The 1,059,322-nt window shown below is 44.5% G+C and overlaps 4 protein-coding genes and 2 long non-coding RNA genes across 20 annotated transcripts; 3 read left to right on the top strand and 3 right to left on the bottom strand.

Annotated features, from left to right (window-relative positions):
* Positions 1–85,400: 85,400 nt before the first annotated feature.
* On the bottom strand, positions 85,401–572,670 carry DCLK1 (doublecortin like kinase 1). Of its 8 annotated transcripts, none has more exons than XM_077298215.1 (18): positions 572,299–572,670; positions 512,466–512,852; positions 503,459–503,805; positions 389,312–389,411; positions 355,684–355,800; positions 305,295–305,389; positions 250,109–250,193; positions 247,840–247,948; positions 235,269–235,326; positions 230,610–230,729; positions 225,420–225,566; positions 180,704–180,837; positions 178,672–178,749; positions 168,551–168,647; positions 166,173–166,253; positions 164,458–164,571; positions 109,664–109,737; positions 85,401–98,594 (listed from the first exon to the last, which is right to left on the bottom strand). In XM_077298215.1, the coding sequence occupies exons 2-18, from the start codon at positions 512,839–512,841 to the stop codon at positions 98,537–98,539; spliced, it is 2,190 nt and encodes a 729-aa protein (XP_077154330.1). In that variant the 5' UTR covers positions 512,842–512,852; positions 572,299–572,670; the 3' UTR covers positions 85,401–98,536. The 8 variants fall into 8 exon arrangements, 7 of the variants coding, with proteins under 7 accessions (XP_077154330.1, XP_077154331.1, XP_077154328.1 ...); XM_077298216.1 differs by having other exon boundaries at positions 168,551–168,644; positions 572,299–572,549; XM_077298213.1 differs by lacking the exon at positions 109,664–109,737 and having other exon boundaries at positions 572,299–572,549.
* On the top strand, positions 229,406–253,085 carry LOC143817099 (uncharacterized). The gene is made up of 3 exons (XR_013224067.1): positions 229,406–229,455; positions 250,358–250,457; positions 252,921–253,085. It is a non-coding gene; the product is annotated as an uncharacterized LOC143817099 (long non-coding RNA).
* A 58,217-nt stretch (positions 572,671–630,887) lies between the features above and the next one.
* CCDC169 (coiled-coil domain containing 169) lies at positions 630,888–745,813 on the bottom strand. Of its 5 annotated transcripts, XR_013224064.1 has the most exons (10): positions 745,609–745,813; positions 723,001–723,083; positions 719,323–719,433; positions 716,990–717,030; positions 701,679–701,777; positions 696,369–696,422; positions 665,231–665,307; positions 655,377–655,430; positions 638,972–639,311; positions 630,888–631,561 (listed from the first exon to the last, which is right to left on the bottom strand). XR_013224064.1 is itself a non-coding variant. In XM_077298209.1 (9 exons), the coding sequence occupies exons 1-9, from the start codon at positions 745,689–745,691 to the stop codon at positions 639,209–639,211; spliced, it is 705 nt and encodes a 234-aa protein (XP_077154324.1). In that variant the 5' UTR covers positions 745,692–745,813; the 3' UTR covers positions 638,830–639,208. The 5 variants fall into 5 exon arrangements, 4 of the variants coding, with proteins under 4 accessions (XP_077154324.1, XP_077154327.1, XP_077154326.1 ...); XM_077298209.1 differs by lacking the exon at positions 630,888–631,561 and having other exon boundaries at positions 638,830–639,311; XM_077298212.1 differs by lacking the exon at positions 630,888–631,561 and having other exon boundaries at positions 638,830–639,311; positions 745,426–745,733.
* Positions 745,811–750,955, top strand: LOC143817096 (uncharacterized). The gene is made up of 3 exons (XR_013224065.1): positions 745,811–745,954; positions 749,686–749,783; positions 750,827–750,955. It is a non-coding gene; the product is annotated as an uncharacterized LOC143817096 (long non-coding RNA).
* Positions 750,956–757,496: 6,541 nt separating this feature from the next.
* SPART (spartin) lies at positions 757,497–813,357 on the bottom strand. 3 transcript variants are annotated; one of them, XM_077298208.1, is made up of 9 exons: positions 812,605–812,704; positions 768,233–769,047; positions 766,106–766,303; positions 764,092–764,230; positions 762,475–762,669; positions 761,369–761,527; positions 761,197–761,287; positions 760,858–760,903; positions 758,941–759,079 (listed from the first exon to the last, which is right to left on the bottom strand). In XM_077298208.1, the coding sequence occupies exons 2-8, from the start codon at positions 769,043–769,045 to the stop codon at positions 760,858–760,860; spliced, it is 1,641 nt and encodes a 546-aa protein (XP_077154323.1). In that variant the 5' UTR covers positions 769,046–769,047; positions 812,605–812,704; the 3' UTR covers positions 758,941–759,079. The 3 variants fall into 3 exon arrangements, with proteins under 3 accessions (XP_077154322.1, XP_077154321.1, XP_077154323.1); XM_077298207.1 differs by lacking the exon at positions 760,858–760,903 and having other exon boundaries at positions 757,497–759,079; positions 812,605–812,714; XM_077298206.1 differs by lacking the exons at positions 760,858–760,903; positions 812,605–812,704 and adding an exon at positions 813,003–813,357 and having other exon boundaries at positions 757,498–759,079.
* An 81,409-nt stretch (positions 813,358–894,766) lies between these two features.
* On the top strand, positions 894,767–919,850 carry LOC143817093 (spartin-like). Of its 2 annotated transcripts, XM_077298203.1 has the most exons (8): positions 894,767–894,871; positions 908,147–908,961; positions 909,937–910,134; positions 911,262–911,400; positions 914,539–914,733; positions 917,043–917,201; positions 917,286–917,376; positions 919,550–919,850. In XM_077298203.1, exons 2-8 carry the CDS (start codon positions 908,149–908,151, stop codon positions 919,707–919,709), a joined length of 1,755 nt encoding a protein of 584 aa, XP_077154318.1. In that variant the 5' UTR covers positions 894,767–894,871; positions 908,147–908,148; the 3' UTR covers positions 919,710–919,850. The 2 variants fall into 2 exon arrangements, with proteins under 2 accessions (XP_077154318.1, XP_077154319.1); XM_077298204.1 differs by lacking the exon at positions 917,286–917,376 and having other exon boundaries at positions 919,550–919,724.
* The last annotated feature ends 139,472 nt before the right edge of the window (positions 919,851–1,059,322 follow it).

Raw genomic sequence — 1,059,322 nt, 5'->3', positions numbered from 1 at the left:
ATCTGAACCCGTTCCTCCGGCTTCACTTGATGAAGGGCACACTGCCGCTCAAAGTCCTGCAGAAAGCCATCAATGTCTTCCTCTGCCTCCCACAACTGTCGGAAGGCATTATACTGGATCTTTTTGTGGCTTACTGTTGAAGGTACCTGGTCGGATGCCAGAGCTCCCCCTGCTCGATGACTCTCCTCTCTCCTCTCTGCAATCTCCATCTTGGCCAGCTCCACTTTGGTCTGCTCTGCAATCTCCATCTTGGCTAGCTCTATCCTGGTCCGCTCGGCCATCTTTTCCTTCAGATCAGTACACACATCAGCCATCACCTCTCGTATGATCTCTACTGCAGGGTTTGGGCCATAGAACGCCAGTCTGTTCTTTACCTCCCTCTGGAATTCAGTCTCCTCCATGTTCACATTGGGGGGCGCTGCACTGTCGTGTTCCATGATGGCTGCTATCAAATCTGCTTTTGTTTTGTTGCTGGCTATTAACCCTCGGGCTTCCACCAGATCTTTTAATGTAGTCCTCTTTAACTTCTGGTAGTTGTTTTCCATTCATTCCTTTCCTCCTGTAGAAGGGGTCTCCCATCCCGCTGTCTGCCACCAGTGTAACCGGGTCTACTGTGCTGTAGTACCTCTTTCAGTACCACCCCGTGTTTCAGGAGGACCACTCTGCTTTGGCTGGATTCTGAATGAAGGATGCTGGCTGGAATTCCTTGGTTACATGGGTGCATATAAAATCTCACTGCTTCTCCACTTATTTCCAGTCTAACAACACTTTATTCACAGGACACAGAATATATAACACAGATACAGAGGGCAGGCCAATAGAAAAACAGCAGGCCAGACATACATTACAATAGCCGCAGGGGGCCGGAGCCTGCCAATATTTACTGTGGGAATTACAAAGGTGGGGGGAGGACAGAAGGGGGATATCTTGTCCCATCTGCCCAGGAGCGCAGCCTGTGGGCTGATGCATCTCACATGGAACCTATTATACATACATATAACGGCCCAACATATTCTGGGTGCTGGGGGGTTCTGTAACAGATGCGAAACCTGGCCAATAAACAAACAAAAAAGAATAATTGACGCCTTCGAAATGTGGTGCTGGAGAGGGATGTTCTCAATACCATGGATGGAAAGAACCAACAAATACATTTTGGAACAAATCAAGCCAGACATGGCATTTAAAGCAAGGATCACCAAGCTATGACTTGCCTATTGTGGACTCATCATATGAAGAAAGCAATCACTGGAGAAGGGCATCATGGTTGAAGAATAGAAGGAACAAGGCAGAGAGATAGAACAGCAACTTGATGACTTGATACAATTAAGATAATGGCAGGGAAAACCTATTGGACCGATCTAGGATTGCACAAGTTCGATTTTCCTACAGATTGTTCATCCATTAAATCACCATGGCTCGGGGGCGTGTTCTGGGCAGCCATGTGAGCGGACGCTGAGGAAAGAGCTTCGACGACCACAAGCATAATTATCCTGAACAGCCATCGCTGGCTGCCATAAATCTAGCCGTACCTGGAAGCTGAGTCACCCGAGCATGAAGGAGAGCTGTGGGGACACCCGGAGAGGCTCGCAATGACGTTGGGGAGGCAGAGAGATGTGGGTGCAGGAGAGGCTGGAGGGACCCAAGATGGTGCTGAGGCCAGAGCAGATGCTGAGAAGGAGAACGCTGCCTGTCAGAAGCGCATGGAAGCTGCAGCAAAACTTCAAAGGTTTGCCCAGGTGGTCGGTGGGAAAGAGGCACAAGAGACTATGGAGGGGAGAGCTGAAGGAGAGGAAGAGGAGGAGGAGAAAGCTGATGAAGGAGCGGGGCACAGAAGGGAGAGGAAGAAAGCATGGCTGCAGCAGGAGAGGCTGAGAAGGAAGTGGAATTGAGAGGGGAGCCAACCCTAAAGGGCATCTTTATCCTCTTGTAACCAGTCCCTGAATGATTTAACCCTTCAGATGAAGGAGGTGAAAGGGGAGATTATACAAATAAAGGCTGCCATACAGAAAATGGATAAACGCATGGGGGAGGTGGAGGAGAGGATGAGTACTGCAGAGGATCATGTGGTTCAACTACAAAAGGCAGAGAGAAAGTTTGCCCAACAGATATCGGAATTGGCGGCAAAAAATGAGGACCTAGAAAACAGATCCAGAAGAAATAACATCAGCATAGTGGGTCTGCCGGAAAAAAAACGGGAGAAATCCTACTGAGTTTATTGAAAACTGGTTGAAGGAGAAGGTTGGAGCCGAGGTTCTGACAAGGGTCTTTGCTGTGGAAAGGGCGCCCAGAGTTCCGCCGCAGCCCCCTCCTCCTGGAGCCAATCCTCGTACCATGCTGGCTAAGATATTAAACTACAGAGACAGAGATATTGTTTTTAGGAAGGCCAGAGAAATGGAGGATCTCACTGTTGATGGACAGAGGATTGCCATCTACCTGGATTACTCTGCAGCAGTCCAGAAACAGAGAATGCAATTTACTGGCGTCAAGAGGCGACTGAGAGAACTGGGGGTGCAATACTCCATGTTTTATCCTGCGAGGTTGAGAGTGGTTGCCTTTAATAAAGCTAATTTCTTCACGACAACAGAGGAAGCTACCCAATGGATCGACATCAATGCCAAGAAGCTACGAGCGGCGGGAGACTGACTTTCAGCGGAGGCGTGAACTGTTGTTGTTGCCAAGATGTTTGGGATAAGAGAACTGGGTTGCTACTTGTACCCATTCAATACTTGTGTCTCTTTCAGTTTTGGCAGAGTGTAATATGGCTGGGTTTAACTATTACGCCAGAGTTGTGCTGGAAAATGAGGGGTGGGGTGGGGATTGTTAATACGGTGCACTGCAAACGTGTTTTTTTTGTTTTGTTTTGTTTTTACTCTCTCTTTACTTCACAGTTTTTTTCTGTACTGTTAATAATTTATGGAAAGAGATGTGGCTCTGAGGATCGCGGGAGCCAGTTAGAGGAGGTTACCGAGATGAGAGTGCTTCAAATGGGCCAAGGAGCCCCACTCTCGATGAGAGGAAAATGCTTTATCTTGGGGGGAGGTTGGGGGGGTAGGAGTTTAAAGGGTGGGAGAGAGGGGTTAGACAGCTCAGGTTAAGGAGTAGGATTCTCTTGATGAATGTTCTGCATCATGATGGGGGACTGTATTAAAATACTGAGATGGAACATTAGAGGCCTGGCGGACAAAACTAGACGAGCAGCGGTGCTACAATACGCACGAAACCAGAGGGCCTCACTGATATGTCTGCTGGAGACACACTTGGTTCGTGAGAGGGTGGATGTTTTACGTAGGCAGTGGCTGCAAAAAGCTTATCATTCCACCTTCTCTACATACTCGAGGGGGTGTCGGTATTGGTCCCAGCAGGGGTGCGCTATGAAGAGCTGAAGGTGCATGCTGATGTGGATGGACAGTATGTGGTAGTGAAATGCAGAATGCTTGGCATTTTGATGTGTGTGGTGGCTATGTACATTCCTCCCCCTTATTCAAGTAAAAAACTTAGAGAAGTGTTGGAATTGATTGGATGGGGAGATCCGATGGCGCTTTTAATTATTGGACACCTCAACAATATATGCGATGATTTCTGGGATAAAAACAAAAATACACAAAACAGGTCGGAAAGCCATATTACGCTGTTCCCGAATAGATATTCGAGAGATCGGTATGATACTTGCCAGGGGCGATCTCCGCTCATAATCCAATAGAGGCGGAGTTATGGCCAATGGGAACACAAGCACGGCATAGGGGAGAGTGGAAATTTCACCATAACTGGCTGAATAGTGTGAGTTTGGAGGGAATACAGCGGGAGGTGGAGAAGTATTTTGAGATTAACGAGGGCAGCTTGGACATACCCACTATATGGGAGACGATGAAGGCATATTTGAGAGGTTTGCTGTTCAGGAACATCAGTAGATGTAAACGGCGATCAAAACAGGCGGAAAATGCCGCAAGGGAAAGGCTGAGAATTGCTGAAGATGAGATGGCCACACTGGGTACCCCTGCGGCTGGGAAACAGTTAAGAGAAGCCCAGAATAATATGGATAACATTCTTTTGGAAAGGGCAGGGAGGAAGATAGAGTTCCAACGACTAGCCTTTTACCAGGAGGGGGAGGTGGTGGGGCATATGCTCTCGCTGGTGGCGTCAGCCCAGAGGGGTACACCATTCGTACATTCACTAGAGCCTGTTAACGGTATAAAAGTGTCGGAAACCTCTGAGATCTTAAGGGTCTTTACGGACTTCTACGCGGATCTGTACTCCTCTGGTGTGGACCCATCGGGGACTGACAACACGTCATTTCTAGAAGGTATTGTCTTACCTAGACTGAGTGAGGAGGATAGGGAAAGTTTGGAGGGACCTATCACGGACGAAGAACTAAGTCGTGCTTTAAGGGCCATGGCAAGAGGTAAGTCCCCAGGAGCAGATGGATTGCCAGCTGAAATTTATAAGGAGATGGAGGAGGTGTTGCTACCCAGATTATGAGTAACTTTGGAGGAGCCTAGGAATGGGGGGATTCTTCCAGCCTCCATGAGGGAGGCCATAATAGTTGTAATCCCGAAGGAAGATAAAGATGTACGACTACCTGAATCATATCGCCCGATTTCTTTGCTCAGAACGGATGTTAGACTTCTGGCTGGGGTGTTGGCAGCCCGATTGTCGGGTGTTATTTCTTAGTTGATTCATCCAGATCAGTCTGACTTTATGCCCGACAGGTCCACGGCAGTCAATCTTAGAAGGCTTTTTTTGTATTTACATTTGGGGGCTGATAACGGTGGGCATAGCGTTATTGCTTCTTTAGATGCCCAAAAGGCATTCGACAGTGTGGAATGGGGATACTTGTGGCAGGTATTGCAATGCTTTGGCTTCGGCCCACAATTTGTGTCCTGGGTTTCAGCTATTGTACGCGCAACCATCAGCTAGGGTGAGAGTGAATGGGGAGCTTTCTCATACGATAAAGCTACATAGAGGGACGAGACAGGGGTGTCTGCTCTCCCCTCTTTTGTTTGCTTTAGCCGTGGAGCCGCTGACCGCCAGGATCCGACAGTCCGCTGAGGTCTCTGGGTTTAAATATGGATCGATAGAGGAAAAGATAGTGCTTTATGCGGATGATATACTGCTGTTCTTGAGTGATCCACATGATTCATTGAGTAATGCAATTCGGCTCATCGAGGGATTTGGTGCTTTTTTGGGGCTTAAAATAAATTGGAATAAGTCAACTCTGTTTATGGTGGATGATGCAGGGGGTGTATTGGGAGATTCTATGGAAGCGGGTAGACTTAAAGTAGCAGATCAATTCAAATATTTGGGGATACTAATCTCTTTGCCGATCACGAATCACTTGCATACGAATCTTACACCGGTGCTGGGAACTCTTAAGGCAAAGGTAGGGGCTTGGCCTAAGTTGCATTTATCTGTTGTAGGCCGAATTAATCTCATTAAGATGATTCGGATGCCTAAAGGTACCGTCACATTTAGCGACGCTGCAGCGATCTAGACAACGATGCCGATCGCTGCAGCGTCGCTGTTTCGTCGTTGTGTGGTCGCTGGAGAGCTGTCACACAGACAGCTCTCCAGTGACCAATGATGCCGGTCCCCGGGTAACCAGGGTAAACATCAGGTTACTAAGCGCAGGGCCATTCTTAGTAACCCGATGTTTACCCTGGTTACCAGTGTAAATGTAAAAAAAAAAAAACACTACATACTTACATTCCGGTGTCTGTCCCCCGGCGCTGTGCTTTCCTGCACTGACTGTGAGCGCCGGCCGGAAAGCAGAGCGGTGACGTCACCGCTGTAATCTGCTTTACGGCCGGCCGGCGCTGACAGTGCAGGAAAGCACAGCGCCGGGGGACAGACACCGGAATGTAAGTATGTAGTGTTTTTTTTTTTTTACATTTACACTGGTAACCAGGGTAAACATCGGGTTACTAAGCGCGGCCCTGCGCTTAGTAACCCGATGTTTACCCTGGTTACCAGTGAAGACATCGCTGAATCAGCGTCACACACACCGATTCAGCGATGTCTGCGGGAGTCCAGCGACGAAATAAAGTTCTGGACTTTCTGCTCCGACCAACGATGGCACAGCAGGATCCTGATCGCGTGTCAAACTCAACGATATCGCTAGCCAAGACGCTGCAACATCACAGATCGCTAGCGATATCGTTCAGTGTGAAGGTACCTTAAGATACTGTATGTTCTCCATAACTCACCTATCTGGATACCACGTGTAAAATTCAAACTGATTAACTCTTTATTTAACCCCTTCACCCCCGGAGCTTTTTCCGTTTTTCCGTTTTCGTTTTTCGCTCCCCTCCTTCCCAGAGCCATAACTTTTTTATTTTTCTGTCAATTTGGCCATGTGAGGGCTTATTTTTTGCGGGACGAGTTGTACTTTTGAACGACATCATTGGTTTTACCATGTCGTGTACTAGAAAACGGGAAAAAAATTCCAAGTGCAGTGAAATTGCAAAAAAAGTGCAATCCCACACTTGTTTTTTGCTTGCCTATTTTGCTAGGTTCACTAAATGCTAAAACTGACCTGCCATTATGATTCTCCAGGTCAGTACGAGTTCATAGACACCTAACATGACTAGGTTCTTTTTTACCTAAGTGGTGAAAAAAAATTCCAAACTTTGCAAAAAAATAAATAAATAAAATTGCGCCATTTTCCGATACCCGTAGCGTCTCCATTTTTCGTGATCTGGGGTCAGGTGAGGGCTTATTTTTTGCGTGCCGAGCTGGCATTTTTAATGATAGCATTTTGGTGCAGATACGTTCTTTTGATCGCCCGTTATTGCATTTTAATGCAATGTCGTGGCGACAAAAAAAACGTAAATCTGGCGTTTCGATTTTTTTTTTCATTACGCCGTTTAGCGATCAGGTTAATGCTTTTTTTTTATTGATAGATCGGGCGATTCTGAACGCGGCGATACCAAATATGTGTAGGTTGTTTTTTTTTTTTATTGATTTATTTTGATTGGGGCGAAAGGGGGGTGATTTAAACTTTTATATTTTTTTTATTTTTTTCACATTTTTTTTTACTTTTTTTTTTAACTTTTACCATGCTTCTATAGCCTCCATGGGAGGCTAGAAGCAGGCACAGCCCGATCGGCTCTGCTACATAACAGCGATCATCAGATCGCTGTTATGTAGCTAAAATGCAGGTGTGCTGTGAGCGCCGACCACAGGGGGGCGCTCACAGCCACCGGCGATCAGTAACCATAGAGGTCTCCAGGACCTCTATGGTTACCTTCCTGACACATCGCCGACCCCCGATCATGTGACGGGGGTCGGCGATGCGCTCATATCCGGCCGCACGGCCGGATGCGGTAGTTAAATGCCGCTGTCTGAGTTTGACAGCGGCATTTAACTAGTTAATAGCGGCGGGTGATCGCGATTTCACCCGCCGCTATTGCGCGCACATGTCAGCTGTAAAAAACAGCTGACATGTCGCGACTTTGATGTGCGCTCACCGCCGGAGCGCACATCAAAGCGGGGGTCCCGACATGTGACGTACTATCCCGTCACATGTCGGGAAGGGGTTAAAGGCCTGGTGTGGGGAGGCAACACCCGCGAATTAGATTGGAGACTCTTCAACACCCTAAGGACGCGGGAGGCTTGGCTTTACCTAACCCTAAAATATATTTCTTGGCGGCCCAATGTCAGCATTTAAAGGGCTGGGAACATGAGTCGTCTTCCAATGTAGCACAACTTTTGATACAAAAGGGTGGTGAAGAGAAGTCTGGCGGTACAGTGTGTGGAAGATGGATCCCTAGGGATACTGGGGAAGAAATACCCAACATTATTTCTGATATATAAAGTATGGGGGAGAGTTAAACAAATTCGCGGGGTTACTTGTCTGACCAGGTTTTCTCCGCTGTGGTTTAATAATAATCTACCGGAGTTTTTGGTAATGAGACATATACCAGAATGGCAAGCCAGGGGGATCCAATATGCCTGTCAGATTTTAGAGCGATGGGAGTTGAAATCCTTTTCCCAGCTACAGTCGGAATATGGTCTTAGGACAACTGGGGGGTTCCAATATGCACAAGTACGGCATGCATTTGTGGCCCAGAATGAGGGGGATTGTTTCCAAATTCAAAACGACTTACCGTATATAGTCGAGTATAAGCCGAGATTTGCAGCCCAAATTTTTGGGCTGAAATTGCCCCTCTCGGCTTATACTCGAGTCATTATTGGCGGTGGGGTCGGCGGGTGAGGGGGAGAGAGGACTGTCGCATACTCACCTAGTCCCGGCGCTCCTGGCGCTCCCCCTGCCCGTCCCACGGTCTTTGGTGTCGCAGCTCTTCCCCTGTTCAGCGGTCACGTGGGACCGCTCATTAAAGTTATGAATATGGACTCCACTCCCATAGGGGTGGAGCCGCATATTCATTTCTCAAATGAGCGGTTACGGTGACCGCTGACAGAGGAAGAGGCTGCGGCACCCGGAGACCAGCTGTCCGGGATAAGGAGCCAGGGACGCCGGGAGCAGGTATGTATGTCATAATTACCTGTCCGTGTTCCACACGCCGGGCGCCGCTCCGTCTTCCCGTCCTCTTGCTCTGACTGTTCAGGTCAGAGGGCGCGATGACGTACTAGTGTGCGCGCCGCCCTCTGCCTGAACAGTCAGTGCGGAGAGACGCCGAGACGGGACGCTGAGGAGCTGCAAGCAAGAGAGGTGAGTATGTCATTTTTTTTTTTATTGCAGGAGCAGCAGCAGCATTATATATTGCACAGCTTTCTATGGAGCATCTATGGGGCCATAATGAACGGTGCAGAGCATTATATATGGCACAGCTTTATGTGGAGCATCTATGGGGCCATAATGAATGGTGCAGAGCATTATATATTGCACAGATTTATATGGAGCATCTATGGGGCAATAATGAGCGGTGCAGAGCTTTCTATATGGCACAGCTTTATGTGGAGCATCTATGGGGCCATAATGAACGGTGCAGAGCATTCTATATGGCACAGTTTTCTATGGAGCATCTATGGGGCCATACTGAACGGTGCAGAGCATTCTATATGGCACAGCTTTCTATGGAGCATCTATGGGGCCATACTGAACGGTGCAGAGCATTATATATGACACAGATTTCTATGGAGCATCTATGGGGCCATACTGAATGGTGCAGAGCATTATATATGGCACAGCTTTCTGTGGAGCATCTATCGGGCCATACTGAACGGTGCAGAACATTATATATTGCACAGCTTTATGTGGAGCATCTATGGGACCATAATGAATGGTGCAGAGCATTATATATGGCACAGCTTTATGTGGAGCATCTATGGGACCATAATGAACGGTGCAGAGCATTATATATGGCACAGCTTTATGTGGAGCATCTATGGGACCATAATGAATGGTGCAGAGCATTATATATGGCACAGCTTTATGTGGAGCATCTATGGGACCATACTGAACGGTGCAGAGCATTCTATATGGCACAGCTTTCTATGGAGCATCTATGGGGCCATACTGAACGGTGCAGAGCATTATATATGGCACAGCTTTCTATGGAGCATCTATGGGGCCATACTGAACGGTGCAGAGTATTATATATGGCACAGCTTTCTATGGAGCATCTATGGGGCCATACTGAACGGTGCAGAGCATTATATATGGCACAGATTTCTGTGGAGCATCTATCGGGCCATACTGAACGGTGCAGAACATTATATATTGCACAGCTTTATGTGGAGCATCTATGGGACCATAATGAACGGTGCAGAGCATTATATATGGCACAGCTTTCTATGGAGCATCTATGGGGCCATACTGAACGGTGCAGAGCATTATATATGGCACAGCTTTCTGTGGAGCATCTATCGGGCCATACTGAACGGTGCAGAACATTATATATGGCACAGCTTTATGTGGAGCATCTATGGGACCATAATGAATGGTGCAGAGCATTATATATGGCACAGCTTTATGTGGAGCATCTATGAGACCATAATGAACGGTGCAGAGCATTATATATGGCACAGCTTTATGTGGAGCATCTATGGGACCATAATGAACGGTGCAGAGCATTATATATGGCACAGCTTTATGTGGAGCATCTATGGGACCATAATGAACGGTATGGAGCTTTATATATGGCACAGCTTTATGTGGAGCATCTATGGGGCCATAATGAACGGTGAAGAGCATTATATGTGGCACAGCTTTATATGGAGCATCTTATGGGGCAATAATGAACGGTATGGAGCATCTATTTTTATTTTTGAAATTCACCGGTAGCTGCTGCATTTTCCACCCTAGGCTTATACTCGAGTCAATAAGTTTTTTTTGTGGCAAAATTAGGGGGGTCGGCTTATACTCGGGTCGGCTTATACTCGAGTATATACGGTAGTATTAGACTACATCTGTGGAGTGAGGGCAACGAGGGGTGCTATTTCATCTTTATATAAGGATCTACTTCACACTCACCTATTAGGAAATCTGATTGGCGCGAGGGCTAAATGGGAAAGAGAGCTGGGTCGTTTAGAGGATGAAACGTGGGAATCTGTATTAGAATGGATACCGAAACTATCACTGAATGAGCCATATAGACTTTCCCAGCTTTGTATTGTACACAGTGTATAGATCCCCGGATGTCCTGTATAGAGCTGAGCTGAGATCTGACTCGGAATGCCCTAGATGTAGGAATGATAATGCGGGAATGTTTCATATGTTATGGTCGTGTCCGAGATTGACTGCTTTTTGGTTGGTGGTTGTAAGCCGGATAGAAGGGGCATACAGATGTGTAATTACAAGAGAACCTTTGGTGTGCGTGCTGGGGTACGTGGAAGAGATAGCAGTGGATAACAAGCTGAAAATAGCAATCGCCAGACTACTATACATGGCTCGGAAGGTCATAGCCAGAAATTGGATCAAGGAGGAACCTCCCTCGAGGGGCGAATATCTTAAATATATGAAGCAGGTCATTACCCTGGAAAAGGGTGTATGTCAGAAAAGAGGGAAGATGGGCCTGTTCGAAAAATTGTGGACGCCTTGGTTGGAACTAGGCTAGGGGAGGCTAAGAGAAGTTAGGCCTGAGGAGGGTTCGCCTATATATTTACGGTGTATTCGTTTACAAATAAAAGTTACTGTATATATGGTTAACGTATATAAGACTACAGGATATGTTAAGAGGAAAGTTTGAGCTGTCTAAAAGGGAAGGAGGGGTTAAGAGTGGGGAAAATGGAAATTTATGTCTTAATGTGAAATGTTTTATTGGACTCTTATATTTAATAAAAAAAATCATCATGGCTCGAGATGGAGCCGAAGGGCATTAAATAATAATAATCCACCAAATGCCTGCATTAGACTGATTGGGATAAGAGAGCTGGGCTTTCAGTTCATTTAGCACTAGGAACGCAATGTGATTAAATAATTGTGATGAAACAGCGCTGAGATGACCATGGCGTCTGAAATAAATAATGTGTTGGTGACTGTGTTCTTACAACAGTACATAGTAGGCTGTCAGTGTGATAGTGTTAACAAATGCCAAATAACACTACCACTCAGCCTGCTATCAGGTAACAGAGTTTAGGTACTGCGGTGTAAGAGCTGAAGCCGGACTGGCAATCTGGCAAGTCTGACAAATGCCAGATGGGCTGATGCCAGCTGTGGGCCATTCCTTCACTCCAGGGACGCCCATACAAACCTTCCCTCTGGCACCCTATTTGTTCTATGTAGATTCTTGTGCTGTGCAGGGATTGACTCCAGTGGTGACCTGACCTCCGCTTCTTCCTATCCGCATTGAGTACATGAAGGAGGAAGGAGGGGATGACGCTGATGCTTAGTGACTTAGGGTACCGTCTCACTATACGATTTACCAACGATCACGACCTGCGATACGACCTGGCCGTGATCGTTGGTAAGTCGTTGTGTGGTCGCTGGGGAGCTGTCACACAGACCGCTCTCCAGCGACCAACGATGCCGAGGTTCGCTGGTAACCAGGGTAAACATCGGGTTACTAAGCGCAGGGCCGCGCTTAGTAACCCGATGTTTACCGTGGTTACCAGGGTAAAAGTAAAAAAAAACAAACAGTACATACTGACCATCTGATGTCCGTCAGGTCCCTTGCCGTCTGCTTCCTGCTCTGACTGAGTGCAGCCGTACAGTGAGAGCAGAGCGCAGCAGTGACGTCACCGCTGTGATCTGCTCTCACTTTCCGGCAGACAGACAGAGCAGGAAGCAGACGGCAAGGGACCTGACGGACATCAGATGGTGAGTATGTACGGTTTTTTTTTTTTTACTTTTACGCTGGTAACCAGGGTAAACATCGGGTTACTAAGCGCGGCCCTGCGCTTAGTAACCCGATGTTTACCCTGGTTACCAGCGAACGCATCGCTGGATCGCTGTCACACACAACGATCCAGCGATGACAGCGGGAGATCCAGCGACGAAAGAAAGTTTCAAACGATCTGCTACGACGTACGATTCTCAGCAGGGTGTCTGATCGCAGTAGCGTGTCAGACACTGCGAGATCGTAACGATATCGCTAGAACGTCACGAATCGTGCCGTCGTAGCGATAAAAATGCCACTGTGTGACGGTACCCTTAGCCAAGAGCAGCCGAGACATAGACAGAAGAGCAGCATGGTGACAGTGGTGCTGGAATGAGTTCTGCAGACTCTATGTCCTCCCACATTTAGGCCTGTGATTAGAGCTTCTGAGTGTGAAACACTTGTCCTCTGGCAGCTCCTGTCTCTTTGATCTTCTGCTCCCCTCTTACTACTCTTATCACTGCCCTGTGTTTATAGAAGGTATCTGCAAGACAGGGGATTTAAAGCTTTTGTTGACTCCCTGCAGCTTTTTAAATAAATGTGGTTTTAGCTAGGTAGTGAAATGGTTAAATCTTGTGTCTTGTGTAAATGTTTTTTACAAACTGAAGATAGTGATAAGATGTAAATAGGTCATTGCTGTTCCTTCTGACAGTTTCTGAAGCTGTGCCAGAGAATCCTGCTCACAAAAAAAAAACACATTAAAGGGAACCTGACTGCTTCCCTAGCCTCCTAAACCAACGTCACCTCTGACAAATTTTGCACATGCGGACATTTTTCTACTTCCCTGGGAACATGCAATGAAGTTGAGTGTACGTACTGCCAGGGAGGCAGCAGTGACGCCGGACTCGGCCACCAGCACAATTTGCAAAGAGCTGGAGGTAAAGTTGATTTCAAAATTATGTCACCCACGCCCAAAGGATTGTGCTTACACAATGAGAGGGAGGATAAGTACAGGGAAATCAAACCTCTCACTGAATTAATAGCTTTTCTAAACTGCTTTAATTAAAAAGTCCTTATCATTCCGTCTGTAATCTAACTGCTTTAGATTTTTTTTTACATACGATATTTCCTTTTTGATGAAGTTCTGTTTGAGAATCCCCAGTGCATGCTGGAATACTCAAACGAGTCGTCATCAAGAGGCAAAGGCTGCAGTCACTGCCACATCATCTGTCCCCTCCCTGAAACTGTCATCATCATAAATGATGTCCATTTCAGGGGCTGAACTAGTCCCTGCTCTGAGCATGTGGAACGCCCGCCAGGGCCGTGGGGTACTTAAAGGGATGTGTCACGGTGGCGGCGACCCGGTCAGTGGTCTTTAAAGGGGTTTTTGAAATAAAGAAAGTTTGTGACGCCACCTGTAGTATTCTGTCAGTAGGGACCGACGCTGCTTAAAGGGGTCCTCTGGAGTGATGTTACGGCAGCTAGATAGTATAACTTCCCACAGGTGAAGTAGGTCCCCAGGGCTCCCGGTGAATAGATGGAAGATGGTGAGTGGTGCAGTAAAGAACGAAGGACGCAGTTGTGCAGTCTTTTTACCTGGTTTACTGATGGTAGCAGGCAGCCACAGTCCAGGGCATCAGATAACAGGTACAGGCAGGGTCCGGCCGGCTTGGAAGCGAATCCAGAGTCCCCTTTACCAGGGGGAGATGAAAGCCTTCCTCAAAGTGCGGTGGTGTTGTAGTCCCTTACTGCCTGTGGCTTCTGATAAGGTCCTCACAGTTCCTCTCTGTCCCCCATATAGGTTAGGACACAAACCCGTATGACAGGTGACTCGAGCCTTTTTATAGGGTCTCTATCATGACCCGGTGTAACAGGCCAGATTAATCCCCCCGCCCAGAATATACCCGGGGTTAAAGTGGCCTAGGCCAGATTATACCCCGGGTATATTCTGGCCTAGCCCAAACTATACCCCGGGGTATAAAATTGGACTAGTCCAGTTTATACCCCTCTGGGCCAGATTATACCCCGGGTATATTCTGGCCTAGCCCAAACTATACCCTGGGGTACAAATTGGACTAGTCCAGATTATACCCCTCCAGGTCAGTATATACCCCAGCTGCTGTAGATCAGATTTTTCAGCCTTTTGAGAACCATTGAGTGATTTAATCAATAACGGAGCCCCAGGCAGCAAACGGGGCCCCAGGCAGCACACAGGACCCAAGGCAGCGCACAAGGCCCCAGGCAGCGCACAGGGCCCCAGGCAGCCCACAGGGGCCCCAGGCAGCCCACAGGGCTCCAGGCAGCACACAGGGGCCTCAGGCAGCCCCTACAGAGGGGCCCCAGGCGGCGCACAGGGGGCAGAGACAGCGCACAGGGGCCCTGCGCGCTGTCTCTTCCCCCTTGCACACTGTCACTTCCCCCACCCTTGTGCACTGTCTCTGCCCCCCTGTGCGCTGCCTGGGACCCTGTGTGCTGCCTGGGTCCCCGTTCACTGTCTCTTCCCCCCTTGCACGCTGTCTCTTCCCCCTCCCTTGTGCACTGTCTCTGCCACTCTGTGTGCTGCCTGGGGCCTCGTGTGCTGCCTGGGACCCTGTGTGCTGCCTGGGTCCCCGTTCACTGTCTCTTCCCCCCTTGCACGCTGTCTCTTCCCCCTCCCTTGTGCACTGTCTCTGCCACTCTGTGTGCTGCCTGGGGCCTCGTGTGCTGCCAGGGACCCCTGTGTGCTGCCTGGTGCCCTGTGTGCTGCTTAGGGCCCCATTCGCTGTCTCAGCCCTGTGTGCTGCCTGGGGCCCCTGTGAGCTCCCTGGAGCCCATGTGCTGCCTGGGGCCCTGTGCTCTGCCTGGGGCCCCATGTGCTGCCTGGGGCCCTGTGCGCTGCCTGGGGCGCCTGTGTGCTGCTTGGGGCCCCGTGTGCTGCCTGTGGCCCCTGTGCTCTGCCTGGGGCCCCATGCGCTGCCTGTGGCCCCTGTGCACTGCCTGGGGCCCAGTGCACTTCCTGGGGCCCCTGTGTGCTGTCTGGGGCCCCTGTGTGCTGCCTGGGGCCCTGTGCGCTGCCTGGGGCCCCTGTGTGCTGCCTGGGACCTCGTGTGCTACATGGGTCCCTGTGCGCTGCCTGGGGCTCCTGTGTGCTGCCTGGGGCCCTGTGTGCTGCATGGAGCCCTGTGTTCTTTCTGGGGCCCTGTGCACTGCCTGGGGCCCTTGTGCGCTGCCTTGGGCCCCTTTGCACTGCCTGGAGCCCTGTGCGCTGCCTGGGGCACCTGTTTGCTGCCTGGGGCCCCGTGCGCTGCCTGGAGCCCTGTGGGCTGCATGGGGCCCTGTGGGCTGCCTGAGGCCCCTGTGGGTTGCCTGGGGTCCTGTGCACTGCCTGGGGCCCCTGTGCTCTGCCTAGGGCCCTATGCACTGCCTGTGGCCCCTGTGTGCTGCCTGGGGCCCCATGCGCTTCTTGGGGCCCCTATGTGCTGCCTGGGGCCCTGGGTGCTGCCTGGAGCCCCGTTATTAAGAATGTCACTCAATGGTTCTCAAAAGGCTGAAAAATCTGATCTACAGTAGCTGGGGTATATTCTGACCTGGAGGGGTATAAACTGAACTAGTCCAATTTGTACCCCTGGGTATAGTTTGGGCTAGGCCAGAATATACCCGGGGTATAATCTGGCCTAGGCCACTTTAACCCCGGGTATATTCTGGGCGGGGGGTTAATCTGGCCTGTTACACCGGGCTCTATGTGTCACTGCCTCCTGGGTGTAAAGGCGGACAGGTGATTTATAATCCAGCTGTCATGACGGTTTCAGCTATGCCTCTTAGAGTCCGACACGACCTCGGTCTTCCACCTACCGGAATCTGCGCTAGCCAGGGTGGTAGCCAAATCACTGCTCTGCTCCCCTGGTGTCACTCTCCTGCGCCTTCTCTCTCCTGATCCTGAACACTTTCCACAACCTGTCCTTTCGTTCTTAATTCTCTTTCTCCAGGAGCTGTAACAACTCTGGCTACACAGCCCCTTCAGACCTCCTGACACTCTATGTCCATCTGCCTTCGTCTCTGTCCTCTGACAGAATGCTCAAAAACTCCCTTTCCTTCCTGACCAGAATCTATTTATAGGGGAGTTCACCCTAAACCAGGTTTAGAGGTCCCCCTTCTGACCTGGAGTGTGAATGTGTTGTGTGTATGTCATTACCTGGTGAAAGGTATCCTTCATCACTTCCAAGTGTGACATCACCCTCCCCGTGATGAGAACAATGCCACTGTGACGACCAGGACCCTGGGGCGTCACACATGCGTTGGTTCTCAAGTCTGACGTATGCTCAGTAGGATCTTGTCACTGTGCAATATTCTTCTCAGTGCACAATGACAGTGCACTACCTCACTGACTCTAATGAGAAATGATGAGCTGGAAAGTGAGTGCACTGTTAGTGCGCATTGTAAGGAGAGAACAGGGAGAGATCATCCCTGCCCTAGATAGTGAAGTCACTTTTGTGGGTGGCCTGGTCCCTGCTCCCTGCGTTCCTTTCCTGACTTACAGCCAGCTATGCATCAGTGCATAACCAGCTGTTAGTCAAAAGTGCCAGGGTGCGCTTATAGCTGCTGCTCTCACTGGGGTTTGCCACTGTTTGGTGGCACTATGTAGTCATGGTGTAGCGGTATTATTTAATCTATAATCTATATCTTGATTTACTCCAGGCAGAGTAATATTTCTAATAGCGACCCCCAACTGGAGAATGAAGGGGGAAGCAGCATAGGCCTGTCTGCTTTCAAATTCCTGGGTTGAATTTCAGTGCCAGTCCTAATCCGGCCCTGGGTGCAGTCCGTAAACATAAGTGGTTCTATTTCTGCAAGAATCAGGTATGCTTTAACTGTGCACAACCCTTTTCGGTTCACTGCCTCCCTGCTTACAGTTAATACTTTGCCACACTGTCACAATGGAGAAGGTTGCGCAGAACCGTACAGCTCCAGAGCCCATTCCGAATGCTCTGAATGTCCTTGTTACAGCCCACCGTCTCATGTTAGCTCAAGGTTATGAGCACAGATGACAGGATTATTCCCTCCAGTTTTGTGTGAAGTATTTTGTAAGAGATTTGAGATCAACAACGTCAAACTCATTTTTTTTACGCATTCATAATACAATCTCAGGAGTGCGGCTGTCTGACCCTCGCCAAAAGGACTTGAATATTTTTAGATATGCCACGAATGGCTGTGAACATTCAGCAGCTCTTTATAGCAAGAAGTATAAAGTATTTCTGCTTTTCTCAGTGGCACGCTGCTCTTACAGCCAATGAATATTATTGGCAAAAGTATTAGTAGATATTATATTTTTGGAGGTAAAATGAAAAATGTATCAAATTATGGGGTAGTCGCTAACAGGGTTTAAGGACTTTTCTCAAGTGGGGATCCACTTGTGTGCTTATGGATATGCATGCACCTACATGGGTTTCTTTTCCAGGACTTTTCATATTGATGACCTACCCTAATAATAGGCCATCAGTATCAATCGGTGGGGGTCTGAGGCTCGGCACCCCCACTGATGAGCTCCTCTGGATGTACACAGTGTACAGAAGTAGAACAGCAAAGCTCCATACACAGTGTAGTGGTCATTCTCGGGTACTGCACTTAGGCTCCTATTGAAGTGAATGGGTGCTAAGCTGCAGTACATAAGGATATACACTACGCAGTATATGGAGCTATGCTGTTCACTATATATAAATAATTGCACCATACAGTGCACAAAAAATAAAAGCAACACTACACGAATCCTATCTATACTAACATTGTGAGAAAAAATGACATTGAATTATAAATAGTGCATTATTTAATTATCTCTTGATTAAAAGAACATTTAGCTCCTTCCTCCAGAGACTAATTGTATGGGATGATTTTATTTTTTTTTTTAACAAAAGGAATTTGATTCATAGCAAAGGCCATTCACAAACGCGTTTCAATCCAATGAGATTTTTAGACGTCCCTTGAGCCTGCATGAAAAAAGTGTCATTTAATTTCACACTCAAGTAATCCTTTAACAGTTTTCTTTCAAACAGAATATAAAAGGCAAACATTATTAATTTCCTAATTAAATAAAATAAGTCATAAAAGATACGTCTGTAACCCCTGACAGATAGTGATATGAATTTTCTGAGCAGACAAAGACCATTGCTAGCGGAGAATGATAAATTACTCTTTCAGATTTTTTTTTAATTCATCAGACGGCACCGACTGATTCATTTGGACTTCAAATAAGTTTTGAAAATTATTTGCATTTTTTAAAGATTCCTCTTAAAACATATCCGCGTATCTGACAGTACAAAAGATGGTGCAGCTGTCACAGAATATTTCTATTATACATGATCCCCATAGATCTGTTCATCCCATCAGAATTCAAAAAAGTATATTTGTGCACAGGGGTGTAAATACTATATGTAGGGGTGCATTTTACCAATCCATACAGTGTCTAAAAATTTCTCCATGGAAGTTGATAAGTTACATATTTCTGAGGCTCCACCGAATAAATAACACTTTTTTCTCAAGTTGGAAGATTGCTCTCACCTCGTCTTTTTCTTCTGGTACCCTAGGATTTGAGATGGTCCTGCTGGGGCTTGCACCCTACCGTGGAGAATTTCTTACAGTGCAGCACGTCCTCTTCTCTTTTTTAATAATTCATCTAGTGGTATTTCTATATTTTTTTATCCCAAAAGGACACACACATCTGGTGGGATTTATTAAGACTCGGAAACTTCTGTTTGGTAATATGATTACTATTTCCCTCTACACCAGGGGTGGGCAATTAATTTTCCCAAGGGGCCACATGAGAGATCATGACTGTTGTGGAGGGCCGAACCAATAGTCCGAAATTAATTCTGCTCAATATTAATATCGATATATTATAATTATTATATTATTGATAATTCTATTAATATTAATTGTATCACTTAATATTGAGCAGAATTAAATATGCTGACATCCTCCTATATATCGTTTGAACCCGAGTACAGCCTTCTGTATATCATATGAGCCCCCCCAACAGCCCCTTATATGCGGCATGAGCCCCACACAGCCTCCCCATATGCGTCATGAGCCCCACACAGCCTTTCCCATATGCGTCATGAGCCCCACACATCCTCCCAATATACGTCATGAGCCCCACACAGCCTTCCCATATACGTCATGAGCCCCACATAGCCTCCCTACATACACTGCATGAGCCCTGTACAGCCTGCCCCATGTGCAGTAAGTTGCCCCCATAGCATCCCTATGTGCAGGACTATGTCACCTCCCATGTGCAGCACTATGTCACCCCCCATGTGCAGCACTATGTCACCCCCCATGTGCAGCACCATGTCACCCCCTTAGCCTCCCCATGCCCACCCAAATAGCCCATACACATGAGGAAAAAAGAAGCCACCACATACTCACCTCGGTTCCGTTCCCTGGCGCTCTGCTTCTCTCCCCGCCTCCGGTGCGCGGACTCTCCGCAGTACACAGCTGATGCGATGAAATTATGTAATCGCGTCAGCTCTTTCACGTGCTGATTGGTGGAGGAAGTGGCTGGAGGCCCCTGCTCCACCAAAGGCAGAGGTGTATCTAAGTTTTCTTGTACCTGGTGAAAGAATTCAGTTTGGCGCCCCCCCTTTCCCAAGTACATTTGCGATTTGCAGACTTAGAGCTGCTCTCTCTAATAATAATAATTTTTATTTATATGGCGCCAACATATTCTGCAGCACTTTACATTATAGATGCTCTCAATGTACAGTGAAAAACTGAAGCAGGAAGAGAAGCTCGTTGTCACAGGACCATAAGTATGAAATTCGCATGAATGAAGTGTCCATGGGATGACTGCTGGAACCTTGCGAGCTGAATCCTGACATCGCAGCTTCTGAATTCTCACATTGAATGCACTGCACACTTTTAGGATTCTCCCTTGCTGGTGGCAAGAGTGGACGGTCATGCCAGCACAAGCATGCAAATTGTATACTTCTGGCCATACTCCGATTAGACGTGTCTGACCTCGCTCAGTTCATTTTCATTGAGTGAGGCCATGCATGTCTAGTCAGCGCGTGACTGTGTAAGGAGGTGGTGGTGACCCTCACTTGCCTTCTCTCTCCTATACACCGAGCACTTGTGTCACATGTGGCACCCTGATGGTTCACTAATGTTGTATTTGGTTATGTCATATAGTAATGTCATTGTCATATCTTCTATCTAGTGATGAGCGAGTGTACTCGTTGCTGGGGTTTTCCCGAGCACGCTCGGGTGGTCTCCAAGTATTTATGACGGCTCGTAGATTTAGTTTTTATCTCTGCAGCTGAATAATTTACAGCTACTTGCCTGCTTAAGTACATGTGGGGGTTGCCTGGTTGCTAGGGAATCCCCACATGTAATCAAGCTGGCTAGTAACTATAAATCATTCAGCTGTCGCGATGAAAACTAAATCTCCGAACACTAACAAATACTCGGAGACCACCCAAGCGTGCTCGGGAAAACCCCAGCAACGAGTACACTTGCTCATACTCGGAGGTCACCCGAGCAACGAGTATACTCGCTCATCACTAGTTGTATCCTACATGAGCATGTACTTGTATATATTTAGTTTACAAAATGAGTTAAACTGTTGAAAGGAGTTAAAAGAGGGATGATGCAAAGCCTCAGAACTTAGGGAAGGCACCTACTGCTCTTAGAGCAGAGCCTGGGGCAGGCTTGCCCAGGGCAGGACATGCACCATAGCAAGGATAGAGGATCCCCCGGTCGGGGGGATAGAAGCTGTCCTGGCTTGACGAGCAGCAAGGATAGACACTGGCTCAGTGGGATCGACCCCAGGAGAAGTATGGGGTTCGGGACCAGGATTGGAGCTGGTGTGGTGCAGCTTACTGAAGTCACAGGGACAGAGCAGGAAATAATGTCTTGTTTGCACTGTGTTCAGTAAAGTTTTGCCGTTGGAATAGAACGTTGGCTTGTGATGTGTTCTGAGACCTCGTCCCCTACAAGAGAAGTGAACGTGTGCTGAAGGTAACTGACTGTACAGCAGAACTGGGACATCACCTGCCTTTTCATGTGCAAGGTGCCTGGTAGTTCACTGACTGTGACTTAGTAAACTTGCCCATGACTACCACCCTGTGCCACCTTGTTACAACTGCATGTAAGTAAATCGCCGCCACGAGAGAATCCTAACAGCGTGCAGTGAGCACTGTGAGAATTCAGAAGTCTTGCAGTCACGTAGAATGACTGCAGACTCATCACAAACCTAGACAACCCCTTTAATGCTCCTAACATAAATAAAAATATGAGAATTAGTCAGTATCACAAATAATATTTACATCCAGGTACCTTACAGATGATGTCATCTCTGGAGTCTTTCTCCTTGTTTTCATCTTGTCCTGACCCCATGATGAGTTTTCTCATCCACAGCCATCTCTGCAGACTTCCATCTTCTCCGGCAAAGCTCCACATGATTCCTTTAAAGATACCAGTGTCATTATAATGCTCCTGAATAAAAATATCTGCCCTATGCTGAGCCCATGAATAAATAATTGCTCCTCACTATATTGTCTGCACAAAATATGACCCCACACTGTCCCTCTTATGGTACATGCTCTTCACACTGACCTCTCCTTTCCATACTGGCCCCCTCTTCACACTGTCCTCTCACACTGTGTCCTCTCTATAGGGCCCAGTCGCTATACTGTACCCTCTCATCACACTCCCCCTCCTTGGTATAATGTCTCTCCTGGCTGTACACTTACACTGTCTCGCCATGATACACCCCCCACACTACTCAGTCTCTATTCTGTGCTCACCCACTTTTCTTCCCCCATACTGTCTCCTCACACTATTACCCTCCCTCCTCATATTGTCTCCTCTCATATCCCCCCTGTTCACCATACTGTCTCCTCATATAGTTACCCCCTCACTCTATACTGCCTACTCACATATTCCACTTACTCCCCATACTGTGTCTGCACACATCCCATCACCCTGACTCCCCACACTGTGTCCACATACATTTTCCCATCGCTACTCATACTGTGTCCACATACATTCCCCAGTTCGCTCCTCATACTGTCGGCACCCATCTCCCCATACTGTTTTCTCATCCATGCCCCCATTCACCGTACCGTTTCCTCATACCTGCCCCCCATACTGTTTCCTCATACATGCTCTGCATCTCCCCCTTTGCTCCTCATTTTGTGTCCTCAAATCCCACACACACATTGAACTCCCCCATCCCCACTCCAAATCTCCCCCCACACATTAAATCCCCTCATCCCCACTCCAAATCTCCCCCACACACAATAAATCCCATCTCCACTCCAAATCTCCTCATACACATTAAATCTCCTCACCCCCACTCCAAATCTCCCAACACACATTAAATCCCCATCCCCACTTCAAATTTCCCCCCACACACACATTAAATCCTCCCATCCCCACTCAAAATCTCCCCACACACATTAAATCCCCCATCTCCACTCAAAATCTCCCCACATACATTCTCCCCATCCCCACTCCAAATCTCCCCACACACATTAAATCCCCCCATCCCCAAGCTAAATCATCCCCCATGCACTTAATCTTCGGTGTCTTCAGCTCCACTGGAGTACTTACCACCAATGTGCTCCTCTGCAGGGCGGCGAGGGACGTCAGCAGCATAATCTCATGATCTGATCACGCTGCTCGTGTCGCTCTCACCCTGTGGTCAAAGCTTCAATTGTACTCGCATCTGCGAGTACAATTGATCCCTGGGATCTGGCGTGCTGCAGCTTCTCTGTGCCGGCTGTCAGCTTGACAGCCGGTACAGAGAACAGCCGACTCCCAGTCCAGGGGGCGGCAGAATGCAGCCATTGGGGGAGACACTGCGGACCGCTGCATTAGGCTGCCCGACTGCACCCCTCTGCCAGCTGTGCCCAGGGCACATGCCCCGGCTACTCCCCCAGATACATCTCTGACCAAAGTCAGCGGCACAGAGCCGCAGGTGGAAACAGTGAGCGGGCAGGCACCGTGTGGCCCGTGGACCTCTAATTTCCAGCCCCACGTCTGTTTCAATCAGCGGGCCGGACTGAGACAGCCAGAGGGCCGGATGTGGCACCCAGGCTGCATTTTGCCCAAGTTTGCTCTACACAGATGTTGGGGTAAAGGCTTGACTCTGACGGCACTCTGAAGTTGCTTTATTTTTTAAAAGGTATTATCTCTCAATAAACATTTATCACTAATCCAGTGAATAGATAAAAGTGCAATTACGAGGGGCCACGTCAATAATATTACAGGGGCACTAGCCCCCATTCCATTGATGTTTGGATGGAACATTGGTCACATGCGAGTAATAACTCTCTATAGGGCTGCCAGAGGTACCTGAGCACTGTTTTCAACTACCAGCATTCCATAAAAGGGAATTTCTCAGTAGGATCAACCCTGCTAAGCCATCTATATGTCATGTAGGTCATAGGAAGCTGAATATAATTATACCTTGAGATCTATGATCTGATTTATTCCAGAGAAATCCCCTTTTTCATATATAAATGAGATATTCAAGGCTATGGGCAGGACATAGATCTGCATGAGAATCTGCCTCCAGAGATTATTATAATTAAACAGGGCAGTTATCAGTGTGAGACATGTAATTAACAGCAGAAGAACAGAATTTTATCTCCTAACAAACACATTTGCTGCAGCTCACAGCTCTACTGTATTACAGTAATATTGCCACACTGTCATCCTCTGAGATTGAAACTAAAGCTGAGAGGAACCTGTAGATGTGTCAATAATAATCTCACACAGCTCTGCAGTGAGATCAGGAGAGCAGAGAGCAGCCATTACAGATCACACAGGTAACTTCCACACTGGTAAATAATCTCTGGAGGCAGATTCTCAAGAAGATCTATGCCCATATAGATGGCTTAGGAGGATTGATCCAACTGACAGATTTCCTTTAAACTCCTCCAAAATGGGACTCCTACTGTTCTAGTAATCAATGGGGATCCCTAACCATCAAACACTCCTAACATTGAAATTGCAATACCTAGAAAAAAAAGGTCATGAAATTATGTTGTGGTATGGTCATTTCTCCAAAGTGTCCCGGAAGCTGTTTTTCAACACAAAATTCCAGGTCGCATGTTTCTTGTGCTACTGTGAGCAGATTGCGTGGCCTAAAATTGCTATCATGGCATGCATCGTCTTACGGATTTGTAGTATTCTTGGACAGGGGCAGCAAGGGGAAGACATTGCAAAGTTTGTGTCCTACTTGTTGAGTGTCATGATTGAGGTCAACAAGATTATTTGCCTTTTTTTCCATAGTAAACCTAATTATTTCCCTGGGTAAAGCAAAACTTAATTATTGAACTGATACGTATTTTATGTGTAAAATAATTGGCATTTCATTGAGGTTTCGTTACAAAATGTTCCTCCACGAATAGCAAGAAGCAAACTGGAGAGTTAACAACCTAAAGGAATTTTTCAGAAAAAAATGTAAGAATATTCCTGTAAAACTGGAACACATGTAGGCATTCATAGAAGATATGCAAGAACATAACATCCATTGCCAGAGATCTGCTTTGATTGGATGCATACATTAAATAATGATAATATTAGTTTATTAGTTGCTCACATTGTGTTAGTCTTGTAGCAGTTTATTATAAAGCTGTTTTGTTACTTTACAGCTGAAGTGCTTTCTGTCTCAGAACAACATTATCCAGCTTTTTTTTATTACCAAGTAATAAGCTCCTTAATTTTTATGCCTTGAAATGCGTCGGGCAGTTAAGTAGACAGCTGTAAAAACAGAGAACAGCACTAATGCACCATTTGCACATAAAGCCATCAATTCCAGCCTGTTAACGGAGATCACAAATTCCCATAGAAGTGGCGCACTGAGAAATAGCACTTGAACGTACTAATGAGAATGGTGGAGTTTGCAGCTTCTGAAGCAGCAGCACATCCATTAATGTATTATTTATGAAACTGTAAACTGCAAAATAAGTGTCAGGCTGTAAATTATGTTTCTTTACAGTTCTCTACCATTCGCAGCCATTTCCCAGCATTCTCCTAACACAAGGAACCACAGCAGATGTAACACAGCCGACTATTACATATGGAGCTGCTGTCATGTGGATGGGTGCAAAGTGGTAGCAATTTCTCCATCAGTGATCCGCTACAGTAGTGTGATCTTGTGTTCTGCACAGATACAGTCTGTTAAAAAGGGATCAATCAGCCACAAATTTTGCATCATAGTATGAAATACTAGAATTTTGGGATAATAAAAGGATTGGCAGAGTTTTACCAATATTTGTCAATGTTTACCACTATCACAATTGTGTACCTATGGAATATTATATTTAAAGGGAGTCCATCACCACCAAAATGCATTTTAATTGGGATAAAGAGTATTGTAGGAGACTTAGCCCCTATAGCAGCTATACTAGCACTACCTGGTACTATACCTGAACTTGTCTGATTGACAGTACTCACTTCCCAGACTGAATGCTGCTGTCGTGTGTGTGGTCGCGTGCACAATGGCTGGGTGCGTTCTCCTACTTGTCTCCTTTCCTCAATGCCGATCGCAGCACCTCCGGGTGTTTTAGTGTAGCAAGCAGCGTGGGAATGATGGAGACAAGGAGCAGAACGCTGCACAAATGCAAGCAGCAACGCTCTGGGAAGTGATTACTGTCAATCAGAAGCAAAGGAAGGGTCCCAATATGCAAATGGAACACTCCCTTTGCTTCTGATTGACAGTGCTTGCTTCCGATTGACAGTGCTAGCTTCTGATTGACAGTGCTTGCTTCTGATTGACAGTGCTAGCTTCTGATTGACAGTGCTAGCTTCTGATTGACAGTGCTTGCTTCTGATTGACAGTGCTTGCTTCTCTAAAGTTATTTTCTCAGGCATGGTACCAGTAATAGGTACAGTTCTAGTATGGTTCTTATAGGCTAAGTCCCCTACAACAATGTGTAGATAATTTAAAATGCTTTAGGGTTGACGGACTCCCTTTAAGTCTAGAGTCTCATAACAAAAGCAGACTTGGTATAAGCTCAGATGTGTTGGATATACATCATATATGAAATCTTGGTGGCCAAATCTTACGCTATATCAATTTACATATTTACATAATTCTGTGTTTTTCCTCAAATACCAATGGTCCCTACAGTTTGAAAACATTAGCATTCACTAGATAATAACATATAGTACAGATGGACAAGTGGCTGCTGATGGCGGCTTTGAAACTGTAAATGGATGTGGCAGGATCCTTGGTTTTCCAAAAGCAGGACCTGTACCTCATCGGGCATTTATAGCAGTTACTTTGGATATGCAAGTGGTATTCCCTACAAGGCAACAAACCTTTTAACCACCTGCTCTGTGACCTGGTATTATTCTTCTCTATTCTATTTGTTATGTAAAGATGTCCAGTCCAAAAAATATATACTCCACTTTGAAGACCGACTCAACCATTTCTGGAATTATGTAATTTATTATTCCAGGTTCACTAAGTCTTAATTAGAGCATCAGCACTTTCTCTGAAATCCATTATACACTCACCGGCCACTTTATTAGGTACACCTGTCCAACTTCTTGTTAACACTTAATTTCTAATCAGCCAATCACATGGCGGCAACTCAGTGCATTTAGGCATGTAGACATGGTCAAGACAATCTCCTGCAGTTCAAACCGAGCATCAGTATGGGGAAGAAAGGTGATTTGAGTGCCTTTGAACGTGGCATGGTTGTTGGTGCCAGAAGGGCTGGTCTGAGTATTTCAGAAACTGCTGATCTACTGGGATTTTCACGCACAACCATCTCTAGGGTTTACAGAGAATGGTCCGAAAAAGAAAAAAAATCCAGTGAGCGGCAGTTCTGTGGGCGGAAATGCCTTGTTGATGCCAGAGGTCAGAGGAGAATGGGCAGACTGGTTCGAGCTGATAGAAAGGCAACAGTGACTCAAATCGCCACCCGTTACAACCAAGGTAGGCCTAAGAGCATCTCTGAACGCACAGTGCGTCGAACTTTGAGGCAGATGGGCTACAGCAGCAGAAGACCACACCGGGTACCACTCCTTTCAGCTAAGAACAGGAAACTGAGGCTACAATTTGTACAAGCTCATCGAAATTGGACAGTAGAAGATTGGAAAAACGTTGCTTGGTCTGATGAGTCTCGATTTCTGCTGCGACATTCGGATGGTAGGGTCAGAATTTGGCGTAAACAACATGAAAGCATGGATCCATCCTGCCTTGTATGGAGCATCTTTGGGATGTGCAGCCGACAAATCTGCGGCAACTGTGTGATGCCATCATGTCAATATGGACCAAAATCTCTGAGGAATGCTTCCAGCACCTTGTTGAATCTATGCCACGAAGAATTGAGGCAGTTCTGAAGGCAAAAGGTGGGCCAACCCGTTACTAGCATGGTGTACCTAATAAAGTGGCCGGTGAGTGTATGTGCTAGATGCAGAAAGTATACACATGCACAATGCAGAGGATGCCTTCATGGAAAAATAACAACATCCAAAGGTCGGGGAAGTAGTTACTTCAACTATGAGTGTAAACTAGTAGAGCAAAGAAAGCAAAGCTGAGAAATCATATGGATAGCCCAATGTGGAGCAGAGACACTGGACATATACAGTCATGGCTGAAAGTGTTGGCATCCTTTAAATTGTTCCAGAAAATGACGTTTTTCTCCCAGAAAATTACTGCAATTACCCATGTTTTATTATACACATGTTTATTTTCTTTGTGTGTACTAGAGCAACACAAAAAAAAACAAATAAATAAAGGCAAATTGGGCAAAATTTCACAAAAAACCCCAAAATGAGCCAGACAAAATTGTTGGCACCCTCAACTTAATATTTAGTTTCACACCTTTTGGAATAAACTGCAATCATTCGCTTCCTTTAACCATCTACAAGCTTCTTACACCTCTCAACTGGAATTTTGGACCGCTCTTCTTTTGTAAACTGCTCCATATCTCTCATATTTGAAGGGTGCCTTCTCCGAACAGCAATTTTAACCCCTTCATGACCCAGCCTATTTTGACCTTAATGACCTGGCCGTTTTTTGCAATTCTGACCAGTGTCCCTTTATAAGGTAATAACTCAGGAACGCTTCAATGGATCCTAGCGGTTCTGAGAATTTTTTTTGTGACATATTGGGCTTCATGTTAGTGGTAAATTTAGGTCGATAATTTCTGAGTTTATTTGTGAAAAAAATGGAAATTTGGCGAAAATTTTGAAAATTTTGCAATTTTCACATTTTTAATTTTTATTCTGTTAAACCAGAGAGTTATGTGACACAAAATTGTTAATAAATAACATTTCCCACATGTCTACTTTACATCAGCACAATTTTGGAAACAACAATTTTTTTTGCTAGGATGTTATAAGGGTTAAAATTTGACCAGTGATTTCTCATTTTTACAACAAAATTTACAAAACCATTTTTTTTAGGGACCACCTCACATTTGAAGTCAGTTTGAGGGTTCTATATGGCTGAAAATACCCAAAAGTGACACCATTCTAAAAACTGCACCCCTCAAGGTGCTCAAAACAACATTCAAGAAGTTTATTAACCCTTCAGGTGTTTCACAGCAGCAGAAGCAACAGGGAAGGAAAAAATGAACATTTAACTTTTTAGTCACAAAAATGATATTTTAGCAAAATTTTTTTTATTTTCCCAAGGGTAAAAGGAGAAACTGGACGAACGTTGTTGTCCAATTTGTCCTGAGTACGCTGATACCTCACATGTGGGGGTAAACCACTGTTTGGGCGCACGGCAGGGCTCGGAAGGGAAGGAGCGCCATTTGACTTTTTGAATGAAAAATTGGCTCCAATCTTTAGCGGACACCATGTCGCGTTTGGAGAGCCCCCGTGTGCCTAAACATTGGAGCTCCCCCACAAGTGACCCCATTTTGGAAACTAGACCCCCCAAGGAACTTATCTAGAAGCATAGTGAGCACTTTAAACCCCCAGGTGCTTCACAAATTGATCCGTAAAAATGAAAAAGTACTTTTTTTCACAAAAAAATTATTTTAGCCTCAATTTTTTCATTTTCACATGGGCAACAGGATAAAATGGATCCTAAAATTTGTTGGGCAATTTCTCCTGAGTACACCGATATCTCACATGTGGGGGTAAACCACTGTTTGGGCACATGGTAAGGCTCGGAAGGGAAGGAGCGCCATTTGACTTTTTGAATAAAAAATTATCTCTATTGTTAGCGGATACCATGTCGCGTTTGGAAAGTTCCTGTGTGTCTAAACATTGGAGCTCCCCCACAAGTGACCCCATTTTGGAAACTAGACCCCCCAAGGAACTTATCTAGAAGCATAGTGAGCACTTTATTCCCTCAGGTGCTTCACAAATTGATCCGTAAAAATGAAAAAGTACTTTTTTTTCACACAATATTTCTTTTAGCCTCAATTTGTTCATTTCCACATCGGCAACAGGATAAAATGGATCCTAAAATTTATTGGGCAATTTCTCTTGAGTACGCTGATACCTCATATGTGGGGGTAAACCACTGTTTGGGTGCACGGCAAGGCTCGGAAGGGAAGGCGCGCCTTTTGACTTTTTGAATTGAAAATTAGCTCCAATCGTTAGCGGACACCATGTCTTGTTTGGAGAGCCCCTGTGTGCCTAAACATTGGAGCTCCCCCACAAGTGACCCCATTTTGGAAACTAGACCCCCCAAGGAACTTATCTAGATGCATAGTGAGCACTTTAATCCCCCAGGTGCTTCACAGAAGTTTATAACGCAGAGCCGTGAAAATAAAAAATATTTTTTCTTTCCTCAAAAATGATTTTTAGCCCAGAATATTTTAATTTGCCAAGGGTAACAGGAGAAATTGGACCCCAAATGTTGTTGTCCAGTTTGTCCTGAGTATGGTGATACCCCATATGTGGGGGTAAACCACTGTTTGGGTGCACGGCAGGGCTCGGAAGGGAAGGCACGCCATTTGGCTTTTTGAATGGAAAATTAGCTCCAATCATTAGCGGACACCATGTCGCGTTTGGAGAGCCCCTGTTTGCCTAAACATTGGAGCTCACCCACAAGTGACCCCATTTTGGAAACTAGACCTCCCAAGGAACTAATCTAGATGTGTGGTGAGCACTTTGAACCCCCAAGTGCTTCACAGAAGTTTATAACGCAGAGCCATGAAAATAAAAAATAATTTTTCTTTTCTCAAAAATGATTTTTTAGCCCACAATTATTTATTTTCTCAAGGGTAACAGGAGAAATTGGACCCCAAAAGTTGTTGTCCAGTTTCTCCTGAGTACGCTGATACCTCATTTGTGGGGGTAAACCACTGTTTGGGCACACGTCGGGGTTCGGAAGCGAAGTAGTGACGTTTTGAAATGCAGACTTTGATGGAATGCTCTGCGGGCATCACGTTGCGTTTGCAGAGCCCCTGATGTGCCTAAACAGTAGAAACTCCCCACAAGTGACCCCATTTTGGAAACTAGACCCCCAAAGGAACTTATCTAGATGTGTGGTGAGCACTTTGAACCCCCAAGTGCTTCACAGAAGTTTACAACGCAGAGCCGTGAAAATAAAAAATCATTTTTCTTTCCTCAAAAATGATGCTTTAGCAAGCAATTTTTTATTTTCACAAGGGTAACAGGAGAAATTGGACCCCAATAATTGTTGCCCAGTTTGTCCTGAGTATGCTGGTACCCCACATGTGGGGGTAAACCACTGGGTTCGGCGCACGGCGGGACTCGGAAGGAAGGGAGCACCATCTGACTTTTTGAATGCAAGATTGGCTGGAATCAATGGTGGCACCATGTTGTGTTTGGAGACCCCTGATGTGCCTAAACAGTGGAAACCCCTCAATTCTAACTCCAACACTAACCCCAACACACCCCAAACCCTAATCCCAACTCTAGATGTAACCCTAACCCCAACACACCCCTAACCACAACCCTAACCCAACACACCCCTAATCCCAACCCTAATCCCAACCCTAACCCCAACACACCACTAACCCTAACCACAAGCCTAATCTTAACCCTATTTCCAACCCTAGCCCTAATTCCAACCCTAACCCTAAGGCTATGTGCCCACATTGCGGATTCGTGTGAGATTTTTCCGCACCATTTTTGAAAACTGCGTTTTACCTGCGCATTTACCCCGGATTTCCAGTGTTTTTTGTGCGGATTTCACCTGCGGATTCCTATTGAGGAGCAGGTGTAAAACGGAATCCGCACAAAGAATTGACATGCTGTGGAAAATACAACACAGCGTTTCCGCGTGGTATTTTCCGCACCATGGGCACAGCGGATTTGGTTTTCAGTAGGTTTACATGGTACTGTAAACCTGATGGAAAACTGCTACGAATCCGCAGCGGCCAACCCGCTGCGGATCCACAGCCAAATCCGCACCATGTGTGCACATAGTCTAATCTAACCCTAACTCTAGTTCTAACCCTAATTCTAACCCTAACCCTAGCCCTAACCCTAACCCTAGTGGGGGAAGAAAAACAAATATATATTTTCTTTATTTTTATTATTGTCCCTACCTATGGGGGTGATAAAGGGGGGGTCTTTTACTATATTTTTTATTTTGATCACTGTGATAGGTTTTATCACAGTGATCAAAATGTACCTGGAACGAATCTGCCAGCCGGCAGATTCGGCGGGCGCACTGCGCATGCGCCCACCATTTTGGAAGATGGCGGCGCCCATGAAGAAGACGGACGGATACCGCGAGGCTCGGTAAGTATGAGGGGGGGAGATCGGAGCACAGGGGGCATTGGAGCACGGGGGGTGGATCGAAGCACGGGAGGAGGGGACAGGAGGACGGAGGGGAGCGGACCACAGTACGGGGCAGAAAGGAGGACTGGGGAGGCGATCGGTGGCGGTGGGGGCAGATTAGGTTTTCCAGCCATGGCCGATGATATTGCAGCATCGGCCATGGCTGTATTGTAATATTTCACCATTTTCATAGGCTGTTTCACTTTCAACAGCCAATCACAGCGATCGTAGCCACGGGGGGGGTGAAGCCACCCCCCCCTGGGCTGAAGTACCACTCCCCCTGTCCCTGCAGATCGGTTGAAATTGGAGTTAACCCTTTCACCCGATCTGCAGGGACGCGATCATTCCATGACGCCACATAGGCGTCACAGGTCGGATTGGCACCGACTTTCATGACGCCTACGTGGCGTCAAAGGTCGGGAAGGGGTTAAGATTTCTCCACAGGTGTTCAATGAGATTTAGATCCGGACTCATTGCTGGCCACGTCAGTACTCTCCAGCTCTTTGCTTCCATCCATTTCAGGGTGCTTCTTGAAATATGTTTAGGGTAATTGTTCCCAAACATAAGTTTGTTGTTTTTTGGTGTCAAGAAAAATGTGCTCAGAAACCTGACGCAAGGGATTGTTGTGAGGGGGGGCATAACCCTAGGGAATTGCCATAACATGTGAATAATCTTGCTGGGCGAGAACACACATCTATAAAAGGAGTGGGAGGCCGAGGAGAAAAACCTTCCTAATTTAACATGGGTTCAATAACATTGGGATATAAGCAGGGTGGATTGATTTAAATCACGCCGATTTAAATCATGATTTAAATCACGATTTAAATCAAAAGATTTTTTTCTATTTAAATCGGATCGATTTAAATCATGATTTTAATCATGATTTAAATCACTGATTTAAATCAAAAGGTTTTTTTTAATATAAATCACGATTAAAATGAGAAGTGAGAGCAGTGCGCATGTGCGCCCATAGTTACACGGACGAAACTAGGGGCAACGATCTAACGCCAGGGTGAGGGGGGGACCCCAAAGTAAGTAAAAATCTTTTTTGTTTTACTATATGGCAATAGGTAGGTGTTTAAAAGCAGCATGTCTTAATTGTATGAACTATTAATAGCCTCCACATTTTGTTCATACTGCCCCTTTAATTCCACACTTCTAGCTTGGTTTCACTTTTGGTTTAGTTTCTTTTTCCATTCAGTTGACATGCCCAAACTTGTTGGATAGTCAGCAGTACTTGGCTGTAGTAACAATCAAACTTCATAAGTGATCTGTGTGAGCCATGGCAGGTCGTAAGAGAGACCCTATTTGGGTTCATTTTGTTGAGATGCCAGCAGCAGATCTTGGAAAGAAAGGTGCAAGAGCAAAGTGCAAATACTGTCAAAAGGATATCCAAGGACTTGTTTGCCGTTTGAAATCACATTATGAAAACTGCAACCAGAAGGGAAATGAAGATGTTGATAGTGAAGTGTTTCTTTGGTCATCTTCATCACCGCACTTCTCATGATGTTGCCTCATTCACGCCACCAGGCCTTGCATCTCTTTGTTGCATCGTTTGCATTTTGCACGCATGCCTGCCTTACCGATAGGCGAAGGAGCTTCATTAAAATATTCCCAAACTGGGTCTCTTTTACGGCCTGCTGCCATTATAAGGAAAGAATGTAATAAACCTCAGATCGTACACACAAACAGATCCAGACTTGTCTGTCTGTGGCTATGCTGCAGTATTGTGCTCAAAGTTTCACTTTCATTTTTTTGTCTGCTTGCCCTTCCTCCTCAAAACACTTAGATTCACATTCTTCTTGTGTTGTGCAGATCTATTCCACTCCAAACAATCAGAAACATATTGTCTAACTTCTTGGACTTGGCACTGAAGGGGTTGATTCTGTATTCATAGGTTTGTAGAACAATAGGATTAAGGTCTTTTTCTCAACTCTGTTCATGTTGTAACATTTTTGCCATGAAGAAGAGGCTGGGACCTCTGCGGAGACCAATTCAGTTTTGAGAACTGCGTAAGTAAAGCGAGCGTCTGTGATAATATAGGAGAGAAACTGCCCACTAATCCTACAGAAACCTCTGGAAGAGCATGGCATTGTGAATGTTACACATATACAGCCTTTATTCTACTGAGTTAAACAACTCAGCTTTATCTCATGATGGAAGAACCTTTGGATGGTAAAATATTTCCTCAAAAAGCAGTTTATTGAAAAAAATCCGATTTAAATCAAAAAAATCCGATTTAAATAAAAAAAATCCGATTTTTTTGATTTTTTTTAAAAAACATTGATTTTTATCCACCCTGGATATAAGTATATACAGTAGTTGCATACCCAAAGCTTACCTGACATTAAAAGCTAAGGTGAAAAAGCAAAAACATTTATTCCATAACTCCTTCAAAAATATTCGTCCATTTCCCTTAACAAGAAAATATAAGTGATGGAAAGGCCACCTGTAAGTCCAGTCAGTATATTGTAGATATCCACTTAGTAATCCATGGAGGAACTATTAGCCGAAGACTAGCTCAACGGTAGGCCAAATAGTTGTGAACTCTTAAGAGTGATCACCCCTTGGGTCTCAGTGAGACTCTTACTTTTACCTCTTTTCCCTCCATTTTGGTTCTTATTAATTGATTTTGCTATTTATATGTGTGGTTTTCCTTTTTGGCTTCAGCATGTGATATAAGAGGTGGGTACCATGGATGTTTGATGATTGATATTGTGAGCCGGGAGGCATTCTCTTGACAAATCTTGTTTCCAGCGGTTATCTCCAATCAATATTGGTTTTACATATGGACACTGATATATATATATATATATATATATATATATATATATATATATATATATATATATATATATATATATAATACGTACAGTGGGTATGGAAAGTATTCAGACTACTTTAAATTTTTCATTCTTTGTTTCATTGCAGCCATTTGGTAAATTAAAAAGGTTCATTTTTTTATCATTAATGTACACTCTGCACCAAATCTTGACTGAAAAAAAACCCAGAAATGTAGACATTTTTGCATATTTAATAAAAAAGAAACACTGAAATATCACAAGGTCAGTGAGAAGTATTCAGACCCATTGCTCAGACACTCATATTTAAGTCACATGCTGTCCATTTTCCTGTGATCCTCCTTGAGATGGTTCTACTCCTTCATTGGAGTACAGCTGTGTTTAATTAAACTGATAGGACTTGATTTGGAAAGTCACACACCTGTCTATATAAGACCTCACAGCTCACAGTGCATGTCAGACCAAATGAGAATCATGAGGTGAAAGAACTGGCCATGGAGATCAGAGACGGAATTGTGGCAAGGCACAGATCTGGCCAAGGTTACAACAGAATTTCTGTAGTACTCAAGGTTCCTAAGAGCAGTGTGGCCTCCATAATCCTTAAATGAAAGAAGTTTGGGAGCACCAGAGGTCTTCCTAGACCTGGCCATCCACCTAAACTGATGACAATCATGGGAGAAGAGCGCTAGTGAGAGAGGTAAAGAAGAACCCCAAGATCACTTTGGCTGGGCTCCAGTGATGCAGTAGGGAGATGAGAGAAAGTTTCACAAAGTCAACTATCACTGCAGCCCTCCACCAGTGGGGCCCTTATGGCAGAGTGGCCCAACGGAAACCTCTCCTCAGTGCAAGACATATGAAAGCCCGCATAGAGTTTGCTAAAAAACACATGAAGGACTCCCAGACTATGACAAATAAGATTATCTGGTTTGATGAGACAAAGATGGATTTTTTGGTGATAATTCTAAGTGGTATGTGTGGAGAAAACCAGGCACTGCTCATCACCTGCCCAATACAATCCCAACAGTGAAACATGGTGGTGGCAGCATCATGCTATGGGGGTGTTTTTCAGCTGCAGGGAGAGGGCGACTGGTTGTCATTCAAAGAAACATGAATGCGGCCAAGTACAAATATATCCTGGATGAAAACCTCTTCCAGAGTGCTGTGGACCTCAGACTTGGCCGAAGGTTCACCTTCCAACAAGACAATGACCCTAAGCACACAGCTAAAATAACAAAGGAGTGGCTTCAGAACAACTCTGAGACCATTCTTGACTGGCCCAGCCAGAGACCTGACCTAAACCCAATTGAGCATCTCTGGAGAGAACTGAAAATGGCTGTCCACCAACGTTCACCATCCAACCTGATGGAACTGGAGAGGATCTGCAAGGAAGAATGGCAGAGGATCCCCAAATCCAGGTGTGAAAAACTTGTTGAATCACGTGTTGCATCATTCCCAAGAAGACTCATGGCTGTACTAACTCAAAAGGATGCTTCAACTCAATACTGAGCAAAGGGTCTGAATACTTATGACCATGGGATATTTCAGTTTTTCTTTTTTAACCCCTTCCCGACCTTTGACGCATACGCTGCGTCATGAAAGTCGGTGCCAATCCGACCTGTGACGCAGCGTATGCGTCATGGAATGATCGAATCCCTGCAGATCGGGTGAAAGGGTTAACTCCAATTTCACCCGATCCGCAGGGACAGGGGGAGTGGTGCTTCAGCCCAGGGGGGGTGGCTTCACCCCCTCGTGGCTACGATCGCTCTGATTGGCTGTTGAAAGTGAAACTGCCAATCAGAGCGATTTGTAATATTTCACCCCAAAAAACGGTGAAATATTACAATCCAGCCATGGCCGATGCTGCAATATCATCGGCCATGGCTGGAAAACCTGATCTGCCCCCCGCCACCGATCGCCCCCCCAGTCCTCCGTTATGTGGTCCGGTCCCCTCCGTCCGCCTGCCCGCTCCCCCGTCATCCTGTCCGTTCCCTCCTTGCTCGGATCCACCCCCCCTGTGCTCCGATCACCCCCCCCCTGTGCTCCGATCCACCCCCCCACCACCCCTTCATACTTACCGATCCTCCCGGTGTCCGTACGTCTCCTCGCTGGGCGCCGCCATCTTCCAAGATGGCGGGCGCATGCGCAGTGCGCCCGCCGAATCTGCCAGCCGGCAGATTCTTTCCATGTACATTTTGATCACTGTTATAAAACCTCACAGTGATCAAAATAAAAAAAATAGTAAATGACCCCCCCCCCTTTATCACCCCCATAGGTAGGGACAATAATAAAAAAAAAGAAAATATTTTTTTTTTCTTTTACCACTAGGACTAGGGTTAGAACTAGGGTTAGGGGTAGGGTTAGGGGTAGGGTTAGGGGTAGGGTTAGGGCATGTGCACACAGTGCGGATTTGGCTGCGGATCCGCAGCGGATTGGCCGCGGATCCGCAGCAGATTGGCCGCGGATCCGCAGCGGATTGGCTGCTGCGATTTCGTATCAGTTTTCCATCAGGTTTACAGTACCATGTACACCTATGGAAAACCAAATCCGCTGTGCCCATGGTGTGAAAAATTCCATGCGGAAACGCTGCATTGTATTTTCCGCAGCATGTCAATTCTTTGTGCGGTTTCCGCAGCGTTTTACACTGGTTCCTCAATAGGAATCCGCAGGTGAAATTCGCACAAAAAACACTGGAAATCCGCTGTAAATCTGCAGGTAAAACGCAGTGCCTTTTACCTGCAGATTTTTCAAAAATCGTGCGGAAAAATCTCACACGAATCCGCAACGTGGGCACATAGCCTTAGGGTTAGGGTTGGAATTAGAGTTAGGGTTGGAAATAGGGTTAAGATTAGGCTTGTGGTTAGGGTTACGGATAGGGTTAGGAGTGTGTTGGGGTTACAGTTGTGGTTAGGGTTGGGATTAGGGTTAGGGTTGGGATTAGGGTTACGGGTGTGTTGGGGTTAGGGTTGTGATTAGGGTTAGGGCTACAGTTGGGATTAGGGTTAGGGGTGTGTTGGGGTTAGTGTTGAAGTTAGAATTGAGGGGTTTCCACTGTTTGGGCACATCAGGGGTCTCCAAACGCAACATGGCACCACCATTGATTCCAGCCAATCTTGCTTTCAAAAAGTCAAATGGTGCTCCCTCCCTTCCAAGCCCCGATGTGCGCCCAAACAGTGGTTTACCCCCACATATGGGGTACCAGCGTACTCAGGACAAACTGGGCAACAACTGTTGGGGTCCAATTTCTCCTATTACCCTTGCAAAAATAAAAAATTACTTGCTAAAACATAATTTTTGAGGAAAGAACAATTATTTTTTATTTTCACGGCTCTGCGTTATAAACTTCTGAGAAGCACTTGGGGGTTCAAAGTGCTCACCACACATCTAGATAAGTTCCTTCGGGGGTATAGTTTCCAAAATGGGGTCACTTGTGGGGTGTTTCTACTGTTTAGGCACATCAGGGGCTCTGCAAATGCAACGTGACACCCGCAGACCATTCCATCAAAGTCTGCATTTCAAATGTCACTACTTCCCTTCCAAGCCCTGACGTGCGCCCAAAAAGTGGTTTACCCCCACATATGGGGTACCAGCGTACTCACAACAAACTGGGCAACAAATATTGGGGTCCAATTTCTCCTGCTACCCTTGTGAAAATAAAAAATTGCTTGCTAAAACATCTCACCACACATCTAGATAAGTTCCTTGGTGGGTCTAGTTTCCAAAATGGGGTCACTTGTGGGGGGTTTCTACTGTTTAGGCACATCAGGGGCTCTGCAAACGTAACATGATGCCCGCAGACCATTCCATCAAAGTCTGCATTCCAAATCATCACTACTTCCCTTCCGAGCCCCGGCATGTGCCCAAACAGTGGTTTACCCCCACATATGGGGTATCAGCGTACTCAGGAGAAACTGGACAACAACTTTTGTGGTCAAATTTCTCCTGTTACCCTTGGGAAAATTAAAAAATTCTGGGCTAAAAAAATATTTTTGAGGAAAGAAAACACATTTATTTTTTTCACGGCTCTGCGTTATAAACTTCTGTGAAGCACTTGGGGGTTCAAAGTGCTCACCACACATCTAGATAAGTTCCCTTGGGAGGTCTAGTTTCCAAAATGGGGTCACTTGTGCGGGAGCTCCAATGTTTAGGCACACAGGGGCTCTCCAAACACGACATGGTGTCTGCTAATGATTGAAGCTAATTTTCCATTCAAAAAGCCAAATGGCGTGCCTTCCCTTCCGAGCCCTGCCGTGCGCCCAAACAGTGGTTTACCCCCACATATGGGGTATCATCGTACTCAGGACAAATTGGACAACAACATTTGGGGTCCAATTTCTCCTATTACCCTTGGGAAAATAAAAAAATTGTTGCGAAAAGATCATTTTTGAGGAAAGAAAAATAATTTTTTATTTTCATGGCTCTGCATTATAAACTTCTGTGAAGCACCTGGGGGTTCTAAGTGCTCACTATGCATCTAGATAAGTTCCTTGGGGGGTCTAGTTTCCAAAATGGGGTCACTTGTAGGGGAGCTCCAATGTTTAGGCACACAGGGGCTCTCCGAACGCGACATGGTGTCCGCTAACGATTGGAGCTAATTTTCCATTCAAAAAGTCAAATGGCACGCCTTCCCTTCCGAGCCTTGCCGTGCACCCAAACAGTGGTTTACCCCCACATATGAGGTATCGGCGTACTCAGGAGAAATTGCCCAACACATTTTAGGATCCATTTTATCCTGTTGCCCATGTGAAAATGAAAAAATTGAGGCTAAAATAAATTTTGTGTGAATAAAAAGTACTTTTTCATTTTTACGGATCAATTCGTGAAGCACCTGAGGGTTTAAAGTGCTCACTATGCTTCTAGATAAGTTCCTTGGGGGGTCTAGTTTCCAAAATGGGGTCACTTGTGGGGGTGCTCCAATGTTTAGGCACACGGGGGCTCTCCAAACGCGACATGGTGTCCGCTAAAGATTGGAGCCAATTTTTCATTCAAAAAGTCAAATGGCGCTCCTTCCCTTCCGAGCCCTGCCGTGCGCCCAAACAGTGGTTTACCCCCACATATGAGGTATCAGCGTACTCAGGACAAATTGGACAACAACGTTCGTGGTCCAGTTTCTCCTTTTACCCTTGGGAAAATAAAAAAATTGGTGCGAAAAGATCATTTTTGTGACTGAAAAGTTAAATGTTAATTTATTCCTTCCATGTTGCTTCTGCTGCTGTGAAACACCTGAAGGGTTAATAAACTTCTTGAATGTGGTTTTGAGCACCTTGAGGGGGTGCAGTTTTTAGAACGGTGTCACTTTTGGGTATTTTCAGCCATATAGAACCCTCAAACTGACTTCAAATGTGAGGTGGTCCCTAAAAAAAATGGTTTTGTAAATTTTGTTGTAAAAATGAAAAATCACTGGTCAAATTTTAACCCTTATAACTTCGTAGCAAAAAAAAATTTGTTTCCATAATTATGGTGATGTAAAGTAGACATGTGGGAAATGTTATTTATTAACTATTTTGTGTCACATAACTCTCTGGTTTAACAGAATAAAAATTCAAAATGTAAAAATTGCAAAATTTTCAAAATTTTCGCTAAATTTCCATTTTTTTCACAAATAAACTCAGAAATTATCGACCTAAATTTACCACTAACATGAAGCCCAATATGTCACGAAAAAAGAATCGCTAGGATCCGTTGAAGTGTTCCTGAGTTATTACCTCATAAAGGGACACTGGTCAGAATTGCAAAAAACGGCCAAGTCATTAAGGCCAAAATAGGCTGGGTCATGAAGGGGTTAATAAATTTGCAAAAATTACTACATTTCTGTTTTTTTTTTCAGTCAAATTCAAACTTTTTTGAATTTACCAAATGGCTGCAATGAAAACAGAGTGAAAAATTCAAAGGGGTATGAATACTTTCCGTACCCACTGTATATGATACACATTTCAGTCTTCCCTTCACAATAATAATAAACACTGTGTGCAGAATTACATGATGAGATGAGTGACTCTTGACTGACCATATGGATGGTCTGTGGTTGAATCTGTAACGTGTACAGACCTCAACTTGGACGATCGAATTGACTGTGCATTTGACACTTTGAGTACAGTCCTACTCTTTTTATGTATTTATTTTACCCATTTACCATTTTTAGCACTTTTAATTCTACATCGCTTTACAGACATTATCATCACTGTCCCCATTAAGGCTCACAATCTAAATTCCCTATTGGTATTAGTAGGAGGAAACCGGAGAACCCGGAGGAAAACTACACAAACAGAAGGAGAACATACAAATTCCTTGCAGATGTTGTCCTTGTTGGGATTTGAACTGAGGACGCCAGCACTGCAAAGCAACAGTGCTAACCACTGAGCCACCCTGCTGCCCATTTATTTTATCTAATTGTATTAGGAGTATAAAAACCTACAGCTGAGATAGCATCAACACCATAAGAAAGCTGGTGTGGGAACACGTGTCGTGGCTGATGAAATCCCAGTAGAAGAGGATGACTGGTACACATGCATTATCTCTAAACACCTGTGTTATAAGCCTGAGCCACAATATATACATGCATAATTGACTTACCATCATAACACTATGATGCACATAGTCTATAACCCTTGGATTTAATTTTGTAGGTTGCTCTGTACAGTATCTTTACCACTACTTAATTATGTTGTTCATTGTATGTGAGTCGCTTACTGTTTCATCTATGAGATATATTAAATTGCTGTGGTTATACATAGTCTCGATTTAACTTTTAACTTTGTCCTCTCCTGCTGCATTGGATGATGCCTATAATCAGTGAGATCCACTTTGTAATCATGTAATCATGATATTTAATAAAGTATCTACTTTACAATATGGTTTATTGACAATGGTGTTTGGCATTTATATATATATAGTGGCATGGCCACCATTACCTTAGCACATGTTTGTGCTTTCACACCAGTCTCCCTGGACAGCATCTTTTAAGCTCTCCCATTGGGAAACACCCCCATTGCATTAAATCCACCAGGCAGCCGCCCAAGCATATCTATACCACTGGTTATAGCGATGTTTGAAAAAGACCCAGTCGGGGTCAAAGCGTAATTTGCTATAGTTTTGCCTATTATGCACTGTTTTGAATTTTGTGGTGTACAACTATATACTGAACTAATATAATTAAAAATGTCCTGCTAAGAATCTATGTGAGTGCGGCTGATTCACCTCAACTCGTCTATTTTTGAATTCTTCCAGTTCAGCCACCACCCCTTCCACTGCTATGTGTGCATCCTTCCCATTCTCTGAATAATGAGAAAAAAAGCATCACTACAAATATGCACACCACATACACAAAAATAAGAGACATGATAATAAGTCATATATGAAAAAACAAGATTTTTATTGACACACAACACACAATATAAAACATAATTAAAAACCGCAAAGAGCCTTGTCCATACACAATCATATAAATCTGAGTATAAGAGTGAATACCCAACAAAATAGTGTGATAAGGGCTACCTGAATGCAGGCCTGTGCAGCTATAGACAAAAGGGGTTAATAGAAGCAAGCCAGAAAACAGTCCTTCAGGCTAGCAATATAAAGCCCCCTAGCAACCATGATAGTAACACACTGAGCAATATAACGAGCCAATACCTAGATATCAAAAAACTGCACCTACGTGGCTCATGGGATAAAAATACACCAAACTATCTAGCAAATAACAGTGGCCAAATGGACTCCAACATAAGTCACCATGAATATGGTGAGGAGATGCAGCAATACATAATGAAAGACCCCAGAAAATGCTGAGGCCAAGTTACCCAGTGCGAGGTAGCAACCCAAAAGCAGATCCACAGGAAAGCAGGCGGAGAGGACAATGCCCAGTGCAGCCCCACGAATATTGCCCTCACTGATAGGGCTTTAACTACCCGGATATTAACTGGGAAACAGAAACCTGTGAAACCCATAAAGGCAACAGGTTTCTGCTAATAACCAAGAAAAATTATCTTTCACAATTGGTGCAGAATCCAACCAGAGGAGCAGCACTTTTAGACCTAATACTATCTAATAGACCTGACAGAATAACAAATCTGCAGGTGGTCGGGCATCTAGGAAATAGCGACCACAATATTGTACAGTTTCACCTGTCTTTCACTATTGGGACTTGTCAGGGAGTCACAAAAACACTGAACTTTAGGAAGGCAAAGTTTGACCAGCTTAGAGATGCCCTTAATCTGGTAGACTGGGACAATATCCTCAGAAATAAGAATACAGATAAGAAATGGGAAATGTTTAAGAACATCCTAAATAGGCACTGTAAGCGGTTTATACCTTGTGGGAATAAAAGGACTAGAAATAGGAAAAACCCAATGTGGCTAAACAAAGAAGTAAGACAGGCAATTAACAGTAAAAAGAAACTATAGGGAGAAAAATACTTTATCTAAAAAACTAATTAAAGCTGCCAAAAAGGAAACAGAGAAGCATATTGCTAAGGAGAGCAAAACTAATCCCAAACTGTTCTTCAACTATATCAATAGTAAAAGAATAAAAACTGAAAATGTAGGCCCCTTAAAAAATAGTGAGGAAAGAATGGTTGTAGATGACGAGGAAAAGGCTAACATATTAAACACCTTCTTCTCCACGGTATTCACGGTGGAAAATGAAATGCTAGTGGAGCGCCCCCACACCGCCGCTGGGCCGAGGGGCACCCGGTACCGGGCCACAGAGTCTCTGTTCTGGGGGGTTGTCACGGTGATTAGACCCGGTCCGTGGCCCTGCCGGTCAGTGGGGAACGTCCGGTGCAATGAGTGATGATAATGGTGCAGTTGTGGGGTGCAGGCCGCGGTAAATAACGAGGACACCAGGTTGCAGTCTCTTTACCTCTTTACTGAAGGTTTTAAAGTCCTCAGTCCAGAGCGCTGTTACCAGGGCTGTCAGAGACCGGCCGGTCCAAAGACACATCAGGAGTTCTCTTTACAGGTGGGAATCAGTGTCTACCTTCTAGCGCTGGGTGTTGTAGTTCTTCCCTGCTGAGCTCCCGGGATAGTCCTCACAACTGGTTCTGTCTGTCTCTGATGTTTGTTCTCTCCGTCCTCCAGATGATATGGCAGGACGCACCCGTATGACGGGGTAGGCCTGGAGTTCTTCCGGGACCCTAGAGTCGCCCCTCTCCCACAGCTGCCTCCGTTGTCTGCTTAGGTGATTTGTGTGAGACAGCCAACCTATAATTGGCTGTCCTGCCGTGGTTTGCAGTAGTACTTAAAGTCTCTTACTTGCTCGGCGTTCCGGCCACCGACTGTTTGCGCCTCAGAAGGATGTTGCCTCGGTCTAACAGCACGACTCCTTCTGGTCCCAATTCCTCTTTACTGTATTCCCGTTGTGCACTGGTTAGTTCTGCTCCGAGGAGTCTGCCAGGATCCCATCCCTGACAGATCCTCTCACTAGCTCTTCCCAGCTACTTCTCCCTGTCTTCCTGTCCAACCCCCAGTTTTACCAGAGTGTGAGGAGTGGCCTACTAGATAGGACCACCCCCCCTGGTGGCCGGAGTGTGAAGTGTAGTGAGGTGTTACCTGATCAGAGAAACTCCTTTAGTGCAATCAGACGTACCATAGCTCCCCATAGTGGCGGAGCCACAGTACTGCAACGACCAGGACTCTGGGGCGCTGCACTCCCCCCCGGTTAAATCCAGTACTCCGGGACTGGGAAAACAAGAACAACAATACATGTTAGCAGGGAACACACAAAATTTTGAAATAGCATAAACAGTTAAACATAACAGCGCTTCCCTTTATGGGAGGTGAGAACTCTTGAACGTTGCGAAAATTAGGTCATGCACAGTTTATGACTCTCAGTTCAGTGGTTGAAACAGCGGGGACCCCGGGTAAACAAAGGGGTCCCCCTTTTTGAAAGTTTTTGAGCAATTCACCGTCCATTACTCTATTGTCCATTTTAAAACCTGTAACAAAAGATATGCACACAAACAATTTCAACTGAATAGCAGCCCTTATTAATACCTCCAAGTTTTGTAGCGGAGGGGAGTTTGATTTTGAGTGCTGCGTGTGGACCTTCGCAGCGCAGGGGTTGCTATTGGCCTAACAGGGCCCGCTATGCTTGCTACCGCTGGTGTAGTGCACTGTCTTCTAGCTACACTTCTAGTGAGTCTGGGTAGCACTGGCAGGTTGGGGCTCTCAGAGCTGCTGCTATCAACAGTGGGTACAGCAGGTTCACCGATAGCAGAGGGAGGATTTGCCGGTTCAACGGTCGGCATAGCATCTTCAGGTAAGGCTTGTTGAGGTTGTGGGACCGGATGATCTGGTACCACCATTGTTTCTGGTGGGTCCGGCTGTTGAAACATTAGAACAGGTACTACGATGGCTTGATTTATCTGAGTCCAGGACTGGGGAAAGTCACCAAGGACGGTATGGATCATCTTCTCCTTTTCCACCGGCGGGGAGATTTCTGGGGCCATGTCCCTCTCTCTCAACTTATCGGGGCAGACCTTAAGGTGATCCCTGGATACCGCTGTCGAAGTCTCCCCTCTGTCCTTGCTGATGAGACAGATCTTCGTGTTATCGAAGTCGGATGGCAGGATGGTATACGGTTCCGCTTCCCATTGGTCATCGAGCTTGTGTAATCTCCTCTTTCGTTTAAGTACTTGTTCACCAGGGGACAGGGGAATCGCAGGAGCGTGTTGGTTGTAGTCCCTTTCTTGTTTCTGCCTAGCCTGGGCGAGACTTCTTTCTACACACTCCTGTACCTCGCGGTACCTTCGCTGCCTTTCTGCATCCCAATCGGCATCCGGCGAGGTATCTTCGGGTACTAGGACCCCCATGTCCAGATCAACGGGTAACCGACTAGATCTTCCTCGCATCAGGTACGCTGGAGTACAGTTGGTGGAACTTACTGGGATGTGATTGTACATATCCACCAAGTCAGGCAACTTTATCGGCCACAGGTTCCGTTCCTCCACAGGCAAGGTCTTCAATAAATCGATTACCACTTGGTTCATCTTCTCACACATCCCGTTGGTTTGAGGATGGTACGGTGTGGTTCTGATCTTCTTACACCCGTACAGTTGACAGAATTCTTGGAACACTTCCGCTTCGAATGCAGGTCCCTGATCAGTCAGTACCTTCTCTGGGTAGCCATGGGGCCTACAAAAGTGCTGCTGGAAGGCCCTGGCGGCAGTCCTGGCCGTTAGATCCTTGACAGGTACAACCACCAAAAACCTGGAGTAGTGGTCCACGATGGTAAGGGCGTAGATATAGCCCGACCGGCTAGGTGTCAGCTTCACATGATCCAGCGCGACCAGTTCGAGCGGCCGTTTGGTGATGATAGGCCGCAGGGGAGCCCGTTGACTGTCACGGTCCTTCCTGCGCAGACTACATGGACCACACTCCCGACACCACTTCTCAATGGTTCTCTTCATGCCAATCCAATAGAACCTCCCTCGGAGTAGCCTTTCTAGCTTCCTCCATCCGAAGTGTCCGGCTCCATCATGGTAGACTCCCAGAACCATGGGCGCATCTCGCCTGGGCACCACTATCTGCCACACCAATTCATGAGTACGTGGGTCGATGCTCCTCCTGCACAACTTGCCATCATGGATAAACAGTTTGCTTCTCCCCTTCCACAGCTGTTGGGTTTCTTGTGGGTCATCTGGGCCAGGGTGCAACCCTGCCTGCGTCAAGAGCTCTTTCACCCGACGGACCGCGGGGTCACCATCCTGGGTTTCCGCCCACCCATGATGGGGCAGGGGATTCAGCGTGGCATCCGGTTGGTTCTTGTGCCTGTTCTTCACATGATGAGAGTTCTGAGTGGCTTTGGGGTGATGGAATGCAGGCAGCTCCACCTCTTCAAGTGCCTCCGGGTCTTCTCCCGCTTCTGGCAAATTGGGCATTCGGGACAAGGCATCAGCATTGGCATTCTCGTGCCCTGCCCGGTACTTGATGGTGAAATCGTAGTTGGACAGCCGGGCCATCCATCGCTGTTCCAAGGCCCCGAGTTTGGCAGTATCCAGATGCGTTAGCGGATTGTTGTCCGTGAAGATGGTGAATTTCGCGGAGGCCAGGTAGTGTTTGAACCTCTCTGTCACTGCCCAGACAATGGCAAGGAATTCCAGCTTAAAGGAACTGTAGTTGTCAGGGTTCCTTTCCGTGGGACGGAGTTTCCTGCTGGCGTAAGCGATCACCCTTTCTTTGCCTTTCTGGACCTGAGACAGCACGGCTCCTAATCCCACATTGCTGGCATCTGTGTACAGCACAAACGGTTGGTCGTATTCGGGGTAAGCCTGTACCTCATCTCCCGTCAGTGCCGACTTCAAACAGGTGAAGGATTCCTCCAGCTCCTCGTTCCAATCAAAGGGGGTGTTCCTCCCCTTGGTCTTCTTTGGTTGGCCCACCAACAGGTTTTGCAAGGGTGCGGCCTTTTGGTGAAGTCCAAAATGAACCTCCGGTAATAGCCTACCAGCCCGAGGAACTGCCGGACTTCGTGGAGGTCACTGGGCTTTGGCCAGTCCTTGATCACTGTGACCTTGTCGGGGTCTGGGGCCACTCCTTCAGCGCTCACCACATGGCCCAGGTACTGCACTTTAGGTTTCAGCAGATGACACTTGGACGGTTTCACCTTTAAGCCGAAGTTGGACAGGGCTTCAAACACCTCGGCCAGGTGCTTCAGATGGTCTTCGTAGGTCTTAGAGAAGACAATGACATCATCCAAATAAAGCAGCACAGTTTCAAAGTTCATGTGTCCTAGGCAGCACTCCATCATCCTCTGGAATGTCCCGGGAGCATTGCACAATCCGAAGGGCATGTAGTTGAACTCGCAGAGACCCATTGGTGTCGTGAAGGCCGTCTTCTCTTTGTCCGCCTCCGCCACAGGAACCTGCCAGTACCCACTGGTGAGATCTAAGGTAGAGAAGTAGTTAGCAGATTTTAAGGCAGCCAGAGACTCCTCTATCCTGGGCAGTGGGTATGCGTCCTTATGTGTAATGTGATTCAACTGCCTGTAATCAACACACATCCTCATTGTACCATCTTTCTTTTTAACAAGGACTAACGGAGCTGCCCAGGGGCTACAGCTGTCTCTCACCACCCCAGCCTCCTTCATTTCCCGCAACATGTCCTTGGCACACTGGTAATGAGCTGGGGGTACAGGGCGATATCTCTCTTTTATGGGTCGGTGATCTCCCGTGGGGATGTGATGTTGGATCCCTTTCACCTGCCCAAAATCTAAGGGGTGTTTGCTGAATACCTGCTCGTACTCGTGTACCACCCTGTAGGCCCCCTGTTTTTGATGGGATGGGGTAGAGTCAGTTCCCACATGCAATTCCCGACACCAGTCTTTCGAGTGCTCTGCAGAACCTTTGTTCTCCGCCACGTTTGACGGGACCAAGGGTTCAGGTGTCTGTATCACACTATTATTGACAGTGAACAGTTTGGCGAGCGTGGTATACTTGGTGAGGTGAACCTCTTCCTCCCCACAATTGAGGACACGTACGGGCACTCTCCCCTGGCGGACATCGACCACCCCCCGGGCTGTCAGAACAGTAGGCCTATTGTCTGAATCTACGGGTTCTACCAAGGCCTGGTAGTCCTTACCCCTGAGGCCTATGGCTGCCCGACACCATATTAACATCTCACTCCTGGGGGGTATCGCGATGGGGTTTGAATCACTCACAGTGACACGACCAATCTCACCACCAGTCAGCTCTACCTGCTGTCTCTGCATCAGAGCTCTGATTTCCTTCAGCAGGGCACGTTGCTCACTGTGGCCAGCGGTTTCTGCCACCTGTTGCAACAAAACAATAACTTCTGCAAGACAATTTTCTATAACATTAGTACCAAGAGTCATCATGGGATTACATTCTCGACGATCAATATCAACAATCACAATCCCTTGGGCTTTCAATTCCACCCGCCCCACCTTGATGGTGACCTCCTTATACCCCACTTGTGGCAACGGCTGACCATTACTGGCTATTATGGTGAAATCATCGTCAGGGCCACGAGTAATATCAGCGTCCTCCCAATACCGTTTATAAAGCACGTAAGGTATAGTCGTCACCTGAGAACCGGTGTCCAGCAAAGCGTTCAAGGGGATTCCATCAACCACTACAGGGAGAACTGGTCGTCCTCCAATATACTTGGTTCTCCAATGCTGCGGGCCTGATTGTCCTACTCCTGGGGGTTGGCCCTTTGCCCCAGGGGTTGCTCGTTTAAAGGACAGTACCTTGCAAGGTGGCCCACCTGGTGACATCGGCGGCAGATGGGTCATCCGTCCTGATGGAAGCGATCGCTGTCCCGGCCTCTGGTCGGTGGGGTCCTCTTCTGTCGCGTCCAGGGGACATCTTCTGGTCCGGAGGCTAGCTGGATCTTTTATTTGGGGGCCTCCTGTAGGGACTGCACCGTCCGGGCTAGGGCAGCGACGCTCTTGGTTAGCTCTTGCATCTGGAGGCGAAGTCCTGCAGGGGAGTCGTCATGGAAGCTCTGGGCGTCGGCCTCCGCGGCAACTGGGGTATCCGATGCCACCTCCTGGTGGTATGTGAGAGCGGGGCGCCTGGGTGGTATTGCGCGGCTGGGCTGTCGCTCCTGCAATGCCTGGATAGCCTTATCTTTGAATTGCGCAAAAGTTAAGTCTGGATTTTGCATGGCCAGGAAGTGCAATTGGCCCGCTGGTGACTGCACAGGAGCCCCTCAATGAACCGCTCCTTCAGAAGTTTATCCTCATCTTGCATGCTGCCGGGGTCACTCTGCTTAATGGCCCGCATCGCCTCTTGGAGATTAAGGGCATAGTCCCGTAAGCTATCCTGCGGCCTTTGTTTGCATCCATAGAAAGTCAGTTTAATTTCTGTAGCAGTGCGAGTATCGAAGGTGGCTTTAAGCTTTGCAAAAATCTGTTGTGTTCCCTTATTCTCGGCGGGCCAGGACTTCAATTCTCTCAGAGCCGCCCCAAAGAGTTGGCCGGTTATCATATGAACCTTCTGAGGCTCTGTCAGGGGATAGAACTCGAGCAGGCTGCAGAGCCCTTCTTTAAAGTCAGTGAATGTATGCGACTCCCCAGAGTATCGTGGGAGCCAGGCCGCTCCGGGCAGGTACGGCATGGAGAAGGGCATTATTGCTTTTGTGTTAGCGGCAGTGTCCGACTGGCTGAGGGGAACAGCGGGTTCTGCGGCAACCGGTGGTGGTATTAGGGCCGCGGCTTCACTCGCTGCGGGGACCGGAGCTGCCCCTGCGTCCGCGGCTGCGGCCGCCACCTCCTCTCCTCCCGACTCGGACATGGCTGTCCCTTCCTCCCACTAACCTGCTGGAGGTCGGAGTTCCTCTTCCGGGATTGGCGCCTTACTGCGCTTTCCGTTCTGCGCTTCTTTTGGCTGGTTCCGCCCATGAAGCTAAGGCTCCTCCCTCCGTGCGCGGCAATGGCGAATTTTGGCGGTAAATGGCAATACACAGTCCAAGCACAATAAATCACAGTTCCAAGGCACACATGACCTGATTCTTCAAGCTTAAGTAGATCCTGTTCGTGACGCCAAAATGGAGCGCCCCCACACCGCCGCTGGGCCGAGGGGCACCCGGTACCGGGCCGCAGAGTCTCTGTTCTGGGGGGTTGTCACGGTGATTAGACCCGGTCCGTGGCCCTGCCGGTCAGTGGGGAACGTCCGGTGCAATGAGTGATGATAATGGTGCAGTTGTGGGGTGCAGGCCGCGGTAAATAACGAGGACACCAGGTTGCAGTCTCTTTACCTCTTTACTGAAGGTTTTAAAGTCCTCAGTCCAGAGCGCTGTTACCAGGGCTGTCAGAGACCGGCCGGTCCAAAGACACATCAGGAGTTCTCTTTACAGGTGGGAATCAGTGTCTACCTTCTAGCGCTGGGTGTTGTAGTTCTTCCCTGCTGAGCTCCCGGGATAGTCCTCACAACTGGTTCTGTCTGTCTCTGATGTTTGTTCTCTCCGTCCTCCAGATGATATGGCAGGACGCACCCGTATGACGGGGTAGGCCTGGAGTTCTTCCGGGACCCTAGAGTCGCCCCTCTCCCACAGCTGCCTCCGTTGTCTGCTTAGGTGATTTGTGTGAGACAGCCAACCTATAATTGGCTGTCCTGCCGTGGTTTGCAGTAGTACTTAAAGTCTCTTACTTGCTCGGCGTTCCGGCCACCGACTGTTTGCGCCTCAGAAGGATGTTGCCTCGGTCTAACAGCACGACTCCTTCTGGTCCCAATTCCTCTTTACTGTATTCCCGTTGTGCACTGGTCAGATCTGCTCCGAGGAGTCTGCCAGGATCCCATCCCTGACAGATCCTCTCACTAGCTCTTCCCAGCTACTTCTCCCTGTCTTCCTGTCCAACCCCCAGTTTTACCAGAGTGTGAGGAGTGGCCTACTAGATAGGACCACCCCCCCTGGTGGCCGGAGTGTGAAGTGTAGTGAGGTGTTACCTGATCAGAGAAACTCCTTTAGTGCAATCAGACGTACCATAGCTCCCCATAGTGGCGGAGCCACAGTACTGCAACGACCAGGACTCTGGGGCGCTGCACTAGGTGAAATCCCACGAAACAATGAAAACCCTATATTAAGGGTCACCAATCTAACCCAAGAAGAGGTGCGAAACCGGCTAAATAAGATTAAAATAGATAAATCTCCGGGTCCGGATGGCATACACCCACGAGTACTAAGAGAACTAAGTAATGTAATAGATAAACCATTATTTCTTATTTTTAGGGACTCTATAGCGACGGGGTCTGTTCTGCAGGACTGGCGCATAGCAAATGTGGTGCCAATATTCAAAAAGGGCTCAAAAAGTGAACCTGGAAATTATAGGCCAGTAAGTCTAACCTCTACTGTTGGTAAAATATTTGAAGGGTTTCTGAAGGATGTTATTCTGGATTATCTCAATGAGAATAACTGTTTAACTCCATATCAGCATGGGTTTATGAGAAATCGCTCCTGTCAAACCAATCTAATCAGTTTTTATGAAGAGGTAAGCTATAGGCTGGACCACGGTGAGTCATTGGACGTGGTATATCTCGATTTTTCCAAAGCGTTTGATACCGTACCCCACAAGAGGTTGGTACACAAAATGAGAATGCTTGGTCTGGGGGAAAATGTGTGTAAATGGGTTAGTAACTGGCTTAGTGATAGAAAGCAGAGGGTGGTTATAAATGGTATAGTCTCTAACTGGGTCGCTGTGACCAGTGGGGTACCGCAGGGGTCGGTATTGGGACCTGTTCTCTTCAACATATTCATTAATGATCTGGTAGAAGGTTTACACAGTAAAATATTGATATTTGCAGATGATACAAAACTATGTAAAGCAGTTAATACAAGAGAAGATAGTATTCTGCTACAGATGGATCTGGATAAGTTGGAAACTTGGGCTGAAAGGTGGCAGATGAGGTTTAACAATGATAAATGTAAGGTTATACACATGGGAAGAAGGAATCAATATCACCATTACACACTGAACGGGAAACCACTGGGTAAATCTCACATGGAGAAGGACTTGGGGATCCTAGTTAATGATAAACTTACCTGGAGCAGCCAGTGCCAGGCAGCAGCTGCCAAGGCAAACAGGATCATGGGGTGCATTAAAAGAGGTCTGGATACACATGATGAGAGCATTATACTGCCTCTGTACAAATCCCTAGTTAGACCGCACATGGAGTACTGTGTCCAGTTTTGGGCACCGGTGCTCAGGAAGGATATAATGGAACTAGAGAGAGTACAAAGGAGGGCAACAAAATTAATAAAGGGGATGGGAGAACTACAATACCCAGATAGATTAGCGAAATTAGGATTATTTAGTCTAGAAAAAAGACGACTGAGGGGCGATCTAATAACCATGTATAAGTATATAAGGGGACAATACAAATATCTCGCTGAGGATCTGTTTATACCAAGGAAGGTGACGGGCACAAGGGGGCATTCTTTGCGTCTGGAGGAGAGAAGGTTTTTCCACAAACATAGAAGAGGATTCTTTACTGTTAGGGCAGTGAGAATCTGGAATTGCTTGCCTGAGGAGGTGGTGATGGCGAACTCAGTCGAGGGGTTCAAGAGAGGCCTGGATGTCTTCCTGGAGCAGAACAATATTGTATCATACAATTATTAGGTTCTGTAGAAGGACGTAGATCTGGGGATTTATTATGATGGAATATAGGCTGAACTGGATGGACAAATGTCTTTTTTCGGCCTTACTAACTATGTTACTATGTTACTATGTTACTATGTTCATCAGGGGAGATTCTCTATGACATGAGACATGAAAAAAGCCAGACTGCAATTTCCCAAATGTACGTGAGGAAGCAAAAATCTTTCTGGAAAAGCATGTTGTGGACAGATGAGACCAAGATAGAGCTTTTTGGGAAACACAGAATGTAGTTTACAAAGAAAAGAACACAGCACCTACAGTCAAATATGGTGGAGGTTCAAAGATATTTTGAGGTTGTTTTTCTATCTCTGGTACTGGGTGCTTTGACTGTGTGCAAGTCATCATGAAATCTGAAGATAAACAATAGATTTAGAAGCACAATGTAGCACCCAGTATCATAATGCTGGGTTTGCATTCTAGGTCATGGTTCTTCCAGCAGTAAAATGACCCCAAACATACTTCAAGAAGCACCTAGAAATAGAAATGGATGAAAACAAAGTGCTGCAGAGTTCTGAAGTGGCCAGCAATGAGTCAATCTAAATCCCATTGAACACCTGTGGAGAGATCTTAACATTGCTGTTGGGAGAAAGCACCCTTCAAATATGAGAGACCTGGAGCAGTTTGCAAAAGAAAAATGGTCCAAAATTCCAGTTGAGAGGTGTAAGAAACTTGTTGATGCTTATGGGAAGCGATTGTTTGCAGTTATTTATTCCAAAGGGTGTGCAACCAAATATTAAGTTGAGGGTGGCAACAATTTTGTATGGCCCATTCTTGTTGTCTTATGTGAAATTGTTTTCAATTTGCCTTTTTCTTCTCTTTTTATTGCTGCTCAAATACACACAAAGGAAATACACATGAGTATAACAAAACAAGTGTAATTGCAATAATATTTATGGGAGAAATAATTAATGTTCTGAAACAATTTTAAGGGTGCCAATACTTTGGTCATGACTGTGTATATATGTATGTATGTGTATGTGCATATATATATATATATATATATATATATATATATATATATATATATATATATATATATATATATATATATATTATTGTGAGGCAGTGACCCCTGTTACAGCTAGGGGGCGCTGTATGTGCTCTCCAGTATGTGCATGGAAGCGTAGTGAGGCCATGAGGGCGTACTACAGACACAGGTGTGGCTGTAATTAGAATAGTGAAGCAGTGACTGACTAAAAAGCCCTATAGTAGTGGGGGAGGTGTGTCAGTGTGTTCTTGGAAGCAGACAAGGCAGTTGTCTGCAGAGCTCTCTATAGGAACCAGACAGACTGACACCCTACGTCTTGGGCTGTCTTATGTGTACCCGGCTGCACTCCAGAGGATAAAGAGTGCATGCGCTGAGTGAGTACAGAGACTTGTTACCGGCGTGTGGTCACCCAGGGAAACTGGACAGAGAGAAGTTCGGCCTGTGTATTGACTGCATCATATAGCCATGCATTATTAATGGACTGTATGAAGAAGCTGTATACTATATTGACTGTGTGAAGTAACACAATAAAAGAACGTTTTGTTTTAACTTGCTTGGATCACTGCCGTTTCACTATGTATGGTCCTACCGCTGCATCACATATGGTGGAGAATGCGGGCAATGTGAACTGAGGCATACCCAAAGCGTGCTGCATGTCAGTGATTAAGCCTGCAAAGCTACAGTTTAAGCCAGCTGATAAAATGGAGGAGCTTTTGAAGCAGTTTGCCCACTCACAGCAGAAGCAAGAGGCGCTGCAGTTGCAGCGGCAACAGTTGGAGCTACAAAAGCTGCAACAGCAGCAGACTACTGAATTGTTGATGCAGCAGATCATGGCTATGCGAGAGGCAGGTCCACCAGGGACAGCATTCCGGTCTGAGGCTCGGTACAAGGTCCGGTCAGCGCTGAGGAAGATGGAGCCTGAGGACGACATGGAGGCTTTTCTCACCATCTTTGAAAGCACTGCGGAGCGGGAGAGCTTGCCGGTGACTCAGTGGGCTGAGGTGGTGTCCAATTTCCTGACAGGAGATGCTCAGAAAGCCTTCATAGACCTCAGTCGGGACAATGCCATGAACTATGGGAAGCTGAAAGGAGAGATCCTTGCTAGACTGGGGGTTTATACATATGTGCGGGCCCAACTGGTGTTCCAGTGGTCCTTTTCCGAGACTTGCCCTGCCCAATCTCAGGCACATGACTTGCTGCAACTGGTTAAAAAATGGCTTTAGCCTGAGACATTAACTCCGTTCCAGATGGTAGAGAGGGTGGTGGTTGACCGCCTGGTGAGGGCTATGCCAGCAGCCATACAGCATTGGGTGGGACAAGGGGACCCAGGCACTCTGGATGAAGTGGTGGGACTGGTAGAATGATATACAGCCACTCAGGACTTTATACGGGACACTGCTCCATTTCGGCTGCACGTAAGGTTTCCCCAGCCCAGGAGCCGGAGAAAACTAAAACGGCTCCTGCGCACAGTCATGCCGCAGCAATCAGGTGTTGGTGCTGCCAAGGGCCCGGCCATGTGGCTGCTAACTGCCCGTTGGTGTCTGAACCCATGGACTGCAGGTATGGTCGCCATATTTCTATGTATGCTCAGCCAGTCGGTACCACCACTACAGGCACCACCGACAGCGAACCCCAGCTGTGCCAGGTACTTGTGAACGGCTATCAAACAGAGGTTCTCCTGGACCCAGGGAGCATAGTGACCTTGGTTCATGGGTCCCTTGTTGCCGGTGACAACCCCAAAGGACCGAAAGTGGAGGTGATGGGTATCCACGGGGAAATCCGGGAGTACCCGACCTTGGAGGTTAATTTTTCCACACCATGTGGGGACATTAAACATGTGGTGGGAGTGGTGAAGACGCTTCCATATGGGGCTGTGTTGGGGAGAGATTTGCCCCTGTTTTGGTCCCTGTGGGAGACCAGGGTCAACTCTCTCAAGGAAAGTGTTGTACCAGGTGCAGAACCCAAAGTTATTAAGATACCTGCTATAGGGGTTGCCAACCTAGGGAAAGAGTGTAATCCCGATAGGCTCCCCCTAGAGGTAGTGGCAGGAGAAACTAAAGATGTTGTTTCGGGCGTAGAACCCCAAGATCCTAAGATGTATGCCACAGGGGTCGCCAATTTAGGATTAGAGTGTAATCCCGATAGGCTCCCTCTAGAGGTTGTGGCAGTAGAGGTTGTGGGGACCCCATTGAACCCTGAGCTGGAGGTGTTCCCTGGTAAGGTTGGGGCAGCTCAGATCCAGGGTCCGTTTCGGAGACGCAGGTATGAGAAGAGCCGAGAGTGTATGGTCGCAGAGGCGACTGGGGATGTGCGCACGAGGAACCCTCTGGCACCGGTCAAGGATGGGGTCGGGGGTCAGGGTAAATTAGATAGAGCGCTCGCTAGACAGCAGTGTCGGGAGGCTCAGGTTCAGGTGCAGATATATGCTCAGAGTTGCCAGCGCGGTCCGTGGCGTTTCAGCGTGATATAGTCACAGAGGCACGGGTAAGGGTACAGAGAAAATGGTACCAGGGGCCCAAAAGCAGGTTCTTAGGTGACAGGATGACCCGTGGAGTTAGTGAACCTGAAGTAAACAAAGTAAAGACCACCCAAAACTGGCCCAAATCTGCGGTTAATCAGAAAAGAGGGTTTGGCTTCTGCAATGGAGATTGGAGTGGGTGGTCCCGTAATGAAATATGGAGGAGAAACGCAAAGGGGAGGGATGCGTGCGCTGATCGATAGTTCCAGTCCCTACTTTGGTTTCTTAATGTAGTGTTGAGCGGGGATGTCAGGTCGTCATACCGATGCCCTGTCTTTCGCCCTTAAGGGGTAATAAATGTTCAATCCCACAGGTATGGATAGGGGGGAGGATATGTGAGGCAGTGACCCCTATTACAGCTAGGGGCACTGTATGTGCTCTCCAGAATGTGCATGGAAGCGTAGTGAGGTCATGAGGGCATAATACAGACACAGGTTTGGCTGTAATTAGAATAGTGAAGCAGTGACTTACTAAAAAGCCCTGTAGTAGTGGGGGAGGTGTGTCAGTGTGTTTTTGGAAGCAGACAAGGCAGTTGTCTGGAGAGCTCTCTCTGTGTGGAGCAACACAGGCTAAAAAAAACAGAGAGACTGACACCCTGCGTCTTGGGCTGTCTTATGTGTACCTGGCTACACTCCAGAGGATAAAGAGTGCAGTGCGCTGAGTGAGTGCAGAGACTTGTTACCGGCGTGCGGTAACCCAGGGAAACTGGACAGAGGGAAGTTCGGCCTGTGTATTGACTGCATCACATAGCCATGCATTATTAATGGACTGTATGAAGAAGCTGTATACTATATTGACTGTGTGAAGTAACACAATAAAAGAACGTTTTGTTTGAACTTGCTTGGGTCACTGCTGTTTCACCGTGCATGGTCCTACCGCTGCATCACAATATATATATATATATATATATATCACACGTGTCCCCCAGGATGTGCATAGAAGCATACTGGATACACTGGAGAGCACTGTAATTACGGTCACAGCTGTGGTTACAAAAGCAAAATAAAAGAGAGTGTTGACTTGGTCAAACTATTTGACCAGGTCAGATTTAGAAAAACCTGGGCTTTTATTTTTGGAGAGATCTGTAGGAAGGTAGTAGGATGAATTTCTTCTTCCACTACGTTTAAACTTTCAGTTAGAGGCTGGGGTGTCAGTATTAGAATGTGCAAACATCAGAGCAGGAGCTCTGTGTATCTCAGGTCTTTGTGAGAATAAACACAAACCAGAGCCAGAGAGAGCAAAGCCATTGCCACATCCACAAGTTACATGGTGGTGCAGTCACCCATATCAATGGATTGATAAGGACTATTACGGACGAACCGGCTGCGAACTGGAGGATAATGTTTGAGTTTATTTCCGTAAGTTGCCAAAATAAAGGCATTTGAGCTGAACTATCTTAGGTCACTGCCTCATTACCGCATTACCGGGATAAAGCATCCGCCTTAACATTTTTAGACTCTGGGTGAAAAGTAATGGAAAATTGAAACCTGGAAAAAAATAGCGACCACCGAGCCTGCCGGGGAGTCAACCTTTTGGCAGACTCGATGTAGGTTAAATTTTTATGATCTGTGACCACAGTAATAGGATGAGCCGCCCCCTCCAAAATATGTCTCCACTCCTCAAAAGCCAACTTGACCGCAAGTAGTTCTCTACTACCCACATCATAATTTCTCTCTGCTGAAGTGAACTTCTTGGAAAAGAAAGCACATGGTTTGAGATTGGTCAAAGTGGCAGGTCCCTGGGACAAAACCGCCCCACCCCCACCTCAGAAGCGTCAACCTCCACAATAAAAGGTTCAGATGGATTCGGCTGAACCAACACCGGTGCTGTCATAAAACACTCTTTCAACTTTAAAAAAGATTCTACAGCGGACGTTAACCAATTTTTTTACATCTGCCCCCTTAACCGTGAGATCAGTAAGCGGCTTAACCACTTGAGAATAACCCCTGATGAACTTCCGGTAGTAGTTTGCGAACCCCAAGAAGCATTGCAAACCCTTCAAATCTCGGGGCTGAACCCAATACCTAATAGCCTGCACCTTCTTGGGATGCATGCGAAACCCCTAATTAGAAACAAACCCCAAAATGACAGTTCTTGTACAAAAAATGAACATTTTTCCAATTTTGCAAAGAGTCAGTTCTCAATGACTCTCTGAAGAACAGTACGTAAATGTTGCCAATGGGTCTGACTATCAGAGGAGTAAACTAAGATGCTGTCAAGGTAAATAACCACAAAGTGACCGATAAGGCCCGCAAACACCACATTAATTAAATTTTGGAAAATGGCCGGGGGATTTGTCAGGCCGAACGGCATAACCAGATTCTCAAAAAGACCTTCTGATGTGAGAAACGCCGTCGTCCACTCATCCCCCTCTCGAACCCTTATCAAGTTATTGGCTCCCCATAAATCCAATTTAGAAAACCACTTCGCCCCAGATAATTGGTTACACAGATCAGGGATGAGAGGGAGTGGCTATGTGTTTCTCACAGTGATTTTGTTAAGTTCCCGAAAGTCGAGGCAAGGACGCAAACCACCATCTTTTTTTTCACAAAGAAAAAGCCAGCCGCCACAGGAGAAACAGAAGGACGGATATGCCCCTTACGGAGACTCTCAGCAATATACTCCTTCATTGCCAGCCGCTCTGGACCAGACAGATTAAACAATCGGGCCTTGGGCAACTTAGCCTCAGGGATGCATCGATGTGGTGGTAGAACCTCAGCCTCATTTTCGGAGAACACATCTTCAAAGTCTTTCAGGTACTCTGGAATACCTTCGAGATCAACAGACGACACAGATACAGATCTCAAGAGTTTAGCTAAGGACACAGATTTACAACATTGGTTGGTACAGTTTGACCCCCATTGAACAATTTCCCTGGTCTCCCAATTAATAACACGGTTATGACGTAACCAAGGCATTCCCAAAACCAACCCCGCAGGCAAATTGTCCAACACAAAGCAACTTATATTTTCGACATGGACTGTGCCTACCTTGAGTGAGAAGACCTCTGAGACAAAAAAGGATCCCCTTCTTGGTGAGAGGAGAGGAGTCAATGGCCACAATTTTGACCGGAGTCTCAAGCCTAACTGTCCCTATCTTAAATTGAGTCACCAAGCGAGAGTCAATCATGTTGATGGTAGAGCCACAATCAACAAAGGCCGTGAAGAGGGACAGATCACCATCTACCCCCGGCTCCTCCTGGAGTAGAATCTTAGAAATTGAGAAAAATTGTACCTGAGGGTCTGGATAACTTCCTTGACCATTTCCCAGACCTAGACGTTTCCCGACGGCTTGACAGATGAAGGGCAAGAGGGACAGTCCTTTTTCCAGTGACCTGGGGCTCCACAGTAGAAACATAGCTGTTTTTCCCTGTGGCGCCTCCTCTCCTTCTCCTTGAATGAAACGGCTCCCACCTCCATGGGTTCAGCAGTCTAAGACGTATCATCTTTGCTGGAATATATAGGGGTTTCCAGCTGCATCATCCCCCTGGCATGAAGCCTACGGTCCTTGTGGACAGCCTGTGTCATGACATCCTCGAGGGAGTCAGGAGGAGGATGTAACACCAATGCGTCCTTCAGGCATTCAGATAGGCCCCGGCGGAACAAACCCCTGAGGGTTGCATTGTCCCATGATACTTCTGCAGCCCAAAGCCTCTCTGAACAGAACCATTCGGCTGAGTGATTTCCCTGCGCCACACTCATAACCACGTCCTCAGCCAAACGCACACTATCAGGTTCATCATAAATGTGCTTGAGGGCCTCAAAAAATCGATCTACAGACACTCTTTCAGGGGCCGCGGGAGGGAGAGAGAGAGCCCAAGCCTGCAGAGCCTCCCTTAATAACGAAATAATGACTCCCACCCTCTGACTCTCATCCCCCGAAGAACGGGGTCACAGAGAAAAAACAACTTACATCCTTCCCTGAAAGCCCGAAATATTTTTTGTCCCCAGAGAAGGTGTCAGGTAATTTAACCCGAGCCCCAGTGGAGAAAGCACCCTGCATAAGCAGCAGCAACCTCCCTCTGAACTTGCTACTGAGACTGAGCCAGGGTTTTCTGCTCAACAGACAGCTTTTGCATCATCTGAGTGAGATTGCTAACCTGTCCAGATAGTGCACATAGAGGATCCATAACACACACACTAATGTCCCAGAAAGCCCCACATATAAAGAGGGAAAAACTTTGAGGTCAGTGATAATGTGACTGACACTGTATCAGACTCATCACCAGAGACTGTACGCGTGTCCACAGACGTGCTGAGGAACCCGAGGAGTTTCTGCAGTGGAATGTGAACATGGCTGAAAATGTGCTGCAGGAGGAACAGGACCTGCAACACGTGACCACTGGGGGAGTGACTGGGGCAGAGCTAGGTCCCGGACTCCTAGCAGGGATAGTGGGACCCAGCAGAGCCAGGAGAATAGTCAGTAAAGCCGAGGTCAGACCAGAGGGCAGCGCAGTAACAAGCGGGTAACACAAATAGAGTGGTAAAAAGCAAGCCGAGAGTCAGAAGCCAGAGAAAGCAACGCAGTACCAGGGGAACAGGCAGGCGGGAAGTCAGGGATGTAGCCAGGATACAACCAAGGGTAACACAGAAAGTACAGAATCAGCAGACGAATATAAAACGGTAGTCAGACCGGGTCATACACAGAGCAATCGTACAGAAGCAGGCAATATACACAGGTAAAGGGTCAGCTACTCAGCCAGGAACGGGCATATCACAGACCACGAGCATAGCACTATTGTAGTTCCTTATAGGCCTCCCCAAATCAAAGAGACGCCACATAGGATTAACCCTAGAAGGACCGTAACAGAAACTCCAGGCAGATCATGACAGGTGGTCTCTTAATTTTTGCCAGAGCTGTAGAAGCAGAGTGAATGGCTCTTATAGTAAAAGGTACTGAGTGCAAAGAGGGCAAACTAAAGTGACAGTGCAATCAAAACACGCATCCTGAAGAAGTCCAAACAAAACGTGCATTTGTGCGGCGTAGACACTTCTCTTATCTTCATTTACCTCAGTATTTTCCTTCATCTGACACGTGCGTACAAGGCGGTTAGGTTGCTTTCCATCCACCACCTGTTGTTTTGATTGCACTATACTGATGGGTTGACAAAATCCATGACAAAGAAGTGGTACAGCTAGTAACACCCCAGTTGTACCACCGAGCAGTGCTCACGATGGTCCTCAAACACATGACGGATGGTCACCTAGGCTTTAAAAATATGAAAGAGCGTATTCTTCAACAGTTCTTTTGGCCCGGGATTCCTGACGAGATTCAGAGGTTTTGTGTGTTTTGCCCAGTGTGTGAGCTAACCACACCCACCGCAAGCTTCCATAGTCCATTTGTTCCTCTGCCTATTTCAGAGGTAATAATTAAGTGGATTGCTATTGATCTGGTAGGGCCCATACACTGGAATTATTAAGCAAGTTGTATTTTAGAGTATTATTTTTATTATTGATCAACAACTATGTTCTCAATTAAGCCAAAAGACTCATAAATATCAAAGCTTAATATTTTTGGAAGTTGGAGTGTTTTTTTTTTTTTTAGATTTGGCTATCTTAGGAGGATATCTGTTTGTGCAGGTAACTATTACTGTGCAGAATTATTAGGCAACTTAATAAAAAACAAATATATTCCCTTCTCTCTTGTTTATTTTCACCAGGTAAACCAATATAACTGCACAAAATTTAGAAATAAACATTGCTGACATGCAAAAACAAAACCCCCCAAAATTAGTGACCAATATAGCCACCTTTCTTTATGATGACACTCAACAGCCTTCCTTCCAAAGATTCTATCAGTTGCTTGATCTGTTTACGATCAACATTGCGTGCAGCAGCCACCACAGCCTCCCAGACACTGTTCCGAGAGGTGTACTGTTTTCCCTCCCTGTAGATCTCACATTTTATGAGGGACCACAGGTTCTCTATGGGGTTCAGATCAGCTGAACAAGGGGGCCATGTCATTATTTTTTCTTCTTTGAGAACTTTACTGGCCAGCCACGCTGTGGAGTAGTTGGAGGCATGTGATGGAGCATTGTCCTGCATGAAAATCATGTTTTTCCATGTTTTTTTTTTAACAATACCGACTTCTTCCTGTACCACTGCTTGAAGAAGTTGTCTTCCAGAACCTGGCAGTAGGTCTGGGAGTTGAGCTTCACTCCATCCTCAACCCAAAAAGGTCCCACAAGTTCATCTTTGATGATACCAGCCCATACCAGTACCCCACCTCTACCTTGTTGGCGTCTGAGTCGGATTGGAGCTCTCTGTCCTTTACTGATCCAGCCTCTGGCCCATCCATCTGGCCCATCAAGAGTCACTCTCATTTCATCAGTTCATAAAACCTTTGAAAAGTCAGTCTTAAGATATTTCTTGGCCCAGTCTTGACGTTTTATCTTATGTTTCTTGTTCAAAGGTGGTCGTTTTTCAGCCTTCCTTACCTTGGCCATGTCCCTGAGTATCGCACACCTTGTGTTTTTTGTTACTCCAGTAACGTTGGAGCTCTGAAATATGGCAAAACTGGTGGAAAATTGCATCTTGGCAGCTTCACGCTTGATTTTCCTCAATTCATGGGCAGTTGTTTTGCACCTTTTTTGCCCAACAGGCTTCTAGTGACCCTGTTAGCTATTTACCATGAAACACTTGATGGTTCGGTGATCACGCTTCAAACGTTTGGCAATTTCAAGACTGCTGCATCCCTCTGCAAGACATCTCACAATTTTGGACTTTTCAGAGCCCGTCAAATCTCTCTTCTGACCCATTTTGCCAAAGGAAAGGAAGTTGCATAATAATTAAGCACACCTTATATAGGGTTTTGAAGTTATTAGACAACAACCCTCCTCATTACAGAGATGCACATCACCTGATTTACTTAATTGGTAGTTGGCTCTCAAGCCTGAACAGCTTGGAGTAGGACAACATGTATAAAAAGTATCATGTGATCAAAATACAACTTGCCTAATAATTCTGCACACAGTGGAGTAAAGTCAGACCATGTCCACCAACTCATATTAGAGGCAGTAGACTATGCTATTCGTTACCCAGAGGCAATTCCGCTTTGTCACACTTTGGCTAAACTTATTGCCCGGGAGCTGTTTTCCATGTTCTGTCACCTTGGGCTACCTAAGGAGATCCGTACTGATCAGGGGATTCCTCTTATGTTCAAGGTTACAAAGGAATAGTGTAAACCACCAGATAATTGTGCTTGTCGGTCTACAACAGATAGATGGTCTAGTGGAAAGATTTTACAAAACCCTTAAATCTATGCTAAAAAGTGGTCTCCATAGATGGGAAGGATTAGGATATGTTACTGCCCTATATAATGTTTGCCATCCTGGAGGTACTGCAGTCCGTCTGACCGTCACATCCAAACATAGGCTAAGTGTGAACAGGTGCTGAACCTATAGTCACCAACTCGTATACAGTCAAATCACAGTAGGTCCACTACCCCTACACAGAGAGAGACATTTTTAGTCAAAGACAGGACTCCCTTTTAGGTTCCCATTCAGATGAAGACTTTATTCTTAGAGAGGAAAGGCATTGCTAGGACCTTGTATATGAGAAATGCCTTAACGTGGCTACAAGGTACACATAAATTGGCCAATTTATGCACTAAACTTTCTAAATTTTTCATATTTCTAGTGCAGTAATGCAATTCAATTTTCATGTTTCATGTCTGCAGGTTTTGGCGCCACAGTGTGCTGCCTTATTTATTTGACTGTATACAAGTTGGTGACTCTAGGTTCAGCACCTGTTCACACTTAGTCTATGTTTGGATGTGACGGTCAGTTTTTTGAAGTTTGTATTCATTAGCCTTCTAACTGAGCACTCCTCCTTTTGGCCACAGGTGTTTTTAATCACAGTAGGTCCACTACCCCTCCAGAGAGAGAGAGATTTTTAGTCAAAGAGAGGACTCCCTTTTAGGTTCCCATTCAGATGAAGACTTTATTCTCAGAGAGGAAAGGCATTGCTAGGATCTTGTATACGAGAAATTCCTTAACGTGGCTACAAGGTACACATAAATTGGCCAATTTATGCGTTAAACTTTCTCAATTTTTCATATTTCTAGTGCAGTAATGCAATTCAATTTTCATGTTTCATGTTTGCAGGTTTTAGCGCAGCAGTGTGCTGCCTTATTTATTTGACTGTATACGAGTTGGTGACTCTAGGTTCAGCACCTGCTCACACTTAGGGTACCGTCACACATTGAAATTTCCATCGCTACGACGTTACGATTCGTGACGTTCTAGCGATATCGTTACGATATCGCTGTGTCTGACACGCTACTGCGATCAGACACCCTGCTGAGAATCGTACGTCGTAGCAGATCGTTTGGAACTTTCTTTCGTCGCTTGATCACCCGCTGACATCGCTGGATCGTTGTGTGTGACAGCGATCCAGCGATGTCTTCGCTTGTAACCAGGGTAAACATCGGGTAACTAAGCGCAGGGCCGCGCTTAGTAACCCGATGTTTACCCTGGTTACAAGCGTAAATGTAAAAAAACAAACCGTACATACTCACCCGTCGGTGTCCTTCAGGTCCCTTGCAGTCTGCTTCCTGCTCTGAGTGCCGGCCGGAAAGTGAGAGCAGATCACAGCGGTGCTGCGCTCTGCTCTCACTGTACGGCTGCACTCAGAGCAGGAAGCAGACGGCAAGGGACCTGAAGGACACCGACGGGTGAGTATGTACTGTTTGTTTTTTTACGTTTACGCTGGTAACCAGGGTAAACATCGGGTTACTAAGAGCGGCCCTGCGCTTAGATACCCGATGTTTATCCTGGTTACCCGGGGACTTCGGCATCGCTCCAGCGCCGTGATTGCAACGTGTAACCGCAGTCTACGACGCTGGAGCAATGATTATACGACGCTGCGACGTCACGAATCGTGCCGTCGCAGCGATGAAAATTTCAATGTGTGACGGTACCCTAAGTCTATGTTTGGATGTGACGGTCAGTTTTTTGAAGTTTGTATACTTTCAATTAAGGGCTGGGTGAGTCAGTATTGGGTGTTGCAAGTATCACAGAGCAGAAGCTCTGTGTATGTCAGGTCTGTGCAAGACTGAATACAGACCAGAGGCAGAGAGAGCAAAGTCATTGCCGTACCGACGAGTTACACGGTAATGTATTGATATGGACTGTTACGGACTATGCAGTTGCAAACCGGAAGATAACATTTGAGTTTATTTTCGTAAGTTGCCAAAATAAAGACATTTGAGTTGAACTATCTTGTGTCACTGCCTCAAGGATGAGCCAGGCTTGTGCAAGTTAACAATTCCCTTCCTGATATCTTGGCTGATTTCTCGAGACTTTCCCATGATGCTACACAAAGAAGTGGTGTGTTTCAGGTGTGTATTGAAATACATCCACAGGTGTGTCTCTAAATAACTCAGATGCTGCCAAAAAACCAGAAGCTTCCAAACACATGACATCATCATATGGGCAGTCCAGAATTATTTAAAGGCATAGTAATCTTAGTGCAGGTAAACCTTGACTTTGCAATAAGTTATAAAAATGCCTTAAAACATTCTTTCTCTGACATCTGATGTCATGTCAGATATTGAGAGAAACATGCATGTGTGTTTTTTTTAATAAGTGTGTGTAAACTTCTGGTTTCAACTGTATATACTGCTGCTTCTCACAAAATTAGAATGTCATCAAAAAGTTTATTTATTTCAGTTCTTCAATACAAAAAATGAAGCTCACATATTATATAGCGTCATTACAAACAGAGTGATCTATTTCAAGTGTTTCTGTTAATATTGATGATTATGGCTTACAGCCAATGAAAACCCAAAAGTCATTATCTCAGTAAATTAGAATACTTTAGAACACCGGCTTGAAAAATTTTCTTAAAATCCAAAATGTTGGCCTACTGAAATGTATGTTAATGCACTTAGTCTTGGTCGGGGCTCCTTTTGCCTCAATTACTGCACCAATACGGTGTGGCATGGAGGCGATCAGCCTGTGGTACTGCTGAGGTGTTATAGAAGCCCAGGTTGCTTTGATAGCAGCCTTCAGCTCATCTGCATTGTTGGGTCTGGTGTTGTGAATTCCGTCTGGGCTCCCTCTGGTGGCCTTTAGCGATACTGCGGGTCTGGAGCTGGGCTCAGCTGCCTCATTTCCTGCTATGCTGGTTCCTATTTAACTCCACCTGGACCTTTATTTGTTGCCTGCTGTCGTTGTATTCAGTACTGGTTCTGACCTCTCCTGGATCTCCCTGGTGACCTGTCTCTTTCTGAGAAGCTAAGTCTTGCTAGTTCTTTTTGCTCATTGTTTCCTGGAATATGTTTCTCAGTATATGATGTGTTCAGTCCAGCTTGCTTATATGTGATTTTTCGCTTGCTGGTAGCTCTGGGGTGCAGAGTGCGCCCCTCACATCGTGAGTCGGTGTGGGGGTTCTTGTACTTTCTGCGTGGATAGTTTTTGATAGTTTTTGTACCGACCGCACAGATCCCTTGCTTTTTTCTGACTATTTAGTGTTAGCGGGCCTCATTTGCTTAAACCTGTTTTTCATTCCTACGTTTGTATTTTCCCCTTAACTCACCGTTATTATTTGTGGGGGGCTGTCTAAAACTTTGGGGTTATTTCTCTGAGGCAAGTGAGGCTTTGCTTTCTCTCTAGGGGTAGCCAGTTTCTTAGGCTGTGAAGAGGCGTCTAGGTTTTTAGGTAACGCTCCACCGCTGCCTTTAGTGTGTGTGGATAGTATCAGGATTGCGGTCGGTATAGTTCCCACATTCCCGGAGCTTGTCCTACAATTCAGGTTTACCTATCAGGTCAGTTTTGTGATCCTACCACCGGATCATAACAGTCTGGTGTCTCTCATCTTCCTCTTGACAACACCCCATAGATCCTCTACGGGGTTAAGGTCAGGCGATTTTGCTGGCAAAGCATGCACAGTGATACTGTTGTTTTTAAACCAGGTATTGGTACTTTTGGCAGTGTGAACAGGTGCCAAGTCCTGCAGGAGAATGAAATTTCTATCTCCTAAAAGCTTGTCAGCAGAGGGAAGCATGAAGTGCTCTAAAATTTCCTGGTAGAGGGCTGCACTGACTTTGGTCTTGATAAAACACAAATGAACCTACACCAGCAGATGACATGGCTCCCCAATCCATCACTGATTGTGGATACTTCACACTAGACCTCAAACAGCTTGGATTGTGTGCCTCTCCACTCTCCCTCCAGACTCTGGGACCTTGATTTCCAAATGAAATGCAAACAGTCCATTTCTTTTTCTCCTTGGCCCAGTTAAGACGCTTCTGGCATTGTCTGTTGGCCATGAGTGGCTTGACACAAGGAATGCAACACTTGTAGCCCATGTCCTGGATACGTCTGTGTGTGGTGGCTTTTAAAGCAATGACTCCAGCAGCAGTCCACTCCTTGTGAATCTCCTCCAAATTTTTGAATGGCCTTTTCTTAATCCTTTCAAGGCTGCAGTAATCCTGGTTGCTTGTGCACCTTTTTCTACCACACTTTTTCCTTCCACTCAACTTTCCATTAATATGCTTGTCTACAGGGCTCTGTGAACAGCCAGCTTCTTTAGCAATGACCTTTTGTGGCTTACCCTCCTTGAGTGTGTCAATGACTGCCTTCTGGCCATCTGTTAAGTCAGCAATCTTCCCCATGATTGTGGAGCCTACTGAAACAGACTAACGGACCTTTTTAAACTCTTAGGAAGCCTTTGCAGGTGTTTTTTGTTAATTATTCTAATTTACTGAGACAATGACTTTTGGGTTTTCATTGGCTGTAAGCCATAACCATCAACATCAACAGAAATAAACACTTGAAATAGATCACTCTGTTTGTAATTACTCTATATGAGTTTAACTTTTTGTATTGAAGAACTAAAATAAATTAACTTTTTGAAGATATTCTAATTTTGTGAGAAGCACACACACACACACACACACACACCATAATTTTCGCTTTGTGAGACACACTTTTTCCCCAAAAATTTTTGGGAGAAAATGGGGGTGCGTCTTACAATGCGGATATACAGTACCTTATCTGTGCTGCCACTGCAGGTGTCCGGTGCTTGCCGCTGCTCTCTGTCCCTGGTGCCGCCGGGTGCTGCCGCCGTGCTCTGTCCTTTGGTGCTTGCTGCCACCGCGCTCTGTCCTGTGCTGCGTGAGGGCTCTACCATTCCATCTATGCTTTCCTGTGTGTGTGCAATGGATTCCTTCTGGGAAAATGGCCGCCGGAAGACAGCGCATGCGCAGATGGAGATCTCGGCACTGAAATCTCAGGAAATGACTCCACCGCACAGGAAATCATGGGACTGCTGGGGTTCTGGCCTTTCACAAAATGTTGGCAGAGCCCTGGCAGTACCGGAGACCGCCGCATCAGCACCGGCAGCGCCGTCTGGGCACCTGCAGCATCGGAGACACCAGCAGAGCACCGGGCAGGATCGCCAGACACCCGCAGCAGGACCGCCGTAGACACCCGGAGGGCACCGGGCAGCAGCGCCAGACACCAGCAGCACTGCCGGACACCCCTTCATCCCAGCCTGTGGCCTGCAGCATCACCCCACTCCTCCAGCAGCGACCCCGCTTCACCGCAACCACCACCCCCCGTTAGCAATAAAACGCATGGATTATAAGAAGCACCACTATTTTGTAAAAAAAAAAAATGTTTTCCTATTTTCCTCCTCAAAATTTGGAGTGCGTCCTATAAAGCAAAAAATAGAGTATATATATATACACTACCGTTCAAAAGTTTAGGGTCACCCAGACAATTTTGTGTTTTCCATGTAAACTCATACTTTTATTAATCAAATGAGTTGCCGAATGAATTGAAAATCTAGTCTAGACAGTGACAAGGTTCTAAAAAAAGGTTTTTAATTGAAATAGTAATTTTCTCCTTCAAACTTTGCTTTCGTCAAAAAATGCTCCCTTTGCAGCAATTCCAGCACTGCAAACCTTTGGCATTGTAGCAGTTAATTTGCTGAGGTAATCTGGAGAAATTTCATCCCATGCTTCCAGAAGCCCCTCCCACAAGTTGGTTTAGCTTGATGGGCACTTTTTGCCCATATGGTCAAGCTGCTCCCACAATAGCTCAATGGGGTTGAGATCTGGTGACTGCGCTGGCCACTCCATTACAGATAGAATATCAGCTGCCTGCTTCTTCTCTAAATAGTTCTTGCATAATTTGGAGGTGTGCTTTGGGTCATTGTCCTGTTGTAGGATGAAATTGGCTCCAATCAAGCGCTGTACACAGGGTGTGGCATGGCGTTGCAAAATGGAGTGATAGCATTCCAGATTCAAAATCCCTTTTACCTTGACCAAATCTCCCACTTTACCAGCACCAAAGCAACCCCAGACCATCACATTACCTCCACCATGCTTGTCAGATGGCGTCAGGCACTCTTCCAGCATCTTTTCAGTTGTTCTGCGTCTCACAAATGTTCTTGAGTGTGATCCAAACACCTCAAACTTGGATTTGTCTGTCCATAACACTTTTTTCCAATCTTCCTCTGTCCAATGTCTTTGTTCTTTTGCCCATATTAATCTTTTCCTTTTATTAGCCAGTCTCAGATATGACTTTTTCTTTGCCACTCTGCCCTGAAGGCCAGCATCCCGGAGTCGCCTCTTCACTGTAGATGTTGACACTGGCGTTTTGCATGTGCTATTTAATGAAGCTGCCAGTTGAGGACCTGTGAGGCGTTGATTTCTCAAACTTCAGACTCTAATGTACTTGTCTTGTTGCTCAGTTGTGCAGCGGGTCCTCCTACTTCTCTTTCTACTCTGGTTAGAGCCTGTTTGTGCTCTCCTCTGAAGGAAGTAGTACACACAGTTGAAGGAAATCTTCAGTTTGTTGGCAATTTCTCACATGGAATAGCCTTAATTTCTAAGAACAAGAATACACTGTCGAGTTTCACATGAAGGCCATTTTAAGAGTTTAATGGAACCAACAAATATAATGGTCCAGATTCGCAACTAGCTCAAAGGAAGGTCAGGTTTATAGGTTCTCTAATCAGCCAAACTGTTTTCAGCTGTGCTAGCATACTTGCACAAGGGTTTTCAAGGGTATTCATCCATTAGCCTTCTTACACAGTTAGCAAACACAAAGTAACATAAGAACACTGGAGTGATGGTGGTTGGAAATGGGCCTCTATACACCTATGAAGATATTGCATTACAAACCAGATGTTTGCAGCTAGAATAGTTAGTTACCACAGTAACAATGTATAGAGTGTATTTCTGAATCTAGCTTCATTGGAAAAAACTGTGCTTTTCTTTAAAAAATAAGGACATTTCTAAGTGACCCTAAACTTTTGAACAGTAGTGCATACATATATATATATATATATATATATATATATATATATATATATATATATATATATATATATATATATATACAGGTCCTTCTCAAAAAATTAGCATATAGTGTTAAATTTCATTATTTACCATAATGTAATGATTGCAATTAAACTTTCATATATTATAGATTAATTATCCACCAACTGAAATTTGTCAGGTCTTTTATTGTTTTAATACTGATGATTTTGGCCTACAACTCCTGATAACCCAAAAAACCTGTCTCAATAAATTAGCATATCAAGAAAAGGTTCTCTAAACGACCTATTACCCTAATCTTCTGAATCAACTAATTAACTCTAAACACATGCAAAAGATACCTGAAGCTTTTAAAAACTCCCTGCCTGGTTCATTACTCAAAACCCCCATCATGGGTAAGACTAGCGACCTGACAGATGTCAAGAAGGCCATCATTGACACCCTCAAGCAAGAGGGTAAGACCCAGAAAGAAATTTCTCAACAAATAGGCTGTTCCCAGAGTGCTGTATCAAGGCACCTCAATGGTAAGTCTGTTGGAAGGAAACAATGTGGCAGAAAACGCTGTACAACGAGAAGAGGTGACCGGACCCTGAGGAAGAAGTGGACTGAGTCTGGTGTGGAAACATCCAGAGCCACCGTGCACAGGCGTGTGCAGGAAATGGACTACAGGTGCCGCATTCCCCAGGTAAATCCACTTTTGAACCATAAACAGCGGCAGAAGCGCCTGACCTGGGCTACAGAGAAGCAGCACTGGACTGTTGCTAAGTGGTCCCAAGTACTTTTTTCTGATGAAAGCAAATTTTGCATGTCATTCGGAAATCAAGGTGCCGGAGTCTGGAGGAAGACTGGGGAGAAGGAAATGCCAAAATGCCTGAAGTCCAGTGTCAAGTACCCACAGTCAGTGATGGTGTGGGGTGCCATGTCAGCTGCTGGTGTTGGTCCACTGTGTTTCATCAAGGGCAGGGTCAATGCAGCTAGCTATCAGGAGATTTTGGAGCACTTCATGCTTCCATCGGCTGAAATGCTTTATGGAGATGAAGATTTCATTTTTCAGCACGACCTGGCACCTGCTCACAGTGCCAAAACCACTGGTAAATGGTTTACTGACCATGGTATTACTGTGCTCAATTGGCCTGCCAACTCTCCTGACCTGAACCCCATAGAGAATCTGTGGGATATTGTGAAGAGAAAGTTGAGAGACGCAAGACCCAACACTCTGGATGAGCTTAAGGCCGCTATTGAAGCATCCTGGGCCTCCATAACATCTCAGCAGTGTCACAGGCTGATTGCCTCCATGCCACGCCGCATTGAAGCAGTAATTTCTGCCAAAGGATTCCCGACCAAGTATTGAGTGCATAACTGAACATTATTATTTGATGTTTTTTTTTGTTTGTTATTAAAAAACACTTTTATTTGATTGGCCGGGTGAAATATGCTAATTTATTGAGACAGGTTTTTTGGGTTATCAGGAGTTGTAGGCCAAAATCATCAGTATTAAAACAATAAAAGACCTGACAAATTTCAGTTGGTGGATAATGAATCTATAATATATGAAAGTTTAATTGTAATCATTACATTATGGTAAATAATGGAAATTTAACACTATATGCTAATTTTTTGAGAAGGACCTGTATATATATACTGCTCAAAAAAATAAAGGGAACACTAAAATCCCACATCCTAGATATCACTGAATGAAATATTCCAGTTGTAAATCTTTATTCATCACATGGTGGAATGTGTTGAGAGCAATAGAACCTAAAAATGATCAACGTAAATCACAACTAATATCCCACGGAGGTCTGGAGTTGGAATGATGATCAAAATCAAAGTGGAAAATGAAGTTACAGGCTTATCCAACTTCAGTAGAAATGCCTCAAGACAAGGAAATGATGCTCAGTAGTGTGTGTGGCCTCCATGTGCCTGTATCATCTTCCTACAACGCCTGGGCATGCTCCTGATGAGGCGGTGGATGGTCTCCTGAGGGATCTCCTCTCAGACCTGGACTAAAGCATCTGCCTACTCCTGGACAGTCTGTGGTACAACGTGACATTGGTGGATGGTGCGAGACATGATGTCCCAGATGTGTTCAATCGGATTCAGGTCTGGGGAACGGACAGGCCAGTCCATAGCTTCAATGCCTTCATCTTGCAGAAACTGCTGACACAGTCCAGCCACATGAGGTCTGTCATTGTCCTGCATCAGGAGGAACCCAGGGCCAACGGCACCAGCATATGGTCTCACAAGGGGTCTGAGGATCTCATCTCGGTACCTAATGGCAGTCAGGCTACCTTTGGTGAGCACATGGAGGGCTGTGCGGCCCTCCAAAGAAATGCCACCCCACACCATTACTGACCCACTGCCAAACCGGTCATGCTGAAGGATGTTGCAGGCAGCAAATCGCTCTCTATGGTGTCTCCAGGCTCTGTCACATCTGTCAAATGTGCTCAGTGTGAACCTGCTTTCATCTGTGAAGAGCACAGGTCGCCAGTGGCGAATTTGTCAATCCTGGTGTTCTGTGGCAAATGCCAAGTGTCCTGCACAGTGTTGGGCTGTGAGTACAACCCCCATTTGTGGACGTTGGGCACTCAGACCATCCTCATGGAGTCGGTTTCTAACCATTTGTGCAGACACATGCACATTTGTAGCCTGCTGGAGGTCATTTTGCAGGCCTCTGGCAGTGCTCCTCCTGTTCCTCCTTGCACAAAGGCTGAGGTAGCGGTCCTGCTGCTGGGTTGTTGCCCTCCTACAGCCCCCTCCACGTCTCCTGGTGTACTGGCCTGTCTCCTGGTAGCACCTCCAGCCTCTGGACACTACGCTGACAGACACAGCAAACCTTCTTGCCACAGCTCGCATTGATGTGCCATCCTGGATGAGCTGCACTACCTGAGCCACTTGTGTGGGTTGTAGAGTCCGTCTCATGCTACCACATGTGTGAAAGCACAACCAACATTCAAAAGTGACCAAAACATCAGCCAGAAAGCATTCTTACTGAGATGTTGTCTGTGGTCCCCACCTGCAGAATCACTCCTTTATTGAGTGTGTCTTGATAATTGCCAATAATTTCCATCTGTTGTCTATTCCATTTGCACAACAGCATGTGAAATTGATTGTCAATCAGTGTTGCTTCCTAAGTGGACAGTTTGATTCCACTGAAGTTTGATTTACTTGGAGTTATATTCTGTTGTTTAAGTGTTCCCTTTATTTTTTCAGCAGTGTATATATATATATACAGTGCCTACAAGTAGTATTCAACCCCCTGCAGATTTAGCAGGTTTAATAAGATGCAAATAAGTTAGAGCCTTCAAACTTCAAACAAGAGCAGGATTTATTAACAGATGCATAAATCTTACAAACCAAAAAGTTTTGTTGCTCAGTTAAGTTTTTATAAATTTTAATCATAAAAGTGTGGGTCAATTATTATTCAACCCCTAGGTTTAATATTTTGTGGAATAACCTTTGTTTGCAATTACAGCTAATAATCGTCTTTTATAAGACCTGATCAGGCCGGCACAGGTCTCTGGAGTTATCTTGGCCCACTCCTCCATGCAGATCTTCTCCAAGTTATCTAGGTTCTTTGGGTGTCTCATGTGGACTTTAATCTTGAGCTCCTTCCACAAGTTTTCAATTGGGTTAAGGTCTGGAGACTGACTAGGCCACTGCAACACCTTGATTTTTTGCCTCTTGAACCAGGCCTTGGTTTTCTTGGCTGTGTGCTTTGGGTCGTTGTCTTGTTGGAAGATGAAATGACGACCCATCTTAAGATCCTTGATGGAGGAGCGGAGGTTCTTGGCCAAAATCTCCAGGTAGGCCGTGCTATCCATCTTCCCATGGATGCGGACCAGATGGCCAGGCCCCTTGGCTGAGAAACAGCCCCACAGCATGATGCTGCCACCACCATGCTTGACTGTAGGGATGGTATTCTTAGGGTCGTATGCAGTGCCATCCAGTCTCCAAACGTCACGTGTGTGGTTGGCACCAAAGATCTCGATCTTGGTCTCATCAGACCAGAGAACCTTGAACCAGTCAGTCTCAGAGTCCTCCAAGTGATCATGAGCAAACTGTAGACGAGCCTTGACATGACGCTTTGAAAGTAAAGGTACCTTACGGGCTCGTCTGGAACGGAGACCATTGCGGTGGAGTACGTTACTTATGGTATTGACTGAAACCAATGTCCCCACTGCCATGAGATCTTCCCGGAGCTCCTTCCTTGTTGTCCTTGGGTTAGCCTTGACTCTTCGGACAAGCCTGGCCTCGGCACGGGAGGAAACTTTCAAAGGCTGTCCAGGCCGTGGAAGGCTAACAGTAGTTCCATAAGCCTTCCACTTCCGGATGATGCTCCCAACAGTGGAGACAGGTAGGCCCAACTCCTTGGAAAGGGTTTTGTACCCCTTGCCAGCCTTGTGACCCTCCACGATCTTGTCTCTGATGGCCTTGGAATGCTCCTTTGTCTTTCCCATGTTGACCATGTATGAGTGCTGTTCACAAGTTTGGGGAGGGTCTTAAATAGTCAGAAAAGGCTGGAAAAAGAGATTATTAATCCAAACATGTGAAGCTCATTGTTCTTTGTGCCTGAACTACTTCTTAATACTTTAGGGGAACCAAACAGAATTCTCGTGGGTTGAGGGGTTGAATAATAAATGACCCTCTGAAAAAACTTTTCACAATTTAAAAAAAAAATAAACAAAGAAATAACATTCTTTTTTGCTGTAGGGCATTTCACACTTCCAGGCTGATCTACAGTCCAAATGTCACAATGCCAAGTTAATTCCAAATGTGTAAACCTGCTAAATCTGCAGGGGGTTGAATACTACTTGTAGGCACTGTATATATATATACACGTATACATATGTGTGTATGTATAGATATATATATACATATACTGTATATACATACAGTATATATATATATATATATATATATATATATATATATATATACTGTGTATATATATATATATTAGAGATCTTATAAGCAAGGGCCATAAAAGAGGCACAAAGGAAAGTTGAAGTTTGATAAAGGACGGCTGAAATAGTCTACACAATATGCTGTCTGCAGAGTCCTAGTACCTTCATTCAATGGTTTCATCACAGAGGTCATCATCACATCCCATAGGTAAATGCAGACAGAACATAACTCCTGTATGCACAAGAGCCTTGTCAATCACCACAGAAGTCAGATTTGGACTGCGTTTGCGTATTTATTTATATAGTGTGATAGCCCCATCTAGCGTGATAACGTCATCCTGCAGTCATGATGCCTGCACAATATTTAAATTGTATACAGGAAAGGAAAATATGGACTTTCTCTAAGCATACCTCCTAACCGTCCATTGGCACAGTCCCGAATTTGGGTTACTGTTTCTCAATCTCGGTAGGACATGGAAATGTTCAGACTTCAACTCCATCTGAGTCCTTAGAATACAGATATAGTTAAATATACAACCACAAGAACAAGGAACCAACAGATCCTTGCTTCACACTTCTATCTAGGTAGAGCCTAGAGGTCCTACAAGGCCCTTCAGGTTAAGTAATCTTAGAATATCTCATGAGCTGAGGTCTTGGCAGGTCTTCAGGTACTACTTAGACCAAGAGCAGTGACTTGTAACACAGAAGCAGTGAGCAGGCATGTGAAAGTTATGTATGATGATTGGGTAGGGTCATCATGCTTTTTGGTGTGATTGTAAAAGTCATTATGTAGTGTTGTAGAGTGTGGGGGCATCTTATTGTGTAGTGGAATTGTGGAGGGCATCATACTGTGTTTGTGGAGGAGTTTAGTCATATCATACGGGGCTGAAGACACTGGGGGAGTCATACTGTGTATCAAGAAAATATATTGTATCAGGGGAGCTCTGAACCCCCCACCCAAGACATAGTATAACTACTGTGATGGTGACATCTACTTTTAGAGCGCATTCATTAAGTACATTTATATAGTATATTAAACCTCTATAGCATCACACCATTCCATGGTTCTGCAAACTGGAAAAAAGCCATTGTACAGCTGGGAATACCCCAGTGCAGAGGAAGTAATTTTCAGCCACCTATATTCTTTGGACTGGTGGGGCTACCAGAGGTGTGAACCCAAGCGATCATTAAGAAATGACATAACGTATCAATATGCAATCACTTACTAAGATGCAAAAACTCATTAAAGGGTGCTGCAAAATATGAAAAAAGAACAGACAAAAAAAATTGGGATGTACTGAAATGTATGACAAATACAGCCATAAATAAATATGAATTCCATGAAGAAAAATAATACATCACCCTTGGTAGGCTGAAAAATGTACAGTAACTCCTGATGCCAGGGCACACATGCCATAGCTAGTGAGCTGCCATTGTATGAGTCTGATACGTTCATCACTATGACAGTGCTGCAGAAGACAAGATCATAGTCGCACTGTCCAGAACACAGCAAATGTTTACAAGTCACTAAGAGATCAAGGTCTAGAGAGCATCGAGATGAGACAGCTCCGCAAGTCCTGTCACTGCTACAACATGTTCACCTGAGGGAAACATCCGTGAACCCATTATGCTTCTGTCTGGATTTATTCTAAATATATTTGTCATCAAACTTGAAGACTTAGTATTCCCTAACCTCACAGCGGGTCAAGCAGCACCAGGCTTCTGGGACGGCAGTGGATTGTTAATTCAGAGCATAGAAAGTGTTACTGAAGAATATAAGATTGTCATATAGAAAGTCCTTCAGTATTGAAAGACATTAAACATTACCCTATACAGCACGTGTTTGGCATTAAAAATAGGATTCAAATTGTGTTTAAAAATTTCTAGCCACTTCTTGAAAGTCAAAGAAATTTAACTCTTCATAAAAACCTCTTGGTAGTAGTGTCTGCCACAAAGGGTAGAATATCTTTTTATAATGAGTTGTTCTAATGTTCCATCTTCAGGAGCACACTGCTCCTCCGCCTCCTGGCGTCTTGCATTGCTAAGTGTGGCACTCCTGAAGATTGACAGTTTGGATCAGCGCAGTGTAAAGAGGAAGACCGGGCTGCAGGTACCTGTGCTGAGCCGGGTCCGGTGTTTCCCCAGGGAAGAAATAGGGCACTGAACAAACCCCATGACCCGGGAGAGGGGGTGTGTACACAAAAAACTCAGAGCAGAAAGCGCATGAAGGGGGAGTTAGTTGCCGGCGCCAGAGAGCACAAGTGTGATCAGCGTGCTCCACACCCAGCGCAGCAGTACCAAGCCGGGCAGCGTCGAGCGGATAACCGTCAGGCGGTGTTCATACGGAGGAGTGCGTCAGCTGCAGGACTCTGGGGCACGTCTTCCCTAGCGGACCTGCGTGCATCAGCTCACGTACGCTACTGAGAATTCTGCTACTTCGTTGGCCCTCACTGATCGGGCTCATGGACTGGAGGCTCAGTGGGTAAAACCGGAGACCGCCCACTGCCGCCAGAAGACAGATCACTATTCTATGACCCCATCGGAGGACTCTACACTGGCAGTTGCCGGCACTACTACCCAATCAGACTGTGGCTTAAAGAGCATCAGCGGGAGCCACGATAAGTGTTATTTGAATATAGGACTGTTGCGTTAATTCTGCCAGTTCCTTTAACTCTGATTAATTGTTTATTAACTCCCTGTGAGGAGAGCACCCCTTAATTTGTCTGTTACATTAAATAATTTTGTTATACCGTACTGCTCAGCAATCCCTGCGTACTGCATCTCAGCACCTGCTTACAGCTGCTCCATACTATGCACTTTCCCTGGCTGCTAGCACAGGCAGTTTGGAGAAGGGCAGAGGGACTAAGGCTGGTCAGAACCACAGATTCAGAAAGCTTCAGAGACCCGCAAGCTAGCTCTGAAGCATAGAGCCTACAAGTAGCGCATGCACCTCATCTAGGTTACCAACCACTCTGAGAATGCACTAGGCAATGAGAGGTGTACTATAAATTTAACAATCACTCCGCTCTTGAAAACAAAGAGGATTTTTTTTCAATAGCAGGCAAATCGCAAACTTGCTTATTTTTGGAAGCATTTTAGCAATTTTACATAGCGTATTTAAGAACTTGGGACAACCCCTTTAAGGTTAAAGCACTTGTTTTAGCACAGGATTTAGGATGGTTTAGAAACTCTTTAAAGGATAATTTTGTTATAAATTACATTTCTAGAACACTTTTTCTTACAAGTCTGTATTGTAATGTTCCTCTATCTCCTGCAAATGGATAATTAAATTGGCAATTGGGTGTCGCCGTTCCCCTTGTCACCACTTGCTCATAGGGTGAGTTATTACTTAATATTATAGTATTATAGTATTATCATCAGTGATTGGACAATGTTGAGAATAACACACCTTTTGACAATAATAGTAATAATAATAGCTGTAGGTGTCCTTTAACCTGTTTTGGATTAAAGAGGTTGTCCACTACTTTAAAACTGATGACCTATCCCTAGGATAGGTTATCAATGTCTGATCAGTGGGGCTATCACACCCTGCAGCCCTGTCGATCAGATGTTCTTGGTGCTGTAAGCAGCGGGAACTGTTCAGTTACGGAGCTGATCCGTCTTCTGATGGTGGCCATGGCCGGGTCCTGTACTTCCGCTCCCTATTCAAATCAAGAGGTCTGATATAATTTGAGAACCTCTGGAGCACTGGGAAAGTCTTCATGATTTTATTCTCATTGCTGTTGAACTGACACAAGTTTGAATGTCCAGTAATTTTTTGTTGAGCACAATGACTTGGACAATTCCATGTGGATCTTGTTACTGTACTGTTACTACTAGTGACGGCCCTGCTCACTCGCGCTGTCCCTCTATAACTGAAGGTGTGCTCCTCTGGTTGTCATCTCCAAGCGGATCTTCGGTGCTTGACCATCGGCGAATGTCTCCTGGGCCTAGGCCGGAAAGGACTGGGTCCCGACTCTCGACAAGTGTCGTTTGGCCTCTGGGACTTTACCGGCTTAGGGCGCAGGTTCCGGTCTTGACCAGTGCAGTCTGAACTCTGGGTCTTGACTGGCGCAGTTTGTGACTCTGGGTCTTGACCGGCATAGTCGGGTCTCACATGGCGTTGTCCGGACCTTGCATGGCGTACGCTTCCTGCTGGCCTCAGTGCCATCTCAGGTCTGCTACACTCTCCTCCTTGCGGTTTGGTGCGCAAGGCTTTTATATCCAGGAACTATGTCGTGTGAGTCACCTGACCAGGTCCAGCTCAAGAACTCACTCCCCTTGCAATACTTCTGGTACCTATTGGTTCCATCTGGTTTCACCCGACCAGCAGATGGCAGTCTATCCCCATTAGCGTCACAACACGCAAGGGCTCTTCAGGGGTATCATAGCTTCTTCTTACAGACGTGCCAACCTCTCCTGCAGGACTCTTGTTTCAGAAGGCTTTGTTAGTATTCTTTTTTCTGTCTTGATTTAGAATTCTATTTTTCAGAATTATAAACAAGACAAAAAGATTATTAATATATATAGTTATGAAAAAGGGCAGTATTTTGTGTTCTTGGAGAATTCTCCAAGTTCTTGAGGCTTGTTATCCTTAAAAGGAACCATTATTGTCTGTGTCTTTATTGCTTGTGCTACTGTATGTGATTTGGTTGAGATGGCTGTGTAAGCTGATGGCTGGTTTCTTCCATACTGAACAGGTCCACATGTGATGAGTTTATGGATTGGATCCACATAACATGAAAAGTTAAATCCAGTAAACCAAAACCTGAAAATTGTATCTGACTGCAAATGGCTCCACATAATTATGGTACTCAGAGAAAACTCAACAGCAGGAGTCAATGTAAAACTTGTGTTGGAATTTTGTTGAGTTGCTCAAGTTGCAAAGCTTGGATATAATAATGCTTGGATGTAAAAGCTTAGATGTAATAATATGCACTGAGTCATGAAGTCATAAACTATAGTTCTCCTAGATTGGTTTGATATGTAAAATCGTGAAAGGAGCTGAATAAAATGTTGTAGGCTTAAGTATTCTAATACCCCTCCATGTAAAGGCTTCTCATTCACTGAAATATTAGCTGGTTAATACGTCCTCGAAATTGTGAGTTTTCCCACTGCCATACTGCAGACCTTGCTTTACCTTCACAAACTCTTTCTATTAGTGCAGTCTAGAAGGAAACCTAACTATGTGACTAAAAAAATGCTATTTGATACCATTAGGTGCTTAAGGGCTCATTTCCACATGCGAGACATACGTCCGTGTCTCGCAGGTTAAAACCCTCTTCTGGCGCCGGCACTTGGGAGCGGAGCGTGCAGCTCCATGTGTTGCTGTGCGGCCGCACGCTCCGCTCTGGAGTGCCGGCGCCAGAAGAGGGTTTTAACCTGCGAGACACGGACGTATGTCTCGCATGTGGAAATGAGCCCTTATACAGACTCTTTAGATAAAAAAATCAATTTAGCATTTGTTGATAAATAATAGAGAAGAGCATAGTACAGTATTATACACTGCAGTGTAGTTTCAATATAGTATACTATTATATAACATAGGATAGTACAGAATAGTACAGTATACCTTTATATAGTACAGTATAGTAGGGTACAGTGTATCATATGTGTTGTATGTACAGCAGTATCAGTGTCTCCTATGTGATGTATATACAGCAGTATCAGTGTCTCCTATGTGATCTGTATACAGCAGTCTCAGTGTCTCCTATGTGATGTATATACAGCAGTATCAGTGTCTCCTATGTGATCTATATACAGCAGTCTCAGTGTCTCCTATGTGATGTTATGTGAGCAGTGATAAATTTCCCTCTATGAGGAGACCTGTAGTGTAATATTCGTCTGTGTTTGGTACAACTTACTACTGCAAGTTCTTTTCAAAACTTATCATCGCCTGTGCTCCAGATGGACACAAACCTGGAAAAGGGCATAAAAATTACGGGGAGTTACATTTGACCAAATATAGCAGGTTAATTTTCAAGTTGATAATTTTGTACCGCCTGTGAATCTACTATATAATTGTCTAAGGGTCACTTCCGTCTTTCTGTCTGTCCTTGTCTGTCTGTCTGTCTTTCTTTCTGTCATGGATATTCATTGGTCGCGGCCTCTGTCTGTCATGGAACCCAAGTCGCTGATTGGTCGTGGCAAAACAGCCACGACCAATCAGCGACGGGCACAGTTGGCGGAAAAATGGCCGCTCCTTCCTCCCCGCAGTCAGTGCCCACTCCGTACTCCCCTACAGTCTGCCCTCACACAGGGTTAATGGCAGCGGTAACGGACCGCGTTATGCCACGGTGTAATGCACTCCGTTACCGCCGCTATTAACCCAGTCTGACCAACTTTTTACTATTCATGCTGCCCATGCAGCATGAATAGTAAAACGATCTAATGTTAAAAATAATTTAAAAAATAAAAAATCGTTATATACTCACCGTTCGTCGGCCCCCGATCGATAACAGGCCTTTCCCGCTCGCGACGCTCCGGTAACCGGTCCATGCTGCGATCTCGCGAGATGATGACGTAGCAGTCTCGCGAGACCGCTACGTCATCATCTCGCGAGACCGCAATGCACTCTTGAGACCGGAGCGCACGAGCAGCGTCAGGAACCACTTCGCTTGGATCCGGGGGCTCCGGAAGGTGAGTATATAACTATTTTTTATTTTATTTCTTTTTTTTAACAGGGATATGATGCCCACATTGCTATATACTACGTGGGCTGGGCAATATACTACATGGGCTGGGCAATATACCACGTGGCTGGGCAATATACTACATGGGCTGTGCTATATACTATGTGGCTGGGCAATATACTACATGGGCTGTGCTATATACTACGTGGCTGGGCAATATACTACATGGGCTGGGCAATATACTACGTGGCTGCGCAATATACTACATGGGCTGTGCTATATACTACGTGGCTAGGTGATATACTACGTGGCTGGGCAATATACAACGTGGGCTGCGCAATATACAACGTGGGCTGGGCAATATACTACGTGGCTGGGCAATATACTACATGAGCTGGGCAATATACTACATGGACTGGGCAATATACTACATGGGCTGTGCTATATACTACTTGGGCTGCGCAATATACAACGTGGGCTGCGCAATATACAATGTGGGCTGCGTAATATACGTGGGCCGCGCAATGTACTACGTGGGCTGCGCAATGTACTACGTGGGCTGCGCAATGTACTACGTGGGCTGCGCAATGTACTGTGTGGCTGTGCAATGTACTGCGTGGCTGTGCAATGTACTGCGTGGGCTGCGCAATTTACTGTGTGGGCTGCGCAATGTACTGCGTGGGCTGCGCAATGTACTGCGTGGGTTGCGCAATGTACTGTGTGGCTGTGCAATGTACTGCGTGGGCTGGGCTATACACTACGCATACATATTCTAGAATACCCGATGCGTTAGAATCGGGCCACCATCTAGTAATATTATAAATATCCAAATGGCCCTTGATAGAAAAAAGGTTTCCCAGACGGAGAGGATGCCGCCTTCACATCATTGCAGGTGTAAGTGTTCATTATGAATATCTCTGTATTGTCCTCTCATATATTTATACCTAGTAATAAGATCGCCTCTAGGCCTTTGCTTTTCCAGACTCGATAACCCCAAGTTTGGTAACCGCCATTGATATTGCTTCCATCTATTCCCTTAATAACCTTGGTCGCTCTTCTCTGCACTCTATGTCCTATGGTTTTTTTTATCCTATCAGGTCAAATCTTAATCAGAAGTAAACCCCCTCCCGGCTATTGAAACCTTTTATGATATCAGTAGTGGGAGTCATATAAAAATTACTCTTATAATGTATCATTGCGCTGATTATCCTACAATAAAAGACACTCCAGTGGTTTTGTTACCTGACTAATATAGAGGGATCTGGAGTGAAATGCCCACCTCTATTATAAGACATATGAAATAGGGGTATGATAAGTACATATGAATACAGGGCTGCTCATTTCCTGCTTATTTTTGTTTAATCAAGTGAACAGTGGCACAGCAGGTATATAAAATATTCATGTAAATTCTATATTCTGTTTTCTCATTTATTCTAGATCTGATTTATCAAAAATACCCTTTTCATTTTTTGTTTAATCAAAATGAATCCTATGCTGGAACTTGTTGCTTTATTCAAACAATCAGTACAGATTTTCCAACACCACTTTTAGCTTAAGGGTGTTTGGCGCCACCTTGTGGACAGTTTGCATTGCTATGAAGCCGCCATATTTTCTGATGAAAAATCTATGTAGCAAGACGCTCAGAGTTCAGGATAAGTTTTTACAAGGAGTTTTCTCTTGCATTGTTGTGAAATGCAAAGAGCTCATGTTAAAATGTGGAAGCAGTTTATCAATGATAGCACACTTTATGAGGAGTACCATTAAGGTAGTAAGGAAGGCATAACTAGAGAAGAGTAAGTGTTCCATAGCCCTTATCCCCGCCTCAACATCACCTTCTCTGAAAACTCTTTCTTGCAAAGCCGTGTTTAAAGGGAACCTTTCACTAGATTTATGCTGCCTGAACCATGGAATGCATGAATCAGATCCTGACTGCACCATCGTAATCAGGTATGATGAGAAAGTACAGTAAGAAAGGCCGGCATCATAGGGAGAGGCCTGGCTAATATGGTGGAGCCCCTGACTGACTTCTCTCTAACTCGCTCCGGGTGATTGATAGGTCGGAGCATCTCAGAGTAAGCCATACCTGGCTGCAATCGTGTAGCCAAGCTCTGATTCATGTGTAATGCAGGTGCATGGATTCAACGTACAGAGATCGTGAGGCAGAAACAGCCAGGAGTTGATATATTGGTATTTTTATACAGCAATAACTTCTAAACAACTTTGGTTAGTAAATATGCAGTCTAACAATATAGATTATTGTAACAAGTTATGAACAAGCTAGAAAGTCTCTCAGTACTTAACGTTAGTGGTGCGCCCAGTCCTGGGAGACACCATGTGAGTTCTCACTTGAAGCTCTGGTCTTAGCGGAGGTCACCGGTTTTTCCCCCTAGGCCGCAAGTCTCTTCCTGACGTAGTCTATTAAAGCCTGTTGAGCCTGCCACGCACCAACTGGCCCCTTCCCAACTTGTAATCCTAGTCCCAGCCGACACCGGTACAATAGGTGATAGCTGGAAGTAAGGGCCCTGCTCACTAGCACTGTTCCTGCTCTATCGCAGTCATGCCTCTCCTGTCACAGCCGCCGCACGGTTCTTCTCGGTTTGACAGTTGGCAAAAGTCTCTCAGGTTCGGGGCAGAAAGGACCAGGCCTCAACTCTTGACAGGTGTAGTCCGACCTTGGAGGCTCGACCAGCGCAAAGCGCAGATTCCGGCTCTGACCAGTGTAAGCTGTACTTGGGGATATCCGGACCTTGCCAGGTGGTGACCGACACCCAGGTAGCACAGGCTCCCTGCTGAGGCCTGTCACGTTGGTCTCAGTGGAGTCTCTGCAGCAAATCTATCCCACTCTTTTTCCTGGCGTCAAATCCCCATGTGGTTTGGCATGCTGGGCTCTTATATCAGGTAAGTTCTTACAGAGGATCTGGTCCAGCGCACAAGGTTGCTCGCTCTGCAAATCTTCCAGCGCACTTTGGTTCCGCTTGAGTTTGGCTGGCCAGCAGTTGGCAGTCTCTGGCACATCTGGCACCAATTTTCCGGAGGGCTCATGTTTTCTGGTTACACATGCTTCCCATGGTTCAGGAAGCATAAATCTAGTAACAGGTTCCCTTTAGAAACAGAAACAGAGACAGGAAGGGCATGCACCGACACACGTCACACAACCAGGTTATAATGTAGAGACAAACTCTTTAAATTTCAACTCATTTCCATCCAATTATTAACGAAGAACAAAAAGCTCGGGGTATGTTTCTCAGTAAATATTTTATTAACAGGTTTGGCTTGGCTTTATGTAGTATGCACCACATTGACATTGAGATGAGAGCTACGGTAAATATACAGCATTTCCTATCACAAAATTCTCACGCTCCCGTCTAACAGTCTGAGGCAAGAAATGTATTGGTTGATACTAACAGGTCAGAGGTCGGCTACAATGTGTTTGGTGAACAGAGTCGTGTCCTGGCTTTTTAATGGCTTATACAATAGAAATAAAGGTTTTTCCACATGTATCTCCCTGCAGAAAAGGAAAACTAATGCGTTGTGTTATAGCTGCTGTTTGGTCTGAGGGGCGGAACATGACACAAGGATTTTCTCGATGCTGCTTGTGAATTCCTCTGTTATGTGCTGCGCCCTAAGGTATAATACATATTAGTTCTCCCCGGAGTGTGCATTTATTCATGCTTTATATTGCAAATCACAGACAGTATCCGTCATCAAGGTTATTAATAGACCTTCAATGGCATTTCAATCTAAAGCAGATTTCCATTCAGTTGTGGTGGCCATCTTGTAAAGGTGACACCAAGAAGAGCAACCAGGGTATTTGCCACACTTACATAAAAAGGGTTTCTCAGGATTTCACCACCACTGCTCAATTGCCTCCAGTTGTCTGTGCAGCTCTTTGTTTATTTCCCTGAAGTGATGACATCACGTCCATCCATGTGACCACCACAGCCAATCACTTTCTTTTGTCACACTACACTGGTAGACACATCCACCGAGGTCACTGATTGGCCACCACAGTCACATGTGTGCACAGTACTTTATTTTTGCAGGGAAATAAACAAAAAATGGCAAAACCATTTCAGTATTGCCTCTAGAGTGGTGATGGGTTTAACAGGCAACTGTGTTTTTATTTTTTTTAATCCTGGAGAATTCCTTTAACTACAGAGAACTGTAAGGCTACGTTCCCATGATAAGTTTTGTATGCTGAATATTTTTGAAAAAAATGCAAGTAACTTATTTTACTTAATACGTGCAGAAATATTAAAAAAATCATCAAAAGCGCATCATGGGAACGCAGCCTAAGAAACAGAATCAGTCACAATCTGATTGCATCTTCTGTGGTCAAGTTTCCAAAATAGTTGCCACAAAAAATGATCAAAAAACATTACCGAACATTGTATCACAAGGCTCCGAATTATTGCAGTAAAGATTCCCAGACAACCCTAACCTAAAAATGAAAAAATGTGGAAACAGAAATATCTCCAAACAGTAACACTCTCATTATCCAACACAGAAAGAACATTGGCTCAAAAGCAAAGCAGAGCTGGCACACAAATGGCTCTTGGCATGCCTTCTGCTTTTTTGTTAGTCTTCTTCTGCATGATGACATTTTGAGGTTTTTCAGACCAATATTGTAATGAAATCAAATTCAAAAATTCCCAGATGAAACTCGGCAAAATATAATACTTTAATATTCCCACATTTGGATTAATTTATTAAAACTTGAAATTGAAACTTGTCTAAAGCAAATAATCGAAGTGTATACGGGGCTCAACTTTCCAAACCCCCCATCTGTTCCAGACTTCCCAAGATCGCTCCCAAAAGGGGTGGTGATTTGGAAACTCCACCCAAAAGTGTGTATATTAGGCCAGATCGGGGTCTTACCAGGAAAGTGTGGGCGTTCCGGGGAGTCACAAGTATGGGGTGGAAACCTAAATAGTAATCATCAGAACTCATGCATATGTATATTTTACGGATCTGTATTATTCACACTAGTAATCTTTGGGCCCATATTGAGTCATGAAGAAAGATAGAAGATACAAGAAATATAGATCTCCTTTTCTTAATATTCCGAACTTATGAAGATGTCTGTGAAACCTCGATCCAAGCACAGAGCACAATACACGGCACTGTCCGCTGGTCTTATATATCACTATGAGGCAGTCAAGCTTGTGTCGGGAGACCCGCGGACAGTCCACGCATTATGTCTTGTGCTCAGACCGAATTTCTGGGACGTCTGTATGAGCCCTAAGTGTTAGGCCCACTGCAGATGAGCATAAGAAAAATAATCTGATTTTAATTCAGAAAACACACGATTTTTAACAAATTGTCATCTGTGTGCCATTCTTGTATCCGTTTTTTATGTTCGTGTGTGATCCGTTTTCAAACATCTACATTTCCAAATGCGTATGATCAAATACAGTTTCCTAGGTTAATAGAAATGTATCCATAAAATTGGATGTTCTGTGTGGGATCTGATTTTTTGTTATGCACCCATAGACATGAATGGGTGAGTGATAGGAAAAATGGTGTGCACTCAGGTCTGAAGCATGAGGTGCAGGTGGAATGGACTTTAACGGTCCCAGAAATAAGAAGTATAATTCACCGCACACTCTCTTTGGTACGTTGCAAACTTGTTCATCAATATTTATTCAAAATATATGTCCATATGCCATATGCCTGGCAGTTGCACACCTAGCAAGGCGCGGGAGCGCTGCTCTATAGCCACCACTCACTGCTTTATACGGGTCCCCTATTTGGCAGACAGCCACCAGCATTAGGATCCTATTGTATGCTCTGAAGCACTGGGATACTAGACATCAGGGGTCTCTGTATAAACCCCCTCCTCTCTCTCTACCTCTCGTTACCTTACATCTGAAACCAAGCAACCCCATGAGTAAGACCCGGGAGGGCCGAAACGTTGGGTTCTAACTTCTAATCAGATTGCATTACTATGAACTATATTGCTTGTGGCTTTATGGACATATATTTTGAATACATTTTGATGAACACGTTTGCAACTTACCAAAGAGAGTGTGCGGTGAATTATACTTCTTATGAATGGGTGAGTGTCATCTGAGACTCTGAAGAGATTAGTGTATGCTCTGAGATTAGTGTATGCTGCGATTTGTTTTACTCAGACAGTTGGACCGAGACAAAAATGCTATCCAATCAAAAATCGGTCAGCTCAAGACTGATTTATGCACAAGTCTACATGGGCCTTCAAAGGAGTTTTCCGGCTTGCTTAAAGAACTCACAGCAACAATTCATGAAGATAAAAGAGGAAAAAACTATTTACTCACCCCGGAAATATGCTCCCCACTCCAGCACTGATGTCCTGAAAGTCTCTGCCAGAATGGAACTGATGACCCCTCAACTGTTCTGATCCTGCAGCTGCACTGAGCACACTGAGCTTTTATGGGGTATGGTAAACCACCACTCCACTGGATTTTTTTATTGTACCACCTGAGTTGTGCTTTAAATGAAAATCCTCTGCCCCCTGTCTCCTACACACCTGTCGTACCCTTCATTCTTTCCCAACGGCGCTCTGGTCCATCCCCAGTGAAAAGTGACCTGCCGGCAGGCTCCAGTGTCTGCTAGAGCGCGCCGGATGTCACTTTTCAATACATCTCTAGGAGAGCCTCGTTCTGGCCTCGTTTCCTCACTCATAGACTTGCAATGAGCTCTTGTGATGTAACTTCTGACTTCCGGCGGAACCGGAGGGGCATCGGTAAAAGGTGAAGCCGCCGGAAGCTGAGTATAAGATCAAAGGTTGGGAGATTACACTTAAGGCTGCTTTCACACTAGCGTCGGTACGGGGCCGTCGCGCTGCGTCGGCCCAACGTACCGACGCATACTGTGAAGAAAATGCCCGAAAGTTGGCAGCGGAAGCAGTCTTAAGACGCTTCTGCTGCTTCATTGTAAGGTACGGGGAGGAGGGGGTGGAGTTTCGGCCGCGCATGCGCGGTTTAAAATGGCGGTCCCAACGCACAAAAAAAGTTACATGTAACTTTTTTTTGTGGCGGCGGTGCACCAAAACACGACGCAACCGTCGCACGACGGTTGTGACGTGTCGCAATGCGTCAGTAATGTTAGTCTATGGGGAAAAAACGCATCCTGCAGACAACTTTGCAGGATGCGTTTTTTCTCCACAACGACGCATTGCGACGTGCAGTGCACGACGCTAGTGTGAAAGTAGCCTAAAGTGCCATTCCACCGCTGAAAAACCCTGATGGAGTGGTGCTTTAATAAAATGACACCAAAGAGGACATTGTGGTTGAAATTGGTGTTTCTTCCAGAGTCTCATACGCATGCATCATGGTATCTGTTAAAAACGAAAGCCACAATGCTGTGCCGAATATAATGACTAATAACGCAGTTGTTTTGATGCAATAATAGCACCACATGCAGTGTATTCCTCTTGTAGCAAAACTGACAGAATTTATCTTAATATGAATGGGGCCCTCCCATCTCTCCACCAAGAGATAATTTGGAGAGAAAGAAGGATTGGACATGTTGAATATTAATGCCCTGTCTTTCATTCTCAGGAAGGATACATCAGAATGGCAGAATCTTTCACCCTTGTCTCCATTGAAAATGCATGCATGCTCAACCAAACCGAGTGTGCATGTGTGCAAGGAGCTTGGGGAACAATAGCTGTTGGCCCAACGTGCCTTCAGCTTTTGAGAGCATATGGCCACCTTGGTGCACCCTCTTTGTAGATCAACATACTTGACATTTTACTGCATTTGATGATAAGGACCACAAGATAATTGGGATTTTCAAAAATAGGAGAAAACTGAGTTATCACGGTCAGCCTAAGGATAACTGAACAGTACTTCTGATCATTAATTAATCTACAATTTCAATAATATAGCAATATATTCTACTCTAAGGGTCATTGAAAAGTTATGGGCTTGGAAGGAAAAGCTTGCTTTGCCCAATTCAAGAAGGGCTCCATGCAGATCTGGTGCAGAGTCTGAAGGGACGTGACAGTATACAGGGCCATATAGCGCCCCCTCAGGTCCTGCACCAGATATTACGCAGTAGTGCCCATAGGATTCATTTACAACACTCATGTCAAATAGTGTAAAATTTCCATATAAAAGGACGTTGGCGTTTCGTCAGGGAACATGTCCAAGTTCCCAGAAATAAACTTAAGTTGACGACAATCTTATGTTTATTTTGGAAGAAATAACCTCCTTTTAGGTTATTTATTATAGTGTAATAACATTTGAGAAACAGTGTAATTAATTTAACTTAATCAGCATTTTCAATAATGTATGTATCAAAACATATCAGGTTTCCACTGATATCTCATGCAAATACATTTCTTGCTCAGACAGTAAAATATAAAAGATCAGCAGAAGGGCTAAAACATAGCTGACGGCTGTACTACAAGTTATTGCAAATGAATGATTCTACAGTTTACATACATGATAAAGATATAACATGGACACTAATCATCAGAACATGGCGTCATCTGCTTCCCTATACCGAGTAGTCAGTGTGGTGATGTCTATGTCATGCATCGCCTTATGACAAACATACAAAATGGCACAATTGTAGAAATGACTCCTCTTGGAGGAAGTCAAAGCCGAGGGTCAGTTGACCTTTCCCCATGGCTTAGTGCTACATCTAAAACAAGATGAGTGTCATCATTACCCAATTAAGGGCCGTCAGAAATATGGCACCAGACTTATTTTTGCTACTGGATAGTTATGTTCTTTTTTTTATGTTTAGAACTAAAAAGAAATATGTTTAAGAAAATAATATTCATTTTTTGAGACCCTTTAAAATCAAAGTGCTAAAAAATACTGAAACTTTGACTTATGATGTGAATATTTTCACCCTTTTTTTTAGATTTAAAGGAAAATTTGTCACATTCAAAACAGCTTGATATATAAGTTTGCAGAAAAAGATTTGGCAGAAATTGTAATTTATTTATTTAATCTCATTCTGGGCTTTTCAGTCAAGTGGGCGGTTCTTATCATTGACTGACAGATGTCAACCGGACGTGCAGTGGGCAGCATCAGAAGAAAGGAGACAGCGAGGAGAACATTCATGGCCACTGTCCGTACACTCGCCGGCAGTATTCAGACAGTATTGGCTCTGGGAAGCAAGCCCGGTAAGTCAGAAGCGGGAGACTGGCCCCAATATATCATTGAGGAGGAATAACAGGGCACCAAACTTTAGGCCTTGCCACTGAAGCCTCCTTATTTGCATATAAATTAAGCTAATTTCTCAGGCACTGTACCAATAAAAGCTTCTGTACTAGTCTGGTTGTTATAGGGGCCAAGTCTGTATAACCTATTTAAAATGAATTTTGGGGCTCATGGACTCCCTTTAACAATTGCTCAGTCCCTTCACAACTTGCATTGTCCCATGTAGAAAGACCATAAACAAATGCCAGTCTAGATAACTATTTAACTAAGAAACTTTAACAATCAACTCCATTACTGAGCTCATCAGACCGCAGGATCTAAAACCCTTATCTGTCTTCTACTGAAGTATCTTCTAAGCGGATTTCTGACCAGTTCAAAGGGGAACCTTAAAGAGAATCAATCACCAGGTTTTTGCAACCTCATCTCACCTGAGTACAGTATGATGTAGGGGCAGAGACCCTAATTTCAGCGATGTATTCCTTAATTTTGTTGGGTGCAGCAGTTGTGATGTTGTGATAAAATCAGTTTTCTAAAATTCAGATCTAGCAGAGCTCTGGTTGCTGAGCTGTGTATAACCTCGCCCACACCACTGATTGGCAGCTTTCTGAGTACACTATATATGAACAGAAAGCTGCTAATCAGTGGTGGGGGATGAGTTACACACAACGGTTGACTAAGAGGCACAAGATATCTAGTCCTGTCATGATGATCTTCTGCTGATAAAATGCTGATTTTATTGAAACAACATCACAAAGCCTAGTAAGTGACATCAATGCCCCTGCATCATTCTGCTCCCAGATTACATAGCAAAAACCCGGTGACAGATTCCCTTTCGTTATATGAGTTATATTACAATTAAACGATTGTTCTCTGTTTTTGTAGGTATCTATCAGGCTTCAAGCTCTTGAGCCCTAATGCAGAACCCATAACAGACCTCAACTTATCACTTGCCATCTATGAGACTGTGGTCAATCTCAGTGGAAGGGGATTTTTTTTTTTTTACTCAGAACTAGGTGTGATTACTGTTTTCAATTATTCACAACAGTTTCTAGTCAACTTTTAATAAGTTAAAGGGAATCTGTCATCAGGTTTTTGCTACCTTATCTGAGAGCAGCCTGATGTAGGCAAATAGAAGCTGAATCCAACGATGTGTCACTTAGATTACTGGGTGCAGCCATTCTCACACAATCAGAGCTTTTAGATTTAGCAATACAGCAGAGCTGAGGAAGCTGCCCCCGCCCACACCAGGCTCTCTGTGTACATTGTCTATAGACAGTGAGCTGCTTATCACAGGAGGGGTGTGTCGGACAAGCAGGTGCTGATCTAGTCCATCAATAAGCTACTGGTGCTAAAACAATCATTGTAAGCAAACAACAGCACGAGAGGCATTGCTAAAATCTGTGTTTTAACCCCTACAGCATTGTGTCCTCAGCTCACATAGCAGAAACCTGCTGACGGATTCCCTTTAGGCAATGGGATGGATCAGCTCTTTCCCATTTAATGAGCAGGTTTATATGGGTTCCAAGTGTTACTGATATAATATCTTTCTTCTGCACATACTTGACCAAAATTTAGAGCAGTATCCAGTTGCGAGATGTCTCTAGTGTAGATTCATCATCATCAGATCCTTTTATTCTTCACTATGCTATGATTTCATTTTGTTGAAAAAAACAACAAAACAAACTCCCTTGAAGCAATAAAATGTTATATGAGGCCACATCAACTACTTCCGCCACTAAGACTTTGCCCTAAAAGATGACTGTCACACGCGCTATGTAGACTGACTAGGATCCTATAGATTACTTTGTAAGCTGCTCATCTGTAATAGAAATTCTACTACAAATACCAACACTCCGAGGTTAACGTCGCTAATAAGAAAACTTCATACTCCCCTTTCTTAAAAAGCAGCACATTCATTTCATCGCCCATATGGCACAAAATCCAGAAAGCTGGCGTAACCCTTCAAAAACAGTTAAGCTCTATTCTAATGGACTTCATGAGTGTCTGAGATTACAGCTGATAGAAAGATATTTAAAGGGATTGCTCAGTTTTATGGAAATAGGCTGAATTATTCTATAGTGAAAACATATGTAGCCCACTTACATGCGCTGTGTTCTATATCCTCACCGACATTAAGATCTTTACGTACAGTCAGTGAAAGGAAACTTTCTTGCTTACGTGTAGGTTCCGAAGACCCATCATGACTGAGACTTTGATACAAAGTATCCGGTCCAGGGAATCATTTGTACGTAATGATAACCCTTTCCTCATTAGTAAGGTTGGTACATAACCGTTTAGTCCATGACACTCAGGACAGGAGTGAGATATAAGTTGCTGGTTAGGCTGGATAAAAATGTGAGAAAAACCTCTAATGAAGAAAAGATAAAATTCAGAAAGATGGATCCTTGAGAAACATTTATTGAATATACAAGAAGACAGAAAATATCACTGCTACAAAAAATAAATAATCAGACGTAGTCCTCGGTACTCAGTAAGGACTACGTCTAAAACACGTCTGCTTACTCATTAAGGACCATGCCTGAAAAGCATCTGATTTTTTAATGATGTTAGAGTGATTTTTTTTCTGGCTTTTTGTATATTCAATAAATGTTTTTCAAGGATCCATCTTGCTGGAATTGTATCTTCTTTCACACTTCTCACTGTTCTCCTGTTCTGATGCTGCCCATTCTCAGTCAGTCTCTACTTTCTGATGCAGCAATGATGTCTCAACACAGGAACATATGACCTGCTGAGGCCAATCAATGTCTGAGTTGGGTCATTGCTGAGGTTAGTGATGGACTAACTAAGTGGTCATTTACTGAGTGTGGAGAGAAAGCAAGAAGTAGAGACTAGTGGGGGACCCAAGCACCGTGGAAACGGGCACAGATTAATATTTAGGAAGTATGACTTATTTTTAAATTCCATTCTGGAATTTTGTTTTCCAATTCTGAAATAAAAATCACTTTTTAATTGCATGTTGAGAAATTTAGATACTAAAATATATTAGAAAGTATGACCAAAATTAGAACTGTTATACCCTGTTACAGTACAGCACAACTTGAGCAGAAGTGCATGATATTAGCAATTTTCCTTTTCTGGCTATTATATAATATTGCCAATATTAATAGAAATGTGCAAAGTATTTAATCTACCATTATGTTGCATCTTGAACTACTTCTGGCCAATTGTCTTCTTCAATATCTGCAGGTTGGATACATTATAGAGGGAGATACAGTAGGATTGGATGGGCTTTGTGGTCCACAATGCTGCCCCATCAGTAGTTGTCACTAGTGATGAGTGCATATCCCTCGAGTTTGCCTAGGGTGCTCGGGAATGCAGCTAGTATCGCGGGTGCTGGAGTGACATGTTCTGGTCCTCATGGCAGCATATTTCGCAGCTGCAAAAACTTTCCGAGATTGCCCACGTTTGTCAGGCAATGCCTGCGTTTTTTGTGGAGGTCTAACAGTTGCCTAAAATGTGTCCACAAGGACTCGAACAAGTAGGTCGAGAACCTGCAAAGCTCGGTGCATGATCGAGCACCCTAGGCAAACTCGAGGGATTAGAACTTGCGTTTACCACTAGCTGCAACCCAATGAAATGAAATGAGATGACCTCCCCTAGCAGTAATCCAGCCCCATGTGCAGAGACATCTACCATCAGCAATCTTTCTTCGCACTTTATGCCCTGATATTTCTTTAATACAGAACATAACGTTTTGTATACCCCTGTGCTTTTTACATTTTAATATATGAGAAAATCAATGCTGTTTATAGTGATCGCTTTAGGGTAGGATACAAAGCGGCCCATGTGCCCAGTAATATATATATTGCAGACTGCAAACCAGCGCTGAAGGATCATCAGGAGATCATCAAGAGATGCAGTTTACACATGATGCGGAAATACCAAAGGCCATTGATGAAAGCAGCACTGTGCATTGGGCACTGCACATATGGGCGGTCATACATGTAATATACTTTCATCAGATTCATTATTATGGATGGATCTGATGAGCTAAACTTCATTGAATATTCACTCTGATTTCATCTAATGAATCTGACTGAACCAGATTTTATAGTGTAAGATTATTGCACATTGGTGATCAGATGATCAGCAAAAAGAAAAGGTTGCAAAGTAAAACTTTATAACTACTAACGTTGCATTAAGGTGCAAAATTTCACTAAAGTGCAGCTACCAATAAGCTTTCTGCCAGCAAGTTTATGATACTGTACCGCTGCATATAGATCACCTCACATTAAAGAAATGCATTAAAAATTTTGCAGGTTTCAAGGGGTGAAATCTATAAATATTTCATGGATACTAAATATCTGCACATGATTTACACTAGGACAGCAATCTGATATAGGAAATCTAAGCTATTAAAGGGAAACTATTTACCTGCAAATATAGGGTTAATCTGGAGGTCAGTGTTTAAATCAGCTGTACCTGGCTTATTGGAGCAGCGGCTATGAGGAGAAAATGAAGTGTTATTCTACCAGCAGCTGCTCGCTTCCAGTCTTTGGAGCGTACAGGGACCGATTACAGTCATTGCTCACTACACAGAGAGCGAGTCTCTAATACTCCTTGGCACTATGATTCACGGCTGCAGAGCAGGCTGTCAATCAATGTGCTGTGGAATCGTCACAGTATTCTCACTGTGTAGTGAGCCGTAATTGTAACCTTGCATCTGTTCGAAATGCCTCACTTTCTTCATTTCTACCTTGTATCAGAATTATATTTTTAATTCTATGATGGAATAAAGTTTAAAGAAATTTTACCAGGAGCTGGAAATAACTTTTTTTCTATTTTTCTGATTGTAACCCTTCCCCTATGACTGAAAGAGAGCAGCTGCAGGGAGAATATAACAATGTCTCCCTGTAGCTGCTGCTTTAGTAAGCTGGCTACATAGGATTTAAATGGTACTTTTCCGCAAATTGACCCTATATTTGCAGGTAAATAGCATTTCTGGATGTTACAGGTCGCTTTTCAGGGGTTATCTAGGACTATATTAATTTTTCACTGTGTGCCTTAGAAATAACAGGCACGTACAGTACAGACCAAAAGTTTGGACACATGCTATTTTTTTACCTAAATGTCCCTGTTCTCAACCTGACATTGTTTTGCTTTTGTTCCTGTCTGTTACTGTGACATAGCTCCCTTTTCCCTGTATATAAGTCCCGTCTAGCCAAGTAGGCGTGATCCTCAAGGAGACGCTCACAGAGAGGAGTTGAAGACCACGCCCACTTGGGTAAAAATAATATATATATATATATATATATATATATATATATATATATATATATATATATATATACTGTAGTTGCCAACTACGTGTCTGTTGTGCCGGCACAGAGTGGTCACTTATCGCTTCTGCTGGTGATTCTGCGGATTCAGTTGACATCACGTCATCAGAGCAGCAGCTTCTCTTCTTATCTTCCGCTCTGCTGATGGGGAGTGACTTCGATGTCATGCTGATTGACAACCGGCTCCATGCTGCATAGCTGCGGAAAGCTGGCTGTCAATCGTAAAGACGTTGGCAGGTCACACCTTATCAGCAGAGCAACCCGGAAGGAGAAAAGCTCCTTTGTTGATGTGGAGCAGCTGATTGCCGACAGGAGCGGTGAGTGACTGCTCTGAACCAGTGCCGAGGTAGCGACTATCTGCCTGTTAGTTTATTGGCTCATAGTAAAAAAACAAACAATGGAGAACCCTTTTAAAGATATGTTTAACAACAAGGAGAATTTGGCAGAATTAAGATTGCTGCTCAGGACTTTATCAAAGGCTTTAACTAAGGTTTAGTGCAAAAAGCAAAGTGTGTACAGTTACCTTGCATCTTATAGATTATCATTATAAATAAAACCTGGAGAATGTGGAATAAAAATGTACTGATAACACATCCTAAAACCTGAAATATAAATAAGCTGTAGTGAAAAAAAATACAGTACTTTTAATGCTTTTACCATACCTCTCTGCTATACATCTTGCCGTTTTTTTCTTTTTTTATAGTTATAACAGTTTTCATCGCAAGTCCATAGCTACAAGTGACCCCCAAAGTATGTTACAAAATAGGGTAAATGGGGTAATTCACAGAAGTGGAGCAGTCATAAAATCGTTGTTATTTAGTTCATTCAATGTTTTAATGATAATATTACTACAACAGAGGACAATGAAAGTGAAAAAATGAGTATGGCCAAAGCAAATTAAAAAACAGTGACAGAAGATTCAGACTTTATTTTTTTTTTTTAAATGACAAAACGAGAAAAAAATATTTGGATTTATTTCTTGGTGGAGAATGACAGACGTAGAAAGACAACAGGCAAGAAAGACATACAACGCTCTCACACATTGGCATCCAAGATATCCGTTACTACTCCATAAGCTGACAAACACTAACTGGTCATTTTGGCTTTCGGTAAATGTAAATTTAATTTTTTCTGGTTTTCAACAACGTTTTATTGATACATCCACTCTCTGCGAATTTCCTGCCGGGCTTCCTGGAGAATGTATGATGGAAGTGATAGCGACATGGACTGGACTGACATTAGATTGCCCTTCAATCAGTCCATACTTGCAAAACAACTTGTAGCAATCCCTATTTTCTTTCTCATGCATCTGTGCTAACGTAGGCATACAATCATGACTTGGCCTTTTATAGGCCCTGCAAACAGATGTTCGGAAACATTAGGTTACCCACCATAATGTGGCTGTGCTTCATATTACATATAATAACTCACAATAATGATATTCTATCATTCTCCTATAGCTCAGTATATTCACTATTAATCCTGGCCTTAACATGTTATAATAATCTGCATGGTTGCTGTATGCGGTAATCAATGTAAACCGTACCCCATTTATGTCTTTCCCACATATAGCAGCCTTATATTCATTCATGTATCAGTCATTCGTAAGAACATATTACAAGCATTTACCCCCATTGGGACAAAAGACATTCTCAATCTCATATTTTCACCCCTGCTATTTGTTCTTTCAAACCTAGAATTATTGTCAAGACTGGTAATGTCCAAAACAGATTTCCAGAAGGGTTTTCTTTTTTTCTCATTCTGAAGTCTCGAAGGGTTAAGCCAAGACTTTAAAGTGTTTCCTTAAAAGGGTGAGTTAGGTGAGCGAACAGTCTCAGATGAACTTGGTGAATAGTCCTCTGACTCCGAAGTCAGTTCAGGTGCAGCTGGCTGGGCCATGAATCGTCTCCTCACATCCTGGTTGCGTCTTCGTCTGAAAACCTGCCTCTCCTTATCAAGAGCGGTGGTCTGGGGGGGAGAGCAGGAAACCATAAAGGATGTTAAATTCTGGTTCTAACAATACAACTTTAAGACATAGAAGGCACCAAGTCAAAATGTAACTTCTGGTTAGTGATGTTAACATAGAAAGCATTGAATTTAGAAGCTTTTAGGCTCCTACGATGTATGGTTATGGTAAAATCCACCCAAAAGTAGCCTACTCTCGACTTGCTTAACCTCAACAGTACTTTGTGCCGCGAAAACTCTCAACTAATGAAAGACTCAACTAAAAACAAGATGAGAAGTTCCCAGTTTTCTACCAACATTGAGACCCACAACAATAAATTGTTCTGCATTGCAAAATCTCAATGTGTTGTATGAAAACAGGTAAGGAGCAAGCCTGGAACTTGACCACTTCATTCTTCAGTGTCTTCACAACGTCTACAATTGAATACCAAGAAAAGACAGAAACTCTCCTCAACTTAGATGTCTTTCTGCATTAGCTGGTGGCACAACTTGCTAATATATTCCTTTCAGTTCTATTGGCTAATATGTAAAGTTATGCTGAGTAAGGCCTTCAAGATGATTGCACACCATAATTTATATCACCTATTTATATCACCAAGAGGGTTAAAGATGCTGTCCGCCTTTCAGGAGATTTTGTTTTTTCCTTAAATGCATGTAATTGGGGCTGAAAATCATTTTTGCAATTAAGTTCCATTAAAATATTTTCAGAATTTGCCTATGGCCTCTGTGTTGAAAAGTTTATCTTTTTCTTAAGCTCCTCTGCAACATTCTTAATAAAACCCAATTGCAAAAATTATTTTTAGCCATTTACAGGCATCTAAGTAAATAAACAAAATGTCCCCAAAGATGAACAACCCCGGGGTCAATCCTTATTTGTTAGAAGTCTCTCTTGACAATAAGCTGATCAAAATGTGTAATACAGGACAGGGTGTCCAGAACGAGAGATGCTACTTGTAAGCACTCTTCATTCCGACCATAAGAAGACAATCTTCTGTCCAGGATTATCGTCATTAAAACTAAAAAGTCTGTGCTAGGGTTTGATGATGATAAGTTTTCTAAATTGTACAGCCCCTTGAAGCCTTGTTCACGCAGTGTTTTTAATGTCTATTTTTCCTCTTACACAAAATTTGGATCCCAAAATTTGAAAAATACAAAAGGAAAGACTGATACTTCTGCTTTTTTAGGAATCCATCCTGATTTTAGCTTAAAAATGCCTTACTAAACCGTAAACTTAACTTGCAGCCATGAAAATTGTTCTACATGTTATATGTCATATTATAAATAAAGATTATTATTATTATTATATGGACATCTAGAATGGCTGGCCATTTTAGCACTTCTTTAGGCATGAGGGTAAAGATTGATTCCACCTGTACCAGGGTTGAGAGTCCACATTAAAGCCAGATAAAGAACTTATGGTCTCTGTGGCACAGGGATTGGGGATCCCATAATGTGATTCTGAATTGGTAAATAACAGTGAAGGTTTCATGGCTAATTTCCACGATTAATTGGGGTTGAACAAGTTTAAGGGAGTTATCTCTCAACAACGAGAAGACCAATCAGCTCTGAAGTTGCAGCCATTTTGACTGGCCATGCTGCTATCAGAAAGTACAAGAGGCCTTTAGATTATAACGGTTGAGGTATTAACATATACAAAAAATAATTCATAGACCAGCTTTATTACAAAAGTGAACAGTCCTCATGACACAAGCCCTTTAATTTTAAGTTAGAGGGCTTCAGTAAACCAAGCAGAGCAAAAAATAAATAAAATAATGATTATTGGCTAACAGGGACAATATTAAATATTCATCTGCTTCTATTACAAATTATATGAAAATATATTTAATCTATGAAATGTGCTTTAACACATGTATTAAACAAAATAGAATATATGAAGATGCATTTTAAAGATTTTAAAGTACTTTACATTAACGAATGTACATTTCCCTGTTATCCTTCAAAACACACTGGGATGGAAGGGCTGATTGTAAACATAATTCTTATTATGCTTTATTTATATAGCGCCAAAACATTACGTAGTGCTGTACATTACATTGTGGAGTGTCCATCTTACGTAAATAACTTGTGCCCCTAGTACTTCTGTAATATAAAAAATTGACTTCATGTCTGGGTGCAGTTTAGCATCTGCATGAAATATTCTGTCCAGGTTCTGACCACTGGAGAGGGAGGTGTGCAACTATCCAAGTGCGGCTGAGGTATGGTGTTCTCGTAAATCCCATAGAAATTAATGGGACTTCCAAGATAGCTCAGCTGCTGATTGAGTATGTCCTTTCCACCTCTGGTGGCTGGAGTCTGGAGGAGTTATTTCCCTCTAAGACATGAGAGGCTGAGGTGGCTGAGATGAGGCTAACCCTCTAGGTTGTCCAGAAATAGCTATGAAGTCTAAAATAATTAGAGTAGATATTTCTAATTTCTGCAGAAGCTTAATTTTATATTCTTTATCTTGAGATCCAATTGACATGCCTATAATCTGCAAATGAGCTGTATACTGTAGCGTTCTATAGACTTCTAAATAGATCACTGGAGACTGTCAGCCAACCTTATAATGATGGTGGAACCCGTGAAGCACGTGTCATTCCTTGGAATCCCCCATCCCCATTACAACCTCAAGTATCCTTGTTATAGGGGTCTATAATGTGGAGATCCTTAGCCATATTTCAAAGAACATCCAGGGTTTGCTATACATTTTCTTTGTGTGATCCATCACCGAGACATGGTGGATTTTTAATATTTAAATAGAATAAAATTTATATTTTTCATCTATAACTTGATTTCACTAGCTGGATATTGGATGTCTTTTCCCCCTTTCCTCTGAAGATTATCCCAGGCGTGGCTCTGGCATTTTAATGAGTGGGAAATATTTGCAATAGCGGACACTTATTGACTTTCTCTTCTTCCCGGTGTCCCTGTTTGGGAATCACTGGCATTCAATGAGTTCCCTCAGCTTAGTTATGATGGCAGCATGAGGCAAACAAAACTTTTGACTCTTATTTCAGGGCAAATTCTCTCAATTTGCCTGTCAGATTCAAATCAGACAGAATAAAATCGTTCTGAAACTGAAATGTCAAAAATTGGTCCAAAACGTCAATGACGTGCATCACCCCTACGTGACCACGTGAGACTCGGCACCGAAGAACCGGATACCCATCCTGAAGACCAGGGAGCTCCGGGAACATAAGGAGGTAGGTGAGGCCTTAGGACAGGTGAGCATAATTGTTTTTCATTTTAACCTCTGTGTCCCTCAAAATAATTTGGACAGATTTGGAGGGATTTAATTTCCAAAATCTTGGATTTGCCAAGATCAGAAGTTTTGGAGCGATTTCTAACAAATTAATTTTTTTGCTAACTTATTTACTAATCTCTCACATTAAATGGCAATTGCTATATTCTTTATGTAAAATACCTCAAGTAAATCAGAGGTATAAATGAATCCTACTGTCTATTTATCACTACAGTCCCAAGTATCTGCTTTGCTGAATATAATAATGGAAACATAACCTTCCTATTTACTTTGCTCAGGCTCTGCACGATACCCAGGAGAGTCATTCGCCTCAAGGTGAATTGTGCCTGTAATTCCGAGCGCTGAAAACTGTGTAAATAAGTAATGCCCTGCTTGTGGCGTAATGGTTGTTTCAAGACTATGTCCATTCTCTTAACGGTCAAAGCACAGCTTAGCAGTGTACATACTTTATCACAGGAAAGCCTGAGACTGAGTTTTTGAAAAGCCACCCTCGGCAGCTGGATGAAACGAATGGGGGTGTCAGCCATGTTCGGGAGGATAGACAAGGTTTACATTGGAATAATTTGTTGTAAAAGGCTTACAGTGCCTACAAGTAGTATTCAACCCCCTGCAGATTTAGCAGGTTTACACATTTGGAATTAACTTGGCATTGTGACATTTGGACTGTAGATCAGCCTGGAAGTGTGAAATGCACTGCAGCAAAAAAGGAATGTTATTTCTTTGTTTATTTTTTTTTTAAATTGTGAAAAGTTGTTTCAGAGGGTCATTTATTATTCAACCCCTCAACCCACCAGAATTCTGTTTGGTTCCCCTAAAGTATTAAGAAGTAGTTCAGGCACAAAGAACAATGAGCTTCACATGTTTGGATTATTTATCTCTTTTTCCAGCCTTTTCTGACTATTTAAGACCCTCCCCAAACTTGTGAACAGCACTCATACATGGTCAACATGGGAAAGACAAAGGAGCATTCCAAGGCCATCAGAGACAAGATCGTGGAGGGTCACAAGGCTGGCAAGGGGTACAAAACCCTTTCCAAGGAGTTGGGCCTACCTGTCTCCACTGTTGGGAGCATCATCCGGAAGTGGAAGGCTTATGGAACTACTGTTAGCCTTCCATGGCCTGGACAGCCTTTGAAAGTTTCCTCCCGTGCCGAGGCCAGGCTTGTCCGAAGAGTCAAGGCTAACCCAAGGACAACAAGGAAGGAGCTCCGGGAAGATCTCATGGCAGTGGGGACATTGGTTTCAGTCAATACCATAAGTAACGTACTCCACCGCAATGGTCTCCGTTCCAGACGAGCCCGTAAGGTACCTTTACTTTCAAAGCGTCATGTCAAGGCTCGTCTACAGTTTGCTCATGATCACTTGGAGGACTCTGAGACTGACTGGTTCAAGGTTCTCTGGTCTGATGAGACCAAGATCTAGATCTTTGGTGCCAACCACACACGTGACGTTTGGAGACTGGATGGCACTGCATACGACCCCAAGAATACCATCCCTACAGTCAAGCATGGTGGTGGCAGCATCATGCTGTAGGGCTGTTTCTCAGCCAAGGGGCCTGGCCATCTGGTCTGCATCCATGGGAAGATGGATAGCACGGCCTACCTGGAGATTTTGGCCAAGAACCTCCGCTCCTCCATCAAGGATCTTAAGATGGGTCGTCATTTCATCTTCCAACAAGACAACGACCCAAAGCACACTGCCAAGAAAACCAAGGCCTGGTTCAAGAGGCAAAAAATCAAGGTGTTGCAGTGGCCTAGTCAGTCTCCTGACCTTAACCCAATTGAAAACTTGTGGAAGGAGCTCAAGATTAAAGTCCACATGAGACACCCAAAGAACCTAGATAACTTGGAGAAGATCTGCATGGAGGAGTGGGCCAAGATAACTCCAGAGACCTGTGCCGGCCTGATCAGGTCTTATAAAAGACGATTATTAGCTGTAATTGCAAACAAAGGTTATTCCACAAAATATTAAACCTAGGGGTTGAATAATAATTGACCCACACTTTTATGTTTAAAATTTATAAAAATTTAACTGAGCAACAAAACTTTTTGGTTTGTAAGATTTATGCATCTGTTAATAAATCCTGCTCTTGTCTGAAGTTTGAAGGCTCTAACTTATTTGCATCTTATTAAACCTGCTAAATCTGCAGGGGGTTGAATACTACTTTTAGGTACTGTATGTCCGAAGCCAATAGTGATCAGTGTATGTAGATGTCTCCCAGGCTGCTGTCGGCCACATCAGTCTTCTCTTCACTGCCATTTATGCATATAAAAGGAATATCATTTCTTTGTAGAAGGGCTAAATTTGTCCTTTTACCTGTTAAAATGAACCTGTCACCTCTTTAAATGCTATTACACAGATATAGGTGTAATCTACAGATAAACATCATTTAAATCATGTCTGTAAGGGCTCACGTATTTTCAGTCCAATTGTGATTCGACCAATGTTATGATATGGGGCCACGCACAAGTTCGATTTTTTTCCTAGGACAGAAAGTGTATGAGGAAATATTCGCTGCATGCCTGACTTTGATCAAATTATCAGATCGCACTCGGCCATGCAAATCAATGAGTCCATGTCAAACATCGGATGGCACTCGGATGACATTGAGCACAGTCCGATATTCGCAGCCTCACAGAATGGAGAACATGGAGCCATTTTTTCTCCATCTTCTCTTATCGTATATGTCCACGGGCCGAATTACATCCGGATTAGCTGCGGATTGGATGCTGTGTACAACCACAGCGTTCAACCCGCAGCGTCCAGATGTTACAGCATAGTGGAGGGGATTTTATGAAATCCCGTCTCCACTATGCATGCGAACATGCATCCGCCGTTTACGGACATGCGGGGCGTCTTTTTAGAATGCAGCATGTCTGTTTACCTTGCGGCAATGCTCCATCGCCGCAAGGTAAATAACACAGTCCTATGTATGGGGTGCAGCGATTTCGGATGTGTGCAATAAACACATCTGGAATCACCGTGCGTACAGAAAGGAGCGGCACTTTGGGCGGAGCGGATTTTCCGCTCCATCCAAAGCGCCGACCGACAATCTGGACCGTGGACACGCACTCTAAATCTGAGAGAATCGGATCACACCATGCTCACACTCAGATCTAACTCTGATCAGAGTTTGATCAGTGTCATTTGTAAATTCTCAGGAATCTACAACTGTATGCAGCTGCCATTACCGACCAGAGCAGTGGCTTCAGGAAGAAAGTGAAGTTATATTCTCCCTGCAGCTGCTCGCTTCTACTGTAGTCATCGGGGTGGCAGTTTCCGTCACCACTCACTACAGAGTGAGCATGGCTGTAATCACTCCCCTACACTTTGACTGACAGCCTGCTCTGCACACATACGCTGCACACACAGGCTGCAGAGCGTTACAGCGACATTTCAGAGATCAAATAGCAGTGATCAGAGCTAGCTCCAGTCGCTTATGGTAGTGGCAGGTGCTGGCAGTATGGCACAGTTGGCAACTGTCCCGTATGGAGAGGGATCAGCTCTCAAACCTGATCCATATACCTGCACCTCACATTACATTACATGACATTAATGTACACTCTGCACCCCATCTTGACTGAAAAAAAAAACAAATGTAGTACGGTAATTTTTGCAAATTTATTAAAAAAGAAAAACTGAAATATCACATGTCGTATGTATTTAGACCCTTTGCTCAATATTGAGTAGAAGCACCTTTTGAGCGAGGACAGCCATGAGTCTTCTTGGGAATGATGCAACATGTTTTTCACACCTGGATTTCAGGATCCTCTGCCATTCTTCCTTGCAGATCCTCTACAGTTCCGTCATGTTGGATGGTGAACGTTGGTGGACAGCCATTTTTAGGTCACTCCAGAGATGCTCAATTGGGTTTAGGTTAGGGTTCAGGCTGGGCCAGTCAAGAATGGTCACAGAGTTGTTCTGAAGCCACTCCTTTGTTATTTTAGCTGTGTGCTTAGGGTCATTGTCTTGTTGGAAGGTGAACCTTCGGCCAAGTCTGAGGTCCAGAGCAGGTTTTCATCCAGGATATCTCTGTACTTGGCTGCATTCATGTTTCCTTCAATGACAACCAGTCGTCCTGTCCCTGCAGCTGAAAAACACCCTCATAGCATGATGCTGTCACCACCATGTTTCACTGTTGGGATTGTATTGGGTAGGTGATAAGCAGTGCCTGGTTTTCTCCAGATATACCGCTTACAATTATCTCCAAAAAGGTCTATCTTCATCTCATCAGACCAGAGAATCTTATTTCTCATAGTCTGAGAGTCCGTCATGTGTTTTTTTAGCAAACTCTATGCGGGCTTTCATATGTCTTGCACTGAAGAGAGGCTTCTGTTAGGCCACTCTGCCATAAAGGACCGACTGGTGGAGGGCTGCAGTGATAGTTGACTTTGTGGAACTTCCTCCCATCTTCCATCTTCCTTTCTCCCATCTCTGGAGCTCAGCCACAGTGATCTTGGAGTTCTTCTTTACCTCTCTCACCAAGGCTCTTCTCCCACGATTGCTCAGTTTGGCTGGATGGACAGGTCTAGGAAGACTTCTGGTGGTCCCAAACTTGCATTTAAGGATTATGGAGGCCACTGTGCTCGTAGGAACTTTGAGTTCTGCAAAAATTCTGTTGTAAGCTTGGCCAGATCTGTGCCTTGCAACAATTCTGTCTCTGAGCTCCTTGGCCAGTTCCTTTGACCTCATGATTCTCATTTGGTCTGACATGCACTGTGAGGTTTTATATAGACAGGTGTGTGCCTTTCCAAATCAAGTCCTATCAGTTTATTTAAATACAGCTGGCCTCCAATGAAGGAGTAAAACCACCTCAAGGTGGATCACAAGGAAATGGACAGCTTGTGACTTAAATATGAGTGTCTGAGCAATGGGTCTGAATACTTATGTTATGACCATATGATATTTCAGTTTTTCTTCTTTATTAAATTTGCAAAAAATTTTTACATTTCTGTCTTTTTTCAGTAAAGATGGGGTGCAGAGTGTACATTAATGTGAAATTTTGAATTTACCAAATGGCTGCAATGAAACAAAAGGTGACAAATTTAAAGGGGTCTGAATACTTTCCGTATCCACTGCATATGGGCAAGTTACACTAGTTCCAATTATATTAAGAAATATTACTTGGACATGCCACCTCTCACTAATAAGTGAAGATCTGACTGCTGGACTCACCAATCTTCAGAAGGAAGGTTCAACAATGCCATTGACAATGAAGTAGTGTTGTGTTGGAAGAATCTGATTGAGGCCGTTCACACATTTGACAATCACGGTCTAAGTACTGACTGTTAAGTCCATAAGGGCTGCGGTTCTCCAGAACCAAACTCAACAGCCCCATCGACATGGACAGGCTGATGAGTTCAGGTCAGGAGACCACGGCCAGACTTTCAAAAGGCATAAAGGTTGAAATCCAATAAATCTAATTTTTTCCCCCTGACATCTACTACTGGGGAAGAGAGTAGTGCCATTCACATTAGACAGAGGGCCAGTGTCACTGAAGTTGGCAGGTTTGGCTGACTTTCATCAAATTTGTAAGAGCCCCTACCTGATCAAGGGGCTGAGGACCAGCTCCAACCACGGGACCTTGGGCAACATGCCAATACCTGAATTTTCAGGGATCAATAACGTCTCAATGTGTAACACTTTCTAATGCAATTCCATCTCAGTACAAAATTACCTTTAAATGAACAGCTCCCAATTTTCACTTTTTTAGTAACAACATGACACAGATCGTTGCACATTATTGGCTTATAATTATATTGTTCTACATGTCGTTACTGAGTATTAACCTAAAAATAAAAGTCACTTTATGGACCATGTGCATTTGCTTAAAACAAAGGTTATATATAGAGACAAACAGAACGAAGAGTCAGACAATAAACTGCAGACCATGACACACGGAAGTGACTGATGCTCAATGCATTGTCTTGTTATGCATTGTTAGTCGTCAGGTTTTCGGTAAGGGTTGTGTTTTGTGTGGTTTAAAACTACAGACTATAAATATAATACATTACACTGATATTCTGAAAATGTAATATGTAGTATACAGATGTAACAGAGCTGAGTTGGCCATTTGGTGTGGCCTCTGTCCTACGTAGTACATCTTACCTGCACAAATAGAGGTAATTAGGGGTTGTCGCATGTCTTCAATCAGTAGCGCAGTGCTCCGCTGACTCCTCCTGGTTACCGGGGGGCGCTGTGCTCCTGATTGACTGACAATTCAGACCGCGCTGCTGTTCCGGACTGAGCGCTCTCCAATACTGCACACAGGCTCCACTTTGCCTCTGCAGTATCAGAGGAGCACAGAGGCACTGAAGCGGAGACAGATCCTTCAGAACAGAGCTTCAAAGCTCTAGAGGAAAGAGCATGTAAGTGCGGAACTCTTAGCCCAGGAGACCTGCAATGGTGGCCAGTAACCTAGGGAACTGATAGTAAACAAAAGAATTAAAGGGTTGTCCAGTACTAGGACAACCCCTTCTTAAACTAAATGTTTGGCCCCGATAAAATAAAGCCTATACTTCTCCCCTCCCGTGTCGGTACCGTTCCAGTGGTGTTGGGCTGTGATGTGTGGGGACACGTGATGCCCGGCGCCCAATCAGTGCTGGCGCCATTGTCTCCGCCTTTGGACAAACTGAACATGAAGAGGAAGTCCGGGATCAGCTGCAGCCCTGGCTTCCTCTTCATGTTCAGTTAGTACAAAGATGGAGACAGTGCTGATTAGGTGCCGGCATCACGTGTCACAACACCGCATCAGAGCCCCGGGGAGAACGACGTAAACTGCAAAGTTGCTTGTTTTAACAAGCATTTTGCAATGTTAACAATTTATAATACGACTAAGGGCTCGTGCACATGACCATAATATCGGTCCGATCCGGCAAAACATCAGATCGCAGACCAATGTTAGTCTATGGGGCCGTACACATGTCCGAGTTTGATCTGATATTCAGATTGGACATGCAAGTCAATGAGTCAGTGGAAAACATCAGACTGCACTTGGATGACATCTGAGTGCAGTCCAATTTCCATGGACTGACACAATGGAGTTGGAAAAACTTCTTTCTCCATCTTCTCCTCATCCAAGAGAATCAGATCATACTCTGATCAAACGCTGTTCAAACTCTGATCAGACTGTGATCACAGTGTCACTTGCACTATCAGCCGGATTTTCTCGGATGGCGTACTCTACGGTTGTCTGTCCCTGCCCTAAGTCTTTAACCCATTACTTGCCAAATTAAAATTTTTACAAGTACTGTTTTTTCAGAAAAGGGCGTCCCAATATTCAATTAAAAATGACAATGACATGATTTCCTATTTTGAAAACATTCATTTTACAAACACAACACAAAAAATTGGACCTAATTATAAAAATTATAAAATCTTAGTTGCTAGAAGCTAAATATTAGGCATCCCAAAAAAAAGTACATTGGTAGATAATGGGTTAAATAACAACTTCAGCTCTGCTACATCTGATAAAATTAAGATAGCATTTTTTTAATATTTTTGTACTTCAGGTTAATGCACCGCACTTTATTTGTATGTATACTGTCTTTTAAACCACAAGAGGTATTCAGCAAATGTGAGATGAAGAAAGCTGGCCATGTCAGCGTGAATAATGGACAAAAAAGGATGGAAAAGGCGGATGCGAAATCTCAACAGAGACTGAGATTATAACTTATAAAGCGGCATATGGACTGGGTATAAAAAACAAAAAATTAAAAAAAGCATGTTTATCCACTGAAGGAACTGGTTAATGGAGACTGCCAGCACGTCGCCATGGAAACACTGACTGTTGGCGCTGAACCATCTCATACCTTATCCAATACATTCCTGGCTGTTGGTAGTAGTCCAAAGACCCTGATCTCTTGATGGAAAAACCGTGGTCCAGCTGAGCAGAAAGAAATGGGGCAACTCAGTGGATCATCAATTTGGTAAAAAGATTCTATTTCCACATGACCCTGGTATAATATAATACATCATATTATCTATCCCCCCCGTACCCTCCATTGATCAGAGGGGTCACAACAACATCATACCCCCTACTGAACAATGGATCATTTATGGAATAATACAAGACAAAATGACCTACGGTACTTACTAAAAGTGTTACTCTTCTTCAATATTCAACGTATTGAATATTAATAAAGCAGCGCTACAGGAAAACTCATACAGTGTGTTATCCCTGATGTAATGCCTGAGGGGGCCGCTACGTGACTGCTCTATTTCATATGTTCCCCGCGCTGCCTCCCCCTTAGGCCCTGCACTAGGCATAACACCGAATATCTGTTCTCAAGTGTTCCTTCACTGCCGACATCAACATGTGCGTCTGGGAATATCTTTTTGAGTATTTATTACTGTCCTCTAGATCATTACTGTGGTTGTTCGCACAATGATGGAACATGTTAGGTCATTTTAATTACAGTTACATTATTTTCCAATATATAACTATACTACTAATATAAAAATACACAACTAATAAGATAACTACCGTACTAATATATTATGCACTATCAGAAGAACTAATGATTATAAAATAAGTACACTACTAATATAGCACCTACTATACTAACAGAAGAACTAAACTACTAATATACAGTAGTACCTAATATATTAATAAAATAACTACACTACTAATATAGTAACTAATATATTATGAAAATAACTACACTACTAATCTAGTAACTAATAAAATAACTACACTACTAATATATAGTGATGAGCGAGAATACTCGTTGCTGGGGTGGTCTCCGAGTATTTGTTAGTAGGGTTGAGTGACTTTTGCTTTTTTAGGATCGAGTCGGGTTTCGTGAAACCCGACTGTCTCGAAAGTCGGATCGTGTGAAATCAGCCGATTATTGTGAAAAGTCGGGGGGCCGACCGAAACACGAAACCCAATGCAAGTCTATGAGGATATATATATTTTTTTCTTCTCTCTCTCTCTCTCCCCTCCGTCCCTGCAAAGTGTGCATTTCACTGTGCAAATCGCTATATCCCAAACGTTAAGATGGCGGTTTTACCCCCTGTGACGCCGCACAAAGCAAGCCAGAACCTATGTCATCACGCTGCCCACACTCCTTCATTGGCTGAAAAAATGGCGGGGAAAGCGTCATATGAAACGCGACTTTGGCGCGAAGATCGCCGACCGCATGGCCGATCCCACAGTGGGATCGGGTCGGGTTTCATGAAACCCGACTTTGCTGAAAGTCGGCGACTTTTGAAAATGTCCGATCCGTTTCGCTCAACCCTATTTGTTAGTGCTCGGAGATTTAGTTTTCATCGCAGCTGAATGATTTACGGCTACTAGCCAGGCTGAGTACATGTGGGGGTTGCCTGGTTGCTAGGGAATCCCCACATGTAATCAAGCTGGCTAGTAGATGTAAATCATTCAGCTGCAGGGATGAAAACTAAATCTCCGAGCAGTCATAAATTCTCGGAGGTCACCCGAGCGTGCTTGGGAAAACCCGAGCAACGAGTATATTCGCTTATCACTACTAATATAGTAACTAATATACTAATAAAATAACTTCACTATGAATATAATAACTATTATACTAATAAAATAAGTATACTACTAATATAGTAACTACTATTAGTGATGAGCGAATATACTCGTTACTCGACATTTCCCAAGCATGCTCGGGTGACCTCCGAGTATTTTTTAGTACTCGGAGATTTAGTTTTCCTCACCGCAGCTGAATGATTTACATCTCTTAGACAGCTTGATTACATGTGGGGATTCCCTAGCAACCAGGCAACCCCCACATATACTCATGCTGGCTAACACATGTAAATCATTCAGCTGAGGTGAGGAAAACTAAATCTCCGAGCGTGCTCTGGAAATCTCGAGTAACGAGTATATTCGCTCATCACTAGCTACTATACTAATGAAAAAAAACACACTAACAGTAACTACACTACTAATATAGTAACTATTATACTAATACAATAATTACACTACAAATATAACAACTATTATACTAATAAAATACCTACACTACTAATATAGTAACTACTACACTTATAAAATAACTACACTACTAATATAACTACTACACTAATAGAACTACCCTACTAATATTAACTACTAAACTAATATAATAATTACTAAACTAATATAATAATTACTAAACTAATATAATAATTACACTTCTAATATAACTGAGAACTACACTACTATAACTGCTATACTAATAAAATAACTAAACTACCGTACTAAGATATTAAGCACTATACTAATAAAATAATTACACTACTGATATAACTAAATACCAATCAAACAACTACACTACTAATATAGTAACCAATACACTAACCAATAACTATTGTAGGAATAAAATAACTACACTAATAATATAGTACCTACTATGCCAATAAGGCCTGTTTCACATTTCCGTCTTTTTGAAGACGTTGCAATGCGTCATTCTGTGCAAAAAACGCATCCTGCAAAGTTGCCCGCAGAATGCGTTTTTTGCACATAGACTTGTATTACCGACGCATCGCGACGTATGGCCACACGTTCCATACGTTGTGCACTGGATGCGTCGGTAATTGGTGGACTGTCGTCACAAAAAAACGTTCAATGTAACGTGCGTCCATCCGCTGCCAGCGTCGTGCAGAGAATTCACAACGTCCGTCGGTATGTCAGCCCGACGCATTGCGACGGGCCCGTACCGACGGAAATGTGAAAAAGGCCTAAACTAACACCACTACTAACATAGTAACTACTATACTAAGAAAATAATTGTACTACTCATATAGTAACTATTCTACTAATCAAAGAACTACAATACTAATAAAACAACTGTTACACAAAAAGTAATATAGTAACTACTATATTGATAGAACTATGCTACTAACATTGCAATGACTCTAGTAATATAATTAGAAATAATCTAGTAATATAATTACCTTACAATCATAATAAAAACAATTCACCTATAATTACATGATGAATAAAATAAACTCTCTAAATATAAAACTTACACTACAAATATGACTACATTACTGATATAATAACAATTGATAGCATTAATTCCTCACCTTTCAAGTTAGTCCTTTAGGAAATTAACAGAATATGAACCTAATGGTCTGGACACAACAGGATGACCATGTTTTATAACTGAGCAACATTAAAGGGGTGGTCCACTTTACTTTAACAGATGTATTGGGGGCATGATTTTATGGTGCATACTAATCTATGAATATTACAGGTAGCCCTCCTGTCCTTGTTAGTACAGCCTTCCTCACAGACTGGTCAGTTCTCTTGTTTTCAATATGGCCGATAGTGGAGGATGTGACCAGTCCTGTCCATTAGCCTCCTCCAATTGAAAAACAGCTTTACCATGTGCAGTTTTTTTCTACTGGAGGAGGCTGAGGAAGGGGCAGACATATCATTAGTGCAACGTGGGCAGCAGCATATGGGCCCAAGAGGTAAGGGGCACACTTTCACCTTCAAATCAGCAAGCAGGTCCTGCCATAGACACAAAGAAAGGTCTATATGCTGTTCTTGCACAGGGGCCCTGTCCTGTCTGTGTCTACCACTGGGTTGATTAGCTATAGAAGGTGTTGGTGGAAATAACCCCATGACCCCTGACAATCAATTTGCACATGTACCGGTGAAGGGGACTTCAAATAATTTTTATCCCCTACACTACAAAGGTGCTCATGTTAAAACCTTCCAACAATTAGTACTAAAAGATTTGCGCTCGATTGAACACTGTAAAAAAGTGGATAATCTTAAAGTGGAAGAAAGGAAAGCAACAACATACCTATGGGTACCGTCTCACATAACGATTTACCAACGATCACGACCAGCGATACGACCTGGCCGTGATCGTTGGTAAGTGGTTGTGTGGTCGCTGGGGAGCTGTCACACAGACCGCTCTCCAGCGACCAACGATGCCGAAGTCCCCGGGTAACCAGGGTAAACATCGGGTTACTAAGCGCAGGGCCGCGCTTAGTAACCCGATGTTTACCGTGGTTACCAGCGTAAAAGTAAAAAAAAACAAACAGTACATACTCATGGAGCGCCCCCACACCGCCGCAGGGCCGAGGGGTACCCGGTACCGGGCCTCTGAGTCTCAGTTCAGGAGTGGTCACGGTGGCTAGACCCGGTCCGTGGCCCTGTCTGTCAGTGGGGGACGTCCGGTGCAATAAGTGGTGGTGTAGCGGTGCAGTTGTGGGGTGCAGGTCGCGGTAAATAACGAGGACACCAGGTTGCAGTCTCTTTACCTCTTTACTGAAGATCTCTGAGTCCTCAGTCCAGAATACGGCTCACCAGGCTGCGCAAGTCCGGCCGGTCCAATGGCACTTCCAGAGTTCTCTTCACAGGAGGAAATCTGTGCCTTCCCCCTAGCGCTATGTGTTGTAGTCCTTCCCTGCTGCGCTTACGGAAAGTACCCCACAACTGTTGTGTCTGTTTCTTAAGTTCCCTCACAACTCGACTAGATGATGTTCTGCTAATCCTCCGTCCCTCCCTGAGGTTCGGGTAGGAACGGCACCCGTTTGACGGGTAGGCCTGGAGTTCTTCCGGGACCCTAGAGACGCCCCTCTCCCACAATTGCCTCCCAAGACTTCATAGGTGATTTGAGTTAGACAGCCCGCCTGAGACTGACTGTCCTGCCGCTGTTTGGAGTATTGCTTGAAGCTGAATGTTATTCTACTCCCTCGGCGTTCCGGCCACCGGTAGTGCGCCTCAGTAGGATGTTGCTTCGGTCTTACAGCACGACTCCTACTGGTATTTCTCCTTTGCGTGATCCCGTTTCTCACTCAGCACAATCTATCTCTCTTCTAATCCTTTCTTGGGCACCGCCGCTACCCGGAGCAGGCACGGTCCCGTTACGTTCGTTCTCGTTGCCAAGCCTCTGTCAGGATCCCACCCCTGACAGAGACCCTACTGTATCTTCCCCTGCAACACCCTCTGCCACAAGGTGTTGCCTGGTTCCAACCCAGTCAGCTTTCTCAACTAACTTCCTGCCTGACCCCCAGTTTACCCACTATGGTGGGGAGTGGCCTAATGAATAGCACCCTTAGCTCCCCCCGGAGGCCCGGCTGTGAAATGTATTGGTGTCTGTGATACCTGATCAGATGAACTCCTTCAGTGCCATCGGACGCACCATAGCTCCCCATAGCGGCGGAGCCACAGTACTGCAACGACCAGGACTCTGGGGCGCTGCACTCACATTCCGGTGTCCGTCCCCCGGCGTTCTGCTTCTCTGCACTGTGTCTGCGCCAGCCGGAAAGCACAGCGGTGACGTCACCGCTGTGCTCGCTTTCCGGCTGGCCGGCGCTCACAGTGCAGAGAAGCAGAACGCCGGGGAACGGACACCGGAATGTCAGTATGTACTGTTTGTTTGTTTTTTACTTTTACGCTGGTAACCACGGTAAACATCGGGTTACTAAGCGCGGCCCTGCGCTTAGTAACCCGATGTTTACCCTGGTTACAAGCGAACGCATCGCTGGATCGCTGTCACACACAACGATCCAGCGATGACAGCGGGAGATCCAGCGACGAAAGAAAGTTCCAAACGATCTGCTACGACGTACGATTCTCAGCAGGGTCCCTGATCGCTGCTGCGTGTCAGACACAGCGATATGGTATGGATATCGCTGGAACGTCACGGATCGTACCGTCGTAGCGACAAAAGTCCCACTGTGAGACGGTACCCTAAGGGAGACCAAAGAGGTTATAATAAAAAGTGCAGATAAGGGGGGTGGAGTCATGATAATGGACAAAACCTGGTACTTGAATGTGGGCAAACTCTTTTTGGGTGATCAGGATTACTACCAGAAGTTAGATTCAGACCTCTCCATATCAATTTATTTGAAATATAATACTCTGGTAAAGAAAGCTTGGGAAAAAGGGATCCTGAATAAAAATGAGAATTTTTTGGGGGATATCCCCCGTTATAGTACACCCTTTTTTTATTTCCTCCCGAAATTGCACAAGAGCGCAACCAACCGCCCTATCATCTTGGGTATTAACTTGATAATTGCGGACTTATCACATTATGTTGATCTAATTCTTCAGAAGTTTGTATTGAATTTGAACTCCTATTTGAAAGATTCTTCTGAATTGATCAAATTAGTGAGACATCTACCCCCTCAGAGAAATTGTTTATTGCTAACTTTCGATGTGGCATCACTGTATAGCAATATCATCCATGAGTTGGGTATGCAAGCAGTGGATCATTTTCTAACAATGTCTTCACTTTTGATGGCACAATATACAGGCAGGTCACGGGCTGTGCGATGGGGACGAGATTCGCCCCAAGTTATGGCAACTTGTATATGGGTCTTTTTGAGTCCATTTTCATCGCGCAGCCCCCTCTGGCATTGGACCGTATTAATTTCTACCGTCGTTTCATAGACGATTTGATTTGGATTTGGAATGGACTCGAAATTACAGCCCTTGATTTCATTAATGAATTAAATAGGAATCCATGGGGCTTATCATTTACAGCGTCCATGTCCAACACATACATCCAATTTCTCAATCTCCTCAAAGTGGATGTTCTGGGGAGGTTGTCCACGTCAACACATTTCAAACCTGTTGATGTAAACAGCTATCTCAGGTTTGATAGTGGGCACCTCCCCAGATGGATTAATAATATTCCATTTGGCCAGTATTGGAGGGTTTGTAAAAATTGCACAAATGATCAAGATTTCGTGAAAGAATTGGGAATTCTTAGGCTGAGTTTCCTACAGAAAGGATATCCTAAGAAGTTATTAATAGACGCCTATAACAGAACTCAACCTCTCACACAAGACTCTTGTATTGCAGAAATCCTTTCTGATAATAAGATCAATGAAACGAAATCTAGGGAATGGAGTATGGTAACCACTTACAACCAATCTTGAGCAAGTATTCAAAGGTTATTAAGCAAGTATTGCTTCATCTTACAGGCTAACCCAATTCTTTCAAACCATTTGCCCAACAGGCCGAATTTTGTTAATAGGAGAAACTGCAATTTGCGGAGTATGGTGTCACCTAGCAACATTTTTTGGAATAAAAAAATACACAGGAGAAACCCATGAATTCTAATTTGGGTTGTTATACTTGCAACACCCCAAAATGTCTGTGCTGCAGCACAATTGTTGGTGGAGCCACCTCTTTCAGATCCCAAACCACTGGGGAGAGCTTCACCATCCATTACAGGGTGGACTGTCAGTCCACTTATGTTGTTTATCTCCTGCAGTGGACGTGCGGCCTACAATATGGGGGTCGCACTCTTCAGACAATGCATGCTAGATTAAACAAGCATCGTCACAATATATGCAATGGGTTTCAACAACATAGTGTGTCCAAACATTTTTGAACTTTCCATCAAAAAGATCCAAAATGCTTAAAACTTATAATTATAGATCAAGTATCTGTTACCGCTCTGGATCGTTATAGCAACTTGATAAAGAAAGAAAGTTTTTGGATCTTTAAATTGGGCACTTTGAGTCCTGAGGGTCTGAATTTAACCATTGAGAATGTGGCTAAGTAACAGTAGTAAGGATAAAAGAAATGCACTGTATGGTAATAATTAGAAAAGGATAGGAGGAAAGGACTGAATGTGTATGTCCTTGTCAGATCGCAGATGCTAAGCAGGTTGAGGCTGGGTCAGCATGAGCATGGAAGACTGGCTGGGAATCCCTGGTTATGACATTAATAAAGAAAGAAAAGATAAAAGGGATCAATTCACATTTCCTTTGTGTTCTTATAGTTTTTAAAAAATAATTTTATATGCTACAGTATAATCTGTTATTAGTATTTTTAGATTGTGCATAAATGTTACAGAACCCCCCAGCACCCAGAATATGTTATGCAGTTATTTGTATATATAATAGGTTCCATGTGAGATATATGTCCCTAATGCATCAGCCCACAGGCTGCGCCCCTGGGCTGAGGAGACAAGATATCCCCCTTCTGACCTCCCCCACCTTTGTAATTCCCACAGTAAATATCAGCAGGCTCCGGCCACCTGCGGCTATTGTAATGTATGTCTGGCCTGCCGCTTTTGAATGGGCCTGCCCTCTGTATCTGTTGTGATATATATTCTGTGTTCTGTGAATAAAGTGTTGTGAGACTGGAAATACGTGGAGAAGCAGTCAGCTTTTATATGCTCTCATGTAATCAAGGAATTCCAGCCAGCGTCCTTCATTCAGACTCCAGCCAAAGCAAAGTGGACCTCCTGAAACACGGGGTGGTACTGAAAGAGGTACCCCAGCTTGGTAGACCCCGTTACACTTGTGGCAGACAGCGGGATGTGATACCCCATCTACAGGAGGAAAGGAATGAATGGAAAACAACTACCAGAAGTTAAAGAGGACTACATTAAAAGATCTGGTGGAAGCCCGAGGGTTAATCGCCAGCAACAAAACAAAAGCGGATTTGATAGCAGCCATCATGGAACACGACGGTGCAGCGCCCCCCAATGTGAACGTGGAGGAGACTGAATTCCAGAGGGAGGTAAAGAACAGACTGGCGTTCTATGGCCCAAACCCTGCAGTAGAGATCATACGAGAGGTGATGGCTGATGTGCGTACTGATCTGAAGGAAAAGATGGCAGAGCAGACCAGGATAGAGCTAACCAAGATGGAGATGGCAGAGCGGACCAAAGTGGAGCTGGCCAAGATGGAGATGGCAGAGCGGAGAGAGGAGAGTCAGCGAGCAGGGGGAGCTCTGGCCTCCGACCAGGTACCTTCATCAGTAAGCCACAAAAAGATCCAGTATAATGCCTTCCGACAGTTGGGGGAGGCAGAGGAAGACATTGATGGCTTTCTGCAGGACTTTGAGCGGCAGTGTGCCCTTCATCAAGTGAAGCCGGAGGAACGGGTTCAGATTCTGGCCAGCAAGCTGACAGACCGGGCAGCGGACGCCTATCGCACGGTACCTAATGAGGACTGTATGGACTATGAGCGGATCAAAGAAGTGATCTTGGCCCGGTATGCGCTGACACCAGAGGCATACCGCCAAAAGTTTTGCGGACTTATAAAATGAGTAATCGATACCCACGCTGAATGGGCCTGTAAATTACGGCGGTCACTGCTACAGTGGGTACAAGGGAGCCAAGCAACCACTAAGGAGGACGTCCTCCAGCTCTTCTTGTTAGAACGATTCTTTAATGGACTAACCCCCGAGACACAGGAATGGCTTTGGGACAGGCGGCCAATGACTCTTGAGGAAGCCGCTCGTCTGGCCGATGAACATCATGATGCCAGGAGGCCTCAGTTGTCTGGATCAAAGATGGTCACTAAGGGTCCGCCCATGGACCTGGAGGGCCCCAAACCACCGAAGATTGTAGGGGGACCAGCTAGAAACCTGGCCTACCACAGCTCCCCTGGGGCGCGATGCCACACCTGTCATCAGCTGGGCCACCTGCAAAGACAATGTCCCAACCGGACTCAGCATACCCAGTGGCCAAAGGTGGGAACAGCTACCTTCAGCCGGGCCGCTGTACACTGCTACCAAGGCGAAGCTGACCCGGCATTGGGGGCTACAACTAACCAAGGGGTGGAAGAAATGGAGGAAGTGCTGCATGAAGTAGACCCCGTGCAGGCAGCCTGGGCAGATAATCGACAACAGCATAGACAGGTCATGTGGGTTAATGGGAAACGCATGCAGGGACTAAGAGATTCCGGAGCAACTTTGACCCTTGTGAAGCCTCATCTCGTCCGGGACCAAGAGAAGACGGACCGGATAGTGGCAGTCCGTGTAGCAGGGGGAGCCATACATCGACTGCCCACTGCCAGGATTCACCTGAACTGGGGAGTCGGGGATGGCCTTGTTGAGGTCGGCTTGATGGAGGATTTGCCTCCAGACGTCTTGCTGGGAAATGACTTGGGGCCCATGTTGTCAGCCTTCTCGGTTGCCCCTCTGGCTGAGACATATCCTGTGACCACCCGGAGACAAGCTCGAGCTGCGGAGGCGGAATCACACTCAGAGGAGGCCCAGATAAGACATCCCAGCCCTACATGTATTCCCATAGCCAGACACATTTCTTGGGCCACCCCAGATGAATTTAAGAGGGAGTTACTTGAGGATCCTTCATTGGAGGGATATTGTGGGAAGGCACAGGAGGGGAGAGGGGTACTGGAAGGGGAACAGTTTATATGGAAGCAGGGACTCCTCTACCGGATCACAGAGCAGCACCACACAGGGACGAGCCCCACTATAAAATGACAGCTGGTAGTTCCCAAGAAGTATAGGCAGGAGTTACTGCTAATCTCTCATGACATACCCTTGGCCGGGCACTTCGGCGTCAGTCGCACCAGGCATCGTCTGACACAAAACTTCTTTTGGCCGGGGGTAACCTATGATGTTCGTCAGTACTGCCAGACCTGTGACAGTTGCCAGCGCATTGGCAATAGGGGAGATCGATGCAAGGCCAAATTACGCACCCTCCCCTTTGTGGATGAACCATTTAGCCGAGTAGCGGTCAATCTGATAGGGCCCTTAGCCAAACCCAGTCCATCAGGGAAAAGGTATATATTGACAGTGGTAGATTATGCCACACGGTATCCAGAGGCGGTTGCGTTACCTAACATACTGGCAGAGACGATGGAAGCTGCCCTGCTCCAGGTTTTCTCACGGGTTGGATTTCCTCGGGAGATTATCTCGGACCAGGGTACCCAATTTACAGCAGAGGTGACCAACCAACTGTAGAAGCTGTGCGACGTACAGTCCATTAGAAGCGCCCCGTACCACCCACAAACCAATGGGTTGTGTGAACGCTTTAACGGGACGTTAAAACAACTCATTGGGACTTTTACCAGGATCTACAGGGACTGGGAGAAATTCTTGCCTCACCTCCTGTTTGCCTATCGGGAGGTGCCCCAAGAATCCACAGGGTTCTCCCCGTTCGAACTGGTATACGGGAGACGGGTAAGGGGACCCCTAGATTTAGTGCTAGAACACTGGGAAGGGGAGGGCACCATAGAAGGGGTACCTATTGCACCCTATGTGCTGGAATTCTGGGACCGCCTACAGGAGCTGACCCAGGCTGTACGTGGGAACCTGCAGGTGGCCCAACGGCGCCAGCGCGTATGGTACGATCGGAGGGCCAGAGAACGCACCTTTGAGATGGGACAGAAGGTCCTGGTGTTAGAACCCACTAGGCAGAACAAGTTCCAAGCTGCATGGCAGGGGCCCTACCAGGTAGTGGGGAAAATAGCTGACACCACCTATAATGTCGCCGATTGTGACGACCCCAGGGTTATCCGCATGTTCCACGTGAACATGCTGAAGCCCTACCGGGAGCACCCTGAAGAGGTAGTGGTGATCTGTGCACCTGAAGCAGAGGATGTAGCCGGACTCCCCTTGCCTGATGTCTTAAGGGAGAGGACTCAGTCTAAAACATGGGACCAGGTACACTGGGGTGAAGACCTAGGTCCCCGGGAGAGACAGCAGGCAGAGGCGTTGTTGAGACAGGGACAGAGGATGTTTTCAGGGAGACCGGGGTGCACCCACCAGGCACAACACAAGGTTGAGACCCAGGATCAGACCCCACTGAGACAACTGCCCTTCCGTGTCCCTGAGTCTGTACGAGAAGGGATGCGACAAGAGATACGAGAGATGTTGCGTTTAGGGGTCATTGAAGAATCAGATAGTCCCTGGGCATCCCCCGTAGTGTTAGTGCCCAAGAAGGATGGGACTACACGGTTTTATGTAGACTATCGCAAGCTCAATGAGAAAACGGTGACGGATGCATATCCCATGCCGCGCGTGGATGAGCTGTTAGACCGGCTGGCGGGGGCAAAGTATTTGACCAGCATCGATCTATGCAAAGGCTACTGGCAGATTCCCCTTAGTCCTGACGCTATTCCCAAGTCTGCATTTGTCACCCCGTTCGGCTTATTCCAGTTTTGAGTTATGCCATTCGGGATGAAGAATGCCCCTGCGACCTTCCATAGGCTGGCTGACCGGCTTCTGGATGGTCTCCAGGACTATGCGTGTGCCTACCTGGATGACATCGCCATCTACAGCGTGACATGGGAAGAGCATCTAAATCACCTAGAGACAGTATTAGACAGGATCCACAAGGCCGGAATCACCCTGAACCCAAACAAGTGTCAAGTGGGCAAAGCGGAGGTTTAGTATTTAGGACATTGGGTGGGAAGTGGGAAACAGCGACCAGAACCAGCCAAGATTTAGGCCATAGCCAAATGGCCCACCCCACGCACTAAAACCCAGGTCATGGCATTTCTAGGGACAGTGGGGTATTACAGGAAATTCGTCCCCAATTACAGCAGCGTAGCCAAGCTCCTCACTGATCTGACCCGTAAGAACCAACCCCGCCAGGTAACCTGGACCCCAGAGTGTGAGGAAGCCTTCCACCAGCTAAAGGATGCCCTCACCAATACCCCTGTATTGGCCGCACCCGATCCAACTAAACATTTCCTTGTTCACACGGACGCTTCTATGTTTGGATTGGGGGCAGTACTGAGCCAAGTCGGGCCGGACGGCCAAGAACACCCGGTAGCTTACCTGAGTCGGAAACTACTGCCCCGTGAAGTAAGCTATGCGGCCATCGAGAAGGAGTGCCTGGCAGTAGTATGGGCACTCAAAAAGTTACAACCATATTTGTATGGATGACAGTTTTCCCTCCTAACGGACCATAATCCCCTAGTCTGGCTTAATCGAGTCTCCGGAGACAATGCCAGATTACTGCGGTGGAGTTTAGCCCTACAACCTCTGGACTTCACCATCCACTACAGACCCGGCAAACAAAACGGTAACGCCGATGGACTAAGTCGACAAACGGAACTTGTACCAACCCCATAAACTTCGGTCATCCCCAAACCAATCCGTTAAGGATCAGACTGTGTATGCCGATCGCGTCGCTGAAAGGGGGAGCCGTGTTACAGAACCCCCCAGCACCCAGAATATGTTATGCAGTTATTTGTATATATAATAGGTTCCATGTGAGATATATGTCTCTAATGTATCAGCCCACAGGCTGCGCCCCTGGGCAGAGGAGACAAGATATCCCCCTTCTGACCTCCCCCACCTTTGTAATTCCCACAGTAAATATCAGCAGGCTCCGGACACCTGCGGTTATTGTAATGTATGTCTGGCCTGCCGCTTTTGAATGGGCCTGCCCTCTGTATCTGTTGTGATATATATTCTGTGTTCTGTGAATAAAGTGTTGTGAGACTGGAAATACGTGGAGAAGCAGTCAGCTTTTATATGCTCTCATGTAATCAAGGAATTTCAGCCAGCGTCCTTCATTCAGACTCCAGCCAAAGCAAAGTGGACCTCCTGAAGCACGGGGTGGTACTGAAAGAGGTAGCCCAGCTTGGTAGACCCCGTTACAATAAATATTTTGTAAAAAACGTTTTGCAGGTGATTAGGTGGTTGAATCATTTTGAAATATATTATCTTTAGGTCAAATGTTATATTTTATCATGATATTGATATATTTTACATATTTTTACATCTCTATATTGTACATTTTATATTTTATATCCATATATACATTTTTGGACTTCTGTTGTTTTGTTTTATTGCTTCATTTCTGACAGCTGACTGCTTGTTTAGAAAGAGTTAATTGACATCATTGAATGCTTCCATCCTATTGGTCACTACCCCTATTTAATGTGTCACTTCCTACACTGTCTGTAAATCCACCTGAGGAAGGTAGCAGTCCGCTGCCGAAACGCGTAGTGGTTTAATAAAAGGTTTGTTTACCACTAATCCATTGCAGTATGCTCTATAGCCATAGCGCTCCTTAAATTGACCACATATTTTTTCAAAAAAACTTTGATATTCGCCTTGAGGGATTGTGGTTGGAGAAGCTTGGGGCCATAGAGTTAATCTCCAGGCAACAGGACCTGAAGTTACGTCACATCCTGTGAAGTGGCATTACGTGACTGGATCTTGGGCCCACGTGACCAGACCAGGAAGCACAGCACAGGAGCAGCAGAGCAGGAGTGCACGGAGACGTCCACTACCGGAGTTGTGCAGGTGTGCACAACCCTTCCAGGTGAGAGGCTAATCCCCCACCTTTCATTCAAACATCCCAATTAAACCACCTGGTGTTTCTCATGCTGCGCTCTTCCATGTATATTGTCTTACTGGGTTGATGGACTGGCCTGGTCACATGTTCCTCCATCATTTTGTGGCCAGGAGGTCTGTAAAAGGCGATATTACAATTCACAGGAGAATAATCTGTAATACTTACCGAAGACAGGAAGAGAGATGCCGGCGCCTGAAATGCAGGGACTGATATGCAGTGCCAGGAGGGTGAGTAGGACTGGGGAAGGGTGAGCCATGCGATATTCACCTGTCCCCGTTCCACCGCCGTGCTGTGTCTTCCGGGTCCTCTGGCTGTGATGTTGTTATGAACTATACTTTTGGGCTCCCTCTTGTGGTCACTCGCGGTATGGTTTGTTGTGAAATTGGATTTTGGGCTCCCCCTGTGGCCACTGGTGGAATTGAACTGGTGTGCATCATCCTCTCTGTTCACCTGTTTCCATCAGGATGTGGGAGTCGCTATTTAGCCTTGCTCCTCTGTCACTTCCTTGCCGGTCAACATTGTAATCAGAAGCCTTTCTGTGCATGTTCCTGCTGCTAGACAACTCCCAGCTAAGTTGGACTTTAGTCCTTGTTTGTTTTTGCATTTTGTTCCAGTTCACAGCTGTAGTTTCGTTTCTGTGTCTGGAAAGCTCTTGTGATCTGAAATTGCCACTCTGATGTTATGAGTTAATACTAGAGTCTTAGAGTAATTTCAGGATGGGTTTTGATAGGGTTTTCAGCTGACCATGAAAGTGCCCTTTCTGTCTTCCTGCTATCTAGTAAGCGGACCTCAATTTTGCTAAACCTATTTTCATACTACGTTTGTCATTTCATCTAAAATCACCGCCAATATTTGTGGGGGCCTCTGTCTGCCTTTCGGGGAAATTTCTCTAGAGGTGAGCCAGGACTATATTTTCCTCTGCCAGGATTAGTTAGTCCTCCGGCCGGCGCTGGGCGTCTAGGGATAAAACGCAGGCTACGCTACCCGGCTACTGTTAGTTGTGCGACAGGTTTAGTTCATGGTCAGTTTAGTTTCCATCCTTCCAAGAGCTAGTTCTTATGTTTGCTGGGCTATGTTCTCTTGCCATTGAGAACCATAACAGTTTGACCGGCCCAAAAAGGGTTAAATTTATTGACAGAGAAAGGAGAGAAAAGAGAAGTCTGCTGAAGATTTTTTTTTTTTTTTTCCAGTTCTGAGTGTGCTTGTAATTGAATCTCTCGCAAGTCTGCCTATATTGCAGCCTTTCTCTCTCTCTCTCCTTCTAATCCTGGAATGGCTCTGTGTTCACCTGTTTAAAATGGATATTCAGAGTTTAGCTGCAGGTTTGAATAATCTCACCACGAAAGTTCAAAATTTACAAGATTTTGTTGTTCATGTTCCTATATCTGAACCTAGAATTCCTTTGCCTGAATTTTTTTCGGGGAATAGATCTTGCTTTCAAAATTTCAAAAATAATTGCAAGTTGTTTTTGTCCCTGAAATCTCGCTCTGCTGGAGATCCTGCTCAGCAGGTCAGGATTGTGATTTCCTTGCTCCGGGGCGACCCTCAGGATTGGGCTTTTGCATTGGCTCCAGGGGATCCTGCGTTGCTCAATGTGGATGCGTTTTTTCTGGCCTTGGGGTTGCTTTATGAGGAACCTCAGTTAGAACTTCAGGCGGAAAAGGCCTTGATGTCCCTATCTCAGGGGCAAGACGAAGCTGAAATATACTGCCAGAAATTCCGTAAATGGGCTGTGCTTACTCAGTGGAATGAGTGCGCCCTGGCGGCGAATTTCAGAGAGGGTCTCTCTGATGCCATTAAGGATGTTATGGTGGGGTTCCCTGTGCCTGCGGGTCTGAATGAGTCCATGACAATGGCTATCCAGATCGATAGGCGTCTGCGGGAGCGCAAACCTGTGCACCATTTGGCGGTGTCTACTGAGAAGACGCCAGAGAATATGCAATGTGATAGAATTCTGTCCAGAAGTGAACGGCAGAATTTTAGACGAAAAAATGGGTTGTGCTTCTATTGCGGTGATTCAACTCATGTTATATCAGCATGCTCTAAGCGTACTAAGAAGCTTGATAAGTCTGTTTCAATTGGCACTTTACAGTCTAAGTTTATTCTTTCTGTGACCCTGATTTGTTCTTTATCATCTATTACCGCGGATGCCTATGTCGACTCTGGCGCCGCTTTGAGTCTTATGGATTGGTCCTTTGCCAAACGCTGTGGGTATGATTTGGAGCCTCTTGAAACTCCTATACCCCTGAAGGGGATTGACTCCACTCCATTGGCTAGCAATAAACCACAATACTGGACACAAGTAACTATGCGGATTAATCCGGATCACCAGGAGATTATTCGCTTTCTTGTGCTGTATAACCTACATGATGTGTTGGTGCTTGGATTGCCATGGCTGCAATCTCATAACCCAGTCCTTGACTGGAAAGCTATGTCTGTTTTAAGCTGGGGATGTAAGGGGACGCATGGGGACGTACCTGTGGTTTCCATTTCATCATCTATTCCCTCTGAGATTCCTGAATTCTTGACTGAATATCGTGACGTTTTTGAAGAACCTAAGCTTGGTTCATTACCTCCGCACCGGGAGTGCGATTGTGCCATAGATTTGATTCCGGGTAGTAAATACCCTAAGGGTCGTTTATTTAATCTGTCTGTGCCTGAGCATGCTGCTATGCGAGAATATATAAAGGAGTCCTTGGAAAAGGGACATATTCGTCCTTCGTCATCTCCCTTAGGAGCCGGTTTTTTCTTTGTGGCTAAGAAAGATGGCTCTTTGAGGCCGTGCATTGATTATCGGCTTTTGAATAAAATCACGGTTAAATATCAATATCCGTTGCCACTGCTGACTGATTTGTTTGCTCGCATAAAGGGGGCCAAGTGGTTCTCTAAGATAGATCTCCGTGGGGCGTATAATTTGGTGCGAATTAAGCAGGGGGATGAGTGGAAAACCGCATTTAATACGCCCGAGGGCCACTTTGAGTATTTGGTGATGCCTTTTGGTCTTTCAAATGCCCCTTCAGTCTTTCAGTCCTTTATGCATGACATTTTCCGTGATTATTTGGATAAATTTATGATTGTGTATCTGGATGATATTTTGATTTTTTCGGATGACTGGGACTCTCATGTCCAGCAGGTCAGGAGGGTTTTTCAGGTTTTGCGGTCTAATTCCTTGTGTGTGAAGGGTTCTAAGTGCGTTTTTGGGGTTCAAAAGATTTCCTTTTTGGGATATATTTTTTCCCCCTCTTCCATCGAGATGGATCCTGTCAAGGTTCAGGCTATTTGTGATTGGACACAACCCTCTTCTCTTAAGAGTCTTTAGAAATTTTTGGGCTTTGCTAACTTTTATCGTCGATTTATTGCTGGTTTTTCTGATGTTGTTAAGCCATTGACTGATTTGACTAAGAAGGGTGCTGATGTTGCTGATTGGTCCCCTGCTGCTGTGGAGGCCTTTCGGGAGCTTAAGCGCCGCTTTTCTTCCGCCCCTGTGTTGCGTCAGCCTGATGTTGCTCTTCCTTTTCAGGTTGAGGTTGACGCTTCTGAAATCGGAGCTGGGGCGGTTTTGTCGCAGAGAAGTTCCGATTGCTCCGTGATGAGACCTTGTGCTTTTTTCTCGCGTAAATTTTCGCCCGCCGAGCGGAATTATGATATTGGGAATCGGGAGCTTTTGTGTTGTGAAATTGGATTCTGGGCTCCCCCGGTGGCCACTTGTGGAATTGTACTTGTGTGCATCATCCCCTCTGTTCACCTGCTCCTATCAGGATGTGGGAGTCGCTATATAACCTTGCTCCTCTGTCAGTTTCATGCCGGTCAACAATGTAATCAGAAGCCTTTCTGTGCATGTTCCTGCTACTAGACAACTCCCAGCTAAGTTGGACTTTTGTCCTTGTGTGTTTTTGCATTTTGTTCCTGTTCACAGCTGCTGTTTCGTTACTGTGTCTGGAAAGCTCTTGTGAGCGGAAATTGCCACTCTGGTGTTATGAGTTAATGCTAGAGTCTTAAAGTAATTTCTGGATGGTGTTTTGATAGAGTTTTCTGCTGACCATGAAAGTGCCCTTTCTGTCTTCTTTCTATCTAGTAAGCGGACCTCGATTTTTGCTAAACCTATTTTCATACTACGTTTGTCATTTCATCTAAAATCACCGCCAATATATGTGGGGGCCTCTGTCTGCCTTTTGGGAAAGTTTCTCTAGAGGTGAGCCAGGACTGTCTTTTCCTCTGCTAGGATTAGGTAGTTCTCCGGCTGGCGCTGGGCATCTAGGGATAAAAAAACGTAGGCATGCTACCCGGCCACTTCTAGTTGTGCGGCAGGTTTAGTTCATGGTCAGTATAGTTTCCATCTTCCAAGAGCTAGTTCTCATATATGCTGGGCTATGTTCTCTCGCCATTGAGAATCATGACAGTTTGACCGGCCCAAAAAAAAGGGTTAAATTACTGGCTGAGAAAGGAGAGAAAAAAGAAGTCTGCTACAATTTTTTTTTTTTTTTTTTTCCCCTCTAGTTCTGAGTGTGCTCTTAATTGAATCACTTGCTAGTCTGCCTATACTGCAGCCTTCCTCTCTTTCTCTCCTTCTTATCCTTGAATGGCTCTGTGTTCACCTGTTTCAAATGGATCTTCAGAGTGTAGCTACAGGTTTGAATAATCTCGCCACAAAGGTACAAAATTTGCAAGATTTCGTTGTTCATGCACCTATGTCTGAGCCTAGAATTCCTTTGCCTGAATTCTTCTCGGGGAATAGATCTCACTTTCAAAATTTTAAAAATAATTGCAAATTGTTTTTGTCCCTGAAGTCTCGCTCTGCCGGAGACCCTGCACAGCAGGTCAGGATTGTAATTTCCTTGCTCCGGGGCGACCCTCAAGACTGGGCTTTTGCATTGGCACCAGGGGATCCTGCGTTGCTCAATGTGGATGCGTTTTTTCTGGCCTTGGGGTTGCTTTATGAGGAACCTCATTTAGAGCTTCAGGCGGAAAAGGCCTTGATGTCCTTGTCTCAGGGGCAAGATGAAGCTGAAATATACTGCCAAAAATTCCGCAAATGGTCTGTGCTTACTCAGTGGAATGAGTGCGCCCTGGCGGCGATTTTCAGAGAAGGTCTCTCTGATGCCATTAAGGATGTTATGGTGGGGTTCCCTGTGCCTGCGAGTCTGAATGAGTCCATGACGATGGCTATTCAGATCGATAGGCGTCTGCGGGAGCGCAAACCTGTGCACCATTTGGCGGTGTCTACTGAGAAAACGCCAGAAAATATGCAATGTGATAGAATTCTGTCCAGAAGCGAGCGGCAGAATTTTAGACGAAAAAATGGGTTGTGCTTCTATTGTGGTGATTCAACTCATGTTATATCAGCATGCTTTAAGCGTACTAAGAAGCCTGACAAGTCTGTTTCAATTAGCACTTTACAGTCTAAGTTTATTCTATCTGTGACCCTGATTTGTTCTTTGTCATCTATTACCGCGGACGCCTATGTCGACTCTGGCGCTGCTTTGAGTCTTATGGATTGGTCCTTTGCCAAACGCTGTGGGTATGATTTGGAGCCATTGGAGGCTCCGATACCTCTGAAAGGGATTGACTCCACCCCATTGGCTAGTAATAAACCACAATACTGGACACAAGTGACTATGCGTGTTAATCCGGATCACCAGGAGGTTATTCGCTTTCTGGTGCTGTATAATCTACATGATGTTTTGGTGCTGGGATTGCCATGGCTGCAATCTCATAACCCAGTCCTCGACTGGAGAGCTATGTCTGTGTTAAGCTGGGGATGTAAAGGAACTCATGGGGACGTACCTTTGGTTTCCATTTCATCATCTATTCCCTCTGAGATTCCTGAATTCTTGTCTGATTTTCGTGACGTTTTTGAAGAACCCAAGGTTGGTTCACTACCTCCGCACCGGGAGTGCGATTGTGCCATAGACTTGATCCCGGGTAGTAAATACCCTAAGGGTCGTTTATTTAATCTGTCTGTGCCTGAACACGCGGCTATGCGAGAAAATATAAAGGAGTCCTTGGAAAAGGGACATATTCGTCCTTCGTCATCTCCCTTAGGAGCCGGTTTTTTCTTTGTGTCTAAGAAAGACGGCTCTTTGAGGCCGTGTATTGATTATCGACTTTTGAATAAAATCACGGTTAAATATCAATATCCGTTACCACTGCTTACTGATTTGTTTGCTCGTATAAAGGGGGCCAAGTGGTTCTCTAAGATTGATCTCCGTGGGGCGTATAATTTGGTGCGAATCAAGCAGGGGGATGAGTGGAAAACCGCATTTAATACGCCCGAGGGCCATTTTGAGTATTTGGTGATGCCTTTTGGTCTTTCAAATGCCCCTTCAGTCTTCCAGTCCTTTATGCATGACATTTTCCGCGATTATTTGGACAAATTTATGATTGTGTATCTGGATGATATTCTGATTTTTTCGGATGACTGGGACTCTCATGTCCAGCAGGTCAGGAGGGTTTTTCAGGTTTTGCGGTCTAATTCCTTGTGTGTGAAGGGTTCTAAGTGTGTTTTTGGGGTTCAAAAGATTTCCTTCTTGGGATACATTTTTTCCCCCTCTTCCATCGAGATGGATCCTGTCAAGGTTCAGGCTATTGGTGATTGGACGCAACCCTCTTCTCTTAAGAGTCTTCAGAAATTTTTGGGCTTTGCTAACTTTTATCGTCGATTTATTGCTGGTTTTTCTGATGTTGTAAAACCATTGACTGATTTGACTAAGAAGGGTGCTGATGTTGCTGATTGGTCCCCTGATGCTGTGGAGGCCTTTCGGGAGCTCAAGCGCCGCTTTTCTTCCGCCCCAGTGTTGCGTCAGCCTGATGTTGCTCTTCCTTTTCAGGTTGAGGTCGACGCTTCTGAAATCGGAGCTGGGGCGGTGTTGTCGCAGAGAAGTTCCGACTGCTCCGTGATGAGACCTTGTGCTTTTTTTTCCCGTAAATTTTCGCCCGCCGAGCGGAATTATGATATTGGGAATCGGGAGCTTTTGGCCATGAAGTGGGCTTTTGAGGAGTGGCGTCACTGGCTTGAGGGGGCCAGACATCAGGTGGTGGTATTGACTGACCACAAAAATTTAATTTACCTTGAGTCTGCCAGGCGCCTGAATCCTAGACAGGCGCGCTGGTCGTTGTTTTTCTCTCGGTTTAATTTTGTGGTGTCTTACCTACCGGGTTCTAAGAATGTTAAGGCGGATGCCCTTTCTAGGAGTTTTGAGCCTGACTCCCCTGGTAATTCTGAGCCCACAGGTATCCTTAAAGATGGAGTGATATTGTCTGCCGTTTCTCCAGACCTGCGGCGGGCCTTGCAGGAGTTTCAGGCGGATAGACCTGATCGTTGCCCACCTGGTAGACTGTTTGTTCCTGATGATTGGACCAGTAGAGTCATCTCTGAGGTTCATTCTTCTGCGTTGGCAGGTCATCCTGGAATCTTTGGTACCAGGGATTTGGTGGCAAGGTCCTTCTGGTGGCCTTCCCTGTCACGAGATGTGCGAGGCTTTGTGCAGTCTTGTGACGTTTGTGCTCGGGCCAAGCCTTGTTGTTCTCGGGCTAGTGGATTGTTGTTACCCCTGCCTATCCCGAAGAGGCCTTGGACGCACATCTCGATGGATTTTATTTCGGATCTGCCTGTTTCTCATAAGATGTCTGTCATCTGGGTGGTGTGTGACCGTTTCTCTAAGATGGTCCATCTGGTTCCCTTGCCTAAGTTGCCTTCTTCTTCCGAGTTGGTTCCTCTGTTTTTTCAAAATGTTGTTCGTTTGCATGGTATTCCGGAGAATATCGTTTCTGACAGAGGGACCCAATTCGTGTCTAGATTTTGGCGGGCATTCTGTGCTAGGATGGGCATAGATTTGTCTTTTTCGTCTGCTTTCCATCCTCAGACTAATGGCCAGACCGAGCGGACTAATCAGACCTTGGAGACATATTTGAGGTGTTTTGTGTCTGCGGATCAGGATGATTGGGTTGCTTTTTTGCCTTTGGCGGAGTTCGCCCTCAATAATCGGGCCAGCTCTGCCACCTTGGTGTCCCCGTTTTTCTGTAATTCGGGGTTTCATCCTCGATTTTCCTCCGGTCAAGTGGAATCTTCGGATTGTCCTGGAGTGGATGCTGTGGTGGAGAGGTTGCATCAGATTTGGGGGCAGGTGGTGGACAATTTGAAGTTGTCCCAGGAGAAGACTCAGCTTTTTGCCAACCGCCGTCGTCGTGTTGGTCCTCGGCTTTGTGTTGGGGACTTGGTGTGGTTGTCTTCTCGTTTTGTCCCTATGAGGGTTTCTTCCCCTAAGTTTAAGCCTCGGTTCATCGGCCCGTACAAGATATTGGAGATTCTTAACCCTGTGTCCTTCCGTTTGGACCTCCCTGCATCCTTTTCGATTCATAATGTTTTTCATCGGTCATTGTTGCGCAGGTATGAGGTACCGGCTGTGCCTTCCGTTGAGCCTCCTGCTCCGGTGTTGGTTGAGGGTGAGTTGGAGTACGTTGTGGAAAAGATCTTGGACTCTCGTGTTTCCAGACGGAAACTCCAGTATCTGGTCAAATGGAAGGGATACGGTCAGGAGGATAATTCTTGGGTCACTGCCTCTGATGTTCATGCCTCCGATCTTGTCCGTGCCTTTCATAGGGCTCATCCTGATCGCCCTGGTGGTTCTGGTGAGGGTTCGGTGCCCCCTCCTTGAGGGGGGGGTACTGTTGTGAAATTGGATTCTGGGCTCCCCCGGTGGCCACTTGTGGAATTGTACTTGTGTGCATCATCCCCTCTGTTCACCTGCTCCTATCAGGATGTGGGAGTCGCTATATAACCTTGCTCCTCTGTCAGTTTCATGCCGGTCAACAATGTAATCAGAAGCCTTTCTGTGCATGTTCCTGCTACTAGACAACTCCCAGCTAAGTTGGACTTTTGTCCTTGTGTGTTTTTGCATTTTGTTCCTGTTCACAGCTGCTGTTTCGTTACTGTGTCTGGAAAGCTCTTGTGAGCGGAAATTGCCACTCTGGTGTTATGAGTTAATGCTAGAGTCTTAAAGTAATTTCTGGATGGTGTTTTGATAGAGTTTTCTGCTGACCATGAAAGTGCCCTTTCTGTCTTCTTTCTATCTAGTAAGCGGACCTCGATTTTTGCTAAACCTATTTTCATACTACGTTTGTCATTTCATCTAAAATCACCGCCAATATATGTGGGGGCCTCTGTCTGCCTTTTGGGAAAGTTTCTCTAGAGGTGAGCCAGGACTGTCTTTTCCTCTGCTAGGATTAGGTAGTTCTCCGGCTGGCGCTGGGCATCTAGGGATAAAAAAACGTAGGCATGCTACCCGGCCACTTCTAGTTGTGCGGCAGGTTTAGTTCATGGTCAGTATAGTTTCCATCTTCCAAGAGCTAGTTCTCATATATGCTGGGCTATGTTCTCTCGCCATTGAGAATCATGACACTTTTGGCCATGAAGTGGGCTTTTGAGGAGTGGCGTCATTGGCTTGAGGGGGCTAGACATCAGGTGGTGGTATTGACTGACCACAAAAATCTAATTTATCTTGAGTCCGCCAGACGCCTGAATCCTAGACAGGCGCGCTGGTCGTTGTTTTTCTCTCGGTTTAATTTTGTGGTGTCCTACCTGCCGGGTTCTAAGAATGTTAAGGCGGATGCCCTTTCTAGGAGTTTTGAGCCTGACTCCCCTGGTAATTCTGAACCTACAGGTATCCTTAAGGATGGAGTGATATTGTCTGCCGTTTCTCCAGACCTGCGGCGGGCCTTGCAGGAGTTTCAGGCGGATAGACCTGATCGTTGCCCACCTGGTAGACTGTTTGTTCCTGATGATTGGACCAGTAAAGTCATTTCTGAGGTTCATTCTTCTGCGTTGGCAGGTCATCCTGGAATCTTTGGTACCAGGGATTTGGTGGCAAGGTCCTTCTGGTGGCCTTCCCTGTCTCGAGATGTGCGAGGCTTCGTGCAGTCTTGTGACGTTTGCGCTCGGGCCAAGCCTTGTTGTTCTCGGGCTAGTGGATTGTTGTTGCCCTTGCCTATCCCGAAGAGGCCCTGGACGCACATCTCGATGGATTTTATTTCGGATCTTCCTGTTTCTCAGAAGATGTCTGTCATCTGGGTGGTGTGTGATCGTTTCTCTAAGATGGTCCATTTGGTTCCCCTGCCTAAGTTGCCTTCTTCTTCCGAGTTGGTTCCTCTGTTTTTTCAAAATGTGGTCCGTTTGCATGGTATTCCGGAGAATATCGTTTCTGACAGAGGTACCCAATTCGTGTCTAGATTTTGGCGAGCATTCTGTGCTAGGATGGGCATAGATTTGTCTTTCTCGTCTGCTTTCCATCCTCAGACTAATGGCCAGACCGAGCGGACGAATCAGACCTTGGAGACATATTTGAGGTGTTTTGTGTCTGCAGATCAGGATGATTGGGTTGCTTTTTTGCCTTTAGCGGAGTTTGCCCTCAATAATCGGGCCAGCTCTGCCACCTTGGTGTCTCCCTTTTTCTGTAATTCGGGGTTTCATCCTCGATTTTCTTCTGGTCAGGTGGAATCTTCGGATTGTCCTGGAGTGGATGCTGTGGTGGAGAGGTTGCATCAGATTTGGGGGCAGGTGGTGGACAATTTGAAGTTGTCCCAGGAGAAGACTCAGCTTTTTGCCAACCGCCGGCGTCGGGTTGGTCCTCGGCTTTGTGTTGGGGACTTGGTGTGGTTGTCTTCTCGTTTTGTCCCTATGAGGGTTTCTTCTCCCAAGTTTAAGCCTCGGTTCATCGGCCCGTACAAGATATTGGAGATTCTTAACCCTGTGTCCTTCCGTTTGGACCTCCCTGCATCTTTTTCTATTCATAATGTTTTTCATCGGTCATTATTGCGCAGGTATGAGGTACCGGTTGTGCCTTCCGTTGAGCCTCCTGCTCCGGTGTTGGTTGAGGGCGAGTTGGAGTACGTTGTGGAAAAAATCTTGGACTCCCGTGTTTCCAGACGGAAACTCCAGTATCTGGTCAAATGGAAGGGATACGGTCAGGAGGATAATTCTTGGGTGACTGCCTCTGATGTTCATGCCTCCGATTTGGTCCGTGCCTTTCATAGGGCTCATCCTGATCGCCTTGGTGGTTCTGGTGAGGGTTCGGTGCCCCCTCCTTGAGGGGGGGGGTACTGTTGTGAAATTGGATTTTGGGCTCCCCCTGTGGCCACTGGTGGAATTGAACTGGTGTGCATCATCCTCTCTGTTCACCTGTTTCCATCAGGATGTGGGAGTCGCTATTTAGCCTTGCTCCTCTGTCACTTCCTTGCCGGTCAACATTGTAATCAGAAGCCTTTCTGTGCATGTTCCTGCTGCTAGACAACTCCCAGCTAAGTTGGACTTTAGTCCTTGTTTGTTTTTGCATTTTGTTCCAGTTCACAGCTGTAGTTTAGTTTCTGTGTCTGGAAAGCTCTTGTGATCTGAAATTGCCACTCTGATGTTATGAGTTAATACTAGAGTCTTAGAGTAATTTCAGGATGGGTTTTGATAGGGTTTTCAGCTGACCATGAAAGTGCCCTTTCTGTCTTCCTGCTATCTAGTAAGCGGACCTCAATTTTGCTAAACCTATTTTCATACTACGTTTGTCATTTCATCTAAAATCACCGCCAATATTTGTGGGGGCCTCTGTCTGCCTTTCGGGGAAATTTCTCTAGAGGTGAGCCAGGACTATATTTTCCTCTGCCAGGATTAGTTAGTCCTCCGGCCGGCGCTGGGCGTCTAGGGATAAAACGCAGGCTACGCTACCCGGCTACTGTTAGTTGTGCGACAGGTTTAGTTCATGGTCAGTTTAGTTTCCATCCTTCCAAGAGCTAGTTCTTATGTTTGCTGGGCTATGTTTTCTTGCCATTGAGAACCATAACAATGGTTCTTGGATTCTCTTTCCTCAGGTTTGTAGTCACCTGTTCGTTAAGACTCTGGGTGTTTCTATTTAAACTTCCTGGAGTCTTAGTCCATTGCCTGGCATCCATGTAATCAGTCCTTGTCTGGTTGCTCTTGTCTACTGGTCCTGATTTTTGCAACATAAGCTAAGTTCTGCTTTCTTGTTTTTTTGTTTATTTGTATTATTCTGTTTTTTGTCCAGCTTGTTCATAATGTGATTCCTGATTTTGCTGGAAGCTCTTAGGGAGCTGATATTCTCCCCCCATACCGTTAGTCGGTACGGGGGTTCTTGGATATTCAGCGTGGATATTTTAGTAGGGTTTTTCGCTGACCACATAAGTCCGCTTTCTATATTTCTGCTATTATTTAGTGGGCCTCTCTTTGCTGAATCTAGTTCATACTTACGTTTGTCCTTTCCTCTTACCTCACCGTTATTATTTGTTGGGGGCCTGTATCTACTTTGGGGTATCTTTCTCTGGAGGCAAGTGAGGTCTGTATTTTCTCTGAAAGGGTTAGTTAGATCTCCGGCTGGCGCGAGACGTCTAGAACCAACGTAGGCACGTTCCCCGGCTGCTATTATTTGTGGGCTAGGATCAGGTATGTGGTCAGCTCAGTTACCACCTCCCTAAGAGCTAGTTTTTATGTTTGCAGACTTTGCTGAAGACCCTGAGATCCTCTGCCATTAGGCTCACAACAGATGTTCAGGTCAGAGGGCACGATGGCGATGACGTGGTTAGTGCACGCCCTCTGCCTGAACAGTCACAGCAGAGAACCGGCAATGCTGAGGAGCAGCGGGCAGCAACGAGAGATGAGTATGTCATTTTTTTTTTTATCGCAGCAGCATTATATGGGGCATATTTTAATATGGAGCATCCTAAGGGGCCATCATTAACCTTTATGAAGCCTTATATGGGGCATATTTTAATATGGAGCATCTTATGGGGCCATCATTAACCTTTGTGGAGCATTATATGGGGCATATTTTAATATGGAGCATGCTATGGGGCCATCATTAACCTTTATGGAGCCTTATATGGAGCATATTTTAATATGGAGCATCTTAAGGGGCCCATCACGAACTTTATGGAGCATTGCATGGGGAGTATTTTGTATGGAGCATCTTATGAGGCTCCTGATTCAATATGGATATTCAAAAGCATTTAACCTACCGATGTCTCAATCAATTTTACTTTTATTGGTATCTATTTATTTTTGAAATTTATCAGTAGCTGCTGCATTTTTCACCCTAGGCTTATACTCGAGTCAATAAGTTTTCTCAGTTTTTTGTGGCAAAATTAGGTGCCTCAGCTTATACTCGGGTCGGCTTATACTCGAGTATGTACGGTATATATTAGCCAATGCCATAAAATCATGTACACAACGCATCTGCTGAAAAAAAGAGAAAGTGGACAACCCCTTTAAAGGATTTCATCATAGAAAAAAGCAAATTTTGTCACAATTCCTAATGCTTAGAAATGCTGATGTATTCCAGTTAATGTGCCCAAGGCTGGTATCTAGAATAGGTTGATGAATGCGTGGTCTTGTCTGGATCTATCATACACAAGCGCTAACCTTGCTCATGATGTGACAATGGTTTAATGCTGCCACCTACTGGTCTAACGTGTCATTGGTCTATTCCAATGTGAGGTTCATATACTGCAATAATTCTGCAACATTTGGAGGCGTTATTTGCTAGAATCAGATTAATTATTGGGGCCAATGTCTTTTAAATATGTCCCTATGTCTAGATCAGGGGTGGGGAACCTCAGGCCCCAGGGCCATTTACGGCCCTCGATGACCTTTTATCAGGCCCCCGAGCAGGTTCTCAGGGACCGCATTCTTGGGCAGGGAGCTGTATTTTGATAACAACAAGCTCGTTAATTTCTTCTTGCTCTATTAGCAAACACACAGTGCTCACTACTGAACACTGAAGGGCATGCAATGAAAGATTATGTCCTGACACCAGTGCCACAGTCAGGATGTACTTTGTGGGTGGAGATTGTACGGCCCCCGTAGGATGATATAAATTTCCAAATGGCCCTTGGCAGAAAAAAAGATTCCCCACCCCTGGTCTAGATCTTGATATCATGGCTCCTGCTAGTATTCTTTTGATTCCCTTCTCACCCAGTATGGAAGTCTCTTGTAGGGTCCCAATTCCCATTGACATGCTTGGTAAAAGAGGGTCCGGGCAGTGGGACTGAGTTACAGTGCTCGCATGTCCACGGTCTCTGGACACATCAGGTGGATGTTTTAGGAGAGGATAATAAGACAGGTGCTCTTTAAGGGATTTTTGTCGACATTATACATCATTAAAAGTTCAAAGTGCTTGTAAAAAAAACAACTTTGCGATTTATCTTTTATAAAAATCATCTTCGTTTTAAAGAATCAGGGGATTTTTAATTCTATAGTTTACTACTTGCAGCCTAGGTTACCGACCACTGCTGCTGTCTATCAGCGTGGGCTGGTTTCTTAGGCATCAGAGAGAACACAGTTCGGACTAGTGGAGAAAAATGGTCCGAAAAGACAAATGTCGGTAGCACGCCGCCCCCGCCACCAGGAAGCCAATTCTCAAAGGAGCGTTGGATACGTTTGTTTTTTTTAAATAAGGTTAAATTATTATTATTATTTTTTTAAAAGTGTAACTATGAGATGGCAGATATGGCACCTGCTATGGGTCCTAACCACTAAAGAGAGTGCTCCAAGGGCCCCCATTCTAAGTTTAATTTAACTATGGCACCCATGCATCACTGTGTTTATTATCCCAGTACTGTGACATCACTATGTTTATTATCCCTGTACTGTGACATCACTATGTTTATTATCCCTGTACTGTGACATCACTGTGTGTATTATCCCTGTACTGTGACATCACTGTGTGTATTATCCCTGTATTGTGACATCACTGTTTATTATCCCTGTATTGTGACATCACTGTGTGTATTATCCCTGTACTGTGACATCACTGTGTTTATTATCCCTGTACTGTGACATCACTGTGTGTATTATCCCTGTATTGTGACATCACTGTTTATTATCCCTGTATTGTGACATCACTGTGTGTATTATCCCTGTGCTTCGACATCACTGTTTATTATCCCTGTATTGTGACATCACTGTGTTTATTATTTCTGTACTGTGACATCACTGTTTATTATCTCTGTACTGTGACATCACTGTGCTTATTATCCCTGTACTGTGACATCACTATGCTTATTATCCCTGTACTGCGACATCACTGTGTTTATTATCCCTGTACTGTGACATCACTGTGTTTATTATTTCTGTACTGTGACATCACTGTGTTTATTATCCCTGTACTGTGACATCACTGTGTTTATTATCCCTGTACTGTGACATCACAGTGTTTATTATTTCTGTACTGTGACATCACTGTGTTTCTTATCTCTGTACTGTGACATCACTGTGTTTATTATCCCTGTACTGTGACATCACTGTGTTTACTATCCCTGTACTGTGACATCACTGTGTTTATTATCTCTGTACTGTGACATCATTGTGTTTATTATCCCTGTATTGTGACATCACTCTGTTTATTATCCCTGTACTGTGACATCACTCTGTTTATTATCTCTGTACTGCGACATCACTGTGTGTATTATCCCCGTACTGTGACATCGCTGTTTATTATCCCTGTACTGTGACATCACTGTGTTTATTATCCCTGTACTGTGACATCACTGTGTTTATTATCCCTGTACTGTGACATCACTGTGTTTATTATCCTTGTACTGTGACATCACTGTTTATTATCCCTGTACTGTGACATCACTGTGTTTATTATTTCTGTACTGTGACATCACTGTGTTTATTATCTCTGTACTGTGACGTCACTGTTTATTATCCCTGTACTGTGACATCACTGTGTTTATTATCCTTGTACTGTGACATCACTGTTTATTATCCCTGTACTGTGACATCACTGTGTTTATTATTTCTGTACTGTGACATCACTCTCTTTATTATCCCTGTACTGTGACATCACTGTGTTTATTATTTCTGTACTGTGACATCACTGTGTTTATTACCTCTGTACTGTGACATCACTGTGTTTATTACCTCTGTACTGTGACATCACTGTGTTTATTATCTCTGTACTGTGACATCACTGTGTTTATTATTTCTGTACTGTGACATCACTGTGTTTATTACCTCTGTACTGTGACATCACTGTGTTTATTATCTCTGTACTGTGACATCACTGTGTTTATTTTCTCTGTACTGTGACATCACTGTTTATTATCCCTGTACTGTGACATCACTGTGTTTATTATCTCTGTACTGTGACATCACTGTGTTTATTATCCCTGTACTGTGACATCACTGTGTTTATTATCCCTGTACTGTGACATCATTGTGTTTATTATCTCTGAACTGTGACATCACTGTGTTTATTATCTCTGTACTGTGACATCACTGTGGTTATTATTTATGTACTGTGACATCACTGTGTTTATTATCCCTGCACTGTGACATCACTGTGTTTATTATCTCTGTACTGTGACATCACTGTTTATTATCCATGTACTGTGACATCACTGTGTTTATTATCCTTGTACTGTGACATCACTGTGTTTATTATCTCTGCACTGTGACATCACTGTGTTTATTATCCTTGTACTGTGACATCATTGTGTTTATTATCTCTGCACTGTGACATCACTGTGTTTATTATCCTTGTACTGTGACCTCACTGTGTTTATTATTTCTGTACTGTGACATCACTGTGGTTATTATTTATGTACTGTGACATCACTGTGGTTATTATCCTTGTACTGTGACATCACTGTGTTTATTATCTCTGTACTGTGACATCACTGTGGTTATTATTTATGTACTGTGACATCACTGTGTATATTATCCCTGCACTGTGACATCACTGTTTATTATTCCTGTACTGTGACATCACTGTGTTTATTATCCTTGTACTGTGACATCACTGTGTTTATTATCTCTGCACTGTGACATCACTGTGGTTATTTATGTACTGTGACATCACTGTGTTTATTATCCCTGTACTGTGACATCACTGTGTTTATTATCTCTGTACCGTGACATCACTGTGTTTATTACCTCTGTACTGTGACATCACTGTGTTTATTATCTCTGTACCGTGACATCACTGTGTTTATTATCTCTGTACTGTGACATTACTGTTTATTATCCATGTACTGTGACATCACTGTGTTTATTATCTCTGTACTGTGACATCACTGTTTATTATCCTTGTACTGTGACATCACTGTGTTTATTATCCCTGTACTGTGACATCACTGTGGTTATTATTTATGTACTGTGACATCACTGTGTTTATTATCCCTGCACTGTGACATCACTGTTTATTATTCCTGTACTGTGACATCACTGTGTTTATTATCCTTGTACTGTGACATCACTCTGTTTATTATCTCTGCACTGTGACATCACTGTGGTTATTTATGTACTGTGACATCACTGTGTTTATTATCCCTGGACTGTGACATCACTGTTTATTATCCATGTACTGTGACCTCACTGTGTTTATTATCTCTGTACTGTGACATCACTGTGGTTATTATTTATGTACTGTGACATCACTGTGTTTATTATCCTTGTACTGTGACATCACTGTGTTTATTATCTCTGTACTGTGACATCACTGTTTATTGTCTCTGTACTGTGACATCACTGTGTTTATTATCCATGTACTGTGACATCACTGTGTTTATTATCTCTGTACTGTGACATCACTGTGGTTATTATTTACAGTATATACTGTGACATCACTGTTTATTTTTCCTGTACTGTGACATCACCGTGTTTATTATCCTTGTACTGTGACATCACTGTGGTTATTATTTATGTACTGTGACATCACTGTTTATTATCTCTGTACTGTGACATCACTGTGGTTATTATTTATGTACTGTGACATCACTGTGTTTATTATCTCTGTACTGTGACATCACTGTGGTTGTTATTTATGTACTGTGACATCACTGTGTTTATTATCTCTGTACTGTGATATCACTGTGTTTATTATCTCTGCACTGTGATATCATTGTGTTTATTATCTCTGCACTGTGATATCATTGTGTTTATTATCTCTGTACTGTGACATCACTGTGTTTATTATTCTTGTACTGTGAAATCACTGTGTTTATTATCTCTGTACTGTGACATCACTGTGTTTATTATCTATGTACTGTGACATCACTGTTTATTATCCATGTACTGTGACATCACTGTGTTTATTATCTCTGTACCGTGACATCACTGTGTTTATTATCTCTGTACTGTGACATTACTGTTTATTATCCATGTACTGTGACATCACTGTGTTTATTATCTCTGTACTGTGACATCACTGTTTATTATCCTTGTACTGTGACATTACTGTGTTTATTATCTCTGTACTGTGACATCACTGTGTTTATTATCTCTGTACTGTGACATCACTGTTTATTATCCTTGTACTGTGCCAACACTGTGTTTATTATCCCTGTACTGTGACATCACTGTGGTTATTATTTATGTACTGTGACATCACTGTGTATATTATCCCTGCACTGTGACATCACTGTTTATTATTCCTGTACTGTGACATCACTGTGTTTATTATCCTTGTACTGTGACATCACTGTGTTTATTATCTCTGCACTGTGACATCACTGTGGTTATTTATGTACTGTGACATCACTGTGTTTATTATCCCTGGACTGTGACATCACTGTTTATTATCCATGTACTGTGACCTCACTGTGTTTATTATCTCTGTACTGTGACATCACTGTGGTTATTATCTCTGTACTGTGATATCACTGTGTTTATTATCTCTGCACTGTGATATCATTGTGTTTATTATCTCTGCACTGTGATATCATTGTGTTTATTATCTCTGTACTGTGACATCACTGTGTTTATTATTCTTGTACTGTGAAATCACTGTGTTTATTATCTCTGTACTGTGACATCACTGTGTTTATTATCTATGTACTGTGACATCACTGTTTATTATCCATGTACTGTGACATCACTGTGTTTATTATCTCTGTACCGTGACATCACTGTGTTTATTATCTCTGTACTGTGACATTACTGTTTATTATCCATGTACTGTGACATCACTGTGTTTATTATCTCTGTACTGTGACGTCACTGTTTATTATCCTTGTACTGTGACATTACTGTGTTTATTATCTCTGTACTGTGACATCACTGTGTTTATTATCTCTGTACTGTGACATCACTGTTTATTATCCTTGTACTGTGCCAACACTGTGTTTATTATCCCTGTACTGTGACATCACTGTGGTTATTATTTATGTACTGTGACATCACTGTGTATATTATCCCTGCACTGTGACATCACTGTTTATTATTCCTGTACTGTGACATCACTGTGTTTATTATCCTTGTACTGTGACATCACTGTGTTTATTATCTCTGCACTGTGACATCACTGTGGTTATTTATGTACTGTGACATCACTGTGTTTATTATCCCTGGACTGTGACATCACTGTTTATTATCCATGTACTGTGACCTCACTGTGTTTATTATCTCTGTACTGTGACATCACTGTGTTTATTATCCTTGTACCGTGACATCACTGTGTTTATTATCTCTGTACTGTGACATCACTGTGTTTATTGTCTCTGTACTGTGACATCACTGTGTTTATTATCCATGTACTGTGACATCACTGTGTTTATTATCTCTGTACTGTGACATCACTGTTTATTATCCTTGTACTGTGACATCACTGTGTTTATTATCTCTGTACTGTGACATCACTGTGGTTATTATTTACAGTATGTACTCTGACATCACTGTTTATTTTTCCTGTACTGTGACATCACCGTGTTTATTATCCTTGTACTGTGACATCACTGTGGTTATTATTTATGTACTGTGACATCACTGTTTATTATCTCTGTACTGTGACATCACTGTGGTTATTATTTATGTACTGTGACATCACTGTGTTTATTATCTCTGTACTGTGACATCACTGTGGTTATTATTTATGTACTGTGACATCACTGTGTTTATTATCTCTGTACTGTGACATCACTGTGTTTATTATCTCTGTACTGTGACATCACTGTGTTTATTATCTCTGTACTGTTACATCACTGTGTTTATTATCTCTGTACTGTGACATCACTGTGTTTATTATCCCTGTACTGTGACATCACTGTGTTTATTATCCCTGTACTGTGACATCACTGTGTTTATTATCCATGTACTGTGACATCACTGTGTTTATTATCCCTGTACTGTGACATCACTGTGTTTATTATCCCTGTACTGTGACATCACCCTGTACTGTGACATCACTCTGTTTATTATCTCTGTACTGCGACATCACTGTGTGTATTATCCCAGTACTGTGACATCACTGTTTATTATCCCTGTACTGTGACATCACTGTGTTTATTATCCCTGTACTGTGACATCACTGTGTTTATTATCCCTGTACTGTGACATCACTGTGTTTATTATCCTTGTACTGTGACAACACTGTTTATTATCCCTGTACTGTGACATCACTGTGTTTATTATTTCTGTACTGTGACATCACTGTGTTTATTATCTCTGTACTGTGACATCACTGTGTTTATTATCCCTGTACTGTGACCTCACTGAGTTTATTATCCCTGTACTGTGACATCACTGTGTTTGTTATCTCTTTACTGTGACATCACTCTGTTTATTATCCCTGTACTGTGACATCACTGTGTTTATTATCTCTGTACTGTGACATCACTGTGTTTATTATCCCTGTACTGTGACATCACTGTGTTTATTATTTCTGTACTGTGACATCACTGTGTTTATTATCTCTGTACTGCGACATCACTCTGTGTATTATCCCTGTACTGTGACATCACTGTTTATTATCCCTGTACTGTGACATCACTGTGTTTATTATCCCTGTACTGTGACATCACTGTGTTTATTATCTCTGTACTGTGACATCACTGTGTTTATTACCTCTGTACTGTGACATCACTGTGTTTATTATCCCTGTACTGTGACATCACTGTGTTTATTATCCCTGTACTGTGACATCACTGTGTTTATTATCCCTGTACTGTGACATCACTGTGTTTATTATCTCTGTACTGTGACATCATTGTGTTTATTACCTCTGTACTGTGACATCACTGTGTTTATTATCTCTGTACTGTGATAACACTGTTTATTATCCATGTACTGTGACATCACTGTGTTTATTATCTCTGTACTGTGACATCACTGTTTATTATCCTTGTACTGTGACATTACAGTGTTTATTATCTCTGTACTGTGACATCACTGTGGTTATTATTTATGTACTGTGACATCACTGTGTTTATTATCCCTGCACTGTGACATCACTGTGTTTATTATCTCTGCACTGTGACATCATTGTGTTTATTATCTCTGTACTGTGACATCACTGTTTATTATCTCTGTACTGTGACATCACTGTGGTTATTATTTATGTACTGTGACATCACTGTGTTTATTATCCCTGCACTGTGACATCACTGTGTTTATTATCTCTGTACTGTGACATCACTGTTTATTATTCCTGTACTGTGCATCACTGTGTTTATTATCCTTGTACTGTGACATCACTGTGTTTATTATCTCTGTACTGTGACATCACTGTTTATTATCCATGTACTGTGACATCACTGTGTTTATTATCTCTGTACTGTGACATCACTGTTTATTATCCTTGTACTGTGACATTACAGTGTTTATTATCTCTGTACTGTGACATCACTGTGGTTATTATTTATGTACTGTGACATCACTGTGTTTATTATCCCTGCACTGTGACAGCACTGTGTTTATTATCTCTGCACTGTGACATCATTGTGTTTATTATCTCTGTACTGTGACATCACTGTTTATTATCTCTGTACTGTGACATCACTGTGGTTATTATTTATGTACTGTGACATCCCTGTGTTTATTATCCCTGCACTGTGACATCACTGTGTTTATTATCTCTGTACTGTGACATCACTGTTTATTATTCCTGTACTGTGCATCACTGTGTTTATTATCCTTGTACTGTGACATCACTGTGTTTATTATCTCTGTACTGTGACATCACTGTTTATTATCCATGTACTGTGACATCACTGTGTTTATTATCTCTGCACTGTGACATCACTGTGTTTATTATCCCTGTACTGTGACATCACTGTTTATTATCCTTGTACTGTGACATCGCTGTGTTTATTATCCCTGCACTGTGACATCACTGTGTTTATTATCTCTGTACTGTGACATCACTGTGTTTATTATCTCTGTACTGTGACATCACTGTTTATTATCCTTGTACTGTGACATTACTGTGTTTCTTATCTCTGTACTGTGACATCACTGTGTTTATTATCTCTGTACTGTGACATCACTGTTTATTATCTCTGTACTGTGACATCACTGTGTTTATTATCTCTGCACTGTGACATCACTGTGTTTATTATCTCTGTACTGTGACATCACTGTGTTTATTATCTCTGTACTGTGACATCACTGTGTTTATTATCCCTGTACTGTGACATCACTGTGTTTATTATCTCTGCACTGTGACATCTTTGTGTTTATTATCTCTGTACTGTGACATCACTGTGTTTATTATCTCTGTACTGTGACATCACTGTGTTTATTATCTCTGTACTGTGACATCACTGTGTTTATTATTCTTGTACTGTGAAATCACTGTGTTTATTATCTCTGTACTGTGACATCACTGTGTTTATTATCTCTGTACTGTGACATCACTGTGGTTATTATTTATGTACTGTGACATCACTGTGTTTATTATCTCTGTACTGTGACATCACTGTGGTTATTATTTATGTACTGTGACATCACTGTGTTTATTATCTCTGTACTGTGACATCACTGTGTTTATTATCTCTGTACTGTGACATCACTGTGTTTATTATCTCTGTACTGTTACATCACTGTGTTTATTATCTCTGTACTGTGACATCACTGTGTTTATTATCTCTGTACTGTTACATCACTGTGTTTATTATCTCTGTACTGTGACATCACTGTTTATTTTTCCTGTACTGTGACATCACCGTGTTTATTATCCTTGTACTGTGACATCACTGTGGTTATTATTTATGTACTGTGACATCACTGTTTATTATCTCTGTACTGTGACATCACTGTGGTTATTATTTATGTACTGTGACATCACTGTGTTTATTATCTCTGTACTGTGACATCACTGTGGTTATTATTTATGTACTGTGACATCACTGTGTTTATTATCTCTGTACTGTGACATCACTGTGTTTATTATCTCTGTACTGTGACATCACTGTGTTTATTATCTCTGTACTGTTACATCACTGTGTTTATTATCTCTGTACTGTGACATCACTGTGTTTATTATCCCTGTACTGTGACATCACTGTGTTTATTATCCCTGTACTGTGACATCACTGTGTTTATTATCCATGTACTGTGACATCACTGTGTTTATTATCCCTGTACTGTGACATCACTGTGTTTATTATCCCTGTACTGTGACATCACCCTGTACTGTGACATCACTCTGTTTATTATCTCTGTACTGCGACATCACTGTGTGTATTATCCCAGTACTGTGACATCACTGTTTATTATCCCTGTACTGTGACATCACTGTGTTTATTATCCCTGTACTGTGACATCACTGTGTTTATTATCCCTGTACTGTGACATCACTGTGTTTATTATCCTTGTACTGTGACAACACTGTTTATTATCCCTGTACTGTGACATCACTGTGTTTATTATTTCTGTACTGTGACATCACTGTGTTTATTATCTCTGTACTGTGACATCACTGTGTTTATTATCCCTGTACTGTGACCTCACTGAGTTTATTATCCCTGTACTGTGACATCACTGTGTTTGTTATCTCTTTACTGTGACATCACTCTGTTTATTATCCCTGTACTGTGACATCACTGTGTTTATTATCTCTGTACTGTGACATCACTGTGTTTATTATCCCTGTACTGTGACATCACTGTGTTTATTATTTCTGTACTGTGACATCACTGTGTTTATTATCTCTGTACTGCGACATCACTCTGTGTATTATCCCTGTACTGTGACATCACTGTTTATTATCCCTGTACTGTGACATCACTGTGTTTATTATCCCTGTACTGTGACATCACTGTGTTTATTATCTCTGTACTGTGACATCACTGTGTTTATTACCTCTGTACTGTGACATCACTGTGTTTATTATCCCTGTACTGTGACATCACTGTGTTTATTATCCCTGTACTGTGACATCACTGTGTTTATTATCCCTGTACTGTGACATCACTGTGTTTATTATCTCTGTACTGTGACATCATTGTGTTTATTACCTCTGTACTGTGACATCACTGTGTTTATTATCTCTGTACTGTGATAACACTGTTTATTATCCATGTACTGTGACATCACTGTGTTTATTATCTCTGTACTGTGACATCACTGTTTATTATCCTTGTACTGTGACATTACAGTGTTTATTATCTCTGTACTGTGACATCACTGTGGTTATTATTTATGTACTGTGACATCACTGTGTTTATTATCCCTGCACTGTGACATCACTGTGTTTATTATCTCTGCACTGTGACATCATTGTGTTTATTATCTCTGTACTGTGACATCACTGTTTATTATCTCTGTACTGTGACATCACTGTGGTTATTATTTATGTACTGTGACATCACTGTGTTTATTATCCCTGCACTGTGACATCACTGTGTTTATTATCTCTGTACTGTGACATCACTGTTTATTATTCCTGTACTGTGCATCACTGTGTTTATTATCCTTGTACTGTGACATCACTGTGTTTATTATCTCTGTACTGTGACATCACTGTTTATTATCCATGTACTGTGACATCACTGTGTTTATTATCTCTGTACTGTGACATCACTGTTTATTATCCTTGTACTGTGACATTACAGTGTTTATTATCTCTGTACTGTGACATCACTGTGGTTATTATTTATGTACTGTGACATCACTGTGTTTATTATCCCTGCACTGTGACAGCACTGTGTTTATTATCTCTGCACTGTGACATCATTGTGTTTATTATCTCTGTACTGTGACATCACTGTTTATTATCTCTGTACTGTGACATCACTGTGGTTATTATTTATGTACTGTGACATCCCTGTGTTTATTATCCCTGCACTGTGACATCACTGTGTTTATTATCTCTGTACTGTGACATCACTGTTTATTATTCCTGTACTGTGCATCACTGTGTTTATTATCCTTGTACTGTGACATCACTGTGTTTATTATCTCTGTACTGTGACATCACTGTTTATTATCCATGTACTGTGACATCACTGTGTTTATTATCTCTGCACTGTGACATCACTGTGTTTATTATCCCTGTACTGTGACATCACTGTTTATTATCCTTGTACTGTGACATCGCTGTGTTTATTATCCCTGCACTGTGACATCACTGTGTTTATTATCTCTGTACTGTGACATCACTGTGTTTATTATCTCTGTACTGTGACATCACTGTTTATTATCCTTGTACTGTGACATTACTGTGTTTCTTATCTCTGTACTGTGACATCACTGTGTTTATTATCTCTGTACTGTGACATCACTGTTTATTATCTCTGTACTGTGACATCACTGTGTTTATTATCTCTGCACTGTGACATCACTGTGTTTATTATCTCTGTACTGTGACATCACTGTGTTTATTATCTCTGTACTGTGACATCACTGTGTTTATTATCCCTGTACTGTGACATCACTGTGTTTATTATCTCTGCACTGTGACATCTTTGTGTTTATTATCTCTGTACTGTGACATCACTGTGTTTATTATCTCTGTACTGTGACATCACTGTGTTTATTATCTCTGTACTGTGACATCACTGTGTTTATTATTCTTGTACTGTGAAATCACTGTGTTTATTATCTCTGTACTGTGACATCACTGTGTTTATTATCTCTGTACTGTGACATCACTGTGGTTATTATTTATGTACTGTGACATCACTGTGTTTATTATCTCTGTACTGTGACATCACTGTGGTTATTATTTATGTACTGTGACATCACTGTTTTTATTATCTCTGTACTGTGACATCACTGTGTTTATTATCTCTGTACTGTGATATCACTGTGTTTATTATCTCTGTACTGTGACATCACTGTTTATTATCCTTGTACTATGACATTACTGTGCTTATTATCTCTGTACTGTGACATCACTGTGGTTATTATTTATGTACTGTGACATCACTGTGTTTATTATCCCTGCACTGTGACATCACTGTGTTTATTATCTCTGTACTGTGACATCACTGTTTATTATTCCTGTACTGTGACATCACTGTGTTTATTATCCTTGTACTGTGACATCACTGTGTTTATTATCTCTGTACTGTGGCATCACTGTGGTTATTATTTATGTACTGTGACATCACTGTGTTTATTATCCCTGGACTGTGACATCACTGTTTATTATCCATGTACTGTGACCTCACTGTGTTTATTATCTCTGTACTGTGACATCACTGTGTTTATTATCCTTGTACTGTGACATCACTGTGTTTATTATCTCTGTACTGTGACATCACTGTTTATTATCCATGTACTGTGACATCACTGTGTTTATTATCTCTGCACTGTGACATCACTGTGTTTATTATCTCTGTACTGTGACATCACTGTTTATTATCCTTGTACTGTGACATCGCTGTGTTTATTATCCCTGCACTGTGACATCACTGTGTTTATTATCTCTGTACTGTGACATCACTGTTTATTATCTCTGTACTGTGACATCACTGTGTTTATTATCTCTGCACTGTGACATCATTGTGTTTATTATCTCTGTACTGTGACATCACTGTGTTTATTATCTCTGTACTGTGACATCACTGTGGTTATTATTTATGTACTGTGACATCACTGTGTTTATTATCTCTGTACTGTGACATCACTGTGTTTATTATTCTTGTACTGTGAAATCACTGTTTATTATCTCTGTACTGTGACATCACTGTGGTTATTATTTATGTACTGTGACATCACTGTGTTTATTATCTCTGTACTGTGACATCACTGTGTTTATTATCTCTGTACTGTGACATCACTGTTTATTATCCTTGTACTGTGACATTACTGTGGTTATTATCTCTGTACTGTGACATCACTGTGGTTACTATTTATGTACTGTGACATCACTGTGTTTATTATCCCTGCTCTGTGACATCACTGTGTTTATTATCTCTGTACTGTGACATCACTATGTTTATTATCCTTGTACTGAGACATCACTGTGTTTATTATCTCTGTACTGTGACATCACTGTGGTTATTATTTATGTACTGTGACATCACTGTGTTTATTATCCCTGGACTGTGACATCACTGTTTATTATCCATGTACTGTGACCTCACTGTGTTTATTATCTCTGTACTGTGACATCACTGTTTATTATTCATGTACTGTGACATCATTGTGTTTATTATCTCTGCACTGTGAGATCACTGTGTTTATTATCCTTGTACTGTGACATCACTGTGTTTATTATCTCTGTGCTGTGACATCACTGTGGTTATTATTTATGTACTGTGACATCACTGTGTTTATTATCCTTGTACTGTGACATCACTGTGTTTATTATCTCTGTACTGTGACATCACTGTTTATTATCCCTGTACTGTGACATCACTGTTTATTATCCCTTTACTGTGACATCACTGTGTTTATTATCCCTGTACTGCGACATCACTGTGTTTATTATCCCTGTACTGTGACATCGCTCTGTTTATTATTCTTGTACTGTGACATCACTCTGTTTATTATCCCTGTACTGCGACATCACTGTTTATTATCCCTGTACTGTGACATCACTCTGTTTATTATCCCTGTACTGTGACATCACTGTGTTTATTATCCCTGTACCGTGACATCACTGTGTTTATTATCCCTGTACTGTGACATCACTGTGTTTATTATCCCTGTACTGTGACATCACTGTGTTTATTATCCCTGTACTGTGACATCACTGTGTTTATTATCCCTGTACTGTGACATCACTGTGTTTATTGTCTCTGAATCATACAGCCACCCAATTACACATGCACATAGACATACCATTTGTTATCAGTCCTCATATGGTAATACCTGTACACTCCTTTTCCCTGTGCATGTGTAATTGGGTGGCTGTATGATTCATCAGCATAGGCTTATCTAGGAGATTTAGGGACAGCCACCGAGTAGCGGGGGCTCCATTTCTCGTTTTCATTTGTTTAGGGTGCCAACCTCCGGTGATAGGTAGGCTTTTGAAGCAGAAATAATTGTGCAGGGTGAATCGAGTCAGCACGGTGGTTTGTATGGTGATGGTTTAATGTTTTGTGTCCGTTTTAATAGGTACTCATTAAAAGTTAATTTTTATCTGATATATCATTGGGATATTGAGATAAGGTTATTTTTTGTTGGTTTTCTTGATTTTTTTATCTTATTAGTTTATCTTTTGTTAATTTCTCTGAAATTCAAGATTATGAACAAAAGTAGTGTGGCGTCTTAGGGTAGGTGCACACGCTGCGGGTTTTGCTGCGGATCCGCAGCGGATTTGGCCCTGCGGATCCGCAGAAGTTTTCCATGAGTTTACAGTACCATGTAAACCTATGGAAACAAAATCCGCAGTGCATATGTTGCGGAAAAAAACGCAAGGAAACGCAGCGCTGTTTAATCCGCAGCATGTCAATTCTGCTCCTCAATAGGAATCCGCACGTGTAAAACTGCAGTTGGAATCCGCACAAAAAAACGTGGAAAAACTGCGGTAAATCCACGTTAAATCCACAGTGCGGTTTTCCTGCGGATTTACCAAAATCAGTGCAGAAAAATCCGCACACCTTTCCGCAGCGTGTGCACATACCCTTAAAGTTCCGCAGTAAAACAACCTTAAAGTGGTTGCCCCCTTTTAGATATTCAACACCGTGTCTCCGGAGCTACGCCGTCTCTGTTGTTTGGCTGCAGTGGTGACGTCATGTCATCAGCACTGTAGCTAATCACTGAGGTTATGCCATCTACATTGACAGAGCTGCTGAGCTCCATGACTGGCTGCAGCGCTATCAACGTGCTGTCATCACAGCAACCTATACACAATTAGTGGAGCAGCGTCAAAAAATCAGTGCTAGCGCCATGAAGGGTAGGTAAAGCACAGTTTGTATTTTTACAATGAACTGAGCAAGCAGGTAAATATTTTCTGTAAAGGGGCAACCCTTGTAAAATTCCAAACAGGCATATGAATGAATACCTTATTAACACGAGGAAAGGCCTATTATAGTGTACGATTATTTTTTATGTTTTAATTGTCTTGTTTCTATAACTTTTAGGTTGTGGATTGAACTCTACAGATCTCCCATCTCCATCTTCTGGTGATTTTATCTCACATTTAGGAAAATTAAGTTGACCTTGAATTACGTCTGACAATTGCCAATCCGCGCCATTCAGTAGATGATGACATTTACTATAATTTCCCTTTCTTTACTGTTTTCACTATCCTTTGCTTTTTACCAATTACTGTTCTCCTTGCTGCTCACATAATGAATCCAGATCTTTGAGGTTCCTTTCTGTGCTGACCTCGATGGTAGTAAAGGGGTTCACAACTGATTTACAACTGCAGGATGTCCTCAATGAAATGTGTCAATTTATGGCTTTCATGAGTCCAGCAGCGTCTGATAATGAATGTAGACTGTACAGTATTAAGTTACAATGTGCTTGGTAAATGGAGCATAAGCTGTAATTGTTACCAGCAGTGGCTTTAGTTACAATGATACCGACTGTGTCTGACATTGTCTGGGGCTGACAGATGCACATCTGCTACAAATAGCTTATTCCCAGAACATGAGCTGAAGGTCACCATTCACATTGCTGCACGATGAACGGCCCAACTAGTATTTATACAGACTGGGCATTTTACTCTATGCAGTCTACGCATAGAAGGGATTTTTACAAAAAATACTAATATGTAATTAAATGGTGAAAGCACACTTTAAAATAAGATCAAATGTAACTGTTTGAAGTTTCATGGGGAAAGTTTTATTTTATCTATAACCACTGACCTGAAAAAGCTTGTTAAATGTGTTAATATGGCCCTAATTGGGTTTCAAAGGGGTAATGTTTCTCCTTGTGGAGTGTTTCAAGCCAGTGTAAGGAGACTTAGAGGCTATGCAATGCTCCTCAAGGCTCATTAAATTGTCAATATTGACTTTTAGGATTGCTTCATCCATTAGGTGGCGTTAGAGATCAGTCCTCTTCCTCTCTGAAGAGGCTTATTTTCTTATGGCCCTAATTGGAAGAATTCATCTACCATACGGCTGAGTCCACACGCAGAGGCTCGGATTTAACTTCTCCTTACACATTCGCTTCATTTTTCAGAAAAACAGCTATTTCACCAGTAAAGCGGCACTACTATTAGTGCCACAACAGCCAATATGGGAATGCTGAACCGCTCGGCTATCTCTGGTGGTCCCATAAGAGTGAATGGAGTGGCAGTGTGCATGATTGACCTAAGCTCCATTCACATGATGCTCTTCAAAACCCTGGTTCTCAGGGTCAGAGGGGGTTCCAGAGGTCGGACCCCCGGAGATTGAGAAGTATACCCCATTTAGGTATCACTTTAAATCCCTGTTGTTTGTTTGGGCTTGGCATGTCTTGAAGCTCATGCTACGGTGGTACATAGACTGCAGCTTGTACATAAACTGCTGAGTAAGTTTGTGTGTAAACTGAATTCTTTATCTTAGGCCACATTCACTGTCATGATATGTACTTTTGCCCTGTCCTGTATTTGAATAATATGCCATTTGATGTATGTAACTGTTCTCTGGTTTCTATTAGATGTAATTTATGTATTTTCTTGTGCTGGGAGTCACCTGTAACAATGTCTCCTTCCCCCAATACTTGCAGCCCTAACCGTCACACAGTGCCATTTTCATCGCTACGACGGCACGATTCGTGACGTTGCAGCGTCGTATAAGCATCGCTCCAGCGTCGTATACTGCGGTCACACGTTGCAATACACGGCGCTGGAGCGATAATTTCATGACGTATTTGCGATGTAGAAGCTGTTGGTTACTGTGCGCACATCGTATACAACCTGTGTCACACAATGCAATCATGCCGCCACAGCGGGACACTAGACGACGAAAGAAAGTTTCAAACGATCTGCTACGACGTACGATTCTCAGCGGGGATCCGGATCGCAGTAGCGTGTCAGACACAGCGATATCGTAAATGCATCGCTGGAACGTCACGAATCGTGCCGTTGTAGCGATCAAAATTGCACTGTGTGACGGTACCCTAAGCTTTAATGTAATTAAGCTTTGTCAACTAGTGAAGGAGTAGCCATTCTTCCTCACAGCAGGTGGCTAGTCAAATGTACATACTACATAGACTTAAGGTACCGTCACACAGTGAAATTTCCATCGCTGCGACGGCACGATCCGTGACGTCGCAGCGATCGTATGATTATCGCTCCAGCGTCGTAGACTGCAGTCACACTTTGCAATCACGGCGCTGGAGCGATGCCGAAGTCCCCGGATAACCAGGGTAAACATCGGGTTACTAAGCGCAGGGCCGCGCTTAGTAACCCGATGTTTACCCTGGTTACAAGCGTAAACGTAAAAAAAACAAACAGTACATACTCACATTCCGGTGTCTGTCCCCGGCGTTCTGCTTCTCTCCACTGTGTAAGCGCCATAGCCGGAAAGCAGAGCGGTGACGTCACCGCGTCACCGCTGTGCTCGCTTTCCGGCCGGCAGGCGCTCACACAGTGCAGAGAAGCAGAGACGCCGGAGGACAGACACCGGAATGTAAGTATGTACTGTTTGTTTTTTTTACGTTTACGCTTGTAACCAGGGTAAACATCGTAACGATATCGCTAGAACGTCACGAATCGTACCGTCGTAGCGATGGAAATTTCACTGTGTGACGGTACCCTTAGGGTACCGTCACACAGTGGCATTTTTATCGCTACGACGGCACAATTCGTGACGTTCTAGCGATATCGTTACGATCTCGCAGTGTCTGACACGCTACTGCGATCAGACACCCTGCTGAGAATCGTACGTCGTAGCACATCGTTTGAAACTTTCTTTCGTCGCTGGATCTCCCGCTGTCATCGCTGGATCATTGTGTGTGACAGCGATCCAGCGATGCGTTCGCTGGTAACCAGGGTAAACATCGGGTTACTAAGCGCAGGGCCGCGCTTAGAAACCCGATGTTTACCCTGGTTACCAGCGTAAAAGTAAAAAAAAAACAAACCGTACATACTCACCATCTGATGTCCGTCAGGTCCCTTGCCGTCTGCTTCCCGCTCTGTCTGTCTGCCAGCCGGAAAGTGAGAGCAGATCACAGCGGTGACGTCACTGCTGCGCTCTGCTCTCACTGTACGGCTGCACTCAGTCAGAGCAGGAAGCAGACGGCAAGGGACCTGACGGACATCAGATGGTCAGTATGTACTGTTTGTTTTTTTTACTTTTACGCTGGTAACCACGGTAAACATCGGGTTACTAAGCGCGGCCCTGCGCTTAGTAACCCGATGTTTACCCTGGTTACCAGCGAACCTCGGCATCGTTGGTCGCTGGAGAGCGGTCTGTGTGACAGCTCCCCAGCGACCACACAACGACTTACCAACGATCACGGCCAGGTCGTATCGCAGGTCGTGATCGTTGGTAAATCGTATAGTGAGACGGTACCCTTAAGGCCCTGTCTCACATAGCAGGATCGCTAGCGAGATCGCTGCTGAGTCACTAGTTTTGTGACGCAACAGCGACCTCAGAAGCGATCTCGCTATGTGTGACACGTACCAGCGACCCGGCCCCTGCTGTGAGATCGCTGGTCGTGTCGGAATGGCCTGGACCGTTTTTTGGTCGTTGAGGTCCCGCTGACATCGCTGAATCGGTGTGTGTGACACCGATCCAGCGATGTCTTCACTGGTAACCAGGGTAAACATCGGGTTACTAAGCGCAGGGCCGCGCTTAGTAACCCGATGTTTACACCCTGGTTACCAGCGTAAATGTAAAAAAAAAAAAACACTACATACTCACCATCTGATGTCCGTCAGGTCCCTCGCCGTCTGCTTCCTGCTCTGAGTGCCGCCGTACAGTGAGAGCGCAGCACAGCAGTGACGTCACCGCTGCGCTCTGCTCTCACTGTACGGCGGCTCAGTCAGAGCAGGAAGCAGACGGCAAGGGACCTGACAGACATCAGATGGTGAGTATGTACTGTTTGGTTTTTTTGGTAACCAGGGTAAACATCGGGTTACTAAGCGCGGCCCTGCGCTTAGTAACCCGATGTTTACCCTGGTTACCCGGGTGCTGCAGGGGGACTTCGGCATCGTTGAAGACAGTTTCAACGATGCCGAAGTCATTCCCCTGATCGTTGGTCGCTGGAGAGAGCTGTCTGTGTGACAGCTCCCCAGCGACCACACAGCGACTTACCAACGATCACGGCCAGGTCGTATCGCTGGTCGTGATCGTTGGTAAATCGCTATGTGAGACGGGGCCTTAAGCGGAGCCGACCAGCATAGAATCTTCTGGTGGACCCAACTATTGAACAGAAGGTGTGACCCCTACCCCCTTCATGGGCGGATCCCAGGAGCTCAGACAATCCATTCTTATTTTTGAGATCAGGTGTGAGTTGATCCTAAAAGGAGAAGGAGTGGGGATTCTTAGCTGAGGCAAGACCCCATGTCCATCTGTGACTGCGGAAGCGAACGGGGCGAGACTTGAGCTGAGGACATATCTCGTCATTCGTGAGATTGTTTTGGGATCTGTTGGACTCGTGGAAGGACTATTGTTTCGTTTATCGGGTGCGGGATTACTGGAAAGCACCTCCAGATCTGTTTCTTTACTTGGACTTATTGTGGACTTCTCGTGAACTTGAAGGACATTATGGATATTTGATGTTGTATGCTCCCTGCTTTAATAAATCTCGTTGGATCGTCCCTCGGCCTGTTGTCCCTTCCTGCTCTGCCGTACACCCCGTCACATTCACATGTTCAGTATCTGGTCAGTATTTTACATCAGTACTTGTATGCCAAAATCAGGAGTGGGTGAGAAATACAAAAGTGGTGATGTGTTTCTATTATACTTTTCCTCTTATTGTTCCTCACCTGGTTTTGGCTACTGATGTAAGGCCGGTGTCACACTGGCGTTTTAAACGGCCGAGTGCAATGTGATAAAAATCGCATTGCACTCAGACCAACGTAAACATATGGGGCAGCTCCCACCAGCCGACTTTTTGTCGGCTGTTTTCCTCGGTCCGAGACAATCGCAGCATGCTGCGATTGTCTCGGACCGAGGGATACTCTGGGCTCACTCGCACCCATATAAGCCTATGGGTGCGAGTGAGACAGGGCACACCACTTGGATATCATCCGAGTGATGTGCGTTATAAGCGGACCCCAGCAATGGAGGAGATGGAGAAATTCTTTTCTCTGCCTCCTCTGCAGCTGTGCTCCGATCCTCCCTGTGCGAGAGAATCGGAGCACAGACGCATGACACTCGGCTCCTGCTCTGCTGCGAGCAGGAGCCGAGTGTCATTAGCATATCGCATCCGATGTTCTCGCATCGGATGCAATATGCCAGTGTGACGCCGGCCTAATAGTGCATGTGTGAACATGGCCTTAGGGCTCGCTAACATTGGATTAGTACTATCTGATATTTTATTGGATAGCACTGGGACCAATGTTATTCTATGAGGCAATGCTGATCAGCGTTTTTTTTCTCATGCTGATTCGGCATGAAAAAAAATCACAGCATGCTGCGAGTTCTAATACATCTAGATGGCAGGCTGCATGTTTGCATGATGCAACAATACAACCTGTCATCCAGAAGAGACACTGAGCAGCGTTTGCTACCGAGCTACATCGGTCATGGGACAAGTGGATTATCATCTTCTCTGCGGAAAGGTGAGGAATATTTTTTTGTTTTTTTAAACTTTTTTTGCAGAAGACAATGGCGTTGGTGGAAGGGGCGAGGTCGTAAGTATAGTTTAATTAAGATTTATTAAAGGAGTCTGTTTCATTATTTCAATTAAAGGACTTTTTTCTCTGTGTGTGTGTGTTTATATGATATGACTATGTCTTATTGACACCACTCCATTACCAACCTCGTGGCTTGATGTCACCTGACAATACAAAGGAAAAAAATGACATCAACCCCCTCAACTATCACTCCACTTGCCACCGCTACAGGACAAGTGGGAAGAACGAGGCTAAATGCCAGAATTGGTGCATCTTAAAGCTGTGCCTCTTCTGGGGTGGCTGAAAGCTGATATTTTTAGCCTGGAGGGGGCAGTATCCATGGCTCCTTCATAGGCTACTAATATCAGCCCACAGCTGTCTGCATAGCCTTTGCTGGTTATTAATTATAGGGGGACTCTACGTCATTTTTTTCGGGGCCCCTCATTTTAATAGCTAGTAAAGGCGAAATATACAGCTGTGAGCTGATATTAATAGCCTGGGAAACTCCATGGATATTATTCTCTTCCCAGGCTATAAACATTAGTCCCCAGCCGTTGGCTTTCCCTCTGCTGGTTAAGAAAATTATGCGGGAGCCCACACCATTTTTTTCAGAAAAACAATCTTTTTTTACTTAAACACATGTACAGTAAGCTGCACACACATTGTACTAATTGTATATGTCACTGACATCTATATATTTAGCTATTCTATGTGTATTTACTGTATGCAATCCATCTCTTCTATCCTGTCGGCTCCTACTGTGATTTTACAGTACGTGGCTGCTGAATTGCTGGTTTTTCTTCTATCTATGTAATATATATATATATATATATATATATATATATATATATATATATATATATAATGTGTGTCACTCACACCTATATATCTACCTATCCTATGAATATATGTATATGTCTATTCTAACCTGTCGCTCTGTTTTTACTGTACGTGGCCTGATTTTTTTTATACGTTTAGTGTGACTTCGGCCTTATACTGATTCTGAGTTACAGCCTCTGCTATAGTGCAGAGATTCATTGATCTATCTGTTGTGGAAAAAATTCTGATGGTGCATTGAGAGAGGCCGAATTGCTAATACGATGATTCTGTTCTCAGCCAGCATTGGCAGCACCTCTCCCGTATTCATGGGGCGATGTGCTGCTGATAATTTTTTGCTGACATGTTTATATGGGCTGATAATTAGTAATGAGTCACTTGGAGTTACAGCCGCTTGCTCCTATTCACAGTTCATTAATTTTTCCAGAAGGTGCTGGTCCATTTTGGTTTTTCTTTTTGTAAATGCACATTAAGGCCATGTACCCAAGTATGTACTGTAACTGTACCATTTTTTTTTAGACTACATTTTTTCAAGAGTAGTCAGCACCAAAATATGCAATTGCAATCTTCGATTTATTTATTTTTTATTAGTTTTTTGCTTTATTTGATAAGTTATTTGGTGCGCATTTGATGCGTTTTTAGGCTACGTTTTGACGATGAGCATTTAGTGAGGGTTTTAATTTTGTAGATTTTCACCTATTAGATAAATTACTTGCGTTTTTTATGGGCGCTTTTATTAAATTTTTGATGCTGCATTTTTGGCTCTTTTTGATTTGTGATCTTTTAAATAAAGCTGCTTTGTTTTTGATACTTCCTGGTTTTTAGACAGAACTTTACTGATACAGTCATGTGCGGATTATACCCATTTTTCGTCCGTTTACACAGCAGAAACCCACTAATGCACGTGTATTTTTTTATCTGCGGATTTTTTGCATTTAATGCAATTCTATGGGTAAAATTCACACATAAAACACACCGTAGCAGCAAGAGAAATTGACACGCTGCAGATTTGAAACCCACACCAAAGGTCAATTTACCCTGCGTAAGGAAAGCACAACGGGCAGGAGAGTTATAACTCCCATCCACTTTGCTGGGACTGTGAGACATTGCGTATTTTTGGCATAGTGAGGATACGCAGCGTCAAAACAAATAAACGCTCATCTCTGCAGTGTAATAACATCCACTTGGCTTGAATGGTTAAAGGGAATCTGTCATCAGTTTTTTGCAACCCCATCTGAGAGCAGCAAGATGGTATAATGTAGACACAGAGACCCTGAATTCGGTGATGTGTCTCTTACTGGGCTGCCTGCTGTAGTTTTGATTAAACCACTGTTTTATCTGCTGCAGACCTAGCAGTTTTCTGAATACTAAGCTCTGTGTAACTCCGCCCACATCACTGATTGGTGGCTTTCTGCCCATGTACAGTGTACTTAAAAAGCAGCCAATCAGTGGTAGGGGCGGAGTTATACATAGCTCATGAATGTGGAGGACTACATGGCAGCAGGTTTAGTAACCCTCTAGTGATAATCTCCTGCTGATAAAACAGTAATTTTATCAAAACTACAGCAAGCAGCTCAGTAAGTGACACATCGCTGGATTAGGGTCTATGGCTCTACATCATGCTGCTTTCAGATTAGGTGGCAAAATCCTGGTGATAGATTCCCTTTAAATGGCCAAAAAATAAAGCATGTACTCTACATGGGAACACGTCTTTTCCCATTGCACTATAGCTGTTGCAAGCTTGCTGACAGTTTCCAGCAGCGACCAGTGGAATTGTGAATCAAATAAAAAACAGATTATAGTCCAGGGTCGATACTAGATATATGTTGAAATGTATTTACCAGGTTAATTATCTGTTTTATAACAATATTGTAACTAGAAAGGTGCTGAATAATGCAATGTACTGTATATTAACCCATAAAATGGCCACTAGCCCCGAAATAAGCCAATAATGAAAATGTATCCATCAGCGAGGCAGTAAAATAAAATGTTTTCTCAATATTGTAAGCAGTTTAAGATAAACCCTGGTTTATAAGATCAATGCTGTGGGATGCTCGCTCCAATACCACAGCGCTGATCCGTACTACAGCACCCAACAGGCTAGCAAGAAAAGAAAAAGGAAAAACATGTAAAACTGGATTGTTAGGAAGTTAGGAAGGAATTGCCCGATCCCTTTCATGGACAAGCGTGCTGGCGGTCCTCGGATGTGCTGCAGAGTGCTGCTGCCTATGTTATCCACGTGAGCAATGACAACATAATACATATGAGCAATGAGCAGACACTATGCAATGTGCATGTGTGCAAAGAATAACTGGGAGAGAAATCGCTGAAAACGCATGCAAGTAAGAAAATGTGCATAGTGCTAAGGTAAGTAGAAAGCAACAACTCAAAAGAAAGAAAATCATGAGAACAGGTAAGTTTCATGCTTCCATAATAAAATCAAAAAAGCATTGCTAATAATAATAATAATGATGTTCTTCTATCTACATGGCAGGGTCAATACGCACAGCGCACATTCATAAGGGTAACAGCAATAGCACACCTATCATTAGCATCAGCCGCGGGGGGGACGATAAACATTTAGGGTCACCAGTCATGTTCTCATCCAAGAGTTGGATTTGCTGCTCGGAGAGTCCTAGACGCCTCTGGAGGTGATTGGCAGACATAGGATAATGCCCAAGGGTTTAGAACAACCTATTAACTTAGCTTTTGTCCTTTTCCAAAAAGGATTGATTTTATACAGTAATATGATGGCCATTCTCAGCTCTAAAACTTCAATAGCTGTTGGCCGACCGCCATTCCTCTTGACCTCCTCAACACGCGGCTCTGCCTGAAGCTTTTCTAACAAAACAAAGCATCAGGCATGCTCAAATTCAACATGCCCGATCTTTATTTTCTCCAATATCATCATTTGGAGGAGGATCAGGAGCCCCCCATATACAGATGATACTGGTGTATTTGCAGATTTGGCCAACTTTGCTACAGCTTTCGAGGGGCTTAGGTCCAACTGATGCAGGTATCTTAACTGTCCATATTATACGCCAGTGACTATTACATCCATCAAGCTTCTGCTGAACTTACCTTACAGCTCCATAAATCCCCATGGTGCTGTAACTCCAATTCAGTAGAAGTAAAGGGATGAAGAATTTGGAAGAGGGGGCTGAGTTCTTGGTGGTACATCCAAAATATGGACAGTTAGAGTTCAGGACCCTAGCCATAAATATGCTATTTTTTTACATAAATGCCCCTGTTCTCAATCGGACATTGTTTTGCTTTTGTTCCCGCGCCTGTCTGTTACTGAGATATAGCTCCCTCTTCCCTGTACATAAATCCAGTCTTCTTAGCCAAGTAGGCGTGATCCTCAAGTAGACGCTCACAGAAAGGAGTTTAGGACCACGCCCACTTGGACAAAAATTATATATATTATATTTATTATATATATAAAACACCAGAATAATTAGTCCATTGATTTCAATGGATGCTTGTGATGCTCTTGTCTATTCTCTTGTACTAGGAGGGCCGCCTAAGTTACTGACTAGTTAAGATTTCTGTAGGATACACGGATTATCTCCAGAGTCACATCTTTATGAGCGCCCCCCCCCTTCCCGAAGGTCAATAATTAGCACTGATAATAATTGTATCTCTGACGTCAATGTCTTACCTGACTCTCTAGACATAGCGACATGCAAAGTGGAATATAATTTCGATAGGATTTATTTCTCCTAAGAGAACAATGTTAATCTGTCCTTCTCCCTCTGGGGCGCAATGAATAGTGTTGTACAGAATAAATGTTATTAATGGCTGTAAATTTAGACAAGTCTTTTCTTAACTGGAAGGATGTTTTCGATGCCCACTCATTACACTTTATACGTGTGATGTCCTGAATTTGGTGGCGGTGACACATATCATTATAGCATACCGGCCATGTTTGTAGCCTGTGTAAGTATGAGAGTGTTCTTCTTATGTGAATATGGAGCTTTGCTATATGTTACTATACTCTGTGGATAGCAAAAAGTCTAACCAACCTACCCATGTTACTGTGAAGCATGGAAACAGATCACTACTTGCTGCATATAGGTTTTATTAAGATTACTGTTATGTTCTCATTTTGAATCTGCCATCTAAAAGGAACAAGATCATTTCATTATACAGATATATATCCACTGTATCTGGTATATTTTATTAGCCTAATCGCTATGTAATCGATATAATGTGAAGCTCCTAGTGTGCGTATATCCAAACTAATAGCCTAACTATCAATAGTTCCCAGTGAAAAGATTCCTTAAAGGGAATTTGTCAGCAGGTTTTTGCTATGTAATCTGAAGACAGAAGGAGATAGAGGCTGAAACACAGAATTCAGGGATGTGTCACTTGTCAGATTGAGTGCTGTTGTTTACTAACTGTGAAGGATTTATCACTAAGAAATTAACATTGCTGGGCTAGTCCGTCACGCCCCCTCCTGTGATAAGCAGCGCACTGTCTATGGACATTATACACTGAGAGCCTGGTGTGGGCAGGGGCAGCTTCCTCAGCTCTGCTTCATTCCAAATCTAAAAGCTCCATTTGTGTCAGAATGCCAGCAGCCAGTAATCTAAGTGATATATCGTTGGATCCAGCATCTCTTTACTTACATTACACTGCTCTCAGACGAGGTAGCAAAAACCTGCTGACAGATTCTGTTTAAGCTCAGGTTTACTCCTATAGTTTGCAGATGTTTAGCTACATCGTGGTATACAAAATTAGAGGCACAATCTTAAGACTAATGATGTACCGATGCACTATTACTACAGCCTTCCCTAGTAATAGTGGATCTCATTAGCCCTACATGATCACACAAACATGCAGTATAGGGCTGTACAGTGTAGGAGTAGGTAAGTGACTTACTGCAATGACAGAGACTCCAGCAGTGGTGCTGTTCGGCTTAGGACCTGTGTTGAAATGTTTCTTGATCTTTCCAGCGACCGACAATGGGTACTCATTTTCAGGCAGACCATCATCCTGGGAAGATTGGATAATGATAAATTAGTAGAACGTCATAGTCAGAAATGAGGGCAGTCCACACGAATTCTTAGTGTATTGCAATGCCTGATCATGTACATCTGAATTTCAGACATGCCCATCTATGGTATTTCTTCGTCAAAGAATGCGAGTTTGTAGAAGCCATCATGTGAGAGTAACTGCAGCACTCTGACTACAGCACACTGATTTCAATGGAAATCAACACTGTGAACTTTTCAGTCACTGAACAGACTACTAGAAACATTGATAAGGACTCCCATCTTGGACTGAACAACTTAGTTCCTTAAGGCCGGTTTCACACGTCCGTATATTTCCGGTACCGGAAAAAACAGTACCGGAGATATCTGTGTTCGTGTGTGTACTACGTGTGGCACCCGTGTGCCGCATCAGTACCACATGGACAGCCGCCGGGGAAGAAGTGCTACTGTAAGCGCTGTTCCCTGGCAGCTGGTGCTGAAGCCGACTTTCATCATTCTCCCCTGCTGTGCCAGTGAGCAGAGGAGAATGATGAGCATTATATTAAAGTCCGAACGACAGCAGGTGGTGGCTTTTGGGACTTTTTTTTTTCATTTTTTCATCATTGGTGTGCCGCTATCCTCTCAATTTTTCCAGATGGCTGTGCTCACTAGCCTTGCGAGCACCCACCTGCCTTCTGATTTGGCTCTACCCATTTGGTATTGCATGTGGATCCTGTTGAAGCTCCCAGACCTCCTTCTCCTGCCTTTTCCTATAGTGCTAATGTCATTGCCAATGGGGCGTAGCTCACATGACTTTCTGGAGGCATGTCTTAAGGCTGCTCTGCATTATTTCCCTGTGACCCAATATAATAATCAACATTAAATAAAAAAAAAACATATCTCTGGAACTGTATGACAGATATAAAAAAAATAAAACAAAATGGAATAATCAGGAAAACAGTGGGAATAAGATAAGGCCCAAAAAGGCCACTTCTGACAGGTCCTCTTTAAAGGAGTGTTCTCATCTCCAAGATCCTATCCCAATACGTAAAAGGTGTAATAATAATAGCAAATACCTCCAATTAAAGATGTAGTATAGTTTTTCTGATTTGCTATGTCTCTTTTCTCATCTGCAGGCATTGCAGGACCTTAGGTATCCATGGTTACGACCACTAGCAACTAGCTAACTAACTGCCACTATGTCAGTGGTCGTAACCATGGATACCTAAGGTCCTGCCTATGTAGGGCATTACAGTAGCTTTGGTATCCATGGTTACAACCAGTCATAAAGTGACAGGTAGGTGTTAGTAAATATACCCATGGATACCTAAGCTACTGCAATGCCCTGCACACAGTAAATCAGAAGAACTATACTACATTTCTAATTGGAGATATTTGCTAATATTATTATTACACACACCTAATACATATTGGAATAGGATTTCGGAAATGGGAATACCCCTTTCAGCCAATTCTCCCTCCACCTCGCCCCTTGTTAGCTATCAGCATGTTTTTCGGGAGGATGAGTCTTTTATAGGCTTTTACTACCTATTAGCAAAAGGGACTGGCATAGGCTGCCCGTATGGGATGTAATCCCCTTATCATCGCTGGCATTTCACTTACATTGACCCATGGATGTTCCAGAACCTGCAGAGCAGAATACCTCTGGTCTACTTCTACCTGTAGCATCATGGTGATCAGTCCCTGAAAAAAGAAACAATGGGAGACGCAATTGTATTGACTGTATGCCACCAATGTAATATTGTTGTACATTTAGGGGAATAACTAGACTATTTCAATAGAAATCCCCTATCCGTAGAAATAAAACTCTAGTTTTGTTCTTGGCATCAACAGTAAAATATTTCACTTTTCAGATTGCTCAGTCAACAAAGACTGAGATTGTAAAAGTGATAAACCTCCATATATAACATACATTGCCATAATATTTCTACCTAATCACAAGCAGCCCTTTCTCATGTCACATGCAATGCGTCTACATTAGTAATAGGAATCATTGATGTTTCTAAGGATAACATTTCATTTCCTCCGTTGCATGGTCTCTTGAGTATTTCTGTTTTTATCAGTTTTAGTGATGAGCGAACGTGGTCAGATAAGGCGTTATCTGAGCATGCCCAGGTGCTAACCGAGTGACTTCAGCGTGCTCAAAAAATATGTTCAAGTCCCTGCGGCTGCATGTCTGGTGGCTGTTCAACAGCCATAACACATTCAGTGATTGCCTAACAAACAGCCACAGGGACTCGAACACATTTTGTGAGCAGGCCCAAGATACTCGGTTAGCACCAGAGCATGCTCAGATAACGCCTTATTCCAGCACATTTGCTCATCACTATCAGTTTCTAATCATGTCTGTGCCAGAATTCACCAGAGCATTGGCTTCATATGCCAAACAATGCCATGGTCACCATTTTGAAAATGTCTGGCCACGTTAATTTGAACAAAGATGGGAACAAAGGGGGAGAACTGTCTAAAGTCACAATCCTCACTAAAAAGTATGGAGGAAGAAAAAAGTGTTATTAAACCTGTCTACATAAGTGATACATATCCGGCACAAGGACGTGCACCATTGTAGTGGAGACAAGACAGAGTAGGCTGAGGTGATTGGCTATGAATAGGCTGAGGATTATTGTTAAACATTCCCAATTGTCTCCTCACTGTTCTTATAAGCGGATGATGAAAAATAACCTAAAATAGGAAGCAAAAATAAACTTCCACAAAACTCGAAGATTCCGTTGCTGCTTTTCTTGTCCAGTAATTCAGAGGGTGACAACTGGCGACATTTTAATCCCAACAGGCCTCTTAGCCGTGCAACATTAGTGTCCTGTACAGTGGTAATGGCTCAAGCATAGAGCCACATCCAGGATCCGTGCCACATTGACACGAATTTAGCACCCATAGAATTATATGCCCTTGTATTTTTGAGTAGCTACAATTTTGAAAAACATTGTGAGGACACCATATGGCAGTGAATGCATTGCCTATGGCTGAGAATGGTGTACGTTTAGTAGCAGAACTGCACAGATCTATCTATACCCATGGGACTTACATGGGTGCAAACCATCACTGACCGCGACTTCAGAAAAATCATGTTAAAGTGGTTATTCAATAGTAAAATATTTAGCTTTAGACATGGATTAAGTAGAACTAATAAACGGAGACATACTCACCTTCCAGTGTCCCCACTGATCCAGCACAGGCCAGTTTGGAGATCTGGAAACGGTGTCTGTTCCATGTGATTGGCTGCAGCGGTCAGGTGACTAGAACAGCATGTCATTGGATGTTTCTCTAGTCACTTGACCACTGCAGCCAATTACGGGCTGCAGTGGTGATGTGACTTCCGTATACAGCAGAACTCTGGAGCAGCCTGCACTGCATTAGTGGGAGTGCTGGAAGGTAAATATGCCTTTACTTTTTATTTTTAATCAATCCATGCTTAAAAGATCATTGCAAGTTTGCAAAATTATACTCTTCTGAAACCAAATCTAGTTGTGCATTCAGCAAAAACTTCTACTATGTCCGAAGAGTATATCCAATGACATATAAGGCTAAAGCCATAGGACAACGTTGGCCGTGGCTCTGTTGTGCGGCTACATTGCATATCAAAGTGTTATCCGATTTTTGATGAGAAGATTGAAAAAAAGTCTCCATCTTCTCCATTGTGAAAATCGGTCTGCACTCAACTATCATCTGAGTGCAGTCCGCTGTTTTCCATGGACTCATTGACTTCCATGGACTCATTGACTTCCATGGCCGAGTGTGATTCCAATATCAGATCCAACTCATGCATGTTTCAATTCTTTCCTTTGACCGAAGCAGTCAGAGAAAAAAAAACGATATGTGCACCGCCCCATAGAGTAACATTGGTCCGAGTGCGCTCCGATGTTTTATTGGATTGCACTCGGACCGAAAATATGGACGTCTCCACAAGCCCTAAATAATACTCATATTATCATACGATTAGAAGAACAAGCCTCTTATATTACCTTAGCAGATTCAGAAACATTATCCCAGTAAGGTGATGGGAAATCCACTTGACCCATTAGGATTTGATCAAAAAGTACTTCTTGGTCGTCTCCACTACTTATTGAAACAGAAAAGGACAAATAAAAGAAAATTCTAAATTAATATAAATTCATGTCAGTGCATGGAAACTCATCTTCCAACACAAAAGTTAATACAGTGTTATCCCATTAATGTTTATTTTCCCTTCAACTTTATTTAAGGTGGAAGAAAATGTAAAAAATAAATGTGAATATCACTGAGACGTCCTACTTAAAGGGAACCTGTCTTCCCCCCCCCAGTTGTTTCAAACTAAAAGAGCCACCTTGTGCAGCAGTAATGCTGCATTCTGACAAGGTGGCTCTTTTAGTTCTGGGTGCTGTAACTAGAGAAATAATCCGTTTTTTAATTTGTCAGAAATACCTTGTCTTCAGTCAAGGAGGCCGGCGTTTCCCCCCTGCTTCAGACAGCACACAGCCGTCACTCACATCTTCTTGGCGGCGCCGGGCGCCGCTTCCTCCTCAGCGCTGTTTTGAAAATAGCCGGCGCCTGCGCTCTTATCCCCTGCCTGGTGCAGGCGCAGTGAGCGCTGGCCGTCTTTCCTCATATGCAGTCTCGGTGACTGCGCCTGTGCGGCCGCCCTGCTTGTGAATCCCAGCCCCGCAGTGACTTATGATTTATTCACATTGCGGGGCTGGGATTCACAGGCAGGGCGGCTGCGCAGGCGTAGTCAGCTGGGCTGCATATGAGGACAGACGGCCAGCGCTCACTGCGCCTGCACCAGGCAGGAGAAAAGAGCGCATGCGCCGGCTCATTTCAAAACAGCGGTGAGGAGGCGGCGCCCGGCGCAAGAAGATGTGAGTGACGTCTGTGTGGCGTCTGAAGCAGGGGGGAAACGCCGGCCTCCTTGACTGAAGACAAGGTATTTCTGACAAATTAAATAACGGATTATTTCTCTAGTTACAGCACCCAGAACTAAAAGAGCCACCTTGTCAGAATGCAGCATTACTGCTGCACAAGGTGGCTCGTTTAGTTTGAAACGACTGGGGGGGTGACAGGTTCCCTTGAGGCCGGTTTCACACGTCAGTGGCTCCGGTACGTGAGGTGACAGTTTCCTCACGTACCGGAGACACTGACACACGTAGACACATAAAAATCAATGCATCTGTTCAGATGTCATTGATTTTTTGCGGACCGTGTCTCCGTGTGCCAAACACGGAGACATGTCAGTGTTCGTGGGAGCGCACGTATTACACGGACCCAATAGAGTCAATGGGTCCGCGTAAAACACGGACCTCACATGGACATTCTCCGTCTGGGGTCCGTGTGCGTGCAGGAGACAGCGCTACAGTAAGCGCTGTCCCCCCCACATGGTGCTGAAGCCGGTATTCATATCTTCCCTGTAGCAGCGTTTGCTATAGAGAAAATATGAAGAATAGTGTTAAAAATAAAGATCCATGTGTCCGCCGCCCCCCCACCCCCTGTGCGCCCCCCCGCTGGTCAGAAAATACTTACCCGCTCCCTCGCTCCTTCCTGGTCTGGCCGCGCCTCCTACTGTATGCGGTCACGTGGGGCCGATCATTTACAATCATGAATAGTCGGCTCCGCCCCTATGGGAGGTGGAGCCACATATTCATGACTGTAAATGATCGGCCCCACGTGACCGCATGCAGGAGAAGCCGCGGCCAGACCAGGAAGGAGCGACAGCCGACGCGGGACCCGGGTAAGTATTTTCTGACCAGCGGGGGGGCGCACAGGGGGTGGGGGGGCGGCGGACACCTAAATCTTTATTTTTAACACTATTCTTCATATTTTCTCTGCAGCAAACGCTACTGCAGAGAGGATATGAATCGCAGCTTCAGCAGCTTCAGCACCATGCAGAGTGGGTACCACACGCTCCGTGTGGTACCCACTCGCCATACGGGCGGCACACGTGTGCCGCATGTATGGCCTCCGTGAGTTCCCAGGCACACGGACACGGATAACTCCGGTACCGATTTATTCCGGTACCGGAATTATCTGGACGTGTGGGACAGCCCTTAAGGAGATGTTCTTCCATAGTGTAAATGCAGCAGATTTTCCATTGCGAATTCATTGCTTATTGCAGAACTAGTGTTATGATTGAAACGTAACTAAATCTCATTCAAACACTCAAAAAACACTGTGGAAAATGGACGCAGATTAGAAATCTCAAAGATATCAATTAAAGCTGACGTTGTCAGTGCGTATTTCACCCTTTTCAATGCATCAGCTAAAATAGGTATAAAATCTGTACCTTCACCGATGGGAAATCCACAACAGTTTTTACACTCCAGAGATTTTAAACCGAAAAAAATGAACTGGGGTACAAGTTGGTATGCATGCAACATAGGAGCATGTTCACACTGGCCAGACAAAACCCAAGACAGAAACAAAATGAAAATATACTCTGTTGTAAGTAAATTTATATTTACATTTACTTACAGCAGGGTATATTTTTCATTTTGTTTCTGTCTTGGGTTTTGTCTACTTCACAAATTTTGCAAGGAACACACCAAGGGATAACATAACCTTAGGCTGTAGGGACACAAAGAGGCCAAAAAGCACTTCAGTGATGAGCCGCTGACGTCTTTCAACAGCTCCTTATCACTTAAGTTTTCAGAGAAATAGCTGTTTCAACTCAAACTTTCCAGACAGATGCACAGATCAGCAGACAGGAGAGCATAGCTCAACAGACAGGAGCACACTGCTCAGCAGACGGGAGAGCGCAGCTCAGCAGACGGGAGAGCGCAGCTCAGCAGACGGGAGAGCGCAGCTCAGCAGACAGGAGAGCGCAGCTCAGCAGACAGGAGCGCGCAGCTCAGCAGACAGGAGCGCGCAGCTCAGCAGACAGGAGCGCACAGCTCAGCAGACAGGAGCGCACAGCTCAGCAGACAGGAGCGCACAGCTCAGCAGACAGGAGCGCACAGCTCAGCAGACAGGAGCGCACAGCTCAGCAGACAGGAGCGCACAGCTCAGCAGACAGGAGCGCACAGCTCAGAAGACAGGAGCAAACAGCTCAGAAGACAGAAGCGAATAGCTCAGCAGACAGGAGCGCACAGCTCAGCAGACAGGAGCACACAGCTCAGCAGACAGGAGTACACTGCTCAGCAGACAGGAGTGCACTGCTCAGCAGACAGGAGCGCACAGCTCAGCAGAGAGGAGTGCGCAGCTCAGCAGACAGGAGTGCACTGCTCAGCAGAGAAAAGCAAACAGCTCAGCAGACAGGAGCGCACAGCACAGGACCAGGACCCCCACCAACCTGCTTGTAATTATAAGGTCAATAAAATATGGAAAAACATTAGAAGGGTTTCGTTACTCTTCAAGGAGCAGTTGGAAATCTCAGAAGCTCAGTGCTGCTGTGGTTTTTGGCCGCAGCATGTGAACGTGCCTCAATATTCTAATCAGCCATTATGTATGTAAAACCAATGTAAAACAGATGTCTTACATTTTTCATATTTTTTAACAGGCCCCCATAAACTTGAATGACTGAGCTTGAATTGTAAAAACTGATAAAAATAGGACATACACTGAGTTTAACAGAATGGACAGACGGATCTGTTAAAAAAAAAGATGTGCGAGTGACTCCATTAAACTCTATGGCTCTATGTGTTGTTGGTTATATTGTGACTGCACCTTAAGCTGGGTTTAGACTGGCTGTAACAGAAATTGGGCCAGTGCAATCTGCAAACTGCGGACGTGACTGACTCCATGTGCGGCTCTGCGTGCTCGTCCGCATTGCGAATGGGTTTACATTACATACATTATTGGGGTAGGTACAATGTATCACATGCTGTGATTTTTTTCATCAGCCCTCGTGGAACATCGTCCAAGTGCTCTGGCATCCTGGCTATAGTAGGTGTGTGTGCTCACCATGGGTGGTCTGCGGTGCACACGGACTGATTATATGCTTGTCTCAACAAGGCCTAAATATGGCGACAGTAAGGCCGGGGTCACACTACAGCGTAATACGGACGAGCGAGAGGCATAAAAACAACGCATTGCAGAGGGACCAATGTCCGTGTGGGGCAGCTTCCATCAGCCGTATATTTGTCGGCCGTATTTTACAGGCTGAGAAAAACACAGCATGCTGCGATTGTCAGCGTATTGCGCAAAAATCCGCCAATGAAAGTCTATGGGGACGAGAAAAATATGGATTACACACGGACCAGCAGTGTGACTTGCCAGAAATACGCAGCGGTGTTCTATAGAAAAGCCGGCAATTCAGTGCGGTGTACAGTAAAATCACACTGACAGAATAGAATGGGTAGAATAAATGTCTACACATAGTATAGGTGTATATATAAATTTGTATATATATATATGTATATATATATATATATATATATATTTGACACACACACACATATATATATATATATATATATATATTTGACACACACACACACATATATATATATATATATATATATATATATATATATCTAATATATAAAGCTGAATGTGTGTGTGTGTGTATGTATGTATGTCCGGGATTGGCATCTGAACCGTAGCAGCTACAGCCACAAAATTTTGCACAGTCACACGTCTGGACCCCGAGAGCGTCATAGGCTATGTTGTGAGGTGAAATTTTAACCCCGCGCTTTCCAATTCACCAAACAATTTTGCCCCTATCTACATAATGGGGAAAAAGTGAAAGGAAAAGTGTTGGAGGCGTCGCAGCTACAGGCACAAAATTTTGCACAGTCACACGTCTGGACCCTGAGAGCGTCAAAGCTATATTGTGAGGTGAAATTTTAACCCCGCGCTTTCCAAGTCACCAAACAATTTTGCCCCTATCTACATAATGGGGAAAAAATGAAAGGAAAAGTGTTGGAGGCAAATTAACAGCTGCCAGATGTGAACAAGGGGGACTTAAAGAATGACAGCGATGGCACCAAAGAGTATATACTGTACAGTTGCTAAGGTGGGGCCCCAACATGGGATAATCACACCACCACGGGGATATGAACACACACACAAAATGCGCCACACACTACCACGTGCTCGAACACATATACCACCCTCAGTGCACATTTCACCACACATACACCAACCTCGCCACATAAAAGTAGAAACACAAAAGTCGCCGCTCAAAACTCGCCACGCGCAAAACTCTCCACATGCAAAACTCGCCACACGTGCAAAACTCGCCACACGCAAAACTTGCACACGCAGAAAAATTGCCACACGCAGAAAAATTGCCACATGCACAAAAGTTGCAACACATGCAAAAGTTGCCTCACACAAAACTTGCACATACTCAAAAGGCACCACACATAAAACTCGCCACGCGCAAAACTCGCCATGCGCAAAACTTGCTGCACACAACTTGCTACACTAACCTGTCACATGCAACTCGACACACAAAAAGTTGCTACACGCATGTCGCCACACAAAACTCATCTCACAAAAGTCCCTACATGCATGTCGCCACACGCAACTCAACACACACAACTTGACACACGAAACTCGCCCTAAAACACACACAAGTCTGGTATCCTTCAAAAATAAAAATCTGATTAATAAGCAGACAAACTACAAGAGCAACAAATGTACCATATAGGAATCCGGCAGCTGTCAGTCACATGACCAGTCTATTATGTGTATGTGTGAGCTAATATATACTGCCAGGGGGTGGGCTTACTGTTGGCTGGGGATTTATCAGGCTGCCATTTTAGCTTACAAATACTGAGGTAAAAATACTGACCAAATAACGTGTGAACGAGGGCTAATACAGGAGGAGATGGCATACAGCTATATACTATATACAGGAGATGACACACAGGTATATACTATTTACAGGGGAGATGACACACAGGTATATACTATATACAGGAGGAGATGACACACAGATATATACTATATACAGGAGAGATGACACACAGGTATATACTATATAGAGGAGGAGATGACATACAGGTACATACTACATACAGGAGGAGATGACATACAGGTATATACTATATACAGGAGGAGATGACACACAGGTATATACTATATACAGGAGCAGATTACCTACAGGTATATAGTATATACAGGAGGAGATGACACAGGTATATGCTATGTATAGGAGGAGATGACATACAGGTATATACTATATACAGGAGATGACACACAGATATATACTATATATAGGTGAGATGACACACAGGTATATACTATATACAGGAGATTACATACAGGTATATCTAATATATAAAGCTGAATGTGTGTATGTATGTATGTGTGTATGTCCGGGATTGGCATCTGTACCGTCGCAGCTACAGCCACAAAATTTTGCACAGTCACACGTCTGGACCCCGAGAGCGTCATAGGCTATGTTGTGAGGTGAAATTTTAACCCCGCGCGTTCCAATTCACCAAACAATTTTGCTCCTATCTACATAATGGGGAAAAAGTGAAGGGAAAAGTGTTGGAGGAAAATTGACAGCTGCCAGATGTGAACAATGAGGACTTAAAGAATGAGAGCGATGGCGACAAAGAGTATATACCGTACAGTTGCTAAGGTGGGGCCCCGACATGGGATACTCACCACACACGGGGATATGAACACAAACACAAAATGCGCCACACACTACCACGTGCTTGAACACATATACCACCCTCAGCACACATTTCACCACACACACACACCAACCTCGCCACATAAAAGTCGAAACACAAAAGTCACCACTCAAAACTCGCTACATGCAAAACTCGCCATATGCAAAACTAGGCTCACGCAAAACTCGCCACACGTGCAAAACTCACCTCATGGAAAACTCACCTCATGCAAAACTTGCACACACAGAAAAATTGCCACATGTACAAAAGTTGCACCACATGCAAAAGTTGCCTCACACAAAACTTGCACATACTCAAAATGCACCACACATAAAACTCGCCACGCGCAAAACTCGCCATGCACAAATCTTGCTGCACACAACTTGCTACACTAACCTGTCACATGCAACTCAACACACAAAATGTTGCTACACGCATGTCGCCACACAAAACTCATCTCACAAAAGTCGCTACATGCATGTCGCCACACGCAACTCAACACACACAACTTGACACATAAAACTCGCCCTAAAACACACACAAGTCTGGTATTGTCCTTCAAAAATAAAAATCTGATTAATAAGCAAACTACAAGAGCAACAAATGTACCATATAGGAAATACGGCAGCTGTCAGTCACATGACCTGTCTATTATGTGTATGTGTGAGCTAATATATACTGCCAGGGGGGAGGGCTTCCTGTTGGCTGGGGATTTATCAGGCTGCCAATAGCAACCAATCACAGCTCAGCTTCTATTTTGCTACAGTTAATTAACCTGAGCTCTGATTGGTTAATATAGGCAACAAAGACATTCTCAGTATAACAAAGCTAATATATGTTGTGAAATGCTTCTATTTGCTTAGTTTTTGCCTTTTAATAATTACATTTCTATCTATTTGTTTTGTGGTTTTTGTGTGCAGAATAAATTTTTGTTAACACATTCTATTTTGCTAACAGCAGTCATTAACCCGGGCGAAGCCGGGTAGTACAGCTAGTATATATATATATGTATATATATATATATAATACAACCCCCACATGTACTTCTGCTGGCTATCAGATGTAAATCATTCAGCTGCGCTGCGGCAAGAAAAACTAAATCTCCGAGCACTAAAAAATACTTGGAGGACCCCGAAATCTCGAGTAACGAGTATATTTGCTCATCACTACTTATTACCCCATATCCCACCTCCTACAGGGGAGTGGGAAGAGAGAGGCTATGTGCCGGAATAGGCGCATCTTCCAGATGTGCCTTTTCGGGGGTGGCTGGGGGCAGATGTTTTTAGTGGGGGGGGGGCAATAACCATGGACCCTCTCTAGGCTGTTAATATCTGCCCTCAGTCACTGGCTTTCCCACTCTGGCGGAGAAAATTGCGCGGGAGCCCACACCAGTTTTTTCCGTGATTTAACCCTTTATTTTAACACCTAGAGCTACCAAATTTTGCACACACAAACTACTTACATTATTAGTAAGGAATATGTAAAAATATAACAGATATGAAATGGTTTACTGTATGTAAACCATGTCTCATATCCTGTCGGGTTTGATAAGGAGATAGCAAAAGCCGGCAATTGAATTACCGTCTTTTCAGCTATCCAGCGCTTTATTAAATATAAATATACATATATATATACGGTATATATACGGTATATAAATATATATATATGTGTGTCTCACTGACATTATACATATATATATATATATATATATATATATATATATATATATATATGTTTTCACGAATATTTGAGCCCATGGATCCATTTTATGTCCATTTTGCAAGGCTGCGAGAAAAAAAAACGCAGTATGGATTACATACAGATCACTGTTCAGGAACTTTTCTGCGTATCTCGACAGTAAAAAACGGACCGTATTTTTATACGTTATGTCTGACCCCGGCCTAACAGTTCCTTCAAAGTAAATATCTACCCTTGAAATTATTATTATTTTTTTTTTTTTTATCGAAGTGGGACCTAATTTTGTGTGCCATATTTGGCCAGATTCATGCGAACATGTCTGTTTTTTACCCAGAGAAAGGACCCTTTTCACCTGTTTTGTCATCTGAATCCATCCGTATGTCCATTGTTTATATCCCGTCAGGAATCTGTTTCTACATACCAGCAGTTAAAAAAAAATTACCCGACCAAATAGAGTTTCCATTATTATTAATTGCAATGAATCCTTAAAAAACAGATGGAACATAAATGATCCGTGAGGTATTCACATTTTTGGGGGGGACTTTTGCGCTCCCATAGATTTCAATAGATGAGTCTCATCCAAAATTGAGGAGATACTAGTGGCATGCTACCACTAGTATCATTGTCCCGTGTGCTATTCAGTGTGAACACGGACAGCACACGGACAGAAAATGACCTCATCTGGACCTGACCTTATTGTAGCTGTCATCCAGGTTTAGGGCTGTCCCACACGTCCAGATAATTCCGGTACCGGAATAAATCGGTACCGGAGTTATCCGTGTCCGTGTGCCTGGGAACTCACGTAGGCCATACGTGCGGCACACGTGTGCCGCCCGTATGGCGAGTGGGTACCACACGGAGCGTGTGGTACCCACTCTGCATCGTGCTGAAGCCGCGATTCATATGTTCCCTGCAGCAGCGTTTGCTGCAGAGAAAATATGAATAATAGTGTTTAAAATAAAGATCTATGTGTCCGCCGCCCTCCCACCCCCTGTGCGCCCCCCCGCTGGTCAGAAAATACTTACCCGGGTCCCCCGTCGGCTGTCGCTCCTTCCTGGTCTGGCCGCGGCTTCTCTACTGTATGCGGTCGATTACACTCATGAATATGTGGCTCCACCTCCAATAGGGGCGGAGCCGACTATTCATGATTGTAAATGAGCGGCCCCACGTGACCGCATACAGTAAGCCGCGGCCAGACCAGGAAGGAGCTACAGCCGACGGGGGACCCGGGTAAGTATTTTCTGACCAGCGGGGGGGCGCACAGGGGGTGGGAGGGCGGCGGACACATAGATCTTTATTTTAAACACTATTATTCATATTTTCTCTGCAGCAAACGCTGCTGCAGGGAACATATGAATCGCGGCTTCAGCACCATGTGGGGGGGACAGCGCTTACTGTAGCGCTGTCTCCTGCACGCACACGGACCCCAGACGGAGAATGTCCGTGTGAGGTCCGTGTTTTACACGGACCCATTGACTCTATTGGGTCCGTGTAATACGTGCGCTCCCACGAACACTGACATGTCTCCGTGTTTGGCACACGGAGACACGGTCCGCAAAAAATCAATGACATCTGAACAGATGCATTGATTTTTATGGGTCTACGTGTGTCAGTGTCTCCGGTACGTGAGGAAACTGTCACCTCACGTACCGGAGCCACTGATGTGTGAAACCGGCCTTATAGAGTGACACATTACATAACATATATGGCCCCCAATAATTGTCTACAATGATTTAAGCGATATACAAGGAATAAGGAGAAAAGGAAAAAAGAAATGATAAATCTATTATATAAGTCCATAAATATATTAGTTTACATAGAAATATTTGCACTAAGAAACTTACCCACGGAATGGAGGGAAGCCACAAAGCAGGATGTAAGTAATTACACCAGCGGCCCAGATATCCACCTTTAATCCATATCTGGACAAATACAAGAGCGGAATAAAATATTCAAACAATAGTAAAATAAAACAACTAATAATCATATCATGGGCCTAACCAAATACGAATATGAGAAATCCCCAATGGCTGCGACCATCAGAGACTGATGAGGTAGCAAATCTGGGTATTTTTTTTGTAGATCAGAGTTCCGGGGCTTATTCATGAAAAATAGCCTACCTGGTGAAGAAAGGGCTTCAGTGGGACTGGGTGACAGGCAGACCACCCTACTTCTGCCGATAGATCTACATGCAGGGCTAGGATGAATACCGAATATGGGCCCAGGGTAGAAAAACAACTAGAGACTCATGTATACGTTCGTTTTTTGACGTACGAGAAAAACGTACTGAGTTCTATCAAAGTTTCAACAGTTTGGTCAGAGTTTCATCAGTATTTTTCACTGATGAGAAAAAAAAACGGTTCTCCACTTTCTCCTATCAGTCAGTGAAAAGCGGATAGCATTCATATGGCATCTGAGTGCAGTGTGATTTTTAAACGGACCCTCAGTCATTGCCGGGTTTGATCAGATGTTTGACATGTCGCCGTGATTTTGCATGGACCACTCAGTTGGCAAAAAATATGGACAAGTGAACAGCCCCATAGACATAGGTACGAGTGGTATTCATGAAAAACACATAGCACTCGTACATGAAAAACTGACATGTGAATGAGCCCTAACCCTGACCCCTCAGAGCCCTAACCCTGACCCCTGACCCCTCAGAGCTCCAACCCTGACCCCTCAGAGCCTTAACCCTGACCCCTCAGAGCTCTAACCCTGACCTCTCAGAGCTCCAACCCTGACCCCTCAGAGCCCTAACCCTGACCCCTCAGAGCTCCAACCCTGACCCCTCAGAGCCCTAACCCTGACCCCTCAGAGCCCTAACCCTGACCCCTCAGAGCTCCAACCCTGACCCCTCGGAGCCCTAACCCTGACCCCTCAGAGCCCTAACCCTGTCCCCTCGGAGCCCTAACCCTGACCCCTCGGAGCTCTAACCATGACCCCTGAGAGCCCTAACCCTGACCCGTCAGAGCCCTAACCCTGTCCCCTCGGAGCCCTAACCCTGACCCCTCGGAGCTCTAACCATGACCCCTGAGAGCCCTAACCATGACCCCTCAGAGCTTTAACATTACATCAGTTGTTGGTCAGCACTTGGGACCAGAAACATTAATGAGGTATAAGGGTATACACCGTGCTTTGTCCGCATGTTTTTCTGCATGAAAAAAACCCAGATAAGTGGTGGGAAAAACACTGCGTACAATACGCATATTTTGGGTGCTTTTTTGTTGTGTTTTCACAGTGTTTTTATATGCATTTTTTCCATTCATTTGAATGGGTGAAAAACACTTAAAAAATGCATGGGAAAAATCAATCATGTACATGAGATTTTTTAAATCTTATTCACTTGGCTGGTACTGTAAAATACAGGGAAAAACAGAGCAAAAAAAAAAATGAACAAATCGCCATGTGTGAACATAGTATTATGCAAAGAAAAGTGGTTTTGTTTCAGATTGAGAAATGATGTGCTTGTGATTTACAGCGAGCTGCAGTACCAGACACAGACTGGGGACAGTAGTGGCGCTGTTTGCAAAAAAATATATATTTTTTTCTCCCAATCTCACGATGTCCTCTAAGGACGCCTAGAAGAGGACTGGAGACGGAAACTTGAGAAGACAGATATGATTAAGCATTGTATTGTTCTTACACTACACTAGAAGGGATTAGGGCATAAAACGTTAGCTGGAATGATTTCTTACAGTATTACAACACAAATTATACATGATTTTAATTCCTTAGATATATTTTCAGATTTGCTTGGCAAGTGATCTTATTAAACATATTTGTTTCGGTCTGAATTTGCTGGTAAATGAGACTTTTCAAAGTACAGAGAACATGTTATCTTTTTTTTTTTTACAATATATGAATACCAGGCCTTACCCAGTCTCTGCAATGATTTCTGGAGCTACATATGTTGGGGTTCCACACACAGTGTAAAGAGGTCCATCGACCACGGTGGCCAGTCCAAAGTCTCCAAGCTTTAGAGATTTACTTCCGTCCTGGTGCTCATACACCTGCAAAATAATGGGAAAGCACTTTTAACGCAAATCGGATATATTTATCTCTTTTGCTTCACTGGACCTTACAAACCTTATGCATTGTTAAATGGATCTCTATGACCTGACTTTACTGATGTACTTGCTTTGAAAATCCACTGTAGGGTGAATCTTGTAAAATAAAATTACTACATTTTGTAAATATGAGAACTATAAATGGTATAAATGGTTGTTCATCTGTATAGTGAGATAACATTCGTGAACAGATGGGTTTGGCTTTACCACCCAGAGATAAATGTCACCAAAAGGGCTCGTGCAAACGACCAATTAAATTAAAGCGCTATCTGTGGTTTTGACGGATGAACGCTCGTACCCATGTTATTCTGTAGGGCTGTGAACATGACCGATTGTATGTCTTGGACAGAGTGGTCCGAGGAAAAAAGCAGTGGCATGTCCGATTTTGGTCTGAATATTGTATCCAAATCGACAATGCAAATCTATGAGTCCGTGAAAAACATCAGACGACACTTGGATTTTCACAGACTGACAAAATGGAGAAGGTGGAGAAACTTGTTTTTTCTCACCACCTCCGAGAAAAACTGATCCCACTCTGATAAAATTTTGATCAAATTCTAATCAGAATCTGATTAGGGTAATAGGGAGTTTTTTCTTGGATGTAGAGAAAACGGTTGTGTGACCTTAGCCAAGGAAGAAGTGTGACCTTAGCCAAGGAAAAAGTGTGACCTTAGCCAAGGAAGAAGTACCTTAGCCAAGGAAGAAGTGTGACCTTAGCCAAGGAGGAAGTGTAACCTTAGGCAAGGAAGAAGTGTGACCTTAGCCAAGCAAGAAGTGTGACCTTAGCCAAGGAAGAAGTGTAACCTTAGGCAAGGAAGAAGTGTGACCTTAGCCAAGGAAGAAGTGTGACCTTAGCCAAGGAAGAAGTGTGACCTTAGTCAAAGAACAAGTGTGACCTTAGCCAAGGAACAAGTGTGACCTTAGCCAAGCAAGAAGTGAGACCTTAGCCAAGGAAGAAGTGTGACTTTAGCCAATGATGAAGTGCCTGGTGGCCACTTATCTACCTTTTGTTATTAAACTTTGTCAAACCCAAGTGCTCTCTATTGTTCTTTGCTTTACTTTTAACTTATAAGGCAGTTTTGTTAAAGTATCCTAACAGAGAGGGATGAAATATAAGAGGAGAAATGCTGGACAGAAGTACAGCAGGGGAAATGGCAGCTTTGCAATGAGGATCCTTTAACAGACGGAATACAACACTGTACGGTAATTAATAAAGAAGAAAAAAGTGGAAATCCTTCAGTAACGAATTTCAGAAATTAATTAGTATATTTTATAATATATGCAGAGTTTAAAATTGAAAAGTAGAATAATCACTTCATTCAATAAATGAATTGTAGAATTACAGCTGCACAATTCAGGAAATTAGCTGTGATTAAAAAGTGCTTTATACTTGTAATTGAACAGTACAGAACAAATGACAGAAAGCCTCCAACAGTGACAGTTCCGCTGCCTCGCTATATGATAAATATCTTATCTAAAAATCCCCATTTCAACATTAGAAAATTTGAAAAGACTGACCGTCACATCCATACACAGACCAAGTGTGAACAGGTGCTAAACCTAGAGTCGCCAACTCCTATACATTCAAGCAAATAAGGTAGCACACTGTAGCGCTGAAACATGCAAACATGAAAATTTAACTGCATTACTGCACTAGAAATATGAAAAATGAGAGCGTTTAGCGCATAAAAAAAGGCCAATTTTATGTGTACCTGGTAGCCACTTTACGGCATCTCTCTTATACCAGGTGTCCAGCAATCTGCCCCAGTGTCTCCAGCATTGCCCCAGTGTCTCCAGCAATCTATCCTACGATTTCCTTCCTCACTGAGAATAAACGTCTCCATCTGAATGGGTGCCTATGAAAACCTCTTGTGAGACTACCATTCTCTCTCTCTGTGGAGGGGTAATGGACCTGCTGCAATTCAAACACCTGTGACTAGGAGGCGGAGTGCTCCGTCAGAAGGCTAAATAATACATTTGAAAAGACTGACCGTCACATCCATACACAGACCAAGTTCTTCTCAGTGAGGAAGGACCTTATTTGCTCCCATTTCAACATTAGGCTCATCGGCCACCTTATCCTGAAAGAACCACTGACCACATGGCAGCAGTGAGTGCTACTAGCACTTCTGTAGCATACAGTTTCTACAAGATCATGGACTTCTAAAGTAATCACCTCTGGTGTTAGGACTTGTACTCATACAGAAACTGTCTTGAAAGTTCTATGAGAAACAGTCCTAGATTTATCAGGGATTTTGTTCAGAGTTTCACCTGAGTTTGATCTGAGTTTCATCAGTTTTTCTCAGATGAGGAAAAAAAAGTGTCTCCAGCTTCTAGTAGTAGTCTGTGAAAAATGGACAGCACATCGATGACATCCGTGTACAGTCCAATTTTTTCACAGACCCATAGTTTTATTGCTGATTTTGATCTAACACTCGGACATGTCTCAGATATTTTCCGCAGACCACTCTGACAGAAAAAATGAATATGTGAACAGCCTTATATACTATCATAGGTACTCCCTGATGAAGGACTTGATCCGAAACGCGCGTCGGGGTGCACTCCGCACTCACCATTCTGACTATCCAGGTAATCTTCCTTACATTGATACCCTTTCATCTGCCTATATAAATAATCAATGCGCTTGTGCTGTTTCTTCCAATCCAGCACTGCGGTCATTATTCCACAGTTACTTTTTCATAGGAGTCTTGCCTCTTCTATACAATTACCAGTATCACAGCCTTATGTACTGTATATACCTATACAAAGGTGCTAGGGTTTATTACCCCACTTTATCTTTCAGCTGTAGGCACTCTCATCCAGGTACTGTTTCCTTACACATACATTGTCTCCTTTGTGTGCCTACAGCTTCATTACTTAGTCCATGCTGTACCTTCGCTTCATCGGCAGGTCTAATCTCAGAAACACTTCTTCATATTATAAGCACAAATTATGAATCATTCTGCTGATGCACTATTGAACTTTCCTGATAGGTTCACATATACCATCGGAGTATTCTTTCATATATTATTAAACCTTGTATCTTATTCATCAACTACATCTGGCAGATTGCTGAGACTATACCATACACAGCCATCACCCTCTCATGGTCTCTTTTTTTGATCAATATACTTTATTTGTATTATTATTGTGTATTATCATGTTGTACACATGAGTGCGGGAACTCTTGTTTGTAGTGCCAACTTTTACCATATTTTGTCTAAATATTTTTTTTTTCTTTTCTAAGTGTTGCTTATACAGTACAGTATTTCTATTTTATTTGGACCTTATGTTCGGTAATTTCTTCCTTCTCTACATATCATGTTACATCTATGAATATGACAAATACGTGAAAAATGGACGTCTGAATGAGTCCTTAGGCTGAGTTCAGACGGGCATTTAAAAAAAAAAAATAAAATAGTACAATTTTCATCCATAAAAACATGGATGATTTTTCATCTGAAGTGTCATCAGCGCGCCATCCGTATGTCCAATATGATCCATATGGGATGCGGTTTGCTTTGCGCACCCATGAGAAGTCCTTGTGAACAAGTTGTTGTCTGAACAGCCCTAACATTGGTTACTGTGCTGTCTGTGTGAGGTGAGGTATTTCACAGCATTCGGACTGATCATACGTAATGGATTTCCAGGAACATCACAGTGAATGAGAATGTCAAAACCAGTAGAATATAGGCACTGGGTCCTCATTAAGGCACATGAAAGGCAACAATTCCACGTAGAATCTTCACTGTGAAACTTGCACAGCGGAGATACCGCAGTGATATCTGCAGTGACATTTACCGCCGAGGATATCATTATAAAGCCGGAGCAAAGGAACCGCGCACATCACACGTTGTATTACAAAGGGTAAAATTTGCATCTACATCCTCAGCCTAAATTGACATGATGTGGATCTTAATCCCGCCATCCTTGTCCATTTACAGTAGACTACTTTCCCAAGATGAGCATTTTGTGAGTTTTCGATGTTGCAGATTTTCTGTACCGATCAGGTAAATTAGATTACTTGTGTTTTATTCATCGCTTTTTTAATGCGTTTTGATCTCTCTTTTGACGCTGCGGTTTTTTTAATCTATTTTTGGTATGTCAGCTTTTAAATAAAGCTGCTTTTTGTTTGATACGTCCTGGTATTTGGCTTTGACAAAACTTTATTGATAAAGTCATTTAAGAATTACGTGTTTTTTTTACCTGCACATTTCCAGCATATAATGCAATTCTATAGGGAAAACCCACACCTACAAGCGTGCCTGCAAATGACTGCAGGTCAGTTTATGCAGAGTAAAAAAAGCACAGAAGGCAGGAGATTTCTATAAATCCCATACCCTTTGCAGGAAATGTGAAATTTGCTCAGAGAAAATATGCAGCATGAAAAACTCATCATGGGAACTTAAAGAGGTATTCCCATCTCTAAGAGCGTATCCAATATGTAGTAGATATAACAATATTAGCAAATACCCCGAATTAGAAATGTAGTATAGTTTTCTCTTTTCTCATGTACAGGAATTGCAGGACCTTAGGTATCCATGGTTACAACCACTAGCACCTAGCTAGCTAACTGTCACTATTAGGGTTGAGCGAAACGGGTCGATCATTTTCAAAAGTCGCCGACTTTTGGCTAAGTCGGCGTCTCATGAAACCCGATCCGACCCCTGTGCTTGTCGGCCATGCGGTACGCGACTTTCGCGCCAAAGTCGCGTTTCAATGACGCGAAAAGCGCCATTTCTCAGCCAATGAAGGTGAACGCAGAGTGTGGGCAGCGTGATGACATAGATCCTGGTCCCCACCATCTTAGAGAAGGGCATTGCAGTGATTGGCTTGCTGTCTGCGGCGTCACAGGGGCTATAAAGGGGCGTTCCCGCCGACCGCCATCTTACTGCTGCTGATCTGAGCTTAGGGACAGGTTGCTGCCGCTTCGTCAGAAGCAGGGAGAGCGTTAGGCAGGGTCCACTAACCACCAAACCGCTTGTGCTGCAGCGATTTCCACTGTCCAACACCACCTTCGGTGTGCAGGGACTGTGGAAGCTATTTTTTTTTTTTTTTCCCCTCAGCGCTGTAGCTCATTGGGCTGCCCTAGAAGGCTCCGTGATAGCTGTATTGCTGTGTGTACGCCACTGTGGAAACCAACTGCTTTTTTCAAAGCACATATCCTCTTGTTCCTTCCTTTCTGCACAGCTATCTTTTTTGTTTGTCCACACTTTTTATTTAATTTGTGCATCAGTCCACTCCTATTGCTGCCTGCCATACCTGGCTTAGATTACTGCAGGGAGATAGTAATTGTAGGACAGTCCCTGTTTTTTTTTTGTTTTTTTTGTGGGAGATTAAGATTGGCATTTCTGCTACAGTGCCATCCCTGTGTGTGCCATCTCTCACTGAGTGGGCCATAGAAAGCCTATTTATTTTTTCCGTGATTTGTGTTCTAAATTCTACCTCAACACAAAAACACTACATCAATCAGTGGGAGAAAAATATTGGCCTCAGTCAGGGCTTGTGTGCCACTGCTGTGTGTGCTATCTCTCATTCAGTGGGCCATAGAAAGCCTATTTATTTTTTCCGTGATTTGTGTTCTAAATTCTACCTCAACACAAAAACACTACATCAATCAGTGGGAGAAAAATATTGGCCTCAGTCAGGGCTTGTGTGTCACTGCTGTGTGTGCTATCTCTCATTCAGTGGGCTATAGCAAGCCTATTTATTTTATTTATTTTTTTTATATTATTTGGTTTCTAAAGTCTCCCTGAAAAAAAAAAAATACCTAAAAAAACAGTGGGAGAGTAATATTGCCCTTTCAGCTTGTGTGCCAGTCTTGACTCCTGGGTGTGCCACCTCTCTCTCTCATTCAGTGGGCCATAGAAAGGCTATTTTTTTTTTTTTTTTTTTTTTTTTTTAATATTATTTGGTTTCTAAAGTCTCCCTGAAAAAAAAAAAAAAAACATAAAAAAACAGTGGGAGAGTAATATTGCCCTTTCAGCTTGTGTGCCAGTCTTGACTCCTGGGTGTGCCACCTCTCTCCCTCTCATTCAGTGGGCCATAGAAAGCCTATTTATTTTTTTTTTTTAAATATTATTGGGTTTCTAAAGTCTCCCTTAAAAAACAAAAAATACATAAAAAAACAGTGGGAGAGTAATATTGCCCTTTCAGCTTGTGTGCCGGTCTTGACTCCTGGGTGTGCCACCTCTCTCCCTCTCATTCAGTGGGCCATAGAAAGCCTATTTATTTTTTTTTTTAAATATTATTGGGTTTCTAAAGTCTCCCTTAAAAAACAAAAAATACATAAAAAAACAGTGGGAGAGTAATATTGCCCTTTCAGCTTGTGTGCCAGTCTTGACTCCTGGGTGTGCCACCTCTCTCTCTCATTCAGTGGGCCATAGAAAGGCTATTTTTTTTTTTGGTTTTTTTAATATTATTTGGTTTCTAAAGTCTCCCTGAAAAAAAAAAAAAAAACATAAAAAAACAGTGGGAGAGTAATATTGCCCTTTCAGCTTGTGTGCCAGTCTTGACTCCTGGGTGTGCCACCTCTCTCCCTCTCATTCAGTGGGCCATAGAAAGCCTATTTATTTTTTTTTTTAAATATTATTGGGTTTCTAAAGTCTCCCTTAAAAAACAAAAAATACATAAAAAAACAGTGGGAGAGTAATATTGCCCTTTCAGCTTGTGTGCCAGTCTTGACTCCTGGGTGTGCCACCTCTCTCCCTCTCATTCAGTGGGCCATAGAAAGCCTATTTATTTTTTTTAAAAAATATTATTGGGTTTCTAAAGTCTCCCTTAAAAAACAAAAAATACATAAAAAAACAGTGGGAGAGTAATATTGCCCTTTCAGCTTGTGTGCCAGTCTTGACTCCTGGGTGTGCCACCTCTCTCTCTCATTCAGTGGGCCATAGAAAGGCTATTTTTTTTTTTTGTTTTTTTAATATTATTTGGTTTCTAAAGTCTCCCTGAAAAAAAAAAAAAAAACATAAAAAAACAGTGGGAGAGTAATATTGCCCTTTCAGCTTGTGTGCCAGTCTTGACTCCTGGGTGTGCCACCTCTCTCCCTCTCATTCAGTGGGCCATAGAAAGCCTATTTATTTATTTTTTTAAATATTATTGGGTTTCTAAAATCTCCCTTAAAAAACAAAAAATACATAAAAAAACAGTGGGAGAGTAATATTGCCCTTTCAGCTTGTGTGCCAGTCTTGACTCCTGGGTGTGCCACCTCTCTCCCTCTCATTCAGTGGGCCATAGAAAGCCTATTTATTTTTTTTTTAAATATTATTGGGTTTCTAAAGTCTCCCTTAAAAAACAAAAAATACATAAAAAAACAGTGGGAGAGTAATATTGCCCTTTCAGCTTGTGTGCCAGTCTTGACTCCTGGGTGTGCCACCTCTCTCTCTCATTCAGTGGGCCATAGAAAGGCTATTTTTTTTTTTTGTTTTTTTAATATTGTTTGGTTTCTAAAGTCTCCCTGAAAAAAAAAAAAAAAACATAAAAAAACAGTGGGAGAGTAATATTGCCCTTTCAGCTTGTGTGCCAGTCTTGACTCCTGGGTGTGCCACCTCTCTCCCTCTCATTCAGTGGGCCATAGAAAGCCTATTTATTTTTTTTTTTAAATATTATTGGGTTTCTAAAGTCTCCCTTAAAAAACAAAAAATACATAAAAAAACAGTGGGAGAGTAATATTGCCCTTTCAGCTTGTGTGCCAGTCTTGACTCCTGGGTGTGCCACCTCTCTCTCTCATTCACTGGGCCATAGAAAGGCTATTTTTTTTTTTTGGTTTTTTTAATATTATTTGGTTTCTAAAGTCTCCCTGAAAAAAAAAAAAAAAACATAAAAAAACAGTGGGAGAGTAATATTGCCCTTTCAGCTTGTGTGCCAGTCTTGACTCCTGGGTGTGCCACCTCTCTCCCTCTCATTCAGTGGGCCATAGAAAGCCTATTTTTTTTTTTTTTAAATATTATTGGGTTTCTAAAGTCTCCCTTAAAAAACAAAAAATACATAAAAAAACAGTGGGAGAGTAATATTGCCCTTTCAGCTTGTGTGCCAGTCTTGACTCCTGGGTGTGCCACCTCTCTCCCTCTCATTTAGTGGGCCATAGAAAGCCTATTTATTTTTTTTTAAAAATATTATTGGGTTTCTAAAGTCTCCCTTAAAAAACAAAAAATACATAAAAAAACAGTGGGAGAGTAATATTGCCCTTTCAGCTTGTGTGCCAGTCTTGACTCCTGGGTGTGCCACCTCTCTCCCTCTCATTCAGTGGGCCATAGAAAGCCTATTTATTTTTTTTTTTAAATATTATTGGGTTTCTAAAGTCTCCCTTAAAAAACAAAAAATACATAAAAAAACAGTGGGAGAGTAATATTGCCCTTTCAGCTTGTGTGCCAGTCTTGACTCCTGGGTGTGCCACCTCTCTCTCTCTAATTGTGGGCCATAGAAAGCCTTTTTTTTTTTTTTTTTTTTAATATTATTTGGTTTCTAAAGTCTCCCTGAGAAAAAAAAATAAATAAATTAGGTGGGAGATTAATATTGACATTAGTGCTTGAGTGACAGTCCTGCGTGTGTGTCATCTCTGTGATTTTGTGCCACAGAAAACAGAGTGTGTAACATTGTGCCTGATTTTCCTTGTGGTCTCACCAACCTGTTAAGGGATATTGAAATCATACTGAAGTTATAGCTCACCGTGTAAGTTGTTTGACAGCAACAAATAAAGTTACTTTGGTTAAGATTTTAAAACAATGAGGAAGTCTGGTGCAAGAGGTCGTCGTGGGCGTTCATTGTCAGCTGGTAATGATGGTAGTGGTAGTGGAGCATCAGGTGGTCGTGGGGATAAAAATATTCCACCTAAGTCTGGAGCTGTGGAGCCAGTTTCGTCGTCAGGCTACACAAGGCCTCGAACGCTCTCTTTTCTGGGAGTAGGAAAACCGCTTTTAAAGGCGGAGCAGCAACAGCAAGTTTTGGCTTACATTGCAGACTCAGCCTCTAGCTCTTTTGCCTCCTCTTCCGAAACTGGTAAATGTAAAAGCAGCGCGTCGCTTGTGGATGTTCACGGTCAGGGACAAGTCGCTTCCTTGTCCTCCTCAGCAAAAACTACAACAAGAGAGAAGGATGCAGCAGGCGACACAACGGGTCACTCCATGGAGCTCTTTACACATACCGTCCCTGGCTTAGAAAGTGAAACATTTAACAGGCCATGCCCATTACAAGTATATTCTGACATGGAGTGCACTGATGCACAGCCACAGCCAGAGTACTATGCTGCTCCTTTGACTCAGACCACCACATTGCCCTCTCAGGGTACAGATCCACAATCAGACCCTGATGAGACTATGTTGCCCCGCCACGAACGCTATACCACCGACCGACACAGTGACACAGACGAAGTTGCACACGAGCTCGAAGAGGAGGTAATAGATGACCCAGTTATTGACCCCGATTGGCAGCCATTGGGGGAACAGGGTGCAGGCGGCAGTAGTTCAGAAGCGGAGGTGGAGGAGGGGCCGCAGCAGGCATCAACATCGCAACAGGTTCCATCTGCCGGGCCCGTATCTGGCCCAAAACGCGTGTCAAAGCCAAAACCTGTTGGAGCACAGCGTTGCCATCCGGTTAAAGCTCAGTCTGCAATCCCTGAAAAGGGATCCGAGTCTAGGAAGAGTGCAGTCTGGCATTTTTTTAAACAACATCCAACAGATCAGCGCAAAGTCATTTGTCAAAAATGTTCAACTAGCTTAAGCAGAGGTCAGAATCTGAAAAGTCTAAATACTAGTTGCATGCATAGACACTTAACCACCATGCATTTTCAAGCCTGGACTAACTACCAAACGTCCCTCAAGGTTGTAGCACCCTCGGCCAATGAAGCTAGTCAGCAACGCAACATCCCTTCCGTCACTGTAAGGCCACCATTTTCTGCACCACCGGCAGTATTTGTGCAGGTTTCTTTGCCAGCCAAAAGCAGTCAGGGTCAGGGAACCACCAGTTTTGTAGGAGGAAATATTGCATCTAGGGCACCGGCGGAAACAATACCGTCTCCAACCGTCTCTCAGTCTGCCATGTACACCGGCACACCCGAAAGTTCCACGATCTCCAGCTCTCCAGTCCAGCTCACCCTACATGAGACTCTGGTTAGAAAAAGGAAGTACTTATCCTCGCATCCGCGTACACAGGGTTTTAACGCCCACATAGCTAGACTAATCTCGTTAGAGATGATGCCCTACCGGTTAGTTGAAAGCGAAGCTTTCAAAGCCCTGATGGAGTACGCTGAACCACGATACGAGCTACCCAGTCGACACTTTTTTTCCAGAAAAGCCATCCCAGCCCTGCACCAGCATGTTAAACAGCGCATCGTCCATGCACTCAGGCAATCTGTGAGTACAAAGGTGCACCTGACTACAGATGCATGGACCAGTAGGCATGGCCAGGGACGTTATGTGTCCATCACGGCACACTGGGTGAATGTGGTGGATGCAGGGTCCACAGGCGACATCAATTTAGGGACAGTTGTGCCTAGCCCACGGTCTAGGAAACAGTTGGCTGTAGGCGTTCGCACCCCCTCCTCCTCCTCCTCCTCGTCCTCCTGCAGAAGCTACAGCTCTTCCACAGAACGCAGTCTGCCAACCACTCCATCGGCAGATGACACTGTTGCACACCAGTTGTCCCATTATGGGCCAGCTACTGCCAAGCGTCAGCAGGCTGTATTGGCTATGAAGTGCTTGGGCGACAACAGACACACCGCGGAAGTTCTGTCCGAGTTCTTGCAACAAGAAACGCAGTCGTGGCTGGGCACAGTAGATCTTGAGGCAGGCAAAGTAGTGAGTGATAACGGAAGGAATTTCATGGCTGCCATCTCCCTTTCCCAACTGAAACACATTCCTTGCCTGGCTCACACCTTAAACCTGGTGGTGCAGTGCTTATTGAAAACTTATCCTGGGTTCTCCGACCTGCTCCTCAAAGTGCGTGCACTTTGCTCACATATCCGACGTTCGCCTGTACACGCCAGCCGTATGCAGACCTATCAGCGGTCTTTGAACCTTCCCCAGCATCGCCTAATCATAGACGTTGCAACAAGGTGGAACTCAACACTGCACATGCTTCAGAGACTGTGCGAACAGAGGCGTGCTGTTATTTATTTGTGGGAGGATACACGGGCAGGCAGTAGGATGGCAGACATGGAGTTGTCAGGTGTGCAGTGGTCGAAGATACAAGACATGTGTCAAGTCCTTCAGTGTTTTGAGGAATGCACACGGCTGGTTAGTGCAGACAACGCCGTAATAAGCATGAGCATCCCCCTAATGCGTCTGCTGATGCAAAGTTTGACGCACATAAAGGAGCAGGCGTCTGCACCAGAGGAAGAGGAAAGCCTTGATGACAGTCAGCCATTGTCTGGTCAGGGCAGTGTACAGGACGAGGTAGCGGGCGAAGAGGAGGTGGAGGACGAGGAGGATGATGGGGATGAGTATATTTTTAATGCCGAACCTTTCCCGGGGGCACAGGAAATTGGTTGCGTGTCACGGCCGGGTTCTGGTTTTTTGAGGGACACAAGTGACGTAGATTTGCCTGCAACTGCCCCTCAACCAATCACAACCGGAGATTTGACAACTGGAACTTTGGCCCACATGGCGGATTATGCCTTACGTATCCTAAAAAGGGACACACGCATTACGAAAATGATGAACGATGACGATTACTGGTTGGCCTGCCTCCTTGATCCACGCTATAAAGGCAAATTGCAAAATATTATGCCACATGAGAACTTGGAACTAATACTAGCAACCAAACAATCAACTCTTGTTGACCGTTTGCTTCAGGCATTCCCAGCACACAGCGCACGTGATCGTTCTCACACGAGCTCCAGGGGGCAGCAGACTAGGAGTGTTAGGGGTGCACACATCAGAAGTGGCGTTGGACAGAGGGGTTTTCTGACCAGGTTGTGGAGTGATTTTGCTATGACCGCAGACAGGACAGGTACTGCTGCATCAATTGAAAGTGACAGGAGACAACATTTGTCCAGTATGGTTACTAACTATTTTTCATCCCTTATCGATGTTCTCCCTCAACCGTCATTCCCATTTGATTACTGGGCCTCCAAATTAGACACCTGGCCAGAATTGGCAGAATATGCATTGCAGGAGCTTGCTTGCCCGGCAGCAAGTGTCCTATCAGAAAGAGTATTCAGTGCTGCAGGTTCAATATTAACCGAAAAAAGGACTCGTCTGGCTACCCAAAATGTTGACGATCTAACATTCATTAAAATGAACCACAACTGGATTTCGAAATCTTTTGCCCCACCTTGCCCGGCCGACACCTAGCTTTCCTATGAAAGGCTCTTGCCTGTGAATTACTTTTCTAATGTCTAATTTGCTGCAGCTGATTGTACAGCATACGACATGTTTACACCTCCCTAAATGGCCAAACTCCCCACACGGGGCCGTGGTATCGCGACTTGGCGCAAGCACCCGTGAGACTGCTGTTTGTCTGAAGAGGTGGGTGTGCTCGCTTTTGGTTGACGGCATTGCTACTGGGTCCCTCATAGTACAATGTAGTGTCTCTGGCGGTGGTGGTGCGCACCCAACGTCAGACACACCGTTGTAACATGAGGGGCCCTGGGGCGGTCCCGCCGGCCTCTAGAGAGTTCCCCCCTACCCCAGCTCAAAATGTGCTCTACCACATGCAAAATTATGTCGCACAGCTCCACCAATCTTTAGTCTATTCGCTGACATCATTCAATGTCTGGCACTGACAATACACATTTGTAGACATCTATGATGCAACTTAAAGTAGTCTGTGTCTGTGTCCTATATTGGCACCATTAAATAGTTACTGCCAAATTACTATGTCAGAAACTCAGCAGATGAGCCCACCCCTGTACCTAAGTATGCCACCTTTTTTTTTGTTTTGGTTGTTTTGCGAGACATTAACATCTATTTATATTTTGGGAGTACTGGGACAGACACTCCTTGCACTACTCCTCCACTCACCACCAAGCTGCCCGTGTATCCATGTAACCGCTGTAAAACTGCCATGAGCCTATTGTTTGTTATTTTAGGCCTTTGAAGCCTGTCTGCGGTCCCTCCTTCCACTAGTCCTCCACTGACCAGACCACTGCTGCCCGTGTACCCCTGGAACCAATTATAAAGTGCCTACAGCCAGCCCATTTTTTTATGTTAGGCCTTTGAAGCCTGTCTGCGGTCCCTCCTTCCACTAGTCCTCCACTGGCCAGACCACTGCTGCCCGTGTACCCCTGGAACCAATTATAAAGTGCCTACAGCCAGCCCATTTTTTTATGTTAGGCCTTTGAAGCCTGTCTGCGGTCCCTCCTTCCACTAGTCCTCCACTGGCCAGACCACTGCTGCCCGTGTACCCCTGGAACCAATTATAAAGTGCCTACAGCCAGCCCATTTTTTTATGTTAGGCCTTTGAAGCCTGTCTGCGGTCCCTCCTTCCACTAGTCCTCCACTGGCCAGACCACTGCTGCCCGTGTACCCCTGGAACCAATTATAAAGTGCCTACAGCCAGCCCATTTTTTTATGTTAGGCCTTTGAAGCCTGTCTGCGGTCCCTCCTTCCACTAGTCCTCCACTGGCCAGACCACTGCTGCCCGTGTACCCCTGGAACCAATTATAAAGTGCCTACAGCCAGCCCATTTTTTTATGTTAGGCCTTTGAAGCCTGTCTGCGGTCCCTCCTTCCACTAGTCCTCCACTGGCCAGACCACTGCTGCCCGTGTACCCCTGGAACCAATTATAAAGTGCCTACAGCCAGCCCATTTTTTTATGTTAGGCCTTTGAAGCCTGTCTGCGGTCCCTCCTTCCACTAGTCCTCCACTGACCAGACCACTGCTGCCCGTGTACCCCTGGAACCAATTATAAAGTGCCTACAGCCAGCCCATTTTTTTATGTTAGGCCTTTGAAGCCTGTCTGCGGTCCCTCCTTCCACTAGTCCTCCACTGACCAGACCACTGCTGCCCGTGTACCCCTGGAACCAATTATAAAGTGCCTACAGCCAGCCCATTTTTTTATGTTAGGCCTTTGAAGCCTGTCTGCGGTCCCTCCTTCCACTAGTCCTCCACTGGCCAGACCACTGCTGCCCGTGTACCCCTGGAACCAATTATAAAGTGCCTACAGCCAGCCCATTTTTTTATGTTAGGCCTTTGAAGCCTGTCTGCGGTCCCTCCTTCCACTAGTCCTCCACTGGCCAGACCACTGCTGCCCGTGTACCCCTGGAACCAATTATAAAGTGCCTACAGCCAGCCCATTTTTTTATGTTAGGCCTTTGAAGCCTGTCTGCGGTCCCTCCTTCCACTAGTCCTCCACTGGCCAGACCACTGCTGCCCGTGTACCCCTGGAACCAATTATAAAGTGCCTACAGCCAGCCCATTTTTTTATGTTAGGCCTTTGAAGCCTGTCTGCGGTCCCTCCTTCCACTAGTCCTCCACTGGCCAGACCACTGCTGCCCGTGTACCCCTGGAACCAATTATAAAGTGCCTACAGCCAGCCCATTTTCTTATGTTAGGCCTTTGAAGCCTGTCTGCGGTCCCTCCTTCCACTAGTCCTCCACTGGCCAGACCACTGCTGCCCGTGTACCCCTGGAACCAATTATAAAGTGCCTACAGCCAGCCCATTTTTTTATGTTAGGCCTTTGAAGCCTGTCTGCGGTCCCTCCTTCCACTAGTCCTCCACTGACCAGACCACTGCTGCCCGTGTACCCCTGGAACCAATTATAAAGTGCCTACAGCCAGCCCATTTTTTTATGTTAGGCCTTTGAAGCCTGTCTGCGGTCCCTCCTTCCACTAGTCCTCCACTGACCAGACCACTGCTGCCCGTGTACCCCTGGAACCAATTATAAAGTGCCTACAGCCAGCCCATTTTTTTATGTTAGGCCTTTGAAGCCTGTCTGCGGTCCCTCCTTCCACTAGTCCTCCACTGGCCAGACCACTGCTGCCCGTGTACCCCTGGAACCAATTATAAAGTGCCTACAGCCAGCCCATTTTTTTATGTTAGGCCTTTGAAGCCTGTCTGCGGTCCCTCCTTCCACTAGTCCTCCACTGGCCAGACCACTGCTGCCCGTGTACCCCTGGAACCAATTATAAAGTGCCTACAGCCAGCCCATTTTTTTATGTTAGGCCTTTGAAGCCTGTCTGCGGTCCCTCCTTCCACTAGTCCTCCACTGGCCAGACCACTGCTGCCCGTGTACCCCTGGAACCAATTATAAAGTGCCTACAGCCAGCCCATTTTTTTATGTTAGGCCTTTGAAGCCTGTCTGCGGTCCCTCCTTCCACTAGTCCTCCACTGGCCAGACCACTGCTGCCCGTGTACCCCTGGAACCAATTATAAAGTGCCTACAGTCATCCCATTTTTTTATGTTAGGCCTTTGAAGCCTGTCTGCGGTCCCTCCTTCCACTAGTCCTCCACTGGCCAGACCACTGCTGCCCGTGTACCCCTGGAACCAATTATAAAGTGCCTACAGCCAGCCCATTTTCTTATGTTAGGCCTTTGAAGCCTGTCTGCGGTCCCTCCTTCCACTAGTCCTCCACTGGCCAGACCACTGCTGCCCGTGTACCCCTGGAACCAATTATAAAGTGCCTACAGCCAGCCCATTTTTTTATGTTAGGCCTTTGAAGCCTGTCTGCGGTCCCTCCTTCCACTAGTCCTCCACTGACCAGACCACTGCTGCCCGTGTACCCCTGGAACCAATTATAAAGTGCCTACAGCCAGCCCATTTTTTTATGTTAGGCCTTTGAAGCCTGTCTGCGGTCCCTCCTTCCACTAGTCCTCCACTGACCAGACCACTGCTGCCCGTGTACCCCTGGAACCAATTATAAAGTGCCTACAGCCAGCCCATTTTTTTATGTTAGGCCTTTGAAGCCTGTCTGCGGTCCCTCCTTCCACTAGTCCTCCACTGGCCAGACCACTGCTGCCCGTGTACCCCTGGAACCAATTATAAAGTGCCTACAGCCAGCCCATTTTTTTATGTTAGGCCTTTGAAGCCTGTCTGCGGTCCCTCCTTCCACTAGTCCTCCACTGGCCAGACCACTGCTGCCCGTGTACCCCTGGAACCAATTATAAAGTGCCTACAGCCAGCCCATTTTTTTATGTTAGGCCTTTGAAGCCTGTCTGCGGTCCCTCCTTCCACTAGTCCTCCACTGGCCAGACCACTGCTGCCCGTGTACCCCTGGAACCAATTATAAAGTGCCTACAGCCAGCCCATTTTTTTATGTTAGGCCTTTGAAGCCTGTCTGCGGTCCCTCCTTCCACTAGTCCTCCACTGGCCAGACCACTGCTGCCCGTGTACCCCTGGAACCAATTATAAAGTGCCTACAGCCAGCCCATTTTCTTATGTTAGGCCTTTGAAGCCTGTCTGCGGTCCCTACTTTAAATACTCCTCCACTCACCACCAAGCTGCCTGCCCGTCTATCCATGTAACCGCTGTAAAACTGCAATGAGCCTATTGTTTGTTATTTTAGGCCTTTGATAGCCTGTCTGCGGCTCCTACTTGCAATACTCCTCCACTGACCACAATGCTGCCTGGAGTGCCTGCCTGTGTATCCATGTAACCGATGTAAAACTGCCATGACTGCCTACTGTTTGTTATTTTAGGCCTTTGATAGCCTGTCTGCGGCCCCTACTTGCAATACTCCTCCACTGACCACAATGCTGCCTGGATTGCCTGCCTGTGTATCCATGTAACCGATGTAAAACTGCCATGACTGCCTACTGTTTGTTATTTTAGGCCTTTGATAGCCTGTCTGCGGCCCCTACTTGCAATACTCCTCCACTGACCACAATGCTGCCTGGAGTGCCTGCCTGTGTATCCATGTAACCGATGTAAAACTGCCATGAGTGCCTACTGTTTGGTATTTTAGGCCTTTGATAGCCTGTCTGCAGCCCCTACTTGCAATACTCCTCCACTGACCACACCAATGCTGCCCGTGTACCCCTGGAACCTATTTAAAAGTTCATAGAGCCTAGTTATATATTTTATTTACTATTAATAAGGCCATGATGGACTACGCTGTACCACGCTACAAGCTAACCAGTCGACACTTCTTTTGCGAGAAAAGCCATCCCAACCCTCCACCAGCATGTAGAAGACCGCATTGTCCATGCACTCTGGCAATCTGTGAGTACAAAGGTGCACCTGACAACAGACGCATGGACCTGTAGGCATGGCCACGGAAGATTACGTGTCCATTACGGCGCAATGGGTTAATGTGTTGGATGCATGGTCCACAGGGGACAGCCTACTAAGTCTGTCTGCAGTCCCTAATTCAAATTGTCCTCCACTGTCTAAATCGGAGCTTCCACCTTCTGGCTTTCGGCCTATAGTATCAGAAATTAAACTGCATTTGGCCTTCAACTTTGGTTAGGGCCTACTAACGGCTTCTGCCCCTCCCTGGTGTTGCCCTCAACTAAATAAAGCTGAGCTTCAACCTTCTGCTCCAAATTACCATTTTAAAAAATGCAATAGGCTTTTCCGGCCTAACTAAAGGTGTCTGTCTGTGTGCCCCTGCCTGGTGTTGTCCTCAACTAAATAAAGCTGAGCTTCAACCTTCTGCTCCAAATTACCATTTTAAAAAATGCAATAGGCTTTTCCGGCCTACTAAAGGTGTCTGTCTGTGTGCCCCTGCCTGGTGTTGCCCTCAACTAAATAAAGCTGAGCTTCAACCTTCTGCTCCAAATTACCATTTTAAAAAATGCAATAGGCTTTTCCGGCCTACTAAAGGTGTCTGTCTGTGTGCCCCTGCCTGGTGTTGTCCTCAACTGAATAAAGCTGAGCTTCAACCTTCCGGCTCTCATTAAGTGGTTTTTAAAAAACAAAATGGTGGTTAGGGCCTACTAACGGCTTCTGCCCCTCCCTGGTGTTGCCCTCAACTAAATAAAGCTGAGCTTCAACCTTCTGCTCCAAATTACCATTTTAAAAAATGCAATAGGCTTTTCCGGCCTACTAAAGGTGTCTGTCTGTGTGCCCCTGCCTGGTGTTGTCCTCAACTAAATAAAGCTGAGCTTCAACCTTCTGCTCCAAATTACCATTTTAAAAAATGCAATAGGCTTTTCCGGCCTACTAAAGGTGTCTGTCTGTGTGCCCCTGCCTGGTGTTGTCCTCAACTGAATAAAGCTGAGCTTCAACCTTCCGGCTCTCATTAAGTGGTTTTTAAAAAACAAAATGGTGGTTAGGGCCTACTAACGGCTTCTGCCCCTCCCTGGTGTTGCCCTCAACTAAATAAAGCTGAGCTTCAACCTTCTGCTCCAAATTACCATTTTAAAAAATGCAATAGGCTTTTCCGGCCTACTAAAGGTGTCTGTCTGTGTGCCCCTGCCTGGTGTTGTCCTCAACTAAATAAAGCTGAGCTTCAACCTTCTGCTCCAAATTACCATTTTAAAAAATGCAATAGGCTTTTCCGGCCTACTAAAGGTGTCTGTCTGTGTGCCCCTGCCTGGTGTTGTCCTCAACTGAATAAAGCTGAGCTTCAACCTTCCGGCTCTCATTAAGTGGTTTTTAAAAAACAAAATGGTGGTTAGGGCCTACTAACGGCTTCTGCCCCTCCCTGGTGTTGCCCTCAACTAAATAAAGCTGAGCTTCAACCTTCTGCTCCAAATTACCATTTAAAAAAATGCAATAGGCTTTTCCGGCCTACTAAAGGTGTCTGTCTGTGTGCCCCTGCCTGGTGTTGTCCTCAACTAAATAAAGCTGAGCTTCAACCTTCTGCTCCAAATTACCATTTTAAAAAATGCAATAGGCTTTTCCGGCCTACTAAAGGTGTCTATCTGTGTGCCCCTGCCTGGTGTTGTCCTCAACTAAATAAAGCTGAGCTTCAACCTTCTGCTCCAAATTACCATTTTAAAAAATGCAATAGGCTTTTCTGGCCTACTAAAGGTGTCTGCCCCTCCCTGGTGTTGTCCTCAACTGATCAAAGCTGAGCTTCCACATTCTGGCTTTCGCCCTATACTATCAGATATTAAACTGCATTTGGCCTACTAGTGTGGTTAGGCCCTTGAAACAGTGTCTGCTGCTCTTGGGTTTGCTACTCCACTGAACAAAGCAATGCCGCCTGTTTAGTCCTGTTACCAATTTTGAACTGCATTTAGCCTACTTTATTCTTTGGCCCTATATCTGTTTCCTCCTCATCCTGCCCATTGCCCAGCCACTGCTAAATGAGTCTGCTGGTACATTGACCTAGACCACTACATTCCCCTTGTACTCTACACAGCCAGAATCTGACCCTGCTGAAAGTAAGGTTCCCCTTCCCGCATGTTATACCACCTTACACAGGGACAAAGAGGAAGGTGCAGATGAAAGTGCAGGTTCCTTCATCAGGTGGGGGGGCATACTCGTTGGCGACGTCACTGGCACAGGGCCCCTCAGAGTACGCAAAAGTGTCGCTGCTGGTGGGAGGCGCCCCCGCCATGCAAACACACCGCCGTACTTTGAGGGGCCCTGTGCCAGTGCCAATGCGAACGAGTGGGCCCCCCCTGCTTGCTCAGGATCACAGCACTTGCAACGTTTAAATACTTACCTTTCCCTGCAACACCGCCGTGACGTAGTCCGCATTTCCTGGGCCCACGAAAAACTTGAGCCAGCCCTACTCCCCCCACAACTTTCCCCCAATTCCCTATGCCCAACTATTATTATACAGTTAATTAAGATTGGCAAGCTTCAGAAACAAGAATGGATGTTTTTGGCATTAAAATGGGCACTGTAGGTGTTTTCCTGGCCTCCACTCACTGCCGACTATGCTTCCCCATTGACTTGCATTGGGTTTCGTGTTTCGGTCGATCCCCGACTTTTAGCGATAATCGGCCGACTGCACTCGACTCGACTCTGGACAAAATCGGGTTTCCCAAAACCCTACTCGATCTTAAAAAAATGAAAGTCGCTCAACCCTAGTCACTATGTCAGTGGTCGTAACCATGGATACCTAAGGTCCAACAATGCCTGCAGATGACAAAGGAGACATAGCGAATCAGAAAAACTATACTACATTTCTAATTGGAGGTATTTACTAATGTTATTATTATTATTACACCTACTACATATTCGGATAGGATCTTGGAGATGGGAATACCCCTCTAAGCTTACTTACTCTGTGGAAATATTTGACAGCAAGTCTATGAGGCCACGTCCACACTATCAGTATTTGGTCAGTATTTCACATCAGTATTTGTAAGCCAAAACCAGGAGTGGGTGATAAATACAGAAGTGACGTGTTTCTGTTGCACTTTTCATCTGATTGTTCCACTCCTGTGTTTGGCTTACAAATACTGAGGTAAAAAACTCTCCAAATACTCATCGTGTGCACGTGGCCGAAAACACTGTGGGTCCATTTAACTTTTCAGAAATGGAAAACTTGTAGCCCCTCATTTTTGGGAAGAGTCCACAAGGTCAGGTCCCACTTAACATACGTATAATGAATCTGAGGGTGCAGTCAGACCGCCGTATAAATCGTACTGAGATTGGAATGCAATGCTCAGCCTGGCCGGCAGGTCTCCTGACATGAGCATGACAGCTTCATATATTTCTGTGCAGCTGTCACGCTCAGATCGGGAGACCTGCTGGCCAGTCTCATCATATGTTCCGATCTCGGTACCATTTATACGGCCATTTGACCTAATAGTAAGTAAAAGATGCGCTATTTAAGTCCTTTAAGTTTAATCAATCCTAAAAGAATTTACTGGATTTTTAAAAACGGGTTAAGATTCAAAAGTGTATTGTATTAAAATAATAGAAGAAGCAATACTCAATAATAATAATAATCATCCTGTACTAGTCCAGCACTGCAGCCAAGTATGTAAAGACAGACTGGAACCTCCAGAATTGTAACGCAGCACCGGTGGGGGATCGATCAGGTTTTTGTGTTATTATTTTATGACATTTACTGCTCTTATTATAGGCTAAGTGATTATTTAGGGTAAGGTTGAGCAGACCCATATAATTAAGTATGAACTTATACACAATAAGTAACTACACAGCGATTAAATGAAAATCAATCTCAGCTTTCCCAGAAATCATTTTAAATCTACCAAAATGTATTGATAATTACTGGAGCATAAATCAAAGCATTTTTTGCTTTCGAAGCAGCAGTGGATGATAGATGTTAGAAGTCAACCAGATACAAAGCTCAGCCTTTATGTTCTCCGTTGCCAAACCAGAGAGTTCATGCTTGGTTTCCCTTCCTGCTGGACGGACCTGTAAGGAATCTTAGTAGTCATTCCCAATTAATTGAGATGCTTTTTGCATTATATCATGAGAATTTAATCAGCAGAACAATTTCACAATTCTATTCCAACTACACTGCTGCCTCATTATCCCTCCTATTCATCCCGTTTTAGCTCAAAGAAGCATATGTTAAACACATTGCAAGCTAGCGAAAAGAAAAACAACACAATTTTGCCTAGTCCTGCCAGCTACCCGACAATCAACCAACTATGAAATAATTTGCTTTGGAATAAAAGGCAGAAAATGCCATGTTAGCAATTTGGCCTATTCCTGGCGGTAAAGAGGAGACCCTGGAAACAATTAAGAAAAGAAAATCTTATGAGAGTCACAATATAATGAATGTGAATGTGAATCTTCATGGGTTATCCCAGCTTATGGTATTTATATTTCCCACATCCAAAAATTGCAGATTGCAGACACATATCTTATTAGTCCTGACCTAGTAAGTACACCAGTACCTGTTGTCACTGAACGGGGGGTTCCTTGGACCCACAAATGAAACTGATTCCTTCCACCCTTCATCTATATTTAAATAAGTCTTTAAATGTAATAGTTAACTTTACTGTTAAAATTGTACACACCAGTCATGACATCATTAAAGGGGTTTAGGGTGGACCCTAAATGCTCTAAAATAGCTAAAATTGTGTGAATTTAGGAATTATAGTATATCTCTCTATCAGGGATCCCCACCATTGGCTCGGGACCATGATATGTGGCTAACGGCTGTTGGACAGCTTGGCGCATTAACACCAGGTCTAGCAAACAGCTATGAAGAGAAGGTCTCCAGATGGTGACCATTGTGAGCAGTCCTGAAGAAAGCAGCAGATCTGAATGTACCTTTAATGGCAGCGGGTGGGGGATACCAATAGCAATTTTGAGATAGGATGATACTCACAGTTAGAGGGGTGCTTGAAGCTGGTTGAAATAGTGTGTTGAGTGTGCTTGATGCAAGAATACCCAATGGGGGTAAAGTGGAGACCTAAGGATGTAGTTTCTGCCTATAAGGGAAGTACAAGGTCTTAGTGTGCTTTCTGTGGGGAAGCTTTAGCTGTCCTTATACCAGCAATTTGGGCTCTGGGTGTCACTAAAGTGGAAAGAGGGGGCATCTCTTCGGGCTGAATGTGGCTCTCAAGATAAGTAAGGTTGGTGACCACTGCTATAAATCGATGACCCATCCGAAATAATCTAATGCATCCAACACAGATGGCTCTCAAGAAAGCTAGTGTATCCTATGTTGGGCTGAGGTTCAAACATAGTTATTATAATAACCCTAATAAAAGGAGACCCCATAGGTCAAGCAAAGAGCTTACTAAGGAATAATTAATTTGCCTCTAGGATTTATTTCTTATTGGGTAATTTGCAAAATAACCTTTTCGATCTGAAAGAAGTTTTCCACTTTCAGGAACGTGGACCCCAAACTCTCTAAAATACCTGAAATATCTTTATGTTTTCAGTGCAGTGGCGACATTAGGTCAACCACGTACATCACCGTTATACTAATGACTGAGCTCGGCAGCTCGTGCTGTCTACCTCGGCAGAGTCGAAGTGCTCAGTGACTGGCTACAGTAGTGATGTGCGCTATAAACATGATGCAGCTGCAGAAAAAACTACAAGATCTGAGCCCCAGTGAGGATTGGCACTGGAGCCGTGGAGGTAAGTACCTGTTCTGTTTGCTATTTCAATAATTTTAGAACATTTTGGGTCTATTTTCCTGAAAGCATTTTCGGTCTATTTTGCAAATTATCTGATAAGAAATAGACTCTAGAGGAAACCTATGGGGACACATCTACTAGGGGCTAATAAGTATGTTCAAGCCGCTACCCAACAGGACAAGCTGGTTTTCTTAAGGGTCAATGTTTTCTGGATGCATTAGGCTATTTAAGATGGGTCACCGATCTGGAGATTTACTCTCTTTGTTAAATTGACTCAACACTGTATGACCATAAGTTGAATCACACAATTATACAGTGGCATGTAAAAGTTTGGGCACCCCTGGTCAAAATTACTGTTATTGCAAACAGTTAAGCAAATTGAAGATGAAATGATCACTAAAGGGCCTAAAGTTAAAGATGACACATTTTCTTTGTATTTTAGGCAAAAAATATATACTGTCATCTTTCACATTTTAAAAATTACAAATAGGAAAATGCGTCAATGCAAAACTTTGGGCACTCTTGGAGATTTGTGTGCTCATATAACTTTGTACCAGGTTTCAGACCTTAATTAGCCTGTTAGGGTTATGACTTTGTCACTATCATTGTTAAGAGAGGCCAGGTGATGCAAGTTTTCCAGCTTTATAAAAACCCAGCCTCTTCTAACCTTGTGCCAAAAAAACAGCAGACATGGGTTCTTCTAAGCAGCTGCCCAGCACTCTGAAAATGAAAATGGTGGAGGCCCACAAAGCAGGAGAAGGCTATAAAAAGATAGCAATGTGTTTCCAAGTTGACCTTTCCTCAGTTTGAAATATGTAATTAGGAAAGGCATTTTACAGGAACTGTGGAGGTCAAGATAAGGTCTGGGAGACCGAGCAAAATTTCAGTGAGAACTGCTTGTAGTAATGCTAGAGAGGCAAATCAGAATCTCCGCTAAACTGCAAAAGACCTTCAGAAAGATTTAGCAAACTCTGGGAGTTGTGGTACATTGTTCTACTGTTCAGAGACACCTGCACAAATACGGCCTTCATGGAAGAGTCATCAGAAGAAAACCTCTCCTGCGTCCTCACCATAAAATTCAGCATCAAATGTATGCAAAAGAACATCTAAACAAGCCTGATGCATTTAGGAAACAAGTCCTGTGGATCGATGAGGTTAAAATAAAACTCTTTGGCCACAAAAGGTACTGTATGTGTGGTGAAAAAAAGAGCACAGAATTTCAGGAAACGAACATCTCGACAACCATTATGAATGGGGGTGGATTAATCATGCTTTAGGGCTGTGTTTCAGCCAATGGCATGGGAACATTTCATGGGTAGAAGGTTGAATATATTCAATTAAATTTCAACAAATTCTTGATGCAAACGTAACACCATCTGAAAAAAAAGCTGAAGTTGAAAAGAGAATGGCTTCTGCAAATGGATAATAATCCTAAACACGTCAAAATCCACAATAGACTACCTCTAAAGGTGCAAGCTGAAGGTTTTACAATGGCCCTCACAGTCCCCTGATCTGAACATCATTGAAAATCTGTGGCTAGACCTCAAAATAGCAGTGCATGCAAGACGACCCAGGAATCTCACAGAATGGAAAGAATGGAACAAAATCCCTCAAACAAGAATTGAAAGACTCTTGGCTGGCTATAAAAAGCATTTACAAGCTGTGATATGTCAAAAGTGGGTGCTACTAGGTACTAACCATGCAGGGCGCTGTCACATGTTTATAGCGCACATCACTACTGTAGCCAGTCACTGAGCACTTTGACTCTGCCGAGGTGTCACTGCTACATCTTAACGCATTACATGTGAATGTGGTTGCATTGTTACACCCAAGGTACTGCGACAAGCAAGTCTTAAAAAATCCAATGGGGTCGGACTTCTTACAGCTTGCTTGTAGCGGTCTTGAACCCTTGGGCTGCAATTCACTTGTATTGCACTGCAATGTAGCAGCCAAAGTTGGCGTGTACCTCAGCCCTAATCTAACCTTTTTTCTTCGAAAAGCAAATGTATGAGAATGTCTAGAAGATACATTAGACTGATGGAAAGAACCTAATCAGAACCCAATGTTTACTGGTCTCTTCTACCTTCAGATTTGCCATAGTATAAGTAGATATGACAATGCCTCTCACAAATTGGCCAAACATTGCAATAATTGAGTAACTGCATGTGTTAACTCCTAAAAGAGGAGGGCAGCATGAAATAGCAGCAACAAACCTGATTCAATCCAGCACTGTGTCATTTACTGGGCTACTTGCTATAGTTTTGATCATATGACATCATATTCATGTGCTAGTGTTCTCATTGATGAGCTCTGTCCAACCCCACTCTTGCCATTGATTGGCAGCTTTCTGACTACATTATGCATAGGCAGAAAGCTACCAATCAATGGTGGGTGGAGGAGCTAGCCAGAGCTCGTGAATGTGTTATCAAAACTAAAGCAAGAAGCCCAGTATGTGACACATTGCTGGAATCAAGGTTTCTGCCCCTACTTCATGCTGCGCTCAAATGGAGCTGCAAAATCCTGGTGACATTCCATTTAAGCTGAATGAATGTCAAGCTTTTCATTTTATTTTTATTATTATTTTTTAATAACATTTGCTTTCATCGTTTTATTGTATTGTGTTGTAATTTTGCAACATGGTGAGAAAACGTTTTGGGTTTCACAGTCAACGTGCTTCTTTATAACTCGTGCTGATGGATCCAAGAGCAAATTGGTTCCCGAGCCTCTGATGCAATGCTTGGCTCGCCAGAAATTCTTTAATGAACACATACAACTGGATCTCATCATTTTGCAGCAGCCTGACTCAAAGAAAGAGCCACGCTTGTCTGTTTCTGTGCCAGGGAAGGATGTCTGCATGGATGACAGCTCAACTATGTATTTACGATTCTTTGGAAACCACATCTAGTTAAACACATCTGTCCCCATAAAAACACGTAATATTCACCATAAAAATCCCTTTGAAAATGTATAATAAAATTATAGATATGTTAGTCAACATGGCTTCATGCTGTCACTGAAGGATGTGGATGCTGATGTAAGGAATGTTGTGCAAACCAGACACTTATTACAGAGTTCAACCAAAGGGGGATCATGTATGAGAAGAAGAGCGTTTATACTGACACCAGTGATCAGGTTTCCATTGTGATCCGTTTAGAAAATTAAAGGAGACTTCTGGCTGTTGGTGCAGGCAATGCCAACGCTGTAAGGCTATATGCACACAGAATTTTCTGCACAAAATCCGCAGCCGTGGATTTGCCATTTTTATGCGGATTTTGTGCGGTTTTTATGCGGCATTGCTGCGGATTTTGTGCGGATTTTCTGCGGTTTTTGCCACTGTGGAATTTTAACATGGAGGGGTGCAGAAACGCTGCAGATCTGCACAAAAGAAGTGACATGCACTTCTTTGAAATCCTCAGCAATTCCACACTGATTTTTCTGCACTATCTGCACAGCTTTTTATTTTTTTCCAGTTGAATAACATTATACTGTACATCACAGTGCGGATCTGCAGCGTTTCTGGCGGAAAAATCCAAGATCCGCAGCAAATCAGCATCGTGTGCACATAGCCTAATAGGTGATCTAAGACCCCTACTACGGCTTTAGAGCCCATGATTTGGGGGCCCGGTGCCAAATCGCATCTGCACACTGCTTTCAACATCCGCCCAGAGGCTCAGAGGAAGCGTGATTGTCATGCGAAACGGCTACCAGCCACAATTGTCTCCATAGACTCTGTTTGTGGAAACCACAATAAAGTGACATTTTATGCCAACTGATGAATGCCCCAATTTTTTCCATTTTGTATTTCTGTGCATATGTTTTTTTTTTGGTGTTTTATTTAGTGGTTTTTCAGGAGGCTTTCAGCTAGTATCTGCCTGAACAAAACGTACTGCACATACACAACGCCGGCTTCATACCCGGCGGGTGCTGCTTTTACACAGCAGACACCCATTAGTAGCTGATGCACTTGTGATAGAAATATATATATCATGTAGATCTCACTTGCATGTATACTCCTCTATAATCAAATATATACTTATATGCTCACAGCTAATATATATATTATAATCAATGGTTTAAAATGGCTGACACGAACTGAACTGATATAAGCCTGATATAACCCAGACAGATCATATGGGGTTTTCCACCCCTAAAAGCAGAACAGAGTCAGATGTTTGGTGACTGCTGGTAAGGTGTCTCCACTTTGTCCTAGACAGAGAACTCGAGTTTAGTTGCTTGATCAGCAGTCATATGAGCATTAATCACAATATTCCATATATGTTTAGATAACCAATGACAGAGGAGCTAGACAATATGATAATTAACTAACCACCCCTGACAACCCCTAACCACTCCTTTCTATGTGAAAATATAAAACTATGTATGTACAATAAAGTATCAGTATTGATGGAATGTTGTTCTGTCACAGTTGTGTACAGTCCATTCTTGATGAGCGCTCAAAATACTCAGTCTAATTGGGAGCGGCCACAGCACACACAGGGATATATTTATCCAACCCTAATATTTCCATAACAAATGGCGCCCAACGGCTCGGATGAAACGCACGGGATCCTTCTAACCGGAGATACGGAAGTTGTAGCGTGGCCTGGCACAGGGGCAGGAGACTGCGCAGCTCCATAAGTAAGGTAAGAAAATGTTATCATCTTACCTGAAAGTCCCCTGTGCCCAGTCCTTGTCTATGCCTCTTGCCGGTCAGATGTGGTCACAAATTCCCAGGTAGTGTAAAAAATCCGTAGCCACGAATCCACCCTGGGAGGTGTCTGCTGTGTACCGTGTATATGTATTTGTGTAAAATCCGAGAGAGGAAGGAAAAAGTGACTTTTGTTTGTGGTTGCTGAGAAACAGACCGCAGGAGGTCAAATCGCTCGATAAGTTATTGCAGGATTCCCGTGCATAGGAGGAACACGCAGAGTTCCGGGGCAGGTAGTCCCATGTTCCAGGCACGGGTAGTGATAACTTAAGAGGGCTACTGCAGATTCCCGTAGTGCCGGCGATCCAGTCAGGACGCCCGGACCGGGGTGGTAGATTTCCCGCTTGTTGTGCTTCTCAAGCACTCAGGTGGCCCGGGCGCAGGTGCGTCCAGTGCGATTGGCAGTAGTCTGTTCCCAGCGCAGCCTGCATGTGTCACAGAATTTAAAAGGGCATCTCTCGGATTGTCTATCTGTCTGTTTGTGTCATGTACTATTGCCGCTTTAAGAAGCAGAAATAGTTCTCTTGTCCGAACTTCCTCTTTCTCCGTGCTGTTTAGCAGAGAGATATGCATTGTAAATCAATTTTTTTTTTTCTCTGACTGTTTTCAGCTGCAATGCTGGGTATGTGTAGTTTTTTTGTGAAGAAGTGAAATTTAAATTGTATCTATCATTTTTTGATGTGACCTACGTGTTTTCAGAAAACGTGATTTTAGTGACATTTGATATTATTGCAATGGCATACGGAGTAAAAGAGGAAGTGTGTCTCTGACTGCATTTGAGCGCAGAGATTCTAAAGGAAAAAAAAAAAAAAAAGAGAAAAGCTGTTTTAATTTTTAATTTTTTTTACTCTCTTAAAGGGTCTTTCTTTTTGCGGCATTTTAAAGTTTTTTAATTAAGTTTTCCTCAATCTTCAATCTCTTTACCTTTTTATTTTTTATTTATTTATTTTTGAAAAAAGTTTTTTTTTTCCTCTTGTATCAAAGTTTGGAGTTTTTGGTTGTGAACTGAGTTTTTGACGGTTTTTCTTATCGTTTTGAGTTTTTCTTAGTGTTTTATATACTCATTTTTAGAAGTTTTTTATTATTTAGCACTGTTTTTTTCATTTTTATGTGTTTTTCATTTTTTTTTGCTTTTGCCATGGGGAATAGAGTGGCCGAGCAACAGGAAAGTCAGTAGAAAGTGACAGAACACGAAGGTATTAAGTATGTGTAGATTTTGGAAGGTATAAAGTACGTGAAATTCATTAGAATGGCAGACTTCAAGCTGCAGAGTGGCATGACGTAGAAAGGAAAATAAGGGAAGTTACAGTAGCTGATGTTAGATTGCTGAATACTAATACATGGTATGAAGTGGCAGCAGAGCTTACATCGTTTAGGTGGTACAGAAAGTTATGTGAGCAAACCAGGAAGTGATTTTTGTGGGTATGAGACGGGAGAATCTGCGCAGTCTGCTTTTAGCAGAATCCATGGTATAGGTAGTTATTTTTGCACAGTATGTGGTGCGCCCCGTCTCTCCCTACAGGGAGAAGGCATAATTGCTCCTCTCTATTATTCTTGTTGTTCTCATCTATCCTCTTTTTTTCTCTGTCAGTCTTTTTCTCTCCGCATTCTCTCTCCTTTCTCTCTCCTCTCTCTCCACATTCTCTCTCTCTCTTCCCCTCTCTATCTCTCTCCTCCATACCCTCCATCTTCTCCTCCCTCCTTCTCCACTCCCCCACACCTTTCTCCTTCTTTTCCTTCTCCACACCCATCTCTACTCCCTCTTCTCCTCACCCTCTTTCTCCCCTCCTTCTCTCTCCTCTCTTCTCCTCCCTCTCTCTCCACATTCTCTCTCCCCTCCTACTATTCCTTTGTCTCACTCATCACCCCCTCCTCCTTCTTCTTCCTCTTTTTTCCTCCGTGTTGCCGGCTGGGCCAACGCCCAATTCAAACAATATGGTGCTTACAGCACAAGGTGTCCCTGGCACAGTCCAGCCATTGCCAGTTGTGATATCGGGGAAAGAAGGTGAAAGCCCCCCCTACAGTGGGCAGCCCTAGACACATCAGGCAGCAGTCAGCTCAGCCCTGGGTGCAGAGGGGGGAGGAGTGATATCAGAACGAGCTCACTGACAGATCCTCCGTTACCTCATTTCACAGTCAACAATATTGTAACCCTTAAGGTTTTACATGAACTTTGATATCACCATGTATTGATAATGTACAGCTTCAGCACCGGTCAGAGCTGCCTACATCCACATTCACACCAACATGAAACTATAATCCTAATCCATCATAGCTTCAGCAAGGGGGGAGACATCCTCACATAAAAAAGCAACTTCTAAGTTCAAAATCAGTCAGTGTACGACCCCAGTACAAGCTATCACAACTATTCCTCTGATGAAGATGAAGAGGGAACATCATACATGCTGTCTAGTACTAGAAAAGAAACCCACAGGCACCAAGAATGCAGGGGCAGATAGAGGCACCACCATTACACTATGTGCACTGCACTTCAAGTCAGATGACAATCTTCCAGACCCAGGGATGCATCCCATGCCATTTTACCGAAGAATGTAGCAGAAGCAGTAAACATATGCAGCCAGCTGGAATGATCTCTGGGCCATGAATGAAAATAGAAGCAGGTGATGCACTCTGGCCAATCATGAAGGAACAATTCAAACTTCCAGCAGAATCAGACATACACGCTTGGAAGTCAGGGCCACAGCTAATTGAACAGCTCAGAGAGTGAGCCATGACATGAGCCAAGAAAAGACAGAGTCTGTAAAGAAGTTTCATTGCAGAGTAATGCAAGTATTCCAAGACTTGGGCTTCACCATTTATGACCAGATACACAGGCCTTTGGGCATGGACTGAGACAGCCAATCAGGAAACCACTGATAGTGGCTAGGCCTAGGAACAGGTCAATAGCAGTGGACTGACCCAGAAAAAATGTTTTATGTGTGCCTAGGAGACTGTCTATTGCCGATTGTCACCAAAACTGCCACCATTATAGCACCACAAAGAGCGCGAAGAAGGAAACGGGTGCCGTGCTGCTGAGAACGCTGGAAGGGGAGCCAGAGGTGAAGACGCTGCAAAGTGCCGACCAACACACCAGAAGAACCGCTGCAGACTCCAGAGAGGAGACACCGACCTCAATAAGGTTAGCAAAGGGGAGAAGCTATGTCGGAGCAGGAGGAAGAAGTGATGGCAGATGCAGCCACAGCCCCTGTAACGCCCCAAGACCTTGGGTTGGATGCAGCCGCCGGTCTCATGGCACCCCGGGCCTCGCCACGAATGCACCTGCAGGCCCCGTCTTACCACCGCAGCTTCAATCAGCAGGCCGGACCCCGCTGCCGCTACAGTACCCATCATGCCGTTGTCCACAGTAGCCAAAGGGATTGAGTCCCAACCAGGGGTGCAGAAGACAGCCCCTCTCATGGTGACCACTGACCTGAAAGCGCAACCACCCTACAAAGACAGAAAAAGTGTCAAGTGTTACATCTGTGGCAAGTTTGGCCATTTCCAGAACCAGTGCAAAGCACTCACGCCCCCGAAGAGACTGGACCCATGCAATCCAAGAGTTGGTCCAGAGAAACAGGTCAAGGAGGAAGTGCAGAAAGCAGTGAAGTACCCCGTCCATAGGACAGAGGCAAGCAAGCCAGGTCTGCAAGACACTACGCTCCTGACATGTAAAACTTCATCTGCAAGACCAGTACCTCAAATTACCCTTAAAATGGATGGCGTTGTCAGATCCAAAGTGGTGCAGCCAGAAGTGTGATGACACCTGTGGAACTCGCTGATCCCACCTGCCTATCAGAATTCTCTGTGTCTCGCATGGGCATTGATGGTCAAGTCAGACCTTCTCAGCTTACAAAGCCACTGAGCGTGTGCACTCAGCCAGGACACTCTATCCTGTCCCAGTTTGTGGTGTCAAGGAACTTCCACTCAACCTGCTGGGAGCGAACCTACTGCAGAAGCTGAAGGCAACCACAGTGTTCCACGAAGATGGGACAGTGACACTTTCTTCATCCCTGACCCAAGAAGAGTCATGCTGGCGGCCCTACAAGAACATTAACCAACCAATGAGGCCTACCCAAGGAGGTACTGGACGTAGTACCAGAAAGTCTATGGTCTAAGGGACCCCAGCACGTGAGAAAACCTCAAGTTGCCCCAGTACGGGTGTCACTCAAGCCATGTACCCCGTACCCTCGTAAGGCCCAGGCCAGGCCTAGAGTCAAGCTGCCTGTGACCAACTGAAGGTCTACCTGGAAATAGGAATCATTGTTCCTCGCACATCGCCTTGCAATACCCCGCTTTTCCCCGTCAAGAAAAAGACTGTAAAAGGAGAGCCAGCCAAGTTCAGAATGGTATATAACCTGAGAGCTGTGAATGACGCCACAGAGTTTGAAACAATTATGCCGAATCCGCACACTCTGCTCTCGAATGTGCCTGCCACAGCAAAAGTGTTCACAGTGACCGACCTGACTAAGGTTTTCTCCAGTGTTCCCCCTTCACCCGGATGACCAGTTCCTGTTTGCCTTAATGCACCAGGGGGGACACCACACATGGACAGTGATGCCACAGTGGGCCCAGAACAGCCCTTCACAGTTCACCAAAGCAATGTCCACAGTTCTCACCAACTGAGTCACAGAACAAGCAGAAGTAACCCTGCTACAATACATGGACAATCTACTCCTTTGTGCAGTTGACTTTGACACGTGTAAAGCCCATTCCTTGTATCTCCTACTCTACCTGGCGGAGCAGCACTGCAAGATCTCAAAGAACAAAGTCCAGTGGTGTCTGAAGCAAGTTACGTTCCAGAGACACTGTATTGCTCACCAGGCGAAACACCTGACAGATGACCGGAAGACCACAGTGGAGAAGATGGCCCCTCCGACAACTCCAAAGGTGCTACAGGCCTTCCTTGGTCTAGTTTCATATTGCAGAGCCTGGATCCCTGATGCTTCCGTCCTAATGCAGCCTCTGTGTGAATACGTCAGTGTGACCCCGTTCCTCCAGACAGATGTGGCCTTCAGTTCGTTCAAGAAGTTAAAAGGCTCTGTAGTCTCAGCGCCAGCACTAGGCCTATCTGACTACAAGAAGCCATTCCGTCTCTACTTGATGAGAAGAGAAGGCCTTGCTACTGGAGTCCTGACACAGCTTCAGGGGGGAAAGCAGAGACTTTCGGACTACTTTTCAGCTTGCCTGGATCCAGTTGCAAGGGAAGCCTCTTCCTCCCGCATGAGAGCAGCAGTTGCAGCACACGCCCTCCTGGACAGGACTACTGACATCAGTGGAAAAACCATTGGAAATCCTGGCTCTGCATGACATCTCAGCAATCCTCAACCAAACCCAGCTAAAACATCTCTCCACCGCCAGGCATCTTCGCCTCCAGTGCTCTCTACTCCTGCCCAACAATGTCACCATCTCCAGATGCACAGTCCTCAATCCGCCCACTCTACTCCCACTCCCAAGGGGGGATACAGATACGGATCCTCAGATAAAAAGTCTGATCAAAATCTGCATGATACCTTCTGCAGGGATCTGAATTTGCTCCGGACGGATGACCATGATTGCTTCAGCATCATGCAACAGGAAACAGCAGGACTACCCAAGGTGGCAGAAGAGCCACTGACCAACCCAGAGTTGATCCTCTATGTGGATGGCTCCAGATTTGCAGATGATGAAGGAAGATTCCACACGGGAGGTGCAGCGACCAGCAATCAAGAGATCCTGTGGTCCAGAAGTCTGCCGCCCAGTCTGTCAGCCCAGGAAGCAGAACTGATAGCGCTGATGAAGGCCTACCAGATGGCAGAAGACAAGACTGAGAAAATGTTTACCGATTCAAGGTACTTGCATGGCATAGCACACGACTTCGGACCCATCTGGGCTGCAAGGGACTTCCTCACAGCAAGCGGAACAACCGTGAAGCATCAATGGAGCCATTAAGGACCTGCTGAACACACTTCAACTTCCAAAAGTGGTGACAATGCTAAAAGTCAAAGCGCATGGAAAACTGAACACAGTAGGGGCACGAGGCAACAACATGGCGGATATGGCAGCCAAAGAAACAGTCAAGGGAAGACAATATGGACAAGTGGAAGAGGTCGTAGAGCCGGACGGCTACTACAGGACGGCTGAAGACAGGAAACCTGACAAGATGACATCCTGGGATCTGCTCAAAAAAGTTGCAAGAGCAAGCCCCAAAGGACAAGAAGGAATGCTGGGTGCAGAAGTGAGCAACACATGAAGAAGAAAGGGTATACTAAATGGACTACAAACCCTGTTTACCCCGAAGCATGTACCCTATGGTGGTCCAGTGGGCACATGGGCCCACACACAGATTAAAGACACAGATGAATGATCCGATTGGTGCTTACTGGTTCACTCCAGAAATCTCCACCCTAACAGCCAAGTTCATAAACAGCTGTCTGACCTGTGGCAAATGCAACCCTGGAAGAATGAAGAAAGTTCCCACACATCAACTTGCCAGACCACTGTACCCCCTTCCAGAGGATCCAGATAGACCACATCCAGATGCCGCCAAGTGGAGGATTCGAATATGCCCTTGTGGTCGCGGACGTGTTCTCAGGATGGCCAGAAGCTTTCCCAGTGAGGAACCAGTCAGCAAAGACTACTGCAAAGAAGCTACTCTCAGAGATGAGATATGCAGCCATGGGGTCCCAGAAGTGATAGAGAGTGACCAGGGACCTGCATTCACAGCAGACCTCACATGAGAGATCTAGTCAGCAGTAGGGTCAGACTTAGGCCTACACACTCCCAATCACACTACTCAGTGTTAGGCACACTCCCAGAGGCCCAGAAAAGCTGTCACCATATGAAATTTTGTTTGTGTCTAGTCCCAGGTTAGGGGTATCCTTTCCCTTAGCAGCTGATTATGTAATATGATACTTTGTCTGCTTTTGTAATTGAAATCACCAAGAAACTTGCTAACATCCATTCTCGAGTTTTTTTCTTCATTGCCAGATCCAGATTCAGTGTCCGGTATGCACTCCTAGAAGCCAGGAGACTGGGTGTTGGTGAAAAAGCTTGTAAGGAGAACACCACTCGATCCCAGATTTGATGATCCTGCTCAAGTGCTGCTGATGACACCAAACTCTGTGAAACTGGATGGAAGACCCACTTGGATCCACTCATCGCATGGCAAGAAAGCTCCCCTACCAGAAGATGACACCCAAGCCAGAATGATGTCGTGGATGCCCTGCCTGACCGAACAGATGACCTACCTGATAAAGACTACACATCGCTCACTACACATGCTATTGACTAAGAGACTGATTGCAACGAACCCCCGTTAGGGACAGATCTCCTGACCGCCCATTTGCGAAAAGTCTGTATGGAGTGGGGCACAGGCGTTAGGCTTGTGTCAGTTCGCCAACAGCACAAAAGAGTTGCAGCGCTTTGGGACAGGAGGCTAGGATTAGGGCAAGTGATATCTAAGGGGGGCTTGTGATAGAAATATATATATCATGTAGATCTCACTTGCATGTATACTCCTCTATAATCAAATATATACTTATATGCTCACAGCTAATATATATATTATAATCAATGGTTTAAAATGGCTGACACGAACTGAACTGATATAAGCCTGATATAACCCAGACAGATCATATGGGGTTTTCCACCCCTAAAAGCAGAACAGAGTCAGATGTTTGGTGACTGCTGGTCAGGTGTCTCCACTTTGTCCTAGACAGAGAACTCGAGTTTAGTTGCTTGATCAGCAGTCATATAAGCATTAATCACAATATTCCATATATGTTTAGATAACCAATGACAGAGGAGCTAGACAATATGATAATTAACTAACCACCCCTGACAACCCCTAACCACTCCTTTCTATGTGAAAATATAAAACTATGTATGTACAATAAAGTATCAGTATTGATGGAATGTTGTTCTGTCACAGTTGTGTACAGTCCATTCTTGATGAGCGCTCAAAATACTCAGTCTAATTGGGAGCGGCCACAGCACACACAGGGATATATTTATCCAACCCTAATATTTCCATAACACTTGCATTTTTGAAACCAGCAAAGTCCGACAGTCAATGCAACGAGAACCGTTCCCACCTGCAGTGGCGCCAATGGACACGCAATTTTATGTCCACAGGCAAACATGACCCACATGCCTCCCTTATGAAACGATGTGCGTAGGATATAGAAATGGCAGATAATTCATTGCAGTTTTAACCCCTTAATGACCATCAATACATTTTTATATATATTTTATTTATAAGAGAATAGTCTCCCCATACAGGTGACAATCCAGCAGCTGTCGGCTGTCCACTATAGCTGACAACTTGCTGCATCAGCCATGATCAGTGTCGGCATCATCCATATCTGTTTAACCCCTTCGATGCTGCTGTCAATAATGACTATATCATATAAATGGTTAACAAAGTGGAGCTTCTCTCTGTTTATCCCCATCGGTGCCCTCAGATCATGATTGCGTGGCCCAGATGTTTCCCACGGTCAAATAGCGGCCTTAAAGTCTGCCGGGCTATAGCGGCATGGTCAGATGTTAGCAACATTTAGGTGGTAAAAATCACATTTTCATTTCCTGTCATGCCACTTTGCGTTAATTCCTGAAAATCACCTGAAGGGTTAATAAACTACCTGACAGCAGTTTTCAATATGTGCACGGGTGCTGTTTTTAAAATGGTCCCACTTTTTTTTTTATCAATTAGTGTTTATTGAAGATTTCCAAAACAATACAGTGCAGTCAAACAGTAATAACAGTAAGGCTACTTTCACACTAGCGTCATGCACTGCACGTCGCTATGCGTCGTTTGGTTGAAAAAACGTATCCTGCAAAAGTGCTTGCAGGATTCGTTTTTTCCCCATAGATTTACATTGGCGACGCATTGCGACGCTTTGCCACACGTCGCAACCGTCGTGCGACGGTTGCGCAGTGTTGTGGCGGACCGTCGGCGGCAAAAAACGTTACATGTAACGTTTTTTGCTGCCGACGGACCGCCATTTCCGACCGCGCATGCGCGGACGGAACTCCACCCCCACCTCCCCGCACCTCACAATGGGGCGGCGGATGCGCTGGAAAAATGCATCCGCTGCCCCCGTTGTGCGGCACATTCACTGCTAGCTTCGGTACGTCGGCCCGATGCACTGCGACGGGCCGAGTACGACGCTAGTGTGAAAGTAGCCTAACAGAGGTCAACTAAAAATGACCAGAAATAAGTAAGGAGAAAAACAAAACCAATCAGAAAGGAAGAAGTAGGAAGTAGGGGAGAGAAACGGGGGGGATTGGAGGGGTAGGTACGGTAGGGGGAATAGGGGGGGAGGAAAGGAGTATAGGCATTCACAAGACATTATCTACCAGTTCAGTTATAGACAAGGGGACCTGGCAAACTGTGGCAGAATAAGAATATTACAAACACAAAAACAGACATGTCAATTATGCTTACTTGTTCCCACTCAAGTAAACGGTCAAACAAGGTGGTGCGGGTCAATAGAGGAATGACCACTATGTGACCAAGGGTGCCAAATATTTTGTCTTTTGGTTTTGGCAGTCATGGACTGAGCCAAGGTGAGTTCATATTGGCAGTGGACATTAAGTTTATTAATTAATTCACTAATATTGGGAGAATTAGTGTCTTTGCATCTTGAGGCGACTAATAACCTGGTAGCTATTAGAATATGTGATAGTGTACCTCGAAGTATGTGTGGAATGTCCTCCAGGCCGATGTGAAGAATGGCCTACCTAGGTGACAGAGTCAGCTGGATCCCCAAGACCTGTGCAATTAAAAGGTCCATATCTCTCTACCAGGGTTGAAGAATTGGACACGACCACCAGGTATGTTCCAGAGTTCCCCTGTGACTGCACCCCCTCCAGCATTTGTCCGACCCGGCAGGGTCATAGTGAGCCACCTGAACCGGATATTGATACCATCTAAGGTGTACTTTTTTCAATTGTTCGAGATGATTGACGCAAGCAGATACCCGTAATACTTCACCCAAGCCCTCTTCCCAATCTATCGGGTCAGATAGGAAGTCCAGATCCTGTTCCCACTTGATCATATATGGCAGTTTAACATCTTCTGCTGGGTCGTTTAAGGCTTTATATAATATTGAAATTCCCTTCAGGCCAGAGTCAGGCAACAAGAAATAACCATTAACCCTGTTATTTAAATGGGAGTTGAAGAAAGGCGAGTCTGGGGAATTATGAAGTAGATGACGTATCTGCAAATATTGATAGAAATATCTCCGGACATTCGGGAAGTTGGAGGCCAAGTGGTCAAAGGGGATAAGGCCAGTGGTACCCAATATCTGCGGTAATGTTACGATTCCAGCATCAACCCAAGGCTGGAGATTAATAAATGGGATGTGTGTCTCAAGGGCTTTTAAGGATAGGGAGTCATGAGATAATTTAATCAAGGAAGGGACCAGTGTCCTCCAATAGTGGAGCGCAATTTTCATGGTTGGTAAGGTTGGGGAATAATCAGTGATTGCAATAGATTCAGCCTCAAGAATCGTGCGGGTAGATCTAGTTTTGGCATAGTAGTTTTCTATTTGGAGCCATCTATGGTCTTTGTCCGCCTGCCACCAGTCTCTAAGTCCAGTTAGTATGGCCGCTATATGGTACAGCATGAGGTTCGGCATTCCCAGCCCTCCCCGTTTGTACGGATAGTACATCAAGGTCCTAGAGATTCTAGATTTTTTGTGTGACCAAATATAATCGTATGTCATAGTTTGTAATTTCAAAATCAAACGTTTGGGGATTTTTAATGGGATACACCTAAGGAGATACAGTATTTTAGGCAGGATCATCATTTTTGAAAACATTAATTCTGGCAATCCAGGATGTCATAACTATGTGAAAATGGTCAAGTTGTGCCCTAACCTGTGTGATCAATTTAGAGAAATTCTTCTCGACAATCTGTTCAGAGCCCGTCAATATAACTCCCAAGTACGGGATACCCTCTGTCATCCATTTAAATGGAAACTCAGCCTCCATTTTCGACTTGGCCGCGCATGGAACCGCCACCGGAAACAACAAGGACTTCGTGGGATTCAACCTGTAGTATGACACATTACTAAATTCCCCGAGTTCCAAGGTAATAGCTGTCAAGGATGTCTCCAAGTTGACACAGGATAGAATAACATCATCAGCATACAAGCCAATTCTGTGCTCCATCTGTCCAACCCTGATGCCGGTGATATTAAAAAATGGTCCCACTTTTGAAGGTTTTCCAATGTATAGAACCCCAAAAGTCACTTCAAACCTAGATAGGTCCCACAAAAAAAAAATAATTTGTAAATTTCCTTGAAAATATGAAAAATTACTGCTGCATTTTTAAAGCTCTTAAAAGGCTAACAAAATAACGTAACATTTTACAAATGGTGCTGATATAAAGCCGACATGTGGAAAATGTTATTTATTAATGTTTTTCTGTGGTATGACTATCTGGATTAAAGGGATAATCATTCAAAGTTTGAAAATTGCAAATTGTTTTACATTTTTGTCAAATTTCTGATTTTTTTTATAACTAAACACAAAACATATCAACCTAAATTTACCATTATCATAAGTTATAATGTGCCACTAAAAAACAATCTCAAAATCACTGGGATATGTTGAAGTGTTTTATTACCACATAAAGGGACACTGGTCAGATTTAAAAAATGTGGCTCCGTCACCAAGGTGTTAAAGCGCCTTTTTGTTTTGAGTAACCTAACTTTACATTAGAGATACCCAGCTATAAGCTTGTTGCAGAGGCGTAGAGAAAGCAGTGCTGTCAGCATGGCACCATATAATAGCATGCATTACTTTTGGGTTACCAATAGATAACTGTCTGATAACTTTTTCTATATTAATAATTATTAATTAATAATATATTAATTATATTAATTATAATAATTCAATTTGCATTGCACTGTGTTTTCCCAAATTTGTTGGATGTTTTGGTCTCCCCGAGGTCATTCATCTGTTCCTTCATAGCCTTTCACCAGGCACTGCTCCTAATAGCCAGTTTCCTACTCCACACTGATGAGGGGCAAAAACCCCGAAACAGCCGTTTGTGGATGGATACCATGCGTGACATAGGTGGTCTTCCTTTATTGGATATTCTCCTTTATTGGATGCTGCCCTTCCCGTGGTTGTTCCTTCCCGGAGAAAGGCCTGGCTATTCATTGCTTGCGTTGAGAAACACGTGACGGTGTCTCCACAGCTTACTTTACATACGTTTGCATATTTCCCATAAGGGATGGGGGCAGTGTTCTGGATCACTGCGTTGAGAAACACGTGATGGTGTCTCCGCAGTGTTGGATGTTTTGGTCTCCCCGAGGTCATTCATCTGTTCCTTCATAGCCTTTCCCCAGGCACTGCTCCTAATAGCCAGTTTCCTACTCCACACTGATGAGGGGCAAAAACCCCGAAACAGCTGTTTGTGGATGGATACCATGCTTGGCATAGGTGGTCTTCCTTTATTGGATATTCTCCTTTATTGGATGCTGCCCTTCCCGTGGTTGTTCCTTCCCGGAGAAAGGCCTGGCTATTCATTGCTTGCGTTGAGAAACACGTGATGGTGTCTCCGCAGCTTACTTTACATACGTTCCCAAATTTACTCACAGCTTTTGGTTCCAATGTAGCACACAGCCGAATAAAAAGAAGTAGTGATGAGCAAGTGTACTCGTTGCTGGGGTTTTCCAGAGCACGCTTGGGTGACCTCTGAGTATTTATGACTGCTCGGAGATTTAGTTTTTGTCTATGCAGCTGCATGATTTACAGCTACAAGCCAGGCTGAGTACATGTGGGGGTTGCCTGGTTGCTAGGGAATCCCCACATGTAATCAAGCTGTCCAGTAGCCGTAAATCATGCAGCTGCGGCAATGAAAACTAAATCTCCGAGGACTCACAAATACTCGAGACCACCCGAGCAACGAGTACACTCACTTATCACTAAAAAGAAGCGGAGCAATATGTTTAGTGACTATGAGAAGTGCATTTCCATTGTGCCGATGCTGTATATGGGCTCACTGCAATGTGACAAAATACAGCTTGACTCTATGGGAGGGAGGGAGAGAGAAAACCCCAGGGAAAATGCTGCCACGGGGCACGCTCAATTGAAAAAAACCGGAATCCGTTGCCGGATTCATCATTTCACGTATCCGGCGCCATAGGCTTTCATTATAACAAACTCTGGACGCCGACGGATCCGTCGCTCTGCTTTTTTTTCAACGGACAAAAAAAGTTACTATGTCCATTTTCTCCGGCCGCCGGAAAACAAATTTTCGAAAAATGGATGAAACGTGAGGCCATCCGTCACAATCTGCCGCTAAATACAAGTCTGTGAGTTAATTGGATGTCAGCACAAAAAGCGTGCAAAGCACGCAAAATTATACAAAAAACAGGTGCAAAGGTAAATGGAGTTGGGGCCGATGTGTTTATGATGAAAGTTTGGCAGGTTATATATCGCTGGTGTAGTACAGCTCAATGGCAGCCTTGCTGGCAATATGTAGGAGCGAAAATGCTTTATTAAAAGGGTTTATTAAAGATCACTTTTTATGGTCAAATGATAGAGTTTGTGATTGTTATCTGTCTTTTATAGCTCCTCTCAGCTGGTTTTTTTTACCACATAGTAAATCAAAGTGAAATAGGAAGGGTTACAAAGAGCTTGTAAAATCTATACGGATACAAAGTTTAGCCATATGGATGAGTGGCAGGGAAGGGGGTTGGAGCAGAATCTGGACCTTATTATTTAGTGCTAATGTTTATGATCTTTATAAGTGGGCATGGCTCACAGGATCCTCGGGGGCGGGCTTTTAAGGTACTCTGCATTATTTCCCTCTGAGTAATGCCCTCTTAGAAAAGACCATAAAATGAGAACTAAATAAAAAGGCCTCTGAAACCGTACAGCGGATTTTAAAAGATCTAAAAATGGATTTCTCAGTAGAGCGACGGGAATGAAATAAGAGCAAAAACTGGTCACTTGATCTGGTGAAAAGTTCTGTTTAGGGCAGGGACAGACAAGCACATTTTCTTGGCTATGCAAGTAAAGGAGTCAGTTGAAACCATCAGATGACATCTGAGTGCAGTCTGATTTCCAAGCACTGACAGAATGGAGAAGATTTAGTGATTTTTTCCTCCATCTTCTCCTCATTCGAGAGACTTAGAGAACAATAAACTGACACTCTAATCACATTCTCACAAGAGTTTGATCAGAGTGTAATTTGCACAATCGACCCGATTCTGTCAGATGAGTACACGGTCATCCACAGCTGACCCTAAGGGTGAGTCACAGCTATACCTACAGAGCAGTCTCCTCTCCACCCCTACTAGTGAATGTGCGCTGTGCTTTATGTAGCCCTCTATTATATGTATTTCCACAGGTACTGCACTGCTATCAGATACTATAGTACTATGTACTATAGCACCGTTCTCATCTGCTTCTTGTATCCTGGGCTGTGACGAGTATCTGCCCTGGTGAATGACCTGTATCACTGATGGTGAGCGCCACGCTATGTTTAGCTGCATTACTCAGCTTAGCGGGGCGCACAGCACAGAGATTAGTCAGATCCTATAGTGAAAGAGAAGGGGCATGAATGACATGTATGTGCCCCATATGTGGTCTCATTGTGTCTTTTAGGTTTAATATAGAAATATAATTTACGTTTTATGGGGACAAGTTTATCTTCCATGCCTCAACACGTCCGATTATCCACCACCCTCGGATCCTTCAGACGGAACCTGAAAACCCATCTCTTCAGGAAAGCCTACAGCCTACAATAACCGAGCCGCCGCCCCACCACCGCCAGAGCCGCAGCCGCCTCACCCCTACCTTCTGTCTCTTCCCCACTATCCCATAGAATGTAAGTCCGCAAGGACAGGGTCCTCTCCCCTCTGTACCAGTGTGTCACTGTAAACCTGTTTACTGTAAATGATATCTATAACTCTGTATGTAACCCCTTTCTCATGTACAGCACCATGGAATTAATGGTGCTATATAAATAAATAATAATAATAATAATAATAATCTTACCCTAAAAATGTGACTTTACATGTTTTGGATATCACGTGGGACAATTTCTACATTTCTAATGCCTTCTTTTTTTGTCCCAGGTGTTTCTCCCCATTAAAACATGCTGCAGGCTAAATCTGTCAAAAGTTCAGTGTGTAGAAAGATTGCCTGAGAACTAATGGATGAGCCGCCAAGACCCCGAGAGACGTCCGTTCTTATTGTGTCTCACACTATTACTGACCGCTGACACGATCGCTACAGCTCCGCCATAAAGCCTTCTATGTATAATTAAATACCGTATATATCTCGCCCAGAAGAGCGCGATAAATCTCAGTCTGTAATGAGAGAGAGCTCAATTATTACACTAAATGCTAAGCACATGAAAAGTGGCATCGAAGGAATTGACCTTGTCCAAGTGCAGCCATCTTCTACGTTTCCCTCCTCCTAAAGAGTTTTGCCTAATGCCAACTTTCAATAGTTAGGACATTTTTTAATAAATATACTGGCTTAGTCTTGTCTTGACTGACAATCTTTGCCCTAACCTGGGGGTGTTCTTCCCCCTATCCATAGCTTTAGAGGATACCACATACAGAGGAGTTCCAGGAGAAGAACATCACTTACCCAGTTCTTCCCATCTACTCTGCCCATGGCGGAGACACGAATATGAGCATCCAACCCCGACCACAGAAGGCGCTATTCTGGAAACAGCCCAGTGAGGCGGAACTCTTTTATTTCTGTATCTACCATAGCAGTGAATCGGAGTTACCGAAAATCTGTGTATAGTGTCTCCAAAACTTCCGCCTAGGGTCGGAATAACCCTTTAATAGTAAGTGTGTTCTACCACAACTTTTACTTTGTAGTCTTGACGCTAAATCTGTGCACTGGCAAAGAAGAATATTACAGGAAGGTCCAGAAAGGTCCATGAGAAGGGTCCTCCAACAGGAGTAGTAGGAAGTCTCTATTTACGCACGACAATGGAAAGAGTTTTCACAATATTAGAAAAGAGGATCCAAAATGTTTCTTGTAATGTAAAAGCGCCGGCTATTCGCCTCGGCTTTGATCTCACAGTTTTTGGCTGCAGCGGTGACATCACGTCGACAGTTCACATCAGCACTGAATCCATTCAATGAACTCAATCGATGCAGAAAGCACGAGTCTATGAGATCAGTGATTGGCTGCAGCGGTGATGAGAACTGTCATCTAAACAACGCTGACCCTGGAGCTGTGTGGGCGAGGCGGCACTGGAGTGCTGTCTGATTTTGTTACATCGCAAGAAAATGCTTGAGGTCCACTTTCCTAAAAGTGAAATCCCCCCTGAGCCTAAGAGTCCAAAATGGTCCCTTTGGTCTATATGAGAAGACCAATACTGTTAAAGTCTCGTGATAATTGGGGCTCTGTCGAAGATTTTGCATTAGGGCTCATAAGCTACAAGTTACTGCACTTGAAGAGATCCAGACGGACGCACTGTACTGTGAATGAGGCATGGGTAACAAATAATACCCTTATATCTATGGCCACTTGGCTAACAGGTTTTAAACAGTCATTCTTTATGGCACAAATACTATATACCATAAATCAAATAAGCGCTGTATAGCCTATCATTTACACCACAAACGTAGCAAAAGATGGCATGATACATACCAGGCTGGTGAGCAAGTGCTTTATCAGAAGGGTAAGAGCTAGTGATGAGCGAATATGCTGGGGTAAGGTGTTATGGTGCATGCTCGGGTGCTAACAGAGTGACTTCGGCGTGCTCGAATAATATATTTGAGTCCCCGCAGCTGCATGTCTCATTGCTGTTAGACAGCTGCAGCACATGGAGGGATTGCCTAACAAACAGGAAATCCCTGGACTTGAATATATTATTCGAGCACGCCGAAGACACTTGGTTAGCACCAGAGCATGCTCAGATAACACCTTATCCCAGCATGTTCGCTCATCACTAGTAAGAACCTATATTGGCATTTTTCCATCATGTTCTTGTGGTACTTACCAACAAATTTTCAGGTTTGATATCCCTATGAACAATGTTCAAGCTGTGCAGATACTTGATAGCGCTCATTAAGTTATAGAGCATCCCATTGGCATCTCGTTCTGTGTATTTGTTAGTAGAGGTAATGGCATCGAACAGATCCCCGCCCTGAAAAAGACAAAATAATCTCCTGAAGACATATTAAAAACACAGTAAAATAATAATCTGTTTATAGAGTAAAATAAAAGCCGAGATGTCGTCAGCCTCCTTGCAGTAAGTGCTCATTGGCTTCAGCTGACGGCTGGATCTTCATACTGTGCTGGCCACTTGTGGGTGAGATAGCGCCCCCATGTGGAGGCCAATGGTGGCGTGATCTTTAAGGCTATGTATACCTTGTCTCATGCAAAAATGCTCTTTACTGGCTGTTATAGGATTAATCTGCTGATAAACAGAGATATAATGCTGCCTGGCCGCCTTACTGAAAGTGCAGCTGCCGGGAGAAAAATGAACTTGCAGTTATGGCTGAAAGTGTTGGCACCCTTGAAATTGTTCCAGAAAATGAAGTATTTCTTCCAAAAAATTATTGACATTACACGTTTTGTTATACACATGTTTATTTCCTTGGAAAAATAAGGAACAACACAAAAAAATTGAGAAAAAAATGCAAATTGGACATAATTTCACACAAAACCCCCAAAATGGCCCGGACAAAATTGTTGGCACCCTCAGCTTAATATTTGGTTGCAAGCCCTTTGGAATAAATAACTGCAATCAATCGCTACAGTCATTGCTCACTATACGTTGTTCACTCCCAGACAAGCGTTGATTGACAGCCTGCTCTGCTGCGCCTCTGTGCAGAGGGAGCTGTCAATCACAGTTTTAGGGAGTGATTACAGTGAGTGTTATCGCTCAGCTATAATGCCCTATTACTGACAGTGAGTGGCTGCCGGGAGGATGTACGTTGATTCTCTAGCTGTAGCCGAGATTCCAGTAAGGCGGTCAGGAAACATTTTAACGCCATTTACCTGCAGATATGGGTCTAGTGTGGATATGACGGGTTTGGACATGACAGGTTTTCTGTAAGGGACTTTCTAAATAGTCTTAATTGAAAAAAAAAAAAAGTTGATAATTTTCCTGGGGTAGAGTGCCTGTAATTCCTTTATCTGCTCTCTCTGCACTCTCTTCTCTCACAGTTAGGCCGGCGTCACACTCAGCGTAAGACAATACGGTCCGTTTTTTTAAGGGGTTAACTCAATTTACAAGCAGGAGCTGCGCTAAAGCACTCGCTCGTGCCTGTAATCCCCGGGGAATGAATGAAAGCAGGATGATCTGTACTTACATTGAGTTGCGGTGAGGCGCCCTCTGGTGGATGAACTCATATGAACTCGAGCGTGGGAACTTTTCCAAGGCTCCAGTTCATGAGTTCATCCACCAGAGGGCGCCTCACCGCAACTCAATGTAAGTACAGATCACTCAGCTTTCATTCATTCCCCGGGGGTTACAGGCACGAGCGAGTGCTTTAGCGCAGCTCCTGCCTGTAAATTGAGTTAACCGCTTCAGATGGATTACCTCGTGGGACGTGACAGGTCATCAGAAGGTATGTATATTGTGGGTTTATTATTTTGCCAAGCGAGGGTGTTCAGCTGGATTGAGAGAGCAATAAAATACTAAAACAACCTGTGTGTTTATTTCATTAAAATACTTTTTAATCATGTGTGTGTGTTTTTTAACCCTTTCAGACAATTGGATTAATAATGGATAGGTGTCATCATTGATGCCTCTCCATTATTAATCTGGCTTAATGTCACCTTCCAATAGCAAGGTGGCATTAACCCTTCATTACCCCATATCCCACTGCTACACGGGAGTGGGAAGAGAGTGGCCAAGTGCCAGAATAGGCGCATCTTCCAGATGTGCCTTTTCTGGGGTGGCTGGGGGCAGATGTTTGTAGCCAGGGGGGGCCAATAACCATGGACCCTCTCTAGGCTATTAATATCTGCCCTCAGTCACTGGCTTTACCACTCTGGCGGAGAAAATTGCGCGGGAGCCCACGCCAATTTTTTCCGCAATTTAACCCTTTATTTTCGCAGCTACAGCGCCCAAATTTTGCACATACACACTACTAACATTAGTAGTGTGGAATATGCAAAAAAAATGGGGATCTGAGATGGTTTACTGTACGTAAACCATGTCTCATATCATGTCGGGTTTAGGCAGGGGAAATGAAAAGCCGGCAATTGAATTACCGGCTTTTCAATAACACCGCTGCGTATTTCTCGCAAGTCACACTGCTGGTCCGTGTGGAATCCGTATTTTTCTCGCCACCATAGACTTTCATTGGCGTATTATTTGCGCAATACGCTGACAAACGCAGCATGCTGCGATTTTCTACGGCCGTAGAAAGCCGTATAATACTGAACCGTAATATACGGCTGATAGGAGCAGCCCCATTGAGAATAATTGTGCCGTTTGTTTGGCGAGTTTTACGGACGTATTTTCTGCGCTCTTACGTCCGTAAAACTCGCTAGTGTGACGCCGGCCTTAGAGATAGCAGCAGGGAGGGAGATCCAAGGAGGAGAGAAAACATATCAGAAGAGGCATAAACAACAGGCTGCAGACAAGGAGAAAACAGGAGAAAAGGAGATTACTGTGGAGCTGTGCTGACATATATGAGATATGAGCTCTCGTACAGCCTATATTACAGGGAGGGACACTCCAACAACTTGGATCAGGCCGCACACTGCATATCAGGGGTTCTGAAATTGGATGAAGAATGTAGACTGAAACTTAGTGCAATTTTCTTACCTAAAGGGAACCACTAGAGATGGGAGCAGTGATGTGTAGGACTCCATCAGCCAGGTCAGTAATCTGTGACAGCTGGATTGGATCCCTGCAAATCTCCTTACCTTCTGGTATTCTTGGCTTGGAGTCCTGAGAACCATTTCTCCCATCTCTAGCAACTACTAACAATAACACATCTAAAATATGTTTTTTTCTATCTCAAAGGTGTCCATAGCCTTTAATAAGAATTCTTCTGTTCACCCACAGAAATACGTGGCCAATGCCCACCATTCGTGGCCACAAGTGGCAGCAGCACAGAATGGAAACCCAGCCTGCAAAGTTTTTTTTTCTCATCAGATCATAAAAATGTATTTATTATCTACAAGAACAACAGAATAAAAAGACACAATCTGCTATTCTATGGTATAACTACTTATCTGGTATTGCTTTCCTTGTTCTAATCACTAATGTAAAATATATGCTTTCCTTTATTGCAGCCGGGATGAAAGTATTAATTTAGATATTTGATCTTTTACAGATCTCTATTGGAGTAAGATCCCCAACATCACTGGTTTCAGTCAACCTGTCACATTTTCTTATTACTTGATATGACTTAGAACTGTAAATAGGTTGAAAAATTAAAAAAGATAATAAGTACTTTTTTTATACTTTGATTTGTGTAATGCAAGGCGGCCTGACCAGAAACTGTTCCCAGATGACCTAGCTGTGATCAGCACTTTGGGAGATGAGTTCTGCTGGTGTGAAAATAGTGATGCTGGCTATCACCACCAGATGGCAGCAGTGGTCACTAATCAATCCACCATAACTCTATGGACACTGGCTTCCAATATGACGATTAGTTTTGACCTACAAGTTGTTTTATATGATTACATCGAGCCATTTTATAGAAATCATTTTGTAAAAGAAGCAGGACCACTGGTAGAGAATACCCAACACAGGAACTAGAAAAATGAAACTTCCTATGTCTCTTCCATATTTAAACGGGGTTTTCCATTTTCAATGAACCATTATCTCCAGGTGCAGTTCAGAGTTAAACAAACAACCTGCGCTTTACTTACCCTACCCAGGTCCAGTGTCTCCACCACTGCAGTGCTGACTTCACATTGACAGTGCTGCAGCTCATTAACTACATCAGCAGAGCCAATAATTGTGATTGGCTGCAGCACTGTCAACATGATGTCGGCACTGCAGACAAACAACATAGACACGGGCAGCGGCGGAGACTAGGTGCTGGACCCAGTAAGGGTAACTAAAGGTGAGTTAGGCTGTGGCTACAGGGCGACTTTAGAACAAAGCGTTTTGGCCACAGATTGCTGAATGTCGCTGCTACATCACATCACAATGCAAGCGAATTGGATCGAACTGTTGCAAAAAATCCAAATGGTACTGACATTTTGTGAGTCAAGTCAGTTGCAGCACCTTATGGGTCGCGCACAGCCCTGTTAGTCTCCGTGTAGTCTCAGCCTTAGGCCTCGCTCCCATGTTCAGTATTTTACCTCAGTATTTGTAAGCCAAAACCAGGAGTGGAACAGTCAGAGGAAAAATATAATAGAAACACGTCACCACTTCTGTATTTATCACCCACTCCTGGTTTTGGCTTAGAAATCCTGAGGTAAAATACTGACCAAATACTGAACGTGTGGCCTAAGGTTTGTTCAGAGTGTCAGCATAGTGTCATCCGATTCTTTCAGATGATACAACCAGAGCACAATGAGGAGAAGATGGAGAACAACATTTCATGTAACATGTCGACCATTACATTGAAGTAAACTAGTGGAGAGAGTTGTCAGCTCCTGCTGATGTATTCAGGCTGGGTTCGGATGACCGTATGAAAAATCGTGCCTTTTTCATGCAGAAACAAATGGATGATATTGTATCTGTACGTCTGATTTTATGCATCAAAAATGTAAAAAAATATACGGGGTTTCCTATGTTAATAAATGCAATGGATCTGTTAAAAAGGAACGTCATACTGATGGTGTCCATATAACATCTGTGGGGGGTTTTAATGCAAATATTGAGTATTAGGTGTAAATCAGAGTCATGCATGCGGGGTGTATTTACACGTGGACCATGGTGGCATAGTGCCACGTGGCGTGCTTCCTACAGAGCAGATCATGCTGGCAGGTGCTTCGGCAATGGCTACCTCATTAGTAATGTAACATACTGTCCAAGATACTGACGTGCGAAGCAGCTTTCTGTATTTAAAGCAGAGTGTTTTCATTCACTACCAAAATAATGAAGAATTAAAACATAAAGGCTTCGATTTAAAGTCTTAAAGATGGGAGTAAGTTGTTACGATATTTCAAGCGGTTTTATGTTAGAACTGACTGAAGAATCAGCCCCAAAGTATGTAAGAAAGTTGAAGAACTGTTCAGTGTTTTCCATGCATTAAGCATGGCTGCTGACCTTCACTAGCTCCATCACCAGGTACAGCTCGTTGGGCATATCCATCTCCTCAATGAGCAGGACGATGTTGGGATGCTTCACTCTTCTCAGGATGGAGACCTCATTTTGGATCATATGTTCCTGATCAAGAGAAAAGAAGGACATGGATGAATATTCCGGAGTGATAAGACAGAACGCTGACCATCGTATTCACAATTCATAAACACATTCATATACAGTGAAAGTAGAATATTTTAAAGGGGGTTCTCCACTTTTATCTTTATTTTCCTTAATGTGTTCGGAACATGATTTTGTGGCACTTTCTAATACATCAAAATCAACATCGAAATTCCAGCATCAAGAAGAAAAGTTGTGTAATTTTGGAAATCAGGGAATGGATACACATGTTAATGACATGCAAATGCTGAAAAATAATATGTATTCAGTATCGAGTATGAGAGCCATGTGCAGAAAGCCACACACTTACACGACTTGGTTACTATCAATAAAATTATTAATAGTTGCCTGAGGAACGTTCTGCCACGCTGAATGCAATTGGGCACATAATCAAGATCCGCTGCTGGCAGCTCCCTTTGCAATTGCTGGCCAATGACGTCCAGCTGTGGTCAGTGGGAGATGCTTTAGGGAAGGTAATACGTTTAGGCAACACAGACTGCTCGATGTAGCACGAGCAACTTGCAACCTGGTGTTGTCATGTTGAAAAACGGCTCTTGGGACACTTTAGAGAAATGACCAAACCGATGATTCCACAAGCGTGTGATATAACGCCAAGCCATCAGTGTACCTGGAATGAAGGCTAGAGGTTCCATCTATGCCATCCCACAATATAATCATCCAGTGTGATATTCACTACTGAAGAGCTCTTCATGGCATTGCTCACATAATATACTGACCAATCTCCAGCTATCATTGTGCACAAGACAAAAGTAATTGGTTGGAAATTTAGACAAGGAGCTGCCAGCAGCGGATCTTGATGATTTCTATGCTTAATTGCATTCAGCTTGGCAGAAAATTCCTCAGACAGCCCCTTCTCATTCCCCACACTTATCCACGATAAAATAAAAAAGCCTATACTCACCTCTGGTGCCGGCGCCATTCCTGTGGAGTTGGAACTCACGTTCCCGGTGCTCCCATGCTGTTGAATAACAAGCGGTGCCGGCACCCAATCAGCGCTGTGGTCCCTGTACCCGCCTTTGGACAAATTGAGCATGAAGAGGAAGTCCGGGCCACAGTTGATCTGACTTCCTCTTCATGTTCAATTCGACAGAAGGCAGTGAGTGACGCCAGAGCTGATTGGGCGCCAGGCACGCTCATACAACCACACGAGAGTGCCGGGACCACAAGTGCCGACACCGTGGGAACGACGCTATTACGGGATGAGAGTATAGGCTTTTTTATTTGATCAGGTGAGGAATGAGAAGGGGTTGTCTTAGTAGTGAACAACCCCTTTAATAACCTTATTGATAGCATCCAAGGCTGTAAGTGCTGGGATTTCTCAAGTGCAGCGTTTTCAATTGGAAGAGGCTGATAAACAGGTCTGGAGAGAAACTTTGCAGTCTGTGAAGAAGGAGAACCTGTAAAAAAATCGGATTCCCAATACATGCTAAAAGGAAGTGGCCACCCCTTTAAGGAACAGTCTAGATTTAAAAATAATAATCCTTTATAAATTATTCCAATACGGTTAAGCTTATATAATTATTTTTGCACTGATCGAAACCCCATCATAGGTGATGGGAGCGCAGTATAACCCCAGTGGCTAATACTAAGGGAATTATTAATGAGTGGGCGATATGATTAGGACATGTAGGTCTAGTATAAAACTCCTAATTTACTCAATTCTGTAATTACATTTCCAGTCTCCTGAGTTCAGTGCTTCTCATTATAAAAGCAGATTTCTAGTTCTCGGCTCCACTGAGATAATGGTAACATCTCTTAAGATGGCACCAGCAAGGTTGGAATTATTAACACTCACTCCAGGAAAGAAAATTCACATGAGGCTAGGGTCGAGATTGGGACATCTTATTCCATATTCCATCCTATAGTGTCCGAGAGCAGCTTCCACCAGACAGAGTTCAAGTCCTCTTCCTATATGAAGAGGCAATTTGTATTGTATATTTTCAAGCATTCGGCATTTTATATTCTTATTTTTCAAATGTGAATTTTTTTTTTTTTTTTTTTATTAGTCATAGCCATCTAGGAATGAAAGCCTGCATTCACATGTTGCGGTCGAGTAGCATTCTTTTAGCTGCTAAATGTAGCGATCAAAGTGCTGGGGGCTCCCAAGAAAATGAACAATTCTCAGTGATCACCAACGTGAACAAGAAAAGGGAAAAAGGACAGGTAACACCTGAGGAAGCCTAGTCTCAGCCGAAACGCGTTGTGGTTTTAATACGTTTTTTTAATTCCTTTTTAGCTTTATTTTTCCTTTTTCTTGTTCACTTTGGTGAATACTGCGTATTGCTTATATTCTTGGGAGCGCTCAGCAGCTGCTTTTCCCACCAGGTATCACACGAGCTTATAAAGAGTCGTTCAGCGTTTCATCCAGAAAACTTTGACTATTTTTTTCTCACTTGTCATCTATATACAACCTTTTTTTTCACAGGAACATCTATTAATAATTTACAAGACCATTTACAGTTTCCTATGTTACAGCATTGGAATGAGCCCAGAAAAATTATATATTATACTGTAACTGCATAAGGCATCCACATTTTTTTTGTGTACCCATAGACTTGAATGGGCGAGTCTCATCCAATTTATGGAAGAAACTTGTGCACTCTGCAATTTATGTTACATGCACATTTCGTCAGTAAAAAAATCACTCATCTGCGCTGCTCCATTGAATAACATAGGTCTGAGTGCGGTCCGTTTTTTTCACACAGTACTCAGACTAAAAATACAGTGGCGTGAACTTGCCCTAGCAGCAAGAATAATGAGCAGTCACTGGTGTGAATGCTTTCAGAAGTTGGCGAATCCAATCTCTCTAGGAGTAGACTAAATATGGTGGCCAATGCACACATCCAAAAATGTTAAAGTATTTTATTTAAAGGCCAAAGAGTTGTAAATGCACAGTATAAGGACTAATGCACATACCGCAGCTTTAAATCTAACAGCGGAGGTCACATGGAGGCACTGTGTGGCCCCCCCAAAAAATTGGGTATTTTAGATTTACAGTATCTTAACTTTCCCAATAGAAAATGAAAATACATAATGAGGCCTCGTTCAGACCTGTGATTTTTCACAAAAAAACGACCGAGAGTGATTTTGGTCAGTGTCTCAGTGTTTACCATCAGTTTCAGGAATTTTTCATGTATGGAAAAATAAATAAATAAATAAATAAATGCCAAAGCTTCTCCTATATATTACCTTGTTAATCAAGGACAGCACACAGATTGTACACTGATGATATCTTTGTGCTTTCCGTGATTTTCATGGACTTATAGACTTGTACATGTCACTGTGATTTTTTTTGCGAGCACCTGGTCTGCAAAAATATAATAAAGATGTGTGAAAACTTCCTGTCACAATGTGACTGACCCGGTATGAAACGACCCAACTGTAGGTCGGTCACAAACAACACAACAAACAAGGGAACACCGGGGACACAATTACAACGGTGGGTCCTGTCGGTAGGGAATGGGGACTGGACACCTCCTGCACATGTGCCCTGGTCTTGCTATCGTCCCTATACGGGTTCTTTCACCCCGTTGCCGACCAGGATACCTTGCCCCTCACTTGCCCTGCTCTTATCTCTACGTAGGGAACTGGCAGGTGAGAGCACTGGTCCCACCGCTGCACTAATGCAACATGAGGTAAGGAAAGACAGACACCAAAAAGGACTGGGTAATAAGATCACCACACTTAGCTTTCTGCTGTAAAGCACCGGTGGCACAGCAAGAAAACGACACCAGGAAAACCGCACTCAGCTGTAGAACACTGCTCCCAGAAAGCTCCTTCTCCCTCCTAGGTTGCTGCAGAATCAACTAACACCAACAGTCAGCTGATGCACCAGGTGACCTCTTAAAGGATGGTGGGAGTGGTCACCACCAACATCAGCTGACCCAGCAGCAATGCAATTACACCAGCAGGCCACCGGGGGAAACTGCATTAACCCCTGATGACTTGAAAGGAAAGAGGTTTTTTTAAACTGAGGGAAACCAGATCTGCCACAAATCCAAAAATGAATCGTGACACCTCCATAGGTTATAATGGGTACACGGATAGAATTTGTGAAAGATGGACGTCTCAATGGGCCTAGCTAGCAGTCTCTAGTGTTCTGTACATTCCCTTCCCACACACTAATGATCAGGATCGTATATATTTAGGGCTCATTCACAAGTCAGTTTTTCTCCTAAGGCTGGGGTCACACTTGTGAGTTAAATGTGAGAAACTCGTGCGAGTCTCTCTCATCAGTGCCGCCGGCACTCGGGACCGGAGCATTTAGCTGCATAGAAATACATGCAGCCGCACGCTCCGGTCCTGAGTGCCTGCGGCAGTGCCGGGACTTGATGAGAGAGACTCGCACGAGTTTCTCGCATTGAACTTGCAAGTGTGACCCCGGCATAAGAGTCGTAATCACGGATAGAACGTTGATGTGAAAGACGGACGTCTGAATTGGGTCTTTCTTTTAAAGCAAAGTATTTCAGATAAACCACTCACCTTTCCTCGGCACTTGCTTTTGTTGATGATTTTTAGTGCATATTCTCTGCCAGTTGACCTAGAAACAAAAATTTTAAAATAATGATATAAATGAGCAATATTTTGTAATGTGCTTAATGACCAAACTTTTTTCTTTTCAAATTACATTTCAAGAGCCATAGCTCTTATATTCCCATCAATATAGCGGTATAAGGACTTGCTTTTTGCATGATCAGTTGCATTTGTCAGGGGCACTATTTTGGCATATGTATAATAACTCAGAAACATAGCTAGCTGGGGTGGGAGGTGGAGGGCAGTTGCCCCAGGTCCACTCAGGTCCCCTTCACATGTCTGTGTTTCCGATATGTGTGGCGTCCGTTTTCACACAAACTGGAGACACGTACACACGCACACCCATTATAATCTATGGGGCTGCACATATGTCCATGTTTTCACAAGGTCCGTGTGTGTCCCACACGTAGACATGTTTCCGTGTGGTGTGTACTGGAATAGAATGCAGAGTAGAAATTACAGATTATTATGTGTTAAAGATATGCAAAAAAAAAATAAATATATGTATATATATTTATCAGTGAGATATATAATCAGTGCATATATATATATATATATATATATATATATATATATTTTATATTTATCAGTGAGATATATAATCAGTGCTTTGAGTGTGCATTTTTGGTAACCTGAAAAGGTAAAGCAGACAGCTGAGAGCTGATATTATCAGGCTGGGTAGGTCCCTGGTTATTGGACCCTTCCTTCCCAGCTTACAAATACCAGCCCACATCCACCCCAGAAGATCACATTAGATGTGGCACTTTGCCATGGCTCTTTCCAATTGCCCTGGTGCATGGGCAATCGGGGTAATGGGGGTTAATGCCAGCTATGAATTGTCCAAAAACACAGCTGACATCAAGCCCTTGTGTTAGTAATAGAGAGGTGTCTATCAGACACCCTCATTACTAACCCATAAAAAAAAGAACACACAAAAAATTATTTTATTTAAATAAACACTCCTCAACACTTTCACTAGTTCACCACTTTATAAAAAAAAATCCCAAGCCGGTCCGACATAGTCCAGCGACTCCAACGTAGTACAGTAAATGGAAACCTATAAACAACATACACACAAAACACAGGGAAAAGAAAACAAAGACACTTTCCCTTGTTCACCACTTGAAAAAAGTTCCCATGTAGTCCACCGAATCCAGTGATTCCTCCCTTCAAAGTCTATGAAGCTGTTGGCAAAGCCCATGGAGGCTCAAGACAAGGCTCCATAGACTTTGTGAGGCAGATTTAAGGGCTTCGTTGGATTAAGGTGGACTACATCGAACCTGCGTGTGAACTTTTTTTTTATTATGTCGAAAAACAGGGGGAAAGTGTTTTGTTTTTGTTTTCTCTGTCTTTTGGGTGTATTTACATTTCAGGTCTCCATTCACTGGACTATGTTGGATTCGCTGGATTATATCAAATCTGAGTGGGATTTTTTATTTTTTTTAATTTAAATAAAGTATTGACACCTTTCCATTACTAACACCAGGGCTTGATATCAGCTGTGTTTATGAACAATTCTCAACCTTCAAAAACCATAATCTCAATTGCCAAAGCATCAGAACATTTGGGAAGAGCGAAGGCCAAGCACCAGAACTGGAACAGGCCATGCGGTGCTTCACTTCTGGGGCAACTGCGAGCTGGTATTTTTAGTCTAGGAAGGGCATTTTAACAGGGTATCTATTGTTAACCTTTTATTAATTTATCTTTTCGTATTCCAATATGCGGTGCGTGGTTCTTTTTTTTTTCTATGAAAATTGATGCAATTGAATATTAATGATTTCCAGCATGTACAGTGAATATCACAACGGTCTATTAATGTTTGTTTTTACGCTGACATTTTTACGGTCTTTCGCACAGAATTTGTGATTCCATCTGCAGCTTTATCACTTTTTCTGTATCCTTTTTACATCTATCAATAGGGTGCTGGACCCCATCTCCTCAATGTCTCAGCTCAGGGACAGGAATCCATCTCCTCAATGTCACAGCTAAGGACCAGGGTCCTGGTCTCCTCAATGTCACAGCTCATTACAGGGATAATAAGTAATTGCTGCAGCCAAAGAGTGGACAAAACATGAGTAAAGCCTCACTACAATGGTCAGTGATTGGCTGCAGCGGTCATGTTCCATCTCTGCCAGAAAATTAAGCAAAGAGACTGGGACTCTGACAATTGTATGGAGTAGCAGCAGGGGATCAGTAGGTGATTTTTTTTATTTTTTACACCAGGCCGGACTAGTTTTTATTATGAAAAACGAAGTGGGTTGCCCTTTAAGTGCTACCCAGCGACTTTGACCATTAGACAAGACCCAGTCCAAGATCTTAGCATGCTGGTAACATAATGAATGTGAATGTGGTCATGTTGAGGACTCTCTGAATCGGAGATATGCAAGTGGCCAGACATTTAACAGGTTTGGATTTCTTGAGCTTTAAGTGTCACAGCACAAGAAAGTCGGTGTATTATGATCTGGTTTCTATAATAGCAGCAAAAAAAGATTCTAAACTACAAGCATGCATAGCACCAGTGAGAAAAAGAGACTTTCACATGTATCCAGAGCTAAACAAGCTTCAGTATTGGGGGACCTGGGGATCTGTACTAATTACTATGCGAGCTAAAGTGACACAATAAAAAGAAAACTTTGATTATAATTTATTTGCAATATTTAATTATGATGATTAAAATGAATGATCAAAGGCATTGTTACATGTAATTGTTATCTTATGCCATTCATTTCTAAACCGCTATTTTTTCCAGCTGCGCCTAGAAACAATTTATATACATTTTATTGAATGCTCCAATATAATTCATCCATCCGCTGAACCGTGCAGCTGCTCCTTATTGTTGCACATTAATCATCCTACAAGCACCGCTTCATATTTTCTCTGTTACCAATATTAATACAGTTTATATTCGGGGCATTAATTAAGTTCTTGGCCTCGTTCACCATTACGTTGCAGACTGATATAGGCTGAGCGGCTATACATTGGCATTACACATCAGTAAGGTCGGACCTTTTTCCGCTATTCATCACGTCGGTTATATTTCTTGCACATAATGTAATAATTAGGCTTTTTGAGATATTCTAGACCTTTTGGGTCAAGACCAAAGATAATATTGATTAATAAGTGGGTTGTCTTCTTGTAAATCTGATCTTCTACTCCTAATCCTGTAAGACTTTATCGTTTACAAACATCTGATTTTATTTTGGAATTGGGTAAAACAAATGAGAAACCGAATAATTGTAAATTACGTAATCAGATCATGAAGGGTCAGGACATGAAGGGGACCAAGTTGGACGAGAGACTAATTGGAAAGGCCGGTCACCAGCGGCTTCTTCTCATCCGCTGCTAGTGACTGACAAATCTTTCCTTATACTCGCGCGCAGTGAGAGACGTGACGGTCTTCGGTAAGGAAGAGGGGGCCTCAAACTGTCCCTGGAACCTTAACTGGTACTGTCCCGAGGGTACACTTAAAATTAGAGATGCCCGAGTCTCCGACCTTACGCTCCTGCTAATGTCCTAAGCTGTCCCCTCCCCCAGGAGGCCTAGGACAGATATGTTAGTGTATATACACGTAAGACAAACAGGGATAACAAAAAGCAACTTACATACAAAGACACTGACCAAAGTTAAAGAGGAATTAAGGGAAGGCACAAACCAAATGGGAACAGAATAATGGAGAAAGTATACACCCCAGAACAGCAGATAATCTTCAGCAACAACTACAGACTCCAACTTCAGCACCGCAACTCCAGCAAGCCAGGAAGCAAAACTTCACAGGCAGGGATGAGAAGGTCTGGCCAGGATTTATAGAGAAAGAAAACGAGCGGATCAGGAGCAGCTGTGAGATGGAGCTGCATGTCTCTAACTAGCAAAGACTCTTGCTCTTAACCTCTTCAGCGCCAAAGGAAACAAAGTCCATTTAATATGAGGAACAAAACACACAGGCTAAACTGAAGACCTGTGATTCACAGTACGTAAAGATCGCCTAACCCCAGATCTCCCAGAAGGATATGACACACGACCGTATTTTTGGTCCGAGTGCTATCTGTGAAAAATGCGGACGGCACACGGACCAATGTAATTCAATGGTACAGTGCAGATGAGTGAATGTTTTCACTGACCGAATCATGAAAAAAGTCACAGAATGCAGTAGTTTACCACGTAAGGGTAGGTACAAAACAATCATTCAGAGCTTCAGAAAAGCAGGACGATTTTTTTCTCACTTGTCATCCGTATACAATCCGTTTTCTTACAGCAGAAGCTATTATATTTATTTACAAGACATTTACAGTTTCCTATGTTACAGAATTGCAATGTATCTGTAAAAATCGGATGCTATACTGTGACATTCGATTTTTTTTGCTCACCCATAGAATTGAGTAGGTGAGTCTCATCCGATTTGCGAAAGAAATTTGTGCATACAGTACCTCGATTTCTTTCATACGGCAATTCAGTCGGTGAAAAAAAAAACCGCTCATCTGTACTGCCCCATTGAATAAAATTGGTCAAAGTGCTGTCCGTTCAAGTCTACTGGTGTGAAAAAAAAATTGTATGTCACATCATAGCATCCGATTTTTACGGATACATTGCAATTCTGTAATATACGAAACTGTAAATGGTCTTGTAAATTATTAATAGCTGCTGCAAAAAAAGGATTGTATACGGACTGCAAACAGATGACAAGTGAGAAATAAGTCGTGCAACTTTTCTGGATGAAGCTCTGAACAATTTTTTTTAAACGGTCGTGTAAACCTACCCTAAGGAAAAGGGCAGGCAGAAGTCACCAGGGACCTGCTGTCACGAATCCTCCGCTCAGTGTGTTTTGGACGCAGTGACTGACAGCTCAATCAGCCAATCTAGTGCAGGGTATTCTGAGCTGTTGGTATTTTGACTGACAGCTCAGCCGTACAATCTGAGACTGGGAGGTGCTGAGCTTCCTTCAGGTGTTCCCTGTTCCAAGTAATTACTCAGGTATTTAGCGGAGTTGTCAGTCCCAGATCTTTGCCAGATGTAGCATTTGCTCGGTGGTTTGCCAGGTATTCCTGTGCTCTGTTGTTGATCTATTGCTGCCTGACCTTGGACCTCATTCTGACCATCTATTTGCCTAGCCCCTTTGGTCTGATCCGCTATCTTCCTGGTATTCTGACCTCAGACCGTGATATTTATTGATATTTGGTCCTGGAACATTGGACGACCCTGCCTCATGGCTTGTCCGTGAGTAGTGGCTAGGGTCACACCTGCCTTTCCCTCTAGTCTCCCATGCGACTGTCACTGACGGCTTTTAAACTATTTTAGTCTGACATGCCACAGCATTTCAGAGTCAAACATACCTGGCTGAAGCCATGCAGCCTGTTAATGGGGAAGCATGTATCTATCAGCTGTCAGGTTACCTTTAAAGTTACAATACCTTGATTAGAAAAATGCAAGACCGTAGTGAACTTCGATTACATGTTGAAAATCTCCATATTCAAGCAAATACATCATCTTCATCCATCTCTCTATCCTTCAATTGTAATTTAACACTTGAACTCGCGGGATAGTAGAAATTTATTGTACCCAGTGATAGACTCTACATATGTGTCAAGATTCCTACGATACAAACTTTGTACAATACATCAGTTATGTCCACGAGTAATGGACGCCAGGATCCCTTAGGGAGCTCTTAAAATGTCTGTGAGACAATTTGAGTTGTGATAAATTTGAAGGGCATATATTATTATAGTGGAGGATCTTCAACGTGATTCCAGTGTATCTCGGTCTGTGTTCCCAGCTGACCTGAGCAGAAAAATAATTTCAAAGATGCACCCAAATGTTATGTGGTGGGGTTTTACTCATAACACTTTTAAAGGATATTGACATTTTTTATCGTTAATGCATATAGTTAAGGCTAAAACAATTTGTGATTGGGTTTCATTAACAATTTTGAACTGTGTGTTTTTTTAGGTGGTTTCCTTTCATATTACTGACTGCTGAATGAGTCAACTGAAAATTCATAAGTGAACTCGTTCTGAAGGGGAGTAACTCTATGTGACATTTACTATGCTCCTCTCAGCTTGTTTACGACCACAGACCGCATCGAAGTTGAGCTGCTCTTTCATGTGGTCATAAATGAGCAGAGAGTGGTCTGTAATAGATAGTTAAAAACCTAACAAACTCCCTGTCAGAAGAAGCTCCCTGGTGGATCCTTGGTTTAAGGTACCGTCACATTAAGCGACGCTGCAGCGATAACGACAACGATGCCGATCGCTGCAGCGTCGCTGTTTGATCGCTGGAGAGCTGTCACACAGACCGCTCTCCAGCGATCAACGATGCCGAGGTCCCCTGGTAACCAGGGTAAACATCGGGTAACTAAGCGCAGGGCCGCGCTTAGTAACCCGATGTTTACCCTGGTTACCAGCGTAAAATGTAAAAAAAACAAACAGCACATACTTACATTCACGTCCCCCTGCGTCCACTTCCTGACTGACTGAGCGCCGTACAGTGAGAGCAGAGCGGTGACGTCACCGCTGTGCTGCTTTCACTTTCACTTTGCGGCGCTGAGTCAGAGGAGGAAGCAGACTGCAGGGGGACGCAATGTGAGTATGTGCTGTTTGTTTTTTTTACATTTTACGCTGGTAACCAGGGTAAACATCGGGTTACTAAGCGCGGCCCCGCGCTTAGTTACCCGATGTTTACCCTGGTTACCAGTGTAAAATATCGCTGGTATCGTTGCATTTGGTGTCAAACACAACGATACACAGCGATCAAACGACCAAATAAAGTTCTGGACTTTATTCAGCGACCAGCGACATCACAGCAGGATCCTGATCGCTGCTGCGTGTCAAACTAAACGATATCGCTAGCGAGGACGCTGCAACGTCACGGATCGCTAGCGATATCGTTATAAAGTCGTTTAGTGTGACGGTACCTTAACTCACTCTGCAGCCAACAATGTGGAAGGAGATAACAATCTTGTAAAAGCCAAATGGTGCAACATTTTTAGTGAAAGCCAATTACAAAAATTCTTTTTAGCCCAAAATACATATCCTTTAGTTAAAAAATTGACCTCGAAAGTGTCCATAAAGTCCATATCATTCAAAGCGGATGCATGAGAATGGATCATTGTTTGCACAATAACGTGAAGCAAAATAATATTCATCTATTTATTTTGATCTTTCCAATTTTTATAAAATATCTAGCATTCTCCTCTGTTCACTATACTAATATCTAGCGCATTAGAGAACATTAGTAGGTATTATTCACAGGAATGTTGTTCTCATCTATGTGCCGTGTGTTTTGACACCTCACAGACCTATACAAGTCAATGGGGCTATGCACACAGGTTTTTTCCCACTGACCTGTGGGCCTCATTCGAAAAAAAACTTACTGTCCTATTCTGGTCTGTGTTTTGGAATCATAATAAGCTATTCCGGTTTATAAAAGTGAGAATAAAACAGATGTCACGGCGAAGCCATCCATCTACTGACTTCATATTTCTCACTCATGTTACAAAGTTTATTTTTCCAATGTCCCTATAACTGAGTGTTACATAAGATAAAATGAAGATCTGTAGGAGGGAGATGGTGACGGGTCAGTGCTTGCTAAGCCCCCGATCACTTCTCTATGGTTGGTGCAGGATGAGTGGGCAGACAGGTGTAAATATGCCTGGTTCTTACAATATATTCTTCCACGACATACAGTGGGTACGGAAAGTATTCAGACCCCTTTACATTTTTCACTCTTTGTTATATTGCAGCCATTTGGTAAATTCAAAAAAGTTAATTTTTTTTCTCATTAATGTACACTCTGCACCCCATCTTGACTGAAAAAACAGAAATGTAGAAATTTTAGCAAATTTATTAAAAGAGAAAACCGAAATATCACATGGTCATAAGTATTCAGACCCTTTGCTCAGTCACTCATATTTAAGTCACATGCTGTCCATTTCCTTGTGATCCTCCTTGAGATGGTTCTACTCCTTCATTGGAGTCCAGCTGTGTTTAATTAAACTGATAGGACTTGATTTGGAAAGGCACACACCTGTCTATAGAAGGCCTCACAGCTCACAGTGCATGTCAGACCAAATGAGAATCATGAGGTCAAAGTAACTGGCCAAGGAGCTCAGAGACAGAATTGTGGCAAGGCACAGATCTGGCCAAGGTTACAACAGAATTTCTGCAGTACTCAAGGTTCCTAAGAGCACAGTGGCCTCCATAATCCTTAAATGGAAGAAGTTTGGGACCACCAGAAGTCTTCCTAGACCTGGCCGTCCAGCGAAACTGAGCAATCGTGGGAGAGAGAGGTAAAGAAGAACCCCAAGATCACTGTGGCTGAGCTCCAGAGATGTAGGTTCTACAAAGTCAACTATCACTGCAGCCCTCCACCAGCCGGTCCTTTATGGCAGAGTAGCCCGATGGAAGCCTCTCCTCAGTACAAGACATATGAAAGTCCGCACAGAGATTGCTAAAAAACACATGAATGACACCCAGACTATGAGAAATAAGATTCTCTGGTCTGTTGAGACAAAGATAGACCTTTTTGGTGATAATTCTAAGCGGTATGTGTGGAGAAAATCAGGCACTGCTCATCACCTGCCCAATACAATCCCAACAGTGAAACATGGTGGTGGCAGCATCATGCTCTGGGGGTGTTTTTCAGCTGCAGGGACAGGATGACTGGTCGTCATTGAAGGAAACATGAATGCGGCCAAGTACAGAAATATCCTGGATGAAAACCTCTTCCAGAGTGCTCTGGAACTCAGACTTGGCCAAAGGTTCACCTTCCTACAAGACAAAGACCATAAGCACACAGCTAAAATAACAAAGGAGTGGCTTCAGAACAACTCTGTGGCCATTCTTGACTGGCCCAGCCAGAGCCCTGACCTAAACCCAATTGAGCATCTCTGGAGAGACCTGAAAGTGGCTGTCCACCAACGTTCACCATCCAACCTGACGGAACTGGAGAGGATCTGCAAGGAAAAATGGCAGAGGATCCTGAAATCCAGGTGTGAAAAACATGTTGCATCATTCCCAAGAAGACTCATGGCTGTAGTAGCTCAAAAGGTGCTTCTACTAAATACTGAGCAAAGGGTCTGAATACTTAAGACCATGTGATATTTCAGTTTTTCTTTTTTAAATAAATTTGCAAAAATTGCTACATTTCTGTTTTTTTCAGTCAAGATGGGCTGCAGAGTGTACATTAATGAGAAGAAAATGAACATTTTTGAATTTACCAAATGGCTGCAATGAAAAAAAGAGTGAAACATTTAAAAGGGGTCTGAATACTTTCCGTACCCACTGTATCAAGGTGTCATTTTATTCCGCTTCATATGACCTACATTCCCATATAGATGGTTTAGGAGGGTTCATCCTACTGACAGATTCCCTATAAGAGTTTTTTCCATCTCATAAAGCGTTGGCATCTCACTAGGATATATCACCATTATTTGAACGGTGAGGGTGTGAGAACATGGACCACCGCTGGTCCTGAGAATAGAAAGGCCCCAGTACAGATATAGTGTTGAGGCTCAGTTACAATTTTTTCATAGTGTCTGTGCTACAATAACTTGTGCAACCAGCACAGTGAGCCTTACTGTGCAGGATAAACTTAGAAGGAAACGCAGTGTTTAACCACCACTGTGGCCCCTTCATTCTCTTTATTGGTAGGTCTCAGCAGTCAGATCTGTGACGCTAGTCACTTCTCACAGCCAAGCCGTGAGTCAGAGTGGTCAAAGAGTCCAAGGTCAGAAGCCAGGAGGGTACGTCATAAACAGAAGGAAGAGACAGAAGCGTAGTCAGGTAACATTCCGAGGTCAGAGTACTGGGAGGATAATGGATCAGAGCTTAAGGGGTTAAACAGGTGAATGGTCAGAACGAAGTCCAAGGTCAGGCAACAGATCAAGCATACAGAACAAAAGGCACAGGCAAGCACAAACCTCACAAGCTGAATGTACGTCTGGGAAACTCAGCTCAGTTAAGAAGCATGGCAATTACCTGGAATAGTGAACACCTGCCTCACAGTCACAGATTGGATAGTCGAGCTGTCAATCAACACACTGACAGTCATGCATGCCCCTGTACCAGATTGGATGGCCAAGGTGTCAATCAAAGTACTGACAGCTTAAGCACACACCTAAACCAGATTGGACGGTTGAGCTGTCAGTAACTGCATCCCAGACACCCTGAGGGGTGGAACTGAGACAAGATTCACACTGAGCTGAAAACTATGCCATTTCCTAACTACATACCATCATCTAATTGAAAAAAAACTATGTACCGTAAGTGTCTGCTACTGACAGCTGCAGGAAGCAGCATTTTTAATTGAACTCTATGACCACATGACCACATGCGCTCCATATCATCATGGACTTCTTACCTGTGGCTTGGTCTGCCCATGTGGTAAGTATGCCACAGTGAAAAAAGTAAATAAAAGTTAGATTAGATGGACATATAGGGGACTTTGCCCCATAATATCATGCCTGTTCCAGAAAATGTTCTTTACTCCATATGCAAATGTGGGCTCTTGGTGCATCCAGGAATGGCCAAAACTCTCAGTGCACCGTTCCGCCCCTCCAGCCTTGGTTGATTGACAGAGCTGTCTGAACTTAAAGAGGTTGTCCACTACTTTCATTATTATTACTTATTCTCAGGATAGGTCATCAATGTCTGATTGGTCAGGGTCCGACACCCGGCACGCCAACTGTTGTGAACTCTGTTTTCGGGCTCCCTCTTGTGGTCACAGGTGGTATTGTGTGAGTTTTGTTTTTGGGCTCCCCCTGGTGGCTTTGTTTGTTATCCTGCGGATCTGTGGCTGAATCAGCTGCCTCGTTATGCACTAGGGAGTTTCCTATTTAGCTCTTCTTCACCTCCACTTGTTGCCAGCTGTCGATGTATTCAGTGCTATTCTGATCTCCCCTGATTATCTTCGTTTTCAGTCTCTTCTGGAGAAGCTAAGTTTCTGTTTGATTATTTTTTGCTCATCAGTCTGTAATATGATTTCAGTGTATGAGGAGTTTAGTCCAGCTTGCTAATATGTGAGTTATTGCGGCTGGTAAGCTCTGGGGTACGGAGTTGCTTCCCCCGCACCGTTAGTTGGTGCGGGGGCTCGAGCAATCTCTGCGTGGATATTTTGCTTAGGGTTTTCTATTGACCGCACAGCTCCCTTCCTATTTTCTGCTATCTAGTGTTAGCGGGCCTCATTTGCTAAATCTATTACATCTCTGCGTTTGTGCTTTCCCCTTAACTCACCGTTAATATTTGTGGGGGGCTTTTCTATATCTTTGGGGTCATTTCTCTGAGGCAAGTAAGGACTTTACTTTCCCTCTAGGGATAGGTAGTTTCTCAGGCCGTGAAGCGACGTCTAGGATTTTCAGGTAACGTTCCACGGCTGCCTATAGTTGTTTGCGGATAGGATCAGGTTGCGGTCAATCCAGATACCACTTCCCCAGAGCTGGTCGTCGGTTTAGTTACTTAGCTAGTCAAACTTGCGATCCTTGCCACTAGGATCATAACAGCCAACCAATCAGCTGCTATCGGTGTCGGCCGCAGCCAGCTGGAACTGCTCAATAGCGGAGCTGCTCCACCTTCTAGTAGTGGCCATGGCAGGGTACTGCACATTCGCTCCTTATTCAAATCAACAGAAAGGGGAAGTGTAGTTCCCTGCCGCAGCCACTATCAGAGGATGGAGCAGCACCGCAAGTGAGCATTTCTAGCAGGGAACTGCTGCCGCCAATACCAAGAACAACTGATTGGCAGCTGTGCCGGGTGCCGGACCCCAACATCTCAGACCTTTATTGACCTATCCTAAGGATAGGTCATCAGTGATAAAGTAGTGGACAACTTCTTTAAAACTCACACGCTGACCTTGCAGGAGCAGAGTGCACACAGTGTCAGCGCAGGAGCAACAACAGACAGGAGATATAGATGTGTGCGCACCCGCTTGGCTCCTGCACGGATAGCGCCGTGAGCACTCCACTTCTGCAGGGTCAGTGTGTGCGCATGGCTGTGGGTAGTTCAGACAGCACTGTCAGTCAGTAAAGGGGCAGGGGTGGAACAGTGCACAGAGAGTTCTGGCCACACTAAGGGTGCACCAAGCACCCACGTATGCTTGCAGATTACAGATCATTTTCTGTATAATCAAAGCTATGAAAACTTCACATGTATGATTTTTATGAAACCTGTAAATGACCATTTGATTAGTTTAAATTGAGTTTGACAGACTTCCTTTAAAGGGGTGTTTACAACGATGTTATTAATGACCTATTTAGCAATCTAGGTAACAAATATCCGATCGGTGGGAGTCCAGTCAGCACTTCTCAGCTTTGGTGGTGACCACATGTGATCAGTTGCGGAGCTGAATGCCCTAGGTCTGTCAATAGTTTCACAAATGTAGTCGGGAACTACAGATCAGCTCCCATTCAAATGATCGGCAAGTGCCGGACTTCCTCCAAATCTGGCATTGATGACCCAGCTATTCCATATCTCATGAATATGATTGTAGTGAAATAATATTTAGTGAGTTCTCCGGAGAAAAAAATGTTACTTGCCTTTCTATACACTCTTTCACTATGGCAAAATTTCCATCTCCTATGGTTCTTCCAACTTTGTATCTCTCTGCTATAGACACCGGTACCTGGAATCCTTCATCCATGATATCTGTAACAGAAATGTGACTACTTACATACTGTATAATGCAGGCCACAAAACTAAATAATTGAAACTGTTGAACTTTTAGGCTTGAGTCACATCAGTGTATAGTCTCTCATCTGAGACAATCAGGCCGACTATTCAGAGTGTCAGCATAGTGTGATCCAATTCTCTCGGGTGAGGAGAAGATGGAAAGAAAATTCTCCATCTTTTCTATTGTGTCAGTCCGTGACAATCGTACTGCACTGAGATATCATCCAAGTGCAGTCCAATGTTTTCCACGGACTCTATGACTTGCATTGCCGTGTGTGATCTCGTAATTGGATCCAACTTGGGCATGTCACAATTTTTTCTAGGACTGGCTCGGTCCAAGGAAAAAATCAGTCATGTGCACGGCCACACAGAATAATATTGGTCCGAGTGTGATGCGAGGGTTTGTTAGATTGCACTCAGATCGAAAATACAGTCGTCTGCAGGAGCCCTTATACATATTTATCTGTCTATCCATCTATACATCTATCCATCCTAGGTAGCCTGCTTTAAAGAGTTTAATTGCACAGTGTGGCCACTAGGTGGCAACAGAGCCTCATTTTATTTTAGAGAAGCTTATAAGTAAGGGTAAACCATTGTATTCATAGCATAGCTTTCATTGGGGAGGATTGAGAGTGGACTAGGACCCTTGACAACAATGGCATCCCACCAAACACACGAGTAGGTTTTAACAACATAATTAATTGAGCATTGTTTTTTTTTTGTTTTAGACTTTTTTTTTTTGTTCTCCCACCCCCACTCTTGCGAGGAGATCACAGACATTACCTAAATGATCAGTCCACTTTATACAATATATCCTCATATTACAGTATATTAATGCATGTTAATTTAAAGGGAACCGATGAGATGATCCATGCAGGCAGTATGAAAGAGATCAGCTCTGTAATTGCATCTGTGTATGTTTCAAAGGACTTTTCACATAATTAATTCATCTTAAACTGAATACCTCCCCCAATAACTGCTGCCCCACTGATGGTGGAATATTTTATACTTTTCTTCTGTGACTCTCGGCTCCACAGTTACGTCCCCCGGAAATAAAGATGCATGTTTTCCCTACAACCTGCAGAACTTGTGGGCGTTTGTCTTTTCTCCTCTGACATTGGTCAATCAAAACATGGCCACGCCCACAGAAGGTGGAAGGCGGAAAATTTGCATCTGTGTTTCCAGGAGGAATAACTTTGGAACGGAGGGGAACAGGAGAAAAAGAAAAACTGTTTCAGTATCAGTGGAGCAGCAGCAATAGGAGGAGGGGCTGGTTTCAATAAAAAAAAAAAATACATTCAAAGATCCTCTTTAAAATGGAAGGAGGTGACTGGGATGACCAGTCACAGAGGTATGTCCTCACTGGCTTTTCCCTGCCTGACTTTGCATGATTGACAGGTCTCCTCCTATGTGTGTGTTTAGGGAAGGAATTGTCAATGTGACTGGGAAGGCCAGCAGGAGCCAGTGGGGACATACGCCTGCGGCTAGTTATTCTACTCACTTTGTCCCTGGCTGCTTTGTTAAAGAATGTTTCTCTAACAATCCGCAGCTTTTCAGACTGAAACATTCCGACTTCAATAACAGAGCTGGTCTCTGATTCTTACCGTCCACGGTTCGAGCAGCATGAATCCTCTGCCAGGTTCCCAGTAACAGTGTCTAGGAGCTATCCAAGGAAAAAGTACATCCTGCACGAGAAGTCCGATGAGAGGAGCGTGAACATCACTGTTCGTCATACTGTTGGGGTCTCCCAGATTGGGTGCAGCCCACATACAGCATGGTGGCTCACTGATTAGCGCTGTGGTCCTGAAGCACTTGGGGCTACATTTGTGCAGGTTTCCTCTGGGTACTCATGTTTCCTCCCACACTACAAAACTATACTGAAAGGTTCAGGTGTTGGGGGTGCGGTGCCCATATGGAAACCACTGAATTACTCTTCGCGCCAGATTTCAATGTTAACAATGGTTTCCAGGCTGCGCTTTGTGCCTCGAAAAGCGCATTATAAATATCTGTTGTTCTAGGGCAGCAAGCACAGATACACCTGCTTAGTGCTCCTCATCGCAGTAATATAAAATGTAAAAAAAGCAATGTATATGTAGGTGGTGTAGTCTTTCTAGGTGACACTATTTCTCATCTTACCTTCCACGGAGACGTCACCCTCGTCCATAGAGCTGCACACTTTGGTGGATGCTAATGAGGTAGAGGAGCCGCTGTGCTGAGAACCCTGAAAGAGCAAAGACGCCGGTTATTATATTACTAGTTATTTCCAAGCCAGAGGAATGTAGATAATGCATTATCCTTTTTTCTCCAGAAAAGTCATTTCTTGCATGATTCGGATTTTAGTTTCTGTAATGTTTTTTTCTAAGGATTAAAATGTTCTCTTTCCAGGAGGATTGTCCATGTGCGGATCTTCATCAATGACTATTTCTGTGACAAATCAGTGTTGATGGAGCAGAGACAAGTGTTTCTTACCCGCAGTAACCATCAGGTATCAGTGACTGTTCTTGATTGACATATACTGAGTATATATGATCGGTTGTCATGGTTACGGGACGTTACCGTGCTTTATATCATGTCATTAATGGAGATGTCTCCTGAGTGAATGGGTTCCTGCTTCGAGGGACTTCCTTGTTCAGATGCTATTGAAGAGGAACGTGCAATGAAATTACCTCACTGCACTTTGAAATGAATGGATCAGGGACCGATGGCGATCTCTGTACAGCGCTGCAGGATATGTTGGCACTATTTAAAGCTGTGTTCTCATCTCACAGATTCACCGGCTAGGTCATAGATTTGAGACCCAGAAAAAGATCCCACAATTTGTGCCACCAAGACTGGAGAGGAGCCGCATGTGCCCAGCTTTCTCGAACTGCATTTATGGCAGTTCTAAGAACAGCTCTTGGTCAACCATTTTCAGCACCTCCATAGAGAGGAATGGAGAGAGCCACACGTGTGCAGCCACTTCTCCAGTCACATTAGCCACAACACATGACTACATGATCGCCTAATGGCACCCTGCAGGTCCCACCGGGACCCACTACCACACATCTGGGCATATCCTGACAGAAAAGTCTGAGGTGAATGTATCCCAGATACATGAAGATAGGCCAAGATTGGATTCTAAAAATGTTCCGGTCACAATGAAAAATAATTGTGTTTTCAGCCCCCAAAAAATCCATACAGTGTGGTAAGTTATGCAGAGGTTTATAGAGTACAGCATATACCCGGCCAAAATCTGTATCCGATCTGAGGAGGTCATGGTGTTAGAGGAGTAAAGGCATGGACTCTCATACTATGCCTCCTATGGGCATTTCCTCAAAGAATCATCATTATTTGATCTTTTTACCTGCTGAAAATCTTAACAGTAAATACAAAGTATATATATGTATATATATATATATATATATATATATATATATATATAATACATCTAAAAGACTTCAATTATACAAATACTTGATTTTTCCTTATGAACTGGTGGTCACCATGAATAGCTGAGAAACATTTCCCTTATATCATTGAGAATACAGTTATTCTGTCCAGAAATAAACTTTTGCAGACCCTAGAGGGCTCGTCTACTTTGGAAAACTGATTTGCAGGTTGTTGGTGCCCCAGCACTAATGTTCTCCTGACATATAGGGAAAGTGCAATGTAAATGCCTGTATTCCTTGTAATGCCATTGTAGAGAGCTTGAAGAAATGTATGGCACGCTTTACAGGGCTTACTCTGTCTACTTTGCTGGCCTATCCTTAGGGAGCCACAGGGGCAGTCACCTAGGACTGTCTGATGGAGTATTACTACAATGGGGCATTTGCTTTACTGCACACTGGGGTCACGGGAGTGGAGTGAGGTCCCAGGGATCGTACTGTACATTGATGGCTCCTTTAAAACGAATGTGGTGATAATTCATTAAAATCGTTGCAAACTCAGAGGTTTGTAATGACACTTTCCTAAATCACCAAATCTGTCTTTAAAACCCATAAAAACGTTAACGAAAGTTAGACCCCCTTTAACTATATATACGGTAGAAACATATGATAAACTTACCTTGTTGTATGAGGTTGGTCGGGTAAAAATGTATGAAGACTGCATGGTACTGTTAGTATTCCTTTCTTTAAAGTCTGCGTATTAATTTATTGCATGCCCATACATCTCTGAATACCTCCCAATAACTTATTGCATGCTCATACTTTACTGTATACTTTCCAATATTTTACTATATGTTCATAAATCTCTGTATACCTCCCAATAATTTACTAACCGATCATACATTACTGTATACCTCCCAATAACTTCCTGAATGTTCATACAATTGCTTTGTGTCTCAAAAAACGTTATTGTATGTTCATACATCTCTGAATACCTCCCATAAATCAATAGTAAAAGTGCAGATATGAAACTTTGTAATATACCCAATTAGAAAAATATGCCACTTCCCCACTTATCAGTTTTTCATTCCGTGCACTGATCATTCACTCTCAAAAACTGCATAAATCTGACTACAAATCTGTCTTCAGTGAGGGAACCAACTACACCTTATGATAAAAAAAACTCTGATGAGGGGAGGTGGGAGCTGGAAGGAGACACAAGCGGAAAGACCCAAAATGACACTGTCACATCAATGTTTGAACATACTGCTGCAATCCCTGCCCTTGTCACTAGGTGGCGCCACACTAATAACGCGGTTACTGCTGGATATCGGCATGTGACAGTTTAGCTTTTTGAGACTAGTTGTTCCTTTCCTGTCCATCTGTGTTTTGCTGTAGTAAGCTGGTATGTAATTAGCTCTCTGCTGGGAGCCATGGGAAGGGCTCCTTCCTACTGTATATAAACTTCAGAAAACTATCTCCAGCTGCCAGTTATTCAGTTCAGCTAAGACTTGGTCACTCTTATCCATTGCTCCTGTGTGCCATTTTGTATATCCAGTTTTCTGATCTCTGCTTGCTTTCAGATTTTATCCCTGACGTGACTGCACGTGATGAGCCCTCCTGCCTCCACCTTGCTCCACCGGTCAGCAGCTGACTCCATGGCTCCTGCCCAGTGGCCACTGTGTAAGTCCAGATCCCTGTTCAGGGTTTAATAGGAGAAGGCCAGGACAATCCATGGGAACTGGTCAGCGGAGTAGCTTGTACTAAGCCTATCCATCCAATTAACAGCTGCCAGATGTCCACAAACAGTGCACCCATAACAGACACTAAGGGCTCATTAGTCAGACAGGTCCATACAAGTATTATAAATGTTTTGATGGATGGAACTTGTGCCTGTAGTAGTGAATGGGGCCGTTCATATGTCCATGCTTTTTCACAGACCGAGCTTTGTCCATGCAAAATCTCAAGGACAAGTCTGATATTGAACCAAGTCTCGGATGAAAACCGGCAATGCAAGTCTATGAGTAGGTGAGAAACATCAGACTGCACTTGGATGCCATTTGAGTGATTTCCTTTTTACACAAACTGCTAGATAGGAGACTGAAGAGAAACTTTCTGTTTCTCATCCTAGAAAAACTAATGAAAAAAACTGAACAAACTCTCAAGGTAAAACCTGACACTAATCAATCTCGGATGAAACTGATAAAAAATACTGATGAAACTCAGACAGATTTTCTTGAACGAGAAAGTCATTGGCGTCTATATGAGCCCTAAAGGATCGTTCAAACATCACTTTTTGTGTACGAGCGCTATGTTTTTCACAGCCAGCACTCATACTGTGTCTTTTTTGGCAGACCGAGCAGTCCACGCAAAATCACAGAGACATGTACGATATCGTTACGAGTGTCAGATCAAAACTGGCAATGCAAGTCTACGGGTCTGTGAAAAAGGCGGACTGCACTTGGATGACATTTGAGTGCAGACTGTTTTCCACGGATTGTTAGATAGGAAAAGGTGGAAAAACTTTTTCCCAAGTACAAGATAAACTGATGAAACTCTGATAAATCTCTGATGACATAATGATGAAAATCTGATGAAAATCACTGATTAAATTAGGTACAATTTTCTCATACGTCAAAAAAACTGATGTCTGAATGGGACCTAAAACTGCTAAAATTTTGGGATATTTTAACGGCCAGAAATTGTTGTTCCACATGAGCACACGGCAGCTTATTCTGAAAAGTCACCTGCAAGTTCAGCTACACTTTAAAGATCCTGACTGTCACATCTCAGGGAATATAAGTATTTTTACAGTAGATACAACTCATTTTTTTCTTCCGAAAGTTACATAATTTGTACGTCATCTTGGTCACTGAAGAAAACACATGAGAAACCTCAGCGTATCAGAATTATTTTTGCAATGATACATTACCTTTATGTAGAGGAGCTGATGGTCCATAATATACACGTGTCATCCATGTCAGGTAACGAAAGTGACTTTTTTTTTATTGATGGGTTTCAGGATTCAGTCATTTTGCTCAAAGTAGTTGTTGAAAAGCTTAAATATTAATATTTCTATATCTAACATCTCCTAATACTCCAGTATGTAAGGTGCATGATAAACGTTCAGTATTTTATAGCAGGAAATTCACAAGATGGAAGATCACATCTAAAAATGTGACTACGTAATAATAACTTATTAATGCCGGAAGTTAATAAATGTAGGAACCCGCTGCGTGACATTAAATATGACATTATACTGACAGTGCGGGGCCCCACGTTCGGAGCCTCCATTTTGAAGGCACTTTATTAGAGGTTTCTATGTAAAGAGTTGGCGATGGCACAATCAGAATGGGATTCCCTAAGTGGTACGTTCCATAACATCCCATCATGCCAGGACGGGGGCACTAACCACTTGGGGTCCCACACCCACATATCATTCAGTGCAGGGCATGGTCGTGACATGACCCTATTCTCAGTAGCGTAACATGCAGCTCGTGGGCCCCAGTAGAAATGTTTCATCAAGGTCTCCAACTATCACAGGTTTTTAAAAATATTGGTCTTCTGATCTGGGCCAAAAGAACCTTTTGGGTCCCCTAAGGGTCCAGATGCGACTGCAATCCCCTCCCCCACAATAGTAATGCCCCTGCCTATTCTCTATTTTCATAGGGCTAGTCTATACTCGTGCTTCTTCATCCATCAAAACTCCTTAGTTTGCCTACTAGCCAACAAGCTGTCACCTAAACTTGCTTCAGTAATGTCTGCGTCTGTCACTAGGTACCACCATTTTTACTCTGCTGGCGGCACTGCCAGAGATACTGGTGTAGTTGGGACCACTGGTTGGACCCGGCCTAATGGGTGTGTTTTTTTCTACTGATTCTGTACTGTGTTTCGTGCCTCCTGATATTGGCTCAGTTTTGTATGGCCATCCTTGCTGCAGGCTCGCTTCTACGGTCAGCAGGTACTTCGTGGACACAACCCAGGGGACCCCATAGTTCCATATCACTGTATTGGGGTGAAACCTGGGGTTACCCTGGGATCTGGTAGGTGGAGTGGCTTGAGCCAAGTCTGTCTGAAGTAGCCTTTTTTGGTTCTTCAGCTTCTGACAGACAAAGCACAAGGTTTCCTAGGAATAAAACGCATATTCTTAGTGTATGTAGAGCAGTGTTTCCCAAACTCCAGTCCTCACGGACCCCAAAGGTCATGTTCTCAGGATTTCCCTAGTATTGTACAGGAGGTGGAAGTTTCATCAAGCCCTCAGGAATAGTGATGAGCGAATATACTCGTTACTCGAGATTTCTCAAGCACGCTCGGGGTCCTCTGAGTATTTTTTAGTGCTCGGATATTTAGTTTTCATCGCCGCAGCTGAATGATTTACATCTGTTAGCCAGCATAAGTACATGTGGGGATTCCCTAGCAACCAGGCAACCCCCACATGTACTTATGCTGGCTAACAGATGTAAATCATTCAGCTGCGGCAAGAAAAACGAAATCTCCGACCACTTAAAAAATACTCGGAGGACCCCCGAGCGTGCTCGACAAATCTCGAGTAATGAGTATATTCGCTCATCACTACTCAGGAATTCTCTCACCTGTGCAACACTATGAAAATCCTGAAAACATGACCTGTGGGGTCCGTGAGGACTGGAGTTTGGGAAACACTGATGTAGAGTTTATCCTTACACAGGTTAGGCCGGCGTCACACTGGCGAGTTTTACGGACGTAAGAGCGCAGAAACTACGTCCGTAAAACTCGCATAACATACGGCACAATTATTCTCAATGGGGCTGCTCCTATTAGCCGTATATTACGGTTCAGTATTATACGGCTTTCTACGGCCGTACAAAATCGCAGCATGCTGCGTTTGTCAGCGTACTGCGCAAAAAAATCGCCAATGAAAGTCTATGGGGGCGTGAAAAATACGGATTCCACACTGACCAGCAGTGTGACTTGCGAGAAATACGCAGCGGTGTTAGTGAAAAGTCGGTAATTCAATTGCCGGCTTTTCATTTCTCCTGCACAAACCCGACAGGATATGAGACATGGTTTACATACAGTAAACCATCTCATATCCCCTTTTTTTTTGCATATTCCACATTACTAATGTTAGTAGTGTGTATGTGCAAAATTTCAGCGCTGTAGCTGCTGAAATAAAGGGTTAAATGGCGGAAAAAATTGGCGTGGGCTCCCGCGCAATTTTCTCCGCCAGAATGGTAAAGCCAGTGACTGAGGGCAGATATTAATAGCCAGGAGAGGGTCCATGGTTATTGGCCCCCCCGTGGCTACAAACATCTGCCCCCAGCCACCCCAGAAAAGGCACATCTGGAAGATGCGCCAATTCTGGCACTTGGCCACTCTCTTCCCACTCCCTGTAGCGGTGGGATATGGGGTAATGAAGGGTTAATGCCACCTTGCTATTGGAAGGTGACATTAAGCCAGATTAATAATGGAGAGGCGTCAATTATGACACCTATCCATTATTAATCCAATTGTAGGAAAGGGTTAAAAAACACACACACACATGATTTAAAAGTATTTTAATGAAAAAAACACAGCGGTTGTTGTAATAATTTATTGTACTCTCAGTCCATCAGGAACACCCTCGCTTGGAAAAATAATAAACGCACAAGATACATACCTTCTGCTGTCAGATCAGGTCCCACGAAGTAATCCATCTGAAGGGGTTAACTAATATTACAGGCAGAGCTGCGATAATCCACTCGCTCTGCCTGTAATCCCCGGGTGCTGAAAGGAAAGCAGTGATCTATACTTACATTCAGTTGCGGTGATGCGCCCCTGCTGGATGTTCTCATGAACTGCAGCCTGGGAACTTTTTCCCACGCTACAGGTCATATGAGGACATCCACCAGGGGGCGCATCACCGCGACTGAAGGTAACTATAGGTCATTGACCTACATTTCCTTCAGTCGCGGTGATGCGCCCCCTGGTGGATGTCCTCATATGACCTGTAGCGTGGGAAAAAGTTCCCAGGCTGCAGTTCATGAGAACATCCAGCAGGGGCGCATCACCGCAACTGAATGTAAGTATAGATCACTGCTTTCCTTTCAGCACCCGGGGATTACAGGCAGAGCGAGTGGATTATCGCAGCTCTGCCTGTAATATTAGTTAACCCCTTCAGATGGATTACTTCGTGGGACCTGATCTGACAGCAGAAGGTATGTATCTTGTGCGTTTATTATTTTTCCAAGCGAGGGTGTTCCTGATGGACTGAGAGTACAATAAATTATTACAACAACCGCTGTGTTTTTTTCATTAAAATACTTTTAAATCATGTGTGTGTGTGTTTTTTAACCCTTTCCTACAATTGGATTAATAATGGATAGGTGTCATAATTGACGCCTCTCCATTATTAATCTGGCTTAATGTCACCTTCCAATAGCAAGGTGGCATTAACCCTTCATTACCCCATATCCCACCGCTACAGGGAGTGGGAAGAGAGTGGCCAAGTGCCAGAATTGGCGCATCTTCCAGATGTGCCTTTTCTGGGGTGGCTGGGGGCAGATGTTTGTAGCCACGGGGGGGCCAATAACCATGGACCCTCTCCTGGCTATTAATATCTGCCCTCAGTCACTGGCTTTACCATTCTGGCGGAGAAAATTGCGCGGGAGCCCACGCCAATTTTTTCCGCCATTTAACCCTTTATTTCAGCAGCTACAGCGCTGAAATTTTGCACATACACACTACTAACATTAGTAATGTGGAATATGCAAAAAAAAAGGGGATATGAGATGGTTTACTGTATGTAAACCATGTCTCATATCCTGTCGGGTTTGTGCAGGAGAAATGAGAAGCCGGCAATTGAATTACCGGCTTTTAACACATATCGCGCTGAATGAAATCTAAATACAGAATATATATATATGTGTCTCAATGACATATATATATATATATACTGTATATATGTTTTCCCGAACATTTGAGCACATAAATCCATTAGATGTCGGTTTTGCAAGCCTGCGCGAAAATCTCGCAGTACGGATGCCATACGGATTACATACGGAGGATGCCATGCGCAAAATACGCTGACACACCCTGACTACGGATCACTATTTTGGGAACATTTCACCGTATTTCGGCCGTATTACGGCCGTAAAATACGGACCGTATTGTCTTACGCCGAGTGTGACGCCGGCCTTACAGTGAGGATCATGACACATTGAAGTTGCTTGTCTATAGCATTTTTCATTTTAAGGTTTCATAAAAATGAGTTGGCATCGGACTGCTCGCCATGGGCAGCTCTTGCACTTTTTCCTGTACTGGTTTTGGTAAATCTCCCTCGAAGTGATTGCGCCTGTTATCAGTAACGTGCAACAAATGAAAGTCAAGAACAATGGACTCCTGAGCTGATCACCTTCAGCAAGAGTCACACACTTGCGTGAAAGACATTAACAGCGGAAATTATTCAGGCATTTCCAAAGTCTCCAGACATTTGGTGCTCATAGGGGTTGACCTACTTTGCTGAATGAGATCAGTCCCATTATACCATATAATTTATTGCCTATTCACACAATTCAAAGGCAGAAGATCTGGCACCATTAGGCTACAAAATGCTACCTGTTATATTTAATGTGAGCAATAACCTATTGAAGTCCGTGCTACATAATTAATTTGCAGATTAATTAACGAAAGGGCATGCCTGTCCTCCGAAGGGATAAAATATTTCCTCAAGTTAATAAGGTGTGCGGACGGCACCAGGCTGTATTGTTACAACTTTTTTCGTTGCCACCGAAGTTCATTTATCACATGTGCTCAGGTGTGCAGGCATCGGCGGGGGTGCTCAACATAGGAAAAAAGCAGCAATGTCCATAGCAATAGAAAAAGAAATGTGGCACTCACCCCAAGGTACTGCAAAATTAGAAACCTTTATTCATCTTTAAACGAACGTCATGTGGAGAGGCGGCTGGGTATGGGAGAAGGTGTGCGGAGGAGAGGAAAAGGACGACGGCCGTTTCACGCCGATGCGCTTCTACGGGTCCACCCGTAGAAGCGCATCGGCGTGAAACGGCCGTCGTCCTTTTCCTCTCCTCCGCACACCTTCTCCCATACCCAGCCGCCTCTCCACATGACGTTCGTTTAAAGATGAATAAAGGTTTCTAATTTTGCAGTACCTTGGGGTGAGTGCCACATTTCTTTTTCTATTGCTATAAAATATTTCCTGCATGACAAAATTAATTAACAACAAGATGATAGGACTTTTTCACGATGAAAATGGTAACATAAAAAATACATACCAAAATGGTGAAAAAAAAGCTAATAACAATGAACACGGGCATTATATAAGCAGGGATGTCAGGAGGGACCACACCGTCCACAGCTCTTTATTCTTTCACTGTATTCCCCTGCAAAGCAATATGGTTCTGAAAATTAGAGGTTGCAGAAACAGACGAGGTGTCACGCCAGGGAGAGCGAAAAGAAATGTCAATGCCGCTTTCATGTTTTACTGTATTACTCTTGTTATTGTAACAGCACAGATGATGGAAGAGGCATTTCATCTTCCACAGATGAATGAATTGCTTTTCATTTCACATCTTTTTTCTCTGACAGACATATGTTATAGTTTCTTTATTCTCACATTCATATTCAGAATCTGCTACATGAATATAATACATTCAATTCACCTCAAAAGGGGTATACTCATCTCCAAGATCCTATCCCAATATGTAGTAAGTGTAATAATAATAATAATAATAATAATAATAGTAGCAAATACCTCCAATTAGAAATGTAGTTCAGTTCTTCTGATTAGCTATGTCGCTTATCCCATGCGCAGGACATTGCATTTACTTAGGTAGCCATGATTATGACCACTCATATAATGACAGCTATACTAAGCTACTGCAATGCCCTGTATATGGGATAAGCGACATAGCTAATCAGAAGAACTATACTACATTTCTGGTATTCTGGTATTTGCTATTATTATTACACCTACTACATATTGGGATGTGATCTTGGAGATGGGAATAACCCTTTAATGGGTATGTTTACCTTTATAACAAATTTTTTTTTGTTATTCCCACTCATCGGAAAATAAAATAGGCAACTTTAAATGTAATTAAATTACCCTTCCTTTGTTCTCATATAGTTTGGTTTCTCTATATTCTCTGGATAGTAAGAGAGGAGGTGGTTGTGAAGGGGACTGTTTTCCATTTGGTCAGATGGGCTGTAGACCCACGCCTCTCCTACCTTGTGATAGAACAATGTTATATATGCAATATATTATTATTTTATTTTTCTTGTTTTCTGTCCTAAGGGCAGCACGGTGGCTCAGTGTTTAGTCCGTTGCTTCACAGCACTGGGGTCTTGGGCTCACATCCCACCAGTAGGGGTGTACCATCCATAGCGGCAGACCACGCCCCTACCGCCCCTCTCCCCATTTGTTGTCACAATTTTTATGGTATCTGGATCCATGGGATGGAGATACCCTTGAATAGAATAGTGCAATAGGGAGCCATCAGCGCACCACTGCCAGTGCACGATGATGTCATTAGGCTGCACCTCCTGTGCGGATGGAGCCTCAGTCTTCACAGTGCACTGACCGGAGCAGACACTGCTGGAAGGTGAGTAGTTTGTATTTTTTTATTATCACTACTTGTGGGAGAATCTTATTGTGTGTGGGGAACTGTGGTGCCCCTCATACTGCCTATGGGGCACATCATATTGTGTGTTAGGGCCCTCATACTGACTGTTTGGGCTGTGGGGGACATCATATTGTGTGTTAGGGCCCTCATACTGACTGTTTGGGCTGTGGGGGACATCATATTGTGTGTGGATGCTTTCATACTGTGTTGAAGCCTTCATATTGTCTGAGTGACTGAGGGGGATAATATACTGTGCGCAGCGGCTGTGGGTTCTCACACTGCCTTTGGGGGCTGTGGGGACCATCATACTGTGTGTGGGCCATCATACTGCCTTTGGGGGCTGTGGGGACCGTCATACTGCATGTGTGGACCATCATTCTGCCTTTGGGGGCTGTGGGGACCGTCATACTGCATGTGTGGGCCATCATACTGCCTTTGGGGGCTGTGGGGACCGTCATACTGCATGTGTGGGCCATCATACTGCCTTTGGGGGCTGTGGGGACCGTCATACTGCATGTGTGGACCATCATTCTGCCTTTGAGGGCTGTGGGGACCGTCATACTGCATGTGTGGACCATCATTCTGCCTTTGGGGGCTGTGGGGACCGTCATACTGCATGTGTGGGCCATCATACTGCCTTTGGGGGCTGTGGGGACCGTCATACTGCATGTGTGGACCATCATTCTGCCTTTGGGGGCTGTGGGGACTGTCATACTGCATGTGTGGACCATCATTCTGCCTTTGGGGGCTGTGGGGACCGTCATACTGCATGTGTGGACCATCATTCTGCCTTTGGGGGCTGTGGGGACCGTCATACTGCATGTGTGGACCATCATTCTGCCTTTGGGGGCTGTGGGGACCGTCATACTGCATGTGTGGACCATCATTCTGCCTTTGGGGGCTGTGGGGACCGTCATACTGCATGTGTGGACCATCATTCTGCCTTTGGGGGCTGTGGGGACCGTCATACTGCATGTGTGGACCATCATTCTGCCTTTGGGGTCTGTGGGGACCGTCATACTGCATGTGTGGACCATCATTCTGCCTTTGGCGTCTGTGGAGACCATAATACTGCATGTGTGGTTCATCATACTGCCTGTGGGAGCTGTTGGGTCATTGTGCTGTGTATTAGGGGCTGTGGGGCAATCATGCTGTATATCGAGGGCAATGACTGTGGGGGCCATTGTACTGTGTGGGGGGCACGTTAGAGGCATCAACATGTGCATGGTATATTCATTGGGATCATTGTGGCAGCATCATAAGGGTACGGGGAGGCAATGATGTCTGTAAAGCAATGTTGAAATTAATGGCACAATACGCGAAGAAAATAAATGAATAATATTACTAATGCTACTTTTCTATAATTTAAAAAAAAAAATGTGTCTCCATGGCTACAGACTACAAAATATCACTTTGTAGTCAGTTCGTTTGCAGCCTGTCCGTATAGGTTTTTATATGAGTTGCAGGCAAAATACAGAATAATATTTTATAAATCAAGACTATTTTGCTGTTTTCAATGTTTTTTGCAGCATTTATTTTAACCATTGCTGGTGACAAATGTGTTCTTTAGCTTACAATGTAAAAGCATCCCAGGCACTAATCTCAGACTGTTTTCAGATGGCATAATACAAGTTCTATTGACGCCTATGGTGATGTCCGCTGAGTGACTCATGGGCTGTACAAGTTTGTAGCCAAGAAAATGATGTTCACACATCAAGCAACAACTTTTGGAATAAAATCTTCACTTTTTGGAAGACTCCTAATTTGAAAAAGCTCCACGAATCCCTGAGCAGAATAATATAACAATATGACAGCAAATGTCAGAGCAAAATTATGTGGAAAGTTTTGTTCCTTTGCAATTCATTAGAACCGAACAAATCTCTAACTCTGACATAACGGTTGGTTTTCTGTGATTATTCCCTAGAAACAATTCACTAAAGCTTGAAATAGCTGACACTTTGGGAAATAGGTATTTACAGGAGAAGTTATTTGGGTTCAACACATTTATGAAAATAAAAATTTAGCTTAATCTAAAAACTTTGCTGCAGGGAAAAAGTTGGAAATTGGAATTTAAAGGAGTATTCTCATATCTAAGATCCTGTCCCAATATGTAGAAGGTATAATAATAAAAATAGTAAATAACTCCAATAAGAAATGTAGCATAGTTCTTCTGATAAGCTATGTGAAGGATATTGCAGTAGCTTAGGTATCCGTGGTTATGGCCACTGAAATAATGACAGTTCTTAGTGGTTGTAACCATGGATACCTAAGCTACTGCAATGCCCTGTACACGTGGTAAGCGACATAGCTAATCAGAAGAACTATGCTACATTTCTAATTGGATGTATTTGCTACTATTATTATTATTACACTTTCTACATACTCGGATAGTATGTTGGAGATGAGACTACCCCTTTAACGCTTAAGTGATTTTACAGTCATTCAATACAAGAAAAGTATATCCAATCACTGCTGTCTTCAATTGTAAACTTTGTATGACTTTTAAAGAGCGCACAATGGAAGAGATGACAACTCAGAAAATAGTTTTGGCTCAAAGAAGTGATCTCCACACTGCCTGAGCCACAGGTCTGAATAATGCCTGAATATCTATTCCTTAATACCCTTACCACCTATAATACTGCCCCATATACACAATTCGGTCAGGACAGATAAATAAATATTTACAATTTAGATGTTGTTTCAAATATATAAATAATTTTATGTTTTAAGTGGAACCCGTAGCGTTGGCCATTCAGTCCTGTCTGCTGGAAGCAGGTTATAGGGCAGGACAAGCTGATCAGATTGATACATAGCTTTGTGTTGGGGGAATCAGTAAACTTATATTTTATTCATTTATATCCTTGTGTATGTCTGCTTAGGAGTCCAGTAGGTGGTGCTTAGCAGTAACTGACAGCTATATGTCTTACTGGACTCCAATGCAAAAAAGGAGTGATTCAAATGAAAAAAATATAAGTTACACTGGATCTTTTGCCACAAGTCTCGTATTTAATTTTCTGATCTCTTTCTGCTCAATATCATGCTGCCTGCTGATTAGACATCATAATCAACACATCAGATTCCATTTAAATCTGGTTTTTGCTATGTTATCTGGGATATAATAATAATATAGGACAAGAGACCCTGATTCCAGTGATGTGTCACTTACTGGGCTGCTTGATGTAGATTTGATAGAATCCTCGTTTTCTCTGCTGTAGATGTAGCAGTGGTCATAATGCTGCTCTGTGTGTAACCCCGCCCACACCACTGATTGGCAGCTTCCTGTGTACACTGTGCATTGTAAGTAAGCTGCCAATCAGTGGTGGGGGCGGGGTTACACAGATTAGCCTGACTGTCATGCACGTGAGACCTAGTCTCTCCTGCTGATAAAACACTGATTGTATTGAAACTACAACACACAGCCTAGTAAATGACACATCCCTGAAATCAGGCTCTCGTGCCCTATATTATGCTGCTCACAGATTACATAGCAAACACCTGCTGACAGATCCCCTTTAATGTTATTCTGCCTGCTGCTTCTGATATCACATTGAAATGTAAGCAGTTATGAACACATTAGCCCATATATCTGTCCACTGAAACTCTTTCCAGAGCTATAATTCATAAAGTCTCCATACTTTTCAATGTAACAAACTATACTGAAAAAAGTACTTTTTAGAGGAGAGTAGTGAATGTACATGCGGAGTACATTATATTTCTAGGACTCATGCACAAGGCCACAATATAAATTCATGCCGTACAGAACTGTGATACTGTTCCCATGGCCTTCTATGAGCTCATACTTTGTGCATTGGATCCCATTTGGAGGCACATGGAGGATTTTCTCATGTTTTCTATATGAGTTTGGGGCAAGCACCATGTCATTATTGTGCTGCCACAATTGTAATGTTTAACATCAGATTCTCATAGAAATCTATTGGTGATTTAGTATAAATGGGTGTCCTACTTATTACTATCAATGAAGCAAGGGGAAAATCCTCCCCTATTATACAGGAAAGAAGAAAATCAGTGGAAGTATCTGCTAATTCTTCATACAAATCCCAGAATAGAAAAGAAGGTTTACTTTATTTTTTTCTCCGGAAACAGCGCCACTCTTCTTCAGTGGCCGGAGGTGGTACTGCAGCTAAAGACCATTTCTGCTGACTGGAGCTTAGCCCATGGAGAAGAGAGATGCTGTAGAATATTGTTTAATCTCAGATAACTCTTAAAGGTATACATCAGTTGGTTATGATTGTCATACCTTTATGGAAACACAAAACCGAGTAGACGGAATGACTTAGCAACCCGTAGTGCAAGTCAGTTAGTCATATAGCCTGAAGAAATAAACAGGATACAGAGAACTGTGTAAATAAAAGTCAAGTTCAAGAGAGGAAGCAAATATGTCAAACTCCAATCCCAAGACTACATGTTATCCATGTGCAAAATAAAGATGTAAATGTGCGGTCAGGAAATCACAGAGTTTTCGGTCTGGCAGGACACATATTTATTGCAGGGACAGCAGGATACTGCAACTGCTGAGAATAAGATGAGCGCTTGTCAACCGGGACAGATTAGTTCACATATAATTGCACCGCCCGACATTATTTGTGTATAAAACACCTATCAGGATGTGAGCTTCGTCTACGCCACATTTTAGAGCTGGCAGTGGCTTTAATGACAGTAGTCATATTCACTAAGTGGAATTTACAGAAACAAAATCTAGTAATGCACCCAAAATATCCAAAAGGATAAATATTAAATGAATGGGGGATATAATATTTATGACCTATCCTATCACTGTCATTATTTCAGGAGGCTGAAAGATATAAACAATTAACCGAGCTGAACAGCTCAGCTCCATTGAATGTGTAGCGCCCGCTGCTGAGTACTGCAGATCAGCTCATATTAAATGGAAGGTGACCTGCAGTACCCGGCAGAGGCTTCTACACACTGAACAGAGCTGAAGATCATTTTACATTATGTTTTTAACTGTTTTTTCCTGAAGCCACCCACAAATAGTATTCAAAGTGAATCCTGATGGAGCCAATAAATATATTGAAGAAATTGGGAGTACAACAACTGCATCTGTGGACTTCATTTGACCGTTTCACTGGTGGCATCATGTGCACAGACTACCCTACCAATGATGTTGACTATTAGAGATGAGGGGATAAATTCAATTGAATTGAATTAAATTTTACAAAAATCTGCATTCATCATATTGAACTCTCCACTGCCACCCGCCGGCCCATCGTCGGATTGGCATCAGCGGTAGTGAAGTCATTAGGTCTGGAGTGGTTCTATGCATGTGCCCGTAAAGGTAGCGTGGGGCATGTATACACAGAACCCTCCGCAGATCACCACTGCAGGCGGTGAGGAGCGGAGGGGCCGCAGTTGTGAGCGGTAAGGTGAATATAAGGATTTTTATTATTTTATTTAGATATTACGTTTATTATTTTTTTTAGATATATTTACAATACTACTTCAGACAGTGATAATACTGGCACAATTCTCGTCGGTATTATGCCTGTAATATCTGCATTTTCCACAGTTCTATTGAAATGTGCTGATTCATTGGGAGACCTTGCAATACTTGCCAACATTTGTAGGTGAGTATCTGGTAGGTAGCGTAATCTGTGGCAACAATTTTTGGAAAGAAGCTACAACTGTTTTTGAACCGACTCCCCTTCGAGTCCACTTCCTTCCTCTCTACGCCCATTCTCCACCTCTCCACACTCTTTCTCTGCCTACCTGAATTGAAAACCCTCCCAAAGTATCTGATTTCTGGGAGGCTTCAAGCAGGTTCAGGGAGGTTCCTCCTTATTCTGGAAGCCTAAAATGAAGCTCCAGCTTTGGCCTTCAGTAAAGAATTTATAGTTTTTTTGTTTTATACACAATACTACAACTGAATGCTTTTAACCCTTTAAATGCAGAAATTACCCAGTGAAAACCCTTAATGTGATGAATTCTATTATTTACGTACAGTGTTCTGTCTACACGCCACCAACTGGAGCTGTCATGATATGGCATTACACCACTGATTAATAAACTTCTACGTACCCCATTCAAAGATATATAATAATTACATGGAACATGGCTTGGTGGAAAAAAAATTGGCTATGGCCTTTATTAAAATAATTTAATACATGGATAACCAAACTTCAACCAATCATGTAACAATCTTATTACTTAAAACCCAAACTGTGGCTTAGTCAAAGCTCAAGTCCACGTACCCTTTACAAAACCTGTTGTCCATTCAGCTTCCTGAATGACTGACCCAAGGCCGTGACTTATTCCTAATTGTAAAGCAGTATAATGGAGTAGCACTTATGATATGGCAGTGTCGAGGACTCACGTGGCGCCTCGGAGCGGCCATCTTTTATCCTATACAATCCCCACTATTTACATACACCTCGCCCTATTAGCAGACATCATGGGGAGAAACACAAGCTTCCACTGCGATGCATCGCTGACTGGCAGCCAATCCTTAACTTTCTTTCCCCCCATGTAAGAGCGGGAAGACCTAGGCAGTAACACCTTTTCCCGCCATTTAATCCTTCAGGAGAGGAATACAAATGCATGGTAATGCCACATATTCCTCTCCTGATGGTCCGCCATTCTGTGTATCCTATGTTGTGACATGGTCTTGGGCTATTATGATGACCTCTGCGACAGTCCACTAACAGAATAGGCTGATGTAAATGGTTCTGATATTCTGGGAACCAGAACTACGATAGATACTACTTGCAAAAAGAATCTCACTAAGGATATTGGACCTGATGTATCGAAACTGACAGTAAGAACTCGTTTTTCACTGTAAGGACCAATATTTTTCACGGATAGAATATGTACCCCTTATGATTTATGATGTAGCTTACAAGGCTGTGTTTTTATTTTATTTTTTTAAACATTACATGTCTGCTTTTGATCCAAGTCATGTTTCAAAATCACTTATACAAGTATTTCATCACTTAAACTGCTCTTGAAAATTAAAGCTGAGCTCTGATTTTGATGCTCATAGTAACCAGCCAGTTTTGCTGTTAGAATCTATTAGGGCTGTCCCACACGTCCAGATAATTCCGGTACCAGAAACAATCGGTACCGGAATTATCCGTGTCCGTGTGCCCCTACGTTTCTTGTGTACATCAGTGTGGCACACTTGCGGCACACGTGTGCCGCCCGTGTGCCCACTGGGTACCACACGCACCGTGCTGGGTACAACATGTACGAGCATCTGGTGCTGAATCCGCGATTCATATGTTCCCTGCAGCAGCGTTTGCTGCAGAGAAAATATGAATAATAGTGTTTAAAATAAAGATCTATGTGTCCGCCGCCCCCCACCCCCTGTGCGCCCCCCCGCTGTTCAGAAAATACTCACCCGCTCCCTCGTTGGCTGTCGGTGCTTTCTGGTCTGGCCGCGGCTTCCACTGTATGCGGTCACGTGGGGCCGCTCATTTACACTCATGAATAGGCGGCTCCACCCCTATGGGAGGTGGAGCCACATATTCATGAGTCTAATCGGCGGCCCCACGTGACCGCATACAGTAGAAGGGGCGGCCGGCACAGAACACTGCGAGGGAGGCGGGTGAGTATTTTCTGAACAGCAGGGGGGCGCACAGGGGGTGGGGGGCGGCGGATTCCCCCGGCGCTGCGCTTTCCTGCACTGACTGTGAGCGCCGGCCGGAAAGCACAGCGGTGACGTCACCGCTGTAATCTGCTTTACGGCTGGCCGGCGCTGACAGTGCAGGAAAGCACAGCGCCGGGGGACAGACACCGGAATGTAAGTATGTGGTGTTTGATTTTTTTTACATTTACACTGGTAACCAGGGTAAACATCGGGTTACTAAGCGCGGCCTTGCGCCAAGTACCTTTTTCCTCTGATACAAATCTAATAAACTTTTGGAATTATGCATTTGAAAACCATACGAGTGCAGTGATTTTTTGAATTTCATTCCTCCATGCAGATCTCCTCTAGAGCAGTGATGTTTTGGGCCTGTGCTGGGCAACACAGACTTTCAACTCCCTCCAAAGGTTTTCTATGGGGTTGAGATGTGGAGACTGGCTAGGCCACCCCAGGACCTTCATATGCTTCTTACAAAGCCACTCCTTCGTTGCCCTGGCAGTGTGCTTGGGATCATTATCATGCTGAAAGACCCATCCATGTTTCATCTTCAATGCTCTTGCTGATGGAAGGAGGTTTGCACTCAAAATCTCACGATACATTGCCCCATTCATTCTTTCATGTGCACGGATGAGTCGTCCTAGTCCCTTTGCAGAGAAACAGAATCAAAACATGATGTTGCCACCCTCATGCTTCACAGTAGGTATGGTGTTCTTTGGATGCAACTCAATATTCTGTCTCTTCCAAACACGACGAGTTTTGTTTCTACCAAACAGTTCTACTTTGGTTTCATCAGACAATATGACATTCTCCCAATACTCTTCTGGATAATCCAAATGCTCTCTAGCAAACTTCAGACAGGCCCAGACATGTACTGGCTTAAGCAGGGGGACATGTTTGGCACTGCAGGATCCGAGTCCCTGACAGCGTAGTGTGTTACTGATGGTAGCCTTTGTTACGGTGGTCCCAGCTCTATACAGGTCATTCACTAGGTCCCCCTGTGTGTTTCTGGGATTTTTGCTCACCGCTCTTGTGATCATTTTGACCCCACAGGGTGAGATCTTGCATGGAGCCCCAGATCGAGGGAGATTATCAGTGGTCTTGCATGTCTTCCATTTTCTTATTATTGCTCCCACAGTTGATTTCATCACATCAAGCTGCTTGCCTATTGCAGATTCAGTCTTCCCAGCCTGGTGCAGGGCTACAATTTTGTTTCTGGTGTCCTTAGACAGCTCTTTGGTCTTTACCATAGTGGAGTTTGGAGTGTGACTGTTTGAGGTTGTGGACAGGTGTCTTTTATGCTGATAAGTTAAAACAGGTGCCATTACTACAGGTAATGAGTGGAGGACAGAGGAGCCTCTTAAAGAAGAAGGTACAGGTCTGTGAGAGCCAGAAATCTTGATTGTTTTTAGGTGACCAAATTAATATTTTCCACCATAATTTGCAAATTAAATCTTGCCAAATCAGACAAGGTGATTTTCTGGATTTGTTTTCTCATTTTGACTCTCATAGTTGTGGTCTACCTATGATGTCAATTACAGGCCTCTCTCATCTTTTTAAGTGGGAGAACTTGCACAATTGGTGGCTGACTAAATACTTTTTTTCCCCCACGGTAGGTTCGCCATAAATATGTCATTTATTTGCAGTCATATAGCCCAATGTCAAAAATACTAATAAATAGTACAAGGTCAGTTGCCACCAGACTGTTCTTTACAGGTGTATACATCGCGGTATCATTGAGTAAGCCATTAAGAATGTATGGATATTTCATGTAAACTTATCAGGACTGTACAAGAAATGCTTAAAGTGAACTTGTCAGCAGGATCGTGCACAGTAACCTACAGACAGTGTCAAGTTGGTGCCGTTATACTGATTAAAATACCTGGATTATTATTTGGACATGACTGCTATATTGATGTAAGCTTGTAAACAAGTTATGTTGTTATAAGATTTAGTTGAATAAAAAGTTTATTGTTTAAAAAAAAAAAAAAAAAGATACCTGGATTAATTAAATCTATTTTGCGGTTGTCGTTTCATTTGTATTTGTAGTTTTCAGTTAATGAAATTCTTGTGCTCCGGGGCGGCCTGTGTGCGGGACCTGCCCCCTTTTTTACATACTGCATATAACAGTGTTAGCTTTGAAAAACATTTTTAGAACCAGCAAAATGACACCGGCGGCATTAACTTACCGATAGATGCTACTGCGCATGCGCCACCACCATCTTGCTGAAGATGTTTTTACCAACAAAATGGCACCAGCAGGGGCGCATGCGCAGTGGCATTTATTGCAAACACCACTGCTAGTGCAGTGGTGCAGGACCCGTATAAGCGCAAGGGAGTGCGAAACGGCCGTCGTCCGATTTTTTTTTTTTCTTCCCGGTCTACACCCCCCCTGCTGAAGATGTTTTAAATTGTCACAATAAAGATTGAATTTTAGAAACGGTGAGTGCCACCGTTTTTTCTCTTCAGTATATGGATTTATGCAATTGTTTACAGGTTTTGGCACCCGTGAATCCGAAAGGGCGGTGTATTTGACATGGTAATCACACACAGTGGATACTTGGGCTCAGGTGTTGCAGTGGTGCAGGATTCTTTCTTCTACAGTATTGATACCACTGCTGGTGCCATTTTGCTGCACCCAAACTTTTTTCCTCCAAAAAAATGTCACCGTGGTGGGTGTTTGCACAGTTTGAGAGCATCGCTTGCTGACAGACGCTGCTGCTGTATATTTGCCGCCATTTTGCTGGAGGGGAAAAAAAATTGGCTCCAGTAAGATGGCGGCCGCACTTGTGCAGTAGCATCTATCGATAAGGCGCCATTTTGCTGGATTTAAATTTTTTTTTTTCAAAGCCAACACTATTATATGCTGTACTTAACCCTAGAACGTATACCCATAGACATCTACACATTCACGCACCTGGGGCCTTTTAGGCCTGTTTACAATTATCATGGAATAACTCAAATAAAAATACTTTTCAAAGTTTATTGCAAAGTAAGGATGCATTCCCACTAGCGCAGGGGTCCGCCAGGACGGGACTCCGTAATGGATCTGACCTCCTGGTGACCCCAGCTAAGGCTGGCGGACACATACCTGGGGCCTCGCAGGCCTGCCAGGCTACTTGTTTTCTATTTTCTGTAAAATTACTTTAGTTAGAATTTTGAAACTCTAGGTAATCCTCAGGTATATAGTTGTTAGTAATTTCCAGTTGTTCATATATTTTTATGTTATAGGCATTTCGGTATAACAACCTTTTTTTGGGACTACCCCATATTCACGCACCTGGGGCCTTTTAGGCCTGTGTGCAAATAACACGGAATAACTCAAATAAAAATACTTTTCAAAATTTATTTTACAATTGCAAGGTAAGGATGCATTCCAACTAGCGCTGGGGTCCGCCAGGAGGGGATCCATTATGGATCCCCTTCTGGCAAACCCCAGCGCTACTGGGAACACAGCCTAAGATGTGTATATTTCAAAACATAATTATGTGCATAAAACAACAAAAAAGTAAGTAAACGGGCACGCCAAATATAGGCATTCTATACGCAATTTTTTTATGAAAACATTTTTTGGTTGTAGCAAACTTGGTGCAGGAATATTTATTTGTAACTTTACATATTCCCCCGACAATTCTCGCATATTATTTTTTCGGCTGAATGTTCCTTGCATACATTTTGTCCACAAGTAGAACAGAAACGCTCCGATTTTCTTTCCTTCTTTGCTGGACAAATATAGCAGCGCTTTCTTTTTTTTTTCTCTTTGCTCTGGATGTTCCAGAAAACGTATTCCACATCGGATCATTGCCTCCGTAATTTGCCTTGATAAGCATATCATGCTGCTTCTCTCCATCATAGTAGGCATCAAAAGTTGATAACAAAGTTCTGTCAAAATCAGACGTCTCTTGTCTTTCTTGTTGGCATGGAATTCTGGATTAGTTTGACAATAAACAATGTAGCTATTGAGGGCTGACACATCAGGGATATTGGAAAAAAGGGCAACAGGCCAACGTTTAGTCTGCCTTTTGCACAAATACTCTCCAATCATTTCGTCCATCTTGTCGACACCTCCTTTTGTCTTATTATAATGCAGTATGATTTCAGGGTTTTTTTCCCTGTCATTGGTGTCAATACTTCCATCATGATGCATTGTACTCAGTAATATAAATAAGTAATCTGACTGAACAATATATATAATAATTTATGCTAGTGCATAGCCAAAAAAGACACATACAAAATAGATTATGGCCGCACTCATCTGTGCTAAAGTAAGGAAATGTGAAATATAAGGAATATGAATAGCATAATGGCTTATGAACTTTATGAAAAAACACGAGATATTTAGCACAAGATTTGGCCAAACGTTGTGAGCCCATTCACCAAACGTCAAGGTAATCTCAGATCAAATGGGTAACTACACTGACTGCCTGGTGTGAACACTTATCTATGGTATCTGAGCTGACTGCCCAATGTGAACACTTACTTGTGGCTAATGACATGATAAAGCCTACTTATATAGGAGGCAATGGGAATGTGGAAAACCACATAAGAAACGACCAAACTGGGTATTAATGCAACAAAATCTTTATTGAAAATAACCACAAATAAGTAACACACTTAATAAGGCTCAGGACAGAAAATGGAACAAGGTGCTAAAATGGTGGCTGTGCACCTATAACATGGCCACCATGTATAGAAACCGTGCGGACCCGAGCCCAACAGCTACCTACTCCAAATAACATCCAGTCAATATCATGTAAATTGTACCCCCCTGGTCATCAAAGACCGTGCAGCTCCAACTGTCTATGCCTGGAAAACCAGGACTAATCACCGCAATAGCGGTCGGGAGTTTACCTGTAAGCAGGGGGATGTGGAGGAGGAAGCCAGGAACGGTCACCGCACGGGCACCCGACGCGCGTTTCGGAGCGGAAGCTCCTTCGTCAGGGGGCGTGTTAGCTCACTCCGGAAGCGGGGTTTAAATATGTGTGTCTCCTCGATTGCCGGGACGAAGGCCGGATGTGACGCAGGCGTCGCCATGGACACGGCGGCGCCGGGCGGCGGCGGCGTCATGTGAGAGGCCGCCATAGCCATGGCAACCATCACAACATAGAGACGCCGCAAGCCGCCCAGAGCAGCCGAAAACAGGCGCGCACGCGTACAGACCACGCCAGGGCAATCGAGGGGCACCTACATATAATATACAGTAACAATACTTAAAGGAACCTCCCTATCTTTAGATGTACGCATATGACCTCAGAAAACAAAAAGAAAAAAGGAGGGGGAGATAAATATGGGGAAAAAGAAGCTAAAAACCTAGTGGCATACACCATTAGGAATATATATACACAAAAGAAAGAAGAATATAAATGAGAAACCAAAAAAACCATCCCACAAAAATACCCATGTTAAAAGTGACTCAAAACTGATGACACATATGTTTGCTAACTCTAATTGTATAACCTTTTGCAGTTATATATTGTAAAACATTACCAAATATGTGTCAAACATAAGACGAAAGAAAAAATACAAAACAAACCCCATAACAGAGAAATGCAACATATATAAACATATACATATATATAAGAGATACTATAGCACTATTTCTTAAGGCCACTGTTTCCATCAAATGGCGGTCTTCATTCGCTTGACCCTCACATTCAACGAGGACCAAGGACGCGACGTCCCTTTGCAGCGACAACACGCATGGCCAAATGCTAACGTATCTGAATGATAAAAAGTTAAAAAGTTAAAATCAAACATAGTGGCCATAAAACGGGGGACAAAACACCCCAATTAAAGTATTGATTAAGTAAGGGATCACAGAAAAGGTGCAAAGCTAATAGTTTCATTTAACCCATGAGGGTGGATGGTGTTCAAAGTCCACATCCATCGTGTTTCGAGTTGTGCCAAACGTTGGGAGATGTTGCCCCCCCTAATGCCCGGTTCAAGCATATCTATCCCTTTCACCCGTAGGCCCTTGCTGTCACAACCGTGATGGGACCTAAAGTGCCTGGGTATTGTTTTTAATGTGCTAGGATCAAGTGCAGTGACAGCTGCTTCTATACCGAGCACATGTTATATAGGAGGCTCAGAACCAACTGTGTTGAGATGTAATTAAAATACCAGCATGGTGAAGGGCGGGACGTTCAAGTCAGAAAATAGTATATAATATAAATAAGTAAACTGACTGAACAATATATATAATAATTTATGCTAGTGCATAGCCAAAAAAGACACATACAAAATAGATTATGGCCGCACTCATCTGTGCTAAAGTAAGGAAATGTGAAATATAAGGAATATGAATAGCATAATGGCTTATGAACTTTATGAAAAAACACATGAGATATTTAGCACAAGATTTGGCCAAACGTTGTGAGCCCATGTACTTGTACTCAGTAATATCACAGATTTTTCTTTCTTGGCTTTATAAGACACCATTGTTGCTTGATTGCAGAAACCGAATACACTCTCGTAGATTGTTCGCTGTGCATTGTGCTTCATGATTGGAGGAATTTCGCAGCGGTTTGGCCTCATAGTACCAACAAGTGTAAGTTGCTTTTGAAGCAAAAAGTTGGCCATTTCAAAATTGGTAAAGTAATTATCCATTGTAATATTTTTATTCTTTTTTATTTTTCTTATTTTTATGTTGTCATGCAGAATCCACACTCTTCCCAGCAATAGCAGAGTCATAAAAGTTCTTCCCCAGCAACAATACAGACAAAAAGTCTGAGTATCACATGTAAACCTAGTACAGGCCTAAAAGGCCCCAGGTGCGTGAATATGGGTTACCCCCCCAAAAAAAGGTTGTTATACCGAAATGTCTGTAACATAAAAATATATGAATAACTGGAAATTACTAACAACTATATACCTGAGGATTACCTAGATTTTCAAAATTCTAGCTAAAGTACTTTTACAGAAAATAGAAAACAAGTAACCTGGCAGGCCTGTGAGGCCCCAGGTAAGCGTTCTAGGGTTAAAATAGGAGGCAGGTCAGTGAAGGATCAGTGACCTGTCAGATAAGCCCATAAGGATGCATATGTGAACAGAGCACTAAAAAAAGAGCCACCCACAGGCCGCACCGGAGCATGAGAATCTCATTAACTGAAAACTACAACCACAAGATGGATTTCATCAACCCAGGTATCATTTTAATCAGTGTAATGGTGCCAACCTGACAGTGTCTGTAGTTTACTTAGCAAAATCCTGATGACAGGTTTGCTTTAAGGGGTTAATCCCAACATGTGTCTTGAGCAGCACACAGATTGTTAGTCTCTTCGCTTCCTTGTTGCTGGGTGGGCAGGCAGTCCACCTTGAGTGACAATTCTGGTCAGTTTCCTTCTGCTGAGCTTATCGTGCTAATGTGACACACTCAGTGTTTGTTCTGAAGTCTACACTGATATCACAATATTTGCATATAGAGGTAACTACGTCTTTGAACAGATGCTGGGCTCAAGTGAGCAGTAATTAGGAGAACTGACCTGGCTAAACAGCCTAATTCCTGAAGGGAAGGGAACAAGGAGGAATAAGCAGAGCTTGTGATTTAGCAGGACTGTTAACATCTCTGGATCAGGAGCTGACAGGGAGGGAGATGGAGATGAGCATCTAACTGCTCTATAGAAATCAATGGGCTGAGAGATCTGACTGGGATGTTAGGAGTTAACTCCTCAGCCTGGAATGTAACTAATGCACATACTTGTCCAGTCTCTGGTTGTTAGTCTCCTGGCAACAAGCAGTACATTATGTAAGACAAAAAAAGCAAGTCAATAGCAAACTTGCTTATTTTCCCAGTCTAACTATAGCAACTTCATAACATGAGAATAGAATACCCCCATTAAACAATATTGGAAAAGAAGAGGCGACTGAAGACAAATCAATGTATTCAGCTGAATATTTTATTGTAGATAAGCATTGTGGTTTGTTGGAAAGTTTGCAATAATTAACAATGAGTTTTCATCCTGATTTTACACAATTAATATTACAATGAAAGAACCCATGCGGGTACAACCAATACAAAAGTGTAGGCGATGGTCAATGGGCCTCATGTATGAAAATGAAGAAAATAACCTCCATGGTGCTCATTGCCAACAATCACCTATTTTCTCTATATACTTTATTAGCTAAAAATTGAACCCTGACTGGAGACTATGAACAACAAGGGTATTTTTTCTCATTTTGATACATAAAGCCCAGTGTGACTAATATTTTAAAGGTATTGTTGACACATGAATATAAATTCTGTTTCAAAATGGCTGCCTTTTGTGAACGCAGGGGCCTAGTTGCTAGTACAGAGGAAGGTGCCCTAGTCACAAAGCAACCTATAATACACCATGTTTCATTTTCAAGTACAGTATAGAAAATGAAAGCTGAACTTTCATTGGTTGCTGGGGTAGCAATGATACTAAGGCTCAGTGAGGCACAGACCACTCTCACATTCATGTTGCCTATGACAACAAATTCAATTTTTTTCATATATATATATATATATATATATATATATATATATATATATATATTCCACCCTTGAATCGATCGATTCGGCCTACGCCAAAGCTTAGGCGACTTATATTTGTGGCTCACTCTTTCCCATTATTGTTTCTCAAAGCCAACGTATAATAATAATAAAAAAGACTAGGGCCCGATTCATCATACCTGGAATTCATTGATGTTTTTTGCTCCAAATTTTTCAAAATGGTGCACGTGGACCATGAATTTTGCACAAAATCAAAACAGTTTTTTTTTTATTTTTGTCTTTTTTTTTTTTGCATCTTTTTAGTGGAAAAGTCCCACGCTCCTCTAAAAAAAATTGAAGCATTTGCCCCAAAATTTCAGACATAAATAAAATAACTCCAGCATGGGGTGGGACTGGAGTATAGATGTGCAAAAAAATGGTGACTTTTAAAAAAAAATTGATGAAGCAGCTGAAAAGATCTGGAAACCCCCAATCCCAGACCACTTTGAAGACATTAGAAAAAGCTACAGACAGACACATATAGAATAGACTTCCAAAAAGGCACAACTTAAAAGAAGTGTAAGGCACAAATGAAAATCAGGTGACAAATACCAAAAATTTGACAAAAAAAAAGGCATAAATGAATCGGGCCCATAGTGTTTCATTTTACCAACCTTTTCCTGTCAGCCATTTTGGTAACAGAACCAACAGTCATGAGAATGCTCAATAAGAGGTTGCCGGGTCAAAAGTTATCGCCTATCCACAGGGTAGGTGATAACTTCCTAATTGATGAGGGCCCAACTGTTGGCAGATTGGGGTATCTTTATCGCGGACAGGGAACTTTTATCCCCTTTACAAAATAGCACAGCAGATTGTACGCCCGACCAAAGAGTCATCCATTCTCTATGGAGCCCCATAAGGAATGGATGGAGCAGCATTTAAACAGGACACCATTCTGCTGACCGGTGCCAGTCTCATCAATTGGACCTCCACTGACGGAGAACCCCTTTAACATGAATCCTACCTCACAAATATTAATCGTACTGACCATCAATATCGTACAAACATGACAAACATTGTACAACCATAGGCCTCATGTATGAAAACTATGTGATTAGACAAAAAAGTAGAGGATATAGTAAATTGTCCTTCTTGCTCATAGCAACCGGTCCATGTGGAAATTTGGTGGCTCTGGGCAATGAACCAACTCTTTCTATGACCAAGTTTTGATAGATAAGGCCTCATGAGTATATTTTATTGATAGAAATTGCCATAACGATATAATAACCAATTAACAATGCTCTCCTCACACACCCAACGCTCAGATCCTAGAAAACATGACTTAATAAGGAATTTTTAAAAAGTGCAAACAGTAAATGAAAAGATCAATAAGCGATTCAATGGGTACAATCGGAATATTAAATGGCTTTGCATTAATAAATTAGGCATTATCACGAAGCTTTGTTAAGACTCATCGATCAAGAAAAGCAGTTAAAAGTAAAGCACAAAATGATCATTAGTTGACAATATCTTGACAATTCAGAAGTGATAGAGTAGACGTTAGCAAAATACCACGAGACAAGAGCTGCACATCTGATTCATAATATGCACACTGGGGACCAAATTGTGGTGTAGAGAGACTGAATAAATCATGTATCGGGAATTAATGGTCCATCTGCTACAAGGACAAATCACCTGCCAACTGTGGTCAACCTGAAATAAAGCAGCCTGCTACAGCTCGGCTCAGGAGGGTGGTAGGAGGTGCCAATATGGGGGGGATATATTCAGACATAATAAATAAAAAAAGAGTCTGCCTTATTTTAACAGTAACAGCGCCCCCTTTGGTCTATGGGCTGTGTTTGGTATCGCATCTCGATTTGCTTGAATTAGAATGGGCTACAAAACCAGATATAGCCAAATAACCAAAATGGCACTGTATCTGGAAGAAAAATGTGCACTGGGCAACCCCTTTAATGCAATATTGTTCCTGTATTTTTATACATAATTAAGTTTTTTTTTTAATTTTAATATTCGTTGAATTTGCACAGTAACTCACTTGAAAGTATCAAGGTACAAAATCCAGAATTAGGCCTCATTCAGAGTTTTGGATCAGATTTGGGTGTTTGGTCAATTTGTCAGTTTTCACCATCAGAATTTCATCAATTTTTCTCGTATGCTAAAAAGAATAAAACTGATGGAGATTTCTCAAGCTTCTCCTATGATCAATGAACAATGGACAGCATTAGGATGCAATCCCTGAGTTATTAACTGACACATAGGGCCCAATTCATTATTGATTTTGCGGAAGTTTTTTGGCTGGTTTTTGATGTTTTTGATTGAGTCAACATTGACTTTAAAATTTGTTACAAATGTACTAGTGGTTTTATGCATTCTAGAGGATTTTTGCACCTTTTTTGCTCCATTTTAAGAAATTTGGTTTTTTTGTGCTAAAACATCACAAAAAAAAGGTTAAAGGCAAAAAAAAAGAACATCTGTTACTTGTAAAAATCATGTAAGCAACGAATATCACAAGGTAAAAAAGAAAACGACCAAGTTTGATCAGTGAATTAATAAAAAAAAAGTATCTCGGTCTGTAAACAGCACAAACATGTGAAAAGCCAATACAGACTAAGGAAAGGTGCACATGTTTAGTATTTGCAGCAGATTCTTCTGCGGCAAAAAGCAGAGTGCTGAAAGAAAAAACACTGCTTAAAATACGTGCATTTTTTGCTGCATTTTTACTTGAGTTTTCTACACTTCGAAAGTTCAAATCTACAAGGAAATAATAATCAGCATCTGCACGATATTTCACAAATCTCATTTACTTTGCAGGTACTGTAAAATACTGTCTTTTTTTCTGCAGTAAAAAATTGCGGAAAGATGCAACAAGACTTAAGATGGGTTCTATTTGTGAAAAACCAGGGTAGAACACGTATGTGAAAACTGAACATCTGAATGAGGCCTTAGTAAACAAAAAGTGTAGTTAGGATTGGAAATTTAGCAATCACAGTCCAGATCAGAGGTACCATCCAAAAATATCAGAAAGCTGAATAAAATGCAATTGTAGAATATAGTAAAACTAGTCCAGATTACAATGTCAGATTGTCACATACTCTGGATTATCAGATGGCAATAAAAACGCATATTAAAATTGCTGGCAGGATTATCAAAACCTCCACAAAAACCTAAAACCTACAAAAATAATTTTTTAATCATTTTTTTTTTATTGGCTGTCCCTAATCCTTTTATTTTTTTGTATTTTAAAGATCTATATTATTTTAAGGTTCTTACCTAGAAACACAGGATGACAGTGTTGGACTGGAGTGGCAAGGGCTCACCAGTAACACTGAATCTAGGGGCCCACTGTTCAACTATATGCAAAAACAACCTGATCCTAGTACAGATATATACTTATGTTTCTATATAATATTAAACTGGGTAGTTTATTTAATGAATGATTAAATGATGCTTTTCTCTGTGAATATAGAATCAAGCACTACTTATTAGCAATCCTACAGAGGGGCCCACCAGGGGATTTATCTGCTGTCCTGTTTGCCAGTCCTAGCCTGTTAGATGGATTACCAGAATTTCTGAATTATATTGTACGCCAGATTAAATAAATTTGACTCAAACTATTACCGACAGAATTGCTCCTCTTACCAACGGGAATAATCAAAAAAAAAAATACACAGAAGTCAAGAGGAATTTCAGGTGATTGCCCTGAGCGCTTGCCAGCCAGTTATGGCCATACGTAGTGTGCCAATTGGACAGGCTGTTGTCTGCTTACTGGCGGCAGGGAAGCCGGAGGGAATATGAAATTCTTTAGACTGCCATGTTTTATTTTCGTAATGCTCTCTCTGCATTAATGATAGCAATATCAATATTGCTGTTAATACAATAGTATAATATTTCCAGACTAGGTTGCCCTTTAATATTGTACGTGGGCAGTGTCCATTGGATAGTTGGGTTTTGCATAGATAAAATCTAAAAGTCTTGGTTTATGTGGATATCCAAGAAGAATCGTTTCTCCTTGCGGAGATTGACATGCTAAGCATGCCGAGATGAGGAGACTTAAAGACTTAAGGTACCATCACACTAAGCGACGCTGCAGCGACATCGACAACGATGCCGATCGCTGCAGCGTCGCTGTGTGGTCGCTGGAGAGCTGTCACACAGACAGCTCTCCAGCGACCAACGATGCCGAAGTCCCCGGGTAACCAGGGTAAACATCGGGTTGCTAAGCGCAGGGCCGCGCTGAGTAACCCGATGTTTACCCTGGTTACCAGTGTAAATGTAAAAAAACAAACACTACATACTCACATTCGCGTCCCCCGGCGTCCGCTTCCCTGCACTGTGTGAGCGCCGGCCCTAACAGCAGAGCGGTGACGTCACCGCTGTGCTTTGCTTTCCGGCCGGCACTGACACACTCAGTGCAGGAAGCTCTGAGCAGCAGCGCGGACGCCTGGGGTCGTGACAGACATCAGAGGGTGAGTATGTAGTATTTTTTTTTTACTTTTACAATGGTAACCAGGGTAAATATCTGGTTACTAAGCGCGGCCCTGCGCTTAGTAACCCGATATTTACCCTGGTTACCAGTGTAAAACATCGCTGGTATCGTTGCTTTTGGAGTCAAACACAACGATACACGCCGATCTGACGACCAAATAAAGTTCTGAACTTTCAGCAACGACCAGCGATATCACAGCAGGATCCAGATCGCTGCTGCGTGTCAAACACAACGATATCGCTATCCAGGACGCTGCAACGTCACGGATCGCTATCGTTATCGTTGTAAAGTCGCTTAGTGTGAAGGTACCTTTAAAACATTGGTTTATGTGGAAGGACAGATTCTGATATAATGAGATCAGCAATTATAACTTTTATGCTAAGTTTGTAACATTTGGGCTCCTTGACATGGATGGCCCCTGCTGAGTCTCATGTGGTGTAATATTTTATGACCAGAAGCCACCACTGCTGCAGACGGCTGCATATATTAAAATGACAAGCTCCTGAATCTCAGCATGCTGGAACAATGCCTAAGCATTACCTAGTGCGACTGCAGATTTGGACTTAGTCATTATGAGATCATTTTTGGAAGTCACACTCATGAGGTTGTTTTTCAGGTGCGTCTCGAAATGTGCTAAATATGCTTGAATAAAATAAATGTGACATACCTAGTGCCCCAAGAATACTTTATGAACCAGAGTCAGCCTTTGTTTCACGTCATATTACGTTAATTAGCTTAAACTATCACCGAGCCACAAACCAGAAACACTGCTCCGTTTTCTCTTTTAAACTGAGTCTCCTACTGAATCCAAATCATCCGACGACAGGTGACGATACAGGTCCTGTAAGATGAAGTGGATTATAGATTTGTTCACCTGTTATTTCTCGTAATATATTAGTCATATTCATTCTGTCACAAGCAAACGTAGCACTGACGATTCACAGAAACACATTCAAAATAGTGTAAGAACTTCATAACACCATGTGAAGAAATACAGAGCAAAAATTACACGATACGCGAGACATAGTAACGGGTCAGAAACACTGCAATAAAGTAACAGAGGAAATAAAATGGATTTTATAGCAGGAGACAATTTGATTGTTCCTTTTCCTTTCTTGACAGAACAGTTTAACGGGATAAAACAAATTGGTTGCTAACAGCGGAAATATTTTCTGAGAAAATGTCTACTGAGGTTAAAGTCAATAATCTAGAAGAAGCAACAGAAAGTGGAAAAAAAAAGAAACTGTGTATGAAAATAGGTTACAGAAAAGAGAAGCAATTATTATGCTGGCATAAAGCTCGGAGTATAGTTCTGTGATTGATTGCAGTAAGACCAAGAGTCATGTGAAAGTCGCATTTAAAGGGATCCTGTCAGTTCCCCGGACTGTTCCCAACATATACCGTACAGATGTAGCCAAGTTTAGCTTGACAGATACCTCACCATCTTGATAACTTGTCACAGAAGATTATCTCACTTAAAAGGATTAAGATTACTTTTTGGTGCCCTAATATCCATGTGTTGTGTTATTTGTGCAAACTTGCCTACATGGGGATTTCTGTAATCGGGGATTTCTTTATATGATTCCTAACGCTGCAATCTTAGAAATATAAACGTTAGTCCTGCTGCTTTGTATATTCTAATAAGCAAGGACTAGTCCAGTGAGACATCGTTGACCCCAGACTAGTCCTGCCTCATTACTTCTAATTGCCCCTTCTTGGTCCTGACTGACAGCCGTCATAACGGTATTACCATAGAGCAGAGGTCCCCAACCTTTCTGACCTTGAGAGCCATTCAGCTCTGAAAGAGGGTCCCAAGCCACATTCAGGTCTGAGCGGTCGCGAGCCACATACAGCTCCTGCCCCACTCACAGTAGTGACACTCAGAGCGCCCATTGCCGATATGACAGCCAAAGCTTTTCCACTGAAATCGCACCAAGGCAGTACAAGAAGCTCCAAGGTTTAGTATCTTACCCCCATTCAGATCTGCTCTTCTATGATGGGCTGCAAACAAAAGTCACCATCTAGAAATCTACTCTTCTGTGCAGGACCACACAAAAGTCACCATCTAGAAATCTACTCTTCTGTGCAGGACCACACAAAAGTCTCCATCCAGAAATCTACTCTTCTGTGCATGACCACACAAAAGTCACCATCTAGAAATCTACTCTTCTGTGCAGGACCACACAAAAGTCACCATCTAGAAATCTACTCTTCTGTGCAGGACCACACAAAAGTCACCATCTAGAAATCTACTCTTCTGTGCAGGACCACACAAAAGTCACCATCTAGAAATCTACTCTTCTGTGCAGGACCACACAAAAGTCACCATCTAGAAATCTACTCTTCTGTGCAGGACCACACAAAAGTCACCATCTAGAAATCTACTCTTCTGTGCAGGACCACACAAGTCTCCATCTAGAAATCTACTCTTCTGTGCAGGACCACACAAAAGTCACCATCTAGAAATCTACTCTGCTGTGCAGGACCACACAAAAGTCTTCATCTAGAGATCTGCTCTTAATAGTTGTTTGCTGCACCAAGCTTCCTGATAGCCGCAAGTCACACATCACAGGCCCAAGAGCAACATCACGGGCTCTCAAGTCACATGCGGCTCTTGAGCTACAGGTTCGGGGCCCCTGCCATAGAGTATTGTATGTAGACTGTCAAAGCTCAGCGAGGTGCAATTTCAGGATCCAAGGGAAGAATAGTCCGGGGGACAACACTCCCCTCCAGACTAGTCCTGCCTCATTAGAATAAAGGATGCGGCTGGATTAAAGTTCATTTTCCAAAGATTGCATAAACCCTATAAAACACCTTAAATCCCTATTCAGGGGATTTGCTACATTCTCTTTCAATGCAACTTTCATGAGAATGTCATACAGATAACATGTAAATCACGAAGAAACCACATTGTAAGAGAATTACTAATAAAACTGTCTCAAACAAGAAAAAAAAAATCTGCATTTAGCCTCCAACCGTAGGCCTCATTCATACTGACTGGATGGCAAATTGGGTGCACAATGCCAAACTATATTGTGGTCTTGCAGGCCGTGAGCCGCACTGTTCTCTCCGAAAGTCAATATATTTAGCAGAGAAAGTAGCAGTATATGCTATTCTTTTTCTTGTAATCCTTGTGGAAAAAAAACTGTGTGTGTGTCACATGAAAGTTCAGCAAGGTCTCATAGAATACAATGGACAGTATATTTGTATGGAACGATCAAGTGCTTAGAAAGAAACGGCAACCACCATACAATTTCTACACAACTTTTTTAACTTTTGATTTATTTCTCTCCCAATTGCTGGGATGCAGGTGCCAGATTATCATATATTCGGGATTATCATAGCCTTAGAAAGTACATAAAAGTGACTAGTAAAGGTAGTGAACCTTCAGGAAAGAAACCTAATATATAGTTTCTACAGTTCCTGTGCTGACTTATTCATCTCCATAATAACAGACTGTGGTGTGATCCCGCTGTCACACTTCCCTTCATCTATTCTCTAATGGTGCAGTGACAAGAGTAGATAATTGGTGAAATAGCATATGTAGGAATTCACGTTCCTGATTATTCACCTAAATAAACACGCCGGCAATCATTCCTCTTGAATGAGAAAAACGCCAATTCATCAGGTGTTCGGATTATCTACGGCAACAAAAAACTCACTGTTTTTAGCAGCACTTCGCACCATATAAACAGGAACATGCTGCTGACAACATGATGCTGTATGGGGACAGAACAACATATCACTCTGTCCCCAATATTTTTCATTAGCCGCTGTAAACAGGTAAAACAAATTTCACAGTGGCATTTGGGGTGATTTTAGACTCATACTTCCTGTCCTTTCAGTTAAGAGTTTTCAGCAGACTCCTTATCATCAGAGGCAGGATAACAATGATGGGTACCACATCAAAACACAACTAGGCTACGTTCACATAGCAGCATTTTGGCCAGTATTTCATATCAGTATTCGGAAGCCAAAACCAGGAGAGGAACAATCATAAAAAATTATAATAGAAATACTTGCACCACTTCGGCATTTTGGACCCACTCCTGGTTTTGCTTACACATATTGATGTGAAATACTGACCAAAATACTGGTGTGTGAATGTGGTCTAACACAAGATCCAACAATCACAATAGCTGACATCACAGCCAATACTGCTTCATCTCCCCTTATAATGACCTTTGCACAGGCTTACTAATATTTCAACTGAAAAGATAGAATCGGTGTCTGATCATTGTGGCTATGTACATGTGTTATTTCCTGAAACAAAGCCTAAATAAAGAATATTTTTTTTTGTTTCCAATGTTTTTTTTTTGTTTTTTTTTACATTTTGCAATACATACTATGATTTGTAAAAAAAAACAAAAAAAACATTGGAAACAAAAAAAAATATTCAAAATTTAAAATAAACCTGATTTAAACAATAGGTCAAGTTCTGATCATCACATCTATATGCACCATTATCCTTGCTAAGCTACATTTGGAAGGGGAGCAAGCATAGCGGTACATTTCCATGTGCCACCGAATGCTGACTGACACTATGACTGAATTTCACCAAATAACAATTTAAAAAAAAAGAGTATTTTCATGCCAACTCCAATATTTACCATGCTACGAGCGAAAAATATTTTGTACTAATTTATGTCCAGATGCCATGCGCGTTAGTTACGTAAAGGACAGCTACAGAAACAGCGCATAATCACAGAATCAATTAATTAATCTTAAAACTTTTCAAGTGTGCTTGTGTATAATTGCTGCTGTTCATTAATGAAAGTACACTTATGCTACAGGGGAAAATAAGCGATGAATATTCCCATCTGGCAAACCAGCGCCGACATACACATCTGTCATTACAACAGCCCTAACATCAAAGTCTGGCACCAGGAGTAGCTTCAAATCTGTGCTTCAACATGTCAAAACAAAAGGTCTGGCAAAGACGACCTTCCATCTAGATCAGGAAAAATAAACCTTACACTGACGAGAAAAAATCCTGAAAATTGGGGCATGCATTGCTTAATAGAAGGAACGGATTTTCTGAAACAGTACCCGTTGCTTGGCAACAGTGCAAAAGCATGAGACCAGTTACACATACTTTTCAGTACATGTATATTTAAAGAATATTCAGCTAATGATAGAAGACACGCCAGGAGATAGTCTCCATGCTAAATGAATGATTAATATGGAACCCTTTCACCCATATTACAAAATAAGCGATGTATCATATCTTCATAATGTTAATCCGGCTGTCAAGAATACATCAGATTCAGGGTGAAAATATAAATTCTACCTAGGACATCAATTATTTTGTCTGTCATTATGCATTTTATCGTATGTCATGAAATCATAATATAATTTCAAGAATAAGGTCACGATGACTGAAGGACAACAGTGACTTGATGACCTGAGCTTGAGTGAAGGACAGCAGTGACTCGATGACCTGACCTTGAGTGAAGGACAACAGTGCCTTGATAACCTGAGCTTGAGTGAAAGACAAGAGTGACTCGATGACCTGAGCTTGAGTGAAAGACAACAGTGACTCGATGACCTGAGCTTGAGTGAAGGACAACAGTGACTCAATGACCTGAACCTGAGTGAAGGATGGATGATGACCTGAGCTTGAGTGAATTACAACAGTGAATCGATAACCTGAGCTTGAGTGAAGGACAAGTGACTTGATGACCTGAGCTTGAGTGAAGGACAACAGTGACTCGATGACCTGACCTTGAGTGAAAGACAACAGTAACTCGATGACCTGACCTTGAGTGAAGGACAGCAGTGCATCAATGACCTGAGCTTGAGTGAAAGACAACAGTGACTCGATGACCTGAGCTTGAGTGAAGAACAACAGTGACTCGATGACCTGAACCTGAGTGAAGGATGGATGATGACCTGAGCTTGAGTGAAGGACAACAGGGAATCGATGACCTGAGCTTGAGTGAAGGACAAGAGTGACTTAATGACCTGAGCTTGAGTGAAGGACAACAGTGACTCGATGACCTAAGCTTGAGTGAAGAACAACAGTGACTCGATGACGTGAACTTGAGTGAAAGGCAGCAACCTGAGCTACTGTATATTTTTATATAGTTTTAGGAATCTTCATTAGTATGTGAAAGGGTTAAAAATGTATTTCTAAATATGCACTCACGGGGGCACTCATGCCATAGAACCCAAGTACCAACTCTCTTGAAACATCTGGGAGGTTTAAAAGAAAAGGTAGGCCCCCCAGAAGAGTTGAATCTCCGAGGTACCGCCCAAATCTCTCAGAAAGCAGCACTTCTGTATGTTTCCTTGTTCATGTCACCAGGACAGCATCCAAATCAACATTTGGGAATTGGGATTGGATTATGACACAAAAAGGGGGTATGCTTATAATAAAAAGGTCCAATAGCTATACTTTGTGTGTCGCACTTATTGATTCATCTGGACAGGCATCGCCCAAAGTTGGCAAGTACCATATGCCATAGTCAGTCTACGCAACTGTTATGGGACCCTCGGTCTCATCCCCTTTTCTACTGGATAGTAAGTAACTACCTGTGTTGGACTAGCCTCTCCATATGAACTCTGGAGTTTTTCCTAAAGATAATACAAAGGAAAAGGAGGTGGAACAAAGCTCTTTTTGACCAAAACTTGTCACTATAATGGTACAACATTTTGCTCTTGCTATCAGGCCTCTTCTCTTTTTTACACTCCACTTTGTTCACATATCCTAGGGAAGGGTTATGATACACGTGTCAGGGTTGAGGGACACCAGACATGACCATCAAGTGCCCAATATTATTACAATTCTAGGTAAATAAGAAACACTTTTGTCTGTTAATTTACCTTACCTTTGCTATGTGGCCACTGTATTGCCATGTTGATCAACTACTATTGTCATCAGTTATAAAAATAAATATACTTTACATATATGCAAACCACCTATATGCATATATTATCTATTATATTATTAATGTATGGCCGCTGAGCTGCTGGAAAACTGACAATGTACAATACATGTTGTTTTAACGTGCTGACACATATATATACTTACCTTAATGTTGCATATGGATTTTCTTTCTACCTGGCTATTAGATTTATTTTAGCTTGTTGTTTATTTGCAATATGAATTAATAAAATATTTTGTATTTTTATAAATATTGGAGTGTTCACTTGTTCTTACTGGAACCCTGCTTGTTGGTAATCTAGTGGCATCATTGATTTTCACTTTATGTAGTGATACTGTCACACAATACCTAGGGACTGTAGGTGCTAAACAGGTTAGAACTAGGGGCAACCCTGGTCTATCCCTGTCCCCGGATTACACCTCAAGTTGAAGATGTCAATTTCACATGCCTTACTAAGGTCCTAAATTAACCTTTATCGGTCCCCTCCCCCAGGGTGGGTAGAAGCTGAAGTGTATAGGAATGCACTTAGCAGACAAACAAGGGGAAGACAGACAAGGTTAAATGAAAATAACAATCATACAAAATACACTCCCCATACAACAGAGTGAAACAAAGGGGAGTTAAAGGAAGGAGAAACCAAATAGGAGAGGATGAGGATATGCACACAGACAAACTTCAAGCAACAGTCTCCTGAACAAACTCCAAACGCCAACTCCAACCACAGACAACACCACCAACTAAACCATGCATTAAGAACTAACACTGATAACTTCTAAGTATATATACATACAGTATATATGTTCTAAGTATACATATATAGCAGAGGGGAGTGGCCAACACTGAACAGCTGGGACAATCCAGATAGGAAAGCTCCAGGAGCTTCAACTTAACCCTTGCACTGCTAGCAAGGAAAAAACCTGCACTATTTCATAAGATGGTGAAGTAGTTCTAACCAGTGTAGGAGTTTGTGACACCAGATACCACAATCTTCTGGCCTCTCTCTGCCTTGGTATTCCCATGACAGACACCCTACATATGAGATAAGGATTATTTTATGGAACAACATTTATTGATTTCATCTCCACTTTGTTCTTGTGTAAGAATTAAACAACAAATTGCCCATCCCCTCCTAAATTGTACAAAATACTTAAAAGAACTCATTGTATATGTGAAATATTGTATATCCAATAAAAGCTTAGAGCATCACTACAGAGGTTTTTTTATTTCATCACTGGAGTTATATCACCAATCCATGTTCCCTCACCCTTGTAATATACCAGCCGCTGTCTTACGCCATTCCCTGCGCTGCTCCAGTCTCGTTTAGCCATCTTGTGACCGTAACTTCTGATTGACTAGAAGTCAGATGTAAAGGTCACAAGCTAACAGTATAAGTCTATGAGAGTCTCATTCTGGCTTCATAGCCTGACATTGAGAAGTGACTTCGGGGGCACCCAGCAAAGACTGGAGAGATCCAGCAGGTCACAACCTGAAAAGACCAACCAGTGCGATGGCGGTAAGAGAAGAAGACGGCGGCTGGTAAGAACATTACTAGGAGCAGGGAACTTACATCAGTAATCAGTGATGAAATGAAAAAAAGCTCTCCATCCAATCTCAATGAGCTGGAGCTAGTTTGCAAAGAAGAATAGGAAAAAAAAATCAGCCTCTCGATGTGCAAAACTGGTAGAGACATACCCCAAAAAACTTGCAGCAGTAACTGCAGGGAAAGGGGGTCTTACAACATATTAACTCAGTGGGACTGAATACAAATGCACATCAAAATTTTCAGATTTATATTTTTTAAATATTTAGAAAATCATTTATCATTTCATTTACTCTTCACAAATACTTATTACTTTGTGTTGTTAATTCATGTAAAATCCTACTAAAATACATTTACGTTTGTGGATGTAACGTGAAAAATGTGTAAAAGTTCACGGGGTATGAACAGTTTTACAAGGCACTGTACATAAATCTCATCCACTTTGCTGAACCCCGGGGAAGGTCCTCCGTTTATTATTTTTTATGCATAAAAGTCCATGAGGCTATGGTTTTTTAAAACCCTTTTAATATTTTGCCTAGTTATATTACCCAGAGGAGAGCATATTGGAAATGTTCAGAAACAATGTAGATGAACACATTCATATTTGGTCCCGGTGGGATGGTGCTTGGCTATCTTGTACATATAAGTGCATTATCCCCATCTGTTCTCTGCTTCTATTTTGCTCTTTATTCATACGCTCATTTCTACTATAAGATCCTGTGGGCATATAAGTGTCTATACGGGCAGGATAAGGAGCTCCATCTGATTTTATCTGGCGTTACAATAGTACAGACCTAGGTATGAAGGAATTCTTGTATTGATTGATAGTTTTCATCCAGAATACGCCTTTCTACTACGTTTGCGATGTCACTGTGCCCTTAGTGGGTCAATAATAACATCCCTGGGGGACCACTGGCCACATACTTGTCCAGGACCTTTATGTAACAGTATAATTTTATTCAAATTGTAATTTTTTACAATAGCAAAATGAATACAATTGGTTTCATCGCCATAACTGTTTTTGCCAAGTCTACACCTTTACGACAAGTATCCAGTCACAGATTATATAGTATCACAGGTTGATATACTTTCTTAATGTATTGCATCATTTCTAACATATTTTTCTCATTTATTTTAGCTTTTTTTTTTTTTTTCAAGCTGAAGGCCGCCATATACAAGCACTGGGCCATAGCTACTGATTTCAGGGTTGAACCTTTATCTTATCAGTATGGAGACATCCCAGCTCTTCCCCGACATATGAAGTTGAGGGACAGAAGCATTGGGCATTCTTATGTCTGATACTTTTGCTCTCCTTTTAAAATAATTAGGTACTATTAAAACCTCATGTAATGCACACTCCACTGAACTGAGTGTGCACATGTATGGGAGGGTCGGGAGAGATAGCCATCAGCAACACAAGCATTTGATGGAAGAGTTCTTGGAGGTGTATGTGCATGGTGACCTATTCCATAGACAGACACAATAAGATACCCAAAGAATACCAGATTTGGCCAAATGAAAGATTTAACCGCCTATGGGCAAATCACTGACCAAATGTTAGTGCTCATTATCATGCAGCCTAGGGTAGGGCCAATTACCGTAGTCAGCGAATTGGTGTGAAAACATAACATTGGTCAACCATAATAATACCCTGTGTTCCTTAACGTCCCTATGCTAAGTACTCCCTACATCAAAATATCCTCAAGGCTATATCTACACTCACCGGCCACTTTATTAGGTACACCATGCTAGTAACGGGTTGGACCCCCTTTTGCCTTCAGAACTGCCTCAATTCTTCGTGGCATAGATTCAACAAGGTGCTGGAAGCATTCCTCAGAGATTTTGGTCCATATTGACATGATGGCATCACACAGTTGCCGCAGATTTGTCGGCTGCACATCCCAAAGATGCTCCATACAAGGCAGGATGGATCCATGCTTTCATGTTGTTTACGCCAAATTCTGACCCTACCATCCGAATGTCGCAGCAGAAATCGAGACTCATCAGACCAAGCAACGTTTTTCCAATCTTCTACTGTCCAATTTCGATGAGCTTGTACAAATTGTAGCCTCAGTTTCCTGTTCTTAGCTGAAAGGAGTGGTACCCGGTGTGGTCTTCTGCTGCTGTAGCCCATCTGCCTCAAAGTTCGACGCACTGTGCGTTCAGAGATGCTCTTAGGCCTACCTTGGTTGTAACGGGTGGCGATTTGAGTCACTGTTGCCTTTCTATCAGCTCGAACCAGTCTGCCCATTCTCCTCTGACCTCTGGCATCAACAAGGCATTTCCGCCCACAGAACTGCCGCTCACTGGATTTTTTTTCTTTTTCGGACCATTCTCTGTAAACCTTAGAGATGGTTGTGCGTGAAAATCCCAGTAGATCAGCAGTTTCTGAAATACTCAGACCAGCCCTTCTGGCACCAACAACCATGCCACGTTCAAAGGCACTCAAATCACCTTTCTTCCCCATACTGATGCTCGGTTTGAACTGCAGGAGATTGTCTTGACCATGTCTACATGCCTAAATGCACTGAGTTGCCGCCATGTGATTGGCTGATTAGAAATTAAGTGTTAACAAGAAGTTGGACAGGTGTACCTAATAAAGTGGCCGGTGAGTGTATGTAATATCTATGAAACACAGCTTTAGACCAATGTGAGTACTCCCTACACATCCCACTAATTGACAACTTTGGCTTTAACATATCTCAAGATTCTAAAAGGTTCAAATCAAACCATTTAATTTGGATACTTTGGACTCTAAAGCATCAAGAAAATGAAGAAAACAGGACGAGGTCCCATGAAAACATTGCATCTCCTGGTGGGAATTTTATCTAATCGTTGAGGGTACTCTTGTAACTCATTCGAAATCCATCTTTCAATTCAGCATTTAATATCAGACAGTAGAGATGAGCGAATCCAAACTTTTTGAATGCCAAACACGGACTTCTCCCGGAAGTTTGTTTTAATGTTCGGAATTCTGGGGGAAGTCCTGGAGGAGACAGAAGAAAGAGGAGGGAGAAAGAGAGAAAGAAAGCGGGAAAGAGAGAAAGGGAAAGAGATTTCAATGGGGTTCGGGTTCAAGTTCGGCCAAAGTTCTGGTACCGGAACCGAACTTTGGACTAAAGTTTGGTAGGGTACCAGAACATGAACTTCCACAGGTCCGCTCATCGCTACCAGACAGATTAAAGTTCAAAAGGCAAGTCATGGTCACATTGTAACAGGCAGATCAGACATTGCCTTCAAGCTTTTTCATCGTCTGCATTAAATGGCTACAAAGGGGAAATCAGCAGTGATACTACAAATTGCCCATTCTGGTTTATAAAAACAATTTAAGAATCCAATGATAAAAGATAGAGCGTAAGGAGCCCATGGGGTACAATGGAGAATTTGTTAAATCTCCACGAGAACCTTTTCTGAATAATTTAATAGGTTACAATGTGACATGGAGCAACGCCAAAAATCTAAGCTTATCCTGGCTGTACTGTACCTCTAATGTGCGGCTCCCAAGAGGTCATCTGGTTTAACAAATTATTTTTCAAATATCCGATTAGCAAGTTAGGGATCTAAGGGATAACATTTTTCCTTGTGGAAAATAACATGCCAGGCATGCTAGTGTAAGGAGGCTTATTCCTGTCCTCTTCCACACTCAAGAGGCAATTTGCACATTTAATTTCCCATAGGAGCATTGCACGGCTTATAAGCCTCCTTACACTGGCATGTCAGGCATGGCACTTTCCACAATAAAAAACATTATCCCTTAGATCCTGTCAAAGGCATCTCATACAGCCAAATCAGATCTCATACTTTCCACTGATGAGGGGAAAAACGCCGAAACAGGTGTCTGCAAATTGAGATTCTGGTTTGGATTTTATCCTGGCTCGGTAAAGGGTTAATATTGACTTTTAGGAATGCTCCTTCCAAAAGATGGCAATATACTGTAGTTCAAGCCTTCTTCCTCTCTGAAGAGGCAATTTGCATATTATCAAGTTAGTAACTGATATTCTCCTCACTTGGGACCTTCATGTATTAGAGTCTAACTGAGGCCCGGAACAAGATGAATTACCGTAAGTAAAGTATCAATCAATATATTATTCTTAAATTTCCAAATGTAAAACAGTAATTGTAGAAAAGAGATTTTTTGCACGTAACCGACTAGTGCTTTGGTAATTATTGCCTGGAATTATGCTCCTATCTTCTTTATCAATGGTAATCACACTAAAATTAACTGTAGAATTTCTATAATAAGAACAATGGAACGGAATTCCTCTGCTACATTGTAATTATGTTGTTTCCACCCCATGTGACAGGGAATATGTGCATAGTAGATACTAATACCACTCACTGAATCTTACAGAAAGGGTTTATTTTTCTGAAAAAATATCCACAGCTTCTATACAGTTTATTCTGTGTGACCCTACCTTGGCTTTTTATTAAATTAATAATAAGTCAGTCTTCATTCCTATCAACTTTTTTGTTTTCTGAAAAAGATGAGAAATGTCAGAATGTCTCCAGATTTAGTGGCCTTATGTGTCATACTATAATGTCCATGTATTTGTAACTTTCTTCATACAGTTTCAGAACACGTGTAAAAGTGCACAATCCTTCCAAACGCACTAATTCACTTTCATCTAATGACGTTAGTGTCTTGGCTTAAGATTTGCAGCTCAGTGGTTAGCATTGTAGCTTTGCAGATATGGGGTCCTGGGTGCAAAGAGTTTGTATGTTCTTCCCGTGTTTGCGGGGGTTTCCCCCCACATATGAGGTTCTGGGTGCAAAGAGTTTGTATGTTCTTCCCGTGTTTGCGGGGGTTTCCTCCCACACTCCAAAATTTAAATTAGATTGTGAACCCCAAGAGGGACAGTGATGATGATTATGTCTGTAAGGCGCTGTGGAACATAATGGCGCTATAGTAACATAGTTAGCAAGGCTGAAAAAAGACATTTGTCCATCCAGTTCAGTCAGTCAGTCAGAATAAATCCCCAGATCTACATCCTTCTAAAGAACCTAATAACTGTAAGATACAATATTGTTTGCTAATGTCTCCAGGTATTGTAGTTCCCCCATCCCCTATTAATTTTGTTGCCCTCCTTTGTACTCGCTCTAGTTCCATTATATCCTTCCTGAGCACCGGTGCCCAAAACTGAACACAGTACTACATGTGCGGTCTAACCAGGGATTTGTACAGAGGCAGTATAATGTTCTCATCATGTGTATCCAGACCTCTTTTGATGCACCCCATGATCCTGTCTGCCTGGCACTGGCTGCTCCAGGTAAGTTTATCATTAACTAGGATCCCCATGTCCTTCTCCATGTCAGATTTACCCAGTGGTTTCTTATTCAGTGTGTAATAATGATGTTGATTCCTTTTTCCCATGTGTATAACCTTACATTTATCCTTGTTAAACCGCATCTGACACCCCTCGGCCCAAGTTTCCAACTTATCCAGATCCATCTGTAGCAGAGTACTATCTTCTCTTGTATTGACTGCTTTACATAGTTTTGTATCATCTGCAAATATCGATATTTTACTGTGTAAACCATCTACCAGATCGTTAATAAATATGTTAATAAATTAAGTGCTAAATACATGCAGTTGAAGGGAGTCTATGGCCTCAATTTATAAGGGAGTGTTTATCAGATGGCGTTCTGGAGTCAGACACATGCCTCTTAATGAACCAGAACCGTTGGACAAGTGGTGTGTGCCTCGGCACAAATCTTACTCCAGTCGGGGACTGGTGTAAGGCTTGTGGTGTAAGGAACACTGAAACTTGTCATGAATTTGATAAGCGGGTGTTAGTCAAGCCCTTATCTTGTCCCAGTTTTGCTCACTTTTTCGGAGCTAAGTGAAAACAGAAGGAGAACATAAGTCGCAAGATTCTAGCGCAGCCTTGCATTTAGCACTTTTTAACGCTTTTAACACCAGAATTCTGTCATAAAAGCCTTGATGAACGGAGTCCTATAATTTTTTGTCCTAAAGCCCTGATTCATCAAAGCAATTTTCCCAGAATTTTTGAGTAAATTGATTTGAATAGCTGCAAAAAATGTTTGCAAAAATTCTGTGACTTGTGGAAATTCCACGCCAGTTTCTCGCAGCTCCGCCAAGATAGGAGTAGCTGAGGTGGGATAGGGGTGCAGCAGGGGGTTTGATGCCACATCCCATCTAATTCATGATGAGCTGCGACATTCCTTACACTACAAATCTTACTCCAGTCAGAGGCTCATCGGACGCTCCTAATTCAATAAGAGAAAAAGGAAGTTTTCTCCAGTGATGAACTTTAAACTGTCGCGTTTCGACAGCTAGGTGTTAGTCATGGTCAAAACCTGTCGAAACGTGTTGGTTTTACCTCCAGGCTATCTGTGGTATGCCATGTCCTTGCTTTTATAATGTCAATACAATCAACGTGAAGTTTTATTAATAAAGTCCATGGTTGGAGAAAACGTCCTTTTTCTATTTGTGACCCACGCCCCGGACCAGGGCGGCTCCATGCGAGGATTCATTGCCAGACAAGGTGCTTGTACACATGGTGAGCTGACATCCCCTCTTTTCCCTTTCCATTACCTGCTGTAATTCAGTAAGAGGCGCCTCTTAATGAATCAGACGTGTTTAACGCCCCCTCATCAACACTGGCGTGAAATCACTGTCCTTGATGAATCAGAGCCATATTGCTTTAGTCATGAGACAGAACCACGTAGATCCGGGAAGATCACAATAAAAGTATAGAAGGATCATCCTTATTCTCATTTGCACATGGAAACACAAGAAACAATGGAATGAAACAGAAAGGGAGAAGATACAGATTAGATATTAGAGAAAACTTTTTGACAGTGGGGGTGATCAATGAGTGGAACAGGCTGCCACGAGAGGTGGTGAGTTCTCCTTCAATGGAAGTCTTCAGAGACTGGACAGACATGTGTCTGAAATGGTTTAGTAAATCCTGCATTTAGAAGGTGGTTGGACATGATGACCCAGGAGGTCCCTTCTAACATTCTATGACAAGTTAATCTAGTGGGGGCGACACGCTACTACTGTACAGCTCCCAAGGAAATGGGGCAGTAAACAATGTCTAGCATCTAACTGAAAAGAACATTTGGCAGCAGTAAAGCCTGGTACATCAGCTGTTTTCAGCCAATCAGAAATGCAGAGAACACTTATGGTGATCATAATTGCCTGGCAGCTGTTGATTGGCGAACAGCAGCTCACAAATATCATTTTCAGATGGATGCTAAGAGAATTTACAAAACATTGCATTGTTTTAGATCAGTCCTACAGAAAGATTTTGAAATTGGTGAGAGGTCTGGCCCTAAACAGTCACAGCAACTGACCAGCTGTGAAAGAGGCCTTGGAGGAACTGGGGTATGAGCAAGGGAGCAGCTGTCTGGCTGTTGAGAGAGGACAGTGAGAATGAAAGAAAGATGGGTCCTGGAAAAGAACTCATCAAATATAGGGCTTAGGAGGCTGATGAGTCTAAGAGACTATTTGCAAGGAGGCCAGTGGTTAGGTATTGTCAGGACAAACTTAAAATTAAGAGATTTAGGCATAGGAATGTGTTATGGACCTGGTGGTTAGGAGCACCCGGAATGACCTGATGAGTAAACTAGTAATCGGAACAAGCTCTGGGAAAGTGGGAACTCTGCTGACCGCAAACCCTACTCCTATCACACACACACTAGAAATAGCCGTGGAGCGTACCTAACTCTCCCTAGACGCCTCTTCACAGCCTAAGAGCTAACTACCCCTAAAGATAGAAATAGAAGCCTAACCTTGCCTCAGAGAAATTCCCCAAAGGTAAAGGCAGCCCCCCACATATATTGACTGTGAGTTAAGAGGAAAGTCACGAACACAGGAATGAAACAGGTTTTAGCAGAGGAGGCCAGACTTCACTAAATAGTCAGAGGATAGAAAAGAGAACTATGCGGTCAGCACAAAAGACTACAAAAAACCACGCAGAGTAAGCAAAAAGACTCCCCACACCGACTCACGGTGTGGAGGTGCCACTCTGCACCCCAGAGCTTCCAGCTAGCAAGGGAATATCATGATAGCAAGCTGGACTAGAAATTGGCAGTACTAAGAAATATATTCAGGAAGCAGTAACAACAAATGAACTAGCAAAGACTTAGCTTCTGCTGGAGTAGACAGGTCCTCAGAGAAGTCGAAGAGAGATCTGAACCAATACTGAAACATTGACAGCTGGCATGAAGTAATGATCTGAGTGGAGTTAAATAGGGAAGCCAACATAGCAATAAATGAGAGCAGCTGACAAAGCCAACCTCAGTGACCAGCAGTTCCGCTCAAAGCCACCAGAGGGAGTCCAAGAGCAGAACTAACCAAAGTACCATTCATGACCACAGGAGGGAGTCCGAGAACGGAATTCACAACAGGAATGATTGTCCTAGGCCTGACCAAAGGCTATTAGCGACTCAAACTTGGAAAATGCATGTGATATAAGTGGAAGAAGAAGGAATTAGGTCTACAAGTGACCACATCACGGTATCACTAATATAGAATCAGCACCAGCAGTTGTCCTCTGTAGTGTTGCTATAGTCAAGGAAGACTAAATACTAAAGAAACTGTTGAGCTAAACTGTGTCCTGTTGAAACCCGTGAAAGTGCAACTTTTAAAGAGGTGGTATCCTGGTGTATGGACCATCGTCTTAAACTGTGATAAAAGGAAAAAAGGGTATAGTGTCTGTGATATACTAGTGTGAGCGGTGCGTATAGTACAAGCATGCATCGATTTTAGAAATAGGTGTTGGCTTACTGGTTTCAAACATTCCCAGAGGCACCAACTCATTTATGCGCCGGTATATAATACAAAAATGCTGTGTTACATGAGTTTGGAGGTACAACTGTTACCTATCTTGGGGCATATCCTAATCTACTGGCCTTATATAAAGATTATAAAACAGCTGCAACTCTTCTATTGTTTACTAGAGTTGAACAAAATGGTTCTTGGGACTTTGGTTCAGCGCCATGTCGGTAGTCCGTGGCTACTGGACAAAAGCCCTGCTAATCTCCTTACACCTGCTGGCATTCCCAGTGTCTCTCATGATTGGTAGGTCCGCTGTGATGTCGTGAGTGCATCATGCCACAACAACGATGTCACACGAGACCTAGTAAACAGAATGGGCATTGGGAATCCTGGCAGAAAATGGAGGACAATGGCTGTAGCGGATACTACCGACATGACTGCTGTACCAGAGGTCTTCACCTCATTGTCTACCACTTGATGTTCAACAGATTTTGCCCACTGATTGTGAGAGTAACCAGTAATCTGTGTTCCAGACAATAACCATTATGCTTATAAAATAACAGCTGCTACTAGAATGCCTGTGGCACATTGTGAAAAAAAATTATTGTGTGAACTTTGCAGATTGTGAGCTCTCGCGGGCAGGGTCCTCTCTCCTCATGTACCAGTCATGAAATGTATTGATTAAGATTATTGTATTTGTCTTCTATTATGTACACCCCTCCTCACATGTAAAGCGCAATGGAATAAATGGTGCTATAATAATACATAATAATAATAACTATGTAGCACTCCTCTAAGGTTTAGCATTCTTCAGTGCAGTGTGCACTGTATGCTGAGTATGTGCTATTCATAATCACTGAAGCATCCTTCTCTGTGTGTAGATAAATTAATTAGAGAGAGGCTGACAGTTTCTGAAAAACCCAACTGCTTCTGTGTACTCTCTGGTTAGCAAATAGGTGCTACATCAAATGTGCAGATAATTACCCCTAAGGCGGACTGGATTTCTCCATAACAGGGACATCGCATGGCAGAAATGGAAATGTCACATTTCCCCTGTCATACCTTTAAAAATGTGATGTCCAAACAATGGATGGATATATCTGTATTCGGGAAACCTAACTGCTTCTGTGGCTGCAATCACCATGGTTTGTAGACTTTGGGAACCACAGAAATGTAATATCAACCCAAATTATGGATATATCATAGTCCTGTTTAGTGTGTCTAGGATGGTAAAAATATACTCAAAAACATGAACGTGAATTGTAGATCTGCACAAAATTCTGTGGTGACTCCTCTGCCAGAAGGTTTCAAAGATTCCATCTGGAAGACATTTCTGTATTTTATCATTTTTTTATTTTATACTTTTTTTCCTTGAGTGTATGTCTTTTTGTTATTTTATCTTTTTTGAACTTTTTTATGCACTGTAGCTTTTTTCATAATTTAAATCTAAAATTGTATGTTTCTTACTTGCTGCTCTAAATGTACCCACAACTTCAATGAGGGAAAGAATAGCCTGGTTGTACTACCCAGTGTATGCCAGAATGCAAGAAGGGTACATGACACTACATACAGAGCTCCAGTGTACAATATCACGGTGATCACTGTATTATCTATATACTGACACTATATACAGAGCTCCTGTGTATAATACAACCAGTGATCACTATATTATCTATACACTGACTGTATACACAACTCCTGTGCATAATATCATAGGTGATCACTGTATTATCTATACACTGACACTATATACAGAGCTCCTGTGTATAATATCACCAGTGATCACTATATTATCTATACACTGACACTATACACAGAACTTCTGTGTGTAATATCACCAGTGATTACTATATTATCTATACACTGACATTATACACAGAACTCCTGTGTATAATATCACTGGTGATCACTGTATTATCTGTACACTGACACTATATACAGAGCTCCTGTGTATAATATCACCAGTGATCACTATATTATCTATACACTGACACTATACACAGAACTTCTGTGTGTAATATCACCAGTGATTACTATATTATCTATACACTGACATTATACACAGAACTCCTGTGTATAATATCACTGGTGATCACTGTATTATCTGTACACTGACACTATATACATAGCTCCTGTGTATAATGTCACTGTTGATCACTGTATTACCTGTACACTACAGACTATGTACAGAGCCCCTGAATATAATTTTACTGGTGATCACTGTATCATCTGTACACTGACACTATATACATAGCTCCTCTGTATAATGTCACTGTTGATCACTGTATTACCTGTACACTATAGACTATGTACAGAGCTCCTGAGTATAATTTTACTGGTGATCACTGTATTACCTGTACACTGACACTATATACAGTACTCCTGTGTATAATGTCACTTGATCACTCTATTAGCTGTACAATGACACTATATGAAGAGCTCCTGTGTAAAATGTCACTGGTGATTACTATATTACCTGTGAACTGACATTATATACAGAGCTCCTGTGATTCCAGCATTACCTGTACACTATATACGGAGCTCCTGTGTATAATGTCACTGTTGATCCCTTAATTATCTGTACACTGACACTATATACAAAAATCCTGTGTATAATGTCACTGGTGATCCCTGTATTGCCTGTGCAATAAATACTATATACAGAGCTCCTGTGTATAATGGCACTGATAGTAATATTATGATTATTAATAATGTGTTTTTTGTTGATCAATATTAATGGTCAATATTGTAGTATTCCGTCACTATGTGGTGGTAATATGTGGTCCGGTCTGGTCATGGTGTGGTGGTATTTCTCACTTGTATGTGGTATCATTCGGTCACTATGTGGTCTGCTCATGGTGTGGTGTATTTTTTCCTTGTGGTATTATTCAGTTACTATGTAGTACTAATATGTGGTCTGGTCAGTGTGGCGGTATTTATCACTTGTATGTGGTATTGTTCGGTAACTATGTGGTGGTAATATCTGGTCTGGTCATGGTGTGGCGGTATTTTGCATATATTTGGCCTGTGGCTGCTGAGTCCTGAGATCAGGTGCCAGAGACCGTTGAGGTGACAGAAGGATGGGTACTTGTCTTTTCCAATTTGAGCAAGGTTCCTTTAGTACTAATTTTAAAAACTTGTAGCATATCCTTTAATACCATTCACCCTATTAAGGAGTGACTGACAGTGACTGGGACAACATGCATTGGACAGGAGGTAATGAGAGGGTACATGAAGGTACATGCAGGGCAAGGAGGGGTAAGGGCTTTTACTTTTAGCTCCTGTTACTTTTATTTTGTGGTTGAGGAACGTGTGTTTGTGAAAATGGATGTGGCTTTAAAATGGGCATGGCTTCTTAAAAAAACAACAAGGAACCTGTTAAAAATTCAAATACCACTACTGGGTGAGCGGACAAGTGAGTGTGAGAAGTGAGGTTCCATTCACCGTCACATTCGAGTCACGAATGTCAAGACTCAGGGAATGAGCAGTCTTTGTGACAATGTATATAACTAAGATTCAGGGCAGTCAACACCAATCTGTCAAAATACTCTTCAGAAGTCTAGGCACGGGTCTAGGCTATTTTGGCACGAGTATGAGCCACACCAGTCAGCTCCATTCTCCTTAGGCCAACCAAGAATACATCACACTTGTGAGATACTAGCTTGTTGTCGCCATTTCACATAAAAGTAATTACGGTTTAGTTAAGATCAGACTTTTACTGTTTTTGCTCAAGGCAGGAAAACATAATATTCATATCTTTGGGAAACTAGGTTACCTCCATTACATTTCTATTTAGAGTACACTAGTGATGACTTCAAACAAAACTGTGATGTCCGCCCAGTGGGTCAGTAAAAGCCAGGGGCAAAAAAATTGAAAGAGAGTCAGAAAGAGTGTTTCCTTTTATTTAGCACTAGATGTTCCCCTGTGCGTCAGACATACATACAATCACAATGGCACAATAACTGGAGATATTAACAGTACAAATAAAATATTTTATTGTTGTACCGCCCATTATTCTCATACCCAGGCTTGGACTGGACCATAGGAGAAAAGGTGAGTCCTCAGCTAGACCCCTGTGCAGGAGTGGGACCCCACTCTCCTATATGATCAGCAGTTGTGAATAAGGGTAATGTAATACTTGCATGTAGCTGAACAGTGACCCCCAGAGTCAATGTTATTAGATTGCCGTTAGCACCCCAGTCCGACACTACTCATACTACATGATGTCATCATACATGGCAACATGTGAAGTAATCGGTGGTCAGACAGACACTGAAAGTGAGGTAGGAAAACCTACGCATTTAGAACTTTACTACTTCTTACTTATGGTATACCAGGAGCAAGAACTTTCAGTGTCTGTCTGTATGCCGTTTTATCGAATGTGAAATACACGAGAACTAGTAAGACCCAATAAATTCTGAAATCTGTAGGTTTTCTTACGCCACATTATGTGTCTGTCTGTACGCTGTTTTATCAAATGTGAAATGTAGAAGATTTTTGGAAATTTTGTGTGCAGCTTTTTCACTTTATCTGTACCAACATACAACTGAGTTATATAATTTTAAATTATCTTTAGAAATGAATAACACTAATAAAATAATAATACTATCTTTAGAAACAATTATATTTCTTCTTGTAAATTCAATCCCTGGTTCACACCTATACCATTCTATATATTTTTGCAGATTCACCAATTTTGCTTCACATGTGCCATTTATATAGGGGACCATAGCGAAATTCAGAACTGTACCATAGTCAAACATCTTCTATTCTGCATAAGTCTTCTGCCCAGAATAATAGAGTAAATAAATGTTCTTTTCACTTTTGTGTGGAGAAAATAGAATTAAAACCCTTATAGAAACCCTAATAAAAAGCCGCCATAGTACTAACATATGGCCTCATCACGACAATGAGCAAAATATATAATAATGATTGGGTCACAGGCGCAGAGCTTTGTAGGGATGATACTTTACCTAAGTAATGAGAACTAAGGAGTCTACAGAGAATAGATAGATAGATGCAGAGATTAATTGTAGCATTAACAAAAAAACGTCTAGCCACTAAACAGTAGATGGAGCTGTGCTATTCCGCTACATTCACTGCTGACATCTGGCCGCGGGTGGGAGTGTTGGGTGTTGGTACCACACCGGTCATCAATATATAGTATGCCCAAAAATCCATCGGACATCCATAAACATGACCTTCTAATATGTGTCACATACTGCACATGTCAAAAGATCACATTAGTAAAGTCTGCCATTTCCAACGACTACCAATTTTTAAGAACAAAATGGCTTGAGTCTCAAGAAGCTAGAATTGCTTCTTAAAGAAATAACTGATGATTCCAGGAGCACAGACTTTACAAAATCATCACAGAAAATATAAAATATCAGAAGACTAATCTCTGTGGATTATGGATTTGCCCTTTAAGGACACCGAGTAATCCAATTTTCATTGCAAGTCACATAGCTATTCAAAACCATGAAGTTCAAAAGAACAAGACAGTAAGACCAAACCGAGTCTTGTCCCAAGACCTTAGCAAGGGCGAGAAACTGATAGGTAAACATGGAAATGTTATAAAGGGAATCCTTGATCTTTTTGGATGAGGGCTAAGGGACCTTCATAGAGAATGTGAATGATGGATTTGTATGTTTTTACTCTCTAAAAGACCATCTATAGATAGTAAGCAGTACATGTATAACCCAAGTTATTAAAGGGACTGTGTTACCAGGTTTTCCCCATATAAAGTACGGCCACCACCTTTAGGCCTCTCTTACAGCCTACCAGAATGCTGTAAAAAAGTCTCCAATCCCAAAAAAGACCTTTCATTATACCCCCATTTGGTGCAGTCCGTTCAGCTGGACGTCTCTAGTCTTGCTTCGGCGGCTTATGTAACCCTGAAATCACCATTTTCCTGCCCTGCTTCATGTGGATGGCGTGTCCTATGTCACCCACACAGTGTCCCCCAATCGCGTTCCTGCGCAAGCGCACTTCACTCTTACCTGCCGAGGGCATAGCAAAGTACTGTAGTGCGCATGCACCGGCTTTATTTCCGGGTTATCAGCCCTCTTTGGCCTTTCCCCTTGCATGTACACTACAGTACTCTGAACATCGCAGAGAGAAGTGCGCGTGCGCAGGAGCGCGATGGGGGGACACTGTGTGGGTGACATAGGACACATCATCCACACGACGAAGGGCAGGAAAATGGTGATTGCAGGGACAGAGGATGCGCCGAAGCAAGACTAGAGACACCCATAGGACCGGACCGCCCTGTCTGTGGCTATAAGAAGAGGTCTTAGTTTGGAATCTGCACAGGGGATCGGGGACTTTTTTTCACAGCATTCTACCATGATGTAAGAGAGGCCTTAATGGTGGTGGCCATACTTATTTATGGGGAAAACCTGGTTCCATTTAAGAAATGTAGTCTTGAGAGAGCATTAGCATGTCCCTAACGTATAATATATATATTATATATATCCGCACACACAATTCATTCTGGCAGAGCACATTTCGGATTGACAGGTGACATTGACAACAGGAAGCGATGTATAAGTGCATGGAATATTCTGCCAGCAATAACAAAAGATAAGAGATGAAAACTGTACCCTCTGTCTCCGCAGACTTCCTGGGCTGGTCGGTGATGGGCTTGGTGACTTCCCCGAGCGAGGAGTGGAAAGCTGGCTCCCTGGGGTACCATTGACTGGGAGAATAAAACAAGGAGAGCAAGTTAATTAAAAAATGATCTTCATCTCCACGTGACCTTGTTTGCACTGAATCAGCCTGTAATGTATCACTGTCATTTGTCTGCGCTTTCCCTATAAGAAACAGCCATTTGTGCTTCGCTTCATTCATGAGGCTCACTGCAGTCTGCACGGCAGCAGTAAAACGGCGAGAATACCAATCCACACACAGCCAGTGTGGCCCTACACCTGCAGCAGGATGATTTATGTCCTGGAGGTACCGGCTGAAGCGCAGCATAACCCGGCAGAACCGGTAACTGCATGCTACATATTATACACTAATACATGAACCTTTCTAAAAAAGAATTGTGATGAAGCAAGAGGATCACAGTCACTGTGCAAAGTATTATAGAACTAAAATATTAATAAAAGAAGCAACTTATTCCCTCTCTGTATAATCACATTAATAGTTACACTGACAGTGCATTAAAGTTTTACATTTCTTAATTAATGTGGCAGTTTTGCATTCACAATATACAAATATAATCTATAGCTAGATATATATATATATATATATATATATATATATATATATATATATATATATATATATATATATATATATACAATACTAATTTATATACAAATATATACATAATAATATACAAATATAATCTATAGCTATACACTCACCGGCCACTTTATTAGGTACACCTGTCCAACTTCTTGTTAACACTTAATTTCTAATCAGCCAATCACATGGCGGCAACTCAGTGCATTTAGGCATGTAGACATGGTCAAGACAATCTCCTGCAGTTCAAACCGAGCATCAGTATGGGGAAGAAAGGTGATTTGAGTGCCTTTGAACGTGGCATGGTTGTTGGTGCCAGAAGGGCTGGTCTGAGTATTTCAGAAACTGCTGATCTACTGGGATTTTCACGCACAACCATCTCTAGGGTTTACAGAGAATGGTCCGAAAAAGAAAAAAAATCCAGTGAGCGGCAGTTCTGTGGGCGGAAATGCCTTGTTGATGCCAGAGGTCAGAGGAGAATGGGCAGACTGGTTCGAGCTGATAGAAAGGCAACAGTGACTCAAATCGCCACCCGTTACAACCAAGGTAGGCCTAAGAGCATCTCTGAACGCACAGTGCGTCGAACTTTGAGGCAGATGGGCTACAGCAGCAGAAGACCACACCGGGTACCACTCCTTTCAGCTAAGAACAGGAAACTGAGGCTACAATTTGTACAAGCTCATCGAAATTGGACAGTAGAAGATTGGAAAAACGTTGCTTGGTCTGATGAGTCTCGATTTCTGCTGCGACATTCGGATGGTAGGGTCAGAATTTGGCGTAAACAACATGAAAGCATGGATCCATCCTGCCTTGTATGGAGCATCTTTGGGATGTGCAGCCGACAAATCTGCGGCAACTGTGTGATGCCATCATGTCAATATGGACCAAAATCTCTGAGGAATGCTTCCAGCACCTTGTTGAATCTATGCCACGAAGAATTGAGGCAGTTCTGAAGGCAAAAGGGGGTCCAACCCGTTACTAGCATGGTGTACCTAATAAAGTGGCCAGTGAGTGTATATTATATATATATAAAGATATATACATATAATACTAATTTATATACAAATATATAAATATTAATAATAATATAATAATGATAAACACATTTAATCAATAGCTATATATATATATATATATATATATATATATAAATACTCATACAATACTAATTTATATACAAATATATAATTATTAATAATAATAATATACAAATATAATCTATAGCTAGATATTTTATATATATATACAGTGGGGCAAAAAAGTATTTAGTCAGTCAGCAATAGTGCAAGTTCCACCACTTAAAAAGATGAGAGGCGTCTGTAATTTACATCATAGGTAGACCTCAACTATGGGAGACAAACTGAGAAAAAAAAATCCAGAAAATCACATTGTCTGTTTTTTTATCATTTTATTTGCATATTATGGTGGAAAATAAGTATTTGGTCAGAAACAAACAATCAAGATTTCTGGCTCTCACAGACCTGTAACTTCTTCTTTAACCCCTTCCCGACATGTGACGGTATAGTACGTCACATGTCGGGACCCCCGCTTTGATGTGCGCTCCGGCGGTGAGCGCACATCAAAGTCGCGACATGTCAGCTGTTTTTTACAGCTGACATGTGCGCGCAATAGCGGCGGGTGAAATCGCGATCACCCGCCGCTATTAACTAGTTAAATGCCGCTGTCAAACTCAGACAGCGGCATTTAACTACCGCATCCGGCCGTGCGGCCGGATATGAGCGCATCGCCGACCCCCGTCACATGATCGGGGGTCGGCGATGTGTCAGGAAGGTAACCATAGAGGTCCTTGAGACCTCTATGGTTTCTGATTGCCGGTGGCTGTGAGCGCCCCCCTGTGGTCGGCGCTCACAGCACACCTGCAAATCTGCTGTGTAGCAGCGATCTTATGATCACTGCTGCATAGCAGAGCCGATCGGGCTGTGCCTGCTTCTAGCCTCCCATGGAGGCTATAGAAGCATGGCAAAAGTAAAAAAAAAAAGTTTTTAAAAATGTGAAAAAAATAAAAAAAATATAAAAGTTTAAATCACCCCCCTTTCGCCCCAATCAAAATAAATCAATAAAAAAAAAACCCAACCTACACATATTTGGTATCGCCGCGTTCAGAATCGCCCGATCTATCAATTAAAAAAAAGCATTAACCTGATCGCTAAATGGCGTAATGAGAAAAAAATTCGAAACGCCAGATTTACGTTTTTTTGGTCGCCACGACATTGCATTAAAATGCAATAACGGGCGATCAAAAGAACGTATCTACACCAAAATGCTATCATTAAAAACGCCAGCTCGGCACGCAAAAAATAAGCCCTCACCTGACCCCAGATCACGAAAAATGGAGACGCTACGAGTATCGGAAAATGGCGCAATTTTGTTTTGTTTTGTTTTTTGCAAAGTTTGGAATTTTTTTTCACCACTTAGGTGAAAAATAACCTAGTCATGTTAGGTGTCTATAAACTCGTAGTGACCTGGAGAATCATAATGGCAGGTCAGTTTTAGCATTTAGTGAACCTAGCAAAATAGGCAAGCAAAAAACAAGTGTGGGATTGCACTTTTTTTGCAATTTCACTGCACTTGGAATTTTTTTCCCGTTTTCTAGTACACGACATGCTAAAACCAATGATGTCGTTCAAAAGTACAACTCGTCCCGCAAAAAATAAGCCCTCACATGGCCAAATTGACGGAAAAATAAAAAAGTTATGGCTCTGGGAAGGAGGGTAGCGAAAAACGAAAATGGAAAAACGGAAAAAGCTCCGGGGGTGAAGGGGTTAAGAGTCTCCTCTTTCCTCCACTCATTACCTGTAGTAATGGCACCTGTTTAAACTTGTTATCAGTATAAAAAGACACCTGTGCACACCCTCAAACAGTCTGACTCCAAACTCCACTATGGTGAAGACCAAAGAGCTGTCAAAGGACACCAGAAACAAAATTGTAGCCCTGCACCAGGCTGGGAAGACTGAATCTGCAATAGCCAACCAGCTTGGAGTGAAGAAATCAACAGTGGGAGCAATAATTAGAAAATGGAAGACATACAAGACCACTGATAATCTCCCTCGATCTGGGGCTCCACGCAAAATCCCACCCCATGGGGTCAGAATGATCACAAGAACGGTGAGCAAAAATCCCAGAACCACGCGGGGGACCTAGTGAATGAACTGCAGAGAGCTGGGACCAATGTAACAAGGCCTACCATAAGTAGCACACTACGCCACCATGGACTCAGATCCTGCAGTGCCAGACGTGTCCCACTGCTTAAGCCAGTACATGTCCGGGCCTGTCTGAAGTTTGCTAGAGAGTATTTGGATGAACCAGAGGAGTTTTGGGAGAATGTCCTATGGTCTGATGAAACCAAACTGGAACTGTTTGGTAGAAACACAACTTGTCGTGTTTGGAGGAAAAAGAATACTGAGTTGCATCCATCAAACACCATACCTACTGTAAAGCATGGTGGTGGAAACATCATGCTTTGGGGCTGTTTCTCTGCAAAGGGGCCAGGACGACTGATCCGGGTACATGAAAGAATGAATGGAGCCATGTATCGTGAGATTTTGAGTGCAAACCTCCTTCCATCAGCAAGGGCATTGAAGATGAAACGTGGCTGGGTCTTTCAACATGACAATGATCCAAAGCACACCGCCAGGGCAATGAAGGAGTGGCTTCGTAAGAAGCATTTCAAGGTCCTGGAGTGGCCTAGCCAGTCTCCAGATCTCAACCCTATAGAAAACCTTTGGAGGGAGTTGAAAGTCCGTGTTGCCAAGCGAAAAGCCAAAAACATCACTGCTCTAGAGGAGATCTGCATGGAGGAATGGGCCAACATACCAACAACAGTGTGTGGCAACCTTGTGAAGACTTACAGAAAACGTTTGACCTCTGTCATTGCCAACAAAGGATATATTACAAAGTATTGAGATGAAATTTTGTTTCTGACCAAATACTTATTTTCCACCATAATATGCAAATAAAATGATAAAAAAAACAGACAATGTGATTTTCTGGATTTTTTTTTCTCAGTTTGTCTCCCATAGTTGAGGTCTAACTATGATGTAAATTACAGACGCCTCTCATCTTTTTAAGTGGTGGAACTTGCACTATTGCTGACTGACTAAATACTTTTTTGCCCCACTGTATATGTACACATATATATATATGTATATATATATATATATATATATATACATACATACAATACTAATATATACAAATATATCAATATTATTATTAATAATAATAGTAATAATAATAATAGTAATATACAAATATATATCCTAGAAATGTTATTGCATTATTTATATAATGCTATTTATTCTCCATTATCTTCTATAACATAAAAATGTAACATAACTATGAAGCACAATCTAATGACTTCATGCAATGCTTTTATAGCTAAATGGTATCTAACAGTTCCCCTGCTATAACTATAATTACTGGCTGCTTACATTGTACATTGTAACTAAGGTGACTGCACAATATACCTTATTATACCGGGCTCGGGGCTAGAAATATTTACATTAACACATAATAATAATAATAATAATAATAATAATAATAATTATACTATTCACTATCATTACCATAACATAGCTGAAATAATAATGCAGCTGTAAAGGTTTCAAAAATTTATCTAACGTTGTGAATGTTTAGGAAATGAGCGGTGAACTTACCTTCTAGAAGCTCTAACATGAGTAAGGCTTATGTGATAAGACAGGTTGTATATAAAAAAACAAACCGAACAGGACGTGAATGAATAACTGTGAAGCCAATGCTGGTGTGTGGTTGCTGAGGCTTTGGCAGCGCGGTCGGGAGGCAGCGAGGAGCTGATGGGAGGCTGCTGTGCTGCTCATACACTGAGATGCAGGAGCAGGCGCTTTTAATGCGTAAGCCTGACGTCTTCCGAGCAGCAGAGGGAGGTGCAGGTGCAGAGTTAGGGCTACATCAAAGGTATCCGAACATTGCCGCGAAACCAGTGGAAGGACTGCCCCCCTCCCTTCCCATCACTGTCACTAGCCATCTCTTGCCATTACACCCAAAGGCTGCTAATTTAATAAGCTTTGGTGTGAATCATTAAAGCTCTTCAACAAGGGTAAAATATCAATTGACTCATCTTCAAATTGGAAAGACAATAACTTTTAATATCCAATGATGATTATTGAAACAGAAATTAAGTGGGAGAGCTGTCCTCATTACTGTAAGGTTTCTAGAAGAATGTGGCCAGCACGGTGGCTCAGTGGTTAGCACTATTGCTTTGTAGCTCTGGGGTCCTGGGTTCATATTCCTCCAAGGACAACCTCTGCAAGGAGTTTGTATGATCTCCCCGTGTTTGTGTGGGTTTCCTCATGTTTCTCCTCTTTCCTCCCACAATACAAAGACATACTGATAGGGAATCTAGATTGTGAGCCCCAATGGGTTCTGAGAATGTTTTTTCGGGACATATTATACTTCATATAATACTACTGCATTTATTTATGAAAAAAAAACGGAAATTTGGCAAAAATTTTGAAAATTTTGGAATTTTCAAACTTTTAATTTATGTGCCCTTAAATCAGAGTTATGTCACACAAAATAGTTAATAAATAACATTTCCCGCATGTATACTTTACATCATCACAATTCTGGAAATATATTTTTTGTTAGCACATTATAAGGGCTAAGAGTTGACAAGCGATTTCTCATTTTTCCAACAAAATTTACAAAACCATTTTTCTAGGGACCACCTCACATTTGAAGTGACTATGACAGAAGGTACCCAAAAGTGACACCATTAAAAAAATCTGCACCCCTCAAGGTGTACAAAACCACATTCAAGACGTTTATTAACCCTTCACTTGCTTCACAAGAACTGAAGCAATGTTGAAAGAAAAAATTAACATTCAACTTTTTTTTCACAAAAAAATTACTTTCGACCCAAACTTTTATATTTTCACAAGGGTAACAGGAGAAAATGGACCACAAAATTTGTTGTGCAATTTCATCTGAGTACACCGATACCCCATATGTGAAATGCACTGTTTGGGCGCAAAGCAGGACTTGTAAGGGAAGGAGCACCATTTGACTTTTTGACTGGAATCAACAGCGGACACAATGTCACATTTGGAGAGCCCCTAAAGTGGAAACCCCCACAAATGACACCATTTTGGAAACCACACCCCTCAACGATTTTATCCAGGGTTACAGTGAGCATTTTTAACCCACAGGTATGACCCAGAAACACAGAATTTGATAACATTAGGTTGTCATGTTGAATATGTCGTCACTAGTGCTCACTACTCCAGTTTGCATCGGGTGCTCGGGTATGCACCAAATATCGCAGGTGCTCGATAGACATGCTCGAGTTCTTGAAGATCCGTGATACTCCGCACATACTCAACCACCCGATGCAAACTCGAGTAGTGAGAACTTGCGGTAAAAACTAGCCATCACATAGCCATCTTTTTTTTTACTTTGGAAAAAAAACATTTCTAACTCCAACCCTAACACAATCCTAAACCTAACCCTAACATGACCCTAACCCCAACCCTAACACAACCCTAACCACAGCTCTAACCACAACCCTAACTGCAAAGAACAGAAAAAATTACAATTTTTTTATTTTATAATTTTTAGCTCACTAAGGGGGTGACAAAGGTGGATTTGATTGACTATTTTTATTTTCATCACTGTGATATGGTCTATTACAGTGATCAAAAGGAACCAATAGGAAAAATTCCTTATTGTTGCTGGGTACCAGCTGGCAGATCTCGGCGGGCACACTGCGCATGCGCCCACCATTCTTTTCTAGGAAGAGGACGCAGAGGGCCAGGAGACAGATCAGGAGGTTTCGGGGATGGCGGAGGTACTGAGGGTTTCGGGGGACACCATTTTTCTCTTCTCTGATATGCTAGATCATATCAAAGAAGAGTGAAATTAATTTTTAATCTGACTTTTTCTTTCAGTGAAGAACGGCGATCACGTGACTGGGGACCATAAAAACCGGCCCTGATCATGTTTTCCAGGGTCTTTGCCGAGACCCCAGAGATTTTCTGACACTGGTGGCACTATACCCTTATTTCTCAGCATCGTTAAAAAGTGGTGCTGAGGAATAAGTAACGTAACTGCAGTCGTAAAAAGGCGTGTCGGCAGTCGTTAAGGGATTAAGGTCATGGACACCTTTGATATGTGAAACCGTTTTGACATATGTTAGCAGTTACCTTTTGTTAATACAATTGCCTCTTTAGAGAGGAAGAAGAGGTGAACTCTAGAGCCACCTATTGAAAGTAGCAATCCGAAAAGTCAATATTGACCCTTTAACAAGCCTTGCCACATGACTTAGGGTACCGTCTCACATTGGCACTTTGATCGCTACGACGGTACGATCCGTGACGTTCCAGCGATATCCATACGATATCGCTGTGTCTGACACGCAGCGGCGATCAGGGACCCCGTTGAGAATCGTACGTCGTAGCAGATCGTTTGAAACTTTATTTCGTCGCTGGATCTCCCGCTGTCATCGCTGGATCGGTGTGTGTGACACCGATCCAGCGATGCGTTCGCTTGTAACCAGGGTAAACATCGGGTTACTAAGTGCAGGGCCGCGCTTAGTAACCCGATGTTTACCCTGGTTACCATCGTAAATGTAAAAAAAAAAAAACAGTACATACTTACATTCCGGTGTCCGTCAGGTCCCTGGCCGTCTGCTTCCCTGCACTGACTGTGAGCGCCGGTCGTAAAGTGAAAGCAGAGCACAGCGGTGACGTCACCGCTCTGCTTTGGCCAGCGCTTACACAGGATGCAGGAGGAGTGCAGGGAAGCGGACGCCGGGCACCGGAATGTGAGTATGTGTTTTTTTTATTTTACGTTTGCGCTTAGTAACCCGATGTTTACCCTGGTTACCCGGGGACTTCGGCATCGTTGGTCGCTGGAGAGCTGTCTGTGTGACAGCTCCCCAGTGAGCACACAATGACTTACCAACGATCACGGCCAGGTCGTATCGCTGGTCGTGATCGTTGGTAAATCGTTTTGTGTAACGGTACCCTTAGGTAAATCTGGTGTAGGGAGTCCTACAAACCAGAAAATGCTCTCTGTGAAAATAATATACTGGTATCTCTGACTTGGTGAAAATCAAAGGTTTTTCAAAGGGTTTGACATTGACTTTATTGGAACCTTTACGTGGTACTAAAGAGACAGTTTTCTTCCTTTAGGAGGAGAGATAATTTGTAAGCACTGCCCCACAATTTGTGAGCAAAAGACAGACAGCTGTTTGCATATAAGAAAAATAAAGGGTCTGTCTTATCAAGTATATTGGGGGCATATTAGTGGGACTAATACCAGTGATACTGAAAAATGTTCCACAAATAATAAAGAAGGTGGATTGCGTAAGCCCTGAGGAACTGGATGCCGGCTGGTAAAATTGGGACTATGCTTTGTTCTATACAACGTGCTTCGAAATCAATATTATTTCTTCCTCAGGTATATACACCCACCAAAACTTATACAGCCATATAAATAGCAAATGGCCATGACGCAATCATCACAAGATCTGGATCACACACATGATCAATGGCAGTGACCTACATACAAAAAAGGTGTACTCTGTGGAGCCAGGGTTGCAGCTCAGCGGATGAAGCTGCAGTCAGTCCTTCCTTGATTAATTGATCACACGCACCTTTCAAAGCTTGTGCCTGGTTCCAGCACAATTTCCCCATGTGAGCAGCGCTTCCCTCAGGCCTTCTCTGTACACCATCATGGTATCACACTATGTTGTGGCCCTTTTGTATCTTGCAGCACTAAAGCCAGCTTGTCTTCTTTCTGGTCTGCCGCTTGGCTTTCTCAGGACAGTAACTTATGTTCATAGCAGTCACACTGCCATTGTGCAAACACTGGTGTCATCCATGCAACCCGCCAGCAATGTCTATGATGAGATGTATGCCATGGTGGAATATCTGATTAATATAATCCAGTATATATAGTCATGGCGGGTCGGCAATCTCTGAATGATATTGGCGATCATTTGCAGAAATTAGCTTAGAAAAGCAAGTTATCGGATTCTCATTTATAGTGAAGAGTAAAGAATAAAAGCATGGAAATATAATTATGAAAATCAGTTATATGCTGCTGTAGGCAATATAATTACTTCTCTTTTTACTTAAAAACCATAGCATCAAGCACTGCCCTACTTTCATACAACAGATAATGCACAGTTCAATACGTACATTCAAGCTTTTAACTATTGAAACAGAACTACCAAAAACTATGATATGACAGAGCATTAATTCACAGTGAAGAGATTCCTAGGGAAAGGTTCTAAGACGCAGCTCCTCGCCTCCAAATATTGGGTCCAATGGGAACTAAATCTGTGCAGTGAGCTCCCTCTAGTGGCAGCTCCAGTCAGATAGAATTTTGTCATTAACTAGATGGCTACAGGATAGTTAACTTTATACCAAAAAAGCAGCGCCCCAACCATCACAAGACTCGAGTTAGTTCATTAAATACAATTTAATAATTATTTTTGACCCTGACCACCACCATTTATCCATTCATATATAATATTAATTTCAAATTAAAATTTTAATTATAAACCCATACCCTCCTAGACCACTGTCAGTAGTTCATAGTGTTCTACACTTAAAATTAAAGGGGGAGACCTAGAGCGTGGGCAATAGTACAAAGTAAATTGAAGGTCTTGGATATTTTTGCTAGGGTGCCACTCTGGTTTAGTTATCACCTTCCACATTTATACTCCTTGCCCGATGTGGTCCTGTGGGCGAGGTTCGGTGACAAATTTACCATTCATGTTTTCTTAGATACTTCTGAACTGCTCACTCTGGAGGATTTCCAAACTGGATATGGGGTTCATGCAGGGGAGGAGATATATTACTGTAAGGGGGCCAGGATGGGGGACATTATACCAGGATGGGGAAAATATATTACTAGAAGGGGCCCAAGATTGGGGATATTATACCAAGAAAGGAAGACATTACATCAGGAAGGGGTCCAGGATGGAAGACATTATACCCGGAAAGGGAGACATTGTTCCAGGAAGGAACTTTGTAGAGCCTCCTTATGCGGCAATTACAGCTGCAAGTAGCTTTGGATAAGTCTTCTATGAGCTTTCCACATCTTGTAACTGGGATTTTTGCATATTCCTCAAGTCAAAATTGCTCCAGCTCCTTCAAGTTACATGGTTTCCTCTGATGAACAGCAATCTTCCAAGTCTGGCCACAGATTGTCAATTGGATTAAGGTCTGGGCTTTGACTAGGTCACTCCAAAACTTTTACACGTTTCCCGCTAAAGCATTCGAGTGTTGCTTTAGCAGTATGCTTTGGGTCATTGTCTTGTTGGAAGGTGAACCTCCGTCCCAATCTCAAATCACTGACTGACAAAAACAGGTTTCGCTCAAGAATACCCCTGTATTTCATCCCATCCCTCTTCCCCCTCAACTCAGACCATTTTCCTTGTCCATGTTGCCGAAAAACATCCCCACAGCATGATGCTGCCACCACTATGTTTCACTGTGGGAATAGTGGTCTTCGGCTGACCACATAGCGGCTACTTTCATGTGCAAAAAGTTCAATTTTAGTCTGATTTGACCACAGCACCTTCCTCCATACATTTGGGGAGTCTCCCGCATGTCTTTTGGCAAACTCAATATGAGCCTTAGAATTTTTGTGTGTAAGTAAAGGCGCTTTTTTATAAAGGCCACCTCTATGAAGTGTACACCTTATTGTGGTCGTATGGACAGATACTCAAGTCTCGGCTTGTGAACTCTGCAGCTCCTTCAGGGTTACCTTTGGTCTCTGTGCTGCCTCTCTGAGTAATGCCCTCCTTGCCCGGGCTGAGAGTTTTGGTGGGCGGTCCTGTCCTGGCAGGTTTGTTGTGGTACCATATTCTTTCAATTTGATGATAATGGATTTAGTGGCGCTCCATGGAATCATGAGATTTGGATTCTTTTTATAACCCAACCCTGACTTGTACTTCTCAACCACTTTGTCCTTGACTTGTTTGCAGATCTCCTTGTTCTTTGTGGTGCCTCTTGTTTAACCTCTTCATGACCAAGCCTATTTTGACCTTAATGACCTGGCCGTTTTTTGCAATTCTGACCAGTGTCCCTTTATGAGGTAATAACTCAGGAACGCTTCAACGGATCGTAGTGGTTCTGAGTTTGTTTTTTCGTGACATATTGGGCTTCATGTTAGTGGTAAATTTAGGTCGATAATTTTTGTGTTTATTTGTGAAAAAAATGGAAATTTGGCGAAAATTTCGCAATTTTTAAATTTTTAATTTTTATTCTGTTAAACGAGAGAGTTATGTGACAAAAAATAGTTAATAAATAACATTACCCACATGTCTACTTTACATCAGCATGATTTTGGAAACAAAATTTTTTTTTGCTAGGAAGTTATAAGGGTTAAAATTTGACCAGCGATTTCTCATTTTTACAACGAAATTTACAAAACCATTGTTTTTAGGGACCACCTCACATTTGAAGTCAGTTTGAGGGGTCTATATGGCTGAAAATACCCAAAAGTGACACCATTCTAAAAACTGCACCCCTCGAGGTACTCAAAACCACATTCAAAAAGTTTATTAACCCTTCAGGTGCTCACAACAGCAGAAGCAGCATGGAAGGAAAAAATGAACATTTAACTTTTTAGTCACAAAAATGATCTTTTAGCAACAATTTAGACACCAAGAGTTATTGTACAATTTGTCCTGAGTACGCCGATACCCCATATGGGGGGGGGGGACCACTGTTTGGGTGCACGACAGGGCTCGGAAGGGAAGGAGCGCCATTTGACTTTTTCAATGAAAAATTGGCTCCAATCCTTAGCGGACACCATGTCGCGTTTGGAGAGCCCCTGTGTGCCTAAACATTGGAGCTCCCCCACAAGTGACCCCATTTTGGAAACTAGACCCCCCCAAGGAGCTTATCTAGATGCATAGTGAGCACTTTGAACCCCCAGGTGCTTCACAAATTGATCCGTAAAAATTAAAAAGTACTTTTTTTTCACAAATAAATTCTTTTAGCCTCAATTTTTTCATTTTCACATGGGCATCAGGATAAAATGGATCCTAAAATGTGTTGGGCAATTTCTCCTGAGTACACTGATACCTCATATGTGGTCACAAACCACTGTTTGTGCACACGGCAAGGCTCGGAAGGGAAGGAGCGCCATTTGACTTTTGAATGAAAAATTAGCTCCAATCGTTAGCGGACACCATGTCGGGTTTGGAGAGCCCCTGTGTACCTAAAGATTGGAGCTCCCCCACAAGTGACCCCATTTTGGAAACTAGACCCCTCAAGGAACTTATCTAGATGCATAGTGAGCACTTTGAACCCCCAGGTGCATCACAAATTGATCCGTAAAAATGAAAAAGTACTTTTTTTTCACAAAAAAATTATTTTAGCCTCAATTTGTTCATTTCCACATGGGCAACATGATAAAATGGATCCTAAAATGTATTGGGCAATTTCTTCTGAGTACACTGATACCTCACATGTGGGGGTAAACCACTGTTTGGGCACATGGCAGGGCTCGGAAGGGAAGGAGCGCCATTTGACTTTTTGAATGAAAAATTAGCTCCAATCGTTAGTGGACACCCATGTCATGTTTGGAGAGCCCCTGTGTGCCTAAACATTGGAGCTCTCCCATATGTGACCCCATTTTGGAAACTAGACCTCCCATGGAACTAATCTAGATGTGCGGAGACCACTTTGAACCCCAAAGTGCTTCACAGAAGTTTATAACGCAGAGCCGTGAAGATAAAAAATCTTTTTTCTTTCCTCAAAAATTATTTTTTAGCCCTCAATTTTTTATTTTCGCAAGAGTAACAGGAGAAATTGGACCCCAAAAGTTGTTGTCCAGTTTGCCCTGAGTACGCTGATACCCCATATGTGGGGGGAAACCACTGTTTGGGCATATGTCGGGGCTCAGAAGGGAAGTAGTGACGTTTTGGAATGCAGACTTTGATGGAATGGTCTGCGGGCATCATGTTACGTTTGCAGAGCCCCTGATGTGCCTAAACAGTAGAAACCCCCACAAGTGACCCCATTTTGGAAACTAGAGCCCCCAAGGAACTTATCTAGATGTGCGGTGAGCACTTTGAACCCTAAAGTGCTTCACAGAAGTTTATAACGCAGAGCCATGAAAATAAAAAATCATTTTTCTTTCCTCAAAAATTATGTTTTAGCAAGCAATTTTTTATTTTCACAAGGGTAACAGGAAAAATTGGACCTCAATAGTTGCTGCCCAGTTTGTCCTGAGTATGCTGGTACCCCATATGTGGGGGTAAACCACTGTTTGGGCACACGTCGGGGCTCGGAAGGAAAGTAGTGACGTTTAGAAATGCAGACTTTGATGGAATGGCCTGCGGGTGTCACGTTGCGTTTGCAGAGCCCCTGATCTGCCTAAACAGTAGAAACCCCCCACAAGTGACACCATTTTGGAAACTAGACCCCCAAGGAACTTATCCAGATGTATGGTGAGCACTTTGAACCCCCAAGTGCTTCACAGAAGTTTATAACGCAGAGCCATGAAAATAAAAAATAATTTTTCTTTCCTCAAAAATTATGTTTTAGCAAGCAATTTTTTATTTTCACAAGAGTAACAGGAGAAATAGGACCCCGATAGTTGTTGCCCAGTTTGTCCTGAGTATGCTGGTATCCCACATGTGGGGGTAAACCACTGTTTGGGTGCACGTCAGGGCTCGGAAGGGAGGGAGCACCATTTAACCTTTTGAACGCAAGATTGGCTGGAATCAATGGTGGTGCCATGTTGCGTTTGGAGAACCCTGATGTGCCTAAACAGTGGAAACCCCTCAATTCTAACTCCAACACTAACCCCAACACACCCCTAACCCTAATCCCAACTCTAGCCATAACCCTAATCACAACCCTAACCCCAACACACCCCTAACCACAACCCTAACCCCGACAAACCCCTAATCCCAACCCTAATCCCAACCCTTATCCTAATCCCAACCCTAACCACAACCCTATTCCCAACACACCCCTAACCCTAACCATAACCCTAACCACAAGCCTAATCTTAACCCTATTTCCAACCCTAGCCCTAATTCCAACCCTAACTCTAATTCCAACCCTAACCCTAAGGCTATGTGCCCACGTTGCGGATTCGTGTGAGATTTTTCCGCACCATTTTTGAAAAATCCGCAGGTAAAATGCACTGCGTTTTACCTGCGGATTTACCGCGGATTTCCAGTGTTTTTTTGTGCGGATTTCACCTGCGGATTCCTATTGAGGAACAGGAGTAAAATGCTGTGGAATCCGCACAAAGAATTGACATGCTGCGGAAAATACAATGCAGCGTTGCCGCGCTGTATTTTCCGCACCATGGGCACAGCGGATTTGGTTTTCCATAGGTTTACATGGTACTGTAAACCTGATGGAAAACTGCTACGAATCCGCAGCGGCCAATCCGCCGCGGATCCGCAGCCAAATCCGCACCGTATGCACATAGACTAATTCTAACCCTAACCCTAGTTCTAACCCTAGCCCTAACCCTAACCGTAGCTCTAACCCTAACCCTAGTTCTAACCCTAGTTCTAACCCTAACCCTAGTGGAAAAATAAAAGTAAATATATTTTCTTTATTTTTATCATTGTCCCTACCTATGGGGGTGATAAAGGGGGGGTTCATTTACTATTTTTTTATTTTGATCACTGTGATAGGTTTTATCACAGTGATCAAAATGTACCTGGAACGAATCTGCCGGCCGGCAGATTCGGCGGGCGCACTGCGCATGCGCCCACCATTTTGGAAGATGGTGGCGCCGATGAAGCAGACGGACGGACACCGGGAGGCTCGGTAAGTATGAGGGTGGCGATCGGAGCACGGGGGGGGGGGGGGATCGGAGCACGGGGGGGGGATCGGAGCATGGGGGGAGCGGACAGGAGGACGGGGGAGCCGACAGGCGGACGGAGGGGAGCGGATCACAGAACGGAGGACTGGGGAGGTGATCGGTGGCGGTGGAGCAGATCAGGGTTTCCAGCCATGGCCGATGTTATTGCAGCATCGGCCATGGCTGGATTGTAATATTTCACCATTTTCATAGGTGAAATATTACAAATAGCTCTGATTGGCTGTTTCACTTTCAACAGCCAATCAGAGCGATCATAGCCACGCGGGGGTGGCTGAAGTACCTGGGCTGAAGTACCACTCCCCCTGTCCCTGCAGATCGGGTGAAATTGGAGTTAACCCTTTCACCCGATCTGCAGGGACGCGATCCCTCCATGACGCCACATAGGCGTCACAGGTCGGATTGGCACCGACTTTCATGACGCCTACGTGGCGTCATAGGTCGGGAAGAGGTTAATAGTGCTGCAGCCCCTCTGGCCCTTCAGAAAAGGTAAAGTGTATACACTGACAGACAATGTGACACTTAGCGTGCACACAAGTTGACTTCCTTTCACTAAGCAAGTGACTTATGAAGGTAATTGCTTGCATCAGATATTTTGGGGCTTCATAGCAAAAGGGGTGAATACATATGCACATGTCAATTTTGATTTATTTTATCCCATAAACTAAATTTTTGCCTTAATTTGTCTTACCTCACTAACTTACTGTAGACTATCTGGTGCTGATGCATCACACATAAATTGGATTATGAAAATATTTAAACATAGGTTGTAATGTAAAAAAAAAATTGGTAAAATGCTTAGGGGTGAATATTTTTTCAAGCCACTGTATGTCTTCACCTGATCTGGAATGCTACAAGGACCATACATCTGACGAACATGAGGGTGGGCCCAGGTAAAATTTGGCACCAGGGCCCATCGGACTCTAGTAAAGCAACTGGGTTCCCGATAGGGTTAAATTCCTATACATACAATTCCATCATGCAGTGCATGTGCAGTTTGGAGTCGTGCCAGGGTCTCTGGGCTTTTCAAAACTGGAGGAGCTCTTGGGGACCTCTGATTCACCTAAATCCCTCACACAATTATATTCTCTTCTCCAGTCATCTGTTGGCCAGCCTTATGATGTGGCTTATGTGAAATAGGTGGCGGATATTCTGGGTTTGATGATGGAGGAATGGGGGGAGGTGGAAGATACATTGTGTTCCTCAGTGGAGAGTGCTAGGGACTGTTTGATCAAGACCAAATTTCTAAACAGAGTTTTTATACCCCAGAAAGGTTGAGTAACTTTGGGATTTGTGTTTTCATTATCCAACGGTGGTGGGCTCTTTTCTACACTCAGTTTGGTCCTGCTCAAAAATTCTTCCATTCTGGTCTGAGCTTCTATTGTGTCTTCATGAACACTATGAATTCTCTAGGTTGCTGTCCCCTACAGTGTGCCTACTGGGGAATATGGAAGAGCTTGCTGAAGGATCTCTTATTTAAATTCCTGTTTTTCTGTCCTAGGAAAGTTAATTATAATGGCATGGAAATCCACGCAAGTCCTCAGTATGCTAAACTGGCTGCAATTAGTCAATAAATATATTTCACTATGTAATGTACACTATGTGAATAGGAGATGTGGCTATAAATTTGCTAAGACCTAGGGACGATAGTTAGCAATAGGATCCCAATAGGATTATTAGCTGTGTTCTCTGCATCTTTAGTGTTATCGTATGTCTGCATAAGGTGTTGACATATCGCGGAGGTAGGTGGATGAGCGATGGGGATTGGTATGACTGAGTGTTGTGTATGAGGTTATATGTACTGAGCGTATGGGTATATATCTTTGATTCTTGATTTGTCATTAATTCTTTTCTATGCTGTTCACTATATTAATCTAGAATGTCATGCTGCCATTAATATACTGAAGTCTTCAAGTGTTTAACCCCTTAGTGACAGAGCCAATTTTTACAATTCTGACCAGTGTCACTTTAAGAGGTTATAACTCTGGAACGCTTTATCGGATCCTGCTGATTCTGAGAATGTTTTTTCGTGACATATTGTACTTCAAGTTAGTGGTAACATTTCTTCGATATTACTTGCGATTATTTATGAAAAAAACGGAAATATGGCGAAAATTTTTAAAATTTAGCAATTTTCAAACTTTGTATTTTTATACCCTTAAATCAGAGAGATATGTCACGAAAAATAGTTAATAAATAACATTTCCCACATGTCCACTTTACATCAGCACAATTTTGTAAACAATTTTTTTTTTTTGTTAGGGAGTTATAAGGGTTAAAAGTTGACCAGCAATTTCTCATTTTTACAACACCATGTTTTTTTTACGGACCACATCACCTTTGAAGTCATTTTGAGGGGTCTATATGATAGAAAATAACCAAGTGTGACACCATTCTAAAAACTGCACCCCTCAAGCTGCTCAAAACCACATTCAAGAAGTTTATTAACCCTTTACGTACTTCACAGGAACTGAAACAATGTGGAAGAAAAAAAATGAACATTTAACTTTTTTTTGCAAACATTTTACTTCAGAACCATTTTTTTCAATTTTCACAAGTGTAAAAACAGAAATGTAACCACAAATTTTGTTGTGCAATTTCTCCTGAGTACGCCGATACCCCATATGTGGAGGTAAACCACTGTTTGGGCGCACTGCAGAGCTTGGAAGTGAAGGAGCGCCGTTTGACTGTTTCAATGCAGAATTGGCTGGAATTGAGATCGGACGCCATGTCGCGTTTGGAGAGACCCTAATGTGCCTAAACAGTGGAAACCCCCCAAAAGTGAAACCATTTTGGAAACTAGACCCCTTAAGGAACTTATCTAGATGTGTGGTGAGCACTTTGAACCCCCAAGTGCTTCACAGAAGTTTATAACGTAGAGCCATGAAAATAAAAAATCGCATTTGTTTTCACAAAAATGATTTTTTTCGCCCACAAATTCTTATTTTCACAAGGGTAACAGGAGAAATTAGACCACAAAAGTTGTTGTGCAATTTCTCCTGAGTACGTCGATACCCCATATGTGGGGGTAACCCACTGTTTGGGCGCACCGCAGAGTTTGGAAGTGAAGGAGCACCGTTTGACTTTTTCAATGCAGAATTGGCTGGAATTGAGATCGGATGCCATGTCGCGTTTGGAGAGCCCCTGATGTGCCTAAACAGTGGAAACCCCCCACAAGTGATACCATTTTGGAAACTAGACCCCTTAAGGAACTTATCTAGATGTGTGGTGAGCACTTTGAACCCCCAAGTGCTTCACAGAAGTTTATAACGTAGAGCCATGAAAATAAAAAAATCGCATTTTTTCTACAAAAATGATCTTTTTGCCCCCAAATTTTTATTTTCACAAGGGTAACAGGAGAAATTAGACCACAAAAGTTGTTGTGCAATTTCTCCTGAGTACGTCGATACCCCATATGTGGGGGTAAACCACTGTTTGGGCGCACCGCAGAGCTTAGAAGAGAAGGAGTGTCGTTTTACTTTTTCAATGTAGAATTGGCTGGAATTGAGATCGGACGCCATGTCACGTTTGGAAAGCCCCTGATGTGCCTAAACAGTGGAAACCCCCCACAAGTGATACCATTTTGGAAACTAGACCCCTTAAGGAACTTATCTAGATGTGTGGTGAGCACTTTAAACCCCCAGGTGCTTCACAGAAGTTTATAACGTAGAGCCGTGAAAATAAAAAAATCGCATTTTTTCTACAAAAATGATCTTTTTGCCTCCAAATTATTATTTTACCAAGGGTATCAGGAGAAAATGGACCCCAGAAGTTGTTGTACAATTTGTCCTGAGTACGCCAACACCCCATATGTCGGGGTAAACCACTGTTTGGGCGCATGGCTGAGCTCGGAAGCAAAGGAGCGCCATTTGACTTTTCAATGCAAAATTGACTGGAATTGAGATCGGACACCATGTCGCGTTTGGAGAGCCCCTGATGTGCCTAAACAGTAGAAACCCCCCAAAAGTGACCCCATTTTGGAAACTAGACCCCCATGGAACTTATCTAGATGTGTAGTGAGAACTTTGAATGCCCAAGTGCATCACAGAAGTTTATAATGCAGAGTCATGAAAATAAAAAATATATTTTTTTTTAACAAAAAAGATTTTTTAGCCCCCAAGTTTTTATTTTTACAAGGGTAACAAGAGAAATTGGACACCAATATTTGTTCTCCAATTTGTCCTGAGTATGCTGGTACCCCATATGTGGGGGTAAACCACTGTTTGGGCACACGGCAGAGCTCGGAAGAGAAGGAGCGCCATTTTGGAATTCAGACTTTGATAGAATTGTCTGTGGGTGTTATGTTGCGTTTGCAGAGCCCCTGATGTACCTAAACAGTAGAAACCCCCCACAAGTGACCAAATTTTGGAAACTAGACCCCCTAAGGAACTTATCTAGATATGTGGTGAGAACTTTGAATGCTCAAGTGCTTCACAGAAGTTTATAATGCAGAGTAGTGAAAATAAAAAATATTTTTTTTCCCACAAAAAAGATTTTTAGCCACAAAGTTTTTATTTTCACAAGGGTAACAGGAGAAATTGGACCCCAAAAGTTGTTGTCCAATTTATCCCGAGTACGCTGATGCCCCATATGTGGGGGTAAACCACTGTTTGGGCGCACGGCAGAGCTCAGAAGGGAGGGAGCACCATTTGACTTTTTTAGCGCAAAATTGTCTGTCGTGTTTGGAGACCCCCTGATGTACCTAAACAGTGGAAACCCCCCAATTCTAACTCCAACCCTAACTCCAACACACCCCTAACCCTAATCTCAACCCGGTCCATAATCCTAATCACAACCCTAACGATAATCACAACCCTAACCCCAAAACAGCCCTAATCTCAACTCTAACCATAACCCTAATCAAAACCCTAAATCCAACACACCCCTAACCCTAATCTCAACCCTAACCTCAAACCTAACCCTAATCCCAATACACCCCTAATCCCAACCCTAACCCTAATCCCAAACGTAACCCTAATCCCAACCGTAACCCTAATACCAACCCTAATCCAAACCCTGACCCTAATCCCAACTCTATCCCTAACTTTAGCCCCAACCCTAACCCTAATTTTAGCCCCAATCCTAGCCCTAACCCTAACTTTAGCCCCAATCCTAACCCTAAATTTAACCCTAACCCTAGCCCTAACTTTAGCCCCAACCCTAACCCTAAGGCTACTTTCACACTTGCGTCGTGTGGCATCCGTCACAATCCGTCGTTTTGGACAAAAAACGGATCCTGCAAATGTGCCCACAGGATGCCTTTTTTGCCTATAGACTTGTATTACCGACGGATGGCCGCACGTCGCGTCCATTGTGCAATGGATCCGTTGTGTTTTGGCGGACCGTCGTCACAAAAAAAGTTCAATGTAACCTTTTTTTTGTACGTCGCGTCCGCCACTTCCGCGCATGCGTGGCCGTAACTCTGCCCCCTCCTCCCCAAGACATAGACTGGGCAGCGGATGCGTTGAAAAACTGCATCCACTGCCCACGTTGTGCACAATTTTCACAACGTGCGTCGGTACGTCGGGCTGACGCATTGCTACCGCCCCGTACCGATGCAAGTGTGAAAGAAGCCTAAGGCTACTTTCACACTAGCGTCGTACTCGGCCCATCGCAGTGTGTCGGGCCGACGTACCGACGCTAGCATTGTAAGCGCCGCACAACGGGTGCAGAGGATGCTGTTTTTTCAACGCATCCGCTGCCCCATTGTGAGGTGCGGGGAGGCGGGGGCGGAGTTCCGGCCGCGCATTCGCGGTCGGAAATGGCGGACACGTCGCACAAAAAAAGTTACATGTAGCGTTTTTTTGTGCCGACGGTCCGCCAAAGCACGACGTGTGGCAATCCGTCGCAATGTGTCGCTAATGCAAGTCAATGGAGAAAAAAACGCATCCTGCAAGCACTTTTGCAGGATGCGTTGTTTCTCCAACGACGCATTGCGACGGAAGCCAAAAAACGCTAGTGTGAAAGTAGCCTAACCCTAACCCTAGCCCTAACCCTAAATTTAGCCCCAACCCTAGCCCTAACCCTAACCCTAGCCCTAACCTCAGCCCTAACCCTAACCCTAATTTTAGCCCCAACTCGTCTCTCCTGCCGGCCGGCAGATGGCAGCAGATGGCGGGCGCACTGCGCATGCGCCCGCCATTTTCTTTGCAGAGGAAGAAGCCGGCCGGCAAGAGGAGACGCAGGAGGACTCAGGGACACCGGGTGAGTATGATAGGGTCCCCGAATCCCCTATTTCTCTGTCCTCTGATGTGCGATCACATCAGAGGACAGAGAATTACAGATCGCTTTTTTTTTTTTTTGCGGTCGCCGGTAAACAGTTAATTACCGGCGATCGCAAAACAGGGGTTGGTAAAAACCGACCCCGATCATGTTCTTTGGGGTCTCGGCTACCCCCGGCAGCCGAGACCCCAAAGATCTTCCGGGTGCCGGGCGGCGGGCGCACTGCGCATGCGCCCGCCATTTTTTCCTGGAAAAAAGCACCGGGGGGAGATAGGTGAGTATTGGGGGGCTATTGGGGGCCATCGGGGACACTATTTCTCTGTCCTCCGATGTGCGATCACATCGGAGGACAGAGAAATTAAATGGCAAATCGCGTTTTTTTTTTTGTTGTGACCGCCGGTAAACGGTTAATTACCGGCGATCGCAACTCGGGGGTCGGTAAAAACCCCCCGAATCATGTTCTCTGGGGTCTCGGCTACCCTCGGCAACCGAGACCCCAGAGAAAATCCAACTCTGGGGGGCGCTATTCACTTTTTCCACAGCGCCGTTAATTAACGGCGCTGTGGTTTAAGTACCCTTAGCGGCCGCCGTTAAAAGGCGTATTAGCGGTCGTTAAGGGGTTAAAAGACCTTCCATCTTCTTATTGAAGTTATTTCAATGAACATTGTCATTGATGATACTTGTCACATCAATTGCATGATTCTAATGGCTGCTATTGTTTATTATGTTGTGTTTTTGTGTTAAAATGGAACATAACGCCTTTAAAAACTAAAAATAAAAGGGTAGGTTTCACTTAGTTTATTTAGTTTGACTTTTTGTTTGTGGGTGAAAACCACATGTACATGTACAGCCATGGCCGAAAGTGTTGGCATCCTAGAAATTATTCCAGAAAATGAAGTAATTCTCCCAGAAAATTATTACAATTACACATCTTTTGTTATACACATCTTTATTTCCTTTGTGTGTGTTGGAACAATACAAATAAAAACAGAGAGAAAAAGGGCAAATTGGACATAATTTCACACAAAATCCCCAAAATGGTCTGGACAAAATTGTTGGCACCCTCAACTTAATATTTAGGTGCACACCCTTTGGAATAAATAACTGCAATCATTCGCTTCCTATAACCATCAACAAGCTTCTTACACCTCTCAACTGGATTTTTGGACCACTCTTCTTTAGCAAACTGCTTTAGGTCTCTCATATTTGAAGGCGCCTTCTCCCAACATCAATTTTAAGATTTCTCCACAGGTGTTCAATGGGATTTAGATCCGGGATCATTGCTGGCCATTTCAGAACTCTCCAGTGCTTTGTTTCCATGCATTTCTGGTGCTTCTTGAAGTAACTTTGAGGTCACTGTCCCAGCTTTCTGACACTGGGATGCAAACCCACTCTCTGACATTGTGACCTAAAATCCTTTGGTAATCTTCAGATTTCATGATGTCTTCCACACAGCCAAGGCACCCAGAGTCATACGCAGCAAAAAAAAACCATCTTTGAACCTCCACCATATTTGACTGTAGGTACTCTGTTCTTTCCTTTGTAGACCTTATTCTGTTTTTGGTAAACCGTAGAATTATGTGATTTACTAGAAAGCTCATCTGTCCACAAGATGCTTTCCCAGAAGGATTTTAGCTTACTCATGTACATTTTGCAAAATTTCAGTCTAGCTTTTTTATGTCTCTATGTCAGCAGTGGGTTCCTCCTGGGTCTCCTGCCATAGCGTTTCATTTCATTCAAATGTCACCATAGTTTGCTCTGACACTGATAATGTACAGAGCCAGGACACCACAGCTCTGCACACTGTGTAGTGGCCTTTCTCAGGTTCTACAGTTCATCTTCCATTCACTTCAATAGAAGTTTAGCTGCAGTACTTGAAATAGCTGGAGTCCTGAGCTATGATGTTGGGGCTGCTTACACTGTTTATTTCCTGCCGCTGCAGCACCTCCAAATAGCAGATTGTTGGAACTCCCAGGTGTGGGACCCTCCCCCTCCCCCTGATCTGGTATTAATGAACTAACCTAAAGATAGGCAATACATATCTTCATCCTGGACAACCCCTTTAATTCCTTTATCATCCTAACCACATTAGTCACTAAGGTTACGGCCAGATGCTGCAGCTATTCACTTTCTACAGATGTATATGATTTGTCTGAATGTGGGGAGAGTGAAGAGGCCACTGAATGGCCACAGGGATTGCATGACATAATGTCACGCGATTTCCGGGAGAACCAATACCAACACCGCTGGAATGGCGCCAGCATTGGAAGTTAGTTATTATTTTATTGGGGGAAAAAATAGGGGTTGAGAAGGGATTCTAGCAGTAGTTGACCACCGATTTAATAATTTTAAAACCATGCTGACTCTGGGTTGCTGCCTTTCTTGGCCACATCAATGTCAGCGTTTCTTTTAAGCTGAGCAATTTGGGAAAAAAAAGGAGTTAACATAATTTACCAACGAGTTAAAGGAGCCCACTAACAGCTATCTGCAAGCTTTGGTGTAATTTAACTCTATAATTTCCAAAGCTTAAAGCTTGGAGGGAGCAGTGGTTATGGCCACATTATGGCAAGTGAACACCACATGTCACTTTACCAGTAACGTTTCCAAATAGTTCTTATTGAACATAACAGGATTTGGAGGGGGGATGAAGGAAAGTTTGCAATTTCCTTCCTAAGCACTATAGCAAATAATCCCTCTTTAGAAATAGTGGCCCCCATGTCAGGCATTACATTCTTGAAACAAACCTATCTTGTAGATTATATATATATATATTTGCCATATGAAATACTAGGGGTAAGGCCGGCATCACAGTTGTGGAGTGGTTATAACGCAGTACAATCCATTTTTTGACTGCGTGATGGACATTATCATAGGGGTAGGGTCATTATCATAGGTTCTTCCACATTAATGAAATGCACCTTATTAAAGTCGGGTCGCCCAGTCACAACCACAGGATCTACAGTAAGTGTGTTACCTGCGTCATGTCTGCGTCACAACTGCGCTGTCTGACCTTACCCTTAGGGGGAAAGAGAACATCATAACAAACAATGAGTGCCACAAACATCACTATAGTGACCAATCACTTACTGGGAGTCTCATTATGGGCAAATAATGGCAGCCATTACGTATTTTGTTGCCTTGGGAAACAGACCATTACTGCTATTCCTGCCATGTAAGAAATTAGCATCATTACCAGGAAATTGCATAATTATGATAAAAGACCATCCTGCCATTGACATATTTTAGAAAGTCAAAGCTGCGACAGTTTGCAGCACATCTGGAAATCTACCTGTCTCCCACAAAGATAATTTCCTCCAGCATTAACAGGGGAACAAAGCTGGAGTAGGCTGCAGCTGAAAAGGTTATGTAAATCTCTGCTTGCTGCCAGTGAAAGGAAATGTTAGCATTACTGAAAGCCTGTCCTGATCAGGAGTGACCGGGTGCACAGCTTGTCATAAGAGAGTTTGGATACACTTAGAGAGAATCTGTCACCTATGTAATCTGAGGGCAGCATGATGTAGGGGCTGAGACCCTGATTCCAGCGATGTGTCACTTACTGGTCTGCCTGCTGTTATTTTGATACAATCACAGTTTTCGCTGGTGCAGAGCTAGCAGTGCTCAGAATGCTGAGCTCTGTATAACTCCACCCATAACACTGATTGGCAGTTTTCTGCATCCACTGTTATTTTTTTGAAACAGCAACACACAACCTAATAAGTGACACATGGCTGGAATCAAGCTCTCTTCCCATACGTCATGCTGCTCTCAAATTACATAGCAAAAATCTGCTGACAGATTCAATATAAAGAGGATCTGTCACCAGATATGGCAATATAATCTGTGTACATCATTAAATAGATCACCTGGGCCTGGTGTGGATGGTGTACTTACTTTGAAAATCCATCACAGAATGACTTTTAATCCAAATTCTGAATGTTCAGTGCTTACCACTGGGAGCCCAACCAATGATCAGCACAGGACTCCCATGTTATTGTTTTATTGGAGCACCCTAGTATGTGTGCTGCCACTTTCTTTAACCCCTTAAACTGTGACTTGTATTTTCCTCATAGGTCCCACGTGGGGTGTATGAAGTTGAGCCTACATTTAAAAAAATGTTCAGTCCAATAGGCATTGAATAAAACGGTGGTCTGAATGCCTCCAATCCTAAGAGGGTATTTCAGAGCCTTGTTCTCTGGGTTAGTGGGGGTCTCATCAGTTGGACCCTCAATGCAGGGGTGGACATAAAACAGGGGCCAATAGGGTAAGGGGTTCCCCCTCCACTCATAAAGCAATGGGCCCTTATAATGTTCTTGCACAGGGGCCCCCTTCCGTCTGTGTCCGCCCCTGCCTCAATGATCCTGGAGGGTGGTCTTAACTCGCTGCGGTGGAACGCCCATCAGTAGTATCATTACTATGATATGTCCAAGGCAGTTTTTTTTTCATACTAAGAACAGTAAGTTTATAGTTAATCACAATTAACAGCAAATTTTACTGTAAAAAGTCACTTACCCAGTCAACAAAGTTCTGGAAGGTTTTGTTTGCAGCCGTCTAACACATTGATATTGATATAGGAGAAGAATGGATTTATCATGAGGTCTCCAGCGTGACTGATGGAACGGTTAGTAATTATTTGCAGCATTTCTGCGTCTTCCTGAGTAATACTGCTGTCATAGGACGTACAACAAGCCTCCTGGTAAACGGAAAGGTCAGCCGCTTCGGTTCAGAGCACACAATCAGATCCTGACCACAACACCAAAATGTCAGGCAATATGAATTGTGAGTCAAGTGGCTAACAAAATGTCTCCAAACTCCACTGGCAGGGGCTGACAAATGTGTTTATCCTGAACATAAAATCGAATATATCGGGATAATTTTGGAAATTAATCTAGAAGCCATTTTTAATGAGTATGGTAACTCTTCAATAAAATACGTACACACTCCCTCTTATCATGCATCACCTCTGATCTAAACTGATAGACGTCTCCTATGGACCCACATTCTTTGTGCAAGATTTTCAGTTAATCTTTATTCTATTTATATGGCTTTTATTGAGAGGACCATCTCTCTAAAACACAATATTTAAGGCAATTTTGGTAAAAAACTTTATTCTATATAAAGTTCAACACACAAAACAGTGTTGTGGATTGTATTTTTCAAATAGGACCACTTCTCTTCCTCATAACATGGTGACATCAGGGTGGTCCTCCATTCTAAAATACTCTCAGCGTGACAGGGGCATTCACCATTTCATTAAACTTTCACTTAATATCATCAAAAAATGTCTAGGCTATTGGCAGAAGAGAATTGTTTCCGCAGACATGGAGCTTCTACTCACCATAGTTGTCTATAATATATCATATAGAAGCATAGTACTGCAGTGTTTAGGCCTGCTGCATGCCATTTTAAACACAGAAACAAGTTGTCTGTTGGGTATAACCAGGTCTGATGAGCAGTGCTATGAGACCTGGGGATAGGTGAGAACTTGTTTTAACTAGACAATCCCTTTAAAGAGGACCTTTCACCAGTTTGAGGATGTTGAAATGGCCACGTCATGCAATGGGCATCTCCTTTTTCCCCTGCATGAGATTGACCAATCATAAACAGACAGGAACATACTGGGGAAAAAAGAATGAGACCCCACAATAAGGTTTCTCAGTGAGACATGTAGTAATAACAGACAGTCTGCTCTACTATCTGGTCTCACTGCAGAGCTGTATGTAATTGACAAGTACAGCAGAGATTGCAAACGCCTTCATTTTTCCTTTAATGGCAGCCAGTGTGGAGGGAGGAGTTGTACACTAGATTTGACAGCACTGTGAGAGGAGAGCTGCAGCTACAGATGTGTTTATAATGAGACAAAACTCAGCTCTGCTGTACTGTTCTACCTTCCACACTGACTTCTGTGAGATAAAAGTTGAAAGGAAAATATAATCCAGCTCATCTCTGCTCTGCTCCTGACACTTTGTAATTATTCACACCACTGCATTGTGGTCAGTGAGGAGAGCAGACTCATTACACATCTCAAAATGAGAAACTTGCTGTAAGATTTTGTGGGGGCGTGTTCTTTGTTCCCCTGCATGATGCTGCCTTCTTATAATTGGTCAACATCATGCAGGAGAAGAACACGAACCCAGTAAAAAAAACTCTGGTAATGTCTAGATGAACCTTAACAGAAATTATAACCTAAACTTTATTAGCTAATATATTTGCAAGGGAGAAAAGAAATTAATAAAATAAAAAAAATATTTATTTAGCTGTGCAGCCAGTTTAACATTGTCAAACTAGTGACAGGTCCTCTTTAATGACAAGCAAATTTTATTCATTTTTTCAGCTTTTCATGAACCATAACTTTTTTTCCCACTGGCGTCGCTATATAAGGCTCTGTTTTATGCAGGACAAATTGCATCATTAACCCCTTTACCCCCAAGGCTGTTTGCACCTTCCTGACAAGGCCAAATTTTACAATTCTGACCAGTGTCACTTTATGTGGTAATAACTCTGGAACGCTTCAACAGATCCAACTAATTCTGAGAATGTTCTTTCGGAACATTTTGTACTTTCTGATAGTGGCAACATTTCTGCAATATGACTTGCGCTTATTTGTGAAAAAATGGAAATTTGGCGAAAATTTAGAAAATGTTTCAATTTTCAAACTTTTAATTTGTATGCCCTTAAATCAGAGAGCTATGTCACACAAAATAGTTAATAAAATTTCCGACGTGTATTTTACATCAGCACAATTTTTGAAACAATTTTTTTTCCTAGGAAGTTATAAGGGTTAAAACTTGACCAGCGATTTCTCATTTTTTCAACATTTACGAAACCTTTTTTAGGGATCACATTTCATTTGAACTGACTTTGAGGGGTCTATATGACAAAAAATATGCAAAAGTGACACCATTCTAAAAACTGCACCCCTCAATGTGCTTAAAACAACATTCAAGAAGTCTATTAACACTTCAGGTGCTTTACATGAATTGATGGAATAAGGAAGGAAAAAAGTAACATTTAACTTTTTTTTCACAAAAATTTTACTTTAGACCCAAGTATTTTTTTATTTTTACACGGGTAACAGGAAAAAATGAACCACAAAATTTGTTGTGCAATTTCTCCTGAGCTTATTTTAATAAGAGTAACAGGATAAATTACACAGCAAATTGTATGGTGCAATTTCTTCTAAGTATAGCCAATACATGGAGGAAAACTACTGTTTGGGCGCACAGCAGGGCTTGGAAGGGAATGCGCATCATTTGACTTTTTGAAAGCAAAATTTGCTGGAATAATTAGTGGATCTCATGTCGCTTTGGAGAGCCCTGATGTGCTTAAACAGTGAAAACCCTCATAAGTGACCCCATTTTGGAAATTATACCCATCAAGGAATGCATCTAGATGTGTGGTGAGCACCTTTAACCCCCAGATGCTTCACAGAAGTTTATGATGTAGAACCGTAAAAATAAAAAAAAAATCAAATTTTCCTTCAAAAATGTTCTTTTAGCCCTAGCTGTTTTTATTTTCACAAGGGTAACAGGAGAAAATGGAACCAAAATTTTGTAGTGCAATTTCTCCTGAGTACACTGATATATACCCATATGTGATTGAAAACTACTTTTAAGGCACAGTGCAAAGCTCAGACGGGAAGAAGCACCATATTGGAGTTCATATTTTGCTGGATTAGTTTGATGGTGCCTTGTCACTTTGGAAGAGACCTTGAGGTGAAGAACAGCAGGTCATCACATTACAGGCACCATTTTGCAAACTAAATCTCTCAAAGAATTCATTTAGGGGTGCAGTGGTCATATTGACACTATAGGTGGGTTACAGAATTTCATATCATTGGGCAGTGAAGAAAAAATAATTACATTTTTACCACCAAAATTTTGTTTTAGCCCCAGATTTTACATTTTCACAATAGGAAATGGTTAAAAATGGCAGAAAAATTTGTCCCACAATTTTTGCTGAATGTAGAAATAACCCATATGTGGCTGTACAGTACTACTTAGCCACACAGCGAGACTCGGGAGGGACGGAGCGCTATTTGCCTCCCGGAGTGCAAATTTTCCTAGAACAGTTTGAGGACTCCATATACTGACCCCCTAAGTGCCAGAAGAGCAGAATCCCCCCTCAAGTGACCTAATTTTGGAAATTATACCCCTTTGGGAATTTATCTGCAGGTGTAGTGATGATTTTAACTCCATGTGTGTTTTCCAGAAACAAGTGGACGTTGCTGAGTGAAAATTGCAAACTGCCGTTGAGGTGACCAGTACATTGTAGTGACCAGTACGTTATGCCCAGCTCATGCTTCTGGACACACGCATCCGTAAATGTACCGCTACTGAAGTGCCAAATGTCATGCTGCTGCAGTGCAGTGTAACGCAACCTCCACTAGAGGGAGCTTGAGAGGGAAGTGAGGCTGAGTACATAGAGAAGCACCACAGAGCAGCAGCACAGGCGCCACCAGGTGGCGAGAGAGTGGTCAGACCAGCCGAGTCAAAATATAATCAGAGGCAGAAGTACAAAAAGGGATAAGCAATACACATGGTCAGGAATAAGCCAGAAGGATCAGCAACTGTCAGAAGCGGATAAGACAAAGTCAGAAGGCAAAAGTGAGTCCGAATACAAGCCAAGTCAAGAACCAGAGAACCAAACAGACAAACAGGGAAACGCTGGGAAAAGGGCAGATAGAGGAAGTCAACAGACACTGGGAAAGTCTGGGATAACAGCAAGACAAATCAAGAGCTACCAGAGTCAGGTTCACACGCCGAAGACAGAACTATAGCTGACAACGCCAGTAAGATACATCGGAGCTAAATAGCAAACCTAAACCCAGAATGAGGCAGAGCAAAGTTAACCCTTGACATGATCCGCCCGGAAAAAGGGCAGACAGGATTAAACCCTGGAACAGATCATGACACCAAACATGTGGATGCTAAATGTGGTCAACTCAAGGCACACTGTGAGGCTCAGAAAGGAGGTGGCATTTGGATTTGGGAGCGCAGAACTTGCTGAATTTCATTTTGGAGGAGAGGAGCCATTTTGCTTTTCCAGAGCCTTTGTGCTACCAGTAATGTGGAAGCCCCCTGTATTTCCAATGACAGATGACAGACCTGAGATCACATTTATCCGACACTCTTCGATAAGCACTTACTTTGGGGTTTCTATCTAAATCTCTGAGTGACTTGATTCAGATGAAAGCCCCGAAGGATCCATTCAATATAATGAGGCAGCAGAGTTACCTCTGTTCAGCGATGTCCTTTATTCAGAAATGCTTAAAGCTGTGGAATACCGTGTTTTTATGTATGCCTAAAAAGAAGGCACCACTAGATCATATATGTCAGAGGAACCCGATTTCACTCTCCTCTGATGTTCGATCATATCAGAGGAGAGAGAAATTAAATGGGAAATCGGACTGTCATGATCCAGTTCAGGGTTTGTTTTCTGCTATCATCTCTCTTGACTGGTCATGCAGGGGTTAATCCCCTTGGCCTCGTTTTGGAGCTGTCTGGGCTTTTTAAGTCCTCTGCAGTCTGCTGGCCAGCGAAAGTGATAGTTCATGCTTCCAGGCTAGAGCAGCTGACCCGTATACCCTGGTGATCCTTCTGCCTCTGGCTTCCCGTATTTGTATTAGACCCGTTCCCTATTACTGATTTAGTGTTCGTCTGTTTATTTCCCTACAGCGTATGACTCGGCCTGATCTTTGAACCCCGCCTCTTGTTTTCAGTCTCTGATACCACATTCCCCGATTGGCTTTGACTCTCTGGCTTGTACCCCGACTTCGACTTACGTCTCACGTTTTGAATACTGCTCTCCCGTTTGGCTCTGACTTCTGGCTTGTCTCTGACTATGTGCATTGCTGTTACTTCTGGTACTTCTGCTCCTTACAGGTTCTGACTCATCTCGTCTGACCACTTGTCTGACCACCCAACTCGTCTTACCTGTGACACCTGTGAGGCTGCTCAGTGTTGCTGAGCTGTGACTTTGCGGTCTCTCTTCCCTCGCCATCACCCCCTGGTGGAGGTTGCGCTACACTGCACTGCAGCCGCATCACACGGACTTTTTTTTGCGGTCGCTGTTATTCCGTTAATAACGGCGATCACAACACTGGGGTCGGTTTCCGACCCGAATCATATTCTCTGGGCTATCAGCTACCCCCGATAGCCGAGTCCCCAGAGACATTCAGACTCTCGGGGGGCACTATACACTTATTTCTCAGAGCCGTTAAAAAGCGGCGCTGAGACATAAGGACCCTTAATTGCCGCCGTTAAAAGGTGTATCGGTGGTTGTTAAGGGGTTAATTTCCTGCTTCATCTTGATGTTTACATAGGTGATAATAAACATGACTGATTCCTTCCAAAGACCATAATAAGAACCAGGGAAAATATATACTGTATATACTCGAGTATAAGCCGACCCGAGTATAAGCCGAGACCGCTAATTTTGCCACAAAAACTGGGGAAACTTAATGACTCGAGTATAAGCCTAGGGTGGGAAATGCAGCAGCTACTGGTAAATTTCAAAAATAAAAATAGATACCAATAAAAGTAAAATTAATTGAGACATAAGTAGGTTAAGTGTTTTTGAATATCCATATTGAATCAGGAGCCCCATATAATGCTCCATACAAAATACAACCCATATAATGCTCCATAAAGTTTATGATGGGCCCCATAAGATGCTTCATACAAAAATATGCCCATATAATGCTGCATAAAGGTTGATTATGGCCCCATAAGATGCTTCATAGAAAATGTGCCCCATATAATGCGGCATAAAGTTTATGATGGGCTCCATAAGATGCTTCATACAAAAATATGCCCATATAATGCTGCATAAAGGTTGATTATGGCCCCATAAGATGCTTCATAGAAAATGTGCCCCATATAATGCGGCATAAAGGTTTACTATGGCCCCATAAGATGCTCCATAGAAAATGTGCCCCATATAATGCTGCATAAAGGTTTACTATGGCCCCTTAAGATGCTCCATAGAAAATGTACCCCATATAATGCTGCATAAAGGTTGATTATGGCCCCATAAGATGCTTCATAGAAAATGTGCCCCATATAATGCGGCATAAAGGTTTACTATGGCCCCATAAGATGCTCCATAGAAAATGTGCCCCATATAATGCTGCATAAAGGTTTACTATGGCCCCTTAAGATGCTCCATAGAAAATGTACCCCATATAATGCTGCATAAAGGTTGATTATGGCCCCATAAGAAGGTCCATAGAAACATTTGCCCCATGCAATCCTGCACAAAGGTTGATTATGGCCCCATAAGATGCTCCATAGAAACATTTGCCCCATATAATGCTGCATAAAGGTTGATTATGGCCCCATAAGATGGTCCACAGAAACATTTGCCCCGTACAATCCTGCATAAAGGTTGATTATGGCCCCATAAGATGCTTCATAGAAACATTTGCCCCATATAATGCTGCACAATAGTTGATTATGGCCCCATAAGATGCTCCATAGAAACATTTGCCCCATATAATGCTGCACAAAGGTTGATTATGGCCCCATAAGATGCTCCATAGAAACATTTGCCCCATACAATCCTGCATAAAGGTTGATTATGGCTCCATAAGATGCTCCATAGAAACATTTGCCCCATATAATGCTGCACAAAGGTTAATTATGGCCCCATAAGATATTATGCCCCATATGCTGCTGTTCCTGTGATTAAAAAAAAATGACATACTCACCTCTCGTCGCTCAGGCCCCCGGCACTTGTGATATTCACCTGTCCCCCGTTCCACCGCTGTGCGCCACTCTGTCTTCCGGGTCTCTGGCTCTGACTGTTCAGGCAGAGGGCGGTACACAGTAACCACGTCATCGCGCCCTCTGACCTGATCATCACAGCCAGAGGACGCGGAAGACGGAGTGGAGCGCAGCGGTGGAACGAGGACAGGTGAATATCGCATCCCGTCATACTAACCCTCCCGACGCGGTCCCTGCTTCTCCGATGCGATGGTCTCTGGAGCCGGCAGCTTGTTCCTGTGTTCAGCGGTCACATGGTACCGCTCATTAAAGTAATGAATATGCGCTCCACCACTATGGGAGTGGAGTCGCATCCATATGCGTTAATTTAATGAGCCACGTGACCGCTGAACACAGGAACGAGCTGCCAGCTCCAGAGACCATCAGAGAAGCAGGGACCGTGCCGGGTGCAGGTGAGTATGATATGACAGCCGCCGCTCCCCCTCCCCCGCCTACCCCCTGGGACAATGACTCTCGTATAAGCCGAGGGGGGCACTTTCAGCCTAAAAAAATGGGCTGAAAATCTCGACTTATACTCGAGTATATACGATATCTTTGTATTGTGTTAGCCAGTAGATAGAAAAAAATTAAAGTTTGAGAGTCCCCAATGGTTGATACCTTTTAATGGCTATCTTAAAAGATTGTAAGAAATTGCAAACTTTCGAGCATACTCTGGTCTTTTCATCAGGCATAGAATGATACAATATCTGAAGAATCACATATTTAGGCACAAGAGGACACATGAATAACGCAATAGATCCTTATCTAATAACTGTTTCAATATTTACGGACACAACTGTTTTCTCCCCGTCCCACATTGATAGTTCTGATTCATGTCACTTTTCTTATCTATTGCATTATTCCTGTTTCCTCTTGTGCATAAATATGTGTCACGAATGGGTCATGTCCTCCTGGGAGATATGAGATTAGAAAGTCACTACGTATTGTGAATCACAGATCTTCCATTTAGCCGCTGTGTTTGTGTTTCATATTAAATGGATTTAGTTTCCTTTGGTGCTGAAGAGGTTTTTGACCTTTTCTATGCTGGTTAGAAACTTGCAGCTCCATCTCACAGCTGTTCCTGACATGGTCATTTCCTCTCCCTATAAAATCTGGTCAGACCTTCTCTTCCTTGCCAGTGAAAAATTTGATTCCTAGCTCCTTGGAAACTCTGTGTTGAATTGGAGATCACTGTTGCTACTGGAGATTATTGCATGCTATCTTTGGGTGTATGCTTTCCTCACTGTCCTATTCCTATTTGGTTGGCACATTCCTATCCCTCCCTATATACCTCTCTACTTTTGTAGAGTGTTTTTGTATGTTTGCAGTTTCTGTTATCCCTGTCTGTCTTACATGTTAATACACTAGCTTTTTTTGCCCAAAGCCTCCTGAGGGCAGGAGAGGGGACAGCTTAGGAAATAACAGGAGAACAGTAAGCCTGGCGGCCCAAACCTCCTCACCTTTAGAGACACCTTTGGGAGCAGGGACAGTTAGGGCCCCATTCCTAGGTACAGTTCAGGGCCTCTTTCCCTAATCATGTACAGTCACTGCACGCCAATATGAGATTCTTCATATTTTGTGTTATTCTAGGCCTGATGAAGAGACCTGAGTAGTCTCAAAAGCTTGCAATTTGTTACCATCGTCATTAAAAGGTATCAACCACTGAGGACTCTCAAATCGTAAGGACCAGGGGCCACTCATTGCAAGGGAAGAAAGGCAAAATAGGAAAGTTTGAACTGGTTGGATTTATGTTATTTCATGACCTTACTTACTCTGCGGCCCTATATGATCGAGAGCTTACTGAGCTGTCAGGATTGCGAGTGACAGCTCAATCGCCCATTCTGAGGCAGAGGTGTGAGTATTGTGATTGCAGCTCCGCTGTCCTATCTGGCTGGGTCTGTGGCATCTCCTCCAGGTGTCATCTATTCTTGGTGATTACATGGCTACTTAGCAATCTGACAATTGTCAGACCATTGCTAATTGTAGCTTTGCTCAAGTGGTGTGTGTTTGTCCCGTGCACTGCGTTATATTCTGGTCTTGGTTGCTGACCTTGGATTTACTTTTGACCATCCGTTTGACTTACCCTTTTGTCTATTATGAGCCATAATGGTACTGACTCTGGACCTCTTGACTATCCTACCTCACGGCAAGTCTATGAGTAGTAACTAGCATCACACTGAGTAGTAACTAGCATCACACTTAGGCCTCCTTCACACATCCTGGTGATTTTGATACTGGAAAAACAGTACTGGTGAGATCCGTGGTCCATGTGAGATCCGTAGTCCGTGTGACATTCGTGTGTCCGTGTGCTGTTTGTGTCCATGCGCTGTCAGGGTGACACATATTGAATGAAATGCAGCATAGAAATTAAAGAGTGTTATGTATTAAAGATATTCAAAGATAAGGATAGTGATGAGGAACATAGATAGATAGATAGATAGATAGATAGATAGATAGATAGATAGATAGATAGATAGAAGTATGTCAGTGTGCTATATAAGCAGTGCTTTGTTTGTTTGTTTTTTTCTGTACTTGTTTTTTATTTTTAAATATATAAATGACTTAAAAAAAAAAAGGGAACGTCGGCCACTGGGGGCTGATATTAACAATCTGGGAAAGGAGCCATTCACACTAAATGTTTCCAGGCTATTAGTTACAGCTCACAGCTGTTTGCTTAGCCTTTACTGGTTAGTTTACAGGAAGACCATAGAAAAAAAAATGAAGTAGTATCCCCATATAAATTCTAATCAGCAAAGGCTAAACAGACAGCTGTGGGTTGATATTAATAGCCAGGGAAGGGACCATGGACCATGGTTATGGGCCCCCCTCCCAAACTAATAAAATCAGACCTTTGTGCTCCAGAAAAGGGTCATCAATAACGTGTCTAATCTGGCACTTAACCTCGTCCTTCTCATTTGCCCTGGTGGAGTGGCAAGTGGGGTAATAGGGTTGGAGTTGATATCGGCTGTTTTATGGCCTCTGACATCAAGCCCAGGAGATACTAATGGAAATGCATCAATAAGACACACCCCTTACTAACCCCATAGTCATATGGTTAAAAATACACAGCCAGAATAAAGTCCTTCAATTTTAAGAAAGACACAGAGTCCTTTATTTGAAATACATACTCCCCACCCTCTGTTACCTATTTATTATTGTAAAATTAAAAATTAAATTAAAAAAAACACCATAATCCACACCTATCCGACGTTAATCCATTTCTCCGATGCAGAAATCCATCTCTGCTTCGTCTGGATGCATTTTCTGAACGGTGGCATGACACAACCGATCAGCCTGACATCCAAGAGACACTAAGCTGAGAGTCAGAGCGCAGCTTCTATGACCTGCGGTGACATAATTGAGATTACTGCAGGTCACTGAAGCTGCGGTTCCCACGGGCAGCTCATTATCAGTGGTCCGATGAACTGCAGTGACCTCAATGAGATCACCACTAGCACCATGAGAAAGTTCTCACGGTGCTAGTGGTGACGCAATGAAGGTTACTGCAGTTCATCGGCCGGCTCACACTGAGCTGAGCGTGTGAACAGCTGGCAGTGACCGGCGATAACCTCTATGATGTTACCACTCGACACTGAAGCTGTGTTCCAAGCTCAGCTCAGTGTCTCCTGGATTCATGGCTGAGCGGCCGCATAATGCCACTGCTCAGCCATGTAATCCAGATGTAGCAGAGGCTGGACTTCTTAGTGGGACAAATGGATTGTCGTCAGACAGGTGAGGAATATGCTTTTATATTATTTTCAATATTACAGTAATAAATGGGAAAATCAGGATGGGGTGTGGTAATATCAATTAAATTACTTTATTTTTGCTGTTTCTTCTTTTAAATATGACTATTGGGTCAGTAATGGGGGTGTCTTATAGACGCCTCCCCATTAATAACCCCTGGACTTGATGTCAGCTGACAATACAAAGATAACATCAACCCTAACCCTATTACTCCACTTGCCACACCAGGGCAAATGGGAAGAGCAAGGCTAAGTGCCAGATTTGGCGCATCTTATGGACGTGCCATTTCTGGGGCGGCTGAGGGCTGGTATTGGTAGCCTGGGAGGGCAATATCCTTGGCCCCTTCCCAGGCTATTAATATCAACCCACAGCTGTCTATTTAGCTTTGGCTGGTTGGAATTTATAGGAGGGCCCCAAGTCATTTTTTTTCTGGGGTCTCCCGTAAACTAAACAGTAAAGGCAAACAGCTGTGAGCTGTTATTAATAGCCTGTGAACCTTTTGAGATATTGTCCCCTTTCCCATATTAATAACATCAGCCCTGCTGATCGCAGGGAGAGCAGGCAACAATGAGCAGCACACGGCACATGGGAACAGCACAAACTGTATCGCTTTTTCCCAAGTGCCGGTATGTGTCACACTGATGACACAGGGATGTGGGACGTTTTGGGCCCGTGCTTATGATAAAAAATGAACATGTCATTGAGTTTTTCACAAGGACATACAGTCCGTGTGAAAAACTGACATGTGCACACCACCATTGAATACAATACATATTTGCGGACCGCATATGAACAAGAAAAACGGACATGTAAAAGGGGGTCTTACTATGTTACAAGTGCCATTGCTCTTCAATTATTATATGTGTTAAACAGGTACACCAAGTCCAGAATTTTGGAGCTTCTTTCCACTGCATTATTTGGAAGTTTTATAGCTGGCTTGGGGCACAAGAAACCTATCAAGAGATGACGCAGGCAGATTTGTCTTCTTCGAATTTAATACTTTAAGAATAGATTTTATCTTCAGGCTTCATATAGTAATGTAGACTCTACTTTAATAAAATATGATTGACACTCGTAATCATGTTTTATATACTGAATTGACGTCTCCCAGGTCCCTACACAGATCAGGCTCCTACTGTTGTTTCACTTTTCAATAGCAAATGAAATATTTCTTTAAAACATGATATGAATACACATCCAGGTCTTAACAATTCTTCTAACTACTCACACAATGTAATCTCCTGGGTCAGCGCAGCCTTGTTTAATTCAGTTCGGTACAGTCTGTGTTTTGCTACTAAAACAAGAAAACAGGACTGGATTTGCATCTCTGTGGCCTGTTGGCACGAAATGTCTCGATCCTTAGATTCTGCCTACACCTTTAGGCCACATTCACATAGTCAGTGTTTGGTCAGTATTTACATCGGTATTTGTAGCCAAAATCAGGAGTGGAACAATCAGAGGAAAAGTATAATAGAAACACGTCACCACTTCTGTATTTGTCACCCATCCTGGTTTTGGCTTACAAATACTGATATGAAATACTGCTGCTTACGTGACGTAACACAGTCACATGATCCCCGGGAGACCCGTCGCTGACATCACTGGAATGGTGACAGTATCAGAGGTGAATTCAGGCAGAATTTTTATTCCATTGGAGGATGTGGCAATTGAGAAGTCAGAATAGTGGGCAACCTCTTTAATACCCATTTATGATAAAAGCTAATATTGCTATTATTTGAACCTGGTTGTAAAAGACCATGCTCAGTGTAAAAAAAAAAATACATATTACATCCACATACATAATTCTCCTTCACATTATTCATTATGGGAAAATCATTATTCAATTTTCCTCCTTATCCCCAGGATCTCCTCCTCATATTGAAGCTTCCTGTATCACATTTCACTTTCCACAGGTTAAAAGAGTTATTCCCGATATACTAAATTATCCCCAATCCATAGGATAGGGAATAACGTACTGATCGTTGGGTGTTTGACTCCTGGGCCCAGCCTAAAATCCTGAGGACAGGCTATGGAGTTCAGGAATCGCAGAGACCAGTCTTGAATTGAGTGGAGGAACATATGCTTGAACTCATCTCCATTAATTGTCTGTGGAACTGGTAGGGAATTTTGTCAGTCCCATAAACACTGAATAGATGAAAGGTCAAGCATGAGCACATCCGCTGCATCCAAGACAGGGCTCCGCAGAGCCTGGACCCTAGGCTCCATAGGTCTGTTCTTGGGGGCTCAAAAGGAGAACACCCAATGATCAATAGGTTACTGCTATCTGAGGGATAGGGGATAATTTACTATTTTGGGAGTAACCCTTTCAGAAGACATTCACACTCAACAATGTGTAGTAGCCAACAGAGGAGGCCAATGTGTAAGGATGCAAAAGCAAAGTGTAGCCAGTGAAGAAGACAATATCAATTGGCAGGAGATGGCACAGATCTTGATATGATCGCTGCTACATATAAAGTAGCTTCTGATTTGGGCATTGTATAGAACTGTATTCTGGACCCTAGATAATTCAGATATTAGTAGACAGTGGTATCACTTAGGCCGCATTATTATGCTATATCATGTATAGCGCAATATTTTTCTCCAGGAACCTTCACATTTCCAACCTCAGCCCTGACAGTGTTAAAATAAAAGTCATAGCAGCTACACCAATGTGAAAAAACCCTACTAAATTTGCAATGATTATTCAGCAGAAACTATGAAACGCAGATAAGATTAGTCTTAAGTATGAAGTCGGCTGAAATGATTGTTTTCATGTTTTAGAAATTATTTGTGCTCAGCTGAAATTAAATCTTTCATTTAGCACATCACTGGTGTACAGCCGAGCATATAAATCCTTTTCTCCATTTAACGCTCTTCAATTTATTCCTATTTTAATCCTTGGGGCACGAGCTGCTTCTAGAATATTCAGAAGATAAATGAGTTTTGTCAAGCTGTGGCCGGCATTATTGACAGCCAGTCTCACACAGGGTATATTTGCTTTCATGGAAAAGGCCAATATGAATGGCAAGGCAGACATGAGAAAGATGTGACGTGGTTAAAGGGAAGCGGTCACTATCTTCTCCAATATTAAATAATCTTTCGGGAGTGGAAAGAGACTAAATTAAACCCTAGACATCAACTTGTATTTTTTTTTGTTGCTTTTTGCTACATACTATACTATTTACGGTATATCCATCGGACTAGCCCACACAAAATGTTGAGCTGGCCCACCATCGCTATAATGGCAACTTAATTGTCTGTGTACTGGCTATATATACAGATGGAGCTATCCTGGACCACAATGCAGAAGGACATCCAGACATAGAAGAGTGAAACTCAACACCTAGGTACACAAATAAGGAGAATTGTTGGGTTAAGAGATAATGGGTTTATCCAGGACTATTTTTTCTATGCAAAAAAATAAAAAATAAAAAATAGGTCCGGTACACCTTTAGTATTAAATTAATGTGCGGGTCCTATATTTTCTTTTTTGGGTAGTACATATAGGTGGGGGTTAGCCACCTCCAAGGCCAAGCACCCATATCAATGCATCATTTCCAAATATTTGGGAGCTACGCCTGGTTTCCTTTTCACCCCCATTCACATGAGGCTGTTTTGGCACATAGAGAGGTAAGACATATAGTGGTGAGGGACCATGCATATTAAAAGGTACACCTTGACATGGTTGGATGACTTTTGCACTCTTTGATCAAAAAAACTCTAAGTACCTTTATGCATTTAATGTTTGGAGAAATATTGGCGTTCATGTATTCATTTGTCGCATTGTGCTTACGCATCTTGTATCTTTTTGCTTTTTTTTACTATGGGCTTAAAAACTAATAGGCAGGTAGTTGCTAACAACGTGCCTGCTCTACAAAGAGCAGCACAGAGTGGTCATTGACCTCTCCTGTCGGTGACTCAGCTGCTCTTCCTCTCTAGGCTGCTCTGTCGACAGGACATGACTGCTGATGTCATGCTGATTGAGAGCCAGCTCCCCGCAGTAAGGCAGCAGGTAGCCAGCTGTCAATCAGCATGACATCTACAGTCATGTCCCGTCAACAGAGCAGAGTGACATAAGCGGAAGCTGCTAAAATTGATGGCAGCAATGGTCTGTAACCACTCCATGCCGGAAGAGATTGACCCTGGTAGCACCTACCTGCCTGTTAGTTTTTAGGTAGGCCCATAGTACAAAAAAAAGAAAAAGCTGTTGGAGAAAGCCTTTAACTTCTTGCACCGTGAGATCTGTCTTGTGCATTAATTTAAGAAAGTCTACCTCCTATATATAGCCAAACAATAAGGCTATGTTCTAAGTTGCATTTTGGAACTCATTTATAACGGAAATCATGAAGTAGTCTTAGAGCTACGTTACATGACTTATAATGGTGTCCATCAGCTTAAGATGTCATGCCCACTGATTAGATGGGTAGACTAGAGGGGGTTCTTGAGTGCGGGTCTCTATTTGTATAACAACAGTACATATGGGCACCTATTATTTATTATGTGATAGCAGAAAAACACTGAAAGGGAACCTGATAGCACATTTTTTAGATGTGGAAATAGGGCTATGGTTGCATAGGTGTTTTATCCCCAAGTAAAAATGATACTTCTTTTGTAGAGATCTAATGTGCCAGTCAAAGAAATCTAGCATAGAAGCCCCATGCAAATCAGGATGAAAGTGCACTGGGGGTGTGTCAGTGCAATTGGACGGCTCATTCTAAGTGCATTGATACACACCCAGTGCACTTCAAGCCTATTTGCATATTGATTCTACACTAGATTTCTCATGATTGGCACATCGGAAGTCCACAAAAAAGGTATAATTGCTATTGGGGACAGGCGCCTATACAGCCACTACTTTCATATGCAAACAATTTCTGACAGGTTCCATTACTAATGTCTAAAAAAAATACAGCAGAAAAGGTAGTAAAATAAAATGATAACAAAAGAAAAAACAACAACAATTACATCTACTGAGTCCCGGCCAATCATTAATAACACAATAACAGTGCTCCTTTTCTATATTTACCAGTGACCAGCATGTAACCACTGCAGACAATCAATGGCTGTAGCAGTCATATACTATACTGGCAACATCACTCAGCACTGAGCCATGATGCCGGTAATATAGAACATGATCAATTTGGCCACCAAATGCGCCCCTGGAGCATTAAATCTACAGTAGATCACAGCTGTTTTTATATATTTTTTTCAATAATATTTTAGTGGTAAGAATACTTTAATTTTTGCACCCCAGTAAATGAAGGGGGAGGATTATGCCCAGAAGTTAAATCCTAATGTCTGAAGGTCCTAATGATATTGTCTAGCATTGTCTGTATTTCGCAAGATTCCCAAGGTTATGGCCATATATTGTGAAGCCTAATAAAAGAGAATATTGATAACATCCTAGGAAACGTACAACAGATACTACTAAATCCAAAAAAGTGTGAAAAAATAAAACTGTGCCAGGAGACTATGGCCGCTCAGTGCAATGTGTCCTATACAGGTAACAACCTAGAGATGACAACAACCATTCTACATCAACAGCTGACGGGAATAATTCTATGGATGAGAACTTCTTGTACAATACCATATAATAGCTTAGTAGGAGTATTATTACGTTCCTGAGAACATCCGGATTGTTGAAGCTGACGTCAACTGTGTAGGCAGCACAGAGCTCCATGTGAAGACATTTTGTTCGAACCGACCTTACTGTCCCCTAAGTTCAATTACCTAATTTTATTATTTCCTTTGAGATCTTCACTAAAGAGTTCTATGGCATGAAATAGTTAAATGTCCTGGCCAGGTAAAACAATGGGGCAGCACCAGACTTCATTTCTTTGCTGTACTCTTTCCTATTCAGTATTCAATTACATAAACTCCCACACATCATCCATTAATTCAACCCTGGGAGTAGCTCCGCACTGAAGAGTACATGACGTGGGTGTCTTTTACGTTAATGTGAAGGGTATTGGAGATTCTCAACATATGACTATGATGACCCAGTAACAGACAAAATGATAGAATTCAAAACAAGGTGTGATCGATACGTGGACCTTGGCTTCATAATACAAGTTGGTTCCAGATTTGTCTGGGGATAATCTGGGCATTGGGTATTTTTTCCTATATAGCTAAGAACATGGAGGCAGGTACTTGCTAACTACCTGACTGTTCTAACCGGTGACGATCTCCACCGGCTCATGGAGGTCACTGACTGCTTCTACCGGCTTTTCTCCTACTTCCATTCATGTCACATTTACTGAGCAGCTTCTTCTTTTCTGCTCTGCTATGTCGACGGGGTGTTATTGCCGATGGCATGCAGGCAGAAATCCTCGCCAGGCACTACAGGTAGGTAGTTAGCAAGTGCCTGCCTGCAGGTTCTTACATAATAGGAAAAAATAACCAAAGTCAAAGGTAACCCCACAGAATGTCTTTTGCTTATTTTCATGAACTACTGGACATTTCCTGTCCCTCTAGTTATAACAAGATCTGGAGTAGAAATGTTATTCAATAAGATAATACACTGCCTTCCTTACTCATTTATTTAGGAATAGTGATGAGCGAACGTGCTCGGTTAAGATGATATCTGAGCATGCTCGGCGTGCTCAAAAACTGTTTGAGTCCCCACGGCTGCATGTCTCGCAGCTGCTCGACAGCCGCAACACATGTAGGGATGGCCTGTATGTTAGACAATCCCTGCATGTGTTGCGGATGTTGAATATACCATTCGACATATTTTTCGAGCACGCCAAAGTCACTCGGTTAGCACACAAGCATGCTCGAATAACACATCCTCCAAACACGTTTGCTCATCACTATTTAGGAACTGATTACAATTTATCTGATATCTATATATATAATCGTCTAAGGTGCACTTCCGTCTGTTTGTCTGTCTGTCTGTTTGTCTGTCTGTCACGGAAATCCCGCGTTGCTGATTAGTCGCTCCTTCCTACTCTCCGTCAGTGCCCCCTCCCTACTCCCCTCCAGTCAGCGCTCACACAGGGTTAATGGCTGCGTTACACCGCGTTATGCCACGGTGTAACGCAGTCCATTAACGCTGCTATTAACCCTGTGTGACCAACTTTTTACTATTGATGCTGCCTATGCAGCATCAATAGTAAAAAGATCTAATGTTAAAAATAATTAAAAAAATAAAAAATCATTATATACTCACCATCCGGCGCCTTTCCCACTCCTCGCGACGCTCCAGGCCATGTATTGCGGGCTCGCGAGATGATGACATAGCGGTCTCGCGAGACCCCTACGTCATCATCTCGCAAGACCGCAATGCATTCTTGGGACTGGAGCGTCGCGAGGAGCATCGCTAAACGCCTCGCCTGGATCCGGGAGCCGCCGGAAGGTGAGTATATAACTATTATTTATTTTAATTCTTTCTTTTAACAGGGATATGGTGCCCACATTGCTATATACTACGTGGGCTGTGTTATATACTACATAGCTGTGCAATATATTACGTGGCTGGGCAATATACTACGTGGCTGTGTTATATACTGCGTGAGCTGTGCTATATACTACATGGGCTGTGTTATATACTACGTGGCTGTGTTATATACTATGTGGCTGTGCTATATGCTACGTGGCTGTGCTATATACTACGTGGGCTGTGCTATATACTACGTGGCTGTGCTATATACGTGGGCTGTGCTATATACTACGTGGCTGTGCTATATGCTATGTGGGCTGTGCTATATACTACGTGGCCTGTGCTATATACTACGTGGCCTGTGCTATATACTACGTGGCCTGTGCTATATGCTATGTGGCTTGTGCTATATGCTACGTGGGCTGTGTTATATGCTACTTAGCTGTGGTATATTTCTCTGCTGTATCTGTGCATCATGAATCGTGGTATGTGTTAAAGAGGGGGTCCCACTGAGACTCTTTCGCCCGGGGCCCTCAAAAACCTGGAGCCGGTCCTGGCTTCACTAATTGTTCGCGGCCGGCCAGGCATGACAAATCAGCCGCAGGCGCAGTCCGGCCTCGAATTGGCACGGAATTTGAACCACGCTTCGCTAATTGGTCGCACCCAGCTGGCCGAATCCTGTGTATAAATTGCATTATTCTGAAAACTTCATAAATGAACTACATACATATTCTAGAATACCCGATGCGTTAGAATCACGCCACCATCTAGTTTTATATACTGTATAAGTTGTGTATGTTTTATTTTATCGTGAAGCATGGTGGAGGTACCTTACAAGTTTTGGGCTGCAATTCAGAAAATAAATTTTGTGATTTCGGGATTTGTTCAAGATTAATGGTGTTCTCAATGATAAGAAATACAGGCAAATATTATCCATCATGCAATATCATCAGGGAGGCATCTTATTGTCTGCAAATATATTCATTCAGCAGACTCTGCAGCAGGAAAACAACCTGCACATAAATGTCAATTAGGCTAGGTTCACATTGCGTTAGTGCAGTCTGTTCAACGCATGCGTTAACGCAAGTGCCGAAAAAGATCGCGCTATGCGATCGCGCTAGCGCAGATGCTCTATCAGTGCTAGCGGTGACGGACCCGGAAACGCTGCAGCCTGCGTCCGAGGGTCCGTCACAGAATGACGGCACATTGCTAGCGCATGCCGATTATGGCATGCGTTGGCGATGCGCCCGAAAATAGGGGTTAATGGCAGCGTTAACGGACTACGCTACACCGCATTATGCTGCAGTGTAACGCAGTCCGTCTAACAGACTGCCAAAACGTACTGTGAACCTAGCCTTAGAACTATCTCCCGCATAAAGAAGTCCACGCAGTCCGTGAAGTGATGACATGGCCCCAAGAGAGCCCTGATCTTAACATCGAGTCTGTCTGGGATTACACTGAGAGACAGAAGGATTTGCACAAGAGGAAATCCACAGATGATCTGTGGTTAGTTCTCCAAGATTTTTGGAACAACCTCTCTGCCAAATTTTTTCAAAATCTGTGAGCATGTCCCTAGAAGAACTGATGCTTTAACGCCGTTTTGAAGGTAAAGGGCGGTCACACCAAATACTGATTTGATTTAAATATGTCTTTTGTTCATTCACTTTGCATTTTGTAATTGATAAAAATAAAACTATTATCACTTTTCTCCACACCTGTTTTGCACCATACTGTATAATATTAGTTACCTTAAGTTAAATAATTAGAAATAACTAATTCCTATATTTTCTTGCAGACCTCCTGAAATGTAGTTTGCAGACGTCTCCTAATTTCAGACTTTTCTCTTGTGGATACGCTCCTCTAAGTAGTAGATGCTTAGATGCTGGATGGGAGGTTTTGTATCCTAGGTGCTGGTGCCTCTTCGGCTCTCATGTACCAGCACCGCTACTTAGGGTGCTTTCACATTGCATTTAGGTACATGCTCGGTGGCCCTGTCGGGGCACACATCTGAATACCTGGGATTCAGACATATGCGCCGACGGGCCATAGACTGTAATGGTGCAAGCAGAGCAATCAAGGGTTCTGACGTGCATCATTTTCGGGAGTGTACGCCTACTGTAGGTGGGCACTCAGACATAGTAGACTGCGATGGGTGTCCGTCTCCAGGGAAGCAGTATGATACTGAGAGCAGTATGATGTAAGGGAAAAGACCCTGATTCCAGCAATATATCAATTACTTGCAGCAGCCTTGATTAAATCACTGTTTACTGGAAGATTAGCAGCTGCTGAGAATCTACCATAATGCTGAGCTCTATATAACCCTGCCCACACCACTGATTGACAGCTTTCTGTGTATGCTGTGTATAGGCAGAAATCTTCCAATCAATGGTGGGGCAGGCTTTTACAGAGCTCATGAGTATGGAAGACTAAATGGCAGCACATTTACTAGTCATCGTGTAATCTTCTGCTGATAAAAGTTATGTAATCAAAACCACAGCAAGCAGCTCATTGGAATCAGGGACTATGTCTTTATGCTGATAACATATTAAGTGGCAAAAAGTTGGTAACAGATTCTTTTTAAACAATAGCAAATAGTTGTTCAAAAAAACACATGGATGGATATAGTGGAGTAACTATGACATGAAATTTTGACACTTTAGGCGCCATCCGGGGCCCATATGGGACCCTAACCCCAGTACTCTCATTTACTCCCTTCGATGGACATACAAGTAGTCAAGTAAACACCACGGTGTGCACAGTTTTGCATTTGTAACTAATCCACACAAATGTGGTAGTTAAGTAAATGGATTTTGACATTTTTCCAGCAGTAAACTTCAAAGGGGTTATCCAGGACTTTGTTGTTTTTTTGGCTATGGGGCTAGGAACTTCTAGGCAGATAGTTGCCAACTTCCTTCCTGTTCTCCCCTGCAATTACCTGTTCCGGCTCAGGAGGCGATTATCAGGCTTCATTTGACCTCACTTCTTTCTCTTCCACTCTTTTCTGTTGAGGGGGTGTCACTGCTGATGTCATGTTGATTGACAGCTGGCTCAGCCTAACGTAAGCAAGGTGGCTGTCAATCAGCATGACATTGGCAGTGACGTCCTATTGACAAAAGCAGAAGAGGACAATCCTGATGACGTGACGTCACCAGAAGCTGGACAATCGCTGGCAGGAGCAGTTTATAACCTATCAGAGCCAGAATAGATCGTAGCACGGCAGAACATGCAGGTAGTTAGGAACTACCTACTGGTAAGTTTTTAACCCATAGCCAAAAAAACTCAAAGTCCTGGATATCCCCTTCAAGTCTATTCTGCAGCCTATATAATCCCTGCTCCGACCTGACTGCATTCCAAGCAAGCAATTGTCATGCACAACCACAACAGTCTAGTGACAAGTCCTTGTTAAATAATAGTTGTGTCCTTGTTTTCAGTTTTAAGTTGCCTTCACAGCTTCTATGATGACTAAAGAAAGTTCGGCTGAGTCACACGCATGAAGTTTATACTAACAAAAGGGCTGAATCTATCGATGAAAATGGCTGCTATTCTTGTCTAGGTCATGGCCATCACAATAGTCATCTGAGTCATTCATCTATTCACTGTGGCACTGCTGGCTAAAGCATCGTCCAACACAAAACTAGTGGTACAAAATGGAGGCGAGGGTCACACAGAGGGTAACATATAATAGACTATTTATACAATACGGAACCAAAGATGTAAGGACCAACTTGTCTCGGTAGTTATATTACTGGCACAAAAATGAGGCGGAAGTGTTTCTAAACTGTGAATTCCTACTGGTAGTATACAATATGTTGTGTTTCTGTTTCTTTGGTTAGTTTTTATGATAAGGACACAATACAAATAAAGAATGGTGATGATGAAGTTATTGGATGTAAGAAATATGGTTAGGTCAAGGTTTGTAGGACAGTAGAAATAGACAAAAAAGATAGAAAATATCCATCAGGGATCAAATATGTCTGACTGCTGAGGATTCATGTTGAAAATGTCACCATTAACTGTACCCCAAAAATTATATACAGTGCCTACAAGTAGTATTCAACCCCCTGCAGATTTAGCAGGTTTACACATTTGGAATTAACTTGGCATTGTGACATTTGGACTGTAGATCAGCCTGGAAGTGTGAAATGCACTGCAGCAAAAAAGAATGTTATTTCTTTGTTTATTTTTTTTTTAAATTGGGAAAAGTTATTTCAGAGGGTCATTTATTATTCAACCCCTCAACCCACCAGAATTCTGTTTGGTTCCCCTAAAGTATTAAGAAGTAGTTCAGGCACAAAGAACAATGAGCTTCACATGTTTGGATTAATTATCTCTTTTTCCAGCCTTTTCTGACTATTTAAGACCCTCCCCAAACTTGTGAACAGCACTCAAACATGGTCAACATGGGAAAGACAAAGGAGCATTCCAAGGCCATCAGAGACAAGATCGTGGAGGGTCACAAGGCTGGCAAGGGGTACAAAACCCTTTCCAAGGAGTTGGGCCTACCTGTCTCCACTGTTGGGAGCATCATCCGGAAGTGGAAGGCTTATGGAACTACTGTTAGCCTTCCACGGCCTGGACAGCCTTTGAAAGTTTCCTCCCGTGCCGAGGCCAGGCTTGTTCGAAGAGTCAAGGCTAACCCAAGGACAACAAGGAAGGAGCTCCGGGAAGATCTCATGGCAGTGGGGACATTGGTTTCAGTCAATACCATAAGTAACGTACTCCACCGCAATGGTCTCCGTTCCAAACGAGCCCGTAAGGTACCTTTACTTTCAAAGCGTCATGTCAAGGCTCGTCTACAGTTTGCTCATGATCACTTGGAGGACTCTGAGACTGACTGGTTCAAGGTTCTCTGGTCTGATGAGACCAAGATCGAGATATTTGGTGCCAACCACACACGTGACGTTTGGAGACTGGATGGCACTGCATACGACCCCAAGAATACCATCCCTACAGTCAAGCATGGTGGTGGCAGCATCATGCTGTGGGGCTGTTTCTCAGCCAAGGGGCCTGGCCATCTGGTCCGCATCCATGGGAAGATGGATAGCACAGCCTACCTGGAGATTTTGGCCAAGAACCTCCGCTCCTCCATCAAGGATCTTAAGATGGGTCATCATTTCATCTTCCAACAAGACAATGACCCAAAGCACACAGCCAAGAAAACCAAGGCCTGGTTCAAGAGGCAAAAAATCAAGGTGTTGCAGTGGCCTAGTCAGTCTCCTGACCTTAACCCAATTGAAAACTTGTGGAAGGAGCTCAAGATTAAAGTCCACATGAGACACCCAAAGAACCTAGATAACTTGGAGAAGATCTGCATGGAGGAGTGGGCCAAGATAACTCCAGAGACCTGTGCCGGCCTGATCAGGTCTTAAAAAAGACGATTATTAGCTGTAATTGCAAACAAAGGTTATTCCACAAAATATTAAACCTAGGGGTTGAATAATAATTGACCCACACTTTTATGTTTAAAATTTATAAAAATTTAACTGAGCAACAAACAACTTTTTGGTTTGTAAGATTTATGCATCTGTTAATAAATCCTGCTCTTGTTTGAAGTTTGAAGGCTCTAACTTATTTGCATCTTATTAAACCTGCTAAATCTGCAGGGGGTTGAATACTACTTGTAGGCACTGTAAATCATAAAACACTCTAAAAGGGAACAAAATGATACTTTCTATTCCAAAGGTAAATCACACATTTAAATGCAAAAAATATAATCATGGTAAACATATAGACAACATGTGCCAAGAATTCGTAGACATGTACCCGAACTGGTTGATGCAGGGGACTTGCTGCGTCTGGAAGGTCCTGGACTCTTGGTTGTACTCCTGCGTGGTATATTAGGAAGCTTGGTATATGATGTAGATTTCACAACCCGACACTCTGAAAGAAATAAAAGGCATCTTGAAATGCATTCTTTGTCTTTCTAAGGGGTCATTTCAGGGGTTATAAGGGGAAAGTGATGTTAAATACAAGACAAAATGTAATGCACTAGAGGAAAAACACAAAATATATTTGTACGGTTTCATAGGTTTATGGAGGAAAGACATATATATGACCATCAAGTTCGACTTATACCCTAACATGTTGATCCAGAGGAAGGCAAAAACCTAAATGAGACAAATGTTAATTGCACCATACTAGGGGAATATTCTCTCCTTACTCCACATACAACAATCAGACTATTTCCCTGGATCAACGTCCCATCACAGAGCTTAGTACCCATACCCTGTAATAATACAGGTGAACTTAGTGAATTGATGTTTACAACGTAATGTGGCAGAGAGATCTATAGAACAGAAGAGTTTCACGGAAGATGTGGTCATCAAGTAAACATGACATTCAGTATGTTCAGAGCCTACAGAATTTATTGACTGGCATTGCAACTAATGAAGAAAATCTACCATCTATTGGCCATGTACTCGAGCTGCATCAATAGCGCAGAATTTAGGGGGATGGTTAACAATTCAGTTTGTGTCTGAAGCCTAGATTCATTTATTGGTGAACACGGTGTGCTGCTACCCATCCTTACTCATGGACGATAACATTTGCCCAATAAATTAAATGCTCCATAAAAAATATCCGAAAGCATGTAGACATTATTCCATAAAATAAAATACATAGGTGAAAACTGTAATTCTAGCCATAGTTAACAATAGCGCCTCCTCCTCCTTCACCAACCTCCCAGGGTGGTCTACGCTCTTCTACAAGATGGACACCTATCACACATTAAAGGGAAACTGTCACTGGATTCCTGCCGCCCAATGACAGAACCTCGCAGCATGATTGCACCCAGCTATTGTTTTCGTTTAAATGCTGCAGATATCAGAGAAAACATAGTATGAAGATTTCGATGCAGTCCCCGGCAGTATTCTCCCCGCATGACCCCAGATGATTGACAGGTCCCTCCCTATGTTCAAACATGGGAGATAGCTGTCAGTTACCATGAGGAGAGTGGGGAGATTCTAGCCATCGGCCGATGGTCCCTGGCCGGATCTTCAAACTATGTTTTCTCTAAAACGCTGCAGAGAAAAACATACAAGCATAATCGTGCAACCAGACGTTGATTCATGCCGCCCGTGGTTTGTTCAGCATGAATAGACTGATAGGTTCCGTTTGAAAAGTAATGTATCCAACATCCAAGAGATGTGCGCTGTGTTACTCGCACCCATAGGCTTGTATGGGTGCAAGTGAGCTGAGACTCGGCCGAGTCTCGGTGCCAGTCGCAGCATGCTGCGATTATTCTCACATGCCCATTCGGCGTGAGAAAATAATCACAGATGTGAGCTGCCCCATAGATTTATACTGGTCCGAGTGCTATGCGATGTTTTCTCACATAGCACTCGTCCGTGTTATATGCTAGTGTGACCCCGGCCTAAAACAGAGAAGAGAAACATGCATAGAACCGGGATCACCAATAAAAATTAATGCTTTATTAATACACACTAATACAAAAGCACAAAACACATTAAAAACATTTAAAATATTACAACAACATTAATGCCCATATTAGGGCTATGTCCTGCATATCCTCCCCTCTCTACCACAATGAATATGATTAATACAAAAATACTAACAGTAAAGGGATGCAGGCAAAAAAAATATATATTTTTATATACAGTACAGACCAAAAGTTTGGACACACCTTCTCATTTAAAGATTTTTCTGTATTGTCATGACTATGAAAATTGTACATTCACACTGAAGGCATCAAAACTATGAATTAACATATGTGGAATTTTATACTTAACAAAAAAGTGTGAAACAACTGAAATTATGTCTTATATTCTAAGTTCTTCAAAGTAGCCACCTTTTGCTTTGATGACTGCTTTGCACACTCTTGGCATTCTCTTGATGAGCTTCAAGAGGTAGTCACCGGGAATGGTTTTCACTTCACAGGTGTGCCCTGTCAGGTTTAATAAGTGGGATTTCATGCCTTATAAATGGTGTTGGGACCATAAGTTGTGTTGAGCAGAAGTCTGGTGGATACACAGCTGATAGTCCTACTGAATAGACTGTTAGAATTTGTATTATGGCAAGAAAAAAGCAGCAAAGTAAAGAAAAACGAGTGGCCATCATTACTTTAAGAACTGAAGGTCAGTCAGTCTGAAAAATTGGGAAAACTTTGAAAGTGTCCCCAAGTGCAGTGGCGAAAACCATCAAGCGCTACAAAGAAACTGGCTCGCAAGAGGACAGCCCCAGGAAAGGAAGACCAAGAGTCACCTCTGCTTCTGAGGATAAATTTATCCGAGTCACCAGCCTCAGAAATCGCAGGTTAACAGCAGCTCAGATTAGAGACCAGGTCAATGCCACACAGAGTTCTAGCAGCAGACACATCTCTACAACAACTGTTAAGAGGAGACTTTTTGCAGCAGGCCTTCATGGTAAAATAGCTGCTAGGAAACCACTGCTAAGGACAGGCAACAAGCAGAAGAGACTTGTTTGGGCTAAAGAACACAAGGAATGGACATTAGACCAGTGGAAATCTGTGCTTTGGTATGATGAGTCCAAATTTGAGATCTTTGGTTCCAACCACCGTGTCTTTGTGTGACGCAGAAAAGGTGAACGGATGGACTCTACATGCCTGGTTCCCACCGTGAAGCATGGAGGAGGAGGTGTGATGGTGTGGGGGTGCTTTGCTGGTGACACTGTTGGGGATTTATTCAAAATTGAAGGCATACTGAACCAGCATGGCTACCACAGCATCTTGCAGCAGCATGCTATTCCATCTGGTTTGCGTTTAGTTGGACCATCATTTATTTTTCAACAGGACAATGACCCCAAACACACCTCCAGGCTGTGTAAGGGCTATTTGACCAAGAAGGAGAGTGATAGGGTGCTACGCCAGATGACCTGGCCACCACAGTCACCAGACCGGAACCCAATCGAGATGGTTTGGGGTGAGCTGGACCGAAGAGTGAAGGCAAAAGGGACAACAAGTGCTAAGCATCTCTGAGAACTCCTTCAAGATTGTTGGAAGACCATTCCCGGTGACTACCTCTTGAAGCTCATCAGGAGAATGCCAAGAGTGTGCAAAGCAGTCATCAAAGCAAAAGGTGGCCACTTTGAAGAACCTAGAATATAAGACATAATTTCAGTTGTTTCACACTTTTTTGTTAAGTATATAATTCCACATGTGTTAATTCATAGTTTTGATACATTCAGTGTGAATGTACAATTTTCATAGTCATGAAAATACAGAAAAATCTTTAAATGAGAAGGTGTGTCCAAACTTTTGGTCTGTACTGTATGACCTGCTACAGTGCACCCATGCAAGAAATGGCCGCCATATAATAATTGATAATGCCCATGGAAAATATATGTCACAGACCTCTGAATATACTGTGAGTATAACAAAGCCTGGCTGAAGAACACAGTAAGATACAAAAAATGAACATAAGTAAAATGCCCAGATGAGAGAAATAATTTCTGCCAAGATACCAATAGCTGGAGCAGTATTGTAGTGTTACTTCAATGGACAAGGCTGAATACCCGGTAGAAGGCAAGGAGAGCACAAAGATCCGGAGGCACCGGGCGGCAGAATAACATGGGAGGAGAGGGGAGGAAAAAAGGAGGGCAGGAAGGTGCACCAATAGTGCTTCAGCAGGTCATACATAATTTTTTTTTTTAATTTTTGCCTGCATCCCTTGACTTGGTGCCGTTAGTATTTTTGAATTAGTCATATTCATTGTGGTAGAGAGGGGAGGATATGCAGGACATAGCCCTAATATTGGCATTGATGTTGTGCTAATATTTTAGATGTTTTTAATGTGCTTTGAGTTTTTGTATTAGTGTGTATTAATAAAGCATTAATCTTTATTGGTGATCCCTATTCTATGCATCTTTCTCTTCTCTGTTTTACACAGTTGTTCTTTGACATGCTACAGGATTGATATCTCCCATTGGTTTGGTGCCCTCCTAATCTTTTGTGTTCATTATTAATCTTCTATCATCTGGTTCAAGAATTTAGTTTGGGATAATGAGCTCTTGCTAACCAGTCATTTCAATAAATTAATGTAATAAATAAAATAAAATAAATAATTACCGTAAAAATAATAATAATATATTAATTAACAATTAAAATAATTAATATTCTAAAATAAGTATATATTAAAATGGTATTTATTAATAGTCTAAAATAACACCTTTCAAGACATGGCCGCTCTTCTTTAGATAAAATTATAGGTCTTTTATCTGAAGAAGAGTGGACATCAAAATGAATTATTTTAGACTATTAATAAATACCTTGTGCTTCCTAAAAGCGCTAGTGACTGGCATTTTCTATTTTATTTCCTCAACTATATCCAAAGGTACAAGAAGGAAGGAAAGGTTATTTTGGCTTGGAGCCTTGCAGATACTGTGCGTTGTAAAAAAAAAATTGCAATTGTGACAATAACAGAATGTCACAAACACGAGCAGTAATTATAGTTCCTATTTTAATAAAAATACTACTAATACACATTGATCAGCTGTACATTCAGTCTACATTTTAGATTCTGTCAACTGTATAGACAGTAACCTGAAAAAGTTATTTAATAATAATAATAATAATAATAATAATATTGGCAATATAGACCTGTAAAATATAATTTGCTTTGGCACATACAAAGCACAAGGGAAATTATGAAATGAAAAGGCCTTTAAATTACAATATTATCTTGATTGCATTTTTATCTGATGATGGCTTCAAATTCTTTAGTCAATATCTATAATCAAGTAAATCATAGTCCAGACTATCTGCCCACTGCAGACTGTGATTTTACTCCCTAAAGGATGAATTAACATAAATTAATCAGAACATCTCAACTACAAAGTTATTTAATTATGAAATATTTTAATCTAAATCTGTAACCATGTGAGTAACAGCACTGTCCTAATTTCTCTGAAGAGCATGACAGGATGCGCCTTTCTAAAAACTTTGCCCAGTTGATAAAATATATTGTCAGGACTGACTTTAGGGGTGAGCGACCTACAGGTGCTTCTCACAAAATCAGAATATCATCAAAAAGTAAATTTATTTTCAGTTCAATACAAAAAGTGAAACTCATATTATATAGATTCATTACAAACAGAGCGATCTATTTCACGTCTTTATTTCTGTTAATGTTGATGATTATGGCTTACAGCCAATGAAAACTCAAAAGTCATTATCTCAGTAAATTTGAATAATTAACAAAAGACACCTGCAAAGGCTTCCTAAGCGTTAAAAAGGTCCCTTATCCTTGTCTGTTTCCGTAGGCTCCACAATCATGGGGAAGACTGCTGACTTGACAGATGTCCAGAAGGCAGTCATTGACACACTCCACAAGGAGGGTAAGCCACAAAAGATCATTACTAAAGAAGCTGGCTGTTCAGAGTGTGGTATCCAAGCATATTAATGGAAAGTTGAGTGGAAGGAAGAAGTGTGGTAGAAAAAGGTGCACAAGCAACCGGGATAACCACAGCCTTGAAAGGATTGTTAAGAAAAGGCTATTCAAAAATTTGGGGAAGATTCACAAGGAGTGGATTTCTGCTGGAGACATTGTTTCAAGAGACACCACACACAGATGTATCCAGGACATGAGCTACAAGTGTCGCATTCCTTGTGTCAAGCCACTCATGACCAATAGACAACAGAAGCGTCTTACCTGGGCCAAGGAGAAAATGATCTGGACTGTTGCTCAGTGGTCCAAGCTGTTGTTTTCAGATTAAAGTAAATTTAGCATTTCATTTGCAAATTGTCTCTTCAGAGAGGAAGAGGACTAGAACTCGAATGCCACCTATTGGAAGTAGGAATCCTAACAGTCAATGTCGACCCTTTAAAGAGCCTTGTCACATGACTTAGGATAAGAGCCAAACCAAATCTCAATTTGCAGACACTGTGTTTAGGGTTACTGCCCCTCGTCAGTGTAAAGTGGAGATCTGGTTTGGCAAGGTGAGAGGCGCCTGAACGGGATCCAAGAAGTATCGTTTCTCCTTGCGGAGAGTGACATGATAAGCATGTCGAGATGAGGAGACTTAAAGCCGCAATGCTTGGAAATCAAGGTCCCAGATTCTGGAGGAAGAGTGGAGAGGCCACAATCCAAGCTGCCTGAGGTCTAGTGTGAAGTTTCCACAATCAGTGATGGTTTGGGGGGCCGTATCACTGTTGGTGTAGGTCCACTTTGTTTTATCAAGACCAAAGTCAGAGCAGCCGTCTACCAGGAAATTTGGAGCACTTCATGCTTCCCTCTGCCGACAAGCTTTTTTAGAGATGGAAATTTAATTCATCAGCAGGACTTGGCACCTGTTCACACTGCCAAAAATACCAATACCTGGTTTAAAAACAACAGTATCACTGTGCTTGATTGGCCAGCAAACTCACCTGACCTTAACCCCATAGAGAATCTATGGGGTATTGTCAAGAGGAAGTTGAGAGACACCAGACCAACAGTGCAGATGAGCTGAAGGCTGCTATCAAAGCAGCTTGGGCTTCCATAACACAGGCTGATCGCCTCCATGCCACGCTGCATTGATGTAGTAATTGATGCAAAGGGAGCCCCAACCAAGTATTGAGTGCATTTACTGAACATACATTTCAGTAGGCCAACATTTAAGATTTCAAAATAATTTTTCAAGCTGGTGTTATAAAGTATTCTAATTTACTGAGATAATGACTTTTGGATTTTCGTTGGCTGTAAGCCATAATCATCAACATTAACAGAAATAAACATGTGAAATAGATCACTCTGTTTGTAATGACTCTGTATAATATATGAGTTTTACTTTTTGTATTGAAGAACGGAAATACATTTTCTTTTTGATGATATTCTAATTTTGTCAGAAGCACCTGTATGGCATGTAATGCTTTACTTTCCCTGCGGAGGCACTGCAGCAAAACTGAACACTTGTTGCCAGGTTCCCCAACAGGTTGCTGTTGATCACCAAAGATCCCAAAAGCGGAACATCCCAATCTCAGTTTATTTTTAGGATACAAATTTAACAAAAGAGGTTGTAGATCCATGGTAATTTAATTCAATCATTTGTCAGGTGATCTTATTCCTACCTATCTTCTACATTTCACATCTGCTATTATACAAGTAGGATAGTAAAATAAGAATAACAGTTAATAACATAAAATGGTGAAAACACAAAAGTAAAAGAGCTAAATGCTTTTGAAGTGTACAAACGTCCGTACAACTCCAGGAAATCTGAATCCACCATCCATTTCACAGAACATCTAGTAAAGATGCTTGATCTTCCGTGTCAGAGTGGATGTTACAGAATAGCTGAAGAAATGATTTATAAAATGCCGGGGATTATATGAATCACATGTTCTACTACTGAAGAACAGACGTTCGCCTTCAAGGACAGACATGGCCCCCGTAAATCATATTTATCTAATTCACTGCTGATTAGACCAACAGCATAAGGAGCGCAGCATACTTGGCTCTGGCACCAGGCTTGCTCTATGCTGCGCCAGGGGATGACTTGGTTGTACTTCTATTAGTATTTGCAATGCTAAATATATTATGAGCTAAACCAATCAATAAAATCTATAAAAAAGACCTGCTAAGTCAAGGTTGTATCAACGTCAGTTCCCCAAGGATGATTTTAGAAAAAAATTGCACATTGCGTCATTATGTTTATTGTTATTATTATTAATATTATTTTTTGATTGTTAGATTGTTGTTGATTGTTTGATTGAAAATTAGAACCGCTTCTTATTTTACATTATTACTTATTTTTTGTATTATTAATAATATACTATTGTTGTTACTATATATTATTATTCTATATTGTTTGTTAAGGGCTACAAAAGAAAATGAGAACAGCTTGATATTTTACATTACTTATTTTTTTTATTACTAATAATATTCCATTATTATTAACATATCTTACTCCATCTTGCTTGTTAGAGGCTACATAAGAAAATTAGAAAATCTTCATGTTTTACACTATTACTTATATTATTAATAATATACTCTTCTTATTATCTAATATTTATGATGCCCTGTGTTGTAGTCTTACTTACTATATGTATATCACTGGTTAAAGAGAATCTGTCAGCAGAATTTCATCCCCTAAACTATTTATATGTGCATGTAGCTCTTTCAAAGACAAGTCCAGCAACACTTTAACATGGCCAGTCCGTTCCTCCATTACTGAGAAATCAGTGTCTGAATGTATATGCAAATGAGACTGAAGAGCTATGATAGATCTGAAGCTTCTGTCACTCCAGCTCTAGTCCTCGCCCATGTGCATATCAATAATTTGGGGATGAAATGGCAGACAGGGCAGAAGCAAATGACATCATTTTGGTTTGAGGCACAAGAGTTTGCCTCTATTGCAAAATGCATTTTTTCTTCATCTGTGCCAAGTGTAAAGAATACCTGAATATGTTAGCACTGCAGACACTGAACCAGCAGGGAGGTGAGGGTTAAGATAAAAACTAGATATCGGAATGATTTCCAAGACATGGTGTAGCGTAGCCAGTCAACTTAATCCCAATTTAGATTTCCAGTAATTTCTAGTGACCTCCACAAGTGTGGCTGCTTTATGTAAAACGTACGCACCTATTTGAAATGCTAATTGATTGTGAACACTACAACGCGGCGTAATTAAAATAATCAAACATCATCAACACAAGCTTTGATTCTGCAGCTATGGGCACCCAGCCGCCGTGCCTGCGTCAGTGGTGGAAAATTGTTAATCAAGGTTGTTAGATGTAATACACAAAGGTGCCAAAAAGCCGGAAATGAATGAAGATGCGTCCAGTGCTACGAGACGTCTCCTGTGTATGGATGAAACATCCTGTGTTTTTCAGGTGTGATTGCTATTAAAATCAATTTATATATTACCGTGGAATTTAGTCTGTGTACATCTAACATAGAAGACAGAGGTCTGGGGTTTTGTAGTTTTTTTTTTCTTTTTATGCATCAGAAAGATATTTTATATTTCTGAAGCTGAAGGCATAAAAAGACCCTGTACAATTACTGCAATTAAGGGTCCAAGAATTCTATCAAGATTTTGCATTGTCTTAAATCTCACTGACAATAACATTATATCCTTAAGGGGGAACTGCGACCATCTCAAAATAGGCCATTTTTTTGCACTTATTTTATTCTGGTTGCTTCCATAAATATTTAATTTATTGTTGTCTTTAAATTTGTCATATGGTTCCAGAGATATGGGCCTTTTTCTTTGCGGATAATGTTTATGATATGTACTAAGGGGGCGTGGCTCACAGGATCATCCGGGGGCGTGTGTTCAGGCATTATTACATTATTACACTGTTAGCCACGCCCCCTTTGTAAAGACCTTAAAAAGTAGCAGTAAATAAAAAAGCCCATATGTCTTGAACTGTATGGTGGATTAAAAAAAGAAGAATAGGACTACTCAGCGGAGCATCAGGAATAAAGTAAGAGAAACAACTACCCACTTTTCACTTGCTGACAGATCCTCTTTTAAATATAAAATCACTATGTTAATCACCTTGAAATTAAGGGCATAGTCTAAGTTTAACTGACTGACTGTTAGAGGCCAGGACTTCCCTGCCGGGTTGGATGTATCGCAGGCACTGTTTGTTGCTCTGGCTGACATTTAGGTCCGGCCGCTGGGTCTGCTGCTTAGCGCAGACGTTGGTCCCAGCATCTTGCTAAGGCTCCTGTAATATGTGTGGTTACTGGTGGCTCTCTGGAGTCTAAGTTCAGAAATTACCTTACTGAGCATGTCCGTGATGTGGCGCCTTGTCATTGGTGCTCGGATGTTTTTGGCTCTGGTGATGTGCAGGTCCGGATTGGCCCATGGGCAACGCCCCGTCTGACTGGGCGTGAGTGGTTGGAGTGGAGCCAGGCGCATAAAGAGCTTTTAGCAAAGCATTCGGGCATGCTAGTGTCACTTGTGTTTGGTGTATGTGTGGGTGGATACGCTACTGCTCTGTCTGTGCCTTTGGTGTGTTTAGCACTGTATCAGCTACCAGTGGGATGTCAGTGATCTGTGTCAGCTTGTGTTCAGGGCTGGTCCTGTGCCATTAGAATTCTGGCACCTCCAGAGAGGAGATTTGCTGTGTGTTCTTGCTGACTGTGAGTTTTTGCTATCTGTTCTGTCCCGTGTGTATGCTATAGTTCCCTGTGGGGTTAACAGGGTATTGAACGACAGAGCAACTTCAACCCACGTGTTCTTTTGCAGTGGTTCTAACTGGGTATTGCACACTTCTTATTGTCACTGTACCTCTCGGTGGTTAGCTGAGCTGGTACATACCTTCCCTGTACCCTTCGGTGGTTAGCTGAGCTGGTACTTACCTTTCCTGTACCCCTTGGTGGTTAGCTGAGCTGGTACTAACCTTCCCTGTACCCCTCGGTGGTTAGCTGAGCTGGTACTAACCTTCCCTGTACCCCTCGGTGGTTAACTGAGCAGATACTAACCTTTCCTGTACCCCTCGGTGGTTAGCTGAGCTGATACTAACTTTCCCTGTACCCCTCGGTGGTTAGCTGAGCTGGGACTTACCTTCCCTGTACCTCTCGGTGGTTAGCTGAGCTGGTACTTACCTTCCCTATACCCTTCGGTGGTTAGCTGAGCTGGTACTTAGTTTTCCTGTACCTCTCGGTGGTTACCTGAGTAGGCACTCCTCTCCCTGTGCATCTCTGAGTAGTACCTGGGCGTTTGGTTTTCTGTGTTCCATTCATGGTGTGTTTAAGGAGCAACGTTCGCTAGTTTTTTTATCTGTCATTATTTACACTAGCAGCAGTTTTACATCTCTGCACGGTGGACCCCGGGTTGCGATTGCACTTTATTATTTAATTTTAATTAGTGCAATCCGCCAACCCTAACACTGACACCCCCCATTTACAGAGCATACTCATATCCTTTAAAGTGAACGCCCATTCAGATATGCCCTATATAAGCTAAGAAATGCTAAAAAGTAGCAGCCCTGGCTCTGGGGGGCACACAGTACGTATGTTCTGCATTGCATTGTCACCTATTCTCATCAGTATTTTCTATCTCTGGGATCTGTACAACTGATAGATCATTATCATGACACAGAAAGAAGAGATTGGTTTCTACATCACGCATGTCTTATGCTACAGTACGTTCAGCACTCGGACAGCTCCACACTTCTACCGCAGTCACTGGGATATGTTGGATTTGCATTTTTTTCCAATGTTCTTTGAAGATGTTTTTTACAAAACCATAAGGTCACCATGCTTTGCTGAGAGTGTGCTGTTGTAAGGGATCAGTGAAAAGCTTTCACGGGATGTGATTTATGTGATGTTTATCTCATATTAATGTGGTTTTAGAAAAGCCAATGTTAAGTAATATCGCAATGTGGTTTTGGATAGAAGCAAAAACAGAAATAATGGTCATATACTGCACCACAGAGAACATCAAAACCTGAAAAAAGTGGCCATTATATCGGCTATTGAGAGGTCACAAAAAGATCATATAGGAACGTCGATATCAAAGGGATTGGCTGACAGTCTAATGTGTATGGGGCGCCTCTCTCCCCTGACAGATGATGGACATGGGCCACTTTAATATCCCTACTGACCCCGCCAACCAGCAGCCTCCAATCTCCTGGCCCTTACCTCATCCTTTGGACTTACTCAGTGGTCCTCCCCAGCCACCCACACAGACGGACATACGCTAGACCTCATCTTCACCCGCCTCTGCTCCTTATCTAATCTCACAACCTCTCCCTTCCCCCATCTGACCGCCATCTACTCACCTTCTCTTCCTTGTCCTCCTCACCCGCCCCCCACGTCCAACCAGTGCCACATCCTCGCAGAAACCTTGTACACCTAGACATTATTATTATTTATTGTTATAGCGCCATTTATTCCATGGCGCTTTACAAGTGAGGAGGGGTATACATAATAAAAACAAGTACAATAATCTTGAACAATACAAGTCATAACTGGTACAGTAGGAGAGAGGACCCTGCCCGCGAAGGCTCACAATCTACAAGGGATGGGTGAGAATACAGTAGGTGAGGATAGAGCTGATCGTGCAGCGGTTGGTTGATCGGTGGTTACTGCAGGTTGTAGGCTTGTCGGAAGAGGTAGGTCTTCAGATTCTTTTTGAAGGTTTCGATGGTGGGCGAGAGTCTGATGTGTTGTGGTAGAGGGTTCCAGAGTAGGGGTGATACGCGAGAGAAATCTTGTATACGATTGTGGGAAGAGGAGATAAGAGGGGAGTAGAGAAGGAGATCTTGTGAGGATCGGAGGTTGCGTGTAGGAAAGTACCGGGAGACGAGGTCACAGATGTATGGAGGAGACAGGTTGTGGATGGCTTTGTACGTCATGGTTAGGGTTTTGTACTGGAGTCTCTGGGCAATGGGGAGCCAGTGAAGGGATTGACAGAGGGGAGAGGCCGGAGAATAGCGGGGGGACAGGTGGATTAGTCGGGCAGCAGAGTTTAGAATAGATTGGAGGGGTGCGAGAGTGTTTGAGGGGAGGCCACAGAGCAGGAGGTTGCAGTAGTCAAGGCGAGAGATGATGAGGGCATGGACTAGGGTTTTTGCAGATTCTTGGTTGAGGAATGAACGGATTCGTGCAATATTTTTGAGTTGAAGACATTCACAGACTCTCATACTCTCTTCTACCCCTGTCCTCCATATCTTCACTCCACGACACGGATAGCGCCACCGCTTTCTATAACTTCACCATCACATCAGCCATAGACTCAGTCGCCCCTCTCATGCATGGCAAAGTGCGACAAATCAATAGGCAACCCTGGCATAACAACCTCACCAAAAAACTCCGACAAGCATCCAGGCGGCGTTGGAAAAAAAACACGCCTGCCAGACGACTTCACCGCTTTCAAACAAGCTACACTTGCCTTCAAATTAGCCCTCACTTCTGCTAAACAGACCTATTTCACTAACCTTGTATCTTCACTATCCTACAACCCAAAACAACTGTTCAGCACATTTAACTCTCTCCTCCGCCTGCCACTGCCACCTCCAACTCACCTCATCTCTTCTGAAGACTTTGCCACCTACTTCAAAAACAAGATCGACCAAACAAGGCAAACCTTTACTGTTCCACCATCCCAACCACGCCATATAACAGACCTCTGCCCTTCCCCAATAACTTCCCTCTCCAACATCACTGAAGAACTTCTTTCCAAATCACACCTCACCACCAGTGCACTTGACCCCATCCCTTCCCATCTGCTGCCCAATCTCACTAACACGCTCATTCCAGCCCTAACCCATCTCTTCAACCTATCGCTATCTTCTGGTACTTTCCCCTCTGCCTTCAAACATGCCACCATCACACCCATCCTCAAAAAAGCTAACCTTGACCCAACTGCTATGCCCAGCTATCGCCCCATATCACTGCTCCGTTTGCTTCCACACTCCTTGAGCAGCATGTCCATGGTCAACTTTCCTCCCACCTCTCATCTAACTCTCTCCTTGACAACCTCCAATCTGGCTTCTGCCCCACCACTCCACCGAAACTGCTCTGACCAAAATTACTAATGACTTACTCACAGCCAAAGCTAACAGACAGTTCTCCATCCTCCTCCTTCTCGACCTGTCCTCTGCTTTCGACATAGTCGACCACTGCCTACTGCTACAGATTCTTTCTTCCCTCGGCATCAAAGGCCTGGCCCTGTCCTGGATTGCCTCATACCTTTTCGACCGCACATTTAACGTTTCCCACTCCCACACTACCTCCTCACCCCGCCCCCTCTCTGTGTGAGTCCCTCAAGGCTCTGTCCTAGGGCCTCTACTTTTTTCCATCTATACCCTTGGCCTAGGACAACTCATAAAGTCCCATGGCTTCCAGTACCACCTATATGCGGACGACACTCAGATATACCTCTCTGGCTCAGATGTCGCCTCTCTTCTGTCCAGAATCCCGGACTGTCTGTCAGCCATATCCTCCTTCTTCAACTCTCGCTTCCTAAAACTCAATGTAGACAAAACCGAACTCGTCATCTTTCCCCCATCTCGCGTATCCCCCCTACCTGATCTATCTATTATGGTAAACGGCATCACGCTCTCTCCCGCACTTGAAATCCGCTGCCTTGGGGTAACTCTTGATTCTGCCCTGTCCTTCAAACCGCACATCCAAACTCTTGCCACCTCCTGTCGCCCCCAACTCAAAAATATTGCCAGAATCTGTCCCTTCCTCAGTCCACAATCTATTAAAACTCTTGTGCATGCCCTCATCATCTCCCGCCTCGATTACTGCAACACCCTCCTCTGTGGCCTCCCGGCTAACTCCTTTGCACCACTCCAGTCTGTCCTCAACGCTGCTGCTCGGCTAATCCACCTCTCTCCTCACTACTCCCCTGCTTCACCCCTCTGCAAATCCCTCCACTGGCTCCCAATTCCCCAACGAATCCAGTTCAAACTACTAACACTGATCTACAAAGCCATCCACAACCTGTCCCCTCCCTATATCTCTGAACTAATCTCCCACTATCTTCCCTCACATAATCTTCGATCCTCCCAAGACCTCCTACTCTCCTTCACACTTATTCATTCCTCACATAACCGCCTTCAAGATTTCTCCCGAATATCCCCCATCCTCTGGAATTCCACGCCTCAACACATCTGATTATCCACCACCCTCGGATCCTACAGACAGAACCTGAAAACCCATCTCTTCAGGAACGCCTACAGCCTGCAATAACCATTCTGCCACCTCACCAACCACCCAAGCTGCCGCCTCACCAACCACCCGAGCCACTGCCACGTCACCAACCGCCCGAGCTGCTGCGTCACCACCACCAGAGCTGCTGCCTCACCAACCACCAGTGCTGCAGCACACCGATCTCCTGTCTCTTCCCCATTATCCCAAAGAATGTAAGTCCGCAAGGACAGGGTCCTTTCCCCTCTGTACCAGTCTGTCTGTCATAACCCTGTATGTAACCCCTTTTCACATGTACAGCACCATGGAATTAATGGTGCTATATAAATAATAATAATAATAATGGGGATTTGTCTTTAGTTTTCTTCACCATGGAGAATGTTCAGCTGGCAGTTATCTAATATCTATGGGAGCCTTAGGGTACTGTCACACAGTGGCACTTTTGTCGCTACGACGGTACGATCCGTGACATTCCAGCGATATCCATACGATATCGCTGTGTCTGACACGCAGCAGCGATCAGGGACCCTGCTGAGAATCGTACGTCGTAGCAGATCGTTTGGAACTTTCTTTCGTCGCTGGACCTCCCGCTGTCATCGTTGGATCGGTGTGTGTGACACCGATCCAACGATGCGTTCGCTTGTAACCAGGGTAAACATCGGGTTACTAAGCGCAGGGCCGCGCTTAGTAACCCGATGTTTACCCTGGTTACCATCGTAAAAGTAAAAAAAAAAAAAACGTACATACTCACATTCCGGTGTCCGTCAGGTCCCTTGCAGTCTGCTTCCCGCTCTGACTGACTGCCGGCCGGAATGTAAGAGCAGAGCACAGCGGTGACGTCACCGCTGTGATCTGCTTTCACTTTACGGCGGCACTCAGTCAGAGCGGGAAGCAGACGGCAAGGGACCTGACGGACACCGGAATGTGAGTATGTACTGTTTGGTTTTTTTTACTTTTACGATGGTAACCAGGGTAAACATCGGGTTACTAAGCGCGGCCCTGCGCTTAGTAACCCGATGTTTACCCTGGTTACCCGGGGCCCTCGGCATCGTTGGTCGCTGGAGAGCGGTCTGTGTGACAGCTCTCCAGCGACCACACAACGACTTTCCAACGATCACGGCCAGGTCGTATCGCTGGTCGTGATCGTTGGAAAGTTGCAGAGTGTGACAGTACCCTTAGATTTACTGTATCTAGATCCACCCTGGATCTTAAGAGAACTTGTCCAGGTTTAGAAAAACATGACTGTCTTCTCTCAAAAACAGGGCCCCCCTTCCCTAGTCAGAATGTGTCTGGTACTGCAGCTCAGTTATATTAAAGCAAAAGGTGCAGAGATGCAATACCACATACAGGTGGGGGGGTGCTGTTTTTGAAAGAATGCAGCCATGTGTTTCTATTCCTGGACAATCCCTTCAAGATCTGCTCTATATCATAGATTCTCTGTTCAATCCTAGTAAGCTCCTACAGGGTGGGGGCGCCACCCTTTGCTTCTTCCTACTGGTTCAAATTGATTGTCAGGTTTCTCCTTATTTGAGTATAGGGAGAGTCCTGTCAGTTAAAGGGGTTGTACACTACTTGGACAACTCTTTCTCACTACTCATGGCCCCCTTAAAATAAAAACAGTGGTGCCGGCACTCGCTCTCCCTGGGGCTCACATAAGGTTGTTATGTCACACAAGCGCGGCGTCCAATCAGCGCTGGCGTCACTGTCCCACCTTCGGACAAATCGAACATCAAGAGAAAGTCAGAGAGCAGCCACAATCTTGACCTCTTGTGGATGTTAAATATATCTAAAGGTAGGGATAGTAACACCAGCGCTCATTGGCTGCAGGGCTCGTGTGACATAACCTCACGTGAGCTCCGAGAACGCGAGTGCCCACACCGCTGGAACAGCACTGGCCCCAGGAGGTGAGTATACGCATTTTAGCTTAACGGGCCTAACATGAGGAATGAGGAGTTGTCCACAACCTTTACGACCTTGGCCATATCCATATGTCCTAGCTGGGAAGGGTTTCCTGACCTTGTTATGCAGCGTTCCAGAGTCATTACCACATAAAATGACACTGATCAGAATTGTAAAATTTGGCCTGGTCAGGAAGGTGGAAACAGGTTGGGGGATGGAAGGGTTATGTTGACTTGGCCTTTGACACCTGACGTCTGTTGCATTCATTCTTTGGGAGTGCTGAAAAAGCTGCTCTGCCACTCCATTCTAATGGGGACACAATGTCCCTGTTCTGCAGATCACTGGAATCCCCAACAGTCGGATCTCCACCGATCAATAAAATATCACCTATCCTGTAGATAAGTGATAACTTGTCTTTACCGGAGAACCGCTTTAATGTTGCCTCCTGACATGTAAGCAACTTTAATAATAATTATTAGACAGCACTTTCAGAGATTACACATCCTGGGAATGGAACATAAAATTATATTTTTACTTCATAATTCTTTAGCTGCCAACATTTAGCACTTAATCATCTTGTTTCTGTATGTCCCGTAGAGTTGTATGGAGGGGCAGCACATGTTCTTGACCAGTCCACATAACTGCTCTCTGCCGTGGACCTCCAGAAGGGGATTCTCAGAAAACTGGTGTGTCCCATACTAGATATCTGGGCAGCTCAGCAGTAAGACACCCACAACTTGACATCTATACCTACTTGGTGGATATATAATATGGTGCAATGACCCCTATAAAAAAGGAAGTGCGCACAGAGGACATGTTTTTAGTAGAACATATCTGCAGTCCTATGTGTAAGGGAATCACATGAGTCTGAGTGTACAGTAGAAGTGTATAAAATGATAACATCACTAGACGGCGACCAGATAGAGCAGAATTCTAGGGTCTGAAGAAAGTGATGATTTTATTTCCCCTTCTCAATGACTCACGCAAGGCGACTAACAACAAGCCTCCTGCACGCTGCTGATAAGAAATGTTTGTCAGCTCCGTGAAATGTGTGATTTATAATCCACATCTTATCACTAGATGTACTTTTTCAGGATATCACATGGATGGGTTATTGCTCCAAAGGTCCATTAAAAACATGCAAAGTAGTGTTCAAAATAATAGCAGTCCAATATGACTAACCAGATCAATCAGTGTTTTTGGTATAAATTATATTACCACATGTCAAACAATTTACCAGTTGGTGCAGTAGATTCTAACAAACTCAACAGACTCGTCATTCATGATCTGTAGGTTTTTGAGTCTGTATTAGAATTAATTGAAAGGGGTGAGTTCAAAATAATAGCAGTGTGGAGTTCAATTAGTGAGGTCAATCATTCTGTGAATCAGGTGGCCCTTATTTAAGGGTGAAGCCAAGGCATGTTATAAATGCATTTCTCCTTGAAAGCCTGAGAAATATGGGTCATTTGAGACATTGTTCAGGAGAACAGCGTAGTTTGATTAAAAAGTTGATTGGAGAAGGTAAAACATATAATGAAGTGCAGACAATGATCGGCTGTTCAGCTAAAATGATCTCCAATGCTTTAAAATGGAAAGCCAAACCAGAGAGACGTGGGAGAAAACGGAAGACTACCATTGGAATCGATGGACGAATAGCCAGAATGGGAAAGGCTCAGCCAATCATCAGCTCCAGGAGGATCCTTTAGCGTAGCTACCGGGGGGCAGAGGGGGCCATCGCCCCGAGCCCCGCTCTCTGAAGGGGTCCACCCGGAGCTACGCTACTGTAACTGCATCGGCGCGCGCCGATGCAGTTACATTCTGCGGTAGAGCAGGGAGAATCAATCTCCCTGCTCTGCTGCTCGGCCGCTATGGGGCCCCTGAGCAGACGGGGGGGACCGGTGCCAGCAGTGGGCCCCCCGCCCGTTATCGCATGGTGAGCTGTATTGGCATCTAGCCGATACAGCTGACCGTGGTGATGAGGGAAGGAGCGCTGCGCTCCTCCCATCATCCCCCACACCGTCCGACAGCGGGTGCGATGACTTCACCGCCCAGCACCTGCTGTCAGATGAGTGGGAGCAGGAGCAGGAAGCACCGCTGGAACAAGGAGGAAGAGAGGTGAGTATTTATTTACTGTGTTTTATATGGAGGCTGCCTGATCTGCCTATGGGGGGGGTAGTGCTGCCTTATTCTACAGGATCTGCCTATGGGGGGAGTGCTGCCTTATTCTACAGTATCTGCTTATAGGGGGGAGTGCTGCCTTATATACAGGATCTGCCTATAGGAGGGAGTGCTGCCTTATATACAGGATCTGCCTATAGGGGGGGAGTGCTGCCTTATATACAGGATCTGCCTATAGGGGGGGAGTGCTGCCTTATATACAGGATCTGCCTATAGGGGGGAGTGCTGCCTTATATACAGGATCTGCCTATGAGGGGGAGTGCTGCCTTATATACAGGATCTGCCTATGGGGGGGGGGAGTGCTGCCTTATATACAGGATCTGCCTATGGGGGGGGAGTGCTGCCTTATATACAGGATCTGCCTATAGGGGGGGAGTGCTGCCTTATATACAGGATCTGCCTATGGGGGGGGAGTGCTGCCTTATATACAGGATCTGCCTATGGGGGGGAGTGCTGCCTTATATACAGGATCTGCCCATAGGGGGGAGTGCTGCCTTATATACAGGATTTGCCTGTAGGGGGGAGTGCTGCCTTATTCTACAGGATCTGCCTATAGGGGGGGGAGTGCTGCCTTATATACAGGATCTGCCTATGGGGGGGAGTGCTACCTTATTCTACAGGATCTGCCTATGGGGGGAGTGCTGCCTTATATACAGGATCTGCCTATAGGGGGGAGTGCTGCCTTATATACAGGATCTGCCTATCGGGGGGGAGTGCTGCCTTATTCTACAGAATCTGCCTATGGGGGGAATGCTGCCTTATTCTACAGGATCTGCCTATAGGGGGGTGCTGCTTTAAACTACAGGGTCTGCCTATAGGGGTGCTGCCTTGTGCTATATTGAGGACTATCTGGCACATTATACCATATCGAGGTTATCTATAGGGCCATCATACAGTGTGGGGATTACAATGTTGGAGCCATCAAACAGTTTGAAGGCTACTAAGGGGTCAGTATACTGTGTGGGTGGTACTATACAGTTAGGGGGCATTATACTGTGTATAGGGGAGCTGTACAGGGGGGAGACTCGGGACATTATTAAATGTAAAGTGGGCACTTATTGTAATAGGGGAACTCAGGTCACTGTGACTATCAAAGGGGCACACACAGGACATTATTACTTTCTAGGGGGCAAAATGTGGGCTCTGTTTTCTAGGGCACTTGCACCCAGCATTACTATATTATAGAGGGGTGCTTTAGAATTTAGAGGGTACAGAGAACCACAGAGTAGGTGCAGTAATAGGGTCACATATGGCAGCAGCGGCGGCTCAGTATCGGGGTATCAGGAGGAGTAATAGGGACACATACGGCAGCAGCGGCTCAGTATCATTGTATCAGGTGGAGTAATAGGGACACATACGCCAGCAGCGGCTCAGTATTGGGGTATCAGGGGCAGTAATAGGGACACATATGGCAGCTGCGGCTCAGTATTGGGGTATCAGGTGCAGTAATAGGGACACATACGGCAGCAGCGGCTCAGTATCGTTGTATCAGGTGCAGTAATAGGGACACATACGCCAGCAGCGGCTCAGTATTGGGGTATCAGGTGTAGTAATAGGGACACATACGGAAGCAGGGGCTCAGTATTGGGGAATGAGGTGCAGTAATAGGGACACATACGGCAGCAGCGGCTCACTATTGGGGTATCAGCAGGATGAGGAGTTTGTGCAGGTTGGGAATAGATGGTGATGGGGATGGAATGTGAGAAGTGAAATGTGTCTTTGTTGTATTCTCTGCAGACAAGTCCTGGGTGGAAGAAGTTGTCATGTCAGTCTGGGCCAGATGGAAAAGACGTGAAAAGTGACGATTCCATCATAAAGAACGTCAGCGGTAAGTCATTATCTATAACTGTGCTGTGATCTCTTACATATTCTGTAGGGCTTCAGTAATAGCGGATTCATCTGCTGAGGTTCTCCTCCAGTATTAGGGCGAGTCATCGAGTTGTAATCAAGGTTACCTGGTTAGGGGCCCACTCAGAAGCTTCGCCCCCCTATACCAAAACCCTAGCTACACCTCTGGGAGGATCACAGACAGTCTCAAGTTACCTGTGAGTCCTGTGGTAGTTAGTAGACGCCTGTGTGAAGCTAATCTCTTACCAAAAAGTCCCCGCAAAGTCCCACTGTTAAAAAAATAGACATGTACTGAAGTGGATACAATTCGCCAAAGAACAAATCAACTGGCCTAAAGAGAAATGGGGAAACATTTTGTGGACTGATGAAAGTAAATTGTTCTTTTTGGGTCCAAGGGCCACAGACAGTTCGTCAGACGATTCAAGTCACAGAGCACTCTGCACACAGTGAAGCATGGTGGAGCAAGCATCATGATATGGGCAAGTTTCTCTTTCTGTGGTGCCGGACCTATTTACAGCATACCAGGGATCATGGACCAGTTTGCATATATTAAAATACTTGAAGAGGTCATATTGTCTTACGCTGAAGAGAATACACTCTTGAAATGGGGGTTTCAAGAAGACAACTACCCTAAACACACCAGTCCAACAAAATTGCTCTTATTTGGCTTGGAAATCACATGATCATCAGTTATATCACCAGCATATAACAGGTACCAAAAATCACTTTTTCATGTAAAATCAATAATTACCCAGCTGATTCCAATGTAGCCAGCACAACAACCCTGAGCCCAGTGACTGGCTGCGACAGTCACCTGGGCTGTAAACGTGACATCGATACTGCAAGTCTGGCAACAAAGACCAGGGGCAGCAGCGGAGAGGCAGGACAGCAAAAGATGAAAATAGTGGATTAGAATATTTTTACCTACAGCAAGCTGATAGGGTAAAAAAAACTTATTTATGGAAAATAATTTTACAAAGTTTAACATTTATATCAACATTTCTAAAAGACAAAAAATAAATCTGATTATTCCAGAACACCGCAAAAAATATCAGGTCCCTTCCATGAAATGCAAATCCAGTTCATATTCCATAACCCTAAGATAACTCAATGCAAAATTTGGCTCATGCTTTAATGTTAACATTGGCATAAAAAGAGGCAGTCAATTAACAATTTATTTTCTGAACCATCTGTACAGAAAAATAACACATAAAAATGACACGACATGACAGTTTAGCACCCAAGCTGTCTGCCGAAAACTGCATTTTGCACACGTTCTAGGTGATATTTTTGCAACATTAAAAATTTTCAGCCGATCAGTATGCACATGGAGGAATACAGAAAATCACATGCAATAAAATTATTACCCCAGAAAATTGTCTGTAATTATCTCAGCTAGAAATAGTCATATAGCAAAGCTCGGTCACCAGCCGATTCTTATTACAATTTCTTTACAAATGTTGCATGAATTAACTCGTGTCAGTTAATACAGTAAATATAGTAATAAATGAAAGATATTTCATATATTTCATTTCAGCAACTATTTGCCAAAACTATTACCTATTGAAAATAGGGATTGACAATGTTTATGGAAAAGGAATGGAGCTAGAATCTAAGACGACTGCCAGGTCTGAAGTGCAACATGTGTATGATCATGGCTATCGAAGGTGATTTACCAACTTGGGTTGGGCCCCTCCGATGGTCCTACAGCCTAGTGGGAAATTCATCAATTACAGTAGGGTCCTTTCTTCTTGGCTTGGCATATCTCAATACACTTGGCACGACACGACCAGCTATGAAAGAATCCATGACTTTCAGAGGATGTCTATGATATACTGTTTGTGTCTATCTTCTGTCCAAGGTTTCGATAATGTATGGAATTTGAATTGCAAGCTCTATCTACACTTGTTGAAAAGTAATGGGGTGAACACATCTGTATTCCTAGGGGTCTGTGGTCTCAGAAGTCCCAGGTTAGTCTTTATAATCCCTGGAAATTTGTGCCTTGTGGTGGTTTGTATTTTATGGTGGTAGTTAAGGGAAAGGTTGGATATTGTCTTGGTCCATTAGCAGACCATAGAAAGAAAAATGCACCAGAGCCAATGTTTGTCCAAAAACTTGTTTTGGCTTGTGTGGTAGGTGACATGTTTCTTTTACATAAAAAAAATTGTGGCTACCTATTGTGGGGAGCTTTTTTTTGCATATGATTAAAGCTTGGGATACCCATCAACATTAGAGATGGTGTGAATTGAATATCTGGACCCAATCCAATGGTGAGGTCAGCAATCTATAGCTGATGAAGAAGAACCCTGCAAACTGCTTCTTACCGGACAGCATCCCTGGAATGGTTCACAAATAAACGTATCCAGGTGTTAGAATGGCCAAGTCAAAGTCCAGACCTCAATCCAATCGAGAATCTGTGGAAAGAGCTGAAAACTGCTGTTCACAAACGATCTCCATCAAACCTCAAGCTGTTTGCCAAGGAAGAATGGGCAAGAATTTCAGTCTCTCGATGTACAAAACTGATAGAGACATACCCCAAGCGACTTGCAGCTGTAATCACAGCAAAAAGTGGCGCAAAAACGTATTAAGTTAAAGGTGCCGAATAATATTGCACGCCCCACTTTTCAGTTTTTGAATTTCCACAAAAATTTAAAATAACCAATAAATTTCGTTCAACTTCACAATTGTGTTCCACTTGTTGTTGTTGCTTCACCAAAAATTTACATTTGGTATCTTTATGTTTGAAGCATGATATGTGGGAAAAGGTTGAAAAGTTCCTGGGAGCTGAATACTTTTGCAAAGGCACTGTATTATAGAATGCAGGTACTTGGCGCACAAAATTGGCCAAGTGCACCAAGTACCTTCATGTCATAAGCACTGTATATGCTATATAGCATAATGAAGTGCAAATGTCATATATTCAATGTTTGCATACATCTTACTGAATGCTGCTGCATGCTTTTGGTTATACACTATGCAGTCATATCACTGTTCACCAGTTCACACTTGCTTTATTCCGTTCCGAGATGCTGACTAGTTTTTTTGTTTTTCCATTTTAACCTACCGCAAGAAGGAATCGCAAATGTTTCCAAACTTGTCTGGTTTTCTGGCAAGTCGCAAGTGACTCACTTCCCAAAATCTTGACAGCAAAATCGCAACTCATAAAAATAGTGAGCGACAGCAAGTCTCGACATGTTGTCCAGATGTTTTTGTTGCGTGACGTGTTTGGGATTTTCTGTATGTCGTTTACATAATATAATATTATTTGGATCAACCAATATTGTCTGTGTCCAAATTTACTGTCCTGAAAATTCTAGATTTTTGCGTGAAATATCATTTTCTAACATTCCAAGAAAAATAAATTAAATAAAAAAAAGCAAAGTACAGATCTGCCGTTTTGACGCCAGCTTCGGCTGACCTTATCAGACCATGTGGTTTATGTACCATGGCAACAGCATATTTCCTGAATAACTTAAACTATCCTTAGAATAGGTTATCTTTATCTCTAGGGATTTGTTTCACAGGCGCTGCAAGAACCCAGCTCCTTAGCTATGTCTCCAAGTGAAATTGAACTGCGAGCAGCTGAAGGTTCCAAGAAAACGAATGACAGGAGGTGACGAGTAAATGATGGAAACGTACATTTGTTAAGCAAAGAAAGATCTCCTCATCTCGAATACGTGGAAATATACGACTCCGCATGTCAAGGACTGCTGAGATGTGATCGTATCAGATTGGATATCAATTAACAAATTTGTTGTGGTCCCAAAGAAAAAGAATGCTTAACCAATAAGTAAATATTTAAAAGGATTCTTATTTTTTTCTGTTTTCTAGAAACAGTGGCACTGGTTCTGGGAAAGGGGGGTTCTTTTTACTTTTCCCAGACAAACTCTTTAGAAAGGGGTTGTCCGGCCTTAGGGTACAAGTCTGCAGTCACTCTATGTAACTGCAGACTTGTGAATCCCCATACCGTGCACAGTGGGTGCTGCCAGGATTCTCCCGATACTATTTGCATACAAGAAGTAATATGCCAACTAGACGTGCGCGTCCTTTCTCAATGAAAGTAAATTGACAGAGGCCGGACACGACTAGTTGGAAGGTGGCCAGTAACATGCAAATCGCCTGCTCCCGGACTCAGCACCGGTGAATCCTAAAGCATGTAGTGAGCGTAAAGTGATGGCACACTTGTACTTACAGGCCGGACAATTGTTTTAAAGAGCACCAGGTCAAAAGTGGGCTAGTTTTGCTTTTAGTTTATTCTCCCTTTTTTTTTTTTTTTTTTTTAAATTCGTCACACGGTTACAGATATATGAGATTTTTAATTTTGTGGTCTTTACCAAAGAGGTAATAATAATGCAAAGTGAGATAAACACACAACACCATACAAATCTGTCAGCCCCTTATTACCTACCATTATGCCTTCAATCCAATTGTGAAGCTGTGTAACAGGGAGTTACTTTGCGTCTCAAAAACAGGAATATGATCTCATAAAGTGATGAAGAGCTGAGCGTGATGAATCTGCGCGTATGTTTCAGTGTTATCATCAGGATTCCAGGAAAGTGTTTGTATGTTCCATGCAGTTTGGCACAAACATACAATGCTGTCACCAAGAATGATGCATCACATAAAGTAGTCACTAATCCCTCGCCACTAACCAACTCATCACGTCCATCCAAAAAAAGATGAATGCCGAGCTGGCACACAATGAAAATACAAGTGATTGTTTATTTTGGAACATTAGAACTAAAATTGGTGATAAGTGTTAAAAGATTAATAGGTTATTGTGTAACAGATTAAATATGCTAGAATGAGAAAACATACAATTTACCAGTAGTTTATCATCATCTTGTTTCATACATGCAGGGTTCCATATTCACATTTAAATGCTGAAAACCAGTGTATTTGAGGCGTAGACTCATTTCTCCTAGGAATGTCCAAAAAGGTCTCAAGAAAGCAAAAGATAAGATAAGATGCTTGTCTGTGGTGTCACCTTGAAAAAGACTAAAGACAGAACCTGTCAGCACCATTTTCCATGTTAAAGTAAAACCATGGCCTTAATGGCGCTGTTACTCTGATATACTGATTAAATAGACACCTTTAGGGCTCGATCACATGAGCGATCATTCTCTCTTCCAAGATAATGGTAATGACACTCAGCTCAAACTCTGATCAGAGTTTATCCCTAGTGTCAGCTTTCTGTGATCAGATTTTCTCGCCTGAGAGAATAATAGCATAGGTGCGGAAAAGATGGACATCTTAATTTCCCCGTCTTCTCCATTGTCGATGTCCGTGTAAATTGGACTGCACTTGGATGACATCTGAGTGGAGTCCGATATTTCACTTGCAGAGACTTGAAATGGAGAGTGTGATCAGATCTGCGAAGCCACTCGTAGCATATTGTGATTTTTTTTTTCAAGCCAAACTTGCATGAGAAGAAAATGCAGATCTGCTCAACCCCACTGTATGACATTGGGCCGAGAGCCATCCCATAAAACATTGGGTAGCACTCATTTGAGTTATACGCTTGTGTGAGCGGGCCCTTACTGAAGAAATTCGCTTTGTGGTTATTCTTTAATCAGCAGCTGAGGTTTTAGTGCAGTAAGCTTTCGGTACACAGGGACCGGACTATGGGTAGGATCTTTGGCTCCTACCAAGGCTCCTCCATCTTTGGTGTCTTGTATCTACCTCCCGTTTGAAAGTTTGCGCCGACACCATCCTTGCCATGTTTGGAGCTTGCGCAGATTGATCTCCTGCCGCTCCAGTAAAATGGCAGCGATGGCAGATACATACATGCAGATCCTGACTCATTTATATCTCCAAAGGATGTCACTGAGCTGAGATCTCAATCTGTGCATGAAAACAGAGGCAGATGGAGGGGAAGGATGCAGTAGCCGAAGACCCTACCCAATGTCCCGGCCCTGTGCACCGAAAGCCAATGACGTCAAATACTGAGTTAGGGTATCTTTCCACGTTCAGGAAACGCTGCGTTTTTGACGCTGCATTTTTCTGCAGCGTCAAAAACGCAGCGTCCAGATGTTACAGCATAGTGGATGGGATTTCATGAAATCCAGACTCCACTATGCGTTAAAAAACGCATGCGTTTTTGCTGCGAAAACGCATGCGTGGTGCGTTTTTTCGAAACGCAGCATGTTGCTACTATGAGCAAAACACGCAGGTACACCGCAGGTGACCTGCCAGTGACCTCAGGTGCAGTTTTGGTCAGGATTTTACTTGCATAAAATCCTGACCAAAGCCTGAAGCAAAACTGAACGTGGAAACATACCCTAAGGGTATGTGTCCACGTTCAGGATTGCTTCAGGATTTGGTCAGGATTTTATGCAGGTAAAATCCTGACTAAATCTGCACCTGAGGTCACTGGCAGGTCACCTGCGTTGTCCTTGAGTTTTTTCTGCAATGTAAGGACATGCTGCGTTCTTAAAAGACGCGCCACATGTGAGTTTTCTCGGGTGTGCCGCATGCGTCTTTTACTGCATAGTGGAGACAGGATTTCATGAAATCCCATCCACTATGCTGTAACATCTGGACGCTGCGTTTTTTATGCATGCTGCTCAACGCTGCGTCAAAAACTCAGCGTTTCCTGAACATGGACACATACCCTAAAGAACAACCAGAATGCAGATTTTGTATCTATTTAATCTGTAAAGTAGCGCCATTATGGCCATGCCTTTACTTTAACATGCAAAGCTGTGCTGACAGGTTCTTTTCAGGCCTCCATTTACAATGGGCTAATGTCAGCTGAACCCGCTGATATCCCGCTGATGGTCAGAGGAGATGTTGGCGTCTGATTTTGGGCTACCAGTTACTTTGTTCTCCCAGAGATAAATCCTCAGCCGACGTGCCAGTTGACGACGTTCTCATATACAACCCCTGGCAAAAATTATGGAATCACCGGCCTTGGAGGATGTTCATTCAGTTGTTTAATTTTGTAGAAAAAAAAGCAGATCACAGACATGGCACAAAACTATAGTCATTTCAAATGGCAACTTTCTGGCTTTAAGACACACAAAAAGAAATCAACAAAAAATGTGGTAGTCAGTAATGGTTATAATCAAGCATAGGGAAAACATTATGGAATCACTCAATTCTGAGGAAAAAATTATGGAATCATGAAAAACAAACACAAAAAACACTCCAACACATCACTAGTATTTTGTTGCACCACCTCTGGCTTTTATTACAGCTTGCAGTCTCTTAGGGTATGTGTCCACGTTCAGTTTTGCTTCAGGCTTTGGTCAGGATTTTATGCAGGTAAAATCCTGACCAAAACTGCACCTGAGGTCACTGGTAGGTCACCTGCGGTGTTCCTGCGTGTTTTGCTCATAGTAGCAACATGCTGCGTTTTGAAAAAACGCACCGCATGTGCGTTTTCGCGGCAAAAACGCATGCGTTTTTTAACGCATAGTGGAGTCGGGATTTCATTAAATCCCCTCCACTATGCTGTAACATCTGGACGCTGCGTTTTTGACGCTGCGGAACAACGCTGCGTCAAAAACGCAGCGTTTCCTGAACGTGGACACATACCCTTAGGCACGGACTTAATGAGTGCCAAACAGTACTCTTCATCAATCTGGCTCCAACTTTCTCTGATTGCTGTTGCCAGATCAGCTTTGCAGGTTGGAGCCCTGCCATGGACCATTTTCTTCAACTTCCACCAAAGATTTTCAGTTGGATTGAGATCCGGACTATTTGCAGGCCATGACATTGACCTTATGTGTCTTTTTTCAAGGAATGTTTGCACAGTTTCTGCTCTATGGCAGGATGCATTATCATCTTGAAAAATGATTTCATCATCCCCAAACATCTTTTCAATTGATGTGATAAGAAAAGTGTCCAAAATATCAACATAAACTTGTGCATTTATTGAAGATGTAATGACAGCCATCTCCCCAGTGCCTTTACCTGACATGCAGCCCCATATCATCAATAACTGTGGAAATTTGCATGTTCTCTTCAGGCAGTCATCTTTATAAATCTCATTGGAACGGCACCAAACAAAAGTTCCAGCATCATCACCTTGCCCAATGCAGATTCGCGATTCATCACTGAATATGACTTTTATCCAGTCATCCACAGTCCACGATTGCTTTTCCTTAGCCCATTGTAACCTTGTTTTTTTCTGTTTAGGTGTTAATGATGGCTTTCGTTTAGCTTTTCTGTATGTAAATCCCATTTCCTTTAGTTGGTTTCTTACAGTTCAGTCACAGACATTGACTCCAGTTTCCACCTATTCGTTCCTTATTTGTTTTGTTGTGCATTTCCTGTTTTGGAGACATATTGCTTTAAGTTTCCAGTCTTGACGCTTTGATGCCTTCCTTGGCCTACCAGTATGTTTGCCTTTAACAACCTTCCTATGTTGTTTGTATTTGGCCCAGATTTTAGACACAGCTGACTGTGAACAACCAACATCTTTTGCAACATTGCATGATGATTTACCCTCTTTTAAGAGTTTGATAATCCTCTCCTTTGTTTCAATTGACATCTCTCTTGTTGGAGCCATGATTCATGTCAGTCCACTTGGTGCAACAGCTCTCCAAGGTGTGATCACTCCTTTTTAGATGCATACTAATGAGCAGATTTAATTTGATGCAGGTGTTATTTTTGGGTATGAAAATTTACAGGGTGATTTCATAATTTTTTCCTCAGAATTGAGTGATTCCATATTTTTTTCCCTATGCTTGGTTAAAAAAGTAACCATTCCTGACTACAACATTTTTTGTTCTTGATTTCTTTTAGTATTTCTTAAAGCCAGAAAGTTGCCATTTGAAATGACTTTAGTTTTGTGCCATGTCTGTGATCTGCTTTTTTTCTACAAAATTAAACAACTGAATGAACATCCTCCAAGGACGGTGATTCCATAATTTTTGCCAGGGGTTGTAGAACACAGCAGCGCTTGGCCGAGTGAGCGCTCCAGCATTTGGAAGAGTTGATAGAGATAAACCATCAAAGCGTTTATTTTCAAATCTACAGCTTGTCAATTCTTTCACTGTTTTTCACTTATTAAAATGAATGGGCGAAAACGTCAAGAGACATAGCGCATGTCAAAATGCATCAAAATACACTTATTTTATGCACCTTTTCTTCTGCTAACACTCTAGTTTTTGTTGCAGAACAATCTATTACAAATACTCTGTGTGTGCACAGAGCCTTAAACATTTGCTATAGAAGTCACCGAAAGTAATATCAATACATATGCCACCAGCGTCCCCTAGTGGCTGCTCTGCTCTGCTGTAGGCACAATCTATTTCAATGGGAAAAGTGGAATACACTCCTGTTAGACAACTCTGGAAGGTAAAGATGTCTGTCACGTGCCCCAAACTCTATTCTGTACGTGACAATAAGTTTTACAGACCGTCAATGGATCACAATGGTCTCATTGTTACAAATTTTACAGTTGCATATCAAGAACTTAAACATATCATCAGAAATATTACCTATTGTTTAACCCCCTAGGGACCAAGCCAATTTTTTCAAATCTGACATATCATTTTATACTGCAACAACTCTGGAATGTTTCTACGTATCCCAGAGATTCTGAGATTATTTTAATCATGACACATTGTACTTTATGTTAGAGGTAAATTTAGGTCGATATGGTTTGTATTTATTTATAAAAATATAGGAAAATAAAAGAAAAGTTTGAGAAAATTAGCAACTTTAACCCTTTAACACTCCAAGCCTGTTTTCACCTTCTTGACCAGGTCAAATTTTACAATTCTGACCACTGTCCCTTTATGAGGTTATAACTCTGGAACGCTTTAATGTATCCCGGTGATTCTGGGAGTGTTTTCTCATGACATATTGTACTTCATGATAGTGGTAGAATTTCTTTGATATCACTTGTGTTTATTTGTGAAAATATCAGAAATTTAGCAAAGATTTGGAAAATTTAGCAATTTTCAAACTTTTAATTCTTATGCCCTTTAATCAGTGAATTATGCAACACAAAATAGTGCCACGGGTTTACCGCGACAACAAGGAGCCAGAAGACCGCAGCGTCTGATTTCTCCTACTCCTGCACTGATTAGAAGCACTTCATCTTCACATTAAATGGTCCAGGTTTCTTTTAGCAGTGCAAGGGTTAATCTGCTCAGTTGAGAGCTCCAGATGGAACGCGGTACAGACTGAGGGCGGATTCAGGAGCTAAGTAAGGCAAGGTACGTGGTCCCGGCGCCTTCACTATCAGAAGTAATTTGGGAACAGGGCGAGCTAGGGCGTCCCTAGCGTTAGAGACAGGGAAGGAACCCCTGGTCCCGGGACACCCGACAACAGAGCAGTGAGAGTTAATAATATTTCCCACATTTCTACTTTACATCTCTATAATTTTTAAGCATTTTTTGTTAGAAGGGTTAAAAGTTTATCAGTAATTTCTCATTTTTGCAACAAAATTTACAAAACCCCTTTTTTTAGGGACCACGTTACATTTGCAATGATTCGGGGGGGGAATGAAAGTAAATACCCAAAAAATGACAATTCTAAAAACTGCACCTTTCAAAGTCCTCAAAACCACATTCAAGGTGCTTCACGTTAATTAATGCAATGTGGAAGGGAAAAATTAAACATCTTACTTTTTTTCACAAGAGAAAATGGACCCCAAATTTGTTGTACAATTTCTCTTGAGTACGTCATTACCCCAAATGTGGGGGAAAACTACTGTTTGGACGCATGGCAGGCCTCAGAAGAGAAGCAGCACCGTTTGACTATTTGAACACAAAAATGTCTGGAATCGAGTGCAGATGCCATGACACGTTTGGAAAGCCCCTCATGTTCCTAAACAGTGAAAACCCTGCACAAGTCATCGGATTGTGGAAACTTGACCCATCAATGAATATATCTAGATGTGTGGTGACTGAGCACATTGAATCCCCAGGTGCTTCACAGAAGTTTATAACGTAGAGCTGTAAAAATTAAAAAAAAAAAACATTTTTCCCATAAAAATTGTATTTTATGTCGATACCCCATATATGGAGCAAAACTACTGTTTAGGTGCTCACCAGGGCTCGGAAGGGAAGAAGCGCCATTTGACTTGTGGAGTGTAAAATTGGCTGGAATCATTAGCGGACAACATGTCACGTTTGGAGAGACCCTGATGTACGTAACAGTGGAAACTCCCCACAATTGAACGCATTTTGGAAACTACATTCCTCAAGGAACTTATATCAGAATAAAAAAATCAGTTCTTTTAGTGCCAAATGTTTAATCTTCACAAGGATAGCAGGAGAAAATGGACCCAAAAAGTTGTTGCAATTTCTCCTCACTACACCGATATCCCCATATGATGTTGAAAACTACATTTGAAGCACAATGAAAAGCTCCGAAGGGAAGAAGCGCCATATTGGAGTTTTGCTGGAATGGTTTGAGGGTGCCATGTCACACTGGCAGAGCTTCTCAGGTACCAGAACAGCAAACCCCCCCATAAGTGATGTCAATTAACAATTTATACCCCTATTGAATTTATCCAGGGGTGCAGTAAGCATGCTGACACTACATCTGCCTCACAGAATTTTATACCACTGAGCCGTGAATGTAATCTAGAAATACTTTTGAGGCACAGTGCAAAGCTCAGAAGGGAAGGAACCCCATATTATAGCGCACATTTTTCTGTTATGGTTTGCGGGTGTCATGACTCACTGGGAAAGCCCCTGAAGAGCCAGAACAGCAGAATCTCAACTACGGGGAAACCCTGATTTAAAAAATTACATACGGTCCCCGTATAGATTCAAACCAGCAAAGGCTAAACAGACAGCTGTGGGTTGACATTAATAGCCTGGGAAGGGGCCAGAGATATTGCCCCCTCCCAGGCTACCAACATCAACCCTCAGCCGCCTCAGAAAATGGTGCATCCATAAGATACGCCAAATCTGGCGCTTAGCCTCGCTCTTCCCACTTGCCCTATGGTGGTGGCAAATAGGGTAATAGGGTTGGAGTTGGTGTTAGCTTTGTATTGCCAGATTGTTTATTATTTTGTAATATGAAGGTGAGTATAATTTTGTTTTTTTAATAAATGTGTATAAGAGAGTTTTGAGTTTTATTTCAAATAAAAGATTTTATTCTTATTGTTTGTTTATTTCAAAACATACTATGGGGTTAGTAATGGAGGCGTCTTAAAGGCGCCTCTCCTTTACTAACTCCCGGGCTTGATGTCATCTGACAATATAAAGGTGACATCAACCCAACAACCCGATTACCTCAGTCGCCACCGCTACAGGGCAAGTGGGAAGAGTGAGACTAAGAGAAAATGCATTAAAGAGTGATGAAAACGTCACCCTCCAAACCGTTACTGCTTGCCTCACAAAAAAATGAAGCCCTCATACAGCTCCATTGACAGGAATAAAAAAAAGCTATGGTCTAAGAAAATGGTTACACAAGTCAGTTTTTTACAAAGTTTAGATTTTTTTAAAGCAATAATTATCTATTTATCTACATATACAGTATGTTATATAAATCTGGCATACAGTAATGATACTGACCTGAAAAATCAAGTTACAGCAGAATTTAAATTTTCTGTAACTTATACAGTAAAGTAAAAGAGTTATGGTTCTTGGAAAAATGGGAGGAAAAAAAACAACAAAACCCTAAAATTGGCAGGAATACATAAATAAAAATATAATTTTCCTGGTGATGATGATGAATGTGTGTTTCCATTATTACTAGTAGTGAGACACCCCATATTGTCCAGGGTTGAGGACACAGCCTGGAGACACGTGCAGACATTGCCAATATTTAACAGTTAAACTCTTTATTCCCATCTGCTTATGATATTGACATGGAAACAATTTGTATTAGTGTGAGATTTGTTGATTTTGGATCAGATAATCTGTAAAATCTTTGGATGACACAATCTTGGACGGATTAACAAGTGCAAGGAATGTTGTGCAAGTCTCTCTTACCGCTCTCGTCCAGTAAGAAGTCATCCTGGTAACGGAACTTTTCAGGTCCACAAGCAATAAAAATGTCATCATCACCAAAGAAATCCTGAAGGCACATCACCTGAAAGAGAAGTTAGGATTTGTCACACCTGCGATTCACTTCTATATCCAAAGATATCATTTTAGCAGACGTTCTGTACATCAGACCCATACTACTTGTAATGACAAGGAAATGTGGCAGAATATGTCCGCCACTTAGAGAAACATTTCCGTGGTCCCAAACCAGGTTTATAAATTATAATGCCAAATACTTGAGCCATTTTTACAAACAAATTCTAACACTTTAAAAAGGACATGTCACTAGTGATGAGCGAACGTGCTGGGATATTCGAGCATGCTCGGGTGCTAACTGAGTGACTTCGACGTGCACGAATACTATGTTCGAGTCCCCGTGGCTGCACGTCTCGTGGCTGTTCGGCAGCCGCAACACTTGCAGGGATTGCTTAAGGGCTGTCCCACACGTCCAGATAATTCCGGTACCGGAAACAATCGGTACCGGAATTATCCGTGTCCGTGTGCCCCTGCGTTTCTGGTGAACATCAGTGTGGCACACGTGTGGCACACTTGTGCCGCCCGTGTGCCCACTGGGTACCACACGCACCGTGCTGGGTACCACACGTACCAGCATCTGGTGCTGAAGCCGCGATTCATATGTTCCCTGCAGCAGCGTTTGCTGCAGAGAAAATATGAATAATAGTGTTTAAAATAAAGATCTATGTGTCCCCCGCCCTCCCACCCCCTGTGCGCTCCCCCCGCTGTTCTGAAAATACTCACCAGCTCCCTCGTTGGCTGACGCTGCTTCCTGGTCTGGCCCCATCTTCTCCTGTATGCGGTCACGTGGGGCCGCTCATTTACAGTCATGAATAGGCGGCTCCACCTCCCATAGGGGTGGAGCCGCCTATTCATGACTGTAATCGGCGGCCCCACGTGACCGCATACAGGAGAAGATGGGGCCAGACCAGGAAGCAGCGTCAGCCAACGAGGGAGCTAGTATTTTCAGAACAGCGGGGGGGGGGGGGCGCACAAGGGGTGGGAGGGCGGGGGACAGATAGATCTTTATTTTAAACACTATTATTCATATTTACTCTGCAGCAAACGCTGCTGCAGGGAACATATGAATCGCGCATTCAGCACCAGTGGGGGGGACAGCGCTTACTGTAGCGCTGTCCCCTGCACGGCACACGGACTGCAAACGGAGACCGTCCGTGTGTGGTCCATGTTTTACACGGACCTATTGACTTTAATGAACACTGACATGTCTCCGTGTTTGGCACACGGAGACACGGTCCGCAAAAAATCAATGACATCTGCACAGATGCATTGATTTTTATGGGTCTACGTGTGTCAGTGTCTCCGGTACGTGAGGAAACTGTCACCTCACGTACTGGAGCCACTGACGTGTGAAACCGTCCTAATAGATAGGCAATCTTTGCATATGTTGCGGCTGTCAAACAGCCACGAGACATGCAGTCACGGGGACTCGAACATAGTATTCGTGCACGTCAAAGTCACTCAGTTAGCACCCGAGCATGCTCAGATAACACCTTATCCAAGCACACTCGCTTAGCACTACTTGTCATCGCACCCGACATATATATTTTAGAAAATAACTGTATTCCCCATGAAATTCTTGTACCAGGGCTCCATTCCTTGGACACTAGAAGTTGTACTGTAACTGACACCTCTTTAAAGGGGTGGTCCGAAACAAAATGGTATTTTTATCCTAAATGTTATTTAATTTCATAATCTAATTTTTATCTAACATATTTTAATTAAAAATTCCCTATCTTTCCCTAACTATACTATCTAACTGCTTTATTATTTTTTTTATAGTACCGTGTTTCTCTAAAAATAAGACAGGATCTCATATTATTTTTTAATCTGAAAGGTGCGCTAGGGGTTATCTTCAGGGAATGTCTTATATTACAATCCCCAAAAAGAAAATGTATTACAAAAAAAATAGATAAAATTTATTGAAAAATGCACATTAAAATATAAATACCGTATATCAATTAGTCAGTAGATGGCACCTAATTGAACTGTAAATAGGGCTTATTTTTGGAGTAGGGCTTATATTTTAACCCCTTAATTACCGCCAATATGTCTTTTAACTGACCTGAGATATAAGAGCATAGCCTCCCCATACAGGTGACAATCCAGCATCTGTCGGCTGTACACTATAGCTGACAACTTGCTGCATCAGCCACGATCAGTGTTGTCACCGTACATATCTGTTTAATCCCTTAGATGCTGCTGTCAATACTGACTACATCATATAAATGGTTAACAGACTGTGGGGGCTTCCTATTTATACCAATTGGTGCCCTCAGATCATGACTGTGTGGTCCTGATGTTTGCCGTGGCAAATCACATCCAAATAGCAGCCTTAGGGCTTGTTCACACTGTGCTTTTTTTGCTGCGGATTTTTCAGCTGCGGATTTGTAAAACCCGCAGAGCAAAACGGCGGTGGTTTTCCCTGCGGTTTTTTGTGCGGTTTCTACTGCGGATTCCACTGCGGGTTTCCAACTGCACTTTCCTATTGGTGCAGGTGGAAAACCGCTGCGGATTCCGCAGAAAGAATTGACATGCTACTTCTTTTTTTCCGCAGAAAATCAGCGCGGATTTTCAAGCCGAAAAACGCAAAGTGGGCACAGCGGTTTTTGTTTTCCATAGGGTAACATTGTACTGTACCCTGCATGGAAAACGGCTGCGGATCCGCAGCTGCAAATCCGCTGCAGATCCGCAGCAAAAACCGCAAAGTGTGAACATAGCCTTAGAGTCTGCCGGCTATAGTAACCTGTTCTGAAGTTAGAGAAATTTAGGTGGTAAAAATACACATTTTCATTTCTGTCATGCCACTTTGCATTAATTCCTGTAAAGCACCTGAAAGGTTAATAAACTGCCTGACAGCAGTTTTCAATATGTCAGGGGGTGCTGTTTTTAAAATGGTATCACGTTTGGGGGTTTCCCAATATATGAGACCCCTAAAGTCACTTCAAACATGGATAAGTCCCGAAAAATTTTTTTTGTAAATTTCTTTGAAAAAATGAAAAATTACTGCTACATTTTTAAACCTCCTAAAATGTTAACAAAATAAAATAACATTTTACAAATGGCGCTGAAGTAAAGCCGACATGAGGGAAATGTTATTTATTAATGGTTTGCTGTGGTATGACTATCTGGATTAAAGGGATAATCATTCAAATTTTGAAAATTGCAAATTTTTTAACATTTTTCTCAAATTTTTGATATTTTTTATAAATAAACACAAAACATATTGACCTAAATTTACCATTATCATAAAGTATTGCGGCTTTAAGTCTCCTCATCTCGGCATGCTTAGCATGTCGATCTCCGCAAGGAGAAACAATACTTCTTGCATATAGTATAATGTGTCATGAAAAAACTCAAAATCAAAATCACTGGGATTTGTTGAAGCGTTGCAGAGTTATTACCACATAAAGTGACACTGGTCAGATTTAAAAAATTTGGCTCAGTCACTAAGGGATTAAGCATACTCCAAAAGCCTGAAAAACCATACTAGGGCTTATTTTCGGGGATGGTCTTATTTTAAGGGGAAAACACGGTGCTTCCTTTCTGAGGATGCTTCGTTTGAGAATCCCAGTGCATGCTGGGATACATAAATGAGTCGTCATCAGGGTGCAGAGGCTGCAGTCACTGACGCAGCCTCGGCTTCCTCCCCGAAAGGAAGCCTCAGCAGTGACGTCCGTTTCAGGGAACGGGCTGGTCCCAGACCTAGTGAGCACGCGTCAATTGTTAATTCCGATGGATGCTCAGTAGATTCATGTCACTGTGCACTGTTCTTATCACTCGCCAGCTCTGATCAAAAGTGATGAACGGGCAAAAGAGCGCACTGTCATTACACACTGTAAGCAGACAACGATAGAGCAGAGACCAGCACCGCCCCCGCATGTGACGTTGCTGAGAGAGCGCATTGTCACTATGCACTGAGAAGAACAACGACTGTGTCACCGCGCTGTCACATCACAGGAAATGCGACGGGAGCTCTCCTGGAGCACCGCTGACATTCTCCATTGCAGTAGCGTAGCTTCAGTAACCGCCATGCCGGGAGATGTGCACCGCCGATGGTGCCGCACAAAAAAATTATAATAAGGACAATTTGGCCATGTGTCCCCGGAGCTTTGAGCCCCAGACAATACTCCAGGTCACTCAATATTATCTGCCTATAACTACACCAGTCCACACTTCATTTTTAATTGTGTTCTAGCCAGAGGACAAAAGGGCCAGGAAAAGAAAAGGTATATGCAAAAGCAAGACATGATTTTCTCATTTTTATTCTGATTCCTATTACTATCCCTGCTTAGGGGTTGATGGCACATTTGTTTAATCAGGGTTCTGTTTTCACGGCATGTCTTATTATTATATAATTATTTTATGCCGACCTATTGTGTGATCTCTTATGTCTTTATACATTGTGTTTTATAAATTCACTCTACACTATATCTGTATATTTTATTGATTATTTATTCATTTTTGTCATATATTTGTATATTATTTTTGTTCCCCTTGTTGTGATATACGTAACACTTACTTTATTCTGAATGTGGTTGACTTTGTTGCCCATTACACTGGACCTGGGTATGTATGGCAGTATACACAAGTAGATGATGTAAAGGGAATCTGTTACCAGTCTTTTGCTATGTAATCTGAGAGTAGCATGATGTAAGGGCATGATTGACACAATCACTATTTACTCTGTGACAGACCTAGCAGCGCTCAGAATGCTGAGCTGCATGTAACCCTACCCACAAAACTAATTGGCAGCTTTCTATGTACACTGTACATTGTCAGAAAGCTGTTAAAGGGAACCTGTCACCCCCAAAATGGAAGTTAAGCTAAGCCCACCGGCATCAGGGGCTTATCTATAGCATTCTGTAATGCTGTAGATAAGCCCCCGATGTATCCTGAAAGATGAGAAAAAGAGGTTAGATTATACTCACCCAGGTGCTGTCCGTTCTGATGGGCTTCGCGGACTGGTCCGGGGCCTCCCATCTTCATTCCATGACGTCCTCTTCTGGTCTTCACGCTGGGCCTCTCTGACCTTTCCCGGCGCCTGCGCACTACAGTACTTTGCTCTGCCCTCAACAGGACAAACAAAGTACGCCTGCACCGGAGCCGCAGCGTGAAGACAAGAAGAGGACGTCATCCTATGAAGATAGGAGGCCCCGGACCGGACCGAGACACCCATCAGAACGGACCGCCCCCAGGTGAGTATAATATAACCTCTTTTTCTCATCTTTCATGATACATCGGGGGCTTATGTACAGCATTGCAGAATGCTGTAGATAAGCCCCTGATGCTGTTGGGCTTAGCTCATCTTTGATTTTGGGGGTGACAGGTTCCCTTTAATCAGTGGTGGGGCGTAGTTTCACAGATGAGTTGACTACATGGCACCAAGTACTATAGTAATAATCTCTTACTGATAAATAGAGATGGGCAGACCCCTGGAGGTTCAGCCAAACAGTTCACTTGAATGGGGGCCATCCAGTGTTTGCCATGCTGTCATGTGCATGACAGAGCAGGAAACATTGCTTCTCATCAGCGGTAAAATCATTACTGCCGGTCAGAGACACGGTTCCCACGCTGTCAAATGACAGCATGAGCACTCGGCTGTGATAGTAGGTAAAAAGTTTACCTCTGGTCACTGGCGTCAGCTGATAGGACTACTACTCCAGTGAAAGCAGAAGCACCTGCTCTCTAAATAAATAACTAAAATTTAAAAAAACGGCACGGGTTCCCCTGTATTTTATAATTTTTTATAACCAGCCAGATAAAACTGACAGCTGGGGGCTGCAACCCTCAGCTGTCAGCTTTCGCAAAGCTGGTTATCAAGAATAGAGGGATCCCCACCCTGTTTTTAAATTATTTAAATAAATAATTTAAAAAGAACGGCATGAGTTCTTCCCCATTTTTGACAACCAGCATTGTAAGGCTGGTTTCACATTTGCGTCTTTTTGCACAGAGTTTGATGTGCATAGATCCGCATGAGTCATTTGTACATATATTTTACATGGTGTACGCATGGACATGCGTTTGCATGCGTTCCATGCTTTTGTGTACAAATGCGTCATTTTGCGGTGTGCGGCTGGGCCCGGTGAATGCAACATGTAGCATTTTTTGAGGCGTCAAAAATCCGTCAAATATGCGCAGGCATGTGCATGTGGATGAGTGCATTAAAAAAATGCATTACTGTCTATGGGAACACATGCGTTCTATGCGCTTGCGTACTTTGGACTGCGCATGTCCAGGAACTGTTTGAGACACGCCCTCCTGGAAATATCAAATGCATGTGCATAAACAACGCAAATGCAGGCAAAAAACGCATACAAATGCATGCACACGCAGCATTTTTTTTTCCGTCATACGTAAGCTGATGCGGATAAAAAACGCTGCGTAAACATGCATTTTGGCATGCGTTTGCATATGCAGATGATACGCTGTGCACATATACGCAAATGTGAACTTAGCCTAAAGCAAACAGTTGGAGGCTGGTATTCTCAGGCTGGTAAGGGGCCATGGATATTGGCGCTTTGCCCAACTCTTCCCACTTGACCTGTAGTGGTGGCAAGTGGAGTTGATGTCACCTTTGTATTATGTGGTGACATCAAGCTTATGAATTAGAAAGGGAGAGGCGTCTATAAGACACTTATCCACTACTAATCCTACAGTTATATGGTAAATAAACACACAGCCAGAATAAAGTCCTAAAGTTCGATACGGACACCGAACTTTATTGTTAGGGTTCGCCAATCTCTACTGATAGTCTTAGTTACTCACCGGTTAACGGTGTTTTTCGGAGTCCATGACAGCACTACGGAGAGAGGGGATCCGCCCTTCAGGAACAGGAAACCTACAGATACATAAGGGCGGCACCTCTCCCACGCATCAGTTGGTTTACAGAGCACAAGAGGACCACCAAGGTTAATAGCATACATAATAAACAATGATACAAATAACTAACTATTCACTACCCGTGAATTATATAAATAAAGGAAGAGGTGTACACCCAGAACTTAAGAAGACGGGAGGGTATGTACAGGTGCTGTCATGGACTCCGAAAAACACCGTTAACCGGTGAGTAACTAAGACTTTATCGGTCGTCCATGACAGCACTACGGAGAGAATTACAGAGAGTAACTAACTAGGGAGGGACTACAGCTTGCAGCACCCTTACACCAAACGAAAGGTCAGAAGAGGCACCCAAGTTCAATCTATAATGGTTATAGAATGTGTGTGGAGAAGACCAAGTAGCAGCCTTACAAATTTGGTCGATCGACACCTCCAATCTTTCCGCCCACGAAGCCGCCATAGCTCTAGTGGAATGCGCTTTCAGACCTTCAGGCGCCGGCTTGCCCTTTGAGATGTATGCCAGCGAGATAGCCTCCCTGATCCATCTAGCTAAAGTAGATTTTGATGCCCTGTGACCCTTCCTACTACCCTGATAGGACACGAATAGGGCGTTATCTATCTTCCAGGGATCAGTTACTGCCAGATATTCCAGGATACATCTTTTTACATCTAAAGTGTGTAGCTTCCTTTCCTTATCGTTAGTAGGATTGGGGAGGAAGGATGGAAGAACTATTTCCTGTGTTCTGTGGAACCTGGACACTACTTTAGGAAGATATGCTGGATCAGGGGATAGTATCACTCTATCATCCCTAAGCTGCATGTAAGGGGGAACCCTGGATAATGCTTGGATGTCGCCTATCCTACGCGCCGATGTTAGGGCCACCAGGAAGGCTACTTTAAGTGATACATTTTTAATAGAGGCTGATGCAATTGGCTCAAATGGGACCTCTGTCATGGCTGAGAGGACTAGGTTCAGGTCCCATGGCATGACCCTATTCTTCACCATTGGCCTGGACCGTTTTGTCGCTCTGATGAATCTGCTGACCCAGTGATTCTCAGCAATGTTGCAGCCAAAGAGGGCCCCTAAGGCTGATACCTGCACTTTAAGTGTATTTGGGGATAACCCCATATCTAACCCTTTCTGTAAGAATTCTAAAATCTGGTCTATTGGTATTGACTGACCAGCTATTACCCCCGAGTTTTGACGGAACCTCTTCCAGATCCTAACATAAATCTTTGTGGTGATTATTTTTCTGCTCTTCAGTAGAGTGTTAATGAGGCCCGGAGAGAACCCCCTATCCTTTAACAGCGCCCGCTCAAAATCCACGCCGTCAGATGAAGGCCAACCGCCCGAGGATGGTAGACTGGGCCCTGGGACAGGAGATCCGGGATGTCTGGCAAGACCCATGGGTCGGATATCGACATAGCCCTCAGGCATGGAAACCACGTCCTTCTGGGCCAGAAGGGGGCAATTATTATCACTGTGGCTTTGTCCTTCCTGATTTTCCTCACCACCAGAGGAAGTAGAGACAGGGGAGGAAAGGCATAGGCTAGCCTGAAGTTCCAGTCTATGAGGAGGGCGTCTACTGACAGAGGATTTTCTCTGGGGTTGAGAGAGCAGAATTGTGCCACTTTCCTGTTTTCTTTTGTGGCAAACAGGTCTATTTCTGGTTGACCCCATCTTTCCACGATGAGGTTGAAGATGGAGTCGTTCAGGGACCACTCCCCCTGCCTCAATGTGTTGCGGCTTAAGAAATCCGCTGTAGTGTTTTCTGCCCCTCTTATGTGAAGAGCCGTCAATGAGAGAAGATGTTGCTCTGCTAGATGGAATAGACGATCTGCTACGCACATTAGGGATTTGGAACGAGTCCCGCCTTGGTGATTTATGTATGCCACGGCGACCCGATTGTCCGAGAATACCCGCACGTGGTGGCCCTGTAGATAGACAAGGAGTGATTTAACTGCCTGTTCCACAGCCGTTAACTCCTTTAGGTTGGAAGACATTTCTATCTGATCCTGATCCCAAAGCCCCTGGATCAATGTATCCCCCATGTGAGCCCCCCATCCAGAAGGGCTAGCGTCCGAGGTGACTATACGAGTTACATTATATTCCCAGGGGACCCCTGTGGACAGGTTCTCTTGGACTAGCCACCATCCGAGGGATATAATAGCGTCTTGGGATAGGGTCATCAGGCTCTCCAGACATCCCCCCAACCTTTTTTGTTGTAACAGCACCTCGCCCTGAAGTATCCTCGTATGATACTGGGCCCATCGGACCGCTGGAATACAGGACGAGAGAGAGCCCAACAGAGACATGGCTCTTCTAAGGGACATGGTGGGGTTTTTAGAGGCATTCAGCACCTGAAGGTGCAGGCGATCAATTTTCTCTTGAGGCAAACGGCATTCCTGAACCTGGGAATCCAGGGTCAGGCCTAAAAATCGCTGCACCGTCATGGGCTGTAAGCGTGATTTTTTGACATTTAGCATCCACCCCAGACGCTCCAGAGCAGACATCACTTTATGTAACTGTTCCAGACAGTGATCCGCCGTTTTACCTACGATAAGGAGATCGTCCAGGTAGGGGATTATTAGAATGTTGGACTCATGCAAGTGAGCCATAACCTCCGCCATAACTTTGGTAAACACTCGAGGGGCGACCGATATACCAAAGGGGAGGGCCCTATACTGGAAGTGTCTGATTACCCCATCCAACCTTACCGCCACCCTCAGGTATCGTTGGTGACCTGCATAAATGGGGATATGGTAATAGGCGTCCTTCAAATCCAATACTACCATAAAGCAGTTTTTAAACAGCAGCTTTATTGCAGTGTTAATAGTTTCCATCTTAAATGATTGGACGGTCAGGAAATTATTAAGAGCCCTAAGGTTAATAATTGTTCTGAAGGAGCCATCAGGTTTACTTATTAGAAATAGAGGAGTAGAATCCTCTACCCTGTTCTCCTTCCAGAACCTCTGACAGGACATTCTTACTGAGCAGGTCGTGAACTTCTGCTTCCAGGGCCGCCTGTTCTGCTGGAGAGGACCTGAGTGGGGTAACTCTGAAGAAGTTCTGAGGGATGGAGGAGAACTCTAGCCGCAGACCCGTAGCTATTAACCCCAAAATCCAATCACTACTGGAGATTTTGGACCAGGCCGGGTAGAAGGCAGATAGTCTACCTCCCACCGGGGCGACTAGTCATTGGGGTGGTTTTTTGACCTCACGGGATGGCTCCTGACGTCCTCCACCTCCAAACATAAATCCAGTACCTTTCTTCTTTTTCTCATCCCATTTGCTCTGGTCTCTGGCTGGTCTCCTCCGAAAGAATCTTTTCCCTGTGAAGGGACGCCTGTAAGAGGTAGCTGGTAGATTGGGAAACTTTTTCTTCTCGTCTCCAGCTTTCTCCAGCAGTTCGTCTAGGACTGGACCAAACAGGTATTCCCCTTCGCATGGGATAGAGCACAGACGGGATCTGGATTGAAGGTCACCTGGCCAACATTTCAGCCATAGGGCCCTGCGTGCTGCGTTTGATAGTCCGGCCGCCCTAGCCGCCATTCTTGCCGAATCCGCAGATGCGTCCGCGAGAAAGGCAGCGGCATTCTGAATTGTTGGCAGGAATTTCAACATAGAGTCTCTGGAAACACCGCCTTCCAACTTAGACCCTAGCTGATCCAGCCAGACCATCATCGATCTGGCTGCACATGTCGCCGCTACAGCAGGTCTCAGGGCACCCACCGACATCTCCCATGTCCCTTTAAGGAATGAGTCAGCCTTCTTATCGAGAGGGTCCTTTAGGGAAGCCATGTCGTCGAAGGGGATAGATGATTTTTTAGACGCCTTAGACACCGCTGCGTCCAATTTCGGCGCCTTATCCCATGTATTCACCATGGGGTCCTCAAAGGGATATCTGCGTTTAAAGGCAGGTGGAAAAGAGCCTTTCTTCTCCGGTTTTTTCCATTCCCTTTTGATGAGGTTCTGGACCTTGTCATTGAGCGGAAAAGACCTACGTTTTTTAGGGTCTAGACCGCCAAACATTAGGTCCTGTGTAGAGAGTTCTGGCCTTTCATCAGCCACCCCCATGGTGGATCTAACTGACTTAATAAGTTTGTCCATTTGGTCCAATGGGAAACAGAACCGGTTAGACTCCTCTTCCGAAGAGGACGCTGAGGAGACAGAGGCGTCTGACTCATTCTCCCTACTAGGGCCAGCGGACAACTCCGACTCTGAGGCGCTAGGCTCCCTTCTTCTTTTTGAAGACTCCCCCCGGGACAGGGATTTCAGGGAATCTTTCACCTCCTTCCTGATAATCTCCCTAAGGCTTGATGTGAAATCAGGAGACTCTTCCGCCACCTATGGGAGCGGAGAAAAAGGCTATGTAATTTATCTGGCGCTACCGCTATCAGTGTTCCCATCAATTTATTTCCTACCGTCTGCCGTACACACGATTGACAAAGTCTCTTAGGGTAGGCGTCTGGCAAAGGGCAAGCGCATAGCGCGCACTCCTTGTTTTTTGATTTACCAGCGCTTTTTTTCCCCTACGGAAATAAACATAGGAAAAGACTGCATCAGGGTACATTCACGAAGATCTCTTACCCAGGCAGTAGCGGTAGGTACCGGATTACTGGGGGGTCGGTCCAGATCCTTCTGCTTAGATCTGCGACTGGTCTGGTTACTGCGTCCGCGGGTCTTCAGCTGGGGGTTCGCATGGGACTTCTCCGAGGATCCATCCTGCTCCTGCTCCAGCAGACCGACGGCAGCTTCCGGCTCATCCATAGCTGCAGATGGGCTCACAAGCAGTGCTGCAGCATTCTGTTTGGCTATAAATAGCCCTCCCCCGGATCCGGAATCAGTGCAGGTGTGTGGCCAAATTCACCCCCCCCGACTTGCAGGTGACTGCTCCACCCCCCCCTGCACCCAAACGCCCCCCCCCCCCCCCGCCCCCGCCGCATGCAGGACAGCGGCGTTTTTAGAAAAAAACCGGCCGGCGTTTGACTTCCGGTTTTGGCCCCGCCCCCTGCGCGTCACTTCCGGTTTCGGGCAGAACGCTCAGAAACGTGCCCGGAAGCCGGGGAACGGTGCCGCCGGACCATCCAGCCGCCCCCCCGCTACGCCACCGCCGCTTCCACGGCCGCAGCCCAGCGGTGACCGCGGCAGAGGCCGGCGTCCGACCCCCAGCTCCGGTCCCGAATCAAAAGGAGCACACAGGACGCCGCGCTGCACCGCACCGACGGGGATCAGAGTGGGGAAGACCGAGGCCCAGGGGGGAGAGCGGACCCCGGGGGGGGGACATACTCACCTGCTGACCACTGGGGATGGACCTCCTCCGGACGTCGCTCCACACTGCACCGCTCACTGTCGTGGAGCCCTACCCGGACCCACCGTGGCGCTTCCAGGGACCCGCACTGCCCGAGGTAGGAGACCCCCTCGCTACCTGGGTCGGACAGCCGGCCTGGGTATTGATAGGAGAAACGAAGTCGTATCTGCAGGGAATCCTGTCCTCCAGGAACAGGAAACCAACTGATGCGTGGGAGAGGTGCCGCCCTTATGTATCTGTAGGTTTCCTGTTCCTGAAGGGCGGATCCCCTCTCTCCGTAGTGCTGTCATGGACGACCGATAAAAAATACTCATTTTATTGCAGCAAGCAAATTAGGAAGTGATACATCGTTATAATCAGGCCCTCAGTCCCTACATCAAGCTTCTCTCAGATTACATAACAAAAACCTGCTGACAGATTCCCTTTAAAAGCTTTAATTGTTATGGCTTGCTCACACTAGCGTATAACATGGTTGAGTGCTATCCAATATTTTATTACATAGCACTCGGACCAGTGTTATACTATGGAGCAATGCAAATCTGGGATTCTCTATTTCATGCTGATTCAGCAGGAGAAAATAAATGACAGTGTGCTGCGAGAGGCTTTGGAATTTGGATCACGCACACCCATACAAGTCTATGGGTGAGTGTGAACCATTGAACTGCACTCGGATGTTATCTGAGTGCAGTCCAACATCCGCAGACTGTGGCAATGGAGAAGATTGAGAAATTACATTTTCCATCTTCTCCACACTTGCGAGGTAATCGAATCACTCTAAGATGACACTCTGCTCAAACTCTGAGGCTAGGTTCCCACGCGTTGTAAACTATGGATTCATCTTTGATCTCACTCTAAGCCTCCAGTCCTGTGACTTCACAGATAGAGACCATTTGTATGCTTGGTCACACTTGTCTGTGCACCATATAAGCACTTCCTAGGTCTCTTCTTTCCGGTCGTCTTACGAGAGCCGAGTACAAAAGGCACCTGCTATTTATCGGTGCAGACGAGAACGCTCCAGAATTCATTACTTTCCCTGAGAATCAGATCACCATGGCAACAATTACATCACAATGATGCTCTAAGCATATCAGATGTGTAGACAACTTCATAAAAAACCACCTCTGTCATACTGTGACCTCAATAAATTACATTAAAAAGCCAGACGCTGCAAGGGGGGTAAACATCCAGCTCTCGGAGCAAAAACAACGGAGCGTCTAGGTGCAGCGTCTTCTGTAGGCTTTGTAATGGCTGATTAGGGATCAGAATTCAGATCTTTGTGTGGAGTCGGGAAAACGAGATTACTCGCCTCCAAGTATTAAATTCACCAATGGGGCAAATTAATTGTAAGTCACTTCCTAACTAAAAATGAAGAACATGATGTCTGTCAGTGGAGATGATGACTATACTGATTTAATATGATTTTCAAGATGGCACCTAGGTGAGACGCAGAAGAAAGGGGCAGCTGCCATGGGCGCAACTAGGCACAAACCAACCAAGACCTCAGCATTATCACGTATCAAGAAACATTCATGAGGATCTCCACCTAAACTGATTTTTTCCTAAATCCACCTTGTTTTGAGACATGATATGAGTCCTACTAAATCTTATGGCTGTGTGCATAATAAAAACGCTATAAAACCGCAAAAAACAGCATACAATATGCATCCCATCATTTAGAATGAATTCTGCAATTTTTGTGCACATGATGCGTTTTTTTCCACGAAAAAAACGAATCGCGGTAAAAAATACAGCATGTTCATTAATTTTGCGGGTTTTTTGCGGATTTCCCACTATAAGGGTATGTGCACACGTCAGGATTTCTTGCAGAAATTTTCCTGACAAAAACCGGACATTTCTGCCAAAAATCCGCATGCGTTTTTTTCGCGTTTTTCATGCGTTTTTTCCAAATGCATAGAATAGTGTGAAAAACACAGAAAATCCGCAAAATTAATGAACATGCTGCTTTTTTTTACCGCAATGCGTTTTTTTCGTGGAAAAAAACGCACCATGTGCACAAAACATGCAGAATGCATTCTAAATTATAGGATGCATAATGTATGCGTTTTTAGGGTATGTGCACACGTTGCAGATTCTCTGCGGATCCGCAGCGTTTTTTGCAGTGCAGATACAGTACAATGTAAATCAATGATAAAAAAAAATGATGTGCACGCTTTGCGGAAAATCCGCTGCGGAAACGCTGCGGTTTAAAAAGAAGTAGCATGTCACTTCTTTTTTGTGAATCTGCAGCGTTTTTGTACCCATTCCATTATAGAAAACCGCAGGGGTAAAAAACGCAGCAAATTCGCAAGAAAACCGCAGCAAAAACGCACAAAAAAACGCTGCGGAACCGCACAAAAAACGCGACAAATCCGCAGGTGCGTTTTCTGCCAGGAGAGGCAGAATCCGCACCAGAAATTCCTAAGCCTAATCCGCAACATGTGCACATAGCCTTAATTAGTTTTTATAGCTTTTTTATCGCGAAAAAAACTTGAAAAAAACCTGAACGTGTGCACATACCCTTAAATGCATTGGGAAATGTCCGGAAAAAAACCACACCAAAAACGCGGCAAAAACGCATGCAGATTTCTTGCAGAAAATTTCAGGTTTTTCTCAGGAATGTTCTGCAAGATATCCTGAACGTGTGCACATAGCCTATGGCTTCTTCGCTGTTCTAATCTCAGTAGTGTGACATCTCTATTTTAAGAAAAACTGTAATTTCATCGAAAAACCGAGGAAAAACATTAGTCTTGCTGTCACTATTCCTCCCACAACAAGATTTAGGCTACTTTCACACTAGCGTTAACTGCAATACGTCGCAAATGCGTCGTTTTGCTGAAAATACGCATCCAGCAAAAGTTCTTGCTGGATACGTTTTTTCGTCATAGACTAACATTAGCGACGCATTTGCGACGCATTGCCAAACGTCGCGTCCGTTTTGCGACGCTTGGGCGTGTGGTAGCGGACCGTCGGGAGAAAAAAACGTTACATGTAACGTTTTTTGCTCCCGACGGTCCGCTTTTTCCGACCGCGCATGCGCGGCCGGAACTCCGCCCCCACCTCCCCGCACTTCCCCGCACCTCACAATGGGGCAGCGGATGCGTGGGAAAAATGCATCCGCTGCCCCCGTTGTGCGGCGGAGACCACGCTAGCGTCGGGAACGTCGGCCCGACGCACAGCGACGGGTTGTTCCCGACGCTAGTGTGAAAGTAGCCTAAGCTGTTCTGCTGCAACATACTGGGGGAAAATAAAACATAGGGGCAATTGTCCAGGTCACGGCCTCCATCACCTCGATCCCTCCTCTGCTGCAATAATTCCTCAGGTGTTTTCCAAACCCTGCTAGGAGCAACAATGCAAAGATCAGACATGTTAAATATCACGGGCCTAATCAGACAATAGACATTGGGTATCAGGTAGAGTTGGTGCAAACTAATTTGTAGGACCTGATCCATCAGCCGGGTCAGTAATCTGTGGCCGCTGGACAGGAGTACTGAGAAACCGTCTACCAACAGCCAGCATCTGCGGCTCTCCTTTTGATTAGCCGTCCTGGCGGGAAGTCACATGTATGTCACACCGCAACAATGACGTTACGCCAAGCTGGCTAATCAAAAGAGGAGCCGGACCTGCCGAAAGGTATGGTGGTTCTCAGGGCTCCCGTCCACTGCTCACAGATTACCCAAGTGTCCGATGGATCGATTCGAACTAACTGATGTCAGGGGATCCCGGGTTCATCAGTGGGATCTGACTTCAATTAGCCACATTACCCAAATGATGGTCCCTGCCGAGACAGAGGCAGCCACACCACATTTAACCCACTCCCTTTTATGCAGAGGCATGGGGGAATCTGTGAAAATATTTGTGCATGGTCCATCCCATATTACAGAAGTATTCTATAAAGTACATAGTGTCACACAATATGGTGACACCGAGAGGGTTTTTGGGTCCATAATATTATCCTCTAGTGACCCCTTGTTTACCGCACACATATCATAAATCTGCATCCAAATTTTGTGCCAAATTCTGCAATAGTTACCATAAATGCAATTTCTTTCAGATTTCACTGTGGATGACTTGGTAAAATCTCACCTACTTTGCTGGTAATAGTGGCGTATCTATAATGGTCACAAGGGTTGCAGTTGCACCCGGGCCATGGAGCCTAGAAGGTTTTTTTGGCTCGTGTGAGAAGACCAATACTGTTAAATGGGTTGTCCGAGACTTTGACATTAATGGCCTATGTTGAGGATAGGTCGTCAATATCTGATAGGTGGGGTTGCGACACTCGGCACCTTGGCCGACAGTGTGAACCGGAACTGCAGAACTGCGGAGCTCCATAGACAGAATAGTTGCCGCGGCCGGGTACTGCATATCCACCCCATGTTAATTTGAATAGATGGTGGATGTGCAGTACTCGGCCACTATACAGTCAACGGGCGCTGTGCAGCTCCACAACTGAGCTAGTTCTGGTCGCCGCCGACACTGAGAACAGCTGATGGGTGGGGGCTCCGAGTGTTGCCACCCCACCGATCTGGCATTGATGATCTATCCCACGGAGAGGACATAAATGTAAAAATACCGGACAACCCCTTTAATGACTCATGATAGTCGGCGGGTGCTGTACAGTTACGCCCTCGGCGAGTACTATAATACGCTGTACATTTTTGAAAAACCCAAACAGAAATTTGCAGCGTATCCCTCATGTGAACATTATTCCTGAGCACATAATACATTTTTATGCACACATAATAACACAGACCATTACAGAGTCCACAATCTGAATTAGGCTACTTTCACACTAGCGTTAACTGCATTACGTCTCAAATCGTCTTTTTTCAGAAAAAACGCATCCTGCAAATTTTTTTGCAGGATACGTTTTTTCCCTATAGACTTGTATTGGCGACGTATTGCGACGTATTGGCATACGTCGTGTCCGTCTTACGACGTATGCGTCGAAATTTGGCGACACGTCGGCGGCAAAAAACGTTGATTGTAACGTTTTTTGTCTCCGCATAAAAAACGTGTCGCGACGCATCCTGCGGCATACGTCGTTGGCTGCAATGGAAGCCTATGAGCGACGGATGCGTCGGGACACGTCGTACGACGCAATACAGCGCTGCAATATGTTTTTTTTAAACTGAGCATGCTTAGAAGCAGGATTTTGTTGCCAATTGGCCAGACACCCCCAAATCTATATAAACCTGGCCTGGGCCTTCAACCCCACATATTGCCTGCAAGACCCAGAGAGAAGACTGCCAGCCACAAGACCCCAGCCAGCCACAAGACACCAGCCAGCCACAGGACTCCAGCCATAAGACCCCAGCCACAAGACCCCAGCATGACACAGGAGCCAGCCACAGGAGCCAGCCACAGGACTCCAGCCACAAGACTCCAGCCACCATAGAGCCAGTGTGAGTATTGCAATTTTTGTGTGCATCTGTGTGCCTGTGCATTTGTGTGTGTATGAGGTACTGACTACAGCAAGAGCTTAAAACCTGAAGAGAACCAGAGGCCTGCCATCGTCCTGCACCAGCCAGTGCCATGCTAGAGTCCAGATCCACCATGATGCCAGCCACTGTGAAGACCTGCAGCTCCAGCCAAAGGATTGTCAGCCTTTTGTATGTGTGTGTAATGTGTGTGTGTGTGTGTATGCGTCTTCTGATTGGGTTCACCTTTCTGCCTTTGTTGTACATATGTGTATTTGCATAAAGCTTATGTGCTTGGGTGTGTATTTTTGTACAGCTGTGTGCTTTTGTAAGTATGTCTTCATGTGCCTGCACCTTATTATGCCTTTGCCAATCTTATGCCTGTTCATGTGGGAGGGTATGTGTCCACGTTCTGGATTGCATCAGGATTTGGTCAGGATTTTTCATCAGTATTTGTACGCCAAAACCAGGAGTGGGTGTAAAATGCCGAAGTGGTACATGTTTTTTTTTATTATACTTTTCCTAATTGTTACACTTCTGGTTTTGGATTACAAAAACTGCTGGAAAATCCGGACCAAATCCTGATGCGATCCTGAACGTTGACACATACCAAGCATGTTAGTGCGCATCTTATTGATTGCATGTGCATTTGTCCATGCCTTAATTGGTTAATTGCCTTTTCCTGATGTGTTTACTAAGTATATTGGTCTGTGCAGCATGTGGTTTAAATGTTTTTTTTGTTTTTTTTTAATCGGATGTATTTTTGCAAAGTATAGTGGTCTGCAGCTTGTGGTTTGAACGTGTGAGCGTGTTTTTTTTTGTTTTTTTTTTCTATTTCAAAGTGTTGATTTTATTATTACTGTTGAAACCATTCACAGTTGATGTACTTGTATTTAAAATAAAGAGCATTTCTGCTCCTAATTGTGATAAGAGAAAAAAAAAAGAAAATAATAAAATGTTTGTTACAAAAATGTCCGTAGTATCATTTCAGAAAGGAAAATTTAAAACTGGTGTATGTACCAATGGTTACACATGCAATACAGAGTTGGTTGAGGGCTCTTTTTTTAATGAAGGTTACACTTAAAGGTTTTTTGGGGGAGGTGATTTTTGAAAATAAAATGTGGTAAATATATGTTTACATGGTGGGTTCACATTTAAAAATATTTTTTTTGGCACATGGAAATGAATGGTATAGCGTGCACCTGTTTTTGGATTTTGGTGTTCACATTTAATGAACTTTTCTCACATCATTTTAGCAGGGTGTTTATTAAAACATTACCTAGTTTAGGGGGTGGTCTAACTATAAATCCATTATACTTATTATAGATACACCAGGGACCAGGTCCATAGCACCCGCCTGTGTTCCATACCAGGACCAGCCCACCAGGCGAGCCCACCAGGACCACAGCCACAAATCTTGAAAAGTAAGTTTTGAAGACCCCCAATCTGCTACTTCAATGTGTAGAGCAGATTGCAAGTGTCTTTTTAACTTACAGATACACCAGGACCACAGCCGCTGCCTGCCTTGCCCACCAGGACCAAGACCACAGCCGCTGCCTGCCTTGCCCACCAGGACCACAGCCGCAGCAAGACACAGGAACAATGTCCTCTTCTGACAGCCCTCCTCCTGTTGTGAACTCTGTTTTCAGGCTCCCTCTTGTGGTCACTGGTGGTATGGTGTGACTTTTGCTTTGGGCTCCCCCTGGTGGCTTTGTTTGTTATCCTGCTGGTCTCTGGCTATCAGCTGGTTCGTTATCCTCTGGGAGGTTCCTATATAGCTCTGTTTCACTTCCACTTGTTGCCGGCTGTCGATGTAATCAGTGCTACTCAGATTCCTTCTGACTACCTCGCTCCCAGTCCATCCAGGACAAGCTAAGTTTTGTTTGCTCATTTTTTTGATCAGCAGTGTTTATCATGTTTTATTGTCCAGCTTGCTAAAATGTGATTCCCTTACTTGCTGGATGCTCTAGTGGACTGAGTTTCTCCCCACACACCATTAGTTGGTGCGTGGGTTCTTGAAATCTCAGGATGGATATTTTGTAAGGGTTTTTTATTGATCGCATAGACCCCTGCTCTATTTTCTGCTTTCTAGTACTAGTGGGCCTCTTTTGCTGAATCTGATTTCATCCCTACGTATGTGCCTTCTTCTTACTCCACCGTTAATATTTGTTGGGGGCTTCTATATCTTTGGGGATTATTTCTCTGGAGGCAAGCGAGGTCTCTCTTTCTCTTTAGGGGTAGCTAGTTCCTCAGGCTGGCTCGAGACGTCTAGGAATTTTTTAGGCACGTTCACCGGCTACCTCTAGTTGTTTTGGATAGGTTCAGATTTGCGATCAGTCCAGTTACCATCTCCCTAGAGCTTGTCCTTAGTTTATTCACTTGCTGGTCTATTCGTGATCCTCAGCCACTAAGGATCATAACATCCTCCACAGCAACAGCGTGTATCAGTAACTTAACACAAAAAATGTTTTAGTTTTTGTTTTTTTAAATTTACATTTTTGTGGATCACTACATGCATAAATTATGTTTCAACAGGAAGCTGAATCAGATGACGAGCTGTCAGAAGGGGGTGAGATGGGTGGAGAGATGCAAGTGGAGGAGGAACCAAGTGTAAGTAGTGGTGAAACAGTTGTTTCACACATCACACTGCACCATACACAAAACAGATTTTCATACATAACTAAACACCGAAAACATGCCTACATTACAGAGAATTTGTTTCCTTTATTTCAGTCTCCTGCTGCTGCTGCTGACCAGTCAGCAAATCGTGAAGGTCCTCCCAGACGCTCCCAGAGTCGGCGTAATCGTCGCCGCGGTCGGCCATCAGTGAGTATTTTTTTTGGAGGGTGATTCTATTGGTACTTTAGTGTTTCAGTGTACTAATTTGTTTGTTTTTCTTTTTTTGCACAGGCTTCACAGCGTGCTCCCGCCGAAGACTTTGATGACGACATAGATATCGACTGTCTCATTGAGGAGGTTCGCGAGCGGGATCCGCTGTGGAACATGGCTGACTGCAGCCATGCCGATACCGGTGTCACCCGTCGGCTCTGGGACGAAGTGTGTCGTAACATCTTTCCAAGGTGGGAGGACCTTCATCCACAGCAGCAGAGCAAAATATGTAAGTATTCACTTTTCAGTGATGTTTTGCGCTGACTGTAATGTATTGCATTTACCAATTATTTTTTTTTCTTTTCATTCTTGTCTTCACAGGTGGAAAGGTTAGGAAGCGGTGGCGGTCACTGAGGGATCGCTTTAAGAGGGAATTCAACGCGGAGATGCAGGCCCCGAGTGGCTCAGCAGGAAGGAAGAGGAGCAAATATAAACACGGCCCTGCCCTCTCCTTCCTGAGGCGAACAATGCTGAGTAGAGTGTAAGTATTCTACAGTCCACTAATAACCATGTTAACCTGTCTAACTTAGTTTGGTTACAGTCAGGGCTTTTTCATATCAATATATTAATTTCTTTTGTTTTTTCTTTCACAGCACCTTCTCCAGCCACCGGGCGCCTGCATCTTCCTCTGCACCCTCTGGAGCGATCCCTCCTGAGTCCGCCACTGAGGGCCACGTCGGTAGACCCCACACCTCTGACCCCTCCTCTGACCCCTCTGTCCCCTCCACTTCATCCGCCCCAAGCAGTGGAGCATTATTGCAGCCTTCATTGCTCGCATCTGATGCTGAACAGATAGCGTTTCCTTTACCCCACCCCTCTGATCCTGCCACCTCGAGACCACCATTAGGTTCGTGGCGGCAGCGACAGAGGGGTCAGGAAAAGAGCTATGCTCCTGAGTTCTTACATCTGAATGCATCCTTCCAAAGCTCTTTCAAGATTTTGGGAGAGCAAGTGACTGCTGGTTTCAACATGGTGCAATCACGCATCAGTGAAAGCAGCCATGAAACCAGCAGTCGCTTGGATAGGCTGCATTCAGATGTAAGTCAGTCTCCGGCCAATCTTTTTTTTCAATCCATGCTCAGGAGCATGGAGAAGCTTTCTCTTCAGCAACAGATGCGGGTAATAAATACCTGCCATAATGCTCTAATGAAGGCCCTTAATGAACCCGAATCTACCCATACATCCACTACAATCCCACCCCAGGCCCCATTTCCACACCATGCCCCACCCCAGGCCCCATTTCCACACCATACCCCCCATTACCAAACCCAGCCCCAATACCCACACCAGCCCCATTACCAAACCCAGCCCCAATCCCCACACCAGCCACATTACCAAACCCAGCCCCAATCCCCACGCCAGCCCCATTACCAAACCCAGTCCCACTACCCAACCCAGTCACAATACCCAACCCAGTCCCAACACTCAACCCAGTCCCCATACCCATCCCGGCCCCCAAACCAAATTCCTTCCCCACTGTTTTCTTCCTTGCCCAGCTTACCTTCCCCAGTAAGTATTCCCCCTACCCCAACACCACCCCCCTCTGGTCAGCCTACTGGTTTTACCCTCCTTTCCACTGCACCCCAAACAAGTAGGGTTTCCCCACCTATCGACGTGGTCCAACCTTCCTGCCCCTCCTCCCCTCGTATCTCCACCCCACACTTTGAAGACTTGTAAAAAAAATTTTTAAATGTTTATGTAAATATTAGTTACAAAAATGTGAAAATTTTTCAAAAAAAAAATTGGAAAATAAAAAATATCTTTTTTGGCAAAAAAAAAATTTATTTTAAAAAAAAAGTTAAAATAAAATTTTCTCTGATTTAAATTCTAGTCTTTGTGTGTGTGTGGATTTATTAAGGTAATATAAATAAAAAAGGTAAAATAAAAACAAACACCAGACGTGTGAAAGGTATAACATATTGGTATTACTAGCAAGAAAACCACGCTTTTGGGCCCTTTTTTTTTTGTTTTGTTTTGGGAGAAACACATTTTTTACATAAACAAAACACATGTAAAACAGGTTACACAATCATGTCTTGCCACGGGATCCGCCCGACAGGTGACACAAAATAATCAGCAAACTGGTCCCTCATCCTTGTAACAGAACCTGTAGAGCGAACCGAGCTGCTGCGGTAGTCCCACAAGGTGGTCTCCAACTCTTCGTCATCCAAGGAAACGGGCTCCTTTGAAAGGACAAAGTTGTGGAGCACCACACAGGCTTTAACAACCTCGTCTATAGTTGTGGTTTTCAGTTTGATAGCCGTCAGCAGAACTCGCCACTTCGCCGTCAATATACCGAAAGAACACTCCACTACTCTTCGTGCCCTAGTAAGCCGGTAATTAAAGACCCGCTTGGTATGGGTTAAGTTCCGGCTACTGTACGGTTTCAGTAGGTGCGGCGACAGTTGAAAGGCTTCATCACCTACACAAACATATTCCATGGCTGGTTCACTTGTTCCTGGCAGTGGTCTGGCTGACGGGAAATCGTAGGTCTCTCCATAAAGGCAACGACCCATCGGAGAGTTTTTAAACACTTGCGAATCGTTGGACCTTCCATACGCTCCTATGTCCACGGCAATGAACCTGCAGTTGGCATCTGCAATAGCCATAAGGACGATGGAGAAATACTTCTTGTAATTATAGTACTCCGATCCTGTTCCTGCCGGTTTCGCAATCCTTATATGTTTCCCGTCAACTGCACCCACACAATTTGGGAAATTGCAAAATTGCTGAAACTGTTCGGCACGTCTCAACCAGATTTCCATGGATGGTTGGGGGATATACTCTGGCTGTAAAGTGGTCCAAATAGCCCGACATGTCTCCTTCACTATTCCTGAAATAGTGGAAATGCCCAGCCGGAATTGGTAATGGAGCGAACTCATCGATTCACCAGTAGCTAGGAAACTTTAAAAAAAAAATAAATGTTATAAAAAATTGCACAGACCAAAAAGTTTAAATAAATGGCACTGTGAAAAATTTTTTTTAGGACACAATAAAACCTGCATGGAACCAATGTAAAAAAGCAGTGGAATGGCCGCAAAGAAAACCAAAATTACATGCTGCAGAAAATAGTGCGCAGTATGTCAGCGCAGTATTGTCTGCAGCATGTAATATAACATTCAATATCAGCAATCACAGAAAAAAAAGCAGTTGCATGTCAACAAACCCCCCCCCCCAAAAAAAAAACTGCAGAAAATGCAACGCAATATTTCAGCGCAGTATTTTCTGCAGTCTGTTATAGGACATTCAATATGAGCAATGACATTAAAAAAAAGCAGTGGAATGGCCGCAAACAAAACAAAAATTACATGCTGCAGAAAATAGTGCGCAGTATGCCAGCGCAGTATTGTCTGCAGCATGTAATATAACATTCAATATTAGCAATGAAATAAAAAAAAGAGGCTTACCGTAGGGTCACCATCAGCCGCTCCGCCGGTGTGATGGCAAGCCTCATCCTTGTGTCCTGTCTTTGGATGACATCCTCCAGTTTTTGAGGCAAAAAGTCAAAATGTTCCATCCTCATCCGCACGTAATTGTAGAATTTGTGTGGATTGTGCCGCAACTCCAGGTACAGAGTGGACTGGACACCCCGGGTCATCCGTAGTTCATTAATCGGATGTATCCAGAGTCGTCTCCGTCTCCGTTGCTGCAGAAGCATCCTACGCCTTTCCGCTGCCGCCTCCTTCTCCCGCACTATGATATCCAGGCGATTCGTCTCAAAGATAACGTCGGTAACCAAACTGGCAATCCTCACAAGAACACCTTCCATCGCTGCCACAAAACTAAAACCCTCAAAGATGGGCTGTAAAAACAGTAACTATATAGTTTTCCATATTTTCCAGTAGCCAATCAAATTTGGGAGCCTCCCATTTTAAAAACGGATCCGTCGGAAAAACGGATGCAACGTATGGTAAAACGGATGCAACGTATGCAACGCATCCAGTATTTTCGACGGAAACGTTTAGCGGATTTGCGACGGATCCGTCGAAATGCTGTATGCATGGCATACGTTTGTCACCGTTTTTCACTTTTTTGACGCATCCGTTTTTTCGGCAAAAAAGACGTTTTGAGACGGTTTGCAGTTAACGCTAGTGTGAAAGTAGCCTTACCGGTAGACTCTTTTTTTGGTTATCGTGTATTTTATTATCCAACAGCAGCATCTGCTGGTAATGAGAGTCCGTTGTATACAAAATGCAAATTGTTCAATACTGCAGAAAGATTTCCAGAGTTTACTTCCACAGTCTGATGAGTATAATAATAGCATAAACCTCAGCGATATAGACAGAATCTGCAAGACTTTTTTTACACCCTGTTCATCTTCAAGTTTTACATATAGGCCTATACATAACAGGCTGCCACGAGAGGTGGTGAGTTCTCCTTCAATGGAAGTCTTCAAACAGAGGCTGGACAGACATCTGTCTGAGATGGTTTAATGAATCCTGCATTGAGCAGAGGGTTGGACACAATGACCCTGGAGGTCCCTTCCAATATGCATGTATACACATACACATCAATATTAATAAAATAAAAACAATAATCAAAAAATAGATTCTTAATGTTACATGAAGGACTCTGCAGACTTGACAGATATCATTGAGCCATTTCCATATAATGTGTTTCCTCTTGGATCAACATCCAGCATGCTGAGATATTGAGCGTTCCCACAACACAGGATTTTGTGATACCATGTCACAAGATGTTTATGTTATGTTAATATGTGTGGTATATATGAGCTTTCATGTTCTCTAAAAGGGGTTGTCCAGGCATGGGATGAAATTATACAGTCGCCTTCTGTGACTGCAGACTGCTGAATACTGAATAACACGTGTAGTGTGCACACTGTCAGGATTCTCTGCTGTTGCCGGCCAGAGCATGCGATTTACATACTTCCATTCACATTCCAACCAAACCCGCTCGTCCTCTCTCAATGCATTTCTATTGAGAGAGAATGAGAATGTCTAGTTGGCACGTGACCGCACACTCTCACAGACAATAATGGAGAATCCTAACAGCAAGCACGCCGCACGCGATCAGGATTCAAAAGTCTGAAGTCACATAAAGCGACTGCAGATTTTAATCCCAAGCCTGGACAACTCCTTTAAAGGGGACCTGTCAGCAGGTTTTCACTATTCTGATTGCAGCATGAGGTAGGGGTTAAAACACGGAGTTTAAGGATGTCTTGTCCGGCTATGTGCTGTTGTTTACTCAAGACTGAAGGTTTTATCATCTTGATATTATCATTGTCTAGACTACAGCATCGCGTGAGCCCTGGTCCGACTTCTTCCCCTCCTGTGATAATCAGCTCACTCTCTATAGACATTCTATATACAGAGCCTGGTGTGGGCGGGGCTAGCTTTCTCAGCTCTGCTTCACGCTAAATCTAAAAACTTGTGTCATAACGGCTGCACCCAGTAACATAAGTGACACATCATTGGAATCAGGGTCTCTGTCCCTACATTAGGCTACTCTCAGATCAGGTAGCAAACACCTGCTGACAGATCCCCTTTAATCATTTCAACAAATACAAAACTAAAAGCATCATATCAAAAAGGCTATTTCCATTCAATAAGGTTAGGTAAAAGGGTCCTGAAAATGGGTCCTGAAAATGAGGGGACAGATGTCCTTTTGCCAGCGCATTGGTGCACTTAGCAACCTGCTGTGAAGAGAACAACAGCATCAGTCCATTCAAGCAGGAGGTTGGAAGTGTTGCTGTGCAGCGTAAGTAACTGAAATAATAAAACCCTTAAAGAGGACCTTTCACTGGATATTTTAATTTAAATTGAGCACCTCCTCCAATTGCCTCTGGTCCTCTGATCCTGGAACCATTTGTCTTTTTCTTCTGTGCACTTGTTATGCTCCCTGAAAATTATACTAATTTACCGTGCAACTAAATGGGCGTGTACGAAGGAACTGCTCTGTGGGTGTTTGCGCTTATTCCTCTGACCAAAACATGGCCACAGCTCCCGGTGGTTCCTGTGCTATACACCCGTTCATGAATGGAAAATTTACACCATAATTACAATATTACTAGGGTGGGCGGGCATAACTTTGGCACAGAGAGGCACAAAAAATACAAAGAAAAATTATTACAGAATAAATGGAGAAGTAATTGTAAGAGGTATCGTGTTTTCCCAAAAATAAGACCTACCTGAGTGCCTGTATGTGCAGCGTGTGTGTATACACATGTGTATGTGCAATGTGTGTGTGTGTGTGTGTGTGATTTTTTTTTTATTTGTTCAAGAATATATGGAAATTGTTGTTTCTGGAAAAAGTAAGACATCCCCTGAAAATAAGTCCTGACCCATGAAAATATGAAAAAGCGTTTGCCCCCTTGCTGATTTCCTATTCTTTGCATGTCTGTCAGACTTAAATGTTTGAGATCACCCAACAAATTTAAATATTAGACAAAGATAACACAAGTAAACACAAAATGCAGTTGTTAGATGAGGGTCTTTATTATTAAGGGAGTAAGAAATCCAAACCTACAGTGCCCTGTGTGAAAAAGTGATTACCCCCACCCCCCTTAAAAAAAAAAATTAACTGTGGTTTATCACATCTTTGGTAAGCTGAGTTCAAATTGCCCTGCCTCACCCAGGCCTAATTACTGCCACACCTGTTATCAATCAAGAAATCACTTAAATAGGACCAGCCTGACAAAGTGAAGTATACCAAAAGATCCTCAAAAGCTAGACATGCCACGATGCAAAGAAATTCTGGAACAAATGAGAAACAAAGTAATTGAGAGCCAGCAGTCTGGAAAAATGTTATAAAGCCATTTCTAAAGCTTTGATACTCCAGCGAATTACAGTGATAGCCAGTATCCACAAATGGTGAAAACACTGAACAGTATTGAACATTCTAAGGAGTGAACGACCAACCAAAACTACCCCGAGAGCACAACGAGAACTCATCCAAGAGCTAAATAAAAAACACAAGAACATCCAAAGAACTGCAGGCCTCACTTGCCCCAGTTAAGGTTAGTAGTGTTCATAACTCCACCATAAGGGACTGGGCAAAAATGGCCTGTATGGTCCCAAGATGAAAACCACTGCTAAACATAAGAATATAAAGGCTCATCCCAGTTTTGCCAGAAAACGTCTTAACTATCCCCAAGACTTTTGGGATAATAGTCTGTGGACTGACAAGACAAAAGTTGAAGTTTTTGGAAGGCGTATGTCCTATTATATCTGGCATAGAAGTAACACAGCATTTCAGAAAAGGAACATCATACCAACAGTAAAATATGGTGGTGGAAGTGTGAAGGTTTGGGTTTGTTTTCCTCCTTCAGGACCTGGAAGACTTGCTGTGGTATATGGAATTCTGCAGTCTACCAAAAAATCCTGACCAAGAATGTCCGGCCATCTGTTCGGGACCTCTAGCTGAAGTGCACTTTGGCTGTGCAGCAGGACAATGACTCAAAACATACCAGCAAGTCCACCTCTGAATGGCTTAAGAAAAACAAAATTAAGACTTTGGAGTGGCCTAGTCAAAGTCCTGACCTTAATCCAAGGCGTGAACTTAAAAAGGCGGTTCATGCTCAGAAACCCTCCAATCTGGCTGAATTACAACAATTCTGCAAAGATGAGTGGGCCACAATTTCTCCAGAGCATTGTAAAAGACTCATTGCCAGTTATCTCGCAAATGCTTGATTGCAGTTGTTGCTGCTCAGGGTGGCCCAATTAGTTATTAGGTTTAGGAGGCAAACACCTTTTCACACAGGACCCTGTGGGTTTGGATTTCTTTTCCCCTTAATAATAAAGACCTTCATTTAAAAACTGCATTTTGTGGTTACTTGTGTTATCTTCATCATATATTGAAATTTGTTTGGTGATTTGAAACATTTAGGTGTGACAAACATGCAAAAAAATAGCAAATCAGGAAGGGGGCAAACACTTTTTCAAACAGTTTGAAATATATATATAATCAACCCATCAAAAAAAAGATAAATAAATGCGTAGGAGCACTGAGCTTAGGAGAAAGTAGAGCTCAGCTCCTGTATAAGAGTGTGCACAGCAGTAAGCACCTGATAACCATATACACATGTACATTCCATCACAGGCTTCCTTTGTATTTCACTCATTTTAATGTATTTAGTATCTACCTTTAACTGGAGCAAATGTTCTGGTATTACAGAAATGTGGGGGTGCAACTCATCTTACTGCCACATGGTGGTGCTATGATGCAACAAATTTTGAACATCTGCACAGAATGTGGAAATGTGTATATAATTTATTAATTGAAGAGAAAAAAAAAACCTTCACTAAACGCGAATGTATGAAATAGTTGACAAATTCAAAGTAAATATGCCTATTTTTATGATTCACATTCATAAAATATATTCTGAATCATGTAAATTACTATTCAGTGTGGTATCCATGGTTAAAGTGTATCTTATGTTTCTGGTCAATTTTTAGAAAAAGCAGCCATGTGTGTACATGAGTAGTAACTTTATTTGTGGTCATCATATGACTTGAATCCTGCATTTTACAAGTTCCCCCTCCACAGTCTTGATTTCTAATTAGTTCTCTCTGAGCTATTGAGAGGAGACTAGCTGCTGTGATGTCTTCCATATCCTGCACTCACAGACGTCAAGGACTCCTGCTCTCCTGTTTCTATGTAACACGTGTTCAGAAGCAGCACCAACATGGAGGACATTTTACTGCAGTACTGAGCAGTGTAACTGTAAATCTAGCTCTGGAAATATAAAATATAAACTTATTAGAAAGCTGGAGCACAATCTGTCTGTGTCTCCCTCTGCCCATACTTTTACTCTATCAATAAGACTTATAGCAAGCTGCAATCTGATCCGTCAGTGAGTTAGTAGTTCGACTTGTGGGTGATCTAGTCAGCTAGCCTGAGACAGCATGGACCAGAGCTCAACCCACTGAACGCCCACTCTCCTTTTTACCATGTGCATAATACTACTCAGACAACTCAGGGTGAGGGTAAAACAGTGTGGCAATATTTAATTGAATCACAAAACAGACAATAACATATAGAACAGTCACAGCAAAATACACAAGTTGGTGCAAAATTACAGAGTCTCACCCATCCTCTGACTCACTGGAATTAGAGCAACTGCAACTTTGGGGCTTCCAAGGCCGACTGTTATGAACTGGTGACCTTGGAGCCGCATGAGACTTTCTCTGGAGTAGGTGGTACCTGTACTGACCGCAAACCCTAAACTGACACCGCAACTAGAAGTAGCCATGGGGTATACCTAACACATCCTAGACACCTCGACACAGCCGGAGGACTAAATACCCCTATAGATGGAAATGGGAATTCTATCTTGCCTCAGAGCAGAACCCCAAAGGATAGGCAGCCCCCCACAAATATTGACTGTGAATATAAGAGTAAAGACACACACAGGTAGAAAACAGGATTTAGCAAAAGAGGCACCTCTAGCTAAATAGAAAAGGATAGGACAGAGTACTAAGCGGTCAGTATTAAAATCCTAAAAATATCCACAGCAGAAAATACAAAATACCACATCTAACTAAAGACAAGGCATGTATATCTGCATCTCCTGAGAATCCAACATGACTGAAAAATCCAAACACAGTCTAAGCTGGACAAATAAACACAATGAATTGCACTGAATTGTAAAGCACACAGCATGTGTGCTGCAGAGAGAAAAACAGAAACTTATCTTAGCTGAATTGGCAGCAGAGCAGGAGGAACCAGACAGAGATGAAACACCTCCAAGAACAATGGACAACTGGCAATGGCTAATGGATCCTGCACACCTAAATAGCCCAGTCAGAGCTGCAATCAACAGAAACACCTGCCCAAGATTGCAACCCAGGGGCAACTGCACTACCACCAACAACCACAGGAGGGAACCCAAGAGCAGAATTCACAACAGCCGACTACCTCACCTGTGACACCCACAGAGAGGAGGTAACGACAAGCTAAGGAAGCTGACAGTCCATTGAGGCATGTGGCCAGGTGACTGGAAGGTCACAACCTAGTTTCTCCAAACGAATCCATGAGGCTCAGGTGACCGGTTGGTCCAAATCCTGGCCTCCCCAAATATATCCATGGATTCAATGATGGTTAATGAAGCAGATATGTATTCTTTCAGCCGGGGCCATGGTACCCTAAGCTGGTATCCTGTAGAATGTAAAATCTGTGTCACACATAATGGAGCAATGATGTCCTTGCTGCTGTCCTGTAGAGTGTTCCTGTGTCATGTCGGATGCTGTTCACACTAGGGCGTCCGACAGACAGCGGTAATTCCTCATTCGTCCACTCTATGCTCAGTGGCACCGGCTAGATTGATCCAGATTGCCTGGGGTCAATCTGGCTGGTACTCGGGTTGGAGGCTTAGTCACGCCCATTGCCTTTAAATAGTTTTTCTGGGCTTTGGGTGTCGCCGATTATAGCTTGTGTCTTGTGCCTGGTGATCTCGGTCTGGAGTGGTGGTCTAGGAGAGGAAATATCGTATCTGGTGGTGTATTATCCTTCGTTATATTTCTCCTTCCTATATTTGTATTGTTTTGCCCTGTGCACATTATAGTGTTTTCCTGTGTGTCTGCGGCGTGGTGCGTTTTTTAGTTTTCCCTGTCTGTGCTTTCTGTAGGGGTTGGTGAGAGGTCTTATCACTGGGTGGCGGGTGCAGGTTTCAGCTTAGTACTGAAACAGGAGTCAGGGTCAGGCCTGGCAGCCCAGACATGCACACCTTCAGTGTAAACTCTGGGAAAGGGACAGACAGGGTTTCCCTAGTTTGAGGGATATTGCAGGGGCCCGGGTAATCAGCTGTAGTCTACCCGGTACCCCCGTGACATCCTGGATGTGGATTTGTAAAGAGTCTATGGTTCTCTTAGCAAAACGCTAGAAATCCTTTTTTATACCCACATCTGTGTTTCAGGTCATCACCCACAGGTCAGGATGAGTTTAACTCTCAATATTTGAGTATTTAATCAATTTGCATAGTTTTTCTTTCTGTTTTGCAAGTCAACAAGCCACAGAGTCCCACACAAAGGTCAATCAACATATCATCAAACATCGATTGTTCAATGACCCTGTGTCTTTGTATTGCAAAGATAGCAGATAATAAGCTGTAGGAGCCCATATAAGAGGCAAACTGCAGTAATTCAAAAATCCATAATCAACTTTTAAGACTCATATGACAACAGTCTATGGTTCTTGACCAACTGAAAATAGACGTCTGGATAATTATGATTAAATACTGTGTCCACACAGATGGATTTAAGCTGTTTTTCATACTTCTTTTTGCTTGACTGACCTTTATCTAAAGTCAATCAGCATAGAGGCTGTCAGTCAAGCAGGAGGAGGCAGCGCTGGCCCGGAAATAGAGCTGGAGTGGCAAGAGGCTTGGAAAGAGCTTCCATATGCTGAAAACACTTCAGTCTAATTTGCATATCCATTCCCTAGCTGATTTCTCAGTAATGGAGAAACAGACTGCTTAGATAAAAGTATTGCTGGACTTGTCTTTGAAAGAGCTACAAGTGCATATACATTGGGGGGTGAAACCTTGCTGCCAGATTCCCTTGAAGAGAACACCATGTTTCACCGCAATGGATGCTGTTATTTGAAGCCTGGGCAGACGTTTTTCAATAGACTCCCTCAGGGACAGACACAACATTGGTGCAACCTGTCAGCGCACAGGGCCCCAAGAGGTGAGAGGGCCACTACCACCTCCAAAGAAGGTGGAATTGTGCATTATGACGAGCTATTAAACTGCAAAGGGCCCATATATTGTTCTTTCCCTTGGGCCCTCCTCTGTCTGGGTCCGCTAGTGGACTCCCTTGAGGACATATTGTGAGCACTCCATGGCACTGTTAGGCCACCTGGAACATTAATATGATATGCCCAGCCCTGTTGTCTGTGGTTTGCCTTACAAGATATATTGTTGTAAAAGCTGTCACCTTTACATAAGATTTCAACCTCCTCAAAGATGCTTCTAGTACAAAATGTTGCACTGGGTAATAATTATAAAATGCTGAACTTTTCTTTACAACATTACTTTTTAATTGCATTAGGAAACTGACTCTTCGGAACTGTTACTACAATGTCTGCTTTTCTCCCCAAGATGTATATCAGTGCCCTGTTTCTCCCCCTTATAGTTACAGCAGGTCGCCCCTTTCCTGGCTTCCCGAGAAGTCTTCACCCCCTCCTTCCTGTAGCCATATATCAGGGCCTTAGCACAGTTATCTGCTGTTAATTCGTCGTGTGCTTTTTTTCCATAGGTTGTACATGAATGACCCATTTTTTCCCCCTTGTAGTTACAACAGATCGCCCCTTTCCTGGCAGCCATAGCAGGGCTTCTCCCCATTTTTCTATAGTCATACCATGGACTCATCACTGTGATCACACTTGTACTGCAATGTCTGCTTTTTTCCTCCATATTATACACTCACTGGCCACTTTATTAGGTACACCTGTCCAACTTCTTGTTAACACTTAATTTCTAATCAGCCAATCACATGGTGGCAACTCAGTGCATTTAGGCATGTAGACATGGTCAAGACAATCTCCTGCAGTTCAAACCGAGCATCAGTATGTGGAAGAAAGGTGATTTGAGTGCCTTTGAACGTGGCATGGTTGTTGGTGCCAGAAGGGCTGGTCTGAGTATTTCAGAAACTGCTGATCTACTGGGATTTTCACGCACAACCATCTCTAGGGTTTACAGAGAATGGTCCGAAAAAGAAAAAAAATCCAGTGAGCGGCAGTTCTGTGGGCGGAAATGCCTTGTTGATGCCAGAGGTCAGAGGAGAATGGGCAGACTGGTTCGAGCTGATAGAAAGGCAACAGTGACTCAAATCGCCACCCGTTACAACCAAGGTAGGCCTAAGAGCATCTCTGAACGCACAGTGCGTCGAACTTTGAGGCAGATGGGCTACAGCAGCAGAAGACCACACCGGGTACCACTCCTTTCAGCTAAGAACAGGAAACTGAGGCTACAATTTGTACAAGCTCATCGAAATTGGACAGTAGAAGATTGGAAAAACGTTGCTTGGTCTGATGAGTCTCGATTTCTGCTGCGACATTCGGATGGTAGGGTCAGAATTTGGCGTAAACAACATGAAAGCATGGATCCATCCTGCCTTGTATGGAGCATCTTTGGGATGTGCAGCCGACAAATCTGCGGCAACTGTGTGATGCCATCATGTCAATATGGACCAAAATCTCTGAGGAACGCTTCCAGCACCTTGTTGAATCTATGCCACGAAGAATTGAGGCAGTTCTGAAGGCAAAAGGGGGTCCAACCCGTTACTAGCATGGTGTACCTAATAAAGTGGCCGGTGAGTGTATATCAGTGCCCTATTTTCCCCCCTTTTAGTTACAACAGCAGAGCTTCCACACTTCTTTCTGTAATCGCCATAGGGCTTCATCATAGTTAATACACTGTTATGACATTATCTACTTTTTTCCTCCCCTCCCCTCAATTTTCAGTGCCCCACTTCTCCCCCCTTATAGTCACCGCAGGTCACCTCATTCCTGTCTGCCCAGCAGGGCTTCTTCCTTCATAGTCACAATTATTCCTCCTTACGTACGGCATATTCACACAATACACATTTCACAGTATAACATTTGATTATATTTTCCATTTCTACCCACAATTCACTGGTGCTGTCATTTCCGTTTTAACCACCGAGCTTCCAAACCACACCTGATCTATTATTCATGCGGAAGCACCAGAGCCAAATATCTCCAGCCTAAGACTACAAATCTAATGTGACGAGAAGAGTCTGCTTTTCGGCTGCATTCATTTCCTTTACTATGTATATTTAATGTCCACCTCTCTGTACTTCCAAGAAAAAAAAAGTCAACAGATGGCTGAAGGGGGCGAGGAATGAAGAAAACTGGCAAGGGTAACAGGGCGACTACATCACAGGAGGAAGGGACCGTTGTCTCCAGCTCCCTCCACCTACAGTCCACATGGACACTCCGATATGTCAGCGGAAGGAAACGCTAATGTAGGAACATTGTTTTCACACTGGTGCATCCAGTCCTATTACAGATTAATGCTAGAGTTTCGGGGGTCATTGAATGTTGTCAGAGGGCTACGCAGCTCCGGGGCTAAATCACTACATTATATATGGATCGCTTCATTGGTTTCTGTATTGCGTTGCTGGGGGTGTCTCATTGTGTCTTATTGGGGCACACAGAAGTCATAAAGGAAAGCCTGGCTCCTTCCTCTGAAATGCAAAAAAGAAGCTCACAGACCTGGACCATCCATGGCTGCCTTGCAATACTACATTTCAGATAGGGCTGGAATGGGCGCAACTAGAGTAGGCCCGGTTACGACAGAGGTTTGGAAGTAGGAGGCTTGGTAAGGGTTAACTGCCTGCTAGTTTTGCACGTCCACCAGGGGGGCAGTAAGATGGCGTAGCTTACAGGTTAGGTCACATGAGGTAGGATTGGGTCAAGTTTGGGTAATTTGGTTATGGAGGGTGGGGTATCTCAGCATACCTTATAAAGAAGAGGACCCGGTTAGCAATGGTCTCCATTCAAGATCCAGTACCGATGAACAATAGAAAATTACCACTGCAATGTGACAGCAGCAGCAGCCTCTTGGTCCTTTGCCTATGGGGATATTATTCATCTGTGCTATGTAAAATCAGATGAAGTCAACAGGCAGAGCCCCGAGGTGATGGCATTTCATTATTTCATAATAATATGGTAACAGTAGACATCTTGAGTCCACATTTGCATTGTCATTTACGGCTTTCTATCCATCAAAGGAGCAGGAAACATACCCCGACAGAATTTTTGCTTTCTTTTCTTTTTTTTTTCAGAGAATATGAATAATACCACCAAAACTTTTTCTCCACTTTAGTTACAGGAACTGGAGGCTTTTTGCCAAGAAGAGTGGGCAGCTTTACCATCTGAGAAAATAAAGAACCTCATTCACAGCTACCACAAAAGACTTAAGCTGTCATTGATGTTAGAGGGGGCAATACACGGTATTAGGAAATGGGGTATGTGAACTTTTGATCAGGGTCATTTGGATGTTTTGGGTTGTCATTATGATTTAAAAAGAGAAACCACAGTAGTTTGACAATAAATGGTTTCACCCAACCACTAACCAAGAGTGGAGAAAAAGTTTTAGTGTTATCATTCATATTCTCTGAAAAAAAGCCAAGAAAGCAAAAATTCTGCTGGGGAATGTAAACTTTTGAGCACAACAGTATATATATATATATATATATATATATATATATATATAACTTTTTTTTGTATTTTTCAACTATTACATTTTAAAAATTGCAAGGAAAATGATCTCATGCAAAAGTTTGGGCACCCTTGGAGATTTGTGTGCTCTGATAACTTTGACCATGGTTTCTGACCTTAATTAGACCGGCTTGTTCACTATCATCATTAGGACAGGCCAGGTGATGCAAATTTCCCAGCTTTATTAAAACCCAACCTTCTCTAACCTTGTGCCAAAAAAACAGCAGCCATGGGTTCTTCTAAGCAGCTGCCTAGCACTTTGAAAATGGTGGAGACCCACAAAGCAGGAGAAGGCTATAAGAAGATAGCAAAGCGTTTTCGAAGTTCCCTTTCCTCAGATCGAAATGTAATTAAGAAATGGCAGTTACCGTAATACCAACAGTGGAGGTCAAGATAAGGTCTGGAAGTCCAAGCAAAATAGTGAGAGCAGTCCATAGGATTGCTAGACAGGCAAATCAGAACTCCCACTTGATTGCAAAAGATATTCAGAAAGATTTAGAAAACTCTGAAGTTGTATTACATTGTTCTACTGTTCAGAGACACCTGCACAAATATGGTCTTCATGGAAGAGTCAACGGAAGAAAACCTCTCCTGTGTCCTCACCATAAAATTCAGCTTCAGAAGTATGTAGAAGAACAACTAAACAAGCCTGATGCATTTTGGAAACAAGTCCTTTGGACTGATGTGGCTAAAATAGAACTCTTTGGCTAAAATGATCAATGTGTGGAAAAAAAAGGGCACAGAATTTCAGGAAAATAACATCTCGCCAACGATTAAGCATGGGGGTGGATCAATCATGCTTTGGGGTTGTGCTGCAGCCAATGGAACATTTTACGGTTAGAGGGAAGAAGGGATTCAATGAGATTTCAACAAATTCTTGATGCAAACATAACATCATCTGTCAAAAAGCTGAAGTTGAAAAGAGGATGGTTTGTACAAATGAATAATGATCCTAAGCACACCTCAAAATCCACAACAGACTACCTCAAAAGGTACAAGCTGAAGGTTTTACAGTGGCCCTCACAGTCCCCTGATCTGAACATCATTGAAAATCTAAGGTGAGACCTCAAAATAGCCGTGCATGCAAGACGACCCAGGAACTAGAAGAATAGATGAAATTCCCTAAAACAAAAACTAGAACTAGAAAAATAGATGAAATTCCCTAAAACAAAAAGCATTTACAAGCTGTGATACTTGCAAATTGGGGTGTTACTAGGTAGGTACTAACCATGCCAAGTGCCCAAACTTTTGCAGCAACCCAAATGCCTTTTTGTAAATTTTAAAATGCAAAAGATAAAAATATATATATTTTTTTACCTAAAACACAAAGGAAATGTGTCATCTTTAACATTAGCCCTTTTAGAAATAATTTCTTATTCAACTTGCTTAACTGTTCACAATAACAATAATTTTGACCAGGGGTGCCCAAACTTTTACATGCCACTGTATTTGCTATGAAATATGCCACACTGCCCACAAATCTACTGCCTGTAACTGGATGTTAACTGATAATGTCATAGATATATATAGCAATCATGATAATTATTTATACATAAAAACATGACTTAATACTAAAAAAAAAAAAGATTAAGTGCAGAAATTCTTACAATGTTACATAACATTCCAGACATCAAAGGATGAAAAAGCAATTAATTCCTGGGTTTAATTGACCTGTTATGCATAGTGAGACTGGTAACAGTTACTGAGAATGATTGATAACACAATCATAATGAAAGCTCCACATCGGACAGCTGCTCCGCCGCCTCCTGACAAACCGCTCACTCCTACATCTCACGGCTGCTTTGCAATCATACAAGAATACAATATATTTCATAATAAACATGAGTGCACCTGGACTATCCTCTATGAAAAGCCATCAATATCTGGTTGGTGGGAGCCCAACTACCGGGATCAGCTTCAGAAAAATGAATGAGGGTGATACGGCTGAAATAAATTGTGGACTGTTACTGCTCCTCTGGAGTTCTGGATTCTCCGGTATGTGGCTGGTGCCACATGAAGTGCTATGGAAGCCTGCTGGTTGCTTGGGTAAATGTTAGAGCCAAGAAATAGATCATCTCCCCTAAAAAACATTGAGAAGAATAGGATTCTGGGAGTCAGAGAGTGGAGATCAGGTTGATTACTGTTCTTGTCTAGTATAGGAATAAAGTGTCACAACAAGTATGGAGCAGTGAAGCGGGAACTGGAGTGGTCATGCACATTAAGAATCTTGGAGCCAAGCTGTGCACAAGGAAAACTGTTATAATGTGACCACAGACTAAGGGCCGTAGTGATTATGGAGCATGTCTACGTATTACCCAGTAAACAAAGAAGTTAAAATCCGTATAAGTAAAACAATGAATATTTTATTAGAAAAAAATGTGTTTACATGTGTAGACTTAATGGCATAGTACCTGCGTAGTGCAAGGACTTGAACAGAGACTGTGTTGGTCACAAAAATACGTTCTACAATTGGATGTGTTAAAATAAAATATTCCTGTGCTGAGATAATCTTATAAATGTGCACCTGCTGCGTACTGTGTAATGGCTGTGTCTGACAGTACAGGGACATGGTCTAGACTGCAGTTTGCCAAAATGTTTGCAAGCCAAAATACTTCTCAGAAAGAGTCCTGTGGACAGATAAGACCAAGATAGAGCTTTTTGGTAAGGCACATCATTCTACTGTTAAACGAAAACAGAATGAGGCCTACAAAGAACACTGTACCTACAGTCAAATATGGTGGAAGTTTAATAATGTTTTGTAGTTGTTTTGATGCCTCTGGCACTAGATGCTTTGACTGTATGCAGCTTAAGAAAACTTGGAACTTAGAGTAGATGAGATTAAATAGATGATTTTATATGTAATCCAACAATAAAGGTTCACAAATGTTTTGGTCTACGTTAGACCTTCCTCAGTGTGCTCATTGTCCAATTGAAAAGATATCAGATTGCATTTTATCCCCTGGGTCTGCTAGGAAGTGCTGAATGTGGTGATTGAAACACTGGTTCAGAGAGTCTATTTTTATTGGGGGACATTGCTAACATTGCCATATCAATAGATCTTTTGGTAAAAATGTGCCAACAGGTTCCCTTTAAGATTCATGTACTGTATATATAGCATGCAGTAAGATCCCTGTAGTGGTTATGTTTTAAACATACGTCATTGCAGAGGATTTGGAACTTTGTTCTAAAACCACTATACAGATATATATAAAAAAATGAGCCAGCTAGAGAGAATGAGAACCAATACATCATAGAAAAAACAATCAGTGTTCTTGGGTGGACAGTTATCTCAGCGACATACCAAGACCCGTGTTTCATATTACTGGGATTCACTTTAGTGGAAAGATGACGGTACCTGGGCTGCTCTTGCATAAATGAAGAATACTTAATGGTATAAAATGTTTTTTTATTACACCAAAGCATTTTGTGCCTTTTTTAATGTAAAAAAAAAATAAATGTGATGTGTGGCATCTGCTTTTTTTTACCTAGAAAAAGGAGCCAGTCCGGCGCCGAAATGCATTGTTGTAATAAAAACCTGATCTCTCCATTAAAGTGATTTGCTGTCTGGAAGAATTTTTTCTCCAGCCACTGGGGGTTGCAGCCGTGGATTCTAAGACTCTTATAGGTGTTGTGTCCAAGGACAACCACCCCAGGTGAGCAGTACCATCACTCTCACCCTCTCTCATTTCTTTTGCAGTATCGCCCTATTGTGTGCTTCTGTCCCAACAAGACCTCAGCATATTACTGGGATATGACACTGATGACACTGATGACCCATCCCTAAATCACTATTATCTTCTGTTACACCACCTGGAAAAATCAGAATTTTACATGGAACCCAGTTGTGGATTTACACATAGAGCGGGTGAAATTAGTATTGAAAGTTATGTGTAATAATGAGAAATGACACAGGTGTGAAAAGACAAAGAAAGACATGATACCAGCTGAAATATTTCAGTAATTAGAAAGCAATCCTGGTTCAACTGATGGCTTATAAATAGGTGCCACACAAGAAGCATTTTATTATAGGAAAACCAGTGAGCTGTCTCAAGACCTTTGCAACCTTATTGCTGCAAAACATACTGATGGCACTGGTTACAGAAGAAATTCTAAACTATTGAAGATTGCACTGAGCACTGTTGGGCCATAATCTGGAAGTGTTAATATAATTTCACCAAAAAAAGCCCAGCAAGATTTCAGAGAAGTGAAAATAATTATCAGAAGAGTAGTCAAGAAGAGCCAAGGATCACCTGTGGAGAGCTCCATAGACACATGGAATCAGCAGGTACAATTGTTTCAAAGAAACCTCTGAGTAGTGCACTCAACCTCCATTAACTATATGTACGCACACCACCACGACTCCATTGCTGAACAAAAAGCTTGTTTAAAGTTTTCTCAACAACATTTTGACAAGTCTGTGAAATACTGGGAGAATATAGTCTGGTCAGATGAAACCAAAATTGAACTCTTTGGTTTCTGGACGCCAAAAAGCACTGCATATCACCCCAAGAGCACAATACCAACAGTGAAGTTTGGAACAACATGGTGTGGCATATTTGTACCAAAATCATAAATAGAATTAAGGAATCAAATCAAAAGAAGTGAACATATATTCCCTTAAAATTATTCTTTAATAATCTAATATTTAAAAAACACCTACCCAGTGAACAAAATGGTAAAATACCAATAATTTAAAGAACAAGCACAAAAAGACCTACAATGACCCTGCAATAAGCCTAAACATATCCCTCACTCCCCTATCTCACCTGTTATGGACCTGGTGGTTAGGAGCACCCGGAATGACCTGATGAGTAAACTAGTAATCGGAACAAGCTCTGGGAAGTGGGAACTCTGCTGACCGCAAACCCTACTCCTATCACACACACTAGAAATAGCCGTGGAGCGTACCTAACTCTCCCTAGACGCCTCTTCACAGCCTAAGAGCTAACTACCCCTAAAGATAGAAATAGAAGCCTAACCTTGCCTCAGAGAAATTCCCCAAAGGTAAAGGCAGCCCCCCACATATATTGACTGTGAGTTAAGAGGAAAGTCACCAACACAGGAATGAAACAGGTTTTTGCAAAGGAGGCCAGACTTCACTAAATAGTCAGAGGATAGAAAAGGAAACTATGCGGTCAGCACAAAAAACTACAAAAACCACGCAGAGTATGCAAAAAGACCCCCACACCGACTCACAGTGTGGAGGTGCAACACTGCACCCCAGAGCTTCCAGCTAGCAAGGGAATATCATGATAGCAAGCTGGACAAGAATTAAGCAGTACTAAGAAATATATTCAGGCAGCAGTAACAACAAATGAACTAGCAGGGACTTAGCTTCTGCTGGAGTAGACAGGTCCTCAGAGAAGTCCAAGAGAGATCTGAACCAATACTGATACATTGACAGCTGGCATGAAGTAACGATCTGAGTAGAGCTAAATAGGGAAGCCAGACTAACAATAAACGAGGTCAGCTGAGAAAGCAAACCTCAGAGACCAGCAGTTCCGCTCAAAGCCACCAGAGGGAGTCCAAGAGCAGAACTAACCAAAGTACCATTCATGACCACAGGAGGGAGTCCGAGAAATGGAATTCACAACACTCACCCTAAGGCCGGGATCACACATGCGCGAGATATGGCCGAGTTTCGCAGGTGAAAACCTAGCTCTGGCGCCGGCACTCCGCAGCGGAGCGTGCAGCTCCATGTATTGCTGTGCGGCTGCACGCTCCGCTCCGGAGTGCCAGCGCCAGAGCTGGGTTTTCACCTGCGAGACTCGGCCGTATCTCGCGTATGTGTGATCCCGGCCTAACAGTGAAGGTGGGAAAACAGTGTTTTTATAGGGAAGAAATGAAAAAAGAAGGAAGAATTATCCTTACAAAGAGCTTGCAGGTATATTGTAGACCATAACATATAGATGAAAACAATATTAGATTGCCATCCCATACAGTGATTAGTGCTCCAAAGATATCAACAATGGAATCTTAATGATTATTGCCTATACCATAGGCCAGATGTAGTTTGTACATTGGCAAAGCATACTATAATGCCACAATTTAGAGTTCACCTATAGTGTACAGGATGCGCCCCGACACGTTTCCCCGCTGTCACGATTCATCAGGAGGCCTTCACGATAGCGATATCAGAGATGCCGGATGACATGATGAAACAACATGGTGTGAGGCTGTTTTTCAGCATACAGCAACTTCATATAATTTCAGAAAACAACAAAAGGTAAATAGACTTCAGGGCCTCAGTCACATGAAAACCAAAAAGAATAGACCAATAAAATATAACTTTTATTCATTCGCATAAAAGTACATTTACACACAAGACAATCTTCTAATAATAGTCTAGAGGAATACTCAATGTCCACCAGGGTTGAATCCAAGGTAAAGAAAACTGTACATAAATATATTGATGGTTTTGAGGACTATTAATTCCCTAAAGAGTCCCTATCAGTCACCCTACATGACCCTACGGAGGTTGACACCCTAAATTACGCGATATGGCGCCCCAGCTCCACGTCGGTATCCCTGGAAACCCTATTATCGCCGAGACTACAAAAAAGGGCTTTCAACCTCATATAATTGAAGGAAGGATGAATGGACAAATGTATTGGGACATTATTGATAAAACATCTGTTGCGATCTACCATGAAGATGAATATGAAACAAGGGTGGACATGTCACTCGCTGTATATTACCATGAAGAACAACACAATACAAAGGTCTAAATAAAGATGCTGCAGAATTGTTATATTTTGGCGGGGCAGACACAGAAAAAAAGAGGGGACACAGAGAACAATATATGGGCCCTTTTCAGTCCAATAGTTCATCATATTGCTCCCCTTTATGTGTTTGCTCACAGCTTTGGAGGTGGATTGTGCCCCATTGACTCTTCTGGCAGGACAGCATGGGCGCCCCAGAATCATAGGGAATACGAGTATTTACTTGCTCTTATTCTTCTTAGATTATCTGGAGATGGACTACATCTTTTAGTTTGTAAACATTGAGGATATTTTATGTGAAGCAATTATAGGATGAACATTTAATTCCTGTAACGACTGTGGCTCTGTATTCAACTTAAAGGTTACGGCTGAAGATGCAGTGCCGTATAATCACTTCTTGTGTCGGACTTTGTGCCGGTTACCAGGGAGGCCTGAGGAGCTTCTGCAAAATGTGAAGTTACACAAAAGTTTGAAAAGGATAGAGCAATCTTCTGGTAGCTGGAGCTACAAGGCAGAGCCATCGTCAAAGGTCACATTGCATTGTTCTGAGGCAGAAAGACTTAATCATGGATATCTATCAGTGTCTTAGTAGATGCAAAGCATTTTCACAAGGGAATATCAACTGCATCTTTGCAGACAGGCAAAGCTGCCGATAAATAACCCTGCAAAGTTTATTTTACCAGAGTGAATTGTAAATGACATCTGAAGAAGCTGAACTTGAAGGAGAATTCAATCTTCAAGACAAGTGATCTCGATGTGTGCATCGACATTCCTGCCAAAAACGGTGACCACAAAATATAGTCTGACACTCCAAGTAAGAAACCGTTCTATCTTATTGTAAAGATGCATCAAACAGCAAAAGTGGGAACCATCTTAAAAAATATAGAAGGAAATGGAGTTCCAATCTTCTGTCCTGTAGGTGGGATCACAGCTCCTTATTACACACCCATGAGATATGCTGCCAAGCTTCTAAAAGAGACTGTTGTCAGGTCCCACGACTTGGGAATCACAGTGCTGTATTGCCATTGTATTGGTTCTATTACACTGCTATGGAATCAGTTTGCCTTTTAGAAGTTTGTACTGCCTCTCTCCCTATAGCCCAGCTGTGATGTAAGTAACCGCTCCCTTCTTCCTCAGTGTATGTCAGCCATGTTGCTAATTCAAATCTATACAGCTCTGGTTCAGAATTGTCTTTTTACCTACTGGAATTGTGCATAATTACAAGAATTCAGCTTGAAATATACCTTCTTCTGGAATCTGCATTTGTGCCTTTGCAGTCAAGTCAAGCTATCTGATGAAATGACTTCATGTGAGTACTAGTCAATACACACAGCCATAGAAACAGTGTCTTGCGAGCCCCACACGTGCTTGAACTTGCTTAAAGTTGCAGCATGATCTTCCTGGTCTCGGACTGTGCTGAGTGCTCTTAGTCCTCCTCCTCATTTTGGTCTCCTTGGAGCAGGAGAATCTTTTTTTTCTGCCAGAGGCCATTTGGATGTTTAGATCATCACTCGGGGACTGTACAAAATTATCAACTTGACATTTATCTTGCTATATTTGGTCAAACATTTAATTCACTTACCCCTAATTTGCTGACTGGAACTGATTCTCTTTGGTGCAGTTGTGATGTTAGGTGGCATTGATGATGTTGATACTCACAACTGCTTTTTCCAGATTTGCGTTGGTCTGGAGCAAAGCGAATTTTGAAAGAACTCACAGCAGGAGGCACCGGGGTACATACATCAGATAAGATGATGGGGCACATACATCACAGGAGGGGCTGGAGCATATACATCACAGGAGGGGGCTAGGGCATATACATCACAGGAGGGGCTGGGGGCCTATGTACATCACAATGGGCAGTGGTGTCCCCTGCTGTTGCCTGTGGGACTGTAGCCCGTTGACTCTGCCCACAAAGTTGATCCTAACGCTGGACACAATCCTTTATTCCACATGCAGCAGTGGTCAGTAGTGAACACTGAATGCACTTACATGCAGTGTCAGAGGCAATTAAAGGGCCAGTGACTGGCATTTTGCTGGTTCGAGCACTGCGGTCCCCAGGATTCTGCACGATGGCCCAGAGGTTCCTCACCCCTGCCATAGCAGTTATTAAACTGCATAACCTCACACTTTCCTGTGCTGGCAGTCCTTTTTGCATTAAGCACTTTTTTAAGAGTGATAAGTTTAGAAAGCAAGAAAAAGGGATGTCATAGGTTGTTTTCTACAATATTGTGAATGTGTTAGTCATGCAGTTTGCAATAGTGTAGCCTTTAGAGGTGAAGCCTGTTGATTTTCTTGCATCATATTCTAGTTGGTAAGCAGCATGCCAACTCATCTTTTGATATGTGTCAAAAGAGTTCATGCCACTATGAACCGTTTTGATATATTGGTAATCCCTACCTTCAGGAGTAGAGATGAGCGAATATCTTCGGCTTCATCCTTATTCGGCAAGCTATAGCGCTTACCGAATAAGCTGCAGCAGGAACCCGGCTTCCTGGAGCGCTCCGGCTGGTTGGCTCCACAGCTGCATGTGTCACGGCTGTGTCACTGTCACAGCACATGCATGAGAGCCTGTTTGTTGGGTTATTCTTACATGTGTTGTGACTGTCACACAGCCACGACACATGCAGCTGCAGCACCGGACACCTGATTATTGGGAGCGCTCCAGGTATCCGGGTTCCCACTGCAGCTTATTCGGTAAGCGCTATAGCTTGCTGAAACAGGAGGGAGCTGAAGATATTCGGATATCTATTCAGGAGGGGAACACACGGCATTACTTACTTGGCTATGTGTGCCTCTCCTGAAGGGTTTAAATGGCAGGAAAGTGTCATTCCCACCAATTTTGCTAGGGAACGTACACCAGAGTACCCAACATGTGGTTGCATAATATGCCTGGTCAACTGAAGGTGACAGCAGGGGAAGGTTTAGATTTCTGCCCTGCAAACACTCCTGATTGGTTGAGGGTGCTTGTAAGTAGAGAAGGAGAAAGGGATAAAAGAGGAGAGCGCTAGAATCATAGAATCTTAGAGTTGTGTCCAATCCTCTCGTGTCCAACAGATGTCTGTCCAGCCTCTGTTTGAAGACTTCCATTGAATGAGAACTCACCACCTCTTGTGGCAGCCTGTTCCACTCATTGATCACCCTCGCTGTCAAAAAGTTTTTTCTAAGCCCGGATTTGATCTCTGGTGCTTTACCTGTGGAACTGCTACTTCGCTCTCATTCCCTTAATTCTGTCCCGGCCTTAGGGTTAGTCATTCAGTTGGCGTTAACCGGCTTGAGCCTTTGGGCCAAGCTGCGGTGATTGGTGAAAGTTTTTTTAATTTATGAAGTTATTGGTTAATTTTTGGTTATCTGTTTAATAATCTAAAAAAGGCCGTGGCCACAGTTTCTATCCAGTCAATGTGTTTATTCATACGCAGTGTTGTTTTGGTTTACACTTTTATACTGGGTAAAGCCATAGCCAGTATCTACCATCCCGCTCATCACTGGCACATACACTTAGTGCCTTCCTTCGTCTGGCAGACTCATAAATATGCTCAATATTCATAAGAAATGAATAAAACCAAACCCTTCTTTTATCTTCCCGCGCATTTGATCTTACACAGCATTAACCATATCAGAGAGAAATTTCCCAGCCAAGTCCATGATGAAAGCTGAAACAAGTGCTCCAATTTCAAAGACAGATATGAAAAGATTCTGATGTACAAGATGCACCTCTCTGAGTGGATCCCTATTTTATCAGCCCCACAGTTAAAACCACATGTTCCATTATTTAAAGGGCAACTTACATGAGCCAATGGCTCTGATGGGAAAGAAAAACGACGAGGCCACTTTAATAGTAAAGTTTTACCTAAATAACTTGTTTCACGGCGACAGGGACACTTCCGTGGAATGGGTGATTTTTTTCTTTTTCTTTTTGGCACTTGGAAAATATAAAATTCAATTTCAGAGAGTTAGCCGAGCGTGGCGTCCAGCGGCTTATGAAATCCTTTTGCCATGGGATCTAATTGAAACGCTATCTACAAACAAGCAGCTTTTGATAAAAGAAATACATTCCCCACTGCTAGCATTTCACTGCAGATGTAGACTAAAGCGAAATAAACGCCAGCCGTTCTGCACGCAGAAGAGAAATGTGAAAGCAAACTGAAAAGATAAGGTTGGAACAGCAAAAAAGCCAATAATATACAAACAGTATATGATACAAATCATAGGTCACAGACACCAGCATGGCCGAACTACTCATCCCCGGGAGACCCCGACGTGGTAATTCCTAGAAGTTGAGGGCGTCCAGTCATTAAAATATTCCAATACTTGACAAACTTTTAATGCTCTCAATAACACAAAAGTTGACTAGCTTTACAAATAATTCCCTTACTGTCTTTGTACCAAATTTTACTCGCTTTGTCTTATTCTCTGGTTTGCGTACTTTTTGGAACTTAAAAGTAAAAAGAGAGAGCCACACGTATGGCCACCTCACTATTTATGGTGGAGCACAGGGGTTTTCAGGTTTTAGAAGACATCACTTTCCAAATGCTTTAAATAAGTTATAAATTTAAAAGTAAATAATTTTATTTATAAGTTTAAACAAATTATTTTAAAGAGAATCTGTCAGCAGGACTTGCTATGTAATCTGACAGCAACAAGATGTAGGGGTAGAGACCCTGATTTCTTCCAGCAATATATCACTTACTTTACTAAGTGCAGCAGTTGACAGAATCACAGTTTTCTTTGCTGCAGATCTAGCAGAGCTCTGAATGCTGTGCTCTGTATAGCCCTGCCCACATCACTGATTGGCAGCTCTCGGTCTATAGTGTACAATAACAGGAAGCTGCTAATCAGTGCTGGGATGTCCACACAAAAATACACTGTGTCCATAGCACTACTATTCCTGATTGCGGGCATGCAGCCCAATGGTGGATATCCTGGAACTCCCCTACTATGCTGTGAGTACCCTTTTAGGGTATGTGCAAACGATCCAGAAGTGGCATGTTCGCTGAGTCCAAAGCGTTGCCATCTATTGAACACAGGTGAATCCGCATGTGTTCACTGAACTGTGCGGAGTCACGGCGTGCAATACTTTTTATGGCTGAAATTTCTGTTGACATCTTCACATTTGAAATAGACATGCTGCAGTCTGGAAAGACGCGCCTTATGTCCGTCTGACATCCCATCACTATACTGTAACATAGGGGGATTTCCTAATTAGAAAGCCCCTTTAAAAAAACAAACACTGGAGTTATTAATTTGATTGTTTTTGATAATTCAGATCAGTCCAATCTCTTTGGATTCGAACATGTCACAGTTCGGAAAAAAGGTGAAGTTTACCCAAAAGTGGGTATTTCCATCAAATGTGGGGCAGATCTGGACTGCAGGATGCCTTTTTAACTCACCCAAATGTTGCTAAATATGCCCCAAATAGCTATGAACACAGAAGTAACTATAAAAATCTCATTTTCTTATACAACGTATTCCCATACCCGCTGAGGGAATATTAAATATAAAATTCAACTCGTTCTGCTATATTTTAATCCTAACACCACTGATGGGGACACATGTTATACTCATTACATGGTAATAATCCACAGTAATAATACAAACTTATACCTCTCTGCAATAAATAGGTGATTTTTCTTGAAGTTTAAATGACAAATGTTGCACACAGAGATTAATAGCTTTGTTGGTGAGGTCTATTTGAACGGGACAGTAAGATGGAGTATGACTCAACATATGCAGGGTCTTCCTTCAGAAACTTGGATTCTTCAAAGATACTTCCTTTGTATAATTTATTGGGTTGTTGCGATACCAATTAGGCTGACAGTTTACTGTATGGAGTGTACCAGATTCTTCAGGAGAAAGCATTCCCTGGAAATGTGACTATTAAAGAGCAGAGTTTTTTTTGCGTTTTTTCCAGAGCTTTCCCAATGCATAAATTCACATCTGTAGAAAGAATGTAATGTAAAAGATATTGTAAGGGCACTATTTCTGCCCATAAACTACTGGCAACTATGACTAATTTTGGCTATTTTGGTGTGGCCTGCGGACTCGGACAGCCAAAGAGCTTTATGCAGTGGCATGCCACACCACGTACCCGCCCGGTGTCTCAGTTCTACTGCTTTCTGCATCCTCGGGATACGGATACCGGAGAAATCAATGATGGCACAGATGGCAGATGGCTCCCTTTTCCACCACTGAGCCTGTGTATCTGAGAACGCAGCAGGCACGATGACTTCAGTACGTCGCGTCAGCTGTGCCTCAGTACACAGCGCAGAATGGAGCTCTGGGGGAATGGGGTTAGGCGAGTAGTTTTTTTTTTTTTTTACATCTTACTGCTCATTAGCGATGTTTGGGGACATCACTATGAATGAGATTGTGTGGGGGACATCATACTATCATACTGTGCATGGGGGCTGTGTGGGTGACATCATACAGTGCATGGGGGCTGTGTGGGGGACATCATACAGTGCATGGGGGCTGTGTGGGGGACATCATACAGTGCATGGGGGCTGTGTGGAAGACATCATACTGTGCATGGGGGCTGAGTGGGGGACATCATATAGTGCATGGGGGCTGTGTGGGGGACATCATACAGTGCATGGGGGCTGTGTGGAAGACATCATACTGTGCATGGGGGCTGAGTGGGGGACATCATATAGTGCATGGGGGCTGTGTGGGGGACATCATACAGTGCATGGGGGCTGTGTGGAAGACATCATACTGTGCATGGGGGCTGTGTGGGGGACATCACACAGTGCATGGGGGCTGTGTGGGGGACATCATACAGTGCATGGGGGCTGTGTGGAAGACATCATACTGTGCATGGGGGCTGTGTGGGGGATATCATACAGTGCATGGGGGCTGTGTGGGGGACATCATATAGTGCATGGGGGCTGTGTGGGGGACATCATACAGTGCATGGGGGCTGTGTGGAAGACATCATACTGTGCATGGGGGCTGAGTGGGGGACATCATATAGTGCATGGGGGCTGTGTGGGGGACATCATACAGTGCATGGGGGCTGTGTGGAAGACATCATACTGTGCATGGGGGCTGAGTGGGGGACATCATATAGTGCATGGGGGCTGTGTGGGGGACATCATACAGTGCATGGGGGCTGTGTGGAAGACATCATACTGTGCATGGGGGCTGTGTGGGGGACATCACACAGTGCATGGGGGCTGTGTGGGGGACATCATACAGTGCATGGGGGCTGTGTGGAAGACATCATACTGTGCATGGGGGCTGTGTGGGGGACATCATACAGTGCATGGGGGCTGTGTGGGGGACATCATATAGTGCATGGGGGCTGTGTGGGGGACATCATACAGTGCATGGGGGCTGTGTGGAAGACATCATACTGTGCATGGGGGCTGTGTGGGGGACATCATACTGTGCATGGGGGCTGTGTGGGGGACATCATACTGTGCATGGGGGCTGTGTGGGGGACATCATACAGTGCATGGGGGCTGTGTGGAAGACATCATACTGTGCATGGGGGCTGTGTGGGGGACCTCATACAGTGCATGGGGGCTGTGTGGAAGACATCATACAGTGCATGGGGCTGTGTGGGGGACATCATACAGTGCATGGGGGCTGTGTGGGGGACATCATACAGTGCATGGGGGCTGTGTGGGGGACATCATACAGTGCATGGGGGCTGTGTGGGGGACATCATACAGTGCATGGGGGCTGTGTGGAGGACATCATACTGTGCATGGGGGCTGTGTGGGGGACATCATACTGTGCATGGGGGCTGTGTGGGGGACATCATACTGTGCATGGGGGCTGTGTGGGGGACATCATGCAGTGCATGGGGGCTGTGCGGTGCACATCATACAGTGCATGGGGGCTGTGTGGGGGACATCATACAGAGCATGGGGGCTGTGTGGGGCACATCATACAGTGCATGGGGGCTGTGTGGGGCACATCATACAGTGCATGGGGGCTGTGTGGGGGACATCATACAGTGCATGGGGGCTGTGTGGGGGACATCATACAGTGCATGGGGGCTGTGTGGGAGTCTCATACAGTGCATGGGGGCTGTGTGGGAGTCTCATACAATACTGATGCAGAATAGATGAAAGATGAAGTAAAAAAGAAAGCACTAAGCCGAATGTCAGTGCAGACCGCGGTACTGTTTTTTTTATAGGTTAATCTATGTTGGCAGGAGAGATGAGCAATTCAATTTGTGCTGCCCTGGTCCGGCATCTTGTCCTGTTCTCCATCGCAGCTGGTGATGACGTGCACTGATGGGCCTAGAAGGCACTAGAGGTGTCTAGGATGCCGGATTGAGGTTGCTGGGCACAGAACTGAGGACCAGACTGGATTTCGATCAAACTGTTCATCTTTGGCTGGTAGGAATGGGACACCATTAACAAAACTGGTTCATAACGTTATAGTATTGGAAAAAGACAGGTCTTTAGCCTCCTTAGCCCTTGTATTTGTCCATTTCCCGTTGCAGTCATCATCTTCTCTTAATTTACAGGATTTTCAGAATTTACCGATAAATGTATTTTACTGCTGATTAAGTCGACAGATGGAGAAAGATTTGAATGTGAAATCCTCCGGATTTTCTGTGCTGTGGCTGTAATCATCAATAAAATTGACATATGTTTCTTATTTCTTAAAAGTTTAGTTTTTCTCTGAACTTAGGACGGAGACCTCTATAGCTCCGACCTGCCGTATATTTTTAATGCTGTGCATAACTGGTTTCAATTAGTGCAATTAAACAAGACGAGTCCACATATACTTGCCTAGGATTTTTGGGGTCTTTGCCTATTACAGCAAACATAGAAATCCTTGTACATTTTCACTGCATTTTCTGATGCTTCTTATAAACATTTATAAAAATGGATTAAAAGTTTCAGGGTTTAGGCTGAGCCATGACGGAGAGAGAAAACAGCTGTGGCCATATCTCGCAGCGGTACTTTACATTCTCAGCCATCAGTGACCCAGATCTACTTTCCAAACACTTTAACTCCAAAATACTGTAAAAATAAACGTCAGATATGAGAACGCTGGGTCTCGGAGAGGAGTTAAATTTCAAGCATCGGTCATGTGCCAGATGGACCATCACTGCATCGATTTTATTCCAGAGAGATTAAACCTTGTCTGTGATCCGGCACCGGATATTGTTTTGGAAAATGGAGTGAAACAGAATTCAGTAAGGTCAAAGGAAGTCACATGGAATTAAAGGGAAAACGTAAACTTTGGTTTTAATAAAAAAATGCAATATAGACAAATCAATAGTGAATTAGTTCCATCGCTCATACACATCATGTGCGTAGTGGGTTTAGCAAAATGCAGCATCAATTAACCTGCAATGTGCTGAGATCAGCATGTAATTTTTAATCCACTGATGTTTTCCAATTCGGTTTTGATTAGGTCAATATGTAGATCGTTCTTTTGCAGCTCTGCCTCCAAATATCAAGTATGTTATGGCATTTCACATTAGGAAATGAACTGCTGATCCGTGCTGACATAGTGAATATTATGTTAAGGAGTTATAGAAAGTAAAGGGGAAGGAAGAATAAAGACAATAAAATAAATAAACCTTGGCCCACCAAAGGAAACAATTCTAGGAGCCCAACTTCCAGATAGAGCTAGAATATTAAGGCTATATCTCATGAGACTTTTCAGCTGTGGAATTTTCACATCGAAAAACTGCGGCAAAATTTGAAACAGTAAATACAACTGTAGATTTGTTGCGGGAAAAGTGCGGATTTCAAGAAATCGTATTTACAACACTTCTATTGTAGGAGAAAAGATTTTATGTATGCATATTAAAAAATAAGAATCAACTGCGTATTCACTCTGGGAATGTACTAAAAATATATAGAAGCAATTGATCTGCTCCAGAAAGACTTGTCTACTGTTAGACAAGGTGTACACAATTACCATATCGAAACTTGGACTCGAGAAAAAGGGAGCCTCGTGTCAAAATTAAAATTGGAGCTTCTCCTGATATACATCCTCGGCCTCACCACATTCACCTCCTATATAGACACTTCTCGACCTAACCAACAAAAGTGCAGGTACAAGAGCAAACAATACTGTATAACCCAGAGTAGGAGGTGTCATGCCCGCAGATGGTGCACGTGGTTCGTGGACCCACTGTGCCACAGGGCCAGAAGGGGTGTAGCCAAGCGACTACCTGGTGTTCACAGGAGATCCTCATGGTGGGGACAGGCTGGGCTGCAGGTAGCCACCAGGTCACACCCCTAGGCTGTCCATAGTACTGCAGCTGCCGACCCCAGAGGTTTGGTTCGCTGACACGGACTTGGGCTACGTTCAGACAACACTGATTCGAAGACACAGAATACATACACAGAATATTTGGAGGCACACATTCTGGACTGGCTACACAAGGACCATGAGTTCGTGATCAGGAATGGCCACACAAAAACCAGGGGACCTAACAACTCACTACTCCGAAAGACAACACACTAAGGGCTCACATTCATCAGCGTAAATAAAATCGACCTGAAGTTGTTCTTGAAAAGTAGGACAGATAGATAGATAGATAAATAGATAGATAGATAGATAGATAGATAGATAGATGTCAGTGACAGTGAGGGTGATCAACGAGTGGTACAGGCTGCCACGAGAGGTGGTGAGTTCTCCTTCAATGGAAATCTTCAAACAGAGGCTGGACAGACATCTGTCTAAGATGGTTTAGTGAATCCTGCATTGTGCAGGGGGTTGGACACGATGACCCTGAAGGTCCCCTCCAACTCTAACTGTCTATGATTCTATGTCAGTGAGATGTACAGTACAGACCAAAAGTTTGGACACACCGTCTCATTTAAAGATTTTTCTGTGTTTTCATGACTATGAAAATTGTACATTCACACTGAAGGCATCAAAACTATGAATTAACACATGTGGAATTATATACTTAACAAAAAAGTGTGAAACAACTGAAATTATGTCTTATATTCTAGGTTCTGCAAAGTAGCCACCTTTTGCTTTGATGACTGCTTTGCACACTCTTGGCATTCTCTTGATGAGCTTCAATACGTAGTCACCGAGAATGGTCTTCCAACAATCTTGAAGGAGTTCCCAGAGATGCTTAGCACTTGTTGGCCCTTTTGCCTTCACTCTGCGGTCCAGCTCACCCCAAACCATCTCGATTGGGTTCAGGTCTGGTGACTGTGGAGGCCAGGTCATCTGGCATAGCACCCCATCACTCTCCTTCTTGGTCAAATAGCCCTTACACAGCCTGGAGGTGTGTTTGGGGTCATTGTCCTGTTGAAAAATAAATGATGGTCCAACTAAACGCAAACCGGACGGAATAGCATGCTGCTGCAATATGCTGTGGTAGCCATGCTGGTTCAGTATGCCTTCAATTTTGAATAAATCCCCAACAGTGTCACCAGCAAAGCACCCCCACACCATCACACCTCCTCCTCCATGCTTCACGGTAGGAACCAGGCATGTAAAGTCCATCCGTTCACCTTTTCTGCGTCGCACAAAGACACGGTGGATGGAACCAAAGATCTCAAATTTGGACTCATCAGACCAAAGCACAGATTTCCACTGGTCTAATGTCCATTCCTTGTGTTCTTTAGCCAAAACAAGTCTCTTCTGCTTTTTGCCTGTCCTTAGCAGTGGTTTCCTAGCTGCTATTTTACCATGAAGGCCTACTGCACAAAGTCTCCTCTTATCAGTTGTTGTAGAGATATGTCTGCTGCTAGAACTCTGTGTGGCATTGACCTGGTCTCTAATCTGAGCTGCTGTTAACCTGCGATTTCGGAGGCTGGTGACTCAGATAAACCTATCCTCAGAAGCAGAGGTGACTCTTGGTCTTCCTTTCCTAGGGCGGTCCTCATGTGAGCCAGTTACTTTGTAGCGCTTGATGGTTTTTGCCACTGCACTTGGGGACACTTTCAAAGTTTGCCCAATTTTTCGGACTGACTGACCTTCATTTCTTAAAGTAATGATGGCCACTCGTTTTTCTTTACTTAGCTTCTTTCTTGCCATAATACAAATTCTAACAGTCTATTCAGTAGGACTATCAGCTGTGTATCCACCAGACTTCTGCATAACACAACTGATGGTCCCAACACCATTTATAAGGCAAGAAATCCCACTTATTAAACCTGACAGGGCACACCTGTGAAGTGAAAACCATTTCCGGTGACTACCTCTTGAAGCTCATCAAGAGAATGCCAAGAGTGTGCAAAGCAATCATCAAAGCAAAAGGTGGCTACTTTGAAGAACCTAGAATATAAGACATAATTTCAGTTGTTTCACACTTTTTTGTTAAGTATATAATTCCACATGTGTTAATTCATAGTTTTGATGCCTTCAGTGTGAATGTACAATTTTTATAGTCATGAAAATACAGAAAAATCTTTAAATGAGAAGGTGTGTCCAAACTTTTGGTCTGTACTGTATAATTAGTGCTTTGCATGTAGCTTACTGTACATGCATTTATCTACTGTAATTACTAACAAAATTATAGAAAAAAAATGTGAGCTGTTATTAATAACCTGGGAAGATCCATGGATTGTGGCCCCTTTCCAGGATAATAACACCAGCCCCCAGCTGTCTGCTTTACCTCAGCTCCTTAAGAAAAATGAGGGGGAACCCATACCATTTTTTTCTTTTATTTATTTTTTTTTAGCTAAATACATGTGCAGTAAGCTACTCACACTGCATCTAATTATATATCTTAATTACATCTTTATATTTATTCTATCTATTCTATTCTGATGGTGCACGCTGTGAATTTACTGTACTTGGCTGAAGAAATGTCGGGTTTCCTATGAGATGGATGCAGAAAAATCAGACCGCACACACAGGTTTTCACGCACAGCCATTGATTTTCATTGGTGAGTCATGGGATGTTAGAGTTGGAAGGGACCATCAGGGTCATCGTAACCAATCCCCTGCTCAATGCAGGATTCACTAAACCATCTCAGACAGATGTCTGTCCAGCCTCTGTTTGAAGACTTCCATTGAAGGAGAACTCACCACCTCTTGTGGCAGCCTGCTCCACTCATTGATCACCCTTGCTGTCAAAGTTTTTTCTAATATCTAATTTGTATCTTCTCTCTTTCAGTTTCATTCCTATGCTTCTTGTGTTTCCATGTGCAAATGAGAATAATGATGATCTCTATACACTGACATCCCTTCAGATATTTGTAGACAGCCATTAAGTCTCCTCTTAAGACTTCTTTTTTTTTTGCAAACTAAAAACATTCCCAGATCCTTTAACTGTAGGACATAGTTTGACGTCTGCTCACCACCTCGTTCAATACACACTGCCACTCACAGCATACTGATTTTTTCTCTCATTCCGATCTGGGAAAAAAAAAATCGCAGATGAACACAATCATTCAATAACATTAGTCAGAGGGCAATCCGATTTTTTATTAAATTGCACTAGTCCGTTTTAAATGCAGGTGAGTAGGAGCCTTAATAAGTACAGGTGTTTCAGCAACTCCCTATAGGAGAGGGAGCCTTATACACAAGATGCCTCCCAGCAACTGGCTGGGTGCCATCTTGCAGGTGAACACTGACACTAAATGCCTCACAGCTATTGGCGGGGGGATTATACTATGTGTGCGCACTGCCTCTTTAAGAACAGGGGAGCGCCACCAGGTGTGGTATGCACAAGTAGGAGGCACACTAGCAGACGGTGAGATGACTGCGCGACTGTGAGTATGTCAGCGGACTTGCATGGGGGAAGGAGGAGAGCCATCTGGAGACGGCAGCATTAACATTACAGGAAGGATGTGTTATATGGCAATTGAAGGGATGGGGACCGCCGTTGATTGGATTCATCGCCTTTTGCAACTGTCTTGAGGCAAAACCAATACAAATCTTACAGTAAATTATCCACATCTGCTCTCTTGTGGCTTGGAGATTGATTGGGTTATTCGAAGATTAAGTGATGGAAAGGCACCTTGGATTATCCAGCCTCTGACTAAAAGGCTGGAGTTGTGTCTCACTGACAGGCTTTTCATATACACGTAGTAATCACTGCACTTTCGGATCTTTGAACTCTTTAGTCAATGCCATGTTAGATAGCAAACTCACAAACGGATTAAATACGGTACATAAGCTCCTATTATAAATACAAATAATCAAAATGTCAATTCTTCTAGGAGGGGGGCTGGTTATGCCAAGTTCACCCTGAATGATCCGGGGGGGGGGGGGGGTGAGAGGTTGTGCATGTGTGGTGGGTCACCATTACAGACACTTGAAATGTGCCCGGATGAGGTCTAAAAGCTCCTGGCCTGCAAAACAAGTTGGTGGGGTCTGAAGCCATGTTAGCGACCCGTCACAGTACTGAATGGCCAAGAAAGGAGACCAGGAGTGTACACGGCAGCAGCTATACTTATTCACTGTGCCGTGGGCACAACTGGACCTTGCTCCTCTATTAGTTTTTCAGCCATGGCGTGGAGTCTTTGATCCTATCGGCGGATAACAGGAGAGTGCTGTCATCCCTGGGTTCTAATGCCACCGGGAGCTCGTGCCGGTGGTCAGAGCCAGTGAATATACAGGGCTGCATCAGGAATGTCAGAAGCTCATGGGTGTCTTCTGGTCCTTGGTGGTGAGGGTCTGAGTCTCTGAGGGGCCACGACGCGCAGTAAGAATATGGGGAAGGAAGATGTTGAACAGCAGGTTAGCTCCTACGATGAGACCCACGCATCCTGTGGGAAGAGGCAGAGGAACTTTGGCAGGGCTGTAACAGACAGGCTAGAGCAGAATGGTATACAGCACATGCTACGACCTCCACGAGACCGAAACTCTGAATAAATCTACAGGGGCCTCACAGTGTGTCCACAACAGGATCCAGATACTCACTTTTAGCACAGGATGAGAAAAATTATGGATCTCCTGAAATGGCCGCTTCCACACAGGGTACCCCTTGGGATGTCAAAATCCCTTATGGGAAATAAAAATGCTTCTAGTGGCGTACCACCTGAGGAATCCCCTTCATTGATGGATGTTGTCACTGCAGTCAATAAATGTAATGCTACTCTTATTTCACTCGAAAGCAAGGTGGGCTATATCCAGGAAAGCATCTCCACATTCCGCCATGATATACAGAAAGGGGCCTAGCGTACAATCAGCGGTCGAGGGCAGAGTCAGTGAATTGGAAGATGCTCTTCCCCTTGTCCGCAGGGATATTCAGACCCATACTCAAGCTGTTTGCTAAGGCAGATGACCTAGAGAATCGCCTGAGAAATAACATTGGGCTAGTTGGGGTGCTGGAAAAGGTGGAAGGGGGGGGGACTGCGACAGTTATTTTTATAAATAAATAGGGAAATGCATTACTCAAAACTCTAGAATATTGTGGATTCTACTCTAGTACAGAAGGTACAGACCACGTAAATGTATATCAAACTCAAATGGTGGCCTGATTATTTACAGCATTTGTGCCTTCCTTTGTCTATTTTTTGTGTGTGTTTTGCCTTTTTTAATTTATAACTTGTTCTTTTATTATGCGCCTTTTTTACAGTCCATTTTATATGAGTTTCCCTTTTTTTTATGTTTGTTAATGTGGGTGGAGTTTCCAGATGTTTTTCGCCGATTCATTATTTGCGACTTTTCTAAAGGTCGCTACATTTTTTACCTATGTACTCCAGACCTCCCCTTGAGTGATTTCATGTACTTCTGTAATTTTGGTGCAAATTTTGAAACATTTAGCAGGAAAAAAACAACAACTTTTAGTTCTAAAAAGTCACAAAAAAGATTAAAGACAAAAATATAGAACTTTTTTTATTTTGTGACTTAAAAGAATAAACCTGCAGATTATAACTAAAGCCTGATGCGTTTTTAAACATTAGCAAAATATCTCTTTAGGATATGAAATAAACACAGTAATTCATCAATAAAGATATAGAAACACCACCATAGTCACAACATGAAAAGTAACCAGCTGAAGTGGACATCAAGGTTCATGAACATCTTATTGTATCATTGATTGCATGCAAACCATTACCGGATGCTACTAAGTGTTACTTTCCAGTGATATCATAGGCAGTAAATGTACAGATTGCTTCCATTTGGTGACTCACTTGAGGGAATTGTGATAGAAAGGGCCAAATTATGGATTGCAAATCATAAATGTTTATATGATCAGACTCCAAAGTAAACTGCGCTATTAAAGGGAATCTGTCTGACGGTTTGCTATGTAATCTGAGAGCAGCATAATATAAGGCAAGAAAGTCTGATTGCAAGGATGTGTCACTTACTGGGCAGCTGGGTGCAGTTTTGTTAAAATCCCTGTTTTGTCTGATGTAGATGTAGCAGCGCTGAGACTTCTGTGCTGCGTATAACCCCACTCTGGTAGCTGCCATAGCTGCCATCTCCTATCTCAGAATGGGAAAGTTTGTCTTCACTGAATACAGATTTTACCAATGAATTCAGAATTTTGAAAATTCACGAGAAAGAAGCAGATTTCTCTGATAAGGTATATTACGTTTAATATTGTTATTTCAATGTACAGAAGGTTTTTAGGCACTAATTGTGTCTACATGGGAAAAGCCCCTCTTGTAACTCCTTGAAGCGTCTTTTCAGGGTGGTGCATATGCTTAAAGTAAGTTCATGCGACAATCAGGAATAGAAAGAATAGCAGCACTCACCCGATCCATATTGATGCATGATTTTTAATCCATTCTAAACGTGACATCATTGTATGCGGAGGTGCAGGTGTCAGGAGAGTTTTTCAGATGGTGCAAAAGACCTAACAGACAATTAGGTAAACTACATATTTTATCACGTTATCAGTTCTTTTACTCTATGTGAAACTTCACCTATTCTCAAATTCTTCCCTGTAATAAGCATCTGGCAGAAAGAACAATTACTGCATGGAAAATTACTTATTGCCAGAATATTTTTAATCTATACTTTATGTTATTTTGTTTTTGCACTTGATATATTGTTGTGGTGCAACTATGTTAATATGATCTTCATTTCCCTTCTCTCTTCTTCCTCCCTAACCCCTTTCTTCTTTTCCTTTGTTTGCATTCCTTCCTTTCCCTTCATTACTTTCCTAACCCATTATCCCCTATATTGTAAAATTCCCCTAATAAAAGTAATTTTGAAAGAAAATTACCTACTGGGCTATTTTTATTTACGGTAACCAAGTTGGTTTATTTTTGTTTTCTTGAAATCTTTTGTGAACCAACACGTCATTTAGATTTCAACTACATCTATAAGCCACTAATGGTTTATTTTTTGCTGTTGTACCTAGTTCTTTATCACTTTCTATCAATTGCCAGTTTCTCTTTATTACTGATTTTATCATATTCATATTGGAACTGAATTTGAAACTAAAAATAAATCTTTTATTATCTATATGATGGTTACTTGTTTTTTTTACTAGACTTTTTCACAAATTCTATATGCGTTTTTTTCATTGCTTTATTGTGTGCTTTATTTAGTACAGCTGCAGGATAGCCCCTTTTTTAAAATTCTCAGATAATTATTTTTCTTGATCCAGAAAACCTTCTTCACTATTATTTATTTTTCTTAGCCTTAAATACTGACTATATTGCAGACTATACTTTTTCCCCTTAAAAATGTTATTTTAGCCTCAAATTTTACATTTTCACAGGGGTAACCGCAGAAAATGCACCATAAAATTTGTTGTGCAATTTCTCCTGAGTTTGCCGATGTGGTGACATACTACTGTTTTGGCGCACGGCAGGGCTCGGAATGGAAGGAGCGCCATTTGAATTTTAGAGAGCAAAATTGTCTGGAATAGAACGCGGACGCCATGTTGCGTTTGGAGAGCTGTTGATGTGCCTAAATAGTGGAAACCCCCCAACCACTGACCCCATTTTGGAAACTAGACCTCTCAAGGAATTAATGTAATTGTGTGATGAGCACCTTGGACCCACAGTTGCTTCACAAAATGTCATCCTATTTTTCCAGCAAATGTTGTTTTAGCCCCAAGTTTTGCATTTTGCACAAGGGGAACAGGAGAAAATGCACAAACAATTTGTGCTGTAATTTCTACTGAATACGCTGAACCCCATATGTGGAGGAAAACTACTGTTTGGGTGCATGGCAAGGCTTGGAAGGGAGCGCCATTTTAATTTTTGAACCCAAAATTGGCTTGTATCGTTAGCAGACTCCATGTCGCGTTTTGAGAGCCCCTGATGTGCCTAAATAATGGCAACTCCCCACAAGTGATGCTATTTTGGAAACTAAACCCCTCAAGGATTTTATCTACATGTGTGGTGACCACCTTGAACCCACATGTGCTTCACAGAATGTTATAACATTGAACTGTGAAAATGAAAAAAGAAATAGTTTCTGCAAAAATGTATGCATGTCTTTCCGCATGTGCAGGCACTGTAGGACCTTAGATATTCATAGTTATGACCACTGATATAGTGACAGTTAGCTAGTTGCTAGTGGTCGTAACCATGGATACCTAAGGTCCTGCAATGCCTGCACATGTGGAAAGACATGCATACATTTTTTGCAGAAACAATTTCTTTTTTTAATTTTCACAGTTCAATGTTATAACATTCTGTGAAGCACATGTGGGCTCAAGGTGGTCACCACACATCTAGATAAATTCCATAGTAAATCAGAAAAACTATACTACATTTCTAATTAAAGGTATTTACTAATATTAATATTATTACACCTACTACATATTGGGAGAGGATCTTGCAGATGGGAATGCCCCTTTAACATTGTAAAGTATAGGAGAAGCTTTGTCATTTATTTCTTTATCCATCCGTGAAAAACACTGATGACAATGATGATAAAAATGGACACACGGACTGTACACTGATCCAAAACACTGATGACACCGGTAACTATTTTTTATGTATGTGTGTAAAAACTAAAGAGTGAATGAGGCCTTATCCAACAACTGTATTTGGTGCAGGTACTCAGATCCATCAAGCAAGTACGTATATTGGAAAGTTTAGGCTTTTGTTTTTGAATTTCAGACACAAATCAGAAATAACAAAAAAATCTTCAACATGACTCGGGCGTCTTACATCAAGTTTAGTGATGAGTGAATATACTCGTTACTTGAGATTTCCCGAGCACGCTCGGGTGGTCTCCGAGTATTTTTAGTGTTCGGAGATTTAGTTTTCCTCATCTCAGCTGAATGATTTACAGCTATTAGACAGCTTGATTCCATGTGGGGATTCACTAGCAACCAGGCAACCCCCACATGTACTCAGCCTGGCTAATAGCTGTAAATCATTCAGCTGCAGCAATGAAAACTAAATCTCCGAACACTAACAAATAATCGGAGACCACCCGAGCGTGCTCGGGAAAACCCCAGCAAAGAGTACACTCGCTCATCACTGATCAAGTTATTAAAATATTTAGTTTTTTTCTGAGAAAGCTGAACATTAGCCAATACAGCAGTCAGTACAGCTGCCACTGGGGTTTTCTACTGTCATTTTGTTTAATTTTACTGACTGATTTATTTTTCCAATATAGAAAGGAGAGACTGTTTAAAGGGAACCTATCACCCCGTTTTTTAAAGATTAGATAAAAATAGTGTGAAATAGGGGCAGAGCTGGGCTTTACATTAGTGCCTTTTTGGTGCCTTTATTCCCCCGTTAGGCTGCCGAAATACCTTTGTGAAGTGGCCGTTTTGTCCTGTCACTCAAGTTGGTCAGGTCGGATGGGCGTGGTCACAGCGCTGTTTCTCCCCCAGAATCCAGCTCATCATTACGTTGGTGGCGTAGTGGTGTGCGCATGTCCAAAGAGAAGATCCACTGCCCAGGAGATTCAAAACAGCGCGCTCTTCGCTATTCAGGAAAATGGCCGCGGGATTCCGCGCGTGCGCAGATGGAGATCGCGGCGGCCATTTTCCTGAAGCCCCGGGCAGCAGAGCGCTCCATCTGCGCACGCGCGGCCACAGGAAAGATGGCCGCGCCCACCGGTAAACAGCAAATAGCGAAGACCGCGCTGTTTTGAATCTCCTGGGCAGTGGATCTTCTCTTTGGACATGCGCACACCACTACGCCACCAACGTAATGATGAGCTGGATTCTGAGGGAGAAACAGCGCTGTGACCACGCCCATCCGACCTGACCAACTTGAGTGACAGGACAAAACGGCCACTTCACAAAGGTATTTCGGCAGCCTAACGGGGGAATAAAGGCACCAAAAAGGCACTAATGTAAAGCCCAGCTCTGCCCCTAGTTCACACTATTTTTATCTAATCTTTAAAAAACGGGGTGATAGGTTCCCTTTAAAGAAAAAATCAAATGTAGATATCAGTCGTGCTGTGTCTGTGTATTTACAGTCCATTGTCGGACTGTGGAATACCATGTGTCATTTCACAATACAGTAATTGATTTTTTGAACACCAAGAAAATAGGGCATTGTTGTGATTCCTGGGCGCCTGCCAAGGACTTCATTATGTGAGGTGTTACAGCCGCAGCTGCTTCATGGCCCCACCAACATTCAGATTGCACTGAATGATAAAATTCCAGTATACCCGCTCCTATGGCACAGGGCCAAGGGCATTCTGATGGAATTTGTGGAGTGTTCACATATTCAGACAAATCGGTGTTCTAGGTTTAATCACAAAGAGCAAATCTCTTGTAATAAATATTCAGACTAAATTCTGCTGAAAATAAAAAATCTGTTCAGCACCTACTGCCGCGGGCATCACTTTACTACTGTATTCATATATGGCATTATGTGCTTAGCAATAAAAAAATCTGAGGCTACTTGAACATGTCACCTCGGAGGCGTCACGTTGTTGGCGCTCGTGCGCTTTTCGTTGTCGTCGGGAGTGGGGCAGTGACATGCACCGGCTACACAATGGATACATATATAATCATTAGCTTTGGTACACATAATGGAAATTTGGGCACTAATAACGTAACCCCTTGAGAAAGCACACATGCGGAACGCACTTATTTATGTATTGTGAAATCTTATCTTGTGTATCATGAGTAAGAATCACGGTAGCACATGGCTATTATTGAATATGCACTGGGACTTTGGTTTATGTATCACACTGGATCATGTAATATTTGTTCTGGGGCACTAGTCCTCTTATTTGCACTTGAGGTTGAAATGCCCCTATTTTCATCCAGAAAAAATCATACGATTTTCATCTGTATCATTGTCTTCATGCCATTCGTATGTCCATTTTTGGGGCATATGTTTTTATACATCAGCATTTTAACATTTACAAGATCAAATACAGTTACCTCTTTTAATACGGTAATTGTAATACGTCCGAAAAAATCTAATGCCTCCATATGAATCCAAATTTTTTTTTTCACATCCATAGATTAGAATAGGTGAGTCCTATCCGCCATATGGAAGATACTAGTGTGGGCTACAATTTTCTTTCACACGATCACTCGGTCCGTGTGAAAAAACTCGTCAGAAAGAGCTTATTTTTTCATTTATTAGTTTGTGTCTTCTAAAATGTGCAGTTTAATGTAGTCAAAATAGGAGTAAATTTAAAAAAAACTAGAAGAAACCTGTGTAAGCCTGCGCCACCACGTTCGCAGCTTCTTTTTCTGTTGCCTGACAATCCATTTATCGCACCCATTCTGCCTCATAAACGGCCTTGTAAAAAAACAGCTTATAATTGGCCAAGTGGTAATATAATAAGCACTGATTTGTCTCATGGGTGTCTTCAGGTCAGACTTGGCACCTGCTCTGTTCCTGCCAACGCCGTCTTTCCACCTCTGATTGACAGACAAGATGGCTCCTATATCATCTACAGAGTCAGCCAAATCTCGCACCTGAGACAGTGATCAGAAGACCAGCACTTGCATGATTCGCTGTGCCATTTAGAGCACGAGGAAGCACATATATGAGTCTTCCAAGAAACACAGCAGATTTGGCTGGTTCCGTGCATGATGTTGAAGAAGCCTATCTAAGTCAGGGGTGAGGAACCTTCTTTCTGCCAAAGGCCATTTGGATATTTATACCATTCTTTGGGGGCTGTGCAAATTGTGCACTAATTCGGCACACAAAGTAAGGGTACTGTCACACAGTGCCATTTTAATCGCTACGACGGTACGATTCGTGACGTTCTAGAGATATCGTTACGATATCGCAGTGTCTGACACGCAGCAGCGATCAGGGATCCTGCTGAGAATCGTACGTTGTAGCAGATCGTATGGAACTTTCTTTCGTCGCTTGATCACCCGCTGACATCGCTGGATCGTTGTGTGTGACAGCGATCCAGCGATGTGTTCGCTTGTAACCAGGGTAAACATCGGGTAACTAAGCGCAGGGCCGCGCTTAGTAACCCGATGTTTACCCTGGTTACCAGCGTAAACGTAAAAAAAACAAACAGTACATACTCACATTCCGGTGTCTGTCCTCCGGCGTCTCAGCTTCTCTGCACTGTGAGCGCCTGCCAGCCGGAAAGCGAGCACAGCGGTGACGAAGTGACGTCACCGCTGTGCTTTCCGGCTATGGCGCTTACAGAGTGGAGAGAAGCAGAACGCCGGGGGACAGACACCGGAATGTAAGTATGTACTGTTTGGTTTTTTTACATTTACGCTGGTAACCAGGGTAAACATCGGGTTACTAAGCGCGGCCCTGCGCTTAGTAACCCGATGTTTACCCTGGTTACCCGGGGACTTCGGCATCGCTCCAGCGCCGTGATTGCAAAGTGTGACCGCAGTCTACGACGCTGGAGCGATAATCATACGATGCTGCGACGTCACGGATCGTGCCGTCGTAGCGATCAAACTTGCACTGTGTGACAGTACCCTTAGTCTTGACGCTGACAATGGTATCAGGGCATAATCTTTCACTGCACGCGCCTCAGCGTTCACAGTGCAAGAAGAAATTAAAAGGCCGGTGGCCATCAAAACACAGTTGCCAGCCCAAGTACAGTGGTCGGAGAAAATGTCATCGCGAGCCGTAAATGGCCCTCAGTTCCACACTCCTAATCTGAGTCAAAGATGTATAGATGTATCTGCAGGGACAGAGAAGCCGCCCGGCACAGAGGATGGCCGGCACAGAGAGGCCGTCAGGCACAGAGAGGCCAGCAAGCATGATCTAAAGATTCCCATTGGACCAATGAAGTTGTCCAGCATGATATGACAGTGAGAACACAAACAGTTTTTAAGTATGCAAGGGAGTAGGCGTGCTACAGATGGGTTGCAGGGCAGTAAAAAAAGAGGTTAATAACATGGTGCGGATGGTTTACATAAGGAAAACCTGATAATAGGTTCCCTTTAAAAATCCACATCCGATATTGACTTAAAACAGCATTCTAAGGATACATTCATATATTGCAATGTAGCAAAGATAGCGCCCTTTCGTAATAGTATTATGGTGATCATGTCAAAAAATGCGATTGGAGGCAACATGTCAGTGTAACTTAAAGGATTGATTGGTTTGGAAAACCCGTTTTGAAATACGCTAATAACAACATTTACATGGGAAGAGAGTCTCTCATTTAAGAATGATAATCATTAACCGCTTGTAAAATGAAATGATGTAATACTTTATTTCCTCTGTGGTGGTGCTGCAGGTGGGAGACCTCTGCGGTGGGACAACATGTAATAAGCCAATCATTGGAGTCCATTCTAACTCACCCCAAAAGGTAAAAAAAATAGAAATACAGTAAAATATTTCTGCAATGACCTTTGAATAAGACAAACCAAAATAATTAAGGAGCCATATATAATGCTGCCTACCAGAAACTCATAGATTCAGAAGCAATTATATTATCTTCAGTAGAGAAACCTGTCATTTGGAGATAAAGTGCCTTGGACCAGAGGTGCTTACAGTCCTAACCTTAGAGATTTGTTTTTAAGACACAAGGCATATGTGTCACAATTATGAAAAATGACAATGGCAAGAAGGTCAGAAACTAAAGGTTAACTATTCAGAGGAACAGCGCAGAGACCAGTGGTGGAGAACTCTTCTGCCTCCTTGTTCACCTTACAAAACCTACTCTGGCTTAATTATTTTAGTATTTTACAGTTGAAATTTGTGATAAAATAAAAGCACCTACTAAACTAAAATAGCAATGCCATGTCATCCCCAAATAATAGTGATATACGGTACTCACATGGACCAAATTATTGGTTCCCTTCTGGTAAAGTAAGAAAAACCCATAATGGTCACTGAAAACAAGAAAATGACAAAGCCATTTTCAATTTATATTTACTTGTGCAACAAAATATTAAGTTAAAGGTACCACAATTTTTCTCCAAGCCATTTTAGTTGATTTCTTTATTTTTTTTGTATTCAAGCAAAATTCAGAAGCAATGTCTGATTCTCATTAGCTGCCATTCAGTAAATTTAAATTGAAAATTATTTTTGTTTCAGGTTTCAAGTTATTTCAGTGACTATTGTGGGCTTTTCTCAATTTTCCAGAAGAGTACTAACAATTTTGTCCACGTGTATATACTGTCAAGTGACAGCTGCAGCGAGTGCTAAAATGATGTTGCCATAAAGCAGTAATGTATATTTTAACCCCTTAACGACCGCCGATATACATTAAAACGGCAGCCGCTAAGGGGCCTTATTCCCTCATTGCTGTTTTAAAACTGAGCTCGGGAATAAGGGTATAACACTCCCAGAGTCCTAAAATCTCGGATTTTCTTTTCCCCGATCACGTGATCGCCGTTATTCAATGAATAACAGCGATCACGTAAAAAAAGTATGTCAACTATTATAATAATTTCTCTCTCCTCTGACACGATATACATTTCAAAGGAGAGAGAAATAATGTCCCCAAGTCCCCCCCTGTACCTCGGCCATCTCCCGGTCCATCCTACTCTATCCCCCCCGCTGAAATCTGCCGACTAGCACCCGGAAACAGCAGGGATTTTTCTATGGGTTGCTCTCGATCACTGTGATAGACCCTGTGTCAACCCCTAAGACAGATAAATTTGATTTTATTTTATAATTTGTATTTCATAATTTCTTAGGCTACGTTCACATTAGCGTTGTGCGACGCAGCGTCGGGCGCCGCTGCGGCGACGCATGCGTCATGCGCCCCTATATTTAACATGGGGGCGCATGGACATGCGTTGCATTTGCATTTTGTGACGCATGCGTCACTGCAGCGCACGCGTCAGGGCGCAGAGAACGCAGCAAGTTGCATTTTTTGTGCGTCCAAAATCAAGCAAAAAAAGGACGCATGCGTCATAAAACAATGCGTTTTGCATGCGTTTTGCATGCGTTGTGCGTTGCATCGCCGATGCGTCGCCGACGCAACACACAACAACGCAAATGTGAACGTAGCCTTAATGTTAGGGTTAGGACTGGGCTTAGAAGGTTAGGTTTGATTTATTGTTAGGGTTGGGCTTATTGTTAAGGTTGGGCTCATGGTTAGAGTTGGGCTTATTTTTAGGGTTGGGCTTAGTTTTATTGTTGGGCTTTGGGTTAGGCTTAGGGTTGGGGTTACGGGGGTTTATTGTTATGGTCGAGGTTGGTCTTAGGGTTGGAGTTAGAGTTAACGTTGGGGTTAGGGTTTAAAAAAAAAAAAGAAAATATGATGAGTAGTGTTGACTAGCGAACCTGAACAGTAATGTTTGGCGCTTGTACCGAACACTGAACACAGACTTCACCAGAAAGATTGTGTTACTGTTTGGGTTCGGCCCCTCGAACACTGGGTGTTTGTCCACATGACAGCGTGGCAAACACTGCTTCTGATAGACGGTAAATTCATCACCGCCAGTTACACAGCCACAGTTCCGACGCTGTTAAAAGACAGTATGAGAGCGCAGCTGTGATAGGAGGAATAAAGTAAAGCTTACCTCCGATCACTGGTGTTGGCTGATGGGACTACTGCTCCCATCGGCCAAAGCCAGCTGCCTCTAATAACAGTGAGAGCAGGCAGCTCCTGTGCTGTAAATGAATAATTTTTTTAAAAAAATGCATGGGTTCCCCTGCATTTTTGATAACCAGCCAAGCAAAACTCACAGCTAGGGGCTGCAACCCTCAGCTGTCTGGTTCAGCAAGGCTGGTTATCAACAATAGAGGGGCCCCATGCCGTATTTTTTAATTATTTAAATAAATAATTTAAAAAAACTGCATGGGGTCCCCCTCATTTTTAACAACCAGCCTTGCTGATAGCTGAGGGATGCAGCCCCCAGCCGATCAGCACATGACAGCACGACAAACACCCAGTGTTCAGGCAGCCGAACCCAATCAGTAGGTGTTCAGTCCGAACGCCGAACTTTACTGTTCGGGTTTGCCCATCTTTAGTCCTAGGAGTTCACAGCCAATTAACTCACTTCACCTAACTGACATCAGCGCAAGTGCTGTTAGTAATTTTCTCACGGCAATCGCGCTGACGTCTGTTAGGTGAAGCGAGTTAATAGGTCCTGGGAGTTTACAACCATTCTGATGGCACAACGAATGTGATAACTTTCTCACGATCGCTGTGACGTCAGACAGGTTATAGTACTTCACCGCGAGACACTAAGCAGCGATAGTAGAGGCTGCTCAGTGTGTCTTCTGGATGACAATCTATATGGTCGCATCATGCAACCATGCAGCCTAACATCTAAATGTAGCAGAACTAGACCCATCATGGGAGAAATGGATTACCATCTTCTCAGCAGATGACAGGTGAGGAATATTATTGTTTGTTATTTTATTTCTCTTGCAGGTGACAATGGCGTCACTGGAATGGGTGATGACGTAGGTATGGTTTAATTAAGATGTATTAAAGAAGTCTGTTATTCTAGCAAATTAAAGGAGTTTATTTTGTGTGTGTGTTTTTATACAATGACTATGGGGTTAGTAATGGGGGCATCTTATTGACGCCTCTCCATTACTAACCTCTGGGCTTGATGTCACCTGACATCGACCCTCTAACTATCACCCCACTTGCCACCGCATTAGAGCAAGTGGGAAGAGTGAGGCTAAGTGCCAGAATTGGCACATCTTATAGATGCGCCTTTTCTGGGGTGGCTGAGAGCTGATGTTTTTAGCTTGGGAGGGGCAAGTATCCATGGCCCCTGCCTACCCTATTAATATCAGCCCATAGCTGTCTGCCTAGCCTTTGCTGGTTATAAATTAGAGGGGGACTCTAATTCTTTTTTGGGGGGAGTCCCCCATTTTAATAGCCAGTAAAGTATAAGTATACAGCTGTGAGCTGATATTCATAGCCTGGGAAGCTCCTTGGGTATTACCCCCTTCCCAGGCTATAAACATCTGCCCAAAGCCGTCAGCTTTCCCTCTGCTGGTTAATACAAAAAGTGAATCTCATATTATATACATAACACCTCAGCAGTGCCACAGGCTGATCACCTCCATGACATGGCACATTGATGCAGTAATGGATGCAAAAGGAGCTATTGCGTGCATTGAGTATTGAGTGCATTTTGAGTGCATTTACTGAACATTCCAGTAGGCCAACATTTCGGATTGTAAAATAATTTTTCAAGCTGGTGTTATAAAGTATTCTAATTTACTGAGATAATGACTTTTGGGTTTTCATTGGCTGTAAGCCACAATCACCAACATTAACGGAAATAAACACTTGAAATAGATCACACTGTTTGTAATGACTCTACAGCTCTGACAAAAATTAAGAGACCACCACATCAAAACCCTATCATGGGCAGCCCAATCTCCAGACCTAAACCCCATTGAAAACCTCTGGAATGTAATCAAGAGGATGATTGATAGTCACAAGCCATCAAACAAAGAAGAACTGCAGTGTGAAAGATGGTGGAAAGCATGCCAAGACGCATGAAAGCTGTGATTAAAAATCATGGTTATTCCACAAAATATTGGTTTCTGAACTCTTCCAGAGTTAAATTAGTATTGTTGTTTCTAAATTATTATGAACGTGTTTTCTTTGCATTATTTGAGGTCTGAAAGCACTGGTTGTTTTTTTTTTTTTAATTTTGACCATTTCTCCTTTTCAGAAAAAAATACAAAATTTATTGCTTGGAAATTCGGAGACATGTTGTCAGAAGTTTATAGACTAAAGGAAAAATTTACATTTTACTCAAAAATATACCTATAAGGCCGGAGTCACACTAGACCATAATACGGACGAGTGGTATGCGATAAAAAATCGCATAGCACTCGGACCAATGTTAATCTATGGGGCAGCTCCTATCATCCGTTGTTTTCTCGGCCGTATTATATGTGCGAGCGAAATCGCAGCATGCTGCAATTTGCATTGTATATCGACCGAGAATCGCCAATGAAAGTCTATGGGTGGGAGAAAAACTCGCACACCACATGGACCATCAGTGTGACTTGTAAGAAATACTCATCGGTGTCCTTCAGAAAAGCCGGCAATTTGGTGAGGTGTACAGTAAAATCACACTGACAGGTTAGAATAGAATAGATAAAATAAATGTCCACACATAGTATAGGTATATATATATATATATATATATATATATATATATATATATATATATATATATGTCATTGACACACACACACACACACACATATATATACATACATCTTTATATTTCATAGAGAGATAGCAGAATAGCCAATAATTCAATTGTCGGGTTCTGTAAAATTACTGCAGAACGCGACAGGATATGAGACATGGTTTACATACAGTAAACCATTGCAGAACAGTTAGATTTTTAAATGTCCCTCACTAATAATGTTAGTAGTGTGTGTGTGTGTGTGTGTGTGTGTGTGTGTGTGTGTGTGTGTGTGTGTGTGTCTGTGTGTGTGTGTGTGTGTGTAAAATTTGGGAGCTGTAGGTGTTAAAGGATTAATTCACAGAAAAAACTGGCATGGGCTCCCGCGCACTTTTCTCCGCCAGAGAAGGAAAGCCAGTGACTGAGGGCAGATATTAATAGCCTAGAGAGGGACAATGGTTAATCCCCCCCCCCCCTGGCTCAAAACATCTGTCCCCAGACAACCCAGAAAAGGCACATCTGTAAGATGTGCCTATTCCGGCACTTAGCCTTTCTCTTCCCATTGCCCTGTAGCATTGGCATATGGGGTAATAAGGGGTTAATATCACCTTGCTATTGTAAGGTGACATTAAGCCTGGTTAATAATGGAGAGGTGTCAATAAGATACCTATCCATTATTAATCCAATAGTCTGAAAGGGTTAAAAACACACACAGACTTTAAGAATAAAGTCTGTTAATGAAATAATGAAACACACAGGTTTTAACATCTTTATTGCACTCTCAATCCAAGCGAAGCCCTCGTTCTCCTGTAAAAAATGTAAAAATAAAAAACCAACAAAATGTAAAAATAAAAAAACAACAATATCCCATACCTGTCCGGCGCACAGTCAAGTCCCACGCTGTAATCCATATCTGGGGGCATTTACATTTTACAACCGGGAGCGCTGCTAATGCGGCTGCTCCCGGCTGTAAACGACTGGGGAATGAATGAAATGCAGGAAACCGAGCTACGATGACTCGCGGTGCTGTCATCGAAGCTGCGCCCCATGGCAGCATGAACTCAAATGAACTCTTCAGCGTGGAAAAATCAGATGGCTAGAACATCCGAGTAAATAGCTACACATTATAGAAGTTTCTCAACTTTATAATTGACTCCATGGCTAAATAACTTTCTCAGAGGAACACAATTCACAACTCTAATTAAAAAAAAGTCCCAGTGTATAATTAATGATAACAAGTGTTTAATGCACAAATTACAGAGAGACTTTGAAATCCCAAATTATCGCTATGTATGAATTCCTCCTTCAGAAAACATTTCCTAAAGGAAAATCTGAGTGTTGCTGTTGACAATTGGGATCAAAAAGCATCTAAAATGTCCATTATATCTCATTACTTGAGAAGTCAGTAATAAGTTGTACCATACTGTATTTTCATGGCAGCTTAATTTCCAATTGGAATCCTTCTTAAAGGGGTTGTCTGATGTAAACAAGATATTCCATATTCATAGGAGAGGTGATAACTTACAGATTGTGGGGTTCCGACCGCTGGGTCCTGCACTGATCCGCAGAGCAGAGAATTTTTATCCCTCAGGGGGCACTTTATCCCCATTACATAAAGTAGTGGCAGGTTAGATGCATGACCACCACTCCATTCATTCTCTACAGGGCTGCAGGAAAAAGACAAGTGCAACATTCAGCATCTCTATCATGAAGAATGAGCAGGAGTACTGTCGCTCTATTCTAAGTGTGCAGATAGGCGGCCATATTTCTCGTGCGAGGATTGAATTGGAATCCTCGGACTGACCGTCGGTTCTCTGACCTGAGCATGACAGCTGCATAGAACTACATCACGCTGTTGTGCTCAGGTCAGGAGAGGTGCTGTCGCGCCAGTCCGTGCACTGCGATGTGGTCAAAAGCAAGAAAAATACGGACATCTGTCTGCACCCTAATGGTAATAAAAAATCCACCGTTCTGTCCTTGAGTGCACATACCAGTGGTCAGACCCCCACCGATCCTCCACTTATCACCTATCCTGTAGCATTATTACCTTTTGAAGCCCCTGACACTCAATTGCTGCCTCTTTATTGCTCCTTGCCGGTCTCCGTTTACCTGGCTGCAGCCAATCACTGGCCTCAGTGGTCAGAACAAGGTAGATTACATGAGCCTGCATAAGCTAATGCTTAGAATGGTATTTTAAATATGCTCGATAGAAGATGAAGAGTGACACTCCGTGGACACCGATCGGTGAAAAAACGTCTTTATTAGTTTCATAAAAAGACATGGGGAGCACGAGTGACCATGCGGACTGAGGACGTTTTGCGTACACACTACGCTTTAACGGGTCCAGGTTTGGCATTTTAAAGCTTTCTCATTTTTGACAGAGAACAGACAATACCTTTTACCTTGCGTTTAGTTGCATGTTCATGGGCCCCGTCGGGGCATATGTCCAAATCCCCCGCAAAACGGGTTTTGGACGTATGCACCGACGGGGTCTCAGAGAGAAACGGTTATCTATAGGTGAGAAATTTTTTATTTTTATTTTCTCTTAGTCCACTTGGAAATGTCCCAGACTTTAGGTGCTGTGAAGTATTACGGTATACAGATTTAAAGAAGTTATCTATTAGTTTTTATTGTTTTTTCTATTTTTTTACTTTAAAAGTGTGCCGATGATGGTCTTAAAATAAAAAATAGTTTCTTCCTGACCAGACCCCCAATTTTCCTCTGCACCGCTGCCTGTATACCCAGTCTGTCTCTTTGCATCCTTTTCAGACACACGACATCACATGACTTACTGTAACCAATCAGTGGTCACAGATTAGCCACAGTGATGCATCATCCAAGCAAGAAGGAAGAGATAAGAAAGTGCCTCCTGACTCACATGGAACATCACCACTGCAGCCAATCAGTAGCTGTTGATAAGCTGCTGTGGAACAATGAAATAACAAGAGCAGAAACAGGACAATTTTGACCTGGTATAAAGGTTTATCCGGGACTATTTTTTTTTCTATAGGCCCAAAAATTAGCAGGCAGGTACAGTAGTTGCTAACCTCCTGCATGTTCTACCCGGCTCCGGCAGAGAGCGGTCATTGACAGCTCCTGCCAGCGATTCAGCTGCTCAGTATCAACAGAGAAGCTCTTATTCTTTTGGGATGCTTTGTCAACGGGGCTTGACTGCCAACGTCATGCTGATTGACAGACGGCTCCCCGCAGTTAGGCAGCGAGAAGCCAGTTGTCAATCGGTATGATGTCAGTAGTCACACCCCATTAATAGAGCAGAGTGGAAGAGAAGCCGATGTGACATCCGCGGAAGCAGCAGCATCGTTGGCAGGAGTCGTCTGTGACCGCTCTGTGCTGGAAGAGATTGGAGCCGGGCACAACAGGCAGGTAGATAGCAACCACCTACCTGCTGGTTTTTAGGCCCGCAGTAAAAAAAAAAAAAAAGTTAAAATTGGATAAACCTTTTAATGATGTCACTGTAAACTTACAGGAGAACATCATCCTTTAGTATTCAGTGCCAGCATTTGAGTGAACATTGGCTTTACGTGTGTGAAGGATGACCCAGATACGCAGTCTGTAGGTCGTCCATACGATGGATAAAGTTACATGAACCTTTGATCATGCGGCTTAATGTCAATTGTTACAGGTCATTTCCATAAACACTTGCAATCTACATAACTTAGTCTTTTTCTTCTTCTTTTTTCCAACCATAACATACAAATGAAGAAACTGATAAAACTCAGGCAATGCAAAGCTACGGAAAAGATTAATCCACTATTAGCATCCAATTATGATTGAATACATTTCTAAATCCCACAAGGATGTAAATCTTTTATAGAAAATGCTAATGTAGCTTTCAGGGCTTCCTATACGTACCCCATGGCAGCATTTCCTAATATATGTCAGGTATCAGAAGAATGACTAGTTATGACATTAAATGCATGCAAATTAGGCTCCAAAATGTTAATTGCACTGAAAATAGAAGAAAACTTTCTGACTCAGCTGCGACGTACAAATCCCTATAGAAAACAGCTCACTAATTTGGAGAACTGTTTATGCTCAAAATGCCAAGCTGCAGTTCCCACAATGGTATTTATGTCATTTGAGGCACATTGAACATTGTATATTTATTGGCTCCGTCCATCCATATCAAGGGAGGGTTCAACCCTTTGGAAACACTGTTAAGTTGTCCAAACACAGGTAAAGAGAACCTGTCAGCAGGATTGAGCCCTATAAACTAAAGGCATGGCCATAATGTGAAGGGATCCACTCAAGGGCTGCTGAATACTCACTGTCATAGAAAATATCAAAAATCCTTGAGGTCCCTTATATCCCCCCTCCCTTTTTTCTTTCATCTACCATTTGTCCTGAGGAGTCAGGAGCTAGTACTCAAACCTGTCTTTACGTAAAATGACAGGGTACACAGATGTGAAGCACATTAATTAAAATGCAAGGATTTTCCACAGAGAGAGACAGGAAAAGTCTTATTAGGATCTGAAGTGGATCAAAGGAAGTTCTGACACCCTTTTCAAATAGCCATGGTCACTGCAGTTAAAATAAGCAGTGCAGACATTGTGTCTCTGGGAGAAAATATAGATTAAAATTTCTATCCATCTGATATTAATGATGCATACATTTTCAGCAATGGAATAACGAGACACAAATACCCATATTTTTTTAAAACTTATAACCCTCACCAAAAAGCCCCAAATCCATAGGGGCCAACATGTTAGGGACATATGTGCTGCAAAAACCGTAGAGGATGACTCTGACCTGAAAACAATTCCACGTCATTTCAAGATGGCTCACGGTTGTGATGCCAGTACGTTTCAGGTCAGAGGCATTGAAAGTATTCATCTCGGGGTACGAGGGGGCAACTATAAAAAGGTTCTTGCGCAGCGTGAAGCAGGCTGGATAGTCCGTGTGGACACCATGGTCCCAAAGGGACTTAACGAGTACCTGAGTTTCTCTCCTTTCCTCTAAAAAAGCCCTCTTGCTCTTATAGACGCGCCAGTATGGCGCTGAGGGTTTCCCCCTGTTGCGTTGTGCTCCACCTCCTATATTCAAGTGTATTGTCCCGTATATCTATATAATTATAGATTTCCTTATATTGTAGGTATTTTATGGTTCCTTATTCCCTGTTATATCCTGCCCTCCATTGTGTAACATCTCCCCCTTGAGTGGATACCCCACTTGGGGCCCTTTTGTATGTTTTTTTATGTTTCTTTTAAATTTTAAGCTTGTCTTCCTTTATATGTTTTTAGTTACATCATGACGTATGAGATGCTGATGTCCCTATTTTTGGCGCAACTTCCTCCTGCCCGAGTTGAACTTTCCACTAACAAGTTGCTATTCTTCAGCCACAGCCAGCGTTCGATGGATTAATTAACTATTTGGAAATTTTGTTGTATTACTTAGATGCACTGTTTTATATATTGTGTCTGTCTTACATATGCTGGGTGTTGCTCTTTATCTAGCGAGATATTTCATAGATGCCATGGTGGTTAAGTATCTTAACATCTCCCTATTTTACAACGGGCAGATACTCCAACAGATCAGGACTGTTGCGGTGGAGCGCGTGCGTAACACACTGTGCCCTGCCATTCATCCCAGCGGCGTCTCCCTTGCCTTGCCTGTGCGCCTGCGCACTGGCAATGCATGACGCGGCAGTGATGTCTGGTGTGGCTCGGGGTGTGCGCACGCGCCCATTCACTCCGCAACTCCGGGCCGACATTTACCTGGCCGGCGGTAGTGCGCCTGCGTCGCGCATTCTGCCCTGCCCGCCGTCCCAGCGGCGTCTGGTCACTTGGCGCGTGCGCTCTGGGCTTTTTCCCATGGGCGCCCGCTTTGTGTGACGCGGCCTGTGACGCCGGGCTCGGCTCTCTGCGCACGCGTGCGCCGCTTCCACCCGCTGATTCAGACCAGGTGCCCGGTCATGTGAGTCATTATTGGCGCTATATAGGGACATAGGATACATCTAACAGCACCTTCCCTTGATAAAGCCGTCTCTATAGGCGAAACGCGCGTCGGGGGTCGCGTTTGGTGGACCCCAACCGGTGTGCCCCACTGAGTGCCTCTCAGGGTAAGCGCTGCTCTTTCTCTGAATACAAAATTGTAACTCTTTACTACACACCACTTGGTGTGTTTGGTGCTATTTTAACTATATAGGTGCTCTGGAGCAGCTATTTTCACAATATGTAACCCTGCATGATGGTTTTCTTGTGGGTGCACACTGGGGGTTATCCACTCCTTTTAACATCCTTGTCTAAATACACTGGTCATGTACTCTTTTGTGCTTTTTTGTATGTTGCTATAAAGCTTGCTAACCGTATGTTATTTAAATAAAGCATTTTCTACTATTTAAATATCCATATACTCCTAGTTTTCTCCTTGTTTCATTCAAAGTTATTTGTTTTTACAACCTCTTTGCAATTGTAACCCTTTATAATGATAAGCACAAACCCTTTAAGGCAGGGATATCAAATTCAAATACACAGAGGGCCAAAGTTAAAAGCTTGCAGAAAGTTGCAGGCCAACCTTGATATTTGTTAAAAAAAATGTCTACAATTGAGGAAGCTTTTCCGTATCAAATAAAACGATTCACTTTCGGAGTTATAGTGGAATATTATAACATGTTAGGCCGGTTTCACACTTGCGTATGGAGCAAGCTGCGGAGGGCTGCGGACTTCCTCCGTGAAGCCCCGCCCTCCGCCGCTAGCTCCGCCTACTTCTGCATGCGGCCTGTGTACCTATATTTAACATTAGGTACGCAGGTCGTAGCATTTTTTTTTTATCTGCAGCGTCAAAACGCCGCATGCGGCACCATCCGCATACTGCGGCAAGACCTGCGTACCTAATGTTAAATATAGGTACACAGGCCGCATGCAGAAGTAGGCGGAGCTAGCGGCGGAGGTGCGGCGGGGGGCGGGGCTTCACGGAGGAAGTCCGCAGCCCGCCGCAGATCAGGTAAATGCTAGTGTGAAACTAGCCTTATGTAACAGCAGTAAAAAGCATATGTCACAATGGCCTAATTTAAATATGTAATAACAAAGAAAAAAAACCTTGAATACAACAGATAATAAAGTGTGATGCAAACAAAAGTGCTCCCAAACACAGTATGATACCCCCACAGTGAACTCTTCCACACGCACAGTATGATGACCCTACTGTACCAGCTCCCTCAGTTCCCCCAACAAAGAATGGTGACCCTATCACAGTATGATTCTCTAACTGTAATCCCCACACAGCCCTCCATACAGTATAATGGGCACATAAAGTCCTCCATACAGTACAACGGCTCCACATAGATCTCCATAAAGTATAATGGCTCCACATAGTCCTCCATACAGTGTAATGTCCCCCACATAGTCCTGCATAAAGTATAATGGGCCCCTCATAGTGCTCCATGGAGTATAATGGCCCCACAGTGCTCCATACAGTATAATGGCCCCACACACTGCTCCATACTGTATAATGGTCCCACACAGTGCTCCATACTGTATAATGGCCCCATGTGATGCTCCATATAGTATAATGGCCTCACATAAAAAAAAAATACCGTATATACTCTGCCGACTCGAGTATAAGCCAAGGCACTTCATTTTGCCACGAAAAACTGGGAAAACTTATTGACTCCAGTATAAGCCCGAGTATGCATTGTCCCCTAATCCCTATTCTGGTATGCATGGTTCCTCATGCCCATCCTTGTCTGCGTGGCTCCTTATCCCCATCCTTGTCTGCATGATTCCTCATCTCTTTCCTTGTATGCATGGCTCCTTATCCCTGTCCTTGTATGCATGGCTCATTCTGGTATGCATGGCTCCTTATCCCCATCCTCGTATGCATGGCTCCTTATCCCCATCCTCGTATGCATGGATCCTCATCCCTGTCCTGGTATGCTAGCTCCTTATTCCCATCCTTGTATGTGTGGCCCATATGAGAAAAGCATAAAAAAAATCCTACTTACCTTTCTTGCAGGCCCTCGCAGCATCTTGTTCCTGTGTCAGCAGCATTTGCATCCGAGCAATCACATATCCCCGCTCATTAAGGTAATGAATATTCACCTCTCTCCACACCTATGGGAGTGGAGAGGTAAATACTCATTACCTTCATGAGCGGGCACCCGTGATAGCCCGGCAGCTGCTGGAAGCCGGCAACAGCTGTTGACACTGTGCTCGTTATAATAGAAATGAATATTCACTGCCAGTGCAGTGAAAATTAATTTCTCTATAGCAGGAGGCACAGGCTTTAGCCTCCCCCACCGTCTTCTGGGACAATGACTCGTGTATAAGCTGAGGGGGGGTGTTTTGAGCACAAAAAATGTGCTAAAAAACTCGGCTTATACAAGAGTATACACGGTAACTACTCACTTCTGCCCGTTCCAATGCTGATCTGGTATTTTCATATATCACAATCCTACCTGTGGGCTCTAGCACCGCCACTCTACTCAGCCCGCGTGAAGACTGATGGGAGGATGTGTGACCTGATGGGACGGTGTGCGTGGCCACAGTGCTAGTGATGAGGGAGATGGCAAGGGGGCTGAGAAGAGTGGTGGCGGCACTAGTCTAGAAGAGATGGTGCACGTACCCACCGGGAGGGCTCTGTGTGCCCCCTCTGGCATACGTGCCATAGGTTCACTGCCACTGATCTAGATGGCCACTGGCGAACTTCAAACGGGCCTGGACATGTACTGGTGTAAGCAGGGGGACGCTGCGTGACCTACATGGCCACTGGCGAACTTCAAACGGGCCTGGACATGTACTGGTGTAAGCAGGGGGACGTTGCGTGACCTACAGGATTTTATTCCATGATGGCATAGTGTGTTACTAACGGTAATGTTTGAGACTGTTCCCAGCTCTCTTCAGGAGATTGACCAGGTCCTCTCGTGTAGTTCTGTGCTGATTCCTGTCCTCTCTCAGAATTATCTTTACCCCAGGAGGTGAGTTGAATGGAGCCCCAGACCGAGAAAGATTGACAGTCATCTTGTGTTTCTTCTATTCTCTAATAATTGCGCCAACAGTTGTTCCCTTCTCCCCAAGCTGCTTGCCTATTGTCCTGTAGCCCATCCAAGCCTTGTGCAGGTCTACAATTTTGTCCCTGGGGTCCTTTAACAGCTCTTTGGTATTGGCCACGGTGGAGAGGTTGGAGTGTGTGGACAGGTGTCTTTTAAACAGGTAACAAGTTCAAATAGGTGTAATTAATACAGGCAATGAGTGCAGAGTAGGGGGGCTTCTTAAAGAAAAACTAACAGGTCTGTGAGAGCCAGAATTCTTGCTGGTTGGTAGGTGATCAAATACTTATTTCATGCAATAAAATGCAATTTAATTATTTCAAAATCATACAATGTGATGTTCTAGTTATTATTTTTAGATTCTCTCATAGATGAAGTGTATCTGTGATAAAAATTACAAACCTCTCCATTCTTTGTAGGTGGGAAAACGTGCAAAATCAGTAGCGTATCAAATACTTATTTTCCCCACTGTAGATGAAGGAGGAGCTATCTGTCCTTTATGAACCTTTCTACATTCCCTTTTCCTTTGGCTCGTTATATCCTGCATGATGTCGATGCTATATGTGGCCAGCAGTGGTGGTGATCTGGACTGCAGCCTAATAAGTGGTGTGCGAGCATGATGAGATTGTTTTGAAGTTGATTTGTTTGGTGGGAAATTAGTCGTTTCTGCTAGTTTTTAGGCACCAGCTATAGTTCAGTGTCTTTACAAGCTGAGAACATTTTCAATGTCATACAAAAAATATAATCAGCTCCTCAACGATTTCAGCTGCAAAATAATCTGGGCTTTGTAACACTCTCACCCCTAAGGTGATACCAGAAGTCACAAGAGAACTCGGCCTGGATCTTATAGTGTAGCCGGAGCTCCTAGTAAATGTTATTGTATATCACAATGAAATCCCAAATATCCACCAAGCAAGAGGCTGGAAATGCAGCTTTTCCAGGATGTATTTTTAGATTCTCGCTGTTTCTAGGGGTCAGATACAGGTTAGATTTCTTGATGCTTGCAGCCAATTTTTACTATATTCTGTAGGCCGTGGTTATTCAGGTTACAGAGCAATCAGCTAATTTACTGCCAGGATCACCACTATTTTAGGACAAAGCTACAACTTCTTAAAGGGGTATTCCACCTATCTAGGGGATAAGTGAAAACTGATTGGTGTGGGTCTGATATCACCTCCATGATTCCAGTGACATGTAGCTCAGGAGAGCAGACTGTCAGTCATTACATGTCTCACACTATTAATGCTCCCTTTTATTTATAACAAGCTCTGGAGTCAGATTCTCAGAGAGATCTATGTCCACCCCATAGATCTTAACAGCTCATTTATATATTAAAAAAAAACATGGATTTCTCTGGAATAAGACATCAGATCACAGATATCAAGAAATTATTTTTTCAGTTCCTTATGACCTACATGCCCATATAGACTGCTTAGCAGGGTTGATCCTACTGACAGAGGTCCTTTGAGAGGCTGTACTGAAGTGTATCATAGGTACATCAATTCACAGTCACACTGACTCTGCAGGTCCTGCACCTCCCTATCACTTTAATCTTTGGATTATTATTCACAGACTAAGACTACCACTCCCATTTTCATTCTGTCTAAGTACTATCATAGTACACCGCAATCAGATTTAGGCCTTTTTCTGTCCCTATATGTAATAAGCTGTGCACTCGGACCTCCTATCCCTAGGCTACAAAATCCTAAAGTGGTACTTGCTTAGCTGGCCTCCATCTTCTATAGTGGCTGTGATCCCCCCCCCCTTCCCTCCAACTGGTTGCACTGGTTGCACTGGTTGCACTACATTATGTGATGTAATAGCTGAAGGCATTGTAGGGAAGCTCGCATGGCGGCACCTGAGCCCGCTTCTCTGGCTGATGTAGTCTTCATCAGTGGTGTGGAATGATGCCAGGCAATTTTCTTTATTTTTACAGTCTTCGTGAATGGAATCGCAAACTGAATTTTTCGGGACTTGCAACTTAAAGTCGCAGTGGATCGATCCGCTCATCTCTAATCTTTCCAAACTGTCGTTCATTCCACAAGTCGCATCATATATGATGATATTCTTGTCCGAATATGATATTTAAGTCCAATAATGCAAGAAATTTGGCATTTCTGCATTGATACATGTCTCATAAGTACCAAAGAGAGACAGGTTTTAAAGTATACCTGTCCTTTTAGGTGACATTTCATAAAACAATATTGTCGCTTGTGTGTATGAGGAACAACATTATTTCTGGCGATTACACAAGTATTTTGCATTATTCACCATTTTTCCCTCTAAAGACTACATCTTTAATCTTTAATTGTCTTTGAGCTGGTAGAAGGACACTATGTGCTGTGATGTGTCCGATATATAACACCCCCCTAAGACAATACTGCTCTTCTTTCTTGATAGAACACAGACAGAAGTAGCATGGAAGACATTCTACAGCATTACCGATCTGTGTGGCTGTGAATCCAGCACTGAAGTGAAATACATTGTCTGAAAATTGCAGCACAATCTGCGTGCAAGTGGTCTCCCCTGAGTGCTCCCTAATAGTGATGAGCGAGTGTACTCATTGCTCGGGTTTTCCCAAGCACACTCGGGTGGTCTCCAAGTATTTATGACTGCTCGGAGATTTAGTTTTCCTTGCGCAGCTGCATGATTTGTGGCTACTAGACAGCTTGATTACATGTGGGGATTCCCTAGCAACCAGGCAACCCCCACATGTACTCAGGCTGGCTAGCAGCTGTAAATCATGCAGCTGCGTCCACAAAAACTAAATGTCCGAGCAGTCACAAATACTCGGAGACCACCCGGGCGTGCTCGGGTAAACCGAGCAACGAGTATACTCGCTCATCACTACTCCCCAATCATCCCCACATGTAATGCAGTGGGAATATATTAATATACTCACCTACTGCTGCTCTTTCCGGGATCCAGAGAGTTTCTGCTCACTTGCTATGCGTGAGCCAGAAGTATCTTTTAGAATGTAAGTCTATGGTGCCTCGCTCTGACACTTCATAGACTTACATTGTAAAAGCCACTTCCAGGTCACGAAGAGCGCAGCGTGACCCAGACAGTCTGCAGAGTGGTGAGAAGAGGAGCAGAGCAGCGCTGCCTCCTGGAGAAGGTGGTGGTAGGTGAGTATATTAATTAACTCACACTACATTACATGCACCTATACAGTACACAGATTTAAAGGGGTTGTTCACTGCCTTAACAATGATGCCTTAGGATAGGTCATCAATGCCTGATCGATGGTGGTGAAACACCCAACATCCCTACTGAGCAGCTGTCCCTGGTGTCAGCCAGCAGTGGCTGGAATCGCTCAGTTATTGAGCTGCACAGTACAGCTCTGTGGATGGATAAATGGCCACGACGAGGTACTGCACTTCACCTCCAACTAATCTGAATAGTGAGCGGATGTGCAATACCGGCCGCGGCCACTATAGAGTTGATGGAGCTGTGATGTGCAGCTCCATAACTGGGCAGTTCTGGCTGCCGCCACTGAGACCACCTGATCACCGGGGGTGCCAGCTGTCGCACCCCCACTGATCAGATATTGATGACCCATCAATGTTCAAATAGTGAATACGGTAACTTCTTTAACCAAATTTATTTTTAGATGGGATTGTATCTTTAAAGTATTAAAAATGTGATTTCGCTGCAATCCGAGTTTGAAAAAGATCCCCGTCATAGGGTCGAAACGTTACTTTTGTGGATTGCCAAATAAATAAAAGCAATTTCTTCTGAATCGTTGAGTGCTGAGTATTTTACATTACTCGATGTACAAGCTTTCATGATTTGCCAATATGAAATTTTTATGAAGATATAAATAAAGTTACAAGAAATGTTAACCTGCAAGTGCTGGACTATTATTTGTTTTCGGACATTTACGCTGGCAAAAACAAAACACATTTACCGCTCCATACTGTGCAATTCTAGAAATCAATTATGTCACAGGATGGAAGTTTATGGCTAAGACATTAAATCATGAGTTAGGAGTGGTTATAGGAACTGGTTTGTAATGCAGGACGTCACAATCCGTAGGGAGGTCTACTCTGTAGTTTCCACTGATGGTAAAGCTGCCATGGAAGAAGGAAAGCCAGACAGCAGGGAAGGCTTCATTATTAGCATATATTAAAGGGTTGGTCCATCTGTTCCCCAGCCTCCTGGTTGGTGGGTGGATCGTGCACGCGCTCCTGCTTGAGTGACATTTCCGGCCATCAACACTGTTGTGCACCTGATGTTGCTATACAAGGCACCTTTGCATCTGCACCATTTGAAGCACATAAGGGAGATGACCCCGTAATCCAGAGATCTCGGCCAGCCTCAGTGAGGTGCTTACAAGCTCTGTAAGAAAGAGCTTGTAAGCCCTGTGCATGTTCGGTGTCCTCTCCTAGACAACAGCAGTGGTCGGTTCCCTTAGCAACGAGACGGCAAATGGGACAAATTTTAATGACATGTGATTTGCAAAGTTGCTTGTTTTTACAGACTATCTAAAGACTACCGCCTAAAAAGATGGAAATAACCTGATCAACCAGCTGAATTTCTGTCCTTTCACTCTCAATAGAATCTTATATAGTTTTTAGGGCAATGATTCACCATGACCTGTGTTTTATTCATCTAAATCTCTACTCATTCTGGGCTTTTCAGTCAAGTGAGCGCTCCTAATCAGTGACTGAGAGTCTTTCTTGTATACACAGATAGCTGTCAGTCACTGAGCAGGACCAGAGGGTATAAATCTTCTAAATTCACTGGTCTAATCCCCTGTCACCCCAGCTCTTCTTACTTCATCACTGCCAGGTCTGTATGTGATGACTTAAAAGGATTGTCCACTATTTTGACAACCCCTTCTTGATTTAAATGTTTGGCCCCGATAAAAAAAAAAAAAAAGCTATACTCACCTCCCATGCTGGCGCCCGCTGTCCCAGTGGTGTCAGCACTCATGGTACAGGGGCTTTTGTGTGGTTATTGTGACATGTGACCCTGCCCACAAAATAATATATATCTTTTCATCTTTTAAATTTTAAAAATTACAAAAAAAGGAAAATAGTCAATGCAAAAGTTTTGGCACCCTGCATGGTTAATACCTAGTAGCACCCCCTTTTTCAAGTATCACAGCTTGTAAATGCTTTTTGTAGCCAGCCAAGAGAGTCTTTCAATTCTTGTTTGAGGGATTTTCATCCATTCTTCCTTGGAAAATTCTTCCAGTTCTGTGAGATTCCTCTGTCGTCTTTCATGTACTGCTATTTTGAAGTCTAGCCACAGATTTTCAGTGATGTTCAGATCAGGGGACTATGAGGGCCATTATAAAACCTTCAGTTCTCGCCTACTGAGATTGTCTACTGTTGGTTTTTAGGAATATTATCCATTTGTAGAAGCCATCCTCTTTTCAACTTGAGCTTTTTAACAGATGGTCTTATGTTTGCATCAAGAATTTGTTGAAATGCCATTGAATCCATTCTTCCCTCTACCCGTGAAATGTTCCCCGTGCCTTTGCCTGCAACACAAACCCAAAGCATGATTGATCCACCCCAATGATTAATGGTTGGCGAGATGTTCTTTTCCAAAATTCTTTGCCCTTTTCTCCACATATACACTCACCGGCCACTTTATTAGGTACACCATGCTAGTAACGGGTTGGACCCCCTTTTGCCTTCAGAACTGCCTCAATTCTTCGTGGCATAGATTCAACAAGGTGCTGGAAGCATTCCTCAGAGATTTTGGTCCATATTGACATGATGGCATCACACAGTTGCCGCAGATTTGTCGGCTGCACATCCCAAAGATGCTCCATACAAGGCAGGATGGATCCATGCTTTCATGTTGTTTACGCCAAATTCTGACCCTACCATCCGAATGTCGCAGCAGAAATCGAGACTCATCAGACCAAGCAACGTTTTTCCAATCTTCTACTGTCCAATTTCGATGAGCTTGTACAAATTGTAGCCTCAGTTTCCTGTTCTTAGCTGAAAGGAGTGGTACCCGGTGTGGTCTTCTGCTGCTGTAGCCCATCTGCCTCAAAGTTCGACGCACTGTGCGTTCAGAGATGCTCTTAGGCCTACCTTGGTTGTAACGGGTGGCGATTTGAGTCACTGTTGCCTTTCTATCAGCTCGAACCAGTCTGCCCATTCTCCTCTGACCTCTGGCATCAACAAGGCATTTCCGCCCACAGAACTGCCGCTCACTGGATTTTTTTTCTTTTTCGGACCATTCTCTGTAAACCCTAGAGATGGTTGTGCGTGAAAATCCCAGTAGATCAGCAGTTTCTGAAATACTCAGACCAGCCCTTCTGGCACCAACAACCATGCCACGTTCAAAGGCACTCAAATCACCTTTCTTCCCCATACTGATGCTCGGTTTGAACTGCAGGAGATTGTCTTGACCATGTCTACATGCCTAAATGCACTGAGTTGCCGCCATGTGATTGGCTGATTAGAAATTAAGTGTTAACAAGAAGTTGGACAGGTGTACCTAATAAAGTGGCCGGTGAGTGTATCTTTGATCATTGTGGCCAAAGAGTTCTATTTTAACCTCATCAGTCTGCAGGACTTGTTTAGATGTTCGTTTATATACTTCTGACGCTGGCGAGGATGCAGTGGAACTTTTCTTCTGATGACTCTTCCATGAAAGCCATATTTGTGCAGGTGTCTCTGAACAGCAGAACAATGTACCACAACTCCAGAGTCTGCTAAATCTTTCTGAAGGTCTTTTGCAGTCAAGCGGGGGATTTGATTTGCCTCTCTAGCAATCCAACAAGCAGCTCTTGGTCTTCCAGATCTTATCTTGACCTCCACTGTTCCTGTTAACTGCCATTTCTTAATTACGTTTTGAACTGAGGAAAGGGCAACTTGAAAACTCTTTGCTATCTTCTTATAGCCTTCTCCTGCTTTGTGTGCCTCCACCATTTTCATTTTCAGAGTGCTAGGCAGCTGCTTAGAAAAACCCATGTCGTTTTGGCACAAGGATAGAGGAGGCTGGGTTTTTATAAAGCTGGGAAATTTGCATCACCTGACCTTTCCTAAAGATGATAGTGAGCAAGCCATAACCCTAACAGGCTAATTAAGGTCTGATTCCTTGGTCAACGTTATCTGAGCACACAAATCTCCAGTGGTGCCCAAACTTTTTGTATCAGCCCATTTTCCTTTTTAAAATGTAAGAAATTACAATATTTTTTGACTAAAATACAAAGGAAATGTGTAATCTTTAACTTTAGCCCTTTTAGAGATCATTTAAACTTCAACTTGGGATGCCCAAACTTTTACATGCCACTGTATATCAGGTCAATGGGGTCTCTAAAACAGTTTTGCACTTCAGAAAAGAGTATAAATTAGACAGGTGGCTTCCGTGTCTGTGGCTCGCTCCACTGTAGTTTATTGGAGTTGTGAAATAAGCAAAAAAAATAACCTATTACAGAGAGCCATGTGCATGCATCACCTCTTCCTCTTTAGGGTAAATTCATTTAGTTTTTTTTTACAAGGATTTAGAAACAGATTTTAATGCAAAATCCACAAAAAAAATTGCTTGAAATATTCTGAAGACGTTTACAATTGGTTTTACTGGAAAATGTTCAAAATAACGTGAAAAACAGTACTGGGTGCGCTAAAGGAACTTTTCCCACTATACTTAGTCCAAAACTTATTCAAAGAGTATTTTATGTGTTTTTTAATGTGGACTTTAGGAGCAGGATTTTTTATAAATCCTTGTAAAAAAGACTCTGAAAGTACCATGAGAATGCTGATTGGTGGAGGTAATGATCGTACAAGTAGAATTTGCATCTATCAGGTATCTATTTTATATACCCCTTTAATTTTTAGTGCGGCCCCCTATATTGGTCCAGTGTGACAATGTGGCCTTTGGACCAAAATATGTTGCGCACCTCTGCTCTATAAATTTAGTAAAAAAATATAAATGAAATTATTATTCAGTGATATTTTCTATTTCCTCACTACACCTTCAGCCTTCAGGTACGAGTAGGTTGATGGTAGAACAATTAATGAATGAACGATCATTACACTGACACAACCATACAGATTCTGGCCCATTTTGGCCATTACAGTAGTTTCACTGACCGCACAAGTTTAAAGACATAAGACAAAGAATGACCAAAGGAACAAAAATTGCAAACACAGTCAACATATTTCAGGATGGTAATGGTGTATCATTGGTTTGTTACAACTATATTAAAGTAATTATTCATAAATAATGTTCGATATGGTAAAAATTGGATATTTTCATAAACTAATGAATGTGGGCAGCCAGCAGACTTCAGCCCTAAGTAGACAACAGCCAGGAGCAAGTTGTAGTTGGATGTATGTCAGTAGCAACAGGACAACCAGCTACGTACAGGAGTCACACAGACCTGATAGCAGCAGATTGGAAGGACATTGTAACTAAAAATATACATAGAGTTGTGTAATTTTGTCTTTACATATACAGTGTATGCTATTTTGCATTGTAATTGAGGATGAACAATGTAAAAATCAAATCCCTATGCTATGACTAGTTCAGGGCCTGTGGGAGCAATAAATGATATTACTTTGGAAAGAATACAGAAAAAAAAATAGTAAAACAAAGCATGATTGATCCTGGCGCTATCCCAGTTTATAGATTATCAGATCCAAAATGGAATAATCATGGCTTGACCCATCTACTTGTGGGGTTGAAATGTTGCTGTCTTCCTAGATTTGTGATGAGGCCATACAGGAATCTTTTCATACTTTGCTGTTCCATCTCCTTTTACTTTTTGGATAACGTAGAGGACTGGGGATCGTCTCCCATGTGGCGTACCTGCATTCTTCTACACCCCATGAACTAGATATTTTGGTTGATCCTGTCCTAATCTGTTTTACTTTTTTATATATTTAAATACATACATACAAGTCAATGACATTGGATCTGTAGTCTACTCCTGAGTGTGGGAAATTTGCTTTCAAATGTGCAGACATGTTATTTATTTAGTGGTCAAATCAGCAAATGACCACAGACACAGACTGACAGCTGTCACCCTGCCAAGTGGTCTTCCAGGCATGCTTAGAAATGAGGCAGTCCCATCACGTTGTATCAATGTCAGAAACGTTGATTGCTTTAGAGGACGATATTGATGTTTCTGTTTGGCTTGTCCTTCTAAGAAGACTAGCTGGAGATCTAGAAATTATAGGGCATAACATTAACTGAATCCCCTAGAGCATAAGTCAAGAATGAACAGTCACAAATTACATAAAATCAACACCTTGAAGGATGTAAAAAATGTGACCAGGCCAAAGCATCACAGTAGACAATGGCTACTCCCACCTATTAGGGCACCACATTTTTCTTCTTAAACGTTTTACAAGTTTAATAGCATCACCCTGGTGATATCTCCTTTCATTTAAAATAGTCTCTGGAGGCAGATTCTCAGGGAGCTCTATGTCCGGCCCATAGATCTTAACAGCTCATTTACATATTAGCAAAAACATGGATTTTTCTGGAATAAAATATTGGATTACAGATATCAAGGTGTCGTTTTACTCAACTTTCTATTACCTACATGCCCATATAGATGTCTTAAAAGTATTGATCCTACTGACAATTTCCATTTAAAGAATAGCACTTTCTAACTGGCATTGATGAACCTTTACATTTGTGCCTGTAGTGTATTATATAACCACCAGTTTCACAATATAGGTTGGCCAAGAGGTTTTTTTTTTCTTTCTGAGGCCCAAATTCTGTAGGGGGGGGGGAATGTTGTTCCCCACCCACTGATGCCTGTGTGAGTACTCACCCAGGAAACCCAGATGATTAAAACAGTCGCTGCGTATGCAGAGCACAACAGCCGATGACAAATTCATCTCAACTGCTGCACTCCGCAGAAAATGAAATGAAAAAAAAGCTGCATTGCCTCTCCCCGCATTGGTAATTTTGTAAGAGGGGAGACATGCTGTGGGAGCTAATATCAAAAGACTGACCGTCACTTCCAAACAGAAAACAGGTGTGCACAGGTGCTTACTAAAATATAATACTAACGTTAAAATAAACTTTATGTTTTTATATACTTTTTGTACAACTAACTAGACTTAGGACTGAGGGTAAGGTTAGAACGAGGGTTTATGTTAAGACTGGAGGTAAGGATAGTGCTAGCATTAGGGATAGGGTTAGGTTTAATCATAGAATCATAGAATGTTAGAGTTGGAAGGGACCTCCAGGGTCATCGTGTCCAACCCCCTGCTCAATGCAGGATTCACTAAATCATCCCAGACAGATGTCTGTCCAGCCTCTGTTTGAAGACTTCCATTGAAGGAGAACTCACCACCTCTCGTGGCCGCCTGTTCCGCTCAGTGTTCACCCTCATTGTCAAAAAGTTTTTTCTAATATCTAATCTGTCTCCTCCCATTCAGTTTCATCCCATTGCTTCTAGTCTTTCCTTGTGCAAATGAGAATAAAGATGATCCTTCTACAATGTGACAGCCCTTGGGGCTAGGGTAATTAAACAGTTACATAAAAAGGTTAGGTGGGTGCAAATACTTGTCTTGCCAACCAACACTATGCCCACTGATAACACTGTATGTACACAAATATACACACACAGCACTATTGGCAGCCAGTACACCCTGAAGGCTCAATGTTACAACTGAGCATGTGCAGAGTTCAACCACAATGGCCTCTGTCTTTCTCAGAACAGAGTTAGCTATAACTCTGTTATATCTCAATAATCTCTCCACGCTAATGATGCCTACAGGAGCAGTAATATTACAAGTCCCATACGTTATTAACCATCACATACAATCATATCTTGCTGGTGACGGACCCCCTTTAATATGCGCCTTAAAGAACATAGATAATGGATCTAACTAGCAAGTAGATCTGTGTAGCCTGGAAATACAGTACATTCTGTTGAAAGCTGCAATTATCCATTAAAATATCCATTTGCCGTCAGCATATGTCTGCCAAGAATGAAATCACTCTGTACCGTTCTTGTGTTTCTTGCTCAAGGAGCTGTTTCTTGGCAACTAGCAGACAATCGGTTACCAGGGAGACGCGATAAAACTGACTGATTCAGAAAAACATGAAAAAGAGAAGCCGCCGCTTGTCCCCTGACAACCTCAGAGCAAAAAGAAAAAGAGTAAAAATCTAAGATATTCAAATATCCTATTTATGAAAAATATGTGATTTCATTTCTAGTTTATCTCTGCTGATAATTCCCATCATTCTGCCTCCATACTGTATGTGCCAGCAATAAATGCTTTTATACTATTACAGATTATGCTGTGGCTTAGATTAGAACAAATTCATATGAAAGGCAATATATTAATCAGCTGCCCCGGAGAACGTCAGTAAAGGAGAGATAGAAGATGATCCGTCAGGAATCCTGGAGCTGCGGCGAGTGTGTGAGGCACTGAGTCAGCGAAGATGGAAGTAATTGGTTTTCTGCTGGTGAGGCCGGTGGAGTCGTCTACGGACCTGATGTGATTACTAATGTTCACTGCCCACGGAATGAGCCCACTTCATAGTAGGTTTCCAAGAATAGTAAGAGGCACCCGCCGGTAAACATGCATCCTACGCCAATACTCATACCGTACATTAATGCAAAACACATTTTACATTTTTTACAGACTTGTCAATCATTTTTGCCAACCGGAATCTTTTCTTTTTGTAGGTGACAACTTGGCCACAAATCACAAGCAGCACTTTTTAAAGCGTACCTGTCACCAGGTCAAAAGTGGCCGGATTTTTGGCTCTCATTTTATTCCAGCTGCTCCTCTGAGGATTCTGTGTTTTTTTTTTTCTTTCATTAAGTGATTTTTTTTTTTTTTTTGCCCAAACAGGATATTAATACAGATACACCCCCAAAGAATCATGAGAGCCCCACCCCTCATTGTAAAGACCATCAAACTTAGCATTGAATAAAAAAGGCCCGTATCTCTGAAACCGTAAGGTTTTAAAAAAATGTCTTTAGCCCACAGATTCCACCTAAAATGCACAAGAACATAAGCAATTCTATATAAACATGACTTGCTGTGCATATGTTCAAGCTTTGAGCATCTTTTACTCGCTTCAGGTTTCTTTAGATGCCCCAAAAAATAAGCGTCCTGACCATCCAAAAAAGCCCTGCACTTTACAAGTGAATAAGGTTCAAAAGATGCTGAGAAGACGCTCTTGAGGACCTTACATGATCCCTTAGGCCAGGTTTTCAGTGCTTTTTAGATCTATATGGAAATAATGGCTGCCTACACTAGTATCATCTGTTTTCCAGAAAGGAACAGTGCATGTAACAGGCAGCTTCTGCACCCATCCAAAATGGGGATGCGCGTCAGATGCTGCACAAGGACCCAGACGACTTGCCCAAGAATTTCAATATTCACCTGAACCCATCCTAACTTGATAGGATGCCCAGTCTCCATTCTTGTGATAAGTGGACAACGCATGCAGTAACTCTCCATTAAAATGAATAGTTGGTAAGAAACCTCGACATGAAGAACATATTTCTTTAAGGATCTCTGAATATAAGTGATAAATTACATCAATTATTATAAGCTTCTCAGAAAACGCTCACACTTTACTGACATTTACTTAACTGTAAAGATGTCTTTAGAAGCACTGATGAAAATCACAGTTCTCTTGCTAATCTAGAATCCATTACCATCTGGTATACGAGGCAGGAGTGGGTGGCTGCACAAGAAGATTGTTCTACTAAGTTACATCAACTACGGTGACCTCAACGGAAGGGGGTAAAGAATGAGCCTAGCAGTTCTGTCAGGTCTCACCGGACAGCATGGAATATTCAGACACGCCAAGCTCGGGCACCTAGCTATCTACAATCTGAACTAATATTTCTATATAAAATGCTGTAGAACATCTGCCAGGACTCAGAGAAAGATTGTGAGTCCTGCTTTTCCTGCCCACTTATTGATTGACAGCTTTTACTGTATTACAGTAATTTGTATACTTGAAGAAGGTACCAATCACTTTGTATCTGGGCAGGGAAGTAGGACCTTCATGATCTCTATACTATGGGGAAAAATACTATGGCAGTGGCCCCCAACCTTTCTGACCCTGAGAGCCACATTCAGTTCCTGTGCCACTCACAGCTGTGACAACCAGATCCCCCATTACCAGAGTAATGATAACCAAAGCTTTCTCACAGAAATCACACTGAGGCAGTATTCTCATAAGCACTCCAACCACACCGTCACATCCAGCTTCAATACCTCCTCTGACAGAGATCACCATCTGGAGACCTGCTCTCCATAGACTTTGTGCTAATGCACCAAGGTAGCCAAGACAGTGGGCTCATGAAACACATGTAGCTCCTGGGCCACAGGTTGAGGACCTCTGTACTATAGAAATGTGCCATGAACAAGATCTGATTAGAAAATTGTACCCCAAATTTAATGGTTCATACAACTACGCAAAGTCCAATGGGCGGCTAACTAAGGCGACTATATAGAGCTGATAATGAACTGTATGTATGGAGGCGGTGGAGATTGCTTCTCTTAGAGCTGGTTTTGGATAGTAGCTATGATAGTACGACAAGCAGGGAAGCAGTTGACTGCTGAACACCCTCACGTCATGAGCCTCATGTCACTTGCATGCCTTGCCTTTGTTGTAGGGACACCGCTGATCATGCAAGATAAGAAGGGACTCAATGGTTAAATGAGCGCAAGAAGATTTTTGCCATATTGGAGTAACTGTAAATTCGACCAATACGGGAATATACAGAAGACTATAAGCAGAAATCATAATGGGGATCCCAAATATTGGTGTTTTCCCAGCTTGATCAGCTCAAGATCACCAAGTGCCCATGTGTCCTGGATTGCATTCTCTGTTGGAGGGGAATTTGAGGAATTGGCAAGGTGGTTTCCCCCTTTCCATGGTTAGGATCCCTGTGTAGGTTTATGTAATGTATCGGGAAGCTGAATGGGATAATTCTGAACTGGGACCGCATCTCTCATCAGCCATCTTCATGGCTCACGTAAGCTCCCTCTGTAGGTCCCTTGGATGAGACATCTAACCATGTCCGGATCCTTCTCGTAAACCATCTAAAGAGACGGATGAAACTTTAACACCACAATAAAAGATAATATTGTGCGTCTTCTAATAATATCTTTCCTCCAGAAATTTGGCAATTTACAAATGCTCAGAAATCACTGTGCTCTTATGCAAGTGTGTTGATTGTAAAGGTTACAATCATTTTCCCAGAAACAGCTGGATATAAAGTGACAGCAGCTGCAACTCTTATTGTGAAGATGCTTTACAGAGCGAGCAGAGATGTGCTTGATCTCAGAAATAGTCTGCAGGCCGGAATCACAGCAAATACGAGGGCGAGTCATAATTATTATTATATATGATAAAACAGAGCGGACAACAGAAGTATTATATATAATATAACTGGAGTGTGGAAATATTTTGATTCACCCTCATACCTTTGTCTAAAGAGGCATTTAGTATTTGCTGCTTTCATAGAACCTTATCGTCTTTATCTGGATACAAGAGTTGGGCGAAACATGAGGCTACATTAATAATGCTAGAAATAAATAATAGCAATAAATAATGTTATGCTCTAACAAGTCAAGTAATTATGGATATTTAGCCCATAATCAGCTTTTTCAGGGCAGGCTCATCAGTATTTCAGATTATCTCCTTTCTGTAAAATAAAAATAATTGCAAATGTAACCACGTAGCTCAAATTTATCTTCTGCTATTCCTGCTCCCACTGCTATCTATCACTGCTCCCACTGCTATCTATCACTGCTCCCACTGCTATCTATCACTGCTCCCACTGCTATCTATCACTACCCCCACTGCTATCTATCACTGCTCCCACTGCTATCTATCACTGCTCCCACTGCTATCTATCACTACCCCCACTGCTATCTATCACTACACCCACTGCTATCTATCACTACCCCCACTGCTATCTATCACTGCTCCCACTGCTATCTATCACTACCCCCACTGCTATCTATCACTACCCCCACTGCTATCTATCACTACCCCCACTGCTATCTATCACTGTTCTCACTGCTATCTATCACTGCTCCCACTGCTATCTATCACTACCCCCACTGCTATCTATCACTACCCCCACTGCTATCTATCACTACCCCCACTGCTATCTATCACTGCTCCTACTGCTATCTATCACTGCTCCCACTGTTATCACTGCTCCCACTGCCATCTATCACTACCCCCACTGCTATCTATCACTGCTCCCACTGCTATCTATCACTACTCCCACTGCTATCTATCACTGCTCCCACTGTTATCACTGCTCCCACTGCCATCTATCACTACCCCCACTGCTATCTATCACTGCTCCTACTGCTATCTATCACTGCTCCCACTGCTATCTATCACTACTCCCACTGCTATCTATCACTGCTCCCACTGTTATCACTGCTCCCACTGCTATCTATCACTGCTCCCACTGCTATTACTGCACCCACTGCTATCTATCACTGCTCCCACTGTTATCACTGCTCCCACTGCTATCTATCACTGCTCCCACTGTTATCACTGCTCCCTCTGCTATTACTGCTCCCACTGTTATCTATCACTGCTATCTATCACTGCTCCCATGGCTATCACTGCTCCCACTGTTAACACTGCTCCCGCTGCTACCGTGTTTCCCCGATAGTAAGACACCCCCGATAGTAAGACGTAGTGGGGGTTTTAGCGGGGTCGGCTAATGTAAGACGCACCCCGAAAGTAAGACATAGTAAACTGTGCGTTGGAAAAATATAAGCCATACCGGTAGTACCGGTACCTTTTGCTGCATTAACTGCGGGATACGGACGGATGCGGGATGCGGACGATTCAGCGATGTCTTCACTGGTAACCAGGGTAAACATCGGGTTACTAAGCGCAGGGCCGCGCTTACTAACCCGATGTTTACCCTGGTTACCAGTGTAAATGTAAAAAAAAACAAAACATACTCACATTCCGGTGCCTGTCGCGTCCCCCGGCGTCCGCTTCCCTGCACTCCTCCTGCATCCTGTGTCAGCGCCGAACATCTCCGGCATCTCCCACAGAGCACAGCGGTGACGTCACCGCTCTGCTTTATGGCCGGAGCTTACACAGGATGCAGGAGGAGTGCAGGGAAGCGGACGCCGGGGGACGCGACAGGCACCGGAATGTGAGTATGTGGGTTTTTTTTGTTTTTTTTTTTACATATTTACACTGGTAACCAGGGTAAACATCGGGTTACTAAGCGCGGCCCTGCGCTTAGTAACCCGATGTTTACCCTGGTTACCCGGGGACTTCGCATACCGTAGTTGGTCGCTGGAGAGCTGTCTGTGTGACAGCTCTCCAGCGACCACACAGCGATGCTGCAGCGATCGGCATCGTTGTCTAGATCGCTGCAGCGTCACTAAATGTGACGGTACCTTTAGAGCGGGATGCGGACGGATCTGGAGCGGAATGAGCGGAGGGATGTGGAGGCCGCGGGAGCAGCAGTAATGTTGTCCATCAGGACCATGGGCAACATACGATACAAAAACACGCAGCCTCAGTGCCCTCATGGTAAAAACAAAAAACGACATTTTTTTTCCAATGTAAGACATACCCCGAAAGTAAGACATAGTGGGACTTTTGAGTGGTAAAAGAATGTAGGACACTGTCTTACTTTCGGGGAAACACGGTATTACTGCTCCCACTGCTATCACTGCTCCCACTGCTATCTATCACTGCTCCCACTGCTATCTATCACTGTTCTCACTGCTCCCACTGCTATCTATCACTGCTCCCACTGCTATCACCCCCTAATAAATAAGCCATGTCTTTGATTTCACCAGGGTTCTAGTGGTCATGGCCTCCACCAGTCTTTGGTGTGTAGGACAAACATGTGAAGTGAGATACAGTAGGTCTGTCCGTGGATATCTCACTGTCACTCTGCAGTTAGTCTGCACATGTGCAGTTTTCGCAGTCTCACTGCACATTATGTGCGTACAGCAAATTCAGCATTTGACCACTCGGCTGATCAACAGCTACAGCCAAACAGGCACTGAAGATTACTGGAACCAGCAATGACAAAATTAAAGAGTTTGGAGAAGGAGTTACTTGGATCAATTACATCAGCTCCTTAGAACTATTTAAAGAGGTTGTTCACTACTTTTACATTGATGACCTATCTTAGAATAGGTCATCAATGTCAGATTGGACAGGGTTCGAAACCCATCACCTCCGCCGATCAGCTGTTATTGGTGACGGTAGCCACCAGCCTGAAGTGCTTACTTACCGAGCTCTGTTCCTTGTACTTGTAGTGGCCGGGGCTGGGTTCTGCACATCTGATTCTTCCTATTCAAAGCAATAGGAGTCGGATGGGTAGTACCTTTCGGCAGCCGCTATAAGTAGACAGAGCAGCTCAGCATGTAAGTACTTCAGGCCAGCGGCTAACGTCACCAATAACAGCTGATCGGTGGGGGGTGTCAAACCCCGGCCAATCTGCCATTGATGACCTATCCTAAGGATAGGTCATCAATGTAAAAGTAGTGGACAACCTCTTTTAGGCCCATTGACACACAAGTGTGTCTTGGGATTGAGTCTCTAGACCTCTGTGGTTGGTGTGCTCCACCTTTTGTGCATACTGTGCTTCAACTTGTTTCCATTCCTATTGGGTTCCACTTTATCTGTCCTGCTGTTCCTAAGTGTGCCAAGTCCTCGCTTCCCACGTGTCCATGTATGCACCACAACCTGAAGCTTAGAGGATCCACCTCACCAAGAGAGCCCAACAGTAGTTTTTCAATTTGAAAGTGAGCAAATGCTGAAGGATGCCCACTATGCTTACTCCATATTGTTAGAAGAATCAGAGGAGAAATGCATAGACGTAAATAAAAGTCGTGAGTTTATGATGGCACGATATGCTATGTTTTCTATAGCTAGCAATGCACAAGGATTTTTTTTTAAAGAAGACAGACTTTGGGATAACCCATTTAAAGCACCTGGTTTCACAATGGAAACTGCATCCACTAGTAAATAGATTTCTTAGACTTGATAAAGCTGCTGTGCTTTCTTATAAAATTCATGTCAGAATAGGTGTCCAATACTAATATTAAATGATGATTTTATGAATCCAGTTAAAATATGAAGGAGCTCATGAGTCGAAGTGACTGACAGCTGCAGCTAGTACTGAGCAGAGAGGGACTTCGGCATAGAGGAAGGACACTGAGGAGCTGCCCCTCTGGCTAGGTGTGAAGAATGAGGTTATATTATAAGAAATAATTTTATAGCCTTTCTGTCACTTGGGTCCCTACCCGGATATGTTCCAGCGACATCTGCTCCTGTAAGCCCCCCCGCTCAAACAATAAGAATATAGCGGGGGTCCCATGTCCACATAGGCCTAATACATTCATTTTAGCCATTGATTTTAGGGTCAAGTTGAGGTCAGCACATTTTACAGTTCTTGTATGTAAAAGCAGCCAGATCTGGTTCTGGCTGGCTTTTTGCCCGCCTAAACTTTGACAAGTTGATTGGTTGTCAATCAGTTGCTGGGCAGATTTTGTGATTATATATACCTGTGCACCGGCGTTGGATGCTCAGTTCGCCGGTGCTTGAAGAAAAGAAGAGCCCGCCCTCCCTCCCCTTATGTTATCATTCACCTGTCGTTTGGTTTTATTTGTGGGTAAAAATCACTCAATTTTGGGTGGATTTGGTTTATGGAAGTTTATGGACATTTTGGACTTATGAATTTATGGATATTATTTATTGGTTATTTATTAATTTAATTGGATTTTGTAACCCAAAATAAAACCTCACGGCCATTTATTCCAAACATTAAAGGTGTCTTGTGTTTTAATTTTATATTTATAGTGATAGGCCTTATGGGGACATGTTACTTGGCGTTGCCAGTGATTGTGCTTGGTTATTCGCTGTACTCTGGTGCTAGGCTTCTATTGTGCTCATCCTGTTCCTGACACAACTACTGACCTTGGCTACATTTGTTTCAGTGATTCCTCCTGATCTAAATTTTACTTGTCTGATTTTGATTTTCACTGACCCCCCGATATCCAACCCTGGATATTCCTCTGACTATGGTTTTGCCTTCTTTTCTAGTCATGGTTCTGTCCCTTCTCTTACTGACCTGGCTAGTTTGACTATCCTTACCCCAGGCTCGCTCCTCTGGTTAGCAGCTACTCTGTGGACACAACCCAGGGACCCCATTCTAAGTCCATATCTCAGCATAAGGCCAGGATCACACATGCGAGAAACACGGCACAGTCTCCCATGTTAATACCCGGCCCTGCCGCCTGCACTCCGGAGTGGAGCGTGCTGCCGCATAGCAATACATGGAGCCGCATGCTCCACTCCTGAGTGCAGGCGGCCGGGTATTAACATGGGAGACTGTGCCGTGTTTCTCGCATGTGTGATCCCGGCCTAAGAGTTATAGGGTCACACCCATTGTTCCTCTGAAGTCTGCTAGACGAAATGGATAACGCCATGTCTGTTTAATGTAGCCCTTTTGAACTGATGGTCTCACACAGACTTTACTTTGACATTATTAAAGTAAGTACACCTTTATTCTGCACACGGCATAAGACAGTGAAGTAAATTGATTTATTACATTACTAAATGTTAGCAAAAAAAATAGACAAGACTGCACTAAATGTATCTGTTATCTTGCTAGGCTAGGCATTTTTCTCTCCCTTACATCACTTCTTGGCTTACGCTACATTATTATTTTGTGACAAAATAATGGCGCACATCATTGATAATTTTGGTGCATTTAATGATTCCACTTAGCTGTGCCACCTTTTCTAGATTCTTTTGAAAACTGTCTACTGAGCCGTGAAAAAGTGTCTAAGATGCATAATATGCTTGACACATATATTCCAGTTCCTTTTTTTTCTTTTTGCACAATTTAAGCACTTCCATGTGTCAGTTTTGCACAAAGTTGTGCTTTGTAGCACATATTATGAGACCTATATTTCGGTCTATGGCAAAGCTTGGTCACTGCTTCACCTTCTAATCTTATGGGTCTGGATTAGTATTGAGCGAAAATGCTGGGACAAAGTGTTATCCACCATGCTGGTGTGCTAACCGAGTGTCTTCGGCGTGCTCGAATACCATGTTCGAGTCCCCGCGGCTGCAGGCATGTACTACGGAGGACAGAGAATGAACTTCAATCCAATATTGCAGCCAGCATGCAGCCAGCGGGTAAGGAAAGGGTGAATCAAACACCCAAAAACCCCGCCCATATGACCCAAAACTGGTCCCGCCAAATTCAGGTGACAGGTTCCCTTTAAATAAATGGGGCGAATTTCTCAAAATTGTCTATTTGTGCAAGAAAAAAATGTTGCTGTCCATTTGTGCATAAATATGTGATTCTTCAGATTTTGCATTAGTCTATGCCTGATGAAGGGACCTGAGTAGTCTCGAAAGCTTGCAATTTGTTACCATCTTTTCAGTTAGCCGTATCAACCACTGAGGACTCTCAATTCTAAACATTTTTAAAAATTGCCTAAAACAAAAACTGTGTCTGCTGTCCACGGAAACTAATCACAGCTCAGCTTTCTTTTTTTTAACCCTTTTAAGAACTATCGATTTTTTTATCATTGCTCTTTAATTTTTTTTCTTTCATCTCCTTTTTTTCTTTTGATATATGGTAGTCATATGCAAGACTAGCGGTAGGTTTGAATGACATCACTCAATTTACCAAATAATGAAAGGAGAAATGGTAAAAAAATATAATTCCAAGTGGGATAAAACGGTGAAAATTAAATGCAATTCTGCCATTATTTTAGTTTTATTTTTAAAATGACCTGGCATTATGATTCTCCATGTCAGTACGATTAAGACAATAGCAAACTTGTAAGATTTTTGGTTAATATTTTAGTGGTTAAAACAAACTCAGAACCTTGCAAAAAAAAACCTTATATATTTATGTTTATAAATATTTTTGAAAAACATTTTATGTTTTTATTTCATGGTTAGCTCTTTTAGGGGACTTGGATCTGAAATAATTTGATACTATAGTGTTTTGAAAATGTATTCATACCCTGTGAACTTTTCCACAATTTTTCACGTTATATCCTCAAACTTAGGCCGGTTTTACTTGTCCTGATATTTCCGGTACCGGAAAAACCGGTACCGGAGATATGTGTCCGTGTGTCTGTGTCCGTGTGCGTGTGCCCCCCGTGTGCCGCATCAGTACCAACATGGACGGCCGCCGGGGAAGCAGCGCTACAGTAAGCGCTGTTCCCCTGCGTGTGGTGCTGAAGCCGGCTGTCATCTCTTCTCTCCTGCTCTGCCGGCAGCAGCGAAGCAGGGGAAAATGAATGAAAGAAAAACCCGATGTGAGGTCCCCCCTATGTTTTTCAACCAACCTGGCAAAACTCACAGATGCGGGCTGCTATTCTCAGGTTGGTAAGGGGCCATATGGCCCCCCCAGCCTAAAAACAGCAGCCCACAGCTGCCCAGAAAAGGCGCATCTATTAGATGTACCAATTCTGGAGCTTTGCCTGGTTCTTCCCACTTGCCCTGTAGCGGTGACAAGTGGGGTAATGAGGGGTTAATGTAACATTCCTATTGTAAGGTGACATTAAGCCAGCTTAGTAATGGAGAGGTGTCATTAAGAATTAAAGGGTTAATAAAACACCACACAATAAGAATAAAGTATTTTAATGAAATAAAACAATAAACACAGTTTTGCGATCTTTATTAGTCTGCCAATCCAAGCGAAGCCCTCAATCTCCTGTAAAAAAAAAGTTAAAAATAAAAAACCAACAATATACCCATACCTGTCTGGTGTACAGTTAGTCCCACACCATAATCCATGTCTGGGGAATGTACAATTTAAAATAAGGAGCGGTGCTAATGCGACCGCTCCCGGCTGTAAACTACTGGGGAATGAATGAGAAGCAGCGAGCACAGACTCAGTGACAGCACCGCTAGTTACTGAGCCTGCGCCTGCAGCGTCTCATTCATTCCCCAGTAGTTTACAGCTGGGGGCGGTCGCATTAGCACTGCTCTCGGTTGTAAACTGTACATTAACCAGATATGGATTACTGCGTGGGACTGACTGTACGCCGGACAGGTATGGGTATATTGTTGGTTTATTATTTTGACTTTTTTCTTTTTTTTTTTTACAGGAGATTGAGGGCTTCGCTTGGATTGGCAGACTAATAAAGATAGGAAACTTTGTGGTGTATGATTTAATTGAAAGACTTTATTCTTACTGTGTGGTGTTTTATTAACCCTTTAACAACTATAGGATTAGTAATGGAGAGGTGTTTATTGACACGTCTCCATTACTAAACGGGTTTAATGTCACCTTACAATAGGAAGGTTACATTAACCCCTCATTACCCCGCTTGCCACCGCGACAGAGCAAGTGGGAAGAAGCGGGCAAAGATCCAGAATTGGCGCATCTAATAGGTGTGCCTTTTCTGGGCAGCTGCGGGCTGCTGTTTTTAGGCTGGGGGGACCATATCCATGGCCCCTTACCAGTCTGAGAATAGCAGCCCGCACCTGTGAGTTTTGCCGGGTTGGTTGAAAAACCATAGGGGGGACTCCACTTTGGATTTTTCCTTCATTCATTCTCCCCTGTTCACGCTGCTCGCCGGCACAGCAGGGGAGAATGGATGAAAGCCGCGTTCAGCACCACATGCAGAGGAAGAGCGCTTACTGTAGCGATGCTACCCCGGCGGCCGTCCGTGCACACAGAAGACAGTGTACACTGTTCTCCGTGTGCATGTGTGTAGCACGTTTTGCGGCCCATGTGTCCGGGTAAAAATGGACATGTTTGCGTGTACGTGAGAAAACTGTCACTACACGTACTGGAGACACTGACGTGTGAAACTGGCCTTAAATGTCTTTTATTGGGATTTTATGCGATATACCAAAAAGAAGTAGCAAGTATTTGTGAAGTGTAAAAGAAATGACACATTTTTTTAAAAAATATAAATCTGAAAAATTGTGAAGTGCATTTGTATTCAGCCCCCCTAAGTCAATATTTTGTAGGACCACCAAGTCTTTTGGGGTATATCTCTACGGCGTTTAACATATAGAGGCTGAAATTTTTAAGTGTACGCATACCCTAAGGCTCTGTTCACATGTTCGTTCTAAGAACAGAAAAATGTTAAAAGTGATCTCTTGCCCCAATTATGCAAACACAAGCAGGGGGGCCATATTGATTACAATGGGGTCCCTCTGGATTTCCATTTTTTATTTTAGACCGGAAACTGAAAAAAATTCTGCAGGAAGAAAAACGGACCCCGTAATAATCAATGAGGCCTCTCTGCTTATTCCATTTGCCTGTTTCTAAGATGGAAAAGACAACATGGACTCTCCTGTACCCGTGCAGCACCGAAACTGTACAGTGTCTCCATGATAAAATACAGAGGTGCTTTACAAATCTGATGTCTTACGGATTTTCTTCCTTTGTGACAGGCGCTGTGTTGCTGATCAGGAACATGTAATCACATTAGGAGCAGACACTGGGCTGTTTATGCTTTGATCCTCTTTATTATTCTTATTAATCGGCTAATCTCCCGCTAATAGAAAGCTGAAAAAAGCGTTCAAGTCTATGAATGAGCTACAAGCCTCCATGAAAGGAGCTCAGGGCAAGGAGTGTCCACAGGCCAGTCAGGACAGCGACTCGCTTTACATATTTTCAGAGCAAGTTCGCTCATCACTAATTTTCATGCATCATTTGGTATTATAATATGGATGTAGTTATATACGGCCTACGTACAATCAGGGTCCACGTCTGGTCAATATGTTCTGTGGCACTGTCATCTTCAGTGTGCTGACACTAAGGCCCGATTTATTGCATCCTGCACGCCGATCTTGATGAATAGTCCGCTAGAGTTCGGCCTCATTCAGATACAAGTTTTATCCCATGTATGAGAAAATCAGACCGATTATTTTGGTCAGAGTTTGATCCGAAAGTCATCCTTTTTTTCCTCATACTTAAAGAAAAAACAAAAGTTTCTTCAGCTTCTCCTATGTGACAGTCTGTGAAAATCAGTCCGCGCTTGGATGTCATCCGGGTGCAGTCTGATTTTTTTTCACAGACCCATAGACTTGCATTGCCGATTTTCATCCGAACCTCAGTTCAAAATCGGACATGTCTCTGCTCAGTCCACAATAAAAATCACGGACATGTGAACAGCCCCATGGTCTATGACAGGTGCGAGTGCTATCAGTGAAAACCATGGATAACACGCATACGAGAAAAATCGGACACCTGAATAAGCCCTAAGATGCACCATATTCATAAAGGGGCAGGCGTGCGACTCTTAATGAATTTGGCACATCTTTCAGCCTTTGTGTGCCAGCGTAAGAAATCTTCACTCAGGGATTTTTGTGGTGTGTATTATGATATATTTAGTGGTCATGCTCAGACATGCACCCACCCCACTAAGCTCTGCCTAATTAAAAAATAATAATAATTGGCACAAGATGGTTTCAAAATTTGAGTTGCTCATAAATTCTGCAACTTTTCATCACTTTTATGCCAAAATTTGCTGATTCGGGGCCTCAGTAATTATTGTATAATGAAATTCTGGTAATGGATCTGCATTACGGCAAGTGGTATTCACAGAATTCTTCCCACAAGGGGGTATGGCTCAGAAAAAAGTATGCTGAACCAAATATGAGCCCCACCAAGGCATTAGTACTACAGGAGGCAAACGAGACCCTTAAGGTACCTTCACACTGACCAACTTTCCAACGATAACGATAGCGATCCGTGACGTTGCAGCGTCCTGGATAGCGATATCGTTGTGTTTGACACGCAGCAGCGATCTGGATCCTGCTGTAATATCGCTGGTCGGAGCTAGAAGTCCAGAACTTTATTTGGTCGTCAGATCGGCGTGTATCGTCATGTTTGACAGCAAAAGCAACGATGCCAGCAATGTTTTACAATGGTAACCAGGGTAAATATCGGGTTACTAAGCGCAGGGCCGCGCTTAGTAACCCGATATTTACCCTGGTTACCAATGTAAAAGTAAAAAAAAAACAGTACATACTCACCTTCTGATGTGTGTCACGTCCCCCGGCGTCCGCGCTGCTGCTCAGAGCTTCCTGCACTGAATGTGTCAGTGCCGGCCGTAAAGCAAAGCACAGCGGTGACGTCACCGCTCTGCTTTAGGGCCGGCGCTTACACAGTGCAGGGAAGCGGACGCCTGGGGAAGCGACAGGCACCGGAATGTAAGTATGTAGTGTTTGTTTTTTTTTACATTTAAACTGGTAACCAGGGTAAACATCGGGTTACTAAGCGTGGCCCTGCGCTTAGTAACCCGATGTTTACCCTGGTTACCCGGGGACTTCGGCATCGTTGGTCGCTGGAGAGCTGTCTGTGTTACAGCTCTCCAGCGACCACACAACGATGAAACAGCGACGCTGCAGCGATCGGCATCATTGTCTATATCGCTGCAGCGTCGTTTAATGTGACGGTACCTTTACACCAATTACAGCAATGGCTGCACCCACCTATGACATTGACTACGGTAGGTGATCCAGTTAAAGGGATCCTATCACTCCCAAAATGGAAGGTGAGGTAAGCCCACCGTCATCAGGGGCTTATCTACAGCACTCTGTAATGCTGTAGATAAGTCCCCGATGTATCCTGAAAGATGACAAAAAGAGGTTATATTATACTCACCCAGGGGCGGTCCCACTGCGGTCCGGTCCGATGGGCGTCACGGTCCGGTCCGGGGCCTCCCATCTTCTTACGATGACGTCCTCACCTTGTCTTCAACTTCCATTTTGGGGGTGACAGGTTCCCTTTAAAGGGATCCTGTCACCAGGTATTCCCCATATAAAGTACGGTCAGCACCTGTAAGCCCTTGTATACAGCATTCTAGAATGTCTGTATGTCCCCCATCCGCTCTGCAAGGTACAGAATATAGCTTTTATTTTGTTGCAGACAGTGCAGTCCGGTCCCTGGGCGTCTCTGGTCTTGATCCGGTGTCTCCTCTCTTCTTACAATCGCCGTCCTCCTTCCCTGCTTCATGTGGATGACGCGTCCTACATCATCCACACAGTGTCCCCCAATCACGCTCCTGTGCAGGCGCACTTCTGTGCCCAGCCGAGAGCAGAGCAAAGTACTCTAGTGCTCATGTGGGAAATGCCAAAGAGCACCGGCACATGCGCACTACAATACTCTGCCCTCAGCATGGCAGAGAGAAGTGCGCCTGCACAAGAGCACGATGGAGGACACTGTGCGGATGACGTAGGTACTTGCAATTCCTAAACGTTTCACACGATATATTTTTTTTGTTCAATCCCTTTAAATAAATCTGAAAGTCGACACTTCATTTACATCTCAGTTGTTTCATTTTAAATAAAAAATAGTGTCCTGCAGAGCTGAAATCATAATGATTCGGTCACTATCCACATATTTCTGGACCTAAATGTATATTGTAAAAAAAAAATTATAACTTTGCAAAGGCTGAGAAATAATTAAATAAAAAAGTGCAATTATTCTGTAAGTCCCACTGGCCTTCTGCATTATGGTTGAGCCCCCACATCAAACATTTATGGTCTATCCTAAGGGAAGGCCAGGGAATCTCCAGTATACCTCTTATATAAACTGATATAAAACACGATTGTTACTGCTCCTCTGGATTTATGATGCCATCCCATCCTCCGCCAGGCCGCTTCCTTCTCTTATACGTTCTGTCTCTCGTCTGAACTGCGGCTTGTACTCACTTTTTGATATCATATAAATAAGTAATCACTGAATAATTACTCCGAACAAGGCTCATCAAATATACATGTTTTATGCTAATGCACGAGATGTGGCTGCAGCCATCCCTGAAAAGCATAAAGCCCCCGACCCCATAATAACCATCGTACAGTCAGACGTCCATTGCAGCCATTTCATATTTTGCAAGAATGTCAAAATTGTTTTTTTTTGCAACTCCATTATTTCCAATACATAAATTAAAGGATTTTTACTTTTTTTTTTTTTTTTTTTAAGTACAATCATCAAATGCCTCTTACCAGCAGGAGCGGAAGCCAAGAAACACATTATGGGTAAATAAGTGAATGAAAGTAAATTAACGCAAAGCACTTGGCACAGCAGGACGTTAGCACTTGCATTTTGTTGTGCGCCGACCTGGGTAATATAACATCCAAATTGGGTAAAAATTATCTGTATTAGTGCACAGCCAGCAGGGGGCGTAAATGCAGGGCCTTAAAGGGGTATTCCCATCTCAAAGATCCTATTCCAATAGGTAGTAGTAGTAATAATAATAAGATTAGCAAATACCTCCAATTAGAAATGTAGTATAGTTCTTCTGATTCACCATGTCACCCCATGTGCAGGACATTGTAATAGCTTAGGTATCCATGGTTACAAACATTAACAGCTAACTAACTGACACTATATGAGTGGTGGTAACCATGGATAACTAAGCTACTGCAATGCCCTGCACATGGGGTAAGCTCATCAGAAGAACTATACAACATTTTATGCTACGTTTTTGTATCCATTTACACTGTAAAAAATGAATTTAAACAGATACCATTGTATTTATATAGAATGTAATGGGAAAATGGTATCAGTATGACATACAGTGCCTTGTGAAAGTATTTGGCTCCCGGAACTTTTCAAGCTTTTCCCACATATCATGCTTCAAATATAAAGATACCAAATGTAAATTTTTGGTGAAGAATCAACAACAAGTGGAACACAATTGTGAAGTTGAACGAAATTTATTGGTTATTTAAAATTTTTGTGGAAATTGAAAAACTGAAAAGTGGAACGTGCAATATTTTTCGGCACCTTTAACTTAATACATTGTTGCGCCACTTTTTGCTGCGATTACAGCTGCAGGTCGCTTGGGGTATGTCTCTATCAGTTTTGTACATCGAGAGACTGAAATTCTTGCCCATTCTTCCTTGGCAAACAGCTCGAGCTCAGTGAGGTTTGATGGAGATCGTTTGTGAACAGCAGTTTTCAGCTCTTTCCACAGATTCTCGATTGGATTGAGGTCTGGACTTTGACTTGGCCATTCTAATACCTGGATACGTTTATTTGTGAATCATTCCATTGTAGATTTTGCTTTATGTTTGGGGTCATTGTCTTGTTGGAAGACAAATCTCTGTCCCAGTCTCAGGTCTTTTGCAGACTCCAACAGGTTTTCTTCAAGAATGGACTGTATTTGGCTCCATCCATCTTCCCATCAATTTTAACCATCTTCCCTGTCCCTGCTGAAGAAAAGCAGGCCCAAAACATGATGCTGCCACCACCATGTTTGACAGTGGGGATGGTGTGTTCAGGGTGATGAGCTGTGTTGGCTTTACGCCAAACATATCGTTTGGCATTGTTGCCAAAAAGTTTGATTTTAGTTTCATCTGACCAGAGCACCTTCTTCCACATGTTTGGTGGGTCTCCCAGGTGGCTTGTTGAAAACTTTAAATGACACTTTTTATGGATATCTTTGAGAAATTGCTTTCTTCTTGCCACTCTTCCATAAAGGCCAGATTTGTGCAGTGTACGACTGATTGTTGTCCTATGGACAGACTGTCCCACCTCAGCTGTAGATCTCTGCAGTTCATCCAGAGTGATCATGGGCCTCAAGGCTGCATCTCTGATCAGTCTTCTCCTTGTTTGAAATTAAAGTTTAGAGGGACGGCCGGGTCTTGGTAGATTGGCAGTGGTATGATACTCCTTCCATTTCAATATGATCGCTTGCACAATGCTCCTTGGGATGTTTAAAGTTTTGGAAATCATTTTGTATCCAAATTCAGCTTTAAACTTCTCCACAACAGTATCACGGACCTGCCTGTTGTGTTTCTTGGTCTTCATGATGCTCTCTGTGCTTCAAACAGAACCCTGAGACATCACAGAGCAGGTGCATTTATACGGAGACTTGATTACACACAGGTGGATTATATTTATCATCATTAGGCATTTAGGACAACATTGGATCACTCAGAGATCCACAATGAACTTCTGGAGTGAGTTAGCTTCACTGAAAGTAAAAGGGGCCGAATAATATTGCACGCCCCACTTTTCAGTTTTTGAATTTCCACAAAATATTAAAATAAACAAAAAATTTAGTTCAACTTCACAATTGTGTTCCACTTGTTGTTGATTCTTCACCAAAACTTTACATTTGGTATCTTTGTTTGAAGCATGATATGTGGGAAAAGGCTGAAAAGTTCCAGGGAGCCAAATACTTTCGCAAGGCACTGTATGTGTGTGCACATATCCATTTTAATCCATTTTGTTTTTTTACAGTCTGCTGCACTTTTTCGTCCTTTGAAAAGAATGATTAGTTTTTATAACATTGCTGTCTATGGAAGACATATGCAAATGATAAGAGAAATGGAATGGGAGAAGACACAGATTAGACATTAGAAAAAACTTTTGATGGTGAGGGTGATCAATGAGCGGAACAGGTTGTCACGAGAGGTGATGAGTTCTCCTTCAATGGAAGTCTTCAAACAGAGGCTGGACAGACATCTGTCTGAGATGGTTTAGTGAATCCTGCATTGAGCAGGGGGTTGGACACGATGACCCTGGAGGCCCCTTCCAATTCTAATTTTCTATCATTCTATGAAATGTAGTGTGAAATCTTTGCACCCGATTTTCAAATTTTGGGCGAAAAAAACGGTCACATGAACATGAGCTCCTGACACCCCTTCCAATGTCTATTAATAAAACATGTGGAGGGATTTTAACGGATGCAAAGAAATGTTAGAAAAACATATACAGCTCTAGAAAAAATTAAGAGACCACCACATGAAAAACCTGTCAAGGGCAGCCCAATCTCCAGACCTGAACCCCATTGAAAACCTCTGGAATGTAATCAAGAGGATGATGGATAGTCACAAGCCATCAAACAAAGAAGAACTGCTTACATTTTTGCACCAGGAGCAGTGTGAAAGAATGGTGGAAAGCATGCCAAGACGCATGAAAGCTGTGATTTCTGAACTCTTCCTGAGTTAAAACATTAGTATTGTTGTTTCTAAATGATTATGAACTTTTTTTTTTGTTGCATTATTTGAGGTCTGAAAGCAATGCATTTTTTTTGTTATTTTGACCATTTCTCCTTTTCAGAAAAAAAAAACAAAATTTATTGCTTGGAAATTCTGAGAGATATTGTGTGAGAAGTTTATAGAATAAATGAACAATTTACATTTTACTCAAAAATATACCTATAAAGAGAAAAATCAGACAAACTGAACATTTTTTGTTAAAAATAAGTCAATTGGCATCAATTTTGCAACAGATCAGTTTTATTTGTTTACAATATAAAAATGTGAAACTTTCAAAAGTTAGAAAACTGAGGTGTGACACAGGCCTGAAGTGGTCTGAACCTGCCGAATATCTGACGTACCGTATATGGTGGGCTCCTGAGTCTTCACCAACAGATGAGGCCAGATGAGAAAAAATTTGGGCCGTTGAAATTTCAAAGGCAGAAGCTTTTGTTTTCATGGGTGATAAGAGGAGTCTGCCAGTGTCTCACTTTTCTCTCCCCGTTGAACACATGAACTCTTACTTATGTCATATATGGCCAGGTGTGATGGCTTGTCCAGCTCCAATGTACATCATAAAATTAAAAAAACTTCCAGACAGAGGCTGATTCTCTGATCGATGCCCTGTGTCCCCCAACAATCACAGGACAACTCCTTTGACTTCTTCTTAGGGTGTCCACTACCTTTATGTTGATGACCTACCCTTAGGATAAGTCAACAATGTCTGATTGTCCAAGGTCTGGCACCTGGCACCCCCACACTTATCAGCTGTTATCAGTGTCGGCGGCCGCCATCCGGATGTACTCACTTAAAGGGCTGTTCTGTCTCCTTGTAGTGTCCGCCGTAGGGTTACTACACATCCACTATTGATTTGAATAAGAGGTGGATATGTAGTACAGTGTGGCAGCCACTACAAGTAGACAGAACAGCTCGGCAAGTGAGCACTTCCGGCCAGCACCCGCTGACACCGATAACGGCTGATTGGCGGGGGTGCCAGGTGTCAAAGCCGGCCAATCAGACATTGATGGACTATCTCATGGATAGATAATCAATGTAAGAGTAGTGGACAGCCTCTATAAAGCTCAATTATATGTTTCCATCTTCATCATCTGATAAGCTCACTAACTATCCAATATCTCATCTCCTTTGACAATAGAGATGGACTCATCTGTTGCTAGACCTCCTGTTAAACCCTGGTCAAAAAGTCTACTTATTTATTTCTACTAGATGGTAGCCCGATTCTAATGCATCGGGTATTCTAGAATATGCATGTTCACGTAGTATATTGCACAGCCCTCATAGTATATTGCCCAGCCACGTAGTATATTGCCCAGTAACGTAGTATATTGCCCAGCCACGTAGTATATTGCCCAGCCACGTAGTATATTGCCCAGCGACGTAGTATATTGCCCAGTGACGTAGTATATTGCCCATCAACGTAGTATATTGCCCAGCCATGTAGTATGTAGTATATTGCCCAGCCACGTAGTATATTGCCCAGTTACGTAGTATATTGCCCAGTTACGTAGTATATTGCCCAGCCATGTAGTATATTGCCCAGCAACGTAGTATATTGCCCAGTCACGTAGCATATTACACAGCCACGTAGTATGTAGTATATTGGTCAGCCAAGTAGTATATTGCCCAGTTACGTAGTATATTGCCCAGTTACGTAGTATATTGCCCAGCCACGTAGTATATTGCCCAGCAACGTAGTATATTGCCCAGCAACGTAGTATATTGCCCAGCCACGTAGTATATTGCACAGCCACGTAGTATGTAGTATATTGGTCAGCCACGTAGTATATTGCCCAGCTACGTAGTATATTGCCCAGCCACGTAGTATATTGCACAGCCACGTAGTATGTAGTATATTGGTCAGCCACTTAGTACATTGCCCAGTAATGTAGTATATTGGCCAGTGACATAAAATAAAAAATAAACATATACTCACCTTAGTCCTGGCTCCTGTGTACGGTGCACGCGGCAGCTTCTGGTCCCAGGGTTGGTATGACTATGAGCGCAGGACCTGTGATGACGTCACGTCGCGGTCACATGACCGTGACGCCATGGCAGGTCCTTCTCGCACAGGCGCGCAGTACCTGTGATGACGTCGCGGTCACATGACCATGACGTCATGGCAGGTCCTTCTCCCTTAGCACCGTGGACAGGACGCGACGTCGGAGGGTGAGAATAAGGTTTGGTTTTTTTTTGTTTTTTTATTATTATTATTATTATTATTATTATTTGTAACATTAGATCGTTTTACTATTGATGCAGCATACACAGCATCAATAGTAAAAACTTGGTCACACAGGGTTAATAGCTGCATAACCGGAGTGCGTTACACCGCGCTCCGGTAACGCTGGCATTAACCCTGTGTGAGGGCTGACTGGATGACTGGAGGGGAGTATGGAGCGGGCACTGACTGCGGGGAGGGAAGAGCGGCCATATTGCCGACGGACTGTGGCCGTCGCTGATTGGACGTGGCAATGGTCGTGGGCGTTTTGCCACGACCAATCAGCGACTTGGATTCCATGACAGACAGAGGCCGCGACCAATGAATATCCGAGACAGACAGACAGACAGACGGAAGTGACCCTTAGACAATTATATAGTAGGATTATTTACCTTATGCCAACATATTTTACTGCACTTTACAGACAATGTCATTATGTCTTTGTAACATGGGGGTAAACTCACATAAACATTGGGAGAACATACAATTCCCATGTAGATGTTGTCCTTGGTTGGATTTGAACCCTGAGCTGCACAGTAACAAAGTCAATCACTCAGCTACCGTGCTGCCCATTTTGGAATGAGATTTATTAAATTAATCTATCAGTAGGTTTTTGTTGCCCAAAAAAACCCCCAGCAACCTCTGGCCACATCATCTACTCAAGATTTCCCTCTGTGGCTGAGTGCTACGTCGGGCCAGTTTCTGCCCAATCACACCAATATCAGTTTTGGTTAGTCTGTGTAATTAGCCAGCTGATTAGCTGAAATCTGCCTCATTTGCTGGAGTACTGACCTGTTGTACATATCAATCAGCCTGTCGATCACTATGATTGTAGTGTGTAAAAACCATCTGAAAGAAAACTGAACTGCAAAACTATTATAGGGCAGAATACAGGTTTCAGTTTAGCAGGATCATAACAGAAATGAAAAAAGGGAATTGGTTGTAGCCTTACAAAATATCTGTGCGTAAACGGCTAACTAAGAGCAATGGCATCATCAATAAACATTGATTGGATCAGTCCAAAATCTGTGAGCAAACCATGGTTTATCAGCAAAACGGAGAGCCCCTCTCTAAAGTCAGCCATACTCTCTACATGGCTGTCGGACGAACGATGCTTTAGTCAATCATTCGGATGACAGAAATCTCAGCCAACTCTCTCATCCACAATAGCGCTCGCTCAGCCGACTGCTCCTATGTGCTCTATGAGAAAGATGCTGACTGACACTTATCTCAGGGAGAACAATGCTATCGTCACCGAGGGTCCTGGAAGGGCTGATTCTTAGGAAGGAAGGCTGTCGGAAAGAAGCAGGGCGCGTCCGAGGGTGAGTATATACCTAATAGGAATATACTCACCCTCGGCTTCTTTCCGGCAGCCTTCCTTCCTAAGAATCAGCCCTTCCAGGACCCTCGGTGACGTCACGGTGACGTCGCGCCTTGTGATTGGTCGCGCGAGCGGTCACATGGGCGGCCGCGCGACCAATCACAAGCCGCGACGTCACCGCGACGTAACCGCAAGGTCCTGGAAGGCTGATTCTAAGGAAGGAAGGTTCCCGCTTAGTACCAGGGCGCATCAGATGGTAAGTATGGCGATATTTTTTATTTTAATTCTTTATTTTACACTTAAATATGGATCCCAGGGCCTGAAGGAGAGTTTCCGCTCCTTCAGACCCTGGGAACCATTGGAAACCCAATGCACTGCATTGGGTTTCGAGTTTCGGCCGACCCCGACTTTTTTATAGGATCGGCCGATTTCACTCGACCCGACTTTTGAAAAAGTCGGGTTTCGTGAAACCCGACCCGATCCTATAAATGTAAAGGTCGCTCAACCCTAGTGACCAGTGCTGTGGAGTCAGAGTCAGGGAAATTGAGGAGTTGGAGGTTTGGCTTACTGACTCTAGTGCCTTGCACGTAATGATACATTTTTCCCACTGCACGGCACATGTCTAGCAATGGCTTCTTTGGTGATAAAAGTTTTACTTTACGGAGCTCAATATGTAAATCTAAGAACTTATTTCTACACATAGGTTGTCCTCATGGGACAACTCCTCTGATTCCAACAATGGATCAATATTTTGACCAACTTGGACTTTTATTAATTTTATACCAAACATCACCCCATCGCACCTCCAGATAAATCCCAGTTCTTCTATCAGTAGCGAGCGAGAACACTATAGCCAGACAAGCACATAAGCATACCAGACAGTGACTTGGGTAATTATCTACCAACCACCTTACCTGTTTTCCATCCAGTGTATAGAGACGCTTCACCACCCCAGAATCCAGCTTTATGGCGTCAGTAATATCAGTGAGAACTTGCTCGAATGAGTGGGCTGTTTTCTTGTTGAGGAGAATCCGGACGGCTTTGCGAGGCTTCACACCACTCCTGATGATTGTGACAAGCTTGGGTCTTATGAAATCTTTGTTCTCTCTTCCTTCCGAGGTGCTCGGCTTAGGGGTAGCCAGAGGTTGCACTGAGCGAGGGCTACCACTTGTCTTCACATTCACAGACCAGTTGGGGTTTACATTCTTTGTGTACTCCAGTTTTTTAAATGGCTCAATAGATCCACAAACATAACTTTCACCTTAAAGAAAAGTGAAAAAAAAATTGTTTTAGTGCAGTAGACCAAAACAAGAGTCTCTTCTTTCCTAGAACCAAACCTATTCTTGTCCATGGGATTTGTCTGGTTTTGCAGCGCAGCACCAGTAAGGCCAGGTTCACGTCACCTCTATGCCCCCCATTCATGACCATGTCTGGGAAAATGGAAGAGCTATTAACTTCAAACTTGGTCCAAAATAACAAACTGGTGGTGTCTGTCGTTGTAGCCAGGCACAATAGTATAGATGATTAGGGGCCACAAGTCCTAGTATGCTTGCCTTAAAGGGAATTTGTCACCAGGTTTCCCCTGTATAACCCATTTCCACCCACTCTTGGAAACGTCCCTACAACTACTTTGTATAAATCCCATGTTCTTCACAAACATCATAAAAAGCCTTATATATACTAATGGGTGGCGCTGTACACTAGTGGGTGCAGAGACCATGCTTGGCGCAACCTCTGTGCCAGCAATTGTCTCCACTTTTACTGATGTGAATGACATCTCCTCCGTCATCCATGTGGCCCATCTGACGCAGGAAGTTGCTCTGCTAGATCATAGCTGTGAAGGCAACAGTTTTGTACGAGCTGTGTACGAGGATGAAGTCGGAGATGTCATACTGATCAATCAAAGGTGGAGGAGAAGTGACTGCGGGCACAGACTGGCACCGAGCACTGTCTGGCTACACACATTGGCATACCGTGTGGCACAAATGTAAAAGATATTTTGTGAGGTATGTGGTGCAAATGGGTATATAAAAAGTGGGTTAAGAGGTGGTGGCAACGCATGATATATGGAAAACCTGGTGACAGCTTCTCTTTACATGTACTCATATCAGCTGTAAGTAGTTCTGGGATAAGGTGTTATTGTGCATGCTTGGGTGCTAACCGAGTGACTTTGCCATGCTCGAAAAATATATTTGAGTCCCCGATGCTGCATGTCTCGCGACTGTTCAACAGCCACAACACATGCAGGGACTTCCTGTTTGTTCGAACAGCCATAAGACATGCAGCTGTGAGGAATCGAATATGTTATTCGAGCTCGCCAAAGACACTCGGTTAGCACCCGAACATGCACCATAACACCTTATCCGAGCACGTTCGCTCATCACTAGTAGGCAGTAATACAATTGTTATTTTGTTCATTCCATAGTTTAGGAAAGAAAATCAAGTCGGAGTTTTCACTTGTCTTACTACTCCTTACGTTCTAGATTCTAGAACGTAGAGCCAGGATCCTTCTTTCCTCACTTGCCTGGTAATCATCTACTTTATAGGACTCTGAACAAAGCCATACTCCCATTAAAGAAAATGTATGATCAGTTGCAGACAGATTTATTACATTACAACTATGTCTGCACTAAAACAGCTGTGTCTAGTGTACCAAGCATGAAGACGGCTTTTTGTGGGAGAAGATTGGCATTAATTACTTTACAAGATTTAAATCCACCTGTTATAATGGAAACTTAGACCAATGGCGGCACATAACAAAAATAAAACTTCAAAAGATTTTGCAAGGATTTAACTATGAGATGAGTGACATCTACTGTAACATGTATCTGTAATAATGGGCTCAGCTGCTTGGCACTATGGGGTTGGAAGAGGGTCCATTTGGGATACTTGGACAGGACTCTCTTTCTGAAAAAAGCTTGCTTAAAAGAAAACTAATTTGTCTAACGTCTCTGGGAGACCAGCAATATGAAATGTGCATGTACAAACTAAAATGAAAAAAATAATCACTTTACTACTCGCATATAGGGGCAGAATGTGCTACAAAACCTGCACTAAATATACAGAATATGCCAGTGACTTGCCCACACTGACCCCCCCCCAAAAAAAAAAATAGACATGCTGGAGATCAGGTACAGGTAAGAATAAAATAAGGACATTGGCGTCATTATGCGCAGTATCACAGGAGAGGAGCTATAAGATCCTGGCAAGATGGTATAGATGCCCTTTCATGGTGCATGCAGTGTTTCCCACGACTCCCGACACCTGTTGGAGATGCTTAAAGGAAATAGGCTCTTACATGCATATTTGGTGGGACTGCCCTCCCATAAGGGATCTGTGGTTGGCTGTCTTTGAACTTCATAATAGGATGTCAATCACACAGATCCAACCCTCAGCAAGTCTAGCATTGTTGTCTTTGTGCGATTTATCGATATCTAGGTTCAAGAAGGGCATCCTGAGACACTTTCTTACCGCAGTTAGGAATCTTATTCCACGTTTCTGGAAACAAGAAAAGTTACCCTCCCGATCGGAATTTGTGGATGAACTTAACAGCATCTATAGAATGGAACAGCTGATAAGTCAGTCATCAGGCAATGTAGAAAAAACTTATAACACATGGGCCCCCTGGATTGCTTTCAGGGAAACCCCTGAGCTTGATCTTTGGATTTCCGGAACCTGATGTATCATGTAGCTCACTCTTGCGTAGTCTCGGGCCGTCCTATCGGCCTGCGCCCTGTCCGTTGGAGCGGAATGGCAGCCTAACTCCCTCCCCGCATCCCCCATACCCCCACCCATTCCTCTCTTCCTCTCCCACCCCCTTTTCTTTCCCTTTTCTTTCTCCTCCTGTTTGTCTTTCTCATGTTCAGTTTGACTGTACATTGTACTTTTCAATGATTATAAAGAATTCAATATTGGTTATTGTCTATCCCTGCTGTTAACACTTTGTAATTTTTGGGATAAGTAACAACACTGTTAACAAGAAAGTCAAACTATAAAACTAAAATGCTGTAACATTATTTCACTTGACTAACTTGTAACCTCTGCCTATTATTGCTCAGATATACTAATTTGTATTATTTATCATTATTCTTTATTACTGTGACCAATAAAATTGATTTATACAAAATAAGGACATTGGAGCATAGCCTTTAAAATGCAGCGGGTGTTGTTGTTCATATACTGCAAACGAAGCCTTGAAGGCGCCTTGTCACATGCGAGGGCGCACAGCTATACACAGGAATACGTGATCACTGACACCTGATGAGTTTGGTGTACTTATCATATCAAAATGGCATTATAATCCTCAAAATTAAAGGGAACTTGTTATGTAAAAAAAAAATTAACCTGCAGATATGGGGTTAACCTGCAGGTTAATAACGACCTGAAGCTGCCCGTCGCCAGCACTGAGAGCCCCTCTGTTGGGACGAAATTTACTTTATTCCTACCGGCAGACTCGGGCTTTCAGTCATAAAGATGCGGCTTCAGTCACCGCTCAGTGTATAGAGAGCTGCGGCTATAACCGCACCCCCGGACTGACTGACAGCTCGCTCAGCATTAGAGCCAAGAGTCGATCAGTGCTGGAGGCAGTTATAGCCATCGCTCACTCTGTACTGAGCGGTGACTGAAGCCAAGTCGGCCCACCCCTATGACTGAAAACCGGGGGCTGCAGGGAGGAATAAAGTTAATTTCCTCTCGGCAGTGGGACTCTCAGCGTGGCGATCATCTCTTTTTTTTTTTTTACATGACTGGTTCACTTTAACAAGGATTTTATGAGTCCGGCTGCAGCTGGACTCAAAAAATCCTCATTTTAAAGAAGAAATCTCATTCAAATGTTTATTTCATAACGCCTCTTAATTACCTATGCAATGATGTGTAAATTCATTAAAATATTTACCGATTGCCGTACTCTTCCTTTTCCAGAGCCGTTGTGCCATGCTGTGGGGTCAGTGCTACTTCTATCAATGTAGAGAACAAAATGAGGCTCCATAGCCTTACACTGAGAAAGCAACTTCCGATTCACACGTAAACCCCGGTGTGAGACGGTTAGTCTGTTTCTGGGGCACGTGGGGCAGAAGATGACCAGAGCTGCTCTGGGAACAGCGGAAGATGGCAATCAAAAGTATTTCAATGCACTTACACATCATTTCTAGTATACTTACGAGGGATCACAAAATAATAATTGTGATCAGACATCTTGTTTAATATTAGACAGTGAAGCTTTTTTAAAGGATTATACATTCTGACATTGACCTTCATAAGAAGCATACCAGCCTCATCAGGTCTAAGTAATCTATTTAATAATTTTTTTCAGTTTATAGTGTGAAGTCTGGTGACAGATCCTGTTAATGCATTGTATGTAATGTGTAGGGCTTAGCATTCTGCTGTGATATTTACCTACTTACTAAACAAAATCCCATTTTTACCACATGTTAGTAAGAAGGAAAAAAAGGTCTAAACCTGGCCATAAACTTTCAATAACTCTTGGTCAAATGGATGACAGCTATTCCTTCAGATACCCTTATATACAAGTACACTTGGTCCAGGCAATTGCCTCTGGGGGCGATTTATAGCTGACATTCATATTCAACATGCCCAAACCTTCTTTCCTCTAACATCTATTGTCGGGGCTAAATGGCGAAGCACATTAGATGGCTGAATAAAGAACAGTAAGTCAACATTAATTTAATGTGTCTCACCCTTCAGGTCCATGGCAGAAGGAAACAATAAAAGTGCAATGCTATTTCTGACAAGCTGTGGTCTCAGAGGTTGGAATCAGAATGATTTATTATGGTTTTATAATGTGTCCATAAAAATATTGTCTGTGATTTTTTGAAAAACTGTTCCAAAAAATAAAAAGTTGGCCACCCCATGTTGGAGCCATACCTATAAGAAGTGACCTGTGGTTTTGCCTTTCCTGTTTGACAAGCGACATCTGCTTCAGACCTTCCTATGATAAAACTCATTCATATCCTCCGCTCTACAGGCCATTATAACCCGCCCATGTTTTCATCTTCACAGCCCAGTACAGAAGCGCAGTCATTTTCCAGTTATTTAAGCACAAACTATGTCTGCAAGCTAATTTATACTGGTCTAATTTAGCAAAAGAAGGCAGATGAGATCTGGAGGATTTCTACATTACTGCACAATCTCACTTTTAGGGGGAGAAACTGGCACAATCATTAATAACAGCTCCTGATTCAGAAACGCAAGGACAAGGGAAGGAAAATGGGGCCGTGTTATTGCCTGTGCAGCCCCGAATCTGAGCTTTACTCTCCAGACTGACATGGTCTTAATTATACTAAAAATGGCACCTGGTCATTACCATATGGAAATGAGAACGGACCAGAGGAAGAAACGAAATGGCCGGGGAGCGACAACTCGGCTCCTGGTGGCACACATCTGGAGAACAAGGGTGTGAGATTCTGCATTATCGCCGCCATTCATCACTGCTGAATTTCCACTTTTCCAGAGTCATTTGCTCCTTTTTATTTGCCTTTGTATTTGCCCCGTATTCTCTATACGTTTGAGACACTTTTTATATTTTCTTTCTTATTTTAAGGGAATATGTCACCAGGATTTTACTAACCCATCTGAGAGCAGCATTATACAGGGACCCTGGTTCTAGAAATGTATAATTTACTAGGTTGATGGTTGCAGTTTTCTCCAGCAGATCTAGCAGTTCTCTGAATGCTGAGCTGTGTATAACTCCGCCCACATCACTGATTGGCAGATTTCTGCCTATACACAGAAAGCTGCCAATCAGTGGTGGGGGGCGTGTTAGGACTACATGGCAGCAGGTTTACTAGTCCTCTAATGATAATCACTTGCTGATAAAACATTGATTTTATCAAAACTATAGCAAGCAGCCTATTAAGTGACAAATTGCTGGAATCAGGGTCTCTGCCTCTACATTATGCTGCTCTCAGATTAGGTAGTAAAAACCTTGTGATGGATTCCCTTTAAGTCTTTTTCCTTGACAATTTTGCTTATCCAAATGTTTTAGACAGATTCATGAAATGCCACATTTACCAAAAGTCACATTTTTTGGCACATCTCACTCCCATCCCTGCCTGGAGGAGTTTTCAATTCGGTGCATTTTTGCGATCTTTTTAAAGGATTTGTGACTTCTGGTGCTAAAAAACTGGTTGCAAAAACTGGTTAAAGAAAAGAAAAATAATTTTGGACTTTTGCGGCAAATTCATGAACCACATGCGCCATTTTAAAGTATTTTCCACTAAAAAACATCAGTGAATACCGAAAGGCCAAAAAAAGAAAAGAAAAGTGACTTTGATTCATCATAAATCGTATTGGTTTTGCAGCATTTGTATCTGTTGTATGTGTAGTTCTTGGGATGCATATTTGTATTTTTTTTTGCTTAGCTCCTGGTCTGGTAAAGTAATTACTGAATTCTAAAGTAATGAATCCATTACTGTACCATTACTTCAGATAACTAAGTAATACCATTGAGTATGTCTAATAGATTTATTAATTAATGCACCAAATTTTGTTTAAATGGTCACTGATGTGGTTTCAGCTCGAACAATAGTATGAGTAATGCAGGCTGTAAAATGAAGAAAAAGGAAGTTCTTGAACCTATAGTGCTGGCAGAATGCTGATGAAGATGGAAAGTTACAGCGCATGAGAATTGGGACATTTTTGGACATCTTGGATTGGCATGTGCACCAACAGCATCCTTACCTTCTGGGGTATGACCCTGTTGTTACTCTGACAGGTACGCTGCTCAGTTTATTCGTTAGAACCTCGGTATCAGCAGCATTGCTGTGTATGACGTGTAGTGTGAAGGGATATTACTGTAGACAGAATGAGGACGGCGTGATACATGATCTTTAATAGGGATTAGATATAAGTTAGTTATAACAGATTATCTAGCACAAATGTTGGTTTTCCGGTATGCTCGTGAGTGATCAACCTATTAAAAAAGTGTGTGCATTCATTAATCATAACTGTCATGATGCGGTGGGAAAGTACAGGACCCAAACCTGATGAAACCTGATGAAATGCACTAGTTTAGTAAATCACATCCCACACTAATGCATGGCTGGAGAATGCTGGAGAAAGGAAGCCACCAAGGTCCTGGTGCCTGGGCGGGCCTAAGGCTAGACCGCCACATCAGTGGCACATGGTAGGTGAGGGCACTGGTTACAGGTTTTGTGTAGGTACTTTGTAAGTCACACCTCCACCATCTAATATGAAATAACTGAGGACTTAGCCTAGGCGTAAGCAATCTGACCGCTCCGCAGTCCCATAGAGAATGAACGGAACGGCGGTCGAGCGCGTGCAATGCTGCTCCATTCTAACTAAGGACCCAAGTGCCCAGGTCTGAGGACCAGTGGGGGTCTTAGAGGTCAGACCTCCACCGATCTGGAAGTTATACATGATAATCTCTTATAAGAGAGGTAAAAAACTGGAAGGAGAAAAAGCGCAATAGGGTCTTATCTGGCTATAAGATAGGAGAAAATGGCCGATCGTGCTCACTTGGTCACAACCACTGAACAGCTTAGACTGCTGCAGACCCACGGAGAAGGAAACATAGAGAGCTGCAAACAAATGGGTTAAATCTGCGCAGCGGTCAGAAAGATGATGAGGAGACGGGAATCCAGAGTATGTGGGTTATTAGACAACGCGTTCCGAAGTTTCAACCTTCATCAGGGCAGTCACTGTGGTTCGTCCCGATGAAGAAGTCTGAAACTTCGAAACGCGTTGACTAATAAACCGCATACTCTGGATTCCCGTCTCCTCATCATCTTTCTGACCGCTGCGCAGATTTAACCCATTTATCTCCAGTCCTCAACTCCTTATAAGTGGAATTTATGTTTCATGGACTGCAGTAGAACTGAACACGACCTATTGCGATATCAAAGCCTACAAAGGCCGCATTCACTTTATTCAGAGAGTTATTATCATCCTTTACCGAAGGGTTAAATAACTAATTTAGCTCTGCTGCACTGGTAATTGCCACTTCAAATGAAAATGGTTTAATGAAAGTGCAGCAATTAGACCCGTGGGTCACAGTCGTTTTAGGAACAAAAGACGCCTGTCCTCACTTCACAGACGTTATTTAGTAATCTGCACAGTCCCAGCAGGTCCAGACCGATCAGCGGTAAATGGCAGCTATGGGCCACAGCACGAGAAAAGTAGCATCGCCATGATTAGCTTTCTTCCTATAACCCCTCCACTTGTTTGTCATCAGCTTCCCAAGGCTGTTACCCTGAACGTAAGTTTTATATTTCTGCTTAATATATTTATAATCATAATATTTATTTTATTTTATTTAACTAATGTAATAATTTGTTATTAATTTAATTAATGTACGGTAATATATTTAATATTCTATATTTATATATTATATTAATATTTTGTCAGCAAGACCCCCGTCCCGTGTCTGCTGAACTGAAGTTAGATCATTAAACATCCCCTATGGCGTATCATGAAGCCAAGAGTCCTATTTGTCCAGAAGCTGCCACTGTTTTGATGCACTCTTTCTTGTCGTACACTACATTTCACTGGTTAGTTCTTCAGATTGAGCATTCTGCCAGCACTATAGGTTCTGGAGCTTCCATTTCCTAGTTTCCAATGATGCATTACACCTCCTCAGCATTGGCTAAATCCATTGCTTTTTGTTTTTGCTGTCCACACATGGCAGTGAGAAGTGTACAACGTAAGTGTCCGGCATTTGGAAGTGATGTTTAGGCTGAAAATGGAATTGGTAAATTAAGTAATGTGTAATCGTATTATTCATTATTAGATGAGTATAATATACTTGGAGTTACAGTGATCATTTAGGCCCTACCAGATCCACCCAGGAAAACCCACAGAAACTTCCAGTTGCCCATTTTGGGACTCGTGCTTATTCACACCTTTTCACAGACGGTAAAGGAAGAAACAAAATGTGATACCGACCTTCAGTGAGCTGATCCATGGAAATGATCTTCCTGATCCCGTCCACTGTGTAGATAGTTCTCACTCCCTGGGGCAGATTCACATTATCGGAAAGAGTTCTGGTCAAATCAGCCAGGAGAGCTTCAAAGGATCGGAATCGGTCAGGGGAAATGGCATAGACAATTCCTTTAAAATATCGATCACCGTTGCGATAGAATCGGACTTTCTTCGCCTTCTTCTCTGAACTCAGGGCCTGCAGGGTACGGGTTCGGTAAAAACTGCAGTGGGCACTATGGGTTGGACTTGGTAGCCCATTGGCTCGAGAACTTCTGCTGTACCTTTGCGCTTTATCGCGCTCATCAAAATGTTCAAGCTCCATGTCTCTCCCCAAGGACATCGTAGAGATACCTGCAAAGGGAAAGAAACGTTACTCACCGATGGATTAGAAACTCCTCTGGACATATTAACAGCGATGACGGTCATGTAATGGTTCAAAAACACCGTCCGTGGGCTGCGAGAAAAACGGGTCTCATTAACACGGCTACTATTCTGGTAGCACTGAGTGACTGAGCCGCCTCTTGTTACAGTCATATAGATTTGTTCGGGAACCATTAAGAGCTCAGTTTCTCATTTAGAAATAATGTAATTGAACATAAACACATATTAAAAATAGAAGAAACAATAGAAAAGCAATAACAAATCCATCAACCGTGATTGTTACATACAACGCCTGCTATCCAAACAATTACACGCAGATCTATGGGAGCAACGGGCGGCTAACAATGAATTCGGGGAATTTAATAATAGTGAAACGACTGCATGGTCTACACCGCCAAATATAGATGTGTATATATTGTATATAGCTCGGCACATTACACAAATGAATGAAAGCCAGCTTCAAAGATTCCTAAATAAGATCTTACTAAGAAAACATTTATACAGTTAGGTCCATATATATTTGGACAGAGACAACATTTTTCTAGTTTTGGTTATAGACAATACCACAATGAATTTTAAACAAAACAATTCAGATGCAGTTGAAGTTCAGACTTTCAGCTTTCATTTGAGGGTATCCACATTAAAATCGGATGAAGGGTTTAAGAGTTTCAGCTCCTTAACATGTACCATCCTGTTTTTTAAAAGGACCAAAAGTAATTGGACAGATTCAATAATTTTAAATAAAATGTTCATTTTTAGTACTTGGTTGAAAACCCTTTGTTGGCAATGACTGCCTGAAGTCTTGAACTCATGGACATCACCAGACGCTGTGTTTCCTCCTTTTTGATGCTCGGCCAGGCCTTCACTGCGGTGGTTTTCAGTTGCTGTTTGTTTGTGGGCCTTTCTGTCTGAAGTTTAGTCTTTAACAAGTGAAATGCATGCTCAATTTGGTTGAGATCAGGTGACTGACTTGGCCATTCAAGAATATTCCACTTCTTTGATTTAATTAACTCCTGGGTTGCTTTGGCTTCATGTTTTGGGTCATTGTCCATCTGTAGTATGAAACGACGACCAATCAGTTTGGCTGCATTTGGCTGGATCTGAGCACACAGTATGGCTCTGAATACCTCAGAATTCATTCGGCTGCTTCTGTCCTGTGTCACATCATCAATAAACACTAGTGACCCAGTGCCACTGGCAGCCATGCATGCCCAAGCCATCACTCTGCCTCCGCTGTGTTTTACAGATAATGTGGTATGCTTTGGATCATGAGCTGTACCACGCCTTCGCCATACTTTTCTCTTTCCATCATTCTGGTAGAGGTTGATCATGGTTTCATCTGTCCATAGAATGTTCTTCCAGAACTGTGCTGGCTTTTTTAGATGTTTTATAGCAAAGTCCAGTCTAGCCTTTTTCTTCTTGATGCTTATGAGTGGCTTGCACCGTGCAGTGAACCCTCTGTATTTACTTTCATGTAGTCTTCTCTTTATGGTAGATTTGGATATTGATGCGCCGACCTCCTGGAGAGTGTAGGTCACTTGGTTGGCTGTTGTGAAGGGGTTTCTCTTCACCATGGAGATTATTCTGCGATCATCCCCCACTGTTGTCTTCCGTGGGCGCTCAGGTCTTTTTGCATTGTTGAGTTCACCAGTGCTTTCTTTCTTTCTCAGGATGTACCAAACTGTAGATTTTGCCACTCCTAATATTGTAGCAATTTCTCGGCTTGTTTTTTTCTGTTTTCGCAGCTTAAGGATGGCTTGTTTCACTTGCATGGAGAGCTCCTTTGACCGCATGTTTACTTCACAGCAAAACCTTCCAAATGCAAGCACCACACCTCAAATCAACTCCAGGCCTTTTATCTGCTTAATTGAGAATGACATGACGAAGGGATTGCCCACACCTGTCCATGAAATAGCCTTGGAGTCAATTGTCCAATTACTTTTGGTCCCTTTAAAAACAGGGTCGCACATGTTAAGGAGCTGAAACTCCTAAACCCTTCATCCAATTTTATTGTGGATACCCTCAAATGAAAGCTGAAAGTCTGAACTTCAACTGCATCTGAATTGTTTTGTTTAAAATTCATTGTGGCAATGTTTATAACCAAAATTAGAAAAATGTTGTCTCTGTCCAAATATATATGGACCTAACTGTATATGAGGCTATAAAAGCAAATTAATCATGTGTTAAAGGGGATGACTCGTAAAGATAACCCCTTGGTAATTACAAGCCGGCCTGGTGATCAGATGGTGCCCACCTATTCAACATCTCTCATCCCTGAGGAATGCTCATGCACTAAAGAAACAGAATAGGTAATCTCAGGGGTGGACATATCACTGATCCAACCTGCGCCTCCACACGGGGGCCCACAAGGTAGGGGGGCCCATTTAAGCCTCCAAGCAGGTGCAATTTTGCATTTTTAGGAGATGTTGGGCTGCAAAGGGACCATATATTGTTCTTGCACAGGAGCCCTTTTCTGTCTGTGTTCACCAGTGGGTGGTCTAAAATAGCAAATCTCATTTAGAGTTTAAAGGGGTTGTCCAGTCTTAAACCACAAGTCTGCGGTCACTATGTGCTGTGAGAATTCTCCGGTGCCGGAGTCGACAGCTGGCGTTCATGTGACCGCCAGTATATGATTTATATATTTCTAGCCACATTCCGACTAGACTGTATCCAGCCTCACTCAATACACCTGCATTGAGCGAGGTCACACATGTCTAGTTGGCATATGACCACATGTATGGAATTTACATTCTTGCCTTCATGAACCCGCCACTACCAGCACCGGCACGAGACTCCTCACAGTGCGCAGCGATGTGAGCATTCACAAGTCTGCAGTCACATAGAGTGACTACAGACTTGTAGCTTAACACCAGACAACCCCTTTAAAGAGCGTCTGTCAGCACAAAATGACTGTACAAACCAAGCATAGGCGCTCGGTGCACCCTAGTTATGGTCAGACGGTTCAGTCCACCTTTCCACCTACTTTTTTTCCATGAATCTTTGCCCTTATTTGGCTCATGTAAAGCCAGAATTGTCGATTGAGGAAGAGGAAAGTGTTGATAGACGAAAAACAAGTAGGTGGGAAGTTGGACTGAGCTGTTTGGCCACAAAAGTGTGCACCGAGTGCTTGAGCTTGGTTTGAACGGTCCTTTTGTGCTCACAATCTTTTGAATGGATTTACTAAGAAAAGGTTTCTTCGATGATGTCAACTTACCCTAGTAGACAGGGCCGGACTGGTCATCTGGCAATTCTGGCAGATGCCAGAAGGGCCTGCCTGGTTATGGGCCGCCTTGTCTGCTATGTGGTTAACAGAATCGGTGTTCTCAAGACACCCATACTGTTAAGAGTTGTGACGGAGCACAAAGTTGCTGACTCCGTCACTTACCCCAGCAGGCCACAGTTATCATTAGAAATATTGGTCTTGTAGAAAATCTTCCTTTCCTCCATCCAGGGTAATATTAGTAATATATCCCATCTGGTTCATGTGGACGGGGACAACATGGGCCTGTGTGATTTCAAATGCCAGGGCTGAATTTAAGCCCCAGTCTGTACCTGCTAGTAGAGCATATAAACAGGACAACCACTCTTAGGCCGGGGTCACACTTGTGAGTTCAATGCAAGAAACTCGCGCGAGTCTCTCGCATCAATACCCGGTAATGCCGCCGGCACTTGGGACCAGAGCGTTCAGCTGCATAGAAATCCATGCAGCTGCACGCTCCGGGTCCCGAGTGCTGGCGGCAGTACCGGGTATTGATGCGAGAGACTCGCGTGAGTTTCTTGCATTGAACTCGCAAATGTGACCCCGGCCTTTTAGTAATGACACAACCTAAACATACAAATATTGTGCACGTTTGTAAATTTTGGTATGACATTTGCTGACTGAGCACTGCAGAGATACATTAGGACCCCTGCACCTCCCCCCCACGAGTACAATTGTATGGCTACCCGTGCGTGAGCTACAGTATACAGGACAGGTGTATATTCATTATTTATTGTAAACTGTTCTGCATATGTTGCACACACAGACAGGTATATTGCAGCCAGGTATGTTGTAGTCTGCAGTGTTTCAGAGGAAATATACTTTGAAAAGATGCTGGTGACGTCACTGCTAACGTGACAAAGTTCTCGTCACAGGCCAAATGGATTATCTTCTCGTCGGACACATGAGGAATATGGTGTTCTATTATTTTTTGTCTTTTACAGGTGACATGGGCATCGATGGATTATCTTCTCGTCGGACAGGTGAGGAATATGGTGTTTTATTATTTTTTGTCTTTTACAGGTGACATGGGCATCGATGGATTATCTTCTCGTAGGACAGGGGAGGACTATGGTGTTTTATTATTTTTTTGTCTTTTATAGGGGACATGGGCATCGATGGATTATCTCGTTGGACAGGTGAGTATAACTTTGCTTTTTTATTTTTAATTTTTAAAACAAATGGGTAAAAGAGGGGTGGAGTGTAGTGATGAGCGAGTATACTCGTTGTTCGGGTTTTCCCCGAGCACGCTTGGGTGGTCTCCGAGTATTTGTGACTGCTCGGAGATTTAGTTTTAGTCGCAGCAGCTGCATGATTTGCGACTGTTAGACAGCCTGAGTACATGTGGGGATTCCCTAGCAACCAGGCAACCCCCACATGTACTCATACTGTCTAGCAGCCGTAAATCATGCACCTGTGTCAACAAAAACTAAATCTCCGAGCACTCACAAATACTCGGAGACCACCTGAGCGTGCTCGGGAAAACCGGAGCAAAGAGTATACTCGCTCATCACTAGTGGAATGTTTATTTCAAATAAAGGACTTCATTCAGGCTGTATTTTTTTACAATTTGACTATGGGGTTAGTAATGGGGCCATCTTATAGACGCCTCTCCATTACTAACCCCTGGGCTTGATGTCAGCTGCCAATGCAAACCTATCTATTCAATTCTGACAGGTCACATAGTGATTTTACTGTACATGGCAGATGAAACGTCGGGTTTTCTAGGGGATGGATGCGTAAAAATCAGACGGCACACGCAATGATCCGTGTGCTGTGCGATTTTTTTTCTCACATCCACTGACTTGCATTGGTCAGTCTCGTCCGATATACGCGGCCAATCGCAACATGCTGAAATGTTTTTTTCTCAGTCTTATCTGACCCGAGAAGAAAATCACAGATGAGAAGGGAATCATAGAATAACATTAGTCAGAGTACAATGAGATTTTTTATCGGATTGCGCCTGTCCGTTTTTCACGCAGATGAGTATGAGCCTTTAGTGAGAAAAGCTATGGTTACTAGTCTACAGTGAACCTTATTGATGTTTTGTACTTGGGGTTCATTATTGCTTCAGAGCCTGAACCAACCAAAGAATCCTATTGTCCTGTATGCCAGATCAGCCATACACAAGCCCTTCCTTGGCTGTGTACTCTGTGCAGTGCATCACTTATGGCCAAATAATTGCTTTCAGTGCCACTTTTCCGACTAATTTATCATCACATGAGTACCGCTGACACAGGTATATCGGAGTAGTAACCAAAGTTGGTGTCGTTAGGCTAATTGTTTTTAAGGCACTGATAAAAACTGCTTGTTATGAATTAATGTCAGGATCTGTGATCAGGTGATATAGAGCCAGCCTCGGGCACTGCTGCAGGAGGAATAGGAATAATTCCCCATTTCTAACGACTAGAATATGCATGTATTTGTTACCTACATATAGGATAAGCCCAGCCAATATAGACAAATGTTATATTAAAGCTGTATGGAATTAAAGGGGTTGTCCGATCAAATGATGTTGATGATCTATCCTTAAAATAGGTATAGATATCGCAAAAGAATATTTCAAACTTAACTTTGAACAAATATCAGTCAAAAACATGCCCAAAAAGTTCCCCCCAAAAAAGTCCCTTATAACGACAGACTGTTACAATTTCTAGAATAACACACAATAGCCACCCGGATAGTGGTTAAACTCTGATCTAAACATTTACAGGTCATATAACTGGTGGATTAAAGGGCAATCAATCACCAGTCATAAACATCCAGCATAAATCTAGTGCTTAAAATAAATGGGATCAATCTCAGCAGACTTTTCCATATGGTGTCAGGTCAGCTCTTTAATACACCAGTTGTGTGACCTATAAATGTTTAGATTATCCCATAACGGAGTTTATCCACTAATCCGGGTGGCTCTTGTGAAGCCAGTTTTTCTAGAAATTGTTTTTACCTTTTAGTTTTTTTTTTTAGACTGATATTTATTAATAACTGACACAAGCTGAGGTTTTAATACTAGAGGATAGGACTGTCCCGACTGGGTACACCTTGTCGTGGCGGGATGGCTTTTATGCTTTTTTTTTTTTTAAATAAAAAACAGTGTTTAATAAAATATCCTATGGTATGTACATGTACTATTACTGTCTACTTACGTACAGCAGGGTAAATGCTAATTTTGTTTCTACTGTATGTTTTGCAGTGTGAACAAGCGCCTTTACATTGCATGTATTCCAACTTATGCTCCTGCTCATTTCTTTGTTTTTGATATTTAAAGGTTACGTTTTACATATTTTTTGACATATCTATAAGAATATTACAATAGGAGGCATAGGATTGATTTTTGCTCAGTCAATTTGTTGTATAGATCCTTAATGTAGGTCATCAATATTGGATCGGTGTGGGGGTCTCACACAGAGTGCCCCCCAATCAGCTGTTATTAGTTTAGGTCGCCACCAGATATAAACATGAAACTGAACTGCAATGCACATCACCAGTCAATGTGTAGCAGCCGCTGCCGAGTGCTGCAGAGCAGACCCTATACAAGAGAACGGCAGCCAATGTCCCAATCTCCGGCGTGGGCAAACACAAGACCCTTATGATTGGAAGAAGTAGCACTTTCAGTTGTAGTAACGCCATTCAGAACCTGTAGAATTTTCAAGATCTCTGATTGCTCTCGGTGAATAAAAATATTACTCCATATACATACAGAAACAGCTATCTGTCATGACTCAGTGTGGCAGTGATGATCTCCTGCTAATAAAACACTGATGTATTGAAACTACAACACACAGCTCAGTAAGTGACGCATCGCTGAAATGAGGATCTCTTGCGCTATATTATGCTGCTCTCAGGGTATATAGCAAAAACCTGCTGACGGATTTCCTTTAACTTGGCATCAGCGATCATATACTGTACATCCATGTGACCACTGCAGTCAATCACTGGCCTCAGCAGTTTCTTCTTGTACATAGAGGTATGACCGCGGAGGTCAGTGATTGGCTGCAGTGGTCACATGAATGAACTGTTTCAGCAAAGTAAACGGAGATTGATGGGGAGTACTGGATTGGCGGCACAGAAGCTATGAGGGATTTAACATGTCAGCATTTTTTTTTCTATTTCATACTATTTGCTGCTTTTAGAAAAACAACGAATAGGCTTTTAGTTTGTTATTTTAGTTTAATATCTAGTTATTGCATGCACTGCACATTTTATTGACGGAGAGCAGAGAGCAATTTGTCATTGAACTACTCCATAATAAAATTGTCATTGAACTCCACTCTACTGTAAAATTTGCCCTGCACCCTCTATATAACTAAATTACGCAAATCTCCATACTGCTTTGATATTCGAGTCTTTGCTTCTCACCACACTGTTATTCTGACATTTCGAATGCCTCTAAGCCTATGAGATAAGTCACATCCTTTAGACCAGCGCTCTCTTCTCTAGTGCAGTATGCAGTTTGTCTGCCAAAAAAAAAAAGACACCCTGATGACCTATAAATATCAAATATGTGACTGCGGTTATAATTGAGCGCCAAGTCCTGCTCTTGAATGGATGCAATGATAGAAAGAGATTGGTCTCGAGACCATGTGGGCAACTCCATAAAGAGCCTTCACGAGGCAATGCCACCCCGGTCCTATTCCCAGGATTATATAGTGGGGGGTGGCATAATGTAGTGTAGACGGACCCCTCTATTTTTCACACGTGATCAGCAATAGTTGCTACATTAATTTAGTCGTGGAACCAGTGGTACAGTCATTTTTCCAAAGTGTCCCAGTAAGCCGTTTGTCAACAAGACATCATCAGGCTGCATGTTGCTCGTGCTACTGTGAGCAGCCTGTATGGCCTAAACGTGAGACCATGGCCTGCAGAGTCTCCGAACTTGTCTCCCATCGAGCACATCTGAGACTAGTCAGCAATTACAAAGGAAGCGGCTGGCAGCAGATCTTGATGACTTGCCAAGTGCATTCAGAATGGCAGAATATTACTTCGACAACTATTAATACCCTCATTGATAGCAGCCAAGTAATGTAAGCATGGGGATTTCTGCATACGGTGCTCATACTTGATACTGAATAAATAAAAAAGTTATGAAAAATGTTGGTTCCAACTTTTCCCCATAAGCATATCAATAATATTAGTCAGTCCTGTGATTTCCATAATTCCACAAATTTTCCTTCTTGGTGTTGCAATTTATGTATAAATACACAAATATATTACTGAGTATATAAATCTACATACATATGGGCAAAGGACAAATAAAGAATAACATTGGTTTGAGGGCCTCACAGTGTCAGGACTCTGAACATTGTTTATTACCTTTTGTGCATTACTGCCCTTTTCCAAGATGGCGTCTTTGGTCTCATGTGCACTGTGTCTTCCTGCTATAAAACTCCACCCCAGCCTTCAGTCTGTGCTAGAGTATTCTGCCTTGCATCCAGCTCCTGACCTCTGGTGACTCCCTGGCTATATACCTGCTCCTGTGAACCTGTGTGGTGATCCTGCTACTCTGCTCTGAGTTCCTGCTGCATACACCAGTTCCAGTAATCCTCCTTCATCTGCTGCTCGTGTTTACTCCCATCTGCATTTGCTGGACATGTAAGCTGTTGCTGCTCTGCAAGAACCTGAGACTATTACCCAGGCCTCCCTGGTTGAGCTAAGATATTATTTGAACTGCCTTATAAGCATATCTATCTGTGTTTTGGACTAAGCAAGGACTTATTCATGTCAAGTATCCTCAAGAATAATTGTGCTTCATAGACTTTCTGCTTGATTGCATTTTCCTCTGAAGTTTCCTATAGACTGCTAAGCTGCGTTTATTATTTGCACCAAGTGTTGTGGACTTGAGTTTCTCTCTGCACCTGTTTGAATCACCGTGTGATAATATAAACTTTACCACTTATAAAACTGTGTCCTGTTGTCTTGTTCCACGCAAAGAGTCTCCTGAATTATACCCTATAATTATTACACACAGATGTGTATATGGAGCCAAGAAACATCTTGTCCTTTGTTCCTAGTACAATGGACATGTAAGCAGCTGATATCTGTCCATTTTGTGTAAAAGACAAAGTCAAAAGACTCAGATTTGGCCATGACAGCAAAATTTGCAGCATATGAAGCTATCTCAATGCCTTTAGCGCCAGAAGTCAGAGGCTGTCTAGTTCGGAGATACTCACACACGTCAGATTGGTCACAGAATTTTCTTCTACTATCCCAATCCTCTGTATTTGCAGATATCCATGCACAAACTGCAAATATTTCCCCATTCATATGAATAGAACTGATTTTCAAGTTAAAAAGGCAATCTGCACTAAATGTATCACAATCTGGTGCACCTACTGAATCCTAAAAACTCGTCTTTCACCTATGCCAAACTGTGATGTAGACATATGGCAATGGTCCCCAACCTCTCTTACCTTGAGAGCCATAATCAGCTGTGAGAGGTTCTCTAGCCACATCCTGAGTCCCCCAAATAGTGACATCCAGCTCCTGCCTCCTCCCAGAAGTCACACCAAGACAGTATCTTTGTATCCAGGGGATTCCATCTCACCCCCCTTGGGTATTCTTGCATCAAGCACTCCCACCACGCTATAGCACCCAGCTTCAAGCACCCCTCTATCTGGCAGTATCATCTTATGTCCAGCTTGGCTCTTATTTAATTTATCTCCCAAACCCCCAGGCCGGTATATGCGAGTCCCGACCTGCTCTTCATAGCTGTCGGCTAGGCCTGGTGCTTACACAGCAAGCTGCCATACATTATGGTCTCATGAGCCACATGTGGCTCCGGAGAAACAGGTTTGGGGACCTCTGATAGATATATGGTATGTCAATATTTGGTAACCAGAAACTGGGCTCGTCCGTAATAAATTCTGTAAGCTAACCCGCTGCAATATCTCTTTTTTCAAAATCTGTGTCAAAGGGGCGCAAGTCACACGTATTGCTCATCAAAGCCAGTTATATTTGTACCCCAATATGTGAATCTTATAACCATGGCCTTAACGCCAAACCAATATTTTTACTATCTTAAAGCAGCAGCATGTGAGTATTATTATTATTATTATTATTTATTATTATAGCGCCATTTATTCCATGGCGCTTTACATGTGAGGAGGGGTATACATAATAAAAACAAGTACAATAATCTTGACCGATACAAGTCACAGCTGGTACAGGAGGAGAGAGGACCCTGCCCGCGAGGGCTCACAATCTACAAGGGATGGGTGAGGATACAGTAGGTGAGGATAGAGCTGGTCGTGCAGCAGTTTGGTCGATTGGTGGTTACTGCAGGTTGTAGGCTTGTCGGAAGAGGTGGGTCTTCAGGTTCTTTTTGAAGGTTTCGATGGTAGGCGAGAGTCTGATATGTTGTGGTAGAGAGTTCCAGAGTAGGGGGGATGCACGAGAGAAATCTTGTATGCGATTGTGTGAAGAGGAGACAAGAGGGGAGTAGAGAAGGAGGTCTTGTGAGGATCGGAGGTTGCGTGCAGGAAAGTACCGGGAGACGAGGTCACAGATGTATGGAGGAGACAGGGTGTGGATGGCTTTGTATGTCATGGTTAGGCTTTTGTACTGGAGTCTCTGGGTAATGGGGAGCCAGTGAAGGGATTGACAGAGGGGAGAGGCCGGGGAATAGCGGGGGGACAGGTGGATTAGTCGGGCAGCAGAGTTTAGAATAGATTGGAGGGTTGCGAGAGTGTTAGAGGGGAGGCCACAGAGCAGGAGGTTACAGTAGTCGAGGCGGGAGATGATGAGGGCATGGACTAGGGTTTTTGCAGATTCTTGGTTTAGGAATGTACGGATCTGTGAAATATTTTTGAGTTGGAGGCGGCAGGAAGTGGAAAGGGTTTGGATATGTGGTTTGAAGGAGAGATCAGTGTCAAGGATTACCCCAAGACAGCGGGCTTGTGGGACTGGGGAGAGTGGGCAGCCGTTTACTGTAATGGATAGGTTCGTTGGGGAGGTCGCGTGAGATGGGGGAAAGATGATGAATTCTGTTTTGTCCATGTTAAGTTGAGTACACCTAACCCTATCAATAGTGTTCCCAAACGTTTCCAAATAGTAGTGTCCACAACACTATTGTGCATATGTGAGGTACATAATACAGATATTCTGCTCTTCAGTGGTCATACAGTAGTGGTCATACAGTAGTGGTCATACAGTAGTGGCCACAGTAAAGAGTTTATTGTTTGGTGGGTGGTCGTTGTTTTGATCTCTATAAAGACAAATTATGTATATTATCTACAATAATTTCTAAATTATCTACAATAATTTCATGCATGTGGTCAGTTTAAGAAAACCAAATCCTTACAACAAGTAAGAACAAAGCTCCACCTTGGAGCTGTTAGGCCCATTATTTTGCGCCGGTTCTACAGGTAGTGATGTCATGTCCATTGAGGCGTCATGTTAGAAGGTCTTACAAACATGTATCTTTAAATCAAAACACTTATCAGATAAAAGCTCCATCACAAGCTATAATATACATAGCCAAAGCCCCATCACACGCTGTAATATGTGTAGACAAAGCCTCATCACAAGCTGTAATATGTATAGACAAATGTTACGGATCTGCAACACAGGACTAAGGTAGGAGGAAAACTGACCCTGCATTATGACTAGGCTGAAACCCTACAATGGAGTGGGCGACCCATTCCTTGCGAATAGGCCCACCGACGATCCTAGGTTAAAGGGAACCTGTCACCCCCAAAATCGATGGTGAGGTAAGCTCACCGTCATCAGGGGCTTATCTACAGCATTCTGTAATGCTGTAGATAAGCCCCCAATGTAACCTGAAAGAGGAGAAAAAGAGGTTATATTATACTCACCCGGGACGGTCCCGCTGCGGTACGGTCCGATGGGCATCTCAGGTCCGCTCTGGTCCCCCCTATCTTCATTCCATGACGTCCTCTTCTGGCCTTCACGCTGCGGCTCCGGCACAGGCGTACTTTGTCTGCCCTGTTGAGGGCAGAGCAAAGTACTGCAGTGCGCAGGCGCCGGGCCTCTCTGACCTTTCCAGCGCGTGCGCACTGCAGTACTTTGCTCTGCCCTCAACAGGGCAGACAAAGTATGCCTGCACCGGTGCCGCGGCGTGAAGACCAGAAGAGGACGTCATGGAATGAAGATGGGAGGCGCTGTACCGGCCCTGATACGCCCATCGGAGCGGGACCCTCCCTGGGTGAGTATAATCTAACCTCTTTTTCTCCTCTTTCAGGTAACATCGGCGGCTTATCTACAGCATTACAGAATGCTGTAGATAAGCCCCTGATGACGGTGAGCTTACCTCACCATCGATTTTTGGGGTGACAGGTTCCCTTTAATCTCAAACGAAGACCTATAGATAAGGGGAAGGGGTTCCCTAAAAGAACTAAGGACTGGGTACAAAAACGGGTCACCTCCTAATAGAAAACAAAGAGAAGGCGGCAGAAACCAATAGAAAACAGAAACTAAGGCTAGCAGAACCAGAGGTACCAGCACTGCACAAATAACACACACAGAAGACAAAGCAAAGCACCAAGCTAGAGCTCAAGCAGATTAACACTGTTGTCCAGCAAGGACTGGGAGGCAGGTGCTGGGTAATAAAGGGTGAAACAAACACCTGACCCAAGACAAACCCAGCACCAGAGGAAAAAGACCAGGAGCCAGAACTCCACAAGAAAATGGCGGATAGTCACAAACTAAACAGATTCTAACAACAAAGCCCTATCACAAGCTGTAATATGCATAGACAAAGCCTCATAAAGGACCTGATAGATCCAAGGTGGAGGTTTGTTCTCTATTGTCAGAATTTGTTTTTTTTTTTTTTAATCCCCATCACAAGCTGTAATATGCATAGACAAAAACCCATCACAAGCTGTAATATGTATAGAAAAAACGCCCCATCACAAGCTGTAATATGTATAGGCAAAGCCCTATCATAAGCTGTAATATGTATAGACAAAGCTCCATCACAAGCTGTAATATGTATAGGCAAAGCCCTATCATAAGCTGTAATATGTATAGACAAAGCTCCATCACAAGCTGTAATATATATAGACAAAGCCCTATCACAAGCTGTAATATGTATAGACAAAGCCCTATCACAAGCTGTAATATATATAGACAAAGCCCTATCACAAGCTGTAATATGTATAGACAAAGCCCCATCACAAGCTGTAATATGTATAGACAAAGCCCTATCACAAGCTGTAATATGTATAGACAAAGCCTCATAAAGGACTTGATAGATCCAAGGTGGAGCTTTGTTCTTACCTGTTGTCAGAATTTGGTTTTCTTAAAAAGCCCCATCACAAGCTGTAATATGTATAGGTATACTCTATGTCACTGTTTAATCAAGAAAAGGGTAAAAATATAGAACAATGTGATTGTAGAGAAAATACTGATAGCTAAAATTATACTGCTGTTATCAGCTGCCTACCACCCTCACTTTAGCTGTACCTCTAGTTTGGGACTCAGATGTTAGGACTGGAGTTATATTGTGATACATATTTGGTAAACTGATGTTATAGGTGAAACTATGGAATAAATATTGACACATTTGTATTTATTTTTTTGTTTACATAGTGATCTGTCTTTATACATTTCAGCTTGAGATAGGTGTTTTTTGATTGCTCAAAATGTCCAGGTTTATGTATTGATGGTGCACACAGGTAAAGTAAAAGAACTGTGATTTTATCTCTTGGTGAAAATACTTACAGATATGGTAGAGTACAACAAAGTTGCTACCAAGGGACATGTAATGATTGACTGTAACAGTCATCTGATTTGACGTTTCAGTGCACATAGGGCAAGAGAAGCAATGATGGAAGTATAATGGAAAAGCAAAAAGGCTTTTCAGATATCCAGCAAGATGTTGGAAAACCCCGCTTTGTTTTGGTGAAAAGGTTCTCTCTATGAATCTTTTCAGCATTTTGACAAAGTCATATTTGGCAAGAGACAGGTCGTGTTGCCAAAGATCATGTCACGACCCAGCTGTCGGGTGACCCGGGACCAGGGGCTCCTTCCCTGTCCCTACCACTAGGGGGCGCCCTAGCTCACCCTAATCCCCGGGATACTTCTAAAGGTGAAGATGCCGGGGCCGCCACCCTTGCCTTATCTCCTGAATCAGCCCTCCGTCTGTTCTCTTCTTTCACCCAGGAAAGAGAGGCGCTACTCTGTACCGCAGTAATCCAACCAGATGTACAAGGCAACACAAACAAGGGTAAACTGAAAACACCAAGCATACAAATATTCACTCACATATAACAGAGAAATGCACTGTGGACTGGAGGATGGGGGAATAACCAAAGTAAGAGGAGGGAAGGGAATTATCACACTTACAAACCACGCAATAGTCACAGATAAATCCACCAAACTCCTTCTCATATGAACACCTCTCCTCCAAGCCATGCAGCAAATGCTAGCTCTGACATGGGTTTGAATAAGGACCCAGATTATAAAGGGGATTGTAGTGGCTAACTGAGCTCAGCTGAGATCTCAGACTCCCAGAGTTTACAACACGGCCGATTAACCCCTGTTCTGCCAAAAAATAAATAAACACCATTAAAAAGAAGGAGAAGTGCTTCTGCTCAGCGCAGGAGTAGGAGCAATCAGACGCTGCTGTCTTCTGGCTCCTCTCTGTTGCAGTAACCCCGTGACAGATCACTGTATGCCTCTGCTACATTGCAGCATAATGCAGGCGAATTGTGTCGCATTGGAAGGTAACGTAATAAGTGAGTCGCAGAAAAAGTTGGATTTTTGCAGCTTACTGGTCGTGGACTCAGTACCTTGCAGGATGCAATGTGAGCCCATAGGTTGCGATGTAGCAGCCATCTTTGACCATGCAATCTGTCATAGAGAAAGTCACCACGGAGTCCCAGTCCTAAACTATATGAAAACACAGAATCAAATCATAGAAAACTGGATTTATCCCTTAATCTCAACATCTCCCCCTCTATCCTATGCAACTCTCAGAGAGGGGAGCTTCCAATCCTCTCTAGTCACTCATCAATGAACTCCACACTACAGGCAGTCATAAAACAACCTACTGTGGTAAAGGTAGGCTGGCAAATTTTACATTTTCTGCAATTCTGATGTCTGAATATTGCAACACTTAAAAATAACCTAAAGGATAGAAATGCCAACAACACATTTACAATAAATACATTTCTGTAATTCTGTAACAGATACCCTTAGGATCCAAGCTACAGCTTACTTGTCCTAATTGTTAATGATGCATTAGAGATACCTTATTTGATTATGGTTTATCTATATTCTAGCCCAATACCTAATTGTCCTGGAAGTTCATTGTAAGAATTCTACCCTTATGTGTAATTACTATGCTTGCCATTCATTATAAAATGTGACAATGTGTCGCCTCTACACTTAAATATTGAAGATTTTCTTCAATGGTCAAGAGGCTTGTGCAGTGTATTGTGACCTTTGAGCCATCTGTTAATGAACAATGCAGTATTCCTCTCCACTGCACCATCTGAATGGACATTGTCTTTATCGGGGCAAACATCTGTCCCCGCTGCATATGTGCCATTGACTGATTTTATCGGTCTGCAGTTTATCACTCGTTTCTGGATGTCAGACATTGAGGATAGCTGATTATTTTTGCCAAGCAGCTTTGCTTGTCTGACCCTTAGTCAGGAGGTTTGGCTTATATGGTGTTATGCTTTATTTTCTGATATATACACAAGCAGTAATTACACAATGTATTAATATATGAATATTTTATGCTTTCCTTGGTACACATTAATATGTAGATTTTCATATTGATGAATAAACTAATATATATTATTAATTTGTTCTACTCCCTTATATAGCACCATTAATGCTGCAGCGATTTACAGTCATTATCAGCACTGTCCCCAGAGAGGTTCACAATATAAATCCCCCATCAGTACACTGTCTTTGGAGTGTGGGAGGAAATTGGAGAACCCGGAGGAAACCCAGGGAAACACGTGATCCAATGTATGTACAGTCCAAATTTCAGTACGGATACCGGTCTCTTTTAGAAGTTAAATCAATTTTTCGGGGTAAAGAAGCGAGTGAATCACGCTGTATATTTTGTATTGGGGCCTTGGGAAATGTCATTAGTTTGACTTTTTTTTTTTTAACCCTGCGTCAAGCACATCTTGGAGAACCAGAGTTTGGACCCAGTGTGCCTGAAAGGCATGAGTTAGAAAATCGCCCATGATATCTAGTTATCTCAATTTCAGGGCTCTATAAGTAATCAGTGACCTTCACAGGGATGTATTAAAAGAGACTATATGACAGATGCAAAAAACTAATTTTTAATAACCATAAAAGTAATAACATAAAAAGTTCCAAACTTTTGCAACCACAGCCAAATAGCCTCCTATTTTCAGGACATAACTATTACTAAACATTACAATTAGGTAAAAAACTTAATTATTAGGCACTTAGATGCTACTGGAGTCAAGTTCACTCAGATTCAGACATGAAAAGCTCAGAAGGAGAAACACATTGGCAGAGAGAAAAGCAAGGTTGGCATATCATATGGTCATATATCATCGATTATTATTACATGTAAAAGGCACAATGTGCCCGACAGGTCATTTTTAAGAAAACCCTCTTATTTCTAAGAAAACCCTCTTATTTCTAAGAAAACCCTACTTATTTTTATGAAATATCCACATATGTTGTTATTCATTTATAAGACGAGCAAAATAAACAATTTGGATGAAAAAAAACCCAGAAAGTAAGAACCTTCAAAAGTGAGAACCTTCAGGCGCAATGAGCCTGAGAGGCCACGGAAGTCATACCTGCTCTCCGCAAGGATGGCGGTAAAACTGAGTGAGGGGTTTCAAGCAGCACCAAAGATAGGATGGTACTGGGAGGGGCGACATACCCTGCCGCCTTGGAAAAGAGGGGGAAACAAAAATGTGTCAGCTGTGCCTGTCCGGGCTATTGTGCCTGACGCAGGGTTTAAAGGGGTTTTCCACTACTCGGACAACCCCTTCTGGATCAATATGACCCCAATAAAATAATAAAGCTTATACTCACCTCCTATGCATGCGTTCTTCCAGCGGTGTCAGCATTTGCGGTCCCGGGGCTCGCGTGCGGTTGTGATACATGACGCTGGCGCCCAATCAGAGCTGGCGTCACAATCCCTGCCTTCAGACAAATCGAAGATGAAGAGGAAGTCTGGGCGGTAACTGATCCCTGGCTTCTTCTCCCTGCTCAATTCGACAGGAGGCAGGGATAGTGATGCCGGCGCTGAATGGGTCAGTCTGCCCCGTGTATCACATAAGTGTATCATAGAAGCGTGATGCTCAGAATTCCAGAATGATGTATACAGATTGTACCCTGCCATCTGACATCATCGCACTCTAACCAGCATGTCCATTTATCTATTCAACCTACAGGTATGTCATCCAGCTTTTCCACACTGAACTTTCCTACCTCAGCCTGTAGCAAAACTTGGTATGCTTTTCAACTGACCCCTGAAATACCCCCAATGTTATTTATGACTTTGTTTACTCTACCTTGATCATATACTGTACATCTGGCTCACTCTTAATTATCTGACCAAGATGAGCACAGACCACTCCTCTCTGCTTCACACCTGAATGCACTTTGTTGCACATATATAGTATAGCATAAGTCTGCCAAGACGTCAGTCTGCCCCATGTATCACATAAGTGTATCATAGAAGTGTGATGCTCAGAATTCCAGAATTGAACCAGAAAGGAACTGAAGGTAACTGGACAGTCACTGTAAACAATGTTTCTGTTTGCTTTCACTCTCACCCCTATAACCCTTCACTTTCTGCTAACCCCCCTAATCCCTACACCTAGTAAGGAACTGGTCATCTCTTCTTCAATCCTCCCCATCCATCTCACCTCCTCCTCACAACTGTTCATCAACATACAATCCTCTGTCTCCAAACACAGCCCCCTCATGCCCTCTCCTGCTCCCACCTGCTAACACTATCTCTGCTCCTTCTCACTGCTGGTGATATCACTTCAAATCCTGGTCCTCCTCACCACATTCCCACAGTCATTTCTACCTCGCATTCACGCTCTATCACAACTTTCTGTAACCTCTCTAACCTTATACCCATTCGCCCATCTCCCGCTTCCCCAGTCCCACTAACAGGAGCTCTATGGAACAATCGCTCTGTCTGCAACAAACTTTCTTACATCCATGATCTTTTCATTACTCACAAACTTTCCTTCTTCGCCATCACCGAAACCTGGCTCACCCCCTCTGATACAGCCTCTCCTGCTGCACTTTCGTATGGTGGTTTCGACCTTTCTCACACCCCTGCCCCAGCAGCAAGCATGGTGGAGGAGTTGGTTTTCTCCTGTCAGATAACTGCTCCTTCACCCCAATCCCACTGCCACCCTCTGTTACCCTCCCTTCCTTTGAGGTACACTCTGTGCACATCTATTCCCCCTCCAACCTCCAACCGGCTGTCATTTACCGCCCCCCAGGGCCAGCAACTACCTTCTTTGACCACTTCAACACCTGGCTACTTCATTTCTTTCCGCGAACATCCGCACAATCATCATGGGCGACTTCAACATCCCCATTTGTTAGAATCTATTTTGCTTTTGACCATATGCCATCTTGTTGTGGTTTTCTGGCTGCTGGTCTTTTTCCCCTGGTGCTGGCTTTGCCTAGGTCAAGTTATTGCATCACCCTGTATTACCCAGCACCTGCCTCCCAGTCCTTTCTGGACAACAGTGTTAATCCGCTAGAGTTCTGGCTAGGTGCTTTGATAGCTTTCTGTGTTTGATATTGTGCAGTTCTAGGACCTCTAGTTCTGCCTTCTTTGTTTTTTGTTTTTCCTTCTGCGGCTTCCTCTATTTTCCTACTAGGAGGTTACCTGTTTTTTGTTCCCAGTCCCTAGATCGTTCAGGGATACCCTTCGCCCTACCTTTAGGTCTTCGTTTGGGTTTAGTCTAGGAAATGTCGGTGGGTCTATTCACAAAGAATAGGTCACCCGATCCATCGTAGGGTTTCAGCCTAGTCCAAGTGCAGGGTCAGCTTCTCCCCCTTCTTCCTTAGTCTGGAGTTGCAGATCCATAACACCATTGACACTTCCCTCTCAGCTGCCACTAAACTTCTATCTCTCACTTCCTCCTACGGCCTCGCTCAATGGTCTTCTGCAGCCACTCACAAAGATGGCTACACATTGAACCTCATCTTCACCCGCCTCCGCAATTTATCTAACCTCTCTAACTCACCTCTCCCTCTTTCTGACCACAACCTAGTCACATTATCTTCCCTTTCCTCTCCAGGTCCACAATCCCCACCCTACAAACTTGCACACCCACACAGCAATCTTAAACACTTCGATCTACACTCACACTCTGAATCCCTCCTCCCTCTTACAGACATAAGTTTCCTACATAATGCGGATGCCGCTGCTGCTTTATGTAACACCACAATAGCTGTAGCTCTGCAATTGGTTGCCCCTGTCACACATATCAAAGCTTGCAAAATCAACAGGCAGCCCTGGCACACCAGCCTGACAACTGAGACGGGCTACCAAGGTTGCTGAGCGGAGATGGAAAAGATCCCACTCCAACAAGCATTTAATCCCATTCAAACAGTCCCTCACTAATTTCAAGGCCACACTCCCTGCAGCAAAACAAACCTACTTTTAATTTCTCATATTCTCTCTGTCTCACAACCCTAAACAGTTATTCAACACTTTCAATTCTTCCCTCCATCACCCAGCACCCCCTCCCTCTCTACTCATCTCGGCTGAAGACTTTGCCTCATTTTTCAAGCAGAAGATTGATAACATCAGAGACAGATTTGGTCAACAACCCACAGAGCCCTTCCTCCTAACTGCTCAGCCCTCCTCCTCCAAAACCAACTTATCCACCATTACAGAAGATGTCTCTCCACTCTAATCTCAAGATCACATCTCACCACCTGTGCACTTGACCTGATCCCATCCCACTTCATCCCAAACCTCACCACAGTCATCATTCCAACCCTAACCCATCTCTTCAACCTATCACTAACAGCTGGTATTTTCCCCTCAAGCCTTAAATATGCCTCAATCACACCTATCCTCAAAAAGCCCTCTCTTGACTCATCCTCTGCATCTAGCTATCGCCCCATATCACTTCTCCCCTATGCTTCAAAACTAGTGGAACATGTCAATCTTGAACTGTCCTCCCACCTCTCTTCCTGCTCCCTCTTCAACCGCTTTCAATCTGGCTTCCAGCCGCATCACTCCACTGAAACTGCCTTAACTAAAGTAACCAATGACCTATTAACTGCCAAAGCCAAATGACACTACTCTGTCCTCCTCCTCCTAGACCCATCCTCTGTCTTTGACACAGAGGACCATTCCCTACTATTACAGACCCTCTCATCTCTTGGCATCACTGATTTTGCCCTATCTTGGATTTCGTCATACCTAACAGACCGGACATTCAGCGTCTCCCACTTGCACATTACCCCCTCACCTCGCCCCCTATCTGTCAGAGTCTCGCAAGGTTCAGTCCTAGGGCCTCTGCTCTTCTCCATCTATACCTTTGGCCTCGGACAGCTCATAGAATCCCAAGGCTTTCAGTATCATCTCTATGACAACGACACACAGATCTACATCTCTGGACAAGATATCACAACCCTACTAACCAGAATCCCACAATGTCTGTCTGCTATTAAATCCTTCTTCTCTGCTAGATTTCTAAAACTTAATGTGGACAAAACAGAATGCATCATCTTTCCCCCATCTCACTTGAATCCCCCAACAGACTTATCTGTTAAAGTAAAAGGCTGCTCACTCTCCCCAGTCCCACAAGCTCGCTGCCTCGGGGTAATCCTTGACACTGATCTCTCCTTCAAACATATCCAAGCCCTCTCCACATCCTGCCTACTTCAACTCAAAAATATTTCCTGGATCCATACATTCCTAAACCAAGAATCCGCAAAAACCCTAGTCCATGCCCTCATCATCTCCCGCCTTGACTACTGCAACCACCTGCTCTGTGGCCTCCCCTCTAACACTCTCGCATCCCTCCAATGTATTCTAAATTCTGCTGCCCGACTAATCCACCTGTCCCCTTGCTATTCCCTGCACTGGCTCCCCATTAACCAATGATTCCAGTTCAAAACCCTAACCATGACATACAAAGCCATCCACAACCTTTCTCCTCCATACATCTGTGACCTCATCTCCCGGTACTTACCTGCATGCAACCTCCGATCCACACAAGATCTCCTTCTATACTCCCCTCTTATCTCCTCTTCCCGCAATTGCATACAAGATTTCTCTCGCATATCCCCCATACTCTGAAACTCTCTACCCCAGCACATCAGACTCTCGCCTACCATTGAAACCTTCAAAAACAACCTGAAGACCCACCTCTTCCGACAAACCTACAACCTGCTGTGACCACTGATCGACCAAACTGCTGCACGAACAGCTCTACCCTCACCTACTGTATCCTCACTCATCCCTTGTAGATTGTGAGCCCTCGCGGGCAGGGTCCTCTCCTACTGTACCAGTCGTGACTTGTATTGTTTAAAATTATTGTACTTTTTTATTATGTACACCCCTCCTCACATGTAAAGCACCATGGAATAAATGGCGCTAAAATAATAAATAATAATAATGTGTCACAACAACTGCACGCGAGCCCCGGGAGACGTAGCGCCGACACCGTGGGTACGGCATCAGCACGGGAGAAGAGTATAAGCGTTATTATTTTATGAGGGGTATGAGAAGAAGTTGCTCAAGTAGTGGACAATTTCTTTAAATTATGTTTACTATCCATTTGAACAAAAAAAGGAGTAAAAATATAATGTGTCAATAAAAGTGAAAGGGCTTGTCTCAGGTTATATCCCCTTTACCATGCCACTAATTAGGGTTTATTAGAAATGTGCAGATTACTTTGAACAGCGCTGGTCCTTGGTGCAGGTTGGTGCTCTCTGGCCATTGACAGGTGCTGTGCTGATTTCCTGAGTTTCCGAGTTCCCCATGATTCGTCGGCCTAAAAATCAGATAAGTTGGAGACCACAGTAGGCACCCCTGCCTTCAGTTGTTTGAAGGAGATGCAGTGCTTGTGTTTTTAACTGCCTATACTGCTCTATATACCTGCAAACATCTAAGGCTACTTTCACACTAGCGCCGTCCGACGCACGTCGCAATGCAACGTTGCGACGTACCGACGCAAATTGTGATTAGAAAACACAACGGGGGCAGCGGATGCAGTTTTACAACGCATCCGCTGCCCCATTGTGATGTGCGGGGAGGAGGGGGTGGAGTTCCGGCCGCACATGCGCGGTCAGAAATGGCGGACACGACGCACCAAAAAAAGTTACATGTAACTTTTTTTGTGCCGACGGTCCGACGCAACACGACGCAACCATCGCACGACGGTTGCGACGTGTGGCAATCCGCCGCACTGCGTCGCTAATGCAAGTCTATGGAGAAAAAACGCATCCTGCAAGCAATTTTGCAGGATGCGTTTTTTCTACAAAACGACGCATAGCGACATGCAGTGCACGACGCTAGTGTGAAAGTAGCCTAATTAGCATTGACCCACTGAAATTTCCAACATCCAATTGACGGGGGTGACAATAGTTGAACCTCCACCAATCTGATAATGATTGAATTTCCTAAGGGCTCGTGCATTTCACCATTTTTTCAGTCCGAGTGTGATCCAACAAAACACTGGATCCCACTTGGACCAATGTTATTCTATGGTGTCATGCACGTGTCTGATTCATAGAATCATAGAATGCCCGAGTTGGATCCAATTATCGGATTGCGCCTCAGGCATGCAAGTCAATGAGTCTATTGAAAAAGTTGTGCTGCACTTGGATGACATGTGAGTGCAGCCCTATTTTCACGAACTGACAGAATAGATAAAATCATCAGATAAAATGGGATCACTCAGCTTTTGATGAGAGTGTGATTAGCATAATCGACCCAATTCTCTGATAAGCAAAAATACAATGGTATGACAATAACCTAAGGATAGTCCTTCATTATTGAATTCATGGAAAATCCTTGAAGTCCTACTCCAGTAGTACTTGAAGAGTCTGTGGAGGACGTTTTGACAAAAGTGATATTAAGGTGCTCTAATGTCTTGTCTATTAGGCCGGGATCACACATGCGAGAAACACGTCCGTGTCTCGCATGTGAAACCCAATCTCTGGCGCCGGCACTTGGGAGCGGAGCGTGCAGCTCCATGTGTTCCTATGCTGCCGCACGCTCCGCTCCACAGTGCCGGCGCCAGAGCTTGGGTTTCACATGCGAGACACGGACGTGTTTCTCGCATGTGTGATCCCGGCCTTAGGGTGTGTGCACGCGTTGAGGATTTGGCTGCGGATCTGCAGCTGTTTTCCATTCGTTTTACAGTACCATGTAAAGCTATGGAAAACCATATCCGCTGTGCACATGCTGCGGAAAATACTGCGCAGATTTGCTGCGGTTTATTTTCTGCAGCATATCAATTCTTTGTGCGGATTCCGCAGCGTTTTACACCTATTCCTTTATAAGAATCTGCAGGTGTAAAAATGCATTTGGAATCTGCACAAAAAAAAGCGGTAAATCCGCAGGTAAAACGCAGGGCGTTTTACCTGCGGATTTTTCAGATTCTGCGAGGAAAAATCCGCACACGAATCGGCAATGTGAGCACATACCCTTATGGTGGATTCACATGCTACAAATATTAGTGCAGGAATTTCTGTAATTGCCCGCTTCATCTGAACAGAACGTACAGAAACCCAAGCACATGCTGCCGTCAAATCTAATTTTTTATTTGGGTAATTTTTTTAGCAATTTTGGTTAAGTCTACGACTACTGGAAAAACCCAGGAGTAAAAGATTAAAAACCATAAAATAACCTGTGACATTAACCCCAACTGGAATTATAGGCCTCAATGCATTGAGTGTTTTTGCTAAAAGACTGATTTAAAACGCTTTTAAAAGTTGCAAAAATGTTGTGATTATTGGCATTTACACACTAGTGGAGCAGGAAGGAGCTGCGGTGGGATGAGGAGTGTCTATGCTCGTCCATCATATTTATCAAAAGGGACGCACCAGGAACTCCTGACTGGAGTAACATGACTGGAGAGGTGTAAAGAGATGTGCAGTCACCAGTGCCACCACTGATATATCGTATGACTCTTAATGAATTTGGCGTATCTTATTCCTACAAGCCCCTCATTAAGACTAGGGTACGAAACGAGATTTTAACGAATCAGGGCACTAGTTTCCTTATGTTGTACTGATGAGGGCTAACAAATCTTAACAGATGTTTGTAAGGTTTTATCTGTATTAGGCCACAATCCAATGATGAGTATTTGGTGAGTTTTTTTGATATTTCAGATTTTCTGCACCTTTTAGGTAAATTTGGTTGTGTTTTTTATTGTCTTTTTTTTTTTATTTTGTTTTTGATGCGGTGTTTTTTTTATCTCTTTTTCCACATGTCATGTTTTAAACAAAGCTTTTTTTGCAGATGTAAGTTTCTAATTGTGGATTTTCTGCATCTAATGCAAATCTATGTGGCAAATCCTCGCAGAAAACTCAGCGTACAGTACCCACCATGTTGTGGATTACAAACATGCTCCGCAGGTTAGTTTACGCTGCATAAAAAAGCATGGTGGGTATGAGATTTCTGTAAATCCCATCCACTTTGCTGGAACAGTAAGGCCATGTGCACACATTGAGTACGGTATTTGCTGATTTTTTTACCTCAGTATTTATAAGCCAAAACCGCAAGCGGATAAAAAATACAGAAGTGGTGACGCGTTGACGCGTTTCTATTATATTTTCCTCAGATTGTTCCACTAATGCTTTTGGCTTACAAATACTGAGGTAAAAAAACTGACCAAATACTCAAAATTTGGCCTAAGATGGTCCAAAAAACTCCCCAAAAACTCATTGTGGGAACTTTACCTTCCAGACTTGGCCACAGGGTCCTACAGAAACGTCTGACACATCTATTCTCACTGTCCTGGGGTCTCTCGATTTCTTGGTAGTGAAGCGTCTTCTATTTAGGACGGCTTTACAATGTTATCTCCTGATATGAATCACAAATCTGTAATTTTTTTGGTTTCCTACTTGATTAATGTAAGATGCGTTCCCATGGGGAATTTCTCACTTATGACTTCCTGTACAATCAGGGATAACAAATTATTTCGACTTGTGGTGACAAGATAATAACATCTGTTTCTCTGTAAATCAGAAGTTGCTATACATATAAATAGGAGGCACACGTAGATACATAATAATATGTGACGCACGGACGAGGCTGTCACAAAACGTTCATGGCTTCATGTAGGCAACAACCTGAATAAATAACCCAGGCAGTACACATAACTTGGGTGGTAGTGAGATGAATGCTCGGCTCGGTAATCGCTCTGACGTTACAGTACATTCATATAATGGCTGCTACATGACTGCTAATAGACTTTTTTTTTTCTAAAATCTTGTATGACGCCTGGAAATCTCTTCTGTAAGCTTCCATAATACGCTGAATACATCTGTCACAAATTTTGGGGGTTTGAGATGTTATAAGAGATATGTAAATTCAGTACTTTCCAATGCATATAGAAAGATCTACGCCAATTAATGGAGTATGCATTGATGGATGGTTGGGACTGCGGTGGATAGTTAGGACTGTGGTGGATAATTAGGACAGTGGTGGATTATTAGGACTGTGGTGGATGGTTAGGACTGTGGTGGATAGTTAGGACTGTGGTGATGGTTAGGACTGTGGTGGATAATTAGGACTGTGGTGGATAGTTAGGGCTGTGGTGGATGGTTAGGACTGTGGTGGATAAATAGGACTGTGGTGGATAAATAGGACTGTGGTGGATAGTTAGGACTGTGGAGGATGGTGAGGACTGTGGTGGATAGTTAGGACTGTGGTGGATAGCTAGGACTGTGGTGGATGGTTAGGACTGTGGTGGATGGTTAGGACTGTGGTGGATAGTTAGGACTGTGGTGATGGTTAGGACTGTGGTGGATAATTAGGACTGTGGTGGATAGTTAGGACTGTGGAGGATGGTGAGGACTGTGGTGGATAGTTAGGACTGTGGTGGATAGCTAGGACTGTGGTGGATGGTTAGGACTGTGGTGGATGGTTAGGACTGTGGTGGATAGTTAGGACTCCACAATCCACAGCGAGGAGATTGGAACAAAACAAAATCCTCTAAACTGCATGCTCGCAAATGCCAGAAGCCTGACAAACAAGATGGAAGAACTAGAAGCAGAAATATCTACAGGTAACTTTGACATAGTGGGAATAACCGAGACATGGTTAGATGAAAGCTATGACTGGGCAGTTAACTTACAGGGTTACAGTCTGTTTAGAAAGGATCGTAAAAATCGGAGAGGAGGAGGGGTTTGTCTCTATGTAAAGTCTTGTCTAAAGTCCACTTTAAGGGAGGATATTAGCGAAGGTAATGAGGATGTCGAGTCCATATGGGTCGAAATTCATGGAGGGAAAAATGGTAACAAAATTCTCATTGGGGTCTGTTACAAACCCCCAAATATAACAGAAATCATGGAAAGTCTACTTCTAAAGCAGATAGATGAAGCTGCAACCCATAATGAGGTCCTGGTTATGGGGGACTTTAACTACCCGGATATTAACTGGGAAACAGAAACCTGTGAAACCCATAAAGGCAACAGGTTTCTGCTAATAACCAAGAAAAATTATCTTTCACAATTGGTGCAGAATCCAACCAGAGGAGCAGCACTTTTAGACCTAATACTATCTAATAGACCTGACAGAATAACAAATCTGCAGGTGGTCGGGCATCTAGGAAATAGCGACCACAATATTGTACAGTTTCACCTGTCTTTCACTAGGGGGACTTGTCAGGGAGTCACAAAAACACTGAACTTTAGGAAGGCAAAGTTTGACCAGCTTAGAGATGCCCTTAATCTGGTAGACTGGGACAATATCCTCAGAAATAAGAATACAGATAATAAATGGAAAATGTTTAAGAACATCCTAAATAGGCACTGTAAGCGGTTTATACCTTGTGGGAATAAAAGGACTAGAAATAGGAAAAACCCAATGTGGCTAAACAAAGAAGTAAGACAGGCAATTAACAGTAAAAAGAAAGCATTTGCACTACTAAAGCAGGATGGCACCATTGAAGCTCTAAAAAACTATAGGGAGAAAAATACTTTATCTAAAAAACTAATTAAAGCTGCCAAAAAGGAAACAGAGAAGCACATTGCTAAGGAGAGTAAAACTAATCCCAAACTGTTCTTCAACTATATCAATAGTAAAAGAATAAAAACTGAAAATGTAGGCCCCTTAAAAAATAGTGAGGAAAGAATGGTTGTAGATGACGAGGAAAAGGCTAACATATTAAACACCTTCTTCTCCACGGTATTCACGGTGGAAAATGAAATGCTAGGTGAAATCCCAAGAAACAATGAAAACCCTATATTAAGGGTCACCAATCTAACCCAAGAAGAGGTGCGAAACCGGCTAAATAAGATTAAAATAGATAAATCTACGGGTCCGGATGGCATACACCCACGAGTACTAAGAGAACTAAGTAATGTAATAGATAAACCATTATTTCTTATTTTTAGGGACTCTATAGCGACGGGGTCTGTTCCGCAGGACTGGCGCATAGCAAATGTGGTGCCAATATTCAAAAAGGGCTCTAAAAGTGAACCTGGAAATTATAGGCCAGTAAGTCTAACCTCTACTGTTGGTAAAATATTTGAAGGGTTTCTGAAGGATGTTATTCTGGATTATCTCAATGAGAATAACTGTTTAACTCCATATCAGCATGGGTTTATGAGAAATTGCTCCTGTCAAACCAATCTAATCAGTTTTTATGAAGAGGTAAGCTATAGGCTAGACCACGGTGAGTCATTGGACGTGGTATATCTCGATTTTTCCAAAGCGTTTGATACCGTGCCGCACAAGAGGTTGGTACACAAAATGAGAATGCTTGGTCTGGGGGAAAATGTGTGTAAATGGGTTAGTAACTGGCTTAGTGATAGAAAGCAGAGGGTGGTTATAAATGGTATAGTCTCTAACTGGGTCGCTGTGACCAGTGGGGTACCGCAGGGGTCGGTATTGGGACCTGTTCTCTTCAACATATTCATTAATGATCTGGTAGAAGGTTTACACAGTAAAATATTGATATTTGCAGATGATACAAAACTATGTAAAGCAGTTAATACAAGAGAAGATAGTATTCTGCTATAGATGGATCTGGATAAGTTGGAAACTTGGGCTGAAAGGTGGCAGATGAGGTTTAACAATGATAAATGTAAGGTTATACACATGGGAAGAAGGAATCAATATCACCATTACACACTGAACGGGAAACCACTGGGTAAATCTGACAGGGAGAAGGACTTGGGGATCCTAGTTAATGATAAACTTACCTGGAGCAGCCAGTGCCAGGCAGCAGCTGCCAAGGCAAACAGGATCATGGGGTGCATTAAAAGAGGTCTGGATACACATGATGAGAGCATTATACTGCCTCTGTACAAATCCCTAGTTAGACCGCACATGGAGTACTGTGTCCAGTTTTGGGCACCGGTGCTCAGGAAGGATATAATGGAACTAGAGAGAGTACAAAGGAGGGCAACAAAGTTAATAAAGGGGATGGGAGAACTACAATACCCAGATAGATTAGCGAAATTAGGATTATTTAGTCTAGAAAAAAGACGACTGAGGGGCGATCTAATAACCATGTATAAGTATATAAGGGGACAATACAAATATCTCGCTGAGGATCTGTTTATACCAAGGAAGGTGACGGGCACAAGGGGGCATTCTTTGCGTCTGGAGGAGAGAAGGTTTTTCCACCAACATAGAAGAGGATTCTTTACTGTTAGGGCAGTGAGAATCTGGAATTGCTTGCCTGAGGAGGTGGTGATGGCGAACTCAGTCGAGGGGTTCAAGAGAGGCCTGGATGTCTTCCTGGAGCAGAACAATATTGTATCATACAATTATTAGGTTCTGTAGAAGGATGTAGATCTGGGGATTTATTATGATGGAATATAGGAATATAGGCTGAACTGGATGGACAAATGTCTTTTTTTGGCCTTACTAACTATGTTACTATGTTACTATGACTGTGGTGGATGGTTAGGACTGTGTTGGATGGTTAGGACTGTGGTGGATAATTAGAACTGTGGTGGATAGTTAGGACTGTGGTGGATGGGTAGGAATGTGGTGGATAGTTAGGACTGTGGTGGATAGTTAGGACTGTGATAGATGGTTAGGACTGTGGTGGATGGTTAGGACTGTGGTGGATAGTTAGGACTGTGGTGGATGGTTAGGACTGTGGTGGATAATTAGAACTGTGGTGGATAGTTAGGACTGTGGTGGATAGTTAGGACTGTGGTAGATGGTTAGGACTGTGGTGGATAGTTAGGACTGTGCTGGATGGTTAGGAGTGTGTTGGATGGTTAGGACTGTGGTGGATAGTTAGGACTGTGGTTGATGGTTAGGACTGTGGTGGATAGTTAGGACTGTGGTGGATGGTTAGGACTGTGGTGGATAATTAGAACTGTGGTGGATAGTTAGGACTGTGGTGGATAGTTAGGACTGTGGTAGATGGTTAGGACTGTGGTGGAAAGTTAGGACTGTGGTGGATGGTTAGGAGTGTGTTGGATGGTTAGGACTGTGGTGGATAGTTAGGACTGTGGTGGATAGTTAGGACTGTTGTGGATAATTAGGACTGTGGTGAATAATTAGGACTGTGGAGGATGGTTAGGACTGTGGTGGATAGTTAGGACTGTGGTGGATGGTTAGGACTGTGGTGGATAATTAGGACTGTGATTAATAATTACGACTGTGGTGGATAGTTAGGACTGTGGAGGATGGTTAGGACTGTGGTGGATAATTAGGACTGTGGTGGATAGTTAGGACTGTGGAGGATAGTTAGGACTGAGGTGGATGGTTAGGACTGTGGTGGATAGTTAGGACTGTGGAGGATCGTTAGGACTGTGGTGGATAATTAGGACTGTGGTGGATAATTAGGACTGTGGTGGATAGTTAGGACTGTGGAGGATGGTTAGGACTGTGGTGGATAGTTAGGACTGTGGAGGATAATTAGGACTGTGGTGGATAATTAGGACTGTGGTGGATGGTTGGGACTGTGGAGGATGGTTAGGACTGTGGTGGATAATTAGGACTGTGGTGGATAATTAGGACTGTGGTGGATGGTTGGGACTGTGGAGGATAATTAGGACTGTGGTGGACAATTAGGACTGTGGAGGACGGTTAGGACTGTGGTGGATAGTTAGGACTGTGGTGGATGGTTAGGACTGTGGTGGATGGTTACGACTGGTAGAGGAGCATATGCTTTTTTCGTTTCTTTAACATATGCTCTGGGTGTGGTATAGAGAATATAATATACATGTCACAATTCAATTGTACTGAATCTCATGAAAAGATACCTTAACACCAAGAAACATTCAGGATATATTTTAGATGGTGTTGCTAGAGAAAAAAAAATGTCCTCCGCCTGCGGAGTAGCAGCTATCGGATCACCTTTATACACCCCGATAGCTGCTATTGCGCAGGCGAATGCCATAGATTTTTTTTAATATCAGAATAACCTTAACCACATTAATTATAAACACAGTAAACATGCGATTATGCTGCAGCGCAGGTGCCACGGCCAGCACTGAAGAATATTTTTTTTTCAGTATTTATATATAATAATATGTATAATATTTATTATGTAAACTAGGGGGCAGGTCAGCGAGGGAACAGTGATCTGTCAGAAGCCATACTGATGAATACCTAATCAGAGCACCACATGAAGACTACAAATAAAGATTAAACAACAACCACAGCACGGATTTCATCACCAGGTATCATTGTAATCAGTATAACGGCACCGACCTGACACTGTCTGTAGGTTACTATGCACAATCCTGCTGACAGGTTCCCTTTAACTACAGAAATTGTATTTTAGTTCCGAGAATCTCATGAAATAGACACATGGTTGTCACTATGAATAGATCAGAAGCTGCTATGACTGTGGTGGATGTCACTTTGAATGAATGCCTAATATCATCTAAGAATATACAGTTTTACTGTAAGATATAACTTGCACCGAGACAGACATTGCCATTTAAAATGCTGTAAAAAGGTCGCAGAATACAGCAAAATAAACGTATAAAAATAATTAACAAACGCCTGATACAAAAGAATAATAAGTAATTTCATATAAAATTCACCAGCCTAACATGGAGACCAAAGAAGCAGTACATCAGTACATGTAGTACAGACACAGGGCAGTACAGTACATGTAATACAGGTAGAGAGCAGCAGAGTACATGCAATTCCATACATTCAGTACAGACAGAGAGCAATACAGTACATGTAGTGCAGGTAGGGCACAGTACAGGTAGATAGTACAATATATGTAGCACAGGTAAATAGCATTACAGTACATGTTGTACTGATAAAGTACAGTACATGTAGCACAAGTAAATATCTGTACAGTAAATGTACTATATGTAGAGAGCAGTACATGTACTATATATATGTATATGTAGTACAGGTAGAGCAGCACAGTACAGGTAATAGTAGTATAGTACATGTAATACATACAGAAAGCAGTGTAATTCATGTAATACATATAGAGAGCAGTATAGTACATGCAGTATAGGTAAGAGCAGTACAATGTATGTAGTATAGACAGAGAGCAGTATAATACATGTAGTATAGACAGAGAGCAGTATAATACATGTAGTATAGACAGAGAGCAGTATAATACATGTAGTATAGACAGAGAGCAGTATAATACATGTAGTATAGACAGAGAGCAGTATAATACATGTAGTATAGACAGAGAGCAGTATAATACATGTAGTATAGACAGAGAGCAGTATAATACATGTAGTATAGACAGAGAGCAGTATAATACATGTAGTATAGACAGAGAGCAGTATAATACATGTAGTATAGACAGAGAGCAGTATAATACATGTAGTATAGACAGAGAGCAGTATAATACATGTAGTATAGACAGAGAGCAGTATAATACATGTAGTATAGACAGAGAGCAGTATAATACATGTAGTATAGACAGAGAGCAGTATAATACATGTAGTATAGACAGAGAGCAGTATAATACATGTAGTATAGACAGAGAGCAGTATAATACATGTAGTATAGACAGAGAGCAGTATAATACATGTAGTATAGACAGAGAGCAGTATAATACATGTAGTATAGACAGAGAGCAGTATAATACATGTAGTATAGACAGAGAGCAGTATAATACATGTAGTATAGACAGAGAGCAGTATAATACATGTAGTATAGACAGAGAGCAGTATAATACATGTAGTATAGACAGAGAGCAGTATAATACATGTAGTATAGACAGAGAGCAGAATAATACATGTAGTATAGACAGAAAGCAGTATAATACATGTAGTATAGACAGAGAGCAGTATAATACATGTAGTATAGACAGAGAGCAGTATAACACATGTAGAACTGGTAGAGAGCAGTATAGTACATGTAGTACAGGTAGGTGGAGCTGGGTGAACCCCAACAGTAAAGTCCAGGGTCTGTTCTCTGAACGGACCTCCATAGACTGAATGTAGAAGACTAGGATCGTCGTGGGACTACGGTGGACTGGTGTGTATTGTATTTTTTTAAAATAAATGCGGGAAAGAGGAAAATTATTGGGGCGGTGTATTATTTTCAAATAAAGATTTTTTTCCTGTGTGTTTTCTTTTTACTTACTGGGTTAGCATTGGGGGTGTCTGATAGACTCCGCCCCATTACTAACCTCTGGGATTGATGTCAGCAGACATTACACAGCTGACATCAACCCCAAAATATTACCCCGCTTGCCAACGCACCAGGGCAAGTGCCAGAATTGGTGCATTTAATGGATGCCACATTTCTGGGGCAGCTGCGGGTTGGTCTTATTAGACTAGGAAGGAGCCAATACCCATAGCCCTTCCCAGCCTATTAAAATAAACCCTCAGCTGTCTGCTTTCACTTAGCTGGTTATCTGAATTAGGGGGGACCCCACACCGTTTTTTTCATTTACTTATTACTAATAAATAAATGAAAACTACATGGGGTCCCCTTTATTTTTAATACCCAGCTGAGGGAAAGCAGACACCTGGGGGCTGGTGTTATTTTTCTGGGAAGAGGCCAATATCCATGAAGCTTCCCAGGCTATTAATATCAGCTCATAGCTGTCTGCTTAGCCTTTACTGGTTATTAGAACACAGTAATGGTATTATGGGTGGTATAAATAATAAACATTTTTGCCGTTTCTCATCTCTGCATCCTTCCAGAACAATATTGTACATAGTGAGCAGTCACTGGATTGTCAGGGTATGTTTGCAAGTAGCATTTTTTGGAATTTTTAAAACAAAATTGTGTAAATCTGTGTGAGCATTTAAGAAAAATATTAGCCTGGCACTTTTTACAAAAATGACGAAAAAATGTTTGAAAATTTTATAGAAAACAAAAAAATCAAATGTGAATTTACCCAAAATATATTAAAGATAGCCAAAGCATCTGGCAACAAATAAAATGCCCATTACAGCTGTCACTGAGGCGGTCAGGCAGCTGGTGAGTCCTGTAAGTGGAACATGCGAAGTTATGCTGCAGCATAAGGGGATTTACCCTGCACAACGTGACAGACCTCTATGGGGTCCTTGGAGGGAGGGCGTCCAGTCCTAGATGGTCCTATTCCCTTTGTTACATATGGCGATCAGCTGCCAGGACTCCTCTCTCCAGAGGAACGGGAACTGTTAGCAAACCAAAAATGAGCCCAAGGGACTTGGAAGGGAAAGCAAGCACCAGACCTTCTTTTCTTGGTGGCCAAACCTAGCAATATAAAGTCGGCCCATTTTGATAGTTTGTTATGGATCATTTTCTTTTATCTTTGCCACTTATATGCATAAGGCCAGATTTTGGGGGTAAAAAATGGGAAATTGTCAAAGGCTCCTATTTAAAGGGGTTTGGCCACAAAAAAAAGTTAATTTTAATTAATAGATCTTGGAAAAAAAAATAAGTTCTACAATTGGATGTGTTTAAATAAAATGTCCCTGTGCTGAAGCCCTGCTATGGGTCCCAAAGGCAATCGGACAGTGGAGACTATTAAAGCAAGTAAAAAGTAAAAACATGTTTTAAAAAATATTTTTTTAAATATATAAAAGTTCAAATCACCCCACTTTTGTCTCATTCAGAATAAAACAATAAACATTTTAAAAAATACACATATTTGATATTGCCGAGTTCACAAACACCTGATCTATCAAAATATAAAAATAATTAATCCAATCCGTAAACGACGTAACAAGAAAAAAAATCAAAACGCCAGAATTACATTTTTTTGGGTCAGTACAACATTGCAAAATTTGGATTCTTTTTTCACCACTTAAATAAAAAAGAACCTAGACATGCTTGGTGTCTACGACCTCGTAATGACTTGGAGAGTTATAATTGCAGGTCAGTTTTAGCATTTACTGAACATGGTCCAAAAAAAAAATAAAAAATACACTTTTTTTGCAATTTCACTCTGAATTTTTCACCCCATTTTCCAGTAAATGATACGGTAAAACCTATGGTGTAATTCAAAAGTGTAAAAAACAAGCCCTCACATGGCCATATTGACAGAAAAATAAAAAAGTTATGGCTCTGGGAAGAAGGGGAGCAAAAAACGAAAATGCAAAAAAGGAAAACCCCGAAGTCGTGAAGACGTTAATGACCTCCAGGATAACCCCCGATAGGGGAACTTATAAACTTTTACAACCTTAAACCACCTGGTGCTTTATTACTAACCCATCCTTTGCCTTCTCTAGACCACCAGACATCTAATTCGACTCTATCATTATTCAGGCATTGTATAGAAGTATGCTTTAGACAATGAATGGAAGTTTTATTTGGTCAATGAATAAAAATGTTGTGTGGGAGATATATTTTTTCCTCTGTATGTTGTAGTTATATTTTATACTGTTTGGAAGCATTATTTGACCATTATAAGGCAGTTTTATTATGGCACTTACTGACAGTATTGTGTGGGCGATGTAAGGAAGGATTACCGTACTGAGTATTGCATGGCAGTAAATACAAATGTAAAGTATAACTTGCATTTGTCTGACAAACCAATTACACATTTACTCTGATTTTTAGCTACATTTTGTCAGAAACTTGCTTTTGGGGCAAAAAGAATTTAAAAAACTTTTAAATGGTATATTTTAGCCTTACGATATGTTCCCCGCCATCAGAAATAATGTTCTGATCACTTACATCTGAGCCAAGGCTTTAAATGCTGTTGCCTAAGGAAAGTCAGCGAGGATCAGGTTTAATTAGAAAAATACCATGCGGCAGTTATCATGTTCAGAGAGACATTTTTACTAGAAATAAATCTTAACTAGAATATTTCCAGATCTACGGGCAATAAAATAAATATATAGGCACATGTCAATACTTTTACGGATGAGCCTAAATCTTGAAATTCAACCAATTTCCATTTTTTCAGTGATTTTTTTTTTAAAGAACTTTCAAATTAGATTTTGTGCCAGATGGCAAGCGTGCCAGTGATTTTATACCGCATTAGTCTACCTAATGTTCCATTTAGCACAAGCAAAGTGTAATTAAAAGTGTTAAAAGTTTTAGGTAATGGGATCCCACCCTGGAGAGCTGCAATAAAAATTCTGTAATTGAGCACCCAAGGGTGTATACGTATGAGCTGAGTCCCTGTCGCACTCTATGACCGCAGCAACCAACACTCAATGTCCTCCATAGTATGACAGGAACCAAGTGCTAATGGCTAGCTAAGAAACCAATTCTGATCCAATGCAATCAGTCTTAATTAAAAAATGTCCTAAAAAGGGAATCTGTCAGAAGGATTTCATCCCCAAACTACTGATATGTGCATGTAGCTCCTTCAAAGACAAGTCCAGGAAAACCTTTACATGGCCAGTCTGTCCCTCCACTGCTGGGAGGTCTCGGTCCTGCTCGGCCCTTATTCACATTTACGTCATTTGACACAAGGTAAAGCTTTAAAACTAGAGGTTAGGACTGTCCCGAATAGGGTCACCTTGATGTAGTGGGATGGATTTTATGGGGTTTTTTTTAATCAAAATTATGCCAACTTAGTTCCCAATGTTATTTTCATGCACTGTTGCCATTTATTAATATATTTATTTATGGCAGGTTATTTGTTAATTTTGTTTTTATCTTAGGTTTGTCTTTACATGGACAATCGGTTTCTCCATTACTGAGAAACCGGTGCTTGAATTCAAAGGCAAATGAGGCTGAAGAGCTATTTGTAGATCTGAATCCTCTGTCACTCCAGCTCTATTCCCCTTTCAGGGCCGTCTCTACATGCTTGACTGACAGCTGCTTTACTGAGTGACATCATGCAAAGGAGCCGTCAATCAAGCAGGAACAGTAGGCTCTAAGTAAGGAATAGAGCTGGAGTGACAGAGGCTTCAGATCTACAAATAGCTCTTCAGCCACATTTCATATAATTTAAAATACTGATTTCTCAGTAATGGATGAATGAACTGGCCATGTAAAAGTATTGTTGGACTTGTCTTTGAAAGGGCTACATGTGCATATAAATAAATAGTTTGGGGTGTGAAATCCTGCTGACAGGAAAAAAAATAGAATATTCTTAATTAAAGAGGGTGTCCACTACTTTATCATTGATGACCTATCCTTAGAATAGGTCATCAATGTCTGATCGGTCTGGGTCAGACACCCGGCACCCCCGCCAATCAACTGTTCTAGGTCTTGGCATCAGCGGCCGCCAACTGGAAATGCTCAATTGTTGAGCTACTCCATCTTCTGATAGTGACCTTGTCAGAGTACTGAACATCCACCTCCTATTGATTTGATTAGGAGGCGGATGTGAAGTACCTAGTCGTGACCACTATCAGAAGACAGAGCAGCTCAGCTATTGAGAAGTTCTGGCCAGTTGCCACAGTCACCGAAAACAGCTGATCAGCGGTGGTGCCAGACCCTGTCCGAGGAGACATTGATGACCTATCCGAAGAATAGGTCATTAGTGATAAAATAGCGGACAACCCCTTTAAAACTTATTGCAATTTTGTTTCTTTTTTTCATTTTAGATGCCTTGGGATCATTAAAAGGGTTGTCCATTACTCAGACAACCCATTTCTCAATCCGCATGTTTGGCCCCAGTAAAATACCAACAATGGCTCTCCTGAGGATCACGTAAGAATCCCATAAATCCACCAGAGGAAGTGACAGCTGCTGCTTTCTCACTTCCTCGGGATGTATGTGATAGGTCCGAACGAGGGAAAAGTGAAGTGGCTGCTGACTGGCCTCAGGGATCTCGTGACCTAACAACATTACGCAATTGCCGGGAAAGCCAGTGCTGACACTGCTGGAACAGCGCCAGCACCAGAGGTGAGTGTAATTGTTATTATTTTACTGATGACTAACATACGGATTGAGAAGGGGTTGTCCGAGGAGTGGACAACCCCTTTAAAAATGCAGCTTGTGAAGATGGCATACCCTCAAAGCTGTTGTAGACAATCAACAACTGTTTTAAGCAATTGTAATTTCCTATTTTAGTTGCTATTAAAGTCCAAGTGTTAAAAAAGGAAGTTACAAGAGGAAGTAAGTACACTGATATGGCATTCACCCTCTGTGCCCATTCCTCAGAAATTCACCAGGGGATATAAATATATCTCTTTAGTTGTGGTCTCATGGATACTAGCCAATGACAGCACGTACAGAGCCCCATGGGGGTGTTACCTAAACCCCACAGATCCTGCACTGCTATCTATTGTATTACATGATTGGCTGACCACGTTTTTGCACTTTCATTTTTTCCCCCTCTTCTTATAAGAGTCATAACTTTTTTATTTTTCTGTTGACATAGCCATATGAGGGCTTGTATTTCGAGGAAAGAGTTGCAGTTTTCAAAGACACTATTCAAATTTACCATATAGTGTACTAAGAAACATTAAAAAACCTCCAAGTTAGATGAAATCTGGCAGCATGAATCAGAGTTCGGTTCTGTCCTTTCAGCCATGTATACTCTTCTCTGGAACGGCCGGGGACCATACAACTCAATGACTAGTGCAAGAGGCTGGTTTTCCGCAGCTGTTCCCCGTCCTCCAGCGTTTCAAACTAAAACATAATCTACATAACTAAAACGATGGTGTCATGCGTCCCGTGGTTTGGACAGCCAGGTCAGGTTCCCTTTAACATTTTTCTTCACCTGGCCTACCAGACACAAAATCACTATACCTAAAGCCCCCCAATACACATCAGACTAAGGTCTGACTACAACAACTGGGTCAGCTGTCAGTTTAATGGTATGGGGGTCTGGACAATTGATTGTCAGAGAACTAAAGGATCTGATTTCGGACTGCCGATCATTTTGTTCTCCCAGAGATAAGCCTCTCATATAGAACACAGGAGCATTTGGCCAAATGGTCGGCCGAACCATTGATTTGCTGACAGTCGGAGCTCTACTGGTAAAGACTACGTTAATGGGAATGTGCTATCAGAAAAGTACTTTACTTTTCTTAAATTTTTAGGTTAAATATGTTAAACATGTATAGTGCTCTTTTAATGTTTCAATTTCACAATCTATATTTTACAAAATCCTGAAATCTTGATGCTTTTACTATGTTTAAGGAGACTAATACGAGCCTTAAAACTTTCTGTTCTATAGGGAGCACTTTCCAGCTAATCCAGGTTACAACATTTACAATATCTGATATCACAGCTCACCTCCACCACGTGTATCACAGAAGTCAATGAATTTCTCTATATTATTGTTTTTTTAGGTTGATGTGGCTGCTGTAAAGCATATCTATGAGTGCCATGAGCAAACTTTAAAGCAGAAAATATCATAAAAGAATCTACAATAAAAACAGATTGGAAAAAAAATATGCATCACTACTCGGTTTTAGTTAGTAAAATTGACACAGGTGATACATTCCTTTAAGGAACATTAGAAGTGCAGTACATGTTGTAATGTTATAATAGAGTGACCTTGCTACACCTGAACGGTATTATTACAGTGCATATTACTAGTTTCTATAGATACCAGTTACCTATGAAGAGGGTGATCTTGAGCAGAGGAGGTGACAATTTCCTTCTAGATAAGGAAGCTGTGTATACAATTCAATAAGATGCATATCACAATGTTGTACACGGGGGAAACTGTAGAACAAATATGTCCAGACCTCGGATCACTGCTGCGTTTGAACAAGAAACGGTGAAGGGCGAACACATTAGAAAGAGTAAATATATATATAGAGAAAAAAGTAATGCGATAGAAGTGGCGGTGATAGCGTGTATGTATACAGTGGAGCTCCTGCCCACATTTAAAGGGCAAAAAAAGTAAAAAGTAGACGTACTGGTTTTCAAATCTTTCTCAGATGTCTGGAAACCCCAGAAATGGCTCTTCATTTCCAATACTTTGAGCCAATCTTATCCCATTTTAACATTTGATCACTTTGCAGGACCATTCAGTGGAATGGTGCAAGGGTTGTACAAAACAGACACCAGGAGTGGAGCCAAAACGACATGAGAAAGATTGATATTTCTTCCATGTTTAGGACCTACTCCTGGTTTTGGCTTTCAAATACTGAATAATCTAAAGAAATATTCTGTAACTTTCTATGATCAATGTATGGAAATATAAGATGTTAATGGGATTCATTTTATTTGCCATCAATATCAGATGTGGGTGAGTTTTAGCCTCAGCTTGGAGTACTCTGACAAACGCTACGTCTATTTCATTTTTTACGGCACCATAACTTTAAGAGAGACTCTGCCTTGTACTTGAGCTCAGTTCTATTTGCATGGGAATAAGAAGCAGAGAGCTTCAGTACAAGGCAGTCGCTGCAAAATGTACCTTGCCATGCCTGCTAAACTATCGGCTGATCGGTGGGGCCGCCAGATGATGGATGGGCCTTCAATGTCAAGGTCCAATAAAAACTCTCAAGCTTTGCTCTCTAACTGGAGACCATGATGGGAATTAAACATGTGCTGGTTTTATCTAATTGTGGATTGTATGGGTTCATGAACGTTGTAGTCCTGTATGGAAGCATATAAAGTCCTGATGGCTCATGTATGGGACCTTATTGCAATGCTTTTCAGATAGAATATCTCCACAGTAAGTCACCCACTGGAACATGGAAAGATTTGAAATCAGAGGGATAATTTAGCTCCACAGATGTCCATCCGCGAAGTATAATGGCGTCATACCGTTCAGACGTCATACAGAGCCGGCATTCAGGCCTCTGTGACGCACCACATGCTCCCTTACACACATACAATACAGTTTGCAATAGTGGTCTATGCCACATTTCTGTCTGTATGCGTTAGTGGAACATTGGAGGAAAAAAGAGGTGCAGAATAGAGCCATGAGCATGTTCATGAGGCCGAAGAGGCCAAAAAAGTATAGTCACATTACTATTATTTCCAGCAGCCCATACACAATAATGGAGCCATTGGTCCGTAACACTGAAAGCAGCGCGAGTGGCCTAAACGTGCTACCATGTACTACAGTGATTCCCGTTGAGCACATCAAGTACATCATTGTTCGGTAATTGCAAAGGCAGCTGCTGGCAGAGGATCTTGATGATTCTCAAACCCAAGTGTATTCAGTGTGGCAAAATATTTCTTAGATGTCCATTAATAACCTCACAAATGGCAGACAAGACGTGCAAGTATGAGGATTTCTGCATCTTGGAGCTCATACTCAATAATGAAAGAATCGAGAGGTTTTAAAAATTTCCATTTTTTCATCATTTGAATATCATTAACATATCTATCCACCCTATGACTTCCAAAACCCCATGACTTTTCCATTTAGGTGCTGCAGTGTCAATGTTGAGGAGTGTATATCACTTATTGTAGGTAAACTATTCCCAGTTTATACTTCGCAGTCTTGAGATGCTTTTTTTACCTATTTTCCTGAGAGGCTATTTTTTCTCTAATTTGTGTTGTTTCTAGAGTTGATTGCATTTGTTCGGATTTGGTCGCCGAATCTGAATTTGCTATATTCGGACCATATTCAAACCCTATTCATGCCGAATGTATGTTTGATGATCGGTTCCAAACATACTAGGTAATTTCTACTCCCATTGACTCTAATGACTTTCGGCTGTGTTCAACGAATATTGCAAAAACAATATTCGCTGCTGATCGTATTCGAAACCGAATCCGAACAAATTCACTCAACTCTAGTTGTTTCTACCCAAAATTGTGTGACTCATTGTGATTTGGACATGAATAAAAAGCATTACACTGTAGTAAATGGGATGAGGCTCTAGAAAAGTGAGAATAAATGTTAACTTGTGCTTGGGAATGATTGTATATGTAAAGAGTTAAGTCCATTTATTCACTGGAAAAGTAAAAAATGTATTGGAACGGTAAAACACTAAGAGGCCGGAGCATCGCTTATGGGACTTTTGTCTTGTAGAATTCCTTGACCTTTTCTTAGCCAATCTCTTCAAAATGCATCACGTGGTTTATGAAATTTCCACAAAATAAAAAAACTATATTTTTGTAATGTCTTAGAACAAAAAATCGCATATTCTGTTAAAATGTTTTAATTCATGCAAAAATATCAGATAGAGACAAAATCACTCCAAGGAAGACCTGGAGAACATTGAGCAAAATTTTTGCTACTTTTAAAGGGAACCTGTCACCCCGTTTTTTCCGTATGAGATAAAAATACTGTTAAATAGGGCCTGAGCTGTGCATTGTAATAGTGTATTTTGTGGACCCCGATTCCCCACCTATGCTGCCGAAATACATTACCAAAGTAGCCGTTTTCGCCTGTCAATCAGGCTGGTCTGGTCAAATGGGCGTGGTGTCTTCCCCCAGATCTTGCTTAGTTTTCCGTTGGTGGCGTAGTGGTTTGCGCATGCTCAAGTCCCGAATCCACTGCACAGGGGAGTGAAAAGAGCGCGATCTGCGCTATTTCCCTGGTGATCGCGCGAGTGCGCAGATGGAGCGCTCTGCTGCCCGCGGCTTCAGGAAAATGGCTGCGGGATACCGCGCATGCGCAGATGGAGATCGCAGCGGCCATTTTCCTGAAGCCGAGATGCGAACTCTGCTTCAGGAAAATGGCCGCCGCGATCTCCATCTGCGCACACGGTGCATCCCGCCGCCATTTTCCTGAAGCCCCGGGCAGCAGAGCGCTCCATCCGCGCACGCGCGGCCAAAGGAAGATGGCCGCCCCCACCGATCACCAGGGAAATAGCGCAGATCGCGCTCTTTTCACTCCCCTGTGCAGTGGATTTGGGACTTGGGCATGCGCAAACCACTACGCCACCAACGGAAAACTAAGCAAGATCTGGGGGAAGAAACAGCGATGTCACCACGCCCATCTGACCAGACCAGCCTGATTGACAGGTGAAAACGGCTACTTTGGTAACGTATTTCGGCAGCATAGGTGGGGAATCGGGGTCCACAAAATACACTATTGTAATGCACAGCTCAGGCCCTATTTATCAGTATTTTTATCTCATACGGAAAAAACGGGGTGACAGGTTCCCTTTAAAGCTGAAAAAATCTGCCAATCCCTTGCATAATGATGGAAAAAAACAAGGTGAACAAAGATAAGATAGATTTTAAAAAGGCACAAAGTAAAAGAAGAAAATGAAAAACAGGCAAAAAAAATGCCAAAAACGAGAAAATGCAATAATGAATCAGGCCTACAAATTAAATTCCTACAAGAAATCATTCAGTCTACGGAAGGACTTTTTTCCCCTCTTTCGAAGAACATTTCTGGCCTTTTCATATATGGCCAGATCCTCAGTGTGGAAAATGAGAGGAGAAGTTTCCAAATAGCTATAAATACTCTCAAGGATCTTGTCTGGACCTCGCCTCATATTAGTTTCTATAAATAATATTGTATGGCACATTAATAAATATGTCAGATCTTTTTTTTTTGCTTTGGAACTTGGATCCAAGTCTTTTCAAGAAGGAATGCAATATTTATGAAGTGCAAGCTCTAATAAAAGTAAAAACAAGCATATATATATAATAGCAAGCCAAGGAATGACAAATGGAAGGTTTACATTGGAATGGAATATAACTAAAGATATGACATCCGTATATACTATATATCAAGTTCTGCAACATACACCACGCTCTAAACTAAATGGGTTGTCCACCTTTGAGGACATTTTTTTTTACTTAAACACATGTATTTGGGGCTAAAAATATTTCTTGTAAATAGATTTCATTAAATTTTTGCACTCTGGACAAATTTGTGCACATCTAGGACTCCTGAGACATCTAGGACGCCATAAGTAACTTCTTAAATACCTGATGGATTCACAGCAGTAACACCTTCCTCCTTGATCCCTTCCACCCTGACCCTCTCCTGATGTTCTATCCCTTATCTGGTGGTATATATCCCCTTCACTCTCACCCCTTTTTTTCCTGTCACACATCTTATTGAGTTCACAACATTGGCCATTAACCCGAATTTTGCATTTGAGTTTGCAATATTGTAATTTCAATAAAAATTACAGCTGAAAAACAAAATTATTTTGCACTGTTGTTACACACCTGTCCCAGGTCAGTGCCCTGCTCCCTTCACCCCAGTCCATTAAACTATCTTGTGGCCCACGTCAGCCTTTGCAAGTAGCCTGGTGTGCTCCATTGTAATCATCTACCTAAGCCTATATAAGGCCTACCAAGACACACACTTGTTTCTTGGTATTAAAATTCTTAATTGTTTTGGCACCAAGACCTGCTCAGTACCTGTCTGTGGTCAACAGGACCTTTTCTACCTTTCTGCTGTCTTTAGGACCTCTGTACCTTTCCGCAGTGTGCAATGCCTCTGCTACGTGTCTGTAGTCTCCAAGACCTTTGCTACATGTCAGCAGTCTCCAGGACCTCTGCTATCTATCTGCGGTCTCCAGGACCTTTTCTACCTTTCTGCAGTCTTCAGGACCTCTGCTAACTGTGTATTCAGTCTCCAGGGCCTCTGCTACCTGTGGTCTCCAGGACCTTTGCTACATGTCTGCAGTCTCCAGGACCTCTGCTACCTGTCTGCGGTCTCCAGGACCTATTCTACCTTTCTGCAGGCTTTAGGGCCTCTGTTAACTGTGTGCAGTCTCCAGGACCTCTGCTACATATCTGTGGTCTTCTGGACATCTGCTACCTATTTCCTGCCTGCTTCAACTGCCTGCTGCACCAACACTCGTGGTCCAATTGGCCACCCAGACCTTGGGCTTTGAGGATCCACCTCACCTTCTATGGGTCAATACATAGAAGCAGTATACGGTCGTGCACTGCTTGTCTTTCCCTTGTCGCACACCTCCTCTAGTTACATGCACACCGCAGAAAATGTCCTCGAACATGGAATAAGCATGGATTAAAGGACTTTTATTTGAAGGATGTGGTGGGTGCTGCCTTTCATTTCTTCTGCCACTACAGAAGCCATTCAGTCTTGGCTTTGCACCACCGCAGAGATAAATAAATCCTATAGAAGTTGCTTATACCTGGAATAAAAGTCACGCATTTAAGTGTGATAAGATTGGTGCCATTTAAACTTCAAATCTTTTAATTTTTGCCTTTTAAGTATAATATATACAGTTCATGACATTACAGCCAGGCATGTCAAATTACTAGATGCCTAGTTCTGTAGCCTAGCATCTGGACATTAGTGGGGATCTTCAAATCATTATTTTGTGCGGCAATGGAGGCACATGAAAAATATATGGACCAGATACTTTGATTGGACTGGAAAGCCTTTTGCATGGACTATTTACACACTTCAAATTCAGCCTAATTTTCTGCTGTATGAAACATTGGCCCTAATTTTGCCCGATGTTTTGTTCCAGGCCGCCCTGATTGGGAATCATATGTCTGATCACAAATGGACGATTAACTTGCCAGTATGAATGTTTTAAAAAGTTATGATAGTTTTCACATAAGAGCGGGGGTGGCATTTCACTGGTAGATTAATATGATCCCATTGTCTGGCCAGAAGGGAAATCATATTCAAAGTTATACAAATGTCAGACAAGTTCCTCAACTAATCACAAGCATTATACTGTAATTCCATGAATGGTTCTTCTTATGAGGATCACAATGAGGGAAAGTTAATGAGGAGTAATGACACATAGTGTGGAGCTAACAGTGCAAAATAATTCCCTAGGTACAAGGTATTATTTTATCAAATGAAATAAACTTCATTTGTATGTAAATTCTGTGAGAAGTACATTACACAGTCATTACTGATATTACATAAAGACCCTTTGTATGTTCTCCTTGTGTTTGCTTTAGTTTACTTTAACGTGGTCTAGTTTTTTGGCTTCCAATCAGTTAAGCTGTTGTATATACTGTATGTGTCCGGGTCCTCTTTTAATTAGTAGGCCTGGCGTGATAAATGTGTGGCGTCATACCAGGCCTGCAAATTAAAAGAAGAGTCGAAGATGCCAGGAAGTAGGAGGCAATTCTCAGATCTCCTGTCCTACGACCATACAATGCTGACCTGGCCCCTAGTCCAGGTCCTGGGAATCGTTCCACACCACCGATAGTGATGATCTAGTGATCTACATCCTATGTTGTGAAATTTGGTGGTAACAGGAAACATGGCTAAGGGGACATTTATGGCACATCTACAGGATAGACCACATGTCGCTGGCTTAGCAATATTTGGAGCTCCTATAGAAATTAATGGAAAGAGCCAGTGCAGCCAGGCCAGATCTCCATTCCTTACAGCTCGTAACAGAACCCTGTTTTCATTAAAAATGCAAGTCCCAATCTTTTGTACATTTCAAGCATTTGGGGACCGAATTATTAAAGCTTTGAAGCCACAAGGGTGGCTTAAAAGCTTTGACAAGTTGCAACCTTTTTTTGCACAATGAGGAGTGGCGCAAATATTTTATGACTTTTGGTGTTTTCATGCCACTTTACATCACCTCCACTTAAATGGGTGAAGCTGTGGAGGAGCCAGGCGGGACTATTAAATTCAACAAATGTGCAAATGTTTTCTATGCCAAAAATGCTACTCCAGACCCTGACTAGAGCAGCATTTCTGGCACAGCGCCTGGAGGTGCATGCCAATTAAGAGAGGCGCCAAATTCATTAAGTGTAAGTCTTACTAAATTCGACACTGTGTACTCTATGAAGAATGGCATAGCGTGACAGTCTGGGTGAATCGGCCCCATAATGTTGCTTTAGTATAAATTTCATAGATGGGACAATCCCTTTGAATAAAAGCCAGTTCAGCAATCAAACATTGCCTTTGGCCCAGCATTTCTTATTCCAGGTGATCAGCTGTTATCAATGGTGAAGCCACATTTGGCCTTATAGTACCCCTACAGCAATACAGACCGACCAGTTAGAATAAATATTCCAACAAGTAATAGATGAACGCCCAGGTATGCCAGAGGCGAATCATACACACTCACTCTTGTTTTTGCTCATTAAAGGGGATTCTGAGTGATTTGGATAACAGCTGTCCTTGTGACACAGTTTTCCAATGTCTTCTATGGGAGTAGGCCTGAGAGTATTTTCTAAAAGAAGGTTATTAAAGGGCAACAAGGTTTTTAGGCTCTATCTCCCTGGACGTAGCATTGGTTGGTTGCTTGGATTTTCAAATTGTTTTCATGTCATTCCTCTAGGAAATCTAATCTATGAAAACTCATCAACTCATCAATAAATTGTTGGTTGATCTGGGAATTTAATCTAATTAACAGTTAGAAATTTGGATTGTAACAGAATGTAGCAACCTCACGTGGCTCTACTTTGGTTTTCCTTTGATCATTACAACTATAACTTTTGTAAGTTGAGATTGATTATCGCTTCTGCTCGGCCTACAACCTGCAACAGTGACCCCATTCCTTCACCTCTCCTGCAGTCTCTCTCACCAGTGGTCACCACTCACCTGACTAAAATATTTAACCTCTCTCTTTCTTCAGGTATCTTTCCCTCCTCACTTAAACATGCCATCATAACCCCTTTACTTAAAAAGCCATCCCTGGACCAGAACTGCACTGCTAACTACCTATCTCTAACCTTTACTTCATCTCTAAACTCCTGGAACGCTTGGTCCACTCCCGTCTAATCCGCTATCTCTCGGATAACTCTCTTCTCGACCCCTTACAATCTGGTTTCCGCCCTTTACACTCCACTGAAACTGCCCTCACTAAAGTCTCTAATGATCTAATAACAGCTTAATCCAAAGGTCATTGCTCTCTGCTGATTCTCCTAGATCTCTCTGCCGCATTTGACACTGTGGATCACCAGCTCCTTCTCACTATGCTCCGCTCCATAGGTCTCAAGGACACAGCCCTCTCCTGGTTCTCCTCCTACCTCTCTGACCGCTCCTTCACTGTTGCCGGCTCCTCTTCCTCTCCTCGTCCCCATACTATCGGGGTTCCGCAGGGCTCAGTCCTAGGCCCCCTCCTATTCTCTCTATACACGGCCCCTTTTGGACAAACAATCAGCAGATTTGGGTTCCAGTATCATCTCTATGCTGATGACACCCAATTATACACTTCTTCCCCCGACATCACCCCTACCCTAATTCAAAATTCCAAGGATTGTCTGTCTGCTGTCTCTAACACCATGTCCTCCCTCTATTTGAAACTAAATCTCTCCAAAACAGAACTTCTTGTGTTTCTCCCTTCTACTAACCTCACTCTTCCCAACATCGAAATTACTCTGGAGGGTTCAACCATAACTCCCAAGCAGCATGCCCGCTGTCTTGGGGTCATATTCGACACCGATCTTTCCTTTACTCCCTATTTCCGATCACTCACTCGCTCTTGTCACCTGCATCTTAAAAACATCTCCAGAATCCGACCTTTTCTCACCTTTGAAACTGCTAAGACTCTTACTGTCGCTCTTATTCATTCTCGTCTGGACTACTGCAACTCTCTTCTGATCTGTCTCCCTCTTACCAAACTTTCTCCTCTCCAATCCATCTTGAATGCGGCAGCCAGGGTCATATTTCTGTCTAACCGCTTCACCGATGCCTCCATCTTGTGCCAGTCATTATACTGGCTACCCATTCGCTACAGGGTCCAGTATAAACTCATCTCTCTCACCCACAAAGCCCTCCACAGTTCTGCACCGCCTTATATCTCCTCTCTCATCTTTGTCTACCGCCCTACATGTGCCCTCCGTTCTACAAATGACCTAAGGCTAACATCCCCCGTAATCCGAACCTCACACCTCCGTCTACAAGACTTCTCTCGTGCTGCGCCAGCTCTCTGGAATGCACTTCCCCAGACGATCAGACTGATACCTAGCCCCGACCTATTAAAGCGCACTCTAAAAACCTGTCTCTTCAAACAAGCCTACCACATCAACTACTCAGTAAACTAACTTTGCCCTGTTCCCTCCTTCCAAATATTACTCTGAATCTGCACCCTACTATTCATCTGTCTCCACACCCTCCATGCACACGATTAACTGCACTTGATACTTGACTATTGCACTTAAACACACGGGCTGATGACCGGATCATGCAGCTTTGTATGAAAATCCCTATTTATTATAATTGCAAGACCTGAAATAACACGCACTTTTCACCTATTGTGTCCCCCCCATTTCCTTGTAGATTGTAAGCTTGCGAGCAGGGACCTCACTCCTAATGTCACTGTTTAAATTGTCTTAACTTGTATTGAATTTGTCTGTATATGTCCCCGCTTAATTGTAAAGTGCTGCAGAATATGTTGGCGCTATATAAATAAAGATTATTATTATTATTATTATAATTGATTGTCCAGCAAAGTTTCTTTGTAACTAATCAGCCATAACATAATAAAATCCTGCTGATTATTGTGTACATTCACCTCCTGGCACCAAACAGCTCTAACTCGTCCAGTCCACTCTATAAGACCTCTAAAGAGTTCTTCAAACTGCCTTCAACTGAAAGGCATCTGCTTCTCTAGATTAGGTGGCCAGAATAAGCAACAGAAAAAGGTCGGAAGCAGTTCTCAGGGCTCCTGTATGACTACTGACCTGACCAATGAACCAGGACTTGTGTATTGATTCCCACCAACTCTAGTGTCCTGTGGTATCTGACACCAAGGTCCTCTGAGTCCTGTAAGTTGTGAGGTTCGGCCTTCGTGAATTCTTCCCGCACATCCCACACATGCTCAATTGGATTGAGTTCTGGGGAATTTAGAGGCCAAGTCAATAAATGTAACTCTTTGTCATGTCCCTCAAATCACTCTTGACCAATTTTTGATGATGTGATGCTCTGTGTGTTCTCACATATTTCTATCTTAGCATTAACCTTTTAGCAATCTGTGCTCCTCCAGCTCTTCAGTGTGAGCAGACTAGGCAATCTACGGTAACTTTCACTTCCCATGTACATCAATGAGCCTTGGGCACTCATGACACTATGAGTCCATTTGAACTAGTTTTTCTTCATATTGTGACCAGGTATTGGTAAGAATGGCTGTTTTTTTTCTGCACTGGTTTATCCTTCCTAGGAACACTTTTGGCGTGTACTGCATTAACCAACACATATTGGGAATACAGGTGCTTCTCACAAAATTAGAATATCATCACAAAGTTAATATATTTCAGTTTTTCAATACAAAAAGTGAAACTCATATATTATATACAGTCATTATAAACAGAGTGATGTATGTCAAGTGTTTATTTCTGTTAATGTTGATGATTATGATTTATAGCCAATGAAAACCCAAAATTAATTATCTCAGTTAATTAGAATACTTTATAACACCAGCTTGAAAAATGATTTTAAAATCCGAAATGTTGGCCTACTGAAATGTATGGTCAGTAAATGCACTCAATACTTGGTCGGGGCTTCCTTTGCATCAATTACTGCATCAATGCAGCGTGGCATGGAGGCGATCAGCCTGTGGCACTGCTGAGGTGTTATCGAAGCCCAGGTTACTTTGATAGCAGCCTTCAGCTCGTCTGCATTGTTGGATCTGATGTCTGTCATCTTCCTCTTGACAATACTTCATAGATTCTCTGTGGGGTTAAGGTCAGGCGAGTTTGCTGCCAATCAAGCACAGTGATACTGTTGTTTTTAAACCAGGTATTGGTACTTTTGGCAGTGTGGACAGGTGCCAAGCCCTGCTGGAGAATGTAATTTCTATCTCCAAAAAGCTTGTCAGCAGAGGGAAGCATGAAGAGTTCTAACATTTCCTAGTAGACGGCTGCGCGGACTTTGGTCTTGATAAAGCACAGTGGACCTACACTAGCAGATGACAAGGCTCCCCAAACCATCACTGATTGTGGAAACTTCACACTAGACCTCAAGCAGCTTGATTGTGGCCTCTCTGCTCCTCCTCCAGACTATAGGACCTTGACTTCTAAATGAAATGCTAAATTTACATTTATCTGATGTAAGATTGCACTTACTAAGTGTATTGGGGGACACTCACTTGGCTCGGGATTCAAGCACACTGGCACGGTTTTTCACACAAAACAGTCTATGCGGTTTATTAAAGTGTCATAAACCGGGTTATGCACAGTTCATTATGTACATTTCATAGAACACAATAGGCACCAACTGGTGATATTAACTTGCAGCTTTAGACACTTATTAGACACTTCATATACGGCTATGTCTCACAGACACTAAGCATGCTGGACCTCTCAGTTCGTCCAGTTACCATGGGTGTCCGTACGCTGAACAGTTCATCAATGTCCCTAGTCATATAGCGCACATGACATTGGGTTGCGGTCTCTAAACACGCTGAACCTCACTTCGTTCAGTTACCGTGGGCGACCACACAGTTCATAGACAATCACAAGCACCAACAGTCAATGGTACCTTATGGGAGCTCCTGCTCCACCTGCTGACTCCTCGTCAGTCCTCTCTCCTGGGGAAACTGCCTTACGGGGTTCACCAACTTGCCTGGCCGGCACACATCAGTCAGTCCAGAGCCACCGAAGGACGGTAGCTTCCCCGACACAGACCATCCAGGTCCACAGCCTCTCAGGTGCTCCAGGAAGACTCCACTCACAGGAGCTTCCAACACAGACTGTCCAGGACCATAGTCTTACTGTGCGCTATTCAGGACGTCCATCCCACATGGGAGCGTCCAACACACTGGCATGTGCTCTTCAGGATTCCTACTCCCAGGAGATCCAACACAGGTTGTGCTCTTCAGGAAGCCTACTCCCAGGACTTCCAACACAGGTTGCTCAGTGTGCTATTCAGGACGTCCATCCCACATGGGACCGTCCAACACACAGGCATGTGACCTGTCCGGGTGCTATTCAGGACATCTGTCCATCACCCCAGGCCACCAGGTCCAAAGCCCCACCATGTGCTCTTCAGGATTCCTACTCCCAGGAGATCCAACACATAAGCTCTCCAGGACCTTCCAGCATAGACCCTTCAGATCCACACTCAGTGACCATACAGGAACCACACAGGAACCATGTGACCCACACCCTGGTCACACCCTGGTCACATTATACACCCACAGGTGGGAGTGTGTGGGTGTGGCTAGTTTGATCCACCCATCTCTCATAACTAGCCTAGTAAGTCTCCCTTCATAACTATACAAAGTCTTGAGGGACTACAGGTCCCAGAACAAGAACATTGCATCAGACTTACCACGCAGACTCCCTCTGCGACACATATCGGCCACTCACAATTCTGCCAGTCACTGTTTCACCACCATTATAACAACAGATATGCCTCCATGCATATCCCGAGGAGCACACACAGCGCCCTCTAGCTGCCACAGGGGTCACTGCATCACACTGAAAACAACACCTTGGACCACTGAGCAACAGTCCAATTCTTTTTCTCCTTGGCCCAGTTGACACACTTCTGGCGTTGTCTATTGGTCATGAGTGGTTTGACACAAGGAATGCGACACTTGTAGCCCATGTCCTGGATATGTCTGTGTGTGGTGGCTCTTGATGCAATGACTCCAGCAGCAGTCCACTCTTTGTGAATCTCCCCCAATTTTTGAATGGCCTTTTCTTAACAATCAATTCAAGGCTGCGGTTATCCCGGTTTCTTGCGCGCCTTTTTCTACCACACTTTTTCCTTCTACTCACTCTGAACAGCCAGCTCCTTTAGCAATGACCTTTTGTGGCTTACCCTCCTTGTGGAGTGTGTCAATGACTGCCTTCTGGACATCTGTCAAGTCAGCAGTCATCCCCATAATTCTGGAGCCTTTTTAAATGCTTGGGAAGCCTTTGCAGATGTTTTTTTTTACAATTATTCTAATTTACTGAGATAATGACTTCTGGGTTTTCATTGGCTATAGTCATCAACATTAACAGAAATAAACAATTTAAATAAATCACTCTGTTTGTAATGATTCTATATAATATATGAGTTTCACTTTTTATATTGAAGAACTGAAATAAATTAACTTTTTGATGATATTCTAATTTAGTAAGAAGCACATGTACCTGATGAGATACGTTGTTTTGCAGATAAAGCATGTCTAAATAGTCTAACAATCCATAAACCATGTAAGGGAACCTCTGGTTGTGGCATGCCATTTATTTCAGATGGAAATGCAGAGGATTAGTCCTATTGGGTGACAATCAGGCTAATCCTCTTGTGCAGATCCACAGCAGTGCTACAACAAAAATCCAAGTACATAGCTTCCAATTTCTGACATGGAAATATACAACGGTGTTCAGTCGGCCATTTTAAAGTACCATCATAAAGACAGATCGGAAGAAAAGAGGCTATAATACACTATATGGATAAAAATATTGGATACAAATCTTAATCATTGAATTCAGATTTCTCCTTCAGTCCCAATGACCCTGGTGTATAACATCTGGCCCTGCGTCGTACCACGTCTGCCTTTACTAACATTTGTGAACGGTGCATAGCCGCTGCGGCGGTGGTCGGTGCACGGCTCTGCTCTGTTAGGGCATTAGGACCCACTACGAGGTTTGCTGTGACGTGGCAATGGGCTTCATACAGTCTGATCAGAATGTTAAACTAAGAACCTCATGTTCAGTTATATATATTTTTGCCTAGCGGCATTAGATCATTGTATGATTTTTGGAGGTGCGGTCCATTCTCTCTTTTTCTCTCTTTTTTTCAACATATCGGCTCATTATAAAGAGCTCACCGATACCACAGTGCTACTGTTATAGGACGTCACAGATCTAACAAGTCAGTACATTAAATGTCTTCCCTCCTAAATCTTTCACCATCACCTGTGAGTGGTATTATGGAGAAGTGGAAGCATTTAGCAACTCAGCCACAAAGTTGAGACCACTTGGAGCATAGTGTGATCGCCGAGTACTGAGGCGCATAGGGCATAGTCACTAATGCTGTGCTGACAAAAGCTTCATGGCATTGATTTCCATAGCCGAGCAACTGCAAGTGAGCCTTACATGACCAATCACAATACCAAGCATTGGATGAAGTGGTGTAAAGCAGCCACCACTGGAACAATGTAAACATGTTCAGTGGCGTAACAAATCACGCCTCTGTATCTGGCATCTAGTGGAAGAGTCTGTGTTTGGAGAATGGCAGAAAAACATTCCTGACTGCATTGTGGCAACTGAAAAGCTTGTTTTACAAGGGTCTGCCTAGGTCTCTTAGGTCCAGTGAAAAGAAATCTTAATTCTTCAACACAAGACAATATGGACAATTGTAGATTTCAGCTTTGTGAGAACAGTTTGGGCAAGGCCATTTTCTGCTGTCCATGACTGTGCACCAGTGCATAAAGTAAGGTCCGTAAAGACATAGTTGGGGGAGATTGGTTTGGAACATGACAGGTCCCACAGAACCCTGACCCATCCAACATCTTTGGAATTAACTAGGGGAATGATTCGGAGTCTGGCCCTCTCCACCAAAATCAGTGTTTGACCTCACAAATTCTCTTCTAGATGAATAGGCAGAAATTTCCACAGACACCTCCACAATTTTGTAGAAAACGTTCCGAAAGGATGGAAGCTGTTGTAGCTGCAAATAAAAGACTAACTCCATATTAATGCCATTGTCAATGGATTTAGGTTGGGATGACATAAAATCTTCTATAGGTGTAATATGGAGGTTTCGTGATTCTTTAGTCTGTTTAGTGTATATAAAGCAAATTGATCTGCTATTCAGTGTCAGTAAGCAGAGGGCATCTCACATGAGCGGTGTAATGTCCACCACTGTTGTGCTAACTCAGGAACAGGTGAAATCTCTGTTTTATGCCCCCCATACACACTAGATATTTGTCGGCCAAACGATGGTTCGGCTCAGGTTTGAACTGGCCAACAGAACAGGAGAATCCTCCGGTGGGCCGCTGTGTAATAGTGGGCCACCACACTCTTATATGAGTAGCACTTGGCACTATACACTTGAATCATTATGCTCAGACAAAGGCCGCATCTTATTCATTTACTAATCTACTCAGCTCATTGTTATATAAGTTTGTGATTGAGGATAATGTCACATTTGCATGAAGCTGAAACGTAGGGCCCTGGAGTCGGCTACTGGTGGGCCCTTGGCTCCCCAGTCCAAAACTGGTTCGGCTGATTATTCAGCTGGCAACTATCTTCCCGAACTCTCACATATTACACAGGAGAGCTCCTGTAATTTCTATGAGAAAGTATCTGGCAGACATCTCTGGTGGCGACTTATCTCTTAAAAAACTAAAGAATCGGCAGTCTGAAATCGGACATACCGGTTCCTCATCTCCCCTGACCTCATCTGTTGAGGGTAAAGGCCCCGTCTCACACAGCGACGCTGCAGCGATACAGACAACGATGCTGATCGCTGCAGCGTCGCTGTGTGGTCGCTGTGTGGTCGCTGGGGAGCTGTCACACAGACAGCTCTCTCCAGCGACCAACGATCAGGGGAACGACTTCGGCATCGTTGAAACTGTCTTCAACGATGCCGAAGTCCCCCTGCAGCACCCGGGTAACCAGGGTAAACATCGGGTTACTAAGCACAGGGCCGCGCTTAGTAACCCTATGTTTACCCTGGTTACCAGCGTAAATGTAAAAAAAAACAAACAGTACATACTCACCATCTGTTGCCCGTCAGGTCCCTTGCCGTCCGCTTCCCGCTCTGACTGTGTGCCGCCGTACAGTGAGAGCAGAGCGCAGCGGTGACGTCACTGCTGTGCTCTCACTTTACGGCGGCAGTCAGAGCAGGAAGCAGACGCCAAGGGACCTGACGGGCAACAGATGGTGAGTATGTACTGTTTGGTTTTTTTTACATTTACGCTGGTAACCAGGGTAAACATCGGGTTACTAAGCGCGGTCCTGCGCTTAGTAACCCGATGTTTACCCTGGTTACCAGTGAAGACATCGCTGGATCGGTGTCACACACACCGATTCAGCGATGTCAGCGGGACCTCAACGACCAAAAAAAGGTCCAGGCCATTCTGACACGACCAGCGATCTCGCAGCAGGGGCCTGATCGCTGGTACGTGTCACACATAGCGAGATCGCTACTGAGGTCGCTGTTGCGTCACAAAACTTGTGACTCAGCAGCGATCTCGCTAGCGATCTCGCTATGTGAGACGGGGCCTTTAGTTGTACAGCCCCCATAGATGTTAAGGCCCCGTCTCACTAAGCGATTTACCAACGATCACGACCAGCGATACGACCTGGCCGTGATCGTTGGTAAGTCGCTGTGTGGTCGCTGGGGAGCTGTCACACAGACCGCTCTCCCCAGCGACCAACGATCAGGGGAACGACTTCGGCATCGTTGAAACTGTCTTCAACGATGCCGAAGTCCCCCTGCAGCACCCGGGTAACCAGGGTAAACATCGGGTTAATAAGCGCAGGGCCGCGCTTAGTAACCCGCTGTTTACCCTGGTTACCAAAAAAAACAAACACTACATACTCGCCTTTCGGTGTCCAGGTCCCTTGCCGTCCGCTTCCTGCTCTGACTGAGCCGCCGTACAGCGAGAGCAGAGCGCAGCGGTGACGTCACTGCTGTGCTCTCACTTCTCACTGTACGGCCGGCAGTCAGTGAGAGCAGGAAGCAGACGGCAAGGGACCTGGACACCGAAAGGCGAGTATGTACTGTTTGTTTTTTTTGGTAACCAGGGTAAACATCGGGTTACTAAGCGCGGCCCTGCGCTTAGTAACCCGATGTTTACCCTGGTTACCAGTGAAGACATCGCTGGATCGGTGTCACACACACCGATTCAGCAATGTCAGCGGGGCCTCAACGACCAAAAAAAGGTCCAGGCCATTCCGACACGACCAGCGATCTCGCAGCAGGGGCCTGATCGCTGGTACGTGTCACACATAGCGAGATCGCTATGGAGGTCGCTGTTGCGTCACAAAACTTGTGACTCAGCAGCGATCTCGCTAGCGATCTCGCTATGTGAGACGGGGCCTTTAGACTGCTCGACTACACCTGTCCATATCAGTGGGTTTTGTCCAAATTAGTGTAATGTTTATGGGGGTCTTAACCCTCAGGCAGTGCTAACTACAAACAGGTTTCCCCTGTGTTCATAGGCCCGAGAGGATGTGTTCAGCTGCCCTTCTCATCTTCAAGGGAAGGGAGTCAATGATGTAAATATACACCAGTAGGGGGTCCCAGTTTAATAACAGTAATGGAGCCCTCTCAATCACTATGTACGGGCCTCTGAGAAAATCCTATATGTATATTTTATACATAGAACATGGCTTCTGTCCACTACAACAGATCACCATCAGCCTAAACTGTAAAACAATATCGTCAGACATGTAAGTCTAGCCATGATATTAGATATGTAATGATAAGAGGATCCATGTCACAGAGCCATACGTAGGCCTGGCAGCCATGATATTAGATATGTAATGATAAGAGAATGTCACAGAGCCATACGTAGGCCTGGCAGCCATGATATTAGATATGTAATGATAAGAGAATGTCACAGAGCCATACGTAGGCCTGACAGCCATGATATTAGATATGTAATGATAAGAGAATGTCACAGAGCCATACGTAGGCCTGGCAGCCATGATATTAGATATGTAATGATAAGAGGATCCATGTCACAGAGCCGATCCATGTCACATAGCCATACGTAGGCCTGGCAGCCATGATATTAGATATGTAATGATAAGAGAATGTCACAGAGGCATACGTAGGCCTGGCAGCCATGATATTAGATATGTAATGATAAGAGGATCCATGTCACAGAGGCATACGTAGGCCTGGCAGCCATACAATGTCTGCTCACTGGCTCCAAGGACCAGATGCCAGATCATTTTTCTAGTTCATTTAGTCTGACCAGACCATTACAATACTGTAGACACAGTCTGGATACTTAGCACTACAGACATAGAGAAAATTCCTGAAAAAATCCCTCCTTTATGAAAAAAAAAATCACATTCCACAAACTCCTCATGAACCGCGGATCTACAGGGAAAGAGGGACTGGCGGGACTTCCCATTTAGAACAATATTAGTGTCATGTATCTCACCCTACTGATTGATTTCCAATAGAGTACACACATTTATTGATAGATTCTACCTTCTAATTAACTTTCAATTTGTAGAAGAATCTAACATGTAAAACTGGAAAAGCCTATGCTAACTAGTGGGAAACCATCAGTGCTGTATACTGCCATACTACATATATATATATATATAGATATATATACACATCGTAGCCTATGGATAGCAGAGGAATCCCGCTATAATATGAGGTGCTATCATATCGCATCCACTGGGAGAAATAACTGGCAGGAGGCGACACACACGGTAAGACATGTGTCTGGTTCTGGTGTCTCCAGGGTGCAGCACCTGCCCTGCGCTCCCTCTTCTTCCGCCATACAATGTGCTGACCATGCAGTATATACAGAGGTCGCTCCGGATCCTCAGTGACTATGGTATAAATGACATTCTCTTTATTCCCACATTGCAGGGATCCTCAGACAGATGAATTACTCCCATCCAAAGTGCAGGGAAATGAATGAGACGGACAACTCCCTTTTGCCCACCTCACGCCAAGTACCATGCGTTCCTCCCGCCACTTCATCTACTGCAATCCAGGGCACGGATACCTAAGCCATGTGCCATGTAGAAGCAGTAATGTTTTATTAATCAATAAGTCTCCTGCACGGATCTCACATTTACATGTCAGGCGCAGAGGAATAAGATGGTGAGCTCACCCTCTCCAGGCTGATGATGATTGAACGCCACTTGAAGCATTTTTAGGATGCCTGGAAGAACTGTATTTCTTTGTCTAATCAGTATTCTGCAGCAAGGGAGTATAATTAACCCTTATGTTTCTCAAAGCATGATCACTTCCTCCAGGTCCCTCCTGCAATATAAGCCATTTTTCTCCAAAATGCAAATTTGGGCTCAATGCGGAGGACTATAGATGGAACCGGTACATAAGTTTTGCAGCATAATGAAGTGCACCCCCTCCCATTCCCCAGTATATGAAGATGGCAGTCTGTACAACTATTGTCTGTCCTGTCCATCCATAGACAATTACTAAGGCATCAGAGCCAATTATCTCATGGGGAGGAGGGGGGATGTATAGGATGAACCTGCATCTTGTATGCATTGTCACCGTGCTGGGGGCTACGTATGGTGCATCTGTCAGCCTCAATCACAGCACAAAATCCAGGCCACTCCGATAACACAGAAATATATATATAAATACACAGTACTATTCCATATAGGATTAACCATCGAGGCGCTGTCACTTTTTGGAAAGGTTAAAAGAGCATATGCAGAGGCCAATCCTATGTTATATACAGTATATAGAGGCCAACCCTATGCTATATACAGTATATAGAGGCCAATCCTATGCTATATACAGTATATAGAGGCCAATCCTATGCTATATACAGTATACAGAGGCAAATCATATGCTATATACAGTATATAGAGGCCAATCCTATGCTATATACAGTATACAGAGGCAAATCATATGCTATATACAGTATATAGAGGCCAATCATATGCTATATACAGTGTATAGAGGCCAATCCTATGCTATATACAGTGTATAGAGGCCAATCCTATGCTATATACAGTATATAGAGCGACATATATAATGTGCAATTCTGTATAGGAGGAACCTGCATCGTCCATGCAATTTAATTACAGGGGATATTTATACATATAATAGTAACATCGATATGTGATAGATGAGAAATAGTCTTGCTGCAATACGTTGCCAGGCTTGCAGAATTGCAGGGAAAGCTCAGTGCCTACAGATGTAATGATTTGCTCTGTGCCCATCTCCCTGTCACCAGCTTGCTGCAGGGCACAGGCGATGAGAGCATTACAGCATTACCTAATACATGGCAGCACAATGAATGGACCGGCAGGGTGATGGCAGTGCAGGCACTTACCTTGTCTGCTACTGCTGCTGGGTGAGAGGAGGGCACAGGCAGTGAGGGTGTCCTGCAGGGTATTGTGCCGGCACAGACAGGCTGGGGGTCTTTGTTATGGAGGTGCTGGCCCCTGACTGACTCTGACTGCTGATGTGCTGAGTCTGGGCTGCAGCTGCTTTCCTTCTGCTGCTATTGCAGTGATTTGCATTAGCCCGGCCCTCATTGGGATGCTGCTCTCCTCCTCACACCAGCAGCATCCAGCCATCCTGCCCACCACATATGTGCTGCTGCCCGGCCTGTGCCCGCAGGGGATTGTCAGCAGTGGTCAGGGCACAACCTGGAGGCTCAGCGCCCAGTATTGCCCTGCACATGAGACATCAGCGCCTGCACAAGGAGCCTGGGGGACAGGGCAGTACAGACAAGTCACTGGTCTCAGGAAACCCCAGTAATGGTCTCTGTAATGTACAGAGGGATAGATGATAGCTAGATAGATAGCTAGATAGATAGATAGATAGATAGATAGATAGATAGATAGATAGATGGGATAGATAGATGATAGATATATAGACAGATGATGGATAATAGATAAAGGATAGATAGATTGATTATAGAAGCAGGGGTATTGCCAGGATCTTAACCCCTTTTGCCTCCATAGCCAAGATCTGTTTTTACATTTACATTTTTATTTCCCATCTTCCAAGAGCTTTAACTTTATGTATTTTTTATGGCTTTTTATTATGAGAAACTAAAAAAATTTCAACCAGGATGAAATGGTGAAACAAAATGAAATTCTCTTTGTCTGCACAATGGAGATACGAAACGTGCAGAGATCTTTTTTTATTCATAGGGGTGGTCCATTACTTTATATTGATGGCTTATCCTTAGGGCACGTGCAGACGACCGTATTTTTGGTCTAAGTGCGACCTGACAAAACATCGGATAGCCCTCGGACCAATGTTATTCTATGGGGACGTACACGTCAGATTTTTTGCTGCCTGCTCGATTTTGATCCGATATTCAGATCGCAAGTCAATGAGTGCCTGGAAATTGTCAGGCTGCACTCAGATGACAACTGAATGCAGACCAATTTCCACGGAGTGACAGAATGGAAAACATGGAGAAATTATTTTCTCCATCTTCTCCACATCCAACAAAATCGGATTAAACTGTTATCATGCTCTGATCCCAGAGTGATTAGCATAATTGATCTGATTTTCACAGATGGCAAAACATGCTCTCGTCTGCACCTAGCCTTAAGTCATCAATATCAAATCAGTGGGGGTGCGGCACACAACATCCCCACTGATCAGCATGTCCCAGTGCCGCCCATGGCCGGATGAGCTTAGTTAGGCCGGTTTCACACGTCAGTGGCTCCGGTACGTGAGGTGACAGTTTCCTCACGTACCGGAGACACTGACACACGTAGACACATAAAAATCAATGCATCTGTTCAGATGTCATTGATTTTTTGCGGACCGTGTCTCCGTGTGCCAAACACGGAGACATGTCAGTGTTCGTGGGAGCGCACGTTTTACACGGACCCAATAGAGTCAATGGGTCCGTGTAAAACACGGACCTCACACGGACATTCTCCGTCTGGGGTCCGTGTGCGTGCAGGAGACAGCGCTACAGTAAGCGCTGTCCCCCCCACATGGTGCTGAAGCTGCGATTCATATCTTCCCTGTAGCAGCGTTTGCTGTAGAGAAAATATGAAGAATAGTGTTAAAAATAAAGATCCATGTGTCCGCCGCCCCCCCACCCCCTGTGCGCCCCCCCGCTGGTCAGAAAATACTCACCCGCTCCCTCGCTGCTTCCTGGTCTGGCCGCGCCTCCTACTGTATGCGGTCACGTGGGGCCGATCATCTACAATCATGAATAGTCGGCTCCGCCCCTATGGGAGGTGGAGCCACATATTCATGACTGTAAATGATCGGGCCCACGTGACCGCATGCAGGAGAAGCCGCGGCCAGACCAGGAAGCAGCGAGTGAGCGGGTAAGTATTTTCTGACCAGCGGGGGGGCGCACAGGGTGTGGGGGGGCGGCGGACACATGGATCTTTATTTTAAACACTATTCTTCATATTTTCTCTACAGCAAACGTTGCTGCAGGAAAGACATGAATCGCAGCTTCAGCACCATGCAGAGTGGGTACCACACGCTCCGTGTGGTACCCACTCGCCATACGGGCGGCACACGTGTGCCGCACGTATGGCCTCCGTGAGTTCCCAGGCACACGGACACAGATAACTCCGGTACCGATTTATTCCGGTACCGGAATTATCTGGACGTGTGGGACAGCCCTTAGGGAGTGAAACAGTACAGCTCTATCAGCTGAATAGTGGCCACAGCAGGGTCCTGCCCAGATACCCCTATTTATTAGAATAGAGGCAGATGTGCTGTACCTGGCAACGGCCATCATAAAGTTGACGATGCTGTGCTATTCGTAGTTCTGCGGCCGCTCACCTCCAGCTGTTGGGGCACCGATATGATATTGATGACCTGTCTAAGGATAGGCTATCAATAGAGAAGTACTGGAGTTTGTAGATAGATAGATAGATAGATAGATAGATAGATAGATAGATAGATAGATAGATAGATAGATAGATAGATATTTTAATTATTTCAGACCCCATTTTCTGAGACCTGTAATGTTTTTATTGTTATATTAAGGAATGGTGTGAAGACATTTTCTTGCCTGACATAGAGACAGTTTTATTAATACCAATTTGGGGTACGTAAAAAGTAAGCTAGCAAATCCCCTGTAGTAAGTAAAAAAAATAGTAATAGTCCAATTAAATAATATAGGATACTTAGTTATTGATGTTTTAATAAAAAAAACGTAAAAGCCATCCCACCACGTCAAGGTGTACCCCAATCGGGACAGTACCTATCTCTTGTAGTTCACCTCACTATGTGTCAGAGGACATAAAAATAGATAAGAGCAGAGTACGACCCGGATCTCGATTGTTCAGACAGCTACCCATGGAAAGCTATATAAACAAAATGAACAGCCCATAAAAGAGAGAAACCAATAGAAACAGGTAGATAGATGTGAGTGAGATAGATATTAGATAAATAGATATTAGATAGATTGTACTTCCCTGTCCCTAACACTAGGGGGCGCCCTAGCTTGCCTTGCTCCACGGGATACTTCAGATGGCGAAGATGCCTGGACCTCCGCCCTTGCCTTATCTCCTGAGTTAGCCCTCCGTCTGTTCTCTTCCCCCACCCCGGGAAGAGGGGGCGCTACTCTGCACCGCAGTACACCAACCCGACAAACGAGGCATCACGGACAAGGGTTAACAGAAAACTCCAGGCATAGAAAATATTCACTCACATATAACAGAGGAATGCACCGCTGTGTGAAGGTAGGGGAATAAACCAAAACAGAGAAGGATAGGGAATTACCACACATACAAGCCAAGCAACAGTCACTAATAACTCTTTCAACTCTCCGTCTCATATGTACTCCTACCGATAGCCATACAGCAAATGCTAGCTCTGACAAGGATTAGTAACAGAGCCCAGATTATAAAGGGGAAAGGAGTGGCTAACCGAGCTCATCTATGACCACAGGGATTTCCAACATGGCCGATTAACCCCTGTTCTGCCAGAAGGAATAAACACTTTTAAAATGAAGAAGTACTCTGGAGTAGGAGCAATCAGATGCTGCGGTCTTCTGGCTCCACATTATCGCGATAACCACGTGACATAGATGTTAAAGATAGATATGCAGACACTTGTTATGTGAGATTACTGCTAACGGTGTATTATATCGGTAGATGATGGATGATACCAATGTATTCGGAAGCTAAGGGCACTGATCTTTTTCTTGGTGAACCTATTTCAGTCGCTGTCAGTAATGAGGATTACCCAGTGAAGCTGACCAGAGGGATAATGGTTGTATCTGACAAATATACAATAATTGTTACATGTTCTGTTGCTAAAAAAAGACAAAACCTGTAATGGTATTGCTGCCGGTCGCGGCTTATACATTCCAAACACGGCTGTCTAGATGACATCTTCACAGGACACGTGACGGCTGGGTGTCCAGATGTTAATCATACTTCACACTATAAGGGGCCACTAATGGTGAATTTCCTTCCTAGACGCTATGTTGACATGTAACGTGGTGCTGAGCGGTAGCCGTGGGCGAGGCTCGTGTCTCCAGTTCCCCAACACTTCACTTGTCCTGCTGTTCTGAGTCCTTTTTCCCACTGCTGGCGACCAGGAACCCCCGTGCCCGGGACCCCTACTAGTCCAACGTGCCCAGTCTAGTTTAGGCCTGTTAGCTTCCAGAGTTATAAGCTCGGGGTCTCATGGCTAGGCAATCTCTCCTAGGACCCGTCCTAGGCCAGTCTATCTCTCTGTGACTAATTATGCTCAGGATCTCGCTATCTCTTATCTTTGGTGTCCTCTCATTCTCACTGAACCCCTTGAACTTTTTGGTCTGCTCACTAAGCACTCTCGGCCCTATCTGTTTTCCTAGCAGTGAGCAGTCACTTTCCTCTACACTAGCCCCTTGCACTGTGGGCTAGTCCCAACTATTAATTCTAACTATTCCCATACTCAACTATACATGATATTACCAACATCATTAATATATCCAACACATCACACTCTTCACACAACATCACAATATCACAGTTCAGGCAGGACACAATTCACATAACACTGCAGTAGCGCAATTGGTGTCTTCAGGGAAAGGAATGTGAAACTGCTTTGGCAGGAAAGAGTTAAAGAGGTTGATCACTATATCTTGTTAATGCAGCTGTTTTTACAAATTGACCAGCACTTCTCTCCACTTTTACTGTAAAAAAGTCAAAATTTCAGATACGTTGCACACAAGTCACCAAGTGAGTTACGTGCGACTTGCAACCAGCATCAGAAAATTAAACACTCTTGTACACATTTGCAATTTTGTGTTGCAGTCTCAGAAGGTCTCAGGTTGCAATGCGACACCACAGCAATTCATTAGTTGCAATGTAGTAATGTAACACCATGATTTCAATGTCAACACATCCCATCCAAAGAAGAAAAAAGAACTGTTCAAATCTGACATCAAACTCCTCTGTTTACCTACCTCTTCTTGCTCCCAGGTCAGTTCCAGCTCCAGAATAGAAAGAACATAAAATTGCTTGTACAAAATGTGAGAATTTAAAAACAAAACAAAAAAACGTAATACTTTAAAACACAGGTAATAGATATTTTAAAATGACACTAAAAATTCTGCATGAAGATTCATACATATGACAGTATGCTTTGTATCACAGTATATGGACGGGCCAAGGGTTGTATGCTGATGGTTTATATATACAGTTGAAACCAGGAGTTTACATGCACTATATAAAGACACATCTGCATGTTTTTCTCAATATGTGACATGAAATCAGAATAAACATTTTCCCATTTTAGGCCAATTAGGATTACCATAATTATTAATATTTGCCAAATATCAGAATAAGGAGAGAGAGAGTGCTTTAATGTATTTTTATTACTTACTGCAAAGTCAAAAGTTTACATACACTAAGATTACTATGCCTTTAAACAATTCTGGACTGCCCATATGATGATGTTATGTGTTTGGAAGCTTCTTTTTTTTCTGTAACATCTGAGTTAATTAGAGAAACATCTGTGGATGTATTTTAATGCACACCTGAAACATGCTGCTTATTCGTGTAGCATCATGGAAAAGTCTCAATAAATCAATCAAGATATCAGGAAGAGAATTGTGGACTTGCACAAGTCTGGCTCATCCTTGGGTGCAATTTCAAGATACTTGAAGGTGCCTTGTTCTTCTGTAAAAACAATTATACGCAAGTACAAACAAGATGGGAATGTCCAGCCATCATACCGCTCAGGAAGTATATGGGTTCTGTGTGACCCCAGAGATGAATGTGCTTTGGTCCGACATGTGCATATCAACCCATGGACAAAAGCAAAAGACCTTGTGAAGATGAAGGCAGAAGTTGGTAAGATTGTGTCAATATCCACAGTGAAATGAGTACTGTATCAACATGAGCTGAAAGGCCGCTCTGCCAAGAAGTAGCCATTACTCCAAAAGAAACATAAAGAAGCCAGATTAATGTTTGCAAATGCCCACAAGAACAAAGATCTTAATTTTTGGAGACATGTCCTGTGGTCTGACAAAGCTAAAATTGAAATTTTGGGGCATAATGACCATTGTTACATTTGGAGGAAAAAGGGAGAAGCTTGGAAGCCAAAGAACACCATCCCAACTGTCAAACACGGGGGTGGCAGCATCATGGTGTGGGGTTGTTTTGAGGCAGGAGGGGCTGGTAAACTTCACAAAATAGATGGCATCATCACTGAAGCAACATCTCAAGACATCAGCCAGGAAGTTAAAGCTTGGGAAGAAATGGATCTTCCAAATGGAAAATGACCCTTTGTTGGTAACAAAGTGGCTTAAGGATAACAAAGTCAATGTTTTGGAGTGGCCATCACAAAGTCCTGATCTCAATCCTATTGAAAATGTATGGGCAAAGCTGAAAAGGCTGGTGCAAGCAAGGCGACCTACAAACCTGTATCAGTTACACCAGTTTTGTCAGGAGGAATGGGCCCAAATTCCAACCAACTATTGTGAGAAGCTTGTGGAAGGATATCTGTTATGGACCTGGTGGTTAGGTGCACCTAGAATGACCTGATGGTTAAACTAGAAGACAGGACAAGCTCTGGGAAGTGGGAACTCTGCTGACCGCAAATCCTAATCCTATAACACACACATAGAAATAGCTGTGGAGCGTACCTAACTCTCCCTAGACGCCTCTTCACAGCCTAAGAGCTAACTACCCCTAAAGATAGGAAAATAAGCCTTACCTTGCCTCAGAGAAATTCCCCAAAGGTAAAGGCAGCCCCCACATATATTAACTGTGAGTTAAGAGGAAAGTCACAAACACGGATGAAACAGGTTTCAACAAAGGAGGCCAGACTTACTAGATAGACTGAGGATAGGAAAGGGATCTATGCGGTCAGCACAAAAAACTACAAAAAGCCACGCAGAGTGTGCAAAAAGACCCCCGCACCGACTCACGGTGCGGAGGTGCCACTCTGCAACCCAGAGCTTCCAGCTAGCAAGGCAATATCATATTAGCAAGCTGGACTAGAACTTAGCAAGTACTAAGAAATATATTCAGTACACAATGAACAACAAATGAACTAGCAGGGACTTAGCTTCTGCTGGAGTAGACAGGTCATCAGAAAGATCCGAGAGAGATCTGAACCAGTTCTGATACATTGACAGCTGGCATGGAGTAACGATCTGAGTGGAGTTAAATAGAGAAGCCAGCCTAGCCGCAAACGAGGGCAGCTGAGGAAGCAACCTCAGAACCAGCAGTTCCACTCACAGCCACCAGAGGGAGTCCACGGACAGAACTCGCCGAAGTATCATTCATGACCACAGGAGGGAGTTCAAGAACGGAATTCACAACAGCACCCCCCCTTGAGGAGGGGTCACCGAACCCTCACCAGAACCCCCAGGCCGATCAGGACAAGCCAAATGAAAGGCACGAACCAACTCGGCCGCATGGACATCGGAGGCAAAAACCCAGGAATTATCCTCCTGACCATAGCCCTTCCATTTGACCAGGTACTGAAGTTTCCGTCTCGAAATACGAGAATCTAAAATCTTCTCCACCACATACTCCAACTCCCCCTCGACCAACACTGGAGCAGGAGGGTCAACGGAGGGAACAACGACCTATGGAACACATTATGGATGGCAAAAAAAGCTGGAAGGGCCAAACGAAACGACACAGGATTGAGAATTTCAGAAATCTTATAAGGACCAATGAAACGAGGCTTAAACTTAGGAGAAGAAACCTTCATAGGGACATGACGAGACGACAACCAAACCAAATCCCCAACACGAAGTCGGGGACCAACACCGCGACGGCGGTTGGCGAAACGTTGAGCCTTCTCCTGGGACAATGTCAAATTGTCCACTACATGAGTCCAAGTTTGCTGCAACCTGTCCACCACAGAATCCACACCAGGACAGTCCGAAGGCTCAACCTGCCCTGAAGTAAAACGAGGATGAAAACCAGAATTACAAAAAAAAGGCGAAACTAAAGTAGCCGAACTGGCCCGATTATTAAGGGCGAACTCAGCCAATGGCAAGAAGGTCACCCAATCATCCTGATCAGCAGAAACAAAGCATCTCAGATAGGTCTCCAAAGTCTGATTGGTTCGTTCGGTTTGGCCATTTGTCTGAGGATGGAAAGCCGAAGACAAAGACAAATCAATGCCCATCTTAGCACAAAAGGACCGCCAAAACCTTGAAACAAACTGGGAACCTCTGTCCGACACGATGTTCTCTGGAATGCCATGCAAACGAACCACATGCTGGAAAAATAGTGGAACCAAATCAGAGGAGGAAGGTAATTTAGGCAAGGGTACCAAATGGACCATCTTAGAGAATCGATCACAAACCACCCAGATGACCGACATCCTTTGAGAGACAGGGAGATCTGAAATAAAATCCATGGAAACATGCGTCCAAGGCCTTTTTGGGACTGGCAAGGGCAAAAGTAACCCACTGGCACGAGAACAGCAGGGCTTGGCCCGAGCACAAGTCCCACAAGACTGCACAAAAGAACGCACATCCCGTGACAAGGAAGGCCACCAAAAGGACCTAGCCACCAAATCTCTGGTACCAAATATCCCAGGATGACCAGCCAACACCGAACAATGAACCTCAGAGATAACTCTACTAGTCCATCTATCAGGGACAAACAGTTTTTCTGCTGGACAACGGTCAGGTCTATCAGCCTGAAACTCCTGCAGCGCCCGCCGCAAATCAGGTGAGATGGCAGACAGAATTACCCCCTCTTTGAGAATACCAGCCGGCTCAGGAACTCCCGGGGAATCAGGCACAAAACTCCTTGAAAGGGCATCGGCCTTCACATTCTTAGAACCCGGAAGGTATGAAACCACAAAATTGAAACGGGAGAAAAACAGCGACCATCGAGCCTGTCTAGGATTCAACCGCTTAGCAGACACGAGATAAGTCAGATTTTTGTGATCCGTTAAGACCACTACGCGATGCTTGGCTCCCTCAAGCCAATGTCGCCACTCCTCGAACGCCCACTTCATAGCCAACAACTCCCGATTGCCAACATCATAATTACGCTCAGCAGGCGAAAACTTTCTAGAAAAGAAAGCACATGGCTTCATCACAGAGCCATCAGAAGATCTTTGAGACAAAACAGCCCCTGCTCCAATCTCAGAAGCATCAACCTCGACCTGAAAAGGGAGCGAAACATCTGGCTGACACAACACAGGGGCCGAAGAGAAACGACGTTTCAACTCCCGAAAAGCCTCAACGGCCGCAGAGGACCAATTCACCACATCAGCACCTTTCTTGGTCAAATCAGTCAACGGTTTAACAACACTAGAAAAATTAGCGATGAAGCGACGGTAAAAATTAGCAAAGCCCAAGAATTTCTGAAGGCTCTTCACAGATGTAGGCTGAGTCCAATCATAAATGGCCTGAACTTTAACAGGATCCATCTCGATAGTAGAAGGGGAAAAAATGAAACCCAAAAAGGAAACCTTCTGAACTCCGAAGAGACATTTAGACCCCTTCACAAACAAAGAATTAGCACGAAGAACCTGGAACACCATTCTGACCTGCTTCACATGAGACTCCCAATCATCCGAAAAGACCAAAATATCATCCAAATATACAATAATGAATCTATCCAAATACTTTCGGAAGATGTCATGCATAAAGGACTGAAAGACAGGTCATCAGAAAGATCCGAGAGAGATCTGAACCAGTTCTGATACATTGACAGCTGGCATGGAGTAACGATCTGAGTGGAGTTAAATAGAGAAGCCAGCCTAGCCGCAAACGAGGGCAGCTGAAGAAGCAACCTCAGAACCAGCAGTTCCACTCACAGCCACCAGAGGGAGTCCACGGACAGAACTCGCCGAAGTATCATTCATGACCACAGGAGGGAGTTCAAGAACGGAATTCACAACAGATATCCCAAACGTTTGACTCAAGTCATTCAGTTTAAGGGAAATGGATGGTACCAAATACTAAAGAAATGTATTTAAACTTTTGACTTTGTTTTAAAGCATTTTTATTACTTACTGCATACTCTCTCTCCTTATTCTGGCAGTTGGCAAATATTAATAATTATGGTAATCCTAACTGACCTAAAACAGGGAAAGGTTTATTCTGATTTCAAGTCAGATATTGAGAAAAACAAGCAGATGTGTCTTTTTATATATTGTGTGCAAACTTCTGGTTTCAACTGTAGGTGAAATGTGATTGCGCAACATTGTAGTAATCAGAGATAGGAAGTGATGGGGAGAAAAGGTGCGGGAAGGGAGCTATAACAGAATCGGCATGGGTTTGTAACAACATGCCAAACATTATGTTGGCATCTGGTATGTCACAACCAAGAAGAATGAGGGATAGTATGGAGCTGGATGTTGTCTGTGTGCTTCCATGCAGACTCTGTTGGGTACCGCATGTGCAGAAATATTTCCTTTGTACATACAAAGTCCAATAGAGCCTGAAAGATCTCAAAAGGATTCATATTGAATTTGATAAGTATTGTGCACCTATATTGGAGGTCAAACATGAATGCTTCTTTGTTTAACAAGCCCCATGGCAAATGTAAGTTCTAAAAAAATTTTCAATTCCAGAACATAAGTTGGCGTCCATAAATTTGACCTAGCATAATAGGATTGTGGATTCTGGGTGATAAATTGGGACGCATATACATTTGTCTGCAGGACAATATGCTCTAGCAAGATATCTGTCATAAACAAATTTAAAAAATTAATTGCGCAGAGAAGGGTTGGGTGGGAATGGGTGGGGTAGGGGTATTTGGGAAATTCTGGGATTTTTCAAGTGCCAATGTTAATGTTAGTTGATCTGTTAATGTTTATTGCTATAATAATATTTCAATAAAAAGATATTAAAAATAAATAATTGGTCCAAAATCTTCCACCTCCACTTTTATGCCTGGAAAGGCATTAAAATTAGGGATGATTAGAGTAGCCAAATCACAAGCCTCCCATCTGGGAAATGCTATATAAAGTGGCAAAGCTCCTTGGACATTGGTGTGCGCCAATTCACTAGTACCAGGGACTGTGCTGGGCATTGTTCCCAGGTGTGGAGACATTTCTCCAGAAGCACTATTTGCCCCTCGTGTACTGATCCTTGTCTTTGAGGATGGACCACAATCGCTGCTCATTTCTGAGCTATAACTGTCGCCGCTACTAAAGCCCTCGAAATCCACATCGCCATCTGACAGATCATTTTCTTCACTGTCAGAGCATAAAAGTGCATATGCCTCCTCTACAGTGTAAGTCTGACCGGCCATTTTGTTATTTTTTATATTTTTTTGGTCCAGAAATAATAGAAAACTCAACAGTATTTGTTATAGTTTTTATAAATTAACTTTCTGAAAAATTATGTATAATTACCTATACTATATAATTAACAAACTAACGTGACTAATTGACGTGACTATGAAATTATTGGTAAAACAATTGCAAACTAGCCTAACCCGAACTTTAAGCCTAACCCCAAACTTAAGCCTATCCCTAACCCTAAGCCTAACACTAACCCTAACTTTAGCCTAATACTTTAGCCTAATATTAACCCTAACTTGCTTTATCTGTTTGTTTTTTTTACTTTATAGCAAGATCGCTGACTGACACAGCTGTTGTCAGCAGCATTTGTCACACTGTTTCTCCTCTGATGTCTGACAGGATATATAAAACAGTGTACTTACAATTGCTCATTTTGCCTTTCTACCCAGGTAATAATTTTCTTTTCTCTACTCTATGTAGAAACAGGAAGTCTCTTGTCCCTACATTTATCATTCCCTTTTCAACTCCTCATTTTTCATTTCTGTGACTTATAACTCATACAGGGAAAAGGGACCTCCTTTCTCTACATAGAGCTTAGAAGGATTCAGCCAGTCAGTTATTAATCACATGATGTAATAGACATATTGGAAAAGAGAAGAATTATCTGGTAGAAAGGCAAAATGAGCAATTGTAAGTACACAATGCTATATAGTATGCTGATTGCAATATATTAAGAGGATACAAATATTGATGTGGGTGCTTCTTTAACCCCTTCATGACCTTGGGATTTTCCATTTTTCTGTGTTCGTTTTTCGCTCCCCTCCTTCCCAGAGCCATAACTTTTTTATTTTTCCATTAATATGGCCACTTGAGGGCTTATTTTTTGCAAAACGAGTTGTACTTTTGAACAACATCATTGGTTTTACCATGTCATGTACTAGAAAACAGGAAAAAAATTCCAAGTGCGGTGAAATTGCAAAACAAGTGCAATCCCACACTTGTTTCTTGTTGGGCTTTTTTACTAGGTTCACTAAATGCTAAAACTGACCTACCATTCTGATTCTCCAAGTCATTACAAGTTCATAGACACCAAACATGTCTAGGTTCTCTGTTATCTAAGTGGTGAAAAAAAAATTCCAAACTTTGCTAAAAAAAGAAAAAAATTGCGCCATTTTCCGATACCCGTAGCGTCTCCATTTTTCGTGATCTGGGGTTGGTTGAGGGCTTATTTTTTGCGTTCCAATCTGACGTTTTTATTGATACCACTTTTGTGCAGATACGTTCTTTTCATCGCCCGTTATTGGATTTTAATGCAATGTCACGGCGACCAAAAAAATGCAATTCTGGGGTTTCTAATTTTTTTCTTGCTACGACATTTAGTGATCAGGTTAATCCTTTTTTTTATTGATAGATCGGGCGATACTAAATATGTGTAGGTTTGATTTTTTTTATTGTTTTATTTTGAAAGGGGGGTGATTTAAACTTTTATATTTTTTTAATTTTTTTCACTTTTTTTTTTACTTTTTTTTTTTTTTTTTTTTAACTTTTGCCATGCTTCAATAGTCTCCATGGGAGGCTATAAGCTGGCACAACTCGATCGGCTCAGCTACATGGGAGCAATCATCAGATCGCTCCTATGTAGCTGAAATCCGGCATTGCTATGAGCGGCGACCACAGGGTCTCAAGGACCTCTATGGTTACTATCCTAACGCATCGCTGACCCCTGATCATGTGACAGGGGTCGGCGATGCGCTCATTTCCGGCCTGATGGCCAGAAGCGCCGGTTAAATGCCGCTGTCAGCGTTTGACAGCGGCATTTAACTTGTTAATAGTGGCGGGTGGATCGTGATTCCACCCTTCGCTATTGCGGGCACATGTCAGCTGTACAAAACAGCTGACATGTCCCAGCTTTGATGCGGGCTCACCGCCGGAGCCGGCATCAAAGCGGGGTTCTGACCTCGGACGTACGATCTCATCCGAGGTCAGAAAGGGGTTAAAGTGTCGATATTGATTTATAGGATTGCTACATGCAATACTTGGCACTAGATTTCTAGGCTATTTGCATGCACCTCTATGACTCCCCTCTTACGACTCCTTAGATACTAGAGTCCTAATACGGTGACTACCATGAGCCATATCAAAGCCAGTGTTGAACCAAGGACAAGTAATCCTTCAACATAAATTAAATTTACACAGTACTAAGTTCTGGCTCTGTGTCCTTATGTGCAATGTGTTTGCTTGTGTTATTGTGCCTTTAATTATATCTACACAGATGGCTTATTATATAAGAGCTAATTACTGGTCTCACCACGTTGGAATCGTAAACTACATAATTGCAAGATTACAAAGAATGAACATCATTGAAAGTTACTTTATATCAGGAATCAGGGGACTTCTAAATATTAATATCCTCTAATATTGATGAATAATTTAAGAAGGTTTATGTTGTGTGGGACCTCTGAAATACAGATCTATAGGTCTACATGAGTAACATTAATTTGCAATTATTGTGATTTTTTTTAATTATACATGCTGATACATTAGATGGCCAAATGTATGTGGACACTAGAGTCGATCGAATAAATTCTGCTGGAATTGAATTGTACTCACATTATACAAAAATCTGCGTTCACCAAAATGCTCATTTTTTTTATAAATTCGCTGGCAGACATTTTTTGGAACCAGATAGAGCCATAAAAAGGTACTTTCACTTCCAGGCCTCTCACACTGAGGCCTGGGACAGAACCGCGTATGCATGCTCATAGTCACAAAGACATCATGATGTTGTGACCTTTTTGGTGCTTGCACAGAACCCTCCCGGGCCTCACCAGAGCTGGGAAAGGCCGGAGGAGCAGAAGATGCGATGAGGACTGGACAAGTGGCGGTGAAGAGCTGAAAGGCCGGAGAGGTGAGCAGTAAGGTGACTTTTTTATTTTTTACATATTACATTCATTATGCTTTAGGGTCTGGAGAGACCTCAGATCATAATAAGGGAGATTACATTTTCCCAGTAAAAAGCTTGCGAACAGGCGAATTTAAATTTTGCCTGATCCACTCATCTTTAGTTGACACTCTTTTTAATTATTGAGTACATGTGTTTGACAGCCATTGGAAGAAGGTATGTAAAAGCAAGAAACTGGTGGTCCTAGTACAACGTGCCAACAACTGAGACTTCAGGCTTTGAAACCACATGCAGAGTAGATTGGTGTTGAGGAACGTATTTCATACTAACCTTATTGAAAAAATTACCAAGTATAGGATTGGCAAGGCTACGGTTAGGTGGATTCATAACTGGCTCAGAAAATCATACTCAGAGAGTGGTAATAAATGGTTGCACATCCAGTTGGAAAAGTGTTTTAAGTGGGGTACCACAAAGCTCTGTCCTCCTGGCCCCAATGTTCAACATTTTTATAAATGATCTAGAAAGGGGAACTGAAGGTAAACTAATCAACTTTGCAGATGATGCAAATATAGGAGGGATAACTAACACTAGAGAAGACAGAGAAAGGATTCAAAATGATCTAGATAAGCTTGAACAATGGGCAGCGACTAATGATGTGCTTTACCAAAAAGCTCCATCTTAGTCTCATCTGTCCACGAGAAGCTTTCTTAAAAGGCTTTTGGCCTACTTATGTACATTTTGGCAAACTGCAGTCTAACTTTTTATGTCTCTGTGTCAGCAATGGAGTCCCCCTGAGTCTCCTGCCATAGTGTTTCATTTAATTGAAGTGTCGACGGATAGTTCGCACTGACACTGATGCACCCTGAGCATACAAATAACATTTTGAATCTCTTTGGAACTTGATTGGGGCTGCTTATCCTCCATCTGGACTACGCTGCGTTGCAACCTTTCATCAATTTTTCTCCACTGCGTTCACCTCCAGGGAGATTAGCTACAGTGCCAAGGGTTGTAAACATCTTGATTATGTTGCACACCGTAGACAAAGAAACATCAAGATCTCTGGAGATGGACTTCTAACCTTAAGATTGTTGATATTTTTTAACAATTTTGGTTCTCAAGTCCATGCTTAGGGTGGCACACACAGACACACTATGCAAAGAATAAGCCAACGTCTCTCCTTTTTATCTGGTTTCAGGTGTGTTTTCATATTGCCTACACCTGTTACTTGCCACAGGTGAAATTGAAAGAACATCACATGCTTGAAACAAAATTGTTTACTCTCAATTTTGGATAGGTGCCAACAATTTTGTCAGGCCCATTTTAGGAATATTCAGTGAAATTATGTCCAATTTGCCCTTTTTTCTTAGTTTTTTTGGTGTTGTTCCAGAACACACAAAGGAAATAAAAATGTGTATAAGAAAATATGTTTAATTGCAACTATTTTGGGGGTGAAATACTTATAATTGTAGCATGCTACGTTTGGAAGGGACCTCCTGGGTCATGTTGTCCAACACCCTGCTCAATGCAGCATTCACTAAACCATCTCAGACAGATGTCTGTCCAGACTCTGTTTGAAGACTTCCATTTTATGGAACAATTTCAAGGGTGCCAACACTTTCAGCCATGACTGTATTAACTTTTTCTTGTATACCTGTATGCAGCCATACTTTGTTTTTATTTTGTACTAAGCTCTATTGGGGCACTTAGGGAGGTACACCAGACCTCTGTTTTCATAAAGGCATATTGTTTTCCTCTATCAGATTCTGTATGGATTTCATAGAAAATACTGTGGCATGTTCTATGAGGCTCCATTTGTACAGTGGTATCCTCTCCCATAAGCTTTGGTCCTAAGGGACAATATTTCCATACAAAAAATGTCTAATGGGGCAAGGAAGGGGTATGGCATCATATTAAGGAGTCACATGGCGCCCAATTACTGATCCTAAAGTCTCTCTACCTGTAGGTATAAGCTCTAAATGTAAGTAACATTTCAGATATAAGTTGCAGACAGCTACCGTAATTATCTCCCATAAGTGATCTCATTTATCATACATTTTTATATATTTGTTACATGGCTCCCAGACATTGTCCCAGAGGAAAAAATGACTCCAATTATCATGTTAAATAAATCTCAGGGGCTCAAAGGGAAACTTCATGTGAATAAATTGGGTTACATAGAATTATGTTGTGATGTGTCTTTTCTGTTTTTATTCATTTGAACTGCATCGTGTTATTTTAGCGCTGTGGGGTGTTACTAGCAGTCTATAATATTATTTGAAGACTGTATTATGATATTATTATTATTATTAATTATTATTATATTGTATGGATTTATTGTTTTTCTTTTAACCTCTTTCTGACATCGGGCGGAATAATACACCGATGTTGGACACCCTCCCTTTGATGTAGGCTCCGGCGCTGAGCCCACATATTTACCAGCACATGTCAGCTGTTTTGAATAGCTGACATATGCCGCTAACAGCCACGGGAGGAATCGCGATCCACCCACGGCTGTTAACCCATTAAATGCCGCTGTCAAACTCTGACAGTAGCATTTAACACGCGCTTCCGGCAAACGCGCCAGAAATCCTGCCCATCGGTGCCCGTGTCACATGATCGCGAGTCGCCGATGGGTTGGCATGGCAACGAGATGTCTTCAGCAGACCTCTATGGTTGTCACTGCCAGATTGCTATGAGCGCCGCCTGGCGGTCGGCACTCATAGCAAGTCAGCAATTCTGCTACATGCAGGCAATCTGATCATTGCCTGTATGTAGCAGAGGCGATCGGGTTAGGGCAGCTGCTAATCTCCCACAGAGACGAAGCATGCCAAAAGTAAAAAAAAGTTTTTAAAAATATTAAAAAATAAACAATATATAAAAGTTTAAATCACCCCCCTTTTGCCTCATTCAAATAAAAAAATAAAAATCAAATATACATATATTTTGTCTTGCCACGTTTAGAATCACCCGATCTAGCAATATAAAAAAAAGAATTAACCCAATCGCTAAACGGCGTAATGAGAAAAAGTCAAAGCGCCAGAATTACGTTTTTTTTTTCGTGGCCGCAACATCGCATTAAAATGCAATAAAGGGCGATCAAAAGATCGTATCTGCACCAAAATGGCATCTTTAAAACTGTCAGCTCGGCATGCAAAAAATAAGCCCTCACCCAACCCGAGATAAAAAAAATGGATCATGACAAATCTCCTGGTCCGGATGAATTACATCCTAGCGTACTGATAGAAATAGCAGATAGAATTGCAGAACCTCTAGCCAGAATCTTTGAAAAATCCTGAAGAACAGGAGATGTCCCAGAAGATTGGAGAAGGGCAAATGTTGTCCCTATCTTCAAAAAAGGAAAGAAGCCGGAGCCAGGAGTTTACAGGCCAGTGAGCCTTACTTCTATACCAGGAAAGATATTTGAACAAATTATTAAAACAGCATGTATGTAAGCACTTAGATAAGAATACAGTGATTAACCAGAGCCAGCATGGGATTGTAGCAAACAAGTCATGCCAGACTAATCTAATTTCCTTCTATGATGGAATCACTGACTGGGTGGATTAGGGAAATGAGGTAGATATAGTGTATCTCCACTTCAGCAAAGCATTTGATAAAGTATCTCATACTATCCTTACTGAAAAAAATGACCAAGTGTGGGACTGGCAAGGCTACTAGTTTGGTGGATTCATAACTGGCTCAGTGATCAAACTCAAAGAGTGATAATAAATAAATAATAAATTGTTGCACATCCAATTGGAAAAGTGTTTCAAGTAGGGTACCACAAGGCTCTGTCTTAGCCACAGTGTTGTTCAGCATTTTTATAAATTATCTAGATAAGGGAACTTTAGGTAATCTAATCAAATTTGCAGACGATGCAAAGCTATGAGGGATAGCTAACACTAGAGAAGACAGAGACAGGATTCAGAAGGATCTAGATACGCTTGAACAATGGGCAGCGACTAATAGAATGGTATTCAAATGCAAGATTCTATATCTGGGCAAGAAAAATGAAAATTACATCTACAGAATGGGAGGAATAGAACTAAGCAAGAGCACGTGTGAAAAAGACTTGGGTATACTAATAGATCACAGAGTGCACATCAGTCAATAGTGTGATGCAGCAGCAAAAAAGGCAAACACTGTTCTAGGATTTATTAAAAGCACAGAGTCTAGATAACGTGAAGTAATTATCCCCCTCTACTCCTGCTTGGTCAGGCCTCATCTGGAATACTGTGTTCAGTTCTGGGCACCAAATTTTTAAAAAGACATTGAAAAAACTGGAGCAAGTTCAGAGAAGATCTGCCAGGATGGTGAGCGGACTGCAAAGTATGTCCCATGAGGAACGGTTAAAGGTTCTGGGAATGTTTACATTGCAAAAAAGAAGGCTAAGTGGAGACTTAGGCTACTTTCACACTAGCGTCGGGCTCGGCCCGTCGCTGTGCGTCGGGACGACGTTCCCGACGCTAGTGTTGTCTCCGCCGCACAACGGGGGCAGCGGATGCATTTTTCCAGCGCATCCGCTGCCCCATTGTGAGGTGCGGGGAAGCGCGGGGAGGTGGGGGCGGAGTTCCGGCCGCGCATGCGCGGTCAGAAAAAGCGGACCGTTGTGAGCAAAAAACGTTACATGCAGCGTTTTTTGCTCCCGACGGTCCGCCACTGCACGACGCATCCGTCGCAGGACGGGTGCGACGTGTGTCAATCCGTCACAATGCGTCGCTTAATGTTAATCAATGGTGAAAAAACGCATCCTGCAAACACTTTTGCAGGATGCGTTTTTTCGGCAAAATGACGCATTGTGACGGAATGCAGTTAACGCTAGTGTGAAAGTAGCCTAACTGTAATAGCTGTCTACAAATATCTGAAGGGATGTCACAATGTAGAGCAATCATTATTCACACTTGCACACGGAAACACAGGAAGTGATGGAATGAAACCGAAAGGGAGCAGATACAGATTAGATATTGGAAAAAAACCTTTTTGACAGTGAGGGTGATCAATGAGTTGAACAGGCTGCCACGAGAGGTGGTGAGTTCTCCTTCAATGGAAGCCTTCAAACAGAGGCTGGACAGACATCTGTCTGAGAAGGTTTAGTGAATCCTACATAGATCAGGGTGTTAGACACAATGACCCTTGAGGTCCCTTCCAACTCTAGCATTCTATGATTCTATGATTAACGAGCTGCAGCATTTAGAGTCAGTGTAAATGTGCGTATTATTGTGATTATTTCTGTAGTTCACTTCATTTTGCCTGATTAACAGAAGTACTGCACTGTCTGCAAACCAATGTCACCCAGTTTATTGAAACACAGAATATACTAAATACAGGTATCAATTATAAAAAAGAAAAATAATAATGCTCATTAATCACTGCAATGCTAATTATAATAGTAATTGTAATAATTATTTTAATATCTATAATTTACTGCTTTATTTCAGGGCTTTTGACAGTTCTTTGTATGTTAGAATTATCATTTCATGGGTGAAGTGTAAAGATGAATATGAGGTTACATGAGTAAATGGAGAAATTGTTCAAAATGTCATAACTCTATTACTAAGAACATCTTTGAATTTGTCCTGCTCTACTCATTACAGATCTGTCTCTAATCTCTCCTTCATCTCTAAATTCAGACAACCGCTTTAATGCTGCAGACCTGTTAATCCTCGCATCGTGCCCACTGTGAGGGTCCTCCAATGCTGGTGCCGAGAGTGGTAGGTGTGTGAACACAAGTACGTGATTTGCATACATGCGGTCATATGCCAACAAGATGGGCTTGACCTCACTCAATGCAAGTGTATTGAGTGAGATCAGACAAAGTCTAGTTGGAATGTTACTAGAAGCAGTAGCATGGGCGGACATACCGCCGGTTCAGCCGGTGCGGCTGCACAGGGGCCCCGAAGGAGAGGGGGCCCAATCAGCTGTTGAAGTGTTTTGTTCCTTCATAGAGCCAGCGGCAGCATCTCCACTAAGTGGAGAGGAAGGGGGCCGGTACCGGAGTCATTTGCCGTCAGAGAGGGCCCTGCACGCTGCAGGAGACGCCATAAGGGGCCCCCTTCCTCTCCTCTTGATGCTGCTGCTGGCTCTATGAGGCAGGAGAATCACAGCATCGCTTCCCAGTTCCACATGCAGGGGCGTGGTTAGGCAGCATATACATTTTAAATAAAGTTTGTTTCGATTGCAAACTTCAGCCTCTCAGTGAGTGGCTGAGTGCACCCCCGCTGCCCTGGTCTGCACCTGACCCTGCTCCTCCTCTGGGTCCTCTGCTTGCCACAGGTCTCCTGCAGCCTCTGTGTTCCAGATCTCAGGGCCTCTTCTTCCAGAGCACAAGGTGAGGGATGGCCGGGAGTTCTCACTGCTGCTGGTTAGTATCCCCCGAGCAGCAGTGTCAGGAGGCACCATGTCCATGATGACAGCAGTGACTGACTGTGTGCTCGGTGCTTCCTGGTCGGTGCAGTGAGTGGCTGAGACACCTGATCCTGCACCGATCAGATAGCAGGGAGCTGCATCACAGGCACTAATTCACTGCTTGTAATCACTGACCCCAGACACCTCCTGCCATTACTGCAGCAATAACTCCAGGCTCAGAGTGGCTCCTGTCCCCATCCTTCCTCCGATGCAGCATTTGTATTGCTTCACATAATATATACCGTATATAGAATTCTATCTGCACATACCCTTAGCCTCCACCAACAGAAAAAAAGCTTGAGGGTATGTGCACACGCTGCGGATCCGCAGCGGATTTGACGCTGCGGATCCGCAGCAGTTTTCCCAAAGTTTACAGTACCATGTAAACCTATGGGGAAAAAAAACCGCTGTGCACATGCTGCGGAAAATTCCACGCAGAAACGCAGCGGATTATTTTCCGCAGCATGTCACTTCTTTCTGCGGATTCCGCAGCGGTTTTCAACCTGCACCAATAGGAAAGTTCAGTTGAAAACCCGCAGAGGAATCCACAGAAGAAACCGCGATAAAATCCGCAGTGAAAACCGCAGTGGTTTTGCACTGCGGATTTTCCAAATCCGCTGCGGAAAAATCTGCAGCAGAATCCGCAACGTGTGCACATACCCTTATCATGCTCCATCAGTTATCATTTCAGTGTATAACTAACAAAACAGGGCAGTATGAAATAAAGACCAGGGCACTATAAATAACAATCCTGCACATAACGAGAGGGCACTGTGTAATAAGTGACGGCGTTACACATAACAAGAGAGGGGACTGTGTAATAACGGGTGGCAATATACATAATGAGAGGAGACTATGCAATATGCCGTATTTTTCGGATTATAAGACGCACTTTTTTCCCTCAAATTTGGGGGGGGAAATGGGTGTACGTCTTATAATGTGTATATACCTTACCGGTACCTTTGCCACTGGCTGGGATGAGGGGGTGTCCAGCGGTGCTACAGGGGTGTCCGGTGCTGCGAGGATGTCTGGCGATGCTGCCCGTTGCTGCGGCGGGTGTCTCCGGTGCTGCAGGGGGCTCTGCCGACATTTTGTGAAAGGCCAGAGCCCTCCGCAGTTCCATGGTTTCCTGTGCGGTGGACTCCAGGAAAATGGCACTGGGGGCGGCACATGCACAGATGAAGATCACCCGCAGCAGCACCGCCGGACACCCCCTCAGCACCAGACACCTGCAGCATCGGAGACACCCGCAGCAGCACCACCGGACACCTGCTGTGGCGCACCCACTTCGGAACACCCCCTCATCCCAGCCTGCGGCCTGCAGCGTCACCCCACTCCTGCCTCCTCCAGCAGCGACCCCGGGACCCCGTTTCACCACAGCTACTACCCCCAGTAAGCAATAAGACGCATGGATTATAAGGGTATGTTTCCACGTTCAGGAAACGCTGCGTTTTTGCCGCAGCGTCAAAAACGCAGTGTCCAGATGTTACAGCATAGTGGAGGGGATTTAATGAAATCTCGTCTCCACTATGCAGAAAAAAACGCATGCGGCAGACTCGCGGAAACAGACATGCGGCGCGTTTTTTCAAAACGCAGCATGTCCTTAGGGTATGTGTCCACGTTCAGGATTGCATCAGGATTTGGTCAGGATTTTCCATCAGTATTTGTAAGCCAAAACCAGGAGTGGAACAATTAGAGGAAAAGTATAACAGAAACATATGCTCCACTTCTGCATTTATCACCCACTCCTGGTTTTGGCTTACAAATACTGATGGAAAATCCTGACCAAATCCTGATGCAATCCTGAACGTGGACACATACCCTTACAGTGCAGAAAGAACGCAAGGACAGCGCAGGTGACCTGCCAGTGACCTCAGGTGCAGATTTGATCAGGATTTTACTTGCAGAAAATCCTGACCAAATCCTGATACAATCCTGAATGTGGACACATACCCTAAGAAGCACCACCATTTTATTAAGAAAAATTTTTTTTTCCTGTTTTTCTCCTCAAAATTTGGGGTTTGTCTTATAATCCGGAGCGTCCTATAATCCGAAAAATATAGTATGTATATATCTGTACATTGGTAGCCATAAAAGGAGGGGGGCCCAAACACATTTCTTGCACAGGGGCCCCAAATCGTCTGTGTCCGCCCCTGAGCAGTAGTGTACATAGAAATTTTGGGTAGGGTTGTAGGTTCATGCCATACAATTGTTTATGGGGCTGACTTGATATTACAAAATTACAATTGATCGTTGTTAGTGTTGAGCATTCCGATACCGCATGTATCGGGTATCTGCCGATACTTGCGGGTATCGGAATTCCGATACCGAGATCCGATACTTTTGTGGTATCGGGAATCGGTATCGGGATTAATATCAATGTGTAAAATAAAGAATTAAAATTAAAAATAGGGATATACTCACCCTCCGACGCAGCCTGGACTTTACCGCCGTAACCGGGAGCCGTTGTACCTAAGAATGCGCGCTTGAAGGGCCTTAGATGAGGTCACTGCGCTCTGATTGGTCCGTAGCGGTCGCGTGACCGCTATGCGACCAATCACAAAGCAGTGACGTCACCTAAGGTCTTTCAAGCGCTTGAAATACCTTAGAAGACGTCACTGCTTTGTGATTGGTCGCGTAGCGGTCACGCGACCGCTACGCGACCAATCAGAAGCTGCGGACGTCTTCTAAGGTATTTCAAGCGCTTGAAAGACCTTAGGTGACGTCACTGCTTTGTGATTGGTCGCATAGCGGTCACGCGACCGCTACGGACCAATCAGAGCGCAGTGACCTCATCTAAGGCCCTTCAAGCGCGCATTCTTAGGTACAACGGCTCCCGGTTACGGCGGTAAAGTCCAGGCTGCGTCGGAGGGTGAGTATATCCCTATTTTTTATTTTAATTCTTTCTTTTACACATTGATATGGATCCCAGGGCCTGAAGGAGAGTTTCCTCTCCTTCAGACCCTGGGAACCATACAAGATACCGTCCGATACTTGGTGTCCCATTGACTTGTATTGGTATCGGGTATCGGTATTGGATTAGATCCGATACTTTGCCGGTATCGGCCGATACTTTCCGATACCGATACTTTCAAGTATCGGACGGTATCGCTCAACACTAATCGTTGTACTAAACTTCGTCCTTGTATTCATGTACTTATGGTGGTTCTGGTGACGTATTCATGTATGATGAAGGTTCTGGTGATGTATAAATTTACTGATGGTGGTTCTGGTGACATAGCCAAGTACTGTTGGTGGGTCTTTTGATGTATTCATGTACTGATGATGGATCTAGTGATGTGTTCATGAACTAATGGTGGTTCTGGTGACATATTCCTGTACTGATCATGTGTCTAGTGACATATTCATGTACTGATGGTGGTTTTGGGGACATAATTATTTACTGATGTTTCTGATGCCATATTTATATAATATTGATGCTCTGGTGCTCAAATTATGTATTGATGATGATTTTGGCTTTGGATTCATGTACTGATGATGGTTCTGGTAATAAATATATCACCAGAATCATCATCACTACATGAATATAGCACCAGACCAACCATCACCACATGAATATGTCATTAGACCCGACTAAATCATCAGAACTACCATTGGTTTTGTGCAAGCTGTATTTGTTGCATGACGGATGCAAAAACCATCAGACGTATCCCTTTATCTATGATGGAGGTCAGTTTATTTTCCATTAGGGTATCTGCCAAATGCTGGACACCTTAATTGAAACCAAACAGCCCCGATTATAGTTATGCTTTATTAGTATCCTTAGCTTTCATTGGGTTCTAAATTTAAGCTATAGGATGCCAGGGATGAGTATCACAATTTTTTCCCCTGTATTATGTAAATGGTGTGCAAAAAATGATTGATTCTGTATCTAATTTTGAAATTGCACTCCCTGTTAAGTCACATCCCTAAAGTACACCACTTTTTTCACATCCCTAAAGTACACCACTTTTTTTCTTTTACTCTTGATTACATTTTTTTGTGAAAATGATAACAATTCTAGTGGAAGTGGTCATCAGAGTTTGCTACTTAACCCAGTGGAGGAGAAGGGGGACATGCATTATTGAGTTGTGTTACCTTAGTCTCTGAGCCATTCCTTTGCTTTGGGGTGGGGGTTACCATTGGCTTTATCTGCGTAGGGCACCAAAGATAATACATTTTCTTTGTACTTTAGGCAAAAAAAAATCTTTAACATTTTAAACATTAGAAAATGGAAAATGGGCCAATACAAAAGTTTGGACACCTTTGGAGATTTGTGTGCTCAGATAACTTTGTCCAAGGGTTCAGACCTTAATTAGCCTTTTAGGCCCCTTTTACACATCAGTGTTTTGCTATCAGTCGCAATCCGTCGAATTTTGAAAAAATTGAATCCGGAGACTGATGGCGCCGGATCCTTTTTTTCTCATAGACTTGTATTAGCGACGGATGGCCTCACGTTTCATCATTCATCGTTCGCCAGATCTGTCGAAAATTGTTTGTCCGGCGGCCGGAGACAATGAACAAAGTAACTTTATCGCGTATGTCGAAAAATCAGACAGCAACAGATCTGTCGTCATCCGTCGCTTGCTCGATTGGAAGCCTATGGGCGCTGAATGACGGAATTCAGCGACTGATTCAGGTTTTTTTTAATTGCGCATGCTCCGATTTATTTAGGATCCACTTAGCCAGATTCGCTAGTTGGATCCGTCGAAAAAACTAATCCGTCACATCAGTTTTTCACAATTTGCGATGGATCCGTCGAGCCAACGGATTGAGGCTGACGGCAAAAAACTGATGTGTGAAAGGGGCCTTACTTTAGCCCGTTTAGAAACCATTTTATCTTCACCTTAACTGTTCACAATAACAGCAGTTTTGACCAGGGGTGCCCAAACTTTTGCATGTCACTGTATATATTTCTTGTCTATTTTTCATGTATATGTTCTGCCCGTGATTTTTACGGACAAAGCAAGCAAACATTATAATCTTTGGGTATGCTGACATGTCAGGTTTTGGTGGACTGTGTGTCTGCAAAAAAGACCCCATAAACTTGTGTGTTTTTTTATCAGCGTCACGGATGAAAAGCACCCATTAAAGTCACGGACAGCACACGGATGGCATCAGCCAGTGTACAGTCCATGATTAACCTTGTAACGAGTAGGAGAATCTTTGCAAGTTATTTATTTATCCATACGTAAATATCACTGATAAAATACTGAAGTTAAAAACTGACACACAGACCAATCGTTGATGACCCTTGGACCATTTTATTGCGCACGTGAAAATAACTGACGTCTGAACGAGGCCTGATGTTGAGTACTTATTACACAATATAACATGCTGTAGATTGAGAAGTTTTGTTTTTGCATTAATGTGGCTTTAGCAATCTCTGCTAGGATAGTCAAAGTAAAAACTAGGGTAATAAGGATTTAGCTGCTGTCTGATTATGTCCAGCCTGCAAACACAGGACGTGATCAACTGGTATAGTATGCTGATGTTTTACAATACAAAGAACACCGTAAGGGTAATTTATTACCAGTCCATGAAGACACAGATCCATAAGGCTTCTTGACACTGTGCTCTAGTCAACCTAATCATTCAATTACATTGTACTTTATGTACATCATTAAGATATTTTTATTCAATGATATGACATTTGACTAGTTTGCTATCACAATTAGATTTGAACTTTATATATGAATTAATAAGTGCATATAAAACACAATTGGATGATTAGATTGTCTGGAGCATACAGTATCAAGAAGCCTTATGGTTCTGTGCTTTTCATATTGTGAGGCAGTCAGGGGACTCATATACGAGGGCCGTTATTTGGCCCCCAGGATGCGCATAGAGGCATACTGAACCCAATGGAGAATTTTGTAATTACAGACATGCCTGTGGTTACAATGCAAAATAGAAGACAGTGTGAATTTGGTCAAACTATATGACCAAGTCAGATTTAAGAAAACCTGACATGGGCTTTTATTTTTGGAGAAATCTGTATGTTTGGTAGTGGGACAGATCTCTCCCTCTACTTCGGATATTGGGAGTGGACCATGTCCATGAAACACATGTAAACTTTCAGTTGAGGTTTGGGTGTGTCCCTGTTTTGTTTGTCAGCAGCAGAGCAGGAGGCTCAGCACAGGGCAGGTCTGTGTGAGTCTGAACTCAGGCCAGAGAAGTCAAAACTACTGACGAACCCACAAGTGATACAGTGGTGCAGTCGCCATGGCAACGGACTGATTCGGACACTGACTGCGAACCATGTGATAAAAGTTCTGAATTTATTTTGTGAGTTTGAAAATAAAGATGTTTCAGTTCAACTTTCTTGGGTCACTGACTCATTGCTGCACGGACACGAAAGCCACTGCCTTACAACATATTTATATATTGTAGTGCAGCAGTGTTTATACAGTGCGAAAGAGAGGCAGGGACCACAGAAAGTTCAACATAAAAAGGTCTTTATTTCCAGACTCGCATTAACAGACGCAATATCCTCCGGTTCGTAGCCAGGTTCCCACAAACAGTCCGTGTTCCAACCCGTTGCCGTGGACAATAGCACCACTGTAACTCCTGGGTGTGTCAGCTGCTTTGGAGTCCCTGACTCTGTGTTAGGTTCACACAGTCCTGGTTGTACAGAGCCTCCTGCTCTGCAGATTACAAGACTCAAAAGGGACACACCCAAGACCAAACTGAAGGATTAAATGGAATCGTGGCCATAGAGCCACTGCCAAAACCTGGAGTGGAGAGAGCGATTCACCCCACTACCAAACCTGCAAATCCCTCTTAAAATGAAAGCCATGTCGGGTTTTCCTAAAATCTGACTGGGTCACCTACTTGGACTCAATCCACACTTCCTTTTATTTTGCCTTGTGATTCACAGGCGTTTTGCTGTAAACACAAGGTGCTCCAGCAGGTTTAATATGACTCCGTCTGCATCCTGGGGGACACATACCGGCCCTCGCATATTATCCCCCTCACTACCTCACAATATATATGGTATATGTTTAATATTGCAATGTACTGTACACTGTGTGCAGAATTATTAGGCAAGTTGTATTTTGATCACATGATACTTTTTATACATGGTGTCCTACTCCAAGCTGTTCAGGCTTGAGAGCCAACTACCAAGAAAGTAAACCAGGTGATGTGCATCTCTGTAATAAGGAGGGGTGTTGTCTAATGACATCAAAACCCTATACAAGGTGTGCTTAATTATTAGGCAACTTCCTTTCCTTTTGGCAAAATGGGTCAGAAGAGAGATTTGACGGGCTCTGAAAAGTCCAAAATTATGAGATGTCTTGCAGAGGGATGCAGCAGTGTTGAAATTGCCAAACTTTTGAAGCGTGATCACCAAACAATCAAGCATTTAATGGCAAATAACCAACAAGGTCGCAAGAAGCGTGTTGGGCAAAAAAGGCTTAAATAACTGCCCATGAATTGAGGAAAATCAAGCGTGAAGCTGCCAAGATGCCATTTGCCACCAGTTTTGCCATATTTTAGAGCTGCAACATTACTGGAGTAACAAAAAGCACAAGGTGTGCGATACTCAGGGACATGGCCAAGGTAAGGAAGGCTGAAAAACGACCACCTTTGAACAAGAAACATAAGATAAAACGTCAAGACTGGGCCAAGAAATATCTTAAGTGACTTCTCAAAGGTTTTATGGACTGATGAAATGAGAGTGACTTTTGATGGGCCAAAGTCTGGATCAGTAAAGGGCAGAGAGCTCCACTCCAACTCAGACGCCAGCAAGGTGGAGGTGGGGTACTGGTATGGGCTGGTATCATCAAAGATGAACTTGTGGGACCTTTTCAGGTTGAGGATGGAGTGAAGCTCAACTCCCAGACCTACTGCCAGTTTATGGAAGACAACTTCTTCAAGCAGTGGTACAGGAATTAGTCGGTATCGTTCAAGAAAAACATGATTTTCATGCAGGACAATGCTCCATCACATGCCTCCAACTACTCCACAGCGTGGCTGGCCAGTAAAGGTCTCAAAGAAGAAATAATAATGACATGGCCCCCTTGTTCACCTGATCTGAACCCCATAGAGAACCTGTGGTCCCTCATAAAATGTGAGATCTACAGGGAGGGAAAACAGTCCACCTCTTGGAACAGTGTCTGGGGGCTGTGGTGGCTGCTGCTCGCAATGTTGATCGTAAACAGATCAAGCAACTGACAGAATCTATGGATGGAAGGCTGCTGAGTGTCATCATAAAGAAAGGTGGCTATATCGGTCACTAATTTTTTGGGGTTTTGTTTTTACATTTCAGAAATGTTTATTTCTAAATTTTTTGCAGTTATATTGGTTTACCTGGTGAAAATAAACAAGTGAGATGGGAATATATTTGGTTTTTATTAAGTTGCCTAATAATTCTGCACAGTAACAGTAATAGTTACCTGCACAAACCAAACAGATATCCTCCTAAGATAGCCAAATCTAAAAAAAACCACTCCAACTTCCAAAAATATTAAGCTTTGATATTTATGAGTCTTTTGGGTTGATTGAGAACATAGTTGTTGATCAATAATAAAAATAATTCTCTAAAATACAACTTGCCTAATAATTCTGCACACAGTGTAGTTTCAGGTAAAATTAGAAACTTCTGTAACTACAAAATGTGACTCAAATGAAAATCTTAATTATTCCTCCTTTTTAAATGAAAGATAGATCCTTCCCTGTGGACTTTCCTTTCATTCGTTCATTGTTTGCGTCAGTGAACTGCTTTCCATGTATCCAAATAAAAGGTGATCACATCGATCCTGAAGATTTGCATATTTCAAAGGCTATGTTTTATATGTACGAATTATATTTGAATTGTGATAATGTGTATTACTGGTAAACCAAAGTATATGCAAAATATCTATATTTTTGAGAATTGTAATAGTTAATGGTCTGTCCTCAGGGCAGGTCGTTAATATTTGGTTGATGAGTAGCGTTTCCAACTATAAACTGAATGAAGGCTACATACAGGGAAAGCAGTCTCTTTTTTGCGTTCCGAGGCTAGTACCGCAGCTTAGTCTCATTAAAGGGGTATTCTTAAGTTTGAACGTTATCCCCATTAAGAGCTCCATTCAGACTGAGTTTTTGAGAGCACCAGTTCTCATGATTGCTGGAGTCCCCAGTGTTTGGACCCTCAACGATCAGAAAGCTTTTAAGCTTGAGAATACTGTATTTAGGAGAGCTGTGGGGCCATCATATTGATAATTGGGAACACTGAGGCCATCGTATAGTATATAAGGAGCTGTGGTGGCCACATACTGTATAAGGGTCTGTGAAGGTCACATGCTGTGTTTAGGGCAAAACAGGTAACAACGTTCTTCGGCATCCTTGGGTATTACTATCATAATGTATATTTGGAGCTTTGGAGCCATCATATTATACATTATATATTGAACAGTGGAGGACAACAGAGTGTATGTAGGGAGCTGTGGAGCCACCACACTGTATATATGGAGCTTTGGGCATCCTACTGTTTATAGGGCGCCTTGGGGCCATCATACAGTATAAAGAAAGCTGTGGGGCCATCATACTTTATATAGGTGCTTTATGTGGCTATTCTACTGTGTATAGAAAGCTGTGGGGGGACATCAAACTATACATAGTGGAATTGTGGGGCCATTATACTGTCTAAAGAGAGCTAAGGGGCCATCATAGCATATATAGGGATGGGCACCATCATATTGTATATCGGGAGCTTTCATACTGTGTATGGAAAGGCTATGAGAGGCATTATACTGAGAATAGGGACCTATTATACTGTGTATAAGGGGGGGGGGGCAAAACTTGCATAAAAACAATAACATTTCAGCTGATCCGAAGTAGTGTGTAAAAAAAAGCAGGCATTTCCCACGGGCAGTGCAAGGATTAAGGCTGTGCGTTGGCATAAAAATATATATGGAAAAGTCCATATATGTAAAGTATCCAGCAACACATTCAAAAAAGTAAAAAAAATAAATAAAATCAACAGTTTATTATTGGGTAATTTTTAAAACATGATATCGAAAAAGATTTCCCTGGAACTAGACTACTTGATGCAAACAAAATGTTCTTAGTTATAGAATGTGTATAAGGGGGACTATCGGCCAACTCACTATCTATGGGGGCTATGTAGGCATCATACTGTGAATTTGGGGCCATAAGGCGTTATAATATATAGGGAGCTGTGTGGGCCATCATAATGTACATACAGTGCTGTGGGGATCAATATACTGTATATAGAGAGCTATAGGGCATTGTACTGTGTATAGGGGCTATGAGCCATCATACTGTGTATTTGGGGGCTATAGAGCGTCATACTGTGTAGACTAGAGGGTGCATTATACTGTGCATAAAGGAGCATATAGGGCATTACATTGGGTATAAGTGGGGTTGTGAGAAATCATACCATGTATAGGGGCAATGGGGCATAAGGGCAGATGGAGTTGATGTTATGGTTCAAAAGAGGGGATGGTATGATAGTTATAGATCATAAGGACGGACGGTTTGGAGGTTTTACTGATGGTGGTTCTGGTAAAGTATTCCTGTACTGATGATGGTATTGAAGATGTATTTTTGTTCTGATGGTTGTCTTGGTGCTGTTTTCATGTAATGATGATAGTCCTATTGCATTTAATCATGAACTGATGGTGGTTTTGGCGATGTATTCATGTGCTGGTTGTGCTTCTGGGGCTGTATTACTTCATAGGAGACAGTAATTTCTTCTATATACAGCAATAAATACTATAGTATTCCAGAATACAATATAAGTGATCAGACAATCTCAGATTAATGTTTCCTAATGGGACTAAATAATAGTTAATAAATATTGTAAAAGCAAAACCCCCCAAATAATGATGGAATAGTGCAGCTGAGGTGCAGGTGATAGTGCATGCATAGCAGAGATGGAATTTCTTGAAATCCCATCCACTATACTGTAACATCTGGCCGCTGGTGGTTGGACGCTGTACAAGTACACAGCAGCCGACCCGCAGCGTTTACTGATTGTGGGCACACACCCTTAGAGCTTTTGCTGTTTGTTTTTTTACAGTATGCATTTTGTCTACAGTACATGTTTAATAAAGTTAGTGTTATTCACAAAAAACGCAGCGAAAAACAACGTTGCAACATTTGCAGTATTTTTTAATCTTTTTCATTGCTTTCTACGGGTGAAAAAAATTGCTGAAAGAAGTGACACGCTGCAGATTTAAAAAAGGCTGCAGTTGAGAAATTCAGTCAGGGGAAAATAAAAGGGTGCGCAGGAGATTTCTGAAAATCTCAGTTTTTGCTTGTGCTGTAAAATGCTGTAAACTTCTTATTTGCAGAAGAAAAAGCTGCAAAAATTCTGCATTTGAACATGGCGAAAAGCTGCTTTATAAAGTGCCAGCAAAACCTAGGAGATTTCCGAAATCTCCTGACTGGATTTCAGAGCTGTAGCACTTTTTAAATCCCCTCAGTTTTACCTGCAGATTTACCGCGGATTTATCGTGGAATTACCGCAGTTTTTTGTGTGGTTTTCGACAGCGTTTTTACACCTGCGGATTCCTATTATGGAGCAGTTGTAAAATGCTGCGGAATCCGCACAAAGAATTGACATGCTGCGGAAAATACAACGCAGCGTTTCCACACGGTATTTTCCGCAGCCTGTGTACTGCAGATTTTGTTTTCCATACGTTTACATAGTACTGTACAACGCATGGAAAACTGCTGCAGATCCACAGCAAAATCCACAGCGTGTGCACATACCCTGAGAAACCCGTCACCACTTCTGTATTTATCACCGTCCTGGTTTTGGCTTACATATGCTGATTTGAAATACTGACCAAACACTCAACGTATGAATGTGGTCTTAAACATACTGTAGACAAAACAAACATCCTCACTCCAAAAAAAAGCTGAAAAAAGTGTGAAGAACACCACAAAACAAGCTGAAAAACAGGTGTTTTGAACGCAACATTTTTACTGCTAATAGAAAAGGTTTTGGCTACTGAAAAAAAATGCTGCATGTGAACATAGTCTGAAACGCTATGTCTATCTGTGGTGTTACATAGGACTGCAGGTGACATCTATACATTATCTGTTCTCAGAGAGTTATCACTGTTTTATCTGAAGAGTTAAAAAAAAATTAAGAGGGGGTTGGGGGCAACTCTTTGTCTTGGGACCCCGATCTTTTCTGACCCTAGCAACGCCCCTGCGTACAGCTAATAGTGGCAGACCTGTTGGACGATATAAGGCCCCTAAATATGGGGGCCACAGTGCAATGTTATCATTTGGGGCCCCCACTTTAAATTTTTGCCTAGGGCCCCACTTTGTCTAAAACCGGCTCTGCCTACATCATGCTACTATCAGATGGTAGCAAAAATCTGATGACAGATTCCCTTTATAAGACTTCTCTCAAATGTCACGATTCAAAAAAACTGTTATAAAAGACTTTTCATAGCATCATGCCAGAATACAGTAATTTCTGAAAGTGTTGGCACCCTTGAAATTGTTCCAGAAAATGAAGCATTTTTTCCAAGAAATTATTGCAATTTCACATATTTTGTTACACACATATTTATTTCATTTGTGTGTATTGGAACAACACAAAAAAAGAGAGAAAAAAGCAAATTGGACATAATTTCAAACAAAACTCCCAAAATGGGCAGGACAAAATTGTTGGCACCTTTACAAAATTGTGGGTAAACAACTTTGTTTCATGCATGTGATGCTCATTCAAACTCACCTGTAGCAAGTAACAGGAGTGAGCAGTATGGAAATCACACCGAAAACTAGATAAAGAGGGGAGAAGTTGACTCAATCTTTGCATTGTATGTCTGTGTCTGTCACATTAAGCATGGAGAACAGAAAGAGGAGAAGAAAATTGTCTGAGGACCAAAATGATTGAAAAATATCAACAATCTCAAGGTTACAATACCATTCCCAGAGATCTTGATGTTCCTTTGTACACGGTGCACAACATAATCAAGAAGCTTACAACCCATGGCACTGTAGCTAATCTCTCTAGACGTGGACAGCAGAGAAAAATTTATGAAAGGTTGCAAAGCAGAATAGTCTGGTTGGTGGATAAGCAGCCCTAATTAAGAAATTCAAGCTGCCCTGCAGACTCAGATTGCGCCGACGCTGATACTCCCTATCTGTTGACATTTGAATGAAATGAAACGCTATGGCATATTCTGAAGAGGGTCGGCAATAAGATCTTAAAAATGCTGTTGGGAGAAGGCGCGTTGCAAATATGTCAGACCTGGAGCAGTTGGCAAAAGAAGAGTGGTCAAAAATTCCAGTCGAGAGGTGTAAGAAGCTTGTTGATGGTTATAAGAAGCGATTTGATTGCAATTATGCATTCCAAAGAGTGTGCACCCAAATATTAAGGTGAAGGTGCCAACAATTTTGACTGGACCATTTTTTGAGTCTTGTGTGAAATCCAATTTGCCATTTTTTCCTGTTTCTTTTTTTTTGTGTTCCAACACACACTGAGGAAATAAACATGTGTATATCAAAACATGTGTACAGTAATTGCAATAATTTTTGGGAAAAATACTTAATTATCTAGAACAATTTCACGGGTACCAATGCCAACACTTTTGGACATGACTGTATATGGTCACATCTTGACTTCAGCCCTTTAAGCCATTGTATCTAAGCTTGTCTATTAGTGTATCTGACTTTGGCTTTTTGAACAACTGCCTGTGATCTTGTGTTACGCACATGTCCCGGATCTGCACTCTACTTCCCTCAGGCCGGTCCACTAGACTCTGTTGTGCTCCACATCAGTCTTTGCAGATGGCTGCACCTGATGCTATGTAAGCATGTGCCTGGGCCTATATGGGGCTCACCAAAACACATACCTGTGTTTTGGTATTAAGACTTCAGTGCTTCAAAGACTCTTAATTTCTCTACGCTTCTTGACCTGACCTGCTCTGTTACCTGTCTGTGGTCCCAGGACGTCTCCCGCATGCCTGCGGTTTCCAGCATATCAGCGGTTTCCAGTCTATTCACTGTTCTTCTCCAGCCTGTTTGCGATTTCCAGTATCCTATCTCCCTGTGGTCCCTTGGATGTCTCCTGTCTACCTGTGGTCTCCAATCCCTCAGCTGTCCGTGTCCTGCGTGCCTCCCCCATCTGCAGCACTAACGCCCGTCGCCCATGTGCCCACCCGCACCTTGGGCTTGGAGGATCTACCTCACTTGGTTAGCCTAACTCCTTGGCTTTACTTGATTGTTCTTTTGAATCTCACTTTGGTACTTCTCCATTTTCCATGTTAAGGTGGGTGATTAGAGGTTCCTGACCTGCAAGTTTCCATACTACCTTGTTGTGAAGAATGGGGGGGCATGTTAGATTGTGTGCCTTGGCATTGTCAACACTAACCCTAATCAGACTGATGTACTATCCCCAGCAAAACTCCAAACCTTTCTCACATTGAAAAATATTGCCTTGCTGATATGTAATTAAGGTAAGAGGACACAATTCTCTCCGATGTTCTGTCATGAATATGCTCCTGTTGAATCTGAAACGTCAAGTCTCATTTCATCCACACTGAGTCCGTGTCTATTGTCCAGAAAATAGCAGCAGCAATAAGACCTAAAGCATCAGATTTAATGAGAGCCGACAATATTCTGCCCAAGTTTGACATCTGCATGTTAGGAAATAGCGGCTTGAAGTTTAGAACAAAAATATTGTGTCAAAGTATCTCTGTGTGATGACTGCTGTGTCTACTGCCACATTACTGCAGGCAGGCATGAATCGTCTGAACATTCGCTACCACGAGGAACATCATACCGGACCATGGAGTCTGCATGATTACCTACCAGACCAGAAAGACAACATGAATACTTAATACACGGCACGGTAGCCTCTGCCTTATTCATTATTTAACATGTTTGTCTTCATTTAGGATGATCTGCATTATTTAGGAATTTATCGTAATCATTCAGATGTGTTCTAATTACTTATAGAGGTTGCTCAAAGACAAACATGTTTCTTTCAATTGAATGGGTTAATGCTAAATAATGCTAAATTCCTAAAAAAGCAAACTAATACATTGAGGGGCTGCAGCACTTGACCGATGTGCCTCCCTCAAATAGCCTACCGATAAGGGTGCCAGGAGCAGGTCCATTACAGCTAAGCCATCAGTTTTAACCACTTCAACCCCTGGGCCATTTTCCATTTTAGATTTTTCCTCCACTTCTACCAAGAGCCAACATTTTTTATATTTCCAAGTGCGTTGAAATTGCAAAAAAACACAATGAGGGTAGATACGATGTTTTGGTCTCCTCTTATTACATTTTATTGCACTGTTGGGGGGGGGGCAAAACTATTTAATTCTGAAATTTATATATTTTTTCTTGATAAGCCTTTTACCGATCGGATTAATCTATTTTCTATTTTAATAGATCAGACTTTTACGAATGCAGTGACACCAAAAATGTGTATTTTTTAAAGGTTTTATTTTTTAATGGGCATAAAAGGGAGATGACTTAAACGTCTGTTTTTGTTTTTAAATTTTTCATATTTATAAAAAATTTCTTTTGCTTTCTTACTGTATTTAATGGTCTCCTAAGAGACTTGAAGCTGCGATTGCCCGATCACTTGCATTATAAATAGCAATGCTACAGCACTGCTATGTACAGCAGGTGTCACGATCTCCTATGAACATCAGCCACAGGCCGGCATTCACAGGAGGAATGATGTTAAATCAGAGATTGACATTGGGATTTAACAGGTTAACATCTGCAGGCTGAGCTCCACTCCACTATTAGACTATTAGAAGCACATGATGGCTCATTAATTTAGCCGTCATGTGTGGGGAAAGCTGCCAACTTGTTGTGCGAGCCTGCATCAAAGGCTCGTACATGACTTTTGAGGTACTGTACGTCAAAGGTTGTGAAAGGATAAAAATGACTGGATAGTCCCTTTAAAGCCTGAGAAAATACTTAATCTTAGATGTCAATTTTCACCTTTTGACATGAGAAAATCCAAATATAGTTGCCACATGAACATGTCATTTGATTCAAGTTTTCCCAACCTTTGGCAGAATGAATCAGAGCCTGGCAGCACAATTGCAGTGAGGTATGTTTTACTTTGAAATGCTATGATATTTCCATGAAAAATATGGTTGAAGGCGCCGGATGGGCAGTGCTGGTCTAGTCACGTTTCTCCCTATAGTCTCTGACTGGCTTCTCCCTGCAACGCGTCAGTTGACTGACAGGTCTCTCCTTATGTACACCCATGGGAGAAACATCAATAAACTGGAGAAATATCTCCTTATAGTCCCTAGCCGACTCTTCAAACTAGGTTTAGTTTAGTCTGAAATCCGCAAGTTTTCATAGCCAGACCAGGTTCACACATTGAGTGTTTGGTTAGTATTTTACATCAGTATTTGTAAGCCAAAACGAGGAGTGGATGATAAATACAGAAGTGGTGACGTGTTTCTATTAGACTTTTCCTCTAAGTGCTCCTCTCCTGGTTTTGGCTTACAAATATTGAAGAAAAAAATCACACAAACTACACAAAGTGTGTACATGGCCTCCGGCCTCATTCATGCATCTGTATTTGGTCAGTGTTTTGCATCACTGTATGTCAAAACCAGAAGTGAAACTTACAGAGACAAATGATAATTGAAAGATTGACACCTGTTCTGTGTTTTGCAGACACTCCTGGTATGGGCTTACAAATTCGGGATTGCAAGTTCTCACGCTGCGAGCGGTGACGCCAGTAAGGTTGCCGCAGTTCATTTGCTATGAACTGCGATAACCTTATTGATGTCAGCACTCGTCGCAGTAGCTGGAATCGCACGACACGGTCAGTGTGTTTTGGCTGACTTGCTGAGCAGTCGCATTACTTATGTCACTGCTTAACACACCATCCGGATGTAGAAGAGTTGGAGATAGTTGTGGGATGTGGGATGGACCGCTTTGGAATATTTGATTTGTTAAAGGTAATAATTGGGTAAAAGAGGGATGGCGAGTGCACAAATAAGGGACTTTTGTCTCTGTGTGTTTTTTTGCTTTAAACTCACAGGGTTAGTAATGGGATTCTTATGCACACCTTTTCATTACTAACCCATGAGCTTGATGTAAGCTGACATTAAAAAGCGGACATCAACCCCAAAAACCATGACCCCGCTTGCCAACGCACCAGGACAAGCGGGAAGAGCCAAGGCTTAGCATATCTAATGGATGCGCCATTTCTGGGGTGGCTGAGGGCTGGTGTTATTAGTCTGGGAGGGGGGCAGTATGATGGGTCCCTTCCCAGCGTAGTAGTATCAACCCGGAGCTGTCTGCTTAGCCTTTGCTGTATATTAAAAATAGGAGGGACCCCGCATCGATTTTTTGGGGGTATGCCCTTTTCAATAAACAGTAAAGACTAAGTAGACAGCTGTGAGCTGATTTTAATAGCCTGGGAAGCGCCATGTTTATTGCCCTCTTCCCAGACTATTAAGACCAGCTCTCAGCTGTCTGCTTTCCCTCAGCCGTCTGCTTTCCCTCAGCTGGTTAACAAAAATAAGGAGGACCCCACGCCTGTTTTTCTTTTATTTATTGGCTTAATAAAAGTACAGAAAACTACACACACAAAGCACTGATTATATATCTCACTGACACATATCTTTCTATTTATCTATATCTGTATAAAAGATTGCTTTCTTAGTTAGAAAACTACCTAGGTGAAAAAAACTGCATGACACTTGCCTGACGATCTCCAAGTTTTCTGGCTGAGAATCTCAGAAACTTTATATATGCAGATGTTAGAGTATTCTTCTATAAAACTGATCAAAAATACTGGTGTGTGAATTAAGCCTAAAGCATACTTGAATCAATTGCAGGCAGGCTCTGATTCCTGCTGCCTGTGGATTTAAGTGACAGGTCTACTTAAATGGAGTGTTAATGGAAATTAGTGTAAAACAAATGTAATTAAAACATGAGTAAAGACAAGACAAAATATCAATTAAGGTACCTTCACACTAAACGATATCGCTAGCGATCCGTGACGTTGCAGCGTCCTGGCTAGCGATATCGTTGAGTTTGACAGGCAGCAGCGATCAGGATCCTGCTGTGATATCGCTGGTCGTTGGTTAAAGTTCAGAACTTTATTTGGTCGTCAGATCGCCGTGTATCGTTGTGTTTGACAGCAAAAGCAACGATACCAGCGATGTTTTACAATGGTAACCAGGGTAAATCTCGGGTTACTAAGCGCAGGGCCACGCTTAGTAACCCGATGTTTACCCTGGTTACCAGTGTAAAATGTAAAAAAACAAACAGTACATACTCACCTTCGCGTCCCCCGGCGTCCGCTTCCTGCACTGACTGAGCGCCGGCCGTAAAGTGAAAGCACAGCACAGCGGTGACGTCACCGCTCTTCTGTTAGGGCCGGCACTCACAGTCAGTGCAGGAAGCGGACGCCGGGGGACGCGAAGGTGAGTATGTACTGTTTGTTTTTTTACATTTTACACTGGTAACCAGGGTAAACATCGGGTTACTAAGCGTGGCCCTGCGCTTAGCAACCCGATGTTTACCCTGGTTACCCGGGGACCTCGGCATCGTTGGTCGCTGTAGAGCTGTCTGTGTGACAGCTCTCCAACGACGAAACAGCGACGCTGCAGCGATCGGCATCGTTGTCTGTATCGCTGCAGCGTCGCTTAGTGTGAAGGTACCTTTACACTTCCTACATTTAACAATGCCAATCTGCCAAAATCTGGCAATGGGAAACAGCACATATGAGCGGCATCATAATCGATGGAGCCATGTACTGTAAATATAATGAATATCTGAAATAGGGGTTTATTAGACACTACTAGAGATGAGCCACCTCCCTAGTGTTCGGGTTCGGTTCGTTGAACAGGGAGATGTTCGCCGAACTGTTCATCGAACTGTTCGACGAACACCGTCGAACCCCATTGGAACCAATGGCAGGCAAACACAAACACATACAAACACATGGAAAACACCTTTAGGGTATGTGTCCACGTTCAGGGTTGCTTCAGGATTTGGTCAGGATTTTATGCAGGTAAAATCCTGACCAAATCTGCACCTGAGGTCACTGGCAGGTCAACTGCGTTGTCCTTGAGTTTTTCTGCAATGTAAGGACATGCTGCGTTCTTAAAAGACGAGCCGCATGTGAGTTTTCTCGGGTGTGCCGCATGCGTCTTTTACTGCATAGTGGAGGCAGGATTTCATGAAATCCCCTCCACTATGCTGTAACATCTGGACGCTGCGTTTTTTATGCATGCTGCTCAACGCTGCGTCAAAAACTCAGCGTTTCCTGAACGTGGATACATACCCTAAAAGGTGTCCAAAAGCTGACAACTGCTCAGAAGACACAACAAACACATGGAAAAATCACAACTACACATAGTCATGCGAAAAGAAAAGAGGTGGAGGAGTAAAAGGAGGAGGAGACATAGATCTAGGCATGTCATGCCCTTCTAAAATCAAGAAAGGCTGGAGTAAAAATCTAAACTCACTCTACCAACACCCAGACGTCTTGACAAAAAAAATAAAAATCTTTAGGTAGAATGGCGGCGGGTCCATTCAGAACACTTTCCTTAGAAGACGTAGTGGTACCCCCGTTGGGAGTTGTGCCAAAAAATGAACCCAATACATTCAGACTAATCCACCATTTGTCATATCCAAGGGGCAGGTCAGTAAACGACAACATTGACGCGGAACCAGGTACAGTACTATGTACTGTACCTCCTTTGACGAGGCAATCAGGTGGGTCAAGAAGTTGGGAAGGGGCACCCTAATGGCCAAAACAGACATTGAAGGGGCGTTGCGGTTACTGCCTGTGCCTCCGAATAGTGTCCTCCCATTGGGCTGCTTCTGTGAAGGCGCATACTACATAGATCGCTGTTTGCCCATGGGGTGCTCCATATCCTGCTCACTATTAGAGGCGTTTAGTTGCTTCCTCTAATGTGTCGTCATGGACCTTTGTAAAGCAGCACATATTATCCATTACCTCGACGACTTCTTATGCCTGGGCCCAAAAGATTCGCCACAGTGTGAAAACACGCGGTAGTCTACCTGTGAGAAGGAGAGAGCTGGAGGGAGAGTGGACACCCCAGAGCCGAGGGGTTAGATTGAGAAAGAAAGAAGGCGGTGTAGCTTGCTTCATGGGTGGGGTACTCTGCTGAGTAGTAGAAATTGCTACTAGGCCCAAAAGGATTTCCTTGGCCAAATGCCATTAAAAAATAGTAGTTAGGTAAACAGGCGATGTAGCTTGCTTCATAGGTGGGGTACTCTGCTGAGTAGCACAAAATGCTATTACTGTAGGTACAAAACGATTTCCTGGGCTAGATCAGTTAAAAAGTAGTAATTAGATCAACAGGCGATGTAGCTTGCTTCATGGGTGGGGTACGCTGCTGAGTTGCACCAAATTCTACTAAGCCCAAAAGGATTTCCTGGGCTAGATGCAGTTACAAAATAGTAGTTAGGTAAACAGGCGGTGTAGCTTGCTTCATGGGTGGGGTACGCTGCTGAGTTGCACCAAATTCTACTAGGCCCAAAAGGATTTCCTGGGCTAGATGCCTTTACAAAATAGTAGTTAGGTAAACAGGCGGTGTAGCTTGCTTCATGGGTGGGGTACGCTGCTGAGTTGCACCAAATTCTACTAGCCCCAAAAGGATTTCCTGGGCTAGATGCCATTACAAAATAGTAGTTAGGTAAACAGGCGGTGTAGCTTGCTTCATGGGTGGGGTACGCTGCTGAGTTGCACCAAATTCTACTAGGCCCAAAAGGATTTCCTGGGCTAGATGCCGTTACAAAATAGTAGTTAGGTAAACAGGCGGTGTAGCTTGCTTCATGGGTGGGGTACGCTGCTGAGTAGCACTAAATTCTACTAGGCCCAAAAGGATTTCCTGGGCTAGATGCCGTTACAAAATAGTAGTTAGGTAAACAGGTGGTGTATCTTGCTTCATGGGTGGGGTACGCTGCTGAGTTGCACCAAATTCTACTAGGCCCAAAAGGATTTCCTGGGCTAGATGCCGTTACAAAATAGTAGTTAGGTAAACAGGCGGTGTAGCTTGCTTCATGGGTGGGGTACGCTGCTGAGTTGCACCAAATTCTACTAGGCCCCAAAGGATTTCCTGGGCCAGATGCTGTTAAAAATAGTACTTAGGTAAACAGGCAGTGGGTGGCTGGGCTACTCTGCTGACTAGCAGACACTGAAGCTTTGGAGCAGACCTCTGAATCCCAGGCCATAGTATGAGTAATTAACTCTGCAGACGAACCCACCCACCTGGAATTGACGATGGCAACGTCATGTAAAACTCAGCAAGGAGACTAAATCAAAGAGTCTCCATTTTTTCCAAAAATTCGGCCACAGACACCACTTAAGTGACATCAATTTCGCCAGAGTTTTTTAAAACGGTTGGTGAGGTGATTTTCAAAAATCATCAAGCTTTTATTCTCCCCAAGATGACACAGGGGTAGAAAAGTCCTTGCGGATCCAGGATTTGTTCATCTTGATGAACGTTAGTCTGTCTACATTGTCACTGGACAGCCGCGTGCGCTTATCTGTCAGCACACCACCAGCAGCGCTGAACACACGTTCAGAGACAACGCTGGCTGCGGGTCACGACAAGATCTCCAAGGCATGAGTGGTGAGCTCAGGCCATTTTTCAAGATTGGAAGCCCAAAATGAGCAAGGGTCCAGTTCCACAGTCATGGCATCGATGTTATCTTGGAGACACTCTTGTACCATCCTCTCTAGGCGTTGGCTGTGCGTCAGACTTCTTGTCTCCTGTGGTGTTGTGAATTTGCTTTTTGCTCCCTCTAGTGGTTACTAGTTTTTTGACTCTGGTTTTTCTGTCATTCCTTTTATCCGCACCTGGGTCGTTAGTTAGGGGTGTTGCTATATAAGCTCCCTGGACCTTCAGTTCAATGCCTGGCAACGTAGTTATCAGAGCTAGTCTGCTGTGCTCTTGTCTACTGATCCTGGTTCCAGTTATATCAGCTAAGTCTGCCTTTTGCTTTTTGCTATTTGTTTTGGTTTTGTATTTTTGTCCAGCTTGTTCCTAATCTATATCCTGACCTTTGCTGGAAGCTCTAGGGGCTGGTGTTCTCCCCCCGGACCGTTAGACGGTTCGGGGGTTCTTGAATTTCCAGTGTGGATTTTGATAGGGTTTTTGTTGACCATATAAGTTACCTTTCTTTATTCTGCTATCAGTAAGCGGGCCTCTCTGTGCTAAACCTGGTTCATTTCTGTGTTTGTCATTTCCTCTTACCTCACCGTCATTATTTGTGGGGGGCTTCTATCCAGCTTTGGGGTCCCCTTCTCTGGAGGCAAGAAAGGTCTTTGTTTTCCTCTACTAGGGGTAGCTAGATTCTCCGGCTGGCGCGTGTCATCTAGAATCAACGTAGGAATGATCCCCGGCTACTTCTAGTGTTGGCGTTAGGAGTAGATATATGGTCAACCCAGTTACCACTGCCCTATGAGCTGGATTTTTGTATTCTGCAGACTTCCACGTTCCTCTGAGACCCTCGCCATTGGGGTCATAACAGTTTGCCAGGCCAGTATTAAATGTTTAATGCATTGCAGAAGAGGGATTATAAGAAAGAAGATTCTGAGTTTTTTTTTTTTTTCTCCTTCCCCTTTACCTCAGAGTGGCTATGCTTGCTGCAGACATGAATGTCCAGACCTTGATTACAAGTGTGGACCAGCTGGCTACTCGTGTGCAGGGCATACAAGACTATGTTATCAGAAATCCTAGGTCAGAACCTAAAATACCGATTCCTGAACTGTTTTCCGGAGACAGGTTTAAGTTTAGGAATTTCGTGAATAATTGTAAATTGTTTTTGTCCCTGAGACCCTGTTCATCAGGAGATTCTGCTCAGCAAGTAAAAATTGTTATTTCGTTCTTACGGGGCGACCCTCAGGATTGGGCTTTTTCGCTGGCGCCAGGAGATCCGGCATTGGCTGATCTTGATGCGTTTTTTCTGGCGCTCGGTTTACTTTATGAGGAACCCAATCTTGAGATTCAGGCAGAAAAGGCCTTGCTGTCTATGTCTCAGGGGCAGGACGAGGCTGAAGTGTATTGCCAAAAATTTCGGAAATGGTCCGTGCTGACACATTGGAACGAGTGTGCACTGGCCGCTAATTTTAGAAATGGCCTTTCTGAAGCCATTAAGAATGTTATGGTGGGTTTTCCCATTCCCACAGGTCTGAATGATACTATGGCACTGGCTATTCAAATTGACCGGCGGTTGCGGGAGCGCAAAACCGCAAATTCCCTCATGGTGTTGTCTGAACAGACACCTAATTCGGTGCAATGTGATAGAAAAACCGCAAATTCCCTCATGGTGTTGTCTGAACAGACACCTGATTTAATGCAATGTGATAGAATCCTGACTAGAAATGAGCGGAAAATTCATAGACGCCGGAATGGCTTGTGCTACTACTGTGGTGATTCTACACATGTTATCTCAGCATGCTCTAAACGTATAGCTAAGGTTGTTAGTCCTGTCACCGTTGGTAATTTGCAACCTAAATTTATTCTGTCTGTAACTTTGATTTGCTCACTGTCATCTTATCCTGTCATGGCGTTTGTAGATTCAGGTGCTGCCCTGAGTCTCATGGATCTCTCATTTGCTAAGCGCTGTGGATTTACTCTTGAACCATTAGAAAATCCTATTCCTCTTAGGGGTATTGATGCTACACCATTGGCAGCAAATAAACCGCAGTATTGGACTCAGGTTACCATGTGCATGACTCCTGAACACCGCGAGGTGATACGTTTCCTGGTTTTACATAAAATGCATGATTTGGTCGTTTTAGGGCTGCCATGGTTACAGACCCATAATCCAGTCCTGGACTGGAAGGCTATGTCAGTCTCAAGTTGGGGCTGTCGTGGTATTCATGAGGATTCCCTGCCTGTGTCTATTGCTTCTTCTACGCCTTCGGAAGTTCCGGAGTATTTGTCTGATTATCAGGATGTCTTCAGTGAGTCTGAGTCCAGTGCACTGCCTCCTCATAGGGACTGTGACTGTGCTATAGATTTGATCCCAGGCAGTAAATTTCCTAAGGGAAGACTGTTTAATCTGTCGGTACCTGAACATACCGCTATGCGTTCATATATCAAGGAGTCTCTGGAAAAAGGACATATTCGTCCGTCTTCTTCCCCTCTTGGTGCGGGATTCTTTTTTGTGGCAAAAAAGGACGGATCTTTGAGACCTTGTATTGATTATCGGCTTTTAAATAAGATCACTGTCAAATTTCAGTATCCTTTACCGCTGTTGTCTGACTTGTTTGCCCGGATTAAGGGTGCCAAGTGGTTCACCAAGATAGACCTTCGTGGTGCGTACAACCTTGTGCGCATTAAGCAAGGTGATGAATGGAAAACCGCATTCAATACGCCCGAAGGTCATTTTGAGTACTTGGTGATGCCTTTTGGGCTCTCCAATGCGCCTTCAGTTTTTCAGTCCTTTATGCATGACATTTTCCGGAAGTATCTGGATAAATTTTTGATTGTTTATCTGGATGATATTTTGGTTTTTTCTGATGATTGGGATTCGCATGTGGAGCAGGTCAGGTTGGTCTTTGAAATTTTGCGTGAAAATTCTTTGTTTGTCAAGGGCTCAAAGTGTCTCTTTGGTGTACAGAAGGTTCCCTTTTTGGGGTTCATTTTTTCCCCTTCTGCTGTGGAGATGGACCCAGTCAAGGTCCGAGCTATTCTTGATTGGACTCAGCCCTCGTCAGTTAAGAGTCTTCAGAAGTTCTTGGGCTTCGCTAACTTCTACCGTCGTTTTATCGCTAATTTTTCTAGCATTGTGAAACCTTTGACGGATATGACCAAGAAGGGCTCCGATGTAGCTAACTGGGCTCCTGCTGCCGTGGAGGCTTTCCAGGAGTTGAAACGCCGGTTTACTTCGGCGCCTGTTTTGTGCCAGCCTGACGTCTCACTTCCCTTTCAGGTTGAGGTGGATGCTTCGGAGATTGGGGCAGGGGCCGTTTTGTCGCAGAGAGGCCCTGGTTGCTCTGTTATGAAACCTTGTGCCTTTTTCTCTAGGAAGTTTTCGCCTGCCGAGCGAAATTATGATGTGGGCAATCGGGAGTTGTTGGCCATGAAATGGGCATTTGAGGAGTGGCGTCATTGGCTCGAGGGTGCTAAGCATCGTGTGGTGGTCTTGACTGATCACAAAAATCTGATGTATCTCGAGTCTGCTAAACGCCTTAATCCGAGACAGGCCCGCTGGTCATTGTTTTTCTCCCGCTTTGATTTTGTTGTCTCGTATTTACCAGGTTCAAAGAATGTGAAGGCCGATGCTCTTTCTAGGAGCTTTGTGCCTGATGCTCCTGGAGTCGCTGATCCTGTTGGTATTCTTAAAGATGGAGTTATCTTGTCAGCTATTTCTCCGGATCTGCGACGTGTGTTGCAGAGATTTCAGGCTGATAGGCCTGAGTCTTGTCCACCTGACAGACTGTTTGTCCCGGATAAGTGGACCAGCAGAGTCATTTCCGAGGTTCATTCCTCGGTGTTGGCAGGTCACCCGGGAATTTTTGGCACCAGAGATCTGGTGGCCAGGTCCTTTTGGTGGCCTTCCTTGTCAAAGGATGTGCGGTCATTTGTGCAGTCCTGTGGGACTTGTGCTCGAGCTAAGCCTTGCTGTTCTCGTGCCAGCGGTTTGCTCTTGCCCTTGCCTGTCCCGAAGAGACCTTGGACACATATCTCCATGGATTTCATTTCTGATCTTCCGCTATCTCAGGGCATGTCCGTTATCTGGGTGATATGTGATCGCTTCTCCAAGATGGTCCATTTGGTTCCTTTGCCTAAGCTGCCTTCCTCTTCCGATCTGGTTCCTGTGTTTTTCCAGAACGTGGTTCGTTTGCACGGCATCCCTGAGAATATTGTGTCAGACAGAGGATCCCAGTTCGTTTCCAGGTTCTGGCGATCCTTTTGTAGTAGGATGGGCATTGATTTGTCGTTTTCGTCTGCTTTCCATCCAGACTAATGGACAGACGGAGCGAACCAATCAGACTTTGGAGGCTTATTTGAGGTGTTTTGTCTCTGCTGATCAGGACGATTGGGTGACATTCTTGCCGTTGGCTGAGTTTGCCCTTAATAATCGGGCTAGTTCCGCCACCTTGGTTTCGCCTTTTTTCTGCAACTCTGGTTTCCATCCTCGCTTTTCTTCGGGTCATGTGGAGCCTTCTGACTGTCCTGGGGTGGATTCTGTGGTGGATAGGTTGCAGCGGATCTGGAATCATGTGGTGGACAACTTGAAGTTGTCACAGGAGAAGGCTCAGCGCTTTGCCAACCGCCGCCGCGGTGTGGGTCCCCGACTACGCGTTGGGGATTTGGTGTGGCTTTCTTCCCGCTTTGTTCCTATGAAGGTCTCCTCTCCCAAATTTAAACCTCGTTTTATTGGGCCTTACAAGATATTGGAAATCCTTAATCCTGTATCTTTTCGTCTGGATCTTCCTGTGTCGTTTGCTATTCACAATGTATTTCATAGGTCCTTGTTGCGGCGGTACATTGTGCCTGTAGTTCCTTCTGCTGAGCCTCCTGCTCCGGTGTTGGTTGAGGGCGAGTTGGAGTACGTGGTGGAGAAGATCTTGGATTCTCGCCTCTCCAGGCGGAAGCTTCAGTACCTGGTCAAGTGGAAGGGCTATGGTCAGGAGGATAATTCCTGGGTGGTCGCCTCTGATGTTCATGCGGACGATTTAGTTCGTGCCTTTCATGCCGCTCATCCTGATCGCCCTGGTGGTCGTGGTGAGGGTTCGGTGACCCCTCACTAAGGGGGGGGTACTGTTGTGAATTTGCTTTTTGCTCCCTCTAGTGGTTACTAGTTTTTTGACTCTGGTTTTTCTGTCATTCCTTTTATCCGCACCTGGGTCGTTAGTTAGGGGTGTTGCTATATAAGCTCCCTGGACCTTCAGTTCAATGCCTGGCAACGTAGTTATCAGAGCTAGTCTGCTGTGCTCTTGTCTACTGATCCTGGTTCCAGTTATATCAGCTAAGTCTGCCTTTTGCTTTTTGCTATTTGTTTTGGTTTTGTATTTTTGTCCAGCTTGTTCCTAATCTATATCCTGACCTTTGCTGGAAGCTCTAGGGGCTGGTGTTCTCCCCCCGGACCGTTAGACGGTTCGGGGGTTCTTGAATTTCCAGTGTGGATTTTGATAGGGTTTTTGTTGACCATATAAGTTACCTTTCTTTATTCTGCTATCAGTAAGCGGGCCTCTCTGTGCTAAACCTGGTTCATTTCTGTGTTTGTCATTTCCTCTTACCTCACCGTCATTATTTGTGGGGGGCTTCTATCCAGCTTTGGGGTCCCCTTCTCTGGAGGCAAGAAAGGTCTTTGTTTTCCTCTACTAGGGGTAGTTAGATTCTCCGGCTGGCGCGTGTCATCTAGAATCAACGTAGGAATGATCCCCGGCTACTTCTAGTGTTGGCGTTAGGAGTAGATATATGGTCAACCCAGTTACCACTGCCCTATGAGCTGGATTTTTGTATTCTGCAGACTTCCACGTTCCTCTGAGACCCTCGCCATTGGGGTCATAACACTGTGGCCTTACAAAGGATGGTCTAAAAAAATCTTGAAACGATTGGAAAAAATTGCTGTTACCACAAGATACGATGTTACTGTTACGGTTTGAGTGATGACTCGATAGTCCCACGGTTGGCAAGTTAGAACTCAGAGATTCACTACGTGCACCACTGGTGTTTTGTGGAAAAGCAGATGTTAGATTCTGTAACAGTCTCTGCTGATACTCCTGCATGCGTGAATCCCTTTCTATGGCAGGAATTATTTCGCCAAATTTGCTTTTGTACCGGGGATCTAAGAGTGTGGCAACCCAGTAGTCGGCATTACTTCGGATTCTGACAATCCGAGGGTCATGTTGTAGGTAGTGCAGCAAGAAGGCACTCATGTGTCTTGCGCATCCAGGAGGACCAAGTCCTTGTTGTCTTGGTGGTGGCGAGGTGAGAATCATGCTTCCATCGTCTGCCCTCTCCCCCCAACCTCGCACAACAGAAATTTTATCAAGGTCTCCCTCATCTGATGAGTCTTCCATGCCCAGCGCCAGTTCGTCCTCCACTTCTTCCTCGCCTCCTGCACCTTCCGCAACAGTTTGGCTGCTACCATGCGCCCTCGGTAATCTCTCCCCCAGCCTCCAATGCCAACCGCCTTGGTGCTGCCAACCTTCTTGACCTTGGAGATATGATCCCTTCCGCATACGACTCCTCCTGCTCCTCCTCCTCCTTCTCTTGTTCCACCACCTGACTCCGAACACTGTGTAAGGTGTGCTCCAGCATGTAAATCACCGGAATGGTCATGCTGATAATGGCATCGTCAGCACTAAACATCTTCGTTGCTATTTCAAAACTGTGCAGAAGGGTGCATAGGTCCCTGATCTGAGACCACTCCTGCAGCGTGATTTGCCCCACCTCTTGATCTCGTTGGCCCAGGCTATACGTCATAACGTATTGCACCAGGGCTCATCGGTGCTGCCACAGTCCCTGCAACATGTGCAGAGTTGAATTCCACCGTGTGGGCACATCGCATTTCAGCCGGTGAACTGGCAGGCCCAACGACTTCTGTAGAGATGCAAGTCGTCGAGCTGCGGGATGCGAACGACAAAAGTGAGCACACAGCGACCGTGCCCTCTGCAGAAACCCATCTAGTCCGGGATAGTGGGATAAAAATTGCTAGACAACCAGGTTCAAAACATGAGCCATATAAGGCACGTGTGTGACATTGCCCCAGCGAAGGGCCGCACCCAGGTTTGCAGCATTGTCGCACACGGCCTTCCCTGGCTGCAGGTTGAGTGGAGACAACCATTGATGGAACTCGGTCTCCAGAGCTGACAACTCCTCAGCTGTGTGACTCACATTTCCCAGACATTTCAATGTAAACACTGCCTGATGCCGTTGAGCCCTGGTGACAGCATAGTGAGGAGGTGTGCAGGATTCCTTCTGCGCAGTTACATCGCGGGTGGCATTACCAGACAGGCTTTGGGTGCAGGTGGAGGACCGAGAGGAGGTTGAGGAGGCAGAAACAGTGGAGGAACTTCTAGATACAGAGGATCAACGAGCAACTCGTGGGGACGGCAAGACTTGGACAGCAGCCCCTTCTCCTGATGTCGCCATAGTTACCCAGTGCCCAGTCACCGACATGTTACGCCCCTGTCCATGTCTACTCGTCCACGTGTCTGTGGTGAAATGCACTGTCACACACAGAGTTTCTCAAGGAAGCGGTGATGTTGTGTGCGACATGCTGGTGTAGCGCAGGCACAGCTTTCTTTGAGAAGTAGTGGCGACTGGGCATCTGGTACTGGGGCACTGCGACGGACATAAGGTCTCGAAAATCCTCTGTGTCCACCAGGCGGAAAGGCAGCATTTTTGTAGCCAACAGCTTGCAGATGGAGAAATTCAACCTCTTAGCTTTGTCATGGCTAGGAGGAAATGGTCTTTTACTTGTCCACATCTGAGGGACTGAGGGCTGGCTGCCATGCTTAGACGGAGTTGAGTAGGGTGTCCCCGGCAAACTGCTGGTCTGTGAGGAAGGTGCAGGCGGAGATGTTATGTTGCCTTCATCAAAATGTGGTGTCGATGTCGGAGAGCGCTCAACACCAGCAGGTGTTTCCAACTGCAAATGTCCTGACGACCTGCCATTCACACTGGCTGTTGCGGGTAAAGAGGTGGAAGGTCTGCTTCCAAAACCATGTGCGACTGCTGTCCCCACAGTCACAGAGGATGAAGAGGACGCGGATGCACTTGATGGGGCAGACAGTGGTTGACCCGGCCCATTAGGCCGCATTGTAGCACAGTGAGCTTCCCACTGCAACTTATGCCTCATATCCATGTGACGGTTCATGCATGAAGTACTCAAGCTAGTGATTTTTTGGCCTCTACTGAGATTTTGTTGACAAATCTTACAGACAACATGAGTTGGGTCATCCTTTGCGATGTCAAAAAATGCCCTGGCTATGCAATGCTTAGAGCCCGTGCGACCTGAAGAGCCACCACGACTTCTGGTCTGAGGCACAATTGGGGTTGAGGATGCAGTTGTTGACGTGCTTTCAGTACTCCGTCTCTGTCCAGGAAGGCGCACCCTCGTCGTCAGACTCGTCACTAGCATCCTCCTCCACCTCCTCTGCTGACCTCATGGACTGGCGGACTGGGGGTTGACAGTAAGTGGGGTCTACAACCTCGTCATCATCATCCTGTGTGTTCTCACACCCGTCGTCCTCAGAGCCAACCTCTTCCTGCCCCGACCGAGAAGTCAAGTTTTCGTTCCAATCAGGTATCTCAGTCTCATCATCATCTTCCTCATTGTCTCCACCAACAGGAGTTACAGTTTGGGAACGAGGGTCTACATTATGCTCAGAACCTTCTTCATCTGGGCCTGGATCCGACTCACAAAGATTCTGGGCATCAGTGCAGATCATTTCCTCGTCTGGATTCACAGAAGCTCTGGAGCAGACCTCTGATTCCCAGGCTATAGTATGCGTAAACAGCTCTACAGACTCAACCATGTGTGCTACCCATTGCTCAGATGGGCAGCTGGAGACTTGGGAGCTGTGAGGAAGCAAGTGCGATTGGGGTGACAACTCTGAGGACTGGAGTGTGATGTTGAAGTGGACATGGAGGAGAGCCCACTTGAACGAGCACTTGATATCCGTTCAAGCACCTGCTGTTTTTGTGCCTCATCTGGAATTTTTGGCGATGCTTGTAGCGATGGTCGTAAGAAAGGGATCATATCAGATTGTCCACGAAAAGAAGTAGACATCTTACTTTGGCTGGAAGATGGTCTTTCTTCTGCAGATGTTACTGTTGCTTTACCACCTACCCCACAGACACAACCTTTTTTTCCCTTTCCAACACGCCTATTCCCCTTTCCACCAGCAGCAGGCCTTTTGCCACTCATTTTAGTGCTTAATTGGCAACTCTGTATCTGAAGTTGTTGGCACAACAACCGATGGATGAAAACCGAGCAGAACTGAGTGGCCAAACTGTGGTACTAGGCCCAAAACTATCAACTGGATTAGAAGCAGTGAAAATAGAGATACACAGGCGGTGTAGCTAGCTTCACAGGCGGGCTACTCTGCTGACGTGCAGACAATGCTACTAGGCCCAAAACTATCAACTGGATTAGATGCAGTGAAAATAGAGATACACAGGCGGTATAGTTTGTTTCACAGGCGGGCTACTCTGCTGACGTGCAGACACTGCTACTAAGCCCAAAAGGATTTACTGGGTTAGATGCCGTAAAAATTGAGATACACAGGCGGTGTAGCTAGCTTCACAGGCAGGCTACTCTGCTGACGTGCAGACAATGCTACTAGGCCCAAAACTATCAACTGGATTAGATGCAGTGAAAATAGAGATACACAGGCGGTATAGTTTGTTTCACAGGCGGGCTACTCTGCTGACGTGCAGACACTGCTACTAAGCCCAAAACCCCAAAACGATTTACTGGGTTAGATGCCGTAAAAATTGAGATACACAGGCAGTGTAGCTAGCTTCACAGGCGGGCTACTCTGCTGACGTGCAGACAATGCTACTAGGCCCAAAACTATCAACTAGATTAGATGCAGTGAAAATAGAGATACCCAAGCGGTATAGTTTGTTTCACAGGCGGGCTACTCTGCTGACGTGCAGACAATGCTACTAGGCCCAAAACTATCAACTGGATTAGATGCAGTGAAAATAGAGATACACAGGCGGTATAGTTTGTTTCACAGGCGGGCTACTCTGCTGACGTGCAGACACTGCTACTAAGCATAAAACCCCAAAACGATTTACTGGGTTAGATGCAGTAAAAATTGACATACACAGGCGGTGTAGCTAGTTTCACAGGCGGGCTACTCAGATGACTATCAGACAATGCTACTAGCCCAAAAGGATTGGCTGAGCTAGATTACACCAAATGCTGTGACTAACACTTGCACAGCACTGGCTGAGACCTGCCTGGCAAACAGTGCTATGAACTGCTGTAACCTACCCTGAAAAGGGCTGATATTACAACTAGTCCCAACTCCCGACTCCCTAAACCTATCTCTCAGAAATTTGCTGGCAAAAAAAGACTCCTTGACTGTATAGCGCCCACAGTAGCAGCGGTGCCGTCTAACACTAAGCTGCAGCAGTGAGGAAATGGTGACGACGGGGCAAATGGCTGGTTCTCAGTGGGCAAGGAGTGACATGTGACAAACACAGCCAATGACACATGCCCTTGCTTGTGTGCATCACATGCACATTGCTGTGTGTGTGCACTGCTGATAGGCTGAGAGACTGTACCGCCCCTCTGTAAATGCGGGAAAGAAAAAAAAAAAGGAGATCGGCGTTATTTCAGCACAGATCTATCCCCTGCCCCCCCCCCCCGCCCACTATACACTGAAACAGTCCATTAACAATGATAAACAGTTTTAATGTGCAAATCAAGCTAGGCTTTTGGTGAACAAACAGTTATCGAACAGAAACTCGAACAGACGAATTTTAAGCGAATTGTTCGGGTTCGTCGAACGACTCGAACACTGCCCAAAACAGCTCGAATTTGAAATTGGCGAACAGTTCGACTCGAACACCGCTCATCTCTAGACACTACCCCAAGAGTGATGGTAAATAGTATTTAATCATGAAAAAGGAGCAATTAAAATGCATAGAAAATAATATTTAAATTATGCAGCATCAAAGGAATATAAAAGAAGAAATTACACCGGGCAATAAAGTGCCATGTGCATAATTCTTAGGTGAATTGGCTAATAAAAAAAGCATCATGTGGGAACGAGGACCCCATGCAAATTGCAACAGAATGAGTCCTGAAGAAGATGCTGCCTCCTGTGGCGATACATGTAGGGTTCTCATTCCGACATGATGCTTTTTCTATGACCCATTAAATTATGATAAGACAGATATAGATTCTTATATTTATATACATTATATGTTGCATTGTATTTACCATTTATATTGCATTCTTCTGACTGCTCTAAGTAACTTCGATGAGGAGATAAAAGTACATAAGAAAACATTGTGATACACATTAATTTCCTTGAGAATATATTAATAGTGTCATAATTATATAAACATTTGAGGCAAAAGGAAAAGAAAAGAGAAAGGAGGATATATCCTATGACTAAGGGTGCATGTGTGCACCAAAAACGCATCAGGCTCTGTTTTTAACCAAATAATTTTTAATAAAAATTCTTGAATTTTATTGTTGGATGGACATGCTGTAATCCTCTTTTTTCCTTATGTCGGCTGTATTTCACCAGCGGGATCTGCACCCACCACTGAGTTTCAAGCTTCAGCAGTGAAGTTGTACAGCGTGGTGAGCTTCATACCATACTTTTCTCATTTCAGGTGAAAGTGGAGCAGGAGCCGATAGTAACCAACAGATCACAGCTCTTACACTTTTATGAGCAGATTGGATGATACGAGTCATTGCTCTACTTGTTGTTTGCACTTATACCGTAATTACTATTCTTGTGTATAATATAATAGTCCCAGAATGTATTTGTAAGTTCTGGGGATATCCGGACATTGTGAATTTTCTAAGAAGACCTGAAAGAACAAAAAGATAGTAAGAAGAGGCCAAATGCAAAACAAGAATGTTGTTTTCCAATCTACAATGGTATGTAAATAACAGAGAAAAAAAAAGTTCAATACTCATGTCCGATATAAGAGACAGAAGCATTTTCTACAGGGGCTTATAAAAGAGAAAGACAGAAATATAATTCTCTATGATTAGAGATGATGAAAAATATGGTCCAGTGGTAATTTTAGTCGTCCATGGCAGCCAGACCAGAGCTCTGCAAACCTCCTCCTATTGGACTCCCCATCGCCTTTTTTTATTAATAGGCCTGGCACAATGTCATGCTCTCATCACACCACAACCAGGCCTACTAATCAGAGGAGGTGCCAGTGATTCCATTGGACAGGAGGAGACTCGCAGAGCTGTGGTCCAGCGGCCACGGACTACTAGTACTAATTTGACTACTGGATTAGGATACCGCAAATATTTTTAATTATATCTAATAATAATTATATCTGTGTCTTTCTCTTTTATTAGATCCTGTGAGATAAAGGATGTCGGGAAAGCTACAGAAAGAAAAGCTATTGTAGTCGCGTGCTGCTTCTAGTGCAAAGTCAGTGTAAGGAGACTTACAGGCCATGCAGTTCTCTGGGAAGAGGACTAGAACAACACTGCCATCTACTGTAAGTAGCATGTCACTCTCCACAAGGAGAGATGTTACCCCTTAGACCCTAGTCAGAGACCTCTCATTAAGCAAAATCCGCTCTCTTGCTTTGCGCTGATGAGGGGCAAAAACCCCGATACATGTGTCTGCAAATAGAGATCCTGGTTTGGCTTTTATTACAAGTCATGTGACAAGGCTCGTTAATGGGTCGATATTGACTTTTAGGATTGCTACTTCCAGTAGATAGCAATAGAGCTTTAGTCCTCTTCTTCTCTGCTTATAGCATTGAGTACACTCAATCTTTTTCATATTTTTATTGCTATTGTCTGTTACTATATATTGGACGTAAGTATTGTACAAATCTTTTTGATCTTCTCCAGCTATAATACGTTTTATCTACTAAACACCTAGTTCTGTCTAGTTGAAATCAGAAGCAGAATTCTTGTGATCCTGTGGTAAGAGATTGTACATTGAAGTTTTACACTAAATAGTACAGATAATTTTTAGGACTTATATTGGGAGTCTATGACTCCAGGGCACTGTTCATAATGGAAGCTGACTTTTTTTATTGTTAGCCTTTGGTTACAAAAGCCACCCTGAGTCCAATGCCTGAGAACACAAATCGTCTGCACTATTTTCTTGAATGAAGCATTCCCAACATTTACATGCCACAAAGGCCCCACTTACCACACTGATTCTGACTGCAGATTGCCAGAAGGAGATACGCTTGCCCGTCTACACACTGACACTGTAGAGAGGGCTTGGTAAGATGAGGGACTCAACAGCAACCAATCCTGACCATAGAGGATAGAATGTATCCCCAGGTGTCAGGAAGAGTCACGAGCAAGCAGAGAATGAACACGCATGGGAGGCAACAAGTCGGTCCTGTTTGTCAGAAGGATGCAGAACTGAGGAAAGGGGCTAGGAGCTCGCAGTGGAGCAGGCTAGAATGAAAGGGAGTCTTGGGCTGTGACGAGAAGCATCCAGAGAGAGGGAACATCACTGATGAGTCCCACCAGCAGAGCAGAGTGACAGGTGAACCCAAGTGTGCACCAGCCCAACTTTTTTCCCCACATGACAAGCAATTTGGTCCACGACCACTGGTCAATATAGAAGCAGTCTTTTTTTCACATCTGTACTCTAAATTCAAGCTATGATGGATCTGACAGTTATGGACAGATTCTGAAGGACCCGATTAACTTACAATAGGGGCTGTCGGGTTTCATTGTGGTGTAAATCGATTTGACAGGAGGAAATGTGCTGCATGCTGGGCTGTTCTTTACATCAAATACAAAGCAATCTGCAATGGAAACTCCAAACAGGGCATCCCAAATGCTGTCATATTTAACAGTAAAAAAAATGTACTGGATGCAGCAATATTCTTCCCTACAAAATTATGGTTACCACAACAGAACCCAATGGACCCTGTAGTAAGTCAATGGGCTGTGTTAAGGGTCGTTGGTTTGCGATTGTTCGACAGATCCAGTACTATTAATTTCATGATTCTGCTTCTACAATGGAACAGAAAAAAAACAGAATACCTAATGCAGATGTCAATTTAGCCTTAATTGGTTTCCTAGTGTTGCATCAATGGTCACTTAAGAGACCTAACAATAGAATTGAAAGTCATTACGGGTCTGCGACCGGGGCCAAACACATCTCCTTTGGTGCTTTGAAAACAAGAAAAATAATGAAAAAACAGCAGGCAACAAACCAATATGTACAGCTCTGGCAAAAATTAAGAGACTACCACATCAAAACCCTGTCAAGGGCAGCCCAATCTCCAGATCTGAACCCCATTGAAAACCTCTGGAATATAATCAAGAGGATGATGGATAGTCACAAGCCATCAAACAAAGAAGAACTGCACCAGGAGCAGTGTGAAAGACTGGTGGAAAGCATGCCAAGACGCATGAAAGCTGTGATTAAAAATCATGGTTGTTCCACAAAATATTGATTTCTGAACTCTTCCCGAGTTAAAACATTAGTATTGTTGTTTCTAAATGATTATGAACGTGTTTTCTTTGCATTATTTGAGGTCTGAAAGCACTGGGTTTGTTTTAAAATTTTGACCATTCTTCTTTTGTGTGAAAAAAATATATAAAATTTATTGCTTGGAAATTCGGAGACATGTCAGAAGTTTATGGAATAAAAGAACAATTTATATTTTATTCAAAAAATATACCTATAAAGAGAAAAAACAGACAAACTGAACATTTTGCAGTGGTCTCTTAATTTTTTCCAGAGCTGTATATTCTCCATGCAGTATCTTATGTGACACAGTATAAGTTACCTGTACATATACAAACTGTACCATATCCAGGTAGTATCCACTGTTGCTCTTACCTGTAATCCTTCTCTATAACACAGGACCACTTCACACCATAGCCTTTTGAAATTTACAAAAAGAATTGGCCAGATATGCAATTTGGCCTGGGATGTGGGACTCTTGTGCACACACAGCCATTCTCTTCAGACATAGCTTCCCACCTTTTGCTCTCAAAACAGCCACAGTTGAGATATAACCAGGGTTTAAACTGATCCATCACCCTGGGACTGAAAAGTGACCCTGCACATGTAGAGTCACCCTACCTGGTGCCCTGTGTTTTCTCAGTCTGCCTCCTCTGCTCAGATCGGCATCCCAGTACTTCAGCTTCTAAGATCGCTCCCACAGTCATTGGGAGTACAACGGTAAGTCTGAACCATGCCTCTCCTGCCTAACTATGTTCGTACGCAGAAGCAGACACCAGGCATGCGCTCAACCCAGCGTGTCCGTATCGCAGGACTGGCGTTATGTCTATATCTAGTCTGTCAGCTGTGTTATAGAGAAGACAGTTTACAAGCTTGAATAGTTTGTACATTGTGTCCATTTTGAAGGTGTAGCTCAAGTTTGACGGAAAGATAAATCATTATATATACAATACTAGCAAATACCATATTCATTATTATATGATGTTAGTTATCAATACTGGCTATTATATGTAATTAGTAAATTAATTAGTATATTATTAATCCCAGTAATTATGTTTATTAATATTTAATTACATTAGTTCTAGTATGGATTTTAAAATATACATACATTTGGATACATATACAATATGTGGAAAGTGAGTTGTGTATAAGGTGTTTGAGTACTTAAAGAACTGCAAAGAAAAAGTGAAAAAATAATAACTGAAAAGAATAAAAAACTATTAGTGATGAGCGAGTGTACTCGTTGCACGGGTTTTCCCGAGCACGCTCGGGTGGTCTCCGAGTATTTCTGAGTGCTCGGAGATTTAGTTTTTGTTGACGCAAGCTGCATAATTTATGGCTCCTAGCCAGCCTGAGTACATGTGAGGAATGCCTGGTTGCTAAGAAATCCACACATGTATTCAAGCTGTCCAGCAGCTGTGAATTATGCAGCTGTGGCAACAAAAACTAAATCTCCTAGCACTAACAAATACTCGGAGATCACCCGAGCGTGCTCTGGAAAACCAGAGCAACGAGTACACTCGCTCATCACTAAAAACTATGTCCAAATTATGAAGTGTAAAAGTTGAATATATTGTTTCATCAACAAAATTTGTAAGTCTGTGAGAAGTGATCAATTGTGTCTGTACTACAATAAAATATAAATTCTGAAAAAAAAATTGAGTAAAGTAATATTTTTAAAAAAAGATGTTTATCAATGGCGAATTATACAGTATGAAGTGTACCATATCACAAAGAAGACAGGCAAGTACCGTATTTTTGGACTACAAGACACACCAGACCATAAGATGTGATGGAAAATAGCAGAAAAAAGATTTTTATAAGATGGGGGTCCGTCTTATTGTCAGAATTTAAGGTATCTTACCTGAGAGCCGGCAGTGGTACAGCGGGGTCACAGAAGGCAGGGTCCCTTCCTCAGGAAGCGGGCAGCAGCAGAATTGGGGCAATGCTGCAGTCCCAGGGTGCGATGCTGAGGGTCCGGTGTCAGCAGTGAGGCAGAGCTGGAGCAGGGTACCATCCTCAGGATGCCGGCGGCAGAGTTGTGGCGATGCTGCGGCGGTAGGCGGTGCGGAGTGCACCTGAGCAGGTTCCCTTCTTCAGGATGCCGACGGCAGAAATGTGGCAGTGCCGCTGCCCAGTGTCCACGGTGAGTAGACTGCATCACCTGTTTCCCTGCAGCCATCTTCCTGAAGCCGTGGGCCACTGGAGGCTTCAGGTAAATAGCTGCCAGAGGCCGCGTGTGCGCAGATTGAGATCTCGGAGGCCCAAATCCAAAGTTCTCATTAAGGTAAAAGGGAACAATTGTATTTTGCATATAAATCCACCGGTTTTCTACCTGAGATAGGATCTTGAATAAGTCCCCCCCTGTTGATCCCAACGATACCTGATCAATGGCTTTTATTTTCAACAAGCTTGCATTCGACTTATGGTATTGCTTAAAATGTCTCAGCAGTGCTTTTAACTGTCCATCATGTTCCTGAATCTTGGATTTTTCGATGCCTCGCATATGATCCCTCACTATGAGTTGTAGTTCACGGGTTGTCATACCTATATAAGTTTTGGCAAAAGTACAATATAAGAAATGTTTTGATTGTGAATGATTTTGTCTTACCAAAGTTATGAAAATTTTTGCTCTTGACTTGATTCATGCAAGCTTTACACTGTCCGCAGGAGCATAAACCTTGGATGTAGTTGGTAAAGAATCCTGTTTATTCTTACTTGCTTGATAATGGCTCTAGACCAATAGATCTTTAAGGTTTTTTGATCTTTTGGCTGTTATACATGGTTTTGCAGGAAGTGTTTTACATAGAATAGGATCCATTTTGCGAATATTCCAATGTTTCTGGATGGTATTTGTGAATTTGTTCCACTGGTTGATAAAAAAAGTAATAAACAGTAGCTGATTGGCATTTGTGGTGTTATTATCTTATGTATTTATTGCATAGCAGATGGTTTCTGGACTTGTTTACAGCTCTATTATATTAAAGTCATATCTGTCTTTGTCCGTAGCCACGTTCTCTGAATCTGTGGAGCAAATTCTTTTTGTCCTCAGGTACTGGCCAACAGGAATTTTATGAATAGTTGAAGGAAGGTGTGACGAGTCCGCATGCAAGATGGAATTTGTGGCTGTTTGCAGAATAAGTCCGCAGTTATGGTACCGTCTGTTGATACTTCAATATTTATAATCAAGAAATATTTATATCAAGAAAGCTCAATCTCAATCTATTAGTGTAAGTGAACCTGATATTCCAAAAAATAAATTAAAGTAGGAGGGGTGAAAGATGCTCCCATCGCAGTGCCTAGCAGTTGACGATTCATATATTTCTGTAGCATAGGTTCTACTGTGTGTGTGTGTATATATATATATATATATATCTACTGTATATATATATATATATATATATATATATATATATATATAAAATATAATGCTAGAAGCGTCACTCTGTCCGAAGCCTTTATAGACTGCGCAAGCACGATGCGCCTGCGCAGTCTGGACCCCACAGAGTTACGCATCCGGGGATGAGGATTGTGGCCCAGGAGATTTCGGTAGAGATCGCAATATGCGTAAGCACTGAACACATACCGCGATCTCCGGCACTGTGTCCCGGCTCTGCGGACTGAGCACCCAGCGAGAAACGCTGCGGCCCAGGAGGAGGGAAGTGTGTGGGCGAAGTATGGGTGGTGACTGTATGTCTCTCTGTGTGTGCGAGCGGGGTCTGCGTGTCTGTGTGTGTGGGTCTGCCGAGGCTGTCCGGGGGTCTGCCGGGGCTGTGTGCGGGGTTGGCGAGGCTATGTGTGGGGTCAACGGGGCTGTGTCTGGGGGTCTGTCGGGGCTGTCTGGGGGTCTGCCGGGGCTGTGTGCGGGGTCGGTGGGGCTGTGTGCGGGGTCGGAGAGGGTCGGCAGGGCTGTGTGAGGGGTCGGCGGGGCTGTGTCCGGGGGTCTGTCGGGGCTGTCTGGGGGTCTGCGGGCTGTCCGGGGGTCTGCTGGGGCTGTGTGTGGGGTCGGTGGGGCTGTGTGCAGGGTCGGAGAGGGTCGGCAGGGCTGTGTGCGGGGTCGGCGGGGCTGTGTCCGGGGGGTCTGCAGGGCTGTTCGGGGGTCTGCCGGTGCATCTGCAGGGGCTGTCCGGGGGTCTGCCAGGGCTGTGTCAGTGTGTGTATGTGCAGGCATCGTCCGATGGGACTACAAGTCCCATCCAGCTATGCCTGCTGCAGTGACAGTGATTGACACATTAGCCAATGATGCCACAAACAGGAAGTTGATATCACCAACTATTGCCATTTTATTTAGGTGTATCCATATACATGGCCCACCCTGTATATATATTATGTATATATATTATATATTGCTAATCTTTAGGAGTGAGCTGATACAAACAACCATTGATTCCCACATCTTTCTGACCATCTATTTAAGAGTCTTCTCAATCCTCTATGGACAATCCCTACTTGTTTAAAGGTACCTTACAGGGATACCCAACAGTAAGCAGTAAGTTGAAAATCAATTTGGAAAACATTGCAAAAAAGTGTTCAATTCCACTGCAGAGAAAAATAAGCATTAAACAAAAACCATTCAGACTACTGTCTGTTCCATGCAGGATAGGACTGGACCTTCAAAACATGGGATCCTGAATACAGAACCACCATCTAGTAACTCCGAATTCACTAACAGAATGTATAAAAATATATTTTCTAACCTAGATTCCACTTCGCATCACTGTTCCTGTTCCCCAAGCCTTCATTGTATTCATTTATAAACCTCCATGAGGAAGAGAAGATCAAATATTGAAATTCAGAGATTTTAAAGTTTCCCAGATAAAGTTTGTTCTAATGGAATAATATTAATCTACTGAGACACATGGGTTCCTGGAGGAAGATGAATAATAAAGTATTGACAGGACACTGATGAATTTACTGGATAAGTCTGGCAGGTAACATAGTGGGTGTGTTATTCAGTATTTTAAATATTTATTACAATGTGAGACGCTCAGCTTATCGTACGGCAATTGTCTGATAGCTGGTAAAGCTTGGCGGCTTCCCACCTTTTAATTGAGGTTGGACCTAGATGATGTTTGAATATTAAAGAACATAAAAGCTATACAGGAAAAAACCTTTTAATTCAGCGATACAAGTTTATGCCAAACTGGAGAAAATCTATAATACTAGACTATTTGTCCAGTGCAAAACACATTGACCCCCGATTCATCTTGGTCTGTGTGCCTTTTTTCCGGAGTAAACATAGTTCTTTTTGGCACTTCCATGTTTGCACCTTATTCGTTATTTAAAGTAGCACTCTCATCAAAGTTTTTATCCTCTTAATATATGGCAGGCATCACATTATATAGCACTGTGTACTTACAATTGCTCACACGCAGGACAGTATAACTTCCCTCCACCCAAAAAAAAACTAAACAATTCCTGAATTGTAGGTCTTTTAATAGAAGGAGATCAATAATATCATGCGACTGAAAATGTAAACTCGTTCTGCAAAACCTCTTCTTCCGCAGGGATGGTGTTACTGACAGATCCAAACATTCTAAATACCAGGGTTAGTGAAAAAAAGAAAATTCTAATTCTCACCTTTTCTCCATGATCCCTTCTGTTCCCCGCTGGACTCCGGGCTCCTTCCTCTGGTCGGGGGATCAGCTGCCTGCAGCTGCCAGTCAGTGGCAGCTGATCGGCTGCAGCTCTCACATTACTTCAGAGCTGGAGGAGAGATTATTACTTCTGGATTGGACCAAATGTGAAGCTGCAGTAATCACGTGATATCCCCAAAGGTGGAAGAAGCCGGGAGATCAGTGGGGGATCAAAGTAAATTATGGAAGAAGGGCGTCAGTCCAGAAGGTGAGTATCAATATTTTTTTTATTTTCCCACCATCCTGGGCTCGTTTAGAATGTGCTTTAGAATAGTAGACCTATATCAGAACGCTATAAATACCCATGAATTTTGGGGTCAAAATATAAGAAATATAGATTTAAGACCTCACGCACTGTGTGCCACGTAGTGTCACCGTAAGATATTTTTCTCTAGCAGCAATACAGCAATAATGTAACATGGAACAATTTGTTTGTGAATTCTGTACGAAAACCAGTGAAATCAATTGTACAATATGGCCCCATGGACTTCTTTACGTTGGATATTACACCTCTAAAACTTACAATATGTACAAAATTGGTTGGAGATTGTTTCACTGCCTCATTTGAGCATATGAAAATCATAAAGGGAAGTTAGTCACTCAGGGCCACCCTCTATTAACCAGAACATAGAGATAAAAGGGAATCGGTCAGTAGGATCAACCCTCCTACGCCATCCATATGGGCATGTAGATCATAGGAAGCTGAATAAAATTATACCATGATATCTGCGATTCGATGACTTATTCCAGAAAAATAAACAATTTGCTTGATATATAAATGAGCTGTTAAGATCTATGGGCTGGACATAGATCTCCCTGACAATCTGCCTGCAGAGCTTATTTTAAATAAAAGGGGTGTTACATAAACAGTTCTGCAGTGAGATCAGGAGAGCAGACTGTCAGTCATTACATGTCTCACACTAGCAAAACCCCTTTCATTTAAAATAATCTCTGGAGGCAGATTATCAGGGAGATCTATGCCCGGCCCATAGATCTTAACAGCTCATTTACATATTGTGAACAGTAGCCTACAGACAGTGTCAGGTCAGCGCTTTTATACTGATAACAACGATACCTTGGGTGATGAAATCCGTCTTGTGGTTGATGTTTAATCTTTGTCAGTTTTGAGGTAATGATATGCTCGTGCTCCGGGGCGGCCTGTGGGGGTCTTCATGTGGTGCTCTGAATAGGTATTCATAATACAGACTGCTGACAGGTCTCCGATCCCTCACTGACCTGCCCCCTAGTTTACATAATGAATATTATATGTACATATTGAAAAAAAAAAATCCTTCTGCAGGCAGGCGCCAGCCGTGGTACCTGCGCTGCAGCATAATAGCATGTGTAATGTCTTTATAATTAATATGATTGAGGTTATCGTGATATTCCCCCCAAAAGATGGCGCAGCTGATGCCTGCACAGTAGCAGCCAGGGGCGTAACGACCGCGGTCGCAGCGGTCGCCATTGCGACCGGGCCCCGCAGGTCAGGGGCCCCGGGCCGGCAGGTCAGGGCAGGGCCGGGCTGGACATCGGGCACTTCTGGCAAATGCCAGAAGAGCCGATGCCAGTAGTGGGCCGCTGCACTGTTCCTCCCCCCCCCGCCGCCGCCGCCGCCGCCGCCGCCGCATTTAACTATACCGGCGTCTATGACACCGGTATAGTTCAATGCAATGATGGAGGAGAGCGTCACCTGACGCTCCCTCTCCCATCATTCCCCGCTCTGCCTCTGACAGTACACTGCGGGTGCGCGATGACGTCATATCATCGCGCACCTGCAGTGTCCTGGGCAGACTGCAGCCACCAGGAGCAGCGCGGGCAAAAGGAAAGGTGAGGAGAGTTTTTTTTTTTCTTTTTCACCGGACTGTGGGGCCATTATCGGGGGGGGGGGGGGGGAGATGCGGGCTGTGCTCTATATACCCCTGTGCTGGCTGTGCTCTATATACCCCTGTGCTGCATATACCCCTGTGCGGGCTCTGCTGTATATACCCCTGTGCGGGCTCTGCTGTATATACCCCTGTGCGGGCTCTGCTGTATATACCCCTGTGCGGGCTGTGCTGTATATACCCCTGTGCGGGCTCTGCTGTATATACCCCTGTGCGGGCTGTGCTGTATATACCCCTGTGCGGGCTGTGCTGTATATACCCCTGTGCGGGCTGTGCTGTATATACCCCTGTGCGGGCTCTGCTGTATATACCCCTGTGCGGGCTCTGCTGTATATACCCCTGTGCGGGCTGTGCTGTATATACCCCTGTGCGGGCTGTGCTGTATATACCCCTGTGCGGGCTCTGCTCTATATACCCCTGTGCTGGCTGTGCTGTATATACCCCTGTGCGGGCTCTGCTGTATATACCCCTGTGCGGGCTCTGCTCTATATACCCCTGTGCTGGCTGTGCTGTATATACCCCTGTGCGGGCTCTGCTGTATATACCCCTGTGCGGGCTCTGCTGTATATACCCCTGTGCGGGCTCTGCTGTATATACCCCTGTGCGGGCTCTGCTGTATATACCCCTGTGCGGGCTCTGCTGTATATACCCCTGTGCGGGCTCTGCTGTATATACCCCTGTGCGGGCTGTGCTCTATATACCCCTGTGCGGGCTGTGCTGGATATACCACTGTGCGGGCTCTGCTGTATATACCCCTGTGCGGGCTCTGCTGTATATACCCCTGTGCGGGCTGTGCTGTATATACCCCTGTGTGGGCTGTGCTGTATATACCCCTGTGTGGGCTGTGCTCTATATACCCCTGTGCGGGCTCTGCTGTATATACCCCTGTGCGGGCTGTGCTGTATATACCCCTGTGCGGGCTGTGCTGTATATACCCCTGTGCGGGCTGTGCTGGATATACCCCTGTGCGGGCTGTGCTGTATATACCACTGTGCGGGCTGTGCTGTAGATACCACTGTGCGGGCTGTGCTGTATATACCACTGTGCGGGCTGTGCTGGATATACCACTGTGCGGGCTGTGCTGGATATACCACTGTGCGGGCTGTGCTGGATATACCACTGTGCGGGCTGTGCTGGATATACCACTGTGCGGGCTGTGCTGGATATACCACTGTGCGGGCTGTGCTGGCACCCAACACCATGTTGCAGTGCAGGAGATTCCTGCAACAGTCCGAGGCGTATCTAGGGGAAGGGGGTGGGGGGGCGTCACGGAGGTGGGGGGGGGGGGCCCCATTTGGAAGTTCGCACCGGGGCCCATAACTTTGTAGTTACGCCACTGGTAGCAGCTATCGGGCGCCATTTTCAAATGGAATTTTATTTATTTATTTTTTTAATATCAGGATCACCTCAACCATATTAATTCTATACATAGTAAATACGCGATTATGCTGCAGCGCAGGAGCCATGGCTGGCGCCTGCCTGCAGAAGGTTTTTTTTTTTTCCAATATGTATATACTGTATAATATTCATTATGTAAACTTAGGGGGCAGTTCAGTGAGGGATCAGTGACCTGTCAGCAGTCTTCATTATGAATTCCTAATCAGAGCACCACATGAAGACCCCCCCCCCCTCCAGGCCCGCCCCGAAGCACGAGCATATCATTAACTCCTCAAAATTGAAAATAAAGATTAAACAACCACAAGACGGGTTTAATCAACCGAGGTATCATTGTATTCAGTATAACGGCGCCGACTCAACACTGTGTGTAGTTTACTGAGCACAATCTTGCTGTCAGGTTCCCTTTAAGTAAATGTGGATTTTTCATGACATTTTTTAAGACATCACAGATATCAAGGTATCACTTTATTCAACTCTCTATGACCTGCATGTCCATGTAGACAGGTCAGGAAGGTGGATACTACTGACAGATTCCCTTTAAAGCGCTCATCTGGCTTGAAAAAATTTCAAGGAAAATGAAAGTTCAATGATTATATTATCATTATTATACATGCAGCCCGCATCTCTGTTTACTGCAAGTTCTCCAGTCCTGCTTCAACACTGAAGAATGCGATCCCTCTCTCCTATGTCCAGACATCATCAGATCAGTTGACCAAAGGAATGTGAATAAGACAAGATCCAGAGTGTCCAGTGGGCAGCGGTCGGGTGGTAACCCATTTATTCACTTGATTAAATAATGTCTCAACACAGAAGAGAGGGGGCGCTCTTTCGTTTGTGCAGAGATGGCTAAGGACTAGAGAATTTCAGGCACACATAGAAAAAAACTAAAAGTGATGGCTGCAATTAGCATATTTATTGGAGATGCATGAGACATACTTTTCATATAATGAGAACTGTCAATTTCAAAACATGCTTTTTAGATGGACAACCCCTTTAATTAAAGTACCATGTTTGCAGCCTTGACAATTGGAATCACATACCTATACACTTGGGAATAAAATAGCTGATAGCCCAATTTGATCACATTTGCTGGGGAGGATGGATGCAGCCCAAGTGGAACAGTCAATCTAAGTCATCATCACTGTCTTCTTTCAGGGTGTCGTCTAGTTTTCTCTGATATCTGGACACCCAGCTTGTCCTCTTCTGTACTTACAATGGTGTTGGTTTAGTTCCCAGGATCAGGGAACATACATTTCCAGCACATAGTTGTAGACGGGTTAATGTTTCATTTTAGGAGAACGACTCTGCTTTGTTGCTTTATGTGCAACATCTTTCTTTTTACTTACTGTCTTTTTCTTGGTAGAAGAATTATATACACCTCTGAAAAACAGAAGAACAAATAGTAATAGTATATCCGAATCATTGAGCGTAACTAAACTTTAATTATCATCTTTTTATTATTATTTTTCAGGAATTTCAAAGTGATTATTTTTGTAATATACTTAATTGTCCTATCTCGCCAAAATAGCAAGTTCTTCATTATAAGCTACTTTAAACTGCTGCATTAAAACAATCGGTGTATGAGATGGAAGAGAGGCTCAGATACGGGAATTCCTTTACACGGACTGTTTAAATTATAGTATTGAGATCTTTGCTGAGCAGCAAATGAAAGCAGCTTCTAAAGGAGCTTGAACTAGTGAATGAAGCAACACTGCAGCAACGTATTTGGGGGAGAACATAAAAGGTAATCAAGAGCATCAAAAAAATGCGTAACTACTATTTCTAGTGAAAGATTAACAAAAAAAAGTTTAATTACTATTTATATAGGATATGCTTTGTAATTTAGGGGTTTTAGCTTTGGAATGAAAAATAAGTATATTCAAGCTCCCAATGTCTTCTGTTGATTTTACCCACACCCTTTGCTGAACAGTGACACATCGCAACTTCAAGTGTAAAAACTGTATAATGTCAGAAGAGAACTAAAAATGTGATCCTCATTTACAGAATTGCAGTGCCAAACATAGTGACATGATGCCCATGCTAGTGGTAACTGCTACCTGCCATAGTTCATATCTACTTTACAGCAATGTTATCTCAATTACCAGCAGTAGGACGCCATAGTTATGTGACATGTCATCAGCATGGAAACACCATGTCCTAAATACATAAAGAACAAAAGGTTTCCATGGGATAGATTATTAATTTTTAAAGCGCATCTGCCGTTTTTGGTGACTTTTCAAAATAAGCCGTCATATGCTTATATGGCTTTTATCACCAATTTTCATCTCTGCTTACTCCATCTCTAGCTAATAACTGCTTTGATGTCTCGAATACGCAGCTCACATAGAAAAGAGGAGAAATCCTGCTCCCCAGCTTTGTTTAGCACAGCAGCAGAAGCAAGGAGGACATTGCACAGCAGTACTGAGAGGTTTAAAAGGTTTAAAAGGAACCGGTCACCAGTTTTTGAGTCTGTTAACAAATGCCAAGACTTTTATCTGCCATTATGTATTCCACAAATGTTTACATTGTTTCCTGACTACCCTTTGTATATCCAATCATGGTCATTTGATTTAGTCCCACCCTCTATTTAAATGAGGATAGTCCGGTCTGATGGGCGTCATCGCTGCAGCGTCTGTACCTCTTCTCTGCGCCCAATAGCCGTCCTTTGGTTGATGTGGATGTATTATGTATTATGACCTACGCAACGTGCGCCTATGCTGGCTGGCGATGATACTACGCAGGAGCGAGAATTTGTTGAGCTATGTAGATGATGTAGGATACGTCAATCAAAGCTGGAGGAGACACAGACAACGCAGTAATGACACCCAATCAGAGCCGGAGGATGGCTATTGGGAGCAGAGAGGAGACACAGACGCCGCAGTGATAATGCCCAATCAGAGCCAGAGGATTACTATTGGGAGCAGAGAGGAGACACAGACGCCGCAGGGATGACCCCAATCAGAGCCGGAGGATGGCTATTGGGAGCAGAGAGAAGGCACAGACGCCGCAGTGATAATGCCCAATCAGAGCCGGAGGATGGCTATTGGGAGCAGAGAGAAGGCACAGACGCCGCAGTGATAATGCCCAATCAGAGAAGGAGGATTACTATTGGGAGCAGAGAGGAGACACAGACGCCGCAGGGATGACCCCAATCAGAGCCGGAGGATGGCTATTGGGAGCAGAGAGAAGGCACAGACGCCGCAGTGATAATGCCCAATCAGAGCCGGAGGATGGCTATTGGGAGCAGAGAGAAGGCACAGACGCCGCAGTGATGACCCCAATCAGAGCCAGAGGATGACTATTGGGAGCAGAGAGAAGGCACAGACGCCGCAGTGATGACCCCAATCAGAGCCAGAGGATGACTATTGGGAGCAGAGAGAAGGCACAGACGCCGCAGTGATGATGCCCAATCAGAGCCGGAGGATGGCTATTGGGAGCAGAGAGAAGGCACAGACGACACAGTGATGATGCCCAATCAGAGCTGGAGGATGGCTATTGGGAGCAGAGAGAAGGCACAGACGCCGCAGTGATGACGCCCAATCAGAGCCGGAGGATGGCTATTGGGAGCAGAGAGAAGGCACAGACGCCGCAGGGATGACCCCAATCAGAGCCAGAGGATGGCTATTGGGAGCAGAGAGGAGGCACAGACGACACAGTGATGATGCCCAATCAGAGCTGGAGGATGGTTATTGGGAGCAGAGAGAAGGCACAGACGACACAGTGATGATGCCCAATCAGAGCTGGAGGATGGCTATTGGGAGCAGAGAGGAGGCACAGACGACACAGTGATGATGCCCAATCAGAGCTGGAGGATGGCTATTGGGAGCAGAGAGAAGGCACAGACGCCGCAGTGATGACCCCAATCAGAGCTGGAGGATGGCTATTGGGAGCAGAGAGGAGGCACAGACGCCGCAGTGATGACACCCAATCAGAGCCGGAGGATGGCTATTGGGAGCAGAGAGGAGGCACAGACGACACAGTGATGATGCCCAATCAGAGCTGGAGGATGGCTATTGGGAGCAGAGAGAAGGCACAGATGACACAGTGATGATGCCCAATCAGAGCTGGAGGATTGCTATTGGGAGAAGAGAGAAGGCACAGACGCCGCAGTGATAATGCCCAATCAGAGAAGGAGGATTACTATTGGGAGCAGAGAGGAGACACAGACGCCGCAGGGATGACCCCAATCAGAGCCGGAGGATGGCTATTGGGAGCAGAGAGAAGGCACAGACGCCGCAGTGATAATGCCCAATCAGAGCCGGAGGATGGCTATTGGGAGCAGAGAGAAGGCACAGACGCCGCAGTGATGACCCCAATCAGAGCCAGAGGATGACTATTGGGAGCAGAGAGAAGGCACAGACGCCGCAGTGATGACCCCAATCAGAGCCAGAGGATGACTATTGGGAGCAGAGAGAAGGCACAGACGCCGCAGTGATGATGCCCAATCAGAGCCGGAGGATGGCTATTGGGAGCAGAGAGAAGGCACAGACGACACAGTGATGATGCCCAATCAGAGCTGGAGGATGGCTATTGGGAGCAGAGAGAAGGCACAGACGCCGCAGTGATGACGCCCAATCAGAGCCGGAGGATGGCTATTGGGAGCAGAGAGAAGGCACAGACGCCGCAGGGATGACCCCAATCAGAGCCAGAGGATGGCTATTGGGAGCAGAGAGGAGGCACAGACGACACAGTGATGATGCCCAATCAGAGCTGGAGGATGGTTATTGGGAGCAGAGAGAAGGCACAGACGACACAGTGATGATGCCCAATCAGAGCTGGAGGATGGCTATTGGGAGCAGAGAGGAGGCACAGACGACACAGTGATGATGCCCAATCAGAGCTGGAGGATGGCTATTGGGAGCAGAGAGAAGGCACAGACGCCGCAGTGATGACCCCAATCAGAGCTGGAGGATGGCTATTGGGAGCAGAGAGGAGGCACAGACGCCGCAGTGATGACACCCAATCAGAGCCGGAGGATGGCTATTGGGAGCAGAGAGGAGGCACAGACGACACAGTGATGATGCCCAATCAGAGCTGGAGGATGGCTATTGGGAGCAGAGAGAAGGCACAGATGACACAGTGATGATGCCCAATCAGAGCTGGAGGATTGCTATTGGGAGAAGAGAGAAGGCACAGACGCCGCAGTGATAATGCCCAATCAGAGCCGGAGGATGGCTATTGGGAGCAGAGAGAAGGCACAGAGGCCGCAGTGATGATGCCCAATCAGAGCCGGAGGATGGCTATTGGGAGCAGAGAGGAGGCACAGACAACACAGTGATGATGCCCAATCAGAGCTGGAGGATGGCTATTGGGAGCAGAGAGAAGGCACAGATGCCGCAGTGATGACTGTTGTGAATTCCGTTCTCGGGCTCCCTCCTGTGGTCATGAGTGGTATTGTGTGAGTTCTGTTCTTGGGCTCCCTCTGGTGGCCTTTAGTGCTTACTGCGGGTCTGTAGCTGGAATCCAGCTGCCTCATTTTCTGCTAGTCTGGCCTCTATTTAACTCCACCTGGACCTTCACTTTTTGCCTGCTGTCGTTGTATTCAGTACTGGTTCTGATCTCTCTGGACTTTCCTTGTGACCTGTCTCCTCCTGAGAAGCTAAGTCTTGCTAGTTCATGTTTGCTCATTATTTCCTTGAAAATGTTTCTCTGTATATGATGAGTTCTGTCCAGCTTGCTTATATGTAATATTTTCGCTTGCTGGAAGTTCTGGGGTGCAGAGTTGCGCCCCTCACATCGTGAGTCGGTGTGGGGGTTCTTGTAATCTCTGCGTGGATTATTTTTGATAGCATTTTATACTGACCGCACAGATCCCTTGCTGTCTTCTGTCTATTTAGTGTTAGCGGGCCTCATTTGCGAAAAACCTGTTTTCATTTCTACGTTTGTGTTTTCCCCTTAACTCACCGTTATTATTTGTGGCGGCCTGTCTAAAACTTTGGGGTGATTTCTCTGAGGCAAGTGAGGCTTGCTTTCTCTCTAGGGGTAGCTAGTTTCTCAGGCTGTGACGAGGCGTCTAGGATTTTAGGTAATGCTCCACGGTTGCCTATAGTGTGTATTGATAGAATCAGGGTTGCGGTCAGTATAGCTCCCACATCCCCAGAGCTTGTCCTAAGGATTTCTGTTACTTAGCAGGTCAGTTTGCGATCCTTGCCACCAGGATCATAACAGTACAGCAGGCCATAAAAGAGTTAATGCATCGCAAAAGAGGGATAAGAGAGATCCTGAGTTCACTTTTTTTTTTTTCCTCTGCAGTGTGGCTAGCCTCTCTCCTCCCCTTAATCTCTAGGTGGTTCAGAATTCAGCTGCAGACATGGACATTCAGAGTCTGTCCTCTAGTCTGGATCATCTCACTGCAAGGGTACAAGGTATCCAGGATTATGTAGTTCACAATCCTATGTCAGAGCCTAAAATACCAATTCCTGAGTTATTCTCTGGAGATAGATCTAGGTTTTTGAATTTCAAAAATAATTGTAAATTATTCCTTTCTCTGAGACCTCGTTCCTCTGGTGACCCTGTTCAGCAAGTTAAAATTATTATTTCTTTGTTACGTGGTGACCCTCAAGATTGGGCATTCTCTCTGCCGCCAGGAGATCCTGCATTACTAAATGTGGATGCATTTTTTCTGGCGCTTGGATTGCTTTATGAGGAACCTAATCTAATAGACCAGGCAGAAAAGGTTTTGCTGGCTCTCTCTCAGGGTCTGGATGAAGCAGAGGTTTGCTGTCAGAAGTTTAGGAAATGGTCTGTGCTCACTCAGTGGAATGAGTGTGCCCTGGCAGCAATTTTCAGAAAAGGTCTTTCTGAAGCCATTAAGGATGTTATGGTGGGGTTCCCCACGCCTGCGGGTCTGAATGAGTCTATGTCGTTGGCCATTCAGATTGATCGGCGTTTGCGGGAGCGCAAACCTGTGCACCATCTGGCGGTATTTTCTGAGCAGAAGCCTGAGTCTATGCAATGTGACAGGATTCTGACCAGAATTGAACGGCAGAATCACAGACGTCAGAATGGGTTGTGCTTTTACTGTGGTGATTCTACTCATGTTATCTCTGATTGTTCTAAGTGCACAAATAGGTTCACTAAATCTGTCACCATTGGTACTGTACAGCCCAAATTCATTTTGTCTGTTACTTTGATTTGCTCCCTGTCATCCTACTAAGTTATGGCTTTTGTGGATTCAGGTGCTTCCCTGAACTTGATGGATTTGTCATTTGCCAGGCGCTGTGGTTTTATCTTGGAGCCTTTGCAATTTCCTATTCCACTAAAGGGAATTGATGCTACGCCATTGGCCAAGAATAAGCCTCAGTACTGGACTCAAGTGACTATGTGCATGACTCCTGCACATCAGGAGGTGATTCGTTTTCTTGTGTTACATAATTTGCATGACGTTGTCGTGTTGGGTCTGCCATGGCTGCAGGCTCATAATCCAGTCCTGGATTGGAAAGCAATGTCTGTGTCAAGTTGGGGTTGCCAGGGGATTCATGGCGATGCTCCTTTGGTGTCAATTGCTGCTTCTACTCCTTCTGAAGTCCCTGAATTTCTGTCGGACTACCAGGATGTATTTGATGAGCCCAAATCCAGTGCCCTACCTCCTCATAGGGATTGTGATTGTGCTATAAATTTGATTCCTGGTAGTAAGTTCCCTAAGGGACGACTTTTCAATTTATCTGTACCAGAACATACCGCTATGTGGAGTTATATAAAGGAGTCTCTGGAGAAGGGGCATATTCGCCCGTCCTCGTCCCCTTTGGGTGCGGGGTTCTTTTTTGTGGCCAAGAAGGATGGTTCTCTGAGACCTTGTATAGATTATCGCCTTCTAAATAACATCACGGTCAAATTTCAGTATCCTTTGCCATTGCTGTCTGATCTGTTTGCTCGGATTAAGGGGGCTAGTTGGTTCACCAAGATAGATCTTCGAGGAGCGTATAATCTTGTGCGTATTAAAAGGGCGATGAATGGAAAACGGCATTTAATACGCCCGAAGGCCATTTTGAGTACTTGGTGATGCCTTTTGGGCTCTCTAATGCACCTTCCGTGTTTCATTCCTTCATGCACGACATCTTCCGAGAGTATCTGTATAGATTTATGATTGTGTACCTGGATGATATTTTGGTATTTTCTGACGATTGGGAATCCCATGTGAAGCAGGTCAGGATGGTATTTCAGGTCCTGCGTGCCAATGCCTTATTTGTGAAGGGCTCTAAATGTCTCTTCGGAGTCCAGAAGGTTTCCTTTTTGGGCTTTATTTTTTCTCCTTCCACTATTGAGATGGATCCAGTTAAGGTCCAGGCTATTTATGACTGGACTCAACCTACATCAGTGAAGAGTCTTCAGAAGTTCTTGGGCTTTGCTAATTTTTACCGTCGCTTCAACACTAATTTTTCTAGTGTGGTTAAGCCTTTGACGGATTTGACCAAGAAGGGTTCTGATGTGACCAATTGGTCTCCTGCGGCCGTGGAGGCCTTTCAGGAGCTGAAACGTCGGTTTTCTTCGGCTCCTGTCTTGCGTCAGCCGGATGTCTCTCTCCCTTTCCAGGTCGAGGTTGATGCCTCTGAGATAGGAGCAGGGGCTGTCTTTTCGCAGAAAAACTCTGATGGCTCTATGATGAGGCCATGTGCTTTCTTTTCAAGAAAGTTTTCGCCTGCCGAGCGGAATTATGATGTTGGTAATCGGGAGTTGTTGGCAATGAAGTGGGCATTTGAGGAGTGGCGACATTGGCTTGAGGGAGCCAAACATCGTGTGGTGGTCTTGACGGATCACAAGAATTTGACTTATCTCGAGTCTGCCAAACGGTTAAATCCTAGACAGGCTCGATGGTCGCTGTTTTTCTCCCGTTTCAATTTCGTGGTTTCATACCTTCCGGGTTCAAAGAACGTGAAGGCTGATGCCCTTTCTAGGAGTTTTGTGCCTGACTCTCCGGGAGTTTCTGAACCGGCTGGTATCCTCAGAGAGTGGGTGATTCTGTCTGCCATCTCCCCTGATTTGCGGCAGGTGCTGCAGGAATTTCAGGCCAATAAACCTGACCGTTGTCCACTGGAGAGACTGTTTGTCCCGGATAGATGGACCAGTAGAGTTATTTCCAAGGTTCATTCTTCGGTGTTGGCGGGTCACCCTGGAATTTTTGGTACCAGGGATTTGGTGGCTAGGTCCTTTTGGTGGCCGTCCTTGTCGCGGGATGTGCGTTCCTTTGTGCAGTCCTGTGGGATTTGTGCTCGGGCCAAGCCTTGCTGTTCTCGTGCCAGTGGTTTGCTTTTGCCTTTGCCTGTCCCAAAGAGGCCTTGGACGCATATTTCCATGGATTTTATTTCGGATCTTCCAGTCTCTCAGAGGATGTCTGTCATCTGGGTGGTTTGTGATCGTTTTTCTAAAATGGTCCATTTGGTACCCTTGCCTAAGCTGCCTTCCTCCTCCGATTTGGTGCCGCTGTTTTTTCAGAATGTGGTTCGTTTGCATGGGATTCCGGAGAACATTGTGTCTGACAGAGGATCCCAGTTTGTGTCCAGATTTTGGCGGTCCTTTTGTGCTAAGATGGGCATTGATTTGTCGTTTTCGTCGGCCTTCCATCCTCAGACGAATGGCCAAACTGAACGAACTAATCAGACCTTGGAAACTTTTCTGAGATGTTTTGTTTCGGCTGATCAGGATGATTGGGTGTCCTTTTTGCCATTGGCTGAGTTCGCCCTCAATAATCGGGCTAGTTCTGCTACTTTGGTTTCACCTTTTTTTTGTAGTTCTGGTTTTCATCCTCGTTTTTCCTCAGGTCAGGTTGAGCCTTCGGACTGTCCTGGGGTGGATTCTGTGGTGGATAGGTTGCAACAGATTTGGAACCACGTAGTGGACAATTTGACGTTGTCACAAGAGAAGGCTCAGCGCTTTGCTAACCGCCGTCGCTGTGTGGGTCCCCGACTTCGTGTGGGGGATTTGGTATGGCTGTCTTCTCGTTTCGTTCCTATGAAGGTTTCCTCTCCTAAGTTCAAGCCTCGTTTCATCGGTCCTTATAAGATTTTAGAAATCCTTAACCCTGAGTCATTTCGTTTGGACCTCCCAGCATCGTTTGCCATTCATAATGTGTTCCATAGGTCATTATTGCGGAGGTATGTGGTGCCTGTGGTTCCTTCTGTTGATCCTCCTGCTCCGGTGTTGGTTGAGGGAGAATTGGAGTATGTGGTGGAGAAGATCTTGGATTCTCGTATTTCGAGACGGAAGCTTCAGTACTTGGTTAAGTGGAAGGGCTATGGTCAGGAGGATAATTCCTGGGTTGTCGCCTCTGATGTCCATGCGGCTGATTTGGTTCGTGCCTTTCATCTGGCTCGTCCGGATCGGCCTGGGGGCTCTGTTGAGGGTTCGGTGACCCCTCCTCAAGGGGGGGGGTACTGTTGTGAATTCCGTTCTCGGGCTCCCTCCTTTGGTCATGAGTGGTATTGTGTGAGTTCTGTTCTTGGGCTCCCTCTGGTGGCCTTTAGTGCTTATTGTGGGTCTGTAGCTGGAATCCAGCTGCCTCGTTTTCTGCTAGTCTGGCCTCTATTTAACTCCACCTGGACCTTCACTTTTTGCCTGCTGTCGTTGTATTCAGTACTGGTTCTGATCTCTCTGGACTTTCCTTGTGACCTGTCTCCTCCTGAGAAGCTAAGTCTTGCTAGTTCATGTTTGCTCATTATTTCCTTGAAAATGTTTCTCTGTATATGATGAGTTCTGTCCAGCTTGCTTATATGTAATATTTTCGCTTGCTGGAAGTTCTGGGGTGCAGAGTTGCGCCCCTCACATCGTGAGTCGGTGTGGGGGTTCTTGTAATCTCTGCGTGGATTATTTTTGATAGCATTTTATACTGACCGCACAGATCCCTTGCTGTCTTCTGTCTATTTAGTGTTAGCGGGCCTCATTTGCTAAAAACCTGTTTTCATTCCTTAACTCACCGTTATTATTTGTGGGGGGCTGTCTAAAACTTTGGGGTGATTTCTCTGAGGCAAGTGAGGCTTGCTTTCTCTCTAGGGGTAGCTAGTTTCTCAGGCTGTGACGAGGCGTCTAGGATTTTAGGTAACGCTCCACGGCTGCCTATAGTGTGTATTGATAGAATCAGGGTTGCGGTCAGTATAGCTCCCACATTCCCCAGAGCTTGTCCTAAGGATTTCTGTTACTTAGCAGGTCAGTTTGCGATCCTTGCCACAGGATCATAACAGATGACCCCAATCAGAGCCGGAGGATGGCTATTGGGAGCAGAGAGAAGGCACAGACGCCGCAGTGATGACCCCAATCAGAGCTGGAGGATGGCTATTGGGAGCAGAGAAGGCACAGACGCCGCAGCGATGATGCCCAATCAGAGCTGGAGGATGGCTATTGGAAGCAGAGAGGAGGCACAGACGCTGCAGTGATGACGCCCAATCAGAGCCGGAGGATGGCTATTGGGAGCAGAGAGAAGGCACAGACGCCGCAGTGATGACCCCAATCAGAGCTGGAGGATGGCTATTGGGAGCAGAGAAGGCACAGACGCCGCAGCGATGATGCCCAATCAGAGCTGGAGGATGGCTACTGGGAGCATAGAGATGGCACAGACGCTGCAGTGATGACCCCAATCAGAGCCGGAGGATGGCTATTGGGTGCAGAGAGGAGGCACATACGCCGCAGCGATGATGCCCAATCAGAGCCGGAGGATGGCTATTGGGAGCAGAGAGAAGGCACAGACGCCGCAGAGATGACTCCTATAGGATCGGGCTATACTCATTAAAATACAGCGTGGGACAAAATCAAATGATATTGTTTGGATATACAGGGGCGTCCGGACTCAGGATGTAAACGTTTCTGGAATGCGTAACAGGAGCAGATACAGTTGGCATTTGTTGACAGACTCAAAAACAGGTGACGGGTTCCCTTTAACTATAAATTAAGTATTTTGGTGAGACACCGGTAGCAGCAGCATCTCCTGTGCCTTTATGTCTCTGTCTCCTTACAGCAGCTCCTCCTCTCCATAAACTTCTTTGTGCAGCGTGTAACCTGATCCCTGGGTGAGCCAATAATCCATCTTAACATCATTTCAGAAGTTTTTGAGTGAATGAGCAGTTTGAGGATGATGGAGGAAAAAAGTGACAGGTAAGTGGACAAAAATGCATTTTTCTCAAATAATATATATTACAAAGTTTCTACAAAGCTGGAGGAAATAACGCTAATTTTAAGAGAACCTGACGGCACAATTTTGTAATGTAAAATAAAGACATGGCGGTATTGGCACCGTAATACGGATTACGTTGATACCTTGGGTGAAAAAATCCACTTTGTTCTTTGATCTCCATTTTGAAGTTTTCTGCTGATTAGATTTTGGTGCACGGGGGACAGCCTGTGCACGGGGTCTTCTCCTCTCGGTCTATGATTCCCCTTCAGCTGCCTCCGGACTATAAATGTCAGATCACTGCTTTTTTAGTGACCTACCTCCTCTGCACTAGCACAGTCACTGCTGTCAAATTGAGATCTCGGCTCAATGACGTCTTTTAGAGACGATTGCGCATACAGTGCCTTGCGAAAGTATTCGGCTCCCTGAAACTTTTCAACCTTTTCCCACATATCATGCTTCAAACATAAAGATACCAAATGTAAATTTTTGGTGAAGAATCAGCAACAAGTTGAACACAATTGTGAAGTTGAACGAAATTTATTGGTTATTTAAAATTTTTGTGGAAATTCAAAAACTGAAAAGTGGGAAGTGCAATATTGTTTGGCCCTTTTAAGTTAATACTTTGTTGCACCACCTTTTGCTGTGATTACAGCTGCAAGTCACTTGGGGTATGTCTCTATCAGTTTTGTACATGGGGAGACTGAAATTCTTGCCCATTCTTCCTTGGCAAACAGCTCGAGCTCAGTGAGGTTTGATGGAAATCATTTGTGAACAGCAGTTTTCAGCCCTTTTCACAGATTCCCAGTCCCAGGTCTTTTGCAGACTCCAACAGGTTTTCTTCAAGAATGATCCTGTGTTTGGCTCCATCCATCTTCCCATCAATTTTAACCATCTTCCCTGTCCCTGCTGAAGAAAAGCAGGCCCAAATCATGATGATGCCACCACTATGTTTGACAGTGGGGATGGTGTGTTCAGGGTGATGAGCAGTGTTGCCTTTACGCCAAACATATCGTTTGGCATTGTTGCCAAAAAGTTCAATTTTGGTTTAATCTGACCTGAGCACCTTCTTCCACATGTTTGGTGTGTCTCCCAGGTGGCTTGTTGCAAACTTTAAATGACACTTTTTATGGATATCTTTGAGAAATGGCTTTCTTCTTGCCACTCTTCCATAAAGGCCAGATTTGTGCAGTGTACGACTGATTGTTGTCCTATGGACGGACTGTCCCACATCAGCTGTATATCTCTGCAGTTCATCCAGAGAGATCATGGGCCGCTGCGGATTCGCAGCAGTTTTTCATGCGTTGTACAGTACCATGTAAACCTATGGAAAACAAAATCCACAGTGCACATGCTGCGGAAAAAACTGTGCAGAAATGCTGAGCTGTTTATTCCGCAGCATGTCAATTCTTTGTGCGGATTCCACAGCTGTTTACACCTGCTCCTCAATAGGAATCCGCAGGTGTAAAACCGCAGGTGGAATCCGCACAAAAACGGCGGTAAATCCGTGGTAATTCCGCAGGTAATCTGCAGTGAGGATTTCTTATGGATTTACCAAAATCAGTGTGGAAAAATCCACACAACTTTCTGCAACGTGTGCACATAGCCTTAAACACATTCTAAATAGGCCCAGGGTGGTGGGAACTAAAAAACTGATACTCACCTACAGGATCAGTACTGCTCCTCTGTACTATGTGTTATGCCCTCCACTTCTGGCTTCTTCTTCTAGCAGGGAGCATCACGTCACCTCTGCAGCCAATCAGTGGTACATCCTTGATATGTCCGAGTCGCAAAAAAGTTTTTACTTCTGCCTTCTGCAGCGGTTACATATCGTCCCCCACCAGAAGAAGCCTGATGCTAGGGGAGAACATAGTGCAGAGTACAGAGGAGCGGCACCTGTTGTGAATTCCGTCTGGGTTCCCTCTGGTGGCCTTTAGCGATACTGCGGGTCTGGAGCTGGGCTCAGCTGCCTCATTTCCTGCTATGCTGGTTCCTATTTAACTCCACCTGGACCTTTATTTGTTGCCTGCTGTCGTTGCATTCAGTACTGGTTCTGACCTCTCCTGGATTTTCCTGGTGACCTGTCTATTTCTGAGAAGCTAAGTCTTGCTAGTTCTTTTTGCTCATTGTTTCCTTGAATATGTTTCTCAGTATATGATGTGTTCAGTCCAGCTTGCTTATATGTGATTTTTCGCTTGCTGGTAGCTCTGGGGAGCAGAAGTACGCCCCTCACATCGTGAGTCGGTGTGGGGGTTCTTGTACTTTCTGCGTGGATAGTTTTTGTACCGACCGCACAGATCCCTGCTATCTTCTGTCTATTTAGTGTTAGCGGGCCTCATTTGCTTAAACCTGTTTTTCATTCCTACGTTTGTATTTTCCCCTTAACTCACCGTTATTATTTGTGGGGGGCTGTCTAAAACTTTGGGGTTATTTCTCTGAGGCAAGTGAGGCTTTGCTTTCTCTCTAGGGGTAGCTAGTTCCTCAGGCTGTGAAGAGGCGTCTAGGTTTTTAGGTAACGCTCCACGGCTGCCTTTAGTGTGTGTGGATAGTATCAGGATTGCGGTCGGTATAGTTCCACATTCCCGGAGCTTGTCCTACTTATCAGGTTTACCTATCAGGTCAGTTTGGTGATCCTACCACCGGATCATAACAGGCACCCGTCTGGTAAGTTAGTTTCAATTTACGTACAGCCCCTTTAAATATCAAAACACACCAATAGCCATGTGTTTACTATTGTGTGGTCAAACTATCAGAAGAATAGATTGAAGACTTCATGCCCTATGGAGTGGTTGGCATGCTTTGTACTGCTGTATGGTGGCCCCATGACATTGATATTCCTTAAGCAGCAGAATGGCCAAAATGGAACATGGTATAATTGTTTCTGTAGATTCTTTATGAAAGCAGAGGAAGTCTGAGGTCAGTATGGCCCATGGACTCACTAGTGACATATTAGTTGGTATTTGGAACAAAGAGCCAGCTGAAAGACAGCAGAACATATTCCCCAGAACAATGCACAGCAATCCCGCAGGTCCCACAAGTTACACAATGTTCGTCACCGAATATGGAGGTGTCCTATTAAACTAATTTCATCCATCCACTGTGTCGTCCTCGTCCTCTTCCTCCTGCACTGCTCACTTCTATGGCCCCTGTCCCTTTAATCCTCTCAATCATTTCTGAGCCGAGCACTGCAGAGGCTTTACTCCTAAATGCGAGATTAAACTACAAGAGACGTGTACGAAAATTGGCTTCTTATAAGTGATTTGCAGTTCTTAGCTGAACGCTAGTCCTGCTGATAATAAGAGAAGGGAACCAGAAATATGAAGCCCATCTGCAGAAGGTGCGCAAGTTTATAGGAATTTGGGACATATGGCAGCTGAGCTCTGACAACCTCCCTCTCTGTGTTTGCATGTTCCTTTAATTCTTTATTAATCTGGTAAAATGAAATAAACATAATTGCACTGGAATATGCATAAAGCCTGTAAATCTCCGTGCAGTCTGTGTGCACCACCATGGTGAGCGTCCTTTATGCAAATATATGCAGCATAAACATAAATGTGTATGAAATTAGCTCCCCCTAGTGACAGCTGAATGCATAAATAACTTAAAGGGGTTCTCAGGGACTAGAAAAAAAAGAAAGAAAATGGAATTATGAATAATCTCCTAGATTATTTTTTATTAGCAAATCACATTCGTTTTCACTATAGTAGATTAAACTGGTCAACATCTTGTTACATTGACAGAAACCTGTCCAGGAATGTTAAAGCGGTTGTTTAGTCCTTTTTTTTCCCACTGTACGCCTGTTCCGGCAATTCAGCTACTCCATGTCAACAGAACAACTTTTCTTCTTTTCGGCTGCTCTGCCAACAGGGCGTGACTGCCCACGTCATGCTGATTGACAGTCCGCTCTCCACAGTTAGACAGCGGGGAGCTGGTTGTCAATCAGCATGATGTCGGCAGTAACCCCCCATTGACAGGGCAGCCCAGAAGAAGAAGAGCTGCTTGTGTTCATGTGGAGCAGATGAATCACTCCGCCAAGAGAGCAGAGTGGAAGAGAAGCTGCTGCTCTGTCGATGTGATGTCAGCGGAAGCCGCTGAATCGTAGACAGGAGAAGTCTGTGACCTCTCTGTGCTGGCAGAAATCGGTGGAGGGTACAACAGTCAGGTAGTCAGCAACTACCTTCCTGTTATTTCTTAGGCCTATAGTAAAAAAAAAAAAAATAGTCCTCGATAACCGCTTTAATAGGACAGGACACAGGTGCTTTGGAAAGCTTCAGTGCTGTAACCTGGAGAACGCTTGCCAGTACTAGGTATAGGTGATTTCCAATTCACAGAGACAGACCTTATCTGCACATGCTCGCAGGCTCTTCTGCACACGCTCGCAGGCTCTTCTGCACACGCTCGCAGGCTCTTCTGCACACGCTCGCAAGCCTATCTGCACACGCTCGCAGGCTCTTCTGCACATGCTCGCAGGCTCTTCAGCACACGCTCGCAGGCTCTTCGGCACACGCTCGCAGGCCTATCTGCACACGCACTTCTGCACACGCTCACAGGCTCTTCTGCACATGCTCGCATGCTCTTCTGCACATGCTCGCATGCTCTTCTGTACATGCCCGCAGGCTGTTCTGCACATGCTCGCAGGCTCTTCTGCACATGCTCGCAGGCTCTTCTGCACATACTCGCAGGCTGTTCTGCACCTGCTCGCAGGCTCTTCTGCACTTGCTCGCAGTCTTATCTACACACGCTCGTAGGTTTATCTGCCCATGCTCACAGGTTTATTTGCACACGCTCGCAGGCTCTTCTGCACATGCTCGCAAGCTTGTCTGCACATGCTCGCAGGCTTATCTGCAGATGCTCGCAAGCTTATTTGCACATGCTCGCAGGCTCTTCTGTACATGTTCACAGGCACCTGTCAGCTCTTATTGGACAATGTCAGAGTGTAGGAGCAGATCATCAACTGGTAACACCCAGCTGTCAATTTACTCACAGTACATTTCTAAAGGCAATAACACACAGCAGAGCAATGAGTAGATCCAGAATTGGTATGTCACAAAGAATACAAGTATTTACTAAAGCGGAAGGATCATTTTTAATCATGTAATCTAAATCTAGTGGGTGATGGGAGGAATGAAGATGATGGTGGGCCAAATCTTAGGGTTAAGACAATGGTCAGCACCTGGGTTAGGGCAACGGGAAGCACGGTGGCTCAGTTGGTAGCTCTGATGCCATAAAGTGATGGGGTCCTGGGTTTAAATCCCACCAAGGACAACATCTGCAAGGAGTTTGTATGTTCTCCTGTGTTTGTGTGGGTTTCCTACCACATTACAAAAACATACTGATAGGGAACTTACATTGTGAGCTCCAATGGGGACAATATCTGTAAAGCGCTGTGGGATACGATGATGCTATATCAGTAAAATAAAACAATAAATAGGAATCAGTGAAAACAAATTTGTGGTTGTAGTCAGAAAAGGTTTTTTTCTATGCCAATTAGTGTGCGGTCAGTAAGGTGAATAACCATACTCATATTAAGGAGAGAAATGAAATACTGTAACACAGCACAGTGCATTGTAACAGCAACAGGTGCAGGCTCATGCTGTAAGAATGTTGACAGCAGATGGTGCTGCGTTAAAGGAGTTGTCACCTTTCAGAATATCCCTGTCTCTGGTTACAATTTGTTATAAAAACAAGTTTTCTTTACTTATTCACTGGTGAATCTCCACCTCATCTCCCCGTGTCTGATATTGGCCTAAGCTTTGACATCACATCAACAGACAATTACTGAGATCAGCGGATCTGCCCTTGTGGATGGAATGCCCTGCACAGAGCCGCAGAGCTCAATGATTGGCTATTGACGTAATCTCAGGGCTGCAGTCAAAATCATGCACCGGAAATAGCGGAGGGTCACTGGTAGACCCGGGAGGATAAGAAAAGCATGTTTTGTTTATTTTTATATATATATATATATATATATATATATATATATATATATATATATATATATATATATATATATATATATATATAGTGCCTACAAGTAGTATTCAACCCCCTGCAGATTTATCAGGTTTAATAAGATGCAAATAAGTTAGAGCCTTCAAACTTCAAACAAGAGCAGGATTTATTAACAGATGCATAAATCTTACAAACCAAAAAGTTTTGTTGCTCAGTTAAATTTTTATAAATTTTAAACATAAAAGTGTGGGTCAATTATTATTCAACCCCTAGGTTTAATATTTTGTGGAATAACCTTTGTTTGCAATTACAGCTAATAATCGTCTTTTCTAAGACCTGATCAGGCCGGCACAGGTCTCTGGAGTTATCTTGGCCCACTCCTCCATGCAGATCTTCTCCAAGTTATCTAGGTTCTTTGGGTGTCTCATGTGGACTTTAATCTTGAGCTCCTTCCACAAGTTTTCAATTGGGTTAAGGTCAGGAGACTGACTAGGCCACTGCAACACCTTGATTTTTTGCCTCTTGAACCAGGCCTTGGTTTTCTTGGCTGCGTGCTTTGGGTCGTTGTCTTGTTGGAAGATGAAATGACGACCCATCTTAAGATCCTTGATGGAGGAGCGGAGGTTCTTGGCCAAAATCTCCAGGTAGGCCGTGCTATCCATCTTCCCATGGATGCGGACCAGATGGCCAGGCCCCTTGGCTGAGAAACAGCCCCAAGGCATGATGCTGCCACCACCATGCTTGACTGTAGGGATGGTATTCTTGGGGTCGTATGCAGTGCCATCCAGTCTCCAAACGTCACGTGTGTGGTTGGCACCAAAGATCTCGATCTTGGTCTCATCAGACCAGAGAACCTTGAACCAGTCAGTCTCAGAGTCCTCCAAGTGACCATGAGCAAACTGTAGACGAGCCTTGACATGACGCTTTGAAAGTAAAGGTACCTTACGGGCTCATCTGGAACGGAGACCATTGCGGTGGAGTACGTTACTTATGGTATTGACTGAAACCAATGTCCCCACTGCCATGAGATCTTCCCGGATCTCCTTCCTTGTTGTCCTTGGGTTAGCCTTGACTCTTCGGACAAGCCTGGCCTCGGCACGGGAGGAAACTTTCAAAGGCTGTCCAGGCCGTAAAAGGCTAACAGTAGTTCCATAAGCCTTTCACTTCCGGATGATGCTCCCAACAGTGGAGACAGGTAGGCCCAACTCCTTGGAAAGGGTTTTGTACCCCTTGCCAGCCTTGTGACCCTCCACGATCTTGTCTCTGATGGCCTTGGAATGCTCCTTTGTCTTTCCCATGTTGACCATGTATGAGTGCGGTTCACAAGTTTGGGGAGGGTCTTAAATAGTCAGAAAAGGCTGGAAAAAGAGATAATTAATCCAAACATGTGAAGCTCATTGTTCTTTGTGCCTGAACTACTTCTTAATACTTTAGGGGAACCAAACAGAATTCTGGTGGGTTGAGGGGTTGAATAATAAATGACCCTCTGAAAGAACTTTTCACAATTTAAAAAAAAAATAAACAAAGAAATAACATTCTTTTTTGCTGCAGTGCATTTCACACTTCCAGGCTGATCTACAGTCTAAATGTCACAATGCCAAGTTAATTCCAAATGTGTAAACCTGCTAAATCTGCAGGGGGTTGAATACTACTTGTAGGCACTGTATATAAACAACCAGTACCCCGGGACTAAATTTTTCTGAAAGAGGACTGTCACGGGGTCCTTCTCCGATACCACACAATCAACAGAGCGAGGGAAGTGTGAACAATCCCAAGACCTTTATTATAGGCGAAACTAAGAGGTCCATAAACAATCCACCACACTGAGGATACAATAGTCCAGAACCCGAATGCAGTTCAGTAAGAGGATAAAATGTCCAAGGAGATGAGAGAGTCCAATAATACAGCAGACGGAGGATAAAAAAATCCATATGCTTCCCTTTCTCTCTGACGTGCTGTGTTCACACCATCCTCACCACACAGGAACCGACCACCCAGCCCCCTCCTTATGTCCAGGGGTAGCCAGACAGGTTGGGGTGGTTTTCAGGCCTCCCAGACCTGACAAAGGTGCCTCGGGGATTAAGGCACCACAAGGGATCATCAAGAGGCATAGATACAGTCAGGCTGCAGACAGCAAGCAAGCCAATTTAACCACCAGCCCCCTGGAAGGCAATCGAGACCCCAGACAACATGGGGAACACACGGAATGACACAGGACAACAAGAGAACAGCACGAAAATCAGCAAAATACAAACATACACAAAATGATACCCACACAACACACCATACCACCCCAACCTCTCCCCCCTCACAATAAGTGAGCACGCCATGAGGTCTACACAGACCTCCGGCCTGCTCACTTTAGTCCACATTGCTCAATCGTCTATAGCTCTCTGCACAGTGGCAGGGGTAGGTCGACCCGGGGAGCCCATGGCCCTTCCCGTCGAGACAGTCCATCGGTGTTCTGGTGTTGGCCTCCCCACTTGTACTGGATGGAGAAGCTGTAGGGCTGCAAGGACAAGCTCCACTGCAGCAATCCTCCACTGTCCCCTGACACGTGGTCCAGCCATGTGAGGGGGCCGTGGCCTGCAACAACCGCAAAGTCTCTGCCATACAAGTAACTCTTACAGTGCCCATACGATGACAAGGCACTCCTTTTCAATTGTGGCATAGGCAACTTCACGATCCAGTAGCTTCCGACCGGCAAAAGCAACAGGATGTTCCTCTCCAGTGGCGCCCACCCAGCCAAGCACTGCCCAATCCCAAAGGTGGATGCATCTGTCTGCAAGAGGAACCCGCGCCTATAATCAGGGGCAGCCAAGACAGGAGCAGTGATGAGTGCGGTCTCCAACGCTGAAAAGGCATCCCGCGCATGCAGTCATCCACATCACACCCCCAGGCATGCTCCTGCGGGCCAGGTGCTGAAGTTAGAAACAAATTTTCGACAGTAACCAGCAGTTCTTAAAAATGCAAGTACCTGCTTTTTCGTCTGGGGTCTACACCAGTGGCCAATGGCTTCCACCCTGAAAAGCCCAGGCCCCAGGGTCCCACCTCCCACTCCACGCCATAGGCACTGCACCCCAGCCACCCCCATCTGGCATCCATCAGGATGGTCAGTCCCGCAGCAAGGATACAGTCCAGCACTATGCCCAAGTGTTTAAGATGCTCCCCCCAGGTGGCGCCAAAAATGGCAATGTCATCCCAGCAAGCACAGGCAAAGTCCTGACCTTGTTGTAACAGTCGATCCACCAGTCTCTGGAAAGCAGCGGGGGCACCCTTCATCCCAAAGGGCACTCCCAAGAACTCAAAAAGCCCAAATGGAGTAATGAAGGCTGAGCGCTCCTGAGCGTCCTCCGTTAGGGGTATTTGCCAGTACCCCTTGCTCAAGTCTAACGTGGTCACAAATTGGGCACTGGCCAGATGATGCAATAGGTTATCATTCCTGGGCATGGGGCAAGCACCACCCCTGGCGGCACCATTTAATCACCTGCAATCAACGCAGAATCGTGTTGCACCATCCCTCCTGGGGACAAGGAAACAGGAGAGGCCCAAGAACTGTGAGATGACTGAACAACTCCCAGTCATTTCATCTCCTCCAGTTAGTTCTTTTTCATGCCATGAACAGCCTCTGGAACCCGGTAGGCAGCCCGCTGGATGGGGCGTCGTCCGGGGTCTCCACACGATGGCTGGCGAGAGCGGTTGTCCCCGGCTCCGAGGAGAAAGCAGCAGCCCTCGGCCTTAGTACTGCGAAAACATCGTCCTTTTGTATAACCAATAAATGGGAGCCCAGGGGCACTTGTTCCAGTGATCCTCCCACTTGGGCGACCTGGAGAAGATCGGAGAGATACTCGTTGGCAGCGGTATCACTAGGGGGTGGCAGACGGCTAGAACAGGCAGAGATCGGTCGTGGCAGTCTTTCAGCATGCTAACGTGGACGGCTTTCTGTCATCGACCACTAGAGCCCATGGCAACAACGTAGCCAGTGTCAGTAATTTTCTTGACAACCTGATAAGGGCCTTCCCACACTGCTTGAAGCTTGTTGGCAGGGGAAGCAGTAATCATGAGCACTTGTTGTCCTTCCATAAATTCCGGGTCCTGGCATTACGGTCATACCAGGTTTTTTGTCTGGATTGGGCCATTCGCTAATGCTCTCCAGCCAAGGCAGCCAGCTGGGCGAGACGGTCTCTGAACTCTAGAACACAGGGAATGATGGGCATTCCGGTGTCTGAGATACCTCCCTCCAAATGCTCCCTCAGAAAAGTGAGAGGCCCACGGACTTTCCGGCAAAACAGTAGTTCGAAGGGAGAGAACCCCGCGGACTCCCGGGAACCTCCTGACAGGTAAAGAGGAGACGCGGCAGGTATTTTTCCCAGTCTCTTTCAATGTCAGCAAAAGCCCTCAGCATATTTTTTATGGTTCTATTAAAGCGTTCACATCACATAGTCCGTTGGTCTGCGGGTGGTACAGGGCGGCGCGAACGGCTCGAACACCACAGGTATGCCACAGGGACTGGACCAGATCTAACATGAACCAAGTGCCTTGATCCGATAATATTTCACTAGGAAACCCTACACGGGTAAAGATGGCAACAAGTGCCTCGGCTACCTTTACTGCTGTAATACTGGACAGGGCCACTGCTTCAGGACACCTAGTGGCATAGTCCACCACTGCCAGGACACATTTTTTCCCCTGCCGGCCGGGGTGGGCCAGAGGACCTATGATGTCGACAGCTACACGTTGAAATGGTTCTTCAATTATGGGCAGGGACCGCAGGGGCACCCTATGTCGAGCCCCTGGACGATGCATTCACTGGCACACATCGCAGGTGCGGCAATAATGGGCTACCGACCGCGAGATGCCAGGCCAGTAAAAACTTTGGGTGAGTCTCTTTTCAGTTCTCTTCCTCCCTTGATGCCCAGCCAAGGTGATGTCATGGGCCAGTTGGAGTAGCTGTGCCCTGTACTTCTAAGGGACAATGAGTTGCCTGGTCGTTGTGTCAGGGTTGCCCTTGTCACTGACCTTTGTTACACGATAATACATAGTTATTAAGGTTGAAGGAAGACTTTAAGTCCATCTAGTTCAACCCATAGCCTAACCTAACATGTTGATCCAGAGGAAGGCAAAAAACCTACAGTCTGTTTTCTCGAGTGAAGCCATCCCCACCATCTCCCACGTGCCCAGCTTCTGCCCTTAGCCTAAGGGCTGCTAAGGGAGTGTCACCCTCTATTTCTCTCCTAAACTCCTCTCTATCCCAAGACTCTCCCAATGTAGTAGCAGCAATCGTATTGCTTATAAACTCTGATGCGGTTCGTGGTGGTTACTCCCCGGTGAGGTCCGGATGATGTAGTGCTTGAAGGGCCTGTAGTTGGGTGACTGCTCCCCCCACAAATTGGCACTGTAACTCCCCATTATCGTTCCCAAGGAGGATATCTGCAAGAAATCCTCCCATAACTCCAATCCAACACAGTTTTTCTCCACAGCCATAATCCAAACGCACAGAAGCTCGCTGTATATCTTTGCGGGCACCCCCTGCCAGGACAATGGGAATTCCCGGACCCTGGTGAATTGCCTCTGGTCAAACCACATGGGGGTCAGCGATAGTCAGGAATGCCCCCGTGTCTCTAAATCCTGACACTATGTATCCATGAATTAAGACATCCTGCAGGTGGCGTTGCCGTAGCTCTGGGTAGCTAAAGGACAAAGGCCGGAGTCTGTACACTCCAAGAGGGGTATCTATGGTGCCGTGGTTGGTGGTCCACTCTGGTGGGGGTGGTGGTAGCTCTTCCTCAGGCGGGATGGAGTGCACAAGATGCACTGGACGAGGTGGGGCTGCGTGGGGCTCCCTCCGAATCCTTGAGGGACAGCCAGACTGCAAATATCCAGGTTGCCCACACCCATAACATCTCTCTGTGATACCCCCAGGTCGTGGTCAGAACTGTTGGGGCCCAGGATTGTGAGGCAGGATAGTCATCTGCTTGCGACTGGGTGGAAGGGCAGATATAATCGGAGGGGGACGGGGCACGGGAGCAGGCCGTGGTTCATTGTCCAGAAGCCAACTCCATTGCGGTCGGATAGTAAGGGCTTCATCGGCCAGGTGTGCAGCTCTATCCACGGTACAAGGCGTGCGCTCCCGGACACATTCCCGTACCTCTGCGGGGCACTTGGCAAGAAATTGTACTATAAGAAATGCCTGTATAACATCTTCCACAGTAAAGGCGTTTTCTGCTTCCAGCCATCTCCGACATGCCTGAGACATCTTATGTGCATACATCCTAAACTATGCCCCCGTGGTGCATGGGAGCTCTTGGAACTTGGCCCTATATGAGTCTGGGGTGATAGCATGGTAATCCAGGATAGTCCGCTTTACAATGTTAGAATTCCGATTCCGCTGTCAATGGTTCGGTAAGCCTCCGCCATGCTTCCGTTCAGGAGTCCCACTAACAAACACATCCAGCCAAAGTGGGGCACCTCCATCACAGCACACTGCTGCTCAAAGTCCTTGAAGAACCCCTCCACATCTCCAGAAGCCTCATCAAATGGCTTAAACTCTGTCCGGGTGATCCGTACAGGCTCCCGGATCGTTGGGTATACACTCCACATTGCATTACTCCCTCTTTCAAGCTCCATTGCTTCTTGTCTCCACTGTGCCCGGCGGGCAGCCTCCTCTTTATACTCCTGAGAGACGCCTGGGCCCAGAACTGCCATCTCTTCTTCGTACCACACCAACCACTGGCTTTTTGGGGTGGGGATCCCTGTCTCTAGTGCTTGTCCTTCAGACATCTGGGAGGAGGTGGCCGGGCTAGCACCCACCAGTAGGTCAATTAAGGCTTCTTTAGTCAGTCCGTGGTAGTTCAGGCCCAGGTCTCTGGCTCTCTCCTGTAAACTGGATACAGTCCAAATTCTGTACTCACTCTGTGGGTGGTTCTCCATTGGGTTGCACTCTGTTGATCCCACTGCTGCCACCAGTTTTCACGGCGTCCTTCTCCGATACCACACAATCAACAGAGCGAGGGAAGTGTGAACAATCCCAAGACCTTTATTATAGGCGAAACTAAAAGGTCCATAAACAATCCACCACACTGAGGGTACAATAGTCCAGAACACGAATGCAGTTCAGTAGTAGGATAAAATGTCCAAGGAGATGAGAGTCCAATAATCCAGCAGACAGAGGATAAAAAAAATCCATATGCTTTCCTTTCTCTCTGACGTGCTGTGTTCACACCATCCTCGCCAACAGGAACCGACCACCCAGCCCCCATCCCCCCTTATGTTCAGGGGTAGCCAGACAGGTCGGGGTGGTTTTCAGGCCTCCCAGACCTGACAAAAGGTGCCTCGGGGATTAAAGCACCACAGGGGGTCATCAAGAAGCTAAAGGCCCTGTCTCACATAGCGAGATCGCTAGCGAGATCGCTGCTGAGTCACAAGTTTTGTGACGCAACAGCGACCTCAGTAGCGATCTCGCTATGTGTGACACGTACCAGCGACCAGGCCCCTGCTGCGAGATCGCTGGTCGTGTCGGAATGGCCTGGACCTTTTTTTGGTCGCTGAGGTCCCGCTGACATCGCTGAATCGGTGTGTGTGACACCGATCCAGCGATGTCTTCACTGGTAACCAGGGTAAACATCGGGTTACTAAGCGCAGGGCCGCGCTTAGTAACCTGATGTTTACCCTGGTTACCAACGTAAATGTAAAAAAAAACAAACACTACATACTCACCATCTGATGTCCGTCAGGTCCCTTGCCGTCTGCTTCCTGCTCTGACTGACTGCCGCCGTACAGTGAGAGCAGAGCACAGCAGTGACATCACCGCTGCGCTCTGCTCTCACTGTACGGCGGCACTCAGTGAGAGCGGGAAGCAGACAGCAAGGGACCTGACGGACACCGAAAGGCGAGTATGTACTGTTTGTTTTTTTTGGTAACCAGGGTAAACATCGGGTTACTAAGCGCGGCCCTGCGCTTAGTAACCCGATGTTTACCCTGGTTACCCGGGTGCTGCAGGGGGACTTCGGCATCGTTGAAGACAGTTTCAACGATGCCGAAGTCGTTCCCCTGATCGTTGGTTGCTGGAGAGAGCTGTCTGTGTGACAGCTCCCCAGCGACCACACAACGACTTACCAACGATCACGGCCAGGTCGTATTGCTGGTCGTGATCGTTGGTAAATCGCTATGTGAGACGGGGCCTATAGATACAGTCAGGCTGCAGACAGCAAGTGAGCCAATTCAACCACCAGTCCCCTGGAAGGAAATCGAGACCCCAGACAACTCGGAGAACACACAGAACGACACAGGGCAACAAGAGAACACCACGAAAATCAGCAAAATACAAAGATACACAAAATGATACCCACACAACACACCACACCACCACAGGGACAACCCTTTTATCTGTTAGGGTACCGTCTCACATAACGATTTACCAACGAACACGACCAGCGATACGACCTGGCCGTGATCGTTGGAAAGTCGTTGTGTGGTCGCTGGGGAGCTGTCACACAGACCGCTCTCCAGCGACCAACGATGCCGAGGTCCCGGGTAACCAGGGTAAACATCGGGTTACTAAGCGCAGGGCCACGCTTAGTAACCTGATGTTTACCGTGGTTACCAGCGTAAAAGTAAAAAAAACCAAACAGTACATACTCACCTTTCGGTGTCCTTCAGGTCCCTTGCCGTCCGATGTTTACCCTGGTTACAAGCGAACGCATCGTTGGATCGGTGTCACACACAACGATCCAGCGATGACAGCGGGAGATCCAGCGACGAAAGAAAGTTCCAAACGATCTGCTACGACGTACGATTCACAGCAGGGTCCCTGATCGCTGCTGCGTGTCAGACACAGCGATATCGTATGGATATCGCTGGAACGTCACAGATCGTACCGTCGTAGCGACAAAAGTGCCACTGTGAGACGGTACCCTTAGGGTCAGTTCTTTTCTGGATTCTCCATGTTTTTGAGAATGCTGATAACGGTTGCGGTATGTTAATTCTCCCACAATGTCCGAGTGCTGATTATTCTGCTGAAAGTTGAAATCTGCAAAATGTTGGTCTCCTAACACTACTCTTAAGAATGTGTCTACTTTTTATTTATGATGAAAGCAATCCTGATAGGAGAGCTGCAATGTACTGTACATATGGCACAGCATGTCTAGGGGCAAAAGATATCTTGCGGTTTGTAATAAGATGTTATTTTTTTCTGATATACTTTCATAGGACCTGGAATAAAAAAAAACAAGGATGATAGAACTCTCTTTACTTATGTGCTTGCTTTTCCCTGGTGACGTGTGCTGGATCACTTGGCTGTTTCCTGGCGGCTTCTTGTGCGGCAGAAATCTGTAATTAAAATAGAACAGACACGATTACTGTGAGCTCCATTGAGGCCTGACTCACAAAGCTCAGCTCAGATCCTTCAGTGGCACTACATTTCCAGAAATAACGCTGTATCCACATGCACTGATTCACAGCCAGCTTTCTGCAAAGACTCTGATAAAAGAATGACAAGCTCCGACTCCTATTCCTTATTTTAGCCTGTGGGGGAGTTAAGCCTCCAATCATTCAGGATCGGAATGAACAGGGTTCCAGCCTTATGCTAGCGAAATCACGTATTAATGAAGAGTAATATGGGAAATAAATAAATGATAAGTAGCCAAAAATATATGAGAACCAATTCACAATCAAAGCCAATAAATGTTAAGTAGTAATGGAGGAAGCTATTACTGTAAATGTGATGTTGATATAAATAGGGGTAGATTGCATTTTTATAATGGCCTACAAGTTAAACTGCTTTCTGCTAGACTAAGCAAGCAATGAGGCCAATACCCACATGTAAAGGAGATACTTTTGTTCATTAATATACTGTATTTGTTACCAAGTGCCATGCTCATGCTTTCCTGTTGAGAGACAGTAACTATTAACAGTAACTAGGTATGAAATTGACACTTATGCAGTCACTGCTGTAAATTCAGAACAATATAAGGGACATTCTGCAATATACTATTTTTTAAAGTATCCACTAGTACCTCTGAGCCTTGTGGTGGCACTGGTGGCATTGCTCGTCGACTAGCGTTTAGAGGATCTGGTCCATTAACTATTCACAAAACCAGGCTACTTTGTAATTCTGGAGTTTCTTATATGGTATCAAGTTCTAAATAAGGTGTAAGAACCAAGTTCAGTATATAAGTAAGGTATCAGTGCCAAGCTCAGAACATAAATACGGTGTAAAAAGCAAACCTGGTACATAAAAAGGTATCAGAACCAACTCAGTACATAAATACGGCATGTGCTATGACTAAGGGCAGTACTGCCTGAAACGAGTCAGCTTGTTTTTATGATGCACTAATAAAGGACAAGATTTTATTCTATTTTCATCTCCTCCATTCAATATTTGCATGAGCTGGACAAGTGAGTGATTAGCATAAATATGGTGAAAAAACTAAGTTCAGTACATAAATACAGTTTAAGAACCAAGCTCAGTACATAAAATACGGTTAAGAATCAACTGCAGTACATAAATATCAGAACCAAGCTCAGTACATGAATATAGTGTAAAAACCAAGCTAAGTACATAAATACGGCATCAGAACCAAGTTCCATGCATAAATGCAGTGTAAAAACTAAGTTCAGTACATAAATATGGCGTAAGAACCATGTTCAGTACATAAATACAGTATAAGAACCAGTGCTTCATCTGCTGACTGCAAACCTTGATAATGCAGTATAACTACCTTGTGTTTTGTTGCTGTTCTCAATCTTGCAATAATTTAGGGCCTGTGACTTGAATTTTATATTCCAAGCAGGGCTGTAATGTTTTTATTTTTCCATTAAGGAATGGTTTGAGGACATTTTCTTGCCTGACATAGAGACAGTTTTATTAATAACAATTTGGGGAACATAAAAATGAAGTTAGCAAATCCCCTGTAGTAAGTAAAACAAATAGTAATAGCCCAATTAAATAATATAGGATACTTAGTTATCAATGTTTTAATCAGGGCCGTGGAATCGGAGTTGTGGAGTCGGAGCCCATTTTGGTGGAGTCGGAGTTGGTATAAAATGGACCAACTCCTAAAATATATAATAAACTGGGTACAGTAGTTCAATGCAATTTGTGGTGAATATTTTTTTCACAAGAATTTGGGAAAGTTATGAAATGTCCTATAAATGTCTGTCCTATTCCTGATCTAAAGTCTAGACCTTTAGCTGAGATTAATCTGTGCTAGGCCATGTGCACACGTTCAGGATTTTTCGCATTTTTTTCACTATAAAAACGTGATAAAAACGCGAAAAAAACGCTTACATATGCCTCCTATTATTTACAGGGTATTCCGCATTTTTTGTGCAAATGTTGCATTTTTTTCCGCGAAAAAAATCGCATCGCGGAAAAAAAAGCAACATGTTCATTAAAAATGCGGAATTGCGGGGATTCCGCACACCTAGGAGTGCATTGATCTGCTTACTTCCCGCACGGGGCTGTGCACACCATGCGGGAAGTAAGCAGATTATGTGCGGTTGGTACCCAGGGTGGAGGAGAGGAGACTCTCCTCCACAGACTGGGCACCATATAATTGGTCAAAAAAAAAAAAAGAATTAAAATAAAAAATAGTCCTATACTCACCCTCTGATGGCCCCCGAAGTGTTCCCGCTCTCTCTTCCGTTCCTATAGATGGTGTGGTTCAGGACCTGTGATGACGTCGCTGTCTTGTGATTGGTCGCGTGACCGCTCATGTGACTCACGCGACCAATCACAAGCCGCAACGTCATCGAAGGTCCTGAACCACACCGGCATCTATAGGAACGGACGCCGCTGAGGAGATTGCCTGTCTGCAGAGGGTGAGTATAACCATTTTTTTATTTTTTTTATTATTTTTAAACATTCTATCTTTTACTATAGATGCTGCATAAGCAGCATCTATAGCAAAAAGTTGGTCACACTTGTCAAACAGTATGTTTGACAAGTGTGACCAACTTGTCAGTCAGTTTTCCAAGCGATGCTACAGATCGCTTGGAAAACATTAGCATTCTGCAAGCTAATTACGCTTGCAGAATGCTAAAAAAAACGCGAAAAAAACGCAAAAAAAAAACGCAAAAAAAAAAATGCGGATTTCTTGCAGAAAATTTCCGTTTTTCTTCAGGAAATTTCTGCAAGAAATCCGGACGTGTGCACATACCGCTACAGTTTATGTTCATGATAAGTAGTGAAGATCCTCCTCTACAGATAAGGGGAAAAAATAAACACACAGGGAAGGAAAGCCTACATTCATCTCAGAATTTCTGGAATGAACAGGAAAGCAGGAATAAAGAAGGTAAGTACTTCCTCAAGCATATCTAAACTTTCAATAAACTGTGCATAAATCAATAGTCCAGTATATGTTGTCTCTGTATGCTTGAAGTTTTAGTTTGTTTTTCCTCTTAGCCCATGTTTGGAGAAATTAGCTGCTCTGATGACTTTATATACACTATACATAGAATATAAGGGAAAAAAATGTTTTCTAACATCTCAAATTCGGAAATACAGTAACAGGATCAGCACAGATATTACTACAGAAGAACAGCAAAATGATTCTTTACGATTAGATGATCTTGTTGAAGCTGCTTCACACCTCTTTCCTATTCATCACATGCGCCGTGTTGTGCACACGCTGCAGCTGGCAATAAGAGATAGTCTGCAAGAGGGACATGCTGGAACTCTGATTAGCAAAGTGAGGACATTGGCTATTGCTGCCAGAACCCGTAAAATTGATTCCATCTTGAGGACACGTGCTGGAAAAGGGGCAATTGTGGATCAAGCCACTCGGTGGGGCAACACTTATTTAATGATTGAGCGATTGCTTGAGCTGAAACCCTTACTTGTAGATATGGCCAACCCTCAGGTAACACTATCTGAAGGTCAATGGACACAGGTGACTGAATTGAAGGAATTGCTTCATCACGCTTTTACAGTGACTAAAAAGTTACAAGCTGAGGATTTAACACCTGGCATTTTTATAAAGGAGTGGAAGAACTTGTTGATTTGCCTGACCCAAAAAGGAGGTTTAATCGCAGATGGCATTGCTGCTTCAATGAAATGGAGAGAGACATTGCTATTAGAAAATAAAATACTTCTGGCAGCTGTTTATGTGGACCCGAGTCATCGTATATTGCTGGATGATCAACAGCTTACTAAAGGAAAAGAAGCTTTGATTGAGGTTCCAGTTAGGATGAGTGGGCTACAGGACGGCCAAGAGCAAGAGGACTCGGGTCCTGCCAGTGCTGCTGCTGCCGTTTCTTCATCCTCATCAGATGAGGAATTTGATTTTGAAAAGTATTTGGACGACAAGGAGCAGGCAAAGCGTCACTGCAGGGATAAAGAATCCACTCCCATAGAAAACAGATTGACCATATTTCAGCAAAATTTTTCACTTGCTCTCAAAGATGTAGAAGAGTTCAATCGTTCATCAAAACTGACTGTGCACGAGGTAATTCCTATATACCCTGAAATTGTTAGAGATGTTGCCCATGTGGTTACTGCTTTGCCACCAACCAAAGTTAGTGTAGAGAGGTTGTTCTCTCTCCTTAAAATAATTAAGTCGGATTTGAGGTAATCTATAAAGAAGGATCTGATGGAGGCGATACTATTTCTCAGAACAAATTCATAGAATGCATAAATGCTATTCAGTACGTTTTTGTTGAAAACTGTTTTTTCCACTTACTGCAGAGTGCATAATAAATTGTAAATATGCAACTTTTTTTTGTTCTAAAGTTGTATTCCAATATATTTTATGTTCTATCTAAATGGCATGATTATTGTATCATAATAAAGATTAAAAGCCTGAGGTTACCATTCTACTACAGTAAATTTATCACTTAAACTTAAACATGAGCCATGTATGAGGGAGTCGGAGTCGGTGTCATGGGAATTGAGGAATCGGAGTCTGAGTTGGAGCCGGAGGTTTGGCTTACCGGCTCCACAGCCCTGATTCCACAACCTCACCTTTGCAGTATAGATTGTTGATATTTTTCACCAATTTTGGTTCTCAAGTCCTCAGACAGTTCTCTTCTCCTCTTTCTGTTCTCCATGCTTGGTGTGGCACACACAGACACACAGTGCAAAGATTGTGTCAACTTCTCCCCTTTAGATCTGGTTCCAGGGGTGATTTTCATATTACCCACATCTATTACTTGCCACAGGTGAGTTTGAACAAGCATCATATGCTTGAAACAAAGTTGTTTACTTAAAATTTTGGAACGATGCTAACAATTTTGTCCTGCCCATTTTGGGGGTTTTGTTTGAAATTATGTCCAGTTGTCCTTTTTTCTCATTTTTTTGTGCTGTTCCAATGACAAAAAAGGAAATAAATGTGTATAACAAAACATGTGTAATTGCAATAATTTTCTGGGAGAAATGCTTCATCTTCTGGAACAAGCCAACACTTTCGGCCATGACTGTACACAGGGTCTAAGAGTGTCTACAAATCCTAAATCCTGGGCCATGCGGAGTCCGTTTGTCACTGTACAGCCCTGTGCACACAATTTTGCATACAACCTTAGATTCTAATAGTATCTGAAGGTTTGCACGTTGGTTTAGGATTTTTTAGCTGCTCGTTCTTTCAAGTGTTTAGGGTATATTTCAGGCTTGTACCTTGAGCAGTTTAGCTGCTAAACAATAATAACTCTTCTAAGGCCGTAGCCAACAGTATAATTCGCCTCCGACATAGTGATAGGCAATTAACATCAGCAGGAAGCCAGTGATTTGGAGAAAATATTGCATCTCCCCGCCTCCATCTCCACCAGGGACCTGTTTTATGAAGATGAAGGAGCCGGGATAGTGAAGCATAGTGTTTCCCCGGGAGAATGGCGTATGATGCGGTCAGTGCTTTTGATTTGCGTCTTTAATCACCAGAGCGTAATGAAGCTGCCGAGTGCATCAGCTCTGATAACACCGTCATCTAGGAATATGGAGCGCCCCCCGGTATTCTGCTCATGTTCACTTCCATAATACCAACGCTATTCTACAAATCTACAAAAAAAGGGGAGTAGATTCGCTTGAACTTTCAGTGCACAGAAAATTTCATTCACAGTGAGGGAGAGTCGGCTGATTTGAACTTCTTTTTCTTAGTCATGCAGATAACATGACCTCTATCTAGGTATGTTTAAAGGGCTTGTCCAGGACTAGAAAAATAGGACTTCCTACTTTAAAGAACAGCCCCACCTCATCTACAGGTTATAGCTGGTATTACACTTCAGCTTTATTTAACTAAATGGTGCAGAACTGCCATACCAGACATAACCTACAGAAAACGATGGAGCTATTGGAAGAAGGAAGAAATGTTTATCGAATCCTCGACAACCCTAGTCAAAAAAATTGATGCTCTCAGAATAGCTGTCAATTCTGATATTAGTAAGAGGTATTCTTACCTATAAGAGTCAAAACAGACATGAACCAGATCAGGGCTGGACCATTATCACTTCCCCCTACCTCCTTCCTGACCGGGCACATTTCTAATTTTTTTTTCCCTTTACAACCACAAAGGACCAATAAAAAAATGTTTTTATTGTATTTCATTTTCTGTAGAAATTACTTTCATATATTGGACATATTTTTTTATGGGGGCGCGTATAGAAATAGCAATTCGGACTAGCAGTGTTTTTTTTTAGTTTTGTTTTACTTTTTTGTTTTATATTTTCACTTATTTTGCACACTGTGCTCCCCATAAGGTCTTGAAAGACCTTTGCAGGGCATTGGAACATATCAATAAATTATTTTTATTGCTGACTTCCCCTTTAACTAGGACTAGTATGTTAGCCACAGTTACATGGGAAATTCAACCTCCTGCAAGAATAGCAGAACTGACTGGGTCTCCTAGGACCCATCAATCACCGCTCCCTCCGTACACCCAGCAATCACATGATAACTGGGTATGGAGAAGGAAGCACTGTAGGTGCTTCCTGATCTGTATACACAGCACTTGTTCAGGGTTGTGAATACAGCAATCAGGAAAGCAAACATGATAATAAATCATGTCTGCCTCCTCTGTGGGGAGTCTGGCTGTGTCTGACAGCTACAAAATCTCCAGAAATTTTAGAACGTCAATGCAGAACAAAGTGAGGACCGCCAGGACGTTTAACGTCTAAAGACAGTCCAGAAGTAGTTAAAAAACATAAATACATGTGACTGAAAGTGTCATTGAAATTAAATTGTGTATTGTACAGCAGATGCAAATGTCGGCTATTCCTGGAACTGAACTGCACTTGTATCCTGGACTGTTCCCTGTTTTTGCTTGTTTCCACCACTCACTATGAAACATGAATCAGGGATCAGTCGGAGTTCACCACTGACATTTTGAGCTTTACAACATCGACCAGGATCTACCCACAATAATACTGTATATCACTGACAAGACAGCCGGCATTAGCTTCTAAGCCCTTGAAGACCGCTGTGTGCCATAACGTAGCCTGATTGATATATATCCAATAAATACACTTGTCTGCTAGAGGCAAGTGTTCCCTAGTCTTATTTCCCAGGACGGTTATGAGTACAGAGTATATAAAAGGATCAAAAAGTGGAATTTGTAGACGGTACATCTCATCAACATGTTCCTAGATGAACTAAATGAAGACTATGCGAGAGCTGGAAAGAAAATGACTCGTTCCTGTATTTGAAGAAATTGTTCCCAATGTACAACAACTGCACATTTTCACCACTATGGCATATGGACTCTTTAGACTATGTTCACACTGAGATTTTTTTTAGGTGTTTTAAAAATCACAAATTTTTCAAGTGGAAAACTCATTAATAAAAACTTTCCCTTTTATTTCATGAGTTTGTTGGTGGAGTTTTTGTATTTCTGAAGCGGTTTGAAGAGTAAGGCTGTGTTCACACTCAATTTTTGCAGCATTTTTCTCAGCAGTCGGAACCTGCTCTCTTGGCAGTAAAACTGGTGTGTTCAAAATGACTTTTCTTTCAGCGTTCTCTCAGTGTTTTTGTGGCATATCTTTTGGTGCAGATTACTTGATTTGTCTACTTTTTTTAAAAAAAAAATTTGACGATTTTCTAAAGTTTAATAAAATCCATTATGCAATGAATAAAACAAACTGGATAAAACTGGAGTGAAAATGCAACATTCTTTTAGCAAACATTTTTGCAACTACATTTACGCCAGTTTTCTGGTGTACATCCACTTTGATAAATCGGGGCCTTAGGATAAGTTCTCTCATTGAGTTTTCGGTTCGTTTAGTTCCATTAATCACTTTATTTATTCCTTGCATTTTTTAGTGCAATTATTGCATTTTTTCAGCTGCAGTTTTTGTCTCTTTTAGGTGCGTTATGTTTACAGTTTATTTTGGATTTCTTGTTGTTGAGCTTTGAAAAAAACTTTATTGATACAATTGTGTGCAGATTACATGCATTTTTAGAGCATTTCTGCAATAAAAACGCACATTCATTTTTTTACATACAGATTTTCCTCATCACATTCATGTCTATGGGAATGTTTGCAAAATATACAACGCGAGTTTACCGCAAGAGATATTCACATCTTGCAGATTACAAAAATTCCTCCACACAATGCAAAAAAAGCACAGTGGGTGTAAGACTTATTAAAATATCATACAATGTTCAGGAAGGACGCTGCTTTTTTCTGCAGCAAACATATGCAGAGGGAAAAAAAAAATCAACAAATCTTGGGAACTTAACGCTATGTGCACACGGAGTTTTTTAATGAGATTTTTTTTGGAGCGAAAACTAAGTAGAAACTGAGCTGAAACATTGATTTTCTGCTCAGTTCAGCGCAGCCACCGAAGTTGCTGCTTCTACGATAAAGCCGCCAGGTTTTGCTGTCATTTTCGCGGGAAATCCGCAGCCGTCAGCTTTTTACTATAGCTGAGAGCAAGAGATTTTGTGTACAAAAATGTTTTTTTTTTTTTAATTGACAACCTGTGCACATACGCACTTTCTGCTCAAAAAACTCATAAAAAAGACTTTGCGTTCCCACAGCCAGCCTTAGAGACTTCTTCCAATTAATTTCTATCATAAATACACTTTTGCTGTTCATATATGTTTTTTAGACTTTTTTTTTTTCCTGAAGAGGGTTTGAAAAAGACCTGGTGGAAAAAAAAGAAAGTGAAGGTGTGACGCCCCAGGGTCCTGGTCGTCACAGTGGCACTGCTTTTCCCTTGGCGAGAGTGATGTCATGCTTGGAAGCGATGAAGGATAACTTTCACCAGGTAATCACTTACATACAACACGTTCATACTCCAGGCCAGAAGGGAGAGCTCTGAACCCGGATCAAGGGGAACTTCCCTTATATATTCTGGCTGAAGTGTTTTTTCTCCACCGACTGGCTACATTCATGACATAGTTTTCAGGTATGTTCAATTTGAAAATCAAAAATGTTCCAAAGAGCGTTTTGAAATCAATTTTGCTTTAAAAAACGCTAGCGGTTTCTTGATTATTCAATGGAGCAAGAAAAAAAATACAGTAAAAAAAAAGGTCACCAAAACCATGAAAAAACCCTCTAAAAAAGCTCATGAAAAAGGAAAAAGCTCAACAAACAACACTTCAACAAATTAAAACTTCAGAGTTCGAAAAACTTGTTGGGTTTGCCCGAGTTTAAAATACGTTGTGTGCACACAGCCTTTGGTTGGACAGAGCCTAGTTTGGAGTAGTGTCCTTCAGAATCCACTTCAAAGAAGTGACCTACCCTTTCTTTTTTCCCACCAGGTGTTTTTTTTTTTTAACCTCTAGGGGCGCTTTTTTTTTCTAGTGCAAGGGAATTGGGCGTTTTGCGGCTCCTAGAAGAAGTGCCAACAAAACATGTTTACAAAGTTTAACATTTTTGGAAGGGGGAGATAGCAGGACCTCTGAAGTTATAGGGTGTGTGAGATTATCCTAATTTTCCTAGTGTTGAATCTCAGCACAGAAGGACTTTATTTTAGGGCAGAATATTTCTGTCTTGTATATGTAAGGAGTTGTTTTACCCAGTTGTCAGTTTAATTTTCTTTAATGTCCTTTTTTTCTTCCATTTTTTTGGTTGGCATTTTGGAAGGATGCTCCTCCATCTGCAGCCATATTACTGTATGGACGGGACTGTTGGGAGGACGGCACAGAAGATTTGACCATCAAGAACGTGAAGCTTACCAATATCACAACAAGGGCAGATCTTCAAAAAAGGTTATTATTTATTTTATTTATATACACTCATGTCCTACCATTAGTTACTAAGTGGCGAAACTCATGAGGCTTGTGCAGAATGACGTACTGGCGACATATCATTGACGGTATGTGTTTTCGCCCTGTAAATGGATCTCCCAGCTTATAAATGTCCACCACTGAAAGACAATGCCAAAACGGAACCTTCATTTTTTCTTTACTGTCCTAAAAATCAATGGAAATAATACTGGCAAAATCTGAACATCCAGCTCCCAACAAGCTGTCTATGTGCTTACCTTCTGGCAGCATGTACCCGAGCAGTGGTCTCCAGCCAAAGCGACAACTCTTACATGCTCTGACAGCCATTGCTGGAGGTTGTAGTATCAGCAACAGCTGGTGAGCCGCAGATTGGAGATCTCTGCACCAGAACATGCTTGGAAGGAGACCACAAGTCACCAAATAGAGCAGATCTGTAAGCCCACCTGATGTAATAGTCGGGACATTGGTAGTGATGAGTGAACGTGCTGGGATAAGGTGTTATCCACATGCTCAGGGGCCAACCATGTACTTATGCTGGCTAACAGATGTAAATCATTCAGCTGCGGTGATAAAAACTAAAACTCCGAGCACTAAAAAATACTAGGAGAACCCCTGAGCATGCTCGAGAAATCTCGAGTAACGAGTATATTCGCTCATCACTAGATAACACCTTATCCGAGCACATTCGCTCATCACTAGTAATAGGCTGTTACACGGACAGAGGTGCAGCTCATGTAATGGTGTGAATGGCGCCCTGTGCAGCCTGTGTCCCGCCTTTGGATGGACCTGCTGCATCCTGTTGTGCATTTGTGTCTGGACATGGTATTGCAAATATAGCTGCTAATTTTTCTTTTTCAGTGATGTCTTTTATTGATTTTTAGATCATTTTTCAGTGAATTGTTTTGCAGAGTCATAAGAAAGAAGAAAGCACTACTGCACACTACACCTGAAGAATACAGTACAAATAGACTTTATTGGCACACAATTACACAAAGTGACATAAAGACATTAATAAAATATTTAGCAGAGTCCTGTCTGAATGGAGAACATGTCGGCATCCGCACCTCCTCTCTGGACGGCATGGCACTCCACTATTTCTAGCAATCCCATAGAAAATGAATGGAGCGGCGGTGCGTGTACCCGACCCCCGCTCCATTCATATGGGGCTCTGTAGATCAGTGGGGGTTCTGGCGGTTGGACCTCTAGCGATCTAGAAGTTATTCCTTATCCTATCAATAAGGGATGACTTGTAGACTTGGTACAAACCCTTTGATATAACTCCTCTATGGCTAGTTGTTGTTGTTTTTTTTTTTTTTTAATAAAATATAGATTTTAATGAATTAGGTATATCTAAGTAATAAATCTAAAATAAAAACGCCTTTTTCTTATAAAAAAAAATGTTAACTTTTTTTTTACTCTAATCAATATAATTAAAGAATTAAAGGAGTTGTCCGGACGTAAGTATCCACGGGATGATGGTTGCGATTATTTTTCTATTATACTTCTCCTCTAATTTTGTCTCAAATACTGATATGTGGCATTTTTTGCCGCGTTTTTCCAATTCATTAGAATGGGTGAAAAACGCAGCAAAAATACTGAAAGAATTGACTTGCTGCAGGTTTAAAAAAAAAGCCCAAGAGAATAAAACCAGGCATGTGCATGAGATTTTTTACATCATTTTGTTGGTACTGTGAAACGCAGCGTTTTTCCACAGAAAAAGAAATGCAGCAAAAAGCCGCTGCCACATGTGAACATACCCTAATTCTCCATTTGATGTTCTTTGATTTCCTGTGTGCTGTTCCATCAGACCCTGCACTAGCCATATCATAAGTGCATATTTTTCCTTTTTTTTTTTTTTTTTTTTATAATAATGTTAAAATAATGTTTCTTTGTTTCCATATTCTGACAGCCATAACTTTTTTTTTTATTTCATATGACTTTGTTATAACGTCTTATCCCATGTTTTGGAAAAAAGCAATTCTCTTTTTCCATTTTAATTAATTTAATAGAGTCCAATGTGCTCAAATAATAGCGCAAGAGTATTTCAGAATGGGTTGTTTTGGTTGTGACAATGTCAATTATGTGTCCTGTTTTAATAATTTCTTTAACATTTTGTTATTTTTAATACTAGCTATTGTACCCGTTCTACGCCCGGGTGGCGAGCATTTATATTGGTATATGGTCTCCTGTTATGGACTGGTGATTTAGGAACGACATGCGACTAGCTCTGAGCAGGTGGTAACTATACTGACCGCAGTTCCTGATCTTAACACAACACTAGAAGTAGCCGTGGGTTGTTCCTGTCACTTCCTGGACACCTCGTCACAGCCGGAGAACTAGCTATCCCTAAAGGTAGAAACAGGAAAGCTATCTTGCCTCAGAGAGAATCCCCAAAGGATAGACAGCCCCCCACAAATAATGACTGTGAGTGGAGAAGGAAATGACATACATAGAATGAAACAAGATTTAGCAAAGGAGGCCACTTCTAGCTAGATAGATAGTACAGGATAGAACACTGTGCGGTCAGTAATAAAAACTAGAAAAAGTCCACCGCAGAGAAATGCAAAAATCTCCACACCTGACTAAAGGTGTGGAGGGCAAAATCTGCTGCCCAGAGCTTCCAGCTTAGCTGAATAGATCCATACTGATAAGCTGGACAAATGAGCAAAACATAGAATGTGCTGAACAATAAAGTCCACAACAAGAGGACTGCAAAAGGACAAGCAAGGACTTATCTTTGCTGAACAGGTCAGAGTGTCAGGGAAATCCAAAAGAGCCGTGACTCCAAGCAGGAACAATTGCCAACTGGCATTGATTGAGGGATAAGGCCAGACTAAAATAGCCGAGCCAGAAAGACGATCAGTGGAAGCAGCTGCTGATGCTAAATCCAAGAAGCAGCCATACCACTCAAAACCACCGGAGGGAGCCCAAGAGCAGAACTCACAAAAGTGCTACTTACAACCACCGGAGGGAGCCCAAGAGCGGAATTCACAACAGTACCCCCCCCTTGAGGAGGGGGTCACAGAACCCTCACCAGAGCCCCCAGGCCGATCAGGACGAGCCAAGTGAAAAGCACGAACCAAATCGGCGGCATGAACATCGGAGGCAACCACCCAAGAATTATCCTCCTGGCCATAACCCTTCCACTTGACAAGATACTGAAGCCTCCGCCTCGAAAAACGAGAATCCAATATTTTCTCAACCACATATTCCAACTCCCCCTCAACCAACACCGGGGCAGGAGGATCAACAGAGGGAACAACGGGTACCACATATCTCCGCAACAAAGATCTATGGAAAACATTGTGGATGGCAAAAGAGGCTGGAAGGGCCAAACGAAAAGACACTGGATTGATAATCTCAGAAATCTTATAAGGACCAATAAACCGAGGCTTGAACTTAGGGGAAGAAACCTTCATAGGAACATGACGAGAAGATAACCAAACTAAATCCCCCACTCGAAGCCGAGGACCAACACACCGACGGCGGTTAGCAAAACGCTGAGCCTTTTCCTGAGACAACGTCAAATTGTCTACCACATGAGTCCAAATCTGCTGTAACCTGTCCATCACAGAATCTACACCAGGACAATCAGAAGGCTCAACCTGCCCTGAAGAAAAACGAGGATGGAAACTAAAATTACAAAAAAAAGGCGAAACCAAAGTAGCCGAACTGGCCCGATTATTAAGGGCAAACTCGGCCAACGGCAAGAAAGCCACCCAATCATCCTGATCAGCAGACACAAAGCATCTCAAATAGGTTTCCAAGGTTTGATTAGTTCGCTCAGTTTGGCCATTTGTCTGAGGATGGAACGCCGAAGAAAAAGACAAATTAATGCCCATCCTAGCACAAAAGGCCCGCCAAAACCTGGAAACAAACTGGGATCCTCTGTCAGACACAATATTTTCCGGAATGCCATGCAAACGAACCACATGCTGAAAGAACAATGGAACCAAATCAGAGGAGGAAGGCAATTTAGGCAAAGGTACCAAATGGACCATTTTAGAGAACCGGTCACAAACCACCCAGATAACAGACATCCTCTGGGACACAGGAAGATCCGAAATAAAATCCATGGAAATATGCGTCCAGGGCCTCTCAGGGACAGGCAAAGGCAAAAGCAACCCACAAGCGTAGGAACAGCAAGGCTTAGCCCGGGCACAAGTCCCACAGGACTGCACAAAAGAACGCACATCCCGCGACAAGGAAGGCCACCAAAAGGACCTAGCAACCAAATCTCTGGTACCAAAAATCCCAGGATGACCGGCCAACACCGAACAATGGACCTCAGAAATTACCTTACTTGTCCATCTATCAGGAACAAACAGCTTCACCATAGGACAGCGGTCAGGTTTATCAGCCTGAAATTCCTGAAGCACCCGCCGTAAATCAGGGGATATGGCAGAAAGAACCACCCCTTCCCTAAGAATGCCAACCGTCTCAAGAACTCCAGGAGAATCAGGCAAAAAACTCCTAGAGAGGGCATCCGCCTTAACATTCTTAGATCCTGGAAGATATGAGACCACAAAATCGAAACGGGAGAAAAACAGGGACCATCGAGCCTGTCTAGGGTTCAGCCGCTTGGCCGACTCGAGGTAAATCAGATTCTTATGATCGGTCAAGACCACAACGCGGTGCCTGGCTCCCTCAAGCCAATGTCGCCAATCCTCAAATGCCCACTTCATAGCCAGCAACTCCCGATTACCGACATCATAATTGCGTTCCGCAGGCGAAAACTTTCGGGAAAAGAAGGCACATGGTTTCATCAAGGAACCATCAGAATTCCTCTGTGACAAAACGGCCCCTGCCCCAATCTCAGAAGCGTCAACCTCAACCTGAAAAGGAAGAGAAACATCCGGCTGACGCAACACAGGGGCAGAAGTAAATCAGCGTTTAAGCTCCTGAAAGGCCTCAACAGCCGCAGAGGACCAATTCGTCACCTCAGCGCCTTTCTTCGTCAAATCAGTCAGGGGTTTAACCACACTGGAGAAGTTGGCAATGAAACGGCGATAAAAATTAGCAAAGCCCAGAAATTTCTGAAGGCTCTTCACAGATGTGGGCTGAATCCAGTCATGAATGGCTTGGACCTTAACAGGATCCATTTCTATAGACGAAGGAGAAAAAATAAACCCCAAAAAAGAGACCTTCTGAACTCCAAATAGGCACTTAGACCCCTTCACAAATAGAACATTATCACGAAGGATCTGGAATACCATCCTGACCTGCTTCACATGAGACTCCCAATCATCAGAAAAAATCAAAATATCATCCAAATACACAATCAAGAATTTATCAAGATAATTGCGGAAAATATCATGCATGAAGGACTGAAATACAGAAGGAGCATTAGAAAGCCCGAAAGGCATCACAAGGTATTCAAAATGGCCTTCGGGCGTTTTAAATGCAGTTTTCCATTCGTCACCCTGTTTAATACGAACAAGATTATATGCCCCTCGAAGGTCAATCTTGGTAAACCAACTAGCCCCCTTAATCCGAGCAAACAAATCTGAAAGCAAAGGTAAAGGGTATTGGAATTTGACCGTGATCTTATTAAGAAGGCGATAATCAATACAGGGTCTCGAGGAGCCATCCTTCTTGGCAACAAAAAAGAATCCCGCTCCCAATGGTGACGAAGACGGCCGAATATGCCCCTTCTCCAAAGACTCCTTCACATAGCTCCGCATGGCAGCATGCTCTGGCACAGATAGATTGAAAAGTCGGTCCTTAGGGAACTTACAGCCAGGAATCAATTCAATAGCACAATCACAGTCCCTATGTGGAGGAAGGGAACTGGACTTTGGCTCATCGAATACATCCTGGAAATCTGACAAAAATTCAGGAACATCAGAAGAGGGGGAAGAGGAAATTGACATCAAAGGAACGTCACTATGTTCCCCTTGACAACCCCAACTAGTCACAGACATAGATTTCCAATCCAGCACTGGATTGTGTACTTGTAACCATGGAAAACCCAATACAACAACATCATGTAAATTATGCAACACCAGAAAACGGCAATCTTCCTGATGTGCTGTAGCCATGCACATAGTCAGCTGAGTCCAATACTGAGGTTTATTCTTGGCCAACGGTGTAGCATCAATACCCCTCAAAGGAATAGGGCTCTGCAAAGGCTGCAAAGAAAAACCACAGCGCCTGGCGAATTCTAAGTCCATTAAGTTCAGGGCAGCACCTGAATCCACAAATGCCATGACAGAAAAGGATGACAATGAGCAAATCAGGGTCACAGACAGGAGAAATTTAGGCTGTACAGTACTGATGGTAACAGATCTAGCTACCCTCTTAATACGCTTAGGGCAAACAGAAATAGCATGAGCAGAATCACCACAGTAAAAACACAGCCCATTCTGACGTCTGTATCCCCTCTGTTCTGCTCTAGTCAAAATCCTATCACATTGCATAGGCTCAGGACTCTGTTCAGAGGACGCTGCCATATGGTGCACCACTTTGCGCTCGCGCAGGCGCCGATCAATCTGAATGGCTAGAGACATAGATTCGCTCAAACCAACCGGCGTGGGGAACCCCACCATAACATCTTTAAGGGCTTCAGAAAGACCCTTTCTGAAAATTGCTGCCAGAGCGTCCTCATTCCATTTAGTGAGCACAGACCATTTTCTAAATTTCTGGCAGTATAATTCTGCCGCTTCCTGACCCTGACACAGGGCCAACAAGGTTCTTTCCGCATGATCCACAGAGTTAGGTTCGTCATACAATAATCCGAGCGATTGAAAAAATGCATCTACATTAAGCAATGCCGGATCCCCTGACTCAAGGGAGAATGCCCAGTCCTGAGGGTCACCACGCAGCAAAGAAATATCTATTTTAACTTGCTGAATGGGATCACCAGAGGAACGGGGTTTCAGAGCAAAAAACAATTTATCGTTATTTTTACAGTTCAAAAACTTGGATCTATCCCCATAAAACAAATCTGGAGTAGGAATTCTAGGCTCTAAAACCGGAGTCTGAACAACATAATCTTGGATACTCTGTACTCTTGCAGCAAGCTGATCCACACGAGAAAACAAACCCTGAACATCCATGCCCGCGCCCAAATCCTGAACCACCCAGAGATTAAGAGGAAGGAAAAAGACAAAACAGACTAAAGAAAAAAAAAATGGCTCAGAACTCTTTTTCTTTTCCTTCTTTTGAGATGCATTCAACTCATTTTTGGCCAGTTGTACTGTTATGGACTGGTGATTTAGGAACGACATGCGACTAGCTCTGAGCAGGTGGTAACTATACTGACCGCAGTTCCTGATCTTAACACAACACTAGAAGTAGCCGTGGGATGTTCCTGTCACTTCCTGGACACCTCGTCACAGCCGGAGAACTAGCTACCCCTAAAGGTAGAAACAGGAAAGCTATCTTGCCTCAGAGAGAATCCCCAAAGGATAGACAGCCCCCCACAAATAATGACTGTGAGTGGAGAAGGAAATGACATACATAGAATGAAACAAGATTTAGCAAAGGAGGCCACTTCTAGCTAGATAGATAGTACAGGATAGAACACTGTGCGGTCAGTAATAAAAACTAGAAAAAGTCCACCGCAGAGAAATGCAAAAATCTCCACACCTGACTAAAGGTGTGGAGGGCAAAATCTGCTGCCCAGAGCTTCCAGCTTAGCTGAATAGATCCATACTGATAAGCTGGACAAATGAGCAAAACATAGAATGTGCTGAACAATAAAGTCCACAACAAGAGGACTGCAAAAGGACAAGCAAGGACGTATCTTTGCTGAACAGGTCAGAGTGTCAGGGAAATCCAAAAGAGCCGTGACTCCAAGCAGGAACAATTGCCAACTGGCATTGATTGAGGGATAAGGCCAGACTAAAATAGCCGAGCCAGAAAGACGATCAGTGGAAGCAGCTGCTGATGCTAAATCCAAGAAGCAGCCATACCACTCAAAACCACCGGAGGGAGCCCAAGAGCAGAACTCACAAAAGTGCTACTTACAACCACCGGAGGGAGCCCAAGAGCGGAATTCACAACAGTCTCCATCCTGGTATGTGTTGCTTCCATCCTGCACCCTAATCTTGTCATGTGCTGCTACCACCTTGCGCCCACATCCTGTCATGTGCAGCCCCCATCCTGTTTTGTATGCCTCCATCTTGTGATGTGCTACTGTCTTCCTGAGCACTCATCCTGTCACGTGCTCCCATCCTGTACCCCAATCCTGTCATGTGGTAGTCCCATCCTGTACCCCAATCCTGTCATGTGGTGCTCCCGTACTCCACTCCAATCCTGTCATGTGCTGCTACCATCATGCGCCCCCATCCTGTAATGTGCTACTCTCTTCCTGAGCCGTCATCCTGTCATGTGCTCCAATCCTGCGCCCCCATGCTCCCATGTGCTGCTCCCATCCTGCGCCCTCATCCTGTCATGTAGTGCTTGCATCCTGCACCCACATGCTGTCATGTGCTGCTCCCATCCTGCGCCTCCATTTTGGTTATGTGCTGCTCCCATCCTGCGCCCCCATCCTGTCACCTGCTGCTCCCATGCTGTGCCCTTATCCTGCCATGTGCTGCTCCTATCTTGTGCCCCCATCCTGTCATGTGCTGCTCCCATCCTGTCATGTGCTGCTGCCATCCTGCTCCCCCGTTCTGTCATGTGCTGCTCCCATCCTGCGCCCTCATCCTGTCATGTAGTGCTTGCACCCTGCACCCACATGCTGTCATGTGCTGCTCCCATCCTGCGCCCCCATTGTCATGTGCTGCTCCCATCCTGCGCCCTTATCCTGCCATGTGCTGCTCCTATCTTGTGCCCCCATCCTGTCATGTGCTGCTCCCATCCTGTCATGTGCTGCTGCCATCCTGCTCCCCCGTTCTGTCATGTGCTGCTCCCATCCTGCGCCCCCGTTGTGTCATGTGCTGCTCCCATCCTGAGCCCCGATTCTGTCATGTGCTGCTGCCATCCTGCACCCCCATTGAGGGACATTCATGGCCCCGGAATCAGGTGGCGTAAGTTTGAATTGCTGCGTCCTGAGTGCGGGATCTGTCCACACGCCCCGTTTCCGGCTGATAAATGACCCCGTGCTCCCGGAATCGGCGCCTGTGCAGTCCGCGCTTTCCGGCACCATTTTCTTGAAGACACACTGCAGTATCCAAGAAAATGGCGCCGGAAAGCGAGGACTGCGCAGGCGCCGATACCGGGAGCAGAGGGACATTCATGGGCCGGAATCAGGTGGCGTAAGTAAGAAATTGCTGTGGCATGAACTGCCACAGCATCATCAGTGCGGGATCGTGTCCACACGCCCCGTTTCCGGCTTATAAATGTTCCCCTGCTCCCGGAATCGGCGCCTGCGCAGTCCGCGCTTTCCGGCGCCATTTTCTTGAAGATGCAGTCTTCCGGAAAATGGCGCCGGAAAGCGCGGACTGGGCAGGCGCCGATTCCGGGAGCAGAGGGACATTCATGGCCCGGAATCAGGTGGCGTAAGTAAGAAACACGAAGGTTACTTACTGGTAGCCGGTTTTTCCGGAACCCATGACGGCACACCTGAGAGAGGGGATCCGCCCAGTCAGGACAGGAAACCCTACTGAAAATAAAAGGGCGGTACCTCTCTGTCGCTTCAGTTGGTTTTCAGAGCATGAGAGGCCCCCCTGGTTAGTACACATGGCAATCCAACACCACATTATATTAACTAAAAACACCCAAAACAATAGTGCACACCGAAGGGGTGATAAAGGGGGGGAATATACGGGTGCCGTCATGGGTTCCGGAAAAACCGGCTACCAGTAAGTAACCTTGGTGTTTTCCCTTCCCCCATGACGGCACACCTGAGAGACTTTTGTAGAAAGAAAAACCCTTAGGGAGGGACCACCACTTGGAGTACCCTTCTACCAAAGGTTAGGTCAGCAGAGGAGGAAAGGTCTAGCCGGTAGTGTTTGAAAAAAGTTGAGGGTGAGGACCAGGTAGCGGCCTTGCAAATTTGGTCAATCGATACCTCAGCTTTCTCTGCCCAGGAGGTAGCCACAGCCCTGGTGGAGTGAGCATTGATGCTGTCAGGAACCGGAGTGCCACTTGCAGAATAGGACAGACTAATGGCCTCCCTGATCCATCTAGCAATGGTACTTTTAGCTACCCCACATCCCTTTTTACTAACTTGAAAGGCTACAAATAGGGTTTGATCTTTCCTCCACTGACTAGTCATGGTTATATATTGTAACATGGATCTCCTTACATCTAGCATATGGAACTTTTGTTCCCCCGGATTTTTAGGATTATTACAAAATGATGGTAACGTAATCTCCTGACTCCTATGAAATTTTTGGACTACCTTGGGGAGATACGCTGGATCTGGTCTCAAGATTATCCTGTCATCAAAAACCTGAGTGTAAAGAGGGCATATTGATAGAGCTTGTAAATCACCTACTCTACGGACCGATGTTAGGGCTACTAGTAGGACTGTTTTCAGGGTGAGTAATTTAGGTGATAATTCCTGCAAAGGCTCAAAAGGATCTTTGGTTAAAGCCTCCAAGACCAGATTTAGATCCCAAGGAGGGATTTTGGGAATAATAACTGGTCTAGACCTGCCACAGGATTTTATAAATCGTGAAACCCATCTATTAGATGCTAGGTTGCAATTATATAGGGCCCCTAAGGCTGAAACTTGAACCTTAAGGGTGCTAGTTGCTAACCCTAGCTGCAAGCCTGCTTGTAGAAATTCTAGGATGGGACCCACTGGAGCTACATCCCCTAACGGCTCACCTAAGAAATCTAAAAATTTCTTCCAGGTCCTACCGTAGATTCTAGACGTTATAGGCTTTCTGCTTTTTAATAGGGTGGAGACTAACCCTGGTGAGAATCCTTGGCGACTTAGTAGCGCCCTCTCGAAAGCCAGGCTGCCAGATGGAAGCCCTTCACCTGAGAGTGAGTCACTGGCCCCTGGGTTAACAAGTCCGGCACATCTGTCAGGATCCATGGATCTGTTATCGACATTTACCTTAGATGGGAGAACCATGGTCTTCTTGGCCAGAATGGAGCTATGAGTATTATATTCGCTCGGTCTTCTCTGATTTTCCGGACTACTGTTGGAATCATCACTATCGGGGGAAATGCGAAAGCCAGAGAGAATTTCCACGGTATTAGTAGAGCATCTACTGCGAAAGGATGTTCGTTTGGGTTCAGTGAGCAAAATTTTTTCACTTTTTTGTTGCATGAGGTGGCAAACAAGTCTATCTCTGGTGTACCCCAGGCCTGTATTATTTGTTGGAATATCTCGGGATTCAGGGACCATTCCCCTTGTTTCAGAACTCTGCGACTCAGAAAGTCTGCCTGTAAGTTTTCTACGCCTCTTATGTGTAGAGCTGTTAGGGAAGATAGGTGTTCTTCTGCCCAATGAAATAGTGAGTTTGACACCTCCATGAGGTTCCAAGACCTCGTCCCCCCCCTGGTGATTGATATAGGCCACTACTGCTCGATTGTCCGTCATGACTCGAGCATGGCGGCCCTGGAGCCGGGGAAGAAAATGTTTCAAGGATTTTACTACTGCCAATAGTTCTTTTACGTTTGAGCCATAGCTCTTTTCTTGGGGGGACCAAGTTCCTTGAATTGAATGGGATCTTAAGTGAGCTCCCCAACCTATGTTGCTTGCGTCGGTCGTGATGATGTCCTCGACTGGTTTCTGCCATTGGACTCCCATAGTGAGATGTTCTTCTATGGTCCACCATTTTAAGGAATTTCTTACATCCTGAGGAAGACAAACTTCCTTCCAAATGCCCTCTTAACAGTCTTTGGGCTGACAGAACTTCCCACTGCAGTTGTCTCAGGTGGAATTGTGCCCATCCTACCGCCGGAATGCAGGACGTTAACGAGCCTAGTAGGGACATCCCTTTCCTTAGGGTCATCGCTGGTTGATGTATCGCTGCAGTGGTCAAATTGATTATTTTGGTTACTTTGTTTTCCGGGAGGAGGCAGAGTTGACGTTCTGAATCTAGTATCAGGCCCAGGAAGGACTGTACCTTTACAGGAACTAACTTCGATTTGGGGACATTTATCAACCAACCGAGCTCTATTAGAGTTGATATCACTACCGTTATCTGATGGGAGCAATCGGCCTCTGTCTTCCCTATCACAAGAAAATCGTCCAAGTAAGGGACAATTACTATATTCCGGGAACGGAGATATGACATTACCTCTGCCATCACCTTGGTGAAGACCCTGGGAGCAGTAGATAGGCCGAATGGAAGGGCTCTGTATTGGTAATGTTTCACTTGGTTCTGTATGTAGAGTGCCACTCTCAAGTATCTCCAGTATTTGCGATGTATTGGAATATGGTAATATGCGTCCTTTAAGTCTATTACTGCCATGAAGCAGTGAGGAAACAGAAGTTTTGTGGTTGTGTTGATGGACTCCATCTTGAAGGAGTGATTGTCTATTGAAAGGTTGAGCTTTTTTAGGTTGATTATGGTCCTCCAAGAGCCATCGGGTTTTTGTATTAGAAAGAGGGGGGAGTAAAACCCCCTTCCGAACTCCTGAACTGGGACTTCTTGCAAGACATTCTTTTGAATCAGTCCGAGGACTTCCGTTTCTAGAGCTAATTGTTCCTGCCAGGCTTTCCTCCGGGGAGTTATTACGAAATTGTGCCTGGGTGGACGGATACATTTTATTTTTAGGCCTTCTTTTATGATATTTAAAACCCAGATGCTCGGGGAGATGTTTATCCAGGCTGGATAGAAGCGGGAGAGCCTTCCTCCAACCTCTGATGTAATGTCATTGGGGGGACTTTTTGGCAGATGTAGAGGGCCCTTTGAACATATAGTCTGATTTCCTTTTATCTTAGGAGAAATTGGGACTTCAATCTCCTGGAGGTCGGCCTCTGTTAAATCTCCTCCGAAAAAAGGGTTTTTTCGGATCTTTCGGGAAGGTTGGAAAGGCTTTCTTTTTGTCTCCTGCCTGTTCCAAAATCTCCTCTAACTTTTTCCCAAAGAGGAGTTGACCGTCACATGGGATGGAACATAGCCTATGTTTGGATGGCAAATCTCCCGGACAACCTTTAAGCCATAGGGCTCTTCTGGCCGCATTGGACAGGCCCGCTGCTCTAGCTGTTAATCTCGCGGAGTCCACAGAGGAATCCGCCAGAAATGCTGCTGCCCCTTGAACTAGGGATATATTTGCAAGAATGTCATTCCTAGGGACTTTATCCCTTAGCTGATCTTCTATCTGTTGTAACCAGACCATAAGAGCGCGAGCTGTACATGTCTCAGCTATATCCGGTTTCAAGCCCCCTGCCGCTGCTTCCCAGATGTGCCTCAGAAACCCATCTGCTTTTTTGTCCAGTGGATCTTTTAGGACCCCTGAATCTTCTAAAGGAAGGGATGATTTTTTCAGAGATTTGGCTACCGCACCATCAATCTTAGGGATTTTCTCCCAGGATTCGGAGTCTTTTTCTTCAAAAGGATATCTCCTTTTAGATGAAGAAGGTAAGGTACCCATTTTTTCGGGTTTTTTCCATTCTTTTTCGATCAATGCTTTAATTTTTGCATTGACCGGAAATGTCCATTTTCTTTTTTCCTCTAAACCGCCAAACATGACATCCTCAAGTGACCTAGGTGTCTTTTCCTCTTTAAGTCCCATTGCAGTTCTGACTGCTTTGACTAACTTTTCTACATCCTCAGTTGGGAAACACGGGCGACCCCCTGTATCACTATCTGAGGAGGAATCTGAGGACTGGATAGAGGCGGGGGAGGTAGAGGGAGAACGGGATGATTTTTGACTCTCCTGTTTCTGAGAGGCCTCCGAATCCGTAGACACTTTACGGCTCTTCCTCCCTGATTTTTTAAGGGCCAGTTTTAGGGAGTTTTTAATTTCTGCCTGAATTATGGCCTTGAGGCTAGTGGCGAAATTAGGAGTCTCATCTTGTATGGTTTTTTGAATGCAGTCAGAGCAGAGGTCCTTCTGCCACTGAACTGCAAGCTTTACAAAGGGCACATTCACGGTTCTTTGTTTTGCCGCTAGATTTCCTCGGCCCCTAGTGATCAAACAGAAAAAATGGACCCTGTTACCATAAGGGTGACATTCACGAAGATCACTCACCACCGCCGTCAGTCAAGGGTACCGGTTTTGGAGGCTGGACAGATGCACGTGCCGTGTCCCTTCTGGACGCTGAAGAGTCTTGCCGGACAGGACGGCTGCTGCTCCTACCACTTGAGCGACTGCTCCGGTGCTGGTGGCTCGGCAAGGCATCTGGCGAGAGCTCCTGACGCTGCTACTGCTGTGATTGCGGCGGCTGCTGCTGCTGCTCTGATTGTCCCACTTCCATGCTGAAGTTTTTGGACATGAGCGCGTCTTCTGTGGTCAGACACCCATTTATGGAGGACCACTGCACTCCCCGCCTCCTCCGGTGCCCAATGGTGGCCCCTCCCCTCCTCTGCCGCGCCGCCGGAGTCCTTTTTCCACTGGCCGGCGTTTCTTCATGGGCGCTGCCATCTTGGATCCGGCGCCCGCCCCTGACGTCACGCGGGCACGCCCATTCCCAGCGTGCCTTGCGTGTGACGTCAGACGGGCGACCCGGAAGCGGCCGCCGCACCTGGATGCCGGCAGAGGGAGGAGGGCTGCGTGGCAGCCACGGAAGGAGCTGGGTCCGACCGTGCTGCACCAACGCCCGCTCGGACGCAGAGACCCCGGGGGACCTGCGGACGGCGCTTCCAGGCTCCCGAACACCGACGCACAGGCGCCGCCTGCTCTTCCACGCCGGGACGGGACCTGGGTGAGTGGAATCACCACCGTGTTCAGCACGAGGGTCCCTGTCAGGACAGGAAACCCAACTGAAGCGACAGAGAGGTACCGCCCTTTTATTTTCAGTAGGGTTTCCTGTCCTGACTGGGCAGATCCCCTCTCTCAGGTGTGCCGTCATGGGGGAAGGGAAAATTGCTGTGGCATGAACTGCCACAGCATCATGAGGGCGGGATCAAGTCCACCGTGTCCCCACACCCCCTGTTTACGGTTCCTAAATGTCCCCCTGCTCCCGGAATCGGCGCCTGCGCAGTCCGCGCTTTCCGGCGCCATTTTTTTTTCTAGAATACGGACACTGGCTATAATGCGCAGTCCATAAAGGCTTCGGACAGAGTGACGCTCCTACCATTATATTATAGATATTATAGATTGTCTCATTACATTACAGGGCTGTGTGCTTTGTGCATTGCTATATATATACATATATACACATATACATATACATATATATATATATACACATACTAGATGGTGGCCCGATTCTAACGTATCGGGTATTCTAGAATATGTAGGTAGTATATAGCACAGGCTACTTACTATATTGCACAGTGACGTAGTATATAACACAACCGACGTAGTATATAACATAGCTACGTAGTATATAACAGAGCTACGTAGTATGTAACACAGCGTACGTAGTATATAGCAGAGCTACGTAGTATATAACAGCCACGTAGTATATAACATAGCCACGTAGTGTATTGCACAGGTATGTAGTATATTGGTCAGCCACGTAGTATATAGCAGAGCCAAGTAATATATAACAGCCCACGTAGTAAATAGCACAGCCACGTAGTATGTTGCACAGGCAAGTAGTATATTGCACAGCCACGTAGTATATAACACAGTCACGTAGTGTATTGCACAGCTACGTAGTGTATTGCACAGCTATGTAGTATATTGGTCAGCGACGTAGTATATAGCAGAGCCACGTAGTATATAACATAGCCACGTAGTATATTTTAGAGGCACGTAGTATATTGCATAGCTACGTAGTATATTGCACAGCCACGTAGTATATAACAGAGCCACGTAGTATATTGTACAGTCGACGTAGTATATAACAGAACCGACACAGCCACATAGTATATTGCACAGCTACATAGTATATAACACAGAGCACGTAGTATATTACACAGCCACGTAGTATATTTGACAGTCACGTTGTATATTGCCCAGATACATAGTATACTGTATAGCACAGATGTAGTATATAACAGAGCCCACGCAGTATGTAACACAGCCCACGTAGTATATTGTAGAGCCACGTAGTATATTGCACAGGCACGTAGTATATTGCACAGCCACGTAGTATATAACAGTCACGTAGTGTATTGCACAGATACGTAGTGTATTGCACAGCTATGTAGTATATTGGTCAGCGACGTAGTATATAGCAGAGCCACGTAGTATATTGTAGAGGCACGTAGTATATTGCACAGTCGACGTACTGTAGTATATAACAGAACCGACACAGCCACATAGTATATTGCACAGCTACGTAGTATATAACACAGAGCACGTAGTATATTGCACAGCCACATAGTATATTGGACAGTCACGTTGTATATTGTACAGTCACGTTGTATATTGCCCAGCTACATAGTATATAGCACAGAGATGTAGTATATAACAGAGCCCACGCAGTATGTAACACAGCCCACGTAGTATATAGCAATGTGGGCACTATATGCGTGGTTAAAAAATACTTAAAATAAAAAATAAACATATACTCACCTTCCGAAGGCCCCTTGAAGTCCTGGCGCCTGTGTGCGGGGCACGCGGCAGCTTCCGGTCCCAGGGTTGGTATGAGCGTAGGACCTGTGATGACGTCACGGTCACATGACCGTGACATCATGGCAGGTCCTTCTCGCATAGCATCCTTGGCACCGGAACCTGCCGCTTGCACTGCCGAGGACAGCGAACGACGTCGGAAGGTGAGAATAACCTTTTTTTTTTATTATTATTTGTAACATTAGATCTTTTTACTATTGATGCTGCATACGCAGCATCAATAGTAAAAAGTTGGTCACACAGGGTTAATAGCTGCGTTAACGGAGTGCATTATACCGCGGTCCGTTAACACTGACATTAACCCTGTGTGAGCACTCAGCGCTGACTGCAGGGCAGTAAAGCAGTGGCCATTTCGCTGCCAGACTATGGCCGTCGCTGATTGGTCGTGGGCGTTTTGCCACGACCAATCAGCGACTTGGATTTTCATGACAGACAGAGGCTGCGACCAATCAATATCCGTGACCGTAAGAAGGACAGAAAGACGGAAGTGACCCTTAGACAATTACATAGTAGATATATATATATATATATATATATATATATATATATATATATATATATATATATATATATATATACCGTACATACTCCAGTATAAGCCGAGAATTTCAGCCCATTTTTGAAGGCTGAAATTGCCCCTCTCGGCTTATACTCGAGTCATTCCCAGGGGTCGGCAGGGGAGGGGGAGCGAGCGGCAGCTGTCTAATCATACTCACCTGCTTCTGGGGGAGAACCAGAGATGTGCAGGGACAGCGCCAGGAGCAGGTGAGTATAACGGGGGCATTGCACGATATTCACCTGTCCCACGTTCCACCGCCGGGCTCTGTCTTCCGCGTCCTCTGCAGTGACGCTCAGGTCAGAGGGCGCGATGACGTGATTAGTGTGCGCGCCGCCCTCTGCCTGAACGTCAGTGCAGAGGAAGACGGAGCGGCGCCCAGCGGTGGGGCCATAATCAGCATTATATGGGGCAAATGTGTCTATGGAGCATCTTATGGGGCAATAATCAGCATATGTGCAGCATTATATGGAGCAAATATCTCTATGGAGCATCTCTATGGGGTCATAATCAGCATTTGTGCAGCATTGTATAGGGCAAATGTCTGTATGGAGCATCTTATGGGGCCATAATCAGCATTTCTGCAGCATTATATGGGGCAGATATTTCTATGGAGCATCTTATGGGGTCATAATCAGCATTTGTGCAACATTATATGGGAAAAATGTCTGTATGGAGCATCTTATCGGGTCATAATCAACTTTTGTGCAGCATCATATGGGGCATATTATAATATGGAGCATCTTATGGGGCGCATCATGAACTGTATGGAGCATTATATGGGGCTCCTGATTCAATATGGATATTCAAAAACACTTAACCTACTGATGTCTCAATTCATTTTACTTTTATTGGTATCTATTTTTATTTTTGACATTTACCGGTAGCTGCTGCATTTTCCACCCTAGGCTTATACTCGAGTCATTAAGTTTTCCCAGTTTTTTGTGGCAAAATTAGGGGTCTCGGCTTAAACTCGAGTCGGCTTATACTCGAGTATATACGGTATATACACTGTAATTAAAATAATAATATATATATATAATATATATGAATTACATTTAAATTTTTTTTTTTTGTAGCAATGCACAAAGCACACAGCCCTGTAATGTAATGAGACAATATTAAAAAAAAAAAAGAAAATGTTAAAGAAATTATGTACGGTATGTATATGTGTGTGTGTGTATATATATATATATATATATATATATATATATATATATATATACACTCACTGGCCACTTTATTAGGTACACCTGTCCAACTTCTTGTTAACACTTAATTTCTAATCAGCCAATCACATGGCGGCAACTCAGTGCATTTAGGCATGTAGACATGGTCAAGACAATCTCCTGCAGTTCAAACCGAGCATCAGTATGGGGAAGAAAGGTGATTTGAGTGCCTTTGAACGTGGCATGGTTGTTGGTGCCAGAAGGGCTGGTCTGAGTATTTCAGAAACTGCTGATCTACTGGGATTTTCGCGCACAACCATCTCTAGGGTTTACAGAGAATGGTCCGAAAAAGAAAAAAAATCCAGTGAGCGGCAGTTCTGTGGGCGGAAATGCCTTGTTGATGCCAGAGGTCAGAGGAGAATGGGCAGACTGGTTCGAGCTGATAGAAAGGCAACAGTGACTCAAATCGCCACCTGTTACAACCAAGGTAGGCCTAAGAGCATCTCTGAACGCACAGTGCGTCGAACTTTGAGGCAGATGGGCTACAGCAGCAGAAGACCACACCGGGTACCACTCCTTTCAGCTAAGAACAGGAAACTGAGGCTACAATTTGTACAAGCTCATCGAAATTGGACAGTAGAAGATTGGAAAAACGTTGCTTGGTCTGATGAGTCTCGATTTCTGCTGCGACATTCGGATGGTAGGGTCAGAATTTGGCGTAAACAACATGAAAGCATGGATCCATCCTGCCTTGTATGGAGCATCTTTGGGATGTGCAGCCGACAAATCTGCGGCAACTGTGTGATGCCATCATGTCAATATGGACCAAAATCTCTGAGGAATGCTTCCAGCACCTTGTTGAATCTATGCCACGAAGAATTGAGGCAGTTCTGAAGGCAAAAGGGGGTCCAACCCGTTACTAGCATGGTGTACCTAATAAAGTGGCCGGTGAGTGTATATATATATATATATATATATATATATATATATATATATATATATATATATATATATATATATACACAGTGGTGTTCAAAAGTCCTGCATAGGATAAACTGATTTTTCAAGTTTTAAACGTTTTCTGTCGAATATCTTCGATGCTAATATGACATATTATATATGGTTTTGTTCAGAATACAATTTTGCATTCTCTCCCTGTAATATTTTTCACTTTTGAAGCAGTTTTGCCTGAAATTATTGCAACAATATGGGAATTGAAAGCACAACTAAATATTGTGCAGCTTCAGATCCAAAATTAGCCAATCACAGATGAGGTTCTTGTGACCAATCATAACCTGGATATGGCAGCCAATCACATTGCATTACATTGCATCACATCTGCTGCTTTGTTTGTTTGTTTTATCTGTTGGTCTATCTAGTGAATCATACTGTAGAGTTTTATGATGGGAGCCTTCAGATTTTTGTCAGCGGAGGATCGTGTGCGAGTTGTGGTGCTACATGAAGAGGGTTATACTGGCCCCCAGATCGCAAGGAAGGTCGGCTGTAATCAGAGTACAGTCGTAAGAATTTTGCAGAAACATAAACAGCTTGGAATTACCCAGGACAGACCCAGATCTGGTCGGCCCAGAAAGTCAACTAAAAGGGAGGATAGAGTACTGATAAGAACATCCCTTGCCAATCGAAAGCTCACCTCTCCTCAGCTTCTGCGAGAATGGCAAGAAAAGTGCAATATTGAGGTAGCAACATCAGCTGTTAGGAAGAGATGTTTGGAAGCAGGATTGAAAGGGTGCAAGGCGCGAAAGAAGCCATTGATGACAGCCATACAAATACAAAGGTGAAAACTGTGGGCATTGAAATATTTAAATGGAGGAAGGAGGAGTGGGAAAAAGTGCTATTTAGTGATGAAAGCACTTTTTGCATTTTAGGAAATGATGGCAAGTCTTATGTGAGAAGGTTCCCACATGAAGAGTACAAGCCAGAGTGTTTGAGCTTCTCTGTGAAACATCCGATGAAAGTAATGGTCTGGGGCTGTATGGCAGCCAATGGTGTTGGAAGGCTTCATATTGTGGAGGGTATGGTTAATGCAAAAAAATACATAGACATCCTTAAGAAAATGCTGCATTCTGCTCAACACCTGTTTTCAGGGGATTATATCTTCCAGGATGATAATGCTCCTTGTCACAGAGCTAAGACAGTCACGGAAAGGAAAAAAAAGAACAAGGTGGCTACTATTGACTGGCCAGCTCAGTCCCTGGACCTCAATCCAATTGAAAATTTGTGGCACAAGGTATCATTAGAGATATCTAGAAAACAGCCAAGGACCAAGAGTGAGTTGATTGAGGCTCTGATACAGGCCTGGAACCACATCATCACTCGTGAACATCTGCAGAAGCTTGTTCACTCAATGCCACAGAGATGCAAGCTGGTGCTCAAGAGCAAAGGCTGGACAATAAAGTATTAGAAGCTAAAGATGCACTCAAAAGGCCCTTTTCAGGACTCTGAATTAAATAAAAAATAATAAATCTTAAAAAGTTAAATTTAAGTCTGTGTGAACGTGCATTGGAAGTTAATGAACGTAGAAACCTGTTCACCATTCTACACACTGTACTGGTGTAGGTATGGTTATGCTGTAAAAAAAATTATCAAAAATGCGCGTGCCATAAAATTAATACACTTGGGACATTCAAAAATGAGTATGGCATACGATGAGGGATTACAAAAACATATATGTTCCACCAGTTTCACTGTAGAGATGCAGAAGTATGAAACATATAGTTTTCTTCACGCCTATGCAGGACTTTTGAACACGATTGTATATATATATATATATATATATATATATATTGTTAAACATTATTTAAAATCTAATTAATATATACATATATATTTTAATTACAGTGTATACACATATATATATATTCACATATATACATACATACATACACCTTCTGGAAAACGTGTAGAGGAAAACATTAGCAAGAAAGAAGTAAGCGAGATCACAGACCTGAGCAATTTCGGAAACGTACATTCTCCTTTCATCGTTTACTTTGTAGTAGGCCTGTAATAAAAATCCACAAATGTAATTACATGAATTAATTAGTCTATGTATTTATTTCATGAGTTGAATCAGCCATGAGTCTTAGAATAGAATCCGTATTTACTATAATCTAGCAGAGGAAGAAATTAGTAATTTTAGTTATTTTATGTACTTAAAGGAAATGTCTAGGATTTTTTTTTCTAAAAAAAGAAATATGATAAAATAAAAAAATAAGACTATCCAACTGTGCAATTTCCTGCTGATCCAGTTACCTCCACGTGGAGTAAAACCACAGAACTAGCCTCAGTGCTGATGCTTTATGGACGGCACCAGACCACTGAAGACAGGGATCGGCTGCATTATTCACGTGGATCACAGAGATTTACAGGGGATTTAAAAGTTAAGCTATGGCCATTTTTTTTTTTATTTTAGAAAATTCCTTAAAAAAAAATTATGGAAACCCTTTAAAGTGGAGCTGTCCTAACGGGGATGGACACTGGAGGACCTTACATTAGAGTTTATCATTAGACATTATTTATCAGACAAGGATGACTTCCAGACAGTGGCGGATTATAATAAGGTCAATCTGGGCGGTAGCCCAGGGCCCAGTGGTGTGGGGGCCCCTGGGCTACCGCTCAGATTGACCGCCGCCATCAGGGCAGTAGTGCCCTGACTGGCATATGGGCCCGGTGGACAGAGGGGGCCCGCATCGGGCCTCGTCTCATCTGCTCACCGGGCAACTACCGGAGCTGCCGTAGTTTAAATGCTATTGACGTGCGGGCGCGCGCCCGCACGTCAATACTGAACAGCCGCCAGCCAATTGGAGGCTGGCAGCTGACGTCAGCCGCAGTGCTCACTTCGCCGGTGTCTGATGTCATTATCAGTCGCGGGCGAGTGCGCGCTGCTGGAGGGAGCTTCGCCGAAGGAGCGCGGACAGGTGAGGAGAACTCGTTTTTGTTTGTTTTTTTATTGCGAATTGCAATCTGGGGGGCCCGGGCCAGAGTACTGGACACTGGGGGCAGAGTTGTTGGACACACTGGGGCAGTATGCTGGAGACACTGGGGGCAATATGCTGGACACACTGGGGGCAGTATGCTGGACACACTGGGGGCAGTATGCTGGACACACTGGGGCAGATTGCTGGACACACTGGGGGCAATATGCTGGACACACTGGGGGCAATATGCTGGACACACTGAGGCAGAATGCTGGAGACACTGGGGGCAGGATGCTGGACAAACTGGGGGCAATATGCTGGAGACACTGGGGGCAGTATGCTGGATACACTGGGGGCAATATGCTGGACACACTGGGGCAGATTGCTGGACACACTGGGGGCAGGATGCTGGACAAACTGGGGGCGGAATGCTGGACACACTGGGGGGGCAGGATGCTGGACACACGGGGGGCAGGATGGTGGACACACTGGGGCAGATTGCTGGACACACTGGGGGCAATATGCTGGAAAAACTGGGGGCAATATGCTGGACACACTGGGGGCAATATGCTGGAGACACTGGGGGCAATATGCTGGAGACACTGGGGGCAATATGCTGGAGACACTGGGGGCAATATGCTGGAGACACTGGGGGCAATATGCTGGAGACACTGGGGGCAATATGCTGGACACACTGGGGGGCAATATGCTGGACACACTGGGGCAATATGCTGGACACACTGGGGGCAGGATGCTGGACACACTGGGGGCAGGATGCTGGACACACTGGGGGCAGGATGCTGGACACACTGGGGGCAGGATGCTGGACACACTGGGGGCAGGATGCTGGACACACTGGGGGCAGGATGCTGGACACACTGGGGGCAGGATGCTGGACACACTGGGGGCAGGATGCTGGACACACTGGGGCAGAATGCTGGAAACACTGGGGGCAATATGCTGGACACACTGGGGGCAATATGCTGGAGACTCTGGGGCAAATTGCTGGACACTGGGGGCAATATGCTGGAGACACTGGGAGCAATATGCTGGACACACTGGGGGCAATATGCTGGACACACTGGGGCAGAATGCTGGAGACACTGGGGGCAGGATGCTGGACAAACTGGGGGCAATATGCTGGAGACACTGGGGGCAGTATGCTGGATACACTGGGGGCAATATGCTGGACACACTGGGGCAGATTGCTGGACACACTGGGGGCAGGATGCTGGACAAACTGGGGGCAGAATGCTGGACACACTGGGGGGGCAGGATGCTGGACACACTGGGGGCAGGATGCTGGACACACTGGGGGCAATATGCTGGACACACTGGGGGCAGGATGCTGGACACACTGGGGGCAATATGCTGGAGACACTGGGGGCAATATGCTGGAGACACTGGGCAATATGCTGGAGACACTGGGGGCAATATGCTGGAGACACTGGGGGCAATATGCTGGACACACTGGGGGGCAATATGCTGGACACACTGGGGGGCAATATGCTGGACACACTGGGGGCAGGATGCTGGACACACTGGGGGCAGGATGCTGGACACACTGGGGGCAGGATGCTGGACACACTGGGGGCAGGATGCTGGACACACTGGGGCAGAATGCTGGACACACTGGGGGCAATATGCTGGACACACTGGGGGCAATATGCTGGAGACTCTGGGGCAGATTGCTGGACACTGGGGGCAATATGCTGGAGACACTGGGAGCAATATGCTGGACACACTGGGGCAGGATGCTGGACACACTGGGGGCATGATGCTGGACATTGGGGGCAGGATGCTGGACATTGGGGGCAGGATGCTGGACACTGGTGGCAGAGATGCTGGACACTGGGGGCAGAGATGCTGGACACTGGGGGCAGAGATGCTGGACACATTGGGGGCAGGACTGGAGACAGATGGGGCAGGATTGGAGACACGGGGCAGAATGAAAAACATGGGGCAGGATTGGAGACAGATCGTGCAGGATCATGGGGCAAGATGGATACGATGGAGACTGATGGGGCAGGATGGGGAGATCATATGGGGCAGAATCGATACTCATGAGGGCAGGATGGGAGAACATATGGCTGAAGCCAGGAATGAGACACACGGGGCCAGCATGGGGGTTATTATTACCATAAGGGCTAAGTAAGGGATATTATTACTGCAGTGATGTATTTATTTTATTTTTTGAGGACACGGTTTTAAATGGGGGGGGGGCGGTCCTGTTACTGTGTAGAGTGACACTATGTCGCCTCTTTCTTCATGTGGTGTAATGTAGAAGTTGGGAAAAATTAAGTAATGTGTTCTGCAAGCGGAGCTCGAGATAACTGTCTTATTTCCTGCAGAGACGAGTCCTGGCTGGAAGAAATGATGGCGGTCTGTGCTGGATGAAAGATGAAGGACTTCACCTAGAGACGTCACTGGTGAGTCAGTGTTACCTATACTCTGACACTATACACTGTATACTATATACAGAGGTCCTGTGTATAATGTCACCACTGATCACTGTATTACGTCTACACAGACACTGCATACTAAGTACAGATCTCCTGTGAATACTGGCACTTATGGTGATAGTATTGTGGGTTGTTTTTTTGTTTTTTTTCCTAACTGAAGGGTAAATTGACTAGATCAATGGATGTTTGACAGGTTATAGTTTCACACAGCAACTATTTTTCTGGAATAATCTAGTTCAGGTATATGATGACACCGTCGCATGACCCTGTCGCATGACCCCATCACGTGACCGGGGGGCCCACAGTGTCTGAACAGCCCGGGGCCCTGGCTACCGTTAATCCACCCCTGCTTACAGAGAATGCTCCATCCATGTGACAGGACTGGCTTCTCTCCATGTCAGCTGTAATGCATCATCTATTCATTCTTAAATGGATTATTTATGCCACTAGTTTCTATACTGAGAAACCTATATATAAGGCCGGGGGACATGAGCTGTAAAAATTCAAAGAAGCTATCCAAGACATTAAATCCTAGGAACAAAACTGATGCTTTATTAATCAAGAATAGAATATTAAAGGGAACCTGTCATCAAATTCATGTTTATTACTGAACCATTGCGGTATTTCAGAGAAAACATACTTTGAAAACCCGGCCGGGGACTATATGTCTCGGATGACTAGTCCGACGCAGGTCACTGGCCAGCTTCTACCCGCTACAGTCCCTTTTACTGCCAGGTTTCTTCCTATGTACAGACATAGATCCTGCCACCAAAATGGGCTCCGACTCCAACTTCATAGCCCTGATAGTTATACAGGATACAGCAGAGGCACTATTATCAGCAGGTTGTTGTTATGTAATCTGAGAGCAGCAAGATGTAGGGGAAGAGATCCTGATTCCAGCGATGTGTCACTTACTCGGCTGTGTGTTGCTGTTTCAATACATCGCTGTTTAATCAGAAGGAGATTATTACTAGAGGACTTAGTGTTTCGTGCCTCCTGGTCCAACCAGGCCCCAGCACTGATTAGCAGCTTTCTGTTAATGTACAATGTGCACAGAAAGCAGCCAATCAATGATGTGGGCGGAGTTATACAGAGCTCAGTATTCCGAGCTCTGCTAGATCTGCAGCAGATAAAACAGGGATTGTATTAAAATGACAGCAGGCAGACCAGCAAGTGACACATGGCTGGAATCAGGGTCTCAGCCTCTACATCATGCTGAAGACAGATTCCCTTTAAACACATCCTATCCTGGAAGTGCCATTTCCTAGTGATTAGTGAAGACCGCCATGGTATAATCTGACAACTGATCACATTGGTATTTTAAGGAACTGAATGGAGTGGAAAAGCTGGCGGACTACTTGTAACAGAAAATACCCAGTGACCATATAGGTTGTCACCAGGTCTCCAAGATATCACAAGTAGTGATGAGCGCAAGTTCTCGTTACCCTAGTCCTCGAGTGACATGTTCGAGTCCCCGCATCCGTATGTTTCATGTGTGTCAGGCAATCTCTGCATGTTTTATGGTTGTCTAAGAAATCCGAAACATGCGGCCGCGGGGACTTGAACATAACACTCCAGCACCTGCGATGCTCTGTGCATACCCGGGCACCCTAGGCAAACTCCAGCAACGAGAACTGGCGCTCATCACTACTAGTGATATCTTGGAGACCTGGTGACAACCTATATGGTCACTGGGTATGGTCTGTTACAAGTAGTCCGCCAGCCTCCCCACTCCATTCAGTTCCTGAAAATACCAATGTGCTCAGTTGTCAGATTGCACCATGGTGGTCTCTTCCCAGCCGTTGCAGTATTAGAACTCCCACCATGTAATTACAGCTTAGCTGACAGCTTCTTCTACACAACACAAAAATAATCAACCTTTGCTTCTTGTTCTATCCGGAGTTCAAAATCTTTCAGCTGATTTTCCATTATAATTTTCTCTTCTTCCAATCGCTTAAGATATTGGTTCAAGGCTCCCTGGAAGTGAAGCAAGAAGGCACATTAGTGGAGACAGAAGATTATCTGCTTAAAAGTAGTAGATGAAAAGAAATCACACTGAAACCAGTGATGTCATCAGATAGATACGTGAAATCGTGGTGGTATTACTGGTTCATTGAAATCTTAGCAGCCACTTTATGGATAAGTCTCCGCATACTGTATGTTATACAGACCCACAAATCAGCAGCCCCCACTACACCTAGCAAATCGGAGGGGGAACTCCAGCACATCCACCATGCAAATTCTCCTTAGATTTTCCATTTTTGTGCTTTTCTATTTCTTCTCCTTCTGAACGAGCCATATATATATATATATAATCTTTTTTTTTCAACCGTCCTTGCTATAAGAAGGTTGATTTTTTTTATGGGATGAACTGTAGTTTTGAATAACACTGCACATTTTACCATATAATGAACTGGCCAGCGGGAAAGAATGTTAGAGTGCGGTGAAATTATGGAAAAAAAATATATATAAAAAAAAAGTAGCCATTTTCTCCCAGTAGCCAGGATTTCAGTAAGGTGGCTAGATAGCACTTCTACGCTATGAGGGCTCGTTCACACTGGCGAGTAGCAGTCGATAATTCTCTCATTGGATGCTACTTGCAAATGACCCTCAACTCTAAGGCCGGAGTCACACTAGAGAGGAATACGGACGAGTGCTATGTGTGAATAAATGGCATAGCACTCGGACCAATGTTAATCTATGGGGCAGCTCACATCATGTGTATTTTTCTTGTGAATATTATATGTGCGAGAGAATGCTGCGATTTGCACCGTATTACGGCTGAGACTCACCAATGCAAGTCTATGGGTGCGAGAAAAAAACAGATTACACACAGACCATGCGTGTGACTTGTGAGAAATACGCATCCCCAGATCAACACCTGGACGTCTAATGGTTAGACGGAGACCTGGAGAGGCGTACAAGCCACAGCGATCTTGCACCCACTGTGAAATTTGGTGGAGGATCGGTGATGATCTGGGGATGCTTCAGCAAGGCTGGAATTGGGCAGGTTAATCTTTGCGTAGGACGTATGAATCAAGCCGCATACAAGGTTATCCTGGAAAAACAGTTGATTCTTTCTGCTCAGGCAATGTTCCCCAACTCTGGGGACTGTTTTTTTTTCCAGCAGGACAATGCGCCATGCCACACAGCTAGGTCAATCAAGGTGTGGATGAAGGACCACCACATCAAATTCCTGTCATGGCCAGCCCAATCTCCAGACCTGAACCTCATTGAAAACCTCTGGAATGTAATCAAGAGGATGATGGATAGTCACAAGCCATCAAACAAAGAAGAACTGCTTACATTTTTGTACCAGGAGTGGCATAAGGTCACCCAAAAGCAGTGTGAAAGACTGGTGGAAAGCATGCCAAGAAGCTGTGATTAAAAATCCTGGTTATTCCACAAAATATTGATTTCTAAACTCTTCCTGAGTTAAAACATTATTATTGTTGTTTCTAAATGATTATGAACTTTTTTTTTTGCATTATTTGAGGTCTGCAAGCAATGCATTTTTTTGTTATTTTGACCATTTCTCATTTTCAGAAAGTAAACACAAAATGTATTGCTTGGAACTTCGGAGACATGTGAAAAAAAGGGGCATACATAGACAAGTACAATAAACATGAGCAATACAATGCACACAGGTACAGAAGGAAGGAGGAACCTGCCCGCGAGGGCTCAGTCTACAGGGGATGGGTGAGGATACACTCGGAGAGGGTAGAGCTGGTTGTTCAGTAGACTGAGGATCACTACAGGTTGAAGGCTTGTCAGAAGAGGTGGGTCTTCAGGTTCCTTTTGAAGGTTTACGTGGTAGATGAAGGTCTGATGTGTTGGGGTAGAGAATTCCAGAGTATGGGGGAAGCACGGGAGAAGTCTTGTATGCGGTTGTGGGAAGAAGACATAAGAGGGGAGTAGAGAAGGAGATCTTGAGAGTTAATGAAAAAAGTACATACCGTAATTACAAATGTAACAACAGAGGGGGAGTTGAATTAGTCAGGAATAGTTGACCTAAGACATTGGCCGAGCATTTTGTAGGGCAAACAATTGTTTACTTTCACATATTGGTCAGGGCCATTGAGTTGAACGGTATCGTACAATTTCACACATTGGTCAGGCAATGTTAAGTTTCACTTAGCAATATTCTTACCTTCCGGCGTCACTCGCAGCTTTCCCGATGCTTGAGATGCTCCCGGCAACTAGCGTTCCCAGTAATGCATTGCGAGACAATGATCTCTGATGACATAGCGGTCTCACGAGACGGAGATGTCATCGGGTCATTTCACAAAGCATCACTGGGAACGGCAGCTGCCGGGAGCATCGGTAACGCTGCGCGGGACGCCGGAAGGTGAGAATATTGCGATTTTTTTATTTTTTTAAATTATTTTTAACATTACATCTTGTTACTATTGACGCTGCATAGGCCGCATCAATAGTAAAAAGAGAGAGAGAGAGAGCGAGAATTTCCCTGACTGGAAATTCTTCCATGCATGCTCAGTTTCAAAAGATGGAACCCGTCGCTGGATTCCTGTTTTTAACAGTCAGCGACGGATCCTGCGTCCATAGGCTTCCATTATAGGCAACGACAGGCAGCGCAGGATCCGTCGCTGAGCGATTTTCTGACATACACAAAAAACGTTCCTCTGTGAGTTGTCCCCGCCCGACAGACAGCAATTTTCTGACGGATGCAGTGCACGACGGATGAAACGTGTGGCCATTCGTCACAATCCGTTGCTCATACAAGTCTATGGGAAAAAACAGGATCCAGCAGAAAAATAGCTGGATCCGTTTTTTTCACAAAACGAAAGACGGAAGTGTGAATGAGGTCTAAATCTGCAGATTTAGGCTACTTTCACACTAGCGTTAACTGCATTCCGTCACAATGCGTCGTTTTGCCGAAAAAACGCATCCTGCAAAAGTGTTTGCAGGATGCGTTTTTTCGCCATTGATTAACATTAAGCGACGCATTGTGACGGATTGCCACACGTCGCACCCGTCGTGCGACGGATGCGTCGTGCAGTGGCGGACCGTCGGGAGCAAAAAACGCTACATGTAACTTTTTGCTCACGACGGTCCGCTTTTTACGACTGCGCATGCGCGGCCGGAACTCCGCCCCCACCTCCCCGCGCTTCCCCGCACCTCACAATGGGGCAGCGGATGCGCTGGAAAAATGCATCCGCTGCCCCCGTTGTGCGGCGGAGACAACGCTAGCGTCGGGAACGTCGGGCCGGCGCACGGCGACGGGCCGAGCCCGACGCTAGTGTGAAAGAAGCCGTACCTCATATTTCCATGTTACATTAACATTTTTTAAAAAATTTCTTTTACATTTTTTTTAATCTTTAACTTGAACCTGCGAACATTTGAACACTCGTAATACATACCACAATTCTTGAGTATAGACTACACTATAAAACTAACAATTCATGGTCCCCTGTGCTTTGGCTGCACCCAATCATCTAGATGGCGGTGATGAGGGCTTCACCAGGCTCCTGGCTGCCATGTCCACCAATCAATACCTTGTGATGCGCCGTAGGGGAACATGATGAGTGCCAAAAGAAATGCCAAAATTGGACTGTGCCATTTCTTATGCAGTGATTGACGGCAGCGTTTAAGTGGTGAAACACATGTGATCAGAGCAAAAGTAGATGCAGGTGGTGGCTGTATAATAACTCAGCCAGAAGCTGCCTTGTTTTGAGGGAACAATAATGATATGCTACGGGTTGTTAGTAAAATATATTATTATGTAGTTCCTTAAAGGAGTATTCAGGCTAAATTAGGAAAACATGACGCGGTTGCGGGATTACAGAAACAGGCGATCAGGGAGTGCTTAACTGTTTCGTAATTCTCATACATTTCCATGGAAATCCTCGCATCTTAATATTATCCCATTGGAGAAATCCTAGTAAGAGGATAGAGCTGCTACAAGGAGAAATTCCCTGCACTGTGAAAGACGGCACATCCGGCGGGAAGAAAATGTCACAGCGTCAAATATGAGATTAAAGTCATTGTAGTGTATTATACGGATAAATGCGGGTGACCTCGATGGGGGAGAAGTGAATGTGCTGGGGATGGAAGGGATGGCATTTATGGGGGCAGTGTCAGGATATGAGGAGGTCACTGACGGCAGACTGACAGGTAATCAATAATACAGAATGGTGATGTATGAAGACCAAGGATCCACACAGCTCAAGGAAATGACAGCCATTCATCCATTCATCATGCCTAGCATTATCTGAAAATTCATCTAATCCCAATAATCAGACTGCAGATTACTAAGAAAAGACAAAACAGGATGAGTGGATGAGAATTACGTAGAGCACGTATGTCAAACTCGGCCTGCAGGCCAAATTTGCCCTGCAGGGTGAGTATATTTGGCACACCGGGCCTCCCGGATGCCAGTTGAAAACAATGATGGAGGAAGGAGCGTCAGCTGACACTACCTCTCCCATCATTGCCCCTCTGCTTCTGAGGTCTCAGTGCAGCGGGCACGATGACGTAATTACAATGAGCCCTTTGTACCGAAATGTTCAGAGGATATGAAGACACCATGAAGAGACCGGAGCAGCATGGGATCTGAGGAAGGGGAGTATTTGTTTTTTTTATGCGGGGCCCATTATACTGTATGGAGCACTATGTGGGGCCATAATACTATATAGAGCACTATGTGGGGTGCATTATACTGTACGGAGGACTATGTGGGGCCTTAATACTATATGGAGCACTATGTGGGATCCATTATACTGTATGGAGCCCTATGTGGAGCCATTATACTAGATGGAGCACTATGTGGGGTCCATTATATTCTATAGAGAACTATATGCGGTCCATTATACTGTATGGAGGACTATGTGGGGTCGATAATACTATATAGAGGACTATTTGTGCTCCATTATACTGTATGGAGGGCTGTGTGATTGGGGAATCATGCAGTGGAATGTAAAAGTTTGGCCACCCCTGGTCACTGTTATTGTGAACAGTTAAGCAAGTTGAAAATGTAATTATTTTTAAAAGGCCTAACATTTAAGATCATTCAATTCCTTTGTATTTTAGGCAAAAATATTTTTTTCATCTTTTACTTTTTAAAAAATTACAAAAAGGAAAATGGGCTGATACAAAAGTTTGGGCACCCTGCATGGTAAGGCTGGGTTCACACTGCGTTAACAGCAGCTCATTCAACACATACGTTAACGGGCTGCTGTTAACGCAAGTGCCGGTATGGCAGCGCGCTAGCGCAGATAGAGCATCTGCTAGCTCTATCTGCGCTAGCAGTGACGGACCTGAAAACGCTGCAGCCCGCGTCTCGGGGTCCGTCACTCAATGACGGCACATGGCTAGCGCACGCCCATTGTGGGCGTGCGCTAGCGATGCGTCCGACATTGAACTAAATGGCGGCGTTAACGGACTACGTTACACCGCGTTATGCTGCGGTGTAACGTAGTCCGTCTAACGGATGCATATAACGTAATGTGAACCCAGCCTAAGTACCTAGTAGCATCGCCTTTTGAAAGTATCACAGCTTGTGAACACTTTTTGTAGCCAGCCAAGAGTCTTTCAATTCTTGTTTGAGGGACTTTCTTCCTAGGACCTAGGAAAATACTTCCAGCTCTGTGAGATTTCTGGGTCGTCTTGCATGCACTGCTATTTTAAGGTCTAGCCACAGATTTTCAATGATGTTCAGTTCAGGGGACTGTGAGGGCCATTGTAAAACCTTCAGCTTGCACCTTTTGAGGTAGTCTATTGTGGATTTTAACCTGTGCTTAGAATCATTATCCATTTGTACAAGCTATCCTCTTTTTAACTTCACCTTTTTTTTATATATGGTGTTATGTTTGCATCAAGAATTTGTTGAAATTTCATTGAATACATTCTTCCCTCTACCCATGAAATGTTCCCCGTGTCATTGGCTGCAACACAACCCCAAAGCATGATTGATCCACCACCATGCTTAATGGTTGGCGAGTTGTTCTTTTCCTATGCAAATTGCTTCTTCTTGTCATATATGGCACTATTTATCCTTTGGCTAATTATTTTTAGGCCATGTAACCATTGCAAATATGTGGCTTTATAGTCCTTGTTTATACCTGCCGGCTTTTCATTGGGCTATTGTACGTTTAGTTGCAGCATCTATCATAGCCCCTAGTGGCACCTAGTTGCCTAGTGATGTGCACTTTCGGTTAGTCTTTTGCTGTACGGGATACTCATTATTGAGTTAGGTGCCTGTTGTTAAATTTAATCTTTAATATATTTTGAGGCATTTCCCACTACTCTTAGTCCTTACCGCATGATCACCGGTATTTTCTAGCTTGTTTTGCCGGCAGCGCTATAGGCATACAGCCTTGCGTCTTGGGTTGCCTGGCAACACTCACTTCTGGTGTGAGCGCTCCTGACAGGAAGTGTGAGCGGCGCCATTGGTTTACAGCACGGCGGCTCTGTCACTAGGGAACGCTTCTCGTTGGCGTTAGTACGCAAGGCAGGAAGCGCCTTGTGCTCTCCATCTGCGGGTCGCTAGCCTTATGATCTGCAGCGTGTGACGTCACTTGTATAGTGAGCGCACCGGGAATGCGGGCAGCCACGTGGGCCTCTCGAGTGGGAGTACGGCAGGACACCATTACACAGTAGGTCTTCCACATGTTTTTGTTTTAACGCTGCCATGGTTACTTACAGCCGTCATATGATTACCCAAAGGGAAGTGGTCATGATTTTTCCACCTCCCCCTTTGCTATTTAAATACAAGCCCTACGCCTTCACCACTCTCTGCAGGACAGCATAGAGGGTGGCAGGACTTTATGTCCCTCCTTTCTAGCACATAGGCACTTTATCTCCATGCACAAGCAAGTCCCCTGAAGAATCAGCTTGGATGAAACGCGTCGGGACGGACTATATAGGGAGAGTGCAGGGCATGTGTATATAGGGGTAGCTGTGGACTGCCCTTGTAAGGGCAGGAGCTCTGGGGATAGCTTACTGATAGCCCCATAGGGACTGACATAGGGACTGTCGTCTCTTCTTTTCCGGATTATCCCCTGACCAGAGGCTATCCGGTGCTCCTTTGCCTACACCTTGGAACGGGTGAGATTGTTCCTTTTTTTACTATGCATATAGCCACCAGTGGTACTGGTCATATCATATGCGTCTACTGTTGGTAACTGATTGTTTTTACATGTAACTAGGTATATGATGCTGAGTGTTATATATGTTGCTTGACTTCAGCTTTCTTACAGGATATATCCTAGTGTAATTTTGATTTCTCTAAATGTCTATAGATGAAATCATATAATCCTGTCAGGGGATAATTGGTCTTTATGGTTACCATACCATTGGTTAAAGACTCTGTCCCAGTTTTTATTCACTTGGGTGTTTGGTTTTGTTTTTGTGTGGCTTTAGTCATAATAAAAGTTACGTTTTATTCTTTCCACTTATGCTTTGTTATATATAATTTATAGTGGTCTTGTCTATGTGACTTACAGTCAATATATAGATTTTGATTTTTTCTACCCCTGCAAATTGCTTCTTCAAAGAGGAAGAGGACTAGAACTCTGTATGTAGCGTCACCCGTTGGAAGCAGTGATCCTTAAAGTCACTTATTAGCCACCCTCTAACGGGCCTTGCAGTATGACACGGTGTTTCAGGGTATTGCCCCTTGTCAGTGCAAAGTATGAGATCTGAGTGCACTGACGAGGGGGCAATACCTTGAAAAACCGTGTCTGCACATTGAGATTCTGATTTGGCTTTTATCCTAAGTCATACTGCAAGGCTCGTTAGAGGGTCGATAGTGATCGCTGCTTTCAACAGGTGGCGCTATAGAGTTCTAGTCCTCTTTGACAAGGCAATTTGCATATTTAATTTCCCAGAGAAGCATGTAAGGTGTTTAAGTCTCCTCATACTGGAATGCCAGACCTGGCATGTCACTCTCTACAAAGGGAAAACTAACCCCTTAGATATTCTTTTCCAGATATTGTGTGCCCTTTTTTCTCCACACACACCTTTTGATCATTGTGGAGAAAGAGTTCTACTTTAACCTCATCGGTCCACAGGACTTGTTTCCAAAATGCATCAGGCTTGTTTAGTTGTTCTTTTGCATACTTCTGATGCTCAATTTTACGGTGATGAAGTAGGAGAGTTTTTCTTCTGATGACTCTTCCATGAAGGCCATATTTGTGCAGGTGTTTCTGAACAGTAAAACAATGTATCATAACTCCAGAGTCTGCTAAATCTTTCTGAAGGTCTTTTGGTCTCCACTGTTCTTGGTAGCTGCCATTTCTTAATTAGATTTCAAACTGAAAAAAGGGCAACTCGAAAATGCTCTGTTATCTTCTTACATTCTTCCCCTGCTTTGTGGGCCTCCACCATTTTAATTTTAACAGTGCTAGGCTGCTTAGAAGAACCAATGTCTGCTGTTTTTTGGAACAAGATTAGAGAATGCTGGGATTTTATAAAGCTGGGAAATTTTCATCACCTGGCCTTTCCTAATGATGATAGTTACCAAGCCATAACCCTAACAGGCTAACTAGGGTCTGAAACCTTGGTCAAAGTTATCTAATCACAGAAATCTACAAGGGTACCCAAACTTTTGCACTGTCCCATTTTCCTTTTTGTAATGTTTAAAATGTAAAAGATTAATAAATATATTTGCCTAAAATACAAAGGAAATGTGTAATCTTTAACGTTAGCATTTTTAGAGATAATTTAATTTTCAACTTTCTTAACTGTTCACAATAACAGTAATTTTGACCAGGGGTGCCCAAACTTTTAAATGCCACTGCATCAAAGTTGACACACAACTTTGCCCAAGCTTTTAATTTTGGCCCTATGTGTATTTGCGTTTTGACATCCCTGACCCAGAGCATCTACTTCATAGCACATGGTTTTATATGTGCTTTAATATAGCTCAGGATGCCCCCCTGTGGTTATCTGTTATAATGCACTGTAAGTTTCTAAAAGTCTGGGATGGCACAGGTATTACAACAACATAGAAGCCCCTATTCTACAGACCTGGTGGGATCAGGTAGTGGATGTGGCACACGCTTTACAGAACAAAATAATAAAAGGGTTTCCAGTAAAGATGTGTTGCTTGCGTGGATTTTAATGCTCCTCATTATTATTATTTACTATTATAGCGCCATTTATTCTATAGCGCTTTACATGTGAGGAGGGGTATACATAATAATAAACAGGTACAATAATCTTAATCAATACAAGTTACAACTGGTACATGAGGAGAGAGGACCCTGCCCGCGAGGGCTCACAATCTACAGATCACTCCAGACTAGAGATGAGCAAATTTGATGGGGTCAGGGCTTATTCGCCAAGTTATAGCGCTTACCCAATAAGCTGCCGAGGGAACCCGGATACCTGGAGCGCTCCTGATAATCAGCTGTCCGGCTCCACAGCTGCATGTGTCACGGCTGTGTGACAGTCACAGCACATGCATGGAGCCCTGTGTGGTGGGCTATAGCTTGCCGAATAAGCAGGGACCCCATCAAATTCGCTCATCTCTCAATAAGAGTTTGGTTTAATGAAGATATCACTCTCGATCTGCGCATGCGCCGCCTCTGGCGCCATTTTATTGAAGACCTGGAGACCAGCCATGGAATCACACTGCTCACTCACCCCAATGATGGCGGCAGTGCAGAATTTCAAAAAGGAGGCAGAAATCACTGAATACTATGACCTGTCATAGTAACAGAGGAGGCAGGCGGAGGGGCCGGAGGAGCAGAGGAAGACCCTACCCTCAGTCCCGCCCTGATGCACAGAGATATTGTTAGAAGGAAACTTTAGACGCTGATTTAACTAGAACCAGATTTTGGATTCCTTCACCACAGGTGTCAGGTTAATCAGTGTAATAGCGCCATTATGGCCCTGACTTTACACTGCTACGTCCTGCTGACACGGTCTCTCTCACCAGCTCCATTTACACCTGCTCCTGACCAGAAACATTTTTTTCTTTTTCGGACATGCAGTTTAAAGAGCTGTAAAAAAAAAAATTCTTTTGGATACTCAAATATCTTTCTTTGTGTTACATGGGGCTTCATTTTATGTCATTGGCACACTCCTTAATTTTTCTGCCGATATGGGAAAATAAAAAAAATAAAAATGACTGTTTTTCACATTTAAAAAAAGAAATATTATGACCACAAATGAGCAATAGAAAACATAAAAATCATTGTTACAGACAGGAAAACAGGTTTTTTTTATGTATCGGATACATTTTTTTTTTGCAGAGTCTAGAAACAGTGATTTGGATTGGCATCGTTTATTTATTTTTAATGTATTTCACATATTGTGCCTCTTCGGCCATGTGCCTACGCTGCGGATTCCATTGTGGAATTTTCCGCAGTGGATTTGCAAAATCCGCAGTGAAAAACCGCTGCGGTTTTTACTGCGGATTTATCGCGGTTTCTTTTGCGGTTTCCTCTGCGGGTTTTCACCTGCAGATTTTTATTGGAGCAGGTGCAAACCCGCAGCGGAATCCGCACAAAGAATTGACATGCTGAGGAAAATAAACCGCTGCGTTTCCGCGCGGTATTTTCTGCAGCATGTGCACAGCGGTTTTTGTTTTCCATAGGTTTACATTGTACTGTACACCGCATGGAAAACTGCTGCGGATCCGCAGCATCAAAAAAGCTGCGGATCCGCAGCAAGAACTGCAACGTGTGCACATACCCTTATAATTGGGGCATTTTAGCCTCCTGGATACATGGCATAGCTGAGTGGGTCTCTTAGGACCCGGCAACTCCTGTTCCTTCCCTAGACACAAATCACATGAGCTGTCAGCAGTTTCTATTGCGGTACAGTAATTCAGTGCAGTGTATACAGTGATGGAGAAGGCAGAGACGGTAATTCACAGTCTCTGCCTTCTCTATGGGACATCAGCAGTGTCTGACAGCCGGCTCCCCACTCCTGCTGCTGCACGATTGTGTGTAGCCCCCCTACTATGCAGTGACGTCCTAGAATGTCACTACAAAACAGAACGTGGACCACCCGGACTTTTATTCTCTATGGGCGGGTGGTCGAAGCCCTGGCTGTCAGACACAGCTGGAGACCTTGGGGAGAAGACAGAAGCAGTTTATTACCACTTCTGCCTACTCTTTTCCTAGCTACATAGTGCTCAATGAGAGCTGCATAGTGCACAGAAGCATTGGCACTATTGATTGCTCTGTATGACCTGCCGATCAAATGACCTCTGAGTTGCTCTTGGGCCCATCAGGCCTTTATCAGCTCTCCAAGTGACTCTTCGCACAAAAACGGTCCATTTTTCCCAGTAACTTGATACCCCAGTTACAGTGGAAAAAACAACAAAAGAAAAAAAAGTCCCCAGAAATATTTTATGATCTCTTGGGGGCCAAATTTTATGTACCGGTGTATATATATGAATTGTAAGGCAGTGACTGGTGTTATATGCGAGGGTCCTATGTGTCCCCAGGATGCGCACAGAAGCATATTGAGGCCGCGGAAGTGCATTGCAGTCACAGGTGTAGCTGTAATTGCAATGCAAAATAAAAGTAAGTGTTGGTCTTGGGCAAGCTATTTGTCCAAGGCAGATTTAGGAAAACCTGACATGGACTTTATTTTTTAAACGGACTACAGGATGGTAGTGGGGCGGTCCGTTTCCTTCCCGGCCGGGTTTTCCATGGGGCCTACAGCCACAGGTTCCTTATAAAACCCATGCACCAAAGGGTTGAGTGTGTCAGTTTGGTTTTGCAAGCGTGCAGAGCAGAAGGCTCAGCAGAGCCCACCGTGTGTGAAGCAAACAGAGCCAAGCAGAGCCAAAAGGCCTGACACCCCTCAGCATACACGGTGGTGCAGTCACCTGCGGCAACTGGTCCCGGTTATGGACGATCTTGTTTTCCCGCCTGCGATCCGGGGGATATCTTTGAGTTCCAGTTGTAAGTTTTCTTTGGAAATTAAAAGACATTTGTTTGACTGTGCCCCTCTTTTCTAACAACATGTAACTATATTCTCTCAGGTGGCTCTTTTCCCCCCCAGGCCCTAATGGCTCATATTACGGTTATTCCAAAACAGGGTAAAGATCCTTCGCTCTGTAGCAACTACCGCCCCATCTCACTTATAAACATCGATGTCAAAATTTATGCCAAAATGATATCAAAGAGACTTAATTGCCTCTTGCCCCTCCTAATTAACCAAGACCAGGTGGGCTTTGTGCCCGGAAGGGAGGCTAGGGACAATACTATCAGATCTATCTCCCTGATTGACAGAGCCAACAAAAAAGGTGACCCTCTGTGTTTACTATCGATAGATGCTGAAAAAGCATTCGATAGAGTGGATTGGGAATTCATGTGCCAAACGCTCAAAGGTATTGGACTACAAAAAAAAGCATTGTGGAGTATAAAAGCCCTATAGGAGTCCCCTTCTGCCCGGGTCAGGGTAAACGGCTCATTGTCCAACCCTTTCTGCATACGGAACGGCACGAGACAGGGGTGCCCGCTGTCCCCTTTACTCTATGTGTTAACTATGGAACACTTGGCAGTCGCAATTCGCAATAACCCTTCCATAGCAGGAATGAAGTTCCAATTAGAAGACCACAAATTAGCATTATTTGCTGACGACATACTCATGTATGTCACTTCTCCTATCACTAGCCTACCTAATATTTTATCAGAATTAAACAACTATGGAGCCCTGAGTAATTTTAAAATTAATACGCATAAATCTGAAATGCTAAATATTTCGTTACCGCCCCCCTTAGTTTCACAGTTATGCTCCTCGTTCCCATTTAGATGGCGATCAGACTCCCTTGCCTATTTAGGAATACACTTAACCGCTAAGTCCTCACTTTTATATGATGCTAACCATAAAATTGCACTACACAACGCGGAGCTTGACCTGGAGAAGTGGAACAAACTGCACTTATCTTGGCTTGGAAGAATTAATGCAATCAAAATGGATCTTTTACCACGCCTCCTTTATTTCTTCCAGACCATCCCTCTGTATCTTCCAGCCTCCTTCTTCTCCAGGCTCAAATCAGTGATAATAAGATTTGTGTGGTCCGGTAAACGTCCACGGCCTGCATATCACCTCCTGTGCAGGAATAAACAGTCCGGAGGACTGGGCCTCCCGGATTTCTTGCTCTATAGCTATGCCTCTCTTGGAACTTGCGTTCTCGATCTGTTCCACCATAAGTCAAGTAAGAGATGGGTAGGCCTTGAGATGACGCCGCAGGGCTTATGGTTCTTCTATGAGCAAATCAAAAGCTATCTCACTGTGTTATCTAGGCGGGCTGACATCTTCAGACAGTTAACTTCTTTTGAGTCCATGTGCCTGGGTGGGGGCCCCTTGTCCCACACAATATCATTGCTGTATAGAATGCTCCAGGGCTGTCAACCAACTTCACTTGACCCTCCCACATTCTTCTTGAAATGGGACAATGAATTAAGCACGCAACTGACTCCGGAGGAACGCCTCAAGAGTCTGCTATTTACCTTCAGATCTTCACTTTGCTCAGATTACCAAGAAAGAAGCTATAAACTCCTGGCCAGATGGTACAGATGTCCGTCTAGTATTCACCTTATGTTTCCCACCACCCCCGACACTTGCTGGAGGTGCTGGAACGACAGAGGTACCTACCCTCACATCTGGTGGCCCTGTCCGCCTATTCACGACTTCTGGGTGGGCATCTTTGCACTTTATAACAAATTATCTCTCCATAGAGTCCAACCCACCATGGAACTGGCCCTGTTGTCTGTATGTGACCTTTCAATTGCCAAATTCAAGAAAGGTTTATTACGACATTTCCTAACAGCCGCACGTAATGTGATCCCTCGTTTCTGGAAACAGTCAATATCCCCCTCACGTGCTGATTTTGTGGTTGAACTAAACCGCATTTACAGGATGGAGCAATTGGTTGGCCAGGATACTAGAACTGCAGACAAAGTGTTTAATACCTGGTCTCCCTGGATTGCTTTTAGAGAATCTGAGGAACTGAACACTTGGCTACACTGATTGATCCTATTGGTCCCCTTGCGACCCATAATCATAACTCCCCTAGACAGTAAATAATACATTAACAACCATACCTTAGCATAAAAGTATAATAGTCTCAATTTAGTTGGGACTGAAGACCAGATTCTTCCTACCCTACCTCACCCACCCCCCCTCCCTTTTTTTTTTCTCTTCTCTTTCTTCTCTCTCTCTCTTCTTCTTCTTATCTCTCTTCTCTTATTCTCTTCCTTTTCTCTCCACCTATATTTTCTACTTTCTCTTCGCTTAGCCTGGCCTCATGCAGATTCCATAACTGACATTGAGTGCTCGGACGAGCCTAGGCACTCTTGCTTTCATCCAGCGGCTTGGCCCCACCTGGAGCTGGTCGTTGGCTGAATAGTGAGAGCCTGTGATGTATACATCATAAGCAATCTTTTCAAACTATTAGGCTAGGTTCCCATTGCGTTAATGGGATAGCGCTAACGGACAGCGTTGCACGGCGAAATTAACGCCGTGCACCGCGTCCGTTAGCGCTCCCATTGCCGGCAATGTTAGAGCGCATTGCTAGCGCGTGTCATTTTCGGCACGCGCTAGTGATGTGCCGGTCTTTTGTAGCGCGCCTCGGACGCTGCTTGCAGCGTCCGCGGCGCGCCAGAGGTCCGTTCCCCGCTCTCGCAGATCGGGGATCTGCGAGAGCGGGGACGTTAACGCGACCCCTGAACGCGGCCCCGAAAAAGACATTGCGTTAGCGCAATCCGCTAGCGCTCGCGCTAAACGGATTGCACTAATGCAATCTGAACCTAGCTTTTGACCTCTGACAGAGGTAATTTGCTCACGAAGTTACAACCTTAATGATTTGTTGATCAATGTTTGAGTATTGAAATCTTTAGTATACAGCTATCCATTTTTGTATCAATCTCACAATCCTGTATGTGCCTATAACTGCATTTAAACATCTGATTACAACTGTGTTATTTACGTGCAATTCAATAAACTTGATTTACACAAAAAAAGACATTTGTTTGAACTTTCCTGTGGTCACTGCCTGTCTGTCACACTGCACCAACCCCGCTGCACTACAATATATGTACAATAGATATAAAAGTCTATGTACCTCTATTAAAATGTCAGGTTTTGGTCATGTAAAAAGAGCATACAAAGAAGAACATTTTATTGTGAGCCATAGTCTGTGTAAGACAGGGCTGCAGCCCTATATAAGGAGGAGGACACAATAAAAGATCACTATTACTTACCACCTGCATCTGATCATAAGATCGAATGGAGGAGAGCCGATCTAAGGATGCAGAATACATGTATTATTACCAACTAAATACTAGATATTAAGACAAATATCCGTCCTCAAACACAAAATCAATTTCTAGTATTTTTAAGTTTCTGATGTAAAATAAAAATGATTATTATAGAATCAGACACTGGCGTATTGGGGTGCCGATGAGTGCGCCAGATATATGGGGTACAGATGAGTGTGCCAGATATATGGGGGTACAGATGACTGTGCCAGATATATGGGGGTACAGAAGACTGTGCCAGATATATGGGGGTACAGAAGACTGTGCCAGATATATGGGGCTACAGAGAGGGTGCCAGATATATGGGGGTACAGATGAGTGCGCCAGATATATGGGGGTACAGAAGAGTGTGCCAGATATATGGGGTACAGATGAGTGCGGCAGATATATGGGGGTACAGATGAGTGGGCCAGATGTATGGGGGGTACAGATGAGTGTGCCAGATATATGGGGGGTACAGATGAGTGTGCCAGATATATGGGGGTACAGATGAGTGTGCCAGATATATGGGGGTACAGATGAGTGTGCCAGATATATGGGGGTACAGATGAGTGTGCCAGATATATGGGGGTACAGATGAGTGTGCCAGATATGGGGGTACAGATGAGTGTGCCAGATATATGGGGGTACAGATGAGTGTGCCAGACTCCGCTTCAAGAACATTTAACTCAAAACAGTATAAAAAAGTGTTACATTGTTACTCTAGTGACGTTGTAGGGAATCCCGTACAATGAACTTATCAAAATTCCCACACTCAGCATCATCTGAGAGAACTGAGAAGAAACAATCTCTGATAAACCCTTAGGGTACGTGTCCACGATCAGGATGGCCGGCGGTATGGACGGAGCGGCAAACCCACTCGGCGCTAAGCCCCGCCCCCTTCTGGGACGCAATGATGCTGGATGTGTTCATTGCACACATCCGGCATCATCGCACCCCTCGCATAGGGCCCCGTGTTTTACCTTGCGGCCGCGCAGCGTCGCCGCAAGGAACACGGACATGCTGCGATCTTAAAAGACGCGCCGCATGTCCGGAATCGCAGGGCTGCCGGATGCGTGTTACCACGCATTGTGGAGACGGGATTTGATAAAATCCCCTCCACTATGCTGTAACATCTGGACGCTGCGTTTGACGCTGCGGCTCTGCGCAGCGTCAAACACGCAGCGTTTCCTGCAAGTGGAAACATACCCTTTGTCTAGAGCTACATGGCAACATTTGTCAAGGTTGTCACAGTTCAAGCTTCTCACATTGCTAATGGGATCTCTTGGACCTGATGAGGGTTGTGTACTTACTTTAAAAAAAATCCACAAGAGAAAGGCTGTATAATCCTATGTAAAAGTTTTCCTGCCCAGTATTAAAACAAGCTGAACTCATAAAATGCTCCTGTTAACATTAGGATTACACAACCAATCAGTAAATACACCAGTATCATCAGATCCTTCTCATAGCGCACTGTAGATTTTCGATCCTTAAAATCTGTGCCCATTTCCCCCCTTGATGTATAAATCGAGTTTACAAAAAACACAAACTCTGTCTTGCATCACTCACAAGTTGTTTTGCAAACATTTAGTGCAACACCACATGAAAAATCTGCTGCCAATCCACCGCACGTAAACCTGGACTTCTGTAAATACAATTTATGGGACCGATTTTTAGGCAGTTTTGGCAAGGCTCTTTCTAAACTTAGAAGTGGAAGTTTTATACTTTTCTATGTTAGTCTAAAAATCTCAATAATTTGGCACAGATTAGGTCTTTTTGATAACAGACAAAAATATTTAAAAATGGTAGCACTGCATGTGTATAGTTGTTCTTTCAGTTAAAGAGCACCTGCCACTAAAACAGACAATTTTTTTGTGCTTCAAAATTCCGTTGTTTTTTTTTTTTTTTTTTAAATCCGCCGTATGGCTCCAGAGCTATGGGCCTTTTTATGTGCTCACAGGGTAATAATACAGATGGGTTTAAAGACACGCCCCTGAGGATCCTGTGAGCCAGACCAAATTCATTTTTATGAGCATTTTTTGGAAATTGTTGAGTAAAGTCAGAAATCAGATTAATCGTTTCCCTATGAACACTTTATAGGTACCACTAGTCTAGGGTTGTCTGAAGTTTACAACAATCAACATGGTAGATGTCAACCGACAGCTTTTCCATATAATCACCCCGCTCAGCCATGTCCCCGTACATATCACGTAGCTGAATTTTGGTGGGTGCAGCAGATTTAACCCCACATGTATGGCCGGATACAAACATCACAGAAATGGCGGCTCATCACTCACCGGTTGGATTACCCCGTAAGTATTCAGACTTTTCCTGAAGTGCACGGATTTGGGTCTCCAATTGTTTATTTAGCTCAATTTGCGTCTCATATCTCGTTTTCCACTCATTACCTGCAGTTGGTTTAAAACATAAATCGATTTTATGAGCATTATTCCTGTATGACTCTGCTGTGCATTAGCTCAGACAGGATGATTTATAGTAGATGGGCTGTAATATATGAGTGATATATTGGACTGATAGTATCGGGGATGGTTGGCGATAGATCGCCGATTATGGGGGTCATCCTTCTTCTACATTCCTATATATGCTACTGAATAACAGGGACAATATGTGAGGCTACAGCTCTGTGCCGACCCCATCGTGGCTTCCTCTTATAATAAATCCATGACCAACATGACAAATCTCCTTTCATATGCATCTCATTGAGTAATAGTCCAGTCCAGTAGGGAATCTGCACACATTTAGTATTTGCTACAGATTTTTCCACCAAAAAAACAGATTGTTGGTAGGAAAAATACGTAAAATACACTTGTATTTCTGGATCTTTTTGATACAGGAAATATATATCTTGGTACATGCATTTTTACTTGAGTTTTTTCCCATTCACTTGAATGAGTGAAAACTAAGCAGCGTGTGCAGATTTCAGCGATCGCATCTAATTGGCTGGTAGTGTAAAACGCTGTATTTTGTTCGGTGGCAACAAGTGTACAAGCCCTTAGGTTTTCGCGGTTTGGATTCTTGGGTTTGTGATTACAATAATAGCTCTGAAGACTTTCCTATCGTTGATGGCAAAAATATACCGAAAACCCTAAAAGAAAAAAAAAAAGTCACTGCAGACACTTTTCTGAACAGTGGGCCATGGGTGTGGGGTATAGCAACTGAACAGATCCACCATGATTTATGTCAGAAAGCGGCTTAAACTATAGCAGAAATGTCCTTCTTCTCATGACTGGGGTATCATTCCCGACACATCAGAATTTGTTGCATCTTAAAGGGGGTTCCCAGGACTATTATCTTTTTTAACTATGGGCCGAAGAACTTACAGGCAGATAGTTGTTAAATGCCAGCCTGCTGTGCCCGATGCTGATCTCTGTCTGAGCGACCGCAAACCACTTCTGCCGGTGATTCAGTGGCTTCCGCTGGTGTCATGTCGACAGAGCAATAGCTTCTCATCTGCTCTGGTCTGTTGACTGGGTGTGACTGTCTACATCATGCTGATTGACAGCCGGCTCCCTGCTGCCTAACTGCGGGGAGCCACCTGTCATTCAGCATGACGTTAACAGTCAGGCGCACCGTCTACAGATAATCCACAAAAGTCCAACTGTATACCTATGCAATGGTACTTCCACAGTACATACAAACAACCACAAGATGGCAGTATAATCACTGTCACCTTAGAGAAGCCAACCATTAATAAAATGTATATTTAAAAGATTTTTATTAAGGAAACCTGATATCATTATCAGGTCGGTATACTGTTAAGGGCTGCTTTAGAAACCAGAGACCTTGATATTAGAATAGGGATGCTGTTAGCACCATATATATATATTATCCATATGCTCATTATCAGCTTTGAGCAGTCTCTTTGATTTATGCAGTTAGTATACTTACTATATCTAATATATAGTGTGCCTCCCACTGTTGTTTTCCCATGGGGTATTACCCAGATAGAATGTAGTAGCTTTTAACTTCATGTTTTGATGTATTGTTCTTATTTTGTTTCCTTAATAAAAATCTTTTAAATATACATTTTATTAATGGTTGGCTTCTCTAAGGTGACAGTGATTGCACCGTCTACAGAGCAGTCCTGGGGGGGAAAAGCTGTTCTGTTGACATGGAGCAGCCATGATTGTGCTGACCGGCACCGGGTAGAACAGGCAGGTAATTGCCTTTGTTAGCAGCCACCTGCCTGTTTGGTTGTAAGGCGCATAGTGAAAAAAATAAAATGTCCTGGAGATTAAATTGCCCTTGACCCAATCTTGTTGACTATATCGGCCCATTTCCATCCTTACCACCTGACTATTCCGGATTTATCACTCTACGTGTAATTTGCAGGCTCTTTAAGGGAGCACACGAGTTAATTTTCCCAGCATGTTCCTAAGCTTTTAAGGATTTAAGGAAGCTCCTTGCAGTCATCACTAGGGACTCATGGGATAGTGAAAGACTTCACCATTAGTACTAATACATGTTGTTAATCATAAAAGCACATTTCATTCTGCACCAAACATATAAAGACTGACTGCAGCTTCACCGGAGAAAGCAATAATATGACATATAAGGGAGCAGAAGTAGAATTATACTCGATCATCATTGGGATTACATGGAACTAGGCATAAAGAAAAACAAAACTCGGAAAAATCCCAAGCATATACCGTATGTAATAGGAAACTCTGCCCAGCAGCATGCAGTTTTCGAGTATTCTGCACCCTGACATCCGCTATGATCCCACCCATGCCCACTCAGTCTCCATTGTTTTAAGGCTTTATATATTTTATTTGGATTTTAAAAGCATGAATGCTGTGCACGTCGCACAAGGAATATCTTCAAATCACATGTAACCTACCTGCAGGGAAGTAAAAAAGAGACTTTGTGAGCTGCCAGAGGGGGAAGGAAACTGATTCTATTCAGAGGCCGCCCACATCAGCAGCACTAAGGGGCTCACACGTAAGCAGAAAAAGAAAGAAAGGTATTTTCGATACAACACCACAAATGATTATAAAGCATCTACTAATACATTTCTGGACTTTTAGTATAACAAGGGTTCAGAAGATGAGCTCTTCAGGGGGATTCACACATAGTGGTTCTAGATTAACTTTCTGAATTAGGTAGTTTGCCCAAAACTAGCCCAAGAGCTCAGATTAACCTCTTCCTGCATCGTCCAATTTTTCTTTTCACGTGTCTGTTTTTTCCTTCTTAGAGTCATAAGTTGTTACCGTATTTTCCATTGATATATGTACAGGGCGTGCTTTTAGGAGACGAGTTGTAATTCTCATTGACATCGTTCACTTTACCGTATGGACTGAAAAATAGTAAAAAAATTCCTAGTGCAGTGAAATGGCAAAAAAATCCAAGGAATTCCACCAAAGTTTTTTTGGGGTTTGTTTTTTTTTAGGTGTTTATTGCGTGGTCAAATTAATATGTTAATGTGATTCTTCAGGTCAGTACGATTCTGTAAATTCCACATTTATTTCTTTTTTCTTTTTTTTTTAAAGCCATGAAAAAAATTCTAAAATTTGTAAAAATAAAATATTACTTTGCGTCACCATTTTCTGACACTACTAACTTATTTTTTTTTTTATTATTGGAGCTGTATGAGGACTATATTTTGCATTGTGAGATGACACATTTTATGGCATTTTGGGGGTTGAAATGGAGAGCAAATAACAGCAATTCTGGCTTTTTTTTTTCCTTTACGGAATTTGCTATACAAGTTAAATAAGTTTATATATTGAGTTTTACGGATGTGGCGATACTGAATATGTTTATTTTCTTTTATAGCTTTATTTTTAACGGGAAAAATATGGAGATGCTTCAAAATTTTTACTTTTATTTTTTAAAAAAAACTTTTCCCTTGTAAGTCTAACCTGTGACTGATCACTTGTTCTCTTTACGGCCAGTCTGTGCATTGTGATCCGAGATCGGACCTATGATCTCGGACGTCTGACGGAGCCCTTTACCTTCATCCTCCACACTGGTCAGCTTTCTTTCCAGGTCCATGACTGTGTTTTTCATTTCATATATTGAGGCCTGTAACATTTCCCTGCGCAAAAGAAAGAAAATTAATGAAAAATTATTATTATTATTATTTATTTATATAGCACCATTAATTCCATGGTGCTGTACATGAGAAAGGGGTTACGTACAGAGTTATAGATATCGTTTACAGTAAACAAATTTACGATGACAGACTGGTACAGAGGGGAGAGGACCCTGTCCTTGCTGACTTACATTCTACGGATTCAAAGAGGGTCTCCGTGATTTGAATTGTGTCCGGCTATCCTATGGACAAGTCTTCATGGTCCGATCGTGGGGTTCCAGCACATTTATGGGTTACAGCGCCACCTCTGTATGGGCCATAGTGCCTGGTACTGGACGTCATGTCATTTCCTGCACTAACAGACACGGCTGCCCATATGGAAAAAATGCTTGTGCAAAAAAAGAAGTGGACGCAGTTCTTCAAAATTTCTGTGGTCGCTCTCAGGAGCTCATTCACCAGTGGTTCTCAGCCTGGGCAGTCCCATCTTGGCACCGTCCTGGTTGAAAACTAATTATCCCCCAGACATGGATTATGGCGTGGGACAGAATGACGGACAGGGTTGGTATATTGTTGTTTTTTTATTTTACTTTTATTACAGGAGATCGAGGGCGTCGGTGGAATTAGGCGAGGTCATAAGTATGGTTTAAATGAGATTATTAAAGGAGTCTGTGTCATTTTGTCAAATAAAGGACTTTATTCCGGCTGTGTCTTTATTTACCATATAACTATAGGATTAGTAATGGATAGGTGTCTTATAGATGCCTCTCCATTACTAAGCCGTGGGCTTGATGTCACCTGACAATACAAAGGTGACATCAACCCCACAAATATTATCCCCGCTTGCCACCGCTATAGGGCATGTAGGAAGAGATGGGCAAAGCATCAGAATTGGAGCATCCAATAGATGTGCCTTTTCTGGGCAACTGTGAGCTGATATTTTTAGGCTGGGGGGGCCAATATCAAGAGCCCCTTACCAGCCTGAGAATAGCAGCCCCCAGCTGTGAACTTTAGCAAGGCTGGTTGTCAAAAATGGGGGGGACCCCAGGTGTTTTTTTTCTAATTATTTATTTAAATAATTTAAAAAACAGCGTGGAGACCCCTCTATTCTTGATAACCAACCTTGCTGAAGCTGACAGCTGAGGGTTGCAGCCCCCAGCTGTGAGTTTTGCCTGGCTGGTTATAGAAAATAGGGGGAACCCACGTTGGGTTTTTCACTCATTTATTTTGTTAGATCGCAGGCGGCGGCAGCTGAGAAATACCCCAATCATCCGCACCTACTGTCATTGTTATTAGCGACAGGTATCAGATGATGGGAGTAAGAGTCCCAAAGTCCCCCACCTGCTGTCATCGTTCTGACTTTAATATAAGGCTCATCATTCTCCTCTCCTTGCCGGCAGAGCAGGGAACAATGATGAGAGTCGTCTTCAGCACCTGCCGCCAGGGAACAGCGCTTACTGTAGCGCTTCTTTCCCCTGTGCCGATGCGTGTCACACGGATGACATCCATGTGTGTTCTCTGTGTGCACGCGTGTGGGACGTTTTGCCATCCGTACTGAGGGTAAAAAATGGACATGTCAGCGTGTGGGGCACATGGACACAGGTCTGTGGAAACACACTGATGTGCACAGACCCATTCATTTGAATGGGTTTAGGTGTGTACGTGTCTCCGGTATGTGTGAAAACTGCAACCACATGTACCGGAGACACGGACATGTGAAAGAGGCCTTACACACCCTGCACCACAGTGTTACACAGCCGGCACTACAGCGGTACACACCCTGCACCACAGTGTTAGGCCGACGTCACACTAGAGAGAAATATGGACAAGGGAGAGGCGCAAAAACAACGCATTGCACTCGGGCCAATGTTTCTTTATGGGGCAGCTTCCATCAGCCGTATATTTCTCTGCCGTATTTAACGGGCTGAAAAAAATTGCAGCTTGCTGCGATTGTCAGCGTATTCCTCCAAAAATCCACCAATGAAAGTCTATGGGGTGAGAAAAATACGGATTACACATGGACCATGCGTGTGACTTGCGAGAAAAATGCACCGGTGTTCTATAGAAAAGCCGGCAATTCAGTGCGGTGTACAGTAAAATCACACTGACAGGTTAGAATAGAATAGAGAAAACAAATGTCTAGACACAGAATATGTGTATATGTGTATAAGTATATATATATATATATATATATATATATATATATATATATATATATATATATATATATATATTAGATGGTGGCACGATTCTAACGCATCGGGTATTCTAGAATATGTATGCGTAGTGTATAGCACAGCCCACGCAGTACATTGCACAGCCAACGCAGTACATTGCGCAGCCCACGTAGTACATTGCGCAGCCCACGTAGTACATTGCGCAGCCCACGTAGTATATTGCGCAGCCCACGTAGTACATTGCGCAGCCCACGTAGTACATTGCGCAGCCCACGTAGTACATTGCGCAGCCCACGTAGTATATTGCGCAGCCCACATAGTATATTGCGCAGCCCACGTTGTATATTGCGCAGCCCATGTAGTACATTGCGCAGCCCACGTAGTACATTGCGCAGCCCACGTAGTATATTGCGCAGCCCACGTAGTACATTGCGCAGCCCACGTAGTACATTGCGCAGCCCACGTTGTATATTGCGCAGCCCACGTAGTATATTGCGCAGCCCACGTTGTATATTGCGCAGCCCACGTTGTATATTGCGCAGCCCACGTAGTACATTGCGCAGCCCACGTAGTACATTGCGCAGCCCACGTAGTACATTGCGCAGCCCACGTAGTATATTGCGCAGCCTACGTTGTATATTACGCAGCCCACGTTGTATATTACGCAGCCCACGTAGTATATTGCGCAGCCCACGTAGTACATTGCGCAGCCCATGTTGTATATTGCGCAGCCCACGTTGTATATTGCGCAGCCCACGTAGTACATTGCGCAGCCCACATAGTACATTGCGCAGCCACGTAGTACATTGCGCAGCCACGTAGTATATTGCGCAGCCCACGTTGTATATTACGCAGCCCACGTTGTATATTACGCAGCCCACGTAGTATATTGCGCAACCCACGTATATAGCAATGTGGGCATGATATCCCTGTTAAAAAAAAAAAAAAATGAAAATAAAAAATAGTTATATACTCACCTTCCGTTGGCGCCTGGATCCAGGAAGCGGTTACCGACGCTTGGGATCCACCGAAGCTCCGCCGAGCCGCTCGCGCCGGCCGCCATCTTCCGTTCCCAGGATGCATTGCGAAATTACCCAGATGACTTAGCAGTCTCGCGAGACCGCTAAGTCTTCTGGGTAATTTCGCAATGCATCATCGGGAACGGAAGATGGCGGGCGGTGCGAGTGGCTCGGCGGACTACGGAGGGTGAGTATAGCAGGCTTTTTTGTTTTTTTATTATTTTTAACATTACATTTTTTTACTATTGATGCTGCATAGGCAGCATCAATAGTAAAAAATTGGGGACACACAGGGTTAATAGCAGCGGTTACGGAGTGCGTTACCCGCAGTATAACGCGGTCCGTTACCGCCGCCATTAACCCTGTGTGAGCGGTGACCGGAGGGGAGTATGCGGGCGCTGGGCAGTGAGTGCGGGGAGTAAGGAGCGGCCATTTTCTTCCGGACTGTGCGCGTCGCTGATTGGTCGTGGGCGTTTTGCAATGACCAATCAGCGACTTGGATTCCATGACAGACAGAGGCCGCGACCAATGAATATCCGTGACAGACAGACAGAAGGACAGAAATACGGAAGTACCCCTTAGACAATTATATAGTAGATATAGAGAGAAAAAAAATAGAAAAAAAAAATATATGTATATATCTACAGTACAGACCAAAAGTTTGGACACACCTTCTCATTTAAAGATTTTTCTGTATTTTCATGACTATGAAAATTGTACATTTGTACAATACATGATGGGGTGCTACGCCAGATGACCTGGCCTCCACAGTCACCAGACCGGAGCCCAATCGAGATGGTTTGGGGTGAGCTGGACCGCAGAGTGAAGGCAAAAGGGCCAACAAGTGCTAAGCATCTCTGGGAACTCCTTCAAGATTGTTGGAAGACCATTCCCGGTGTGCAAAGCATTCATCAAAGCAAAAGGTGGCTAATTTGAAGAACCTAGAATATAAGACATAATTTCAGTCGTTTCACACTTTTTTGTTAAGTATACAATTCCACATGCGTTAATTCATAGTTTTGATGCCTTCAGTGTGAATGTACAATTTTCACAGTCATGAAATTACAGAAAAATCTTTAAATGAGAAGGTCTGTCCAAACTTTTGGTCTGTACTGTATAAATATATATATATATATATATATATATATATATATATATATATATATATATAGCAGCAAACAAAAAGGGAAACAGCACATAAAGATGTAAAAAAGAGGACTCCAATGCCCTGTGGCGTGGATTGACGACCCTCGTTTTTCTGAAAAAAAAAAAAAGGAAAATAAAAAATCAACAATATCCCATACCTGTTCATCGTACAGTCATGTCCCACGCTGTAAATCCATCTGAAGGGGTTAAATATATTTACAACCAGGTGCTGTGCTAATGCAGCCTCCCAGGGCTGTAAAAGACTGGGGAATGAATGGAATGCAGGAAAGCTTAGGTGACTAGCTGCGCCCCCTGGTGGCATGAACTCATATGAACTGTAGCGTGAGAAAATATTCAGAAAAATTCCCATGCTACAGTTCAAATGAGTTTATGCCACCAGGGGCGCAGCTTCGGTGACGGCACCGCTAGTCACTGAAGCTTCCCTGCATTCCATTTACTCCCCAGTCTTTTACAGCTGGGAGCGGCTGCATTAGCAGGCTCCTGGTTGTAAAAGTATTTAACCCCTTCAGATGGATTTACAGCATGGGATATGAGTGTATGACGGACAGGTATGGGATATTGTTGATTTTTTATTTTCCTTTTTTTTCAGAAGAATGAGGGTCATCAGTTGGATTGAGCGTACAATAAAGATATTAAAACCCCATGTGTTTATTTATTTCATTAAAATACTTTATTCATAATGTGTGTATTTTTAACCCTTTACTACTATTGGATTAATAATGGATAGGTGTCTTATTGACATCTCTCCATTATTAACCAGGCTTAATGTCACCTTACTATAGCAAGGTGACACTAACCCCTTATTACCCCATATCCCACCGCTACAGGGGAGTGGGAAGAGAGTGGCTAAGTGCCAGAATAGGCGCATCTTACAGATGTGCCTTTTCTGGGGTGGCTGGGGGCAGATTTCTTTTAGCCGGGGGGGGCCAATAACCATGGTCCCTCTCTAGGCTTTTAATATATGCCCTCAGACACTGGCTTTCCCACTCTGGCCGGAAAAACGCCAGTTTTTTCTGTGATTTAACCCTTTATTTTAACACCTAGAACTCCAAAATTTTGCACACACACACACACACACTACTAACATTATTAGTGAGGAATATGTTAAAAAATAAGGGATATGAAATGGTTTACTGTATGTAATCCATGTCTCATATCCTGTCGGGTTTGGTAAGGAGATAGCAAAAGCCGGCAATTGAATTACCGGCTTTTCTACTATCTAGCTCTGTATTAAATATATATATATATATATATATATATATATATATATATAAATATATGTATATATATATGTCTCACTGACATATATATATATAGACTGTATATATTTTTTTACGAATATTTGAGCCCGTACGGATGCCATACGGATAATAATAATGATAAGTGTGTCCTAAAAGTGTGAAGATATCAGTAGAATTAAAACCTGAATTGAACCTGAAGGGAACTGAAGGTAACTGGGCAGTCACTGTAAACAATGTTTCTGTTTGTTTTCACTTTCACCCCTATAATCCTTCACTTTATGCTAACACCCCTAATCCCTACTCCTAGTAAGGAACTGTTCATCTCTTCTTCAATCCTCCCCATCCATCTCATCTCCTCCTCTGAACTGTTCCTCAACATACAATCCTCTGCCTCCAAACACAGACAGCCCCCTCATGCCCTCTCCTGCTCCCACCTGCTAACACTTTCTCTGTTCCTTCTCACTGCTGGTGATATCTCTCCAAATCCTGGTCCTCCTCACCACAATCCCACAGTCATTTCTACCTCCCATCCACGCTCTATCACAAACTTCCGTAACCTCTCTAACCTTATACCCATTCGCTCAGCCCCCACTTCCCCAGTCCCACTAACAGGAGCTCTGTGGAACGCTCGCTCTGTCTGCAACAAGCTTTCCTACATCCATGATCTTTTTGTTACTACCAAACTTTCATTCCTCGCCATCACCGAAACCTGGCTCACCCCTTCTGACACAGCCTCCCCTGATGCACTCTCTTACGGTGGCTTCCACCTTTCTCACTCACCCCGCCCCAGCAGCAAGCATGGTGGAGGAGTTGGTTTACTCTTGCCAGATAACTGCTCCTTCACCCCAATCCCACTGCCACCCTCTGTTACCCTCCCTTCCTTTGAGGTGCACTCTATGCGCATCTACTCCCCCTCCAACCTCCAACTGGCTGTCATTTACCGCCCCCCAAGGCCAGCCACCACCTTCTTTGACCACTTCACCACCTGGCTACATCATTTCCTTTCAGCGGACATCCCCACTATCATCATGGGTGACTTCAACATCCCCATTGACACTTCCCTCTCGGCTGCCACTAAACTTCTATCTCTCACTTCCTCCTTCGGCCTCTCTCAATGGTCTTCTGCAGCCACTCACAAAGATGGTCACACACTGGACCTCATCTTCACCCGCCTCTGCTCCCTATCTAACCTCTCTAACTCACCTCTTCCTCTCTCTGACCACAACCTTCTCACATTCTCTTCCCTCTCCACTCCATGTCTACTGTTGTGAGTTTGGTTTTTGGGCTCCCCCGGTGGTCACTGGTGGTACTGGACTTGTGTGCTTCACTTTCTCTGTTCACCTGTTTCCATTAGGATATGGGTGTATCCTATTTAGCCTTGCTGCTCAGTTATTCTAGTGCCGGCCATCAATGTAACCAGAGCCTTTCTGTTGCATGTTCCTGCTTCTAGACTACTATCAGCTAAGTTGGACTCTTAGTCCTAAGTTTGTTTTGCATTTTTGTTCCAGTTCACAGTTATGTTATTTTTCTGTAGCTGGAAGCTCTTGTGGGCCGAAATTGCCACTCCAATGTCATGAGTTGACACATGAGTCTTAAAGTAATTTCGGGATGGTACTTTAATAGGGTTTTCAGCTGACCGTGAAGTTCCCTATTGTATCTTCTTGCTATCTAGTAAGCGGACCTCGCTTTGCTGAACCTACCTTCATACTGCGTATGTCTTTTCCTCTGAACTCACCGTCAATATATGTGGGGGGCTTCTGTCTCCTTTTTGGGGGAATTTCCCTAGAGGTAAGCCAGGTCTGTCTTTTCCTCTATTAGGGTTAGTTAGTCCTCCGGCTGGCGCTAGGCGTCTAGGGATAAAACGTAGGTACGCCACCCGGCCACTGTTAGTTGTGTGGTAGGTTTAGCTCACGGTCAGTTCGAGATTCCATCACCCAAGAGCTGTTCTGTTATTTATGTTCTCTGACGTTTCCTTGCCATTGGGAACCATGACAGTATGGCCGGCCCAGTGTTAAAACCGTTGGCAGAAGAAAGGAGAGAAAAAGAAGTCTGCAGATTTTTTTTTTTATTTTTCCTCTGAGCTTGCTCTTTAGTTGACTTAGTTGCATTTCTGCTCTAATTGCAGCCTTTGTCTCTCTCTCTCCTTCTAATCCTTGAATGGCTCTGATCTCACCTGAGTAAAATGGATCCTCAGAGTTCGGCTACAGGTTTGAATAATCTTGCTATGAAGGTTCAAAATTTACAGGATTTTGTTATTCATGCTCCTATATCTGAACCTAGAATTCCTATACCAGAATTTTTCTCCGGGGATAGATCTCGTTTCCTGAATTTCAAAAATAATTGTAAATTATTTCTTTCCCTGAGATCTCGCTCCGCTGGAGATCCCGCACAGCAGGTTAGGATAGTAATTTCCTTGCTGCGGGGTGACCCTCAAGACTGGGCATTTGCATTGGCACCCGGGGATCCTGCGTTGCTCAATGTGGATGCGTTTTTTCTGGCTTTGGGGTTGCTTTATGAGGAACCTAACTTAGAGATTCAGGCTGAAAAAGCCTTGATGGCCCTATCTCAATGGCAAGATGAAGCTGAAATATACTGCCAAAAATTTCGTAAATGGTCTGTGCTTACTCAGTGGAATGAGTGCGCCCTGGCGGCGAATTTCAGAGAGGGTCTCTCTGATGCCATTAAAGATGTTATGGTGGGGTTCCCTGCACCTACAGGTCTGAATGAGTCCATGACAATGGCTATTCAGATTGATCGGCGTTTGCGGGAGCGCAAACCTGTGCACCATTTGGCGGTGTCTTCTGAGAAGGCTCCAGAAAATATGCAATGTGATAGAATTCTGTCCAGAAGCGAACGGCAGAATTTTAGGCGAAAAAATGGGTTGTGCTTCTATTGTGGTGATTCAACTCATGTTATATCAGCATGCTCTAAACGTACAAAAAAGGTTGATAAGTCTATTTCAATTGGCACTTTACAGTCTAAGTTTATTCTGTCTGTGACCTTGATTTGTTCATTATCGTCAATTACCGCGGATGCCTATGTCGACTCTGGCGCCGCTTTGAGTCTAATGGATTGGTCCTTTGCCAGGCGCTGTGGGTTTGATCTAGAGCCTCTGGAAGTTCCTATACCTCTGAAGGGTATTGACTCTACACCATTGGCTAGTAATAAACCACAATACTGGACACAAGTGACTATGCGTATGAATCCAGACCATCAGGAGATGATTCGCTTCCTTGTGTTGTACAATCTACATGACGTTTTGGTGCTCGGATTACCATGGTTACAATCTCATAACCCAGTCCTTGACTGGAAAGCAATGTCTGTGTTAAGCTGGGGATGTCAGGGGGCTCATGGGGACGTACCTTTGGTTTCCATTTCGTCATCTATTCCCTCTGAGATTCCGGAATTTTTATCTGATTATCGTGATGTTTTTGAGGAGCCTAAGCTTGGTTCACTACCTCCTCACAGAGATTGCGATTGTACCATAGATCTGATTCCGGGCAGTAAATTTCCAAAGGGTCGTTTATTTAATCTATCTGTACCTGAACATGCTGCTATGCGAGAATATATTAAGGAGTCCCTAGAAAAGGGACATATTCGTCCTTCTTCATCTCCCTTAGGAGCCGGTTTTTTCTTTGTATCTAAAAAAGATGGCTCTTTGAGGCCGTGTATTGATTATCGACTCTTGAATAAAATTACAGTCAAATATCAGTATCCTCTGCCACTGCTGACTGATTTGTTTGCTCGAATAAAAGGGGCCAAGTGGTTCTCTAAGATTGATCTCCGTGGGGCGTATAATTTGGTGCGAATTAAGCAGGGGGATGAGTGGAAAACCGCATTTAATACGCCCGAGGGCCATTTTGAGTATTTAGTAATGCCTTTTGGTCTTTCAAATGCCCCTTCAGTCTTTCAGTCCTTTATGCATGACATTTTCCGTGAATATTTGGATAAATTTATGATCGTGTATCTGGATGATATTTTGATTTTTTCGGATGACTGGGATTCTCATGTCCAACAGGTCAGGAGGGTTTTTCAGGTTTTGCGGGCTAATTCCTTGTGTGTGAAGGGTTCTAAGTGTATTTTTGGGGTTCAAAAGATTTCTTTTTTGGGGTACATTTTTTCCCCCTCTTCCATTGAGATGGATCCTGTCAAGGTTCGGGCTATTTGTGATTGGACGCAACCTTCTTCTCTTAAGAGCCTTCAGAAATTTTTGGGCTTTGCTAATTTTTATCGTCGATTTATAACTGGTTTTTCTGATGTTGCTAAACCTTTGACTGATTTGACCAAAAAGGGTGCTGATGTTGCTGATTGGTCCCCTGCTGCTGTGGAGGCCTTTCGGGAGCTTAAGCGCCGCTTTTCTTCCGCCCCTGTGTTGCGTCAGCCTGATGTTACTCTTCCTTTTCAGGTTGAGGTCGATGCTTCCGAGATCGGAGCTGGAGCGGTCTTGTCGCAGAAAAGTTCCAACTGCTCCGTGATGAGACCTTGTGCGTTCTTTTCTCGAAAATTTTCGCCCGCCGAGCGAAATTATGATATTGGTAATCGGGAGCTTTTGGCTATGAAGTGGGCTTTTGAGGAGTGGCGTCATTGGCTTGAGGGGGCTAGACATCAGGTGGTGGTATTGACCGATCACAAGAATTTGATTTATCTTGAGTCTGCCAGGCGCCTGAATCCTAGACAGGCGCGCTGGTCGTTGTTTTTCTCTCGGTTTAATTTTGTGGTCTCATACTTACCAGGTTCTAAAAATGTGAAGGCGGATGCCCTTTCTAGGAGTTTTGAGCCTGATTCCCCTGGTGATTCTGAACCTACAGGTATCCTTAAGGATGGGGTGATATTATCTGCTGTTTCCCCAGACCTGCGACGGGCTTTGCAGGAGTTTCAGGCGGATAGACCTGATCGTTGCCCGCCTGATAGACTGTTTGTTCCTGATGATTGGACCAGTAGAGTCATCTCGGAGGTTCATTCTTCTGTGTTGGCAGGTCATCCCGGGATCTTTGGTACCAGGGATTTGGTGGCTAGGTCCTTCTGGTGGCCTTCCCTGTCTCGAGATGTACGAGTTTTTGTGCAGTCTTGTGATGTTTGTGCTCGGGCCAAACCTTGTTGTTCTCGGGCTAGCGGATTGTTGTTATCTTTGCCTATTCCGAAGAGGCCTTGGACTCACATCTCTATGGATTTTATTTCTGATCTCCCTGTTTCTCAGAAAATGTCTGTCATCTGGGTGGTGTGTGACCGTTTTTCAAAGATGGTTCATTTGGTGCCCTTGCCTAAGTTGCCTTCCTCATCCGAGTTGGTTCCTCTGTTTTTTCAAAATGTGGTTCGCTTGCATGGTATTCCGGAGAATATCGTTTCTGACAGGGGGACCCAGTTCGTGTCTAGATTTTGGCGGGCGTTCTGTGCTAGGATGGGCATTGATTTGTCTTTTTCGTCTGCGTTCCATCCTCAGACTAATGGCCAGACTGAGCGAACTAATCAGACCTTGGAGACTTATTTGAGGTGTTTTGTGTCTGCGGATCAGGATGACTGGGTTGCCTTTTTGCCGTTGGCGGAGTTTGCCCTCAATAATCGGGCTAGTTCTGCCACTTTGGTTTCTCCTTTCTTTTGCAATTCGGGGTTTCATCCTCGTTTTTCTTCCGGTCAGGTGGAGTCTTCGGATTGTCCTGGAGTGGATACTGTGGTGGATAGGTTGCATCGGATTTGGGGACAGGTGGTGGACAATTTGGAGTTGTCCCAGGAGAAGACTTGGCATTTTGCTAACCGCCGTCGTCGTGTTGGTCCTCGTCTTCGTGTTGGGGACTTGGTGTGGTTGTCTTCTCGTTTTGTCCCTATGAGGGTTTCTTCTCCTAAGTTTAAGCCTCGGTTCATCGGCCCGTATAAGATTTTGGAGATTCTTAACCCCGTGTCCTTTCGATTGGACCTCCCAGCATCTTTTTCTATCCATAATGTCTTCCATCGGTCATTATTGCGCAGGTATGAGGTACCGGTTGTGCCTTCCGTTGAGCCTCCCGCTCCGGTGTTGGTTGAGGGTGAATTGGAGTACGTTGTGGAGAAGATCCTGGACTCCCGTGTTTCCAGACGGAAACTTCAGTATCTGGTCAAGTGGAAGGGCTACGGTCAAGAGGATAATTCTTGGGTGACAGCCTCTGATGTTCATGCCTCTGATTTGGTCCGTGCCTTTCATAGGGCTCGTCCTGATCGCCCTGGTGGTTCTTGTGAGGGTTCGGTGCCCCCTCCTTGAGGGGGGGGTACTGTTGTGAGTTTGGTTTTTGGGCTCCCCCGGTGGTCACTGGTGGTACTGGACTTGTGTGCTTCACTTTCTCTGTTCACCTGTTTCCATTAGGATATGGGTGTATCCTATTTAGCCTTGCTGCTCAGTTATTCTAGTGCCGGCCATCAATGTAACCAGAGCCTTTCTGTTGCATGTTCCTGCTTCTAGACTACTATCAGCTAAGTTGGACTCTTAGTCCTAAGTTTGTTTTGCATTTTTGTTCCAGTTCACAGTTATGTTATTTTTCTGTAGCTGGAAGCTCTTGTGGGCCGAAATTGCCACTCCGGTGTCATGAGTTGACACATGAGTCTTAAAGTAATTTCGGGATGGTATTTTAATAGGGTTTTCAGCTGACCGTGAAGTTCCCTATTGTATCTTCTTGCTATCTAGTAAGCGGACCTCGCTTTGCTGAACCTACCTTCATACTGCGTATGTCTTTTCCTCTGAACTCACCGTCAATATATGTGGGGGGCTTCTGTCTCCTTTTTGGGGGAATTTCCCTAGAGGTAAGCCAGGTCTGTCTTTTCCTCTATTAGGGTTAGTTAGTCCTCCGGCTGGCGCTAGGCGTCTAGGGATAAAACGTAGGTACGCCACCCGGCCACTGTTAGTTGTGTGGTAGGTTTAGCTCACGGTCAGCTCGAGATTCCATCACCCAAGAGCTGTTCTGTTATTTATGTTCTCTGACGTTTCCTTGCCATTGGGAACCATGACAGTCTACAATCCCCACCCCACAAACTTTCACACCCTCGCAGAAATCTTAAACATCTTGACTGTCACGCTCGCGCCCTGACTGGAAGGCGTGAGCACGCGGGGGTATGTGTGGCCCCACTGTGCCACAGACCAAACCTCCCTGGAAGGGGCGTAACTAAGTAGCTTCCTAGGTGTTCGCTGGAGCCTCTGATGGTGAGGTCAGACTTGTGCAATAGGAAGCTACCAGGTACCACTCCAGGGTGGAGTCTGGTTGTGGCTGCTGATCCCACCGGGGAACGGAACATAGACAAGCAAGCGGGCACGGATGGCACATAGGCAGGCAGACGGGTACAACAGGAACACAGGCAGGCGGGCACGGCTGGCTCTCAGGTAGGCAGGCGGGCACGGATGGCACATAGGCAGGCAGATGGGTACAACAGGAACACAGGCAGGCGGGCACGGCTGGCAGGCAGGCACGGCTGGCTCTCTGGCAGGACTGGTGGACAGGACTGGTACACTGGAAGAACCGGTAGGGACTGGTCTGCAGGCAGGTAAGTAGAACGGGTAAGAACCTGTTCAGACACGAGGACCTAGGAATAAGTAGATAAAGACCGCAAGAGTGGATGCAGAGTGAAAGCACAGGAGCTAGAGCCAAGAACAGAAATGCAGGAGGCGGAGCCAAGTGCAGACAGGCAGGAGGCGGAGCCAAGAGCAGGCGGCGGAGCCAAGTGCAGACAGGCAGGAGGTGGAGCCAAGAGCGGAGGCGCTGGAGGCGGAGCCAAGAGCGGAGGCGCTGGAGGCGGAGCCAAGAGCGGAGGCGCTGGAGGCGGAGCCAAGAGCGGAGGCGCTGGAGGCGGAGCCAAGAGCGGAGGCGCTGGAGGCGGAGCCAAGAGCGGAGGCGCTGGAGGCGGAGCCAAGAGCGGAGGCGCTGGAGGCGGAGCCAGGTAGAACCGCAAGGAGCGGAGCCAGGTAGAACCGCAAGGAGCGGAGCCAGGTAGAACCGCAAGGAGCGGAGCCAGGTAGAACCGCAAGGAGCGGAGCCAGGTAGAACCGCAAGGAGCGGAGCCAGGTAGAACCGCAAGGAGCGGAGCCAGGTAGAACCGCAAGGAGCGGAGCCAGGTAGAACCGCAAGGAGCGGAGCTAGGCAGAACCGCAAGGAGCGGAGAGGTGCTGCGGGAGGGGTCTCTGCAGCAAAGCTGAGCTGAGCCACAAAGAATGTGGAGAGAAGCTGCAGCAAGGGATAACTGCAACAGCAGAAGATAAGCTGAGTAGAAAGGAGCAGAAACGCAGAAGTGAGGAGCAGAGGTAAAGTAACAAAGGTTCAGAGCAGGCAGAGCTGCAAGAGTGCGGAGTGTAAGCAGACTGAGAATACAAGGAAATACAACAGGGAAGGAAGCCAAAGACTAGGAGACAGAGATAAGACTAAGTACAGACAAGGCAATGGAACAAGACACAAGGACAAAGACACAGGGACCAGGATATACTGCCTCCTGGTGGGCGGACAACAAGACCAAGGAAATAACACAGAGAATCCTCCAGAGAGGGAGTAACTCAGAGCAAGGCCAGGCAAACTCAGAAGCAAGACACTAACTGAGCTAACACATTGCACAGGCCCAGACCAGTGGGTGGAGCTGAACTAAATACTGGAGGTCTCCTGGCAATTGGTCAGGAACAGATTGGACAGATGCACCTGATTCCTATAAGAACCAGAGAGTTCAGGCGCCGCCCCTCTATACACAGAACTATGAAGCATGCAGAGAGCAGAGACACAGAACATGGAGCTGGCAAGAAACAGAAACCACATCATGGCCTGGAGCAGTGGGTAAGATAGTGTGAGAAATGCGAGGCCATGCCGTGATGCCAGCAGAGTTGTTACAGTACCCCCCCCCTTTACGGCCCCTCTTCTTCAAGCCCGCCAGAATAACTTGTAGAAGAAGGATGGGAGCACACATAGTCCAGGCCAACATGATATCTTCAGGGTAGAAGAAGGCGGCAGGAGGGTCACCAGGTATCTCAGAAAACAAAGTATTTTGGTACTCAACAGGGTTAGCTTCCACAATGAGCAGGACCACCTCCTCCAGGTACATAGGTAACAGGGACTTGAATGCTGCCGTCTTAATATCTTCACCAGCCAGACACTTGGAAACTGGAAACCGTCTCATAGGATTCAAATTTTGCCCAACAGGTAGTAGAGAAGCTCCCGGATACTGAACACAGGAAAAGTCACTAGAGATGAGTGTGGAGAGCATCAGCTCCACCGGGTCAGAGAAAATTTGAGGTGAACAAACTTCTGTTTTGAAATCTTCACCAGCCGGCCACAAGGACGCAGAAGGTATAAACATAGGAACCATCTTCTGCCCGTTATCCAGAAGAAATCGTCCAAGCGGCGGGGATGTTCCTAGGAACGGAATACAGGTAAAGTCGTTGGAGATGTGTGGAGAGATAGTCACCGCTTCCCCATCTTCGGTGACATTAGCACATCTTGACTCGACGACTAAGTGTTTACTGGTATAGTCGCTGGAGATGTGTGGAGACATAGTCACCGTTTCCCCATCTTTGGTGACGTCAGCACAGCTTGACTCGACGACTAGCAGACCCGCAGAAGAAGATGTCACTGCTGAGTGTCTTTGACGCATGGGAACCAGACACTTCTCAAGACTGGGTAAGTTCAAACGAAGCACCTTACTGCAACTCTTGACCAGAGCGGGTGGTAGAGTCCTTGGCTTAGAATGACCCATGGGCATAACAGACAGCATACGGAAAACAAACTTCTTCATGTATAAGGCTCCAACTTGGAGCTGTAGTTGTCCTTGCAGGACTAGACTGCTCTTTAGCAGGGTTCGGCCATTATCAGGCAACGCCCACACTGGGTTCTGGAGCTGAAGAACGGAGACCATACACCGACTCCGTATGACAGGCGGCTTAGACACACCAAAGCTCCCAGAAGGCAGAGAAACAGTCATTAACTTAGATGGAGAGGAAGTACTCTCGCCAGGGGCAGCCTCTCCAACTGGCCCGAGGTTTTGGAGCTTAAGATCCCCTGGACAGAGGCCATCCAGGTGTTCCTCACAACAGCAGCGACATTGTATGCCCTTCTTATGGCTGATTTCAGGCTGCTGCTTTGCCAGCCCACTCTCATCAACCTTCTTAGGCTTCACACAGGTTGCTGCTTTAACGGGTAGAGGAACAGGAGGGTCACAGACAGTCATGGCTTGACGTGGGGGTTTCTTCACGGGTTTCGCCCGTCTGGAGCGCCTCTCGGATCTAGATGGGGAAGACTTAACAGGAGATGCAGTACTTGGCTCATCGAAGGCTTTACAGAAAGCCACCAGGAAGGCCGGCAGATTCGAGATGATGGGGTCCCCTGCTTCCCAAAGGGGGTCGCACCACATCAAAGCATCTCCTCTTAGGTAGGCCATTAAGAAACCTACTTTCAACCAGTCAGTGGGGAATTGGGGAGCATGCCACTTGAAATAACGCAAGCACCGCTCCAGGAACACACGACATTGCTTTGGATCCCCATAGTAGCATGGAGGATCTGCTGGCATGGATTCGTCATTAGGAGCGCAGGCTTGAATTTCATCCAACAGCTCATTGGAGATGACAATTGGGGATGGAGCAGTGAAGGATTGGCTTTCGGACTGGGTAAACATTTCCCTCGGAGGCCAATACTGGCAAGAAGAGAGTTCATCTTGTTCCGAGAGCGAAGGCACATGGGACTCAGCGGGGACCATGGCCTGTGCAAACTGTCACGCTCGCGCCCTGACTGGAAGGCGTGAGCACGCGGGGGTATGTGTGGCCCCACTGTGCCACAGACCAAACCTCCCTGGAAGGGGCGTAACTAAGTAGCTTCCTAGGTGTTCGCTGGAGCCTCTGATGGTGAGGTCAGACTTGTGCAATAGGAAGCTACCAGGTACCACTCCAGGGTGGAGTCTGGTTGTGGCTGCTGATCCCACCGGGGAACGGAACATAGACAAGCAAGCGGGCACGGATGGCACATAGGCAGGCAGACGGGTACAACAGGAACACAGGCAGGCGGGCACGGCTGGCTCTCAGGTAGGCAGGCGGGCACGGATGGCACATAGGCAGGCAGATGGGTACAACAGGAACACAGGCAGGCGGGCACGGCTGGCAGGCAGGCACGGCTGGCTCTCTGGCAGGACTGGTGGACAGGACTGGTACACTGGAAGAACCGGTAGGGACTGGTCTGCAGGCAGGTAAGTAGAACGGGTAAGAACCTGTTCAGACACGAGGACCTAGGAATAAGTAGATAAAGACCGCAAGAGTGGATGCAGAGCGAAAGCACAGGAGCTAGAGCCAAGAACAGAAATGCAGGAGGCGGAGCCAAGTGCAGACAGGCAGGAGGCGGAGCCAAGAGCAGGCGGCGGAGCCAAGTGCAGACAGGCAGGAGGTGGAGCCAAGAGCGGAGGCGCTGGAGGCGGAGCCAAGAGCGGAGGCGCTGGAGGCGGAGCCAAGAGCGGAGGCGCTGGAGGCGGAGCCAAGAGCGGAGGCGCTGGAGGCGGAGCCAAGAGCGGAGGCGCTGGAGGCGGAGCCAAGAGCGGAGGCGCTGGAGGCGGAGCCAAGAGCGGAGGCGCTGGAGGCGGAGCCAAGAGCGGAGGCGCTGGAGGCGGAGCCAGGTAGAACCGCAAGGAGCGGAGCCAGGTAGAACCGCAAGGAGCGGAGCCAGGTAGAACCGCAAGGAGCGGAGCCAGGTAGAACCGCAAGGAGCGGAGCCAGGTAGAACCGCAAGGAGCAGAGCCAGGTAGAACCGCAAGGAGCGGAGCCAGGTAGAACCGCAAGGAGCGGAGCTAGGCAGAACCGCAAGGAGCGGAGAGGTGCTGCGGGAGGGGTCTCTGCAGCAAAGCTGAGCTGAGCCACAAAGAATGTGGAGAGAAGCTGCAGCAAGGGATAACTGCAACAGCAGAAGATAAGCTGAGTAGAAAGGAGCAGAAACGCAGAAGTGAGGAGCAGAGGTAAAGTAACAAAGGTTCAGAGCAGGCAGAGCTGCAAGAGTGCGGAGTGTAAGCAGACTGAGAATACAAGGAAATACAACAGGGAAGGAAGCCAAAGACTAGGAGACAGAGATAAGACTAAGTACAGACAAGGCAATGGAACAAGACACAAGGACAAAGACACAGGGACCAGGATATACTGCCTCCTGGTGGGCGGACAACAAGACCAAGGAAATAACACAGAGAATCCTCCAGAGAGGGAGTAACTCAGAGCAAGGCCAGGCAAACTCAGAAGCAAGACACTAACTGAGCTAACACATTGCACAGGCCCAGACCAGTGGGTGGAGCTGAACTAAATACTGGAGGTCTCCTGGCAATTGGTCAGGAACAGATTGGACAGATGCACCTGATTCCTATAAGAACCAGAGAGTTCAGGCGCCGCCCCTCTATACACAGAACTATGAAGCATGCAGAGAGCAGAGACACAGAACATGGAGCTGGCAAGAAACAGAAACCACATCATGGCCTGGAGCAGTGGGTAAGATAGTGTGAGAAATGCGAGGCCATGCCGTGATGCCAGCAGAGTTGTTACATTGACCTACATTCATTCTCTGAATCCCTCCTCCCTCTCACAGACATAAGTTCTTTACACAATGCGGATGACGCTGCTGCTCTATATAACACCACAATAGCTGTAGCTTTGGAATCTGCTGCCCCACTTACACATACCAAAGCTCGCAAAATCAACAGACAGCCCTGGCACACCAGCCTGACCAAAGAACTGAGGCGAGCTTCCAGGGATGCTGAGCGCAGATGGAAAAGATCCCACTCCAACGAGCACTTCATCGCATTCAAACAGTCCCTCACTACTTTCAAGACCACACTCGCCACAGCTAAACAAACCTACTTCTCATCTCTCATATCCTCCCTGTCTCACAACCCTAAACAGTTATTCAACACCTTCAATTCTCTCCTCCGTCCACCAGCACCTCCTCCCTCCCCACTTATCTCAGCTGAAGACTTTGCCTCATTTTTCAAGCAGAAGATTGATAACATCAGAGACAGTTTTGGTCAACAACCCCCAGAGCCCTTCCTCCCGACTTCCCAGCCCTCCACCTTCAAAACCAACTTCTCCACCATTACAGAAGATCAACTCTCCACTCTACTCTCAAAATCGCATCTCACCACCTGTGCACTTGACACGCTCCCATCCCACTTCATCCCAAACCTCACCACAGTCCTGATCCCAACCCTAACCCATCTCTTCAACCTATCACTAACAACTGGTGTTTTCCCCTCAAGCTTTAAACATGCCTCCATCACACCTATCCTCAAAAAGCCCTCTCTTGACCCATCCTCTGTATCTAGCTATCGCCCTATATCACTTCTCCCTTATGCCTCCAAACTACTGGAACAACACGTCCATCTTGAACTGTCCTCCCATCTCTCTTCTTGCTCCCTCTTTGGCCGCTTACAATCTGGCTTCCGGTCACACCATTCCACTGAAACTGCCCTAACTAAGGTCACCAATGACCTCTTAACCACCAAGAGCAAGCGACACTACTCTGTCCTCCTCCTCCTCGACCTGTCGGCTGCCTTTGACACAGTGGACCATTCCCTATTATTACAGACCATATCATCCCTTGGCATCACAGACTTGGCCCTATCCTGGATCTCATCATACCTAACAGACCGGACATTCAGCGTCTCCCACTCACACACCACCTCCTCACCTCGCCCCCTATCTGTCGGAGTCCCACAAGGTTCAGTCCTTGGGCCCCTGCTCTTCTCCATTTACACCTTTGGCCTGGGACAGCTCATAGAATCTCATGGCTTTCAGTATCACCTCTATGCTGATGACACACAGATCTACATCTCTGGACCAGATATCACCTCCCTACTAACCAGAATCCCTCAATGTCTGTCCACTATTTCATCCTTCTTCTCCGCTAGATTTCTGAAACTTAGCATGGACAAAACAGAATTCATCATCTTTCCCCCATCTCACGCGACCCCCCCAACAAACCTATCCATTACAGTACATGGCTGCCCACTCACCCCAGTCCCACAAGCTCGCTGCCTCGGGGTAATCCTTGACGCTGATCTCTCCTTCAAACCACATATCCAAGCCCTTTCCACTTCCTGCCGACTTCAACTCAAAAATATTTCACGAATCCGTACATTCCTCAACCAAGAATCTGCAAAAACCCTAGTCCATGCCCTCATCCTCTCTCGCCTTGACTACTGCAACCTCCTGCTCTGTGGCCTCCCCTCTAACACTCTCGCACCCCTCCAATCTATTCTAAACTCTGCTGCCCGACTAATCCACCTGTCCCCCCGCTATTCCCCGGCCTCTCCCCTCTGTCAATCCCTTCACTGGCTCCCCATTGCCCAGAGACTCCAGTACAAAAGCCTAACCATGACATACAAAGCCATCCACAACCTGTCTCCTCCATACATCTGTGACCTCATCTCCCGGTACTTTCCTACACGCAACCTCCGATCCTCACAAGATCTCCTTCTCTACTCCCCTCTTATCTCCTCTTCCCACAATCGTATACAAGATTTCTCTAGCGTATCACCCCTACTCTGGAACCCTCTACCACAACACATCAGACTCTCGCCTACCATCGAAACCTTCAAAAAGAGCCTGAAGACCCACCTCTTCCGACAAGCCTACAACCTGCAGTAACAACCGATCAACCAAACAGCTGCATGACCAGCTCTATCCTCACCTACTGTATCCTCACCCATCCCTTGTAGATTGTGAGCCTTTGCGGGCAGGGTCCTGTACCAGTTATGACTTGTATTGTTTAAGATTATTGTACTTGTTTTTATTATGTATACCCCTCCTCACTTGTAAAGCGCCATGGAAAAAATGGCGCCATAATAATAAATAATAATAATAATCTTTATTTTTATATAGCGCTACCATATTCCGCAGCACTTTACAGTTTTGCACACATTAATTTAACACCGCACTGAATAACCTGATGACACACGGATACTTTTTGGAGAAAAAAAAAATTGCATCCTCGCATTGAATACAGATCACTGTTCAGGAACTTTTCTGCGTATCTCGGCTGTAAAAAACAGACCATATTTTTATACGTTAGGTCTGACCCCGGCCTTAGGCCAGTCTCACACGTCCAGATAATTCCGGTAGCGGAAAAATCGGTACCGGAGTTATCCATGTGTCCGTGAGCTCACGGGAGGTGGAGCCGCAAATTCATCACTGTAATGAGCGGCACCACGTGACCGCTCATACAGGACAAGCTGCGGCGCTGAGAGGAAGCATCGAGGGAGCTGGGTGAGTATTTTAATGCCAGCGGGCGGGCGGGCGCACAGGGGCTGGGAGGCGGCAGGTGACAAGGATCTTTATTTTACACACAAAAATAATATAAAAAACAATGATTTTTCATTCCTTCTGTCCAGCGAACGCTGCTGGGGAGAAGAAATGAATGGCAGCTTCAGCACCAGATGCAGGGACAGCGCTTATCTCTAGCGCTGTCTCCTGCACGGTCCGTGTGGTACTCAGTCGGCACACGGGCGGCACACGGACAGCATCCGTGTGCGGTACGTGTTTACATGGACCCATTGACTTTAATGAGTCCGTGTGATCCGTGCGCTCCCACGAACACTGACATGTCTCCGTGTTTTTCAAACGGACACACGGTCATTGAAAACACGCTGACATGTGCAGAGACACATTTATTTTAATGTGTCTATGTGAGTCAGTGTCTCCGGTATGTGAGAAAACTGACACCACACGTACCGGAGCCACTGACGTGTGAAACCGCCCTTAGGCCGGTTTGACACGTCAGTGGCTCCGGTACATGAGGTGACAGTTTCCTCATGTACCGGAGCCACGAACACTGACATGTCTCCGTGTTTGGCACACGGAGACACGGTCCGCAAAAAATCAATGACATCTGCACAGATGCATTGATTTTAATGAGTCTACGTGTGTCAGTGTCTCCGGTACGTGAGGAAACTGTCACCTCACGTACCGGAGCCACTGACGTGTGAAACCGGCCTCAGGGAGTAGTGTGGCTCCCTGGGGTGGGGTATACCTACATCCACATATTGGGAAAGCAGGGCTCTCTATGCTGAACATTGGACACATGTTTATAGGCCATTCTATAGTGGATGAATTAAGCGTCTTTTCGGTACATGTGTTGAGAAGTGTTTATCCCAAATAACTCACATACATGTTCTGTTGAGTCTTGAGATGGGACTTGGCCCCTTTGATTGGAGATATTTTGGGTACTTTACTCTTCCTTTGGTATATTAGTGGTAATCTGCTACTTTTCATTGTTCTATGGTGCCGCACTTTTTGCACATGTCAAATGATTTTTGCTTGTTTTTTTCTGTAGGTTTTATCTTTTTAAATGGTTACCCAATAAAAGTGCATTTTTAGAATGATCCCAAGTTGCTACTGCTCATTTGAATTTTTTGGTTTTGGTACTGCCCCCGCTTCTTCATATGTTGTCAATAATTTTAATGGCTGATGTGCCCGCAGTGATGTGATCGTGGGGTGGAGATGGGACCCCATGTAACCACGGCCCGCTACAGTCCCCATGGCCGCCATGTCCCGGTCCATATACACATAAACCATTCCCCTCACAGCTGGATTGGGGAAAGAATGAAAGGTTTTTTTTTACAAAGTTCAGATTTTTTTTTTTATCACAAAAGTATAACTCTGGCTCCACGTTAGGTCCGGCCGTATCGCACTGACCGAGGACTCGCTCCGCCTGGGCACGATTACTGCAGAGCGAGAGCGGGAAAAACAACACCCCAAAAAACTACTGGTGCAATGTGTGTGGGGGGGAGGGCTCACCATTCGTACACGGAATCCGCGATAGCGAGAAAAGCTCTGGAGCCTGGAAGAAGAAAGCGGAAGGAAAAACAGCCAGCCTCCAACTATGAAAGGGTTAAGGTAAGGCCATTCCATAGTGTGACTGGCGGTCTATGGACGCGGTTACTGCAGGCCACCATCACCATTAGTCAGCGCGGGTCTCACTTCATCTTGGCCTCCGCCTGCAGCTGCTCCGCTCTCCGCTCGTCCTCCGCCGCCGCCCGGCTTCTCTCCGTCCTGCCGTCCATACCTGAGCGCCGGCTTCAGAGATGTTGATGCGTTTCTATGCCAACAGGACCAAATCACATGATCCAGACTCCCAACACTACGGCTTCTGTGCGCAGGCGCCTTCCTCGTCACGTGCTATTGTATCTTTGTGACCGCAGCCAACCGAAGTCGGAGGTGAACGCGCAGCATGGACAGGGTTAACTCCCAGGGACCATTGCGAAGTGCGCGGGAGAAATGGAGGCGCAGTCCGTGCGGGCGTACCGAGGTCTGCGGGAGGCGCTGGGTAATCACGGGGCGCACCGAGGACGGCCACAACTAAGACTGCTATTGGGTTTATTCGTTTTTTAGTCGGGCACAGAGGGTGATTGGCGTGTTAATATTTAAAAAAAAGTATCGTTTTTTTACTTTATTTTTATTGACCCCCTCATCCCCGGGGGACCTGTACTAATTTAACCCATTCACTCAGTGAGGTCTCAGGAGCGGAGCCTGCCACATATCCTATCAGAGGAGAGAGAAATAAGTGGGAAATCCGACTAACGGGGATCACAACACTGGGGGCGTAAAAAACAACCAGAATCCTGTTCTCCGGGCGGTAGCAGAGACTCCAGACTCTTCCGATGCTGGGGGCGCTATATCCTTATTTCTCAGAGCCATTAAAAGGCGTATCGGCGGTTGTTAAGCGACTAAATGACCCTGTCAGTGATTGGTAGCAGCATCTAAACCAGGGGTGGGGAACCTCAGGCCCCAGGGCCATTTACGGCCCTCAATGACCTCTTATCAGGCCCCCCGGGCAGATTCTCAGGGACCGCATTCTTGGGCAGGGAGGTGTATTTTGATTACAACCAGCTCGTTAATTTCTTCTTGCTCTGTTAGCAAACACACACAGTGCTCACTACTGAACGCTGAAGGGCATGCAATGAAAGATTATGTCCTGACACCAGTGCCACAGTCAGGATGTACTTTGTGAGCGGAGTTTGTACGGCCCCCGAAGGATGGTATTAATATCCAAATGGCCCTTGGCATAAAAAAGATTCCCCACCCCTGCTCTAAAGGTTAAACAGCAGCAATCAGAGCCGGCTGCGCTGCTGTTAGATGTAGATGTCAGCTGTATAACAGCTGGTGATTGCCTGCTATGGATGGAGCAGGATCAGCTCCTGAGCCCGCACCAAGCATGCACAGTCTGACAGTGACAGTTTCTTTAGGGCACATATATCAAACTCTGGCCTGCAGGCCAAATCTGAGTACATTTGGCCTGTGACATACATGACTGTATGGAGCACTATGTGGCCGTTATACTGTATGGAAGGCAATGCAGGGCCCTGTTACATTGTATGGAGGACTATGTGGGGCCCAGTGTACTGTATGGAGGACTATGTGGGGCCCAGTGTACTGTATGGAGGACTATGGGGCCCAGTGTACTGTATGGAGGACTATGTGGGGCCCAGTGTACTGTATGGAGGACTATGTGGGGCCCAGTGTACTGTATGGAGGACTATGTGGGGCCCAGTGTACTGTATGGAGGACTATGTGGGGCCCAGTGTACTGTATGGAGGACTATGTGGGGCCCAGTGTACTGTATGGAGGACTATGTGGGGCCCAGTGTACTGTATGGAGGACTATGTGGGGCCCAGTGTACTGTATGGAGGACTATTAACACAATTTCCAGAATCATTGTTGCGACACCCATTTGTCACAAAGTACTATTTTTATCTCCCTTAGCTGTGCCATATCATATCAGGAGGACCAAAAGGAATCTATGTTTCATTATAAAATAGATTTTTATTTGTAACAAAAACACAATAAAAGCACTATTAAAAAGCACATGACACATTACTGACAGTGCATATAACACAAAAGTGCAAGAAAAGACACCAGAACTAATAGGGTGTCCCGCATAAACCATTAATTGTATATCACCATAATTGCAATATCACTACGGTGCAGACAGGCTGTAAAACCCCATGCGCTGCTCCAACAGGGGAAATTTCCCTATATATCTATGATGCCATGTACAACGTAAGTATGTGAGCATCCGTCACAGGAAAATAATCAGCATACAGCATTCAGTATACAATACCGTCACTACTACCAATGGACTATCAAGCTATACAAGTGCTGAATCCTAAAGTCCTGGTGAGAGGGACATGGAGCAAGCATGTCTCACCTAATGCAGGGACACTCCAGAGTACTATGTGGGGCCCAGTGTACTGTATGGAGTACTATGTGGGGCCCAGTGTACTGTATGGAGTACTATGTGGGGCCCAGTGTACTGTATGGAGTACTATGTGGGGCCCAGTGTACTGTATGGAGTACTATGTGGGGCCCAGTGTACTGTATGGAGTACTATGTGGGGCCCAGTGTACTGTATGGAGTACTATGTGGGGCCCAGTGTACTGTATGGAGTACTATGTGGGGCCCAGTGTACTGTATGGAGGACTATGTGGAGCCCATTGTACTGTATGGAGTACTATGTGGGGCCCATTGTACTGTATGGAGGACTATGTGGAGCCCATTGTACTGTATGGAGGACTATGTGGGGCCCAGTGTACTGTATGGAGTACTATGTGGGGCCCAGTGTACTGTATGGAGTACTATGTGGGGCCCAGTGTACTGTATGGAGTACTATGTGGGGCCCATTGTACTGTATGGAGGACTATGTGGAGCCCATTGTACTGTATGGAGGACTATGTGGGGCCCAGTGTACTGTATGGAGTACTATGTGGGGCCCAGTGTACTGTATGGAGTACTATGTGGGGCCCAGTGTACTGTATGGAGTACTATGTGGGGCCCAGTGTACTGTATGGAGTACTATGTGGGGCCCAGTGTACTGTATGGAGTACTATGTGGGGCCCAGTGTACTGTATGGAGTACTATGTGGGGCCCAGTGTACTGTATGGAGTACTATGTGGGGCCCAGTGTACTGTATGGAGTACTATGTGGGGCCCAGTGTACTGTATGGAGTACTATGTGGGGCCCAGTGTACTGTATGGAGTACTATGTGGGGCCCAGTGTACTGTATGGAGGACTATGTGGAGCCCATTGTACTGTATGGAGGACTATGTGGGGCCCATTGTACTGTATGGAGGACTATGTGGAGCCCATTGTACTGTATGGAGGACTATGTGGGGCCCAGTGTACTGTATGGAGTACTATGTGGGGCCCAGTGTACTGTATGGAGTACTATGTGGGGCCCAGTGTACTGTATGGAGGACTATGTGGGGCCCAGTGTACTGTATGGAGGACTATGTGGAGCCCATTGTACTGTATGGAGGACTATGTGGGGCCCACTGTACTGTATGGAGGACTATGTGGGGATTACAATTGGGAATTAAACTGATGGGGTCACCATTCTTTGTTGGGTGGGGTACAGTAAGGTCATGATACCATGCTTGTGGAGGGGTTCACTGTGGGAGTATCATACTATGTTAGGACATATGCTTTTTTACTGCTCTTAACATATATTATTCAAACCTTTTATTCTAAGATCTATGTATTAAAATTTACTGTGTTTGTGGGACAACCCCTTTGTTTGCTTCCATATGAAAAAGTTCATCATTATTTGATGATCTTGAAAAACGTCCTCAATAATAGACATTTTTTAAATAAATATCAAGGTTGCCGCGACTTTGTCCAAGTTTTTAATTTTGGCCCTCTGTATATTTGAGTTGACGTCCATGCTTTAGGGGGGTTCAAATGGGTTACTGTGATCTCCATGCCTGATTGTGTTTTTTTTTTAATATATTTTGGTTCCGCCAGCAATAATGCTGGTGCGCCCCTGTGCTTCTGCGGCACTTCTCCCTCCATACACACACGTCTGTAGTTTCACAAGACCAGGGTGAGATAATGGAGCTGGGTGCTCATTAAACTAAAAAAATGGCATCTATGCAAGCAATTTTTTTTGCTGTTGCACAACATCCAGCAGGTATTGGTGGTTATATGAACTGGTACGTGTGACCTTGTCCTCATGCGCAAATTGTATAACCGGGTATTAAAGTTTGATTTTTACATTTGCAGACAAATTAACAAATGAAGCTGCTGTTCTGTCCGAACACACAAAGCGGATGGAATACTACGACGAGACCCTGCAGAGGTTAAATGCGAGCTTTGACCAGGTGAGATGAGAGAGTGCTAGTTATGTACATGGGCTGCAACAACAATATAGAATATTTTTAACCCATAAAATCAAAGTGGGGTTTATAATATGACTTTCATCATGAAATCTTCAGTGAAACTCAAATTAGTTAATGGAAAAAATAAGTGCACCCCACATCTAAAACTACTACTTCTGGTATGTTGCATGATGTGCCATTTCATCTTTGCATGGAATGAACAAGTTGGTGACATATTGCTACATCTATCTTTTTCCATTCTTCAAGAATGACGTTTTTTTTTAGAGCCTTTATACTGGATGGAGCGTGTTGACCACTTATCTCTTTCTAGAATTCCCCATAGATGTTCAGATCGGGAGACACTTGGCCGCTGAATCACTTTCATGCTGTTCTTCAGACATGCAACAGATATGTGTTTTGTATCACTGTCATGTTGGAAAAGTGCTCATCTACCAAGGGCACAGAGTGATGGCCGCGTCTTCTCTTTCAATATACAGGACTATATCTGTGAATTCTTGATGCCATCAATGAACTGTAGCTCCCTGATACCAGCAGCACTCATGTAGCCCACATAAGGACACTGCCACCACCATGTCTTACTGTAGGCACCATGCATTTTTCTAAATGTATGGGCTGTATTAATTTTTTTATAAGCTGAAGATTTTGTAACGAAAATGATATATTAAGAGTCCTTGTGGACAACTGCCCTTGCATCGCACTGCATACTCACCTGTCTGTTGCTGGATGGTCACCACTTCATAGCCGGATTCATTGTAACCTAGCATCTAAGATGTTTGATAGAGGTAGGGACACCTGGTCATCACCGGTCTGTGCCTCCTTGTCCTGCCCTTGATGCCGAAAATGGCCACAGGTGGGTCACAATGACAGTACAACACCGCAATCTTCATGACCCTGTGTAGCGTTAGGATGATTATCACTGAGCATTAATATCTATCCCTCATATCCACATCACAGGGCCTAAGTAACCCCTGTCCTATCTGTCTCCTCATCTGAAATAATTGGCCTTTTTTTTTTTTTTTCTACAGGTTCAGTCCAGACTTGTTCGTGTTGCTTCTGTAAAACCAGCATTCAGCGAAATCCTTGTAAGGCAGGATCATCACAATTGAGGATGAATATTGTTGAATGTTATAATAATAAATCCTGATTTAATTGTACGGAATGATGTGTGATGTACTTTAAAGAACCACTCCAGCGTTTTGTTTTTTTTTTAAATTTCACTGCTGGAATGGCACCATTAATGCATTTTCTCTGCCCATCTACTATATAATTGTCTAAGGGTCACTTCCCTCTTTCTGTGTCACGGATATTCATTGGTCGCGGCCTCTGTCTTGTCATGGAAATCCAAGTCGCTGATTGGTCGCGGCAAAACAGCCAGGACCAATCAGCGACGGGCACAGTCGGGCGGCAACATGGCCGCTCCTTCCTCCCCGCAGTCAGTGCCCGCTCCATACTCCCCTCCAGTCAGCGCTCACACAGGGTTAATGGCAGCGTTAACCGACCGCGCTATGCCGCGGTGTAACGCACTTGGTTAACACTGCTATTAACCCTGTGTGACCAACGTTTTACTATTGATGCTACCTATGCGGCATCAATAGTAATGTAAAAGTCTAATGTTAAGAAAAATAAAAAATCGTTATATACTCACCGTCCGTCGGATCCACAACAGGCCTTTCCCGCTCGCGACGCTCCAGTAACCAGTCCATGCTGCGATCTTGTAGAGATGATGATGTAGCGGTCTTGCGAGACTGCAATGCGCTCTTGAGACCGGAGTGCGCGAGGAGCATCGGTAACCACTTCGCTTGGATCCGGGGGCTCCGGAAGGTGAGTATATAACTTTTTAATTTTAATAGGGATATGATGCCCACATTGCTATATACTACGTGGGCTGTGCAATATACTACGTGGGCTGTGCAACGTGGCTGGGCAATATACTACGTGGGCTGTGCTATATACTACGTGGCTGGGCAATATACTACGTGGCTGGCCAATATACTACATACTACGTGGCTGGGCAACATACTATGTGGACATGCATATTCTAGAATACCCGATGCGTTCGAATCGGGCCACCATCTAATAGTAATATATTTACCCAGGCCTCAATGTTGTGACCACAGCTCCTGCCTGCCCGGAGTCAGAGGTAACGGTCACAAACTCTGTGTAGGTCTGAAGCCATTGTTCTGGCTTCATAGACTTACACTGAGAAGTGACTTCCCACTCGCCCAGCAAACACTGGGTCACAACCTGCAGAAGACGACCAGAGCAATGTCGGGAACAGATGAAGACGGTGGCTGGTGAGTGTAATGCTAGGGGCTGGGAACATAGGTTAGTGACACCACTCAGACGGTGCTTTAATAGCCAAAGCAGCTTCTTCCAGAGTGTTTTTTTTTTTATTACACTATGCATAAAAGTATTGGACACCTATTAAATATTATATTCATATTTCACTCTTTCCGTGGTATATAACATCAAGCTGTATTAGGAGTCACCCTGTAAGCAGCCCCTCTGTTCTGCAGTAATCAACGGATTATCTGCAGTTACCATGTTAGCACAGCTTCTTTTGGTAGTCATCTGATAACTTTTTTCTCTATCTGTAAATTGCAAGTAAAATAAAGTGTGACGGTCTTGCAAGCTAAGGGTACGTGTCCACGTTCAGGTTTGCTTCAGGCTTTGGTCAGGATTTTATGCAGGTAAAATCCTGACCAAAAATGCACCTGAGGTCACTGGCAGGTCACCTGCGGTGTTCCTGCGTGTTTTGCTCATTGTAGCAACATGCTGCGTTCTGAAAAAACGCACCGCATGTGCGTTTTTGCGGGAAAAACGCATGCGTTTTTTAATGCACAGTGGAGATGGGATTTCATTAAATCCCCTCCACTATGCTGTAACATCTGGACGCTGCGTTTTTGACGCTGCGGCTCAGCGCTGCGTCAAAAATGCAGCTTTTCCTGAATGTAGACACATACCCTTAGGCTGATTTAATGTCAGGGTTTTTTCTGTTGCTTACGTGAAAAAAATTCCGAACTTTCATCCGTGTTCTGGATCACAATTCCATCAATACTTGGTCAGTGTGTCCATATTTCCATCAATATTACATCAGGTTTTTTTTCATATGCAAAGAAAAAAAACCCTGGGAGGTTTCTCAAGCTTCTTCTATAAAAACAGAAAGCGCTAGGATGCCAGAGACTTGTAAAGTAAGACTTTTTTTTTTTTTTAAATTGATACTGTCTGCCAAGAAAACATACATTTAAACAGTCCCATAGACTAATTGCATGAAAAATGCAGGTAGAGCATGTATGAGAAAACTGGATGTGAAAGAGGCCTTAGGCTATGTGGATGCTGAAAAATGGGTATTAGACCTACCGTTAATTCGGTTTCCAGGAGTCCATCCTGACAGCACATTGGAGGACGTCCTCCTCCTCCTTGCAGGGACAGGAAAAACAACACAAGAGGTTAAAAGGTCCCACTCCGCCCCCTTTCCTTCAGTGTTTTGACACCGTGGATAGATGCAAATTGAATTTTTATTAACCAAATCATAATACAACGTATGACATAGTATACATAGGGGGGGGGAAGTAACGGTGCTGTCAGGATGGACTCCTGGAAACCGAATTACCGGTAGGTCTAATACCCATTTTCCAGGACGTTCCCCTGACAGCACTCTGGAGAATACCAAAGAAAACTCCTTTAGGGTGGGACAACTGCTTGGAGAACTTTTCTCCCAAATGACGTTTGTTGGGCTGCTAACACATCTAGTTTATAATGTTTGCAAAATGTATTTACCCTGGCCCAAGTCGCGGCCTTACAAATTTGTTCTAAGGATGCCCCTACCCGTTCAGCCCATGATGCTGAAATGGCCCTAGTAGAATGAGCTTTAATTCCTGCTGGACAATCTACCCCTTCTGATGAGTAGGCTTTAGCAATTACAGTTGTGATCCATCTAGCTATTGAAGTTTTAGAAGCTTTTTTACCCCTATTTTTTCCCCCAAAAAGGATAAATAGGTACTAGTACTAGTGGCCTCTAGATAGTCTAACACTGCTTGTCTGACATCAAGGGAATGTAACGCTTGCTCCTTTGTATTAGAGGGGTTTTCACAAAAGGAGGGTAAAATTATCTCCTGATTTCGGTTTTGCACTGAAGCTATTTGAGGGATAAACGATGGATCTAATTTTAAAATTATATGGTCGTCACGAATCTGAAGGTATGGATCCCTAATAGAGTTTCCCAAACCGCGTAAAGTTCTCTGTAGTTTGACGACTTGTGGCTGTTGTCCTCGGGCCACCTGCCCTGGAAGAAACTCCCCACTGACTGGTGTCTGTGGCGATTACCACACAAGGGGTCAAGATCCATGGTACCCCTATTCTTAGGTTGCTGGATCGTGTCCACGCTGGCCGACGACGTCACCGGAAATGACGTCCGGGCCCGATCGGCATACGCCCCAACGTTACCGGAAATGATGTTCGTTACCTTAAGCACCTACTTCCGCGTTCCACGCATGCTGGGCCTCACCGACGCTGGGAGTTCCTGTGCCACCTCCGTGTTCGTGTATGGAACACGTGGATCCCGGTGCCTCTCCCGCCTGGCGCAGGCGCCTCTTCTCCGATATGGCGCCCGAGCCGAGAGCCCCCCACTGGGAGGAAGCGGCTCTACCCAGGAGCTCATCCGCTCGACTGGTCTCTGGGGCAGAGGGAATCTTCAAAACGCATGCAGCGTGTTTGTGTCATGCGCAAGATGTGCAGGTGTAAGCATGCTTTGGCATGAAGACTATACGCTGCGGACATATACGCAAATGTAAACTTAGCCTTACTGAGCGACTTTCTGTAGTTTTGCTAAAATCATTTTGTCATTGATAGATTATCATTACAGGCGTAGTAAGCCTGCTGTCATGTACTTGTCCATATTCATGAGCTCTGTATAACACCACCACCACCGATTGGCAGCTTTCGGTGTACACTCTGCATAGGCAGAAAGCTGCCAATCAAAAGGTGTGGATGGGGTTATACAGCGCTCAGCATTCAGAGAACAGTGAAGTTGGCAGGAAGTAAAATTCTGATTTTATCAAAACTGCAGCAAGCAGCCCAGTAAGGGATACATCACTGGAATCGGGGTCTCTGTACCCACAGCATACTGCTTTTAGAAGAGATGGCAAAAACCTGGTGACAGATGCCTTTTAATTGATAAATGGCTGAAACATATTGAGGGGAGGGCTAGCTACTGAGCTGCTGACAGGTCTGTGTAATCCTATTCTTGAGGCACAATTCATTTTATAAGGCAGCACATGGAGGATGTACCCCAGCAGCATTACGTGGCTCAGTGGCCAATACTGCGGCTAGCTCACAAACATCAGGCTTCAAGCTAAAGAAACTCAGCATTTCCAGTATGGGCTCACCTTACATTTTGAGGCGATCAGATGTATTACCGCACTGTGGTCAATGGTGTCAGGTGCAGGTAGAGCGACATAACAGATAGGGAGGCAAGAACTAAAAACCTTGATATAAATAAGTTATTTTATTATACTTGGAAAATAAAATTTTAGGCAGAAAATATATTCTGTGCAGAATGTTGGTCTGACAGCACACAAACCAGGCAAAATACCGCCACCCACTTGTCACTTTAGTCCATCATATTGTGAATGACTTAGAAAACTGATAAGGTTATAGCATTGAGTGACTTTTTCATACAGCACATTAAGGGTATGTGCACACGTTGCGGATCCACAGGGTTTTTTTGCAGTGCAGAAACGCTGCAGATCCGCAATTGATTTACAGTACAATGTAAATCAATGAGAAAAAAAAATGCTGTGCACACTTTGCGGAAAATCCGCTGCGGTTTAAAAGTAGTAGCATGTCACTTTTTTGTGAATCTGTTTTTGTACCCATTCCATTATAGAAAACCGCAGGGGTAAAAAACGTAGCAAATCCGCAAGAAAACCGCAGCAAAAACGCACAAAAAAAACGCAGGTGCGTTTTCTGCCTGGGGAGGCAGAATCGGCACCAGAAATTCCTAAGCCTAATCCGCAACGTGTGCACATAGCCTGAAGAAAAAATACATGTAGGTCGCACACAGTTCTTCATTGCTCTGTGACGACGAGGAGAAACATCAGTTTTGTCGAGAATAAGTCTAGAATCGGAACCGTAGAAAAGTAGAATTTTTTTTCTGCAACTTGTCACTTTCCAGATCGCAATGTCACCACATTATGTTGCATTATTACAGCAGCGCCATACAGCAGTATTTCCTTCTCATTTAGCCATGATGGGAAATATGAAACCAACCCATGAGAGATTCGTGGGCACACTGACCAGTACATGTTGGCAACCGATCAGAGTCCACATCCAATGTCACATAATTGTGTAATGTGATGGTTATCATGGGCCACACATCCACTTTTTCTGTGGACCCCATTTGCTCAATGTCCCCTAATACTATATTTAGCTTTGTGTTGAAAACCATTGCAGACTTCCAAGTGACCACAAGATGGCGCCCCAATCCATTAACACCAGGCCCATTTTCCTGCAAAGTAGGGTTTTGTTTACACATCAATAACTGCTTTAAAAGACGCAATTTTATGCATTTTTTTTTTTTAAAGTTCAGTGTGGGTTTTTGATACATTTTTTACTCTTTCTAGGGCAAAAATCTAAAAATTAGTTTTGCTGCAGTCTATATGCAGAAACTGCATCTATCACTAGTCAAAAAAAAAATAAAAGTGATGTGCACCATAGGTGCAATTTTCTTCATGGGGACGGTGTCTCAAAATCATCTGAAAGAATTTTATGTGAACACGCCCTAGAATAATCAAAACCTGACGATATATCCATATAAACACTTAGATGTCTCTGACCTAATATTTCACTTCAAGAAAATGCATATATAAATATAACTCTGTACTTTTATTATATATTCTATGACAGTGCAGGTTAATCCTGGCAGTCACACTTGATTCTAGTATTCCTTCCATCTTTGGTTATTCTACTGTGTTTTTAATCGAAAGCTTTGGATTCAAATGTCACTTTAGTATTTTTTATGCCGAATAATAAGATATTCTTAGAACACAGCACCGTTATTGGTGCAAACGCAAATTTTAGTATTTAGTCCATCTGTAAATATTACACTAAGAGGCTTGATACATGTTGCAGTTAGTCCATGGCTGCCATGAATTATGTTTTACAGGCTTGTACAGGTAACTGAACTGGATGGATTATTGCTTCGATTATTTTCTTTTGAGGCTGTGTGCACACGTTCCGGATTTTTCGCTATAAAAACGTGATAAAACCACAGGAAAAACCGCATCCATTAAGCATCCTATTAATAGAATGCAGTCTGCAATTTTTGTGCACATGTTGCGTTTTTTCCAGGAAAAAAACGCAGCATGTTCATTCTTTGTGCGGAATCGCGGGGATTCCACACACATAGGAATGCATTGAACCGCTTACTCCCCGCATGTGGCTATGCCCACCATGTGGGAAGTAAGCGGATCATGTGCAGTTGGTACCAAGGGTGGAAGATTAAAATAAATAAATCGTGATATGCTCACCTTCCGGTGGCCCCAGCAGCCTTCCTGCTCCTCGCGACGCTCCCGTTCCCAGTGATGCTTTGCAGCAATGACCTGTGATGACGTAGCGGTTTCGCGAGACCGCTACGTCAAAGATCATTGCCGCGAGGCATAACTGGGAATGGGAACGTCGCGAGGAGCAGGAAGGCTGCTGGGGCCACCGGAAGGTGAGAATATCACGATTTATTTTTTTAAATTATTTTTAACATTATAGGCTAAGTGCACACGTTCATGAATGTGTACAGAATTTTCCTGAGCAAAACCTTTTTACTATTGATGTTGCATAGGCAGCATCAATAGTAAAAAGTTGGTCACACTTGTCAAACACTTTGTTTGACAAGTGTGACCAACCTGTCAATCAGTAAATCGGGGAAGCTCCGGGAAAAAAAACACATGCGGATTTACTGGGAAGGGTGTCCGGTTTTGCTCAGGAAAATTCTGCACACATTCCTGAACGTGTGCACTTAGCCCAACTTGCATTGCACAGTCTGAGACAGTAAGTCCTGTGAGCAGCACCCTTACCTGACACTAGGGGGCACTTTTTTTTTTGCAAAGCAGCCACACATGGCAAGGCCAGACTGCATTCACCAGACCGCAGCACCCTCCTCTTTACGATCCTTTTAGCATGTAATAGAATATTTTTCAGCTCTTCTGACAAGCAAGCCTCACAGGTAAGGGCTGCCATTTCCTCTGAATCATATTATCTACTCTCCAGCACTACATTTTCACAAAGGCAGCTAGTAGGGAACCTAAATGGCCATTTTAAAGGGATTATCCCACTGTTAAATATCACTTACTGTATATAGTGTTTGCAATTTATGTTTTGAAAAAAAAAATCAAAAAAAAAATCCAGTGAAGAGTTCATTTCTGGTACCACCTTGTGTTCAAAGAGTGTAGCCCGTCTCCACCTTATGAGCCAATTGCCGGTGGTCACACATGCCTAGTTCCTCCCTCTACATAGTTTACTGCAAAACTGACAATAAAAATGGCTTTCTGCCCCGCTTGTCAGTTAAGATACATGGTAGTGTCTCTAGCAGAAGGAATCTGTTAGCTGCCAGAAGGGGAAGGAGACCAATTCTGCTTTTCACCCAGTCCAGTGATGGGAACTATTTATGCTACTATAGGCACTGCAAATTACCTTAAAAACACCAATACCCAGTCAGGAATTTTAGTGTAATAGTGATCCCTGGGATGTCCCATTTACCACAAAATCCAAAACGTACATAAGTATTGTCTTCAGAAGGTTAAATCACAAGGAATATTACATGTACAACATCTGTCTGGAGACAATAAGTCAGGAATTTACTTTTAGGACCAGGCCATTATTGTTATTACTTTGCGTTTCAGACTATTAATATTGCTATTGTTTCTATTCGTATAGTGGAATATTTTTAGACCTGATCTTTGTGCCAACGTTTCACACAGTTCTTGCTCTAATAATGTATAGAAGAGAAGCCTATTAAAAACCAAGCGCATATTGTGTTAGCCAGTGTGAAGGTTTAGTGTCTCGTTAAGGCAGAGGGGAGAGTGGGATTACGGCGTCAGTGCGGATCCTTCTTGTCCTGTTTCTCTTTCAGTTTGTATTCGTCCAGAATGACGTGACTGGTTTCTTTTGCAGTTTTTTTCACTATTGCTTTTATACCTAAATGGTCAATATTAAGTGCAGTCACCCCGACATTGATTGCAGAGTTTACGGCATCGTCAGTGGCATGACCAGCATCTTTCCCATACCTACAAAAAAAAAATAAAGTCAAATAGTTTCATTGGGAAGTAAGCTGTTAAAGATGAAATTGGTAGAATTTGTGCATCTGTGTAATTAATGTGCCAGGACGAGTTCTCCGGCTAGTATACATAACCCGTGTGCTACAGGCTCAGGCCATACAGATACTGAAGTGTCACCATATTATGGAGGGATCACTCTACTTTGTGCTTGATATGAGGGAAAAGGCCTAATCCGAGAGTGATCAGCAAAAAAGTTTTTGGTACTGCGCTTCCTGGCAAAATAATTGCACATGTGAGAAAAGATATAAAAACAATTTTAGATTTTGTCAATGTTCAATTAAAAGTTTGATTAAGAGTGTAATTGCTGTCAAAAAATTACATGGAATTAACAGAATATAAGAAGGTTGTTCCCAAGACAGCAAGTTCTCACCTATCCGAGGGATGATGGATAATCCAGTGATTGCTAGGGGTCAGGTCCCAGGAGCACCCAGTAATCCTGAGCATGGGACCTTAGACTATGAGAATTGGACTCTGCAGATAGATGACTGCCACCAAAGAAAGCGCAGTACAGACCTCCTATTTCCGGCTCTGCCACAGACAAAGGGAGCAGAGATCGAGCACATACACCTCCACTTTATTCAAGAATTGGCTCTGCAGAATTGATCCTCGCAGATTCCACAGTGCCAGTCTCACAATCAGTGGGGGCTCCAGTGCTCTGACCCCCAGCAATTATTAGGTTAAAGATTGAGGAGATACATCAGTCTTGGGAATAACCTTTTAAATGATGCAGGTTATGCTTGAATTAAGAAAAACATTACACACCATCACCCCAGCACAAGACACTGAATACATACAGATCTCCATCTGCAGTTAAGAGGTATTGGTCTATAGGGGTTTGTGAAGTAGACCATCTCACCCACTGACAGATCTGTAATATGCACAGGACACCACTTTGTAACTGTTACACCTGTACTACAGAACAATTAGAAGAGAAATTCTACCCTAAACATGGGACATGATCCTGTTAAGATGCTGTAAGAAATTAGCAAAGTAGGTTGTTCCTACGTTTGGAGGTTATTGGCTTGAATGCGGTGGAAATAGCCATCATTTGCTATAGATGTTTGGAGCTGAAGTCTGATACCACGTGCACGTGATTTGGGTTATTGTCCACATATTCCTTAATATTTTAATGTAGAGCTTCTGACTACATCTTCTAATTACAGCCATTTGAGCATTTCCACCAAGAAACAGATCCGTTATCCTCAGATACTGTGAGACAAGTGCAATACAGAAGGCTTCCAATTTGCGTCCGTGTCCCACAAATCTCCATAGGCTTGAAAGACTAGTCTGATTCGCAAATCGGAGGAGAATGGCACCCGCTCAGTCACACTATCTATATTGGCAACAGGACCTCGATTGCACATGTCTGAATGCGCCAGCACCTCTCCATTGTACAGATCCGTTCATTTTTATGGTATCTGAAAATTTTTGGAACTCCCATAGGAATGAGAAGAGGCGGACACCTGCAGCCGCCTCTCCATGGCTGAAACATGCAACGTGGTGTCATTCTTGGAGCGAACGGGTGCCAGAGGACTATGAAGCTATCCGAAGTTCATGAGCATCTTGTGGAATTCAAATGGTCATAATGATAACTGTAATTATAGGAATATTAATACACTGTATAAAACAACAATACCCCAAAGTAATAATTTAAGGATTTAACAATTAAAATGTCAAAATTAGTGATGATTGAAGAGGAAAATGACTAAAACAACAATAGTAATCACTTATGGTTTCGTAGCCGGAGGTTCATCCACACGGAGAGCCCTATATCTAAAATGGAAATATTAGTCGTGTTATAATTACAGATAATTATTATGCATATTAGATTCATTTTTGGTAAGAGAGCATAAAATATCTTGGAACTGCTTGGATAAATTCTTATTTTCAACCATTAAAGCGGATCTGTTGGCAGAATAAAATATTATGACGTTTGGGTAGAAGTTGTCAAGTCCAACTATTAGTTAAAATAGTAAAAAAAAAAAAAAAGTTCTGAGTCTATATTACACACGTCGACCCAAACTATTATGTTCAGTTACTGATGGAAAACAGGTAGTCAGACCTACTTGTATTTGACCGTATGCACAGTCTCAGAGGCCACACTCTTGGTGACATTCTTCGCGGCGTGCTCTAAACCCTGCCAGACCGTTGCGAATCCTTTAAATAAAAACAAGAAAAATTTGTGGGAGGTGGATCTCCAAAAATCACAAAATATCATCTTTGTAGCCATGTACATACCTTGTACTCCACTTGCTGCTACCACCATAGCGCCATCCAATGGCGATTTACCATCCTTGTCTTTCTTCAGTGATTCAGGGAGAAGTTTGCTGCCATGTTTCTTCACGTGTGGCCCCAGCTCTCTCCCAACACAGCTTGCAACAGCGCAGACTCCATCCACTAGGACAAAAACACCCATCAGTCATGGATATTTAGCACAAAGAAAAAAAAAAAAAAACACAAGGGTAAAGCAGACATGACTCATTACCAAATAATTCTGCTATCAAAAAGTGTACCCATAACGCCATTAACTGGGATCAATTTACGATCAAAGATCAGGGGCTTAACTATAGGGGGTGCAGAGACTGCAGTTGCAATTGGAGCCTAGGGAAGGGAGGTGAGCGGCAAGTGGTCCGTTTGGCCCTTTTGAGAGATCAATACTAGTAAAGAAATTCTGAGAATGTGATAATGGATGCCAGCACATATTTCAAGCTGCAACCTGTTCTAGTTATGTCAGGATGAGTTACAACCAAAAAAATACCACTTGAGATGCGTAAACTGTCATAGGAGTAGCACTGTAAGCAAACATACCTAATCTGCTCTTTCCGCTGCAGAGCAGGGCTGTAATATAACAAAAGGAAAAACCTTCTCCCAGACTGATTACAATGGGGTTTTTCTTCTGGCTTTATCCTGCTCCGTTCTCGTTTGTAAACCAGTTCTGCTGAGTCAGTCTGACAGCTTTATAGCAGGGCATAGAGACTGACTGAGCACACAGCCAGACACAGAGGACACAAATTTTTCTCCATCTCTCTCCTGTTAAAGCCCTACGGCTTAGTTAGCAGGCCAGGTAAGTTTGTTCACGATGCTTCTCTGACACTTGGGACTCAAGTCTTGAGCAGTGTGTCTTCATGCTGAAAGCCTTCCTGACAACTATGAAGAGTTGCAGCTTGATATATGGGATGGCGGCTATTTTTATGATGTTCTTGGAGAACCCCTTTAAAAGACCGGTTGGAGATTTTGACTTGCGGCACATGAGCGTCAAGCTACGTAAAGGACAAGGCTTTACCTCTACTATTCAGTTCAAAAGAGCTTTTAAGAAAAGTCTCCAGAATACTTTATAACTTTACCTAGGAATTGACTGACTTTAACTGCTCCTCCGGTGGCTTGCTTGGCTACGTTGAGCCCTTTGGCCACTGTGGGACTGACCTCCATAGGTTTATCCTCGGGTTGTATGTGCTCTCTTAATTTGGTAGCGCCTTTGTGAATGGCTTTTTCAGTTAATTCTGCGCCTTTAACCAGACCCCAACTCAGCCAAGAAGCTCCTAGATAACGAAAATAAATTAAAGACAGCAAAACTTTATGGTTTAATATCAGCAGCACAGAAGTTTATGGCCATATATATTGTAAACTTTAAACTTTTCTCATTTCTACACTTTGTTTCCAAATCCAGAGTTCATGTTTCAGACACATGGCCGACACTGTGATTTTAAGTAATTTTTGCAATGTAGAGCATCAAAGATGGACTACAAAGTGTAATAGAGTATGCCTTTTTTGATGGCTGGCATGTGAAGCAACAACATCTAATACATTACATTGTATGGTCAAAAGGGAACAGACGTCTCCCATTATGGCAAATCATTGTGACTAGTTGTTCAAACAGAAAACTGCCTCCTAATTGGAGATCCAAACAAAACATTCACAGCATCAATGCTCTTCTTTAATTTACTGGCACACCATCAATATACAGGTAATAAAGTGCAAGTGGAAGGTTTCGCCTCTTGTGACAACTGGGGCTTGGAGTGAACATTTGGGATTGAGGACACCCCATTTTTCATGTGCATCCATTGGGAGTTGGTGCTGACATGTGCAAAATAAAAATTCAGTGTTCATTTCAGGGTTGAACATACATTTCTGAAAACACCGTATGTGACTGCTGAATCCTGACACTGTTTAATATCCACACTGTCAGGATTCCCCAATATGTCAGCTTGAGCTGTCGTCACATGGCCCAAATATGTGATTTGCTTAGTCTTGGTCACATTTAGACTCACTTTGCACATCTGTCAATAAAACATTGAGAGGAGTAGGAAAGATGGCTAGTTGGGACATGACGACCACTTGAGTGGATCGTAGAGGAGAATTCTGACATTTGTGTTCAGCCTAGACACCTCTTTAAATATCAAAAATGTAATTACCGTCTAGACCAGTAGTCCCCAAGCGGTGGTTCAGATGTCACATTTGCCTGACCACATGACAGTATGTCTGCAGAGCTGGAGTCTGTGTCCATTTTGGTGGAGTTTGAGTGGTTATAAAATGGACCGACTCCCGACAATATATAATAAATTAGTACAGTAGTTCAATGCAGTGGTGATGTACATTTTTTTCGTAAGGAGAAGTAACGTAGTTTTTTTTTCTTCTTACACACGAATAACCAAATTGTAACAGCATGTATAAAGGCATGAGAATGGTCCTCTTGTGTCTGTCTGTCCCTACCGGCAGCATGGCCGTGTGCATGGACCAGTGTCACGGAGATGCTGGAACATGGTAGCGATGCCAGAACATAGGTATGGAATTCAGGACATTGCTCAGGAATCTGGGAACTTCTATTTCTTTCTATATCCTAAAAAGAACTGAACGAATTCCATGACTCTTATTACATTTCTTTCAACTTCTTCTCAGATGTTTTTCCCCTTCTCTTATGAAGAATCATGTATCAGTAATAGTCATGGGTCCGGAATCTTTACCTTGGAGAATTCCCTGGGCCACCTTCTCACTCCATGGAGCTTGTTCTTCCTTCTCCCTTGGCGTCGGCTCAGGCTCAGGCATAGAAATCACGTGTATTGTCCGAGTCAGGTCTATGACTTCACCTGATGCTTCACCGGGCTTCATAGGAGAAATAATACACAGTTCAGTAAATCACACCATGAGCCGATACAGCTGTCCTGTCTGTATAATATTTGGTTTATCCTTTCAATATTTTATATTGAATGTCAACCCCAAGCCCCCCCCCCCAACCAGTGGATCCCTTGGTGTCCAGGACACTTTGTACAGCACGACTGGCTCAATAGATTATATCAGTACATTCAACTCAGCATCTCTGGACGTACCATAACTGCCAGCCAAAAATCAGCTAGTGGTCTACCCCAATCCTCAATATAAATGTACAGGCATGGCTTGGTTGTATTACATGGGGGGGGGGGGGGGGTTTGGGTTAAGTTTCAGGGTCAAGTAGTACCCCCTCTAATGTAATTGGGGTTTAAGCCCAGAAGGGGTCAGAAATGTGCATTTTCTGTCTAAGGGTACCGTTACACTAAACAATTTACCAACGATCACGACCAGCGATACGACCTGGCCGTGATCGTTGGTAAGTCGTTGTGTGGTCGCTGGAGAGCTGTCACACAGACAGCTCTCCAGCGACCAACGATGCCGAAGTCCCCGGGTAACCAGGGTAAACATCGGGTTACTAAGCGCAGGGCCGCGCTTAGTAACCCAATGTTTACCCTGGTTACCATTGTAAATGTAAAAAAAACACACAAAAAAAACCAAAACACTACATACTTACATTCCGATGTCCGTCAGGTCCCTCGCCGTCTGCTTCCCGCACTGACTGTCAGTGCCGGCCGTAAAGCACAGCACAGCGGTGACGTCACCGCTGTGCTCTGCTTTTACTTTACGGCCAGCGCTCACAGTCAGTGCGGGAAGCAGACGGCGAGGGACCTGACGGACATCGGAATGTAAGTATGTAGTGTTTTTTTTTTTTTTTATATTTACACTGGTAACCAGGGTAAACATCGGGTTACCAAGCGCGGCCCTACACTTAGTAACCCGATGCTTACCCTGGTTACCCGGGGACTTCGGCATCGTTGGAGAGCTGTCTGTGTGACAGCTCTCCAGCGACCACACAACGACGAAACAGCGACGCTGCAGCGATCAGCATCGTTGTCTATATCGCTGCAGCGTCGCTTAATGTGACGGTACCTTTAGTGCAGCTGTGAAACAAGGGACGGAAACTTATATTCTTCTGCCATATTGCAGGCTCTCCAGATTACACCATGGGGGGTTTGGAAACATTTTAGGTATAAAGACGACATTGACCCAATTGAAGACGCAATGAATAATTATGGACGAAGGGAATGGACGCAATCTATCTATATATCCATTTACTAAGACGACTGGCAGGACTTGTTGCAGGAACACTTCTGCAGGAAAACGCATACTAAAAAATCTAAACGAAAAGTCAGGAATTGTCAGTGTCCCAACTAATCCCACAGACATTAGGATCATCAGCTTACAGTAGATCCATCATCAGACTATGTGATCACATGTGAGGGCAGGTTAGTTGAGCTATTTGGCTAATAGGTGTAACCAGAGCAGACAGTTATGAGTCTGGTGTAGCCATGAGAGGAAAGCATCGCCCACCATGATTATTGTGATTGACAGGTCACTATGTTCTCACACACAGCAGTCATCAAACACGCAGCTTTATTCTTCGACTGCTCCCATTAGCAAAATGGCACAATATTTCTGTTGCAGTTTTTGCTGCAAAGATGGCAGATCTGTCGCTGTATTATACGGCCTCCATATAGACGACATTCTGATGAGAGATCTGCTTTAGCTCCTGGATCCTCTAGGTGCAATGCAGAAAATACTGCGGTCACTATATCAAATCGATATCATAAAACCAGCGAGTAAAACTCCGTTCTGCCAAAGCCATGTACATCGTATGACCTGGGTGATCTTTTTCTGCTTTTCACTTACTTGAATTCTCAGGTCGGACATCTGTTTCATTAGGTCTTCAAAGAGCTCCAGATCCGCTGCTGGGAGCTCAGCGGAGAGCACTACCCCAACGTAAGAGCCGGGGAGCTGCGACATCAGGTCGGGGAACATGTACACCCCATTATTAGAGCGTAAGACTGGAGACTGGTTAGACATGAGCGGGTACAGCCAGTCACACACCTGCCAAACAAAACGAGTGTAGGCGTTATTCTACAGATTTCTTTATTTTTGCACCATCCTATGTAACTTTTTTTTTTTTAAATAGATTGCCGCCTTCTCCGGTATCCGCTGCTCCGCTCCTCTTCCGAGTGACGTCACCTCTCTGCAGACTTTCTGGGTCACGCTGCGCTCTGACCTGAAGGGACTCTGGAACATCAGAACGTGGCGCCATAGGCTTTTATGTTACAAGACTTGCAGTGACATCACTCCGAAGGGGAGCAGAACGATCCTAAAGAAGGTGGTGGAAGAGGAGTATATTAACATATGCACGGATTTATTAAAAACAATTCTTCGCGAGTGCCTAGACCTAGAGCACGGCCCCTTTAGTTTACGTACTACGGGGATAGTTACTATATACTGTACAGCAGCCTTAGAATTACTGAAACTCTAATTCAAAACAATTTAAAAAAAAAAGTTATTCTAAAAGTAAGTCTGAGAAATACAGATCTAGTATACAAGAGTCTCAATTAGTCATTTGTGTTTTCCTTTTTGTATTGTGGTGTTTGTTGCCATAATTTGCACCAAATTGCAAAACGTTGTCAAAATGTCGCACGTTAGTCCTCAAGTGCAGGAAAATAAAGTTAGATTTCACACTTCAGTACGGAAGTAAGAATTTCACAAAAATTATGCAGCATTTCAAGAAATTGCTAGTGACGACTTAGGCCAAAATATCTGGATAAGGAGAACCACATCAAGATTGTCAAATGGGATGAAAAAATAAAATTAAAAAAAAAAAGTTTACTCCAGGAAAAAAAAGGCATATAGAATAATGAATCGGGGGTCATATACTCCAATTTGGTAAGGTCTAGTGCAGCTCTTACTAAATTCTCAGTAGGGTTTTAGAACCCAAGGCTGACGGAGACTAAATAGAAAATAGGTCGAATGCCAGTCTCAGCGTGGCAGAAACACAATCTTACCCATGCATTTTTAATGAAGAGGATGTTGTGCCGTTATAAACAGTGCAAGATGCCATCTACATATTTATATAGTATAACGATGTTTAAATATTCTTCAGGTAACATCATCTGAATTCACAAGACCTGCTTACAGATCACATGATTCAATATGGCTGTTATTATTTGGCCTCTCTAAACCACGGCCCTCTCCTAGATACATCATTGTTTAATCACACAGACATCACTATGCAGTCAGGGCAAACAGACTATAGAGGTGGCCAACACAGCCACTATGGCTACCACACAAGAGGTAACCCAATTTAAAGGCGCCAGTCATTGACTGCTCTTGCCGGTGATTCAGAAGCTCCCTGTCTGAGCAGCACTTTCCATCATCACCCCTGACAAGGTCTTCTTTTTTTTTTCTCCCACAAAATCTATAGCAACAGAAGATAGATGCGAGTACAGCACTGCCTTTCTGCTTCTGTCTTTTTGCAGGAACATGGGCTCACACAATTTGGTCACATTGTACTCCACCTCAGATTTAGAAGGCTAGTCTATATAGATGCAATGCAGTTCTGAATTTTTATTTTCACTGCTCATCATCTTGGCATGATCAGACTGTGTCTGTACATTTATTTCAATTTGCTAGGAGATGCTGGTCAATTTAGTTTTTTTCGCTTTTGAGAGGGAGTAAGTGACTACCTCCATATTTGATGAGCACTCCTCCCATTTCATCTTAGGCTGTTTTTTTAATTAGAGCTGGATCCTATCTACCCGTTACATATATAGGACTAGGCCCTGGAGAGGCAAGTTTGTTAGTCTAGGAACCCATCTAGAGGGCACCTTGTTGTTTGATGGCCACAGTTTTATCACAAGTTGCTCAAACTTCTATGTAATGTTGGCAGATAATATATAACCGGTGGCCCTAGCACTGGAAGGTTTAGGAGATACTACAACTCCTTTTTTTGCATATTGTACCAAATGTACAGCTTACCTGGAGGAAAGCAGGAGGGCGGTTTGGGTCCATTTCACTACTGGTGTCCATAAACTTAATAATGCGAAGATACCCTGGATATGAGGGGGCGCTCACTAATCCATCAGGTGTCACATAGAAGATCTGGACTCCCCTCGGTATAAGGATCAGTTCTTCTGCGTCTACTCCCAGACTCTGCACTGGCGGTGGCTGTGTGGGCACAGCATAAAACTCATCCCCGAATATCGAATGTTCCCCAGACTCAGTACCATAAGAAACCGTGTAATGTCCATCTGTGGCCTGGGGGGTATATGCTGGGGGTGCGGAGACCCCCGCTACGTGCGGATCCATTGCTGCTCCACTGTTCTGTGCTATACACGAGACCCCATTCACTGGCTCTGAAGGAAATGGTGGTAACGTTGGCGGTGTTGGCCTTTCAGGTTTTTCTTTCTCTTTTGGTGGCAGTGATGGATATATCGTTGGCACTGGGGCAGATGCACCCACAGCGGGTGGGTTTGCAGGGGGTCCTGACATGCTCTGCTGTAAGATATTCAGTCGGGTATTGACGTTCTCCAGGGTCTCTCGCATTTTCCCTTGCATTTGTCTGGCGGCATCCCAGGCTGGTCCGGTGCACTCCGGTCCCTGTAAGGAGACACTTAGTCCTCTTATCAGATGCTCCTGGCCTTGCTTGTAAAAGTTGCGAGCTTCTTCCTTGTATCCGGTCTCATCGGTGTTCAAACCTTTGTTAATGTAGACAAACGCTTTCCTGTATTCTTCCTCGATACTTCGTATTAAAGCGTTGTCCTGCATCTCCGCTAGGGGCTGCTTTTCCATTACTGAAAAAAATAAAGTGCAACATATCAGAAGAAAATAAAGCTCAGGCACATAGAAATGACATCACTATCCGCACGACTGATTAGGTCGGCAATGATCAGCCCATATTGGCTTCATTTTTATTAAACAGATGTAGCAGAGATTAAATCATTTCTCTTATTTTTTTTTTACTTAAAGGGAACCTGTCACCCCGTTTTTTCCGTATGAGATAAAAATACTGTTAAATAGGGCCTGAGCTGTGCATTGTAATAGTGTATTTTGTGGACCCCGATTCCCCACCTATGCTGCCGAAATACGTTACCAAAGTAGTCGTTTTCGCCTGTCAATCAGGCTGGTCTGGTCAGATGGGCGTGGTGTCTTCCCCCAGATCTTGCTTAGTTTTCCGTTGGTGGCGTAGTGGTGTGCGCATGTCCAAGGTCCCGAATCCACTGCACAGGGGAGTGAAAAGAGCGCGATGTGCGCTATTTCATTGGTGGGGGCGGCCATTTCATTGGTGATCGGTGGGGGCGGCCATCTTCCTTTGGCCGCGCGTGCACAGAAGCGGCGCTCTGCTGGCCGCAGCTTCAGGAAAATGGCCGCGGGATGCCGCGCGTGCACAGATGGAGATCGCGGTGGCCATTTTCCTGAAGCAGAGTTCGCATCTCTGCTTCAGGAAAATGGCCGCCACGATCTCCATCTGCGCACGCGCGGCATCCCGCGGCCATTTTCCTGAAGCCGCGGCCAGCAGAGCGCCGCTTCTGCGCACGCGCGGCCAAAGGAAGATGGCCGCCCCCACCAATGAAATAGCGCACATCGCGCTCTTTTCACTCCCCTGTGCAGTGGATTCGGGACCTTGGACATGCGCACACCACTACGCCACCAACGGAAAACTAAGCAAGATCTGGGGGAAGACACCACGCCCATCTGACCAGACCAGCCTGATTGACAGGCGAAAACGACTACTTTGGTAACATATTTCGGCAGCATAGGTGGGGAATCTGGGTCCACAAAATACACTATTGCAATGCACAGCTCAGGCCCTATTTAACAGTATTTTTATCTCATACGGAAAAAACGGGGTGACAGGTTCCCTTTAAATGGAAGTTTTTGGGGCCTAAAAATATTTTGCAACTTTTTTTTTTTTTTCCCACTTTTGCTGGGAGGTGCTGGTAAATTTAGTTTTTTTGCATTATGAGTAAGCAACTGCTTCCATATTTGGCCGAGAACTTCTACTGAATTGTCAGTTTTTAATTTTGTACCACTTTCCTCTCCCCATCTCTTTGCATTAAAGAACCACTCCTCCCATCAAAGTTTTTATCCTCTTAATCAGGGCCGGCTCCAGGTTTTTGAGGGCCCCGGGCGAAAGAGTCTCAGTGGGCCCCCCCCCCTTTAAAATATATCACGATTCATGATGCCCAGATACAGCGGAGAAATATAGGTATAGTACAATGCCAGATTTCACTTCTTACATGAGTGATAGCTATTGTAAATTCTGCAGTGTATATATACAGGGGAGAGGTACTGTGCAGTGTATATATACAGGAGGAGTGGTACTGTGCAGTGTATATATACAGGAGGAGTGGTACTGTGCAGTGTATATATACAGGGGGAGTGGTACTGTGCAGTGTATATATACAGGAGGAGTGGTACTGTGCAGTGTATATATACAGGAGGAGTGGTACTGTGCAGTGTATATATACAGGGGAGAGGTACTGTGCAGTGTATATATACAGGAGGAGCGGTACTGTGCAGTGTATATATACAGGGGAGAGGTACTGTACAGTGTATATATACACAGGAGGAGAGGTACTGTGCAGTGTATATATACAGGGGAGAGGTACTGTGCAGTGTATATATACAGGAGGAGAGGTACTGTGCAGTATATATACAGGAGGAGTGGTACTGTGCGGTGTATATATAGAGGGGAGAGGTACTGTGCAGTGTATATATACAGGAGGAGTGGTACTGTGCAGTGTATATATACAGGAGGAGCGGTACTGTGCAGTATATATACAGGAGGAGAGGTACTGTGCGGTGTATATATAGAGGGGAGTGGTACTGTGCAGTGTATATATACAGGAGGAGTGGTACTGTGCGGTGTATATATACAGGAGGAGTGGTGCTATGCAGTGTATATATACAGGAGGAGTGGTACTGTGCAGTGTATATATACAGGAGGAGTGGTACTGTACAGTGTATATATACAGGAGGAGTGGTGCTATGCAGTGTATATATACAGGAGTGGTACTGTGCAGTGTATATATACAGGAGGAGTGGTACTGTACAGTGTATATATACAGGAGGAGTGGTGCTATGCAGTGTATATATACAGGAGGAGTGGTACTGTACAGTGTATATATACAGGAGGAGAGGTACTGTGCAGTGTATATATACAGGACAGGAGATATGGTAATGTGCAGTGTATATATACAGGACAGGAGGAGTGGTAATGTGCAGTGTATATATACAGGACAGGAGGAGTGGTACTGTGCAGTGTATATATACAGGAGGAGTGGTACTGTGCAGTGTATATATACAGGACAGGAGGAGTGGTACTGTGTAGTGTATATATACAGGACAGGAGGAGCGGTACTGTGCAGTGTATATATACAGGACAGGAGGAGCGGTACTGTGCAGTGTATATATACAGGACAGGAGGAGTGGTACTGTGCAGTGTATATATACAGGACAGGAGGAGTGGTACTGTGTAGTGTATATATACAGGACAGGAGGAGCGGTACTGTGCAGTGTATATATACAGGACAGGAGGAGTGGTACTGTGCAGTGTATATATACAGGAGGAGTGGTACTGTGCAGTGTATATATACAGGACAGGAGGAGTGGTACTGTGCAGTGTATATATACAGGAGGAGTGGTACTGTGCAGTGTATATATACAGGACAGGAGGAGTGGTACTGTGTAGTGTATATATACAGGACAGGAGGAGCGGTACTGTGCAGTGTATATATACAGGACAGGAGGAGCGGTACTGTGCAGTGTATATATACAGGACAGGAGGAGTGGTACTGTGCAGTGTATATATACAGGACAGGAGGAGTGGTACTGTGTAGTGTATATATACAGGACAGGAGGAGCGGTACTGTGCAGTGTATATATACAGGACAGGAGGAGTGGTACTGTGCAGTGTATATATACAGGAGGAGTGGTACTGTGCAGTGTATATATACAGGACAGGAGGAGTGGTACTGTGCAGTGTATATATACAGGAGGAGTGGTACTGTGCAGTGTATATATACAGGACAGGAGGAGCGGTACTGTACAGTGTATATATACAGGGGAGATGTACTGTGCAGTGTATATATACAGGAGGAGTGGTGCTATGCAGTGTATATATACAGGACAGGAGTGGTACTGTACAGTGTATATATACAGGGGAGTGGTACTGTGCAGTGTATATACTTCAACAGCCGCCCAGCCCAGGCCCCCAGCACCTGTCCTGTATATATATTATATACACTGTAGCTATACAGGCTGTGCTGGGGGCCTGGGCTGGGAGGCTGCTGTAGTATATATATATCAGCTGCAGCCGCCCAGCCCATGGCCGCCCCAGGTCACCCAGTCCCAGACTGTCAGAACATACAGCGATATAGCATTGCACTCACTCAGGTGCTGGTAGGAGCTCCGTTCAGCAGTGCACACAGTCAGGAGATTCAGAGCAGGAGAACTCTCCGCCCACAATGTCACGCTGGCTGTGTCCTTAATTAACCCCTATGTGTGCCTGGCCCTGCACTGACAGTGAGAAGATGCTTGTGCCAGCGCAAATTGAAAGGGTAGAAAGGGTTAAAGCAGCCAGATGGCTCTATGACTGTGTGAGTGGGCCCCCCTGTCTCGTCAGGGCCCCGGCAATTGCCCGGCTAGGCCGGGTGTTGACGCCGGCCCTGCTCTTAATATATTGCAATCATATTATATAGCATTGTTTACTTACAATTGCTCATTTTGCCTTTCTACCCAGTTAATTCTTCTCTTTTCTCTGCTCTATGTAGAAACAGGAAGTCTCTTGTCCCTGCATTTATTTCCCTCTTCACCTCCTGACACATCTGCTCCCTCTTCCCCTCTGCCAGGGACTTTTGCAGTGATGACAGGGATAATAGACCTCCTGTTGCTACATAGAGCTTAGAAGGAGTCGGCTAGTCAGTTTTTAATCACGTGATGTTATAGACCCAATTCAAATGAGAAGAATTAGCTGGGTAGAAAGGCAAAATGAGCAATTGTATGTACACAGTGCTATATATTACAGTCATCATATTATAAGGATAAAAATTTTGATAAGAGCGCTTTAACTGGGCATCAGTCAGTATGGGGATGTTTGGGGTGTCTTTTCCTGGCAATTCTCAGGATCTTGATGCAACGGCCATGTCAATAGTCTGTGGCAGCCAGACCAGAGTTCTGTGACCCTCCTACTAAATGCGGCACCACCTCTTCTAATTAAAGTGCCCCGCTAGGTCATGTGAACTGCAAGGTAACAAGTTACAAACTCTTCATCAGAACCAACTCCCTGACCAATTCTTCGTTTACTTATTCTACAGCCAGTAAAGTGCATGGAAACGAAGCCTGTAAAGTCCAAATGGCGCAATGTTTTGGAATTATCTTAATATATACTTACCTTGTAATGTCTTCACATCCTGTTCCTCCCAGATGTGTCCGGATCCCAGAATTCCAAGCGGAAGAAGTTCACCGACCTCCATATTGGGACACCCAAGTGATGGGTGTCTCAATATGGAAACTGCTGGTGGTACCAGCCTCTTATGCGGTACCACCAGCTGAACACCGTCGCACCACACACACACACACACACACACACACACTGTATACGCCGTACACACCACACCCACTCTGTATATAGAGCGCTGCATATACGCCGTACGCAGCCTCTTGCGCGGTACCACCAGTGGAACACCGTCACACCACTCACTCTGTATACGCCGTACGCACCACACACACACACACACACACACACACACACACTGTATACGCCGTGCGCAGCCTCTTGCGCGGTACCACCAGCGGAACACCGTCACAAACACGCCACCGCGATCAGCCGAATGATTCACTGACCGCCGCCATCTTTGTACAGGAGGAGCGCATGCGCAGTTTTAATGTGACCGCCGCTATCTGTCTGCACAAAGATGGCAACGACCTGATTTACTGCGCAAATTCTTTTAACACAGGGGGAGGGGTGAGTGCACATAGGAAAGAGGACACACGGGGGGGGGGCTTGCAGCTCAAATGAGAGAACACATGAGGGAAGAAGACAGCACAGGAAGGAGAGAGAAAGAGAGCAGACAAGGGGGAGCACATGGGGTACACAGGTCAAAGAAGAGCACAGACGGGAGAAGTCAGCACATGGGGAAAGAGAGTGGATAGGTGAGTAAGCACATGGGGGAGAGATTCTCAATGCTGCAAAGTCTGCCCCCATCGTGACATTACCGCGCTCCCGATGCGATAGCATCCGGCCTCCATCTAGATTAGAGTATATTGCCTTACAGATGTCCAGAGGAACCACATGAGGGCACGTAAACTGAATTAGGATTCTGTCTTGCAGACCTATATTGCAGTCTGTGCCTGAGCACCATATGTATAAGGCCCTATTAGAATATTTGTTTATTTTGTACTCATTCCTTCCTTGTATGAAAGCTCCAAGAAAACAGACCAACTCTGCATGTTGGCTGTCATCCATTGTGCAAATATTACCCCACAAAATGCCCCAAAACAACGTATTACATACGCACAAAATTTCATAAAAAAAGAAATGGACCCATCATCGCACACCATGATGTATGAACAGGTCATCTGGTATTTTTTTTAATCTTTGCAGAATACACATTTATATCCTTCACATCCTTTCTTTGCTGCCAAATGTGGCTCATATTTTATATGAAATGATGTTCTATCTGGCTTAATATTGTTGCAGAACTGAACATGGATACAGGAATAGTAAAAATATTCTCAATAGCGATGAGTGAACGTGCTCGGAAAAGGCGTTATCTGCGCAAGCTCAGGTACAAACTGAGTGTCTTCGGTGTGCTCAAATATGTTCGAGGCACCGCGGCTGCAACACATGCAGGGACGGGGAACCCCAGGGACATTTACGGCCCTCGATGACCTTTTATCAGGCCCCCGAGCAGATTCTCAGGGACCGCATTATTGAGCAGGGAGCTGTATTTTGATTACAAGCAGTTCATTAATTTCTTCTTGCTCTGTTAGCACACACACGCAATGCTTACTGCTGAACATTGAAGGGCATGCAATGAAAGATTATGTCCTGACACCAGTGCCAGAGTCAGGATGTACTTTGTGGGTGGAGATTGTACGGCCCCCGAAGGATGGTATAAATAGCCAAATGGCCCTTTGCAGGAAAAAAAAAAAAAGGAAGATTCCCCACCCCTGGCCTAAGAGTATGTGCACACGATCAGTAATTGCTGCGGGTTTGACGCTGCGTATTTTTAGGTGTTCAAAAGACAAGGCATGCGTTCAAATAATGGCAGAGCGAACATGCGCTGCATCCAAAGTATTGCTACTTCCAGATTGTGTGCAACCGGCCTAACAAACAGGTAATCCCTGCATTGTGGCTGTGTAACAGCTGCAAGACATGCAGCCGCGGGGCCTCAAACATATTACCCGCGCACGCCCCAGTCACTATGTTAGCACACGAGCATGCACATAACACCTTATCCCAGCCCTCCTTCACTACGGCTTTTATTCACAGAGGCCTGTCTGCCTCACAGATTAGAATGAAGTAATTACGTAACAGCAGATAATCGCTCAGACCTGACTGGGATCACTGTAATCCACACAATGTGGCGAGCACCTAATATTAGAGTATAATGCTGGTGGTACATATAGGAAAGATGACTAGAGACCAGTAAAATCCAACATCTGTCTCTGTAGTCCCATAGGTGGCTATTGCACTATTAGATTTGGGTAGGTGCTAATGAATCCAGGCTTATAAAGGAACTGTACAAATTAAAATGAAACGGTCACTTCCAAAATAGTGATTTACCTTCAAATACAAGGGTGATCTGCATGTAATTGGCACTTAAACGTCCGTCAGACTTACTGGAAACAAGGCTACAGGGAGAAAGTTGAGTTACATTCTCCCTGCAGCCACTTGCTTTCCAGTCATGGGGGAGGTGCAGCGAGAAGTTACAGTCTCTGCCCACTACATACTGAGCATGGCTGTAATCTCCCCGGCACAGTGATCGGCAGACAGCTCTGCACAGACAGAAGAACAGGCCATCAGTGTGCCAGGCAGTGGTTACAGCACACTCATTGTACAGTGGTGGTGACTGTATCCACGCCCTGCACCGCCCTGATGACTGGAAACAAGCGGCTGCAGGGAGAGTATAGCTTTATTTTCTCCTTATGGCCTTGTGGACATTATTATGTTATTTATTTGCAGGCTACTACCAAAGGCTGCAAATACACTCACCTACACTGGCGTATAAATTGTATGAATGGAACGTGAGGGGGAAAAAAAAAAATTTGTCCCACTTCTGGATGAATGGGACTGACTTTGTATGCAAGCGTGAGCGAACCCTAAAGACAAGCATTTCACCACATACACTTTCAAATACAAATGTGCTTTCTACCAGCAGAAACCAAAGTCTCATAATTGGACCAAATGAAATTATTCTCCCTCAAATTAAATTGAAATGATTCCACTGTCGTTCTCGTAGAATAAAACAGACAGAAGGGTCAGCTGCGCAGTCATGGGACATCCGCACAACTTGTGTTTTTTTGATTTGCAACTCAAATTTCCAATGTTGCCTCAAACGTCCTTCAGCGGATGACAGTTTAGCCAGAAGTCGTTTGTTTTTTAACACTATATATCAGTTATCAAATGCTCAACTGAGTACGACATGTTGAAGAAGCACTTCTTCTCCCATGAAAGGTATAATAATAATAAGAAATAATATTGATATAGCACCATTAATTTTATGGTGCTGTACATGAGATGGGGTTACATACAAAGTCATAGATATCGTTTACAGTAAACAAATTTACGATGACAGACTGGTATAGAGGGGAGAGGACTCTGTCCTTGCGGACTTACATTCTACGGGATAATGGGGAAAAGACAGAGGGTCAGGGGTGCAGCAGCTCCGGTGGTGGTGAGACGGCAGAATATTTATTGCAGGATTTAAGCTTTCCTAAAGAGATGGGTTTTAAGGTTCCGTCTGAAGGATCCGAGGGTGGTGGATAATCGGACGTGTTGAGGCGTGGAATTCCAGAGGATGGGGGATATTCGGGAGAAATCTTGGAGGCGGTTGTGTGAGGAACGAATAAGTGTTGAGGAGAGCAGGAGGTCTTGGGAGGATCGAAGATTGCGTGAGGGAAGATATTGTGAGATTAGTTCAGAGATATAGGGAGGGGACAGGTTGTGGATGACTGTAGATGTGTTAGTAGTTTGAACTGGATTCGTTGGGGAATTGGGAGCCAGTGGAGGGATTTGCAGAGGGCAGAAATAAAGGAGTAGCAAGGAGAGAGGTGGATTAGGCGGGCAGGGCAGCAGTGTTGAGGACAGACTGGAATGGTGCAAGAGAGGCAGCGGGGAGGGTGTTGCAGTAATCGAGGTGGGAAATGATGAGGGCGTGCACAAGAGTTTTAGTAGATTGTGGGCTGAGGAAGGGACGGATTCTGGAAATATTTTTGAGTTGGAGGTGGCAAGAGTTTGGACGTGCGGTTTGCAGGACAGGGAGAATCAAGAGTTACCCCGAGGCAGCGGATTTCAGGCAAGGGAGAGAGCGTGAAGCCGTTTACCATAATAGATAGGTCGGGTAGGGGAGGTACGTGAGATGGAGGAAAGATGATGAGTTCGGTTTTGCCTACATTGAGTACATTGAGATATTTTTGAGTTGGAGGCGACAGGAGGTGGAAAGAGCTTGGATGTGCGGTTTGAAGGATAGGGCAGAGTCAAGGGTTACTCTGAGGCAGCGGACTTCTGGTACGGGGGAAAGTGTGATGTCGTTAATAGTGATAGAAAGGTCAGGTAAGGAAGATCTATGAGACGGAGGAAAGATGAGGAGTTCAGATTTGTCCACATTGAGCTTGAGGAAGCGAGAGGAGAAGAAGGAGGATATGGCTGATATACATCCTGGGATTCTGGACAGCAGAGAGGTGACATCTGAGCCAGAGAGGTAGATCCGAGTGTCATCCGCATACAAGTGGTACTGGAATCCATGGGACTTTATGAGTTGTCCTAGGCCAAGGGTATAGATGGAAAAAAGTAGGGGCCCCAGGACAGAGCCTTGAGGGACTCCAACAGAGAGAGGGCTGGGTGAGTTGGTAGTGTGGGAGTGGGAAACGCTTAATATATTGCAGTCATCACATTATATAGCACTGTGTACTTACAATTGCTCATGTTGCCTTTTTACTCAGATAATTCTTCTCTTTCCCATTAGGTTTATGACATGTGATTAAAAACAGACTAGCTGACTCCTTCTAAGCTCTATGCAGAAACAGGAGGTCAATTTTACCCGTGTGACTCATAAGTCACTGCAAAAGTCCCCGGCAGGAGGAGTAAGAGGGAGCAGCTGGATCAGGCGTTGGAGGAGAATGATAAATGCAGGAAAAAGAGACTTCATATTTCTAGAAAGAGCTGTATAATAATAGAGCTGTATAATATGATGACCGCAATATAATAAGAGGATAAAAAAAAAAGCTTGATGGGAGGAGGAGGAGTGCTTCTCTAAGTAATAGAATTCGCTTTGAAGAAACATACTGCTGCGTTCGGCACTTAGATGACTTCCCAAAGATCAGACCTACAGGTCATGGCATATCCTAGCATATTAATACCTTGTAAATTGAAAACATCCATGATGTATTCTTCAAATAAAAATATTTTTTTATTCAATGAAGTTCAACAATACATTCTTGCTGGACTGTATACAAAATGTAGCTCACTTTCGGGGCATACCGCCACCTTAAAAAAGGACATTGCTATGGATTCTGAGGAGAAAGTCTTACACGCTGGGACACTGCAGGGAGGAACAGGACGCTTACCCCTGATGTGTCACAGGTGTGCGGGCATTTTGTTCCTCCCTGCAGTGTCTCACTATGTAAGGGTATGTGTACACAATCAGATGTTACAGGTTAGTGGATGGGATTTCAAGAAATCTCATCTCCACTATGCGTGTTGAGATGCCCACGGCTCACCTGCGGAGATGGACATGAGGCGCGTCTCTCCAGACAGCAGCATGTCTGTTTATCTTGCACAGACAGACACCAGTCTCCAAAAGAGAATTTTCACCTGTACAATGTATTGGGATGCGGTGATTCCGCACGGTTCAGTGATCATCACATATGGATTCACCTGTGTTCAATAGACGGAGCGCTTTGCACGCAGTGAACATGTGCTGCGTCCAAAGCGCTATCACTTCCGGATCGTCATAGTTAATATAGTGTTATTAACCTGCCCGATGCCCTCACTTACCTGAACACTGCAGGGAGAAATTTAATTTTATCCCCCCTCCCAGGCAGCGTTCTGGTTTCAGTCACGGGGGCCGCAATGCAGAGCGAGCATCAGTCGCTTTGTATACTCAAAGTGGTGACAACAGGCACGGGCAGCGTTGGTTAGTACCGCTATTAACCTGCAGATTTACCCGATATCTCCAGATTAACGACGTTTTTTCTGGTGACAGGTTTCCTTTAAAGGTAGTGGTATGCACCAAAAATGAACTACTATTTGTATATATCCTTGACGGACTGTATCGTTACGCTTCATTGGAGAGATATATATATATATATATATATATATATATATATATATATATATATATATATATATATATATATATATATATACACACACACATACATACATACACATTCATATTCATACATACATACATATAGTCATGGCCAAAAGTATTGACGCCCCTGCAATTCTGTCAGATAATACTCAGTTTCTTCCTGAAAATGACTGCAAACACAAATTCCTTGGTATTATTATCTTCATTTACTTTGTCTTAAATGAAAAAACACAAGAAGAACTGTCCTAAAGCCAAATTAGATATAATTCCACACCAAACATAAAAAAGGGGTGGACAAAAGTATTGGCACCTTTTGAAAAATCATGTGATGCTTCTCTAATTTGTGTAATTAACAGCACCTGTAACTTACCTGTGGCACCTAACAGGTGTTGGCAATAACTAAATCACACTTGCAGCCAGTTGACATGGATTAAAGTTGACTCAACCTCTGTCCTGTGTCCTTGTGTGTACTACATTGAGCATGGAGAAAAGAAAGAAGACCAAAGAACTGTCTGAGGACTTGAGAAACCAAACTGTGAGGAAGCATGAGCAATCTCAAGGCTACAAGTTAATCTCCAAAGACCTGAATGTTCCTGTGTCTACCCTGCACAGTGTCATCAAGAAGTTTAAAGCCCATGGCACTGTGGCTAACCTCCCTAGATGTGGACGGAAAAGAAAAATTGACAAGAGATTTCAACGCAAGATTGTGCGGATGTTGGATAAAGAACCTCGACTAACATCCAAACAAGTTCAAGCTGCCCTGCAGTCTGAGGGTACAACAGTGTCAACCCGTACTATCCGTCGGCATCTGAATGAAAAGGACTGTATGGTAGGAGACCCAGGAAGACCCCACTTCTTACCCCGATACATAAAAAAGCCAGGCTGGAGTTTGCCAAAACTTACCTGAAAAAGCCCAAAACGTTTGGAAGAGTGTTCTCTGGTCAGATGAGACAAAAGTAGAGCTTTTTGGGCAAAGGCATCAACATAGAGTTTACAGGAGAAAAAAAGAGGCATTCAAAGAAAAGAACATGGTCCCTACAGTCAAACATGGCAGAGGTTCCCTGATGTTTTGGGGTTGCTTTGCTGCCTCTGGCACTGGACTGCTTGACCATGTGCATGGCATTATGAAATCTGAAAACTATCAACAAATTTTGCAGCATAATGTAGGGCCCAGTGTGAGAAAGCTGGGTCTCCCTCAGATGTCATGGGTCTTCCAGCAGGACAATGACCTAAAACACACTTCAAAAAGCACTAGAAAATGGTTTGAGAGAAAGCACTGGAGACTTCTAAGGTGGCCAGCAATGAGTCCAGACCTGAATCCCATAGAACACCTGTGGAGAGATCTAAAAATGGCAGTTTGGAGAAGGCTCCCTTCAAATATCAGGGACCTGGAGCAGTTTGCCAAAGAAGAATGGTCTAAAATTCCAGCAGAGCATTGTAAGAAACTCATTGATGGTTACCGGAAGCGGTTGGTCGCAGTTATTTTGGCTAAAGGTTGTGCAACCAAGTATTAGGCTGAGGGTGCCAATACTTTTGTCTGGCCCATTTTTGGAGTTTTGTGTGAAATGATCAATGTTTTGCTTTTTGCTTCATTCTCTTTTTTCATTTAAGACAAATTAAATGAAGATAATAATACCAAAGAATTTGTGTTTGCAATCATTTTCAGGAAGAAACTGAGTATAATCTGACAGAATTGCAGGGGTGTCAATACTTTTGGCCATGAGAGAGAGTGAGTGTGTGTGTGTGTGTGTGTGTGTGTGTGTGTGTGTGTGTGTGTGTGTGTGTGTGTGTGTGTGTGTGTGTGTGTGTGTGTGTGTGTGTGTGTGTGTATGTATATATATATATATATATATATATATATATATATATATATATATATATATATATATATATATATAAAAATATTTTTTTTTTTCCCTGCATATTGCGGTATTTACTTTTTTTTATATTAACTTTTGATACAGTCAAATGAGGGTGGCCTGCAAGCCTAATGGTGGCCTCCTACCACGGTGTACAAGAACCTAAGAGTAGAGCAAAACAGATTAACAAAACCCCAGACCAGCAGCCATGTCAGTAGTCCGCAGAAGTCCAACAAGAGTCCTGCAAACCTCCTGCGACTTGCCGGCATCCCCAGAGTCTTGTGTTTAGTAGACCTGGTGTCACATGATTGCAGTGTTGCACACATGACACCGAGCCTACTAATCAAAAGAGGCGCTGAGGATCCAGGCCAGGAGGAGGCTCGCAGTGCTCAGGTCCAGCGGTCACAGATTACCAATGGGGCAGCTCAACTACTGTCTTTCTATAAAGCTCCACAAAGTATGGTGCCTCAAATAACAGCACCAAACCATGGCCAAATAAGACTACTATATACTGTCACCACATACACACACTGGATAACTATGCAGAGCTGCACGATTTCTTAATAACATATCTGGATTTTTTTAAGCCAAATTGGTTTTTCATAAATAATGCACGTAATGTTAACTATTCCTACTTACCGTATGCATATTGTAAAAAAAAAAAAAAAAAAAAAAAGAAGTAACTTTCTCCCAATTGACCCCCAGCACTTCATGTTCTTTTCTAATAGATCTTATGCTTTATGTCTAATATATGTAATCAGGAAAGAGGTTTATATTGTTGTTGGCCATTCAATATCGTGGATTGAGATTGAGGGCCTGGCCAATAGGCTCATTTAAATAGCTAAAACAGTGCCCTCCTCTGTCACAGCTGCTGCAGAGCTTGCTAGTATGCAGAATAGTATATAATGTGTATATTGTTATAGAAATTTGGGTTGGATAAATCTATCCCTGTGTGCGCTGCGGCCGTTCCCAATTAGACTGAGTATTTTGAGCGCTCATCAAGAATGGACTGTACACAATGGTGACAGAAAAGCATTCCATCAATACTGATGATTTATTGTACATACATGGTTTTATAATTGCATATAGAAAGGAGGTGGTTAGGGGTGGTTAGTTAATTAACATACAATTTAGCTGTTATCTCATTGGCTGACTGAGTACATGATATATTTTGACTGAGTACATGGCATATTCTGAATAAAGTCTACTTAGCAACAAGCTGATTTAGCACTCTTAGAAGTAGCTGTCACCCTTATCCTGCTATTCAGCAGGATTCTAGACATTAGTTCAAGACATCTGGCCTAAGTTCCTGTTTTTGGTGTCTGGAAAGTACCAAGGAACTATCTGGCCTAGCTCATGTCAAGGTGAGCAATTGATTATAAACTAGCTGAGTGTATAGATATACATTTGCTTTTATGTGAGTATATATGATTATAAAGGAGTATACATGCAAGTGAGATCTATATGATATATATATTTCCATCACAATACCATCAAAGTCTACGGCCTGGAAGATTGCTGCACTAAGGGGTTATACAGGTCCTTCTCAAAAAATTAGCATATAGTATTAAATTTCATTATTTACCATAATGTAATGATTACAATTAAACTTTCATATATTATAGATTCATTATCCACCAACTGAAATTTGTCAGGTCTTTTATTATTTTAATACTGATGATTTTGGCATACAACTCCTGATAACCCAAAAAACCTGTCTCAATAAATTAGCATATCAAGAAAAGGTTCTCTAAACGACCTATTACCCTAATCTTCTGAATCAACTAATTAACTCTAAACACATGCAAAAGATACCTGAGGCTTTTAAAAACTCCCTGCCTGGTTCATTACTCAAAACCCACATCATGGGTAAGACTAGCGACCTGACAGATGTCAAGAAGGCCTTCATTGACACCCTCAAGCAAGAGGGTAAGACCCAGAAAGAAATTTCTCAACAAATAGGCTGTTCCCAGAGTGCTGTATCAAGGCACCTCAATGGTAAGTCTGTTGGAAGGAAACAATGTGGCAGAAAACGCTGTACAACGAGAAGAGGTGACCGGACCCTGAGGAAGATTGTGGAGAAGGACCGATTCCAGACCTTGGGGAACCTGAGGAAGCAGTGGACTGAGTCTGGTGTGGAAACATCCAGAGCCACCATGCACAGGCGTGTGCAGGAAATGGGCTACAGGTGCCGCATTCCCCAGGTAAAGCCACTTTTGAACCATAAACAGCGGCAGAAGCGCCTGACCTGGGCTACAGAGAAGCAGCACTGGACTGTTGCTAAGTGGTCCCAAGTACTTTTTTCTGATGAAAGCAAATTTTGCATGTCATTCGGAAATCAAGGTGCCAGAGTCTGGAGGAAGACTGGGGAGAAGGAAATGCCAAAATGCCTGAAGTCCAGTGTCAAGTACCCACAGTCAGTGATGGTGTGGGGTGCCATGTCAGCTGCTGGTGTTGGTCCACTGTGTTTCATCAAGGGCAGGGTCAATGCAGCTAGCTATCAGGAGATTTTGGAGCACTTCATGCTTCCATCGGCTGAAATGCTTTATGGAGATGAAGATTTCATTTTTCAGCACGACCTGGCACCTGCTCACAGTGCCAAAACCACTGGTAAATGGTTTACTGACCATGGTATTACTGTGCTCAATTGGCCTGCCAACTCTCCTGACCTGAACCCCATAGAGAATCTGTGGGATATTGTGAAGAGAAAGTTGAGAGACGCAAGACCCAACACTCTGGATGAGCTTAAGGCCGCTATTGAAGCATCCTGGGCCTCCATAACATCTCAGCAGTGTCACAGGCTGATTGCCTCCATGCCACGCCGCATTGAAGCAGTCATTTCTGCCAAAGGATTCCCGACCAAGTATTGAGTGCATAACTGAACATTATGATTTGATGTTTTTTTTGTTTGTTATTAAAAAACACTTTTATTTGATTGGAAGGGTGAAATATGCTAATTTATTGAGACAGGTTTTTTGGGTTTTCAGGAGTTGTATGCCAAAATCATCAGTATTAAAACAATAAAAGACCTGACAAATTTCAGTTGGTGGATAATGAATCTATAATATATGAAAGTTTAATTGTAATCATTACATTATGGTAAATAATGAAATTTAACACTATATGCTAATTTTTTGAGAAGGACCTATATAAGATCCTTTCCCACACATTTTGATATAAATAGAGATCAGTGCATAGGTTGAGTCATTGCTGTAAGCAGAAGAAAGTTTATGGATGCTGTAATACAAAGCAATAGGCCACATCGGCCTGTCACACAGCACACTGGTTCACAGCGGGATAATCACACCAACTGGCCACCGGCCAGCCCAAGCATGTGACATCTTAAAAGCACAAGCAAGTCCACAATTGTCATCTCTGATCATGTGCAATTACAACAATGGCTTTCAGTAGCGAATTACTATTCAAAGCACTGAGCGAATTCCTGCTGCAGCACACAATGGGTTAATGTGGGCTCAGATCCAGGCTGCATTGTCCAAGCATGTAACACCAGAGACTGCTCATCATGGGTGGGGGGGGGGCTCAGATACTTGTGTTCACCTGATGGTGAAGGGTCCCTGTGCTTTGTGTGTTCTGTTCACATGAAACAAAATTCCTTGAAGTGTTCTAACATTTTTGCAAAACTTGAAATTGTGCAAATATTTAGCAGCTTTTGGTACTTTTACACCAAACCTGGCCAGCTCTGCTAACTTTTAGGGTATGTAAACACGATGCGGATTTGCTGCGGATCCGCAGCGGGTTTTACCGCTCAGAAACGCTACAAATCCGCACTGTGATGTACAGTACAATGTTAGTTAATGGGGGAAAAAAAAAAAAAAAATGATGTGCAGATGGTGCGGAAAAAATCAGTGCAGAATTGCTGCGGATTTCAAAGAAGTGCATGTCACTTCTTTTGTGCGGATCTGCAGTGTTTCTGCACCCCTCCATGTTAAAAATCCACAGTGGCAAAATCCGCTGAAAATCCGCACAAAGTCCACAGCAATTCTGCATAAAAACAGCACAAAATCCGCAGCAAATCCGCGCCTGCGGATTCTGCCAGGAGATGCGGATTTTGTGCAGAAAATTCTGCACCTCTTTTCCTACGTGTGCACATAGCCTTAGAGAACTTGGTGGTGCTGTGGCATGTCTGCCCAACAAATTAGTCATGAGTTTCGCTAGAACTGGACCCCAGCCCCTGGATGGAACAAGAAGTCTGACAGAGGCGCACAGCAGATGTAAGATATTAACCCCTTTCAGCCAGCTGACGGAATAGTACGTCAGCTGGCAGATCCCCTGCTTTGAGGTGGGCTCCGGCGGTGAGCCCACCTCAAAGTCACGACATGTCAGCCGTTTTGTACAGCTGACATGTGCCCGCAATGAGCGTGAGCGGAATCGCGATCGGCTCGCGCCCATTAACTAGTTAAATGCCGCCGTCAAACGCTGACAGCGGCATTTAACTAACGCTCCCGGCCGCGAATGCTTGCACCGCTGACCCCCGTCACATGATCGGGGGTCATCGGTGCATTGCCATAACAACCAGAGGTCTCCTTGAGACCTCTATGGTTGTTGATGGCCGATTGCTTTGAGCGCCACCCTGTTGTCGGCGTTCAAAGCAAGCCTGCATTTCTGCTACATAGAGGTGATCTGTACTTCACCTCTATGTAGCAGAGGCGATCGTGTAGTGCATGCTTCTAGCCTCCTATGGAGGCTATTGAAGCATGCCAAAATAAAAAAAAAATAAAAAAAAGTAGTGTTTAAAAAAAATATTTAAAAAAATCAAAAATATATAAAAGTTCAAATCACCCCCCTTTCGCCCCAATCAAAATAAAAAAAAAAAAAAATCAAACCTACACATATTTGGTATCGCCGCGTTCAGAAAACCCGATCTATCAATAAAAACAAAGGATTAACCTGATCGCTAAATGGCGTAGCGAGAAAAAAATCAAAAACAGCAAAATTACGTTTTTTTGGTCGCTGCAACATTGCATTAAAATGCAATAACGGGCGATCAAAAGAACGTATTTGCACCAAAATGGTATCATTAAAAACGCCAGCTTGGCACGCAAAAAAAATATAGTTCTTACAGATAACGGTATTTCTCTGAGCCCATGACGGCACCACGGAGAGAGGGGATCCGCCCACCAAGGACAGGAAACCTACAGATAAAAAGGCGGTACCTCTCTCCTGCATCAGTTGTTTACTAGAGAACGATGGGAGACTATGAATAGAGACTTGCTTTCAATATTACCGTATATACTCGAGTATAAGCCGACCCCCTAATTTTGCCACAAAAAAACTGGGAAAAACTTAATGACTCGAGTATAAGCCTAGGGTGAAAAATGCAGCAGCTACCAGTAAATTTCAAAAGTAAAAATAGATACCAATAAAAGTAAAGTTAATTGAGACATCAGTAGGTTAAGTGTTTTTGAATATCCATATTGAATCAGGAGCCCCATATAATGCTCAATAAAGTTTGATGGGCCCCATTAGATGCTCCATATTAAAATATGCCTCATATAATCCTGCATAAACGGTAATAAGGGCCCCATAAGATGCTCCATAGAGATATTTGCCCTATATAGTGCTGCACAAGTGTTATGGCCCCATAAGATGCTCCATACAGACACTTGCCCCATATAGTGCTGCACAAGTGTTATGGCCCCATACAGATGCTCCGCACAGCTACTTGCCCCTTATAGTGCTGCACAAGTGTTATGGCCCCATACAGATGCTCCGCACAGCCACTTGCCCCATTTGCTTTTGCTGCCATTAAAAAAAAAAAAAAAAAATCACATACTCACCTCTCCGTCGCTCAGGACCCCGGCACTTTTACCTGCTCCTCGTGCGGCTCCGTCTTTGGCACTGACGTACAGCAGAGGGCGCGCACTGACTACGTCACCGCGCCCTCTGACCTGAGCGTCACTGCCAGAGGACGCTGATGACGGGGAGGCACAGGAACGAGGAGCGGTAAATATCGCGCAGCGCTGCGCTCCCCCTCCCCGTATACTTACCTGCTCCTGGCGCTGTGTCCCTGCTTCTTCCCCGGCGCTGCATCTTCTTCCTGTATTGAGTGGTCACCGTTACCGCTCATACATTAATGAATATGCGGCTCCACCTCTATGGGAGGTGGAGCCGCATATTCATTTCTGTAATGAGCGGGACCATGTGAACGCTCAGTACAGGAAGAAGCTGCAGCGCTGGAAGAAGCAGGGACGTCCAGGGACCGCGCCGGGAGCAGGTAAGTATAATTACACAGCCCCCGCCCCCCTCACCTGCCGACCCCCGGGTATAACTCGAGTATAAGCCGAGAGGGGGCCTTTCAGCCAAAAAAAAAAATGGGCTGAAAATCTCGGCTTATACTCGAGTATATACGGTACTTAAAGAATTAACTTGAGATACCGCGTGACTATTTATACTATTAGCATAAGGCTCTATATTAACGTGCACACCCAAGAAGTGAAGGGAGGGAATGTATGGGTGCCATCATGGGCTCAGAGAAATACCGTTATCGGTAAGAACTATATTTTTCCCTGACGCCCATGATGGCACCATGGAGAGAATTACAGAGATTTGTACATTAGGGAGGGACCACCGCTTCCAGAACCCTTTTACCGAAGGTAAGGTCTGAAGAGGAGATAAGGTCCAATCTATAGTGCCTATAGAAAGTGGACGGTGAAGACCAGGTAGCAGCTTTACATATCTGCTCAATCGAAGCTCCGGCCTTCTCCGCCCAAGAGGTTGCCACTGCTCTTGTTGAGTGCACCTTGATATTTCCCGGGACGGGTACGCCACTCGATGAGTATGACAGGCTGATGGCTTCTGTAATCCATCTTGCCAGGGTGCCCTTAGATGCTTTCTTCCCCTTCCGGGGACCCTGAAGACATACAAAGAAAGAGGAATCCTCCCTACTCTCCCTAGTGGCTTCTATGTAATGCATCAGGCATCTCCTCACATCTAATGTATGTAATGACTCTTCCTCTTTGTTTTTGGGATTAGGACAGAAGGAGGGCAGAGATATTTCTTGTGTCCTATGGAAACGGGACGCCACTTTTGGGAGATATGCCGGGTCAGTTTTTAGGATGACCCTATCATCGAGGATTTGCGTGAAAGGGGGGTTGGCGGATTGGGCCTGGATATCACTGACCCTACGTGCAGAAGTGAGAGCAACGAGCAAGGAAGTCTTAAGGGATAAGATTTTAATTGGAGCATCCGCTAAGGGTTCAAAGGGAGGTTTAGATAATGCTCTAAGGACTAAATTTAAATCCCACTGAGGGGTAGATTTCATAGGTAGAGGCCTTGATCTACCGGCTGCTCTGATGAATCTAGAGATCCATCGATTCCCTGCTAAATCATAGTTGAATAAGGCTCCTAGAGCCGCTACATGGACTTTTAAGGTGCTTGTGGCCAGACCCAACTCTAACCCATTCTGCAGAAACTCAAGAATGGCTTTATAAGGGACGCCCTCCCCCATTTTGGCACCTGAAGATGAAAGGAATTTTTTCCATACTTTCCCATATTGTTTGGTTGTAACGGGTTTCCTACTTTGTAGCAGTGTAGATACCAGCCCTGGAGAAAACCCCGTTTTCTAGTAACACCCTTTCAAATGCCAAGCTGTCAAGTGCAAACTTGCCACATGTGGATGATGAACTGGACCTTGGGAGAGTAGGTTCGGGAGATCCGGCAGTACCCATGGATCGGAGATGGACATTCTCATCATCCAGGAAAACCAAGGCCTCTTCGGCCAGAACGGAGCTATCAAGATTATGTGAGCCCCGTCCTCCCGAATCTTCCTCAGCACCGCCGGAATCAGAGCAATAGGGGGAAAAGCATATGCTAGTTGATGGTTCCAGGGAATCAGGAACGCATCTAGAGAAACAGGGCTCCCCAACGGTGTTATTGAGCAAAAGGTGTTCACTTTTTTGTTTAGATGGTTTGCAAAGAGGTCTATGTTTGGTGTGCCCCATTTTACCGAGATCTGGGTGAACACTGACTGATTCAGTTCCCATTCCCCCTGTTTCAAGCGAGAGCGACTTAGGTAATCTGCTCTGTAATTGTCCACCCCCTTTATATGAAGGCCCGATAGGGATTGAAGATTGGTTTCGGCTATGTGGAAGTCTGATCTGGTTATCTCCATCAGACTCCGAGAACGGGTACCCCCCTGGTGATTTAGATATGCTATCACCACTTTATTGTCCGACATAATTCTGACATGGTGAGACCGAAGGGGACTCAGGAACTCTAATAGTTCAAACTTGACTGCCAGTAGTTCCTTCATATTGGAGGACATTTTTTTTCAAATATGGTGGCCAAGCCCCCTGAGCTAACAGGTCGTTCAGGTGTGCCCCCCACCTGAACTCGCATCTGTTGTTACTATCTGTGAGACCGGAGTTACCCACGGGATTCCTTGAGAAAGATTGCCTTGTGATGTCCACCAACTTAGTGACTGAATTGTGTTTGGAGATAAATTGAGCCGACCTTCTAAATTCCCTTTTAGAGAGACTTCTTCTGACAAGATTTGCCATTGAAGCTCCCTTGAGTGTAACGGAGCCCATTGGACTGCAGGGATGCAGGCCGTCATGGATCCCAAGAGGGACATTGCTTGGCGGAGGGTTATGGAGGGGGTGTCTCGCCTTCTGAATACCAGACTTATGATGTTTTGAATTTTTTCCCCCAGAAGACGGCATTCTTGTTTTATAGAGTCCAGAGTAAGGCCCAGGTACTCCTGGATCTGGCATGGTAGCAATCTGGATTTCTTTAAGTTCACTAACCAGCCCAGTTTTTCCAGTGAATGTCTGATTGTTTTCAGCTGTTCCTCGCAGTGCTGTGGCGAGGAACTGATTATCAAAAAGTCGTCGAGGTATGGCACTATCAGGGTATCTTGCTCCCTCAGTTGAGCCTCCGCAACTAATTTCGTGAAGACCCGTGGGGCTATAGCCAGCGCGAAGGGGAGGGCTAAGAATTGAAAATGGTATATCACCCCCCTGATAGACTGCTATTCTGAGGAAATTTTGGTGATCTTTGTGGATAGGGACGTGATAGTAGGCGTCCTTCAGATTCAGGACTACCATAAAACACAGTGGAAACAACATTTTTATCGAGGTTTTTATTGTTTCCATTTTGAATGACTGGATTTCTAGGGACTTGTTTAGACTCCTCAGATTTATGATAGACCTGAAGGAGCCGTCCGGCTTCTTCCTCAGGAACAGAGGGGAGTAATACCCTTGTCCTCTTTCTTGTAGGGGAACTTCCATGAGAACCCCTTTGTTTACTAGTCCCATGACTTCTTTTTCTAATGCTAGTTGCTCTTCCTCCGAAGATCTTAGCGAAGTCGTCATGAACGAGGGATGAGGGGGTTTTAGAAATGTCAGTTTCAGTCCGGATCTTATTATGTTCAAAACCCAAGGACTGCTGGTAATTTTCTCCTAGGCCGAGAGGAAGAGGGATAGTCTCCCCCCCACCTGGGGCAAGCATTCATGGTGCGGGTTTTTTGTTGTCGTTAGGGTTTTTGTTGAATATGAAACCCTTGTTTTTGTTCCGCTTGTCTTCTCACCTATCTTGGTTTTTCCCTGGCTTCCTTCGGAAGAACCTCTTGCTCCGAAAGGGCCTCCTGTATGAAGGGATACCCAGGGAGGGAAATTATTTCTTTTTATCACCCCCTTTCTCTAGTATATCATCTAGAGTGGGCCCGAATAGGAACTCTCCTTCACAGGGGATGGTACACAGTTTAGACTTTGTCTGGAGATCTCCCGGCCAACATTTTAGCCAAAGGGCCAGTCTTGCGGCATTAGAAAAAAATGCTGACCTAGCGGATAGCTTGATTGAATCGGCCTAGGCATCTGCCAAGAAGGCGGCAGCTCCACGCATAACAGGTAACATATTTAAAATTGAGTCTCGGGATGACCTGTTCTTCAGCTGGCTTTCTAATTGGTCTAACCATACCATCAGGGAGCGAGATGTACATGCGGCAGCGACTGCCAGTTTAAGGCCTCCACCAGCCGCTTCCCATGAACCTCTGAGGAAGCCATCTGCCTTCTTGTCCATTGGGTCTTTTAAGACCCCCATGTCCTCAAACATAAGGGCATATTTTTTGGATGCCTTAGCAATTGTCACATCCAGTTTAGGCGCCTTATCCCAGAAGGAACAGGATTGGTCATCGAATGGATATTTCCTTTTCGGAGTAAGTAGTGACTTCCTTATAGGCTTTTTCCACTCTTTTTTGATTAAAGCCTGGATTTTCTCATTAAGGGGAAAGGCCCTTCTCTTTTTTTGGTCAAGCCCCCCTAACATTATGTCTTGAACGGATCTTTTTGGGTGAGGGTCTGCCAGCCCCATAGTGTTCCTAACGGCCTTAACCAGACTGTCAGTTTCCTCTATGGGAAAGCAACTACGCCCTCCCGAGGAAGATGAAGAGGATGATGAGGAGGAAGATTTAGATGTGTCTGAATCCATATCTTCCCCTGAATCACCAGACGACGGAGATCTGTGCTTAGTCTTCCTTCGCTTTTTTCCCTCCTTTGAGGGATTTAAAGGTCTCTTCTCCTGGACTTTAATCAGATTTTTAAGGTCCGCTGCGAACCCGGGGAGGCCTTCTGACACTGTCTGCTGAATGCAAACACTGCAAAGTATTTTTTTCCATGAAGATGGAAGATCTTCTTTACATAAGGCACATATGTTATGTTTAGTTTTGCTTGCGCTTTTCTTCCCCTATAGTAAGAAACACAAAGATAGGCCCTCACTATCACTAACTTTCACGAAGATCACTTACCACCTTATGGACCCATAAACACCGGTTGGGGACGATCCATGTTTGTTATCACTTTATTTATTATTTATTATTATTTTGAGCCGGATGTTACGCTGGACTCTTTGCTGCGCAGTGATCCAGAATGCCCTTTCCCGGTAGAGTCCTGGTGTCCTTTCTGGGTTCGTCGCTTCTGCAGCTGCTGCTGTGGCGGCGGCTGTGGAGATGCCCTGGGCAGGGGAGATACTTGCTCTGCATCGCTCATGGCTGGTGAGCACTGGCCGCTCTCCATTGGAAGCGTTTGCCCCCAGGTGTACCTCGCTAAAATAGTGGTGGATGGTGGCATTTTTTTTTTTTTTTACATCCCGCGCATGCGCAGTTCAGCATCGCGTGCGAAATCCCGCGCCTGCATGGTTCCTTCAGATGCTGCACGCGCACAGGGGCGAGGATCGCAGCGCTCACGCGCTGTACCCTTCCAGCCGCGCGTGCGCAAAGCCCCCACTGCTTGAAATCCCGCGCGCAGACGGGGCAAGATAGCGCCGCGCACCACCGCATGCTGACTCCTCGGGACTCCCGGGAACTGCAGCCTGCAGACTGACGCAGGGGAGCAAGACATCGGCTCCTATCCATAGAGAGACCCCCCTTGGATACGGCTGCTGCTGGTGAGTCTTACCTAGAGAGGTGGCCGTCGGTCCCGCCACCTCTCTCCGCGCACCCTAAAGGCCTACTAGCCCCAGCGATGGTGCTTTGGGTCACCACACCAGCCGAGGCAGGGGGGCCCCCGCTGCCTGGATCGGCTGATTGGCCCCGGAATTCCCACAACGAATCTTTTCCTCTGACAGAGGTGAATCTGTAGGTCTCCCATCAAGGACAGGAAGCCAACTGATGCAGGAGAGAGGTACCGCCTTTTTATCTGTAGGTTTCCTGTCCTTTGTGGGTGGATCCCCTCTCTCCGTGGTGCCGTCATAGGCGTCAGAGAAATAAGCCCTCACCTGACCCCAGATCACAAAAATTGGAGACGCTACGGGTATCAGAAAATGGCGCAATTTTTAAAAAAATTTTTTTAGCAAACTTTGGAATTTTTTTTTACCACTTAGATAAAAGAGAACCTAGACATGTTTGGTGTCTATGAACTCGTAATGACTTGGAGAATCATAATGTCAGGTTAATTTTTGCACTTTTTTTGCAATTTCATCGCACTTGGAATTTTTTTCCCATTTTCTGTTACACGGCATGGTAAAACTAATGGTATCGTTCAAAAGTACATCTCGTCCCGCAAAAAAATAAGCCCTCACATGGCCATATTGACGGAAAAATAAAAAGTTATGGCTCTGGGAAGGAGGGGAGCGAAAAACGAAAAAAGCTCCGGGGGTGAAGGGGTTAAGAGTCACATGCATCTTAAAGGGAACCGGTCATGTCCCAAAACGCTATTAACGTGCAGATATGGGGTTTGTCTGCTAGTTACAGGGAAGAAATTAACTTTATTCCTCCCAGCAGCCTCAGGCGGTCATCACTCAGGATATAGTAAGCGGTGGCTGTAACCATGCCCCGGCACTAACAGCCGCGTCTGCACTGTTGCTCTACTGAGTCGGCTGTCAGTCAGTGCTGAGGTGTGGTTACAGCCCAGTGGCGTACTTTGAAACTCATGGGCCCCGATGCGAAAGCTCCGACGGGGCCCCCAATTATTTTAAGTCTTTAATAGCAATAGTCTTTTTCTATAGGCCAAAGGGATTTTTAGGGCCCCCTAGGCTCCAGGGCCCAGGTGCGATTGCAACCACTGCTGTAGTAACACCCCTGTTACAGCCACCGCTCACTATGTACCAAGCAGTTACTGAAGCCATGCCAGCTGTACCCTTATGACTGACAGCCCAAGGCAGCTCGGACGAATACAGTTATTTCGGACTTTCAATGTGCTCCCTTGTGTAAGGCTATGTTCACATATATCGTTTTTTTTCCTGCAAGCAAAACCTGCTCTCTTGGCAGTAAAGAAGCTGCTCACAAAAAGCAGGTTTTGCTGCATTTTCTCAGGATCCCAAATTTCTGCTTTGGTTCCACTACAGAAGCATGAACTCAAGTCACCAATGCAAGACATAAGTGAAACCATAAAACATTTTTGACTATTCTGAACACAAAAGTTCAGGAAAAAAAATCCACAATTACAAATTTAAGGGTACCGTCACACAGTGCCATTTTCATCGCTACGACGGCACGATCCGTGACGTCGCAGCGTCGTATGATTATCGCTCCAGCGTCGTAGACTGCGGTCACACTTTGCAATCACGGCGCTGGAGCGATGCCGAAGTCCCCGGGTAACCATCGGGTTACTAAGCGCAGGGCCGCGCTTAGTAACCCGATGTTTACCCTGATTACCAGCGTAAACGTAAAAAAACAAACAGTACATACTTACATTCCGGTGTCTGTCCCCCGGCGTTCTGCTTCTCTGCACTGTGTAAGCACCATAGCCGGAAAGCAGAGCGGTGACGTCACCGCTGTGCTCACTTTCCGGCCGGCAGGCGCTCACAGTGCAGAGAAGCTGAGACGCCGGAAGGCAGACACCGGAATGTAAGTATGTACTGTTTTTTTTTTTTACGTTTACGCTGGTAACCAGGGTAAACATCGGGTTACTAAGCGCGGCCCTGCGCTTAGTTACCCGATGTTTACCCTGGTTACAAGCGAACACATCGCTGGATCGGTGTCACACACAACGATCCAGCGATGTCGGCGGGTGATCAAGCGACGAAAGAAAGTTCCAAACGATCTGCTACGACGTACGATTCTCAGCGTGATGTCTGATCGCAGTAGCGTGTCAGACACTGCGATATCGTAACGATATCGCTAGAACGTCACGAATCGTGCCGTCGTAGCGATGAAAATGGCACTGTGTGACGGTACCCTAACAGTGGGAGGAGGTGAACTGGTCAGGAATAGTTTACCTAAGGCCGGTTTCACACGTCAGTGGCTCCGGTACGTGAGGTGACAGTTTCCTCACGTACCGGAGACACTGACACACGTAGACCCATAAAAATCAATGCATCTGTTCAGATGTCATTGATTTTTTGCGGACCGTGTCTCCGTGTGCCAAACACGGAGACATGTCAGTGTTCGTGGGAGCGCACGGATTACACGGACCCAATAGAGTCAATGGGTCCGTGTAAAACACGGACCTCACATGGACATTCTCCGTCTGGGGTCCGTGTGCGTGCAGGAGACAGCGCTACAGTAAGCGCTGTCCCCCCCACATGGTGCTGAAGCCGCGATTCATATGTTCCCTGCAGCAGCGTTTGCTGCAGAGAAAATATGAATAATAGTGTTTAAAATAAAGATCTATGTGTCCGCCGCCCCCCCACCCCCTGTGCGCCCCCCCGCTGTTCAGAAAATACTCACCCGCTCCCTCGTTGACTGTCACGCCTTCCTCTCTGCCCCACGCCTTCTACTGTATGCGGTCACGTGGGGCTGATCATTTACAATCATGAATAGTCGGCTCCGCCCCTATGGGAGGTGGAGCCACATATTCATGACTGTAAATGATCGGCCCCACGTGACCGCCTACACTAGAAGCCGCGGCCAGACCAGGAAGGAGCGACAGCCAACGAGGGAGAGGGTGAGTATTTTCTGAACAGCGGGGGGGCGCACAGGGGGTGGGAGGGCCGCGGACACATAGATCTTTATTTTAAACACTATTATTCATATTTTCTCTGCAGCAAACGCTGCTGCAGGGAACATATGAATCGCGGCTTCAGCACGATGCAGGGTACCACACGCGTGGGTACCACACGCTCCGTGTGGTACCCACTCGCCATACGGGCGGCACACGCGTGCCGCACGTATGGCCTACGTGAGTTCCCAGGCACACGGACACGGATAACTCCGGTACTGATTTATTCCGGTACCGGAATTATCTGGACGTGTGGGACAGCCCTAAGACATGAACAGAGAATTGACTTTGTAGGACATTGTTTACTTTCACACTTTGTCAGACACAGGTATTGTTCAATTTCACACCTTGGTCAGCCAATGTTTACAGTTTACACATCACTAATTTAATTAAACTGTACTAATCCCAATATATATCTCCTTTACTTAAGGTACCTTCACACGAAGCGACGCTGCAGCGATAGCGACAACGATGTCGATCGCTGCAGCGTCGCTGTTTGGTCGCTGGAGAGCTGTCACACAGACCGCTCTCCAGCGATCAACTATGCCGAGGTCCCCTGGTAACCAGGGTAAACATCGGGTAACTAAGCGCAGGGCCGCGCTTAGTAACCCGATGTTTACCCTGGTTACCAGCGTAAAATGTAAAAAAAACAAACAGCACATACTTACATTCACGTCCCCCTGCGTCCACTTCCTGACTGACTGAGCGCCGTACAGTGAGAGCAGAGCGGTGACGTCACCGCTGTGCTGCTTTCACTTTCACTTTGCGGCGCTGAGTCAGAGGAGGAAGCAGACTGCAGGGGACGCAATGTGAGTATGTGCTGTTTGTTTTTTTTACATTTTACGCTAGTAACCAGGGTAAACATCGGGTAACTAAGCGCGGCCCTGCGCTTAGTAACCCGATGTTTACCCTGGTTACCAGTGTAAAATATCGCTGGTATCGTTGCTTTTGCTTTCAAACACAACGATACACAGCGATCGGACGACCAAATAAAGTTCTGGACTTTATTCAGCGACCAGCGACATCACAGCAGGATCCTGATCGCTGCTGCGTGTCAAACGAAACGATATCGCTAGCGAGGACGCTGCAACGTCACGGATTGCTAGCGATATCGTTATAATGTCGTTTCGTGTGAAGGTACCTTAAGTCCTATAAATTTAGTAGCATTCTAGGGGGGCACTAGTGCGGGTCAGGCATGGTCTCCTGGCAGCAAAGTATCACGGCTGCTAAGTGTCGTGAAGTGCAGTTCAACGGCAGGAGCCAAGCCCCACTCTATGCATTTATCTCTTTTGGGTATGTCTGCTGAATAAGCACTTCTTACTTGGATCTAGCTTATGCATTAACCTATCGTAAGATTACCTGTGTGGGTGGCTGCGGAGGACCACTAAGTAAGGCCAAAAGATGAAGTAAGGGACAGAAGTTTGGTTTCTCTGCTTCTCCTTACTGCTGGAGACATATCTCCCAACCCTGGACCCCCACAGCTCATACCTCCCATTTCTACCCCTCCTACCGCTCCCAATCTAATATGAACTACCGCAATCTTTCCAACATAAAACCCGTGCCCCTGATGCCCACTTCCCTGCTACCTCTCTCTGGAATGCCCGCTCAATCTGCAAAAAGCTTCATGTGATTCATGACCTTTTTCTCTCTCGCAATCTTGCCTTCCTCGGCCTCACAGAAACATGGCTAACACCCTTTGACACTGCCTCCCCTGCTGCGCTGTGTTATGGTGGCCTCCACTTCACCCACACCCCTCGCCCAGGCAACAAACATGGTGGAGGAGTGGGTCTTTAACCCAATCCCACCTCTACCCTCCCTTATCCTCCCCTCTTTTGAAGTCCAATCTGTCCGCATCTACTCTCCCTCCAACCTCCAAGTGGCCGTCATATACCAACCTCCGGGCCTGGCCACTGCCTTTATTGACCAATTCTCCACCTGGCTTCTTCACTTTCTCTCTGCTGACATTCCCACATCATCATGGGTGACTTCAACATCCCCATTGATACTCTTCAGTCAACAGCCTCCAAACTTCTGTCCCTTACTTCATCTTTTGGCCTTACTTAGTGGTCCTCCGCAGCCACCCACACAGACAGACATACACTAGACCTGGTCTTCACCTGTCTCTGCTCTCTATCTATCTTCACCACCTCCCCTCTCCCTCTATCCGACCACCATCTGCTCACTTTCTCATCTCTGTCCTCCTCAACGGTCACCCATGTCCAGCAACATGCGCACCCCCCGCAGAAACCTTGCACACCTAGACACCCACACGCTCTCTGACTATCCTACCACTGGCATCCATATCCTCACTCCACGACACAGACAGTGCCACTGCTTTCTACAATGCCATTCTCGCATCAGCTATTAACATGGTTGCCCCTCGTTCATGGCAGAGTGCGACGAATCAATAGACAACCCTGGCACAATAACACCATTAAAAAGCTCAGGCAGAGTGGCGTTGGAAGAAAACACATTCACAAGACGACTTCACTGCATTCAAACAAGCAACACTCGCTTTTAAATCTGCTCTCACCTCTGCTAAACAGGCCTACTTCACAACCCTCGTATCCTCCCTATCCTACAACCCCAAACAGTTATTCAAAACCTTTAACTCCCTCCTCCGCCCCCCACTGCCCCCTCATCTCTGCTGAGCACTATGCCACACACTTTAAAAATAAGATCGACCAAACAAGGCAAGCCTTCATTGTTCAACCACCACAACCCCTTTGTATACCAAACCAATGCCCAAACCCCATAACCTCCCTATCCAGCATCACTGAAGGGGGGCTTAATTGTCTCCTCTCCAAATCGCACCTCACCACCTGCACGCTCGACCCCATCCCATCTCCTCCCCAACCTCACCACCACTCTTATCCCATCCCTAACACACCTCTTCAACCTATCACTAACTTCTGGCACCTTTCCTTCTGCTTTCACACATGCCACAATCATGCCTATCCTTAAAAAAACCAACCCTTGATCCAACTGCTATGTCCAGCTATCGCCCAATATGGCTGCTCCCATTCGCTTCCAAACTCCTGGAGCAGCATGTCCACTCTGAACTTTCCTCCCACCTCTCATCTAACTTGCTCTTTGACAATCTACAATCTGGTTTCCGCCCCATCACTCAACTGAGACATCCGTGACCAAAATTACTAATGACCTACTTATAGCCAAAGCTAACGGACAATACTCTGTACTCCTCCTTCTAGACCTGTCCTCTGCTTTCGACACAGTTGACCACTGCCTCCTACTACAGATCCTCTCCTCCTTTGGTATCAAAGACCTCGCCCTATCCTGGATCCCCTAATACCTTTCCAACTGCACATTCAGCATCTCACACTCCCACACTACCTCCTTATCCCACCCTCTCTGTTGAAGTCCCCCAAGGCTCTGTTCTAGGACCCCTTCTCTTCTCAATCTATACACTTGCCTGGGACAACTCAAAGTCCCATGGATTCCAGTACCAACTTTATGCTGATGACACTCAGATCTACCTCTCTGGCCCAGACGTCACCTCTCTGCTGTCCAGAATCCCGGAGTGTCTATCAGCCATATCCTCATCCTCTCGCTTCCTCAAGCTCAATGTGGACAAATCTGAACTCCTAACCTTTCCTCCATCTCCTAGATCTTCGTTACCTGACATCACGCTTTCCCCCGTATCGGAAATCCGCTGCCTCAGAGTAACCCTTGACTCTGCCCTCTCCTTCAAACCGCACATCCAAGCTCTTTTCACCTCCTGTCGCTTCCAACTCAAAAATATCTCCAGAATCCATCCTTTCCTCAACTGAATCTACTAAAATTCTTGTGCATGCCCTCCATCTCCCGCGTTGACTACTGCAACATCCTTTTCTGTGGCCTCCCTGCTAACACCCTTGCACCTCTCCAGTACATCCTTAACTCTGCTGCCCGACTAATTTAACTCCTCGCTACTCCTCCACTTCCCCCCTCTGCAAATCTCTTCACTGGCTCCCATTCCCTCAGCGTATCCAGTTCAAACTACTAATACTGACCTACAAAGCCATCCATAACCTGTCTTCTCCATATATCTGTGAACTAATCTCCCAATATCTTCCCTCACGTAATCTCCGGTCCTCCCAAGACCTCCTTCTCTCCTCCACACTTATTCGCTCCTCATCCAATCGCCTTCAAGACTTCTCCAGAATATCCCCCATCTTCTGGAATTCTTTGCCCCAACACATCCGACGATCAAGCACATTCGGATCCTTCAGATGGAACCTGAAAACCCATCTCTTCAGGAAAGCCTACAGCCTGCACTGACACCGCTGCCTTCTCACCACTACCGAAGCTACCGCCTCACCAATACCGGAGCTCCTGCAACCCTCAACCTACTGTCTCCTTCCCCACCATCCTGTAGAATGTAAGCCCGCAAGGGCAGGGTCCTCGCCCCTCTGTATCAGTCTGTAATTGTTAGTTTGATTACTGTAAGTGATATCTGTAATTTTTATGTAACCCCTTCTCATGTACAGCACCATGGAATCAATGGTACTATATAAATATACCGTATATAATATTTTTTCCCACAAAAATAAATGGGTTTCACATACTGCTGTACCTGCTCTCCCCCCCCCCCCCACACTAAAAACGCAGCAAGGCCTGATATCAGCATTTTTTGCTGCGTTTTTGCACTTACTCATTGCTTTCTATTGGTGAAAAAACGCAGAGAGAAGAGACATGCTGCAGTTTTCAATAACGTAGCAGTTTTCAAATTCAGTCAGGAAAAAAAAAAAAATATGTGCATGAAATTTCTGAAATCTCATAGCTTTTGCTGGCAAAGTATAACGCAGCTTTTAATTTGCACAAAAAACTGCAGTAAAAACGCAACGTGTGAACATAGCCCGAGTGGCATGCAAGTTTATAGGGTTTTTTCTACCAGGTTGAAGCCTCTTGTTACAACTCCAAGAAGAGTCATCATCGCCTGATGGAAAGAGACTAGTACAGTATGCAAACTTTACCAATATTTCTACGTTAAACCTGTAACATTATGGTATAAATTATCTGAGAATTGATTTGCTTAAGCTGACTTCTCTTATTTCTTCATTTTCCTTCCAGAATTAAAATAGTAGAACCTTCCCTTTCCCCCTCCATGTCTCTTTCCTAATACCTTTATTTCATATACGGTATGTAATATTAATATAAAAGACAAAAAAAATGTGATAAAAAAAATGATGGGTGCCAGTCCTAATGATTTGGGGGATGCAGGCCTCGAATCATCAGAGCCTTCGTGCCAGTTTTTTTTCACCAATTTTATGTACCCAGTTATCCCATTTGTGCCTTTTTTAAGTCCATTCTAGATGTTTAATAGTCTTTTTTTCATGTATTCCACTTTGTAGGTGTAGTATAGCAATTACAGATGTTTTAGCTCAATATATGAAAAGTCGCAAAGTTTGGTGCATCAAAACTCCAGACTTCCCCAGTGTATTTTTGAGTGTGCAATTTTGCGACTTGGCACCAAAAGTCACAAAAATGTTTCAAGACCGGAGAAAAACCCCCCTACAAATGATGAATCGGGGCCATAGTCTTTTAAAAGGAGCACTACGGAGAAGTAAAACAACAAGTGTTTTTTTATGGTAGGTCCACATGGTACAGAAATGCAGTGGATTGCAGGACCAACTGTGGATGAAGAATTATTTTCCCTCCGGTTCAGATTTTAACCCCTTCACGACACGCGTCGTACTATTACTGGGCATGTCGTGTCTCCCCCTTTGATGTGGGCTCCGGCGGTGAGCCCACATCAAAGTCGCGACATGTCAGCTGTTTTGTACAGCTGATATGTGCGCGCAATAGCGGCGGGTGAAATCGCGATTCACCCGCCGTTATTAACCTGTTAAATGCCGCTGTCAAACGCTGACAGCGGCATTTTACTACCGCTTCTGGCCGTGCGGCCGGAAATGAGCGCATCGCCGACCCCGGTCACATGATCGGAGGTCGGCGATGTGTCAGGACAGTAACCATAGAGGTCCTTGAGACCTCTATGGTTACTGAGGCCGGCCTGCTGTGAGCGCCCCCCTGTGGTCGCCGCTCATAGTAAGCCTGCATTTCAGCTACATAGCAGCGAACTGATGATCGCTGCTATGTAGCTGAGCCGATCGAGTGGTGCCAGCTTCTAGCCTCCCATGGAGGCTATAGAAGCATGGCACAAGTAAAAAAAAAATGTTTTTAAAAATATGAAAAAAAAATATAAAAGTTTAAAACACCCCCTTTCGCCCCATCCTAAAATAAAAAAAATAAATAAATAAAAAATCAAACCTACACGTATTTGGTATCACCGCGTTCAGAATCACCAGATCAATTAAAAAAAAAAGCATTAACCTGATCGCCAAACAGCGTAGCGAGAAAAAAAATTTGAAACGCCAGAATTACTTTTTTGGTCGCCACGACATTGCATTGAAGTGCAATAACGGGCGATCAAAAGACCCTATCTGCACAAAAGTGGTATCATTAAAAACGTCAGCTTGGCACGCAAAAAATAAGCCCTCACATGACCATATTGACGGAAAAATAAAAAAAGTTATGGCTCTGGGAAGGAGGGAAGTGAAAAACGAAAATGCAAAAACTAAAAAGGGCCGCATCTTGAAGGGGTTAAAGTCCACAGGGCAGCAATTTTTTATTTGGGACCCTCATTGTGTATTTCACTATTTGAACAATAAATGGGTGGAAACCGCTATAAATTGGAGGCAGATTTTTCCATCCTGTGCAGGCATAACCTTATCTGCAGCCATGGACGGCCTGGAACAGTCACCGCGCAAATTAACGAGTTCTTAGACAAGTTCTCTTAAAGTTGTGAAAAAGCAACGCTGGTGAACAAACGGCATTGTGACTGGAAATGTTTTGCAGCCAAGAATATCTTCGTACATTCCAGCATTGTCTGACTTCTGGATGAATGTCGTTTTCCTCAGTCTTGGGAACAAAGTCCTACTGAGAAACCCTACTCTCCACAAACAAACAAGGAGAGCAGATGCTCAAAAACAAGGTACCAGCTGGAACGGGCAATTGCACAAACTCATAATCCATTATCAGCTATTAAACCCTGTTAATGATTGAAAAATCTCATAAAAAGAAAAAAAAAAAAAAAAAAAGGTTGTCAACATATCAAATCTATTGATATAGTCTGAACATCTGACACTCAGGCCCCAATTTATCAAAATAATTTTGCCAAAAAAATGCTTTGAAAAAAAAATCACAACATTTTTGCCAAAGTTGCACAAAATTTTGGCAACTTTTGTCGTTTTCTTGTTAGTTTCTGCTAACATCACCAAGCTGGGGCACGGCGGTGGTGTTACACCGTTGTACAATTCATGACGAGCTGCGGCGTTCCCTACGGTGAGGCGTGCACTAATCAGATGCTCCCGATTCATTAAGAAGTGTGCTCCTCTTAACGAATCAGGAGTGTGACTCCAGAAAGCCCCCTCATCAAGACCGGTCTTGATGAATGAGGGCCTCAGTATTTTAGAATCTGAGTTTTTAACATTTTTGTCTCCCATTCAATTGTTCCCATTTTTTTTCCTTCAAGGAACCATAAACAAAAAATATTTGAAGGCCAAATGATTGTTTAACCGTTGGTTCGGCCGGCAGCCATCTCTCCCAACTTCTCCATACACTGGAGTGTTGGCTCTACCGAGCGCTCCCATGTTCTCTATAAGAGCTGCTGACGGACATCTGGGGGTGGTTTATCACATGAAGAACAAAAGGATCAGCAAAAATTAAGGTACCGTCACACTCAGCGACGCTGCAGCGATATAGACAACGAGCCGATCGCTGGAGCGTCGCTGTTTAGGTCGCTGTAGAGACGTCAAACACAGCAGCTCCACAACGATGCAGGAGCGTTCCTGTGACGTAACGGCGACTCACTTATCGTTCTCACAGGTCGTTAGCTCCATATAAAACATTGCTGACATCGTTGCTTTTGATGTCAAACATGACGATACACGCCGACCTGACGACCAAATAAAGTTCCAGACTTCTAGCTCCGACCAGCGATATCACAGCAGGATCCAGATCGCTGCTGCGTGTCAAACACAAAGAGATCACTATCCAGGACGCTGCAACGTCACGGATCGTTGTCGTTCTCGTTGCAAAGTTGCTGAGTGTGACGGTACCTTTAGACATACTGAATCCTTATCTCACCGGACATCATAGGTCAGGTGGCCTCCATACACATCAAACTGTAGGCCAATGCCATGGATATTGGCAGGTTCAACCAATGTGTATGGGAAGGGAGTCAAAGTTCCTGACACTAAAAATATCTGTAGGGTTACATGAGAATATATATGCAAATTGCCTCTTCTGAGAAAAAGAGGACCTAACTCTATAGCACCACCTGGTTACATGGGAGTAATTTCCCCTCAATCCATTTTGACAAATGTAGAGGATAATAATAATAATAATAATAATAATAATAATAATAATAATAATAATAATAATAATAATAATAATAATAATAATAATAATAATAATAATAATAATAATAATAATAATAATAATAATAATAATAATAATAATAATAATAATAATAATAATAATAATAATAATAATAATAATAATAATAATAATAATAATAATAATTATATATATATATATATATATATATATATATATATATACATATACATACAGTGGGGCAAAAAAGTATTTAGTCAGTCAGCAATAGTGCGAGTTCCACCACTTAAAAAGATGAGAGGCGTCTGTAATTTACATCATAGGTAGACCTCAACTATGGGAGACAAAGTGAGAAGAAAAAATCCAGAAAATCACAGTGTCTGTTTTTTTTATCATTTTATTTGCATATTATGGTGGAAAATAAGTATTTGGTCAGAAACAAAATTTCATCTCAATACTTTGTAATATATCCTTTGTTGGCAATGACAGAGGTCAAACGTTTTCTGTAAGTCTTCACAAGGTTGCCACACACTGTTGTTGGTATGTTGGCCCATTCCTCCATGCAGATCTCCTCTAGAGCAGTGATGTTTTTGGCTTTTCGCTTGGCAACACGGACTTTCAACTCCCTCCCAAGGTTTTCTATAGGGTTGAGATCTGGAGACTGGCTAGGCCACTCCAGGACCTTGAAATGCTTCTTACGAAGCCACTCCTTCGTTGCCCTGGCGGTGTGCTTTGGATCATTGTCATGTTGAAAGACCCAGCCACGTTTCATCTTCAATGCCCTTGCTGATGGAAGGAGGTTTGCACTCAAAATCTCACGATACATGGCCCCATTCATTCTTTCATGTACCCGGATCAGTCGTCCTGGCCCCTTTGCAGAGAAACAGCCCCAAAGCATGATGTTTCCACCACCATGCTTTACAGTAGGTATGGTGTTTGATGGATGCAACTCAGTATTCTTTTTCCTCCAAACACAAGTTGTGTTTCTACCAAACAGTTCCAGTTTGGTTTCATCAGACCATAGGACATTCTCCCAAAACTCCTCTGGATCATCCAAATGCTCTCTAGCACACTTCAGACGGGCCCGGACATGTACTGGCTTAAGCAGTGGGACACGTCTGGCACTGCAGGATCTGAGTCCATGGTGGCGTAGTGTGTTACTTATGGTAGGCCTTGTTACATTGGTCCCAGCTCTCTGCAGTTCATTCACTAGGTCCCCACGCGTGGTTCTGGGATTTTTGCTCACCGTTCTTGTGATCATTCTGACCCCACGGGGTGGGATTTTGCGTGGAGCCCCAGATCGAGGGAGATTATCAGTGGTCTTGAATGTCTTCCATTTTCTAATTATTGCTCCCACTGTTGATTTCTTCACTCCAAGCTGGTTGGATATTGCAGATTCAGTCTTCCCAGCCTGGTGCAGGGCTACAATTTTGTTTCTGGTGTCCTTTGACAGCTCTTTGGTCTTCACCATAGTGGAGTTTGGAGTCAGACTTTTTGAGGGTGTGCACAGGTGTCTTTTTATACTGATAACAAGTTTAAACAGGTGCCATTACTACAGGTAATGAGTGGAGGAAAGAGGAGACTCTTAAAGAAGAAGTTACAGGTCTGTGAGAACCAGAAATCTTGATTGTTTGTTTCTGACCAAATACTTATTTTCCACCATAATATGCAAATAAAATGTTAAAAATACAGACATTGTGATTTTCTGGATTTTTTTTTCTCAGTTTGTCTCCCATAGTTGAGGTCTACCTATGATGTAAATTACAGACGCCTCTCATCTTTTTAAGTGGTGGAACTTGCACTATTGCTGACTGACTAAATACTTTTTTGCGCGCGCGCGCGCGCGTGTGTGTGTGTGTGTGTGTGTGTGTGTGTGTGTGTGTGTGTGTGTGTGTGTGTGTGTGTGTGTGTGTGTATATATATATATATATATATATATATATATACACACACACACACACACACATGTATATTAGTCTATGCAATTCTGTGCAACTATCAAGTACGTAAAAAACAAACGAGGAGGAAAAAAAAAAAAAGGGTCAGTAGATAATGTGATGAAACAGCATCAACTCTTTTACTGAAGCAATTGGTGTGTAGTAATCATGCTACAAGATGAAAAGGATGTGCACATCCAACTAAAACAATGATCCAGATATGGCTTAAAAAAAAAAAAAAAAAGTATACTAAAACGGTGTAGGGAGGAAACTACTGGATGTATATTTATACGTATAGATGAGGCCAATGATGTGCTATGACGACATTAAGAGTATATGTAAATCTAATATGAAATACACCAACCAATAAAACACCAATATGTCCAAGAACACACAGATAGATGGCTGCGATTAATGCAGCTGCTATTGCAACATCATAGATACAAGTCGGTATAATTATATATTTACAGGCCAAATACATGGCAGCAGTATAGAGGAAGTCAGCAGGTTAAAGTATTGCAAAGTGCAGATGCCACGTGCTTCTCATTCAGCATCGAGTGCTTGTAGCACAGAATGGATTCACGTTATAATATATTTGGTTTAAAGAGGACCACTCACCAAATTTTGTTCATATTGAACCAGATAAAACAATGTAATTGTGGCTCCAGAGTGGAATTTTCTTCTTTTTTTTTTTCTCCTTTTCTTTAATTTTGCCTCTGATGCGGAGACATTAGCATTTGGCACCTAATATAATATTCTGTTCTGCAGCTCAACATGAAACATTCGGTGAAAGGTCCTCTATAAAAAGGACTGTATTCACCCATATAATAGCGGAAACCAATATATATATATATATATATATATATATATATATATATATATATATATATATATATATATATATATATATATATATATTTATTAGGTACACCATGCTAGTAACGGGTTGGACCCCTTTTGCCTTCAGAACTGCCTCAATTCTTCGTGGCATAGATTCAACAAGGTGCTGGAAGCATTCCTCAGAGATTTTGGTCCATATTGACATGATGGCATCACACAGTTGCCGCAGATTTGTCGGCTGCACATCCCAAAGATGCTCCATACAAGGCAGGATGGATCCATGCTTTCATGTTGTTTACGCCAAATTCTGACCCTACCATCCGAATGTCGCAGCAGAAATCGAGACTCATCAGACCAAGCAACGTTTTTCCAATCTTCTACTGTCCAATTTCGATGAGCTTGTACAAATTGTAGCCTCAGTTTCCTGTTCTTCGCTGAAAGGAGTGGTACCCGGTGTGGTCTTCTGCTGCTGTAGCCCATCTGCCTCAAAGTTCGACGCACTGTGCGTTCAGAGATGCTCTTAGGCCTACCTTGGTTGTAACGGGTGGCGATTTGAGTCACTGTTGCCTTTCTATCAGCTCGAACCAGTCTCCCCATTCTCCTCTGACCTCTGGCATCAACAAGGCATTTCCGCCCACAGAACTGCCGCTCACTGGATTTTTTTTCTTTTTCGGACCATTCTCTGTAAACCCTAGAGATGGTTGTGCGTGGAAATCCCAGCAGCAGTTTCTGAAATACTCAGACCAGCCCTTCTGGCACCAACAACCATGCCACGTTCAAAGGCACTCAAATCACCTTTCTTCCCCATACTGATGCTCGGTTTGAACTGCAGGAGATTGTCTTGACCATGTCTACATGCCTAAATGCACTGAGTTGCCGCCATGTGATTGGCTGATTAGAAATTAAGTGTTAACAAGAAGTTGGACAGGTGTACCTAATAAAGTGGCCAGTGAGTGTATATATATATATATATATATATATCTCTATATCTATATCTATATATATATCTATACCTATATCTATATATAATTGTCTAAGGGTTTTTCCGTCTGTCTGTCTGTCCTGGAAATCCCGCGTCTGATTGGTCAAGGCCGCCAGGCCTCGACCAATCAGCGACGGGCACAGCATGGCGACGATGATGTCATAAAGGTTGCCTCGACCAATCAGCGACGGGCACAGTCTGCCGCGAATTCGCCTCGACCAATCAGCGACGGGCACAGTATCGACGTAGATGTCATAATGGTTGCCATGGCGACGATGATGTCATAAAGGTTGCCTCGACCAATCAGAGACGGGCACAGTCTGCCGCGAATTTTGGAATCATCATTGTCCATATACTACGGGGACATGCATATTCTAGAATACCCGATGCGTTAGAATCTGGCCACAATCTAGTCTTCAAATAAATAAAACAACCCTGCAGATAGACTTGTTGACAGAAAGGTCTCTGATCAGATCCCAGCCTGCAGCTCCATTCAATATTTATTTGGCTTCTGGAAAATGCTGCGTGGAACCCTGCGCAGCCCCAGAGATGAATGGTGCTACGGTGGAGCAAGCATATTTGCCATTCCTGTACTTCCATATGGCACGTTTTTTGTTTTTTTATTTCAGCTTCCATCCACATTCATTGGCTGCTGTGCGAGTAGCACTTTCTCCCAATAGAAGCTTTACTTCTATGGTAGAATATCTGTGTACACATAGCACCTGACAAGCTTAGTACTAGGCAGCCATCCAGCCTGTGTGTGCTGCTGTATAGGCTCAAATCTCACTGACTTTTTTCTTTAATTTCCTTGACGAGGTTTCTGGGCTTGAGAGAAACTTCAGCAATTACTACTGTATATAACTGCAGAATCATGTCACGGTGCACACTGTCAGGATTCTGCTCCATTTCCAGCTAGAGTAGGTGGGCCTGTGACCACAGGTATGCAAATCATATACTTGTAGTCATGTGACCACCCACTCACGCTGAATCCTGATCACCTCCTTACTCACCAAAATCCCACGCTGTCTGTCTGCTATTTCAGCCTTCTTTTCTGCTCGCTTTCTACAACTGAACATGGACAAAACAGAATTCATCATCTTTCCCCCATCTCACTCTACCCCTCCACCAGACCTATCCATCAATGTCAATGACTGCTCACTTTCCCCAGTCCCACACGCCCGATGCTTCGGGGTGATCCTCGACTCTGCCCTCTCTTTCAAGCCACATATCCAAGCCCTAGCCTCCTCCTGCCGCCTCAAACTCAAACATTTCCCGGATCCGCGCATTCCTTGACTGCGACATCTCCCGCCTCGACTACTGCAACCTCCTACTCTCTGGACTCCCCTCTAGCACTCTGGCACCACTCCAATCCATCCTACACTCTGCTGCCTGACTAATCTACCTGTCTCCCCGCTATTCCCCAGCCTCTCCCCTATGCCAAGCCCTTCACTGGCTTCCTATCGCCCAGAGACTCCAGTTCAAAACCCTCACAATGACCTACAAAGTCATCCACAACCTGTGTCCTCCATACATCTGTGACATGATCTCCCGGTACCTACCAACATGCAACCTCCGATCCTCTCAAGACCTCCTTCTCTACTCCCCTCTCATCTCTTCTTCTCACAACTGCATCCAAGACTGCTCCCCCCATACTCTGGAACTCTCTACCCCAGCACATCAGACTCTCACCTACCATAGAAACCTTCAAAAAGAACCTGAAGACCCACCTCTTCCGACAAGCCTACAGCCTGCAGTGATCCTCAACCTACTGAACCGCCGCACAACCAGCTCTGCCCTCTCCTAGTGTATCATCACCCGTCCCCTGCAGACTGTGAGCCCTCGCGGGCAGGGTCCTCCCTCCTTATGTACCCGTATGCCTTGTTTTTTGCTCATGTTTAATGTATTTGTCTATATTTGCCCCGTATTTCACATGTAAAGCGCCGTGGAATAAATGGCGCTATAAAAATGTATAATAATAATAATAATCTGCACATTAACACCATTTGCCAAGCTCATGCTTTATGGGTAAGTTCACATGTAGCAGATTTGCTGCTGACTTTTCAAGGTAGCTGCAGAAAATCCATATAGATTTAACGGCAGTGGTAGTTTGTGTTGTGAATTTTCCAGAGATTTCCCCCAGTTCATTGTAAAGGGTGAAGTCTGATGAATTCTGCACCAAGAACAGATACACCACAGATTTTAAAATCTGCACTGGCTGTCACTTTCCACATTACACAAGCAACGTATGAACAGATCCACACACTGAGTTCGCAAACTGCAGATTTTGCCCAGTACAGCTAGAACTACCCCATTGGGCTGAATACAACTAATTTTTTACTACAAGGAACTTCTGCAACAAAATCTGCAGCGTGTGAATTTATCCTCAGGATTCAAAAGCTGCATCCGGTCTTCTGGAATTATTCTACTGTACAGGGGTCACTGTCCGGGGTCTGTGCCAACAGCTTTGCCATGTACAAGGACCCGTATGGGTGTTATCTACTGGCACCTCATGGCACAAGTTTATGGGAGAAGAAACAGGATCGTTATGGGAGTCACCTCTACCTACAACGTGAGCCACAAGGAGAGATGTGTGTCGTGCAGTTTATATAAAAACAGTGGGAGAGGAAGGACTGCAGATTCTTACATAAAGCCAACAATGCTGGATGCCCGTCATCCAGGGATCATACTCATCTGTCAGGAAAATGGACGAGTGCAACCCCATAAAAAAAAAAAAAAAGGGACTTAGGGTGCTGTTATAATTAATAACCAGCAAAGGCTAGGCAGACAGCTGCAGGTTGATATTACTAGCCTAGGAAGGGGCCATGGATATTGGCCCCCTCCCAGACTAAAAACCATCAGCTCTCAGCTGCCTCAGAAAAGGCGCATCCCTAAGAAGGCACTTAGCCTAGCTCTGCCCACCAGTTTTACTTAAAAAAAATAAATAGTAAACTACACATATATATTTCCTGTGTGTATGTAAAAGCTCGCGTTGAATTGCAATTGGATCGCATATAATCGAATGTTAGGTGTTAAAAGTCAGATTGTAATCGCATGGAAAACGCACTCGTCCGACTTCAGAAACAAAATCTGACTTTTTTTTTTTCTCATGGTGATGTGTATGAGCCTTCAGGAAATCTGCCTGAAAGTGTGCTACAAAAGGGGCCCATGAAATGAGAACAGTGCCCAGCAATGTAAAGCGACATTACCCTGCACGTGATCCGGCTTATGTCACGTCTAGTAACCAACCAGGGTTCATTAACACTAAATTAAGAGAAGGGACGCTCTCATTCATCGGGCGGCTTCTGACGGGAAGTCACCGGCTCCCCGCACTATAGAGAAAGACGTCAGCGCTGGAGCCACCACAAGAATGGCCGCAAAGTCTAAAACGGGTTCACCTGGGAAACGTCAACGACTCTATCTAAAACATGCCATGTGCACAAAGCCTTAATGCTACATTCCCATCAGGAGTTACTTGAGTTTTTGATGTTACAGATTTTCTGCAGCTATTAATTATCAGTTATTTGTGCTTTTTCAAAAATCTGTGGCTTAAAAAAAACCCCTCATTGTGGGAACATGGCCTAATGGGGCTTTCTGGTTTTGGAACATCTGTCAGCTGCAGGTTGTATAAAGTTGAAAACCCTCCCCAGGTCCCACACTAAATCTCCACCGCTGCAGCCGATCAGTGAACTTTGCTTGAGGCGACCCCACTGATTGGCTGCTGATAACAGATCCTGGCAGTAGCAGCGCCTCAGTGCTGGACCGGGGGAGGTGAAGAACAGCAGAGCTTTTGTTATTAACTGCAGCTGGATGACGGGGGATTTCCAAAACCAGAAAATCCCTTTAGTCATAAAAACAACCTGGACACGTCTCATTATTTATGGGTGCAGCATTTCGGATTCTAACCACCCTCATCCGCTGTGGAGCTGGATCACTATCTTGTCACTACCTGAAATGTTACCCACGAGAGCACTGAAGGCAAATTACCACAGCGGTGCGTCACTCAGAGCTGTGTGGCCCTCAGGTAGACCACGATCGGCCCTTATGTGACAAGGGGGAGGGGGCAATGTATGATACTAATTTCCCACAGTGATACTATGTGTTCACCCAGGAATAGCAGCGTCACACACAACCACACACAGATGTAGCAGAGCTCAGCTTTCTCTTTACAGCTGCATTACTTGTCACTAGTTATGGGGTAAGTTGTCCTGCAGTCCTATGTAAAAGCACATAATGCATTATTGTAATCTAACAATCTGCACAGAACTGGTCTAGCAGGAATAAGGCTGTAGCAATGGTCACATGACAGCAGTGTAGTAGAACCAGTAGTCCCAGCAGAGTTATGAGCTGCAGGTGCACTGGCCTGTGTGCCCTCCCCACCATCACCTGGTGCTACTTACAGCAGGCTGTACAGGTGCTCCTCCCTGGGTCACTGCTCTGTCAGTACTACACCTCTTGTTACACAGCTCTGCTACACCGCCCACTCTCCCAGCATGCACCAGAGACAAGCATTCCTTAAAGGGGCAGCAGCATATTTCTACTTAAAGTGGCAACGTACTGGAAAATGTATCAGATGCAAAATGGTCTGCCCTGGTTGTGTGATTAGCAGCAATACATTTCCTGCTCGTTCATGTAATAATCAGCCCAGAGGCCAAGCCATGTTATGTGCATGTGGAACTAGTTTAAGGCTGGATTCAGACGTATTGGTTTTTAGTCGCAGAAAATGGAAGAAAAGATGCCACATACGAACACGCTGAAAGAAAGTCGTCACAAAACAACGCTACCCGAGTCCGCTCACCCTCAGCAATGCAAAGATGACATGGCCGTGCACTTGTTCAATATTTTGATACTTCCTTTAACTGCTTCAGTTGGAAAACTAAAGGAAGTGACATGTTCATTCTGCTGGCGGCTTTTGCTCCGAGTCCTCCTGTTATGAAGATGCCGGGTGAAGGCGACAATGGCAAAACCGCCACAAAATCGACCGTATAAATCACTGGCTACCTCCTGAAGTGGTTTCACCTGGGAAAACGCACTCTGCGCCGGCGTCTAAAGACACTGTGTGCATATAACCGCCGAGAGGAAACTCCAAAATCCTCCTAAAAAATCAAAACTCCTCAAAAACGTGGAGTTTCCACTCTAAAAACTCAATGTGAACATACTCCAAAGCTGCTTTCACATGCGCTGTATTCACAGACCAACCACTGGGTCTCCGGACCTGGACTAACTGCCTCACATGTGCCTATGAGGGCAGGAGACGATGCGGTTAGGCCCAGCATGGTTTGTGTTTCACGGCCATGTGACACTGCCGCTTAGGCCACATTCACATGTTCAGTTTACATCAGTATTTGGTCAGTATTTTACCTCAGAATCTATAAGCCAAAACCAGGAGCGGGTGATAAATACAGAAGTGGTGACGTGTTTCTAATATACTTTTCCTCTGATTGTTTGTCAGCCAAAACCAGGAGTGGAACACTGATGTGAAATACTGACCAAACACTGAATGTGTGCACGTCTGTACGAGGCCTTTAGGGTTCATACTCATCTGTATGAAAAACGGGCGAGTGCAATCAAATAAAAAATCGGATTGCACTCTGACCAATGTTATTCAGTGATTTCCTGCTCATCTGTGATTTTCTTCTCATCTCACATCGGACTGAGAACATAAAGCAGAATGCTGCAATTGTCCTTGTGGCAAGTGAGTGCCGTCCAATTTTCACGCACGCATCCCATTTAAAACCCGACATTTCATCAGCCGAGTACAGTAATTTCCCTGTGTGTCCAGTGAGAACAGAATAGATATACACATAGAATAAATATTTCATTCAATAGATATTTTATTTAATGATGCCAAAATGTTGTAAGAACTTGAGAGATATTTTAGTGAAAAGTCACTATGTTCCACCAACATCAAACCCCTTTGGGTCAAAAGGACCCACTAATGGTTGTTATCCGAGCGGGCACTGTCTGGCCTGCACCAGTGTCTCTCGCAGCATTACCTCTGCCTCTGAGGAACGTGAATATACCATCAATCACCACATCTCATGCGGAAGTTCCTATGTTGTCTACTATGCAACATCTGGTTGCGGGAAAATATACATAGGACTTAGGTCGAGAGAATTACTGATAAGGGTCAGAGAGCATGTGAGAGACCTTGGTGCAGCGAAGACAGAGGTGGACACTACAACATTTTTAAATTTATGACAGGAGTAATCCCAAGACCTTTATGGTTCGTGGCAACGACACCATCCATGTATACGTGGGGTCAACATCAAGAAAATTCTGGCTCAAGGAGAGACTAAATGGAATGCTAAATTGGTAACAATGACCCCCAATGGATTAAATGAATCCTTGAGCTTCACCTCCTGTCTTTAAATCTATAGTATTTTTTTATGTTCTTTTTTAATTGGGTTATTTTTGTTTTTATTTTTCTTTTTTCATGGTGTTGGCTGTTCCTCCTTCTACAGTTCAAGTATCTTCTTACCCACTAAGGCTACTTTCACACTAGCGTTTTTTTTGGCATACGTCGCAATGCGTCGTTTTGGCGAAAAAACGCATCCTGCAAAGTTGTCTGCAGGATGCGTTTTTCCCCATAGATTTACATTGGCGACGCATTGCGACGTATGCACACGCCGGAACTCCGCCCCCACCTCCCCGCACCTCACAATGGGGCAGCGGATGGGTGGAAAAACAGCATCCGCTGCCCCCGTTGTGCAGCGCATTCACTGCTAGTGTCGGTCCGACACACTGCGACGGGCCGAGTACGACGCTAGTGTGAAAGTAGCCTAATTCTATCTCTTGAATGTTGGACTGACTATGGATTACCTCTGACATAGATGCATTTGGAGGGCTGGAGGGCATGACATTCAATTCACAGCTCCTGGAACATATATTGTTGTTATATATATGCATTAATGATCTGTGGGAACTGGTTTGTTGTTACATTATACCACTTTTGTGTATTCACCTGGGTATTTAACTTGTCATAGCCTGTGGTGTGCACTGTTATGACCCCAATGGCAGAGGGTCTCAGAATTTATAACCAAGTCTGCAAACACAAAAAACCAGCTCATAGGGCAGTGGTAACTAGGCTGACCGTATACCTGAACCTAACACCACAAATAGCAGCAGCCGGGGAACGTACCTACGTTGGTTCTAGACGTCTCGCGCCAGCCGGAGAACTAACTAACCCTAGAGGGAAAAGATAGACCTTTCTTGCCTCCAGAGAAAAGACCCCAAAAGTTGGATACAAGCCCCCAACAAATAATAACGGTGAGGTAAGAAGAAAAGACAAACGCAAGGATGAACTAGGTTTTTTAGCAAAGAGAGGCCCACTGACTAATAGCAGAATATAGGAAGATGACTTATACTGTCAGCAAAAACCCTATCAAAATTTCCACGCTGAATATTCAAGAACCCCCGAACCGTCTAACGGCACGGGGGGAGAATATCAGCCCCCTAGAGCTTCCAGCTATATCAGGAATCACATTTGGTACAAGCTGGACAGAAATAAGAGCAAATGCAAATAACCAAAAAATAAGGAAGCAGGACTTAGCTTATTTTGCAAGAACCAGGACCAGCAGACAGGAGCAAACAGAAAGGAACTGATTACAACGATGCCAGGCACCAGACTGAAAATCCAGGAAGCTTAAATAGCAACACCCCTGGACTAACGAGCCAGGTGGGTACCAAGCTAAAGAAAGAAGCTCAAAGTGTCATGTGTTGTGATCCGCTTTTTGGCTCCCCTAGTGGTGACTGGTGGTACTGGAGACTTGTGTGTTCTTTTCTGCCTCAGCTCACCTGCTTCCATCAGTTTTGGGAGTTCCCTATTTAGCCTTGCTCTCCAGTCACTTCCTTGCCGGTCATCATTGTAACCTGAGTCTTTCAGTTGCATGTTCCTGCTACCAGTCTGCTGATCAGCTAAGTGGACTCTTGTCCTTTTTGTTTTGTATTTTTTGTCCAGTTTACAGTTTGTCATTTCCTGTTACTGGAAGCTCTTGTGGACTGAAATTGCCACTCCTGTGTCATGAGTTGACACAGGAGTCTTAAAGTAATTTCAGGATGGGTTTTTGAAAGGGTTTTTTCAGCTGACCGTGAAGTCCTCTTTTGTATCCTTCCTCTATCTAGTAAGTGGACCTCGCTTTGCTAAATCTACCTTCATACTGTGTATGTCTTTTCCTCTGAACTCACCGTTAATATATGTGGGGGCTACTATCATCTTTGGGGAATTTCACTAGAGGTAAGCCAGGTATGTTCCTTCCTCTTCCAGGCGTAGTTAGTTCTCCAGCTGGCGCATGGCATCTAGGCAGCCGTAGGAATGCTTCCTGGCTACTGTTAGTTGTGTGGTAGATTTAGGTCACGGTCAGCTTGAGTTTCCATCACCCGAGGGCTAGTCTGTTATTTTGTGTTTCTGATGTTCCCATGCCATTGGGGAATCATGACAGTATGACCGGACACTGTTAAAGTAATTGGCAGAAGAAAGGAGAGTAAAAGAAGTCTGTAGATTTTTTATTTTTTTTTCCTTTTCCTCACATGTTTGCTACTTAGTTGGCTCAGTTGTATTTCTGCTCTATTTACAGCCTTGCCTTTCTCTCCTTCTAATCCTTGAATGGCTCTGATCTCTCCGGTTTAAGGATGGACTCTCAGAGTTTGGCTGCAGGTTTAAATAATCTTGCTACGAAGGTTCAGAATTTACAAGATTATGTTATACGTACTCCTATTTCTGAACCTAAGATTCCTACACCAGAGGTATTTTCCGGAGATAGATCTCGGTTTCTGAATTTCAAATGTAATTGTAAATTATTCCTTTCTCTCAGACCTCACTCCTCTGGAGATCCTGTTCAGCAGGTTAAGATTGTGATTTCTTTGCTGCGAGGTGACCCTCAAAATTGGGCATTTTCATTGACACCAGGGGATCCTGCGTTGCTCAATGTGGTTGCGTTTTTTCTGGCTTTAGGGTTGCTGTATGAGGAACCTAATTTGGAGATTCAAGCTGAAAAAGCTTTAATAGCCCTGTCTCAAGGGCAAGATGAAGCTGAGATATACTGCCACAAATTTCGTAAATGGTCTGTGCTTACTCAGTGGAATGAGTGTGCCCTAGTGGTAATTTTCAGAGAAGGCCTTTCTGATGCCGTTAAGGATGTCATGGTGGGGTTTCCTACGCCCACAGGTCTGAATGAGTCCATCACAATGGTGATTCAGATTGATCGGCGTTTGCGGGAGCGCAAACCCGTGCACCATTTGGTGGTATCTTCTGAAGGGACGCCAGAGAAAATGCAATGTGACAGAATTCTGTCAAGAAGCGAGCGGCAGAATTATAGGCGCAAAAATGGCTTGTGCTTCTACTGTGGTGATTCCGCGCATGTTATATCAGCATGCTCTAAACGTACTAGGAAGGTTGACAAGTCTGTTTCTATTGGCACTTTACAGTCTAAATTTCTTCTGTCTGTAACTCTGATTTGTTCATTATCAGTTATTACCGTGGATGCCTATGTGGACTCTGGCGCCGCTCTGAGTCTCATGGATTGGTCCTTCGCCAGGCGCTGTGGGTTTGATTTGGAGCCTCTGGAAGTTCCTATACCTCTGAAGGGTATTGATTCTACACCTCTGGCTTGTAATAGACCACAGTTCTGGACGCAAGTGACTATGCGTATGACTCCAGACCATCAGGAGATGATTCGCTTCCTCGTGTTGCATAATTTACATGATGTGTTAGTGCTTGGATTACCATGGTTGCAATCTCATAACCCAGTACTGGACTGGAAAACTATGTCTGTGTTAAGCTGGGGATGTCGGGGGGCTCATGGGGACATACCTTTGGTTTCTATCTCGTCATTTATTCCCTCTGAGGTTCCGGCATTTTTGTCGGATTTTGGGGATATTTTTGAAGAGCCTAAAATTGGTTCTCTCCCTCCCCACAGAGAGTGTGATTGCGCCATAGATCTGATTCCAGGCAGTAAATTTCCAAAGGGTCGTTTGTTTAACCTATCTGTACCTGAACATGCTGCTATGCGCGAGTATATTAAGGAGTCCCTGGAAAGGGGACATATTCGTCCTTCTTCATCTCCTTTAGGAGCTGGGTTTTTCTTTGTCTCTAAAAAGGATGGCTCGCTGAGGCCTTGTATTGATTATCGACTCCTGAATAAAATTACTGTCAAATATCAGTATCCGTTGCCGCTGCTTACTGATTTGTTTGCTCGCATAAGGGGGGCTAAGTGGTTCTCCAAGATTGATCTCCGTGGGGCGTATAATTTGGTGCGAATTAAGCAAGGGGATGAGTGGAAAACCGCATTTAATACGCCTGAGGGCCACTTTGAGTATTTAGTAATGCCTTTCGGCCTTTCTAATGCACCTTCAGTTTTTCAGTCCTTTATGCATGATATTTTCCGTGAATATCTGGATAAATTTATGATTGTGTATTTGGACGATATTTTGATTTTTTCTGAGGACTGGGAGTCTCATGTTCAGCAGGTCAGGAGGGTTTTTCAGGTCTTGCGGGAGAATTCTCTGTGTGTAAAGGGTTCTAAGTGTGTTTTTGGGGTTCAAAAGATTTCCTTTTTGGGGTACATTTTTTCCCCTTCTTCTGTTGAGATGGACCCTGTCAAGGTTCGGGCTATTTGTGACTGGACGCAGCCTACTTCTCTAAAGGGTCTTCAGAAGTTCTTGGGCTTTGCTAATTTTTATCGTCGATTTATAACTGGTTTTTCTGGTGTTGCTAAGCCTCTTACGGATTTGACTAAGAAGGGTGCTGATGTTGCCAATTGGTCCTCTGCCGCTGTGGAGGCCTTTCGGGAACTTAAGCGCCGCTTTTCGTCTGCCCCTGTGTTGCGCCAGCCTGATGTCTCTCTCCCCTTTCAGGTTGAGGTCGATGCTTCCGAGATCGGAGCGGGGGCGGTTTTGTCGCAGAAAAGTTCCGATTGCTCAGTGATGAGACCTTGTGCGTTCTTTTCTCGAAAATTTTCTGCCGCCGAAAGAAATTATGATGTCGGAAATCGGGAGCTTTTGGCCATGAAGTGGGCATTTGAGGAGTGGCGTCATTGGCTTGAGGGTGCTAGACATCAGGTGGTGGTTTTGACTGATCACAAGAATCTGATTTATCTTGAGTCTGCCAGGCGCCTGAATCCTAGACAGGCGCGCTGGTCGTTGTTTTTCTCTCGGTTTAATTTTGTGGTCTTATATCTGCCAGGTTCTAGGAATGTGAAGGCAGATGCCCTTTCTAGGAGTTTTGAGCCTGATTCCCCTGGTGATTCGGAACCTACAGGTATCCTTAAGGATGGGGTGATATTGTCCGCTATTTCCCCAGATCTGCGACGTGCTTTGCAAGAGTTTCAGGCGGATAGACCTGATCGCTGTCCACCTGGTAGACTGTTTGTTCCTGATGATTGGACCAGTAGAGTCATCTCGGAGGTTCATTCTTCTACGCTGGCGGGTCATCCTGGAATTTTTGGTACCAGGGATTTGGTGGCTAGATCCTTCTGGTGGCCATCTCTGTCTCGAGATGTGCGTGTTTTTGTGCAGTCTTGTGATGTGTGTGCTCGGGCCAAGCCTTGTTGTTCTAGGGCTAGCGGGTTGTTGTTGCCCTTGCCTATTCCGAAGAGGCCTTGGACGCACATCTCGATGGACTTTATTTCTGATCTTCCTGTCTCTCAGAGGATGTCTGTTATCTGGGTGGTGTGTGACCGTTTTTCTAAGATGGTTCATTTGGTGCCATTGCCGAAGTTGCCTTCCTCGTCTGAGTTGGTACCTTTGTTTTTTCAAAATGTGGTTCGCTTGCATGGTATTCCTGAAAATATCGTTTCTGATAGGGGTACCCAGTTCGTTTCTAGATTTTGGCGGGCATTCTGTGCCAGGTTGGGCATTGATTTGTCTTTTTCGTCTGCCTTCCATCCTCAGACTAATGGCCAGACGGAGCGAACTAATCAGACTTTGGAGACGTATTTGAGGTGTTTTGTGTCTGCGGATCAGGATGATTGGGTTGCCTTTTTGCCGTTGGCGGAGTTTGCTCTTAATAATCGGGCTAGTTCGGCCACTTTGGTTTCCCCTTTCTTTTGCAATTCGGGGTTTCATCCCCGTTTTTCTTCTGGTCAGGCGGAGTCTTCGGATTGTCCTGGAGTAGATGCTGTGGTGGATCGGTTGTATCGGATTTGGGAACAAGTGGTGGACAATTTGAATTTGTCCCAGGAGAGGACTCAGCGGTTTGCTAACCGCCAGCGTCGGGTTGGTCCTCGCCTTCGTGTTGGGGACTTGGTGTGGTTGTCTTCCCGTTTTGTCCCAATGAGGGTTTCTTCTCCTAAATTTAAGCCTCGGTTCATCGGTCCCTATAGGATTTTGGAGATTATTAACCCTGTTTCCTTTCGTTTGGACCTCCCGGCATCTTTCGCTATCCATAATGTGTTCCATCGGTCGTTGTTGCGGAGATACGAGGTGCCGGTGGTTCCTTCTGCTGAGCCTCCTGCTCCTGTGCTGGTTGAGGGTGAATTGGAGTACGTTATAGAGAAGATCTTGGACTCCCGTATTTCCAGGCGGAGACTCCAGTATCTGGTTAAATGGAAGGGCTATGGTCAGGAAGATAATTCTTGGGTAACTGCCTCTGATGTTCATGCCTCGGATTTGGTTCGTGCCTTTCATAGGGCTCATCCAGGTCGCCCTGGCGGGTCTTGTGAGGGTTCGGTGCCCCCTCCTTAAGGGGGGGGTACTGTTGTGATCTGCTTTTTGGCTCCCCTAGTGGTGGCTGGTGGTACTGGAGACTTGTGTGTTCTTTTCTGCCTCAGCTCACCTGCTTCCATCAGTTTTGGGAGTTCCCTATTTAGCCTTGCTCTCCAGTCACTTCCTTGCCGGTCATCATTGTAACCTGAGTCTTTCAGTTGCATGTTCCTGCTACCAGTCTGCTGATCAGCTAAGTGGACTCTTGTCCTTTTTGTTTTGTATTTTTTGTCCAGTTTACAGTTTGTCATTTCCTGTTACTGGAAGCTCTTGTGGACTGAAATTGCCACTCCTGTGTCATGAGTTGACACAGGAGTCTTAAAGTAATTTCAGGATTGGTTTTTGAAAGGGTTTTTTCAGCTGACCGTGAAGTCCTCTTTTGTATCCTTCCTCTATCTAGTAAGTGGACCTCGCTTTGCTAAATCTACCTTCATACTGTGTATGTCTTTTCCTCTGAACTCACCGTTAATATATGTGGGGGCTACTATCATCTTTGGGGAATTTCACTAGAGGTAAGCCAGGTCTGTTCCTTTCTCTTCCAGGCGTAGTTAGTTCTCCGGCTGGCGCATGGCATCTAGGCAGCCGTAGGAATGCTTCCTGGCTACTGTTAGTTGTGTGGTAGATTTAGGTCACGGTCAGCTTGAGTTTCCATCACCCGAGGGCTAGTCTGTTATTTTGTGTTTCTGATGTTCCCATGCCATTGGGGAATCATGACAGTCATGTCGCTAGTGACCACAAGAGGGAGCCAAAAAGTCCAATTCACAACAGTACCCCCCCCTTAAGGAGGGGTCACCGAACCCTCACCAAGACCACCAGGACGATCAGGATGAGCAGCGTGAAAGGCACGAACTAAATCGGCCGCATGAACATCAGAGGCAACCACCCAGGAATTATCCTCCTGACCATAGCCCTTCCACTTGACCAGATACTGAAGCCTCCGTCTGGAGAGACGAGAATCCAAGATCTTCTCCACCACGTACTCCAACTCGCCCTCAACCAACACCGGAGCAGGAGGCTCAACAGAAGGAACCACAGGCACAACGTAGTGCCGCAACAAAGACCTATGGAACACGTTGTGAATGGCAAACGACACAGGAAGATCCAAGCGAAAGGACACTGGATTAAGGATTTCCAAAATCTTATAAGGACCGATGAAGCGAGGCTTAAATTTAGGAGAGGAGACCTTCATAGGAACAAACTGAGAAGACAGCCACACCAAATCCCCAACACGAAGTCGGGGACCCACACCGCGGCGGCGGTTGGCAAAACGCTGAGCCTTCTCCTGTGACAACTTTAGGTTGTCCACCACGATTCCAGATCCGCTGCAACCTATCCACCACAGAATCTACCCCAGGACAGTCAGAGGGCTCAACATATCCCGAGGAAAAACGAGGATGAAAACCAGAGTTGCAGAAAAATGGCGAAACCAAAGTAGCGGAACTAGCCCGATTATTAAGGGCAAACTCAGCCAATGGCAAGAAGGTCACCCAATCATCCTGATCTGCAGAAACAAAACACCTCAAATAAGCCTCTAGAGTCTGATTTGTTCGCTCCGTTTGGCCATTAGTCTGAGGATGAAAGGCAGACGAAAATGACAAATCAATGCCCATCTTAGCACAAAAGGATCGCCAGAACCTGGAAACAAACTGGGATCCTCTGTCAGACACAATATTCTCAGGAATGCCGTGCAAGCGAACCACATTCTGAAAGAATAAAGGAACCAGATCGGAAGAGGAAGGCAGCTTAGGCAAGGACACCAAATGGACCATCTTGGAAAAGCGATCACATACCACCCAGATGACAGACATGCCCTGAGACACCGGAAGATCTGAAATGAAATCCATGGAAATGTGTGTCCAAGGCCTCTTCGGGACAGGTAAAGGCAAGAGCAACCCGCTGGCACGAGAACAGCAAGGCTTAGCTCGAGCACAAGTCCCACAGGACTGCACAAATGACCGCACATCCCTTGACAAGGAAGGCCACCAAAAGGACCTAGCCACCAAATCTCTGGTGCCAAAAATTCCCGGATGCCCTGCCAACACCGAGGAATGAACCTCGGAAATGACTCTGCTGGTCCATTTATCAGGAACAAACAGTCTGTCAGGTGGACAAGAGTCAGGTCTACCAGCCTGAAATCTCTGCAACACACGTCGCAAATCCGGAGAAATGGCTGACAAGATTACTCCCTCTTTAAGAATACCAGCTGGCTCTGAAACTCCAGGAGAGTCAGGCACAAAGCTCCTTGAAAGAGCATCAGCCTTCACATTCTTTGAACCTGGTAGGTACGAGACCACAAAGTCAAAACGGGAGAAAAACAATGACCAACGGGCCTGTCTAGGATTCAGGCGTTTAGCAGACTCGAGATACATCAGATTCTTGTGATCAGTCAAGACCACCACACGATGCTTAGCACCCTCGAGCCAATGACGCCACTCCTCAAATGCCCACTTCATGGCCAACAACTCCCGATTGCCAACATCATAGTTCCGCTCAGCAGGCGAAAACTTCCTAGAAAAAAAAGGACATGGTCTCATTACAGAGCAACCAGGGCCTCTCTGCGACAAAACGGCCCCTTCCCCGATCTCAGAAGCATCCACTTCAACCTGAAAGGGAAGTGAGACATCAGGCTGGCACAAAACAGGCGCCGAAGTAAACCGGCGCTTCAGCTCTTGGAAAGCTTCCACGGCTGCAGGAGCCCAGTTAGCAACATCAGAACCTTTCTTGGTCATATCCGTCAAAGGTTTAACAACGCTAGAAAAGTTAGCGATAAAACGACGGTAGAAGTTAGCAAAACCCAAGAACTTCTGAAGACTCTTAACTGACGTGGGTTGAGTCCAATCATGAATAGCTCGGACCTTGACTGGGTCCATCTCCACCGCAGAAGGGGAAAAAATAAAACCCAAAAAGGGAACCTTCTGTACTCCAAAGAGACACTTTGAGCCCTTAACGAACAAAGCATTCTCACGCAAAACCTGAAACACCGTCCTGACCTGCTTAACATGGGAGTCCCAATCATCAGAAAAAAACCAGAATATCATCCAGATAAACAATCATAAATTTATCCAGATACTTCCGGAAGATATCATGCATAAAGGACTGAAAAACTGAAGGAGCATTAGAGAGCCCAAAAGGCATCACCAAGTACTCAAAATGACCTTCGGGCGTATTAAATGCAGTTTTCCATTCATCTCCTTGCTTAATGCACACAAGGTTGTACGCACCACGAAGATCTATCTTGGTGAACCACTTGGCACCCTTAATCCGGGCAAACAAGTCTGACAACAGAGGCAAAGGATACTGAAATTTAACAGTGATTTTATTCAGAAGCCGATAGTCTATACAAGGTCTCAAAGATCCGTCCTTCTTGGCCACAAAAAAGAATCCCGCACCAAGAGGGGAAGAGGATGGACGGATATGCCCCTTCTCCAGAGACTCCTTGATATACGAACGCATTGCGGTATGCTCAGGTACAGACAGATTAAATAATCTTCCCTTAGGAAATTTACTACCTGGAATCAAATCTATAGCGCAGTCACAATCCCTATGAGGAGGAAGAGCACTGGACCTGGACTCGCTGAAAACATCCTGATAATCAGACAAATACTCAGGAACTTCCGAAGGAGTAGAGGAAGCAATAGACACCGGCGGGGAATCGCCATGAATTCCCTGACAGCCCCAACTTGACATTGACATTGCCTTCCAATCCAAAACTGGATTATGGGTCTGTAACCATAGCAGACCCAAAACGACCAAATCATGCATTTTATGCAGAACAAGAAAACGAATCACCTCCCGATGTTCAGGAGTCATGCACATGGTTACCTGTGTCCAAAACTGCGGCTTATTTTCCGCCAATGGCGTAGCATCAATACCTCTAAGAGGGATAGGATTTACCAACGGCTCAAGTACAAAACCACAGCGCTTGGCAAATGACAGATCCATAAGACTCAGGGCAGCACCTGAATCCACAAACGCCATAGCAGGGTAGGAAGACAATGAGCAAATTAAAGTCACAGACAAAATAAATTTAGGTTGCAGATTACCAATGGCGACAGGACTAACAACCCTTGTTAGGCGTTTAGAGCATGCTGATATAACATGTGTAGAATCACCACAGTAAAAACACAACCCATTCAGACGTCTATGATTTTTCGGTTCATTTCTAGTCTGAATTCTACCACATTGCATTAAATCAGGTGTTTGTTCAGACAACACCACCAGAGGATTAGCGGCTTTGCGCTCCCGCAAACGCCGGTCAATCTGAATAGCCAGCGCCATGGAATCATTTAGACTTGTAGGAATGGAGAAACCCACCATCACATTCTTAATGGCTTCAGAAAGGCCATTTCTGAAATTTGCGGCCAGAGCACACTCATTCCACTGAGTAAGCACGGACCATTTCCGAAATTTTTGGCAATACACTTCAGCTTCATCCTGGCCCTGAGAGATAGCCAGCAAGGCTTTTTCTGCCTGAATTTCAAGATTGGGTTCCTCGTAAAGCAACCCGAGCGCCAGAAAAAACGCATCAATATTTGCCAATGCCGGATCTCCTGGCGCTAACGAGAAAGCCCAATCCTGAGGGTCGCCCCGCAAGAAAGAGATAACAATTTTAACTTGCTGAGCTGAGTCTCCAGACGAACGGGGTCTCAGAGATAGAAACAATTTACAATTATTCCTGAAATTCCTAAACTTAAATCGGTCTCCAGAAAACAGTTCAGGAATAGGTATTTTAGGTTCTGACATAGGACTACTGGTAACAAAATCTTGAATACCCTGCACACGAGCAGCAAGCTGATCCACACTAGTAATCAAGGTCTGGACATTCATGTCTGCAGCAAGCTCAAGCCACTCTGAGGTAAAGGGGAGGAAGAAAGAAAAAAAAAAAAAAAAACTCAGAATTTCCTTTCTTATTATCCCACTTCTGCAATGCATTAAACATTCACCTTTGGCCTGGCATACTGTTATGACCCCAATGGCAGAGGGTCTCAGAATTTATAACCAAGTCTGCAAACACAAAAAACCAGCTCATAGGGCAGTGGTAACTAGGCTGACCGTATACCTGAACCTAGCACCACAAATAGCAGCAGCCGGGGAACGTACCTACGTTGGTTCTAGACGTCTCGCGCCAGCCGGAGAACTAACTAACCCTAGAAGGGAAAAGATAGACCTTTCTTGCCTCCAGAGAGAAGACCCCAAAAGTTGGATACAAGCCCCCAACAAATAATAACGGTGAAGTAAGAAGAAAAGACAAACGCAAGGATGAACTAGGTTTTTTAGCAAAGAGAGGCCCACTGACTAATAGCAGAATATAGGAAGATGACTTATACTGTCAGCAAAAACCCTATCAAAATTTCCACGCTGAATATTCAAGAACCCCCGAACCGTCTAACGGCACGGGGGGAGAATATCAGCCCCCTACAGCTTCCAGCTATATCAGGAATCACATTTGGTACAAGCTGGACAGAAATAAGAGCAAATGCAAATAACCAAAAAATAAGGAAGCAGGACTTAGCTTATTTTGCAAGAACCAGGACCAGCAGACAGGAGCAAACAGAAAGGAACTGATTACAACGATGCCAGGCACCAGACTGAAAATCCAGGAAGCTTAAATAGCAACACCCCTGGACTAACGAGCCAGGTGGGTACCAAGCTAAAGAAAGAAGCTCAAAGTGTCATGTCGCTAGTGACCACAAGAGGGAGCCAAAAAGTCCAATTCACAACAGTGCACGTGAGTGTACATCTGTCCGCCCCCCGCACCGTTTTCGGTGTCCATATGGGTGTCCGCACATACCCGGGACTGTGCCCACACCTCCCGGCTCTGTGCAGCCTTATGTGATTGCCATGGGCTGTGCGGGTGGCATGTACGGTGATGTGCACATGCTCGGGGGTACCCGGCTGCTACTGGTCAATAGCGACCATGTGATCATAGGTCAGAGCAGATAAAAATGTGTGGAAAGTCCTTTTTCTGTATCCCCCCACCTTGAGGAAGCAATACATACGCGTTGGGGTCCCAGTAGGTTCTGGGGACCTTCTTCTTGCTGATACGGGTAAGGGTGCAATAATTTAATCTACCTCTTTATTATGCACAATGTTGTGAATTTGGATTCTGGGCTCCCCCGGTGGCTACTGGTGGAATTGAACTGGTGTTTTCATCTTCTCTGTTCACCTGTTCCCATCAAGATGTGGGAGTCGCTATATAACCTTGCTGCTCTGTTAGTTGCTTGCCGGTCAACAATGTTATCAGAAGCCTCTCTGTGCTTGTTCCTGCTCCTAGACAACTACTAGATAAGTTGGACTCTTGTCCATGTTTGTTTTGCATTTTTGTTCCAGTTCACAGCTGTAGTTTCGTTACTGTGTCTGGAAAGCTCTTGTGAACAGGAATTGCCACTCTGGTGTTATGAGTTAATGCCAGAGTTTTAAAGTAATTTCTGGATGGTGTTTTGATAGGGTTTTCAGCTGACCATGAAAGTGCCCTTTCTGTCTTCTGCTATGTAGTAAGTGGACCTCAAATTTGCTAAACCTATTTTCATACTACGTTTGTTATTTCATCTTGATTCACCGCCAATACATGTGGGGGGCCTCTGTCTCCTTTCGGGGTATTTCTCTAGAGGTGAGCTAGGACTAATATTTCCCTCTGCTAGCATTATTTAGTCCTCCGGCTGGTGCTGGGCATCTAGAATCAACGTAGGCATGCTACCCGGCCACTGCTAGTTGTGTGTTAGGTTTAGTTCATGGTCAGCTCAGTTCCCATCTTCCAAGAGCTAGTTCCTATATATGCTGATGCTATGTTCTCTTGCCATTGAGACCATGACAGTTTGACCGGCCCACTAAAGGGTTAAAATCCTTGGCTGAGAAAGGAGAGAAATAAGAAGTCTGCTGAGAATTTTTTTATTTTTTTTTCTCCTTCTAATCTTTGAATGGCTCTGTGTCCACCTGTTTGTAATGGATCTTCAGAGTGTAACTGCAGGTTTGAATAATCTCGCTACGAGGGTACAAAATTTGCAAGACTTTGTTTGTCATGCACCTATATCTGAGCCGAGAATTCCTTTGCCGGAATTTTTCTCGGGGAATAGATCTGGGTTTCAGAATTTTCGAAATAATTGCAAATTATTTTTGTCCCTGAAATTTCGCTCTGCCGGAGACCCTGCACAGCAGGTCAGGATTGTGATTTCCTTGCTCCGGGGCGACCCTCAAGACTGGGCTTTTTCATTGACACCAGGGGATCCTGCGTTGCTCAATGTGGATGCGTTTTTTCTGGCCTTGGGGTTGCTTTATGACGAACCTCATTTGGAGCTTCAGGCAGAAAAAACTTTGATGTCCCTATCTCAGGGGCAAGATGAAGCGGAAATTTACTGTCAAAGATTCCGTAAATGGTCTGTGCTTACTCTGTGGAATGAGTGCGCCCTGGCGGCGACTTTCAGAGAGGGTCTCTCTGATGCCATTAAGGATGTTATGGTGGGGTTCCCTGTGCCTGCGGGTCTGAATGAGTCCATGACAATGGCTATTCAGATCGATAGGCGTTTGCGGGAGCGCAAACCAGTGCACCATCTGGCGGTTTCCACTGAGAAGTCGCCAGAGAGTATGCAGTGTGATAGAATTCTGTCCCGAAGCGAGCGGCAGAATTTTAGACGGAAAAATGGGTTGTGTTTCTATTGTGGTGATTCTACTCATGTTATATCAGCATGCTCTAAGCGCACTAAAAAGCTTGATAAATCTGTTTCCATTTGCACCTTACCGTCTAAGTTTATTCTATCTGTGACCCTGATTTGCTCTTTGTCATCTATTACCACGGACGCCTATGTCGACTCTGGCGCCGCTTTGAGTCTTATGGATTGGTCCTTTGCCAAACGCTGTGGGTATGATTTAGAGCCTTTGGAGACTCTTATTCCTCTGAAGGGGATTGACTCCACCCCATTGGCTAATAATAAACCACGATACTGGACACAAGTAACTATGCGTATTAATCCGGATCACCAGGAGATTATTCGCTTTCTGGTGCTGCATAATCTACATGATGATTTGGTGCTGGGATTGCCTTGGCTGCAATCTCACAACCCAGTCCTCGACTGGAAAGCTATGTCTGTGTTGAGCTGGGGATGTAAGGGGGCTCATGGGGATGTACCTGTGGTTTCCATTTCATCATCTATTCCCTCTGAAATTCCTGAGTTCCTGTCTGACTATCGTGACGTCTTTGAAGAATCCAAGCTTGGTTCATTACCTCCGCACCGAGAGTGCGATTGTGCCATAGATTTAATCCCGGGTAGTAAATACCCAAAGGGTCGTTTATTTAATCTGTCTGTGCCTGAACATGCTGCTATGCGAGAATATATAAAGGAGTCCTTGGAAAAGGGACATATTCGTCCATCGTCATCTCCCTTAGGAGCCGGTTTTTTCTTTGTGTCAAAAAAAGACGGCTCTTTGAGACCATGTATCGATTATCGGCTTTTGAATAAAATCACTGTAAAATATCAATACCCATTGCCGTTGCTGACTGATTTGTTTGCTCGCATAAAGGGGGCCAAGTGGTTCTCTAAGATTGACCTTCGTGGGGCGTATAATTTGGTGCGAATCAGGCAGGGGGATGAGTGGAAAACCGCATTTAATACGCCCGAGGGCCACTTTGAGTATTTAGTGATGCCTTTTGGTCTTTCTAATGCTCCGTCAGTTTTCCAGTCCTTTATGCATGATATTTTTCGCGATTATTTGGATAAATTTATGATTGTGTATCTGGATGATATTCTAATTTTTTCGGATGACTGGGACTCTCATGTCCAGCAAGTCAGGAGGGTTTTCCAGGTTTTGCGGTCTAATTCTTTGTGTGTGAAGGGTTCTAAGTGTGTTTTTGGGGTACAGAGGATTTCCTTTTTGGGATATATTTTTTCTCCCTCTTCCATTGAAATGGATCCTGTCAAGGTTCAAGCTATTTGTGATTGGACGCAGCCCTCTTCCCTTAAGAGTCTTCAGAAATTTTTGGGCTTTGCTAACTTTTATCGTCGATTTATTGCTGGTTTTTCGGATATTGCTAAGCCATTGACCGATTTGACTAAGAAGGGTGCTGATGTTGCTGATTGGTCCCCTGACGCTGTGGAGGCCTTTCGGGAGCTTAAGCGCCGTTTTTCCTCTGCTCCTGTGTTGCGTCAGCCTGATGTTGCTCTACCTTTTCAGGTTGAGGTCGACGCTTCTGAGATCGGAGCTGGGGCAGTTTTGTCGCAGAAAAGTTCTGACTGCTCCGTGATGAGGCCTTGTGCCTTCTTTTCCCGTAAATTTTCGCCCGCTGAGCGGAATTATGATGTTGGGAATCGGGAGCTTTTGGCCATGAAGTGGGCTTTTGAGGAGTGGCGCCATTGGCTTGAGGGGGCCAGACATCAGGTGGTGGTATTGACTGACCACAAAAACTTGATTTATCTTGAGACCGCCAGGCGCCTGAATCCTAGACAGGCGCGCTGGTCATTATTTTTCTCTCGGTTTAATTTTGTGGTGTCATACCTACCGGGTTCTAAGAATGTTAAGGCGGATGCCCTTTCTAGGAGTTTTGAGCCTGACTCGCCTGGTAACTCTGAGCCCACAGGTATCCTTAAGGATGGAGTGGTATTGTCAGCCGTTTCTCCAGACCTGCGGCGGGCCTTGCAGGAGTTTCAGGCGGATAGACCGGATCGTTGCCCACCTGATAAACTGTTTGTTCCTGATGATTGGACCAGTAGAGTCATCTCTGAGGTTCATTCTTCTGCGTTGGCAGGTCATCCTGGCATTTTTGGTACCAGGGATTTGGTGGCAAGGTCCTTCTGGTGGCCTTCCCTGTCACGAGATGTGCGAGGCTTTGTGCAGTCTTGTGACGTTTGTGCTCGGGCCAAGCCTTGTTGCTCTCGGGCTAGTGGATTATTGTTGCCCTTGCCTATTCCTAAGAGGCCTTGGACGCACATCTCGATGGATTTTATTTCAGATCTGCCTGTTTCTCAGAAGATGTCTGTCATCTGGGTGGTGTGTGACCGTTTCTCTAAAATGGTCCATTTGGTTCCTCTGCCCAAGTTGCCTTCTTCTTCCGAGTTGGTTCCTCTGTTTTTTCAAAATGTTGTTCGTTTGCATGGTATTCCTGAGAATATCATTTCTGACAGAGGGACCCAATTCGTGTCTAGATTTTGGCGGGCATTCTGTGCTAGGATGGGCATAGATTTGTCTTTTTCGTCCGCTTTCCATCCTCAGACGAATGGCCAGACCGAGCGGACTAATCAGACCCTGGAGACATATCTGAGGTGTTTTGTGTCTGCTGACCAGGATGATTGGGTTGCTTTTTTGCCATTGGCAGAGTTCGCTCTCAATAATCGGGCCAGCTCTGCCACTTTGGTGTCCCCGTTTTTCTGTAATTCGGGGTTTCATCCTCGATTTTCCTCTGGTCAGGTGGAATCTTCGGATTGTCCTGGAGTGGATGCTGTGGTGGAGAGATTGCATCAGATCTGGGGGCAGGTGGTGGACAATTTGAGGTTGTCCCAGGAGAAGACTCAGCTTTTTGCCAACCGCCACCGTCGTGTTGGTCCTCGGCTTTGTGTTGGAGATTTGGTGTGGTTGTCTTCTCGTTTTGTCCCTATGAGGGTCTCTTCTCCTAAGTTTAAGCCTCGGTTCATCGGCCCGTATAAGATATTGGAGATTCTTAACCCTGTTTCCTTCCGTTTGGACCTCCCTGCATCCTTTTCTATTCATAACGTTTTTCATCGGTCATTATTGCGCAGGTATGAGGTACCGGTTGTGCCTTCCGTTGAGCCTCCTGCTCCGGTGTTGGTTGAGGGTGAGTTGGAGTACGTTGTGGAGAAAATCTTAGACTCTCGTGTTTCCAGACGGAGACTCCAGTATCTGGTCAAGTGGAAGGGATACGGCCAGGAGGATAATTCTTGGGTGAATGCATCTGATGTTCATGCCTCTGATCTGGTTCGTGCCTTTCATAGGACCCATCCTGATCGCCCTGGTGGTTCTGGTGAGGGTTCGGTGCCCCCTCCTTGAGGGGGGGGTACTGTTGTGAATTTGGATTCTGGGCTCCCCCGGTGGCTACTGGTGGAATTGAACTGGTGTTTTCATCTTCTCTGTTCACCTGTTCCCATCAAGATGTGGGAGTCGCTATATAACCTTGCTGCTCTGTTAGTTGCTTGCCGGTCAACAATGTTATCAGAAGCCTCTCTGTGCTTGTTCCTGCTCCTAGACAACTACTAGATAAGTTGGACTCTTGTCCATGTTTGTTTTGCATTTTTGTTCCAGTTCACAGCTGTAGTTTCGTTACTGTGTCTGGAAAGCTCTTGTGAACAGGAATTGCCACTCTGGTGTTATGAGTTAATGCCAGAGTTTTAAAGTAATTTCTGGATGGTGTTTTGATAGGGTTTTCAGCTGACCATGAAAGTGCCCTTTCTGTCTTCTGCTATGTAGTAAGTGGACCTCAAATTTGCTAAACCTATTTTCATACTACGTTTGTTATTTCATCTTGATTCACCGCCAATACATGTGGGGGGCCTCTGTCTCCTTTCGGGGTATTTCTCTAGAGGTGAGCTAGGACTAATATTTCCCTCTGCTAGCATTATTTAGTCCTCCGGCTGGTGCTGGGCATCTAGAATCAACGTAGGCATGCTACCCGGCCACTGCTAGTTGTGTGTTAGGTTTAGTTCATGGTCAGCTCAGTTCCCATCTTCCAAGAGCTAGTTCCTATATATGCTGATGCTATGTTCTCTTGCCATTGAGATCATGACAGCACAAGCACTTTTTTTGCACAATGTCGGAGCAATGTGTTGGGGCTTACGTTTATGGCAGCTGCTTGGACAATTGTAACTTAGCATTATTATATTCTTAATCTGTATTGTCAATGCTCTTGCCCGCCCTTGGTAGGTTTAATCAAATTCATTGCATTGATTGTAGTATCAACCATTTGTCGCCAGGATATCTGTGTACTACTATGGTCTTTTGTCATCTTTGTTTCTCGATTTTATTCACTTATATGTCGTTTAATTTTCTTGGTTATTTCGAAATAAAATGATCCTGTTTTTGTCATAAAACTCCTGGTTTCTTATTGCTACAAACATGTTTGTGGAGTGACAAGTTTTGCCCACACGCATATACAGGTGCTTCTCACAAAATTAGAACATCATCAAAAAGTTAATTTATTTCAGTTCTTCACTAAAAAAAAAAAAGTGAAACTCATATATTAATAGAGTCATTACACACAGAGTGATCTATTTCAAGTGTTTCTTTCTGTTAATGTTGATGATTATGGCTTACAGCCAATGAAAACCCAAAAGTCATTATCTCAGTAAATTAGAATACTTTATAACACCAGCTTGGAAAATGATTTTAAAATCTGAAATGTTGGCCTACTGAAATGTATGTTCAGTAAATGCACTCAGTACTTGGTCGGGGCTCCTTTTGCATCAATTACTGCATCAATGAGGCGTGGCATGGAGGCGATCAGCCTGTGGCACTGCTGAGGTGTTATGGAAGCCCAGGTAGCTTTGATAGCAGCCTTCAGCTCATCTGCATTGTTGGATCTGGTGTCTCATCGTCCTCTTGACAATACTCCATAGATTCTCTATGGGGTTAAGGTCAGGCAAGTGTGCTGGCCAATCAAGCACAATGATACTGTTGTTTTTACACCAGGTATTGGTACTTTTGGCAGTGTGGACATGTGCCAAGTCCTGCCGAAGAATGAAATGTCCATCTCCAAAAAGCTTGTTGGTAGAGGGAAGCATGAAGTGCTCTAAAATTTCCCAGTAGACGGCTGCGCTGACTTTGGTCTTGTTAAAACACAGTGGACCTACACCAGCAGATGACATGGCTCCCCAAACCATCACTGATTGTGGAGACTTCACACTAGACCTCAAGCAGCTTGGATTGTGGCCTCTCCACTCTTCCTCCAGACTCTGGGACCTTGATTTCCAAATGAAATGTAAAATTCACTTTCTTCTGAAAACACCACCTTGGGCCACTGAGCAACAGTCCAGTTCTTTTTCTCCCTGGCCCAGGTAAGACGCTTCTGGCATTGTCTACTGGTCATGAGTGGCTTGACATAAGGAATGTGACATCTGTAGCCCATGTCCTGGATACGTCTGTGTGTGGTGGCTCTTGAAGCAATGACTCCAGCAGCAGTCCACTCCTTGTGAGTCTCCTCCAAATTTTTGAAGGGCCTTTTGTTAACAATCCTTTCAAGGCTGCGGTTATCCCGGTTGCTTGTGCAGCTTTTTCTACCACACTTTTTCCTTCCACTCACCTTTCCATTAATATGCTTGGATACAGCACTCTGAACAGCCAGCTTCTTTAGCAATGACCTTTTGTGGCTTACCCTCCTTGTGGAGTGTGTCAATGAGTACCTTCTGAACATCTGTCAAGTCAGCAGTCATCCCCATGATTGTGGAGCCTCCTATAACATACTAATGGAACTTTTTATACTCTTAGGAAGAGTTTGTAGGTGTTGCTTGTTAATTATTCTAATTTATTGAAATAATGACTTTTGGGTTTTCATTGGCTGTAAACCATAATTATCAATTATAAACAGAAATAAAGACTTGAAATAGATCACTCTGTTTGTAATGCCTCTATATAATATATGAGTTTCACTTTTTGTATTGAAGAACTGAAATAAATTAACTTTTTGATGTTTGATGATATTCTAATTTTGTGAGAAGCACCTGTATATGGATTATCCACGTCTGTGTGGACTTTGTTTAATATGTTCCTAATGAATATATTGCTAATCATAGATCGAAAGATGTCAGTGAAATATATAATTAAGGCTACGTTCACATTTGCGGTAGGCGCCGCAGCGTCGCCGCATGCGTTATGCGCCCCTATATTTAACATGGGGGTGCATGGACATGCGTCGCACTTGCGTTTTGCGCCGCATGCGTCACTGCGGCGCCCGCGTCCGGGCGCAGAGGACGCAGCAAGTTGCATTTTTGCTGCGTCCAAAATCAATGAAAAAAAGGACGCATGCGGCGCAAAACGCAGCGTTGTGCATGCGTTTTGCTGCGTTTTTGTTTGCGTTGTGCATTGCGGCGCCGACGCTGCGGCGCACAACGCAAATGTGAACGTAGCCTAATACAGTGCGTGTTTAGTTTAACCCCTTAGTGACCGAGACAATTTTGACCTTAATGACCAGGTCGTTTTGAAATCTGACCAGTGTCATTTTATGTGGTTATAACTCTGGAATGCTTCGATGGATCCCACTGATTCTGAGACTGTTTTTTTGTGACATATTGTACTTCAGATTAGTCTCAACAATTGTTCGATATGACTGGGGTTTAAAAGGAAGGCTTCCTGAGGTGTTCAGTGTGACTGGAGAGGATAACTCCAGAGAAGTGTTTGTGCTTGGGCTAACCTGAACCGTGTGTGTTTTTGCTAACCATGAACGGGCAGATCCACGCTACCACAAGGACTGTGCTTTGTGTTACCACTTTGTTTTGTTCTCTTGTTTTTTTCCCAAAAAGAGCCATGTTTATTTTGACTTCACTATGGTATATGCTGTATATTTAATAAACCAATGAAGATCTTAAAGAGACAGTGTTCCTGTGTCTACTGCCGTGTACAGCTGAGTGAGCCGATCTACCAGAGTGGTCAAAAATGTTTGCTTCAGCACATGGGCTAGGAAAGGAAATAGCGCTGTTTGTCTGGGATAGATTGAGAATGCCATGTCGCAGTTCAAAAGCCCCTGACATGTGAAAACAGCAAAAACTCCCCACAAGTGAACCCATTTTGGAAACTAGACCGCTCAAGGAATTGTTCTAGGAGTGTAATGAGTATTTTGAACCTATATGTGCCTCGCAGAATTTTATAACAATGAAATGTGGAAATTTGATATTTTAGTGGTAAAAATACAATTTTTGTATGTGCTGCAAATTTGTCAGGTGAACAAAGGTTAAACTAGTCCCCACAATTTATTGCACAATTTCTTCAGAACGCGGTGCTGCCCCATATGTTGTCAGAAATTAATGTTAGGCCACACAACAGGGTTGAGAAGGAAGGAGTGCAATTTGGCTTTTGGAGCACAGATTTTGCTAGAATAGTTTGCGGGTGACATTTGCAGAGCCCCTAAGGTACTGGAATAGTTGAAAAACTCTAAAAGTGACCCTATTGTAAAAACTGCACCTCTCAATGAATTCATCTACGGCTGAAGTGACTATTTTGTAACATTTTGTAACATCCATGCCAGGCTTTTTTTTTCGGTAGAATTGCAAATCTGCCAGTCTAGTACCCATACATTGTGTCCCGATACAGTGTAGAGCCCCATATATATATTGTAGCGCCACCCCAAACATTGTGCCCAGCTTGTGACTCTGGTGATACGCACCCTGTAAATTAAGTGCACTCTCCCCACTACAATAATGCCACACATGTGGCCGCTTACTGTGGTTTACGCATAGTCGGGTTCAGGAGGGCGGCATTTGGATTTGGAAGCGTGGAGTTCACTGGGTTTTATTTAATGAGTCTGTCATGTTTCTTTTCCGAAGTCTTTGTTGTACCAGTAAAGTGGGAAACCTATATTTCCAGTGACAGATGATGGACCTGAGTGGGGGCTGGTTTTGTGCTGGATAAATTGGAGTTTGTTGGTAACATTTTGGGGTACATAATATTTTTCGAGCACTTCCAGAATAAGGCTGGATGACATTCTTGTGTTCTACGCTGAGCACTTATCTCGGTGTTTCCGTGTAAATCCCACAAAAATAAAATTCAGGCGAAAACCCCAATGGAACCACCCACCATAATGAGACAGATGGAGACACTTCATACTCTGTTTAGCATCTGCGCCAGTGGCATCCATCTTTTTAGACGCGCACAGATCTGTGGTCGCCCACACTTGTGCGCTAAAAAGATGCCTAAAATGATGGGACACTGCTGGAACACAGACCAGTCCACAGTGACTCTATCTGCCTCACAAGTGAGTGGTTCCATCTGGAGTTTTGTCTGAATCGCGGTTTTGGGGAATCTACGCGGAAATTCCAACATAAGCACTCAGCAGAGAGCGCAGGATAAATGTGAGCCGATCCATCTTCCGATTTTTAGGAGGTGGAATGAACAAATAGACAGCAGTACAAGAATAGTTCTTATTTTTAGTTTTGCACGGTTCACTGTGCGGTATAAGTAATAAGCTGGATTTATTCTTCGGGTTGGTGCAATTAAAGCAATACCAATTTATATAGTTTTTTTTAGGTTTTGCTGCCATCACACAGTAAAAATGCTTTTTTATAAAAAAAAAGTAGTTTTTTTTACGAACACAGCTGTATGAGGGATTATTTTTTGCGTTGCAAATACCATTTGTTGGTACCATTTAGGGGTACATAATAATTTTTTATTGCTTTTTATTTAGATTTTTCGGACACAGAATGAACAAAAAACAGCAATTCCGTTATTGTTTTTATTTTTATTTTTTTTCCGCCGTTCGCCAAGCAGTAAAAGTGATAGGACCAATTTGTATGTCGGGTTGGTACAATTACAGCGATACCAGATGTATATTGTTTTATCCTTATGCTTTGCTCTTTTTACATACTAAAAACAATATTAAATAAACATGTATTTGTTTTTGCATCGTCGTATTCTGAGACCTGTATCTTTTTTATCTGATTGCTAAATAAGCCATATAAGGGCTTATTTTTTGTGGGATGATTTGTCGTTTTCATTTATACAATTTTTTTTACATATAACTTTTTGATCGCTTTTTAGCAGCATGATGAAACAAAAAACATTTTTGGAGTTTATTTTTTTTACAGCGTTCGCCAAACAGAATAAATAATGTACCAGTTTTACAGTGCGGGTCGTTAATGACACTACCAATCATGTGTACTTTTTTATTCTTGTTTGTACAGTACTCATGTACAGTAGTGCATGAGAGCAGTCAGTGTCTCACTGACACAGCCCGTGAGACCCCGCTTATTGCTGGATCTCGAAGATCACCGTACCCTGGGTGTGCACCTGCGTGTGCAGCTGACACCCGTGAGAATCGCTGCTGTTGAGCTGCCCTATTCCCTGATGTTTTTAGTCTGAGAGGGGGTCAATATCCATGGCCCCTTTCTAGCCTATTAATATCAGCTCGCAGCTGTCTGCCTAGCCTTTGCTGGTTATTATTTATAGGGTGGCCCCAAATCCTTTTTTGGGGTTGTCCCCCATATTAATAACCAGTAATGACTAATTAAATAGCTATGGGCTGATACTAATAGCCCGGGAAGCTCCATGTTTATTACACGTTTCCCAGGCTATAAACATCAGCCCCCAGCTGTCGGCTTTCCCTTGGCTGGTAATTAAAATGTTGGGGGACCCCACACAATTTTTTTCTTTATTTATGATTTAAATACACGTACAGTAAGCTACACACACAAAGCAATGATTATATATGTCATTCACATATCTGAAGAATATTTTGGTAGAAAACTATCTTTAAATGACGGAATTACTCTATGTAAAAGCTAATCTTAAAATTGCATGAGAAGTAGGTCTGGGAGCTTCAACGGGATCCACATGCAGCACCAAATGGGTAGAGCCAAATCAGAAAGCAGGTGGGTGCTCGCAAGGCTGTTGAGCACAGCCAAACAGGAAAAATAGAGAGGATAGCCGATATCCTCTCAATCTTAAAATTGCATTGCATACGAATTGCATACACATGTCATATGAATGCATGTGAAAAAAATTGCATTGTACATTTGTCATGCTGGGTGAGGGAGAATCTAGGTGCACAACAACAGGAAGAGGGTGGGGGAGCCCAAACACTAGCAAAGGGGAGGAGTGGAGACCCCGAGGCAAATCTGACAACTCCCTGTCTGCCCTAACATCCCTAAATAAGTTCCGCACCTATCGCCAAGCAGGAACCTAATCCCTGACTGCCCATAGCGATAGGCCCTGGATACAGTAGTGTCATCATACCGTGTGTGGAGGGTACTGTGGAGGAATTCACTGTGAAGATATCATATTGTGTTTGGGGGCGCTGTTGTTTGCATCATACTTTATTATCTTTATTATTCACTTTTTTTTATCCTTTATTATTTTATATTTAAATTAAGCCATTGGGCCATATGCTTTTTATTGCTCTTACATAAAACATTATATTATTCTCATATTTTATTCTAAGATCTATCAACTAAGTTATAATTTGTTCCTGGAATCATCCCTTTAAGTTTGTTTCCATATGAAAAGGTTCATCATTGTATTTGAAGATAATTGATAAGGAAAAATATCCTCAATGGTAGACATTTTTTTAATAAATATGAAGGTTGGCCACGACTTTCTCCAATCTTTTAACCTCTTTCTGACCTCGGATGGGATAGTACGTCCAAGGTCAGATGCCGCGCTTTGATGCAGGGCTCCGGCGATTCACCCGCCGCTATTAACTAGTTAAATGCTGATGTCAAACGCTGACAGCGGCATTTAACCGGCGCTTCCGGACGGAAATGAGCACATTGCCGACCCCGTCACATGATCGGAGGTCGGCGATGCTTCTGTATTGTAACCATAGAGGTCCTTGAGACCTCTATGGTTACTGATGCCGGCCTGCTGTGAACGCCACCCTGTGGTCGGTGCTCACAGCACACCTGCATTTCTGCTGCATAGCAGTAATCTGATGATCGCTGCTATGTAGCAGAGCCGATCGCGTTGTGCCAGCTTCTAGCCTCCTATGGAGGCTATTGAAGCATGGCAAAAGTAAAAAAAAAAGTTGAAAAAAATAAAAAAAAATATAAAAGTTTAAATAACGCCCCTTTCGCCCCATTCAAAATAAATCAATAAAACCTACACATATTTGGTATCGCCGCATTCAGAATCGCCCGATCTATCAATAAAAAAAAGGATTAACCTGATCACTAAACACCGTAGTGAGAAAAAATTTAGAAACGCCAGAATTACGTTTTTTTGGTCGCCACGACATTGCATTAAAATGCAATAACGGGTGATCAAAAGAACGTATCTGCACCAAAATGCTATCATTAAAAATGCCAGCTCAGCACGCAAAAAATAAGCCCTCACCCGACCCCAGATCATGAAAAATGGAGACGCTACGGGTATCGGAAAATGGCGCAATTTTTTTTTTTTTTTTTTTTTTTTTAGCAAAGTGTGGAATTTTTTTTGACCACTTAGATAAAAGAGAACCTAGACATGTTTGGTGTCTATTAACTCATAATGACCTAGAGAATCATAATGGCTGGTCAGTTTTAGCATTTAGTGAACCTAGTAAAAAAGCCAATCAAGTGTGGGATTGCACTTTTTTTGCAATTTCACTACACTTGGAATTTTGTTCCCGTTTTCTAGTACACAAAAAAAATAAGCCCCACATGGCCATATTGACAGAAAAATAAAAAAGTTATGGCTCTGGGAAGAAGGGGAGCAAAAATCGAACACGGAAAAACGGAAAATCCCAAGGTCATGAAGGGGTTAATTTTGGCCCTCTGTGTTTTTGAGTTTGACATCCCTGGTCTAGAGCCATTTCCTGTGACTACACAGATAATGTGATCGCTTATTATGCCAGATATCGAATTTTGTATCTTACTAAGTTTATATCCATCTTACTGCCATATTACTTGTACTTTGCACTCCGACAGGTTGTAAAAGAGATCTGTGATAAAAGGTTTTCTATAATTTAGTTTTAAATACCGTAGTCACCGTTAGAGATAATCAGATCTGTCAAGATTCAAATTTGTCCAAATAATACAAATTTTACAGGGAAATTAGATTTGCAGGTCATTTAGTTAATGTAAACTGAATGGTATTTTATTAAGACCTGCGTCTCTCTAGAACACAGAGAATGAAAAACATAGAATGTAAAAATATAAAATAATAATACTCCTCACCTTTGGTGCCGACCAGTTCACAGCCCACCTGCCCCGCTGTCCCAGTCTTCTGCGTCTCTTCTTTCTCCTTTGCATGGATCCTCTTTGACCTCTCCAATGTAGGCCGTGGCTTACAGAGCAACTAGGCTTCTATCGTCACTGAGTGTGGTGTTGTCAGCCGGGAATCGTGCGTCGTGATGTCACAACGTGCACTTTGATAGTGTGGTGCACAGTGATGTCAGAGGTCTAGTCGAGCTGGAAGTGACAGCCTAGAATGGAGAGGCCAAAGTGAATATGTGCGACGGGGTAGAGGAAAAGAGTTCAAAGAAGAGAAGGGTGCACCGCTAATCAATCATCATATGGAAGGTGCTACATCATGTGGAGAACAATGGATGCAGCACAAAAAGAAGGAAAAGGCATCACAGAACGATGTGCACCCCTAAATACAAGTAAAATTGCAAAAGTTTGTTGAGAACCAAAGACAACATTAAAAACCAAATATTGACTAAGAGCAACCAATGGGCAATTTTATGCCTATTAAATGTACAGCAATACACACACAAACAGATATTAAGGAATAAAATCCTCTGGTAAGAAGTATAACCCTAGTATCTAGAGACCTCAATAATAGTACACGATATACCTGTAATGTTGGGGAAAAAAAATTCTGGAATGAGATACATAAGTAATAATACACAACTATAGGCTTTATACGTAGTGCAACATATTTGCTGCTGGTATAAAAATAGGCAGGAGCTCCATTGCACCTTCACACAGCAGCGGACCATACAGGTATACTATTATTGCCTCTCCACCTCTGCAGTTAGCGCTCACTTAGCACTTTAACTTTTGCTAGCCATGGACATAAAATATACCGAGAAAGACTATCAGATCTATCACATTTACTTATAAACATAGCCTATAACTCAGTTAGCATAGGCACTTGATATTGATGATATTGCCATCTAGTGGCTATAAGAAATATCAGCTCCCTTTTTGAATGATGATTTGGATTAAAGGGAACCTGTCACCCCGTTTTTTCCGTATGAGATAAAAATACTGTTAAATAGGGCCTGAGCTGTGCATTACAATAGTGTTTTTTGTGGACCCCGATTCCCCACCTATGCTGCCGAAATACATTACCAAAGTAGCTGTTTTCGCCTGTCAATCAGGCTGGTCAGGTCGGATGGGCGTGGTGTCTTCCCCCAGATCTTGCTTAGTTTTCTGTTGGTGGCGTAGTGGTTTGCGCATGCCCAAGGTCCCGACTCCACTGCACAGGGGAGTGAAAAGAGCGCGATGTGCGTTATTTCCCTGTTGATCGGTGGGGGCGGCTGTTGTGAACTGTGTTTCTGGGTTCCCTCTGGTGGTCACTAGCGGTATTGTGTTAGGCATGTCTTGTTGCAGGCCTGAGCTCCAGCTGTGTCATTAAGCAGCGGGTGTTCCCTATTTAGGTCTCCTCTGGACTCAGTCTCTTGCCTGGCATCGTTGTATCCAGTCCTATATGGTCTCCTCCGGATTCCTTTCAGTCTGTCTCATGCAAGAAAAGCTAAGTCTGTTTTGAATACTTTGGATCATTTGCATTTTCAGTGTTTTTGTCCAGCTTGCTTAATATGTGATTTTCTGGCTCGCTGGAAGCTCTAGAGGGCTGATATCAGGGCCGCCATCAGGGCATTACAGCCGTGACTGGTGTATGGGGCCCGGTGGGCAGAGGGGGCCCGCATCGGGCCCCGTCTCATCTGCCCATAGGGCCCCTACCGGCAGCCGCAGGCTGAACCGGGCCCTTAGCTGCGGCCGGCGCTGCAGTGCTATTGAAGTGCGGGCCCGAGCCCGCACGTCAATAGTTAACAGCCGCCAGCCAATCTGAGGCTGGCAGCTGACGTCAGCCGCAGCGTGCATGTCGCCGGCGTCTGACGTCATTGTCAGTCACCGGCGAGTGCACGCTGCAGCTGCGTGCAGAGAGCAGGAGCGCTGGAGGTAAGTAGAACTTTTTTTTTTTTTTTTTTATTGAGAGCGGCGATCCGGGGGGGGGCAGAGCGCTGGACACAGGAGGGCAGAACGCTGGACACAGGAGGGCAGAACGCTGGACACAGGAGGGCAGAACGCTGGACACAGGGGGGGGGCAGAACGCTGGACACAGGAGGGCGGAACGCTGGACACATGAGGGCAGAACGCTGGACACAGGAGGGGGCAGAATGCTGGACACAGGAGGGGCAGAGTGCTGGACACAGGAGGGCAGAACGCTGGACACAGGAGGGCAGAACGCTGGACACAGGGGGGGGCAGAACGCTGGACACAGGAGGGCAGAGCGCTGGACACAGGAGGGGGCAGAGCGCTGGACACAGGAGGGGGCAGAGCGCTGGACACAGGAGGGGGCAGAGCGCTGGACACAGGAGGGCAGAACGCTGGACACAGGGGGGGGCAGAACGCTTGACACAGGAGGGGGCAGAACGCTGGACACAGGAGGGCAGAACGCTGGACACAGGAGGGGGCAGAGCGCTGGACACAGGAGGGCAGAACGCTGGACACAGGGGGGGCAGAACGCTGGACACAGGAGGGGGCAGAGCGCTGGACACAGGAGGGGGCAGAGCGCTGGACACAGGAGGGGGCAGAGCGCTGGACACAGGAGGGGGCAGAGCGCTGGACACAGGAGGGGGCAGAGCGCTGGACACAGGAGGGGGCAGAGCGCTGGACACAGGAGGGGGCAGAGCGCTGGACACAGGAGGGGGCAGAACGCTGGACACGGGCAGAACGCTGGACACGGGCAGAACGCTGGACATTGGGGCAGAAAGATGCACACAGGGGTGGCAGAAAGCTGGACACAGGGGGGCAGAAAGCTGGACACAGGGGGCAGAAAGCTGGACACAGGGGGGCAGAACGCTGGACACAGGAGGGCAGAACGCTGGACACGGGGGGGCAGAACGCTGGACACAGGGGGGGGGCAGAACGCTGGACACAGGAGGGCAGAACGCTGGACACAGGGGGGGGCAGAACGCTGGACACAGGAGGGCAGAACGCTGGACACAGGAGGGCAGAACGCTGGACACAGGGGGGGGGGGCAGAACGCTGGACACAGGAGGGCAGAACGCTGGACACAGGAGGGCAGAACGCTGGACACAGGAGGGCAGAACGCTGGACACAGGGGGGGGCAGAACGCTGGACACAGGAGGGCAGAGCGCTGGACACAGGAGGGGGCAGAGCGCTGGACACAGGAGGGGGCAGAGCGCTGGACACAGGAGGGGGCAGGGCGCTGGACACAGGAGGGCAGAACGCTGGACACAGGGGGGGCAGAACGCTTGACACAGGAGGGGGCAGAACGCTAGACACAGGAGGGCAGAACGCTGGACACAGGAGGGGGCAGAGCGCTGGACACAGGAGGGCAGAACGCTGGACACAGGGGGGCAGAACGCTGGACACAGGAGGGGGCAGAGCGCTGGACACAGGAGGGGGCAGAGCGCTGGACACAGGAGGGGGCAGAGCGCTGGACACAGGAGGGGGCAGAGCGCTGGACACAGGAGGGGGCAGAGCGCTGGACACAGGAGGGGGCAGAGCGCTGGACCCAGGAGGGGGCAGAGCGCTGGACACAGGAGGGGGCAGAGCGCTGGACACAGGAGGGGGCAGAACGCTTGACACAGGAGGGGGCAGAACGCTGGACACAGGAGGGCAGAACGCTGGACACAGGAGGGGGCAGAACGCTGGACACAGGGGGGGCAGAACGCTTGACACAGGAGGGTGCAGAACGCTGGACACAGGAGTGGGCAGAGCGCTGGACACAGGAGGGGGCAGAGCGCTGGACACAGGAGGGGGCAGAACGCTGGACACAGGAGGGGGCAGAACGCTGGACACAGGAGGGGGCAGAACGCTGGACACAGGAGGGGGCAGAACGCTGGACACAGGAGGGGGCAGAGCGCTGGACACAGGAGGGGGCAGAGCGCTGGACACAGGAGGGGGCAGAGCGCTGGACACAGGAGGGGGCAGAGCGCTGGACACAGGAGGGGGCAGAGCGCTGGACACAGGAGGGGGCAGAGCGCTGGACACAGGAGGGGGCAGAGCGCTGGACACAGGAGGGGGCAGAGCGCTGGACACAGGAGGGGGCAGAGCGCTGGACACAGGAGGGGGCAGAGCGCTGGACACAGGAGGGCAGAACGCTGGACACAGGAGGGCAGAACGCTGGACACAGGAGGGCAGAACGCTGGACACAGGAGGGCAGAACGCTGGACACAGGGGGGCAGAAAGCTGGACACAGGGGGCAGAAAGCTGGACACAGGGGGGCAGAACGCTGGACATAGGAGGGCAGAACGCTGGACACAGGAGGGCAGAACGCTGGACACAGGAGGGGGCAGAGCACTGGACACAGGAGGGGGCAGAGCGCTGGACACAGGAGGGGGCAGAGCGCTGGACACAGGAGGGCAGAATGCTGGACACAGGGGGGGCAGAACGCTTGACACAGGAGGGGGCAGAGCGCTGGACACAGGAGGGCAGAACGCTGGACACAGGGGGGGCAGAACGCTTGACACAGGAGGGGGCAGAGCGCTGGACACAGGAGGGCAGAACGCTGGACACAGGGGGGGCAGAACGCTTGACACAGGAGGGGGCAGAACGCTGGACACAGGAGGGGGCAGAGCGCTGGACACAGGAGGGGGCAGAGCGCTGGACACAGGAGGGGGCAGAACGCTGGACACAGGAGGGGGCAGAACGCTGGACACAGGAGGGGGCAGAACGCTGGACACAGGAGGGGGCAGAACGCTGGACACAGGAGGGGGCAGAGCGCTGGACACAGGAGGGGGCAGAGCGCTGGACACAGGAGGGGGCAGAACGCTGGACACGGGCAGAACGCTGGACACGGGCAGAACGCTGGACATTGGGGCAGAAAGATGCACACAGGGGTGGCAGAAAGCTGGACACAGGGGGGCAGAAAGCTGGACACAGGGGGCAGAAAGCTGGACACAGGGGGGGCAGAACGCTGGACACGGGGGGGGCAGAACGCTGGACACAGGAGGGGGCAGAACGCTTGACACAGGAGGGGGCAGAACGCTGGACACAGGAGGGCAGAACGCTGGACACAGGAGGGGGCAGAACGCTGGACACAGGGGGGGCAGAACGCTTTACACAGGAGGGGGCAGAACGCTGGACACAGGAGGGGGCAGAGCGCTGGACACAGGAGGGGGCAGAGCGCTGGACACAGGAGGGGGCAGAACGCTGGACACAGGAGGGGGCAGAACGCTGGACACAGGAGGGGGCAGAGCGCTGGACACAGGAGGGGGCAGAACGCTGGAGACAGGAGGGGGCAGAGCGCTGGACACAGGAGGGGGCAGAGCGCTGGACACAGGAGGGGGCAGAGCGCTGGACACAGGAGGGGGCAGAGCGCTGGACACAGGAGGGGGCAGAGCGCTGGACACAGGAGGGGGCAGAGCGCTGGACACAGGAGGGGGCAGAGCGCTGGACACAGGAGGGGGCAGAGCGCTGGACACAGGAGGGGGCAGAGCGCTGGACACAGGAGGGGGCAGAGCGCTGGACACAGGAGGGCAGAACGCTGGACACAGGAGGGCAGAACGCTGGACACAGGGGGGCAGAAAGCTGGACACAGGGGGCAGAAAGCTGGACACAGGGGGGCAGAACGCTGGACATAGGAGGGCAGAACGCTGGACACAGGGGGGGGCAGAACGCTGGACACAGGAGGGGGCAGAACGCTGGACACAGGAGGGGGCAGAGCGCTGGACACAGGAGGGCAGAACGCTGGACACAGGAGGGCAGAATGCTGGACACAGGAGGGCAGAACGCTGGACACAGGAGGGCAGAACGCTGGACACAGGAGGGGGCAGAGCGCTGGACACAGGAGGGGGCAGAGCGCTGGACACAGGAGGGGGCAGAGCGCTGGACACAGGAGGGCAGAACGCTGGACACAGGGGGGGCAGAACGCTTGACACAGGAGGGGGCAGAGCGCTGGACACAGGAGGGCAGAACGCTGGACACAGGGGGGGCAGAACGCTTGACACAGGAGGGGGCAGAGCGCTGGACACAGGAGGGCAGAATGCTGGACACAGGGGGGGCAGAACGCTTGACACAGGAGGGGGCAGAGCGCTGGACACAGGAGGGCAGAACGCTGGACACAGGGGGGGCAGAACGCTTGACACAGGAGGGGGCAGAGCGCTGGACACAGGAGGGCAGAACGCTGGACACAGGGGGGGCAGAACGCTTGACACAGGAGGGGGCAGAACGCTGGACACAGGAGGGGGCAGAGCGCTGGACACAGGAGGGGGCAGAACGCTGGACACAGGAGGGGGCAGAACGCTGGACACAGGAGGGGGCAGAACGCTGGACACAGGAGGGGGCAGAGCGCTGGACACAGGAGGGGGCAGAGCGCTGGACACAGGAGGGGGCAGAGCGCTGGACACAGGAGGGGGCAGAGCGCTGGACACAGGAGGGGGCAGAGCGCTGGACACAGGAGGGGGCAGAGCGCTGGACACAGGAGGGGGCAGAGCGCTGGACACAGGAGGGGGCAGAGCGCTGGACACAGGAGGGGGCAGAGCGCTGGACACAGGAGGGGGCAGAGCGCTGGACACAGGAGGGCAGAACGCTGGACACAGGAGGGCAGAACGCTGGACACAGGGGGGCAGAAAGCTGGACACAGGGGGCAGAAAGCTGGACACAGGGGGGCAGAACGCTGGACATAGGAGGGCAGAACGCTGGACACAGGGGGGGGCAGAACGCTGGACACAGGAGGGGGCAGAACGCTGGACACAGGAGGGGGCAGAGCGCTGGACACAGGAGGGCAGAACGCTGGACACAGGAGGGCAGAATGCTGGACACAGGAGGGCAGAACGCTGGACACAGGAGGGCAGAACGCTGGACACAGGAGGGGGCAGAGCGCTGGACACAGGAGGGGGCAGAGCGCTGGACACAGGAGGGGGCAGAGCGCTGGACACAGGAGGGCAGAACGCTGGACACAGGGGGGGCAGAACGCTTGACACAGGAGGGGGCAGAGCGCTGGACACAGGAGGGCAGAACGCTGGACACAGGGGGGGCAGAACGCTTGACACAGGAGGGGGCAGAGCGCTGGACACAGGAGGGCAGAACGCTGGACACAGGGGGGGCAGAACGCTTGACACAGGAGGGGGCAGAACGCTGGACACAGGAGGGGGCAGAGCGCTGGACACAGGAGGGGGCAGAGCGCTGGACACAGGAGGGGGCAGAACGCTGGACACAGGAGGGGGCAGAACGCTGGACACAGGAGGGGGCAGAACGCTGGACACAGGAGGGGGCAGAACGCTGGACACAGGAGGGGGCAGAGCGCTGGACACAGGAGGGGGCAGAGCGCTGGACACAGGAGGGGGCAGAGCGCTGGACACAGGAGGGGGCAGAGCGCTGGACACAGGAGGGGGCAGAGCGCTGGACACAGGAGGGGGCAGAGCGCTGGACACAGGAGGGGGCAGAGCGCTGGACACAGGAGGGGGCAGAGCGCTGGACACAGGAGGGGGCAGAGCGCTGGACACAGGAGGGGGCAGAGCGCTGGACACAGGAGGGGGCAGAGCGCTGGACACAGGAGGGGGCAGAGCGCTGGACACAGGAGGGGGCAGAGCGCTGGACACAGGAGGGGGCAGAGCGCTGGACACAGGAGGGGGCAGAGCGCTGGACACAGGAGGGGGCAGAGCGCTGGACACAGGAGGGGGCAGAGCGCTGGACACAGGGGGGCAGAAAGCTGGGCACAGGGGGGCAGAAAGCTGGTCACAGGGGGGCAGAAAGCTGGGCACAGGGGGGCAGAAAGCTGGGCACGGGGGCAGAAAGCTGGACACGGGCAGAAAGCTGGACACGGGCAGAAAGCTGGACACAGGGGCAGAAGAAAGCTGGACACAGGGGCAGAAAGCTGGACACAGGGGCAGAAAGCTGGACACAGGGGGCAGAAAGGAGAAACAGGGCATGATTGGAGACACGGGGCAGGATGACAGACATGGCGGCATGACTGGAGACACTGGGGCATGACTGGAGACACTGGGGCAGGAATGGAAACAGATGGGGCAGAATTGAGACACAGGGGGCATGATTGCAGAAATGGGGGCCTGATTGGAGACGGGGCAGAATGGTGATACGGGCATGATTGGAGACACTGGAGGCAGGATTGGAGACAGATGGGGCAGGATCATGGGGCAGGATGGATACGATGGGGCAGGATGGGGAGATCATATGGGGCAGGATGGATACTCATTAGGGCAGGATGGGAGAACATATGGCTGACCCCAGTAATGAGACACACGGGGCCAGGATGGCGAATATTATTACCATAGGGGCTAATTAAGGGATATTATTACTGCAGTGATGTATTTATTTTATTTTTTGAGTACACTGTTTTAAATGGAGGGGCGGTCCTATTACTGTGTAGATTGACACTATGTCGCCTTCTTCATGTGGTGTAATGTAGAAGTTGGGAAAATTAAGTAATGTGTTCTGCAAGTGGAACTCGAGATAACGGTGTTATTTCCTGCAGAAACGAGTCCTGGCTGCATGAAGTGATGGTGGTCTGTGCGGGATGAAAGATGAAGGACTTCACCTAGAGACGTCACTGGTGAGTCAGTGTGTTACCTATACATTGACACTATACACTGTATACTATATACAGAGGTCCTGTGTATAATATCACCAGTGATCACTGGATTACCTATAGACTATATACAGAGTTCCTGTGTATAATGTCACTGGTGATCACTGTATTACCTCTACCCAGACACTGCATACTAAGTACAGATCTCCTGTGTATAATGGCACTTATGGTGTTAGTATTGTGTTTTTTTTTATTATTGATCAGTATTGTAGTATTCAGTCACTATGTGTTGGTAATATGTGGTCTGGTCATGATGTTGTGGTATTTGTTCCTTGTATTTGATATTATTCGATCACTGTGGTGGTAATATGTCATCTGGTCATGGTGTGGCGGTATTTGTGCCTTGTAGATAGTATTATAGGTCACTGTGGTGATAATATGGTGTCTGGTCATGGTGCTGTGGTATTTGTTCCTTGTATGTGGTATTATAGGTCATTTTAAAAATTGAAAAATAAAAATATACCTAAATTGTACTGCATATTTTAACAAATATTTAATAGGTTACAGTAGAGTAGGGCCTGGCCAAAAGTGTCTACCTTGTCATTTTGGTGGCTTAAAAAAAATCTGTCAATGTGTGATAGGTGAGAAGTGGAGATTTTCCAAGAGAGAGCGGTGGGACTGTGGACAGTTTGAGGGGTGGAGCGTGGAGGCGGGGCTGGGGTGGAGCCTGGGTGGAGTCTCAAGGGGGCCCCGGAAATTTTGCCATTATGGGGCCCCGAAATTTCTAGTGGCAGCCCTGGCTGATATTTTCCCTCGTCACCGTCAGTCGGTGCGGGGGTTCTTGAATATTCAGCGTGGATGTTTTTGCAGGGTTTTCTGCTGACCGCATAGTTTACTATCTATTTTCTGCCTATCTAGACTAGTGGGCCTCACTTTGCTGAATCTAGTTCATCTCTATGTTTGTGTTTTCCTCTTGCCTCACCGCTATTATTTATTGGGGGCTTTCTATATCTTTGGGGTTCAATTTCTCTGGAGGCAAGTGAGGTCTTATTTTCCCTCTAGGGGTAGTCAGTTCTCCGGCTGGCTCGAGACGTCTAGAACCAACGTAGGCACGTTCACCGGCTGCTTCTAGTTGTGTGTTAGGATCAGGTATGCGGTTAGCCCAGTTTCCACCTCCCTAGAGCAGTATTTATGTTATTTTGTTATCTTGCTGGAATATCAGAGATCCTCTACCACTGGGATCATAACAGTATGCCAGGCCAAAAGAAAATGTTTATTGCATCGCAGAAGCGGTATTAAAAAGAAGTTCTGAGTTTTGTTTTTCTTTTTGTTTTTTTGTGTTGCTGCAGTTTGCCTAGCTTCTTCCATCCCCTTTTACTCTGAGTGGCTGGAGCTCTGCTGCAGATATGAATGTCCAGACTCTGACTTCTAGTGTGGATCAGCTTGCTGCTAGGGTGCAAAGCATTCAGGATTTTGTTATCCATAGCCCTATGTCTGAACCAAAAATACCTATTCCCGAGCCGTTTTTTGGAGATAGATCTAAGTTCCTGAATTTTAGGAATAATTGCAAATTGTTTCTGTCTCTGAAACCTCGTTCCTCTGGTGATTCCGCTCAGCAAGTTAAGATTGTTATTTCCTTCTTGCGCGGCGACCCTCAAGATTGGGCCTTCTCTCTGGCGCCAGGAGATCCTGCATTGGTGAATGTTGATGCTTTTTTTCTGGCACTTGGTTTGCTTTATGAGGAGCCTAATCTTGAAAATCAGGCTGAAAAGATGTTGCTGGCTATCTCTCAGGGTCAGGACGAAGCTGAGGTGTATTGTCAAAAATTTCGGAAATGGTCCGTGCTTACTCAATGGAATGAGTGTGCACTGGCCGCAAATTTCAGAAATGGTCTTTCTGAAGCCATTAAAAATGTGATGGTGGGGTTTCCTATCCCTACAGGTCTGAATGATTCAATGGCTCTGGCCATTCAAATTGATCGACGTTTGCGGGAGCGCAAATCTGTTAATCCTTTGGCGGTGCTGTCTGAACGGTCACCTGATTCTATGCAATGTGACAGAATTCTGACCAGAGCCGAGCGACAAAATCATAGACGTCAAAATGGGTTGTGTTTCTACTGTGGTGATTCAACACATGTTATCTCAGCATGCTCTAAATGCTTTAAAAAAATTGTTAATCCTGTCGCCATTGGTACTTTTCAGCCTAAGTTTATTTTGTCTGTGACTTTAATTTGTTCATTATCTTCTTACTCAGTTATGGCTTTTGTGGATTCTGGTGCTGCTTTAAGTCTGATGGATTTGTCGTTTGCCAAGTGCTGTGGTTTTGTCCTGGAGCCTTTGGAAATTCCTATTCCTCTTAGAGGAATTGATGCTACGCCATTGGCAGAGAATAAACCTCAGTATTGGACGCAAGTGACCATGTGCATGACTCCTGTACATCAGGAGGTGATTCGTTTTCTGGTACTGCATAAAATGCATGATGTTGTTGTTTTGGGTCTGCCATGGTTACAGGCCCATAATCCAGTTTTAGATTGGAAAGCTGTGACTGTGTCTAGTTGGGGTTGTCAGGGGATTCATGGCGATTCTCCATTGGTGTCTATTGCTTCTTCTACTCCTTCTGAGATCCCTGAGTTTTTGTCAGACTTTCAGGATGTATTTAATGAGCCCAGGTCCAGTGCCCTTCCTCCTCATAGGGACTGTGATTGTGCTATAGATTTGATTCCTGGTAGTAAATTTCCTAAGGGACGACTCTTTAATTTATCTGTGCCAGAGCATGCCGCGATGCGGAGTTATATAAAGGAGTCTTTGGAGAAGGGACATATTCGCCCATCCTCTTCTCCTCTTGGTGCAGGATTCTTTTTTGTGGGCAAGAAAGACGGGTCTTTGAGACCTTGTATAGATTATCGTCTTCTGAATAAGATCACGGTGAAATTTCAGTATCCTATGCCATTGTTGTCTGATTTGTTTGCTCGGATTAAGGGTGCCAGTTGGTCCACCAAGATAGATCTTCGTGGTGCGTATAACCTTGTGCGCATAAAGCAGGGAGATGAATGGAAAACAGCATTTAATACGCCCGAGGGTCATTTTGAGTACCTGGTGATGCCTTTTGGACTCTCTAATGCTCCTTCTGTGTTTCAGTCCTTCATGCATGACATCTTCCGGAAATATCTGGATAAATTTATGATTAATTATCTGGATGATATTTTTTTTTTTTCTGATGATTGGGAGTCCCATGTGAACCAGGTCAGGATGGTGTTTCAGGTTCTGCGTGAGAATGCTCTATTTGTGAAGGGCTCAAAATGTATCTTTGGGGTACAGAAGGTTTCTTTTTTGGGTTTTATTTTTTCCCCTTCTACTGTGGAGATGGACCCAGTCAAGGTCCGTGCCATTCATGACTGGCCTCTTTTGTGGAGGCTTATGTACAACTGGTGGAAAGGGACTTTGAGACTTTAAAAAAGAAATTTAACAGCCGTGGCCGACATAATTTAACCACTGAAGAGAAGAAGGCAATTGATGACCTTTCTAAGAACACCACTATAACAATAAAGTCTGCCGACAAGGGTGGGGCGGTGGTAATTATGGACAGTGATAAATATAGGGCAGAAATCATACGCCAATTAACTGATGAAAATGTCTACTGTAAACTATCCAATGATCCCACCATTCGTTTTCAGAAAGAGCTACAGACTCTGGTCAATGATGCCCTTTCTGAGGGCTTGATTGACCTTAAACTCTCTGAATTCCTTGTGGTTGAATGTCCTGTTAGACCTTTAATTTATGTTTTACCTAAAATTCATAAGGACTATTTTAATCCACCGGGGCGTCCAATTGTATCCGGCAGGGGATCTATTTTTAACAAAGTGTCTATCTTTCTGGATAAGGTTCTCCGTGGCTATGCGATGGCTGCTAAGTCCTACATTAGAGACACTAACGATTTTCTGAATAAGATTGAAACTTTGACTGTGACCTCGGGAACTATATTGGCTTCATTTGACGTTGTTTCACTTTATACGTCAATTGAGCATGCCAGGGGTCTGGAGGCCGTCGGTGTGGTGCTGGCAGGCTCGGACATGGGACGGGACTGTGCACGGTTTGTCCTCACGCTGCTGGAGTTCATCCTCAGCAGGAACTATTTCCTGTTTGGGGATGACTACTTCCTGCAGCGCAGGGGTACCGCCATGGGGTCCAATGTGGCCCCAACTTATGCTGACATCTACATGGCGGTGCTCAAGGACAGACACGTGTACAGTTCCAGATTTTGGTGCCATGTCCGGGCCTGGTGGTGCTACATCGACGACATTTTTGTTGTCTGGGATGGAGACCAAAATGAGCTTCTTGAGTTTCAGGGTGAGTTAAATGGAATTTATCCTGAGTTGGACTTCACTCTGACATATTCGACAGAGAGGGTCCAATTCCTAGACACTATGGTTTACAAAGAGGGGTGTGTACTAATGACAGACTTGTTTGTCAAAGAAATGGACAGGAATAGCTTATTGAGCTTTGAAAGTCATCATCCGAGGAGGATGGTAGAATCCCTACCTTGGAGCCAGATGGTCAGGGTACGGAGAATAGTATCAGACGAGTCTCGGTTGGAATCTAGATTGGACGATATGTGTAGGAAGTTCACTGATAGGGGTTACCCTGGCAAAGATGTGTCAGTTTATAAGAACAAAGTGAAAGAAACAACACGACTTGATGTTAGAAGTAAGCGTACTAAGGAGGCTGTCAGGCGTATTCCATTTGTGTCCACATTTAGTACGGCCAGCAGTCAAATCAGTGGGATTGTGAAAAAGCACTGGCATGTACTAAATAAAGGTTTTCCCAATGTAGCTGAATTTATGCAGACACCCATTTTCTCTTATAAACGGGGACGTAATTTAAAAGATAAACTGGTCCACTCAGATGTAGGCCCTGGTAGGGTCTCCATACAGAGAACACTTGGCCCTCCGAGGCAGGGGAATTTCCCCTGTCTTGGGTGTGCATGTTGTAGTAATTTACTAAAAGGGGACTTTTTTCATCACCCGCATACAGGAAGAAAAATAGCGATAAGAGACAGGTACACTTGTACATCTAATTTTGTTATATATATGATAGTGTGCCCATGTGGGTTAGTTTACATTGGTGAGACGACGATGGAGGTTAAGGCGCGCATTGGAAAACACAAGAGTACAATAAGAACCAAGATGTTAGACTTGCCAGTCCCTAAACATTTTCATGATAATAAACATACTGTCAGCCAGTTGAGATTTAGGGTCATTGATGGAGTACCACCATTGCGGAGAGGTGGGGATAGGATCAAATTGCTGAAACAAAAGGAATTAAAATGGATCTCCAAATTAGGCACGTTACAACCTGGGGGTCTCAATATTGAGTATAATCTGCAGATATGTGTGACGTAAGGAGACCTGTGGTTACTCTGTGGTTTATTTTTCAGTAGAAGAAAGATTTTAATTGGTTTTAAATGAAATTTTGTGTTTGTTCTTTTCCCTTTTTCTTTATATTTTTAATTATGCACTTAGTTGTCCTTGGTGCAAGAAGATTGCACATTCGGTGCCTATACGAACAGATATAGAATGTGGGATCTGGGATACCTGTTATTCTTTCCCTGATTGTATAATTATTTCTGCGGATAAGATCCAGTTCCTTTATGTTTGTCTTTTCTTGTCCATAGTGGATGAATGTGCCGACGTGTAGTGAGATATTTTCTTTGGTGTGTATGGTTACATGTGTTGTTTGATTGATGGCCGATGCTCTCCTTATTGTGCTATTTAGGTGGTGTTCTCCCGAGAGTGTGACATAGCTCAAAGGCGTCACATGACTTGTGTGATTGTGGGTCCTCTGCGCATGCTCTGAAGTGCGGCGAGGAGTGCAGTCTGATTTTTTTTTACTGACGCATAGACTTGCATCATGTGATGATGACGCTGTGGTGGGTGGAGCTATGAGCCTCTGGATGCCGGCACACAAGTAGAGTGCATTGGAGACTGAGCTGCAATGTAAACAGACTTGACAGCTCTGCTGATTGGATCATGTGATGATGACGCTGTGGTGGGTGGAGCTATGAGCCTCTGGATGCCGGCACACAAGTGGAGTGCATTGGAGACTGAGCTGCAATGTAAACAGACTTGACAGCTCTGCTGATTGGATCAGGTACATGTGCCCCATTTGAGCGCTAAAGTAAGGCAGCCCATCTATTGGCTGTATACCTTTATTTTGTAAACAAAATATGTGCTATGTACAGGGATTGGTAGAAGGTAGTGCTAACTCGACTAATGATTGGTGGACGTATGGAGGCATTACATTGGGTGAATTAACACATGTGTGACATGAGTATAGTAAGGTGTACCTGATTTGCTATGAGACATCAAGTCAGTTGTGTTGCAAGTTGTGATTGGCACATGGTCACTATGGACATTTGAATACGCTTGTTAGTGTTTTTGTTTTTTTTCACAGGAACTAAGCAGGTTATTTGTGTATCTATATAGAATTTTCTGTTTATACTTTATTATCTCTAATGTATATATTGCGTAATCTGTTTGTGTATGTTTATACATGATTTTAAATTGTATATATTAGATGGTGGTCATTGTATGGTGATTGGTGGATGCTAATCCACTTCCTATATAAGGCCGCCATTACCAATGTATTTTATGCTTGAAAAAGACCTCTGTGGTCGAAACGTTGCATCTGGCAAATAAAGGAAACGTTTTTTAAGACTTCACCTGGATTGGATGCTGTCCTTCATTGTGGATTTTGGTATGGACTCAGCCCACGTCTGTTAAGAGCCTGCAGAAGTTCTTGGGCTTTGCTAATTTTTACCGTCGTTTTATCGCTAATTTTTCTAGCGTGGTTAAACCTTTGACGGATATGACCAAGAAGGGTTCTGATGTTGCTAATTGGTCTCCTGCGGCCGTGGAGGCCTTTCGGGAGCTGAAGCGTCGGTTTACTTCAGCGCCAGTCTTGTGCCAGCCGGATGTCTCTCTTCCCTTCCAGATTGAAGTTGATGCTTCTGAGATTGGTGCAGGGTCCATTTTGTCGCAAAAAAGTTCTGATGGCTCCGTGATGAAGCCATGCGCCTTCTTTTCAAGAAAGTTTTCGCCTGCTGAGCGGAACTATGATGTTGGTAATCGGGAGTTGTTGGCTATGAAGTGGGCGTTCGAGGAGTGGCGACATTGGCTTGAGGGAGCCAAGCATCGCGTAGTGGTCTTAACGGATCATAAAAATCTGATTTATCTCGAGTCTGCTAAGCGCCTGAATCCTAGACAGGCTCGTTGGTCGTTGTTTTTCTCCCGTTTTGACTTTGTGGTCTCGTACCTGCCTGGTTCGAAGAACGTGAAGGCTGATGCACTTTCTAGGAGTTTTGTGCCTGACTCTCCTGGAGTCTCGGAGCCGGCTGGTATTCTCAGAGAGGGAGTGATTTTGTCTGCCATTTCCCCAGATTTGCGACGAGTGCTGCAGAAATTTCAGGCTGATAGGCCTGATCGTTGCCCACCAGAGAGACTGTTTGTCCCTGACAGATGGACCAGCAGAGTTATTTCTGAGGTTCATTCTTCGGTGTTGGCGGGGCATCCTGGGATTTTCGGTACCAGAGATTTGGTGGCTAGGTCCTTTTGGTGGCCTTCCTTGTCGCGGGATGTGCGTTCTTTTGTGCAGTCCTGTGGGATTTGTGCTCGGGCTAAGCCTTGCTGTTCTCGTGCCAGCGGGTTGCTTTTGCCCTTGCCTATCCCAAAGAGGCCTTGGACGCACATTTCCATGGATTTCATTTCGGATCTTCCGGTATCTCGGAAGATGTCTGTCATCTGGGTGGTGTGCGATCGTTTTTCTAAAATGGTCCATTTGGTGCCCTTGCCTAAGTTGCCTTCCTCCTCTGATTTGGTTCCTTTGTTCTTTCAGAATGTGGTTCGTTTGCACGGCATCCCTGAGAATATTGTGTCTGACAGAGGATCCCAGTTTGTGTCCAGATTCTGGCGATCCTTTTGTGCTAAGATGGGTATTGATTTGTCTTTTTCGTCGGCTTTTCATCCTCAGACTAATGGCCAGACCGAGTGAACTAATCAGACGTTGGAGACTTATTTAAGATGTTTTGTTTCTGCTGATCAGGACGACTGGGTTACCTTTTTGCCACTGGCCGAGTTTGCCCTTAATAATCGGGCTAGTTCTGCCACTTTGGTTTCACCCTTTTTCTGCAACTCTGGTTTTCATCCTCGTTTCTCCTCGGGCCAGGTTGAACCTTCTGACTGTCCTGGGGTTGATTCTGTGGTGGATAGGTTGCAGCGGATTTGGAACCATGTGGTGGACAATTTGAAATTGTCACAAGAGAAGGCCCAGCGTTTTGCCAACCGCCGCCGCGGTGTGGGTCCCTGACTTCGTGTTGGGGATTTGGTTTGGTTGTCTTCTCGGCATGTTCCTTTGAAGGTCTCCTCTCCTAAGTTCAAGCCTCGCTTTATCGGTCCTTATAAGATTTTGGAAATCCTTAACCCGGTGTCTTTTCGCTTGGACCTTCCAGCGTCATTTGCTATTCATAATGTGTTCCATAGGTCCTTGTTGCGGCGGTACGTGGTGCCTATGGTTCCTGCTGTTGAGCCTCCTGCCCCGGTTTTGGTTGAGGGCGAGTTGGAGTACGTGGTGGAGAAGATTTTGGATTCTCGTATCTCTAGACGGAGACTTCAGTATTTAGTTAAGTGGAAAGGCTATGGTCAGGAGGATAATTCCTGGGTTGTCGCCTCTGATGTTCATGTGGCTGATTTGGTTCGTGCCTTTCACGCTGCTCATCCTGATCGCCCTGGGCGTCTTGGTGAGGGTTCGGTGACCCCTCCTCAAGGGGGGGGTACTGTTGTGAACAGTGTTTCTGGGCTCCCTCTGGTGGTCACTAACGGTATTGTGTTAGGCATGTCTTGTTGCAGGCCTGAGCTACAGCTGTGTCATTAAGCAGCGGGTGTTCCCTATTTAGGTCTCCTCTGGACTCAGTCTCTTGCCTGGCATCGTTGTATCCAGTCCTATATGGTCTCCTCCGGATTCCTTTCAGTCTGTCTCATGCAAGAAAAGCTAAGCCCGTTTTGAATACTTTGGATCATTTGCATTTTTCAGTGTTTTTGTCCAGCTTGCTTAATATGTGATTTTCTGGCTCGCTGGAAGCTCTAGGGGGCTGATATTCTCCCTCCGCACCGTCAGTCGGTGCGGGGGTTCTTGAATATTCAGCGTGGATGTTTTTGCAGGGTTTTCTGCTGACCGCATAGTTCACTATCTATTTTCCGCCTATCTAGACTAGTGGGCCTCACTTTGCTGAATCTAGTTCATCTCTACGTTTGTGTTTTCCTCTTGCCTCACCGTTATTATTTGTTGGGGGCTTTCTATATCTTTGGGGTTCAATTTCTCTGGAGGCAAGTGAGGTCTTATTTTCCCTCTAGGGGTAGTCAGTTCTCCGGCTGGCTCGAGACGTCTAGAACCAACGTAGGCACGTTCACCGGCTGCTTCTAGTTGTGTGTTAGGATCAGGTATGCGGTTAGCCCAGTTTCCACCTCCCTAGAGCAGTATTTATGTTATTTTGTTATCTTGCCGGAATATCAGAGATCCTCTACCACTGGGATCATAACAGGCGGCCATCTTCCTTTGGCCGCGCGTGCGCAGATGGAGCGCTCTGCTGCCCGCGGCTTCAGGAAAATGGCCGCGGGATGCCGCGCGTGCGCAGATGGAGATCGCGGCGGCCATTTTCCTGAAGCAGAATTCGCATCTCGGCTTCAGGAAAATGGCCGCCGCGATCTCCACCTGCGCATGCGCGGCGTCCCGCGGCCATTTTCCTGAAGCCGCGGGCAGCAGAGCGCTCCATCTGCGCTCGCGCGGCCAAAGGAAGATGGCCGCCCCCACCGATCAACAGGGAAATAATGCACATCGCGCTCTTTTCACTCCCCTGTGCAGTGGATTCGGGACCTTGGGCATGCGCAAACCACTACGCCACCAACGGAAAACTAAGCAAGATCTGGGGGAAGACACCACGCCCATCTGACCAGACCAGCCTGATTGACAGGCGAAAACGGCTACTTTGGTAACGTATTTTGGCAGCATAGGTGGGGAATCAGGGTTCACAAAATACACTATTGTAATGCACAGCTCAGGCCCTATTTAACAGTATTTTTATCTCATACGGAAAAAACGGGGTGACAGGTTCCCTTTAAGTAAGGCATTAGTTCTCCTTCAAAACCAATTATTTATTTTTGTTTAGGCTAGTACAGTATGTACTTTTTCACATCATAATATTTTATATTTTTTCATTTCTTTTGAGCCAATGAATTATGCAATAGATATGATATTGTACCTGTGGTGCTAAAACTTCAATCATGTGAGTTCATTTGCGCCTCTGTATTTACTTCAGTACCTATTCCTGTTTTTAAATAATTTTAAATATTGAAATAAAAATTATTTGTTTTATAGTATTCTTTGTCACTTCTATTTTTATACCAGCAACAAATATGTTGCACTAGGTGTAAAGTCTGTATTTATACCTGGGCCAAAAATTTCTCTGATGCTATCAATCTTCTGCTTGAAGAATGAGGCAAAATGTCAGGACTCTGAATATTTTTTACCTTTTGTGCATTACTGCCCTTTTCCAACATGGCGTCTTTGGTCACATGTGCACTTGTCTTCCTGCTATAAAACTCCACCCCAGCCTTCAGTCTGTGCTAGATTATTCTGCTTTGCATCCAGCTCCTGATTACTCCCTGGCATGGCACCTGCACCTGCTCCTGTAAACCTGTGTTGGAGATCCTGCCACTCTGCTCTGAGTTCCTGCTGCATACACCAGTGTTCAGTAATCCTCCTTCATCTGCTGCTCGTGTTACTTCCATCTGCATTTGCTGGACATGTAAGCTGTTTCTTCTCTGCAAAACCTGAGACTATTAACCAGGCCTCCCTGGTTGAGCTAAGATATGATTTGAACTGCCTAATAGCATATCTATCTGTGTCTAGACTAAGTCAAGGATCTATTCGTGTCAAGTTTCCTCAAGTATAACTGTGCTTCATAGACTTTCTGTTTGTTTGCATCTACCTCTGAAGTTTCCTATTGACTGCTACGCTGCGTTTATTATTTGCACCAAGTGTTGTGGACTTGAGTTTCTCTCTGCACCTGCTTGAATCACCGTGTGATAATATAGACTTTACCACTTATAGAACTGTGTCCTGTTGTCTTGTTCCACGCAAAGAGTCTCCTGAATTATCCCCTATAATTATTACACAAAGTCTTCAGCTGAGATGAGTGGAAAAGGAGAAGATGCTGGGGACGGAGGTGTCATGTCGGACGCTGTTCAGACCAGGTCGTTCAACAGACAGCGGTAATTCCGCTTTTGACCACTATGTGCTCATTAGCGTCGGATAGATTTTATCTAGCTGTTCCGGGGTTAATTTACCTGATCCTCGGATTGGAAGCTGGGCCATGCCCATTGCCTTTAAATAGTTCTCCTGATCATTGGGCATCGCCAATTATAGCTTCTGTCTTGTGCGTTGTTATCTCGGTCTGGAGTGGAGAGCTGGTTGTTGGAGATTCGTTGCTGGTGGTGTATTTTCCTTTGTCTTATTTACTCCTTCCTATATTTGTATTTATTTTGCCCTGCACATTTATAGTGTATTCCTGAGTGACTGCTGCGTGGTGTATATTTTCCTTTATCCTTGTCTGTGCTAACTGTGGGTATTGGTGTATTACCTCCTCACTGGGTGGTGGGCGAAGGGTTTCAGCCTAGGGTTGAAACAGGAGACAGGGTGAGGTTCGAGGCCTGGACATGCACACCATCAGTGCAAACTCCAGGTAGAGGGTCAGTCAGGATTTTCCTAGTCTGAGGGAAATTGCAGGGGCCCGGGTTATTAGCTCTCGCTCACCTAGTCTCCCCGTGACAGGAGGAGAGAATTGAAAGTGTTGAATAGCTGTTTAGGGTTGTGAGACAGGGAGGATATGAGAGATGAGCAGTAGGTTTGTTTTGCTGCAGCAAGTGTGGCCTTGAAAGTAGTGAGGGACTGTTTGAATGCAATGAAGTGCTCGTTGGTGTGGGATCTTTTCCATCTCCGATCAGCAACCCTGGAAGCTTGCCTCAGTTCTTTAGCAAGGCTGGTGTGCCAGGGTTGCCTGTTGATTTTTCAAGCTTTGGTATGTGTGAGAGGGGCGACCAATTCAAGAGCTACAGCTATTGTGGTGTTATTTAAAGTGGCAGCGACGTCCGGATTGTGTCAGGAACTTATATCTGCAAGATGGAGAAGGAATTCAGAGAGTGAGTGTGTGCAAGTTCTGCGAGGGTGTGCAAGTTTGTGGAGTGGGGATTGTGTACCTGGAGAGTAAAGGGAAGAGAATATAAATAGGTTCTGGTTAGAAAGAGGTAGAGGTGAGTTAGAGAGGTTAGATAGGGACCAGAGGTGGGTGAGGACCAGTGTGTGGCCATCTTTGTGAGTGGCTGCAGAAGACCATTGTGCGAGGCCGAAGGAGGAAGTGAGAGGTAGAAGTTTAGTGGCAGCTGAGAAGGGAAGTGTCAATGGGAATGTTGAAGTCGCCCATGATGATGGTGGGGAGGTCAGTGGAGAGGAAATGAAGTAGCCAGGTGGTGAAGTGGTCGAAGAAGGAGGTGGCTGAACCTGGGGGCAGTAAATGACAGCCAGTTTGAAGATGGAGGGAGAGTAGAGGCACACAGAGTGCACCTCAAAGAAAGGGAGAGTAACAGAGGGTGGCAGTGGGATTTAGGTGAAGAAACAGTTGTCTGACAGGAGAAAACCAATGTGGTTAAGTGGACCTTCCCAGTAACAGTGTTAGTCAGGGCATGGCTGATGCTATGGGACACGTGATTGTGTAAAAAATTTAAAAAAACTGACCATCACATCCAAACGTGAACTAAGTGTGAACAGGTGCTTACCTAGAGTCATCAACTTATATACACTCAAACAAAAAAGGCAGCACTCTGTAGTGCCATAGCATGCAAATATGAAATATGAAAATTCATTAGCCTTCTGACTAAGAACTCCGCCTCTTAGCCTCAGGCGTTTTTAATCACAGCAGGACCACTACCCCTCCACCGAGATATAGATTTCAGTCTAAGAGAGGATTCACATTTAGTTCCCATACAGATGAAGACTTTATTCTAAGAGAGGACTGGCATTAAGTTAGGTCCTGGAAATGAGAATCGCCTTAACATGGTTTCCAGGTACACATGAATTGGCCAATTTATGCGCTAAGCATTCTCAATTTTTCACATTTCTATAGCAGTAATGCAATTCAATTTTCATATTTTATATTTGCGTGCTATGGCGCTACAGAGTGCTGCCTTTTTGTTTACACGCTTGTGTAAGGCACACTGGGAGAAATAGTGGTGGCTGGGGCCCGGGTACCAAGGGATGGCTGCCACCATGATGTTGCGGAAAGCTTCCGTCTCCACATGCCCAACCGCAACATTTCCAGGGCAAGCAGTCTGGGTGTTTCGTATTGTGGCTGTGTGTTTACGCTTGCTGGAACGGTGGTTACAAGACAGTGCTGACAGCGGATGCAAGTATTCAACGACATGTGCACGGTGGAAGACATCTTCGCCTACATCATGGACAGAGCATTGAAGGGCACGTAGAACAGGGAATGAGGCAGTGCTGTCACCCTCAGACACTGTTTCTGGACCCTGGCCCAAGTAGTTGGGTGCTTTGCTTGCATGTGCCTGAGGAAAGCAAATCGCCGAAGCGCGCGTCGGGGAGGACGGGATTGCTGTGCGCAGGTACTGTGACTTACCACTGTGGTAGGTATTTGATCCTTGATTTATGTCTACATAGTCACAGGCACTGCAGATAGATGCTTCTATATGTTTAATATGAATGGACTTTCCATATGGATATTTTTTTACCTCTGTGGTCCATAATATCATTCATGCACTTTAATCTGGTCCCTTTGTGATATGTGTGTGCGGGTTTGTGCGGGGGATTTTTTCCTGCCTTAATAAAGGTTTTTCTATATTTGCATTAATCGGACGGTGCTGACTGCGTTTTTGGTGCTTTCTTTTGTGGTATAGTTACATGCAGTTGTCCATTTATGGTTCAGGTTTGCCTTGGTTAGTATACTGCATATAATTAAATGGATATGATAACTAAGACAGACCATGTATTCTACTGAATTGTATCTTGCATGTGCCTGAGCATGTTCATGGAGGTCAGGCTGGTAATTGTGCTGCCCCTGCTGATGCTGGAATGGTAGATGTTGCAAATGGCCTTTACTGGACTGCCTTTAAAAAAGCGCCAGACTCAAACACCTATCTTTTGTTTTGGCAACTTCACCTGTGTTGGTGCTCTGGGGAACAGTTGTCCGCCTTGTGTCTCTAGCCACCCCACTGCCTCTTAATGCTTGTTGTGGTTCTGCGGATCTCTAATACTGTGCGCAGCTGTCCTCGCTCTGCATGTCACCTTCCCAATTTGGGTCAGTGACTTCATCGTCCACCACTTTGTCTTCCACTTCTACACCCTGGTTCTCCTCCTTTCTTGCTGAGGTAACAACACCACTTGTTGGCAATTGTGTCTCGTCATCATCTAGCTCTTGTGACAGTAATAGCATTTTCCCACCATCGTCTTCTTGTGAGCATGGCTGGCCAAATATTTGGGCATCGCTACGTGCGATCTCCTCCTGTCCCACTTGAAATGGGCAAGGAAATGTGAATAGCTCTTCGAAGTGTTCAAGAGTGGGATCACTTGTTTCCGGGCACTCGGCATGGTGGGAGGAAGCATCATGGTGAGAATTATGTGGTACAGAATCATGGCTACTGAGACTGGACTGTGTGGAAGACAGGGTGGTGCTGGCAAACTGACTGGAAGCATTATCTGCTATCCATCCAACAACCTTTTCACACTAGTCTGGCTTCAAGAGTGGTGTTCCGCACCCCTCCTACAAAGTGGGACAGGAAGCTAGATCAACATGACGTGTGTTTGTTGTGTTCCCGTGGCAGGCACAGTTTCACCTTGCCCACAGCCACGACCTCTGCACTCACTATCAGCATCATGTCCACTTCCCCGTCCCTAACCACGTACCTTGCCCATTTTAAACTATGTATGATATATCTCTGTTGATAAAACATTGCAGTATTACAATGGCAGGAAAATGTGTGGATTTCTTAGAGTGCAGTATCAATATAGCGATGCTATTTCTAACCTAATTTTTTTTTTGTCTTGTAGCACAACTGGACACCAATAAATCCTGTCTAAAATTTCACTGCTGAAAACAAATTGCAGTATTACTACTGCTGGAAAATTTACATAACTTAGATGCAGAGGCGTAGCTAGGGTTCTGGTTTGGGGGGGAGGGGGGGTGAGGGGAACAGAGGGCGGGTAAAACTTCTGAGTGGGCCCCAAACCAGGTAAAATTGATTACAACTGGGTGACGCACCCTAATAGTGGATGTAGGAGAACCTCAGCAGATAACCAAGCTGTTGAAGAAAATAATCTCTATACAAAGACCAACATTGACATTATCGCCATATGGTCAGTGGTAGATTCCAGCCCTTTGGAACATATACCGTAAGTGATTACAGTACGGTTATATGTAGTGACATACAGATGACATTCTTTTTGATGAAATCGTTCTCTTTTCCCGTCATTTCCATGTGGCCCAGACCAACATGACAATTTCTTCCAGCCACAACTCGGCTGCAGAGATTACAGTAAAGGCACATTTCACTACTCATATTTTCAGGATTGTCCCCATCTATCCTCAGCCTGCACAAACTCCTTATCATTCTGATACCCCAATGCTGAACTGCTGCTGCTGTATGTGTCACTATTACTGCACCTACTGTGTGGTACTGTATGTCCTCTAGCTGGTAAAACAAACCTCTAGAATATAGTAATGAACTATGTAAGTGCCCTAGAAAACAGTGCCCACATTTTGCCCCCTAGAAAGTAATAATACTGTGTGCCCCTTTGACAGTCACAGTAACCTGGCCCCCTAGATAGCCTATATATAGTGTAATGCATCAGATAGTCCTCAATATAGTATAATGCACTCCACATAGGTCTCTATAGTATAATGCCCCCCTCATAGGCAGACTCTATATTGTATAATGCATTCCCCATAGGCAGACTCTACAGTTGTGCTCAAAAGTTTACATACCCCAGCAGAATTTTTGCTTTCTTGGCCATTTTTCAGAGAATATGAATGATAACACTACATTTTTTCTCCATTCATGGTTAGTGGTTGGGTGAAACCATTTATTGGCAGACTACTGTGTTTTCTCTTTTTAAATCATAATGACAACCCAAAACATCCAAATGACCCTGATCAAAAGTTCACACACCCCATTTCTTAATACCATGTGTTGCCCCCTCTAACATCACTGACAGCTTGAAGTCTTTTGTGGTAGTTGTGGATGAGGTTCTTTATTTTCTCAGGTGGCAAAAAGCAACTAGTTCCTGTAAATTACTGGGCTGTCTAGCATGAGCGGGTGGCTTGAGATCTCCCCAGAGTGGCTCAATGATATTGAGACTGAGATGGCCACGTCAGAACCTTTACTTTGCCTGCTGTAGCCAATGACAGGTCGACTTGGCCTTGTGTTTTGGATCGTTATCATGCTGGAACGTCCAATTCCGTCCTATGCACAGCTTCTGGGCTGAGGAGTGCAAGTTTGCCTCCAGCATTTGCTGATATCGTGCTGCATTCATCTTTCCTTCAACTTTGACCAAGTTTCCTGTGCCTTTGTAGCTCACACATCCCCAAAACATCAGTGATCCACCTCCGTTCTTTACAGTATGAATGGTGTTCCTTTTTTCATAGGCCATGTTGACCACTCTCCAAATGTAACGTTTATGGTTGTGGTCAAAAAGTTCAATTTTGGTCTCATCACTCCAAATGACCTTGTCCAAGAAGTTTTGAGGCTTGTCTCCGGGCTGTTTTGCGTATTGTAGGCGAGATACTTTGTGGCATTTGCGCAGTAATGGCTTTCTTCTGGAAACTCGATCATGCAGCCCATTTTTCCTCAGGTGCCTCTGTAACGAATGGCAGCGGAAGCACAGGTGGTGAAGTTCACATTCGTTTATTATTGATATTTTTGTGGAACCTCGAAACCATGGTCCGCAGAGCTCTGAAGTGGGCATGACTACATGAGCCCCAGACACCCGTGGTAAGTCCCCTCGAACAGGGTCAGAATGGAATGCCTGGGGGACACGGGTGCTACCTCCAGTTAGAAGACCCGGAACACGTGGCAGCTGTCCCAGCGGGACAGACGGACAAGCAGGGTTGACAGATGTTGTGGAGCTGACACTGGTGGTATTGGCATTGTCCAGAGGTACAGTTGGCAGAATGGCGGGACATGACGAAACTGGCATAGACAGAACGGTCGTTGTCCAGGATAGCCAGGTAACAGGAAGCTGATAGTCTGCGGAGACAAACAGAGTAAGCGGAGCACTGGCAGAGCACTTCAGAAGCTGAAGCACACACTAGGCAAAACCGGAAGCTAGCAACAAAGGATACTTGTTGCTCTAGCACCCTCCCTATGGCGGAGGGGCTAGAAATAGTGATTACTAACACGCCATTGGTCAGAAGTACTTTTTGAAAAATGTGCGCTGTGTCTTTAAGAGACCGGGAGCGTGCGTGACCTAAGCTGGCCTGCTGGCCGTGCGCCAGGAAGCAGGGGGAGGAGAGGAAGCAGGGGCTGCAGCAGGACAGTGCAGGGCCGGCACAGAGCAGGAGTCCCGCCGGGGACCCTGCGTAGGTACGGGACTGGGTGTAACAGTATCCCCATCTTTACGCCCCCTCTTTTTCAAGTCTGCGTAGAATTTTTTCAGTAAGAGAGGAGCCTGGATGTTCTCTTTAGGCTCCCAGGACCTCTCCTCGTGGGCCAAAGCCCAGGAGCTTGCTGCAGGACCTTTGATGAACCCGGTCGTGCCACGTCGACAGCTTCGGCTCTTCTTCGGCTACGCCAGGAGGCTCTTACAGTGGTTCAGTATGCTGTTCGGTTCCGTACCCTTTAGTCTGAGTTATCCTGGAACAACGAGGCCTTGGTGGACGCCTTCTGGGAAGGTCTTTCGGAAAGATAAGAGGATGTGCTGGTGGGACAGGACATGCCTACAACTCTGGATGATCTGATTTTCCTGGCAGTCTGGATAGACCTATGATTTCAGGAACGTTCCAAAGAGATCAAACGTGATAAGAGGCCCTACCGCCTGCTTTCTAGTTTACCAAAACCTGCGGCCTCTCTGACTTCGTCCTCCTATCCTGAGGCTATGGAAGTGGATCAAGTAAGCTTGGCCAACCACCACCAGGAGGCGCATTGCCTGGAGGGGAACTGTTTCTACTGTGGCAGTTTAGAGCATCAGATCCACTCCTGCCCAAAGAAGTCGGGAAACTCCAGTGCCTAGCGTCTGTAGGAGAGGCTACCCTAGGTAAGGAACTTCTCTCTCCATCACTGCAAATAACGGTCTCCGTGTCCTTCGGCACGGTAAAATTTTCGGAACTCTGTCACCTGGACTTTGGAGACGTAGGGAATGTCATTCAGCAGGCGGTCGTGGACCTATACCAGATACCAGTTCAGCACCTTCCAGATCTGTTGCAGGTGACATACGTGGATGGCAAACCCCTGACCGAGCCCGTTTGGTTCCAGACTGTGCCAGTGGAACTTCGGGTAGGTCTAACGAATTCAGAAAGAATCAGTTTCTATGTGTTGCCCGGTTTGTCTCACCCCTTGCTTTTTAAGTCTACCCTGGCTCTGGGTGCATGAACCAGTCTTAAATTGAAAGACGGGAGAGGTTCTATGCTGGGGGGACTCTTGCTCAGACCGGTGTATCATCCCTGTTCAACCTGTTCCTCCTCCAGTCCAGCCTACTGCCCTGCCGGGTCTACCTTCATCTTACTGGGCTTTCACTGATGTCTTCGGGAAAAAGGACGCAGAGAGACTTCCTCAGCACAGGTCGTATGACTGTTCGATTGATCTACTCCCCGGAACATCTCCTCCTCGAGGGCAAATCGATCCTCTTTCTCAAGCAGAGACCCAGTCCATGTCTGATTACATCCAGGAGAACCTGGCCAGAGGATTTATCCGGAAGTCACCTTCGCCGGCAGGGGCAGGATTCTTCTTCGTGAAGAAAAAAGACGGATCTCTACGGCCCTGTATTGATTACTGGGGGCTGAACCAGATCACGGAAAAGAACAGCTTCCCTTTTACCTCTTATTTTAGAGCTGTTTGATCGTCTCAGAGGGGCCAAGATCTTCACTAAATTGGATCTCAGAGGGGCCTACAACCTGATTTGTATACGTAAAGGAGACGAGTGGAAAACAGCTTTTAACACTCGGGATGGACACTACGAATACCTGGTAATGCCGTTCAGACTAAGTAATGCACCTGTAGTTTTCCAGGAATTCGTAAATGATATTTTCAGAGATCTGCTCTATTCTTGTGTTGTTGTTTACCTGGACGATATCCTTATCTTCTGTGCAGACTTAAGGTACCTTCACACTAAGCGAATTTACAACGATAACGATAGCGATTCGTGACGTTGCAGCGTCCTGGATAGCGATATCGTTGTGTTTGACACGCAGCAGCGATCAGGATCCCGCTGTGAGATCGCTGGTCGTTGCTGAAAGTCCAGAACTTTATTTCGTCGCTGGATCTCCCGCTGACATCGCTGAATCGGTGTGTGACACAGATCCAGCGATGTCTTCACTGGTAACCAGGGTAAACATCGGGTTACTAAGCGCAGGGCCGCGCTTAGTAACCCGATGTTTACCCTGGTTACCATTGTAAAAGTAAAAAAAAAAAAAAACACATACTCACATTCCGGTGCCCTGCGTCCGCTTCCCTGCACTCCTCCTGCATCCTGTGTAAATGCCGGCCGTAAAGCAGAGCGGTGACGTCACCGCTCTGCTCTGTGGGAGATGCTGGAGATGTTCGGCGCTGACACAGGATGCAGGAGGAGTGCAGGGAAGTGGACGCTGGGCACCGGAATGTGAGTATGTGGTTTTTTTTTTTACTTTTACAATGGTAACCAGGGTAAACATCGGGTTACTAAGCGCGGCCCTGCGCTTAGTAACCCAATGTTTACCCTGGTTACCAGGGGACTTCGGCATCGTTGGTCGCTGGAGAGCCGTCTGTGTGACAGCTTTCCAGCGACCACACAACGAATAAACAGCGACGCTGCAGCGATCGGCATCGTTGTCTGTATCGCTGCAGCGTCGCTAAATGTGACGGTACCTTTAGCCTCACACCAGAGGCAAGTACGTCTTACAAAGACTCAGGAAGAACAGACTTTATGCCAAATTAGAAAAGTGCCTCTTTGAACAATCCTCTCTGCCTTTCCTTAGTTAAATAGTTTAGTCCACGGGGTTGAAGATGGATCCGGAGAAGGTGTCCGCTGTCCTTAAGTGGCCTCGCCCATAAGGGCTGAAAGCCATTCAACGGTTCCTGGGATTTGCCAACTGCTACCGTCTATTCATTCCACACTTCTCCACCCGAGTGGCACCCATCTCGGCTTTGAGCCAGAAAGGCGCAAACGCCAAGGATTGGACTCCCGAGGCAGAGGAAGCTTCTGATTCTCTGAGGGTATGTGTCCACAGGCTGTATTACATCCGGAATAGCTGCGGATTGAACGCTGCGTAGAGCCGCAGCGTTCAATCTGCAGCGTCCAGATGTTACAGCATAGTGGAGGGGATTTTATGAAATCCCGTCTCCACTATGCGTGCAAACACGCACCCGGCGGCCCTTCGTTTCCGGACATGTGGCGCGTCTTTTTAGATCGCAGCATGTCTGTTTACCTTGCGGCGATGCTCCGTCGCCTCAAGGTAAAACACAGGGCTCTATGAATGGGGTGCGGGGATTATGGATGTGTGCAATGAACACATCCGGAATCACCGCACTTATAGAAGTGGGCGGCGCTTTGGGCGGAGCGAGTTTTCCGCTCCATCCAAAGTGCTGGCAATCTTGATAGTAGAAACATACCCTAAAACAGGCCTTCTCTTCCGCCCCTGTTCTCCATCGACCGGACTTAGATAAGCAATTCTCAGTTGAGATGGAGGCTTCCTCCATAGGTGCTGGAGCTGTTCTCACCCAGAAGTAGTCTACTGTTCGTATGGTCACCTGTGGTTTTTTCTCTAAGGTTTTTTCCACTTCTGAAAGGAACTATTCCGTGGGAGATAGAGGATTGTTGGCAATCAAGTTGGCTCTGCAAGAGTGGCGACATCTCCTTGAAGGAGCAGTGCATCGGGTTGTCATCTTTACTGATAATAAATCCTTGCTATCTCCAATCCGCTCAGAGGCTGAATCCCCATCAGGCTTGGTGGGCCATGATTTTTTCCCAATTTAATTTTGTCCTTCATTTTCGACCAGCTAACAAGAGTGTTAAAGCCGATGCACTCTCTAGAGCGTTCCTTGTTGTGAATTGGACTTTTTGGCTCCCTCTTGTGGTCACTAGCGACATGACACTTTGAGCTTCTTTCTCTAGCTTGGTACCCACCTGGCTCGTTAGTCCAGGGGTGTTGCTATTTAAGCTTCCTGGATTTTCAGTCTGGTGCCTGGCATCGTTGTAATCAGTTCCTTTCTGTTTGCTCCTGTCTGCTGGTCCTGGTTCTTGCAAAATAAGCTAAGTCCTGCTTCCTTATTTTTTGGTTATTTGCATTTGCTCTTATTTCTGTCCAGCTTGTACCAAATGTGATTCCTGATATAGCTGGAAGCTCTAGGGCGCTGATATTCTCCCCCTGTGCCGTTAGACGGTTCGGGGGTTCTTGAATATTCAGCGTGGAAATTTTGATAGGGTTTTTGCTGACCGTATAAGTCATCTTCCTATATTCTGCTATTAGTCAGTGGGCCTCTCTTTGCTAAAAACCTAGTTCATCCTTATGTTTGTCTTTTCTTCTTACCTCACCGTTATTATTTGTTGGGGGCTTGTATCCAACTTTTGGGGTCTTTTCTCTGGAGGCAAGAAAGGTCTATCTTTTCCCTTCTAGGGTTAGTTACTTCTCCGGCTGGCGCGAGACGTCTAGAACCAACGTAGGTACGTTCCCCGGCTGCTGCTATTTGTGGTGCTAGGTTCAGGTATACGGTCAGCCTAGTTACCACTGCCCTATGAGCTGTTTTTTTTGTGTTTGCAGACTTGGTAATAAATTCTGAGACCCTCCGCCATTGGGGTCATAACAGTATGCCAGGCCTAAGGTGAATGTTTAATGCATTGCAGAAGTGGGATAATAAGAAAGGAAATTCTGAGTTTTTTTTTTTTTTCTTTCTTCCTCCCCTTTACCTCAGAGTGGCTTGAGATTGCTGCAGACATGAATGTCCAGACCTTGATTACTAGTGTGGATCAGCTTGCTGCTCGTGTGCAGGGTATTCAAGATTTTGTTACCAGTAGTCCTATGTCAGAACCTAAAATACCTATTCCTGAACTGTTTTCTGGAGACCGATTTAAGTTTAGGAATTTCAGGAATAATTGTAAATTGTTTCTATCTCTGAGACCCCGTTCGTCTGGAGACTCAGCTCAGCAAGTTAAAATTGTTATCTCTTTCTTGCGGGGCGACCCTCAGGATTGGGCTTTCTCGTTAGCGCCAGGAGATCCGACATTGGCAAATATTGATGCGTTTTTTTCTGGCGCTCGGGTTGCTTTACGAGGAACCCAATCTTGAAATTCAGGCAGAAAAAGCCTTGCTGGCTATCTCTCAGGGCCAGGATGAAGCTGAAGTGTATTGCCAAACATTTCGGAAATGGTCCGTGCTTACTCAGTGGAATGAGTGTGCTCTGGCCGCAAATTTCAGAAATGGCCTTTCTGAAGCCATTAAGAATGTGATGGTGGGTTTCTCCATTCCTACAAGTCTAAATGATTCCATGGCGCTGGCTATTCAGATTGACCGGCGTTTGCGGGAGCGCAAAGCCGCTAATCCTCTGGTGCTGTTGTCTGAACAAACACCTGATTTAATGCAATGTGGTAGAATTCAGACTAGAAATGAAGCGAAAAATCATAGACGTCTGAATGGGTTGTGTTTTTACTGTGGTGATTCTACACATGTTATATCAGCATGCTCTAAACGCCTAACAAGGGTTGTTAGTCCTGTCGCCATTGGTAATCTGCAACCTAAATTTATTTTGTCTGTGACTTTAATTTGCTCATTGTCTTCCTACCCTGCTATGGCGTTTGTGGATTCAGGTGCTGCCCTGAGTCTTATGGATCTGTCGTTTGCCAAGCGCTGTGGTTTTGTACTTGAGCCGTTGGTAAATCCTATCCCTCTTAGAGGTATTGATGCTACGCCATTGGCGGAAAATAAGCCGCAGTTTTGGACACAGGTAACCATGTGCATGACTCCTGAACATCGGGAGGTGATTCGTTTTCTTGTTCTGCATAAAATGCATGATTTGGTCGTTTTGGGTCTGCCATGGTTACAGACCCATAATCCAGTTTTGGATTGGAAGGCAATGTCAATGTCAAGTTGGGGCTGTCAGGGAATTCATGGCGATTCCCCGCCGGTGTCTATTGCTTCCTCTACTCCTTCGGAAGTTCCTGAGTATTTGTCTGATTATCAGGATGTTTTCAGCGAGTCCAGGTCCAGTGCTCTTCCTCCTCATAGGGATTGTGACTGCGCTATAGATTTGATTCCAGGTAGTAAATTTCCTAAGGGAAGATTATTTAATCTGTCTGTACCTGAGCATACCGCAATGCGTTCGTATATCAAGGAGTCTCTGGAGAAGGGGCATATCCGTCCATCCTCTTCCCCTCTTGGTGCGGGATTCTTTTTTGTGGCCAAGAAGGACGGATCTTTGAGACCTTGTATAGACTATCGGCTTCTGAATAAAATCACTGTTAAATTTCAGTATCCTTTGCCTCTGTTGTCAGACTTGTTTGCCCGGATTAAGGGTGCCAAGTGGTTCACCAAGATAGATCTTCGTGGTGCGTACAACCTTGTGTGCATTAAGCAAGGAGATGAATGGAAAACTGCATTTAATACGCCCGAAGGTCATTTTGAGTACTTGGTGATGCCTTTTGGGCTCTCTAATGCTCCTTCAGTTTTTCAGTCCTTTATGCATGATATCTTCCGGAAGTATCTGGATAAATTTATGATTGTTTATCTGGATGATATTCTGGTTTTTTTCTGATGATTGGGACTCCCATGTTAAGCAGGTCAGGACGGTGTTTCAGGTTTTGCGTGAGAATGCTTTGTTCGTTAAGGGCTCAAAGTGTCTCTTTGGAGTACAGAAGGTTCCCTTTTTGGGTTTTATTTTTTCCCCTTCTGCGGTGGAGATGGACCCAGTCAAGGTCCGAGCTATTCATGATTGGACTCAACCCACGTCAGTTAAGAGTCTTCAGAAGTTCTTGGGTTTTGCTAACTTCTACCGTCGTTTTATCGCTAACTTTTCTAGCGTTGTTAAACCTTTGACGGATATGACCAAGAAAGGTTCTGATGTTGCTAACTGGGCTCCTGCAGCCGTGGAAGCTTTCCAAGAGCTGAAGCGCCGGTTTACTTCGGCGCCTGTTTTGTGCCAGCCTGATGTCTCACTTCCCTTTCAGGTTGAAGTGGATGCTTCTGAGATCGGGGCAGGGGCCGTTTTGTCGCAGAGAGGCCCTGGTTGCTCTGTAATGAGACCATGTGCTTTTTTTTCTAGGAAGTTTTCGCCTGCTGAGCGGAACTATGATGTTGGCAATCGGGAGTTGTTGGCCATGAAGTGGGCATTTGAGGAGTGGCGTCATTGGCTCGAGGGTGCTAAGCATCGTGTGGTGGTCTTGACTGATCACAAGAATCTGATGTATCTCGAGTCTGCTAAACGCCTGAATCCTAGACAGGCCCGTTGGTCATTGTTTTTCTCCCGTTTTGACTTTGTGGTCTCGTACCTACCAGGTTCAAAGAATGTGAAGGCTGATGCTCTTTCAAGGAGCTTTGTGCCTGACTCTCCTGGAGTTTCAGAGCCAGCTGGTATTCTTAAAGAGGGAGTAATCTTGTCAGCCATTTCTCCGGATTTGCGACGTGTGTTGCAGAGATTTCAGGCTGGTAGACCTGACTCTTGTCCACCTGACAGACTGTTTGTTCCTGATAAATGGACCAGCAGAGTCATTTCCAAGGTTCATTCCACGGTGTTGGCAGGGCATCCGGGAATTTTTGGCACCAGAGATTTGGTGGCTAGGTCCTTTTGGTGGCCTTCCTTGTCACGGGATGTGCGGTCATTTGTGCAGTCCTGTGGGACTTGTGCTCGAGCTAAGCCTTGCTGTTCTCGTGCCAGCGGGTTGCTCTTGCCTTTACCTGTCCCGAAGAGGCCTTGGACACACATTTCCATGGATTTCATTTCAGATCTTCCGGTGTCTCAGGGCATGTCTGTCATCTGGGTGGTATGTGATCGCTTTTCCAAGATGGTCCATTTGGTGTCTTTGCCTAAGCTGCCTTCCTCTTCCGATCTGGTTCCTTTATTCTTTCAGAATGTGGTTCGCTTGCACGGCATTCCTGAGAATATCGTGTCTGACAGAGGATCCCAGTTTGTTTCCAGGTTCTGGCGATCCTTTTGTGCTAAGATGGGCATTGATTTGTCATTTTCGTCTGCCTTTCATCCTCAGACTAATGGCCAAACGGAGCGAACAAATCAGACTCTAGAGGCTTATTTGAGGTGTTTTGTTTCTGCAGATCAGGATGATTGGGTGACCTTCTTGCCATTGGCTGAGTTTGCCCTTAATAATCGGGCTAGTTCCGCTACTTTGGTTTCGCCATTTTTCTGCAACTCTGGTTTTCATCCTCATTTTTCCTCGGGACATGTTGAGCCCTCTGACTGTCCTGGGGTAGATTCTGTGGTGGATAGGTTGCAGAGGATCTGGAATCATGTGGTGGACAACCTAAAGTTGTCACAGGAGAAGGCTCAGCGTTTTGCCAACCGCCGCCGCGGTGTGGGTCCCCGACTTCGTGTTGGGGATTTGGTGTGGCTGTCTTCTCGGTTTGTTCCTATGAAGGTCTCCTCTCCTAAATTTAAGCCTCGCTTCATTGGTCCTTATAAGATTTTGGAAATCCTTAATCCAGTGTCCTTTCGCTTGGATCTTCCGGTGTCGTTTGCCATTCACAACGTGTTCCATAGGTCTTTGTTGCGGCGCTACGTTGTGCCTGTGGTTCCTTCTGTTGAGCCTCCTGCTCCGGTGTTGGTTGAGGGCGAGTTGGAGTACGTGGTGGAGAAGATCTTGGATTCTCGTCTCTCCAGACGGAGGCTTCAGTATCTGGTCAAGTGGAAGGGCTATGGTCAGGAGGATAATTCCTGGGTGGTCGCCTCTGATGTTCATGCGGCCGATTTGGTTCGTGACTTTCACGCTGCTCATCCTGATCGTCCTGGTGGTCTTGGTGAGGGTTCGGTGACCCCTCCTTAAGGGGGGGGTACTGTTGTGAATTGGACTTTTTGGATCCCTCTTGTGGTCACTAGCGACATGACACTTTGAGCTTCTTTCTCTAGCTTGGTACCCACCTGGCTCGTTAGTCCAGGGGTGTTGCTATTTAAGCTTCCTGGATTTTCAGTCTGGTGACTGGCATCGTTGTAATCAGTTCCTTTCTGTTTGCTCCTGTCTGCTGGTCCTGGTTCTTGCAAAATAAGCTAAGTCCTGCTTCCTTATTTTTTGGTTATTTGCATTTGCTCTTATTTCTGTCCAGCTTGTACCAAATGTGATTCCTGATATAGCTGGAAGCTCTAGGGCGCTGATATTCTCCCCCCGTGCCGTTAGACGGTTCGGGGGTTCTTGAATATTCAGCGTGGAAATTTTGATAGGGTTTTTGCTGACCGTATAAGTCATCTTCCTATATTCTGCTATTAGTCAGTGGGCCTCTCTTTGCTAAAAACCTAGTTCATCCTTATGTTTGTCTTTTCTTCTTACCTCACCGTTATTATTTGTTGGGGGCTTGTATCCAACTTTTGGGGTCTTTTCTCTGGAGGCAAGAAAGGTCTATCTTTTCCCTTCTAGGGTTAGTTACTTCTCCGGCTGGCCCGAGACGTCTAGAACCAACGTAGGTACGTTCCCCGGCTGCTGCTATTTGTGGTGCTAGGTTCAGGTATACGGTCAGCCTAGTTACCACTGCCCTATGAGCTGTTTTTTTGTGTTTGCAGACTTGGTAATAAATTCTGAGACCCTCTGCCATTGGGGTCATAACAGTTCCTGCCTCCTGATTCTGAGGAAGAACTGCAGCACATCATCGAGCCATCCAGGTTGGTGCCCGTAGCCTCAGTTAATCTTGCTCGGCTTCCCCCGGGAAAGACTCTCGTGCCCACTTCGGACCGGAGTCGTGTCCTCCGGTGGGGTCACTCTTCCAAATTGGCCGGCCACGCCGGTCAGAAAATGACTCTGCAACTCATCTCCCTTTAGTACTGGTGGCCCACCATGGGCAAAGATATAATGGAATATGTCGCAGCCTGTCCTTCGTGTGCCCGCAACAAGACTGCTAAACATCTGCCCTCCGGGCAGCTATTACCTCTTTCTATTCCTTCAGCTCCCTGGCAGTACATCGCGATGGACTTTGTTACGGATCTTCCAATCTCTAGTGGCTGTTCCGTTATCTGGGTAGTGGTGGATTGCTTCTCGAATATGGCCCACTTCATTCCATTACCCAGTCTTCCGTCTGCTCCTGAGCTCGATGACCATTTCATACAGCACATCTTCCGTCTTCATGGGTTTCCTCTCCACATTGTGTCCGACAGGGGCATCCAGTTCACCTCCAAGTTCTGGACAGCGGTTTGTAAATTAGAGAAAGTGGAACTGGACTTTTCTTCTGCATACCACCCTCAATCCAATGGGCAAGTAGAGAGGACCAATCAAATCTTGCCTGGATTCCTGCATCACTTCGTCAATGCGCATCATGATGACTGGGTTAAATTGCTGTCTTGGGCGGAATTCTCGTATAACAATCAAGTAAGTGAATCCTCAGGAAGATCTCCCTTTCAGATTGTGTTTGGACTCCAACCCGGGATCCCTCTTCCCATCTATGGGTCTTCAGGTGTTCCTTTACAGAGGAATTCTCGAAAGTGTGGAGCGACACCAAGGTCGCTTTGGAGAAGGCCTCACAACATATGAAGAGGCATGCAGATAAAAGATGCCTGGATGCTCCAATCTTTTGGCCCAGAGATTAGGTGTGGCTCTCCTCCAGGTACATCCGTCTGAAGGTGCCTTCCTACAAACTGGGTCCCTGCTTCATTGGTCCTTTTGAAGTCTTGAAACAGATCAACGCAGTCTCGTACAAATTGAAATTGCCTGCTTCTTTATGTGTGCCTAACTCTTTCCATGTTTCCTTCCTCAAACCAGTAGTTTTGAGCTCCTTCTTTAAGGACCCAGGTTCCAGACCTGATCCCATTAGTGAGGAGGATGTCTTTGAGGTAGAAAATATCTTGGCCACTAAGAAAGTAAGGGGTAAGACCTATTATTTGATGGATTGGAGGGGCTTTGGCAAACAGGTCACAGGTGAGGATGTTACCTTTAGTAGCCATTCAAACCTATTTGTGTCAACTTCTGTGCATGTTATCAGGCCAAAATCACCTGGGTATGTGAACATTTGATCAGGGTCATTTGGATGTTTTGGGTCGTCATTATGATTTAAAAAGAGAAAACACAGTAGTTTGACAATAAATGGCTTCACCCAACCACTAACCATGAGCGGAGAAAAAGTTTTGGTGTTATCATTCATATTCTCTGAAAAACGTTCAAGAAAGCAAAAATTCTATCGGGGTATGTAAACTTTTGAGCACAACTGTATGTAGTATAATGCACCCTCATAGGCAGGCTCTATATTGTATAATGCACTCCCCATATGCAGACTCTATATAGTACAATGCACCCCCCATTGGCAGACTCTGTATAGTATAATGCACTACCCAATGGCAGACTCTATATACAGTTGTATAATGCACCCCCCATAGGCAGGCTCTATAGTATAATGCACCCCCATAAGCAGATTATATTGTATAATGCATCCCATAAAAAATACAGTACTCGCCTCTCCCCCTCGTTCACCCTCTGCTTCGAGTGTTGGCACATCACCGGACAGTGGGTGCCGACTAGTGACGTCATCGTGTCCGCTATCAGTGTCTGCGTCATTTATGTTAGATGCTGAGAGGGGGGAATGATGGGAGATGGAGCGTAATGCTACCACTCTCATCAATGCGGTCAACTGTATCGACAACAAGCCGATTCAGTTGAATTTGCGGGCGGGGGTTGGGGCTGGCACCAGGCCCCCCTTCCTGCTCAGGTGCCCCAAAGTAGCCTTGTGGCAGTGCAGGACGATCAACTTTCTGAGCCTTGCACTGTGCCTCAAAAAGTAGTTTTTGACCACATATGGGGTATCTGTGAACTCAAGAGAAATTGCACAACACACTTTGGGGTCCATTTACTCTTTTGCCCTTGTGAAATACAAAATTTGTAGCTAAAAAAAGATTTTTGCCAGAAAATGTGATTTTTTTATTTTTATTTCACAGCTTAACGTTATAAACTTCTGTGAAGCACCAGGGGGTTCAAGGTGTTCAATACACATCTAGGTAAGGTCCCAAATGGGTCTAGTTTCCAAAATGGTGTCATTTGTGGGGGGTTTCCACTGTTTAGGCACATCAGGGATGCTCCAAACATGACATGGCAACCGCTAATTATTCCAGCATATTTTACATTCTAAAAGTCAAATGGTGCTTCTTCCTTTCCAAGCCCTGCCGTGTGCCCAAACAGTAGGTTTCCCTCACATATGGGGTATCGGCATGCTCAGGAGAAATTGCACAACAAAATGTATGGTACATTTTCTCCTTTTACCCATGCGAAAGTAAAAAAAATTAGGTGTAAAGGAAAATGTTTGTGAAAGAAAGGTAAAAGGTAAATTTTTTTCTTCCACATTCCAAAAATTCCTGTGAAGGGTTAATATGCAATTTGCCTCTTCTGAGAAAAAGAGGACTTAAACTCTATAGCGCCACCTGTTGGAAGTAGCGATCCTACAAGTCACAACCCTTTAGCGAGTCGTACAATATGACTTAGGATAAAAGCCAAATCAGTATCTCAATTCGCAGACACGGTGTTTCGGGCTGTTGGCCCTCGTCAGTGCAAAGCATGAGAACTGATTTGGCTAGGTGAGAGGCTCTGGACTGGGGTATAAGGGGTAACATTTCTCCTTATGGAGAATATTGTACGACTCGTTAAAGGGTTGATTGTGACTTGTAGGATCGCTACTTCCAACAGGTGGCGCTATAGAGTTTAAGTCCTCTTTTTATCAGAAGAGGCAATTTGCATATTATATTTCCCAGAGGAGCATTGCACGGCGAATAAGCCTCCTTACCTTGACAAGCCAGAGATGGTATGTCACTCTCCATATGAAGGGTTAATAAACTTCTTGAATGTGGTTTTGAGCATCTTGAGTGGTGTTTTTAGAATGGTGGGTATTTTCTGTCATATAGGCTCCTCAAAGTCACTTAAAATATGAGGTGGTCCCTAAAAAAATGGTTTTGCAAATTTTGCTGTAAAAATGAGAAATCGCTGGTCAACTTTTAACCCTTATAACTTCCTAAAAAAAAAAAAATCTTTCCAAAATTGTGCTGATGTAAAGTCGACATGTGGGAAATATTACTTATTAACTCTTTTGTGCGGTGTGTCAGTGGCTCCGGTACGTGTAGTGACAGTTTTCTCACGTACCGGAGACACTGACACACGTAGACCCATTCAAATGAATGGGTCTATGCACATGCCTGCGTGTTTTCACGGACCGTGTGTCCGTGTGCAAAACACGGAGACTTGTCCGCTTTTCTCCGGCAGCACGGTTCGCAAAGCGTCCCGCACACGTGCACACGGAAAACAGTGTGCACTCTCCTCCGTGTGCACGTACCGCCGCAGGAGAAACAGCGCTACAGTTAAGCGCTGTCCCCTGCGTGTGGTGCTGAAGCCGGCATTCATCCCTTCTGTCCTGCTCGGCTGAAAGCAGCGCTTGCAGGAGAGAAGGGATGAAAGATCAAGTTATTTTTTGTTAAAAATAAAGTTTGGGGTCACCTCCCGTAGGGGTGGAGCCGCATATTCATCACTGTAATGAGCGGTACCACGTGACCGCTCACACAGGACAAGCTGCCGGCGCTGAGAGGAGGCATCGCGGGAGCTGGGTGAGTATTTCTCTGCAAGCGGGCGGGCGCACGGGGGGTGACCCCAAACTTTATTTTTACAACAAAAAAATAGATTTTTCATCTCTTCTCTCCTGCGAGCGCTGCAGGGGACAAGAGATGAATGCCGACTTCAGCACCACATGCTGGGGACAGCGCTTACTGTAGCGCTGTCTCTCCTGCACGGTCCGTGTGGCCCTCAGGCGGCACACGGCTGTCGCACGTGTGCCACACTGATGTGCCACGTGTGCACACGGACACGGATAACTCCGGTACCGTTTTCTCCGGTACCGGAATTATCTGGACGTGTGAGACTGGCCTCAAGGGCATAAAAATGAAAATTGCAAAATTTTCAACATTTTTGCCAAATTTCTTTTTTTTTTGTTCACAAATAAACCCACAGTCATACCAAAGAAATTTTACCACTATCATAAAGTACAATATGTCACCAGAAAACAATCTCAGAATCACCGGGATCCATTGAAGCTCCATTCCAGAGTTATGACCTCATAAAGTGAGAGTGGTCAGAATTGTAAAAATTGGCCTGGTGAGGAAGGTGAAAACGGGTGAAGAAAAATAAAAAAAAATTAAAAAAAATAGAAACATAGGACTTATGCAATGCAACTGAATGGGGCACTCAAAAAAGAAGCACAATCTGAATTCTTCCCAATTTCATGCTCTTACATAATTAAAACAATAGCAAGAAGGTTATAATTTGGGCTTCTGATAAAGGACTCAGTTATGTCTACTCCTCCCATGGACAAAGAATTATTCTTGCATCTTCAAGGTAAACTTTAAAGGGGTGACATCATCACAGGATATTAGCTTGGTAATCTAGGTCAGTTGCTTTCTTTCTGTAATTGCTGTCATGCTGCTGCTGTGACTCACAGGGTCCTGTGTACAGAACTCATCATATCTACACAGACGTCTAGTAACACGCCGAGTACATGGATGACTTCATCAGGCTTGTAAGAACAGGTGATAGGAAATCCCTCACAGCTCAGGTGACAACCAGTCAGCAAAAATATTCAGGTGATTCTGAGTCAGATACTACAGCCATTAGCATGTCTTTATGGTCACATGAGGAAAGCAATGTCATGTGCTAATGTGCTAGCTGTGTGCAATTCTGGAATATTATTTGTTAGATGTGATGTCATCTTCACACTAACACACATAGGTGGCACAATGTAGGGCGCAGTACACAAGTGGTTAAATGCCAGAGATGGAGAACTTAGTACCGACCAGGCAATAAAACATTGCAGGTGATAATAGAAATAAGCTTAAAACGTTACACAAGTGAAAATGCATTAGCTAATGCAGGGGTGCACTTTGAGGAGTTTTCGGGGTTACTTAAAGGGAACCTGTCACCACGTTTTTGGAAGATGGGATAAAAATAGCGTTAAATAGGGGCAGAGGTGGGCGTTACATTAGTGTGTGTGTTATGCGTTTATTACCCACCTAAGTTGCCGAAATAACTTTGCAAAGTCTCCGTTTTCGCCTGTCAATCAGGCTGGTCAGGTCACATGGGCGTGGTGTCTTCCCCCAGATTTGGCGTAGTTTTCCGTTGGTGGCGTAGTGGTGTGCGCATGCCCAAAGTCCGGAATCCTCTTCCAGGGGATTTAAAATAGCGCGGTGTTCGTTATTGCATTGGTGATCGGTGGGCGCGGCCATCTTCCTTTGGCCGCGCGTGCGCAGAAGCGGCGCTCTTCTGGCCGCGGCTTCAGGAAAATGGCCGCGGGATGCCGCGCGTGCGCAGATGGATATCGCGGCGGCCATTTTCCTGAAGCCGCGGCCAGCAGAGCGCCGCTTCTGCGCACGCGCGGCCAAAGGAAGATGGCCGCGCCCACCGATCACCAATGCAATAACGAACACCGCGCTATTTTAAATCCCCTGGAAGAGGATTCCGGACTTTGGGCATGCGCACACCACTACGCCACCAACGGAAAACTACGCCAAATCTGGGGGAAGACAACGCCCATGCGACCTGACCAGCCTGATTGACAGGCGAAAACGGAGACTTTGCAAAGTTATTTCGGCAACTTAGGTGAGTAATAAACGCATAACACACACACTAATGTAACGCCCACCTCTGCCCCTATTTAACGCTATTTTTATCCCATCTTCCAAAAACGTGGTGACAGGTTCCCTTTAAAACCTTCTAGGGCAGCGTTCCCCAACCTTTTTGACCTAGAGAGCCACATTCGGCACAGAGAGGGTCACGAGCCACATTCAGCTCTGAGAGGTGGTCACGAGCAACAGCCTGCTCTCAAAGCAGTACACTGAAATCCAGGGGTTCCCACAATGCTCCAGTTCAGTATTCTCCCATCAAGGACTCCTAACTCCTGTCCAGTGGCGTAACTACAAAGTTATGGGCCCCGGTGCAAACTTTCAAATGGGGCCCCCCCCCCCCAAGCCAAAATATTTTCCTCCCAAATTCATATTTTCCCTATTCATTTTGCACACTATAGCTTTATTGCAAAGCTGCATAGTGTGATCTCAGTTGAATAACTATCCGGTGCCCCATCCTGGGATATATTTGTCCCCTGTACTACCATTGTTATGTAATGGGTAATTGTGATGAATGGGAGGTTTGTCTCTCTTTGTATACACCTTGGCAATATGTTTTTAATATGTTTCAATAAATATTGTTGTTTCATTATCTAATTATGGCCTGATGATCCTCTTTCTTTAATATTATCTATGTGGTAGTTGATGATAGGCTTTATAAGTCCTATTGATTACATGGTATATGTGACAATACATATAAATAGTGCTCCTAAAAAATATGTGAGATATATTTTTTACCATGTTTATGTGTCATATTTATTTGTACATTGTTATGTAATGTATAAAAGAAAATAAACCATTATACTCATCAGGGGCTAACATAGAAGTCATGGGGATCCATATAAGAAGTATAATGCACCCCCATAGTCCTCCTTATAGTATAATACACTCCCCATAGTTCTCCTTATAGTATAATACACTCCCCATAGTCCTCCATATAGTATTGTACACTCCTCAGTCCTCCATATAGTATAATACACTCCTCATAGTCCTCCATATTTTAAAATACACTCCTCATAGTGCTCCATATAGCATAATACACTCCTCATAGTGATCCATATAGTATAATACACTGCTCAGTCCTCCATATAGTATAATACACTGCTCAGTCCTCCATATAGTATAATACACTCCTCAGTCCTCCATATAGTATAATACACTGCTCATAGTGCTCCATATAGTATAATGCACCCCTCATAGTCCTCCATACAGTATAATACACTCCTCAGTCCTCCATTTAGTATTATACACTCCACATAGTCCTCCATATATTAAAATACACTGCTCAGTCCTCCATATAGTATAATACACTGCTCATAGTGCTCCATATAGTATAATGCACCGCCATCGTCATCCATGTCGCACAATTCACTTCCCACAGTATAATGCACCCCATAGTTCTTCATATAGTATAATATATTCCCCATAGTCCTCGATTCAGTATAATGCAGCCCACACATAGTATAATGCAGCCACCCCAGAGTATAATGCAGCTGCCCCACAGAGTATAATTCAGCCACCCCACAGAATATACTGCAGCCCTGCCATACAATTCAATGTAACCCCCATAGAATATAATGCAGCCCCCCTCATAGTATAATGCAGCCCCTCCATACAAGGTGAGAAAGACACGAGCAAATGGTGACAAGGGGGCAGGGGAGAGGGCACAAGGGGGCTAGGGGAGACAGGCACAAGGGTAACATAGGGGGGCTAGGGAGCAAGGAAGACAGGCACAAGTGGACACATGGGGGCTAGGAGGCAGGGGAGAAGGTTACAAGGGGACTAGCGGGCAAGGGAGACTGACACAAGGGGACAAGGGAGCTTGACACAAGGGGCACACAGGGACAAGTGGGCAAGGGAGACTGACACAAGGGGCACACGGGGACTAGTGGACAAGGGAGACTGGCACAAGGGGACACATGGACTAGTGGGCAAGGGAGACTGACACAAGGGGACACACGGGGATACACGGGGACTAGTGGGCAAGGGAGACTGATACAAGGGGACTAGCGGGCAAGGGAGACTGACACAAGGGGACAAGGGAGCTTGACACAAGGGGCACACGGGGACAAGTGGGCAAGGGAGACTGACACAAGGGGCACACGGGGACTAGTGGACAAGGGAGACTGGCACAAGGGGACACAGGGACTAGTGGGCAAGGGAGACTGACACAAGGGGACACACGGGGATACACGGGGACTAGTGGGCAAGGGAGACTGATACAAGGGGACTAGTGGGCAATGGAGACTGACACAAGGGGACACACGGGGACAAACACAAGGGGACAAGGGAGACAGGCACAAGGGGACACACAGGGACTAGTGGGCAAGAGAGACCGACACAAAGGGACACACGGGGACAAGGGATACAAGCACAAGGGGACACACAGGTACAAGTGGGAAAGGGAGACTGACACACAGGGACTAGTGGGCAAGGGAGACTGACACAAGCACAAGGGGACAAAGGAGACTGACACAAGCACAAGGGGACAAAGGAGACAGGCACATGGGGACACACAGGGACTAATGGGCAAGGGAGACTGGCACACGGGGACAAGGGACACAAGCATAAGGGGACAAGGGAGACAGGCTCAAGGGGACACACGGGCCCCTGACCTGCCAGAGCCGCTGGCAGCGGCGACTGCTGCGACCGTGGTAGGTACGCCCCTGCCTCACACACACACACACTACAGATATCACACACACACACATACTACAGATATCACACACACACTACAGATATCACACACACACTACAGATATCACACACACACTACAGATATCACACACACACACTACAGATATCACACACATACTACAGATATCACACACACACTACAGATATCACACACACACACACACACACACACACACTACAGATATCACACACACACACTACAGATATCACACACACACACATACCACGTATATCACACACACACACACACACACACATACTACAGATATCGCACACACACACACACATACTACAGATATCACACACACACATACTACAGATATCACACACACACACACCAGATACCAGCTCATATACACATCTCACACTCTCCTCTCTGGTACAGGGGAGGCTGATATAAACCTGCAGCTCCTCAGCTTCTCCTGCTTACAGCAGCTCTGTCCCGGGGCTGCAGAGCAGGAGAAGCTGTCTCACCGTGCTGACTGGAGCTGCTTCCTATCTCTCACATACCCCGGCTGACCCCTCCCCCTAGATACGCCTCGGACTGTTGCCGTGCAGGAGGAATCTCCTGCACTGCAACATGGTGTTGGGTGCCTCTGACCCAGAGGTGTATCTAGCCTTTCCTGCACCTGGGGCAAAGGATCAGTTTGGCGCCCCCCCCCCAAACCTCCCCCTTCCCCAAAACCTCCCCCATTTGAACCTTAACTCTATTGAAACTGTATGACCAAGCCAAGGTACATTCCTGAATCTCCATAATGTTAAAATAGACACCAATAAAAGTAAAATTAATTGAGACATAGGTTAAGTGTTTTTGAATATCCATATTAAATCAGGAGCCCCATATAATGCTCCATACAGTTCATGATGGGCCCATAAGATGCTCCATATTAAAATATGCCCCATATAATGCTGCATAAAGGTTAATAATGGCCCCATAAGATGCTCCATAGACACATTTGCCCAATGTAATACTGCAGAAAGGTTGATTATGGCCCCATAAGATGCTCCATATGGACACTTGCCCCATATAGTGCTGCACAAATGTTATGGCCCCATAGATGCTCCATACAGACACTTGCCCCATTATAGTGCTGCACAAATGTTATGGCCCCCATATAGTGCTGCACAAACGTTATGGCCCCCTATAGTGCTGCACAAACGTTATGGCCCCCATATAGTGCTGCACAAACGTTATGGCCCCCATATAGTGCTGCAGAAACGTTATGGCCCGCACAAATGTTATGGCCCCCATATAGTGCTGCACAAACGTTATGGCCCCCATATAGTGCTGCACAAACATTATGGCCCCCATATAGTGCTGCACAAACGTTATGGCCCCCATATAGTGCTGCACAAATGTTATGGCCCCATATAGTGCTGCACAAACATGGCCCCCATATAATGCTGCACAAACGTTATGGCCCCGTACAGACACTTGCCCCATATGCTGTTGCTGCGATTAAAAAAAAAAATCACATACTCACCTCTCCGTCGCTCAGGCCCCCGACACTTTCAATATTCACCGCTCCTCGTTCCATTCGCCACTCCATTTTCCGCCTCCTCTGCACTGTTGGTCATGCAGAGGGCGCGCACCCCTATGGGAGGTGGAGCCGCATATTCATTACTGTAATGAGCGGTACCATGTGACAGTCAGTACAGGAAGAAGCCGGGGCGCCGGGCAGCCAGGGACCTGCAGGGACCGCGCCAGGAGTAGGTGAGTATAATTAGACAGCCCCCGCTCCCTGGCCCTGCCAACCCCCTCCTTGGACCGCCGCATTATCAGGCGGCCCGCTGGCACCCCCCTGTCGGCTGCGCCCGGGGCACATGCCCTGGCTGCCCCCCCCCGGATACGCCACTGCTCTGACCTGCCGGGCCCGGTCGCAGCGGTCGCGGTAGTTATGCGCCTGCTCCTGTCGCATCCAGCTTCAAGAACCTCCTTTAACAGGTAGTATCATCCTCCAGTGTACCATACCTAAAACATCTCTAAACCCCTAAGACCATTAAATGTGCATCTGGATCTGCTCTTCTGTGCAGGGCTACTCAAAAATTCACCATTTTGAGATGTACTCTTCATAGCTGTTTGGTAGACCTGGAGCTAATGCACCAAGCTGGCAGACAGTCACGAGTCACAATTCCTGGGACCGCGAGCCACATGTGGCTCACGAGCTACAGGTTGGGGACCCCTGCTCTAGGGTATAGGAAGACCATAATTAAAGGGAACCTGTCACCTTGGAATATACTTTTTATACGTAGGACTAATCTGCAGGTAAATAGCATTACAATCGGGTTTGACTACTGAACTAGAAGTGTGGCTATCAAGAGAAAATGAACTTATTTTCTCCAGGGGCAGGCTGGCTTTCAGTCATGGGGTCTTGCATGGATCGTCTACAGTCACTGGTCACAGCACCACTCACTATACTGTGAGCGATGGATTTTAGCTCGCTCCTGGCACTTTGATTGACAGCTCATACGATAGTGTACAATGAGCAGTGACTATAGCCCCTCCGTGCACCACCCCCATGGCCGAAAGCCAGTGGCTCCCAGTAGGATATGAGCTAATTAGCTATACACAGTTCAGCATTCTGAACTCTGCTAGATCTGCAGCAGAGAAGACTGATTGTAGCATAACTGCTGCACCCAGTAAACTAAGTGATACATTGTTGGGATCAGGGTCTATGTAGGAACATCATGCTGCACATGTTTTTCAGGAAGCCATAGACTTATATCAGTACTTGTCACCGGTGATACCAGAAAAACACTGATATGTGAATAACACCATCGATTATAATGGCTATTTGTTGTGTCCTTGGAGAAAAAAACCCAGATACAACACGTACGTGTTACATAGACGTCTGAATGAGGCAGAAATGGTGTATGCTACTACTGTATGGAGGCCACTGGGGGGGGGCATTACTACTGTGTTTGGGACAAAATACAGCATTACTGCTACATTTGAGCATAAAGAGGAATTTTACTATTGTTATGGAGCCAGAAAAAGTGACACAAGTATTAATATTGCATGGGGACCACAGAGGAGGACATTTCACCTCAGCGCTAACGTGTCCTGCCGGCCCTGCCGTCTACTGTTGTCGTCTCATCTGCACCTCCTCTTTTCCTCTACCCATCGCACATATTCTCTTTGGCCGTCGGCTTCGGCTCGACTAGGCCTCTGACATCGAAGTGCATGTTGTTTTGTCACGATGCACGATTCCCGAGTGACGACACATCACTCAGTGACGTCAGAGGCCTAGTTGCTCCATAAGCCACGGCCTACATTGAAGAGGCCTTAGAGGACCCATGCAAAAGGGAAAGAAGAGGTGCAGAAGACCGCAGGTGGGCAGTGGACTGGAGGGCAGTGAGGTGAGGAGTATTATTATTATTTTATTTTTTTTACATTCTATGGTTTTCATTCTCTGTGGTCTAGAGAGACCCAGGCCTTAATAAAATACCATTCAGTTTACATTAACTAAATAACCTGTGAATCAAATTTCCCTGTTAAATTTGTGTTATTTGGACAATTTTGAATCTTGACAGATCTGATTATCTCTACCGGTGACTAATTAACCCCAATACGTCTTTTCAATGACCTGAGATATAAGAGAATAGCATCCATATACTGATGACAATCCAGCAGCTGTCTGCTGTCCACTATAGATGACAACTTGCTGCATCAGCCACGATCAGTGTTGGCACTGTTCATGACTGTTTAACCCCTTAGATGCTGCTGTCAATAGTAACTACATCATCTAAATGGTTAACAGAGTGTGGGGGGGCCCACTCTTTAACCCCATCAGAACCCTGAGATCACCATTGTGTGGTCCTGATGTTTGCCATAGCAAATCATGGCCAAATAGCGGCCTTAGAGTCTCCGGGCTATAGTGACCTGTTCAGATGTTAGTGACATTTAGGTGGTAAAAATAAATTTCTTCGTTCCTGTCATGCCAATTACATTAATTCCTGAAAAGCACCTGAAGGATTAATAAACTACCTAACAACAGTTTTCAATATCTCACGGGGTGCAGTTTTAAAAAAAAAATGGTCTCACTTGTGGGGTGTTTTCCAATATATTGGACCCCCAAAGTCACTTCAAACCTGGATAGGTCCCTAAAAAATAAATTTTGTAAATTTCCTTGAAAAATAAAAAAATGCTGCTACATTTTTAAACTTCCTACAATGCTAACAAATTTTGTTACAAATGGTGTTGAGTTAGAGCAGACATGAGGGAAATGTTATTTATTAATTTTTTTCTGTGGTATGACTATCTGGATTAGGGCTCCTTCTTACTTGCGAGAAATACGTCCGAGTCTCGCAGGTTAAAACCCTGCTCTGGCGACGGCGCTCCAGAGCGGAGCGTGCGGCCGCACAGCAATACATGGAGCTGCACGCACCGCTCTGGAGTGCCGGCGCCAGAGCAGGGTTTTAACCTGAGAGACTCAGACGTATTTCTCGCAAGTGAGAAGGAGCCCTTAGGGCTGTCCCACACGTCCAGATAATTCCGGTACCGGAATAAATCGGTACCGGAGTTATCCGTGTCCGTGTGCCTGGGAACTCACGGAGGCCATACCTGCGGCACACGTGTGCCGCCCGTATGGCGAGTGGGTACCACACGGAGCGTGTGGTACCCACTCTGCATGGTGCTGAAGCTGCGATTCATATGTTCCCTGTAGCAACGTTTGCTGCAGGGAAAATATGAAGAATAGTGTTTAAAATAAAGATCCATGTGTCCGCCGCCCCCCCACCCCCTGTGCGCCCCCCCGCTGGTCAGAAAATACTCACCCGGATCCCCCGTCGGCAGTCGCTCCTTCCTGGTCTGGCCGCGGCTTACTGTATGCGGTCACGTGGGGCCGCTCATTTACACTCATGAATAGGCGGCTCCGCCCCTATTGGAGGTGGAGCCACATATTCATGAGTGTAATCGGCCGCATACAGTAGAGAAGCCGCGGCCAGACCAGGAAGGAGCGACTGCCGACGGGGGATCCGGGTGAGTATTTGCTGACCAGCGGGGGGGGCGCACAGGGGGTGGGAGGGCGGCGGACACATGGATCTTTATTTTAAACACTATCATTCATATTTTCTCTGTAGCAAACGGTGCTACAGGGAAGATATGAATGGCGGCTTCAGCACCATGTGGGGGGGACAGCGCTTACTGTAGCGCTGTCTCCGGCACGCCACACGGACCCCAGACGGAGAATGTCCGTGTGAGGTCCGTGTTTTACACGGACCCATTGACTCTATTGGGTCCGTGTAATCCGTGCGCTCCCACGAACACTGACATGTCTCCGTGTTTGGCACACGGAGACACGGTCCGCACACGGTCCGCACAAAATCAATGACATCTGAACAGATGCATTGATTTTTATGGGTCTACGTGTGTCAGTGTCTCCGGTACGGGAGGAAACTGTCACCTCACGTACCGGAGCCACTGACGTGTGAAACCGGCCTTAAAGGGATAATCATTCAAAGTTTGAAAATTGCTGTTTTTTACATGTCCGTCAATTTTCTGATTTTTTTTATAAATAAACACAAAATATATAGACCTAAATTTACCATTATCATAAAATATAATGTGCCACAAAAAAATATTCTCAAAATCATTGGGATTTGTTGAAGCGTTCCAGAGTTATTACTACATAAAGGGACACAGGACAGATTTAAAAAATTGGTCACTAAGGGGTTAAAACTAATTTATAGCAATCCTTTTATTACAGATCTCTTTTACAATCAGCCAGAGTGCAAAGTACAAGTAACATGGCAGTTAGAAGGATATAAACAGTACGATACCAAATTCCATATCAGCCATAATAAGTGATCACATTATTTGTGTAGTCGCAGGAAATGATCTAGACGGTTAGGGACTGTTCTTATGGGGACATTATGGCTGAGACTGACATTTTTGTAAAAAAAAAAAAGAAATTCTGCTATCTGAAGAGAAAAGAAAGTTCGATAATCAGGAGACCAGAAGTGGAGGTGATCAATTAGGAAATCTGTCAAATTAGAAAGGAACACCTAAGGACTCATAGAGACGTCATTTTTCCTCGTTCGTGTTCTATCCGTGTTTTTCACAGATGAAACTCATACCCATTAGGGTAAGTGCACAGAGTCAGTAAACTCTTCAGGTTGGACGCTGCGTACTTGTGCAGCTTCCAGATGTTACAGCACAGTGCTGCGTTCAAAGTGCTGCCAGTCACTGAACGACTGCACATACCCTTATAGTCTCTGGGGATGATCACATGTCCTGTCCATGTCCACTAATGCACTCTGTTCTTCACCGAATGTTTGATGTGAGAGGCTTGAGAAACCTCCATCAGGTTTTTTTGTTTTTTTTTTTGCATATGAGAAAAACGGACCAAACTCTGATGGTAAAACACTCTTGAAACATGGATGAAAATCTGATCCAAAACACTGATTAAACTCGGTCCAGTTTTTATATAGAAGCAAAATGAACCACAGCGTTTCCGCGTGGAATTTTCCGCAGCATGTGCATTGCGGATTTGGTTTTCCATAGGTTTACGTGGTACTGTACAACGCATGGAAAACTGCTGCGAATCCACAGCGTCAAATCCGCTGTGGATCCGCAGCCAAATCCACAACATGTGCAAATACCCTAAATGAGCCCTAAAGTTGCATTCAACACACAGCAGTTGAGCTGCGGCTTTAATCTGCCGCAGCCCTGTGCCACTATGGCCTTTCTACTGTTTCCCTGCACAATCACTTCAGCTTGCAGATTAAATAGCTATTTCCCTTCACATTAATTGGTTGTGCAGGGAAACAGTACAATGGCCATCGTGGCACAGGGCTTCTGCAATTTAAAGCCGCATCATGACCTCTGTGTGTAATTGGAAAGCAGATAACCGGATGCAATGCGCAGATAAGCATGAGGCAGGAACAGCCAATTAACTATTTATTTCCTTTGACATGATGGGAACTTGCAGTGGTTAGGAAACAGTATGAGGGCGGTTTCACACACCGGAAAAATCGGTACCGGGGATATCCGTGTCCGTGTGCTCACATGGTACATCCGTGTGGCACACAGACGGCCGCCGGGAAGCAGCGCTACAGTAAGCTCTGTAGCGTGGGAAAGTTTCTGAACTTTAGCAGAGCTCCCGGTTGTTAACTATTTAACTCCTTGAGATGGATTTAGAGCATGGGACTCGACTGTACGGCGGACAGGTATGGGATATTGTTGCTTTTTTATTTTAGAATTTTTTACAGGATAACGAAGGCTTCACTTGCATTGAGCGTGCAATAAAGAATTAAAAAACGTGTGTGTTTCATTACAGTATTTCATTAAAATACTTTTTTCTCAGTGTGTGTGTGTTTTATTAACTCTTTCATAACTGTGGGATTAGTAATGGATAGGTGTCTTATTGACACCTCTCCATTACTAAGCCAGCTTAATGTCACCTTACAATAGCAAGGTGACATTAACCCCTTATTACCCCATATGCCAATGCCACAGGGCAGTGGGAAGAACGGGGTAAAGCTCCAGAATTGGTGCATCTAATAGATGCACCTTTTCTGGGTAGCTGCGGGCTGCTTTTTTAAGGCTGTGGGGGCCCATAACCATGGCACCCTTACCAGCCTGAGAATAGCAGCTCGCACCTGTGAGTTTTGCCCGGTTGGTTGGAAAATATAGGGGGGACCGCACGTCGGGTTTTCTTTCATCCCTTCTCCCCTGCTCGCGTTGCTTTCGGCCGAGCAGGGGAGAGCGGATGACAGCCGGCTTCAGCACCACATGCAGGGGGACAGCGCTGTTTCTCCCACAGCTGTCCGTGCGCACAGAGGACGTGTGCGGGACGTATTGCAGTACGTGCTGCCCGTAAAAAACGGACATGTCTCCGTGTTTTGCATACGGACACACGGTCCATAAAAACATGCTGACATGTGCATAGACCCATTAATTTGAATGGGTTTACGTGTGTCTGTGTCTCCGATACGTGAGAAAACTGTCACTACACGTATCGGAGGCACTGACATGTGAAACCGGCCTGACACAAAGTAATCACAAGTAAATTATACAATACGGAACATATAATGAAACTTAAAGTTCACTTGGAATGACAGATAAATCTTTTAGGGTCTATGCAAGTGTCCCTCTGACAGGGGTGATACACCTGTTATTATGGGAGCTACTGAAAGCAGGTAAAAGGATGCACTAATGGTCGGAGGCAGAGCAAGGGTTAACAGAGGAATTTAAAGGGCCACTGTCACCCCCATCCAGCCGTTATAAACTAAAAGAGCCACCTTGTGCAGCAGTAATGCTGCATTCTAACAAGGTGGCTCTTTTAGTTTTTGGTTCAAGTATTCCCAAAATAAAGCGTTTTGAAACTTAGCCAAAATACCTGTCTTTAGCCAGGGAGGCGGGTCCTCACCCCCCAGCTTGAACCGCTACTCTGCCATCACTCCAATCTTCAGGGGCTTTCGGCGCCACCCCCTCCGCGCTTTTTTCTCTTCAAAACCGGCGCCTGCGCTGTGTTTCGGCCTGGCCGTGTGACTCCCAGCCAGGCTTGCAGACTGCGCCTGTGCGGGCATTGCGGCCACCCACCTTGGGAATCCCAGCCCCGCAGTGTGTTATGCATTATGCACAGTGCGGGGCTGGAAGGCGGGGGACCTGGGGGAGCGTCTGACACACGCAGTGCGCATGCCCAGGAATCCTAGCCCCGCACTGTGTATAATGCATAACACACTGCGGGGCTGGGATTCACAAGGTGGGAAATAACAGCACCGATGGTTCTGGACTCGTTCCGGAAAAGGCATGCCGCGGCGGTCTCTTCTCCTTACACTACTACAGTACAGGGTGGGCCATTTATATGGATACACCTGGGTGGGCCATTTATAAAGTTGCATTCAAAAATGTCCAACTTCAAAATGGCCTCCATGGTCACCACCCATCTTGAAAAGTTTTCCCCCTCCCATATACTAATGTGCCACAAACAGGAAGTTGATATCCCCAACCATTCACATTTTATTTAGGTGTATCCATATACATGGCCCACCCAGGTGTATCCATATAAATGGCCCACCCTGTATGTTGGCTTCACTTGAAGCAATGGCTCTAGCGGGAGTTATCGGGTTTTTCCACTGGTAGGAAGTCCTCCTGACAAAGTCTACCAATATACGTTGAGCCTCCTTCGCTCCAACAGGGATAACAGAAAACCTTTAACATACAAACGCACTAACCAGCAACAGGGAGGAGGATAGGAGGAATAAACTAAATGGGAACAGGGACCAGGAGATAAACACACACATAGTACAGCCAACTACAGATAACTTCTACAACAACTCCATTCCAACCACTTAGCTTTAGCACTCAGCACAGAAAGACAAATCTTTCCCCAGCAGGGACAAGAAGATCTGGCCAGTTTTTATATTAAGAGGTAATGACCAAATCAGAAGCAACTGAAATTGAGCTGCATGTTTCTGACCATCATAGAAAGGATTGTTAAGCTCTTCAGCACCATAGGAAACTAAATCCATTTAATATTGGACACAAATCACACCATCTCTAAAGAACACCTGCGACTATTTACCCGACGTCACCATCTAACTCCAGGTCTTTCAGGGGGACATGACACCCTTGTGACAATAATATGGCTTGGCCTCTGATCTAATTAAATGAATGAACAGTGTCATAAGGAAATACATTTTTAACAACAACAAGGGCAGACGACAAAGAGTTGATTTTTCAGATGATACTTTTTTCAGTACAGTTGTCATTGCTTTAAGTTGAAATATGCTGCTGCACCTTTAAGGAATGTTTGTTCACTCTGCATGCTGGGAGAGTGGGAGGTGTAGCAGAGTTGTGTAAAAGAAGAGGTGTAGCTAGAACTGACAGAGCAGTGACAGCACTCACCATCAGAGGAGCACCTGTATACCCCGCTGTAAGTAGCACCAGGTGATGGGAGACTGGGGACACTGGCCACTACACCTGTAGCTCATAGCACAACTCTTCTGTGACTACTGTTTTTACTACAGTGCTCTTGTGACCATTACTACAGCCTTATTACTGCTAGACCAGTTCTGTGCAGATATCTGTTACAGACGTAGCCGAGCCGAGATTGTTAGATTACAATAATGCATTATGTGCTTTTACATAGGACTGCAGGAAAACTTACCCCATGACCCATAACTAGACGCAGCTCTAAAGAGAAAACGCAGCTCTGCTACATCTGTGTGTCTGGTTGTGTGTAAGCTGCTATTAAAGGGCAAGACATATAGTATCTGGGAAATGTGTTTCATATATTGCCCCCTACAGTGTAACCCTCCTCCTTGATCTGTTATCTGCAATGTGCACAGCAGCCAATCAGTGGGCTCAGAGGCTTGTGTTGTATGAGTTCACTGATTGTCTGCAGCGCTGCCAACGTGATGTCAATACTGTAGACAATAACAGACACCAGTAGCAGTGGCGGAGAATCGGTGCCGGACCCACGGAGGGTGACTAAAGGACTTTTTTGTTATTTTATGCAACCTGCAGCTGACGGACAGATTTTTCAAAACGAGAAAGCCCCCATTAGGCTATGTTTCCATGATGGGTTTTTGGTGAGGATTTTTTATGCTGTAGATTTAAAAAAAAAACAAAAAAACAACAACTTATTTTACTAAATAGGTGCAGAAAATCTGCAACATCAAATCTCATCATGGGAATGTCACATTGAGGCTTTGTGCACATGGCATCTTTTAGATATAGTCGCCAAGTTTTCCCAGACGATGCCGCTTTTAGACTTTGCGGCCATTCTTGTGGTGGCTCCAGCGCTGATGTCTTTCTCTATAGTGTGGGCAGAAGCAGAAGCTTCCCGATGAATGAGAACCTCCCTTCTCTTAACTGCTTTAGAGTTCATGAACCCTGGAGTGGTTAATAGACGTGACATAAGACGGATCACGTGCAGGACAATGTCGCTTTACATTGCTGGCGACTAATTCCATTTCATAGGGATCTTCTGCAGAACTTTTTCAGGTAAGTTCCGAATGGAATCTACCTGAAAAAAGACTCCATGTGCACAGACACTAAGGGGGCAATATTCAGTGGAGAGTGTGGGATCATACAGCGGCTCACAACTCCTCAGTACCAGAGCCCTTTCTGCAGATGTGTCTTTTGCTTGTGGAAAATGTTTTTCCTGAAGCCAACAAACCTTGGACAAGGACATATCTGCAGCTAGAGCTCTGCCTCCAAATGATGTGCCCCTCACATTTGCAGGATAGAATGCTCTGCTTACTTTAACCTCACTCCCGGATTTGACATCTAAGGATCACAAAATACAAGACTGTGACATTAGTATTGTTCTTTCCAATCCGTCGTATTATGTCCTTCAATCTAGAGACCCTTGTTTAGATATTTTTCAATCTCTGGATAAACATGATTTAAAAAAATTACACAACATCGTAAGAATTTTTCTGACTGTCAGTTTGGGGCTGTGAGGGAGCTACAGAACAATCTCAGCCTTACAATCCGTCAATCTGACAAGGGTGGCTGCATTTCTGTCATTAACACTGCATTATTTTGCTAATTTTTTTTCGATTCTAGATGATGCAGCCACTTATGTCAGGTTGAGATCGGATGCTACCGACTCCTATAAACTAGAATTGTCTAAATGTTTAAGAATGGGCATCATTACCAACAAAATTCACAAATTGCAGGAGTAGGCTCACTTAATGATAATCGAGTAGCTTGATGGCCATCTCCAACCTCTTATTGCCAGGACCCCAGGTTTTCTCAGGGACCTATCCTATGGTGTTGCGTGTTTTTGATAAATTCTTATGGAAGTCCACCTTCAAATTTTCTACTTTTGATGTTGTAAATTTATATTCCTCATTCTCTAGCACTGTTTGCGACTAAATACCATCTTGATAAATATACTGCATATTCACCACAGTTAAAACAATTTTATTTTGCTGTCCCTGTAATACCTGTTAAAACATTATTTTTTTTAATGTTCCATTCATGTTTTTTTCTTCAAATTCCTGGTGCCCCGATGGGCTCAAAATCTTGCCCTTCACTAGCCATTTTGTTTGTTTCCTGGTGGTAGGAATTTTTTATTTTTTTCTGACAGCAACCCTTTTTGTATGTCCATAGTTTGGTATGGGAGATATGTTGACGACGTGCTCAGGGTGTGGCAGGGGGACACGTCCACATATCTTGCCTTCTTATCTTATCTCAATTCTATTGAGTGTAAATTTACACTTCAGTGACCTGTCTGCTGACATTCCTTTTCTTGACATTTATTGATGAGGTAATAGAATTACCAACAGAGTTGAATCTTCTCTTTACTGAAAAAGCACTGGTGGGAACACTATTTTACTGTCCTCCAACTCCAATTCCAAAAACACGATTCATGCTATGCAAAGGGGAAGTTTATTCAAGCTAAAAGAATATGTTCCAGCAGTGACATGTTTCTAAAGGAGAGTCAATCACAGACTTCTCAGTAGGGGTTATAGTAAATCAAACATTAAATGCGCTTTTGAACAGGTGCAGCATATCAGGTGCGATGATCTGTTATACTGACTCCTTTTCTCCCTCCTCCATGGTATTCTCTACTGCCTTAAAACCGTTGCTCTGCATGCCCTATATAGGAGCATAGAAAGCGCACATTTCAATCTAAAGGCACATTACACCACATTAAATCATTTTTTGAATTGCAACTCTAAATAAAGTCATTTATTGTATCAGTTGCAATAGCTGCAATCTCCAATATATTGGATATACTACAAGAAAATTGAAAAGAAAGATGGCTGAGCATGTCTCTAATATTAATGGTAATAACGCTAGTTATTCAGGGGCAGTTAAACATTTTTGTGGAGCGCATAGGGATGACATTTCTCAGTTCTTGCTTTTGGCATTGAAAAGGTGGAATATCTGGTCAGAGGAGTAAACTGGCAAAAACAATGTGCATTACGTGAGGCGTATTGGATTTTGCAGTTAAATACAAAATTTCCTTATGGTATGAACTTTAAAAATGATTTGTTTTACACTTATAGAATTACGGTAGTTTATTTTTGCATGTATTATGCCATACATTATTCACTTATCTCGGTATTCTGCCGCAGTGTGCAATACGTAATGGTTTCTCTTGTTTTTCTATTATTTGTATTTCCTGATGCTAAGTTCATGTGTGGTGATTAGTTTATCCTTCTTTTTCACAGCGGTCTGTTTTTTAATCATGTTAATTAGCTCAACCGGTTCCATTTTGGTTTTATATGGCCTTTCTTCATTCTACCTCTCATGTCCTATGAGTAAGGATGTCTGTGCACACCAGAAACGCGTCAGGCTTCTGGGTCTTTTTGAACTTTTTTTAAACTGCTCCAATAAAGAATGATTTTATTATCAGATTTGATTGTGCCCATTAAATTTATTTTCTTCTTCTGACTACAGCAAGGTCTGCTTAAGGTAGCCGTATGCCCCAAAAGTGAACTATATTTATCTAATAACCCCCCATGACAGCAAACAGGAGGATGCCATCTCATCCTAGTAGGGACAGGAAACATGTCCCACCTCCTTTAACAAGGGTTTTCTCCTGTCACTATGTGATGAAGAGGTCATCCTGTGCTGCTCTCTGCAGGTGGTGGACACCAGACATTTATTATAGCTGGACAACGGGAGATTGGTCAGTGTCTTGCCCTCCCTCTCCGGGTTCCTGGCTCCGTTGGACTCAGGATGTTCTTGTCCCCCAGTTTACGTCAGGTAAAGTCTGAGGGAGTTCTTGGGCGGGAGGCCTCTCTGGGGTCCCATCTCCTCCCCCTGCTCCTGCTGTATCATGAGCTGGATCACAGTGAGGGAAGCATGCTTCCGGCCTAGCTAAGGGTAAACCTGATGCGGTCCCGGCAGCCGGATATGACGTCAGACGCCGGCTGGCATTCTGAGAGCTTCACTTCCGGTTTTGTGTTCCACAGTGTAACACACAAGGAAATTCAAACGCAGGACACATGGACACCACCTGGAAATACCCTCAACCAGGAAAAGTGATGGTGGAGCCCCTGTTATTAGGGGGGAGTGCTGCTCCGGTCACCTTACTTAAAGAGCCTCGGCTTGAAGAGCAAGCAAGGTAGGACAATACTGTGTGGTAGAATGGATTCTGATCCTTCCCGCTCTGCATCTGTGGAGCCCAGTACTATTCCGGTCCCTGTAAGTATACAGGCATTGGAAGTCCTTTTTTACCTTTCCCCCTCTCTTTCAGGGGGACAAGGAAACTGCACCAAGGAGTAAATCTAAGGCCACTGGCTGTAGATATGCAATTTGTGCAAAAAAGCTCTCCATCTCATATGGAAAGCCTCTATGTCAGCTCTGTATAGAGAAAGTGCTTATGAAGGAACAGCCCTCCCTAAGAGAGGAAATTAAAGGAATAGTCTGCCAAGAGATACAGTCTTCCCTGGTGTCCTTCTCCCAGACTATACCTACTCCCAACATCCCTCTAGCAGCCAAGAAGAGAAGAATCTATCAGGAAGAGGATTCGAATTCCCAGGTGTCCATGCCGGAGGAGTTCCTGGAGGAGGGTGAGCTGAGTCCTGGTCCAGAAAGACAGGATAGAAGATACTACTTTACCTCGGAAAGCATGGAGGAACTCCTCACAGCTGTATGGAGAACCATGGAGGTGGAAGAGGAAAGACCAGCATGTACAGTGCAGGAGGAAATACTTGGGGGTCTCCGGTCTAAAAGAAAGCTGGTATTCCCGATACATAAAAACATCCGGGAGCTGGTTCTGGAAGAAAGGGATACTCCAGAGAAGAGGCCAAGCACCCCCTCAGAGTTGAAGGACAAATTTCTTGCAGATGAGGAGACTGCAGAATGCTGGTCTGAGGTGCACAAAGTAGACGTTCAAGTAGCCCAGGTGACCAAGAAGACTACCTTGCCATTTGAGGATAATTCCCAGTTAAAGGATCCCTTAGAGCGCAAGATGGAGGGCCTCCTCAGAAAATGCTGGGAGATGTCAGCAGCATTGCAGAACACAAATCCGGTCTCTACATCCGTAGCCAGATCAAGGTCTCTCTGGTTGGGGCAGCTAGAAGAACACCTGGTAGCAGGGACCCTCAAAGAGGAGATCCTTGCCTCACTACAACTTCTCCAGAATGCTACAGCCTTCTTGGCGGACGCCTCGGTGGAATCTCTCTGAGTAGTGGCTAGATCATCACCCCTATCCAACTTGGTGAGACAGGCTCTTTGGCTGAAGTCATGGAGTGGTGATGTAGCATCTAAAATCAAGCTATGCTCCTTTCCCTTTAAGGGGAAATATGTGTTTCGGCCAGCCCTGGATGACTTGTTGAAGAAGGTTTTGGACAAGAAAAAAATCTCTGCCCCAGCCAAAATGTGCCAAGAAGAGGTCCCTTTGGCCCCATCAGGAGCAACATTCCAAGTAAAGGGAAAACATGAAGGTGGAGCTATGCCAAAGGCGGCCAGGGCAGAAATTTATTTCTCTCCCAGTGCCAGTGTCAAAGTAAACCATGACAGTCAAGGAAGAGTAGGAAATCGCATCTCACGTTGACTTTCACATTGGTGGAAAATATCCACCAATCCTTTGGTTCTAGAATCCATACAGGAAGGGGTGAAGATAGATAGGGGTAAGAATAACACAGCTCTCTGCTCAGATGCTCCAGGATGCCCTGAAGTCAGGGCTGGAAAACTTACTGGCCTCAGGGGCAATTTCACTAGTCCTAGAGGTGGAGAAGAACAGGGGTCATTACTTGGGTCTGTTCTTAATAAAAAAAAGCCAAGCAGATCCAACAGGATCATAATACATTTGAAGCCGCTGAACCAATATATCAGATACAGAAGGTTCAACGTGGAGTCCCTCAAATCAGCAGTTCCACTGATTTGGAAAGACTTTACTATGGCGACAATTGATCTGCAGGACGCGTACTATAATGTCCCAATTCATCCCAACCACTGGAAGTTCCTGAGATTCGCGGTTGCCCAAAGGGAGCTGATAACCCATTATCAATTCATCGTGTTCCCACTCAGAATATCTTCGGCACCCCGGACATTCACAAAAATTATGGCAGAGGTCAAAGCGCTGCGGAATAAGATATCGCTATACAAGCATAATAAAATAAATAATGGCTCACGTCAGAAGTCGACAGATCTGCATTATTCCATATCTCGACTTCTTCCTGCTAGTGGCACTGTCAGTACTGTCATTGCAAGAACACATACAGACAACAATTCAGATTCTGATGTCACTGCATCACTGGGGTGGCTGATAAATCAATAGAAGTCAGATATGGTCCTTTCTACAAAAAATACTTTCTTAGGAGTTTTCCTAGATTCTCAGAAACAAACATCTTTTTGCCCAAACAAAAGCAGATCCAACTGAGGGTAAAGATAAACATCCTGCGGAGCAAAAGGTTGGTGTCTATGAGATTCACCATGTCGGTCCTCAGCTCTGACATCTTGTTTCCAGTCAGCAGCCTGGGCCCAAGCGCACACTAGGGACCGTCAGACTTATGTGCTGGCAGAGTGGGATGGATCCCCCAGATCACTGGACAAGAAGCTGTTGATACCTGCTCAAATAAGGACGTCATTGTCTTGGTGGAACAACCCAGGAAAATTGAACAGCGGAGTGCCTTGGATCCAGATCTCGCTGGTCACCATAAAAGTGGACGCCAACGAGAGAGGATGGAGGGCCATAGTTTCCCAGACATCCTTCCAGGGTCACTGGTTAGCCGAAATCAGCAGACAGTTCTCAAATTTCAGAGATTTGAAGGCAGTGGAAGAGACCCTCAAGGTAGCAACATTAGTGGTCCAAGGTACCCACGTAAAAATCTATTTGGGCAATGTGACCACGGTCGCACACCTCCGTCACCAGGGAAGTTCAAAGTACGAAAACATGAAAGATATCTCAGCGAGAATATTTTCTTGGGCTGAAAAGAATCTTCTCTCTGTGTCAACCCTTCATATAAAGGGAGCAGCCAACAAGCGAGCCGACTTCCTAAGCTGAATGGATATGTGGAGCGCCCCCACTGCCGCAGGGCCGAGGGGTACCCGGTACCGGGGCTCCGAGTCTCTGCTCTGGGGTTGTCACGGCGGCTAGGCCCCGGTCCGTGACCCTGCCGTGGGGCGCACAGTGGAATAGGTACAACAGATGATGATGAGGCCGTAGTGATAGGGGTGGTGCGGTGGTGCAGTGCAGTAAATAATGAGGACACCAGGTTGCAGTCTCTTTACCTCTTTACTGAAGATCTCTGGGTCCTCAGTCCGGAATACGGTTCACCAGGCTGCGCAAGTCCGGCCGGTCCAATGACACCTCCAGAGTTCTCTTCACAGGTGGAAATCGGTGCCTTCCTACTAGCGCTATGTGTTGTGGTCCTTCCCTGCTGTGCTTACGGAAAGTCCCCCACAACTGTTGTGTCTGTTTCTTAAGTTCCCTCACAACTCGATTAGATGATGTTCTGCTAATCCTCCGTCCCTCCCTGATGTTCTGGTTGGGACGGCACCCGTTTGACGGGTAGGCTCGGAGCTCTTCCGGGACCCTAGAGTCGCCCCTCTCCACAAGTTGCCCCCCAAGACTGCATAGGTGATTTGTGTTAGACAGCCTGCCTTAGACTGACTGCCCTGCCGCTGTTTGAAGTATTGCTTGAAGCTGAATGTTATTATACTTCCTCGGCGTTCCGGCCACCAGTAGTGCGCCTCAGTAGGATGTTGCTTCGGTCTTACAGCACGACTCCTACTGGTATTTATCCTTTGCGTGATCTCGTTTCTCACTCAGCACAATCTATCTCGCTTCGAATCCTTCCTTGGGCACCGCCGCTACCCGGAGCAGGCACGGTCCCGTTACGTTCTTTCTTGTTGCCAAGCCTCTGTCAGGATCCCACCCCCGACAGAGACCCTACTGTATCTTCCCCCACAACACCCTCTGCCACAAGGTGTTGCCTGGTTCCAACCCAGTCAGCTTTCTGATCTAACTTCCTGCCTGACCCCCAGTTTACCCACTATGGTGGGGAGTGGCCTAATGAATAGCACCCTTAGCTCCCCCCGGAGGCCCAGCTGTGAAATGTATTGGTGTCTGTGATACCTGATCAGATGAACTCCTTCAGTGCCATCAGACGCACCATAGCTCCCCATAGTGGCGGAGCCACAGTACTGCAACGACCAGGACTCTGGGGCGCTGCACATGCACCCAGGAGAGTGGAGTCTGAATCCAGAGGTATTCCAGATGTTAACCAGGAAATTATTATTATTATTTTTTATTTATATAGCACCATTAATTCCATGGTGCTGTACATGAGACATCAAAATACAAATATCACTTACAGTAAAAAAAACTAACAATGACAGACTGATACAGAGGGGAGATTACCCTGCCCTTGCGAGCTTACATTCTAAAGGATTGTGGGTAAGGAGACAGTAGGTCGCCAGAAAATGGGTTTGTCCAGAGATCGAGCTATTTGCGGGACGCCAGAATGCAAAGGTGACCCGCTATTTCTCACTAAACCCAGACAACACGTGTCTAGGCATAGACGCCTTTGCTCACCAGTGGCGGTTCAATCTGGCTTGCGCCTTCCCTCCAATCCCGGTCTTACCAGAAACTCTGCAGAAAATAATATTTGACTGGACCAGAGTTATTCTGGTGGTACCCCTCTAGCTGAAAAGAAGCTGGTATGGCACCATAACCAGCTTGTGTGTGGATGGTCCTCTAATCCTTCCACCAGTCGAAGATCTCCTGCATCAGGGGTCAGTCTACCATCCAGACATAGAGAACTTGCATCTAGCAGCATGGCTTCTGAGTTCTCAATTTTGAAGGCCAAGGGTCTCTCTGAGAGAGTCATCAACACCCTACAAAAAAGTAGGAAGCCGGTGACAAACACCATATACCACAAAACCTGGCCGACATTTGTGTCATAGTGTGCATTGAACCAACCAGATCCCTGACAGGTCAACATCGCCCAGATCCTATATTTCCTACAGGAAGGCATGGAAAAGGGACTCAGACCCAGTACTCTTAAAGTACAAGTGGCGGCGTTGAGCTCATAATTCGACCAGGCCCTTGCTGAACATCTTTGGGTGAGACGGTTCATGACAGCAGCCACCCGGCTTTGTCCCAGACTGATCAATCTGGTCCCACTTTCACCATTTGAGCCCCTATCATCAATAATGCTGGACAAGCTGTCCTGGAAAACTGCTTTCCTGGTGGCAATCAGAACAGCCAGATGAGTGGGGGAGTTACTGGCTCTTTCATTAAATGAACCCTGCCTGAGGATATTAGAAGACCAGCTGGTATTCTGTCTTGACCCTTCATTTGTGCCAATGGTAGTTTCAGACTCTCGTAAGAATAAGGGCATAATACTACCTTCCTTCTGCAAGAACCCAAAGAACAGGAAAGAAGTAGAGTTCCATGCTCTTGATGTAAGAAAAGTGGTACTACCTTATCTCCACGTAACCAAAGAATGGAGGAGAGATAATAACCTGTTCATCCAATCCTATGGTCAGAAAGAAGGCATCCAAAACTACGGTGGCAAATTGGATAAAGAGCGCAATTGTGTAAGCTTATCAGGTTTAGAATCTCACACCTCTACAGAAGTTCACAGCTCATTCCACCAGAGCCCTAGCAGTCTCATGAGCGGAAAAAGCCAACGCCTCCGTGGAACAGATATGCAGAGCCGCTACCTGGTCGTCTGTCCACACCTTTGTCAAGCAATAAAGACTTGACTTGACATCCATTAAGGATTTATCATTTGGGAGAGATTCTCCAGGCGGTTGTCCCTCCCTAGACATTAGTCTTTGGTATTCCTCCTATGTGCTATCGTGTGTGTGTGGGGGGTTATTAAAGAAAATAGAATTAGACTTACTGGTAATTCGGTTTCTATTAACCCACCACGACAGCACAGGTAATTCTCTCACCTTGCTCAATTATTGAATCTAGTAATAATAAATATGATTTAAAGCAGTCATACTATTGTGGTCCTTTATAATAACACTAGGGAAAGGAGGCGGGAAGGGCTATTTGACCTCTCTCGTGTTTCCTGTCCCTATTAGGATGAGATGACATCCTACTGTGAGCTGTCGTGGTGGATTATTAGAAACCGGTAAGTCTAAAGGTACCGTCACATTTAGCGACGCTGCAGCGATCTAGACAACGATGCCGATCGCTGCAGCGTCGCTGTGTGGTCGCTGGAGAGCTGTCACACAGACCGCTCTCCAGCGACCAATGATGCCGAAGTCCCCGGGTAACCAGGGTAAACATCGGGTTACTAAGCGTAGGGCCGCGCTTAGTAACCTGATGTTTACCCTGGTTACCAGTGTAAATGTAAAAAAAACCAAACACTACATACTTACACATTCCGGTGTCTGTTGCGTCCCCTGGCGTTCTGCTTCCCTGCACTGTAAGCGCCGGCCGTAAAGCAGAGCGGTGACGTCACCGCTGTGCTCTGCTTTACAGCCGGCCGGCGCTGACACAGTGCAGGGAAGCGGACGCCGGGGGACGCGACAGACACCGGAATGTAAGTATGTAGTGTTTGGGTTTTTTTACATTTACACTGGTAACCAGGGTAAATATCGGGTTACTAAGCGCGGCCCTGCGCTTAGTAACCCGATGTTTACCCTGGTTACCAGTGAAGACATCGCTGAATCGGCGTCACACACGCCGATTCAGCGATGTCTGCGGGAGATCCAGCGACAAAATAAGGTGCTGGCCTTCTAGCTCCGACCAACGATGTCACAGCAGGATCCTGATCGCTGCGGCGTGTCAAACACAACGATATCGCTATCCAGGACGCTGCAACGTCATGGATCGATAACGATATCATTGTTAAGTTGTTCAGTGTGAAGGTACCTTTAGTCTATTCTTGGAATATAGCCTTGCTGGGCTATATATTTGCACTCCATTGGATTTTTTGTTGAAGAATACATTAGTATGTTTCGCTTTATAAGGTATTAATACCGGGATGCGCCATGACCTGCTGACTGGTAGATCAGATCTTTGGGATGTCATCTAAGTGCCGAACAAAGCTGTATGTTTGTTCAGAGCCAAATCTGTTATTTAAAGAAGCTGGTAGCATACCTCCCAACTTTTGAAGAACAGATAAAGGGACAGATTATTTGGCAAATATTGGCCCCGCCCTGACTACAACCCAATCCACACCCATTTACTATTTCTTTCGACCCTGGCAGGAGGAGATGTGCTAGTGAGGGAAATTCTGCAGATGTCTGAGACTGCAGGACCTAGGCCCAAATCGCGACTATCAGCTGTATCTGGGACAGTTGGGACTAGAGATGAGATGATCAATTCACGAGTCTCTGGTTCAGCGTGCAAGTCACTGCGACCTGGCAGCTTGATGGGAGGCCGCTCTATCCGTCCTCTGCTTCCAGTCATTGGGGACGGTGCAGGGAGCGGTTCTAGTCTCTGCTCACTACATAGTCAGTGTGGCTGTAATCTCTCTAGATCAGTGTGCCAGGGAGTGGTGACAGTGCGCTCATTGTGAAGTCTATGGTGACTATCAGCTCCCTGCACCGCCCTGATGACTGGGAGCAAGCGGGTACAGGGAAAGTATAGCTTCATTTCCTCCCTGTAGTTGAGCTTCTTGTGGACATTGTTCTAAATGTTATTTATTTGCAGATTACCATTAAAGGCTCCAAGTAGCATTTTTTTCTTTTAGGTGATGGTTTCTCTTTAAGGGCTTGCTCACACTGGCTTATAAATTGAACAAGTGCAATGCAAGAGGGAAAAAAAATAGCAGCATGTTGTGACACACATCTAATTTTTATGGAGACATTGCAAATTCTGTTACTACATTACTATTTCCTGTAAATAGTCCTGTAAAAAAAAAATAACTGGGTAGAAAGGTAAAATAAAGGCTGATAAATGGCAAATGAGCTTTAATGGGGATAAATGTAAGGTCATGCACTTGGGTAGAAGTAATAAGATGTATAACTATGTGCTTAATTCTAAAACTCTGGGCAAAACCGTCAATGAAAAAGACCTGGGTGTATGGGTGGATGACAAACTCATATTCAGTGGCCAGTGTCAGGCAGCTGCTACAAAGGCAAATAAAATAATGGGATGTATTAAAAGAGGCATAGATGCTCATGAGGAGAACATAATTTTACCTCTATACAAGTCACTAGTTCGACCACACTTAGAATACTGTGCACAGTTCTGGTCTCCGGTGTATAAGAAAGACATAGCTGAACTGGAGCGGGTGCAGAGAAGAGCGACCAAGGTTATTAGAGGACTGGGGGGTCTGCAATACCAAGATAGGTTATTACACTTGGGGCTATTTAGTTTGGAAAAACGAAGACTAAGGGGTGATCTTATTTTAATGTATAAATATATGAGGGGACAGTACAAAGACCTTTCTGATGATCTTTTTAATCATAGACCTGAGACAGGGACAAGGGGGCATCCGCTACGTCTGGAGGAAAGAAGGTTTAAGCATAATAACAGACGCGGATTCTTTACTGTAAGAGCAGTGAGACTATGGAACTCTCTGCCGTATGATGTTGTAATGAGTGATTCATTAATTAAATTTAAGAGGGGACTGGATACCTTTCTGGAAAAGTATAATATTACAGGGTATATACACTAGATTCCTTGATAAGGCGTTGATCCAGGGAACTAGTCTGATTGCCGTATGTGGAGTCGGGAAGGAATTTTTTTCCCCATGGTGGAGTTACTCTTTGCCACATGGGGTTTTTTTGCCTTCCCCTGGATCAACATGTTAGGGCATGTTAGGTTAGGCTATGGGTTGAACTAGATGGACTTACAGTCTTCCTTCAACCTTAATAACTATGTAACTATGTAACTATATGTAACTAAAATGAGCAATTAAGTACATAGTGCTATATTAATATGATGTGCTCCTTTAATGCAAAGAGGTTGGGAAAGGAAAGTGGTGCAAAATTAAAAACTACCTTAGACCGATGCAATAGGCGTTCTCAGCCAGTATGGAGGCAGTCGCTTACGCCTAGGGCAAAACAAATAAATTTACCAGAAACTCCTTGCAAAAGTTAAAAAAGAAAAAAAAAACGATTGCAAAAACTGTGTTTTTAGACCCCCAAAATCTGCATTTGAGTAAAAAAATAAAATTTTCCCCCAAAAGTGTCCATATTCTGCATAAGTAAAAAGATGAATGATGATTTCAACTCTGCTATAATCAGTCGTACGGATAGTGATGTCATTTCTATGTGCCTGAGTTGTATTTTCTTCTGATATGTTGCACTTTTTGTTGTTTTTCAGTAATGGAAAAGCAGCCCCTAGCGGAGATGCAGGACAACGCTTTAATACGAAGTATCGAGGAAGAATACAGGAAAGCGTTTGTCTACATTAACAAAGGTTTGAACACCGATGAGACCGGATACAAGGAAGAAGCTCGCAACTTTTACAAGCAAGGCCAGGAGCATCTGATAAGAGGACTAAGTGTCTCCTTACAGGGACCGGAGTGCACCGGACCAGCATGGGATGCCGCCAGACAAATGCAAGGGAAAATGCGAGAGACCCTGGAGAACATCAATACCAGACTGAATATCTTACAGCAGAGCATGTCAGGACCCCCTGCAAACCCTCCCACTGTGGGTGCATCTGCCCCAGTGCCAACAATATATCCATCACTGCCAGCAAAAGAGAAAGAAAAACCTGAAAGGCCAACACCGCCAACGTTACCACCATTTCCTTCAGAGCCAGTGAATGGGGTCTCGTGTATAGCACAGAACAGTGGAGCAGCAATGGATCCGCACGTAGCGGGGGTCTCCGCACCCCCAGCATATACCCCCCAGGCCACAGATGGACATTACATGGTTTCTTATGGGACTGAGTCTGGGGAACATTCGATATTCGGGGATGAGTTTTACGCTATGCCCACACAGCCACCGCCAGTGCAGAGTCTGGGAGTAGACGCAGAAGAACTGATCCTTATACCCAGGGGAGTCCAGATCTTCTATGTGACACCCGATGGATTAGTGAGCGCCCCCTCATATCCAGGGTATCTCCGTATTATTAACTTTATGGACACCAGTAGTGAAATGGACCCAAACCGCCCTCCTGCTTTCCTACAGGTAAGCTGTACATTTGGTACAATATGCAAGAAAAGGAGTTGTAGTATCTCCTAAACCTTCCAGTGGTAGGGCCACTATTATCTGCCAACATTACATTTTTATAAATTTGAGCAACTTGTGATAAAGCTGTGTCCATCAAACAACAAGGTGCCCTCTAGATGGGTTCCTAGATGAACAAACTTTCCTCTCCAGGGCCTAGTCCTATATATGCAACAGGTAGATAGGATCTAGCTCTAATTAAAACCAGACTAAGAAGAAATGGGAGGAGTGCTCATCAAATATGGAGGTAGTCACTTATTCCCCCCACACCCTCCCAAGTGCAAAAAAAACTAAATTGACCAGTGCCTCTGGGTAAAATGAAATAAATGTACAGGCGTGATTCCTTTGTATAGCACACAAACCAATACAACTCCACTCTGAGCATGACAAGGTAGATGTGAACAGTGAATATAAACATTCAGGACTGCATTATGGCTATATAGACTAGACTTCTAAATCTGAGGTAGAGCCCAATGTGATCAAATTGTGTGAGCCCATGTTCCTGCGAAAAAGCAGATCTAAGTGCAGCGCCACGTCTCTGCTACTATCTATCTGCCGCTGCTGTAGCTTCTGTGAATGAAGACTTTGTCAGGGCGTGGTGATAGAAGTAGTGAGTTACACAAATAGATCTGTCATTGTGGTAGTGCAAAGAACATTAACCTGAAAAAGTTCATGCTCAACCTGTCCAACCTGTATCGCTATCGCACATGGCCGATATTCCACACTCCATACACTACTCTGGTCCATATTTACAACCCAAAATGGTGCATGCGATAGAAAGCTGCTCCTGCAGCCGTCTGTGATGTCGTCAAGCATGCGGAGCCAATCACACCTGCAATTTGCAGACGTGAGTGGCCCCATTTAGTAATGTTACATAGGAGGGTGCAAAAATGAAGAACTCTGTACAATAACACCTAAACTTGTTTTTTTTGGCAGGTGTGTGACTGGCTGTACCCGCTCATGTCTAACCAGTCTCCAGTCTTACTCTCTAATAATGGGGTGTACATGTTCCCAGACCTGATGTCGCAGCTCCCCGGCTCTTACGTTGGGGTAGTGCTCTCCGCTGAGCTCCCAGCAGCGGATCTGGAGCTCTTTGAAGACCTAATGAAACAGATGTCCGACCTGAGAATTCAAGTAAGTGAAAAGCAAGAAAAGATTACCCAGGTCATACGATGTACATGGCTTTGGCAGAACGGAGTTTTACTCGCTGGTGTTATGATATCGATTTGATATAGTGACCGCAGTATTTTCTGCGTTGCACCTATAGGATCCAGGAGCTAAAGCAGATCTGTCATCAGAATGTCGTCTATGTGGAGGCCGTATAATACAGCGACAGATCTGCCATCTTTGCAGCAAAAACTGCAACAAAAATATTGTGCCATTTTGCTAATGGGAGCAGTCGAAGAATAAAGCTGCGTGTTTGATGACTGCTGTGTGTGAGAACATACAGTGACCTGTCAATCACAATAATGGTGGGCGAAGCTTTCCTCTCATGGCTACACCAGACTCATAACTGTCTGCTCTGGTTACACCTATTAGCCAAATAGCTCAACTAACCTGCCCTCACATGTGGTCACATAGTCTGATGATGGATCTACTGTAAGCTGATGATCCTAATGTCTGTGGGACACTGATAATTGTTGATTTTTCTTCTTAATTTCTCTCAGAAGTGTCGCAGGAACAAGTCCTGCCAGTCGTCTCTTAGTAAATGGATACGTACCTTTTGGATCGTGTCCATTCTCTTTGTCTTTAATTATTCAATTGGGACAATGTTCTCATTGTACCAAAAAATGTTTCCAAACCCCCCATGGTGTAATCTGGAGAGCCTGCAATCTGGCAGAAGAATATAGGTTTACGTCCCTTGCTTCACAGCTGCGCTAAGACAGAAAATGCAAATTTCTGACCCATTTCTAGACATAGACCCCAATTACATTAGAGGGGGTACTACTTGACCCTGAAACTTAACCCCCCTCCCCCCATATAATACAACCAAGCCATGCCTGTATATTTATATTAAGGATTGGGGTAGACCACTAGCTGATTTTTGGCTGGCAGTTATGGCACATCCAGAGATACTGAGATAAATGCATTCATAATCTATGGAGTCAGTGTCCCGGACCCAAGGGATCCACTTGGGAGGAGAGGGGGTTGACCTGCTCTACGAAATATTGAAAATAGATAAACTAAATATTATATAGACAGATAAGCTGTATCGGCTCATGGTGTGATTTACTGAACTGTGTATTATTTCTCCTATGAAGCCCGGTGAAGCATCAGGTGAAGTCATAGACCTGACTCGGACAATACACGTGATTTCTATGCTTGAGCCTGAGCCGACGCCAAAAGAGGAGGAAGAACAACCTCCATGGAGTGAAAAGGTGGCCCAGGGAATTCGTCAAGGTAAAGATACCAGACCCATGACTATTACTGATGCACAATTCTTCATAAGAGAAGGGAAAAACATCTGAAAGAAATGTAATAACGAGTGTTATGGAATTGGTTACATTCTTTTTAGGAGGTAGAAAGAAATAAAAGTGTTCAGGAATCTGGGTAATGTCCTGAATTCCATACATATGGTCTGGCGTCGCCGCCATGTTCCAGCATCTCCATGACACTAGTCCATGAAGACGGCCACGCTGCCTGTACGACCATGGAGGAAACTGTACATTAATGGGACAAACAGATACAAGGGGACCATTCTCATTCTTTTATACATGCTGTTACATATTAAGCAATAACGTGTTAGTCTTATCTTGTTAAATGGTAAGAATTGCTTGGCAAAAAAGCAACTTTGCAACTTAATACGTATTAAAAATTTACAAAACCTATAAGAAGCAATATGAACACAAACCCTACTTTAGCTAAATAAGTAAAAAGCAAAAGTGCATTTAAATAGCATAAGAGTTCTTAGTAATACTGGTTTTAATGAAATAGCATAAAAGCCATCCCACCATCAGCACGGTGACCCTTTTTGGGATGGTCCTACGCTGTTTAATATTAAAAACCTTACCATGTGTCAGTTAACCTCAGTGAGTATAAGGGCAGACAAAGGACTGGGTCCTGACCTGTGGACACCAGCCTTGGGAAGATATTTAAATGTAATTTCCAGCTCAAGGAAGGGAGGCCATGCCCCGGCTTGCACAAAATGCAAAAATACATAGAAAAAAAACAAAAAAATTGAGCTTGGTTTAAGTTGGCATACATGCAGCACATTGGCTATAAAGCATACAAAACCTACAAGAAGCAAAATGACCATAGACCCTGCTGTAACTAAATAAGTAAAAAGCAGAAGTGCATTTAAATAACACAGAGTTCTTAGTAATACTGTTTTTGATCAAAAATAGCATAAAAGCCATCCCACCGTCAGCAAGGTGACCCTGTTCAGGTTGGAGGATGGTCCTACACTGTCTAATATTAAAGGTTTATGTTCATTTTGTTTTTTGTATGCTTTATGGCCAAAGTGAGCTTGTGTTTGTGTGCTGCATGTATACCAAGCTCAATTTTTGTGTTTTCTATTTGTATTAAAAACTTACTTTTTTTCCCTTCAAGAATGGGGGAATTTTTATTAATTACTTCTCATTGCCAACGTATAACCATCATCTGCTTCTCGCTGGTCTCTGACTGCAGCAGTGGAGACGGAGCAATTGAGTCGGTGAGGCGGACCATCGCCTGATTATATTTATAATAGAGCCCGGACTTGGACCAATAAGCAATGTAAAGACCCCTAACTAGATCTCTCAGAGAAAATTATCAGATAAGAAGCAAGGAGAGAATCTAAATGTGTTAAATAAAACTTAAAAATGATAAACTACGCCTAAATGTAGTCTGACCAGACAACACATAATAACCAGAGTGTCATAGATAAAATGTAGGGACCTATACAATGGTCCCAATAATAACAGTGCTCATATAAAAGGAAAATGGTTTAGTCTCAGTAATGAAGATGGACCATTCAGAACGGAGCAGGAGCATGGGGTGTGGAAAAAAAAATGCTCCATCCCCTGTTGTGCCCCGTGCCGTAGCTCCTGCCCTAACAAGGACCATACCCAAGTGTGGACCGGTCACCTATAGAGTTTGAGACCCCTATATCCCAGCCAGGACTTATTAGTTACAAAACTTGAAAGGGTAAAACCCTTTTCAAGATGAAACTTGACGCATTAGTTGCAATCTAATTATTGTGACTACTGTATTGCAGCTAGTACATACTGTCATGTGGTCAGACACATGCGACGTCTGAACCACCACATGGTAACTACTTTTATAGATGGTAATTATATTTTTATGGAGATTTAAAGGAGTTTCCAGGCTAAACCTAAATATCAGACTTCTCTACGGTCCACTCAAGTGGTCGTCATGTCCCAATTGGCAATCTTTAATGCTCCTCCTCTCAATGTTTCATTGAGAGAAGCAGATGAAAAGTGAGTCTGAGTGTGACCAAGACTAAGCAAATCACATACTTGGGTCACGTGATGACAGCTCAAGCTGACAAAAGTGGGGAATCCTGACAGTGTGGATATTGAACAGTGTCTGGATTCAGCAGTCACATATGGTAACTACAGAAATATATGTTCAGACCAGAAACTCCCTTTAATTATGCACATGTCAGCAAAAACTCCTAATGGATGCTCCTGAAAAATGGAGAGTCCTCAATCCCAAATGTTCACTCCAAGCTCCAGCTGTCATAAGAGATCAATGGGTCGAAACCTACTTGTACTTTATTCCCTGTATATTGATGGTGTGCCAGTAATTTAAAGAAGATGAGCATTGATGCCATGAATGTTTTGTACTGATTGGATCTCCAATTGAGAGGCAGTTTGCTGACCATAATGGGAGACGTCTATACCAATTTGATGACCATTCAGTGTATTGAATTAGACGTTGTTGATCCTCTCAAGAGCCATCAAAAAGTACAATTTGTACTCCATCTTTGCTGCTCTACATTGCAAAAATCATTTACAATTAAAGCAGTATCAGTCATGTGTCTAAAACATGATTTTGGATTTAGCGAAATTGCTAACTTTTTAATGTATATGGCCATACATTTCTGTACTGCTGGTATGCAGACTTAGGCTACTTTCACACTAGCGTCGTACGACGCACGACGAATTGCATTGTTGCGACGTACAGACGCAAGCAGTGAAAGCGCCGCAAAACGGGGGCAGCGTAAGCTGTTTTTCAACGCATCCGCTGCCCCATTCTGAGCTCCGGGGAGGAGGGGGCGGAGTTCTGGACGCGCATGCGTGGTCGGAAATGGAGGACACGACGCACCAAAAAACGTTACATGCAACGTTTTTTGGTGCCGACGGTCCGACGCAACCGTTGCACGACGGTTGCGACGTGTGGCAATGCGTCGCAATGCATCGCTAATGTTAGTCTACGGACAAAAAAACGCATCCTGCAAGCAATTTTGCAGGATGCGTTTTTTAGCCACAACGACGCATTGCGACGTTCAGTGCACGAAGCAAGTGTGAAAGTAGCCTTAGCAGCACAATTTTATGGTTCAATGTCTTTATAATATTTTTTTTTTTCGTTATCTAGGAGCTTCTTGGCTGAGTTCGGGTCTCGTTAAAGGAGCAGAATTGACTGAAAAAAACATTCACAAAGGCGCTACCAAACTAAGAGAGCACATACAGCCCGGGGATAAACCTATCGAGGTCAGTCCCACAGTGGCCAAAGGGCTTAACATAGCCAAGCAAGCCACCGGAGGAGCAGTTAAAGTCAGTCACTTCCTAGGTAAAGATGTAAAACATATTTTTCCTTTTAAAAGTTATTTGAAGAGCATAGTAGGGCTAAAGCCTTGTCAATTGTTTAACTTGAAGCTTGTGTGCCACAATGCAAAATCTCCAACAACAGGTCTTTTTAAAGGGGTTCTCCAAGAATGTGACAAAAATGACCGCCATCACATACATCAAACTGCAAAGACTGCTTTTAGGGTGAAGAAATACCGCTTAAGACCTGTCCGAAGTGTCAGAGAAGCAGCATCATGAACAAACCTACCTGCTCTGCTCACTAAGCTGCAGACCAAGGCGGTAACAGGAGAAACATCCCCCCACCTCAGCTAACTTGGCACAATGGAGGGGGTGTGGTTTTTCTTCTTTTTTTTTTTTGCCTACTTTCAGTCTGACTGCGTGCTCAGTCAGCTTTACACCAGGGCACAGAGACTATCAGACTGGCTCAGCAGAATGGGTTTACAAATTTAGAACAGGGCGCGATAAGGCCAGATGAAAAACCCCAATGTGATCAGTCTAGGAGAAATTTTACTTTTCTCATGTTACAGTCCTGCTCTGCAGCTGAGGGGGCAGATTATTATTATTATTTATTTATATAGCACCATTGATTCCATGGTGCTGTACATGAGAAGGGGTTACATACAAGTTACAGATATCACTTACAGTAAACAAACTAACAATGACAGACTGATACAGAGGGACGAGGACCCTGGCCTTGCAGGCTTACATTCTGCAGGATTACGGGGAAGGAGACAGTAGGTTGGGGGTTGCAGGAGCTCTGGTGTTGGTGAGGCGGTAGCTTCGGTAGTGATGAGGAGGCAGCGGGGTCAGTGCAGGCTGTAGGCTTTCCTGAGTTTTCAGGTTCCATCTGAAGGATCCGAATGTGGTTGATAGTTGGACGTGTTGGGGCAGAGAGTTCCAGAGGTTAGGGGATATTCGGGAGAAGTCTTGTAGGCGATTGGATGAGGAGCGAATAAGTGTGGAGGAGAGAAGGAGGTCTTGGGAGGACCGGAGATTACGTGAGGGAAGATATCGGGAGATTAGTTCAGAGATATATGGAGGAGACATATTATGGATGGCTTTGTAGGTCAGTATTAGTAATTTGAACTGGATACGCTGAGGGAATGGGAGCCAGTGGAGAGATTTGCAGAGGGAGGAAGCAGAGGAGGAGCGAGGAGAGAGATGGATTAGTCAGGCAGCAGAGTTAAGGATGGACTGGAGAGGTGCAAGGGTGTTAGCAGGGAGGCCACAGAAAAGGATGTTGCAGTAGTCAAGGCGGGAGATGATGAGGGCATGCACAAGCATTTTAGTAGATTGAAGGTTGAGGAAAGGACAGATTCTGGAGATATTTTTGAGCTGGAGGCGACAGGAGGTGGAAAGAGCTTGGATGTGCGGTTTGAAGGACAGGGCAGAGTCGAAGCTTACTCCGAGGCAGCGGACTTCCGGTACGGGGGAAAACATGATGCCATTGATTGCGATAGATAGGTCAGGTAAGGAAGATCTATGGGATGGAGGAAAGATGATGAGTTCAGATTTGTCCACATTGAGTTTGAGGAAGCGAGAGGAGAAGAAGGAGGATATGGCTGATAGGCACTCTGGAATTCTGGACAGCAGAGCGGTGACGTCTGGGCCAGAGAGGTAGATCTGAGTGTCATCAGCATAGAGGTGGTACTGGAATCCATGGGACTTTATGAGTTGTCCCAGGCCAAGTGTATAGATTGAGAAGAGTAAGGGTCCTAGAACAGAGCCTTGGGGGACTCCAACAGAGAGAGGGTGGGATGAGGAGGTAGTATGGGAATGGGAGACGCTGAATGTGCGGTCGGAAAGGTACGAGGCGATCAGGATAGGGCGAGGTCTTTGATGCCAAAGGAGGAGAGGATCTGTAGTAGATCAGATCAGATGTGTTTGCTTACAGTCTGATAGTTCATGTCTCAGGTGGTGTTTCTTCAGGTTATAGTCCATCATGACATGAGTTAGATGGGTTGCAGCTTGAAATATGTGGTGGTGGCCATTTTTATCACATTCTCAGAGAATCTCTTTGGTTCATTTGATAAATCAATACTAGTAAACAGACTATTTGGGTCGCCTACCTTCACTAGGCTACAGGGACGAGATCAACTGCAACGCCTGTACCCACTAGAGTTAGACCCCTGAACTTTGATGATAACTGGATCCTAGATAATGGCATTATGGGTACATCTGTTTATAGATGAATGTTTATTTGGTAACAAGTCATGTCTGCTTTACTGGCAAGTTTACCTTTGATTATTTTTTGCTAAATATCCATGACTGATGGGTATTTCTTTGTCCTAGTGGATGGAGTCTGTGCTGTTGCAAGTTGTGTTGGGAGAGAGCTGGGACCACACGTGAAGAAATATGGCAGCAAACTTCTCCCTGAATCACTGAAGAAAGACAAGGATGGTAAATCGCCATTGGATGGTGCTATGGTGGTAGCAACAAGTGGAGTACAAGGTATGTTCATGGCTATAAAGATATTATTTGTGGTTTTGTTGATCCACCTCCCACACTTACACTTTTTTTGTGCTTTATTTAAAGGATTTGCAACGGTTTGGCAGGGTTTAGAGTATGCCGCAAAGAATGTCACCAAGAGTGTGGCCTCAGAGACTGTGCATACGGTCAACTACAAGTATGTCTGACTACCTGTGTGTTTTTGTTGTTTTTTTGTGGAAGGGGCAGCAACAAAAAATGGCAAGTTTTTGCTCTATGATGCAATAGTACATAATTGGGCAGGAAAGGGTTAATGCTTTAGTACTATCAGCCAAAACGATGCAAAATATTTGCAATTGCGCCTATCAACTAAGAGAACTTTTTATTTTTTTTGACAATTGCAATTACCCAAATATTACAATATTTTATTCTGCTGACAGATCCACTTTAATGGTTGCAAATATGAATTTATCCAAGCAGTTCCAAAGTTCCAAGTTATTTTTTTTTTTAGCTATTACCAAAAAGTGAATCTATACTGGACAAAAATATAAATGCAACTGTTGGAGTAGTAGTATAGCAACCACTAGGGGCGGCAGGTAGCGTAGTCAGGGATAGCCAGGGGTCGGTACATGGAGCAGCAGTAGAATCTTGAGGGTAAACAGCAGGTGAAATAATCTCATAAGGAAGGAAGTGCAATGCCAGGTTTAAATAGTTGGCTCCACCCTGAGTTCCTATCAGAAACAACACAGGTACAAGTATTTGGATTAGTACAGAACTACAGCAATAGTCTCTTTATTTTTGCTCACATTTTTAATGAGGTGAACTCAAAGGTCTAAGATTTTTTTTCTATGTACACAAAAGGTCTTTTTCTCTCAAATATAGTTCACAAATTTGTCTAAATCAGTGTAAGGCCTCTTTCACACATTCTGATTTTTCTGGTAGTGGCAACTGTGTTCCTCATCAGTATCACACGTACCGGCACCTGGGAAGCAGCGGAACTGTTTGCGCTGATCCCCGGCACCGGGTACTGAAAACAGCTCTCATCATTCTCCCCTGCTCGTGCTGCGATCAGCGCTAGCGGGAGAGAATGTTGACTTGAGCTCAACTGAGAACAGTGAGAGCAGGTGGCGGCTCATGGGAGTATTCATCAGCCGCCGCTTGCACTATAAATAAATAAAAAAGGGTTGGGTTCCCCTGTTTTTTTGGTAACCAGCCAGGCAAAATTGACAGCTGTGGGCTGCAACCGTCAGCTGCCAGCTTCAGCATAGCTGGTTATCAAGAATAGAGGCATCCCCACGCTGTTTTTTTTTTTAAATTCTTTAAATAATAAAAAAAAAAGGTGGGGTCCCCCACATTTTTGACAACCAGCCTTGCTAAAACAGACAGCTGGAGGCTCATATTCTTAGGCTTTTAAGGGGCCATGGATATTAACCCCCCCCACCAGCCTAAAAATGTTAGCCCGCAGCCGCACAGATAAGGTGCATCTATCAGAGGCCTCTATAAGATGCCTCTCCATTACTAATCCTTTAGTTGTATTGTAAACAAATGCACGGCAAGTATGAAGTCTTTTATTTGAACTAAAAACAAAAGATACTTTTCCCTTTTTATTTAAAAATAACAAATACAGTTATACTCATCTAATGGCCATTTAATTGAAGCCCTCGTCTCCTGTAAAAAAAAAAAAAACATGTCCGTTATTCTGTCCCACTCTGTAATCCATGTCTGAGGATAAATAGTTTTCAACCTGGACAGTACCAAGATGCGACTGTCCAGACTGAGAATCACTGATGAATAAGCTGCTGCGCTCTGTGTCAGTGCTTGAAATAGAGGAGACCTGTACTCTGCTGAGTCAAATTCTCATAGTCTAAGGTCCCAATCACATGATTACTGGGTTCTCCTGTAGACTGACCCCTAGTGATCATTGGATTATCCATCATCCCTCGGATAGGTGATAACTTGCTGTCTTGGGAACGACCTTTTACATTCTGTTAATTCCATGTAATTTTTTTCTGCAATTACACTCTTAAAACAATTTTGCATCCTGTTATTGTTCACTTATCTTTTCACCAATGTGCAATTATTTTGACAGGAAGTGCAGTAAGAGGGGGGGAAAAATTCTGTTCCCTTTTTCCTTTTGCTGATCACTCTCGGATTAGGCCTTTTCTCAAATATCAAGCAAAACGTAGAGTGATCCCTCCATAATATGGTGACATTTCAGTATCTGTATGGCCTGAGTCTGTAGCACATGGGTTATGTATACTAACTAGCTGGAGAACTCGTCCTGGCACATTAATTACACAGATCTAAAAATTCTACCAATTTAATCGTTAACAGTTTTATTGAGAAATAACCAAATTGACTTTTTTTTGTAGGTATGGAAAAGATGCTGGTCAAGCCACTGATGATGCAGTAAATTCTGCAATCAATGTTGGGGTCACTGCCCTTACTATTGACTATTTAGGTGTAAAGGCAATAGTGAAAAAAAGTGAAACCAAAGTGAAAGAGGAACATGACAAGAAGGATCCGCACTGACACCGTAATCCCGCTCTCCCTTCTGTCTTAATGACACACTAAACATTTCCACTTGTTAATACAGGATCGGCTTGTTTTTTTGTAGACTTTTTTTCTGTAGATTAGAATAAGAATCGTGTGAAACATTGGCACAAAGATCAGGTCTGCTAAAAATATTCCACTTTTTGGATTTATGGCTAAAGGGGTTATCCTTGGAATCAATTTTACACTAAAACGATAGGGCATTGGTGTTTTAAGGTAATTTGAAGTGCCTATAGCATAAAAAGTACCCACCATTGTTTGCTTCCCATGAGTACTGCTAGGGGTGGGTAATGAGCAGAATTGGTCTCCTTCCCCTTCTGGCAGCTAGAATCATAGAGTCATAAAATTTTAGAGTTAGAAGGGACCTCAAGGGTCATCGTGTCCAACTTACCCTGCTCAATGCAAGATTCACTAAAACATCTTAGACAGATGTCTGTACATCCTCTGTTTGAAGACTTCCATTGAAGGAGAACTCACCATCTCTCATGGCAGCCTGTTTCACTCATTGATCACCCCTCACTGTCAAAAAGTTTTTACTAATATCTAATCTATTTAATCCCTCTTCTCCGTCGATTAATAAAACTTAACACAGACAAAACAGAATTCATCATAGTTACCCCATCTCACTCAACCCCCCCACCCCAACAGACTTGTCCATTAAAGTAAATTGCTGCTCACTCACCCCAGTCTCGCAAACTTGCTGCCTCTGGGTAACCCTTGACTCTGATTTCTCCTTCAAACCACATATCCAAGCCCTTTCCACTTCTTGCCAACTCAAACTGAAAAATTTTACTTGGATCCGCACATTCCTCAACCAAGAATCTGCAAAAACCCTCATCATCTCCCGCTTCAACTTCTGCAACCTCCTGTTCTGTGACCTCCCCTCTAACACTCTCGTGCCCCTCCAATCTATTCTAAACACTGTTGTCTGACTAATCCACTTATCCCCCCGCTATTCCCCGGCCTCTCCTCTCTGTCAATCCATTCTCTGGTATTCCCATTACCCAGAGACTCCAGTACAAAACCTTAACCATGACATACAAAGCCATCCACAACCTGTCTTCTCCATACATCTGTGACCTCGTCTCCCGGTACTTTGCTGCACGCAACCTCCGATCCTCACAAGATCTCCTTCTCTGCTCGCTTCTTATCTCCTCTTCCCACAATCATATACAAGATTTCTCCCATGCATTCCCCCTACTCTGAAACTCTCTACCTCAACATGTCAGAATCTCGCCTACCATGGAAACCTTCAAAAGGAACCTGAAAACCTACCTCTTCCAACAAGCCTTCAACCTGCAATAACCCTTGTTCCACCAAACCACTGCACAACCAGAAATATCCTCACCTATTGTATCCTCACCCATCCCTTGTAGATTGTGAGCCCTCGCGGGCAGGGTCCTCTCTCCTCCTGTACCAGTTGGTGACTTGTATTGTTTATGATTATTGTACTTGGTTTTTATTATGTATACCCCTTTTCACATGGAATAAATGGCGCTATAATAATAATAAGGTTGACGTGCTACACACTATGAGCACAAGGTGGTGCCAGAAGTAAATTTCATAACTCTTCACTGGATTTTTTTTTTCTTTTTTCTTCAGCCCCTAAAATACAAACAATGCATACAATTAATGTTTAACCGTGGGGGACAATCCCTTTAAAATGATCATTTAGGTTACCTGCTAGCAGCCTTTATGAAAAAGCAGCGCTGGAGTGTAGATAATGCCATTGGGCGGAAACAACAACCCTTTCCTCTTGATTGTCAGTAGAATTGAAAGAAATACTCTGTCGTAAAAAGGAGAGTGCTGCAGGTTTAAAGAAAATAATCTAAGCACTAATCTGTTCGGTTAAACCTACAACAAGCCTGTAAAAGATATTCATGGGAGCCATGAGCTAACTGCAACACTTACCAAGCCTCTTGGTATAGTATAATCTAAAATTTACGGGTGGACTGAATACTAAATTTTGCCCTTGTACCAATAACTGTGCTGTACTCTAAGAATATCTTATTATTTTGCATCAAAAATGAAAAAAGTTTTTTAAAGCCAAAGCCTTCAATAAAAACACAGTATAATAGCCAAAGATGGAAGAAATACTTCCAGTGTGACTGCCAGGATTTACTTGCACTGTCATAGAATCTGTAATAAAATAATACAGTTATATATAGTTTATTGAAGTGAAATGTGTTGGGTCAGAGGCCATTTAAAGGTTTATTATAGGGTTATAGTTATATGATCTGGTTTTGATTATTCTAGTGTGTGTTCACATAGAATTCTTTGCAGATTTTGTGACTCAGTCCCCATGGAGAAAACTGCACTTATGGTGCACATAATTTTTTTTTTTCATATTTTCTTACGAGTGATGGATGAAGCATTATGTCAGCTCCTTTTTGTATAACTTAGTCCCCATGATGTAGATATGAGAGATGCCAGCAGAACTAGCTTTAGGATGATAATCACCACTAGAGAGATCACTGAGCATTAATATCTAACACTGCACAGCAACATGAAGATTGCGGTGTTGTACTGTCATTGTGACCCGCTTGCGGCAATTTCCGGTGTCAAGGACAGGACAAGGAGGCACAGACCAGGTGACTCTCCCTCTTTGAGAGAACACTTAAGCAACAGAATATAACTCCAAGTAAATTAAACTTCAGTGAAATCAAACTGTCCACTTAGGAAGCAACACTGTTTGCCAATCAATTTCACATCAGGTAGTGCAGCTCATCCAGGATGGCACATCAATGCGATCTGTGGCAAGAACGTTTGCTGTGTCTGTCAGTGTAGTCCTCAGCCTTTGTGCAAGGAGGAACAGGAGCACTGCCAGAGCCCTGCAAAATGACCTCCAGCAGGCCACAAATGTGCACGTGTCTGCACAAACGGTTAGAAACCGACTCCATGAGGATGGTCTGAGTGCTCGACGTCCACAGATGGGGTTGTGCTCACAGCCCAACACTATGCAGGACGCTTGGCATTTGCCACAGAACACCAGGATTGGCAAATTCGCCACTGGCGCCCTGTGCTCTTCACAGATGAGAGCAGGTTCACACTGAGCACGAGAGAGACGTGACAGAGTCTGGAGACTCCATGGAGAGCGATCTGCTGCCTGCAACAACCTTCAGCATGACCGGTTTGGCAGTGGGTCAGTAATGGAATGGGGTGGCATTTCTTTGGAGGGCCGCACATTCCTCCATGTGCTCACCAGAGGTAGCCTGACTGTCATTAGGTACCGATATGAGATCCTCAGACCCCTTGTGAGACCATATGCTGGTGCGGTTGACCCTGGGTTCCTCCTAATGCAGGACAATGACAGACCTCTTGTGGCTGGAGTGTTTCAGCAGTTCCTGCAAGATTAAGGCATTGAAGCTATGGACTGGCCCGCCCGTTCCCCAGACCTGAATCCGATTGAACACATCTGGGACATCATGTCTCGTACCATCCACCAACGTCAGATTGCAACACAGACTGTCCAGGAGTTGGCGGATGCTTTAGTCCGGGTCTGGGAGGAGATCCCTCAGGAGACCATCCTCCGCCTCATCAGGAGCATGCCCAGGCGTTGTAGGGAGGTCATACAGGCAGGTGGAGGCCACACACACTAGTGAGCATCATTTCCTTGTCTTGAGGCATTTCCACTGAAGTTGAGTCAGCCTGAAACTTCATTTTCCACTTTGATTTTGAGCATCATTCCAACTCCAGACCTCCGTGGGATATTAGTTGTGATTTACGTTGATCATTTTTGGGTTTTATTGTTCTCAACACATTCCACTATGTAATGAATAAAGATTTACAACTGGAATATTTCATTCAGTGATATCCCCACAGTCATTTCTACCTCCCACCCACGCTCCATCACAAACTTCCGTAACCTCTCTAACCTTATACCCATTCACCCAGCCTCCGCTTCCCCAGTCCCACTAACAGGAGCTCTGTGGAACGCTCGCTCTGTCTGTAACAAGCTTTCCTACATCCATGATCTTTTTGTTACTACCAAACTTTCCTTCCTCGCCATCACCGAAACCTGGCTCACCCCTTCTGACACAGCCTCTCCCGCTGCACTCTCTTACGGTGGCTTCCACCTTTCTCACACACCCCGCCCCAGCAGCAAGCATGGCGGAGGAGTTGGTTTTCTCCTGTCAGATAACTGCTCCTTCACCCCAATCCCACTGCCACCCTCTGTTACCCTCCCTTCCTTTGAGGTGCACTCTGTGCGCATCTACTCCCCCTCCAACCTCCAACTGGCTGTCATTTACCGCCCCCCAGGGCCAGCCACCATCTTCTTTGACCACTTCACCACCTGGCTACTTCATTTCCTTTCTGCAGACATCCCCACTATTATCATGGGCGATTTCAACATCCCCATTGACACTTCCCTCTCAGCTGCCACTAAACTTCTATCTCTCTCTTCCTCCTTCGGCCTCACTCAATGGTCTTCTGCAGCCACTCACAAAGATGGTCACACACTGGACCTCATCTTCACCCGCCTCTGCTCCCTATCTAACCTCTCTAACTCACCTCTTCCTCTTTCTGACCACAACCTTCTCACATTCTCATCCCTCTCCACTCCATGTCTAGAGTCCCCACCCCACAAACTTTCACACCCTCGCAGAAATCTCAAACATCTTGACCTACATTCATTCTCTGAATCCCTCCTCCCTCTCACGGACATAAGTTCCATACACAATGTGGATGACGCTGCCGCTCTATATAACACCACAATAGCTGTAGCTTTGGAATCTGCGGCCCCACTTACACATACCAAAGCTCGCAAAATCAACAGACAGCCCTGGCACACCAGCCTGACCAAAGAACTGAGGCGAGCTTCCAGGGCTGCTGAGCGCAGATGGAAAAGATCCCACTCCAACGACCACTTAATCGCATTCAAACAGTCCCTCAATACTTTCAAGACCACACTCGCCACAGCTAAACAAACCTACTTCTCATCTCTCATATCCTCCCTGTCTCACAACCCTAAACAGTTATTCAACACCTTCAATTCTCTCCTCCGTCCCCCAGCATCTCCTCCCTCCCCACTTATCTCTGCTGAAGACTTTGCCTCATTCTTCAAGCAGAAGATTGATAACATCAGAGACAGTTTTGGTCAACAAGCCCCAGATCCCTTCCTCCCAACTTCCCTACCCTCCACCTCCAAAACCAACTACTCCACCATTACAGAAGATCAACTCGCCACTCTACTCTCAAGATCGCATCTCACCACCTGTGCACTTGACCCGCTCCCAACCACCTCATCCCAAACCTCACCACAATCTTCATCCCAACCCTAACCCATCTCTTCAACCTATCACTAACAACTGGTGTTTTCCCCTCAAGCTTTAAACATGCCTCCATCACACCTATCCTCAAAAAGCCCTCTCTTGACCCATCCTCTGTATCTAGCTATCGCCCTATATCACTTCTCCCCTATGCCTCAAAACTACTGGAACAACACGTCTACCTTGAACTGTCCTCCCATCTCTCTTCTTGCTCCCTCTTTGACCGCTTACAATCTGGCTTCCGGTCACACCACTCCACTGAAACTGCCCTAACGAAGGTCACCAATGACCTCTTAACCGCCAAGAGCAAGCGACACTACTCTGTTCTCCTCCTCCTCGACCTGTGCGGCTACTTTTGACACAGTGGACCATTCCCTATTATTACAGACCCTCTCATCCCTTGGCATCACAGACTTGGCCCTATCCTGGATCTCATCATACCTAACAGACCGGACATTCAGCGTCTCCCACTCACACACCACCTCCTCACCTCGCCCCCTATCTGTCGGAGTCCCTCAAGGTTCAGTCCTTGGGCCCCTGCTCTTCTCCATTTACACCTTTGGCCTGGGACAGCTCATAGAATCTCATGGCTTTCAGTATCACCTCTATGCTGACGACACACAGATCTACATCTCTGGACCAGATATCACCTCCCTACTAACCAGAATCCCTCAATGTCTGTCCACTATTTCATCCTTCTTCTCCGCTAGATTTCTGAAACTTAACATGGACAAAACAGAATTCATCATCTTTCCCCCATCTCACGTGACCCCCCCAACGAACTTATCCATTACAGTAAATGGCTGCCCACTCTCCCCAGTCCCACAAGCTCGCTGCCTCGGGGTTATCCTTGACGCTGATCTCTCCTTCAAACCACATATCCAAGCCCTTTCCACTTCCTGCCGACTTCAACTCAAAAATATTGCACGAATCCGTTCATTCCTCAACCAAGAATCTGCAAAAACCCTAGTCCATGCCCTCATCATCTCTCGCCTTGACTACTGCAACCTCCTGCTCTGTGGCCTCCCCTCAAACACTCTCGCACCCCTCCAATCTATTCTAAACTCTGCTGCCCGACTAATCCACCTGTCCCCCCGCTATTCTCCGGCCTCTCCCCTCTGTCAATCCCTTCACTGGCTCCCCATTGCCCAGAGACTCCAGTACAAAACCCTAACCATGACGTACAAAGCCATCCACAACCTGTCTCCTCCATACATCTGTGACCTCGTCTCCCGGTACTTACCTACACGCAACCTCCGATCCTCACAAGATCTCCTTCTCTACTCCCCTCTTATCTCCTCTTCCCACAATCGTATACAAGATTTCTCTCGCGTATCACCCCTATTCTGGAACCCTCTACCACAACACATCAGACTCTCGTCTACCATCAGAATCTTCAAAAAGAATCTGAAGACCCACCTCTTCCGACAAGCCTACAACCTGCAGTAACCACCGATCAACCAACCGCTGCACGATCAGCTCTATCCTCACCTACTGTATTCTCACCCATCCCCTGTAGATTGTGAGCCTTCGCGGGCAGGGTCCTCTCTCCTCCTGTACCAGTTATGACTTGTATTGTTTAAGATTATTGTACTTGTTTTTATTATGTATACCCCTCCTCACTTGTAAAGCGCCATGTGTTGTGAAATTGGATTCTGGGCTCCCCCGGTGGCCACTTGTGGAATTGAACTTGTGTGCATCATCCCCTCTGTTCACCTGCTCCTATCAGGATGTGGGAGTCGCTATATAACCTTGCTCCTCTGTCAGTTTCTTGCCGGTCAACAATGTAATCAGAAGCCTTCTGTGCTTGTTCCTGCTACTAGACAACTCCCAGCTAAGTTGGACTTTTGTCCTTGTGTGTTTTTGCATTTTGTTCCTGTTCACAGCTGCTGTTTCGTTACTGTGTCTGGAAAGCTCTTGTGATCGGAAATTGACACTCTGGTGTTATGAGTTAATGCTAGAGTCTTAAAGGAATTTCTGGATGGTGTTTTGATAGGGTTTTCTGCGGACCATGAAAGTGTCCTTTCTGTCTTCCTGCTATCCAGAAAGCGGACCTCGATTTTGCTAAACCTATTTTCATACTACGTTTGTCATTTCATCTAAAATCACCGCCAATATATGTGGGGGCCTCTGTCTGCCTTTTGGGAAAATTTCTCTAGAGGTGAGCCAGGACTGTCTTTTCCTCTGCTAGGATTAGGTAGTTCTCCGGCTGGCGCTGGGCATCTAGGGTTAAAAAACGTAGGCATGCTACCCGGCCACTTCTAGTTGTGCGGCAGGTTTAGTTCATGGTCAGTATAGTTTCCATCTTCCAAGAGCTAGTTCTCATATATGCTGGGCTATGTTCTCTCGCCATTGAGAAACATGACAGTTTGACCGGCCCAAAAAAGGGTTAAATTACTGGCTGAGAAAGGAGAGAAAAAAGAAGTCTGCTACAATTTTTTTTTTTTCCTCTAGTTCTGAGTGTGCTCTTAATTGAATCACTTGCTAGTCTGCCTATACTGCAGCCTTCCTCTCTTTCTCTCCTTCTAATCCTTGAATGGCTCTGTGTTCACCTGTTTCAAATGGATCTTCAGAGTGTAGCTACAGGTTTGAATAATCTCGCCACAAAGGTACAAAATTTGCAAGATTTTGTTGTTCATGCACCTATGTCTGAGCCTAGAATTCCTTTGCCTGAATTCTTCTCGGGGAATAGATCTCACTTTCAAAATTTTAAAAATAATTGCAAATTGTTTTTGTCCCTGAAGTCTCGCTCTGCCGGAGACCCTGCACAGCAGGTCAGGATTGTAATTTCCTTGCTCCGGGGCGACCCTCAAGACTGGGCTTTTGCATTGGCACCAGGGGATCCTGCGTTGCTCAATGTGGATGCGTTTTTTCTGGCCTTGGGGTTGCTTTATGAGGAACCTCATTTAGAGCTTCAGGCGGAAAAGGCCTTGATGTCCTTGTCTCAGGGGCAAGATGAAGCTGAAATATACTGCCAAAAATTCCGCAAATGGTCTGTGCTTACTCAGTGGAATGAGTGCGCCCTGGCGGCGATTTTCAGAGAAGGTCTCTCTGATGCCATTAAGGATGTTATGGTGGGGTTCCCTGTGCCTGCGAGTCTGAATGAGTCCATGACGATGGCTATTCAGATCGATAGGCGTCTGCGGGAGCGCAAACCTGTGCACCATTTGGCGGTGTCTACTGAGAAAACGCCAGAAAATATGCAATGTGATAGAATTCTGTCCAGAAGCGAGCGGCAGAATTTTAGACGAAAAAATGGGTTGTGCTTCTATTGTGGTGATTCAACTCATGTTATATCAGCATGCTTTAAGCGTACTAAGAAGCCTGACAAGTCTGTTTCAATTAGCACTTTACAGTCTAAGTTTATTCTATCTGTGACCCTGATTTGTTCTTTGTCATCTATTACCGCGGACGCCTATGTCGACTCTGGCGCTGCTTTGAGTCTTATGGATTGGTCCTTTGCCAAACGCTGTGGGTATGATTTGGAGCCACTGGAGGCTCCGATACCTCTGAAAGGGATTGACTCCACCCCATTGGCTAGTAATAAACCACAATACTGGACACAAGTGACTATGCGTGTTAATCCGGATCACCAGGAGGTTATTCGCTTTCTGGTGCTGTATAATCTACATGATGTTTTGGTGCTGGGATTGCCATGGCTGCAATCTCATAACCCAGTCCTCGACTGGAGAGCTATGTCTGTGTTAAGCTGGGGATGTAAAGGAACTCATGGGGACGTACCTTTGGTTTCCATTTCATCATCTATTCCCTCTGAGATTCCTGAATTCTTGTCTGACTTTCGTGACGTTTTTGAAGAACCCAAGGTTGGTTCACTACCTCCGCACCGGGAGTGCGATTGTGCCATAGACTTGATTCCGGGTAGTAAATACCCTAAGGGTCGTTTATTTAATCTGTCTGTGCCTGAACACGCTGCTATGCGAGAATATATAAAGGAGTCCTTGGAAAAGGGACATATTCGTCCTTCGTCATCTCCCTTAGGAGCCGTTTTTTTCTTTGTGTCTAAGAAAGACGGCTCTTTGAGGCCGTGTATTGATTATCGACTTTTGAATAAAATCACGGTTAAATATCAATATCCGTTACCACTGCTTACTGATTTGTTTGCTCGTATAAAGGGGGCCAAGTGGTTCTCTAAGATTGATCTCCGTGGGGCGTATAATTTGGTGCGAATCAAGCAGGGGGATGAGTGGAAAACCGCATTTAATACGCCCGAGGGCCATTTTGAGTATTTGGTGATGCCTTTTGGTCTTTCAAATGCCCCTTCAGTCTTCCAGTCCTTTATGCATGACATTTTCCGCGATTATTTGGATAAATTTATGATTGTGTATCTGGATGATATTCTGATTTTTTCGGATGACTGGGACTCTCATGTCCAGCAGGTCAGGAGGGTTTTTCAGGTTTTGCGGTCTAATTCCTTGTGTGTGAAGGGTTCTAAGTGTGTTTTTGGGGTTCAAAAGATTTCTTTCTTGGGATACATTTTTTCCCCCTCTTCCATCGAGATGGATCCTGTCAAGGTTCAGGCTATTGGTGATTGGACGCAACCCTCTTCTCTTAAGAGTCTTCAGAAATTTTTGGGCTTTGCTAACTTTTATCGTCGATTTATTGCTGGTTTTTCTGATGTTGTGAAACCATTGACTGATTTGACTAAGAAGGGTGCTGATGTTGCTGATTGGTCCCCTGATGCTGTGGAGGCCTTTCGGGAGCTCAAGCGCCGCTTTTCTTCCGCCCCAGTGTTGCGTCAGCCTGATGTTGCTCTTCCTTTTCAGGTTGAGGTCGACGCTTCTGAAATCGGAGCTGGGGCGGTGTTGTCGCAGAGAAGTTCCGACTGCTCCGTGATGAGACCTTGTGCTTTTTTTTCCCGTAAATTTTCGCCCGCCGAGCGGAATTATGATATTGGGAATCGGGAGCTTTTGGCCATGAAGTGGGCTTTTGAGGAGTGGCGTCACTGGCTTGAGGGGGCCAGACATCAGGTGGTGGTATTGACTGACCACAAAAATTTAATTTACCTTGAGTCTGCCAGGCGCCTGAATCCTAGACAGGCGCGCTGGTCGTTGTTTTTCTCTCGGTTTAATTTTGTGGTGTCGTACCTACCGGGTTCTAAGAATGTTAAGGCGGATGCCCTTTCTAGGAGTTTTGAGCCTGACTCCCCTGGTAATTCTGAGCCCACAGGTATCCTTAAAGATGGAGTGATATTGTCTGCCGTTTCTCCAGACCTGCGGCGGGCCTTGCAGGAGTTTCAGGCGGATAGACCTGATCGTTGCCCACCTGGTAGATTGTTTGTTCCTGATGATTGGACCAGTAGAGTCATCTCTGAGGTTCATTCTTCTGCGTTGGCAGGTCATCCTGGAATCTTTGGTACCAGGGATTTGGTGGCAAGGTCCTTCTGGTGGCCTTCCCTGTCACGAGATGTGCGAGGCTTTGTGCAGTCTTGTGACGTTTGTGCTCGGGCCAAGCCTTGTTGTTCTCGGGCTAGTGGATTGTTGTTGCCCTTGCCTATCCCGAAGAGGCCTTGGACGCACATCTCGATGGATTTTATTTCGGATCTGCCTGTTTCTCAGAAGATGTCTGTCATCTGGGTGGTGTGTGACCGTTTCTCTAAGATGGTCCATCTGGTTCCCTTGCCTAAGTTGCCTTCTTCTTCCGAGTTGGTTCCTCTGTTTTTTCAAAATGTTGTTCGTTTGCATGGTATTCCTGAGAATATCGTTTCTGACAGAGGGACCCAATTCGTGTCTAGATTTTGGCGGGCATTCTGTGCTAGGATGGGCATAGATTTGTCTTTTTCGTCTGCTTTCCATCCTCAGACTAATGGCCAGACCGAGCGGACTAATCAGACCTTGGAGACATATTTGAGGTGTTTTGTGTCTGCGGATCAGGATGATTGGGTTGCTTTTTTGCCTTTGGCGGAGTTCGCCCTCAATAATCGGGCCAGCTCTGCCACCTTGGTGTCCCCGTTTTTCTGTAATTTGGGGTTTCATCCTCGATTTTCCTCCGGTCAAGTGGAATCTTCGGATTGTCCTGGAGTGGATGCTGTGGTGGAGAGGTTGCATCAGATTTGGGGGCAGGTGGTGGACAATTTGAAGTTGTCCCAGGAGAAGACTCAGCTTTTTGCCAACCGCCGTCGTCGTGTTGGTCCTCGGCTTTGTGTTGGGGACTTGGTGTGGTTGTCTTCTCGTTTTGTCCCTATGAGGGTTTCTTCTCCTAAGTTTAAGCCTCGGTTCATCGGCCCGTACAAGATATTGGAGATTCTTAACCCTGTGTCCTTCCGTTTGGACCTCCCTGCATCCTTTTCGATTCATAATGTTTTTCATCGGTCATTGTTGCGCAGGTATGAGGTACCGGTTGTGCCTTCCGTTGAGCCTCCTGCTCCGGTGTTGGTTGAGGGTGAGTTGGAGTACGTTGTGGAAAAGATCTTAGACTCTCGTGTTTCCAGACGGAGACTCCAGTATCTGGTCAAATGGAAGGGATACGGTCAGGAGGATAATTCTTGGGTCACTGCCTCTGATGTTCATGCCTCCGATCTTGTCCGTGCCTTTCATAGGGCTCATCCTGATCGCCCTGGTGGTTCTGGTGAGGGTTCGGTGCCCCCTCCTTGAGGGGGGGGGGTACTGTTGTGAAATTGGATTCTGGGCTCCCCCGGTGGCCACTTGTGGAATTGAACTTGTGTGCATCATCCCCTCTGTTCACCTGCTCCTATCAGGATGTGGGAGTCGCTATATAACCTTGCTCCTCTGTCAGTTTCTTGCCGGTCAACAATGTAATCAGAAGCCTTCTGTGCTTGTTCCTGCTACTAGACAACTCCCAGCTAAGTTGGACTTTTGTCCTTGTGTGTTTTTGCATTTTGTTCCTGTTCACAGCTGCTGTTTCGTTACTGTGTCTGGAAAGCTCTTGTGATCGGAAATTGCCACTCTGGTGTTATGAGTTAATGCTAGAGTCTTAAAGGAATTTCTGGATGGTGTTTTGATAGGGTTTTCTGCTGACCATGAAAGTGTCCTTTCTGTCTTCCTGCTATCCAGAAAGCGGACCTCGATTTTGCTAAACCTATTTTCATACTACGTTTGTCATTTCATCTAAAATCACCGCCAATATATGTGGGGGCCTCTGTCTGCCTTTTGGGAAAATTTCTCTAGAGGTGAGCCAGGACTGTCTTTTCCTCTGCTAGGATTAGGTAGTTCTCCGGCTGGCGCTGGGCATCTAGGGTTAAAAAACGTAGGCATGCTACCCGGCCACTTCTAGTTGTGCGGCAGGTTTAGTTCATGGTCAGTATAGTTTCCATCTTCCAAGAGCTAGTTCTCATATATGCTGGGCTATGTTCTCTCGCCATTGAGAAACATGACAGCCATGGAATAAATGGCGCTATAACAATAAATAATAATAATAAGAATAATAATCTAGGATGTGGGATTTTAGTGTTCCCTTTATTTTTTTGAGCAGTGTATAAGGTCACTGTAAATCAGGTTTTGAATTAAAGTGACCATCCTGCAGCAGATCGAGTGACAATGCAGCGCGATGCAAGGGCAACTGTGCACATGAACGCTGTTTATAATATGTAAGGATAATTATATAATTTTCATTACAAATTCTTCAGTTTATGCAAATATTTATACCCCCTAAGAATTTAGAAAAATGTATTTAGAAAAATGCATGGTGCCTACAGTGAAACATGGGGGTGGCAGTGTCAGTATGTGGGGCCACATGAGAGCTGCTGGTGTCTGGGAGCTACATTTCATTGATGACATCATGAATTCACAAATGTACTGCTGTATATCCAAACAAGATGCTACCATCAGTCTGTGCTCTTGATGGACATTCACTTTTTCAACATGACAATGATTCAAAATACACATCTGATGAATTTCTGGAAAAGAACAGGGCGAAAGTGATTCAGCAGCCAAGTGTCTTCTGATCTGAGCACCTACAAGGAACTCTGAAGAGACAAGTTGAGCATCACTCTCCATTCAGCATCCAGGCGATAAAGGAGCTTGTTTTTGAAGAATGGGAAAAGATAGATGTTGCAATATGTCGCCTACTTGTTCACTCCAGGCCCAGAAGGCTTGGTGCTGTCCTTAAAAAATGGAGGTCATACAAAATTGTAGATAGTGGGGTGTATTCATTTTTTCATCACCTACTTTGAGTTTAACTGAAGATTTTGTAATGATGATTTTGTATGTCAGTAATCTTATGGGTTAAAACAATCAGACTTAGCTATAAGCCACAGCTCATAATTGGAAACATAGGAGTATTTGAGATGTATTGCATGCAGTGAACCCAGAAGCAGAATATGTATGTACATAGAGATGAAGCGATAAATTGTATATTTCAATGTATTTTATGTTCCCTGTATACTGAGGTGAAGAAAAAGTCAGATTTACTGTAATTTGTTCCTATAAAACTGCTCAAAATATTAAAAACAATTAGAAAACTTTAAATTTTGTTTGTGAGTTGCCCCTGTAATCAAACCCACAACTCTCAACATTACAGGCAGGAGCTGAAGCTACTCAGCCACAGTCTCTGGTGATCTCAATGAGAATAACTGTTTAACTCCATATCAGCATGGGTTTATGAGGAATCGCTCCTGTCAAACCAATCTAATCAGTTTTTATGAAGAGGTAATCTATAGACTGGACCACGGTGAGTCATTGGACGTGGTATATCTTGGTTTTTCCAAAGCATTTGATACCGTGCCATACAAGAGGGTGGTACACAAAATGAGAATGCTTGGTCTGTGGGAAAATGGGTAAGTAACTGGCTTAGTGATAGAAAGCAGAGGGTGGTTATAAATGGTATATTCTCTAACTGGGTCGCTGTGACCAGTGGGGTACCGCAGGGGTCGGTGTTGGGACCTATTCTCTTCAACATATTTATTAATGATCTGGTAGATGGTTTACACAGTAAAATATCGATATTTGCAGATGATACAAAACTATGTAAAGCAGTTAATACAAGAGAAGATAGTATTCTGCTACAGATGGATCTGGATAAGTTGGAAGCGTGGGCCGAATGGTGGCAGATGTGGTTTAACAATGATAAATGTAAGGTTGTACACATGGGAAAAAGGAATCAACATCATCATTACACACTGAATGGGAAACCACTGGGTAAATCTGACATGGAGAAGAACATGGGGATCCTAGTTAATGATAAACTTACCTGGAGCAGCCAGTGCCAAGCAGCGGCTGCCAAGGCAAACCGGATCACGGGGTGCATTAAAAGAGGTCTGGATACACATGATGAGAGCCTTATACTGCCTCTGTACAAATCCCTGGTTAGACCGCACATGGAGTACTGTGTACAGTTTTGGGCACCGATGCTCAGGAAGGAGATAATGGAACTAGAGCGAGTACAAAGGAGGGCAACTGCAATACCCAGAGAGATTAGCAAAATTGGGATTATTTAGTCTAGAAAAAACTGACTGAGGGGCGATCTAATAACCATGTATAAGTATATAAGGGGACAATACAAATATCTCTCCGAGGATCTGTTTATACCAAGGAAGTTGACTGTCACAAGGGGGCATTCTCTGCGTCTGTAGGAGAGAAGGTTTTTCCACCAACATAGAGGAGGATACTTTACTTACTAGGGTAGTGAGAATCTGTAATTCCTTGCCTGAGGAGGTGGCGATGGCGAACTCAGTCGAGGGGTTCAAGAGAGGCCTGGATGTCTTTCTGGAGCGTAACAATATTGTATCTTACAGTTATTAGGTTATTTAGAAGGACATAGATCTGGGGATTTATTCTGATGGAATACAGGCTGAACTGGATGGACAAATGTCTTTTTTCGGCCTTACTAAATATGTTACTATAATGGAGAAAATTTAGTGTACGTATATACTCGAGTAGAAGCCGATGCACCTAATTTTGCCATTGAAAACTGGGTAAGCTTATTGACTCGAGTATAAGCAGAGTATGTATTGTCCCCTCATCCCTAATCCAGTATGCGTGGTTCCCCCCGTCCTATCCTGCTCTGTGTGGCTCCCCCTGTTGTATGCATGGCTCCCCCGTCCCATCCTTGTATGCATGGCTCAGCTCCCCTGGTCCCATCCTTGTATGCTCAGATCCCCTGGTCCCATCCTTGTATGCTCGGCTCCCCCGGTCCCATCTTTGTATGCTCGGCTTACCCTGTCCCATCCTTGTATGCATGGCTCCCCCCGTCCTCCTCACTCCGTCACTGAATGTCCCTGCATCTCCATTGTCTCAGCGCGGCAATTCTTCCTGTGCTGAGCAGTCACGAGGTACGGTCATTAAGGTCATGAATATGCGCTCCACGCCTATGGGAGTGGAGTCGCGTCCATATTCATGACCTTAATGAGCGGTAAAACCTGACCGCTGAGCCCAGGAACATGAAAGAGCTGCCGGCGCCGGGTCAGAGATGCAGGGACGAAGATGCAGCGAAGGAGGGTGAGTATTGAGATCTCCTGGAAGCCGGCGGCTGCAGCTGTCACTGTGCTACAGCCGCCCCCTCCAGCTTTCTGTACCATGACTTGTGTACAAGCCGAGGGGGGCGTTTTCAGCACAAAAAATATGCTGAAAATCTCAGCTTATACACGAGTATATACAGTACTTTCTCAGTATTGCTGGCTCTGACTCCACAGGCAGATTGTACCGTTACAATGTATACATCAGCGTATTTTTATGTCTCTGTATTCTAGAGGGAGAATAAGAGATTTTTTTAATCTTATAAAATTACAAAAAAATAATGAAAAACACTTAAAATATTGTAACTTTTAATGCACGTAATAATAAAAAAATGTATTAATTAATAAAAAATTAATAAAAAATAATAATATCAACAAATAACACATACACATTTATTGTCCCTGTAATCCGCCCATCAGTGATTAAATTATTTATGGAGATTGGTAAATGACATAAAAATAATGGTGTGATTGATTTTTTTTCTACTAAACCCATAAAAAATATAATAACAATGTAATGCTTCCCACTTCATCCCAAACCTCGCCACAGTCTTCATCCCAACTCTAACCCATCTCTTCAACCTATCACTAACAACTGGTGTTTTCCCCTCAAGCTTTAAACATGCCTCAATAAAAAGAAACCCGGCACTCAACTTAGGGTGAATCTCATGGGATTTAATAAAGCAAGAAACGTTTCGGCCTATATGGCCTTCTTCAGTCAACTATATACAAAATTGAGAAAATATAATGAGTTAACATCACTCAAAAAAAGGGGACAAAATAAAGTATATACACAAAGCAAAATATAATGTAACAGTCACATAGAGAAACTCATGATCTAATATAACAAGAGACATCAAATTATTACACAATGAAATGCAATCTCTGGCTTTAGGAAGTACAACTAATAGTCTCAAATTGTGCTGATATGTCAGCTATGATGATAAGACAGTATAATGTGTGCCATAGTGGGCTATGGGACGTACCGTGCTGCCCGTGGAGGCTGTAGAAAATGGGGCAGTATATACTGCCAGTACTGGTAATCTATGTAAAAAGTAAAATAGTGCCTGTAAATAGAAGGGCAGTGAGGTACAGAAAAAGGCCCATGTTAGTAACTTATGAGAATCTATACCATAGAATTACACTATGTGTAGGCTCGCAGGGTCCGGCTTAATGAAGCAAGGTGAAGGTCCTCAGTAGCCTAGGTGGGGAGAGCACTATTAATGAAAAGCTGTAAATGGCAAGCAGTGTGAGGGAGTGCGGGTGGTACAGACCTGAGAGGAGGAGGTACGGTGTTGTGATTTTGCTTTTTGCTCCCTCTAGTGGTCATTAGTGATTTGACTCTGGAGCGTCTGTCTTTTCCTATATCCTCACCTGGGCCGTTAGTTCAGGGGCGTTGCTATATAAGCTCCCTGGACCTTCAGTTCAATGCCTGGCATCGTTGAAATCAGAGCTAATCTGTTGTGCTCTTGTCCTCTGATCCTGGTTCCTGTTTTTCAAGCTAAGTCTGCTTCTTTGCTTTTTGCTTTTGTTTTGTTTGGTATTTTTGTCCAGCTTGTTCCTATCTGTATCCTGACCTTTGCTGGAAGCTCTAGGGGGCTGGTGTTCTCCCCCCGGACCGTTAGACGGTTCGGGGGTTCTTGAATCTCCAGCGTGGATTTTTATAGGGTTTTTGTTGACCAGATAAGTTATCTTGCTATATTCTGCTATTAGTAAGCTGGCCTCTCTTTGCTGAACCTGGTTCATTTCTGTGTTTGTCATTTCCTCTTACCTCACCGTTATTATTTGTGGGGGGCTTGTATCTTGCTTTGGGGTCCCTTTCTCTGGAGGCAAGAGAGGTCTTTGTTTTCTTCTCCTAGGGGTAGTTAGATTCTCCGGCTGGCGCGAGTCATCTAGCGATCTCCGTAGGCATGATCCCCGGCTACTTCTAGTGTTGGCGTTAGGAGTAGCTATTTGGTCAACCCAGTTACCACAGCCCTATGAGCTGGATTTTTGTATCTTGCAGACTTACACGTTCCTCTGAGACCCTGTCCACTGGGGTCATAACAGTACGGTGCACCAGCCCTCTATCCTAAGGGCCTCAACAGAGAATACGACCTGTTGTCGTTTCTATGAAACATGAGTACAAACTTACTTTCACATTTTGTCCATATGATTTTGCCCCATATGCTTATTTTAGCGTATACCTGCTTTAAGTTTAGCTATACTCATATGCTATTTTTCTCCTAAAAAGTGTTATTTTACTCTGTGTGTGATACTCTGTATATGTCATAAACCATGCATTAACTCTGTTTCTCCTTTTACAGAGTCACCGGTATTGATCCACACCGACTAGGATCCACTTCTATTACTCACGGCTCTTTTCTGCACCATCGGGACCTTTTTGTCCACTCTGAGCCACCGTACACTGTGGAGCGCATAATTAGGTCACTGGAACGCACACAGTGCGCACGCCCAGCTTTCTCTTTCTCCCACCACGTCTGTTTAGGCGCAAACCACGCCCACCGCCGTACATTAGACACCGCACGCCTGCAGTCCGGGCAGACAAGCGGTGGATGCCGCGTCGCCAGGACTCGCTGGTGCACCGTACCTCCTCCTCTCAGGTCTGTACCACCCGCACTCCCTCACACTGCTTGCCATTTACAGCTTTTCATTAATAGTGCTCTCCCCACCTAGGCTACTGAGGACCTTCACCTTGCTTCATTACGTCGGACCCTGCGAGCCTACACATAGTGTAATTCTATGGTATGGATTCTCATAAGTTACTAACATGGGCCTTTTTCTGTACCTCACTGCCCTTCTATTTACAGGCACTATTTTACTTTTTACATAGATTACCAGTACTGGCAGTATATACTGCCCCATTTTCTACAGCCTCCATGGGCAGCACGGTACGTCCCATAGCCCACTATGGCACACATTATACTGTCTTATCATCATAGCTGACATATCAGCACAATTTGAGACTATTAGTTGTACTTCCTAAAGCCAGAGATTGCATTTCATTGTGTAATAATTTGATGTCTCTTGTTATATTAGATCATGAGTTTCTCTATGTGACCGTTACATTATATTTTGCTTTGTGTATATACTTTATTTTGTCCCATTTTTTTGAGTGATGTTAACTCATTATATTTTCTCAATTTTGTATATAGTTGACTGAAGAAGGCCATATAGGCCGAAACGTTTCTTGCTTTATTAAATCCCATGAGATTCACCCTAAGTTGAGTGCCGGGTTTCTTTTTATTGTTATATGGTGTGGGACCCTACCCGAGCACCCTCACTTGATAGTGCATACGGTTCTTAATTCTTACACGTCTACCCGTACGTATAGCACATCTCACGGTCATGACTTCCATAGTCTTCTCTTATAACGCAGAAGAGACCTCCCACATTATTGCACAATCCACCATCTCTAGTGATTTTCTCAAGATCCCCCCAGGGAAACCAGGGGTAGAGATTTGGAAAGAGAAAAACGCCACTTGATTAACATAGAGTTGCATTGCGCAACATTAACGGAGTATTTACGGGTCCAGCGGATACCACGCGGATTGCGAGTCCCTCTACGCCCCACCCTCTTTAGTGACTCTACGCAGTATTGCTGTAAATTTGAAAAAATCCTCAATAAGTGCTCTTTCGATCTGATTACCTTAACTATAGAACATCTCCACAAAGAAATCGAATCCAGTACAGCCCGGATCCATAGCATCGAGACACAATTAGCCGCGGCAAGTACTGCAGAAGAATTGAGTGCCCTGAAAACCCAAATTCAAACAGTCCTGGACTTACATCGTAAGGATACGGAGAACAAGAAAAGAAACAAGTTTGCACGTGATACGGAGGACTACGACTTGGATAGAGTCTACAAATGGCGCAGCAAACCGTCTACCAGGTGGGCTACAAACAGAAATGTCTCCAGATCTTCAGCAGACTTCTCCACTTCGGGGTCAGATCCAGAGAGGAGAGAACCAGCACCCATGAGCCATTTTTTATCGAGAGGCCGCAGACAACCCCGGCGAAGAGGACGAGGCGAGGCCAACGACATAGGCAGAGACAACACACAACAACGCGTGACCCGCTCCCAGGTAACTGGCCTTTAGTTGTCAATATTTCCTCCAGGACTTTAGGGATAGCTGAACACAATGTCCTACAAAAGGGCTTATCATACTGTCCATCTTACAGATGCAGGACATTCGAACTTGAAATGGACTTATTAAAATTCTTTCGTCGACTCAGACTTAAAGCATATTTCTCAGAAATGCCTCCTCATACTACACCGCCCGTACCCATAGGGTCGGATTCCAAATTATTGACTGCAGCAAGCCTGGGTCTTAGAACCAAAAGTTCCTTTAGACCTCCACGGGGTTCACACACTCTTGAATCATTCATTGATCTTGTTCACAAATCCTTCCAGGAGTTATGCTCCAACATTAACGGTGGCCAATTACATTTTGCCCCTAATCTCACAGCCCTCGACCAACAGCCTCTAAGATCCCTGCAAGAGGACCCCAACCTTGTCATAAAACCTGCTGACAAGGGGGGTGCCATTGTGGTAATGAATAAAATAGATTACTTGAAGGAGATATTGAGACAATTAGAGGATGTCACCATATACAAGGTATTGCCAAGAGATCCAACCAGTGAGACCAGGGCACTCATAGCAGAAACTTTACAAAAGTATTCTGACTTGGGAGTTTTAGATTCCAAAACATGTGAATTCCTCACTCAGCAACATCCCATCACCCCGGTTTTTTATACTCTTCCCAAAATTCATAAAAATTTACAAAGTCCACCGGGGAGACCTATAGTCGCTTCAACGGAATCTATCTTATCCCCCCTGGCGATCTACCTTGAGAAAGTAATCACACCTCTAACTAAAAAAGCACCCTCTTTCATTTTAGACACAGGTGATTTTCTATCGCACATTAAACAATTAGGCACCATACCTAATGAAGCCCTCCTAGTGTCTTTTGACGTGAAAGACCTATACACTTCAATTATACACCATGAAGGTATAGGCACCATACGCCGTCTCCTCAGCTCCACTCACATGGCGAGTGAACAGATCGATCTTTGTGTTGATCTATTAAAACTTGTTCTCTCACGCAACTATTTTATGTTTCAAGACAAACACTACCTACAGATACGGGGGACCGCGATGGGGTCGAACGTCGCACCCCCGTATGCTAATAGTTATATGGCAGATTTTGAGGCTACACTTATTTATACACATCCACTTTTCCGTAACCACATACGGTCATGGAAACGCTTCATTGACGACATATTTTGTATCTGGGTAGGCCCACTCGAATCTCTACTGAGCTTCCATCAGTACCTCGACATGTCTTGGCCCGGTCTATCTTTCACCATGACCTATGATCTTAAAAGACTGAGCTTCCTGGACACTTTGATCATTAAAGAGGACGATGGCTCGCTCTCTACAGATCTCTTTACAAAGGAGACTGACAGAAACAGCCTCCTCCACTTTGACAGCTTCCACCCTACATCTATGAAACATTCGATACCAAAATCTCAGGTCCAAAGGATCAATCGTATCGTGTCTAATGACACCACACGCTCCACAAGGGTCGAAGAACTCCATGCCAAATTCCGACAACGTGGCTACCCAAACTCTGTCCTTCCCCACACAGTTCACACCAATCCTGCAAACAGGGACAGAGGATCCAACAGGATCCCGTTTGTTCATGCCTATCATCCGTATGCCTACATACTTCATAGAACCATCCGAAGATACTGGCATTTGCTTCATGAAGCTTATCCTAGGGTCCCAGAGTTCCGCACACCATTCCTCCCTTGCTTTAAAAGAGCACCTAACATTAGAGACAAACTTGTCAAAGCGGACATGCCTCCCCCAAAAATAACCCCACAACAACGATTTTTACAAAATCCTAAATTCGGCACATTTCCCTGCCTTCACTGCAACCAGTGCAGTAATGTTATTAGAGGAGATTCTTTTCACCATCCTCACTCAGGCAAACGTTTTAACATCAGGGGCTACTATACTTGTGACACATCGTTCGTCATCTACCTCCTCAAATGTCCCTGCGGTTTGTTATATATCGGGGAAACAACACAGCCGGTAAGGGACCGAATTAGCAAACACAAGTCTACAGTTCGGTGCAAGAATCTCCTTCTTCCCGTACCCGACCATTATAATGCACATAACCATAATGTTTCACAACTGAAATTTCAGATTATTGAGCATGTACCAGAATCAAGGAGAGGTGGCAACCGTATTCTAAGATTGAAACAACGTGAGGCATACTGGATCCACTCGTTGGGGACCCTCTATCCTAAGGGCCTCAACAGAGAATACGACCTGTTGTCGTTTCTATGAAACATGAGTACAAACTTACTTTCACATTTTGTCCATATGATTTTGCCCCATATGCTTATTTTAGCGTATACCTGCTTTAAGTTTAGCTATACTCATATGCTATTTTTCTCCTAAAAAGTGTTATTTTACTCTGTGTGTGATACTCTGTATATGTCATAAACCATGCATTAACTCTGTTTCTCCTTTTACAGAGTCACCGGTATTGATCCACACCGACTAGGATCCACTTCTATTACTCACGGCTCTTTTCTGCACCATCGGGACCTTTTTGTCCACTCTGAGCCACCGTACACTGTGGAGCGCATAATTAGGTCACTGGAACGCACACAGTGCGCACGCCCAGCTTTTTCTTTCTCCCACCACGTCTGTTTAGGCGCAAACCACGCCCACCGCCGTACATTAGACACCGCACGCCTGCAGTCCGGGCAGACAAGCGGTGGATGCCGCGTCGCCAGGACTCGCTGGTGCACCGTACCTCCTCCTCTCAGGTCTGTACCACCCGCACTCCCTCACACTGCTTGCCATTTACAGCTTTTCATTAATTATGCTCTCCCCACCTAGGCTACTGAGGACCTTCACCTTGCTTCATTAAGCCGGACCCTGCGAGCCTACACATAGTGTAATTCTATGGTATGGATTCTCATAAGTTACTAACATGGGCCTTTTTGTGTACCTCACTGCCCTTCTATTTACAGGCACTATTTTACTTTTTACATAGATTACCAGTACTGGCAGTATATACTGCCCCATTTTCTACAGCCTCCATGGGCAGCACGGTACGTCCCATAGCCCACTATGGCACACATTATACTGTCTTATCATCATAGCTGACATATCAGCACAATTTGAGACTATTAGTTGTACTTCCTAAAGCCAGAGATTGCATTTCATTGTGTAATAATTTGATGTCTCTTGTTATATTAGATCATGAGTTTCTCTATGTGACCGTTACATTATATTTTGCTTTGTGTATATACTTTATTTTGTCCCCTTTTTTTGAGTGATGTTAACTCATTATATTTTCTCAATTTTGTATATAGTTGACTGAAGAAGGCCATATAGGCCGAAACGTTTCTTGCTTTATTAAATCCCATGAGATTCACCCTAAGTTGAGTGCCGGGTTTCTTTTTATTGTTATATGGTGTGGGACCCTACCCGAGCACCCTCACTTGATAGTGCAACGGTTCTTAATTCTTAAACATGCCTCAATCACACCTATCAAAAAGCCCTCTCTTGACCCATCCTTTGTATCTAGCTATCGCCCTATATCACTTCTCCCCTATGCCTCAAAACTACTGGAACAACACGTCCATCTTGAACTGTCCTCCCATCTATCTTCCTGCTCCCTCTTCAACCGCTTTCAATCACGCTTCCGGTCACACCACTCCACTGAAACTGCCCCAACTAAGGTCACCAATGACCTATTAACTGCCAAGAGCAAGCGACACTACTCTATCCTCCTCCTCCTGGACCTGTCCTCTGCCTTTGACACAGTGGACCATTCCCTACTACTACAGACCCTCTCATCCCTTGGCATCACAGACTTGGCCCTATCCTGGATTTCGTCATACCTAACTGACCGAACATTCAGCGTCTCCCATTCATACACCACCTCCTCACCTCGCCCCCTATCTGTCGGAGTCCCGCAAGGTTCAGTTCTAGGGCCCCTGCTCTTCTCCATTTACACTTTTGGCCTGGGACAGCTCATAGAATCTCACGGTTTTCAGTATCATCTCTATGCTGATGACACACAGTTCAACATCTCTGGACCAGATATCACCACCCTACTAACCAGAATCCCTCAATGTCTATCCGCTATTTCATCCTTCTTCTCCTTTAGATTTCTAAAACTTAGCATGGACAAAACAGAATTCATCATCTTTCCCCCATCTCACGCAACCCCCCCAACGAACCTATCCATTACAGTACATGGCTGCCCACTCTCCCCAGTCCCACAAGCTCGCTGCCTCGGGGTAATCCTTGACACTGATCTCTCCTTCAAACCGCATATCAAAGTCCTTTCCACTTCCTGCCGCCTTCAACTCAAAATATTTCACGAATCCGTACATTCCTCAACCAAGAATCTGCAAAAACCCTAGTCCATGCCCTCATCATCTCCCGCCTCGACTACTGTAACCTCCTGCTCTGTGGCCTCCCCTCTAACACTCTCGAACCCCTCCAATCTATTCTAAACTCTGCTGCCCGACTAATCCACCTTTCCCCCCCCTATTCCCCGGCCTCTCCCCTGTGTCAATCCCTTCACTGGCTCCCCATTACCCAGAGACTCCAGTACAAAAGCCAAACCATGACGTACAAAGCCATCCACAACCTGTCTTCTCCATACATCTGTGACCTCGTCTCCCGGTACTTTCCTGCACGCAACCTCAGATCATCACAAGATCTCCTTCTCTACTCCCCTCTTCCCATAATCGCATAAAAGATTTCTCTCACGCATCACCCCTACTCTGGAACTCTCTACCACAACATATCAGACTCTCAACTACCATCGAAACCTTCAAAAAGAACCTGAAGACCTACCTATTCATGCAAGCCTACAACCTGCAGTAACCACCGATCGACCAAACCACTGCAAGACCAGCTCTACCCTCATCTACTGTATCCTCACCCATGTCTTGTAGATTGTGAGCCCTCGCGGGCAGGGTCCTCTCTCCTCCTTTTTTTATGCGTGTTCCCCCATATTTGATGCGCTTTTGGTGCAGAAGTGAAGCTGCATTTCTAGTGCTTTTTAATACTACAGAAAAGCTTTGATTCCGCGCTTAGTAATGTAACAGCATTTTTTTCTTCAAGCATTTTTTTCAGAAGAAGACTGTAGAGAAAAAATGCACCAAAACCGCAGAGTTAAGCGGCGTCTTTAGATGCATTGAAGGCGAAGATTTCATGGAATCACATCCACTAGTCATAGACACTTAGGCCATGTGTAAATGCTGCTTTTTTTGCACAGAAATTCTACATAAAGCTACATAAAGATATGAAAGTTCTGGAGGATCCGACTGTGAATGAATGAACAAAGAACTAAGTCAACAGGTCCCAACTAGAGATGAGCAGGATGAATAGATGACGTCCTGCTAGCTCTGGTTAATCAAAAGTCCGCTGTGGACGCTGGAAGGTAAGAGATTTGCTGCCTCCTGTCCAGCCACCAGGTAGCACTGACTTGCACACTGGACCAGAGTCCTGTGAATCCATCCGCTCATCTCTAGTCCAAACTGTCCTGGATACAGCGAACAGTCCCAGATTTGGGTCTACACCCTGCAGTCTCGGGTGTCTGCTGAATTTCCCTCACTGCCACCGTCCCTCTGACATCTCCTTCTGCTGGGGGAGAAAGAAATGGTAAATGGGAGTGAATTGAGGTGTGGCCAGGGCGTATCTAAATTTTCCGCCACGCACGGCATAATTTCTCTCTTTCTGATCTTCAAAAGTTGGGAGGTATGGCCGGTGTACTGTTTCCCTGCTCAGTTAATAAATCTGAAGGGAAATAGCTGTTTCAGCTGCAAGATGGCACAGGGCTGCTGCAGTTTAAAGTTGCAGCTCGACTGCCACATGTGAATTCATCTTTATGGCTCTGTAGGGAGGTGTATGCAGTCAGCGGTTTCTTTTGCATGTCTGACCGGAACTCTCGGGACTGTCACCAATATTCCAGGGGGAAGAAGTTTCTGACTGCCACAGTTCTGAACACCTGACAGCTGAGGGCGGGTCCGACTTAAACAGCAGTGGGAGCAGGAAGACGGGACACTTGGCGGGGAACTAGCTTGTGAGCAGTGAGACGGTTGACTTCTTCTTGACGGACCCACGCCAGCTAGCTATACCTGTGTTCCCGACTAGCGATACTGCCGACACATACTACCCTCAGCCCAGAGAGACATCCATGCCGGGTAGTGACCAGGATAGAGTGTGTACCTTGGCTCTGTTCATCACCGCGGAGGCACTGCTTAGTCCCATCTTTGCGGTGCCTGCTAAGGACCGACCCGTGCCTGTGTCCGCTGGACTGCGTGCTTCTACTGTGGCTTTGTCTACTGAACTTTCTGCCTCTTCCACTGTGCTGCTGAACTTTAACTCTACCCCACCGTGTGCCCAGACCAGGAGGTCACGTGCCGAAAGACCCAGAGGATTAATCATCACAAGGAGACAGTGCATCGCCCTTCTACGGGACCGGATCAGAGACATCTTGTGCCGCCTGCAGCGCTTTCTTTTGGTAGAGATACTCAAATAATAGCCAAATGGGGCATACTAATGCCTCTTTTAAATGTGACTCTGGCACCCTGAAGTTAATTCTTTAAGGGAGACAGAGTCATGTTTCCTACAATTATGCATACTGCACAGTCACTACGACCTAAAATCTCTGAAATGGCATTTTTGATTAAGGATTTAAAATCTATGGGATGAGGAACAGACAGGAGCACATTGAAAATCCAACCCCTCCTGGAACTGTCCAAGACCTGTACAGGAGCCTCAACATCGCCAGAGTTCAAGCCCCTACCAGGGGGCAAACCCGGCTGCTCTGATGCTTAAGATCGCAGGTCATCTTCATCCTCAGACCCCGGTCCCCTGTTTAACCAGGAGACCGCAGCGACTGAGGTGCTTGCTTGCAGGCTTCTTCTCCTCGGCGTCGCTGAAACTGTTGAGCGGTGAATGTAGAAGAGAGTACCAGGCTGCAAGTGCTGCTGAAGCATCGGGTCTGGAACTGCCGAGGCCGTGCCTCATGTTGCAGGGGAGAAAGAAATTGAGGACGGAGGAGACCCATGACCTGCAGAGAGGGGGTGTGGTGAGTCAGCATAGTATAAGGAGGTTTGTACGGGAACAGAGAGGGGCTTCCCAGAGGCGTAGCTAGGGGTTCATCTCAGGGGGGGCGAAACGTGTGTGGGCCCCTAACAGGCCGACATATCATTAGTGCAAACTATGCGGCAGCACATGGGCCCAAGAGTTAAGGGGGCCCATTTCTACCTCTAAAATAGGTGCAATTTTGTATTTTTAGAAGTTCTTGGGCTGCAAAGGGCCCATATATTGTTCTTGCACATGGGCCCTTCTCTGTCTGTGCCCACCTGTGGCCCTTAACCAGGTAACCATGATTGTAACTACGGTGGGCATAGGGGAACCTCAGGAGATGACCGCACTATTATTGAAAATAAATCTCTATACAATAACCAGCACTGATATTACCGCCATACGGTAATACCATATAGTGGTAGATACCAGTCCTGCATGACACACAGTTACCTACAGAGGACGTTATTTCCGGTGGAGCCATTCACTTTTCCCATCTTTTCCACCTGGCCCAGACTGACAAACTGTGTATACTATTACTTCAATATTTTTCAGTCACTGCTCTGTGTATAGAGAGTGGCAGCTGTAACTGATGCCCAGGGACAGACTGACAGCCGCTACAGCACTATCTGCCACCCAGTAGTTAGGCTTCAATGCTTCGTAAGTGTCTAGTTAATATTTAGGAGTCCCCCTATGTACAGTAATAATGGCCCCAGCATCGCTCATGAGAGCAGGAGGTCTGGTGACGATTTTCTTCTATTGAGAGAAGTCAAACTTGTCTAGTCAACACGTGCTAATAGCAAACGCGGTCGCATGACCGCCTGATCACACCAGTGGTCTTGGGGTCTCATGACGGCAGGTGCACCCCATCATGATTTGGCAGTCTGTAGAGTGACTGCAGACAATTATCCCAAGCCTTTAATAACTTAAAGGGAACCTGTCACCCCCCCAGGGCCTATTAAGGTAAAAGAGCCACCTTCTTCAGCACTAAGGCTGCATTCTGTGAAGGTGGCTCTTATGTTTTTATCCCTAATAACGCTGAAATATTCACTTTTATAAATTGTGCGCCATACCAGTATTGAGTCCAGGGGGTACGTTTTCTCCCCCTGACTCAGCTACCTTGCAGCCGTTCATCATCCCACCGAGCACCGCCGCATTTCTGTCTTGTGCCGTCACCGGAGCGCTGCAATTACTTCTTGGGCATGCGCAGTGCGCGCTGCCCTGGAACTTATATCAAGTGATGTAAGTAGATCGCACCTGCGCACAGCGCCAGATTCACAGCCCCGCAGTGTGAATAAATCATAACACACTGCGGGGCGGGATCTTGGTCCTCCGCTACACACAGGCGCGATATCAGTACATCAGCTGATGTGAATTCCAGGGCAGCGCACACGGCGCATGCCCGAAAAATGAGAGCCTAGCCCAGGCATCAGCGCCCGGTGGGATGATGGACGGCTGGGAGGCGGTTGTGTCCGGGGACAAAAGACGTACCCCCCAGACTCAATACAGGTATGGCACGCAATTTATAAAAATGAATATTTCAGCGTTATTAGGGATCAAAAACATAAGAGCCACCTTCACAGTATGCAGCCTTAGTGCTGCTGAAGGTGGCTGGCTCTATTACCTTAATAGGCCCTGGGGGGGTGACGGTTCCCTTTAATAATAATTTAATTATAAGCAATTTATTCTTATAACATAGAATGCAGCCCGTGGTTACTGTATTGTTGTATTGTTATACTTGTTAGGGGGCAGACAGACGGACGTATTTCTCATGTGAGGATCGCATCGCAATCCTCGGACTGACCGTCGGCTCTCCTGACCTGAGGCTGACAGTTGCATAGTAATTTATCATGCTGTCAAGCTTATGTCAGGAGAGGTGTCAGGGCCAGTCTGAGGATTGCAATGCGATCGTCGCATGAGTTATACAGTGTCTGTCTGCGCCCTTATGTTAATACTTATCCTTGTTATAGTAATATTAACCTTCTTTGCTATGCTTGTTTTACTAATACTTATAAAAGACCCAGCTCGCAATAATAAAAAGCCCCCGACCTCCCCATCTCCAGCCCCGAAGACAGCAACTATTAGGGTATGTTTCCACGGGGTGTATTGCTTGGGTTTTTTCTGGGGATTGGACGCTGTGTACATCCGCAGCGTCAAAACTGCAGCTTCCAGATGTTACAGCATAGTGGAGGGGATTTTATGAAATCCCATCTCCACTATGCGTACATAGACGCAGGTGGCAGACCTGCGTAACCGGACATGTGGCGCGTCTTTCTAGACAGCAGCATGTCTATTTATCTTGTGGAGATGCTCCGTCTCCACAAGATAAATAAAACAGTCTATGAATAGGATGCGGTGATTCCACCTGTGTTCAATGAATATATGCGGAATCACCACGCGTACAACAGGGGGCAGTGCTTTGGGCGGAGCGGGGTATCTGCTGCGTCCAAACCGCTGCCAATACACCTGGAGGGCACATACCCTCACATATGATGGAGTGAATATCTCATAACATTAAACAATAATAATCAGCCCCCCTGTGCCCTCACCCACGTCAGCCCTCACAATACCCTCAAACTCTCCCATTCACCCCCAGTACCCTGTCCCCCTCCCAGAATGCCACCATCCTCTCTCACTCACCCCCCACAGTGCCCTGTCCCCCTGCACACTCACAACAACCCCCATCGGTTCACATTTACCCCACAGAGCCCTGTCCTCCTCTCCCACTTCAGCCCCCACAATACCACAATCCTCTCACATTCACCCCCACAGTGATCATGATACGCCTAAATCGAATTACTCTAATAAATTCCATCCCCACTAAACTGATGACGTTTTCAGGCAGTGAGGAGAACCAGGAAGTGTCCAGATAGATGCGGGGAGGGCAGTAGGACCCTGCGTGCCTCAGCCAAACCCAGCGTGCACACACTGCACAGCCAGAAAGTAACTGCAGCTGCTGCTGCCAGCCAGGAAGAGATTCCTCGGGTGAGACCACATGCACTCTGCACGGAGGGAGGCTCTGCAGCTGGCATTGTGCTGCTCTCTCCCTGACACCTCAGACTCGGCAGTGGATCTCCCGGTGGGCCCCTTCAGGTGACTGGGCCCGGGGCAATGGCCCGCTACTGGGGCTTCCCACCGGAGGGCTGAGTGAGTGAGGACCTTCGCCATGAAGTGAGCAGCGATAGGCCGCGCGGCAGCGATAAGGGTCGGGGGCAGCATTAGTAAGGACCCGGGAAGCGTCGCCGAGCGTGCAGGTCAGAGCACGCCGAGCGGGAATTTGTTGGTAAAGGCTCCCGGCCACAAAGCACAGAGAGACACACGCCGAGCAGACCATTGTGGTTCGAGCATCCAGGTATTGGCAGGTGCACAGGAAGGCTACGTTGTGTTGTTGGGCGCAGCGTCGGCGACGCATGCGTTGTCATAAGATCCTACAGATCGGGACTTTCGGCACAGGGAAAACGCTACAAGTAGCGTCCCCTGCGCCCTGTCTTGTGCGTCTATATGACGCATGCGTCGTAAACGCAGTACAACGCATACCGGCGCATGTCCATGCGCCCCCCATGTTAAAGATAGGGGCGCATGACGCATGCTTCGGTATGCATCGACAATGCTGCGCCCAACAACGCAAATGTGAACGTAGCCAAAGCACACGCTGAGTAGAGACTTGTGCAGAACTCCCGATTGCAGAACATGCCGAGCGGGAGATTGTGGTAAACGACTCCTGGCTGCAGGAGCAGCGTAATGGACTAGGGGCTCAGCGGGCAAAACCGGGGACTGCCCGCTGCTGCCAGAAGTAGGACCTTTGTTAGGCGGGAAGCCTGAAGACTTAGCACCGGCCCCAGCCGGTATCCAAACAGCCATTGGACTCTGAGGGTATGTGTCCACGTTCAGGATGGCCGGTGGTATCGCCGGAGTGGCGAAGCCCCGCCCCCTTTCTGGGACGCGATGATGCCGGATGTGTTAACTGTACACATCCGGGATCATCGCACCCTCGCATAGCGCCCTGTGATATTACTTGCGGCGACGCAGCGTCGCCGCAGGTAACACGGACATGCTGCGATCTGAAAAGACGCGCAGCATGTCCGGAGTCGCAGGGCCGACGCGTGCGTGTTTCCACGCATAGTGGACACGGGATTTAAAAAAATCCCCTCCACTATGCTGGAACATATGGACGCTGCGTGTTTGACGCTGCAGCTCTGCGCAGCGTCAAACAAGCAGCGTTTACTGACCGTGGACACATACCCTGAGAGAGAAACAGACAACCGAGTCATGATAAGTGAAACTGATAGACTGTTAGTCTGAATAATTTACCCTGTTTAACCCCCATCCCTTTAACTGTATTTCCCTTGTTTTCTCCCTGTGAGGAGGTTTATCCCTGTATAGGTAAAGTGAATAATTGTTTAACCCTTGCTCTGTGCGTCTGTGTCACTGCATCCGTTTACCTGCTTTACAGCGCTATCTCCGCTTGTACGGCAGCGACAGCTAGATGAGCATGGAAGAGCGCCGGACGTTGCATCACTGCCGGTCGCCCTGGAATGACGTTGGCGGTCACGCGATGGTTTCCGGGACTCGCGGGGAGGCGGTGCTGGCTTCCGGGTCGCAATGACATTGTGGCTGGATGGTGGCGGTGGTGAGTATGGGTCCTGGCTTTTCCTTTTCTTGCGCAGGATCCTTGTGGAGTCAGCTTCAGCTGGCGCAGAGAGGACCGGTCCGCTTTCTTCATAGCACCGGTGATCTTCATCTTCTTACTCCGCAGATGTACCTAGGGCTAGGCACCCCTTCCTCATCAGCCCTCTTAACAATCTCCTGTAGCAGGTTCTTCATGCTTCATTTTTTTGCAGGTTTAATGAACAGCTGACATAAAACTGGGATATTAAGGCCATGTGCCTGTAAGGGGGTGTGCAGGCAGCTGGTTTGAGCCCTGCATTCCTGTGAATGCATACCTAATGAAACTGGGCATGTTTTGTGTTTGCTGTGTGCCCTGTGTAGTTTATGATATTTGACACTGTTTAATATGATAATGGCTGACATTGTTCTGCTATCTGTGTGTTAGGGACAGGAATAGGGACAGTCAGTGGCAGTGGTAGGTCAGCATTGGTAAGGGTTATGGCAGTGTAGTTGTGGGATAATGTTAGGGGGGCGCTGTAGAGTAGGAGATTAGATTGTGTTGAGAACTGGTTTCAGTCAGAGTAGTGACAGTTGAGAAAGGGGCGGAGCCAGTGTAGTGGCAGGGAGACTGCCTTCCTGAGGTAATTTTCAGTTAGTGGGAGGAGCTAAAGCTGTGTGAGGAGATTTGTTCTAGAAGGAGTCGTGACAGAAAGCTGAACAGAGCAACAGTGTAGAGTTAAGAGAGCGAGGCAGCCTGGAGGAATCAGTGGCTAGTCTGTGCGTTACCTCCCGTGACGTCCGGGCCTTACGGTCCAAACAGGAATTGCGGAGGCAACCTGAATTTTCACCCAAGATGGGGAAAGTGGACGGGGAGCACTCAGTATCAGCTAGCTGGATGGTTCAGGAAGCTGCGGGCCTGGGAGCCATGGTGCAGGAAGAAAAGCTGAGGGAGCAGACCAGGGAAAACGCAGGAGATGGATTACTCATGTATTGGGAAAATGGATGGACTGTAACTGTTATGAAGATGCACGAGTTAAGTAAAGTTTTATTGAAAATGAACTTGGACTTTGAGAACATTTGTGTGTGTCTGCGACGGATTGGAGCCCTGTATGCTGTGAAGGATTCTGACCCACAGGTGGGTGAAATACATGACACACACAGCACACCACAAAATGGACATGATATTTCTGTAGCGGAGCGTCGGGGTGTGATGAGGAAGCAGCAGCAATCCCTCGGTACGGCTACCACCCTGGCCCCCGTTACATGCCCACACTGCGGATTCCGCTGCGGAATTTTCCACAGCGGACTTGATAAATCCGCAGTGCAAAACTGCTGCGGTTTTTACTGCGGATTTATCGCGGTTTCTAGTGCGGTTTTCTCTGCCGGTTTTCACCTGCAGATTTCTATTGGAGCAGGTGGAAACCTGCAGTGGAATCCGCACAAACAATTGACATGCTGCGGAAAATAAACCGCTGCGTTTCAGTGCATTTTTCTCCGCAGCATGTGCACTGCGGATTTAGTTTCCCATAGGTTTACATTGTACTGTAAACTCACGGGAAACGCTGCGGTTCCGCAGCGAAATCCGCAGCGTGTGAACATACCATTATAGACCAAAATCATCCCACACTTTTTTAAGTTAACCTATCAGATTTATATAAAAAAGACTGCCAAAAAATGGTTTTAACTGGAACAATAACCTGCTCGTGAATTCACAGCTGATTGGGAGTTAAACTTTTGACTTCAAAGAAAACCATACCATACACCATATTACAATGCATAAAAAAGGAGTGTGGGGGGGTGAGGGTTTGTGTTATCATGAGACCCACATTATAATTTGATAGGTTCCTCATTTTGGCCTCCATCCGATAATTAAGTTCCTCAACCTGGCCCCTTTAATTAATAATGTCCCCCATCTTGAGCCCCTATTTCTCTGGTGCTCGTCTTGCTGGTCCTGTCAACATGTGCCAAGTCCTGGCCCCATGTCATGGTCTCATGTCCTGGTCTTAAGTTCTGGCTCCATGTCTTGGCCCCATGCCCTATGTCTCATGTCCTTGGTCCTGGTCCCGCATCCACAAAAGAAGAGAAAAAAATAAGATTCTTCTTAGGCTCCTTTCACACTTCAGTTGTTTGGCGTCAGTCTGCTCCGACATTGTGACAGATCCGTCACAATTGTTGAGATAACGGTTCTAACGGATCCGTTTTTTGACGGATCAGTTACTTGGGGGTTGTCTGGGAAAAGTATCTACTTTTTGGAGCATGCGCAATTGAAAAAGCGGATTGGGGTGACGGATCCGCCGAAATGACGGTTGCGACGGATCCGTCGCCCATAGGCAGCCATTTTATGGAATGGCGGACGCGACGGATCCGTCGCGAACCGCCTTTTCGGCGCAGACAAAAAACGTTATAATGTCCGTCAATGTCAAGACAACGTCCGCCAAATTTCAACGGATCCGTCGCATGGCGGATGGAACAGACGACCATCCGCCACAATCCGTCGCTAATGCAAGTCTATGGGAAAATAGCGGATGCGCCCAAAAAAAATAGCGGATCCGCTATTTGAGGAAAATGGCGGTTTCAGACTGACGCCAAAAGACTGAAGTGTGAAAGAGGCCTTACCGGCCTACGCTCCTGGCACCACGCGGCATCCTCTTTCTGCACCGCTATACATTTTATCTGAATGTGCGATTCCGCTCTATCCACTTCTATGGAAGCAGTGATGTAATGTGAGACCTCGTTTTGACCACTTTTTATTTTTTAGCCGAGACCCCGGAGAAATACCGATGCTGGGGGTGCTATACCCTTATTTCTCAGCGTCAATAAAAAGCGGAGCTGAGGAATAAGTACCTAGTTTAACTGACGCCGTTAAAAGGCGTCATTAAGCTGTCATTAAGGGGTTAAAAAAACATCGGCCTCTTCCACTCCTTAATAGTCAACCATCATGCACTGTTTGGTTTTCTACGAACCAAGGCACCACAAGGTGGTGGTGCTGTCATGAATGTGAGGAAATCCAGTTACCAGTACACACATTCATCTTAGGGCTGTCCCACACGTCCAGATAATTCCGGTACCGGAAAAATCAGTACCGGAGTTATCCGTGTCCGTGTGCGTTTCTGGTGAACAGTGTGGCACACGTGTGCCGCCCGTGTGCCCACTGGGTACCACATGCACCGTGCTGGGTACCACACGTACTACCAGCATCTGGTGCTGAATCCGCAATTCATATGTTCCCTGCAGAGAAAATATGAATTATAGTGTTTAAAATAAAGATCTATGTGTCCGCCGCCCCCCCACCCCCTGTGCGCCCCCCCACTGTTCAGAAAATACTCACCCGCGTCCCTCGTCGGCTGTCGCTCCTTCCTGGTCCGTTTGCTGCAGAGAAGATATGAATAATAGTGTTTAAAATAAAGATCTATGTGTCCGCCGCTCTCCCACCCCCTGTGAGCCCCCCCGCTGTTTTGAAAATACTCACCCGCTCCCTCGCAGTGTCCTGTGCTGGCCGCGGCTTCCACTGTATGCGGTCACGTGGGGCCGCTCATTTACACTCATGAATAGGCGGCTCCACCCCTATGGGAGGTGGAGCCACATATTCATGACTAATCGTCGGCTCCACGTGACCGCATACAGTAGATGCCGCGGCCAGCACAGGACACTGCGAGGGAGCGGGTGAGTATTTTCAAAACAGCGGGGGGGCTCACAGGGGGTGGGAGGGCGGCGGACACATAGATCTTTATTTTAAACACTATTATTCATATCTTCTCTGCAGCAAACGCTGCTGCAGAGAAGATATGAATGGCGGCTTCAGCACCATGTGGGGGGGACAGTGCTTACTGTAGCGCTGTCTCCTGCACGCACACGGACTGCAGACGGACAACGTCCGTGTGCGGTCCATGTTTTACACGGACCCATTGACTTTAATGGGTCCGTGTAATACGTGCGCTCCCACGAACACTGACATGTCTCCGTGTTTGGCACACGGAGACACGGTCCACAAAAAATCAATGACATCTGCACATATGCATTGATTTTTATGGGTCTACGTGTGTCAGTGGCTCCGGTACGTGAGGAAACTGTCACCTCACGTACCGGAGCCACTGACATGTGAAACCGGCCTTAAAGGGCTTGTCTCACAAACAATTTATAAGATTATCTCAGGACAGGAATTTACTTTTTAACAAGTCCAATGGTGGATTTTATTTTTATTCTAAGACCTATTGATTGAAATGTACTTTGTTTGTGGACAACCCCTTTAACCCCAGAGCTTTTTTCGTTTTTGCGTTTTCGTTTTTTGTTCCCCGTCTTCTCAGAGCCATAACTTTTTATTTTTCTGTCAATATGGCTGTGTGAGGGCTTGCTTTTTGCTGGACAAGTTGTACTTTTGAACTACATTGGTTTTACCATTTCGTGTACTAGAAAACCGGAAAAATATTCCAAGTGCTGTGAGATTGCAAAAAAAGTGCAATTCCAAACAGTTTTTTTGTTTGACTTTTTTACTAGATTCACTGAATGCTAAAACTGACCTCCCATTATGATTCTCCAGGTCATTACGAGTTCATAGACATGTCTAGGTTCTTTTTTATCTAAGTGGTGAAAAAAATTCAAGATTTTGTTAGAAAAAAAAGCGCCATTTTCCGATACTCATAGTGCCTCCATTTTTCGTGATCTGGGGTCGGGTGAGGGCTTATTTTTTGCATGCAGAGCTGATGTTTTTAATGATACCATACTGGTAAAGATATTATCTTTTGATGGACCGTTATTGCATTTTAGCGCAATGTCGTGGCGACAAAAAAAATGTAATTCTGGCATTTTGACTTTTTTCTCGCTACGCCGTTTAGTGATCAGGTTAATCCTTTTTTTTATTGATAGATCGAGCAATTCTGAACCCGGTGATACACATATTTGGTATGTTTGATTTTTTTTATGTTTTATTTTGAATTAGGCAAAAGGGGGATGATTTGAACTTTTATATTTTTTAAAACATTTTTTTTTACTTTTGGCATGCTTCAATAGTCTCCATGGGAGACTAGAAGCTGCCATAACCCGATTGGCTCTGCTACATAGAGACGATGATCAGGTCGCCTCTGTATAGTAGAATTGCTCACTTGCTATGAGTGCCAACTACTGGGTGGCGCTCACAGCAATTCGGCACTGACAACCATAGAGGTCTCCAGGAGACCTCCGGTTGTCATGCCAACACACCAGTGAACAATCACGTGACGCGGGGTCACGGTGGGCGTATTTCTGGAGCGATTGCCGGAAGCGCTTGTTAAATGCCGCTGTCAGAGTTTGACAGCGGCATTTAACTGGTTAATAGCTGCGGGCGGATCGTGATTCCACCCACGGCTATTGTGGGCATAAGTCAGCTGATCAAAACAGCTGAAATGTCCTGGGAAAGTTGTAGGCTCACCGCCGGAGCCCACATCACGGGAAGGGTGATGTAAATACCAGATAGCCCCATCGTAACAACACCATGCACAAAATTGTGCAAAACGAAACCTCAAAAAAGAGGGATTAACCAACTCCATATTATAATGAAAAAATTGGAGAAAAAAGGAGTAATTAGGTTAAAAAAAAGAATATTAACATATCATAATAATACTAAATACAACACACAAAGTAATAAGTGGTGAAAAAGGATGATGTATAGGATCACCGGTGCCACATGCCCCATAGCAGGGAAATATAAAAATGGGAAGAAATTAAGAAGCAAAACGTATGTTGGGGACTCTGCTGGATCTATTCTGTGCCATCTACCCCATCTATCATCTGCTGGTAAGCATTGCACTATATATATTTACTTGAAGACCATTTGGTCATACTACGCTTGCACTTTAGTGAGAGAATGCTTCCCATTTTTATATTTCCCTGTTATGGGGCATGTGGCACCGGTGATCCTATACATCATCCTTTTTTACCACTTATTCTTTTGTATGTTTTATTTATTATTATTATGATTTGTTAATAAAATATTCTTTTCTTAACCTAATTACTCCTTTTTTCATCAAAGGAAGGGTGTCTGACATTGGCGTACGCCCATACCTCCCAACTTGTGTAGAAGGGAAAGAGGGCTAAAGCTTGCGGCGCGCGCTGCGGAAAAATTTTGGGTCACGCCTCTGACCACACCCATTTCACAACTAGTCACACCCATATCCACGTCCCAACAACAGCCATTTAACACTGCTGATCACTCTTGTTTCATAAACAATAATTATAAAGAAAACAATATGGCCACACATGATGCACCACACTGTATAATGGCCACACATGATGCTCAATACTGTATAATGGCCACACATGATGCTCAATACTGTATAATGGCCCCACATGATGTTCAATACTGTATAATGGCCCCACATGATTCTCCATACTGTGTAATGGCCACACATGATGCTCAATACTGTATAATGGCCCCACATGATGCTCAATACTGTATAATGGCCACACATGATGCTCAATACTGTATAATGGCCCCCATGATATTACGTACAGTATAATGACCACACATAGTTACTCCTACACACGCGGCTCTACTCCGTACACCTTGCACACACGGCTCAGCTCCGTATACCTCGTACACATGGCTCCACTCCGTACAACTCGTACACACACGGCTCCGCTTCATACACCTAGCACACACGGCTTGGCTCTGTTCCGTACACCTCGTACACACACGGCTCCACTCTGTACACCTTACACACACGGCTCCACTCCGTACACCTCGTACACACATGGCTCCGCTCTGTACACCTCATACACACACTGCTCCACTCCGTACACCTTGCACACACGGCTCCACTCCGTACACCTCATACACACATGGCTCCGCTCCGTACACCTCGTACACACACGCCTCCGCTCCGTACACACACGGCTCCGCTCCTTACACCTTGTACACACCTGGCTCTGTTCCATACACCTTGCACACACGGCTCCGCTCAGTACACCTCGTATACACATGGCTCCGCTTTGTACACCTCGTACACACGGCTCCGCTCTGTACACCTCGTACACACACGGCTCCGCTTTGTACACCTTGCACACATGGCTCCGCTCCGTACACCTCGTACACACATGGCTCTGCTGCATCCACACTGTAAACCCCTCCTGACCCCACACATAAACTTACCCTCATCCAGCGCCAAGACAGCACGGTAGAGTCCTGCAATACACGGAGGCCCTTGATCATGTGACTCCTGACTCCTCCCCTCCTGTGACCTCATCACAGGTCCCGTGCGCACAGCAGCGGCAGCCATATATGTGGTGTGCGGCTCTCTGCGGGTAGAGGCAAACAGCTCTGCAGTGCGGGACAAGTATAGTCCCGCCCGTGACCGCTGGGCACACTCAAAATCGGAACTGCCCTGCGGGATATGGGACGGTCGGTAGGTGTGCGTACACCCGATGTTGGAAAGGGGTTAAGGGCAGGTACAGGTGACTGTATTTTCAGTCTGCGCATCATTAGACAAAACATTGGATTGAACTCGGACCAATGTTATTCTATGGGGCGTGTGCGTGGGGCCATGCATCATGCACAATTTGCATCCAGATTGCACCTGGCCATGCAAGTCAATGAGTCTGTGGATGATATTGGATTGCACTCGGATGACATCAGAGTGCAGTCCGATTTCCATGGACTGACAGAATGGAGAAGATGGAGATTCTCCAAGAGAATCTGATCACACTCTGCTCAATCTCGTATCAGAGTGTGATTTGCATAATCGTCCCGATACTCTCACATGAGAGAATATACAGTTTTCTGCACTTGCCCTAAGAGTCTAATACACGGTAAGTGTGAGCACAGATATTCTTCTCCTATTTCTGACATTGTCTAAGCTGATCTTCTGCTGTAGAGTAGTCGGGTCTCTCAGCATCTTCCATCTTAAAAAAATATAATATCCTTTTATCTGTTCTCGTCCACCCCTTAATAGCCGGCCGTCGCTCACCCTTTTCCCCTCACCTATGACAGCTTTGTCACGGACAAGAGGAAATCTTATTACCGGTGGGATTTTTAATTTACTATACACAGTGGATAATTCTGTACAGCGCTGCCACCAGGAATTTCATGGCCCCGTACTGGCAACATTTTCGGGCCCCCTTGAGACTCCGCCCAGGCACCACCCCAGCTCCACCTCCACCCCCGAACCTTCCAAAGTCCCACTGCCCACTCTTGGAAACACTCCACTTCTGCTTCCCGTCCTCCCCAATCACAGTAACAATACCCATCAAACACCAGATCACATACACAGCCAGCAGCTTTTGTTTTGGCCAAAAGATTTGTTAAGCCTGCCACCACGACAAGTGTTGTGAATTTGCTTTTTGCTCCCTCTAGTGGTTACTAGTTTTTTGACTCTGGTTTTTCTGTCATTCCTTTTATCCGCACCTGGGTCGTTAGTTAGGGGTGTTGCTATATAAGCTCCCTGGACCTTCAGTTCAATGCCTGGCAACGTAGTTATCAGAACTAGTCTGCTGTGCTCTTGTCTACTGATCCTGGTTCCAGTTATATCAGCTAAGTCTGCCTTTTGCTTTTTGCTATTTGTTTTGGTTTTGTATTTTTGTCCAGCTTGTTCCAAATCTATATCCTGACCTTTGCTGGAAGCTCTAGGGGGCTGGTGTCCTCCCCCCGGACCGTTAGACGGTTCGGGGGTTCTTGAATTTCCAGTGTGGATTTTGATAGGGTTTTTGTTGACCATATAAGTTACCTTTCTTTTTTCTCTTCGCCACGACAGCACCCACTGAGAGAGGGGATCCGCCCCTAGGAACAGGAAACCCTACGGAGAGATAAAAGGGGCGGTCCCCCTCGCTCCCACAGTTTGGTTTCCTGTTCCTATGGGAAATCCACGGAGAAGAGGATGCCTAGCCTGGATGCCGCTTGTGCAGTTTACCTGTGAGGACGGCAAGGGCTCCAGAGCTGGAAGCAGCGTCGGGGGTCCTGGTGTCAGCTTCCCCCCTCTGCTGGCAGACGCTGTGAGGCCAGGGCTGGAGAGTGCTGGCTCACAGAAAATCATCCGGCACGTCTGCGGGGAGTTAGCGCTGTAATGGGGAACGCTGCGCCGTCCTCGGCGAGCGCTTATACGGCGTGGAGCCCCGGTATGTCCCCCGGAAGTATAGGCTGAAAAGCTTCCGAGGAGAGGGAGGAGACGGCGCCGGCGCTGGTGCCGGTGACAGCGCGGGCATATGAAATATGGCCGCGACCCGGAAGTGATTAGCACTTCCGGGTTCAACAGGAAGAAGATGGCGGCCCCCATGTGAAAAGGACGCCGGCGGTAACGCTCCGGCGTCCAATATGGATTCGGCACAGGACCCTGCGATGTCTTCTATTGAGGCCACCGCAACTACTCCTCGCAGCCATGCCAGCAGCAGCAGCCGCTCCAAGCGGAGTGGATCTTCTAAAAAGAGCAAGCCTCTGCAGTCTCCTCCCCGTCAGCCGGTACCTTCACAGACGCTTCACTGGGGTGAGTGTACATCTACCCTATTAAGCTGATTGCTGTCCCCTCTTCTCTAACACTCTAGGCAAAATGTACTGAAAAAACGAAACACAAACAGTGTGCGATATGTCTTCAGCCCCTTCCGGATAGTTACACAAAGAAACTTTGTAAACCATGCATTGATTCCACCTTACGGGAAGAGGCCTCTGTTAAATCTGAGGACATTAGAGTGTTGATTAGAGAAGAACTACAAGCCCTGCATAGTTCGGGAAAAGAAACGCGTCCTAAGGGGACAAGAGAGTATGTTTCACCCATATCTGACCAATCTTCCGAATTAGAGAATGCAGATTCGGATGTTTCTAGGGATTATGTTTCCTCGGATGAGGATCAAGATACGTGCTTCCCCACCGACAGTATAGATAACCTGGTGAAATCTGTCCGTAACACTATGGGCATTGAGGATTCTAAGACCCCTAAAACACAGCAGGACATAATGTTCGCTGGGCTGTCCGAAAGGAAAAGACCCTCCTTTCCGGTGATAGCAGCAGTTAAAAATTTAATTAAAAAAGAGTGGGAAAGCCAGGGGCAGAGGGGACTACCACCATCTTCAAAGAGACGTTATCCCTTTAATGATGAGGAATTCTCAACCTGGTCAAAAGCCCCAAAAGTAGACGCAGCAGTGGCTTCCACATCTAAAAAATCCCTGCTACCTGTGGAGGATTCAGGTTCACTACAAGATCCTTTGGACCGCAAAGCCGACTCTCTCCTTAAAAGAGCGTGGGAATCTTGTGCGGGAGCCCTAAAACCGGCTGTGTCAGCTACATGCACCGCTAGGTCCATGCTAGTCTGGCTAAATGACTTGGAAGAAGGACTTAAAAACGGTCTCTCTAGAGACAAGTTGAGAGCCTCTATACCTTTAATTAGGGGTGCTACAGCCTTCCTGGCAGACTCATCTGCTGACTCAATACGATTAGCGGCCAAGTCGGCGGGGCTGACTAATGCAGCACGTAGAGCCCTGTGGCTTAAGGGCTGGAAAGGCGATCCCCAGACAAAATCCAAATTGTGTGGTCTTCCATGTCAGGGTGAGTACCTATTTGGTACTAAGCTGGACGAGATCCTGACTAAAGCAGGGGAGAGGAAAAAGGGCTTCCCTAATAATAATTACCTTCCATCTTATAGGAGGGCGTTCCGAAAGCCCATGTTTAACAAGAGGAAGGATTTCAAGAGCCAAGATCGCTGGGCCACTAGAGACACCAGACAGAGAGGAGCACTTTTTGGGAAGCGCCCTTACAAAACTGAGGAAAAACCCCGTTAGAACAGATCTGCCTGTCGGAGGTAGATTGTCTTCCTTCTCAGATCAATGGCAGAAAATAACCTCGAACATTTGGGCAAATAGTATCATCACCTTCGGCCTAAAATTAAAATTTTCCCGAGTCCCGCCGGACTCATTTCTATTGACTTCTTTAAAAACCCAGTTACAGCAGGAGGCTTTGGAGCAGGAGGTATTGAACCTTCTAGCCAAAGGGGTTTTGGTGGAAGTTCCATTTCTTCAGCAAAAAAAGGGGTTCTATTCCCCTCTATTTTTAATCCCAAAGCCAGATGGATCTTTTAGAACCATATTGAACCTTAAAAAATTGAACACCTTTTTGCAGAATCAAACCTTTAAAATGGAGTCTATCCGATCCACCATAAAACTGTTGTCTCCCCATTGTTTTATGACGGTACTCGACCTAAAAGATGCGTATTACCATCTGCCAATTTTTATAGAACATCAACAATATCTCCGCGTGGCGATTGTGTTGAATGGACGTATACGACACTTTCAGTATACAGCAATGCCCTTTGGACTATCAATAGCTCCAAGGGTATTCACTAAGTTAATGTCGGAAGTAATGTCATACCTAAGAGTAAAAGATACCCTCATAATTCCGTACCTTGATGATCTTTTAGTGGTAGGAAGCTCCCCGTCACAATGTCACCAACGATTGTGTAATATGGTCTCGTCCCTGCAGAGGCTAGGGTGGTTGGTGAATTGGGAAAAGTCTAGACTTCTTCCAACTACTCGACAAACATTCTTGGGGATTATAATAGACTCCATAAGCCAAAAATGTTTTTTACCACAATCCAAGCAATTGACAATAAGAAATAAGGTACAGTCGGTAATAGATAAACCTCTAATATCTTTAAGACAAGGCATGTCCCTCCTTGGCTCCTTCACGTCATGTATCCCAGCAGTACCATGGGCCCAATTTCATTCAAGGTGTTTACAATATGCAATTTTACATGAGGAAATAAAATTACAAGGTCATCTAGACGGTAAAATTTCCCTTTCTGAAGATGTAATTAAATCCCTATCCTGGTGGCTAGAACCAGATCACTTGGTTAGTGGGGTCCCCTGGGTAGTTAAACCTTCAAACACAATATTCACGGATGCCAGTCCTAGTGGTTGGGGAGCACATATGAGAGATCAGGTAGCCCAAGGTCTATGGTCGGTTACGGAGTCAGACGACTCGTCTAATATAAGAGAGCTGAAAGCTATCCATCACGCTCTTTGTGAATTCCTTCCGCAGCTACACGGAACACATACAAGGATTCTGTCAGACAACATGACATCAGTAGCGTATATCAATCATCAAGGAGGAACAAGATCAGGAACACTCATGTCTATAGCCGAAGACATCCTAACTATAGCCGAGAAACATCTACTGTCTCTATCAGCACTACATGTCAGAGGAGTGAACAATTCAAAAGCGGACTTCCTCAGTCGCCATACCCTCCACCAAGGGGAGTGGGTTTTAAATCATCGAATCTTCAAAATGATAACCGTAAAATGGGGCTTACCAGAGGTAGATCTCTTCGCTACAAGAGACAACAGGCAATTAAAAAAGTTCGCTTCAATGTTCCAATCCGACAAACCCGATTTTCTCGATGCTCTCCAGGTACCCTGGACATTTCAGAAAGCGTATGCCTTTCCTCCTCTGATACTTCTACCAACAGTAATCAGGAAGATAAGAGAGGACAAAGCCAATATAATCCTGATTGCCCCATTTTGGCCAAAGAGACCATGGTTCTCCCTGCTCAGAGCTATGTCCATCTCAGATCCATGGATTCTCCCAGAGGATCAGGATCTTCTTTTCCAGGGGCCATTCAACCACCCTCATGTGAAGGGTCTACGGTTGACAGCCTGGAATTTGAGAGGCAATTGCTGAAATTAAGGGGTTTCTCTGATCAAGTAATTAATACTCTATTATTAAGTAGGAAAAGATCCACTACTTCTATATATGTAAGAGTATGGAGGAAGTTTCTAAGTCTTTATCCATTGGCCTTGTCAAACGAAATTCCTATACTTAACATTTTAGAATTTCTCCAGAAAGGACGTGACTTAGGTCTTTCAGTTAATACCTTAAAAGTACAAGTCTCTGCTCTAGGGGCATTGTATAGTCACAATGTAGCGGGTGATAGGTGGATAACTAGATTTATTTCAGCCTGCCAGAGGTCAGAACCAGTTCAGATTCCCCGCATACCGCCTTGGGATGTTAATCTAGTCCTTGAGGCCTTGACAGGTCACCCATTTGAGCCACTACACTCAGCTCACATTAAACACGTTACTCTCAAAACTACTCTTCTTGTCGCATTAGTATCGGCAAGAAGGGTAAGTGACATACAGGCACTATCAGTAGATCCTCCTTTTCTGTCAATATTTCCAGATAGAATCGTCCTGAAAACAGACCCTTCCTACCTACCTAAGAGATGTACTAAATTTCATAGATCTCAAGAAATTCTTCTTCCTACTTTTTATGATAATCCTACAAATCAGGAAGAGGAGAAATACCATACCTTAGATGTGAAAAGGGCTGTAATGACTTACTTAGACAGGACTAGCGCCTGGAGGAAGAGCAGGGCTCTCTTTGTTTCCTTCCAGGGTCAAAGGAAAGGAGCTGGTGTCACAAAAGGCACATTATCTCGATGGATTCGGGAGGCGATATACCTGGCCTATTCATCTAAAGGGGAAGATCCACCCGAGACTGTAAAGGCACACTCAACCCGGGCGATAGCATCATCCTGGGCAGAGCGAGCAGAGGTTCCAATAGAACTCATATGTAAGGCCGCAACCTGGTCTTCGCCTATTACTTTCTATAGTCACTATAGATTAGATCTATCTGCTTCCACTGATTTGTGTTTCGGTAGATCAGTTCTTAACACGATAATCCCCCCCAAATAGCTGTCTCTGAAAGTCTCTCAGTGGGTGCTGTCGTGGCGAAGAGAAAACACCGGATTACGTACCGGTAATGCTCTTTTATAGAGCCACGACAGCACCCCTTCACTTCCCTCCCTTATATATTAGTTTGCATATGAGCACGGATAAGGGTGATTGGTTCTTGTAAATATACGTGATTAAGTCAAAGATGAAATGTTAATATAGAATGACCTACTAAAACTTGTGGGCGGTTCCTCACAATCTCTGTAACCCAAACTGTGGGAGCGAGGGGGACCGCCCCTTTTATCTCTCCGTAGGGTTTCCTGTTCCTAGGGGCGGATCCCCTCTCTCAGTGGGTGCTGTCGTGGCTCTATAAAAGAGCATTACCGGTACGTAATCCGGTGTATTCTGCTATCAGTAAGCGGGCCTCTCTGTGCTAAACCTGGTTCATTTCTGTGTTTGTCATTTCCTCTTACCTCACCGTCATTATTTGTGGGGGGCTTCTATCCAGCTTTGGGGTCCCCTTCTCTGGAGGCAAGAAAGGTCTTTGTTTTCCTCTACTAGGGGTAGCTAGATTCTCCGGCTGGCGCGTGTCATCTAGAATCAACGTAGGAATGATCCCCGGCTACTTCTAGTGTTGGCGTTAGGAGTAGATATATGGTCAACCCAGTTACCACTACCCTATGAGCTGGATTTTTGTATTCTGCAGACTTCCACGATCCTCTGAGACCCTCGCCATTGGGGTCATAACAGTTTGCCAGGCCAATATTAAATGTTTAATGCATTGCAGAAGAGGGATTATAAGAAAGAAGATTCTGAGTTTTTTTTTTTTTTCTTCTTCCCCTTTACCTCAGAGTGGCTATGCTTGCTGCAGACATGAATGTCCAGACCTTGATTACAAGTGTGGACCAGCTGGCTACTCGTGTGCAGGGCATACAAGACTATGTTATCAGAAATCCTAGGTCAGAACCTAAAATACCGATTCCTGAACTGTTTTCCGGAGACAGGTTTAAGTTTAGGAATTTCGTGAATAATTGTAAATTGTTTTTGTCCCTGAGACCCTGTTCATCTGGAGATTCTGCTCAGCAAGTAAAAATTGTTATTTCGTTCTTACGGGGCGACCCTCAGGATTGGGCTTTTTCGCTGGCGCCAGGAGATCCGGCATTGGCTGATCTTGATGCGTTTTTTCTGGCGCTCGGTTTACTTTATGAGGAACCCAATCTTGAGATTCAGGCAGAAAAGGCCTTGCTGGCTATGTCTCAGGGGCAGGACGAGGCTGAAGTGTATTGCCAAAAATTTCGGAAATGGTCCGTGCTGACACATTGGAACGAGTGTGCACTGGCCGCTAATTTTAGAAATGGCCTTTCTGAAGCCATTAAGAATGTTATGGTGGGTTTTCCCATTCCCACAGGTCTGAATGATACTATGGCACTGGCTATTCAAATTGACCGGCGGTTGCGGGAGGGCAAAACCGCAAATTCCCTCATGGTGTTGTCTGAACAGACACCTAATTCGGTGCAATGTGATAGAAAAACCGCAAATTCCCTCATGGTGTTGTCTGAACAGACACCTGATTTAATGCAATGTGATAGAATCCTGACTAGAAATGAGCGGAAAATTCATAGACGCCGGAATGGCTTGTGCTACTACTGTGGTGATTCTACACATGTTATCTCAGCATGCTCTAAACGTATAGCTAAGGTTGTTAGTCCTGTCACCGTTGGTAATTTGCAACCTAAATTTATTCTGTCTGTAACTTTGATTTGCTCACTGTCATCTTATCCTGTCATGGCGTTTGTAGATTCAGGTGCTGCCCTGAGTCTCATGGATCTCTCATTTGCTAAGCGCTGTGGTTTTACTCTTGAACCATTAGAAAATCCTATACCTCTTAGGGGTATTGATGCTACACCATTGGCAGCAAATAAACCGCAGTATTGGACACAGGTTACCATGTGCATGACTCCTGAACACCGCGAGGTGATACGTTTCCTGGTTTTACATAAAATGCATGATTTGGTTGTTTTAGGGCTGCCATGGTTACAGACCCATAATCCAGTCCTGGACTGGAAGGCTATGTCAGTCTCAAGTTGGGGCTGTCGTGGTATTCATGGGGATTCCCTGCCTGTGTCTATTGCTTCTTCTACGCCTTCGGAAGTTCCGGAGTATTTGTCTGATTATCAGGATGTCTTCAGTGAGTCTGAGTCCAGTGCACTGCCTCCTCATAGGGACTGTGACTGTGCTATAGATTTGATCCCAGGCAGTAAATTTCCTAAGGGAAGACTGTTTAATCTGTCGGTACCTGAACATACCGCTATGCGTTCATATATCAAGGAGTCTCTGGAGAAAGGACATATTCGTCCGTCTTCTTCCCCTCTTGGTGCGGGATTCTTTTTTGTGGCAAAAAAGGACGGATCTTTGAGACCTTGTATTGATTATCGGCTTTTAAATAAGATCACTGTCAAATTTCAGTATCCTTTACCGCTGTTGTCTGACTTGTTTGCCCGGATTAAGGGTGCCAAGTGGTTCACCAAGATAGACCTTCGTGGTGCGTACAACCTTGTGCGCATTAAGCAAGGTGATGAATGGAAAACCACATTCAATACGCCCGAAGGTCATTTTGAGTACTTGGTGATGCCTTTTGGGCTCTCCAATGCGCCTTCAGTTTTTCAGTCCTTCATGCATGACATTTTCCGGAAGTATCTGGATAAATTTTTGATTGTTTATCTGGATGATATTTTGTTTTTTTCTGATAATTGGGATTCGCATGTGGAGCAGGTCAGGTTGGTCTTTAAAATTTTGCGTGAAAATTCTTTGTTTGTCAAGGGCTCAAAGTGTCTCTTTGGTGTACAGAAGGTTCCCTTTTTGGGATTCATTTTTTCCCCTTCTGCTGTGGAGATGGACCCAGTCAAGGTCCGAGCTATTCTTGATTGGACTCAGCCCTCGTCAGTTAAGAGTCTTCAGAAGTTCTTGGGCTTCGCTAACTTCTACCGTCGTTTTATCGCTAATTTTTCTAGCATTGTGAAACCTTTGACGGATATGACCAAGAAGGGCTCCGATGTAGCTAACTGGGCTCCTGCTGCCGTGGAGGCTTTCCAGGAGTTGAAACGCCGGTTTACTTCGGCGCCTGTTTTGTGCCAGCCTGACGTCTCACTTCCCTTTCAGGTTGAGGTGGATGCTTCGGAGATTGGGGCAGGGGCCGTTTTGTCGCAGAGAGGCCCTGGTTGCTCTGTTATGAAACCTTGTGCCTTTTTCTCTAGGAAGTTTTCGCCTGCCGAGCGAAATTATGATGTGGGCAATCGGGAGTTGTTGGCCATGAAATGGGCATTTGAGGAGTGGCGTCATTGGCTCGAGGGTGCTAAGCATCGTGTGGTGGTCTTGACTGATCACAAAAATCTGATGTATCTCGAGTCTGCTAAACGCCTTAATCCGAGACAGGCCCGCTGGTCATTGTTTTTCTCCCGCTTTGATTTTGTTGTCTCGTATTTACCGGGTTCAAAGAATGTGAAGGCCGATGCTCTTTCTAGGAGCTTTGTGCCTGATGCTCCTGGAGTCGCTGATCCTGTTGGTATTCTTAAAGATGGAGTTATCTTGTCAGCTATTTCTCCGGATCTGCGACGTGTGTTGCAGAGATTTCAGGCTGATAGGCCTGAGTCTTGTCCACCTGACAGACTGTTTGTCCCGGATAAGTGGACCAGCAGAGTCATTTCCGAGGTTCATTCCTCGGTGTTGGCAGGTCACCCGGGAATTTTTGGCACCAGAGATCTGGTGGCCAGGTCCTTTTGGTGGCCTTCCTTGTCAAGGGATGTGCGGTCATTTGTGCAGTCCTGTGGGACTTGTGCTCGAGCTAAGCCTTGCTGTTCTCGTGCCAGCGGTTTGCTCTTGCCCTTGCCTGTCCCGAAGAGACCTTGGACACATATCTCCATGGATTTCATTTCTGATCTTCCGCTATCTCAGGGCATGTCCGTTATCTGGGTGATATATGATCGCTTCTCCAAGATGGTCCATTTGGTTCCTTTGCCTAAGCTGCCTTCCTCTTCCGATCTGGTTCCTGTGTTTTTCCAGAACGTGGTTCGTTTGCACGGCATCCCTGAGAATATTGTGTCAGACAGAGGATCCCAGTTCGTTTCCAGGTTCTGGCGATCCTTTTGTAGTAGGATGGGCATTGATTTGTCGTTTTCGTCTGCTTTCCATCCTCAGACTAATGGACAGACGGAGCGAACCAATCAGACTTTGGAGGCTTATTTGAGGTGTTTTGTCTCTGCTGATCAGGACGATTGGGTGACATTCTTGCCGTTGGCTGAGTTTGCCCTTAATAATCGGGCTAGTTCCGCCACCTTGGTTTCGCCTTTTTTCTGCAACTCTGGTTTCCATCCTCGCTTTTCTTCGGGTCATGTGGAGCCTTCTGACTGTCCTGGGGTGGATTCTGTGGTGGATAGGTTGCAGCAGATCTGGAATCATGTGGTGGACAACTTGAAGTTGTCACAGGAGAAGGCTCAGCGCTTTGCCAACCGCCGCCGCGGTGTGGGTCCCCGACTACGCGTTGGGGATTTGGTATGGCTTTCTTCCCGCTTTGTTCCTATGAAGGTCTCCTCTCCCAAATTTAAACCTCGTTTTATTGGGCCTTACAAGATATTGGAAATCCTTAATCCTGTATCTTTTCGTCTGGATCTTCCTGTGTCGTTTGCTATTCACAATGTATTTCATAGGTCCTTGTTGCGGCGGTACATTGTGCCTGTAGTTCCTTCTGCTGAGCCTCCTGCTCCGGTGTTGGTTGAGGGCGAGTTGGAGTACGTGGTGGAGAAGATCTTGGATTTTCGCCTCTCCAGGCGGAGGCTTCAGTACCTGGTCAAGTGGAAGGGCTATGGTCAGGAGGATAATTCCTGGGTGGTCGCCTCTGATGTTCATGCGGCCGATTTAGTTCGTGCCTTTCATGCCGCTCATCCTGATCGCCCTGGTGGTCGTGGTGAGGGTTCGGTGACCCCTCACTAAGGGGGGGGTACTGTTGTGAATTTGCTTTTTGCTCCCTCTAGTGGTTACTAGTTTTTTGACTCTGGTTTTTCTGTCATTCCTTTTATCCGCACCTGGGTCGTTAGTTAGGGGTGTTGCTATATAAGCTCCCTGGACCTTCAGTTCAATGCCTGGCAACGTAGTTATCAGAGCTAGTCTGCTGTGCTCTTGTCTACTGATCCTGGTTCCAGTTATATCAGCTAAGTCTGCCTTTTGCTTTTTGCTATTTGTTTTGGTTTTGTATTTTTGTCCAGCTTGTTCCAAATCTATATCCTGACCTTTGCTGGAAGCTCTAGGGGGCTGGTGTCCTCCCCCCGGACCGTTAGACGGTTCGGGGGTTCTTGAATTTCCAGTGTGGATTTTGATAGGGTTTTTGTTGACCATATAAGTTACCTTTCTTTATTCTGCTATCAGTAAGCGGGCCTCTCTGTGCTAAACCTGGTTCATTTCTGTGTTTGTCATTTCCTCTTACCTCACCGTCATTATTTGTGGGGGGCTTCTATCCAGCTTTGGGGTCCCCTTCTCTGGAGGCAAGAAAGGTCTTTGTTTTCCTCTACTAGGGGTAGCTAGATTCTCCGGCTGGCGCGTGTCATCTAGAATCAACGTAGGAATGATCCCCGGCTACTTCTAGTGTTGGCGTTAGGAGTAGATATATGGTCAACCCAGTTACCACTACCCTATGAGCTGGATTTTTGTATTCTGCAGACTTCCACGATCCTCTGAGACCCTCGCCATTGGGGTCATAACAGACAAGGTAGACTCTCCTGGCAGGGCCCTACTCTACTCTAACCTGGAAACGTGTCTTATAACACCCAATACTCTTTTAGGTATGTTTTTCTTTATGCTTTTAGGGGAATGTGTCACATACATTTTTTAAACTAATTGAGACCAGACTGTGATAATTTTTCTATAATCTGTATTTCTGATTGCGGATTCTTGTATTGTTTTCTGTACATCTATGGAAGCTGCTCACTTGCCTGTTTGCAGTTATGAACATTGTATATATATATATATATATATATATATATATATATATATATATATATATATATATATATATATATATACAGTGGGGCAAAAAAGTATTTAGTCAGTCAGCAATAGTGCAAGTTCCACCACTTAAAAAGATGAGAGGCGTCTGTAATTTACATCATAGGTAGACCTCAACTATGGGAGACAAACTGAGAAAAAAAAATCCAGAAAATCACATTGTCTGTTTTTTTATCATTTTATTTGCATATTATGGTGGAAAATAAGTACCGTATTTTGCGGCATATAAGACGCACCGGACCATAAGACGCACCTAAGTTTTAAAGGTTGAAAATAGGAAAAAAAATATTTTGAAGCAAATAACGGGGTAAAATATTTAATAACATAAATAACATAATATTTCACTAATGCAAATGTAAACAGAACTCAGCAGCAACATTAACAACCATTACTGATTTAAGTACAGAAACTCCTCAGTCATCAGGGAACCCCAAGAACTCCTCATCACTACTGTCCGAATTTAAGAAGCTCGGTTCCTCAGAATCACTAGTATCACTGTCTTCACTCTGTTCATAGAGGATGTCATCTTCAGAGCCATCTAAGGCATTGCTGATGCCACATTTTTTGAAGGACTTCACAATGGTTTCATCCTTAACGGACTGCCATGAGGTTTTCACCCACTCACAAACTTGGGTGATTGTGGGCCTTTTCATTCGTCCAGTTGGTGTCAAATCATGGTTTCCAGCAGCCATCCATTTATTCCACTCTTCTCTCATGAAAACTTTAAATGGCTTGTTGATGGAAACATCCAAAGGTTGCAACTGACTGGTAAGCCCCCCAGGAATTACGGCAATATGGGTTTTCTCTTCTTTAAATCTCCTTTTTGTGGCTTCAGTGATATGTGCCCTAAACTGGTCCAGCACTAATAGAGCAGTTTTTTTCAGAAGCCCTCCAGGACGTTTGGACCACACTTTTTCTATCCATATCTTCATGCCATTTTCATCCATCCATCCCTTGTCGTGAACATGGACAATGACTCCTTTTGGGATTGCCTCTTTTGGCATGGTTTTTCTCTTGAAAATCAGCAGTGGAGGCAATTTGGTGCCATCTGCACAGCAGGACAACACAGCTGTATAATGGGTTTTCTCATGCCCTGACGTCTTCACGGCTATAGTTTTGGCACCTTTCACATCAACCGTTTTGTTTGACGGAACATCGAAGGTCAACGGGACTTCATCCATGTTGCCAATCTGAGTCATTTCATATCCATTTTTCTTTCTTGCTTCCAGTACAAATTTGTGAAAAGACACAATCTTGGTTTCGTACTCTTTAGGCATTTTTTGTGCAATCCTAGTTTTTGTGCGCATAGCAAGACCACATCGCTTCATAAATCTATAGCACCAAGATGGTGTTCCTGTGAAGTCCTGAATGCCTTTCTCTGCAGCAAGACGTTTAGCTTCATAAATGATCATTTTTGTCGATACAGAATATCCATTGTTCCTGTGACGTATGATCCACTCTTTCACATCCACTTCTAAATGTGGCCACTTTGGAGCTTGCCAACGTAAACATTTTTTATCTTTGTCCGTTTTCTGCAGCTGATCCTCCTGTTTCCTCCATTCCCGTATCATTTTTTCAGTTGGAGGTGGCCCGAAGTGTCTCTCCGCTGCCCTGTTCCCATGTTCTTTGGCGTACTTCACTACCTCCAGTTTAAAAGGGATTTTATATGAAATCCTTCTCTGCTTTGACATCTTTCCAGGAGAGTACGGTAACGTACGGTATCTTTCTGCAAGAAAATACAAAATTATGGTATCAGTACGGTACTTTGTCCTGCTGCTGACACTGTTATGGTGGGGGATCTGCTGCTGGAGGGCCACAGGTAGTGCTACACTCTTTTACCGAACAACACTCTTTTACCGAACAACACCCCACCAAGGAGAACATCTGCAAGGAGTTTGTATGTTGTCCCCAGGTTTGTGTGGGTTTCCTCCGCATTCTCAGCTTTCCTCCCACACTTCCAACATACGGTATACAGATAGGGATATTGTGAGCCCCAATGGGGACAGTGATGATAATGTCTGTAAAGCGCTGTGGAATAGGATAGTCCAATATACGGTACTGTACTGTAGGCAATGCATAATAAAAAATACGGTAATACCGATACCGTAATTGACCACCACCGTAACTCTGTGGTACGGTAATTTTTCAGTTCACCGTATGTGTGAGGTTTTTTTAGAAAGCTGGAGTTTATATTGGTACCAATTTTTGGTATGGTACCGTGCTTACGGTATGATTTTCAATCACTTTTTTATGCGGCGGGATGAAAAAAAAAGTGTGTGTACAGATTGGTGACATTTTTTGATGGATTAAAAGGGTTTTTCAGGCACCGTTTGCTTCTGGATTGGGAAGTGAGTAGTGCTGACATCCTACCATCAAAGTGAACCAAGGCACCGGAATGACACTGTAGTTACGGTACCAATCATGCATCTGTCCACATGTGAATGCAGCTCACCTCCCAATGCGGAAGAACTGTAAACACTACGGTATAAAGGGAACCTGGCAGCTGATACATGCTACCGTAATCCACAGACAGCATGTATCAGACACTGGCAGTATGATCTACCGTACCGAAAGCCAGGTATGGTATGCTTCACTTTGAAATGCTACAGCGTTTCAGAGAAAAACACACTGTACCGTACCTTTGGCTTTTCCCCTCCTGCTGCCAATCACTGACAGGTCTCTTCCTGTATGCGCACGCAGTAAAAAAATTGTCACTCATTGGGAGCCGATGGGGAGAAGCGGCTGGGGACCTGTCAGACTAGTCTTTTGGTGGCTTTTAAAGTACGGGCTGTTCAATGAATAGCCAGCATGTACGGTATTAGCGTAACAGTGGACTGTATGACTTTAGCCACTTTTTTTCCTCTGAAATGCTGTGGCATTTCAGAGAAAAAAGTGGCTACGGTCATACAGCTTGTTGCTACACTAATGCACGCTGCCTACGCATTGGACAGCCTATATTTAGAAAACATCACCTTTAATACTGTATGTCATAGGTGCCATTTATTGTACCGTATGTTTCCACGTTCATCCAGGAAACGCAGTGCTTTGGACGCAGCGGATGCCCCGCTCCACCCAAAGCATCACCCCCTGTTGTAAGCGTGGTGATTCCGAATGTGTTCATTGAGCACATGCGGAAGCACCGCATCGTCTCCGCAAGATAGACATGTTGCAGTCTATAAAGACGCGCCGCATGTCCGGATACACAGGGCCGCCGTATGCGGCCCTGCACGCATAGTGGAGATGGGATTTCATAAAATCCCCTCCATTATGCTGTAACATCTGGACGCTGCGGATTGGACGCTATGGATGTACCCAGCTTCCAATCCAACAGGCCCTAACTCCCAACATGCAGCTCCTGTAACATGCTGGGAGTAAGGCTTGGTTCACATTGCGTTAACGCTAACGGACTGCGTTGCACGGCAAAATTGTCGCAATTAATGCCATGCAACGGGTCCGTTAGCGCACCCATTGACAGCAATGTGATTTTTCTCTGTAGCGCATCGCTAGCGCATGCCATTTTCGGCACGCGCTAGCGATGTGCCGTTCTTTTGTGACGGACCTCGGACGCTGCGCTAGCGGGGACACTGAACGCGGACCCTAAACAAACATTGCGTTAGCGCAATCCGCTAGCGCTATGCGCTTAACGGATTGCCCTAACGCAATGTGAACCTAGCCTTACAGTTCAGGAGTGTGAGTGTTTTAGTGTACGGTAACTTTTTTTTTTTTACTTTTAACGCAAATTACCGTGAAGGGAAGACGTTCTCCTATCCAGATCACGAGCCGCAGTGACAACAGTAGCTGGTGAGACAGGGCCAGTATGTCACTGCAGCACATGACCGAACATGAGAGACTTCCTACTTCCTGTTTAGCGTCGCCGCGCAGTACAGCGGCTGCTCCAGGAGCTGCTCCACCAACAGACCCACCGGCGGCTCCCACAATGCCGCTCCACCGCCGGCGGCTCCGCCAGGGACGCTGCACTGCTGGCACCGCCGACAGACAGCGACTCCGCCGGAGGCTCCCCCACTGCCGGCGGCTCCGGCTGGGCCGCTGCATTGCAGGCGGCGGCAGTAGTGGCCACTCCAGCAGGGCCGCTCCGGGCAGACATCCGTGACTCCGCCAGCGGCTCCCATACTACCGCTTCACTGCCGGCGGCTCCGGCTGGGCCACTGCACTGCAGGCGGCTCCCGTAGTGGCCGCTCCGGGACAGGCGTCCGTGACTCCACCGCTGGCAGCTCCGGCAGGGCCGCTCCACTGTCGGCGGCTCAGGCAGTTGCTGTAACACCGCCGGCGGCTCCCGCAGTGGCCGCTTCACCGCCGGCGGCTTTGGCAGCGCAGACAGACCTCCGTCCCAGCTCCTGCGAACCCCATCTAAAGGTACATTCTATTTATAAGACGCACCCTCATTTCCCCCCCGAATTTGAGGGGGGAAAAGTGCGTCTTATATGCCGTAAAATACGGTATTTGGTCAGAAACAAACAATCAAGATTTCTGGCTCTCACAGACCTGTAACTTCTTCTTTAAGAGTCTCATCTTTCCTCCACTCATTACCTGTAGTAATGGCACCTGTTTAAACTTGTTATCAGTATAAAAAGACACCTGTGCACACCCTCAAACAGTCTGACTCCAAACTTCACTATGGTGAAGACCAAAGAGCTGTCAAAGGACACCAGAAACAAAATTGTAGCCCTGCACAAGGCTGGGAAGACTGAATCTGCAATAGCCAACCAGCTTGGAGTGAAGAAATCAACAGTGGGAGCAATAATTAGAAAATGGAAGACATTCAAGACCACTAATAATCTCCCCCGATCTGGGGCTCCATGCAAAATCCCACCCCGTGGGGTCAGAATGATCACAAGAACGGTGAGCAAAAATCCCAGAACCACGCGGGGGGACCTAGTGAATGAACTGCAGAGAGCTGGGACCAATGTAACAAGGCCTACCATAAGTAACACACTACGCCACCATGGACTCAGATCCTGCAGTGTCAGACGTGTCCCACTGCTTAAGCCAGTACATGTCCGGGCCTGTCTGAAGTTTGCTAGAGAGCATTTGGATAATCCAGAGGAATTTTGGGAGAATGTCCTATGGTCTGATGAAACCAAACTGGAACTGTTTGGTAGAAACACAACTTGTCGTGTTTGGAGGAAAAAGAATACTGAGTTGCATCCATCAAACACCATACCTACTGTAAAGCATGGTGGTGGAAACATCATGCTTTGGGGCTGTTTCTCTGCAAAGGGGCCAGGACGACTGATCCGGGTACATGAAAGAATGAATGGGGCCATGTATCGTGAGATTTTGAGTGCAAACCTCCTTCCATCAGCAAGGGCATTGAAGATGAAACGTGGCTGGGTCTTTCAACATGACAATGATCCAAAGCACACTGCCAGGGCAACGAAGGAGTGGCTTCGTAAGAAGCATTTCAAGGTCCTGGAGTGGCCTAGCCAGTCTCCAGATCTCAACCCTATAGAAAACCTTTGGAGGGAGTTGAAAGTCCATGTTGCCAAGCGAAAAGCCAAAAACATCACTGCTCTAGAGGAGATCTGCATGGAGGAATGGGCCAACATACCAACAACAGTGTGTGGCAACCTTGTGAAGACTTACAGAAAACGTTTGACCTCTGTCATTGCCAACAAAGGATATATTACAAAGTATTGAGATGAAATTTTATTTTCCACCATAATATGCAAATAAAATGATAAAAAAACAGACAATATGATTTTCTGGATTTTTTTTTTCTCAGTTTGTCTCCCATAGTTGAGGTCTACCTATGATTAAATTACAGACGCCTCTCATCTTTTTAAGTGGTGGAACTTGCACTATTGCTGACTGACTAAATACTTTTTTGCCCCACTGTACATATATATATGTATCTATATAACAAGACATTATAGGGGACTCTATTTCCTTGGGACAGTTTTCTATACATATTCTCATGTTTAGTGACATGCAAATGTCACTGTACAGGAAGGGGGAAGAGGTGAGCTGTGACACTACCTACTGTGAATGGTGGATTCTGTTATCTATCAGTGTAATCCTGTTTGTTATGATAATGAGGTGACTGCTGATATGGGATCTCTTCTGGACGTGTCAGTCTATTAGAGAAGCAGTTTGTGTTTATTATTTTATGGTATAAGGGGTGACATAAACTTTATAGTAAATTCTTCCAACACTTTTAACTATGATTATAAGGAATGGCCATTTCTGCTTATTGTTGACCAATCTGTTTAGGATGATTATAAGGCGCTTACTAATATGACCTTTCTTGAATTTCGGCACTAAATATGAAATGTGGGAAATAGAAATATTGGCGGTGCCTTTTATTCATCTCACAAACACATTGGGCAACAATAACCTGAGTGGTCAATGCCCTTAACATAAAAGCTTCATAACACTTTCCCACTAAACATTTCGCTAACTAAATCTAATTTTCATAAGAGTCATTTAGTTAAATCTTTTGGTCAATTGTGTAAAGTGCAAAATTATAGTGTCAGTAGCAAAACAAACACAAAACAAATAAAAGAAGAAACAAAAACAACACATATAACCAAATATTAGAAGAAAAATTAGATCATTTTGAGAGGCCAGAAAAACATAATATAAAAACAACAAACATTATTACACATGATCTAAGGAACTGAAGCTTAATAATACAGATATATTTCCATAAATCTACCAATAACCAGCTCCCATCCTACGCCCCCATCCTGTCTGCTCCCCCATCCTGTCACGTGCTGCTCCCCCATTCTGTCATGTGCTGCTCCCATCCTGCGCCCCCATTCTGTCATGTGCTGCTCCCGTCCTGCGCCCCCATTCTGTCATGTGCTGCTCCCATCCTGCGCCCCCATACTGTTATGTGCTGCTCCTATTCTGCGCCCCCATCCTGTCATGTGCTGCTCCCATACTGCGCCCCCATTCTGTCATGTGCTGCTTCCCCATCCTGTCATGTGCTGCTCCCATACTGCGCCCCCATGCTGTCATGTGCTGCTCCCATCCTGCGCCCCCATGCTGTGGTGCTGCTCCCATACTGCGCCCCCATCCTGTCATGTGCTGCTTCCCCATCCTGCCATGTGCTGCTCTCATCCTGCTCCCCCATTCTGTCATATGCTGCTCCCATCCTGCGCCCCATTCTGTCGTGTGCTGCTCTCATCCTGCGCCCCCATGCTGTCGTGTGCTGCTCTCATCCTGCGCCCCCATGCTGTCATGTGCTGCTCCCATCCTGCGTCCCTATCCTGTCATGTGCTGCTCCTATTCTGCGCCCCCTTCCTGTCATGTGCTGCTCCCATTTTGCACCCCCATTCTGTCATGTGCTGCTCCCATCCTGTCATGTGCTGCTCCCATCCTGCACCCCCATTCTGTCATGTGCTGCTCCCATCCTGCGCCCCATTCTGTCATGTGCTGCACCCCCATCCTGTCATGTGCTGCTCCCATCCTGCGCCCCCATTCTGTCATATGCTGCTCCCATCCTGCGCCCCAATGCCCCATCTATTAAAAAAAAAAAAAAAAAACGGCCTCCTCCACCCCTAAATAGCCGGCCATCACTCACCTTTTCCCCTCACCTATGACAGCTCTGTCATAGGCAGGAGGAAATTTTATTACCGGACAGTAAAACTTACTATACACAGTGGATAAATCTGTATATAGTAACACTTTTAAATCTCAGAGGCATGTGTGAGATGTTACTAAAAAAAAAAAAAAAAAAAAAAAAAATCCGGCCTCCCCCACCCCTAAATAGCCGGCCAACACTCACCACTTGGCTTCTTCCAACCCATGACAGCACAACATGGTGGTGCTATCATGAATGTGAGGAAATCCAGTTACCGGTAGGTACACTTTGAAGTGTTTTTCACATGCCTATGAGTGAGCGCAGATGTTCTGGCGCCACCACTTACAACCATCGGCTGTGCTGGTATTCTGCTGTTTTGTAGCCGGGTCTCTCAACGTCCTCCATTGACATTTTGTGCCCCCATTCTGTCATGTGCTGCTCTTATCCTGCGCCCCCATGCTGTCATGTGCTGCTCCCATCCTGCGCCCCCATGCTGTCAATTGCTGCTCCCATCCTGCGCCCCCATGCTGTCATGTGCTGCTCCCATTCTGCGCCCCCATGCTGTGGTGCTGCTCCCATACTGCACCCCCATCCTGTCATGTGCTGTTCCCCCATCCTGTCATGTGCTGCTCCCACCCTGCACCCCCATTCTGTCATGTGCTGCTGCCATCCTGCGCCCCCATGCTGTCATGTTATGCTCCCATCCTGCGCCCCAATGCTGTCATGTGCTGCTCCGATCCTGCACCCCCATTCTGTCATGTGCTGATTCCCCATCCTGTCATGTGCTGCTCCCATCCTGCGCCCCCATACTGTCATGTGCTGCTCCCATCCTGTCATGTGCTGCTCCCATCCTGCACCCCCATTGTGTCATGTGCTGCTCCCATCCTGCACCCCATTCTGTCATGTGCTGCTCCCATCCTGCATCCCCATAATGTTATGTGCTGCTCCTATTCTGCGCCCCATCCTGTCATGTGCTGCTCCCATCCTGCCCCCCATTCTGTCATGTGCTGCTCCCATCCTGCGCCCCCGTGCTGTCATGTGCTGCTCCCATCCTCCGTCCCCATCCTGTCATGTGCTGCTCCCATCCTGCACCTCCATTCTGTCATGGGCTGCTCCCATCCTGCACCCCCGTGCTGTCATGTGCTGCTCCCATCCTGTGCCCCCATTCTGTCATGTTCTGCTCCCATCCTGCGCCCCCATGCTGTCATGTGCTCCTTTCTCCTGCGCCCCCATTCTGTCATGTGCTGCTTCCATTCTGCGTCCCCATCCTGTCATGTGCTGCTCCCATCCTGCCCCCCCCCATTCTGTCATGTGCTGCTCCTATTTTGCGCCCCCATCCTGTCATGTGCTGCTCCCATACTGCGCCCCCATTCTGTCATGTGCTGCTTCCCCATCCTGTCATGTGCTGCTCTCATCCTGCTCCCCCATTCTGTCATATGCTGCTCCCATCCTGCGCCCCATTCTGTCGTGTGCTGCTCTCATGCTGCGCCCCCATGCTGTCGTGTGCTGCTCTAATCCTGCGCCCCCATGCTGTCATGTGCTGCTTCCATCCTGCGTCCCTATCCTGTCATGTGCTGCTCTTATTCTGCGCCCCCTTCCTGTCATGTGCTGCTCCCATTTTGCACCCCCATTCTGTCATGTGCTGCTCCCATCCTGTCATGTGCTGCTCCCATCCTGCACCCCCATTCTGTCATGTGCTGCTCCCATCCTGCGCCCCCATTCTGTCATGTGCTGCTCCCCCATCCTGTCATGTGCTGCTCCCATCCTGCGCCCCAATGCCCCATCTATTTAAAAAAAAAAAAAAAAAAATCCGGCCTCCTCCACCCCTAAATAGCCGGCCATCACTCACCTTTTCCCCTCACCTGTGACAGCTCTGTCATAGGCAGGAGGAAATTTTATTACCGGACAGTAAAACTTACTTTACACAGTGGATAAATCTGTATATAGTAACACTTTTAAATCTCAGAGGCATGTGTGAGATGTTACTAAAAAAAAAAAAAAAAAAAATCCGGCCTCCCCCACCCCTAAATAGCCGGCCAACACTCACCACTTGGCTTCTTCCAACCCATGACAGCACAACATGGTGGTGCTATCATGAATGTGAGGAAATCCAGTTACCGGTAGGTACACTTTGAAGTGTTTTTCACATGCCTATGAGTGAGCGCAGATGTTCTGGCGCCACCACTTACAACCATCGGCTGTGCTGGTCTTCTGCTGTCTTGTAGCCGGGTCTCTCGACGTCCTCCATTGACAGGTGTCTTCACCGTCAGTCTTGTCCTCATCTCTGATGAATTCTTGGGAAGATGTTGTGCTTCGGTCCTGTGCCAATGGTAGGTGTTATTAGACGTTCCAGTTCTTCGATGCCTGGGTCCACTCTTCTAGCCATCAGATCTTCTTCCAGGAGCTCAGGAGGACAACTCGCTCTGGTGACATTAGAGCTGGTGTCTAGAGGGTTCACAAGGTGACAAATGGTAACCCTCTGAACATGGCCGTAGATGTTACTGGTAAAGGTCCCTTGTTGGCCTCTGCTCGCTCCATGTTGTTCAGGTGGAATTTTCTGGCACGGTGGTGAGGCATAGGTGGCTGTAAGAGAGAAATAAGAATAGATTATGATGTTCTGATGATCAGACGATGCGTCCTAATGACATACTAGCATGTAACATACATGATAGCATAAATGTTGTGTTTTTCTCTCCCATCATGCATACACATCTCTATGCTCACAGGCATTGATTTAGGGTTAAGTGGTTGAATCACAGGGAACTCATGTCCTATCAAAACTGCAGATGCGAACACTGAGAATACAAGGCCAGTGTGTGAGAATTCTGTATGGACCCCCTCACTTAAAGGGGATGTTCATTCATCGGACTATGCTTTCACAATCCCTAAGTTCTCCCCAGTAAAATAACACTTACAGTATCGTCACTACTAGCTGCGGCTGCTCTCACTGCCTCCGGTGGCAATTATGGCCATAGGAGAGGGAGTGAGGCCAGCGCTGATTGGCTGCAGGGATCACATGACATAACAAAGTCTCGCAAGCCCCAGGAGATCCAGTGCTGGCACTGCTGGAATGGCACCAGCACCGGAGGGTAGTATAAGTGTTATTATTTTACTAGGGGAAACATAGGGATTGAGAAAGAGTTGTCTGAGTAGTGGACCACCCCTTTAAGTACAACAAAACATTCTAGAACAAAAACACGTTATAGATTCATCGCATATGAGGGGTTAATGCTGAGATCGGCACTGTGTCTGGTGTCAGCACATGCAGCAGCAGTGTATGCAGGTGACACGGGCACAACACCTGTGCCCCTGCCATCTCTGTGCTGTAACTGTGCGTCACATTGCAGTAAATCACCGGCAATCACAGTGCACACATCACACAAGCACACGTTACATGCGCACAACGCAAATGTTACACAAGCACAGTGCACGTTACACAAGCACAGCACACATTACATAGGCACAGCGCACATGTTACCGAAGCACAGTGCAGACATGTTATGCAAGCACAGCACACATTACATAGGCACAGCGCACATTAGACAAGCACAAGACACATTACGAAGGCACAGCGCACATTACACAAGGACAGCGCACATGTTACAGAAGCACAGTGCACACGTTACATAGGCACAGAGCACGTTACACAGGCACAACGCACATGTTAGATAAGCACAGCACACATGTTACATAGACACGCAAATAAATAGGTTATGTACACATCAGTACATCATGTCACTCACACTGGTATAAATAATTGCCACATCCAGCACTGACATTCAACAAAGTCAAACTAAGAAGATGAAAGGTCATCCTTGATCATTAACACTTGCATCTTTTTTGGTCCAACTTTGGTGTTAGCGTAGGGCTCCCCTCTCCACTAGGCCTCTATGTAGCCACACTGCCTGCACAGGCTATATGTCCACACCTTCCCTCTGCAGCCCTGGGCACATCCTCCTCCATCTACCTCCTAACATTAGGAAGCATATATTGTCTATAAAATGTGTCCGGAATGTAGAATGTTTGTATATATACTTACTATAGGGATGTGTGGTGGGGGCTTCCGAAGGGCTTCCACAGAGACCCAGTCAATATGCTGGAAAAAGTGATGACCTCGGATGTCTCCATGGACTCCTAAGCGCTTGGCAGGATCTCTCTGGAGGAGCTAAAATAGAGAAACGTCATGAGTTATTCCAAAAACCTCTACGAGAAGATTACACATGGAGGCTTCTTCTAGGTGTGTAAAGATGCCTTCCGTACATCTACTACCAGACATATACTATAAAGGGAAACTCCTACCATAATTATTCATTAGATCAGTAACATTTTGTCTCTTAAAGAGGATATCCGGGACTTTGTGAAAAACATAGACAGCTGAATCGCCGGCAGGTGCGGTTTGTGCCGGCAAAGAACACTGCCAGACACAATAGGCAGATAGGTAGCAGCTCCCTGTCTGTTAGTGTTTAGGGACATTCTTTATTTTTCACAAAGTCCCAGATATCCCTTTTAATGGTGCAGTGTGGGGTGTAGTAGAGGGAAGATGTTTTGCTGTCTGAGGTTTTCAAGTAATATGGTATAAAATACAGTGGTGTTTTATTACAGCGCCATACTCACCTCTTTGATGATGTCTTCGGCGCCGGAGGATGATGGATGAAATAGTGCAGGATGGTAAGTGCGCTTACCGGTAATCATTTTATTTCAGATGACGCCAAATGAATACCAGTCCACTCCGGCGCCATACTCCTCCTCAGCCAGCATCTGCCAGAGAGGAGAGAACAGTTACTGCACAGCAAATACTAAGGAGCCAACACTGTGGACTGACAAGACTCGATGACCGGACTCTACTATATAGAGGGGACATTCACCACTATGTGATAGATTGGGTAACACTGTCCCTGGGCTTGTATTGTCCATGCTCCTAATCTCTCCATCTGTCCATTGTGTGTGATGTCAAATTATTAGTATCATTGCATCAGTAAAAAGAGGAAAATTCTCTTCTTCTCACCTCAGGAGCCATGAATTCCTCTGTCCCAGCATATTCGGTGGCTGTGCGGTCTCCAAGCATGTTCTCAAGTGCGAGACCGAAATCTGTGATCTTAACGTGGCCCGACTCAGCCACCAGGATGTTCTCGGGCTTGAGGTCTCTGTGGACGATGCCCTTAGTGTGGAGATACTGGATGCCACACACGAGCTCCGCGGCATAGAATCTGGCACAAAAGAAAATGGAAAGATGTAATGTGAGGAGCACACAGGAGACCCTTAGAAATCCACACTAATCTATAGCCTGACAGGTGAATGTTTTATCTTATTACCTTGCGCTGGGGATGGTAAGCCGCCCCTTCATCTGTAGGAAGTGGTGGAAGTCCCCGCAGCTCATGTATTCCAGACCAAGTAGCACAAGCATCTGTGCCATGGAAGAAACACGGCAAAGAGAAGACATAATTACTGGATCATCCGAACATCTACACATTTACTGTACAGAATACATCAGTGGCTTCTCTAATGCTTGAAGGATTATTCTGGCTTTACCGACAAAGACTTTTTCCTGGGAAATTTGGTGCTCCGAGAAGTTTTTATCCACTAATTTCATGTCCCTCATTATTCTCTGGAGTCAATCAGATCCCAAAACATAATAAAGGTAATATGTAAAAAAAAAAAAGAAACTTCTCTTTACCCTCTGCTACTCATCGCCTCCCATCCAGACCCGTCTGCACCTTCTGATCTCCTGCTCATGCTGGAATATTAGGGTCTTGCACACATGACATATAACGTGCATAGGGACCGGCGAGGACTGGACAGAGGGGCCCGAGAGGTGAGCGGTAAAATGAGTATAAGGATTTTTTTAATATTTGTATAACATTTGAATGGCCTTTTTATGATTCAGAAAAATGGAGCCATTTTATTGAATTTGAGCAGAAGCGAATTATAAAAAATTCAGCATTTTGGCAAATTTGGATTTTTGAAAAATTAGTAGAAAAATTTTAGTAGAATTAGAATTTATTTCCTCATCTCTAGTATTAATAAAATAATAAATACATGGCAGATTGGGGGGCATGGGGAACTGTCAGGTTTCCTTTAAGGCCTCTTTCACACTTCCGTTGTCTGGCAGCCGTCACAATCCGTCGGCGCGACGTATCGACGGATGCATCAAAAATAGTGTAAAACGGATGCAACGGATCCAGTTTTTCGACGGATCCGCTAAACTGTTCCGTCGAAAAACTGGATCCGTTTTTCCATCTGTTTCAACCGTTTTTTTGACGGATCCGTTTTCCATACATCCAAATGGGAGGCTCCCAAATGTGATTGGCTACTGGAAAATAATGGAAACCTATATTTTGAGTGTTTTAACACCCCATCTTTGCGAGGGTTTAGAGCAAGTGGCAGAAATTGATGGAGTTCTAGCAAATATTGTGACCATTTATGTATCTATCCATCAGACAGGTTGCTGGCAGGCTTCTTGCTTGTATGCTTGCTGGCACATTGAGGAATGAAGCCACATGGCAGGTTTATATAGATTTGGGGCTGTGTGGCCAATTGGCTACTAAATACTGAGAATCATCACATGTTTCTCAACGCAGTGATCCCTTTAGGGATGGGGGCAGTGTTCTGGTCATTGCTTGCATTGAGAAACACGTGATGGTGTCTCCGCAGCTTTTCTACATGCATTTGCATATTTCCCTTTAGGGATGGGGGCAGTGTTCTGGATCACTGCGTTGAGAAACACGTGATGGTGTCTCCGTGGTGTTGGATGTTTTGTTCTCCCCGAGGTCATTCATCCTTATGTTTATAGTCTTTTTACTAGGCACTGCTCCTAATAGCCAGTTTCCTACTCCACACTGATGAGGGGCAAATACCCCGAAACAGCTGTCTGTGGATGAATACCATGTTTTGGCATAGGTGGTTTTCCTTTATTGGATGCTGCCCTTCCCGTGGTTGTTCCTTCCCGGTGAAAGACCTGGCTATTCATTGCTTGCGTTGAGAAACACGTGATGGTGTCTCCGCGGCTTTTCTACATGGAAGTGTGAAAGAGGCCTAAGGAGGTTTTCCAGTACTATTTTCCATGGGCCTAAGAACTAACAGTCATGCATTTAGTTACTTCTCAACTCTTCTACTCGGCGCCTGCTTTGTCGACGGGGCATGACTGACGGCTTCATGCTGATTGACAGCCGACTTCTTGTAGTTGCTCAGCGTGGAGCCGGCTGTCAATCAGCATGACATCAGCAGTCACTTCCCGTCACCAGAGCAAAGTGGAAGAGAAGCTGCTGCTCTGTTGACGTGACGTCAGTGGAGACTGCAGAATCACTGGCAGGAGCGGTCTGTGACTACTCTAAGCCGGCAGAGGTCAGCGCTGGGCACAACAGGCAGATAACCACCTGCCTGTCAGCTCTTGGGCCCATAGTAAAAAAGATAAGTTAGTTTCAGATAAACCCACTAATTATTAGTTATATACATTTCCAGTCTCTGCTTGCAATCGCTATGTAGGAACCTGCATTGTTACCCCCAGTGGCTACAATTCCTCTCCTGATCATGTAGTGGACACACAGGCCTCTGTATAAGAAACTGATCCAGTAAGTGTCCTGCAATGAGCCGTGTGTCTGAGTGTCCATCACATGGTCAGGAAGGGTTTTATACACATTGGAGGCAAACAATGAAGATTAGTAACTGTCTGCAAGCAGAGATCTTAGAGACGGAGATGAATTGATGTAGAGAGTAGGTTATGTGTAGAATCCATAACCCTGTGTCGGTACTGTAGCTCATTCCCATTCTCAGTACCAGACCAGTTTGCCAGCACATGGCCGGACGCTCTGTCAGGTACTGTAGTGATCGGTTGGAGGACCCCAGTGAGCGCTGCGGCCCTCCTGATCTGCTGATCGGGTGACCTATGGGGTATGAGATAAAACAGTAGTCAGTATTATACCTTGGTCTGGAATATGAAGTCTGCGTGGACAAGGAAGGGGCTCCCAGATGCCAGCTGTGACACTCGGTGCTCCACCATCACATCCGCCTCATCGCCAGTATCGAGCAGGGATCTCTTGCTGATGATCTTCACAGCATACTTCTGATGGTTAGAAGCATCCTCCGCCAGGACAACCTTCCCAAAATTCCCCTGCCCGAGCACATGATGGAAAATTAATCTCTGCCTGATGTTATCTGAGATTGTGCTACTAGAGCAGGTCGGCCGGACACCGCTGTCCTCTACTAGGGTGAGAAATTACAGGAGACATTTACAAGGACGTTCCCATCTTAGGCATTTATGGCATTTACACTTATTTGGCTCTTCCTATGACCCCCATGGACATTAATGAAGTGGGACACAGGCTGCCCCCTCACTGTTGAAGTGTATGGAGAATGTTGGAAGTTGGCTCTTGGGAGCCTCGGTTAAGAGACAGGATTTATGGCTTGTTCTGGGAATGGAAAAATTACTGTTGCATTTTCACATTTTCATTTTGATGTATTTTCAGAAAGTGGATTCCTGGGTTTACAATATGGATATCCTAGAATAGGCCATCAATAAGACATCAAGGGGGTCTGACTCTTATCACCCCCACGATCAGCTCTTCTGCTGGTTTCCTGCACCTTGTCTACATAGTAGCGACTGTAAATAATTCCAATAGAAAAGGAAGCAATTAAGCCCACATATATTAAAATACTATATAAATATTTATTAAAGAAATATTTAAAATAATTAAACAATGTTTATAAAAGGTGATACGGGCAGAGAATCCTGTGTGATAGAAATCACTACATATATATATATATATATATATATAAGGTATCAACAGACACAGATGATGAAATGATGGAAAAGGATACTCCTAGTCATAAAGTGCAGATGCCATAAATTGTGGAGCGTCCTCTAGTGGTCAAAATAGTAGGAGTCAAATACAGGCAACATACATAGAAAGTCTATCTTAATGATATAAACCCGTAAAAGTGCAATCAATTACACAGAAGTATTTCTGGATAAGACAGAATAATGAGATTGTCTTGGGTAGACAGGATACAGACAACCAGAGAAAGTGATATAAATATTTTACATAAAGCATAAATCATATATGCATAAAGAATATATTATGAAGTGCAGATGCAGTATAGTCAGATAGGGTATAAGTATATGTCACATTTAAAGGACTACTAGTGTAATATAGAAAATATATACATATAAATATTGTAGCATAGCGACTGGTCATGTGAATGATGGATGGTATGTATCGCAGAGGTGGGTGGCCCTGTGATGGAAGCCTGGTTATGTTTTACTCAAGCAGATCTACTGCTGAGGGGTTTGTTTACATTGGGAAGGCTTCCAGAAGTTCCAGGTGATGGGAGAGATGGGTGGGTTCAGTCACCTACAAACCCAGCCAAAGAGGCGTGTCTGAACACGTAAGATGGTTTTGTGTGTAAGGACCTGTGGTGATGTCACGTTCAACTGACTAGCCATGTGACAGGTACCTGGGTGTGGTTACACCTATGTAAAGGAGGTGTGTGTAGCACATGGTAAGAGAGATTGAGTGAGTGTGTGAATGTCTGTCAGGGTGGACACACTTCCGTGTGTCCTGGCAGGACACTGCAGAATGGCCTGTGTGTTGGACGGTTCCAAGTGGGGACGTCCTGGAAGCACACCGAGACCATTCCAGGCTGGAGAGCCTGCGTGCTGGACATAGCACGGACGGTTGGTGTTGGAGACTCCTGGGAGTGGAGTCGTCCTGGAAGCACCTGGAGACCGTAGACCTGGACGGTCTGTGTTGATGACCTGGGACTGACCTGAAGTCAGTGTAAGGAGTGGAACTTCTGAGAGGTAACCCCGGACAACGGGATTATAGTATACAGCAGAGAAGCCTATCTGCTACGTGAACTGTCTAATGTTTCATGGCTGTAATGAAATGGACTGTACCCTGTCTGGTTTATGCGGAGTTTGAATAAACCATATGGACTGATATGTGTGAGATATCGTGCCTGAAGTGTTTATCTTGCTGCCAAGTGAGTATCCCCAAGACCCGTAGCGGGTGAAACGCTACAATATATACAAGCAGAGAAGGAAATGATATCTGAGTCAACCTAATGCTTTGTTAAAATGCATATAGTACAAAGGTTCCTAATCTGTGCCTCAATAATCCTACTAAGATATATCACTATGTATTACTATTATCTATGAGATCTCCCGGTGCGCTGCAATTCTTTGTACTATGTGCATTTTAACAAAGCATTAGGTTGACTCAGATATCATTTCCTTCTCTGCTTGTATATATTTATATGTATATATCTTCTATATTACACTGGTAGTCCTTTATATGTGGCATATACTCATACCGTGTCTGACTACACTGCATCTGCACTATATTATACAGCTCTGGCAAAAATTAAGAGACCACCAAATCAAAACCCTGTCATGGGCAGCCCAATCTCCAGATCTGAACCCCATTGAAAACCTCTGGAATGTAATCAAGAGGAAGATGGATAGTCACAAGCCATCAAACAAAGAAGAACTGCTTTGCACCAGAAACAGTGTGAAAGACTGATGGAAAGCATGCCAAGACGCATGAAAGCTGTGATTAAAAATCATGGTAATTCCACACAATATTGATTTGTGAATCCTTCATGGGTTAAAACATTAGTATTGTTGTTTCTAAATCATGATGAACTTGTTTTCTTTGCATTATTTTAGGTCTGAAAGCACTGGTTTGTTTTTAATTTTGACCATTTCTCCTTTTCAGAAATAAATACAAAATGTATTGCTTGGAAATTCGGAGACATGTTGTCAGAAGTTTATAGAATAAAAGAACCATTTACATTTTACTCAAAAATATACCTATAAAGAGAAAAATCAGACAAACTTAACATTTATTCGGACTCCCATGACAGCACTACGAGAGAGGGGATCTGCCCTTAAGGAACAGGAAACCTACAGATACAAAAGGGCGGCACCTCTCCCATGCATCAGTTTGTTTCCTGTTCCTGAAGGGACTGGATCCTACAGAAGATTTTCTACAAGGAATTCCAGGCCGGCCGGACCGATTTAGGTAGCGAGGGGGTCTCCTACCTCGGCCGGTGCGGAGTACCTGAGGTAGTCACGGTGGCCCTGGCAGGGCTGCACGGCGGTGGCTATTCAGCGAGGAGCGGTCGCCAGGGGGTGTCCTGTCTCCGGAGCCGGCGCGTGGTAAGTATGACGGTTCCCCTCCCTAAAATGCTGTGGGCGCCTCTGTGGGATCGGCGGCATCATGGTGGCGCCGCCCGGAGTCTCCTGGCGAAGTCTCGGCGTCCCACGCTGTTCATAGCGCTGACAGGAAGCGCTGTGGACTCAGGGTGACGTCGGAGGGCGGAGCCAGCGGTGACTTCCGGGTCGCGGAGCCTCTGCGCATGCGCAGGGGCTCCAAGATGGCGGCGCCCACCGGAAAGTGTGCGCCGATCACCCTCAGGTGTCGGCTGATCCCCTGCAGCTGCAGGGGGGGAGGAGAGCAACCGGAAAGCGCGGCACGAGAACGCTGACCGAAGGAGGGGCTATATATTGGTCGCCAAACGTGCATTCCTTGCTTCTGGCCTCCAAATCAGGATGGAGTCCGATCAGGATCAGCAGCCTCTGCTGCTGGACGAAGCACCTCAGATGCCTGTGGAGAAGGAGCATGGAAAAAAGAGTGATGGATCTGGCCACAGAAGCTCCTCCAGACAGGGGTCTGGAGCGTCAGCCAGGAAATATCCCCCTCGTACTTCGGTAGCTTTCTGGGTATGGGCATCCACTGGTAAGTGATCTTCGAGAATGTTCACTCAGTGATTAGTCTCCCCTCGTATATGTTTTCACAGGGGAAGAAAAACACCAGTAAAACAAAGCATAGGGAATGTGCCATCTGCGGGGTTCCCTTGCCTGACTCATACCCTAAAAAGCTATGTGACCCCTGTATCCAGCAGACGGTGAGGTCTGGGAAGAGGGGGAGGGGGTCATGGCATTAGTTCATTAGACTAGCTTGCCTTACTTGCCCCCTCAGGTAGCAGAAGAATCCTCTTCTATTGCGGCCAGTCTGAAGGAAATGGTTAGGATGGAGGTTAAGCAGTCCATTAAGGGCCTTTCACAGTCAGGAGGCCCTAAACGGAAAACTCAGTGGTCATCTGATTCGTCGGTGGAGGAAAAGAGCGTAGAATCGGACGATTCAGCAGCATCGTCCTCCTCCTCGGAAGAAGACGCTGCTCGGTTTTGTTTACCCTTGGAAAGAATAGACAAGTTAATAAAAGCGGTCAGAGGCACAATGGGTATAACAGAACCCAAGCCTCAACTGTCTAAAGAACAGATGATGTTCAGTGGGTTAGAACAAAGAAAGCGTAGAGTTTTCCCTCTGAATGAAAAGATACAGGAACTTATCAACAGAGAGCGGAAAAAGCCGGAGAGGAAAGGTTCCTTACCACCTGCACAGAAGCGAAGGTATCCCTTTGACGACCCAGCAGTAGGTAGCTGGGAAAAAGCCCCAAAACTGGATGCAGCGATTGCCAAAGTAGCGAAGCGATCCTCTCTCCCGTTTGAAGATATGGGAACGCTTAAAGACCCCCTAGATAGGAAGGTGGATACCTTCTTAAAGGTAACCTGGGAAATGGCAGCCGGCTCCTTAAGACCTGCGGTGGCGTCAACATGCACGGCGAGGTCAATGATGGTCTGGCTAGACCAGTTAGAAACCCAATTAAGACAAGGGGCCTCTAGAGACTCTATTATCGCGGCTTTACCAGTAATCCAGGAAGGGGCGGCTTTTTTATCAGACACCTCAATTGACTCCGTTAAGTTAGCAGCTAGAGCAGCGGGGCTGTCTAATGCTGCAAGGAGAGCCCTATGGTTGAAATGCTGGCCTGGGGATATGCAGGCGAAAGCAAAGCTCTGCGCTATCCCTTGTAAAGGCGAGTATTTATTCGGGCCTACCCTGGATGAACTCCTGGAGAAGGCAGGAGACGATAAGAAAAAGTTTCCCAATACCTTCAATGCATACCGTCGTCCCTTCAACAAAAGAAGGTTCAATCGGGGAGGGAAACGCACCTTCTCACCGGGCAGAGATCGATCCAGATGGGACGATAAGCGAAAAAGAGGTACAGGTCTCATGTTTCGCCGTAACCCGACGGAAAACAAAAAACAAGAACAATGACTAGCAATCCCAGTGGGAGGGAGACTGATGCATCTCTCAGCAGCATGGTCAGAAATCACAAACAGCGTTTGGATAAAAGACACTGTTTCCCATGGTCTCAAACTTGAATTTGTCCAGGCTCCACGGGACAAGTTCAAGCTAACACCCTGGCGCTCATCTCCCACTGAACAATTTGCCCTGGAAGAGGAAGTGAGGACTCTTTGCTCTAAAAATGTGTTGGTGGAAGTACCATATCCTCAGACAGGGAAGGGGTTTTACTCCCCCCTCTTCCTAATCCAAAAACCAGATAATACTTATAGAACCATTATTAATCTTAAGGGTCTCAATAAGTTTCTGGTAAAGCATACTTTCAAAATGGAGTCCATCAATTCAACAATAAAAATGCTCTTTGAAAATTGTTTTATGGTAGTAGTGGATTTGAAAGATGCCTACTATCATGTACCCATTCATGCTGATTTTCAACAATACCTGAGAGTAGCACTGATAATGGAGGGTAGGATTCAACATTTTCAGTTTAGGGCACTCCCCTTTCGGATAACCTCTGCTCCTAGAGTGTTCACTAAAATAATCGCAGAGGTCATGGCGCATTTAAGGGAGTCAAATGTCCTTATAATCCCCTACTTAGACGATTTTCTCATTGTCGGGAACTCAGTGGATCACTGTCTGTCACAATGGGAAATTACGAAAGCTAAACTAGAAAGTCTAGGTTGGATCATAAACTTTGAAAAATCTAAGTTACAGCCTCTAAATATGCAAAAATTCCTGGGGTTAATTTTGAATTCAGTAACACAGCAGTGTCTTCTCCCTGGGGAAAAAATAGCGCTAATCCAGAGTTATGTGTTAAAAGCAATTAAAACGCCCTCCATGACACTTAGGCAAGCAATGTCCCTACTGGGGTCACTCACATCTTGCATCCCCGCTGTTAAGTGGGCTCAGTTACACACCAGATCCCTGCAAAAAGAAGTTCTATTCCATGACAGAGCCCTAAATGGCGTATTAAATGGGAAATTAACGTTGGGGCCTATAACACTGAATTCCCTCAGGTGGTGGTTAGACATACAGAATTTGTCAGCAGGGGTGCCCTGGATAATAAATGTCACCCTAGTAATAACCACAGATGCCAGCTCTTCGGGGTGGGGAGCTTATATGGGGGACATGGTGGTCCAGGGGCAATGGGAACCCTTCACAACATTCTCATCCAATCAAAGGGAATTGTTGGCAATTGAATTGGCTGTTAAAGAATTCCTCATATATCTACAGGGCCAGCACGTCAGAATTCTGTCGGACAACAGAGTGGCAGTCGCCTACATAAACCGACAAGGGGGAACACGTTCTGAGACTTTAATGCAGATCACGGATCGCTTGTTCCAGGTGGCAGAGCTCAATTTTCAATCTTTGACGTCTCTCCACATCAAAGGAAAGGAAAATATAACAGCAGATTTCCTAAGTCGAAACACGCTAAGACAAGGAGAGTGGTCTCTCAACAAGGATATTTTCAACCGTATCAGCCACAGATGGGGTCAACCAGTGGTGGACCTGTTCGCCACCAGGGACAACAGGAAAGTAAAACTCTTTTGCTCTCTGAATCCCAGGGAAAATCCCCTGGCGGTGGACGCTTTTCTGATAAAATGGGATTTTCCGCTGGCTTATGCCTTCCCACCACTGAATCTGATTCCTCTAGTGGTGAGAAAAATCAGAGAAGATCGAGCAAAAGTTATCCTTATTGCCCCCTTTTGGCCCAGAAGAACCTGGTTTGCCTGGCTCAGGATGATGTCTGTATCGGATCCCTGGGTACTGCCAGAGATCCCGAATTTACTCTCTCAGGGACCAATCTCCCATCCACAAGTGGCAGCGCTCCATTTAACGGCGTGGAGTTTGAACGGTCACTGTTAATAGATAAAGGCTTCTCTCCGAACCTGGTAGAAACACTCCTAAAGAGTAGAAAGCAAATAACTACAAAAATCTACTCTAGGACTTGGAGGAAATTCTTGTCCGTTTCTAAATTTAATATCCAAGAAGGGGTGCCGATACAACAAATTTTAGAGTTTCTACAGAAGGGGTTTGAGCTAAAACTCTCTACTAGTACCCTTAGAGTACAGGTCTCAGCTCTGGGTGCCCTGTTTTCCTGTAATGTAGCTAACAACTATTGGATAGCGAGGTTTATGAAGGCGGTCTGTAGAACTAGACGAGTGTATAAAGATAGATCGGTTCCGTGGGATTTAAATTTAGTTCTATCCTCACTAACAAAACCCCCCTTTGAACCTCTACACGAGGCCTCGATTAAAATGTTGACACTTAAAACAGCCTTCCTTATTGCCATAACCTCAGCTCGCAGGGTAGGGGATATCCAGGCACTTTCCAGGCTTCCCCCATATACAGAGTTCCTGTCTGACAGAGTAGTCCTTAGACCAGACCCAGCATATCTACCGAAGGTAGCAACAAGGTTTCATAGGTCGCAGGAAATAGTTTTACCATCTTTTGTTCCTAATCCATCCAATCCTAAAGAGCAGGAGCTTCATACGCTAGACGTTAGGAGATCTCTCCTACAGTATATTTCAGTCACCAATAGTTGGAAGAAGGATGAGGCACTGCTTCTTTCCTTCCAAGGTCCAAAGAAAGGATGTAGAGTGTCAAAATATTTACTGGCTAGGTGGATTAGGGAAACTATTTCTATGGCTTATACAGCGGGTGGGGGGCCAGCTCCGCAGAATCTAAAGGCACATTCCACCCGGGCCATGGCGTCATCCTGGGCAGAAAGATCTGGAGTGTCGGTGGAACAAATATGTAAGGCGGCCACTTGGTCATCCCCTTCCACGTTCTTTAAGCACTATCGGTTGGATTTGGGGTCCTCCTCTGATCTCACCTTCGGGTTAAGGGTGCTGCAGACTATAGTCCCTCCCTAAGGTAGCTTACATCTCTGTAAATCTCTCGTAGTGCTGTCATGGGAGTCCGAATAAAGCATTAAGCTACTTACGGGTAGCGGCATTTTTCGGAGGCCCATGACAGCACCCTTAGTTCCCTCCCTATTCACGTGGGGGTTGCACTTCCTGATATGAATATAGTGTGATATGTAGACCTCACGTATGGTGTCTAGTTATAATTTAATGAAATATTTTCGTTTTCAAATTGTATATAATGTATATTTGTATGCCACTAACCGCGGTAGTCCTCTCAAGGCTCTGAAATACAACTGATGCATGGGAGAGGTGCCGCCCTTTTGTATCAGTAGGTTTCCTGTTCCTTAAGGGCGGATCCCCTTTCTCGTAGTGCTGTCATGGGCCTCTGAAAAATGCCGCTACCCGTAAGTAGCTTAATGCTTTTTCAGTGGTCTCTTAATTTTTGCCAGAGCTGTATATTCTTTATGCTTTAAGTAACATATTTATATTACTTTCTCTGGTTGTCTGTATCCCGTCTACCCAAGAAAATCTCATTATTCGTCTTATCCAGAAATACTTCAGTGTAATTGACTGCACTTTTACGGGAGCATTTCATCATCTGTGTCTGTTGATAGTATATACTGTATATATATATATAGTGATTACTATCGTACAGGATTCTCTGACCTTATCACTTTTTTTAAAATTATCTAATCATTTAAAAAATTTATTTAATAAACATTTATATTTTAATACATTTAGTCCTGATTACTTCCCTTTCTATTGAGATTATATGCATTTTCTGGAAGTTCGCCAACTTCAATATGAATCTAAAATAGGTTCTGATAGTAGCGACTGTGTTTGGTATTTCAGCGTAGTCCTGTTAATGTCAATGTAACAGAATCCAGCAGTTCTATAGTCTGTAGCCTGCGTGCAGGTAAGCGGAGCAGAAGAAGCTGCAGCACCAATCAGGTTCTCAGGCCCCTTCAAAATGTCATTCAGGTGTTACTGAGAGTTGGTTGGAAATATCCCTTTAAATGTCTCTTCTTGCTATCAAGTAATAATAAGCACTTTAAATGGAACCTGTCATGTGGAAAAACACTATTTACCGGCCGATATAAGGTTAATCGACAGGATAATAGCGATAAAATGCTGTCTGTCCACATTAGTGCTGTGCGGCTAGTGGGAGGAAATGACCTTCTATCCTCCCTGCAGCCGCTCGCTTTCAGTCACCGGTTGGTTGTACGGAGCGGTCACACTCACCCGCACTGTACCGGGAGCCGCAGCAGTGATCGCTCCCCGGCAGACTGATTGGCAACTTTCTCTGCACATACACGCGGCACATACACGCTGCAGAGCGAGCTGTCAATCAATATGCAGAGAAGTGATTCCAGCCGCGGCTCACAGTATAGTCAGTGGTGACTGCTCTGCGCACGCCCCAGGGACTCAGACCAGTCACTCCTGGGAGAATAGAAAGTCATTTCCTCCTGGTAGCCGTGCTTTCATTTAGGCAGCCGGCCAGGGTTATAATGCTGATTACCTGCATACAAACTCCATATCTGCTGACAAATAGCGTTTGCACATGACAAGTTCTGTTTAAAGGGGTTGTCCATGCTCAGGGTTCAGTTTGTGCGCTGCCAGGATTCACTGTATACATGCGGTCATGTGACGACAAGATGGCCACGGCTGCTCTTAGTACAAGTGAATTGATAAAAGCCGGACACGTCTAGACACCATGTGGCCGGGAGTATGCAAATTACATACTTGCAGTCACATGACCGCCCGCTCCCAGCATCGGCACAGGGGAAGCCTGATAGCGCTACTGTGCACACTGTGAGGATTAACCAGTCTGCAGTCATATACAGTGACTGCAGACTTTAGCCCCAAGCCTGGAGAACTCCTTCAAAGTTCAAAATCTGGAAATCCCTTTAACCCCTTACTCACATATATGTCACATGTATAGTTGAAAAAGAAAGTATATTTTGTATTATATTTCTCCCATTTGATAAATACCATAAAAGAAAATAAAAAAGTTGCTGTTTTTCAGGCATCCCACATCCCTCCAAAAATGTAACAAATGTTGTTTGTATCCCAAAAATGGTACCAATAAAAACTAAGAGTACCGGATCTCACAGCATAGGAACACAAAATAAGTAAAAACTTTTCTTTAGAGTTTTAAAGGGAACCAGTCAAGTCCCAAACACTATTAACCTGCAGCTATGGGGTTATTCTGTAGGGTATAAGCGCTCTGAAGCCGTGCGGCGGATGCTATAAAGTCGGCTTCAATCACCACTCAGCACATAGTGATCGGCGGCTATAACCGCACCACAGCACTGACTGACAGCCGGCTCAGCAGTGCATCAGTACAGAGCCGGCTGTCAGTCAGTGTCGGGGAGTGGTTGCAACCGTCGCTCACTATGTACTGAGTGGCGACTGAAGTCACACCGGCCGCCCTCTGTGAACTGGAGGCTGCCGAGAGGAGTAATGTTCCCTTCCTCCTGGCAGCGCAGCTCTCAGTATTGCGTCCTCACGGCTTTTGATTGTTATTAACCTGCAAATTAACCCCATATCAGCAGGTTAATAGCATTTTGGGATGTGAGAGGTTCCCTTTAAAAGCAATAAAATAAAAAAGTCCATATAAGTTTGATATTAGTGTAATTGTAGTGACCTGTAGAATTAAAGGGAACCTGTCAGCAGGACTGTGCTCAGTAACCTACAGACAGTGTCAGGTCGGCGCTGTTATACTGATTACAATGATACCTGGTGATGGAATCTGTCTTGTGGTTGTTGTTTAATCTTTATTTTCAGTTTTGAGTTAATGATATGCTCGTGCTCCGGGGCGGCCTGTGGGTGTCTTCGTGTGGTGCTCTGAGCACGAGCATATCATTATCTGAAAACTGAAAATAAAGATTAAACAACAACCACAAGACAGATTTCCTCACCAGGTATCATTGTAATCATATTAAATAATTCACAGGGTATTTCATTATAAGACAAGTCGTGAATAATGTAATGAACATAATCAAAAGTGCAGTCTTAATCAAAAAATGAAGATACAAATTATAGAAAAAACTCCTCTCTGCACAAGCACTTTATGATTGCTGCAATATTCCTACATTTGCACTAGGAGAGTACATGTTTCCATGATCTTCCAATACTGTATACTTATGTCATTTGTGGAACTGCCTCTTACCCCAACCCCTTATTCTCAGGGCTTCTATTGTGAATCTGATCTTTTCCTTCCCCAATAATTTTTGTGTATAAGATTATATTTGTTACTTATCATTGTATCAATAAAATCATGTTTAATTTTTGAAGTCAGTGCTCCAATTATCTTTATTTCTATCATTGTAATCAGTATAACGGCGCCGACCTGACACTGTCTGTAGTTAACTGTGCGCAATCCTGCTGACAGATTCCCTTTAAGTTACCTGCTCATTGCACTGTAAAAGCCAAACCTCAGCACCAAGAGTGGAATTACGGGGGGATGGGGGTCTCACCATTTATCCCAAATAGACGTTTTTCCTGTTATCAGCACATTATAGGGTTAAAGTCGAGCAGTGCAGAAAGGACGCTTTATTGCTGCAGACATGTTTGTTTCCCCATAGTTCTGGAGCTATGACTTTTTTTATGTTTTCATTGACAGCCGTATTCGGCCTCGTTTTTTTACGAGACGAGTTGTAGCACTGAATCGCGCCATTCAGTTTGCCATAGAATGGACAACAAAGCAGGAAAAAAGTTTTTATTTAGGATAAAATGGTTAAAAAAATTGTAATTTTGCTATTGTTACCAAGGCTTTGTTGTTTTTTACAGTGATATGACCTGACCAGTTTCCCTTTAACTACTAATTTGTGTCCAGTTAAAACTTAAAGGAGTATTCTGATCTCCAAGAGCCTATCACAATATGTAGTAGATATAATAATAATATTTTCAATTAGAAATGTATTATAGTTCTTCTGATTAGCTATGTCGCTTTCCCTATGTGAAGGGCATTACAGTAGCTTAGATATCATAGATTAAAGTCACTAACCATGGATATCAAAGCTATTGCTGTGCTCTGCACATTGGGTAAGGGGCATAGCTAATCAGAAGAACTATACTAAATTTCTAATTGAAGGTTTTTGATAATATTATTACTATTACACCTACTACATGTTGGGATAGGATCTTGGAGATGGGAATTTCCCTTTAAATTTATATTATGTATCATGCTCAGCATTTCCCTTGTATCCTACAGAGGTGAGTGGCGTACATAGACACTAGTTATGTCTTTCGGTAGAAGCAGTCTGTCACAGATCACTTTTGCAGTTAGTTCTTTTTCTTCTTCCAAGCACTGCAGACTTGAGAATCCTCACATTGCGCTCACTGTGTGCTGTGAGGAATCTCCGGTGCCGGCACACACAAGTTTGTGGTTTTCATACATGCGGTCACGTGCCATTTAGGTGGCCGCGGTCTCGCTAAATGCAAGTGACTGAGCGAGGCCGGACAAGTCTAGTCGCATTGTGGCCGGAAGTATGCAAATCGCATATCTGCAGTCACATGACCTCATGGCGCCGACATCGGCGAATCCTCACAGCGCGCAGTGCGTAAGATGTGAGGATTTTTACGTTTGCAGATAGAGTGACAGCAAACTTGTAGCTTGAGGTCGGACAACCCCTTTAAGAGTCGTCCATTACTTGGAAAACCCCTTTTAAAATACCATATTACCCAATGTCAAATATAAATCCCAAATACTGCATCGCTGCTGTCCCTGTAATGTCCGGCAATGTTATGCCACGTGGGGGAGCGGCACCAGTGATAAAGGAGAGGATCTGTTATCTTTATTCTCCACTAGGGGGCGTCGCATTCAGGAATGATTTACCGAGGAGAGAACAAACCTTCAATGGTCCTTAGACTATTCAGAGAAGCTGAATTGTGTCTCATAGGGATTTACGGGCTTCCTATAATAAATCATGAAGGGTTTTCTGGGCTGAAAACAATTCTCCATCTTCTCTGTGTGACTGCAGACTGCTGAATCCTGACAGTGTGCAATGCTCTCACTATAACCATTCTCCTGTACTCGCTGTGAGACTGGGCAGTCATGTGGCGGCAATTTTCACACTTGTGGTCATGTACCAAGTAGATCCTTCTGAGATTCTCAACATTGAGAGAAGCAGAAGAGAATCTAATGTGCGTGTGACTGCAAGAACACAAATCGCATGCCGTCATCTGCCCAATCACTCAGCGTTTACAGGGGATCATGACAGTGTGAGCATTAGACACCGTGCTGATTTAGCGGCCTGTAGTCACATAGAGTGACTGCAATCTTTTCAATTCAGCCCAGAAAACCCCTTTAAGAATATTTGGCATAACCTTTTAGTCCCATGATCTGTATAGATGTACCCATCCTGCTGTATTTTTCAAACAAACTTTATTAACATTTTTGAAATTTTAACACACAAAAAACACTACAAAGTTAAGTTAAGAGAACAAGTCACATATAATACAGATGTAGCTTGATCCTATGTTGCTGATAATGGACAGACATAAACATAGTATATTACAGACATTATTCATGCCGTCCTGCTGCCTTGTGCCGTTATATGGACAGGAAATCACTGAGGACTTGTAATATCCTTATTACGTACAGTAGGGGGCAGTATCCCATGTATCAGTATCACTCCCTGTACAAGCAAGGTTCTTACAGTACGGACTTCCCAGGACAGCTAAGCAGAGTACAGGCTGCTGCTCATGGAGGTCAGTGTTCTCTCCATGCAGTATGTGCAGCGGCCGCCCTGCTGACTGTCACTACTGAGGAATCCGAAATCATTCTTATAAGAACATTAAATTAAGTAATTACTACAAAACAGAACCACAAAAGGCCGAATATAAACTTGATTTACTGCCTTAGCCCTGTAGCTAAATAACCAGACCAAGACCATAGGGCTTGTGACCGCCCCCAGGGAACTCAGCCCCCAGGGCCCCTGCCGTGCTACCAGCCCCCCGCCATGCTATAAATGTGTATCTGTAATAATGTCACTTGTGTCCCAGATCTCAGTACAACAGAAGAGACTTCATATAATGATAACACTGTGTAGTGGATGTTACTGTGTGTATTTACATATCTACCTGAGTCTTTCCTGACACCCACAAGGTCTTCTCGCTTCTCGATGTCATCTTCTTTCTCCATCAGCGGCTTCTTTGCGTCTTTTGAAGAGATCAGGATGAGTTTTCTCTTCTTGGCACATTTTTTCACCATTGGCACATCTTCATCCGCTTGAATGATGTTTTGGCAGGAAGACATTTTCTTAGAAGAGCTGGATGTTATCTGTCTCCTCTTCTTGCTCTTATTCTTGGGCATCTCGTGTTCATCAGATGAGGTCTGGATGGCACGTCGTCTCTTTGGTCCTTTCCTTTTTGAGGCGACCTCTTCATCCTCCATCATGTCCTGCTCATCAGCCGATGAGTCAGGAATTGGACGTCTTTTTTGTCCTCTTCTTCTCTTCACCACAATCTCATCTTCATCCTCCGTCATATCCTGCTCATCAGCCGATGAGTCAGGAATTGGACATCTTTTCTGTCCTCTTCTTTTCACCACGATCTCCTCTTCATCCTCCATCGTATCCTGCTCATCAGCCGATGAGTCAGGAATTGGACATCTTTTCTGTCCTCTTCTCCTCTTCACCACAATCTCCTCTTCGTCCTCACGATCCATTTTAGTGCTCTGTTTGGGGTTAGCAGAGTTTTCCACCATCTCCAGTCACCGACCAACTGCCAACTGCCGCTCACATAGAACCCTGGCAGCACTGGTCATGTGACCACTAACTGACCAATGAAGCTCAGCCTTGTGTGCCATCCATATATAACATATAATCTAAGTGTGAATTATATTATAATCTTTTCTTTAACAAATATTATAATGGATTTTATTTTTCATTCTGGTCCTTAAGGAATACATTGGGAACTTTTATCAACAAAAAGTGTCAGAAAAGTGCAGTAATAATGTTATAGAAATGTGTGCTGTAGAAAAGTCAGTAGAAACGGGATTATGGAAGAGTTTTGAAGTTGTGATGTACTGTATATGACAACTCTAAATAATTGCACCATGTACCTGAACACCCTGCAAGTGGTATAAGACGGCGCGGACAATAATTTATCCAGTGACATATTTAATGTTATTTGCTTCACATTTTGTTTATTTAGAGGGAAAATGTCACTTTCACAGATTTCCCCACAACTATTAACCGCTTATAAGAGGGTGTTAACACTTATGCAACCATATACTTTTAGTTTTGTTATTTTTATTTCCCCGTCAAAAGTCTTACAGTTTGTTTTTCAACGGATTATTAGAGATTTTGGGTGACATTATAGTGGAAATAAGGTTCTGAAATGATTCTTCTTGGTATGATATTTTAACATTGCAAAAACCTGACATTTTACCAGGGGTGTGTAGACTTGTATCACTGTATGTATGTGATTCACAAATATATTATACTAGCTGTACTACCCGGCTTCGCCCGGGTTAATGACTGCTGTTAGCAAAATAGAATGTGTTAACAAAAATTTATTCTGCACACAAAAACCACAAAACAAATAGATAGAAATGTAATTATTAAAAGGCAAAAACTAAGCAAATAGAAGCATTTCACAACATATATTAGCTTTGTTATACTGAGAATGTCTTTGTTGCCTATATTAACCAATCAGAGCTCAGGTTAATTAACTGTAGCAAAATAGAAGCTGAGCTGTGATTGGTTGCTATTGGCAGCCTGATAAATCCCCAGCCAACAGGAAGCCCTCCCCCCTGGCAGTATATATTAGCTCACACATACACATAATAGACAGGTCATGTGACTGACAGCTGCCGTATTTCCTATATGGTACATTTGTTGCTCTTGTAGTTTGCTTATTAATCAGATTTTTATTTTTGAAGGACAATACCAGACTTGTGTGTGTTTTAGGGCGAGTTTTATGTGTCAAGTTGTGTGTGTTGAGTTGCGTGTGGCGACATGCATGTAGCGACTTTTGTGAGATGAGTTTTGTGTGGCGACATGCGTGTAGCAACATTTTGTGTGTTGAGTTGCATGTGACAGGTTAGTGTAGCAAGTTGTGTGCAGCAAGATTTGTGCATGGCGAGTTTTGCGCGTGGCGAGTTTTATGTGTGGTGCATTTTGAGTATGTGCAAGTTTTGTGTGAGGCAACTTTTGCATGTGGTGCAACTTTTGTACATGTGGCAATTTTTCTGTGTGTGCAAGTTTTGCATGAGGTGAGTTTTCCATGAGGTGAGTTTTGCACGTGTGGCGAGTTTTGCGTGAGCCTAGTTTTGCATATGGCGAGTTTTGCATGTAGCGAGTTTTGAGTGGTGACTTTTGTGTTTCGACTTTTATGTGGCGAGGTTGGTGTGTGTGTGTGGTGAAATGTGTGCTGAGGGTGGTATATGTGTTCAAGCACGTGGTAGTGTGTGGCGCATTTTGTGTTTGTGTTCATATCCCCGTGTGTGGTGAGTATCCCATGTCGGGGCCCCACCTTAGCAACTGTACGGTATATACTCTTTGTCGCCATCGCTCTCATTCTTTAAGTCCTCATTGTTCACATCTGGCAGCTGTCAATTTTCCTCCAACACTTTTCCCTTCACTTTTTCCCCATTATGTAGATAGGAGCAAAATTGTTTGGTGAATTGGAACGCGCGGGGTTAAAATTTCACCTCACAACATAGCCTATGACGCTCTCGGGGTCCAGACGTGTGACTGTGCAAAATTTTGTGGCTGTAGCTGCGACGGTACAGATGCCAATCCCGGACATACACACATACATACATACACACATTCAGCTTTATATATTAGATATACCTGTATGTAATCTCCTGTATATAGTATATACCTGTGTGTCATCTCACCTATATATAGTATATATCTGTGTGTCATCTCCTGTATATAGTATATACCTGTATGTCATCTCCTCCTATACATAGCATATACCTGTGTCATCTCCTCCTGTATATACTATATACCTGTAGGTAATCTGCTCCTGTATATAGTATATACCTGTGTGTCATCTCCTCCTGTATATAGTATATACCTGTATGTCATCTCCTCCTGTATGTAGTATGTACCTGTATGTCATCTCCTCCTCTATATAGTATATACCTGTGTGTCATCTCTCCTGTATATAGTATATATCTGTGTGTCATCTCCTCCTGTATATAGTATATACCTGTGTGTCATCTCCCCTGTAAATAGTATATACCTGTGTGTCATCTCCTGTATATAGTATATAGCTGTATGCCATCTCCTCCTGTATTAGCCCTCGTTCACACGTTATTTGGTCAGTATTTTTACCTCAGTATTTGTAAGCTAAAATGGCAGCCTGATAAATCCCCAGCCAACAGTAAGCCCACCCCCTGGCAGTATATATTAGCTCACACATACACATAATAGACTGGTCATGTGACTGACAGCTGCCGGATTCCTATATGGTACATTTGTTGCTCTTGTAGTTTGTCTGCTTATTAATCAGATTTTTATTTTTGAAGGATACCAGACTTGTGTGTGTTTTAGGGCGAGTTTCGTGTGTCAAGTTGTGTGTGTTGAGTTGCGTGTGGCGACATGCATGTAGGGACTTTTGTGAGATGAGTTTTGTGTGGCGACATGCGTGTAGCAACTTTTTGTGTGTCGAGTTGCATGTGACAGGTTAGTGTAGCAAGTTGTGTGCAGCAAGTTTTGCGCATGGCGAGTTTTGCGCGTGGCGAGTTTTATGTGTGGTGCCTTTTGAGTATGTGCAAGTTTTGTGTGAGGCAACTTTTGCATGTGTTGCAACTTTTGTGCATGTGGCAATTTTTCTGCGTGTGGCAATTTTTCTGCGTGTGCAAGTTTTGCGTGTGGCGAGTTTTGCACGTGTGGCGAGTTTTGCATGTGGAGAGTTTTGCGCGTGGCGAGTTTTGAGCGGCGACTTTTGTGTTTCTACTTTTATGTGGCGAGGTTGGTGTATGTGTGGTGAAATGTGCACTGAGGGTGGTATATGTGTTCGAGCACGTGGTAGTGTGTGGCGCATTTTGTGTGTGTGTTCATATCCCCGTGGTGGTGTGATTATCCCATGTTGGGGCCCCACCTTAGCAACTGTACAGTATATACTCTTTGGTGCCATCGCTGTCATTCTTTAAGTCCCCCTTGTTCACATCTGGCAGCTGTTAATTTGCCTCCAACACTTTTCCTTTCATTTTTTCCCCATTATGTAGATAGGGGCAAAATTGTTTGGTGACTTGGAAAGCGCGGGGTTAAAATTTCACCTCACAATATAGCTTTGACGCTCTCAGGGTCCAGACGTGTGACTGTGCAAAATTTTGTGCCTGTAGCTGCGACGCCTCCAACACTTTTCCTTTCACTTTTTCCCCATTATGTAGATAGGGGCAAAATTGTTTGGTGAATTGGAAAGCGCGGGGTTAAAATTTCACCTCACAACATAGCCTATGACGCTCTCGGTGTCCAGACGTGTGACTGTGCAAAATTTTGTGGCTGTAGCTGCTACGGTTCAGATGCCAATCCCGGACATACATACATACATACATACATACACACACACACACATTCAGCTTTATATATTAGATTTCATTGTAACCTTTTCTTTCACTCCACTGCCCACCATAATGACCCATGTGTAGAGACAATTGATTTGCTCAAAGATAAATCATGGGTATCCAACTTGATATTCAGCTTTCCACATTGAAAGTAACAGAAAGTTCCAACTTTATTTCCAAATTTAAGGTCTGTTCTCATGGGCCGGAAATGGTGAGCATCTTCTATTGTTCCATGCTACAGTACCAACAACATGGATGAGATTTTACCAAATGTCACCCACCTGCCGAGGAGAAAATCAACTTATAGAATTTAATAATTAAATCCATTTTCTCACTAAGTTCTGTAAGTTTTTGAGAGTCTCTAAATATATAAATTAGAAATAACAGGCTGTGATAAGTGCATGTTGTTAATTACAAGTTTCCCCTTTTAAATATTTCCTCTTCTGTTACTATGGCACTGATTCATGAAAATGTTTTTGATAGAATTTCGGCATAAACACCTTCTCATGTCGCAATTTTTTGTGCAACACAAATTTGTGTAAATATTTATGAAACAGTTAGAGCCAACTCCGTCAAAGTGGGGAAGCCCCCTGATAAATTAATCAAAAGTTGTGGGGTAATTTACCCAAGACATGTTACTTCAGTCCCTGACTAGAGTAACAATTCAGGGGGGGTGCGCACCAGTGGTAAAATAAGAGGTGCCTCTTAGCGAAAAAAGGGGCATCTTACTTCTGCTCGCCGATGCCAGTCTTAATTAATCAGACCCTAAGGCCACATACACACATTCATTGTTTGGTCAGTATTTCACATCAGTATTTTTAGGTCAAAACCAGGAGCCATGTGAAATATACAGAAGTGGTGACTTGTTTCTATTATACTTTTCCTCTGATTGTTCTTCTCCTGATTTCGAATGACAAATACTGATGTAAAATACTGACTGTGTAAACGTGTCCCAAGTGTCTAAGGCCATGACTCAAATCTTGTTGATATCTCTTAGGAAATAAAGATATTTGGGATGATAGGGGAGAAATAATCTCATTTACCATGTTTAAAATATAGCAGAAAATCCATGGACTGGGCATAAATGTGCTTTTTCTCCTCGACTTCTGATATCATTATCTGGCACGGTAGCAGCTAATATTCTCTTTACTGCACATTATTATGAAAGGTTTTATAAAACAAAGTACATACTTTGTCCAAGACTCCCTTTCCAGTACCATGTAGCATAAAACAAATGAGGGTCAGTTTTTCAAGAGATAAAATATAGAGATAGACAGATATGTAAGGGGGTGGTGAGCAGAAGATGTATCCAGTCAAGAAAACACAACACCTGCAAGTAAATTTCGCCATCTGCTGGTTGGACTGGACAAGCAGGAACTAAAGGACAAAGAATGTGTTCCCTGAGGGAAGAGTTTGAAAAGAACACTGGGTCAGGTGACAGCTGTGCCGCAGTTGATAAATATAAGAGGCTGGGATGATGTGAGAGTTCAGTTGGCGCCAGGGTGTGAAAGAGAGAGGGTTTGCGTGAGTAGCGGATTGGGCTCATGGTTGACACTGCAGTAGAAGGTTTGGTGAGTGACCTGAGTTGAGAGGACCTGGCTTCATGAGTCCAGTGCTGAAGACCTGACTTTGTCGGTCAAGTTCCAAAGACTATCACTTTGCTAAAAGGGTTGATCCCATCTTGGAAACTGATGGCATATTGGATGTGCCATCAACTTATGATCACTAAAGATCTGTCTTCTTACCCACCCAGGTGTGCAGGACTTGTAGCATGGCCTCATGTATTGACTTGCAAAGAACAAGTTAATGGGTGAACCAAATGTACGCTTGTATTACTGTGGACAGATGCCATGGTTGATTTTATCACTGAGTCAGGCATTAATTAATTTATGCCTTAATTATTTTATTTGTGCACACAGTCTTTTTTTATTTTAGTTTTCTGGTGGTAGCTCTGTTTCATGTACATGATAATGGAGGCTGTCATCTTCTCTGAGCTGTAGCTCGTTTGCTTTACAGCAGCCTTATGAAGATAGTAAACTGGAATCTGAAGATAAGTCATTGACATCCATGGGAGGAAGTGGGGGGAATGCTGTGCGACCTGTGGATGTGGCACTATGTGCGAAAAAGTGAGCTAAGCGGTCACTTGTCGTTAATGGGGGGTCATCTTGTTTGCCTCTACAGATCAGGCAGTGTCAGCCTATTGTGAAGCTCAGTTGTCAGAATGAAAACTACAAATTTCAGATTTTTTTTTAATATGGACAGTGACCTACAGATTAAAAATAAAAACCAAAATGTTAATAAAGTTTAACATGCAAACTTGAAAATTGAAACAATAGGTCATTTTTGAGAAACATTCCCTTCAAAGGGAACCCGTCCATGTAGTTCAGCCTGTGCTTTGTGATACATTTACAGCTATGTGAGATGAAGGGCACCAAGCTTGTGCAGCAGGTGGGTGGTAGTCCCCGGGGTGATTTGGGCACTTTAGTATTTTAATCCTTTCACAGTTGTATCACCTGTATAACCTTAGACCTCATTCATCAGATGCCCATTTTTCATATACATGCTCTATAAATGTCTCTCACAGGCATTTCATATACCCATTTTTTTGTGTACTAAGTAGCTGTGAACAAAATCAGAAATTGGCTCTTTAGACTTCAGCCACAGTTTAAACTTGTTCATTGATCAATTTGGCCTGTGAAAATATACACAACGGACAAGAACCATCCATTTTTTACAGTATAATGGGTAAAATAAACTTTTTTTCTGATTTTGCTTGTAAGAAAAATGGACGCTATATGGATGGTAAGAGATGATAAAAATAGAAACAAGGACAAAACAATGGAGAAAATTTATTCCAAAAATAGTCCAGTTTTTTCCTTGTAGGAATGGAAAACCTCAATAGATGTCTGAATGTGACCTGATAGCAAACCTGGCTACAGTGCCCTTTTAGACAGTTCGAGGGTTAAGACAATCTATACTGTTTTTGTTGGAAGGAAAAGCTGTCCCTACAGCACACACAGGTGTATTACACAAAACGGGTTTAAGATTTTATAAAATTACAATAACTGAAATACAACAGGTAGATGTCAATGGAGGGTGGGGGGATAATAGTGACAATGCCCTAGTCCTAGTACTGGTCCTTTTAGTACATACAGGTGCTTCTCACTAAATTAGAATATCAACAAAAAGTTAATTTATTTCAGTTCTTTAATACAAACAGTGAAAGTCATATATTATATAGAATCATTACAAACAGAGTGATCTATTTCAAGTGTTTATTTCTCTTAATGTTGATGATTATGGCTTACAGCCAATGAAAACCCAAATGTCATCTCAGTAAATTAGAATAATTAACAAAAAACACCTCCAAAGGCTTCCTAAGTGTTTAAAAAGGTCCCTTAGTCTGTTTCAGTAGGCTCCACAATCATGGAGAAGACTGCAGACTTGTCAGATGTCCAGAAGGCAGTCATTGACACACTCTACAAGCAGGGGAAGCCACAAAAGGTCATTGCTAAAGAAGCTGGCTGTTCACAAAATGCTGTATCCATGTATATTAATGGAAAGTGGAGTGGAAGGAAAAAGTGTGATAGAAAAAGGTGCACAAGCAACCGGGATAACCGCTGCCTTGAAAGGATTGTTAAGAAAAGGCCATTCAAAAATTTGGGGGAGATTCACAAGGAGTGGACTGCTGCCGGAGACATTGCTTCAATAGCCACCACACACAGACGTATCCAGGACATGGGCTACAAGTGTCACATTCCTTGTGTCAATTATTCATGACCAATAGACAACGCCAGAAGCATCTTACCTGGGCCAAGGAGAAGTGTTGGACTGTTGCTCAGTGGTCCAATGTGTTTTCAGATGAAAGTGAATTTTGCATTTCATTTGGAAATCAAGGTCCCAGAGTCTGGATGAAGAGTGGAGAGGCCACAATCCAAGCTGCTTGAGGTCTAGTGTGAAGTTTCCACAATCAGTGATGGTTTGCAGAGCCATGTCATCTGCTGGTGTAGGTCCACTGTGTTTCATCAAGACCAAAGTCAGCGCAGCCGTCTACCAGGAAATTTTAGAGCACTTCATGTTTCCCTCTGCTGACAAGCTTATTGGAGATGGAAATTTCGTTCTCCAGCAGGACTTGGCACCTGTCCACACTGCCAAAAGTACCAATACCTGGTTTAAAAGCAACAGTATCACTGTGCTTGATTGGCCAGCAAACTCACCTGACCTTAACCCCTCCATAGTGAATCTATGGGGTATTTTCAAGAGGAAGATGAGACACCAGACCCAACAATGCAGACGAGCTGAAGGCTGCTATCAAAGCAACCTGGGCTTCCATAACACCTCAGCAATGCCACATGCTGATCGCCTCCATGCCACACTGCATTGATGCAGTAATTGATGCAAAAGGAGCCCCGACCAAGTACTGAGTGCATTTACTGAACATACATTTTAGTAGGCCAACATTTCGGATTTTAAAATTATTTTTGAAGCTGGTGTTATAAAGTATTCTAATTTACTGAGATAATGACTTTTGGGTTTTCATTGGCTGTAAGCCATAATCATCAACATTAACAGAAATAAACACTTGAAATAGATCACTCTGTAATGACTCTATATAATATATGAGTTTCACTTTTTGTTTTTAAGAACTGAAATAAATTTCAGTTCAGTAATATTTCATTAATATTATTAATCCTTAAAAGTCAGAAGCCTCACTAGAAAAGAGCCCTTCACTAACAGGCCAATAAAACTAGCTTTATTAAAAATTATACAATTCAATATTCAACATGTCAAGAAGATTAAAAGAGATAAAGCTCAGTTGTTACGTTGGATATTATTATAAAAAAAGTAAATAAGGACACACTCCATGCTTAACCCCTTAACGACCGCCGATACGCCTTTTAACGGCGGCCGCTAAGGGTACTTAAACCACAGCGCCGTTAATTAACGGCGCTGTGGAAAAAGTGAATAGCGCCCCCCAGAGTCGGATTTTCTCTGGGGTCTCGGTTGCCGAGGGTAGCCGAGACCCCAGAGAACATGATTCGGGGGTTTTTTACCGACCCCCGAGTTGCGATCGCCGGTAATTAACAGTTTACCGGCGGTCGCAACAACAAAAAAAACGCGATGTGCCGTTTAATTTCTCTGTCCTCCGATGTGATCGCACATCGGAGGACAGAGAAATAGGGTCCCCGATGGCCCCCAATAGCCCCCCGATACTTACCTACCTCCCCCGGTGCTCCTCGTGGGTCCCCATGGGCGCCGCCATCTTTTTTCCGGGAAAAAATGGCGGGCGCACGCGCAGTACGCCCGCCGCCCGGCACCCGGAAGATCTTTGGGGTCTCGGCTGCCGGGGGTAGCCGAGACCCCAAAGAACATGATCGGGGTCGGTTTGCACCGACCCCTGTTTTGCGATCGCCAATAATTAACAGTTTACCGGCAACCGCAAAAAAAAAAAAAAAAAAAAAAAAAAAAGCGATCTGTATTTCTCTGTCCTCTGATGTGATCACACATCAGAGGACAGAGAAATAGGGGGATTCGGGGACCCTATGATACTCACCCGGTGTCCCTGGGTCCTCTTCTGTCTTCTCCTGCCAGCCGGCTTTTTCCTTATGGCGGGCGCATGCGCAGTGCGCCCGCCATCTGCTGCCATCTGCCGGCCGGCAGGAGAAGACGAGTTGGGGCTAAAATTAGGGTTAGGGTTAGGGTTAGAGTTAGGGTTAGGGTTAGGGTTAGAGTTAGGGTTAGAGTTAGAGTTAGGGTTAGGGCTAGGGTTAGGGCTAGAGTTAGGGTTAGGGTTAGGGCTAGGGTTAGGGTTGGGGCTAAATTTAGGGTTAGGGTTAGGGCTAGGGTTAGGGTTAGGCTACTTTCACACTAGCGTTTTTTGGCTTCCGTCGCAATGCGTCGGAGAAAAAACGCATCCTGCAAAAGTGCTTGCAGGATGCGTTTTTTCTCCATTGGCTTGCATTAGCGACGCATTGTGACGGATTGCCACATGTCGCATCCGTCGTGCGACGGATGCGTCGTGCTTTGGCGGACCGTCGGCACAAGCTACATGTAACTTTTTTGTGCGACGTGTCCGCCATTTCCGACCGCACATGCGCGGCCGGAACTCCACCCCCGCCTCCCCTCACAATGGGGCAGCGGATGCGTTGAAAAAACAGCATCCGCTGCACCCGTTGTGCGGCGCTTACAACGCTAGCGTCGGTACGTCGGCCCGGCACACTGCGATGGGCCGAGTACGACGCTAGTGTGAAAGTAGCCTTAGGCTTCTATCACACTTGCGTCGGTACGGGGCGGTCGCAATGCGTCGGCCCGATGTACCGACGCACGTTGTGAAAATTGTGCACAACGTGGGCAGCGGATGCAGTTTTTCAACGCATCCGCTGCCCAGTCTATGTCCTGGGGAGGAGGGGGCAGAGTTACGGCCACGCATGCGCGGAAATGGCGGACGCGACGTACAAAAAAAAGGTTACATTGAACTTTTTTTGTGACGACGGGGCTAAAGTTATGGTTAGGGTTGGGGCTAAAGTTAGGGTTAGGGTTGGGGCTAAAGTTAGGGTTAGAGTTGGGATTAGGGTTTGGATTAGGGTTGGGATTAGGGTTACGTTTGGGATTAGGGTTAGGGGTGTGTTGGATTTAGGGTTTTGATTAGGGTTATGGTTAGGGTTGAGATTAGGGCTGTTTTGGGGTTAGGGTTGTGATTATCGTTAGGGTTGTGATTAGGATTATGGATCGGGTTAAGATTAGGGTTAGGGGTGTGTTGGAGTTAGGGTTGGAGTTATAATTTGGGGGTTTCCACTGTTTAGGTACATCAGGGGGGTCTCCAAACACGACAGCCAATTTTGCGCTAAAAAAGTCAAATGGTGCTCCCTCCCTTCTGAGCTCTGCCGTGCGCCCAAACAGTGGTTTACCCCCACATATGGGGCATCAGCGTACTCGGGATAAATTGGACAACAACTTTTGGGGTCCAATTTCTCCTGTTACCCTTGTGAAAATAAAAACTTGGGGGCTAAAAATCTTTTTTGTGGGAAAAAAAAATATTTTTTTATTTTCACTACACTGCATTATAAACTTCTGTGAAGCACTTGAGCATTCAAAGTTCTCGCCACATATCTAGATAAGTTCCTTAGGGGGTCTAGTTTCCAAAATTTGGTCACTTGTGGGGGGTTTCTACTGTTTAGGTACATCAGGGGCTCTGCAAACGCAACATAACACCCACAGACAATTCTATCAAAGTCTGAATTCCAAAATGGCGCTCCTTCTCTTCCGAGCTCTGCCGTGCGCCCAAACAGTGGTTTACCCCAACATATTGGGTACCAGCATACTCTGTTGTGAAATTGGATTCTGGGCTCCCCCGGTGGCCACTTGTGGAATTGAACTTGTGTGCATCATCCCCTCTGTTCACCTGCTCCTATCAGGATGTGGGAGTCGCTATATAACCTTGCTCCTCTGTCAGTTTCTTGCCGGTCAACAATGTAATCAGAAGCCTTCTGTGCTTGTTCCTGCTACTAGACAACTCCCAGCTAAGTTGGACTTTTGTCCTTGTGTGTTTTTGCATTTTGTTCCTGTTCACAGCTGCTGTTTCGTTACTGTGTCTGGAAAGCTCTAGTGATCGGAAATTGCCACTCTGGTGTTATGAGTTAATGCTAGAGTCTTAAAGGAATTTCTGGATGGTGTTTTGATAGAGTTTTCTGCTGACCATGAAAGTGTCCTTTCTGTCTTCCTGCTATCTAGAAAGCGGACCTCGATTTTGCTAAACCTATTTTCATACTACGTTTGTCATTTCATCTAAAATCACCGCCAATATATGTGGGGGCCTCTGTCTGCCTTTTGGGAAAATTTCTCTAGAGGTGAGCCAGGACTGTCTTTTCCTCTGCTAGGATTAGGTAGTTCTCCGGCTGGCGCTGGGCATCTAGGGTTAAAAAACGTAGGCATGCTACCCGGCTACTTCTAGTTGTGCGGCAGGTTTAGTTCATGGTCAGTATAGTTTCCATCTTCCAAGAGCTAGTTCTCATATATGCTGGGCTATGTTCTCTCGCCATTGAGAATCATGACAGTGTGACCGGCCCAAAAAAGGGTTAAATTACTGGCTGAGAAAGGAGAGAAAAAAGAAGTCTGCTACAATTTTTTTTTTTTTTTTCCTCTAGTTCTGAGTGTGCTCTTAATTGAATCACTTGCTAGTCTGCCTATACTGCAGCCTTCCTCTCTTTCTCTCCTTCTAATCCTTGAATGGCTCTGTGTTCACCTGTTTCAAATGGATCTTCAGAGTGTAGCTACAGGTTTGAATAATCTCGCCACAAAGGTACAAAATTTGCAAGATTTTGTTGTTCATGCACCTGTGTCTGAGCCTAGAATTCCTTTGCCTGAATTCTTCTCGGGGAATAGATCTCACTTTCAAAATTTTAAAAATAATTGCAAATTGTTTTTGTCCCTGAAGTCTCGCTCTGCCGGAGACCCTGCACAGCAGGTCAGGATTGTAATTTCCTTGCTCCGGGGCGACCCTCAAGACTGGGCTTTTGCATTGGCACCAGGGGATCCTGCGTTGCTCAATGTGGATGCGTTTTTTCTGGCCTTGGGGTTGCTTTATGAGGAACCTCATTTAGAGCTTCAGGCGGAAAAGGCCTTGATGTCCTTGTCTCAGGGGCAAGATGAAGCTGAAATATACTGCCAAAAATTCCGCAAATGGTCTGTGCTTACTCAGTGGAATGAGTGCGCCCTGGCGGCGATTTTCAGAGAAGGTCTCTCTGATGCCATTAAGGATGTTATGGTGGGGTTCCCTGTGCCTGCGAGTCTGAATGAGTCCATGACGATGGCTATTCAGATCGATAGGCGTCTGCGGGAGCGCAAACCTGTGCACCATTTGGCGGTGTCTACTGAGAAAACGCCAGAAAATATGCAATGTGATAGAATTCTGTCCAGAAGCAAGCGGCAGAATTTTAGACGAAAAAATGGGTTGTGCTTCTATTGTGGTGATTCAACTCATGTTATATCAGCATGCTTTAAGCGTACTAAGAAGCCTGACAAGTCTGTTTCAATTAGCACTTTACAGTCTAAGTTTATTCTATCTGTGACCCTGATTTGTTCTTTGTCATCTATTACCGCGGACGCCTATGTCGACTCTGGCGCTGCTTTGAGTCTTATGGATTGGTCCTTTGCCAAACGCTGTGGGTATGATTTGGAGCCACTGGAGGCTCCGATACCTCTGAAAGGGATTGACTCCACCCCATTGGCTAGTAATAAACCACAATACTGGACACAAGTGACTATGCGTGTTAATCCGGATCACCAGGAGGTTATTCGCTTTCTGGTGCTGTATAATCTACATGATGTTTTGGTGCTGGGATTGCCATGGCTGCAATCTCATAACCCAGTCCTCGACTGGAGAGCTATGTCTGTGTTAAGCTGGGGATGTAAAGGAACTCATGGGGACGTACCTTTGGTTTCCATTTCATCATCTATTCCCTCTGAGATTCCTGAATTCTTGTCTGACTTTCGTGACGTTTTTGAAGAACCCAAGGTTGGTTCACTACCTCCGCACCGGGAGTGCGATTGTGCCATAGACTTGATTCCGGGTAGTAAATACCCTAAGGGTCGTTTATTTAATCTGTCTGTGCCTGAACACGCTGCTATGCGAGAATATATAAAGGAGTCCTTGGAAAAGGGACATATTCGTCCTTCGTCATCTCCCTTAGGAGCCGGTTTTTTCTTTGTGTCTAAGAAAGACGGCTCTTTGAGGCCGTGTATTGATTATCGACTTTTGAATAAAATCACGGTTAAATATCAATATCCGTTACCACTGCTTACTGATTTGTTTGCTCGTATAAAGGGGGCCAAGTGGTTCTCTAAGATTGATCTCCGTGGGGCGTATAATTTGGTGCGAATCAAGCAGGGGGATGAGTGGAAAACCGCATTTAATACGCCCGAGGGCCATTTTGAGTATTTGGTGATGCCTTTTGGTCTTTCAAATGCCCCTTCAGTCTTCCAGTCCTTTATGCATGACATTTTCCGCGATTATTTGGATAAATTTATGATTGTGTATCTGGATGATATTCTGATTTTTTCGGATGACTGGGACTCTCATGTCCAGCAGGTCAGGAGGGTTTTTCAGGTTTTGCGGTCTAATTCCTTGTGTGTGAAGGGTTCTAAGTGTGTTTTTGGGGTTCAAAAGATTTCTTTCTTGGGATACATTTTTTCCCCCTCTTCCATCGAGATGGATCCTGTCAAGGTTCAGGCTATTGGTGATTGGACGCAACCCTCTTCTCTTAAGAGTCTTCAGAAATTTTTGGGCTTTGCTAACTTTTATCGTCGATTTATTGCTGGTTTTTCTGATGTTGTAAAACCATTGACTGATTTGACTAAGAAGGGTGCTGATGTTGCTGATTGGTCCCCTGATGCTGTGGAGGCCTTTCGGGAGCTCAAGCACCGCTTTTCTTCCGCCCCAGTGTTGCGTCAGCCTGATGTCGCTCTTCCTTTTCAGGTTGAGGTCGACGCTTCTGAAATCGGAGCTGGGGCGGTGTTGTCGCAGAGAAGTTCCGACTGCTCCGTGATGAGACCTTGTGCTTTTTTTCCCCGTAAATTTTCGCCCGCCGAGCGGAATTATGATATTGGGAATCGGGAGCTTTTGGCCATGAAGTGGGCTTTTGAGGAGTGGCGTCACTGGCTTGAGGGGGCCAGACATCAGGTGGTGGTATTGACTGACCACAAAAATTTAATTTACCTTGAGTCTGCCAGGCGCCTGAATTCTAGACAGGCGCGCTGGTCGTTGTTTTTCTCTCGGTTTAATTTTGTGGTGTCGTACCTACCGGGTTCTAAGAATGTTAAGGCGGATGCCCTTTCTAGGAGTTTTGAGCCTGACTCCCCTGGTAATTCTGAGCCCACAGGTATCCTTAAAGATGGAGTGATATTGTCTGCCGTTTCTCCAGACCTGCGGCGGGCCTTGCAGGAGTTTCAGGCGGATAGACCTGATCGTTGCCCACCTGGTAGACTGTTTGTTCCTGATGATTGGACCAGTAGAGTCATCTCTGAGGTTCATTCTTCTGCGTTGGCAGGTCATCCTGGAATCTTTGGTACCAGGGATTTGGTGGCAAGGTCCTTCTGGTGGCCTTCCCTGTCACGAGATGTGCGAGGCTTTGTGCAGTCTTGTGACGTTTGTGCTCGGGCCAAGCCTTGTTGTTCTCGGGCTAGTGGATTGTTGTTGCCCTTGCCTATCCCGAAGAGGCCTTGGACGCACATCTCGATGGATTTTATTTCGGATCTGCCTGTTTCTCAGAAGATGTCTGTCATCTGGGTGGTGTGTGACCGTTTCTCTAAGATGGTCCATCTGGTTCCCTTGCCTAAGTTGCCTTCTTCTTCCGAGTTGGTTCCTCTGTTTTTTCAAAATGTTGTTCGTTTGCATGGTATTCCTGAGAATATCGTTTCTGACAGAGGGACCCAATTCGTGTCTAGATTTTGGCGGGCATTCTGTGCTAGGATGGGCATAGATTTGTCTTTTTCGTCTGCTTTCCATCCTCAGACTATTGGCCAGACCGAGCGGACTAATCAGACCTTGGAGACATATTTGAGGTGTTTTGTGTCTGCGGATCAGGATGATTGGGTTGCTTTTTTGCCTTTGGCGGAGTTCGCCCTCAATAATCGGGCCAGCTCTGCCACCTTGGTGTCCCTGTTTTTCTGTAATTTGGGGTTTCATCCTCGATTTTCCTCCGGTCAAGTGGAATCTTCGGATTGTCCTGGAGTGGATGCTGTGGTGGAGAGGTTGCATGAGATTTGGGGGCAGGTGGTGGACAATTTGAAGTTGTCCCAGGAGAAGACTCAGCTTTTTGCCAACCGCCGTCGTCGTGTTGGTCCTCGGCTTTGTGTTGGGGACTTGGTGTGGTTGTCTTCTCGTTTTGTCCCTATGAGGGTTTCTTCTCCTAAGTTTAAGCCTCGGTTCATCGGCCCGTACAAGATATTGGAGATTCTTAACCCTGTGTCCTTCCGTTTGGACCTCCCTGCATCCTTTTCGATTCATAATGTTTTTCATCGGTCATTGTTGCGCAGGTATGAGGTACCGGTTGTGCCTTCCGTTGAACCTCCTGCTCCGGTGTTGGTTGAGGGTGAGTTGGAGTACGTTGTGGAAAAGATCTTAGACTCTCGTGTTTCCAGACGGAGACTCCAGTATCTGGTCAAATGGAAGGGATACGGTCAGGAGGATAATTCTTGGGTCACTGCCTCTGATGTTCATGCCTCCGATCTTGTCCGTGCCTTTCATAGGGCTCATCCTGATCGCCCTGGTGGTTCTGGTGAGGGTTCGGTGCCCCCTCCTTGAGGGGGGGGTACTGTTGTGAAATTGGATTCTGGGCTCCCCCGGTGGCCACTTGTGGAATTGAACTTGTGTGCATCATCCCCTCTGTTCACCTGCTCCTATCAGGATGTGGGAGTCGCTATATAACCTTGCTCCTCTGTCAGTTTCTTGCCGGTCAACAATGTAATCAGAAGCCTTCTGTGCTTGTTCCTGCTACTAGACAACTCCCAGCTAAGTTGGACTTTTGTCCTTGTGTGTTTTTGCATTTTGTTCCTGTTCACAGCTGCTGTTTTGTTACTGTGTCTGGAAAGCTCTAGTGATCGGAAATTGCCACTCTGGTGTTATGAGTTAATGCTAGAGTCTTAAAGGAATTTCTGGATGGTGTTTTGATAGAGTTTTCTGCTGACCATGAAAGTGTCCTTTCTGTCTTCCTGCTATCTAGAAAGCGGACCTCGATTTTGCTAAACCTATTTTCATACTACGTTTGTCATTTCATCTAAAATCACCGCCAATATATGTGGGGGCCTCTGTCTGCCTTTTGGGAAAATTTCTCTAGAGGTGAGCCAGGACTGTCTTTTCCTCTGCTAGGATTAGGTAGTTCTCCGGCTGGCGCTGGGCATCTAGGGTTAAAAAACGTAGGCATGCTACCCGGCTACTTCTAGTTGTGCGGCAGGTTTAGTTCATGGTCAGTATAGTTTCCATCTTCCAAGAGCTAGTTCTCATATATGCTGGGCTATGTTCTCTCGCCATTGAGAATCATGACAATACTCAGGACAAATTGGACAACAACTTTTGGGGTCCAATTTCTCTTGTTACCCTTGTGAAAATAAAAACTTGGGGGCTAAAAAATCTTTATTGTTAAAAAAAAAATATTTTTTATTTTCACGACTCTGCATTATAAACTTCTGTGATGCACTTGGGCATTCAAAGTTCTCACTACACATCTAGATAAGTTCCATGGGGGGTCTAGTTTCCAAAATGGGGTCACTTTTGGGGGGTTTCTACTGTTTAGGCACATCAGGGGCTCTCCAAACGCGACATGGCGTCCGATCTCAATTCCAGTCAATTTTGCATTGAAAAGTCAAATGGCGCTCCTTTGCTTCCGAGCTCAGCCATGCACCCAAACAGTGGTTTACCCCCACATACGGGGTGTCGGCGTACTCAAGACAAATTATACAACAACTTCTGGTGTCCATTTTCTCCTGTTACCCTTGGTAAAATAAAAATTTGGAGGCAAAAAGATCATTTTTGTAGAAAAAATGTGATTTTTTTTATTTTCACGGCTCTACGTTATAAACTTCTGTGAAGCACCTGGGGGTTTAAAGTGCTCACCACACATCTAGATAAGTTCCTTAAGGGGTCTAGTTTCCAAAATGGTGTCATTTGTGGGGGGTCTCCACTGTTTAGGCACATCAGCGGCTCTCCAAACGTGACATGGCGTCCGATCTCAATTCCAGCCAATTCTACATTGAAAAAGTAAAACGACACTCCTTCTCTTCCAAGCTCTGCGGTGCGCCCAAACAGTGGTTTACCCCCACATATGGGGTATTGACGTACTCAGGAGAAATTGCACAACAACTTTTGTGGTCTAATTTCTCCTGTTACCCTTGTGAAAATAAAAATTTGGGGGCAAAAAGATCATTTTTGTAGAAAAAATGCGATTTTTTATTTTCACGGCTCTACGTTATAAACTTCTGTGAAGTACCTGGGGGTTTAAAGTGCTCACCACACATCTAGATAAGTTCCTTAAGGGGTCTAGTTTCCAAAATGGTGTCATTTGTGGGGGGTTTCCACTGTTTAGGCACATCAGGGACTCTCCAAACGCGACATGGCATCCGATCTCAATTCCAGCCAATTCTGCATTGAAAAAGTCAAACGGTGCTCCTTCACTTCCAAGCTCTGCGGTGCGCCCAAACAGTGGTTTACCTCCACATATGGGGTATCGACGTACTCAGGAGAAATTGCACAACAACTTTTGTGGTCTAATTTCTCCTGTTACCCTTGTGAAAATAAGAATTTGTGGGCGAAAAAATCATTTTTGTGAAAACAAATGCGATTTTTTATTTTCACGGCTCTACGTTATAAACTTCTGTGAAGCACTTGGGGGTTCAAAGTGCTCACCACACATCTAGATAAGTTCCTTAAGGGGTCTAGTTTCCAAAATGGTGTCACTTGTGGGGGGTTTCCACTGTTTAGGCACATTAGGGGCTCCCGAAACGCGACATGGCGTCTGATCTCAATTCCAGCCAATTCTGCATTGAAACAGTCAAACGGTGCTCCTTCCCTTCCAAGCTCTGCGGTGCGCCCAAACAGTGGTTTACCTCCACATATGGGGTATCGGCGTACTCAGGAAAAATTGCACAACAAAATTTGTGGTTAAATTTCTGTTTTTACACTTGTGAAAATTAAAAAAAATGGTTCTGAAGTAAAATGTTTGCAAAAAAAAGTTAAATGTTCATTTTTTTCTTCCACATTGTTTCAGTTCCTGTGAAGTACGTAAAGGGTTAATAAACTTCTTGAATGTGGTTTTGAGCAGCTTGAGGGGTGCAGTTTTTAGAATGGTGTCACACTTGGTTATTTTCTATCATATAGACCCCTCAAAATGACTTCAAATGAGATGTGGTCCCTAAAAAAAAATGGTGTTGTAAAAATGAGAAATTGCTGGTCAACTTTTAACCCTTATAACTCCCTAACAAAAAAAAAAATTGTTTCCAAAATTGTGCTAATGTAAAGTAGACATGTGGGAAATGTTATTTATTAACTATTTTTTGTGACATATCTCTCTGATTTAAGGGCATAAAAATACAAAGTTTGAAAATTGCAAAATTTTAAAAATTTTCGCCATATTTCCATTTTTTTCATAAATAATCGCAAGTAATATCGAAGAAATGTTACCACTAACTTGAAGTACAATATGTCACGAAAAAACAATCTCAGAATCAGTGGGATCCGATAAAGCGTTCCAGAGTTATAACCTCTTAAAGTGACACTGGTCAGAATTGTAAAAATTGGCTCGGTCATTAAGTACCAAATTGGCTCTGTCACTAAGGGGTTAATTCTTATGGGAGACAGCAGTGCAGGTTACAGTCACTTACATACTATTCCTGAAAGGGAAATTGACAGCTTATATATGCTAGAAATATTCAAAAAGATACTCTGGCACTCAAATTGTAAACTCAAGAATTTTTTATTTATGGACTCACTCAAAAAAAAGAAAATTCACAAAGCCAATGTTTTGGACATATTAAGCCTTTTTCAAGGTCTATCTGTATACATTTTAACCCTTTTGCGACATGCGCCGTACATGTACTGCACATGTCGGGTCCCCTGCTTTGATGTGCGCTCCGGCGGTGAGCGCACATGAAAGCCGGGACATGCCAGCTGTTTTGTACAGCTGACATGTGCGCGCAATAGCGGCGGGTGAAATCGCTATTCACCCGCCGCTATTAACCTGTTAAATGCCGCTGTCAAACGCAGACAGCGGCATTTAACCACCGCATCCGGCCGGGCGGCCGGAAATGACGTCATCGCCGACCCCCGTCACATGATCGGGGGTCGGCGATGCATCAGGATGGTAACCATAGAGGTCCTTGAGACCTCTATGGTTACTGATGCCGGCCTGCTGTGAGCGCCCCCCTGTGGTCGGCGCTCACAGCACGCCTGCATTTCAGCTACATAACAGCGATCTGATGATTGCTGTTATGTAGCAGATCCGAGCAGGCTGTGCCTGCTTCTAGCCTCCCATGGAGGCTATTGAAGTATGGCAAAAGTGAAAAAAAAAAGTTTTTAAAAATGTGAAAAAAATATTAAAAATATAAAAGTTTAAATCACCCCCCTTTCGCCCCATCCTAAATAAAACAATAAAAAAAACCCCAAACCTACACATATTTGGTATCGCCGTGTTCAGAATCGCCCGATCTATCAATTAAAAAAAAGCATTAACCTGATCGCTAAACAGCGTGGCGCGAAAAAAATCTGAAACGCCAGAATTACGTTTTTTTGGTCGCTGCGACATTGCGTTAAAATGCAATAACGGGCGATCAAAAGAACGCATCTGCGCCGAAATGGTATCATTAAAAACATCAGCTCGGCACGCACAAAATAATCCCTCACCCGACCCCAGATCACGAAAATTGGAAACGCTACGGGTATCGGAAAATGGCACTTTTTTTTTTTTTTTTTAAGCAAAGTTTGGAATTTTTTTTCACCACTTGGATAAAAAATAACCTAGTCATGTTAGGTGTCTATGAACTCGTAATGACCTAGAAAATCATAATGGCAAGTTAGTTTTAGCATTTAGTGAACCTAGCAAAAAAGCCAAACAAAAAACAAGTGTGGGATTGCACTTTTTTTGCAATTTCACCGCACTTGGAATTTTTTTCCCGTTTTCTAGTACACGACATGGTAAAACCAATGATGTCATTCAAAAGTACAACTCGTCCCGCAAAAAATAAGCCCTCACATGGCCATATTGACGGAAAAATAAAAAAGTTATGGCTCTGGGAAGGAGGGGAGCGAAAAACGAAAACACAAAAACGAAAAAGGGCCGCGACTTGAAGGGGTTAAAGAAACAAAAAATGAATCATATTTATGAAAAATACTATTCATAAACAATAATAACTAATCGACGGGTACAATCTGTACGATATGATATAGATTAAAATATGAATACAATATCAACATGATTTGAAGAAGCTAATAATTGCATAGAATTAATAATTAGGACCATAAGTGATCCATATGAATTAGTTGCTTCCCAGGGACCATATCTGCTGTTGCTGATGCTTCATGCTATAGGATTTTTCATGTAATATAATAGCGCCAAAGAAGAGGTATATATACACTAGTGCTTTATGAAAGAATCCGGATAAATATAAAAAATTGTGTGTTAAAGGGAACCTGTCACCCCAAAATCGAAGGTGAGCTAAGCCCACCAGCATCAGGGGCTTATCTACAGCATTCTGTAATGCTGCAGATAAGCCCCCGATATATCCTAAAAGATGAGAAAAAGAGGTTATATTATACTCACCCAGGGGCGGTCCCGGTATGATGAGCGGTCCAGTCCGGGGCCTCCCATCTTCTTACGATGACGTCCTCTTCTTGTCTTCACGCTGTGGCTCTGGCGCAGGTGTACTTTGTCTGCCCTGTAGAGGGCAGAGCAAAGTACTGCAGTGCGCAGGAGTCGGGCCTCTTTGACCTTTCCTGGCGCCTGCGCACTGCAGTACTTTGCTCTGCCCTCAACAGGGCTGAAGCCGCAGCGTGAAGACAAGAAAAGGATGTCATCCGATGAAGATGGGAGGCCCCGAACAGGACCGCGACACCCATCGGCCCGGACCGCCCCTGGGTGACTATAATCTAACCACTTTTTCTCATCATTCAGGATACATGTGGGGCTTATCTACAGCATTACAGAATACTGTAGATAAACCCCTGATGCTGGTGGGCTTAGCTCATCTTCGATTTTGGGGGTGACAGGTTCCCTTTAATAATCCCTATGAAATGATAGAAATATGTCGATGAAAGAAAAAGATGACTAAAGGATAACAGAATACGACAAATGAAAAAAAGTATTTGAGAGGAAAAACAAAAACAGATCAGAAAAAGGCAAGTGAGCCAAGTGGGCATAAAGGTAAAATATGGTGTGTATGAGCAGAACGTGCTGTGTGCAAGGAAGTAAACATGTCACTGATAAGGCACCCTAGGACCAAATTATACAAAAATCACTGACTGTAGTGGAAAAATAGTAAAACGTAACTTTTAATAATATTAATAATATATGTCATCCACCGTCCTTGCGTGCAGTCTGTCCACCAGACCCCTAGATTACATCAATAGGGGGTTTGTGGAGGACACTAATACAAATATAATATATAATAGGACGCTGTATTGTTAGAGTCGTTGACACATAAATACTCAATAGTGAAACCCCCCTCCACTCATTCACTACCTCACTGTATACCTAGTGATGAGGGAGTGTTCCACTAGGTAACATTTACTATGAGATGTGCTTAGTAATTATTGCTCTATGCCCTTATCCTGAGGAAATTACACTGTCATTACTAATTACTGAGAGTATAATATCTAGGAATTGCCTATCAGTAAATTAAAGTGCAGAACTTATTGCACATTTTCCCCATTGGACATACCAAAGTGACATTAAGGCTCTTGATGACAAGCCAATATCAGCATTTAATCATTTACACATCATTCAATGTGTCAATCTCATCAAAGATTCAGTGGTTAAATATACAACACACCACCTAATGTTCTGATCCAGTGTCGCTATATTTAAAATACCACAACTTTAAGCTCCTTAAACATAATAAGACAAAGTAGTGACATCGAGTGACTAAATGAATCGCAAATTGCCAGTGATTAATTTATTTATGGAGATTGGTAAATAGCATAATGGCGTGATTGATTTTTTTTCTACTAAACCCAGAAAAAATATAATAAAAATGTAACGCTGAGGCCGTGTTCGCATGTAGCATCAATGCAGCATTTTTCTACTGCTTGTTTTTCTGCAGGTGACCGCATCACACAATGCAGTAACAAACTTCTCTGATTATTGCGTGTCTTCTGCTTTTTTTTATGCGTGTTCCCCCATATTTGATGCACTTTTGGTGCAGATGTGAATCTGCATTTTTAGTGCTTTTTAATACTACAGAAAATCTTTGATTCCGCGCTTAGTAATGTAATAGCATTTTTTTCTTCATGCATTTTTTCAGAAGAAGCCTGTAGAGAAAAAATGCACCAAAACCACAGAGTTCAGCGGCGCCTTTAGATGCACTGAAAGCGAAGATTTCATGGAATCACATCCACTAGGTATAGACTCTTAGTTCATGTTCACATGTAGCGTAAATGCCGCATTTTTTTGCACGGAAATTCTACATAAAGCTACATAAAGATATAAAAGTTCTGGAGGATCCGACTGTGAATGAATGAACAAAAAAATAAGTCAACATGTCCCAACTAGAGATGAGCAGGATGCATAGATGATATTGTGCTAGCACTGGTTAATCAAAAGTCCGCTGGGGAGGCTGGAAGGTAAGAGATTTGCTGCCTCCTGTCCAGCCACCAGGTAGCACAGAGACTGATAAGTTAACCTGTTATTACCTTCTGCATTTCACTTTCCCCATCCGCAAATTCACATTCTTTACCCCCCTGCTTGTACTTTCACTGTTTGATATAAATCACCTGTTAACCCTTGCTCTACCTCCTGTGTGTCACTGCATCCTACGCACCTGCTAGCATCCTACGCACCTGCTAGCATCCTACGCACCTGCTAGCATCCTACAGCTCATTCAGACTTCAATGATTTTTCTTCTCTGCAGAAACAGCACCAGGTTTCATTAGACAGATTTCCTAATTGATCACCTCCACTTCTGGTCTCCTGATTCAACTCTCTTTTCTTTTAGATAGCAGAATTTTACGTTTTTACAAAAATGTCAATTTCAGTCATAATGCCACAGTAAGAACAGTGCCTAACCGTCTAGAGCCATTTCCTGCGACTACACAACAGATAATATATTCTCCTCTCCAAATGCTTTCTTTGGTAGAGATACTCAAATAATAGCCAAATGGGGCATACTAATGCCTCTTTTAAATGTTACTCTGGCACCCTGAAGTTAATTTTTTAAGGGAGACAGAGTCATGTTTCCTACAATTATGCATACTGCACAGTCACTACGACCTAAAATCTCTGAAATGGCATTTTTGATTAAGGATTTAAAATCTATGGGATGAGGAACAGACAGGAGCACATTGACAATCCAACCCCTCCTGGAACTGTCCAAGTCCTGTACAGGAGCCTCAGCATCGCCAGAGTTCAAGCCCCTACCAGGGGGCAAACCCGGCTGCTCTGATGCTTAAGATCGCAGGTCATCTTCATCCTCAGACCCCGGTCCCCTGTTTAACCAGGAGACCGCAGCGACTGAGGTGCTTGCTTGCAGGCTTCTTCTCCTCGGCGTCGCTGAAACTGTTGATCAGTGAATGTAGAAGAGAGTACCAGGCTGCAAGAGCTGCTGAAGCATCGGGTCTGGAACTGCCGAGGCCGCGCCTCTTGTTGCGGGGGGGAAAGAAATTGAGGACGGAGGATACCCATGACCTGCAGAGAGGGGGTGTGGTGAGTCAGTATAGTATAAGGAGGTTTGTACGGGAACAGAGAGGGGCTTCCCACCGGAGGGCTGAGTGAGGACTTGCGCCGTGACGTGAGCAGTGATAGACCGCGCGGCAGCGATAAGGCCGGCGTCACACTGGTGCATTGCATCCGATGCGAGAGCATCGGATGCGATATGCTAATGACACTCGGCTCCTGCTCACAGCAGAGCAGGAGCCGAGTGTCATGCGTCTGTGCTCCGATTTTCTCGCACAGGAAGGATCGGAGCACAGCTGCGGAGAAAAGAATTTCTCCATCTCCTCCATTGCTGGGGTCCGCTTATAACGCACATCACTCGGATGATATCTGAGTGGTGTGCGCTGTCTCACTCGCACCCATAGGCTTATATGGGTGCGAGTGAGCCCAGAGTATTCCTCAGTCTGAGACAATCGCAGCATGCTGCGATTGTCTCGGACCGAAGAAAACGGCCGACAAAAAGTCGGCTGCTGGGAGCTGCCCCATATGTTAACATTGGTCCGAGTGCAATGCGATTTTTTATCGCATTGCACTCGGCCGTTTAAAACGCCAGTGTGATGCCGGCCTAAGGGTCGGGGCCAGTAAGGACCCGGGAAGGGTCGCTTAGCGTGCAGGTCTGAGCACGCTGAGCGGGAATTTGTTGGGAAAGGCTCCAGGCCGCAAAGCACAGAGAGACACGCGCCGAGCAGACCATTGTGGTGCGGGCATCCAGGTATTGGCGGGTGCACAGGAAAGCACACACTGAGTAGAGACTTGTGCAGAACTCCCGATTGCAGAGCATGCCGAGCGGGAGATTGTGGTAAATGACTCCTGGCTGCAGGAGCAGCGTAATGGACTAGGGGCTCAGCGGGCAAAACCGGTGGCCGCCCTGTTGTGAATTCTGCTCTTGGGCTCCCTCCGGTGGTTGTTAGTGGTAGTGCAGTGGTCTCTGGATTGTAAGTCAGGGCAGGTGTTTCTGCTTATTGCAGCTCTATTAGGTATTTAGGTGTGTAGGATCCATCAATCCCTGCCAGTTGTCCATTGTATCTTGGAGGGATTGCATCTCTGTCTGGCTCCACTTGCCCTGCTGTCATTTCAGCTAAGATAAGTGTCTGGTTTTTGTTCTCTGTAGCACGCATGCAGTGTGCTTTTATGTGCAGTGCAATCTATTGGGTTTTTGTCCAGCTTAGACTTTGTTTGGATTTTTCTGTCATGCTGGATTCTTTGGAGATGCAGATATACATCCTATGTCTTTAGTTAGATGTAGTAGAGAGTATATTCTGCTGTGGATTTTTCTAGAGTTTTAATACTGACCGCTTAGTACTCTGTCCTATCCTTTTCTATTTTAGCTAGAAGTGCCTCTTTTGCTAAACTGTCTTTTCTGCCTGTGTACGTATTTCCTCTTAAACTCACAGTCAATATTTGTGGGGGGCTGCCTATCCTTTGGGGCTCTGCTCTGAGGCAAGATAGGATTTCCCATTTCCATCTTTAGGGGTATTTAGTCCTCCGGCTGTGTCGAGGTGTCTAGGCCATGTTAGGTACATCCCACGGCTACTTCCAGTTGCGGTGTCAGTATTAGGATTGCGGTGAGTACAGGTACCACTTACTCCAGAGATAGTCACATGCGGATCCAGGGTCACCGGATCATAACACCGCCCGCTGCTGCCAGAAGTAGGACCTTTGTTAACTATATTTCCCTTGTTTTCTCCCTGCGAGGAGATTATCCCTGTATAGGTAAAGTGAATAATTGTTTAACCCTTGCTCTGCGCGTCTGTGTCACTGCATCCGTTTACCTGCTTTACAGCGCCATCTCCGCTTGTACGGCAGCGACAGCTAGATGAGCTTGGAAGAGCGCCGGACGTTGCATCACTGCCGGTCGCCCAGGAATGACGTTGGCGGTCTCGGGATGGTTTCCGGGACTCGCGGGGAGGAGGTGCTGGCTTCCGGGTCGCGATGACATTCTGGCTGGATGGCGGCTGTGGGTCCCGGCTTTTCCTTTTCTTCCGCAGGATCCATGTGGAGTCAGCTTCAGCTGGCGCAAAGAGGACCGGTCCGCTTTCTTCATAGCACCGGTGATCTTCATCTTCTTACTCCGCAGATGTACCTAGGGCTAGGCAATTCTTCAGCTATTCAGCACCCCTTCCTCTTCAGCCCTCTTAACAATCTCCTGTAGCAGGTTCTTCATGCTTCATTTTTTTGAAGGTTTAATGAACACCTGACATAAAACTGGGATATATATAGACCAAAATCATCCCACACTTTTTTGAGTTAACCTATCAGATTTATATAAAAAAGACTGCCAAAAAACTGGTTTTAACTGGAACAATAACCTGCTCGTGAATTCACAGCTGATTGGGAGTTAAACTTCAAAGAAAACCATACCATACACCATAATACAATACGCAAAAAAGGAGTGTGGGGAGGGGGGTGAGGGTTTGTATTATCATGAGACCCCCATTATAATATGATAGGTTCCTCATTTTCGCCTTCATATGATAATTAAGTCCCTCAACCTGGCCCCTTTAATTAATAATGTCCCCCATCTTGAGCCCCTATTTCCCTGGTGCTTGTCTTGCTGGTCCTGTCAACATGTGCCAAGTCCTGGCCCCATGTCATGGCCTCATGTCCTGGTCTTAAGTTCTGGCTCCATGTCTTGGCCACAGTTCCTGGCCCCATGCCCCTTGTCTCATGTCCCTGGTCCTGGTCCCGCATCCACAAAAGAAGAGAAAAAAATAAGATTCTTCTTACCGGTCTACGCTCCTGGCACCACGCGGCGTCCTCTTTCTGCACCGCTATACATTTTATCTGAATGTGCGATCCCGCTCTATCCACTTCTATGGAAGCAGTGATGTAATGCGTGACCCCGCTTTGACCACTTTTTATTTTTTAGCCGAGACCCCGGAGAAATACCGATGCTGGGGGATGCTATACCCTTATTTCTCAGCGCCAAAAAGAAGCGGCGCTGAGGAATAAGTACCTTTAACTTACGCCGGCCTCTTCCACTCATCCGGCCTCTTCCACTCCTTAATAGTCAGCCATCATGCACCGTTTGGTTTTCTACGAACCAAGGCACCACAAGGTGGTGGTGCTGTCATGAATGTGAGGAAATCCAGTTACCAGTACACACATTCTTCTTAAAGGGCTTGTCTCACAAACAATTTATAAGATTATCTCAGGACAGGAATTTACTTTTTAAGTCCAATGGTGGATTTTATTTTTATTCTAAGACCTATTGATTGAAATGTACTTTGTTTGTGGGACAACCCCTTTAACCCCTTTACCCCAGAGCTTTTATCGTTTTTGCGTTTTCGTTTTTTGCTCCCCTTCTTCTCAGAGCCATAACTTTTTATTTTTCTGTCAATATGGCTGTTTGAGGGCTTTCTTTTTGCGGGACGAGCTGTACTTTTGAACTACATTGGTTTTACCATTTCGTGTACTAGAAAACCGGAAAAAATTTCCAAGTGCTGTGAAATTGCAAAAAAGTGCAATCCCACACAGTTTTTTGTTTGACTTTTTTACTAGGTTCACTGAATGCTAAAACTGACCTCCCATTATGATTCTCCAGGTCATTACGAGTTCATAGACACCAAACATGTCTAGGTTCCTTTTTATCTAAGTGGTGAAAAAAAATTCAAAATTTTCTTAGAAAAAAAAGCGCCATTTTCCGATACTCATATGGAGCGCCCCCACTGCCGCAGGCAGGGCCGGACTGGCCATAGGGCACTTCTGGCAAATGCCAGAAGGGCCGGTGCCAGTGGTGGGCCGCTCAATCCGCCGCCCCCGCCGTCGCATTCAACTATACCGGCGTATAGACGCCGGTACAGTTGAATGCAATGATGGAGGAGAGAGCGTCTACAGACGCTCCTCTCCCATCATTCCCCGCTCTGCCTCTGACACTGCGGGTGCGCGATGATGTCATATCATCGCGCACCTGCTGTGTCCCGGGCAGACTGCAGCTGCTGAGACAGGAGCAGGAACCAGGAAGCAACGCGGGGCACGAGGAGAGGTGAGGAGAGTTTTTTTTTTTTCTGGACTGTGGGGCCATTCTCGGAGGAGGTGAGGGGAGGAAGAGAAGAGATGTGGGCTGTATATAGTTCTCTGTGGGCTGTGCTCTGTGCTGTATACTACTGTGGGCTGTATATAGTTCTCTGTGGGCTGTGCTCTGTGCTGTATACTGCTGTGGGCTGTATATAGTTCTCTGTGGGCTGTGCTCTGTGCTGTATACTACTGTGGGCTGTATATAGCTCTCTGTGGGCTGTGCTCTGTGCTGTATACTACTGTGGGCTGTATATAGTTCTCTGTGGGCTGTGCTCTGTGCTGTATACTGCTGTGGGCTGTATATAGCTCTCTGTGGGCTGTGCTCTGTGCTGTATACTACTGTGTGCTCTGTGCTATATATAGTTCTCTGTGGGCTGTGCTCTGTGCTGTATACTGCTGTGGGCTGTATATAGTTCTCTGTGGGCTGTGCTCTGTGCTGTATACTGCTGTGGGCTGTATATAGTTCTCTGTGGGCTGTGCTCTGTGCTGTATACTACTGTGGGCTGTATATAGTTCTCTGTGGGCTGTGCTCTGTGCTGTATGCTGCTGTGGGCTGTATATAGCTCTCTGTGGGCTGTGCTCTGTGCTGTATACTACTGTGTGCTCTGTGCTATATATAGTTCTCTGTGGGCTGTGCTCTGTGCTGTATACTGCTGTGGGCTGTATATAGTTCTCTGTGGGCTGTGCTCTGTGCTGTATACTGCTGTGGGCTGTATATAGTTCCCTGTGGGCTGTGCTCTGTGCTGTATACTACTGTGGGCTGTATATAGTTCTCTGTGGGCTGTGCTCTGTGCTGTATACTGCTGTGGGCTGTATATAGCTCTCTGTGGGCTGTGCTCTGTGCTGTATACTACTGTGTGCTCTGTGCTATATATAGTTCTCTGTGGGCTGTGCTCTGTGCTGTATACTGCTGTGGGCTGTATATAGTTCTCTGTGGGCTGTGCTCTGTGCTGTATACTACTGTGGGCTGTATATAGTTCTCTGTGGGCTGTGCTCTGTGCTGTATACTACTGTGGGCTGTATATAGCTCTCTGTGGGCTGTGCTCTGTGCTGTATACTACTGTGGGCTGTATATAGTTCTCTGTGGGCTGTGCTCTGTGCTGTATACTGCTGTGGGCTGTATATAGCTCTCTGTGGGCTGTGCTCTGTGCTGTATACTACTGTGTGCTCTGTGCTATATATAGTTCTCTGTGGGCTGTGCTCTGTGCTGTATACTGCTGTGGGCTGTATATAGTTCTCTGTGGGCTGTGCTCTGTGCTGTATACTGCTGTGGGCTGTATATAGCTCTCTGTGGGCTGTGCTCTGTGCTGTATACTACTGTGTGCTCTGTGCTATATATAGTTCTCTGTGGGCTGTGCTCTGTGCTGTATACTGCTGTGGGCTGTATATAGTTCTCTGTGGGCTGTGCTCTGTGCTGTATACTGCTGTGGGCTGTATATAGCTCTCTGTGGGCTGTGCTCTGTGCTGTATACTACTGTGTGCTCTGTGCTATATATAGTTCTCTGTGGGCTGTGCTCTGTGCTGTATACTGCTGTGGGCTGTATATAGTTCTCTGTGGGCTGTGCTCTGTGCTGTATACTGCTGTGGGCTGTATATAGTTCTCTGTGGGCTGTGCTCTGTGCTGTATACTACTGTGGGCTGTATATAGCTCTCTGTGGGCTGTGCTCTGTGCTGTATACTACTGTGGGCTGTATATAGTTCTCTGTGGGCTGTGCTCTGTGCTGTATGCTACTGTGGGCTGTATATAGTTCTCTGTGGGCTGTGCTCTGTGCTGTATATAGTTCTCTGTGGGCTGTGCTCTGTGCTGTATGCTACTGTGGGCTGTATATAGTTCTCTGTGGGCTGTGCTCTGTGCTGTATATAGTTCTCTGTGGGCTGTGCTCTGTGCTGTATACTACTGTGGGCTGTATATAGTTCTCTGTGGGCTGTGCTCTGTGCTGTATAGTACTGTGTGCTGTATATAGTTCTCTGTGGGCTGTGCTGTATATAGTACTCTGTGGGCTGTGCTGTATATAGTACTCTGTGGGCTGTGCTGTATATAGTACTCTGTGGGCTGTGCTATATATAGTACTCTGTGGGCTGTGCTGTGTATAGTACTCTGTGGGCTGTGCTGTATATTGTACTCTGTGGGCTGTGCTGTATATAGTACTCTGTGGGCTGTGCTGTATATAGTACTCTCTGGGCTGTGCTGTATATAGTACTCTCTGGGCTGTGCTTTATATAGTACTCTGGGCTGTGCTGTATATAGTACTCTGGGCTGTGCTTTATATAGTTATCTGTGGGCTGTGCTGTATATAGTTCTCTGTGGGCTGTGCTGTATATAGTTCTCTGTGGGCTGTGCTGTATATATTACTTTGTGGGCTGTGCTGTATATATTACTTTGTGGGCTGTGCTGTATATATTACTCTGTGGGCTGTGCTGTATACTACTGTGTGGACTGTGCTGTATACTTCTATGTGGGCTGTGCTGTATACTACTGTGTGGTCTGTGCTGTATACTACTGTGTGGTCTGTGCTGAATACTGCTGTGTGGGCTGTGTTATCTACTACGCGAGCTGTGCTATAGTATGCAGGCTGTGCTGTATACTATGCGGTTTGTGCTATATAATATGCGGGCTTTGCTATATACTATGGGGAGTATATTATATTCTATGGGGGAGGCCATGTTATGTACTATGTGGCTGTGTTATATACTATTGTGGGGGTATATTATATTCTATGGGGGAGGCTGCGTTATATACTATGGGGGGCTGCATTATATTCTATGGGGGGCTACATTATATATTATGGGGAGGTGGGCTGTATTATATTCTATGGGGGTTACATACTCTGGGGTGGCTGCATTATACTCTGTGGGGTGGCTGCATTATACTCTGGGGTGGCTGCATTATACTCTGGGGTGGCTGCATTATACTCTGGGGTGGCTGCATTATACTATATGTGGGCTGCATTATACTGTATCGAGGACTATGGGGAATACGTTATACTATATGAAGAACTATGGGGTGCATTATACTGTTATGGTTACCCCAATGACCATGGGAAACAAAAATACAAAACGGACTAGCTCTCGGGTGATGGAAACTAAGGTCGACCGTGACCTGAACCTGACCCAACACTTACAGTAGCCGGGGGATGTACCTACGATGCCCTAGACACCACGCGCCAGCCGGAGATCTAACTACCCCTATAAGAGGAATATACAGGCCTGCCTTACCTCCAGTGAGGAACCCCAAAAGATGATAGTAGGCCCCCACAGATATTGACGGTGAGTTCAGAGGAAATGACATACGTAGGATGAACAGCAGATTTAGCACAGTGAGGTCCGCTTACTAGATAGCAGAAGGACAGGAAAGAGTTACTTCACGGTCGACCTAAAAATCACTATTCAAAAACACCATCCAGAAATTACTTTAAACTCCAGTGACAACTCATGCCACTGGAGTAGTAATTTTCTGTCCACAAGAGCTTCCAGCACTGAAGAGTCACATTGCAGATAGCTGGACAAAAATAGCAAAACAAGAAACAAAATTCAACTTAGCTGAACTGGAACTTGAGGCAGGTGAATGCAACAGAATGCTACTAGCACATTGTTGGCCGGCATGTGACTAACAGCCAAGCAGCCTTAAATAGGAAACTCCCCTAGAGGGTGGCGACAGGTAATCAGAGATGGAGGAAGGCACATAAGAGACACTACCATAACAGACCACCGGGGGAGCCCACAAACCGAATTCACAACATTATACTATGGGAAGTGAATTGTACTACATGGATGACTGTGGCGGTGCATTATACTATATGGAGCACTATGAGGATTGTATTATGCTATATGGAGGACTATGAGGATTGTATTATGCTATATGGAGGACTATGAGGAGTGTATTATACTATGTGGAGGACTGAGCAGTGTATTTTAATATATGGAGGACTATAGGGAGTGTATTATACTATATGGAGGACTATGGAGCACATTATAATATATGGAGGACTATGGGGTGTATTTTACTAAACAAGTAAAATGCTGCATATTCGGATTGTTTTTGCTGGAACAAAAAGCCTTGTTGTCAGCAGCACATTGCCAGTGTAAACTGTAGATGTGCTGCTGAAAACATGATACTGTATGGTGATCTATTAGTGATCGTTCTGTCTCATCATTATTCCTCAGCTGGTGGAAAGAGGCCGGGAAACAAGCGTTGAACAACTTCAGTATTGTCGATCAAACTCGTTTAGCGGCCTGAACTCAGCGCACGTAAATACAACAGAAAGGCTTCTGTGTGATGTGCAATATGCTAGCATTTGGGGACCCATTTTAAACTTTGCCTAGGGCCCCACTTTGCCTAAAACCGGCCCTGCCTACAAGTGTACAAAGATATTATACAGTCACCATGTGACAAGTGGGCCTGTGTAATTTCAAATGCCAGGGCTGAATTTTAGTCTCAGTCCGGCCCTGGCCGCAGGGCCGAGGGGTACCCGGTACTGGGCCTCTGAGTCTCTGCTCTGGGGTTGTCACGGTCAGGGCCGGCGTCAGAACCCGGCGTACCCGGGCAAGTGCCGGGGCCCTGGCGAGACGGGGGGGCCCATTTATGGTAGTACACGTGACGTGAGCCTCACTCACTGACTACATGCACATCGCCCGGCGCCTGCGGCGCCTTGGCTGCAGGGGGCACAGACAGTCAGCTCTGTCTGAGCCTGAGGCCGTTTCGCTGGCGCCTGCCTGGTCTGGCGCTGCAATAGCAGCGCAATACTCACCTCCGCCGGCCCCCCTCACCAGTCACCATGGATACACAAGAAGACACTTCCGGATCGCTGGGTCATCTCCTCTCCTGTTACATCCGGTCGGCGGGCTCGTCATGCTAGACTCGAGTCGCAAGAAGGAGAGGACAGAGAGAGCGCCACTGAAGCCTTCCACTAGTCTCCACTGCAGTCCAGACTCCAGAATCTATCCGTCCCAGCGTCCACCATCCAGGACATGAAGAGAGGAGGACAGGTCCGGCAGCGCCAAGCAGGAGGAGAAGACGAGCAGCAGCTGCAGCCTGCAGTGAGGACGGTGCACGGTCGGTGCACCCTCTCCTGCTGTGTCCACAACGAGTGAGTGAGTCAGTGACTCGTCTTCGGTGAGGGGGTGAGTGAGGGTCCCGTCCCAACGCTGCGCTTTGTGGGGGGGAGGGAGTGGAATATCAGATGCCTGCTGCTGAGCCTGGCAGTGGCTGGGTCTGCTGAGCCTGCGTGCTGCGTGACACCCTCAAATTAATAAAGCTCATTCAGGAGCAAAATGGGCAGAATTGAAAGCTGCGCGCAGTGCCAGTGATGATGTGGGTGCTGGCTGCACTGCCCTCAGGCCAGGGGTACTGTGCGCTGGACGTGGTTATGGGGGCTCCGTGGCCGCTGTGACGTGATCTGTGTGGGCTCGCGGCTGTGTGTGTTATATACTGCGTGGGCTGCTGTGCGTTATATACTGCGTGGGCTGCTGTGCCTTATATACTGCGTGGGCTGCTGTGCGTTATATACTGCGTGGGCTGCTGTGCGTTATATACTGCGTGGACTGCTGTGCGTTATATACTGCGTGGACTGCTGTGCGTTATATACTGCGTGGGCTGCTGTGCGTTATATACTGCGTGGGCTGCTGTGCGTTATATACTGCGTGGGCTGCTGTGCGTTATATACTGCGTGGACTGCTGTGCGTTATATACTGCGTGGACTGCTGTGCGTTATATACTGCGTGGGCTGCTGTGCGTTATATACTGCGTGGGCTGCTGTGCGTTATATACTGCGTGGGCTGCTGTGCGTTATATACTGCGTGGACTGCTGTGCGTTATATACTGCGTGGGCTGCTGTGCGTTATATACTGCATGGGCTGCTGTGCGTTATATACTGCGTGGGCTGCTGTGCGTTATATACTGCGTGGGCTGCTGTGCGTTATATACTGCGTGGGCTGCTGTGCGTTATATACTGCGTGGGCTGCTGTGCGTTATATACTGCGTGGGCTGTGTGTTTATATACTACGTGGGCTGTGTGTTATATACTGCGTCACAGACTCACCGGCTGTGCGTTATATACTGCGTGGGCTGTGTGTTTATATACTGCGTGGGCTGTGTGTTATATACTGCGTCACAGACTCACCGGCTGTGCGTTATATATAAATGTGGTATGAATGTGTTAAAGGGGGGGGCCCACTGAGACTCGTTCACCCGGGGCCCTCAAAAACCTGGAGCCGGCCCTGGTCACGGTGGCTAGGCCCGGTCCGTGACCCTGCTGGTCAGTGAGGGGCGTCCGGTGAAAGAGTAGTGGTGAATAATGGTGTAGTTGTGAAGTGCCGGTCGCAGTAAATAACGAGGACACCAGGTTGCAGTCTCTTTACCTCTTTACTGAAGATCTCTGGGTCCTCAGTCCGGATCCCGGATAACCAGGCTGCGCAAATCCGTCCGGTCCGATGGCACCTCCAGAGCTCTCTTCACAGGTGGAAATCTGTGCCTTCCTTCTAGCGCTATGTGTTGCGGTCCTTCCCTGCTGTGCTTACGGAAAGTCCCCACAACTGTTGTGTCTGTTTCTTAAGTTCCCTCACAACACGATTAGATGATGTTCTGCTAATCCTCCGTCCCTCCCTGATGTTACGGTTAGGACGGCACCCGTTTGACGGTAGGCTCGGAGCTCTTCCGGGACCCTAGAGTCGCCCCTCTCCACAAGTTGCCCCCCAAGACTGCATAGGTGATTTAGGTGAGACAGCCCGCCTGAGATTGACTGTCCTGCCGTAGGTTCGAAGTATTGCCTGAAGCTGTATATAGAAATACTTCCTTCGGCGTTCCGGCCACTGGTTGTTTGCGCCTCAGTAGGATGTTGCCTCTGTCTTACAGCACGACCCCTACTGGTATTCTCCTTCTTGCTTTGATCTCGTTTCTCACTCAGCACAATCTATCTCGCTTCTAATCCTTCCTTGGGCACCGCCGCTATGCTGAGCAGGCACGGTCCCGTTACGTTCTGTCCAGTTGCCAAGCCGCTGTCAGGATCCCACCCCTGACAGGGGCCCTACCGAATCTTCCCCCACAACACCCTCTGCCACAAGGTGTTGCCTGGTTCCAACCCAGTCAGCTTTCTTTCTAACTTCCTGCCTGACCCCCAGTTTTACCAGTATGTGAGGAGTGGCCTAGTGAATAGAACCCTTAGCTCCCCCTGGAGGCCCGGCGGTGAAATGTATTGGTGTCTGTGATACCTGGTCAGATGAACTCCTTCAGTGCCATCAGACGTACCATAGCTCCCCTTAGTGGCGGAGCCACAGTACTGCAACGACCAGGACTCTGGGGCGCTGCACTCCCCCCCCGGTTAAATCCAGTACTCTGGGACTGGGAAGAAAACAACAATACAGGTTAGCAAAAAGACATACAATTTGTTGAGTGCAAATAAAAATAAGTATACTTGAACAGAGCTTCCCTTTATGGGAGGTGAGGACACTTGAACGTTACAAACATGGTTAAATATCATAGCAACATGCTATAGATAACTTTTCTTACCCAACCGGGTATTCTACTAAGTGCAAAATTTCAAACATTAGTTCAACATTGCCTTTAAGGATGCACACTCTAAATCCACTAAAGACCTTCTTATACACATTATAAGGCTTAAGCAACTGTGCTACATTCTCCTTCTTGATGTCTGCAGGACCGCCTGTCCTAACGGCACCAGACCTTCTGCCTCTCCTTTCTGTACAGGACCACCCCTTTCAGCCCGGGCCTTCTGCCTTTTCAACTACTATACACAGTATAGAACATAACATTTCCTTCAATTTAAGATCACTGAGCCATCTCTATATGGCTCTTAGGAGGACTCACCACTAACCCCTACGGGTTCACTTCCTGTCCTCGTTCTCTAACACATTATTAAACACTTTCTATAAAACATTAAACTTCCTTCATTACTTTCTTACTGACAGGTATGCAGGACACTACGTCTACCCCTACGGGTCTGCTGCATCTTTCTTCTAGCTTTCACTTTCTTTCGGGGAACATCATCAGCATTTCTTTACAATTAACTAGTTGGATACATATAACTTTTACATGTAAGCATTATCATCACTTTCTCTCATCAAGACATTATTGCTATCTATCAGTCTTAAAGCAATACGGTTCATCAGCGTAATACGTGAACATCCCCTTTAAGAGGGGACCAAGTCTTTATGAGGTTGCATATCTCCTCAGGCTACCAGTCCGTACTCAGCAAAGGCTCCGGTGCGGTATCTTCGCAAAGAGTCTCTTTTTAAGTAAAACCAGTAGGGTGCACCTTTAAGAAGGTGCAAACTATTTACAAGAAGTTTGTATCATGCACTGTTCATGATTCCAGCAGTTCTTTTCAACAGGAAACAAAAAGTAGAAAAACAACCAAAAAGCAATAGGGATCCCGGGTCAACAAAGGGATCCCTTTAAGAATAACCCAGGTCGGGTTTAAAGTAGCAAAAAGCAGGGAAACAAACAGTTAACTATGTACAGTTTCAGGTTTCCGAGGTTTAGTTGGACGGCTTCCAGGGCTGCACCTGGCACTTAACCCTTCCTGGCCTGGGAAAAGTGAGGTCCAGGGTTGCACCCAGTGCTGGACAAACGCCGTTAATCCGTCTTGCATGTACGGTTAAATCGGGCGCAGCAATGGAGGTCTGCGCAGCTTGAGTAGGGGCATTTGCTGCAGCAGAGGTAGCGGCTGCTGCAAGATCAGTCACTGGAACGGAGTCAGCAGCTTTGGCACTAGCAGTCACTGGAGTGGTGTCGGTCGTCAGGGCAGGGTCGTCCTTCATACCTGCTTCAGATGCGGTCCCTCCGGTGCCGGTCTGCTCCGTCTCCACTGCGGTCTGTAGCGCTGGTTGCAGGGCCTCGCGCTGCGGCGTTGTCATCTCTGCTTGCAGCATCTCGCTTTCCGGCAGGGCCTTGCTTTCCAGCTTCGGAGCGCTGGACCTTCTTTCCTGATCCGGACCAAGCGAGGCTGCCGACAGGCGTCTGGTGAGGCTCCCGATGATGGTCTTCTTCCACCCGGCCTCAGTGCTCAGCTCCGTCTGCAGGAGTTGGTGGATCAGCCCGTCCGCTCCGGTCTGCAGGAGGTCAGCGTCAACTGTGGAGGTCTGGCTGCGGTGCCTCTCCGGGTAGCTGGGGGAGTCCTCGGCTCCGACCCCACGCTCCCGCTCCGGGTGGCTCGCCATGGCGTCCTCCATGTCGCTGACTTCTTCTTCCTGATCCTTTTCCCGCTCTCTCCTTCGTGGGCGGTTTCGCTTTCGTTGGCTCCGCCCCCCATTGAGGATCAGTAGGCGGATCTCGGCTGCTGACGGACACGTCCTCAAGGGGCAGAAATATTTAGACTGGGCGGCCATTGTCTTTCGCGCTCTCCAGTTTGTCTACGCCCACTCCACGCCCTTCTTCTTCTCCTGCGCTCTCCTTAGCGCTGTAATGGCGGCGGTTTTGGCGGGAACTTCTGGCGGCAAGTGGCAATACACAGTTTTTGCAATAAGTCACAGTCCAAACACAATAAATCACAGTTCCAAGGCACACATGACCTGATTCTTCAGGCTTAAGTAGATCCTGTTCGTGACGCCAAAATGGAGCGCCCCCACTGCCGCAGGGCCGAGGGGTACCCGGTACCGGGCCTCTGAGTCTCTGCTCTGGGGTTGTCACGGTGGCTAGGCCCGGTCCGTGACCCTGCTGGTCAGTGAGGGGCGTCCGGTGAAAGAGTAGTGGTGAATAATGGTGTAGTTGTGAAGTGCCGGTAGCAGTAAATAACGAGGACACCAGGTTGCAGTCTCTTTACCTCTTTACTGAAGATCTCTGGGTCCTCAGTCCGGATCCCGGATAACCAGGCTGCGCAAATCCGTCCGGTCTGATGGCACCTCCAGAGCTCTCTTCACAGGTGGAAATCTGTGCCTTCCTTCTAGCGCTATGTGTTGCGGTCCTTCCCTGCTGTGCTTACGGAAAGTCCCCACAACTGTTGTGTTTGTTTCTTAAGTTCCCTCACAACACGATTAGATGATGTTCTGCTAATCCTCCGTCCCTCCCTGATGTTACGGTTAGGACGGCACCCGTTTGACGGTAGGCTCGGAGCTCTTCCGGGACCCTAGAGTCGCCCCTCTCCACAAGTTGCCCCCCAAGACTGCATAGGTGATTTAGGTGAGACAGCCCGCCTGAGACTGACTGTCCTGCCGTAGGTTCGAAGTATTGCCTGAAGCTGTATATAGAAATACTTCCTTCGGCGTTCCGGCCACCGGTTGTTTGCGCCTCAGTAGGATGTTGCCTCTGTCTTACAGCACGACCCCTACTGGTATTCTCCTTCTTGCTTTGATCTCGTTTCTCACTCAGCACAATCTATCTCGCTTCTAATCCTTCCTTGGGCACCGCCGCTATGCTGAGCAGGCACGGTCCCGTTACGTTCTGTCCAGTTGCCAAGCCGCTGTCAGGATCCCACCCCTGACAGGGGCCCTACCGAATCTTCCCCCACAACACCCTCTGCCACAAGGTGTTGCCTGGTTCCAACCCAGTCAGCTTTCTTTCTAACTTCCTGCCTGACCCCCAGTTTTACCAGTATGTGAGGAGTGGCCTAGTGAATAGAACCCTTAGCTCCCCCTGGAGGCCCGGCGGTGAAATGTATTGGTGTCTGTGATACCTGGTCAGATGAACTCCTTCAGTGCCATCAGATGTACCATAGCTCCCCTTAGTGGCGGAGCCACAGTACTGCAACGACCAGGACTCTGGGGCGCTGCACTCCCCCCCCGGTTAAATCCAGTACTCTGGGACTGGGAAGAAAACAACAATACAGGTTAGCAAAAAGACATACAATTTGTTGAGTGCAAATAAAAATAAGTATACTTGAACAGAGCTTCCCTTTATGGGAGGTGAGGACACTTGAACGTTACAAACATGGTTAAATATCATAGCAACATGCTATAGATAACTTTTCTTACCCAACCGGGTATTCTACTAAGTGCAAAATTTCAAACATTAGTTCAACATTGCCTTTAAGGATGCACACTCTAAATCCACTAAAGACCTTCTTATACACATTATAAGGCTTAAGCAACTGTGCTACATTCTCCTTCTTGATGTCTGCAGGACCGCCTGTCCTAACGGCACCAGACCTTCTGCCTCTCCTTTCTGTACAGGACCGCCCCTTTCAGCCCGGGCCTTCTGCCTTTTCAACTACTATACACAGTATAGAACATAACATTTCCTTCAATTTAAGATCACTGAGCCATCTCTATATGGCTCTTAGGAGGACTCACCACTAACCCCTACGGGTTCACTTCCTGTCCTCGTTCTCTAACACATTATTAAACACTTTCTATAAAACATTAAACTTCCTTCATTACTTTCTTACTGACAGGTATGCAGGACACTACGTCTACCCCTACGGGTCTGCTGCATCTTTCTTCTAGCTTTCACTTTCTTTCGGGGAACATCATCAGCATTTCTTTACAATTAACTAGTTGGATACATATAACTTTTACATGTAAGCATTATCATCACTTTCTCTCATCAAGACATTATTGCTATCTATCAGTCTTAAAGCAATACGGTTCATCAGCGTAATACGTGAACATCCCCTTTAAGAGGGGACCAAGTCTTTATGAGGTTGCATATCTCCTCAGGCTACCAGTCCGTACTCAGCAAAGGCTCCGGTGCGGTATCTTCGCAAAGAGTCTCTTTTTAAGTAAAACCAGTAGGGTGCACCTTTAAGAAGGTGCAAACTATTTACAAGAAGTTTGTATCATGCACTGTTCATGATTCCAGCAGTTCTTTTCAACAGGAAACAAAAAGTAGAAAAACAACCAAAAAGCAATAGGGATCCCGGGTCAACAAAGGGATCCCTTTAAGAATAACCCAGGTCGGGTTTAAAGTAGCAAAAAGCAGGGAAACAAACAGTTAACTATGTACAGTTTCAGGTTTCCGAGGTTTAGTTGGACGGCTTCCAGGGCTGCACCTGGCACTTAACCCTTCCTGGCCTGGGAAAAGTGAGGTCCAGGGTTGCACCCAGTGCTGGACAAACGCCGTTAATCCGTCTTGCATGTACGGTTAAATCGGGCGCAGCGATGGAGGTCTGCGCAGCTTGAGTAGGGGCATTTGCTGCAGCAGAGGTAGCGGCTGCTGCAAGATCAGTCACTGGAACGGAGTCAGCAGCTTTGGCACTAGCAGTCACTGGAGTGGTGTCGGTCGTCAGGGCAGGGTCGTCCTTCATACCTGCTTCAGATGCGGTCCCTCCGGTGCCGGTCTGCTCCGTCTCCACTGCGGTCTGTAGCGCTGGTTGCAGGGCCTCGCGCTGCGGCGTTGTCATCTCTGCTTGCAGCATCTCGCTTTCCGGCAGGGCCTTGCTTTCCAGCTTCGGAGCGCTGGACCTTCTTTCCTGATCCGGACCAAGCGAGGCTGCCGACAGGCGTCTGGTGAGGCTCCCGATGATGGTCTTCTTCCACCCGGCCTCAGTGCTCAGCTCCGTCTGCAGGAGTTGGTGGATCAGCCCGTCCGCTCCGGTCTGCAGGAGGTCAGCGTCAACTGTGGAGGTCTGGCTGCGGTGCCTCTCCGGGTAGCTGGGGGAGTCCTCGGCTCCGACCCCACGCTCCCGCTCCGGGTGGCTCGCCATGGCGTCCTCCATGTCGCTGACTTCTTCTTCCTGATCCTTTTCCCGCTCTCTCCTTCGTGGGCGGTTTCGCTTTCGTTGGCTCCGCCCCCCATTGAGGATCAGTAGGCGGATCTCGGCTGCTGACGGACACGTCCTCAAGGGGCAGAAATATTTAGACTGGGCGGCCATTGTCTTTCGCGCTCTCCAGTTTGTCTACGCCCACTCCACGCCCTTCTTCTTCTCCTGCGCTCTCCTTAGCGCTGTAATGGCGGCGGTTTTGGCGGGAACTTCTGGCGGCAAGTGGCAATACACAGTTTTTGCAATAAGTCACAGTCCAAACACAATAAATCACAGTTCCAAGGCACACATGACCTGATTCTTCAGGCTTAAGTAGATCCTGTTCGTGACGCCAAAATGGAGCGCCCCCACTGCCGCAGGGCCGAGGGGTACCCGGTACCGGGCCTCTGAGTCTCTGCTCTGGGGTTGTCACGGTGGCTAGGCCCGGTCCGTGACCCTGCTGGTCAGTGAGGGGCGTCCGGTGAAAGAGTAGTGGTGAATAATGGTGTAGTTGTGAAGTGCCGGTAGCAGTAAATAACGAGGACACCAGGTTGCAGTCTCTTTACCTCTTTACTGAAGATCTCTGGGTCCTCAGTCCGGATCCCGGATAACCAGGCTGCGCAAATCCGTCCGGTCTGATGGCACCTCCAGAGCTCTCTTCACAGGTGGAAATCTGTGCCTTCCTTCTAGCGCTATGTGTTGCGGTCCTTCCCTGCTGTGCTTACGGAAAGTCCCCACAACTGTTGTGTTTGTTTCTTAAGTTCCCTCACAACACGATTAGATGATGTTCTGCTAATCCTCCGTCCCTCCCTGATGTTACGGTTAGGACGGCACCCGTTTGACGGTAGGCTCGGAGCTCTTCCGGGACCCTAGAGTCGCCCCTCTCCACAAGTTGCCCCCCAAGACTGCATAGGTGATTTAGGTGAGACAGCCCGCCTGAGACTGACTGTCCTGCCGTAGGTTCGAAGTATTGCCTGAAGCTGTATATAGAAATACTTCCTTCGGCGTTCCGGCCACCGGTTGTTTGCGCCTCAGTAGGATGTTGCCTCTGTCTTACAGCACGACCCCTACTGGTGTTCTCCTTCTTGCTTTGATCTCGTTTCTCACTCAGCACAATCTATCTCGCTTCTAATCCTTCCTTGGGCACCGCCGCTATGCTGAGCAGGCACGGTCCCGTTACGTTCTGTCCAGTTGCCAAGCCGCTGTCAGGATCCCACCCCTGACAGGGGCCCTACCGAATCTTCCCCCACAACACCCTCTGCCACAAGGTGTTGCCTGGTTCCAACCCAGTCAGCTTTCTTTCTAACTTCCTGCCTGACCCCCAGTTTTACCAGTATGTGAGGAGTGGCCTAGTGAATAGAACCCTTAGCTCCCCCTGGAGGCCCGGCGGTGAAATGTATTGGTGTCTGTGATACCTGGTCAGATGAACTCCTTCAGTGCCATCAGACGTACCATAGCCCCCCTTAGTGGCGGAGCCACAGTACTGCAACGACCAGGACTCTGGGGTGCTGCACATAGTGAATACAATTTTCGTGATCTGGGGTCTGGTGAGGGCTTATTTTTTGCATGCAGAGCTGACATTTGTAATGATACCATATTGGTAAAGATATTATCTTTTGATCGACCGTTATTGCATTCTAGCGCAATGTCGAGGCGACGAAAAATATGTAATTCTGGCATTTTGACTTTTTTTCTCGCTACGCCGTTTAGTGATCAGGTTAATCGTTTTTTTATTGATAGATCGGGCGATTCTGAACCCGGTGATACACATATTTGGTATGTTTGATTTTTTTTATTGTTTTATTTTGAATTAGGCAAAAGGGGGGTGATTTGAACTTTTATATTTTGAAAAACATTTTTTTTTCACTTTTGGCATGCTTCAATAGTCTCCATGGGAGACTAGAAGCTGCCATAACCCGATTGGCTCTGCTACATAGAGGCGATGATCAGATCGCCTCTATATAGCAGAATTGCTCACTTGCTATGAGCGCCAACCACTGGGTGGCGCTCACAGCAATTCGGCACTGACAACCATAGAGGTCTCCAGGAGACCTCCGGTTGTCATGCCAACACACCAGTGAACAATCACGCAGGTCACCGGTGGGCGTATTTCCGGAGCGATTGCCGGAAGCGCTTGTTAAATGCTGCTGTCAGAGTTTGACAGCGGCATTTAACTGGTTAATAGCTGCGGGCGGATCGTGATTCCACCCATGGCTATTGTGGGCATATGTCAGCTGATCAAAACAGCTGAAATATCCTGGGAAAGATGTGGGCTCACCGCCGGAGCCCACATCAAGGGAAGGGTGATGTAAATACCAGATAGCCCCATCGTAACAACACCATGCACAAAATTGTGCAAAACGAAACCTCAAAAAAGAGGGATTAACCAACTCCATATAATAATGAAAAAATTGGAGAAAAAAGGAGTGATGAGGTTAAAAAAAGAATATTAACATATCATAACAATACTAAATACAACACACAAAGTAATAAGTGGTGAAAAAGGATGATGTATACGATCACTGGTGCCACATGCCCCATAGCAGGGAGATATAAAAATGGGAAGAAATTAAGAAGTGAAACGTATGTTGGGGACTCTGCTGGATCTATTCTGTGCCATCTACCCCATCTATTTCTGCTGGTAAGCATTGCACTATATATATTTACTTGAAGACCATTTGGTCATACTACCCTTGCACTTTAGTGAGAGAACGCTTCCCATTTTTATATTTCCATGTTATGGGGCATGTGGCACCGGTGATCCTATACATCATCCTTTTTCACTACTTGTTACTTTGTGTGTTTTATTTATTATTATTATGATTTGTTAATAAAATATTCTTTTTTAACCTAATTACTCCTTTTTTCATCAAAGGAAGGGTGTCTGACATTGGCGTACGCCCATACCTCCCAACTTTTGAAGAAGGGAAAGAGGGCTAAAGCTTGCGGCGCGCGCTGCGGCAAATTTTGGGCCACGCCTCTGACCAAACCCATTTCACAACTAGTCACACCCATATCCACGTCCCAACCACACCCATTTAGCACTGCTGATCACTCTGTTTCATAAACAATAATTATAAACAAAACAATATGGCCACATATGATGCACCATACTGTATAATGGCCACACATGATGCTCAATACTGTATAATGGCCCCACATGATGCTCAATACTGTATAATGGCCCCACATGATGCTTAATACTGTATAATGGCCACACATGATGCTCAATACTGTATAATGGCCACACATGATGCTCAATACTGTACAATGGCCCCACATGATGCTCCATACTGTATAATGGCCACACAGTCCTCCATACTGTATAATAGCCCCACAGTGCTCCATACTGTATAATGGCCACACATGATATTACGTACAGTATAATGACCACACATAGTTACTCCTACACACGCGGCTCTGCTCCGTACACCTTGCACACACGGCTCAGCTCAGTATACCTCGTACACATGGCTCCACTCTGCACACCTCATAAACACACGGCTCCGCTTCATACACCTTGCAAATAAGCGAGAAAACAGCCGCACTCTCTTGGTTTATAGCTTGCAAAGTGGTGTATTTATTCACATGTGTTTGACATTCAAATATATGTACACATACAGCAGGATAAGAAAAAAAAGTGACGTTTCGACCCACACACTTCCAGGAAGCAGGATACCCCAGCGCCACACCAAGAGGAGCCCCTTTTGGGAGCTAATTTCAAATTTTCAAACAGCATCAGCTACTCAGTTTGAGAAAGACCCGAAACTGGGTCGAAACGTCACTTTTTTTTCTTATCCTGCTGTATGTGTACATATATTTGAATGTCAAACACATGTGAATAAATACACCACTTTGCAAGCTATAACCCAAGAGAGTGCGGCTGTTTTCTCGCTTATTTGACTGGTATTGGGTTCTTCCCAAGTACAGCCTGCACCACCTGATTTGCTGAGTGTGCTCCATTCCCTTGAATCATACACCTTGCACACACGGCTCCGTTCCGTACACCTCGTACACAAACGGCTCCACTCTGCACACCTTGCACACACGGCTCCACTCCATACACCTCGTACACACATGGCTCCACTCCGTACATCTTGCACACACGGCTCCGCTCCGTACACCTCATACACACACGGCTCCACTCCGTACACCTCGTACACACATGGCTCTGCTCCGTACACCTCGTACACACACGCCTCCACTCTGTACACACACGGCTCCGCTCCTTACACCTCGTACACACCTGGCTCCTTTCCGTACACCTTGAACACACGGCTCCGCTCAGTTCAACTCGTACACACATGGCTCCGCTTATCGGTCGGATACTCTCAGATGAGAGAATATACAGTTTTCTGCACTTGCCCTAAGAGTCTAATACACGGTAAGTGTGAGCACAGATATTCTTCTCCTATTTCTGACATTGTCTGAGCTGATCTTCTGCTGTAGAGTAGTCGGGTCTCTCAGCATCTTCCATCTTAAAAAAACATAATATCCTTTTATCTGTTCTCGTCCACCCCTTAATAGCTGGCCGTCGCTCACCCTTTTCCCCTCACCTATGACAGCTTTGTCATGGACAAGAGGAAATCTTATTACCGGTGGGATTTTTAATTTACTATACACAGTGGATAATTCTGTACAGCGCTGCCACCAGGAATTTCATGGCCCCGTACTGGCAACATTTTCAGGCCCCCTTGAAACTCCGCCCAGGCACCACCCCAGCTCCGCCTCCACCTCCGAACCTTCCAAAGTCCCACCGCCCACTCTTGGAAATACTCCACTTCTGCTCCCTGTCCTCCCCAATCACAGTAACAGTACCCATCAAACACCAGATCACATACACAGCCAGCAGCTTTTGTTTTGGCCAAAAGATTTGTTAAGCCTGCCACCACGACAAGGTAGACTCTCCTGGCAGGGCCCTACTCTACTCTAACCTGGAAACGTGTCTTATAACACCCAATACTCTTTTAGGTATGTTTTTCTTTATGCTTTTAGGGGAATGTGTCACACACATTTTTTAAACTAATTGAGACCAGACTGTGATAATTTTTCTATAATCTGTATTTCCGATTGCGGATTATTGTATATATACAGTATATATACAGTATATGTATCTATATAACAAGACATTATAGGGGACTATATTTCCTTGGGACAGTTTTCTATGCATATCCTCATGTTTAGTGACATGCAAATGTCACTGTACAGGAAGGGGGAAGAGGTGAGCTGTGACACTACCTACTGTGAATGGTGGATTCTGTTATCTATCAGTGTAATCCTGTTTGTTATGATAATGAGGTGACTGCTGATATGGGATCTCTTCTGGACGTGTCAGTCTATTAGGGTACTGTCACACAGTGCAATTTTCGTCGCTACGACGGCACGATCCGTGACGTCGCAGCGTCGTATGATTATCGCTCCAGCGTCGTAGACTGCGGTCACACTTTGCAATCACGGCGCTGGAGCGATGCCGAAGTCCCCGGGTAACCAGGGTAAACATCGGGTTACTAAGCGCAGGGCCGCGCTTAGTAACCCGATGTTTACCCTGGTTACCAGCGTAAACGTTAAAAAAACAAACAGTACATACTTACATTCCGGTGTCTGTCCCCGGCGTCTCAGCTTCTCTGCACTGTGTAAGCACCATAGCCGGAAAGCAGAGCGGTGACGTCACCGCTGTGCTTGCTTTCCGGCCGGCAGGCGCTCACAGTGCAGAGAAGCTGAGACGCCGGGGACAGACACCGTAATGTAAGCATGTACTGTTTGTTTTTTTAACGTTTACGCTGGTAACCAGGGTTAACATCGGGTTACTAAGCGCGGCCCTGCGCTTAGTTACCCGATGTTTACCCTGGTTACAAGCGAACACATCGCTGGATCGCTGTCACACACAACGATCCAGCGATGTCAGCGGGTGATCAAGCGACGAAAGAAAGTTCCAAACGATCTGCTACGACGTACGATTCTCAGCGTGATGTCTGATCGCAGTAGCGTGTCAGACACAGCGATATCGTAACGATATCGCTAGAACGACATGAATCGTGCCGTCGTAGCGATCAAAATTGCACTGTGTGACAGTACCCTTAGAGAAGTGTTTATTATTTTATGGTATAAGGTGTGACATAAACTTTATAATAAATTCTTCCAACACTTTTAACTATGATTATAAGGAATGGCCATTTCTGCTTATTGTTGACCAATCTGTTTAGGATGATTATAAGGCGCTTACTAATATGACCTTTCTTGAATTTCGGCACTAAATATGAAATGTGGGAAATAGAAATATTGGCGATGCTGAATTTCGCTAACTAAATCTAACTTTCATAAGAGTCATTTAGTTAAATCTTTTGGTCAATTGTGTAAAGGGCAAAATTATGATGTCAGTAACAAAACAAACACAAAACAAATAAACAAAAGAAGAAACAAAGACAATGCATATAACCAAACATTAGAATAAAAACATTTTGAGAGGCCAGAAAAACATAATATAAAAACAACAAACATTATTACACATGATCTAAGGAACTGAAGCTTAATAATATAGATATATTTCCATAAATCTACCAATAACCAGCTCCCATCCTACACCCCCATCCTGTCTGCGCCCCCATCCTGTCACGTGCTGCTCCCATCCTGCGCCCCCATTCTGTCATGTGCTGATCCCATCCTGCACCCCCATCCTGTCATGTGCTGCTCCCATCCTGCTCCCCCATTCTGTCATGTGCTTCTCCCATCCTGCGCCCCTATGCTGTCATGTTCTGCTCCCATCTTCTGCCCCCATACTGTTATGTGCTGCTCTCATCCTGCGCCCCATGCTGTCATGTGCTACTCCAATCCTGCGCCCCCATGCTGTCATGTGCTGCTCCCATCCTGCGCCCCCATCCTGTTATGTGCTGCTCCCATCCTGCACCCCCATTCTGTCATGTGCTGCTCCCATCCTGCTCCCCTATTCTGTCATGTGCTGCTCCCCCATTCTGTCATATGCTGCTCCCATCCTGCACCCCCATTCTGTCATGTGCTGCTCCCATCCTGCGCCCCCATTCTGTCATGTGCTGCTCCCCCATCCTGTCATGTACTGCTCCCATCCTGCGCCCCCATTCTGTCATATGCTGCTCCCATCCTGCGCCCCAATGCTCCATCTATTAAAAAAAAAAAAAAAAAAAAAAATCCGGCCTCCTCCACCCCTAAATAGCCGGCCATCACTCACCTTTTCCCCTCACCTATGACAGCTCTGTCATAGGCAAGAGGAAATTTTATTACCGGACAGTAAAACATACTATACACAGTGGATAAATCTGTATATACTAACACTTTTAAATCTCAGAGGCATGTGTGAGATGTTACTAAAAAAAAAAAAAAATCCGGCCTCCCCCACCCCTAAATAGCCGGCCAACACTCACCACTTGGCTTCTTCCAACCCATGACAGCACAACATGGTGGTGCTATCATGAATGTGAGGAAATCCAGTTACCGGTAGGTACACTTTGAAGTGTTTTTCACATGCCTATGAGTGAGCGCAGATGTTCTGGCGCCACCACTTACAACCATCGGCTGTGCTGGTCTTCTGCTGTCTTGTGGCCGGGTCTCTCGACGTCCTCCATTGACATTTTGCTCCCCCATTCTGTCATGTGCTGCTCTTATCCTGCGCCCCCATGCTGTCATGTTATGTTCCCATCCTGCGCCCCCATGCTGTCGTGCTGCTCCCGTACTGCGCCCCCATCCTGTCATGTGCTGTTCCCCCATCCTGTCATGTGCTGCTCCCACCCTGCACCCCCATTCTGTCATGTGCTGCTTCCCCATCCTGTCATGTGCTGCTCCCATTCTGCGCCCCCATGCTGTCATATGCTGCTCCCATCCTGTACCCCCATGCTGTCATGTGCTGCTCTTATCCTGCGTCCTCATCCTGTCATGTGCTGCTCCCATCCTGCATCCCCATCCTGTCATGTGCTGCTCCCATCCTGTGTCCCGATCCTGTCATGTGCTGCTCCCATCCTGCGTCCCCATCCTGTCATGTGCTGCTCCCATCCTGTCATGTGCTGCTCCCATCCTGCGTACCCATCCTGTCATGTGCTGCTCCCATCCTGCGTCCCCATCCTGTCATGTGCTGCTCCCATCCTGCGTCCCCATCCTGTCTTGTGCTGCTCCTATCCTGTGCCCCCATCCTGTCATGTGCTGCTCCCATCCTGCACCCCTATTCTGTCATGTGCTGCTCCCATCCTGCACCCCTGTGCTGTCATGTGCTGCTCCCATCCTGCACCCTCATCCTGTCATGTGCTGCTCCCATACTGTGCCCCCATTCTGTTATGTGCTGCTCCCCATCCTGTCATGTGCTGCTCCCACCCTGCACCCCCATCCTGTCATGTGCTGCTCCCATACTGTGCCCCCAGTCTGTTGAGTGCTGCTTCCCCGTCCTGTCATATGCTGCTCCCATCCTGCGAACCCATTCTGTCATGTGCTCCTCCAATCCTGCATCCCCATTTTGTCATGTGCTGCTGCCATCCTGTGCCCCCATTCTGTCATGAGCTGCTCCCATCCTGCACCCCTATTCTGTCATGTTATGCTCCCATCCTGTGCCCCAGTGCTGTCATGTGCAGCTCTGAACCTGCAACCCCATCCTGTCATGTGCTGCTCCCATACTGCGCCCCCATTCTGTCATGTGCTGCTTCCCCATCCTGTCATGTGCTGCTCTCATCCTGCTCCCCCATTCTGTCATATGCTGCTCCCATCCTGCGCCCCCATTCTGTCGTGTGCTGCTCTCATCCTGCGCCCCCATGCTGTCGTGTGCTGCTCCCATCCTGCGTCCCTATCCTGTCATGTGCTGCTCCTATTCTGCGCCCCCTTCCTGTCATGTGCTGCTCCCATCCTGCGCCCCCGTGCTATCATGTGCTGCTCCCATTTTGCGCCCCCATCCTGTTATGTGCTGCTCCCATCCTGCACCCCCATTCTGTCATGTGCTGCTCCCATCCTGCTCCCCTATTCTGTCATGTGCTGCTCCCCCATTCTGTCATATGCTGCTCCCATCCTGCACCCCCATTCTGTCATGTGCTGCTCCCATCCTGCGCCCCCATTCTGTCATGTGCTGCTCCCCCATCCTGTCATGTACTGCTCCCATCCTGCGCCCCCATTCTGTCATATGCTGCTCCCATCCTGCGCCCCAATGCTCCATCTATTAAAAAAAAAAAAAAAAAAAATCCGGCCTCCTCCACCCCTAAATAGCCGGCCATCACTCACCTTTTCCCCTCACCTATGACAGCTCTGTCATAGGCAAGAGGAAATTTTATTACCGGACAGTAAAACATACTATACACAGTGGATAAATCTGTATATAGTAACACTTTTAAATCTCAGAGGCATGTGTGAGATGTTACTAAAAAAAAAAAAAATCCGGCCTCCTCCACCCCTAAATAGCCGGCCAACACTCACCACTTGGCTTCTTCCAACCCATGACAGCACAACATGGTGGTGCTATCATGAATGTGAGGAAATCCAGTTACCGGTAGGTACACTTTGAAGTGTTTTTCACATGCCTATGAGTGAGCGCAGATGTTCTGGCGCCACCACTTACAACCATCGGCTGTGCTGGTCTTCTGCTGTCTTGTGGCCGGGTCTCTCGACGTCCTCCATTGACATTTTGCTCCCCCATTCTGTCATGTGCTGCTCTTATCCTGCGCCCCCATGCTGTCATGTTATGTTCCCATCCTGCGCCCCCATGCTGTCGTGCTGCTCCCGTACTGCGCCCCCATCCTGTCATGTGCTGTTCCCCCATCCTGTCATGTGCTGCTCCCACCCTGCACCCCCATTCTGTCATGTGCTGCTTCCCCATCCTGTCATGTGCTGCTCCCATTCTGCGCCCCCATGCTGTCATATGCTGCTCCCATCCTGTACCCCCATGCTGTCATGTGCTGCTCTTATCCTGCATCCTCATCCTGTCATGTGCTGCTCCCATCCTGCATCCCCATCCTGTCATGTGCTGCTCCCATCCTGTGTCCCGATCCTGTCATGTGCTGCTCCCATCCTGCGTCCCCATCCTGTCATGTGCTGCTCCCATCCTGTCATGTGCTGCTCCCATCCTGCGTACCCATCCTGTCATGTGCTGCTCCCATCCTGCGTCCCCATCCTGTCATGTGCTGCTCCCATCCTGCGTCCCCATCCTGTCTTGTGCTGCTCCTATCCTGTGCCCCCATCCTGTCATGTGCTGCTCCCATCCTGCACCCCTATTCTGTCATGTGCTGCTCCCATCCTGCACCCCTGTGCTGTCATGTGCTGCTCCCATCCTGCACCCTCATCCTGTCATGTGCTGCTCCCATACTGTGCCCCCATTCTGTTATGTGCTGCTCCCCATCCTGTCATGTGCTGCTCCCACCCTGCACCCCCATCCTGTCATGTGCTGCTCCCATACTGTGCCCCCAGTCTGTTGAGTGCTGCTTCCCCGTCCTGTCATATGCTGCTCCCATCCTGCGAACCCATTCTGTCATGTGCTCCTCCAATCCTGCATCCCCATTTTGTCATGTGCTGCTGCCATCCTGCGCCCCCATTCTGTCATGAGCTGCTCCCATCCTGCACCCCTATTCTGTCATGTTATGCTCCCATCCTGTGCCCCAGTGCTGTCATGTGCAGCTCTGAACCTGCAACCCCATCCTGTCATGTGCTGCTCCCATACTGCGCCCCCATTCTGTCATGTGCTGCTTCCCCATCCTGTCATGTGCTGCTCTCATCCTGCTCCCCCATTCTGTCATATGCTGCTCCCATCCTGCGCCCCCATTCTGTCGTGTGCTGCTCTCATCCTGCGCCCCCATGCTGTCGTGTGCTGCTCCCATCCTGCGTCCCTATCCTGTCATGTGCTGCTCCTATTCTGCGCCCCCTTCCTGTCATGTGCTGCTCCCATCCTGCGCCCCCGTGCTATCATGTGCTGCTCCCATTTTGCGCCCCCTTTCTGTCATGTGCTGCTCCCATCCTGTCATGTGCTGCTCCCATCCTGCACCCCCATTGTGTCATGTTCTGCTCCCATCCTGCGCCCCAATTCTGTCATGTGCTGCTTCCATCCTGCGCCCCCATACTTTTATGTGCTGCTCCTATTCTGCGCCCCCATCCTGTCATGTGCTGCTCCCATCCTGCCCCCCATTCTGTCAATGTGCTGCTCCCATCCTGCGCCCTCGTGCTGTCATGTGCTGCTCCCATCATGCGCCCCCATCCTGTCATGTGCTGCTCCCATCCTGTCATGTGCTGCTCCCATCCTGCACCCCCATTGTGTCATGTTCTGCTCCCATCCTGCGCCCCCATTCTGTCATGTGCTGCTCCCATCCTGCGCCCCCATACTTTTATGTGCTGCTCCTATTCTGCGCCCCCATCCTGTCATGTGCTGCTCTCATCCTGCCCCCCCATTCTGTCAATGTGCTGCTCCCATCCTGCGCCCTCGTGCTGTCATGTGCTGCTCCCATACTGTGCCCCCAGTCTGTTGAGTGCTGCTTCCCCGTCCTGTCATATGCTGCTCCCATCCTGCGAACCCATTCTGTCATGTGCTCCTCCAATCCTGCATCCCCATTTTGTCATGTGCTGCTGCCATCCTGCGCCCCCATTCTGTCATGAGCTGCTCCCATCCTGCACCCCTATTCTGTCATGTTATGCTCCCATCCTGTGCCCCAGTGCTGTCATGTGCAGCTCTGAACCTGCAACCCCATCCTGTCATGTGCTGCTCCCATACTGCGCCCCCATTCTGTCATGTGCTGCTTCCCCATCCTGTCATGTGCTGCTCTCATCCTGCTCCCCCATTCTGTCATATGCTGCTCCCATCCTGCGCCCCCATTCTGTCGTGTGCTGCTCTCATCCTGCGCCCCCATGCTGTCGTGTGCTGCTCCCATCCTGCGTCCCTATCCTGTCATGTGCTGCTCCTATTCTGCGCCCCCTTCCTGTCATGTGCTGCTCCCATCCTGCGCCCCCGTGCTATCATGTGCTGCTCCCATTTTGCGCCCCCTTTCTGTCATGTGCTGCTCCCATCCTGTCATGTGCTGCTCCCATCCTGCACCCCCATTGTGTCATGTTCTGCTCCCATCCTGCGCCCCCATTCTGTCATGTGCTGCTTCCATCCTGCGCCCCCATACTTTTATGTGCTGCTCCTATTCTGCGCCCCCATCCTGTCATGTGCTGCTCCCATCCTGCCCCCCATTCTGTCAATGTGCTGCTCCCATCCTGCGCCCTCGTGCTGTCATGTGCTGCTCCCATCATGCGCCCCCATCCTGTCATGTGCTGCTCCCATCCTGTCATGTGCTGCTCCCATCCTGCACCCCCATTGTGTCATGTTCTGCTCCCATCCTGCGACCCCATTCTGTCATGTGCTGCTCCCATCCTGCGCCCCCATACTTTTATGTGCTGCTCCTATTCTGCGCCCCCATCCTGTCATGTGCTGCTCTCATCCTGCCCCCCCATTCTGTCAATGTGCTGCTCCCATCCTGCGCCCTCGTGCTGTCATGTGCTGCTCCCATCCTGCGCCCCCATCCTGTCATGTGCTGCTCCCATCCTGCGCCCCCGTGCTATCATGTGCTGCTCCCATTTTGCGCCCCCATTCTGTCATGTGCTGCTCCTATCCTGTCATGTGCTGCTCCCATCCTGCACCCCCATTGTGTCATGTTCTGCTCCCATCCTGCGCCCCCATTCTGTCATGTGCTGCTCCCATCCTGCGCCCCCATACTTTTATGTGCTGCTACTATTCTGCGCCCCCATCCTGTCATGTGCTGCTCCCATCCTGCCCCCCATTCTGTCAATGTGCTGCTCCCATCCTGCGCCCTCGTGCTGTCATGTGCTGCTCCCATCCTGCGCCCCCATCCTTTCATGTGCTGCTCCCATCCTGCGCCCCCGTGCTGTCATGTGCTGCTCCCATCCTGCTCCCCCCATTCTGTCATGTGCTGCTCCCATCCTGAGCCCCCATTCTGTCGTGTGCTGCTCTCATCCTGCGCCCCCTTGCTGTCGTGTGCTGCTCCCATCCTGCGTCCCTATCCTGTCATGTGCTGCTCATATTCTGCGCCCCCATCCTGTCATGTGCTGCTCCCATCCTGCACCCCCATTCTGTCATGTGCTGCTCCCATCCTGCGCCCCCATTCTGTCACGTGCTGCTCCCCCATCCTGTCATGTGCTGCTCCCATCCTGCACCCCCATGCTGTCATGTGCGGCTCCCATCCTGCGCCCCCATTCTGTCATGTGCTGCTCCCCCATCCTGTCATGTGCTGCTCCCATCCTGCGCCCCCATTCTGTCATATGCTGCTCCCATCCTGCGCCCCAATCCTCCATCTATTAAAAAAAAAAAAAAGTCCGGCCTCCTCCACCCCTAAATAGCCGGCCATCACTCACCTTTTCCCCTCACCTATGACAGCTCTGTCATAGGCAAGAGGAAATTTTATTACCGGACAGTAAAACTTACTATACACAGTGGATAAATCTGTATATAGTAACACTTTTAAATCTCAGAGGCATGTGTGAGATGTTACTAAAAAAAAAAAAAAAAAATCCGGCCTCCTCCACCCCTAAATAGCCGGCCAACACTCACCACTTGGCTTCTTCCAGCCCATGACAGCACAACATGGTGGTGCTATCATGAATGTGAGGAAATCCAGTTACCGGTAGGTACACTTTGAAGTGTTTTTCACATGCCTATGAGTGAGCGCAGATGTTCTGGCGCCACCACTTACAACCATCGGCTGTGCTGGTCTTCTGCTGTCTTGTAGCCGGGTCTCTCGACGTCCTCCATTGACAGGTGTCTTCACCGTCAGTCTTGTCCTCATCTCTGATGAATTCTTGGGAAGATGTTGTGCTTCGGTCCTGTGCCAATTGTAGGTGTTATTAGACGTTCCAGTTCTTCGATGCCTGGGTCCACTCTTCTAGCCATCAGATCATCTTCCAGGAGCTCAGGAGGACAACTCGCTCTGGTGACATTAGAGCTGGTGTCTAGAGGGTTCACAAGGTGACAAATGGTAACCCTCTGAACATGGCCGTAGATGTTACTGGTAAAGGTCCCTTGTTGGCCTCTGCTCGCTCCATGATGTTCAGGTGGAATTTTCTGGCACGGTGGTGAGGCATAGGTGGCTGTAAGAGAGAAATAAGAATAGATTATGATGTTCTGATGATCAGACGATGCGTCCTAATGACATACTAGCATGTAACATACATGATAGCATAAATTTTGTGTTTTTCTCTCCCATCATCATACACATCTCTATGCTCACAGGCATTGATTTAGGGTTAAGTGGTTGAATCACAGGGAACTCATGTCCTATCAAAACTGCAGATGCGAACACTGAGAATACAAGGCCAGTGTGGGAGAATTCTGTATGGACCCCCTCACTTAAAGGGGATGTTCATTCATCGGACTATGCTTTCACAATCCCTAAGTTTCCCCCCAGCAAAATAACATTTACAGTATCGTCACTACTTGCTGAGGCTGCTCTCACTGCCTCCGGTGGCAATTATGGCCATAGGAGAGGGAGTGAGGCCAGAGCTGATTGGCTGCAGGGATCACATGACATAACAAAGTCTCTCAAGCCCCAGGAGATCCAGTGCTGGCACTGCTGGAATGGCACCAGCACCGGAGGGTAGTATAAGTGTTATTATTTTACTAGGGGAAACATAGGGATTGAAAAAGAGTTGTCTGAGTAGTGGACCACCCCTTTAAGTACAACAAAACATTATAGAACAAAAACACGTTATAGATTCATCGCATATGAGGGGTTAATGCTGAGATCGGCACTGTGTCTGGTGTCAGCACATGTAGCAACAGTGTATGCAGGTGGCACGGGCACAACACCTGTGCCCCTGCCATCTCTGTGCTGTAACTGTGCGTCACATTGCAGTAAATCACCGGCAATCACAGTGCACACATCACACAAGCACACGTTACATGCACACAACGCAAATGTTACACAAGCACAGCGCACATGTTACACAAGCACAGCACACACTACATAGGCACAGCGCACATGTTACACAAGCACAGTGCAGACATATTATGCAAGCACAGCACACATTACATAGGCACAGCGCACATTAGACAAGCACAAGACACATTACGAAGACACAGCGCACATTACACAAGGACAGCGCACATGTTACAGAAGCACAGTGCACACGTTACATAGACACGCAAATAAATAGGTTATGTACACATCAGTACATCATGTCACTCACACTGGTATAAATAATTGCCACATCCAGCGCTGACATTCAGCAAAGTCAAACTAAGAAGATGAAAGGTCATCCTTGATCATTAACACTTGCATCTTTTTTGGTCCAACTTTGGTGTTAGCGTAGGGCTCCCCTCTCCACTAGGCCTCTATGTAGCCACACTGCCTGCACAGGCTATATGTCCACACCTTCCCTCTGCAGCCCTGGGCACATCCTCCTCCATCTACCCCCTAACATTAGGAAGCAAATATTGTCTATAAAATGTGTCCGGAATGTAGAATGTATATATACTTACTATAGGGATGTGTGGCGGGGGCTTCCGAAGGGCTTCCACAGAGACCCAGTCAATATGCTGGAAAAAGTGATGACCTCGGATGTCTCCATGGACTCCTAAGCGCTTGGCAGGATCTCTCTGGAGGAGCTAAAATAGAGAAACGTCATGAGTTACTCCAAAAACCTCAACGAGAAGATTACACATGGAGGCTTCTTCTAGGTGTGTAAAGATGCCTTCCGTACATCTACTACCAGACATATACTATAAAGGGAAACTCCTACCATAATTATTCATTAGATCAGTAACATTTTGTCTCTTAAAGAGGATATCCGGGACTTAGTGAAAAACATAGGCAGCTGAATCGCCGGCAGGTGCGGTTTGTGCCGGCAAAGAACACTGCCAGACACAATAGGCAGATAGGTAGCAGCTCCCTGTCTGTTAGTGTTTAGACACATTTTTTATTTTTCACAAAGTCCCAGATATCCCTTTTAATGGTGCAGTGTGGGGTGTAGTAGAGGGAAGATGTTTTGCTGTCTGAGGTTTTCAAGTAATATGGTATAAAATACAGTGGTGTTTTATTACAGCGCCATACTCACCTCTTTGATGATGTCTTCGGCGCCGGAGGATGATGGATTATATAGTGCAGGATGGTAAGTGCACTTACCGGTAATCATTTTATTTAAGATGACGCCAAATGAATACCAGTCCACTCCGGCGCCATACTCCTCCTCAGCCAGCATCTGCCAGAGAGGAGAGAACAGTTACTGCACAGCAAATACTAAGGAGCCAACACTGTGGATTGACAAGACTCGATGACCGGACGCTACTATATAGAGGGGACATTCACCACTATGTGATAGATTGGGTAAGGCTAGGTTCCCATTGCGTTAATGGGATAGCCCTAACGGACAGCGTTGCACGGCGAAATTAACGCCGTGCACCGTGTCCGTTAGCGCTCCCATTGCCGGCAATGTTAGAGCGCATTGCTAGCGCGTGTCATTTTCGGCACGCGCTAGCGATGTGCCGGTCTTTTGTAGCGCGCCTCGGACGCTGCTCGCAGCGTCCACGGCGCGCCAGAGGTCCGTTCCCCGCTCTCGCAGATCGGGGATCTGCGAGAGCGGGGACTTTAACGCGACCCCTGAACGCGGCCCCGAAAAAGACATTGCGTTAGCGCAATCCGCTAGCGCTCGCGCTAAACGGATTGCACTAACGCAATCTGAACCTAGCCTTACACTGTCCCTGGGCTTGTATTGTCCATGTTCCTAATCTCTCCATCTCTCCATTGTGCGTGATGTCAATTTATTAGTATAATTGCATCAGTAAAAAGAGGAAAATTCTCTTCTTCTCACCTCAGGAGCCATGAATTCCACTGTCCCAGCATATTCGGTGGCTGTGCGGTCTCCAAGCATGTTCTCAAGTGCGAGACCGAAATCTGTGATCTTAACGTGGCCCGACTCAGCCACCAGGATGTTCTCGGGCTTGAGGTCTCTGTGGACGATGCCCTTAGTGTGGAGATACTGGATGCCACACACGAGCTCCGCGGCATAGAATCTGGCACAAAAGAAAATGGAAAGATGTAATGTGAGGAGCACACAGGAGACCCTTAGAAATCCACACTAATCTATAGCCTGACAGGTGAATGTTTTATCTTATTACCTTGCGCTGGGGATGGTAAGCCGCCCCTTCATCTGTAGGAAGTGGTGGAAGTCCCCGCAGCTCATGTATTCCAGACCAAGTAGCACAAGCATCTGTGCCATGGAAGAAACACGGCAAAGAGAAGACATAATTACTGGATCATCCGAACATCTACACATTTACTGTACAGAATACATCAGTGGCTTCTCTAATTCTTGAAGGATTATTCCGGCTTTACCGACAAAGACTATTCTTTG

This window comes from Ranitomeya variabilis, chromosome 3, assembly GCF_051348905.1.
Source record: "Ranitomeya variabilis isolate aRanVar5 chromosome 3, aRanVar5.hap1, whole genome shotgun sequence".
Classification (NCBI taxonomy): Eukaryota; Metazoa; Chordata; class Amphibia; order Anura; family Dendrobatidae; genus Ranitomeya; species Ranitomeya variabilis.
This window is presented reverse-complemented; position numbering and strand designations above follow the sequence as displayed.

Coding starts and splice junctions, on each gene's coding strand:
- DCLK1 (XM_077298213.1), bottom strand. CDS start 512,841: ATGTCCTTGGGGAGAGACATGGAGCTTGAACATTTTGATGAGCGCGAT. Junction 166,254..168,550: donor ATGTTTCTGAATCTGCTAAG/GTAATATAAGAG, acceptor TTCTTTTTTCAG/GGACTGATCACCATGATGCT. Junction 98,595..164,457: donor CTGGAGTCTCTGTCATTGCA/GTAAGTCACTTA, acceptor TCTCCCCCCCAG/ACCACCGCTCTTGATAAGGA.
- CCDC169 (XM_077298209.1), bottom strand. CDS start 745,691: ATGGACGGCAGGACGGAGAGAAGCCGGGCGGCGGCGGAGGACGAGCGG. Junction 665,308..696,368: donor ACGTTTCCGAAATTGCTCAG/GTCTGTGATCTC, acceptor TTTTAATTACAG/ATTTCTGCCGCACAAGAAGC. Junction 655,431..665,230: donor AGGGAAAAGCAAGCACATAA/GTAAAGAGAGTT, acceptor TTACTGATATAG/CATCATCGTATCCCACAGCG.
- SPART (XM_077298206.1), bottom strand. CDS start 769,045: ATGGAAAAGCAGCCCCTAGCGGAGATGCAGGACAACGCTTTAATACGA. Junction 764,231..766,105: donor TGTCCGACCTGAGAATTCAA/GTAAGTGAAAAG, acceptor TCTCCTATGAAG/CCCGGTGAAGCATCAGGTGA. Junction 761,288..761,368: donor AGCAGCAAGTGGAGTACAAG/GTATGTACATGG, acceptor TTTTATTTAAAG/GATTCGCAACGGTCTGGCAG.
- LOC143817093 (XM_077298203.1), top strand. CDS start 908,149: ATGGAAAAGCAGCCCCTAGCGGAGATGCAGGACAACGCTTTAATACGA. Junction 908,962..909,936: donor GCCCTCCTGCTTTCCTACAG/GTAAGCTGTACA, acceptor TTTTTTTGGCAG/GTGTGTGACTGGCTGTACCC. Junction 911,401..914,538: donor GGCCCAGGGAATTCGTCAAG/GTAAAGATACCA, acceptor TTCGTTATCTAG/GAGCTTCTTGGCTGAGTTCG.